The sequence below is a fragment of the Bos grunniens genome, chromosome 13, assembly GCF_055505025.1.
Source record: "Bos grunniens cultivar Pamir isolate PY7600 chromosome 13, Bosgru_T2T1.0, whole genome shotgun sequence".
Lineage (NCBI taxonomy): Eukaryota > Metazoa > Chordata > Mammalia > Artiodactyla > Bovidae > Bos > Bos grunniens.
Window position 1 is genome coordinate 64,356,527 of NC_141177.1, and position 1,152,634 is coordinate 65,509,160.

Consider the following 1,152,634-nt stretch of genomic DNA (forward strand, 5'->3'; position numbering starts at 1 on the left):
GTCGGACACGACTGAAGCGACTGAGCATGCATGTGGGCACACACTTGCCCTTAAAAAATATATCAACGGGGAAACTATGATGCTCCCCACTTGCTGTCACTGTTGGAGATGGCTGGGCCCAGGGATGGACCTTTGCTCGAGGGCCCCCTTGGGCTGTGTGTATCCCTCCCACTACCGCCTCTTCTCAGCCCAGGGAATGGAGAGGGCAAAAGTGTGAATTGCTTCCTTTGTCTTGGCCCCCACTCTTTCCTCTGTCACCATGCTGCGTCCTGTCTCCCTCGCCAGCTGTCTCAGAAACACCAGCCTCCAGCTCCCACCTCCCTCCTGTCTCTCAGGAAAGGGTCTGAGGTCAGTGGTTGAAGAAGAAATGCCAGCCTTAAGATCTCAGGCTTTCAGGGAGAGGTGTCGGGACAAATCCAATTGGTTGGGAGTAACCCAAGTTACTTTTTTGTCTTCAGGCTGGATGAGAAGACTGCATTGAAATAGATAAACAGGGCTGAGCCTGTTTCAAAGCTTACAAGGAAAGGGAAGTAAAACTGGCTTCTAAGCTGCTCTGTGACGCCACCAAGACCACAGTTTTCATTGTATTTGGTGGATGAGCTAATTGTGGTCAGAGAAAGTGCTGGGGCTTGCAATGAACTGACACATTTTTTTTTCCCCTAGGAAACACAGCACACAGGTGACATCCTTATGCAATTCAAGTGTTTCCTCAAGGGTTTGGAAAGATATTTAAACCAAAAGAATTCAAGATAAAGGGGAAGGGGGCAGAAAAGAATATCTGTGTGTGATTGTGAAGGTTGAGTGGTGAGCAGGAAGAGAAGTTCAAAAGAGATAGAATAATGGCTCACAAAAGACAGAGATATGTGGGAAGGAACAATTAATTGAATCAGTCTGTTAAGGCTCAAAACAGTCTGATAGAGACGACGTAATATCCTGATTCCAAGCTAGGAGCCCGAGTCTTCCATATGATTAGTAATTAAAGCCAGCTCTGGGGAAATGCATTCTTTAATTTGTATATTCAAAAAGGGCAATGCAGTTAGCTCTCTGACCTCAGTCCAAACTTTCTTTGGGGAAGGTAAATTCTTCAAGATCCTTGAAAAAAAAAAATGTGTGGAAGCATTCTATGTAACCATGACGAACTTGAGGTCCTAATGAAAGAACCAGGAAACAGCCTTCACTTCCTAATGTGCAGCCAACCACATCCTACCCAAAACCCCAAAGTCTGCCTTTGATGACTCAACTGCTAACCTTCATGAACTTAAAGGGATCTTACTGACAATGATGTCACTAGCTTTTCTATTTCTTCCTCCATCTTGTTAGCTGACGCACATACTCACCATACCCAATGCGTGCTAAGTTCGGTCTAACTCTATGCAACCTTATGGATTGCAGTCCGCCAGGCTTCTCTGTCCATGGGATTCTCCAAACAAGAATACATGAGTGGATTGCCATGCCCTCCTCCAGGGAATCTTCCATGACCCATAATCAAATCTGTGTTCCTGCATCTCCTGCATTGGCAGGCGGGTTCTTTACCACTAGTGCCATCTGGGAAGCCCCGGGTACCCGTATCCATGCGCTAAAGCCACCAGGAGCATATGGCCACAAACAGAATCATATCAGCCCTGGCTTGGGGAGAGCCATGGGTACCAGAGGAATGCTGCTCCTGATCTCTGTCAAACAAGTCACTAGCACAGTTAAGCTGAGTGTGGAAGAATACTTGATCATCTTATGCTGTTTTCAAACTGGATAAGGCTCCTCCTCCTCCTCCAACTCTGGGAAGGTGAGTTATACAAGTTTTATGACCTAGATCATGATAAGCAAGAAAAAGCCACTAAATGCAGTACTCGGATGCATTCTCAAAAATGACAGAATAATCTCTGTTTGTTTCCAAGGCAAACCATTCAACACCACAGTAATCCAAGCCTATGCTCCAACCAGTAACGCTGAAGAAACTGAAGTTGAACAGTTCTGTGAAGACCTACTGGAGAAGATAACGGCACCCCGCTCCAGTACTCTTGCCTGGAAAATCCCATGGACGGAGGAGCCCGGTAGGCTGCAGTCCATGGGGTCGCTCAGAGTCGGACAGGACTGAGCGACTTACTTTCACTTTTCACCTTCATGCATTGGAGAAGGAAATGACAACCCACTCCAGTGTTCTTGCCTGGAGAGTCCCAGGGACAGGGGAGCCTGGTGGGCTGCTGTTTATGGGGTCGCACAGAGTCAGACACGACTGAAGCGACTTAGCAGCAGCAGTAGCATATAAAGACCTACAAGACCTTTTAGAACTAACACCCCAAAAAGATGTCCTTTTCATTATAGGGGACTGGAATGCAAAAGTAGGAAGTCAAGAAACACCTGGAGTAACAGGCAAATTTGGCCTTGGAGTACGGAATGAAGCAGGGCAAAGGCTAATAGAGTGTTGCCAAGAGAATGCACTGGTCGTAGCAAACACCCTCTTCCAACAACACAAGAGAAGACTCTACACATGGACATCACCAGTTGGTCAACACCGAAATCAGATTGATTATATTCTTTGCAGCCAAAGATGGAAAAGCTCTATACAGTCAGCAAAAACAAGACTGGGAGCTAACTGTGGCTCAGATCATGAGCCAAATTCAGACTTAAATTGAAGAAAATAGGGAAAACCACTAGACCATTCAGGTATGACCTAAATCAAATCCCTTATGATTATACAGTGGAAGTGAGAAATAGATTTAAGGGACTAGATCTGATAGAGTGCTTGATGAACTATGGACAGAGGTTTGTGGCATTGTACAGGAGACAGGGATCAAGACCATCCCCATGGAAAAGAAATGCAAAAAAGCAAAATGGCTGTCTGGGGAGGCCTTACAAATAGCTGTGAAAAGAAGAGAAGCAAAAAGCAAAGGAGAAAAGGAAAGATATGAGCATCTGAATGCAGAGTTCCAAAGAATAGCAAGGAAAGATAAGAAAGCCTTCCTCTGCTATTAATGCAAAGAAATAGAGGAAAACAACAGAATGGGAAAGACTAGAGATCTCTTCAAGAAAATTAGAGATACCAAGGGAACAATTCATGCAAAGATGGGCTTGATAAGGGACAGAAATGGTATGGACCTAACAGAAGCAGAAGATATTAAGAAGAGGTGGCAAGAATACATAGAAGAACTGTACAAAAAATATCTTCACGATCCAGATAATCACGATGGTGTGATCACTCATCTAGAGCCAGACATCCTGGAATGTGAAGTCAAGTGGGCCTTAGAAAGCATCACTATGAACAAAGCTAGTGGAGGTGATGGAATTCCAGTTGAGCTATTTCAAATCCTGAAAGATGATGCTGTGAAAGTGCTGCACTCAATATGCCAGCAAATTTGGAAAACTCAGCAGTGGCCACAGGACTGGAAAAGGTCTGTTTTCATTCCAATCCCAAAGAAAAGCAATACCAAAGAATGCTCAAACTAGTGCACAATTGCACTCATCTCACACTCTAGTAAAGTAATGCTCAAAATTCTCCAAGCCAGGCTTCAGCAATATGTGAACTATGAACTTCCAGATGTTCAAGCTGGTTTTAGAAAAGGCAAAGGAACCAGAGATCAAATTGCCAACATCCTCTGGATCATGGAAAAATCAAGAGAGTTCCAGAAAAACATCTATGTCTGCTTTATTGACTATGCCAAGGCCTTTGACTGTGTGGATCACAATAAACCGTGGAAAGTTCTTCAAGAGATGGGAATACCAGACCACCTGACCTGCCTCTTGAGAAACCTATATGCAGGTCAGGAAGCAACAGTTAGAACTGGACATGGAACAACAGACTGGTTCCAAATAGGAAAAGGAGTTCGTCAAGGCTGTATATTGTCACCCTGCTTATTTAACTTCTATGCAGAGTACATCGTGAGAAACGCTGGGCTGGAAGAAGCACAGGCTGGAATCAAAATTGCTGGGAGAAATATCAATAACCTCAGATATGCAGATGACACCACCCTTATGGCAGAAAGTGAAGAGGAACTAAAAAGCCTCTTGATGAAAGTGAAAGAGGAGAGGGGAAAAGTTGGCTTAAAGCTCAACATTCAGAAAACTAAGATCATGGCATCTGGTCCCATCACTTCAGGGCAAATAGATGGGGAAACATTGTCAGACTTTATTTTTGGGGCTCCAAAATCACTGCAGATGGTGACTGTAGCCATGAAATTAAGACGCTTACTCCTTGGAAGGGAAGTTATGTTCAACCTAGATAGCATATTGAAAAGCAGAGACATTACTTTGCCAACAAATGTCCGTCTAGTCAAGGGTATAGTTTTTTCAGTGGTCATGTGTGGATGTGAGAGTTGTACCGTGAAGAAAGCTGAGTGCCGAAGAATTGATGGTTTTGAACTGTGGTGTTGGAGAAGACTCTTGAGAGTCCCCTGGACTGCAAGAGATCCAACCAGTCCATCCTAAAGGAGATCAGTCTGGGTGTTCATTGGAAGGACTGATGCTAAAGCTGAGACTCCAATACTTTGGCAACCTCATGCGAAGAGTTGACCCATTGGAAAAGCCCCTGATGCTGGGAGGGTTGGGGGCAGGAGGAGAAGGGGATGACAGAGGATGAGATGGCTTAATGGCATCACCGATTTGATAGACATGAGTTTGAGTAGACTCATGAATTGGTGATTGACAGGGAGGCCTGGCATGCTTCGATTCATGGGGTCACAAAGAGTCGGACACAACTGAGCGACTGAACTGAACTGATTGGAGAGAAAGATATAAAAAGGAAAAATTTATTTTCTTGCAGGGGGATGTTATTCTCTGCTTCCAGGAATAGACAAGGGTTCTCTCCACACAATAGGGAGAAAGCAAGCATAAAGTGGCCACAGGGTTAGGAAGAAACAATGGAGGATACACTGTCCTGCTGGTGGGCCAGTGGGGGTGCGGGATACACCACCTGGAAGGAAGCAGTCATAGAGCGTGCCGTGGAGTCTGTGAATGAAGGTCCCATGTTGAGGGTGGCTGAGATCAAGGCCAACACCAAGGCTTAAAGAGCCCAGAGAGCAGAAGGTACCTCTAGTCAGGGTTCAGCATCCACAGAATCACCTGTCATCATGCCGGGAGGGAGGGGGAAGGGGGGGTAAGGCCTCCAGCCCCAGAGGTTCTGGTTTGGCAGGTCTGGGATGGGGCCAGTACATTTGCATGTCCTACAAATTCCCAGGTGGTGCCAAGACTGCTGACACTGTTGATAGATATATTTCTGCAAGGGAGATTGGTTACTATGCAGGACTATGACAGGAAACGAGGTGTCCACGTGCCTTTAATGGGCAGTGCAACAGTCTATTCTAGCTCATCGCTGAGAGGCACAGAGTGTCCAGTGGGGCCCACGGTCTCAGGAACCAGAGACAGGGCTCATCGCTAAGTGTCATTTCTCTGCCTCGGGGAAAAGTTTGGTTCAAATATATACACAGCTTTTCGAGCCCTTCTCTAAACTAATGGGAGGTGTCGCTATTCTGTGGTTCCACTTCTTTGTGTTCTCCATTTCAAGATAACACAAGAAATCCCTATATTTTAGGCCAGGATTTTTTTTTTTCTTCTCCTTCTTCAAAAGCAATGGTTTGTATCCAGGCCTATTTAAAGTCCTTGGAGATATCTGAACACCTGTTCAGAAAACTGAGAATCACATTAGCTCTGGAGAAAGCTAATATGGATCAACACCTTGGCTGTTTGGTGTTGAGTCGCTCTCCACGGGAAATTACGGTAATACACACCATACTTTTAACTGAAAGAGTCAGTGACTCCCAGACAGATATATTCCATTTGGCCATCCAGAAATTGTGTCCCCAGGTGATCAGAGTGAGACAGTCACTTTAGCTATTGGTTCAAAAGCCTCACTTCCACTGTAAAACCATTTCAGCACTTGTTCATTAAATTTAAAACATCAAAGAGGATTCGCCAATCTGGAAAACATTTATGAAAAATTTAAATGGGGTGTCACTTTGGCAGTGTAAGTGGCACAACTGTTTGATTTTCAACTATTTACAGATGTATCTGACTCTGGGATTAATGCCTATATTTTTCCTGGAGAAATGGTGTAGGCAAAATTTTGACCAAATTGGCCTGAAAGAAAATTGGTCTAAATATATGTAAGGTGGAACGATTCTCCTGGCTATAGTCTATGTCTCTTTGTGCATGAGAAACGAGAAGCATCTTTTTTCAAATTCAGCTTGTTTTATAGCTCTTGATACCAGAAATTCTACATCAGAAAATTTAAGGACTTCATGTCCTAGCCTCATTTTTGTTTGGAACTCCTGAGTCCCAGAGTTGCCAAATCCTTTCTTTCCTAATTCATATTTATGTTTGAAAACTTTCTTTAAATAACTATTTGGGAACTGGTCACATAAGACAGCGCCAAAAGACAATATGAATTGGGAACATGTCTGGCCGTCCACAAGTCTAGAAGTTTTCTCTGATATTGTTTTTCTACTGTAGATTCCAGTAAATGAATGATGCTATGACTCATAGCTTCAACCCTTGGGGAAAAAGAGGAGAAAGTTCAAGTCTTAGCCTAGAATATATTTGAAAGATTAAACATTTTCTGTAACATATTTTAGTTATTATTTATGTCACTTCTAACTCTTAAAATGATTTGCTGTGACTTACGTAAGCATATACAATACTTTTAAAAGCAAGCCAAGAAAATGAGGGAAAAAAGAAACAATAATCGCTATAAGTACACTTCACTAAAATTCTGCTGTATATTGGGATCTACAATTTCTAGCAGCCAGCCCAAAGAAGGAAACACTCTTTTTGAAACTATTAGGAAAGAAAGCAATTGCTCAAGAGAAGTATAATTGGTTTTGGTTCCAAGACCCGAGTGAAGAGTTTAACCTGGGTCAGTTTTGAAAGAATTCTCTGTATTCTCAACAGCTTTCCTACTTGATAGAATAATGATTTTTAAAAGACTTGGATTCTATACATCCCTGAATGCATGCCAGTGGTTCAACCCCAGAGGAGAGTTCAATCAGAGAATGCCATGATGTGGTCCAGAGAATTCCAGAACATTCCAGAGAATCCACTGTACCCTGGTGTGGCTTAATCCAAGACAATGTGGTCTATTTAGAAAAAAATGGATGGATTGCACATCTTTAAGGCAATTGTCCCTTTCAATTATCTTGAAAACAAGCCTTTGGACAATGTAAAGCACTGACTCATAATCCACCTCGTGCATTTCACTTGCTGAGCTTTACAAATGCAGTCATCTTCATGGTCTTCCTGAAATCTCAACACTTGATCTCAACCTTCTCTGCTTGCTCTCTGCTCCTGCCCTAGATCGGGTCACTGCACCTCCCCTGGAATTACAACTCCAAGATCCTTCAGTCTCAACACTTTGGGAAGAGTTAGAATAGTTCAGATGGAATTATTAATAAGTTTTAGATTTCTAAAGTACACTTCTGACTTACTTATTTTCTTTTACTTACAAAATTAGCTATATCATCTTTGGATCTCATCCTGTCTTTCCAAGCATTTTTATCCCATACAGGTTCTGCCCTTCCATCTCTTTGCCAGTGCTCACACTGTTTCCTCCAGGGGAAATACCTCTCTGATACCAACAGAAATGAAACCCCATACCCATCCAGCACTCAAAGTCAGTTAGCTGTGTATCCCACAGATCGAATAGAACAATGTCTTTCCCAAGTTTGGTGTCCAGTTAATATTGAATGAATAAGTGAATGCATGAATGTTCATCTCAGAAGTTTCTCTTGGCTGTGTTAGGCAGAAAAGTCAGAATTCTCCCACTCTTTTTACTTTATTTAACACAATCCTTTTGGGAGAAAATAGTCATTTGGCCCTGTTTTGGCATTTCTTAAAAACCAAAGAGAAAAGCTTTCATATGTTTTCCCTTCAAGGATCCCTTCAAGCGAGCCACGTGTCGTACCCTCTTAAGGAGACCTTGTGTCACACTACGAATCAGAGCATCTGTGAGGGGCGAGTCCAGGCATGGCACAGGGAAACCCACAGGACAGGAATTTGCTCAAGACCTTGAAACCGGGCACCTCTGCTGCTGAGCAATAGCTCAGTTAGTTAGGAAACGAGGTTGCTCTTCACCTGCCTGCTGTTACAGGTTTTGTGACACTACAGGACACTGTGATTTAGCAAAGGAAAATTGCCTGGTAATAGGAATAGAACCTCATTAAGATGAAACAGTGTCTGACATCCTCGAGTCAGACAAAAGAGAATATGAAATTGATGTGGTCAGCATTATTGCCAAGCTGCATTTGAGAAGAATCAAACCAAGTGCAGTTGACAGCTCTTGAGGAAGAAAATACCCACAAATGAAACAGTAGCACACTGAATGTAAACCTCAAGTCCTAACTGCATTAAAATATGACTTTGTATTTGGTTTCCTTCCACAGTGAGATCATTCAGAGCAAATCTGAAAAAGGAACAAGGTGTGTACACTCCACAAAGCCCTCCGGCAGAGGGTGGTGGGAGGGTTAATTTAATTACCCAACTCTCATAATCCTAAAATAAGTGTAGGCTTGTTTCTCATGCTGGAAAGACCAAAAGTGTTCAGGAAAAGGTGACAGAGAAGAACTGGTTTTGTTTGGTGATGCTTGATTGGGAGGGCACCGCTGTCATTGGCCACCGCCCTCAAAAGACCCTTCACCATAAGATAAAGGCCATGTCAGTTACCTGATCTTGTTTCCAGCCACCTCCCAAAATTTGTAGGTGGCATGGAGGCATTTGTCTATAGCGCCCTTAGCTTGTGAGCCATACAGTCTCTATGTATATACAGCCTTGATTCACTGGAATGGAAGGTGGTTGTCAAGCATCTATCTGAGAAAAAGTGACGACTAGTGGCAGCCTTTGTATCCACCTTGATGATATTGTTGTTGTTTAGTGTTATTTATTATTAATAGAAGAAAACCTGGTGATCCTTTCTTTTTCCAACAAAAATATTTTTATGCATGATTTTCATACAAATTCTCCCAAGATACAACCGCTTCTCTCCCACCAAGGAGACCATGCTGCTGCTGCTGCTTGGTCATTCAGTTGTGTCTGACTCTGTGCAACCTCACGGACGGTAGCCCATCAGGCTCCTATGTCCATGGGATTCTCAGGCAAGAATATTGGAGTGGGCTGCCATGCCCTCCTCCAGAGGATCTTCCCAACCCAGGGATCAAACTGGGGTCTCCTACATTGCAGGCAGACCCTTTACCACTGAGAACCAGAGAAGCCCACAAGGGGATCACGTCCAACCTTTTATCCCCAGCCTTTGATGTCCCTCCCATCCTGAGCACATTTCCAATACAGACAAAGAGCAGCAGCAGGCAAAAGAAAGAGGAGTCGAACGTCTTTTAGAAACCCAACCTCAAGGGCGGCTCAAGGAATGGGTAGATTCCACTGCTGCCTCCTGGCTAAGACCCCTCTTCTTCCTTCTGTTTATTCTTTTCCAAGTGAAAAAAATTATTATTTTTGAAATAATGTGAAGCCATATTTTACAAAGTATGGACACTTCACATAGTCTGCTTCTTTTTATGTTTGTTTATTGATTTTGGGCTGCATCAGGTCTTAGCTGAAGTACACAGGCTTCTCTCTAGATGTGGTCCATGGGCTCAGTAGTTGTGGTCCCAGGGGCTTAGTTTGCCCTGAGGCATGTGTGGAATCTTAGTTCCCTGACCAGGGATCAAACCCAAGACCCCTGTATTGGAAGGTGGATTCTTAACCACTGGACTACTAGGGAAATCCCCATAGCCTACTTCTTAATTTTAAACACTTCAATTGAAATGCACTTATATGTGGTCGATGTTACAGTTTTAAAGAATAAATGTCTTGTGTTAGACTATTTCTCTAGAACAGAATGTTTGCAGAGAGTAAATCTGCAGAGATCATCATCTTACTGGACACATGACTCTTTTCCGCCAGCTGTGATGGCAATAATCAGTCAGTTCTGTTCAGTCGCTAGTCATGTCCGACTCTTTGTAACCCCATGGACTGCAGCACGCCAGATCTCCCTGTCCATCACCAACTCCTGGAGTTTACTCAAACTCATGTCCATCGAGTCAGTGATGCCATCCAACCATCTCATCCTCTGTCGTCCCCTTTTCCTCCTGCCTTCAATCTTTCCCAGCATCAGGGTCTTTTTCAATAAGTCAGTTCTTCGCATCAGGTGGTCAAAGTATTGGAGTTTCAGCTTCAGCATCAGTCTTTCCAATGAATATTCAGGACTGATTTCCTTTAGGATGGACTGGTTGGATCTCCTTGCAGCCTAAGGGACTCTCAAGAGTCTTCTCCAACACCATCGTTCAAAAGCATCAATTCTTCGGCACTCAGTTTTCTTTATAGTCAGACTTTCACATCCATACACGACTACTGGAAAAACCATAGTTTGACTAGAGGGACCTTTGTTGGCAAACTAATGTCTCTGCTTTTTAATATGCTGTCCAGGTTGGTCATAACTTTTCTTTCAAGGAGCAAGTGTCTTTTAATTTCATGGCTGCAATCACCATCTGCAGTGATTTTGGAGCCCCCCAAAATAGTCTGACACTGTTTCCCATGAAGTGATGGGACCAGATGCCATGATCTTAGTTTTCTGAATGTTGATCTTTAAGCCAGTTTTTTCACTCTCCTTTTTCACTTTCATCAACAGGCTTTTTAGTTCCTCTTCACTTTCTGCCATAAGGGTGGTGTCATCTGCATATCTGAGGTTATTGATATTTCTCCCAGCAATTTTGATTCCAGTTTGTGCTTCATTCAGCCCAGCATTTCACATGATGTACTCTGCATATAAGTTAAATAAGCAAGGTGACAATATACAGCCTTGACATACTCCTTTCCCAATTTGGAACCAGTCTGTTGTTCCATGTCCAGTTCTAACAGTTTCTTCCTGACCTGCGTACAGATTTCTCAGGAGGCAGGTCAGGTGGTCTGGTATTCCCATCTCTTGAAGAACTTTCCATAGTTTGTTGTGATCCACACAGTCAAAGGATTTGGCATAGTCAATAAAGCAGAAATAGATGATTTTCTGGAACTCTCCTGCTTTTTCAATGATCCAACAGATGCTGGCAATTTGATCTCTGGTTCCTCTACCTTTTCTAAACTCAGCTCAAACATCTGGATGTTCACACTTCACGTATTGTTGAAGCCTGGCTTGGAGAATTTTGAGCATTCCTTTATTAGCATATGAGATGAGTGCAATTGTGCAGTAGTTTGAGCATTCTTTGGCATTGCCTTTCTTTGGGATTGGAATGAAAACTGACCTTTTCCAGTCCTGTGGCCACTGCTGAGTTTTCCAAATTTGCTGGCATATTGAGTGCAGCACTTTTACAGCATCATCTTTTAGGATTTGAAATAGGTCAGCTGGAATTCCATCACCTCCACTAGCTTTGTTCATAGTGATGCTTCCTAAGGCCCACTTCACTTCACATTCTAGGATATCTAGCTGTAGGAGAGTGATCACACCATTGTGATTATCTGGATCATGAAGATCTTTTTTGTATAGTTCTTGTATAGCTTTTGTATAGATGGCAATAATAAAGGGTAGGAAAAAGCAGAATAAACAAAAAAGTGCGATATTTGCCTTACAGGGATTTACTTGGAAATGTGACCCATAATAATTGCAAAAGAGAGAAACACTGTCCTGTCATTTTTTAGAAACCCACCTCATCTGAACAAGTTGATCTAAAATGAGGGAACAAAGGACTTTGCTCACTTTAATCTCATTTCCTAAAGTAAGTTCTTCAAAAGGGCAAAGAGACAATGTGGTGACAGACAAAGCAATGGCCTGGCAATGCCGAGTCTCAGCTCTGCCACTGGGTGATGAGGACCTCAGGAGTCAGTTACTGAAACTGATCCAACTTTCCCCACTTGCGAGGTGAAATTCAATAATTGACTTCTCATAGATTGAAAAGCTGTTCTAATAATAATAATAATTCATAAATAAGGTGGAGGAGAAGAAAGCTTCTTTTGAAAAATTCTGAACTTCATGAATCAAATCACAGTATTTACATTATTCAAGACATTCTCTTAAAAGACTCACCTTCTAGCTTTGACTCTCCTGGAAGATTTTTTTCTAAAGAGCGTTACCATGAGAAATAGAGTTTTTTGGGTCTTTTTTTTACTACAAGATAAAGATGGTGCATGTTATCCATGGAAGGATGAGAGGGAAGGTGAGTAACTTCATGAGTTGCTCTAGGAGACTGTGCCAACAACCCTATGGAGTCATTTTGCCGGTTAAGGGGAGATGGCAAAGTCCACTCCAAAAGTGATGCTGGGGTCAGAAAACAAGTAAGCACTACAAAAAAATTATAACCCTTTAATTCTTACTGTGAAATGTGAACATTTTATTTTCTCTGTGTTTATCATACTGCAAAGACTTGTTAATGAGTTCTGTATTTGGGAAGGAGTTTTTGTGATTTAGGGGAAAAAAAAGTGAAAACCCCACAAATAGAAGAACCATCATTTCAACATTAATATAATTCCTTTTCCCACCCATTTCTCACAATCATGTATACTCTTGATATATTTAATCTTTTGCAATGGTTCCCATAGCAACTCCTCCTGGTAGTGGCAGAGCTGAAGGCTACTGGAATCTTGAAACTCAGCCTGCCCTGGGCAGGTTTCTCTCTCTCTCTCTCTTTCTACATTTACTTGTTTATATTAAATCTTGGGTGTTTTAGAACTCCCTTGTATTTGCCTTCAAAATCCTGCCAGAGATGAGAACGTGAGAGCATGAGATCCTTTTAAGGACAAAAAGATGTATCATTTTTGTTTTGTTTCATTTGGGGGTTTCCAAGCAGAGGTCCTGACTCATTTAAATCTGAACTCTCCATCACCATTTACAAATTCCTTAACAGCACTTAACCAACATGAGGAGGTACTACTTAAGTGATAGGTAGTCCTTAGAATTTGTCCCTAGAGAGTAAAATCATCACCTCTGCTCTGCCCTCAGTTCTGGGGTGACCAGGAAATCAAGGTACTGAAAATCTGTAAAAATTCCTGGGTAACACAGGCAGGGTTTGCAAAGGCAGCTTTGGGACCATGTAATGCTTATAAATTCAAATGGTAGAACATTCTTCTCATTTCCTTCCTGCAATTTGTTTCTCTGCCTCCAGATAATACCACTCTGAGGAGTGGGCTTGGGGACCAGAAAATCAAATATTATTATTAATCACTGTAATTACTTTTCTTGGCCAAACTGGAAAGCTGGGAAGCAAATCAAATTCTCTTGAGTTCAGTCTTAACTAAAACACGTTACTGAGCCATGATTACTTCATCCTTAGTCATCTTAAACTAGGACTATTACTGCAAAAAAAAAATGGTTTCTAAAATATAATCGATCTTGTTTATTTACATATATTCAACTCATAGGGTTTAAAGCACTTCTTCCTAAAGATGGAGAAAGATCTTGTCTAATTCCCAAACATACTGAAAACTTCAAGAGAAACAATATGAGTTTAAACGTTACTTACAAATACTGGTATGAGAATATACTTCTGCTTACTAGTTGAGGAAGATTAAAATTTCAGAGTTAATAATACTTAAATGTATTGGTTGAAATTATAGCAGTTATACTTCTAATAAATTAGCTGTACATTCTCTTTTTTAAAAATTTACTTTATTTTTACTTTATGCATATTCTTTTTTGCACCATGCCACATGGCTTGTGCAAGCTTAGTTTTCCCAACCAAGGATTGAACTTGCACCTCCTGCATTGGGAGCATGCAGTCTTAACTGCTGGACCATCAGGGAAGTCCTTGTATTCCCTTTTTCTGATAAAAATACATCTAGGGCCTCCATTGTTGCCAAACTCTATAGAGTACCACTCACATTGAAAAAAGTCATAGATTTAGGTATTTATTACAATTCTCCAGCAAATGAGATTAAACTCCTTTGATCTTAAACAAACTGAAAAGAGCATATTGTGACAATTTTCTGAGAGCAGAAAGCAAAATTACCCTGAGGAAAGTAAACCTTTTTCGAATTTGCACAGAAGCAAATACTAAATATATTAAATGCATTCCATTTAAAGCCACTGATATGGTCTATAGAATACACCAAAATATTTTGATTGGGATTTATGGTTAGATGAAACTCGTGGATATTTTGTGCTACATTCAACAATGATTCAAAAGATTGCTTGAATGTTTCAGCCAGTAGATTTCACCATCAGGAAGTCAGGTTTGAGACCACATGAGTATGACATTCTAGCCATTTGTTAAAATGTCACAGTGACTTAGCTTTACAGGTGGCAGGAGACCAAAACTTTGATTTCTGTGAGCTAGTTTAGACACACTGCATTGTTATGTGATTCAAGGCACATCAATTTACCCCATCCAGGCTAGCTTCTTCACCTAAAAAACACCAGTGCTGAAACCCTAAAGTCTCTTGATTGTATATTTTATAAGATTATAAATTTGATCCATAACCTTCAGAAATTCACAATTGCATTGTAGTCAAAGAGATACAGCCTTTTTTAAAAAGCTGGCTTTTTATAGGTCAAATGGCAGCATGAGACATTCAAATATGTCAGCTTCTATTTCCTTTTTGAAAAACATATATTGAGCTATAAATGACATATAATAAACTGTACATAATTAAAGTATGCAATTTGATAAGTTTTGATCCATGCATATACCCATCATCACCACAATCAGGATAATGACCATCTCCATCACCCAGACAAATTCCTTATGTTCCTCTGTAATCCCCCTTTCCTATTCCCCTGTCCCTCCCTTCCCCTCAACCCCATTCCAATCCCTAGGCAACCACAGATCTGCTTTATTCACTACAGATTAGGGTGTGTTTTTTTTAATTTTATATAAAATTTTTACATTTAAAAATACACAGTAGGAATTATTTTTTGGCTTGACTTCTTTCACTCAGCATAATTATTTTGAGATTCATTCCTATTCTTGCAAATATTGATAATCTGTTCCTCTTTATTGTTTAGCAGTATTCGATTGTATGGAGATACCAGAATTTGTTTATCCATTAACCTGTTAACGGACATCACAGTTGTTTCCAGTTTGGGATTATTACACATAAAGCTGCTAAGAACATTTATGTATAAATCTTTGGACATATATTTTTATTTCTAAGAACAGAGTGGCTAGATCATATAGTAAGTGTATCTTCAACTTCTTAAAAAGCAGACACACTGTTTCCAAAGGATTATGTGCATATACATTCCCACCTGCAGAATATGAGAATTCCAGTTTCTCCACATCCTTGCCAACTTTGGTATTATCAGTGTTTCTAATTTTACACATTCTAATCAGTGTGCACCAAAATGTAATTGAGGCTTTAATTTGCATTTTCCTATGATCAGCATGGGCTTCCCTGGTGGCTCAGTTGGTAAAGAATCCACCTGCAGTGCGGGAGACCTGGGTTCGATCCCTGGGTTGGGAAGGTCCCCTGGAGAAGGGAATGGCAACCCACTCCAGTTTTCTTGCCCAAAGAATCCCCATGGACACAGGAGCCTGGTGGGCCACACTCCATGGGGTTGCAAAGAGTCAGGCATGACTGAGCGACTGAGCACAGCACAGCATGTTCAGCATATTTCCATGAGTTTATTTGCCACCCATATGTCTTCTTTGATGAAATATCTTTTCAAATAATTTGCTCGTTTTGGTTTTGGCTGTTTATCTTATTTGTTGTTATTCAGTTGCTCAGTTGTGTCCAACTCTTTGCAACCCCATGGACTGCAGCATGCCTGGCCTTGCCAGGCCTTATTACTGAGTCTTAAAACTTCTTTCTGTATTTTGAATTCTAAGTTCCTTAGCTGACATGTGATTTGCAAATATTTTGTTCCCATCAGTGGCTGACAGTTTCTGCCTTTTAATTGGAGTGTTAGGCCATTGTGATTTAATGTAATTATAGGTGTGATAGGGTTATATCCACCATCGTGTTTATTTTTTTTGTCCCATCTATTTCTTGTTAAATGGTTGAATTATATCTATCTTTTCACTATTTATTTGTATATGTCCTGTCTGTTTCTCCCTCTCTTTTTTCTTCTTTCTCTGCTTTCCTTTGGATACATTGTTGTTATGTGTGTGGGCTCAGTCACTCAGTCCTGTCCAACTCTATGCAACTCCATGGACTGTAGCCTTCTAGCCTCCTCTGTCTATGGTATTTTCCAGGCAAGAAAACTGGAGTGGGTTGCCATTTCCTTCTCCAGGGGATCTTCCTGACCCAGGGATCCAACCTGTGTCTCTTGCATTGGCAGGCTGATTCTTTATCACTGTGCCACTTGGAAAGTGACTTTAAGATACAGTATCCCTGCTGGCTCAGACAGTAAAGAATCCACCTGCAGTATGGGAAACCTGGGTTCAATCCCTGGGTTGGGAAGATCCCTTGGAGGAGGGCATGGCAACCCACTCCAGTATTCTTGGCTTGGAAAATACCATGGACAGAGGAGTCTGGTGGGCTACATCACATGGTGTCACAAAGAGTTGGACACAACTGAGTGACTAAGCACAGCAAATTTTTTAAATTGCATATTTATTTCAGAGCTATTCATTTTCATCTACTTGATGACAGGCATTAGTCCAGACACTGGAAATACAATAGTGAGTAAAGCAGACAAAATCTCTGTTACTCCCTAGAGATGTAACCTCTAGCTGGGGAGAGAAAGGGGACCAGGATGACTGGAGCAGGGTGTGCCAGGAGAAGATGGGAGGAAGCTGAAATAAGAGGTTCAGCCAGGACTCAGATCACATAAGATCTTGTAGATCGTGTTAGGGTGTTTGCCTTTTATTCTTGGTGTCATGAGAAGCTACTGACAGGTTTTGAGCATGAAAGACACATAATCTGGTTTACATTTTAAAAGAATGACTCTGGTTACCGGATGGCAAACCTAGAGGAAAAGCAGAAAGTGCAATTAGGAGGCTGTTGCATTTTTCCAAGGGAGAGAAAGTGGTGGTGTAGAGTAGAATGAAGCAGTTCAGATGTTAAATGGCTGGATTCTAGCTATATTTTTAAGACATAATGGACAGAACCTACTAATAGGTCAGATTTGGGGGAGAAAAAAGAGAAATCAGGGATGATTCCCAGGCTTTTTTCTGAGCAGCTACATGAAAGCTAGTGCCATTTGCTGCGGAAGATTAGGTTTTGCTTTGGATATATGAAACTTGACGCGTATATTAGATATTCAAACGGAGAAGTCAATTAGAATGACGGACAGGAGCCTCAAAGATGAGGGGAAAGGTCATGTTGTAGCAGAATAATTCAGAGTCACCAGGGGGCTGTGTAAACTTTTAAGAAAATATTTCCATTGGTGCATCCCAGGAGGAGAAGCCCTTATTTTCTTGTGAAGCATATATGCTGCGTTTCTTTGCACTCCAAGTCCAATGCACAGCCTATACTTAGTGTGTTAGTGTAGGTTCTTTCGATCACATACAACAGAAGCTGACTCTGGATAACTAAAGCAAAAAAAAAAAGGGGGGGGAGGAATTAGCTAAAAGGCATTTTCCAATACAGTCACAGAATTGAAGGAATATTGGAAACCATGACACAGGAAGGGCAGCATGAAGGGCCAGCTCAGAGACCTCTGTGATAAGAGTTTGAGGAAATGCTATGAATGAAACTCAGGTCCATTGGTGCTAAGTCCTCCATAGTCATTGCAATGCTCTAAAAAGCCAGAAGGACCACCTATCCCTCATCTGTTAGAGAAAGAGATTGAAAGAAATCCTTGCTATTAAAGTGTAGTCTTTTGCCAAATGGTGCAGCCAGTATTACCCACTCCAGTGTTCTTGCCTGGAGAATCCCAGGCACAGGGGAGCCCAGTGGGCTGCCGTCTATGGGGTCGCACAGAGTCGGACACAACTGAAGCGACTTAGCAGCAGCAGCAGCAGCCAGTATTTACTTGAATACTCTTTCAGTCCCACTTTCTTTCTCTTCTTCTTCTGAGACTCCACTGATACAAATGTTAGATCTCCTGATATTGTCCCTCAGGTTCCTGTCATTCTTTTTATTTTTTCTATTTCCTTCTGTTGTTCAGATTGGATAAATTCTATCAATCTGTCTTCAATTTCACTGATTCTATTCTCTGCTATACTCAACCTAGATTTTGTTTCTCTTATTTCTTTATTTAGTTGTATAATTTCCATTTGGCTCTTTCTTAAATCACTTTAATTTCTTTGCTGAGATTTTCCTTTTTTTTTTTTTCATTTGTTTCAAGAGAATTTGTAATACCTTGGTGAGGCATTTTTATGATCATTGTTTTTTTTTTAATTTTTTAAAATTTATTTTTGGTTGTGATGGGTCTTCATTGCTGCATGCAGGCTTTCTCTAATTGCAAGAAGGGGCCACTTTTCATTGGGTGCACGTGCTTCTCATTTCAGGGACTTCTCTTGTTGCAGAGGAGCACAGGCCTCTGGGTGCACAGGCTTCAGTAGCTGCAACTCAGCAGTTGTGGCATACTGGCTTAGTTGCTCCACAGCAAGTGGAATCTTCCTAAACCAGGGATTGAACCCATGTCCCTTGCATAGGCAGGCAGATTCTTATCCACTGTACCACCAGGGAACTCCTGATCACTGCTTTAAAAGTCTGGCTTTTTAAAATTATTTCCTGGACTTTTTTTTTTTTTTTTCCTTAGCAGACTCTAGGTCCTATTTATTAAAGGCTCTTTTATGATACTAGGCAGTCACCACATTTGGGTTTAGCCCACAGGTCCTGGCCTAATTGTGAGACCTTGGTTTCAGCACAAGTTAGTTTTCAGGGCCATGTGATATTACTTTGCTGCTTGTTTTCTTTGGTGCCACTGGGGCTCCCGCTGGTCCCTGATGGTACTTCTTGGGGTGATGGGATGTAGTTTTCTCAAAGTATCAAGTGCCTTTAGGTGGGGGAAGGGGTTCTCTGTCCAAGAGGACCAAGAGTCAACCTGGACCAGGTTCTCATTGTGGTTGGGTTCCTTTTATTTGTGCCACCCAACCATGCTGTGTGGAGGATGCCAATCTCAGGCCTGGAGGGAATTAGAGCACTTCCCTGGCCATTTGCTGTTTTGCAGTAGGATTCCCCTTGAGAGTGCCTCCCGGTGAGGAGCGAGAGTTCTTCTCCTGGTCGTTCATCATTACAGGGCTCCCAGTCAGTCCCCCTGCTGGTGCCCCTGAGCTTCTTGTGTGGCTGGCAAAACTCTCATTCATTGAGGGGAGGTTCAGCTTCTCTAGCTGGCATCATGACCTGGAAATGTTCTCCACATCATACCCTGGGTCATTCATGGGACTCAGCCTGGCTTGTTTCCTTGTCTCGTATCTCTGTCTTTTATTGCCTGGTGGGCCTGATGTCCAATGTCCTGAGGACTTTTGTTTCACCTATTTTTCCTAGTCTTCTAGCTTTTCAAGTGAAAGGGTAAATCTGGTCCATTTTAATTTGTCTTGGCTTACAATACAAATGTTGCCCTTATGCCCTTCTATGTAGAAAAGTGACTTAGAATTAACGAGTCAATGTGGGATTTCATTTAGGAGGCTGTGTCCAAGTAAGCCTAAACAGGGAGAGAAGTGGATGGATTTGAGAGGTATTAGGAGGACTCAAGATTGCCAGGAGAATTATCAATAACCTCAGATATGCAGATGACACCACCCTTATGGCAGAAAGTGAAGAGGAACAAAAAAGCCTCTTGATGAAAATGAAAGTGGAGAGTGATAAAGTTGGCTTAAAGCTCAACATTCAGAAAATGAAGACCATGGCATCTGGTCCCATCACTTCATGGAAAATAGATGGGGAAACAGTGGAAACAATGTCAGACTTTATTTTGGGGGGCTCCAAAATCACTGCAGATGGTGACTGCAGCCATGAAATTAAAAGACGCTTACTCCTTGGAAGAAAAGTTATGATCAACCTAGATAGCATATTGAAAAGCAGAGACATTACTTTGCCAACAAATGTCTGTCTAGTCAAGGCTATGGTTTTTCCAGTAGTCATGTATGGATGTGAGAGTTGGACTGTGAAGAAGGTTGAGTGCCTAAGAACTGATTCTTTTGAACTATAGTATTGGAGAAGACTCTTGAGAGTCCCTTGGACTGCAAGGAGATCCAACCAGTCCATTCTGAAGGAGATCAGCCCTGGGATTTCTTTGGAAGGAATGATGCTAAAGCTGAAACTCCAGTACTTTGGCCACCTCATGTAAAGAGTTGACTCATTGGAAAAGACTCTGATGCTGGGAGGGATTGAGGGCAGAAGGAGAAGGGGACGACAGAGGATGCGATGGCTGGATGGCATCACTGACTCGATGGACGTGAGTCTGAGTGAACTCCGGGAGTTGGTGATGGACAGGGAGGCCTGGCGTGCTGTGATTCATGGGGTCGCAAAGAGTCAGACATGACTGAGCGACTGAACTGAACTGAACTGAGGAGGACTCAACAGTATTTGGTGACTGATGGGCAGAGGAAGGAGGAGAAGATGTTAGCATGGCATGGATGCACGGTGACACTGCTCACTGACACAGGGAACTCTAGAGGAGGAGCTGGTTTGGAGTGACATATGTTTGGTTTGGAATACGTCCAATTTGACTTGGATAAGCAGGATGTTTATGGAGTGAGGGGTGAAAACTCATTAAAAGGTAAGGCTAGAGAATGAAATAGTCAGAAAGAAAGTAGATTATAAAGAATAGAAATAGAAGATGAGAATTGTGACCATGGGACTTCCCTGGTGTTCCAGTGATTAAGACCTTGCCCTTCCACTGTGTGGGATGTGGGTTCAATCCCTGGGTGGGAAACTTAGATCCTGCATTCTGCATGATATGGTCTAAAAAAAAAAAAAAAGAATTGCAATCACGCCTTTTTGTAGTATTTTATGGATCACTGCTACTCTCCTTTGTGAGAAGCATTTATTTAGCACTTAGAAACAGACATTTCACTGACCACTTTGAACACATCAATAAAAAGTAAAGTTGGCTTCGACTTCTGACTTTAGAATTAGCAAAGTTAAAGCTTCGTATTAATGGAATAGGTCTTTCATAACGAATTCCTTGCTAGTTGCTTTACTTTTATAAGAATGAAAAGTCATGATTTGTACCATCAGGCTGTTATAAGCTTACATCCTATTAAGAAAACACTGATCCCAAATGTAGATGGCAGGCTGATGTCCAGAGCCGTCAGGGCATTGAGCCAAATTGACAAAGCAAGGTATGAGGATTCACCTCAGGATTCAGACAAGGTAATGGGTTTGGTTGTAACACATCACAGAGAAAAAAAGGAACCTCCTGCCGTCAACTAAGAATTTCCAAAATGAAAAAGTAATTACTTACAAGAAATCTTCATTATAAAATATTTATTACAGTAATAATAATAATAAAACTAACAGTCCTAATTCTAAAATTGGAGGTGGAAACCATTTCTATTTTTATTGACATGTGAAAATCAGAATTGTTTCAGGCTGACTCTGAACGATCTGATTATGAGCCAACATCAAAAGTGCAGACAGTTTTCGGCAAGGAAAGCAAACACCTGCTGAACTTCCCATCATGGTTAATACTGTGCTGAATTTTGAGATATAAGATCAGAGTTTAAATACTTGTCTAACAAAACAGCATCTGGCTGAAGACATTGATCTTTATTTGTCTAAAACACACAGAACACTCTCTCTCCTGTCAGTGAGCATCGCTGTCAAATGCTCTGGGTGTAGCCACGAATGCTGGCGGGATTGCACGTTGAGGCATGGATGTTAAGCGTGCATTTAATCAGCTGCAGAAGGTGAGATGGAGCATCACACTGACTAATTTCAGGAGTAACTGTAATGGGCTCTTAATTACATGTAGTGTCTGGTAGATTCATTTAGTTGCTGATTGCAAGATGTAGAGGCAAATATTGAGCAGGTTATAGATGGTGCACATTTTAAAAAGAAACCCATATTCTCAAGCCACATTATTGTGAGTCTAAATTGGGGGAACGTCTTTGGAGAGCAATTTGACAACACCTATGGAAACTGAATGTGTTTCTATTGCCTTCAACTGAGCAGTGTGGGTCTAATAGTCCACCCTGCAGGTAGTTTCACAGTTGTGCACAAAGACATATGGACAAGGGCGGTTATTGCAGAGTGAAGGGTAATAGCAAACTATTGGAAAAAACTTAGGTGTTCATCAGTATGGAACTGGTTAAATAAATTATGGTATTTCCATACGCGAGAATAAAGTGCAGCGAGGTGGTTCAGTGGTTAAGGATCGGCCTGCCAATGAAGGAGACACGGGTTCAATCTCTTGGCTGGGAAGATCCCCTGGAGAAGGAAATGGCAACCCGCTCCAGTATTCTTGCCTGGGAAATCTCATGGACAGAGGAATCTGGCGGGTTGCAGTCCATGGGGTTACAAAATAGCTGGACACAACTTAGTGACTAAGCAACAACAACAAAAATAATGAGATGGTATTTCAATAAATACCAATTTGGAACATTTTCTGAGATATGTAGATATGTGAGGAAAACAAAATTCAGAACAGTGTGTAACATACTCCTATTTGTCCAAAGAAGGAGGGGCAAGTATAAATACTCTGCATATATAAGTATATGTTTGGAAGATACATAAGAAATGAGTAATCTTGCTTGTTTCTGGAAAATAGGGAAACGCAGGCAGGGAATGTGGAAAGGTTTACTTTTCATATATAACCTTTATAGGCTTTGAATATTTTACTATGTCATATATAAGCTATTCAAATATTAAAAATTAAAAATCCATCAAATATTTAAAATTATATCAAACTCCATTATGAATTTTGACATGGCTTCATGAAAAAATACTTGCAATTTTATAGAGGTAGGGGATTAAGAGGTACAGACTATTAGGTTTAAAATAAGCTACAAGGATATATTGTACAATACAGGAAACACAACCAATATTTTATAATAGCTATAAATGGAGTACAACTTTTAAAAATTCTGAATCACTGTATCGTACCCCTATAATTTATATCATAATATACATCAGCTATACTTCAATCTAGAAATAAAAGAACTGTCTTTATCAAAGTTTAATCACATTCCACAAGTTGCTGGACGTTTTCTTGGGCATAGTCCATGCTGGTAGAACTTAACCGACTCTAAAGGCAACTTAGCAGAAGATGAAAAGCATATGCTCCCCAGCACACACAGGTGGCTGCATTTTAAAGAACTGAACTGTTGCCAGAGACAGACAGCAATTTCTATGGGAGAAACACAAGGAGAGAAGAAAACGAAAAGCAAGAGATAATGAAAAGAGGATACATCAGAGGATAAAAAAAAGTTAATTTCCTCTAGAGAAGCCATCTCCTCCCCTTCCTTCCTGCCTCATAGCTCCTCCAGACACCAGACTCAAGTCTCACCTCCATTCACCTAATAAAAACCATTTCCACCCCCTCCTCTCCACTTGAATCTGTCTCAGGCATTCTACCCTAAACTTGAACGGTTCCTCTCTCTCTACCTTGAAATTGTTCTCTGAACGTCTCTGCACGCGTGGGGCTGCAAGATGGCAGATGAGTAACTCATGATTCATCATCAAGCTCACAGCTGAGTAAGTGTTTGATGGCCCTTGACTCTGAAGCTTGAACTCAACAAAGCAGAACAGACTTCAACATAATCTATCGTGACACAAAGGTCCTACCTGTTGTAGTGACTAGAACTTAGGCTAACGGCTGAACGGAAGTATCTTCTCGCACTTTGGTTATTATTATTTCTGTTCACAGATTTTCTGCAGCTCCAAACACTACGTATTTGGTATTTGCATCACTTCCTGTGATTCAGCTAAAACATGTGTCATCTATAACATGGAGGGTTAGAAATGGTCGTATACATTCCCTCATGCCTCCAGTTTTATCAATCTATGATTCTGTACATGGGATAACACAAAATCAGAGTAGCCTCAGTAAATTAGTCGTTCACTGATTCTATAACATATTTATTGAATGTTCAGTATGTGCCCGATGCTATACAAGGCCCCTAGGATAAAAAATGTGAACAAGACATAGATCTTGCTTTAAAATTGCAAGACATTGAACATGAGTGTTGAGCTGAAGGGAGGGCTGGAGAAAGCAGGTCACAGAAATAAACAATTGGCTAAAATAAGGGTGATCCTTGCTATGGCAGAAATACACCTTCCATGGTAGAATAGCACAAAGGAAGGAAACTTAAAGCTCGGGGTCAGAGAAGATCTCTGGGAACAAGTGGGTTGTAAGAGAAATCACTAAGTTGTAAATGCTGTCTATCAGAGAAGGGTGAGCAAGTAACAGAGCATCCAGAAGGGATGAGCCTGCTCTGGAGAGAACTCACCAGTGGGACCCATTTGTCCACTGATTTTCTCCAGTTTTTTTTTTTTTTGGCCACACTCTACAGCATGCATGGAATGCATGGATCTTAGATCCACAACCAGGGGTGGAACCTGCGCTTCCTGCAGTGAAGCCCAGGTTCTTAACCACTGGACGGCCAGGGAAGTCCTTGCCCCAGTTCTAACACAGACCTGCTTTACCACGTGCCAGCAATGGATGCTTGTTGAGTGAATAAATGTTGATGACTAATCTGTAACATAATGTGGAGGTGGGGGTGCGGTGGGGAGGAATGTTAAAGAACAAGGTTTTAGGAGTAATACAGTCATAAAGAGATATAGGCCTCCTGGAAAGGAGTTTGCAGTTTATTCTATAGGTGGGTTTCCCAGGTGGCACAGTGGTAGAAAATCTGCCTGCCAATGCAGGAGATGCAAGAGACATCGGCTCAATCCCTGGGTCAGGAAAATCCCCTGGAGTAGGAAATAGCAACCCGCTCCAGTACTCTTGCCTGGAATGTTCCATAGAGAAGCCTGGAGGGCTACAATTCCTGAGGTTGCAAAGAGTCGGACATGGCACACACACTTCGGGTAGCACAAAGCAGTGAAGAATTATCCCCAGAAACAGACTTGGAAACATTCATCATCGTTTTTCCCAAGAGTGAAATGCTATGTGTCTGCCCATCCTGCCTCAGTCCCCAAGAGCACATGTGAGTACCTGGAAGCATCCTTTGAGCATATCTCTGCTGGTACATCCTTCTTTGATGGAACGTTTCTGTAAGGAAGTTCAGAAGGATGAGAAGCAGACTGTGTGGGTTGGTACAAAGTACAGCCATATCCTTGATATAATCCTAACAGCTTGGGGAAGGGGAGGGTCTGTCATCGTCATCAAAGAATGAAAATCCCTGGAGGCTCTATCATACTGAATGGAGTAAGTCAAAGACAAGTATCATACACCACTTACATATGGAATCTAAACAAATGATACAAATGAACTTCTTTACAAAACAGACCCATAGATTTCAGAAACAAACTCATGGTTACCAAAGGTGAAAGATGGGGGGAGGGATAAATTAGGATTTTGGAATTAGCATGTATGCACTACTGTATAAAAAATACTCAACAAGGACAATACTGTACAGTGCAGGGAAATTTATGAAACAACGTATATGGGAAAAGAAGCTAAAAAAGAACGGATATATGTATATGTATAACTGAATTACTACCATACACCTGAAACTAACACAACATTGTAAATCAACTATACTCTAGTATAAAACAAAATCTAAATTTAAAAAATTTAAATTAATAAGTAAAACTGAAAACAAAAAGAAAATAGTTGGAGGCTAATTCCAAGGAATCTGTCGAGTCTGCCTTTCCAATAAGGACGTGCCTGGGCCAGCGCCGTGACCAGCCTGTTGCTGTTCAGTTGCTAAGTCATGTCTGACGCTTTGTGACCTCATGGACTGTAGCCCACGAGTGGGGTCTGGCCTGAGTCTCTGGGCTGCACACGAGGGCAGTCCCAGGCAGGGTGGTTCTACCACTGTGAGTCAGGAGGCATTCCTCATATGACTGTCCATGGAGTCACCTAGGATGGGACTCAGATTAACTCTTAGTAAATGGGGTTGGTCAAGGCAGGAAAGTGGTGGCTTGGTGCTTCCGATGAAGAGGGGTGAAGTGGCGGTGTTATCAGAGTTGCTCAGGGACAAGAGTGAGACGGTGTAAGATGTACCTTGTGAGGGTTGGGAATCTGAGTGCCTACTCTAGGGCAGCCTTGCAAGGGTTGAGCTGCTCTCCTCCCAGTGTGGGTACCTGAAAACCAGAAACACAGAAACCAGAAATTTCTGAAAACCAGAAATACCTGGTAAAATAGAAAGACCCAAAATAGGAACACACCCAAAGAAAAGAGAACCTGAGGGAGATAAAGTTTTAAAAGACCGAGGCTTTAGTTGCCAAGGCTCTTAGTTCCCATACCCAACTCCCAGATTCATCATGCTGCACATCTTTGTTTTATAAAACTCTGTACCGCTGTATGGAGGAGGATGTACAAGGTTTGTGCCCTGGAGGGGAATGACCGACACTGTCCACACACCTAAGGTACTTACAGAGGCTATGATCAGAGATAAGGACATGATTCTAACCAAAGATGCTCTAAAAGGAAGGGTGTAAATACCAAATGTACATGAGTACACAATTCAGGCCTTGAGACACACGAAAGGTGGAAGCGACACGTGTATCTACTGACATCCGATCCTTCCAGGTCTCTAGAAAGAACGTCCTCATCTTGGGTAAAATCTCCATGCTTACCTGTCATTTCTTCACCACCACCCTCCAAACCTCAAGATGATTTCTTGTCCGGATGCTTCATTCAATCAGCTTTATGGTTCTCTGATACCTTAGAGACAACATTCAACCTGAAATCTGCCTATTATAGTGAACAAAGCTAGAGTGTGAAGTCACAAAGATCTTTGGAGAAATTTTTAGATGATATTTCCTTTCTTTTTTACATCTTGTAACATGAGAAATAAATCAGGTTCTTAGTTTCAAGTATTCCAAACCAAAATAGAAGATAAGTACCTCTTCTCACCTTTATTTTGAGATGTTGCCATTTGTGAATAATATTTTAAGGTTAAGAATCAGGAAATTATATAATTAACACCCTAGAAAAGCTCATTTATGGTTGAGAGGAGTTTCCATGTAGGTTACAGCACATTCTCAACAGCTCCATTTTCACATGCACATGTCAATGAAAAAAAAGCAATGACTAGGTAACAGACCACAGGACAGCTCAAGGGCAAATCATAAACAGTATCGGAGACAAAGGAATTTACATCCAGGGCATGTCGCTTTATTATTAGTCATACATGTTGCTGCCTACCGTAGTATCTACTTAAAAGACTTTATTCCAGATTCCAAATTATAATTATCCAATTATGTATCACCTGGTTCAAGAATTATAGGTAAAGAGACTTTGGATGATTAAATAGTGCCTCATAACACTTGTCTTAAAATTTGACTCTTTGTTGTTTAAAAAGAGAGGAAACACCTTATTTTTTGAAGGGGAGAAAACCCAGAAGATGTTAATAACGGTAGCATTCAAGTCGAATCACTTTATTTGGTGTCACGTGCTATGTTCATGTCAGTTTTCCTGCAGAAGAGGAAGGCTCACTGAAGGTTGATCTGATATTTCCTCTCTCAGGGCTGTGGGCTCTTTTCTTTGCCACATCTCTCTGACAAATAGATGTACACTGTTACTTTCTGAGCATGCTCGGAGGCAGCGGCTTCAGCAGAAGTCCCCTTTTCTGAACTCCACAGATTGAACCAGGGACCCATTAGAGAAGACAGCTTTGGCATGGGATTCAGGAGCTGGGCTGCTGGTCCTGGCTCCTCCACCAGCTTCCACATGACCTTGAAGATGCCATCACCACTCTGGGGCCTGAGTCTTCATGTCAGATTGAAAGCGGGCTGCACGGGATAATCTCAAGGATCCCCCTCTACCCCTCAGATCATCATCTCCGGTTATGGAAAAGAACAGTCATGGAGAGAACAGAGAACAAAGGTAAGAGACAGTGGTCTGGAAGAAAACTAGTTCAAGCTGAAAATCCAGGCCAGCAATGTAAGCCAAAAAAATGGCAGGTGGTGGAATTGCAAGAGCCTGTTTTTCAGTTTCACAGTTTCCATCTCAGATCTCGGAATGCCAGCATCTCCAGTCTTTTCTCCACGTTGGCATCTCTGACTCCAAGTCAGCCCTGAGCCCAACCATTGGCTCCCGAAGTCCCTAGCGAGGACTGCTCCTGGTCCCCGCGTGTCTCTCTTCCCACGCTCCCTTTCTCTCACACGGACTCATCAACAGTACACAGAGTGAAGGGGCTGAGAAAAAATGAAGGGGATGTGCAGACACGCAGCAATGACAATGACACAGTGAAGGCGGGAGGAAAGCTTGCGTCGCAAAGGAATCCACAGTGAACAGAGAGGAGCAAATGGATGACTATGAATTGGAGGTCTGAGACAAGCCTCATCCCCCTTGGTGGGTAAATATCAGAAAATACCCAGAGGAGGAGGAGGAGGGAGGAAGCCCTAAAGAGAGTCAGCTTCCCAGGAATGATTGAAAAAAACTCAAGAAATGGGGAAAAAAATTGAATCCAAAAGAGAATATATTATCCACTCCCAAGTGAACACACTGACGACCCACTCCTGGCATCACTCAAATCCAAGCAAGTCCAGGCATCAGAGAGACACACCAGAGGGATCAGATGACAGGGCTACGTGACTTAACAAGTCTTTCCTCGCGTGTCTATGCTGGTCCCTGGGTGGGAGCAGCAGCAAGGGCCCGAGGGCTTCTCGAACAAGAATAAAATCGGTGTAATCAATTGGACCTTGGTTGATGGGGCAGGGTATTAAATTGCTAGTCTGAGCCAAAGGTATAGCAATATACAAGTGTGTTTTCTCTGCGGGTTCTCAAGTTCTCCATCGCCATAAAAGCAAACTGCTTCTTGACAATAAACACCCACATTTCTTAAGAACATTTGGGTCCTTGAGGGATTTTCAGGTGGCTGATGGGGTATGTTTGGGGAAGGGAGGCATTTTACATTTACATCTAACTAAACATAAGGATGTAAACATATTTTTCTGACCTAGATAAAAATAACATCAGGAGAAGATTCTGACAAAGACCACAGCACTTCAGCCCAAATGGAAGTGGTGACTATCTGCAGACAGTGTAGCCAATGTCCCCTTCGCCACAGACAGCTCCTGTGAGTGCCCTGCTAAGAAAAGACTGGTGGCCTCATCTGTGATATCAAAGAACAGCCAGGCGTGCTGGAGCCCATCCAAATGTATTCCTGTTCCTCCCAGAGGACGGTACTCCGTGACAGGACAGTCTCTGTTTTTAGAGATGGGGAACTCCCAGAGCGAGATAAAACAGGTTTGCAAGTGAATTCTGCTCTGACATGGAAGCACCAAAGAAACTAGCTACCGAAGCAAAACAACTCAGGCAGCAACCCAGAGCCCAGGTCACAGGCTCCCCACTCCCTGGGATGGGTTTTTCTGTTGCTGTTGTGGAGCAGGTCAGTTCCCAGTTAACAAGAATTCCAGATTCATTTTCCTTGCAGGTTCTAACCAAGCTCCACCTGACTGACGAGTTCTTAGATTCTAACAACCTTTCTGCAAGAATGGCGTGTCTTCCAGGATGAAACCTGATCACCTTCTTAAATAGCTTGGATCCTAATGAAAGGTTGTAAGAGACAATACAAGAAGTTTCCTCCCTAAAAATCCAAATTTACGGCCTGATAATTCACTCCAAAGAAATCAGACCGACTCAAAGCTATCCCTGGGTTCATTAGAGCTTCAATATCATACCTACTGCTGAGCTGATGACAGGCGGGGATTTTACAGAAAATCAGTGAATCCAATTAGCTCCAGGGGTCCCCAAGTCAAGCACTCCCAGGCTAGAAATTATTGGTGAAATTTCTAGACACAGATTGACAGCTGGAGCCAGGACAGCCTTCTCCTCACCTTCGGAACATGATTAGGGAGCACGTACCCTAGCCAACTTTTCTAATTTACAATAGAAAAAAAAGTGCATCCTAGGAATTCTGTCACCTCACGGACTCATGCTCAGGGGACTGGCATGTGCTTACACTAATGAACCCCAAACAAACTTGTCAGAGATGTTCACATTATGCACTTGTAGGAACATACATATCCAGGCACCCAGACTGTATAAAAATCGTTGTCATGGTACAATTATATAGTTGTTGGTTGATGATGGAGTCACTTTGAGATTCTCTCCCTGGAAAATTTCAGGCACCAGTCTTGCAATAAAGGACTGAAGAGTTCACTTGTGTTTTAGACTATTCATTCTCAAACTGTTTTCTTAAAATAACAGGGCTCCAGAAGCCAGGCCAAAATATTCCACAAGTAGTGTCCAACAACACCAGGCAGAGACAACTGCGAGGAAAAAGATGGAGTTATGATTGTCAAGTGGGTTTCCTCACATATATCTTTCTTAAATCCTTGATGCTGGTTCCCCACAAGGCCATTAGAATACACTGGCAGATGACAACGTGGGTGAACAAATAGCAAATAGTCAAGGAAACTCAATAACAGAGGACCCTGCTGATTCAACAGCTTGTTTCTCTTCCCCTGTAGGTGTGTGCTCATGGTGGTGGTTTATATCACTAACATGTCACACACCTGTGTTCAGTTTTTCAGGTTTCAGAGGAGGGGCAGTGTCTCTACCCCCAGCTCAACCGACTGTTTAAAAATACCTGTCTTGGGGCTTCCCTGGTGGTCCAGTGGTTAAGATTCCATGCTGCCACTGCAGGGGGTGCAGACTTGGTCCCCAGTTGGGGAATGAAGATCCCACATGCTGCATGGCGCAGCCAAGAAAAATAATAAAAGAAACTTTAAAAAAGTCTATCCTACCTTAATAGGAGGAAAAGAGCACGCACACACCCCCGCTACCTACTCATCAGGGACTTTAACTTTACTCCTGGTCTTTCTCGGTAAGAAAAACAAGATGGAAGGCGATTCGGTCGGTCCGTCCCCTTCAAGCTTTCTCTGTAAAGGCCAGCTAGTAAATATTTCAGACTTTGTGAGCAGCATGTTCTGTTCCAACTATGTAACTGCTCTTATAGTACAAACGCAGGCATAGAAAATATGTGACTAAATGAGAATTATGTGTTCTGATAAGGTTTTAATTATTAATACTGAAATTGGAATTTTATATAATTTTCATGCCATAAAATCTTTTTTCAACCACTTATAAATACAAAAAAAATAAATAAATAAATAAAACACATTTGACCCACAGGCCATAATTTACTGACTTACCCTAAGGTCTAGCTGTTTTCAAATACATCCTTGATCACTGGGGAACAGAGTGCCTGACTCTGATTCTGGTCCTTGACTAGATTACACCCACTGAATTGGCTTTGCTGCAGTTCCATCAAACTATTAATACACAAAGAAAGCTGTAGAAACGGCAGATGAACTTCCTTCTTGAAGGAAATGTTAGATAGAAGCCCAATAATGCATCCAACATGACAAGGAGTTGATTTGAGTGAAGTGGAACCACAGGCCCAGGGAAAGAGGATATAGGAGTCACCTTTCGGACAGTCACTGGGAGTGCTTAATAGAATGACAGTTTTTCGGACTTCACTTAGAACCTCTGGATCATCTTCTTTCAGGCATGGAGAATGGTCATCTGCATTTTAAATGAGATCCTTAGACAACTCTTTGAAACAGTAAAAGTTGAATAACATCACCCAAAGAGCTCTGCTAAGGATAATTGGAAAAACATAATTCCAGGTTATAACACCAATTACTGAAGAATTTGGAGAAAATGAGCCGAGAGAGACGGAGCCACCTGGGAAACGGGGAAGGTTCTTGGCGTACATGATGATGAGATCAGCCCCAAGACTCATTTGTCTGCGTTCAAATCTTGGCTCTGCAGGTTACTAACTGGGTAACCTTGGGCAAGTCACTTAACCTCTCGGTAAGTACCTTCATTCTAATTGATATCACCCATTGTAGAAGGAGGATGTTGATATGCAAACATTGGGAAGATTCTGTGAGTGCCTGTAAGCTTTTAGAATAATTCCCACCTTCCAGAATCCTTCCCTGTCCAATCAGACACGTTCTAATGCCTTTCCCAATGTCTCCTCCTGTTGTTTCTCTTTCTTTTCCTCTCCTAGTCTGCTATTTTACCGTCTTGGAAATAAAAACACGGCATTATAGAACCAAAGTGGAGAAAGCAAAGCTGATTCTGGTTGAAGGTGTCAGGGTCAGATTGAAGAGATTAGGAGGAGGCTTGGAGGGAGATAAACTGTGTTACCTTGAAGCCACACTAAGGTGAAAACCCCACGATATAATACGTAGTGTCCTGACCAGGTGTGGCTGAAGGCACTTTGGCTTCCTTAATGGACTGGGCTGAATTCTGATGACACACCTGTAGACCAAGACCAGTTCTTGGATGTCCAGCTTGAGTCCAGCTGAGTCCTCACTGCGCCTTATGGCCCAGCAGCAGCAGTGTCGACATTAACCCAGAGGATGTGTACACTCAATGAGTATCATCTTTTACTACAAGTACACATTAAGTGTAATAAGTATTTTCCAAAGGACTTCCCTGGTGATCCAGTTGCTAAGACTCTGCACTCCCAAAGCAGGGGAAAGGGGGTTCGATCGCTGGTTAAGGAACTAGAGCCCACATGTCAAAACTAAGAGTTCTTGAGGTACAACCAAAGATCCCACAAGCAGCAAACTGAAACCCAGCATAGCCAGATAAATAATAAGTACTTTTCAATCATTAGCAATCATTTCAATAGGTTTTTGGCACATACAGTGCCTTAAGGAAACAAAATGTAAGAGTGACTTGATAGAAGTGTTGTGTGTATATTTCAGTATATGTAGGGAGTGGGAATACTGCCCCAAGATGATAACATCCATTCTTTGGAGGCAAAAGAATCTCAGCATTATACAATAGTTTATGGTCATCTGGGGCCTCCCCTGGTGGCTCAGGGGTAAAGAATCCACTTGCAATGCGGGAGACCCAAGTTCAACCCCAGTGTAAGGAAGATCCCCCGGAGGAGGAAAGAGCAACCCACTCCGGAATTCTTGCCTGGGAAACCCCATGGACAGAAGAGACTGGCAGGCTATACAGTCCATGGGGTCGCAAAACAGTCAGACACAACTTAGCACCTAAACAACAATGGTCATCTGGAGGGCCACAGCACATTGGCAGGTATACAGTACATTTGAAGCATTAAAATCTCACAGGGAAAAGGAGCAATTGAGAAAAAAGTGAATGTGAAGTCGCTCAGTCGTGTCCGACTCTTTGCGACCCCATGGACTGCAGCCTTCCAGGCTCCTCTGTCCATGGGATTTTCCAGGCAAGAGTACTGGAGTGGGTTGCCATTTCCTTCTCCAAGGGATCTTCCCAACTCAGGGATTGAACCTGGGTCTCCTGCATTGCAGGCGGACACTTTACCCTCTAAACCACCAGGGAAACCCAATTGAGAAAAAAGGTGTCTAAAAATCTTGGCAGGGTGGTGTAGGAGAAGATTAATTCATTAATCTTGAAATACTGTTTCAGTGAACAAGGCTGATGCAAATTTGGTGGCAGAAAAAACTCAGGATGCTCAGATAAAAAGAACCGCTAAAATAAACCCAATGCCTGCTGAAGATTCCGAGGGGGTCGCACAGTTTCTGGAAGACATTGTCATTGGCAAAAGTTTTAAGACGGGCCATGATGGGGTGAAATTAAAGCAACGCATCGTAACGCACACTCCATTGTGTTGTCAGTTAGCTCCGAGCCGGATTCTAAAGAGCCTTATCGCTGGAAACTGAGAAATCATTTTTTTTTTTCCAAGAGAAAAATCCACTCTATTCTTGAATTAAAAATTATGCCCCATGAATTCTGAACGATAACAATAGCTACAATAAAATGATTGAGATGCCAAAATTCATCTAATCACACATTCTGTCTGGCCTATTCAAGCACAAAAGAATGAGACCCAGCCTTTCTTCTCACTGCTATCTGTAAATAGGAAAGAATGTATGAAAGATTGTGATCAAGTTCTGTCGGAAACTCTCATATTTCCACAAAATGTCGCTTGCCTTCTAGAGAAGAAATCGGCTGCAAATTTAGTTTATTAAACCAGGATACGAACACTGGGGTTTAAAAGAGCAATATTAATATTCTGTTCAAATCATCTCCTGATTTCTATTTTGAAGGGCACCCTCTGACAGCTTGATTTTTATTACAGTGAAGAAAAAGAAAAACAGCTCCTTGCCATTAATCAAAAGAACCAAAAAAAATAGGTCTCACTAAAAGCTGACTCTGACAAGTCCAAATGGAAAGTTTGATTTTTGTGAAGAGGTAAAGAATATCTTTCGAAGTATTGCAATCAATTCCGAAAAACTTAATTTTTTTTTTCTCCGTAGCTTTGCAGCTATTGGGATCGTCCATCTCAAAGGCTTCCCTGAGTGATTTCCTTCCGTCTCATGGCAGAAAATGAACTATTTAGCTCCACACGTAATGGCAAACTCCATTTCAGCGTAGCATTAGACCCAGACTTGCTCAGACCCCGATCGATACATTTGGTTATGAAGCATCAGTCCTTCCCGCAGTGGAGATGCTCACTGGAGATAAAGACGGGAGAGCATTCCTGATTTATGCCCTCTCAGCAGCACACTGACAGGCCAGGCCCCAGGAAGCAGCGTGGAAAACCAGATGAGGACGGCCAGAGGGTCCTTGGGGAAATGCTGACCAGCAGGGACCCGGGATCACACCTCAAAACCAGCAGGACACAGCCCTGTTGCAGCACATCCTGCCCGTGGGAAACCTGGACTCTACTTCTGGCTGAAGCAGGTCTGTGAGCCACAGGGCTCTCCTGAAGCAGCTGAGGGCCTGTCCCCGAGGTGGGCTCATGGGGCACTCATCAGCGGGGCGCTGCTCCTGCCCCTCTGTGCTCACTCCTTACAGCTTGCTTTGACCAACCGCTAGGATTGAAGCATCATTGCAGCTACAGCCCCCAAGGTGTTGGGGCTCAGCCTAAGACACCCCGCAGATCGAACACCTCGCAGCACAAGTGGTAACGGAGAATTCTCGATAGCAGAGTCCTGGTCACAGGCAGCCCCCCAGTGTTGAGCAGCCCCTTCTCTTTGAGGATGCCGTTCACCTCGGTCAGAGTCTGAGGTCCTTGCAGTTTCTGCCCATTCAGCATCTCCTTCTCCAGTTCTTTATCAGTTTTCCAGTCCTGGTGAAGACCTGCTTAAGACTTAGATTTATTTCACAGGACAGGTCTGTAAAAAGGCATAAAAAAGAAAACTTTGCAATTATCATGCAGTTTTGCTGGAGAACTCTGAAATTTGTTGAACGTTTTGAGGGTAGCTGTGCTAGATCAACAGGCTTTAGTAAAGACCAAAGAGTAAAAAAAAAGTAGCCATCAGGAACATTCTAGCAGCCAAGCACGGATGACCCACCTAGGTCCACAGAGAGAAGGTATACATGTTCCTGGATTTATGCTTTTATATCTTCTCCGGTAAAAGTAAGTGTTAGTCGCTCAGTTGTGTCCAACTCTTTGTGATCCCATGGACTGTAGCCCACTAGGCTCTTCTGTCCATGGGATTCTCCAGGCACGAACACTGGAGTGGATTGCCATGCCCTGCTCCAGGGGATATTACCCACCGAGGGATTGAAACTGCATCTGTTATGTCTCCTGCATTGACAGGCAGGTTCTTTACCGCTAATCCACCTGGGAAGCCTGTAAGACAAACCACAAATAGCTTTTTGCTGCTGTTGTTTAATCTACATGTATGTGTAATACTCCATAGAGATGATTGGAACCAAAGAGTCAAACATCCAAAACCTTTAAATTCATGCTTGGCTGTTAAACAGAAAGAAAATAATAAAGGGGTAAAACAGGTTCCTCGAAAAAACTGACATCAAAAACTGACATTGGAGTTCAAAACGATCCATTTGGACAAACTCATACATCGAGCACAGGAGATGAAATGATTACTCAACTTCCTTTAAGGCATCTGCCCATCAGCTATTAATACAAGCACTGCTGCTGCTAAGTCACTTCAGTCGTGTCCAACTCTGTGCGACCCCAGAGACAGCAGCCCACCAGGCTCCCCCATCCCTGGGATTCTCTAGGCAAGAACACTGGAGTGGGTTGCCATTTCCTTCTCCAATGCATGAAAGTGAAAAGTGAAAGTGAAGTCGCTCAGTTGTGTCCGACTCTTCATGACCCCATGGACTGCAGCCCTCCAGATTCTTCCGTCCATGGGATTTTCCAGGCAAGAGTACTGGAGCGGGGTGCCATTGCCTTCTCCGAATACAAGCACAGAGGATCCATATTTTCTGTCAGCAATTTCATACAGTATGAATGCTCTGAGGAAAATCATTGTTTAAATCAGATAACCCACGTGAGGGGTCCTGCACACAGCAGACAACTGATGGAGGCTAGGCTCCTTCCTATGACTTGATAAGTTATTGTTGTTCAGTCGCTAAGTCATGTTCGACTCTTTGTGACCCCATGGACTGCAGCACACCAGGCTTCCCTGCCCTTCACCATCTCCCAGAGTTTGCTCAAACTCATGTCCATTAAGTCAGTGATGCCATCCAACTATCTCTCCTCCTGTTGTCCCCTTATTCTCCTGCCTTCAGTCTTTCCCAGCATCAGAGTCTTTTCCAATGAGTCTCTTCGCGTCAGGTGGCCAAGTTTTGGAGCTTTAGCTTCAGCATCAGTCCTTCGAATGAACATTCAGGGTTGCTTTCCTTTAGAATTGACTGCTTTGATCTCCTTGCTGTCCAAGGGACTCTCCAGAGTGCTCTCCAACACCACAGTTGGAAAGCATCAATTCTTGGGCTCTCAGGCTTCTTTGATAGGTTAACGTGCTATTTTAGAGGATATCCACCTACACAGGGAAAAGACCAATAACAAAATCCCCCTATGCACTCCCAGAAGACCTGTATTTATTCCAACACAGTGGCCCAAACATTCCCCCTCTGGTTTAGAGGTGAATTCTGATGAGAAATATCGTTTGTGAGTATTTCAGGTAATCCATTTGAGATTATATTTTGCCAAGTCTCTCTTTTCCTTTTCTTGTTTTGATTTGGGTTTTCATAACAACAGCTGGGCTCTGAATCAGCTTCTTTTTGTTCCTTCTAAAGTGGCTGGAATCTGAGGGGGCTTTGAAAGATGCTTCTCCATGCCATTGATCAAAGATTCTTTTCCCTGAGAACGGGTTCCCTCCCTATCTGTACATTCATCAAATCCTCCCCTTTTTCTCAAGCTCCAGGAGTGCTTTCTTTCCCTCCCTCTAGCCTGAAGTCCGAGTCCATATTAGGAAAGTTGATGGAGTGGTTCTGTTGTGAGGGAGATCCCGAGGGGCTTTCATCTCCAAGACCACAGACTCCATCTCCCGGTTAGCAAACTCATCAGGCTGTGCCTTATCTGTCCCCTCGGAGCCCCTCCATTGTGGGGTCAGAGTCCACACCTGAGAACTAGCAGCGACCAATCTGGCATGTTTGTGAAGCAATGACCTCCAAGGGACAGCTCCCCCCTCCCCAGGGGGGACTTGACCCTTGAACACACATCCGGGATCCTTTTCCAAATGACAATTTCTCACTTTCTTTGCTGTCAGCCACTCAGCCATTTGTCTTCCGTGAGTCATTTTATCTTTTGCAATAAATTTTTATTGGGCAACTATAATTCTCTTAGACTTGAAGCTCTAATTAGGAATCATCTTAGTCATGTAAAACTTTGGGGGTTTTTTGGTCAGAATAGCATTAGGTAGCCACTCTTTCACTCCACAGAGCAAATGCTTTATTTATTTCCATACACAGTGTTGCCTTCCTAATCGTATTCTAATTGCCTGCATTTGGACTCTTTCTGGCTTAGCCAGTCTTGTTCTGAGACTAGCCCCTCTAATTCACAGTGAAGAAGTAAATAAATGGCTAGTATTTACAGAACTAAAACATTGCACCCGTCCTTTAAGAAAGGAAGAGAACTCAGCTTGGGAATCTGTTGCCTAGCAACATGGCAATAACTTTTCTCTCCATTTCCCAAACCAGTTGATAGCCTCCTGTTGGTTTGTCAGCATTCCAATGCAAAACTCCCCCACCCCACCACCACCTTTTTAAAATTAGGAATGAATGTTTGGTACTTTAGTTTCAGAGAATTGACTTAAACTGTCACCACTTTTTTTTTTTTCCCCGAATTTCAAAGTCATCTTGATTCCCTCATTCTCACTAGGCCCCAGTTTGTTTTCCTTCCCTGATAAAAACTGCTCTTATCCTCCAATTAAGTACTACATCTAAGAACAATTTGCATATTTCTCAGAAAAGGACACCAGCCTCAAATAGAAGTTGAATAGATTTTAATTAATAACACCAGGCAATTAAATGGCAATTTATACTTTGCAAAATCCTTTCATGTCCACTCATTCATTGAATTCAACTTTTAGAAACTCATACAAGCTTCTTCCTTGGCTTATGACACCATGCTGAAACATTTCTGAACTTTGGTAAAGAGGTTGGTGGTACTGTTTTTGGTGATTTTGCTCTAAGGAGACGCTGTCGAGAGGCTAGGCTTTTGCATGGTAATGTTGGGATTACCATCCTCAGCCTGGTCAGAAATCCAGAGGAAAATCAGAATCTTTCCTCTGCTCCTTTTTTTCTTTCTCCCACATGAAGCTTGATTTTATAGGTGGTGAAAAGCCCCATTTTTCTTGCTTCTTCCATTCCAGCCCCTCTGGGTCTGTGATGGAAAGCAATGTCTCTGAGCACCCAGGACAATGGCTAAACTGAGGAGGCTCCCGGGCTCATCCTTATCTTGATGCCTTTTTCTGACTATTCAAGGCCTTTGAAATATGCTCCAGACAGAAAGTAAAGAGACACTCTGACAAAGCATCTCCTTATAGCTTATAGCACATTTGCCGTCAGTGCCACTGTGAACCACATTAGCTGTGTTAAGTGGTTCATGAGTTTTCGTTTTGACTCTGGTCCTTCTTGGCAGTTCGCTTCAAGTGGGCTTCCACTTGACTCCCAAATCCTGGGATAGTGTAAGGAGCTACAAAGCACAGTGATTCCTAGACTTCATTCATTCAGTCAGGGAGCAGTTTCCGGGGAGGCTGGGCCCAGGTTCAGCACAATGAATAGACAAATTTATGAAAACCACCCATGTCTCCTCTGTTCAGTGAAAACACTCCGAGAAGTTTTGGTCTGTGCTTTCAGAAGTTGGAAACAAAGCTTTAGCACAACCAGTCTCAAAACCGCTCAGGGAGTCAATGTAAAGATGTGAATAAATTAAACTAGATGAGGGAATTTTCACTTCGAAGGCTTGTGTTTAGACATCAACAAAATGTAAGAGAAACAAACGTGTCCTAAAATATCAAAATCCTTTGGCAGCTGTATTATTTGGTTTGTGTTTTAGTGTATGTGAATATGTATATTTTAAGGCTCCAAATATGTAACGTTTAAAAAAAAGAGAGAAAATATACTTAAATATTCACCCTGACATCCCACAATGCTTTCACTGACCAAGTAAACCTTAGGAGAAATTATGCCTCTTTCATTCCTTTTTTTTTTTTCTTAATTCTTTCATACCAGAAAAAGGATCTCCGGAGAGTCTTTCTCATCCTCCTCCGTCATTTCCCCACATCCGGCAGCTGATCTAGTCTTCCCTCAAAGAGGCTCATCTCCTTAGAACGGGGAGTAACAATGCGCATGCGTGCCTGCGGAACCAGGCCAAGCACCGAGAAAGCATCCTTTACCAGGACGTAACATTGGAGATCAGTCCTGGGTGTTCATTGGAAGGACTGATGCTGAAGCTGAAACTCCAATTCTTTGGCCACCTCATGCGAAGAGCTGACTCATTGGAAAAGACTCTGATGCTGGGGGATGGGGGCAGGAGGAGAAGGGGATGACAGAGGATGAGATGGCCGGATGGCATCACTGACTCGATGGACGTGAGTCTGAGTGAACTCCGGGAGTTGGTGATGGACAGGGAGGCCTGGCGTGCTGCAATTCATGGGGTTGCAAAGAGTCGGACACGACTGAGTGACTGAACTCAACTGAACTGAACTGAACATTGGAGAAGGAAATGGCAACCCACTCCAGTATTCTTGCCTTGAGAATCCCGTGGACAGAGGAGCCTGGTAGGCTGCTGTCCATAGGTTCGCACAGAGTCGGACACGACTGAAGCGACTTAGCATGCATGCATGCATTGGAGAAAGAAATGGCAACCCACTCCAGTATTCTTGCCTGGAGAATCCCAGGGACAGAGGAGCCTGGTGGGCTGCCGTCTATGGGGTTGCACAGAGTCGGACACAACTGAAGTGACTTAGCAGCAGCAGCAGCAATGTCCTGGTAAAGGATGAGATCCGAACCCAAATGAAACATCAACCTCTGTTTCAAACAAGTGGCCATAGTGGACCATGACATCAAGTCCAGCCTCTCTCTTGGCTCTGGTCCCACACCAGAAGCCCACCTTGTCTCTCGGAGAGGAAGCCCTCTCAAACGGGGCTAGAACAAGTGCCCAGGAGAGGTCTCAGAGGGAACAGGAGACAGAACAGTGAGGCCGCTGTTCTCCCTTCATCTCACATCCTGCTGGGTTAGTAGGAAAGTAGTTTAGGTCCAGAGGACAAGAAGAGCATCCATCAGTCACGCATGACACTGGACAGTTGTATTTAATATCTGCTTTTGCAGCGAACACCAGTAACAACGTTCTGAAGAAGGTATGTCAGTTTAACCGGTGAAAGAAACTCGTAGAATGGAGCACCCTTCTCAGCTTTTACAACTTAAGTGTTGGAGATTGTATTTTTATTCCCGATCTGGCTTCTCCCAAAACTTGCCCCCACTGTTGTGTTCTGTAGGTTCAGAAAAGCCTATTCTTAGTGACCCTTCTTTTCTGTTCAATTTTTTTTCCATTGTGGTAAAAAGAGCATAATATAAAACATATTGCTGCTGCTGCTGCTGCTGCTAAGTCGCTTCAGTCGTGTACGACTCTGTGCGACCCCACTGACGGCAGCCCACCAGGCTCCCCCGTCCCTGGGATTCTCCAGGCAAGAACACTGGAGTGGGTTGCCATTTCCTTCTCCAATGCATCAAAGTGAAAAGTGAAAGTGAAGACGCTCAGTCGTGTCCGACTCTTCGAGACTCCATGGACTGCAGCCTACCAGCCTCCTCTCTTCATGGGATTCTCCAGGCAAGAGTCCTGGAGTGGGGTGCCATTGCCTTCTCCATAAAACATACTACTGTTACCATATTTAACTGTGCAGCTCAGTGGCACTAAGTACATTCACATTGTTTTGCAGCTTTCATCATTTCCTGAATTTTTCACCTTTCTAAACTGAAATTCTCTTCCCATTAAACATGAACTCTCCCTCTCCCCTTTCTCCCCCTCTGCCCACTCCCCCTCCCATCCCCCAACCTCCCCCCATCTACCAGTATATTTTCTGACTCTATGAATTTGACTATTCTGCTGCTGCTAAATCGCTTCAGTTGTGTCCGACTCTGTGTGACCCCAGAGACGGCAGCCCACCCGTCCCTGGGGTTCTCCAGGCAAGAACACTGGAGTTGGTTGCCATTTCCTTCTCCAATGCATAAAAGTGAAAAGTGAAAGTGAAGTCGCTCAGTCGTGTCCGACCCTCAGCAACCCCATGGACTGCAGCCTACCAGGCTCCTCCGTCCATGTGATTTTTCCAGGCAGGAGTACTGTACCCCCTATAAGTGGAATCAGTGTTGATATCTAATGTATAAATATATTGGAATGCATTTTTAATACTGAAGACAAGCCTATTCAGTTGAGTGAAAGAGGAAAACTGGAGTAGATGAGTACGTTGGTGGAAATAACACACTTGGTGCTTCCCTAATAACCCCATCTGCGCCCTCCTCTCTCTGGGGTTCACCCTCTTTCCAGGAGCCCCATGCGCTCACTGTCCTCTGGCCCACGACTGTCACCTTGATGCTTACAGCATGCCTTCCACACAACATCCCAAACCCTAGATCTTTCCCAAACTTTCTTTTCATCACATGTCCCCAATCTATATCCTTTCACCCCAGCCCCGAGGTGGGAGTTCTCTGCCAAAATAGCTAATCAGATCAACTTATTCATAAACCAATACCTTAACTTAACCCCACAAAAATGTAAATAATGTGTGAATCTCAAGGTTCTATAATGAGGTCATTTAGGTAAACTTTTTCCTTTTCTGAACCCCTTAAATTATACCTCCTAGTCAAATTCAGTCTATAGTTTAACAGCATCTTTATCCATATAAAACAAAATAAATGATTTAGCCATGGTTATCAGGTTTACAGATCAGTTAGAGATTGCAGAAAATAGCCTTAAGTACCAGCAAACTTTCCTAGGGAAAAGTGATAAAACACTTTACATCTGATCTGTAATATCCTGTACCCTGGGAGCGCTAGCCCTGCAGTGAACAAAATTGCCATTTCTGCCAGATTTCATGGTCAGTGATTCTATGATATGGAGAAATGGCCAGTATGAATTAAAATGAAATCATCAATGGCCCCACACTGACAACCTATGACAGACTTGAACCATCTCTCCCAAAAGTGTGTTCATAACTCACCCCACTTCACCATGGAGTCCACTAAAACAGTATTAGGTATATGGGGAAGTGTCCGTATAAAAACATAACATAAAACACTCAAATGCACCATATTATTCTTACTGATACACTGTGCTATCTCAGGATGTCCTGAGTTCAATAGTCAAAAGTCCATCTTTGACAAAAAAAAAGAAGCTATACTATGTGTTCCAATACAACACACTAGAAAAACACACAACTTAAGGCCTGCAGGCTCTCCTTGGTTCCCACACAGCTCCTTTGTATTCAGAGAGGGTGCTGGGCTCCACACTGCCCCTGGGTCTATAGAGCCTTCCTCCCAGCTCTGATTGCACAAATTCACTTCCACTCTCCCCAAAAGCCCCCAATCTCCATCTTTCACTTACTACCCTAAACTTCTTACATATTACTGTCATTGTTGTTCAGCCTCCAAGAGACCACTTTGTGAATTCATGGACTGTAGCCCGCCAGACTCCCATGGGGTTCTCCAGGCAAGAATACTGGAGTGGGTTGCCATTCCCTTTTCCAGGGGACCTTCCCAACCCAGAGACTAAACCTGCATCTCCTGCATTGGCAGGTGGATTCTTTACCACTGAACCACTAGGGAAGCCCTCTTGCATATTTAACCAGACTCAATCTCCATTCTCATTAAAAGAAGAAGAACATCTCCTAGTGTACTTGGGAGTCTCATAGTCCCCCTTAGGTTCATTTTCACTCACCATCTCACCAGATTGTTTATCTCATTTTAAGATCTGCAACCACCTTTCAGTCTCCTGAAATCCTTACCCATTTCATACCCTGGTACCAAATGAATCGTTACAGAATATCAATTTGTCTTAATTTCCTACTCAGAGGTGCTCAGTGAATGATTTCTCCTTACCTGTTGAACAGAGTCCAATCTTAAGCCTCATGGTTAAATCCCTCCCAAATGTCTTCAACTACACGTCCCCATCTCGTCATGGTCCCTGATGACCAGGATATTTCACTCATTCTAACTCTCCACCATCCACTTCTCTCTAGGGTTGAAGACCTCCTGCTACTTCTAGCTATTAAAATTCTATGCATTCTTAAAGACCCAACCAACTATATCTTTATTGCCTAAGCTTCTCCCCCAGTTTCAGTCAGAAATATGTAGTCTCTTCCTTTTCACGTATTTATTCTCTAAGATTATATATCAAGTAGGTGATGGTGTCTCATGTCCAGAGTATTATAACTACCATATTTGTGTTTAATTTTTTCACATAGCCCAGCTTTTCCACATAGTTCACTTCTTGGATGTCTAATACTTCTGTGTAAATATCACAATATTAAATATAGTGTCTTACATGCAGTAGGAATTTGAAAAGTTTTCATCAGCCAACTAAATGAATGAATGAATAAGCCATCCTTGGCAACACCTTTGCTAATAATAGACTATTTTTAAACAGTTAAAAATTTTGCTCTCTCAATATTTTTTGTGGGAGGCAAGTAGTTTGGCTTCAAAAGATGTCTATACAAAAAAAAAATAGAGTTGAGAGGTGAACGAGGCTATAATTAATTAGTTACTATCAATGATGCATGCACAAGTTTTTGTTTTTCTAAGTACAGTGCTTAGCATGGGTGAAAGAAGGGTTTTTCTCAGGTAAATTAATCCACAGTTATCAAGCATCACTAGGGGTAGCTACATGTGGGTACTCCTATTCCATCATAGCTAGATGCAATTGGCCAACTTCCCTGGAACAAAATTAGTATATGACCACTAAGTTTAAAATGCCAATTTAAGTCCAGGTAAAATAATAGATACAAAAACTCATAAAATATAAATGAGACAAGACCTCCACTGTCAATTCTAATAAACGCTCTTATAAGATATACAGCACTCTCAAAATATTTCCTCTTTTTGCTCTAGCATACTGATAAAGGGAGGTCATTGCTAGCTCAGAAATGACTAGTTTCCTGTCTCAAAAGCATGGAAGTCTATCCATTGTGATAATACCCATTTGAAAGGAGATTTTATGAGATGCTGCTTGTGCTGTATGGGTGAAGAACCATCTGTCTGGCATCAGAGTTGCTATGTTCAAATTACCAATGTTTCTATACGTTTAAAACCCAAAAGGATGTGGAGACCAATAACATGATTTGAGTTTTTAAAACCACCATGTGGATTATGCCCCTCCGGCAGTGTTCAACAAAGTCCGCACACTTCTAGTATCTATAGCTTTGACACTAGTTATTCCTCCAAGCAGTTGACAATTGTCAGGTGCTGTGTTAAGTTTCAGGGATAAAAAGATGGACAAGATATGACTCTCAAGGAACTCTCAGCCCAGGCTGAGAAACTGACATGTAACTAGCATTTAGCATGAGGTGAGAGCTTTACAGGGGCTTCCCAGGTGGCGCTAGTGGTAAAGAACCCATCTGCCAATGCAGGAGATGTAAGAGATGTGGGTTTGATCCCTGGGTTGGGAAGATGCCCTGGAGCAGATCATGGTAACCCATACAGTATTCTTGCCTGGAGAATCCCATGGATAGAGGAGCCTGGCGGGCTTCAGTCTGGACACGACTGAAGCGACTGAGCACAGCACAGCACAGGAGCTTAACAGAGGCATGTTCCATGTGATGGAAAGACACAAAAGAAGTAGCCCCCAAATCTGCTAGGGAAATAAAGAGAGAGAGATTCTTATAATAACTAATACAATGTAAATGCTATGCAAATAGCTGCTGCTGTGTGGCAAATTAAAGTTTAATAGCATTTTGGAACTTTTTGGACTCTTTTTCCTGAATACTTTTCAATTTACTATTGGTTGAACCCATGGATGTAGACCTGCAGACACAGGGGGCTGACTGCATACCAAACTTACAAGCTTTTCTCTGGGCAGTAACAAAAAATATAATGTTCTATTGTATTTACATAAATATTTTTTCTATTTCCTACAATTGGCATATAAAGAATTTTTAAACAAAAAACACTTTAAAGTTAGCTGACTACATTCATAATTTTCAACATCTTCCTCTGTGAACCCACAGGCATATTAAAAGATCATAATTTAGAGAAGAAAACTAGATGATAATTAAAACAAGTCCTACAGAGCCTGTGTTTTCATTGTTTGAAACTATATCATATCTGAATAAAATATCATATCTCACTCCTCTGTATGCCTCAGTCAGATCGGACCTCCTGAATCATTTTGAGGAGACACAATTCATAGTGTTCATCTAACACTTTCTAAACAATCCTCTTGATCTTTTTTATTTTCTGCAGTTCAACTCCTCCCAACACTGAGTCAGAAAGCACACTACAGACCTCTTTCAAACTCCAGTTCAGGGTTTATTAAGAGATTTGGATCTCAACACAAGGCAGGGAAACCTGCATCTCAGCCTTGATGATGAAATTGGTTAATTACTGTGATAAGCAAGGCTAGATCTCTCTGCATTTTGCTGGTACTCATCAAACTTACACCATTTTCAGTTCAGTTTAGTTCAGTTGCTCAGTCGTGTCCGACTCTTTGCAACCCCATGGATCTCTACACCATTTTGGAAAGCAGAAAACTTGGAGTGGCACTTATTTGTATACTTACTTTATTTCATTATTTATTATACTAAATACAAGTCAGTTAAGTTTCAATCATGTTGTTGGCCAGCAAGAGAGCATCAAAAAGTCAAAAAGAGTAAATGCAGGTGGGAGAGGAATTCAGGATGGGAAACACATGTATACCCATGGCTGATTCATGTCAACCACTACAATATTGTAAAGTAATTAGCCTCCAATTAAAATAAATAAATTATTTTTAAAAAGTAAATGCAGACACATTGGACATAGTTTCTTCACACCTTGTAAGCAGCCACTGCGAGGAAGTATAGTATCCATCACTTGAAACCCTCTTGCTTGGCCCCTTCCACGTCTTCAGATAATAACTTCATCACCATGCCCATATTCTTGGGTTCTTGAGAACAGACTGGTTGAGAGGGTGCATTGTGCTGTAAAGTACAATTTGCCTGGAAAGGAGATTGCCATCTCACTCATTAATTTTACATTACCATACTGTGCTTCTATTGATGTTTATCACAATGCTTTTTACAGCTACTTACAACGATGGCAAAAATACACAGATTGTTCTGTCGTTAAGCAGAGTAAACAATTTTTTTTGAGTGATGCAAAGGAAGGAAAAACTTATATGATCACCTTCTCTGACTCTAGCAAACTATTCTACGATCACAAGTGTGTGTTTGTGTGTAAACAGTTGTGGGCAACATACATCGAGGCGATAGAATTACTTCATTGCCCTTAGATTGTTGAACTGTTGGAGATCTTGGGCTCTTCTGCAGAATGTTGGGTTAATGGCACATAAACAAAAGAGGCTATTGACATTGTTATAAAGATGTGACTCAATCTCAATTTTCTCTTTTATCCCTACATCATTGGAAAATGAATGAGATGCAATAGTCGTAGAACTTCTAGCCTAGATGTTTGCTTAAGATTTAGTGTATCTGTGCATGTCAATTCCTCTCCCCCCAAAAGACAAAACCATCATAGAGAACACTTTGGAAGCAAAAATAGTAATTTTATGTAGAGAAAGCACTGGACTGGGAATCAGAAAAAGGATTTCAGATGCCCATTCAGATGATCATTTAAGCACATTCATTTAACAAGAGTCTGGAACTGATAAATGAGACAGACCTTGGTTTAAATTGAAACTCTACCACATATATCTGTGTGACCTTCAGCAAATTACTGCCTGAGCCTCAGTTTTTTGCATCTATAAAAGGGACACAATAATAGTAACCAACTCATGAGGTTGTTGTAAACATTGCATGCAATAAAGCATATGAAGCATTTAGCACAGCATCTGGTACATAATAACATACAAGAAATAATGTGTATCATTATTACTCCTAAGACATTATTTATAGGCAACAAATTCTTCAGCCCTATAACATGATTAGCGACTAAACAACAACAATAACGCAAATGTTCATATCTGAGGGTTCATCCAGTTGCAAGAGTCTCTGATTGAATTGGACGATGATTACACTTTACAAAAGAATTCTTCACAAAACAATTCGAATGACAAAAATAGCAAGTCAAGTCATTCACAGAAATATGAACTGCTATTTTATTATAGAAATCTTATATGAGGTAAAGATCTGAGATAAATGATAGTGTGAGGGAATTGAGACTGTGTTTCTCTGTATTTGTTTATCTTTCCCAATAGACTATAAACTTTTTGAGGCAGGGATTATGTCTTATTTACCTTTGGGATCCCAATATAAATGAATGAATCATTTAATGATGGAAACAAGCAACCTAATATCTCTGATTTTGTGAAGAATACAGTCAAGTGATAGACACGTTAAAAAAAAGTATGCACAACATTGCTAATTATTAGAGAAATGCAAGTCAAAACTACAGTGGGGTATCGCCTCACACTGGTCACAATGGTCATCATCAAAAAGTCTACAAATAGTAAATACTGAAGAGCGTGTGGAAGAAAAGGAGCCATCCTACTCTGTTGGTGGGAGTATGAATTGGTGCAGCCCCTATGGAGAACAATATGGAGGTCCCTTAAAAATCTAAAAATAGAACTACCATATGATCCAGCAATCCCACTCCTGGGCATATATCCAGAAACTATGAAAATGAATTTAAAAACACACATGCACGCCCATGTTCATAGCAGCTCTATTTAAAGTAGCCAAGACATGGAAGCAATCTAAATGTCCATTGACAGATGAATGGATAGAGAAGATATGGTGTTTATATATATATATATAGAGAGAGAGAGAGAGAGAGATAGAGTATAAAGGCTTATATTATATATAAATATATATGTATGTATGTATGAGTGTGCTTGTAGGTCAGGTAAAATAATGACCAAGAACTGACCACTGGGATTAGCAACATGAAAGTCATCTATGACCTTGAAGATGGAGGTTTGGAGAGGTGGTGAAGCAATCAAGAGGATGCAAGAGAGAATGACTAGAGGGAAATTACAGAGAACGTATGTAAGAAACTTTCAGTTTTTATAAAAAGATAAACAGAGTAGTAGCAACAGGGGAAGTGCTCTCTAGAAAGATTTTTAGTTTGTTGCGTTTTTTCTAAAATGAGAAATAATTGCATATCCATGTGCTGATGGGAATAATCCACTGGAAATGGAGAATGATGGTGTAGGAGAGAAAAGAATTGTTAGAACAATGTCCTAGTTTAGGATGGGATAAGATCTAGTGGACCAAGGGAGCAGGTGGCTTTAGCTAAAGATCAAGTATGGTTCCTTGGCAATCCTCAGCAGTGAAGGTGAAGGAGAAGTAAGCACGTTTAATCATGTGGTTCTTTATATTCATTCTGTTCTAATGATGAAAAAAGATTGGCTTCTTTCTTAAATTCACATGTGATGACTAGAACAGCCCTGAAGTTATTATTCCAAATTGCAGATGTTATGGAAATAATTTTAATTCAGCAAATAACTGTTTCACCTGGCTTTTCAGGAATGCACCTATTGCCTGAAGCAAACTACCACCCAACAATATAGCTCACTTCTGGAACCAGCCATGGAACAGTGCTTTTTTTTAGAATAGACGTTTAAATTTAGATTTACTATATAGCTTATTATCTCAGTACAACAGCAATCTGTAATAATATTTCGTATCTGAATTATCATTCTATATTATGAAGCAATAGTCTTTAAAGTTCTTTTTGATTACTCTCCATCTGCTCAGAATGCTCATAGTCCTTATCAGATATGTCATTTATTTCACACTTTATCAGTTGGAACGTTGTGTACTTTATTTCATGGATGTGTGATACATGTGTGTGCACACATGTCAATAAACATAATATTATAACTAATTGGAGAATATGGGCCACATGTTCTTGTATTTCTGCATTACTGATGATGACTGAAGTGGTGACCTAAAAACAAGCAAAACCAGGAAATCTCTGGAGACACATTCCATTGTCATATAGCCATAAAAAACAGAGGTAGAAAATAAATTTAGCTATGAGTCCATGGAAAAATTATTCTGGACTACCAGAAATAAATGGCAAGCTTATATGTATTCTTCAAAGAAGAAGGCAACTTACCAAAATGAACATCCAATCATGTTTAAAAACAGTATCTTTCTTTTAAAAATTGGAGGAAAAGTTTCCTGAGAGAGTGCCTGAAAATAGAAGGCTAGAATTAAAGATCTTTCATATAAACCTCATACAGAGAAGTTGGCTGCTCATCTATACAGATAATGAAAGGTAAAATATAATCCCACGTTGGGAGTTGGCATTCTAAAGGTCTCCATTGGTACACCAGCAAGTGAAACTTGTATGCTTCTTCTTTCCTGTCTGAGGTTGAGCCTCTTCTGCGTGGTAGACCATATCTACCTGCTGTGGGCTTCTCAAGGGAATATCTTATACCATCCTATGTCATGGTCTCAAGTACACTTGACCTATACCTGTTAAATTTAATTTTCACAGAGAAATCTTCCAGGGATGACAAATATTTCTGTAGACCACAGTTTCTAATTACTGGAGAGTACATGTCAAAGCAAAATTCAGACTTAAATTGAAGAATGTAGGGAAAACCACTAGCCCATTCAGGTATGACCTAAATCAAATCTGCTAAAATTATATGGTAGAAATGACAGATTCAAGGGATTAGATCTGATAGACAGAATGTCTGAAGAACTATGAACAGAGGTTCATAACATTGTACAGGAGGTGGTGAACAAAACCAACTGCAGGAGAAAGAAATGCAAAAAGGCAAATGGTTGTCTGAGGAGGCCTTACAGATAGCTGGGAAAAGAGAAGCAAAAGGCAAAGGAGAAAAGGAAAGATAGTTCCATCTGACTGCAGAGTTCCTAAGAATAGCAACGAAGATAAGAAAGCCTTCCTAAGTTGATCATGCAAAGAAATAGAGGAAAACAATAGAATGGAAAAGACTAGTGGCCTCGTCAAGAAAATTAGAGATACCAAGGGAAATTTCCAGGCAAAGATGGGCCAATAAAGAACAGAAATGGTATGGACCGAACAGAAGCAGAAGATATTAAGAAGAGGTGGCAAGAATACACAGAAGAACTATACAAAAAAAATCTTCATGACCCAGATAATCATGATGGTGTGATCACTCACCTAGAGTTGGATATCCTAGAATGTGAAGTAAAGTGGGCCTTAGGAAGCATCACTACAAACAAAGCTAGTGGAGGTGATGGAATTCCAGTTGAGCTATTTAAAATCCTTAAAGATGATGCTGTGAAAGTGCTGCAGTCAATATGTCAGCAAATTTGGAAAACTTAGCAGTAGCCACAGGACTGGAAAAGGTCAGTTTTCATTCCAATCCCAAAGAAAGGCCATGCCAAAGAATGCTCAAACTACCACACAATTGCACTCATCTCACATGCTAGTAAAGTAATGCTCAAAATTCTCCAAGCCAGGCTACAACAGTACATGGACCAAGAACCTCCAGATGTTCAAGCTGGATTTTAAAAAGGCAGAGGAACCAGAGATCAAATTGCCAACATCTATCTGTTGGATCACAGAAAAAGCAAGAGAATTCCAGAAAAACATCTACTTCTGCTTTATTGACTACACCAAAGCCTTTGTCTGTGTGGATCACAACAAACTGTGGAAAATTCTTCAAGAGATGGGAATACCAGACCACCTTACCTGTCTCCTAAGAAATTTGTATGCAGGTCAAGAAGCAACTGTTAGAACAACATGGAACAACGGACTAGTTCCAAATTGGGAAAAGAATATGTCAAGGCTATCTATTGTCACCCTGCTTATTTAACTTATATGCAGAGTACATCATACAAAATGGCAGGCTGGATGAAGCACAAGCTGAAAATGTCGATAACTTCAGATATGCAGATGACACCACCCTTATGGCAGAAAGTGAAGCGGTACTAAAAAGCCTTTTGATAAATGTGAAAGAGGAGCGTGAAAAAGCTTGCTTAAAAAGATCATGGCATCTGTTCCCATCACTTCATGGCAAATAGATGGGGAAACAATGGAAACAGTGACAGACTTTTATTTTCTTGGGCTCCAAAACTACTGCCGGTGGTGACTGCAGCCATGAAATTAAAAGACATTTGCTCCTTGGAAGGAAGGTTTTGACCAACCTAGACAGCATATTACAAAGCAGAGACATTACTTTTCTGAGAAAGGTCATCTAGTCAAAGCTGTGGTTTTCCAGTAGTCATGTATGGATGTGAGAGTTGGACCATAAAGAAAGCTGAGCACTGAAGAATTGATGCTTTTGAACTGTGATGTTGGAGAAGACTCTTGAGAGTCCCTTGGAATGCAAGGAGATCCAACCAGTCAATCCTAAAGGAAGTTAGTCCTGAATATTCATTGGAAGGACTCATGCTGAAGCTGAAGCTCCAATACTTTGGCCACCTGATGCGAAGAACAGACTCATTGGAAAAGCCCTTGATGTTGGGAAAGATTGAAGGCAGGAGAAGGGGATGACAGAGGGTGAGATGGTTGGATGGCATCACTGACTCAATGGACATGAGTTTGAGCAAGCTCCAGGAGTTTGTGATGGACAGGGAACCTGGGGTGCTGCAGCCCATGGGGTCAGTCTATGACTGAGCAACTGAACTGAACATGTCAAAGCAAAATTCTGGTGCTTATTATTTGTATTTATAAACTATAAAGTGCAAATTACTCTGTTAATCAATGGTTTCCTAAAATGTGATTAAAGTGACATATATTGTTAACATTTATTAATTAGGCTTTGTTAGAAAATTCATTGTTCTATACTGAATTGTTACAGTTCATTATAGAACAATTAGGAAATATGGAAATAAACAAGGAAAAAGAAAAGCACAAAGAAGTAATTTTATATTATCATTCCAAAACCATGTCCCCAATTCACTAGTGTATCTTCCCAGTAAATATTTTTCTAGCTAGTTGGCATTTTATGATACCTGTTTATAACATGGGTTTCTTCATCATAATTAATAATATCAATATAACATAAATGATATTCCATGTCATTAGTAGTTTTCTAAAATACCATTTCTACTGGCTGTATCAGTTAACAAATGCACTATACCATAATTTATTTAACAAATATTCTGTCATTGGTCTTTGATGTTTTTTCCTAATTTTTCATTATTATAAGAGAAGCTAAAATAAATATTTCTATTAATGAATTTCCAAAATCTGAGGCTATTTCCTTAGGTTAAATTCATCAGAGTGGAATTACTTAGGTAAAAGTTGTAAGTATTACTGAGACTAAATATATACTGCCAAATGACCCTATAGAGAGACTGAGCAATTTACACTCACCACAAAGTAAGAGAAAAATCCTGTTTTCTCTGTAACGTGATATTAGTTTGGGGTAATTTCTCCATTCTTTACAATGAGAGGGTAGTGTGCATTTTGAACATTCTGACATGAAAAATATCTCATTTTTTAAAATTTTCATTTTGTTGAACGCTGATGACTTGAAATTTTTTATAAATTTCCTGGCTGTTTACTGTTCATATTTTGGAAATTTCTGCTTACGTCTTTTGCATTGGGATAACCTTCTACTGGTGTCATCTTTTACCTTTCATTTGTGCATTTATATGTTTAAGATATTAGCCTTTTGCTCTCACATGTTACAAATATTTTTTGTTCATTTTTTCTTTAATTGTATTAAAAGGTGTTTTCAATGTACTGAACTTTTTAGTGGGGAAATCTACTGGTTTTTAGTACTAAATGTGTGTATGTTGGCTTCCCAGTATCCATATCCTTCTTAGTCAAAGTGAAAGTGTTAGTCGCTCAGTCACATCTGATTATTTGCAACCTCATGGACTGTAGCCTGCCAGGCTCCTCTGTCCATGGAATTCTCCAGACAAGAATATTGGAGTGGGTAGCCATTGCCTTCTCCAGGGCATCTGCTCAACCCAGGGATTGAACTTAGCTCTCCTGCACTGCAGGCAGATTCTTTACCTTCTGAGCCACCAAGGATACCCTCCTTAACAGCACTCCCTGTGGATATCCTCAAGAGCAGTGGTCCCCAACCTTTTTGGCCCCAGAGACTGGTTTCATTGAAGACAATATTTTCACGGAGCAGGGTGGGGGGAATTGTTTCAGGATGATTCAAGAGTATTACTTTTATTGTGTACTTTATTTCTATTATTATTACATTAGCTCCATCTCAGATTGTCAGGTATTAGATCCTGGAGGTTGAGGACTCCTGCTCTAGGGCGACTATAATTAGAAGCTTCACCTCTCTTAGCCAGAGCATGGATACATGATAAAATTAGTCCTTTAGTGCATGCTGTCTTTGAAATTTAAAGTTTGAGCTGGGGAACAAAAGATACTGAAAAAGATTTGAGTTCCTCCAACTCCAGTTGAAGTGCCCAGTTCGCTGCTCAAAATCATTCTTAGGATTTTAATTTCCTAGTCTCCAAAGCTCTTAGGATAACTCCCTGAGTGCTCAGTCACTAAGTCATGTCTGACACTTTTGCGACTCCGTGGACTGTAGCCCATCAGGCTCCTCTGTCCATGGGATTTCCCAGGCAAGAATACTGCAGTGGGTTGCCATTTCCTTCTACAGGGGATCTTCCCGACCCAGGGATTGAACCTATGTCTCCTGAATTGGCAGGCAGATTCTTTACCACTGGGCCACCTGGGAAGCCCCTTAGGATAACTGCCATTTCCCAAGCCTGCCTATTTCCAGACATCCACTCTGTGAGCTCCGGATATTAATCCAACAACTGTCCTTTTCCTTAATGAATTAGCCTGGGTAAGAGCAATGCTGTGGTAATTGAACAAAGAACCTGACAAACCTCGCCCAAGTTCATCTCTCACTCAAGTTCTGTGCTGTCGAGAAAGTTCTGCTCTTGAAAGCCAATCAGGACCCACACTGGCAGAACTTTCATATGAATACATATGTCCATGGCAATAGGGGCAAAGGAGAGAGTAAGTTAAACATCTCTGAAATTTCCTGCCCGGAAGTAGCATACCATTGTTTCTGCTTACTCTTCCTTGATCAGAGAAGGTCATGTGACCAAGCCAGATATTACAGAGGCAGAAAGGTATAACTTCTACCCATTGAGCAAATGTGAGTATTTGGAACCAATATCAGTATAATATTGACTATGCTTAATTCATCAGAGAGGTTTCCTGCTGTTTAGAACCAAAAATCTTTTATAATACAGTTTTCCTTTTGGAGATCTACCTTCAATACTATATCTAGAAAGTCCTTCCAAACACCAAAATTATAAAAATGTTTCTTGGAACTGACCTCTAGTTTTTTTTTTTTTTATTTTGTAGATTTTAAATCCAAATTTCCCAAGTTGGTATTATACTTTGAAAATAAAAATAGTTCTACATAATTATGCCAAATGCTGCAGTCTAATGCAGCTCCTGAATTCACAATGCACATTAACTTCATTTTTAGAGTTTTTTTGCTGTGAAGAACCCAGCTTAATTTAGTTTAATTTGGCACTTCGCAAACTTATGTATCCATAGAATTAGTTTTCATGTTAATTCTATTAACAGCCTACAAGTTAATGTTCCTTTGAACACGTTTAGGAATTGCTATTTTCTCTCTTACTTGGGATTTATGCTGTTATTCTGGAGGTAGAGTTCTGTATCTGTAATCCAAAGAGTTAGTGAATTGTTCTAGCACCATATGTTAAATAGATTTTAGTTTATGCAGTAATCCTGTGGACTTTGGTATCCACTGGGGGTCCTAGAACCAACCCCCCATAGATACCTAGAGGTGATTGTTTCCTGTTTCAATGATCTTTCTTTTAGTTCTGATACGAGCAATACTTGTTTTAAACAATATGGCTTTGCTGTTATCCATTACTACAGGTCCTCTGTTTCTCTTTTTATATTTTTCTTCCTGGTTTCCATTCAGTATTCCACAAAACTGTTAATGGCAGGAATTGTGACCAGCAAAAGAATACACAGGTGAATAATACACAAGAGGGTCTGCAGACACGAGACTTATATTCTTGCAGGATATGCAACCATTAAGCAGTTAATTATACAAACTATTCTTTAGAATTTTTATGCACATGAAGAAGTATGGGGCTACAGGGAAACAAGAGGGGATGAACTGAAGTCTGCCTTGATGTTGAACTGGTTCTTAGAGGACAAGGAAGACATAACCAGGGGAAGAGAAAGAGTCAAACAGAAGGAATAGTAAAGACCTTGGGGTGCAAATACACTAGCAATTTGTAGACTAAAGTTACATGCCCAGAGCATCCATGTGTCAGACCAGAAAGCCAAGATGCAGTGCATGAGGTCAGAGGGGGCTGTGTGATGCAGGACTCTGTGGACTACAGTGGGACAGAGCTTGTGTTTGAACAGCAATAAGAAGCTGTGAATGCAGAAGACCCCAGTTTGATTCCTGGGTCAGGGAGATCCCCTGGAGAAGGGATAGACTACCCACTCCAGTGTTCTTGGGCTTCCCTGGTGGCTCAGATGGTAAAGAATCCTACAGCAATGTGGGAGACCTGGGTTTGATCCCTGGAGTTGGGAAGATCCCCTGGAGGAGGGCATGGGAACCTACTCCAGTATTCTTGCCTGGAGAATCCCCATGGACAGAGGAGCCTGGTGGGTTATAGTCCATGGAGTTGCAAAGAGTCCAATACAACCAGTAACTAAGCACAGCACAGTAAGAAGCTACGGAAGGATTTGAAGCAGTGGAGTTATAAGATCAAAGATGTTCCTTATTATTACTGTTTAAGAAAAAATAAAGAATGGAGGTTGCCAAGGGCAATGATTGAAAAGGGAGACTACTTAGAAGGCAATCCAAGAAATGATAGCTGCCTGGATGGTAGGAGAGCTGACATGATGTGGAGGAATGGAAAATATTTAGGGGATTTGATAGTCTATGAGATTTTCTCAGATCAATTCAGAATCCAAAGCCCAATGTGATTTAATTAAGATTAAATTCAATCTATGAATAGCTTTGTGAACAGTGGATGGTTTTGTGCCATATTTATCCTCTAACCAGGAACATAGTTTGCCCTTCCGTTTATTCACATCCTCCTTTATCCCTCTTTGGCAATATTTCCTTCTCTTCTTCATATAAATCACATGTACTTCTTGCAAGGCCCACTTTAAGGAGTTGTGTTTTCTTGTTATGAATTAGAATCCTTTTTCCAAATGTATTTTTCACCTGATTACCACATTGTCTGATATATAAGAAAGCTTCCAGCTTTGGTAATGATTTTGTGACTCATTACTTTGCAATACTATTCACAATTACATCTAATTGGAGAAGGAAATGGCAACCCACTCCAGTACTCTTGCCTGGAGAATCCCATGGACAGAGGAACCTGGCAGGCTACAGTCCACGGGGTCGCAAAGAGTCAGCCATGACTGAGCACATCAGCATATTACATCTAATTTTTTTCCCAATTGATTATCTTGGGGTTTCTGTAGATAACAACTACTTAATCTCTCCTTTCAATGGCTATACTTCTCTGCCAAACCCCTTCTCCAACTTACTACATTGCCAAAAGTTCTAGAGATGATATCACATATTCTTGTCTTGCTCCTAACTTTATGGGAGATACAAGGTACAGTATTTTCTAAAGAACATTCCATAGGATTTTGATACATGGTTATACAAATAAGAGATTGCTGGGTCAAATAAGCTTGGAAAACACCATCTTGAGCAAAGCAAAACTGATTTCTTGATTGCATTTGATTCTCAGAAAACGTAAATGTTAATGTTCTTTTTTTTTTTTTGGTTAGCATTCATTTTGAACATTAAAAAAAGAATCTGGCAATAGAGTATTTCCCAAATTTACATACACATACATACCCCTTTCCTTTTCTCTCCTCTTCAGTATCTCTTAGGCTTCATGAAACACAAATTTGGGAAATGCTATTTCACCACTGTTTTTCTCTATATCACCTCAGTTGTAGGTAAGGGCTACTCGAAGTAACTAGCTTTCAGTCCCAAACTCCTGGGATGGGGACTTTGTTGATCCCCAGCTACAGCCAGGGAAGCACTTCACCTCCAGGCCTGGGACAAGTCCTGCACCCATGTCCCCTGGGGCCAGTCCAAGACTGAGAAGGGACAATTCTCAATTCTCCAAGTTCTGTGAAGTCAGGCTATCAGGAAAATCATCTGTGTCCTCCCAGTGTGGATACAGGAGGATTACTCAAGAAAAATCCCCTGTGGATTTCCTGATGCATCCCCGGTTGGCACCAAACCACTAGACTCACTTAAAAATGAAGGACTGAGTCATTTACCTTCCGTCCATTTTATTCAGTGATCTGTGATTCTAGCATCATCTAACTACTTGATACCTGTCTGTGAAAGTGTGAAGACTGCATAAGTGGGAATAATAAATCTTAGTCTTTTTAGCGATGGCACAATTCCAGGGTGATCCTTGTCCACATGACAGCTTCCCAAAATTCAACCAACTTAAAAAAAAAATTATTATATGTACCATTTTTCGTCTTTACTGAGTTTGTTGCAATATTGCTTCTGTTAAATGTTTTGGTTTTGGAGCGCAATGCCCCTGGGTCTTATGTCCCCAACCAGGGATTGAACTCACATCCTCTGCTCTGGAAGGCGAAGTCTTAGCCATTGGACCACCACATAAGTCCCAACGTTTTATTTTAGAATTAAGCAAAAACACTCTATCGCCCTTCACTTAACATTGCTTTCTTTTTTTTTAAATCTCATATCAAAGCAATCCATATATAGTACAAACTGTAACACAAGTTGAATGGATGCGTTAGAAGAAAAAAGTCACCTCCGTTGCTGCCTGATGAGGGAACCTAACAGGTGAGTTGTCTGGACTGGCACCACAGTGCCTCAAAGATGCAACCTTTCTACACAAACACATTAACCATCTGCAGCACTGTTATAGCACTGGCGGTTCTCTTTGCCCAGCAACTCCCCCACAGCGCATGTACCCACAGTCACACTCAGAACTCAAATTGTTTCACACCCAGAAAGCCCCAAAATATGAATGTGTAGCTATACTATACACATAACCAAAGACGCCGCTTGAATAAAGATATTTTTATTGCCACTCATTAAATTGCTATGTTTGAAATGTCTCAAACAAATGCTGTGGAACAGCATCATGCCAAACTACCCACACAAACAGAAAGGCAACTCAGCTTAAAAAAACAAAGTGCTAACAGCCACCGTGCTCTGATTGGAGCCACATGGGACTCGGGGCTGCCATGTGCTGCTTTTTCCACCCGAATTCACTGGGAACTTTCCCTCCTGAGGGCCCCTCTCTCCCATTGCCTCCCCACTCCCTGGTTTAGAGCACACTGCATGAAAATTGAATGCTCTTTATCTTTTACCCGAGGAGAGAGGACAACGCAAATTGATTATGATCAAATAGAGAGACCTGTTTATTTTGATCCGTGAGCCACTGAGACTACATGTTACGTGTTTCAAGAAGGACTCACCCAACTACCAGCCATAATCAGGATGCAGCTCGTTTTCAGGAGGACTCTTGGCCCATCTGAGGTGTAGCCCATGGTGTGAATGTCCCCGGCTGCGTTCTCAATGGAGACACTGCTTATAGCACAGCCCAGGCCCCTGGGGGAGAAAAGAGGAGATGATGAAAGCATCTTTTACTGAGGAAGAAACAGAGATGTGAAGTTTCTTTCCCTTATCCAAGATCCCCAAACTCCTAACAGATGGCAGAAGGACAGAGATTGAGGGTAGCTGACACCGAAGCCCCAGATGTGTCTGCCCTGTGGTTTAACTCCTGAGGTCAGCTTGCAGCAAGGTTTCCCTTTTGCCTAAGAAAACAATAGTGGTTGATGGTTTAGTCACTAAGTCGTGTCCACCTGTAGCCCGCCAGGCTCCCTTGTCCGTGGGATTTCCCAGACAAGAATACTGGAGTGGGTTGCCATTTCCTTCTCCAGGGGATATTCCGGACCCAAGGATCGAACCTGTGGACTGGCATCTCCTGCATTGCAGGCGGATTCTTTACCCACTGAGCCACCAGGGAAGCCTCAGCCTAAGAAAATAGCATATTTTAATCATGAAATAGACATTTATTTCATTGAATATGCAATTTGCTATATTTAGGACTATTGAAAAGCAGAGTTTTACTTTAAAAAAAAAAAAACACTTTTCTTTTGCCTTGACTAGAGCAAAGCATCCGAATCTGTTTCTTTACTGCAGGGTCTCCTAAGTGCCACTATGTGGACTATCACAACAGCACTGTAGGGTATGTTCCCCACATAATGGATGGAAGAAGTGTCTCAGGATAAGCACAACATCCAGTTGAATGCCCTGTGTCTTGCCAGCACTTGATGCAGATGGGCGTTCTGTAAACATGGTACCCTGCCCTGCAGCTCATGAGGGCAGATTCCAAAGCATCGCAGCTGCACAGGTGCACTAAGTCAGCACATCCTCTGCGCACTCTCAGGAGCACACTCAGCATTTACACATACACTGTCACCACCCTGCCTCCCTGTCCCTTGGCCTCCTATAAATGCCTGGACCTTGCCTGCACTTCAAGGAAAGTTAGAAGCCACTCATTTGTTGTAAAAGAGAATGTGGGGAGAACTCCTCTGAGCCAAGAAAACATATGGTCTAATTTCCTGGAAGAAAGAATGGAAGGAAAGGATTCTAAAAGAGTTCTATTTTTAGAGGGAAAAGGTATTGAACAGGGTAGTGCATTGGCTAGATTGTTTTCAAGAATAATTTTGAAAAACAGACGTGCTGGACCAGGTGTGATGTTTCCTGAAACCAGATCACCTTAAAAAAAAAGCTAAAAAGGAAGTGCAGGTCAATGTTTCACTCCCTGGACATTGGAGGTGATAAGGTTAAACACCCATGCCACCACCTTCTTGCCACCAGCAGCCTCAATTCCTAGCTACACAACCAGGCAGGATGGAGGACAAAGGTCTACAAAGTGACCGTCTCTCCACACGAGTAGAACCCTTTCCGCTCTGACCTAGTCAGGGACTTAATTATCCATCCAAAAGAATGATATTTCCAATTCCTCCTGTTACCCAAAGCACAACACAAAACACCACAGCTATGGGCAAAAACCTAGAATACACTCAGAAGGAGAAACCTGCAGGACCATGCAGACAGAGAAAAGGCCATTCGCAGACAGCACTGTGACACAGGATTGGTGAGTGCAGGGGAGAAGCAAAGCCCCCTAGCACATGTTTGGTAAATTTTCGTCCTCTTGGTGAACCTGGAACACAAGCAGAGGGTGAGGTTCTCTTCCAGCTGCTTCTGGGGATCCTGCTACAAGAAGTTCTCTTACTAGGACCAAAGGCAGAGTTCAGAGAGGCCCACTGAGAAACAAATCTGATGGGTTCAAAGCAAGAGAAATACTGCCTGATTCTAAAAGCTTTCTCATCCCCAAATGAGGCTCAGCATTCTCACCAGTTGAAACTAGGAAGAAAATGGATTTTCCCCCCTCAAATCCTGATAAACAGTGGGGCCAGGATTCAAGCACAGACCAGGTAATTTGTTGCATAGTGATGCTTTATTAACTACATAGAAACCACACAGAAACCTCATCCCACTCCTGGGTTCACTTGTTTGTTGATTATTGTTGCTGCGTTACTGTTGTCTGGAGCGAGATGGACTCTTCCTTAGGAGGGTTGACTGGGTGGGTGACTCTCTCCTTCAAGAGTCTTGGGTCCCTGTGGGGAGACTAGGTGAGTAAGCTGTGTTGATGAGTAGCCCAAGCTGACTTCAGTCTGCATGGACTACGCCTGACATAGAGAAAGGGGAACTAGGCATAGAATAACGAGATGAGATGGTTCAATAGTTTAAGAGTCTGCACTTCCAGGGCAGAGGGCACAGGTTTGATCCCTGGTCAGGGAACTAAGATCCCACATGCTGTGCGGTGTAGCCAAAAATTTTTTTAAAATAATTAATTAAAAATAATGACATGACATGTTTACTGCATTCTTAAAACACAGTCTCAGATCATGTCTTTCTGCCTCAGTTGTCACCCCACAATGGCCTGAGGCCCTACACTGTGACCATCACCTCCCAAGAAGGGTCCTGAGAGAGAGACTTCTCTGGAGGGCAGGGAGCTTGGCTTGCTCATCTCTGTGGCTTATACCCTGTGTGCTGTATTCCCGCAATTCCCAGAACAGCAGCTTCCATACCACCAGCGCTCAATAAATATTTATTGGAGTCAGTCTGCTGTAACCTTCTTCATACTAGCACTTTGACGCTGCTAAACATCTTAGCCAGTCAACTTGAGAATAACAAAACTGTTTTTCTAAAGGAGGAAGCATATTTCCAAATGACACGTGTAAGCTTTTTCTGATTACAAAAGTAATACATATTCATGGTAGAAATTTGGAAAATTCAGAAAAGCATAAATAAAAAGTAAAATGATTAATACTCCCATCATTTACAAAAGAGCCACTGTGAACATGCTTATTCTTCCAGGTTTCTTCCTATGCCTCTATTCACATATATTATAAAACTGAGATCACAGCGATTACTATTTTTAATCTTTTTAACATAACTTATGAGCTCTATCATGCATGTCCTTAAATATTCTTGAAGAACATGATTTCTAATGGTTGCAATGTGTTCTACCATATGGATGCTTCAGCATTCTGTAATTTAACCAATTTCCTTTGTTGGGTATTTTGGTTGTTTTTAATTTCCCACTATTATAAATAAAGTTTCAGTGAACATCCTAGCACATAAATCTTTGCACCCATTTTAATTATTTCCATATGTGAAGTTCGTAGAAGTGGAATGGCTCAAGGACTAAAAAGCAAGAGTATATTGAAGATGAAAAATGATACACAGGCCAGAGTCTAACTTCATCCATTTAGGGCGGTGAGGATGAAGGAACCATCTCTCGGGCTCAAAGCACAACCCTGACGTTTTTGGTTCATCTTCCACTCTATGAGTAGACTATTCTGTTGAGCGTTGATGCCACTTAACAAAAGGAAGCTGTGGAGCCAGACAGACCTGTGTTCTAATCCTGACACCTCCACTTGTCAGCCATGTGACCTTAGGTGATGCCCTGAGCCCTACTTTCTCTAAAGACACAGTGAAGATAAGAGAAAGAAGTGTCTAAAATTGCGAGCTTGTTCTCCTCTCTTTCTTACTAGCAGGACCCTGTTTCTCATTTGAGGAAACTTTGTACCGAGTGAAGTTATGACAAAGTCAGGTTCCCTGGGCAGTTAAATGTGGCTAGAGGTGACCTTAAGTATTAATACTTAATCCTAAGATGTAGGGGGAAATTGTGGAACTCCTAGACAGACTTTTTTCCTAGCTTTTTTTAAGATTGGAATATAATTGCTTTACAGTGTTGTGTTAGTTTCTGCTATACAACAATGAGAATCATATATATATATATATATATATATCCCCTCCTTTTTGAGCTTCCCTCCCACCTTCCATAACACCAGCGTCCCCACCTCCCAGGTCATCGCGGGGCCCAGAGCTGAGCTCCCTGTGCCATACAACAGCTTCCCACCAGCCATCTATTTTACACATGGCAGTGTATAGATGTCAGTGCCACTCTCTCAACTGTCCCTCCTCCTCCGTCCCCTCTGTGTCCACAAGTCCATTCTCTGCATCTGTGTCTATATTCCTGCCCTGCAAATAGGTTCATCAGTACCATTTTTCTAGACTCCATATATATGTGTTCAGTTCAGTTCAGTTCAGGTGCTCAGTCGCGTCCGACTCTTTGCGACCCCATGGGCTACAGCACGCCGGGCCTCCCTGTCCATCACCAACTCCTGGAGTCCACTCAAAGTCATTGAGTCAGTGATGCCATCCCACTATCTCATCCTGTGTTGTTCCCTTCTCCTCTTGCCTTCAATCTTTCCCACCACCAGGGTCTTTGCAAATGAGTCAGTTCTTTACATCAGGTGGCCAAAGTATTGAAGTTTCAGCTTCAGCATCAGACCTTCCAATGAACACTCAGAACTGATCTCCTTTAGGATGGACTGGTTGAATCTCCTTGCACTCCAAGGGGCTCTCAAGAGTCTTCTCCAACACCAATATTCTAAAGCATCAATTCTTCGGTGCTCAGCTATCTTGATAGTCCAACTCTCACATCCATACATGATTACTGGAAAAACCATAGCCTTGACGAAACAGAATTTTGTTGGCAAAGTAATGTCTCTGCTTTTTAATATGCTGTCTAGGTTGGTCAAAACCTTCCTTCCAAGGAGCAAACGTCTTTTAATTTCATGGCTGCAGTCACCATCTGCAGTGATTTTGGAGCCCCAAAATATAAAGTCAGCCACTGTTTCCCCATCTATTTGCCATGAAGTGATGGGATCAGATGCCATGATCTTCGTTTTCTGAATGTTGAGCTTTAAGCCAACTTTTTCACTTTCCTCTTTCACTTTCATCAAGAGGCTTTTGAGTTCCTCTTCACTTTCTGCCATAAGGGTGGTGTCATCTGCATATCTGAGGTTATTGATATTTCTTGCGGCAATCTTGATTCCAGCTTGTGTTTCTTCCAGTCCAGTGCTTCTCATAAGATACTCTGCATATAAGTTAAATAAGTGGGGTAACACTATACAGGCTTGATGTACTCCTTTTCCTATTTGGAACCAGTCTGCTGTTCCATGTCGAGTTCTAACTGTTGCTTCCTGACCTGCATATAGATTTATCAAGAGGCAGGTCAGGTGGTCTGGTATTCCCATCTCTTTCAGAATTTTCCACAGTTTATTGTGATCCACACAGTCAAAGCCTTTGGCATAGTCAATAAAGCAGAAATAGATGTTTTTCTGGAACTCTCTTGCTTTTTCCATGATCCAGAGGATGTTGGCAATTTGATCTCTGGTTCCTCCGCCTTTTCTAAAACCAGCTTGAGCATCTGGAAGTTCACAGTTCACATATTGCTGAAGCCTGGCTTGGAGAATTTTGAGCATTACTTTACTAGTGTGTGAGATGAGTGTAATTGTGTGGTAGTTTGAGCATTCTCTGGTATTGCCTTTCTTTGGGATTGGAATGAAAACAGACCTTTTCCAGTCCTGTGGCCACTGCTGAGTTTTCCAAATTTGCTGGCATATTGAGTGCAGCACTTTCACAGCATCATCTTTCAGGATTTGAAATAGCTCAACTGGAATTCCATCACCTCCACTAGCTTTGTTCGTAGTGATGGTTCCTAAGGCCCACTTGACTTCACATTCCTGGATGTCTGGCTCTAGGTGAGTGATCACACCATTGTGATTATCTGGGTCATGAAGATCTTTTTTGTACAGTTCTTCTGTGTATTCTTGCCACCTCTTTTTAATATCTTCTGCTTCTGTTAGGTCCATACCCTTTCTGTCCTTTATTGAGCCCATCTTTGCATGAAATGTTCCCTTGGTATCTCTAATTTTCTTGAAGAGATCTCTAGTCTTTCCCATTCTGTGGTTTTCCTCTATTTCTTTGCACTGATCACTGAGAATGGCTTTCTTATCTCTCCTTGCTATTCTTTGGAACTCTGCATTCAGATAGGTATGTCTTTCCTTTTCTCCTTTGCTTTTCACTTCTCTTCTTTTCACACCTATTTGTAAGGCTTCCTCAGACAGCCATTTTGTTTTTTTGCATTTCTTTTTCTTGGGGATGGTCTTGATCCCTATCTCCTGTACAATGTCACAAACCTCCGTCCATAGCTCATCAGGCACTCTGTCTATCAGATCTAGTCCGTTAAATCTATTTCTAACTTCCACTGTGTAATTGTAAGGGATTTGATTTAGGTCATATCTGAATGGTTTAGTGGTTTTCCCTACATTCTTCAATTTAAGTCTGAATTTGGCAATAAGGAGTTCATGATCTGAGCCATAGTCAGCTCCCAGTCTTGTTTTTGCTAACTGTATAGAGCTTCTCCATTTTTGGCTGCAGAGAATATAATCAATCTAACTTTGGTGTTGACCATCTGGTGATGTCCATGTGTAGAGTCTTCTCTTGTGTTGTTGGAAGAGGGTGTTTGCTATGACCAGTGCATTCTCTTGGCAAAATTCTATTAGCCTTTGCCCCCTTCATTCTGAATTCCAAGGCCAAATTTGCCTGTTACTCCAGGTGTTTCTTGACTCCCTACTTTTGCATTCCAGTCCCCTATTATGAAAAAGACATCTTTTGGGGATGTTAGTTCTAGAAGGTCTTGTAGGTCTTCATAGAACTATTCAACTTCAGCTTTCTCAGCATTACTGGTTGGGGCATGTGTTAATATACTATATTTGTTTTTCTCTTTCTGACTTACTTCACTCTGTATGACAAACTCTTGGGTCATACACTTTACACAAATGAATCAGTTTTGTTCCTTTTTACGGCTGAGTAATATTCCATTGTGTGTTTATATGTACTGTGCTGTGCTGTGCTTAGTCACTCAGTTGTGTCTGACTCTCTGTGACCCCATGGACTATAGCCTGCCAGGCTCCCCTGTCCATGGGAATTCTCCAGGCAAGAATACTGGAGTGGGTTGCCATACCCAGTGGATCTTCCCAACCCAGGGATCAAACCCAGGCCTCCCACGTTGGAGGCGGATTCTTTACCATCTGAGCCACCAGGGTAGCCCATCTATATATTACACAGACATAATTATCATACAACATCATGCAAGTTTAAGGTGTACAACATGATGATGTAATACACATATGTATTGCAAAATGATCACCTCATTGAGATTAGTTAACACACCCATCACCTCATGTACTTATCTTGTTTTGTGTGTGTGGTGAGAACATTTAAGATCTACCCTCTTAGAAACTTTCAAGTATAAGATACAATCTTATTAACTGTAGTCACCATGACTTACACGTTTTTCCAGGGCCCATTCATCCTCTAACTCAAGTTTGTACTTTTGACCAATATCCATTTCCCCCTCAACCCTGGAAACCACCAATCTGTTCCTTAGTTCTATGAGTTTTTCTTGTTCAGATTCCACATATAAGTGAGATCCTACAGTATTCATCATCCTCTGTCTGACTTATTTCACTTAGCATAAGACTCTTAAGGTCCATTCAAGTTGTTGCAAACAGCAGGATTTCCTTCTTTTTAATGACTAAACAATACTTCTGCATGTATGTGTATATGGCATTTGTAACATTTGTATAATGTGCCATATAAAAATATAATATAAACGTCATTTTCTTCATCCATTCATCTGTGGATGTACACTTGATCTGTTTTCATGTCTTGGATGTTGTAATGCTGCAATGAACTTGGGAGAACAGCTATCTCTTTTTTACTTCTTTCTTTTTTTATTAAGGCATAATTGACATACAATATTATGTCAGTTATTATTATATTATTATATTTTTTCATTCCAATCCCAAAGAAAGGCAATGCCAAAGAATGCTCAAACTACTGCACAATTGTACTCATCTCACACACTAGTAAAGTAATGCTCAAAATTCTCCAAGCCAGGCTTCAGCAATATGTGAACCGTGAACTTCCTGATGTTCAAGCTGGTTTTAGAAAAGGCAGAGGAACCAGAGATCAAATTGCCAACATCCGCTGGATCATGGAAAAAGCAAGAGAGTTCCAGAAAAGCATCTATTTCTGCTTTATTGACTATGCCAAAGGCTTTGACTGTGTGGATCACAATAAACTGTGGAAAATTCTGAAAGAGATGGGAATACCAGACCACCTGACCTGCCTCTTGATAAATCTATATGCAGGTCAGGAAGCAACAGTTCGAACTGGACATAGAACAACAGACTGGTTCCAAATAGGAAAAGGAGTTCGTCAAGGCTGTATATTGTCACCCTGTTTATTTAACTTATATGCAGAGTACATCATGAGAAACGCTGGGCTGGAAGAAACACAAACTGGAATCAAGATTGCCGGGAAAAATATCAATAACCTCAGATATGCAGATGACACCACCCTTATGGCAGAAAGTGAAGAGGAACTCAAAAGCCTCTTGATGAAAGTGAAAGAGGAGAGTGAAAAAGTTGGCTTAAAGCTCAACATTCAGAAAACAAAGATCATGGCATCCGGTCCCACCACTTCATGGGAAATAGATGGGGAAACAGTGTCAGACTTTATTTTTCTGGGCTCCAAAATCACTGCAGATGGTGACTGCAGCCATGAAATTAAAAGACGCAAAATAAATAAATAAATAAATAAATAAAAGACGCTTACTCCTTGGAAGGAAAGTTATGACAAAACTAGATAGCATATTCAAAAGCAGAGACATTACTTTGCCAACAAAGGTTCGCCTAGTCAAGGCTATGGTTTTTCCTGTGGTCATGTATGGATGTGAGAGTTGGACTGTGAAGAAGGCTGAGCGTCGAAGAATTGATGCTTTTGAACTGTGGTGTTGGAGAAGACTCTTGAGAGTCCCTTGGATTGCAAGGAGATCCAACCCGTCCCTTCTGAAGGAGATCAGCCCTGGGATTTCTTTGGAAGGATGGATGCTAAAGCTGAAACTCTAGTACTTTGGCCACCTGATGCGAAGAGTTGACTCATTGGAAAAGACTCTGATGCTGGGAGGGATTGGGGGCAGGAGGAGAAGGGGACGACAGAGGATGAGATGGCTGGATGGCATCACTGACTCGATGGACGTGAGTCTGAGTGAACTCAGGGAGCTGGTGATGGACAGGGAGGCCTGGCGTGCTGCGATTCATGGGGTCGCAAAGAGTCAGACACGACTGAGTGACTGATCTGATCTGATTATGTCAGTTTCAGGTATACAGCATAATGATTCAATATTCATACACACTATGAAGTGATCAGCACAATAAGCCTAGTTAACATCTGTCACAATATATAGCATTCTTTTCTTGAAGTAAGAACTTATAAGACTTACTCTCCCAGCAACTTTAAAGTATGCAATACAGTATTATTAACTATAGTTGCATGCTGGAAATTATATTTCCAAGACTTGTTTATTTCATAACTGGAAGTTTGTACATTTTGACTCCCTTCACACGTTTTGCCCCCTCCCCATCCCTAGATAGCTGTTTGAGATAATGGTTTATTTCCTTCAGATATTATCCAGAAGTGGGATTGTTCGATCATGGTAGTTCTAAGTTTATTTTTTTTTAAATCTCCATACTGTTTTCCATAGTGGCTGGCCCAATTTACATTTGGGGAAGACTTCTTAAAAGCAGGACTATTTGAGGAAGAAACTCTTTCACATTCCCTCCTTCCTGATGCTTGGAACTCAGATGTGATGGCTGGAGCTCTGGCAGTCATCTTGTGATCTTAATGAAGTAATTCTTTAAGAACATTAGAAAAGAAAAGCTAGTGTCCAAGTCCCTTGGGATACCATGGAGCTGTCACATTTGCCCTGGACTGACTCATTCACTTTCTTATAACTGTGCCAAGAAATATTGTTTAAGCCAGCCTTGTTTAGAATTTTCTCTTATCAGCAGCCAAACCTAATTCTAGTTGATGAGAATACCTCTATTACATAATCATTGTGAGGATTAAATAGAGTAATTTATTAATATGCTTGGCATAGAGCTGGCTCTCCGTGAAGGTTTAGTCCTTTGCTGTTCTAATTGTATCCAGTTTTTATTCCCAGCACATGCTAACCTCCTCCTGACCCTCTACCCCTTACCCTTTTCCCTCCCAATATGAAACCACAAAAAAGACCTACTCCTCCAACTTCCAGTGGAGACTTTCTTCCTGATAATCTTAGCAGTCTACCTGCTGACACAAATTTTTCCATTTTTCACCATTTTCTGCTTCCCTCCTTGAAGCCTAGGTTTCCATTGATTTACTGGGATTTCTGGACTTATATGCCTCTCTTAGGTATTCAGAACCATTCCTGATTTTCCAACAATTAATCCAGAAATTTACTTTCTATTTCTCATCTAGACATAGTCATAAACCACTCCAAATAGCTTCAAACAGCTATCATACACTCAGACATATTTGTGCCTGAAGTTCTAATTGACTGTTTAGATCACCTCACAGATCAGATCTGACAAATTCCCTGGTCAGAAGAAACTCAGAATACTTTATTCTCAATTTGGAAACCAGAAAAATAGCTAACTGTTCATCTAAAGTGCTGAGCATGCCCTACCTACCTATCTTCTACATTCTCTTAGTGGGCTGGGAACCCAAAATGATAACCAGGGCAGGGCCAATGCCTTGAATGGTGGGAATAAAATTAGTTTAACCAGTCAACAGAGTGACATTATGAAATGTGATCACAGTTGTTCAATTAAAAGGCAAAACCATTGTTTGAACTGAAAGTTGTCTTCAATTTTGGTTGCAAATATACACAGAATTAAAGAGACTAAACTACATTTACTAAATAGGTTTAATATTGAAAAATTAGAAACAACTGAAATGTAGCAAGAGATTCATAAATATGTTATAAGCATAGATATAATCCTCAGTTACAAAAGTATAACTGTATATAAAGTAGATCGCAACAAGGAAAACATTTGTAGTATTAGGAAAATGAACTACACAGATGGCATACACAACAAGGCCATTCTATCCGTCTTCGTCACTGTTAGCTGCTGATTTTTCAGTTTCTCCCACACATTTGTGGAGCATTTTGGCACCTACTTCACAATGTTGCTCTCCACCCTAGTTCTATTCAACCCTCCTGATGGCGTGGTTATCTGATATAATATACATCCATGAACCTGGTGTATGGCTCTTCATATCTGGAATTCCAGTGTTCCACTATCCTAAGGTTCATGGCTTTGATCCATTTTGAGCTAATTTTTATATATGGTGTGAGATGGGAGTCGATCTTGACGCTCTCAATACTTGAAATTCTCTCTCTTCTTGACCTTCAATCTGGCTTCCCTCCAATTTTCACCCCATCTCACTTCACTTTCATTCTAGTTTTATAAAAAGTGTTGTTTTCTTTTCTACAGGTCTCTATTGTCATTGTTGATTTAATTTTAGACTCCCTTTCTTGACTGCAAGTTTGTGAACAGAAACCTCCATATTTGACTTTATATTCACCAAAACCTCTGATGAAGCCTGGAACTCTGTGGGTATTAATCCATGTTTATGTGAAAAAACAAAGATGACGTCAGGAAAAAGGTTTCAAAGTAAAATATAGAATACATATGTTTGTGTGTTTTATGCGTGTGTGCATACACACAGAGAGATATAGATCTTGTCTTTTTCTTGTATTTTTTATAGTAAAGAAATATGGAAATAACAGGAAAACATCTGTATTTAAGGAGAAGAGGGAGAAGAGCTAAAATTCTGACAAACAGGAAAAATAACTTATTATGCTGACAACCTCATGTGGTTGTGAGATCAAATGAAACCATGTAATTGAAAGCAACTTTTATTTGTAGCTCTCTACAAACACAAGGTAAAGCTCTAAACAAGCCTCAGATGTTTATGCCCTTGTCATCATCCAGTAAAGTCTGAATTCCTTTAGGGAAAGACCCATATCATGTGGCTCTCCTGCACCTCGCACCGTGTCTGGCAAAGAGCAATCCAAATTCTTTTGCTTATTCAATTAATATGTCTTGAGTAGGTACCACGTGCCAGACTATGCATTGTTCTGGAGACTATAAACATCTGCCATCGTGACCTACTGTGCAGTTGAAACAGCGAATAGGTTTATATGAACAAAATTAAATCTGCTGGTGTTCTTGACATGCTGTCCTTTCATAATCTCAATGATGATGACCATGCAACATATTTCAAATGATTTTTAAGGAAGTGGGACCTCCCTGGTAGTCCAGTGGTTGAGAATCCACCTGCCAATGCAGGGGACACAGGTTTGATCCCTGGTCTGGGGATTTTCCATCTGCCACAGAGCAACGAACCCCATGTGCCACAATTATGACGCCTGTGCTCTAGAGCCTGTGCTCTGCGACAAGAGAAGCCACAGCAGTGAGAAGCCCACGCACCGCAACAAGAGTGTAGCCCTCGCTCGCCGCAACCAGAGAAAGACAATGAGCAGCAAGAAGGACTCAGTGCAGCCAAAGATAAAGGTTTGCTAATTAATTTAAAGAAAGAAAGGTGAAGAAAACCTAAGGCAATACTAGCAAAACCAAAACCTCTCAGGCATTTCCGGAGTACCTATTCTGGGTAAATTGCCCTAGAATCTGTGAGGAATAAGGGGATATCTGAGACTTGCCTCCTGCATAAAAGGTGCAAAGACCAGTGGAGAGAAGGGTAGAAGGGTAGGCTCTGAGGCATGCTGGAAGGGAGGCTTGAACAAAATGCCGAGACCGTTCAGGGCAGGGCAGGATGACAAGGAGAACATCATGTTATCTTAGGCACGTTTCTGCTCATGCCTACCTGTTGGGCCACTTAAGAGGGCTAGCTTTACAAAGAGATTGGGGCATCTGTGCAGTCATCTCCCTGCCCACACTGATGGAAAGATGGCTTCTGCAGGAGTCATCACTGAACACTGGGCTCCTGTGAATGTACTGGATGAGCCCCGAGTGTAGTGGGCTTTCCATTTCTTCCAGAACAAGTAAGTGGGCAGGACGGGAAGCTGGGGACCATCTAATCCAATCTCCCACTCTGCACTTCATTAATTGTTTTTTATATCTCTGAGTCTATGACCTTTCAGGAGACCCTTGGATTTTTTTGATGGTACGCATTGTTAAAGAAAAAGTTGAAGAAATGAGCATTCAATTAAATATATAACTCAGACAATCTGTTTTATCAAAGCAGATTGATCATAAATCAGAAGAAGAGGTACATTCCGAATCACATACATGAAACAGAAACTTGGCAACGGGCCCATCCTGGACTGCCATCCTCCCAGGTCTATACAAGGTCAATATGGTAATTCATTTCCAGAAATTACTTAATTCTAGTGTCTGTAACCAAATGGTGATTTATCTTCAAGTACAGAAGCATGTCATGTCAGGTAAAACTGTTATTTGAAAATTCAAGTTTACACTCAGGTGAATTGTTACTATATCATAAAACTGACTCTTTTATAGAAGGAACATTTCTTAAACACGCTAAAATTGGACTCCACTGACAAAAGTCCTCTCTCGCTACCTTTCCTAGAGCACTGTGCCTACCCAGAGCTGGGCATATCTCTACAGAAACCTTCCGCTGCGGTCAGCAGATAATGTCTGTGCTCAGGCAAGTTCCAAAAGTCTGAGTGGTAAAAGTCTTTACGCTGCCAAGCCAGACTGCTGGAGGTCAGTCGTAACTTCCTTTCAAATTATTGTAATTAATAACAGATTTTCTTCCTGTTATTGACCCAGGCATAAATGCAGGCTTGAAAAATAGCCAAGACAGATTTACATGATGCCCTACAAGAAAGTTTCCCTCTATGGCACCAACATAAGCCTTACTCCAGATTTCTGGCAGAGCGCATCTCCGTTGCCTTGCTCCAGCAAAGTGGGCCTACGCACACTGCAAAATAAACTCAGAGAATGCTCAGCAATCTGCTGGCGGAGGTGCTTGCTAAGTGAGCAGCTTTCCCCTCCGCCAGCCAAAGCGTGATCATTTCTCTGTTCACCTCATTTGCATTATCTAGTGAAAAATGCACAACCTTGGACCATATTTGAAGCCATGAATTTACTAGAACTTGACAATGAGAAGTCAAACCCAGTATGGAGGACTTCTCTGAATGCCTGTTCAATGATACAGGACAGCAGACACATTTTATGATGATGTGGGTGACATGCTTTATCTGTAAAAGTTTCATGCATTTATTTAATAAACATTTAACAAACACCAAGAAGACAAGGTAAGAATCTTACCCTTTGGTAGAAAGAGGTAGGTTGGAGGGCTGGCTGGTCGTGACACAGTCTGAGAGAAATGGATGCCCCTCTGGAGACAGGTTGATTCTATCTTGGGCTGGAGAATGGCTGGACTCTTTGTATATTTAATGTAAAATTTGGGGAGATAATCTACCCTGGTGACCCTATAAACATCCTTCCTTCCTTGTGCAAACATGAAAGCCTTCAAATGATGATCTCCTTAACAGAGACACAAATCTGTTGTTTTTTTCCCCTAGAATTGAAAGTGTGTTTGGAAGAATCCCAGTGACAATGAAAACTCTTGTTTTGTTTTGTTTTCCAAAAAAGAAAAGGCTATCTTCTTTTGTGCAGATGTAGGACATTTTACAGCCTTTCTTACTCTCCTGAGCGATCTCTTTCCTACTGGAAGTTTGGTGCTGCACGTAAGCTGATGATACCTAATTTCCCCTCTACTCTTTAAAGAAAGAAAATGATAGCCAGACCGGGCACAAGACATTGCCATCTGTAGGTATTGCTGCTGCTGCTAAGTCACTTCAGTCGTGTCCGACTCTGTGCGACCCCATAGAAGGCAGCCTACCAGGCTCCCCCGTCCCTGGGATTCTCCAGGCAAGAACACTAGAGTGGGTTGCCATTTCCTTCTCCAATGCGTGAAAGTGAAGTCGCTCAGTCGTGTCCGACTCTGTGCGACCCCATAGACAGCAGCCCACCAGGCTCCTCCGTCCATGGGATTTTCCAGGCAAGAGTACTGGAGTGGGGTGCCATTGCCTTCTCCGTTGTAGGCATTAGAAGAAACCAATTTAATTTTTAGGATTTTCCAAGTCTTCGAAGCTAAAGGCAAAGAAGAGGGGAAACCAGCATAGACTTGCTGGGATTCTGGAAGTGATTTTTCTCTCTTATGTAAACTATTAAGATGATGGAAACTGACATCATTATATTTACTCCATAAGATCTTGTTTTGTAATTGCATTTGAATATAGTAATATATTACAGCAAAGGAAATAAGGAAAAGTAAGATGGGATGCTCTGTCAGTGTGGGAGCTGAGAGACACATTCACAGCAACCTGGACTTCTGGTGGGGGGTTGTGGACATCGGAACATATCAGGGAATCAGAAGCCATCAGCAAATCCAACATGTTGTCAATGTACAAAGTTGTTCTGGGCTCCCTACAGAAAGGCACAAGCAGAATCAAAGTTGGCTTTAATGAAGACACGAGTCAATCATTAGAATTAGCCAGGGCTAATTCTAGCACTGTCTAAAACAAAAACCAAAAAAAAAAAAAAAAATTCAATTTATTGTCTTCTGGTCCTCCTCTAAAATGTAACTATCAGCTTAATTAGAAAAAGACTTCATTCATCCAAGACAAATGAGGAGACTCATCGCTGATGTGAGGAGGGGTAAGAATTTCTATAACTCCCAAGAACGTATTTACAGAATTACACAGCCTCTGATAAAATTCTCATTGCATCCCACTCGTGGAGGTAGCGGGAAGGGAGTTATCCTCATCTTTAAATGAACAAATGCCGAGAATATCCCACCCAATAGCCTCTCTCCACAGAGCAAGGAAATGTGTAATTTTGGGGACTGAATGCACGTTTAGCTTCCTCTTTCTGTGTTGACTATATTTCTCAAATTCATTTTTATTGAACTGGTCCAGCTTAAAATGTAATTGGCTTCAGAGAAGACAAAAATAGGTCTCCTAACAGTTGTACTGAATTTTTAAAATGTAAAATAGAAAAATTAAATGATGCGAGCACACTGATTCAAGGATGCCAGTTCCAGCCCACGTTATATCCCACACATGTGCAGTTCCATCCAGATGGTATATCTTTCCTTTTAAGATGCCCAGAAAATGATTACATGTGTAACCATATTAAGCAATTTATCATTTGGCTTGGAGGGAGCAATTTTACCTACATTACAGTTCTGCATTTTATTTTTTTAATTTTTATTGAAATATAGTTGATTTACAATGTTGTGTTAAGTCTCAGATGTACAGCAAAGTAATGCAGTTATACATATATATGTTCTTTTTTACATTCTCTTTCTTTATAAGTTATTACAAGATACTGAAATAGTTCCCTGTGCTTTAGAGGAGGTCCTTGATGGTTATCTATTTTGCATATAGTATTGTGTATACGTTTATCCTTAACTTCGAATTTATCTTTCTTCTCCACTTTAATGTAAGGAAAGCCAATACATGTAGTTGCACATTTAGCAAGAGTTCCTATGAGGGAACTTCCCTGGTGAGCTTCCCTGGTGGCTCAGACGGTAAAGCATCTGCCCATAATGCGGGACACCCAGGTTCGATCCCTGGGTTGGGAAGATCCCATGGAGAAGGAAATGGTGACCCACTCCAGTACTCTTGCCTGGAAAATTCCATGAACTGAGGAGCCTGATAGGCTACAGTCCATGGGATCGCAGAGTCGGACGTGACTGAACAACTTCACTTTCACTTTCCTACCAGGGAACATCTATTAAGGATTCACTTGCAGGTATGGCTGTAGTGAGTGTTCAATAGAGCTCACATGTGTCTGAGGAAGCCAAGTACCTTCCTGTAAATCACATACCATGAAACATCTTATTTTGTCCTCAGAATTCAGTTTTCATGTATAGACTAAATTTTTAATGATGATCTTTTTATGTTTCTCCACCAAAATATCATTCCCAGAATATTCTTAAGAGGCAAAAAAGCATATAGTCATTTAGACTCATCCATTTTTTTTCAGTTCAGCTTGCATTTTTATATTAAGATCATAATGTATTATATTAATAACATGACTCTGTGTGCAGTGATGGCTCTAGTTACCTGATGGGTTGTAAAAGCGCTTGTGTTTCTTCATTCAGATTTTTTTTCCTCATTTGAGAGCAAGTCAGGGCAGTTGGTATGAATCAAGTCCCCAGACCAGAGAAGAGCCCCACAGGTAAAAGGTCATGGGAATGACTCAATTGCAACACAAAGGAAAATGGTCAAAATGGTCCACGCAGTAATATTTCTCCTTAACCCTTTCCCAATCTCCTTTGTAGAATGCAGCCCATACCCTTGAGATGCTTGGAAGGGAAAATACCTTCTCTCCAATATTTCTGTGGAAGATTGTTATAGGGCCACAAACCACTTGCCCTTGTAGGAACTCCTGGCAGAGAATTGAGTGTAGACAGGCTTCTCCAAAGAGGAGGAGGAAAAATTGTTCATCTTTCTCTGTTCCTTGTCTCCAATCCTCTTTCTGCTCTAAGTGCCTCTCTTTTTTTTTTTTTAACCTCTAACACACACCTCAAATACCTTTCCCCAGTGTGGTCTAAACTCCCCTTTCTTTAATCTTGGAGAAGGAAATGGCAATTCCAGTATTCTTAACCTGGAGAATTCCATGGACAGAGGAGCCTGGCGGGCTACAGTCCACAGGGTCGCAACAAGTCCGACATGACTGAGCGACTACACTTTCTTTAATCTAGAATGTGATTCAACTGCTCCGTCCAGTCTTCTTTACTTCTTCCAAAATAAGCCTCTAGAGGATCCTTCACCTCTTTCATTGCCAAGATTTTCCATTTGCTCCTTTGACAAAAGTACCATAGCACCCGTGTTCTCTCCATTTTTTGTTTGGTGTAAAACGTGGCACATCCAAGCTGAATTGGATAGCGTTGAGATGTTCATGGAGCCAGTCACAGCCATGCTCCACCAGCAGTCCCTGCCCTCCGAGACTGCCCTGTGGAGATCTCCCACAGCACCAGAGTGCAGCTTTGTGACATGAATAGCCCTCTCCAACAGCATCCAAGGTAGAGAACCAACCAGAATGGGGATTTGGGCTAGACATGCAAGGAATGGTCAGTTGGTATCATAAGAATGGAACAAAAAGAAAGATACATCATGACAAAAGATTGTGCTAATCTTAAGGGAGCACCTGTGCTGTGCTTAGTCTCTCAGTTGTGTCCAACTCTGCGACCCCAAGGACTGTAGTTCATGGGGATTCTCCAGGCAAATACTGAAGTAGGTTGCCATGCCCTCCTCCAGTAGATCTTCTCAACCCAGGGGTCGAACCCAGGTCTCCCACATGGCAGGCGGATTCTTTACCGTCTGACTACCGGGGAAGCCCAAGACAGCACCTGACCTATCTCTATTTCCATGGCTTCCATACTGCTGCTGCTGCTGCTAAGTCGCTTCAGTCATGTCCGACTCTGTGTGACCCCATAGAGGGCAGCCCACCAGGCTCTCCTGTCCCTGGAATTCTCCAGGCAAGAACACTGGAGTGGGTTGCCATTTCCTTCTCCAATGCATGAAAGTGAAAAGTGAAAGTGAAGTCGCTCAGTCGTGTCCGACCCTAAGCGACCCCATGGACTGCAGCCCACCAGGTTCCTCCATTCATGGGATTTTCCAGGCAAGAGTACTGGAGTGGGGTGCCACTGCCTTCTCCGGGCTTCCATACTAGCCCACATCTATCTTGAGTGAGTGTTGCTTAAGGTAGAAAATGCCTAGTTAAATTGGTACTAGCCCATCCATTTTCTCTTGACACTCAACCTCCTTCGCCCCTCCTCCTACATCCAGGAATCCCAATACTGTTGCTGATGGTTCTAGAACTTTCTCTCCACCCCTTAACCCTTGCTTCTTCAGCAATGCATCTCCACTCACCAACCATGGAGGTTGTTAGACACAGCTAAAGGGCACAGACAGACACAGCTAAAGGGCACAATCCTATTCCATTTCTTGAACTCACAAGACTGTCCTAAAGACACTTTAGTTAAATGCACTGGCTAGCTGAGTGCATATGAGAACAGCTGGGAAAGACATGTATGAAATATAGAAGGCAAGCAGTTTTTGGAGCTGGTACCTAGGATCTAGTGGAGGTCAGAACAAGTAAACATGTAATCACTTAACTAGTTCCAGAAGACAGTTTAAGCAAATGAGGAAGACTGGGGGTCAGAACCAGTGATTAAAATATGGTTCAGAGTAGTCTGGAGTGATAATTCATGGACCATTTGGGAAATGCAATAGGTGCCTGAATGAAGATGGTTTTTCATGATGACCATTTTCATCTCCCGGAGTTTAATCGGCAGTTTTCTTTTTCCTGGAAATTTTATTTTTTATGTTTATTTCTGGCTCCTGATATTGGATTAAAAGCAATGAAATCAACCCGTCTTAAATTGTACTAAGTAGTGTTGAGCCCTCTGCTAGTCTGCAATTTATTATCTGGCCCATCTTTACCACCCCAGTGATGGCTTGCTTTGCAATAATGTTGCAGTTTAAAGCATTTTGATAAAGGGTAGATAGAGCCTATTGTGAAGGAATGAAATTTGTATTTCTACAATAAAACAAATGTCACTTTGTCTTTTAAAGCCAAAGAGACTCTCTCCTCCAACCCCTTTAATTTGATTCCACTCTGAAAAACTATCTCCTTTCCTTTGCTTCACTGGAAAATGGTATTCTTATGTAAAAGCTGATGTAGACACTTTTATTTCTTAACCCAAATTTTTGTGTCCTGTGTCCCAGCAAGTGATCAAGTCTACTTACAATGGTTGTCAGAATCTCAAGTGACCCACTGCCCCCTCTTTCCAAACAGCTCATTGTCAACAAAACTCAGGGACACCAGGGAGATCCCATAGATTAAAATTTCATTTGCTATAGAATGCAAGTACTTGAACTAAAGGAAACCAGGCAAGTTAATTTGGCCTTAAAATCCCCATTGAGAAGTAAAACCTATCTTTGATATTTACTTTGTGGCAGAAAATATTCCTTCAATCAGTCAAAAACAACAAGGAAACTTCTTGGAGATGCATGAACTAAAACATCATCAGCTCTACTCTAATTTTGTAATTATCTCTAATTATTCAGGACAAAATTAATTTTAGTTTAGGTATGTATGTGAGCAGGCTTCCCAGGTGGCGCTAGTGGTAAGAACCCACCTGCCAATGCAGGAGACATAAGAGACGTGGGTTTGATCCCTGAGTTGAGAAGATTCCTGGAGGAGGGCATGGCCACCCACTCCAGTACTCTTGCCTGGAGGATCCCACAGATGGAGAAGCCTGGTGGGCTACAGTCCATGGAGCCACAAAGAGTCAGACATGACTAAAGCAATCTAGCATGCATGTACCCACATGTGTGTGAGCACACACATACAACTATGGGTTTCACAAAGCACGTGCAGAAAAAAACAGGGACTTGAAAAGCAAGGTGAAGCCAACAATATTAGAAACAAACAAAAATCGGGAATTACTGGACTAGACAATGTACACAGATTTTTGTCTTTTGCCTTGGACTGCAAGGAGGTCAAACCAGTCAATCCTATAGGAAATCAGTCCTGAATAATCACTGGAAGGACTAATGCTCAAGCTGAAGTTCCAATACTTCGGCCACCTGATGCAAAGAACTGACTCATTGGAAAAGACCGGGATGCTGGGAAAGATTGAAGGCAGGAGGATAGGGGGATGACAGAGGATGAGATAGTTGGATGGTATCACCGACTCGGTGGACATGAGTTTGAGCAAACTCCAGGAGTTGGTGATGGACAGGGAAGCCTGGTGTGCTGCAGTCCACGGGGTCGCAAAGAGTCAGATACGACTGAGAGACTGAACTGATACTTTTCAACATTAAGTACCACTCGAACTGCACGATGACCGGGTTCTCTTCTTTCTCTGCTTCTCACATGATCTCTGTCTGCTTAGCAGAGCACAACTTCAACAGGAAATAGAACAGAACAAGATGCAGATCATCCTGGCTCTGGGTCATGGCTGTAAGCCCAAGACTTCAGGTCAATGCCTGGCTGAGAGGGAGGGGTCTTGTCAGACCCAGACATCAGTCCACAGGGGGCTGGCGGTCCTGCTGCCTCCCTCCCTCTGAAATAGAGTTATCCCGGACAGTGACAGATGACCAACCCCGAGGCGACAGTCCGTGGCTGCCTCCAACAGACAGACAGCCTGCAGAGGGAAGGAGAGCCACATCACCCATTTCAACTGGGTCAATAGCTGATCTTTGTTTTCAAAACTGCCCTCAGGCTACCAGGGTTTTACTCCTCCAGTCTCTTGGCTGAGCTTTTTGGAAAACCAACCACGCCCATTTCCTACAAACTGGCTTAAAGCGGCAGACAGGTTACAACCATCTCAGCTCACATGAGATGAGTAACTCTTTCTCTGATAAGAGACTTGTGCCTTCCCACTCCAGACCGGGAGTCGTGTTCCATTTAGAATGTTATCTCTTTTAAGGAGGACCCTGTCTCTTCTTGGCTTCATTTCAGTTCGGTTCAGTTCAGTTGCTCAGTCATCTCCGACTCTTTGCAACCCCATGGACTACAGTACACCAGGCTTCCCTGTCCATCACCAACTCCCGGAGCTTATCAAACTCATGCCCATTGAGTTGGTGATGCCATCCAACCATCTCATCCTCTGTCATCCCCTTCTCCTCCCACCTTCAATCATTCCCACATAATAGAGAAATGTTAATAAATATTTAAAATGGGTAACCAGCAAGGACCCATTGTATAGCACAGGAAAAACTGCTATACCCAAGTATTTAGTGCAGGGAACTCTGCTCAATATTATTTAACAACCTAAATGGGGAAAGGATTTGGAAAAGAATAGCTACGTGTGTATGTATGACTGAATCACTTTGCTCTACACCTGAAACTAACACCACGTTGTTAATCAACTCTACTCCCATATAAAATAAAAAGTAAAAGCAAAGAAAGAGTATGTTATGCTTCTCCACTCATGTTTTTGGGCCCCTTAAGTACAAAATGTTCTGATATCTGATAGATTATAATGATGATTCACAGGGAGAACAGAAGCTGCCTCTTGGGTGCAAATGACACATACAAATTAGTTGACTTCATCAGCTATTTGCATCTAGAATCAATAGCTCTCCTGGTTGGTGCCTCCCAGGTTTGACTATCTGGCCTGTTGATTTACACTCTCAGCATCCCCTTGCTAACATCTTGCCTTCAACACACGAAATGAGACAAGGTGGCCTCGTCTAATTCTCACTGCTCTAAGGCAATCTGTGCACTTACGTCTTTGCTAAAAATGTCTCCCGAAAGGTCCATCTAAAGAATCTATTTCCCACTTACATACTATTAAGTTAAAAAAAAAAATCAAATATTTGCATACAATATTTACCTGAGTTTCTGTGTTGAATCACTGAGACACAACACCGTATATGAATCATCTATTACCCAAAACTTGGGAAGGGTCTGCATGACAAAGACATGTAGAAAATAAAGACAAACTGTTAGCATTATTTGGAAGAAAAAACAAGTGATATGCTACCTAAATGTTTAGGACACAAAAAGTACTTCACAGAATGTTCCTTTGTGTTATGATGTCTGTCCTGATTTTTCCAGGTAAAGTTGGTTTACCGAATAAAGGACAGAGTAGGCTGCCACTTCCCTCCCCTGACATGGTACACTAGCCTAGAGACAGTTGTTCTGTGGTTTTCAAGTTTTGTATATTTTGGCAAATTGATCAGAGACGAACCTTACTCATGCCATGTCACAGCTCTCTCATAGGTTTTCTATATGCAGTGAAGATTGGTGTGTTGTTTTGTAACCTACATTGAGTAGCAAAATACTAAATTTTTCCTTCCTGATTTTAATAAATGTACCTTAAAAAAAAAAACCTTGGGAATTTACCACATATTGGATTTTTAAGAATTCAATTATCAGATTAATTATTCATTTCGAAAATATTAAGGACCTACCACCTACTAGACACCAAAAAAGTAAGAAGAAAAGCTATGGTCTTTGTTCCACAAAATTCCCATACTACAAATGGCTGAAAATGAACCATTATCTGGTTAGGTAATACTGGGTCATTTTAGCAAAGGAAATGTTGAGAGACAAGTCATAGAAAATGGGCCCCTGAAGGCTATTGGTCATCTATCTGTTAAACTACACTGCACTTGAACTTTAGAAAAAGGAGAAAAAGCATACCTTTGAATGAAGTAAGCTACTTGCAATATGTCAGACAAACATGATGCATTTTGTTCACACCTTTTCTTATAACAGGTTTCTTTCAAAGGTAAGGTATATTTTTACACTAGCAATTCTTTTTAAGATCAGTAAATGCTGAGTTAAAAAAAAAAAAATCTGCAAAGTGCCTAATTCACATATGGACGTTTTAGGAGGGATAGAGTTGGTTAGATACAAGAAGACGTTCAGCATTTTCTAAATGCATACTAGTTCATCACTTTCCTCAGGAGGAAGGGTGAAGGCTGGCTTGCATTTTTCCCTTGCTGGAAACATCAGTGTATTCATTTTCTGAACATAAAATAATAATGATTTATAATAGCATCCCCTCCTAGGGTAGAATCTATTGGCTAGAATCATATTACTAATGGAATTTAAGCTATTTTCACTTATTATTCATAGTTAGACTCAGGTTCAGCTCTAGGCAAAATTGTTAAATAGGCAAAACTTATCGCTGGTGCTGTCCCCTTTGGTAGAAATTTCCCCTGGTGGGGAAATCTAGACCTATATTTACTAAGGTGTTTATAGCAAATGCAGCAAAACATTCAAATTACCTCTTCCAGGGATATTTGTGCACTAACAAGGAATTGTTAACATTCCAGAAAAATGTAACACTTAATTTGAGATTTCAGGTCCTTATGGGCAGCCAGAGAAGAACTATTTGGTTCAGATTGCTCCAAGGAGTGCCCTTCATGGTCTTCCATGCTTCTCTGTCTTTGTCGAGCTTAACTCTTATTTAAAAAAAAAGAAAGAAAGAGAGAAAGAAAAAAAAAACAGCAAATGGTTCCATTTTAAGCATAAATCTTGCTATTACTCATAAGTATGTATTAGATCAGGTATTTCAATTTGACATTACAGAATAGCACTTTGCAAAATGTTGCACAATCTGATTATACATGTAGCATTCCTATTCTCCATGCTTTTTCAAAATACAGAAGGCAAGACACTCAACACATTTTCTTTGTTTATCTGAAGGAAATTTCCCTGAACTGAGGAAGAGGAGAAATTGTAGAATACAGACAACATCAGTGGTCTCCTTATCTACAGATATCTTATACATGAGAAAGAACAACAGAATTTCCGTTGACCTGATAGCCAAATCAACTCTTCATTTTTAGTCTCTCCCAGAGAAAGAGTGAGTAGAATGAAATTAATTTTGGACTAAGAACCAAAGCTATAAGTTCAAATCATGGACTTCCTGCTGTGAGATCTTGAACAAATCACGTCTTCCTGGGCTGCTGCTGCTGCTGCTAAGTCGCTTCAGTCATGTACAACTCTGTGCGACCCCATAGACGGCAGCTCACCAGGCTCCCCTGTCCCTGGGATTTTTCCAGGCAAGAGTATTGGAGTGGGTTGCCATTTCCTTCTCCAGTGCGTGAAGGTGAAAAGTGAAAATGAAGACACTCAGTCATGTCCGACTCTTAGCAACCCCATGGACTGCAGCCCACCAGGCTCCTCCGTCCATGGGATTTTCCAGGCAAGAGTACTGGAGTGAGGTGCTATTGCCTTCTCCTCTTCCTGGGCTAGGATCTAAAATTCTCACCCAGATGGAGAGCTTGATTTCAAAAATCCCCACCAGCAATAAAGCCCCTTGAATTTTAGAGCACAATATTAGACAAAAATGAATAACAGCCCAATAAAAAAACCCCAACGTGGAATGACAAAGTATGGCTTTAAATCTTTGAGCTACTTGGAATAATGAATGGAATCCTTTCCCAAGTTCACATTCGCACCTCTTATAGCCTTCCAATTTATGATTCATTAAGGAAAAAAAAAACAAACCTTTCTTCCTGATTTAGTGAAAAGCTCATTTTAAATGTAATTCAGGTCAAAGTTTCCTTTTCTATGTCGGGTGAAATTACATAACTAACTCCAGAAATAGGATTACAGAATGGGTAGGATAATAGCATTTCCAATAATTAATGAGTCTGGTTGTCTTGGTAGACGCAGTGAACATTTCATGCAGATCTGTATTTATTCTGTAGTCAAATATAGGCCAAAATGAGACAGATAGCATTTGACTTGTACATCATAGTGGGGAAAGTCTTGCCCATTGCCCTGCTCCTTTCCGTGAATTGCTTAATATCACTTAAGTGGCTTTTGAGAAATTGGATTTTCCCCACTTTTCCTCAGGCAGGAACCAGAAACAGGAAAAGCTCTAAATACAGTTAACGGGACCCTTTCCTCCAGTGTATTTCCTGAAGCTGAATACAGATCAGAGCTCAGATCGGTCCCTTTATTTTCATTTAACATCATCTTCAGAGGAACACTTTTAAATAATAATAAACTACTCTTTGAGTCTCTGATTTAAGTAGTGACTATTGATTGGCTGGTTAGAACTTCCGTGCTTTATGAATTGTTCTCTGGAGGTGATGAAATGAGGAAATCAATGCTCCTATGTGTGTTTATAGTCAGTCTAGAGAGCGAATTGGATTTTCAAACACCAGAGACAAAAGGATATTTTAGAATGCCATTACTTAAGGAATACAGCTTTAAAAGGCCTAAGCACATCAAGGCCAATATTGCTCAAAATATCCCTAAATGTTCTGAAATGAGTCGTTAATGTGGAGAGTCCATCCTCAACCACTTTCTATAAAAGAGAAATTGTCATATGCGTCTTTGTTCCTGGCTGTTTAATTCATGCAGAGCAACATAATCGGATGACTCAGAGCATGCCGTGGAGTCACATGGACCGGGGTTGGTCCCAGCTATGGGGCCTTAAGCACATGGCTTTGCGCATCTAAGATTTCGTGCCTTATCTATCAAAGGGAATCATAATAGTCCTTCCCCCAAGGACTGCAAGGAGGATTAAATAATGTGAACCGTTTGTAACAAGTCTATGGGAGGTAACATCACAGATGGTGACTATGTGCTTAGTTGTGTCCAAATCTTTGTGACCCTTTGGACTGTAGCCCACCAGGCTCCTCTGTCCAGGGGGTTTTCCAGGCAAGATTACTGGAGTGAGTTGTCATTTCCTGCTCCAGAGGATCTTCCTGACCCAGGGATCGAGCCTGTGTCTCCTGTGTGTCCTGCATTGCAGGCAGATTCTTACCCGCTGAGCCATCGGGGAAGCCTGATGGTAGCTGTCATATTACTATTATCGTCACTACATAGTAAGTAGATACTCAATAACTATTGATGGAGGGAACTTTGGAAAAGAGTTTTCAGAGGTCTGTGCTCCCTGGTCTGCCCCAATGTCTCTCCCATGGCCCACCCTCATTCCCACTGACTTAGGGTATCTATTTAGAATTTGGTGGTGCAAAACAAGACCCCTGTCTCTTCCATTTGGACCTTGGGTGGGTATTCATTAACTACACATTCCTCCAACCATGCTCAACCTGTTGAGCTCACCTCCATACTCATCCCATAAAACTAACCCTTCGCAGCTGGCCTTGTTTCGGTAGTCCCTAACCATGGAGCACTAGATTTAAATCACACTTTGATGTGGGATTTGGTGTTTGAATCCGAATTGCACTCAATCTTTTCCCCTGCAGGGTGGAAAAGGCTGGATTTCCCCCAGATGCCACAGGAAGGAAGGGAAATGGGTACTGGGAAGAAAAGCATTAACTATCCACCAGATTACTTGTCCAGAAAAAAGTAATTATAACCACATATGATGTTAGATATTAACCAGACTTAGTGTGGTGGTGATTTTGCAATATATGCAAATATCGAATCATTAGGCCGTAACCTAAAACTATTATCAGTATAATTGATATATATGTCAGTAAAAATGACCCAGTTCAAATTTTGCTTCTTTAATGTAAATTCAATTCATCTCCATTGACAGTAATTCATCTCTCCTGTAAACTCCAATTAGGGTTTGTGCTTACCTTTCTCTCTCTATGGTTTCGTTTTTGGCTGTGCTGCAAAACTTGTGGGATCTTAATTCCCAGACCAGGAATTGAACCTGGACCCTCAAGAGTGAAATCATGGAGTCCTAACCACCGGACCACCAGGGAATTCCCCGTGTCTACCTTTCCAATTCACTTGATCACATTGTGCCTAATAGACCATCATTTCTGCAAACTCCAAGGCCTGAGTTATACTACGTGATTCTTTGTTTTGCTACCCAGTGCCCCACTATAAATAGTGTTTTATAAATGTTTATCAAAGGAATAAATTAATAAACTCCGTAATGGAAGTTTTACAATCAATAATAATTTTTCATTATAATAACTGGTTATTACATTTTGTTTCCTATCATTTTTACCAGTTATTTAATCTTTCTATCAGCCGCTTTCTCTAGGGAAAGAATAACTTTAAATAATCACTTGTAAAAGCTTGAATGGTTATACTAAAGTGCAGGTGAGATTTATAATACTCTGACTTAAGGGTATATATCAAACAAAAGGTTGTTTTCTTTCTCTTTTTCTTATTGTATTCTCCAAAGGAAAATGGAGTCATTTCAATGTGTTTAAGTAAAGGGAGGTGTCTATAGGTTTACAAATAACAGCAAGCACAACTACACTCTTAAAAATGCTCAGGTCGGTACTTCCCTGGTGATCCGGTGGCTAAAACTTCGCACTCCCAAGGCAGAGGGCCTGGATTCAGTCCCTGGTCAGGGAGCTAGATCCCGTGTGTCGCAACTAAGAACCTGGTGCAGCCAGATTAATTAATTAATTTTAAAAAGTCTCCAGGTCATCTCATCTTAGTGGAAATTGAAAAAGAAATTGTCTGCATAATGCTTCTAGAAGACAAAATTTTTTCCTGGGAATGAGAATCTCTCCTACGCTCAAAGTTCACTGACTTGCAGGACAGGCCAAGGAGATAAGTGACACAGATGGATGGAGGCAAAGACTAGCAGAGCACCCAGGACTGAAGCTAGGAGTACTGCCCCCTAAATGGGCTACTATCCTCCCCCATCGTGAACACAAATGCTTGGGACAGTGAGCACTAATGTGGGAGAAAACAGTCACATATCCTTCAGGATATGTGAAGGAGAGAAGTCCAAAGGAAACACGTTTGTGCAAGTAAAGGTTATCTTCTTTAATTATCATTATAATTAAAGGTATAAAACATCCCAAACTTAACCATTAAATGTCCAAAATATCTAGGAAATCATTGGTCTATCTCCCCACCCAATGCTGAAATCATCAACGAACCTTTATTTTTCCCTTTAAAATAAACATCATTGATAGATCAACTAAACAGAAAATTAACAAGGAAAAAAAAAAAAAAAAACATGTATCTATAAAGCTCACTAAAGCAAAGCACAGTAAAATGAGGTATGGCAATAAAAGGCGTTAAATTTATCAAAAAAAAAAAAAAAAGTGCTGAAAAATTAAAAAAATAAAATAAAAATGAATAAATATATAAAAGTTCCTGGATCAGTGCACAATCATTAAAAAAAATCTTTTTGTCATATTTTGAAATTGCTTACAGAAAGATTATATCTTTTCTATCAGTATTACATAAGATTCCAACTTCCATATTGTCATTTTTCTAAAATGAGGTGTAATCTCTACAGTACAAATTGCAAAATTTTAACCATACACCTGCATAGATTTTTACATATGTATAAAAAAAAAATAAATAAATAAACATCATTACTATACTCATCAACTGGATCTTTTAAAGGTTTTGAGGTTAGCATTTAATCACATGGGTGTAATTTCCATCCCATCTTGCCTTACAATAATTTGAGCAGAGTCACAGCCCCCCAAAAATGTGTTTGAATGGACACACTTGACAATTAGCACACTCTAATGTATTTCCTGAGTTGCACTGCAAATCATTACGAACATTTTAAATGACGTTTCTGTGCAGCTGGAAACTCTGTACATTATATTTTACAGGTCCTTCCCTTACTCTACTAGCCTGGAAGCTTGCTGTAAAGAGTGTGAGCAACAATTGTTGTTGTTTATTTGCTAAGTCACGTCTGACTCTTTTTGAGACCCCATGGACTGTAGCCGGCCAGGCTTCTCTGCCAATGGGATGTTCCAGGCAAGAATCCTGGAGTGGGTTGCCATTTCCTTCTCCAGGGGATCTTCCTGACCCAGAGGTTTCACCCACATCACCTTCATTGGCAGGCAGATTCTTTACCGCTGAGCCACCTAGAAAGCCTGAGTGATAGGCTTCTAATAAATCAAATTCTAGGAAAGTGACTGTTTCAGGATCATCACAGCAACACCTGTTAACGTAGGTTACTTCTGGATCCAGATCCTCCAGATCTCTGGAATGATACTTTTTATTCTTTATATTACTGGGAGTATAAAATACATTCTATAAATATTCTCAGTATTACCTATTTCAGTATCATAAATGTTATCAGTTTATTTGATGCCATAAATTCCAGGGTGGAGAAGAGAGAATGAGAATTTTATGGGAAGTTTTGTGTTGTTATTCTTTTTAAATTATTTACAAGGCTAGTAAAATACATGTCCAATGTTTTGATTTCAATCAGAAACAGAAGTTTCCTTTCGTCGCTGCTTGTCAGTATTTCTTAGTGCAGCCAGCTTTACAGAATTTCATTCCATTTAAAATCATCTTATCTTACAAGTAAAAGTGACAGCTCTGAGTGAAATAAAGATATTTTCTTGAGTAGAAGCAGTAATTATTTCCATTTTTCATTAAAGTAACCCATTCAGTAGTAAAGATTAGAGAAAATTTAAATGATGAAATAAAATTGCCATGAAAGCAGAAATGAGCGAATGGAAGAAAACACATAAACAAGATATTCAAATATGAATTATGTTTGACAATTAAAAATGCAAGTGATGATAAACATGAACAGCAAATACCTTGCATTTCCACAATACCTTATATCTAAAAATGTAAGGCAAATGAGCAAACTCCTGCAAACAACTTCCACCTTCTTTGCAGGAAGAAAGGTGAAAGAAGACAGGATTCTCTTTCATCTTTAGCAGAAAGAAATAGAAGTCAAAAGAAAAACAAAGATTTAAGGATTTTGTTTTTCTGCCTCACTCCTCACCTTTTAGCATTCTTCTGAGAAATGAATTTTCTTTGAAGATATTTGTCTCTCCATGGGTTTTCTATACTCCATAATTCCACTGGATCGTAGAGTGAGATAGTCTTGGTGTGCAGGGCCAAGATGGTAATGTGTGTGTATTTTGGAAGGAAGACACTCCTTTCTTGCCTTACCTCATTTTTTCTCTTTGGTGTTTCTGAGTGGAGGGCAAAGACAGAATGGAAAGGCGGGAACTAAAAATCCCTCCACTCCAGCCCTGAGGCTTCTGGAAACCTCCTGCAGGTAATGTAAACCCATGCCAAGCTCATCAGAAAATGGACACAAGATCTGGAAACTACAGCGTTTACTGGTTGTACCAAGCGGCAGCCCTAATACCTCAGTCTTTGGTGGTATTTTCTCTGCCATGCAAAGCCATACTGTTATTATTAGAATAAACTGTGGCTATACATTTCTCCACCAACTAGAAACTCTGAAAATATCTTAATCCCAGCTTAATTAAGAAAAGAAAAAACAGGCATCTGTTTTATTTATTTTTTTAAATCTCAAAATTCTCATCAAGATTATTCGAAATGTTATCCATTCTTCCAGGTGTAGTCAAGGGAAAGAAAAATATGTTAAAAGAAACAGCTCTCAGGACAAAAAGCAATGCTGTTTTGGAGCACTCTATCACCTATTACACCCACCCAGCGGCCACCACAAAGCACACCCTCCATCTGGTTTTGTTCCCCTGGCCCCCCTGCCCCCACAGTGACAGACACAGTGCTCAGAGGCCCTGTGACAGGCAGTGTGTCCAACATGAGTCGGATTTCTCACATCCAGGTTTGAGTAAGTCACTTAATTTCTTTGAGCTTAAATTCTTTCATCTATAAGATGGAAATTATATTAGATGGGGGGTGGGGGGCTTCCCTTGTGGCTCAGCTGGTAAAGAATCCGCCTGCAATGCGGGAGACCTGGGTTCGATCCCTGAATTGAGAAGATCCCTTGGAGAAGGGAACGGCTCCCCACTCTAGTATTCTGGCCTGGAGAAGTCCATGAACTATATAGTCCATGGGGTCACAAAGAGCTGGACACAACTAAGCGACTTTCACTTCAGTGTGACCTGGCATTGCTAGTGCTCAGCAGCTATTCCATATTTCTTATTAATTCCAGCCAGTGATCATTATAAGTGTGTTTTAGAAATTTTTTTTTTAGTTCCTCACACATTTAAATGAGTAGTTGATATCCCTGAGCTCAAAAGGGAACTAAACATAACCATTCTACTGCAGAATCCTGTAGGAGGTGACTTGAGAATAGAGACAGATCAGGACTTGAACTCACTGTGAATTTTCCCTACGTTCTCAAAAACCTGTAAGTCTTCTGCACAGCAAGAGAAGCAGCCAGCAAATGAAAAGACAACCTGTGGAATGGGAAAAACATACTTACAAATCACATATCTGATAAGGGGTTAATACCAAAAACATGTAAAGAACTTACAGCTCAATAGCAAACAAACAATCCAACTAAGATATGGGCAGCAAATATTTTTCTAAAGAAGACACACAAATGGCCAACAGGTACATGAAAAGATGCTCAATATCATCAATCATCAGAGAAATGCAAATCAAAACCACAGTGAGATAACAGCTCACAGCTGTTAGAATGTCTGTTGTCAAAAAGACAGGAGATAATAAGTGTTGATGAGGATGTGGAGAAAAGGGAACCCTTGTGCACTATTGGTGAGAATGTAAATGGTATAGCCACTGTGGAAGAACTTGGATATGCCTCAAAAAATTACAAATAGAACTACTGTATCACCCAGCAATCTCACTTTTGGGTACATATCCAAAGAAAATGAAAACAGGATGTCAAAGAGATATTGTATTCCCATGTTCATTGCAGCATTATTCACAATAACCAAAATATGGAAACAGCCTAAGTATCTGTCAATAGATAGATGGATAAAAAGATGTGGTATTTTTATACAATGGAATATTATTCAGTCATTAGAAAGAGGGAAATACTGTCATTTGAGATAACATAGATGGGCCTTAAGAGCACTGTGTTAAGTGAAAGAAGTTGGGCAGAAAAAAACAAATGCTGTATGATATATGGAATCTGAAAAAGCCAAATTTATGGAAACAGAGTAGAATGGTAGTTAACCAGGGGCTGGAGAGAGGAGGGAGGGAAATTAAGAAGACAGTAGTCAAAGGTACAAAGTTCCAGTTAGAAAATGAGTAAGTTCTGGGACTGTAATGTAGACTATGGTGATTACAGTTGATAAAACTGTATTATTCACTTGAAAGAGGCTGCTGCTGCTGCTAAGTCGCTTCATTCGTGTCCAGCTCTGTGCAACCCCATAGACGGCAGCCCACCAGGCTCCCCCGTCCCTGGGATTCTCCAGGCAAGAACACTGGAGTGGGTTCCCATTTCCTTCTCCAACGCATGAAAGTGAAGAGTGAAAGTGAAGTCTAAGACAGTAGATCTTAAATGTTCCCACCACAACAAGAAATGATAATCATGAGATGCGATGTGGGTGTTAGCTAAGCTAGAGTGGTAACCATTTTGTAATATAAAAGTGTATCAAATCAACTTGTACAACTTAAATTTACAGTGTTACATAAACGTAGTGGGGCGGTGGGGAAACCTAGGTATCGTTGGTCCAGTGGAAGGCTGCACTTGGAAGTGACGTTGTATCTTTCAGGTGCGGTGGGCACCAAGCGAGATACTCTACTGAGAAAAGTGCAAGGATTTCGTGCCTTCAGCTCCTCTCTCCTCTCACATCTATGCAACCTTGGGCAGGTCACTTCATCTTTTTAAGCAAGCGTCTGCACGTCTGAAAAATGGTGGATTTACCAGAATCTCCTCCATTGGTGGTTTTCAAGAGTCAAGTAAGCTCAAATGCTTGGCAAGTGGTAGGCTTAAAATAAAGACTGGCTGTTGTTTATTAATAGGATTCTCTCCTGAATTAAAAAGGTGAGGTAGACTGAGAAAATATGTCTATAACAAGGTCAGTTCGAGCATGCTGCCCTCAACCCCGGGAGCGACCACTGCAGCACTAAGGTCCACGTGGCAATGTTCTCAAATGAGAGATGAAATGCCTGCTCTGGAATCTGAACAGGCAGAGAGCTCTTGGCTTTGGGTTATAAAACCAGCACTCACCCCATCCATTTCAGTCCTATGCGGACCTTCCCCTTCCTTGCTCAGTGACTAGCGTGTCCCCCTGGCCGGTATAGGCAGAGCCACCAGTACCGCAAGGTGATGGGGGGTCCTGCAGTCGGCTGCCCCGTTATCTCTGAGCAGGTGACCAGCGTCCAGAGGTGACCATCATTTCCAACCAGCTAGGAGAGGAAGGAGGAGAGAACTATAATAATGTTAGTCAGGTAGCCACTTCTACCTTATCAGCCCCAGCAGATGCAAACACGCGCAGACAAATACTATACCAGAGGGTAGGATAAAAGTGGAATTAGAAAATAGCTACCTTCAGGAGATCCTGAGCTTCTGAACTTGATATGCAATTGTCATATAGATAACATGGAAAAACAGATAATAAACACAGCTTTTAATTCAAACATGACCTTCAAAGAGCTTTTCCCTTAGAAACACAAATGAAAGGCCCCCAGATATTTGAAAGAGCAGATTCAAAGAGTAAGCCTCCCCTGGGGGTTCCCCACACCCCGAGCTCAGGGCACACCCCAGACAGCTCTTCCCAAGAACAGCGTTGGACTTTTTTTTATCACATTTTACCACAAATTCTAAAGTTCCTTATCACATGGGAAAGCTTCCTTTACCACGTTCTTATCTCATTCCAAATGTATCTTATCAATATTCACGGGGCGAGTGCGTGAGTATTTCTAAGGGACAGCAGAGAACAGTGTATGATAAATGGAACATTGCTGCCATTCTGAGCGGTGGGAGAGATCAAGAGAAAGTGGCCAGCTGGAAAGATCAGCTGGGCTCGGCTGAAGTGCCAGGATCATCTATAATGTGGCAGGAGTGATGCATCGCTGAGCCCAGGGACCCTTCCGAAAAGGCAGGGGACCGAGAGACCCAAGTTCGGAGTGGCCCGGGGTTTCCTGCAGAAGTGGCTTCTAACTGCAGCCAAGTAGAAGCCACTTAGTGTCCTTGAGAGGCAAGCAAGTCTCTGCATTAAAACTGTCCTCTCCTCAAGCCGTATTTTATGGGTGCCAGAGCAGAGCATTTTAAATGAGCTGAACTACGTGTGCAGTCCTCTTAAGGATCAGGCAGGCCCTTCTCACCGTGACATTGAACCAGAGACTGTTCCCGCTCCTTAGCAGTTTGTAAATCACACAGGAAATTCTGAAAGGACCAAGTCCCCTCCCACACCCCTGTTGTCTGCCCTTGTTCTCCCCCATCTCCTTGGCTTCCATTCTGAAATAGATCGTTAGTGTCTTGTGTAGAAAACTTTCCAGAGGATAGGATGGGTAAACATACAGCTTGCTCTCTCAAAACAAGCATTCAAAATGCTTTACTCCTTCCCAAGAGAACTGTAAAATATGATTTTCTTAACGAGCTTGTATGAATGGCCTGGTTAAGAAAGATGATTACACCAAGGAATTAAATTCCACCAAATATAACAAGACACACACATACTGGATCTTGATATGAAGACCCAGAAGCATTCTCGGATGAATCAAATAAAAAGGCATAAACTCGATCTGTAAGAAAAGAGGAATTTGATCCTAATAACGAATATATTGTTCGATCAAAAAGTAGATGAAGTGATACCTTTCAGAAAACTTCCTAACTCTTATCAGTCCAGCCCCTGGACACCAGGTGCAAAGCCAAGACTGAAAGTTGTCATTTACGGATGACCTAGGAGGCAGGTCAGTGACCCCAATAGACACCGGGGCCCTTTTACTGGACAGAGAAGTTGCAATTCACAAGCAATTGAGCGGAAATGATTTCCTCTCTGGGGCGGTTGAGCTGGCATAACAAAGTCATGAAAGCTGTGACGGGGTTAGCTGACTTGCTTCAAAAACAATGCTAATGTTGTCAGGGTGGCAGGGTCAAACCCCATATGGGCTCATTGTCTTTGGAGAAGGAGAAATGATAAACACGGTCAGGGAGGCTTCACGAGCAAACATCTCAGGTCACATGGGGACCCAGTACCAAGACTTCACCAAACCCCATCAGCACTTTTGGAAAAGCAATCCAAAGGGCAAACTCTCTAGCTAATTTTGCCCACTATGTGTGACCCTGTGCAAGGAAGACATGAGGTTATGATAGCATCATGTCAGCCAAGAATCCTGGACAAGGCAATGATCCTATTTCATTGGATGTTGTCAAGGAGATCAGAGGAAAGAAAACTGGGAAATCAGGGCTGGAAGTATGACGGTTTTAAGAATAGAGCGTGGTATCTCCCAAATAAAATCTAATAGGACAATCATAAACAACCCTAAAGGGGAGAACAAAATGAATAATCTTAAAAGGTCCAAGGAGCCCCAAAGAAAGACTCTCTTATGGCTATTCTTAACAGTCAACAAAACTCTCACCTCAGGGTGTCCCTCCCCAACCCCAAAACCTAACACAGTCTCCCTGCTCCATCAATGAACTGCACTGCTGCTTTGCAGGGTAAAACAGACTTAAGACACATGGCTCTTTCTTTTCTGATCTGTGTTCTCAGTGGGAAGTAAAATTGCTATTCAACATGTCAGTGGATACTTGTGAATAAACACCACATTCTCAAGTAACTTAGATTTTTCCCAGTTTAAGTTTTGCACCATTATGAATTAAAGATAAACTACCACCTCTAAATAGGAATTTGGTGACTCAGCTCCTGGAAAACAAATTATTTCAACAGCTTCAGCATCAAAGAGCTGATAGGTAAGCATCACCACCAGTTCAGAATTCAGCCCTGTTGTATAAATATGTTTAGATCCTGCCTTCTAGCCAGGCTGTTGTGTGTGCCAAACATAAGCCTCAACTCTGTTTGAAAAGTGAGAAGATAGAAAGGGACCATCTTTTTTAATGATTGGCTGACCAATCATTCAGAAATTTGGACTGGATCCTGATGCTAAGCATTTCCGCAATAAACACTTACAGGAAGAAGGCCATTCTTAAAAATGTAAGGGACAACTCACCAATGGCAAGGTTAGAAAACAAGTACAGGCTGTAAGGACTCAGGATTGAGATTTGACAGCTGAGCATGAGAGAGGTGTCAATTATGTCTTTGAGAAAGTCAGTATTTCAAATCTCAGTTTCTCTGAAGGATCACCCCCTCTTCAGCCCTACAAATAAACTCCCTGATGTTTTTCATAGCTTCTACAATGAAGATCGCAACCAACATAATTACATCTCGTAATTCTGGGCCATTTAATGTTACCACTCTCAGGCTGGGCTTCCAAATTCCACAGACCTTTGTTTTTCTACTATTAATTTATATTAGAGCAGAGTTGCTTTACAATGGTGTGTTAGTTTCTGCCATACAGAAAAATGAATCATCTATCTGTTTACATATATCCCCTCTTTTTTGGATTTCCTTTTCATTTAGGTCACCACAGAGCACTGTGCTATACAAAGGTTCTTATTAGATATCTCTTTTATATATAGCATCAAGAGTATATATGTGTCAATCTCAATATCAGTCTGTAAGGAGTAAGATGAATTTGATCTTCCCATCCCTGTTCCCCCTCAGTATCCATATGCTTGTCCTCTACATCTGTGTAGCTGTTTCTGTATTGCAGATAAGATCTTCTATACCAGTTTTCTAGATTCCACATATATATGTTAATATACAGTGTTTGTTTTTCTCTTTCTGACTGACTTCACTCTGGATAACAGTGTCTAGGTCCATCCGTGTCTCTCCACAGGCCTTTAGGACAAAGTCTCAGAGATCCACACTGACAGAAAAGTCTAGATACGGACACCTCTATCATTTTTATATTATTATTGAAGTATAGTTGATTTAGAATATTGTGTTAGTTTCAGGTGTACAGCAAAGTGATTTAGTTGTGTATCTTTTGCAGACTGTTTTCCATAATAAGTCATTACAAGATGTTGAACATAATGTTCCATGCCATGCAGTAGGTCCTTGTTGTTTATATATACTAGTTTGTATCTGTTAATCCCATCAGTTTCAGTTCAGTTGCTAAGTCAGTCCGACTCTTTGCGACCCCATGGACTGCAGCATGCCACGTTTCCCTGTCCACCACCAACTCCCAGAGCTTGCTCAGACTCATGTCCACTGAGTCGGTAATGCCATCCAACCATCTCATTCTCTGCCGTCCCCTTCTCCTCCTGCCTTATTAATATGCCTAATTTATCCCTCCTCTCTCTGCCTCTCTTTTTTGGTTACTTTCTCCCTAAGTTTGTTTTCTATGTCTGTAACAGACACATACACTTATAAATGGAAACTATGATTTGATGGATATGCTGCAAACCATTTTCCTTGAGAACATATTTCTAGCTCTCTTTGAAGAGGAGAAAGTAGGAGAGAAAAGGTCAACAGCCAAAGAGATGATGCTGACATGTCAGATGATCCAAATAATCAACTTTAAAAAAAGCAAAAACCTGGGTAATAAGGAAAATGAGAAATGTAATTAAGCTCTCCCAGTTCTATTATAAACAGAAGAACGATTTACTGTCTCAGCATCCTAATGATTGCTGCTCACACACCTTCACAGAGTGAAGCTTTCCACAAAGGATTCAGCCTGGGGAATTTCACTGTTCACATTGAACCATCTCGTTCGTCAAGCCCTTCCCCTGGACTCACAATGTCACATCTGAATTCTCCCTCAGCGTGACTCCAGCCCCTCCTGGGAACATGGGATTGTCTCATTGATGTTCAGGGAAAACAGACAAGGAAAAGAAGAATGGACTGTGCTCAGTGGTGACCTAAATGGGAAGGAAATCCAAAAGAGAGGGGATACATGTATATGCACAGCTAATTCACTTTGCTGTGTAGCAGAAACTAACACAATATTCTAAAGCAACTATACTCCAATAAAAATTAATTAAAAAAATAAGAAGGGTCAATACTGGGATTGACATCCTTACAATGATGTCTCGTATTTTCAGGCCTTTTCCTGACCAGCCCAGCCCAAAGTTCCTGTATCTCTCTTCCTCTCCACAAGCTCTTATCTTGAACATTCACTGGGTACTTGCCCTAACTGGTAGAGTTAGTTGTCTGTTTATGCAAACTTATCATGCTGTCAGAGTAGAAGGTGAACTAATTGACACAGAAGCCATTGGAAATGAGATAATGTGATAAGGTCATATATTTTTATAACTCTCCCCAACTTCATTTAACACAATAGCTTGTATAGTAAATAATCAATAAATCTGTCAATTAAATGTATGTAGGTAAAGTATTTTGTTGGAGAGCCAAAACTTCATTATTCAACAACCCAGTCAGGCATTTAACTTAGATGATCTTTAAATTCCTTCTGAGCTTTAATAGTCTGTGGTTCTTATTCATTAATTTGCAATCAAATGTTATAGTAAGGTTTATCTTTGCATGGTATAACAGTATAAGAAAAAAAGATGTTTGCTGAAAAACTAATAGAGTCTGACATATAAGACTCAGGGAAAATGAGCAAAAACTTCCTTTTTTCTCTCTCTCTCTTTTTCCCCCCTGCACTTCAAGTACATCTATTTGATTCAAATTGATTATTTAATTATACATCCTTATTCATTTTGATAAGTTTCATTTGGTGCTCTAAATCAAATTATAATAAATATATATGTATAATCTGTGATGCTGTGCCTGGATCACTGAAATGGATTTCACTCCAGCTAATTAGTGGCAAACTCAGGCTTCAGTCACTGATCTATTTCCCCAAGACCCACAACCTTTTGAAAATCTTGCAAAGTGGAAAACATCCAAATCATCTTATTGAATTGGCTATTCAAGTCACCATCTATCCTTTCTCTGCCACATCTATTAATAACAGCTCATTCACAGCCAATTCAATAAATATTTACTAAGGGGGCTATTATATTTCAGGCAATGTACTCCCCACTAGAGTCAAGAAAAACATATAAACTAGGTTACAATTCAGGAGAGGCAGGCAGAATTATACAAGCAGCCATGACTCGGCAGTCACATGACAGAGAAGAGCTGCAGACTCTTCCTGGCTTCAGGAGTGGTTCCCAAAGGAAGAGCATCTCCCCAAAGGAAGAGATCCCGGCTGAAATCTGAGGGCTTAGTAGCATCTGGCGAGATGTGATAGTTCTGTCAAGGGATACTCTGTAGTCATGAATACTCTTTGGAAGGACTGATGCTCCAATACTTTGGTCATCTGATGTGAAGAGCTGACTCAATGGAAAAGACCCTGATGCTGGGAAAGTTTGAACGCAAAAGGAGAAGAGGACAGCAGAGGATGAGGTGGTTGGATAGCATCACTGAGTCTATGGGCATGAACTTGGGCAAACTCCAGGAGATGGTGCGGGACAGGGAGGAGGCCTGGAGTGCTGCAGTCCTTGGGGTCACAAAGAGTCGGACATGACTTAGCAACTGAAAAACAACAACAACAAATTCTCTAGTCAGGAGGAACTGGTCATATGAAAGAGAGGAGGTGAGAAAGAGCATGTTGTTAGGGGAGCAATTTTAAGCTGGACTGGAGTTCAAGGGTGTAGAGGTGGAAGGAAGGAAGGGAGGGAGGGAGGGAGGGAAGGGGAAACCAGAAAAACAAGCGTGAGCAGTGGTAAGATCAGCCAGGATTTGTGAGCCGTATTCAGAAGTTTGGACTTTATCTTCTGGGTGATGGCAAAGCCCACTGACGTGGCCTAAGATACAGGAATAGGGACTTCCAGGTGGCTCAGTGGTAAAGAATCCACCTGCAAAAGAGGAGACACAGGGGATACGGGTTCCATCCCTGTATTGGGAACATCCCCTGGAGGAGGACACAGCAACCCACTTTCGTATCCTTGCCTGGAGAAGCCCATGGAGAGAGGAGCCTCGTGGGCTACAGTCCATTAGGTCACAAACAGTCAGACCCAACTGAAGCTACTGAGCACACACACATGCAAGATAGAGGAATAAAATGATACAATGATATGAAACTGTAGTGTAGATAATTAATGACAGATGGTCAAGACGTGCCCAAGGAGAGCAGTTAGGAGAAGGTGGAATGACCTAGACCAGGGCAGTTGCTATGGAGACAGAGAGAAGTGGTTGGTCTTTTCAGACATTGAGGTAACATCTAGAGGAGTCAGTGATTGGTTGAATTTGGGATGAGCAGATGGAGAAGTCAAGGATGACTCATGCCTAAAGTTTTGCTCACTCCTTTCCTGCCTTCCATTACACACCCACCATTCTGGTTTTGGCCACTCTTCCTCTTTACCAACAGATCTTTCATTGGCCATCTTAACATTCTGTCTCTTCAGCAGGCTGTTCATTTTGGTGGAAGGTCCAGCTCCACTCAAATTTCTGCTGCTTAGAAGTTTTCATGTCTCCCTGCTGTCTGCTGAATTAAGTACAAGGCTCTCCTATAGGCCTTCAGAGCCCTCCAAAACTTGACACTTCATAGCCCACCTTTCTGGTTTACTGTTTCTCTGCCTGCCCTCTAAATCCTAAGCAAATGACACTGTTCACCTTTCACCGGCTCCAGGCTACCTTCCAACAAATTAAACCCACATTTCTCACCTTGTTTCCTCTCTGGAAATCCTTCCATTCCATGAGGATCGTCTCCAACGTCATGTCCACCATCAACTCCTCTCCATCAGCATGTCCCTTCCAAGCCCCTCAAAAATTCCTCAGAGCATTTCTACTGTACTTCTGTTGTGACACTCACTGTTTTTTGTTTTCTTAATTATAATCATTTGTGTCTTGGAATTATCAGCCTCTGCTGCAATCCAAGATTCCTCTAGGCCAAATCCATGTCTGTTAACCCAGGAGCTTTGGGTGGGTAGTAATTGTCTGTTGGCCCGAATTAATGAGATTCCATTGCACATGTGTAAGCATTTGTTAATAAGAGTTAATTTTTTTTCTTTTCTAGTGGCATCTAGAACAGAGGTCCCAAATTGGCAGTTAGAAGCTGAATCTGGCCCACAGATGTGCTTTGTTGAATCCACAGTTATTTTTTTAATTGAGTCAACATTTTTCAATGGAACATTTTAGGTAAAATGCCAGATTTTCAGCTTCTCTAAAAGTAGAGTATTCTGGCAACAGCGAGCCCATATTCATTTCCGAGAGAAAACGACTAAAGTGGGAGCCAACCTGCCCCCTTTGGATGGAGCATGTACACCTCACTTCACCCCACTGCCCAGCCCTCGCTGGTCCGCTGCCTCACTGATGTAACAATGCCTCCCCTGCGGGCAGTAGAGCTTGCAACCCCTGCTCTCAAGTCTTTGCAAGGGCAATCCATAGAACCTCCATTGACTGATATTACTGGCCCAGGACTGTCTTCAAATCAAATTTGAGGGGTACATGAATTGGACCATGGTGTTCCTTTGCCTCGTGCCCTCCACAACATCTCCCCTGCAGTGCCAAAATTCTCCGAGTAATGAGCTACACTCTTTTCTCATCAAAATGCACCTGCCTTCTAATGCAAGTTAGATGATTAGTATGTGTTCAGTGTTAACGAATTAAAATAATAATATTTCCTGCATGGGTGTAGTATAAGTATGGCAAGTCTGTGTCAAGAACAATGTAACACACGCATGCACATGAACACACATAGACACCATGGCTGACATCACAAATCAACCACAGGTCTCTTTCCAGGTAGATCCTCAGAAATCATCTCTCTACAGCCCTTCAGGGAGCTGCCACCAATGGCTTGGAGCTGGCACTGAGGCAGGCACCCCACATCCATCAGGTACATCACCTCTTTATTCACACAGCAGGGAGGTGGGTGGACAGAACAGGCAACATTATTATCATTTTGGTGAGAAAACTGATTCCAAACAAAGTCTGCCACTTGTTCCATATTAAGGAAGATAAAGGTATCTGAGATAAATTTTAAATCCTGCCCTCAGGGTCACAAATCCACTCCCCTATAGGAAGGAGGGGAGGAGTGACTTAACTATTCAACAGGAAAAGATTTAGAAGCTCTGGTTGATTTTAAATGAAAAGAAATGAAAATATGACGTGGCTCGCCCACAGTTAATGTGAACATAGGAGCTCTCCGCTCCAGGCTTCCTAGGGCACTTGTACCTCTGCTGAGCTCCTGAATGCCCCAGTGGCTTCCATTTAACAGAAATAAACTCACTGGGGATGGACAATCCAGCATAAGGACAAAGGGTGACTCAGCTGGAAGAGGGACGAGGTGGCGATTACATGCACCACACCAGAAAACTGCCCTGGACTCGAGAAAGAGGAGATGCCAGTGCATAATGTTGCTCACTTTGGGACCCACCCATGTCACTGGAAACATGGAGGAGGCTTTAGGAGGATTTTTTCACACACTGGGGGTGGAGAATCACTTTATGTCTTCAACACACCTTCCGTGATTAGTATTCTGTGCTTCCACACAAAGGTCACTTAGCTAGAAAGGGTGGAAGTCCAACTTTGCTGATGCCCTCTCTAGCAGGCTTTCTTTCAGATAGCATATTTGCATTTTAACAGAGGAGATCGATGCCTTAGATAACATGATCCATCCATACAACACAATGCACTAGAGACACACAGTTTCTGTATGTCTCTGCAGGAGACACAGGTTTGATCCCTGGGTCAGGCAGATCCCCTGGAGAAGTGTTCTTGCCTGGGAAATCCCATGGACCCCAGTCCATGGAGTCGCAAAGAATCAGACACAACTTATCGACTCAACAACAAAAAATCCTATCTTGTATGTTATCTTGTATCCTGAAATGTGACTGAATTTGTTCATTAGTTCTAACAGTTTTTGATGGAATATTTGGGGGTTTATCTATATAATATCAGAGAAGGCAATGGCAACCCACTCCAGTACTCTCGCCTGGAAAATCCCATGGACGGAGGAGCCTGGTAGGCTGCAGTCCATGGGGTCGCTAAGAGTCGGATACGACTGAGCGTTTTCACTTTCACTTTTCACTTTCATGCATTGGAGAAGGAAATGGCAACCCACTCCAGTGTTCTTGCCTGGAGAATTCCAGGGGTAGGGGAGCCTCGTGGGCTGCCGTCCATGGGGTTGCACAGAGTAGGACACGACTGAAGCGACTTAGCAGCAGCAGCAGCAGCTATATAATATAATGTCATCTGCAAATACAGAAATTTTATTTTTTTCTTTCCTTTCCAATTTAGATGTTTTTTTCCTTTCTTTTTCTTGCCTGATTGTTCTGGCTACAACTTTCAGGACTATGCTGAAGGAAAATGATGATATTGGGCATCCTTGTATTGTCCTGATCCTAGAAGAAAAGATTTTTTTAATATGATATTAGCTGTGGAACTTGTTATATATGGCCATTATTGCATTGAGGTATGTTACTTCAATACTGTTTGTTGAGCATTTTTATCATGAAAGAATGTTGAATTTTGTTGAGTGGTTATTCTGCATCTCTTGAGATAAATGTATGATTTTATCCTTCATATTGTTAACGTGGTACATCACCTTGATTTGTGGGTGTTGTTCAACACCCTTGTATCCCTTAAATAAATCCCACTTGATCATGGTGTATAATCCTTGGAACATATTATTGAATTCCGTTTGCTAATATTTTGCTGAGGATTTTTGCATATGTGTCCATCAGGGATATGGTAAGTCATTTGAGTTGCCCCTGGCAGTCCATCACTCTCCTTGTATTGCTTAGTCCTTCCTCATAGCCAAGGTATTTACATGATGGGATGTAAATGATGAAACTAGGGATTTGGGAGGCTCAGGGGACCTGAAAGATGGACTATCACTCAGCCTGGAGTGATACTCCAAGAAATCAAGACCCTAAATAATGGGACATGCCACTCAGGAAGTTTTCATAGCAAAAGATACTCCATAAAAACAAGCTTAACTGTAGTACAAAAGGGAGCACAACCAGGGCAGGAGAGAAAGGATGTCTCATCGCAGCACGGTAGTCAAATAGGCAACACTATGCATTACAGCCTTTCTGTGAATGTCGGGATGAAGTGAGGACATGGTCCAGAGCCTAGAGTTTTCTGAGTTTAAGACATGGCCATTCGTCAGTGAAGTAAGTCAGAAAGAGAAAATGAATATTGTATATGAATGTATACATATATATATAGTCTAGAAAAATGGTACTGATGAGCCTATTTGCAGGGCAGGAGTAGAGACACAGACATAAAGAACAGATTTGTGGACACAGCAGGGGGAAGGAACAAATTGAGGGAGTAGCACTGAAACATGTACTTTACCATATGGAAAATAGATGGCTAATGGGAAGTTGCGGATAACACAGGGAGCTCAGCCTGGGGCTCTGTGACAGCCTGGAGGGGTAGGACTCAAGAGGGAGGGGACGTACGTATACCTGTAGCTAAAGCATGTTGTTGTATGGCAGAAGCAACGCGACGTTGTAAAGCAATTATCCTCCAATTGAACATTTTTTAAAGGACACAACCATGAGGCTGGCCAGTAGACAGCCCTGACAATCACTCTCAGGCACCAACACCCAGAGGATGGTGAGTGGTTCGGCCTGTGGAGGCAGAGCTCTGGGCCAGCTACGAGCTTCAGGGAGGCTTCCCCGAGGTCAGGAGCTGAACCCAGGCCAACTATAGCCCAAAGTGTAAAGGGGCAGTGAGGGATTATGCTGCCAAGAGAGGACAGAATGTGAGAGCTCGAGGACAATTCGAGCCCATTGCAACGAGGGAACCTCTCAGACTCGGACCTGCTTTCCAGAGTCCTCATCCTGCCACGCATTGACTAAGATCTCCAGAAGCAGTGTAGAAGAATGGCCATTACCTTCTACCTTTCCAGAGCCCAGAATCAGTAAGCACATCACAGCTAGTATATGTTTATATGTTCCTGCAGGTCCCTGTACAAGCATGCATGTGCATGCACGCACGCGCACACACACACACACACATTTTTACATACACACATTTTACTTCCTCATGTTCTGAGCCAAAATATAGCGCATCTACATAGCTTGACAAGAACACAAGTGGAGCGAAATAGAAACAGAGTATTCCAGCACTTCATGATCTGGCAACACTAATCTTACTGCAGTCTACTCCCCAGTGGGGGACAAGCCTCACCTTCTGCTGGATTTTCAAAAGTGGTAAAACCAAGCGCACATTCCCAGAGAGCAAATATTCCTCTGCTTCCTATGTGGCTGTGTCCTAGACACCACTGCACACAGCTGGCTGCCGAGTGAATGCCTTTTCATGATTCTGGTAGGACACCAAACTCATACCAACACAGAGTTTTCTAGAACAGCAGTCCCCAACCTATTTGGCCCCATGGACCCATTTTATGGACCATAATCTGTCCATAGATCGAGGTTGAAGAGGGATGGTTTCAGGATGATTCAAGTGCATTACACGTATTTCTATTATTATTACATCAGCTGCACCTCAGATCATCAGGCGTTAGATCCTGGAGATGGGGACCCCCATTTTAGACTGTATAGCTACAGTAGGTTGAATTCCTTGAACACTCTAGGCCAATTCCATGGGGAAGAAAATCTTAAAAGCATCAAGTCTCACTCAAATAGTTGACTGAATAGCTCTGTCGGAAGGCAAACTAAAACTAAAAAATAAAAGAAAAAAATTTGCTTGTTGAAAAATTCCAAAAATAGTGATTAATGGATATACTTAACAGGGTATTGCTTACATTCATCTCTGTCATAAGTTGCCCTGATAGCTTTTGGAGACCTTTATCTGTGTTAATTTTGAAAGAGATTATCATGCAAAGTATGTTCCGAGATGTCATCTTTCATTTCTTAGGACTGGGTGGTAGGCTCGCCAGGGGTACAGCCTGGAGCTTAATGACGAGGCCACTTCTATGCCACCGCAGCACAAGGGACTGGAGAGCACTGCCCACTCTTCTCCGAACAGAAAATACTACTATTTCTTCCTGGGCCACGTTCAGGGGTAGGATCAATATCTGTTTCTGAGAGTCAGGCTTGGGTGATAACTCAATATTAAATGCTTGACTGAATGGGGTTCCTTCTAATCAGCTAGAGCAGATCATCTAAACCCACTTTCTGGGCACACAGAGGCAGAGAAAAGGGGCTGCAAACTATCCATATACTGCATAAAGAAGGATGCGAGGTCTGCTGTGAATGAGGGAGTTGGAATAGCTTAGCACGAACCTGGGACCCTGTGACTCTAATGAAACTCTGTTGTGATTTGTGCAAATGGCTAGCAGGTGATGGGAGACTATTAGTTCCAGAAGCTGGAAATTCTGATCTAGAAAAATAGTGCTGATGAGCCTATTTGCAGGGTAGGAATAGAGACACAGATACAGAGAATGGACTTGTAGACACAGAGGAAGAAGGAGAGGGTGAGACGAATTGAGACAGTAACGTTGATATATACACACTATGATCTGTAAGTATTAGTAGGTAACGAGTAGGAAGCTGCTATACAGCACAGGGAACTCTGCTGGGTGTTCTGTGATGACAGAGGCGTGGGATGGGGGAGAGGGAGGGAAGCTCAGAAGGGAGGGGATATATGTATGCATATAGCTGCTTCACTTGTACAACAGAAACTAACACAATATTGTAAAGTAATTATAGCCCAATAAAAAGAAAAAGAAAGAAAGAAAGTTGAAGTTTTTGGTCTTCTTTCTGAATGCCTCCTAAAGTAATGGAGATTTTTATAAACATCCATATTCACTCAACCTCTCTTATAGAAGCAATCTAAATGTATAAAGTGTTCACTCGAGATCCATTGGCCTATTTACAACCCGTAAGGAAGTTATAGGAAACAAGATACAACTTTAAAGAAAGAACTCAGGAGAAAAGGAGAGGCCAAGCTTGGCCAACCCCTTCCTGAGGCTTGGCCTCACCATCCATCTGCTTCTGCTGGTCTCCGTGGCTCGTGGCAAACACCCACGAGGCCTGTCCATGCTTGCCTGTGGTCACCACACAGATGCCACCATGCCACGCAACCCAGACTCCTGGGTCATAGCCTCAGGCTGGCTTTGTAGACATAGGACACAGAATCTTTCACCGAATGGGACACATAGGGAATCGTGGCATTTCCATCCAGACAGCAAATGGCTATGGTACAAATTTTGACTTAATATGGACAAATTACAGTGCTCTTTTCATTGCAGATTCGGGTCTGCATTAAAGGTGACAACAGAAGATGAGATGGTTGGATGGCATCACCGACTCAACGGACATGAATGTGAGCAAACTCCAAGAGATGGTGAAGGACAGGGAAGCCTGATGTGCTTCAGTCCATGGGGTCACAAAGAGTCAGACACAACTTAGCGACTGAAAAACAACAAATGAGATTTCATCAATGATTGAGCCAGTCCCCTGATGGAGAGGCACGGTTGTAGTGCTCACCACATGCAAAGGATACCTGTGACCCTGGTGACAATGCTACGGTTGTTGTGACTTTACCTGTGAAAGAAATAGGGCTCATGGAGGTTGAGGAGCTCCCCCAGTGCCCAGGACAAGAAAGCGGCTAAGCTAGAATTCAAACTCGGGTCTGCACGGTTGCAAAGCTCTCTCTTCACATGATCCTTGTCATCTCTCACTGATTCGCTTAAACTTGATGTCTCTGACGGGGGAAAGGGCTGGGGAAAGAGCACAGAAAGGTGAAAAGGGAACTAGACAGTGATATGCTCTGAGGCCCCATGAGCCAACAGTGTTCAAGAGGGCAGCTCAGAAAGTCAGGGCAAGGCAAGAAACCCAGAGTCCAAGCAAAGAGCATCCTCAATGGCAGCACAGGGCAGGGATGGTGCTAGAGAAACAGACCAAGGGTCCACATGCTGGGAGCAGGCTCCGAGATGCTCTGGGACCCGAGCACCAGCACACGGGGGAGACAGAGCCTGATGCTCAGGCAGCGGACGCCCCCACGACCAGATGTTCTTCTTCTGTCTCTGCTGGCCCGGCCCTGTGGGTCCTCAGAGAGTCTGGCCTCAAGCCCCACAGGTGAGGAGAATGAGAAGCAGCTGCCGGGCGGCTCGCCGGGGAACGGGAAGCAGACCCTCTTCTCTGGCAAAGGCGGTTCCCTGACAGGTGGCGGGAGGAGAAGCTGTTCCCACTCACACGGAGTTGGATGGAAAAAGTGAAGATGAAAACCAAACGCGATGCCATCCCTCCGGAATCTCCACATGCCCAGGGAAGTGGCTGCTGGCTGGACCCTGGTGGGGGAGGAGGAAGCCTCCTGGCTGAGAACTGCCACCCAGATGAGGGTCAGCAGAGACCCCTACCCAGATGAGGTCCTGACTCATGGGAACAGTCGTGATCTGAGTAACAGCAGCGCTCACTGAAAACTCTTTACGACCTAACATGTGTACGCCTTTCCCTGTGTTATCACTCCAACCATCCTGGGGTTTCCCATTTCACAGGCAAGGAGCCGGTGGTCCCCAGTGCCTGAGGGACTCGCCCCCGGCGAGGAGAAACACACGCTGCTGTAGAAGAATGTGCCACCGTCTGGAAAGGATGTCAGAGCCCAGAGCCTGCAGCCCTCCTGCTGCAGCCCATGGACGCGCTCTTCCCCCAGCAAGCAGCTCAGCCTGGAATTCACTGGGAAGAAACATACACCCACACACACACTGAAACAGACACATACAGATACACAGACACACAAACATTCAAACATACATAGACACAGCTACACAGACATGTACACAGGGACACAAACATTCAGACACACATGTACACAGAGACACTGGAAGACACACATAGGCACACAAACACACAGATACACACACACGCTCCCTGAATCACATTTGGCAGGATTCAAAAGTAATCCCAAATCTTTCGATTTCTGAAATTACCATACACATCCCTTTTTCTCCCAGAAGACATATCTTAAAATATATTTAAATGGAAACATACATTTTAAACAGGAATATAAAATCCTTTCTTCACATCCCTCTTAAGAGCAATTTGCTTGTTAATCTTTTCCCCAAATTTAACTTTTTTCAGAATGGAAATCATATATGTCCATTTTAAAAAATTAGAAAACATTATTTTAACTTCCTAGATCCAATTTCTTTCATCCAATATTTCTTAATTATTCCAGTTGAATTCGATAATAGTTAAGGGACTTGGATAAAATTCTCAGAACTATTCCCAGCTAGCCTATTAAATTCCCTTCTTCCAGACCAGGAATTATGGGATCTACAAGTCAAAATATAAGTACCCTCCACATGAGAAACCATTTTAAAAGACATTTTTCCCATACCATTCACTAATATGTGTATTTAGCACTTTGGGCCTATCAACAGGACAAGAATGAGAGAGCTTCACGGGAAAAAAATAAATGTATTTCACTCATTCATCAGCAAGCTCTGTTTTTAATTTTAAACACACTGTGTCTTTAGAAAATCAGTTTTATGGAAGTCGGTTTAAGGGCACGTAGACATTAAGAGTGGGTTGTTCTTATCTGTCATTTTACTAACAACACCAGCAAGCCCCTTCAAAGAAACTTCCTAGGACTGTCATGCCTCTAAGGGGTTCCTTTACTCAGTCCTACTGTCCTTGTTCCCAAAAGGGCTCTTCCTAACAAGCACAGAAGCTGCAAACAACCCCGGAAAAAAATATCCTGGAAAATGGTAAGCAGCCTTCTAATGGCTTACAGATGGGCTGGGACCCTTCCTGCCGTTTTTTATTGTTTGCTAGCTTCCTTTCTTCTGCCGTTTTATTGTTTGCTTTCCTTGTTCGCCTCCTGGACGCTTGAATCAACCCACTGAATCTTTCCATTCCATAGACGGGGATCGGCTGGGGGAGACAGAAGCAGGGCGGACAGCCCTTGGCCGTGACTGTATCCAGTGGATGGATGGAGCGGGTCCTTAGGCTGTGGGCTGTTTCCACAGAAGGTGCTCAGATGCTTCAGACCCAGCAGGGAGGTTGTAAAGTGTATTCCCGTAAAGACGTTAAACTGACTTTAACAAAAAAAAATTTTTTTTGTTTTACTCTTCACAGGGAGAAGCATGTCCTTGGAGACCAGGAAGCTTATCCAGGTCAGCTTTATTAGGTCGAATATCAATCAGTAAAGCTCAGGCCGCCGGAGGACGATTATGTTAGAAAAGTAAGTCGCCGTGTTAATGGTTCTGCCTGTTTACAGCGCTAACTGGTTCGCAAGACTGAGACGGATCATGACCTGACGCTTGTGTGTCCTTGCTAATGTGGAATGTGACGGTTCAAAAGCAGCCAACATCAGCTGTGTTCCCAACACGGAAATAACAATCAACAGAGCCAGACAACAGAAGCAAAGGAGAAACTTGGGCAGTGCCCTGGATGACGAATCAGAAAACTCGAATCCAGTCCTCAGGGGCCACCCCAGGTCCATAAAGGCACCTCCAAGGTGGTTGCCCACTTCCTCCTCCACCGTTTCTTCTGGGAGATGCTCTTCCTCCCAGACATCAAGCGCTTCTTCTAATGGGGATGTGGATCGGGGTGCTCACTGAATGAGACCTGAGCTGTCCTGGGCATTTCTGACCGTTAACTAAGAGAGGATGGCTCCCTGTGCTCTGTGGAGAAACTGAGAGCCACCAGTGACCACTGGTCTTCAAGCCCGTATCCTAGCACCCTGTCAACTTCTTGCAAATTTCCTTCCTTTCTTGGGCTGGCTGGGTCCTGCCATGAGGGGAAGAGACTCTTAATGCCATTTTCCAGCCTTCCTTCTCTGGCCATGCAGAGCCCATCACATGGTCAATCGATCAATCCATAAATAGATAGATAGATGTCATATATCACTGACACCTACCTAACCACTCTCAGGAGTGTTGTGAGGATTGTAGTTTGAAGCTCTGGATTCAGGACACCTGGATGCAAACCCTACTTCCATCAAAGTCTTGGCCAGGTTATCCTTTCTAAGCTTCAGCGGCTTAATCTTCAAAATAAAGAGGATAATATCTACCTCATGGTCTAATTATAAGAGTTGGATGGTACATAATAAGCAGTAGATAAAGTGTAGCTGATCTGTGCCATTAAACCTGAGTTCTTACCCACTTGGCCATCGCTCTGAGGCCATTAGCATAAGCCTCCACGGCTCAGACATTCTCCCCCTCCATCCAGTCCTGGCTTCTGTCTCTGTTTACCTGTCAGTGTTTCTGACTCACTGCTGAGTGTGCTCAGTTCCACACAAAGCATGACACCTCCTTGGTGGTAGACCCTCAGGAGGTATTTACAGAATCAGTGAGTAAATGAGCTCAGGAATTAAATCTGGTGCCAACATCTACTGTTCTCTAAATACCAGTAATCTACTCGAAGCAAAAACCTGTTCAGTTGCTGTGTCGATGAGCACGGTGGCCTTCCCCCACGGGATCCATCCTCTGTCCTTCAATGTCACTGTCAGAAAGGAGCCACTTGACACATCACGCCTTCACGTCCTAGGACTTACAGGGACAGAACTAGCATGAAGGCAGTTCATACTTGGTTCTGCTGCTGCTGCTAAGTCGCTTCAGTCGTGTTCGACTCTGTGTGACCCCATAGACGGCAGCCTACCAGGCTCCTCTGTCCCTGGGATTCCCCAGGCAAGAATACCGGAGTGGGTTGCCATTTCCTTCTCCAACTTGGTTCTGAGTTCCTGGGATTTACTCAACTCTAACACTCTGGTGGCCTCCGTGTAGACATGAGTCAGTCAACGCAATCTGTGCTCTGACTCCTGCAGTGGGACTGCCCCACTGTGGGGGTTAGTCATCAGGGATCAAGGGAGGTAACAAGGCTGTGAATGCCACCCAGAGCTTCCCACTGGGAATGAATTCTCAGGCGCTGGCACGGTACCTGGGAGCAGCTGCTCCTGCCCTGGGAACTGCACTGGCCTCTGATAGAGAGAAGAGTAAAAAAAGGTCAGAAAGGGAAAACTTCCCTATTCGGCTTACAAATACCTGGTCCATGAACTAAGGTTCCCTCTGTCATCCCAGAGCATCACCCCTGAGTACAACCCTAGGGTTTAGAATCAAGAACAATGTCCACATGGCTTTGCTCCACTGATCGTCTCAAACTTGCTTAGGGGACCCATCTACATAGACTGAAAATACATCTCTTTTCTTCTCATTCTCTATTCTCAAGTATAAGTATCAGGTTCTGGAAAAATTTAGAAAGCAGTAGGAAGGAAAATGGTGTTAGGAAAGCTAGAGTAACAAAGGAGAAGAGGGAGGCAATTTGATGAAAAGAGTGTGAAGATCAAGACAGATGGAAGAGAGGTGAGAATGAATCCTGAATAATCAGTCAGTGGGGTTACATAACCAGGAACACACGAGCCAAGGACGCTCTGCCTGTCTTATGACTGCAGGAACCCATCCACCTGCAGACCTCCAAGAGACACAGGTGATTGACCTTGGAGTTTGAGTGCATCATGGCAGAGTGAGAAACATCACCAAAATATTTCACAACCATTTCCCCTTTGCAGTCCATCCTGTCACATCAGTGGTATAAGCACAAGCAGTGTCCCCAGACAGGTTCCGCCCCCATGAGGCATGTGGTTGCTAAGCTGCAGACTTGGCCATGGACACCTTCTCCCCACTTCCCTCTCTCATGGCTTCTATCCACTGGGCATTGCTCCAGGATCGTGTCCAGCCATGTGGCCCTAGAGGGCAGGCATGGCTGCAGGGCAGGTAGTGTCACTAAGGGATCAAGGACTCCCCGGGGCTCTGCACATCTTCGGGCCAGCCCTGCAGTTCAGGGTATAGGCTTCCCTTACTGTCCGCAAAGAGAGCTCCTTGCAAAGCCTTTCGTAAGTGGAGATGGCATACAGTGAAGAAGAAATGACCTTTTTTACCATAAAAGTGAAAATCCTCTTTAGATTTCTTTTGACTGGTGAAAACAGAGGCTCATGTAAGTTTTTCATCAAAGCAAAGTGGTGGAAAGGGAACTTTCAAAAAGTGGGGGATACCTGTATCCTGCAAGCCAAAGGCAAAGCTATTTATTTTGGCCCTTGACTTGATTCACTGTCATGGCTGATTAATGGCTTGGCATACGTCAGCCGTTTCCGCTGCATCGGTTACATAGGCTCTTTAAGGATGAGGACGGTATCCAGGGGGAATGACTTCCCACACAGTGTGGAGCTGGGGGCCAACTATGTCCTGGAACAGAGCGTTTGACGGTGGACACGTAGACGTCGGGACTGGGCGCTTCAGCCTTGTTCCCCGTCCTGACTGTCCTCTACATATGGAAATATGACTTCCATCTGTGGCAAAGGAGTGTGGGAGTTTGCCAAAATTCTCCCCGCTGCCAAGCTTTTCTCCCGCCAAAGATGACTCATCCGGGTTTTAAGCGAAAGACCTGGAAGGCCTGTCACTTGCCGGGGCCGTGTGCCAAACACGGGATGGAAGAGCTCACGTCTTTCTCTCTGCCCACGTCCCACTCTGCACAGCATCAATCTCCCCTCCAGCCTCAGGTGACCTTCCTTTTGGGAGTACAAAGGCACCAGCTCACTCTGGGCACAGCTTTGCCAGCAGTCACAGATTTCTGCGCTGTGGTGTCTCCCCTCTTTCCCTGGAGAGCATCCCAAACCTCCTCTCACCTTGGAATACGTGGGGCACTGGGAGCCGGGTGGGAATGGCAGCGTGAGGGACTGAAAGGAGCTGAACTTTCCCCATTCCCTTCTCTACTGCAGCCTTCCCTTGTCTCAGTGGAAATAGAGAAAGGGGGTAATCGTGAACAGCACATAGAAGACACTCTATAAATGGTGTTGAAATATTTGGTCTCCAAACACAAACTGTGATAGATTCTCAAGCATCACTAAAAAGACTGATCCTCATAGGATTCATCCTGGAATTGTTAATTAAAGGACTCCTGAGCCATGGGAAAGAATACAGTATCTGGTATGTAGAGTGTGTCCACATCCCTGCATGTGTGTGTGCGTGCATGCTTAGTCGCTTCAGTTGTGTCTGACTCTTTGTGACCCTATGGACCGTAGCCTGCCAGGCTCCTCTGTCCATGGGATTCTCCAGGCAAGGATGCTGGAGTGGGTTGCCATTTCTTCCTCCAGAGGATCTTTCTGGTCCAGGGATGGAACCCAGGTCTCTTATGTCTCCTGCATTGGCAGGCGGGTTCTTTACCACTGGGAAGACCTCCACATCAGTGGGTAATCAACAGAAAATTATTTCCCTATCATTTCTGTTAAACTCAGCAAACGTGAAGTGACTAGTCTATGCAAACCTCTGTGCCACATTCCAGGCCAGAATGAGAAGGACACAGTGTCTGCTTTCAGGCAGCACAACTGTACCGGGAGAAGGAAGCGTTCGCAATTCATAAAGATGTGTTGAGACCCAGGTATGGTGACACTCCCTGGCATGAGTCTTCCTTGAGGTGGGACTGGTGGATGGAGGCAAGGAGAGGTTGATTTACAAAGCAAGGTTTCGCTGGGCTCTGAAGAAGGGCTGAGTTTCGTAAATATTGATATCGGGTGTTGCATGATGTACTTGGGTGGGGCTGAGAGTGAGGATGGACCAGCGTTCCTGGAAAAGGAAAGTCACAAGCAAAGGCATGGAAGAGTGAAGACACATGAGTTCTTGGGGAGCCTGGCTGATCCAATGTGCCTTCAGTGGAGGGTGTATAGAGATGCGGAGAGCCAGAGGGCTGGAGGGACGCAGGGGGTCTGACTGTAAACGCCATTGCCCTCTGTGCTTGGGAGACATCCTGGAGGCCCCCATACAATCTTCTCCAGGAAAGCACTTGATTACATCTGCATTTTATAAAATGGATTACTTTCACCTGTTAAGGAACCACAAGACCCTCCCTCACCTCCGTTACCAATGTATTGATAGAAAAATGGCACCCTGACAAGGAGAATTAAAGAGCCACTGGTGTGCTACGTAAAGGGGTGTGTATCACATTGTCCTGGCTCCAGGTGGTTCCTGCGTCCACCTGCATACCAAGAGAGGCGTGTCCTTTTCCTCTCCACTATACTGCTGGGTGTTCAGAGTCCCACATCTTTTTTTGTTTTAAATATTTTTATGTGGACCATTTTTTAAGTCTTTATGGAATCTGTTACAGTATGGCTTCTGTTTGATGTTTCGGTTTTTTGGCCTCGAGGTACATGGGATCTTATCTCCCCAGCCAGGGATAAAACCTGCACCCCCTGCATCGGAAGGTGAGGTCTTAAACACTGGGCCACCAGGGAGGTCCCCTCCATAGCTTTCTCTTGAACATTTTCAAGGATATTTTCAGGGGAGCTCCCCGCCCACAGTTAATCAGACCGGAAGGTGTTGGTGAGGACCCAGACAGTCCTCACCAGCTGAGCAGCTGGGCGGGATGCTGGCTCAGCCTCCCCCCGGGGAGGGAGGGCGACCTGCACCCCGGTTCTCTCCAATCTCTTTGCATGGTCTCCATCCTCTGGCTCCATCTTCCCCTACTCCACTTCCATCCTGGTGCAGGGGCCGAGGGAGGAGGATCAAGTGGGAACCTTGTTTTCACTCATGAGGTTTTCTTCTCCCTAATTTTGTCGAGGTTGAGTCCTTGCCTTTTCCATTAAAAGGAAAAATGATCCAGGAAGACCTTTCTTTTTTTCTGTTTGCTATTCTCATTTCCCCTTTAAGAGTCAAGAGTTACAGACCAGTCCAGATCTTGAATGGGAAACAGGAAAAAAATAAAAAAGGAAACATTGAGGCACAGGAAATATTGCCAATATTTTATAATAGCTATTAGTGGAGTGTTGGAGAAGGCAATGGCAACCCACTCCAGTACTCTCGCCTGGAAAATCCCATGGATGGAGGAGCCTGGTGGGCTGCAGTCCATGGGGTCGCTAAGAGTCAGACACGACTGAGCGACTTCCCTTTCACTTTTCACTTTCATGCATTGGAGAAGGAAATGGCAACCCACTCCAGTGTTCTTGCCTGGAGAATCCCAGGGGCGGGGGAGCCTGGTGGGCTGCCGTCTCTGGGGTCGCACAGAGTCGGACACGACTGCAGCGACGTCGTAGTAGTAGTAGTAGTAGTGGTAGTGGAGTGTAAACTTAAAAAATTGTGAATCACTATATTGTACACCTGTAACTTATATAATATTGTACATCAACTATACTTTAATTTAAAAAATTCTGATATTTTTCCCACAAAAAGGAAAGAGAGATTGGAGGACAGCTGATTCATATCTCAAAAATATCCTACAGCAAAGAGATTCTTTTAAGTTTACTGGGCTTTATTAATATATGTATTATATACATAAAATGCAAAATTCTTGAAATTGATCAAATACTTTCCTATAGGCATTTAAACATATTCAAGTCACCAGAGCACAGGTATTCACAGACCAGCAAATACTAGTAAATCCATCTGGATGCTAATTAATACAGTTATACTTCCACAAAGATAAAACTTGAATGCTTATTACAATCATTCAACCAGCTGGCTGGTTCCTCCCCAACGACATACTACTCTGAGTGATTGTGCATAAGAAATATCTCAGCAAATCACTTTCTCTATGAAAAAGGAATTCAGAGATAATTCGTTCCATCCCTCATCTGTAAATCCTAATCCAGTCTAAGTATATTCATATCTCTCAAATAGTCTCCTTAGACTCCTTAAGCCTTTGAGTCTCTTTCCAAAAATTGCTCAGTTCTGAAAAATGTCTCTTACCTGGTTCCCTGAAGTCTGCCCTGGACTCCAACCAGCTCTGGCGACTCTACCTCTGAGGTCCCAACTCTTGGTAAAGTCTCTGGGCACTGTAATACTGTTCTCATGTCATATTTCACCCTTTGGAAAAGCGCCAGAAGGTTTTCTTTCTGTTCTGATAGATGACATGGCCCAAAAAGTTTGAGCGAGATCATCCTCAATGTGGTCCACCCAGGAATGTCCCAATGACCCCAAGGCTGTTGTATTTCAAGATCCACCCACACCCAAGATCCTTAGATAGGTCATGTTAGATAGATCCTGAATCTCTGTTAAGCCTAGAGGAAGTTCTTCCAAGAGTAAGTGGGAGCCACTGATGCAGTCTATTGAAGATTCTTGCCCCGGCTTTATTTTTCCTGGATCTAATGCAGATAGTTTTGAAAACTCTTTATTCTGTCTGGTCATCCAATCCAGATATTTTTCTGATGGCCAGGAGAGCATGGTCTGGGAAAGATGCTCTTGACTTGGGTTCTTTATATTCTGCTTTACATTACCTGAAATTAAATCGTTCTGATTACTTTTAGGGTGCTTGATTTTCGTCTGACATTGCTCTTTCCAAAATTATATGTAAGTGGAATCACTAGTCACATGGTGTGGTGACAGGTAGGAAAGCCCTTCATCACTTCAAAACATTATCTTTGCACCAGTAAGTGAGTCCCTGTGCATGTGTGTATGTGAGAGCAATTTTTTGCCTAGAAGCCCATCATTAGGGAATCACTAACTTGGAATTTAAAAATGTATATGCTTGACCACAAAGGAATTTTTGAAGTATATCTCTAACAGGCCTAACTTATTAAGTCATTATTTCTTCAAGTATCAAAGTCCACAGGAATGTCCTTTGAAGCTACAACTTTCTAGGTCCTACTCCTATGAAGTCAGGATCTTTGGTAGGAGAGGCTAAGGATCTGTGCTTTTAATGTTATATGAGCTTTTTAAAAAAATTATATTTATTCATTTTTTTTGGTCGCTCAGTTGTGTCCGACTCTTTGCAATCCCATGGATTGCAGCACACCAGGCTTCCCCGTCCATCACCAACTTTCAGAACTTGTTCAGACTCATGTCCATTGAGTTGGTGATGCCATCCAACCATCTCATCCTCTGTCATCCCCTTCTCCTCCTGACTTTACTTTTTCCCAGAATCAGGGGCTTTTCTAAGGAGTCAGTTCTTTGCATCAGGTGGCCAAAGTAATGGAGTTTCAGCTTCAGCATCAGTCCTTTCAATAAATATTTAGGACTGATTTCCTTTAGGATTGACTGGTTTGATCTCCTCAGAGTCCAAGGGATTCTCAAGAGTCTTCTCCAACACCACAGTTCAAAAGCACCAATTCTTCGGCATTCACCTTTCTTTATAGTTCAGCTCTCACATTCATACATGACTACTGGAAAAACCATCGCTTTGACTAGATGGACCTTTGTTGGCAAAGTAATATCTCTGCTTTTTAATACATTTTAATTCATTTTTTTGGCTGTACTCAATTTCAGCACATGGGATCTTCATTGCCACATACTGAAGCTGAAACTCCAATACTCTGGCCACCTGATGCAAAGGGCTGACTCATTTGAAAAGACCCTGATGTTGGGAAAGACAGAGGGCAGGAGGAGAAGGACAGAGGATGAGATGGTTGGATGGCATCACTGACCTAATGGACATGACTTTTGTTTTTTTGGTTTTTGTTTCTGTTGCAACCTGCTGGATTCTGGCATTTAGTTCTGGCATGCAAACTCTTAGTTGCAGCATGTCAGTCTAGTTCCCTGACCAGGGGTTTCATTCAGGCCCCCGGGGTTGGAAGAGTGGAGTCTTAGCCACTGGAACACCAGGGAAGTCCTCCTAAGAGTTTCTTAAGGAACAGAAAGTCTGGAACCATCAACAAAATGAAAGGAAAATCTACTGAACAAGAAATATTTGCAAATGAAATGACAAGTAAGGGGTTAATATACAAAATATATAAATGCTCATTCAACTTAATTTCAAAAAACCCAGTTGAGAAATGGGCAGAAGACCGGAATAGGTGTTTTTCCAAAGAAAATATACAGATGGCTAACAGGCACTTGAAAAGATGTTCAACATCACTAATCATCAGAGAAATGCAAATCAAACTACAAGGAGATATTATCTCACACCTGTCAAAAAGACTATCATCAAAACATCTACAAATAACAAACTTGAGGAGGATGCAGAGAAAAGGGACCGCTTGCACACTGTTAGTGGGAATGGGTACAGCCACTATAGAAAACAGTATGGAAGTTCTTCAAAAAATTAAAGAGAACTATCATTGTGGTTGTTGTCATTCAGTTGCTAAGTCATGTCCAGCTCTTTGTGACTCCACAGACTCCACAGGCACACCAGGCTTCCCTGTCCTTCACCACCTCCCTGAGTCTGGTCAAACTCATGTCCATCGAGTCAGTGATGCCATCCAACCATTTCATCCTCCATCATCCCCTTCTCCTCCTGCCCTCAATCTTTTTCAGCATCAGGGTCTTTTCCAATGAGCTGGCTCTTCACATCAGGTGGCCAGAGTATTGGAGTTTCAGCTTCAACATCAGTCCTTCCAATGAATATTCAGGGCTGATTTCCTTTTGGATTGACTGGTTTGATCTCCTTGCTGTCCAAGGGACTCTCAAGAGCCTTCTTCAGCACCATAATTTGAAACCACCAATCCTTCAGCACTCTGATTCAGCAATTCCACTCCTTGCTAAATATCTAAGTAAAACAAAAACACTAATTTGAAAATATATGTTCAAAGCAGCATTATTTACAACAGCCAAGATATGGAAGCAAACTAAATATCCATCAACAGATGAATAAGTAAGAAAAATGTGGTATGTGTATCTATGTGCACACACACACACACACACACACACAATGGAATATTACTCAGGCACAAAAAAGAATGAAATTCTGCCATTTGAAAAAACATGGATGGACTTACAGGGTATTATGATTATACTTACTGAAAGAAGTCAGATAGAGAAAGACAATTACTGTATTTTAACCCTTATATGTGGAATAGAAAAAAAACAAAACAAATGAACAATTATAACAAAGCAGAAACAAACTCACAGGTATAGAAAACAAACTAGAGGTTACCAGTGGGGAGAGGGAAGGGCAGAGGGCAAGATAGGGGTAGGGGATTAAGAGACACAAACTACTATGAGTAAAATAAGTAAGCTACAAGCATACAGTGCACAGCACAGGGACATATAGCCATTATTTTATAATACTACTTCATAGTATTGTATATAAAAATATTGAATTATGTTTACACCTGAAACTAGTATAATACTGTAAAACAACCATACTTCAATTTTAAAAAGAAAATAAATTAGCTGAAATTAATTTGATAGCTGAGTTATGTCTCAGATTAGGCAGAGGAGGAGAAAGCATTTTTCTCATTACCCCAAAGAGAGGAAAAAACAAAAAGCTTTAAGTCTGAGAACCACTAGATCAAATACTGGCTTATACCACACGCTGGAGAGATACACGTGGTTGAGAACTTCCTCAAGGAAGTTCTATTCCAGGGTGTCTGGATGAGAACAGAAAGATACTCATGGTGTGGAGCAAGTGGAGAGCTAAGGAGCCGGGCGGGATGCGGAGCGAGGCACCACAGCCAGTTCAGAGACAGATGGAAGGCTTCAGCGAGGTTCCCCAAAGAGGGCCGTGATTTACACGGGCCCTGGAGATGGGAAGGGCTGTGACAGATGGCAGAGGGGCGGGAACAGCTGGGACCTGCTCACATAAGGGCCGGAAGCCCGCCATGGGTGGCGCTCAGTGGACACGCTTACATCCACTCACTCCAAATGCAAACGCTGTTCCTCAGCCAGGAGGCTCTGCTTGCTCCTTTAGGGTCAGTACAAGGTACGGAGAAGGGCAGAGTGTTTAAACCAAGGCCCAGCACTGCTTCCGCCCGAGAAAGAGAAGCCGACTAGTCCCTTTGGAGCTAATCTTCACTCTCGAGAGAGGAGTCACTTGGGTTGCTTTTCTTAGTTAAAGAATTGCAGAACCAGCAAGTGCCACAAGCATAAGGGAGACCTAGAGAGACACTCAAGGCTGGAGGAATGCATCCCCCATCCCGGAACCCTTGGTGGAGGGTTCTGCAGAGAGGGCGTGGCCATGGCCAGAATGGCTCCTGGATTCTGAAAATCGGTAAGGCGAGCCAATATGGCTAGGGACTCTGGCTGTGGACTGTGGCAGAAAAGCCAAGGAGCCTGAATAGGAAGTTCATGAGGGAAGGGGGTCTGTGCTGATGACCTGAGCTCAGCCAAGGGTGAAGGTCATAGGATGGACTAGTCCAGGCCCCTCCAGATCCACAAGGCTAGTGCAGTGCAGTGTTCTGGAACACATACCTGGGGATGTGAACAGGAACTAAAGAGACCATAATATTGGAGCCTAATCAGTATGGGTTGTGGGGCTTCCCTGGTGGCTCAGTGATAAAGAACTCACCTCCCAATGCAGGAGAGGTGGGTTCAATCCCTGGGTCAGGAAGATGCCCAGGAGAAGGAAATGACAACCCACTCCAGTATTGTTGCCTGGGAAATCCCATGGACAGAGGATCCTGGTGGGCCACAGTAGTCATGGAGTCGCAAAGAGTCAGACATGACTTAATGACGAAGCAACAACAACAACAATCATTAGGGGATCAACCATTGAGCATAATCTACAATCCAAGCTGGGGAGCCCCCTTTTCCCCCCATCCCTTCCCAACAGAGAAGCACCCACCAGACAGCGCAGGACCCCTCCTCCAGGTAACAACTACCTCACTCTCAGCATAGAAGCAGCTGTGCTGGGCAACTTGGAGAAAGAGAAGCGTGTTTATCGCATTAGTCCCAGCTGGCCAGAAAACTCCCGCCATTTCCACACTGTTTTGTTCACTGTTCAACATGGATTTCAGTGTATGCCGATACTGACATGCACACCAGTATCCACGCCATCTCTTCCACGCAGTGAATTCCTAGCTGAGACTGTGGCTGTGTAATATGCAGGTTCCTCCCAGAGAGGGGAGCCACCCAGACCACAGAATGATTTTTGATGAGGACATTGATGAGCAAGTACTTGTTAAACATCTTAAAAATCTTTCCTGTAGCAGGTTACATGTAGATTATATTAAATTCATGAGTACAAGCCTTGTCAATTTGCCTCATTTATATTCAATCCTAGATAAAAGTCCCTTTTCTCCATGGTTTCCTGTCTATTATTTTTTAATCAGATAATTTAACATCAAACTACACTGGTGTGGAAGAAAGCAGAAGAATGGAAGGGACACCGGGTCATTTTGACTGATCTTCTTAGGTTTAAATCAAGGTGCTGGGCAGAGCAACTGGTTACATTCTTTGGAGTCTCAAATTCACCGAGATCAATAGCTATACTAGCTCACTAACTCGCCTTATCTCCTATCTGTCTCTCCAACTGCACCATATTGTGTGATCACGGAGTGAAGGACAGCTCCCCGGACCCTCAGGGAACGGTCCTTGTGGGACTTGTACCTTGAACGTGCTGTCAGAAGGAACTGCGGGGGGGCAGCGACAATGGCCCGGGGCTGCTGACCTGGGGACCCTGTCTCTGGTTTCACCAGAGACACAGGGACAGACAGCTGCTCCAGGCATGTTTGTGTATATGTAAATATCCATATACTCCCTCTGAACCCTGAGAGCAGTCTGGCCATCTGCCACAAATTCAGTGTATGTCTCATCCATACAGCAGTGTCACAGATGGAGTTGGGATACCCACTGGGCATTGCTGCCCCGGTCTCAAGCATGCAGACCATCCCAGAGCTGCAGTTCTCAGCCTTTGAGATTTTCCCATCCTATGATTACGAAAAATAGAGAGGACAATTCAAATGAAATGTTGCCCTATTATCCCACTGTTCCTAACCGGCCGGGAAAACGCCAAAGCGTTATTAACAAGACAAGGTTGAAAACGCTCAGACAATGGTACATCCATACCCCCTCCCGTCTCATTCAAAGCTGTTCTTGAAATTCCACCAATAACTCTCTCTCTCTCAGATCCAAGTCATCAGCACATTGAGAAAGTTCCTTACTTCAGATCTCAGAGACAAAAGTGAACAGCTGAGCAGAGTCCCCAATAAATTCTATTGTGCCTCGTCCTGCCCTCCCCTCACCCCCACCCCAGGCTTCGCTGCCTCAGCTCTTCTTTCTTTCCCTGGATTCTGAGCACTGCTGCCTAGACTCCAGAGAGTCACAGAAGCCAAGGCTAAAAAAGATTTTATGTGATTTTCCGCTTCACACAAACCCCAAGGGCAAAATGTTACCAAACTCTAACACTTAGAGCCACAGCAGATTTTCCTGTGGGGGCGTCGGGTCTGAGCAGAGTCACATGTGATGGGTCCTGTCATCCACTCGGAGAACAACACTGGGCTTGGCAGGTCTAAGACGGCTGCGGGAACGCTCTCTCCTTCCAAAAGAGCTTTCATCCCTCACCTCAGTTTTCATTTCCTGCTCAGGATTCAATGCCTCGAGTTCATGTATATTTCTAAAGCACTCTCATGGCAAAACCTACCCATCACTAATGCGCAGTGTGTACCCCAAGCCAAGAAACACTCAGGGAGATGGGTGGAGCAGGAGGCAGGGGAGGGGGGCAGGTCAACTCCACAGAGCTTTCTTCAGTCTGTGCCACAGGGTGACCTAGGGAGCTGTCCAGCCCACGGCAGGCCAGCAGGAAGCCAACTGTTCCAGAGATGACGATATTTTGTAACATCTGTCTCGGAGGCTGGTTTCCTGTGACCCAGTTATAGGCCTTCCCTTCCTTCCCCCAGACCAAAAACCGTCTCTTGTACTGTTGTTCTGGAGCCTGCCTTGACTGGCTTTGGGCTTCCCTTGTGGCTCAGACAGTAAAGAGTCTGCCTGCAATGCAAGAGACCCAGGTTCCATCCCCGGATCTGGAGAAGGGACTGGCCACCCACTCCAGTATTGTTGCCTGGGAAATCCCACAGACACAGGAGCCTGGCAGGCTACATACAGTCCATGGGGTCCCAAAGCATCACACATGACTGAGCAACTGACACTTTTACTTTTGGCTGACTTTACAGGATGAGTGAAGTATCAAGATTTGGTTCCATGACCTAGGCAGTACCTTCGATATCTTAACACTGAAAGTATTGTCTAATGACAGAAAGGCAGAGTTCTGAGAGCAGGCCCATGGAAGAAATATTTCAGAACCCAAATTAGTGATGGTAGATGACCATCAGCTGTTTGGTGGGTTCCTGTGTTTATTCTTGAGCAATAGAACAAAACATATGAAGTTGGTTTTCCAGTCTTCCCATTACATGATCTTTCTATCATGGATAAGTCTCCAGGTAGTGTATCAAATATTCAGACCATAGCAACAAGAAAATATCCCCGGATTTTCCAATCTATAAGTCTGGCAATGTGGGGCATGTGCCATGGCCCAGGGCAAGTCCTTCCTGCTGGATCAGCTCACTCGGGCACCTGTGCCCACTGACTGACCCTGTCCATCTGTGGAGAGCTGGTTCACACACAGAACAAACACTTGATCATGAGCTGTCCAACTTCACAACTGTCGGGGTCTGCTCTCCACACCAGTCTGAAAATCAGCTCTGTTAATCTCCATCAGGCCTTATCAATCACTTCTCTTAGCATCTCTTTGAGGGATTCTCTAGATACACTTGACTGAGCTGAATTTAATTTAAACACTTGGCTATCTATAGATCCTATCAGGTTAGCTTTGTGGAAATTATGACATGAAGGTCCCAGCTTCTCTAAGGGAGCGTTGAGTCCCAATATTCTCAATGTCTTCTGTTTCCCCAGCTTGAGGAAGGATTTGGGTACATCTGCTCCTCTTTTCCACATGAACTCTGAGCTACCGTCACCTGCTTCATCTCACCATGCCAACTTGTCCCCCAGATTTCTCTCTCTGACGAGCAATGGCTTTCAGAGCAGTCTCTCTCCCAAGACCACACCACTCTCAACATTCCACTCCACTCCAAGAAGCAACTTTCCTGCCCACGTAGAAAAATAAGGCAATTTAAAGGAGCCACATCCCTTTCCCACTGTGTCTTTAAAAAATCATCTTTGACACCTCTAGAGAAGGTTGTCCTCGCCAGCGTCTCCTGGCCTGATTCTTTGATTCGTTGACAGTGGGGCAGAGTGGGAATTACAGGTGCGCAGAAGAGATGGATTTTCAACCCCTTCATTTTCTTGAAAATATTTCCTCTGATCATGTGAATGGAATTTTAAAAATGATATCTAAAGCACAGCAGGAAAATAATGTAAATCTAGTGCTAGGAAATTCTTCCCTCCAGGCATCATTCAAAAGCCAAACTCATTTAAAAGAAGGTACAGGGGTTCAGAACAGTTGAGAGGGCACTTGCTTTGTGTGGCCCGATTACATCAAAGAAAGAGAGGCCGGTACAGAGGGGATGAGCTTGGAGACCCTGGCAGCTGGGAGCGTGGAGCCGTGAGTCAGCCCCGGAGACATCCACTGAAATCAGGCATTCAGATTTGTCGAGATGATCATCTGGAGGCGTGTGTAGGTGGAGCTCGTGTTGCAGATGCTTTCAGAGTATTTTGTCATGTCATTTGTTCCATTAAGGTTTGTTTAAAAGAAGAAAAATAATTCCAGGAAGCTAATGTCAACAGCTAAGAGGATTTTTTTTTTTTTAAATACCATCCCTCCCACTTCAAGTGCCATTGCCTACATCAACACTTAGCCATACATCAGGAATGCTTTTGAAAGGAATTATGTGAAAACAGCAGTCAAAAGTTCCTATTATTTCAGGAAGCTTTTCCCAAAACACCTACTTTGATTTCACACTTCCGAACACGAGTAGCCAAGCCGTCCTTTTAAGTGGAAGCCCGTCCTGAAATGGATTGAGTGGCGCTGCCGTGAAACAAGAAGCTGGCGAACAGCAAAACGCAGGCGTGACCTGGGACGGTGGTGGCCCTCGTAAGCCGCCCTCGCTCTAGTCGTGTGTGACGTGGGGCTAGCCTGGGTGAAATCCATCCCCAAGGGATGAAGATCTGAATGGTAATAGGTGCTAGAAGTCCCCTCCTGGTGGAATGGTTGTAGCAAGACCCCAAAAGCACCAGAGAGGAAAGTGAGGTTGAGTGAATTCCTAGTCTTTGGGGTAACACTTGGATTGCAAAGGACTTCTGTTTTGCTCTGTACGTTTTTTTTTTTTTTTTCATTTTCTCACCTAAGACCATAATCTTGTAAACTTTTCCCGCTGCATCAGTGGAAGGCATCAGTGGTCAGGAACGTTGTGTTCGTTTGCTGGATTTGGGAAGCATAAGCCAAGAACTGAGAACAGTAACAAGAGGAGTAGAAACGCAGCTGGCGAACATGTGAGGCTGGGGACGGAGACCTTTGCTCCCCGTGATCTTATCAGAGAACACGGAGAGGGGATCACCTGCAAGTACTAGACGAGAACATCCTACCTTAGCTGCGGGGCTTCTGTCCCAGCCCAGGGAGGGGTCTCACACCAGCTCAAGTTTCAGGGTGATTCAATCTAACTAGGACGGTCTTTCAAACTAAGGAAAGACTTATATTCCAAATCCAAAAAACCCGGTGTGGTTCTTTCTATTCCGACCATTTTCTGAAATGCCCAGTCCTAGAGCTGTTAGATGAGGCAGAGCAAGGGCTGGACGGAGGGGGCCACAGTGGCCCAGAGTGGGCTGAAGATGCCACAGAGGATAAGGAGGATACTTGCATAGAAGGGTCAGCGACTAAGGATAGGAACCCTAGCTGGGTGACGGGGTATCTATGCAGAGTTGGCTTCACTGGGGACTGGACTCACAGCCCAACCTAGACTGAGTGATGCTCTACATTGCTGCTGCTGCTGCTGCTAAGTCGCTTCAGTCATGTCCAACTCTGTGCGACCCCACAGACAGCAGCCCACCAGGCTCCCCCGTCCTTGGGATTCTCCAGGCAAGAACACTGGAGTGGGTTGCCATTTCTTTCTCCAATGCATGTAAGTGAAAAGTGAAAGTGAAGTCGCTCAGTCGTGTTCTACTCTTAGTGACCCCATGGACTGCAGCCTACCAGGCTCCTCCTTCCATGGGATTTTCCAGGCAAGAGTACTGGAGTGGGGTGCCATTGCCTTCTCTGGCTACATTGCTACTAGGCTGTAATCTTTTAAAATGTCAACATCCTGATCATCAAGCAGAAACTGAGAAAATTTCCAGACAGAGACTAAAATGGCATGATTACTACATTCAGGGCATGTTATTGGACTGGATCCCTTTGCAATACAGGATTGGGACAATGGGTAAAACTGGAATAAAGTCAGAGGATTGGATTATAAAAATGTACCCTTTTCAATATCCTAATTTTGAGGGTTACACTGTGCTTAGACAGAAAAACGTTCTTGTTTACAAGAAATATACACTGAAGTACAGAAAGGTGCACTATTAGGTTGCCACTCGATCTCAAACACTTCTGTTAAAATGAATTGCTCTATTTGTAACTTGAAAACAGATTCTTTCAAAAAAATGTTTTTAAAAAATCTTGTAAGACAGGTAAATTCTGCAAGGATTTTTGCATAAGTTAATATGGCAGTGCAGCTTCCTGAATAGTGATTCTAAGCCAACAAGCATAACAGAAATGTTTCAAAAATTTTCAAAACACACACACATATAGAGAAGTGTCTGAATTTAGCTGCTAATCCAAGCAGAGTGAGCTTTAGAAAGGAGACACTGTTACTAAACCACAGAATTGGCCTGTGGTTATGTGCACCTATTAATATAACACAAGTGAAGGTTCAAAAGAAAAGTGAGTTAGTGCAAGGAAGCATTTGCTATCTCTCCTCTTAATGATAGGGTACCCAGATTATCACACAAGACTGATAACTCCTTCTGTAATCTATATGATTAATTCTCAAAGTTTAGGTCAGAATAATAGCAGGTACTCAATAAATGGCAGTGAATATCATTACTGTATGCCAGCAAGGCATTTATCAAGGGAAATATAATTACCCCCTAAGTGGTAAGTGGCTTCTCTGGTGGCTCAGATGGTAAAGGATCTGCCTTCAGTGCAGGAGATCTGGGTTCGATCCCCGGATCAGGAAGATCCCCTGGAGAAGGGAAAGGCAACCCAGTATTCTTGCCTGGAGAATCCCCATGGACAGAGGAGCCTGGGGGGCTACAGTCCATGGGGTCGCAAAGAGTCAGACACAACTGAGTGACTAGCACACGCAAGTGGTGATAACCTGTCTACCTGAGGCTCAGAGAGACTCAAGTTCTTGCTCAAGGTCACAGAGCTCGAAATGTCATTAGTACTTTCCCTTCCTGACCCTGGGTGGAGGCCAGATAGCCCAGCCTCCAAAGTACCCTTCACTCAGTTGGATGAGCCTAGAAGAAAAATATGAAGGGACTTTGGAAAAACAACACTTTCTCCTGTTAGAGCACCTTGGAATTGAGCAAAGTCACTTTGCTGTCAAGACACATCGTCACATCTAACCTGGGGAGGAGACTGAGGGTGCAGCTCTCCCCTTCCCCTCTGATGAAATCACAGCGCAGCACCCGGTGGGAGCCTGAGTCCTCCCCGCCTGCCAGCCTACTGCCCCTGGAGGAGACAGGCTTGTCCCCACTGCCCATGCTGGGTGGTGCTACCGCCTCTCTGACTCTCGAAGTCAACCCTCTCACTGCCTCAGCTTCGAAGAAAACGTTATGGGACAGAATCTGAAGGCCTGGCTCTCACGTGGCTTCTCTATCCAAGCCATTCTAAAGCCTAAACACACCAACTCTTTATGTAATGCCTGAGCAGGGCCCACTAGCTAGGGAAATGACAATTTTGTCAGACGTACTTAGATCTGACATTAAGATCCAGTCAAACCTCACGTCATCTCTTGCAAACTTCCAAAGGGAAATACCTACAGATGTTGTCTTTAAGAAGTCTGTAAACCGGATACTGCATTTCAGGCCCTATCTTCATGTCCCACGTTGATAAACAGGCAGTTTGCATTAGCCCCAGCCATAGTTTTGGGATCAGCTCAGGTATTGGAGGACCCCCAACAAGGAAGCAGGGGAAATAAGTATGGGGACCCTGAAGGCAGTGAGAAATGGGCAGAAACGCAAATGATTAAGTGATACAAAAATGGACTCAGTTGCAAGAATTACCTTCCAGAGGCGAATGGTTGAATCCATTCACACATTCAACAAAGATTTATCGAAAGTCTGCCGCTTATCAGGCACTGTTCTTGCCTCAGAATACAGAGATGAACACAACAAATAAAATCTCTGTCCCTGTGGAGAATCAATTGCTCAGTCATTCACTCCACACCTGCTTATTTGCTCATACAATATTCAAAGCCCTGGGCTGGCGTGGCTGGTGACTTTCTGGCTCTTCCAGCCCCAGCTTCATCATCCAGCTACTTAGCTTGATGGCTGTGTTGGCCACCCATGATCCTCCCCATCCAGTCTATGAAGAAAAGAATATGGAACTCTTCCTTTCTTTCAACTAACCATACAGAAGTCAGGAGTTGACAAGCGTGATTTCTTTTTTTTTAAATATTTACTTCTTTGGCTACATAAGGTCTTAGTTGCAGCGTGTGGGGTCTAGTTCTTTGAGGAGGGATCAAATCCAGGCCCCCTACACGGGGAGTGTGGAGTCTTAGCCACAGAGCCACCAGGGAAATCCCAGACAAAATCGAGATTTCTATCTCAAAGATGAGCACAGTGATACCAGCTATCAGCTGAGTAAATTTTTTTTTTTATGAAGGGCAACTACAGAGTCATTAATGAAAATCAGGCACTTCGTACTCTACCTGGACACTAGCGTCATCTAACTGCAAAGCTTTCAATACTCCAGAAGGCAAAGCTAAAAGAGGGGCCTCCCCTCTGCAGTCTGATCAGAGCGAAACCCACCACCAGTGCGTTCCCAGGGACAATTAACCAGCCAGCCCGTATCCTGTCTGGGTGCTGCGAGATAGCTTTCAATGAATTCCACTATTTTTATGGCAAACACAAACTCCTCGAGTTGTCTGGGATTTATTTCAGGCCCTCCTTATGATGGGAAAGAAAAGCCTCCCTATTTGTACAAGCCGCTGCATGTTTGCAGAGGGATTCTAAACATACTGCCAACTGGACGGCATGGAGCTGGCCTAGTTTTGACAAGAATCTTAATTAGTAACACCAGCAAAAAAAATCCCATTTGGACCAAAATTTCATGTACCAAAAGTTTTCATCTCAACTCCCCTAAGGCTTACAGATGATTATTTCTGAAACAGTCTAGAGAAGAGAGAGTAAGATAATCCAACACCATATATTTATCTCATTACACCAAAGCAAAAACCTCAGGCAACTGCAAACTCACAAGTTGGAGCATGAAAATGAGTCCATATAAACACTGATGATCCAGAACCTTGGGTTCGGTTGAGAGGTCCTTCTATTTCAGAAAGTTTACCGAGAGGCCCCATCTCCTTTCCTGGCCAGCCCGCAGGGTCAGTTCCCCAAACTTGGTTAAGGAAGGGTGTTTTCAGTTAAAACAATGTATCTGTTTTCTAGGTGGACATTTCTCAGTCATTAATAGGTATGTGAAACTACCAGGGGATCTTATTAAAAATCAGGTTTTGATCCAGGAGGTCTGGGGTGAGACCTGAAAACCCACATTCCTCAGAAGCCCCCTTAAAATGCTGATGCTGCTGGTCCCTGGATCACAACTTTGAGGGGCAAGGTTCTAGGTGATGACCACGCATGAGAACTTGGTGCCACTTTATGCAGAAGTGACTCCCATCAAGTTGGAGGAGGGATGTGGTGCTGGAGAGCAGAGCAGAGGAGAAATGTTCACTGGTTCCTGGACCACTTAACCCAGCGATCCTTAATATTTTTGGCATCAGGTACCCATTTTGTGGAAGGCAATTTTTCTACAAAGAGTCCAGGGAGGGGATGGTTCAAGTGGTAACGCCAGTGATAGACAGCATTGGGGAGCAGATGAAGCTTCACTAGCTCGCCCACCACTTACCTCCTGCTGTGCAGCCTGGTTCCTAACAGGCCATGCAAAAAGTACTGGGTCCACAGCCTGGGGGTCCAGGATCCCTGATAACCCCTGTATATCCCAGTCCAGCCTTTCATGAGAGATGTTCCTCAATAACAAACCACCTAATGCCCAGCAAGATACTTTCAATGTTTTTCCACACACCCATCCAGGGATGCTCAAATCTTATGCTACTGGAAAATGGAGAATTCCACTGGTGATTTAGCTTTACCATTTAGGGTCTTACTTTGGGAACTTTGTTCATTAGTATACACTGACTGACTGCCTTCCTCCCCATCTGAGCAGATCTTTTTTGAAGACCTTTGGTTTATTCCTTGCTCAACAATCAAGCACATTGGTTCTCCCTTGGATATGCACCAAGGCTAGATCACTATACAAGTTTTAGATTCTCACTTTTCTGTACTCTGTGGTGGTAACTGATGGTTTGAAGGCTGGCAGTCTTTCTGGGGACCACACTTTCAGTAGCACAGCTTTGAAGCATGCACTTTAGGCAGAAGGAAAGTGATCCCATATGGGTTGTCTGAGATACAAGAAAGAAGACAGAGCCAAGAAAGTGACTGATCTTGTTGAGGACACATTGGTAAGGAATCTGAATGTCAAGTTTTACATGGGAGCAATTTCACATTTCTTTTTAAATTAAGTGAAGCTGAGTTCTCTGTGGTGGCTCATTAAAGCAGTTTTGCAACCCAGCTTTTGATACGTGGCAGGAAAGAGTGAATCTCACTGCAGACAGAGAGAGAGACTTTTCCTCCTCTTTATAAAATCACATACATTGTATGCTGCACAGTCTTTTCAGGATTATCACCTCTCCCTGATGATACAGGTAATTGTGAAAAACCACTTGAGAAAATTGCCCCAGAAAAATCTACTGAAACAAACTTTAAAATCAACTATATTTTCTCTCTCATATCATCACAAATAACAAGCTAAAACAAACTGTGGCTGGGTGATTTAAGTTACGGAGTTCTCAAGTAGAGCGCCAGTTGGGACCCGGCAGTATCAGAAGTGTTTCTCTTTTGATTGGTTTAGTAAATAATAATGTCATGGCCTAAAAGAAACATTTACAACCCAAGTCTAGTATTCTTCAAAATTAACAATTAACAATAAGATTCCGATTGCTGACTACTGAGGAGTTTATCCTACCAACTAAATCAGAAACTGGCATTCCACTATTGTATGTCTTCTATATGAGCACCCAAAATATGTATTCGGATCTCATCTTTATCTTTCCCCATCTCAACTAATTAATTAATTAATTCCCTTTGTCTTCACATACCACTTCTTTGTAGTTCAGTCATTAAATTGTGTCCAACTCTTTGCGACCCTATGGACTGCAGCACACCAGGCTTCCCTGTCCTTCACTATCTCCTGGAGTTTGCTCAGACTCATGTCCATTGACTTGGTGATGCCATCCAACCATCTCGTCCTCTGTCATCCCCTTCTCCTCTTGCCCTCATCACCACTTCTGCTCCCCACTAAATGTGATTCAATTGTGTTTAATGTGTATGTAATCTTACAAAATAAATATTCTTCTAAAATGCATAGTTTATCGCATGGGTATCTTCATTATATGCAAATACATGCAGATAGTGTTGTCTTACATTCTTTAACAATCTGGATGGCTTCTTATTTCATTGACTCATAGATTCACAGAAGTTACATTGACCTTTGAAGTCTAATTCATCCTTCCTCCCAAGGTCATCCCCAGGACAAGGGGCTGGATGTCCAGGTTGACTCAAATACTTTCAGTAATGGGAGCCTCAGCCTTTGTCAGGGGGCCAATTTCATGGTGATGGTCAAATTCCTTCTCCTAACACCCACCCCTAAATGCCACCCTTTATGAGGTCTCTGTACCAGGACCCACAGTGGCACCATCATGACATAGTGGATGCCTCACCAGGTCCACTCTACCATCTCATTCCCCAGGCTCAGACTTAGGAACTGGGTTTTTTAAGACCTACTCCCTGACTTCTAATAACGTTGCTTCCCTCAGGTCATTTCCCTATTTAGAATCCTTCCTCCTTCCCTCTGTTTCCACTGCACCACAGTGCCAGGGCTCTCCCGGCCCCTTACACACCGGTCTGTCCCTCCCTGGCGCCTCCTTTGCACACCTGCATTACAGCAGGCACCCATCTCTGGCTCCCATGTTCACTTTGCTGGTTCCTGCCCCCATGGATTTGTTCACACCACTCTTTTCTCCTGACACCTTTTCCTCTCTCTCTTCTAAGACCCAGGGTAACTTCCACTTCCTTGCCAAGAGTTGGAATCCCTCCTACACTGGAATTCTGGAGCTGTCCCGTAGACCAATTGAACAAATTACTTTCTCCTGACATTTGAATCTCAAAGTAATAAAAATACAGGAAATGGTAGAAGCCACTGTGTTCTGATTTCAGGGTCCTTTAGGCACTCTCTTCTGGATCCCTGGCTGTTCAAATGGTTTTTTAAGATATATTTGCCACTTGATATCATTTTAATAAACTCCTGTTCAAATGACGGTCAGCAGTATTGCTGTTGCCTTCACTTAAAGAACCCTGGCTGTCACAGATGGAGTACCACCTGTTAGTGGGGGAACAGGGAGGGGGGGATGACTTTAAAAAAAAAAAAGCCCTCTAATTCTATCCACTAAGAGATGTTTAAAAACCAACTTTTGAACTACTTTGATGTTATTTAGGCCACGTTTTAAACACTAAAACAACTCTCAGCCCATCACGGTGAGAAGCAGAGCATCTACTCAAGTCCTCGTTCTCATCAGCACCCTCAACCCACCAGTGCTCGTATCTGACTTCTTAGCAAACAGACATGAACCCACCTTGTGGCCTACGGTATCTGTGTGCTAGGAAAGTGCCTGGAAAACAGTGTATGACCGTCCTCTGGCTCAAGTCAAAGAACACATTAATTTTATCAGGGCTTTCAGAGCTAGGGTTATTCGCCTGCTTCTCTCACCTCCCCCTAGAGATTCAGCCAAACGCAGTCTCTCAGCTGTGAAAAACGAAACAGAAAGCAATTACTATTAGGAATATTAAACTTTGATCTTTGTTTTTTTCGGTGACACTAAAGACCTTTTGCCAAAGGGATCTTCTCTCAGGTTCCTGTCCTTTACTACGGAAGAAATCGAGACCTCCATGAAGCAAGGATTATGAGATCAGGTCCACAAGAGCCAGCCAGTCCAATGCAAGTAACGGTATTTCACTGCCCTGCATCAAATGAGTGCACCATTAGAATGATCTGGTCATTAGGAGAGTGGTTCACTCAGACCAATAGCCTGCAAGATGTTGTTTGTTGCTTGGTGACTAAATCATGTCCAGCTCTTTGCAGTCCCACAGACTGCAGCCCACCAGGCTCCTCCATCCATGGGACTTTCCAGGCCAGAATACTGGAGTGGGTTACCATTTCCTTCTTCAAGCCTGCAAGATATCGTCAGCCTATAAAACCAAGCTGAGTTGGGTTCTAGCCGCAGATTGCTCAGTGATGGACCATGCCTCAGAACTAGGCAGGGACTCCTGTGTTTGCAGTCACAAATGAGCACCTTGGCACCTGGTGAGGAAAACCTGGGAAAACACTTGTGTGGTATGATGTGCCTGTCCCAAGAAACGGTCCGCCGTCACCTGAGCACTGTGCTGTTCTCCCGACTTCCGGGCGGCGCATCATTGTACTGAACCATTCAGCCCCATGTTCAATTAAGAGCGTTTCTTAGCAACCAAAACAAGATTATTTTGAAGCCAGAAGAAAAGCATCCAATTAGCACAAAACCCCAATTCCAAATTCTGAATCGGGACTTCTCCCCAAACACAGGGTCCACCGCCCTGGATGCAAAGAGGTATCCAAGGTGACTACCCCAAATGGGGCTCTCCTCCCCATCCATGGTGTGGCTGGCACCCCTCAGGGGCTGGAGGCCAGGTGGAACAGCAGGCCAAGTGCTGGAAAAGGGTGGCAGAGGTGCTGTGGGAGGCTCAGGAGGCCCCGCCCGGAAGGACCTGAGGACACGGGCTGTCACAGAGCAGCTGTGAGGCCCAGATTGTTCCCACACAGTCCCAGGCCTCGTCGTACTTTGTTCCTGGAGCCGCCTCCCTCCCGAGCCTCCTGACACCATTTTAGCGGGTGTAACACGATGTCCTTGGAGCTCGGCTCTTCCCACGGCTTGAATCCCTCCCCTGGGGAGCTGGGAGCCATCCTTCTCCCGACATGAACTCGGGAGTGTCTGTCTGGGAGGAGAGACAGAGCAGACGAGGGTTCTGGGTGTGGCCAAAGACCGCAAAGACTGTTTCTGAGAAAAAAGGAAGAATCGAGTGAAAATTTGAGCAATGTTTAGGAACCAAAAAGAAGCTAGCCAACAAATTAAAACATTAGATTTTACCAGCCAGCAATGGATACATCCAATCTCTGATTGGTCCCCCTGCCCAGAAGTGACTAGATCATTTCTTTGCAAACACGTTGGGCATTTGTAAATCTGGAGAAGACATTGGCTGTACTGTCCTGCCATCCCCACACAGGATGGGGCTGGAATTACTGTTCCAAAGCCTGGCCCATCCACAGCACCTTGTGCATGCACGCTAAGTCACTTCGGTCAAGTCCAACTTTTTGTGACACTGTGGACCCTACATAGCCCACCAGGCTCCTTTTTCCATGCAATTTTCCAGGCAAGAATACTGGAGTGGGTTGTTATGCTCTCCTCCAGGAGATCTTCCTGACCCAGGGATCTAACCCATGTCTCTTACGTCTCCTGCATTGGCTGGTGGGTTCTTTACCACCAGTACCACCTGGGAAACCTCCACAGCACCTTCAACAACCTCACTGAAGACAACACAGCCCCTCTTCACAATCAGGTCATACTGGATCACTGACAGTGATCCATAGGTAAGCCAGTGTTTCTGTTGGTCAATGACATCCTCCTCAAAAAATATGGGACATGCTTATCAGAAATCTGAACCGTGAAACCAAATCAAGCCAACAGCAAGAACAGTACCTGAAAAGATGCAAAGAGAACGTTCCCAGAACAGCGGGAGCTCCACATGTTTACGGATGAGATAAAAGGAGTTGGAAGGTGGAGCTGGGGTCACAGCAAGCCAAGTGCCGAAGAAGCAGACACTGAAAAGTGTAGAAGTGGTGAACAACACAGCGGCTGCCTTTCAAAGTCAGCTCAGAACATCATACTTTTATGAAGACGCTGTTGAATCTTCAGGGCTCCACTTTAGGGCTGTGTATTCTGTTGGGAAGCCCTCAGTGTGTCATGATTTTTTTTGATGGTGGATTTGCTCTTACCTCAGAGTGCATTGTGGCCACATCTTATATACGTCGTTTGACAATCAACCAGCTTGAGAGAATCCCTGAGCCTCTCCCTGGGCTTCAGTTGATGAGGAATTTTGGTGAGGGTCACCAACGTCTTTTCCAGTGCTAACGTTTTCAGCACAGCTAATGTTTTGTCACCATGATTTTCACCAATGCCTTCTCCTCACTGTGCCTAGACATGAAAAAATACCAGTACATTATCGGGGAGGGGGAGGATCCCTTAAATAGGCAGACTTGGTGCCATTTGACCCCCCAAAATCCACAAAATTTAGAAACACACAGCTGCTGCAGGCAACATCAGCCTATTTGGTCACTTGGCTTCCCTGTGCCACCCCTGACTGTCTGCTCTTGAGCCAGGATCACAGATCTCCCTTCTCTCATGTCCCAGGCTCGCTTCCAGGCAGGGGATGGTTGGAGTCACTTTTACCAACATCTCCTGCATCTCAGCTGCAGGACCTACATACAATTTCCAAAGGCTATGTCACCAAGGGAACATGTGATTGCAAACATCGACTTTCAATTTTCTGATTTCCTCTGTTAGCACAATCCCATAAACCTAATCCCCGGAGACCCTGGGATACAAGCACAGAAACACACATTGAGTCCAAGTTCCCAGGAAGAAGGAGGCCAGGGGACTGTGGGGAGGAGGCCAGACGGTGCTGCGCACTGCCTCAGGCAGTTGTGAAAAGAGAAAGGATACTGCTCCCGGCTCTGGGCTCGGAAAACTCATGCCCACGCATTTGGCAGATCAGACTGCCTCATTTTCTGGACACATACACATCCGGCCTTCCAGCATTTGCTTCTTAATCTTCTTAGCTGTTTGCTGCCCGGAAGATTCAGGTCCAAGGCAGAAGGTGGAGATTAGATGTAGTAACGCCCCCTACTCGGGAGCATGTTATGGAGCACATGGTTGCTCTCTCAGTCACTGCATTTTCAAAGGCCTGTTGGAAATGTCAGGAAAAATTAGCTTAAAAGGGTTTCTGAAGTAAAGGCTGGTCAAAGGGACCTAGCAGGAGTCCTTTATGTGCCTGTCCACCCTGCGGGGCCTGGAGCGAGATAATGCAGCAACTTCAGGACAAAGCAAGGTGGGTGGCTGAGCAGCACCCGCCCCAGGAATGACGCTTTGGGAAGTCATGGAGCTGTTTTCCCTAATCCTCCTTGCATCCATTTGGGAAGGATTTGGGTCCGGAGAGGTAGATAGCATTGAAACCTCTTATGAGGAAAAAACCACAATGGACCAGTGTCTGGAGTTCACCAGCTTTGCTAAGAAGGGCTGTTTAACAAAAGTGCCAGCCTGAACTTCATGTTGTGTGACTGCATCGCCGCCAGTACCCTCCGCCAGGCGTCCAGCACAGCCACCAAGGCTGCTCTTATTCTAGACTGAGCCGAGAGGAAAGTCAGGTAGTGCCCTGATGGGCCAGTGGACGAGGATGGGCGGGGCTGTCTGTGACTGACAGCCCCAGCACTCAGGCCTGGAAGCCTCAAGACCCTTTGCACTCAGTGACAGACAGCACACTTTTTGCGTGCGTTCGTGCTCAGTCATGTCCGACTCTTTGCAACACCCTGACTGTAGCCCACCAGGCCCCTGTGTCTATGGAATTCACCAGGCACGGATACTGGAGTGGGTTGCCATTTCCTTCTCCAGGGGATCTTCCCGACCCAGGGATCAAACCTGCACCTCTTGCATCTCCAGCATTGGCAGGCAGATTCTTTACCACTGAGCCACCAGGGAAGCCCATATATGTCTTTTATGAGGATGCAAAAGAACTACATTCCCCACACTGTTGGTGGGGGTGTAAAATGGTACAAACACTGCCAAATTACTACACAATTTCACTTATTTAGAAGTCTAGGAAATTCGTACTAATCTGTATTGACAGCATCAGTGGTTTCCTATGGATGAAGTGGACAGCAGGAAGAGGTTACAGAAGGGCATGAGAAAATTTGGGGCTAATGAGTATATTCCTTATCTTTACTGTGATGGTGATTTTGCAGGTGTAAACACAGAACAGAGTTTATCAATTACATCCTTTTAACGTGTGTAGTTTATTGTATGGTAATTAGGCCCCATTAAAGCTGTTTTAAAAACACCCCTGTCTTTTAGTCTTCTGCCTCTTCCTTATCCTTTAAGCACTGAGCACCTTCTCTGGGAAGGTTTCTTGGCCACCGCCCCTCCTCTTTTCCCCCCCACACTCTGTTTAGGCCCACACCTTGCCCCGCTTCCATCCCTCTATGATAACACTCTTTAGGGTATTTTGTAAGGACTGATCGTCTTGTGTGATACTGAGAGTTGGGCTCCAGCTTTCATTTTTGCATCTTTGGCACCTACCGTGGCACCAGGAATGTCATGTTCAGTGAATATTTGTTGAATGAATGACTAAATGAAAGAATTTTAAATATTTACTTTGCATCTTCTAAAACACTAGATACCAAAGAATGAAGATAATACATGCTTAATATTCAACAAAAGATGGAGGGAAGGCTAGATGGATGGACGGACAGGTGGATGAATGGATAGACGGATGGATGGATGGACAGGTGGATTGATGGACAGACAGGTAGATGGATGGATGGATGGGTAGATGGATGAATGGGTGATTGGATGGATGGATGGATGCAGCCCACATCCCATGTATTAGCATGCAGGAGGCACAGTAATAACCTACCCTTGCAGCTGATGTAAGCTTCCAAGTTACACACAAAATGGCCTCATCACACCTGACCCTGCAGCATTTGAGGTTATAATTCCTCACGACCTAGAGTGAGCTTCTGAACTCTCCCCTTGAAACTTTCCCAATAGCCACAGTGCCCCCAGGCCAGCAGCTCAGACCCCGTGCTCCCTCCATATCAGGCATCACGAGGTTCAGTCCAACCCAGAGCCCTGTTGTGATGTCAAGAATTTTTTCAGGCCTTTCCAAATCAAACTTTACCTGAAAATATTCTATTTTGTCATGGCATTGAGTGGAGAAAAACGGAATAAATTGTTCCAGTCCAATACCTTCTTTTTTTCTAATAAACCCCAATTTCCCAAATTATAATTAAAAGAAAAATATTAGAGCACAAACAGCATTATAATTTTGAATTGCTGTGTTCGGTGGAGTTTCCTCTCTAAATCCACATCAATAGGTAATTTAACAAAAGGCGAAATCGCAATGGGAGTTCAACAGATGAAATTAACACAGCACACAGCTCCGGACTGAAATATTTCTTTGCCTATGTAATTGCTTGCAGCCACCCTTGTGTAAAAGCCCCCATCAGATTACAGGATTTGTTGTATGTAAATTGAAGACTAAATGGTTGGTAGCACCTTTCAGCTCTGCGATGCTGGAAATGAGTTTTTTAATAGGAAATTAGATTAGTAATATTTTAGTCAACAAAAATGTGGGGAAATTCTGCATAAAGATGAGAAAATCATTCATGCAAAGAGACTTTAGACTCAAGAACGAACAATTGTTGAAATTTGTGAATGGTTATTCACAAAAGAATTTCTCCACATTTCTCCTGGCCAAAGTCCAGGGCAGAAAAAATGATTTTCTTTATACCTTTATCACAAGAGTCCACCACAATGAGTATTCTAGATAACGATAGTGGAGTCCCTTCCTCCAATTCCCAGCATTTTGTGTATAACCTGAAAGCTTAAATCAGCTGCAAGGTTAGGTAATTACTGCGTCTCCTGCATGCTAATACACGTGATAGCGGCTGCATCCTAAGAACATGGTCCCTGGAAGGCTGGAGATGGGAACTATTGAGAGGGGGAGGGCGTCCCCGGGGAGGGAGGTGAAATCTGGTGTCTGGTTCTTTGTTCCAGAAAATGGACATGGCTGTGTTCTAGGAACCAGGGTGAGGCACCTGTCGTTCTAGGCCAGAAGAAAAAGGAAATCTGATACCTAGCTCTTGCTCTAAACCCAGGAAACTTGGAAGCCAGGACAGAACACGCTGTCCTGGTAAGCGGGAGAGACCAAGACAGAGAGAACCGTACTTAGGAGCTGGTCACTGAGCCCCCGAGAGGCAGGCTGAGGGTGAGCAGATGCTGGCAGCATCCCTTCCTCGCATGCTGGACTTGGGGGGCCCTCGGTCCCTGGCTACATGGGCCCCTCCAGACCGCAACTTGTCTTATCACAGGGAACATAAGAGGAAAGTCAGAGAGAGAAAGTGCCAGCAGGACTGAGGTCACCGTCTGTTATAACCTGGTCATGGAAAAGCCCACCACTTTTGCTGTAATTGACGCACTAGAAACATGTCACAGGGGCAGCCCGCATATGTGCGGGGTTGGGGGGCACGCTTCATGCAGGGGGAGAATAGCAGGAGGTAGGGATCATGGGGAGCCATTGCAGAGGCGGCTGAGAATGGGTCTCTTCCCTAAGTTGAACAATTCCTCCCTTCTGAACTGCATCTGAGAAGAGAGAGCGGGTCCTAAACAGGGGGTGCTGCTCCAGCGATGGCGTTTCCTTCCTAAACTCCGCCCCTCCCTCAACGACGGAGTGGTGCTCGGAGCTGTGCTGGTCATTGAGCAGAATGTACTGCCTGTGTGTTGGGCAAGTTAGTCTCCTGCAGTGATTCTTCCTCTGTGATCAGAATATAAGAAGAGCCTTGCAGGGACTTGGGGAACGAATGAGTTGGCATCTACATAATGCCTGATGCGTAAGGAGCACTCGGTCACTTTCTTTTCCTCACTCCATGTTTTGAGCTATTTGTTGTCCCTCTGACCAAAAGCATCCCCCATCCTGTCTTCTCCCCTGAACTTCTGACTCTTCTCTGGAGCCCCCTAAGGTCCCTTCTCTGCTCCCCCACATCTCGGAACCCACACCTGTTACTACTTATTCTACCACATATGGACTTGGGAATTTGATCAATTCAAAACTTGAATGCATATGACCTCTTACTTTGGGGCAAGCATTTCCTAATTTCATATCGGAAATGATGTCTCCTAAACAGCAAGCTGTTTGGAGGGAGAAGCTGTGCCCAATATATCATCTTGTATATTCTTTTTCAGATTCTTTTAGGTTATTACAAGAAATCGAGTGGAGTTTCCTGTGCTATACAGTAGGTTCTTGCTGGTTATCTAGTTTACATATTGTAGTGTCTATATGTTAATCCCAAACTCTTAATTTATTCCTTCTCCTCTTTTCCGCTTTAGTAACCATAAGTTTGTTTTCTGTGTCTGAAGTTGATTTCTATTCTGTAAATAAGTTCCTTTGTATAATTTTTTTTAGATTCCACATATAAATGATATTACGTGATAGTTGCCTTTCTCTTTCTGGCTTATTCCACTTAGCATGATAATCTCTAGGTCCATTCATGTTGCTGCAAATGACATTTCGTCCTTTATTTTACACACACACAAACACACACACACACACATATACTCAGCCAATGTATATTCGTTTTTAAAAAATATCTGTGGCTTCCCTCATGGTCCAGTGGCTAAGATCCTCCCTCCCACTGCAGTGGGCACAGGTTTTATCCCTGGTTGCAGACGATTTTGCATGCCATGTGGCACAGCCAAAACAAAGAAAAAAATATCTGGCACAGGGTGCAGCCGACAGCACCCGCTGGACTGATTTGAGCTAGTTGTCCTCCCTCAATCAGAGTGAAATGGATTCCATCATACTGCCTTTCTGCACCGCTCTCAGGCGGGGAATTACAGGATTGCCGAGCTGACAGTTTCCCAAAGAGTCTGGACTTGCTTTAAGTTAATCAATGAATCTGAAACGTGGCAGGGATGCTTCCAGGAGAGAAGGCCCACTGAGAAGACACAGAAACGCAGAATATGGGTTTTGCCCCAGGGAGGTTGACAGACCAGGGAGCCCAGTAAGACGTGAGCACAGAGAAGCATAACCAACAATGAGAAGCCAAGCAGGAGGAGAGCTCGGTGGGTGGTGTCTGCAATCTAAGAGCTGTGTGTGGAGGGGAATCACGGAGCAGCTGGGCAGAGTTTTAAAGGAAAGAGACAGGAATCGAGTTGGATATTGAAAGGTGAGCAGGATCCAGGTGGGCAGAAAAGTTGGTGGCTAGGGCAGGGCTGAGGGAGACCTTTCAGTCCAGGGAATGTCATGGACCCAAATCAGACAGGAAGGTGGGATGCAGTTTGACAGGAGGGAAAGTTAGAGATGCAACCTAGAGGAGAAAGATTCAGAAAGGTGCATCTGGGCCACAGAAAGCCTTGAAGTCAAGCTAAGAAAGTTGGACGTATTGTCACAGACCATGAGGCTCCATGGGTCCCTTAAGCTGCAGAGTGACTTAATGTTGATTAAGGAAGGTTGGTCTAGCCTCAGGATATAGCCCCAACCATATGCTCCCAGTGCAGATGGCACCGAATAATCTAGCAAGTCACCCTCTGGCCATGGGACAGCCTGGTCCTGACCACCGGGGACTATCCCTGCGCTCCTCGCCCTGGCATGTCCGCCTGCACTGGACGCTCCTCACTCACTGTTGAATGTTCCTTCTACAGGCTTCTATGTTCTCAGAGGGGCCATTCCTACTGCAAGAGGAACAAAACAAAAACAAAAGCAAGAGGGAACTGTTCGAGAATTATTGCAACAGCTGTGCAGGCTGAGTAATGGACAAATATTCTCTTACCTGAGACTTAGCAGGAGAATTAGGAAAAAGAATAGACTTAATAGGTTTTTTTAGTGGGTCCCTTCCCAAGACAATATCCAAGTGTTCCCTGCAGTAGAAAATGACTCTAAAACACAACTACCTCCCAAGAAACCAGATCATCATAATCATTTAAGGAACTTAAGCAGAATAATAAGCTTCAAAAACAAATTATGGAGTTATTTAAACGACTACCCTATCAACATGTTAGGAAATTCCCTCTGAAGCATAACAGACCCCAAAAAGGAGTTAAATATCCTGATGATCCCCCCAGTCTTCAGGAAGCAAGGGTCTGTCACTTGCCAGCAGGCTGGGCAAGTGAGCTGGCTCTTTTGGGAACAGGAGTGGGGTGGCCTCTGCTCCTGGGGTTACCATTGAATCCTTAACGCTGGGCAGATTGTTGAGGGTTCCAGCCTGGATGCACAAGCTCTGAGCATGTGATGAATCGGAGCCCAAAGTTTCCAACAGTCAATTTCTATAAAACACATCTGCTGGAGGGGAGGAAGAAACAGGAGAGGGATCAGTGGGTGGAGGATGAAGAACTCAGTGACTGTCTAAGGTCCAGTTTTCTGAATGTCCCTGAAAACTCCCTTCTGAGCTGTGTGGATAGAAGGGGACTGCCAGGAAAAACTGAAGGAGACACCCTTACAAAGGAATCTGTGAAGAAAAACAGCATTTGGTGGGGGTGAGGGACACAGGTTTTAATCACAGGACTAAGCAGTTGCATTATTGATGAATCCTCTTAACAGCTCTGTGAGGTAGGTACTGAAATGGGGAACTGTCCCCATTTCACAGATGGGAACACTGAGGCTTCCAGAGGTTAAAATGGAAGATTATCCAGTAAGTGGCAAAGCTAGAATCCAAACTCAGGCCAGTTGACTCAAGCCCCTGCCATTTAATATTGCACAAAATTGTGTCACAAGCAAGGCTGGGGACGATACTATGCAGAACAGGAGGCAATGGGAGGAACAATGAGCCCCAGTGACAGGTGGAGGGTTCCCAGAGACCAGGGCCTCAGGCACAGGCACTGCTGAGTCCATACAGGGCACCACCACCAGAGGGAGTAGCTCCTTGGGGCTGCAGACAGGAGCAGAGTGAAGACCATGGGCAAGATGGGGGTTCCGGGGACACAGTGGCTGGGTGTCCTCTGTGTGTTTATGGCAGTGGAAGGGGTGAGCAAGAAGGGGACAAAGAAGAGACAAGAAAAGGGCCCAGCACAAAGCCCAGAGGAAGAGCAACATTTCAGGGATGAAGAGGGGGGTCAATATTCCAATTGCACCACTGCATATGGAATCTTCCCAACCCAGGGATCAAACCTGAGTCTCTGGCACTGGCAGGCGGACTCTTTACCACTGAGTGACCAGTGAGCCCCTCTGTAGGAATAACTCCCTAACAGTCACTCAAGAGTCTAGGGGTATTTGCCTTCTTCAGGTTTTTCTACTTCAACTGTATTTACATCTCTTTCCTTTTTTTTTTATAAAGTATTTTTTATGTGGAGCATTTTTAAAGTCTTTATTGACTTTGTTATAATATTGCTTCTGTTGTTTATGTTCTGTTCTGCAGGCCGTGAAGCCTGTGGGATCTCAGTTCCCCAACCAGCAATCAAACCTGCACCCCCTGTATTGGAAGGCGATGTCTTAACCACTGGACCACCAGGGGGGTCCCTACATCTCTTTTCTCGTACCGTGCTCTGCCTCTTTCTGTCTCTCTCTCTCTCACTGTTTACAGAAACACTACGCACTTGGCGTAAGTGCAAAGAAGGAAATCAGAAGGCTGCCACCACCAAAACTTAAAGTCCTTTAAATAAAGTTTCAGGCGAAGCATTCACTCAACAAATATTTATTGAGTGTCTACTACAAAAAAGAAGCCAGGTTAATTTTATGGTCAATTAATTTCGCCAAGTTAAGCTATCAGAGGTGATGGATGCAGTGTCCTGGGTGCCATCTGGGGACAGCAAATGTGGTCCAAGGCTGGAGCATGTTTGAAGAGATGCAGCTGAGCAGCTTGGTCAAACGAAAGGACAGTGGAGGATGAGCACGGAAAGAAGGACTTGCATAGGGGAGATGTGAACCAAAGCTAGAAATAAGCCTGAAATATAGCGCTGGGATTAAACAAGTCCCTGAGGTTATGGGGTGAAAAGATCATTTGGCAATTTAAGCATCAGTATCGGCTCTCAGGGACTTCCCTGGTGGCTCAGTTGGTAAAGAATCTGCCTGCAGTGCAGGAGACTCAGGTTCTGTCCCTGGGTCAGGAAGATCCCCTGGAGGAGGGCATGGCAACCCTCTCCAGTGTTCTTGTCTGGAGAAACCCATAGACAGAGGAACCTGGCGGGCTACAGTCCATAGAATTGCATAGAGTTGGATACGACTGAAGCGACTTAGCACGCACGCATGCACCGGGGCCTCAGAGCTTACCTGAAATCCAGGATTCAGGTGTACCTCTGGGGTCTCCAAGGGCTTCAGCTGTTTCTAAAACAATGAGCTGAAGTCTCATCTGGATTTGAATGGACCCGAGGCCTGCAGCCTGCAGATGGATCACTTTGCATGGTGTTGCGATATCTTACCTTCAGATTCATCAAAATGGGATTAAACATGCATGTCCTTAAAAATCTTAGTATTTGTGCTTTTTTTTAAAATCCAACCGATGGTCCTATTTTCATAGGAAAAGCCATAGATCTTTGCAAAGAAAGGTTTATAAAGAAAATGGATAGAGCTTGCCTGGTGGCCCAGTGGTAAAGAATGCATCTGCCAATGCAGGAGACATGGGTTCAATCCCTGATCCAGGAAAATCCCACAGGCCATGGAGCAACTAAGTCTGCGCAGCACAACTGTTGAGCTTATGCTCTAGAGCCTGGGAAGCACGACTACTGAAGCCTGCAGGCCCAAGAGTCTGTGCTCTGCAACAAGAGAAGCCAGCTAAACAAGAAGACCGTGTACTGCAGCTAGAGAACAACCCCCTCTTGCTGCAACTAGAGAAAGCTTGTATAAGAGCAACAAGGACCCAGAGCAGCCAAAAAGAAAATACATAAATTAAATTAAAAATTTTAAAAGAATATGGGTAAAGAGAAGATGCACGATGATTGAGTCAGAACAACACAGCATCTGAAAGGGAAAAGGAAGACTGTCAGACCTATTAAAGTTACATGGTGGCAACAATCGGGATGGACGCTCTGGCAGCAGACACTCCTTAATGTAGAGGTTTCTTTAATGTAGGCTATTAACCATGCTGACCACCTTAGGCATGTGCTTGCCTTGGTAAGAAACTTTTAATCAGAGAGAGAGAGTAGCATTTCCTGCCCTGCGAGGGTGATCAATACTCCCACTCATGCCAAGAGCCCATCTGCCAAAGCCAGCATTTTTGCCAGTCTCTCCAAGTTTCAAAAGGAAAGTTGGCACTTCTGAGCAGAGCATGAATCTTTGACAGTCTCCTAATGGCCAACATTATTAAATAGTAATCAGACGGCTCTAGACTCCTCTGCATCTTGTCATCTCAGGATTTGAAGGCCTGCCTATGTGCCAAGCACCTGCTCCTCATCCCAGCTCCTTCATCCCCCCCAAGGATGAGGTGGAAAACTTGTACGTCAACTTTCAGTATGTTACCTGACTTCTCTGTGTCTCTGGCTCACCCTCAGTTTGAGTTCTAGTAAAAAAAAAAAAAATTGTCATTGTTTGAACTCATTCTGGAGAAGCTGTGATTTGGGTCATAAATGAGAGGAGGGAGATCCTAGGGAGGTCCTCACCCTGTAGAGAATGGCCAATGCTCTTCCCCCGCTAGAACTGGACTCTCCATCCTGAAGATCAACTGTGGCTAAGTGACAGCTCTTACTTCTAGCATTTGTAAAAGCAAAGCTTTTAAACAATGCTTTTTTCTTACTAAACTTTAAAATCTTTTGATAAAGGCCAGTCAGAAAAGACCAGGCCAAGCGTTCATCATGGTAAGAGATGTAAACTTGTTCCAGGTACTGAATCGATGATTAAAACAGGCAAACGGTATGTAAGGCTTTTGCTGCTGAACCAAACTGAGGGTTTAGAAAACTTCTCAGGCTCCTCTTTACTGCACCCAGCTTTTTTTTTTTTTTAAGGAAAAAATAAAACTCTTCTAATCCCCTGAACCAACTCATCGGAAAAGACCCTGATGCTGGGATAGATTGAGGGCAGGAGGAGAAGGGGACAACAGAGGATGAGGTGATCAGATGGCATCACCAACTCAATGGACAGGGGTTTGAGCAAACTCTGGGAGACGGTGAAGGACTGGGAAGCCTGGCATGCTGCAGTTCTTTGGGTCTCAAAGAGTTGAACATGGCTTAGTGAGTGAACAACAACAACAAACCTCTCTCATATGTGCTCAATGGAAAATAGTCTCTCTTAATTTTTTTAGCTGAAGTCACTGGTTAATACCAATGAATTCCCACAGAGCAAGCAGATTTGAAGAGAAGTCAAAATAATTTTGGTGAAGGCTATGGCAACCCACTCCAGTGTTCTTGCCTGGAGAATCCCAGGGACGGGGGAGCCTGGTGGGCTGCCGTCTCTGGGGTCGCACAGAGTCAGACACGACTGAAGCGACTTAGCAGCAGCAGTAGCAGCAAAATAATTTTGATCAATGTCATTTACCCAGAGAACATGGGATGGTTACTAGTTAGGAAGTTGAGGCAAGAGAAATTGGAACATTTCAAGGACTTTAAACTGGCAGTAACTTGAGGACCTGTGAGGGCAGCTGTTTCGGGTACAGTGGCTGTAAGACTCCACTATTCTCAGTCCATAAGTAAGAAAACTCAAAGTTTTGTCAAAAGTCACCCAATTCAAGACCTCTTCTCTTTGTGGGCTTCTTGTAACATATTATGGAACAGTAAGAACCTTAGGGAAAGAAAAGGAACTGATTAAACTGTGGCATATTTATATTATTCAGTTCAGTCGCTCAGTCGTGTCTGACTCTTTGCGACCCCACGAACTGCAGCTCGCCAGGCCTCCCTGTCCATCACCAATTCCCGGAGTTCACTCAAACTCACGTCCATCGAGTCAGTGATGCCATCCAGCCATCTCATCCTCTGTCGTCCCCTTCTCCTCCTGACCCCAATCCCTCTCAGCATCAGAGTCTTTTCCAATGAGTCAACTCTTCGCATGAGGTGGCCAAAGTACTGGAGTTTCAGCTTTAGCATCATTCCTTCCAAAGAACACCGAGGACTGATCTCCTTCAGAATGGACTGGTTGGATCTCCTTGCAGTCCAAGGGACTCTCAGGAGTCTTCTCCAACACCACAGTTCAAAAGCATCAATTCTTCGGCGCTCAGCTTTCTTCACAGTCCAACTCATTACACATCAACAATATTTCTGATTTTGGTTATTACGCTTCATACTAAGTGATGTAGTAAAATATATCCGCAATATTCACATGTTAAAGCTTTCATGATCTGCATGGAGTGACTTCCTGAGTAAAAGTTAACCTCCTACACATACATGCTACATTTAAAGCTCATTTATTGAACTTTTGAGGGCTTCCCTGATAGCTCAGTTGGTAAAAAATCCGCCTGCAATGCAGGAGACCCCAGTTGGATTCCTGGGTCTGGAAGGTCTTCTGATGAACTGATAGACCACCCACTCCAGTATTCTTGGGCTTCCTTTGTGGCTCAGCTGGTAGAGAATCCACCTGCAATGCGGGAGACCTGGGTTCGATCCCTGGGTTGGGAAGATCCCCTGGAGAAGGGAAAGACTACCCACTCCAGTATTCTTGGGCTTCCCTTGTGGCTCAGCTGGTAGAGAATCCACCTGCAATGCGGGAGACCTGGGTTCGATCCCTGGGTTGGGAAGATCCCCTGGAGAAGGGAAAGACTACCCACTCCAGTATTCTGGCCTGGAGAAGGACTATATAGTCCATGGGGTCACAAAGAGTCAGACACGACTGACCAACTTTCATTGTTGGACTTTTGAGATATTATTGCACCTCTGCTCAGTTGCGATCCCCATCTGCTCCCCCTGAAAGAGCAGACCCCTGGCTTCCTTTGCTTCTCTGTTTCCTAATCTTCCTTCATTTCCCTCATGCCAGCATCACCCTCTGACAATTATCAGAGATTCCTCCTTAGAATAAGACCTGTGTTACTCACTGGAGTGTTTCTAGCATCTAACCCAACACTCACTGCACAGCAGGAGCTACAAATGAGTGAGTGAGTGAGTGAGTGAGTGAAGGAAGGAATAAATGATTTTTCCTAAACTGACTCCACATTACACATGGTGCATTTCAGGCCCTATACAGTGGCACCTTCTTTAAAAATCAATATTGGCCTCTTCATGGGCTTACAATTACCTTGAATAGATCACACATACAGGATATCCGTGACTTTCAATTAATCCAGAGGGAACCCTAAAAGGACTTAAGATGAGCAGCAGAAGATACTCACAGAGTGTATGAAGTAGCCAATCAGAAATTAGAAGTCCCTGGTGAGCCATCCCCTAACGAACAGAGAGAGAGCATTTCCTGGCTTACGGGAAGGAGAGCAGAGCCTGGGGAAGTGCCTCATACAGCTGGATTAGTTATTGGAAACTCGTTTCCTTGGGCCAGCCAGTCCTTCCAGACGCTGAGTCTGTGGCTGTCTGCGTCTCTCCTTCAGGGGCACAGATCAGGGGAACGGAGTGGGCCCTGTAGCATCCGCTGCTGGCTTCCGCCTCACAACTCCACAGTCCATTTAAAGGAGCAGAGGATGGGCACAGCTGTGCGGTGAAGCAACAGACAAACCCCAGAGAGCCTCCTGGAAGAGGTGTCCCATCCTCCTGAGCCACCCAACCCTGCTCATTGCCTGGAAAGACACCCAGTAACCACTTGTGTTTCTCTCCAGACTCTGTGACTGTGTTTGATTAGGATCTTGAGTGAAATAAGCTGGGAATGTCTTCAGAGCTAAAAGTTCCTTTCTATGCATAATTAATATTCCACCTCTTCGGAGATAAATTTTATCTATCCAACTCTGTAAATGGATCGTTTCCCCTTGGCTATTAGTATGTCGTCTCTTTACCAAAAATACAATAAAACACAAAGAAAAATGATAGGTAAAGAAGAACGCCTCGCTAAAAATGATTTACATTTTTCTTCCAACGTGAAACGTTTAAGAATGTTTTTAATGCCTGTCCAGCTTGAAACCCGCTGCAAATGTCTTACAACATTTTGTTACAGGCTTTACCCATCTGTGCTGAAAACAGCTGATGATTTAATGCAAATTGTTATTGTGTTTTTGCACAATCTCCCGGCGATCTTTTCTATTTTGTACTAGCATTTGGGGGTCTCCTTTGCATCTGCTTCAGAGACTTGCCTGCTAGGGTTGGCTTTCTGTTGAGGCCACTCTCTTCAAATGCACACTGCCTTCCCCATGGTGCAGACCCTACTCATTTTTTTTTTTTTTTCACTGTCTTTAATCTCATAGGACTCTTTCTCTTTTCTCAGCATTAAAACCTGGCTGAGAAATGCATACTTTCAGGTCTAAGAGGTTTAAATAGTGAAGTGATGGATCCAAAGCATGGAACAGTGGTTTCCAACAAGGGACCCAGTGGGGTCTGCAGGTCCACACGGAGGCTTGGCTGGTTGTCTATTTCAAAGGCACCTGGGGACTAAAGTAAACTGTTATAGAAGCATTATATTTATCTCACACTATGTGTATAATATATGTACATATGTAATTTTCAAGTGTATGCAAATACTATTATGATTAATAAAATTTATTTTGAGAGTGTTGTTAATTCTCTCTTACTGCATACTATTGTGTTTGTTTTGCCAATTGATGAATTACCATCAAGTAAGGAATTTTAAATTGGTTCAAAACAAAAACCTTCCTTTTACTAAAACCCTCATAACCCCACAGGTTCAGGACAATGGATTCCACCTTCCAATCGGGCAGTTCTCCAACTGGCAAGTCACAAACTCTCCCGGTTTCCTCATGCGTAAAATTGGACTCTCGTTGCTCTAGCGTGCTTCACAGGGTTTGGGGATGCAAAAGAAGCGAACACTGTACAAACTGTAAAGCCCTGCACGCTTAAGTCCACCAAGAAATGTGGGAGCCAGGGGCCTCTCTGCACTCTGACGGCCGCTTCAGATTTTGTGTTAACACTTTGGTTGCTTGGACCAGAGGGTGAGCTCCTTAGGCTCCGATGGGAGGCCAGTCACACAGGAAACATTAAAGGAGGCTAGGAAATGGAGTTGCAAGTCAAGGGCATGTGCAGAACAAGCTTACGTGGAAGCCCTGCAAGCCAAGTTCAAAGGTTTACATTATTCCAAGATACCTGGCTTGCGGGGTGAGTCCTCATTCCAGCCCTCTCTGGGGCTGTCAGGCTGATGTTTGGTCCCATTTCATCCCAAGGTAAACAACCGTGGTGAGTTTGTTGCCGCTGACAGCAGGAGATAGGAACTGAGTGAACCCCGAAGCCAGATCGTTCACCAAGGTCACGACTGATTTAGACATGTGGGGCCGTTTCCTTCCTGTCACTTGCCAGCAATTTATGGCACGTCGCCCCTTCTAGTTTGCAGTTGGCTGGGCCCTGAGCCACGTGAGACTGTTTTTAATGGCAAAATCTTCAAAGTTGTACTTAAAATATTTGCATCATAAAATCCCACATGGAAGCCAAACTTGAGCTTCAGGAGGAGTCTCCTAGCAAGTACGACTCGCCTTCAGAGAGGGGAGAAGGATTCCTCCCGGGCACCGCCTTCCAGAACTGACGGCACCCCAGGAGGAGACTCAGCTCCACAGGAGACACAGGAGAGATGGAAGAAACTCCACGTGGCTCTCCTAAGCCAGCAACGGCGCACGGCGACTCGGCAGTTAGCTGAGCAATTCAAAAAAGCGTGTTTTTCACACATTTAATTGATCCTGTGAGGAAATAAGTGTTAAGGATGAAAGATGAGTAACTGTTCAAACTCACTGTGGGAAACCTTCCTCCCTGTTTCTTGCACTTTTCTCCCAAGTCCAGACTTAAATTGACTTACCTGGGGAGTGACAGGCTGATGCACAGGTAACTTGCTTTAAAAAATTAAAAATGAGGAAATAAAAATTGATTGGTGGGATTTAAACTCAGAAAGGAAAATAAAACTTATGAAGGAATATGATTATCCTCTTTAGCAAAAACATTTGATCTTATCCGGCTCATAGTGAAATCTTTTATAAAAATGAAATTCTCCACTATAGGGTTTCCTCTAAAACTAAATTTATGGACAAAGGACACCCATTGATTTTTCCTTTGCTGAATATGAAAGCTGAGGGAAGAGAAAAAAGAGGCAGAGGAAGATATATGTTGACTGGGGAGATGATGAATTTTTGGAGGGAATAACAACCTTCTAAAGAGAAAATAAGTTCCTTCTGTGGGGAGTGCAATGATAACCCCACCTTTTCTCCATGAAATCTGAAGTAAAATATCAGTTTCTTGTTTAAAAAAAAAAAAAAAAGCTTATGCTCAGAATTACAACCCTCATGCTCCACGCATTAAAAAAAATAAAAGTCAATTTAATTCAGCCAGCTTCGTGATCTAATCATTAGTCAGAGATGAAGGTGGTTTTCCATTAAAGTGTCTCCATCACTCTCACTTTCTGACCTGCGAACGTTCTTATTAGCTGCCTTATTAAGATGAGATCCTGTCTCTGAAGTAAGAAAAGAAGATTATCTCTTTACCTGACATGTCATTGTCGAAGTAATCTTTGTTAAAAAAAAAAAGAGAGAGAGAGAGAACTGTTAAATAGACATTTAAATGTATAGCCCTTGGTGTCATAGAAGGACATTTATGATGGGATAAACGTGATGGAACCTCAGTCACTTCCTCCACTAGGACCAGCAAAGCCAGCCAGAAACAAATTGCTGTCTGCTTAAGCTTAGGTTGGTATTAACTGGCGTCAAGACTTTTTTTTAATCCTGATTCAACAACTTTAGTATGTTTTTAAATTAGTGTTCCATTGCTTTTATAGCTACCCCTTTATGCTTTAAAATTTAGTAAAACAAAATATATACTGTGTTGTGAGTCAGCAATCATTGTGTTAAAACAAAACTCTGGCATTCTTGTTATTATACCAGAGGAACAGCTGTCTTCATTTGTCAGGGACTTTAACTTACTGAGGCTTTTTTTTTTTTCTTACAAATAGCAGCTTATTTCAATTCTGTTGGCTAAATAGCTAGTGGCTATTCCATGGTGGCTCAGATGGTAAAGAATCTGCTTGCAATGCAGGAGCTACAGGAGACGCAGGTTCAAGCCCTGGGTCGGGAAGATCCCCTGGAGAAGGGCATGGTAACCCACTCCAATATTCTTGCCTGGAGAATCCCATGGACAGAGGAGCCTGGTGGGCTACAGTCCATGGGGTCACAAAGAGTTGGACACGACTGAAGTGACTTAGCACGCACAGACTGCCTGCAGGGCAGGAGACCCAGGTTCGATCCCTGGGTTGGGAAGATCCCCTGGAGATGGAAATGGCAAACCACTCCAGTATTCTTGTCTTGGACAATCCCATGGACAGAGAAGCCTATAGGCCTTGGAGTCGCAAGAGTCGGACATGATTGAGCGACTAAAGCTAACCTAACCTAACCTGACCTAACCTAAATAGCTAAAAATGGGATTCCTGGATCGTATGGTAGTTTTATTCCTTTTCTTTTAACTTTTTATTTTATATTAAAGTATAGTTGATTAAGACTTGGGTTTTAAGGATGAAATAAGCGACACATGAAAATAAGCAGCTAAATATAGAATTCCGTATGCATTTCACACTTGCTGCATGTACCTCTCGTGTGTATACGTGAACACTCTACTTCCTAATGGCAGCTCTGGGAGGACGGAAGCAGTCCAGGAGATGCGAGCCCTTTGGGATAAGTCACGTGGAGACAGCCTCTGGGGCCTGGCCTCTTCTTCCCTCTGGCCTCTTGTTCAGACTTATGCTGGTGACTCATGGTTCAGACAAGTGGTGGTCAGCAAGCTTTGCTTATTTTCTGCTCATTTTCAGAAAGGGTTTGCAGTAGAACCAAAGGTTCTCACTCAACAAACAAAATTCATTTGGCTTACTGACTCAGAGTTGATAGATTAAAAATAAAAAAAGAATTGATAGATCTGACTTCCTTGACAGAAAACCTGAGAAGCCTGGGTTTATATCTCTTTCCTTTTAGCGAGGCAGCCTGACAGTGGTGGGGTGCATGCACCCCTGAGCTGTTGTTGGTCTACCTGAACCCAGGAAGAGGAGGTGGGTATGATGACTGGGTTATACAGACTATCCATACATTACTTAATGTTGTTTTTATAATGGATAATTACACATACATATTTACAGACTTTCTACAGTCTCAATTGGCTAAGAAGGGTGGTAACAGTGAGACCATCCTTTTTGAAGAACTGTTGAGTGACTGCACTTTGATCCTCAGCTTTGTGGGTGCCTTGAGGTTGACACTCACCCCCATTCAAGACTCAGGACTTCTCCGTGCGAACATGTTCTTCCCCTGGCCCCAGCAAGTCCTTGTGGGATGCCCTGGAGTAGAGGCCAGTCCATTTTTAGACAAGGCGGCATCATAGGCATATCCTCATTTCTGTGCTGACCCATAACCATTCCTCCTCCTCTTCTCCGTGCAGCTCCAATTGTCAGTTCTGATCTACAAATCTCCTGTGATTTGGGCCCCTGTAACATTCACTACTGCCTCTCCTGCTCTGCTTCTCACTGTCAGTTGAGATAAATAATCTGCGAGTTTTGGCATTTGCAGCGGGCCTCCTGGTCAGTGAGAAAATTAACAAATCTATCCATCTTTCTCTCTCCTCCTTTCCCACACCTTGTAGGCATATGAGAACCAAAGACGTGTTATCTATCACCTTGGCTTGCTATACACCTCTCATCACTAATCCTGAGGTGAGAGAATTTGGATTTAGTGTCAAGATGAGGGTAGCTATGACAACTAGCTGATGCTTGGCCCTCCATGGGAGGGTATTTTGAACAGGTCTTTGCAAAGCCTGCCTTTTGGACAGGGACCCACCTGGGGAGCTAGTACCCTTTGTGCCTTCAAAGCACCATACAAATATTAACTAGTGTCCTTCTGGAAGAAAGAGCGAAGTCTCATTGTGTAATTTGGGAAATAAGCACTGGACTAGTTGAAAGTGGGCTTGAATTTGGACTGCTGTCTGAGCTCCTGGTACACATGGCTAGGACTCAGTCAGAACATTTGGCCCGTCTAAATGGTCCATAGAGCAAAGGGCAATGGTGGAACTCTTACTAACACATTGCTCTCTGTCCAATTATTCTTTTATTTATTCTAGTGTATCATCAGCTCCTTCCATTCAGAATTTCCCAGCTACTCTGGGCAGCCCGGGCCTTCCAGTGGACTCATTAATTAGGTCCTTCTCTCTTCCCGGTCCCCTCTCTCCTCAGGTGTTCAAATAAACAATCAATCATCCATTTCCATGTTTGCACAGATAAAGACGTGGAAATTTTCAACTTTCTCTAAATATAAGGGGAAGAAAGATCACATCTGCTAATAGACTTTTGAAAAACCCAGCTAGGAGAGTTTTCACAGGAATACTAGAGAGACACAGAGAACAGGAAGAAATATGCCTTTTATTAGAAGTCTCGTATGTACAGAAAGCTGTTCCTCACAGCACAGGGGAGGCCGTGAGGAAGAGCCGCTGTCGTCAGAGGTCACCACGCTTGCACCGGTCACATCATTTCAACACCGCCACGCTCCGTGAACAAACAGAACCATTACACAGAGATGCAAAAGAGACGCGGGGATGGGGAAGGACCCCTCACATATTTTCTAAAAACAAATGGACACAAAAAATACAATGTGCCAGTAAAAAAAAAATAGGCATATCCGTACATGTCTTTTTTTTTTTTTTCTTTTTGTTAACACACAATATGCTGAGCTTTCATCTCAAGCTCTTTTCACGTCGGGATTCGCAGGCACTTTAGCAATCCAGCCATGGTTTACAACAGGATGTTCAGACCAATAGAGGAGAGGATGGAAACACGGGAGCAACCCGGGTCCTCACGACCCACACATACGTTAACATAGCGACACAAGGGCAATCTTTTGTCACCGCTGTCTGGGGACACCAGAATGTTCTGTGGGATGTGGAATGTCTGTCCTCTTATTTACCTTTTATGTTTCATGGCAGAATTCTCTACAAGAAGCCTGATGGCATCACCAGGCAGGGAGATAGCAGGTGGAGGAATAGACAAACATCGATTCCAATTGACTTTAAAAGCCGGAGACAGCAGGTGAGATTTTGGAATCCCAAAATGAGTGTCTGGCTGATCTTTGTCCCACACTATGCCCTTCTTGCCAACTCATCAAATAAAAACTAATGAAGAGGGCAACTGGAAGGGACTGGGCCAGACGCTCATCCTGGGAGAACTCTTTCTCTAGCTATCGCCCCCTCCATGTCATGACACGCACCGGGCCGGTGGGCGAGCAGCCCCCTGCCCCACCGGGGCTGAAGCCCGTCTCCTATGTTCTCCACGCAGAGCTGTGACGGCTCAACACACGCGTGAGGGAACAGGACTAAACGAGGGTGTTTGTAAATGCAGACAGAATGATCACATCACTGGTAACACTGAGTTATAAGGCAGTTACAAAAGGACCCCCCTGATAACCAGACAGTGTTGGAATATGGCTTAGCTTCTTTTAGACGAAGGAAATTCCCGTTACAAGGAGCTGAGAAAGAAAAGGGAAACCATACTGGTCACAAGGGGTTAAAAATGACTGTGCTGGGAAGTACCACAGAGCCCCAATTTCTGGTGTATGCCACCCACTTTCATCCACCAGAGATGGAGATGTCACTTCGTCTGAGACACTCAAAGGGGATAAAAAAGAGGGATCAACATCACCTGTGACTTCAGGATGATCTGTTGCCACAAGCTGCACAGGGTGGTAACACAAAGCCACGGGGTCTCCCAGGCTGGGCCAGGTTCCCAGTACCCAAGAGATGAGGAGCGTAGGATGCTTTGAACAGGTGATTGTCACATGGCGGGAAATTCTTCCATGAAATAGACATGTGAAACACAGTGGCAAAGACATTAAGGCCTTCCATCAAACTGCCCACACTGCTTAAAGGCACTGATACCAGCAACAGAAATACTCCGTAGTACCACCAGGGTGTTAAAAAAAAAACTCCCGAATACAAGTCTTCGTAGGAAAGTGTCCTTTATTGCATGACACGAAGTGTCCGCTCTCCTCCTGCTCAGGAATAGAAGGGCCTCCCTTTCTCAGGAGTCTGGAGTCTGTTCAGCCTGGCGACCTGAGAAGGTGAGGGGGGCACGTCCTGCCGGAAGGGCCCCTTGGCAGAGATGTGACTGGGGTCCTGGACTTTCTTATATGAATCATAGTTGTTGAGCCCCTCGGGGGCCGGAGGTTGCTTCTTCATCTGCTGCTCTTTCCGCCTCTGCTCCTGGCGGAGCAGCTCCTGGGTCTCCAGCATGACCCTGGCGTTGAAGCCGTGCCCACCCAGATAGCCGTTCCGGGAACCTTGGTAGCTCGAGTACCTGGGGTTCTCCTTGGCACTCTGGAAGCCTTCCCCGGGAGGGTAGTTCTGCTCCCAAGAATCCTGGGAGACAGAGCTGGCATTCTTCCTGCTTTGCCTAGGAAGCAAAGCCCAAGGTGAGTGTGAGTGTTGGGAAAAGGGGAGGGAGGGAGATGAAGGGGAAGAGTCGGGGGTGGTGGGGGGGAGCCAGAATAGCATTTCTATATCTCAACAAACATCACAGTAAGTCCTCTCTATATGAACCTTAAGTCATGAACTTTCAGACAAGCAAGTGCGCATTCGTGTGTCCAATCACGTAAGTTAGTTCCCGTGTCTGGCGTACATTGTCACGTGCATGCATGCTCTGTAAATGGCTGTGCTTTTCTGTACTTTACTGTGCAGTACTGTAGAGTATGGTAGTACAGTATCTTTACTCCAAGCCCAGACATCACTGGAGGTACGCAGACATCACTGGATCGTTTTGTCAAGAGGGTAGATTGAACTGAATCAAGCAAGGAACCAGAACCTGTGCCATCATTGTCAGGCATGAGTGAAACTCCAGCTTGCCCTCCGTCTCCTGTTGCTGATGACCCTTCAGCTCTACCATCTCCCACCTCCTCTCCCTGCTCCAGTCAGTAACGCTTCTTGCCTGTTCATTCCACGCCAGCCCCTGTATGCCAGCTGTTGTACTGGACTATATAGTTTTCAAGGTACTGTACTCTAAGAGTAAAAATGTTTTCTTTATTTTCCGCGTTTGTTGTTTATGTATTATTTTTTGTGATAAGTATTATAAACCTATTCCAGTACAGTACTGTATAGCCGATTGTGTTAGTCAGGTACCTGGGCTAACTTTGTTGGACTTATGAACAAATGGGACTTTCAAACGCACACTCAGAATGGAACTCATTCATATGTTCCCAGTAAGGGGACTTACTATATTGGGCTTCAGCTGATTCTCAGACATTGTGATAGGAGCTGAAGGATGAAAACGTGACTGACTCCGGCAAGCTCAATCTGAGACAAGTCTGCATGAACAATGGCTACACAGGAGAGACAGCAAACAGACTCCACAGCTACTCAGAAACAGGGTCTTCCTTCTGCGTCTGGGCGGGTGTGATCTGTTCCGCTTAGGGTAACAATATATCCTGCAATTGAGACTCATTGGCAGGATGCTCTATAGGGGTATTAGAGATTTGGCAGCTTCCGTACCAGCAATAATTGCTCGCTTTACAACATTACGATTCAATTCTAAACAAGCCAAACAAATATTTTACACAGCTGCCACCCTCATGCCAGAGATGCTAGCTAATATGAAGTACATGGAATGGATTACAATATGACTTCAGTTATGAAAGATTTAAGTCTAGACTCCTCTATGATTAAAAATGCAACAGGCAGTCCCTTAAAGCCACGGCTTTCAAGTTACATATGTCAGCAACTGACAACCTCTGGAATACATGCTCATCAAGATTGCAGAACCTGGGTGTGTGAGGAGTAAGCACCATTCTCTGCCCACAGTATCCTCATCCAAGGCCAGGGTAACTTACTCATATTCTGTCACCCCGAGATGGGGCAATAAGTCAGAGTCCTCTAGAAATTTCAACTTCTTATCCTTTCTGCAATAAAGTTGCACATCATTTTCAGGAAACATTATTGTTTTGAAACATCTTTAATTTACTATCAAGTCTCTAGATGCTTTTATGAATTTACAATAAGATTGGCTATGATAAAGTAAAACAATTTTGTGCCAGAAAGACAGACATGCCCTAATTTTTTCGCCTTGAAAATGGAAGAGAGGGAGCAAGAATTGAGTCATAAAACAAAATATATTGCTTCATTTATCAATAAAAAAATGATTCGGTGACAGTATGTATTGTTCAGCCTTTCACATCAACGCACACATGACGGAGTGTTCAAAAAGGCTCGGGTAGGGGAAAAGTAAGGTCTATGCAGCATTGGGTCTCCCATAGGAATGAAGCCATTTGCATTTCTGAACACTCAGACATGCCATCAATATGGTTTGGGATGAAATCAGCCCATTTTCCATATGACCTAAAATGTAGTCAAGGGTATTCTCAATAAGGAAGATGAACTACTGTTCAGAATCATCTTTGGAAATGACTGTTTTATAATGAATTAAACAGTCTAAAGTATATTCATCCTTGTAATGGGAATCAGGCCCTGGGTACAATCAGCTCAGGCAAGAATCCTTAGATTTGACGGAATAGTTTATTTGCCTAAAGCACTGATTATCTCCACTTAAAGAGTCATAAATTAATCTGCTCAGAGCTGTGAATGATGGAAAGTGCCAGCATGAAACCAAGGGATTTGATATTAATCATGAAACTTTAATTAAAACAACAAACTTGTTGCTGATGTTATAGCAACAACATGGGATTCTTTCATGGGTTAGCTATCAATTTAAGGATAACTGGAGATAAGCTTCTTCAGCCTTGGTCCACGGGGATCCACTAGTCCTGCCCATCCTGGTCCCCAGCTGCACGAAGCCTGAGGCTTTTCTCCACATGGTCATGGACCAGAATCATTCCAGGAAGATAGAGTCTTTTTGTATTAGGACACATTGAAAATTCAATTAACAGTTTGTTTATGGATGGAAATTATGACAATGTGGGAAAAAGAATTTCTTGTAGCTAAAATTTTCTTCAGATTAAGCAGTTTAGAGAGAAGGAAGAAAACCTCCCTGAGGTTTGAAGTAAGACATGTTCATACACACAGATGTGTACACGTGGACACATGTACATACATACACACACTACCTAGGAAAGGAAGCTAGTGTATCAGCAAGCTCTTGATTAAAGAACAGGACAAGAAACGAGCAGGCTGTGGAGAAACACGAGGAAGCAGCAGACAGTAAGCTTCCTCCACTTACTGGAAGATGAGGCATGCAGGCACAGGGAACAGTGGGAGACCAGCTGGGCGTCCCAGGGACATGGATCCAGCCCTGGGTCTGCACGTGCAGCTGGGAGCCTGGGAAGGTTCTCTATTCTGGGCTCAGGTGGCTTCATTAATGCAACAGGCAGAATCTCTAACATCATAGGATTATGGGGAGCAATAAAAGAAATCACATCTGTAAAATGCTCACAAAAGTGTAGCACACAAAGTTCATGGGTGACCAATCAGTGACTTTGCCTCCAATGATTAGGCTCTGAGTTTTGGGGGAGCATCTTTCTGACCAAAGAAGAAAATAAACAAAAAGATTAGCATTTTGTCTTTTGGGATGGAAGGGTTGGTAGAGATCAAGGAGCAAAGAAAGGCACCAAAGACAGACTGGAGAATCTTCACTCAGAGAAGCAACTCACAAACACGTCCTAGAGTGAGAATCAGAAGCAAGCCTTCCATTGTCCCAGGGTGGCTCAAAGGCCACCAATAACCTCGGGAGCAACAAAGCATCATTCCTTCCAGTGATTCTCTTTACGACCAACACACAGGTTTGTTGGGTCCTGGAATGAGCTCACTGGAGATGCCTGAGGCCACCCAAAGCCCACACCCTGGTTTGGCAATAATTGCCTCTTAGTGATTATGTGTGAAGACCACCCTCACATAGAGGACACCCAGAAAAGCCCCCACACCTGAGGAAAGCTGTCAGGCATCACACTGAGGAGGGCACAGGGGGATGAAGACAGACAGACCTGGGCTGACAAGGTGACAAACAGTGGAGACACATAATACATGGGCATGGTGGGGAGACTGAGTCAGGGCATGGAGACACAGCCAGGAAACAAGGAGGGTGAGCAAGAAACCACTGGCGGCAGGAGGAGAGCTGGAGAGGAAACAGACGCCGGGAAAAGGGAAGAAAGCAAAACATCCCCAAAGGGTCTTGAATACACTTTTTTATCAGTGACTATGACCCAACCTACTTCTACTGCTCAGATTTAGAGCTGCCTTTTGGATAGTAGAACTTCTGTGGTAGCTCAGACTATAAAGAACCTGCCTGCAATGCAGGAGACCTGGGTTCGATCCTTGGGTTAGGAAGATCCCCTGGAGAAGGAAATGGCAATCCACTCCAATTTTCTTAACCTGGAGAATTTTATGGACAGAGGAGCCTGGTGGGCTACAGTACATGGGGTTGCATAGAGTCGGACGTGACTGAGCGACCAACACTTTAACACTTTGGATACTAAGGAATAAAGCTAGAAATTTTAAAAAGGATTTTTTTAAAAAGAGAGTAAAACAGAAAAAAGAAAACTAATTTAGGAATTAAAAAAAAAAGTCCACCTCCAGTTAAGAACTGAGTGTTGGGCTGCTCAGGTCTCCTTTCCCCACTGATCTCACATTACCATCTGGCTAGTGTTTCTCGCTGACATTTCACAGTGGAACCTGAATTCAGCCTATAGGTTTCCCTAATCATGGCAAGACTTTACAAACCCCTCTGGCGAGTATATAGCCCTCTAATTCAAACCACCTCATCTAGCGTGCCTGATCCCAAGTCCCATTTGTTTTCTTTTATGCTCCACTTTGCAACTGAACTCTCTCTGTGTGTGTGAAGTCTTTTTGGTATCAAATGCCACAGTGACTTGTTTAGACCAAACTCTGTCAATTGTCCATATCCAAAAGAGCAGAGGTCAAGTGTCTTTGAAAAATATCATATGTCAGAAACTGGGATTTGCTTCCAGTTCATGTGGGTGACAGCCCCCCTCAACCTCCCTCCAGCCTCTAACTGAGTGAGGTGGCTCTGCAAGGAACCAAGCTGTGTGCAAGACCCCAAGTTTCTGATTTCCTCAATCAGAGGTGCACACTGAGGAGTTACGGTTGATCCTTGAACTGTGTGTGTTCGACTGCATGAATCCACTTATACATGGATATTTTCCAATAATGAATACCTCAGGACAACATGTCTGTGCTTGGTTGAATCTGAGGATACAGAGAAGCCATGGATGGAATCAGGGATATATGGAGGGCAGACTACAGTAAGTCCCCTACATACAAACGGGTTCCGTTCTGAGAGCATGTTCGAGTCCAATTTGTTCGTAAGTCCAACAAAGTTAGCCTAGGTACCCAACTAACACAATTGGCCCTATAGTGCTGTACTGGAATAGGCTTATAATACTTTTCACATAAATAATATATAAAAAACAAACACACAAAATAAAGAAATCATTTTAACTCTTACAGTACAGTACCTTGAAAAGGACGGTGGGCAAGCTTCAGTTTCACTCAAGCCTATCGATGATGGAACGCATGTTTGCATCTTTGAAGGCTCACAACTTGAAGATTTGTATGTAGGGGACTTACTGTAAAAGTTACATGCAAATTACCCCCCCCACACACACACACACCTGTACTCTGTAAAAGGAGTGAAGACGGTATAGAGGTCAACCAGCCCGCACACCTAAGCTCACGGCACTCTTTTATAGGGTTTCTACTTTTCTCCTATCCACACAGAATAAAATGGCTGACCAGAAGGGGGCTACAGTTGATCAAAGGGCAAGTTCTGGTTCTTTAGGGAATCATTGACTGACAGCAGTGGTCCCACAGCAGCAAGCCTCAGGTCTATGGAGTCACAGGTGCTTCAGAGGAGACGTGGGAGGGAGGTATGGGGTTGGGTGCAGGAGAGGGTTAGCAGTGGACATGGAGAGGGGTACGCCAGGACGAAAGGATTGGTTTGGAGGACCGATCCTTTGGAAGGTGAGCAGGAGAAACCCGGTGGATGTACTTGCTTCTCTCTTGTCCTCTTCCCGAGGATGGAGCCCCAGGTCTCCTCCCAACTTCCCGCCAGGCCCTCCCACCCCCGTCCCTCCCCTTTCCGAGTCCTAGGCATTTCTCTTCTCACTTCTCACACACTTTATGAGAGCTCTTCCCCATCCCTTAAAAAATAACCTCAAACGCAACTAAAATACAGGAAGCCAAACATTTGGCCAAGAAGACCACAGCCCCTTGAGCTTTTATACTAGTTACACCTGTCCTTCTGGAGAACTCTAGATTTACAAGGTCCATTTATGCTAGTTACCACTGAGCCGTGCAAAGTAAAAGTTCTGTTTCCATTTCTCAACGGAGGAATCTGTCTCCGGCCCCGCGGGAGGTCGCAGAACAAACACCAGATCCCAGGTCTGACCCCTAAGCCCCGTCCTTGCGGGGAACAGGCCACTTCACTTTCCAGGAGGGAGCTGCCAGCTAGGGATGCTGGCATCTCCTGAAACACCTTCCTGCCTGGTCCCCCTGCCAGGCAATGGTCTGGCCAAGTAAGCCACGGTTCCCACCGTCTATGAGCGGTTCCTTGGAGGTGGAAAAGCCAGTGCATTGGGAAGGAGGGATTTCCCAAGGGACAGGGACAGGGCGTGGGGGCTGGGGGTGTGTGGCGCGTACCGGGGCAGCGAGCTGTACTGGCGCTGGGCCTGCTGGAAGCTCTCGCGCTCCTCCTGCCGCTGCCGTTGCATCTGCACCTCCACCGACACCGAGTGTCGCCCGCTCTGCGCTGACGGCCTGGAGTTGGGCTGCAGGAGAGAAGGCAACACAGGTCACGGGAAAGGAACTCTGAATAGCACAGGACTCGGTGACTATTTCAGTTCTGAGACTGACATAGAAACAATATGTGACTTCCGTGAGTTTTTTAAAAATCAAGTGCAGCTTTCTCAAGAGGCAGCTTTTTGGTCTTGTGAGCCACAAGCACCCCATCACCCTAAATTTTAATTACAGCCTTAGAATGGTTTAAAATTGAGAGATCCACCTTTCTAGTCTGCCTAGTGAGGCTTGGTAAATACAGACATTAGACACTAGTTTACATCCCTTGTATAGACAGCAAATATAGGGGAACAATCCTGCTTGGAAGACTAGGATAGTTTGTGGGAAGCTTCTGCACAGTACAGGGAGCACAGCTCGATGCTCTGTGATGACCTGGAGGGGTAGGATGAGGTGGGGAAGGGAGCCAAGAGGGAGGGGATGCAAGTATACACATAGCTGATTCACTTCCTTGTACCGCAGAAACTAATACATTGTAAAGCAACTATAGCCCAGTTTCAAAAGTGCCAAAAACATAAAAATTTGCTTCAATAATTCACAACAGTGGGAAAGTCCCAGGCTGTACACTGGAAGGTTGGCCATGCTGGTGAAGCTTTCAGTAATTATGCATCTTAGTATAGCAGTAGGATGCAATGTAGCTGACCTTCCTTTTGTTAAAGAATGACAGTTACATTTTGAACTGAGATTAGCTGAAACTGGCCACAGTTCACCATATACAGGTCTTCTTATCCACCGTGGCAGCCACATGCAAACAGAACAGCTTATCCAAAGAATAAACCTGCAAGCTAATACCTCCTGGAACTGGTTGTGAAATAATACACTTTGCCTTAGTTATTAAGAAATGGCATTTTTACCCAGGTTAATTATACGCTACAGAGAAACAGTCAATCCTTCTGGCTAGACGCTTCATGCAGCAGGTTGTCTGCTGACAGCTGCCGCTGACCGAATCCAGATACTGGGGGAGTGTGTGGTGCTGGGCCACCATGCGTGCTTTAGCTTCTACCAATGGCTTGGAGCTCACCTTTACGATGGTGCGTTTTGAAAGCAGCTCCACTCTAAACAGGCAACGATGCCTGTAACTTTACCAACACCCGACAAAGGTTGATCATAACCATCAATGGCACGCACTCTTAAGTGACCCTTTTTGGCACTCGCCAGCCTCTGTCCCCTTTGTGTTATGCAACACTGTGCAATAGATTTATTTCAAACAAAGAATGTCTGTGACAAACAAGTTATTGATTTTTTTTTTTAGAGCTGAAAGCCAATAGCAGACTTGGACTCAATAATCACTTTCTAAAATAATATGAGTCTCAGCACTCATTTGGAGCCTGGAAAGATAACATGTAGGCTTGTTCCTTAAAGAGTGGTTCCTCTGGTGGCTTTTGTGCAAAGAGAAAGGCAGTAACCTCTATTGTCCCCTTTCTGCCTGGCCAGCATATCCCATTTGTTGGTAAGCAATAATGAAGCAATATGCAGGACAAAATTTCAAAGCATATGGGCGTCGTCAGCGAACATATTAAAAATATCCCGATACAAAAATAATATGTGAAGAGATTAGACTTTACGATACCCCAGTCTCTACTAGTGGATGTTTATGACCACACACATTGGAACAAATGTGTGTTCGGAGACCCACTCCACAACACGGTTCAAATAACATCCGTGGTGCCTTCAGTAAAGAAAACATGTTGCCGAATGAGTTCTGCTTATGCAAACAAAGCATGAAGCAATTGTTCGTCAACAACATTAAGGAGACAAACAGTTTCTTCCGTGACCCTGGATGAGGCTGGCCCAGAACAGCGCTGGGGTGATCTGTTGTTGGTGGGGAGCCCGGGGAAGGGCCAGTGGACAGGAAAAGCGAAGCAAGAAAAAATGCCTTCAAAAAGAACCCCATTTTCGTTTCCTTTACACTCAGTCTAAGCTACACACATGTGTCAAACAGTCTTGAAAGACCTGGCATTCTGCTGCAAGATTTACTAACCAGCTTTTCAAGCTCATGCTGTTCTATGACATGCTGCTTGTGGAGTTGTGAAAAGAAAATGCAAGGTCTTGTAGAAATTTCAGGTGTATTTTTAAGTTGCTTCTCCCAGAGGCCTGAAAATTTGATATTGATGGAGGGAAGAAAAAAAGTTGAAGGGCTTTTGTTTCCTCCACTGTGTGTTTTCTGGGACTGTTCACCTCCAGCCTTATCAGTGGCATATCTCAGTGCATCTGGATGAATCCCAGTAATGAAATTATCATCGAGTGGTATCTGAAAACTTAGAATGAGGGAAGGAGTCTGGAATCAGCAAACTGACAGATTTCATTGTTTGCTTCATTCTGATGAAATACACACCCCAGCCTTGCTATTAATATTTTACTCTCTCTTTTCAGAGTGTGCGAAAGAATAGGTTATTAGAAAGAATCCCCCTTATCTTTAGGATGAAACTTGACTGGGCCACAGATATCCAGGGAGATTGTGTGCATGATGGACCCAGAGCAACAGCAAAAGAAGTTTGTCCTGGCCTGTTCTCTACTTGGGCTGCATCAAAAATAATCGGATTCATGATTTCAATGAAGAGCTCATAAAAATGTGAATTGTGGAAACAGTATTACCACCAGGAACCCTGACTTTAAGACACTGGGGTTTTGTGGTTTCCATCCCAATGGCAGAAATAGAACGAAACGGCAGAAATAGAAATATCTAGAGTCCAAAATCACAAAAATAAAGACAGAAATGAAGAAAGAGATCATGTGTAACCCCAGAGAGAAGGGCATGTTTTCAGATAAAACAGTAACAGCAACTACAGTGACCAAGTAGCATCTATATGGGGAAACATACAGGCAAAGCATAATGGTAATGATTCTAGAGATTCACCAGATAACAAGACGGCAGCTCTGTTTTAAGAGAGCAAATTATAAATAACCCTGGCCTTGTTTGTGATGAAACTGGTGACAAGAAATGACCTTTTAAGGAAAAAAAATAGCCAAGGTTGCCACGGCCATAATAATGACAGGGGTTGTAAGACAGAAGTAAATACATGATTATCTCTTACACAATATGCTGGAAAACCACAGATACGTGACTCTCTTCACGGCTTATGTTTAAAAACCACCAGTCAAGGCTATGCAGGTTGCTTTTGTAAATGAGCTGCAAAGTACTAGTGTTTATCATGATTACGAAGAGATTTTACTATTTATATTATATTTAAAAATTACATAAAACTTTGAAAGTTCCACAATTTTGGTATTACTCACTAGTGTAGAACAAAATGTGAAAATCTCTTCTGTGTACTATTTCAGTAAATCAAGAAATGCTTCAGCATTAAGTAAAATCATCCTTATTTTTCCAAATTAAAAAAGACAATACATAAAAATAAAAATACAAAGCCCAAACTGTTAATATACTAAAGAAAAAACAAATATACACCCTACAAGTTTCAGAACTGATTAGAACTAGGTGATATTATAAGACTTTTAGAGCTTCATGTAAAAATGTGCCTCATGAATAAAATACATTAGTTCTATTAACATTTACATAAAGCATTTAACAATTTTAAATACACTAATTTTTCTTCTTATAGATAAGAAAAAGCATGTAAGAATATGTGTGTGTTCTTTTGTATGTGTTCACACATATATGTAATAGTCTTATAAGTGATTATTTGGGGTGGGTTTTCTACTTAAACTATGAATAACAAAATTTTCAGCTCTGTAATGACCTAGAGGGATAGATGTGGGGAGGTGGGAGGGAATATGTGTATACATATAGCTGATTCATGTTATTGTACAGCAGATACTAACACAACATTGTAAAGCAATTATACTTCAATTAAAATTTTTTTTTCAAATTTTCACATATGTCCAGGGCATGTAGAGAAAGCAAAAATAAAATACAAAAAGTCTGTGTGCTTTAGATGAAAACCTGTGATGAAGATGCTGACAATGAAGATGACAATAATAACACAAAGAACAACGATATCCCTTGAGATTTAAAGTTCTCATTTTAGTGATTCAAATATACTGTGAACCTAGTATGAATTCCATGTTCTGATAACAAAAGGTCACGGAATCATGTTAAGGGTGTAAGTTTTTGACTCTGTTTAAAAGTGGCCATTGCTAACACTGGTAAATGATTTTCTATTGTGGGCTTAATTGCCAACTTCTAATCCAAACAAAGTTAACTTCTGTCTCTGGATCCTGTCCTCCCAGCCCTCCTCCCCTCTACCCATCACACACTGTACTGACACAGCTATCGATTGAACTCTGTGGGCTCTGAATGTTGAAAAGCTTAATTGCTACTAATGATGTGAGTAATGGTTGAAAAATGGCAGTGCATACCAATTTCCCTCATCAAGATTTTATAAATATGTGTTTTGGTCTTAACACACTATTTGTCTTCTTCTCATCTTTCCCAACCAGGGCTAGGATCTGGTTTCCCGTCGGAATCAGCAGATAGGTTGAAAATAAAGGAGCAGCCCTCCAGCGTCGCTGATGAGAGGCAGGCAGCCTCATGCACTTCACCACCAGAGGGCTCCTTGGGTATAACAGCCCTCAGGTCATGGGACTCCAAGAAACAGGGCTGCTCTACAGCAGCACAGGGACACCCTTACACGACTCCAGGGCACCCCTTTGCTGCTAGAATGGCTCCCTCCAGGTGGATTTCCAAGGGAGGTGATGGCCACCCAATGTGAACTGGAGTCAAACTCCACACAGTAAGGCTATCAACTAAGAAGGCATTTCCTGAGTCCAGGCATGGAGGCCTGCTAGGAGGGGATCACAGCAGATGCCTTTAAGTCTTAAGAAAGAGGAAGACAAAAAGAGAACCATCATTTCCTCAAACTCCCCTGGTCCAGGGAAGGCAGTCTAGGGGTGTAGGATGGCTGTGCAGTCTGACCAACCCTCTAATTGAAGCAGGTGAGACACTAAGTGGTAAGAGGAGCCAATAAAAGCCCACGGTAGGGGCGGCCCTGATGGTCCAGTGACTAAGACTCTGTGCACCCAATACACAGGTCCTGGATTCAATCTCCGGTCAGGGAACTAGACCCCACATGCCTTAACTAAAGACCCTGCATGCTGCAACAAAGATCGAAGATCCCAAGTGCTGCAACTAAGACCCGGCATGGCCAAGTAAATAAATAAACATGTAAAATAAAAAATTTTGTTCTTTAAAAACAAAAGTCCAAAGTGGGAAAATGGAGAAAGGAGCAGGTTTGGTTTTGTTTAAGGACAGACAGCTAGGAAGCAAGCTTGGGGGAGAAGAGGATTTTCACATTGTGGAGGATCAATTTTCTATCTGAAGGACTAAACTACTTTCAGTCCCTACCCACCCAGGATGGAAGGGATTTAGCAGTAGAGCTATTAAAGGCTCCATTATCCCATCCATCAGCCGTCTCAGTCAGTGAGTCTGCTGTGGGCAACAGTCAGGTATCTGCAAAGTTTTAACAGCATACTGTACTTAGGTCTGCAGTCTGCAATTCAATTCTTTTAAAAGCAACACACTGAGTCCTGTCCATATCTGAGCTCTGGGATGATAACCCTAACCTCAGCTATTGTGCCATTATCTTAACAAAGATTTAAAGCAACTTGCTGCTTTATTTATGCTGCACCTGGCACTTGGTGGGGAAGAAGTTGCTTTTCCTGCTTCTTCTTCTTTTACTCAACTTGGGAGATAACTCACTTCAATTATGGAGCTAAGGAAATTTTCTAGGCCTCTGCTCATCTAAAGACCTTTTGTGCCAAAAATCAGCTTCCTCCAGCCCAAATGTTATTTTGAACAAAAGCCCGGGAACAGGTGCATTCTGTGTGGCCAGAGTCAAGAGAACATTCTGAAAAATGGAAGGGTTAAAAAGGACCACTTGGGGGGATTTTCTGTAGCAACTCTCTCTGTGTGTGAAGTCATTGGCTTGGGTATTTTTCTGTATGATACATCTGACTGCACTGCACATGTGGGCATTTCCAACAAGCAGGACAACTTCAGCTAACATGGTCTAAGTTGTACCCACAGCTTGAAGATATGCTTGTGGTTCCTTAACACTAAAATGATTTCAAACCGTTCCAGTAGGTGAGATCATGGTCTCATCTTTTCCAAATACAGTGATCTTTCAAGGTCAGAATATATATGAGAAGAGAATAAACAGTCCAAGATACTCAAAACTCTTTTTGTAAAACAGATAATAAAAACCATAGACCACGCTACATTCTGAACAACTGAGCAGCTCTTCCTAAGGCAAGAGTGAGAATTGACATGAAAATTAACACACTACATAGAATTACAGTCACTTGAAGCTCATTTACATGATCTGTAGAATGGGGAGTACCCAGCAAGATCTCAGCTGTTTGAAAATGAAAAAATAAATAGATAAAAAGTCAACTTTTGACCCACAATTTAGGAAATTATTCCATTCCCAAGGTAATCAGCCTGTCCTCCAAATAACTCCCTGCTCAATAGGAAAAGATCCTACAAGTCAAGTGGTCCATCTGAAGTTGCTATGGTGTTTTGATACACAAATTATTTTGACACACAATAATTTGGCCTGTGAACTTCAGTAGTTGAGTTTCCTAATGTATAAGATAGTCTCAGATTTCCAACATGATTGCTCATATTCAATAGATAACATAGAAATATATGCCAAAATGTTCATGTCCTACATTAAAAAGAAAACTTAGAAAGACATCAAATGGATACCAAATTGTTGCCACATCTCTCAGTACACAACTTTTAGAGCTGAGGAGTAGGAAGTGCTCATTTTGCTTCCAACAAACCTGTAGAGCTTGCATGTGGACATGATGTTACTATCCGGAAATAATTCCAATTAATCTTAGGTCCCAAAGATGGTTTCCTCTGTTTCTCAAAGTTATATATTTGAAATATCTTTCAACTTAAAAGATGTGTTCTCTCAAGCTTTTTGTGCACACCCACAACCAATTTGGGTGTGGTTCCTTTGTCTTCAAACGTCCCCGCTTTTCCCTATCAAGACTGCACGCAGCATTCCTTCTTTCGTATCAGCTTGATTCTAGGATTCTAAGGGCTTGCTTTCTTTGTTTTTCCTAGCCAAACACAATAATAAACAGAAACATAATGAACACTCAAGAAATTTGATGAGTTAAATAATTAATTTTAGAATGAAACATGCTGCTTGGAAATTCACAGACCCAGGTAAAGTAAAATGGCACAACGCTGCCCCTGCTGGGCTGGAGCTCTATAGAGCTGGGGGTGAGAACCATTTTCATATGCCTATCCCTTCGGGTTGCACTGGCCTCATTCTTCCTTTCAGCACCTTTGTGAAAATATACATAGTTAAGGATGTTTATCCCACAACACAAAGAGGTCTGCTTTAAGAAGCCTAACAGGACTAGGTTGAGTCATTAACCCAAACAATAGAAGTAAATGAACATAACTCCATCCTGTTGCTACATGGGAATGACTCATTTTACTTACCATTTAGGAAAATAAACTACATATTATTAATAGTGATGTTGCAGAGGACAATTAGATTTTCATAGGTATTTACGTGTTTTATAACCTCTCAAAGTCGGCTACCATTGATTTCTTCCAGGATGCAGTTCTCATATTGTCTCTTCTAAGGCCCCTGTCTTTCTCACCTGAGCCAAGGTGAAGTCCTTCAAACTGGGATGACTTCTCCAATTTTCCCTTCTTTCATTTACAAAATGAACCTTCCACAAACTCCAACTTGATCACCAAATTCCAGATAATAATGTCTATGGGTTTCTGGCTTTGTGTGGAATGTACTAACCATGCTGGATTTTAGGTCCAAAGAGGACCTCAGCAGTGATCTAAACTCTGGAGCAGGGCTTCTCATAGGTGGTCCACGGACCACACTTGGAGAAGCTCTGGACCATGGCTGCAGTCACCTGGGTCCACGGAGACCTCTGTATGCAACCGAGGAGCTCTACTGATTTCTGCTTTACATACCCAGCTTCCTTTTAAATGTTTATTCTAACAAAAAGTTTAGTAACTGACACTCATCAGCTACGCTAATCCCCTTGGTTTACAAATAAGAAAACTGATGCCCGGAGAAAAAAAATTATTTTCTGACCTGGCTAGTGGGCCAGCATTCTGTTCTGATACCATCTGTGTTCAGACTTTCCAACTAGCATGGAAAGCTCCTACCATCTTCCCATGTTCGTCTCTCCTTCCCTACAATATGATCACACTTAGTTCTATGTCAGCCTTTTCTCATTCTCCCTTCTCATTCTCCCAAATATTGAATGTAATCATATTCCCAACACAGTGAACTGAACTCATTCATTTTTGGGACCCTAATCACTCCTCCGCTTTAGGAATTTACATGCATGGATGGGACACCTTTGATCCCAACACCATCCAGATGTTCCAAGACTCCGAAAACTCACTCTTTTGACCACAGACTCCTAGGCTTCATAATCCTAGACTGCTGATACCCCAACCCCACTCCAGCATCCTCTCGGGCTATCAGGGCAACACCTCCCTGAGCTGCACTGACCACCTGCCCAGACAGGGCAGTGCTTCACCAGCATCCTCCCCAGGCTCGCCTTCCTTGACTTTCTGCCATGTCTATCTTGCCATTCCTCATCATGGAATTAATCTAAAAAGTTATTTTGCTAAATGACAAGGTCCTACTATATTGAACTCTATTCAATATCCTGTGATAAACCATAATGGAAAAGAATGTGAAAAGAATCTATGAGTAAAACTGAATCATTTGCTGTACAGCAGAAATGAACACAACACTGTAAATCAACTCTACTTCAATAAAATAAATTAAAAATAATTATTTTTCTATTCCCAGCCCTTAAAGTGTTGTTGGCTATGATCCCACCACCATGTGGACTACACTTAACTAATACATTACTTCAGCTAGATGTTCCTGCCTCCAGCAGCCTATTTACTCATTTCTAATTGACTCTCTCCCTCAAGTTTTCAAAGAGTCTTCACAATTCCCATCATCTTTAACCCCCAAATCTGCTTCAACACCTCCCATCCGCACATGGGCTATCATCTCTAAGACAAAACACAAGATCAGAGCTCAAGTCTGGGGCTGGATTGGGGAGGATTAATTAGCCTGCCGCACTGTGGAATCTGGACTTATCTTGGGGGCACTGAGAAGCCCATTCAAAGCTTTGCTGTAGAAAGACCACTCTGGAGGCTTTGGGAGGAAGAAATGGAATTGATCTACAGGAAGATACATGGCGGGGTTCAATGAACACACATAGGGGATGGGGGAGAATCAAGAATCTCTATATACTGTACTTTGTGCAGAGTAGATACACCATAGATATATAGAACTAATTTATTTAGGCTCTGATTCTCAGAAAAATATATATAGAAAATGTTTAGTACACTTTAAAAAAGGCATGGTTGCGAGTCAGAATATTCCTGCTGTGTCTTGTCATCAGGCAAATGAAACCTATTATGCAATGGACAGATGGTGCAACAAGATATAAAATGAAATTAGCAATGATGAAACCCAGAAGGAAATGAGGAAAAAGGTCAATATGCTAAAGGTCAAAGGAATTTGGCTCCATCTCGTCTCGTTTTGTAAAGGTCTGAGGTCACAGCTATTAATGGCTTTTACTGCAGGGAAGTTGTAGGACTTCCTACAACTGTGTGGAGGCACCAGACACTCACCCAGGGTTGTTCAAAGCTATAGGTACGTCGCCGATCCTCCACGTCTTCATCCTGTTTTGCTTGCTGAAATTCTTGCCGGAGACGCTGTATCCGATCATGGTTGCTAGGAGTTGATCTGTTGCTGAAAGACAAAATGGGCAACAATGAACACTCTTCAGAAATACGATCTGTGGATGGCAGTTACTAGGGAAAAAATGGCAGCTTGCTGTGAAATGGTGCTGTTTGGGAGGAAGTGAAATTTTAAGACGATATCTAGGCATTTCAAATATGTGTTCATTTTGTTCTTATGATTAAGACTTATGGAGGGGATTTCAGGCAGATATTCAAGACGGTGAGCAGTTTTTTTAGACATTCCTTTTTTACACAGCTCTTTAAAAGCCTCATTTCCTCTCTGTAATCCGGTAAGGTGTTGGCAACAACAATAGTTTAGAAAGGACATTGCATGAAAAATCATAAATACCAAGGTCTTCTACCTTCTTGGAATAAGACACAGTGCCTCTGGGCTGTGGCTTCTTTGCATACAGAAAGTGCACATAAGAATCCCTTCTGCTCTAAATATCACAGTTGTAACAATCAAGTGAGATAACCCCATACATTATAGCCTCACAAACATGCAGTATTATTTACATAATGCCATTATATGACGTTCCTATTTATGAGTTATCAGAGGTCTAAAGAAAAAAGCTCACACAGCATAAACAAAAAACAGTTTAAAAACAACTTCAGGTGGTAGTTGAATCAGTAAGTTAATAATGTTGTTGCCTTCATTTTGATAACTTTGAATTCTGTTTTATCCTCACAGAAAGCTTATAAGATAGGTGCAGAAGGTAGTATTTCTCACACACACACACACACACACACAGATATAAACTGCCATTCAGAGAAGATAAGTAACTTGTTTCCAGTCTTTCCCTGGCCAGTAGGGAAATGTGAGACTAGAATTCAGAATTTTCTGGCCACTCTCAGATAGTAAAGAATCTGCCTGCAACGCAGGAGAACCAGGTTCGATCCCTAGGTCAGGAAGATCCCCTGGAATGGAGCATGACAACCCAGTCCAGCATTCTTGCCTGGAGAATCCCTTGGACAGAGGAGCCTATCAAGGACCCTACAGTTCATTCAATTCAGTTGCTCAGTCGTGTCCGACTCTTTGCGACCCCATGAACTGCAGCACGCCAGGCTTCCCTATCCATCACCATCTCCGGAGTCCACTTAAACCCATGTCCATTGAGTTGGTGATGCCATCCAACCATTTTATCCTCTGTTGTCCCCTTCTCCTCCTGCCCTCAATCTTTCCCAGCATCAGGGTCTTTTCCAATGAGTCAGCTCTTCGCATCAGGTGGCCAAAATATTGGAGTTCAGGGTCACAAAAAATTGGACATGACTGAAGCGACTGAGTATGCACAAATCAATCTTAAATCTCATGGTGCTTTTGGTCGATTCCATTCCCTAGCACAAAATCACATCCAATCCAGACATCTACTCAAGTACATTTGGTATACAGTTTTCCAATGAAACTTTAGACTTCTTGAGGACAAGAACCAAGTCTTGTATTTATCACATATACCCTCCAAGCTGCTGGTAGAATGGGAAGCTGTCAGCCAACACAAGGATGAGTCTCTTCATGGAACACACATTGCCCTGGTTACATAGAGCGGATCTGACTTCTCTTGGCCACACAGCTTCTGGGGTAATGGCATTTGTGAGGGGTGGCCTAGAAAGAGAATGTGTCAGAGAAGAGAATATAAAATTCTCAAACTAACATAGGTCTTTGTATTATTTCACAAATTTTGAGGGATTCTATAGGTTTAAAAATCTCAAATTGAAATGATAGCATTGAGGACCATAACATGAATACCTTCTAAGAAGACAGGATTGCTCTCATCACTTCATCTCCTGGGTGGGTTCCTATCCCCTTCACATTTCTGTTAATTTCATGAGAGGTTTTGCAATAGCTGGTTGACACATTCAATTTGATGGTTTTCCCATCAATAAAAACTCATCTTCCCTTTGTTTCTCTTCTGACAAATCTTTGGGATTCATCAGCTGGAGGACATGGAAAGTTAATGTGTCTGTAAGATGTGCAACTTGACACATGAGGCATCCTTCCACTGCTTCAGACTTCCCTTCCACACTCCTGAGCCTGGCAGGCTGTTATTCCTACTGGCTTTTAAGTCACATATACAGCATCTTATCTTGTCCCAGCCCACACATTTTCCCAGTGTAATGCCCAATCCACAGAACTCCTCACTCTCCACGGGAAAACTGTGAGAATATAGGCATGCATGTACACTCCTCAGACAAAGAGTTGGAGAGCAAGCATTCATTCATCTCACTCCTCTTTCCAGCTGTGACTCTTGTTCCTGGCTAACTTTATAGCTTTTTTTTTTTTTTTGACCAGATAGCTCAGTTTGTAGAATCTTAGTTCCCCAAACAGGGATCAAATACAGGTCCCTTGCCGTGTAAAGGGGGAGTCCTAACCACTGGACTATCAGAGAATTCCCTAAGTGTTCCTCTAGTGTTCTTTCGTTCTTTCTTTTTGACTGTGCTGGGTCTTCAATGCTGTGCGCGGCCTCTCTCTAGTTGGATTAGTGGGGGCTACTCTTTGCTGTGGGTGTGCAGGCTTTCACTGTAGCGGCTTCTCTTGCTGTGTGTGGAGCACAGGCTCTAGGCACGTGGGCTTCAGTCATTGCAGCACAGGCCTCAGTAGTTGCGGTTCGCAGTCCCTAGAGTGCGGGCTCAGAAGTTCAGGCACATGGGCTTAAGTTGCCTGCAGGATGTGGAATCTTCCTGGATTAGGGATTGAACCCATGTCCCCTTTATTGGCGGTGGACCCCCATCCACTGTACTGTCAGAGAAGTCCTACTTCACAGTTTTTAGTAGAGGGATTTAGGAGGCTTGCCTGATGAAGTATTTTACAAGTCCAAGTAGAAATATTTTCCTATTATTTATTTTCATGTAGCACAGTTTGAACCTCATAATTATTAGGTCCATGAAGTCCAAGCCATTGGTGAAAACAGACCTCTTTTTACTATTTGTGATTACTTGAACATACAGTCTCCCAACAAGGGAAGTGGACCCAGGGTCCTTAATGTTCAATTCTAGTGACCTTGTTTCTCATAGGATAAGACAAGTCCTGGAAGTCATTTCTGACCTTATTTCCAAATCTGAGCTGCTGGTGAGACCAGTTTCACTCTCTTTTCCTTGCTTCCTTTCTTCCTATGCTCTAGAAGTGGACTGACCTGCCCGAGACTAGTAAAGCACCTGGGGGTTGAAGGCTGCAGCGGTTTCCTGATGGATGGAGGTTCCCGAAGACTGGGAGCCCATTAAGCAGCCTTGGGTGATAGCAGCCGGCAGCCTGCAGGTGAGACTCTGGCTTCCAGAGATGTAACACTGCAACTGCTCAGCTCTGCCTCTTGGGGCAGGTCCTAAGCGTCAATAACACATCTGGATTTCTAAAGTTTTTGGTTACCTCTTCTGCCAAGAAGGCCAAAGGAAATTTGAAATGCTTATTAGCATTATAGATGAGTTCCTAAAGACCCCAATCAACTTACATTTGGGTTCATCGCCAACTTAAAGTTGCTCATTATTATTACTTTTTGGTGAGGAATATAATAAAGATATCACCTAAGTTATCAGATGGGTGAGTAAAACAATAAAACTCTTTATGAGGAGTCAGTCAATCAATTATCATTGACTCTCCTCATATGGAGAGGAATCAGAGATGCTTTTTATGCAAAAAAATCCACACAGTTTACATTCAACACTAGCACTGAGCATGTTGGTGTTTATACACGTGCACACACACACGTGTGTGTGTGTGTGTGTGTGTGTGTGTGAGGGAATGGGTGTGTGTATTTTAAACTAAATGAAGATTCTAACAGAATCAAGAAAGTGTACATTGGATCAGACACTATACAGATCCCTAAACCACATGTACCACCTACCCTTGACTTAGACGGAACTCAGATCTTTCCCATTCAATTACCATGGGGATGTACCCTTTCCTATCAGAGGTAGATCACACAGAGTGCTAAGCCTTAAAACCTTCCGATTGGACTCCGGTGATGTGCTTCACAAATGAAAGTAGCTGAAAACACTAATCCATGCCAAATGCAGCCACAGTCCTATTTGTAGATAAGCATCAGAGACCATCCTCCACCCAAGCTGCGCAGGCATGTGTACTCCAGCCATCTTCTTAGGTGCCCTGAATGAGGAAAAAACTTCATAACCATGGTTCTCACCACTACACACGTCTTGCATATGAATCTCATCATCCAGAACGCTTGTTTAAAAATGCTGATTAAGACTTACCTTGAGATATTCTGAGCCAGTCAGCCCATCCACTGCAGGCCCAGGAACCTGCATGCATTTGAAAGCACTGGAAGTGCTCTGAAAACTATGCCTGCAGGCTTCATTTGTTGTTGTCCAGTTATTAAGTCGTGTCTGACTCTGTGACCCCATGAACAGCAGCATGCCAGGCTTTCCTGCCCTTCACTATCTCCCGGAGTTTGCTTAAACTCAAGTCTGTTGAGTCGATGATGTTATCCAACCATGTCACCCTCTACCACTCTCTTCTCCTTTTGACTTCAATCTTTCCCTGCACCAGGGTCTTTTCCAATGAGCTGGCTCTTCATGTCAGATGACCAAAGTTTTGGAGCTTCAGCTTCAGCGTCAATCCTTCCAATGAATATTCAGGGTTGATTTCCTTTAGGATTGACTGGTTTGATCTCCTTGCTGTCCAAGGGACTCTCAAGAGTCTTCTCTAGCACCACAGTTCGAAAGCATCAATTCTTTAGCACTCAGCCTTTTGGTCCAACTCTCACATCTGTATATGACTACTAGAAAAATCATAGCTTTGACTATACGGATCTTTGTCAGCAAAGTGATGTCTTTGCTTTTTAATATGCTAGAGGAGGAAATGGCTACCCACTCCAGTACTGTTGCCTCAAGAAGCCCATGAACAGTATGAAAAGGCAGGCTTCATAGTTGGGACAAATTCTAATGCCTGCAGGGCAATTAACTAAGAAGTGAAGGAGACCCACTGTGCTGTGACAATTGGGGGAAATATGCTTGGTCTACAAAGGGAGGCCCTTACTTGGCTCCAGTAGATTATTGTCCTGAAAGAGTACAGGTCTGATGTTGCCTTCTAAGCTTTTTTGAGAGAGAAGTCAGAAATACAGTCTTCCCATCTCCTAATTTTAAATATTGGCTTGTTTTATTTTTTCAGTCCTAGGTGAGACAAAAAATGTTTGTTGCCTGCTAGCTTGTAATCTCTACTTTATATTCTGTAGATGTTGCTTATCTTGTATGTTGCCTTTCTAGTCTATTTACTTTCACTGCACTGAGATAAGGCTACTGGATCCCTAGTAAGAGGCCCAAGAAACAAATATCCAAAAAAACAAAAAAGACCATTTAGCATTGTCCATGGAGCCTTGCTTCTGCTCCTGAGTTCTCTAACACATGGCACACTGGCCTGCAAGCTTGAGTTCTGACCTATCTTTTCAGATCAGCATTTGCTGAGATAGAAGTGTTTGTGACGTAACTGATGAATTCTTTATGGACTAAAAATACTTTACCATTTTCATGTTTAATTATGCAGAGGAAATCCAGAAAGCTGGAATAGAGGGCAAGGGAGAAAAACCACTCGTGGTTCTGGACAAGGAGGTATCTCCTTGGGACACACTTCCCTTCCTATGGAAGGAAGGAGAACGTGAAAGGAAAGAGAGGAGCTAGACAGAGGGAGGGGATGGATGCAGGGGCTCAGGAAGGGGAGAAGATTCTAGTTTCTAAGAGAAGAGAGGCTCCCAAGGAAGAGAGGAGATAAATTTGCTCATATCTTTCTTTCTGAGATAACCTCTCCTTTTCTTCCCATCTTTCCATTTCTACTAAGAAGTAGAAGAAGTCAAATTCCACTTCCTTGAAGCCTTTCCTTATACTGCAGCCCCTGTTCATTTATTCCTTTAACTCCTCAATAATCCTTGTCCTCTGGCACGTATATATTTTGTACGTCACATCCCCATTGCGGGTAAATTGTTAGCAAATATTTGTAATGGATAGACTTTTCAGGTGTCCCACAATCCCTGTCTCTGGGCTTCACACCTTTGTGAGTAAGTCACACTCAAACAAGTGAGTGTGGGCAGGGGCCCGTGACTTGCTGCTATCCACAGAAGCGTGGCAAAGGTCACGAAATAGATATGATTATATGTATGTGGTTATGTAAGAATGCAGGGTCCATCTTGCTAGTCCACCTCTCTCCTTTCTGGCACTGAAGAAGAAAGCCACCATGAATCCTACAGCTTCCAAGAACTGAATGCTGCCAACAACTCCAAAAGCGGGAAGTGGTGCTTCCCTAGAAGAGGAGCCTCTAGGTGAGAACACAGGCTGGCTGACATCTTGGCTGCAGCAGGATGAGGCCCTGAGCAGGGGATTCTGCTAAGCTGTTGTCACACTCCAGACCCATGAAAACTGATACAATAAGCATGTGTTGTTTGAAGCTGCTGAGTCTGTGTTAACTTGCTCTCCAGCAAGGAAACAGATACCCATTGATGATGGCCTTGGCCATGTGACTTGATCTGGTCAGTAGGATGTTAGTGGATGTGATGCAAACAGGGATTTGCAATGTGATTGCATGGTGGGTCTCCCCCTGGTGACCACAAAAGATAACACATAAATTCCCTAAACCTTTCTCTCTTCCACACACATACGTATCCCCCACCACCATCACCACCACACCACCCTTTGACAATGCAAAGGGGTTGTACACACTAACTAAACATCAAGTGGCCTAGAAGGGCCCACAGAACTATGCCTTGCCGTCACTTGCAACCTAATAAATACTGCCTGTTGCAAAGCCTGTTGGATAAAAGAGGAAGAGAGAGGAAACTTACTTAGGAATGAGTTTCACCACTACCATTTATACAGTTAGTCACTCCAAAGTTTTGGTCTTTGAGAAAAATTGCCCGAAGTAAATATAATTGCACAAGATGTCAGTGAAAGATGGTAACTGCCAGATCTTAATGCACACAACCAACAGAGCATGCTTTCCTCTCGACACCAGTTACAGCCAAAAACGCCCCATGGAAGTCTATCCAATGGCTTAGGATGACTCCTCTGGTCAAACTCCTCATCACTTCACCAAAACACCCACTCTGACTCTGTGCTCTCTGTAATCAGCCCTCATAAGGTCAAAGCAGCATTGCGGGGGTTTTCCCAGAGTGTAGTGAGAACAGACCCCTCAACCAGGTTTTTTGGTAAAACTAAACTCAAGGACTCATTCTAGTTTTCTCTTTCTGGCAGAGACTGGTAACCAGCTAGGATGTGGGTCACACACAACCCCCAAGGAGATATTCCTGGTTAAAATGGGTTTTACTTAGTTTGCCAAGGACTCAGTACATAACAGGTGGTGCAGTAGTAAAGAATCCACCTGCCAATGCAGGAGATGTGGGTTTGATCCCTGAGTTGGGAAGATCCCTGGAGAAAGGAATGGCAACCCACTCCATTATTCATGCCTGGGAAATCCCATGGACAGAGGAGCCTGGCAGGCTACAGTCCATAGGGTCACAAAGAGATGGACACGACTGAGCAACCGAGCATGCACACACTACGTAACAGATTTCCTTCAAATCCCCAATTTACAAAAGAATAGGTACATAGTAAAAATTTTGGTTAACCATATCAGCTCATACCTTCAGCCTCTTCATTTTTGTTATATACTTCTCAGCTCTACCAATTTACTTTTTTGGCCTAAGTACAAAATTCTATTCTAAATGCTAGTGAATTTCACACCTGTACTTGGCATCCAATTACTAGGGATGCAAGAGGATATTATTCTTTTTCTCAATTAAAAAAACGCAAAAGCCGATTTCCAAACTATATCTGAGATGGTGGAAACAATACCGCTTCACAATGAAAGCATTTTCCTGGTGCATATCTATCACCTCCCCGCAGGTATTCCATGGGCACACCAGAGGGGAACACTGCCAACTTTTCTGCTGAAGGTACTCTTTCTCCTCCACCTACAGGGACTTCAAAGACCTACCCTCTCCAGATCCTAGGATTCCGCAGTTAAGATGCTGAACCCTCATTATGGTCTGCATCACAGCACATTTAGAAAGGAGAGAGTAAATTAAAGCTTCCAGGACTCCATTCATTTACACTCAGATAATGTTCTGCTGACATCTGTCTTCTCCAAGACTTGGCAATGTCTTCAGGTAACAACTCAGCCTTCTTGTGAGGTTCCTGGGTTCTAGTCGACTTTATAAGGGAAGTGTATCTTTTTATTGATTTCCTCAGTATTTACACAGATGGAAAGACTAAAGATCCAGAACCTTATGGGAACAACCCATCCTGCAAGATTACTTGTTATTTTTGGAAACATTTTCATTGGAGAAAAATTAAAGGCTATTTCCCTCCCTTGTTCCATTAATTCTTCTAACATCCTAGGAAAGGAAAATCTTTTAGTCCCTTTATTCATACCAACGGCAAGTCTAAAATCCAACTATTTCTAGGATGTCACTTAAATCAGACACCAGGACTGGAGCAGGCCAGCAGTGACACTGGGAAAAACATGTAGGGCAGACCTGTCACATAGCTTGGAAACAGGCAGCCAGTGATGACCACGAGCGTCTCAGATCATTAAGCAATGTCTGACTGTGATGTCACGCGTGGATATACAGAGTTGTAATCCTTTCAAAACAGACAGATTGTCAGCATGATAAAGTGGATATAAACAAGTTCTTGAACAGGGATGACTAAAGTGTTGGCGGTGGGAATGTTACTGAACTAACAAGGGATGCTGGCTCAGGGACCAGGAACCAATGCTGTTCAGAGGCTGCAGGTAAACAGCACTATTCTCACTCAGATATTTTTTCTATACTGATTAGCAATTCCATCAAATATTCCTGATCTTGTAATCGCCAGACAAGTAGTTATAATCTACAGATGTCAGATCTGAGTTCTTAATTGCCGTAAATTAGTGAGCAAACACAGGTTTCTCATTAAACCCATTACACCCCGTATGGTAAAACGGAGCGCGTGTCACGCGTTCTCTTTCCTGGCATCCTTTGTGAAATCCTAGGGGCAGACAGAGCAGCAGAGAGAGATGGTAGGGTACATGTGGCAGATTCCTGTCCCTGAAGCTATGTTTATTCTAGGGGGAAAAAAAAACAACCTCTAAATGGCAATGAATGTGTTGCCTATATTTTAACAATGAGCTACATTGCATCCCATCTTTGCTTCTTTAAGGCAAAGTGGTGTCACCCCTCTGAAAACTTCTGCTTCTTTCAGAACAGTGGTCCCCACCCCAACCTTTTCGGCACCAGGGATCAATTTTATGAAGACAGTTTTTCCACAGACCCGGATAGGGTATGGTTTGGGGATGATTCAAGCACATCACATTTATTGTGTACTTCCTTTCTTTCTTTTTAAAATTTATTTTCAGTTGGAGGATAATTGCTTTACAATATTGTGTTGGCTTCTGCCATACAACAACATGAATCAACCATAAGTAATCATACATCCTCTCCCTCTTGAACTCCCTCCCATTCCATCCTACTCCTCTAGGTTGTCACAAAGCACCAGGTTAAGCTCCCAGCGTTATATAGAAACTTCCCATTAGCTATCTATTTTACATATGGTAATGTACATGTTTATTTCTATTATTATTACTTCAGCTGCACCTCAGATCATCAGGCATTAGATCCCAGAGATTGGGGACCCCGTCTTAGAGGAACCTGGAGATACTTCCTCCCAAGGCCCTGTCTTCTGTCCCCTGTGTAGGCAAAGAAGCATAAATTGCTAAATTAAAAGGGAAGGAAGGAACAGGCTAAAATGCCACGACAAAGCCAACTCTGAACTTCAGCTTAGCTACACGCCTTAGCGCAACCTGGCTGAGAGAACTGGCTTTCTGCTATGGCTTTACCTCTCAGACTGGAAGATTTATGAGGAATGGGGGAAAGGGTGGGAGGGTTAAACCAAGAAATGTATCAATTACCAAACTACAAATAAAAATAGCTCCTCTGCACAAGCTTCATTAAGTTTTATCAGCAAGTATCTTGGGGTTTTACACTCAAACCACAGGTCATAAATTCACAGTAAATTCTCCATATGTTCACCAAACACCTGAATTCAATTTCTCTTCTGGTTGTGAAGTAGGAATGTGGTGCTCAAATTAATTATGCATGCAAAGTTAGTTTCTAACAAGGGCAGTTTTTTTGTGTGATGCTGAAAGGTATTTATAACATCTGAAATTTGAAGATAGATCTTTCTTCAGTCTTAGTATTTTCCTACTGGCATAAATTCTCTCTTCCAAGTTTGTACAGTGAAAAATAAATTTGGTGAATACCTTGTTATAATATAATGTTCGCATTTTTCTGTAGATAATCCCAGATATTTATGAGATGTAACAAACAGTCTTAACGTTTACTCTAAGGATTTTAGACAAATATTTCTATGAGCAGGTACAAATCACCTTGAATTACAGGGAAAGTCTACAGTGAGACTAAATGGCTATATTTATATATGTCTATGTGTACATGTGAAATTAGCTACCTGGGAAATATCGTGTCATTTTCGGTTTATTTTCACAGTTTTACTCATCATCTGTAATATGAAAAGAATTATGAGAAACTTATGCAAATCCCAAAGGCACTTACTTTCCTCAGCTGATAAAATTCATTTTCAGATTCTGACAGCTATGATTTGTTGTCCATTTCACACCAATTTCAGTGTAATAAATCATAACAAATTAAAAACATACAGCTCTGTTCTCTGGGTTGAAAAGGTGGTCACCAAAGCTGTTAATACTGCATCTGCTTCTGATGTGATGCGTCAGAGGGAGGGTCACCTCTCTCCATCCGAAAGACCTGGGACTAAGGCTCTAGCCCAAGTCCCTCTGTGGTCATTTGGTAAAAGGGCTATCATTTTATCAGCAGCAGAATCTCAGGAATGTACCCCTCGCCCCCTTTTATTACTATCATCATTCTTCCTTATTAGCCTGTCACTGGGTTCAGGCAGGAGTGAGAAAAATTTAGCTTTACTTTTTTCGAGGGGAATTCCTCCAGTTGCAAAGAATACACACACGCATAAACATACATAATTTCAGGACCCAACAATAAATACACGAAAAAAGACGTTCCATTGTGAGCCTGAGGTGGCTCCTCCTGACTAGTAAATTTCACAGAAATAATCCAAGTTGGTTGCTACCCAAAAGGGTTGCTCAGTCTTCCAGTCACACCTCCAGGGAGGCAAATGGTAAAACTCCATATCAAAAGTAATATTGTTTAACAAGCTTTAAAAAATCATCAATGTAAAATTATCAAAGAGATCATATTTTAATAAATCTTGCTAAACAGTCTTTGAATATTGTGAGGGTGAATGTTAGAATCTAAAACCCCAGGATGGTGGAGAAATTCATACTGAACCTACATAAGCCCGTGTGAGAGAAGAGTGCTGAGCTGTGGACAGAAGCAGAGTCCTGCAGGCGTGAGTCTTCTAGCAGGCAACTCTGTGTGGCTTTACGAATAAATGATGGGAGAGAAAACGTTTTCCAGGTATACCTTTGAATTTAAATGCACTCTTGAAAATAAAATGTTACTGCCTATAAGAAACCACATATGTCATTTTTCTTTGCACAATGCAAGAACCAGTTATAATTTGGGGTTAATGCCCAAAGTGCATTTACTTTTCATAAATCGTGTGATTTTCTTGAACTGTCTATTAAATGGCAAGGACATGTAAGGTTATTCTAATGGGTTACAGAGTTGAGGAAAGTTTATGGATTATACTCTTCATTCAATAAAACCACTGAGAATACAAAGGTTAGTGAGTTGTGACCTACAGTTAAAGTCTATGCTTCAAACTAAAATATACATTTGGGTGTCTGAATAAAGAGTGAATGGATTTTTAATATTGCAGGTGAAAACCTTGAAGAACTAAAAGTAGAGTGAAAATCAGGAATACATTACGGAAATTTGAAATAAAAAAGCAATGGAAATTAAATTACAAAACCTGATGAGTTTTGATGACAAAATAAAACAATTATCATGTTCTTTTTCACATTACAGAGGTTTTATCATACAAGCATAGAAACTAATTATAGAACCATTATTTTAATTCTTTAATCATGAAATGATTACATAGAATTTAAGACTAACATGTCTTTGTTTTTGCATTCTCTGTCTTTAATGACAGCATAAATGCAAAATACTATACAAAACTTAGATTTTTTTAAGATAGAAATTCTAATGCAATGCAATGCTTTATGCTCATAATTCTAAATAATGGTTAAATTCTATATGGCTTTTCTGAAATGACTTAAAGTGGAAAATAATGTAATGGAAGATATAATGCCTGTAGGCTTCATGAGTGCCTAACTCTAGAAGGTTTTGATACCTAAAATAAAAGTAGAAACATAAATGTATTCATTTTCTACAAAACAGAACACTGGATGGGCCCAAATAGAGAGTCTTCATCTATTATTTTCAAACATTTTAAAGAGCATTAGAATTTTTTTGACTGGTAATTTTTGTTTTTTTTTTTAACTTCTATTTGTGCTCTGAGTTAAATTCATAATTATTAATTAACAATTTACTCTTCTTCTATTCATGATTTGACCATGACCTAATTTACAAATTATTTATCTGGAAATAAATGAGACAAAAATGTCAATCCACTGAACTTCTCATTCCATGTTTAGCTGAATTATTACAAGAAAGCACAAAATGTGTGACCATATTGATTTGGAATTAATGGTGGACATCATTAATGATGCTTTTTGTTTTATGCTTATATTTTTATTTGTGTTATACATATGTATAACACATGTGTATACACATATATATAAACTTGGAGACTCAGTTTCTAAAGCATTGCCCTTGTAATCTGCAAGGCTCCAAATATAAGTAAATCCTACTTTAATGATTTACCCAAATCCTCAAACTTTCTCCCCTAAACACATGTTCTAACATTAACATTCAAAACAGTTTTCCTTTCTTTGACATGTGATGAAATTCACAGTTGGGCTTTATGTTTATTATACAGGTTTACTCCCACTGATGGTTATGATTTATCATTTTTAATCCTCTACTTCAGTATTTTCTGGGATTCACTCTTAATTGTCCTGCCCAAGAGTAACCAGCTCCCATTTGGATCTCTTAAAAGCATTCCACTGGTACTCATGACAAAGAATGCATCATGACTTTCCTGTTGTGCAATCGTGCCCCAGCTACAGAGCATACTTTTATTAGAATACAGCTCCAGACTTCACAGACGTCACCGCGAAGCTGATATCATGGTTCAGGTAAGAGCATAGCTTTATGGCTACTACATGTGAATTAATATAAGCAAATCAAATGTGCAACGTTGTTGTTTAGTCACTAAGTAGTGTCTCTTTTGCGATCCCATGGACTATAGCCCACCAGGCTTCTCTGTCCATGAGATTTCCCGGGTAAGAATAGTGCAGTGGGTTGCCATTTCCTTCTCCAGGGCATCTTCCCAACCCTAGGATCGAACCGTGCATTGGCAGGTGGGTTCTTTATCACTAAGTCAACCAGGGAAGCCCCCCAAAAAACCTATCATGAGATCCCAAATAATCATTGTCTTAGAAGAACCAGTCAATACTCTGATTAACTAAAAGTTTATCAAAATCTTTTTCTGTATGTTTCAATCCTTATGTTCAAAAATCCTTACAGAAAGCACTAAAGTCTCTATCATCTTTGAAAGAAGGAAAAATGAGTATCATTTAACTTTTTAAAAAGTTTTAAGATTCTCATGGCCTTTAGTTCTGATTACTGAGTACTTTGAGTAGAAAAAAGGGAAGAAATTGAGCTGAATCATACTCTATTGACTATAGGTATTACTCCCAAAGCTCTTTCACCTTTCTAACTTTTTTCTTCTTTTTTAAACAAATTCCCCATAATGGCACTCCTTATGCACCTACTTCTTTCTCCTAAAAAGGGCAATTTGCATGCTCATTGGCTAATTGTGGATCTGCTTAATTGACTTTTAGTTAATGGAAACTCCATTGTATCATTTTGCTTAAATATTTATACATTTTAGAATTATACTGTAGCTGAATGAGAAAAGAATATTTCTTTTGTTGCCATAGTATTCATAGAAGAGCTTCTTTTTTTTCATTTGACTTTTTCTTTCTCAACTTCAGGGATTTTTCAAATTACCAAAAAAAAAAAATAATCAATAATATTGAATTCCAGACAAATCATTTAAAATGTGGAAAAGAATGTTTTGACCTACATCAGTTCAGTTCAGTTCAGTTGCTCAATCGTGTCCGACAATTGTGACCCCATGGACTGCAACATGCCAGGCCTCCCTGTCCATCACCAACTGCCGGAGTTTACTCAAACTCATGTCTATTGAGTTGGTGATGCCATCCAACTATCTCATCCTCTGTCATCCCCTTCTCCTCCCACCTTCAATCTTTCCCAGCATCAGGGTTTTTTCAAATGAATCAGCTCTTCCCATCAGGTAGCCAAAGTATTGGAGTTTCAGCTTCAACATCAGTCCTTCCAATGAATATTCAGAACTGATTTCCTTTAGGATGGACTGGTTGGATATCCTTGCAGTCCAAGGAACTCTCAAGAGTCTTCTCTAATACCACAATTCAAAAGCATCAATTCTTCGGCACTCAGCTTTCTTCTCAGTCCAACTCTCACATCCATACATGACTACTGGAAAAACCATAGCCTTTATTAGATGGACCTTTGTTGGCAAAGTAATATCTCTGCTTTTCAAAATGCTGTCTAGGTTGGTCATAACTTTCCTTCCAAGGAGTAAGCGTCTTTTAATTTCATGGCTGCAATCACCATCTACAGTGATTTTGGAGCCCAGAAGAATAAAGTCTGCCACTGTTTCCATTGTTTCCCCATCTATTTGCCATTAAGTAATGGGACTGGATGCCATGATCTTTGTTTTCTGAATGTTGAGCTTTAAGCCAACTTTTTCACTCTCCTCTTTCACTTTCATCAAGAGGCCTTTAAGTCTTCTTCACTTTCAGCCATAAGGGTGGTGTCATCTGCATATCTGAGGTTATTGATATTTCTCCCAGCAATCTTGATTCCAGCTTGTACTGCATCCAGCCCAGCATTTCTCATGATGTACTCTGCATAGAAGTTAAATAAGCAGGGTGACAATATACAGCCTTGACGTACTCCTTTTCCTATTTGGACCCAGTCTGTTGTTCCATGTCCAGTTCGAACTGTTGTTGCTTCCTGACCTGCATAGAGGTTTCTCAAGAGGCAGGTCAGGTGGTCTGGTATTCCCATCTCTTTCAGAATTTTCCACAGTTTATTGTGATCCACACAGTCAAAGGCTTGGCACAGTCAATAAAGCAGAAATAGGTGCTTTTTTGTTCCAGAACTCTGGAACTCTCTTGGTTTTTCAATGATCCAGCGGATGTTGGCAATTTGATCTCTGGTTCCTCTGCCTTTTCTAAAACAGCTTGAACATCTGGAAGTTCATGGTTCATGTATTGCTGAAGCCTGGCTTGGAGAATTTTGAGAGTTACTTTACTAGTGTGTGAGATGAGTGCAATTAGTTTGAACATTCTTTGGCACTGCCTTTTTGGAATTGGAATGAAAACTGACCTTTTCCAGTCCTGTGGCCACTGCTGAGTTTTCCAAATTTGCTGGCATATTGAGTGCAGCACTTTCACAGCATCATCTTTCAGGATTTGAAATAGCTCAACTGGAATTCCACCACCTCCACTAGCTTTGTTCGTAGTGATGCTTCCTAAGGCCCACTGGACTTCACATTCCAGTATGTCTGGCTCTAGGTGAATGATCACACCATCGTGATTATCTGGGTCATGAAGATCTTTTTTGTATAGTTCTTCTGTGTATTCTTGCCACCTCTTCTTAATATCTTCTGCTTCTGTTAGGTCCATACCATTTCTGTCCTTTACTGAGCCCATCTTTGCATGAAATGTTCCTTTGGTATCTCTAATTTTCTTGAAGAGATCTCTAGTCTTTCCCATTCCATTGTTTTCCTCTATTTCTTTGCATTGATCACTGAGGAAGGCTTTCTTATCTCTCCTTGCTATTCTTTGGAACTCTGCATTCAAATGGGTGTATCTTTCCTTTTCTCCTTTGCTTTTCACTTCTCTTCTTTTCTCAGCTATTTGTAAGGCCTCCTCAGACAGCCATTTTGCCTTTTTGTATTTTTTTTTTCTTGGGAATGGTCTTGATCCCTGTCTCCTGTACACTGTCATGAACTTTTGTCCATAGTTCATAAGGCACTCTATCAGATCTAGTCTCTTAAATCTATTTCTCACTTCCACTGTATAATTGTAAGGGATTTGATTTAGGTCATACCTGAATTGTCCAGTGGTTTTTCTTACTTTCTTCAGTTTAAGTCTAAATTTGACAATAAGGAGTTCATGATCTGAGCCACAGTCAGCTCCCAGTCTTGTTTTTGCTGACTATATAGAGCTTCTCCATCTTTGGCTGCAAAGAATATAATCAATCTGATTTCAGTGTTGACCATCTGGTGATGTCCATGTGTAGAGTCTTCTCTTGTGTTGTTGGAAGGGGGTGTTTGCTATGATCAGTGCATTCTGTTGGCAAAACTCTATTAGCCCTTGCCCTGCTTCATTCTGTACTCCAAGGCCAAATTTGCCTGTTACTCCCGGTGTTTCTTGACTTCCTACTTTTGCATTCCAGTCCCCTATAATGAAAAGGACATCTTTTTTGGGTGTTAGTTCTAGAAGGTCTTGTAGGTCTTCATAGAATTGTTTAACCTCTTCAGCATTACTGGTTGGGGCACAGACTTGGATTACTGTGATATTGTGAATGGTTTGCCTTGGAAACGAACAGAGATCATTCTGTCATTTTTCAGATTGCATCTAAGTACTGCATTTTGGACTTTCTCATTGACTATGATGGCCACTCCATTTCTTCTAAGGGATTCTTGCCCAGGTAGTAGATATAATAGTCATCTGAGTTAAATTCATCCATTCCAGTCCATTTTAGTTCGCTGATTCCTAAGATGTCAACCTTTATAAGGTGATTTATATGGTGAAATTTTCACTTCTCTATGTCTAATGTGGTATTCAAAGACTCTAACCTGACACTGAATTCATTTAAATAACTTTCTTTAGGGGAAAAAACCCTAATTGAACATGATTACAGATTTTAATAAAGATTTGTTTTTCTGCCATAAACACAGAATTTTTTTTTATCTTTCAGTTAATGTTGAAGAGCTGGAAAACAGAATAACTACCCAGCCAAGGTGCTATTGAACCATGAGTGGGAGGGGTAAAGGTCATGAGAATTCAGGTGTACATTTCAAAACCAGCCTTGATGCTTGAAGGCTCCTCAAGGCAACAGTAGTGCCAGCTACACCTGAGGACAGAGGAGAAAGAAATGGGACAAAGCAGCTGCTAAAGCCCAGTATGGTCCCTTACAAGCAGATTGTAACACCGCCTGTCCCATATTTTTATGTTCAACTGATGTCCAAGTACTGGTGTGCAGAGAAGCTAAGCCAAGACCAAACAGAACTAATTATGTGTATAGTAGAACAGAAGGCCAGAATGAATGTAGACAGAGACTTTGACAGAGATTTAGATGTAAACATTAGCAATTTTCTAACACAGTCATTTACACTAAAGAACTAGTTTGGGATATTTTCTTGAGTGGCAAAAGAAGGATTTAGAAAATATACACCAAAATATTTCCCATGTTTGTTACAAACCGCTTAACCTGACATGAAGCTTCACTGAGTCTCAGGAGTCACGGATCTCAACGATACTGTTTTGTCTTTTCTCATATTGTAATGTCTCTACAGACTGGCACTGATATTGTTTCATTTTGATATCACAATAGTGTCTCCATGGATTTTGGCTGACATTTTGTTTTGACATCATGCTACAATAGACCTCTACTGACATTTCACTTTGCCACTGCGACACTGTTTCTAGAGGTTTCTGTTACATTATTTTGTTTTGACATCAAAATGTCATCTCCATGGTCTTGGCACGACATTATCTACAGAACTTTGTGAAGATGTATGGAGTCCATGGAATAGATAGGTAAATTGCAGAACATTTAATAAATTTGAAGGTGTTTTTGATAAACACAAATATATATGAAACTTACTGCAAATTTTGCAAAATTGTTTCCATCAAATCACTAGGGTTTATTACAACAGGGATTCAGTTAAGGAGTTGATTTTCAATCTTTCCAATAACATGTCAAAAACTTGGAGAAGTAATCCACTGCTCTTCTGTTGCCAGAATCTAGTTGTTGTTGTTGTTTTCTTTTAATCAATATAGTCTGGTTTTTTTGTGTGTTGCAAACTGTACTAAAATATAAGAAGTATGCATGGAGTATACAATTATAACTATGTTTTGCTGAATTTAAGACATCATTAAATTGCCATTTGTAGCAACATGAATGGACCTAGAGATTATCATACTGAAGCAAAGCAAGTCAGAAAGACAAATATTATATGATATCACTTATACGTGGAATCTAAAATATGACACAAACAAACTTATTTAGAAGACAGAAACAGACTCAGAGATACACAAAACAAATTTATGGTTACTAAAGGGGAAAGGAGGTGGGGGAGGGATAAATTAAGAGTTTGGAATTAGTAGATACAAACTAGTATTTATAATATAGATAAACAACAAGGCCCTACTGTACAGCACAGGGAAATGTATTCAATTTCCTATAAAAACCACAATGAAAAAGAATATGTATACATATGTATGGGCTTCCCAGGTGGCTCAGTGGTAGAGACTCCACCTGCCTATATTTACAAACCCTATACAAACATAATCCAATTCATCATACAATTTTAATTTTAGAAAATATATGTGTGAGAAATTACTTCTAATATATAACACTAGAGAAGGTATTCCTATATATGACCTCATATCTTTCCATTTATTGCACAATTGATCATAATAAAAACATTAATAAATCTCATACAACCCTTCCATTGAAAATGGTCATTTTGTTATACAATTTCCCTTTTACAAGTATGTATGTTAAAAATGACTCCTGGAACTTAGTGCTAATGAGAGCATTTCTCCAAATAAACTCATACAATTCCTTTTGTCATAGAGGATGGTTTTCATGCTGTCCTTTTTGCCTTAGCTACCAATAAACTCTGAGATATACTTAATGTCCAATTAAAATTACTCGTTCAACTTTCTAATATACTTTTTACTTTTGCGAGTTCTTTTAAACTTCATCTTAATAACTATTTTGAAGAACTGCTTCCAATAATTTTTAGAAATCTCATGGTCAATTCTCCCACAAGAATAAATTTTGTTTCACTAACGACAGTGCGTAGAGATCCACAATGACCACTCTATTGAGTGTGGACTATAAAGCCTAGACTTTCTTTCCCTAGTTTGAATAGTTATTTATTCTGACTCTTCTAATAGAAATAACATTTGGCTAATAGTAAGTGTATACAAATAATGTGAGATGATGTCTAAGAAAGCATGTAACCCAGGCACTTGATAAACACTGAAAACTATGACTTCTGAGAGAGGCATGGAGTAGGCTATACATCTGGTCCTGTAGCTCAGGAAAGAAGTGATTTCGAAGGGAATATCAGCTGCCATCAACACGTGCCATGCATATTTAAGCCATGACAGTGGATTAGATACAGAAAGAACATGTTGAAAGAGAAGAGGGATGAATATATACGATAAATCCAACAAATGTTGTTAGGAAAGGAGTGGGTTTACTTTTTGCAGCAGTAGAGAAGCAAAAAGGAAGGCTGGATTGTGCTTATGAAGGGGAGGATCTCATGATATAAAAATGTGCCCAGTTTGAGCAGCACCTTAAGTAACCTGGCAGGCTCTGCTGCTAAAGGCTCATTTCAGGGAATCCCCACAGGTGCAGACACTAGCCTCTCTGCTCCCTTCAGGCTGGGCCTCGGGCTTGTGATACCTGGACTGCTGGCAGGTGGCATCTGCTGCTGTGCTGGTGACAAAGTAGAGTGTCCTCAGGGGTTGTCAATCTAGTACCTTTCATGAGAGCTAAGGTTTCACTAATTGAAAGAAATTTTAGAGTAATTTAAAATTCTGTTTGAGTGAACTAAACACGACAGCTCTGATATACTGTTGTCTTGAGTATCCTAGGTCCAAAATGTCTAACCTTCTCATTTCCCTGATGTTAGGTGAATATCTGTTATCAAGTATGTTCCACCAAGAGTTTCGTTAACGCTTCTCAAGAAAAGAGTACAAGAAAGAGTCTAGTATGTGCCCTCTCCTGATAAAGGCTACCATTCACTATATTCTCAGTATTTCTTTACAGATGAGTTACTCAATTTGTGTAACTTCTAAGTCCCAATGGATATTACTATGAAGGAGACTTAAAAAAAAAAAAGTTGATTGGACAAGTTCAATTAATTTAAGCACTTTCCAAAAAAAAAAAAGACCCCCCAAACTTAATAAGCTTTATTTTTTGTCCTTTTAATCTTGTAACTAAGATCTCAGGATTTTAGAAGCAATTAAAATATCATTTTAAAGATTTTTTACCAATAATGTAAGTCTAATTAATGAACAAAAGGAGCACAAAAGGAAAACGAGGTTTTGAATTTTTAAGAGAAAAGCCAGGATTTATCAGTAACGATGACCATAATCTGTGTTTGGAAGATCAAGCTGTTTAGCATTACAGAAATCTTTTATTTGATAACATTTTAAGTAAAACTTTCATTCAAAACATGGGTGTATATGGACTATAGCCCCCTAGGCTCCTCTGTCCATGTGATTTTTCAGGCAAGAATACTGGAGTGGGTTGCCATTTCCTCTTCCAGGAGATCTTCCTGACCCAGGGATTAAACCCGCATCTCTTGAGTCTCCTGCATTGACAGGTGGATTCTTTACCACTGAGCCACCTGGGAAAACCAAACTTTCCAACTAAAGCTTAAGTTTGACATATGCATTTGTTACCCCTTTTGTATCCGCTTGTGGGGGGCATGCTCTGAGACTTTAGTCAAATTCAATCCATGAATAACCTCCAACCCTAGTCATATCACATCTTGCCAAATTGTAACTGATGGTATAAAGGGTTGAAAAGCTTATATTTTAAAAAAGGCAGGCATTCTCAACTTTTTGCCACAGTGTGTTCCTAAAAACCACATCATAAAGTGAATCACATTTTCCCATAGAAGCAATCTTATAATTGGAGGTTACGTTTCTGACCAAGGAGTTGGCGCCAGACAAGGCCATGATACAGTAACAATGGCTCATACAAGCAAAGATATAATAATTCTAAATCTTTATAGTTAGCTTAATAGTAAAAGTAGACTGCAAACACTGTAAAATGAGTTTAACTGTGATCTATGTATTACTTATACAAGAAAACACAAGATTCTAGAGAATATATATATATATAGCTATAGCTATCTATCTATAGTACTAAGAAATTTTTAGAAATTTGGCACCAAATGAATGTGCCAACTAAATATCGTAATAGTTTTTTTTTTTTTTTTTAACCTAAAATGGCTTTACAGAGGATCAAGATTAGATTTTGTTTTGGAAGATGAAAAAAGATATCTAGTTAAATCCTTTAATTTTACCCTGTAGACCCAACATGCTTTTTATGTGATTTTTCACAGGATCTTTCAGTTACTTTGAAAAAATTTCCCTGTAGCTAACAGAGACTTTCGAATAAAATAAAGTCATCAACTTCAGAACTCTTCCAAAATGCTAGAGCCAGGACAACACAGATTGTCCAATTAAGTGTTTGGGTGTGTATTGATCTCCATCATGGCATTTAACATTTTATTCAAATGCCATTTAAAAAACAAACCCAGCTTTAAAAAAAGGAATATTCAATCATTTCCTAGATAATTGGTAGAACTGGCATAGAACAACATTCAGGCTGTCCTTGGACTGTCTGGCTTTCCTGTCTTCTAGTTCAGACACTGGCTGGGAAGGTTAAGGCAAAGAAAAGGAAACGGTAAGTGCTTCTTACACAGTGTGGAATGAACAGCCGACACTCAAATAAATTTTATACTGCAGACTCTAGTTTACCATCACAGGACCACTTTAAAAGAAGAACTGAAGAACACTCAAATCATAAGGGAGCTTTGAGACCCTTCTCTTTATCAAAAAAGAAATTGAGGCCCAGAGATAAAATGGCCTGCCAAGGTTATTAACAAACTAGGAGACGGCGGATTCAAGATGATGCAAATATACAGATTCTTAGCCCAGGGCTATGCCAGGTTGGCTCATGTCGTAACATTCTGTTGTTGCTGTTGTCTTCCTGATGAATAGAAATTGGAGAAAAAGCTTTCTCATCTGTGCCAGACTCAAACAGGATCTCTCTCTCTCTCACACACACACGTATATATAATAAACTTTCAGATCATAATATGAATTTAAAGCAAGCATATGTATCTGCAGGGCTCCCACCCGTTAGGCATTGAGACCTCCACACACCACCCACCATCAACTGTGGCAGAAGCAGCCCTCAGTGTGATCTGGAAACAATCTGTCAGATAAAGGGAAAAGGGGGCTTTTTAGAGGTGAGTGTAGCCTAGGGTTTGAAAGCAGAGAGCAGGGTTCTATCAGGGCTTCTCCATCTCTGATCAGTTGTGTAAATTGAGTCAGATGACAAACTGTTTAAACCTCTTCTGTGAAGTGGGAGTTTCCTTGCAGGCTCACTGTGGGGATTAAATAAGAAAAATAGAACAGCCCGACCTTCGTAAACCCTGCCTTAACAGGGTTTCTTCCCTCTACAGAAATTCATCCTTAAGAGGTTGGGATTAGCAAATACACACTGCTATATATAAATTAAACAACCAGGACCTACTGTGTATCAGGGAACTCTATTCAATATTCTGTAATAATAAAATAATAAAAAAATAATATTCTTTTCCTGTAAGGAAAAGGAATCTGAAAAAGAATATATATATATATAAATATAACTGAATCGGTTTGCTGTACACATGAAACTAATATATTGTAAATCAACTATATTTCAATTTAAGAAAAGCCACCGTAAAGAGTTGAATTCAAAAAAAATAAATAAACATAAAACTACTCCTTATTTATTCCACATGAGATCAACCAAGTAAAGTCTTTAATGTATATTATTCCTAAAAGAGCACCTTATTTGAGGTATGATCAACACAAAAATAAGAAGAACAGCAGCCTCTGCCATTTTAACGTGGATCCTCTAAAATCAGTCAAATTTATAGGAGCCCTTTGTCCAAGCTCTGTCTTTTATTAGTAGTTGGTTGAATTCAAAGTCTGGTAGAAAAGATGAATTAAATATTAATCAAAGTCCAGTGAATTTTAAGCATCTATCCCATTATCTTAAATGCAACTGCAGACAAACCACCAAAGCAAATCTCTTTCCTTCCCCCTAACCCTTCAACATAAATAAGCCTTTTAGTCTTTTCCCTGATGGTGTAACTCATACCAAATGATGACACTATTTACAGTATCTGCTTTAAAAGGGCATAGCTTCCATTCCTATTTCAATTAAAGCCATTGTGCAATTATGCTTTCAAGAAACAATTAACAGAGGAAAAAACCATTTCCCTGGCTCCAGCCTTTTTAGAGCTGGGTAGTGCGGGCCCTTTCTTACCACGAGTGGCATTGAAGTAATTATTTAATGTTAAGGTTCACTTCCTCGGGTGTAAATTTTGGTTTTAGTTGACACTAAAAAGAAACATCAATTTATTAGGAGATAAAACTTGTTCTGCAGTAATGGAGCAGCTGTGTACATAAATTTATCGTAGTTTAATGTTCTCACACATAAAGCAGTTAGAGTTTTCTGACAAACAGACTTGCCACTGACATGGCAGTGTGTATGGAGGTGGGGATGGTGGAGGGACAGGACACAGAACATGAGGCTTCAGCGGGAAACTCTCCGAGGAAACATAAACTGATAATAATATGTGTTGGGCAAATACAAGTGAAGCTCTCTCTTCAGTGAGTGTGAATGAAAAGAAATACTGCACATTTTACAGCTGTGGGGGAATCCTCTCAGCACCCACAGCTTTCCTGGCAATGGACCGACTTCAGAATGCCTGGAACTGAGCCCGCCTGGATTCTGAGCAAAGGACGACACAGACAGTCCCAGACAGCCATCACCTGATTCTCCCCATCAATAAGGAACGACCGCAGACAGAAGAGCAGCCGCAAAGATTTCCAATCGCTGAATGCCTGGGCCGCGCTCACTGGGCAGGAAAACTAAGGCACATTTCCCCAAGAGTGTGCCTCTCTCTACACTGTCCCTGTCTTTCACACACCACCCCTCCTTTTTAAAAAAAAAAAAATTTTTTTTAATTTTTTATTTTATATTGGAGTACAGTTGATGAATGACATTATAGTTTCAGATGTACAGCAGAGTGATTCAGTTATACATACACATGTATCTATTCTTTTTCAAATTCTTTTCCCATTTAGGTTGTTATATAATACTGAGCAGATAATACACAGTAGGATCTTGTTGGTTATGTATTTTAAACATAGCAGTATGTACATGTTGATCCCAACCTCCCTAACCATCCCCTTTCCTTACCCTTACCCCCTGGTACCCGTAAGTTCATTCCTTGTGTGTGGGTCTGTTTCTGTTTTGTAAATAAGTTCATTTGCATAATTGTTTTTAGATTCAACATATAAGCACTATCATACAATATTTCTCTTTCTCAGACTGACTCACTTCACTCAGTGTGACAATCTCTAGGTTCATTCATGTTGCAGTAAATGGCATTATTTCATTCTTTTTATGGCTGAGAAATATTCCAGTGTGTGTGTATATATATATATATATATACACATACATATATATATATATGCCCCGCATCTTCTTCATTTGTTCTTCTGTCAATGGACATAGGTGGTTTGTATGTCTTGGCTGTTGTAGACAGTGCTGCAGTGAACATTGGGGTGCATGTATCCTTTCAGATCATGTTTTTCTCTGGATGTATGTCCAGAGCGGAGTGGGACTATGGAACCATATGGGAGCTCTGTTTCTAGTTTTTTAAGGAACCTCCATACTGTTCCAGTTGGTACGGTGGCTGTACCAATTTACATTCCCACCAACAGTGTAGGAGGGGCCTCCTTTTTAACACAAGAGAGAGAAGTGGCAGGAACATGTGTTTAATTTCTTTGCACCCCTGTCCCTCCCCCAAACACCATGCCTACAGGGTTGTAGCTGCCTCATTGCTTTTGGCGGAAAACGTTTTTCCCAGTTCCTATGGGAAGATTGGCTGAGACATAAAACTGCTATAACATATTTCTGTAATTTGTAATCCATGGCAATAATCACCATTGTAATTTACTAATCATCTATTAGATGCCAGGTATCCTGCCAATTGTGGAGAATACCAAAGTGAGAAAAATGGTAGTAAAGAATCCAACTGCCAACGCAGGAGACACAGGTTCAATCCGTGCATCAGGAAGATCCCCTAGAGTAGAAAATGACAACTTGCTCCAGTATTCTTGCCTGGAAATTTCCACGGACAGAGGAGCCTGCTGGGCTACATTCCATGGGACCTTGAAGAGTTGTATACGACTGAGTGACTAAGCACAGCACAGCATACTCAACAGTCAAGTAACATAACAAAAAAACAAGGTCTTAAGTCAGAAAATAAATGTATACTTTTTTTATGATGATAAGAAGAGAAGGCAACCAACTCTTCAGGGAAGGCAGACCCAGCCAGGTGCATTTTCATGGGCTCCCTGGATTTGGGATGGGCTTGGAGTAAGGAACAGCTGGAGATGGACCACAGGTGTTGCGGGATTGAAAAGCAAGTGGCTCAGGAGTGCCTGACTGGATGCTGAAAGTTCCTATGGAGAGGCTGCTGAGACGCCAACTGGACAGGCAGGCAGCTCAGCTCTCTTCCAAAACTCCTCTAGAATAACAACAGAGGAATACAACGTCTTAACACCAAAAGAATAAAAAGACTGACGATAGAGGAAAGTGAAAGTGGAAGTCGCTCAGCCGTGTCCAACTCTTTGTGATCGCATGGAGTGTAGCCCACCAGGCTCCTGTCCATGGAATTCTCCCGGCCAGAATACTGGAGTGGGTAGCCGTTCCCTTCTCCAGAGGATCTTCTCCCACACTGCAGGCAAATTCTTTACTGTCTGCACCACCAGGGAAGCCTGACAATAGAGGATACTGAAATAAATAAATAAAAGATAAGATTTTAGAAGCTGGAAGACTAAGGGACAGGACTTAGCACATCTGAGAAGGTGAAAAGCGAGCCTTCATGGAAGAAAAAGCAAGAGGCAAAGTGTCCGCTCTGCAGGACCCCAGAGGGACTCGAGAATTAAAGCCCAGGAACCTCTGAAGATCAGCCAGGGAGGAAGATGGTCCTTTGGACATTTTTTATTTGTACAGTTTTCCCCTTTCTCCATCCTCAGAAACCACAAGCACTTTAAAGACATGTGTGTGAGTACACATGTGTATACATGGTATGTATACAAACGTGTATATTTATACTAATATTTTCAGTTCCCATGGCAGCAGCAGTGGTGCCGGTGAAAGGAAGCTCAGTGGAGAAGTGTGGCCACTGGTGGACAGACAGGTCTTCCGGGAATGGGGCATCTGTGTGGGGATCATCTGCACGGACCATCTTGCTCAGGGGTAGGAAGTGGAAGCAACACCACCCGTGTACAACTTGATGCTCTGCCCAAGCAGGGCGACACTCAGCTGCTCAGCACAGTCCAAAGGTCACCCCTGTGACCCAGGAAGCTGCCTCCCTCTGATGATGGTCCTTGAGGAAGAAGAGGGGAAGGAGACACAAGCCACATGGTCCGCAGGCAGGGGGTCAGTATTACACTGCAGAGTTCAAATTCCTATTTTTATAGGGTAGCTACAAGTCCTAGATATTGTTGGAAAGCCACAATTTCAAATACTCTGTCCATGAACAGAGTGGTCAGGGTCAAACTGCATGCCCTGATTTTTCAGTTGGTCCTAGCTGGTCAGCCTGGTGTAAGGAAAGTGCTCCCTCAAGAGAACTCAGGAGGGACAGGTAAGTTGCAGTCAAGGTTCTGCATGAGGAGGTCTTGCTTCCTCGAAGCCAGGAATTGAGCATAGCTGCTCAATTCCACTTCTGGAGGGAGCGCAGGCCCCCTGGAGCTGCAGGGGTTGAGCTCAGCTGCTCCAAGTCTCCAGGCTGCCGGGGGATGCACTTCTCATTAGACCAAACCACCGCCCAGGCACTCATGAAACTCCTCATCTCTTTGGTTTACATGAATGGGAAGAACAGCTTCGGCACATTTAATCTTCTTACTATAAATACCTCGGTGAAGAAAAACGGCGACAATGAAGGCTCATCCACTCAATTTATTCTTGTTAGCATTCTTTCAGTGGAAAAAAGGAGGGGGGAAGAAACCCAGCCCTTGAGTATGAATGCAACATAAAAAAACCCTCTGCTGAATCACAAGTGTGATTATGATATGAAAAGATTCAAGCTGAATTTTAAAACCTCATTTTATAGCTACTTATAAATCCTTGGAATGGCTGTGCATGGAACCCAGTGAACTTCACACTCTAGCAAAGGACGGATATTCTCAAACTCAGGATGATGAAGGTGACGTAGGGCAGGAGATCCTACTTGGACCAGGGAAGGCCCAGGGATGATGATAACACCCTTCCGCCTCCAGCCCCCACGCCCAGCTGTCTTAGTGTTTTGGCTCTCCCTGGAAACAGGCAGCAAGCTTTCTGAGTGGAGGGACCTTGCCGTTTTCCTGTTTGTTCCCATTGCCCTGATCCCTATGCCAGGGAAATGCATGCTCCCTGAATTTGCTGAATGAATGAGAACTTGTGATCTATGCTTTCCAGGGATATGCTCCCTTCTCTCCCATTTCCTTTGATAAGGAGTTATATTTCATGCCTGTACCTCCCAATATAGAATATCACGAGTACATTACACAGTGTTTCCCCATGAAAACAAACAGAAAGCATTCCCTCTACTCAAATCTGCAAATTTCACAACAAAACTCTTTCCATCCTATATTTCCAAGATTTCCAAACTCGTGACTTATGTGTTTTGAGATCTCAGACCATCATGTGCTTCCTGGACAGGATCCCCTACTCCAACCACACACCCGCAGAATGAGGCACTCATTTTTCATGGTTGTGATAGCCATAAAAAGATGACATAAACTTTGACAAAGCAAGTCTAACACTATTACAGACATGGGCATTGGAAAATGAGAAAAAGAATCCTATCTATTGCATTAGCTACAATTCTAACTCAGGGTTATTCAGACTTTGACCACAACCCACAATAAAAAGCACATTTTACATAGCAACTGGTACAATGTGTATATATAAATCTATAACTGAAATAGAAATTATGAAACAAAACAAAATGTTTTCTACTCTATTCCTGCTCTTTCTCTTTAAAAACCCTTGATGCTGACCTACTAAAATGATTTTATCAACTGACAATGGGAAGTGACCCATGGCTTAAAATCTAAGAGTTTTCCATCTCCCATTTCATCTCAAGAAAGAAGTTCTGATATGATTCAAAGGACATAGGGTAATCTGAATAAAAATTTCCCAGTTTACAATCCACCCTATTAGCCAATGCCCAAAGCTAGAGTACAGCCGGCCAAAATCAGTTCTCTGTGCTATGCGTGTGCTCAGTTGCTCAGCTATGTCTGACTCTTTGCGACCCCATGGACTATAGCCCACCAGGCTCCATGCTCTGTCATTCATGAGTGTATCCATGGCAAAAGCAGCTAACACAGCCATGCAACTCCTTCCACATAGGAGGCCTGTCCTAGGCATCTAATTTCCAAAGTTCTAGGAAGTGAGAACAATTATGCACATTCAACAGATGAGACACCAAGGAAAGAAGTGGAAAACTTAAATAACTTGTCCAAGATCAACAGCTCTCTGATAGCAGAACAGGGATTAAAATGTAGGGTGCACACTTTTAATCATTATACAAAACTCACTTTATATGAGGAGGGTTTTTTTTTTTTTTCAACAGAGTATAGGCATCTTAACGTATTTACCCAGGAACTCGTATTTAAAATAAGATAGTAACTGAAGAGCATCAAGGGCACAATAGCAGAAGTGAGAAACGGTAGATGACTCTGGAAGAAGTGTTATAAAAGCAAACTAAAATATTTCAACAATCTGAAGTGACTTAATATAGGAGCCATCAGTTCTTTCTATCTTAGGAACCCAATAATTAATGCAAATAGATAACCTAGAATCATTAAGTAAGGTTCAATTATCATTCGAATAACTGCTGGGGCAAGTCAGGGAGTCACCATATTTACTAAAGGAGAATTCCCATTCAGTACTGCAGATAATACAGGGAACTGTTTTATCCAACAGAATGGGAAAGACTAGAGATTTCTTCAAGAAAATCAGAGATACCAAAGGAACACTTCATGCAAAGATGGGCTCGATAAAGGATAGAAATGGTATGGACCTAACAGAAGCAGAAGATATTAAGAAGAGATGGCAAGAGTACTCAAAAGAACTGTACAAAAAAGATCTTCACGACCCAGATAATCATGATGGTGTGATCACTGACCTAGAGCCAGACATCCTGGAATGTGAAGTCAAGTGGGCCTTAGAAAGCATCATTATGAACAAAGCTAGTGGAGATGATAGAATTCCAGTTGAGCTATTTCAAATCCTAAAGATGATGCTGTGAAAGTGCTACACTCAATATGCCAGGAAATTTGGAAAACTCAGCAGTGGCCACAGGACTGGAAAAGGTCAGTTTTCATTCCAATCCCAAAGAAAGGCAACGCCAAAGAATGCTCAAACTATCGCACAATTGCACTCATCTCACATGCTAGTAAAGTAATGCTAAAATTCTCCAAGCCAGGCTTCAGCAATATGTGAACCATGAACTTCCTGATGTTCAAGCTGTTTTAGAAAAGGCAGAGGAACCAGAGATCAAATTGCCAACATCCGCTGGATCATAGAAAAAGCAAGAGAGTTCCAGAAAAACATCTATTTCTGCTTTATTGACTATGCCAAAGCCTTTGACTGTGTGGATCACAATAAACTGTGGAAAATTCTGAAAGAGATGAGAATACCAGACCACCTGATCTGCCTCTGAGAAACCTCTATGCAGGTCAGGAAGCAACAACAGTTCGAACTGGACATGGAACAACAGACTGGTTCCAAATAGGAAAAGGAGTTCGTCAAGGCTGTATATTGTCACCCTGCTTATTTAACTTATATGCAGAGTACATCATGAGAAATGCTGGACTAGAAGAAACACAAGCTGGAATTAAGATTGCCGGGAGAAATATCAATAACCTCAGATATGCAGATGACACCACCCTTATGGCAGAAAGTGAAGAGGAACTCAAAAGCCTCTTGATGAAAGTGAAAGAAGAGAGTGAAAAAGTTGGCTTAAAGCTCAACATTCAGAAAACGAAGATCATGGCATCCGGTCCCATCACTTCATGGGAAATAGATGGGGAAACAGTGGAAACAGTGTCAGACTTTATTTTTCTGGGCTCCAAAATCACTGCAGATGGTGACTGCAGACATGAAATTAAAAGATGCTTACTCCTTGGAAGGAAAGTTATGACCAACCTAGATAGCATATTGAAAAAGAGAGACATTACTTTGCCAACAAAGGTTCGTCTAGTCAAAGCTATGGTTTTTCCTGTGGTCATGTATGGATGTGAGGATTGGACTGTGAAGGCTGAGCGCCAAAGAATTGATGCTTTTGAACTGTGGTGTTGGAGAAGACTCTTGAGAGTCCCTTGGACTGCAAGGAGATCCAACCAGTCCATTCTGAAGGAGATCAGCCCCGGGATTTCTTTGGAAGGAATGATGCTAAAGCTGAAACTCCAGTACTTAGGCCACCTCATGCAAAGAGTTGACTCATTGGAAAAGACCCTGGTGCTGGGAGGGATTGGGGGCAGGAGGAGAAGGGGACGACAGAGGATGAGATGGCTGGATGGTATTGCCAACTCGATGGTGATGGACAGGGAGGCCTGGCGTGCTGCGATTCATGGGGTCGCAAAGAGTTGGACACGACTGAGCAACTGAACTGAACTGAACTGAAGTGCTTACATTCAAAAAAGAGTCTGTAGTCCAGTGCAGTCAGTAAGCATCTACACAACAGCCTTCAAGAGACTTGCAGTGTCAACACTGCTGTTGGGTACATTGAAAAAATGTGCTAAAATAATGAGCCAAGGAGGCATTCTGAAATTAGATCTAACAAGGGGAGTAACTGCTGTGCTAGTCACACTCCATCTTGCCAGCTGTGTTCTCACAGAGTGAGGTGCAGAGATTGCCTTTCAAAGGCATCATCTCCGTCATCGTACTTCAGTGTTCCACACCCTTGTTTTCCAGTGGAGGAAGAAGGCAAGAGAACAATGGTGTGTATTCCCCAGATTGCAGACATGGAAGCTCCTTTCAGTGTGCAGTGACTGGTCAGCTGGACAGAAGGACTGCAGTGCTCATGGGTAAAGAAATGCTATGCCTTTGGGACCTGTTTCTAGGATGTAGGCCCAGCTAAGTGAGCACATAGAGAAGGTTTATCACCCCACGTGACATTCTAGGCCCGTGCAAACTAGGGAGAAGCATCATAAAAGAAAATAAAGGCAGTATGAATTGGGGGTGGTGCTCACCTGAAATTCAATGCCGAGAGGCTAACGAATGGATTCTTTCTCACATCTCTATGGTGTATGGTGAGTGAAAGGCACAGTGTTATACCCAGAGAATAAAACGATGAATAAGACGCAGTCTCAAGAGCAGGGAGGGTACACACAGGGTGTGTGGACCTATTCACGTCATTCCATGCCTCTCGGCAGAGTCTGCTGTGCCACGTGCTGGGCACAGTGATGCCTAGAACAGGAGAGTGTCCTGTCCTTTTCGAGTAAGTGCGCCCATAAAAAGTTTTAACTAGAATTGTGTTACGTGCCAGCCAGGGGAAAAGAAAGGCGCACCTGGACCGAATCCACCCGAATTCTGACTTGATGAAATGGGTTGAAATGATTATTACAAATACTCCAGTAAATGTTGACCTGATAGGCTAGAAGGACCCACAGTGATGAAAGTGCCTTCGGATGGGCATCTAAAGCCCAGCCACACACTCCAGACAGGACTGTGAGAATTCAGACGCGTCCCCTTAGCCCTGGGGTGAGCTGCTCGGATAGAGGTCACCCCCTTGTGGGAATCTGAAACCCCGTAATTTCAGAGCTGGAAATGCTTCCTCAAACTGACAAGTTGAGTTGTAAGGGGATAAGGGCACATATAGCTAAAAGCCAGCTAAGACTCCAGCAGAGCAGAAACAAGCCCAGGTTCCTACTGATGCCCCTGAAGGATAGCTTTTCACATCACTATAGACTAATTTAAATGCTCCTGTGTTTGTCAGGTGATCAAATCTGCTACTTTTGACTTTAGAAACAAGTGACTGTCACCCACTAGACTATGGATGATGGGGATGTAAGCCCAGCACTCAGGCTGGGACTCAGAGCAGCCACACCTGGGAAGGGCTGAGCCCTTAGAAGTTAAGTCTGGGGGAGACACCTGAGCTCCTGGACACTCTATGGGCCAGGTTAGAACATACCATAAGGTGCAGCACAGACAGATTAAAAGTGGAGTAATCCTTGCTGGTAGAATCAAAGAAGACTTCTTAGGGGAGGTAGCATGTATGTTGGATCTTAGAATTTGAAAAGACTAGGAAAAGATAATGTAACCTTGATGATGTGGTTGGATTTTTTTAAAAAAAGGAATGTTAGTCAAAAATAGGCTGAGATACATGATACTCAACTGGTGAGAGAGGAAAGTGAAAGACAGAAATGGGAAGATACAGGGGACAAATCGTTTACAGTGGGATTGAGAATTCCTAGCAAAGTTTTTCTATAAAGGGCCATATAGCAAATATTTTTTGCCAAACAGTTTGTTTTAACCACTCAGCTCTGCCCTTGCAGGAGACAAAGTACCATAGACAAATAGCATCTCCCGAGATGTCTCGTGGGACACTTGGTCTGATCCTGTGTTAGAAGACGCCAGAAAGAGAAGATCTGCTCAAGAACAGCTGTGTGGGGGCGGGGGGTGGCCACTGGGACAGCAGAGGTCAAATCAGGGGTGTCCTGCAGGAGGACCCAGATGAGAGGGCGTCCAGTGGTAGTGCCAACACTCAGAAGTAAGGGTTCTTGCTATTCACACCATACAGTTCCCCAAGCGATACATACCAGACAGAAAGAGGTAACAAGGAGCGAAGGAACCCAACGGGGGTATTCTCCCTGTTGTTGCTTTCCCTAGTTTTTATAGTCTTAATATATAAAGAGTAAACACAGACCCAAAAATGGTTACATGAAATACCACGCACCTTAGCTGACTTGTGGAAAGCAGGGAACAAAAATCACTGAGACAGACTTTCCCTAAAGCAGAGAAGAAGCTTGTAAAAGGCTTTGTATTTCCAACAAAGGGCTACCAAACAATGAAGAAAATGATGAGACAGCCATAAAAACCATTTCTTCTCTTTTTGACTAACTTGTGAGAGATGAGCGGAAAGGTTTCTGTTTATTTCAGATGGGCAGTTTTTCCACTGAGCCGTTCAGATTGGGGAGCACGCTGAAGCACAATCACGGTTTACTGCTGCCATTGGCGAGTGCAAACAGCTTCTGTGTGAACTGTCATAATGCTTGCAATTTCCAAGAATTAGCCCAAAAGAGATACCTTCAGGTCATTCAATGCCTTAAGACTGTTGTCCTGCAGTCCCTAAGTCATGTCCAACTCTTTGCGACCCCATGGACTGCAGCATGCCAGACTCCTCTGTTCTCCACTATCTCCTGGAGTTTGCTCAAATTCATGTTCATAGAGTCAGTGAGGTTACCTAACCACTCATCCTCTGCCACCCCCTTTTCCTTTTGCCTTTCCCAGCATCAGGGTCTTTTCCAATGAGTTGGCTCTTTGCATCAGGTTGTCAAAGTATTGGAGCTTCAGCATCAGTCCTTTCAGTGAAAATTCAGGGTTGCTTTCCTCTAGGATTGACTGGTTTGATCTCCTGGCTGTCCAAGGGACTCTCAACAATCTTATACAGCACCACAATTCGAAAGCATCAATTCTTCAGCACTCAACCTTCTTCATGGACCAACTCTCACATACGTACACAATTACTGGAAAAGTCATGGACTACACTTATCATAAATATATTCTATAATATATCAGAATGTTCTAAACAGGAACATGCCAAAGCTTTCAATGAGGAATAGCAGCTGTTGAATTCTTCTCGCCAAGATACAGGACAATGCAAGGCAAAGAATCCCAGTCTGCAGCAGACAGAACAGGAGACCAGTCCTTTTTTTTTTTTAAACTTTGACAAACATTTAAGTAAATTTCAGCAACAAGTTTTGCAGACATTTTACAATCACTGCTGAGCACGTCTTGTAGCTTTGCTATGGGCAAACAATCAAAAGCTGACTTCCATATAAAGAAATTGTTCTTTTCCCACCTGGAGGGAGGGGAGTTTAGGGGAGAATGGACACATGTATACGTATAACTGAGTTTCTTTACTGCCTACCAGAAACTATCACAGCACTGTTAATCAGCTATACTCCAATATAGAATAATAAAGAGGTTTTTCAAAAAAGAAATTGTTCTTTTTCAAAATTTACAAAGTAATACTTCTGGTTTCTCTCCTCAATGGATAGAGACACACACATATACACACACACAGTACTGCAATATCATAGTCCTTTTTGTTTGCTTTTTAAAGGCACATGGTAGCATTTCTGAAACAAACTGACTGAAAACATCCATAGACGTTATCAAGTCATTAAATGGAAAGTTTTCAAGAAATCACCTGGCCTTGACCCTTGACTTCAGTCAATTGAGTATCAGTTATTTAAAACAGATAAGTCTTTCTTTTTCCTTACAAAAGAGGGGGCTTTTCTCTTCAGCCCCTGACAGAATCTAACCCTACCATTTCCTTAAATTCTAAGACACAGACAAAAAGAAAATCTTTAAACTCATTTCACCCTTATTTTAGCTTTCAGAAGAGTAGGAAAATGCTTGTCAGACTCAGCCTCATAAAACCCATTGTGTTTCTGAGAATAAGAACTAGGTCTCCATCCAGTTTTCTCTTTCATAAGCTGAGTAAATCTCAGTTCTCTAGCTTTGACACAAAGCCTCCCCTCCATCCCTTCAGTCCCGTTCGTGAAGCCCGCCATAAGCAGACATCAAATTTCACTCTGGCCTTCTATCACATCTCCAGCACACCAGAACCTTCTATTAAAAATCAGGAAAATAAGAAATGTAAGAAGCCAGAGTCTGTGTTTCCTGAAACTGTACTGAGTATCTAACACGTTCTGAGGCTCTGTCTTGGGGACAAACTTCATCACGGCTCCAAAGGAAAAATGGTCCATGTTATTTTTCCCAAGGCCAGCTCGAGCTTTTGTGTCTCTATTTTACACTCTCCTCCACCCACCTGCCAGCACACTGCCCTCTCTACTCCTGCTCATTCTGGACGAACAACTAGGACAGCCCTACCTGAGTTATTTTTCTCTTACATCATCAGTGCCTCCTTCATTGCTGGCTGATTTAATTCAGCTTCATAACATTTCCTTGACCTTTCTTCCTCTTCTGCTGAGTTACAGATGCTCAGTTCCATCTCTACCTTCCATGTCCACTGCTGCCCGAGAACCACTATATCCCCCATGCCCGCTTCACACTGCCTTCTCAGCACCCAGCAGCAGGTGGGCATCAACTCCACCCACTACACCCTCACAGGACATTCTGATAGCTACATAAGTGAATGACCTCTTTAGGGGCTCATTTCCAGCGCTAATTGATGCTTCTGCCTCTCTTCCCTTGGCAAAAACATGAATCCCCCATATTTGTTAAGGAGTACCCCAGACTGACACATCTCTTATCTTTGCTGCAGCCCTAGACTGGCACATTCCTTTCCTGCAGCTCTGACTTCTCTCCTAAAACCCACATCCATCATTCTAATGGCCTGCCTGCCTGCCTGTATCTCACCTGCATACACTGATGACATCTCTAACCTGGTATACACAGTTGGCCCTCTGCATCTGCGAGTTCTCCATCTTTGAACTCAACAAACTGAGGATAAACAAAAAAAATTGGAAAAAAATTCAAGAAAGGTCCAAAAAACAAAACTTGAATTTGTCATGTGCAGGCAACTATTTACACAGTATTAGTGTTGTCTTAGGTATTATAAGTCATCTGTGCTGTGCTGTGCTTAGTCGCTCAATCATGTCTGGCTCTTTGCGACCCCATGCACTGTAACCCGCCAGGCTCCTCTGTCCATGGGATTCTCCAAGTAAGAATATTGAAAAGGGTTGTCATGCCCTTCTCTAGGGGATCTTCCCCACCCAGGGATCGAACCCAGTCATCTAGAGATGATCTAAAGTACACAGAGGGTGTATGCAGGTTCTATGCAAACATTATGCCATTTTACAGCAGTGGATTTTGGTATCTGTAAGTGGGGGGGTCCTGGAACCAATCCCCCATGGATACAGAGGGACAACCAAACAAAAATGAAGTTTTTCTACCTAGAACTTCCCCTATTTCTCTCATCCTTATATTGGTTAATATGACCACCATTTTGTCTTTAAAATCAGCCACTTCTTTCTCCCTAATTCTTCCCTCAAACTCAATGAGCTGGACTCAAAGATATAAAGAAGGAATAAGGGATTTTACTTTAATGTTGATAAAACAATAAACTATGGAAAATAGTTCTGTTCTATAATTTAGTAATAATTTTATTACTAAAATTGAATTTAGTAATAAAGCATGGTGTGTTCCAAAGTATGGATGATACTCTTTCTTAAGAAGTACTGGTGGATGTCAATTCTTCTCCTGAGTCTCACAGAAAATTCTATTTTGACCTTGACAAATGGAAACACCAGAAATTTCACTTGCATTAAAAAGAGCTCGGAAAAATCTCAAAGACTCTGAACCCCTGTACAGCTGTCTGAGGCCCTTTCACCCCCCTAGAAGAGAGGACAGTCACAAACCAGTGGGCACACACCCTCCACAACACACACACGCAATACCTAACCTATAATTCTGAAACACTTCTTTTAATTTTCCCCCCAGATTTATTGAGAAACGATTGACATATGTCACTGTATAAGTTTAAGGCACACAGCATGTTGGTTTGATTTATATTTATTAAGAAATGATTACCACAGTAGATTCGGCAAACATCCATCTCCTCTTAGAGACATAATGAAAAGAAAGAACAAAAAAGGATTTTTCCTTGTGATGAGAATTCTTAGGATTTACTCCCTAAAGAACTTCTCTACAGATCATATTGTACATTACCTCCCCCCTCTTTGTGACCTATGCTTTCCTCCATTTCTAGTTCAGGATGGGCAGCTGCTGTCATTCAGTACCCACATTCTGAATACTCCATCTGAAACAATGCACTGTGTTGGGGCCACTATTTGAGAAAAATCAAAAAATAAAACCATGGCGCCAACTAAGAGAGTGATTTGTGAGAACAGATAATGCACGGCCTATTTGTCTGGGCAGTAACGATATAAATCGGGCGCACCACGGAAGATTTACACCTGCTGTGGCGTCAGCTCTCCGCTGCCTTCCCCTCGGCTGCTGGCACGCTGCGTCTGTGTGTCTGTCTGAGGCAGTAACCTCAGGGAAGGGAGTAGCTGAGTTCGGCTACCGAAATCTCCCACTTCTCCACAGAGGCATATTAAATATTGTTGACTAACAATTGTTCATCCAGATCTCACTTCCCCAAAGACAAACTACGATTGAGTATCCTTAGCCCCAATTATACTGAGCACCTGAGGGTCACTAAGAAGGTCCGCCATCATTGTCGGCTTCCGCCAGCATTTGCATGTTGGTGTGACGGGCTGCATGGAGAAGGAAATGGCGACCCACTCCAGTGCTCTTGCCTGGAGAATCCCAGGGACGGGGGAGCCTGGTGGGCTGTTGTCTCTGGGGTCGCACAGAGTCGGACACGACTGAAGCGACTTAGCAGCAGCAGCAGCAGTGACCGGCTGCAGCGCCTGAAGGCGTGCTTCCCGCACACAGTTAGGCTCCCAGGAAAGCCTTTTCATTACACTTTCTACACTACGAACAGTACTGAGTGTGTTTCAAGGAAGGGTGCTCCATAAGTGACAAGAGTTCTTCATTCTCTAAAGAAAAAGAAAAAAAATTAAAAACAAAACAAACAAAAAAAACCTCTCAAGTCAAGAAATTACTCCTCTGGTTAGCAGGAGAAAATGGAAAAAAAGCAATATTCAGGTAAATGGAAAAAAGAACATCTTCTGAAATGAAAAAAGTAGAAAGCACATAAAGGACCAGAACTGAGGAAAATAGAAAAATGTCTTCCTTAAGGGTAATTTATCTGTGATATAGTCTAAACTTATTCTACCAATTTCAAACAGAGTAACATGTTTATGCTTGAACGTGTCTCAAGTAATGGAAGATAGTTTTATAAGACATGAATTTCTCATTTGTTTTCTAATTATTTTCATAGCTACGCACGTGTGTCCTTGGGAACAATAATAGACTCTTGGTGCTAATTGAAACACCCACTGACCCTGTCCTAAAATCCTGTACCACCATCAACAGAAAGGGCTGCCCTCTGGCCTTCACTGATCCCAGGGGTGCAAGCGTACTATGTTGAAACATGGATCTTTTGGAGCAAAGGTCATGTCACTAGTAATGGTTTCAGGTTCAGTTCTTCTTTTCTCCTCAATCAAAAGGCTGAATATTTGACAGAACTGTAACTTGTGAGCTATCCTCACTTTATAGCTTTAGTATCAGTTGCTGAAATAGAGTTCTGAGACCCTTAGCTTAAATATTTTATGAAAAATGCCTCCTCCGACAGAAATGTTAATAATTTACTACATGATGGGCTATACTCTGCGATCAGAAGTACTTATTTAGTAATAGGTTTGTATTTGGTAGGAAAGCTTAGTAGATAATTCTTTTGATGTACACTTTTATCTGAAATGGTGAGTTTTTTTCTGCTAAACTATGTTAGCATAAAAAGGTGTATGAGTGAATACTCATTTTAAAATGAGTTTCTAATTTTTTATTTTTTTTTCTTTAATCCAGAGAACCGACAGCATGTTTTGGGGCTATGCCAACACGTTTTGCCAAAGCCTGGTTTGGATGTTAAATATTCAAAGCCCACACATTGCTATGTGGTTCCATTTAGCCAAGAACTTTCCTGAGACATCGAGGGAAATCTCCTGGACAGGCACAGGATTTGGTAAGTCGTCAAGAGGGTGATGTGGTTTGCTTTGATTGTCCTGACGGGATCTCCCTGCACAGGGTTTACTGGTTCTGAGGTAGTTACGAAAGAGAGCATCTATAATCAACAGCTGTGTCCTGATGTTTTGCCAATCTGAGCTCATCAAATATGACATCGGTAACATATTTTAAACATGATTTGCTTTTGTCTTTTCAACACCAAAACTCCCACTTCTGCATTTTCTTTCATCCAAGGCTTTCTACTACTTTAAGGGCATTAATTATGCCATACAAAATCCTCCCAGAGTAATTATTGGTGTTACTGTTATCCTAATTATCCATAATACCAACAAACCCACTTTCTATATTGGCTTGCGTCATAGATATACCTTCATGGAATATGCTTTAATGTTACCTAGAAACGGCCACTGCCTTGTTGACAAAGAATTCTGAAATGCACACCACAGACTCTTCCTGTTTCACATTGTGCTTTCCACATTGCATTTTGGCATTCAACTTCTTTTTCTAAAATGCCTCTTCCCTACACAGACTTTTCCCTGTGAGTAGGAATTAAGTTCACCAGCTACACTTCCTAATTAATTTCAGACAGACTGATGCTATGCACATCAAAGAAAGAAACAGCTGCTGAAAACCCAACTTTGACTTACTACCCATTGCAGGAAAATACAAAGAGGAGTGCAATCTTTCTAGAAGCTTACAATTGTAGGGGCAGATCAGATGCAGAACAGAGCACAGGAGTAAGTCTGGTGTCCCATGATGGTGACAAAAGGAGACAGGAAAACAGTCTGGGAGGAAGACACGTAGGGGAGCTGGAGTTGACAAAGCAAGCTGGATATTCTGGTGATAAACTTGAAGCTGAAAGTTCAAGTTTGTTTTTATAAATATAATGAGAAACTTTTGGAAACCCTAAGGAGATGATAACGTGATCCAAGAGGTGGCCAAGGAAGACCCCTTGGAGGTGGCCAGCTGTCTCCCCATCTCTCCTGGAGACCGAATGGCGGAAAACGGGCATTGAGGGATTTAGATTACAGCAAAAGAATACATTTCCAACAGTGAGACTTTATTAAACAAATAATGGAAGAGGTTAGAGAAGGAAACTGTGAAAATTTCATCTGTGCAAGTCTTTAAAATTGGGATATATTTTCAACAACCTAAAGAATGGAGCAGGCTTCCCAGGTACCTCAGTGGGAAAGAATCTGCCTGCCAATGCAGGAGATGTGGGTTCGATCCCTGGGTCGGTAAGATCCCCTGGAGAAGGAAATGGAAACTCACTCCAGTGTTCTTGCTTAGGAAATCCCATGGACAGAGAAGCCTGATGGGCTACAGTCCATGGGGTCACAAAGAGTCAGACATGACTGAATGACTCCACAACAACAGAATGGGGCAGTAAGGCATGGAGTGTAGTGAGTCGCAACCACAACCATTAACCTCCAAGGATTAACAAAGGCTCCTTGTCTCTCTCCGCTTGGATTCCTCCTCCAGGCTTGATGGTCAGAGTGAATCCCCATGGTCCTTCACATAACAACCCCTGACCCAGAGAGAGTGTCTGCAAGGTAACCAGCACAGGGGAGCCCGGATCAGATGCAGGGAATCAAGATTCAGCTTCTGTATGACATGAACCCACAGCATTAGATTCGTTTGCAGAATCCTTCACAAACTCAGTTCACCCATTCAGATTTTAAATCTGGCATCTTCAGAAGATGTTTAGCCTTTGGTTTAAGATACTACTGAAATCACAGGTTTATCCATCCAACAACTCAGATGCTTACTGTGTATAGGTGGTAGACACAGAGTAACAGAGTCACCACCATCCTGGGAAAGACAGGCATGTAAAGAGTTAATTATGCACCAGAGTGACCCATGTTAGGACAGAGGGAAGCTCAGAATGTGGGGAAGCACATATGGCAGACAGTGACCCTAGACAGAGGATACAGGGACACAGGCAGACACAGAGTGATCCTGGGAGAAAGAGTCAGGCAGTTGACTGCAGGGCAGAAAAGGGTTCTTCCCAGATAAAGGGCAAGGCATGTTGGAAGGCATTAGGTGCCATCACGAAAGAGGATGGTGAGAAAACCTATGGCACAGGGAAATCTGGCAAAATCACCATTACAATCTCAACTGGCATTCTCTCTGCCTTCCAGAGATGAGGGTGCTTTTTACAATATTTAAGTAAGACCTTCAGCCTTGATTAGAGCGTCTGTCATATGAATATGTATTTGCTGGCTCCTAAGAAGAATGTGTTAGACATGGAATTCGAATGCCCTTTTGTTTATCAATGGCCACTAAGAACTGTAATCAAGCCAAGTCCTCTTATCTAAACAAAACTCACTAAATGTAAGGGTAGATGTCTAAACAGAAAACATGATTTACTGATCACTGATTTCTCCCCCCGTAAACATTCACTCTTCATTCGTGACATATATTCTCATATGTGGACACATGTGTTTATGCATAATATCCATCAATCGAGGGGGAAAGAAGGGTGTCACGTGGAATATATGATTTGGCAAGCTAGAACTCAAGCTTTACCAAGAGGCAAAAAGAAGCTTCAATGAATATTTTTAAGTTTTTCCGGTTATATATCAGCTCAAACTATAAAACTCAGAGTAAAGATAACCAAAGTTGTGTTTGTAGGTTCATCACCCACTGGGCCTTCTTCACAGCCTTTGTCCACTTCATCAGCATGGCTAAGAGGTCGCTAATAGGAACTATGGATAAGGTCTCTGCCAGGGGTCAAATCATAGAAATCTCACGAAGGGATATAAATTCAATTTGTACAAGAAAGGGAGAGGAATGTCCATGTATGATTAGTAGAAATATGGGTTTGGGCTAGGCTGCCTGGCCTACACACGTCCTGTTTCTTTTCAGCACGGAAACTTGTACCATTCTCCAACCCCACCCCCATCAAAGGTGTGTAAACCAGAAACTGTCCACACGGGGAGGCTGCACAAATCGGCCTCCAGGTTCAGAAGCAGGAACCCAAACCCCAACTTCTCTGGGGTCTTTCCAATGATTTCCCCCCATTTCCTTCTCCCCATCTCTTTGCCCTTACGAAGGATTTACTCAAAGACTGAGATTTTTTTGGACAGGCAATTGCTGTTGTAACACAACCTTCTCAAGGGTTAAGTGTAAATGAATCAGAAACATGTGGCTTAAATTTCCCACAAAAATTGAATTCATATGGACTCAGATATGAAAGGGAAAACAGTGTTTTCCAAAGAATGGTTTGAGTTTTGAAAAACTTCAAGTGCTGGGAAAATGGTTTAGGTATTCACTTTGACTTTTAACTATGGCCAGAAATCAGTCATCCATAAAACTCCACAACTTCTTTCTCTTCAATAATGCGTCATGCTCAGGGAAAGCTACATATATAGTGATTATATATACTGATATATAGAGAAGCACCCATCTTCAAAATTTTGTAAAGACCTCCCACATAATCAGATGAGAATGAAACCAAGAAAGGTGCATGTGTATTGTCTGGGAATTGTGAAAATTCACTCTGATTTGGCAGGTCTCGGGTGGGACCTGAAATGCTGTACTGACAGCAAGCTCCCAGGTAACGATGATGTTGATGGTCCATGGAGCCCACCAGGGCAGCAAGTCCCCATGCTGATCATCATGTAAGTCATTTAATACCATGTTTATAGATCTCTGGGATGCCTGAGATTCCTATTTGTTTGATGACAAAAAAAAAAAAAAAATCCAAGCAAAATTACATAAATGAAAATTAAAATATCCTGCTAAAAAGGTATAGATAATTGCTCTGAAATTTACATGACAATATTCACTGATTAGCAGTAATGAGTAATATATTCATTACGACACAGGAACAATGAGAAAACAAATAAGAAACAGTAAATATTCATCATTAGCAGCTCTGCTACCACTTACACCCTAATCCAACGGGGAATTCTCTCACAAAATCTTCCAAATCATTCTGGACATCAGAGAGACGGCCCGTTTGAATTCAAGCACTTCGTGTTTATCACGTGACTAATTAGGAAGACATCCGCTGGTCTTTTGCACGCATGGGTTTTGTACATACAGATGTCTTATTTTCACAACTAGATTTTAACCTCTGCGAGGGTGGGGACTGCCTTCTTCCTTCCTGAATTCCCCAGAACCCTCAGTGTGCTTTCTCAGTTGACTATGAAACCACCCGCAGGGCCTGTGTAACCATACAGGGTCCTGGTAAACTGCAGATGGCGATTCTTCATGGCTGTCCAACAGCCATAGCCGTTTCTACAATGTCAGAATTCATGCCGCTCAGCACGCAATAAAGCAGGTTCTATTTGTCACCTGGAGGGAGGGGATGCGGGCAGGGGCTGAAGTTGGAGCTGGATAAGGAAACATGCAAGCTCTGAGAAAACATTCACTCTTTACCCACAAGGCTTGTTGAAAAATGTGTGCCTTCTTTCTTCCCTCCGGGGTTGAATGGGCCCATTTTTCATACATGCAGCTTTAGAGGAACCTTGTTAAGATGAAGAATGCTACCTTTCTCCTGCTGGGTAAAGGAAAGCAGAGAAGCAGCATCCCTAGCATCCCACCACAATGGCAACATGAGCAAAGAGAAGAGCAAGCCCCTCAACTTCCAAACCATGACCTCTGACTGCATCTCCAAGAGCAAAGTGATCCCAGCTTCTGAAAAACCCACTCGCAGACCTGCCACTGAAGGAACCACTGGTCACTGCCCTTCCTTTTCCACAGAACAGCACCTGGGCTGCACTAACACAGAAGGTCCTCCCAGGAGCTGAAGAAGGGCAACCAGCCAGTGTGGCCCCAGAATCCTAGCTGTGGGTTCCCATCCCTACTCTGAGTTTTTCTGCAGCTGAGACCCTAAAGCCACAACCCCTATCACCAAGGGAGCCGCACAGTCTGCTGACCACCCTCAAGCAGGGATAGGAACCATTTCCACCTTGCAGCATGTTACATGGTTGGCCACTTGGTCACAGATGTGACGTCCTATGTGCTGGTTGGCTAGCTGACCCAAGCATGAGTCACGAAACCTGATGACGGTCTCCAGGAAAAGGTACCCCAATATACACAGGGCCAAACAGAAATAATAGTGCTATCTATTTGAGTAGGACTGTTCAAAATGAACTTCTCAAAGATGCGATGTCAAATTCACCCTTCAAGTGTTAGTTGAACAGCAACAATATGCACAGCATGATGCTAGACTGAGTTTTTGAACAGTGCTGATTTTCCTTCTTTTAACTGCAGAGGGTTGCAGTCTAGGTGGGAAGACAAGAGACACACATGTAAGCAGTTAAGCTGTGTTACAGAGCCAAGGATGTTCATGTCATGAAATGGTAAGAACTACAAGAAAGAAAGAGGGTCCTGAGCTATGTCTTGAAAGTCAGGAAAAACGAGGAAAGAAAGATAAAGGTAAAGCACCCCAGATTGCAGGTATGCAGTCCTGAAACCCTGAGGCTCACCTGTCTGACTGGTGCAACAAGGGCAAATAAGGTAGGAATGTAGGATGTGGTGAAGTTAAGAGAACCATCAAATCAAAGTCTGGCTGCCAGCCAGAGTGGACGCTTTCCAAATAATGCCTCAGAATTCTAAGATGCTACAGAGATGACTCAGAATTCTCAAGGACTTGTATTAAAAGTATATGAATGTAATACATTTAACCTTAAAAATAAGTTCATACTAATAAAATAAGGCTGTTTTGATTAGTTCTATGTACTGAGTTTCTATATAGCTTCAATGAAAAGAAAAGAATAAATGATAAGGGAGAGCTATCTTTTTTAGTTATTACAGGGAAGAACAACATTAGTTAATTTCAAGTATTTTTCTTTTCTTTACAATACAAATTTGCTTCAAGATTAATTTAAAATTCATTGTACTTTAAAATAATACAAATGCTTCATTTGACACTTGGAGGTCCTAGTACCTATGATGGCAAAGTTATTACAGCATCATATTATTAATTATATTCACATGATATGATGAGAACTAATTAAGTCAGAACATGTACTGTTATGGGATTTAACTGCACATGGTCAAAAAAGAACTGCCTTCTGCTTCCTTAAATATACAACATCCACATTAACTTCACGGCGAGTTAAGCATCAGGCAGGGCTGGCCGATATGGGCTTTTGTCCTTGATGACTACAGAAAGATATTAATTTCAGTTTTGCAACTCATTCAGAAAATTGCCTTGATAACTTGGAAAAGCCCTGTTTATGCTTTCTGCCTGTGTGTGTGTGTGTGTGTGTGTGTGTGTATGTGCAAACACATGTGAGTAAATGTGCATGTGTCTGAACCCAAAGAAACCATGCCAGCCATAAAGGAAATTAAAAATAAACTTAAATATGCTTCCATATGCCAGTGCAGGGGCCCCAGAGACTCGATCATAAACTCGCACATTTAAATTGTCTCCATGAATTTTTGATTCAAAAAGTGTACCGAGCAATTTCATCATCACAATCACATAAAACAAAATATATTTCCACTTGGGGAAAAATATTCCTCGGGCAAGCAATGGGATATTTTATTTAGACATTCAAGTATCAGACAATTTATAATAAATGAACATTCTGGATTTTAAAAAGCCTAATAAAGCTACTACTTTGACTTGTGTTAGAAGGTAATATAGAGTGACGAATATAGGAGATATAAGAAAGGGAATTTAAAACAATCAAATTTATGGGATGATTGAGAGTTTTAAAGTAAAATTATATTAACAATATAAGTGTTAAATCCCCATGTGTCAGCTCATTCCAACCCACTTATATTGCTAAAGAGAAAACAGGTGTTTAAGTTCTTACACTACATTTTTCATACTTCCACCACTGTTCTCCTCTAGCTGTATCAAGATAATTTTCAAATAGTGACTTTAGTTACTGAGCATCCTTCATACAAGGATGACTGAAAACAACCCATCAGTAGAGAAAGAGGTCATTCTCTTATTCAAATATCCAACAAACACACCCCTCTAAAATTTTATTTCAGATTTTTGGATTAAAAGTTATCTCTTTGACATGATTTTTAAAATAAGAGGTTGTTATAAAACTGGAGGGTGTCACCATGCTCCTACAATGACTGGCACTTGTCTGCATGTGGACTGCTGGCACTTGATTTATTAGATTCAAGAAAATAAAAAAAAAAGAATTGAATCAATTTAATTTTAATTCCAATTAAAAAAATGTGTCTGGCAATTAAATGACAGTCACAGACTTTTAAGCCATGAGGATGCAAAAATAGGGACAGCGAGTCTCACTAATGTGTAACGTTATTAAGAAAAATTTCAGCAAGCATCAATTAAATGGGGGGAAAGGCAACAGAGCGCTGGCGATTAAATTCGTAAAACTGCTTGTTAGCAGAAAATCCACTTGTTTATTGAGACACAGCCTCAATTAGCTGATGGTGGAAGTGGATAATTTGTTTATCGTTTCCCCTTTGAGGAAAGGTTTTCTTACGTATTTCCAACCAAAATAATGGCCCCAGTGGTGCTGTGTTTTGTCTCTGGGGCAGCTCCTGCCACCTGTACCAGCTGCCTTGGTCCCCATCCCCACCTCCACCCTAGGCTTGCCAATCACTCTCTACACCATCACACACCTTGGAAGAGGCCTGGATTTCTTGGGTTAAGGGACTTAGGTGTTGCCAAGGCTGGTGCAATCAGATCCGAAAATGACTACAATTAAAAAAAAAAAAAAAAGTTCGCAAGGGGTAAGCCCCACCATAGGGATGAAAGAGAGCCAAGGATAAAACCTTAAATAACAAAAGCGCCTGAAGTCTCAGTGCTTCCATTGGTACAAGACTGTCAGTGGGAAGTGATTTGCAGTTATGCACAATGAAGGTTTTTTCCTTTACAAATCCTTCCTAGGATCTTCCCTGGGGATCCAGTGGTTAACACCTGCATTTCCACTGCAGTGGGCACGGGTTTGATCCCTAGTCAGGGAACTAAGATCCCGCATGCCATGCAGCATGGATGAAAAGATAAGATTTAAAAAATAAAATAACATTAAAAAATCCTTCCTAAGAGGAGTGCAGTTGGAGGAATCTGTGCCATTATTTGTTTCTTTTATAAATGTCTTGATCTTCGAATCTAAGGCTAGTGCTAGTATGGATATATATACGCAGAGACATTATGTGTATTCATATGTATAAAAAGATACAACATATATACAGACATTATATACATGCATATGGAAGGCAAGAAAGTAGTGAAAGGACATGCAGTCTCCTAAAAATATACCAAATATTGAACACTGCACTCAGGCACAGCAAATGCTAAAAACGGGGGCAGGAAATAACCAAGTGCTGGGCACTGCTGTGACCAGCGCTCTGCCCACTGCCCTCCCCGCCCTCTGCACAGCTCCTGGGCTGCTATTCTTCTTGTGGACACGTCTTGGTCTATACCTCTTTTAGAGCTGAGATTTGCATTCCTGAGTTGATGGAAGAAGATAAAAGATAAGACAAAGACCTCCCAAATCAATTTGACAAGTATTCATCAAGCAAGATTTCAAAATGTTTAAGAAAGAAAATCTCTATCTTAGACAAAATAAAGGTTAAAAAAAGTCATCCTTTCTTCTTTCCAATTTGGTCTGCTCACTGAGCTGCCAGCTTTCAAGCCTGACCCTTCCTTGATATCCACTTATTGTCCCCAAACCTCAACCCACTGGGCAATTAGAACACAAGAACTGCTCAGCAGCCGCCGCAGTTTAGTCGAATGCCTGATCAAGGAGTTCCCTTGAAAGGGCAGGAAGCCTGCGCCAGGCTGGAGAACATCACAGCCGCTTTCAAGGTGCTGCGACGTCCGCCCTCACAGTTAACAGAGCGACACCAGGGAGAGGGAGTCCTTGCTTCCCCGGCCCTCGCCTCTTCATCTGCTGCGGTAGCTCTGCCCTGATGGGGACCACAGCCCTTGGCCACTCTGATTTCTTCAAGTGTTTCCGACCTTATAAAGCTGTTTACGCAAATTACTATCACTGGGCCTGAGAATGTACTGCAATAACACATAACCTAAAGCAGTGGTTCCCCAACCTTCTCGGCACCAGGGACCAGTTTCGTGGAAGACAATTTTTCCATGGACCAGAGGTTTTGGGATGATTCAACCACATCACATTTATTGTGCACTTTATTTCTTTCTATTATTATTACATCAGCTCCACTTCAGATCACCAGGCATCAGATCTCAGAGGTTAGGGACCCCTGACCCTAAGGATACAGAAAAATACTTCTGCAGAAGTATCTTCTATTGTCTTTGCTATAAAAACTAACATATATAAAATTTTTACATTTGATCAAAATGATTTCATTAGAACAATATATTTTGGATTGCAGATCTCGGTAAACTCTACATTTATAGAGACAAGGAGGATAAAAGATGTATCGTGAATAGATTGAGATTTTTCTAACAAAACAACCAATCAACTTTCCTCTAACATAATTACCTGTAGGAAAGTTGGTTTCTTTTATTCATATATCCAAGTACAGAAAATGGAAAAACCTAAGATTTCAGCAGCAAAAGGGAAGATTATGACAGTCAAGGCATCCTGGGGATGGCTTAACCCACAGCCCACTTTCCACCAGACCACAGAGACACAAATGCACGTGCGCTAAGTCGATTCAGTCTTGTCCGACTCTTTGCGACCCTATAGACTGTAGCCCACCAGGTTCCTCTGTCCACAGGATTCTCCAGGCAAGAATAGTGGAGTGGGTTGCCCATTTCCTCCTCCAGGGGATCTTCCTCACCCAGGGATTGAACCCACGTCTCACGTCTCCTGCATTGGCAGGCAGGTTCTTTACCACTAGTGCCGCCTGGAAAGCCCCACAGAGACGTGGGTGCAAACATAATTTTTTTCTTCTTAAGACAAGACAGTGAGTTTTCATGTTTCTGTGAAAAAAAGAAACCCATGAGCGAGAATGCTTCACAAACACTGACTTTTAGTGTAACAATTTCTCCTAAGGAAAATCAGGGATAAGAGATCCTCCTTACTGAGTGGCTTCTATGGAATTATCTGCAATCACCATGTAGAAATGGACAGAGCTGCCTCCGTCTAAACTCGTCATTAAATGCTTGATGCATAGGGGTTGGCGTTTATAGAGGGATGAACACAACTCCAAAGAAGAACGCTTTGGGATAGAAGGAATGGAAAAAACAATTTGGTGATCAAGGATATATATGATCATTTTCACTTCCCATAGTCTGCATGGCATGCTGCAGTCCACGGGGTCGCAAAGAGTCGGACATGACTGAACAACTGAACTGAACTGAGTCTACATGGTGGTTAGCTAACTCAGTGCTTTCATAATTTTTAGATGATTATAACTGTTTCACTAATGATGCAGTTGAGGTTCAAAGAAGATACATGATTTGGTTAGACTGTGATATGAAAGAAGCTCTGGAATGAGGACTGGATACCAGGGTCCTGGAGCTGTCAGTGACTGGTGGCCTCTGCCAGGTCACCCAGCCAGCCAGGCAAGAACACTGCCGCCGCCCCTAGGCCCCCCTCCCGTGGGAACCGAGGGAGAGGAAAGCCAGAAATACACTAGGGTGGGGGGAAAAAAGATACCAATATTTCTCCCTGCCCTTCTAACACAGACATAACACACAGGTGATTCATTTAGAGCATCCCCACATCACACACCAAGTTAGTGAGTGTATCTTTAAATTTACTGCAGGTCACAGAGGCCCTGAGTGGAGGCATCTATAAACAGCATGGGGATAGCCCTCTGGTGGGACATTTCAGCCGTGTTACTGCTGCTGCTGGAGCAGTCCTCGAGGACACGTGGCATCCTTCAGCTGGCGACAGCCCGTGAGTGTGGCGGGCGTGGAACCGAGAGGTGGTTTCTATCATCTGGTAACACGAGAAACCTGGGTGTTTCCGTGAAGGGAAAGCAAAGCTTCACATAAATCAACTCAAAATGTAAACATACCACTTAAAGATTAATCAAGGTGATTACAGAAAAATAGTGCAGAAAATCTCTGGGACAATCCAAGATAAATAAATGTCCCCAGACTCGAAAGAAATTCAGAACTAATTTGTTCATAACGTGACTTGACTTTCTTCACATAACTCATGCCAAATACCACATGTCTGACTACATCTGTCCTAAATGAAATTACCTTCCAGTTACTATCTGATTCTCATCCAGCAAACATACACAAAGCACATATTCAGGTTTATGAACGGGAAAAACGAAGTCCAGGGATAAAAAAAAAATAATCAACAAAAATAATCAAAAGATCCATCAAAGAGAACCATGCTATATTTTTAATAAAGCCAGATTCTCAACTGCTTCCTTTGGGAACATGTGAAAAAAAGAAGAATGAGCATGTATGCAGGGGACAGGTATACTTAGGCCAGCCTGTGGCTACAACCCCTTACTAGGACAGAACGTCAGTAACCCAGGCAGGCAGAGAAATAGGAGAGGCCAGTTCTTAGCATCCACCAGGAGAACAATCTCTAGAGGGGTCTGAGTTGTGGTTTTGTTGAGGCAGTGAGGTTTGATGGACTCCCCAAGAAGGAGAAAACCACATCTATGGTACACGGTGATCTGGGCAAACAGGATTGCAGACAGAAGAAACAGCAAGTGAAAAGGCCCTGGGGCATCAAAAAAAATGTACTTTTGAACAAGAAAAGCCTCATTAGCAGGGGTACGAGTGCTCAGCTCAGTGTGTAGTACTCACCATGCATACTCAAGAACCTTAAGTTCCTTTTCATCCTCTGAGCTCTTTCAAATTGGAGAAGGGGCTAGGTTAAGTAATCCAAGATGATTACCTAAGCTGCAACATAGTTTTGGTCACCAGGGAGGCAACTAACACAGGAACTTACTAGCTGGGTGACCTGGGGCCAGCTGCTTCACCTCTCTGAGCCTCAGTGTAAAATGAGGATAATTATTACCATCTTGATGTGATTGTCATGAAGATACATGCCTGGCACACAATAGCCGTGCTAAATTACTATTGACATGATATAAATACTCCTGGCTTGACCAGTCTCTTTTAAGAAGGTTCTCTCGTGGATTTTCTTTTAACAAGTCATTAACTTCTCGAGACACTTCAAGCTAATACACCAAGGCCAATGACAAGAGCAGACCAATTATAAACATGGATCAGTCAGCTCTGAAGCCTTAACACGGTGGGAAGCCATGATCCAATTAAGCAACGTTTGGTTTGTGGATTGCTGTTCAAAAATACGAATCTGTACAATGTCCATTTTGCAAGTTAAAACAGTCACAGGCCAAAATTCAGAGACAGATTTACAGGAAGCTTCAGTTTCAACATCTCCGGACCACTTCTGTAAAGTGCTGAAGAAGAAAAGACCCACCAAACCAGAAAGCATGCTTTCAGAAGGTAAATACAACCAAGAGTCCCGTCACCATAATTTGTAGTTGTTTATCCGTTTGTGTCTAGTAGATACATACAAACCTCTCCAGTTTACAAATTTCTTTTTTCGCTCGCAAATCAGTTCACACCAGAAGTCTTAACGGCCATAGGTAACAAGCCATCTTTCTGGAACCTGCTGACATCTGCTTACATGGGATTGCTCTGCAGCTTCATAATTCAGGAGGTCCCTACAGGAAACATTGTGTTTGACCTCTATGCAAATCATATGGGTACTTTCATACATGGCTGCTGGTGTTGCATTTGAAAATGTTAAAATCCAGATTCTTCCAAAGGCAAGGGAGGGATAGAAAAGTCGCACAGCTGGAAACAGGATTCATCCTCAGAAATTGCCCCAACTTATCATATCAGGGTCAACTAAATGTGTCAGATAAGAATTCGGTGAATTTACTTTGGCCAGTGCAGCTCTCCTTCTGAGTACACACGGCTGGTGAAAAGCCAGATGTTTTCAATCTGCAAAGCTTAACACCACCACACAGCAAAACCAGCTGGCAACAGCCTGAAAGAAAGCGTGTGTCTTGCTGGGAGGAGTCCCAGTCCCGGCGTGTTTGATCTTTTACACGCATCAAACAGAGCTCCCCTCTTCCCGAAGTCCATGCCTGTGTCACTGTCCTGGCAGCCGGCTCAGCAAGGACTTTGGAAGCAATAGCATCACCTCATTTTTTTTTTTGTTGTTCTAGAGCTCAAAAGTACTTAAAAAAATATACACATCTCCCCAGAAGTAGATCTCTCCTTATATACTAGTTAACCTGAAAGTAACATAAAAATTATTTAACGCCCCCCTCCAATAATCTGGTTTTGCCATAGTACAGACATACATGTGCATGAACACAGGATAAATCTCAGCAAGTCATATTCCGTTTATTCTTATAACTTCGGAAAAGCCAGATTGAAGTTGGCTTGTGCACCAGTCTATGAAGGGTTGTTGTGTAATTACTTGTATTTTTAAAAAATCTAACACAATGAGGGAATCTATCATAGCAAACAACTGCTAAAACCAGCTCTCAAGCACTTCAAAATTACCCATCCATCTAGGTGATACAAGGGCCCAGGCTCAATCCCTGGTCAGGAAATGAAAATCCCACAAGCCACGCAGTGTGGCAATAAATAAATAAATAAAACATCTAGGAAAATAGTGACTTCCTGTATGGCCCAGCTGCTGCCCATCCTCCTATACTGAGCCAAGGTGAGCTGAGCCCAGATCCCTACTCTTAGGTTTTAAACCAAGTACAAGCAGAGCTTGGATAATGAAGAAGGAACAGCAAGAGGTGAAACAATCACACAGCACACTTCCTGACAAGTGCCTGGAATCGCAGGAGAGAAGTTGAATTGTTAGTGGACAGGCCTTCACTCAAAGCAGACATAAAATCCAGGTTTATTCCCCACTCAGGCTGATCCACATTCTATATCTGTGGTTCTTTCTCCTAAAAATTCCACACAACCTCCCTGGCTCCCATGCCCACAGAGCTGGACTGACTTGTATACTCACTCTGGCGCGAATCTCTGGCCCTCCTTCCTGATTGGTTACTGAAGGCACCCTCTGGCTCATAGGGGGTTTAGAGAATTAATTAACGTTTGTGAAGCGCTTGTAGATCCACAAGCCGAGGGGTATTATATAAATGCAAATTACTAGCATTATTCTGTTTTCCATAGGGGCAGATTGCCCAGAGCACTCATTCATGCCTTAGAAGAAAACCAAGTCTCCCTATCTAGGTCTTCCTCTGTGAAGTGGGTTGTGGATTTACAACCCAGATCACCAACTTCTGCACATCACCTTGAGCAGGCCTTTGTGGATTTTTAATTTTTTTTTTCCTAGGGGACCTATTTTGGAACTCAGGTTCCTATTTTGGTTCTTAGGCTCAAAGCCTGCAAAAAAGATCAGAACTCATCATGGAGAGCAAATCCCACCTCCAGAAAGGAATTTCAGCTCTCCCCTTCTCTTCATTGGGAGGAGATAAGACGGAGGTCTTGGTTTTTTGGAAAGTTCACAGTGTCCCCTGGTAGACACAGGAGGCCCTGGCCGAATTCCACCATGAGTGATTACATTCTGCTCACCTCAAGGTCTCCAGCCACTCCAACCGCGAGAAGTATTTATTGCCACTTTCTGCCCTTGAAATGTTTTGCAGTCTCTCTCGGTTCTGTTTAAACACGCGCTGCTTGTACCTGCTGCAGCCCCTCCTCTGGAATAAGGGGAGCAGGCCACCACTACCACGGCATCGCTTTTAGGGCCTAGACCCCTGGTTTATTTTGCTATGTAGATTGGAGGAGCCGTTCATATATTGTGTTTACACATGTACTCTCTGCCTTATCTCTGTTATTTTCACTTTAGACCTAGGAAAACAGTTGGGAGGTTATGTAAGCATTACCCTGGGTCTCGATCCTCAAATACCTTTGGCAACTTTTATTGGTCTCTGAGAACTCCATTCCTTAGCACTGAAAAACACTCTTTCCTATCATGTCATTCCAGCACAACTTTAGGGCATGCTGCCGCAGAGGTCTCCAAAGATGCTAGAGGGAGGGGAAAAGGATTTACATGAGTCTTTTTGTATGTTAAAAACAGAAACAGGAGCAAAGGGAAAGAAAAGGATCTCTGTAAGGAATGCTTCATTTGCAGGATATTTATTGAACTCTCCTATGGAACTCAGCCTTGGAAGAAGGTGACAAGGGCAAGCAGTGGCCACAACTCCCACTCAGGGCTTCATCTCAGAACCAGAACAGTTAATGGGAACGTTGACAGGCTCCAGAGTAGGTAAAGAGGAACAGTTAAGATTGAAAAAGTAAAATAACTCCTTACCTATCATATTACATACACACGTGTGTACATATTGTATATTCCATGGTAGACTTCCACAGTTTTGAAAGTGCTTTACGGTGAGCTCATTTAACTCTCACAACAAACCCACAAGTACTACACCCACTCAACAGATAGGGAAACTCTGCCTCCAAGGAGTGGGTGACAGGCCTAATCACAGAGCTGGTCAAGGTGCATGTCCCAGACTTGGACCCGGGAGCTTGTTCTCCAGGGAGCAGTGGAAAGGGGTCAGCCTCTCGCACTCTAACTCAACTGATGATATGGAGGAAGAGAACACAGGAGAGAGGAAATGCAGGAGGAGCGGGCCAGGGATGTTCAAGCTTTCCCAGACACCGGCTTCTCACCAGCACTTCTGTCAGACTTTCCCACATGGATCTGCTTATACGCACTTCCGTCAGACTTTCCCACATGGATCTGCTTATACAAGTTGGAATATAAGGTCTGACCCTCAGTCACAGCTCAGTGTGGTCCCCTGGCCTCCACTGGCGAGTCTGAGAGGCTTTCTGGAAGAAGGCATCCCAGAGACTGTGGCTGGCCCCAGATTTTATGCCTCAGTTTCCCTCTGATCAGCCTAGAGTGAGTTACTATCCCCAGGGAACACTGAGTGGGACCGCTGGGCAGGGAGTGGGGAAGGGGAAACACATAAGCAACGCCCACTTCAAAGGCCCATGTGACCCCCTGCCTCTTCTTCGCTCGATATTGAGGGTTCAGCCATCTGTCTCCCCACCAGCCTTGCCCTTCTGGGGTCAGCTCCTTTCTCCTGTATCCCTCACATTTGATGTCTCCCCTCTTTGCTCCAACTCTTCCCAACAGGATTGTGACTTCCTGCGGCCAGAAACAGAACTTCATTTTTCTTGGTATTCCATATAATACTAACTCCAAGCCAGACATTCCAAAACTGTCTACCGAATTAGCTCCAGAAAAATCCCAAGTCCCTGCAGAACCCATCTTTGCTCTCTCCCACTGTTCAGTTGATAGCATGGACTCTATTCAATGTGTAAGAACATTTCCTTCTGGAGATAGGACCCTGTGCCAGCTGCTACCAATAGGTTGGATTTCAGTTTATTGGTGTGTGGAGTCTTGGTCCCAGGAGGTCATGGGGGGCAGGAGTGGAGACTTCAAGGATTGGCCCTGAAGGCTGCTGGACACCTTCACAGCTGGCCATTTAGAGACACCATAGCAGCAGCAAGAGGCACGGTACTGAGCAAGAACTGTAACAGAACAGCTCGATGCTTCTATTAATACAAGGATAATGAGGGAATTGTGGCTGAAAATTCCCATCTGTTAGAATCATGTCTGAAAGCTCCTGGCCAAGACCCATTCACTCCTGGACACTCCATGAGAACAACCCCAACAGGTGCTTGGAAACTCTTCCCGGGGATGAAGGTGGGCTCGACCTTGGTGCAGATCATTCTCTTCTGCATGTCACCTCAGGGAAAAAAAGTAGCAAACCACAATATTCATCAGGACATTGCCTGAAAAGGCAAAGCAATCAATTCCAGATTGGAAAGTCTTAGCATAAGGAAGTCACAAAGCATCTTCAGTGACAGCAGTCATGTGGCGGGTTATACAAACCCAGCCCCAAATGCTTTCCACCTGAATCTCCTTCTGTGACCCCAGTCTCCCCGTGTTTTCAGGATAAACTAACATGACATTTATTAATATACCCACCATAGTAAAGTGCTTTCCAACTGGAAGGAAATTAACAATATGTTCCTTCTTTTTCTAGGGCAGTGTTAACTATGCTTTCGAAAGTGAAGCCACCAGGCTTTGTTTCTAAGGCATTTAAGTAAATCACTTTAATCAACCTAGTCAATCAAAGATGAGCTATATATTCTCTTTCTCTCATGGCAATGAAAACCTTCCTGTCACCCTTGCCAGGGTGGGACAGCAAACCACCAGGTGGGTATGGCTGAGAAGGGAGGATGGAGCAGCAGATAATTAAAGTGCTCAGGACCACTTGCCCATTGATTTTCCTCTTGTAAAGGTAGCTCAATTGAAATGTTCAGAATAAATCATGTGTTCAAATTATCTTCTGAAGTAAGAGCTGAGAGCATATTGATTAATAATTATTTGCACTAACAGACTCAACTATGGCAATATCATCAATTACCTTAAAAATTGTCTCAGATCAATCACAATGGAATCAGACGAGTTTGAAGATTCATTGTCTTCTGCTTAGTATTTTTAAAGAGATCCACAGAGAAGCTGTGCTTCAGAATGGAATCCTAGACAAGCACTGCTGGCCAGGCAGATGACATGATCACTTCTGCACATACATTGACCTGGAGCTTTTAACTGAGGAACCAGTCTCCCACACTTCCCCAGAGTGGCAGGTCTCCATGGTAAACAAATATTTTCTACATATGATACAGGATAAATGTGTATCATCCAAGGAATGTACTGCTGGTGATAAAACATAAAGTAACAGGCTGGGAGGCCAACCAGTCAACGGTGCCCAAACATCCAAGCTTACACACATGGATATATGTGTATATGCCTAGGATTCATCCACCAAGTAACACCCACATTGTAGATACGAGAACACCCAGAAGTACCTCCAATCTAATTTATTTGTGCAGCTAAATATGACTTGAGTAGACACCACTCCAAAGTTTTGAAAAATGAAGACCATACTCAAGCTTATATATCCACTTGGCCACTCAAAAAAACATGGCTAATTTTGGCAGTGATGCCCAGCGCCAATTTCCCAAGTCCCCAGAAGATGTTCCACCTGCAGCCACCACAGTCCCTCTAAAGTACAAATCTGACCGTGTGGCTCCTCCGTCCTGTCCTTCCTGGCACAGCACTGACTAACTCTGCACCCCTGCCAAGGACCTCATCCTGACCCTCTGGTCCGGTAGTACTCAAAGTGTAGTCTGTGCAGTCCTGGGTCTCCAAGACCCTTTCCAAGGGTCCAGAACTATTTTATAATAATACTAAGGCATTGTTTGCCTTCTGTACTGGATTAACATTTGCAGTGATGGTGCAAAAAAGTGCACCAGGGAGCTGGTGAAACCGCTGGCGATTTGGCACAAACCAATGATCAGTATTCAGCGCCAAACGATAGTAGTGGTTGTACTCTTCAGCTCCGAGCACTTGAAGGAAAATGAGTGCCATTTTCACTCAGGCACAAACTTGATGAAGTGGTAAATATTAATGTTAGCAAACCTGACTCCAAATATACTTCTTTTTAATTTTCTCTCCCGAGAAAGCACGCACGTATAAAGCCACTGTGATACCTACAGACTGTAGTATGATGTTTGTCTCAAGAAAAAGCACTTGTGGGATTGAGTTGCAAGCTGAACTAGCCTTGCCCCTCTCCCCCACAAAACACCACTTTTAATTAAAAAGAACAAGTAACAAAAATCTGCTATTCCGACTTAACTATTTAAAAGGAACTTTCTTGAAAATAAACAAAGTGTGTATTTGTCATTTTGAGGAAAATTAACTGACAATATTTGTGCCAATGATAAAATCTGGGCTTTTTAGTAATAATTCAAACTGTGGAAAATTCACCATGAGTTTGATAAACCCCCTAACACTTTCAGCTTTCTGTTCTGTTTTCTCTTACTGTATAATAAAATTATCACCATTTGGAAGATCTTTAGAACTTAGTCGACCCATATTTTCCAAGTGACCAATGCCTGGTGTAAGTAAATCATTCAGGGCTAAAAACAAAACAAAACAAACAAACAAAAACCAGGTTTTGAGAGCAGTAGAGATCAATAGTTTCAAGGTAACAGAGAAAAGTTCATCCCTGTGGTTCCAGGTTTCACATTAGAATTGAATGAAAGAAATTACCTCATGTCAGCTTTGGTGTAGAAAACTACCCACAATCAGGTGAACTGTCTTCATAAACAAAACCACCCACTGAACCAGGTTGAATGTAGAGGCAGTTATGAGAATCCAGCTGTCTTCTCTTAATAAGCCAGACATTCTAAAAACATGAAGAGCTTTGAAAAAATATAAAACAATGTCCATCTTCTTAGTACATTTTGAAGAATAGTTATCTTAAATAAAAATGTACTTTGTACTACCGCATAATGAATTATTGTTGATTTTAAAGGAATGAATAAATAAATGTCTCAGTTTAAATTTCAAACATGGCAAGTATCAATACCTGTTTACCACACAATAAACCAAAGGTCCTTTGAAGGCCTCAGTGCAGCACTATGCAATGAGCGGGTGACCAGGGCCCAGCACACAACAGAAGAGAACACAAAAAAGAAAGAAAGAACGCCGCGCACAGCGACACGGATGGACCTGGAGACTATCATCTTAACTGAACTGAGGCAGACAAAGACAAACATCATATGAGACCACTTATACACGAAATCTAAAAAAAAAAAGATACAAATGAACTTATTTGCAAAACAGACTCACAAACGTAGAAAGCAAACCTGGTTACCAAGGGGGAAAGGGGGATAGACTAGGAAGTTAGGATTAAAATATACACACTGCTACACATGAAGGAGATGATCGACAAGGACCTACTGTATAGCACAGGGAACTACACTCAATATCTTGTAATAACCTGTAATGGAAAAGAACCTGAAAAAAAAATAGATAGTACATATATATGTAGTACACTACACATTTACATACACATATATACAACTGATTCTTTTTGCTGTATATCTGAAACTAACACAACATTGTAAATCAACTGTACTTCAATAAAAATATTTTTATTTAAAGTAGTAAAAAAAAAAAAAAGAAAAGAAAGCACAACATGCCCAGCCCAGGCAGGTGACAGAAGGCTCACGAAGAGGAGTAGCAGGTTTCCAGGCAGATTATGGAAGATGCTGCTGGGGAAGGAGCATTTCAGGCAGAGAACACAGCATATGCAAAGGCTTAAAAATATGAATGACATGGCATTTTACAAGTCCCAATTTGCGACAACGAGGTGGAGCACAGAATGTGGGGAAGAACAGAGAGAGAGGACAGGTTGAATTCCATGCCCAAAAGGTGAGAACGGGTACCAGAAAGTCTTTCATCGGGGATGTGAGAGATGATTTGTGTTTTAAGATAAATCTGTTTGGTCAGCAGCATGAAAAGAACAGAGGGGCATAGGATGAGAGTGGGAGAGAGCAGTTAGGATGCTATAGCAGTAAATTTAAGTAAGAAATAAAGCAGCCTAGGTAGTAGCATCGACAATTTGGAGGGAGAGGAGAGCAAACGGAGCATCATTAGCCAGAGGGACGGGTAGGGAAGAGGCCAGTTTGGAACAAAGTTACCAAGTTGAATTGGGATAGGTTGATTGTGTTGAATGCGGGACCTGCAGGAAAGGGACTCCAGGTGGGCAGCTGGATGGACTCTAGGCTGTGACTGTAGCAATCACTAAAACCAACTAACTGACAGAGAGGCAGTCACTGAAAGCACTAAGGAATCAGAGCGAAAGAAAGAGGAAGGTAAACAGACAGGAAGGCACACTCTAAGCTCCATATCACAAACATCCCCTGGTCCAAGGAGGAACATCAACAACCAGGACCCTTCTGATCAAACCTAAATTGACTTGTTGGATCAAAAGTGGACATCACCAATCAGATGTTCTCCAACTCACAATCCCAAAGGCTCAGTATAGTAGGAGCTTCAGCCCCAGGGCTGGGTGGGGGTGAGGATGGGTCAGGGGAAGAAGAGGGAGGAAGGCTCAAGGAGGCTGGCATTGAGTCAGAAGGGTTTCTGTGACTGCTGAAAAGAGGGAACAGAGTCGACGCCCCAGATGGACAACGACAGCATCACCATCACCCTTTAGTTCCTCATGGCAGACACGGAGTTATTCCAGAGGAGGGAACCCAAGTCCAAGAGACTTTTGTACATGACATGTGATCAAAACTGTTTCATAACAAGGAACTATTTTTATCTCTGAAGCCAGGAAATAGATTCTCTGGGCTAACACATGGGCTGCATTTCAATCAGAGGACTTGGTCTGAATACACAATCCAGCAGGAAGGCAGAACTTCACCATGGGAAGTGGAACTTTGTGGAATGCTTCAAAATCAAGCATCAACCACTTTCCTGCCTACTTCTTGGATGGACGTGTCTGAGGAGGAAGCAGTATCAATCTTAGAGGACAGTTCATATCTTCTCAACACACATCTTATATTTTTCAATTATTTGCTTGTTTCATGTGTTATAAATAAGTCTTCCGCTTATTTAAAAGCTTCCAAATGGAGATCAATTTCTTCTCCTTTTCTTCTGGCCCTGGCAAGGCTGGAAGATGCCTGTGAATGGATGGCTTGGGCTACCATCCTTCCTGTCTTGCTTAAAAAAAACCTTCTTAGGATCTAGGGGTAGCTGGCTGGCTGTGGTCTGTGTTTCAAGGCTTTCCATGAACTCAGTGCACAAAAGTATCATGGGAGCTTCATGTGAAATGGGTAGAAACAGTGATATCCAAACCTCCACCCTCACTCTCCTGTCTGTTAGGGGGAAAGGCATTAAAAGCAGAATGCATTTTGATGGCATTCTTACTATTAGGTTAAACTCAATCTAAAAGTTTGGCTGAGCCAGAGACATCTCCTAAAACTGATTTTTGAAGGAAATGGGAAGACTGCTAAGAAGAAGTCTTCCCTGAGTTATACAAAACATCCTTTGAATTAACAAGTAATTCTTCCCACTGAAGTATCTAATTTGAATTTAAACATTTCTTTACTTGCTACCTTAATTAGATGCACGTTTCTCTCAGCATCTTAATTTTATGCATTTTACACTTCTAAGCAGCTTGCGAGTGAGGATTGCTTATTTGCATTCATTTACATACAATTTGCAAGAAATGTTGAAAAACCTAGAAAGGGAGAGATTGTAAATTCGTGGATTTTTTTTCCCCTAAATAAAAATGTCAACTCTATGAGGAAACAAACAGTGCATTTCTTCCTTGCTTGTCTATAGTACTTTCAAGACTACTTTTAATATTTGTACACACAAAGAGATCCACTTAATGACTACTGCAGGAGGAAGATTTTCCCCTGCAAGTTAATCAGAACGATGAAAAAGTCTCCAAACTTCTAATCGCCTTCTTAATAAGAACGTGAAACATCCTCAAGCAGATAATGTCTCCTCAAAAATATTATTTGCCAAGTGCATCCTCTCAGACAATAAGGACATAGTTTATCAATTCTCCTCTAAAGATTCATCCAATTTAAAAACTATTTCTACTAGCTCAGGGTATTTATTCTATATGACTTTCACTCCAGTTAATTGGATTTTTCTCCACATCCCTCTCTCTTCCTGAGCTTAAATTTATCTTCACAATAACTCCACCATCCTTATGAGAAGCTGGGGGAACAGTTCTGGCCACTCTATACACAAGAAAATTCAAGTTGGTTATTTTGCAGAGATGGAAGCTGTTGATACTTCCCTGGCTTTCAATGCCTTGCATTTCCACTAACATTATAAATATGGGGTGGCCCTCTCCCTGTGACCTTGAGCATGGGGTCTGATGGGGCGCTGGGATGAGGTTTCCTCAGGCAGCCATTTCTGCAAGGCTGCAGAGAGAGCAAAATGGTAGCACACACTTAAAATATAAGTGCCTTCCACATTAAAATTTTATCTCTCTAATTTCACTGGAACATGGCAGGGAGTGCTCCCACCCAAGCTTCATAAATAACCACTGCACTTCCAGAAGGCGCTCCCCTCTCCATATTGGGAATAATTCTGGATTACTGGTCTGAGCTTCGGGAAAGAAAGCTGCCTGTCCTAAAGAAGACGTGCCTAAGCAGAATGAGAGTTCTGACAATCTTCTGGGTGTAAAATAATGTTAACCGGCAGATGGAGTTTATCTGTGAAAGACAGTGGAAAAGGCAGGGTGGAAGCTGCCTTCACAGAGCAGTTGGGGAGGCTGGGGCCCCCAGGGGCTGGAGGAGGCCCCAGCAGCTTCCTGTGTGGGCTCCGAGGGTCATGTGATTCCACTGCCTCAGTCCCCCTAATGTAAAACCAAGATCTCGCAGAGAAAGCAAAAACAGATGCTGCACTTGAGATGATCTCTCTAAAGTAAACAAATTAGGGAATTTATACATCAGCTGTGGTCTCTGGAAATGAGCGAGAACTGAGTTTCCTAAAATAATTCAAGAAATCACTGTTAATATCCTGCAACATGCCAAAGCCATGTTGTTGTTGTTCTTTTTTTTTAATGCTTCTCTCCCTTCATTTTCAAGGAGAACGGGACGTTAGGTGGATGATGGGAGGCAGATTGTGAATGAAAGATCTAAGGTCTCACCCTAGCCCCTGAAGGGTACCACGGAAAAAGAAACACCATTTTTATCTTAGGGCTTTAAGAAAACTTTGTAAACTTAAATTGTACAGCAGGTGTCATTACATACATTAGAGAAAGTAAAATCTGATGAACTTAATCTATTAAGTTAAAATGTCAGCATATGCTTGTTTATAAAACAGATTTGCTACTTTTGGACTAGCAGAATAATTCCTAGTACTGATTTTGCAACTTCCTGAATTGTCTTCAAATACTTCAACATGCTCCAAAAGTGATTTCTCCATGCTCAGTAAATGGGAGAATCCAAGTTGTTTTATCTTACAAATAAATAATGCCAAATGATGTCTCTTAAGGAAAAGCATATTGATAATCAATCAAACAGAATAAGCTACAAAATAATTGAACACAATTAACATAATGTTTGTGGCTTCTTCCTTCAATTTTCATCTTATCTAATCCCAACCTTAAAATAAAATTTACTTTTTATGTCATTTTCAGACTTAAACAAATAATAGGATTCTTAGTGCTGACAGTGGACTTTCTTCACCACGCCAAGCAAGGTGTCTGCTCTTTTCTGAGCTGTTCTAGCAATGTCTGGCACTTAGAACAGGCATTCTGTGAATATAATATATAATATGCATGTTCGCAGAAAGCCTGCTATGAATACACACACACACAGAGTTCAAAGTACTACTATTAACTGATGAGACACACTAGGTGCCTGTCAGAGGAAATTTCTTTAAAAGAGACAGATCATAAGTTTACACATCATAAACAAACATTTATGGAGTGTTTATGTACTGGGGCAGGAGACACATTTACCATCCTCAAGAAACCAGTTCCAGTTTGGAAGACAAGCTCTATTTATACAACTAACAATATAAGGCATCATATGTTACATGCGAAAGAGAAGGGACAGAAGGTGCCAGAAGAAGCAACACTTAGAAATGTATTTAGAGTCATATATATGGGCACAAATATCCCAAACAGAATCTTAGGAAGAGGTGTGTGATGTCAGCAAGCAGAACAGGACAAGCTCTCTGTGTATACACAAACACATCCTCACACCCTCACACACAGAGAAGCCTGCCACTCTCTGGCTATGAAAACTTGGGCAAGCTCATAGCCATCTCTCTAAATCTTAGTTTCCTGATCCAGTCACCGTGGATCATAGCAGTCACGCACAGAGCTGTTGTGAAAGCAAAACGTACAAATGCCACCTGAGTCCATGTAAAGCACTTACCTGGTGCCTGGTACACGGACCACGCTTTCAAGAAATACTAGCTTTAGTGGGACTGATTGACGTTAAACTTACCTCACCCCTCTTAGCCCAATTATTCATTCTCATGTCATTTGATTTGCTCTCTTCATCAGCCTCGCAGCTGGCCTGGGAGCCTCTTTTCCATACTTTCTAGAAACAAGTCACCCAGGCAGAGTTTGGTGTTGGTTACACAGGATGACTGAGCTGAGTGACACACAGCTTGTAGACAGAGGGCATGGATGCGATCACACCCACCCGTACGCGATCAAATCTCATGAAACAGCACCGTAAGGCAAGAGTCACTTTTTTTTTTAATCACTGTTACTCTTAAGGTCTCTGAGTGTCTTTGCATCGTGGACTGGTTCCTGTTGTTTGTGATTATTTTTGACACACTACAGGGATGATCCTACCTCCCATTATAAGTGGAACAATGTGTGAAATAAACAGGGAGAGCAGATTTCCCTGGTGGTCCAGTGGTGAAAAATTCACCTGCCAATGCAGAGGACAGGGGTTTGATCGCTGGTGGGAACATGCCGAGGAGCAACAAAGCCCATGCAGCAGAACTACTGAGCCCGCGCTCTCCAGCCGCGGAGCCACAGCAAGAGAAACCAGCACACTGAGAAGCCCACACTGCGAGGAAGAGCGGACCCGCCACTGCAAGGAGAAAGATCTCTGGAAGCAACGAAGGCCCAGTGCAGCCAAAAACCACCATAAACAAATAATTTTTAAAAAAGAAACAAGGGAAGCCTGGAACTCATTCTGTCACATAGATTTTCATGACAGTGGCATTTTGTGTTACTTATTTTTGACCTGTATTACCTTTTAAGTTACAAATACTTTGTACACTTTCTGTCCCAATTACTAAAGGCTTTAAGGGGAAGACCAGAACTAAAACCAGTATTTGTGGGGCCTCCCATGAGGGGCCCCCCTCAGCTCCTTCTTTTGTTCCTGATGTAAACTTTCAGTGCAAGCTTTGTGTGTCCCTCTCAGGAAATGGCTGGTTGTGCCTGGACACGGGTAGTCATCCTTCTTTCCCACCTTGTCCTTTCCCACCTGTACTCAATAGATGAGAAGTGTGTGTACACACTTACACACACACACACACACACACACACACACACACAGATGCACAAACATCTAGCACACCATCTTGAACAACTCCTTGCAGTGACCAAACACCATGTATGTATTCTTAGGAAAACACTTGCTTTTAGGATTCAGCTGGCTTCTGAGTACACACAGATGGTCTTCATGTTTTAATTATTCAGTCTGAGGAATTGATTGGACCAGAACTGGAAGGAAACCTTCAACCTCCTGTTTTGTGTCCCATCGGCACTCTGTTCAGACAACTCTTAGGACGATATATTGTTTTCCTCTAAGAAAAAATGCAGATCACCTGCCCAACTCTAACAAATTTAAAACAAAAAAACAAACATAAAAAACACCCCACCACCAACTGCCAAGTTCCTGGCGTGGATTCCTTCAACAATGTAAATATAGTTAGTTTTTGTTTAATTCCTTTGGGACAAAAAAAAAAATTGCTCAGTTCTACTCTCCTCCTTAGACCAGGTGCATACAGAACTAGCAAATTCAGGACTCCAGGTTAACACATAAGAGATTTTTTTTTCTTATACATAAATTAACTAGTTATTAGCTTGAATTCTCCACTATTGTTTACTGTACAAACCTTAGTTCCTACTATAGAACAATGTAAATCTGTTATTATTTTATGAAAAGAATGAGAAATTCTTAGACCTTGAAGTTCACAATATAATTTTTAACATCAGCAATAGCAGCAAGATTTTAGAAGATGGTGCAGTAATAAAAATTGTGGGGGGAAAAATCTATAAGCCAAGTACAAGCAAAATTTCTAGACAACTTACATTTAAAATTATGTTTTGATTATCAAAGTACTATAATAAATTCTGATAACACAGCTATATAAAAAAGAAGAAAAGAAGTCATTTGTTATCTCAGCAATTATGAGTTTAATGTTTTAGTCTTTTTTCCTTCTACAGACAGACCTCATTTTATTACGCTTACAAGTAACTGCAGCTTTTTCCCTTTTTTTACAAACTGAAGGTGTGTGGCAACCCTTCGTGGAGCAAGTGTATTGGCACCCATTTTCCAGTAGCATTTGCTCACTTTATGTCTCTGTGTCACATTTTGGTAATTTTCATATTCTGTCAAACTTTTCATTATAATTTTATTTGTTTGATGATATGTGATCAGGGATATCTGATGTTACTGCTACCATTGCTGAAGGTTCCAATCATGGTTAGCAATTTTTAGCAACAGTATGCTTTTGAACTGTGGTGTTGGAGAAGACTCTTGAGAGTCCCTTGGACTGCAAGGAGATCCAACCAGTCCATTCTGAAGGAGATCAGCCCTGGGATTTCCTTGGAAGGAATGATGCTAAAGCTGAAACTCCAGTACTTTGGCCACCTCATGCGAAGAGTTGACTCATTGGAAAAGACTCTGATGCTGGGAGGGACTGGGGGCAGGAGGAGAAGGGGACGACAGAGGATGAGATGGCTGGATGGCATCACTGACTCGATGGACGTGAGTCTGAGTGAACTCCAGGAGTTGGTGATGGACAGGGAGGCCTGGCGTGCTGCGATTCATGGGGTCGCAAAGAGTTGGACATGACTGAGCGACTGATCTGATCTGATCTGATTAATATTTTTAATCAAGGTATGTACATTTTTTAGACACAGTGCTACTGCACACTTAATAGACTACAATATAGTGTAAACATAATTTTCATAGACACTGGGGAACCAAAAAATTCTGGTGTGTTGCTTTACTGCAATATTCGCTGTTCTGCAGTGGTCCGGAACCTAATCGACACTTTCTCCAAGGAATGCCCACAGTCAGCATCCAACTAGTGACACAATGAAGACTTATGATATTTCAATACATTCCACCTGGGCATTGATTTTAACTAAAATTAATTTAGAATCTAGAAGAATGCCCATTTGAAATCACGGGTTGGCATGTGTACACACATAAAGAGACTTCTGGAAGGCTAATCCTAGAAGGATGTTGATAGGATATGGGATCACCTTAATTTTTTTCTTTATGTTTCTCTGCATTTTAAAATTTTTATAAAGAACAATATTTTTTATTCTTAAAAATTATTCCATTTGGTGGGAAGTTTTCACTGTCATTTTGTTTTATGATTGTCCACTGAGCCCCAGATGCTCCCCGATATCCCTTTACAGCTGACAAAATTGTTACAAGCAGTTAATTTCTCCAAAAGGTGTCACAAAATATGCAAACACAAAGGAAAAGACAAATTGCTGGGTTGAACCCCAGACCTTCAGTGTACTGGGGCAATACTTGAGGCCGTGGGTTCAGACTAACATGAGTGATGCCCTGCTCCCCAGGTGGGGGCTGTTTAAAGGCAGTACTGGCCCCAGCCTGGAGAAGCCACAGACATGGAGGCTGGCTCCATGGAGCTGTAGACATACCACACGTAGCCTTGAGGGAGGACCTTCCCAGAAGCAGGGATGTGAGGACCACGAGATACCCATGAGTGCTGTAAGCTGACATCCATCCCCGGTAGCTGGTTAACACAGTCAGAGCCCAGAGTTAACCAGGCCACAGTCACGGCTTCAAGCTGATGACCAAGCAGCCTGCTCGGCTGACAGCTGTTGTTGTGCACACGTGTGCTCAGTCATGTCCAACTCTTTGCAACCCCATAGACTGTGGCCCGCCAGGCTTGTCTGTCCATGGAATTTTCCAGGCAAGCATACTTGAGTGGGTTGTCATTTCCTCCTCCAGGGGATCTTCTTGACCCAGGGATCTAATCTTTGTCTCCAGCCACCGAGGATGCCCCCAACTCCAGTTACCTGTTAGCAAAGGTGCCTGTTGTGTTGAGGAAGGTCAAATAAGGACATGAGAATAAAACACTCAGAGTACTAAAAGTTCACCTTCCTAAGAGGTTCTCATTAGCAGCCACCTCCTACTGTTGAGAACAGAGGATACAACCTTTCTATTTTGAGCACATTCTCCCTATTACAGAACAGGAAACTCAGTAGATGGTCAAAAGGAAGGTGTGAGTTCTTAGTTACAGCCCAGTTCTTTTTCCCTGGCATTCTCCTAGGTTCTTTAACCACAAAGACCAACCTTCAAATATGAGTAGCAACACTGTAGCCCAACAAAAAGCTGAATATTACACCCATGAAAAATGGGCTAGTGATTCCTGAACATCATGCATATATCCTGCATTTCACTGAGGTAAGGAAATCATCAAGATAGCCATGAAATGGGATTTGGAAGTAAAGACCTGCTCAAAAAAGTGCAATTTAATAAAAGAGCTATCTTTGAGACTATGATCATGTGGATCTTTGTCTCAAATAGCGAAAACAGTGAAAATTTACTGACCTCTGGCTGTTAAGCAGTTTATGCACTGTCTCACTTAATCTCCAAGTCAACCCCAGGAGACAGGAGAACCATGATTCTTCTTTCGTGGAGTACAGCTTAGACAGGCTGAGTCACTGGTCTCATGTCACCTATCAACGTTAGGGTCAGGAAGAGTGAGCTCCCAAGAGTATTGACTTTCAAACCTCTTAACAACAGGAAAAGGAAACCATAGATTTCCTGTGGACAGTTAACTTACTGAGGGATGTGTGATATTTTCACTGGTTGGGAGGGGAGGTTAAAAGAACATGTCTGCTGAACAAGGATGGACTCAGAGATTGCCACACTAAATGAAGTAAGAAAGAGAAAGACAAATACCATATGATATTTCTTATATGTGGAATCTAAAATATGACACAAAAGGGCTCATCTACGAAATAGAAACAGACTCACAGACATAAAGGACAGACTTGTAGTTGCTAGGGGGAGGAAGGTTGGGGAGGGATGGACTGGGAGTTTGAGGTTAGCAGATGCAAACTACTATATACAGAGTGGATAAGTTCCTACTGTACAGTACAGGGAACTATATTCAATATTCTGTGATAAACCACAATGGAAAAGAGTATGAAAAAGAATATATATATATATAGATATAGATATATAACTGAATTACTGTGCTGTAGAGTAGAAGTTTACACATCATTGTAAATCAACTACACTTCAATAAGATAAATTAGAAAAAAATAGCTGCAGCTCTGTGGACATTTGCCCAAAATGGAGGGAGTTAAAAACCTCACTTTAGAAAAGAAACACATCAGGAAAGGAATTTGTGTCAGTACATGGGGCCTAGCTGCTATTTGCTCATCTCTAGTGGAGGAGTCTCAGCCTGTCTTAGAAAAAGGAAACTGTTAGCTGCCTTCCATCCATCCATCATATGACTTGCTACCTACCGAATTCCAATAAGGCATCAATAGCTCATTGGGGTTGGTCCAACCGCTCAGCTAGATATGCGATAAAGAACGGGCTTGCTAGGGGACTGAGCATCAATAGACCCCGAGCAGTGACAACAGGAAGGCAGAGACAAAGCATTAGCTATTAGCCTCTCTCCGCCCCAGGGCTCCTGCTGCCTTATGGAACCACGGCCCCAGCTCACCAGCAGGGCTACCACAGCAAGTGATTTTCAGCGGCTGTGAGGCCCACCCAGGCACCTGGACCAGTGTGGCCGACTTGGCATCAGTCTTCACCATTTCATGAACAGGGCAGATGTCAAACAAACTCTCTGGCAGCTTCTTGGCAAACCCCCACTTTTCTCCCTCCAATAGATGTGTAAGTGCTTGTGTGTGCAACAGACACATGCACCAGCCAAGTTATCTAATCCCTGTGTCTGCTCATGAGGAGGCAGCCTGGAACAGGAAAGGTGTGGGCTTGGAGACAGAGGGAGAACTGGGTTCCAGTCCGCTCTCTGTCCCCAGAGATGATCACGCTTTACATCTCCCACCTGTCAATGAAGGAGGCACTCACCTACTTGCAAGGAGCTCTGAGGATGAAGCCACGTCACAATGCACACAGTATACTCAGTGAACACGACTTACTAAAGCTATTGTTAGGAGCCACTGTGCAGGAAATGCTGATAAATCACATTGTATTTCCACTGTGAGAAACTTCTGGGAAGAAAACAGGTAGTCTCTCATTGTTTAAAAACAATATTTTATATAACAAAGGAAGATCTTTATCTCAGCATAAGTAAAACTTTAAATAAATTATTAGAAAACCAAAGAGAAATATAAACTTAAAATTAGAAAGAAATGAAAAGCCACAGATATTAAGAAGGCTGACATATTTTGGAGAGAGAAATTCCAGCTGCTGGCTCATCTCTTCAGAGTGATGACAGTGACTCTCTCAGGAGGGGAGACTTTGTTTTTTAAATTTAAATCAACATAGAGTAAAATTGACTTTTTGTGGTTCTCTGCATTAAAATCCATAGAGTTGTACACCAAAAATGTCAACTCACTCTCAGAAAATTAATGTTTTATACATCAAGAGGTTAAATAAAAATAAAATTTAAAAAGGAAAAATAAGGATAAAATATATTTTAAATTAATTTTAAAATAATATTCATTAAAATAACTTTTAAAATAAAGTGTATTTTTATACACCAAAAATATATTTAAAATAAAATGGATCCATTTTCAAAGTAAAGTGAATTCATTTTGAAACTGGGCTTTAACCCATTAAGAGACTTGTGTAAGTACTCTACAGTCAGGCTCCAGAGTCCATCACCCTAAAAATTTAAAGAGAAGAAGTAAGGTCTGTTTAGCAGACACTCCCCAAATGCTCACTCATGCTGAGTGTGCCAGGTACTCACTAGAGAGGTGAAGCTGAAGGACAGGGATCCCCACCCTAGAGCCTCGCTGTTGTTGGTGAGAAGGACTAGAAGGCTTCCGAAGTAGTTTAAAGACTTTTCAAGCATATTCAATACACATCCCTTTACCATTGTACAGATGAGATGTAAGAAAGCATCATCTCTGTCTAAACATCACATTGTATAAATGAAGAATAAAACAGAGGTACAGAGAAACTGACTTCACACAGTGGACAGAGAGCCAGGGCCTCGGCAGGAAACCAAAACTCCTTCCCAGCTTATCTGAAAACTCAATAAGATAAACTTTCTCTTCCTTTTATTTCAAAGGATTGTTTTGCATATGATGGCATTCCTTATATGTGTCAATATACTTGTATTGACAATTATATTCCTTTTATGTAATCATTCCTTTTATGAGTTTATCTCCAATTTGTGAGTTTATCAGTTTATCTCCAATTGTATTGCACAATTATATTCCTTTTCTATAATCATTCCTTTCATGAGTTTATCTCCAATTTAATGATAGAAGAAAAGAAGGAAAATAGGTCTAAATATGTGTTTAATACGTTACTTTCCTGGCAACATTTAAGCCACAATATGTGGATCGATTTCTCTTATTGTGATACATACAGGAAAGACAAGTGGCTTAGATTCAGAAAAAAATAAAAGGGTCCTCTCAGTGACAGTGGCCATCCTGACCCGGCTGTAACAGAATGTCTGAGGAGCCAGAGCTGGAATCCACCCAAGTCTGCCCTTGAAGACAACCATGCCAGGGATTGCTCACATCGCCTTTCCCACTGCCCTGGCCCTTCCACCATCTGCAAACCCATGGGACACATCTTCATTTCTCCTGTGCCAAGGCATCAGGACAGTTTAATTTTGAAGGTCATTTAGGGGGTGGTTACAGTGTAAAAAGGAGCTCTGTCCGCTTCAGACTCTACCAAGAGACAGAAGAGTAAAACCCTTCAGTGTCTGAGCCAAGCACCTGAAGAGCAAAGACAAAAGGGACTAATCGCCAACAGCTCCTCCAGAGAGATCCTCCACTCAGATCAAACGAATGGCGGTTCTGAGGCTGCTACAACTCCCCCTAACTCCTAGCCTAGCAAAGCGTCTGAAGTTAACCTCCCAAATAACATCAGAGTCACCACCACCTGGAATCCACAAATCTGAGTTCTGCTGATCTATCAAAGACTAGTTTTGCTACAGTAGAAAATATACTCTAGTTATGAAATAGGGATGATGTGAAAATGTTTTGTTCACAGGCAACAGAATTTGGGGAGATGTCAAATCTATTTTGAAGAATGTTCTGAATGACTCAAAGATACCTCTCATGTTATGATTAAAAATCAATGGCAGCTAGATTGTAATTAGAATATTCAGTTAGAGTTCTATACCTTGATTAAAGGTTTCTGAATAGTAAATGTATGGACTAAGCCTAGATCTTAAGTAGAAAGTAGAAGGAATATGGAAAGTAAAAGTATATCAACATTTATTGATGGCATTGATTTCAATGATGATAATATGCTACCTTTTCAATGAAAAGTTATATGCATTAGTTTTCAAATTATCTTTCTTGATGTGGATTTAGCCAGCATAAAATATTCCAACTCATGCCACCTATATTTCTGGCATATAGTCAGAAATATGTAACTTTATACATAGAACAATTGCTTGTTTGGCAAATTTTGGATCTGCTTCTCTTATATCTAGGTACAAGTTTGTTAATTTTTACAATCATATTAAAGAACTCCAATAAAACTTTCAATGACTCAAGGGAAAGGCAGTTTTAGACAGTCAACCATAATTAAGCATAATGATTGTACCAGCTTTATTAAGGCAAATGTAAGGCATAATTTGAGTCTGGGGACAATCATCTTCAAAAAAAATGGAAAACAACATACTGTAAACCTTTGCATCATAAGCACATTTCGTCAACAGCAGCCTCAGGGCTCCAGTGAAATCAATTAGGTGTGTTACATATTTAACAATGGAAAAAGACTTTCATCTTTGTACTTCTCAACTAAGAGACATCTGATGCTGAAGCCACTGGAACTTTCAGGTGAATATCAGCAGGAGCCGAGAAACCTTTGTGTTGAACTTGCCTAATCTGACTATATTTATTCTGTTATATTGATATCTGAACTCAAGTTTAAAATATTCCTATGCTGGCCTAAATTCTCTTGAAATGCTTCATAGGCTGGGTGTAAATGAGAAATAACTTTTCAGTGTATTAGAAAACAGTTAATAGTGCATTCAAATCTTTCTGTAGTTTTTTTTTAAACTTTTTTTGTTGTTGTTGTTAAGAAAAAAAACTCTTCCAGGTCTATTCCCTTGATCAGTTTTCAGAAGGAAGTCCACGAACATTCATCATGTAGGCCTCTGGTGAAGTGTCACATGCAAGGGCCTGGATTTTGGAGAAGGATGCCAAGTCCTAAGGAAGCGAGGGGACAGACAGGGAGAGAGGGTACCAGACCGAGAAGGCAAAGTCAGGGTAAAGCCATGAAGGGAGCAGAGACTGGGTCCTGGAGAAATGCAAGGACTCACCTCCTGATACTGTTCTTCAGGGCTCCCCACTTTTTAAACCTCATCTGGGGTCCAGAAAAAGCAGCAGATCGCGAGGACTCTCTGCCTGGTTTCTGCTGTGGCTACCTGCACTGGAAGCAGGCAGCACCCTGGGACACTTGCTCTGGATAGTTTCCCACCCCTTGGGCTGGGTGAGCTGCTGTCATCAAACCCCAGGGGGCGGTGGCTGAGGACTGATGCTGAGTGTGGGAGGAAGGGCAGCCCTGGTGGAGGGTGGCCTGAGAGGGAGGGCAAAATGATGGAGAGACGCGTGCACGGATCCACAACTTGACCTTCAACCCCACACAGCATCTCACTAGACACTCACTTCAGTCTCATGGGAGACAGAAGTAGGGGGGTGGTCCAGAAGCAAGTGTGAGAGGTGGCTGTACCTGAGAAGGACCGAGGTGTGCCTACCTGACCGCCCAGAGACAGCGAGGGAATTGCAGGCTGGCTGGTCAAGCGCTCTAGCGCCCCCTGGCTGTAACTCGCAGACCTTTAGTATATGGAAGTGAAGTGAAAGTCTCTCAGTCGTGTCCGCCTCTTTGCGACCCCACGGACTGGTCCGTGGAATTCTCCAGGCCAGAATACTGGAGTAGGTAGCTATTCCCTTCTCCAGGGGATTTTGCCAAGCCAGGGATCGAACCCAGGTCTCCTGCATTGCAGGAGGATTCTTTACCAGCTGAGCCACAAGAGAAGCCCTTAGTACCTGGGGCGTGAAACTAGTCTAGCGCTTGCAGTTGGCAAGATCCTGACAGATTAGCAGATCCAGCAGTGTCAGAAAGCAGAAGACAGGTGACATTTTCCTTGAGTGAGCCCCTAATGCCCTGGTTATGCCTCTCCCTCTGCTACTGGGAACCTGTTGAGGTCCAGGCCTATCCCATTTGTATGATACTGTAGGAAGTTCCCCGGAGATCAGGGACCTTACTGGAGGAAGTTTCCCCGAGATCAGAGAAAACTTGCGAAATCTCTGTGTAATTCAGGCGGAGCAATGCAGGAGGCTACGCAGATTCATCCACCAACAGGCATCTAGCCCTCCCTCGCCCTGCACCGAGTTTGAAGCCACCATCTGCTGTGGTGTATGAGTGCCCGCAGGTGTGCTTGTTGGTCTGAGTGTCAGAGAGTTTGGGCAGGTAAGTTCTCTCTGTTTACAGTTTAACTGGAGGAACAAGACTGATGAAGCTCACATCAGCAATTTGCTCCTATATACTCCCCCTTTATCTTATAGAGGGATTCATACTTCATTAAGATTCAGTCTTCTGATTATTTCTCATTCAGATGGTTGTTTGTTTTGCAACTCTTGGGCAAAAAAGAAAAAAAAAAGTAATAAAATAAATAAAAATAAGCAGGGTGGTGAGTGTTTTCAATAAGTAATCCTCACACTAACTGCTGGGCAGTGGAGCCCATTTTCTGCAAGCTAATTTAATGTAAACAAGTCAGGACATAGAAAAAGTGAAACCCCAGCCATGGAATTCCTGGTAAGAGCATTTACTGAGTGGGTGGAGAACAACTCCCCACCCCCACCCCTATCCTCAGAGGGAGAGAGTGTTAGAGGTCATGGCAGGCTGGGACACCATGGATTGAGTTTCACTCTCAGGACAAAGCTGGTTATATAAATAAGGCTAGAGGCACCGAAGGGTTAAATGCATGTTCCACCTTTTCTTTTACCAAGAAAAGATGATTCTTCCCCCTTTTTTTTACAAATCCCCCAAAGCACACTCTATTAGAGATACACACTAAACCTTATGGGAATTCCCAATTGATATTTATCAAAAGGGTTTCATTTCAGATTTCTCAATTCCAACTTTAAATAAAAATAACCAGTATGATCTTAGTTTTTAAGATGATATCAATTCCCTTCGGAGTGGACACTGAGGATTTAGTAGAAAAGTTCAAATATCTGATTTTTTTTAAAAAACTCCTTTTTTCCAGAAAATAGATATTTGATGTCAAAAGAGGCAGTGATCTAACTTCTTAAAAAAGAAAAAAAGTAATGAGCTCTCTCTGGACAAATTATGCCTGGGATTCTCATGCAAAGAATGTACAGATCCAATTTTTCAAAGCTTGAATATTCTCTATGGTGTAAAACAATTGTAAGTACCTTTGCTAATTAATGAGCTGCTTTTAGCTGTAAATCAGCAGAATTGTATTTTTTTTTTTTAGAAACACATAGCCATGAATGTAAGATTTTCTTTTTTTTTCCCGTCTCTGTATATGTCATTTTTAAAAAATTCGATCTTTGTCACGGACACAAGTCAAATCAGGACTAATGAGCCATTCTCTAAAATGCAAATAATAGTATTCATTAAAGAAGAAGTATTTTAGCAAAAAGTAACTGACAATAAGGATGACGTGTAAGTGAGGATTGCCTGCAGGTGGCCCGAATGTGGGATGCTGCACTGAATTACAGAGGTTTTACATGACTCTTTATTCAATTGTTCAAGATGAGAAGAGTAATATTCCTAAGTTCTCTTCTAACATTACTAACAATATTCCTTTTGTCTTCCATCTTCAGAATCCTTGCCAACACCACCAGGGGATGCCAGGCCTTTTAATACATCTTTAACAAGGCTTTTTACTAATATATCATACCTCATGGCATAGGTTCACCTATGGCTGATTTCTTGTGACTCATTTTATACCAAGTTACCCCTTGAAAGGAAAGCTATGACAAACCTAGACAGCATATTAAAAAGTAGAGACATTACTTTGCTGACAAAGGTCTGTATAGTCAAACCTATGGTTTTTCCAGTAGTCATGTACAGATATGAGTCAGTCCATAAAGAAGGCTGAGTGCCGAAGAATTGATGCTTTCAAACTGTGGTGCTGAAGAAGACTCTTAGAATCCCTTGGACATCAAGGAGATCAAACCAGTCAATCCTAAAGGAAATCAACCCTGAATATTCATTGGAAGGACTGATGCTGAAGCTGAAGCTCCGGTACTTGGGCCACCTGCTTTGAAGAGCCCACTCCTGGAAAAGACCCTGATGCTGGGAAAGACTGAAGGCAAAAGGAGAAGGGAGCCACAGAGGATGAGATGGTTAGATACCATCACTGACTCCATGGACATGAATTTGAGTAAACTCTGGGAGATGGTGGAAGACAGAGGAGACTGGCGTGCTGCAGCCCCTGGAATTACAGTCAGACATGACTTAGTGACTGAACAACAACAACAGGTAACAGACAAAGTAGAAAAGATCCAGCAAAGACGGCAGGATGTGGTGGTTCCCAGGTACCCCTCTCAGGACAGTCTGGTAGTGAGCAGGAGCTGTGTACTCAGCGATCAGTCCTTTACCAGTTGTATTCCAGAAATAAATTTGTCTGACATATTTGAATATTTTTACTAAAGGAGAAAAGTAATATTTGAGGACAACCATTTCAATGCAAACTAGATGTTCACATATGATATTTTGACACTCCCCACCCCCAGAGAAAGAGAGGTAAAACAAAGCAAACTCATCCTGTCATTTAAAATTAACTAGAAGGAGGGAAAATGGCTTCAGATTTTCTTTCTACTTCGGTAACCTAAGAATCCCTGATTCTTTTAAATTCTATTTCTTGGGTCAAGAGAGGAAGAATATATGAATGCATTTATTCATATATATTGTTTTAATGAGAAAAAAACTTCATTTTGCAGGAAATATCTTCTCATCAAAAGTCTAGCAGAATATTTAGTTGGAGGATTATTTGGTTATCGGGAGCCCAAAGGATTCAATCTTACTTACTTCTTTTAACATGATGCTATTAAGTAGTCTAGAGGTGAAGGAGGGGTGGAATTTACATGGAGATGTTGTTGGTGCCAAGAGTAGAGTCTGAACCTGGGAGAGAAGTGTTTTGAGAAGCAAAGCTTGGCTGATTCTGTTCTTTGTGAGATAACTGATATTAATGTTTAACATTAATGTACTGGGGAAGAATCACCATAGGAGTAAACATCTAGAATCTTTTATAAATAGGAAAAAGAGTTCTTAACTTAGTTTTCTTAACCAAGAGCAAAGAAACCTGAGTCAGAGAGACCCAGGTTCAAATGCTGCCTCAACTCTTTAGTGGCGGCTGGAGCTTGGCTGGGTCACCCTGCTAAGTCTTCTGTGTACTGTTAAATGGCTTTAAAAAATGCCCACCTCACAGAGATGGTGCTGAAAACAAAATGAGAAAATGCATGCAAATTCTTGCATGAGAAAGCACTTAATAAATGTTAGCTATTATTAGTTATCATTAACATCCTTATTTTTATCCCAAAGTTGTGGTAATAATAAAACTATATTAGGTGATATATTCATGGACAGAAATCCAAAATAGGTACCGGGTTTGATTATCATGCACATGTAACCTTCATCCTCAGTTACCAAAAATCCTCCCTAGTGGCAATGAGATTCACTGAAGTTTTAATATGTTGCTTTTTAAAATTATGCACATACTGCAAGGATAGAAAGATTTTACAGGTTCACACCAAATTGTGAACTTTTGCATGATACTTTGTCTATGATGTTGTCAATATAAGACCAGAACTAAGGATTTCCCATGTAACATAAGATTTCTTTCATGTAACATAAGAAAATATCTCACACATCACTTCTGTTACCATGATAAATGTAAAGATGGGTTGTGTGTGTGAGTGCATATGTGTTGTGCACACATGTGGTGTGTGTTTGGAGGTGGTGGAAAGGAGAGAAACGGGAACAATAATAAGTGTATTTATTTGGTTTTTCCTTCTTTTCTCTGTTAGGAGGGTTGTTTAATGCCTCAGTGACTTAATATAAATCTAAACTGCTCTTCCATGGATGGATTGCCCCCACGTGTCTTGCTTGTGAATGTAGGAGGAGGCGTTTGATGAGACCAGAGGAGACAGAAAGTATTTCAGGTAGGTACCACCTACCAGAAAGGGAGCCCAGGGATCAGCAGCATCTGAAACAGCTCAACTTGTTATGACTCCTCCATACACAAAAGGAAAGATCTAGCCAGTGGTACAACATGGGAATGGTCTATCCCTGTCTCGTGACTGAAGGAATAAGTATTAATTATCACAAACTTGCGACCTGAGATGACATCATGACTCTGAAGCAGGAGTGACTCACCTCTGCACCACAGCAGCCACAGCTTGGCCTCCTTTCCCAGGGCCTGCGATGGTCTGGGAGGACCCCTACCCGCTGATTCCCAAGAAAACTAGAATTCAGTGCACAATGGCCATTCACAAACTGACAATTTCCTCTTGACTTAGATTTGCAACACAGGAAGGGAGTGAGGGGTCGTGCCAGACCTGCTGTGATCCCCTTCCCCCAACACCAGGAGAAGGTGACCGTGTCCTGCTTCCTACTTGCTGTGTCCTGGTGGTCACATGTGTTATCTCGCTGAACGCCTGCTCCATAGGGCTGTCAGGAGGATTGAGAACGCATGCACACACACCCCTATGTTCATTCCAGCACTATTCACAATAGCCAAGACATGGAAACAATCTAAATGTCCATCAACAGGTGAATGAATAAACAAGATGTGGTGTGTAAACACACACACAGAAAATAGAATATTACTCAGCCATAAAAAGGATGAAACAATGCCATCTATAGCAATACAAATACAAGTAGAGATTATCATACTAAGTGATATAAGAAAGAGGAAGAGGAAGACAAACACCATATGATATCACTTATATGTGGAATCTACAATGTGATACAAATGAACCCTCTATGGAACAGAACAAATTCATGGACAAAGAAAACAAACCTGTGGTTGCCAAGGGGGAGGGAGTTGGGGAAGGGATGGAGTAGAAGGTTGGGGTTGCTACTGCTAAGTCACTTCAGTCGTGTCCGACTCTGTGCGACCCCAGAGACGGCAGCCCACCAGGCTCTCCCGTCCCTGGGATTCTCCAGGCAAGAACACCGGAGTGGGCTGCCATTTCCTTCTCCAATGCATGAAAGTGAAAAGTGAAAGTGAAGTTGCTCAGTCGTGTCCGACTCCTAGCGACCCCATGGACTGCAGCCTACCAGGCTCCTCCGTCCATGGGATTTTCCAGGCAAGAGAACTGGAGTGGGGTGCCATGAAGGTTGGGGTTAGCAAATGTAAATTACTGTATATGGAATAGAAAAACAGCAAGGTCCTACAGTGTAGCACAGGGAACTCTATTTAATATTCTATGATAAGCCATAATGGAAAAGAATATTTTAAAAAAGAATGTATGTGAATCATACACATTAATGAATCACTTTGCTCTACTGCAGAAATTAACACAGCATTGTAAATCAACTGTACATCAATTAATAAAAAGAGAGAACATATGTATAGCCCTTTGGCCTCCGCCTAGCACATTATAAGCACTAGTAAACATTCCTTCTCTGCCCTTTACCCTTAATGCTTACCCTTCTGTAACGCCTGTGTAATCACCCCCCAACCCATAGATTCAGAAACATGTTTCGAGTCCTCAAGACAGGAAGTCACTGAGTAAGGATTTATGCCCAGTTTTGGCCCATCTGACCCCAAAGTCTGGGCAGACCCTTTCCTCTCTGCCAAGTCACCTCCTCAAGTATATGCTTCCTCTTTAAGATCAGAGCCCTGATATTGGGAAATGACTCCACACTTAGAAATGCTTAGAATCTGGTGGGGACAGGGGAGTGAAGAAAAAGACAAAGCAAAAGGAGGTGGAGGCAGAAAGAAGGATAAAGAGCAGGAAACAAAGTTCCAGCTGGAAAACTGAGTAGAGATGTGGGTTCCTTTCCCACGAGTCCCCCCGATCAAATAGCACCCCACCACCACTTACCCTAACGCCCCTTCCCCACGCCTGCTGTCAGGAATCTGGAAGACTGTGTTTCCTCCTTTCTATCATTACAAAAGGTGACTTTTTGGTGTTCCACGTAAGATGTTATTTCTTTAGAATCCGTCAGTGCCCTAGACCAGGGATCCCCAACCTCTGGGATCTCATGCCTGATGATCTGAGGTGGAGCTGATGTAATAATCAAGTGAAATAAAATGCACAATAATTGTAATGCCCTTGAATGTTCTGAAAACCATCCCCCACACTTTGTGGAAAAATTGTCTTCCATGAAACCAGTTCTTGGTACCAAAAAGCTTGGGGACAGTTGCCCTAGACCACTTTTTTTGGGGGGGAGCGGGGAGAGCTTCAATGTAGATTTCTGCCCACTCCTCCCGTTTTCAGGTCTCCTTATTGCAATGTGCTCAAATCACCCTGGTCCCAGCTGAATTTAGGACACTATTAGATGAGCCATGTTGGGGAATCCCATGCTCATAATTATTATTCTCCCCCCACGTTTTTATTTCCCTACATCCCCACAATTTGGCCAGTATATACTTTTAAAACTTTTTTAATGAACTCATGTCAGAATGTGAAGTCCTGCTATCTAGGACGGTTCCTCTGGACCTCGTGGCTGCTTTCCTATGAGATCCTGCATCTTCCACATTGTTCTAGCCTGACACCTAACAGCAATCTCTTCTAGCCCAACTTAGCTTCATTATTTTGTCCTCTGCCTTCTGTTTTCCAAGCTTTTTGTTTCCATCATTAAAAGTCAGAATATTCTTCTAGGCAGTGAGATCTAGAAAGTTATTCAGAAAAGGACCTCAATTAGGCAGGGAAATAACTCCCAAGGTGAAACCATAAAATGTTGAAGACAAGGGAGACAAGAAATAGGTGAGGGAGATTAAGAGGTAAAAACTCCCAGTTGCAAAATAAAGGAGTCACAGGTACAGAATGTATGGTGTGGGGAATACAGTCAATAACTATGCAGTATCTTTGTATGGTGACAGATGGTAACTAGACTTACTGTGGTGATCATTTTGAAATGTATAGAAATTTTGAATCACTGTGTTGTGAAACAGGAACTACCAGTGTTTCAGGTCAATTATACTTCCAAAATAAACAAACTCATAGAAAAAGAGGTAATAATTATGGTTACCAGAGGCAGGGGTTGAGGGCAGGGAAACTGGATGCGCTAGTCAAAAGGTAAAAACTTCTAGTTATAAATAAGCATTAGGGATGCAATGTGTGTGTGTGCCTAGCTGCTCAGTCGTATTGGACTCTTTTGTGACCCTGTGGACTATAGCCTGCCAGGCTCCTGTTTCCATGGGATTTTCCAGCCATGAATATTGGAGTGTGTTGCCATTTCCTTCTCCAGGGGATCTTCCCAACCCAGGGATCAAACCCACGTCTCCTGCTTTGGCAGGCAGGTTCTTTACCAGTGAGCCACTGGGGAGCCTCAGGGATGCAACATTCAGTTCAGTTCAGTTTAGTCGCTCAGTTGTGTCCAACTCTTTGCGACCTCATGAATCGCAGCACACCAGGCCTCCCTGTCCATCACCAACTCCCGGAGTTCACTCAGACTCAAGTCCATCGAATCAGTGATGCCATGCAGCCATCTCATCCTCTGTCGTCCCCTTCTCCTCCTGCCCCCAATCCCTCCCAGCATCAGAGTCTTTTCCAATGAGTCAACTCTTCGCATCAGGTGGCCAAAGGTACTGGAGTTTCAGCTTTAGCATCATTCCTTCCAAAGAATTCCCAGGGCTGATCTCCTTCAGAATGGACTGGTTGGATCTCCTTGCAGTCCAAGGGACTCTCAAGAGTCTTCTCCAACACCACAGTTGAAAAGCATCAATTCTTCGGTGCTTAGCTTTCTTCACAGTCCAACTCTCACATCCATACATGACCACAGGAAAAACCACAGCCTTGATTAGACGGACCTTTGTCAGCAAAGTGATGTCTCTGCTTTTGAATATGCTATCTAGATTGGTCATAACTTTCCTTCCAAGGAGTAAGTGTCTTTTAATTTCATGGCTGCAGTCACCATCTGCAGTGATGATGCAACACTCAGATCAGATCAGATCAGTCACTCAGTTGTGTCCGACTCTTTGTGAGCCCATGAATCGCAGAACGCCAGGCCTCCCTGTCCATCACCAACTCCTGGAGTTCACCCAGACTCACGTCCATCGAGTCAGTGATGCCATCCAGCCATCTCATCCTCTGTCGTCCCCTTTTCCTCCTGCCCCCAATCCCTCCCAGCATCAGAGTCTTTTCCGATGAGTCAACTCTTCACATGAGGTGGCCAAAGTACTGGAGTTTCAGCTTTAGCATCATTCCTTCCAAGGAAATCCCAGGGCTGATCTCCTTCAGAATGGACTGGTTGGATCTCTTTGCCGTCCAACATTAGATAAATACAATTAAACGCTGCAGCATGTTATGTATGAAAGTTGTCAAGAGAGGAAATCCTAAGAGTTCTCATTGCAATGAAATTTTTTTTTCTATTTGTTTTATTTTATATCCATATGAGATGAGGGATGTTCACTGAACTTTTTGTAATAATCATCTCACGATGTATGTAAGTCATATTATTATGCTGTACATCTTAAACTCATACAGTGCTGTATGTCATTCATATCTCTGTAAATCTGGGAGAAAAAAAATATATATATACACACATACATATATAAAGGAAATAAGACCAAGACATATCTTGTATGTCTTCAGCCCTCGTGGAGAAGGAAACGATGGCAAGGTGGGTGGAAGATTCACAGGGGGTGGAGGGTACGACCGTGGGAGAAGAGGACCATGGATGGGCCTCAGTTCACTGTAAGATGCTGAGACGCCTGGATATGACCCTTTAGCTAATGCAGGGCATGGGGCAGGGGTGGGGAGGGAGGAGCAGCGAGAAAGGCTATTCAAGAATCAGCAAACCCTATATTGAGGATGGATTTGGAGAGACCAGAAACTCATGAATAAATCAGATAGGAAGCACTTGCAAGAGTCCAGGAAAGAGATATATCCCCATCAACACTTGTTCCAGCCCTCAGGCTCATCAGACCCATTGGGACATTCATTTTGAAAGCCCTTTCATCTCCAGTGTTCCTCTTCTATCCTGCTCCTAAAATCATCTTAAATCAACCTAAAATTTTCCTGGCTTCTCCTTGTTCTTCACATGACCTCAGGCCTTTAGAAACCTCCCCCCTCCCCCCCAGGTCTTTTATCAGATGAAGCCAATCATAATTTCACCCCCACTTCTTGTGCTCCATTCAGACCGAGAAAACCAATTGGCCTAACTTAATTCAAGTCAATGACCAAGTAAGTGTTTACTGAGGATGCTAAGTGCAGACCAGCTGCTCATCTGGTTGTCGGGGACGTCAGGAGAGGCTCACGTCCAGAGGCGGAGACTGGATGTAAACAACACGGAGGAGGGCAAAGTACAACCTAGCAGCTCAGAGGCTGGGAGGGGAAGCAGTCACTGCTGCTCCGTGTCCTAGAACCTTTGATTTGATGATGACTAACCGCTGACTTTTTCTGTGACACATTTGTCAACTTTTTGAGATTTCTTATGCAGTAACTTCTCATGATGGTTTCTGTACGTGGAGTCTTTTGATTAAGTAGAGTGCTTTCATTTATAGCTCTTCAGGGTCTGCAAATTGGGAGCAGGGTGGGTGTTTGTGATTTCAGAAGCCATAGTGAAGCCACTGGTGTTATTAATACGGCCACACGTGCAATTTGAATGAAAGAATTCAGCAATTCTCCCCTCCCCATGGTCAGTGACAAGTTAAACTGACCACAAAGGACTCTGTGGTGTCAAGCAAAGTGGGGCGGGGTGGGGGTGCCTGGTCTGTACACACGGGAGACCAGCCCAAGGGTCTCCCACCAGCCCTCCTTCTCATTGCCACCACCATTACACAAACAGGAAGAAACTGGTTCTCATGGCAAAGGCCACTACAATATTGTAAAGTAACTAGCCTCCAATTAAAATAAATAAATTAAAAAAACAAAAAGAAACTGTGGTTCTCTTCATTGTGTTTCACATAATCAATGCCTGCAAACAGAATATATGAAGGGCCTTGAATAATTCTTCCTCAGGAGAAATCTAATATCAGAAAATGACATTCTGAAGATAATTAAAAACTTGACAAAGTCAGGACTTTGCAGGAAGGGAAAACTACAAGATGAACTTTCAGCAAGTCAAAGAGTCTATGCTCCTTTTTGAAAAACCTAAAGTCATCAGGCGTGGGTTCCCTTAGCGACCAGCCCTGTCAGGAAGTTAACACATGAGCTTTGCTGAGGGACATCATATTAGCATTAATGGCCCGTTGACTTATTGGGTCCCCCTTGCCTATCGGCATTCCAGGCACCTTGCATAAATCCTGCAATAAAACCAATTAAAAACTCATTAAAAGATAAAACCTAAAACTATGCCAATAAATGCTAAACACACTTGAAGTACATTCATTTGCATCATTCTTAGGGGGCATAAAATGGAAAAGAATAGCGTGAATGCTGCAAAGCCTTCTTGCGGACAGTGCCAGACTCAGGAGATCAAAACAGAGAATGCAATTAAGTTAGTAAAATGTGTCCAGACTTGTTAGATTTCCAGGTCTGGTTTTCGTCAGTACCATATTTAAGGTATTTCCTAAGTTTTATATGAAAATGTTGCTACCTGTAATAAAGTAAGGGAGCTATTTCTGAGATAAATGTATATTGAAAAATACAGAAACTGTCACAATAAGCAAACTGAAATGTCACTTACAAAAAATTTATCCTTTTATCCAAATCATAGCACATATGTCTTACCAGAAAGCATGGAATTTGCTCTGTGAGCATCTCTTACAGGAACAAGGAGTTGCATTTTAAGTATGAAATGTAACAACTTGTGCGAACAGACTCAAAGAGCTGACCCATAGAGAATTTTTGAAGAGTCCCAACCTCATGGATTATAAAAATGCCTTTCTGTCACTTTCTAAGAAGTATATAAACATACGTTTGACAACTCTCCTTCCCGTTACATTTGAAGCAAGAAAAGCCACATTTCCTTTATCCAGAAAGAAAAAAAGAAAGAAAATGACAACAAATTATATGCACAATTAAATGAGTGTTTAGTGAAGAAAAGAAATGTCTGCATGTGTGTGTATACATGAGCAGGAGTCAGGGGGAAGTGGGAGACAGATGTATCCAAAAATAATACCTGAAATACTCTATCCACAGCCACAAAATAATTATCACTGAAGGTGACATTTGTGTTTTTCACTGTGCTTTTCTGTATTCTCCATGCTTCTGGCCTTAAAGATATAGTGTTTAGGAAAATAAGTGCGCTCTGAAAATACATGAGGAGGTAGTAGAAATACAAAGAAGGTAGTTGATTCAATCTACTCAATTGGCCCCTTAAAAAGAGGGGGGAAATGCACATCAAATTGCTGACACTTATTTTTGGCACTACCTGCATTCTCTCATGTGGGCATAGCCATGGTCCAAGATGGTGCCACCATGTCCTTGCCCTGCCACCCAATTCAACCTCTTTATGCAAATATATAAGAAACATGCATGAAATTGAGTAAGTGAGTTACACTGCTTTAACAATAACCATTCATAATGCTATTTGTACTACTACCTACAGAGAATAACACTGGATCATCTCTTTGGAAATGTTATAAATGGAACACTGTCAAATTTATAAGCAACGTTTTAGACAGCAAATATGCGGCTTGGATTTTAGCAGTCTTAAATACTGCAAGCAGCTTACTCTTATCTCCCAGTGCCACTGCCTTCCTGGAGTAATTGATGCTTGGAGTCCCCAATTTCACATAAACCAGGCCACTGTGTTATTGTATACAGCAATCTGACTGCTGGCAGGGACAGGAAACTGCGCTGAACCCAGATCAATAGACTTGTCAACAGTAAGCAGCTTAATCTAATTCAGCCTATCTCATCTCAGGGCACAGAGTTTGCAATTTTGCTATTGGGTCCCTCTGGCAGGAAATGGTTTAGAAAGTTTAGTCTTAAGAAGTTTAAGTGATATGCTTATCCTTCAGGCTCTTGAATGTTTATTCAGCAGAATGGCTGTTTTAAATGTTTTATAAATGGCAATAATGTAAACAAGGCATGTCTGACTTCCCTCTCCCGTGAAAACTATAATGGTGATTTCCTTGATCACGGACATTGGAATTAATACCACAGCCAGTCACACTTTAGAGGAAATTGCTCTGGTTCACATGTTCTGAGCTCTTGTCATGTTTAAACTCCATCCCCACATCCCAGCCAACGACATTTTTCCGAGAAAACTCTTCATTTTAAATACAGATTTGTTTCTTCTCTAACTCTATTTTGGACAAATGACTTCTTTAGTTATGAAACCTCCAGTGATTACCCATCAAAGCATCATTCTTCTTCCTCAGAAGAGTGTGCAAGATAGAGAGTTGGCACGTTGGGAGAAGGGAGCATTCTTGGCAAGGAGGCTGAGAGCCTGAAATCATGAATTCTAGCCCCGCCTGAGACCTCACCCTCTCAGGATGGGCTGGGCCACCTGACTGCCCTCCTGCCACTGAGCGCTTTCCACTCTCCACATCATCACTTGGGAGATGGTGGCGAGTGCCAAGGACCTGACACCACTCGCGGTGCTGGTGCCAGCTGTCCTTCAACTGTCAAACAGGAAGGGCACAGACCACTTCTCACGTGTGTAAAAAGGTCCCATTTGTACAAGTCTCCATACTTTTTTATAAGCCTCTGGAGATGACAATTCATTATCACAATTACCCTTAAAATGACCTTCAATGGAAGTAAAACAGGTGATGAGATACCATCTTGTGGGTGGAGAGGGCATGGAGGATGAGGAACAAGATGCCTGGAGGATGGGGAAGAGGGGTCATGAGGATGGGAAGATGGGGGCAAGGAGGATTACGGATGCAGAAGAAGAGAGAAGGGCAAAAAAACTGTTCATTCTGTGATCAGTGGTATCTGAGGACGGCAGAGTGTGAGAATATTTTAAGATCAGGTCTGTGTTTAAAAACTGAGTAAGGGCTCCTCTACGTCACTTAAACCAGCCCAATACTTTCTATGGCAAGACAGCGAGGAAGCCCTGCCAAGTGCTGGCTGGAAGGGAAGCTCACATAAGAGCTGAAGCGTTTAAGAAAGATCCACGTGAAAGGGCTGAGAGTTCAACTGGAAGAGACCATGTCAAGGCCAGTGCCCAGGACTAAGAGCCCAGGAAAAAGTAATGATGGGAAATGTGGAGAGCTTCCGCAATGCAAACTGAGGGCCAAAGGCAGAGGCGGAGCTGCAGATACAGCATTCACAGGCCTAGAGAAGAAGGAATAGATTGCTTCACACGTCCACATTAAACATCAAAATCCATGGTAGGAATTGGATTTTAATCAATTAATAATTGGGAATTGTTCACTCCCCCTCTCAGTTGGGTCTGTCCATTTAACACACTAAAATCAAAATGAAAGTCTAATAACCTTTCTTTTGGGTTTCTAAATAATCTCAACCTCTCTTTTTCTTCAAGGTGAATCATACAAACACGATGCTTCTTAGGAAACTGGGAAACAAAGTACTGAAAAACCAGAGAGAAAAGAAGAATCCTAGGAAGAACTGGTCCCATTTATTATGGTAAGTATTTTTAATTAAGGACGAGGAAAAGCCCCAAAGAAACAGGCCATTAGCTCTTTCATGGTAGCTGGACTATGCATCGCCCCCTAATTATGAAACAAGGTACACCTTTATGCACCTGGCGATTTTCTAGGTAACGCGTGGTACAGTGTGCAGTGGGGATCGTTTTAATAGGCCTGGTAATGAGATCTGGGTGAAAAATCTCTCTGTTAATTTAGCAGTCCTCCTGAGATGTTAAAGTTCTAGTTGGCAAGTGTTTTAAACTTCCTTGCCAATCCCGGCCCCAGCCCACCCCAAGTCTTGACAATAGATTCTAAATATCACCTGTAAACGGCAATCTGCCCTCAGCAACCATCACTTCTGCTCCCTTCCTGCCTCTCTACCACTGTGAGTCTCTTTTGATTTACCCGGTACTAACTAAAACGTTATTATATGAATAATTTGACACTCTAATAATCCATACATTTTGAAAGCAAATCACTGCAGGCTTTAAACCCTCAGATCTTTCCTATCAAAGGTGAAGCATCCTCAAACAGTCAGCACTGAAACAAGCAGCTGTGGTCACTTCTCCACCTTTTTGTTTAAAGAATACATCAGTCCCTGTAAGCAGACTTAAATAAATGACTTGCAAATTAAAAGAAACATTTCTCTGATTCACTGCAGTAGCTTGCTTTTTGGGATACAAGGTTAAATGTGAACAGTAAACCTTTTAAGGTTATTGGAACTAAATTATTAACGCTGTGTTTCCCCTTCTTTTTGTCCTCTGTGTGGCATTCTTCCTGATTACTCACTGCAACTCCACTCCTACAAGTTGTAAATCAAATGAAAAATCTTTAAAGCACAAAAACAGCTGATTAAAATGTTCAACCACAGGGGAACTACAGAGATGATGGGGAGTGGCACGCTGCAATTTTTTTTTTCAATGAAGCTTTTCATATGGCCATTGAAAAAAATATGTTGTGAAAACTGTCCACTTTCATCTCAGGAGGAAGTGAAAGGGGCACTCCCACTTTTGAATCCATTTGCAACCTTCAAACTAATGAGTGCTTTTCCCACTTGGGTCCCACCTAGTGCCTCACACCTAGAGTGCATTTTACATATATGTTTTTATGCTCAAACACTGCTTAAAGGGGACTGGGGACTTAGCCAGGGCTAAGAAGGAAGCTTTTTTTCAGGCCTCACATTAGGGGGTTATCGACAAAGCTCTGAAATCAGAATATGGGGATCTGTACTGTAAATGAGGAAAATCAAAGCCATGTTACCTGCCTGGGGCCTCAATTTCCTCGTCTGTAAGACGGGCTGATGATATTTTCTTCTTAGGTCATAGTTGCGAGTATGCACTTCCCAGCATACATTTAATAAAATATTCATTGGAAAACCTGTGCTGCACACATTTTAGAAAACTGTGGTTCTGGGATTCACAGATAGTTTGAATTACTTAAATGTATTCTGATTAATGAAGCACATCCAGACCCATCTCTTAGAGCTGCCACCTGACATCTGGAATTCCAGGGCAAGAGCCATTGAAGTGAGGAAGGGGATAAAGTGGGGGCAGGGTGAGACCTCAGGAGACTGATTTCAAGACTCTGCATGGTCTGATTTAATTAAGAAAATTCCAAGAGTAGTGTGATTCCCAGAATCTTCCCCTCCTGCAACGATGTGTAAGATATCTACCAGGGACAGGGTCAGCTCCATGGGTGTGTGACCTGGTGGACACTCGGGCCTGTGTTTCGAAAGGGCTCTGCTTCAACTGTCTTGGTCATTTATCTTTGTTGTTATTGTTTTTTTAAGTCTTTATTGAATTTGTTACAATTTTGCTTCTGGCTTATCTTTTGTTTTTTTTGGCCCCAAGGCATGTGGGAATCTTAGTTTCCCGACTAGGGATTGAACCCTCACCCCCTGCATTGGAAGGCAAAGTCTTAACCACTGGACCTCTTGAACTTGTGTTGTGGAAGTGAAGTCTCCTGGGACAATGGAGAGTGTGTGTGAGGATAGGAGATCCTAGCAATACCAGATCCACTGAGGGTCCTCCTCACCCCATGTCCATGTCCTGTTCTGGATGCTCCCAGAGCACAGGAGCTGATGATCTGGAGAAACCACGCTTGCCATTCAAACTAGAACTTATTTCAAATGCAGAAAGGAGGTAACAGTGTTCTAAGAAATAGGAATGTTCAGGGAGCCCTGCTATATCCTTTCTCGTGTGTATGCTAAGTTGCTTCAGTCGTGTTCGCTGCTTTGCAACCCTAAGGACTGTAGCCCACCAGACTTCTCTGTCCGTGGGATTCTGTCCAGGAGTGGGTCGCCTTGCCCTCCTCCAGGGGATCTCCCCGACTCAAGGATCGAACCCGTGCCCCTTATGTCTCCTGCATTGTCAGACAGATTCTTTACCACGAGCACCACCTGGGAAGCCCTGTATCCCTTCTTCTGTTAATTCCTGAACCGAGGAAACACAGTATAAAAAAGGTACAGAGGCAAGGGAAGGAAAAGACAGGGCAACCGTAGTTCCTTTTCCTTTAATTCTTCCTTACTCCCTCAGTAAGTCAAAGGCAGGGAGTGTGGGTACAATACACATTCATCCAGTGGTTAGGACGTTGCCTTCCTACTGAGTGGGTGTTGGTTCCATCCCTGGGCAGGGAGCTAAGATCTCACATGCCTCGCAGCCAAAAACCGAAATATAAACCAGAAGCAATATTGTAACAAATTCCATAAAGACTTTTAAAATGGTCCATATTTTATAAAAATCTTAAAAAAAAAAAAAGGAACATACAAACAGCCGAGTTAGTTTCGTGCAGTATTTCATTGCTCTATTGACAATGCAATCCACGTGCATGCATGCTTTATGAAAAATTATATAATTTCAGTGATTCTGTGCATGAGTTAAATGCTCTTCTATTTGCATTTAAAACTGGCATTGATCACTACAATGTGAATGTACATAGCACTGCTGAGCTGAACACTTAAAAATAGTTAAGATGGTAAATTTTTTGTTATGTGGTTTTGACCACTAAAAAAAGACTGGCATTGTGCAAGATAAAGATGAACAGTAAAAGTCATGCTAAGAAGCTAAAATGTCAATGTTTCTTTATTTGGAACAACATCCAATAACAAATTAAAAACATAATGACAAGTCAGAAAAGAGAAAATAGAAGAAAGGAGCTTTGAATTTTCGTGCCTTTTGCAGCGTTTTTTTTTTCCCTTGCATTTCAGATAAGGGGCCCCATTTTGCATTAGGCCTTACCATGCACACAGCTGGCCCTGAACTCTAGCCAGGTGTCTAAGCACAAGTCTTTGTCCTCAGTGTGACCTGGAAAAAACTGAGGCTTGCCCCAAGGATGGGGAGCTGCCTGCCCACAGAAAACAGATTGCAGAGCCCCTCCCAAGAGGGACTGCCAGCACCGGACTGCAAATGGAGAGACACTGTAAAGATTCAGGAATGCTTCATAGACCCTACTGCTCTGGCAATAAATGCAATAACAGAAGCAGCAGAAGAGCAGCAGCGTCCTGGCACAACCAGATAATAACTCATGGAGAGAAGGAGGGATCCACCTGGTGGTGGTGAAGGGAGAGGGTGCACTTCTTACCTGCAGGCTACGCTGTGTCCGCAAGCATCCCTGGGGTAAGAAAGGGCCTGCTAGAGAACCAGGACTGGACCAGAAGTTTGGCTCTGGGAACAGAAGCCACCAGCAATGCCTTCTCTAACTTCCACCCTTAAAGGGCGCTTTTCTGCCCTCGCAGCCCTTTAGAATTGTTGCCCGACTCTCTTGCTCTAACGCTCCAGCTGTCCAGCTCCTTCTGGACGCCAAATCCCAGCACAATAGATCCCAATCCCACATTTGAGATGCGAAGCAGGCTCTGAGAGATGGAGTGGTACATGTGACGTCACAGAGAGAGCAGGGAGATCCAGCTGAGTTTGCAGCCGCACTTCCCATCAGCGCCCAGGGCTCCTGGGCCGCGAGGAAAGCACGGGCTCAGGGCAACCCAGGATGTTATACAAGACCACCAGCTGGACTGCATAAATATCACCGTCAAAACAGACATGAAAAGGGGATGCATGGGGGAGACCGTTCTAGATGGGAAGAATCTGAGAAAGAGTACAAGCAAATGTACTACACGGAACTGAGCTGATTCTGGATCAAAACAACTATACCAATGGGGGGAACCTAGATGTGGATTACACATTAGGCACTATGGAGTCAATATTAATAGATGGGCATGAGTTTTAAAGAATGGGCTAGAGCACAAATGTCAGTTTCAGAACATTGCTCATGTGTTTGTGAGGGGAGGCGAACAGAATGGCAGGTGCATTGGACCATATCTGTAATCCATGATTTCTTTCACAAGAAATCTAGAGCATTAAAAAAGAGAATCAGAGCAAGGGACACTATGTGAGGCACTGAATGCTATGTTGAGATCATACGGGTGTAACAATCAAGCTCGAGTCAGCACAGAAATTGTCAAAAATATTAATAATGATGCTCATTTAATAAGAGCTTATTATGTGCCAGGCTTAGGTCCACACGCCTTCTCGTATTCCTCAGTCAATCTTTACAGCCTCTCTAGGTCTGAACACCATTGCTACAGAACAAGAAACAGAGACCTTCCTTGGGTCACGTACTCAAGGACACACAGACTCAAGATTCCAACCCAGATCTCCGTGGCTCCAAACCCCAGCCTGATCATTATTCCACATGGCATGTTTTAAACTTAAGTGAAGGTGAGGACATAAAGGTGGATCTTCAAAAGCTCATTCTTAAACCATGAGAATGTATTTGATCCCTACTGTTTGATATGTTCAGCTACCAGAGCGGGTCAGCCTCTGGAGGGAGAATTCTAGGATCATAGCTGCCCTTACCTTCCCGTCTCAAAATAACAAACCTTAAGAGATTGACCTAAAAGCTTTTCCTAAGACATAGTTAAGAAGATCAATATCCAGAATACACTGCTCACCGAATCCTGCTTACACTGACAATATGGAAAGATTATTTCTCAGTCGGATTTGGGAAAATCTCACCAGATTTTGCAGGGGCACATAGGGGAATTGCAGCCTTACTTCTTCTTTTTTCATCAACGTTCAAACATACTGAAAACCCCCCATGGGGGAAGGGCCAGGTCTCAAGCACATGTGCGTGCGTGTGTATGCATGTGTATCTGCCATAGGGCATGGAGCTTAATACATGCTAAATCCTCAGTAAGTGTCTGTAGAGAAAATGAGCTAGATTCTGTCTCACCTGATCACAAAGAAATACAAACAAACCTTTATTGCAGCAAATTTAAAATAAATCCCTAAGGCACATGTTGTCCCTCCTTGTGGAGTAGAGAAACGATGTGTCAGGGGCCACAGTGGGAAGCGCACAGGACAGGGAGATGGAAAAATGTGCATCTCTGGATCATCAGGGATGAGGAGGGCCCTCAGTGGAACTCAGCACAGGAGGCCCACGAGTGAATAATAACAGAGGTGGAGCTGGTCACACGACTGCTGTCGTCCTAGGTTTCCAGGCGCTCTCAGATATACTCTTTCATTAGGTCTGTAGCAGTTATCCATCACCCTATTCAAGTCCCATCAACCCCCCGTCCCTTTTTATACGTCTGTCGCACAAAGCTACAATGCAGCTCCGCAGAAACCTGGGTCCTGTCAGCTAGGATGATTTATTCCTTTTCCTGAACAAGCTGGTTCCCTGGACTATGTTCATTGTTGCCGGTGGTTCAAATGCTAACACGTTTCAAATTTTAAAAGAGAAAAAGAGGGAAAGAGATGTTCAAGTCTCACGGAGGCTGATATTTAATCAAATTCAACCCCAAATACTTTAGGTCTTACTAAAGTAAGGTTTCCAGCACTGAGGCTCTGGAGATGAAGAGTGGGGGAGACAACATAAACACATTCTGATCACACGGAGTTCACATTTAACAGCAGCAAATGTACAAAGACTCAGAGAAGAAGCAAGTTCCTATCCAAGTGGAGAAGAGAGGACACTGAATACATCAGAAAGAACTTAATTATCCAACTGTGTTCTCAAGGATGAATAAACGAATGAATGAATGGGTTTGCCAGGCAGACTCTTGTCTATCTTGAGTTAATTGTTGGTTAGGATATCCACATGTAAATAAAATTACTTTAGTTCTTAATGTCACGTTACACACAAAAGTCATCTGGACCACAAACTTGAATGTAGGAGTTAATTTGTAAAATTCTGGAAGAAAACATAAGAGAAGCTCTTTCAGGTCTTGGGTTAGTGAAAGAGTTCTTAGCTATGACCCCAAAAGTATGATCAAGAAAAGGAAAAAAGTGATAAATTGGATTAATCAAAATTAAAGACTTCAAAAGACATCATTAAGAAAACTGACAGGCTACAAACTGTGAGAAATATTGGTAAATCATATTTCTGTTCAAGTACTTATATCCAAAGCATACAAAGGGTTCTTATAACCCAATAATGAGACAACAAGCCTTATTAAAACATAGGCAAAAGATATAGTTTACCAGAAAAAAAGACATACAAATGGTTAATAAACAGATGAAAATATGTTCCATGTCATTAGTCATTAGGAAAATGCAAATTAAAATCATAATACTATTTCACACCCATGAGGATGGCCATAATCAAAAAACCAAATAATAACAAGGGTTGACAGGGATGTAAATAACTGAAACTCTCATACCTTGCTGGTAGGAATGTAAAATAGTACACCCACTTTGAGAAAACAGTGTGGCAGGTTTTCTAAAAAATTAAACATAAACCAATGATATAACCCAGCAACCCCACCCCTTAATCCCTCTCCTGGATGGGATTAAAGAGAAATAAAATGTGTGTTCACAGAAAAGTCTGTATGCAAAAGTTCATAGCAGCATTATTCATAATACCCTCACACTGAAAAAAAAATCCATCTACTGGTGAACGAACAAACAAAATGTAGAATATGCACACACTAGAATATTATGAGGCAATAAAAAGGGAGGAACTATTAATATATGCTACCATATAGATGGGGCTTCCCTGGTGGCTCAGATGGTAAAGAATCACGTAGGCCATACAGATCCATATAGATGAACATGAAAACAATAAGCAAAGCTAAAGACACCAAATGTAGAAAAAATATAATGTATCATTCCACTTAGACGAAATGTGAAATGTCCAGAAAAGGCAAATCTATAAAGACAGAAAGCAGGTAAGTGGTTGCCTAGGGTTAGGGATGAGCAGAGAGATTACTTGCCAGCAGGCACGGAGGACTTTTGGGGATGATGGAAAATGTTGTAAAACTGGATTATAATGATGGTTGCACAATTCTATAAATTTATTTTAAATAAATGAATTCTATACCTAAAACAGGTAAATTTTATGGTTTGTAGATTATACCTCAATAAAGTTATTAAAATTATTGGTTAGGGTGAAAAATAGGGAAGCAAAGATTTGGGGGCAGCATGACCGTTGATTAGCCTGGAGCGTGATAAAAATGTTTAAACAAATGAACAGAAAAATAAAAGAATGAACATCATGTCCCCAGCATAATGTTGATAAATAGCCCCCATCATGTGGAAACTCCTTCACCTTCTCCTTTGTGGAAAACATGTACTTTTGTGACTGGAGGGTAACTCTGGGACTACTCTGAAGTCTCTCCTCTGCTTTCACTTCTGCAGTCACCTTGCTTTGCCTGTGAGTGTGCTGTCTTCCTTTTATATCCCAATTACCCAAGTCTCAGAGTTACCAACAGTGTCTCTGTATCATCTTCCTCAGCCTCAAAACCTCCAGCAACTGGCACCCTGCTCCTTTTGGTCTAAGCCTCAGCCACGCAGTCAGCTCCGTGTCACAGCCCTGGGCTGCCCTCCCGAGCCCAGCTTCTCAGCGTCAGTCCAGGACTCTTCCCATGTGGGCTGTCTCCCCTTCTCTCCTGGGGCCGTTCACGTCTGCTCCTCCAAAGGTGGCTTAGCACTTTTCTTTCTAAACATATCCCATGACTGTTAAGCTTACATAAGTCTCTTTAATGGTATTATTTTGTTATTATTCATATGTCGTTTTGTCATTCTTCTGTAGTTGGAGGAATGTATGCATGTGTAACCGGATTGAAAGCTCAAGATCACAAACCCTGTTCTATCCTGTTTCTGATGCTTTAAACATGCCTAATCCATCTTTACTATTTTTGTTGTTGGGCAATCCAAGAGCAAAAGGCCAAAGGAATGAATGGATGAAGGCAGATGCACTAAAGAAAACATTGCTTTCATTCTAAATGATTCATTTGATTTGCCCATCTGAATACTTTGGGTCACATAAGGAAAGTCCTAAGTGCGAACTCTTTATCCACTAATACTTATCATGTGGCTCTCATATTAATTCCTATTTACATTTGGGTGATTTGAAAACACCACAGCTTTGGTTCATAATTACGCATTTGGTCAGCTATGAGGTGAGAGAGAAAAGTGAAATACATTCATGTCAAATATGGATTACCTTTCTTCGCCCAGCTTCAGAAGACCCTGAGCACAGAAAACAACTTGGCACTTGGGCTCTGTTTAGTACATGGAACAACTACTAATCAAAGACGGCAACCAATAAAGAAACATACACAAGAGAACATAAGCCGCCCTGGCCACAGAAACCAGGAGAACCTCAACCTGCCGATTCCCTGGATGGAGCCAAATACCCCCAGCTTAGCCCAGTCCAGGCCACAGCACCAGCTGGTACCAGAAGCACTCCATCCCCATTCCATTCTCACTCAAGCTCTACCCAGCCTACTCTACGAAGACAGACTTCCTTCTAGACTCACACTGGTAAAAGCTAAGCATTTTGTTTATATGTGTCAAAAAGTAATAGTAAAAAGGCACTTGGATATAGCCAATATCTATGTTTGCTTACAGAAGACAGAGATTCTGCAATAACCTCTATGAGGAAAGAATCTGAAAAAGAATGTATGTATGAATATGTTTAAATGATTCACTTTGCTGTACACTGGAAGTTATGTTTCTTTTAATCCACTCGGCACCAGGCTGTCTTGCCCTTTTTTGAACTTTAACTGTTCAAGCCAGCCACCTGCAAAACAAGAACTCCTTTTCCTGGTCTCCCTAAAATGACATCAGGTTGAGAAAGCAGAGGAGAAAATGTATAAGTAATAACTTTAAAAGACATAAGTCTCCTCTAACACTGGTTTCCTTTCTTAGGTTCCTCCACCTGCATGCAAAGGAGAGGCTCCTCCTAGCCACGGACACCTGCCAGTTTGTCAAGTTCGATTTACACATCCCCACATCCGTATGTACACATGAAATTATCATCTCCACCCTTAACAGGAAAAAGGGTATGTAACATGAGATTTTTCCCTGCTTTATCTGCCACAAGTTTTAGTGCTAAAATCTTAAAAGACAAATACAGAACTTACTCATGAACTGTTTGGTTACTGAACTTCATTATTTCCAGAAGTCACACTAGCTGGAAATATATGAGTTACCTCTGAAGGTCATAACATTTTGATCAGTTCTAGAATGTCAGGGCTGTCTGTGGCATGGTCTGAAAGTCAACATTCAACGTGGCAGCTGTGACTTAACGGTGATCGACTTTCACGTCCACCACTGCTTAAACACGGTTTTCACAAGGCGGAGACACGTGGTAAACTTGTCTGAGGCAAGGGTGGCCTCGGGACAGTCTCCAGCACTCTCCACAAACAGCCACCTGCCGTTCTCCAACACAGACTTTTGCTTTAAATCTTCATCTTTTTTCGCCTGTCAATGCCCTGACCTTGGCATCTGTGCTTGAACACCAGCTAATGTGATCTGCTCCAACAATGCCGACTACTGGCAGGGAACACAAGCAGGCTCAGTGATGTCACTGAACTCATTAGGGTTATATTTGACATTTGGCCCAAGAGAACACACTTACTAAACACCACGTGAGTGAACAGCAGTGTGGCCTGCTGATAAGTGAAGTAAAACAATGCATGTTTTGTCCTCCTATAAAAGTAGCACTTTGACCAAGAAGTAGGATTTCTGCTTTTATCCCCCTAGTTACAGCAAAGCAAACTGAAAGATAACTTCTGTAAGATGAGATAAGAGTCTAAACTCTCAAGGTTAGGTCAGGCATTTTAAAGACATCCATATTAATTGATCACTTAGCGAACAATCCCCTTCCCAATCCAGGTCCAAGAGAAGAGGCAGGTGTTACTAGAGAAACATCTTATATGTACACAAGTGCATTAATGTGTATACTCAGTCATGTCCGACTCTTTGTAACCCCATGGACTAGCCCGTGAGGCTCCTTTATCCATGGGATTTCCCAGGCAAGAATACAGGAGTGGGTTGTCATTTCCTCCTCCAGGGGATCTTCCCAACCCAGGGATTGAACCCACATCTCTTTCATCTTCTTCATTGGCAGGCAGATTCTTTACCACTGAGCCACCTGGGAAACCCAGAGGAACATCTAAATTATGCTTTTGGTCCAGATGGGATATTTAGGACCTGAGAAAGCTGACAAAATGTCAGTTTCCAAAGACCCCATCAATGGCAGTTTTATCCCCCTGATCATTCAGTGAAGCTGGCTTCCCCTGGCTGCAACCGGCAGGCAGCAAAGCTTGAAAAGGTTACGGTGACACTGCTCTCTGGCATCCCAGAGCAGACCTACAAGTTTAGAAAACCTGCTAAAATGCAGCTTCACTCTGGCACTTGGGATAGGCAAGTCTTTAAATAGCTCTTAAGTCCCAACAACATCTTTTCTGATTTTTCCAGACGAGGATTTTTCACCTGTGAATGGAGTTTTCCTCATTTATTGAACAGCATGACTGAATGAAGTTGGTCATAAAAAGCATCAAGTAATGGATCTGTGAAATGTACACACTGGAGACTCAGTCAAATTATACAGCGGAGAAAGCAACCTAGAAGCCTAGGTGGGGTCTTCATCTCACGGCAGGTAGAGAATAAAGGTGAGGAGACTATCAGGACCCCCATTCATCAGTGCCAACCAGGAATAACCTTTGTGTGTATGTGCCTATCCCTTCATGGGCCCCTGAGCTGGAGAAAGTGTGGCCTCTCTGAACCCTCAGGACACTTTGTGTCAGCATGGAGTGAGTGTCCTAGCCTTCTATGACGTCTTCCATCGCTCACCCTATCAAGCACGTCGTCAACTGTCTTCATGAGGCTACATCCATGGCCATCTTTCTGTCTGCATCTCATTCCACACACTCAGCACCATTACAAACGGGACCGCTGCCTCCCTCTGCTTTTGGTTTCTATAGAAACACCCTGTCTTGATTTCCCTCCCACTGTTCTTGCCATCCTCATTCTTCACTCTCTCCCACTCCTGTGCTGACCTCTCACAACAGGAGAACTGCAGGGCTCGGAACTCGCCCTTCCCTCTCTCCATCCTTTCCCTAGATCAGGGATCCACAACTTCTGGGATTTAATGCCTGATTATCTGAGGAGAAACTGACATCATCGTCATCATCATCATAATAGAAATAAAGTCCACAATAAATGCGATGTGCTTGAATCATCCCAAAACCATTCTCCACCTCCCATCCCATGGAAAAATTGTCTTCCAAAAAACTGGTCCCTGGTGCCAGAATGGTTGGAGACTGCTGCTCTAGATGACACAGTGCATTTCTAGTTTTTAAATGTTATCTGAAAATCAATGATTCCCATATTTGTCTCACTTCTGACCGCCTCACACATGAACCCAACAGTTTACCTGACATCCCAACTTGACAAGGAAATCAACCCTGAATATTCATTGAAAGGACTGTTGCTGAAGCTCCAATACTTTGGCCACCTGATGCAAAGAGCCGACTCATTGGAAAAGACCCTGATGCTGGGAAAGACTGAAGGCAGGAGGAGAAGGCGATGGCAGAGGATAAAAGATGATTGGATGGCATCACCGACTCAATGGACATGGATTTGAGCAAGCTCCGGGAGATGTTGAAGGACAGGGAAGCCTGGCGTGCTGTGGCCTATGGGGTTACAAGGAGTCGGACATGACTGAGTGACTCAACAACTTGATATGTTCAAAATCAATCCTTATATCACTCGGCACACCTGCCCCTCTTGGTTTCCCAACCTCCACCCCTCAGTCTGAAGCTTGGGATTTGCTCTTAACTTCCTTCTCAGTGAAACCACACCATCAAAACAGGTCCTACTGGTTCCAGCTCCAATATCTCTCTCAAATCAACTCCATTCCCATCCCACAAACTAGTCTAAACCCCACTGCTTCGCCTTCAGGACCAGGCAGTTCTCCTGCATCCGCTGCTGCGTATTTATCTTCCTCTGCTCCAAAGCCACCTTATACTCTACTCTGTGCTGTGAGGGTTATTCCTGCACTTGTTATCGCTAGAAACTTCTGTGTTGTCTTTTTCCTCTGTACCTCCTGTGTCATCAGGCCCCCTTACTGTTTGAAAAGTCTAGTGTGGTTTCTGTTTTCCTGACGACACCTGATATACCCACCCTATAATCTACTTTGCACAGAGCAGCCATTGGTGTATTTAAAAATTATAAACCAGACTGTGCTCACGAGGTAAAAACACTAGGCAATTCCTTGGAGTTCCAGCCATTAGGACTTGGCACTCTTATTGTTGAGGGTCTCGGTTCAATCCCTGGTCTGGGAACTAAGATCCCACAAATTGTGTGGCATGACCAATAAATACATAAGTAAGTTAAAATAATTAAAAACTCTATAATAACTCCCTCATGACACTGAACAAAGCTCATCTCATAAGCCTTGCCTGGATAGATTCAATTTCCACACACCTTTCCAATTTCATCCCAGATCACCTTGGCTTCCTTCTAGTTTCTGGAACACACTGACCATTTCCCTGCCTCTCACCAGCTCATGCAGCTCCCTCTGCCCAGATTGTTCTGTTCTCCACATCTGACCTCTCTCTATCCTTCGGGATTCGGCCCAAATGGCATCATGTCAAAGAAATCTCTTTCTTCCTAAAGTATTTCTGCACTGTGATTACATCCTTAGCATAATTGGTAACTACATATTTATTCATTAAAATGTACTTCCTTAACTCCAGCCCACAGGATGTAGACAGCGGGGGCTACGTTGAACTCGCCACTGGGTCCCCAGCACAATGACCTCCCGTTTGTTTAGTGAGTGAATGCAAGAACGAATGAGTAAATGAAGGACTTCCAAATACCACAAATAATTTAAAAATCAGGAATATCTCTCCTATGTCTCATAGAGAATCATTTTTTTGCAAGGCAAATTCATAACGTGCATATACTTCAGGGAGCAAAACCACTTAAAAATCCTAGTCCACGGTGGATTCTTTAGAAATATTGCTTTATTTACCCACTGATGTGCTATTTGTAAATTTTTCTTAGCTACTTACCAAAGCAATTTCTCCAAGGAACTCCATGAATCTGAAAGTAATTAAATTACTATTAAATTTTTTAAAGATTCTATAATTCAGGCCACTAATTTGGTTAGGTCTTTCTCCTACTCAATGTGAATTTATTAAGTTTTGCTGTGCTTTCTGCATCCATTTTTTTTTCAAAGTAAGATTATTTTGTTATAGAAGTATAAATATCCTTTTAATTCCAAAGGTTGGAATGGCACAAAAAGTTATCCTGAAAATATAATACTGAAACAGGGAAGAGGCAGAGAAGAGATTTGCAAATTCAGTCCCAAGGCTGAAGATGACGTCAAGGGCTGGGAAGGTTCTAGGCCCTCTTCCAGTCTCCCATTTGGACTTTTTTGTCTAGTCTCATTCAATCAGTGGCCTTTGTCCTATTTTTTCCTATTCATAGGTATTGAATAATATCATGCAATGGACATGACATTATTTACAGATGGTCACTCTTTGAGAATAATTTACTTTTTTCTGATTCATTTATGTGTTTATAAAATGCCACATTAACTACCACTGCCATTCAGCTGCTGCTGTCCCATGACTGACATAAGCAAACAAACCTGTGCGTGCGTGCATGTGACTGCATGAAACCAGATCTCACCAAGTTCTGACTGACGATATTCACTGGTGGTCTCATTGACCTAAATACAGTGCAGGTTTACAAGAGTGAAGGTCATCATCACTGATTTGGCATTTGCATGTCTTTTATATCTGACATAGTATTAAATGATTTTTATTTGTACTGAGAAAATGTCTGACGATATCCATGTCAATGCATTTTCCAGCTGAAACCTTTCCCCTCTAAAAGAATCCAACCGTATAAAAACATTCATACATTTTTAAATGTCTTTATATTAATGGAGACAGAAGTTATCAAGAAAATCCTATACAACCACCAGGTTCCAGTAGGATAGCGTCATCTGTTCCAGAGTTGGTGAAATCCTAAATGCTAGAGACAGAGTTCTTTAAGTAGGAAACGGCACCCACTCCAGTATTCTTGCCTGGAAAATCCCATGGATAAAGGAGTCTGGCGGGCTACAGTCCATAGGACCGCAAAGAGTTGGATGTGACTGAGCGCGTGCCCACACACAGAACTGGAGTCACAAAAGACCTCGACCATTACACCTGACCCAGTCTTACTAGAGTACAAGGCCAATGTTGAGGTCTGTGATCAGCTATGACAGGAGTCATCTACAGTTTAGGATGCTGGAGGACAGGGAGAGAGTCCACAGTCTGCACAGCCTGTCGTCCAGTGACACAATGTCAAACAAAGAAAACCATATGAAGTAACAGACAGTATATGCCAGCTCTCAGATGCTGAAATGTACTCTTATTCCCCATCCCCAGCCACCTCTGTTTGTAGGCTTGCCTTATAGGTATAGTTGTTATTATTATTTTTTTTAATGTGGACCATTTTTAAAGTCTTTATTGAACTTGTTGTTAAAGCATTGCTTCCGTTTTATGTTTTGGTTTGTTGGCCAAGAACCATGTAGGGTCTTAGCTCCCCAACCAGGGATGGAACCCACACCCCCTGCATCGGAAGATGAAGTCTCAACCACTGGACTGCCAGGGAAGTGCCAGTACAGTTCTAATACCACACTTGCTCAAGTTTTCCCACAATTCCAATAAACAAGAGGTAATTTATTTAATTGTGTCAAATGAAAGAATTAAAAATAATAGCATTTTCCTATAATGAGTATATAATAGCCATTAAAAGCTTTAATTTATGAAAAATGCTCTCCCACCCTAGTAAAGCAGAAGCCTTTCCACTGTTGTTTTCCCATTTATAGTACATACAAATCATCTTGTAACTTGACTGTCTTGCAACCCTAGCTCACGGGAGGCAAGGGCCTTAAACCCATTGTGATGCTGAAGTTCAGAAAATGTGAACAGATGCCCAAAGTTTTGAGCCAAGGTAAAACTTTCAAAAGTTTTATTGGGATTCAAGAAAGAATAATGTGGGATCACAGTTTTCACAGTGCTCTTGGCACCAATCAAGCCTGTTCTCCAGTCAGTCTGAGTGACTTGTAACATTATGCAAATATGTTATTGGCAAGGGGGGAGGGATGGCTGAAAATTACACGTTTGGAAACTTTAAGAATAACTGAACTCCTGGAAAAATATTATTGCCAATCTTTATAATAGTGGATGTTAAAATAACATAGACCGAGATGCTCCACAAAGAGAAGTGTAGAATTCCTACTAAGAGCAGAGAAGCTGTAAGTGACAGATGCTGAGGTCAAACCAGGCAGCCTTTTACAGCTAATATGAGACCTATTACAGCACTCTGTACAGAGCGCCGGGTTGTCAGAAAGAGCCTGTGTCTTTAAACTCTTAACCACAGATTAGAGGCTTGCTTCCTGAGGGTTTTTAGTTTCTTTTAAACAGATGGTCCAAAGTGAGGATGAAGGAAGCTGTTTTGATCCATTGTGTAGGTACAGAATGTTATCTTTGTTTTGTTTAAGCATTACACTGCCTAGAGTTAAATAATTGGGTGAAAATTCTCAGCTTTACTTTGAAGCCAGAGCACAGGGAAATGTTTGATAATTTCTCTTAGTGTATTTGCATAAATGTTTACTCTCCTGCAAATATGAATATAAATACAACTATTCTTAGCGGTTACACATTTATTTAAGGGATAGGCATACTTCTATATATATTGTTTATCTATTTCCTTAAGCAACTGTAATCATCTTTTGTAGAAACAGGGGAAATGCTGGCATTGAACAAAGTTCAACTAAAGAAAGGAGGATAAAGCCTCAAACAGCTCTCAAAAGTCTATCTTCCTGACACTTCTTTTGATTTTACAAGCTATGGATACATACATGTGAATTTAACTCTAAAGTTTTGATTTACTTATGAGCATTTGATTATGACATTATTCTGATATATGTTCTGATCAGAAATTTTTTATGACATTATTCTGATATATGTTCTGATCTGAAATTGCATTGTGAAAATAATAGGACTCAGAGTAGTATTTCACGCACACAGAGTTGAGAATAAAGAACACTGTCTTTTTAAGCTTAGTATCTGAACGCACTTTTTTACATGCCCCTCCTGGCTTGGCTTCACACTGGTAAATGGTGTTTCATCAGCCCAAATGATTGGGAAGATGGTTCATGAATTTACTTTATGAATATTGACACATTTCAACCCACAAATTGGGATGTAACACTGCATTAAATTGGAGCTAAAAGGAAAAAGACTAGAGCAGCCAATAGGAAATCTAGATGAACTGAACAAAGGCACTTAATTTAATAATGAAAACCACTCCAAGCTACAGTGTACTGTGCTATACCTCCAGCTATTCAATTATTAAAATAAATGCATATTCAGATGTTTCCCAAAGACGCATGCCTTCTCTTTCAGATTCAAAAGAACGCCTTTCTAATCCAATACAATTCTTTTCACTCCACATTTCAGCAGCTGCCTTTCCTGATTTCTAATCAAAGCTGATGATAACTGGCTTTGGCAACAGCCTGTAGTATCCCAAATGAGTAATTAAAGCTATAAATGGGCTCACTTCTTCCTCAAAACCCAGGGTGCATTTCAGAGTCTAACAGATTCAGGCTCAACAAGGCTCTCCCGGTTTTGAAATGTGGTCAGGATCTCTCGAATGCGCCGGTAAAGGAATGGCGGAGGCTTTGTGTTAGCATTTCTCAATGGCGGGTCCCACTTCCACAATACAGATGTCAGGAGAGTGACAAACTCTCTCAGTCTCAAATATCTCCCACACATATGGGCCCAGAACAAAGGAGCTGGCAGCCAACATTTGGTTTAGACTAAGAAAGAGAAATATGGGTTTTGCGGGGGATGGGGGGAGAAGATGTGTAATTTCTAGAGAAAACATAAGAAAAATAATGGGTTGGCCAAAAAGTTCATTTCGGTTTCCATGAAAAACCCAAACTAACTTTCAAAATCAGAAAAAAAGGGCTTTTAAAAGATGATGCTGTAGCAAACACTTTAAATTTTCTCTATTTGGGATACAGGAGTCCAGGCAAGAGATGTTCACTCTCTACCCCCTGTAAAAAAGATTAATTCATGAAATGGAGGGAAAAAAATAACAGATATACTGTGTTAACCTAAATAAAGCCTAAACAGGATTTTCTTTCCAACTCTAAAGACTGCATTATACAACCATGAATACAGATTTTTTAATATACAAAACTTCAGAACAGAAATTTATTTTTGACATATTTTAAAAGGGGACTAGATCTTCCCTAGAATTAGAAATTAGTATTTTTTTTAAATCCAAAATTGTAAAAATAGTCCAACCTTAATAAATTTTTTACTTTCATGCTTCAACTAATGAGAGAAAAGAACATCTAAATTAAATCAAAAAACTTTTTATTTAAGGTCACGTGTACTCTGAAAGATTACTGGTGAGTTCCTCAACTCTGATAGACAATTTCTTTGACCTAATATCACTCTGAGGCTAGCAGCCCAATGAGCCCTGAGAGAGAAGAAATAAAGACCAGGAGGGGAGCTGTCCAGACCCAACGCAGGGGTGCTCCAGCATGTCTTTCTGGAACAGCCTAGGGGATCATTGACCTGTGGCACAAGGTCCGATGAAAGAGGCCACAGAGGCCCAAAGGCCAAGGATGAAACCGCCTAAGGGAAGCGAGAGGAACTTCTACTTTCAGAAGGAAATCTGTAAGGCAAATCCCAAAGTGTTTTAAATTCAGGATTTGCCTTCAGTAGAAATATCCTACCATCTTTTGATAATGCTATTTGAAAATGAAGAACACATATATTTATGGAGTTTAAAAATGTTTGATGGATGAAATGCAAGTACATATTTATATTTGCAAGAAATTGCAGACGACAGACCATAAGACATGTTAAGTTGTTGAAAGACAGTAGGAAATGGATAAATATAAACTGAAACTAATAATCAATTGACATGAGTTTGAGCAGGCTCTGGGAATTGGTGATGGACAGGGAAGCCTGGCATGCTGCAGTCCATGGGGTCACAAAGAGTTGGACACGACTGAGCAACTGAACTGAACTGAATAATCAATTGAGTACTTTCTGTGACAGGCATTATTCTCAGTACTTCCTGTGTGTTATCTCGTTTAATTCCCTGAGACTGTTTAAGGCAATATTATTGTTCCTTTTTACACATGAGAAGACTGAAGCTTGGGCAGTTCATCAATTTGAGCAAGAAAAATCCATGAAATGAAATATAGCTGGAATTTTATAAAATGTTTTCTAAGAGACTATTTCCTGGCATGGAAGGATGTTTGTGACATAGTAAGTAAAAGGCAGATTCCTAGAGAGGTATATATATAACTCTAGTTTTAGTTTTGTATAAGTACATATATGCAGATATCAGTCTATGTATTTAAAGAATATACTTAAAAGGTTATTATTGGCTTCGGGTGAGATCATTAATTTTTCTGTATTTTCTAAGTTTTATACAAAAAAGTTCTACTTCTTAATAGTAAGATAACTTTTAGGTTTAGTGAAAAGAATTAAACCCTTACTGTGTGTTATTTCATGTTAACAGCTTCTACAAGCTCTCCATGACATATTACTGAAGAGGAATTTTTAGAAGGCATGCAAGAAGGGTTAAAAGCAAAATCTTTGATAAATAGCCTTTTACATATAGCTGCCTGGAGACAACATAGGATTTTTAGATTTGGTGAAAAGAAGATGCTTTGAAAACCAGAAACAGGAAGCATCATAAAGACAGAGAGGGCTTAAGGGACTTCCCTGCTGGTCCAGTGGTTAAGACTCCACACTCCCAATGCTGCAGGCACAGGTTCAATACCTGGTCAGGGAACTAAGATCCCACATGCTGCATGGCCAGAAAATAGAATAAAATAATTTTTTTAAAGAGAAGGTTGCTCTGTTCCTGGTGGGGATGATCTTCTCAGAGGCACAGCCAGTACTCAGTCAACCCCCACTCCCATCCAGCAGGATTTTCTGCAAATAGGTGAGAGTGCTTACCAGGCAAGAGACAGGGAGCCCACACCCCACAAACAGACAAACATATAAGCATACATACAAATAGACATACATGCAAACACATTCACAATACACACAATACATCAATAAACACACTTGCAAGCACACACACAGAAACCCATAAAAACACATTATAAACATGCATAAAACTTACCATGTACATGCACACATACATGAAACACACGCACATGAGTCAGTTCAGTCGCTCAGTAGTGTCCGACTCTTTGCGATCCCATGAATCGCAGCATGCCAGGCCTCCCTGTCCATCACCAACTCCCGGAGTTCACTCAGACTCGCGTCCATCAAGTCGGTGATGCCATCCAGCCATCTCATCCTCTGTCGTCCCCTTCTCCTCCTGCCCCCAATCCCTCCCAGCATCAGAGGCTTTTCCACTGAGTCAATTATTCGCGTGAGGTGGCCAAAGTACTGGAGTTTCAGCTTCAGCATCAGTCCTTCCAAAGAACACCCAGGACTGATCTCCTTTAGAATGGACTGGTTGGATCTCCTTGCAGTCCAAGGAACTCTCAAGAGTCTTCTCCAACACCACAGTTCAAAGCATCAATTCTTTGGCGTTCAGCTTTCTTCACAGTCCAACTCTCACATCCATACATGACCACTGGAAAAACCATAGCCTTGACTAGATGGACCTTTGTTGGCAAAGTAATGTCTCTGCTTTTCAATATGCTATCTAGGTTGGTCATAACTTTCCTTCCAAGGAGTAAGCGTCTTAAGTTCATGGCTGCAGTCACCATCTGCAGTGATTTTGGAGCCCAAAAAATTAAGTCTGACACTGTTTCCACTGTTTCCCCATCTATTTCCCATGAAGTGATGGGACCAGATGCCATGATCTTCATTTTCTGAGTGTTAAGCTTTAAGCCAACTTTTTCACTCTTCTCTTTCACTTTCATCAAGAGGCTTTTGAGTTCCTCTTCACTTTCTGCCATAAGGGTGGTGTCATCTGCATATCTGAGGTTATTGATATTTCTCCCAGCAATCTTGATTCCAGCTTGTGCTTCTTCCAGCCCAGCGTTTCTCACGATGTACTCTGCATATAAGTTAAATAAGCAGGGTGACAATATACAGCCTTGATGTACTCCTTTTCCTATTTGGAACCAGTCTGTTGTTCCATGTCCAGTTCTAACTGTTGCTTCCTGACCTGCATATAGGTTTCTCAAGAGGCAGGTCAGGTGGTCTGGTATTCCCATCTCTTTTAGAATTTTCCACATGAGTGCAGCCATTAAACAAATAGCAGACAGCACCTGCTGCTTGCGAGCCACCGTGTGAGAACTTACAGACACACAGGTGGATGCAACAGGTGGGGTCTGCTCCTGCAGAATTAGGAGTAATAAGACACGTGGATAAAGGCAGCATTTGGGAGAGAGGAATACACTTATGCAAGGAATTACAGAAGAGGGACCGGCCAGAGAGGGCCTGTGGGGAGGGGGCCTGGGCAGGGAGAAAGGAATAAAAGAACCAAACTGAAGAGGAGGAAGCACCCTGAGGCGAGTAAAGGATGGATGGAGCAGGGGGCAAGGGAACACATGATACAGAATGGTTTATGTGCCTCGGCCCACATGCAGTGAAGGGACACCCAGATGCTAGGTGGGAACCTGTAACAGACTGTAAACGACCCCAGACACAGTCAAAGGCACCATGACCTCCCTGGCCAGTGGGAGCAGCAAGGATGACAAGGTGGGATTTAGTGGAAATGGACTTGGATGTCGCAGGCCAGAGCATCTTCCCAGGTTCTCAATAAAAGGGATGATAAACATGCACATCACACACGCACTGTTTACTCACAGACACACATCTGTGTCTGCTGCATTTAACTTTGAAGGAAATATGGTTATGATTCTCAAGATGGTGCATTTTGAGTTCTCTAAAAAAAATCTCATGTGAAGTCCAATTAGACTCTTACTTATTACTTATAAAAATGTATTTATATCTAAGTCTAGGAGTAGTCCAATGAACCGCTGGCATGGTGAGATGCACTCAACTTCTCAAAGCTGCCTTCATATCTGTCTTTGAATTAACTCACCCACTCAACATAATTCTGTAGGTTGCAGAAGAGGTCAAGAGGCAGGCAAAATTATAACAGCATGATACAACACAGGTAGATATTTGTGTTTGTAAGTACGCTTTCACATATATACTTTATTTGATGAATATATATTTCTTCTGTAAGTGGCCGACCAGGAGTGATTATCCCTGTTTTATAAATCTGTAAAAAGGCTGCTTGGGATCAGGATTTCACCCAAGGCAGCACCGCTACTTAAGGACAGCGCCCCCACCCCACCTCAGCCTGCAGGTCTCCTGATCCCCATCAGGTATGCCTGCCATGGTACCAAGACTTTCTTAACTGAAAAGATGGGGATAAGAAACAGTCACCTTCTTCCACACCTCCACCCCTCTGTCCCCACTTTTGTAAAACAGGAGGCTTTTAAATCAAGTTTCTTCACGCTCTAAAATGGTAGAAATCTATGACTCCAAATAAGGGCTTTTAACATAAAATTTAATGAAAACCAGTATTTCATTACCCATGAAAGCGACAGTATGGCTGTCAAACCATCACTACCCCTCGACGCTGGAAACCGAAACATGATTACCACTTTAAGAACCTTGTTAAAAAGTGTGCACATTAAAAATAATTTACAGAACCAATTCTCTGTTTGCAGCCACAGTTTAAGAAACAGGAAAATGTATTTGCATTTCTATCTTGTTACGCTGGTGTTACTAATAACATAAAATATTTAAAATTTGTGTTACACACAGAGCCAATTATAATTATCTAGTGAGAAAACAATTTTACATGGGAATCTAAAAATAATCTATTTTACCACTGCAACGGATCACACACATTATGAAATAAATTCTATTGCCAATTAATATTACAGTGGTTCATCTACCAACCATCCAGGTTTGAAAAACTCTCATCTCAGCTGATGCTGACATTTTCACACTATTGCAGGACACACTAGAGAAATACAGAATTGTTATCACGTACATGTGACATAGATTGGCTTCCCTGGTAGCTCAGACAGTAAAGAATCTGCCTGCAATTCAGGAGACCTGGGTTTGATCCCTTGGTCGGGAAGATCCCCTGGGGAAGAGAATGGCTGCCCACTTCCAGTATTCTTGCCCGGAGAACTTCAGAGACAGAGGAGCCTGGTGGGCTACAGTCCATGGGGTCACAAAGAGTAGGACACAACTGACGTATGTGACATATTTTAAGTAAACTGCCAACTATGTCACATTCAAGGATTACCTCACTTTATTCCATAGTTAGGCTAGCAGTTTATACAGATTAAATTCCATTTAAAAATAAGTCCAAGAAGTTGCCCAAAATTTTATAATATGTTAAAACAGAATGCTTGTTCAAGTGATTGTGCTTCTCACTGAATTTTCAAGATCTACTTAGAAGACTTTTTAATCATAACATTAAAAATTTTATGAAAGTATAGTTGATTTACAATATTGTGTTAATCTCTGCTGTATGGTAAAGTGACTCAGCTATACAAATACATACCCTTTTTCATATTCTTTTCCATTATGGTTTATCACAGGATATTGAATACAGTTCCCTGTGTTCTACAGTAGGACCTTGTTATTTATCCATCCTATACATAATAGTTTGCATCTCATAACAGAGTTTGACATGATTTTTGACCTCCACCACCATTAAATACATGTATTTATAATACTGCCAGCAGTTACAATATCAAATAATTTACTTGCATTATCTCATTTATCCCACACAACCCTACAAGAGAGTGATTATTATTTACTTATTTAAAATCATTATTTATTTGTATATAGTTATTCAATCTTACAAAAGAGGAGAGAAGTGTTGTTTCCCAAAGTCACACAGTGTTGAAGTTTGAGACGAAAAGAATTCCTTTACATCAGTATATAGTCCTTCAGTATAGTTGATCAATGAAATTGATGAAAGTGCTAACAAGCTTAATGTTGTTTCTACTATATGCAGAGTACATCATGAGAAACGCTGGGCTGGAAGAAGCACAAGATGGAATCAAGATTGTCGGGAGAAATATCAATAACCTCAGATATGCAGATGATACCACCCTCATGGCAGAAAGTGAAGAGGAACTAAAAAGCCTCTTGATGAAAGTGAAAGAGGAGAGGGAAAAAGTTGGCTTAAAGCTCAACATTCAGAAAACTAAGATCATGGCATCTGGTCTCATCACTTCATGGGAAATAGATGGGGAAACAGTGGAAACAGTGTCAGACTTTATTTTTGGGCTCCAAAATCACTGCAGATGGTGACTGCAGCCATGAACTTAAAAGACGCTTACTCCTTGGAAGGAAAGTTATGACCAATATATAGATAGCATATTGAAAAGCAGAGACATTACTTTGCCAACAAAGGTCCATTTAGTCAAGGCTATGGTTTTTCCAGTGGTCATGTATGGATCTGAGAGTTGGACTGTGAAGAAAGCTGAGTGCCGAAGAATTGATGCTTTTGAACTGTGGTGTTGGAGAAGACTCATGAGAGTGCCTTGGACTGCAAGGAGATCCAACCAGTCCATTCTAAAGGAGACCAGTCCTGGGTGTTCTTTGGAATTACTGATGCTAAAGCTGAAACTCCAGTACTTTGGCTACCTCATGCGAAGAGTTGACTCATTGGAAAAGACTGATGCTGGGAGGGATTGGGGGCAGGAGGAGAAGGGGATGACAGAGGATGAGATGGCTGGATAGCATCACCGACTCTATGGACGTGAGTTTGAGTGAACTCCGGGAGTTGGTGATGGACAGGAAGGCCTGGTGTGCTGCGATTTATGGGGTCACAAACACAAAGAGTTGGACACGACTGAGCGACTGAACTGAACTGTACCTCAATTTCAATGCTGCAGTACAGTAAGGGGATGTTCCTTCAGACAATGTTTAATTACCAGAACTTTTGCTTAGAATTTGAAACTAATTGGAATAGGACTATGTTTAGTGTAAACAGGCATCTCAAAAGAAGCTGATTAAGGGATTATATGGTTCTTACGCAGGAAACACTTAAAGGAAATCAGCAAAATGTTGCGCCTAGTTAAACAGTGCCCAGTAGTGGTTTGAGTAGCTAGCTGCACAGGAAGAAAACAGACAGGATAGAGATACCAAAGGGTCTCAAAATAACCTAAGCTCTTTGTTTCTCAGTCTTGAATCCAGCATTATTGGTAGAAGAATTACCATTATGGCTGGCTTAAGAAATGTACAAATAAAAAATATATATGCAACTTTATTAACACTGAATTACAATTATTGTGGGGGGAAAAGTCCTAGCCAAAAACAAAAATAGTATAATAATGGATTTGTAAAGCAATCTATTCTGTTCCATGTCATTGATAGGTTACTGGAAAGTTACAGGTACTTAACATTTATGAACTGAATTATCCTTACATGTTGAAGTCACATATTAGGTAAATGACTCTTCTCAAATAAATCAAATCACTAAACTACTTGAAGCCAAATTTTTTTTTTCATTTATTCCTCCTACATACCCACTTTAAAATTCTCCAAACATAAACAAAAGCATTTCAAAGATATGAGGCTAAATAAAGCATGATCCTTATCTTTACCTCCTTATAGATAAGTCCTCATTTCCTAACAGGAAAAGTAACCTGTGTACATGTGTAACAGAGTGATCATGACCCTATTTCTAAGATAACTTTCTAACAGCAGTCAGGTCCTAACCACAGTTCTCGGGAATGACTTAACAACGATTTCCCACCATTGCTAAAGACAATGTATAGAAAAATGTGGAGGAAAAAAAAAATCATGCAAAAAGTAGAGGGGACACAGATCGTTTCCAACTATGCTGTCCAAGCACTTAAGGAAGTCATTTGTAGACATACAAACTATTTTGAATCCAAGGAAAAGGACAGACTCATTCCAAATAGTTGTTACTATACTGCAGAAAGATGGCATTTGGAGAACCGGGATTTTAACAACAGAGATAAAGAGAGCTGAATGCATCAATTCCAGACTGATCAAAAATAAACAAATAAAAGTACATGCAGTGGGAACTGAGGTAGAAAAATACTTGATGTATTCTAGGATGGTAAACAGCCTGGAGTGACTAGAGCTTTGAAGAGGACGATACAGAGGGTTAAGACCTTGCTGGTTCTCTGGGAGGAGACTGCCACACCAAGAAGTCTAGACTTGATTCTGCAGTCAGATTTTTTTGGGCAGAACTGATGCCACCCAAACTAAACTTTAGGGAGGTAATTCTGACTGGACAGAACAACATATAATCCTCCACATCCTAAATTTCAACATATCTGACAGCTGATGAAAAAATTATTAGATATAAGAAGAAGGAGGGGGGCTTACCTAGTGGTTCAGTGGCAAAGAATCCACCTGCCAAAGCAGGAGACATGGGTTTGATCCCTGATCCGGGAAGATCCCACATGATGCAGAGCAACCAAGCCCATGTGCCACAGTTACTTAGCTTGTGCTCTAGAGCCCGGGAGCTGCAACTATGAGCCCCTGTGCTGCAACTGCTGAAGCCTGGTGCCCTAGAGCCCGCGCTCCACAGGAGAAGCCACCACAATGGCAAGTCCGTACACGGCGACTAGAGAGTAGCCCCCGCTCGCCACAGTTAGAGAAAACCCCGCATAGCAACAAAGACCTAGCACAGTCTAAATGAAATAAACTCAAAAAGAGAAAAAGCAGGAAAATATGACCCAGAACCAGGAAAAAAATCAGTCCATAAAGACAGATCCTGAAAGGGCTGTGAGGATGGAAAGGCAAAAGGTCTTTTTAGAAGCTAATTTAAATATGGTATATATGCTGAAGGATGTAAAGGAAGACACAGACATGAGGAGAGAAAATGAAAGATACAAATAGTCTGATGGTATGAGGAAGCCAGAAATGCCACGAACTCTTTTAAGAATTGATCGATTAGAGGACAAACTAATCCCGTTACATCATTACATTGCTATACACAGGAATTAGTGGTTATTATTCAGAAGAATTTGCACATTGAGCCCTTTGTATAAAAAGTTGTCATAAATGAGGGAAGCACAAAGTCATTCTATTTTAAACCTTATCTCAAAAAAATATGTTATTGCAAAGTATTACTAAACACGTTTGTACATTCTTCTCATGTTACAACATCATTCAAAAGAACATAACTGTACTGTGTACCCACAACCAACTGATTTAGGGTAGTTTTGTAACATTTTTCAGGCATCCCTAACCATATTATGTACCTTCCACTCTGGGTCATTTCATAGACAGGTGGTCTATGGTCCTTTGGTGCAACAAATTTTCAGTGACTAATGTTTGGTAATCTACACTTTATCTTTTAAGATGGTGTTTATATCACCAAGAGCTTGGAAAATGGATCAATTCACAATAAAACATTTTGCTAACAACTTTCATGGTTCACTGGCAAAGAAAAGAAGGCTTATTAGCTTGGCACCCTAGATATGGCTTTGGCCATATGGTAAAAAACATACCAGATTTTTAAAAAGTCAATCAAACCATTCTGGTCTAGCTATTAGAATAAACAGCATGGTCCATAAAACCGGTTGTGTTATTTAAATCCGTCTGTTGTTCTCCCAGAAGACTAGAAGAGCGTTACTATCAGAGGCTGGACCTGTATTTCTCTTTTACCCCCAACAGTCGCTAACACAGATCATGATGGACGGTTATAAAGAATGTATTTTCTAAATATAAAAATCAGGACACAGCTGACATATGGTCCAACAATGGGACAAAAACTTTTAAATACAGATGAGTTTAACGAGGCTCACGGAGGTTAAATAACTTGCCAGCCATTCACGTAAACGGCAGAGCCAAGATCTAAATCTAAAACCACCGCAGTGGACAATGTAACCTGCTGTGCCTCCTCAGACCTGTGTTCAAGGGCAGAAGGAACAAAGACTGTTAAGCAGGACAGGCAGGTTGAGAAGCTCACAGAGGTAAAGGAGAAGTCTAGCAAAGAGACCTTGTCCACTCTACCTCCACACTGGCTCCCAGAATTGTGAAGAGCATCATATGCCAAGAATAGAATTACAGAAATCTACATACTCTCCCAAAGCAAGTCATGTTAACTCCAATAAATCTATTTTATGGAAAGGGTTTCCAACAAACATTCTGAAGCAAGATGTAAAAAGTAGCTCCGGGCAAACAACGACTTTTAATTTTTAGTGGTGGCTAATATCTCCAAACGCATAAGTGTTCTTTAAATTCTCCATAAGCAGATATCTATATATCTGCTGGTGGTTCATTCATTTTTTCCAGACATATTTCTGTAACAGAAATCTTGGACATAAGGAAAGTCAGCACTACTTTTTCTAGGAAATATTTAAAAGGTAAGAAAGCTTCCTGTCCAATGAAAATATTTATAATTCAATATATATTTACCAAATTTTGAAGCACACAAGTTTTTATTTCTTTACATGAAGTAATTTTTACTTAGCCTCAAAACTGCTACAGTTGGTGAATGTTAATAATATGTAATTTATACAAATTGTTTAACATGGATATAGGAGACAGACATAGAGTATTTATAGTTAATCTGGAAAAGTAAAAATATTTATTTATTAATGTGTCTTTTTTTTCATTACTAGCATCAGCTTGTCAGAATCTCAGTCTGTGTTAGGGATCTAACCTGTTTCCATGTTTTAGATGAATGACTTCTAAAAAAAATAAGGACTTTCTACACATTTAAGGATAGTGATTGAAATCTGGGGTTTTAAGAGGTTCCAATCAGATCCCCACCTCTTGCATGGACTGTCTGCGGCTAAGATCAGGCACATAGTCAATGGACAATTTAAGAAGAGGAATGGCTGTCTTCCGCACATGCGCCATATTAATGTGAGGATCATCTCTCAGCCTCCCTGCGTCCATGCAGCACCCCTAAGGGGGCGTCACAGAAGCCGGGGATGATGCCAGTACCTGAGGACACAAAGGTGTGCAGAGATGAAGTGCGGGTCTGCATCTAAAGCAACAGAGAACTGTACTGAAAACAAGGTATATGCACAGAGTATAGTCTCATCTGCTGCGTGTGCCACATACAAGATGTTTTCAGATTAATGGCACAGTCTAAGACTGCACCCAAACTATTACTTCCTGACTTCTGCATACGAGAAATCAGCCCTTACTCCCAGAACATAGGAAATAGAAAATTTGCACATTACCAGATATTCAAGTAATGAAAGAAAATTGACTTTGCACACACACACACACACACACACACACAGAGCTTTCCATAGCCTAGAACCCTCAGCTTTAAGTACAGTTTAAAGAAGAAAAAAAAAGTTGGGTCAATTACCAGCCCCATGAATGTTGGAAACATCTTAACAGTGTCTCACAGATGAAAGAGTACAATACAGAATGGGAAAAAGAGGGAAAGTTAAATTATGTCTGCAGTCATAATGAATCAAAGCCCAGAAGGAGGTCTGCAAATCAGCAGGTTCTAATGAAATATTAAGGTAAGTGATTATTGATGAAAAATGAATAAGCCTTTTTGATTTTGGCAACCTTTAAATCACACCTAGCTAATTAAAACACCTCAAATGCATTCATTGACTCCTTGATGGGCATTTAGCTATCCTTGGGTGCAGTCAGACTTGATTTTGTGAGGGGCGTATGTAGCTGATGCCAGTTACATGGATGTGTGTGCCAGAAAAGACACACCATTAAAGAAAAACATCTAGTTCCTTTTCATATTTGATTTATCATTTCTAAACTGGGAGTAAAAAAAAAATCACCAGGGACATTTCCTGTGTACCATAAATAAAACATCCATAATACTCTTACTACATATTAACACTGAACCTTATTTTAATTAATTATCATATAATGAATACAAGGCATTTATAATACCAATATTATGCAATTAAGTGGTCATTTTTATTTAAATATATCACAGAGCTATTGAAAATGCTCTTGAAAAAATTCCACTCACACCTCCAAAGGGGAGCCAAACAGTGAGTCCAAAGGTGAGCTTGTCCACATGTCACGTCACAGGCTGGGGAGGGTCCGACCACAGTCCCAGGCCCTCACCGTCTTCGCTTGTGTCTCAAAGGTCATAATCCTTGTCACCCTAGTCCCCTGGTTTAGAAATGAATCTGTGACTATTCGAGCTTAAGTCCTGTACCAAATTTCTGCAGGTTTAGTTGCTTCTTAATTACAGAAATCAATCAAATGTCCTCAGCCAGGCACATCTGAGCATCCGTATAGAATGTAAAAAGCCACAGGCATCAACTCTAGCATCAGAATTAAAAGTCGAGGAACCTAAAAGTTTCACACACAGAAGATGCTTTAAAAATACAGAGAATTCTCCAATATCATGCTCGTGAAAAAACAACTTTTTTTTTAAGTAGAAAACTGCATAATTTGTTTTTTTTAGGCCACAAACTGCATAATTCCTCCACAGGCCTGAGACTCCAGCAAGGCCCCAGAATCCACTTGGAATGGCAACCAGTCTGGTGTCACCCAACCTGCCTTCCCCTCCCTACTGAATTCATATCACTCTGTGTATAACACAGGGCATGGTCTGTCACATGGCACCAAGTGAGAGGAAATGGGAGGGGAATCTCTTATTCATTTCTGTATCCAGACCCCTCCCACATCCTTGTACATTGTAGCTGCCAAATAAGTGTTGGGGAGGGGAGGGACGGAGGCTAGAAGAAGAATCCATACCAGAATCCAGGGCTTGTTCAAAGAGTTTAAGCCCTTGACCATTTAGCAAAGCTTGAATATCCACGTGAAAGGAAAAAAAGAAAGAGAAGGAAAAGAGAATAATTTGAATTAAGTATTTATCCTCAGCTTTAGTTTCTGTCACAAAGCAGGTGATTTTTTTTTTAAGCTACGCCAACACAGCGTGTAAAACCAAAACTGAAATCAGAACTCTCCTGCATCAGAATTAGAATTTTATAGAATCAAAGTCATTTCTAGGTCTTCCTTTCCTTCATAGGCCACATGGAGACTGTGAAATTTAGAGAAAACCCTCATGCCTCAAGAAATGGGGTGCCAGAATTCACTGTCCTTGTCCGAGTCCACAACAGCTGGCAGTTCCACGGAACTCCCGGGAGTCATGCTGTCTGTTAACTTGTTCCATGGATACCCCATGTTCTCCAGTAAGCGCCAGTTCCTTCTGCATCCTGCCCATCTCTGCTCCCAACCTTCTTTAAGAATTCTAAGTGTCATCAGAAAAAAGCTAAGCTGAAAGAGCCACCCACCCACTCCGCCATCCTACCAAAAGGAACCACCCTGGAGATGCTTATCTGGCCCCAAGGTACTTAATTTCAAAGACAAATATTTTGAAAACTCTGTATTCCTAAGGATTCAGCAATATAACCCTGTGTAGTTTATTCATTAGAACTAATTATGAAAGGTATAAAGTAAGAAAATTGTTTTTAAAATATTTTTTTAGTTTTACAGAAATGTATATAATAATATTCATTCATTCATTCTACAAAGATTTGTTGATTCCCTTTTATGCAATTTTAAGTGTATATTAAGTAATTACTACAGAGCCACAGAATATATGAATTATCTCATCATTTTCTGTTCTGTGACAATACAGAAGGTTTTGAATTTTCACACTCCTATCTCCACATCTGTTTTAGTGGAAGAATCTAAGGACTAAGGATTGGAAAAGAAAAAAAAACATCATTACTAATCAACTACTTAAGTTACACAAAATCAACCAATGGGGCACTAAAGGAAGTAGAAAGGAAAAAGCATCAAACAGAGAATAATCAAACAGCTATCCACAGTGAGTGCTGGAAGTGTCCAAGGAAAAGCTCTAGAATATCTGAGAAGTTAATTTAAAAATGGATTTTGAATTCAGATCTTGATAAGTCTCCCAAGAAGTTGAAAATGCATCTCACAATAGGGCTCCACATAAATCCTCATGAATTTATATTAAGAACTGATTGATATTCCATCTTGGTGCAGAAGCAAGAAGGAAAGAACCACCAACCTAAGACCACTAAATACCAGTAAGATTGGTACTTGAATCCACAGGTCTGGACTGCCTAAAAGGACAGAAGAACCAGGTGGTTGGGTCAAAATAAAAAGATGAGTTGTCATGATGAGTTGCATGTAAAGCAGGATTTTAGAGTTTCTGTGTGAAGGCTAAAATCAAATGAAATACCAAGTGGCTAATGGGAATTTCCAAAAGTGTGGCCAACTCATCATCAAAGACCCCAAAGTTCAGTGCCTTGAAAAGGAAAGACATTAAAACAAAACGAACGCACTCTGCTGGGGCACTGTTTGCCAAGTAAGTACCCAGGTCTAAAATAGTTTCCATTTATCCTCATATTTCTGCAGAATATTTAAACTTTCTCTAAGGCTAAAATAAATATATAAATAAACAACCCCCATTACACATTAGTTCTCCAAACAAATTATGGTTTCAGGCAATGTTAATCAACAAAAAGAATTAAACAAGAAGTCTTTAAAATTAGCCATGACCTTATTTATGGCTTCATTACATTCAGGATTTCATTTGTTGGGTTGTTTATGTCACCTCAGCCTTTAATTTAATTGCTGCATCTCTAACTATATTAGATAGCTTAATGAATGGTGATGGCTTGTTTTTACTCACCAAAATGTAACATTTGCAGAACATATAACACTAAAGAGCCACTTAATTCATCCATGAATTAGTAGAAGTTGGATTTATACTTTGAGGCTGATCCTCTATTAGGAAAAGTATGATGTGAGCCAATATGACATAATTAAGGATGAGGCTAAAACGAGAGATTCTGGGGCCCATAGACATCGTGCTGAGGGCTTGGACTGCATCTTGGAGACAATGAGCAGCTGGAGAACAAATTTAAGCAAGAGAATGAGATGTCAGATTTTAATTTTAGATAGAAAACTCCAGGTATTGTGGGAATTTGAAGAGAACAAGACTGGAGGCTGGGAGAAGAGCTAGGAGATGACTGCCAGCATCCGTGAGTAACAACAGGAGAGAAGGAGTTTGGAATTATTCGGAATGTAAAATCGTTAGGCCTTTGTCACTGACTGATGTCTGGTGTGGGAGGCTGCAGAAGAAAACACTGTCTAGAGTCAATGTGAGGGTCGTGACAGCATTCTCTGAGATTAGGCTGATGATAGCAGAGGAGGTCTGGACTGAGAAACCATGAACTTGGTTTTGGATGGGGTTTAGGTGCCTGGGAGACACAGAAAGCACATGCTGGTAGTTAGCTCCAAGAATCTAGGGTTTATGGAGGACTGAGTTAGTGCAGAATAAGCATCACCAGTGCTTCAGAGCAGTTAAAGCTACAACCCAAAGAACACATAGGAATTATCAGTGGTCAGAGCTATTTCCTCAGGCAATCCCAAATTAGGAGACAAATAGAAGAGAATCTCTAAAGAGACAGTGAAGAAAGAGTCAGAAAGGAAGCAAGAGATAGCAGTACCGGACATAAAAACTAAAAGAACAGAACTTCAGGGAGGCCAGAGTGACCCAGAGGGAAGAAACAGAAGCATTCATTGAACCAGGAGTCCAGGATTGGGAAACTAACACACCATGGCTGCTGTAACCCAATGCCCACAAACCTACTGCCTTAAGATAACTCCAGTTTATCACATTTGAGTGCTGGAGGTGGGTTTTGCTGGACTTTAAGCCAATGGGTTAACAGAGATGGTTCCTCTGGAGGCTTTCAAGGAGAACCTGCTTCCTGGCTTTTAGCAGCTTCTAGAATCTACTGACCTCCTGGGCTCATGGCCCCTTCCTACCTTTATGGCAGCAGTCTGCATCTTCAAGTCTCTCTCTGACCTTGATTCTCTCGCCTTCTTCACTTATGATCCACTGGGCCCAGCTGGAGAATCCAGGGAAACATCCTCACTTTAAGATAATATAATCAGATCTGCAGTGTCCTTTTGGCTGCATGAAGGAGCCTATTTACAGGTTCCAGGGACCACAGAGTCAGACATGACTGCAGGGATTTAGCAGCAGCAGCAGCAGAAGCAGCAGGGACTAGAGCGGGGCATCTTTGCAGGGGCCATTATTCCCCCTACCACATGGAGAGAACAAGATGCAGGAAAGAAGAAACAGCAGTCTCTATCAATTCTAGATTAATCTTTCAAGAAGTTTGGATTAGAAGTGAAGAGGGAAAATAGGGCAGAGAATAGCCAGAGGGTAAAAAAGACTTTTTTTTTTTAAAGCAACATGATCAAGACATCAGCAAGCTCACCAGCTATGAGGAAGTGGCAGCAGAGACACACAGGCTAAAAAGGGACAAAAAGGGGGACCAAGGAGCAGGCTCCTTGCAGGGGTAGGATTGGGATCTGGAATAGTGTTCACAGGGCTAGCCAAGAAGAAGGAAAGTGGATCCTCAGTAAGTAGGGAGAGAGAGGTGGTCCAGGCAGATGGAGGAGGTGGATGGAGCTGGCCAAGGTCAGAGATGGGTAGGAGGAACACTGAGATGGGGTCAGTGTAGAGCTCATTCATCAGCAAGGGCATCAACTTGCAAAACACACGTTACAATGAGATGGACTCCATTTGAAATATCTTTCTCACATCTCAAGAAAAGCAGAGATTAAAAAAAAAAATACTAAGTAAATGTAAGCAAATAAAATGGTCTTTGACTTTTTGAATAGCAAATACAACTTTGTTATATGACCCAACCTTTTAAAAAGAGCGCATGTTTAATAATGGCCCATAACTAAGAAAATTAGTTTTCTCCGTGTTTGGCAGACTTCCTTTTGACACAACTGGATTCCGGTTTTTAATGGGGGAGAAAACAAGTTCACAGAGGTCTTTTCTTTTAAAATCGGCATTTTCACTTTAGTCATAAAATGCATGCAAAAAGCTTGTGATTATGGTATTTATGTTTCCATTAAGGTGTCCTCAGCAAGCTGGGGGAGTCTAGCCTACTATTTTCCTGCTATTTAGATTTATAGCAGCACAGTAACTATTTTATTTCAATTATATTTGAGGACAGTGCTCTCTTGGTAGCAAATGATTGCATGGTGACAGTCAGCAAATGTCCATTAGAACTATCCTTCTGTAGAGTTTTTAACTACAGATTCTGGGATCTTACTATAAAAATACGAATTGTTGGTGCCCTCAAATAATAAAAAACATACTGACTGTCATTCCATCAATATTTTTTTTTTAAGAATTCGAAGCACACAAAACTTTTGGATTGAAATTGTATAACTTACAAAAAGAAACTTTTTGCTGCGTGTCAAGAAACATTGAATAAAGTTTATGATAACACACCTGCAGGCTGACATTTTGAATAAAATGATGATTCGGTCATAGGTAAACAATGGGCATTTATGAATGCCCAGATAAAGTCATACCCAATATGGAAATTATATATTATTTCACAGCTTCACTGTAAACAGCCCTTACTAAACAAACTGATATTAGAGTTCTGATTTGATTTTGATTAGCTGCATCACACTCTGAAGACACAGCAATCAAATAGGATATACACTCCACCAAGGAGACATAGGATTAGAAATCATTGACAATAGAATCTGGTTACAAGCAGGATAAAAGTTAAATATGCCAAAACTTTTGTACGTTTGAGCTTTGTTTTTCACAGAAAATAGAAGAATATGTCTGGTTTCTCTGGCATCCACCCAATACGAAAACACAGAATGTTATCAAGAGCATTAATAAAAAGTAATAACAATGACACTATGACCAAAGGGTACAGTCAGATAACAGTACACACGTCAAGTCGATTAAACAGGCATGGATATATTGCCAGAGTATGAAGCGATTCTAGAAAAAAAAATATTTTATAAATAATATGCGGAAATGGAGAAAGTGTCCCATTCTGACATCAAATTCACAGCACTTAATAAATGATCCCTGGTTATTTCCATGTGGGGCTACCAGATCCACATTTCCATCAGATCAATCAAAATGATAAACAGTGAAATTCAGAATATGGCTTTCTTACTGAACAATAAAAATCCCAGAACAGATTCAGGCTACACTTCACACTGTCAGTGGACTGGAGATGCTCCCATGAAATCCAAAAATTTGAATAGTAAAGTTCATCTGACACCAACAGCAAACTTGGGTGAAATTTAGTTAGTTGCTGGGAGATTCCTTACTGGGTATAAACTCTCTCTGAGGAGTTTCAAGTTTTAGGTTTCCATTATTTAACTTTTCAGAAAGTTAATGGAACCATATTGTAGGTCATCTTGTATGTTATTTCCCTGTCTGAATTTAAGCTTATACATACAGAGGCATCAAGAAATGCTACTTTCACTGATGTCTTGAGTTAATGGTAGAGAAGCACGTTGAACTTCATGCCTTAGGATACATCGATAGGGTGCACAGGTCAAAGATCGCTGGCTACAGACATGCAAAAGAGCCGCAGAATCTAATTGAGAAGAGCGACGGCTGAACTGAGTCAGCCAAACTGCAACAAACCTGCCACGGAGCATCCACCACCACGTTCATGCTTGTGATTTGTGTGAGACTTCAGATTTGGAAAAAAAAAAACATTATTGGCCACATTAAAGTAATGTTGTTCATTTGCATGTAATGGTTTTGCTGTTTTGTTTGTATTTAATTTGTAAAGATGTTTGGTTTTATAGTTATATAATGGCTATAAACAGAAGGAGTTCAGCCCTATTTTATTTTTATACATATTTAAATAACATTATAATCAAAACAATTTAATTCTATACGGCAGTATCAAGAGATGGTTCTTTGAAGAGTCTCTACACTACTCTAGTCTGAGAAACACTTTTTTACAGCTTTCATTCTGACAGAAAAAGGCAATGGAGGTGAAGCCATTATTTCCAAGCCAAATTCATATTCATAGGTTGATGAAGAAATACTTCACAGGTACCATAATTCCCAACTTTTTGGATTAGCAATATCATTGTTCAATGGACAGCTTATCTCTGAAAAAAATAATTACAAAACACAAAATTTTAATTTCTGTGATTTCTCCAGAATTTTGATTTTGGAAAAGGGTTAGACCATCTGTGTTTTAAGAAGCCCTCCAGGTATCTGATGCATGCTAAAGAACCACTAGTTTGAAGGGAAACCTACTACTTTTAATATTCAAAGCACAGCTCCACTACAGAGCAATGATTATGACACCATTATAAGATGGGATGGAATGAGTGTATTGTTTATGACAATAGCATGCACGTGTTTCAAATAAAAAGAAATGTGTACTATTTTCTTCATGAACTAAATTTTATATGGTGCATGAATATATAAATGGAGGGATGGAAAAAGATGTTCCTAAATTGTTTCAGATAAAATTTGAAATATATATATCCATTAACACAGGGTCAGCATCACACTCCTTTGTGCTGCACTAATGTATACAATCAGACCTGTGGCTTGTTAACGAGCAGTTTGAAGACTGGCTATACTATACATCTCATTCAGTAATTCTTTCATGACATGAAAATCATGTCACCAAAAAACAAAAATAGGTCCAAATAAACCATAATTAAAACAACTCATGTCATTGCTCATCTATCATAACTAGAGGCTCACCCCACAATAAAAAAAAAAGTCTTAAATTGAAGAACCACTTTCAACTTTTTCTTATCTGAGTTTTAAACTACAGGTTAGTTCTCCCATCAGAACCCATTTTAAGAACAAGATGAAATACGCTGGGATCATGAGACAAGCTATCAAAATCTCTACTGTTCCTTCCATTAGGCTTTGATTTGTGTAAACTCGATGCTCTTAGACTCAACAGCTTTTTAAAGGCCGTTAATAAAAGGCAGTTCTTGCTTGAGAATTGATGAACAATCTACTCCCTTGTCACAAACTATATAATAGCTGATTTGGAAGCAATACTCTGATTGCTCCTGGAGCCTACCTGTCTGCAGGTAAAGGTTTGGAATTCCGCGGCTTCTTCACTTGGGCATACAAAGCATCCATCATATGTCCTTCTCTTGGGCTCTGAGGTCTGGTGCTGAGAGCCATGGAACCTTCATAGGAAGAAATTCCCCCGTACATCAGCTCATCATCACAGCCAAATGTCCGATGAAAATCTTGGATTTCAGCATAGTCACGTTCCCGAGCCTGTCGCTCCCTAAATTCTCGAGTTTTGGCTTGAATCCTGTAAAATTAAAATAAGTTGGAGCAAGAAAAACTATGCCTTTCCTAAGAACTGGATATAGAACATTCATCAAAATACATTGCAAAATACATATTCTTTCATGCAATTCTAAGAAGCTGGATAGGATAAACAATGTTATATTCATTTTAGATTATCAAGGTAATGTCATGGATTCTCAAAAATTATCATTTCAGATAGCTTTGTTCATGTCAATAAGACATACTCATAATTTACATCTTATTTTAAATTATCACTTATTAACTAACTCTAAAAATCCACAAGGAATAGTTTTAGGCATCCACTTGCATTTTATTCATGAAATTTTTTGAGGCAAAAAGTCACTTTTTAAAAAGTTATACACACATATACTGTAGTTGCATACATTTATGTATGTATATACATGTACGATCTTCTCATTATGATACCATACACATTCAACATACTTTGAAACTTAAGTATGAATCCACACTATTATTCTTTATTAGTGGCAAAAGATCTCAGTTTAATGATACTGACTTTGATTTTTTGTGATGTATACAAAGCTCACAAAATCCTGAGTTTCAGGACAAGAAGGCATGCATTCAACCAAATTCTGAAATGAATCTATTGATATTGTGCTAAGCTGGTCTTAGTTAGCTGAAGATAATTCAACAACCCTTGATAGAACTTTGATAACTTTTAATGGGAAAAATTTTTCTATTACATACTTATAAATTTAAATGTTTACTTAAAAGTGAAGTCTTATTTATAAAAGCAATACTTTGGGCTTTGTTTAACATTTTATTGCAAAGTTATTGACTTTTTTATATTCAAAGTAGACCACTGCTAGAATAAATGATACATAAATGTATTTAAAAGAATACAGAAAAGATACAAAATCAGATGAACATAGGACATTAATAAAAGAGAAAACTACAGGTCAGTATTTCTCATGAATATAGAAACAAAATTCCTTACCAAAATATTAGCAAATAGAATTTGGTAATATATAAAAATAATTATACACCATGACAAAGTGATGTTTATTGCCTGAATGCAAGGCTGGTTCAATATTTTAAAAATCAAACAATGTAGTACATCATATTAATAGATAAAGAAGAAAAGTTACAAGATTATATCAACTGATGCAGAAAATGCATCTGACAAAATGCATTCAATAGTTATCATGAGAGAATTCCTCAAAAAAACTAAATAGAGCAAAACTAACTTCCTAAACTTGATAAAAAGCATCTATAAAAAACCCATTGATAACATAATGGAGGAAGACTGAATGCTTTCCCTTAAGATCAGGAAAAAGGTAAGGATATCTGCTCCCACCACCATAATTCAACATAGTGAAATTCTATACAATGAAGTCAGCTTAAGAAAGGAAATAACTGGCATACAGGTTGGAAAGGAAAAAATAAAACCATTCTTATTTGTAGACAGCATAGTGGTCTTTGTAGATAATCCCAAGGAATCTACAAAAAATCTCCTATAACTAAAAGGAAAGTTCAGTAAGGTAACAGAATAGCAATACAATATTAATAAGCAAAAATCCATTGTATTTCTATATGTTGGCAGTGAACACAGATGCCAAAATTAAACTACAATGTCATTTACAACCACTAAAAGAATGAAATACACTGACTAGAAAGGTTTGTTTATAGATATGAATAAAATACATAGGTGTAAACCTAACACAACATGTACAGGACTTACATGCTGCAAATTATACAATGATGATGAAAGAAATCAAGGAAGATCTAAAAACTGGAGAAACATATAATTTTCATGAATGAAAGACTCAACATAGTAAAGTCAGTTCTCCCCAAGTTGATAAACAGCTTAATGTAATTCCTATAAAACTCCAGCAAGACTCTAGTAGATACAAACAAGATTATTTTCAAATTTATATGAAAAGGCAAAGGATAGAATAGCTAAACAATTGGGATAAGAACAAAAAAAGTGGGAGGAATCACACTTGATGGTGTGGTTTCTATGGAGGGAGAGACACTTAGATCAGTTGAACAGGATAAAAAAACTCAGAGCTAACAAGTATGGCCAATTGATTTCTCATAATTATACGAAAGCAATTCAGTGAAGTAAGTCTTTTCAACAAATAGTGCTGGAGCAATTAGACATCCATAGGCAAAAACGAAAACAAAACCAAACAGAGCAAAACCCACTTTGAATTTAAACTTCATCCCTGATACAAAAATTAACTAAAAATGGATCACAAATTTAGATGTAAAATGTAAAACTACAGTTTACCTGTGGCCACCAACAGTGGGATAGGACTCAAAGAACAGACAAATCTGGTTACTACCCTGAACCAACGTGTATTCTAATGTTCATCCTAGAAATAGATGCTAACAAAGCTTGCTGCATCAGTGGCACTAAGAGTAGAGCTTTAGAACGAGGAATGCACTGTGGTTTTGGTGCACTTCAGTGACAATTGAGCCAATAAAAGTCACACAATGATTTTATTTTATACTTTTACATTTGAATGTCTTATTTATTATAAAGCGAGAAAAGAGACTGCAACACAACCAAAAGTTATATATTCATGTCATATATTTTCATGTTTATTACTCATTGTCATATTTTTCTCATTTCAGAAAAAAAAATCTTTTTTTGGTTCAGGAGAGAAAATGCTTTTAAAGAAAATCACATAGTTTAAGGAAACTTTTCAAAAAGAGGGTGTCTCGCAGTGTAGCCCTTAACAGCTCCAGATGGTCAATGCCATAAAAGGACACCCCCTCTGCTGTTTCACGGTGACCCTGGGGTCACAAATTATCTCTAAGATGTAAGACTCATCCGTTTTTCTGAACAGTCAGGTTGTTGTTTAGCAGTATCCATCTAATTTATCTTGGGCCAAATCTCAGCAATGACAAAAGTAACTGATTAGCACAAAACTTAGCCAAAGAAATAAATGTCTATTGATTTAAGCAGCCCAGAAAGTCGTTCTGAGCCATAAACAAGAGAACCATTCTGAGGTTTAAATGATGGCAGACAGCTGTTCTGACATGGATGGGCAACACATTCAGGCACTATTTCCCGATTCTTGGAACGTTAAGAAAAAAATGTGAAAACAACTACTAAAAATTTTTATTAAGACCTTTAAACATTTTAATAAAGAATTTATCATTTCAATTTGGTATATTCAAACATAAATATTCACACCTTTCTTTTCTGTTAGAAAAAAAAAAGTATTTTCCATTATGATAATGAAATTGCCTTGAACCTGCATAGAAAATAATACACAAAATAATGTAATATACTAAATAAAGTAATAAGGTTAATTTCTTTCCTGCTGTCACTAAATTCATGCTAACAGTCTCTCTTCAGCTTGACATCAATTAATGATTTTCATTCCAGACTCTTGTCACAGTGTTCACCACCCTTTTCTCTAATTAAAATGGATGATGCATGATGAAGATAAAACACACAAGACTTCTGTTCTTATAACATTTCTATTCATTAGAATTTTTGCTTTTACAATAAATGGCTTTTAACACTAATTGCAGTAGAGTAAAATGAAAATAACTTTTTTATGACTATGAAGTATAGTCCTTACATATCCAGAAAAGACACAAGGCTTAATAAGCACTACTATTAAGGAATCAACTTCTCAAGATAGAAAAATCAATGGTTCCTTAAATTACTCTACTGTATTCAAAATACTTCTACCTCCAACATTATGAATGCTCAATACATGGAATGTTCTGAATAATAAGTTTTTAGAAACTCCAAGAAGCAGAAATTGACCTCTAATGTTTTTAATTTAAAAAAAAAAATGCTTTTAACATCTACAAAAGATAGGATATACTCATGTTACTTTAACATACAAATTAAAATAAATTTCAGATTGCTATATATTAGATAAGTGTAAACTATCTTCAAAACAATGTTCAAGAGCTTGAAATCAACTCTTTTGGGGAACATTTTGTCCTCAACTTATTATACTACCATATGGAAGCTTGTTTCTGGGAACAAAGTTCCTGGATCTTTTCCCAACAATGTTTCCTGTCTAAAAATCGGTATTAGAGAAATTCATCAAAGAAAATCCTACTTTCGTGGCAGAATGAAATGTAAGCAACAAGGCAACTGGAAAAAACAGTTTGGCCAAAGAGAGGTTGTGGTCAACTGACTGAATGCTGACTTGCCCCTCAAAACAGTTGAGCAAATGGCAGACATCAAAAATCTTCAATCTTCACCTTACCCTGCTGGGCAAATCAAACAACTGCCACCTACCTAGATGTAAGCTGCCAATGGAGTATCTATGCTGAATTCCCAAGAGAAGGAAAATATCCCACCGAATATGAAGAATTATCATTTTAAGTAGGATTTTAATATGCTTATAGTATTGGGGCAAAAGTTGACTGGAAAAGCCTTCCAATGTTCTGAATGGATTCTCAGAAAAAATTCTTGAATAGGAACAATTGTTTTAAAGATACATTTCCAATCCAAGGGAAGAAGGCAGCTGTTGAAAACCACAGTGGTTATAGTAGATTAGGGATGGGGGAGTCAAAACTTCATCCCTCAAAGCTACAATGAGGAAATAGCAGATTTATAATATAAAATAATTAAAAGTTGAAAAAAGATCAAAGAAAAGCTTTCACAGAGACAATACTATCCACTAACACAACCACAATTTTTCCAGAATCTACGCAGTTACAAGAATGTACACCCATCAGCAGCCCTTTGTCTAAGCATGGGTACAGAACTACTCACTTTGCTAAATGCTGAGTTCTTGAGAACTAGATCTAGACCCCAATTATAATCTCTGTACAGTGTTCCTTATTAACTCCAGCCCTACCAACCTCTCCCCTTCCCAAAGCTCTGTGGTCATCAACTTTCACAACTGATTATAATGTCTTATGTTGATTTTTTAATGTTATGAGGTTTAGATCTTTTCTCCATCTTAACAAAGGTAAGAAATTCTTGACAGAGGAAGAATTATAATAAGAATAAAAATTTTATACCATCATTTTATTTAATATATTGTGAACAAGAAAAATTTCTCTTTTATGCTAATAAACCACTAGAATGATATTTGACTAACCAAAACACACACACACACACACACACACTCACTATTCTCTCTCATAGATACTTACTCATTCACTCACATTATGTTCTGGCTTTCACAAATGTCAAATCACCTACAATTATTTCCAACTCAAAGAGATGCTATAATGCCAAATCTAAGAAAGCTCTAATCAAAAATAAAACTGACTTTCCTACTCTAGTTACAGACTGTCAATAAAATCTGCTTCAATTTGCCCAAGTATTGGTCTTTTTTGGACTTCCATGATGTTCATAGATTCTTTAAAAATTTGTTCACCTGAACAATAAGTTCTTAAAATATGTCTGATGAACTAATCTCATTGATTAGAACTGACTTTTCTGAAGGATTTAAGGGGCCAGAGAAAATATGAAGAACCCTGCTAAATTATAGAAAAATATATTTTTGCATTAAAAGGATAAGCTTTAAAAGTTGACTTGTATTTGAATGACAATATGTGACGTGCATGCAAATATTATCCAGAATATCTGGGTTCTGATGTCAGAATTCAGGGAATCTGAATCCTAAGGTTCAAGTCAAACAGAAGTGAAAATTGTTTATTCTTTTAGATGCACAGGAAATGCACCTATTGTTGCTATATAGTCTATTCCTTCTGTAATTTCACTAATTCTTACTCATGCACTTACAGAAACCTTACTACTATATTCTGATACACATTTTTTAAACGATAATCCTGCAAAAACTAACAAATAAACACATGCCATCTCTGAAAAGGATCTTATAACTAAGAAAGACCACAAAAAAGTTCCTATCAAAATTTCAAGAACTTACTCAAAGCAGATATTGGAAACACTTGGTAAAACTGAAAAGAGAAATGCCAGTGATTGGAAACTGGAGGCAAAAAGGCCAGAAAATTTTATTTCCTGAATGTTGTATCTATATGAGATGATGAATGTTCACTAAACTTATTGTGGTCATCATATAAAAAAAAAAAAAAAAAAAAATTCTGCCAGTTAGGTGAATGAGCTGGCCATGGCTAAACTAAGAGCCAATGGTCTTTACTTGTCATCAGTATTTCCCAAATGACTCTTAATTCTGAGAGATACTGGGATTTTGTGGGAAGAAATAGTGAAGAAGAATATATATCTATGAGTAAGTATGTTAGGAAGTGATGATTCTCTAGGCTGTGGGCTTTCCAGGTGGTGCTAGTGGTAAAGAACCTGCCTGCTGATGCACAAGATGTATGAAACATGGATTCAAGTCCTGGGTCAGGAAGATTCCCTGGAGGAGGGCATGGCCACCCACTCCAGTATTGCCTGGAGAATCCCATGGACAGAGGAGCCTGGCGTGCTACAGTCCCTAGGGCCAAACAGACTCGGACACGACTGAAGCAACTTAGCACAAACATGCCCACACACATTTTGGTGACTCACCATGTACATGAACAGAATTAGGCTGTTGAGAAATAAATAATGGAGTAAAGAAATATGCATAAGCTGCTTTTAACCAAGTGTTTCTCAAATCTATTTGCATGTGGAGCCCTTTTTCTGCTGATGAATGCTGTTTGGGAAACCCCAAACCGCAATATTTATATACCATTAAAATATAAATGAAGCTATCAACAGAGCAAGAATACAGTAGAAAGCCAAAGATTACTTCTGACACTGAGTTAACAGAAAAATCCACTGATGTGCTTTATACTTGAAGCTGAGTGGGCCCAAAGTTACAGAGATCATGTAATTGAACCTGTGTTATTTGGGAATCAGAGCCCCATCCTTTTGTGAGGTGGAATGAGCTAATGTGTGTGCGTGCATGCTCAGTTGCTCAGTCATGTCTTGACTCTTTGTGACCACATGGACTGTAGCCCACCAGGCTCCTCTGTCCATGGGATTCTCCAGGCCAGAAGAAGTCCCTAAATGTACTTAGTCACTCAGTCATGTCTGACCCTTTGCAACCCCATGGACTGTAGCCTGCCAGGCACCTCTGTCCATGTGGATTCTCCAGACTAGAATACTGGAGTGAGTTTCCATGCCTTCCTCCAGGGGATCTTCCCAACCCAGGAATTGAACTGGGGTCTCCTGCATTGCAGGCAGATTCTTTACCAGCTGAGCTACCAGGGAAGCCCAAATGAGCTAATAGGGCCTACCAAATGTTGTCAACAGCATCACTGAACAGGTAGGGTACCAGGCTCAGTGCTCAAAGCTAGAAATCAAAATAGCACATCTCAGGATCAGCAAACTTCACCCTTACTGTTTTCCTTCTGAAGAGGAGACCTCAGGCACAGAGGCTTTGGTTCTGACAGGGGAGAGCTGGTGAAGCCCAAAGACAGACCCACAGCAGGATCCTTCTCCTCTTTTCTCCCGGTAGCCAGCTTGTATCCGAGACCCCAGCTCCCAGTGACGGCAGCAAGTGGAAGGAAAAGCAGGGAAGGGAGCAAGAATGAAGGCAAATTCCATCTCAGACCCCTGCTCTGAAGAATATAACTTACTTTCACTATCTAAATAGATATTAACATGGTAGAAAAAATCATTTTCAGCTATATTTATTGTCCTTTCGATTTTTCAATATTCTATCGAGTCATATTCAGGCTTCGTGGATTTGTACAGACAAAAAAAAAAATTTTGGTATGTGGACCTGACATAACTAATAACTAAGGAATATCAGGTTTTCTATTTTTAGATAGAATCAGCTGAAATTATTTTTGGAACTCAAATAGCTACAGTAGTAAATAATATTACAGGAGATGTTTCACTGCCCATCAGCAGTGAAAGAAAAGCTGTCATGAGAATATAGGCAGTGGCTTATTTAGTTTTCTCTATAACCTCCAGTCAGCTTCTTCCCAAAGAGGCTGCAGTTTTCATTCTCAAAAGGAGCAATGCCAATGCCAATAGACAGAATAGGAAAGAGGTTTTACAAAAGCAGAATTGCTTTATCAAAATAACACACACTAAACAAGTATTGCTTATGCAGTTCAATGAGTCTCATATATTTCCCTGCTCAGTTACAGGATCCATGAGTTTAAATAAAACATACTTGTAAAAACTGTTATTGAAACACGCAAACAGTTTTCTTACATTATGAGGCTAATTGATTTTTTTTAATGGACCATTCACTTGTTCCCTGACCCTAAAAGATTCTTTATTCTAGGCCTCTTGTACGTTGTAAATTCATTAGGACCAACCTAGTTCCCAGAAGTATTGCATCGTTAGAGGTAGAGATGCAGATTAAAAGCGAAGTGGAGAGGTGAACTGTGCCTTAGGCAAATTAATAATACAAGTGAAGCCATTATGTAAAACCATTGTTTGGCTGTAAAAATTTGACTATGCATTATAGAGGATTTTGGAAGACGTGGATAGAATTCTGCATTGAAACAGAGCAGTTCATCTTAAACTGCAAAAAAGGGAATATGAAAAATGGTGCAGATTAATGACACTCTTCCCCTAAGCTGGCATCCAGATAGGGAGAAGTATAATGTTTCTTCCTACCCATTAAATTATCCTCTAACTAAATCACATATTTGCCTGTGGATAAATCTGAATTCATACATTTACCTGGTACATACTCTTCCTTAAGGGATAAGAAAGTCTTTTAAGGTAGATGTTTATACTACTGAACACTTAAATGCCATACTCAAACACTGAGAACACTACGTGTCCTGTTCTAAAATAGTGAGTTTATTAAGTTTGGGGATGTCTAAATTGGTGAGGATTAGAGAGAGTCAGAAAAGCAAGAAAGGTGGAATGACTTTTTTTTTAATTGGAGAAGAACTGGAAGAATAGACTCAATTTTGTAAAATAGATTAAAAGTGCATATTTTTCCCCACTTACATATTTTATAAACTGCGAAGCTACAAATAGAGAATCACACCATTCCAGAAAAACACAAAAACATAACCCTCAGGGGTATAAGAAAGATGAATGAAAAATATCCAAACACGAGTCACTTCTGACAGAAAAGCCTGTCTTTTCTTTCTGTCCTAGTTAAGAATGAGATCAAAGGTGCCACAACTCTAGAATTATAGTAAGAATAGCCGACTTAGCTTTAGAGATGCTGGGTTACAACCCTAGCTATGGATGATATTTAGCTTTATAACCTTGATCAGAGTAACCTTTCATCCATTTCATTGGTCTGTGGGTCCCCACCATGAAATAATTCAACAGTAGATAACAATCTTTCAGGAAGAGATGGAGAAACATTTAAGTAAAAAATGTCACACAAAATATGATAGCAAAAGAGGAGGAGGAAAAAGATGTCTGCCTTCATAGGAAAACAACATAGTAAATAATCAATAGCCTCCTCAATTCTTACTAAAAATCAAAATATTTTAAATGATATGTAAAAACTCAAATAGTTTTATTTCCATATGAACATTTCTTTAAAATTATTACAATATACTATATACTCATAGGTGAATGAGACAGAATATTACATATTTTTGCCATTTTCAGTGATCGTTAATGCTGATTTATTTTCTCTTAATATCCATGCTCATATGCCCTACCATCTTCTATGCAAAGATCTTAACCAAAACCAATAAAATTCATTTCAATGCCACAAAGTAAAATAAGGTTTTTTTCTTTTAATTGTTTTTACATTGTATTCACCCAACCATCAGTATTTGGACTGACATAGAAAGATAAAATAAAAATAAATGTATAAAATACAATTTCATAAATAAATTTCTTTATATTAAAAAAAGAAAGAGTAGAAAGGAACAGAAGTGCCTCCCTTGAATGAGGTCCACCCAAATAACTGGAATCTACCTTTCCTGCTCCTGCTTCATCCGTACTCTCTCCTCTTCTGACGTAAGGGAGTCCTGTATTTTTATTTTACCCGTTTTCTCAATCTTGTCATCTTTTCGATGTTTGCCAAACCTGTTGATAACAAAAAATTCTAACTTGTCAATGTATACAAAATGCATTGTCATTCTCCTGGGATAAGACCTATGCACTCAACAAAGTGTGAGCATCCTCAAAATGAGGCCCCAATGCCTTCTGCCCAGTATTAATATTTTCAGACAGATTACTTTAATCCACTTTAATTGCAACTTTCCAGAGAAAAACCATCTTTGGAATTGGCCTCCATAGCTGTTTTTCTTTAGCCAACAGAAAAATAACAAAATCCTTATGGTTCATCCTTATTAAACACACAATCCATAAATGTATAGAACTGACTTCTGGAGGATAAAAATCTGCATCAGAGTGGGTTTCTCTTAGGACTACAGAATGAAAATCCACAAACATCGTTTTAATGATATCTTCACAAACAACTATTCTTTATTTTCACAGTCAGGTTTATTGGCAACATGTGTCATATTTTAAACGCTGACAAACAAGGTCATATTTGCAAGATTCAAAACAAAAAAGGATAATTTACATTCTGACCATACTTTGGGCTTATTAAACTGAAAGCTTTAAGGCAGTCTCAACAAATACTGTTCCTAAACTTGATGAAACGCTATTGCTGAACGTGGCATCTCTGACTTGGAAATCTGTATCCGATCAAAAACAAACATGAGGAACAAACATGTGATTCAAAAACAGTCCACACACATTTCCACAGATGGGCACGGAATTCTAGGCTTTCCAAGAAAACACTAATATTGTTCCCTTCTGTATCTGAAATGCCTCAGAAACCCCGGACTTGGTTTCCATTCTTTTTCCTGCTCTGTTGCTTTTTTCTACTTTTCTCTAGACCAGACCTTGTTGCCTGGAAGGCATGTGCTCCATCCCCAGAAATAACATTCATCTGGAGTGATTTGGTCACCAGATGTTTCAAAAAACAACTCTTTTATAGACAGTTACTCAACTACACATTCACAAGTATATAAGGTATATTGAGAATTCTCAATTGAGCACAAAGTAGGAATTTGGCTTATGGTGATAATCATACTGAAAAAGAGAAGAGTAAACGCGTAGGATCAAAGCTGACATAAAAGAGAGAGAAAAAAAATGTGACTTTGCTGGCAGTCCAGTGGTTGGACTTTGACTTCCAATGCAGGGGGCATGGTTTCAATCCCTAGTCAGGGAGCTAAGACCCCACAAGCCTCAAGGTGAAAACACCAAAGCATAAAACAGAAGCAATATTGTAACAAATTCAATAAAGGCTTTTAAAAAACTGGTTCACTTAAAAAAAAAATCTTTAAAAACAAACAAAAAAGAGACAGAAATCTCAATTACTAGAATGGTTGGGAGCATACATCTTTATATATATATATATATATATATATATATAAATGTGATTGCAAATATGCAGCATTGAGTACACGGGAATACCTCCTAAAGGTCACTAAAGTAACTAAAGTAACACTATGTTATAAATAAGTAAGGGAAAGCATTCTGAAAAGGTTAAAACAGAAAATAGTTAAAGCATCACCACCACTATTCCTTTAAAATTATCTGTATCATTAAATGGCATTGAAAACTGCCTGTGAAATTAACTTTCACAAAGCAAACATATCCCTAAATTTTAATGTTATTTAGAAATTAGAAGATCATTTCCATTGCAAAAAGCAAACAAAACAAAACAAAACCTCCCTAGAAACCTAAGCCCAGAAACTAATGACTTCTTACAAGGCAGAAATATGTAGCATGCTTTTAAAACTAATAAATACAAAGCTTTAAAAATAAAAAAACTTTCTCTTTCCTTTGTTTTTGTCAATATATCAATAATGCCTAGGAGGTAAACATAATGAGTATTTTTGTGGTTGTTGTTCAGTCTCTAAGTCGTGTCCGACTGTGAACCCAAGGACTGCAGCGTGCCAGGCTTCCCTGTCCTTCACTAACTCCCAGAGTTTGCTCAAATGCATGTCCATTGAATCGGTAAAGCCATTCAACCATCTCAGCCTCTGTTGTCTCCTTCTCCTCCTGCCTTCAATCTTTCCCAGCACCAGGGTCTTTTCCAAGGAGTCAGTTCTTTGCATCAGGTGGCCAAAATATTGGAGCTTCAGCTTCAACATCAGTCTTCCAATGAATATTCAGGCTTGATTTCCTTTAGGACTGACTGGTTTGATCTCCTTGCTGTCCAAGGGACTCTCAAGAGTCTTCTCCAGCACCACAATTTGAAAGTATTAATTCTGCAGTGCTCAACCTTCCTTATAGTTCAACTCACATCCATACATGACTACTGGAAAAAAACATAGCTTTGACTGTGCCGATCTTTGTCAGCAAAGTGATGTCTCTGCTTTTTAATATGCTGCTAGGTTTGTCATAGCTTTTCTGCCAAGGAGCAAGCGTCTTTTAATTTCGTAATGACCATCTTGATAGAATGAATTAACAAAAGAGCAAACTAAAACAACTGACACATCTCAGGAGGAGCCATCATCTAAAACATAATGTTCATTCATTTGACAGAAATTTATTGAGCATCTACAAGGGGTTCAGGGAAGAGTGCAGGGCTGGACAAATTAATTTGTGTGTCGTCAGCATGTAGATGTTATTTAAAGCCCATGTGAATCCCATTGTGAAAATTCTGCAACACTGAGGCATCTGGAAATATAAAAGGCATTAAATTCTAACTTTAAGAAAAATGTCAAGTTCACATCTTAATGCATGACATTTGCTTATAACAGGGATTCCTAAGGTAAATCATTTAATCATTTAGTTTCTCAGTTCATAAATACCCTTGAAATATTACATTGTCACCGTATTGACCTGTTTCTTTTGTGGTGCTGGTTCTCATTCTGGATTATATACATTCAATCCTGTATCATATTTGAGAAATACTACCATGGCACCAGCAATATCATCTACCTGAACCAAAGTGAAAGTGGAAGTTGCTCAGTTGTGTCCAACTCTTTGCAACCCCATACAGTCCATGCAATTCTCCAGGCCAGAACACTGGGGTGGGAAGCTTTTCCCTTCTCTAGGGGATCTTCCCAACCCAGGGATCGAACCCACGTCTCCCACAGTGCAGGCAAATTCTTCACCAGCTGAGCTATAAGGGAAGTCGAAGAATACTGGAGTGGGTGGTACAGCTTAGTCTTACAAGAGTCTGCCCTTTGAGTTAATAATCCAGGAGAAAACTGAGGTGCTTGACTTCTCCATGGTTTAAAGCAGTTTAGCTATTTTCAGTCCCAATCTAACACTGAGTTTAATTAGCTATTGTTAAAATATTTTTTTTCAAAAGGTCTTTGTCCTATTTTGTTAAGAAAGTTTCTGTTTTCTAACTCAGTCTACCAACTTTTAGTTTTTTTTATCTAAAATACACGATTAAAAAGAAAAAAAAACTGTGAATCCAAACTCATATTTAAGAACTGCATTTTTCTTTAACTGTATTTGTTGTCAAAATATTAGTTTCCTAGGCTGCCTGCTGGGGCTTCTCAGGTGGCTCAGTCAGGAGACACAGGTTCAATCCCTGGGTTGGGAAGATCCCCTGGAGAAGGCAATGGCTACCCACTCAAGTATTCTTGCCTGGAAAATCCCATGGACAGAGAATACCAGTGGGCTACCAGTATTTGCATCCATGGGGTAGCAAATAATCAGACACAAACTTAGCGACAGACTTTTTTTTACTTTTCAGGCTGCTGCCAATCATCAGAATATAGTATTTTATTATTTGTAAATTTATTATCAAACTGCTATACTTTCCTTTTTAAAATTATAGATTCAAATTAATATAGGAAAAAAGTGAATGAACCATAGATAAAATGTGTATAGGTTAGCTTTTGGACATTTCCCTTCATGCCTGCTTTAATTAATAAATTATGTGATTTCTTTAAGGCATACTATAAAAGCATAGCACATTACTTGATAATTGGAGTAAAAACGGATCCCTCAGCTGTAATTTTTTGACAGAAGGAAATAAAGACTGTAAATGAAAAAAAAAATACACCAACCATTCTACAGTATAAAAAGAAAGAAAAAAAACAGGTAGCTATATCCTCATCACTCTAATTGCCAATCTATTCTAGTGTTCATCTTAATTTACAGTTGCTTAATTCTTCCTGAAAGAGGGACAGAGAGGTCATCGAGAAATTCCAGCCACACTTATACTCACACAGTCAGCTTCAGAGTTGAAATCAGTAATCAACCTATGAAGACAATCATTTAATAGCAAGATGCTTAGAAACTTGGAGGACATCAATTACATTTATTTTATTATCTTTGAAAAGCCACCAATGAATTTCAACTAGGTCATTTTCCAAGGAACAGAATAACTGAAAAAAATATTTTGTTAATAATATGTCCAGGAAGTAAACCCATTCCCAGGAAAGAATCAGTCTCACGAACTGCCTTCTGACTACCCCATACATATGTTCAAAGAGAAATCACCACCACTTCTGGAAGAATTTGTTGGGTAAATCTTATGATATATTAATACAGTACAATGACCTTTATTTGTTTTTAATAGGGACAAAAAGACAAATAGAGAGCTTGAGAAAAAATTGATAGGGAAAAATTTCTCTATTGGTACTGCCCTATAGAGACAAAAGGTGCAATGAAAAAAAAATGCCAACAAGCCACCGAAGTCTCCTTCACAGAAAGATACGGTGGATGAGCCCGTCTTATCAGAGTGAAATTGACTGCTTAAACATATGGCTTTCTTCACAAAGCATACAGCAATGCTTTCATTCAGCTAAAGTAATCTCCACGTAATCTGCTAAATGGGTTCCACCATGACGCACTACAAATGAGATCACGGCTGTCTGCCAGATCAGCCATATATATTATTACTGCAAAGGGTGATGGGCAAGATGTGCGCTTGTTGATGAATGGAGGAAAAAAAAGCAAAACCCACAAACCAACAGTCACAATGGCTTGCAACCAAATTCTGTTGTTTTTTTACAGAAAGAGCTGTCGTGGGAAATTAACTACTGTAAGACGTTTGTGCTTTTCAACCAACATTTCGGTTTTTAGGAAATTAACCTCATTCTCTCTGTGGTATGAATAACACTGAACTCTTCCTATATTTTATACTGCTACTAAAATCAGAGATATTTTTTTAATTGGACAATAATTGCTCTGCAATATTGTGTTGGTTTCTGCCATACATCAACATGAATCAGCCACAAGTTTTCATACATCCCATCCCTTCTAAACCCCTCCCATCTCCCTCGCCATCCCACCCCTCTAGGTTGTCAGAGCACTGGGTTGGGTTCCCTCACACAGCCAAATTCCCATTTGCTCTCTATTTTACGTATGGTAATGTACATGTTTCCGTACTATTCTCTCAATTCGTCGCCCTCCTCCTTCCCCCATTGTGTCCCCAAGTCTGTTTTCTATGTCTGCATCTCCATTGCTGCTAAGTCGCTTCAGTCGTTCGGACTCTGTGCAACCCCACAGACGGCAGCCCTTCAGGCTCCCCCGTCCCTGGGATTCTCCAGGCAAGAACACTGGAGTGGGTTGCCACTTCCTTCTCCAATGCATGAAAGTGAAAAGTGAAAGTGAAGTCGCTCAGTCATGTCCAACTCTTAGCGACCCCATGGACTGCAGCCCACCAGGCTCCTCTGTCCATGGGATTCTCCAGGCACGAGTACTGGAGTGGGTGCCGTCGCCTTCTCCTCTGCTCTCCTGCAAATAGGTTCATCAGCACCATCTCTCTAGACTCCATATGCATGTGTTAATATACAATATTTGTCTTTATCTTTCTGAATTACTTCACTTAGTACAATAGGCTCTAGTTTCATCCTCCTCAAAATCAGAGATCTTAAGGAGGGACTAGACTGAACGATAACACACAACAGGCTGCTATAAAGAAAATAAAACGAGTTTTGTAATGAAAGGGTTTGTCCTAACATCATGCTTGAAAACACAAGAGGAAAAAGAAAGTCTTAAATCTGCTGCCATACTTAAAAATCAACACACAGACTAACTAGAACCAATTAACTTGTAAGTTTTGAGGAATAATTTTTAAAAGAAGATTTTCTTGCAAAAACCTCACTGAAATGTCACCTAGAAATCTGGTATTTCTCACTGCTAATTACCGAGGTCTTCATGTCTAAGGAGTGCTTTGCTATAAAGATTTGTCTTCCTATTTACCCTGAGAAATGTATAGGTTAAATGATGCGACTTGGCTGAGGAGAGAAGTGAAAATGGCAGACATTCAGTACCAGCTACCAGAAGCCTTGTGCACCCACACCCCAAGCGACCCTGTCCCCAGCCAATAGCAAGTCCTGCACTGGTGCGGGCAACATGTCATCTGACTCCATCGCCTGCCCTTCATTTCTGCATATGCTTTGCCCTTCATTTCTGCATACTTGCACCATTATGTGCTTTAATCACTTCCTTTCTCCAGGAACTCGGTATCTCTTTCTGGAAATTTCCAGTTTCTGGCAGACACCTGTGCGGTACAGCCATTGTGCTACACCATCTTTGAACACTGCTTGCTATAACAATGTGCCAGGGCCCTAAGGATCCCTGGGAGATGCCAGCTACCCAGTGGGCCAAGTTCAAGAACCTGTAAAGCAAAACTGAAGACTCTGTCCTGCTTCCTGCATCACCATGAGAAACCTGCATGCCTTGGGCAAGGCACATGTTCACACAAGCAAAATCACCTCACCAGCATTTAACCTCATTCTTCTGTAGTCCTTTGAGTCGTGTGAAAAAACTGAAAGTGTTAGTCACTCAGTTAGTCCAACTCTTTGCCACTCCTTGAACTGTAGCCCGCCAGGCTCCTCTGTCCCTGGAATTCTCCAAGCAAGAACATGGAGTGGGTGTAGCTATTCTCTTCTCCAGGGGATCTTCCCAACCCAGGGATTGAACCTGGGTCTCCTGCATTGTAGGTGGATTCTTTACTGTCTGAAACACCAGGGAAGCCCCCTTTGAGTCATACTTTTCGTAAATGGGTTTAGATCCAAGTTTCTCTAGAAGCTCTTTTTCGATTGATTCTGGTACAATCTTTCCCCACATTCTTGGTATGAGCAGTGACTTCCCTCAATTTAACTTGCCTTAAAGTCCTAAAAATCAACTTCTCTAAACTTTAGCTGAAGAAAATAAACATCTAGCCATGTGTCTCTGCAGGCTGTTCTGTGCATTCCTGTCCCAGTGCACTGAAGCTCTATGTGCATATCTATCTGAAGACAGAGGCCCTGAGATGAGTCCACCTTGTCTGATGTCTTCATCTGACAGTCAAGGAAACTGACGCCCAAAAGGTATGCACTCAGAGCTGTCCAAAGTCAGCGTGCAAGGAAGGAGCAGAGTTCAAGTTGCCTCACTGAGTTTAAGAGACCCTGGGGGCTCTGAACTTGGGCCCTCTAGAGAAAATGAAATCCCCAGACCAGTGAAGTTCACTCTGTAAATCCTATGTGAGATGTATAATTGAGCACCTGTTGAAGGCTTTTTTGCTCATTTAATTACACTTAACTAGAATTTATTGAATTCTTCTTTATGTACTTGATCTTATTGATCCCCACAACCAGCATATTAGATAGGTATTCTAGCCTTCCTGTTTAGGGAAAACCTCAGGAAGCAAAGGGGGATTTAGTGATTTAACAGGTCATCTAGCAACTAAGAGCCATGCCCTGGTGGCTCAGTGGTAAAGACTCCACCTGCCAGCGCAAGAGACGCAGAAGATTGGGTTCGATCCCTGGGTCAGGAAGATCCCCAGAAGGAAGAAACGGCAAGCCGCTCCAGTATTCTTGCCTGGGAAATCCCATGGACAGAGGAGCCTGGCGGGCTACAATCCATGGGGTCACAAAGAGTCGAACACGACTCAGTGACTGAGCACACACAGAATACAGAAAATCTGGGGCTTGCCAGATAGCGCTAGTGCTCAAGAACCTGCCTGCCAATGCAGGATATGTAAGAGATGTGGGTTTGATCCCTGGGTTGGGAAGATGCCCTGGAGAAGGAAATGTCAACCCACTCTAGTATTCTTGCCTGGGAAACCCCATGGACAGAGGAGCCTGGCAGACTACAGTCCATGGGGTTCACAAAGAGTTGGACATGACTGAGCACACATGCAGTCTAGCCACTAAGCAGCAAAGCCAGGACTCCAGCCTAAGGCTCTCTTTATAACCACACTCAGCCACCTCCAAAGCTTTAGGAACCAAAGACAGCTAGCCACTCTATGCCTTTGTACTGAAAGTAGTTGGTTCAAACATCTTCATTGAAGTTACTGAGACAAATCTTGCTTTGCCAGCAGCAAGGAGGTCCAGGAGACATTGTTCCCAAATGAACTTTTCTATGGAGGCCAGGAGTCCAGACTCAAGGTCAAGAACTGCTCCTTGAGTTTGGGGGAGAATGGATACACCTCTATGTAAGGCTGAATCCCTTTGCTGTCCACCTGAAACTATCACAGCATTGTAAATCGGCTATACTCCAACACAAAATAAAAAGTTTAAAAAAAAGGGGGGTGGGTCTGATCCTAACCATTGGAAAGGATCACACCAACGGCCACATCCCCATCTCTAGAACATTCCAACATTTCTAAGTGCAATGACTCTAGAAGTCAAAGCGGTCTGCGTGACACATGCAAATCCTGCCAGGCAACAGCAGAAGCGGGTCAAATCACCCAAACCCAATCAGAGGGTAAAATAGCAACAAGTCACTGGGTGTACTTCTCTGTATAATAATGGGTTCATGGTGTCTGGCCCTATTTTTTTTTTTTTTTTTTTTGCCTCAGCCTCCATTTTATCAATGAGAAAAAAAAATCCTTTCCGACTTTCCAATGTATCTTTCCAATACAGGATCTTTCATATTTTAGTGACATTTAAAGAAATTGCTACCATGATCATGTACTGATTTGCTCAGCAGTGGTTTGTGGTGATGCTAGATGAATCAGGGAAGACAGATCTGATTAGGAAAAGCAGAAAAAGCTCCCATTTAGGCAAAAAACATCTTGGTAATCAACCATGATGAGAAGCAGCCCTGGAAAGTGTACATGACAACTCGATAGTGCTTTTGTCAAATAGGATGCTGTTTTAAGCCAGTGCAGTGTAGCGGGGGTTCTCTTTAAAAGGAAATTCACAAACTTGAGGATCATTATTTGATTGTGTACGGTTTTCATCAGCGCTAGTCTGATTAGATTTAATAAACGAAATTTGTGTTGCTTGGAATCCAGGAAAAAAATAGGTGACTTTTTTTTTTTTTAAAGAAAACATAGCTTTTACTCAACCAAGCTAGAACAGCCTTCAGAAATGAGATGGTCCCTTAATGGACAACGTGCCCTTCTTGGGACTCCCACTAAGTGTCCTTACAAGCACGTTTCCCCTGTGGGGCTTGTGTTATTAAATCAAGGATGCCCAGATATGCCTAGTAACCCGACACTGCAGGAGTCCTGGAAGGATACAGACCAGGAAATAGTAAAGCAATTAAGAAACTGAGCCTAGCACAGTATCAATTTTTACTTTACCAGCATCATCATAAACTCCAAAGATTTTAAAAACCAAACCAAACACACATACACACACACACACACACACACACACACGCACCAGAAAGCGTGAGATCCAGATATAAAGTCTTAAGGGGGGAAAAAAAAAGCAAGCACAGTAATCTTTCAAAACATAAGATGACTACATAAATAACCTGAAATAATATTCATAATCCATATGTGGAGGCATTCAAGTCAAATGACAGGAGATGGGTGAAAGTGTATCTTAATTATGATGTTAAAGCTTCCCTGACATCAGCTAGTTCATGGACCACACAATATATTTTCTGTAGTAAATAAACTCCCTCTTTGTAAAAAGGGGTCAATCAGTAATGACTGCTCCATACAGGGTTTTTATAAGGTTTGATATACTTTATTTTTTTTCAAAACATACCCACACAGGCAATCAAACCACATTAACCCAAAACACCAAAAATGCAAATACAAAGTAATTTGTTTCCCCTCCTAGCTACTACACTGACTTTATAATGAATTATATCTATATACATACACACACACATACGCACACTTAAATAAGGTAACAACAAGAGACAATTCTGATTTTTCTAAATGCTTAATTTGGCACTGAAATCAGTCATGTCCACTTTACATGATTTTTGAGAGAGTCTTCCAGCCAACTACTTCTCTGAATCCTTTCTTTACCACTGTGCTCTTAATTCTTGCATGGTTCATTTTAATGCATTATTGTTTCATAATACAATACTACAAATTGCAAATTACATTTGGCTCAAGGAGTGATTATGAAAAACACCATCACTGCTGCCTTTGCTCGAATAACTCTGATAATAATGAGAGACTGATTGAGCACTAAGCAGTCCAAGTGATGAGAAGGGTCAATTTGAACATTTCTATTAAGCTTCTTTTGTTAAACCCAACACTTTGCCAGGTTAGAGGCAAATAATCATACCCTACATCTGGTTACCATGGTTTTCCTTTTCCTAAAGCATCAGAACAATTTAGTAAGTGGTACTGCCCCAAAGGCAATTCCTCAAATGCTAATAAGACCTAAGTCAAAAAACACATCTATGTAACAGGCACTTGAGAGAAGAAAAGGTAAGAGAGAATGATACTTTACTGCACACACTTTTTTTTTTTTTTTTTTCCTTCTATTAGGACAAAGAATCTGGAGTATTTAGTAACAAAGATAGATAATCCCAATAATTTCTGTTACCCTCTGCCTATTTGATACTCACCCTGGTATCTGGGTTATACATGCTTAGAAGCGAATGCAAACACATGCATACAGCTTCAGGGTATCTTTTTTGAGTCAGAAATACTCACCATCAATTAAATATGTATTGCGATTCAAATTCAATGCTTTGACACTTGATAAGAGATACCTAATGAAAGGGCCAGCTTAAGCCCCTTCCATTATATTGTGATGTTTACTGAGTAAATGAGAGATGCAAAGAGAGAGAGATAATGTGGTCATTGGAGTTTGGGTGGAGGGGCAGGGAGAGGAAGGAAACAGATTTTTGGATAGCTCCCGGAAACTTTGAAAGATGAGAACTTCCCCAAAGAGCTCATTATCTATAAAGTGAAGGTGTCAGTCAGCACTTTTTTCTGTCGATGATAGGAAACAGTTTCTGTTGATTCACATTTGAGAATGCTCTCTGCAGAATAAATTAGGACACAGAGCTTTTCATTTTTTATCTTTCAGTGGATTTGCATATTCAAATTTAACATTAAGGAGCTGACATGTCCTTTTAAGGCCCAATAGGGCTGTGCAGGCAAATAACCAGGAGCTGGTGGTGGTGGTTTAGTCGCTAAGTTGTGTCTGACTCTCGCGACCCCGTGGACTATAGCCCGCCAGGCTCCTCTGTCCATGGGATCTCCCAGGCATGAATACTGGAGTGGGTGGCCATTTCCTTCTCCAGGGGATCTTTCTGATCCTGGAATCCAACCCGGTGTCTCCTGCATTACAGGCAGATTCTTTAGCGACTGAGCTATGAGGGAACCCCCACCAGGAGCTGGAGGCCACACCTAATTCTTAGGCCTAGAAAAACAAGCAGGCGCCCTCAGAGGGTGCAGCTCCCCAGGCCTTGGTGCCCACACTCACCGTCTACTGACTCACACCACCCTCTTAAAGAACAAAGCATCAAGGTCACGTATTTGGTTAAAATCAGTGTTCTTACTGGGTCCTGGTGAGTCTGCACACATGGAAGATGGTCACACAGCACCAAAAAATGGCAAATGGCTAGAAAAGATTCTCCATCCTTCTGTGCTGCGGCTTCGTTCTATCAGGAAGCACAGCGCTGAGTACTGTTTATGACTCAGTGTGGTAAAAACCCAGCTGGTAACTAGGATCCACAAACTAGGGATGGGTTCAGGGACTGAAGGCAGGCACTTAGGAGGAAGAGGCGTGTTTAGGGACTCAACCCCAGGCAGCATGCTCCTCCTGGGAAGGGCAATGTGAAATCCAACAATTGGTCAACTACCCCATTTTCCCCATATTTGGCTGAAGAGTTCAATAAGCATTCCGATATAAAACTTGTAGATTTGTGCCCTGGCCTGGAACTCCTCTCATCCCAGCTCACTCCCACCTCCTAAGAGCTGTCACGTCTGTCTGCATTGCCTGCTGTGTGGTCTGAGGATCCAGGACACTCTGGCAGACACATGGCAAAAGTGGGGCTCCGTCACAACACATGTGTGTGTCCAACCAACGTTTCTGGAATCGAAGCCAACACCACTCACATCGGTTTAAATTCCCAAGTTGCCTCATTTACAGCTGCTGTTATAGGATATCATCATGTTGCTTTTCCTGGGTTGACGCTCAATCTGTCTGGTCTAAACTAGTATAATCATGGTACATTAGTAAACCTCACTTCATTGAGGTCAACACACATACACACTCCTCCTTGGAAGGGTAGCTCCAATTTGGTAGGGAAAGGAAATACCCCTAGTTGAGATAAAACTATTTTCCCCAGCCTCTTTCAAAAAGAAGAGAAGACATTAGTTAAGAGCATGCCACTGGAGCCAGATTCCTGGGTCAGAATCCCAGCTTTGCCTGTCACTAGCTATGTGACTCCCTACGCTTGGCCAAGTTGCTGAATCTCTTGGCTAAAAAGCAACCACCCTCACAGCTTCATTTTGAGAATGAAGTGAATTATACATTCACTGTGTGTTGGCACAATAAAGCACTCAGTACATATTAACTATTTTATTATCATTGTTAGTCTTTATTTCTGGCTTACAAAAATTGATGGCACTTCCAGAAAGATCCTTAAAAAGGGGGCTGCCTCCACTAGCAGCTGCCTCTTCCCCTTCCTGCTTCTTCCTGCTTAGAATTCTCATACGACACCCAGAGTTGTCACCACGAAGTGACAGTGAGGACAGAAATACATGTTGGGAGATTCGTGTTCACAGCAGCACTATACACAACAGCCAAAAGATAGATGCAAGTGAAGTGTCTGTGGATGAGGAAAATGGGGTCTATACACACAATGGAATATTATTCAACCTTAAAAAGGATGGACATTCTGACATGTGTAACATGTTTGAAACTTAAGGACATTATGCTAAGTGAAATCAGCCAGTCACAAAAAGATAACACTGTATGATTCTACTTATATGAAATATCTCGAGTAGCGAAGTTCAGAAAGACAAAAAGGTAGATCAGTGGTTGCTAGGGATGGGAGATGGAGAATGGGAAATTACTGTTTCAAAAGGACACAGTTTGCATTTTACAAGACCAAAAGACTTCTGGAAATGGATGGTGCTGATGGTTGCCCAACAAGGTGAAGATGGTTAAGATGGAGCCAAGACATGTAAGCAACCTAAATGTCCATGGGCCGATACATGAATAAAGAAGTGGGAGGGTGTGTGTGTATACACGTGTGTGCAGGCACAATGGAATATTATTCATCCATAAAAAGGATGAAACTCTGCCAACTGTAGCAAAATGGATGAACCTAGCGATTAGCACATTAAGTCAGACAAAGACAAATACCATATGATATACTTATATCTGCAATCTAAAATACATGATACAAATGTACAAATGAACTGGTCAGAAACAGACTCACAGACATAGAAAACAAGCTTATGGTTACCAAAGGGGATGAGGAGAGGGGAGGTATATTGGGAGGTATGTTATAACTGAATCACTTTGCTGCACAATTGAAGCTAATACAACACTGTACATTAACTATATACTTCAATGAAATTTTTTTAAATGGTTAAGAGGGTAAATGTTATACTTTGCCACAATTTAAGAAATAAAGAAATATACATTAAGGATGGCTGAATAAAAAAGGAGGTACTGACAGTGCTGACACTCTGGGACCACATAAAGTCTTGGTCAATCTTCAGACTTCTTTTAGAGAAAAATAAGCAGTGTCTTGTTACAACCATAGTTACTTGGGTCTGTGCTATAACCAGAACAATTTCTCCCAGAAAAAATCATGGAGGTGAGGAGCAAAGAAAATTTCCTTTCAGGGATTTGGCTTCCCCAACAGAGGATCTTTGTAAAAGATCCCATCTTCATGTCAGTACCTCAGCTGGTTGGGTCCTACAGTTCCCAGCAACCAACTTTCTCCAGACATCTCCCCCCACAGTCAGTCCACAGTGGCCAAGGAACAGCAGGATGGAGACAACAGCCTTCCAAAAGAGAATGAGCAGAACTAACTGAGAACCAAAAACCCACCAATCAGAGCCTCTTCGATTCAGGCCAACACCACCATTCCAGCTGACAAAGACTTCTCAGCAGATAAACAAGAAGAAAACAACATTCCCTGAGTCAGAATGATTTCATTTCCCTTCATTGTTCCTGAGGCTATGTGGGCATTTCTCCAGTTGGGGTGCAAAAATGCCTTCACACACTTCTTTTTATTTGGCTGTTAATAGAATTTCTCTCTAATCAGATGGCTACCTCTCAGCTGTGTGTATTTAGGACAGTGGAGGATACTTCTAGAAGAAAATATCCTTTTCCATTACAGACCCAGGATACTAGGAAATAATATGAAAATTCTATAACTCCTACCTCACAAGAATAATAATGTTCAAAGGAGTTTTGCCAGACTAAATAGACAAGTAGGGGTCGACTCTAAGACAAAAGGCATAAAACTTTGACAGTGAAGATAATAAGACCCATATGGATAAAATTATATTTAAATACGGGACCTTTCAGAAAAAAAGAGTTCCATAGGAAAAATGTTATATATTTTTCTATCTGTTCATTAAAGTTGAGAAGACAGATCTAAAAGCTTTGAAAAAACCTTTTCAAGCATCACAATGGTTTCTAACTATGACCAAACAGTAGCTAACTGGTTAATTTCCTGCTCCTTAAAAATTAGTTTATAATATCTTATTACTGAATTATAAAAGAAGGCAAAATTGTGTCACAGCAGGAAATACACACATAATTCTACACTTTCCTGGGAAATATATTTCCAGAAAGAAATCTAGTTGCAGCATTTTTGAATGCAACAATGGCTATCAAGTCCAGAATACACAGATTGATTTGTGATATTAAAAAATGCATGTAAAAAATAACATAAAGGTTCTTAACAAAGGATGCATAGGCAGAAAACAGCCAGGAACCCTTCAGGAAAGGTCTACAAACTAAATAAAATCACAGGCACTATTCTATATACCAATTCAATGGTCTATATAAACCATTAATAGCTTGAACATACCTAAACTTCATACGCTCTTGAATGGAACATGAAACATGAGCCGTGTGGCCTTGAAAAGCAAAGATATCTGCAAATCACAGTTTATTAAATTTTCTTTGAAGCCACGGAAAAGGCAGAACTCATAAATATTAGGGAAATCAGTCCTGGGAAAACACAGTCTGAAAATGAATGCATTGTAGAGTGAGGACTCCTGATATGTATGTCGTAATGGTTAAATATCACAATATTTAAAAAAGAAAAAACCTTGCACACAAGGTAATTTTAGAGCTGGTGTCTTGATGAAGCAAGCGATTTTTTCCAACCCCAGGCCTTGTTTTGCAAGCTGGAGGGAGAGAAAGCTGGAGGCGGTCCTATTGTTACTTAGCATCTGAGTCCTCAGGGTCCACCCTCTCTGGTCCTGTGCACGGCAGCCCCACTACTGCCAACAGGAGGGGACAGGGCAGAGACAGAGATGATAAGTTCTCCCATCTCTGAAGGAAAAAGAGATCCCATAGTCAGCAAAATCATTGCATCACTCTATTCCTCCTTCCTCCAATTACATTTTGGTAATAACTTACTTTTTAAAAAAAGTTAATTTCTCATATCCTAATTTCTATGAAGAGTGAAAGTCACTCAGTCATGTCTGACTCTTTGCAACTCCATGGGCTATATAGTCCATGGAATTCTCCAGGCCAGAATACTGGGGTGGGTAGCCTTTCCCTTCTCCAGGGGATCTTTCCAACCCAGGGATGGAAACTTTTGTTAAAGTCTGCAGTTGGGATTAACACACCACTTAAAACATCAATTCTATTGCTCAAAAACACAGACATCTGGCACAGGTTTCTGTACTTGTGTAGAGTGGGGCCAGGGGGGAGAAGAACTTTGCTTCTTGAAATGGGAGTTAATACATGATATCCTTGGAACAAGGTTTAGTGTCAGGAGATTGTGCTGGCGTCACACAGAGACACTGAACGACGAAACAATGGCAACCACTCAACACGCGTCCAGGGACATCTGTCACCAGCAGCTCCCATGCAGCCAAGGCCACGAGCACCTGTAGCCCCTCAGGGGAAGCACTTGTGCAAATCCTTCTAGTGAATAAGAAACACACTCCTAGCCTGTTGTACGTTTTTGATTCCACATGTAAGCGACATCACACAGTATTTGTCTTTCTGTGATTTATTTCACTTGGCACAATAATGCCCTCCAAATCCATCCACACTGTTGCAAATGGCAAACTTTCACTTTTTTAAAGAAGCAGACTCACAGGTAAAGAGAACTAGTGGTTACTAGCGGGGAGAGGGAAGGATGGGAGAAGCAATTTAGGGTTTAGGGGTGGGGGATGAAGAGGTACAGATTATTGGGTCTAAGACAGGCTACAAGGATCTATTATACAACACAGGGAATATAGCCAATGGTTTGTAATAACTATAAATGGAGCAGAATGTTTAAAAATTGTGAATCACTATATTGACATCCTGTAACTTATAGAATACTACACAGCACATATACTGTAATTAAAAAAAAAAAATAATTTAAAAAGAGAAACACAGCCCTGCCCTGGCTTTGACGACCATACTTCTGCTTTCCTCGTCCCTATGCACTGGCCTCTCCTGGGTCCCCAGCATCTCCTTCTGCCAACTGAGTCCCCACGCTGAGCCCTCGGGCATCTGAAGGGTCCTCGGAGCTCGGCCTCTGCCCTTCTGACCGGCACATACTTCCTGGGCAGCCACTCGGTTGACTCTGCCCCAAACTCTGAGTCACTCTTTCCATCCTCAGCTCCCAAACCTCCACATCACCAGGCCTCCCCATGTGCCCCGGCGTCTCTACTTTTACCTGCAGACAAGTAAACACCAGTTTCAACACGTCATGTCTCCCCAAATTGATCCTCTGGAGTTCTCCTGTCAGCACCTGACTATCCACCCAGCTGACTGGGCCGAAGCACAGAATTGTTGCTGACTGTTCTTCCTCTCTTATTTTTTATATCTAACCAAGGATTCAAGTCCCCTAGATTCTGCCTGAGAAATACATATTGCATCTCTGTCCCCTCCACCACCACCATCTCTGGTGATGATTTTTTGCAACAGCAGCTTAGCAGAGTTTTTAAAGTTAAAAATTACAATTTTCTGTACATTTTTTTCAAGCCATTCTCCTTTTTCTTAAAGAGACACATGTAAAATTTGATCTATAGAAAATTAGGGGAAAAAAACAATTTAAATATTAACCAACTGAAATCCAGTTTAGCCATATTAAAAGATGAAAGTATAAAAGTAAATAAGGTAAAAATTAATTTTACAAAAAGAAAAGAAAGGACATGTGATCCTCTGTGCTGACTCTGCAGTAAAAATGAGGTACTGAGCAAGGTTTCCCTGTTTAGGTATCAAGTATTTCCTGAGCATTTTCCGTGTGCCAGAAACTGTGACAGGCAATGGGAATTGGGGGGGAAAGGGCAATGATCAGGTCCTTAAGCAAAGTTAAATGACAAAAACAAACCAGTAGAATAAAGAGCAAAAGATATGAATTAGTAGTTCACAAAAAAGGAGTAACACATGAAAGTGTCCAATCGCACTCAACAGAGAAATGTGTATTAAATATTTTCCACTTGTAAGATGGTCAAGCCATTCTTTTGAACAGCTTCACAGTGTCCTCAGGATAATGTCCTAACTGTATCACAAGTCCTTTACGACAGGCCACCCTGCCTCCCAAATGCCTCCAGGCTCCTCCTTCTACACCTTTGCAGACCTAGAGGACTTCTACCATCTAAACAGCATCTTTCAAATTGTGTGTTGTAATCCATTAAAGACGTAAAATTGATTTGGTGGGACTCACCTACCATTTTTTTTAACGAATTACAGAGTAATAATAATGGCTACAACAGCTAGCATTTACCAAGTGCATTCTTTGTGCCAGGAGGGTTCTAAAGTGCTTAGTACACATTAACTCACTTGAGCTTCCAGGCACCTCTGTGATGCAGGCACTGTTATGATCCATACTTTACAGCTGAGAAAAGTAAAGTGTGTTCATGAACTTGCCCCAAACACAGGCTGCTGAGGATACAGCTAGAATTTGGACCTGAGCCATCGATCTTCAAAGTCCAGGCCCTTGACCTCTATACCCCGCTGCCTCTCAACATCAGAGCCCATCATGAGGAGGAAGGGCAAGAATCACACTGCTAAAATGTTTACTGGAGTTACTGGTGCATATATGGCTCCCCCCGTGGCTCAGATGGTAAAGAATCTGCCTGCAATGCAGACTTGGGTTGATCCCTGGATCAGAAACATCCCCTGGAGGAGGAAATGGCAACCCACTTCAGAATTCTTGCCTAGAGAATCCCTTGGACCAAGGAGCCTGGTGGGCTACAGTCCATGGGGTCACAAAGAGTCAGACACAACTGAAGCGACCGAGCATGCACGCACGTGTTACAGGTGGAATGTGTTTCTTGCCAAAGATCATATCAAAAGAGTTTGAATCCCTTTGATGCAAAAGGCTCCTCTCCCCCAGAAGCCCAATCAGATACACAACGCACAACCTCTCTAGGTCCTCGGTTTTGAGGTCATCTTCTGGAGGGAGGCCAACTCTGCCTGCAGGGCTGGCCCACTTGCTCTGATCCCCCACCTCCACAATCCCTCTCCCACTGGTTCCCTGCCTCCTGCTCTTCTTACTCCCACCGCTTCATCCCCCACACCTGATGTGGAGCCTCCCCTGGAGTAAGCCTCCAGTATTTGTGGAATGTGCAGATTAAAGCTTTTATCCCTCAGTTACTGAAAATCATACACACTCCGTAAACAGACTTGAAAAAAATTCACCCCCTCATGCTCAGAAACAAACTTTCCAGGTGAGCAGTGAAAATTCTCAGAATTCGTTTCACTGCCCAGGTGACGTTTGTGGGCGGTGCGTGGCTGCACATGCCTACCGCACATGCGTCTTGAGTCATGTGATGTGACAGCTGACAGAGGGATGCAGAGACGGGACTAGATACGGCAGGAGAAGGAGGCAGTTCCCTTCAGAAGTAATCAGTGGAGAAGAGTATTTTTTAAAAATGTCTGTATGTGTATAACTGAGTCATTTTACTGTATGGCAGTTTGGCACAACACTGTAAAACAACTATACTTCAATTAAAATTTTTTTTAATTTTTAAAAAAAGAAACCAAAAGAAAAAAAAAGCAATCAGGAGCAGAGGCCCCTGGCCACCCCACACCAGGTAACTGCCTTTCCTGCCCAAAGCACCATCTGGGGAGCACACTACCCTTCACGGAACTGTTTTGGCTTCAGATCTGCAGCCCTCAGCTGCCAGTTTGCAAAGGAGCCCTGAAAGTTAATCTTTAATAGAACTACTCGTCAATATGATGGCCCATCAGGAGGTTTTCTGCTCATTTATACTTACCTGAACATGGAGAAACCAAATTTATTTGAGGGGAATCACCTTTCCCCTGTGTGCTGAGGACAACTCAGGTGTGCAATAGAGAGTGCCCAACACAGATGGTTGTCAGTGCTCTGACTCTGCCAGGCGGCTGCAGCTAGGCTCCTAGACACACTCCAAAGGAAAGCCGCCCGCCTGTGACACTGCCTGTCGACAGTGGCTTTACTTTCTTAAAACTGTTTCAGGATCAACCTATCCTGAGATAAAGTAAGTAGATGCTCTCATTTTCTCTGTTAAAAATGTTTTTATCTTCTAAAAGAAGACAAAATTCAAAAGGAAAGAAAAGAAACCTGAAACTCTGCGAATTCAAAAGTACAGGTGAGATGGTTTCCTAAGGACTAGGAAATTAGGAATTAGGTCAATGAGTTCCCCGCAAGCAGCAGTGGGAATCTGCCAAGGCCAGGGGTGAGGCTCCCAGGGAGATGGATGTGAGACCAGCCTCCCAGAGTGGGGACCCAGGACTGGGCACTTCCAAGCTCCAGGCAGGTGCTGATATGGGCAGCAGGGATGAGAGAGGGAGAAGGATTAGGAGAGGAAGAAGAGGCTGAGAGCTTATTCTCAGGAAAGGAAGAACTGCCTTGAAATTATTTTAATAAAAATAATAAATAAAACAGCAGTGATGGAGCCAGCAGGAAGGTGTGTAGAAAGAGAAGGCAAATGAGGTGTGAGAACAGAAGTCAGAGCCTTCCCAGGACTCTGGGGCCATCCTGAGACGGGGGAGCAGGAGGAAAGATGGCCTTCTTATCATCATCACTGCCATTCAGGTCACCAACAGAGCACTGAGAGTTCCCTGTGCTGTAGAGTGGGTTCCCGTAGTCATCTATGTAATACATGGTATCAATAGTGTATATGTGGAACGAACACAACACTGATAATCTGTATGTGAAGCTAGCACAAATGTTGCAAAGCAACTAGGCTCCAAAAAAAATTAATTAAAAAAAATAAAATCATCATCACTAGCATTCCAGACACGGAATAGACAAGTTTGAGGGTCCATTGTGAACAAGCGGATGTGGATGTTAATTTTTAATTGACAGTTAAATTCTTGAGTCCTTAAGAATTAATTTGGAGAGAGTCGTAATGACCAGCCCATCACCCCCAAGATCAGAAACATGGGCCAAAAAGTGGTCGAGGATGGACAGCCCTCTAAATTAACTGGAAGAGCAGAAATGGAGAGAGCTTAGTACAGAAAGTGGGGATGTTTTCCAGTTAGTTTGTATCAGTTCAGTTCAAGGTCCCTGTTCCTTTGTGTGGACAGAGAATGTAAAGTTGTTCTTTGAGTTTCTTCTTTTAGGGACCGGAATTGTTATATAAAGCAATAGATCATGAGAAAGAGAGATGATGTTTTCCATACAGGTGGAAGGTAAGCACATTACAGATGCTGTGGCAGGAGAAATGAAGGAGGTGAGCATCATTCCCCATCCTGGTCAAGCCACACCTCAATGGTCAGGACCATGCCAGACCTGGGGCTGGGAGGGAAAAGGGGAAAGCTCCAGAGTGCCACGTAGGCGTGGGGCTGTCTGTAAGCTAACCTAGTGGGAGTGGGCCCCAGAAGGGAAAAAGCTAGCCACCAGGTCATTCTCTCTGGGTAAAACCCAGAGAGCTGGTTGGACAGCTTGTGAAAAGTAAAGCCAAGGTTCTGACGTCTGATAAGAACAAGATCTTACGCTATCTCCTGGAGCCTGACATTTGAGGCTTAGGAAGACAGTCATAGGCAATCTTAACACTTACTCCTTGTTTGAATCTATGACCCCCTCAACCAGACAATCCCCAGCCTGAAACTTAGGGTCTGCCCAACGAGAGGAACCTAACTTGGAAATCCTATCATCTTTTGTTTTTTGCAAGTTTGATGTAATAGAAAATTCTTAAATCATTTATGGCTACTCAGAGCAGAGAAAATGGGCACTTCCAGAGCAAACGAAAGAACTTGATGTAGCTCCTTGAGCATGAAAAGGCTTGCTCCCCAGGGACCATCTCCTGAGTCACAGGCCGACTCGGGAAGTAACTTCAGCTCCCAAAGGCAGGAACAAGCACAGCCCTGCCCTGGCGCAGCCACTGCTCATCACCTGCAAAACCACTCCAGGCAGAAATTCCTCACGGGCCTTTTCACCACTTATTCTAGCAATTTCATGGACTTATTTATCTGTTCACACAGCAAACACATTATCTTAGTCTGGGTTTTGCCAGTAGCAGATCCTGAGTCAGGGTTCGGGGCTGTGGTCTACTGGAAGCTGAAGAATTTGGGTCAGGAAGTGGCGATGGGACAGAAGGAAGGAAAGGCAGCTGGGCAGGATGGTTCCCAAGCCTGGAAGCAGGGAGGCTGATGCCCAGACAAACTCTGGGAGCTAGAGGAAGGAAGGCCTCTCTACCCCGGGCTCCCCGGGGCAGATGAGCGCAGATACTGATGTCAGTAGGTCAGGGTGGGGCCTAGGGTGCTGCGTTTCTGCTAGGCTCCCAGGTCCTGCCGTGCACATTCATGGCTAAGGGCACAGACTTAACACCTCAGCGTTCTAACCCTAAGGCTATTCTTGGGTCACTGGGCTTTCTTGGGTCACTGGTTGAGGCTGCCCTGAGCAGGCATTGTTGCGGGTGCTGCCAGCAGTTCTGCACAGCAGAGCTGGGGCATCCGGGCAAGCCAGCATCTGGTACGTTCAGCTTTTACTGTTAGAGACTTGGAAGGCTGCTGGGGTTTGAGAGGGGGTACATGCCATGACTGCTAGCTGCAAGGTTCAGACTGTGGCAGAGGAGCAAGGGCAGGAGTAGGGAGTGTAGCTGGCAGACTATTGCCCAGATCTGAGGGACAAGGATGCTGCAAAGTACGAGGATTACAGAGACGTGCTGAAAACAGATCAAATAGACCTTTGCTTTCATACATTATAGATTAAATGTGGAGTGTGAGGGAAAAGGAATCGGAGTACTCCAAGCTTTCAGACCTAAGCAACTGAAAGAACCGAGCTGCCATTACACAAGAAAGGAAGATGGGCAGGAACAGTCCGGAGAAACACCTGAGCCGCATGGGGAACACACATTAGGTTTCAGATGCCTGCTCGGCATCCAAGCAATTGCATGAAGAGGTAGCACCTGCCCATCCAGAGGTCAAAAGAAGCTGCCCAAGCGAGGGATGTGAAGCTGGGAATCGTCTGCCTGCAGTCTGTCTTTAAGTTCTAAGGCTCTGTTTCCTAAGAACGCAAACATTCTGTGTTACAGAAAAGAGACAGACAGAGACCGAGGCCTGACCTTTGGGCACCACGATATGTGGAGGATGGGGTAGGACCAGAACTGGCAAAGGAGAAGGCGATGGGGTAAGCAGGGAGGAAGGAGGCCCCAGGAGCGTGATCTCAGAGAAGAGCAAGAACTGACGTGCCGAATGCTCCCGCAGACCGAGGAGAGCGTGCAAATACGGCAGGAGGGTACAGCAGGGGAGGCCACTGGTGGCCAGATGAGAACAGGCCTTATGGAGCCACGGGGTGCAAGGGCTTCATTAAAGGGGGTTAAGAGAAAACAGGAAAACGGAGGCAGCAGACAGAAACTGATCCCATGGTTTGCTGTAATGGGTAAAAGAGAAAATGAGGCAGTAGCTGGAAAGGGAGGTGGGGTAAGACAGATTTTCTCAAAGGTGGAGGAGAAGACAGAGTGGATGCTCCAGGAGGGAAGGGCCAGAATCAGGGTGAAGGAGAGAGAAGCAAGCATTGCTGGAGCAACGTCCCAACATAAGCAAGCTTAAAGCGTGGGTCCTAGAAAAAAGTAAGTAGAAAGTTTACCAGGAGACCATAGGTTATCTCAGTATGATAGGAAACCTAATCAAATTTTACTCTTTTGATTCTAAATAGAGTATTATTAAACATAGGTCAGAAAAAAAAAAAAATTCCAACATTCAATTAGGTAAGAGGTCACTTCCCCAGTGACTCCTTTAAAAGACAGTTGTAAAGGATATCAAATGGTTTCTTTCATATAATACATTGTGGCTTGACAAAAATCCATTTAGGAATAACATATACTTGATCCAGTACATTTAATGTAAAAGATTCAGAGAGTCTCTCTGATGGTAACAAATAAAAACATTCAGAAAGAATATTTCCTGTCTTGGCGATGGTAAATGTCATTAGCCAAGTTCGTCTTCTGGTGCATTTTTCGATGGTGTGTGGTATTTATTTACCCCATGTTAGTAAGGAGTGAATAGTCACTGGCTTTCAATTTTCACATCAATCGCAGCAAAAAGATTCTATTTTCTACACAGTCTGGTATTGAAATTGACTTAGCATCTCAGAACTGTCAAAAATTTCTTTTACGAAAGGTTTGCTTTACACAGACTATAAAGCAGGTGTCATCCTTGACACTTGCATTCTGTATTCAGGCCGCTGTTCTCTGGAAAAGCAGCATTAAAGAACGTCAGAAAAGGTCTTAGCGAGGCCCAGCCGTCACGCTCGGCGCCCCTCGGCTCCCTCTGCAGTCAGTTTCCGAGCTGGAGATGTCAGAGGCTCTGTGCTTCAGCTTCTAACGAGGACGAGAAGGATGCTATCAGCTGCCCCAAAACTCATCTTTGCTAACAGGTCAGCCTGTCACTTACTTTCCTCTGTTAAAAACGGGAACCTCTGTTTCCATTCAAATTAGAAGAAGTCTATATTAAGTATGGGATTAAGGAATTCAGAACTTACTCCAAGGAAACCTCCCAACAGGTATACTTATATAAAGGACCTGTTCTCTGCCCAGATGACAAACAGAAAAATAATGCAAAATCGCTCTCTTCCAGCTCTTTCTTTCCCATGACAAAGTACTGCTCCTGTGTTTCATTAAGTGGGCCTAATTTTCTCCACATTTATTTTAACTGTGTCCCCTGAATCACCAGCAGGCTGCAAGGGATGTCATTCAATTTTACCAATGAGAAACCGCTAACCTTAATCCACAGGGCAACTGGGCCTGAGGCAAAATCCACAAGTCCAGGTGTTTCTGACAGGAGCAAATGGACATTGTTGCAGGAGCCTCCATCCTGCAGCAAAGAGGGCTTGCTCAGCTCGGGAGGGGGCGAGGGGATGAAGGGAGGGCTGCAAACTGCTACCAGGTCAGACAGAGGCAACTCCTTCTCACAGGCACCCACCCCAATGCCTTAAGCCCACTTAGGACACGGCTTTCCTCTTCATCATCCCACTTCTCTTTGAGTGGGATGCAGTTCTACACATCTCGGAAACAGAGCTAACTCAGCAGTCTTTCTGAAAACCCAAGGGGCCATGAAGCATGACGGGGCTGTGGAAGAAGGCTTTGCCCTAAAGCAGGGGTCCCCAGCCTCCAGGATCTACTGCCTGCTGATCTGATATGGAGCTCATGTAATAACAATAGAAATAAAGTGCACAACAAATGTAATGCGCTTGAATCATCCCGAACCATCCCCACCCCACCCCTACTCCGTGGAAAAACTGTCTTCCGTGAAACCGGTTCTTGGTGCAAAAAGGTTGGGGATTGCTGCTCTAAAGGAAGCAGAGTCTGAGACACACTTGCAAGAGCTCTCACCCCTGTGAAGACAACACCTGGGCTGGCAGCTCTGTCCAGAAAAGTTTTTATAAAGGAACATGCGCCCTCATCCTTGGGGTCTCTGCAAACCTCAGTGTCACTATTTGCCAATATCTCTCTACTTTTCCACACTGGAAGAACGTCCTGGTTCAGCCATCCCTGACCAAAGATATTTATTTGTTCAGAAGCTCCCCCACCCCAGTTTTGCTTTTTTTTTTTTTTTTTTGGTCTAAACTGTATAATCCATCAAGGGATGAACCTTTGCCAAAAATTGCCTTTCAAACTGGCCTGTCTGTCCATCAATGGATGAGTGACTATCCCAACCTACACACCTCATCACCCACAGGCTGTTCCTCTGCCTGCCTGTGACCCCAGCCATCATGTCACTTAATGAAACCAAACCAGCATATCATCTCCTCCCAAAGCACCCATCCTCACAATCGTTGGGTACAGTTGGGTGAGCTCTGAGTACACCAGCAGTGAGGATGATGGTTTTCCACTATGAAAAGGGGCCAAGAAAAGAGGGGATTAAAAACACTTGTCTGCCAAGCAGTAAACCCCAAAGCTTGACATCAAGAACAAAAAGTTCCAGGGGACTTCCCTGGCGGTCCAGGGGCTAAGACTCTGAGCTCCCAGTGCCGGGCACCCCGGTTCAAACTCTGATTGGGGAACTAGACCCCACATGTCTCAGCTAAGACCCGGCTCAGCCAAATAAATAAATAATAAATACAAAATAATAATAATAAAAAGTTCCAAAGCAATCAATACAAACATTATGAAACCATCAAAACTGCTGATGTCGTAAACAAAATTTGTCAACAGCCACTAAGAATTCATTAAAAGTAAATTTATTGTTTTTTTTAAAAAAAAAAACAAAACTGTGCAATATGTGCTTCTCAAGACATTTGGACTCTGGCTTGTTGCTCATCTCTTCTCAGGCTTCAGTTTGGCCAGGCTAAACGAGAAACACGGTACAGACACACGGTTAGTGAGCACAGGTAAGGGAGACAACCACGACGCGTGTTTGCTATTCTCTCATAAGCCTACGTGTGATCCAGACTACAACATCGCGTTTTAAGATCTGATCGTGTTCATTGTGTTCTTAAGACAATTATATACTGAAAAGGGAACGACAGCCATATATCTGATTTCAACCAAACAAGGTTTCAAACGAAATTATCCTTTACCTCGTACAGAACAGGATAAAACCATGCTGGAGGGACCCAGGGAATCATTGTCAATGTAATTGGAGGATTCAATTTTAATGGTGACAAAGCACCATGGTTTTTGCTTTCATGGTCCAGGGGGCGACGGGCCCTCAGCCGTCATGTGTCACAACAGCAAACGAAGCACCCTTATGAGGCATGAGTGGGATCACGTCCAGGAAGCTTCAATTTTAGACGGCAGACAATTCTATGACATTGAGAATGATTCTAATTTTTCAGGCAAAGTAGCATCAAATTACACTTATTCCAGGGTGAAAAACGGGGAATACATCGATTTTAAGTGCTTACTATCTGAACATACTGTCCCAAATAAGGGAGTTTATTTTCTTTTTGATTATTTCATTCTGGAGATGGAAACTCACCAAAAAACACATTGCTTAATGATGCTGTTGCTTTCTTTGAAAAGTAGACACATTTAAAACATTAAACAACAGATCTCTCTCCTTCTAAAGGATAGACTTAGTTCCCTCTTTGGTGGCAATTTCAGACAATTGCAGAATTCTAGGAAACATTTTATGGTATTAAATTTGAATAGCCAAGCATTCGAGAACCAGAATATCCAAAGGAATCTGTGATATCAGAGGGCAGACAATTCCATGATATTCGAAAAAGAACGAAGGCTCTAAATCAGACCCTCCTTCTGCCCTGCACTTTCACAAAGAATGATCACATCAACAAAGTCATGTTTATCTGTTTCGTAGAGAAACCCGGGTTTCTCAGATCCAAAGCCATTTTAATTAAGGCTGTGGGAGTGCCTTTGGGGCAAGAGAAGATGTCATACAAGGACAAATTCATACAAACAAGGAACACTTTACATTTGTCACTTGATTCCTTATAGATTTAAATTTGTGATTTAAAACTTGCATTAAGGTAGCTTTTGCATTTTTGCATTCATATACTCCATAATTTATAAGCAGACATATAAATATGACTCCCAATATTCTTTCCTAGAGCTGTTTATCAATAATTAAACCATTTTTATGACTACTATTCAATACTCAAAGTAGAAAACCATGTCATCTGTATAGACCAACGAATAAAAATACCTATTCAGGGTGCCATGGATTCCTGCAGTACAGTTTTAAAATATATATATATTACCATGTGTAAAACGGAAGCTAGTGGAAAGCTGCTATGTCGCACAGGGAGCTCAGCTCCATGCTCTGTGATGACTGAGAGGGGTGGGATGGCAGGGAGGCTCGAGAGGGAGGGGATATACGTATACAGAGAGCTGATTCAGTTGTATAGCAGAAACACAACACTGTAAAGCAATCATACTCCAATAACAAAATTTTTTAAAAATATGGTATATCTATTTGGCCCTCATCAAATGTAACCAAAACTCACAGACAACTTACAGGGGAAGGAAGAGAGTGTGTGTGTGTTTTGGGAGCAGGGGAGGGGGATGGTGGGGAGCAGAGCCTGCGAGCCTAATTTGAAGGAAAGTATATCATTCCCTCAAGAGACTAAAAAGAAAAAGTTCACATGCCTAAAAAGCCAGACATGTAACATCTAATGCTCCTTACCCTTACTCTTTGCTTTCTGTTAACCAAAAACAGAAACAAATCATAACATCCCCCACCACACACACCCCGCATCTCCTTACAAAGTGTTCTAAGAAATTAAATGCACATACACTTTTTGATTAAGGTATTTTAAAGCAACAGCACTAAAAGAATCTCATCCTGTTTTCCTCAACAGAACAAAAAAAAAAAGGAAGAGATTCATTTTAAATCTTACTATCTTCCCCTTTGTTGTTACAAAAAAAAAGGAAACATAAAAGAATCAACCCAAAAGTCTATTTAGTCTCAAATAATTAGATTTAGTAGGTATGGAGGCAATATAAAAAATGCTTTGAAAAATCTAACAGTGCTTTCAGAGTCTTCTCAAATACTAAGGGCATATCATAATGGTATGAAGGAGTGCCAATAGACAACCAAAGAAAAAGTTTATTTTACTCTAATAAAGGGTCCTCAACTCATTTTCAAGGAGGTGTATTCGGCAAGCTTCAATCATTTCCCTAAAGAAAACCAGTGGGAAGAGAGCCACGTTCTAGGGAACTCGACAAGTTACTGCAACATGTTCGGATATATCTGCATTGTCCATGTGGTGGTGTGTGGCTCTCCTGGGAGGAAAAAATAAACTGTTTTGTGGAATTCATACACTTCCTGGGGTAAAAGGACTCCCGACACAGCTAATTTGAAGCTGCCTGCATGTAGCATCAGCGCTCTGCCGATACAGTGGGCATAAATCACCTAAAAAGCAGAGATCATAGTATATAATAAAAGGATTAGGAAGTGATGAGTTTTGAGTAGTCGTTATCTTTGTCATAGAAGTTATCTAATTTTTAATAATGGCTGGGTTTAACAGTCAGTGGCAAAATTTCCAAAATTGATCAACTCTCACAAGTCAGCATGAGCTTACTCCAGCATATCTGTCCCAGAAAAGTGTGAATGTCCATGTGTTTCTCAGTAGCCATTCTTAAGCATTGGGAGGCTATAAACTTAGTTTTTAGGAAAAAACTTTCAGGCTGCACTTAAACAAAAAATGTGATTTTCAAGAACACTCAGGCCTCTGAAGTTACAAATCAGTCGTCATTGTCACAGAGCTGGCTTTCACTACAGGTTAGAGGCATAACCTATAGCATTTGATCTAGTGTACATGTTCGCAGTCGCTAAGTTGTGTCCAACTCTTGGCAACCCTGTGGACTGTAGCCCACCAGGCTCCTCTGTGCGTGGGATTTCCCAGGCAAAAATACTGGAGTGGGTTGCCATTTCCTCCTCCAGGGAGCTTCCTGACCCAGGAATTGAACCCGTCTCCTGCACTGGCAGACAGATTCTTTACCACTGAGCCATCAAGGAAGCCCACATGTTTTACAGAACTTTTAGCTCAGAAAACATTGCATAGGGTTGCATTTAGGGTCCCTTTGAAAGAAAATAAATTTGCCAAGTGCCCCCACACTCACCATTCCTCTAGCCCCAAAAAGAAAACTCTACCATAAAGCCTCTCTTATTCTGGAGTTGCAAGTTACAGAAAAAAATAATGTCTAATTAAAATAATGTATAAATTTCTAAAATAATTTACAAACAAACTAGAATTTTGCTTATTTCGTATTCCATGAGGTGACCAGAGCACTGAATCCATCAGATAATGGTTGGCTGATGAAGGACACCTACAAGCCTTCAGGAAGACTTCACTCAGGAGCGGGTTGTAGAAGCAGGATTGGTCTCCAGGCCAAATGTATACATTTTAGGGGAGGTTTCCTCTAATTTCATAGTTTTTGATTCAAAGAAGACAGGGGTGCAAATTCCCTCAATGTTAATTGATGGGCAACAGCCTAATTTCTGTGTGTTATTTAGATGCCTGATTATGAGCTGAGAAGCCTTCTGACTAACACCAAAATGGAAATAAAGTGGCAGTTAGAGCAATTCCATCCATCAGTGCCCCTGGACATGAAAATATAATGATGAAAGATGATCTGACTAAAAATGCATTCAGGAGGAGTGGTATATCAACAAGAAAAACTCCCGTATAAAAGGATGCTAATTCTAGTGTTCTGAAGCACTGAATATGGAAATGTGATCGTATTTAATTTAAAGCTGATACTGCTCATGGGCCAAGCTCTGTGTTATCTACGCCTATAGTTTACTTCCTCCATGCACTTGACTTAGCTCTGGCTGAGTCCATCCACAGGACACATCTGGTGTGTGTATAGCCTGCAGGTTGGGCTTGAGTCCTCAACTTCATGGTCTTGACTTATCTATAACTCCCTGAGTTATTGAGGTCAACCCCAGGACCATAAATCAGGAAATTCTATGAAAATAAAAACTCTTGTTCACATTTTACAATTAAAAAAAGCTAAAAGGAAGGGATTCATAATGCAGGATAACGACTTTTTGAAGAGTTAAGTGGTGATACCATCTGTTTTCAATTTTAAACCATCATCTTGATATGTTTAGGGTTTTAATTTATGGAACAATCAAGCAATCTTTATATTTAACACTAAATACCTGGATACTATAAATCACCTCCAATGAGCATTTATGGGAGAGTTTCAGAGCAACTTCTGAACACCTTGTCACTTTTATTGTGTAGCCATGATTTGTAAAAAAAATGATATGCTAAGTAATCCTAGAGTATAATTTAGGGGCACAAAAACAACTGTCAGGAAACAGCCAGAGACTGCATTTAATGAAATCTTTACTGACTGAAGCAGTAAGTATTAAATTAATCAACACAGCTTAATTGAAGCTCTATTTGTAACATTTTTTTAGACTTGTTATTAATGAGCCTTTATGCACTACCACTAACTTGAGCTCCATGTTCAGTGTCAACAATGAACCATTGTTCACACACACAAAAGAATAAACAGGGGCTGTGAGGGCCCTTTGTCTCTGTCCCTCCTTCCTCTCAACAGTTATTTACATGATTGGCAAGATAGCATCTTTCAGGCACTTTAAAAGGGTCTGAAATAGCTCCAGTGAAATCCTTAAGAAAGTAAAAACACGGCAATGAAACCTGGGAGTTAGAGAGGAGTCTCAGCTGACCTCAAAGTCCTCACATCTGGCGCTGGCCTGGCACTCACAGTGGGGACGGGCCAGCCCCGCCCGGTAGCACCTACCTGAACATGTCTCCCAAGCCCCTCAGCTTCCCCTTCTTGGCTTTCATCTTCTCCTTCTCCTTGTCTCTGTCTTTCTTCTTTTCTTTGCCTATTTTCTCTTTCCTCCGATCGGGCTTCTCGCCTCTGTCTTGGTTTCCATTCATCTGTCTCTCCAGAGAGTGGGAAGGCTGGTCGCTGGCTGTGGATACAGATTCCCTTCCTGATCTCGAACTTTCTTCCGTGTCTTCTTCCACTTAAAAGGAAACAAACACACAAAAAAGATAAGGAACATGGGGAACCAAAGGGATAAAAATAAGGAGGTTGAAGTAGTGTGAGGGTTTCTTTCCCATATTTCCAATGAGGCTTGCAAACACTGTTTATCCTGTGTAGAATTAGAATGGAACACGTGATGTAGATGACCACCATGCATGTGTGTACTCCTGCATGAAGATAAGGGGCCAACGGTAAGAGAGTAATAGTCACAGTAACAGTAATAGTAATGGTAACAGTATAGCATTAGTAATAGCAACAATATATTATTAGTAATGGTATAGTATTAGTATAGTGATAGTAATCTGAGTCCCAGACCAGATGGATTCCCTCATGTTGATACGGAGCCTGTACTGCTGTGGGGATAAGCAAGCCCTCATCACACAGCTGACCCCAAAGATCCTCAGTATCACATTTGCAAAATGAAAACAAGCAGCCTCTCACCAACAGTTTCCTTTCCTCCTGTGTAAGGGGGATGAAGCTCCACCCCAGCCCCTCATGGATTTGTTCAGTTGCACCCCTCACTAGTAAGCACACCAATGTCAACACAGGACTTCTTTCCTCAGCCTCCCAAATATGCCCGTTTGTGATTTCTGCATAGAGAAGAGTGGATGTTCACAGCCTCTCTAACTTTTTCCTTATATAGTACTACATTGTTATTGTGAGGCCAGCATTACAAGCCAATGTTACTATATGTTCTAATCTGAAATAATGTTGCGTTTTGGTTGACACAATGATAGGTGAACAGAGAGGTGGATGGAGCCATGAAGGCATAAATCCACAGCCTCACAGTCCTTTGAACTTTGCAGATAAAAGCTATACTTTAGTGATAACAATATTCCATCCTTTGAAGCAACACTTAGTCAGCATATGGTCCAATGGTACCCCCAAAACCTTTTGCATTTGAAAGAATGACAAGTCTCCACCTCCAAAAGAGCTTCAGGAATTTCTATTTTAGGACGCAATAGATGTACACACGCACAGCCATCCTCATAAATCCTTTTCCAGATTAGTTGCCTAAGGTTTTTCCAAATATAGTAAGAATTATTGGGGCTCCAGGGTACCGCTTGAAATCTGAGGTCATTTCCACCCCCCTGCATCAACAAAAAAAGTAGGAATCAGCGTTTTTGAGCTTCTTTTAACACAGAACCATATAAGACAGAAATCTTTCACAAAGAACCAACCTCTAGATCAAGTTAATATACCTTCAAGTGAAATTCAGTCTTGCCTCTCCACCAGAACTTGAGTTAGCAATACACAAAATTACGAGTATAAGAAGACCAGTCTCAGTATCATCTTATTTACAAGACAGAAACACTCACAGCCTTGTAAAACAACCTTAGGATTACAAAAGGGGAAGAGCGGGGGGAGGGATAAATTAGAAGTTTGTAAAATATACATGCTATTATACATAAAATATATAACCAACAAGGACCCACTGTATAGCAAAGGGAACTCTGTCCAATATTCTTTAATAACCTATATGGGAAAAACATCTGAAAAAGTATGGATATATGTATATATATCACTGAATCACTTTGCTGTACACTGGAAACTAACACAACATCGCAAATAAACTATGTTCTATTGTGAAATAAAAATCAAATTAAAAAAAACAACATCTTAGTATCTTAGTGTCCTATTAAACTCTCACAGCTCTTAGATGATACTAACAAATGATGTACACAGATCTTAGAAGATACTAACAAATGATGTAAACTTGGTTAAGGTACAACCTTAACCAAGTTTAAAAAAATTTTAATGCTAATTATTTAGCTAATAACCAAAGAAAGTGTAGAATTCTTTTGTTTTCACATTTGATTAAAAATATGAGGCAACCTATTTTCCATCCCATCCCAGTCTACAGCCAAAGAGTAAAAATACCACTGTGTCTAAATCCAAAAGGTACTTTGGAAGTCACTTAGACCAACATCTTCCATTTCTTGCTAAGGAAACAGAGGTTTGGGGCCAGCACACCGCCAGTGTGGGGCTCTCTGTACTATATTCTGGCACAGTTGTACCTCAGCCAGACCTTCACATGTTTCTTTGATCAACTCTGTTTGTGATTGCTCAATCCCATGCTTCATTCAGCATGGATGCAGGTCATCTATCATCCAGTCACTCCACTCTCTGCCCAGAAGATCATTCCAGCAGCCAGCACCATGTCTCAAGAAACCCACTGCCAGTCTCATGTGGTCGTCCAGCACTGTGACTAGTAGCTGCTACTGAGGAAATCACTCCCGTGGTTAGAACCAGTGTGCACAGGGACTCAAGGACAGGCTTCCAACCAAAGCAAGGCTGGCTTCCCTCTGCACTGGGGTAACTAACTGGGAGCCACTCTCCTCCTCCAAGGGACAAGCACGCATTTTCAAAAGCTGATCATTTTAGTCTCTGTCAGTTCATATGGAAATAGGAATTGAGAGGGTTTGTTAGAAAAAGCCAGTTCCAACTTTCAGATGGACATTGCTAGAGAAAATCCATAGCCTTACAAATAACTGCTGAGTTAAGGCCGTGATTGTTGTGTTGTACACACAGAGCAGGGAAAGAATAATGGTCCTGGCCCAGGGAGGTCTCACTGTATAGCCTTTTCCAGTGGGTGCTCCCCAAGAGAATGTAAAATATAGCTTAAGCAGGGTTGCAGCCTCTTGTCTGAAAACATCCTTGAACTTCGCTGTGCTCTATCTGGTTACAAACTACTGCTTCCACATTTTGTGGGAAATGAGTGTGGCCTCGACTTGGAGGCAATGGACCAAATCATGAAAAGACAGTTCTCAAAAGTACTCAGGAGCTACAAAACCTATATATATACTCAAGTTAGATACAGGGAGTAAGTAAGTCAGGTCGCTCAGTCGTGCCCGACTCTTTGCGACCCCATGGACTATAGCTCACCAGGCTCCTCTGTTCATGGGATTCTCCAGGCAAGAATTCTGGAGTGGGTTGCCATTTCCTTCTCCAGGGGAACTTCCCAACCCAGGGATCGAACCCAGGTCTCCCACATTGCAGGCAGATGGTTTAACCTCTTAGCCACCAGGGAAGACCCAGATAAAGGGATGCTAGTCAATATTCTACAAGTTCTGCAGGCAAAACTCATTTTACCTACCTGTCCAAAGCGCTTTGTACAAATTTTATGATTGCACTTCTCATATGATACAATCACAGGTCTGTTTCCCACTCTCTAAGCTTCTAAAATGAGGACCACTGGCCAGACAGAAGCTGCCTATGAATGACTGTTTCACAGAAAGATTAGTGGTAAACTTGACTCATGACTTTATCCCAACCAGACAAACTTTTACCCACATATCAAACTTTTATCTCCACATATCACTATCCTCTGACTTCAGAATGATGCCTATGTTCCTCTCATTAAGCCTGACAACACCAGCCACACCCCAGTGACAGTAGCCACAGGGAGGTCGTTGCTCTTGGTTATCTCATCAGTTTCTGGTAGGGTTTTAACTATTATTGTTAATGCTGTACATATTGTCTAATGGATTGTATGACCCTCTACAATGTCTGAAACTATAAACAAAAAAACGAGCTCAATAAACATAAATGACTTCGTCTTCCACAGCGACCATTATCATAAATCATGAATGGAAGATCAGAAGCGATTCTGCTAGTTTTCTGCCTAATAGTTTTGGCAGAAGCACACGGGGCATATGTCTGCTCTTGGCTCTGACACAGAAAAAAGGCAGCGCCTTCATAACTAACTATATGCTGAAGGCACATTTGGTGCCAATTCCTTTCATATTCCCAATAATTTCCTGGTGTATGTAATACGACTTATCTTCAAAAGTGGGTGAAGCAGAGAAAATTAGTATTAAATCATTTACTAACTCCAGGTTTTGTAACCTCATTTTGTAAAATCAAAACTCCTAGCTCAGTTTCCTGCTCAAAGCCAGTGGACTGTTTTACAATAATACTTGTACATTTGAGAATTCTTTATGCTTGTTCTGAACATTCTGATTTAGATAATACACTATCACAGAAACTCTTCTGGGGGTGTATGGGTGTAACTAATCCTTTCAAATGCCAACTAATTAAAAATATTTAGCAATATGTGGCTTCCTATGTATAAACATAAGATGTTCTTTTAGAGTATTACATTATATATGCTTCAAACACTAAAATTATTTGATAGAGAAAAATAAGAATCTCACTTTACCCCATTTCTAGGCAGAATTGCTTTGGTTTTTAAAAGCTTATGTAAATTGGTTACACATGCTTAAATTTTTTTAAAAATGTATATATTCAAGGTCATTGATAGACTACTCAAATTATTTTCAGTTTTAAAACCAATCTTTGTATAATTCATATCAGCTTTATAATAAGGTAAATAAAATACTTTATTCCCTTAAAAAACACAAAAGATATTCAGATAAACAATTTTCAAGGAAGAAAAGCACTGGTGATATATAATGCACAAATGACTTGATCTATTGTGTTCATACAGTAAATTACAATGAAAGAACGAATCATAAACCTACATTTAGGTAATTTACTATTTTAAATGCTATATAAATTTACATTTTTTTTCTCGTTATTGTTTCCTTTCTTTTTGCAGATAGTCTGCCCAAAGAAAGATGATTACCTCCTTCCAAACAAATGGAAATTTCTATTTTTGACGAACATTTCTGCCTGTTTCAACCTGCTCTATGCACTACACTATCAGTTGCTTTCCCATGTGATTATCTGTAAAGACAGATATTCTGAAGTTTCTCTTTTTAAAGAAGGTATAACATGAAGCTGCTTATTTCTCTTCCAGGCAGCACATTCTGCAATTAAGACATACCTAATTACCATATTTTCAACAGATGCAAATACAGCGCAATTAAAATTCTATTCCATGTGACAAATTCAGCTACTCAGTTCTGCAAGTTATCCTATTAGCACTGGGTCAAGAAGTTTGGAAAAGATTAAGCCCTTAGATAGTAACAGTCATTGGGAAAATGACCTTAGGTGTGCACCGAACCTCAAAGTTCTGTAACTTCTGCCACAAATAAACATTTCATTCAATCTGGTCATCACACACAATTCACTGTCAAGAGTTGACTCTAAGCCACATGGTCGTTCACCATTTTTTTCCATTGAGAAGCAATACAGTTTGGGGGACTGTAATGATCTCTGTTGCCTGCTCATCCCAAATCTATTTCTCCCTTCCTCCTTTCTAATGGAACTCTGATTGTGTTCAGGAATGCGGTCCAGCTTTGAGGGATGAATCCATTACTAGATTTACCCTGGCCTATGGGTCCCTGCCCCTGTCCACTCTTATTAGCACAGGAACGGCCCCGACACCCTGAAAGGACATACTCTATGCTTGGGGAGATGACTCACTCCCTTCACTTGGATGGGATCAAGAAAGTACTAGGATTTTGAGCACTGCAGTTACCTTCTGGATAAGCTGACTTGTGGATGGTGTGGCAGAAGGATCAGAAAGATAGCAGTGCTTTGATAACACCATTACGCTGTGTAATCAGTAATCCCCGAAGCTGCCCAACTATAGAACCAGGTAGGACAGTGTATTCCCTCAAGGTTTGAACTGGTCTAAACTGATTTTTCTACTAAATGCAGCTGAAAGCATCTTAATAGGTACATTACATAAATCAAACTTCAGAGCAGCTGTGGAATATCCACTGTACTATTTATCACAAGTGTAAGATTTAGCAGTTAATATCACTCTAGGCAGCTTTGACAATTTTACTAAAATTAAGTGATTTGCTCAGACTTGTTACTAGTGTGAAATGAGTTGGTACAAACATTTAGAGAAATAAAAAACAGAGAAATACAAAATTAAAATGGTAACATTACTTCTTATTCATCAGTGAACAAGTATTCTCCTTTGAGGGCATAGCTCAAAAGAGTGTTATTAAATATTTGTTGAATAGATTGAACAAATAGCCCATTATATGAAAAACATCCTTTATTGCTCCCTGTTTAGAAAGAGCTACTCTAGTAATAGCAATATCGAATAAAGAAACACATACTCTTGAGTAATTTACAATTTACTTTGCAAGACAAAGGATTAAAGGTAGTAATTAGACACAAGAGCATGCAGTCTTCAGAATCTATCTGCTTAAAATTTTAAATGAATGAGTTAAAATGTGGCATTAATAACTGGAAAATTTCACTAGATTTAGCAAATCCACTGACCACTACCAATTTCTACTGACTAATGTTAGTTAAAATACAGTGTAATAAAAATAAATGAGGACTGAACTCCCAGGTACTGCAAAGTCCAGTATAGTATTTAAGAAATTTTTATTATTAATAAATATATGTTATCTTTGTTTCTTATTTTAGTGGAATATTGACTTTGGAAAAGGAATAAAAGATGTAGGAAATGAACAGCTAGTGACACAGATGGTGTCGAATAATAGGATCTGCTTTTCTGGACCCTGACTTTTAACATTAGAATGTTGAGCTCTTGGCAATGGAAAAGCTTAGCTTTTTCAGAACATTTGAAAAACACACACACACACACACAAAGCTGGCAAGACACACGAAGAATTAAACAGCTTTTACACTAAAATGTGGGGTGAGAATAATAACTGATATTATGAAGAACAGAGAGTATGACTGAAAGGAGAAAAAGGCACGAAGGAAGTGGTTGACATTTATCAGCGGTCTTAGAGAAGGGGTTTCTGTAACTGGAGGAATGTTCAAATAGTTGATTCCTAAAACCCAGTGTTCTAAAATTAGATTATTTCACTAAAAAAAAAAAAAAAACCACTTAGTTTACATAGGGGTAAGGAGTAGAGAGAACAAAAACAATAAAATCACACTTCTAGAGATTAAGACTTATTACCAAAAACAATTCTTCATTTCTACTTTATGTTCTAAAGTTTCCTTTAATGCCTCCCTTCAAACAAACAGGCAGAATGTTGCTGAAGATCTTGGTAGAATGTCACTTCCTCTATCTCTCCCTGTCCAAGAGAATGTAGCAGAACAAATACAAGGGCGGTCGGACCCTCCAGTTTCTGAACCTTTGTAAATTTGCTTTCAGTGTATAATTAAATTTCACATTCAAATAATGATCTATAATGGGTACTGTTTCCTGTCCACAGAGAACAACGTATAAAGAAGCTGAAGGCTTTCCTTTCAACAGACCCAATGGACCGACTACACAATGAAAACAGTAGTACTTATAACCCCACTGTTGGAATTGCCACTAAGAATTTTATTTTTATCATGGATTCAACTGGTGTCAAATGTATATTTTAACATATACAAAAAATTTATGGTGTCAAGGAAAGGGAGTCCAGGTCACTGCTCTGACTCTTTTAAGTGGGAAAACAAGAGCAAAAATAAAGAACAACATAAGAATGTGCAAATGTGATGGAACAGTGAAAGGTGAGCTTTGCTATTTAATGAGAAGTCAAAATGACTGTCCCTTAAAAGTCAGTGTTCTTCTCTCCCATGCCATGCAACCCTTATTGAGAGATCCATAAAAATTCCTCGATGTTATAAAAATACTAAGAAGGCTCATACACATCTGTATACAGATTTCCCTTAACTTCTAGTGGGGTTATGGCACGATAAACTTCAGCATAAATGGAAAATACCGAAGTCAAAAATGTACAGAATATACCTAACCTACCAAACATCACAGCTTAGGCTCATCTACCTTAAAAGTGCTCCGAACACTGACATTAGCCCACAATTGGGCTCAGTCATCTAACACAGGGCCTAAGTTATAACAAAGTGTCAAATGTCTCATGTAATTTAGCGACTACAGTACTGAAAGTGAAAACCAGAATGGTTTGGGGCTGTTTCCTTTATGATCACATGGCTGGCTGGGAGCTGCTGTTTCCTTTGTGATCACATGGTTGACTGGGAGCTGAAGCTGCTGCCACTGCCCATCATCTCCAGAGAAAATCTGCATTATCACCAGCCAGGAAAAGACCCAAGTTGAAAGTTAGATGTACAATTTCTACTAAAACCACGTCACTTTCAAACCACTGTAAAGTCAAAAAATCCTAAGTTGAACCACTGTTAAGTCAGGGAACGTCCATACTCAGAGCTCTAGAAAGTCAAGGGGAAACTAGCTAGGTTGGGGGAAAGTGTCTTGAAGAAGGAAGACAATAGTCATATACAGGAGAGGGTAGGGGACAGTCAGGGCAGGGAGAAGACAAACCTCAGGGACGACACATGGTCTGGATGAGAACGCATACGGGAGCTTGAAGGACCGTGAGGACAGTGTGACTCCAGAGCTTACTCAGCAAATAGAGAGACAGTCAGACCAGTTATGAGATCCTAATAGTAACTTCAGATATTAAATAATGAGAATTGGGGCTGGATTGGGTAGAAGGAGTGAAATTATGAGATTTCATGCAGAAAAATTAAGAAAATTTGGTAATGGAGGGATTATGCAGTGAGATGATAATTCTAAGTTTCTGTGCCTGGAGGTACTAGTGAGAAAAACCTCATCACTATCATCCATCTATATGTGTGGGATGCTAAGCATGTAAATGCAGTTTCTTCCTTTCTTCTGGCTTTGCCAAGCATCATTACTGACCTGGATTACCGCATTACTGTCCTAGAACCAATCTTGCCACCAACACTGCTATTTACCGGCCCACCCCCAATAACCCACCCTCGATTCTACAGCCCCAACACTCATATTCTTTCACTTGAAATTCTTCAAATGCTCTTTAAGGTCCTTAGTATGAACAAAAATTATTTAAACAAGGCTGTCTGCAAGCTGTTCTCTGCATATGTCTTACATCTCACTCCTCACCACGCTCTCATCTGCACACATCAACCTCAATAGGATAATGGTGGTCCAGAGATGGTCCCCCTCCCTAAGCTCCCGACAAACCCCAATGAAGACCACTCAAGCAGGATTACTCATCTCAACTCATACCTCTTGTGAGAAGCTTCCCCTCCCTCCCCTCTTCCACACGGGCTGAGTGGGTGCCCCACGCTTTGGTGCCATGGCAACCTGTGCATTACAACGGCCCTTAACCATTAACCATACTGCTTCCCAAGAGTTGGTTTGCCCAGTGGGTTGAAGCACCCTTGGCCTCTCTGAAACTTACAGCCTAAATATCAGATTTTAGGTCCCATGACTCATTAATACTTTATTGCAGTTTTAATGTAACGGATTTTCCCATTAGGAAGTTTGTTTAATATTGTAGAAAACTCGCAGGACTGCAAATCACAAGGCACGCATTCTGATTTAATTCCTAAGTACTATCTTAGTCAAATATTTACATACTTTTTTCTTATCAGAAAATGCTTCAAATGAGGAATCTATAATTCAGACGCTTCAGATGTGACTTTTCGTCATACTTTTAGCCTAACTTACTTTTCACCTAAAAAAAGAAATATAAGGAATTGACAGCTTTGGCTTTGTCACATGGTTATACTTCTATTGCATTCAGAAATGTCCTAAAATTATCCAAAGCTCCTTTTCTTAAACTGCAAGTGATACTTAAGTATACAAATTGTCATAAGAGAATTAGACAGGTTATCCTTATTCCCAGCACTTCAGAATAAATATTTTTAATAGATCAACATCCAATTATCCAAAAAGATAGATTAACCAAATGGTAAATCCTTTACAAAGTACTTCTGAAAACCATACACTGAATTCTTCCACTATAGATTTATGGTAATCTGCTGGAGAGTCTTAAGATAACTACCTAATTTACATAATTTTGGCTCAAATAAGTAGTGACAAAAGATGGCTAGAAATGTAGAGCATGCTAAGAGTTGAAAAATCTGAGATACTCGTGTAATCTACTATTTTGAAGCTAACAAAATAAATGAAAATTAATCTTGAAGCTCTCAGATTAGCTAACTTCCTAACATAAATTCAGTTTCTTCAAATCTCATACTGCTAACCTAAGTTATGCATACTTTAGAGCAATGCTTTTTTTTTCCCCCTTAGCTCCTGTTAAGAGTACTATAAGAAAGCAGGCAAGCTCCTTAAACGCAATCTGTCTCTATGTTTTCAAGGAATACCGTTCTCACATTTAAAATTGTAAACTGGATAGATCTTAAAATCAAGAGTACAATGAATAGGACAGTCTTTGGTTTTGCTGTGTATCACCTCCTTGACCTCAACAGAAAGCTGTTCCTGAAATGATAGCAAGGCTGACGACTTTTAATAGAGGGTAAAAAGGGGGTGGGGGTTGTACTCTATATTTTCAAAAGTAAAACAAGTCAATTTTATGTAGCATCCATGTTCTTGGTTTCAACAGAAGCTGATTTATGACGGGGGCTGTAGGAGCCTCTTGCTGAGAGCCAGGCGGGAAGTATGATTTGCATAGATGAGGGAGCAGATTGTAGATGCCCTGACCTGTCAAACACAGGTAGGGCCTCAGAGATAATGGGTCCCAGAATACAAAGCTCCATCTTGATCCAGACAGACACAGACAACGTGGAGAGGCCAGATGGATTAAATGAGAGACAAAAACGCCGACTTCTGCCATCTCCACAGGAAGCACATAAGTGTTACAGAAGATGACAGATACCAGATACCACACGGATCCCGCCCGGGTCTCCTGGCCCCCACTGTTGTGCGCATGCCACGACTGCAGCACTGCTGAGAGGAGGCAAGCCTGCTCCAAGCCTGAAAGAGCGTCACCGGGGAGGAGCTTGACCCAGCTGACAAGAACAATCAAGTTCGCCCTCCACGTGTGTGACTTCCGCCTGTAAAGAGGGAAAGGACTGCATGGGACAGACACAGGCTGGGCGGGACAGGTTATGCCCGCCCCCACCCCTCCACCCATGCTTCCAGGCTGTACAGACGGCATCCTCACAGGACGGCCGTCTAACAGAGACCGTCAGCTCGGATAGGGTCCTCTCTCAGAGCACTGCACAACAGTGACGTGGCGGCCATAACTGGCCCCTGAGGCCCACCTCTGTACAAGAAGGGACCTCAGCCACAGGGTCCCACAAAGCACGAAGCCATCAGAGCTCAGACATGCGGCCAGGGACAGCGTCCACACAGTAAGGATGCAGGGCAGGGCTGCACAGTGAGGGCATGAGCATAGACACGAATGCAGACAGAGAAAGAGCGTGTGCAGAACGCGCCTCCAGAATCCACTCTGCAAAGGGTGGGGTTTAGGCAACTAGAAGAGGGAGCCAGACTCCTTTCTCACACCTGTACCTAGCCATAAGGAAAGTCGACAGTCTCATAACCACCAGCAGTAACACCAGCCTTGACAGATCTTTTCTTAGAGAAGACCAAAGAGTTTGCTGAGGCACAGAGGTCTCGGACGCCCAGGTCCAGAGTGGGACACAAGCGGGAGGAGTCAAACGTCAATGCCACCCCACGCGCTGCTGCCGTCGCACGCTGCATCTGGGTGTGTGTCTCTCACGCACGCAGTGGTGCTAGTCAAGCAGGAGCCCATTCACTGATGTGACAGTCACTGACTCCGACACCTGGCCGAGCTCTGAGCCTGGTCACGCAGGAATAAATCATGGTAGCATCTTTCCTTGTGGATTTTACAGATGGTGAGCGAAGCAGGAATGCAGGACTGAGGTCGGTGGGTAAGTGAAGGAGGACAGAGTCGTGGGAAGTTAAAACTGGAAAGCAACTCAGAAACGGAAGCAGAGCTTTTCCAACTTTCTCTGGCAAACTGTGGACTTCCCTTTTTTAAACTTACAATTGACAAAGAATCATAAAGTATGAAGAGTGATTTAAAAACCCCACAACAAGGAGTTCCCTGGTGGTCCAGTGATTAGGACTTTGTGTTTTCACTGCCAAGGGCCTGGGTTCAATCCTTGCTGGGGAACTAAGATCCCATAAGCCTCATGGGAATAAATAAATCCCCAAGACTGTTGCAGTGACAGTGGGTGCGGGGGGATCCGGTGGCCTTGATAGAGACCACCCGCTCAGCCTCCCACGAATGTCCCAACTCCCGCAAACCACCGAGCCGAGCCTCCTCACTAGACACTGAGACAATCTGAGCATTAATGGCCTCGGCATCCAAAGCTTCGGTTTCACAACTGAAGGAATTAAAGAAGAATTTTAAGCAACTTGACCCAAATTCCAAATGGGTGAGAAGAATGTGGAGGGACTCCAGGCCAGTGCTCAGATCACTTTAGTCGTATTGTTGTGACAACCCGCACTGCAGACATTTGAAATACACAACAGTGGCCTCTCTCTGGCCATACCGAGTTCACCAGACTGTTCTGGGAGAAAATATTGTCAAGTCAGGACTCTGTGGAAAGCCAGCACTTTGTGGTTGCAGGTGCACGAGTCAGGGTGTGTCTCCCAGTTCTTATCTAGAACTTCCCCTCCGGTTCACACATTGTAGTTCATCTACTCACTTGGTTTTGTCTTGATGATAGTTGAGTACAAAAGTTTTAATATGAAATACTTAAATTGGTTATTTCCAGTTAAAACCGGAAGCTAAGTTTATGTCAGAGACAAATTTAGACGTTCACACGGTGGGAAGCTCTAGAGGCTACAGAATTAAGAACATGCCTGGTACTGATCGCTATTCCATCCCCTGCTGCATTTGAAATATGTGGTGTATGTGAGAAAATTGCATTCTATGAAGGAATTTAAATAACATGTGAACTAGGACAGGAAAAAAGCTCAGGAGCCAAAACTGTATTTGTTAAAAAAAAAAAAACAAATACTGAGGTGCCAGAGCACTGGCTCTCTTATTAAATGTGCACCCAGGACAGAGGCAAGATCTCTAAGTGATAGAGGGTCCCCACCCTAGAAAGGCAACGCAAGTAACACTGGGTGAGACTGGCAAGGAGCCCCTGAGACGCCAGGAAAAACCCGAGAGGGTTGGAAGCTCATATGACTCAGGAGCCTGGAGACCAGGCTTGGCAGCAAAAATAGGAAATATGTTCTTCATCTGGCAAGAATGGGCTGCATATATTTGAAATCACTGGCTGGCTGGAGTGAGAAGCTGTCCAGATTTAAACTAAGAATTAGGCGGGGGCTGGGGGGATGCAGCGCTCCTCTACTAAGTTTTGCTTTGCATGTTACATTGTAGCAGAAATATTCATCTTTCCAAACACACTATATGTGACAGGCAAAGATTATATAATTTTGCTTTGCATCTCCTCAGAATCTGATTTCCATTTGAAACTCTCCTTCCCCACCACAGTCTTCCTTAGGCATGTGTGATGGAAGTGGTCCCCCAAAAGTTACACTGTCGTCATTTATAATTCACCTAAATGATCTCTGCTTTAATTTTGGGTAGGGGTGGGTGTCTCCTGCTTTTCTTTATCCTTTCTTTCTTCTTTCTTTTCCCAACAGTGTTTCTTACAATGGTTAGCTGGGTAGAGTTACTTTAAGTTAAAAAACTAAAATATGAATCAGTAGTTACGAACAATATAAGCGAATCAGCAGTGTTTTCTATTAGAACTCAAGTCCATTCTCTTCTAAATAAATACAATGCTGAGTTTCCTTCTTATGTTTAAACTGAATGGGTATTTTTATATTCATTTATAAATGTTTAACTTCAACAACTCCCTGAAGCATACATTTATATATATTTATAAATGTTACTTTTTTCTCAATATATCAATACTATGGAAAACACATTGCTCATTCACAGTAACCTTTAACTTTCAATAATCTTGGCTTAAAATGTTTGGCAATTTGGAAATACATATACATAAATATATCTTACTAGCCTAGTTCAAGGAAAGAGTAATTCATAAAAACAAAACAAAAATATGTTATCAAAATCACAGATGATTACACATATTCATTTGAGATATATTACAGATATACTGGACAGCAGTGGTTTTCAAATATTTTGGTCTCAGGATACCTTTATACTCCTAAAATTTATTAAGGGCTCGAAATTTTTCTGTGGAATTTATCTATCAATATTTACTGAACTAACACTGAGAAAGTTTAAAAATACAAATTACTTTTTAAAAAATTATAGATTTCATATTAGCTGAAATCACATTTTAAAAAAAAAAGAAAGAAATCTGTATTTTCCAAAAACAATTATTGAGAAGAATGGAAAATCTCTTTAATATCTAGTTGAAAAGATTCTTCTATCTGCTCTGCATTTAATCTCTTGCAATATCACATGATATGTTGCCTCTAGAAAAACCACTGTACATTTGTGAGAAAATAAGAGTAAAAATGGTAAATAACATCTTCTTTGTATTATAAAAATAGTTTAGACCTCCTAGATCCCTCTGAAGGGATGCTGAGGTCCCCGAGGGTTCCCTGAAGCACACTTTAAGAACTGCTTCACTATAGAGATGCTTGTCATGGCTGTTCCTTCGGACGCTGTACACTTACACGTCTCCATGCCTTCGTCATCATCGTCCACTGCAGGTTTGTCATAGGACTTGTCAATGGCAGCTCTGAAGCTCTCATTGCATCCCCTTCCTCGGATTATCCGTGGCCTAGGGCGATGGAAAGGAATGTCCCCATTCAAAGTCACCTCGGCAACTGCTGTCTGCAGACTCTCTAAAGAGCTCGACTTCTTCAGACCCAGGGAAGGCCCCACATCTCTGCTGGGGGAACCTTGGAAGTTGGCAAAAACAAAATGTTAGAATGAGTGGTGAAAATTACATGGCTGAATATCTATGAATTGTAGAAAATATCAGGGACAAATTATTTGTTCAGTGTCTACCTCTGGAATGTGGGTAGCAAGATATAAAAAGTAAAGTGACAGTAACTAATTTTAACTTTTCCCAAATGGGCATTAAATTTGGTCTATTTTCTCTATTCTCATTAGGAGACAATTTTAAGCTAATAGTTTTCATTTTTAGCTCAACAGATAAAATCTTTGTCAAATCATTTGCTTCAAGTTATGTTAATAATCTAAAAAACCAGAATAACGCAGAAAATCATTCTGCAAAGCAGGATGATGAAATGGCTAAGGGAAGCAACCAAGAGTACACTTTGTGACTTAGCTTAAAACACTTTTTAGCAGTTTACAGTTATTTACAATGGAAGTGAAACTTTCGTCTCAGTAAGTTTCAGCAAGTTGTCCTCATATGGCACAGGTTCAGACAACTCAGCAAGTGAGAAAAGCACAAGACACCACATGTCGCCAACAGGGCGCCCTAGCACCAGGTAGAAGCCTATTTCTGGAAAATGGTGGTTCTCTGGGAAGAGCAATACAAGATGTGAATAGAAGTAAACTACATAAGGACCATCGAGAGAGAGAGAAGTAAAGGAGGAAAGATGCCAGAGCTGTAGGTGAGGACTTATGCCTCCAGGTCAGCAGAGAGAAACAGGTGATGAACAGAAGGAAGAAGACATCACAATTACCATGAAATTTTCAGTAGAGAAGAATTCAGAGCACTAAAATCGTGGCTTGGTGACTTGAGGATCTAGCAAGACTAAGATTGTAACCCAGCTTTAGAAGGCAATCTAAATGGATTTCTTTAACCAGGTAAGACAACTTCATCAATGATTGCCTGACCTGGCACTCAAATAGATGAGTTTAGCCTCGAGATGACTGAAATACCTGCAACCACCAGCTGGGCAATCCAGGTTGCAGAACTAGTTCTTCACTTACACTGTTAACAAGACAGGTACAAAGAAGAAAAAAAAAAAAAAAAGGCAGGGGGTAGAAGAGGTGAGATTGGATATCTTATCTCTACATGGGGCCATCAGCCCATATGTGGATCAATAATTAAGGAGTAACCTTGATATGTTTTCACATAGAAGTCAAATAGTTCTGAGATGGTCGTTCCATGGCTCAGAGTATAAAACAGAATAGAAATTGGGAGAGTCAAAACAAGAATTATCTTTTTAAAATTCATTTACATGACAACTTTCACATAATCTTCACAATGGGGTAGCAGTTTTAAGTTAGAACAAGTATGTTAAAAATGTAACATAGGCAGAAAGGCAGACAGATGATTCTAATGAAGAAAAAATATTCCATAAATTAGAGTGCTTGAGAGAAAAAGATGATTTATTTAACTTTCTCCATGCAGGTTTGTCTATATTTGATTATTTCATGACAAAAATTCACAAGGAATATTTCTTGCCAGGATGATCAATCTTACTTTTTCTCTTGATAGCACTATAATGTTTGACAAGTTCATGTTTTAAATATCCATAAAAGTCATGTCACAGGAAGGAAAATGATTTTGTTCCAAAAAGCTAAAGAAAAAGTAAGAGATTAAAGAATCAAAGAGAATGGGAAAAGATGATTTCTGGGCAGGGACATTTACCTTCACATTTTCAAGAATTAACATTGGGAAGATCTTTTCCTGAATAAATCATGCCTATTAATTTTCATAACTTACTTGCTACATTTAGGTCCTATAAACATTTATATGGCAAACATTTGGTGTTTTCTTGGATTCATAAAGGACATATGTATGTATGTGTGTGTTTATATATATATACACACATATATCTATGTTTCGGAGAAGGCGATGGCACCCCTCTCCAGTACTCTTGCCTGGAAAATCCCATGGACGGAGGGGCCTGGTGGGCTGCAGTCCATGGGGTCTCTAGGAGTCGGACACGACTGAGCGACTTCACTTTATTTTTCCACTTTCATGCATTGGAGAAGGAAATGGCAACCCACTCCAGTGTTCTTGCCTGGAGAATCCCAGGGACGGGGGAGCCTGGTGGGCTGCCGTCTATGGGGTCGCACAGAGTTGGACACGACTGAAGCGACTTAGCAGCAGCAGCAGCATCTATGTTTACATCTCCAATAAAGATACATATGTACATATGCTCCCAGTAAAGATTAGCATTAAAACATAATTTATATATAAAAAGTTAGCTGAGATTTGATTTAATATACTCAGCACCCTAAAAACTTTAACAGTTAATTTCAGAAATGGCATGAGTATTCAAATAAATGTACATATACATACTACATACATATAAATATTGATACATTTATATCTGTATATATGTATTTATGAAGAAACATAAACACAAAGCAAATCTAGGATAAAAAAATAGTGAAACTGTAACAAAACAAGCAATAGATTATAATGTAGGAATCACTGGAAGCTTACCTAACTACGCTTTTGTCTAATTCTTAACACCATAGTATAACATTCTGGCAAAATGTTGATAATTAAATATGGTGAGTATTGGGTATAAGAGATTAATAAATTACAGTCTCTCTATTTATACATAGTTGAAATTTTTCATAACATCTATTATTTGTGTATCTATAACAGGGATCAGCAAAATATGGGTTAAATCTGGAAATTTTTACTAGAACACAGCCATGGGTCCATTTGTTTCCATATTCTCCATGGCTGCCTTCACATTCAGAATTAAGCCATTGTTCCAAAGGCTGTCTGGTTTGAAAGATCTACAATATTTACTCCCTGGTTCTTTACAGAAAGAGCTTGCTGATTCCTGATCTAAAACATAGATTTCATTCATGTAAGGTGGTATATTCATCAAAGACACTTTAACAAAAGAGTTAGTTAATGTATTAGTAAGATTGCTAAATGATGGTCACTGAGATTTATAACATCACAAACTTATAAAAGTTGAAAATGTCTTTCCCTATACAAGGTATAGGCAAAAGGTTAGTTTTATTTACATACACACAATATCAATGCCTTTAATTTTTAAATAATATTTTGAAGCTCTTAATGTAAATCCATTAAGTCATTAGGATGCTTCATTTATTTTTATATTCAAAGATTAAATTGTTAGAAACCCAATTCTCTTATTCCCATTCTCTCTTTTCCTGTAGAAAATAAATTTACTCTCAAACTATCATACAGGATTCCTAAATCCAAGAATAAAAGGGGAAATCATAATCACACTATTTTCTTTAGGTCTCTTTTTCTACTCTTATCTACTAATACCTCTCTTGCCAGAAAAAAAGAAGAGGATGTCTTTTGCAAGGGCAAAGGGAAATGGAATTCAATTTTCATTATGAAAGGCTTATGGCTAGACAGACAATCTACACTAAAATGCCACTGTGACTCTACTAAAAACCTTTGGACTAAACTGTAAAATCATGATAATCTTAGCAATTCAAGTGAAGTGAAGAAAGGAAAATAATAAAATCTGTTCACTGTCTAATACTGGAGGGTGGGAAGAATCCAGTGGAGATATTTTATTCATTGTAGATTTAAAATCAATAGACCAGCAAATACTTCTACCTCTATGTCATAATTTTGGTCCTAAGTTTTTCCAGTTTAATTCAGTAAAACAGACTGCACGTAGTATTTTTAAAATGCTCTTTTTATCTAGGCTCTAACTATCATTTTAAACACTATAAAAGCAGATGATTCAATTAGATGATAAAATCTGCCTACTCACCATAAAAGGTATTTAATGTTTTCAGTTGACATCTGGATATTATTATTATTTCTTAATCACAATAAATTGTTCTTTTCCTGTTAGTAACAGTGATTTGGTTAAATTAACAATTTTTTTCACTCTACCAATTGGCATATTATATAAAATCATGTTCTTTAACCTGAGCAACTCAATTTGGTTTTTATAAACATTAAATTGGACAAGGGTTACTTCTTGAAAAGCACTGAATACTATTAACTCCAAAAACTAATTACTAATTTGCATATGTAAACTATCAAATAATGTTTTTCTTTAGCCCTGCTCCAGAATTCCAATGAATTTTATGTTTGATAAAAGAAATAACTCCTTAATAAGGGCTGAGGCTATTGTTAATTGCCTTGCACTACAGTTAATCCAGTGATTTACTGGATGCAGTTTTTACAATCTATCTTTACAGAATGTGAAAACTCTAGGCATGTCCACAGTTATCTTTACATATGTATATGGGATACACACTTTCTAAGAAGCCTAAAACTAATTACTATTGCAGGTGAAAAAGGTGAATTGAAGCTAATTAGCACTAAGTGGTGTAACTACATCGTACTGGATCTACAATAATTAAAACTCTATTCCAAACCTATAATAATAAATCAAAATGCTGAGCTGTACAAAGCACATGACTTTAATTACACATAAAGATTTTCCTCTGATTACTGTCATAAGATAACATGTAAGGTAAAATCTATGATGTAAAACCCAGGTCAACATAATCCATTATTTATACAGAAGGATTTAGGTAGCATTTTAGCAGCAAGTCCTAAATAGTTAAAAACAAAAACAAAAAGCTTTTCAAGCACGTTCACAAAGTTAACATACAGATGCAATATATAGCCTAATTCAATGCTATGTTAACAAGGAACTAAAGGCTGCGTTAGTAAAAGAACTAAGGTTTTCTGAGTGACTAATGAGAGCTATATTGAACACTGTCCTTCAGTGAAAATATTTATATATATGCTGTTATCCTCCTAACCAAAATCACCTTTTGACAATCATTTTTTTGGATGTTAAGCTAAGCATCAGATAGATGACTTCAAAACTTAAAGAATCAACCCTAAGAGATCATGCTTTCAGGATTTTGATTTTTTCTTAACCGTGACAAAACATTCCTACACAAATATAATTAAGAGAATCTGGGCTGTGTTAGCATTCCTGAAGCACTAAATTATATTTCCACTTAGTATATACTACATTGATAAACTTCTGCTCGAAGAAAATTTTCCTTTCCTTGTACAATTTGATTTCCTACAATGAAAACATCCATGGCAGCCTGGAATATTTATGTTTACAGCCATATGATTGGCAGCTCTATAATTATGATAAACTCCTTGGACCACAGTTTCTATGGCAACAGTCTAAATGTCCATTCTTACCTGTTTTCTGGTCATCCACTGTATTGAGTTTAGTCTCGTCAGCTACTGTTAAAAGGTAAATGTATAATGGTTAGCCCAGTTAGTCCCACAGCCCAACATGCTTCAACCATTCCCAGATCTTTCCAGTTAGGTGATAATTCTTAAATAATATTTCATGCAAATAATATGAAACATCAAGCAAACATAATCAAAAAAGGGGGAAAAGCCGTGTCTCCATGCAATGCCAGTCATCTCATTTCATGACACGTGTGTTACTGATATGTTAGCATATCATCATTAGCCAGGCAAGTCATCGCCCAATTTCCGTTTATGCATGGGATAAATTAATGCTTTTAGTCTCAAAGTAAAAACAGCCACCAGACAACAGCGTAAATACGTTACAGTTGATTAAGAAAGGGTTTTCTAATCATTCAATCAGTGCATGGATATAATTAATTAATTAATTACTTTTTTTTGTTTGTTTTGGTTTTCTGTGGATTTAGATTTAAAACGAGACACTACCTGATTGGTATGTGATTGAACAACTAGGATTATTTTCCTTCTCTCATTTGCTTCCAAATACTTTCTACAATAAATATGCTCTCAAATTATGATTCCAATTAAAGGCCTTAATTATCAACACAGAAGAGTTTTCATTAAATAAACCTTAAAGGACAGTGATGGAAGGAAAATATCACGAAGTAACCAAACTCTAGACATGGATTGAGATAATGGTTTCTCTCCAAAACTTTTTCTTCTAGTTCAAGAATCCCCACAACCAACCAAATCGTAAGACCAATGAAATTGGTTTTAAACAGCTAACGTGTTAAAACATTTCATTTTTTCAAATAAAGATACATGAACAGAGCATGATATGCACATGTGTTTGTTTCTTTTCTCATCAGAAAACATATATATTAACATATTGCACATGATGTAAACATGCCACTTAGGAGAAATGTAGTTATCTCAAACTTCGAGAAAAACTAATTTTTGCCAAATTGCCTCATTTCACATTTATTTTCTTTATTGCTCACAGTAAACAGACATGTGTTTGGGACCATCAGTTTTCATCCGAAAGCATCTAAACCTTATTTAGATAAAGATTCATGGAGATTGTACTCACTACCTAAATCCATGCTTTTTGATTTTCGCGTTTTAACGAAATCCAATTGACTGGCATCTGAAAATTGCTTTGTGCGTTTTTCTGACATACTCTGACGTCCAAATCCTTCTCGTTGAAAAGCAAGAACTGGATCAACGTCGGGACTCAAAGAGCTGGCGTGAAGAGGAAAGAGAAACAAAAACATTTACTGAAAATAGGAGACATGCCATTCAGCAAAGTTTATCCACACCTGTGTGTATGAATGTGTGTGTGTGTGTGTGTGTGTGTGTGTGTGTGTTCCTCAGAAATATTTAAACTAAAGAGTACAAATATAGTCCATCAGAAAAACTGTGGTTGTGTAGGAGACGATAGAAAAACATGACATTAATTTACACTTAGAGCAATTCTTTCTCCATGTGAGAAAGACTGAATATTTGAGGAAAACCTTCATATATTAATACAAATACTGGCAACAAATAAGTGACTACCTGTATTGCAATTTAATAGAAGTTTTAAAAAGGGTTTGTTCTGTGGATTTGTGGTTGGCAAGGGGGAGAAGAGATGGAGGAAGGGTAGACTGGGAGTTTGGGATTAGCAGACGCAAAATATTATTTATAGACTGGGTAAACCACCAGGTCAGACTCTAGAGCACAGTTTGGCATGCTGTTTTATGAGGATGTAGTCTCACTGCAACACTTAAGCAACAGAGAAGAAATCAACTCAACAAATCATAATTAGAACCTATTCAGATGGAGACATTGTGCTGGATACCAAAGTCAAGGTAATAAATAAGAAAAGATCTCTATTCCCTAAGAAAAATACCAAAGCAGAAGCAAGAAGCAGGCACTGGGGATGGGTAGGAGAGTGAACTGCAGTTCAGGATTAAGGCTGGATGGCACTGGATTCATGTGACACCAACACAGTAGCTCCAGCAGAGAAGATGAAGCACAGGGCAGATCAGTGGTGACAGGATACAGTATCAGGTGTCTTTGTGATGTCAGTGGCAGGGGAACCGGTCCTCCTTGTAGAACCCTGGGAACAGTTTCAGAAGCACCACCAGGGGTTGTGAGCCAAGCTGCCAGAATGAACTGGTTTTTGTCTATGCTGAGCACACTGAATAAATAGAGAGCTCTCCCATCTGAGGGTGGAGCACCTTGCATATGTGGTCAGGTAGGAGAACATCCCTCCACAGCTCACTGGGCACCATAGAATGTGGTGGCCCTCCACCATGTCACCTTCCACTATACAAGCCCTCCTTATGCCTCCGTAGAAACCAGCTTCTCTAATCCCATATTGGCCCTATGAGAAAGACCAGGCATATTAATAAAAAGGTACTGATTTGGTTTGGATACACAGCAGAAATTTAGCTGCAATTCATGGTGCATGAAATGACCTAAACCAAAAATTACGACAAGAAAGACATCAAGGTAGTGATTCCCATCGGATGACGTGGCTTGAATGCTTTGGGTCCCTATGTCTTCATTGGCTCCAGGAAGAGAAAAATGGCCCCACTCACCAGTAAGGGCCAATCAGGGCCACTAAGATAATTCAAGCACCCAAGGGGAAAGCCCTCTGTCAACTGCAAACAGCTATACAAGATGAGTTATTATCACCCAAACAATACTTGCTAACTCAAATTATCGATGTAATGCAAATTATGATAACAGAAATAGGGTCTTTAAAAACCAACCAAAGCCTTAAAAAGGAACTGAAAAATCCTTCTTCATCTTTTCCACCACATAGAGAACAGGGTCCAAGGAGGAGGCAAGACAGGTGCCTGAACTCAGGATATAAGGCAGATCTAATCTCAGGGTCCAGCAAGTTCAGGGGCCACATCTGAGTGAGACCTTACATCAAATACTACCCTGGGCACCTAGCTTGCCCACCCTTCTTCTAACCCAGAGACCGAGCAAAGAGCATCCCACAGTGACTAGGTGTTCAGTCCAAAGCAAAAACAACTTCTGTTATATTCTAATTCATGTTATTTTTTTGCATCCTACAGAAAATCTTTTCATTTTTAATGTGTCATATTTCTCCTATAAAACTTTGAGTAAATATGATGTTCCAGGAAGAAGCAGGGTCATGTTCATCTTGAAGCCTCAGATGCCCCTTCACATCCTACTCTGCTTGGACATATGTGTGTGTATATATATACACATACGTATGCACAGCTCTAGCATATATTATTTATATAAATATATGTGTGTGTGTATTATGCTTAGCTTACCATACTATGCTTATAATTTTCAGGGTACATACACCCCAATTCGGAAACACAGCCCTAGAAGTGAAAATTTAAAACCCATATCATTAAAACTATGATCTAATTTTGCAACAGCAAAGAAAGAGTAATTCCTTTAAATACTGGAAGTTGGTCTCTCTAACCATTTTGCATGTACTCATTAACCCTTTTCCATATCATGTGAAATACACTAAACCTGAACTCCAAGTAGGCATCAAATTTGCAGACAAAGCAAATCTGCAATATATTTTTAATAGAAATTATTGGTTAATGGTTTTTCAAAGGTGTGCAAATTATTGTTACTGAAAACTACATATTGCTGTATTTTTTAAACTAATTTTCTGTCCTCTGAAATTACATTGTTACTAATATTAGAATATGCTGTTTTTGCCTTTTTCACCTTACAAACATTGTCTGTTATGTTTCCTAAATCAATTCATGGATTGAATAAAAGGATATTCTATCAGTGAAGAAATGCAAAGTTTAGCCATTTGACATATTTAACCTTCCACAATTGTGCAGCGAACTGTAAACATACACAATTGAATATGTCAAATGAGTCTGTGAGTTAATAAGCATCTTAAAATAACTAAATATTCTTAAACCATAACATAATTAATTCTGCCCTATCAATATACCTAGTAAACTAATTTCAGACTCAGGAAACAATACACTAGCATACTTCGCAACTTTGTCTGCAGGACTGACAGCTGATTCTTTAAAGAATGTAACCATATCCTGGTCGCCCCCCCAGCATTATTAAAATTCCAGTTATTAATCCTGCCTTATTGCCCTTTTGTTTTCATAACATTTTCATCAAGGATTAGGGAGATATTGTCAGGCTGGAAAAGCTTACATTTTCTGCTGTGATTCAGAACAGCTGCCATTCTTGTTTGGATAACCCTTCATTCATATTCTTTTCCAACTCCTGCACATTCCCCACAGCAAAATCATACAAGTCCTCACCATTTTATGAATCCCCTTAGGGATATTAATGCCACACTCCGGCCCTGTTCGTTATTCATTTATTTTCACCAGTACAGAGCTTCTTAAGGCCCCAAACAGATCTATTCCTATGGCTGCCTTCATAATTCCTCATCACAGTGTCGACTTAAAGGCTTTTGTACCTATGATGAATATTACAAATATTTAATCCTTACTTTGTCATCACTTTCACATTCAGAAAAAGACATAAAATGCAGCAGTAAATGTGACAGCATCTGAGGATTTCAAGTGGTGGGTTTCTCCTTTATATGGCAGTTCTTTCTCTATGCTGAACCAAAAAACTCATTCAAAGATAAGCTATTATCACGTGGACTTGAGTGTAGCTCAAAGCCACAACAATGAAATATCATTTTGCTGACAGATTCATAAAAGACCCCAGAGAAAGGGCAGTAAGAAAATTCGGCTATAATGCTTCACATGGTTTGTGTTAATTGTCACTAAAGCCTTCCATGGTCATCCCTAGGAGGGATGGTCCTTTTGCTTATTGATGTATATAATTACTAGGCATGTAATTGATGTATATAATTACTAGGCACATCCTCATTTCTGTGCTGCCCACTGACTCAATAATGTCAAATACTTTTGTCTATTTTAAGGGATAGAGGAGAAAAAATAGGATTCGACTGCCTCAGAAGTCATGATGTTAGACAAGTATAGGGATTTCCCTGGCGGTCCAGTGGATACAGGAGGCGCAGGTTGGATCCTTGGCTGAGGAACTAAGATCCCACACGCAGCATCATGAAGCCAAAATAATAATAATAATAATAATGATAGAAGTAAGTACAAAGACTACAAACACTCTAAAAAGAAAACCTGTAAAAGCCTCTTCTCTACTCCCAAAACATAACAACTATTCATCTGGCCAAAGTCATCTAACTGTTACAAATTCTCAGTCACCATTAGGGATTTGCTTAGAATTTATTTCTCGAATAGAAAAACAATTCATCAAATTAACACAGATCTAAAATAATTAAAGGGCTTCCCAGGAGGCGCTAGTGGTATAGAAGGTGACTACCAATGCAGGAGACATAAGAGATACAGCTTCAGTCCCTGCCTTGAGAAGATCCCCTGGAGGAGGGCATGGCAACCCACTCCTGTATTCTTGCCTGGAGAACCCCACGGATGGAGGAGCCTGGCGGCCTATGGTTCATTGGGTTGCGCAGAGTCGGACACAACTGAAACAACTTGGTACAAAATAATTAAAAGTGAAACTTAACAAATGTGTGGGGTTTCGGAGTTAGTGAGAGTTTTCTTGTTGGTTTTGTTCAATTCCTAACCATAGACCTGGAAAGGCTACCACAATTGGGCAGGTTTATGAGGTTGAGGGAAATCTTTTGTTCAGAGTGATAATTATGAGCATTAAAATCATGAAAACAGAACTTAGCTATAAAAGACACCCATTTCACTGAGCTCAATGACAGAATATTTAAACATAAAATCAAGTGTGACTGCAATTACCCAGTGTTTTCCAGCCCTGGAGTGCTCTTACCAATCTGCAGAGTCGCTGATGCCAACCTTGGCCCATGTGCCAGTGTCTGTCGTCACAAATCCTACATCATCATGGGAGCTGGAAGATGACTGGTCAGAGAGATGTGGCGGAAGCACTGGCAACCTGTCATCCTCAATAATGACAGTGTCATCCTGGGGCATATTCACCGTGGGGGACAGCTGGTATTTACCTGTCCAATGGAAAAACAAAAGAGACATTCTAGACATCCATCTAAGGGTGAGATGCATTAATGTTAATACTTTGCTACATCAGAAAAAGTATGAATTTCCAAAATGTCTCAACCTGGTAGAACAAAACAGAATTAAGAAAATTTATTTTTCATAAATGAATGTCCATTGGAGACCTCCAGTCTATTCCTTCTTCTGATGCTATGCAGCTCTGGGTGTGGTATTCCATGTCTCTGGTTTTATGCTTCCTAAGGCCAGAGTTGATCTCTAGAAAGACTTCTAACATGAAAATGCCACATGGATTCTAAGTCGTTAAAGTTGTTTGAAAATTTTTACCAGGAAATTTGGAGGGAAGCCCTGCAGACTTACATCAATCATTTACTGGGCACCTACCACCTAGAAGATCTGTAAGAAAGACAATTTCTGTTTCTCAATGGCTCACAGGCTGAAGAAGGAGACAGACCAGATACAGTGTTAATTGACTGGTGCTGTGACTGATGTCCCACAAGTGCCCTGGCATTCACTAGTGCTGGTAGCTGAAGGCAGAGGATGCTGGAAATCATAGCAAAGTCAACACCTGAGAGGGGTTTTGAATGATGACTGTGATTTATTCTGCTAGAAGAAATGATGACATTCATTACAGACATCAGCAATAGCATCTTTAAATGCACGAGGGAGAAAAGCCCACAGTACACGCAGGTGACACTTCAGAGACAGCAGGAGTGATCTTAAAAGACTAGGATCTCATTGCCGTGAGGTCTTTCAGGCCAAGACACAGGAGCTTGTGAATTCTGATTTATTCAATTAGGATATGGTGTTCTTGGTAAGAAAAGACCCAGAACTGTCCACATTGATCAGTTTCTTTCAGGAAAATCTGCTCAAGTTCACAGATCCGCATGAGAGGTGTTTATCTTTCTTAGGATAAAATTATAATTCAAGGGCCTGAATCCTTATAGATAAAGCTGGGGTCCAAATGCTGCCATCTTCCTGCCCCAAGACACCTACAGCTCTTCTGGCTTCCTCCCCAAACCTTGTGCTGTATTTCCTCTGAGCAAAACTCATGGGCGAGGCTTCAGTTCACATGAATATCTTGAGAAAGGCTGTCCTCAGAGATACATTCATCACAGTGTGATGCAGTCACGCTGGTCTGGCTCTTCCAACAGAGCAAGGAAAATGGACACCCTGCCTCTCACCTTACAGGAGGATGGAAACACGCTCATTGCAAGTCCAACATCCACATGTGTGAAATCAGCTCTCCTGGTTCCTATGCAAATAAACAGGCCTGCTGCCCTCTCCAAATCCTATCACTGTTCTAAAAGGGTGTCCTTGTCCTCTATGATAAATTACTTTTAAAAACAGCACAACTGCAATGTGACCACAGTTCATGACACTTTAATATCTGTCTTAAGATCTCATTTTTAAACATTCTTAAGAGTGTGTACATAATAATTTTTGTTTTAACACCATTTTGGAAATTAGAGGATGGCATACATATAGACTTGAAGGATTTTAAATATATATTACTGTTCTAGACATTTAAACAAAGGAGAAACACGAAGTTGATAGAGAGTTTTTCAGAACAACCCAAAGCACAATTGCTAGAAATTTCCAATGAATTCATTACTTAGCACCAACTACTCTATTACAGAAATACTATATGTTCACTGAAATCTCTCCTCAGCAAATTATCAAGAAAAATACTCGATTCTGATTTGAAATACATCCATTTTGACAAACTGTAAAAACTAGCAACTTTTTATGAATGTTCATAATAAAAATGGGAGTCAAATTTAATACTTCACTGTTTCCTTTTCCTGAATTCAAATGACTCATTTATGCCCACTCCAGTTTTAGGATATTAGTACAGAAAGACAGAAATCTATTCAATAAAATATCATTCATAAATAAGGTTGAACATGGCAGCACTATTACCCAAAGAAATATTTCCTACTCAAGACATACTTCCCCTCCAAAATACATGTAGACAATGAAAAAACACAAGTTATCCCTAATAGCACACCACTGACATGTCACAGCATTAAATGTCATGTCCTCACACAGGCAAAATTTATTGGAAGAAACTATTATGGTGTAATGATAGCAAACTAATTTCTAAACATAAAAATGAGAACTTGTACGCAATACATTCTGAGAGGCAATCTAGCAAGCAATATGAAATACAGAATGGTTCTGCATGTGACAGTCCTTTTCCATGTTGTTTTGAGTAGAAATATTGTTCCTTAAGTGATCCAAAATTTTATACTTCAATAAACAGGACAAAATGTCCCTCTTAACAGCAAAACAAGGACTCAGCTTTTTTTCTCTCACCCGCGATTCTGGAGGCTAATATTTCAAGTCTTGAAAATACATATTTTTCCATCAATTTTCCACTTTGCAGCAATAACAAACTTGTCAGGAATATTGTTTTGGGATCCAACTTCAGGAACATATTGGGGGTAATAAATAAGTTGTCAAACTACATATTCTACCAAACTCCACCTAGTCTGCAGGTACGTGGCACATCCTGAATGTGAACCCTTCGAGGGCTGACTTCAGAAGCCTTTGATCTGGTTTTCAGTGAATGAACTTTCCTCTTTCCACAACTAGTTAAAAAACAAGCTAAGATTTAAACTGTAGCAGAGTGAAACAATGCGATACAGGATGACTTTACCAAACATTTATTCATCGGTACATTTACATAGAAGGCAGCACCATGCATGACACTAGAAACCAATGAAAACTTTGCCAGTGATTTGACTCACAATAAAAAACATTAATGTTCCATTTCTCTATGTTTAATTTCTAACAAGTTCAAACTACTCTGAACAAAATTATTTTTTAAACTCACCACAAGTATATGAATATAAAAACTACTGAATTACATTTGAAAATGGAGTCAACAGATTTCAGTTGTGCTTTAAACAGAAAAATTCTTCAGATAAAAAATGTTGGAAAACATGTTAAGGCTCCACGCTCCCAAAGGTCAGCTTGTGATGGTGTCCTATGAAGTGCACATGTTGGTGAATTAGCTGCACCTCTTACTGCTATTGTTAGTAGTAGTAGTAGTAGTAGTAGTAGCTAAGACAGTTCAGGATCTGTAAAATACTTTCAAGGCTTTTAAAAGGAAGAAATCCTACGTAGACTCCATACAGATTTCTCTTTGATGAGTGTCCAAGATCACTCCTTGAAAATCCATGAGAGTGGAGAGTCAGCCAATACAGAAGATACCTGGAGAACTCTTGCCTTTGTTTGCAAGTCTGGCTGACCTCACCAAAAGCTAAGGAGATGAATCAGGTTTCAATAACATGGGATTCATGACTCAGAAAAATATACATCATAATTTTGGTTCAGAAACACGGAATTCTGGGGCTTCAGACCTGTCACTTAATTTCTTTAGTCCAAAATTCCCCTGCACAGATGTTAAGCAGGCGGGGGCAAATGGTTTGTAAGGTGGTTTCCTCTGAAACAACTTCTTTGATTTAAATCACAGTGTTGGCCAGAACGGAAGATTCTGCAGACTGTGTAATGCCAGTTGCTTGAAAATGTGGATACTTAAAAATGGATGTTAATAAAGGTTAAATATCACTAACACTTACTGTGTGATCCCACTAATCCCCAGAGAGGGCTATTTTTAGAAAGAGGAAATAGCCAAGAACAAAATAAAACTAAAATCATCATGGGATCTTGGGGCTTAGCTCTTTTATTTAAGTGTGAAAGTGTGGCTGGTGACATCTGACATGTTCCCAACTAGAATCTCTCCTTTTTTTGGTCTATTTTTTGGAAGCTTCTCTCCTGAGTTATGTTCCCATAGAAATGAGTCAGCTTCAAAGCTCCTTTTGGACCTAGAGTTGCACAGGAGGAATATTCTATGTGAAAATTTACCCTGTCCACATGAAATTAATCATTTCTTAATGTAGTCATCTGGAATTTCAACACAAAGTTCTATCTGAATCATAGCAGATCATGAAGCAGATACCACCACCTCCACTGGTGTCCAAACAGGGGTTAAACGGATAGAAGACAACCACTAACCAAACAAGATCTGTCTGAGAAATTTTCATGCACCCAGATATGGCGCCCATTAGTAAATGAGGATGCTATCGAGTTTAGCTTAACTGAAATTCAGTGCTTTAATTTCTTATATTTGGTACCTTGCTTTGGTATCTTTTTGTAAGACACTATTTTTTGCAAGATTTCTAACTCTAAGTGGGAAGTGACATTATGAATACTGTTTGTTTCTTAGGGTCAATGATGCTGAAATAGGGACTGACAAGACTAAAGAATTCTCAAATTTTTAAAACTCAAGATAAAAACTCAAATTCAGCACATACATTTCTCAGAGTAAAATATATGAGACTCCTAGTTTCTAGCACAACTTGTAAAAAAATGTCTTAAAATATCCAAATCATACAATATCAGTTTGGCCTTCCAGAGAAGGAGTCTGTCACCCCCAGCCCAGAACAGAACCCACAATATATTACAAAGCACAGAGCTGAAAGGGAGGTTACTACCCAGCAGAAGCATCTGGAATTTTAAAGTCCATTACATCTCCAGCAGAGGGAAAGGAAAACAATGCCAACTCTAAAGCAAACTTAGGGCTAATGAGGTCATTACTAACAAAAGCAGGGCACAAGACCAAAGAAAAAGAAGGAATCCTCAACCCATATATACAGCGTTTCCAAAGGTCACTAGGTGAATTGGGGGCTTTTGGTTTGTTTTTAGTTTTAGTTTTTCGCCTTCCTCTGAAGCATCAGGGATTGGAGGCAGGATGCAGGTTACAGGAACTGGTGGACCAATGGTCTGATTCAGTATGGCAAGTCCTATGTTCCTATAATAAAGGGGAAATTACAGCAAATCACTTTGTATGCATACAGATCCAGGGACACATATACTCTCTTTCTCTCTTAAGAGGTCTGAATTTTCAACAATAAAAAAAGCGTTTAATGAAGATCAACTGACACACCAAAACTGGAAAAGTAGGGAAAACCTCACAGCAGTGAGGAGAGTGATTATTAATAAATGAAGGTTAATCTAACACACCATGTGCAATGCCTGTCGTCTGACAGGTATGCAATACCTTCAGCATTCTTCCCCTGCTCACACCACACCAAGAACATCAAACAAAAATGTTGACAAAATTAAACCAGAGCGCTGGCATGTCTTTATTCTACGTGTAATAAAATAAGAAATGGGGAATTTAGCAGTATGTCCAAATAAGAAAGCTAGAAGGATTAGAGGAAGAACAACAGAAAATTCTACTAGTCATGTTCATATATTTTTCCGATCATGCCTGGTAGAAAGTTCTTTGAAGGCAGACTGTTTCTCTCTCCTCTTTGCATCTACAGCAAAAGTAAATACAGTGTCTTGCCAACAGCAGGCTTTCCATAAACATACACTGATGAAGAAAACAAATTCCTGTCCCAATGAAGCTTCCTAATGGAGACATGGATTGTATTCAATCTCCAGTAAATGTGCTGAGAATGGAGTTAAATTTAGGCTTGTACTTCATATTAGAGGCTTGCAAAACACACCAGCAATCAAAGCATTTTAGGTCACGTGCTATTTTAATCAAAACAGCTTCTTACATTTTAAATTTGACAACTCTCACAAGCTAATCCCAAGATGAGCAACTCAGTAAATCCAACCACTCTGGTGGCAGAGCAAGTCTTTATTAACCGGATCTGTTAGCAGAGAGCTGAACGGCTGCAGAGCAAGTGCTAATAACCTCATTACCCACTGGGGGCCACACAGACAGAATGGTGCTGAATGCAAACAAAGGACGCAAAACACTGGTTTCAGGATTTTCAAATGAAGCCTTTGAAAAAGTCGAGATGCAATTACAACAGGGTAACACTTTAGTCCATAACAACCACAAAATGTGAATATTTCGTATACACATATCTATGTATTTTTTCCTCTCCCTGTAAAGGGTGCTATTATAAAAATATGACTTTGAAATCTTGCCATAAACCTCTAAATTTTGATTAAAAAAAAAACCCAAAACACAGCTTCATTTAACATCTCAGACACACTAAGAATATCTTGATCACTGGAAAGCACTTCTGTGTGATCCCCTTCTTTTTCTCCTTTCCCACGTGTTATAGGATCTAAACCTCACTTAACAAAATCAATGTATCGATTGCCTCTCTTGGCATTAACACTTCCTGAATAATTATAACGAACCTGCTCCTTTTCCTCTTGAAAACATGGGACTCCTTTACATTAATATTACATTAATAACCTCTCTGTGAACCAGTAAAAGCATAAACATAAGATGGGACCAACAGGGTTGTACCTGACTCACCCATTATCCTACTGAGCGCAGCGTTTCTTGTGGGTGATTCATCAAGACCCTCGAGCCCGCTGTAGAGGGAGTGGGAAATCCTTCGTTCTCTATCATCCAACACTGTTTCAATGGGCAGCTCGGGTCCAGAGGGGCTCCCAGGTGACTTCAGCTGCAGAGAAAGATGGAGAAAGGCAAAATCAGAAGTGGAGGCCCAGGAGCAGCGTGGGGGAATTATAACAACTTGCCCAAGGCCTGCATCCAACTGAGTACCAAATGAACTAGAACTTTTCACCCTGTACCAAAATAATTTGTGATGACAGCTCTGCCTAATGACCAACTTTCTGTGCCACTTTACACTGTGCCTCCCATGAAGTTCTGTCAGATTTCAAGCACTGGAGGAAAAATATGTATATTAAGGGCTTTTTTCCAAACTTATCTTGTTGCTTATTTTTTCAGTTTGATGGTTAAGTATCTGTTGAAGTCAATTTAAGTTATGGTTTAATTCAGAACTTTTTATGACATGCTGCTCTGTGCAACACATGCTTTATCATTACCAAAATGGAAGCTGAAATTTAACTCTGCTTTTTACGTTTAGAGTGTGTAAATACAGCTAACCATTAGCACACCATGGTGTGTGTGCAGGGGAGAATGACCACCTACACTCTAAGACCTAAAGGCCACTTGTTAGCTCAGGTGTCTTCAACAACACCCTGAGCCTCCGTTTTTTCTGCTGAAATTAGAAACAAATTCTATTCTCTCATTGTAATCCTAAGTATGAGAGAAAATAAACCATATAGGATAGGGACCTTCCTGGTGGCCCAGTGGTTAAGATTTTGCCTTCCAATGCAGGAGGTGTGGGTTCAATCCCTGGTTGGGGAACTAAGATCCCACGTGCCTCATGGCCAAAAAAAGCCAAAACATAAAACAGAAGTAATACTGTCACAAATTCAATAAAGACTTAAAAACCAAAAAAAAAAAAAAAAAAAAAACTATATAGGATATTGACAATACAGAAGTAAAGATTAAGTATTCTAAAGAAGCAGGCATAGATGCCTATTTCACAAACATACAATCTGCTAGATAAGTGGAGAATATAGGTTGATTCCCATCACTGAGAATTAAAACAGTGAGTGGCATAACAGTTGTGCCTTATAAGTTATGAATTTCATAAAAATAATAGGAAAGAGAAATCTATGCTAGTAAGGCCATGAAACAATAGGGAACAGAACATATAAATACAAATCCTCCCAACGGGGGCTCCAAGGTTAACCACACCTGATGCTTTGGCAAAGGCCTACAGCCAGAGGCAGGGAGGACTTAGGTAGTGGGGGCGGCGTGGAGGCAGGGGCTCCAGCACAGCAAAGCGAACAGTGCACGTTCCAAACACAGAGGAAACCACAACCGTGGCTTCTCCATTGGAACAAATTCTTATTTCTGTTAGAAGCTATCATCTGTTTAATATAAATGAGATATTTAATGAAGTTCCAAATTGTAGACTTATCTCGCCCAGTTTGATAAGCACTGGGGAGATTTAATGCATTGAAGGGTCAACACAATTACAACTGGAGGCACGTCAAACTGCAGGAGAATAATAAACGTGCAGTGCTGGTGAATTAGACTCAATAAGGTTTAAATTGTGAAATGAGGATTTGTTTTATTAGTTTTTTTTTTTTAATTGCAGATTACAACCGACAGCTTTACTGAAAAGAAAATTAAATACTCAAGGTCTCGGATATAAAAAAATAAAAGAATATTTTCTGAAAGGACATGATGCCATAATTCCAGGGGACTCTGGGGAGGCAAAAACAAAAATAAACACAGCAAATACCTGATATCTTTAAAAATAGACATGCATGAGTACTTTTAATGAGCATAATATTAAAGAGACTCACTATACAAGTCTCAACATGCAAAACCTGCATCCTACACAATAATTTATTTCATCATAAGACAGACAACACATCCTTGAGTTTGCTTAACAAATACATTTAATTGAACTACATAACTGCAATTTTTTAGATGATAAACTCTTTATAAAGCATCTTTACGCGAAACCCCTAAATATCCCGAGAGGCTATTTCAGAATTTTATAAAGTCAAATAAAAATTCCATTTAAAGAATTGTACACGCAGGCTTTCCAGAGAAAAACAATAAGATGCCTGTTCATTAGGAAAGTCATACTTGAGCACTTTCCTGGGAAAGCATCTGCACCTCCCCACCTCCCTAACTGTGTCTAATTTGCATCTCAAAAGACAGATTTAAATGAAGACATCAATGGCCTCCTACATAAATATTTAACAGAAGATACAATGCCTTTTAATTTCTTAAAAAAAAAAAAAAAAAAACGATTGGAGTACAGAGTTTTGTTTTAAATCTTTTGATGATTCTTTTTGTTGTTGCAAGCAAAGAGTTTAAGAAAGAAGAGTGTATCACATCGGAGGTGGGAGTGGCCACTCCAAGTAAGGTGGTCCTAGAAGAGTGGGTGGCCTTCCTGCAATATGGTTTGCTCCCAGGCAGACCATATATTCTCCTTATATGAAAACCTTATCAAATTAAGCTTAATTTGAAGAGGACACCAAAATAAAAGGACTGCAATTTTCACTTTGTCTTTTCAGCTGCAAAAAAAATGTTCTTCCATGCAACAGAATTCAGTCCCAAGTAGGAGCAGAAGTTTGGGACCCCATCAACTCCAGTGCTAGGAAAATAGGAACGCCTTTTCACCCATTTAAGAGAATTCAGCTCTAGGCTGCAACAAGATAACCTATACTGGGGATCAGCATGAAGTGATACAGTCTTTTCCCAAAAGAATGTGCAAGTGCACGCCATGGGCCAAGAAATATCCTACACTCTTTGACCAGTCCATTTATTTCATTTCCAGTTGCTAGCCTCACAAAGTAAGAAGCTAAGTGAATAACAAAGATTCATGCCAATCAATATTTATCAGAACTTCATTTACGAAGGCATAAACATTGGGAATTACTCCATACCTAAAAACGATGGAAATATAGCATTCTCTTAAAAAGATATGTGGCTTTTATAATCAGGAAATAATAAGTGCTATTTAATAACAAAAAGCTGGATACTGTCCAATGAATATGCTTTATATTATACACTTGGCCTACTCTTCCTGGGAAAAGGTGAAAGATTGGTTTCTTTTTAAAAACGAATACAATATCTATAGGGCTTTGTAAAATCTCATGTTGTTGTAAGTGTGCATTAGCAGATCAAATCATGTCTTTCCCATAAAGAGAATGTATCCCACCATCTCAACTATAAACAGTGAAAAGCTGGCACAGATACTGCCCTAATCCCCTTCAGCAAGCCTAAAACTGGGTCCGAGTTAGTAATTGGCACGATCTCATTATCTGATATTTCAGTCTTTATAAGCTTATTCTATTTTATCCCCAATTCCTGGCACAGAGCAGGCACTGGGTGAATAATTGGATGAATAAATTCATTTCTGAGTGAATGACTCAGAGTTTCCTTAAAATGGTTTAGAGATATCATACATATAGGCCATGTGGAAGGACACAGCACAACACCGGAAGTAAAACAAAGTTGATTGAGATGAAAAATCACACACTGTAGAAAGTACTGGTTTGGTCAAAAAGTTTGTTCAGGTTTTCCATACCACTTAAAGGAAAAACCCAAACGAACTTCTTGGACAACTCAATGCTAATATCCAAAGGACAAGTTAACACAAAACAATGGATAAAAAGACGGGGTTTAACTTTGGAAAAGAGTGACCAGAGTTTCAGGGCACAGTTCCGGGTTCTGCTTTTATGAAGAACCATTGCTAATGACCTTCATTCCATGTGGTTGAGAGCAAGGACCAGAGTGTAAAGTAAGCCTGGACGCGGCAGACGCAGAACAGATGGCCTACCTGACTCAGGGTTACTGTCCACACTTCCCAACACAGCCAAAGTATCAACTGCCCAAACAACACACATGCCATCAGACCCTCTCATGTGCCTAAGAGGGATGGACACCTCGCTTCTCAATTTCTTAAATTACTTGCCGGCATTAAGCACATCATTTGACCTCCCTGTGTTTATTTCTTCACACATAAAGAGAATCATAAATGATACCTTAGGCTCCTTTCTATTCTAATATAGCTTTCTAATTCTAAGAGGATTAAACTGAGAGACAGAATTCATTTTAAAGTAGTCCTTGGTCAGTTCAGTGAGTTTTGACAAATTGATAAATCCATGTAACATACACCTCTCTTTGGATAAAGGGCATTCCCATTTCCTTATTAAATTCCTCCCTATTATTTCCCACTCAATCCCAACTTGCTCAAAAGCAACCAATGATATTTTCATCCTAGTTTTCCCAGTTCTATATTTTCATATAAATTAAATAATGTTAATAATAATATTAGTAACAGTATAAAAAATTAATAATCCCAACTGATATCACCTTATTCATTGCTATGAAAATGCCTGCTGCGATGATTAACAAGAGCTTATTATATCTATAGGCCAATTTGAGAGAACTGATACTTCAATGATACTGAATCTGCTAATCATGTATCACTCCACTAATTTCGATCTAACTTAATTCTTCAGCAATGTTTTATAGAATTATGAGTACAGAGACTACCTGCATTGTTCAATTCATCCCAAAGTATTTTACAGTTTTTGATATATAGAACAGGATCAGCTTGCTTTGTGGGAAGACAGGCTTTACTGCAGTGTAAACAAAACGGGTTGAGGGGAAGATCCTTCAGGGAGCTGCAGCACAGAGCCCTGCCAGGTGACTGGGCAGCTGCAGGGGATGGAGGAGAGTAGGGAGGAGAGATTCCAGAGGAGGAGGTGACAGAGACAAGAAAGGCATCTGAGAGGTCAGGGTCACCCCAGATTCCCAGCTTCAATTGCAGAAACAGTGGAGCTATTTCTTCGGGGAAGGACAAAGGCAGATGAAGACCTCGAGGAGGAACTCTAAGAAGAAAAAGTAGAGGTGCCTCAGAGACACACCAGTACACGTCTCCACTGAAGAGGGGGGTCTGGAACTAGAATAGGTCCCTGAGATGGTAACATGATCACAGGATTCATCACAACGAACACAGTACCCGAACACCAGGGAACAAAGGTCTCCCAGGGAGCGTGTGCAGAAGACACAGCCTAGGAAATGCCCTGAAGAATACTAACCAATAAAGGAATAGGCAGAAGAGAGCAACCTTAGAGGAGACAGAAGGGCCAGACTGAAGTAGGAGAAAAATGGAGAGAATTGACAGGAAAGGATTCAAGAACGAGGCAGTGTTCACAGACTCCTGAGAAGTCAAGAGGAAGAGACTGAGAAACATCTTCTAGAAAACGTCTCGAATGTGCTGTATGGAAACAAAGAACAGAGACGTGCAAGGGAAGATGTACCTAGTGCAACGAGTTGCCAATTTTTTTTTTTTTTTATCTTTGGCCATACCACACAGAATGTGGGGTCTTAGTTCCCCAACCAGGGATCAAACCTGCACCGCCTGCTTTGGAAGCCCCGAATCTTAATCACAGGACTCCCAGGGAATTCCGCAGAGTTGCTAATTTTTAAAGAAAACATATTGAGATAGCACACAGCACTTAACACATATAAGAGAGGGCAAGGAAAGATGTGACAAAGCACAAAAGATGAGCCTTTTGCAAATTTTCATCTTCTCTAGCTTGAAATTAAGTATGCAAACCCTTGATTTAAAGATGAGTCAGTGAAATAAAGTTCTGTGATACTGTCCAAGGCCGGACTACACAGCTGATGGATAGACCCAGAAGGAGGGAACTTAGCACATTATTCTGGCTTGAGGTTCATGCAGGACAAGACATGCTCTGGTTACATCAATATTTACGGTAACATAATTTACACATACCCTCTCAGTAATTCAGGGAGATGTTTCTCCAAAGGTAATATATAATATAAGTACAACAGCAGCAAAATCATGTCTTAAGACTTATGGGAAGCTGAAATGAGCTCTTCTGTCTTCATATAATTCTTTAGTTAAATCCTGTCAGTACAAAAGGCTTTTCACTGGTATTACAAAGAGAACACAGCACTCGTGATAAGATTTTTTTTTTATCTAATTGCTTTATAAGCTTACTCTATCCTAAGAAATAGTAATAACCAGCAATGTATGAAAGTGATACCATAAAGAATATTGAATATTAAAGTCTATTACTGCCTACTGCCGCTGTTCCCTTACTTATATCATTTTCATTCACATAAATTCATATGCAGAAGTGAATGAGACAAAAAGATATTGCAGTGGGATTTCAATTCCATGCTTCTTATAGGGAGACAGGGGATCAAATCAGTGCCTTTATCAAAATATTTTCAGGCTAGTACAGGTTTGTTTGGGGAACAAAAGGGAATCCCCTGAACCAGATGAAAGCACGTCAAGATTCAGGATGCTGACCTTGGGTGTGTTTCTCACAGTCTAAGTGCCCATATAATGTTTCAATGCTTTTCTCTGAAGGAAAACGTTGAGAAGGCGACAACAATATGATATACTGTCCAGGAGAACATCCAGGGATGGAACCCCCACCAGTTCTTTTTGTTTGTTTTTTATTTGCACTGGGTCTTAGTTGCAGCATGTGGGATCTAGTTCCCTGACCAGGAATCGAACCCAGAGCCCCTGCACTGGGAGATTGGCGGCTCAGTCACTGGGCCACCAGGGAAGTCCCCCAGTGTTTTTATTCACTGCTATCCCCCAGGATCTAACACATTTTCTCAATGAGCATCAGTCTAATGAATACAGTCTTAGGGAAAATCAAATTCTTCCATTTTTTAAAAAGACCTAATAAAGAACAATGTGTCTTGTGAACTAACTGTGGAGATAGCTCTTTACAGGACTTAACGTTTAAAATATCAGTGAATGATTTGGAAACCAATAAAAATAACCATTCAAGAAAATCAATCCAGTAGCCTAGTCTGAGGGACTAGAATTTATATTTAAGAATGCAAATGTTTTACTTTCACAGTTTTTCACTATGAAGTTTCTAGTTAAGGTGACACTCTTCTCTTGCTGTCATGGAAATTAACTTGTTAATTAACATTAAGTCATTCTTCATTTGGAAAATAAAAATGTAAAAGTAAGTCTATGGTCAATAATTTTTCAAAAATTGGTCACCTCTCCACTAACTACCCCCTGAGCTCAAAGGTATGTTGCAAAATCCAGTTGTATTAACCAATTGGATGAGCCATCATCATGACCTGAAAAGTTTTCTTTATATATTAAACACAGATTTTAAAATTAAGAAAAACACCTAAGCAGGTTAGGTATACTTTCCAGTTTGTGTGATTTGCTAAACATTTTCTCTTAGTTGATTTAAAAGTATGGGGAGTTGAACATAGAGAAAAACAACAAACAATACTTTCAGCAAGCAGGTCCCACCTCTTTCCTATAGATGGCACATACTTTATAAAATGTCTTAAAAAAATCGTTTTTTTTTTTTTTCAGGTTCTAATATTCATTAACAAATCTATATTTAATTCCCTTTAAATTTTCAAATGCTCTGCTATTGAAACGTAAGTAGTATGTTTCTACTTGGTATGTTTTTGCTATCTGGGAAAACAAAAGCTCACGTTCTTCGAGAAAGAAAACCTTCCCACTCACAGCTGGTTAGACACAGCACAGGTGCAGAACCCACCATGGTTTCATGCAGCAGATATCACTGAACAGCAGGTTCTCCAGAGGAAAATGCCCAGCCCTACAGTAAAGGACGAAGCAGGCCAGGTGTGGGAAGGGAGGATTCCACTTCTGACCACGTCACAAGAGAAACGGGCTCTCCCCCTTGAGGGACTTTGCAAGAGGCACCCAGTCTAGATAAGCAATCGCTGCTTCGGTGTTTCTCCCTCCTGGTTCAACACCGATGAACAGAAAAGAAACGGGACTCTGAGCAGGAATGTGTGGCACCCAGCTAAACAAAGGTGCCTTCCAGATCCCGGCATTAACTCTTGAGGTGGCAACAGAAATATTACTGCATGCTCAGGAATATTTTGAGCACAGAATTAAGAAAATAAATCACAATCTAATGACAATGAAATAAACTCTAGCCACCAGAGATAACTGAGAATCTTCTGCGGTAAAGCCCAGGGACCTGTAATCCTTCGTCCAATGTTAGGAGAGAACTTGGTACTAGGGCCATTTCAGATGCCTTTTGTCTTTCTCATCTTTACCTCAGTGCATTTGCTTATTCTCCTCGCCACAATGAGCTGGATCATTCCTCGCTTGTTCCCTTCAGTGGACATGGACCTCCGGAGGGTTTCCATGGCATCCTGGTTTGTCTTGCCCAACAGGGATTCTCCATTCACTGCTATCAGTTGATCATTCACCCGAAGCCTCCCATCCTGGGAAGGAAGCAGGTAAAAATAAGTGCCATTAAATAGTTTGTGATAAAAGAAGCTGCTTTCCCCTTCGTTAGAAAAATAAAATGAAAACAAAGCAAAAAAAAAAAAAGGGGGGGGGGCTTTAATACTAATGGATTATGCCCAATTGAACACTAGCATAATAATGTGTAAGCAGCCCTTGCAGCCTGTGTCTACTTCAATCATTTATACATTTGTAAATCAAGTCATTATCATAATCTGTTTACCAAAATAGCATACTAATTCAAAGGACACAAAGTGATTACTTTCCTGCTTCCACAGACACCCAGAGAGGTTATTTACAACCCAAGACGTGCAAAAGCTCCAGGCTATTAGACAATTGCAGAGAAGAGCAGCACCCCCTCAACAGACAGCCAGGACATTTTCTCTCCTCTGGGAAACAGAAGTGACCCACGAGAGGGGAGGGGAAAGAAGAGGGAGGGATTAACCTTTCCTGTCAGGCAGGTCTGTGCCAGAACCTGAGCTAAGTCTGCAAAGATAATCTTCATTTCACTAGCATGAACCTGGGCTGTGAACTCAGAGATCAAAAATGAGGAGCTGAAGATAAGACTTGCATCCCCAAATGGAACATCACTGAGATTTCAGCAGTTGTTTGATCCTGTTTGGGTTATTAGGCAAAAAGCCAGAAAACATTTAAGTGTTACAGGGGATCAGAAATATGCCATCCCAAAACACACCACTTTGGCATAGGGATTATTCTCAGCGGAAGGCAAGTGAGAAATGTCAGACACAGAGAGAGGGCTCTGTCCTCCGTGCCTCTGGCTGAACCCAGGGGAGAAGGTCCTCCTTGTGAAGGTGCCAGTTCTCTTCTCTCTAACCTGGAAGTGGAGAACAACCCTCACACCAGAGACAGAGACTTACTGAGATGAGTCTTCAGAAACAAACCTTATAAAAGGAGACTTTTCTTCCGTGGGTTCCCTTCAGAGGTTTACCATCCCACAACTGACTGCCCCTGGAAGCCCAAACCGTCTTTCTTCGTCTAATCCCTACTCTACAACTTATCACCATTTGCTAAAATGGTATACAAGCTTCTAAATCTAACTGCTTCCCTAGGTTTTCACTTCTTCCTGGGGAGTCCCCATACACATAAAATTGGAAATTTTACCATCAGTAAAATTTGTAAACTTTTTCTCCTATTAATCTGTTTTTTGTCGGTTTACTTCACAGGCCACAGAAATGAACATACATAGGGAAGAGGAATGATTTCACCCCAACCACTTAAATGTTTCCAAGGAATAGGGCTATAAATTAAACATTTTTGTGAGTGCGCACACGCTTGATAAGACTGACATTGGCTTACTTTCGATGCTGCTCCTCCATTAATAATGGACTTGACGAAGATTCCCAAATCTGCGTGGTTCTCTTTCGACCGGTTACCTTTGACACTGACGCCAAGACCAGCAGATCCTGAATCATTCAGCGGAACTTCAAACGTCAGAAATTCCCGGGTGCCATCAGGTGTGAGAACAGTATCCTCATCTTCTGCTTTCTAACAGGAAACAAAATCGCACAGTTATATTCCAATGTTTCTGTTATTTTGAAGGACTGCTAATGAGCAGTTCTTTAATCATAACAGGCACAGTATTTCCATGGAAGTTCCACAACAGGATCCATGATAACAGCACATACTGCATCCCCTCCAGATGATTCCTGGAGCCAGCTGCTAATATTTTTATGTGACTCTTGTTTCAATACTGAAACAAACCTAAACCAGATTCTGAGAAATATAGGAGAAAAAATGTATCAGAAGGACTAAAGACATGTAGGCTCCTAGAGTTTTGGTTTGTTTTTCTTTTTTGTGGGGGGTTTTCATCTGTTTATATATTCTAAACCACAGGAGAAAAACAGAAACAGCAGGAAATCAAAATAAATATAATTCATTTGTCCCTTTGTTTTTCACTAGAAATTTTCAATGTTATTAATAGCTTAATGTTCATTAAGGGTGTATTATCTTATTCTCAAACAACAAATCCTGATAATACAAAGTCAGCAGAAAAAGGGGTTCATTTTCAGAGAGTTGCTAGAGAGTTTTAACCTTCAACATTTGTGAGACAAAGTAGAGATAAACAACTTTAGAACAAAATTTTTTTCCACAGTACTGTATGATACATACTGCAGCTGGTGGATATTATTCAAGCAATATTATTTAATTAAGAGTTGTATATGCCAATCTTGATTTTGTAATAGTAGACATCAAATGCATAAGAAGATTGCTGCAGAACCCAACACATTTGAGATGCACAAACTTTGCCCAGCTCCTCCCTAAAAGCAAGGAGCAAGTGAATGTCTCAGGTATACCTGATGAAAGGCAGTGTGATGACATAGAAGTATTTGGACACTGGAAGAGGACCTTGGTAGTGTTCCCAACTGTACGCTGGCCATCTAGACATGTGGCACAAGTTCTTTGAATCACAACTAAATGCCTCATCTAAGCTTACAAAGTTTTCCTCCTTCTCTTTTCGGACTTTCGGAATATTTTTCCTGCATCCACCTAGTCATTCAGACTGAGATTATCAAAATACGCTTGAAGAATGGTTAAACATCTAATGGTACTTAATGAGGCTGGATTATAAGGCATGCTTAGAAGATTGCACTTTTAAGAAACTGTTCAGTTACACATGTGTAAGCCTACTGCAGAGCAATGGAACTGTGGGCAGACTTCAGCTTTTTTCTTTGCACCTCAACAAATTTTTAAAAATTTTCTAATAATTATCAAAATTAACATAATAATATAAAATAATTGTTAAAAGGCCTTTGGGAAGTTAACGTGCAATCTGAGATATCTCAATCAGATGAAATAATTTTTGGACATACAGAGTTTATCAGTAAGAGTCTTTTTTTAGATTATCATAATACAAGAGGTACATTATCCAAATCCACAATAATGTGATTTATTTGTTGTTTCTAACTTACTAATATTCAATGCTAACACTCACTGTGCCATCTGAAAAGATAGCCTCAAAGTTATCAGGACAAGGTATGTTTAAAAAAAAAAACTCTAATATGTTAAAAATATGAAAATTATATACTAAAGAATATTTTTAAAAGAACTTGAAAACATACAGAGGGATAGTATGTTAACTATAAAAAGTACCCAAATCAAAATAAATCCTATACCTGTGCATTATAAAAGCCTTCTTACATTTAAAATATTCCAAGAGAATAATTATAGCTCAAATAAAAATCAATGGATTGGGGAAAAATAAACATTAAATATTCTATTAAAATACTGACATCTTAGTTACTATGCAAAAGTATCTTTATATATTTGTTTTGCTCTATAAATTTTATTTTCATCCATATGGTTCAAAACAATTGGAGAGCATAAATAAAAACCTTGCATGAATGAACATAGCTACCTCAATATAAAATGTTTCTGATGTTTGAAATACAAAATAGTTTCAGAACACAATACAGCCCTTCTAGTTTAAATTCAGAGGAAACTGAAAGATAAAATTCACTTTGTGAATCAGAACCAGTACTTATATTCCTGGGAAAACTGCATTTGAAAAGACACAGAAACCAAAGACAGTCCCTTACAAGGGCACTTTTAAGTCTGATCATTCAGTACATTTATTTGCCCCAAATCTGGAAGGTTCTTAATTGTCACTTACTGATTTGTAGCTTCAGTTTGATTTTTTAATGTTTACTTACATTGACATTTCCATAATGTTCTACTAAGACTTAAAATTTTCATTTTTCTTCTACTCGAAAAATCAAGATAAGGAGCTGACTGAATACGTGAACAGAAATTTTAATGAAGTTCAAATCATTTCCTGACATGTTGCCCTGCTCCGAACCTGTTTTAAAGGAGACTGTATTCTCCATGGAAAAGTTTCATTTCTTATGAAAACTGCAGGATGGGAGTAACACTCTTTCTCAGCTTTCTTATCGAGTCTTAAATCATTATTGTCATTAAAACATTTAAGTGAGAGACTGTACTTTTCATTTGATATTGTATTATTAATCCATTTCACTCCTGACATGAGTGAAATTAACACCAGTTTTTACAACTTAATTCTCCAGCAGCAAAATGTTTTTAAAAAATTTGCTCTTCAAAAACTATTTCAAAGTCTACTTTACAGAGAATTTTTCCAAAAATCTTACTAGTATGGGGATCTCTTCATTCTGATACAAGGAGAAGCTAATTTTCTATCATCTTCAACTGTTACTCCATCCAGATTCTGTACTGTATCAACTGTTTCTTGAGTCAAGATTTTTTGTAAAGAAACACAATAAATACTTTGTTTCCCTTTAATTTGCCCCTTAAGCCATTTGGACATGAATGTCACTCAAATATACATCATGTCCCTCATATGCACACGTGATTTTTTTTTCTGTCAATACAATCTGGCATGTTTTCCCTTAGCCATTACTCTATAGGCATTTTTGCCTTCTAATGCCCAGAAAAAAAAAAAAAAAAAAAGAGCATTTTTGCTAAGCATATTAGAAACAGAAAACTTAATGCATAGGCAGTATGAAGGCTATTTATTTTCCCAATAATCCTCAGGATGGCAGAAAAGATGCACACGTATGTGCAGCGAGACAGAAAAATAGCCACAAGTGATCTGCACTAAAGCCTAGTTTTCCTTTCTGCCCCAAACAACAGTCCCAATAGCCGAGGGGACACAGGTGGCCCACAGGCCACTCTGAGCCTGCAGTTAATCTGCAAACTTGGTAGCAAAAAGTAGAAGTTGATTATATTATGTGGCCAAAACATGGTCATTGGGCAGGGATTAGCGCTAGGATGGGCAAGACAGGGCTGAAAATTTTATGATGGATCTTACAAAATAAGTACGGCATCATATTCTCATGCCTAACTTGAGTTTTCATACAAGTTAAAGACAGAATACACTAACTCAACATCTAGAGTTTAAATAATATGCAAGTGTAGCAGACAAATAATAATAACCATTTACAGTTTTAATCAAGAGCAGGATTTTTTAAAGTAAGAGATGGTAGGAAAGGAAAGTGAAGTCGCTCAGTCGTGTCCGACTCTTTGCGACCCCATGGACTGTAGCCTACCAGGCTCCTCTGTCCATGGGATTTTCCAGGCAATAGTACTGGAGAGGATCGCCATTTCCTTCTCCAGGGGATCTTCCCAACCCAGGGATCGAACCCAGGTCTCCCGCATTGTAGACAGACGCTTTACTGTCTGAGCCACCAGGGAAGTCCAAGAGATGGTACTGTGTTTATATTTTAGGCATAAAGGAATAACCCTACAGTTTAAGCTATAGATTTTATTTTATCCCATATGCAAGATGAATGTTTATGCATGATATTTGTGCTGATATTTTAAGGTTAATTACTCTTATTAGCAAAGTTAAAATGTCACATCTGGTTTTATGTGCTCTTTTCTGATTCAAACAGTAGATCTAAAATAAATAATATTTAAAAAATTTTTAATGTTTTGCTTGATGCTACAAATACTGAGGAGGGGAAAAAAAAAAGGTTTTGTACCATTGTTAATCTGTAATGTGAAGCCAGAAAAATCATTTCTCAAAGAAACCCCACAAACCCAAATTGAGGGACATTCTCAAAGTAATTTGCTCTTCAAAAATGAAAACCAAAGATAAACTGAAGAAACGCTCTGGATTAAGAAGGACTAAAGAGACATGACAACGAGACGCCAGGCTGACTGTACAGTGGAAACTGGACCAGAATGCGATGCATGTGTATTCATTCGTTTGTTCACGTCTGCACACCAAGAGGGCCACTAACTGAGACAGCAGGTAATCCAACACTGGTAAGTCGATGTTGGCTTCATGGCTTTGATGACTATAACCTGGTTACATGCAAAATGTCATTCTTTAGGATACACACACTGAAAGGTTTACAGGTGAAGGGGAATTATGTCTACAATTTATCTCAACTCTGAAAAAAATTATACAGTGGAAAGGAAAGATGGAGATATTAGAGGGAGGGAGAGGGAAGAATGGAAGAAAATTACATATCAAATGTGGTTAAATATTAACAAAAAGACAAATATACTGGAGCTCCTCAGACTATTCTCGAAACTTTTCTGAAAGAATGATGTTTTAGGATAAAAATTACACATAGCAATTAATCCAGAATAGTATTGCTATATCTAAAACAGTCCTTATTTTTAAAACAAACATTACTACCAATATAATCTTTAAAATGACATGAGCTCAATAGCAAAAAAAAAAAAATAGAATAAATTTTAAAGATAATTTTTATCACTCTACCATTAAAGGACGACAATAAAAAATAACTAAATTTCCCAAGGGAAAATACACCAAACATTAGGAAAACTTTAACTTACTTTAGTAAAAGTAGGGAATTTCAAATGAATCCCCTAAACATGGATACAGATTAATTATACAAAATCATTACTATTTTTGTAAGATCATGAAAATATTATTCTATCCCAATCTTGGAATAAGATTGTTTTAAAGTAAGTTTGAATCATTTGAATTGAAAAGTATTTCACTGAATCATAGCTTTAAGCTTGAGTACTTAAAGCACTAGAAATAGCACATATTTTATAAAATTCTTGGTGATAATAGCAACATTTGATGGTCAAAGCCAAACTATTGTGATTACGTTAACATATGATTAGGTTAACATATGATTAGGTTAACATGTGATTAGGTTAACATGTGATTAATGTGTGATAGTAGAAATCTTCAACAAAAACTCAAACTAGAGAGTTTTGTATTCTTCCATCAGTGTTAGCCAGGAGAGCCCATGTTTGAGGATCAGAAATGTGTGATGATCAGAAATGTTTGATGAACAGTTTATCCCAAAGAATTTATAAAAGGCTTTGAATGAAGAAGTACCAACCCATAATTCAACCCCCCATTAGGCTCACTATGTGCTTTGTCTGACTTTGGGCTGTTTTTTCCCCAGCTTTTTGAGATATATTTGACATATAACACTGTGTGAGTCTAGGACGTACAAAGTGTTCATTTGGTACATTTAGATATTGCAAAACCATCAACACCATCGTTTAGCTAACACACCTCCATCACCTCACAAAACTACATTTTTTTGTGGTGAGAACATTTAAGATCTACTGTCTTAGCAATTTTTGAGTATACAAAAATTATTAGCTATAATCATCATGCTCTACATTAGACCTCCAGAATTCACTCATCCTATACCTAGTAGAAGTTTATACTCCTTGACCAGTGTCTCCTCTCCCTCACGCTCCTGATACTCCAGTCCACCATTCTTATCTCTGTCAGTGTGCAGGTCTTTCATCTCCTTGGTTAAACTTATTCCTAAGTGTTTTTTGGGGTTTTTTTGATCCTATTATAAATGGGATTGTTTTCTTACTTTACAGTGGGGTCAACATGGTAGGCTCTACCTGATCTACCACAACCATTACATTAATAAGCCTATGACCAGACTTACTGATAAGCTCATTAATTTTCCAGATCAAGATTATAACCTATCAGTTAGCTTATCCCCAAATTTCCTCAGTGTATCCTTGCAGCTTCTACAGGGAGATTCCCCTGGCTCTGCAAGGGATCCCAAGTGGAGATTCCATGCATGTTAAATTTTTGACCTTTAAGCATGTTTCATATCTTATCCATATGCTCTAGCATCATCTCTAAAAACTATTATTTTCTAAAGCCCTACTTATACCCAGTAGCTCTGAATTTGTTTTACATACAGTGATATTCTTACATGGATCTTAGGAAGAGTTCTTGGGGGCCTTCCTAAGCAGTTTTGCACTGTCCTTTAAGCCCAAGGAAGAAACTGGCACTTTGGTAAGTTAAGGCCTGATAGCCTGTAGGTAAATTCACTACATCATTGTGATGCTTAATTTTGTGTCCACTTGGAAGGTGTTTTGGGATAAGATTAACATTTAAATTTGTGAATCTGAATAAAACAGATTACCCTCCATATCATCCAATCAGTTAAAGAAGAACAGTAAGACAGGCCTGCCTGAGCAAGGGGGATTCTCAAGCAGACTGTCTTTGAACTTCATCTGCGCTGTGGACTCTCCTAGGTCTCTGTCTGCTGGCCCACACTGCAGACTTAGACTTCCCAGCCTTCATAATCACACAAACCAATATCTTTTAACGAGTCTCTCTATAACTATCTACATATCCCATTGGTCCCATTTCTCTGGAGAACCCTGGCTAATACATACATGTATTATCTTGTCCAATCTGGATGAGCACAAAAATAAACTATCAAGTGAATAAACTTTCCAAAGGCAACGAGTTTGTTCAAGTCATGCAATAAGTGACCTTGAGCCTATGCTAAATAATTCAGCTTTTTGTCCAATTTTGAATGGATAACCTAAAACTCAGTAGGGTCTAGCTACCCACTCTGGCTAATTAAAACAAAATTTAGAAGATGTACAAGAAATCCAAGTCTCAGATATTTAAAAGGTCTATCAGCCATTGATACAGCTTGGCTCATCTACCTAAATGACCTTTTTTACAATTTCTAAGACTTAATCAGTTCTGAGAGTCATTATGATCAACTAATTGGGTTTTAGGGCATTCCATTCTCACGGTGCTTACAATCTGAAAGTTTAACGAATATAATGTCAGAGAACTTCACTACGAGAATGAATTTAAGACTTGCCACCAAAAGGCAGAGAGAGACCCTGAAAGCCAATTTTTAAACTGTAATTTTAAAATACAACCTCTAACAGCCCAAAATGATTTTGCCTATCAAAAGTAGAAAAAGAGACCCAGGTGTGAGATGACCAAAGAACAATAAACTGAAAAGAAAACATTTAGACAAAAGAAAAAAAGAAACTTTACTTTTTTTTACCTAGCTTGGAAAACCCTCATCAGAAACAATTTCCATTTGCTATCTCAAGTCAGATTCACATATGCACATACCATCTCTTTTGTTCAGGTGCCTGAATTGGCATTTGCTCTGGCATGCTATCAGAGAAGGCAATGGCACCCCACTCCAGAACTCTTGCCTGGAGAGTCCAATGGACGGAGGAGCCTGGTGGGCTGCAGTCCATGGGGTCGCTGAGAGTCAGACATGACTGAGAGACTTCACTTTCACTTTTCACTTTTATGCATTGGAGAAGGAAATGGCAACTCACTCCAGTGTTCTTGCCTGGAGAATCCCAGGGACAGGGGAGCCTGGTGGGCTGCCTTCTATGGGGTCGCACAAAGTCAGACACTACTGAAGCAACGCAGCAGTGGCAGCAGCAGCCTGGCATGCTATCATGACCACAAAAGGTTTGGGGTGAAGCACAGAATAGAAGGCACCTGGACATTCCCAATGGAATACCACCTTTAAAGCCAAAGCTGCTTCTTCCCAGTGGTGATCTAAAACTTCAGAGCTAGTCCTCAATTTCCTCACCAGGACGGATTACATGTTCCAAAAGAACACGCTTATCTTATGGCATCATTCTCCATCTCAGATCATCTTAGGCATTAACAGATATAGTTTACTTGTGACGCCATTCACTTTTCCAAAAAGTTCTATGATATTAAGGTTCCAAACACCAAACAGTGGTTCTTCACCCAAGGAACACAGTGCAAAATACTTCCTGCTTTTAGTATCTACCTTGCAACTCTTTCATGGTGCGGTTATTGCTATACAAGTTTTTTACTACATATAAACAAACCCATCAATCTGCTCTCTTAGGACATTTTGACTTTGTCATGCCAGGACAACCATTCACTAGCCAAATTTAACAGAGAAATCTTTCACATATTTCCTCAATACTTTTTGGTATGTTTTTAGATTTAATTTCATAATCAATTGAGATTTATTTTTTATGGTGAAGAAAAATGAATCTAAATTTTTAAAATCAATGGCCAATTGTTCTAAATACTAAATAAACCACTCTTTACCACTATTTTGAAATGCCTCCTTTAACAAACATGCGCACACATGTAAACACTGGGACCGCTTCCATCATCAATGTGTTTAAATTATCTACTTGTCTGTTCCTACAACAACATCATGCTATTTCAATGCTTAGCTTTATAATACATTTTGCTAGCATTGTTGTTTGTTAAAATAGGAAATAAAAAAGACATTCTTAAGGCCCACTTGATTCTTTAGAATTAATCTGTCTGATTTTGCCTCAACCTACCCCACCCATAACCACACACACACACACACACACACACACACCATTGTGATTTTGATTAACTATCACAGACCTATTGATTTAATGGATAAAAAATGGAGGCTGTGAATTTCCTACAACCTATACTTATAAACATGTGATATTCTCCAGGTTGTTTCCTGACCTTTCTCTGAGGTCTGATTATACATCCATTTTTTGTAACAATGGAATATTTCAAATGATATTTTGCTTGTTTATTAGGTTCAAAGCTGTCTGGCTATGAATGTGTCAATGAAAATTAAATTATGTTATACTATATTTTAATAGTGTTAATTATGTCATTCAGATTCATAATATTCATGTTAGACATATTATTTGTCTAACATGCCAAATTTGGAAAAATATGTACTAGCATCACCCACTGTAGATATGGTTTTGCAAATTTTCATTTTCTTCACAAGGGTTTGAGAATGACATGTTTTTGTGCTGTGATGTTTAATGTATAAAATATCCTGTCTGTTAGATTTTCTACTGGATAATATCATGTGTCAATATAAAATACTCTCTCTTTTTTTCCCCATGTAGTGCATCCACATACACAAAAACATAAGCTTAGAAACTAATATGGCAATTCTTTCTCCTTCATTATGTTAGTACTGTCTGCTTATTCTTTTATTTTCAGCCTATATTAAGATTTGTCTTCTAAACACCTATTTTTGCATTTTAATCAAAGCTGTGAAAACTTACTTCTGTTAGGAGAATTTTTAGTCCCATATAAAATGTCATAATAACTGATAATAAATTAAAAAATTATTAAATATGTTATTATGACAATATGTTTAGTCTAACTGCTGACATATTTTAGTTTTCCTATTTATGACACATTTTTATGCCTTATAGTCCTATTTTTTTTGAATTGAGTTTTCTTTTTCTTTTTTTCATTTTTGTAGCCAGTTGTAATATAGCACTTCACAACTCATAAAATACTTTACATATATATATGTATGTATGTGTCATATATATATGTGTGTGTGTGTGTGTGTCTTATATGTGTGTGAGTGTGTGTGGGTGTGTGTATATGAAATTACGAAGCTCAAGAATTTTAGTCCCTCTTATTACGCAGGTAAATAGGAGAGTCTTTAACGTCCATTTTTTAGCCCTGTCTGATCAAAAATAATCATGAAATATTCTTCATTTGGGGTAGTAGCAATAAGTCACTTAAAGCAAGACCAGTTTAAGATTTAATGAATCTATGTAGGATCTATTATGAGCCAGGAAAAGAGAGGACAAGTAACTTCATAATTAGTAAGAAGTTAGTTTGATTTATCTTTCCAACATCTCTGCATCCTGCAAAAGACGAAGCTCTTACCGTTTCTTTTGGAATCTGCATCTGGCTTGGCTCTGCATTCTAGAAGAATTGAAGAAAAACATAAATACAGACTGACCAAAGCCATCTTCAACACACAGGGAGACACAGCTTTACTTTCAAGGAAAAATTGTTTTTTCTTAAGATCAACAAAATTTATAGGTGATCAAATTATGGTTGATATATTACTCTGTCTTGCAAAGTTTCATTGATATGGTTATGTTATTATCTTGTGTGTGTGTGTGTGTGTGCTGTTGGGGGTGGTTCTTTTAAAATTTTTCTCTAGATGTAAATTTTTAGTTGCTCATTTGGAGTACATCATGAATTTATTACTGGGAGGAAAACAAATCCTACAAAACTGCTTCTCTATTCCTGGCACTGTTTCTAATTTTGTTTTCTAATTTTCCTAACTAAGTCTAAATTATAAAGTATATTGTAATTTGATAGCTAGGCCAGATAATAACAGTCTGAACCACAGTCTGAACCGCAAGCATTATACTTTATAATATTACACAGGTTATAAATGTGATATGGTTTTCATGTACTATAGAGTTGCTTTAATTAATATAGTTATATGGTTGACTTACTAAAAAGGTACCTATTGATAAATTTTGCTTTAGACATAGAATTTAAATACAAACACCCCAAAGAAAGGAAAAGCGTTCTGTTAACTGGATTGAAAGATCATTTTAAACACCACCCCCCACCTTTAAGTTTTCAGAATTTTCTTTTTTTAAATCTTGTATAGCAGCTGCAATGTGAATAATAAACTGACGGCCTACTGGCTCACTCCTTAATGAAAAGCTCACAAGCAATAAATTAAATAACCAAGAAAAAAAAAAAAGAAAGCAGCAGAAGGGGAAAACAGAAGCCTGGAAGATCAAACTTGGGCCAGGAGAACCTGATTAACCTTAAGCTGGTCTATGCTGGCAGGAACTCAGAAAAGGCTGTAGGAGCAGCAGTTAAGCTTTGGCAACCTAATAATGCCAACTATCACCCAGGCTCAGACACACTGAGGAAGGGCTAAAGCTTCACTGCATAGAAAGTTCAGTCTTTTTTTTTTTTTTTTAAGTGCTCATTTACAATTTAATAGAGACAACTCCAGATTTAGGATCAGGTGGCATTTTAAGCACAAAATTGGATAACAGTGGGGGGAAATGGAAAACTGAATTTAAATTGAGAAATAATGCATTAAACATTTTTAAACAGAAATAAAGAAGTTTTTGTCATTTCTTAAAATCTATTTAAAACACAAGTGTTCAGTTTTCAGCCCTATCACAATCTGAAATTGTGTGTCACCAAGGGATGAGATATTTCCATGACTAAAAGGTATTTGTTATATAATAAAGGGGAATTTTTACTAACCATGACACATCTGTATTTGAAGGATTAGCCTAAGAGAATTAGGGTAATCAGAAGAATTTTGAAACTGCATCCCTAAAACCTACCCACTCTAGTATATATGGATTAATTATTGTTTAAAGCTAAAAGCTATCTGAAAGACAGGTTAAATGCCCTAAAATGACCCAACTAGAATATCTTTTGAAATATATCAAATACCACTTGTTTTTGAAGTAAATTGATTTTCCTACTACATCAAAACAAAAAAATTAAGGTGATTACTTATATTACCAAGAACCATGTCAATTTAATATACATATTTCACTCACATCAATACTGCACAAATACCAGTATCTAATATTTAGATACATTGACATATGTATAAAAAGTGAAATAAATAGTTTGCAAACAAACCCCTTTTCTTTTATGTCATCCCAAATAATGTCTATATTAGGAATTAATGCCCCCAGGGCTTCCTGCATCTCAGGTCTTTTTACTTTCAGTAAGACTATTTAATGAAGGCCCTCTTTTTCATACAACAGTAAGCAAGCATGTTTATTTGGCTTAGCTACATGTACCATGAAAACTTGAAATATGAAAATTTGTCATATGTAGTGGAGAATATGGCAAGCTTTCAATAACAGCCTTTGAAGTGACAGTTATGGAATAATCGACATCTCTGTATTCAATCAGTTCATCTAAAAGTGTTCAGTAATAAACATTTGCTGTCCTAGAAAATATTCCTGCAATTTGATTTTCAAATATTCTTGCATGCAACATTGTGGATATTTATTTCCAAAACGGAGGAAATGTGAGTAAAGAATGCTTATATTATGTTAAGGCTGAAAGATATATAAAATGTAGAAATGGCCTGGAAAATGTTTTAATAAACATTGGCTAGCAGGTAGCTAGCCCAGATCCCTGACTCATGTGTGTCGGAAACCATTCATCTGCTCTGAAGTTACACACCAGTTCCCTCGGGTGGAAGGCATCTTCTTGGCGAAAGACCAGAAGGCTCACAGTCCCTTCCATCTTGGTGCTTCTCAACAAGGAAACAACTTCCTCCTGGGATTTGCCTGCAAGATCGACTCCATTAACCTAAAACAAACAAAAAGTTTTCAGCAGTGATACCACACAAACAGATTAACAGGAGACGAGACACATTCTAGAACTGACCATGTCTGCCATGGAACAAGACTCATTGCATGGTATATTCTGCCCTGATATGGTAATCACCAGGCTGCTGGGGCTAATAATGAAAGGCATACCAGTTATCTTTAAGCAAAGCAGGAAACAGTCAATCTTTCAGATCTCATCAATAAATCAAAAGCATAGCCACTAGCACATTAACAAGTAACCAGAGATACAAATATATCTACAATGCCACATTGGCACAAAACCTTCTATTTTTGAATTGAGATTCTGTGATGCCCTATTCATCACAGATTTTCTTATATCAAAATTAAAAAGTGCCGCCCTTACAAGGGTAGTGCTGCTACTGCTGCTGCTACTAAGTCGCTTCAGTCGTGTCCAACTCTGTGCGACCCCATAGACGGCAGCCCACCAGACTTCCCCGCCCCTGGGACTCTCCAGGCAAGAAAAACACACTAAAAATATTTTGGTAAAAGCATCTTAGCTTTCATTGAAATGTTATTGAAAATTATGACAATAACTTTTTATCACTAAATAGCAAACACAGAAGAATCTCTACAAAATAAAAAGAGGGCAAGCAGTATTTCATCTCAAGATTTTTCAATGTTTTAAGAGAATTCTACCAGGAAAAAAAAAAGACAGAGATAGATTTTAAACAACCACATCCTGGGGAATCTCATCACTGTTGTAGAAAGTATAATAACATTATCAGCAACAGGACATAGCTAACAGAAATGAGAATGAAATTTCTTTTAAAAAGTATCCAATACTACTCTCTTCAGACAGAAATAACATTGAGTTAAGGCAATTAAGTGTATCACTTAAATAGTAACATCAAAACTTTCCTGTAGTTAAAATATGTTTTAGAACCTTTCAGTAGTAACAGGTTTAAAGAAAGCAAAAATTTTCTAGATCATTTTAAAAAATTAATCACATGATACTTGTTTTAAATGTACAGGCTTGAAAATATCCTACTCAGAAAACATTTTTGCCCGTGGAACTGTTGGTATTCTGTAGATATACTGTTGGTATTCTGTAGATATAACTATGGATACTATAAAGTTAGGGTAAAATATGCTTTGACAGCTAGAGAAAAGAAAGCCTAATTCTGAAGAGTTACAGGTCGCAGGCCCTTCCATTCCATAAAAGGTAGAGCAAAAGCCTCTGTAATGTGTCACCAAGTAAAGCGAGTACATGATGAAAGGGAGACACAAAAATAAAGTGATTACTTTCTGCGAGGAAGAAGGCGGCAGGGGCGGGGGGTGTGCAAGGAGAGGCAGGGAAAAGGACAGGGAGACAGACTGGTTTTTTTATTTAGGGGCAAAAAATAACTAGGCTCATGTCCCAGATGAGACACTTTCTAAATGAAACAAGCTACGGCTACAAATGGGGACTAATACCCACCCTCACTCATAGCCTGAGGACAAGAGGCTCTTTCAGCAAACAATATCAGAAACACAATTTGTACTCAAACCTTTCTTTTCATTGGGCTTCTATCTGTATCCCTTTAAAACGTGGTGTCATGCTAACAGACAAAGAGGAAAGAGGAAGATTGAAGGAATCTAGGCCTGAAGTGTATATGCGGGAAAAAATCTGGAAGCTATTCCTTGGTTTCATTACTTTTCAAAAAATCTTTAGGAGGACAGCTAGAGCTGGAGAGATTCAAGCTACATATGAGACTACAAGTTAAGAAAAAAGGATAACATCATAAACATTTACCTTAACATTAGTATATTTTTTAAAGTATAGTTGATTTATAATGTTGCATTAATTTCTGATGGACAGCAAAGTGAGTTAGTTATACACATACATATACACTATTTTTTAAAATAACCTTTTCCAACTCCATGCTCCCCATGCAGAAGGCACAGGTTCAATTCCTGGTTGGGGAACTAAGATCCTACATGTGCACAGCACAGCCAAAAAGAGAAATTACTCTTTTCCAAAGAGGGCATATATGGATACGTACAGTTGATTCACTTTGATATACAGTAGATATTAACATAACACTGTAAAGCAACTATACTCCAATGAAAATTTTTTTAAATAATAAAATAAATACTCTTTTTCATTATAGTTTATCATAAGATATTGAATATAGTTCTCTGTGTTGGACAGAAGGACCTTGCTGTTTACCCCTTCCATATATTTAAAGTTAGTTTTTGAATGCTAGTTAATAATTACAAAACACAGCACTTACCACTAAAAGACTGTTTTCTAAGGAAAACACTAAGAAAAACCACTAATAAGGTGCCCTCTTTCTCAATCATCTTCACCTTAATTTCTACATGCACAAAACTCAGGCAAACAGAAATTAGCCATCCTACGTATGTCAAAGAGAGCCTCGAAGACCAATGAACCGAAACCCATGAGGTACAGAAAGGAAACTTTGAAAAACTATCTTTTTTTCCCCCCTGACATTTGATTTTTATGTCTCAATTCATTCTCCACGCTGACATTTCCAAATTTCCTTGTTCTTCTCATCAAGACACACTGTTTTCATTTACTTCATTTGTCTCTGCTCTGATTCCAGAGGAGATAACATTTCTATACTGCCAGACATAAATTTAAAGTCATCCAGAAATATAACCTAACAGACACTGTACTTACATAATGACAAATGTTATGTTATCTCATAAACCAAATGTCCAAGTAACTAAAAATTTATGAGTGAACTAAATGAAAGACATTTCTCATCAAATAACAAGGAGAAATGTAAAACTGAAGCGGAAATACATTGTTTTAGGATGCATACTACTTCTAAAATATATAATTTAATTTCAAATTTTATGAAAATGTTAGGAAAACCTTGACCCTTCAAAAGAGAGCTTTTCAAGAATTATGGAACTTGGGATGCGGGAAGCTACTCACCTCTATGAGTCTATCACCAGCCTTCAGCCGGCCATCTTGGATGGCAGCACCCCTTGGGAGGATGTTTTTCACATAAATTGGTGCTGAGCCACCTATTGTTACATCCCTGGAAGTGATGCTGAATCCCAAACCTTCTGTACCTGAATGTATAACAGGCAAAAAAAAAAAAAAAAAAGGCGAGATTTCACAGGTAAATACACATAAAGAATTTGCTATTATTCTCTACTTCATCTTGACACAGGTATCCATTTTCACAAAGGTATCCATTTCTTTTAATACTCTAAAATTTTTTAATAGATTTTCAAAATAGACTAAATTGTAGCAGGTTTAAATGGTACATATATGAAGATTCATTAGTCTAAGAAGTAATGGGAACATACTCAGGTGAAAATAATATACAAATATGCCTGCTGAATGTTTTTAAATCTTTGATTATGAAAATAAACAATTTCTCTACACACATACACACACACACAAAACAAACCCTTCTTTTAAAATTCATATTATCTCAAATATCAAGTGTTATTGTGCAATAATGGTATTCAGATTTGAAGGGTAGGCAGTAAAGAAAAGGAAGAGAACAAGTCTAGGATGATGGAAAAGAAACAGTGAAATGTTTCTAGATATGGATAACAGGACCTCCCCAACTGACAGGATAAACCATATTATCTTTGCCTCATTCTTTGCTAATTCACCTAAATCTTACCATGTATATTTCTTTAAAACAACAAAAGCAAATTGCCCATCTGAAATCATAGCTACCAAGTCTGAGGATCACCATCTAATGTTTAAAAGTACTGAAACCAATGACACAATTACCCATCACTGTGCTGGTTTGTATAATTTCAATTCCAGGCTCTTTGGCAGCTTTCTCAACAGGCACCCTTGTAAGTTCAATACAGTGAAAAGTTCAATGCAAAAAGTTCAAAATCAATGAAACCAACAATGCAGCGAGTCAGAATAACTCAGGATAAAGTATGGAGATAATGACAAATTTCTAAGGATTCACAGAATTTTTATCTCTTCCAATGATGATTAATTTCTACCAGAGTTTCTTAAAGAGTTACTTTTTAAGGTATTGGGTTCAATTCCAGTTAAATTACATGAGGACAAATACTTGTTCATGAAGGAAGAATAAAGAGATGTGTAAAGGGATGAAAAATCTTTATAGAAGAATTCGTTAATTGGATGTAGCACTCAGTAAAAAATGGTAAGTAAGGGTTTGAATCTCTAGGTAAACAACCATCCATGGGAAAATAAATATGAATAAAAATGTGGGTTAAAGAAGAAACAAAGTAGAAATGAAAAAAAAACATGGTACTTATAACAAAACCTACAGCAAATATTCTCAAATTCAAATAAAACATTCATTTACTTCAAGTCTGAAATCACTTTAATGTGCCTGGGCTGTTACTTTCTTAAGCCTTTTGTGAAGAGTTGAATGGCATATTGTCTATATGAAATTTTCCTAATTATTCTGCTGGGACTTTTCCATATGTCTCTGTGCTTTCATGAAACTCTAATGACTTGCAATAACATTTATTAAAAAAAATCTAAATGATTCTCCTTCTGTAATATTAATTTCTATGAACTACAAAGACTGATTGTTATATGAACCTCAATACTATTAAAATATCAGCAATAACCCCTAAATCTGTAAGCCAAAAGTTCAGACAATGACCTTTCAAAGAAAGATAAATAGATATCAATTTTCATTTAGCAAAGCCAACAAAACATTTTGCACTGACTGAAATAGATCACTGACCTTCTCCTCTGACTTTATTAAAAAGCTAATTTCTACAAAAGAGCAGGGTACTTGAGAATGCCAAAATGACAATAAATATTAAGAAATCATAATTATGGAAGGAAGTACATAGGAGCTATTCTCTTTTGACATGTTATATGACACAGTTCCAAAATTATGCCAAAGAATCATTATAATGAAGCCTTTCCTTAGGATTGACCTCAGTTTATAAAGAGCTTCTGTCATTCAAATTGTATCAGTTAACTTTGAACTGAATTTAAAGTTTAACACTGACAAACACTATGTTTTTGATGTACTTCCTTAAAAATGTTAAATGCAACAATAATAATTAGAAAAAATAGTATCTGTTAACTAGAATGAAAGCTTATCCAACTTCAATCATTAAAGCATCTATATTTAGTACTTAATCCAATGAGCATTCTTTGTCACCGTTGTTTAGAGTGAACACAGTTTGTTTGTTTTTTTTTTTATAAAATATTTGTAAGTATTGGCAGAATGCACAGGCAGTTTCTGCCTTTTGCCATATAATCTCATATTTAATAAATGAAAATCAAGCCAGATTCTATGAGGCTCCATATCAATTATATAACTCAAGGTCAGAAAAATGTTTAAAAGAAAACCATTATTTCTATTTTATGTTGAGCGAGCATAATCTTTCTAAATTAGCTTCTGTAACATATGTAATTAGCTTCTGTAATACATGTAATCATTTATTTTTAAATACCATCAAAATAAACTATTCATTTCTGTATTCAAAAGAGTGATTCCTTTAATGGCAAATAAGATTTCACTTCATTTAAAAAGTTCATACTAGATCATAAGGTGGTAATATAACAATTGTATATTAAACGATGAATATGCCTATATCAGAGTAAAAAGGCAGAGGTACTTATGAACTAACATCTCGGTGACAATGGAAAATATTCTTCCTCTGTTGAGAGACCCCAAGCAGAATTTTATGTTGTATACAACTCTATTTGTGCTCCTTGATATGCTTTTGCTTAAAAACCAAGTCCTGTCATTTACCTGATATTCCTGTATTAACAGGAGGAGACGGGTTTAAGCTGATATGATTCTGTATTTGTAAGAGGCTTCAAAACTGGAGTGAGACTGTCAATTCCTGATCAGGTCAACCAAGTATTTGGAGGTTAAAAAAGCCAGTCACCAGAAAGAAGGCTTTTGTGGTTCACATAAAGTCCAATGAAAGAGTATGATTTAGGAAGGAAATAGGAATCTCAGAGTTTACAGCACTGGAAACCCTACACCAGATGAAAAGAATTGAATGGTCTCAGTGTCAGGATAGGGAAAAGTTTCTAGTAAAAATCTGCCACCAATGGCCACGTGACTTGCAGCAATCACTCAACCTCTCTTGGGTTCCTTTCCAACTAACCGTGGGAGATGGTTGACCTCATAAAAGGAGAAACATTCTTTATAATGACACCATTTTGAGGGACATGATTTAAAAACACATAAAAATGCTCAGCTAGAAGGGATGATTAACGGCAGTGTCTGAGGGGACAGTGACAGGGAGTCAGAAAAGAGCCTAGCAGTTTGCTTGCTCTGAGTCATGGAGAAGGCCAGAGCAGACACACGTCACCCAGCACGCAGGGTTTTCTCATCTGCAGGTGGAGATCCTTACAAAACACACTGATGTAAGGCATGGGTGAAGTATTAGCCAGGGCCACTCCGATTCTCCTTGGCACATTAAGAAAGGGAAGCAACAGGATATTCTAGAAGAGTAGGAGACAAGGGGCCAAAGGCCTCCAGCATTCCACCAGGAATCGCCCATAGCTCCAAAGGACTCAATCCCTCTAGTTCTCTTGGACATCAAATGGGGCACTCAAAACAGTCAAAGCCTCCCTGTTGCTTTGGGCTTGATGGTAACATCTGGAATCCTATTTCCTTCGCTGTCAACAATTATACTGCAGTCATAACCACTACCTCTTTCCTAGAAACATCAGGTTTAAAGCCTTATCCTCTGAACTTGTAGATGTAAATTTTTATACAGCAAAGGGAATCTGAAAAGCATAAAAAAACACAACTTGAAATACTTTCTTTAAAAGTCATGTCAGTTGTAATAATGAGATAAGACTTAAGGTGCTTGGGGTTAGTTGACAGAAAGCTGACTTGACGGGAAGATCAGTTGTACCTTTCTTGAGCTGGATGTTAAGCTTCTTGCCAATTTTTTTGGTGTTGTAACCACTGCTGGGACTGAACACATGGTGTCCTGCCAGGGCCGGAGCGGCAGGTGGCTTTCCCGAGGGCTGCGCGCTCTGAGGTAGGAGTCGGGGGTGAGGGTCCGCGTGCTCGGGTGGGGGGTTCAGCCGGGACACCCTGGGCAGAGCCTGCGGCCCTGCGCTGGTCACGCCCCTGTGATCCACATGCTGGCTGTCAGGGCTGAAGCGGCTCGAGTAGTAATTATTCCTCTCGCTTTGGGACAGTTGTTCGTACTGCTCTTTATTGGCTGCAGGAACCACATGGAACCAAATGATGGATGTCCGCATGGCTTGGCGAAACATATGTTGTGCTCTGGGTTTGAGGAAGAATGGAAAGTTAGCAAAAAAAGACTGGCAAACTCAATTAAGTGTATGCATTAAGCAACAAGGATGGACAGACTTTGTTGAAACTAAAAACAACCCCAATATAAATTTTCATTCTCAAAAATGACAAAACTGTCTACAACTACAGTTGAAATGCTGGTTCCTGCACTGTCAATCATTCGGTTACACCGTAGCTTTAAGCATAAGAGGTATTATCATTTCAATATTAAGAGAAATTAAATATAACCTCTCTATAACATTATCCAATAGGACTTTTAAAAATCATTATTAAGTATTTCCTTGCAAGGAGACCAATCGAGTTTTTAAAGAAACATACTTAAAAATACACTTAGAAAACTATACAAAGTGACGATCTATTATTTATTGGAAAAATTAATCCAAGTCTCTACATGCAAAAAACCCTCAAGAATGCCAATACAGCTTCAGTGACCCAAGAGCAGTTGGTCGCAGTGCAACTCCAAGACCAGTACAAGAAGCTCCTCCGTTTCATCTGGATCCCTAGTCAGGTCTTAAACTGGGTCCTCATGATTCCTGCTCATTCTTGCCTTACTTGATAGGAACTGGAGAATTTGTAGCTTTTTAATTGAGTAAGGGCTTGAATCAAGATAAGGAAAATCTGCCTGCTTGTCATGTTATGTGTGACAAAGTTGGTAGTATGAGCTAAAAGTATAATAAAAACTAGCAACCTGGTGAATTTTCCAGAAGGTGAGGAAGTTGCCAAATTGTAAAGCCTAAACTGGGCCCATAACATCTGAAGAAGTGCCGTTAAAGACTATAGTCTAATGGTAGTGATTACCTGGAGTTTGATGAAATTTTTAAAAGCTAGAGAATGGCAGAAAATTCCCCTCTCCGGCAGGAAGGCAAAGACCACAGACACGTGGTCCGAGGCACTCCCATGGCCTGCACTCCGTCATGCCTGATGCAGAAAAGAGCAGCAATGAGGCAGCCCACACTTACTGTTCAAATCTTCTATTTCGAAGGTCGCCATCATTAATCCTGACAATGCAATCATTCTCATGAAAAAGGTTTTCTTGTTCAGCTTTACCACCTTTCTCCAATCGTTTTACTAATAACCCCAGGGTTCTGGAACATTAAGAATGCAAATCGTTACACGTGTAATATTGCCACTGTGCACAATACCCTACTGCTTTAATGTTGGTATTATATTTACAAAGACTGCCTAATAAAGGGGTGCATTAAATAGCTATTCAGACATTTTAAAATAACACCAACACAAAAATCATGATGGTATAAATGGTGCATAGAAAGGGATCTTTTCAATAAATATGAGCAATTGTTTCTGGAGTGTCAGAGTTATGCTTCTGAAATAAAGTGTACACTTCTCTCTATGCTTACAAATGCTTCCAACAGAGTGGGCCTAATGGTTTGGTGGCTGAGGCAGCGGGCAGAGTGAATGAGCATGGATTTGTGAGCAGTCTGGCAGTTTCCTGTTTCAAGCCAGCTGGTACAGTGCTGATGGCAACCCCAACTTTCCATGAAAGGAAAGGTAAGGAGGAGAAGCTAACCTGGGTGCATTGCACATTTGAGAAGGAGAATTGGGAAGATTTCAAAAATAGAAGAGTTTCCATTCCTGGCATCTGAATTTGATATTGCCTCATGTTCTGAATTTCAAAACTTGTTAGGTCTCCCAGAAGTACGTAATTTGTTGCCATAATTCCCTTCGGAAGAAAATAGGAAGCCAGGGACAAGTTCCAATCTTGGCAGTCACCATTCAGCTCTCAGTGTTAAGTCAAACTTCAAGTAGAAAGAAAAGCCCGAGTGAACTTTTAGAGACCAAGATGGACGGGGGAAAAAGATTATTGCAAATGTACTTGGTCTGGAGCACCAACTCCTTGGCTGACAGGATGGACATTCTATACACCCCACAGAAATAGCAAACACTATATATGATTACAGCTTCATAAGTAACAGGAATCCTCACCTAGTCCTGATGCTCTGATTTACTTGACGGTTAGATCTATTCTGTATCATGATCATGTTAAAATTTTTATGAATTTACTTTCAGTTTGTCCCCAGCTTAGATTTTCTTTCATAATCCTAATATTTAAAGACATAAAAAATACCCATATGGAAACTAGCATTTAGAATCCTGCATAAAGTTGAAGACACCAAATTTCCAATCACCTATCTGTATCTTCCCTCGGAATACAATCTGCAGTATGTACTGTCCAATAGAAAGATGCCCCAATATTGGAGACTGCATCCTGCTTTTAAACCTTTGAGGTAATTGTTGCTGTTGATCTCACTGCCCTGTCACTGTCACTTACACACACTCTTATCTCTATTGTTGCCCTGTCAGCTCCTGGAAAGTGGGGAACATGGGCCTGAGCTTGTAGTAAGGTCTTGACAAATGAAAACTGAATGAATGGGTGCTTAGGTTTATCTGAGGCAAACAAGTCTCCCAACAAGTTTTTGCAAAATAGAATAAATGAAATAAAACGCAGAATCAGATCCTCTTTTCATGATGGTATCATTTATACCAAATACAGGACTGAGCTGAAATGCATTGAGGTGAAGGCCCTTTTGTTTTTGGGGTGTTATTCTACAGTTTAACCCTGTTTCTTTGACGAATACTTACTGAGTCACTATTGATGTCATTCTAATTTTTATTATTAGATATAGTGAAGAGGCACAGTGTCTTACTATGGTTAAGTACACCTGCTGCAAGAACTAAGAGGAGATGACATTTACATGACATTTACATTGCCTTTTGGTCACGTTAATACCTGGGGATTAACACCCACTAGTGGAAGAGCCTAAGAAACGCGGTGACTAGTGAGAGATACGGCGGGGTCACTGTTAGTTACTTGCCGTCATATACTGGAACTGAATCAATATAAAACTCCTCTAAGCTCAAAGGTAAGAAAAAGTACACTGACCCAGCAGCGTGAGAGGAGCTGTCAGAGTCCCAGCTTGGCAGGAAGTGATGTCTTACTGTGCGTCACCAAAGTGCACAGTAAGTGTAAAGTGACCCCTAAAATGTAATCAGGCCCACAGTGTACCTTCCTAAGCTTTCCTGTGATTTGTCTGTGTCTATGCGCTTCCCAGGTGGCTCAGTGGTAAAGAATCCACCTGCCAATGCGGACACACAGGTTTGATCCCTGAGTTGGGAAGATCCCCTGGAGAAGGAAATGGCAACCCACTCCAATATTCTTGCCTGGGAAATCCCATGGACAGAGGAGACTGGCAGGATACAGTCCATGAGGCCGCAGAGTCAGATGGGAAAGAGTGACTGAGCGCGCACACACGCATGGGCAACTGAACAAAGTGTTCTATCACATCATTAAGTTATACCCAAGTCTCTGTTGAGTGGGACAAAATAACAAGAGAAATCAAATTGAATCACAGTTATTGGTAATAGTGGAACCAGAAGAAGACATGAGGCCACTTTGCCATCCAAGCATCCACATGAGAGCACAGCAGAAAGAAAAGATGACTCAGCCACCCACAGGCAATCCTAACAGAACCACGACTTGGTATCACTTCTGCTGCTAAAAGCTGCCTCAAAGGACCAGCAACAGTTCTTTCAAGTTCATGTGTTCAGCCCCTGAGTAAAAGCATGCCCTACCAAGAGTCACTCCAGTTAATTAGTTTTTAATCACTGAGATCACGAGCAATTTCTCAATACAGTTACAACATTGCTGTGATCTCAAGTGTCTAAAAATTATTATGTTTTTATATATTCTGAAGTACTTTGTGTATTCTGAAATAGAATATTTTTAGGGAAATGGATAAAGTCAGACCAAGTTTAATGGAAATTACTTAGCAGGTAGCTAGTATGAGTCATTTGTTTAAATTTATAAATGTATCTCCAATAAAACCTTTCAGTATCTATAACAGTTTAAATAATCTAACTTGGAAATCTGTAATTTAATTCTACAAGTGGCATTAATATTCTTCAGATGAATAGGTCCGTGGATTTATATTCATCTGGATAATCATTTTTCTTTTCTTAAATCTACTTTTCCCCCCATGGGAATCATTCCAGGATAATAATATACAGTAAAAAGGCCTGACATGCTTCATTCATGGAATGGCTTGTCTTTCTATACAAGCTCTCTTATACAACCAAATGCTTGAGTAATCCTCACAAACAGTAAAAACGCTACAAGTCAAAAACAAGTATGCTATCATATTTACATGAAACATTGCCAAGGTTTATTAAATGAGTTTTTAGAATCCAATATTATTAAAGTAGTCGCAGAAACCTCAGAATCCTCTTTCACAGCACTAGAGACTAGAGAGCTGATGGGGTGGTTGAGGGTGGGGGGGTAGAGGAGCAGAAAGGGAAAAATTTCACCCTGAGTGACACAGCAAGTGATCAGGGAAACAACAGAACAGACTGAATTAAGGAGACGTCAGTAGCCTGCTGATTTCCAAGTACTTGACCACACTATTAGAATCATTCTCTTCAAAAGAATGGATTAATTGAAAAGGAAAATGGTACAATCTGCAAAATTATCCTATTTGCTTCACTAGGTGAAAATGATTACAAAAGGAATGGGAATGAACCGAACGATCAAAAAACTTCACAAGAAAATTGAACTGATAACATGACAGCCAAACAGAATGAAGAGGACCCTCTGAAGGGAAATCAATGGGAAGTAATAACAGAGATTTTCATCTTCCTGGAAAGTTGTGTCTGCCAGCAGAGACGTCTCCACCCCTCCTGCCCCCACTGCCCACGAAAAGGCAGTTCAGACAGTATTTATAATTAGAAACAAATTTTAGGAGTCTGTTTTGCAAATTCAACCAGCAACTAAGAATTCCCTCTAAAGGAATAAAGAAGCGAGTGCCGATGCTGTTGTGATTCCCTTAACACTCTTATTAGAGAGAATAATTAAAGGTCGTGAAGGTCAGAGCGTTTTGGCATGACTCTATGCCAGAGTAGAGAGTGGTTTTCCTTCTTGGCAGTCAGTACCAGAATTCCTTATTAGGGCAACCACTTTTCATCAGAAGAAACCACTTTGCGAAAGATAGAAGAGCGAGGAGACGGAGAAGAGGAGTCGGGCCGTGGGGAGGGGAGGTAGCTTGGGGAAAGGATCAGGGGCAAAGCACCAGCCTGACTGTGCTGGAAGGTGCAGGAGGACAGAGCGGGGCATTATCAACACAGAGGGAGGTCAGCTCTGGGAAGCCACAGCACCAGGGCTCCCGGTTACATGGGGCAGCACCTCCTCACCTCCTGCATGAATTTAGACTGTGCTGGAAGGTGCAGGAGGACAGAGCGGGTCATTATTACACAGCAGGGAGGTCAACTCCGGGAAGCCACAGCACCAGGGCTCCCGGTTACATGGGGCAGCACCTCCTCACCTCCTGCATGAATTTAATGTGAACCCGACTTGGCAAGATGCTTTCTGGGCAAGTGGATTTCTCCTGGTAAACTGAAAACATCCCCCAAACTACCTCTCTTCCCTGGTCCCTCTATCTTATCAAAAATTTAGGGGAAAACACACTACGTCCGCTATGTACAAATCCCACTTCTGAATGAATTTCCTACATTAAAAAATATGTAAATACACACATATTTCTTTGAAGTCTTTCACCATGGCTTTTGTACAATGTTTCTTATCCCCAAAAGGGGGCAAAGAAGGAGAATACAGCCCCAGAGAGCCAGCCGTGGAAAGGCAGCATCTCTGTACATGATTTTGGATGCATAATTAGAAATTTAACTGCTTAGATTATATTAAGGATTGCACCACTACATTTTTACAAGGTTCATTAGCCTAATTATACACTTAATTAAAACAAACTCAGTCACACATGTTAACATTTTCAATCCTAAGTATAAATTACAGCCAATGATAAAACTGAAAATAAGTAACAAATGTTTTATTGACATCTAAATTGGCTGAGCAAGTCTGAGTTTTGCTTTGATAACGTAAACTCCCACAACTGCCACCCAGCTGTATGGAAATGATCATAATTCATCTTAATAAAAGCTGACACAGTGTAAACACCACAACTACAGCAAAAGCAGAGAAGGCATGAGCAGAACGAGCTCCCAGCAGCAGGACTCTCTCCCCTCACTGAGCCTGGGACACTGGGCTGGCAATGACCTACATTCAATCCCTCAGAACCACAGTAAGAACTCCAAGTTAATATAAATTTTTTTAACCTTTAGTGGATGAGATAAAGTGGACCAAAACATGGCAAAGTGAAAATAGAGAATTCCTTAAAATTAGGGCAGAAATTATAGGCATCATACTACTACCTTTAAAAAAGCAAGTTTTATCTAAATGTAAAATACAACTCTTCTCTCTAAAACAAATGCATTTAGTGTGTCCCCTTGATTTGAACAAAATGAATCTGCAGCTGAGAATGAACAACTGAAATCTTCCAGACAAAAGGATACAGATTCAGTAAATAAATTGTGTTTTTTGGGAAATGAATTGAAATAGAGAACTCAAAGTGCAAGAGGATATTTATTCTTTTAAAAGTGAATATTCAGCTTAAAAACTCTAAGGTGAACTGAAATATACAAGCCTCAAATAAAGCTCTTCTTAACACCTGAGCTGTTTCCATGAAATTCAAATTGGCTGTAATTCTTCTTAAAAAATACACCCAACTACCTAAATAAGTGTGTACTGAAATTCTCAAATTTATTATGTAACAGTAAATTTTCATCTCATATTCATAATAGAAGAGATAATTTTGAGATCATATTCCACTATTATATAGTCTCATTAGCACTTGCCTAGACAACAAGAGCCAAAGAATTGATGCTTTTGACCTGTGGTGTTGGGGAAGTCTCTTGAGAGTCCCTTGGACTGCAAGGAGATCCAACCAGTCTATCCTAAAAGAGATCAGTCCTGGGTGTTCATTGGAAGGACTGATGCTGAAGCTGAAACTCCAATACTTTGGCCACCTCATGCGAAGAGTTGACTCACTGGAAAAGACTCTGATGCTGGGAGGGATTGAGGGCAGGAGGAGAAGGAAACGACAGAGATATGGTTGGATGGCATCACTGACTTGATGCACATGAGTTTGGGTAAACTCCAGGAGTTGGTGATGGACAGGGAGGCCTAGCGTGCTGCAGTTGATGGGGTCACAAAGAGTCAGACATGACTCAGCGACTGAACTGAACTGAGACAACCAGACCACACAGCATTTAAAGGTAATCTTAAAGCGCATCACAGGTAGATAAGTGGAAGGTGAAATGTCAACACCATTCTTATTATATTAGCTGCCACTGCCAAATACCTCACTAAAGGAATTTTACACGCATTTTGTAAGTTTCTGTATTTTCTTATTTAAACCATATAAAGTCACAGGAGTGTCCTAGCCTTCAGATATGAAGACTGAGGCTAAGTGAAGGAAACCTGCTCAGGCTGCACTTACTCGAAAGACAGAGCCAGGAACTGTCCCAACTATCTGTGGTCTCAAAAAAGGTGCATCAAAATGTGTCTCTTATCCTGGACTATTCCCAACAAGCCCTTGGCCAATAACATGAAGACTCAGCGTGTGGTTGAGGCCATCACTGTCTGCCACAAAGTGGGAAGACGGCACAGGTAACTGGGAATTCTGGAAAGAAGATGAGCTTTCTGATTTTCATGTTTTTTACAGCAAAAAGTAATATAATAAAGGTTCAGTGACCTAAGAGTTAAAACTAACACTATTTATAACTCATGTAAGTATTAGAGGAGTCAAGTTCATAGAATTTCACTGAATTATTAAGTAGATAAGTATTTTTCTTAAGACCTTCCAAATATGTCTACTAACTTTTATACAGACTAGTTAAAACTTAATAAACACTTGAGTTTTATTTGAGACAAAAATTATTCAATTATGTCCATTACAGAAAAGAAACAGAGAAGCAGGCGGCACTTTATTAAGAATAATATGCTTTAAAAAATAAAGAATAAAATTTAATTTAAAAAAGAATAATATGCTTTAGCCATATGTGTTTCCATAGGGGAAAAGATTAAGAATGTCTTCTATAAGTTAGACTGGAACCAAATAGAAGAATAATAGCTAATCTAAAAAATAATACAATGATATTTCTTGAAAACCTTCAACAATTTCTCTACTATTTACAGAATGAAGTCTCATAGGCTGTTCATAAAGTGCTTTCTAAGAGCCATTTCCAATACACTCTGTTTCGAATCATTATTTCTCAGCAAATCACACAGATTTGTATGGAACATCTTCCTTTCGTATATCTTCTTCCTGGAAAGAAGATCTTTTCAGACATTACTAGCATTAAGTCGTATATTTTCTTTAAAGAACAGATCAAGATCTGCTGCTTCACGGCTCCACTTCCTCTAAATCCTCCCACACACATGCATCACGTTCTCTGGACACACAGTATAGACCTCTTTATATAGTACATATTTCTCAGTTAGACTTTAAGTCCCTTAAAACTACAAAATCTTATTATTTCAAAAGCCCAGCCCCTATTTCAGAATATACATTTTATCTTGCTTTCTAAATATTTAATATTACAACACAATCATATTCCTAAGTAATTGGAAAGGCTCGGCAAACCTCGTTAACATCAAGCCAGGATACATCCTTATTGTTTTATTTCTAATGTACATCAGATATTTATTTTTACATGTATTTTATTTCAATAGCAATGCAGAGTTAGTAGGGATAGTCACAGTAAGCTTCGCTGAGCAATACTGTTGGGCTAGGTCCTAGAAATATAAAAAACTTTAACATGAAACATGGTTTTTCTGCCAAAGGAAATGACAATTACTTGGCAGAGCCTTCCTGAAAGTAGTAGCACTTGTGATTTAAATAAGGAGGTTATGTTTGACATTTAAATCAAGAGGAAATGAAATTATACGTGTGAAGTGAAAATTGATTTCAAGGTAGCGAAACTGTGAATAAAGAATTCTGGGTGGGGATCAGCTAATTTTATATTTTTGAATAAAATACAGGATGATAACTATAGAAAAACAGAGCATCAAGGGATATTAACACAGTCTCTCCTGTGCAGCCATTTGTCTCTGTTTTTAATGCCCAAAGCAGTGGCTAGGGGAAGGGCAGCCACAAGCCAGTTGTCACAAGAACATTCAACCCACTCCAGAAAATGGCCTTTTTAAAATTGATCCAGCAGAATCTTTATTCAAAAAACTTCTTTAACTGCAGGCCAAAATAATACTGAATACATAAGTAGCTTTAAAAATTTCTCTAACATTGACTTCATTTTTTTTCCAATTTCCCTGAATTATGTTTGATATTTGAGATGTTTTGCATGGAGTTTCTTCTCTTTAGGATGTGTGATTCCCATTCTGTACTGTTCCTTAAAACTTTTTGACTTTGAAATTGAAATCAGAAACCAATACTGACATGTATATGTCATTTTTAGAAAAATAAGTATTCAGTAAGTTGTTATTCAATTAATTACATTTCCAAAACTGAGAGGGGCCCAAGTATGACTGGAATTTTGCACAAAGGAACTTATTCTCAGAAATTTCAACTTACATCCCACAAATATGTATTCTTATATTCCCACTGGATAATATATGCAATTTCTTCACGAGTTCCACTTAATTTCCCCCTTTATGCTATATTGCATTGCTTAATTTGCCCTCACAGTCACCATGGAGCTGATGTAGCTTCCTTCATAAGGTGTCATCTCAATTAAAATCACCTTCTACAACAAGCCAGCTTCAGTTACCTAATTCAGACAACCCCTCCTCTATCAACTCACAATGTCGGCATTTATCACATAATTATAATAGTGTGAGTTCCTGGCTATCACTCCATCTTGACTGCAAATCCCTGGAGAGAGACCATGTCCCATTCATCCTTGTTTCCCAACACCTAACACAGGAACCGTCACTCAGTAAATGCCTGGGAAGGTTTCTGACAGACTGGCAAGAATTTACTTGTCAGCATTTCTGAGAACAAGGGAGATGGGTGTGTCTGGCTCCTGAAGATTGGCGTCTAGGATTCTGGAGGAGCCCTCCCGTTGTTCTCTGCATTTTCCGCCTCACTCCAGAGAACCAGGAATGTCAAGACAAGGAGGAAGCTCAAAGACGCATTACAGGTGTTAGAGGGAAAGAATTCTGCTCTGTTTCCCAGTATGAAAACTGCTGATGCCTAGAAAGGGTTTATAAAGAATCTCATTGTCTTAATCTCTTTGTCCCTTGTACAAGAATGCTGTACAGGATTTTCTTCATTACATTGCCAAATCAACAGGGATTAAAAATGACACCTTCTAGTTCTGCAAAGGGATCCTTGTCTAGTTGAATGAGTTCTGTATATCAAAATGAAATGCCATGGTAACCAGTAAAAATACCTTCCACTGAATTAATCTGCAGTAGATTAATTTTTCTATCTTACAGTTTTTTTGCTTTAGGCTTTTTACCTACCTATTTTATCCCAATATCCTTTCACGATGCAGTAGAAAATGTGTAATAAATGACAGAAAATAATATGTTTGAAATACTGGTTCAAAGCTGGTCCGTACACAATTAAGTCTCAGTTGTGATGAGTTATATCCCACAAGCAGTTAAAGGCACACTAGTATTGGGAAGCTATCATTCATGCATTTTACCCTCTTAGCTTATTTTTCTACTCATGAAATAAATGGAAAAGGGATTTAACTTTTGAGATCACTTAAAATTATAATTTTTAAAGGAGATAAAGGCAAGGGCCATTTTGAAAACAACTGAGCTCATTTAAATGAAAGTTCTTTGAGGAAAGTTTAATGTTTCTCTAGAGTTTTAAAAAAAGAAGAGAAGGGAAAAAAGTAAAAGTGGTCATAAGTCTGTGAATTTAACACCCCGCTGTCAATTCCAGGAGAATTTCACATCTTGCTAAATAATGCTCACTTTCAAGCCTCCTACTCCAGCAGTGAAAGTGAAAGTGAAGTCACTCAGTCGTGTCCGATTCTTTGCGACCCCATAGACTGTAGCCTACCAGGCTCCTCCGTCCATGGGATTTTCCAGGCAGGAATACTGGAGTGGGTTGCCATTTCCTTCTCCAGAGGATCTTCCCGACCCAGTGATCGAACCCGGGTCTCCCGCACTGTAGGCAGACGCTTTACGATCTGAGCCACCAGGGAAGCCTAAGGTAAATCAATGCATCAGCTTCCAGACCTTCCATAAAGCATGTGCTTTATCAGAAACATGAAGTCTGGACACAGCACGGTCAGGAACATATACTAGGAAGGTGGTACAATTGTTCAAACACTTATTTTAAAAAATTAAACAGATAATTCAGTCACATGCCTGTAATTGACATTCCAATGTCTCTTACAACATACTAGATGCTTATAATTCCTTGGCAAGAGTTGAAAGAATGTTCTATGTTCTCACTCACTGGCCTAAGGTGACTTTCCAGCTCCCTGTTTTCTTCTCCCAGCATAAAGGAAGTTTAAAAATAAATAGATAAAAAATAAATAAATAAATAGATAAAGGGATAACAATAAAAGAAAGAAGTTCAAACCAAAAAGCCAAACAGATCATAAATATGTTTCAGCTGGTAATAACTAGATGGATAAATAAGAGAGGATGAGATTAAACCTCAAAGGTTAATGCCTCTCCCTAAGCCCTAGGAGGAGGCAGTATTTCACGGATGATGAAAGACTCATCAAACATTTGATTAGTTGATGTGATTAGCTGCAAAATCAGTTCTTAGTATTTGAATATATATAAAACAAACAATAATTCTGTCATTGAAAACAAGCTGTAGGGTAAAAGAAACTCATGTAACATTTGACAATTTTAAGGATACATGTTTTATGAAGTAATGAAGTCATACTAACAAACAGTGCAAAACTGCCATTTGTGTGGGCAGATAGAACAGGAGACAGATCACATGGGAGGAAATAAATCTATAGCTTCTCTAACTTAAAAATTTTAGGAACACAATTATAAAAATCATATATAATTAAAGAACTAAACAAACATATAAATAAATTTTCAATGAATCATTTTCTATGTTATCCAGATAACTTATACTGGATACATGTTTTCCAGAAAAATGCCTGAATAACTTCCTTACCTTTGCACATTCAGCTGGAGTTCTGGCAATAAAGGCTATCATCAATTTGCAGCGTAGTAAAATGTTTGCATGGATGTGATGAACAATAAAATTATTAGAATAATTTAAATGCCCATTTCTTCATCAGCCTAAGTGCTTTTGTGATTATGATGCATATGTGTGAAGGAAGGCACAGTGGCCCCCAAATGAAAAGGCTTCTTTTAAGCATACACTAACTCAACACTACTCTACATCTGAGCATAAATGAAGATAAAACACTGTACATTATGATTCAATTAAAAACCTGCAAGATACGTTACCTGCCGCCTCGAGCACTGAAAGGCACTACATGGATTCCCAGAGGCCCTCCATCGTTGGGGACTTGTACGAGCTTTACCATATCACTGTGAGACAATGATGAATGAGGGAGCATGAACATGTACTGTCACAAACCAAATCAAACCAAACACAAAACTGCAACGGCACAGACACACAGTAAACAACAAAAGAGGACAAAACGAAAATTCCAAGGGGCACACACTCGTATACATTCACATTCTGGAGAGAAGCATGGTGATGAAAGCACATTCAACACTACATACCTGCACGCTAGTCTGATGGCATGGGAGGGGAGCAATCATCAGAAATAACTACATTAAAAATCACCCAGGACATTGCTCTTCTGTATAGTCCAAGTCCACATTTTGTAATCAGATCTCTAGACTTGCACTGAAAGTTTCCCATCCTAATATCTAATCAAGGATTACGAAGACTAATGGGCTAAAGAGGTTTCCATTGCACAGCACTTTATAATTTACAAAGCGCTCCTGCACAGGTCACCTCATTGATCCTTCCAATAGTCCAGTAAGGGCACAGCTCTGCCGCTGCAGGTAGCCGTCCACATAGGATGCCACCACCCTTACTCCTAATATCCTACCTGCTGTAAGCTCAGTCCACGTGCAGGTGACACAACCCCACTGGACACCCATGAAAAATCAAACAATTACCTTAAGAGCGTTTGTGATTGAACTCTAAAGTCTTTACGCTATTTATATGAAGTTACACGACTTCATTTGTAGATTTCTACTACATAAGTACAGTACTTCAATATTAATATCATAAGCCCAAATTTACTGCAAATTGGTGTAATCAGGAGAATGTAAATTTTCTAAACCATTTCAGTGAGATTTCACTTTCTTTGTAGATATTTCTGTGGGTATGAGCATGGCACAGAAATCTAAACAGTACTGATCCAATGATCAATATTTGGAAATACTATTTCAACTAGATATTAGGTATCTAGTTTAAGGAAACCTGGACAAACATAAGTAACTACCAATGGACTTGATCAGGATCCCAGGACAGTTCTTATGCACTGGAAAATGCCAATACTTCAACTGTATGCCTTAAATAAAAACCTGAGGTAATCCTATGTACTGTAAGTGCCCTGGTTATGTAATACAAAGACTCAAGAAAATTAAAGATAGGAATATCAAACAAATCAAAATTGAAAATATGTATACAGATTTAATCATATACACTACTTAGGACATTAGTTAATATTCTAATTAGCTAAATTAAAATTTTGTCATATTGCAAAATATTTACTAAAGTAATACTATTTACATGGATATTTAATTTTTTGATGTTTTCATAGAATGTCCTAAAATCCTATTTCAGATATCATTAATAGCATTTGAACATCTATTTAATGTCTGTTTGTCAACTAAGGATAGTATGGTATTTTTAATACATTTATTTATTTCATAGTCTTTCTCAAAAGAACTACAACAGTACAAGTATTTCTTAAATGTAATTATTTAGAGAGCACTGGGTGCTGAATATACAAACATAATCTGATTCGGGAGCCTGTTCAATTTCACTGAGAAAATTCTTATAACCCTTTCTTGGAAAACCAAGAAAAGACAAAATTAAGAGTCTAATTATTAATATCTCCACTCCAACTTTTACCCAAAGTCAAAGAAAAAATTTAGAATGACTGCTCTAAGGTAACTCAGACGAAGTCTTAAAAACATCTTCCATTCAAACCTGACGTTATTTAAGATAATTGCAAAGTTGTGACAATATATGAAAGCTTTTCTTTGACCTTTTATACTTAAAACATGTTCAAGGTCCCTAACCTCTTACAAGGTCCCCATCAAGTATCTTGAGAGATACTATTTCTTCAAATCAATACAAAACATATACTAAAATGACTAATGCTTACCTGATCCAACTAGTTTTTCAAGTAAAGTATGTCTACAATATCTTTTTTAACTTGGCAAAGTTGAAGAACAAACAAAACGCTGACATACAAAAGCAACCTGAACACAGTTGACAGCGCCATGAACGTGCCAAAAGTCTTCAATCAAACACTGCTTTAGACTATCATTTAATAGTACTTGCCAAGGCATGAGACTCAGAGCAGGTACGTGTGAATTTCCATGCTATCGTTCTTACATTATACCATTAACTCAGTAGATGAAAGATGCTCCTTGGAAAACAAACCAGTGCAAAGCATGTTTTAAATAAGCACAGACATTCCGCATGCCATACGCTTTCGGAATATTCGCTGCCATCAGTGAAGCTACACGGATGTTACAAACTTAGCTGAGACTGTCAGTAACTTACTCCAGAGAGAAGTTGGGGATGTTCTCCACACCAGTGTCGGCGTGGCCCACGGGTTCCACACGACTGCTGTCTTCCTCTGCGACATCCTCATCCTAAACAAAGAGAAGCACACCCTGGGTCAGGTTTACTCTTAGAAAGTGCATGAAAAGAAACTGGATAAAACTGGAATCTAACAGGCACTATGATCACATTAACTACGTCTCTCATCTAGTGAGGATGACCTTTAATGATAACATGGGTTTGAACATGTGAAAAGTTGCATTTTAAAGCAGTAAGTCTCCCGAGTTAGTATATCTCAGGGGGTGAACAAGATGCCTCTGCAATAAGGAAAAAAACATTAGGACTTATACCTATGTTAACTTATCATTTTTACTTCACCTTTTGCTATATTTAATATGTAAAAATCAAACCCAAGATGGCGGAGCAGAAGGACATGCGCTCATCTTCTCCTGTGAGAATACCAAAATTGTAACTAGCTACTGAACAACTACCGACAGGAGAATGTCGGAACCCACGGAAAAAAGATACCCCACAAGCAAGGGCAAAGGAGAAGCTGCAATAAGATGGTAAGAGGGACCCAATCACATTTAAACTCAAACCTCATACCTGCCAGAGACAGCTGGAGGGCACAAACAGAACCTGTGTGCACCAAGGCCAAGGGAAGGAGCAGTGACTCCCACGAGAGACTGCGGAGACCTGCCTCTGAGTGTTGGAGGGTCTCCTGCAGAGGCATGAGTCAGCAGTGGCCTGCTGCAGAGACAGAGGCTCTAACAACAGCAGTCCTGAGAGTCGCAGCGTGTGGCATTAAGTCCTCTTGAAGGAGGTGATCATTAGCTACACAATAGAGCCGCCAGGCGGGTGAGTCACAAACTGGAGAACAGCTATACCAAAGAAGTTCTCATACTGCTGGGAAAGTTTGAAACCTCACAACAGACTTCTCTGACACCTGTATATGACTACTGGAAAAACCGTACCTTTGACTATATGGACCTTTGTCGGCAAAGTGATGTCCCTGCTTTTTAATACACTGTCTAGGTTTGTCATAGCTTTTTTTCCCAAGGAGCAAGCGTCTTTTAATTTTATGGCTGCAGTCATTGTCCCCAGTGATTTTTGGAGCCCAAGAAAATAAAGTCTATCACTGTTTCCATTTTTTCCTCATCTATTTGTCATGAAGTGATGGGACCAGATCCCATGATCTTTGTTTTTTGAATGTTGAGTTTTAAGCCAGCTTTTCCTCTCTCCTCTTTCACCTTCATCAAGAGGCTCTTTAATTCCTCTTCACTTTCTGCCATTCACGTGGTATCATGTGCAAATCTGTTGCTGCTGCTGCTGCTGCTGCTAAGTCGCTTCAGTCGTGTCCAACTCTGTGTGACCCCATAGACAGCAGCCTACTAGGCTTCCCCGTCCCTGGGATTCTCCAGGCAAGAGCACTGGAGTGGGTTGCCATTTCCTTCTCCAATGCATGAAAGTGAAAAGTGAAAGTGAAGTCACTCAGTCGTGCCCGACTCTTAGTGACCCCATGGACTGCAGCCTACCAGGCTCCTCCGTCCAGGGGATTTTCCAGGCAAGAGTACTGAAGTGGGGTGCCATTGCCTTCTCTGTCTACATATCTGAGGTTATTGATATTATATACCGGGTGTCCCTGATGGCTCAGTGGGTAAGGAATCTGCTTGCAATGCAGGAGACACAGATTCGATCTCTGGGTCAGGAAGATCCTCTGGAGGAGGAAATGGCAATCCATTCCAGTATTCTTGCCTGAAAAATTCCATGGACAGAGAAGCCTGGCAGGCTACAGTCCAAAGGGTTGCCAAAGAGTTGGACATGACTGAGCGACTAAGCATACATGCATGCATGCATACTACTGCTCTGAATATACTACAATGTTATAATATACAAATAAATGTACATTACACTGGGGACAGATATTTAACATTTTAGTAATCCAAACAGTTGAGACCATTATAAATCTTAAAGATTAGCAAAATCTTCAGTCCAATTGTCAGTTCCCTAGTTCCTATTAACATAGGTTGTCAAAATGAACATGAAGTTAGTACAACCCTAGACTTAAACACTTCATCCTGTGAAATGTCACATAAGGTTATCCTAAGCCCACTGACTGATCATTTAGAGGTAAAGGCAGTAAGATCTTAGCCATGAAGAACGACTTCTGTTTACTTCTGTTACAAACGACCAGGTGCACGAAAAGGAACAAAGAGTAAGCTAATCAACTCCCAGCGTTGCACTCTTCCTTTCAGAAAGGCAGAGTATTTTAGTTTGTAAAAAAAAAAAAAAAATTATATTCCAACATATATTGTAGAAATTGAGTAAATATGCCAGTGCTTCAAAAAGTACATGTGGAATAAATGTGATGGTTCATAAAAGTAAATGAAATGTCACCCAAGAATACACCTCTCTTTGTCATCTTGTCCACTGTCTTTTCACTAAGCACTTCACTAACAGTGATGCTGGCTTTGCAGGATCATCTGAATAAGGATAAACATGTCTGATGACATCAATGGTTTTATTATCCAAATTAGAATACTTAGAAAAGACTCAGAATCTCCAAACACAGTGGCTCACGTGGGCTTTACTTTGGCTCTTATACCCAGCAGGTAGTATGCAAGTATTTGCTAGTGAAAACAAAATCATCCTCAGGAATCTCTGGGGTAACATGCTTCCAAATACAACTCAATAAAATTTATTTAATTTACATCTTGGAAGTTTACGTGTATAATTTACATACCCATAATTTGTTAGGTTTATCTTTTTCTACTATATATACTTGATAACAGTGAGCTTATATATGAACTTATTAAACCACCTAATGAGAGTCTACCATTACAGAAAAATTGTATATTTTTAACTCATAGTATAAATGTAAAAGCCATTAACAGAGACATCAATCAACAAAATGATAAGCAATGGCTCTAAGTTCAAGATAGAGCATCAAATTTATTTCAAGTCACTAAGGCAATATGAAGGCAAGGTAGCTGGTAATGCCCAATTGACATTTCCTCTGAGAATCCAGCAAAATAAGCTGGATGTGCCGAGTTCTTCTATGAGTTTACACAGACCCCATGCATCCTCAATGGTGGAGCACTGCGTGAAGCCAAGCTACTTGAAGACTGATGGTCCTGTGCTTTGAGGGGCCCTGCTATGTCCTTCTTAGTCATTTATCTCTTTTAAGCACCATTGCATAATACATTTTAAAGGTGAACCAGCATCTTGAACCTGCCTAAGAGTCACACTTACAATGTAAACAACAAACTCCCAAAATTAAGCTTTTCCATTGGGGGTTGGGATAGAGAGGAGAGAAACACAGCAGTATCTAAATCAGGTGGAAAACATACAAATAGTTTATGGGTTAAAGACATTTAGTTTCAGGATTCATTAATAATTTAAGCCCTGCTAAAACACCACCACAATATACAACTGGCAGAAACACCTATGCGGCACTGGGAGACAGCCACATAAATGAAATGCCCCAAACTACAGTGATGAAATAGCAACTGATAACTGACACATTCACTGTTCCCACAGTGGCCATTATCAGGGCCCCAAGAGTATGGAGAATATTATTTCATGTCACTGCATATGGTGTTCAGTTATTTTGCAAAATTCACTACCCTGAGGCTGGGCTGCAATTGCTGTGGGAACTACAGTTTCTGAATGTGTACCCATCAACTCCTATACTGCTGTATTTTGTTGTTTTGTACTTTTAAGAGGGGCTGAACACAGTCACTTTTAACAGGAGTTATACACTGAATTCCACTGTAACCATAGTAAATGAAGCTCAGTTATGAACTATGTCAAATCAAGATGGAAGGCCTAGAGTATTAATTTAAACTACACAGTGTGAAGAAAAATGTTCAGGCGAGTCAATGTACTTTTTGTCCTATCCCGTCTATTTTACAGTAGAGAATAGGGATTGAGAGCTCAGTTTCAAAAATTAAACAGACCTGGATGTGAAAAGTGAGTGTGCCATATGCCAATTTTACATCCTTAAACAAGTTATATATCCCTTCTGTATTTCTATTGCTTTTTCTGTAAACTAGGAACAACAAAACCATCTAATTCTTCTTAAGATTACTGAGAGGAATAAGTAAGATAACCCACGTCACAAATCATAACATAGTACCTGACACATGGTAATGGACAATAAATGTTAGCTGTTATTGAAAAGAGAAACAATGAATACATGACATATAAAACATACCTCAGTAATTCTTTTAGGGTAATGTTACACAACTATAAGATATTTTAAGAGTATATATTCACCCTTTCATACTTTATGCCTTGCAGTAAAATTTAATATTAAACATATTACCCACTCAATTAAATACAGAATGTATCATATGCATTTTAGAAAGTTGCATAAAACCCATAATTTCTTGCACTTTGCTGTATACAAAGTACTTTCATCATAAAAGGGTTTCAGAATGAGAAAACATATCAAAAAGTATAAACGACTAAATGCTGCATTGTTGTTGGTGTTCATCCACTAAGTCGTGTTCGACTCTTTGTCACCCCGTGGACCATTAGCAAGCCAGGCTCCTCTGTCCTCTACTATCTCCTGGAGTTTGCTCAAATTTTTGCCCATTGAGTCAGTGATGCTCTCTAACCATCTCATCCTCTGCTACCCCATTCTCCTGTTGCCTTCAATCTTTCCCAGCATCGGGGTCTTTTCTAATGACTTGGCTCTTCACATCAGGTGGCCAAAGTATTAGAGCTTCAGCTTCAACAACAGTGCTTCCAATGAATATTCTACAATCCAATAAATGGCAGGAAAAAGAAAACCCCATGGGCTGCTAGTTGAGGAAATTTTCAGAGGAAACAGATTTGAAGACCTGTGATGGGGCTATGACTTCATCCTGCTTGAAAGCTCTAAGTTAGCCTGCCACATAGCTTCATGCGTGTCACAGAGGACACCTTGGTTCACAGACAAAGGACAGTTCATTACAGCAGTGGCATTAGCCAGACTATCATCCATTTGTGTACTGACTCCTAAGCTAAAATTCTCAAAGGTGATATGAAGAGGGCCAGGGGACACTGGTCTACTCAGGAGAAACTGAGCCCAGGGAACTGGAGCCCTTTACACAGTCTGCATGCCTGCTCACTGCTTTGGAGGGAGACACCATGTCTGTCTTCCAAGGTTGTTTGCTGTACACATATCGTTGAAAGCAGAGTGCAGCACAAAGGTCTTCATTCTCAAGACGTACAGAAATACAAAAGAACCATGGAAAATTATCTCCCAATAACAGAATTTAATCTGAGCATTGCCAAGTGGTAGCATCTGTAGGCCCCTGGGGGAGGGCATGGCAACCCACTCCAGTATTCTTGCCTGGAGAATTCTATGGACAGAGGAGCCTGGCGGGCTATGGTCCATGGGGCTGCAAAGAGTCGGACACGACTGAAGCGACTGAGCACACACACACACACAGCATTTGTATGATCACTAGCAAAGTATACTGGGAACATGCTCTATGATAAGAATGTCTTTTGAATAGTAAACATTAAATTCGACTACATGAAAGAGTTAAACCCTCTATATCAAGGGAAAAACATATTTTTCAACATAGACCAATATACTCAACCAAACAAAAACAAAAATCAAGTGTGAAAAGTAAAACAAACAAACAAACAATTAGACAAGTAAAGTCTTTACTTCCCCTGGTCCCTTTCCTATAAAATTATTTTTGGATGCCTTCCAGTAAAACCCAGAAAACTCAATGAGACAATGGACAGAACCCAAGGTAAACCCAGAATATGGTGACAGTCCAGAGAAGATTAGAGCAGCAGGACACAGAGGTCTGGGAAGTCCGTCTCCATGAGAAAAATCATAATAATAATTACTCTGATATTTTTTAATATTTGGGAGATATTTCCAGAGACCTGATAGAGAATGACGGGGCAGGACACAGATTAAAGATATAGACAGAGAAAACAAACCAAACTGTCAAAATGCCAGAGCAATTAGCTCCAAGAACAGCGAAGGGAAATGTGTAGGAAAGAAACGTAGAGAACCCACTCGGCTAAGCCGCGAGCAGCCCTCACACCGCCATATAACGTGACACTGGGTATTAATTCCACTTGGGGTTTTCATGTAACAAGACTTAGAGGAGGGGAATTGGGAAGGTAAAAGTGGCATTAAAGGGAAACCCCATCTTCCATAATGACAAATCAAAAGATGTCAATAGCTAGTAACCACAAAGCAACAACATAAATACTTTATTCAGAAACATGGAAGTAAATACCAGAACCAACCAACATCTGCATAGATTGGGCGTTGCTGCCTCTAGTGAGAGGGGCTGGGGGAACACAGAGTGCTAGTTTTTTCATTAAATGCCTTCCAGTACGCTGTATTTAATTTTCATTTAAATCTGGCACCAGGTTTACTTCAAACAATAAAAGATAGGAAACCCAACGTGCCAGGAAGGCAGTATCGTGCTCGTGTCCCTGGCAGGTGCCTTCCTGGAAGATGCCCACGACCTTCTCCTGTGGGTCCCCCAGATGACTGTTCAGTTGCACAGGAGGACACTTACAGGGGCTGGATGCAAAGTGCTACCCTGGCTCAGGAGACTTCTGCCTCAGAGAAGCCAGTATGTCCCATGACATCACCAAAGGGACAGCTGCTTGTCAGATACTTACAGTTTTTCCAGTCCACATACAATTTACCAATCAGAATAATTTAATTACCATACAAAGACTGTTCACAGAAAACTTTATCAGGTTTCCAGGAACAGGGAACAAAACCAAACCAAAATCCTCACCAAAGTTTATACTCTCGTGCAGAGGGGGAAATACTTTTTGTTAACCCTTTATCTGTAATATAATACTGATCTAAGCAATGTTTTTAAGATTGAAGAGTCAAGTAGTAAGAGGAGAGGGAAAAAAATGAAATTAGGCTAAATCCTTAATTATCTTTTTAATTTCAAAAATTATCTAGTTGTATTTTTTCCTTCTTGGGCACTAAATATTTTCTCTATATTCACAGATTTTTGTTAATGATATCATTAACAAAAGTGGATACTATTGCAAAATAGTACAGAATTGGTAGTTAGAACACTTAAAATCTGAATCCTGCTTCCATCATTCATACGAGAGGATAAACTTTGTAATCGGTTTGTTTACAAAACAAGGAAAATTGTCTGTTTTATGGAACACAATAAAAATTTACCCAGAAAGCAATCACCTGCATCTCTGCATTCATACTCTTGAGTTCTGAGGATATGAATATTTTGAGTAGCTATTACTTTAAAGAAAAGCCTACAATTTCAAGAAATAATTTACTTACTGTCTAAATGTTTTTTAAAAACTTAAGTTATACTTGCTTACTTAAATTTCCATCATACCAATCTGATTTTTATGTTTAGGAAGCAAGAAAGGAAAAGAAAGTTCTGATGATATCCTGCTCAACAAATTTATAATATTCTTCCTCAAATGTTGTTATTATTATTTTTCATGTAAAATAATTTAACCAGTTCAATTACACTGCTACACAAATGCTCAACTAAATGATCTTTTTCACCTTTTTGGAGTTTTGGAATTCCAAAATTTTCCAAATTTAATGAGAGATACATTAACTCTTAGTGAACCATAGTAGCTTCCAGAGAAAGTATTTACTTAAATGTTGACAGTATGAATTAAACCACTTTGGGGGACCACATTTGGTGGAAAATAAATTCTGAGGGGAATCTGTTTCCAAGTCCCCTGAGTATCACAAATTGGATTCCAGAAGGCTTTTGTGTTAAGGTTGCCACTATTTGATTAATTAGCCTAATCCCCAGGGAAAAATAATTTTCCATCATATGTGGAAAACAATTGAAAACATTTGGTGGGGGAGGGGATTTCACTGTTGAAAATGATAAACCTATAAGCAAACTTCCAAAGAAATAAAATCGGGAAATGTGTAATATAATTTTATTTGAAGATCATTGTATTCTACTAGAGTAAAAGCACTATTAAAAAAAGAATTAGAAAAGACAGTACTAGATACTAAGCAAGAATTTTAAAAATAAAACTGTCTTCTTATATTATAGAGGGAAAATAATAGCTCTTATACCTTTAAAGACAGTACAGTTCACCTTAATATAAACTTGCTCCACAGAACTCCAGAGTTCAATGTCAAATAACTTTGGATTAAATGAAGAATAATTCAGTACCTGTAATGTTGAATATTATACGTGAGTTGCCCACCCTCAACAGGATGCCTAACACCCTCATCTCAAATTAATACTGATCAAATGGAATGGCAAACACAGTCCTGAACACAGTCCATGAAATTTCCATTTCCCACAGAAATGAAACATTTCCTGTCTTGAAACATACACAACATGACTCCACACAACCCAAGGCAAGAGAAGAGTCTTTTAGAAGAAGAACAGATGGTGCTGATTTATGAAGCTATCTAACCACAGAGAACAACAAATAGTATGTATCTTTGCACCTGTTACATGCACAGTGGAATCCTGAAATTAAGTTTCAAAATCTAAGCTTGCTTCTTATAGATTATTAGAGTTTCTGGGGGTGGAGGAATCCTATCGGGCATACTTAGTCTGACATCCAGTCATATGCAGGAATCTTCCTCCACGATTCCTGTGCTCCAAGACACACACAGGAAGCCTTACTAAGTATCACTGGGTTCAGTAACTAACTCCAGCATCCCACCTGCCTGACTCCTAACATATTTATCCCAAGACTTGACCACTATCACCACTTCAACAATATGGAAGTCATTTCTTTTGCAGGAAGTAGCTCTCACTGCTCAGATTCCCTACCACACACCAAGGGCTAAGTGTATCCAATAGGTGACTTTAACCGGCGTAATCAATCTGGTTCAAGTGTGGCTTCCTTATCAGACTAATACCCACTGGATTCTTTTGAACATTCCCCAAAAAAATACTCTAATTTACGGATTGTAGAAACGTACTGATTTTCTGATCTGACCAATTTTGCTGTTCTAACTAACATTTAATCCTTACAGAGGTGACATTTTAAAATGCTTTATCTTCAGGGTGAAATAAGTGTAATACATGAGTAAGTAAATATCTAGATTTATATTTAAAAAACAATTTATAACTATTTTCTTTCAAAAAATCAATTTCTCCTTGGCTTAAAAATGATTTCAAAATTAATCATCAATTTGTTAAAGTAGAAACTTGTTGTTGTTCAGTTGCTCAGTCGTGTCAGACTCTTTGCGACCCCATGGACTGTAGCACACCAGGCTTTCCTGTCCTTCAATAACTCCTCGAGTTTGCTCCAACTCATGTCCATTGAGTTGATGATGCCATCCAACCATCTCTTCTCCTCCTGCCATCAATCTTTCCAGCATCAGGGCTTTTCCATTCATCATCAATCTTTCCATTCACTAAAAGGCTCTTCAGTTTAAATAAACGTTTACTTAAATCAGTAAGAAAGAAAAAGTCTAAACAAATATTTCTTGCTACAATAAGGACAAATCACTTCTTCAAAAGGCAAGGCACTTACGAATTTTAAATTTTATAAATTTTAATTAACAAAAAGTGATAATTGCTAGTATATACTGACCCTGATGTGCCAATTACTAAAGAACACACTTCTCTAGTCCTCAATACAATCTCAATTTAATCAACAATACAACCCTTAAATATATTTCAGTAAACAAAACAGATGGGATCTTTTTTGTGAATTAAGTTTCTGCTAGTCTTTTTTCAATGATAACTGAGCTAACCATGTGGTAAGTTCACAAATCTTTGAGCACAGCGTAACTTGGATAACAGAGCTGTGTTGCTGACATGCAAAGTATTCTTTAATAAAGTTTACTGAATGCTCTACTTGAAATTTTAACTAGACATGCAATGGATCCATCCAATACATTAATCCAAATTAAAGAAATACAACATTCTCCATCTAATGAGCTTGCTGGAATAGATTCATGGCTATCCCTACATGCAAAACATCCTACCTATTAAAGCAAAATTTTTAGGAAAAAGAGAAAGAACTAGTTTTATGAAACATCTATAACACACAACAAACTGCCTATACAATCTCTCATTTAATCCTCACAACAAGGCAGGAATTCTTATTATGAAGAAATTAGGCCTAGAAAAGATTGCAGATTTCTCTGCAGCAGCAGCCCTGTGATTTTGAGAATGGTCTTATGGCCTGTTGTTCTTTGGTTTCGCTCTTTATGACCCAGAGAAGAGGAACCAAACACAATTCAGTACTGGATGTGACCCTCGCCAACTAGTAAGTCAGGGCCAGGGACTGTGAGAAAATATGATAATAATCATGTTGTAACATATATTAAACTCCGAACATATAATAAATGTACTTTCATATAGAGTGAGAATTACTGTTAAAATATTTTTGTCTATGAATTTTCATTTTAGGCTGTTGTTCAGTAGCTCAGTTATGCCCGACTCCCTCTGACCCCATCAACTACAGCATGCCAGGCTTCCCTGTTCTTCACTATCTCCTGGAGTTTGTTCAAACTCATGTCCATTGAGTCAATGATGCCATCCAACCATCTCATCATTTTAGGAGAAACATGTAAATAATGGTCTCCTAGGTGGTGCAGCATTAAAGAATCTACCTGCTGATTAAGGAGACCTAGGTTTAATCCCTGGGTCGGCAAGATCCCCTGGAGAAGGAAATGGCAACCCACTCCAATATTCTTGCCTGGAAAATTCCATGGACAGATGAGCCTGTGGGCTTATATAGTCCATGGGGTCACAAAAAGTCAGACCCGACTGAGCAAACAGCACACACACATACATATAAACAATGAACATCAGGAAATCTTACCAGTTATCACATCTGGATGGCAGTGATTTTTACTGTGTCTTTATAACATTAAGTACTTTTACAATGAGCATAAATCTTTTAGGAATAAAGGGTATTTTTATTTTTTAAAAATGTTACAAAACCTTCATAAATTGCTTTTATTATGTGATATCGCTACTTTATAACTCCTTTGAAAAGTGACTCTACAAAAAATTAAGGATCTAGAACGAAAATTAGAACATTATAGGTAAGTAATAAGATGGAACTGGGCATTGATGCTGAATGTATATCGTACTGAATCAGTTCCAGCAGAGAGTTGTTGTTTTTTTCTTAATCATTTTGGTGTAGAATCTGAATGGTAGAAAAGTTTAAAAAAGGAAGATTGGTAAGATGCCATACAAATAAATTAGAAGAAATTTCAATTAAAAAAAATTGAAAAAAGAGTACAGAGTGAAGAAGAGTCCCTACAAGGCAAGTCCATCACTGAGCTTTGTGGTCCATAAAAACCTCACGTTGCTTCCAATGGGGACTAACATATGTTTATTTAACCCTTTTTCCTTGATGATAAATATATATTTCACAATTATTAATTTTGAAGGGCTTATTAAAAAATGTTTGTAGTCCTCAAAGTTCTACACCTCATTATTTTAAATTGTTAAGAAACAAGTAAAGAACAACACATGGGTCCCCTAACAAAATCCGCTGGTGTAAACATCTATTAGAGCTTGTACTTTATTACTTTCCAATGAAGTCTTTTAATTCACATAAGAAACACACTCATTAACTTACTTGAAATGGCTTAGAGAAAGTAGCTTTCCAAAACCAAAAATTCCTCAATTTCCTAGTTAAAGTCAGTGACGCAAAAGCTAGTTGGTAGCTTTCCTGGGGATCAAGAGATTGTATTCTCAAACAAAACAAAACCTATTATGTGTTTAAAACAAGGCACATGGCCATGATGACTAGTCTGAATGCTCAATTTTAGATCATGGATCAAAAGTTTATAATAAATGCAGAGGTTAACATTGATAAAGCTAATTAGCGGTGCATTGTTGCATTGCCCTAATGCTGAAATGTGACGCAAATACCAAACAAAAATTAAGATGTTAAACAAATACGTTAATTTAAACTAATAAACATGTTACAGTTGTTTTGGAACCTTAGTGAAAGTAAAAGTCACTCAGTCGTGTCCAATTTTTTGCAACCCCATGGACTATACAGTCCATGGAATTCTCTAGGCCAGAATACTGGGGTGGGGAGCCTTCCCTTCTCCAGAGGATCTTCTTGACCCAGGAATCAAACTAGGGTCTCCTGCATTGCAGGTGGATTCTTTACCAGCTGAGCTACCAGCTGAGCACATTGGCCTTGTGGTTAAAAACGGAATCTCCATGCAAAATGGTTTTGACAAATGATGTCACTTCTCTGATTTAGTTTACTCATTTTATAAACTGACAAGAATAATATAATACTATCTACTGATAATCTGGTGGTTCAGACGGTAAACCATCTCTCTACAATGCGGGAGACCCAGGTTCGAGCCCTGGGTTGGGAAGATCCCCTGGAGAAGGAAATGGCAATCCACTCCAGTACTATTGCCTGGAAAATCCCATGGACAGAGGAGCCTGGTAAGCTACAGTCTATGGGGTCGCAATGGAGAAAGCATTGGCAACCCACTCCAGCGTTCTTGCCCGGAGAATCTCAAGGATGGAGGAGCCTGGTAGGCTGCCGTCTACGGGGTCGCACAGAGATGGACACGACTGAAGCAATTTAGCAGCAGCAGCATGGGGTTGCAAAGAGTAGGACATGACTTCACTTTCACTTTCACTTTTAATCTATGAGGATAAGTTAACATAAAATGCTTGGAATACTGCCTTCTACATAAATAAAATAGGACTAAAACTTCATGTATAGCATGTGACTTCCTATATAGAATAGACTCTCTGTTCTAAGGTTTAAACTTCAGAAATATTTCAACCAAAAACAGTCTGGAGAAAAGGACTATTTAGGAAGAGTACCTGCTCAGAATCCCTTTCAACACACTTATCACTAAAATTTCTGGAATCAGAGAAATGAATTAAATGCTGGGAAATCATTTCATTAGGATTAATAACCACATCATTTGCTTTTGATTACACAATTTGATCCAATTATGTCAGTTCTTTTGGTTTCCTCAGGTTGTTCCCTTGAGATATAATTAAAACCAGAATTTGTGATTTGCACATGGCCTAAAAAACTTCAGCTCATTTTGTATCAAAGACTGTCTTATCAATATTTACTAGAAAGAGAGGTCTTCAGAGCAAGAGGCTCATTTTATACAATTTTCAGTATAAAATGATTGCAGCAGTGATAGCACAAATTAAAATATTAACAGAAAATGTAACAGATACCTGGTGACTTTCAGTTACAAAAATAAAAGTCTTGAAATACTTAAGATTTTAGGTCATTCATGGGGATAGAAACTGTTTGACTCTTGAAATATTTACTCCTGAATGTTGAGATAAAAGAAGATCAAGTTGTCTGCTGCTTGGTCATGTATGGATGTGAGAGTTGGACTGTGAAGAAAGCTGAGAGCTAAAGAATTGATGCTTTTGAACTGTGGTGTTGGAGAAGACTCTTGAGAGTCCCTTGGACTGCAAGGAGATCCAACCAGTCCATCTTAAAGGAGACCAGTCCTGAGTGTTCATTGAAAGGACTGATGCTGAGGCTGAAACTCCAATACTTTGGCCACCTCATGTGAAAAGTTGACTCATTGGAAAAGACTCTGATGCTGGGAGGGATTGGGGGCAGGAGGAGAAGGGGACGACAGAGGATGAGATGCCTGGATGGCATCACCGACTCGATGCACGTGAGTTTGGGTGAACTCCTGGAGTTGGTGATGGACAGGGGGGCCTGGTGTGCTGTGATTCACAGGGTCACAAAGAGTCAGACACAACTTAGCGACTGAACTGAACTGAACTGTGATTCAGTAGAAAACAGACTTCGTAACTGATAACAAACTGAAATAAAATTTAAGGTATTAGACAATCCATGTATTTTTAAAAAGCTCAGCAGCTATCTTCAGCATCACAACCCAGAGCAAGGACTTATTTCACCCTTGTGAACAACCTGCAGTATCTTCAGATGGAGACAATACAAGGGAAACCTTCAGAAACCTTTCACACTTTCCCTGTAGAGTCAGCCCAGATTAGCTTTAAATCTAGAATACCAAATACTATTTCCTATTCAAAACCCTGAATGTCGTTCCGCAATTTCTAAAATAAGTCTCACAGCCCTTTCATCCTGATTCTTGCCTCTCTGTGAGCCCTAGTGGCCAGATCCCTTCTTCCTGAAGTGCCTTTCCTCTCTCCCTTGGGCATTAAATGTGAAACCCAGCCTCCTCAGGGCACACTGGCCTTTGTCTCTATTCTCCATCATTTTGAAAATCATCTCCACATGAGAATTCTTGGTCAAAATAGAACTGCAGGTGGTTTTTGCGCCTGCACATATTCTTGAGGATAGCAATCAGATACTAATAAAATTCCAACTTCTTAAAAGAATCATTAAAAAGACACTATTACTAGTGAAGCTATGAAAGTTATATAGTTGAGTCAAACATGCTTGAGGAAGTCAGAGACCTGCAATCACAGAACTTACTTCTAACAGTCTAAAGAGATACCATCAAGGTACAAATGCATGTTAAAAATAGCAACACATATACTGTCCTGCACACGTCTAAGGAGCAGGTGTCTTCTCAAGGCACTTAATCCATGACACCCCAAAGAATACTTGCACCCTGCCTGGCTTTTCTGATAGGACTGCAAGTGTGAAAGGGTTAGTTTCACATCATATCCTCATGTGCTTCCCTGATAGCTCAGTTGGTAAAGAATCCACCAACAATGCAGGAGACCCCAGTTTGATTCCTGGGTCAGAAAGATCCACCAGAGAAGGGGTAGGCTACGCACTCCAGTATCCTTGGGCTTCCCTTGTGGCTCAGCTGGTGAAGAATCCACCCTCAATACAGGAGACCTGGGTTGCGAAGATCCCCTGGAGGAGGGAAAGGCTACCCACTCCAGTATTGTGGCCTGGAGAATTCCATGGACTGTATAGGCCACGGGGTTGCAAAGAATCGGATGTGACTGAGCGACTTTCACTCTCCTCAGGTCAGATCCTGAGGAGACTCACAGCAAGGTCACTGAGAAAGCACAAGGAGATGGACCTGAACCATCCTAAGCACAGCTCTTTGGGGGGCTCCAGCGGAGAAGGTGCGGGCAGACACTGAAACACAGAAGCTCATTTGGGCTAAATAGAAGTCTGATCACTCAGGTTAGAGAAAAATTCAATACAATGACGGGCTCTCAAAGCAGAGACCTGGAGGGATAACCAAAAAATTAGAAAATGCCGTGAAGGTGTGACATAACTAGGAGTGTGCTAGAGTTGGCTCTCCAAAAAAAAAAAAAAAAAAGAAAAAAAATTGTTAAACAGGAAAAAGACCTTATTCGTAATGTTTGCCAATACAAATACTCCCCCCATGGCAGACTGCAAACCACCAATATCATGTCACTGAACAGTGTGGAAGACATATGACCTTTGGGTAGGAGCCATCTATGATTACCCAGGTGGGACTGGGATGAGTGAAAAAAAAAAGAGCTCTTAGCAGATTAATAACAGATATTAATAATATAAAATACCAGTATCATTTTTGACAGTTAATCATACGTGGCCAGAATACTGCTTAGTTTTATATCCTAACAGGGCTATTCATCTATCAGATGTTTATCATTTGAACCAACTAACGGATGAATTATAGACCTCCTATGACGGAGTTAGGTCCCAACAAACCCACAGGAAGTCAAAAATATTGTTAAGTCCAAAATGCATCTAATACTCCTAACCTACTGACTATCACAGCTTCAGTTCAGTTCAGTTCAGTCACTCAGTTGTGTCCAACACTTTGCACGCCAGGCCTCCCTGTCCATCATCAACTCCTGGAGTCCACCCAAACCCATGTCTATCGAGTCAGTGATGCCATTGAACCATCTCATCCTCTGTCGTCCCCTTCTCCTCCTGCCCTCAATCTTTCCCAGCATCAGGGTCTTTTCAAATGAGTCAGCTCTTCACATCAGGTGGCCAAAGTATTGGAGTTTCAGCTTCAACATCAGCCAAGCCTGATTTACATGTGCTCCAAACACATTAGCAGAGAGTTAGGCAAAATTATCTAACACAAAGCCTATTTTATAATAAAGTGTTGGCTATCTCATGTAATTTATTGAACACTGTATTGAAAGGGAAGAACAGATGTTTGTTGGTGCACTGATTGTTTACCCTCCTGATCACACACTGACTGGGAGTTGTGAATCACTGCCACCACCCAGCATCACAAGAGAGAATGCGACGGTACATGACTAGATCCAAATTCAAAATTCGAAATAAGTTTCTGATGAATGCGAACTGAACATTCTTAAGTAGGGAACCATGTGGACAATAAGCCAATGAATTTCTAACAACTACCACCACCACTCTGACAGCAAAGTGTAATTCTTATCTGAAATGGTAATTTAATGTCCTAAAAATCAGTTAGAGATTAGACACCAAAGTACATCTGGTACCTCTGTGGCACCTAAGTGAGCCTAGAGAAAGGTATCGCCTTGGAGGGTCTGACTTGGGGTGTAAAACACGTTATAATTCCCCCCAATTCTTCCCTTCAGCAAAGCAACTAAAAGGTCGTGGCCTTGAGCATAACATTGATTTCAGTTCAGTTCAGTTGTTCAGTCGTGTCCGACTCTTTGTGACCCCATGAATCGCAGCACGCCAGGCCTCCCTTTCCATCACCAACTCCGGGAGTTCACCCAAACTCATGTCCATCGAGTCGGTGATGCCATCCAGCCATCTCATCCTCTGTTGTCCCCTTCTCCTCCTGCCACCAATCCTTCCCAGCATCAGCTTTCAGTGCTTAATAATTATACCTCTTAAGTGCACACATTTTGAACAAAACACTTATGTTTTCTTATAGATATTTTTATTTTATTTTATAGATATTTTAGAGAAACATTGAAAAGAACTTTATATATAGAGTACTTCCTTCAGAGGATAAAGATGGGTAGGAAGAGAGAAAACACTTTATTGAGAGTTGTGATAATATTAAACATCTCTACAAATGTGCCAGACCCTATACATATGTTGTTTCTGTTCTACAAACAGAGAATTGCAGCTCAGAGTAATTAAGTAACCCGTCCTTTGTTATACAGCCGTCAGTCCACATGGTAATCTACCAGACTCAAAGGCAAGCTCCTACAGAGCAGGGCAGGTGACCTGTACAGGGCCAAACACACGTTCCCAGCGCCACAAGGTGAACTGCAAAGAGACCCTACAGGCAGGGAAGGAAGGAACACCCACAATCACCCCTACTGAGCCAGGTCAGAGGACATCAGGGGCATCTTTACAAACTCACACCATCCAACTCAGCTCCTGACTCCAGGGTCCTACTTGTGAGGCCAGGCCTGGACCACTCTGGATTGATAAAGTGACAACCTACGGACTTCCCTGGTCCAGTGGTTAAGACTTCCCTTCCAGTTCAGGGAGTGTGGGTCTGATCCCTTATTGAGGAGCTAAGATCCCACATGCCTTGCAGCCAAAAACACAAAACATTTTTAAAAAGAAAGAAAGAAAACAGCATATTGTAACAAATCCAATAAAGTCCTCAAAAAAAAAAAAAAAAGTAAAAAACTAAGTGCACCATGAAAATGAAAACACGGCCTGACCCAGTCTGCCAACATCCACATCCTCATCCATTGTTGAGGACAGTGAGGACAGGGAACTTATAAACAGAGGAGGCTGCAGATGAAATGGAACCTGAGTTCTGTGGCCCAATATTTCTTAAATCAAGGTCTTAAGCTAAGGCTGAAATACTTTTTACTTCCTGAGCCACAGTGACCACATTCAGATAGGAATGAGTTAACTGTTGTTTTAAAGAAAATGCAAAAAATTTGGATTACAGGCAACTTGATTTCCCCCCAGATTTGGGAGGGTGGGGGCGTGGGCGTGGCGGGGTGGGGGGATGTCCAACCTACAGAAAATTGAATAAATACACTCAACAGACTCTTCACCTAAATTCACTAATTGCAAACATTTGTTATCTATCTCATATATGTTTTATTTTCAAAACCAGAAGGTGACTTGAGGATAATAAATTGTTTTCGAAAATAGAAAATGGAGCGCAATTGGCTAGGTTTAGTTTTAATTTGGAGAAAATTTTCTAAGAAAATGGCAAGAGTATACATCATAATGGTTTTCAAGTACCAAATGCATGTACTTCTGTTCGCCTTTGCTGATATTTTAAACTATCTCCCTCAAAAAAAAAAAAAATGAAAGTAGAAGAGAGAAAAGTTAACCTTAAGTTACAAAAAATTAGACATTTAGTCAAAGATTTCACAGGTGCTTTCCCATACATTACAACTAAAAATACCCTTGTTTTAAAAGATTACAATGTGATTTTATAAAAGTTTTCATAGAGGGAAATGACCAATGACCAAACTAGAAGGATAAGGTTTGGCTTCAGAGAATGTGGTGGGAAAGTAGTTAGGCAAGTCTAAAATAAAATTTTAAAGAATAAATCCAATTTCTGTTTACTAAAAGTATATTTATAAAGGCTGTTCTTAAGCCTAAAAAATAAATTCATTTCATAATTGTATACTTTCAAAGATTTAAATGTACTAATTCCCAAAAAACCACAATTCTACATGCTAGATGGTGGGTGATAATTTTTGATATTTAAAACGTAAATTTTTAGCAGTTTATAATGAAACTCTTCAAGACAGTAAAGTAATCATGGTTGGTGATTATCTATTCTTTATTTTGGACACTGTCCACATTCCTGATGGAAATAGGAAGTGACTGTTATTCCATCAGACTTAATCTAGTGTTTCATAAAATGAGAGCAAATAAATTCATGGTCCATTTAAATATCCATGATTACAGTTCTTCAGAAAATTAATCTGATTAGAAATCTTTAATTTACTAGTGTTTACTGTACAAAAAAGAACTATACAAAAAGATCTTCACAACCCAGATAATCACGATGGTGTGATCACTCACCTAGAGCCAGACATTGTGGAATGTGAAGTCAAGTGGGCCTTAGGAATCATTACTACAAAGAAAGCTAGTGGAGGTGATGGAATTCCAGCTGAGCTATTTCAAATCCTGAAAGATGATGCTATGAAAGTGCTGCACTCAATATGCCAGTAAATGTGGAAAACTCACCAGTGGCCACAGGACTGGAAAAGGTCAGTTTTCACTCAATTTTCACTACAATCCCTAAGAAAGGCAATGCCAAAGAATGCTCAAACTACTGAAAAATTGCATTCATCTCACTCGCTAGCAAAGTAATGCTCAAAATTCTCCAACCCAGGTTTCAGCAATACGTGAACTGTGAACTTCCAGATATTCAAGCTGGTTTTAGAAAAGGCAGAGGAACCAGAGATCAAATTGCCAACATCTGCTGGATCATTGAAAAAGCAAGAGAGTTCCAGAAAAATATCTATTTCTGTTTTATTGACTATGCCAAAGCCTTTGACTGTGTGAATCACAATAAACTGTGGAAAATTGTGAAAGACATGGGAATACCAGACCACCTGACCTGCCTCTTGAAAAATCTGTATGCAGGTCAGGAAGCAACAGTTAGAACTGGACATGGAACAACAAACTGGTTCCAAATAGGAAAAGGAGTACGTCAAAGCTGTACATTGTCACCCTGCTTATTTAACTTATATGCAGAGTGCATCATGAAAAACACTGGGCTAGAAGAAGCACAAGCTGGAATCAAGATTTCCAGGAGAAATCCCAATAACCTCAGATATGCAGATGACACCACCCTTATGGCAGAAAGTGAAGAGGAACTAAAAGAGCCTCTTGATGAAAGTGAAAGTGGAGAGTGAAAAAGTTGGCTTAAAGCTCAACATTCAGAAAACGAAGACCATGGCATCCAGTTCCATCACTTCATGGCAAATAGATGGGGAAACAGTGGAAACAGTGGCACACTTTATTTTGGGGGGCTCCAAAAGCACTGCAGATGGTGACTGCAGCCACGAAATTAAAAGACATTTGCTCCTTGGAATAAAAGTTATGACCAACCTAGACAGCTTATTAAAAAACAGAGATATTACTTTGCCAACAAAGGTTCATCTAGTCAAAGCTATGGTTTTTCCAGTGGTCATGTATGGATGTGAGAGTCAGACTATAAAGAAAGCTGAATGCTGAAGAATTGATGCTTTTGAACTGTGGTGTTGGAGAAGACTCTTGACAGTCTCTTGGACTGCAAGGAGATTCAACCAGTCCATTCTAAAGGAGATCAGTCCTGAACATTCATTGGAAGGACTGATGCTGAAGCTGAAACTCCAATACTTTGTCCACCTGATGCCAAGAACTGACTCATTGGAAAAGACCCTGATGCTGGGAAAGACTGAAGGCGGGAGGAGAAGGGGACGACAGAGGATGAGATGCTGGAACGGCATCACCAACTCAGTGGACACAAATTTGAGTAAACTCCAGGAGTTGGTGATGGACAGGGAGGCCTGGTGTGCTGCAGTATATGGGGTCGCAAAGAGTCGGACATGGCTGAGCAACTGAACTGAACTGAACTGAACTAAGTGTTTACTGAGTGACCACCTTCACATCAGGGCACAAAACATGAGGACATGTGTCTGTTCATGTGCCACCTTTCACAGGGCAAGCAACTCCAATCTTGCATTAAACTTTTTAATGAAAGACACTATGCATTCATAAAATTGAATATAAAAAACAGTAAGATAATTTATTTAAAAATTAATAAAAATTAATAAAATAAAAATTAATTTAAAACAGATCATAAAGTAAATGTTAAAGAAGATGTTGGATGTTGAGAGAATAGAATAGAAGTAATACAAAGAAACATTATCAGAAGCAGGGGAAACCAACCCACCTCAGTGTTGGAAGTGTGTCTCCTTAGTAATTCCTTTTAATGTTATAGGGAGTATTTCCCCATCATCAAATCATCTCATACAAGATTAACTGGTGCTAAAGCATACAGAATAAAGCATGGAAGTCCCATGTCATCACTATGCTCCTAGTCCAAGTTTCCTCTTTAGAATGATTCACAAGTGCAATTTAGAATCATACCTGCAATTTGGAAAATATCCCTCCAATTTCCTCTCTATACTTACATATGCATGAGATGCCCATATACTCAGGTATAATTTTTATGTGAAGTGAAACATATAATATATACCCTGTGAAACTTGTTCTTTTCATTTAATGACACATCTTGGAAATCTTTCAATAATTCTACCTCAATTCTTTTAAAGGCTGCACTAAGAGTATCCCTCAATACAAATATAAAATAATTGACATAGATACTCCTCCATAAATGGACAACAGTAAGTTGTTTCTAGCACTTTTTACTACTGTAACAATTAACATACTTATCCAACAGCAAACATTTCTCTGTAAACAGTACTCACATTAGTAAAATATTGAAATCAAAGACAGGCATTGCCAGATTCACTCATCAATTACATTCCAATCTATAGTACACAAGTTTGCCTTTAGGGCCACTGCCTTATTACCACTTGATTACTAAAAAATTTTTGCTAAACTACAGTTAAAAAAAAAAAATTCAATATTTTAATTTGTACACATTAGCTTCTTACCTAATAGTAGAAAAACAATAGAAGAAAGAAGCTATAAAGTTTGATGATAAACAGTTCCATCATCTCATTACGTAGAGCAAAGCATGCAGAGGGTAAAAAAGAAAAAACAAAATCACCAGCCATATCACATTTTCTACCAAACAAAAAGTTCTTTAGCATGAGCAGAAATTTTAATAGTCAGAATCCCTTGAGATAAGAGTCAAGCCCAGTGTTATTTAATATTTCCATAGCAATCTGTTGGAAGAAATAGACAACAAGATAAATTCCAGTAACACAAAAACCATTCAGGTTAGGAGAAACCAGAGGGCCGTTGGAAGACTCCAGGAGGAACTAATCAAATATGAAGCCTGATGAAAGCTGGCTTATTAATGCAAGGTAATCAAGGTTCTTTTTAAATTTTGAGTGAACAGCTCTATCCCAATGAGCAATGACTTCTTCATACCAACAGGCAATTAGGGAACCACTCCCCCCATCATTGAAAAAAAGACAAAAAGCCTTCCTCTTTTTCTCTTAGTTTTTCACATTTTATACCCCCTACTAATCCTGGTGCAGGCATGCTAAGTCACTTCAGCTGTGTCTGACTGTTTGCAACCCTCTGGACTGTCGCCCACCAGGCTCCTCTGTGCATGGGGATTCTCCAAGCAAAAATACTGGAATGGGTTGCCGTGCTCACTTCCATGGGATCTTCCCGACCCAGGGATCAAACTTGTATCTCTTATGTCTCCTGCACTGGCAGGTGGGCTCTTTACCACTGGCACCACCTGGGGAGACCCACTATTCCTCAACCCCTAGAAATCTGGTGCCTGGCCCTTTGGTTCTACTGAAATTATTGTCAGCAATTTTTAATATCTCAACCAGAGAAAATCACACCTTGAATAATCACATTATTACCAAGACCAACAGATTCTTCCTCCTGGTACCCGTCAAATTTATTCTTTTTTATCTCTGCTGCAACAGCATGGATTTAAGACATTTCTTATCTTCTTAATAGAGCTTTCTCATCTCAAATCCATTTTTGGTGGACTTTAATGGTTAAAGAAATTTGTTGTTTGAACCAATGTGACAGATTTGACCCCCTTTCTCCATCACCAGTGTAGCCTTTGCATAATATATATTTGAATATCTGTGCAAATCTGAACCCAACTGAACTTCTAATATCCATCTTATCCACACATGTCACTAAAACCCAGCATATCAGACGTTTACCAACAAAACTTCCCCTATCTTCATGTTTCTATAACCTGGCTTTACCAGGGGTACCGCTGTCATCTTTCAAGACCCAAAGTGAATACCATCCACTATTTTACAAATAACATAATTTTTAACATAACAAAATTTTTAATAAGAGTCAAAGAGTCAAATCAAAGTGACCATAGTTTTTCAGGGTTTAGGAGCATAAGCTGTTAACCACTATGAGGAGGTCATTAAAGCTTCTGAAAAACTGTTAGTAAAAAAAGAAAAAAGAAAAAAAAGGGTATCAATAATTTCCCTAATTGCCCAGAGAAAGAAAGAGCATCTCATAGCGGTCAGACTAGGAAGTCCCTCAAAGCGGAAGTCAAGTCTGAGCATGTGGTTATGAGCACAGGACATCACCTCCTCACACCAGAACATCTCTGACTCAAAAGCAATGAAAATAACACCTGATCAATTCAGTTCAGTTCAGTTCAGTCGCTCAGTCGTGTCCAACTTTGCGACCTCATGAACTGCAGCATGCCAGGCCTTCCTATCCATCATAAACTCCCGGAGTTCACTCAAACTCATGTCCATTGAGTCCGTGATGCCATCCAGCCATCTCATCCTTTGTTGTCCCCTTCTCCTCCTGCCCCCAATCCCTCCCAGCATCAGAGTTTTTTCCAATGAGTCAGCTCTTAGCATGAAGTGGCCAAAGTATTAGAGTTTCAGCTTTAGCATCAGTCCTTCCAATGAACACCCAGGACTCATCTCCTTTAGAATGGACTGGTTGAATCTCCTTGCAGTCCAAGGGACTCTCAAGAGTCTTCACCAACACCACAGTTCAAAAGCATCAATTCTTCGGCACTCAGCTTTCTTCACAGTCCAACTCTCTCATCCATACATGACCACTGGAAAAACCATAGCCTTGACTAGATGGACCTTCGCTGGCAAAGTAATTCTTTGCTTTTGAATACGCTATCTAAATTGGTCATAACTTTCCTTCCAAGGAGTAAATGTCTTTTAATTTCATGGCTGCAATCACCATCTGCAGTGATTTTGGATCCCAGAAATATAAAGTCTGCCACTGTTTCCACTGTTTCCCCATCTATTTGCCATGAAGTAATGGGACCAGATGCCATGATCTTAGTTTTCTGAATGTTGAGCTTTAAGTCAGCTTTTCTACTCTCCTCTTTCACTTTCATCAAGAGGCTTTTTAGTTCCTCTTCACTTTCTGCCATAAGGGTGGTGTCATCTGCATATCTGAGGTTACTGAGATTTCTCTTGGCAATCTTGATTCCAGCTTGTGCTTCTTCCAGCCCAGTGTTTTTCATGATGCACTCTGCATATAAGTTAAATAAGCAGGGTGACAATATACAGCCTTGACGTACTCCTTTTCCTATTTGGAACCAGTCTGTTGTTCCATGTCCAGTTCTAACTGTTGCTTCCTGACCTGCATATAGGTTTCTCAAGAGGCAGGTCAGGTGGTCTGGTATTCCCATCTCTTGAAGAATTTCCCACAGTTTATTGTGATCCACACAGTCAAAGGCTTTGGCATAGTCAATAAGGCAGAAATAGATGTTTTTCTGGAACTCTCTTGCTTTTTCAGTGATCCAGTGGATGTTGGCAATTTGATTTCTGGTTCCTCTGCCTTTTCTAAAACCAGCTTGAACATCTGGAAGTTCACGGTTCACATATTGCAAAGCCTGGGTTGGAGAATTTTGAGCATTACTTTGCTAGCGTGTGAGATGAGTGCAATTGTACAGTAGTTTGAGCATTCTTTGGAGAACGCAATGGCACCCCACTCCAGTACTCTTGCCTGGAAAATCCCATGGACAGGGGAGCCTGGTAGGCTGCAGTCCATGGGGTCGCAAAGAGTCGGACAGGACTGAGTGACTTCCCTTTCCCTTGAGCATTCTTTGGCATTGCCTTTCTTTGGGATTGGAATGAAAACTGACCTTTTCCAGTTCTGTGGCCACTGCTGAGTTTTCCAAATTTGCTGGCATATTGAGTGCACCTGATGCATGAGACAAAAACTGACTGGTGCTTTGTGGAAAGATCATTAACTGAAATCAATGATTTGGAGTTCCTAAAAATTTTACCAGCCTCCTTGTTCTCCAGAGAGGCTTTTGGAATACTGCTTTTCCGTAAGTGACAATTTCCATCCAGGTTATGCCCACCCCTCTGGGAAGTTAGAGATTAAGCAGCTTATTTAGGATCCCAGGTAGAAGCATGAACTAGGACCTAATCTGGACCTCTTCTTGTTCTAACCACTCTGTTCTCAAGCAGGTTGATGTCTCAGAGTGAGCACTCAAAACATATGTGACTTCCCTGGCAGTCCAGGGGTTAGGACTCAGCACTTTCACTGTTGAGGGTCCGGGTTCAATCCCTGGCCAGGGAACTAAGATCTCTCAAATGGTGCAGCACAGCCAAAAACAAAACACACCAGAGACTGGACTAAGCTAATAATGACACAACACTGACTCTAAAGGTGGGGGGACACTGGAGGCAGAAGAAAGAGAATGTTCATTAAAAAGGAAGGCACAGAAGTCTGACATAGGAGCTGCATGAGGCCACAGTAGGAGATAAAGCCTAAAAAAAGTTAACTAGGATTCTGGATTGCAGAATTCTCAGAACACCCAGCTAATGTGGTTAATTTTAAATCAGTGCAGGAGAGAGATTTTTAATGCCTTTACACTTGGAGGTGATGCAATACAAATGGTGGTTTGAAAGATGAAGCAAACAGGAAGATGCAGCATTGACTAAGGAAGGGACAGATGGTGGAGGGAGACAAATGCTACACGAGTCCAGTCGAAGGGAGTGAGGCTGAAGTGCGAACAGGTGCAAAGAAAGTAGAAAGGCACAGATACACGCCAGACTAAAGGTATAATATGTAGCACCTGGCAACAGATAAAACAAGAAGCAGTAGAAGGAAGAGAAAAAGCAAAATTAGTTTGAAACCTGGGAGACTCATGGCAAAATGACAAAAAATAAGAAAGTCACCGACAATCATAGAATTTTCTAGCTCTAGGAAACATTCGGAAATTAACTGCAGACCATTTCACAGGGGGTGAGGTCATCCTGGCATCCAGAGGCTGCGACGGATCACACAACTGGATGTGGACGGCAGGTCAGGTCCGGAACTAGGGGCTTTACCTCACACTGCCCTTCAGACTAGGGACCACTTCCCCTCTGCTTGGAAGAAAGTGTAAAAAATGGCTAAAAGATATCTAGAAAGAAGTAGTTGGCTAGTATTTGTGGGTAACATAAGGCTGGAGGAATGGGAAGAGAAACTAAAAGGTCATGCCAAAGAAGAGCACATAAAATTCCATTTAGAAAAATGACCTGCACACACTCAGGCAGAGCAAAAGAAAGGGATTTCTGCAAATAAAACAGTGAGTGAGCTTACGGACAGAATGGCAGAGAAGCCAAGAGAAAGACTTCCTAGGGATCCAGTAGATACAAAATGCTAGTCCAGCCACTTACAGAAAGAAAAATGCACAGCACACCTTAAAGAAGACATGTTCACCATCAATAAAATCCCCTGCATATTTTACGGTTTCCAATATATTGAAGGAAATAAGACGTGGGATGTATCTTTTTATATAAATCTACAAAATAAATAATAAAAGTTAATTAAATAATTATGTATACCCTAATTCAACTTAACTCCTACTCAAGAGCAAAATTGTAAAAACTCAAATAGTCATTATATTGAGCCACAGAAAGTATATCAAATTGCTGGCTAAGTCATGTCCAATATTAGACAACTAAATTAGCAAAAGTTTAACACATAACTCAGTGGAAAAAATCTTTTTAAAATAACAAACATTATTTTTATTTGAATTGAGACCTATTTTTCTTGGCCAATCCACAAAAATATGTTTCTCTTTCTATGAGTTCAGGACATTAATGCCAAACTCTCAGCCAAATGTTTATGAAAGTATTACTGAATCAGGTCTGTTTATGATTAAAATACAAAGTTCTCAGGAAAATTAGTTCCTCCAGGGACTTAAAATAGGAGTAAGTCCAAAAGCCTAGATTTCTGCTGATATAATCTAACTTTCCTTGCCCTCCCTTCAAATTTTCCCCAACTTAATCTAGAAGAGATTCTTGAAAACTTAAACGTTCAATGTAAGGAAAGATAGACTATCTAAGGAATAGTATATTTTTTATCGAAATGTTTGCTACAAAAATGTTTCACGAGAAGAACTGTTTAGATACAAAAATTAAAAATAGGTAGCCCTTTACAACTACAAGTGCATTCAGTGAAAGTAAAGTTGTGTTTAGATGCAAAGGTTGTGAAAGAGATCTCATGCCACCAGAAGTTAACGCATGCCTCCCTCAAAAACAGAACCCAGAGCAACAAATACAGGCATGCTCTCATTAAAAGAAAAAGACACATTTAAAATGAAGCCTGATGCTAGGCTATGCTAAACATAATTGCTATGTTGGAAAGAAAGGGAATCAGCAGTTGCTGTGTGCACCTTCTTTTGGTTTGGCCAGAAGGAAGAGGAGAGGATAATGGGTCACGGGAGGCAGGTGTCAGGACCTCTCCAGAGGTGGAGCTCTCCTAGTTCTGATCAAAGGAGAGGAGTTAGGAAGAGAGGAAGGGAGAGTCAACCAGCATGTTCAAAAAGCCAGCGATGTAAGAGCAACATGAATCTGGAGACCAAAGAAGGTGCAGGCAGGTGGCAGTGCCAGAGTAAGGGGAAAAGCACTGGGATGTCGGTGAAAGAGCAGCAGGAAGACCCACCCACAGCAGAAACACTGACTTCCCTGGCAGTCCAGCAGTTAAGATCCCATGCTTCCAAAGCAGGTGGTGTTGGTTTGATCCCTGCTCGGAGAACTAAGATCCCACATGCCACACGGCATGGCCAAAAAACAAATAGAATGGAAAGAATTAAAAACAGAAAAAACTAATACTACTGTGTCTTTTGTCTGTGAAGGAATAACAAGAACCTCCACCCCTACCCCTAAGGCTTCCTTTTCCTTCCAGGAAGACAGGGATTGAGTGACATGCTCTCCTGAAGAGGAAAGGAAGCCCATTCTCAGCTCACATGCTGCCAACTGAGTCAACACCGCTTCTGTTCTAGAGAGCATGGAAAGGGAGGAATTTTAAAGGCACATCTTGTCAGCTGAACAGATTTCACAGAACCTCATATTGTAAGGTAACATGACAGAGTGCAGGGGGTCTCCTGGGCATTGTTGATGGGCGTATGCTGCTGCTGCTAAGTCACTCCAGTCGTGTCCGACTCTGTGTGACCCCAGAGACAGCAGCCCACCAGGCTCCCCCCGTACCTGGGATTCTCCAGGCAAGAACACTGGAGTGGGTTGCCATTTCCTTCTCCAATGCATGAAAGTGAAAAGTGAAAGTAAAGTCGCTCAGTCATGTCTGACTCTTAGCGACCCCATGGACTGCAGCCTACCAGGCTCTGCCATCCATGGGATTTTCCAGGCAAGTGTACTAGAGTGGGGTGCCATTGCCTTTTCCGGTTGATGGGAGTATAAGCTAGTCCAATATCTACTGAGGTCAGTCTGGAAACATCCATCAAAGTTACATGTGTATATACTCTCATACAAACCCACAAATGTACAATTTCAGTTTTAGGTATCTATCCACAAGACAGTCAATGCCAAGTAGCTTAAGGACAAAGGTTATTCATTGGGGTGCAAAGCCCAGTGAACAGCAGAGTGCTTATCAGCAGACAATGTCCCATCTGTACAAAGGAAAATTACTAAACTGTTTCATAAACAGACACTATTTATGTTTCAATATAAAAAGACTGCCCAATCATTCTCAGCAGAGAAGTCAAAGCTCAGAAGATGATGGATAGTATTCATGCAAAAATGTGAAAAAAGAATATATTTTCACGTTAGCTTAGAAAAGAATGGTACTATGTGAAAGGATCCCTAAGAACCCAGGAACAGTGATTGCATAAAGGGAGGAGAGCCGGACACTGGAAGGCAGTATTTTGTAATATCCATGTGTAATGTGTGATTTGTGGACTATGAATATATCACCTTTACCAAACTTAAATAACATATCTTAACATTTTTATTTAAAAAAAGAAATCATATCATCAAATTAATCTCCATATAGTCCAACGAGTATACTATTTTTCAGGATAACAGAGAAGACCCCATAATTCTCATCACTCATCTCACTAGATATCCAATGAGCCCAGATTATAGAAATAAACAGGGACACCTATTAGTATTAATTTCTTTTTAAAAATTCTCTACAGACTGTGTGGGTTATCTTTCTATAAGAATCAGTTCATTTTACTAAAAAACCTTTTGTTCAGTTCCATAAGAAATAAAGGACATCACATCTCTTTTGGAAAATAATTTCTAAAATTCAATTTTATATGAAATATCCGTGTATAAGAAGAGATGTTACTCAGAATTGGAAGAAGAAAATAATATCAAAAATCTATATACTAGATCTAAAATGCTAATGGTAGCTCAGAATTTATAATATCCACATGTTATACACTGAACATGTAAATATGAAACTCCAATGTTCCCAGAATAAGAAAATTTGTCCCTAAAAGAAAATAAAATTTTTGCTAGCCTGGGGTACAAGAGTAATAACTATAATTCATATTCATTCTAATGACAATACAAACCTCAGAACTCTCTGAAAAACAATTTTTAAACAGCAAGAAAACAGCTCTGAAACAAACAAAATATATGATATATTCAGGAGAGAATATATTACATTCAACTTACTTGCTAATAAAATATTAAATATAATCAAACAACTTGTTCAAATATTGTTTTCCAATTAAATGGAAAATTAATCTGTCGCTTTAGCTACAACCACAGAGTAATTTCACATTTTCTGATAATTAAATATTTTAAATATTCAAGTAATTAAAAACTTTAGAGCTAATAGAATCGGTGACTATGTTGGAACGTGAGCAACATTTTAGGGGGCTTTTTTTAATGTCCCACTAATGCCTCCCTTAAGTACGTCCCAGCAGCTTGCACCTTCTACGATCATGATGTTCTCTAGAAAGCTTTAAAGGCCTGAAAAGCCTCAGGTGTCTTTCCCAGGGCAACTGTAACCTGTGATACAGCAAAAATTATAAGGATGCAGAGACACTGCTGGTAACAGACTGCTCAGGCTCACCTTTTAACACCATGTTCAGTTACAAGACACTCTCAGGGAAAGGTAAGAAGTGCTTAAATAAGTCTATAAATGACGAAGACCAAGCTCTCCATCAGACCTGGTTTTTGGTGTAAAACTTGCACCCCTTGCAAAACAAGCAAGGATGTAGCCAAACATTGATGACTGAGAAGTATAACCACATGCATAAGGTTGACTTATGTACATGTCTTAATATTTAACAGTTTTTCTTTGCTTTACCTATAACCTGCAGTTTTTAGCTGGTAACTAATAAAAATCACAGGATCATATCATATGGCATAAAAATAGCCAATCTAGTCCACCCAACAAAGAATCAACCTGCAATACATGGTATCAGGAAAAGTAAAATCATTATGGACTTTCTCCTTCAAATTTCTCAAAACACTTATTCACTCAAAAACACATGGGGGATGAGTCAGAGCTACAAACAAATAGTAACCAGGATGATGCCTGTGCCATTTTGGTGCATGGAAACAGACATAAACAAAGATAAATTCAAATTCATAAGTGTAATAAAGAAAAGGCTAAGGAAAGAAGAGACAATAGCCTGAGGCTGCAGGAATGTGCCCCTCCTTCAAGCATGAGGATTAGGGAGGGGTGGGGGGTGGGGGGAGACATGAAAGATAAAGAACATAAAGAACAAACCTGTGGACACCAAGGAGGGTGGTGTGGGATGGGTTGGGAGATTGGGATTGATGCATGTACACTATTACATATGAGACAGACGGCTGGTGAGGGCCCGCTGTATAACATGGCCGGAGTGGGGGCGGGAGGGGGGGCGTGCAGGGGGCAGAAGGTGCAATCTGTTTGTAGGATGTATGTTAAGTTAACCTTAAAAATGCATTCCAACATACAGAAGGGGCAGATGAATACGGTTTGATTCCACTTATACAAGGTACCTAGAATAGTCAAATCATGGTCAGAAAGTACATCAGGAGATGCCAGGGGCCAGGTGGTGGGGGTGGGCTGTGGGGAGGGGGACTTACTGCTTAATGAGGACAGAGCTTCAGTTTCAGGTGAAAACTTCAGGAGATGGATGATGGTCAGAGATGCACAACAACGTGAATGGACTTAGTGCCACTGAACTGCACAATTAAATATGGCTAAAATAGTATGTTTTATATTTTGTGATTTTTACCACAATTTAAAAAAAAAGACATTTAAAAAAAAGGAAGGAAGGAACTGAGTCTGAATTGGCAGGGCAGCCAGGAGACAAGAGCTTGTGGGACAGGGCCAGTGTTAATGAGTGTGCTGGGTTTAGTTGCTCAGTCGTGGCCCACTGTTTGTGACCCCATGGACTATAGCCCACCAGGCTCCTCTGTTCATGGGATTCTCCAAGCAAGAATATTAGAGTGGGTTGCCATGCTTTCCTCCAGGGGATCTTCCCAACCCAGCAATCAAACCAGGTCTCTTGCATTGCAGGCTGATTCTTTCCTGTCTGAGCCACCAGGGAAGCCCAAGAATGCGGCAGTGGGTAGCCTATAGCTGCTGACTAGACGACCGAGTGCAGAGACACACACGTACACACACTCAGGGCTGCGTAGGGAAGAAATAAACACAAAGGCAAAGTCCTCTGACTGAGAAGGCACAGCGGACAAAGCAGAGGTGAGGGCTGCTGACCTTAGGGAAATTTCCTCCAGGTATGAGGAGGGCGGCAGCACGCGCCAAGGTAGGTGTGTAAACACACTGCTGGGAACAGGAGGAACCAGAGAACACAAGAATGACTTCAGAGAAGTGAAGGAATACAGCAGGCAGGAAGAAACACTCTGCTTCTCAAAAGTTTTAACTTGATTCTGATAAATATCCACATTGCCATTTTATCTTATAACTTGGTGATTACAGTATTTGCTTAATAAAGAGAAAGAGAGAAAACATTACTCCATCTTTCAATCTTATAAAGCTTGATTTGCTAAAAATAAAAATATTACAAGTAATATGTTCTTATTGCAAAGGAGTATGTATTTCTATAAAAACATGAAGTAAAACCCAAAAAGCCCACTCCAAACCCATCTCCCTTGCAATGCTATTGAGGTTATATTATGGAAATGGGTGTGTTAGTCTCTCAGTCATGTCTGACAATTTGCAACCCCACAGACTGTAGCCCACAGGCTCCTCTGTCCATGGGATTCTCCAGGCAAGAATACTGGAGTAACTTGCCACTCCCTTCTCCAGAGGATCTTCCCAACCTAGGGATCAAATCCTGGTCTCTTGCATTGCAGGCTGATTCTTTATCACTTGAGCTACAGGGAAGTCCTTTATATTATGGAAACTACATGTTTATTTTCAGTACTTTCTTCTTTAAAATCTTTTCAGATATTGAAGAAAGCTGATAAACAACCTCCTTCAGCCGTAAGAGCAGAAAGAGAAAGAAAGGAGGGAAAAACTGAAGGAAAAAATAGCTCACAGATACACAGACCCAATGAAAATACTACAGGGCACATATACCCAGGCCTCAGTGGGAGAAAAGAACACACAACCATTGAGCAAAATGCTTTAGTGTTTAAAAATAGCCATTTTTTTCAGGACCATTCCAGAATCCTGTTGAAGGTAGCTGGAAAAAGCCTGTATGAGACTGACTTTGAAAAAACTACACCTACCTAGATCACAAAACCCCCAAATTTAAAATGGCCTATGAGGGATTCACTTGCTATAGGCAGGCTGCAGGACACGGGCAGGGAAGACAACATACTATAAGCTAAAGATTTTAATGCAACTTCTTCACCAAATTTCTTTAAAAGAGAGCAGTTCACTGCTCAGTGAATGTAGAAGAGAGAGGAGAAAACCTGTATTCTTTTCATAGTCATATTTAATCGTGCAGCTCACAACAAAAATCTTGAAGACTGCCTGCAATGAATATATGAAAAGGCACCTGAGGGTCGTAGCTAAAAAAGAAAATGGGCCTTTATCCACAGCACAAGCTCTAAACATCAAGTTATAGCAGCTATATTCACAGGCAAGGAAATCATCAGCTACTAACAGACACCCCGTGAAGGTTAATCCACACACCACCAAAGATTTTTCACTCAGTAGAATTTCAGACGCACTTCCCTGCTGCTCCCAGGCTTTTAGCTCCATAGGCCAAAGAAGCAATAAAAAGGGCCAGTCATAAAGGAACAGGAGAATTGACTAGTTCCCATTAAACCGCACTACCCCCAACCCAACACTCCAAAAACCAAAGAGCAGCACTACGCCTCCGGAGCGTCCTCCATTCACAAAGGGACCCAGATGCTTAGAAAGTGGCAGAACAGAAGCCCTCCTAAGACACTTAGCATTCTTAAGCGGTATCCTTAGGTCTGCTGCTGCTGCTACTGCTGCTAAGTTGCTTCAGTCGTGTCTGACTCTGTGCGACCCCATAGACGGCAGCCCATGAGGCTCCCCCGTCCCTGGGATTCTCCAGGCAAGAACACTGGAGTGGGTTGCCATTTCCTTCTCCAATGCATTAAAGTGAAAAGTGAAAGTAAAGTTGCTCAGCTGTGTCTGACTCTTCGCGACCCATGGACTGCAGCCCACCAGGCTCCTCCATCCATGGGATTTTCCAGGCAAGAGTACGGGAGTGGGCTGCCATTGGTCTAATCGTATCAAAACCACACTTGTTTGCCAAAAACAGAAGGGAATATAAAACACGGACACAGACACAGAAATTAACACTAATGTCATTCTTATGTCAGACTAGGTTCTTCAGAGAAGAACCAGAGGTGATTTAAAATGATTAACTTGTATTCTAATTCTGATAAGATGCCATGGAAGCAAGAATCCAATTCTGGAAGGATGATGAGGGTATTAGAATACACCAGGGATGAAAACGAACCAGCCCAGCACACCAAGTGGGACACCTAATACGCTAGGAGAAAATAACATTTCAGTGACTCAAAACCAGAGAGCGTTAAGTGAGGTGTAACCATTAAGCCCATTCTCCCCTAAAATTGAGACAGGAAAGCAGCACTGAGCAAGTGCCCATGATGCACCAAAAGCTGGATCTGAGTTTGGGTATGTGTTCGCTCACTTCATCTGCACACACTCCAACAGTAGGTATTATTTTCCCATTTGGCCTGCACTGAAAATGAAGTTTGCAGAGTTTACACAACCCAGTCAAGGCCCCGCCAGTGAATTATGAGTTTAGATAAGGGTAAAATGCAGCTTATCGCTCTCATGAAAGTGGCCCTGCATGTGCTTTGGCAAGGCTCCCCGGCAAACTAGTGTGCCCTTCTTAAATGCCCACCAGCCCCTTGCCTTCCAGTCCTGATTTTGTATTTGATGCTATGAGTCCACAGTTCTTTGATAATACAAGTAGAAAATGTGTAGGGTTTATGAGAAATAATATGTGTCACGTACACAGAAGTCACTTTAATCATGTTTTAAACCTTAACTAATGTAAAGACATGTCTTATTATGGTAGGCACCCCGTTATCAAAGTCCAAGACAATCTGCTCTTGGCATATCCAAGAGACATGACACCTCACTTCAGAGGTTGTTTGGGTTTTATTTTTGGTCTTATTGTGAACATGACAGGTTTCGGCTATGAAGAAACTCTCTGGCATTTTATAATGAAAACTAAATTTAATTTTAAAACGATCAATGTTTCTTGTTTCTACATTTGCTGCTGCTAGAGGGGAACGCAATTATACTTGCTTCTGCACAAGTTCTGCCAAACTTTGCCAACCAGGAAATAATATTAATAGATCTCCTACCTTTTAATAGAAAACTGTAGAATTTGAGAATTGGGAGGCAAGGACCTTTGATTATTTTTAACCAGATAATCCAGTCTTTTGGTTCCTCAGTGTCTATGTGCTAAAGAAACAACAAACTAAACACATTCTAATTACTATCTGGCAGCACCAGACCCTAACCTCCTGTTCCGTTAATGTCGGCAGAGACCACAAAGCCCGGCCAGTTCCCCGGTCAGAATTTCCATCGTGATTCCCGGTTCTAACTGGATGACCCTGCAGTCATTTCAGTGACGGGTTTGCAGCTGTTGTTATCAGGTTTCTGAGGAAGCCACCTCCTAATTTTGTCATTAAGAAAGTATGATCAGTTCATATTCTGGAAAACAACTTATTTATGTCATCTGGATGGTTCTAAGTGTCATTGAAAGGAGATTTTTTTTCTTCCCCGTTTAGAAAAGGATTTTAAGCACTTGGGAAAGAATGAGGATCTGCCCCTGTGCATGTAGATGAAAGAAAACTCAGCCTCAAAGAGAGGTGTGCAGACAGGGCCCATGGCATGACTCTTGGCCCCTGTCATTCATCACACCAGGGCGAAACAGGCAAGACCTAGGACCGTGAGGAATTACTGACCGACTTACTCATTGTTTAAATTATCCCTGTATAAAAATCTGGATAAGCTTAAAAGTTTCTCTTTTTTACCCCTAAATAAAGCTTTTTATTTTATTTTGTATTTGTAGCCAATTAACAATGTTGTGGCAGTTTCTGGTGAACAGTGAAGGGGCCCAGCCATACCTATACACGTATCCATTCTAAAAATGTTTCTTCACACACTGCTTATTCACATCCAAAACAGACTCTAACTTTTATGTTTTAATACTTATTTTTACTTATTTATTTATTTGGCTGCACTGGGTCTTAGTTGCAGCATTAGAACTCTTACATGCAATATGTAAGATCTAGTTCCCTGATCAAGAATGGAAGCCAGGCCCCCTGCATTGGGAGTGTGGAGGCTTCAGACACCTGACCACCAGGGAAGTCCCCAGGCTCTAATTTTTAAAATTTATTCCTGCCCCAGATCTTCAAAAATTTGGCCTTAAACAAATTATAACGAAAAATAAAAACCTTTTCTATGATTTGTGAGTATACTCACTGAGTAGCATGTGAGTAGTAGTCATAATGTGTAAATATTTTCAAAACTTTAAAAAGCATCAGGATAAGCAGACAATGTTGGACTCTTTTTTTTTTTTGCAAATAAAACCAACGATAAACATTCATTCTCTGGCATTATTTTATTACATCTGTTTTCTATTTAACAGTCAATTATTTTCTCATTATAATCTCTAGGACTCAACAAACACAGCTGACATAAAAACAAACCTATCCCTCCCTGGATTAGCCACCTTCATTTCGAAGGAAGAAGTGCTCATAAGTCAGAAATGTCCTGTCGACATGAAAAAGTATGGGGCAAGAGCATCCCGTCTGGAGACAGTGACAGAAGTACACAAAATCAGAAGGAAAAAGGCAGGTCAGCGCTTCTAAAACTCACAGCCTCACAGGCTCCAGCGGGGCGGGGGCAGCACATTCAATGTCAAGCCTGAATCTCGCCATCACCACACATTTAAGGCTTTCCCGGAGTCTGCCTCCCTCAGTATAACCTGCCAATTAGATGAAGTTTTTGCTTGATGGAAAAAACCTTAAAGCATGGACTTTCCTCTAAAGGTCAGGGCAGCCGTCCCCTGTAACACAGCGTAAGTGGGGGCTGGAATGTGCCTTCCACCTGACCACTCTTTCTGTTAATTGGCTTCAGGCCTGTTCACCCAGACAAGGTAGTGGAAATGGCAGGCTCCCAATTAGCTTAAATTTCCCTTAAGGTCCCTCTACAGTTCTGGTCCCAAATTCTCCCAATCACATATTGTAAAGATCCTGCCTCCTCTTTTGTGGAATTTATTAGCTGCAATAAACCGTGGGGATATAAGAACAAAGGCAGCTTATGATCTATTATCTGCCGATATTATAGTCCATGCAGAGTCAGGGAAGTGGTAATCATAAAAAGAAATTCAGATTTCTTAAAACACAGCCACACATCAAAACTAAGGACTTCATTGCATTTTTTGTTACTTAGATCTTAGAATCAAAATTTTTAAAGCAGGAGAATTTTTCTTTTTTTACGTTTTATTTATTTAAGACCTAATTTTATTATTTTTATAAAACTTGTTGGCTGCATGGCATGTGGGATTTTAGTGCCCCCACCAGGGTTCCAACTAATGCCCCCTGCAGGGAAAGCTCAGAGTCCTAGCTATTGGACCACCAGGGAAGTCCCAGGAGAACTTTTTAAAGGCAACACAACAAACACTGATTTAGTCTTCAAATCCTCTGTGCTTCCTCTGAGTGCTCTCAGAAGAAGGAAGTCAACTGACTGAGGTAAGAAAAGGTTGCTTTTGAAGGATGCTCAGTCCTACCTTCCAGAGAAGGCAATGGCACCCTACTCCAGTACTCTTGCCTGGAAAATCCCATGGACAGAGGAGCCTGGTAGGCTGCAGTCCATGGGGTCACTAAGAGTCGGGCACGACTGAGTGACTTCACTTTCACTTTTCACTCTCATGCATTGGAGAAGGAAATGGCAACCCACTCCAGTGTTCTTGCCTGGAGAATCCCAGGGACAGAGGAGCCTAGTGGGCTACCGTCTATGGAGTTGCACAGGGTCAGACACGACTGAAGCGACTTAGCAGCAGCAGCAGCATCAGTCCTACCTTCTGAGATGATCTTGATGTAGGATGCAGCTACAGGCTATTCTGAGCAAAGTGAGTCAGTCATGATTCCATAATCATGTTAAGTTTGACTCCAAGTGCTTCCTGGGTCAGAGTTCAATATACTGCCTACCTCTGGTCACAGAGGTGTAACTTAGCAACACTCAGAGGGAAGGAAGATTCAGTAGCCCTCTTATGTAGGGTCCATCCACAAAAGGGAAAGCACCTCAGCTTCCAGATGTGCCTGCTAACTCAGCATTCACACCCTCCTTTGTCCTTTTCATCCCTACTGTTTATTCCCATTGGCACGGCTGATGTGGGCATAATTGCCTTCAAAAAACAGATAATGAGAAGCACTCTAGTAGGAAATAGAGCAAAAACAAAACCACTGCAGGCATATAAAATCTGGAACCCTCTCGACCTCTTCAGGACAGATGGCATAACTAAGAGAAGATATCAGTTCCACCCTTGTGATCTCAAATCCTAAAGGCAAGGGCTGACTTTTTTTTTAAAACATATGAAACATTCTTTTATCTACCTGATGCCACTCCTTTACTTTATTTTTAATGGCAAAAATTAAGGCAGGGAAAAAAAAAAGCCACAGAGGAGGCATCAGGCCATTAAAGTCAGATGACTCGTGGCAACAATTAAATGAATAAATCCACAATTAAATGAGAATGGCTGGACTAGATTTCCAGTGTATCCAGCATAACTTATTTGTCCTCTTCTATCCAAACAACTGTGTTTACTTTAAGCCAAAGTTTTAATATGAATTTTGTTTTTGCTCTTCCTGTCTAGTTAAGTAGTTTTCAGGTTGGTTAATTATCCAGCTCCTGGTAAACCACTAAATTTAATGAATGAATCATCATTTCTTAAGCTAAGGAAAAAGATGCTGTGGGCTCAGGAATCAATTAGCAATTAGCTAATGTCATCTACAGTGGGCTACATAGACTAAAAAAATACTTTTTTAAAAAAAACTTTTTTATCATAGAACAAATACTTTAGATAACTTCGACAGAAGCAAACAAGGCTTATTTGGGGTTGGGGTAGGTGTTTGTGTGGCTTCTCAATGAGTCCCTTTTGCTTAAAAAGAAATTCCAAAATTACAAAGAAAAGCTATTTTACTTTCTTTACAGGCCTACAATCGCAACAGTAAGACAAAGTTATATTTTCGGAAATAATTAAATGTATCATATTTTAGAAACTCTGGGCTGCCAATATTTTTTTCTTCTGAATCTTGCAAACAGAAAAAAAGATCAGATTCAGCAACTTTTGCTGGAACAGAGCCCTGATTTTGTGTGTGTGTGTGTGTGTGTGTGTGCGCGCGCGCGCACGCGCGCGTCGTTTCATTTAGTGACGAGCAACTGTGTTTCAGGAAAGGTAAACCCCCATTTCCACCCCCAGTTCCAGGAGGTCAAGAATGATTAGTCTAAACCAAGGCAGGTACTTTACTGCCTTTGATTTAGAAATGGGCAGGCAAGTCACGTGATTCTGAACAACAAAATACGGAAGGCATCTGGTGGGTAAGGAAAGAGGCAAGCTGGCAGGAAAAGCTTATCTGCTTTCAAGTGAGCCACAGTGAAGAGAAGGGCATGGCCCCCTTCCTCTGCAAGGATTTGATGGTCTGAATCAGGCAGGAAAAGACTAGTGGAGACCTCGGGAGACTCCCAGAAAAGCTGGGGACCCCAGGCCTTGAGGGAGGCCACCGGGCCAAAAATGAAGCCCCCTCTGCCCTTCCCCCAGACTTCTTGTTACAGGAGCAAGGAGTGCTTCCTTATCACGCAATCCAGATGTTCTGTATTCACACCCAATGTTTTTCCAACAAATACACTAAGACACAGTGAGTCTTTCTGGGTACCAGGCCTGACTGTAAACCCTCAGCAGGTATTACATCACTGATGAGGCAGGTTCGATGATAAACTCATCTGCTATATGAATAAACTGAGGGGCAGACAAGGTGACCAAGCGCCCAAACACCATACAAGGTGAACAGAGGGTAGCTTCCAGTCTGATCCCAGGCCCAGCTAAACCATCTTCATTTTAAAAAGTTACTTCAGTGAGAGCTGAAGTAGCACAGGGAACTCCACTCAACACAGTGTGGTGACCTAAATGGGAAGGAAATCCACAAAAGAGGGGGATGTATGTATATGTATAGCTGATTCACTTTGCCATCCTGCAGAAACTTACACTGTAAAGCAACTACACTCCAAAAAGAAATTTTTCATAAATTTATACATCAAAACCCCTGCAGAAGGAAACGGCAACAGAGGAGACTGGTGGGCTATAATCCATGGAATCACAAAGAGTCGGACATGACTGAGCGACTAACACACATACATCAAAAGAATGCAAGTAAAAACTGGTAGAAACCAAATAATAGTTTAGTTAATAGTGTTGTTTCAACTTTTTGATAATGTGGTTATTTATGTTAGCTGTTATCACTAAGCCAAGTGAAGTGTGCATCAGAACTCTGTGCTGTCTTTATAATTTATTGTACTACTTTTTTTTTTTCAAATAAAAAGTAAACAATAAAAAAACTTTACTTCAAAGTGATAATCTCATGGACTTTAATCGGTATTACTATTTCATTACCACTGGTTTTTCACTTGTTTTTATCACTTGTTCTTCCTACTAGAACTTCAATGGCTTTTTAATTATTTAAAAAATTTTCCATCACACAAAGTTTTATGCTCCTTACTATAGGATAAAAATCATACCATTGCAGGTATCAAAGGCAAACTGTCATTTTTTTTTGTTCAAATATCCCACATACATAGAACTCTTTTAGGAGATGATACTGAAAAAATAGACTGAGATGAATTCAGTAGAATAGGGTTTCCTTCCACTGATATCATTCATCTAAATTGAAAAACAGCTTATTCCAGTATCTAGGCAACCACATTATCAATAATTTTAGAAATTACTGAAACAAATACACAACAAAGCATTCTGTCACTGAGTACTCACCTAGTTTGTGATCCATATGAACTTTTTAAAGAAAATACGTGATGCGGGAACCAAATACACAGATTTTTAATATCAATACTATTAAAACTACAGAGAAAACACTGTGACTAACAATAAGCAATTAACACTTTTTTTTTAATGACACTGCAAGAATTTTTTTATACATCAAAACTTAGCAGAAAACCTCTTAGTTTTCATACAAACGGCAAACAGTCCCCTTCCTAAGATAGGAAGCCATTATGTATGCTGAGTGGTGACCAATTTTTGATTTTGTGAATTGGAGGTGGCTACCCTGCAGAGTGAACTAAGCAACTGCGAAAACACAGATGCCTACAACAGGTCCTGGTCTTAACCTGACAATTGCTGAAACAATAATAGAATGTCTATTTCTCCCATAAAGTGAAGTCAGGGGTAACAGAAATTTTTATTTCATCCCTTCAGATCTTTCGACTTTATTGCCTCTCAATAGAGAGGGGAACCCATGGGTGATTTTTTTTAAGTCCCCCTTGTTTATATAGACCATTTTTAAAGTTTTTATTAAATTTGTTACAATATTACTTCTGTTTTTTTATGTTTTGGTTTTTCGGCTGTGAGGCATGTGGGATCTCAGCTCCCCAACCAGGGGTCAAACCTGCAGCCCCTGCATTGGAAGGTGAAGTCTTAACCCCTGGACTGCCAGGGAAGTCCCCCATGGGTGGCCTTGAAAGTCTACTTATAAACTGCATTATTCATACCAAATATCTGTGCCTCACAACCTAAAAAGCTCTATGGTGGTAATTTTTGAGAATCTACAGCAACTGCTTAGGAGAAATCTTTGATCAGGGACCACCATCAAAACAGTCTACATTTACGTTAGACACACTCAGATACAGAGCCTGGTATTTAACTACAGTTGGGCAGAACCACTTATCTCCAAGCATCACTGTGATGGAGGGAAATGCCTAGGGGGTGGGCCAGGAAGTTATATCACCGACACATGTAGAAGGATGCGTTTATGTTACCTGTTCTTGCTTCTCCAGCCACTTGTCCACCATTGGGTGACTGGCACTTAGAGATGAGCGAGCATTGTCTCTCTGAAATTGGTTAGACCAATTACTAGTGTCCCGTGGGAGGCTTCTGTAGTTTTCATCTTTCTATTCAAAAAGAAACAAAAAGGTGTCTTGTAAAAAACCAGACTTTGCAAATTAATGATGCACCTGGTTTTTCTAAAGTAGCAGAAAAAAAAATGATTCTACATATTTAAAATGTTTTCCCCTAGTCGATATCAAAGAGCTGATTGAGGTCATTTCCTCCAGGTTAGACCTCAGAAATGCAGTCACCTGCCTGGGAAAGGGAGTCTGATGGCTGTGGCCACACAGGTAGGAGCACAGTAGACAGAACAACACACTCTGCCCTCCTCTGGGGTCAACCTCTGCAGGGAAATACTTCTATACTAGACTTTCATCATCACTCAATCATGGCATTTCTCTTTTCTTCTTCTTTCCAATCTTAGAATAATGTTGTAAGATGTTTTCTATAATTTACCAAAAACATTTAAAACAGAAGATGAATGAATTTGCTCTTTATTTAGATCCTCATAGTTTCAGGAATTTGGGTAAGAGATTGAGGACTCTGGGCTCTTCAGTTACCTCCTTCACAAGCTAGTTGTAAACATTAATTCAAATAGTGAGAGAAGAAAAAAATTAGCCTATCCCAACACATGGTACATAATCAAATCAGATCAAATCAGATCAGATCAGTCGCTCAGTCGTGTCCGACTCTTTGCGACCCCATGAATCGCAGACACATTATTTGTTCACCCCAACATACTTGAGATGAGATGTCTTTGATTGATAAATATTTATTAATATACCCCAGAGCAGCCAAGGTATTTCTTTCAAATAATAATTTACAACAACTTGCTTTGGCTTTAGAGCTTTGGCTTAATCTCAATGTTCTGAAAAGATATGAGAAGGCTAGGATAAGGTAGGAAAATTGAGCATTTCAGTTCAATAGCTAAATCTAAATATCTTCTAAAAGAACAAATTTAAAATGTTAGCCTCACTTCAGCTAACTTACATCAGTGCCCCACATTAAATACCCAAATATTTTCCTTAAAAACTTTGTTGAGGGTAGTCTGGCTGTAAAAATCTTCATACACATGATTGATTCTTATTCTTCATTACTTAAACCACATTAGCAACAAACACACACATAGAAACAAAAAGTGTAACATAATAGGATTGATTGTATAGACCTTGGAATAAACCAGGATACTGTTTTCTGTTCCATCAGAGGATAAAACTTAAAAATGAACTGGTCATCCTGAACCTAGGCCAATATTGTGACTTTTAAAAAACAATGTAATCTATAATTATAATTACAGTATAAACTGTAGCATGAAATAGCTACAGTATAAACTGTAGCGTGAAACTTTTTAACTTTTTAAAACCAAACTACAGAAAGTAAACATTAAAAACACAATAGTAGAATTTACCATTAGCGGCAACTACTTTTTACTAGAAAAACTCTGTATCCTTCTGGTTACTGTGGGTCAAAGCTGTGATGAGGCACAACCACAAGTACAAGGAAAATGCTGGTGAGATTAGGCTGCTGCTCCACACCCACGATGAAGTGCGGACCTTGCTTATAAGAACGTGGAAAGGGTAAAGCAGAAGACACAGACAAAGTCTAAAGAAAGGAATCAAGCAAATGAAGCAACTAAAGTTCACTGTGTCTCAAAATATTAAGAGCCCTTCCTTGACCATAATAACTTCAGAACAAAGCAAATCTATGCTTCACATGGTAGTCCCTAAACTTACTGACCAGACATTCAAATAAGTCATAAAAGGCAGATAAACTTATTAATGACAGAAACTAAAAGATCCATGAAGACAGGAAAGATGGAAGGGTGGAGAAACAGAAGCACAAGTTTTACATCAAGGATCTTGTGCTCCTAACATTGACTAGGGACCTGGTTTTGCTATTCATTTCCCACCATTAGAAAGTATTATTATACCAACTCTCTACTTTGAAAATGAACAATCAAACAGAGAGCATTAAAAAAATACATCCTACTTTTTCTGTAGGAATGGTATTTCAAAGTAACCAATAGTCAAGGAGGAAAACTTGTCCTTTCAGAAAACATAGTAACTTATATGCAGAGTACATGATGAGAAACGCTGGGTTGGAAGAAGCACAAGCTGGAATCAAGATTGCCAGGAGAAATGTCGATAACCTCAGATATGCAGATGACACCACCCTTACGGCAGAAAGTGAAGAGGAACTAAAAAACCTCTTGATGAAAGTGAAAGAGGAGAGTGAAAAAGTTGGCTTAAAGCTCAACATTCAGAAAATGAAGATCATGGCATCCGGTCCCATCACTTCATGGGAAATAGATGGAGAAACAGTGGAAACAGTGGCAGACTTTATCTTTTTGGGCTCCAAAATCACTGCAGATGGTGACTGCAGCCATGAAATTAAAAGATGCTTACTCCTTGGAAGAAAAGTTATGACCAACCTAGATAGCATATTCAAAAGCAGAGACATTACTTTGCCAACAAAGGTCCATTTAGTCAAGGCTATGGTTTTTCCAGTGGTCATGTATGGATGTGAGAGATGAACTGTGAAGAAAGCTGAGCACCGAAGAATTGATGCTTTTGAACTGTGGTGTTGGAGAAGACTCTTGAGAGTCCCTTGGACTGCAAGGAGATCCAACCAGTCCATTCTAAAGGAGATCAGCCCTGGGTGTTCTTTGGAAGGAATGATGCTAAAGCTGAAACTCCAGTACTTTGGCCACCTCATGCAAAGAGTTGACTCATTGGAAGACTGTGATGCTGGGAGGGATTGGGGGCAGGAGGAAAAGGGGACAACAGAGGATGAGATGGCTGGATGGTATCACCAACTCGATGGACATGAGTCTGAGTGAACTCCAGGGGTTGGTGATGGACAGGGAGGCCTGGCGTGCTGCAATTCACGGGGTCGCAAAGAGCCAGACACGACTGAGCGAATGAACTGAACTAACCTGAATTGAATGCACGTAATAATCGAATAATTAATAGAATTAGAAAAATCACCATTTTCAACTCCTAATGAAATCATTCATTCAGGCAAAGATAATTAATGGATGCTAAAACCGTTAGGTGAAAAGTTGACAATGAACACGGTGTATGTGACATGATGAAATACCACTTGCAAAGGGGAAAATCTGTCTTTAAAATGATGAGACAAGATGCTACAAAACACTCTTGTTGATGTCTAGAATCCAAGAAGCTGCTGGTGCTTTTGATTCCTTTTGAATCTCCATAATGATGGAGATTCCTCATCTTTTAAATGGCCCCTGTGGGCTCTTACTATGGACCACTCACCACCGTCTCTCTGAACAAGCCCAAAAGTGTACAGTTTCAAAATCTGCACACATGCTAAGTCACTTCAGTTGTATCTTGATTCTTTGCAAACCCATGGACCTCAGCCCGCCAGGTTCCCCTGTCCATGGGATTCTCCAGGCAAGATGATTGGAGTGGGTTACCATGCCCTCCTCCAGGGGATCTTCTCTACCCAGGGATGGTCCTTAAGTCTCCTGTATTGGCAGGCATGTTCTTTACCACTGGCGCCACCTGGGAAGCCATTTAAAACCTAACCCATGAAAATATCTACACACAGGTCACCAACACTAAATATTTTTTCTGAATTCATGATCTAAATTACCAACAGGATGTCCCAAAGATATCTCAAAATCAGTAGATCAAAATGAAACCCAACTCCTATATCAATTCTGGCACCCTTCTGAAAAACAGAATCACCTGTTTCACATCTTTCCATCCTGCCTAATCCCCACAGTTGCTAGGTCTTGTGAATCCAGAGTTCATGGCCAAGATCTTAGATTTGGGCAATCACCCTCGTACAGAATCAATGTGCCTCTCATCTGAACAATCAGCAGCCCTCAAATTGGAGGCTTGGTCAATCCTCATCCTCTCCAACAACCTGCCACAGAGGATTCTTCTACAATGCCCTCTAGGTCACGTCACACCTAGAACAAACACGAGGCCGAGCTGTGGACCTTCAGTGCCACAGGCCTCCCATCTCCATCAGGATCTTCCTGAGTCTAGACTCCCAGTAATGCTGCTTCTGTAAAAACACTCACCACTCTTCAACACCCAGTCCCTAAGCTGCTTTCTGTAAGAGGCATTCCCTGATTTTCACCAGAACTAATAATGTCATGCATCTTGTTATCACTATATTCCAATTTTAGTTCTAATTATAATTCTAACTTATAATTCAGTTAATTTTTAAAATGGCTATTTTCATGATCACAGTGACACCTGGGCAGAAGATCACCAGTCACCTTTAAACCCTAGCACTTAGCTCAGTGGCCTACACCTACGTGGATGGCTTTTTCTGGAATACTTATTATGTTCTCTATTTTCACGAGGTTTCAGAATCCCATAATTTTAAAGGAACATTTCTATCAGTTGTTTTAAAAATCAAATTGAGGGACTTCCCTGGAAGCCCAGTGGTTAGGGCTCCATGCTTCCATGGCAGGAGGTGCAGGTTCTATCTCTGGTAGGGGAACTAGGATCCCACATGCCACAGCTCGGCAAATAATCATAATAAGAAACTAATAAAATAATCTTGAAAAACAGAAACTCAAGAAATAAAAATGAAAAAATGTTTTAAATAAAAATCAAATTGAAATGGGATACTTTAATAAAGGTATCATGACAAAATTTAGTGGAAATGCACTTTCACTGAAATACAAAGACTGTACTTTTAAATTTATACTAAAAGACGTATTGCTGTCATCAGCCACTAAGTCGTGTTCGACACTTTGCGACCCCATGGACTGCAGCATGCTACTGTTAGATGCCTATTTCAATTTTATGTCACACCTACAGTACTACAGTATACAATGTCTGCGGAAAATATGATGATTTCCAATTGCATCTAAAAAGTAGTGTGGCATTTCTCCATTTATGTCAATTATGACACGTAATTCATGCAGCAGGCTACCATAAAGTAATCATATTAAGGCAGATAAGGGCTTAAAAAAAAAATCAAAAGATCTATCAGTAGAATCAACTTTGAGCATTTAAATGGTAAGAAAAATAAAATACTATATCCCTCATAAAAAAAGTTTTCCTAATTCAATATTGATATGGTAAAGCCAGTAATAAACTCATATATTAATGTGTTTACGAAAAGTCCAGTTACAGTCAGTCACCTTAGTCATCACCAGGTAAGTGAAGAATTTCTAAAATATGTTACCAGTTGTTACCCCACAGTATCTGTTATTTTGTTGACTGCACCATCTCATGCTACTGGCATTTCAGCAATGTTCTTCCTCAAAATCCTGCCTGAAGTCTGGATCAAGTACAAACACTTTACAATTCTATTAAGCTGTGATTCGTATTCAGTGATGTAAGTACATGCTTAAACCTAATAGTACACTATGTGTTTCTACTTGTATTTTCTACAATATGTGCGTGGACAGTCACCATTTTCAAGTGAAATGTATACCGTGTGCTCTATTTTCAATTTGAAAATATTTTTTCCAGTGTAAATGATTTTTAAATTACGGTACTCTTAACTACGTCTTTGCAAGACCACATTTTCCATGGACCAAACTATAGCTAACTACATAAAAGTCAAAAATATTTTTTGAACGTATTTGCAAAACTTATATACCATAACCTAAAGAAAAAAATAAACCAACCAAAATGTTAGTCAGTGATAGTTTCACACTGAATTTATAATAAATTGAAGAATGGGCTTTTAAATCTATTTTATTCTATGATCAAGTTAATGTCTCAATTCTGCATATTGGTAAACTTAAAGCAAAACATGAAATCTTTTTCTTGAGACTTATAAAAATCTAGCAGTATGACCAATATATTAGTAGAAATAGACCAACAGACCAATAGAAAGCCCTAATAAGTACTAAATTTGCAAACAGCAAAAAATTATTAAAGCCACAACTTTATATCTAAAAGATTATATAAGAAAAATACCATAAGGAATTACTCTTCTTTTAAATTAGAAGACACTGGACCAAACAGCCATTTAAGCTTCTACACAAGGTAGGAAACTTGCTCTCTTGCCAGAAAAACCCAGATGTTCCTGCTGTGATCAGGGATTTTCCTTATCATCTAAATGTACTGCCACATCATCAGGTGTCAAAAAGCCACCCAGGCTGAGAAATGCATATTAATTTGCTGCTCCCTGGTAGCAGTACCCTGGGTATGGAGTAAATCTCTTTCAGGGTAAGCTAAGTAGCTGTTCTCTCTCCCCTCTTCCTGAGCCAATTACAATTCAATAAAAAGAAATCACACAGAACCCACCCAATGCCTTGGGACTGAGGCTTATTCCTGGCATAATAAGCTGCAGCTTCGAGGCTTTATCTCTCAGAAACAGCTATTTAGCTGATGGTCAGATTTCCTGGCAGACCTACATCCCTACTGCAGAAATAAAGGAAAATTTCATGAGCATTATAGAAGTCATGGATATTTCTAAGTTAGCACAGGAAACTCAATTCTATTTCCACTTTATCTCAAAACAAAAATTCCAAACGTCTTTTAAAAAATCATTAGGAATTCTGCCATGTTTTGAAACACTAAACACCCAATGCATATAGATTTCATTTTTACACCCTCTATGAATCCTATGGGTTTGAATATTCCTGTGTGGTTTTAAGATTTTAAATTTACAATATTTTTCAACTCTGCAATTGTGGTCCAAGAGAATTCAATTTTCCACTTTATCGTCTCTCCAAGAAAAAACAGACGGAAAACAAAGGAAACTCTTTTCAGGATGTCTAACCTGAGATTATGAGGCTGAAGTGAAATGAGTAGTTATAGCTTAGACCATTTTTTTAACTGCATCAAGCTTGCTAAAATCTTCAATAGTCATATTGTCAAGTCAATGTGGCAGACCCAGTCCCCTCTGGGTCAGAGTTTATCTTTTGTGCCTCTTGATGGCTGCACCAGAGCATGACCTTGGAAGCAACGCCAAAGCTAAAGTTTAAAGATAACCATAAAATGGTCTGTAAATAGGATTGCTGTCAATGTACAGTTCTGACCTTCATACCACTTCACAGATATAAAGAAGAGTAGAGGGGGTTGGTCAGGAGGAGAGAGAGGGTGAGGATAAATAAAGTGACGCACACACACACACACAAACATAGGTTCAACAACCAACTTGTAACTGCAGTCAGACAGTGTGGCAGCCCCTATCAGTTTAAACCATCTGCATGCCTATTAAGGCACTTTTTGAGGGCTTCCCAGGTGGCTCAACGGTAAAGAATCTGTCTGCCAATGCAGGAGACACAGGAGATACAAGTTCAAACCGTGGTTCAGGAAGATCCCCTGGAGAAGGGAATGGCAAACCATTCCAGTATTCTTGCTTGGAGAATCCCATGGACAGAGGAGCCTGGCAGGCTACAGTCCATAGAGTTGCAAAGAACTGGACATGACTGAAGTGACTTTTAGCACACACACGTATTAGGGACACATCTATTTTCAAGTGGAATGAACTGAAAAGCATTGTTTGAAACTCTGGTAGGTCAAGCAATCATTTCAATATTAGCAGTAATTCCCATCTCTAAATGAGCATAAATACTGGTACATATACGTATACATCTTCCTTTGCATTTTTTTTTCTTCCTTTCCATTTTGATAATTGCCATCTTTCACAGTCTTAACCATTATTAATAAGAGGGGTAGAGGAGACAAAGAAAAGGATATGTGTTTAAAATCTGTTCCTACTTCTGAGCAGAACTATGACAAGACAAAAAGGAAATTCAAAATTCATGCTATTTTTGTCAAAACAAAATTGTCTAGTAGTAGATTATATATCTATTTATAAATGATATAGTCTGCTAAAATGTGGTAGAATTTGCAACAAGAGACACTAATTGCACTTTACACTGTAACTTGTTTAAAATTTTAAACTTAAAGAGTCAAAATCCAAAGATTTTGAATGCCAAAACTGTATTAGCATGTCTTCAGCTCAAATTTCACAACTATTTTATTGTTAACTATTTTAATTTTCCTGATAAACTGAAGTTTAAGTATTGACCAGGAGTTATAAAAAAAAATTGAAGATATTAATTGATTCAAGCCAATTTTTAAATTAAGGTATAAAGTAATATCTCCTAGCAGGCACATCAAATTTCATCAGTTTTTCTTTTTTTTCCTTGAAATGTTAAAAGTACTACAAACAGTTCTCAAAACTCATTCTGGCCTTAAATTCTGAAGTATAACTCATATCTTTTCTAGCCTTTATGATATATGCGCAATAGTTTATAGGTTGTAAAATTATATTTATATCAGTGGGACACTGAGGAATGTTAAATACGCCAAAAAAAAAAAAATCACATTGGAACTCTTCAATATGGAAGAACACATGTGAGAATTAAAAGTAATTTTGCAATTAAGTTTCCCATCACACAGCAAATCTTTCAGGGTGGTATATTTGCAAAACCAGAAGCTTGATGCTGTAGTTTTATCTCATAACTTACAACTGGGCTTGGTAATAGTCTTGATATCAGGTAAGAAAAACAACCCCTGGAACACAGACGTGCATCAGGCTATGCACATAAAGGATCTGACCTTAAAGGGGGTGTTCAAACCTCTCATGGAGGTACATCTACTTAGGATCGCCATAACGCTTCCAGAGGTGAGCATCGGAGCACAGGGTTCTCTGAAGCGGCCGGATTTGCTTGTGGAGCAGATCAGGAAATCCAAGAAAAGCAAAATCAGTGAAACTCAGTCTCAGTCAGGCTCCTTCTTCGAACCAATGTCCCCAGCTGTTCCTAACCCACCTCAGCAGTTTGAATGCCATGAAAAACTTCAGAAACAGAGTTTTAAACGCTGGAAGGTAAAGGGTAGAGAATATCCAACTGAACCTCTCACTGTCTAAAAGAAGAAACAGGGATTCGGGGAAGTTCTGACAAATACTGTACGAAGATTAAGGTGCTTAACCAGCTCCCAAGGTTCTACCTCCCCACTTCAGTGCCCGGTTCTACATGATGACATTTCCAGGCTCTCCCTCTCAATCTACACAGGAATTGTGGTTTACCTGAGTAATGACATAATTCTGACATCCAGCCATTCTTACACAATGACCCTCTCCCATGGGAAAGTACCACCCAAGTTCTTGAATCACAAAATATATTTATCTTAGAGATGGTTGGTTCATTCATAAATACTACATAGTCTTGGGAATAATCATGAGCAATAAAATGCTTGCTTTACAACTGTTTTAAATACAATGACCTCTTGTCTGATACAGCTAGGATTAGCTCCTTTATCCTATGACAATATGTATCGGGAGTGAGGAGAAGGTAGAGGCAGAGGAAAATGTCATATTTTCTCAAGTTTCAAAGATGCTGTCTCCATCTGGATTCTGAGCAACAAAGGAAAAGAGCTCACAGGGAAGCAGCAGTTGCAGCGGTTCCCATTTCGTTTCTTTCACTGTATTTCATATAAAATCAACACGGTCACCTAGCCGGCCAACAGCCACGTGCAGCCCACAGTCAGTAAGGTCGGGCTGACCACTTCTGACAGTCTTCCCTCCACCAAGAGCAAGTGTATAAGAAAAAAACAGGATGCAAATGCTGTGAGTCAGAGCACACTGCGGAGCCTAGCTCATTTTCCAAACAATTAATACAATAAAGATGACAAGCAACACTTGTTTGACTCTGCAAAACAAATTTGAATCTGAAACAATTTTCAAACATTTTAGAAAGTGCTATTTGTTTCTTATTTTGAAGGTACAAAATACCCATCTACATTTCATTTTCTTTCAAAAACACATAACTCCAAATGTTCATATCTCAAACTAAAATTGCAAGTAACAATCGCATTTTGCATCAGGAGCAAACTGCGAGGGAGAAAGGGAACAGATGCAAGGAGGTGAGGGAGAGAGAGAAAAACACTTAGAGTGGCCCTCTGAATCCAAAATATCTGCTGTGTTAATATCACCTAAATGTGCAATGTGAATCTCTTAGGTTTACCTATCTAAATATTTCACCTTGATTTTAAAGCATATATGATAGTAAAAGAGGGTGCTAAAATCTGAAAATATTTTACCTTAATTTTAAAGCAATGTATATCCAAAGAACTTACTAAAATAGACACCATATACAATTGATGTGACAATGTAAATATCTGCAGCTCCTTCTTACATTTTTCTGTTTATATAAGTTCAATGGGCTGAGTAGATTAGCAGAACAACTGAGTCATTTTTGTGAAAAGTTCTCAGGGACCATCTATTAATACAATTTAGTTCTGGTAAAGCTTTCCCCTTAATTGTGAAATTGTTTCCTTGGGTAAAGCATCTCCACAGATATATTTTTGAAAAATATAGAACATCATTTTTATCTCCTCTAAAACTTTCTGTTAAGCAATTAATAGGAATATAAGAACTGTCAGCACTAATCAACAATAAGTAATAAAGTTTATTAATTATAAAGGGCTTCCCTCATAGCTCAGTTGGTAAAGAATCTGTCTGCAGTTCAGGAGACCTGGGTTTGATTCCTGGGTCGAGAAGATCCCCTGGAGAAGGAAATGGCAACCCACTCTGGTATTCTTACCTGGAGAATCCCATGGACAGAGGAGCCTGGCAGGCTACAGTCCATGGGGTCGCAAGAGTCCGACATGACATAGCAACTAAACCACCACCACCACTGTGATAAAAGTCACATAATATAAAACATACTATTTTAACTATATTTAACTGTACAGCTCAGTGGTACTCACCAAGAGGATTAGTGACACTAACGAAGCTAGTGTATTTTTACTCAAGACTAAGATGCTAAGACATAATACAGACTTGGTAAGGTTTTAAAAATTATGCCAGTTTTTTAATAACAAATGCTGATTATTCTTATATTTCTATTTTAATTGCCTACCAGAAAATTTTAGAGGCAACAGAAGTGAGGTTGTTATGAAATATTTTACAGTTTAAAATATACAACTAAATGAACATTGGGGCAATATGTAAAGTCTGTAAGCGTGTAGGAAAGTGGGCAGGAAAATCAAAAGCACAGAATAGGAAACTGGATAATCCAAGTTAATAACTTTATTGTTTAGCAGTTGGTTTAACTCTAAGGTGAGTTCAGACTCTACCTCTTGGTCAATGAATTGCAACAATACTTAGACTTCAGAGAGTGAACAGATGAGATACAGCACATAATACACCCTGCAAGTACTCAGATCAACTTGGCTTATCACTACACAAAAACACCAAAACTTCAAAAACAGTACACTTGGAGATGGCACAGATGGAAACCACTTCTACCCCCACTCTGTAAGAAATGCTGACTGGAATACATCTTCCTACAGGAGCCCACATGATGGCCCCTAGAGCACATGCAAGTCATTAGTAAAATAGAGCAGGAGGGCAAACGCCAGGGAACCAGTCCCAGCAGCCCACCAAGGCTCTGCTCTTTAGTGACAGGCCATGACTTCATGACCCGAATTGGTAGGTTTAGAACTAAAGTATTAAATATTAAAAATAGAAACCACTTAGAGAGACGGAATGAGGCCAAAATACTTTTATATGTCCAAAGAATACCTGAATTTTTCTTCAATGTAAGTTAATGAGTTCCTGGTCTCCTCCCTCAAGAAAACGGGTTTATGATCTTCATTTCCATCTGTAGGATGTGTAACTTTGAGGGTGCTAAACAAGAATCCTGACATTGCTTTGGATTTATATTCTTGGAATGCTTTGTGAGCTCTAAAAATATCACATCCAGGCTTAACCATTTTCTCAATAGCACCTTAGGATTTCATAACTATGAACACAAATTATACTATTTAAAGCATCTGAAGGAAGATTACATTCCTAAACATGGCACAGAAGTAGAAGATGAATCTGAGTTATTAAAAACTCAGACTAGTAGAGCTTGGCACTTGAGGTTAGCCTATTGCAGAAATGAGTAGGTTCATTAGGTACTGAAAGCACAAAAATGCAGTGCATTCAAATTAAGATCTTTTAATATGCAAAATAAAAAGGTGATATTTATAGTTTTAGTGGCCTTTTGCAGAAAGTACAAATGTTGTACCAGGTTAGTGATAGACCTGGGTCTCTGCTGGATTTCCCTCAAAGCTAATCAGATAGGGGAAAAGTGGAAACAGTGACATATTTTATTTTCTTGGGCTCCAAAATCACTGCAGACAGTGACTATAGCCATAAAATTAAAAAACACTTTTAATTTTAATTAGGTCCCATTTGTTTATTTTTGCTTTTATTTCCAATATTCTGGGAGGTGGGTCATAGAGGATCCTGCTTGTGATTTATGTCGGAGAGTGTTTTGCCTATGTTCTCCTCTAGGAGTTTTATTGTTTCTGGTCTTACGTTTAGATCTTTAATCTATTTTGAGTTTATTTTTGTGTATGGTGTTAGAAAGTGTTCTAGTTTCATTCTTTTACAAGTGGTTGACCAGTTTTCCCAGCACCACTTGTTAAAGAGATTGTCTTTTCTCCGTTGTATATTCTTGCCTCCTTTGTCAAAGATAAGGTGTCTATAGGTGCGTGGATTTATCTCTGGGCTTTCTATTTTGTTCCATTGATCTATATTTCTGTCTTTGTGCCAGTACCATACTGTCTTGATGACTGTGGCTTTGTAGCAGAGCCTGAAGTCAGGCAGGTTGATTCCTCCAGTTCCGTTCTTCTTTCTCAAGATCGCTTTGGCTATTCGAGGTTTTTTGTATTTCCATACAAATTGTGAAATTATTTGTTCTAGCTCTGTGAAAAATAGCTTCTGCACAACAAAGGAAACTATAAGCAAGGTGAAAAGACAGCCTTCAGAATGGGAGAAAATAATAGCAAATGAAGCAACGGACGGACAACTAATCTCAAAAATATACAAGCAACTACTGCAGCTCAATTCCAGAAAAATAAAAGACCCAATCAAAAAATGGACCAAAGAATTAAATAGACATTTCTCCAAAGAAGACATACAGATGGCTAACAAACACATGAAAAGATGCTCAACATCACTCATTATCAGAGAAATGCAAATCAAAACCACTATGAGGTACCATTTCACGCCAGTCAGAATGGCTGCGATCCAGAAGTCTACAAGCAATACATGCTAGAGAGGGTGTGGAGAAAAGGGAACCCTCTTACACTGTTGGTGGGAATGCAAACTAGTACAGCCACTATGGAGAACAGTGTGGAGATTCCTTAAAAAACTGGAAATAGAACTGCCTTATGACCCAGCAATCCCACTGCTGGGCATACACATCGAGGAAACCAGAATTGAAACAGACACGTGTACCCCAATGTTCATTGTAGCACTGTTTATAGTAGCCAGTGCATGGAAGCAACCTAAATGTCCATCAGCAGGTGAATGGATAAGAAAGCTGTGGTACATATACACAATGGAGTATTAGTCAGCCATTAAAAAGAATACATTTGAATCAGTTCTAATGAGGTGGATGAAACTGGAGCCTATTATACAGAGTGAAGTAAGCCAGAAAGAAAAACACCAATACAGTATACTCACGCATATATATGGAATTTAGAAGGATGGTAACGATAACCCTGTATGCGAGACAGCAAAAGAGACACTGATGTATAGAACAGTCTTTTGGACTCTGTGGGAGAGGGAGAGGGTGGAATGATTTGGGAGAATGGCATTGAAACATGTATAATATCATATAAGAAACGAATCGCCAGTCCAGGTTCGATGCAGGATACAGGATGCTTGGGGCTGGTGCACTGGGATGACCCAGAGGGATGGTACAGGGAGGGAGGTGGGAGGGGGGGTTCAGGATGGGGAGCACGTATACACCCGTGGCAGATTCATGATGATGTATGGCAAAACCAATACAATATTGTAAAGTAATTAGCCTCCAATTAAAATAAATAAATTTAAATTTTAAAAAAATTAAAAATAAAGTAATGTAAAGGAAAAAGTACTATAAAAAATAATAATAATAATAAAATAATAATAAAAAACATTTGCTCCTTGGAAGAAAAGCTATGACAAACTGAGACAGTATATTAAAAAAGAGAAAGATCACTTTGCCAGAAAAGGTCCACATAGTCAAAGCTATGGTTTTTCCACTAGTCATGTATGGATGTGAGAGCTATATCATAAAGAAGGCTAAGCAATGAAGAATTGATGCTTTTGAACTGTGGTGCTGAATAAGTCTCTTAAGAGTCCCTTGGATAGCAAGAAGATAAAGCCAGTGAATCCTAAAGGAAATCAACCCTGAATATTCATTAGAAGGACTAATGCTGAAGCTCCAATATTGTGGCCACCTGATGCAAAGAGCAGACTCATTGGAAAAGACCCTGAAGATGGAAAAGATTGAGGGCAAGAGCAGAAGGAGATGACAGAGGATGAGATGGTTAGATGGCATCACTGACTCAATGGACATGAGTTTGAGCAAATTCCAGGAGATAGTGAAGGACAGGGAAGCCTGGTGTGCTGCAGTTCATGGAGTCACAAAGAGTCTGACACAACTTAGCAACTTAACAACAATCTAGCAGAAAATTAAGGACAGCTATACACAGAGAAAACATGGTTTTAAAAAACTTCTTAGCCCATCCTTTGCGGTTTTAGATGGTTATTGTAACTAGATGGCATGAACAACTTTTTTTAATAGCCTCCTGCTAAAATGGACTAGTATTTTCAAATTTACCAATATGTCTGGTCTTCTACACTAGAAAGAAAAATGAGAAGAAGCAGACTAAGAAGCCAAAGGTTCAAGAAGAGCAGAAGGAAGCAAAAAAGAGCTAAATATGGAGTATCGTTTTACAATGAATGAATAAATGAATGAATGACTGAGCCAGCAAGGCAGCTACTTTACAATCACATGAAATAGGGTTCAAAGATTATTGCTATTTTATTGTCTGCATATCAACTGTAAAAGTTTTCTTACTCCCACTCTCAATAAAACAGGTAGTCGGAGTTTTCTGGAGGTTTCTTGTGTCTGATCAGCATTGGTGACTCTAATGCTAGGAATCTGATGTCCCAGAAAATGACCTTATGTATTCAAATGCACTTTCAACTAAGATTAGGGGGCAGGATGGATGCACAAATTAACAATAAACAAAAATACTGCTTTTATCATAGCTTCTATCTAGAAAAATATCTCCTATTCTAGCTTTGTATCGATAAGATAGGATCTAATATCTCAATGGGATGTTGTTATACTTTTTAAAAAGACTCAATAATAGATTTTCATTTAAAAATGATAATTATGAGCTGAGTGTGAAATGAAGTGAAATGTCACAAAATCAAATATGCTAAATGCTCCAGATTCTATTCTAAGAGAGAAAACCTAGCCTAAAAAGAAAACATCTCAAAAACAGAATTATACTATTATTTGCCTTCTCTTAACAGGCAAAAACATCATCCCTTTTGAACTGGACCCAAGTTCTTTAAAAAAAAGACTCTCCTGGAATCAACAGAAGAGCTTTAAATAAACACACACAAATGTCCTGAAACAGATACATGACTCTATTGGTATCAATGTGTTTTATCTTTAGAAGTCCATAGGTAATTCTGATGCACAGTCAAATGGAACCATTAAGCTATTCAGTAGGAGAGTAAGTACTGGAATTCAGAAGTAGTATCAGTTGCTTCTTGGTGCTCTTCATTCTACCTCTCACTTCCCAGCCCACCCCTCTAGGACTTATCACAAACCTTTTTATATAACGTAAGTACTTTTCACTTTATCATTTATGAATTTATGGGAAATAACTATCAATAGCCTTAAAAACGTTTGTTTCCTTAGTCAAATAAGTCTGCTTAAGGAATCTATTCTAAGAAAATAATCAGAGATGTCAACATCTGACTGGTATATTAGGATATCCTCTGAAAGGTACTTCTAAAGATTATTTATAAGAGCAAAAAAAGGCAAACATATAAATATGTTAAATAACAACAACAACGAACACCAAAGTTAATAAACAAGTCTGAAAAATTGTTACATAACAGAACATTGTGCAAGCTATCAATATTTACAAGACACAGAAAAATGCTCTCAATATAACACAAATTAGCAAAAAAATAGGCAGGAAATTAAACTATACTTATTGAATAGAGATACCAAGGGAACACTTCATGCAAAGATGAGCACAATAAAGGACAGAAATGGCATAGACCTAACAGAAGCAGAAGATATTCAGAAGAGGTGGCAGAATACACAGAAGGACTATACAAAAAAGATCTTCATGATCCAGATAACAATGGTGTGATCACTCACCTAAAGTCAAGTGGGCCTTAGGAAGCATCACTACCAACAAAGTTAGTGGAGGTGATGAAATTCCAGATGAGCTATTTCAAATCCTAAAAGATGATGCTATTAAAGTGCTGCACTCCATATGTCAGCAAATGCGGAAAATTCAGCAGTGGCCACAGGAATAGAAAAGGTCAGTTTTCATTCCAATCCCAAAGAAAGGCAATGCCAAAGAATGTTCAAACTACCACACAATTGCACTCATCTCAAATGCTAGCAAAGTAATGCTCAAAATTCTCCAAGCCCAGGCTTCAACAGTACATGAACCGAGAACTTCCAGATGTTCAAGCTGGTTTTAGAAAGGGCAAAGGAACCAGAGATCAAATTTTCAACATCTGCTGGATCATCAAAAAAGCAAGAGCATTCCAGAAAAACATCTACTTCTACCTTAAAAAAGCAACACCTCTTACTATTCATCAGAAAGAAACTACAGCTTATAACCACTGCCCAATGAACAGAACAGAGACCTTGTCCCTGAAATCCCATGGGAGGCTGGTTGTGATAAGCGCCTCATTACACTGAATTGAGTGAAACCGTGTCCACATCCTAGGTTGCCACTTCATTCATAGGGGTATGGACCTAACAAGGATGGCTGAACAGGTGGCAAGACAACTTAAATATTCACGCTGACTGAAATATCTTGACTCTTTCCCAAGATGAAATATTAATTTGCACACACAAAATCTCAAAGGACAATACATCTTCTAGCAAGATACTTTCCACACACAGTGTGAGCAAATTGGTCTCAAAGAGGTGGAAAGGGCAGTCAGCCACAGAATGTTGAGAAACAGGAATGAGCCAATGTTCCAGAGAACTCTGAAAAAAAAAAAAAAAAGCCAAGATTCTCTTCCCTTCTATGCCTCACTGCCAGGTAAAACTGACATAATTGAAGGAATTCGGAAGTTTGTAGCACTCCTGGTTTCCAAGTTCTCATCTGGCTTAGTAGCATCTAAGTCTGTGCATTGTGCCCTCTAAACTCGAAAGCACAGCATCACTGTTTAACCTGGTTAGACTCCACCTCTCGTCTGTGGTTTTGAGCCACAAGGCAGAACTCACTGTGGCTGCCTTGTTCAGAAAGAAGAGGCTCTAGCTGATTAGTTACTCCAAAACCATTTTGTTTAACTTGGAAAAATAAAAAACTACTTACATAGGCAGATGAGTTATACAAGAACAGAACCATGAACCGTTAACTAATTTATTTCCATGTTTTTATACAGAAAACCTAAATCTCTACACACTGATAAGAATTTATAACATCTTGAAATTGCCCAGCATGAGTGAGTGCTCGTGGATGCAACACAAATAAAATTTAATACCAATAAGCAAGTATGCTTTCCTTCAAGCATTCTTCCTTAATACTGTAAACATCGCAAGTCATTTACAGAAAATAAGACAGCATTTATTAGACATATACATGCTAAAAAAACAAAAAACACTCCTCAGATTAACTTACAAACAGCTTAAAATCTAGACCAGGAAACTTAGTAAATAGGTATTGAAAAGTAAAGCCAAAGATAATTCAAAAGACAAATTCCCTGCACACTACCTTTTACATGTGCCATACGTGAATACGATGTCATCTAGAGATATGTGTATGAATCAAGGACATTGCTAAGGAATAGTGTGGCTATCTGGCTACATTAAATACCACTCCCCATAGGAAAAAAGTTTGTTGGGTAAAGTAACCGTTTTTAAAACCAATAAAATTATATTCAAGTTTATCTCATAGCAATGATGTTTATAATGTGAAAAAATAGTATAAATGTCCAACAATTAGAGAATGATGAAGTATACTCTACATTGGAATATCTTGCATTCATCAAAAATATTTTCTAACAAAATTCACACCAGGGGAAATCCCCAGGAAATGGAAAGAAATGTAGAAATCATCAGGATGCAACTATGTAGACAGAGAATGACTTCAACTTTGTGTGTGTGATCATTAACATCTGTATTAAAATGAGTTTCAAAATAGGCTATTATAGTTTTGTTCCATGCTACTAGTTGCCCGCATTTTTACAATAACAGATACATGTTATTTTAAAAAGAACTGGCCAGAAGGATCCCCATCTGCTCCGGGTAGCCTCTGTGGGCTCTGGAGGCTGGAACACTAAAGTTCATTTCCCAGGAAAAAAATCCCCCTGTAGACAAGTATCTGGAGTAAACTTCATTCTACTCATTTGGATTCAAGAGCCTGTGATGTTAATGATAACTGTGAAACAGAGGTTTTTCTTGGGCTATTATTAGTGGCAAGCAGTGGAGATGGCAGTGTTCTCTGGGGTATTCCTGGGTTCGGGTCAGGTACACAGGTGGCAGGGGGCAAGGGGAGCACATGAGAAGACGGTGCTGACGTCTGCTGAGCAGATGAGGCACAGGGACATGAGGTCTTGTGCCCACTCCTGAGACCAGCCAGACACCGTCCAGAAAGCCCTGGGGGCCCAGACTATGGCCTGCTCTGCCAGCCCTTCCAGTGAAATTTCTGAAACACAAATTCTCAATATTAAGTCCTTTTATGTTTAAAATAGCTCCTGTGGTTCTCTTCACTACAAGTGAAGCTGACTCATACAGAAAAGATGTTGAATGAGTTAAAAAGAAAACCTTCATTTCTTCAATGAGTTCTGACCCACTATCCTACAACTAAGCAAAAACCTTTTTAAAAGGATAAAATTTTTTAAACTACCAACTTGACTTGTTATATATTTGTGAAATGAAGTGGCTCAGTTGTGTCCAATTCTTTGCAACCCCTTGGACTGTAGCCTACCAGGCTCCTCCATCCATGGGATTCTCCAGGCAGGAATACTGGAGTGGGTTGCCATCTCCTTCTCCAGAGGATCTGCCGAACCCACGGATCAAATCAAGGTCTCCCACATTGCAGGCAGATGCTTTACTGTCTGAGTCACCAGGGAAGCCATATATTTGTGAATATCCAAGTAAATCAGGTCTATTCCAAACATAAATGAAAGGTTGTGAGGCCTATTCAGAAACCAGATTCTTTGAATAGTTTGTTGTGTGATAAAAAATTCTAAATTTTCAGGCTAATCTCAATAAGATACTCATCACATATCTAATAAAATAGGTCAGAAGAATGAGCCTAACAGTTAAACCTCTCATCCAAAATAAGCAGAGACTACAGTACATTGTTTTTTCTTAAAAGAATCTTCTCAGTTTAAACTTTTATATTCCTTCTTTTTTCTTTACACAAACTAGTACAAAAAAGAGTTTGTTGAAATGTGAAACTGTGTTAAAAGATATTAAAAAGGTATTTTAACATAGATGCAAAGGCTAAACCAAGCAAATATCAAACTACATTTATTTTACTATTAATATGTGATTAATATCAAGAGTTCCAGAAAAACATCTACTTATGCTTTATTGACTATGCCAAAGCCTTTGACTGTGTGGATCACAATAAACTGTGGAAAATTCTGAAAGACATGGGAATACCAGACCACCTGACCTGCCTCTTGAGAAACCTATATGCAGGTCAGGAAGCAACAGTTAGAACTGGACATGGAAAAACAGACAGGTTCCAAATAGGAAAAGGAGTACGTCAAGGCTGTATATTGTCACCCTGCTTATTTAACTTATATGCAGAGTACATCATGAGAAACGCTGGGCTGGAAGAAACACAAGCTGGAATCAAGATTGCCAGGAGAAATATCAATAACCTCAGATATGCAGATGCTACCACCCTTATGGCAGAAAGTGAAGATGAACTAAAAAGCCTCTTGATGAAAGTGAAAGTGGAGAGTGAAAAAGCTGGCTTAAAGTTCAACATTCAGAAAACGAAGATCATAGCATCTGGTCCCATCACTTCATGGCAAATAGATGGGGAAACAGTGGAAACAGTGTCAGACTTGATTTTTCTGGGCTCCAAAATCACTGCAGACGGTGACTGCAGCCATGAAAGTAAAAGATGCTTACTCCTTGGAAGGAAAGTTATGACCAATTTAGATAGCATATTGAAAAGCAGAGACATTACTTTGCCAACAAAGGTCCATCTAGTCAAGGCTATGGTTTTTCCAGTGGTCATGTATGGATGAGAGAGTTGGACTGTGAAGAAAGCTGAGCACCGAAGAATTGATGCTTTTGAACTGTGGTGTTGGAGAAGACTCTTGAGAGTCCCTTGGACTGCAAGGAGATCCAACCAGTCCATTCTAAAGGAGATCAGCCCTGGGTGTTCTTTGGAAGGAATGATGCTAAAGCTGAAACTCCAGTACTTTGGCCACCTCATGCGAAGAGTTGACTCATTGGAAAAGACCCTGATGCTGAGAGGGATTGGGGGCAGGAGGAAAAGGGGACAACAGAGGATGAGATGGCTGGAAGGCATCATGGACTCAATGGACGCGAGTCTGAGTGAACTCCAGGAGTTGGTGATTGACAGGGAGGCCTGGCGTGTTGCGATTCATGGGGTCGCGAAGAGTCAGACATGACTGCGTGACTGAACTGAACTGAATGTTTCCTTACTTCTTAATACATACAGTGCTCAGTTACAGTCTGCACTGAAAAATGATCATTAATTTATTCAATGGATGTTCACTGAGAATCTATTTTATAAATTCAGCAGTGAAAATGACAAGCATAGCTTAAAGCTCATTGGGTAAAAGGTTAGAGGCCTAACAGAACAGGATGATAAGGAATATATGACAAAGACCATTAATACAAAGTAGAAAAAAGTAGGCTAAATAGACTAAAATAACGTTTTGTTTATTTAGACTAAATAAATTAGGTCATGGACAAAATTAAATCAGGTCAAAGAAGAGAATATTATTAAGACTAGACAGTGAGCTTTCATTTCGTATGAAGATAAAATTATCAATTGAATAGTGAGAGCAAATGACCACGGATAACGTCCACTTTCATCCTCAACAGTCCATATGCTGTGATTTCCTTAGTATACCTCAGGGGCCAATATACGCTTACACATTGACAAAGTACTGCTTTAAGGACACGGAAAAAGCTCCCAAGAGGGTTGCTGAAGAGGACAGAGACAAGGGTAACCAGGAGACAAGTTTGGAGAGGGACTTTAAGTATATATTTCACGTTGTACGTTTTCATGTTTAATCATATGAACATGTTATCAATTCAAAAAAATGGAAAAATAATACAGATTTTTATCAGAAAAGTTGAGGGCAATACAATACAGGAAGTGCTTGGAACTTTGGTGTGAAGGTCACGGAGGACACAGTGGGGATGCTGTGGACACAGAGTTGTGGCCCTTGGGTGCCAGCCCTCACTGGTGTGAAGGAGACACGAATGGGAGGCGCTCACCTTCCTGTCACAGGCTGCAGGACTGCCCGCAGTGTTCTGCTTGAGGAAGCCAGCGGTTGTCGACCAGCGTGTGGGGTTTTTCCTTGAAGGCTCTTCGGAGAAGTTATTATCACTGACAGACGTGGAAAGGCCAATTAACGCTGGGTCACTGCTTCGTCGGACGTGAAGAGGCATATCTGTAACACAAAAGAGCATTGTGTTTTTAAAAGATAACCTAACACCTGAAAACTGTGTGTGAGAATAAAGGTAGTTAAATCCCAAAGATTAGAGTAGAGTAACACTTTAAGGTGACAGTGGGTAGCATCCTAAGTAGAAATTCCAGTCGTTTCTTTAAAAGACTTCACTGTGAAAGAAACAGGATGTCTACAGGATGAAAGAATACTTATCTATAGGATGACCTGCTCTGGAGTAAGACGGCCAGGTGTATCTGCATTTCACACCTGTTACCTGTGTGGCTCTAGGCAAGTGGCTTCACTGGCCTCTCCCTGGTCCCTTCCTACACAAATAGCAATAAAACATCACTTCTCACCTAAGGGTACTGCAAGGACTAAATGAAATACACTGCTTAAAACAGTTCCTGATACATGGTGTGCACTCAACAGAGAGTGACAAAAATAACCATTGCTGCTATTATCATCCCGACATTGGTTTGGCTTTTCTAGTAAAGAAATCTGTTGAATAAAATATTTCTTTTGCTCAACAAAGTATTATCAAAAAGTACAAAGCACAAACATATTTCTTATCCTTCAGATAATGAAATCTTAAAAGTAGAACACCAATACGCAAGTGTGCATGCTCAGTCAATCAGTCACGTCCAAGACTCTTTGCAATCCCATGGACTATAGTCCACCAGGCTCCTCTGTGCATGGAATTTTCCAGGCAAGAATACTGAAGTGGGTTGCCATGCCTTCTCCAGGGGATCTCCCCAACCCAAGGAGCGAACTCTTGTCTCTTGCATCTCCTGCACTGGCAGGCGGGTTCTTGACCCCTGCGCCACCTGGCAGTAAACTCAGGTAGTACCTGCCACATACGTACATAATTACATAAAATGTGATGTTTTATCAGCTGTACTCTGTTTGCAATTACTCTAACAAAAATCAGTAACAAACTCAGGTTAGTACTGGGTACATGCTAGCAGATGTGATCACTGTGACAACGGAAAAGAAACACTACAAAACCAGGTAGAAGAACACAGGCACAGGCATCTGTAACTCTGAGAATGAGAACCAAAAGCCCCACACATCAACTGAGCAGAGAGCATAATAAACATATGGCAAAATTTTAGATTAAATTAATGCTTAGAGCAATTTGTTTACAAAACCTAGGATGCAGGGTAAATATTTATTAAAAGCCTCAAATAAAACAGCTTTAGTGGAGAAGGAATAAACTCATCATTTATTCTATGAGAAACAATTTTGGAATACTGATGCATCTGGTCAATGTATGGCTATAGAGATCCTTGAGGATGTGAAACTAAGGAAAGATGATTTATATATGTTAACGGTTACATTTAAACCATTGTCAATTCAATAGTCTTAAATATGTTAAAGCAAATTAGAAATGATCAGAGAAAACATATGAATGATCAGAGAAGCATATGAATAATACTAAAATGTTGCATTTAACATTTGCTTCCACATCATGAGGATTTGATAACCAATAAAGAGTCTGAGTAACATAACCAGAGAAAAAAATATGTTGAACATTTAATTTAATACTATTGGTGTTTATCTTAATTTGCTAAGAGAAACACATACAGGAAAATTACAGGAAAGAATAATTTCCAATTTTTAAGTGTATGTAAAAAAAGTGTGACAGTCCTTATTGCTTACAATTTATACCAAAAAAAAAAGAAACAAAACAAAACAAAGAACTCTACAGTCACTCTCAAAAACAAGTTCACAAAAATATACCTCTAAGGATCGAAGTGTGTTAATAGTACTATGCTCTTACCATAAAAAAAGTCCTCTCCCAATTAACAAAATTGTTCTCAGATTCAAAAATCAAAAATGTAAGCAGAAAAGCAACAAAATGGGGAGGAGGGAGAATAAAATACTTCTGGGAAATTACAATACTGCTCCTTAGATATGGGTTGCCTCCAGTTATAGGGTTGCTGATCGCTTGGTTGTTAAGGAACTGTGTATACGTGTGTGTGTGTGTGTGTGTGTGTGTGTGTGTGTGTGTGTGTTAAGTCTAAAAGAAGCACTATTAGTTATAGGGTTGCTGATCGCTTGGTTGTTAAGGAACTGTGTATACGTGTGTGTGTGGGTGTGGGTGTGTGTGTGTGTGTGTGTTAAGTCTAAAAGAAGCACTATTAGTTCACAAAAGGCCTTAAAAATGGTCCAGAAGTAATGACTAAAAGCAGTCATGACTAAAAGCAGACAATGATAAAATTTTAAAGTACCTGAAAGTACGTTTCAACCCCAAATAAATTCAGGGACAATAAATTTCAATGAATTCGATTGGACACAATAAAACAGCTTACTCAACTTGTTTCTGAAATTCTGCCCAAGAGAAATACACTGCAGACCCGATTCAGATTAGATAAATAATTGGGATCATCGTCTTCTGAAAAGTCATGATCACTGTGTTAATCTGTTAGTCTGAAACAGACACAAATAATTAGCACTTTGCACCTCTTTGCATCTGTAACCCTCAACATTCGAGATGCAGGGAAAGAAAGTGGATTCAAGGAGAGGTGGGGTTACAACGGGACTGCAGACCTTTCAGTTGGCCCTTCTGGCGAGATGCCAGGGCACAGACACAAACCACAGGGTGAAGGATGCCGCAGGAGTTCAAACTCATTTTGAAAAGTAAACAATATGTTCTCAGCAAAGGAATGCCAAGTGACAGCATGATGATCTCGAAGTCAGGTTTTCTTGCAGTTGATGAACTGTGAGAACAGAGTCAGCAAAGAGCACACGGGCAGCAAATGTGAGGACACCAGAACACATCACATGTCCAGCTCACGCTGGCTGCGATTTAGACAGTGTCTCACACTGATAGTGACAATTTACATTTTTATTGGTTTATAATTTCTTCATTTTATGGCTGTGTGAAAATTATGTCATTTTCATCCAGTTTACACTCATGCATGCACATATTAAATAACATTAAGAAGTCAATGACTTGAAAGGATCTGAATCTTTATATTAAGCATTAATCCTAGTGGAGAAGGGGGCTTCCCTGGTGGCTTAGTGGTAAAGAATCCACCTGCAATGCAGGAGCTGCAGGAGATGCAGGTTCGATCCCTGGGACAGGAAGATCCCCTGGAGGAGGGAATGGCAACCCACTCCAGTCAGTATTCTTGCCTGGAGAATCCCATCGACAGAGGATCCTGGTGGGCTTCAGTCCAGAGGGTTGCAGAGTTGGACACAACTGAAGTGACTTAGCACGCATGCAGGACCAGTGGAGAAACATATGACTCACTCCACAGACCAGTAAGTGGAGCCTGAGAGGTGACAGGAAGAGCATGGGGAGAGTTTTCTGGCCAGAACTTCAGGCTCCTTGGTCAGCACTTCATCACCACCCAAATCATGAAATTAATTCTATTATTCGACCATTCATTGAAAAATAAACTCCACTTCTAGCTAGTTGCAGATATAAATGTCAGTCTCAATTTTGTAAAGGGGAAGAATTTTGCAGTGTTTCCAAAGTAAAATTACATACACTGAGAAATCAAACATGGATTTTAATAGCATCATTAGATTTGGGAGAGTTGAAGAACTATTACATTAGCTATACATATAAACTGAAACAAGAGCAATCCCAATTTCAAAAATGCTAAAAGGAGAAGGAAAAAAAAAATGAAGGAAAAAAATAAAAAATCTCTACTAGTCCAATAAAGGAAGTATGATGCCTAAGATGACGAAGCATGCCCCAGGGGATAGACACCTATACTGGTATTTCTCAACTTTGACCTCAGGACCCTTTCTCACTCTAAAAGTTACTGGAGAACCCAAAAAACTTTCGTTTATGTGGGTTATAGCTAGGCATATACCATGCTAGAAATGAAAATGAGAAAAAAAGGTTTTTAATATTTATTCATTCATTTTTAAGTTAACAATAATAAACCTATTACATGTTAACATAAACAACAGAATTTTATGAAAATGATTTTACAAAACAAAGCATATGAAGCTGGAGAGGGGCACTGTCTCACGTGTTGCTTAGCAGCAGACATCTGGATTCTCATTTCTGCTTCTTCATTAACCTGCTGCAATATGACCGAGCATACAAAGAAAAAAAGAACTCCACAAACACTTAGCTGCGACAGGAAGTAGGATTTTAATAATCTTCTCAGATGGACTTCCCTGGTGGTCCAGTGGCTAAGATGCCACACTCCCAATGCAAGGGGCCCAGGTTTGATCCCTGGTCAGGGAACTAGATACCACACACAGCAACTAAAAGCCCATGTGCCATAACTAAGTGGCTCAGCTGGTAAAGACTCTGCCTGCAATGTGGGAGACCTGGGTTCAATCACTCAGTCGGGAAGATCCCCCAGAAAAGGGAAAGGCTACCTGCTCCAGTATTCTGGCCTAGAGAACTAAGACTCAGTGCAGGCAAATAAATAAAATAAAAATTAATCTCCTCAGATAATATATCTTTGATACCACACCAAAACTTGACTCGAAGGTTAGCTGCAATATAGAATGCAAACTTCTTGTTCTCTTGTTACATCTTACTCTTCGAATGGATCTTCTACCCATGAAAAATTTTGCAACAATTACTTGGAATATATTAGTAATTAGGTTAAACCAACCCTCCAAATGTTGATATATTTCTTTATAGCAGAAAATCACATATGTGAATATCACTACCAATTCCATCAGAAAAATCATTAAGTATTGGGACATTATCATGCTCACAATGGGATATAAGTTTCCCCAAATCTAATTCTACTAGAATTTAAAGCTTGAATGTTATCTTTGGCAATGAACACTATAACTTGTTTTCCATGTAATGACAAGGCTCAGTTCATCCATTTTCTAGAAACCCTGCCAGATAACCAAAGTCTGAATAGACACAGCTTTTCCATTCTTCTTTCAAATAAAAGCGCTGCTCCATTAAAAATGGTTATCTTAGCTTACAACTCAAATCATCACATGCAAGTTTTCTCAATATGTGGTTTCCCTGGTGGCTCAGATGAGAGAGTTCACCTGCAACGCACGAGACCAGGGTTGGATCGCTGGGCCAGGAAGATCCCTTGGAGAAGGAAAGGGCAACCCATTCCAGTATTCTTGCCTGGGAAATCATTTGGATAGATGAGCTGTGTCTGGAGGGCTATAGTCCATGGGGTAACAAAAAGCTGGGCATGACTGGGAGAGCGACACTTTCACTACTTTCAATATGTACAGGCACTTTATGCCTGCCTCCCACATTGTTACGCAAAATGTTAAATTGATGTTCAACGGTCAGGATTTTTTAAAAGTTATCATTTTGCTGCCTCATCAAGAATACCAGATAAAATGGCTTTTTTCCTTAAACTGCAGCTGTGCTGAGTGAGGAATACATTTGGGGCTACCATCTTAATTTGTGCCAAAGGGACTATCTTACCCATTAGTGTCTGGACACCTTTGGTTCAGTACCAACTCAGTGAACAACACAAAATATGTTTCTGGATCACTATGAATAGAGTTTTGCCTAACAGTCTCCCTGAGATGTTCTTAGTGATGCAAAGGACCCAAATCTCCATTAAAATTAATAGATGTTCATTAAATGATACCATTAGAAAGATAAAAAATTGAATACAGGTTAGGAGAAGCCATGACTTGGAGTATTATAGTACTGACCATGTACTTGAACATGAACTTTCATATGTTCAAACTGGATTTAGAAAAGGCAAAGGAACCAGAGATCAAATTGCCAACATCCGTTGGATCACTGAAAAAGCAAGAGCGTTCCAGAAAAACATCAACTTCTACTTTATTGACTATGCCAAAGCCTTTTACTGTGTGTATCAAAACAAACTGTGGAAAATTCTTCAAGAGATGGGAATACCAGACCACCTGAGATATATGTATGCAAGTAAGGAAGCAACAGTTAGAACTGGACATAGAACAACAGACTGGTTCCAATTCAGGAAAGGAGTATGTAAAGACTGTATATTGTCACCCTGCTTATTTAACTTATATGCAGAGTACATCATAAGAAATGCTGGGCTAGAGGAAGCACAAGCCAGAATCAAGATTGCCGGGAGAAATATCAATAACCTCAGATACGCAGATGATATCACCCTTATGGCAGAAAGTGAAGAAGAACTGAAGAGCCTCTTGATGAAAGTGAAAGAGGAGAGTGAAAAAGTTGGCTTAAAGCTCAACATTCAGAAAACTAAGATCACGGCATCCAGTCCCATCACTTCATAGCAAATAGATGGGGAAGCAATGGAAACAGTGGCAGACTTTATTTTGGGGGGTTCCAAAATCACAGCGGATTGTGACTGCAGCCATGAAATTAAAAGACACTTGCTCTTTGGAAGAAAAGTTATGACCAACCTAGACAGCTTATTAAAAAGCAGAGACATTACTTTGCCAACAAAGGTCTGTCTAGTCAAAGCTATGGTTTTTCCAGTAGTCATGTATGGATGTGAGAGTTGGACTATATAAAGAAAGCTGAGTGCCGAAGAATTGATGCTTTTGAACTGTGATGTGGAGAAGACTCTTGAGAGTTCCTAGGACTGCAAGAAGATCCAACCAGTCCATCCTAAAGGAAATCAGTCCTGAATATTCATTGAAAGGACTGATGCTGAAGCTGAAACTTCAATACTTTGGCCACCTGATGCAAAGAACTGACTCATTGGAAAAGACCCTAATGCTGCGAGATTGAAGGCAGGAGGAGAAGGGATGACAGAGAATGAGATGGTTGGATGGCATCACCGACTCCATGGACATGAGTTTGAATAAGCTCCAGGAGTTGGTGATGGACAGGGGAGCCTGGCATGCTATAGTCCACAGGGTCGCAAAGAGTCAGACACAACTGAGCAACTGAACTGAACTGAACTGACCTGACCACGTACTTGGATGAAGAATTATAAAAAGCTGTAATTTTTATGATTTTGGTTAACATTCACTTCAGCCTTTGCCTTTAGTTTTTGTATTCCTAGTGTGTTTCTGCTTTATTTCACAAAAACGGGCTCATACTGTGCATGTTGGTTTGTACCTTTCCCCCCCTAGTAGTCTAGGGACTACTAGGTGAAGGACAGGGAAGCCTGGCTTGATGCAGTCCACGAGGCCGCAAGAGTCAGACCCAACTTATTGACTGACCAACAACAGTTTATCAAGTAAGCAGATTTTAGAACCATAAGGCACAAATAAAATTGTTTAGTCTACCAAAAAAAAAAAAAAAAAGAAGAAGAACCACCACCTGCCTAGATGTGTAATCCCAACATGTCAGTCCACCTCACTGGACCTCAGTGTCCCCATCTATAAAATCAGAGATTTACCATTAAAACTAAAAACTATATGATTCCATATAGGATCATATACTCCTACACTGATAATCATCCACCAAACCTCATCCTAAACAGAACTTAAAACCATTTATGAAGAGGCGCTAGAAAAAAATATAAAAGCATCTCAAAGTAGTATCATTACCAGTTGCCTCAGAGAAGAATGAAAAATGCACAAGAGTTGTGGGTTACAATGCAGAAGTAGCCACAACTGCCTTGAGGTCTCTGGATGACCTGAACATGATTCTAAGGAAAGAGACTACTCCAGATGTCTGGCCTTATCAACAAAATGAAGCATGAAACACAACTGCCTGATTCATTTGACAAGCTCCCCACCTCTCAGTGTCCTGAAAAAGCAAAATGCTGCATAAAAGAACTCAATTTTGTCTTGGCCTCAGAGAAATAAAATACAAAAACAGCCTTTTTGCCTATAATTTGCTTCATGTTTCTAGGGCTCACAATTTTTCAGCATTACTAATAATCCAATGCAATTTGCATTCTTGCAAGCAATTAGAAATAATGGGAGCTTCTCATTTAAGGTAATTTGCTCATTATTATTATGATTCCTTACCGTCCATTTTAGGAAAATCAATACTTTTCAAAACACAATAATAAAACTTTCTCTCCTGGTAATCTTCTGATTTATTTAATATATAGATTTTCAAAGTATGGCCTCTGAAATATTAACAGGAAAATTCAAAGATGAGGATCTTCAATAATTAAGCTCCTGGATGAAGCACCCAGAGATGGGGACGATGTCACCAGGTCCCGGGTGGAGGTGGAGGCTGTTTGATGTGTGCCTTCCTTTGAAGAGGGGATAAACCTTCAAATTCTCTGTGGCACCAATGCACTGTAAATATTGATTTGCCTCTCTAGACAAGGGGCCTTTCAAATAAGTGAAAAAATGGAACATCTAATAATGAATTAGAGCAAATACTTAAAGGTCAGATATATACATTTTTAACAGTTATACATCATACCCCCTACTCCTAATCAGTTTTTCCAATGTTTCTCTTCTTTTATTCTTCCAGTGATTTTTAAATCATTTAACCACTCAAGGCAACGAAGAAACCTTTTCCAAGAAGACAGACACCAGCCATCAAGGTATTTAATCAAATCTAAAAATAATACGCAGTTGACACACACATTAGAACTTATGATGCAAGCAGCAAAATTATGCTTCGTGCAAAATGAAGACCATCTCTGCCATCTTTGGCAATTATACATTTCTTAAAGACACATATCACAGTGAGGAGAGAAGTTATTAACACAAGCCATGTGGAGAAAAACATGACCTCAGAATTGCCACTTTCCAACATAAGAGTCCCCCTTTTTATAAAGGTATTTATCTGTACTTCACTTACTGAGATAAAATCCTTGGAAGAAATCTGAGGAAAGGCAAGATAGGAAATAAGCTTGAAAAAACAGCAGATGACTCAGAGAGAAGGACATAAAATGAATTTTATTACCCTGTTATCATATATATAAACACACACACACACACACACAGAATTTACAAGCTATAAAGAATACTATAGTTGGGAGGTGTCTGAGAGATAAATTGGAAGATCACATTTACAGATGAGTGCACTGAGTCCAGAAAGAGATGTAGGGCTGGGTCAAAGGTTACACTGCCCCTCTGAGCCTAGCTGTCCCTGGAGTGCTTGTCAATGGACTCCCCATCCCATGTCATTTGGATATGACTACACTGCTATCCAGGAGGAATTAAGACGTGTCAAAGCCACCACAGTATGCTTACCCTTCACTAGAAATAACAGGAGATTTCTTGGGAAGACTGAGTTTAAAACCCATTTCTATAGATAAGAGGATGAGTTCAAAGGTCCCACTGAATCTTAGATACATATAAGGAAGGGAGAGAGACTCAAGAGGGAAATAAATATTCAGTGTTCTAATGTCATGTGAATATTTACAAAGAAAAACCTAAGAATTTCTCTGACGCATATGAAATTGGAATCATTAGGATTCCAATTCTGGAAAACAAATAATACATCCACCCTCATCAGGAACCTCCCAAATATTCATATAAGTACAAGTAAACGGAGAGAAGTGAATAAGATCAATGGGTTGTCTCAATGTTGTTAGGATCTAAAACTTCAGTGTTTCAAAATCTTACCAGTGAGGGAAATAGACAAAGGACCTGTAGATATTATTTCTTACAGCTGCATGTGATTCTCAGTTCTCTCAATTTTAAATATTAAATAAAAGCCCCCTCCAAAAAAACAGAAAGCCACAGGTAAGCTGTCTTGAGGTCTAGGCCTGTAGCCACCAGGACTGAAGACATTTTTCTTACCTCATCTTCTAGAACAGTCTCCTCACCTCTGCACACAGCCAAGTGCCTTGCTGACTGTCCACACCGATGGCTCCCTGAAATGTGCTCCCAGCTCAGATGCCTCCATGTCTCCCCTCCTGGGCGGCTTTTGGCGTCCACCCACCCCGGTCCTCACTGCCCAGTGGCCCCCCGCCGCTGCTCCTCAAAGAGCACCAACTCCTCAAACCCGTCTGATCCAGCAGCAGATTCAGAAAGAGGCAACTAAAGGGAAATTTAAAGGAAGGACAAATATACAGCAGGATTGAGGAAAAGCAATGTGGGGGAAGTGGGGGGAATAAAGTACCCAAGAGAGAGGAGTTGAGAGCATGCATGGGGAGCCAGGAGCAGGCAGGAGCTACTCCTGAGCTACTCTCCTGAGAAAATGAACACAATACGGGAAAGGACAGGAAAAGGTGTATGCTGCTGCCAGGAGGATCTTGTGTTACTGTGAGTGGTAATGCTTCCCCCCACAGATGAGTGCTAGGCCCTGCACACGCCCTCTATTTCCAGGGACAGTCGCCCAGCTGGTGGGAGAGCTTGAGGGTCAAGTCCAGCTCTGTCTGTCCTCGCTGCCTGATCCCAGGACCCGGAGCGGCCCCTAGAAGAGAAAGTCCCCAATTCCTGCCACTCGTGGCAGCCACGCTGTGAGGCCGCTGCCCACCCTTCCTGAATTCAGAACACCGAGGCCTTGGTCCAGGAGGAGCCACAGGTGAGGTCGGAGCCTCTGCATGGCCATGTTTTCCGCGAGTTTCTGTTTAAAGACTCTTCATCACATTGATTTGGTTGATTCGTGAATGTTAAACTCACAGCCAACAGGACTGAATCTCATGCCTGGCTGAAGCTGAAATAACATGTATTTTCTCCATGAGGTACATCTGACTTGCTGGGTTTAGGAGCACAAAACTGCATTTTACATTCAGGGGGTCATTTTGAACAGCAAGATCACCAACCAAAAGCACAAAACTGTGAAAAACATGACACCCAATAGACCATCAAAGGGACCCTGTTTACAGTATAAGCGCTGAAAAAGAGGCAGGGTCCTTGCTCACTATCAGCTGGAGATACATGTGTTGGGATTCAATACTTGCGGGAACCTCCATAAAGAGTGAGGTCCAACTGTACCTTCTTCCACTAATATTTGTCAATTGAATAATCAACTCAGAAATCTTAAGAACCGACCCCACTTCCTCCAAGTTCCTCTCCAGATGCTGCTCTCTTGTGTTCTTTCCTTGATAAGCAACTTTTGAGAAAGAAGGCTGCTTTATCCTCACTTTTCCTTTAACCCACCCTAGTGTGGGTTAAAGCCTTCTCCCCACCAGCCCACAATACAGAACCATAAACCGCCCTCTCTTCCTCAATGGATGCTTTTGACCACCAGTCCCCGGGGAGCTCAGTGTGTGGCACAGATATGGCTCTGCCCTTGTGCAGGCTGTGGTGCCATGGAGAAGGCAGATGAATCACCCAGCCCTGTGCAGGGTAACACAGTGCTAAAGGAGAAATACTGAGAGCCTCCGGGAGGGTGGGGGTGGGGCACTTTCTAAGAACATCCTCGAAGCCTTCAGACAGAAGGGACAGGTCAATCTTTCCTTGCTATCCTTTCTCACTCTTGATGTCTCCTCTCTTACGAAGCCACTAACCACATCTTCAGCAGCAAGGTGCTCCTTTAACGGCCTGACCCCACCAGAGTATCTGCCATGCTGTCACCCTGAGTTTGGGGGTCTGCCTCCCCTAAGCACACAGCTCCTAGGAAATAACACTACACTTGTTATTGTCACAACTCCCCAGAGGGTCACCCTGAATAAGCATTTGCTGAACCAGCAAAGAAGTGAATAAGTCATCAGAACTGAAAGTTTGGGTTTGTCTGGGGTTTTGTTCCATCATGCAGATGGTGGTGTTTGGCCAGTGGGATGGTGAGAGAGGAAGAAAACACATAGCTAGAGAAAACTGCAGGGACAGAGGGCAGATGCTTAATTCTACACAATTAAAAGGATTGCGAGACATCTGTGTGGCTAAAATGTAGCGTTAAAGAAGTGATGGAGAAAGTGAACACCAGGGAGGGAGCCCTGGATGAGCCAACCAGGGTGATTTAAGTCAGAAATTCTCCAACCTTAATGTGCATACAACACACCAAGGGATCTTGTTAAGATGATTCCACAGACCTTGGGTCATGGAAGATGAAATTTTGCATTTCTGGTGTAACCGTGACATCCAGGCTGCTGCTCCCGCCATTGCACTTGAAGACTCCGCAGGGCTGTGTGTGTGCTTAGTCGCTCAGTCAGGTCCAACTCTTTGCAATCCCATTGGCTATACCCAGGCTTCTGGGTTGATGGGATTTTCCAGGCAAGAATACCAGAGTGGGTTGCCATTTCCTTCTCCAGGGGATCTTCCCAACCCAGGGATTCAACCCTCGTCTCTCACATCTCCTGCATTGGCAAGGCAGATTCTTTACCACTATACCACATGTTAAAACTTTCTGTAGCTGTGCTACAACATTTTGATAGGCTCTCATCAGCTCATGTGTTCCTTGCCTCCAGCCCAGACCTCTGAATGCATGAATGCATCCTCTGCATATCACTCACAACACCTTTACTAAAGTACATGTCAGACGTCACAACTTGGAGAGGTTGATCCGGTGGGGTCACAAGACATCAGATTAAGCCCTGGCACCTCTCCACCCAATGCTGAGATCCAGTTGGAGTGCTCTGAAGTGACCAGAGGCCACAGACCCCTCCATCCCTTCTTGTCCATTGTCTTGACCACTCTAAGAGCCTGGAGGGCACCTCCTTCTCTAAGAAGTCCCTAGGTTCTGAAAGCATAGTGAATCCATGCCTTGTGTTAATTTCACTGATTAGAACCAGTGCTCTCTTACCCCTCTCCCTTGTTAATCTCAGAGGTTCCACCCTTAGATCCCAGCCCAGCAAATGTTTGCTAAAATGTTGTTGTATGAATAAATGTGACTACCCATCTATCTCCATCCTTTCACATTGACTGTCTCAAGTATTATAAGGGCAACCTTTTTAGCAAAGAAAAAACAATTACAGATATTAGATGGCCAGAGAAGACAAAAAAAAAAAAAAGGTGGGGGGTGGGGGGGTGGTTTCTACTAGGAGAAGCTCAAAGAATTATGAACTGATATATTAGTGATAAACTCTCTCATCCAGAATCTCATCAACATTCTACTAACTATTTATTATTAACTTTGTACTATTGTTCTTCACTCAGTGTTTGCTCTCCTCTGAGAATATTTGAGCCCGAGTAAATCTAAATTCTTCATATATAATTTTATATGTATATCTATCAAATCCCTTATATGACTTCCACTGTACCAATTTAGTTCAACCACCATGTAAATTAAATTTTGAAATTATCAGCTTCACCTGACAAGTTATTTGTCTTTCAAAATTGATGTTACCTATTGATGGTTTCGGAGATACTCTCTAAATGCGCACTGCCCTTTCTCCTTTGACATTTGTCTTCTATTATTTTATTAAGGATTCAAGTAACTCAGTAACTGTCAAGTTAACTTTTGATTAGAATTATTCTCCCATTCCTTTATTATTTTAACCTTTATTTCATAATACTCTACAAAAGTGTAATATTTTTCTCCTAACCAGGGACCAGCGTTTCACCTATTTCATGAGCCAACTTTCTATTCTTTAAGAATGTAATCTTTTCTATTATTTAAGGAAAGTACAACTTTCTGTTATATAAGGAAGGTCCTCTATGTAAGTAGACTTTATAATTATTTCACGAGCACATTAACCATCATCAGCTACTTCACGATGACAAGGAACTCCTTAAGTGTTTTTTTTTTTTTTAATGTGGATTATTTTTAAAATCTTTATTGAATTTGTTATAATTTTGCTTCTGTTTTATGTTTTTGTTTCTTGGCCACAAGGCACATGGGATCTTAGCTGCTCAACAAGGGATCAAACCCATACCCCCTACATTGGAAGGCAAAGTCTTAACCACTGGACCATGAGGGAATTTCTTAGCTGGAAGGGCCAGCTAAGAAGCAAAGCCCTTCTTAGCGCTCAGGTGGTAAACCTCCACCAGAGTCACTACACATCATTATGCTCATATATAGATTCTTCATCTTGAACTTGAATCTTCATGGTACTAAAAGCTATACAAGAAGGTATCAAAAGTCATTCATTCAATACAAATATCTGGTAAGCACCTACTGTGTACTAGGCACACTTCTAGTTGCTGCCAGTAAGTGATCCCTCGAGGACTATACACTCTGGTGATACAAATCACCAGGGAGATTCCTTGTCCATTTCCCTTACTAGTGATGAGAAGGACATGGATAAACAAATAAGAACAGATAATGTCACGAGGTGATCAGTGCTGTAAAGTGAAGCTGAGGAAGGAATCAGGGGCTGGGGAAGGTCGAGAAATGCTAGTTTATCTGGGGGAGTCTGACAGCAGCACCAAGAAAGCATTCAAACAGCTCATTATCCACTTTCCTGTCCTGAGTGTTCCAGTTTCGAATTAATTCCTTGCCACGAGCCTTATACATCCTGGCTATTCATAAAGCCATTTGGCCCTGGTTGCTGCAAGGCGGCAATAAGACTGGATATTTCTGAAACATATGGCCTCGTGTCTGTCTGTGTTACCTTCAAAGTGCAGAGATCTTTCAGAGCTAATCTAATCCAGTCCTCCTTTTTGTTGAGTAAAGAATCATGTAAAAGTAAATACATCCTGATCATTTGTAACGAGCCAATTAAGTCTGTAATCACTAACACTCAGTGAACATTTACTATGGGGTCATGTGTGTGCTATGAATCTTACTGCATTAATTGATAATCTCCTCAGAACAAGGCTAAATACAGGTTATATTATTACTCCCACTTTATAAGTAGGGAAACTGGTGAAGCTAACCTACCACTAACTGGTGGAGACAAATCCAAGCCATGATAATCAAGCCATGGAGAGCATACCCTTTTCCAGGAAGCATGGAGTCCTGCAACACCAAGAACTGAAAGATCAGGGCTCTGACTTCCCCGCCAACCTGGAAGAAGAGCAGTAAACGCATATGGGTTTGCTCAGGGATGCAAGAACACCACTGTCACTAAGCTAGCGGCTCCCCTGATGCTGGGATCTTTGCAATCCTTTCCACAGGTAAAAAGAAAGGTCATGAAAGAACTTCAGAATGAGACATTTCCCTTCCGCTAAGACTGGCAGACAAATGAGACTTTTAACTTCATCACAATTTATTTTATTCTTAGGGGATTTGTGGGGAGAAATGGGCAGTGGCACACACTGAAGTGGAGTGACATCATGGGGGGAGGGGGGGGAGAGAGAGAGAGAGAGAGTGTGTGTGTGTGTGTGTGTGTGTGTGTGTAAAACTAAATGCTTCATATCCATATAGGGAACACTGATCGGGATTAATAGGTTCAATCTATATGTTCACACAGTATGTCGCTATAACCTTGTGATGTAGGTTATATATTTGCTGAAAAGACTCTTTTCAGTTAAATATGTAGTCTGTTTAGGGCAATAATGCCTGAAATATACTAAGTACTCAACAAGGGCCAGTTCTCTCATCTGCAGCCTTGCTAGACCTGACCTTAATAAAAGGTCAGAAATGCACATCAGTACTAAGGTCTTCCCATCCCCACTGTGCTCTCGTTGGTAACTCTGAGTTACACCCATGGGTGCAAATAATCACTAGTCATTAAAAATGATCTGGGAGTATCCTGTAAAATGTGGGTTCCTGGGCCCCCACAAAGAAATCCGGAAACTTGGATCTAGGGTCTAGGACAAAGTCCAGACATTACTTTTACAAGCTCTCCAGGAAATTCTATTTGCAACCAAGATGGGGAATCACTACTCTCGACTAGAGAGCACTGCACATCTAGCCTGGGAGATCTTTTTAAAAATACAGGTGCTGATTCAGTAGGTTCTGGGCAGGGCTGAGAGACTGCAAATGGTGCCTTGGACTAGGAAGACCCCTATCTGTGCTGCGAGGTAGGTAGCCACTAGCCACAGTGTGGAAAACATGTCATCTCAAGTTTTTATATAGTAAACAATTCTGTCAGATATTGAATTTAGCTAAACAAAAATATAATTAAATAATCAGTAATTTTATACTCTCCATTTTATTAAGTACTAATCACTAAGAAAGGATAAAATGTGAAACAGTCCTCCTGCATCTTTTTAATTTGAAAATGTTATAAAGAGAAAACAATCTTTCAACTTGTTAGATATAGGGCAAATAACGTGCATTTTCTAAAATCTCATTGGACTTTTTTATGTAATATTTTCTTGTTTATATTTGCATATTTGGAGAATCATAATACATGACCATGACTCCCAAAAGAAACAAATATTTACAGAAGAATTTTTTTTATTAAATTGATATATTTGGAATGAACCTATGTGACAATTCAAATCCTACTGCAAATCTGTATACAACATAGAAAATTCCAATAGTAATGGGAGGTGGGGAGGAATCCTCTATTTATTATTTTAAGAAAACCAAACAACTGCTTGGCTGCTTTTTAATTGAGGTGATAAAGCACTTTAATATAGATAAAACATTTCTAATATTTAGGAAGCACTTTTCCAACTATAAAGTCACGAACTTTATCCATAACTCTGACAGCCTGACAAGCAAGCAAACAGAATTCAACCCAAGAGTAGTTTCCTAGGCAACAAGCACAGATACGACCAATGGAAAATATGAAAAGGAGAAAAAGCATTGCAGCATTTCCAGTGAGCTTGAGAAATACATTTTAATTGTCAAAATGCCACAAAGACAACAATATTGAAAATCATTTCACTGAAAATGATTCAAAGCGGAAAGCCATTTTCATTAGAGCAAACGAGGTGTGGAAAAATAGAAAAATTAGGTTCCCTTCCTTTGCTCTGAATTAAGTAGGGACGGTGATCAATCTTGGTTGATTCTACAAAATTTATCTACATTAGTACAGATTTTTAATATGCCTCCTTAGTTTTCTCGACAAATGGGACCGTACATTAATTCAACGGACAAAAGAGAGTCACCCAGAAAGATGAGGTAGCACAGGATACAGGATGCGTCTGAGCATCTTCTTCACAAAGACATGCTCATCATACCTGCTTAGGTCTTAACTCAAACAGTAAACCACACACTTCACAGCACAGATTAAAAAGCACTAGGCTGTCCATATTCTCACCTGGCTTCTGTTTCTTCATCTGTAACAAGAAGGGCTTGGATTCCATTGCAAAACCCTTCCTGACTCTAACAGCTTCTGATTTTTAGAAATAAAGTATAGAAGGGCTGTTTTGTCTAAAAACACTGAGAACAAACAAAGACTAGATTCTAAGCCATTTTAAAACTTTTTCTTCACAGGATGTAAACTTTGACAGCTAACCTTTAGAAAATATTATTGGAAATGTTCTACTACACAGCTATTTAAATGTCTACATCTTATATCAGCTTTTGTGATGGCATTTGCTCTTATATTTAGGTCAGGAACATTTACTTGGATTAACTAAAATATGTTGGGTGCTCATAATCTATATTTTCACACAATGTGTCACTACAAACTTATGAAATAGTCTATATTTTTACCAAGAGTCTTTTCAGCCAAATGTTTAGTCAATTTAGGAACTTAGGTTGAATTGATCAACTAATTCAGACAACACTACCAATTTAGTAGCTGCAGGCAAATGTCACTGAAATGTTTTTCTGATAATTCACCTTTCAGTGATTGATGAATTAAGGGAATGAATAGCAAAATGGTGCTTCTAAACAAGAATATGTTCACAGTTTTTCTTTTTCTCTCTTGTCTACCCAACAAAGTCAGATTAATACATTATAATTAATTCTCCAAAGCCAATCACCTACCATTGAACTTCATTAGATCCCTTTAATTTCTTCAGGAATCAGGTGCTTTCCTGAAATCAACTTGGGTATCTGGGTGCACTGACATGCCTCCCTCTTTTTTTATATATACACACTTGTTCTCATATAAAAGTTATTACAGTGAAAGAAATGTAAGTTACAACAGAAAAAGTTAATAATTCAAAAGCTGAGACATAAGCATTCCGTGAAATATCAGCACATATGTTGGTAAGTAGGGGCCCCCGGTAGCTCAGCTGGTAAAGGACCTCCCTGCAATGCAGGAGATCCTGGTTCAATTCCTGGGTTGGGAAGATCCCTGGGAGAAGAGATAGGCTACCCATTCCAGTATTCTCCAGCTTCCCTGGTGACTCAGACGGTAAAGAATCCTCCGGCAATGCGGGAGACCTCGGTTCAATTCCTGGGTGGGGAAGATCCCCTAGGGGAGGGCATGGCAACCCACTCCAGTATTCTTCCCTGGAGAATCCCCATGAACAGAGAAGCCTAGCAGACTACAGTTCATGGTGTCACAAAGAGTCGGACACGACTGAGTGACTGATCACAGCACAGCACAGCATGTTGGTAAGTACATCCTTATAAATTAATTTCAGTTCACTTATAATTGCCTTACTTTTTGCTTTTTATCTTACTATCTAGATTCTTCAACTGTCTACTCTTCAGAACACTGAACATCATTAAGCATCCGTAGACATAAGCTCTTTAATACAGGATACATATAAGATCAGCTGAAAGAAAATGTAAGCAATTTGGCCATTAAAAGAAAAATGAGAAGAGTAAATCCTAGAAGAATCTCATGAGTAGACAGACTGAAATTCTATGTATGTCTGCGAGGAGTCTGACAAAGCCTGAACTTGATTAGGAAGGAAATGTTAAAAGATTTCTTTTCCTTTTCATGTGAGCTGCCAGGAAGCAACCCAAAGATCTGTAGATTTAACTACTATGTGATAGGTGGTATAGATATATAGATTATATACAGATAAAATTTTCTTTGTCTTGGTTTTCAACTTACATTTTCCTTTTTCACAATTCTCTATTTTTATTTTCTAATTATTGTTTTTAGTGTTATTTTTAGAAATTCAACATAAATCCACCTGTGCTAGATAATCAGAGAACATATCTAACATTATTGACTCTGTATAGTATCAACATTATAATTATACAAAGGGAGATAAGCTTTAACGTATCAAAAGTAACAGGATATATACAACCAATTTATTCTAACATATCTAGAACTTAATATGCTTAAAAAGTATATGTTGAAGAAATTAGTTAATTGGCATTTATTCCAAGCAACAATATTCCAATTAAGCATCACACATTTCATAAGAGACCTGGGACTGAATACAGGTCTTCCTTTATGGAAAAAAAAAAAAGGTAACAGCAAATCTTTGAATCCTCAAATTTGAAAAACTCATCATATGCTCTAAAGCAAATTATGGGGAAAAAATGATCATGACCTAAGTGTAAGATCTTTACAAGGGATTAAACAGTGACTTGACAAGCCACAAACTTTTTGTGCTTGCATTTCTAAAAAGAGAAATTCCTATTAAAAAAAAAAACACAATAGTATTCAGTATCATTCCAAATTAATCCTAAGATTCATTCAGAATGAACTGGCTATTAGAGAGCTGATTCCATGTCAAAATCCTACTGAATTACAATATCAAAAATAAAAATCAACTACGTTTCTGGGATAGCTAAGTCGCTGGAAAAGAGCAAGCAGGAAAGAGAACCCTACCTTTGCTTCTCATCAGGATAAACTGGAGCAGGCTGACGTGTACCACTAGGAGTGCATGTCAGCTATGCTGTGCATATCCAAGAATGGGTAATCATCACACAGGGTTCAAAAATACAGTGTGAAAATAAATGCCAAGGATAACAGGAAAATAAACATTCACGGGGGAAGGAGATTATGCACATTTTTAGTACAAAAATGGCCAAAAATCTGAACATTCTCTTTCCCTTCTTTCTCCGGATCCAGTGCAGTGTCCAAATGTTGCTAATCTATATATCGATCTACCTGAAACACTCTCTCTTCCTCCTCCACAGACTTGTCCCAAAATTGCTCCAGGCCCCTCACAACTGGAACTGTCTGCAGTAAATACCTATCATACTTGCCTTATCCCACTATTTTTAATCAAAATCAAAATGTATGACTTGTCTGTGTTTCCACAGGGGATGTCTCGAGTTGGTGCAAATCATCTTATGAGAAAAAATGAAGATTTAAGAAATTTTTGAGAGTTGGTCATTGAACAGAACTATTATTCAAATTCAAATTATATAAATTTATAATTAAATAGGGGCATCCCAGGTGGGGCTACTGGTAAAGAACCCACCTGCCAATGCAGGAGACCTAAGAGACGTGGGTTTGATCCCTCAGTTGGGAATGATCCCCTGGGGAAGGACATGGCAACCCACTCCAGTATTCTTGCCTGGAGAATCCCATGGACAGAGGAGCCTGGTGGGCTACAGTCCATAGCATTGCAAAGAGCTGGACACAGTTGAACGACTAAGCATGCATGCATATACGATCACAGAGGAATCCTCACCTAGTCCTGATGCTCTGACTTATCTGATGGTTAGCACCTATTCTGTATCATAATCATGTTAAAATTTTTATGAATTTATTTTTGGCTTGTCCAAAGCTTGCATTTTCTTTCATAATCCTAATATTTAGAGACCAAAAAAAAAATGCCCATAAGAGACTAGGATTTAGAATCCTGTGTAAATTAAAGTTGAAGACACCAAACTTCCAATTGCCTATCTGTATTTCCCAACAGAGAACAATTTGCAGTACCCTGTATTTGTTTTCCAGTAGAAAGATACTCCCGGAGAAGGCAATGGCACCCCACTCCAGTACTCTTGCCTGGAAAATCCCAAGGATGGAGGAGCCTGGTAGGCTGCCGTCTCTGGGGTCGCACAGAGTCAGACACAACTGAAGCAACTTAGCAGCAGCAGCAGCAGCAGCAGCAGAAAGATACTCCAGTTGATAGCATCCTTCTTCTTTTAAACCTTTGCAGTAATTGTTGTTGATCCAGAGGGTCACAAAGAGTCGGACATGACTAAAGTGACTTAGCACACACACATGCATGCATAATTAAATAGATTGTATTAAAACACTCCAGTATTCTTGGGCTTTCCTGGTGGCTCAACTGGTAAAGATTCCATCTGCAATGTGGGAGACCTGGGTTGGATCCCTGGGTTGGGAAGATCCCCTGGGGAAGCGAAGGGCTACCCACTCCAGTATTCTGGCCTGGAGAAATCCATGGACTGTATAGTCCATGGGGTCGCAAAGAGTGGAACATGACCGTGTGACTTTCATTTTCACTTCGAAACACATCACTTTCCAAGTCCTTCACAACAAGTTGTTATCATGTATGCTCGTGGCACATCAATGCATCTGTGTGGTGGAAACAGCGTATATTAGTGCATCTCTCACCAGTTCTGTGCTCAGGGACATGGCCCTGGGAACATAAAACTGGCCAGTGAGAATGTTTACACCACGGAAATGGGCAAATGCCACAAGCCAGGTCTTCTTTGGTTTTCAGAGGCACAGCCGTTAAAAGGTTACCAGCACACCAGTGGATCTGCTGCTAAGTCGCTTCAGTCGTGTCCAACTCTGTGCGACCCCATAGGTGGCAGCCCACCAGGCTCCTCCATTGCTGGGACTCTCCAGGCAAGAACACTGGAGTGGGTTGCCATTTCCTTCTCCAATGCATGAAAGTGAAAAGTGAAAGTGAATTCGCTCAGTCGTGTCTGACTTTTCGCAACCCCATGGACTGGAGCCCACCAGGCTCCTCCATCCATGGGATTTTCCAGGCAAGAGTACTGGAGTGGAGTGCCAATGAAACAGACAAATCCTCTTCTCCTGGAGTCAAGAAAAGCACAAGACACCACAGGACTGCACTGCGAGTCTGTGCGATCAGGAAAGACCATGGGAAAAACTGTGACTTCGAGCAGAGTCCTGAGAGATAAGTCGAGGTGAGGCAGGTGAGCAGCGAGGACAGAGAAACAGCTTCACCACACTTGTGGGGAAGCAGGGAGCTTAGGGCCCTGAAGGTCTGAGACCCATCCAAGAAACTCAAGCAAGGGAACTTGTTACAGGGTAAAAAAGACAGACACCAGACAGGTCTTGCAAACTTTACCAAAACTTACTGATGTTAAGTTCAGTTCAGTTCAGTTCAGTTGCGTCCGACTCTTTGTGACCCCATGAACCGCAGCACACCAGGCCTCCCTGTCCATCACCAACTCTGAGAGTTCACTCAAACTCATGTCCATCGAGTTGGTGATGCCATCCAGCCATCTCATCCTCTGTTGTCCCCTTCTCCTCCTGCCCTCAATCTTTCTAGCATCAGGGTCTTTTCCAATGAGTCAGCTCTTCGCATCAGGTGGCCAAAGTACTGGAGTTTCAGCTTCAGCATCAGTCCTTCCAATGAACACCCAGGACTGATCTCCTTCAGGATGGACTGGTTGCACCTCCTCGCAGTCCAAGGGACTCTCAAGAGTCTTCTCCAACACCACAGTTCAAAATTCTTCAGTGCTCAGCTTTCTTTATAGTCCAACTCTCACATCCATACATGACCACTGGAAAAACCATAGCCTTGACTAGGGGGACCTTTGTTGACAAAGTGATGTCTCTGCTTTTTAATATGCAGTCTAGGTTGGTCATAACTTTCCTTCCAAGGAGTAACCGTCTTTTAATTTCGTGGCTACAGTCACCACCTGCAGTGATTTTGGAGCCCAGAAAAATAAAGTCAGCCACTGTTCCCCATCTATTTGCCATGAAGTGATATTACTGATGTATTTAAAAACACTGGGAAGCCATGGAACGTTTTCAGGCACTGGGGTGAGAGGATGAGATGTGGGGGTTACAACAATCACTCCTGCTATTGCAGAACAGACTGCAGGGCTGCCCTACAGAGGACGAGGGGAGAACAGCCAAGACGGGCCCAGGAGCTCTGCTTTCCTGACAACAGAGCACTAACAGCAAAATCTTGAGCATGCAGGTTTTTGTTTATTTATTATTTAAATGCATGCTCAACTAACAGAGGCACTATTAACCACATGCAAGAAATGGAAAATTCTTGAATACAATAAAGTAAACAATAAACTAACATTAAGTTCTAGCATTCTGTTTCCCTATGTCCCCAGTCATGACCCCACTGCAGAGACCACCAGCAACACCATCCTTGGGAACTCAAAGGCAGGTCGTGAAGTCACAGGACCTGGTGAGGCTGTGAGAGCTGGGGATAGCACCACCCTTGGTGACAGTTACAACAGGCCTCTCCAGACTCCAGCATCCCTGGCCAAGGCCACAGTCTCCTAGAGTGCCCACCAGAGACGGCACAGGGATCTAGAGCCATCCTCTGGGCACTCACTTTCACCAGGGGCACAGATAGCACCAAATTCACTAACTGAGAGGCCATTTCTTCTTCACAACTTGAACAATAACAACAACAACAACAAAAAAAAAACACAAAAACACTGGTTGCCGATCATGATACAAACACCTTGGATTCCTTTTGAGGGACTCCCTGCAAACACCAGCATGCTGGCAGCTCTGTGTTCTGGCATCTACTGACAGCCAAGGAGAACATCCACCAATGCTTCTGACACCAGCCAAGGATGACCTCATCACACTCATGGTCACAGTGCCCAGGGAAACATGACAGAGTCCTTTCTTTTTTTTCCCAGCTGCGCCTCACAGCTTGCAGGATCTCAGTTCCCCAATCAGGGACTGAACCTGGGTCCTGGCAGTGAAAGCATGTAGTCCTAACCACTGGACCACCAGGAAACTCACACCACCAGTCTTTCAGTTACCATAAAACTTCACCACCCAAATCAAGGAAACCTGGAATTGGCATGAACAACCTCTGCTGACTAGTACCACTAGAAAGACTCACTCTCAAATAATCAAATCATCAGACTTTGAGGCACCACTTTGAAAACTGAAATTAGACCAGGATGCTCTTAATTTTAACTCACTTTTAGGCTTAGCGAAATAAAACCAATGTACCCACACAGCAGTCTCTGAATACCTTTACCTATTAAAAGGACAAGGCTGCTTCAGGAAGTGACTGATTGCAGATGTGGGGCAGAAAATATATAAGATGAACATGGAACACATTTCATGGCAGAAAGTGAGGATGCTGCCATGAAGGGCTCTCAGGACCCAGTTTAGAGAGGTCACATCACTACAAACAGGGATGATCTGAACAATAACAGAACAGACAGAAACAAGAACTATACTAGAGCTTATGAGTTCCTGCAACTTTTTTAAAGAGGGAAAGAGGAAAAAATGAAACCAGAAGAATGCCAGCCAAAAAAAAACCATGTTATTGTGAAAACTAATACAGAGACAGAATTAGGTATCTGGTCTGTTCTTCTTAGATATAGGGTATCTCAGAGTAACAAACCAGTTGACAAAAAGATTAACTTCATAGAAATACTGTGGCCAATAAGTGAAAGAATTGGAATGTCAACATGCTGCAAACGTTAAAAAATAGTAATGGATCTAGGCAAAAATTACCAATGCTGCTAATATCACAAAATGAGAACCAAGAACCAGGCTGTATGTGTCTCCAGAGTAAACCATACAATAGAGACAACCCAGACAAACCATACAACCCAGAGACACTGTTGTCAGAGAATCAAATCAGAAACACATCAAGACACTGCATCTAATAACTACCAGGTTACAAGAAGTACAGGGTACATGAGGATACAGCAGATGCCACAGGGATGTTGCTGTTCATTGTTGTTCAGTCACGCAGTTGGGTCCGAATCTTTTCAACCCCATGGACTGCAGCACAGCAGGCTTCCCTGTCCATCACCATCTTCCAGAGCATGGTCAAACTCATGTGCATTGAGTCCATGATGGCATCCAACCATCTCATCCTCTGTCGTCCCCTTCTCCTCCCGCCTTCAATCCTTCCCAGCACCAGGGTCTTTTCTAATGATGGGTTTGGCAGAAGAAAACCACAGGAAAAAACAGTCCAAGGAATAAATTGCAGTGTGTGTGTGTGTGTGTGTGTGTGTGTGTGTGTGTGTGTATACACAAATACTCATACCCATGTATAGATACATGCAGACACCCAAACAGAAAAAGGAACTCACAGACCAAAAGAAACATATCAATCAGATGTTGTGTCTGGATTTTCCCAAGATGCCGATTTAAACAAGCCAAATAGAAAAACTAAATTTACAAAATAGAGTAATTTTAATACTAATATTACATTACATACATTAAGAAAGTATTATATAAGGTTATATATTTAAAGTTTTACTTTTTAGAAATAAACACAATACTGAAATATTTTAAGAAGAAATGATATAAGATCTAGAACTTACTTTGAAATAACGCTATTTGGGGGAGTACAGATGAAACAAGACTGGCCACCAACTGATAATTGTTAGAACTGAGAGTGGAGCGTGGCATTTCCTTATAGTATTCTCTTTAATCATGTATGTGCTTGAAATTTTCTATGATGAAAAATTGAACAGAAGACAAGTGACCTTGCAATATTGAAAATTATAAAGACAAGTGAAAATAAGCAATGTAATGATACTGAGTAATAGTCTTTTTTTCTTAATTAGGATTAAATTTTTTAAAAAACTATGCAAAGTTGACTATTCATCATACACTTTCTTTAATATTTTGTGTACTACAACTGAATCTCCTCCGAACAGACTGTGCAGACTTTATGCATTTATTCAGAAGAAGCTCGGTTTCCCCGAAAAGATTTGCCTCTTAAAATGCTGTTTCTCACAAATTACAGGGCTGAGCAGCAGCAAGAAGTCTAACAACATGATGAGTGGGTGCAGGTGTGGCCCCTGAGCCCCATGGCTCAGCTGTGCCTTGGTTTTGGAAAGGTAAGGAACAAGTGTTACTGTCGTCTGATTTCTCCCATTTTTCAGAAAGATGAAGCACATTTGATCAAAATCAAGGTACAGATATAAAGCAGATGCATTTTCCCATCACACACCTAGTAGATCTTTTCAAGCAGCAATGGAGTGACAGTAAGTAATGGTAGAGAAGTAAAAAATATTCTTACATTATTTTGATGTCTTAAAGTTTATTATGAGAAAATGCTCAAAAATGTAATAGTTACCAATATAGTTAGCAGATGAGTAGACAGGAAAAAAAAAATCAAAATTTTCAAATATGAGTAGCATAAAAACTTAAAGCTTGGAACCCATAGAAATTGAAAGCAAATTATAAAAACCAGTCACAAGTAGATAGAGAGTCTTCACTGTTTATTAGCTTCATCTGATTAATAACTTCCTCAAAAGTCTGATGTGTACTTATTTCAAGGGCAGAGTTTATGAGAGTAAATGAAGAAAAAAATCTAGACAGACATTTCATTTATTTAGAAATGTAACATATTCATCATACAGAAAAAAAAACTGTCCCATTAGTTTTATGACAAATATCTTCACATTATGTAATATTCTTTAATATTGCTATGGACATTTGAAGTTAAAAAGCCCATATTAAAATTCAGTTTTCTGTCCGTCAAAAAGGGCAATACTTGTGAAAATACAAAAACAAAGACAAAGAATCACTGCAAATCACACATACACACACACCTTCTCCAGACATGTTTAGTACACCACGGACATGACAGTACTGACTCTTGCATATGAAAGTAGATTCCACAACCAACATTTGTGTTACCCATGATAGTGAAGCATCATTTGCTGTAAATAAGTAAATAGGAACCAAGGTCTACAATAGCCAAGCTCCAGAGAATAAAACTGTGCCACTAGCAGCTACTCTATTTGTAGCTCAAAATGTTTTTTCCCCTAAGTATATACTCTGTCTTTAAAATTGGTAAGGTACAATAACCACAACTACGAAACCATTTATAGCTAAACCAAACTTCTCCTCTGAAACAATTAAGTCTTATAGTAAGATGTATCACAAATGCAGTGATTCAGTATGTCTTGATAACAAAGGAAGCGAACAAAGATGGATGATGTAACCACCAAACAGAGAGTGGTCATTTTAGATGCGTTTTCAGTAGAATTTTTTTCTAATTAAGGGTCTCAATTTTCTACACTAACAGAGGATTGCGTCAAGCATATCCAATTGAGGATATAAATGCAGAAAACTGAAAGTGTTAGTCACTCAGTCATGTCTGACTCTTTGCAACCCCTGGGCTGTAGCCTGCCAGGCTCCCTTGTCCATGGAATTCTCCAGGCAAGAATACTGAAGTGAGTTGCCATTCCCTTCTCCGGAGGATCTCCCCCACTCAGGAATCAAACCCGAGTCTCATGCATTGCAGGCAGATTCTTTACCAACTGAGCCACCAGTGAAGCCCCTGGTGACTGTTTGCAAAGTTTTCATATAAATTTACAGTCTTTGAGAATGTAGGAATATTGAAATATATATAAAATAGTGTTCAGTTGCAAATGTTATCAAACATTTCTTCAGTGTAAAAAAAAATAATCCTATTAAAGGAATGTTAGCACCCTTGTAAATAAAATTAAGAGATCAAATACACATTTGAACTTGGATCAGTTGAAATTTTATGTTCAAAGTTATGAAGAGTCTTTTATCACATTTCATTATGAAGCAACTGAACTGCCAGAGAGGTACATAAGCAGTTACAAAATAAAGCATCATATCAGGAAACCCAGAAACAGGAAAGAGCACTGTGTTTTAGAAAACATTTCTTTCTTTTAAAAAAATTTAGTAAATGCCTAACAATCGGCTTCTTTACAAGCAAACAAATGAAGATGCGGTAACACAAAATAAAAGGTCTTTAGATGAATGAGCCCGTGAAGGCTTATTAGAAGTGGTCTTCAGTCACTTCAACACCTCTGTTCAAAGCAGAATTATTAGAAACTCCTAGGAGAGCCCACGGAGAAGGCAATGGCACCCCACTCCAGTACTCTTGCCTGGAAAATCCCATGGATGGAGGAGCCTGGAAGGCTGCAGTCCTTGGGGTCGCTGAGGGTCGGACATGACTGAGCGACTTCCCTTTCACTTTTCACTTTCATGCATTGGAGAAGGAAATGGCAACCCACTCCAGTGTTCTTGCCTGGAGAGTCCCAGGGACGGGGGAGCCTGGTGGACTGCCGTCTATGGGGTCGCACAGAGTCGGACACGACTGAAGTGACTTAGCAGTAGCAGGAGAGCTCAAGAATGTGAACTGGAGGTTCAGGAGGTGAGGTGATGTGGAGGTTCAAGAATGAAAATTACATCTAATACTCACAAGTTCCATCAATTTATGTAATCATCCTAACAGCCATGCAGATCTTAGTTCCTTAACCAGGGATTGAACCTGTGCCTTCAGCAGTGTCAGCATGGACTCCTAACCACTGGACCACCAGGGACGTCCCAGTGACTCATCACTGACCTTGCTTCTGCCTCCCATTCCCGACTTCTTGACTCTGGTTACAAAAAGAACAGTTATTATCCAGCATTAGTAGATAACCCTACACTGCTTATGCAAACTGATCATCAGCTGGTTTTTGTTGTTCTAAATCATAAATCTTTAGGCTGTAACATCTCTGCCAAGCAAGAGAATATTCTTTTCCAATGCATTAACACAAACTCTGTATTTGAAATAAATACTTCTCAAGCTGATCTAAATAACAAATTAACCAGTAGATCAGCTATGGCACAAATTGACATTTTAGTCAAATGTGATGATGGGTTGACTAATCCAGCAGTAGTCTGAAATGCCCTTTGCCTCCTGCTCTTTCCATATTACGATTAGCCCTAGATGGATCCAGCTGCAATCTTCCATCTTTGAACACATGAATTATCTCTATAAATGATTATTTTCCTGAAGGTACATGCTACTCCTATACTCCTTCCTCATATAACCTCACAAAGTATCAGCTATATATGTGTGTGTATGTATTGGATGGGCCCAAAAATTTCATTAGAGTTTTTCCAAAGATTGTATGGAAAAACCCAACGAACATTTTGGCCAACCTTAACCATACAAACACTTATTACTAAGGTACCACTATAAAGACAAGAAAACAACGCTTATATAACACTGTCAAAACAGAACTGCAGCCCAGGCAACAAGCTGTCATTGCTGTGTTTACCCTTGACTCTGTAAGAAAGAGCTGAAGTGCAAGGAATACCACAGAAAGTGGTGGAAGAAAGTTGAACGAAAATAAGGCTTTGACCTCAAAAAAAGCAAGGTTTGATCCGTATGGAAAGAATAAGTTCTCCACTTGCAGAATTTGTAAAAGTTCTGTACACCAGCCGGGTTCTCATTATTGCCAGGGCTGTGCCTACAAAAAGGGCATCTGCGCTATGTGTGGGAAAAAGGTTTTGGATACCAAAAACTACAAGCAAACGTCTGTTTAGACGTATTGAAATTTCTGGTTTTCTGTATGATTTTACTTTTTGCTTTGAATTTTCAAGGCATAACTTAGATGTTCAAGTTACAAGATAACATGTCTTAAGTAAACCAGGGAAGCAGACTGGTATTCTTTCTTTTGCTGTCAAGAAGTTCAGCAGCAATGTAACTAGTTTTCTGCCTCAAGCTTTTCTTTACAAACATCTTATTTAACTGGAGTAAGTAACAAATCTAACAAAAATATTTTCCTGGTTCTGTATGCACTTTTTAATTTATCATTACTCATATAATTTTTATTCTTTTTCCCTCTACATTATAGATAGCGCAAAAGTAAGAAGGAAGTTATTGATATATGGCTTTGAATTTGGCATTCAGACTTGTAATCCTTCTCTCATTCCCTGTTGGTTGTATAGTTTTAGGATCAGCAGTTCCTTAATTAATGGCAGCATCATAGGGCATTTAAATATCTGAGCCCATTATTGTTAAATAGTTCCTTAAATAAATTAGCCCAGACCCAAATTAAACAAAAGTTGTTTTTATGTTATTTTTTATTCATTTGTGAAGCCAAAGTGCCAATACCTTTCATATGAGAACAGGAACTCAGGGGACAACCCACATATGTCCAAAAAAATACACTGGATTTCAGAAAAACACGTATCACCTTGAATTCAGGCCATCATGAAAGCCAGAAGAACACTGTGCACCCATAATGATGTATAGTGAATGAATCACCATTCTTCGGGAAAGTGCTTTGAAGCAGACACCAAGCATTTTTTTAACCTCCTCTTCTTTTCCCTCCCCCACCAAAAATAAATAGACAAAGCAAAAAAAAAAAAAGAAAGAGCTGAAAAAAAAAATACCGAGATTGCTTAATCTTCAGAACAGGTAGAAAACATAGGTGATGTAGAAAAATGTAGAGATAGAAAGCTTTCTACAAATTTTAGAGAGAACACAAATGGAAAGGCATTCCACAGAGGAACAAGCAGGGTGACAGTATCTGAGAATAAGCCAGGTCCACGGTCTGGATCATTTTTGAGAGGAAGAGAGGGAAACAGGAGGGTTTGGTAAATGGATGCACAGTCCCCCTTTTGCTGTTATGAAAATTCTGGATTCATTTAAGTCCTGTCAAATGCCAACATGAGGGAACTACGTAACAGAAGTATCAACTTTAAGCCACAGAGAGTGCTGGATAGATATGATCTCGTTGTGAGAAGGGGCTGTCCTCTCTATGTGTGTCTGGGACCACAAGCACTCACGCCACTATGCCCACACAATACAGCCCAGGCTCTTTGTTAAGGAGAAGGATCATTTGCTGAAATGTAGGCAATGAAGCAGTAAATAATAATTAAATTAACTTAAATGTCAATATAAATAAATTTGTAAATGCAAAATAATTTAATTAATTCAAACAGTGATTTAGACACGTTAGTTTTTCTTCAAAACATGGCCACCACAGAGATCACTAGCTTTCCATTCCAGGGAAAAGACAGAAGGGGTGACAACCTCAGGGGTGCCTTTAAAAATCACCCTGCCTCTGGGTCCCTCCCCATTTGGGACTCACACAAGGATTCTGAGAGATGAAGTCGGTCTCTAGCTGCAGACAAGAGCAAACAGGATGAGGAACACAAGGCCGTTTCTGACATTAAAAGCAATGAAAGGATAAATAAGCAAACACAGTTTCAAGAAGAGCTATACAAGAGATCTATATCAAGTGCAACAAGAAGAGAAGAAAAGATGCTATCTGCCAGGCTTTCATGCTGACAAAATAATCCACATATGGGTCTCTCTGTGACATCCACTAATAGAAAAAAGAATCTAGATACCTGGTTAGAATGGAGGATGAAAATGAAAAAGAAAGCTTGTTTACAATCCAATTGTGTCTGCTCAAACATTTTCATACAATTATTTTCTCTCTGTAATGCACTTCTTATTGCGATGTGAAAATGGGCTTTCTTGCTTCGATTTAAATTGTACTTTCTTAACGTATTCATAGCTATATCACTTTTACCAATTTTCAAGTGTCAGTAACTGTTTCTGTACCTGATAAACACTGGGCACATAAGGTATATTCCCATACAAAGACAAGAGTACAAGGCAAGACTTTAGGGTCAAATAAAATATACTAGCCAAGGACGGAAAGAAGTGAAGAATACAGAGGTGACTGGACCATGGGGAAATCTTGGGCTTGGGGTTAGGGGGAGGTGGGAAATCTGTAAAACTGTTCTTCCCTAGATTTCAGCTGGTGTGACAGACACAGAGACTCCATGCACAGGTGTCCAGTTCTCTAAGGTTTAGGGTTTGGAGACCACACACAGGTGGTGCTGTGAACCCTGCAGGAAACCTTTTCTCTGACCAAGGATCGCCTGCTAACTACAGTCCAAAGTCCATCTGACCACCGAGGCAGAGAGTTTCTAAAACATACTCCTCCTCCACATGGTCCACAGTCATCATTATTAAGAGTAAAATACTGTACACATGTGATGTGTGGAGGGTTTTTTTTTAATTAAGTACTTCACAGAAATGCAGTTAAGCAATGTAGTAAACAAGTGGTTATTCTGCTGAAAGATAATTGGGAAATACTGGAGTCAGGAAGTGCGACAGTGCTCTGACTGCAAGTCTAGTATCTCGAAATGTCACACAGGGACCTTGGTGTACAGTAAGTATCCATGCATTTTCAGCAATAACTCCACTTGTGTTGAACGTGAAGACGTGCACTATGGTTGCCCTGTCAGCACAGCCTGTGTTAGTTCACTCCGCTGAGCCTCAGATGCCTGATGGTAAAGTAGGGGAGAGGACCTGGTGGTTTCCCAAGGGACTGCCCCCCACTACAAGGATATGGAAACCTGTCCCAGCATCCTTTTTACAGTACACTGACAGCCTCTGTGGGGAGAAGCCATCCATATGCCTAGACTGTCATGTGCTGCATGGAAGGAAAGGATTCTTGGGTTAAAGAAGCAGATATAAATGACACAGTTTGCTGAAAAGACTACATTGTTTCTTTGTCAAGTGTTAAGGTCCAACTTAAAGACCACAGACAAAATGCTTCAGCCCAAGGAGGCAAGGATGGCTTACATTTTATCAGCATTTTAAAACCTAACATTTCTTGTGTTCTGGTGTGGGGGAAACATATATTGGCCTTTTTTTCTTTTTTAAATGGATGAACCGTATGAAAAGGCAAGTTTAAAAATAATTTTGCAACCAAAATCACCATATGTTGATGTCTGGTTACTTCACTGGAAAATCGACGGATGAAATAAACATATTTGCCACACCAGATACCAACCGAAAAAGCTTTCTTTATGGTATTGAAATGCTGTCTCTGGAACAAGCATCTTGGTCTGCAGACAGTACGCCTGCTGCTGAACTGCTGTCGCCTGACAGCCCGTCTTATCTGCCAAATTGCTCATTAGGCCTGGCAATTTTCACCTGCGCCTCCAGTTTATACTCCAGCAGGGAATAAACATCAGTCTGCCTGCACCATCCTAAGTAGTGAGCTTCCAACACCCCCTCAGTAACGCGGCCCCCACCCACCAGGAACTCTCCAAACATACTCACCTTAGGTACACACCATTATTTTTAAAATGTCAATTCGGCTTCCAGCTCTTAGAAGCTGGCTTAGTTTAAATGAAGCAAAAAACACACAAAAAAGAGATGATATGCAAAATAAGCCATATATTACAATGCGAAATGGGCTGACCAATAATTTATTTAATTATTCATGCCAAAAAAGAACATAAACAATGTGAATGGAGTGAAGAACGTTCGTTTTGGGGAGTATTTCTGAGTGCACAGGTGACAGCAGAGCAGGCGGAGGAGCCCTCTCCCAATTGGACATGACACATTCACCTTGGTTTTAAGTCTGAAAGGAGAGTGCTCGAATTTAGAAATAAACAATAGAGGTACCGTGGCAACCAGAACAAAGAGGCAGTGAGCGTACTCCAGGCTCTCCGCCTTTGCTGCTTCCACTGATGCCTGCCAATGAGCACTCTGACATCCAAAGGCGGACTGATACACAAAAAATAGATACAAAAGAGGTACTTTGTGGGCAAAAAGCACCAAAGATATGAAACAAAATGTCTGAAACCCCATAGAACAACTTCTGATGGAATACTGTTTTCCATTTTGCAGAAGTAAAATATTCACCACCAACCCTGCAATTAGCTAGAAAATTACAATAATTACAGCAATTTTGTATCCCATCTCCAATCCAATTAATAGATATATGACCTTGTCAACATGTAATAATCAGATTGCATCTACAACAAAACTGGATGAGTTTTGTAGGCTGAACAGAACTTGCACAGTAAGAAGGTAATTATTTGAAATACTGAGAATGCCGTTTGTATGCCATGCTCCACTTCACAAGTTAAAAGGAAATACAATAGGAATATTATTTCTATTTTCAATATATATTTAAATTAAATCTGGAAAATAGTATTCTAATACCAGTTAAGAGGATAGATCTCTAAACCAAAGATCTTAGATGTCCTAGCAAGAGAAAACCAATCTGTATATTCTTGAGTAAGAAAAAAATTTAGAGCTCAAGAAAGACGCAGGGGGGCTAACTTCATAACACGAGCTTGTATAGCAATTGTTGATGTCTCTATAAGTTCTAAAAGCCAGGGAGCTAGTAAAATCTTACCAACTAGTTACAGAGCACCATGTCAGCAACATTTTGCCAGAAATGGTAAAAATTCACTATAAAATTAAAATAGCTCAGAAAAGTTAAAATGTTAAAAGACAATCTAATCACATACTTTCTTTCTCAGAACTTCTACAGCAATTTTATTTCTAGGACTTTTTCCATCACTAGGGCAAATGCCACTGCCAAGGTATCTTGAATCTTTAGTCTGGCTCTTCCAAAGGAAATACTAAATCAGCATTCTGGGGTGAAAAGGAATCATGCCAGCATTCTAAAGCTAGACTACCCTCAAAATGCCTGGCCCTATAAACAGCCTTTAGAAAAAAAAAAAAAAAAATTTTTTTTTTTTTTTAAGGAAAAAAACATCATAGAGTGAGAAAAATAAGAATTGGTCTCAATGATCTGCTCCAGAAATTGTGCCCCTGAGCACAGTAAGTCTCTCTAAATCTGGATTTGTGAACATTAAAAACAGAAGAAGCTAAGTATCTATCACAGAACTGTGAGGCTAGGAGAACACAGTTCCAATTTCACTCTGTATGAGAGTACTCCACCCTACCCCACCCAAGAAAGGCAATATGTTCTATCCAGGAAGACACATGCTCTATACTTGGGCTCTGTAACTCCTCAAACCTTTAAAACATCCAGAACTGGGTCTGCACTCAAGACATGTCATTATCACCATCCCCTTTCTACAATTTCCCATTACTCTAGTGTTCATCATGTGTCAGACACTATCAAGAGTTCAAGCATCTCATTTACTCTTCACAGTCCCAGGCCAGTTATCCCGAGATGAAGGAACTGAAGCCGAGCGAGGCCACTCGCTTGATGTGGTTTTGCCCTACTTTTTCTGAACCATGAATACTCTAAACCCTGTTCTAGAAAGGAGTGTCTGCAGAGTAAGCTCATGTCAAAAGTGTAAAGTACAGTAGACTCTCAAACTTATCAAAAGTCTGTTTTGTTTTTTTTTAAAAAAGAACAGGTTACCAGCATCTGGTTATCATTAAATCAAAGTATACCTATCTATGACTGAAGGATGCAGAAACCTGCCAAGAGATGCCAGAACAACAGTTTGAAGTGTCTGCTGTCAAATCATTACCTTCCTCATTTACCACTCCTTAAAATGGCTCTATTGGCCTGAAAACCTCTGGATTTCTTCACTGTGGCAGAGGAGATCCACTGCCCAGGGCTCACAGCACTTCTGGAGGCCCAAATGTCTTGATATTTTTTAATCAGAAGAGGAAAAGTAAACTTTGGGAGAAAAATAAAACATTTTCATTTTTTTCCTCACATCACAAGACAATGATACTTGTAGAGTTTTCTTAGCTTCCATCAGTTCTTTATAGAAAAAAAGAGATGAGTGAATTAATTCGTAGAAAAACCATCACTTTATTTCTTCAAGATAAGTATTGAGGCTTATTTATCTGAAATCCTGTATTAACTATGCCTCTAAGTCCAGTTGATTATTGCATGACTGAACAGATCTCTACATATTGTTAGTTTCTTTCCTTTCATACCTGAAAATGAGGAAGATCACTGAACATAAACTCCTTGATAGCAAAGACTTACTAACACAAAGCCTGGCCAGCACTGACTGACCCTTGTTTTATTTCTGAATGAATAGTATTAATACTATAGAAAATGACTCATATGTATTGAGTAACTTGTACATAGTCACCAAACCTTGTATTTAGTATATGTTTAACATGCATTTACCCAATGCCTGCCAAGGACATAAAATCTAAATAACCTTAGCAAATAAAAGTCAGGGCTTTTTGTTCTTAAAATTTGTGTATTTTCCCACTGGTGGCTACAAGACAACATATATGCTTCAAATATAGCTTCCTTTTCTCAATAAAAACAAGGTAAAAGAGATGTTTGGGGTTGAAAACAGCATTAAAATTTTAACACACAGAGCCAGCCAAATGTGGGTGGTGGTGGTATAGAAATTTTGTTGAATCAGTAAAGTCAAAAGATACAAACGGATGGGCAGCAAGCCATTCAAATTCTTCCTAACTTAAAGATAGGACTGGCCTTTCTTCCAGCACATATCTAAATTTAAGGTGTATCCTACTATATAAAACACATGAATAAAAAAACTACAATAACACAACAAAAAATTCTGTACTTCATTATATATATTGGTGTAATTACTCACATAAAGACACTGCTTTCCAAACATCAGGCACCTATGAATATTTTCACTATTATTTAATTAAAATTTTCTTTAAATTGAAACTAGGCAATCCATTTTTTAAACACGTTTGCTCCAAGCAGAAAATCATTGAAGCATGGACTTATGAGTCAGTATATAATAAAAGAAAATGACCTGTGCACACCCTATGTATTACTTCACATGTGTACACATGGTACACATCATGTCACATTTTGGATCATCAGATGTGTTAACTATTAAATTGATGTTCTTTCCTTATTCTCCATAGATAGACAGAAATATGGAGATATTATATAGTAATATAATAATACATATGTATACATATTAATATATGTGTGTGTGTATGTATATATCTTCAAGGGACAGTGGGAGCAGAAATAGTTTATAAATATCTAGAAGCAAATTACCAAGACGCTGTGGACTGCTACCAATACAGAAAGTGGGGACAAAGATACATTTTGCAAGAAAAAACTGCATATTTTCAAAATTATCTAACTATATTCTATATATTACTTTTATATATCATTCCAAATCTCTATGTGAAGATCCACTGAAGACTACCAATAATATCACACAAGATTAAATTTTCTACTTGAAAACTTAAATGTTTCTAAATTAGATGTGCCTAAAAGATAAGTGATTTCTAACATAAATTTCTTGAAATAGGCCTTCTTTCTCTTACCAACTGCTCAATGATAAGATTATACAATTACAAACACTAAATAGTATATTCAGCAGACATTCTTCACATTTGTGAGTAAAAGAAGTGAAGGAATGGCAGGAGTGGCTACAGAATTCTTCAAGCTAGTGTCCTGGAACCTGGGCACTCTGCATCCTAGGATTTCTACTCTAAACTCACTAAGTCCGATATTTTCTTTCTTTGAGATGGTATCTCATAGCAGCTCTTCCAGATCCCTGAAGATAACGCAGACCCGCTCCAGATAAAGATCAAGAAACGATTATAACCAAGTTGACTGTCAATCAAACATGCTCTGCTTTGTTTCAATGGAAGGCTTTTGATTACTTCCATTTGTTCTAGCATTCAGACAAAATACATAGGAAGAAAAATTCAAGTAATATAACTTTATATTATCCTTATTGATCTTTAGTGAGCTATTAAAAGTTTACCAGTCCAAAGTAATCTAAGCTCAATCCAAAAATGTAAAGAATCTAACTTATCTCTCTTGCAAAAGACATTTGCCCAGATTCTAAACTTAATCAATTTTAAACAGATAATGAATTCCATTCACAGGAGCATGCCTGAATAACAAAAGTTGGCATCCCTGTAAATGAAGATGAAATATGCACTTACTCGCACGGAGGACTGAAGGGGTGACCTCGATCTCACTTGTTGCTTGGTAAGGCTGGAAGGCTGAGACATTGCTGGTGCCAAGCTCACTGCCGAATATCTCTGGGCTCTGGGTGCCTGTGGAGCTGGCACTGGTGCCATCACCTCCATGATGTGGGTCTTGCTCATCAAACACAGCTACCAGCTAGAAATGACAGGTGAATTTGCAGTTATATACAAAAGCATTTAAAAGGACAACCCCAAACTTACACCATCTTTGGTGTAAATAGTGAGATTTACACACCCAGGAATGTTACATTTTAGGAAGAGGAACTTCAGAGAAATAGGCTTGCCCTGGGTTTTGATACTTTTACGTTTCTAAGTTGTACATTTCATATCCAAAATTCTACAGGTGGAAAATAATACAATGGTTTTGTGTCACAGAATGCTAAAGGGGATAGAGTGGATTTAAATCTTTTCGTAGATAGTATATCAAGCGGAAAAGAAAGTGCAAATACCTATATATAAATACACATACATATATACGACATGTAGTATACACAGCATAGGGTAATAAGGGGCCCTTCATGTGGGAAAAGGGGATATGAACTGTCATAAAGCGTCTGCTCATGGTGCATAAGAAACACGGGAAGGATAAAAGAAACTAATGAGGCTGGTAGCCTAATGAGGGAACAGGGCTGAAAGAAAGAGAATGGGAGCAGGTAATGAAGAAAATGGGGTGGTGACACTTTCCTGAACATATTTTTCTGTAACTCTGACTCTTAGAGCCATCATAGTAATTAAAATATTTAAATAAATAATTGAAATCAACCAAGAGGCAAGGTGGGGGTCTGGAGGCCGGATAATCTAAAATGGAACACAATCAAATAAACCTGAAACAAATGAAAAATACAACCACACAGAAAAGGGTGGGGAAGAAAAGAACTAAGTAACTCTGGAAAATTACTTTCACTGTTTAAAGTACATCTAAAGGAAAAAGGACAGGAACAGAAACATTGTATTCAATTAGTAAGCTTGTTTCCCACAAGCATATGGTTTAGAAATTCATGTTACTCCTACCATTACTACTACTATTACTATTCCTTCTCCTCCTCCCCCTACTACACACACATCTCAAGAATGAATGAAAAAGAAAAATATTTTGGATAATGAGAGCCAAAGTTCTTACAAAGTTCAGAAACAGAAGTGACAAAAAAAGGAAATTAACTGTAGTATTCGATTTGAATTGGAGGCATCGAAATGAACTCAAGGTTTTCATAAGTAGGTAGGGAGGCAGGCAAGATGGATGTGAATCCATGTGTGGTGTGCAGACCACACATGTATGTCCTAGTTCTGTCCACTGAGAGATCCTTAAAGCAATGACATTGCTTCAATGTCAAGTTACTGACTCAAGAACCAATGGATACAAATGACCAAATCTTGGTTTCTAATACCATTTTCCAGTAAATGAACTAGAAGTCCGAAGAAAAACAGTTAACTCCAGGGGCAGGGTAAGAAAAATACATGATGAGCCTGAAACACCTTATGATGCTAGAGAGAACATCTAAGGGAATCAGGGGCCAACCTGAAGGAGCTCTGAATCACCAAAGCCATCTGGGACACTTGTAAACAGATAATGATAGCATTAGATTATAACTCAAGAGAAAACTAAACCTCCTTGAGTCCATAATGACATAATCAAATAATCAAAGAAATAAATGATGGAGAATGGACAGCTCTTCCTTACTGGAGCATCCAAATTAGTAAACATGGAAAAAATAGAGAGAACTCATCACTAGGCAATCTCCACAGTCAGAACTGTTGCAGGCAAGATGTACCAGTGGATGCTAACATTAATTGTAAGAATATGATCAGAGGTGGGCATATCTCAGAGTATCTCCCCATAAGATGCTTTTTAATTAAAAAGAGAAAATAGTATCTTGCAGGACAGAAACTTGGCAGACAGCATTTAGCTAAGTAATAAGACATATTGACAGCATGTACTCTGTGAAAAATACACCAAGAAGTATATGACGTTACTTCCATGGTACTCCTGCCCAAAACACATAACTTTGTTCTAATCAAGAGGAAACAACAGACAAATCCAAACTAAGGAACATTCCATAAAATAACTCCTGTTCTTTAAAAATATCAAGACTAGGAAAGTAAAGGGCTGACCAAACCATGCACCTTGGAGGAGACCAGGGAGAAATACAAACTGCATGCAGTATGAGGTCTTTGCCTGGATCCTGGACTAGAAAATGGGCATTAGTGGAAAAGAGGCAATCAGATGAGAGCTATAGATTAGTGGTATGTACTAGCTAACAGTGGTATGTACAGTACTGTTCGTTTCCTTACTTTGATAATGATACTATGGTTATGTCAGATGTTAACGTTAGGGATAGGTGAAGAGTACATGAAAACACTCTGTACTATTTTTGTAACTTTTCTGAAAATTGAAAAATTTCATAATACAGTATTACCAAGTACTGTATAAATTCTATTCAACTTACTCTATTTCTTCTTACAACTAAAGAGTGGCAGCGCTTCTTCAAAATCTCAAAGAAGACAAAAGTTCCATGGCACAGAACACCTTGGCCGTTCACCCTCCAACCTCATGCCTAGAAAACTCAGCTTAGCGTTCCAAGGAAAGAAGAGACAGGACCACACCCCAAAAGAACCAAGCCTTCAGCTTCCAGCCCAAGTCTTTTCAACTCCTTTTAGCTAACAGACTGAAAGAATTCACAGATGATGAAAAGTATTTATAATTACAGTTTTAATTAATTCTATTCACATCCATCAATTGATAAGACAAAAAAGAAAACCACCATAAGGTCATAGAGATATGTAGACAAACAGGAAGCTCAGAATCCTGCTGTGGCATCTTATATAATTAGCTGATTAAACAATCTGAAGGAAGGCTAAGTGTAAGAAGAAATTAAAGTCGGATGAGGAGTTGGGCCACTCAACCTTATAATAAGCAACATCAGTGGGAAAAGAAATCCTTAGCAATTGTAAAAAATGGAAAAGTATTTGTATGTATACACTAGTTTTCACAAACGGTATATATATGTATACATTATCAACCTGTTTATCTCACAACATCTCCTCTGATTAAAAATAGACATTCTACAGATCAGGGTCAGCAAACATTTTTCTAAAAATGTACAGAGACTAAATATTTTTGGAGCTGTGCAAGTCATACAGTCTCTGTCACAACATTCTACTTTGCATTCTATCATGAAAATAGCCATTCACAAAACATAAATAAATGACAGTGACTGTGTTTAAATAAAATTTTATATACAAAGCAGATAATGAACCAAACTTAACCCATGGGCCATAGTTTGATGATTCTGCACTAGATTGCTCATCCCTCTCATAACATCCAATTTAAAAATTTCCGTGTGGGAAATAAAACTAAAAGTCAAGGTTCCTTGGTAACCCTGCTAAGCTAAGAATATTCATTTCAAGCTCTTCATCGGGATTTTGAATTTCTGTACTTGATTTTAATTTCATCAGACTTCTTACAAGGTGTGTGGCTTCATATGCATTTTGAAGATATTAAGTTTTGACATTTTGGCGCTTAATTGGAAGCAAATGAAATTCAAGTTTTGTTATTAACTTTTCACAATGATGTGTTCTCCTAAGAATAAAGTCCTTTCTGCAAACGGAAAATGGAGATTGAAAATTACAGAGAACAAGTCCTTAAATGCCACACATGATGGAAGAACTTACACACGTATATTAGTTTCAATAATTATCTCCAGCATTTTTAGAAAACACAAGTATTATAAAATCTGGACTGTGTCATGAACAAATGCTGTTTGAATTTCAGTGGCAGAATCACAGTTGGTGATTTGCAATATGCCAAAAACATACAATTCTACAGCTCTCTTTTAAACCGAAATTTAAATGCCAGGTGCAGATATAAAGTAATTTTGTGTTAAATTGGGAAGGATATGTAATTTTAGAAAATCTACTCTACAAGAATACACAGTAGCACAGCAAAAGAAAACAAGACCTTCACAGAAACATCACATATTAAAAAACTCTATCGTGCCCTTCAAAAAATAAAGGAAACGTCTTGCTCTTCAATTTGTGAAACATGACTCAAACCCATATTTTAACAGATGGAACCTTCACTGCTGCCCATGAAGTAGACTGTTTTTGAAAGTTCATTTTTAATTTCGACAGTTATTATTTCATCACTCTTGTGATCCATTCACCCAAAAAGTATCCACAAGAAAAGAGAGAATTTAGGATAACAGCCATGACGAAAGTGAAAGTGATGGATGCTCAGTCATGTCCAACTCTGCGACCCTGTGGACTGTAGCCCAACGGGCTTCTCTGTCCCTGGAAACACCTAAGATGACCCACCTATAAATAAAACTCCGAACTTGGCCACACATTTCCACCTCCCTTGGAACAAGTCATTTCAGCTGCCTGAGACACCAGAACCTTACAGCAGAAAACCCATGTCATAAACATTGCATGCAAATGCATATGTAAACCACTTGAGGATCGAGGGTGGCCTCTTTTATGAATAAAAAACTGCATGGAGCAAAGTGGATAAGGACATAGAACCCACAATCAGAGAGAACTACAATCAAAACCAGCTCTAACCTTACTTCGTGGATGGGTGTTGGCCCAATCCACTGACCTCTCTGCCATCCCTAAGCCTTACGTCTCCTCATCTCAAAAGAGGATGGTGGTGAGGTTGGCAGAATAATGCTCATGACTGCCCACCCACGTCCTCAGAATCTGTGGCTACTGCCCTTCCACAGCGAAAGGGACTTGAAGATGTAATTCAGATTAAGGACCTTCAAACAGGGAGACTGTCCAGTGGGCCCCATCTAATCACACAAGTCTGGATAAATGGAGACTGTTTCCCGGCTGTGGTCAGAGAAGAAACGTGACAATGGTTAGACACATGGTACACTGCTGGCTTTACGGAAGGTGGGGGTCTCCGGAAGGCAAGGGGATGAATTGTCCCCTCGGGCCTCCAGGAAAGAATGGATTTTACCTATGTCAGACCCCTACCCTACAAAATTATAAGTTTAAAAATGTGCAATGCAGCTGGAGAGCCTGTGTGCCACAACCAGAGAGTCTGAGCGCCACAGTGAAGATTCCACATGCCACAACCAAGACTCAATGCAGCCCAATAAATACTATTCAAAAATGATGACAGATATTAATAAATGTGTGGTGTTTCAAACCACTGGTCTGTGGGAATTGGCTGTGGCAACAACAGGAAACTACTCGAAGCCCTGGCCTCTCCTCCTGGACTTGGGACACATAAGAGAGAAGGCACATCAGCTTCCAGAACATAAGCGCACCCTCACTGTTACCTAAAATTAAAGCGATATCGTGGTGTTTGATGAACACAGACTTCTGGGATTTTGAGGATCAGTTCCAAGAGTAACTGGAAGCTGAGGCAAAGTTCTTTGACACCAGTAATAAGAGGGGAAAACAACAGGAAAACGAAAGGAGAAGGCTTGTTGGAAAAATTCAGCATCGTAATAACCACAGAGTGAAGTTCTTCTGCAGATGCCCTGCAACCTGCCTCAACCCCTCACAGAAACATGAAGCAGCTTTTTACATTTTGTTTCAGGGAAAAGAAAACTGAGACTCAAAAAGATTCATATGACTAGAGTTTAGCTGGAAGTATACAATGAATCTGAAATTGGAAGTTCAAATCTAACTTCCCACCTCGCTGCCCTGGAGCATCTAAAAAATCAACAGCACGGCCTGCGCGGAATCTCCAGGCTATGAGCACCTGCAAGTCTTGGAATTGAATTCTGTTCATTCAGGATAAACCACAGGTAATACCCCACCTTACCAAGTTCACATTATTTTGATACCACTACATAAAAGTTTCTGAACATACTTGAGGTAATTGCGCTAAAGATATTGTCACTCAGTTTTAATCAGAAAAGCCTTTTATTTATTTGGGAGTTGGGGATGGCATGTGGGATCCTAGCTCCCTGACCCAGGGATCAAACCCATGCCCCCTGCATTGGAAGCACAGAGTCTTAATCACTGGAGTCCCAGGGAAGTCCCAGAATTTTTTTTTTTTTTTTTAAGAATCAAAAGATCTTGTGGATTCTATCTTCATACAGGAAATGGCAGGGGACTTAAGTAGCTGTCCAAGTGAAGTCACCAAGACTCTGGGCCTGGGCTCCACACACCCTCTAAAGCTGTTTTACTGCCCTAGCCTTAAAGTAACCCAACTGTCTCTGTTGATTTCTTCATGTACAGTCTGCATATATCCAGAAAAAGTTAATTATTATGGGTCTCATGAATGTCTTTAGCATGTTCAACATTAATGTATTGAATTGTTTGACTTTGAAATAAAGACCTATAACTCTTTAGAAAGGCATCATATTTCTGGCCCTGGAGAAGATCCAACGCATATGGAAAAATACTAAAAATGACAAGGAACTTGAAGATGCCTTCAAGACCCTTTCTTCACCTAAAAAATATGAGTAAGCCAGACTTCACTGAATCACTTGGTCTACAGTATCAAAACAAAATCACCAATCACCAAAAAAGAGTGACTGTGCTTCTGGTGGGGAACTTTGCTTGCCACATTTTTCAATATTCTTCCTAACAAGAGACTATGGTGATGATGCTTTTGAACCCCAAAGTAATGATGACATCATGTAAAATAACACCTCTGAACAATGGCAGGGAGGTTTCATAGGCAGATGTGCCTATAAAGAAAAAACGCAACAGAGAGAAAATGCATTACAAAGGTGGGAGCTGTAGCACAGTGCAGCATTCCCAAAAAATCACAATAAAAACCAAGTAGTTGGAGATGCGTGCACCTCACGACAAAAGTGAGGCTGTTCTGTGACACACTGTTCTAAACTATCACTATTCCAGAAACGGCTTTTCCTTCTCCTAGGTCCACACGCATCAAGACCTTTACTTGTTTTTTTTTGTCTTTTGACTCAAGGCAGCACTTTTAAAAACAAGGTAAAATAGATCAAGTATTTAGGTTCCTGGATTTTGCTTTATCCATTCCTTTTAAAAAAAAAATCCACATATAGTTGTTTCCCATAAAGCACACTTGATAACCTGTGGCACACAAATAAAAGTAAAGAAAAACTACGGAAGTCCCTGGAGATCCAGTGGTTAGGACTCAGTGCTCTCACTGCATGGGCCCAGGTTCAATCCCTGATCCAACAACTAAAACCTGTAAGCCATGTAGCACGGCCAAAAAAAAAAAAAAAATGAAAGCTAAGACACACTAGCAGATTATGTTATCTACTCACAAAAAGGGAAACTAACGAGAAAAATATTTAACAGTGCCATTTCAAACAATATACCACATAGGGGGATAAGATATTCCCTTGCTACCTGAGCAACCAAGGAGACCATCACAATCAGAAGCTCCCACCTGTCTATGATCGAAGTCACTGTCCCACAAGAGCCAACAGCATCCCTTAAGAAGGTACCATCTCTTGGTCACTGCTGCTGCTACTGCTAAGTCGCTTCAGTTGTGTCCGACTCTGTGGGACCCCATAGACGGCAGCCCACCAGGCTCCCCTGTCCCTGGGATTCTCCAGGCAAGAACGCTGGAGTGGGTTGCCATTTCCTTCTCCAATGCATGAAAGTGAAAAGTGAAAGTGAAGTCACTCAGTCGTGTCCAACCCTCAGCAACCCCATGGACTGCAGCCTTCCGGGCTCCTCCGTCCATGGGATCTTCCAGGCAAGGGTACTGGAGTGGGGTGCCAGGATGCCTAATAAATATATCATGCTTCATCGGAAGTCACAGTGAAATATATATTCACCTACGACACTCCCCAGCTTACATTTTAGACCTGGGATTTAATTCTGCTGTCCCTCAGGGTGACACACTCTGTCACCCAATGAGCCTTCAGACTAATTAGATTCTCAATTTGAGTTATGCTCAACTAATAGCCTTGAGTGTGTCAACCGCAAACCACAATGAACACATGCAAATGCTGTAGCCATGAGCTGGCTGACCCACTTGTCAGACAATGCAAACTTCTCCCCATCCCAAGCCCATCCCCAAGAGCCACTGTTCTGTTTGTACCCATCCATGAGGTTACAACTATTGTTGAAGTGTTAATAAAAAGCAAGACTGCACAGTAAGACAGAACAAAGTAATCTTGAAACTGGCAAATCAAACATATATAGGTTGACTCCAAATTGGAGGAGGTGGCATTTGTTGTGACTTTATAAGACATGCAGGTTTCCCTTGAAGAGATGATGGTAAAATTGGGAAAGAATCATATGAACCTCAGAATCAAATGTAATGATGTAATAACAAAATATTACATAGACATGACAAAAAAAAAAAACACCCATTAAATCAATTCATAAGCTTTCTAATGACTGAATTCATTTTAAAGACGGGGCAACACTAAATCCTTAGCCATTCTCTGAGGCTTACTTGCTCTCCTGGTTCATTAAAAACTCATTTAAACAAAGCTACTGTTTTTACTGGTCGAGTAAGGAAAACGTTAGTAAAAGAATATATTTGCACCAATGGTGGTTTATAATAGTAGTAATGCTGATAACAGCTAACTCATGGCAGACAGAGAATCTCAAGTTTGCCACAGAAAAACTTTAAATGTTATGTATGCAAGATTAATTCTCTGCTTCATCAGCATTTCAAGAACTAAGTGTATCTTGTCTGATGCAAAAAAAAAAAAAGACACCAACAACAAAAAACGAATGATCAAAACAAAAGAGCCCAAAGCTTAGAAAAGAACTCTAAATGCCATAAGCACACTGAAGGCTTAGCTATTTTTCCTCCTGGCTAAGCTAGGAACAGCAAAGAGTGGGAGTCCTTTCCCTGCACAGTACCAGGAGCCTTGACCTCAATCTGTCTTCACCTCCAGCTCCAGAGCTTAAGATTTGAGAGGCAGCAGGTCCTCATCCATGGGTAGCCCCCTGCCACCTTGCCACTCTTCCAACCTTCTCACATACATCTCTCCAAAAATCAGCAAGGTATGGAGACAGGATTCAACCACAAGTTGTTTTATTCTGTACACAATTTAGCTTGACAATCAGTAAGTGTTACATATTGACTCAGGAACAGCTGCATCAACAAATCACAAATTAGAGATTCCACCAAGAGTGACTCCTTCATGAATGCCGTGGTCTGGGGATTAGGGATCTAAATTTAAAAATATATATTTTATTAACCAAAAGCCCAACATCACACAGGAAACAGACAGACACAATGGCAAGCCAAAATCATATGCACACATAGAAAAGACACACAGAGAGAGCCTTTCTGTCAATACCTGTGATTTAAAGGTTCACTACCAAAACCCACAGCCCCAGCCATGCCACCTGAGCTTTGAGGAGTAAGTATGCCTGAGTGACCCTCCCTCCTTTGTCCCACAAAGATGTGTCATTTCTGGGGCACCAGATTCAACTCTCCCCAAACCCCAACACACACACCTAAGGGATGACAGCTGCAATGTGACTGCTCAGCCCAGAAACACAGCACCACAATTACCCAGGCAGGACCACTGGGTCATGAGACGTAAGAGCTCATCCTACCATCCTGTACTTCAGAACTTCTGCCTCCATTTGGAGAGCCTGCAGAAACCAAGTTGAGACCTCCACCAGGAAGACCCTCTAGTCTTTTTACCTCCTCAGCTAGCCAGGTTAAATTCAGCCAGTGCCTCTTCCACTGGCCTGAAAGCCTTGTCTCCATATGCCCTCACCACCCCTGCATCTAGCATGAGAGAAACATCTACATAAGAGGGAAGCAGGGATGCATTTAAGCTTCAAGTCACAAGCACAGCCTCCCACCAACTTACGCCCTGACTCTGTGCTCGATGGACTGCAGATCAGGTGATTCCAGGCTCCCAGGAGAAACCCACCCGATTCATCAAAATAACCACCTAACAGAACAATGCATTCACAGGGATCCTCTCCCTAATCACCCATTGCTGATCCCACTGTTGAATATATGACTCATCACTAAAATTCCTTGCCAGTCAAATCCAGGGAGCCATAGTACTTTCATTTTTTTTGGCAATCAGCAAAGGAAAATTTCCTATCCTAAAATAGAAATTTAAAGGATCGCTTCCTTAGTTCTAAATTTTGCAGATTGTGTTTAAAATTAAAAGCACAAGAAATGAAAACTTGGCTCTGGCTCCATCAAGGCATCAGTACTGAGAAGGAGTCAAGCAGAAAGCCTCTCAGTACGCTAGTCCAAGAGGTGGTGCAATAAAGGTAAAAACCATCATCCCCGGCATTTACAGACAATATCACACTTCCAACTAAAGGAACCAGCCTGTTTCCAAGGCAACTTGCCATTTGTATAGGGGACTTACTCAGGGTTAGTAATCCCTTAACTGCTGACTTCACAATTTGAACCAGACTCCCACTGATAGCTTAGCTTCCAACTAAAAGGCATCATCGGAAAAAAAGAGAGTTTAACTGCTTTAACAGACAGAAATTCAGAAGATTCTACAGCACTGACTTTGAGGAGCAGCAGGGGACACAGGAGAAAAAAGGTGAGTCAGAAAAGGTGACAGTGAAAGAACTGGGAGTCACCGCTTCTCGGTGATTTCTTTCCCACTGAAAACGCATCAAACCCATCACTTCTGCTCCCTCCAAGCTCGGAATGAAAGTTGGGTTTATGCTGATTCGTAACAGAGTCAGTCTTCATTCTGACAACCACAAGCCAATATTAGCAAAAGATCAGAGTTCAACAAATTTGTTTTGTAAAATATAACTCTAATGTTACATTACAAAATGCCTTTCAGATTAATTTGCATGCAAAAAGACAAAGTGTGATTTTTAAATATCCAGCCAGAGGCAGAGATGAAAAACTTCAAACATGTTCTGACTCCTTTTTGCTACACTCATTATCTCACCACCTTCCACAAAGAAGAGAGAACATGTCCTTGACATTATCCCAAATTATCTTCAGTATGCAACACAATGCTGATTAAATTAGGTTCATTTTAATCAGCTGGCAGGTTTATTCAAAAAGTAACTAAATAATAAAATTCTTTATAACAACTCTTCAGTAGTATAACTTGCTTAGTACTGTTTAAAAAAAAAAAAAAAGAACACAGAATAAATACTAATTGTGTGTCAATCCTTTCTCCCCTGTATTTGACAGATGAAAAGAAATACCTTAGAAGTTAAACATATCCCCCAATCCACAGATTGCTTTAATACTAAAACTGCACAAAAATCTTTTGAAATCCAGTGCCACCTAATGGATTTAGACAAGCACAAAGAGTTTGGAAAGCTTAACTTCTAGGAGAATGTATTCTAAAGATAGCCAAGCTCTCTACTTCCATTTACGTCTCACAGAAAACTTCCCCACCGTGGATCTGGAATAGGGGTTCGAGTCAAGGTCACCCATCATGTGCAGTGTCCTCCACTCATTTCAATAGGGCGAGATTGCCTGTCCCGGATGGGTTTCCTGGGATGGGTGAGGCTCATAGAGATGACCCCCAGCTGGAGGGCCTGGACAGCTCCGCCTCACTCTTGTCTCTGCTCTGCACAGGACTGTTTCATGTGTATTTAATTCTGACCACGTGTTTGGAAGTTCCTGCAGGTTACAAGTATTTAATAAATGTCAGCTACCCTGATGATTTGAGAGAGAGAGCATCAAGAGATTGAGGCTATCAAGGGAGGGAGATGAAGGGCTGCCACAAGGAAACCATGAATGCACAGCAGTGTGATCTGCATTTATTCTGCAGAAGGTTTGGAGGAGTTTGGAGAAAGGACTGGAAGGGTAAACACAACTTGTTAGCCCAATAATGAAGTCAGGAGAGGTCAGACTCATGGGAAAGCAGTGGAGTAAAAAGACAATTAAATAATTATGAAAATACAGAATTGAGACTTAGTTAAAAGGCTTTGGTACTTGGTAGATGGGGCCACTGTGGAGGAGAGGATTGAACCTGAGATCTCTAGGTTTGTCTGCCTTGGGTGGCTGGTCAGGGGGCAAGGACAAGGACAAAGAAGTTTGAGACAAAAGATGATGCCTTCAGTTGAGGTACCCACTGGATTAAGCTCCCAGGAGACACCTGGAGATGGGGTTCCAGGATGGGAAGGGGAGTTCAAGGTTAAAGATACGGAACTGGCAATGTCATCAGTGGGTGGTGGGTGAAACCAGGAGTTTAGTTAAGGTCCCAGTCTGGATGTGGAACATGTAGGGAACTCCAAACCAAACAGGCACAAAGCTGAGATGGCAGGCTTCTCTTCTCTTCCTCCAATTTCACTTTGGAAGAAATTTAAGAATTGACTAGCGAATAGAAGTAAACTCAAGGAAACATGGTTTCGCAGAAGCCAGGAAGAGGAGAGTGTCACGGAGTCATGATAAGTAGTACTGAACTACCACGAGGAGGCACATTAGCACTTTCTCAAGGAAGGTGACATCGATATATATTTTCAACAAGTGGGACCTAAAGTTACCGTAACACTCGTGCTAAAATAATTTTACTGATAGGGGATGAATAATAAAAGAATAGGAAAAAGCTAAATTTTTAGTCCACTGATATACAAAATATAGATACTCAGATATTTGTTCAAATAACACTAAGTAGGTAATTCATCTTCATAATATGCTTGTCTCAACAAATGAGGATTCTGTAAACAGCTCTTGGCTTTTTTGTGAAAGGGTCTATTTCTTTAACCTCTGTGTTCCACCCTGCTCCTGTCTGAAAGATGCTGCAATAAATACATGATGAATTAATGTCACGTTGCATGATTTTGCAACCCCTTTGAGAAGTGTAGGCAAGCTAATACCAGCAGCTGAGTCACTGCAAGTCCTCTGGGCCCCATGTCCTAACCTCACCCCTCTGCTCACACACCCAGAAAAACACAGCCTGCGAGAGGAGAGAAGTGAGCAGCGCAGCATGCACCTCAGTCCAAGGCATCAGACCAACTGTCCCCGTTACCGTCCTCCTGCTTCTCAACACCCTAACATCCAGGTCTCATTATTCTCAGAAGCCAGAAGTACGTTTCAACTAGCTGAGTCTAGAATCCCAGGAAACAGCAGACTGATGCAAAACAAGGGGTCTTGCATATTCCTAGAGCCCCTAACCCTCCAGCTGTGATTTCTGCCTTTCCTCTAAGAAGGATCACAACGCGTTGCTGATTATACAATGCTACACCAGATCATAAGGCTAAAGATCATAAGCTAGCTTTATTCTTGTACTTACACCACACACCTACTATGTGGCAAGCAATGAATGAATGAACCTTCTCCACAGAACAAAACTGCACAGACACATTGCCTTTTGGATGTAATTTCAGTAGGTTCACAGATCTCCCCTCTAAGACAATGAAGACAGAATTTAAAACACATTTTCTAACATTCAATTAAATACCAATTCATATTTCTTAAGTTCCATCACATCACTCTGATAACCAGTTATATAGTATCAGAGTGTACATCTCTTCTCAATATCCTCAAATTCTTTTTATTTCCTTGAAGCACACCCCTGCTACGTTTTCTGCTTCATCTTCTCATTTTACTCTATAAATATTTTAATGTTAAATGTTAAAACCTAGTATAAATAGGTTTTAATTTAAATTTATTTATAAACCTAGATATTAAATGTTAAAACCTAGAAATAAGGTTTTACTTTACACGGATTAGAATAAGAGAATCGGCAACCCACTCCCGTGTTCTTGCCTGGAGAATCCCAGGGACAGGGGAGCCTGGTGGGCTGCCATCTATGGGCTCACACAGAGTCGGACATGATTGAAGTGACTTAGCAGCAGCAGCAGCAAGAGAATCATAAACAAAATTCCTAACTATTTAAAAAATGTGATTACAGTAACGGCAATAACAACCAAGTTATACTAAATGACAGGAGCTGACCCTTCTTAGCCTCGAAATACAAAGAGCATCCACTCAATACTGGCAGGGACATCCCTGGTGGTCCAGTGGTTAAGACTTCACTTTCCAACACAAGGAGTGCAGGTTTGATCCCTGGTCAGGGAATTAAAATCCCACATGTCTTACAGCCAAAAGACCAAAACATAAAACAGAAGCCATATTGTAACAAATTCAATAAAGACTTTAAAAATGGTCCACATTAGAAAAACAAACAAACAGTGGAAGGGAAACCGATCAGGTTGCATTAACTGGCTTTGATCCAGCACTGCTTATATGTAGCAGAACTGCCCACGTGCATTTCAGACCAATGGTTTGGCTTCAAACCCTGCAGGATACTGCCCAGGACACACCCTCCATCATGGCCAACAGCAGAGGGGCCTTGCTAAGGGCAGCAACAGATACTCAAGAAGAACAATGTTAAAGCAAAACAGTTTTAAAAAACTAGCATCTGATTTGCAATAATTTTGAAAATACACTTAGGCTGTAAAAAGTCAATCTGAGTACAACGAACTCAAAATGCTTACATTTTTGTTGGTATTGGTACTAAATCTACAGGACAATTACCCAAACCAGTTTTTGTAAAGGAATTAAGTTAGTGTTGTTAGTGTTTTTCCTTTAAATGTGAGCATAAAAGTGTAGAGTATCCTGTTGTCAGAAGTATGAAGAAATATTCCAAACACAATCCAGCCCAAGTGCTTAGCGCTGATCCACTTTGGGATCTAGTATACCAGTCACCTCAGCCTCCAGTTACTACCTGTGTTTCCACAAAGCAGAACCAATGTGTAGGGTTTCAGTATAGTGTAATAACATTTTAAATATTCTAACTGTTTATCCCCGCCTCAAACATAAGCATGTCTATTAAAGACATTTAAATCACTGAGTGTTATTATGCTTTCAAATCAAAAAGTGACATAAATTTACCAAACATAAGAAAACCTAGGGAAGAGCTAAGGCAATATTAACAATCACCCCCATCATCTACAAAAGGAGAAATGGGCTGCGGTCCTTCCCAAAACCCATATGTCTCCAATGACATAAAGATGTCAAGGACAATCAGAACCAGAACTAAGCTCTTTATAGCTTCAACCATTCAGTTTTCTAAAGACACGAATCCTATACCAAGGCATTACAAGGAGACATAGCTCAGAACCATTATCTCCCCAAGGTTCCTTTCAGAAGGATCTCACAATTTTTTTAGAAGACAGCACCCACCCCAGAAAACCAACCACCACGTGGGGTCCTGAACCCTGGATTTGACGGTCCTGGGTGGAACCTTTGTGGTGACACTTCACCCCAACTGGAAGGGCACATCATCCCAGCACATTACCCTGCTCTCCTCTGAGGAAGTGAACATACTCAATACATCGGATGTAAGGAATTTAAAAACAGCAATCCCAATGACCCAAGGACTGAAAGGTAAGGTGAGAGAGACATCGGAAAAGAAAGTAACAACGGGAGACCATCTGCATTTGGTGTTTTGGATCCAGTAGCAGACCAACCAGTGGATGCTGTGGAGCCCACGTGCCTCATCAACAGTTTTATCTCTGAAGCCATGGAAAATACTGGAAATATCTTAATGACCCAGAAGCTGGAAACTGCTCAGACAATAAAATCGCCTCCCATACAAGAGACTCTACAGCACAGGGTCTGCCTACACAGGTGTGAGAGCAAAAGCAGAAAAGGCCACGGCTCGGATGTGTAAACAACAGTCTATGCTTGCAAAATAGCCTAAAAGATAGGAAAACACAAACTCCTCAACTGGCCAGATCAGTGTTTATTCTAAAATACAAATCTGATGAGACAATTAGCATCAAAATTGCCAGAAATAAACACAAATTTCATGTAAACAAACCATTAATAGGCTGCTGCTTTTTCTTTGGAAGAAGCACATTATTTGTAAATCGCTGCCACCTTAAAACTTGCCTGATTCAATCCTGTCAGACAGTGAAACACACTTAGGTAAGTGGTAAATTACGAGGGAGAAAAGTCACTTCATAAATTGTGGCATTGCTAAGTGTAATAAATGAATAAAATAGACTATTATGCAAGATTGTGAAATCTTGACATACAATATTCTCACCAAGAAAGGTTGAATTAAACTTCCACATAAAGTGATTAAAACATAAGTTCAACTCAATTATTAGTTTGCCCGCAGAAAATAATATGAACGAAGGGAACTCACTGGCAGTCCAGTGGTTAAGGCTCTGCTTCTAAGGCAAGGGGTGTGGGTTCAGTCCCTGGTTGGGTAACTAAGACCCACATGCCTGCCATGCAGTGCTACCAATTCATAAATAGTAAATAAAATAATTACTAATGGAAAGCCTCTGAAATTAGTGATTGAGAGTTCCTATTCTCAAACATTCCCAGCAGAACCTTAAAAACCACAAGAGAGTTAGGAAAGCTGAATGCCACCATGCACAGGTGCTCCAGAAGACTGGCTGCTCTTCCCTAATGTGGTCGCCTTCGTGGGTGCCACCACAGATAATGTCCCTCAGATATATGCTCCTTGTAAACAAGTGTGCAAGGAAACAGGCCTGATTGATGAGAATCTCACTGAAGCTGTCTCAGGAGTTGAAAGGAAAGAAGCTTTGTTAAGACACAACTCTGAGCAATTGGAATGAACTGCCCCTGGGAATCAGATCTTCAGAGGAAGCTCTCCACTCCAATCCACTTCCTGGAGGATGAGCTCAGGGGCTGGACCCCAGATGCTGTGGCTTCTGCACCGTCAGTGCTCAGCTGGATACTGCAAACACTGGGTGAGCAGAGCAGCAGCAGCAGGCTGTGCAGATCACTGGTGCCCAGACTTTTTGGCACCAGGGACCAGTTTCATGGAAGATATCCCTTTCTATTTACACGATTGCATTTCACTGCTATGTGTCATCTGAGGATATGTATATCTACCTCATCCATGCATCTGTGCTCAGTTGAGTCTAACTCTTTGTAGCCCATCAGGCTCCTCTGTCCATGGGAGTCTCCAGGCAAGAACACTGGAGTGGGTTGCCATCCTCTCCTCCAGGGAATCTTCCTGACCCAGAAATTGAACACGTGTCTCCTCTGGCTCCTATATTGGTAGGTGGATGCTTTACCACTGAGCCACCTGGGAAAGAGCAGAAATACTACAAAATGGTATGTACGGTGTGTTTCCAAGTTCACACTCACTGACATCACACTGGTTCTTGAAATTGGCTGCAGTAAAGCATTCACACCACAGAAACCAATGAACATTACAAACACGTTGGATGTTAGACATCAACAAGCACATCAGTGCTTTAGGCTCTCTTGACACTGTGAAGACAAAGAAGAACGAGGACGACGTCAGGATGGCAGAGCTCAGGAATGGCTCCCGTGCATAACAGACAGCTAGAAGGGAAATTTGGGAGCCAGGTTGATGGAGCAGAGGCTTCAGGAACCCCAGAGCCCCTTTTCCAAGGTTCTATTAGCCATTGGAGGACAAGGCCTCAAGGCAGCCTCCTTCCTGGCCTCCTACCTCATTCCCAGGGCATGAAATTAGAGGTCAGCTCCCCACTGCCAGTAGGCACTGGGGGAGCAACTAGCATCGTTTTATTTGATGCTAGGGTCTCAACCAGTGCCTTGCAAATAGTAGGGACACAGTAAATATTTACTACAGGAATGAATAAATCCTCCAAAGCCCCTTGTGGTTCAATACACCCTATATTTCAAATCCTATAAAGTAAGAAAAGGAGTTTCCCTGGTGGCTCAGAGGCAAAGAATCCTCCTGCCAATGCAGGAGATGCAGCTTCAATCCCAGGGTCAGGAAGATCACCTGGAGAAGGAAATGGCAACCCACTCCAGTATTCTTGCCTGGGAAATCCCAGGGACAGAAGAGCCTGGCAGGCTACAGTCCATGCAGTTATAAAGAGTCAGACATGGCTGACTGACTAAATAACAATAAGGTAAGAAAAAGCACAAAACAAACAAACCATCTGCTAAACTTCTTCTTATTGGAGAATTCATGAGGGAAAAAACTGAGTATATGAAATTTCCTTTACTTTCTGGTTTAAGTAAGTTTTCTGCTTGAGTCTAAAACCTAACTATTACTTTCAATACTGTTTCTGTGGAAAAAAGTAACAGTTCCGAATAACTGATTTTAAAATAAGGTTTTAGACCACAAATCCATTCCTAAATTAGAGAAGAAAGCCTAAATATATAGTCACCATAGCAACTATTTCGCAAGCTCTCATAGCTTTAATCTGAGATACAGGTAAAATTTTAAAGGAAAAAAAAATTATCCAAAAAAATTAAATAACTAAAACGTTCCATAAAGATACGTTCAAAAGAATGTTGAAAATGCAGGAGCTGATTTTTCAGGAGATAAAGTTAATGCTTCTTTTTGAATCTTAACACATTATTTTTAAGGCAGTTGGAAGGTTTCTTACTTGTGGCCTAGAAGGATCATCATCTCGGACATAACTGTGCGTAACTGATATTTCACACACAGTATCTGCATAAGAAAAACAAATGCAAAGAGAAGGGAAGAGCTTCCAACGCACACACACATAACATAAATGCTTCCTTTAGAGAAATGCAACTAAATGTTGTGGGATGAGACTCAAAAAACCCTCTACCCCAAGATCTAATCTATGTCCCTAAAGGAATAACAACATTCTCTTGTTCTATGGATGCTCTACAGATGAAGAGCTGACTCACTGGAAACAACCCTGATGCTGGGAAAGACTGAGGGCAGGAGGAGAAGGAGGTGAGAGAGGATGAGATGGTTGGATGGAATCGAGTGCAGGACAGGGAAGCCTGGCGTGCCGCAGTCCATGGAGTCTTTAAAGAGACATGACTGAATGACTGAACAACAACAGATGAATTCGAGCCTCACAGGCATCTTCCATTGTGAACTGTGTGCAAAATCCCTGAAGCCCAAAACAACACACCTTCTCCTGCTGACAGCATAAACTATGTCTCCTACACCATGGCAGCCACAATTCTAGACCAGAACCATCCATCTTGGGTGGTAGGCATTGGATCACAGGCTGGAGGGGCCCTGGGCAGTTCTGCTGCCTCACCTGGTGCTACTTTTCAGAACCATCTCTGCACGTAGCAGCTACTGATAGCCCCGGAAAAGCATGTTCTTCAGCCTGGTGCCTCACTTTAAGAAAACCCTTAGTAAATCATTATCCCACATACAGTTTTAAGTGCAAACTAAGTGCCTTAGGGACCTACTAGAAAAATATGCTTACAAGAATTTTTAAATAAAATGGTATGGGACTAATGAAATGGAATAGGAAAGAATAGAAAATATCAACATACATCTTATGCAGGGAGGCTGTTTACAAGTTTACATTTTTCTTCATCTGGCTGCCAAGCCAAGAGTACCTTTTACTATAGGGGACTTGTTGAGGGGACATTGACAGGAGACACTTTTGGTTGTCATAACTCCAGGAGGGTGCTATCGACATCTAGGTGGTACAGGTCAGGGAAAACCACGAAACCTCCTACAACATACAGGACAGACCACACAGCCAAGAACAATCTAGTCGCAAATGTCACCACTGCCAACCCTGGAGACAGTCACAAGTTTCAAGGCCACTAACTGAGTTGTATTTCACACCATCTGGGGGTCATTCCTATAGGACACATATGTGCACCACTGTAAGCAGAGTCTGCTAATACTTAAGAAATGAATGTAACAATAGCTTCTCAATGGACACAGTTAAAACTTAGTTCCAATTTTTTTCCTAAAAATAAAAATTACGATGCTCACTTCAGAGGGGTGTGAAACTAAAAGAGAATAAAGGATGTTGTCACAAACTAACAAAAAGATAGAGCAAGGCAGGACAGTTTCATAATTTGTAAATCCTTACTCAGAAAGTACAAAATCTCTACACATTGTGAAGAAGCCAACAGTTTCAGATCTTTTGACTTGACGGTCCTTCCATCATCAAAATCACCAGAGTAAGTTACTAGAGTTGACGAAAAAATCCTAAAACCGAAGGTAGTAAATAAGAAAGAGAGGACCAGAAAGAGAGAAATAAAGCAGAAAAAAACAAAAAAAAAAGCCAGGAAAACACAAGCAGAAACCAACTTCCTATTCACCACTCACACATTTCAAAATACAGTGTGAGCTGGAGGTTTTCTGGTTTGAAACTGCTAAACTTCACACCTGCAGACACAGGCTTTACCTTGGAAAAGCACAGCCTGATGAAGGACTGAACACAGACAAGCTCCTCTTTGCTTTTCAAACTGTTGAGAAAGAGACAAGGCAACAGAACCACAAACTATACAGTTGCAAGTTAAGCCTTTTTTTAACCACAGTCTGGTCTAATACATTTTAATCATTATATTTAAAAGAAACCTAACCACATTCAAAAGAAGATATGTTTTCTGTCAGTAATGAGATCTCAGGGCATGCGAATTTTTCAGAAGCAGCAGCTAGTATCCAAGGGTGCATTTTTTTCATCATTTGCATTAAGCAGAAATTTTTATCAGAAGGCCAATTAATAGTCAATGTAATAGCTTTGTGGAAGGAGTACTAAATTAAGTGTGTCAACACCATACATTCATGCCTGCCCTTGTCTTGCACTCATCAAGAAAATTACAAGTGAAGCTTTGTTCTCACAATGATGGCCAATCACTGGCAACTCATGACAATACTCTAGATGATTCCAGTTGCTTTAAACATCTGGCAGAAACAATGCCATGAGAGGAACCTAGTCCCTGCAGACCTTTCACAAGGAAGCAAAGAAAAAAACAATCAAGGCTCACAGTCTAACATCATTTTAAATTCTGCATCTATTTTAAAATTCTGGAAAATATCTCATGTTCAAGTGTTCTATATCCAACAGAAATATATACAGAGTCCATATCAAAGGAAAATGACTTTTATTAAACCATTTTCTTTAAAAATCAAGCCAACATTGGTGGCTCAGACAGTAAAGAATCCACCTGCAATGTGGGAGACCTGGGTTCGATCCCTAGGTTGGGAAGAGCCCCTGGAGAAGGGAACACCCAACCATTACAGTATTCTTGCTAGAGAATTCCATGAACAAAGGAGCCTGGCAGAATACAATCCATGGGGTCACAAAGAGACGGACACAGCTGAGTGAGCACATTATATACTCATAGAATATTACATACTCATATATTATGTGTATACTTAAAGGCTATCAAAATCCTCAAAATTCTAGACTTTAAATTCTAAAATTTAAAGTAACTATGTAATTCTAGCTTTAAATTTCTACAGTAATCCAAAACAATTCAGATCTGATCACTTACAAAAAATTGGACTAGAAGATAAGTTGGAAGTGATTTAAATGTTATCTATGCAGGTGGCCAAAAAGAAAGAGTTCAATCATATACTGGTTCAAGATAATACCTGCCTTTATAATGCCCTACAGGTTCTCAAAGTGTGGTCTCTGGCCAAGAGCATCAGCACCATGTGGCAACTCATTAGAAATGTAAATGATTAGGCCTCAACCCAGACCTACTGAGTAAGAAACTTGGGGGCTAGAAGTCTGTTTTTCTGAACCCTCCAGCAACTCTAATCCAAAGTCAAGTTGGAGAAGCACTATCCTAACCTGCAAGAAAGTGCTAAGACTTCCTGTGCTAAGCAACATCCACAACTCAGCCCATTTCACCCTCATGATAGTTTCATGATGTAGGAACTTGTATTCTCATGACTCTGGAGCAGCTCTGGCTCAGTCATATTAAACACTAAGCTGAGGCTCTAAGAAGTAGTATGAAACCAAAGTCTGCTGCTAACCACTATTGCCCACCACACACGGGGAGTGTCCCTCCCTTCCTGCTTTCACAGAACCAGGCTCATCCACTCGGTAACTTGCACACGCTTTGTGCAAATGGATAGCTTTCCTGAGGATGTAATTCCAGTTTCTATAACACACAGAAAGTCCCACACTCATTGATGCTACTCCCTCCTCAAAAAACAGGCAGGGTGTGGATTTCGGAGAGCCACTGGAGTCCTCTTCCATTAATTCAAGTTTTTATTTAATTGCTTGAAAGAGTAACTTATGTGCAGCCCATCTTGCCATCTTTACAATGTGATCACCCATTCCTAAATCAAGGCCAGTTTCCACAACTCGCTCATCTCTAACCAAAATCCTAACTGCTTCAATTTAAGGGGCGAGTTGAGAGAGACAGAAGTAACAGACCCTCTGGGACAGACTCTCTGGGAGTAGAGCTTTCAAAGTAGCCTGAGGCCCCTAAAGATCTAGGAAATGAGAGATGTGAGGAACCAAATATCACATTGCTGGAAAGCACTTGTCAAGAGAGAGAGAGATGTGGAAGACATGTCCGTGAGAATCTAGACACGTGGATGCTGAGAGGGAAAACACTGAGAAGAATTCTATCACGAATATATAACCACACCCTTCACTATACACAGGAGGAGATGTTTTAAATAAATCACTGAACATCCATAGTATTTTAAACCAATATAGCTATTACAATATATGTCCACAGACATTGAAAGGAGAACAAATGATATACTCCAAAATATTAACAGCTTTTAAAATAATTTTTATTATTTTTTGGCTGCCTCCCTGCTGCATGAGGGATCTTCATTCCCAAAGAGGGATGGAACCCGAGTCCCCTGCAGTGGAAGTGCAGTCTTAACCACTAGACTGCTACGGAAGTCCCTCAAATACTAACATATTGTAGTCAACATCTGATGTTGTAGAATTACAGGAGACTTATTTTCCAGCTTTTACTCCTTTGTTTTTCAACATCTTATACTCCTGCATTGCAGGTGGATTCTTTATGATCTGAGCCACAACCAAAGCCAATCTTACAAGTTTGTTTTAATGTACAATGTATATTTACGATAAAATAAAATTAGAAAAAAATACCATATGTAAATTATATGTTCTATAGTTCTAGAACCTAGTAAATATTCAACATATAGAATGATGTCAATGTAATAATAAAAAATTGTTTAAAATTCTGAAGTTAATACTTTATATTATTCACTAAAACACTGAATATACTAGATGAATACATTTTTGTACAAAGAAGAAAAATAGTACTTTGCAGATCACAGCAATTAGCAATACTCATTTTATTAACAAGATTCAGGGTTCCACTGAAAACAAATATATAGCTTTTGTTTTCACTGTATTAACTAAGTAGCATCTCTCTCCTTTTATACTGTTTTAAATATTTAATGTATTCTCCTGGTTCAATACAATGAATGAGCACATTAGAATTTAAGGCCACTTAGGTCTGCCTAGTCAAGGCTATGGTTTTTCCAGTGGTCATGTATGGATGTGAGAGTTGGACTGTGAAGAAGGCTGAGTGCTAAAGAATTGATGCTTTTGAACTGTGGTGTTGGAGAAGACTCTTGAGAGTCCCTTGGACTGCAAGGAGATCCAACCAGTCCATCCTAAAGGAGACCAGTCCTGGGTGTTCATTGGAAGGACTGATGCTAAAGCTGAAACTCCAGTACTTTGGCCACCTCATGCGAAGAGTTGACTCATTGGAAAAGACTCTGATGCTGGGAGGGATTGGGGGCAGGAGGAGAAGGGGACGACAGAGGATGAGATGGCTGGATAGCATCACCGACTCGATGGACATGAGTTTGAGTGAACTCCGGGAGTTGGTGATGGACACGGAGGCCTGACGTGCTGCAATTCATGGGGTCGCAAAGAGTCGGGCACAACTGAGAGATTGAACTGAACTGAACTGAACTGATTATTGCCAGAACACAAATGAAATTATCTGAAAAGGCAAAAAATTATTAGCCTGCTGTCTAGTTTTCAAACACACAAAGCAAGAAATATTTTTAAATTGCTTAACTTACTACAAGAGTTATTTTTATAAAATTTACTTATTCAATATTTGATAAGATTGCAGAAATTTTCCTAGTATCCAGTGGCAAATGAAACTTTCAAATCTTCATGCAAATTTATGCAAGGGGTGACATTATTGAAGTATCCATAAAAAACTTAGGGGGACACTCCCACTGTCAGCCAGTTCCCACCAGCCAGTCAATTCAATGAATGTTCACCATTTATAGTAATTGACAAGAGGAAATAGGTAAAAACAAGATTACTCTGCTTAGTTTCTTTATTTTCATACAACTGTTTAAAAATAGAACAGTAGGGGTGTTTCAAAGACAGATACGTAGAATTTTTTACCAAACATTTGAAGGATAAATAATATAAATAATCTGCCAGAATTACACATCATTTTTCCCCTTGGGAAGATAAATGTTACATATACCATGTGTATTAAATAATTATGGCTGGAGATAATCACAGTACACATAAAACATATGCATCACTGCCCAGAATTCAGCTAGAGATTTATGATACTGAGACATACAGCTTCTAAGCTCTGTTAGGAAATTGCACGTTTAGCTCTTAATAATACCTAGAAGTGCTCATCAAGACTGAGGAAGACTACCAGGGGGGAAAGTAGCAGGGAGATTGGGATTGACAGATACACACTACATTATATAAAACAGATGACTTACTGTCTAGCACAGGGAACTCTACTCAATACTCTGTAATGGCCTAAATGGAAAAAAAAATCTAAAAAAGAGAGGATATATGTACATGTCTAAGTAAGTCACTGCGCTGTATAGCAGAAACTAACACAACATGTAAATCAACTATACTCCAATAAAATTTTTTTAAAAAAGAAAAAAGATTGGCGAGGCAATGCTAAGTTTGCAATCGGATGGATTACTACTGAGAGTTTTCTTCTTCTCCTCAAATAACCTGACATCTATTGCTCAAGTAGCAACTCAAATTAAAATACTGCTTAATGATGAGAGAAAAAATATGCTGTGTAACAGAAAAACATATTTCAGGCAATGACTATGTTTAAAATGGCTAATTAACCAGCAAACTCTGACCATCACTTCTAGTAACTACTGAAAAATTAGCTGACATAAACATAAACAATCCCCCATGACTTCATATATGTATGTGGTTGTGGTTCTCTGGGCTCTAAAAGCTAACAAGATGGTGACAAGTTATACAATGGGGGCCTCAGTCTCTATGATCAAGCTCACCAACTCCCCATTTGATGTTTTGGATTTTATCAGTTAGCCAGGCTGTTCTTTAAAATTTTATTTGAAAGGAGTAACACTGATTTACCCTGGAAACCCAGTTTTCTATAATTCAAAATGATCTCTTTCTCTCTTCCTTTCATTTTTAAATATAATTTCCCACAGAAGTTTCTCCACTGTTTAAAAGAGGATGAAGCTCACTCCCCGAACAGCATTAAAATCTGACCTTAAGCATAGTGGTTTATAAACAATCCTCCTCAACACACCAGCCTTCCGAACAAGAAGTGCTGTTCTTCTCTTTTATTTGAAGACCAACATGAAGAACTAAAGAAAAGTGGTAGTAGAGTCTCCTTTGCTTGACTTCACTTTGTAAACACTTTGAACAGGATTGCCCCCTACAAGTTCTTGTTCAGCCTCTATCACATCCCAAATCCTCTTGCCTGTTCATCACTCTCAGAAGTTAGGTCATCTGTAGTGGTCAGCTTTCAACTGACCAGGAGCAAAATGATTCAGGGAATATCCACCACTGGATCTTCTTTCTGCTGAATCAGACCAACCAAACTACCCTAACATCTATACAGAAGATGAGCAGGAGCTGGAAAACCAAACTGCAACAATCAGATACTCTCATCTCAACAGTCACACTTTTCAAAGGTTTTAGCTGGTATCTTTCAACAATGGAAACTTCAAGCCACTATGTCTTTCCATATATTAACTGTGATATCTTTTAAAAGCCAGTATCTTGGAAACTGCTCACAAATAATGCTGATTCTCCCATGAGAAACTTTGGATTACAAGCCCTGCTGGGATACGCTATGGGTTTATCTCAACAGAACTTGGATGGTTCCCTTGGATTTGGAGCACTTGACCACCTTCCTCCTCTGAAGGTCTTAGATTTTATGATGCACCTTTTATCTAAAGTTGAAAATGCAATATAGCCCCACACCTTCACTTTACAAAGGTGAGAATCTCCTGTCTGTATTGAATCCACAATAGTAAGACCAAAATATGATGGGCTTCCTATTGGCTCAGTGGTAAAGAACCTGCCTGCCAATGCAGAAGACTCAAGAGACCAAGTTCTATCCCTGGGTCAGGAAGATCCCCTAGAGAAGGAAATGGCAAACTCACTCCAGTATTCTTGCCTGGAAAATTCCATGGACAGAGGATCGTGGCAGGCTACAGTCCATGGGGCCACAAAGACTCAGACATGACTGAGCATGCACACATGCATGCATGCAGTACGTGATGGGATGAGTTTTGTTGCTGTTGTTGAACTTGGCTCTAGGAATTGATCAGCAGCCAGATTCAGAGCTGGGAAATGACTCACTGTGAGTCACAGTGGTCACCAGACAGGGCTCAGGTCAAAACCAGTGCAGACACAGTTGACAGAGGAACCCCAGGCCTCCTCTCTGGTCCCCCGAACCTGAGTCCCCAGGGCAGGCCCCAGGAGACATACAAGAAAACAGCCTGGAGCTGGGGGTTCCTAGTCAGGCTCTACATTCAGAGGAGAAAAGGCCTTTGTACATCTCTGAACAATAGCAAAATAATTGCAAAAATGATGTATTGGATAAACTGCAAATTCTCAGGGCAACTACAGAGAGGTAAAGGGGGATGAACAGATGAGGCGGACAAGATGCCTGGCTCAGTGGAACATGACCCATCTGAAGGATGCATGTTTTTATGAAACATACGAATGACACTGGGAGAAAATGTGGGAAGAATAACAAGCATGAAACAAAAAGCAAGAGTGAGAAACAAAAGATGACATTAATCACATATTTGGGTTTTAGAAGAAAGGTGGGTTTTTGTTTTTATAAAGTCCATTGGGCCAAATAAGCTGTAACATATAAACAGGCAATGTTCTGTTAAGAAAGAAAAAAAAAAAAAAAAAAAACAGAGTTTCACCATAACATATACAATTCTACAAAATAATCCATCAAATTCTGCCGAGGCAGACCCCGGAGCTGGCATCCAAGGCCCAGGAAAGGTAAAAGCTGAAACTGCACACTGCCATTTCATGCATTTTACGGCTAGGCCAAGATGCATTTAATGCACAAATGCCAGCAATTCCAGGGCAGGATACAAAAACTTATTATGGATGTGCTTAAGTTAATGTTTACTATCCATCAGCTATTCTAGTGCCAATTAGCACCTTTAAAATCATGTGTAAATATTTGAAAAACATGTTAGCAATTAAAGAGAGGAAATATTCCACATTAAAATCAGGAAGAGACTTTAGGTTAAATGCTAAAAGGTAACTATATTCTCAGAACATCAAGCTTCACGGCATAACCCAAAATGCTATATGTGCTCTAAACTAAAAATACAATGCGTAGATCCTATTTAAAATTCAGTAAATGCCAATTATTATTTACTGCTTTCAAAGCTAACAGGTCCTCTAATTGAATACAAGAGGTTTTAAACTTAGTGCATCATTAACTTATACTCCATGTTAGTGATGAAGTGTTAACAAATGCTTTCAGTGAACTAAGAAGGTGAAAAATTTTGAAGAAAGGTAGCTTAGGTTCTTTCTTTGTACTAACCTTTTAATGCTTGCCTTTTTTAAATAATAGAAAAAGCTAGAGTGCCTGGCCCATGGCTTACTGTCAAGCTTCCTTCTTATACAATCTAAAAAGAAGATAAATTCTTCATCATTTAAAGAGTTTATTTTCTAAGAAGAGTAATTCCCATGTGTTAAAAAAAGAAATGTAATATAAATCGAAAGAAACTTAAAATGCCAAGTTAACCAACTTACGAATAAGGCCAATGACAACTCAATAGCCTTTCATCAGGAATCAGGATACCACAGAATGGGGGCCATTTTTTAAGTGTTGAGCTTTAAGACTGGGACAAAAAAACTTTTAATAGTAGGAACTGATATAGTTTTATTAAACCACACTTTTCTGCTTTATTGACTATGCCTAAGCCTTTGACTGTGTGGATCACAATAAACTGTGGGAAATTCTGAAAGAGATAGGAATACCAGACCACCTGACCTGCCTCTTGAGAAACCTATATGCAGGTCAGGAAGCAACAGTTAGAACTGGACATGGAACAACAGACTGGTTCCAAATAGGAAAAGGAGTACATCAAGGCTGTATATTGTCACCCTGATTATTACATGCAGAGTACATCATGAGAAATGCTGGACTGGAAGAAACACAAGCTGGAATCAAGATTGACAGGAGAAATATCAATAACCTCAGATGTGCAGATGACACCACCCTTATGGCAGAAAGTGAAGAGGAACTCAAAAGCCTCTTGATGAAAGTGAAAGAGGAGAGTGAAAAAGTTGGCTTAAAGCTCAACATTCAGAAAACAAAGATCATGGCATCCGGTCCCATCACTTCATGGGAAATAGATGGGGAAACAGTGGAAACAGTGTCAGACTTTATTTTTTGGGGCTCCAAAATCACTGCAGATGGTGACTGCAGCCATGAAATTAAAAGATGCTTACTCCTTGGAAGGAAAGTTATGTCCAACCTAGATAGCATATTGAAAAGCAGAGACATTACTTTGCCAACAAAGGTCCGTCTAGTCAAGGCTATGATTTTTCCTGTGGTCATGTATGGATGTGAGAGTTGGACTGTGAAGAAGGCTGAGCGCTGAAGAATTGATGCTTTTGAACTGTGGTGTTGGAGAAGACTCTTGAGAGTCCCTTGGACTGCAAGGAGATCCAACCAGTCCATTCTGAAGGAGATCAGCCCTGGGTGTTCTTTGGAAGGAATGATGCTAAAGCTGAAACTCCAGTACTTTGGCCACCTCATGCGAAGAGTTGACTCATTGGAAAAGACTCTGATGCTGGGAGGGATTGGGGGCAGGAGGAGAAGGGGACGACAGAGGATGAGATGGCTGGATGGCATCACTGACTCGATGAACGTGAGTTTCAGTGAACTCCGGGAGTTGGTGATGGACAGGGAGGCCTGGTGTGCTGCGATTCATGGGGTGGCAAAGAGTCGGACATGACTGAGCGATGGAACTGAACTGAACTGAACACTTTCACAATGAGAAAAATAAAAATGAATCACAAAATCATTCACTCAAGGGGAAAATAGTAAGATATTTTGAGGGTAGTGAATAAAGTATTTGAAGATGAACTAACTGATTGAAAATGGACAGATAGTTTTGCCTTTTAAAAAGAGTAACTATATTGTTAGCTTTCAAGACACGGACTGTGGTCCCAGTCCATTCAAACAGAACAATGCTGCCACTATTCTTCTTGAAGAACATGTTGGGAAGTTATACTTCCATTTTTAAAATTCCATTAGAAAACAAAATCTTGTCTATTGCATGTATGGCAAAATGATCTAGAAAAAATTTAAATCAAAATAACTAAGGAACAAAACAAAGTTATAAGATCAAAGAAGAATGAATACTTCAAGTTTTGCTTCAACTACTACAAAGTTTTTTTCCAAAGAGGTGGATCATGAAACCTTCACAACTGAATACATACCTTTCATTATTATTTTATTATCCTTATTATTTTCTAATGTCCTCAAGATGTTTCAGGTTCTTTTTATAATCATAGGACCACTTTGCCCAAGTTCAGTGCCATCTCTCATTTTCTGAGAAACGCCTCCACTTAACTGCACACCCACCAGCCAAAGGGGTGTGTGGGTCCACTTCATCTCCACACACACTGTCGTCATCACTGCGTCCACACCCTCCCCTTCCCGTGACACTGATGACATCAGAGGTGGACCTTTGATCTAAATTAGACCGACTGAAAACCTACAAGGAAACTTACATGTGCGACTGACAGACTGAAAGGGGCGGAGACTAATATAAGGCACAGGTGTGGATGTTGAGACAGACAAATAATAACGTGGAAACAGGAGCGAAGAAAGCTGCTCTTGGGGAGGAAAAATAAAAAAGAATTCCAGAAGCAAGCAAGAAAGCACAGCATAAAAAGAGACCTTTTGGTTTTCCTAAGGACTTTACAGTCTCTGTTCCCATTAACTTCTTGCACTATTGAGGTCATGAAGAACCCCTCTGGTACTGTTCCATTTTTCTTATGCTAATCTGATTTGGCTATTGTTATGTGGAATATCAAGAAACTCAACTGAATAGGCCCTAACATCCTATGTGGAACAAAGATTTAATATATGCAACATGCTACCACTCTTCAATCCCGCGGCTTAAGATCTTTTAGATGGACAACATTATTACGATTGGGTTTTTTATGTCCAGGTCTGTTTCGATCATGAATCTCAAGGGTGATAACTATCCCTCCCCAGCAACTCGTTCCCCTCCCCACCCAGCCCACTGTCCTTCACCTTTCTAAGTTCCACCCAAAGTACCTATACAAGGATATTTCTGATTCACAGATAGTCTATATTTCATTCAAAATCTTTCTGAACACATACACATATCTGACCCCAACCCACCAGCAGGGACAGGTGATAGAAACAGGTACAATAGTCCATTTAGCTTTTTCTCACAGCCTGTAGCACAGCAATGCTTAAAGGACCCAGAGATTCACACAGGACAGAGGAGTGTCCAAACAACATCCATACCAAAGGAAGTCACTGTTACCACTATAAGGTGCTTTTATTCTGAGTGGTTTGGGCATGAAAATAGATGAGGATTACTAAGCTACTTGAAAAGTAGGAACTCTACTGAATATTTGTTCAAAAAAATAAATTCAACTTTATTTAAGAAAGTTCAAATTTACTCAAAATTGCTTTATTCAATTTTGTATCCTTGGCACCCAAAACATCTTGTAGAATATAGTACATGCACAGAAAATAATTACCAATCAGAATAACTAGAAAAAAAAAAGCATGATGATGCCAGGATTGTTTCTCAATCAAAGATGCAGACAACTGTGGTGTTCCTGTTGTTGCTGTTGTTTAGTAGCTCAGTCATGTCCGACTCTTTGCAACCCCATGGACTGCAGCCCGCCAGGTTCTGCTGTCCATGGGATTTCCCAGGCAAGAATACAGGAGTGGGTTGCGATTTCCTTCTCCAGGGGATCTTCGCAATCCAGGGACTGAACCCAGATCTCCTGCATTGCAGGCAAATTCTTTACCACTGAGCCACCTGGGAAGCCCAAATTTTTGTGACTGTGGCACACAGCATGCTAGATTATAGTTCCCCAACCATGGATCGAACCTGTACCACCTACAGTGAAGACACAGAGTCTTAACCGCTGGACCACTTGTCCATATATAACAGCTATGGGTAAAGATCTTCCAAAACACACTTCTCTGTAGAAGATGCCAAATATTTCTCAGCCCTGACTTACTCGTGCATGTGGCTGCACATGCCTCTGCTCTGAAGTATTGAATGAGTCATTATACCCTTCCCTGTTACAGCCCAAATGATCTAGCACAGCCACACCAGAGGTGCATTTGTGACTGGAGTATTCCAAAAACACTTGGAGTGGATGCCGTTACAAAGTTGTAGTTCTTAACAGAAATACTGCTTCGTTTTATCAGCTATGGGTATGGAATTACAGAAAAGATGCACGTTGTAAACTATCTCATTGCCTTCACCTTTAGGAGAGAGAAAATTCTTACCATTCCTACTAATTCCTTTTCTCAACATGTTAAGTCCTAAGTAACCTGAGAACAAGTCCTATTTCCTTTCTGATGGTCCCCCTGACTCTCTAATATGCAAGAGTGTGAAGATGCCTACTGCAAACACAGTGTCTGTGCCTCAGCTTCCATGATATCCCCTCCCGCTAAGTGTGCACACTGAGCTTTTATTCCAATTACAGGGAACCAGAGATCAATTAGATGCTCACTTCCAAACCCACACATTTGCTATTTCTTCTCCCTGAAATAAACAACTCATCTAGAATTAAAAGAATTTTTTTCCAAAGTCTTAAGTTTTCTGGAGCCTCTATCCCCAAACACTCCCTCTTGTCATTCTTCTGTCCTTGGTCCACACACCCTGTTAATCCTGGCCCCACGCTCTGCTGTCTACTCCAGCTCATTGTGCACATCTTACAAGAGATCGATCTGCCTGAATTGATTTTATTGGCAAAGTAGTATTTTTCATGGATCTAAGATAAAAAGGCTTGTAGGCTAATTGGTGCAAATTTGTTATGATTTTCTATAAACCATGGTTGAGGTGTCTTGCTCTCCTATTTGTAACTACTAAGTACCTGTGCATTTTTAGGCAAGGGTCACAAAATCTAGTGGAGAAGGAAATGGCAACCCACTCCAGTATTCTTGCCTGGAGAATTCCATGGATAGGGGAGCCTGGCAGGCAACAGTCCATGGGGTCACAAAGAGTCGGACATGACTGGGCAACTCACACTTTAATAAGCATACTCACCTGTGATAATATTGCATAGAACTATTCACACACATAGACTCAAAGGCACAGAAAACACAGGACATCTAGACAAGTTCCATGGAAGAATGTCAGAATGCAGGCGGTAACACTGTATGCACTATAGTTACGTAAGATGTTAACATTCACTCACTCATAAGGTCTAGAGAATTAGACAGAAATGGTTTTTAAGCCCAATTTTATTGTGAACTGCCAGCATCTAGAGCTTTTATAACACTTTCTAAAAGGAAAATAAAACATTGAGCTATAAATTCTACCTGAGTCTCAATAGTTACCAGTCAGAATAGACACACACCAGTGAAAGAAAAAAACAGTATTACTGCCTTTTTAACATCTCAGCAAGTCAAGGTTCCTTAAGTGAATGCCCACATGTCAATGCCATAATGTCCTCCGTAAATCATTATTTCATAGTTTAATAAAGAGTTACTCATCGAAAAGAAAGACACACAATAACTGGTAAAAAGGATGACTCCCAGGACAGCAATATAATCTGACCTTACTTACTCAGTAAGAACAGAAATGATCATAACAACAAAAACACACTTGAGAGGCTTCTACCACGTGTCAAAGTGAAGAAGATTGGGTGCATTTAAGAAGAAATGGATGTACTTATTTTAAGATTACCCTGGAAGCTGAATGAAGATCTTTCACGTTGTATAGAAATGGGCATTTAAAATGAGTCTGTGAAGAGAGTTTTCTTTTTTAACAAAATATTGTTTACAAAGTAAAAAAAATTTAAGCTTGAATTAGAAGCTGACATAGGTCATATGCTTTAATCATGTGTATCATAAACACCAGTATATTCTACTGAGTAACTCAAAATAGTGGTAAATGTTTGGCTTTCCAGAAAAAAAAAAGTGCTTAATTTATAAGAATTATATATGAGGAACCGCAACTAAACATGATTCCTAAAGAAGGAATCAGAGTCCAAAGCAGCATTTTTTAGGGTACTTTTCCTAACCTTTTGAAGGCTGACTTTACCATACCCTGAGTATTTTTTCTAGTATGTTTTGTACTGGCACATTGGCACGTAATATCACTACTTTTCAAACCCAGAACAATTGTTCTTCAAAACTAGGCCATGCAGAAAAAGTTAATGATACCAAATATCAAAAGCAAAAACTTTTATATATGTTAATTCTAATTCTTAATCTCTAATGCAGAAAGAGTTTAAGAGGTTCTTACATGTGTAGGGCTTGAGGATGAAAAAAGGACACAAGCCTAGTACAGACAATGTCACAGAAAACTAAAACAATCTGCTAAATGGAAATACATTCATTTTTGGTTTCCTCCATGTAATGCGTTTTTTAAATTTATCTTTTTAATCCATGAATCAGTGAGGACAATATTTTACTATTTATGAGTACAAAGCAACACTCTCCGAGGTACACCAGGGTATACTTAAGTCTGTAACATCATTAACTACAGTAAATGCACTTTGCTGCTGCTGCTGCTAAGTCGCTTCAGTCGTGTCCGACTCTGTGCGACCCCAGAGAAGGCAGCCCTAGGCAGTGTATCACGCAGAAGGCAATGGCACCCCACTCCAGTACTCTTGCGTGGAAAGTCCCATGGACGGAGGAGCCTGGTGGGCTGCAGTCCATGGGGTTGCAAAGAGTCGGACATGACTGAGCAACTTCACTTTCACTTTTCACTTTCATGCATTGGAGGAGGAAATGGCAACCCACTCCAGTGTTCTTGCCTGGAGAATCCCAGGGACAGGGGCGCCTGGTGGGCTGCTGTCTACGGGGTCGCACAGAGTCAGACACGACTGAAGCGACTTAGCGGCGGCAGCAGCAGGAAGTATATCAAAGCAGAATTAACTAAAGATATATTTCAATTAGAAAATGCTTTGAAGTAACAAAATCAATGAAAATTTAAATTTATTCTGTCAAATATAAATGTTTGTCACTGTATGTGTGTAAATTATACTGTCAGTCTCAACATAGCCACGTGGTTTGTTAAGGTGCAAAAAAATCAATAAGCAATTCTCTAAAGGGTATACCAAAAACTTCCAGAATACACTAGATATCTGGTCATAGATAAAGGACTTTTTTTTTTAATTTTTGATACACGGTTATAGTATTAAAAAAATTTCCTATGTTTGAAAGTTAATGTCAACAGATGCAAGAACTTTATGCTTAAAACTCCAGGGAGACAAAGCCTTGCAAGAATGGGGCCAGTACCTTGTCATCTAGTTTGGGATTGGGGGAGTGACTGGGAACAGCAGAAGGCACGCAGGTCCAAGGAGCTCTTTTATGCCTTTTTAAGACAATAGTATTAAATTTTGATCACGTTTTCATGAGTTCCAAAGGATAGCAAGGGGAACAAAGTGTCAGCTCTCCTTTTGATCTGAAGCATTTGGAACTAACTCAGCATTTTTACGCAAAAATGACAGGATCTAAGGTCAAATTAGTCTCTATCCTTTCCTTCTGGGAATGTACTCAGATGAGGGCTCTCTCAAACCACTGTTTAGGGTAAGGTTTTAGAGCAAAAACAAACAAAAAGATTAAAAATTAATTAATTAAACAAATAGTATTGTTCAAACAAATTAAACAATACTATTGGTAAAACAGGTGACACAGCTAGTCAATATTAAGAACACCAACAGCTGAGTTTCTGATCCTGAGAAGGGTACAGGGAACAGAAATACTCTTGATTACTCCAATTACTGATGCAGATTACACCCTGTCTCTAATCTTGGCAGCAGTGAGGTAAGAAGAGGATTGATACAAGAAATCCCCTTTACCACTACCAAACATTTAGTGTTACAGGAATTAAATTATTCCAACCTCCAGTGTTCATCATGGCAACAGCAAAGATGAAATGATGGGAATCTTATCTTGCTAAAAGTTGACCAATTGCTTTGCCTTTTTCCTCTAATTTCAAACCAGTATCTGATTTGTCACTTCCAATTTCCATTTATCCTTGTCCAAAATCATATTCAGTAAAACCAAGTACAGGGTAGAAGCCACGTTGAAATGTCTTCCTCCAAGTAACTGGACACACACTTAGGACCATCAGTGGAGCCGCCACACCCTCCTCCAAGGACAGGCACACAGAGCTCTTGTTACTCTACTCGTCCATTTCAGTTTTCCATCTCCCAAGTTTCTTACAGGAAATTTCACAGGAGGGATCACCATTTAAAGTTTTTTTAAGTCTATCATTTATATAACTATTAAAACCATTTTTTAAACCAATCAGAACATAGTTTCAACCAAATGAATCATCATCTTCTGGTAAGAAAATGAGAGGCACAAAGAAAAATATGGTCTTTTTAACTCACTAAAAGTAATGAGATTTGTTTAACTTAAATAAAGTAATACAAGATTGCCTGGAGAAGTATCAATAACCTCAGATATGCAGATGACACCACCCTTATGGCAGAAAGTGAAGAAGAACTAAAGAGCCTCTTGATGAAAGCAAAAGGGGAGAGTGAAAAAGTTGGCTTAAAGCTCAACATTCAGAAAACTAAGATCATGGTATATGGTCCCATCACTTCATGGGAAATAATGGGGAAACAGTGGTGGAAACAGTGGCTGATTTTATTTTTTTAGGCTCCAAAATCACTGTAGATGGTGATTGCAGCCATCAAATTAAAAGACGCGGAAAGAAGGTGAAGATGGCGGCGGCCAGGGCAGGGGTCCTGGGAGTCCGATGGCTGCAAAAGGCAGCCCGAAACGTGGTGCCGCTAGGTGCACGGACAGCCTCCCACATTACCAAGGACATGCTCCCGGGACCCTATCCCAAGACCCCAGAAGAACGGGCTGCCGCCGCCAAGAAGTATAATATGCGGGTTAAAAAAAAAAAAAAAAATTAAAAGACGCTTACTCCTTGGAAGGAACGTTATGACCAACCTAGATAGCATATTAAAAAGCAGAGACGTTACTTTGCCAACAAAGGTCCGTCTAGTCAAGGCTACGGTTTTTCCAGTGGCCGTGTATGGATGTGAGAGTTGGACTATGTAGAAAGCTGAGCACCGAAGAATTGATGCTTTTGAACTGTGGTGTTGGAGAAGACTCTTGAGAGTCCCTTGGACTGCAAGGAGATCAAACCAATCCATCCTAAAGGAAATCAGTCCTGAATATTCATTGGAAGGACTGATGTTGAAGCTGAAACTCTAATACTTTGGCTACCTGATGCGAAGAGCTGACTCACTTGAAAAGACCCTGATGCTGGGAAAGATTGAAGCGGGGAGGAGAAGAGGAGAAGAGGATGACAGAGGATGAGACGGTTGGATGGCATCACTGACTCAATGGACATGAGTTTGAGTACACTCCTGGAGTTGGTGATGGACAGGGAGGCCTGGCGTGCTGCGATTCATGGGGTCGCAAAGAGTTGGACATGACTGCGCGACTGAAGTGAACCGAACCATGACACTGCAATCATTCAACCTTCTAAAGGCAACCACATTTTGTATTGCCATTCTTTTAGTTACCCAGGTTATAAACTTAATATGTTGAGGACAGACAAAACTGACTGTTTGAGGGGATTTTGTTTTAATATCTTGAAAATTAGAAGTTAAAATATGTGCTTTAGAATGAGTTGCTGGAGTGGCAGTGCTAAACAGACGTACTTACATATTCTCTGTAAGATTATTATGAAGCATTTTACAAGTTCTATATCCAATTTCCATTTACTAAAACAGTTTATTCATTAAGAAAATTTTTGCTAATATGAGAATATGGAACACTATGTCTTGGAGATAGAATCTGTTCATACATGAAATTCATACCTGTCTTCAAAAAGAACTAAGGTAAATCAGTTTACCATAAAGTAAAATTAAGAGCATCAGTTAATATTCTGATGTCCAAAAGGAATAAGAAACCGCATTTTATAATAGAAAGAGCTTCAACTTCAGAGAACCACGTTTCTTTCAGCAGATCCTGGCCCCACCACCTTGGACTGCTTAACCCTGTCTATCCATGAAATGGAGTTAATAGTTTCTACCTCATGGGGATTTTATGAGGAGAAATTATATAGTAATTAATTCATCCTCTGGTTGGTAGGCTCTAGATACCCAAATATTAGCTTTTGTTCACATATAAATAAATACTACTTATCTATGTCTTTATAATGCACCCGACTGTGGATCAAAAGATCCCAGGCTCGCCTCCTGGCTGGTTCCGTGGGGCAAGTGCTCTCTGGGCTTCCCAGGTGGCACTGGTGGTAAAGAACCCACTGCCACTGCACGCCCCATAGGAGATGCAGGCTCGATCCCTTGGTTGGGACTGATTCCCCGGAGGAGGGCATGGCAATCCACTTCTGTATTCTTGGCTGAACAGTCCCATGGACAGAGGAGTCCGGCAGCCTACAGTCTATAGGGTTGCAAAGAGTTGGACAGACTGAAGCAACTTAGCAGACACACACATTTACGTATCAGTAAAATATAAAAATAAATGCTACAACGTTACTCAGTATCCTTTCCAAACTCTTGTGTCACTAACTGAACCCCAATTTTTCAGTATCTATTTGTCTCTGATTGGCTCTATGACTTCTTATAATTTCTTTTCATTTTCAAGGTCTGCTCAGAGAAGAATAAGGGACTCAGTTCTAGCCCACAGGTCAGCAGGTGAAGCCTTCCTAGGGCTTTGGAGATGGGCTTCACACTCATATTGCTGGAATGTGCGAGACGGAGCGACTACAGTTCTTTTGTGATTCTGGGAAGAACCAGCCTCGATGCTGAGGATGACAGAAAAGAAAGAATTGGGTCCCTCTTATTGAACATTATTGAATTCCATGATTAATGAAATAATCTCAGTCTATAGTTATGTCATTAATATATAATTTTTCATTTACTGATAGAATAAAAACAACTAACACTTCTCAAATGTTCACTGTAATTCATGTATTTCTTACTACAAAGTTATGCGGTAAGTATATCTCTTATCCCCACTTTAGAGACAGGTCAACCGAGGCCCAAAAAAGCCAAGTAACTTGTCCAGATGCACAGAAGTATTAACTTGATGAATCAAGATTAAGTTCAGGAAACTGGCTCTCAAGTCCACTCATTATTGTTAACCAATACTGTCTGTGGAACGAATAGCATTAAAACAAATTCAGACCATCAGTGATATTAATTGCTGACCAGAAACCCAAGATAACTTATTGTCCAATTATACTCAATTATGAGAGCTAGTTTAATTATATAAAGAGTTCTTCATCTGGTCACTATTGAAAACCATATGGCCAGATAGAAGATATAATGTCGAAAGATTTAATACCATTTTTCCTGTCTCAATAAACTCAAGAAAACACAGAGTTGTTTGCAGCAACTCTGTGCTGCAAATTATTTATTCCTAAAGTCTGAATTTTCACAAAGTGATTTTGATGCATAGTACACCTGGGAAGCTCTGCCTTGGGTTTTTATGGATGATGACCTTCACTTTTCAAATGGGAAAGGACAGTGGTACTTTCCTTTAAGAGTGTGTGTAAGTGCACAACACTAATTAGAGCACCAGAGTTGGTGCAAGGAAGACAACCTTCAAAAAATGTAGAATTCAAATAATCGTGATTATTGGCTTTTCCTAATTTGGCCCATTTTCTAGATGGCAAAAAAACAAAAATGAAAGTCAGGATTCAGCTATTGTTCCACTCTATCAAAAGGAAAATACCAGTCAAAGATTAAACAAAATCCCTTTAAAGTCCAACTGAACACATTCCACTGATCCTAGGGTCACCCCAAGGAAAAAGCAGGAAGGGGGCTCTTCATAGTGTGGGGGGATTCCAAAGTTCAGTCAACAGCCCCCTGCAGCGTGGGTGAGGGTTCCACCCATGAGGGTTCCACAATGGCCAGCCCTGTCAACACCATGGCACAGTATGAAAATTTCTACTTTGCAGAAAGTTTTGAACTATTTTTTTTTTCCAGAGATTGACAGATAGAGCTGTGCATTCTTGAAAATGATGTGAAAACAACACGAAGCACCCCTTGAGGGACATTTCTCTAATGGTCATTATAAGCATATGCAAAGAGGTTTAACCTTACAGAAAAGCACAGATAGTGACTAATTCCAAACACAGATTAAAAATCCTTAAAAACCAAGTCAGGTCATGACTTGACCCTTTGACAGGCAAGTGCAAAAACGTCCTGGGGGAAACCAGGTGGAGAGTTAGGGGTTGAGGAGTAAAATGTATGGTAAATACATTATTCAGGAAATGCAGTGAGAACGTCTGACCAAAAGCGGTAAAGTGGTGCAGAATGGATCACAGTGCAAAATTTACCTGTGTAATGTCAAAACGAAGAAGAGAAGCCGGTTTGGAACATGAGTTGTGTGTTTTCTTCTTCATATACTGCTTTTGCTTTTCCAATGCAAAATATCACGTAGAAGTCCCATGGTAGCTCATTTATGGTACTCTATCTGGAATCTAATTAAACAAATTAATCCAAGAGCTTTTGCAATTGGCATATCCACCCCACATCAGGCCAAACAACACACATGATGCTGATCAGATGGCTATAAAGCCAATATTGCTTTAAGACAATAACATGTCTTTAAATGTTTTCTGAATGTACTATATTAAGGGGTAAACTTTTTTAAAAATAAAATTCTGTAACTGTTCAGATACTTTCCGGATGCTTTTTTTTTTTTAATGTATTTTAGGGTAAAATTTAACTTCTCTATTTATAGTTACTTCCTCTATAAAGACTTGGAAATAAAGAGCACTATAGACTAGTTAAGAAAGATCGCTACACAGGAAACTAATAACAGGAAATGCAATTTATAGCTGCTAGCACAGTGCCCCACGCAAAGAAAACAAGAGGTTAATGAGAGCTTGTCGCGCCAACCTTCCCTGAAAACAGGGTTGCTAGTTAATGTGCGACAGAGAAAAAAGATATTCAACAGAATGTCAATATCAACCTTTGGAGCATAGTCCTATTATACCACGAACTGGTTTAGTATATGTTCTGAAAACAAACTCTGAACCTACTAAAAAAAAAATAAAAAACAATGTCAATATAGACAAGCACTCATGTCAAAAATAGTGATAAGAACTGGGACCATTTTTAATTAAAATAGTAACTAAATATGTGTGTGGCCATACATATGAGTGTTTGCTTGGGTGTAGCATCTATTATAAAAATTTAAATCCCCAAGACATTTCCAAAACAGTTTTAAACCTTAAGAAGTCTGAGTCCTTTGATAACATTTTCTTTTTACACTGATTTGACTTCACATTAAACAACTGGCCTAGATAGAATTTCAAACAGTCAGAGGCTAAACTCACCCTTAGAGTACTACCTCGAATCATTCATTAACACAAATACAGAGAGAAGCAAACATCAGTTATGTGCTTTGACAATTTAATCTAATTTTAAAATTTCCAATGGCTTTTAAAGTAGTAAGAGCATTATTCATTTAAATAATAAGATAAACATGGGAAGAGCAGAACCAGCAGTTACAGCTGGACACTAAGCTATCAATATTTTAGCAAGAAGCCTTGCACAACAGACTTAACTTGACATTTACAGATTTATGCTCCAGCCATCTGTCCTCAGATCCTAAGATGTGTGTCATTGTTGGAGGAGCTAGCCAGTAAGGACGAGTAGTTGACTCCCAAGTATAGTAGGTTCTGCCTGACAAAGAACTGATAGGTGGGCTAAAAGAGAAGGAAACCAACTATCTTCCATTTACTATGCATTTCTCTTCCTGTGGGACCATCAAATAGACATTGTACCTCTCCCTCCCTTCCAGAGTCTACCAGTCACCATCAGGACCAACCTTCCATCCTGCTAGCTACACTTCCTACTGAATAGAGGAGGAGTTTCAGGAACAGTCTTCCCAAAAAACTGCATTTTATCTGGGCTGGGACTATCTATCATTGGACAGAAGAGTGAAATCAAAATTCACCTAACTGAAAATACTAACTGAAGTTAGTATTACAGATGTGAATGACCTCCACTACCATAATCACACTTTGACAATCAACCAGTGCTGTAGGAATCATGCCATTATTGGCAAAAGAGACACCCTATGAAGAAGCTTGAATTCATTATGATTTTAAATACTTTTGTTATGAACTAAAACCTTGCTCAATTTGAAAGTGTCTACACAATAAAAACGGAGAAGGCAATGGCACCCCACTCCAGTACTCTTGCCTGGAAAATCCCATGGATTGAGAAGTCTGGTGGGCTACAGTCCATGGGGTCGCTAAGGGTCGGACACGACTGAGTGACTTCCCTTTCACTTTTCACTTTCATGAATTGGAGAAGGAAATGGCAACCCACTCCAGTGTTCTTGCCTGGAGAATCCCAGGGATAGGGGAGCCTGGTAGGCTACTGTCTATGGGGTCACACAGAGTCGGACACGACTGAAGCGACTTAGTAGTAGTAGTAGTAGTAGTAGTAGTATACAATGAAAAAGAAAATGTATATCCCTGCCAATTACACCAGGAAACATAAATCGTATCTTTAAATTTTTAAAGAAATAATAAAAGGGGGAATATTTTATTTTTAAAAAACCTTGGAGATTATTTTCATAAATGATACAACTCTGAGGTCTAAGGATAAGAATAACAACGTGACAATTAATAATATACTAACAGAGTCACGCAGCTAAGAGGTGGCAGAGCGGGAATGACCCACTCTGTTCTTCTCAGATGCAGCAATTTGCAAGTTAAAGAACAGAGAGACACTGGAGTCAAACTCTGAAGTTCTGTTCCAGAACTTGCTTGCTATTTGACTTCGGGCAATTAACCTCTCTGAACTTCAATTCCCTGAGCTGTAGGAAGGATGCACTCAAATGTCAATTGCCCAATGCCCTTCCTAACTTTTATTTCTAATAGTACTGAGTATGAAATACTTCAACTGACACAAGCAATTACAATTACAGTGTGTATTATTATCTCCAGATAAAAATGTTAATAAAGCCTTCCAAAAACAAAAAATCATTCCTTAGAATGTTTAATAATTAACAGGTATTAATATTCAAAGCTAAACTCACCATACTACTTTTCATACCATCTAAAAATGTATGAAAACTTTTAAAATGCCAGATAAACAGCCAGAGCCCTTCAGAACAAGACAAGACAGTAACACAACATTAGCCAAGTGCAAAATAAGAAAAGTTTTACTGCATTAATATTTAAACATCAGCATATGGAAACTATAGAGAAATGGAAAAATAATCCTACAGAAGAATGAGGGCAGGGGACAGGCTGATCTTACTACCACAAGAAAACTTAGATAGACAAGGTTTTGATTTTTAAATTATGAGGTAGAATATGATTCAAAATAAATATGCAATGCTATGTAATCCTGTATTATAAGTGACAGTAATTTTTTAAAAAGTTAATACAAGTCACCATCACTAAATGTTACCAGAACATGAAGAAAAGTTGTGGTATCAGAAAAAATGATGAAGCTAAGTTCTTCCCCACCTAAATGAGTGAGGATTAGCTGGCCCTTGGTTAACCAAGCCTTTCCTTACTACTCAGACAACTAGAAACAATAGACTACGTGTAAATATTTTCCATACCACTACTAAAGATTTCCTATGGAAATCTTGCTAAAATAAAAGCAGGAATAAGTGATTCTAATGCCACTAATACATATTCTTACTTTCCTCAAACAGGGACAAATAATAGGCTCAGATGAAGTTTTCTAAAAGTAGACAAACTAAACAACACACATGTATCTAATCATATAAAAATTTTCAGTCTTAAACTCCCAAAGCTGCTTCCTCACTTAGTTTTAGCCAAAACACTTGAAAATATTTTCAAAGTTTTACCTGTTGTTTGAGTTCCTTCATAAAAGAAAATACAGTAAGCTATGTTAGTTTCATAAACTACCACACAATTGCACTCATCTCACGCGCTAGTAAAGTTATGCTCAAAATTCTCCAAGCTAGGCTTCAGCAATACGTGAACCATGAACTTCCAGATGTTCAAGCTGGTTTTAGAAAAGGCAGAGGAACCAGAGATCAAATTGCCAACATCCGCTAGATCATTGAAAAAGCAAGAGAGTTCCAGAAAAACATCTATTTCTGCTTTATTGACTATGCCAAAGCCTTTGACTGTGTGGATCACAATAAACTGTGGGAAATTCTGAAAGAGATGGGAATACCAGACCACCTGACCTGCCTCTTGAGAAACCTATTACAGGTCAGGAAGCAACAGTTAGAACTGGACATGGAACAACAGACTGGTTCCAAATAGGAAAAGGAGTACATCAAGGCTGTATATTGTCACCCTGCTTATTTAACTTCTATGCAGAGTACTTCAAGAGAAACGCTGGGCTGAAGTTGGAATCAAGATTGCGGGGAGAAATATCAATAACCTCAGATGTGCAGATGACACCACCCTTATGGCAGAAAGTGAAGAGGAACTCAAAAGCCTCTTGATGAAAGTGAAAGAGGAGAGTGAAAAAGCTGGCTTAAAGCTCAACATTCAGAAAACAAAGATCATGGCATCCGGTCCCATCACTTCATGGGAAATAGATGGGGAAATAGTGGAAACAGTGTCAGACTTTATTTTGGGGGGCTTCAAAATCACTGCAGATGGTGTTTTCAGCCATGAAATTAAAAGACACTTACTCCTTAGAAGGAAAGTTGTGACCAACATAGATAGCATGTTCAAAAGCAGAGATATTACTTTGCCAACAAAGGTCCGTCTAGACAAGGTTATGGTTTTTCCAGTGGTCATGTATGGATGTGAGAGTTGGACTGTGAAGAAAGCTGAGCACTAAAGAATTGATGCTTTTGAAACTATGGTGTTGGAGAAGACTCTTGAGAGTCCCTTGGACTGCAAGGAGATCCAACCAGTCCATCCTAAAGGAGATCAGTCCTGGATGTTCATTGGAAGGACTAATGCTGAAGCTGAAACTCCAATTATTTGGCTACCCCATGCGAAGAGTCGACTCATTGGAAAAGACCCTGATGCTGGGAGGGATTGCGGGCAGGTAGAGAAGGGGACGACAGAGGATTAGATGGCTGGATGGCATCACCGACTCGATGGACATGAGTTTGGGTGAACTCTGGGAGTTGGTAATGGACAGGGAGGCCTGGCGTGCTGCAATTCATGGGGTCGCAATGAAGTCGGACACGACTGAGAGACTGAACTGAACTGAACTGATGTTAGTTTACAACACAGCTGAGCAATGTTTTCCTTCTCAGTGGTAAAGGTGGGCTACAAAGGACTATTCAGGAAAAATTAAGAAGCAATGGACTGTTTTTGTCTCCACTTAAAACTACAAAAGGTTATGAAGTTCCAGTCGTTTATTCTTAAAGCTAGATGAATGTGAATAGAATCAGCACCTCTCTTCACATAGTAAAAATTTAAATCCTGGGATTCTATGAAAAGTTACACAGAAGTGTAACTTTTTAATTTTTTATCCTCAGGCATCAGGGAGTAAATGGAGCTACAAAGCTTGGCCGCAACCTGGGACCGAGGAATTGCTGGCTTACACCTCACCTGTTTTGATCAAAGTTAGATGCTTCAGGAATATTTCTGCTCTAAGAAGTTAGTGGAAACTCCACAGAGATTTTGTTTCTATGGGGTATGCCGTTTAGTCACTAAGTCATGTCCAACTCTTTTGAGAGCCCATGGAATGTAGCTTGCCAAGTTCCTTTCTCCATGGGATTCTCCAGGCAAGAATACTGCAGTGGGTTGCCATTTCCTTCTCCAGGGGATCTTCCCGACCCAAGGACTGAACCCACATCTCCTGCATTGTAGGCAGGTTCTTTACCATTGAGCCACTGGGGGAGCCCTTCACGGGATATACCTATCGACATTACCCATTTCAGAAATTAACATTTAGATATTGTCTGATCACACTGAGAACCCACAGAACTAAATCAAGTGTCTTGTGGATTCATCAACCATAGAAAAATCACCCTCGGCCAAGAAGACAGCACAGGAGCAAAAGTAAATACATCAGGCATTTATAGTCCTATGAATAGGAAAGTTTTTAAAAGTGTTTAATTGATTATAAGCTTGGCAAAGACATACTTAGAAGACTAAATTTTCTCCTCTGGAGAAGTTAAAGGAATAATATGGATTAATATTAACAGATTAATCATAATAACAGTGTAATTATGATGATGCTGTGATAATGTCAACAGCTAACATTAATGTACACACTTAATATGGGCTAAGCATTGCTCCCAGCCTTTTATGCATATAATTCATTTGGTCTTTATAACCCTGTGAGGCAGCACCAAGCACTGTACACCTCACTATAAAACATAAACAGGGACTTCCCTGGTGGTCCAGTGGTTAAGAATCCATGCTTCCATTGCAGGGGGCATGGGGTTCCACTCTGTGGGCAGGGAACTAAGATCCCTCATGCCGTTTTGCAAAATAAATAAATAAATAAATGCATAAAAATGAATAAATAAATAAGTAACACAATTACAAGACTTCCTCTTCAGTATGAGGTCGTAAAACTGAGCTGTGACCGAGTTAATCTTAGAATATCCAACATCATGTTCATAGTTTTTCTGTTCTGCTCATCATCTCTAACACAAGATCTGATAAAATGATTTTTTTCTGAAAAAAAAAATTAATAAAATACTAGATGTCACAGTAAAAGTAAATGATAGTGAAGCTGTCAAATCTAATGATGCAATGTGATATAAAATTCATTTTGGTAGTAGAAATTTTTAACGATGATTTATTTCTATACTAAAGGAAGTATCTAATGTTTTCTGCCTTATGTAACATATTTTGTGGGGCTCGTTATATTATATACTGGTATTACAATTTTTGGATAAAATAGTCTCTCTGATGCACACCAGAAATTTCAAGGATCCATTATAGCTGTGGTTTAGAAGGAAATCAAAGTGTCAGCTTCAATGCAGTTTCTGGATTGAATTGCTTCGTGCATCCCCTTTTCATGAAACACTATCAAGAAGTGTAACCTTAACAGGGAGCTCGTCAAGAGGTCTTTTGATACTGTGAAGCCATTTGTTTTCTGGTTAGATAAGACTTGAATATTTCCATTTGGGATTAATATTTTTATTATAAGTAACTTCCTTTGTATTTGCAATCTTATTATGATAAGTCACTAATTATCATATAATATAATCCATCGTATATACGTTAACATTATAGACTAATATAATATATCCTATAAGAATTTAGACAATTTGCTTTTCTACTAAATCAGAATCGGTTAAGAGCAAGACAAGGAATAAGCACCGATTTTTCAAGCTCCAAAGGTGATTCTTATGTGTTGTCTTGAAGAAAGAAGAATTGGTTTTAAATGTGCTTGGAAGGTCCCTGGTAGCCTAGTGGTTAGGATTCCAGGCTTTTGCTGCCTAGGCCTGTATTCAATCCCTGGTCAGGGAACTGAGATCCCAGAGGCCACACAGTGTGTTAAACATCTTTATAATCATATATATATATATATATATATATGATATTAGGGCCTCCCCAAAGTTCAATGTATTCATTTCAATGGGAGTCCTTGGTAGAACACATTTATGACCAAAGGCACTATGGTTTCGGCACACAAGCTGGCTTAGGCACTGCACAGGAGAGGGCTACAGACCCAAAACAAAGTTGTCCCCTTGGCTTGCCTCTAGCCCCTCTTCCTACCCCAGGTCAACCCATTCTAACCTCAGAGAGGTGGCAGCTTATCTAACTTTCTCTCATCTGCTCTGTTCCTCTTTCAGCTTTTAAGAGCTCTTAATAGCCAAATCAGAAAAATCTTTAAAGAGGAATTCAAGTCCAATAAAACCAACCACAGAAACACATTGTATTCATGCCTTTACCTTTTAGGGCAAGACATTTTTGAAGATGACAATCTTACCAGAAGGAGTGGAGAAAAGAAAAAAAATGACAAAAGAATTTTTGGACCATAAAAATTAGAGGTGATCAGCTGGTGGCTGGTTTTCATCTCAGCCCTCTCCCCTACCCCAATTTCACGTGTCACTCCCTGACTGTGCTAATCAGAACTCTATTGAAGGAGACGGCTGTGTGAATTTATTGGAAACCAAAGAAATCACTACAGAAACAGTCTCCAAAACCAAAGAGGATTCTGTAAGCTGACCAGAGTCAAGATCTGAATACTAACACGTACAAATCCAAATTCAGACGCCTCTACGATCGTTTTAGTTTCAGTGCAACGAGTCACCGTAGTTTCTCCACATCCAACACATAAAAAGGAAAGGGACTGCGGTTTTCAACATCACACAACATCTAAAACAACTTGCAATCAATTAACGTTGTCAGCAGCAAAACTCAATTTTCTCCCCTGTGTGCAGAGGTGAACGCACAGGACAGATTGATAATTCCCGTGGAGAGTGTGGCTAACTGTTTCTAGGCAACCTTGCTCCATCATCTTCCCTGACAAAAACAAGGGAAAAGAGTCTGAGCTGTGGGCTGATGAATACTAATGACCAGGCAAAGAGGGGAGCTGCCTCACCGACTTTGGGGAGAGACACATAGGAGCAGCTTCCAGTTGTGAATTGTGCAGCTCCTACTACTGAACCCAAGCCTAACGATGAGGTTCCCTGTGACTGTCCATCCACATAAGTGGGACTCGTTCATGTACCTGATGTTTAGCTTAGCAAATGATTCCTGTGTGTTTTCTAGAAACTAACTTGGGGGAAAACCTTCTAAACATGTCCATTTATTTACTGTGGAATTTGTTTAATCCTCTTAGGAAAATTTAGACTGGTAACATTCTTAGATTAGTATCTTTGCCCAAGAGACCATTCCAGTCACAAGCACTGAACTATATGACAACACAGAAGCAAAATTTAAAACATTTCAAAAAGCTGGCCATGCTGGAAACGCCACGCAGCACAGCAGAAATGAATCCAATTTGAAAGGGAATCAAGGATGCCTGCCTCCTCACACCCTCTCCTTCGCTGCAAATCCATCACTCTCACTGCTCTTGTGAGTACCATTTTACGACTCATCTTCCCTGCCTGTGAAATGTGAAGGACAGATAACTTTTTCCAGTAAAAAGAACCCCCAGAACATTTTACTTTTTTTAAATATATGTGTTTAAAACTATATATATATATGTATGTGTGTGTGTGTGTATACATATATATGAAACAGTTTTATACTGTTCAGGGATATGAATCATTCATTTAATGTGTCAGTTGATACTAGAATAAAGTAAAAACTGTAACACTTCCTCAATACTTCAACTACTACTGAATAAAAATATCATAGAAAAATTTTTGAAAATGTTTGAAAATTTTAAAGGAAACTAATTTTTAACTGAATCACATTCGAGGCTCACTGCAGGTGTCGGGGGGATCTATTTAGAGGACTTTCTATAGAGTCTTTAAAATAACTAACATAAAAAATACACCCAATATTAATTAGTAAGTCTTCATTTTTTATTTTTAAAATTCTTAACACGTTATTTTTCTTGACTCAAATGAGAAGGCATTCCCATGCCAATGAACAATAAACTTACCCCAAAAGAGCAAGAGCAACTCAAATATTGCCAAGCACTATGCTTATGATTCAAACATCATTTCACTTTAACCTGACAGCGCTGAAGTAAGTTTAACTTATGTGGAAACTGAAGCTCTTAAGAGGTCATATGTCAATACTTGGTGGAGCTAGGATTCAAACCCGGGGTCTCTGTCTACACAGCCTGTGCCTTTAATTCACACTGATATTTGCAACTCTCCAAAGGCACTAAGTCCCTGAGGTAACGTACATGGTTTACATGTCTAAGAGTATTAGGATGCACACAAGTACATGTACTGGGCTTTCCGAGTGGCACTAGTAATAAAGAACCTGCCTGCCGATGCGGGAGACATAAGAGACAAGGGTTCAATCCCTGGATAGGAAGATCCCCTGAAGGAGGGCAAGGCAACCCACTCCAGTCTTCTTGCCTGGAAAATCCCATGGACAGGGAGCTTGATGGGCTACAGCCACAAAGGGCTACAGGGTCGCAGAGAGTCGTACACAACTAAAGAGACTTAGCACAGTACAGCACAAGTCAATGTATTAATCAGATTTTATGTGGGCAAAAAAATTTTATTTTTTTTCTGAATCAGTTCAGGCTGAATTCCTATTACTTACAAGTTCTAAGGTAGGGGAAGAGGAAGATATACCAGTTATATAAAATTTCAAGAGATTTGCTTAATCAGGAAAGCAAAATATTAAATAAACCACTTTAGCAACATCCTTCTCAATAAATACTAGTGTCTAAGTACTCTCAGGTAAGGGTGAGCCCCCCTCAACTCTGCCTTCCTGTCACTCATTCTGGATGACCTCAGTTTCCCCACCTGTGAAATAGGTGTGAACCCTGTGGAGATATTAAATGCAAAAAATAAATGTGAAGAGGCTAGTTCATTGCCAGACAGTAGATACTAAGTAAATAATACCTACCACTTTCACTAAAACTAATTTTAAATCTCCCAATTAAACATTCCAGATAGAATCTCAAAAAGCAATTTAACCCATTTGCTAAAAAGTGCAAAATGAAATTTCTTTTTTAAAGGCTGTATCTATTCCCCTATAGTTTTTACTGATCCTGGCTGTTATCCTTAAAATATATTCTAAAAACCTGAACTCTCCCATATTTAAATTCTTTAAGTCTGAAATCGTAATCACATACATAAAGCACATAAAGATTTACAAAGACAATAGACACATTGTACTGAGGACAGGGACCAAGCTTCAGAACAATGGCAGCTGCTAATCCAAGGAGACTTGCTGTTTGAATACAAATAAAATTGAATGTCATCAAGGAGGCTGACAGACTATTCAGCTTTGGAGATGGTTCCTCCTTATCTGACTTCAGTAATTCAACACATTTATCATTAAATTTCGAACAGAAAATGTAGAATATGATTAGGGTTTGAAAGTAATGTTTTCGCTGCAACTTTTTTTCCCCACAAAATATAGGTATCGTAAAAATTAAGCTTAGCTACTTGAGCTCATAATCACAAATATTCAAACTTTTTTTACTTCAATTCCTTTTAAAAAGCTGGTAATTTTAATAACTTAAATGTAGCATCTTTAAAATAAATTAACATGTTTGGGATTATTGGAAAAACATGTTCTAGAAAATTTTTTTGCTAATTTTTAAAGAAACCATTGCACTGAGTTTCAGATTTTCGTAAGTGGAAGAGAATAATACTGTAATTCAAGTTATTGTTTTAAATGTGGGAATACTGAGGCCTCAAAACACACATCAATTTGCCTTAATTTATACCCTGTCCTTCAACAGCAAATCTAGAACTAAGATCCAGGTCTCTGAGAAGCTAGGACTTGCTCTGCTGGTTTAGAGCTGAACCTGATGAAAATAGATTGTGAGAAAGAACCAGAAGGCTGGGAGCCTGGATGAGCAGTGGTGGACAGAAAGGATTTCACTTGGTTATGGATGAGAAAGAGAATCACACAATTATGACATTATGGGCAATCCTTCAAGTGCCTAAAAACTACTACTTAATATGTTTGACACAGAAACACACGTGAGTTGATTCATAGTCTTACTAAAAGGCATTCTTTGTAACACAGCAAGCTTTTTTCCCACTAGCTCTACAAAAACAGAAACGAAAGAATAGAAAGCTGATATTAACTATTAAAAAATTTACACCAAGCACCAAGGAATTCCCCAGTAGAAATATAAAGACTTGCTAGAAGTTTCATTATGTGAATTTATTGCCAATTCAGTTGTCCTAAAAGTTGTGCTATAAAACATATTGTCCTTTGCTGCTCCAAATCACATTTAAGAGAAAATAATAACTTTCTTAAGAGTGTTTCTGGAATTTTCTTCTATGCTCCACAGCCAAATCTCAGACCTTAAAGACACAGTGGCTGGCATTTTGCCCATTGTTCTCTATGCACTTTATTGTTCCTTTAAAGAAAAAGGAGAGGAAATCACATAGAAAACTGTTCTAGCATCAAGCTGCTCACATTTCCCCCTGAAGCCTTAGGAAATAATGTAAAAATCAGAAACAGTACAGAAATCTAACCTTACTCAGTGACTTCTGAGAACAAATACCCTCTCCTTTTACAGGCAGGAGTTTAAACGAATCAGGTGACTATTCTAATATATGTGCATCTCTACATGAAGAGCAGTAAGTCAAAGCACCCTATCATTATAAACCAATCAGTGCAGCCAGACAATGGACAGACGGCAGAGGCACCCTCACTGCTCACCGATGGTGCCCTACATCACATGTGCAAGACGAGAGGTCCTTGCGCCAGCACTCACTCTCTTCTCCCCCTCAGTAAGGAACTCTGGTCTTGAGCTGAGCTTACCTGGCAGCAAGTTGTTCCTCGTCGGCCCTCTAACTAGAGCAGAAATAAAAACAGGAAAGCTATTTGGTATATCAAAAAAAAAACATCCTAAAAGGGAAATCAGGCGCCCTTCTTTCCTCCTGATGCCTAGAATGTGGACCTAATGGTTGACACTCAAGCAACCCCTCTGGACCACGAGGTTGACAGTCTGAAGATAACACTGAAGTGAGTCAGGCACCTGGTTCTCTGCCTCTGGAGCTATCACACAAATCAGTTCTGGGATGCAGACTGCTTGACTGCTTTACCTAAGAGGGAAATAAACTTTTAGCATGTTTAAGACCCTGCTGTTATTTGGGGAATCAGGGGTTGTATAGTGCCACGCTTAATCCTAACTAACAAAGTCAGAAAGTGAAAGTGAAGTCGCTCAGTCGTGTCCAACTCTTTGTGACCCCATGGACCCCATGACCCTACCAGGCTCCTCTGTCCATGGGATTTTCCAGGCAATAGTACTGGAGTGGATTTCCATTTCCTTCTCCAGGGGATCTTCCCGACCCAGGGATCAGACCCGGGCCTCCTGCGTTGTAGACAGACATTTTACTGTCTGAGCACTAGGGAAGTCATAATTATGAAAAGAATGATACAGAGGTCTCAATTTTTGTTTTAATGAGATGAAATATAAATCCAGTATAAGCATATGCCAGTAAAACAAGACACTGAGGAGAAAAAACAAAGTTGACTTTGCAGAACAGACAGCCAAAGCAAATTCCTCCTCAAGGCACAGCAGGAAGGCCCTGTTCCACTGCCAAGTTCAAAGACACACGTGCTCCCTGCTTTCCTTTGGGTTGTATTTTGTTTTCAGCCTTTGGATAAAGAAGTGAGATTGCTGGCGAAATCACTTCAGGGGTGGTTTCTATCATGTAGAATCTCTAGCTCTTCCTTTCCTCTGCCTCCTTGAATATCCCATCATACAGTTAATCCGACCAGCCTTCGAAATTGAGGAAATGGAGTTCAATCAATCTGCTTTTAGACAGAGTTAAGAAATAGACAGTAAAAAACATAATTAGGAAATCTTGTCTTCCAGAGGTCGTTACACAGATGAAATATGAGAATATATGCGAATCCACTTGGTAAACACTAAAGTACAATACAAATAGTATTAGCATTGATTCTATGCTAAACTCATCAGGAGAGGGGAAAAAGGACATTTTCTACCAGAAGGAGAGTGTGCTTTACAGTTTTCTATCACTTTAATTCTTCAAAAGTTTCCATAAAATTGATGTCTTCTTTAAAAAAAATCAATGCAAATTAGGAACTAATTTTAATTCTAGCATCTCCACCAGTTTAACATACATCAATAATGCTACTATTCTGGGGTATTTAATTATTACAGCCTCTGGTATACATGAGTCATGCACTATGATAAATTCTTAGGATCACTCAGGTTAGAAAATCTATGCTTGATCCACAAATTTGATGACACAAAACTGACTGGCATGTCCTCCTGGCTCTTCAAGCTATGAGATTTCAAACTACTATTTCTTCCTGGTCCAAAGCAGACATGAATTTGTTGCTGTGAGACACTGTAAGTCAAAAGGGCAACCCATCATGACTGCCTTAGAGACTGAAATCTTATCCTCCTCCTTGTCCATGCAGACATAATACCCCTACTGCTTGCTAACATGAAGAATGACTACTGATGTTACCTCAGGAAACCCAGTGCAAAGACTCTAGTCTAGTAAGCCAGAGACAACTATATGCCTAAACACCCACTGTCTATAACACACTTCACAAGACGCTGCAACTTCTCTAAGCTAAAGCCCAACCGTGTAAAACAAGGGACAGCATCTACGATGAAGGGCATTCAGAGGCCAGCTCCTTGCTCCCACTATACTTTCTCAAGTGATCGTGTGCAGCTCCTTCAGGAAGACAGCAACATGGTACCCAACTCATGCCAATAATTCACAATAAAACAAATGTCATCTGCCTCAACAAGTTTTCACGTGTCTCTACAATGTATGTGCACTTTGTTGAAAGACACTTCTTTTTAGAAAATTTTCCTTTATTGCAGTACAACCTCTTGCTTTTGCAGTCAAGATGCCATCTAATGACAGTATCGTAATGAAACTGACAAATATGTATAATATTATACCTAGATTAGCACTTGATATTTGTTCATCATATGAACTAAAAATCTTTAGGTTAATTGTACATCAAGATCTTATCAAATTCACATAATAATGAACTGCTATTATACTGCCAGCTCCTGAAATGGTCATCTGGTCACTGTGTTTTTCCCATTGATTTGATGATTTCTCGCAAATACAATAGGTTTTTGAAAATAAGTCTGCTTCACCTTTTGCTGTTACACTCAACGTGCATTTTGACTCCTATGCTTCATTCTCACTAATACAAAAAAAAAGAAAAAAGAGGCACCCTCCCATTCACCATTATCTGTAGATGTCATTAATACACTGCTTAGCTAATTCTTCCAGATCATTAAAAAATACATACACATTACCCTGTGGGTCTCTTCAATTTGATATGTTTTCAATAATCATTATCTCTTTGGATAATTCATTATACATTTACCATTTCTTATCCAATTCAGTTAATTCAGTACATAAGATTTCAAAAAACACTGTTTTCTTAAAATCATGATATTTAACATATATAGCCTTTTTAATCAAGTAATTGTATAAAGCTATCAAGGAAAGCAATCAGGTTTTTGTGTGATGATTGCTGCTTTAAAGTCTTTGGTTCTGTTTCCATTATCTTGTAGATATTTACACATTCTTGTTAATGTTATTTCATCAGTCTATTAGGAACTGAAATTAAACTAACTGGATGATAATTTTTCTTTTTAAAAACAATCTACTATATTTCCCCTGGTAATTCTTTATTATTTCTAATACAAAAGCCCACCACTTTTTCTAATATTCCTTTTTCGGGGCAAAACTCTGAAAGCCTAGGAACAGCACCAACTCTAAGAGCAGTAAAAAAAGGTGACTGTGGCAGCAGGTGGGATCTCTGGCTACTGAGCACACACACTTCTCACCCCTCAAATCTCCCACCTGCATTGCTTACAGTCCTGAAGGTTATTACCTTTCACAAAATCCTGTATTATAGTTTAGATAATTTTTAAAATGTGCAAAACCATGAAAATAGTTTCCTAGAGGGGAGGGTGGGCGCATTTGCTCATGTAAGCCTAAACTAACTTTAGAGGACACACACACAGCGGGGAGCCTTCCAGGAAGGCACTGAAGGGCTTGAGGATGGTGGTGGCAATCATACCTTTTTAATTTTGAGCTGTATGGACAAACACAGACAGCATATTAAAAAGCAGAGACATCACTTTGCCAACAAAAGTCCATGCAGTCAAAACTATAGTGTTTCCAGTAGTCATGTACAGATGTGAGAGTTGGACCATAAAGAAGGCTGAGCACTGAAGAACTGATGCTTTCGAACTATGGTGCTAGAGAAGACTCCTGAGAGTCCTTGGACAGAACGGCGATCAAACCAGTTAATTCCAAGGGAAATCAACCCTGAATGCTCATTGGAAGGACTGATACTAAAGTTGAAACTCCAATACTTTGGCCACCTGATGCGAACAGCCGACTCACTGCAAAAGACCCTGATGCTGGGAAAGATTGAAGGCAAAAGGAGAACAGGATGGCAGAGAAGGAGATGGTTGGATAGAGTTGCCGACTCAATAGACATGAATTTGAGCAAACTCCAGGAGATACTGGAGGACAGGGGAGCCTAGGTGCTGCAGGACATGGGGTCGCAAAGAGTAAGACACGACTTGGTGACTGAATAACAACAACAAATGGAAATAGCACTTATTCAAAAAATTCAGGTTACCATTCCAGACCAAGACAATCACAATCCTCCACAAGATGTTTATCAGAATTTTTTTAAGAAACTATTTTCCCTTAAATTGCATAATTCAGGGACTGGTGGTCCAGTGGTTAAGACTCCATGCTTCCACTGCAGGGAGTACTTGGTCACAAGGAAGATCCCACATGCTACACAGTATGACCAAAAAAATTAATTTACAAAAATTCCATAATTCATATAGAAATAATAAATATATGAAGATAAAGATATAGAAAAGAAGTATTTAAAAACACAACTATAAAAAAAAAAAAAAAAACACACAACTATAAAAGAAGTAATCACTCCATAGAAACCTGACCGTTGTCTTTGCAATAATTACTTGATTACAGGAACTCAGTGCCAAGGACTTGGAAAAGTACCAAGAAATCTAGTAGGATGAAAGAGTAGGAAGAGACCTCAGACCATTCTCATCAAACCTTGGGTTTCTCCTTGGGCTAATCCTAAATGAAAACCATTTCCTCAGCTTCTGGAATTATCTACCTATACAGTTCTCTTAATGAAGAGGAGAGGAGGGGAGAAGGAAGCAGGAAAATGGGGAGACAACTCTAAGATGTACAACTCAGTACATGGGTGGTTGTGTTTGTTCCCTGCACAGAAAATTGCCAAATCCATGTATATGAGTCACCCAAGTTTTTAAAATGTTATATTATTATAATGATCTTCATCTCAAAAAAAAAAAAAATGGATTTTGCTCCTAAACTCAGCTATAAAAAGAAGGCTTAGTGCTATCTCAAGGACAAAAAAGAAGAATCATCATTTTTTCCAAGGAATTCACATGTCATGGCCTAGACGCCTTTGCACCTTTCCAAATGAAGGATGAGTTGTGTATCACAGTCACTGTGCTGGCGGGGACAAAGTTCTGTTTTATACACAGGGATATGCAGAGTGTCAGGGCAACTCTATTCATGCTTCCCACGTGCTCATGCTTCCCTACATCTTCAGAGTTTTGTGCAAACATTATGTAAAACCATGAGTGGTTAGCAGTACAAAGATTTTATATGGGTCAATAAGGGTAATCACTGCACAGATCAGTGTGAGTAAGTGGCCTGAGATCATTTCCACTAGCGCTTCAAAAGCAGCTCAGGGCTGGCTCGTGGGCATTTTAATGGTGTCACAACACTCTGCTGGTACAGTTTCAAATTTATTAATCAGTTTTGAAAACGAGGGGCCACACTCTGATTCTGCATTGCAACCTGTCACCTGTGGAGCCAGTCCTGCCTGCTTCTCAAGGTGTGGTCTCAGCAGCATCAGTGCCATCCGGAGTACAGGTGAGATGCAGCATCTCAGCCTCTGAGGAAGACCTGGCGAACTGACTGCATGTGAACAAGATCCCTCCAGGAGTAATGTGCACGTTAAAGTCTGAGGCGTATTGCTCTGGCAGAAGTAATTCTACATGAACATACAAAGTTCCTTCAAAATCCTGTGCTATGGAGGATACGTGACAAATGGGTCAGTTCCTCTGAGCTTAATGTGATTAATCAAGTATTCTGTTTTGCAGAAACCAATAGAAGAAGGTTGATTAAGCAGAGCTGGTCTATCCTTCCCTTTGCCCCAAGAAAAGCCAATTCATTTAACAAGAGCTTCAGATCACATTTTTAAAGTGTTGCACTGTTAGAAGACTTACCCATATTCCCCACCCCACCCTGCCCAAAATCATATGTCAAAACCCTAACTTCTAGTACCTCAGAATGTGACTGTATTTGAAGAGTCTTTAAAGAGGTAATTAAAATAGGTCCTATGGGTGGGTCCTAAAGCAGTATGACTGCTGTCCTTATAGGAGGAGGACACACACATAGGAACACCTAGGACAGAACATTCAAAGAGAGCCAACTATGAACGCCTCCTACATTCTAGGCAGCACAGAAGGAATTTCACTTAAATAACCTTATTAACCCTCAATCCCGTGACATGGATATAATAATGCATATTTTTCAAATAAAGAACTAAACAGAGGAAACAACTGGTCCAAAGTGATGCAAAAGGGGCAGAATCATAGAATGAACCTTCCCCAGGACCCTGGACATTGCCCTGGTTTCTTCACATTCCGCCTTCATTCAGCACTGAATACCTTCATTCAACGGTGAATACCTACACTGGGCCAGAAACTGCTCAGATCCTACAGGTGCCAACGTGAACAAAATGAAACTGCATCACACTGTAACCTTTTGAAAGAAGCAAGTAGTGAGAAAGACACAAGTATTTATTAACGTGGTTTTAGGCAAAAATGTTATAGATTAGAGAGTATGAGGCATGGGAGGAAAATAAAAGCTATAAATGAGGGAAATGATGGATTATGGAAAACTAATGTTTGCATTATAGCAGTTTATAGTATAATCAAATAAGAATAAATCCTGAACTTTCTTGAAAATAAATCATTAAACACAGATATCAATATTGACAAATATATAGATACAGGCAGATATTCATGTCCACATCTGCATATGAACATCCATAGGTAAAGGTTTTATAAAAATTCAACAAATAGTTCTTAATGGAGCACTACTTTGTATTAGGTGTATAACATAATCAATGTTACACTGACAGGCACAAATAAACCATACTAACTTTCACCATAGAGTTAATACATATTTTTATAGTATAGAATGTGTATCATTTTTAACCATCTATTTAGATTAACTACTGCACACAACACACACACCTTCCAGCATCGAAACCTATAAATCACTGAATACCTCAGAGCTATTAGAAAACATTAATTCAATTCCTCGAGCTAAATTACATTTCAGCATTTCCATCAATGGACTTGAATAGAACCTTGAGATGATTAATGTTTCATCAGTGATTATCCCGACAGCAGAACAGAGAGAATGCCATCTCGAATTTAGAATGTTAGCTCAGCGCCACTGAGGAAGTGCTGGCCTGAGCCATCATCTGTAAGGAGCATTATTATTATTCAAATTTAGTAAAAATTTTGAAAAAGTTTAACTTATTTAGGAATCATTTCTGTCATTTAAGACTCGATATTTGTTTTCTTGCAGGAAGCCAAGAGACTGGAGATTGTAAGAATCCTTCAAAATTTCATGGCTTAAAAAAAAGATGAATAATTCTTCTGTGATCTGGGCCCCAGAAAGGAGGACTAGGGCATGGTTTTACAAGCTTCTGCTACTTAGCTGTTTGAAGCTGAACCATTTCTCATGGATTTATATTTATTACAGCCTACAATTATGACTTACGCCTTTTCCCAAACAGACTGCTGCTGCTGCTGCTAAGTCACTTCAGTCGTGCCCAAACAGACTACAGCCTCCCTTTCAGCTCTCAGACAGCAAAGAGGTTTATTACTTCAACAGTCGATCGCATGTCCTGAGAACAATGCCAAGCACTGGGAACGTGTGCGGCTGGTAAAGACTGTCCCGTCCAAGACGGCTACATGAAAGACCTAGCTTGTTGTCATCAATTTGTAAAAACAATGTCTTTGAAATGACCCACAATTCATACTTAATGGCTACTACATTTCAACTCCTATTTCCAACTTGTACTGGAAAGCTTCAATAGAATAGTACACAGGCAGCTCTGTCATAAGGAAGTGTACTTGGGTGGATTCTGAGGCTCATTTACACAAATACATCACTGAAGCCTGGGTAAAAAGCTCCTCAACTCTCCTCTTATACAACTTTGCTAGAAAACAGAAAAACCCGAGAACGAGCAGTAAGTGATGCCAACAGTTAGAGACAGGGCCATGAAGTTCCTCTGAAGGCAGATGGGGACAGTGAAAAGACATGGCCCTAAAATAAGTCAGATTTGGGCTTTTATCTTAACACTGGCCTTTTGAATGCAGGGCATCTTGGCCCAGCAGCGCTTGAAAGTTTAGTTTCTTCAGATCAGCACCATGGAGTTATTTGCCTGTTGAATAAACAGCAACATTTAAAACACCTAGGACAGAGCCAAGCGAATAGCAGACCAGAGTGAAGGACAACAGTAAAGGACACTGTCATCACCATCATTATTATTCAGTTCTTTATCCAAGTCCTGTGGCCCAGGAATATATGAAAACTACTGAAGACTTCAAAATCAAAATATCCCCTAAAAATGACTCAGACCATCACTGGTGAAATTCTCCACTCCTCATTCTAGTTTTAAAGTCAAATCAGCCTTGATTAAATTTTTTAAAGTCATTCTTGTCAAATGGGGGAAAGGGAAAGAGATTTTTCTCTCAGCATAGCAAAGATTAATCAACTGAACATACGAAATATAATACAATAGAAATTTCTGCTGCGAAATATTGGCTTAAGTATTCACAGAATATTCAGAGTCTTAAAGAAACCCTTCAGAAATTTAGAAATAAAAGATTTTTTCGCTTCCAACTATAACTTCTGAAATCTACTAAAAAGTAGTACAAAACATGGCTATACTCCATAAAGCACCCTACAAGGTATGATGTCTCCAAGTTGGTTAAATTTCAAGTTGATTTCATGACATTTTCTCCTTTATCCTCATGCATACCCAATGGCATTTCAAATACCAATTATGGTGTTGGTGGTGATGGTGGTCAGAATTACCCATCTAAAATATTTCAAGGAAGGAGAGTGTGTCACCATAACTAAGTCACTTTTTAAAATAAAAAGTAAAGTTTATTATAGTGTAGTGTAATAAGTTTTAAGTATTATAGCATGAAGAAGGCAATGGCACCCCACTCCAGTGCTCTTGCCTGGAGAATGCCATGGACGGAAGAGCCTGGTGGGCTGCAGTCCATGGGGTCACCAGGTGTTGGATACAACTGAGCAACTTCACTGTCACTTTTCACTTTCATGCATTGGAGAAGGAAATGGCAACCCACTCCGGTGTTCTTGCCTGGAGAGTCCCAGGGACGGGGGAGCCTGGTTGGCTGATATCTATGGGGTCGCACAGAGTTGGACACAACTAAAGCGACTTAGCAGTGTGGTGTAATAAGTTTTTCCATTGAAACATTCAAATTCTTCCATTGAAACATTCAAGACAAAGTAAAATTTTATTTTTCACTTTGTTACCTCAACTAGAGCTCATTATTTAGGTCAAAAAATATTCTGCCTTGGTTTTTGCATTAGAATTACTGCAGTTTTCTTCTTCCTCTTCTTGCTGAAATATCAAATAGATGAGGATAGAAACTTAATTTTATCCTTAATTTTTTTTCCATGAAAAAGAAAAAAAAGTGAGTGTTCCAGTCACTGCTTTTGTTCCTGAGCCCTAATTCCAGTTAAACCCTGTACAGTCAAGATAGATTCAGTGAGATTTGGCATGTCTGTGCAGATAACCTTGGGAGCATTCAAGTTTGCAAGCGATATTCATCCAACTCTAATTTTTACCTCTTTTTGGAATATGTGCTTGTTTAAACATAACTGCATCAGACTTTCCTTCTATTACACACACACACACGTTGTTCAAAGCTCTGTAGGAAATGTGAACACACACCAAAGGTGCCTAACCCAGTTCTAGAGTGGAGAAGATGAGAAAGTGGTGGGAGGTAAGGGTGGCGTGGAGGGTGTCCCGCAAAGAGCAGCAGAGGTGTGCCCCAGCAGTATTTCAATGCATTATCTCCACCTTAAATAAATCTAGAGAGAGACTGCGAAACAGAGAAGGGATGTGACTAGCTTTAGGCACGTAAATAAGAAATCGCTCCCAGCTGTAGAGTTTAAATGGAAAGAGGATAGATTTTGCACTCCCAGTGCCAAAGACATTTCAAGAATCTGCTTAATCAAAGAAACACCAACAAGTCCCGAAGTCTCTAGGTTCCTAACAGAATGGTCAAGGAAATGGTCCTGGAGGGCTAAACTGGAACAAGGCATGAGTTAGTAGCTTATGATAGGCTTGCAAGGTCACACTGGAATGAGAGCTGGAAAGACCGAGGTGTTCTCAACTTCACTGTGGTCCGGCAGAAACAGGGGCTGCAGAGGCTGCTAAGAGAAGCTGGACAGATGACTGCACCTCCTTGCTTATATTTATAATTTGTCACTGATTTGTTGGTTTTGCTTATATAATATTATTATATATTCTATAATGTAATATATGTTATATATGTATATATTTCTTGCTTGTTTTACTGGGACACACAATTTGTTTAGAAAAACACTTATCAGGAATTCCCTGATGGCCCAGTGGTTAGGACTCAGCCCTTTCACTCCCAGAACTAGAGTTTGATCCCTGGTCAGGAAACTAAGATATATACATACTTCGATGTTTAAAGGCCTTTTCTACTGTCCCTATAATGCCCACAATGAACAGAAAGAGAAACTGAGGTTCAGAACAGTGTAAAATATGTATCCAACATCACTAAGACTTAAAATTGTTATAGTTTAAAATAGTTGACAAATAGTAATGCTGTAGTTTTAAAATTCAAAATGTTTCTGGCTATCAAAATTAAGCACTGTATGTAGGACCTGAGAGAGTGTATCCAAAAAATTTTGTTGTGCTTTGAAAATTACGCTTTGCTGGCAGCTTGTCAAGGTGTCCCAGAGTGAAGCAATGGCGCCTGGGTGGGCTGCAAGTTTTTAAATTAGAAGGCACCCCCTGCCTGATGCTTTGCAGTTCCAGTGCTAATAAAGTTACATCCTTGTTTCCCTGAAAAGTTCATCTTTGTCCTCGATGGCATCCTTCCCTTGGCAGAAAAGACCTGACATATTCCAAGAACCCCAGGGGTTAATACTCTTCGCCCAACGACAACATTAACTTGCCTGGGTTTAATCTGCAAAGACTGTCCCTTCTGCCTAGTTCCCTCCAAAATCAAGCAGAAAAGGAAGGCAAGGGAAAGGCAACATACTGAAAAGTGGATATGCAGTCCAGGATGGGGCTCCTAAGTCAATCAGAGTTCAAAACTCAGAAGGAATCTCAGTTATCTAAGCCATCCATTAGCAGGGTGGACTTGGACAACTCACTTCTTTGCCAAAGACTTCATAACCAGAAACATGTAACAGGATCGGAGGTTATCATATCCACCCAGCACACCAGACAGGGAGTAGAGGAGTAGGGAAGAGAAAGCGAGGAAGGAATGGAAATAGGAAAAACATACCAGAAAACGTACGTGTAGCAGTCATGGGGGAAAAAAAAAGGTGTGAAGATGCTAAGCTGGTATAGACCACTGTTCCAGGTTCAGAGAAAGACAATTACAAGTAGAAATTCATCTGACATGCCACCAACCCCTTTAAAGCCAAATCCTGGAGGAATAAGGTGACTATCAGTCCCAGATACTTGAGAACAAGAAATTCAAAACACCTCATTTCCCCCAGCCACCACCAAAAATGGCTACCCTGAAATTTTAACAAGTTGATTCCCTCATTTCACAAAAGGGCCCCCAAAGCAAAGGACACACACCCAAATATACTCAGTGATATAAAACTGTGCCCAGCCAAGCAGCAAATGCAAGTGATTTCTTGTTAGTCTTGCTGGTTTTCATAGGAGAAATTATATCTGTTCATGTGCACAGGTACAGGGGAGAGGGGGACACGTATGGGAGCCTGGGTCCCTCAAACCAAGAGAGCAGCCAAGAGAAAGGGGAGGTGGAGACAGATGAGCGGGAAGCGGGAAAGCACAGCTGACCCAATCCCCTCCATCAAGTCCACACGCTGTGCAGCATGCATTTCCAGGATTCTCGTTTTTGGTGGTTCTTTGGCTCTTCATGAGTCTAGCAGGGCAGAGAAGTTAACAGTATCCAGGAGACAGCCCTAACACAGCTGGGACGTGGAAGGAGTGGCCCAGATCCACAGATAGATGTGTTGTTTTTGTGGTGCAAGGAGAACTTGAGAAATGTGCTTTGGCGTAAATTTTCATCTTTGGAGGCCAATCTAAGTGCCTCAAAAGGCAAGACCAAGCTTTCTGCATTTTACACATTTCAAAACTGTCAGAGCTTCACCTCATCCCACCCACAAAGTCATTACTCCAGGTACATTAAAACCATAAAAATATTCCATCATTTTACAGATAAATTCACAACACATGTGATCTGTGTTTGCAAACAACCCTCCAGGGTACATACAAATGTGCTAAAATCCACATTTCATGGTCATATCAGAAATAATAAGGATGAGTGCATTCCCAAGAGGAGGCTTAAGTGATGGGTTTTGTGCCAACAATAGGAATTCTTAATGTGTAACAGCTAGAAGCACAGTTAAATAATTAACTTCCTAGGATTCTTGGGAGGGAAAACAGTATGAATGGAAAATGAATAGATTAAAAGAAAGGGATCCTCCGTGTTTTATACAAACTCTACTAATTATACAAATTCTGAATGGCAGTTATCCGAGGTGATGTCTGTTTTTATGATCCTTTTTCTGTTCCAAGCGTGTTGAGAAAAGGAAGGAAAGGTAAATTCCTCTTCTGGCACCTCTCAGACATTTCTGCTTGTGTGCCTGGCACCTCTCAGAGCTCATTCTGTAGCCGGAGGAAGATTGGGGGTGAATCAGCAGGGAAAACTCAATTCCAAGATCTGGAATAGGGCTTCCCTGATGTCTCAGATGGGAAGGAATTTCTCTATAATGCGAGAGATATGGTTTCGATCCCTGAGTCAGGAAGATGCCCTCGAAGAGGGAATGACTACCCTCTCCGGTATTCCTGCCTGGAGAATCCCACGGACAGAGGAGCCTGGCATCCATGGGGATGCAAAGAGTTGGATACGACTGAGCGACTAACACTTAACTCTGCTCAGGCCTCAAGCATTAGGATTGAGAAAGCTTTGTGAGAAACATTTAGGTGTGCTTCATTTGTTTGAGAGGAAGAGCAGGGCGGGCTTCAGGGGTGCACCCACCCAGGCCTCAGCACAGAGCCCCACACCGTGTTTCCACTGTTGCTGATGTCTTGAATGGCGACTTTTTGAATCAAATACCGGGCACTTTGAATCACTCTGCATGGGGCATCCCAGCGAGTTACTCAGCTGGTCCCAAGTTAGGGTCTGGGGCTCACTAGTCTCTGGCTGCTCCTCAGAGTCTTCTACATGTGAACATGTGAAACACGCTAGGCTGTGTCCCTGCTCAAAATGACAGAAAAGAGTAACACTCATCAAAACCCAATGGGCACTGGGCAACCAGGACACTCTTCAAAGCAAGAATCTTGATGCAGACAGTCTCAGCAGAAACCGGCCTTCCAGGACAGCTCAGAGGATTAGCAAGTACACCCCAAAATGTTACCTGTAGACTTGTGTCAATCACAGGAAAAGAGGCAGGTCTGTGCAGAGATGTCATAAGAGGAAAATTCGAAGGAACCAATACGATCAGGGTTGAACTAGATTCATGTTCCAAAGAACATTTATGGAGTTCCTACAGTATGCTGTTAGGAGATTTTTTTAATGATAGGAAGGAGGAGTTTTGTTTTGTTTCATTTCGTGATCATCATTGACTGTAAAATGAAATTGCTGAATGGTGTATATGATTAACTCTAGGTTTTATAGAGTGTGGTACTAAATGGAACAACTAGAAAATAGCCATAGATTTTGATTCTTTAAAATTTAACACAAAGATTATTTATATTTGCAGATCCAGTTGACAAGGCTGTGTGTGTGTGCTGACAGCAAACTTGAAAATTTTCAACTCTTCCATGACTTTAAAAAGTAAGCAGCTCCAAGGGAAATACACTCATACAAAAGGGGGGGAAATGGATGGTTTTCTTTTCTGTGTAAAGTGTTGCAGAAAACATCCTAGTCCCTAAACAATTTAGGAGATAAATCAGCCTATTGCCACAATGCCTGCCAAATTCCGCACTAAAAATGGAAGAAACCCATGAATCTACGATTAGGCCGAATAAGGACCAATTTATTTTTACATTCATTGTTCAGTGCTTACATAAAAGTAAAAATCAGTGATGGCTAAGAAATTTAATTATAGTTTTCAGAGGTATTCTGTGTTTACTAGTTACTTGCAAAACACAAGGTCATACAAACATGAATGTTTTTCCATCCCAATTCTGTACCGTTTTAGGAACATAACCTTGCCTAACAACTAAGTCAGTTTACTGTTATACAACTGTGGTCCTCAACCTAAAAATAAAGAGAAGGTAAGCCAACCAAAATGTGAAATTTTAACTTTTTCTAGAAATTCAAGACAATAAGACCCTTAGAGATGCATTATCTAACCAAGCAATATCTGGACAAAACTGGAAGACAGAAGAGATTAAAAACCAAATAGGAGGACTCATATACTGAGGAAGGCAAGGAAAAGAAGCATAAGGGAGTTATTTTAGATTTTCCTAATGCCTTTACAAATTTCAGATACGGCCAGAAAAATTAACTTAGCAAATTAAAAAATATCATTTTTAGAATTATTTTCCTATGAACTTCTAATAGGACAAATTAAAGTAAAAGTATAAGAGGTCCAGGCAAAAATTTAGATCTTCAACCAACCACAAGAATTCCACCCTCGAGGCCCGAATTGTGCATAATGAAATCAGGGGGAGGCAGCTAAAAACTGTTAAATTTATCTTAATCCATATACACAAAAGTGGGAAATAAACTTAATGTCTGACATTTAGAATAAAGCAGTTCAAATATAGTGTGTGTTCAGTCGCTCAGTTGTGTCCGACTTTTTGCAACCCCATAGACTGTAGCCGCCAGGCTCCTCTGTCCCTGGAATTCTCCAGGTAAGAATACTGGAGTGGGTTGTCATTTCCTATTCCAGGGGATCTTCCTGGCCCAGGAATCGAACCCACATCTCTTGCATGTCCTGCACTGGCAGGCAGATTCTTTACCACTGCGCCACCTGGGAAGTCTTCAGATATAGTACACAACTATAAACACAGTGTGTAAGATTTAAACATAGACAGAAGTAAGAAATACGTATAACTAATCGTATGCATACACCTTAAGTGTTCTAAGGCTATGTTTAAAATGCATTAAAAATATAAAATTTAAAAACATATAAAATCCTTTTGCAAATATACCCCCAAATCCTTAAACATACAGACTTTTGCCCTATCAGTGAAAAATTATCCCTTAGGAAGAGGAAAACCATGATTTTTGAAAAGGCAAAAAAAAAAGTCCAAGACAATGTCATATTTAAAAAATTAGTTTTTACCTCTTTACACACGTTTCTCCAGTGGTTACTGTGGATCTGTAACAACCACAGCAATGCGAGAGGATGGTGCTGGGTGCTCTACATGCACTGTCCCAACACAGCGTCTTAGGAACTGTGTGCAGCCCTGGGCGAGCGTGGGAAACCCGCATGATTCACTTCCCTAGTGGGAAAACTAGGGCAACAGTTTCTACGCAAAAGTGCAGTAGCAAGGTTTAATGACAGAATAGATGCAGAAAGCCTCTTAATTCTGATGCACAGTACTGGACCCGGTGAGTGGAATCTAATATTGCCACTCACTACAGGAACACAGCAAGGTGAGTCTCCTTATTCTCTTTACGGGAGAAATGACAACCCAGGACATAAGCTAGTTGCAAAAAGACTGGGCAACCTTGGGCTGGAAACGAGCTGAAGGGGAGATGATAAAGTACTCTGCCAGCCAATCAAGCCAACAATAATAATTAATCTTAAATGAAAATTAAATGTAATTTATCTTTCAAGTTAATGTACATAATTTTCCAAGCAGCTATAAAACCTAAACCCATATAGGTGACCATAATTCTACCAAAGCTACTTGTAGTACAAATACCAATAAATATTTAAAAAATCTATTACACAAAATAACTTTGTTTCTGAATTCAAAACCCAGCTCAGAACAAATCCACAATGGCTGAATTGTTCCAAGTATTTTAAGTCATTCACAAAAACTTACTCTTGCACTCTTATAAAAATATGTAAAAACATACAAAGATATGTAAAAAATGACTTAAAAAATAAGTCACTCACAAAAACTTACTTTTTCACATTTAAAAATATGTAAACAACACACAAATCAAGCCAACATGCATCCTGATTAAAGTGCATCACATGTGTGCTACTGGCCACCTGCTTTCTTTTCCAGTCACCTCTCAGTTTTCACCTTTCTGAGGTCTAACCTGTGAAACACAAAGATACATGAAACCTTATTTTCATTAGAAAGCAGTCCCAGAATATTTTTATGGCTTGAAATTTGAGCTCAACGACATCTGTGCGATTACAAAGTATATCTTATACGAACAAGAGAGCTATGTATCATAAATACGTACCAGTAGCCCAATGTTAAAACCATTAAGTTTTATTTAATTACAACCCACTCTCAGAAATGCACATGGTCTAGCTCACAATTAATCATAATTATTCAACCCCACAGCATAGCACCGCACAGCATCAAGAGGATTAGCAAATGTGTGGCCTTCTTACTCTTTCTGCCCATTATGAGTACAGAATAGAAATTCAGACAATATGGCACCACAGGAAAAGAGCAAACACATTCATTTCCTGTAGAATAAAAAAAGGCTTAAAAAAATGGTTTTCTGCCCAATATTGTCTAGGGACCAGCTTCCAAGTTTCTAAATTTATGGAGGAAACCCTTTAGGGTCAAAGTGCCAACAATATTTTGCAAACAAAAATAATATAAAAAATTTTAATTAAAAAAAAGGTTTTAAATAAGTCCCATGTAGTTCTAAAATAAAACACACACACACACTTTCCATCTTTTTCTAAAACCATTGTCACTTCTTATTTTAATTTGCTTTTTGACATTATGATGCATCACAAGCTACAAATGTATAATGCTCTATCGATCAGCAGACCCTCCCTTCCGTGAATCAACTTATAGAAATAACTAAAATTAAGGCAATCACTAAGAATATACTCCAAGGCCATACTAATAGGCCAAGTTTATAAACACTGAAATGGGTTAACAGATATACTCATATACACATATTTGTTCTTATGGATGTGTTTGCTTTGCTGGATCCAGCTTTCAAAGGCAAAGAGCTAAATTTGGAGAGAGGGGGAAAAAAACGTTTTTTCTCCTTTAAAGTTTTGTTTCTTCTGGGGAAAAGTGTTCGTGACATTTGAAGTCAGCCAACATCCGTCATTCAAGTGCACAAACCCCCTCCTTCTGCTCCTCTGCGTGGGGCGGCAGAAGGACCACAGGTCTCCGAGGAAGAGACAGAATCCTCTGGGAAATTATTTCAGAGCTGCCTATGAAGAAGAGTTAATAAGAGCTGAAGCTCTGGAGACGACAAATTTGAATATATCAGGAAGTTCTCTAACAGAAAATTGAGAGAAAAGGAATATAAAGTTCAAGAAGTATTAGAGTGAGACCAAAAAAAGTATGCTGTTCAAGGATAAAAAAACTAATGAATAATGACATTTATTAACAAATAATCTAAAGGTACCCAGATCACTTCTTTAACTCATATTCTAAATGTCTAGCACGTATTTTTAAAGCACTGTTAATACTAATTAACATTTTTACCTAACTTTTTCAAAAAATAAAGTTATTTTTAAGTGCACTTCAATGGGTACTCTGGCCCACAGAACCGGATCAGCTTACTGTCACACAAACGGAAGCCGAGTTCACGTGGTAGGGACAGTTTTTTCACAGGACTGGTCTTGGACGCTTAGATTCACAAAGGGACAGCCACCCTCAGAGAGTACGGGGCTAGTCTCCAGGACTCGGAGCTTAAAGAGATCAAACTTAGAGCTTTACATTTTTATTTTTAAACTCTAACTTCTTAGTTTTGGTAAAAATTGTGAGAAGTAAAACCCAAGTGCAATTCAGCTTGAAAAAAATTTTTAAAGGAAAAGGTCTGTAAGTACCAGCTATGGCTTCTCTAAAAATACTGATACTCAACTGTATTGTCTGGTACAAATTATAGTTTAACAACAGAGGATCCTCCAAACCATGGCCTTTTTAAGCCATAGCATTAGATGGGCAGGGGGAAGGAGGAGGAAGGAGAAGAAGGGAGGAAAGGCACAATTCCTCCATCACTTCCTCTAAAATTCAGGCTTCCTCATCTTTACTTTAAAACATTAGGGCTTTCACGCTCGATTCTACTTGTTTATATAAACGTCCAGTGATGTCCCACCAATAATGCCCTAGAAACAAAGGACCAGAATAAAATCGAAAGCCTTTAAATACTCAGCTTTGTTCAAAAACTCAGGGGCTCCTTTAAAACCTGAAATACATTTCCTTTGCCACCCCACTTAAAATAGCTTTTCTCAGCTCCTGGTGACATGAAGTGACATCTTACACCAGTGAAACCAGCATGTGAGAACACTTCCATAACGGTGACAGTCAGTCACAATTAGTGCAGAAATGAGAAAGTGATAAATGCCAATGAATCCACATGAAAGGAAAATGAACCCCAAAAAAGAATAGGCCCCAAATGCACTAAATGTACATTTAAACTGGCAAACAGATGAGCCACCAACAAAACATAAGAAGTCTTTTTAGCTATGATACGTCCCTGATGGACTCTGTACAGTTGGATCTCCATGTCATTTTCGCCTAGTCCTCCTTCCTCTCTGGAGGAGGCAAAAACTTTTCTAAATGCACTTGAACCACACACACCTCTCCCTCCACACTAGATCACAGGATCAACTCAGTGCCTAGGTGACACCCGAGGTCAACCATGAAGTGACTCCAGCTCCCTGCCTGGTGTCCCTGCATTATTTCTTAAGCAAGGTTTCCTCACTGTTGGAGGCACCTCCTCATCCCCGCACCAGCTTTCCACACTTCCCACTGCCCACTGCTGATGCTCTTCTGTAATTTCTTCACAGTCAGCCTGACCCCATCCCCTCTCAGAAGATTTTGCTGTTCTCTCCAACTACAAACACAACCACTGTATCTACAATGCCTAAGGGCATTCAAATTTTTATTGAGTGAATGGTTTAAATATCTTGAATTTCATCGTATCTATTATAATTTGTTATTCACTGAGTTTTACTTTAAAATTTTTATCTTACTATCAAGATGCAGTTGGGAATACCCAAGCCTAGGTAGGCATCTTGTTGCACACACTGTGGGATCTCTCCCTGGTGACTCACACATTGTTATGGAAACAGGAGATGCTCAAATATTTAATGGAGTCTCAGAATATAAATAGCACTTTAGAATCATCTGGCTTAACTGGCCATTAAAACTCTTTGAGTGCCCTCTGCTCCGTTTCTACCACTCGTCCTCCGCCTGCAGGCCCTCCCTCCCCAGGCAGCTCACAGCAATCTCAGGGAGCTCTGACTCAGAAGATTTTCCTAACACAGGACCATGCACTTCCCCTCGGCACTGAGCTGAGCAAGCCTGGGTCTGCGTCTGCCTGATAGCAGAACCTGCTTCTAGGTGTATGCCTTCATTTATTTATTCATCAAAAGCTTCCTGAGGACCTACTATGAGCTCCTACCCCTATGCCAGGCACCGGGGATGTAATGAACACTCCCACCAGCTCTGCAGCAAGACCCATGGGCCCTGCTCTTGTGAAGTGAAAACAGGTGGAAAAACAGGCATTGTTCAGACAACCACACACAAGAGGTGTCCCCAGGTCATCAGTCACTTGTGCATGATGTCATCTTGCCTCCCTTTGGCTTCTCCTTCTCAAATGCCACCAACTTATTATCAAAAAGAGAAAAAAAGCAACAAAATGCATCCTGCATCCTTAACAACCAAGAGGTGACTCACACCATCAACAGCTCAGAGCAGTTGAACCCACACCAAGTCTGTGCTCTCCAGATTTCATCCACACCTTTTTCCTGCCTTGTTTCCAGACGCACTTGCTCCAAACTCTCTGTCACTGGAGAGCAAGAGGTCTGGGGGTATGGACGGACTCCTCTCTTTCTGAATCACTGTACAATAAAACCTTTCACAGGGTCCTCATACAAAGACAAGCTAAAATTTAGACTTACATAAATTTATCTTTTCATTTGGAATGTATATCATTTCTTATTAAAAAGACAATGGAAGAAAACAATGCTGCAGTTTGATGAACACAGCAGAAAAGTCAAAACGGGTTGAGCATTTCATCTACCTCAGAATCCTGTTTCTGCATTTCTGTTCTGCTTCCAAGACAGCAGCTTAAAAGTCTCACGAATAAACAGACAGAAGCTCACCCTGCAATTTCAGGGCACTTTTTAATTAAACTAATTCCAAAGCTTGAAAGAGAAGTGGAAATTTTCTGATTCCAAGTTAAATCATTAATGATGAACCAGCTCTCATTCTTTATGAAAGCAACAGGAGATGAGAAGCACTTCAATCTTAGACTAGGATAACAGGGCCACGTGCATGCCCAGGCACCTCACTTCGGGCCTGCAAGTGCCCTCAAGGCCACAGATGGTCCCCTTTCACCCATGTCAGGCTGGCATGACCTCTTCCTTTGTCATGATCCAATGAAGAGAAACCTCTGAACAGAGATGGAAGGAGAATCCCACTCTATTCTAGGTTTGCACACACACACAAAAATATCAAATCAGGCAGGGCCCATTAAAGAATTCATAGTTCCAACATTGAACAACAGAATATGACTTACCTGCACATTCCTAGCTGCTCAAGAACACCCTTGAAAACTGTTAAGACAGAATCCAGATGCCAGACTCACACCATGACCTGAAATAAACAGCAACTCTGCCTCCTCACCTCCTTAAAATGATCACATTAATTTTTTCATGTAAATATAAGCCCTTTAAAGAAGCATGTATAGTACGTTTCTAGGCTCTAGAAGTTTCCATGGCAGGCTATACCAATAAGGACAAATACAGTCATATGATGCACAGATTTTTTTTTTTCCAGTGTCAGACTTTTGTCTTTTTAAATCTACTTTGCAGTACCTAAACTGAAGGAAAAAAAAAAAAGATTGTATATCTAAATATAATTTGTATACCTAAATATATGTGGATGAAATAAGTATCAAAACCCTGGTGTTCATGTTTGTATAACATTCTGTACAGCTGAGGGAGAAAGAGTTCTCAAGCAACACATGAATCCCAATCATTTATTTAATCATTATTCAATTTTCACACCTTTCCTAAAATTCAGTAGAAGAACTAGGTACTTCTACAGGTGGCCATTCATTTGTTTTCAATTAGAGATTTTTACTTATTAATCCAAGTCACAACTCATGTCGGACCACATTACTTGCTAAAAACAAAGAACAGAATTCCTCTAGACAGGGCAACATTACCAATCTATTAGAAACATATAGAAAAAAAGATACATTTACAGAACTTGATCTGGAAAATAGTGACAGAAATCCAAGATCATCATTTATTCTGAAGAACTTCATTTTTTTCTGACTTACCCATTTTGCATACATTTCATAGAAATATCAACTTTGGATTTGCAGGCGAATGCTGCTTTAAATTAAAACCCAAAGTCTCAAGATATTAATTAAATTAACATAGAAAAGAGATATCAAATAAGAAAGTTATATGTGAGAAAGGAAATTATGTTTCCTTTATTGAAGCTTCTGAAAATAATTCTATATTATAACTTTCACCTAAAATGTCAGCCATTTCAATTCTTATAAAAGGTTGACAGATAATATTTGTCAGAAGAGGTTTTTTTCCCCTTTCTATGGGGACAGGGAGGAGCCACTGCAGAAATAAAGATGAGTTTGTATCTGTAAGCAAGATAACAATTACAATTAGTCCCAGTGGGCTACATACAAACACTGAATAAATTAGGGTTGAGAGAATATATTGGATAAACTTTAGTCAGCTGCTTTTAGTGTCTTTTATAAAAACAAGACGCTCCGGGGGAAGATTCTGCAAAGACCAAATTCATGACAGGACAATACTGCCTGGGATGCGTTTGGTTTTTAGTGCCCAGGGCATGCACAGTCCATATTAATAGCATTTCTCATAATCCTCCTGAGAAAATCACTAGAGAAGAGTGGGAATGAAGCTTTGCAGGGAGCTTTTTCACTTATTTCTTTTTTTCCTGACAAACAGACTGTTTTCTTTCTCCTGGCCCTTCAGTGCCATGTCAGAAGCTTGAGAGTTTGTAGGTCACGTGTGAAACGTCAGTGTTTCTGGCTCCTGAAGGCAGAGTGAGAAAAGTGATGAAATAGCAAAACTCCACCCCAAAGCGCTCTACAAAGACACACAAAAGCATATGGGAATATACGTTGGGCTCAAGCAGCCCAGAAGTGAAAACTGACACTTCACAGGGCTGTGTCTGCAGCATGTGGGGCAGGGAGCCACGGGACAGCCCCCAAGGCTGTTCCCACACGTGAAGGAACAGCTTCGCACCCTGTCTGACGGCATCTATTTATAGCAGACCTGCCGACTCCAGACACACGATTATTTATGCACACTAAATATGCATTATTTAACAGTGCAACTAAACCAAAATGGGGATTTTCTAGGCATCTTTTAATAGGCTATCAAACTTTCTTCTCCTATATAATTATGTTCAGTTTTAAATAACTTCAATCTTCGACTTTAATCGTGAACAAGGCATTTGAAATGAAAACCTCTAGGACAACAGTGTTTTATCATCTGAACAAAAGTGTCTAAAGGCGCGCAGTGTGGGGAGGGGGCGTTGGTGAGGGGGGTGTCCGTGTAAACAGTGGAATTCATTCAGTGCAACAAGATGTTGGCACTGGGCGGCCAGGAGGAGCTGGGATGGAGGGAAGAGCAGGCTTCACTGGATGCCCATTCTTCATCCATCCACTGAACTGGAAGGGCAGGTCCACAGGCAATCCTTCTGGAATCACTCTCCCTCTGTGTGTGCTTCCTTGCTCTCTCCTCCTGTCTGTGTGGGGAAATGTATTCTGTGTCTTTCTCACTCTCTGACTCTCATCCTCTCTCTCTCCAAGAATAAAACTTGTCTTTTCTAATCTCTTTCTTTCTAGAGGGGACAGGGGAAGGAAATCGAGCAAAAAGAACAATATCGTTGGACATGATTATGTGGTTAACTCATAGTTCTACACTTGGCAGTACAGAGTCTCTGAAAGCACTCTCAGAATATGTGTTATGGCTAAGGTGTAAAATCAAGAAGAAAATTCTGACTGGCTTGAGGGGTGAAACTCACATTTGGATACAACTATCTGAAAATTGGCCAAGAACATGACAAAACATATGAGAAGAACGTGGTTACAATCCTGACATCTAACACTTGTGTACACTGTGATTTCAGGGCAAACTTTCAAAAACAGTTCCCTTCTTTCTAACCATATCCAAACATATGAATGTGCGTATCCAGAAAGAGACGTGGAGACCAACACAATCAACATATGAGCCCATTTATGAAGCCTAAGCAGTCATATCCAACACTGTTTTAGCTCAGAGAATGACATGTTACCTTTTCTTGGCCATGTTTCTGTACGACTTCACTTTTGAAGCCAAACATCCTTTTGAATTATACTGATCTGAGATACCCATCTATTATGCATTGAATTGTGTCCCCTTGAAATGATCTGCGAAAGTCCTGAGCCCCAGGACCTCAGAAGGTGACCTTACTTGGAGACAGGGTCTTCAAAGAAGCAATTAAGTTGAAATGAGTTCACTACAGCAGGCCCTAGGGAAACACGACTGGTATCCTTATAAATCAGGGAAATTTGAACAGAGACGGACACACATCGAGGTAAGACAGTGTGAACACACACAGGACTAGAATGATGTGTCCTCAAGCCAAGGAGCACGTGCGGCACCACGAGCCAGGCAGCACTCCTTCTCCCAAGGCTTCAGAGGAAAGGCTGCCCTGCTGACACCTTGACCAGCTATCTCGTCTCGGGAACTGAGAGACAACACATTTCTGCTGTTTAACCCACCCATCTGTGGGTCCTCCATTACAGCATCCCTCCGAAACCAACAGAGTATCCATAAGCACTCTGATTAAAACAGTTTTTCAAGTTTCATGTGGGAAATAAGATCAATGCTTTTAGCAGGACATGAAGTACACACAGAAGTTGTCCTGTCCATTTTTTTAAATGTCTGAAGCTGTTGGTACACAGGTTCACCAGCTCACTCTGTGGGCGTGGCCTGTCATCCCATCTGAAGGCAGAGAGACGGCAAGCATCTCCCTGGTTCCGACCTCACCTGCCTGACTCTCCAGGGACCTGCACCACCAAGACTAAGGGACTAATTCTCAATGCATGTGGGATGCCCGTCCATGCTACCTGGGAATATTTTGCAGTCCAGAAACTTCCTTCCCCAAGTCTTCCCTTTTCTTCTGAGAGGTGCCGCACAGAAGCTTACACAACATTCACACTCAACAGTGGCGTGACAGGATGATACACACCTGTGTGGACTCAAGCACATGCTCTAACAGATCTTCCCCACAGGGGCACCAGGAGTCCAAGCACCCGGGACCAGCGGGTCTGTTTCTATACTAAGTAAAACCTGATTGGGAAGTCCTTCATACACCAATTCATTCAGCAGCTAGTAAATACCTACTACGATTTAGGTCAGGGGTCAGCAACCTGTTCTTGAGAAGGACCTGACAGCAGGTGTGGCAGGCTCTGAGGCCGCTTCTCAGCAACGCCCAGCACCGCCCAGTGAAAGCGGCCACAGAGAGTGCATGGGAACAGCAGCTGGGTCCAACCCGCGGGCCGGTTTGGCACGTGGGCTGCGTGGGCTGTGGTCTGTCACCCCGACCTTGATGATGGAGACTAGCAACGTGTCCCCAACAAGTGTGGCCATACCTGTGCTCTAAGTGTGTGATATGGGCAACAAAATTGGAAGTCAACAAAAAGAGGGAAGAAAAGTATAGAAAGGATAGGGAAAAAAAAAAAAAGATGAAGCAAAATGCACTACAGCTGGGAGGGGGTCACGACACCATTCAGTGTCACAGGTGACAGTAATATGATGTGTCTACATACTTCAGATATGATTCTTAAAATCCCGGTGAAAAGCCAAATGATCTAAGAATAGGTCCATAAACCCTCCCCCAGGAGGGGGAGACAAGGTGTTAAATTCCCCTTCCCCGCGGTCTCCAGCAGCCATTCAATTTCGCAGAGTTACAAGGTGACTGCAGCGTGCTGGTCGGGGCAGCAGCGAGAGTCCCGGGAGGGACCTGAGCGCCCACCCCCGAGGATGCTGATTTAACAAGCCCACAGGTGACTTACTGCCTCAACTCCATATTAAACATTTTCAATATCTTTCAGCAGTTTGATAAAACCTGTTAAAATTAAATTCTAACCACAACGCACTCATCCACACCTTAAGGGGCAAAGGTTATACTAATATGATCTCTCTTTATAGCCCTTGCCAAAAAAAGAGGAAGTCTTCCAGTCTCCATCACAAAAGCAGTAATCCCAAAGCACAGGAGCGGGGGATTCTCTTAACTTACACACACACACACACACACACACACACACACACACAGGCAAGGACAGTGTGGTGCTATGGTCTCCTGCTCAGAACATCTACTGACTGGAACCCCAGAAAGAAAACAACCTCCAGTCTGCTAGCAGAGAGCCTCTCAGAGAGGGCCTCAGCTAAGCATATTTCATTCATCAAAATTAATATCGCATTACATTATCTGGAAGCCAAGGAAAAGAGACCACCCAGTTGCTCAAATGCTTCAGATAAAACACTCATCCAGTTGTCATAACTTCTGTTTAGTGACCTGATTAAAATAACAAGCACCAAAATACTCAAGACCCTCAGCTTTCATTAGTTTTTAAGACTATTTTTTTAATAATTTGTCATTTTCCTGCGGTCAACAGTACATAGCATTTAGTTATTCACTAAGCAACATTACAGATCTTTAGATACTGAATACATGCAGGATATAGATGTTTACATAAATATCTAATGCCTGGGATAAAATACGCCTGGGAATACACGTAGCTGTCCCCACTGTGCTAGGTGAACATGGCCTGTATCCCCTCCATAATGAGCAGCCCCTGCAGAAGTCACCTGACCATACAGACCATCAGTCGAGAAGAGGACTCGAGCCAGTGGTGGGACAGGAGATCTACCAGGAGACACAGGAACCCAGGGCTTTGGGATTAACGTTTCAACTTCCTATGGGCGTGGAGCTGGTCCCCAGGTCACCAAAACTGGAAAAACAGATTCCCTCTGCGTCCGCTGCCAGGCCACATTTGGTTTGACAGAGGTTTAATCCATGGCCACAGCCCCTACCCAGATCTGGCAGGCACACAGAGAAGCCACCTCCCACCTGCCCAGGTTTCCAACCTCCAAAGACACTACCAGGATCCCAGGCTGGCCCCTTACTCAGCCTCTCTCTTTTCAGGACCCACTGGAAGGAGCAAACGCACAGGGTGACTTCTGTGAACAAAGATCTTTGCTTTCCAACATTCCCATTCTGGCTGAGTGACCGCAGAGGCAAAGCACCCATGTAGTCAACTTGCCAAAAGCACCCGCTTGGCATCCCCCTGCTGCCCTCCATGCACCGGCCAGCTGTTTCCTTCTGATTATGGTATGAAACCACAGTCATGTGTGGCCCAGGAAGGTAGAGATAGGAAGGCAAGTGGACCGGTGAGGATAATGTGAGAAGCAGGGGGCTGTGGAGAGAGAATATTCTCCAGGCCAAGCAGTCAGCCCACACACCTCAGCAGGGTCAGGGTCTACAGGAGAACCCAGAGCCTCGTTTTTCTATTTCTGTTCCAGTGAGGACCTGACTCCGCTTTCCCACCAGCTGCTGCCCCAGTAACTGGCATCCACAGCATCACAGGAACTGCAAACAAATCCTGCTACTCTGACATAACGCGTACAGGGCTGGGAGTGGGCTCGGAATAACTGGGTGTGCTTGCATGTGCTGAGTCACTTCAGTCGTGTCCGACTCTTCATGACCCTATGAACCATAGCCTGCCAGGCTCCTCTGTCCGTGGGATTCTCCAGGCAAGAATACTGGAGTGGGTTGCCACACCCTCCTCTAGGGGATCTTCCTGACCCAGGGATCGAATCTGTGTCTCTTACATCTCATGCACTGGAGGCAGGATCTTTATCACCTGAGAAGCCCCCGAATGACTGGGCACCTACACTCAAACATCACTAGGTGAGACCTAGAAATTCACAGTGCTGTCAGTTATAAAGAAAGAAAGAAAAACCTCAGCTATTACAACCACAGTGACTGGCTCTTCGCAGGCTTTACCTGTTCCACTTTGTGGGTCTCCTCCTGGCCCCATCACCCAAACCCAGAACCCAACTCAAAACCCATGCCAAGGGGATGCCACAACCTCCATGTCACTTCATAGTCAAAAAAGGCTGCCTTTCCCCCAAGCACTTCAGACAGACTTGGAATAAAGGAGTTAATGCTGATTTAAACATACAGAAAAGAAAAGTCAATAAGAAGGTCTGAATAGTTTGACACAGATGATCGTAGATAAAGGTACTCACACTAGTTCTATGGCATTTATACCAGGTAGCTAACACTCAGAAATGTTGCTTTTAAAGAGAAATTAGAAAATGGATTAACTAAAAGTGCATATTTTGAAAGCAAGAATCTTAAGCAGGTGAATGCTAATTATACTGATTATATACAAATACAAATTCTCGGTCACATACAGTTCTAGAAAATGAACCTAGTAAGCTATACTGCCATAGAAACATTGATAATATTTACACTGGTTCAAATAAAAGGAGTCAATTATATTTTTAATTGTGATTTTTTTTTTCTAATGCACTCTTTGACTGCCTTTTTATGTCTCACTGAATTCAAATGGTGAATGGAGCCCTGTGGCCAAAGACAACTCAGGAAAGAACAAAGAGGGTGAGACCTAAAGGGGGACCCAGGTCGCTGGTCAAATAACCGGGAGAGCTTTCATCTCCAGAAGTTCTCCTGAGTTGGAGGCTCCAGCTTTTAACATTGTGCATAACAGGTCATTGCTCCATCTTGATCCCCAATTCCCTGTCCAACTGCATTTGCCTCTGGTGGCCAACTTAAGTTCTGAGACCCATACCTTTCTTATTAGAAACGTAATTGGTAACACACCTAAGTAATTGAAAGCCACAAAAAGTTGAGTGGGTGACATTAGCAGATGAAACTCTCCTTAAAGGAAGCAGGGCTGGACGAGCACTGAACACAGGAAGTGGTACAGGGAGAACATGGGAACCGATCCAGAGCATCTTGCTTTGGAACCAAAAAATAGGAGAGTTGTAAGAAATTATCCCCTAATTACTAAGGAGCTGCTAACAGATGAAGTCAATCTATATTTGCTGATGTGGAAACACATCCAAGATATACTGGCAGAACAGTATGTAGAGCAGGAAACCATTTGTGTGTGGGGGTGTGTTTAAAATGCTCATATATGTGCAGAAATTTCTGGAAGAATGCTGCCAAAAAAAGATGATTGTGTTTTCTCTCCAAGGGAGGGTAGGGGTGTGGTATTCAGTGCATTTTTTATTTTCCATTTTATACACTTTTTTTTCCATCAGTATTACAATTTAGAGGGAAGGAAAAAAAAAAAAAAACCCTCAGACTTTAAAAGAACAGAGAGATTCTCAGAGTAGGGTTTTTAAGAGATGTTCTGTTGAATAAGAAGAAAAGAAAAAACACCATGGCTCACAGTCCCCTCACAGTCCCCTCACAGGCACAGACAACAAAAACACCTCCAGTGAAACAGGGGGATGGCTTTGTTTTTTTGCAGAGATCCTACAGGTGGTGCTTCCGAATACTCCCGTATTGAGTGAAAGCCACAAAATGCCATTCCCACAATTCGGAGTCTTTTCAATTGGTTGGGTGATTTCTAGTTAAGATTGAAGCTGTGGTGCTTGGAACAAAAAGATCATGAAACACAGGGGAGACAGCCCGATGTGAAGGAGGTGGAGGCAGGCAAGGGCCAGCACGGGTACCTGCCCGGTTCTCTACCCTAAATCTTCACCAAACACACGGCTCTAAGCAGGGGAGGACCCAGGGTCCCCTTCTGGCCTCCACACAGGTTCCTCCCGCATGGCAGCTGCAAGTGGTCACGTGGCCTGTGCTCTGACCATATTTCAGGAAAGGGCCCACGGGTGCGGGTTTAGAGTGATGGGTTTAGAGTTCAGCCTTCTTTCGCGAGGTCAGCTCCGGGCTACCTCTGTGGGTGGGGGGCTTGGCCCTGGGGCCACACAGGGGACATATGAGTCCCCACCCCTTTCTTCTCAAGAAAAGTTTCCTGGGCTTCCTGATTGTCCCGAGGGACCTCAGGGGTGAATGGAGGGTAATAACTTGATGGGGGTGGCTAAAAGGACTCAGTGACATAAGAAAGCACTCAGAACCTGGTACCAGGTCACACATCACTCAAATCTCCTGAACTGTTCTTCCTTGAGATCAGACAACTAGCACATAGGAAGTAATGTATTTGTTTTGATGCTTGTTTTTTCCATTAATTCAGTTGCAAAGGATGATGGAGAGAGAGAACATGTGAGCGCCTACCTGAATGCACCAGGCAGCGTGCTGGGTTTTTACAAACACGATGTGACATCGTCCCACAAGCAGTGTGGGCACAGAGCACACACACCAGTGGACAAAATCGGGGAAGGATCTGGCCACAAGCTGATGGTGAAAAGCAAACCGAACCCTCAAGCCCACACACCCCCAGAACAGCACCACAGCACCATGGGGTCTGGTCTAATGAGGATGAGGATGCTGTCTCAATGCATTGTTCTTTAAAAAAGCAAAACCCCAAAACTCTATACTCGTCTTTCTTACTCTGCCCAAAGGTTATATGCAAGCTTTGTTTTAGCCAAACCAACAGGCAGCCGCAGGTCCCTGGACACCCAAATTCAAGAGCTGCCATCCCCAAGTCGAGCCCAGCTGCTCCGCTCTCAGCCAGGTCTCAGCCACCCAGGCCATCCATGTGGCCGCAGGAGCCCACCTTCTCCACCAGGCCCGAGGCAAGCACCTTGTCAGGCTACGGGCGGTACCGGCCTCTGACACCAGTTCACCACTGGCATGTCGACAATCTCACACCGGTAGGTGGGAGGTTTTGAAAACCTTGGACAAACAGCTGAGCCGCAACTGAGCCGGTGACTGCAAAAGCGCTTCTGCAGGGCTGGAGGAAGACAGACAAAGCCACACTGAACCTCAAGTCATCTCACCCAGAGTCAAAGCAACAGTGATGCTGAAGATAACCCGCAGTTCCCGGTAGCCTGTTGTCAACCAGTTAGTAGGATATACTGATTTACTTCACGATGCTCTATGTCCCCATGTTAATTTGCCTGTGGGACCAGCAAGGAAAGAACCAGTGGGCGTGGCACGCGGCCGTGATGGACAGGCAGGAAGACCCGGACGCAGGCGCACGCATCCGGGCAGAGAGAGGGAAAAGTATGTTAACAGGCAAAGTGAGCCGGGGGTGGGGATGGTGCAGTTGTTCACATAAAAGCCTATCAAACAAATGTTGGCTATAACTTGCATTCAAAACTCTATGTTAAGCACCAGGATCGTTGGGGAAAAAAAGAAAAACATGAAACCTAAAGAAGGAACTTAAAATCAAGATGATAGTCCAAGACACGAGTTACACGAGTAACAGAGAAACACATCTGATACTGTAATTATACCCCTTTGCAAAGATTTACTAGTTAAATGGTCCAGTTTCCAGAAATCAACAAGTAAAATAAGTCCATCAGCAAGGACTCCATCAGGTGCTGTGAGTGTAGTTTCCTGCCATTCCTTTCACAAACGGATGAATCCAGATAACCAGCCTCCTCCCAACTAGCTCTTATTTCTGTACCTCATAAGTATTCAAGGGATAAGAGGCACTGGCTCCGCGGGCTTGCCACAGCTTTCCAAAGCCCCACAATGAGCCGCCCGGTAACGTCGGCGCTCACCCCATCCACAAGTGTGAGCTTTAATTACAAGTGATCAGTGTCTCAGGCTCGCCCTAGAGACCAGTCCCGGGGACCCTGAGAATTTTCCCGGATCGTGTATTTGAATTCACGACAATGCTCTGTCGCTGGGGGTTTCTGTGTTCGGTAATAATGTGCTTTGTTCGCACAAGTGCCCCTCGCACCTGCCAACTGAAAAGAAAGCCCCGAGACTTTGCCGGGCAGTGTGCAGTCGTGCTGCCCTCCAGCGGACCATGCCGGCCCAGCGCCTATAAAGGAGAAGGGCAGACAGGCAGGGAAAGCCTGTGAACTGGATCAAGGAGGGGGGAAAAAAAAACAAACGGAAACACAAGCTAACCCCAGAAAATATAAAGAGGTCTCTCCTAAAACTTCGACATTTGATGGACATCAAATAATCAAGTCTTACAGGCATGAAAGATACTCAAACCTCAGACATGTATGGACATGCCAACACATCACTTAAAAATTTTCACACTAAAGAACTTAAGCCAAAATACATCTGCATCCACATGCGTATGTATAGACAAAACACACATATATACACAGACATCTACTGCGCCCACCGTTCTTGTGCTGAGAAAACACTGACAAGTCAAGTCCACAGAATATAAGGGTTGTATGGGTCTGGCAGACAAAGTATAGGAGAGAGAACGTGGACACTGTAGAGAGCGGAGAAGTGGACGTCACAAAGCCATGTCAGTCTCCACTGAAGATGCAGTCACCAGGACGCAGAGCTGGTAAAGAAATACTTGAAATTTAAAAACAATTAAAAATCAACAGGAAATCACAGAGCCACCAATAAGGAATTGTCATGCGTTCTTCTTTGCTACATAATAAAAATTACCCCCAAAATTGTATGCGTCCCCTGAATTCAAATTAGTAAGATTTCCTTTATAAAACCCAAATCAAGCTGGGGGGCAGGGGTGGGGAAGGGAGTGGGCTAAGTAGAGATTTAAGCCATAGTCAGTAACAACCCCTTTTGTTGTTCAGCTGCTAAGTCGTGTCCAACTCTTTGTGACCCCATGAATTGCAGCACACCAGGCTTCCCTGTCCTTCACTATCTCCTGGAGTTTGCTCAAACTCATGTCCATTGTGTCGGTGATGCCATCCGACCAATTTTATGTCAAACCTCACTAGGTAGCTAATTGCAAAATGTTCATTACATTCAGGTAATAAGAAACAGTCCCATCTTCTGAGATACCTTACAAATGCTATTATGACACCTACAATAATTTTCATGATAACATCCTAAAATAAAATCTAACTATTTGCACATCACACTCAGATCCATTTCCCCTGGAAAGCACCACATACACAGACAGGCTCACTGAACTGCCAGCAGTAAAACTCAACCACAAACTGGCAGTGCCCTCTGCTGGAAGGCCCAGAAATCACACCCTGAAAACCGAGAGAGTATTGACTTTCATTTGTGGGTATTCTGAAATAAAAATATCACCAAACAGCACAACTACTTAGTCTTATAATAGCCCCTTCAACCGGGTGTTACAAAGCACTTGAAAAGCTTAGCTTTTAAGTGGGTTTGCTTTGATTTGAAAATCAGTTATGAATTGAGCTCTGTCATCCACAAACATCTCTGTTAGTATTTATGTGATTTATAGTTCTCCTTCCAGGAAAAATAAAATTAAATTCCTTTCCAATTCTTAGAAGAGAATATATAAAATACGAAATACGCTTGTGAGAGTTTATTTCAAAGAATATTTCTTATTAGGCCTAAGGTCCTTGTGCCATTGGCATAATATCTAAGATTTTCTCTGGCTTCAGAGTTATTCTAATCTACAAAATAAGATCTGATGAGACATGAAGGTGGATACATAAAGATGACAAAAAACCTCTTCTTGAAAAAGTGTGCATAGGAAAACACAACATATATTATGACCACTACTCTTTTTTTAAATGCACAGGAGGGGCTTCCCTAGTGGTCCAATGTTTAAGACACCACACTTATACTGCAGGGGACACAGGTTTGATCCTGGGGGTGTGGGGGGGTGTGGAATTAAGATCCCACAAGTCCTTGCAGTGGGACAAAACAAAAGAAAAATAGAAATAATTTTAAAAAGTAAAAATAAATAAAATGCGTAGGAAAACATAGGGAGAAATACAACACATGCTTTTAAACCAACAGGACTGGGGCAGCTCTCCCCATCTGCATGGGGGAGGGCACAGAGTTAGGGACCACCTCACAGGTGAGTGGCCAGAGCCCTGCTTCCTCCCCTAAAACCCAGGAACCATGAGCCACAGAGCAGAGCTTTTGTGAGAATCCAACCACGCACCTCGCCAGCACACATCCACACTTAACAGGAGACTTTTGTGCAGGCACACACACACACAGAAGACAGAGCTCCCCTACTCTCCCCACGACGTGTTCAGGGCAGAGGTCCACCCAGGCAGAGGTCCTTCCCTGAGATGGTCTAATGAGCAGAAGGGCTTCTGCTGCACGAGGCAGAAATGATGCGGCTTCGAGCTGCTTCCTTACGCTCTCCTGTGATGGATGACTTTCTTATCATGAGCACACTGTGTTATATAATTAAAACAACTCCCATCTTGAATTCTTGCTTGGGCTAAAACACATCCAAGGCCAGCAAGGAAACCACAGAGGCCAAAACTGCAAAGCAATTAAATGGAGCTGCCTTCCTGCAGGCACCTGGAACAGCCCGTCTGTGGGGGAGGACGGGCCCATCTCTGCTCCTTCTGCGCAAAATCTCGATCCTCCCTTGGCCAACTCCTGCACAGGTAGAAGCTGAGAGCATCCAAGCTCTACCTTCCCATCCAATCTCCTCCCAGACAGTGGCCTTGGCTGGCAGATTGTGCGATTCTAACTCGCACCAGCTGAGAGTTTCGGGGCCCTAGGGTGATCCATCCTCAGAGCACACACCCCAGAGACAGGGGGGTGTGGAAAAAACTGAGCAGGAGGCCTTGAGCACAACTCACCCCAAGGCCACATCCCAGAGCTCCAGGGCCACCGGAAGTGCTGGGCCCACCAGGATGCAGCTCCTCATCTCTAAGTCGGTCCCCTGGTCTGTAAAGTGGGGAGGCTGGGAGGGAGCTGTCGTAGGGCAGCACTCGGCAGTTAACTGCTGACTGATCTTTAATCCCATGTTGTGTGTTATTAAGTGTAGGATGCGATGCGCTGAGAGCAAAAGGTGGGCAAGAGGCACTGGTGATGTGCTTCAAGGGACCAGAAGATGCATCGAGGTCTCCCTACCAGGCGGCAGGCATCTCCCCAGCAAATTCCCATGGGACTGGGAGGACTCGGTGGCATGTGGGCACCAGGTCCCTGCAAATGCCTGCCTGAGTCCCTGCAAACGCACGCCAGGTCTCCTGCGTCTCGTGGTGCAGCCATCCCGCCTCCTCAGCGCCCTGGACTACCCACTAGCCCTGCCCCTCTGCCCCCGCCTCCTCTGCTCCCCCACCAGTCCCTCCAGCTGCCTGTGAACGTGCTGTTGTCACGAACCCTTCGCTTTCCACTCCCTCCCAGCCTCCTCACCGTGCCCCCTCAGCCACAGCCCATCTGCTTCCCTCAACCCCCTCCCCACTATGGTTCCCCCAGCCTGTGGACCCAGGCCTACTCAGCTGGCATCCCTCTCCACCCACCCTCCCCGGTCCCCAGGGTCCCCACTGAAGTGTGGGGCTCACCCTTGCTGCAGGCCCCAAGGCTCAGCCTGGGACCTCATCACTTTCACTGACCTAGGCTCTCCCTAGACCACCTTGCCAATCCTCAGCCACACCCAAGTTCACCACCCCAGCCTAGACCTCTCCTCAATACTACACAGCACATGCCAAAATGTCCCTCATGATCACCAGCACCCCCTAACTTTGACCCGGTTTCTGCTGTACTGGCCAGAAACTGTGGCCTGTCACTCCACCTCCTAACTAGCTTTTCTGATCCACCCACTCTTCCCTCTTCCCTTGGCCAGAGCTGCCCTCCCCCCACCTCCTAGATTCTGCAAGAGCCTCCTAACTGCTTTATGGTCCGCAGAGGAGCCAGACCACCTTTATAAAGACACATCTTGTCACTCCCCAGAGCCCGCTCCATGCTTCCGATGCTCTTATTACTGATCCAGAAACTCTAATACGCCTTCAAGGGCCTCGCTGACATGTGGCCCCATCAGAGAAAATGGACTCAGGCAGCCTATCAGACCAGCATCCACCTCTGGTCATTCTGCCTCCCTTGTTTACGGGTGTTGTCAGTACTCAGGCCTCCTGACACCCTCCATGTCATTTCTGTAACTGCCCGTGCCTGCCCCCCAAACATGAAGATCACAGTTTCCCTGAACCTCCGATCGCACTGGCCCCTGCAGTCACTCAGATGTCTGCTGAGGGACAGGGTGGCCTTGCTGCCCTAACCGTCTGCCTGAGCCCTCCCGCTCTGCTGGGGAGCCCTCCAACACTGCTGGCTTCCCACCGGAAGGAAAGACCTGTCCTCCCCCTCCGAGCTTCCCTTCCCCTTCCGTCACCTGCTGACTCCTTCCCAAGCCTTTGTTTTAAAAGTAGGCATCTCAGGGGCCACTTTCCTGACAAGCCCCCAGGATGAAGTCATGGGAACATGTGAGTGCCCTAACAGCACAACCTCAGCTCCTGAACAGTGAGTGTCTACTATGCAAGGGGCACTTCGTGGGCTGCACACAGCTGGGCCTGGGTGTCCTTTGCCTGGAGTTGGCCTGGTGCCCCCTAACAGCTCATACACAGAAAGGGTTCAAGGCAATTAAGCATGAAAAAGAAATTAAAGGCATCCAAATTGAAAAGGAAAACTGTCTCTATTTGCAGATGACATGATATTATACACAGAAAACCCTAAAGATTCCGCCAAAAGAAAAAAAAAAAAAAATGTGAGAGCTAGTAAACAAATTCAGTAAGATTACAGCATACAAACCAATATACAAATATCCATTGCATTTCAATAGAACACTTAGGAATAAACTTAACCAAGGAGGTGAAAGATAATAGTGAAAAAATTAAAAGGAGACACATACATTGGAAGAATTAATGTTATTGAAATGCCTATGCTACCTAAAGCTATCTATAGATGGAAAATAGTATGGAGGTTCCTAAACAAAAAAATTAAAATAAAACTACTATATGATCCAGCAATCCCACTGCTGGTTATATATCCAGAGGAAATGAAATCACTATCTTGAAGAGACTGCATCCCTATGTTCATTCCATCTTTATTCACAGTAGCTGAGATGGATAAACAACGTGCCTGTCAATGGATAAAGGGATAAAGAAAATATGCTATGTATGTGCAATGGAATATTATTCACCCATGAGAAAGAAGAAAGTCCTGCCATTTGTGACAATGTGGATGAAACTTAAGGGTGTTGTGCTAAGTGAAAAATAAGTCAGAGAGAGAAAGATCAATACTGTATAATCTCACTCATAAGTGGAAACTAAAAAAACTGAACTAATCAAAACACAGGGTTGACTGGTAGTTACCAGAGACTGGCGGCGAGGGGGAAGAGAAGAGATGTTAGCCAAAAGGCAAAAACTTCCAGCTTTAGGATGAATAAATCAATTCTGGGGGTGTAGTGTACTATCTTGTATACATGGAGGTTGCACAGACAGGAAATCTTGATCTCATCTCACAGACACACACATACACACACACAGTAACTCTGTGAAGTGATAGGTGTGTTAACCAACCTTAGTATGATATCATTATACAGCATATAAGTACACTGCACACCTTAAACTTACAGTGTTATATGTCAATTACATCTCAATATAGGTGGAGAAAAAGAAACAGCTCAGGGAACATCCATGCAGTGAGTAAACAGGAGATTCTGTGTACATTTTAGTTCTACATTGACTAAATATATTAAAGTGTCCTTTACTGACAGAAATATAAAATAAATAAGTCAAAGGAGCACAAAGACCTTTTCTAATTCTGTTACTTTCTGCTTTCACACTTACAAATACAACAACACTGAATTTCCTTCTCCACATTGTAATATATTTTCTCATGTAACTCTAACAGATAATTTAAAAAAAAAAATAAAATGAAACTAAAGAGAAGTATAACCCGTACAAAAGACCCCTTAGTGGTGAGATATGTATGTTTTGTCTGTGTGTCAGATTTTTTTTTATTTACCGCCTGCATGACATTTTTAGGCTGCAAAACCTGGCAAAGCTGTCCACAGTGGCTGGGTACTGAACTCTGAGACAAACATGCCAAATTCAGAACCATCTCCCTGTGCCTTTGGGGGCTTCCAGAGTCAAACCTGCCAGTTCCACATCCCAGGGTCTGAACCTCGGCCAGGGTGAGGGGAGGGGTCAGCAGGCAGGGGGAATGTCTGCCCTGCAGCCGGAAACCAATAAAACAGGCGAGACCCAAAGGACACCAAGTCTTTATCCAGCTCAGCAGGAGCTTTCCAAGCTTAATATATTAAAACTGCTTCACAGAGGCAGTAGCTGGGTCCCCAGGGCCCAGCTCAGCGCCCTGACAACCATCTGACCACTGAGATGCAAGGGTAACTGGTGCCGACGGACGCGGCCAAGGGTGGCTGCAGCGGGGAGCCGGTTCCCAGGGCCCAGACACCTTGGTGCTGCATGCATCACTGTGCGGCTAAGGCCCTGGGATTCTTCCTGGCAGCCCATTCCAGGCACCCCTGTACGGAATAAGGATAAAGCATGCACCCCATTTCCAGGATACCGTTTACAGGGTACACAACAGCTATGCAGTCTTTACACTAAATACCCCCTGACCAACAGGACTGGGCATCCATTTGGCCTGAGGGTCTCTGCGGGTGCCATAGCATTCTCAGTGATAAGGAAACTGGCATTCAGTGTCTTAAGCCATTTATGAATTTTAAGAAATGTATTTGCTTAATAAGTGAGGGTAAAAAGACATATTTTATACAAGTAAAAGAAAACCTGTGTATTTCACAAAGTTTCTTCATGGTGCTGGGACGCTCACCAAATTTTCCAAGGGAAGAGGGGATGTCTGTCATGATCAGAGCAGCAGACAGTTTAAAGAAAATGACAATAAAGATACTGATAAATATAATGATAAAGATAAATCCCAACCAAGATAATGGGGTTCCAGACTCAACATTGCCACTAAAAGCAGTCAAGAATTTTTTGCAGACATGTGTTTCCACCAGCACACTAAGGAACCAAGTTTTTCATATGTACAGACATTCAGAACAGACTTATAGATGCGAAGGGTAGAGATGGCAGGGAGAGGGGAATAGACTGGAGTTAGGGGCTAGCGGATGTAAACTATCATGGATAAAAGGGCCTAACTATCATACAGCACAGGGAACTACACTCAGCCTCCTATGATAAACCATAATGGAAAAGAATATGAAAAAAGAATGTGTATGTATATAACCAAGTCACTTTGCTGTACAGCAGAAATTAGCACAACATTGTTAACCAACAATTTAAAAAAAGAAAGAAACCAAGTTTTTCAAATTAGAAATAGCAATCTGGCAATGAGCCGGCCTGGGGCTCCTGGTCTCAGTCCCTAGAGCCAGGGGGTTCAAGGAGACTCTGCCCAGACCCTCAGGGTTACCATCCCCCTCCTCTTGGGGAGAGCAGAAACGGGGCACCACGCAGCTTCCCGGGCCTCTGCAAGGCACTCAGAGAGGGAGCCAGTGCGACCCCCCATTATCCCAGCGGGCCTGATGCCAGGGGGGTCCAGCTTGGCCCCTGCCTCATGGTTGGAAGGGGACCCAGTGAGCGGGGAGGAGAAGGCCGGCAGGGGGGCAGCTGCCTCAATGCGAGCACAGCCAGACCCTCTTGGCTCCTTTAGATATTAGATCAATGAGCAAATAAAAGCCCTCCTAAGAAATGAGGGGGGAAAAGACCAAATTCAGGTAAGCAGAGATTACCTATTAACAGATTTTTAGAGCAAACTATTAAAGTGTGTTACTATATTTGACATGTTCTAATTCTTCCCTGTTACATAGTTAAAGAATATTTGACAACTAAGAGTAAAACTTGAGGCTAAAATCTGAAATGGAAAAGAAAATCTCTTTAACTGATTAGGTCTCTGGAGAATCACTAGGACAAGACTGAAGCTTGATAAAAGTATATATGATAGTAAGTAGGACATAATCTCCCCCAACACAGAAGAGTACAGAAATATGACTTTTCAGAAAAGAAGCAAGATAAAATACTAAGGACGTGATTATAATATCTAAGTGCTTACAGTCAAATGATTGTGTTTTCTCTAAATAACTACATTAATAACTTTTCTTTTTTGTTTTTGGATTAGTACAGATGAGTGACTAAAATTAACCAAACTTTTTTTTTGTGGGGGTGGGGACGGTGAGTAGCCATAATTAAGTCCAGGTACATGAAAAAAACAGACTTTCATGAATAGTTTAGAAAATAACACACTTTTATTGAAATTTTGCCCTGAAGCTTTCTCTCCTGTCCAAATAATTTCCAAACTGCATTTCAAATTAAATTCCTAAGTTTTCATCTCTCCCCCCTAGGGTGTTCTTCCACATTACAACATATTTTAATACGTGTAAATGACAGCAACGCTATAAAGTGTTATTTCTCATTGTAAATGGTCATTAATATCACTTCATACCTCAGAGAGCATAATAGTCATTTGGCAATAAAACGAAGTGTGAGCATCATCCACTAATAACCTGAGAGGGGGCCCTGCTAGGACTTTATGTCTCTCACAGAATATTCTTCACATAAAGCACATTCTGGTCATTACTTAGATGGGAACATGTCCCCATCATGTTGCTAATGTAGTAACTGCAGGATCTTTTATGAGATTATTGGTTCCCTCTCCAAATTTCCATTCACCTCTCATGGTCCTCTCTAGCATCACAGCCATACGCCTTCCACTTAGGACTGCTTTTTTGGGAAATGTGGGAGTATCTGCTCTTATTCAAGAGAGCTTTACTAATTACTCTTCCACCTTGATTGCTACTACACACATTAAGAGGAAAGAGAGGAGGGTAAGTTGCTTTAAATATAACCAGAGAGCTGCTCACACGCGAAAATTCGTTCTGTCTACACGGAGTGGAACCTCATTGTGAACTGCACCCACAACACCTCCCTCCCCAAACCCTCCATCATCATGTACACAGCTGGCGTGTGGGCTCTCAGGGCAGGGCTCTGTCCCCTGGCTGCCATGCCCCTCATCTGCAGAGCACATTACAAGATTCACAAATGGCGGTCTGGCTGAATTAAATAAAGCAGGCAATTTCAGAATGTCTGCTGGGTGAAGCTTCCACAAAACCAGCAGCCCTACCAATACAACTCCACCAACTTATAGCTGTTCTGTATTCTAAGATATAACCAGTACCCAGGGGCTGACAATGGAATCTTTAAAGCCTTCCCTTCAAGCCCCCAGGAGGCGATCTACACCAGACATAAAAATCCAGAAAAAATCTGAAAAGCCCTCTTTTAGTGTCGGAACCAGGCGACACACACCCTTAATTTCCTCGTGATGCTTGAGCTAAAAAGCCAGCAAGCATAACACAGCTTCACTCTTTGTCTTCTAATCAGTATGACCAGCTGCTAAGACCTATGTGAGAGAAACTCTAGGACGTGTCAGCTTTTGAAAATATTCAATCAAGAAATGATAAACATATTTGGAAACTGAGTTTTGTACTGTTTGAAACTGCAGGTGGAAGTGAGAGCATTTAAGCATTGTTTCTACTAAAACCTTCAAGAATAGGGTCCAAGGTATATGTGTGTGGCAGGGGGTGGGGGGGATAGGAATCATTACTATTACTATTCTCTGTAGAGATTGCTCCTAGATAGACATGCAATCTGCAAATCACACCTAAAATCCTCACCAGCATATTTGTTTATAAATAGAAACATATTCTTCAGCCCGATACTGCCATGTGGCACGCACATGGGTTTGAAGACTGCATTTGGTTTTTATAAACAGACTGAAACTGCATATAATGCTATATCATCTTAAAACGCATATGGGAACCCAAGATTAAAAACCTATAAAGCAGAGTTGAACTGCAGAGTGACTGTAATAAACGCTACAATGTTAAGTCAGCTTCAAAGCAATTCTTAAAAGGACTCCAAAAACTTTCATGACTGTTTTATGCTTTATTTTTCATATTGATGCATTTCATCTGAAAACAAATGCCAACAGCTGCGGGAAAGCTCCTCTTTTCATGTCGGCCACGCTCTGAGGAGCCCATGATAAGACCCCATGACACATGGAGATCTAAGGAGCCCCATGCCAACTGCAAGCACCTTCCTCCAGCACATGACACTTTATAGGGGCTGGGACATCAGCTCACACTTTCGGGGGCACTGTCCTTGGGGAGCGGCTGGGATGAACTTATTACGGTCACTGTCCAATGACACCTCTGAAATGGGAAGCCGTTTCCTCAGTTTTATACATGGCAGTGAAGCCATGCATCCTCCAAGTTAAAGAGGCTGAGTCAGAAGATTCCTGAACTTCTGGAACTCCCAGTAACCTCCTTTGCCCCACACCAATGTGGCCAGAGAAGTGCACCACCGGGTACTTGCACTCCTGTGAGTGACCATGACACCCAGAGACCAAATGTGTCTCGAATGATGAACTCAAGCACAGTGGAGCTGCTGGCTGGGCAGTGGCGCAACCCCGATGATGGAAGGGCGTGGTTTTTAAGGTGCTTACATACTGTAGAAGGCCTAGGAAAACTGAGCGCCTTTACGGTTAGCCTAGAAACTATCTTCACCATCCGCTCATTCAGCAATGCAGCTGCTACCAGCACTGGGGTCAGAAAACACAGGAACAGGGAGGGAGAGCTGAGAAGCCTGGACCCAGGACCATGATCACACTCTAGGGGTCTGACCACAGTGCCCCTGCTCTGACAGGGAGGAAGGGCATCGCCAACACCCCAGCCGAACTCAGGGACCCACAGGCATAGATCACTTGCTCCCGCCATCACTAACACAAAAAGGAGATTTTTTTTTTTTTGCTCCAAAAGGCAAAAATCAACATAGCCAAAGACTTCCCATGTGCTTTTCCACTGGTCTGAGCAGAGAACGACACACTCTCTAAACAGAAGACTCTTGCCCTCACATGCCTTCTATGGGCCCTCACATTCCTACTTCTCTCAGGAATTCCTCCCACAGAACAGTCCACCAGCCTCCCCAGGCAGCTGCACAGGGAGGGATAGTGCCCCCCCTTCCCGCCCCCATACAGAGAAGGCTCCCCCTCACCAAGAGGGTCCCTGCAGAGAAGTCCCCACGGGCCTGACGTTCACTCTGTGGCCAGACCCAGCGGCAGCACCTTCAGGCCCTGGGAGCCTGGGAGCTGGTCCGCAGAGCTGCCTCAGGAAGGCCTCCCAGGCTCTGGGACCGCACAGCACTGAGACCACCCTCTGGCCAGAGGTGCCAAGTGATGGAGCCACTAACTGCATCCTCTGGAACCAAGCTGCCTTCAGTGAATAAGACCACAAACTCAGCTGCTGAGTCACAAAGGCACACCACCCAGGAGGCTGAGCAATTTTACTAGTGTGAGAGACATGGACAGCTTTAGGAAATGTTCATCACAGGAATTACTTTAGGGTCTCTTTTGTTTTGGATAACAAGAGTTCAGGGTTTTTTTTTTTCAGAACAAAATGAGCCAATCGGTTCCCTATCTCCTACTCACATTGTAGACCACAGCACACATTACCAACCCTCCTCACAAATGTCACACTCAGCACACAGTCCTGTGGTTGGTAGCTGGCCCCCAAAGAGAAGCAAGTCCCAGGGAAAAGACACAGCACTTATTCGTGCTGGACAAACAGCCCCTCATCTCCGGCATCTCCCTCCCAATTCTCCCACAGCCACCAGCCAGCTGGCTCTGATTATGCAGACATGCCCAGTCTGTGCACAACTTCAAGACACAGGGCCACTTCACAGTCCACTATTGGCCACGGAGACACAGGTCAGTGTACGCGGGTGGTCTGGGCTGAAGACAAGAACAAGGTGATGGCCTCAGAAGCTTTCATGTCTTTTTTTCCTTTTCCTTTTTTTTTTTTGTTAAAAATCTACATTTTACTCCTGAAGAGTTTCAGAAGTAAATACATCATTTTCCCTAAATTTCTAGAAAAGAAAGTTTAAAAAAAAAAAAAAAACAACTCCTCTCTTTATGCAAAGACCTACAGATTATTTTGATAATCTGGCTGTGAGTGAGTCACCAGCTCAACCAAGATGATTCACAACCTGAAATGATCTCTGAGGGAACAGGCAAGCAGCCTGGAACCCCCTTGCTCACCCTTCCGTCGATTATCAGTTTGGATGATAAGCCTTTTTTTTCTAATCCTGTTTCCTTAGGGGATTTGAGACAGAGATTTCCTTTCACTTTCTGCCAAATCTGAACAGTAGATCCCAGACAATAGGGAAGGTACCTGGTTTGAGATGTTCTACAAATAACCAACCACATGGATGCTGAGGACAGCTCAGAAACGCTGAGACTCCAAAACGGCCAACATCCGCCAAGTAAAAGACACGAGCACAGGTGCGGCGGGAACCTGGGGGCTGACTGGGGTGTGTGCTGTTTGTGGGAAGGGTCCTGTCTCAGCTGGCAGGGCAGCTCTGAGCTTGCAGAGTCACCAGAAGATCCGGAGGGGAAATACAGACTCAGATTCTAGATAATGAAGCGCACTCATATCCAGGCTCGCTGCAACCATATACAACAAATACGCAAACTCCTCAGCTGTAACGAGGAGTCTATACGGAAAGCAACAAAGTGTGTAAGTAGGTCAGACTTCGGCTTGTTACTTAGAGATTTGCATTTCAAATAAAAAGTTGGTCACTAAGGCAAAGGGAATGGAGCTACAGCTTGTTAAACCAAAAGTGCTCATGTACATGACCAGCCCTAGAGCTCTGAGGCTGCTAAGGGGCCATAAATAAATTAAAAAAGACAAATCACATGCTTGAGAGGGGGAAATGTGGTAGCTTAGATCCTCCCTTTTAAGGAAAAGAAAGATCTGGAGCGTCTTACATAATGAATAATAATCAGAAAAATAATATTTGGGGCCAGTACAAGGACTACGCTGCTCAGGAGGGAACAAATTATTCTCACCCTTTAAAAAGGAGATGATATTTGGGAGCAGAACCACCCGAGAAGCAGAACCTGGGGGTCAGACGTCTTTCCTTGTGATCTGCGGTCAGCCTGCCCCTCGCACGTCCCCTAATACACGTCATTGTCAGTCCCCACAGAGATCTGCTCACTGTGTTTAAGGGCTGAAAAATCATACCTACTCATCTTTTTCCCTGTTTTGACAAACTTTGCCTCCTCTGAAAAGAAAATGCTCCCACAGCAAACATAACAGTAGCATGGTGTGGAGGGGCATTTGGAAGGGAGAGATGAAGGACTCAGATGCACAGAACACCTCTACCAAGATGCTCACAGAGATCAAACCCATGGCCCGGGCAAGCCCAGAGGACCCTGGCGCAGCTCTTGGGGTGGCCACGGGGCACCCAGCTGTGAAGGAAGAGTCTGTCCTCTGTGACCTGTTACCCAGAGATGCGATTACAGGGCAGAAAGAAATCTGGAAGAGACATGTTTGTAGCCTTGTATACACACTCATTCAATGATGGTAGAATCTTTAAATCTGCGAAACACAGAGGCATGAGCGAACAGAATTCACACCTTGTCTTTATTAATTGCTCTAATAGTAAACTGAAAACCTTTATAAAAATATGAATATGATTACATGGTTCTAATAGGGACTGGATGAAAATAAACATATTTGGTGCCAGTAAAATTGTGAGAAACAGTTCAGAAGTGTCACAAAGACGATGCCACTGTTGGTTTCTGGGGAAGTCTATGCAAATACAAAAAGAATGAAATAATAACAGCTAACATATATAAAGGGGCTTCCCTAATGGCTCAGCAGTAAAGATTCCAACTGCAACACAGCAGATACAGGTTGGAACCCAGAGTCAGAAAGACTACCGGAGGAAGAAATGGCAAGCCACTCCGGTATTCTTGTTGGTAAAACCCCATGGACAGAGGAGCGAGCCTGGCGGGCTACAGTCCACAGGGTCACAAGAGTCGGACACGACTGAGCGACTAAATCACCACCAACGTGTGTAAGGCCACACTACAGACCACATACTGTTTCCACCCTCACAACCACCCCCTGCAAATAGAACTATTATAATCACTGCCTTTTTTGCAGATGGGCAGAAAGTTTTGGTAACTTGCCCAGAGTCACAAAGCCAAGTTCGGGCTGAACTTGAACCCGAGCCATCCAAATCCAGACTCTGCTCTAGAATCCAAGATGCACTCCCAGCTTTTCTATGGAAAAATATCTGTGACTCTCAGCAGAAAGGCTGAGGACAAACAAAACCAGAGCACCATGCTGGCTGCGCTGCTAAATCCGATCAAGCCGAGCACCAAATCCAATCACAAAATCTGTTTCCTTCTGTCTCTCCGTCCTTTTCCTCATGAGCACCTGGCACTTTTTCCTAAACTCAGCTCTGACGTCTGCCTTTCAAGATCTTCCATTTGGGCTCTTCTTCAGCTGCTTCCTATAAACACAGCCCACACAACAAGCATTTCCATAGCTGTACTCCCCGAATGCTGGTGCCCACAACACTTGTGAACCCTGTGCCTCTCCTTTCTAAAATCACAGTCCATTCCTGATTGCTCATCCCCTTCCACCTGCCAACTGTCTAATAACAGAACCATAAAATTTGTGATAAAAATCGCTAGTCTTTCCTATGATGAAAATAGAAGAGCAGAATAGAAAATAGAAATGCTTTTCGGAGCCCAAAACTCTGCCCAAGATCCATGAAGCACAGCTTGGGACAATATTTGCCCTTCAAACCCCTGTTACGAAAACAGCCATTCCCCTTACGTGATATCAAGTGATTCTTCTGTGCTTACCTGTGTGACACTATTCAAAAGAGAAGGTCTCTCCTAGAGTCACCTGGTTAGCATTTGCACACTGCACAGTGTTTGTCTATAAATCTTTCCAGCATATTAGTTCTCAGTGATTTATCTGTGTGTTTTCTCTGTAAAAGACAACAGGAATGGCCCTAATCTGAGTTTCTCCCGATCACAGGGTGTGGTAAGGGGTGTCATGTGCGTGATATTACTATAAAGTGTGTGAAATAGGGCAGAATGCTGGGAAGAGTCAATAAGGAAATGAGAACTCCGAAGGATATGGTCATTTGCACTTGGGCCTTTTACCAAGAGCCTTGGGAGTGACAATACAGAGGTTTCCCACAAGGGGGAGCCAGTGGGTCCATCTTCAAAGTAACACACTAGGAAATTTGCTTTAAAAACCAAAACTGTACCTAAACACTAAACTTTAAATTCCACTAAGACAAACCATGAGAGGGAATGAAAAAATACTAAGAGTAACAAGAGGAGCAGTGAAAGAAATCAGTAAAGAATAACATACAGGAATTCCTTATGCTCCTCAGAACTGAATTCAAAAAAGAAAAGGACTTTTTACAGTAATCTTCAGTGTGAGCGTTTCTGAAACAAACATTTCAGATGGATGGCTTGACAACAGCCCTTTCACACAGTAGTTAAAAATAAAAAATTTTTATGACATACAAACTTGAGATTGAAGAAAGTCAAACGAGCATTTTCTTCAAAATTTCCTTCCTTTGACAAGTTTCATTACTAGGACCACCTCACATGCCACCATAAATTTTTAAAATTATAATGTTATCAGAATGGTTCATTCTAACAGATTTCTCTCGACCTCTCCTATCTCTCATTTTATTTTTAACCTTCAAAATTAAAAAAAGAATCTGGAACACATTCCACTCCAATATTTTCTTGAGTTTCCAGACAACTGACCTTAATTCTAGAAAATATTATCTAATAAATATATTGTCAGTAAAGATTTAAATATTGCTACTAAATACATAATTATGGATGTTCACGTTTTCATACTATTGAAGCACATTAATTAAAAGTTGGCACAGCTGAAGAAAATCAGGAAACAAATGAAAAGGAAGATGGCGTGCATCTCACATTCAGTGTAGCATAATTATTACCTCTTTTTGATGAAGATATTCAGAGGAAGGCTCCAGCATTGTGCCTGTAATCACTTTAATCATCGTTCAACACAGAAGAACCAATCCGTCAAAATCCAAAGGGATTTGCTTATTGTTATGCTTTTAGAAAGCTCACCAGGTATTTCCAAATGCTTTCTAATGACAATAATTAAACATCTGGTAATGGTGACCTACTTGTGGCTGCTAAACTTCCTGGGATAGTCTCTTCATTAATTATGTACATGCTGGGAACCGGGAGAGAGTTTACATTATGAATAATAACTCAAGACACAGGAGGAGTCAGAAGCCGACAGGGGCAGCTCCCTGCTGTCTTGACTGCTATCTGTATTAAGGTCTTGTTAGCGCCCTCGGATTGGGGAACAGATGCTACATAAAAATTGCAAAAGCACCAAGCTAAGGCATGCATGCAAGCTTGATGGAAACTCGGTGTGAAGAAACATCCTTTTATTAAACATTCCAAACTATGCCTGAGGGGGAAGAACCAAGCTGTCACAGCTCTACTTTTTACTCCACAAGGAATTATGTTCAGATGCAAACTTGGACCCTAAACTTTTGCTACAGTGACTGGGTCTTTTAGAGTCTTGGCAAAGGCACAAATAAGAAAAGCCAGAACAAGCACACACACACTTTCAAGCACCGCTTCATGCTTCCTTAAATTGAGGATGATGAGAAAGGAATAAACACAGAGGTTTGTGATCAAAGATCATGAAATTTGAAATTCATTTGATGAAATAATTTTCTTTAAGTCCAACTGGAGTTCATTAAAATCAACTGATATTTGTTTATTCTAACTGGATCAGCAGCTTTCCCAAAAGCCACAGATTTTCACTAATTAATAATTGAGAACTATCTCCTACTTTCTTCCAGCCTCATTTTAACTTTTTTGGAGCTCAGTAAAGGAATCATTCCATTTTTAAAAAAAGATGGTTTGGGTTTTATATCCTTTGGCAAATATTTGAAAATAAATACTAGTACTAATTCATAATTAGATACTGGTTTAAATTACAATATTTCTTAGGATAAGTTCACCAAAATTATTTTATGAGCTAATATGCTTAATCCTGAATATTATTTAATATATGCCAAAAGAGCAATCAGGGTCCAGTAAGGAAAACAGAAGTCACAACAGAGAGTATAAGGAAGGGTAAACAGGTGAGCTTGGAGCTGGGAATACCAGAGGAGGAGGGAGACAGGGGTTCGCAGAACCAAGAGCCTTGGAGGAAGGTCCTGGGCAGCAGGTACCGAGGCCACAGCAGAGGGTGCTGCCTGCTGGGGCTGGGATGTAGGGCACTTAGTGGAGGGCTTTTGTGAAACAAGGACACAGCAGGGTGGGCTGGCACCTGGGAGCTCAGAGGAAGCTCAAAGCAGAGCGCGTGCTGGGGCATCTGAGAGGGAAACCTGGCTGCTGCCTCCTGGGATGCTTCTGGGGCTTCCAGAAAAAGAGCTGAAAACTAGAATCAGTTGCCACTGAATTGCCCTGGCTGGGCAATGCTGACAGGAAGAGCTAACAGGAAAAGCCAGGCACCTCCTCTCCATCCTCCCTTCTAGACTTCCTCCAGCACCAACGGCAGGGAGCAGCAGACAAGCAAGACATGCAGTGCAGCACTTAGTGCCCTGGTCGGGACTGATCAATAATTTACTGTGTGAGAGAACGTCTATCGTGCCGTGGTGTCCTCACCCATGGAGAAGAAATGGAGAAGATACCAGAACCTGCTCACAGATGGTGTGCATCATGTTTGTTAAAAAGTTCTTATAGTTATGCCTGGCACAGGATAAGTGTTAAATTTATACATGACATTATTTTATTTTCAAAGTATTTGTTATTTAATGTGTATGACTTTATTGGTTAAAATTCACACACAAAATCCACTTTAATAGAAAACTCTCGTGCAAAGCAAAAGCACACATAGCCTGGGTGTGGACTACACCCTTAGGAAGCAAACTCTAAAAAGGAGGTGGGTTTTAAGGAGTGAGGACCCAGGAGACCCTGGCCTGAGGCAAGTCCTGCCTCCAACACACCACCTGGGCCTGTGGTTCTTTCCCCAAAGGAGGAAGCCTAATAAACATTTATTTCTAAACTTCCTTCCAGTGTTTGAAATTTTTATAATTATAAAAATCCTCTTTCATTTCAAATTTGAAACTAATTTTCTAAAAGTCTTTTGTTTTAATGAAGGCATCTCATAGAACAGAAGTTTGGTTGAATCACATACAGTACCCACATAAATGCCTGCACTGCACGTTTCTTTTTCTGAAAAGACAGACCATTTAAAACTTAGATTAAAACTGTAGAACATAAAGGATATTTTAAATGTGGCAGTGTTTTCGGAGGAGCATCCGCTGAGGAGTCCATGACTGTGCACAAGGCTGCCACGCACACGGGGTGCACAGCGTGCTCCCCCCAGCCCTGCAGAACGGGAGCTGTGCAGGGCAGGCCCCGAGCGCAGAGCCACTGAAAGCCACAGCTGAAAAGGGCACAGTGAAGACACACGTGGGGATGAAGACTGCCATTCTCCCACTGGCCCCAGGACGCAGCAGTGCACACACGGATAGACAGCCTCGGGTTTCCACATGCGGGTGCAGCAGGCTTTCTGTGGCTGAACCAGCCTGACCAGACTCCCGAGAGCCCCAGTCAGCACCCAGGGTAGTGCCGCCGGCAGCAAGAACTTAGGACTGAACCGAGCAACACAGCCAGCCTCAGTTCTGTCCAGATGGGAAAGTTACTTTTAAACACAGCACGGAAGCATGGTGCTCTAGCTGAATGTTTCAAGCCACTTTTGCAGTGGTAGATGCTATAACCCAATCTGCCCTCGTATTCTGTGCTGGTGTATAAGAGCGGATCCTGCTGACCCCGTCAACAAGGAACTAATAGACGTTCTTTCACACATTAAATTATCTACCAAAAGCCCCTTCTTACGTGTGGTAGAAGGGCTAGGATTATAACTAAATGGACTGACAGAAATAATTTGGTCGAACAAATATGCTTTCATCTTTACACATAATACAGCCCTTCGGGTCACACTGGACACCTCAAGTCAAAAAGTACTTATTAATTGAAGCTGCAGTTATTCTCCCTGAGAAACAAGAGACAGAAAAGATGCATCTCCTTTACCCAACAAGCTGACAAAGCTAGTTCTTCTGTAACTAATAAAGCAACAGCTTCTTAGGAAATAAAACTTACTTGCAAACATCCTAAAACGAACGAATAAAGGAACCTGGGACATCCGTTCAGCAAACATGCAAACTTTTTTTTCCCTGAAGTGGCCTGATGAAGGACCTGTGGTTTTTCCCAAACTGCTCACATCTAGTCAAAGGAGGGCTTGAGGGTCATGGCAGAGAAACTGAGACAAACCCCTTTCTATGGAGGTCAGGAAAGTAGGTGACAACAATTAAGCGTCATTTTTGCATAAAATAAAGGGGAAAGAAAAAACAATGGACGGGATCTATTTATTCATCTGTAGCCCAAACTGGGCCTGGGTTGTGGTCCACAGGCCTTCATCCAAGTTCAGTGACACAGAGAAAAGAACCACAGAAGGAGAGTTGTTATCACCATGACTTTGCAGAGCTCAGGGTCAGTGAACTTTGCTGCAGTGGAAAGAGAGACACGGACAAGAGCCCTTGACCTTCAGGTAAGCCCTTCAGGGGAGCGAGGGGTTGGCACAGTCAGTGGTGCACTAAGGTTCCCCCTCACCGAGGGAGTGCTGCACAGAAAGGGGTGCACCTCCTGAAAATGTCACACACCCTTAGGAAGAGGGACAGATCTTGCTCCTCGGATCTCAGTCCCTAAAATGTGTAGGCAGAGAGCCACGCTCTCCACCTTCCTGAAGGTACACATGTCATGGGACCAGTGATCAATTTCTCTAAAGCAGGCTAAGCTGACATCTGAGGTTGGCTGAAAGGGTGGCCCTTTCTCTCTCCAAGATCAGCTTTTGTTATTGTTCGGTCACTCAGTCGTGTCGGACTCTTTGTGACCCCATGGACTGCAGCACACCAGGCTTCTCTGTCCTTCACTATCTCCCGGAGTTTGCTCAAATTCATGTTCATTGAGTCAGTGATGCCATCCAACCATCTCATCCTGTCGCCCCCTTCTCTTCCCACCCTCAGTATTTGCCAGCATCAGGGTCTTTTCCAGTCAGTCAGCTCTTTGCATCAGGTGGCCAAAGGGTTGGAGCTTCAGGATCAGTCCTTCCAATGCATATTTTGAGGTTGATTTCCTTTTGGATTGCCTAGTTTGATCTCCTTGCAGTCCAAGGAACTCTCAAGAGTCTTCTCCAACAGCACAGTTCAAAAGCATCAATTCTTTAGTGCTCAGCCTTCTTTATGGTCCAACTCTCACATCCATACATGACTACTGGAAAAACCATAGCTTTGACTATTCAGACCTTTGTCAGCAAAGTGATGTCTCTGCTTTTTAACACACTGTATAGGTTGGTCATACCTTTGTCAAAACTTGGTCCACTGGAGAAGAGAATGGTAAATCACTTAAGCATTCTTGCCTTGAGAACCCCAAGAACAGTATGATCAGCTTTCCTCAGTCTCAAAACACCCCTCCTCTCTACTTCCAGACACTTGGTTATAGGCAAATACTGATGTGACAAGCAGCCACACTTAACACGAGGTGGGCTGCTGTGTGTGACCCACCTGGCCTGGGAGGCGCCACGCATGGCAAATGTTTTAAAGACACTGTGTCGTCCTATTCATCCACAGAACACTACACATTCTACTTTTTTTTCCAAAAAGAGTGCTTTTAATATATTTATGTCAATGTCAGTATCAACAGCAAATGCAATCAGAACCTGTTAGTCAAATTAGTGGCCACTGCTTCCATCATCATGCCGCTGCTGCTGCTAAGTTGCTTCAGTCGTGTCCGACTCTGTGCGACCCCATAGACGGCAGCCCACTAGAATCCCCATCCCTGGGATTCTCCAGGCAAGAACACTGGAGTGGGTTGCCATTTCCTTCTCCAATGCATGAAAGTGAAAAGTGAAAGTGAAGTCACTCAGTCGTGTCCGACTCCTAGTGACCCCATGGATTGCAGCCCACCAAGCCCCTCCGTCCATGGGATTTTCTAGGCAAGAGTACTGGAGTGGTGTGCCATCGCCTTCTCCGTCCATCATCCTAGACAAGGCTATTAAGAGGCTCATCCTAAGCACGTCTTTCTGTGCAAAATATTAAATACCTCTTTCTAAAAACTTCTGGGTTCTCAAGCACACTCTGTCCCACTCTCTGTAACAGCTTACACAGAATCTGCAGGCAGTTCAGAAATGCTTAATAAAGGACATACGTGTTTACATGTGTGTCTTAGATAGAAGGGTAGATAGCCCATAAGATAGAATAAGCACCTTTCTACAAAGGCATCCCATTAAACAGGGACACAACATAAGTAAAACCACAACTACCAGGAAAATCATATCTTTTAAATAAGAAGAAAACTTGTCTGGAGAAGTTCTCTGTTTTAATACAATCTGTACAAGTTATTAATAATAAAGATTGCTAGATTGTCTTTATCGAAACAGGTATAGCAATTCAAATAAGCTAGAGGATAATGACACTTTAGTAGAGATTCTTATGAATTACCTAATTTACTTCTAAATAAAAGTCAATCCTCAAAAAACCCCAGTTTAAATATAGGAAATATATTACTGAGGCATAAATTATTTTTTATACCATAGCCTGTGTATTCATGCAATGTATATTGACTAATTATGTGGCTAATCAAGGAGCAAGAAATTGCTGCTGACTTGCTGCTTTTGGTTCACAACACAACACAAAGGATCTAAGAATCTCAACCTCTCGTTTTGTCAAAGCCAGGGGAAAGCCTGGTGCTGGCGACAGGAGCTAATACAGTATCACTAGCAGACTCTAGATGGTGCTACAGGAATCACTCAACAAGACTCTAAACTTCAAATATTCAGGTTTGTCCTATTCACCTCCTACCATCTGTCCAGTGAGGGCTCCTCATTTCTTGTTCTGCCCCTGGGCTTGATTATCTCCTCCTCATCGTTAAAGGCAGGAAGAATGGGAGTAGCACATGTACACATCATATAGGATTAGGAGTTCCAGAAACTAAAGACGGATGTTTTGAACAAGACCTTGTTTGGACCTAATTTGATAACTGACCTTGATATGCATATCCAACAACCAAAATATCTGCTCCAGGTCTTTCAGAAACATGCTAAGGTAAATTATAACATAATTATTGACACACAAGTTGAGAAACTGGTTTGGAAATTCAAGAAAAAAATCCAAAACTCTAAAATGAACCACTCAACAAGGGCCAATCAGCTGGAAGATGCAAACTTTCTGTTTACACAATGCCAGAAATTAGAATTTGATGTCTAAGGAAAGAATGGATTGTATTCCAAGCGTCATTCCATAGTTCCTCAAGACATACTGATAGACATCCAGAGCAAGCAGTGGTGCTGAGACCACCGGCCCCTACAACAGCATTCTCTGTGGCTGCACAACAGCAGCACGACAGTCTGGGGCCACAGTGCAGTCACCTTATTCACCAGAGTCAAAAGAACATTATGCAAAGAGATGTTTTTATCGGCCAGCCTTTAGCACTGAAAAATGCACACTGATTTTAAATGGTTTTGTATCTAGCATATTTGAGAAATGTTTGCAGTAGAGAATTCTAAGCATCAAAGTGCTCACACGTGGGTGTCGTGGGACAAAGCCAGAGTGCTCCTCTTTCGAGCCCAGTCCAGATGCAGGCACCCAATGACTGACAGCTGAATGCCCAGCCGAGGTAGACTTGGTCTTGGTAAATTAAGCCAAATGTAAATAGTACCCACCGTAGCTAATGTTTATTCTTAAATCCCACAGGAAATGTTTATTATACTGTGATGACTTTTTTAAAAGTAATAATAATAAGTTTTACTATCGTAAGTTCCATCCTTATTTTTAAGGCCTGAAGGAGAAACTGCCTGCTGCTTCACTGTTCTAAGGTCATAACAGAAAAATCCAATGGATGGAGTTTCCAAAAGCCCAGGGAGGAAGGAGGTACCGCACAGCCATGTGGCACACCTCTCCTTGGTCCTTCACCTTCCTGGATGAGCTGATGACGGACATGGGTTTTCACCAGAAGCCTGCAGTGATTAAGGTAGAATGTGGGTGGAAGAGTAACCACTACCTGTTCTCAGCCTAAGCTACAAAGACAAGTGAAAACAACAAAGACCAGGACAGGCCCAGACAAACCACAACTCGGGTCAGTTTCTTGGTCGTAATAAAAAAAAAGTCCATTTCCACTGGCATAAAAACTTGACTTTACTGTAAATGCACACAATATAAATGTCTCCAGAGCCTTCTTTGTAGTTTTATTTGAAGCCAATGGCAAATATTTAATTAGATAAGCAAAAGAAAAAGAAAAAAAATGTATTCACACAATCAGGCCTTCTCAAAGCAAAGATACTTTGGGCAATATCTCTATTCTGATTCATTCAACAAATATTTGAGCACTTCCTATGTGTCAGGCATTGTTCTAGGTTGAGAATACAGAGATGAAAATATGGGAGACAGGGAAGGGGGGTGGGGAATTCCTGTAATACTGGGATAATTATTAGGAGTTGAGTTCACTGAAATACCTTAAATGTGACAGAACCACATATCCATGAGCCAGAGTAGATTTGGGGCAGGTAAGTAGTAAACAAGGGCATCCCCCATGACTCAGTGGTAAAGAATTCACCTGCAATGCAGGAGCTGCAGGAAATACGGGTTCAATCCCTGGGTCAGGAAGATTCCCTGGAGGAGGGCATGGCAACTCACTCCAGTATTCTTGCCTGGAGAATCCCATAAATAGATGAGCCTAGCAGGCTATAGTCCATAGGGTCGCCAAGAGTCAAACACAACTAAAGCGACTTAGCACGCATATACAGTAGTAAACAATAGTGATTTTACTTATTTTTACTCTCTGCAAAGAGAGATAACACAATTCCAGAAAGTTCAGCCAGGTGTATAAGGTTAAGAATCACTTTCACTGCAACCAGAATAGTCTTGTGCACAGAACAGGTGCTTGAGGTGTTGGTAGTAAAAAAATGTAAGCTGGTAAACCTTGTGCTTTTCCTCAAGGATGGCTTAAGTATAAAACTGCTTTTTTTAAACACTTGAAAAGTTAAAGGATTTGTTTTATTTATGAAATAATATATTTACTAATGTAACTATCATTGTAAGAAAAGGAGGTGCTAGTCTAGAATGAATGAAAAGAAACAGGCTCCTTTGACAAAAATGCCAGTTTTCCCACATCTTGGTGATTTGAGTGTTCCCAAGATCAGCATCCGGAGAAGTCTCCGGTACTCCAGTACTCTTGCCTGGCAAATCCCATGGATGGAGCGGCCTGGTAGGCTGCAGTCCATGGGGTCGCTAAGAGTCGGACAAGACTAAGCGACTTCACTTTCACTTTTAACTTTCATGCATTGGAGAAGGAAATGGCAACCCACTCCAGTGGTCTTGCCTGGAGAATCCCAGGGACGGGGGAGCCTGGTGGGCTGCCATCTATGGGGTCGCACAGAGTTGGACAGGACTGAAGCGACTTAGCAGCAGCAGCAGCAGCAGCAAGATCAGCATCATGTTATTAAAAAAAATAATACACACATTTTACCTAAGGTGTCTAGACTCCTCAGATGGTCTTCAATTTAAAGGAGCTAAGAGTTTTATTTCTGTTAAAATCATGGCTTCAATGAAAGGGTAAGTTACATGATAAGGCCAGACCACTACTTTTGCATTTAAGAAATAGTTTTGAATCAAGGAAAATCCAAATGTATCAGCAGATATTCAAATTGTATAGAAATGCCAATTTCAATAAGGAAAAATAAAGTGATATCCCACAAATCAAACTTTAAAAGAGCGTGAATTCGAATTTCAAACCATTTCCTCAAATAATGCATTAATCCCATGCACACCGAAATCAGATTGATTATATTCTTTGCAGTCAAAGATAGAGAAGCTCTATACAGTCAGCAAAAACAAGACCGGGAGCTGACTGTGGCTCAGATCCTGAACTCCTTATTGCCAAATTCAGACTGAAATTGAAGAAAGTGGAGAAAACCACTAGACCACTCAGATATGACCTAAATCAAGTCCCTTATGATTATACAGTGGAAGTGAGAAATAGACTTAAGGGACTAATTCTGATAGAATGCCTGATGAACTACGGACGGAGGTTCGTGACATTGTACAGAAGACAGGAATCAAGACCATCCCAGAGAAAAAGAAATGCAAAAAAGCAAAATAGCTGTCTGAGGAGGCCTTACAAATAGCTGTGAAAAGAAGGTAAGTGAAAAGCAAAGGAGAAAAGGAAGGATACACCCATTTGAATGCAGAGTTCCAAAGAATAGCAAGGAGAGATAAGAAAGCCTTCTTCGGCAATCAATATAAAGAAATAGAGGAAAACAATAGAATAGGAAAGACTAGAGATCTCTTCAAGAAAATTAGAGATATCAAGGGAAGATTTTATGCAAAGATGGGCTCAATAAAGAACAGAAATGATATGGACCTAAGAGAAGCAGAAGATATTAAGAAGAGGTGGAAAGAATACATGGAAGATACAAAAAAGATCTTCATGACCCAGATAACCATGATGGTGTGATCACTCACCTAGAGCCAGACATCCTGGAATGTGAAGTCAAGTGGGCCTTAGGAAGCATCACTATGAACAAAGCTAGTGGAGGTGATGGAATTCCAGTTGAGCTATTTCAAATCCTGAAAGATGATGCTGTGAAAGTGTTGCACTCAATATGCCAGCAAATTTGGAAAACTCAGCAGTGGCCACAGGACTGGAAAAGGTCAGTTTTCAGTCCAATCCCAAAGGAAGGCAATGCCAAAGAATGCTCAAACTACCACACAATTGCACTCATCTCACACGCTAGTAAAGTAATGCTCAAAATTCTCCAAGCCAGGCTTCAGCAATACGTGAACCTTGAGCTTCCAGATGTTCAAGCTGGTTTTAGAAAAGGAAGAGGAACCAGAGATCAAATTGCCAACATCTGTTGGATCATTAAAAAAGCAAAAGAGTTTCAGAAAAACATCTATTTCTGCTTTATTGACTATGCCAAAGGCTTTGACTGTGTGGATCACAATAAACTGTGGAAAATTCTGAAAGAGATGGGAATACCAGACCACCTGGCCTGCCTCCTGAGAAATCTGTATGCAGGTCAGGAAGCAACAGTTAGAACTGGACATGGAACAACAGACTGGTTCCAAATAGGAAAAGGAGTACGTCAAGGCTGTATATTGCCACCCTACTTATTTAACTTATATGCAGAGTACATCATGAGAAATGCTGGGCTGGAGGAAGCACAAGCTGGAATCAAGATTGCCAGGAGAAATATCAATAACCTCAGATATGCAGATGACACTACCTTTATGGCAGAAAGTGAAGAAGAACTAAACAGCCTCTTGATGAAAGTGAAAGAGGAGAGTGAAAAAGTTGGCTTAAAGCTCAACATTCAGAAAACTAAGATCATACATTCTGGTCCCATCACTTCATGGGAAATAGATGGAGAAACAGTGGCTGACTTTATTTTTCTGGGCTCCAAAATCACTGCATATGGTGATTACAGCCATGAAATTAAAAGACGCTTACTCCTTGGAAGGAAAGCTATGACCAACCTAGACAGCATATTAAAAAGCAGAGACACTACTTTGCCAACAAAGGTCTGTCTAGTCAAGGCTATGGTTTTTCCAGTAGTCATGTACGGATGTGAGAGTTGGACTATAAAGAAAGCTGAGTGCCAAAGAATTGATGCTTTTGAACTGTGGTGTTGGAGAAGACTCTTGAGAGTCCCTTGGACTGCAAGGAGATCCAACCAGTCCTTCCTAAAGGAGATCAGTCCTGGGTGTTCATTGGAAGGACTGATGTTGAAGCCAAAATTCTAATACTTTGGCCACCTGATGCCAAGAGCTGACTCATTTGAAAAGACCCTGATGCTGGGAAAGATTGAGGGCAGGAGGAGAAGGGGACAACAGAGGATGAGATGGTTGGATGGAATCACCGATTCAATAGACATGGGTTTGGGTGGACTCCGGGAGTTGGTGATGGACAGGGAGGCCTGGCGTGCTGAGGTTCATGCGGTTGCAAAAAGTTGGACATGACTGAGCGACTGAAGTGAACTGAACTCCTCCATAAACTTCAAAAAACTTAAAAAAAAAAAAAAAAAAAAACCTTGAAAGTTTGTTTGGCTCTTGATAGTTAGAACACAGTCCTAAAAAACATTTAAAAATTGTTTTACTCTTTGCATCATAGTAATATGTATTTCAAGCTTCATGTGAAAATTAAATTCAAAAAAATTTTAAAACCAAGAGCCAATGGGTTAGGAGAAACTGGAATGGAAAAATGCTTGCCAAAATATGATTATATGTGTTTCCAAATCAGAGAGAACTGATTGTTTGAAAATGAATGTCAGTCGTTCCAGCTGTTACAAAGAGCCACACAAGCTGTTAGGCTTAAGAACTCAGGAGCAGAGTCCCTAAGGGACAGAGAAACAGGTCGCAAATTTCAAAATCAACTCGTTTTGTGGTTTTAAAGACACAGCTTGAAAATCGATATATCACTTTAAAAAAAGCTGAGTTTATTTACCTATGACTCTGATTCAAAAGGTTAACCACTCTCCCTTTCCCCAGGAACACTGTTATTCATACGCACTTCATCTTTGTTACTCGCCCTTATGATCAAGTACAAAATTGAAGACTTTTAAAAGCACAAATTAACATAAATTACAGTACATTTAGTTCACAGCCCAAAAAGGTAAACAAGGAATTTACCACCAGCCAAGCACCCAGTCACTCTCACCAGGCAACCACAGGTCCCACGTGGCAGGAACAACCATTCATTTTAATTCGACAGAGAGGACTTCTCCTTGGGAACATGTATAACCAACAGCACATAAAATATAAATCATATCCACCACATGGATGGGCTGCATTGCTTCCACCCTGTTTGAAGACACTCCTTACGTAAGAGCTGCTGCCTTTCGAAAGAACATACAACCTCCAACTACATGGCCTTAATTTTTTACTCAAAATGAGCCACATTTCATGCTGGTCCTTCTTTCTTGGTCACCAAGGCCTGCTAGGGCTGGTATTATGATGTGGTGAGGACTTCCCTGGGGGCTCAGGTGGTAAGGACTCGACCTGTAATGCAGAAGATTTGGGTACGATCCCTGGGTCAGGAAAATCCCCTGGAGAAGGGAATGGCAAGCCACTCCAGGATTCTTGCCTAGAGAATTCCATGGACAGAGGAGCCTAGCAGGCTACAGTCCACGGGGTCACAGAGAATGGGACAGGACTGAGTGACTAACACGTGTGACCTGGTGAGATGCTAACTACAGAAAGGGGTGTAGAATAAGAGAAGCTAAAGACCCTGGCCACCTCACCTGCCTCTTGAGAAATTTGTATGCAGGTCAGGAAGCAAGAGTTAGAACTGGACATGGAACAACAGACTGGTTCCAAATAGGAAAAGGAGTACGTCAAGGCTGTATATTGTCACCCTGCTTATTTAACTTATATGCAGAGTACATCATGAGAAACGCTGGGCTGGAAGAAACACAAGCTGGAATCAAGATTGCCGGGAGAAATATCAATAACCTCAGATATGCAGATGACACCACCCTTATGGCAGAAAGTGAAGAGGAACTAAAAAGCCTCTTGATGAAAGTGAAAGTGGAGAGTGAAAAGGTTGGCTTAAAGCTCAACATTCAGAAAACGAAGATCATGGCATCTGGTCCCATCACTTCATGGGAAATAGATGGGGAAACAGTGGAAACTGTGTGTCAGACTTTATTTTTCTGGGCTCCAAAATCACTGCAGATGGTGAATGCAGCCATGAAATTAAAAGATGCTTACTCCTTGGAAGGAAAGTTATGACCAACCTAGATAGCATATTCAAAAGCAGAGACATTACTTTGCCAACAAAGGTCTGTCTAGTCAAGGCTATGGTTTTTCCAGTGGTCATGTATGGATGTGAGAGTTGGACTGTGAAGAAGGCTGAGCGCCGAAGAATTCATGCTTATGAATTGTGGTGTTGGAGAAGACTCTTGAGAGTCCCTTGGACTGCAAGGGGATCCAACCAGTCCATTCTGAAGGAGATCAACCCTGGGATGTCTTTGGAAGGAATGATGCTAAAGCTGAAACTCCAGTACTTTGGGCACCTCATGCGAAGAGTTGACTCATTGGAAAAGACTCTGATGCTGGGAGGGACTGGGGGCAAGAGGAGAAAGGGACGACAGAGCATGAGATGGCTGGATGGCATCACTGACTCAATGGACGTGAGTCTCAGTGAACTCCGGGAGTTGGTGTTGGACAGGGAGGCCTAGCGTGCTGCGATTCATGGGGTCGCAAAGAGTCGGACATGACTGAGCGACTGATCTGATCTGATCTGATCTGAAAGACCCTGGCCTGTTTGATTCTTTTAGCAGTTCACTGTTCAGCAGTCTTCCTTTGCTCACCTCAAGGATGATACAATTCATCATTAACACCTACATGCATTTATTTCACTTCCCTTTATGTATTAAAAGCTCTGGATTAATCTATTCCTAAATTCAAAATTATCTCAGCCTACTTTAACTTGGCTGCTATTTTAGATCAAACTACCTAATCAAGAAATGTCAAAGGATAACTAAGGAGTACAATTAATGCTGGAACAAATCCCTCGAAAAATAACTAAAGAGAACTTGCTGCTGCTGCTGCTAAGTCACTTCAGTCGTGTCCAACTCTGTGCGATCCCATAGACGGCAGCCCACCAGGCTCCCCCGTCCCTGGGATTCTCCAGGCAAGAACACTGGAGCGGGTTGCCACCTTACTTCAATCCAAATCAAAACTCTCTCAATCTGGGGACAACGTGTTTTCACAAGAAAATGTATTCGCCCTAGAATAATGCAAGGGTATTAAATACTAAAGGTTTGTATTTTTTAAACTGATACTTTGTGTAATACCATCTGCACAGTTCATCTAATTACACAGGGTAAAGCTAAACCTAATATTAAAAAATATATAAGCTATTCTTGAAAACATGAATTGCATTTAAGTTTAGGAGCTTCTCATTAATTGAGGTTGTGAGAAAAGCAAGAATATACAACTTTTGCAACCCAAGAGTGAAAGAGAATAGAACTTGATGACATTTTATTATGTACACAGCAAAGCTATGTCACAAAACTCATCAAGAACACACTTCTTCCCACCTGGGTGACATCAGCAGCACTCTTTTCTGCTATGATTAGAAAAACTATTCTGGTAACAAAAAAACAAAAACAAAAAATTCTTCCAAGTTATCCACACATATACATTCTATTTCTAAATCATTCCCTCTTTAAAAAAAAAAAAAAAAGTGGCTACATTTTATGAAATAAGAGAACCACTACATATTCCTAACTTGTTAAATATTTTCCAAGTAGTTTTCTCAAAAGCACTGAACAAGGACATATGTTTTAGTGTTTTACAATACAGTGCTATACGTCAAATTACTCTGGACATAACTGCAGTCTCTCACTGATGAGCACTGGCACTGTCTATCGTTAAGGAATGGTTGGTATAAGAAGACAACTTCATTCAACCAGAGCTACACTTTGACCAACTGTGATCCTTCTACAAGTCACTCTTAATAGAACATGGAAAAAGACTTAGCATGTTATCTTCACACACACACTATAGATAAAATAATTTTCTACTCTGTTTGAATACAAAATCCACGCAATTTCCTTTGCTTTGTACCTGAAGATAACCAATAAACGGATCCAAAATAACTACCTTCAGGCCCTAAAAGACCAAGGCAACTTTATTCTAAGGTCTTTGCCTTCTACTTAAAAATGAAGGCTCTTTAGCAGATAAAATACATGTCTATATAACCTAAGGCTCTTAAAGTTCCTTTTTGTTGAATTAAAAAACCATCTAACTTTCTGAGTTAGCTTCCTTGTTATTCCATCATTAATCATTAAGCAGAATGTGTCATTCTGCTGACTTTTGAGTCTACATGCTGATTTTCTATATACTCAGGATGGAGAAGTAAGTCAGCATAGAGACAGAGACACACAGATGACTGACAGCAATGATGGTGTCATAGCAAATGACAGACATCCACACACTGGGCCACACACAGATCCTGGAGGCACAAATTCTGACCACTGACTCCAAAAACCTTGGTTGTGTTTTTGCTGAGACAGATTTTCAACCACACACACTAAACTGCTTTGCCTTGTGAGCCCAGTAAACTGGCCACTACACAACATTTCTGCTTAGTTTTTTTGCACTTAATATGAGATCTTAATTCCCTTGACAAGTCTCAAAGGTTTACACTCTTGTCCTAACCATTACTACCCCCTCCCCCCACCCACAACCAAAAGTATACAAAACCCTGATTTTGAAACCTATGGAAACCTTTCCTAAAGCAAAACAATGCAGGAATCTGAAATTATATGGCTGCTGACATTTCACACACTGGCTTCAAGGAGAGAAACAAGGTTCTGAGGAGGCGATGTGTCTTCCTTGGGGGGAGGGTAGGTGCCTTTCTTGGTCAAGAGCGTCACCAACTGTACATACAAGATGACCCAGGAACTCTGCATAGGAATCTGAACTCATCACCAATACAGCTGACATGCCCGTGCATCCTCCAAAAAACCAAGTCTTTTTCATCTTTAACGTGAAAAAGTAACCTCATCTTCCCCGACAGGTTGGAATGTAATCACTTAAACACATGTTTACCAGAGCAGAACACCATCACTATTATTACCACCACTGGAACCACAAGCAATTAGAATGCGTTTCAGGCAGGAAGTTAGAAATGCTCAGCAGAATTTAATTAGACAAATTGGATTTTGGCGGAGAACTGGAGGTGAACACCCTACTTCTGTAAACAATGCGTGGAATCGTTAATGACAAGACAGGGTGCTCCTGTTGAAATTCTCAAGCACAGAATGCTGTCACACAGGTCCCACCCTCAAGTTCAAGCAGAGTTTTCAACTCTGTACTTCCTCGAGGATGTAGAGAAAAGATTCTGACATCTGAATCAGCGCCCTTGATTTCCTCATTAATTTCTCATCTTCTTTTATGTACACTCTACGTAGAAAGTTTAATTTCTTAAAAACAGGTTTTAATCTGTGTCCGCAATTCAAATTACACTGATCTGTGCATAAATAACTAGGAAAAAAAAATCAGGATTGTTGAGAATCCCTAATCAACAAACATCTACTATGGCTGTGATTTCTGCAGGAGAAAATAGGTTAGTGATTTGGAATGTCTTAGACTTGATTCGTATCTGAAATGTCAACGTTCTTCATGGTAAAAAGGAAAAGAAGGGAAAAAAGAAGAAATTAAAATTACTCAATATTAGCAGTCAGGTCCAAAATAAAGATCAAAGTGATGGTACATACTAACATGAGTTTTCACTGTCCAGTCCTACAAACCACTGAGAGATGTTCCGAAACACACATCCTTCAGAAAGTATCCAAATAAATATCACATATTTGAGCTGGGTCTGAACTGTATGAAGGAAGTTGTTCTGAAGAACTTCTCTGTAATGTTAAAAGCACAATTCTTCCCCTAGTAGTGGTGTGGATATTACCACTGCTTCTTAATGGAGCTCAAAAATAACCATTCTACAAAAGACCACTGGAGGGCACACATAACCCAGGGCCCTTGTCCAAAAATAAATGATGAAGTAAAAAGAAAATCACATTCTATGTGAGATGTTAGTTGACTTTTTATTCAATTATTACTGTTCTTTGGTAACTGAAAGGGAGCTCCAAAAATATTAACATTAAGAGGAGGAATCTTTTCAATCCTAATAGACAACATTATTTTAAAAATTCTATGTACTATTCTATGTACTATTTTGGGCTTCCCTGGAATCCGCCTACAATGCAAGAGACCTGGGTTTGATCCCTGGATTGGGAAGATCCCCTATAGGAGGGCATGGCAACCCACTCCGGTATTCTTGCCTGGAGAATCCCCATGGACAGAGGAGCTTGGCTGACTACAGTTCATGGGGTCACAAAGAGGTGGACATGACTGAGCGACTAAGCACAGCACAGCACACAGCACACATGTATTCTTTTAACAGCCGGTAAGTTACAGTATAACACATATATAGTAAAACTAAACAAGAAAGCACACAGCCAGAATCGCTTCCTATCATTTTTTATATTCCCAAGGAGTAGCCTCCAATTATTTTTTTAATATAAAAAATATTCTTTTAATTTAAGTTTAATTCCATACAGTCCTATAGAACAATATTCCTATGAAAGTATATAAACACTAATTTGCATTCAGTGTAATATTTTGTTTATGCACAAAAGTCAACTAATCCTTTCAGTGAGATGTTTTGGTACTATGAGAGTCTTCATTGAAACAAACTTTTAGGAGAAGAATTCATATTAGGAATCAGAATCTTCTGATACCATGACAACTTTGTGTTGTAACAGTGAATAATTTAAACCCATGTAATAAATGAACACACACAAATAATACACATCCATTAACTGATGGATGGCGCAGAAAATAGCAATGTTTTTGAAACCTTGAAAGAATTTTCAAATTAAATTTTCAAATCAAATTTTCAAAGCTTTTCTCAAAAGTTTCAACTACTTTCAACTCCAAAGGAAACTTGAAGAGATCAGAAATTTCTGTACCAACCTGCCTTTTGCTGATTTCTGAAGTGGCTCTTTTAAGGTTCAATGACCTTGCAAATCTCAGGGCCTTCACTGAATCTTTCCGAGAGGTTCCAGAAAAGGAGTAATATCTCTTTGCAGGTTTCCTTGTCAATCTGTCTGCCATCTCAGTCCATCAGAAGGCAAAAATCCACAGTGACTCAGGTTCCAAAACTAACTACAGGAAAAAACAAAAATGATCCCCCAAACCCAGATATAAGCCCTGTGTTTCGCTCAGTCCTCTAGAAAGGGCAACAAATGAGAGACAGGTGGGAAACACAGGAAAGAACCCTTTCCATATATGTAAGCCCCCAGGAAGACGAGAGCTTTGCATAGGGCAGGGAGACCAAGCACACGGCTTCCTCTGCACCAGACGAAAACACCCTCCACCAGTTAAACAGTCCAGAAGTACTTGTCAGGAGTGACACAGGGTGTAACAACACACCTAGGAGTCAGCAAGGTGTGAGTAAACACAGCAGGTTCAGAGAAGTCTCTTTAACTCATTCCTTGCCAAAACAGACAGCTGGTGCCAGGACAGGACGGAGCCCCAACCCCTACTTCAAAGGCAGAGCCCTCTTAATTAGCAAACACTGTTTTCTAAACTCCTCGAACATTCTCTTCTTCCAATGAATGAGAACTGAAGCGATCCAATGCTCAAATACTTTTACCCAGAAAAGTATAGGACAAAAGAGTCACAGGAGAAATGAACAGGAGTCTGGAATACCTGTCCTCTGCCCCAGAAAGGAGAGGAGGGTGTTTTACATCCTTTCCAAAGGCAGCATCATACCTTCAGCTTGTCTCAAGTCCAGCTGAATGAAGCTTGAGTGGGAGGAGGGGTCAGGAAAATGAACGATGAAAACTCAGAGAACTCAATCACAAATATTCACAACACAATGAATGTTCCTGGCATGGTTAATACTAGAGTCTCCCACAAAACTCAGTGCTGTGGGACACACACAGCCTAACCCAAGGACTGAAAGGAAGTGCAGTCAAGGCAATATTTTTAAACTTAGCTCATAATCCTAAGAGTTCATTTTTGTAACAAGTGGTGTAACATTATTGTTTTTAAAAACACACATATACCAATCATTAAAGAAACTACATAACTGTAAAAACTACATAACCAAACATTAGATTATACCAGAATATATAGCTGATAAATCATACAAGTACAAGAACTTTAATGGGGACAATACTAAACAAAGCAATCATCTGCTATGTCAAATGAAGGTAGAATTATCTTTACTTAAGGCTGCCGCTCTGTAAGAGGGAAAGTCAGAAATGGCACACAGGATTAGAACCTTTCATCTTCCTGTTTTACAATGGATGGTGAAAAGTAAGCATTTGTCTATTCCCTTCAATATCTCAAGTTCTGCCTGGAATGGAAGGGGTGCTCAAAAAACACATCTGAGCTAAATTTAAAAAAATGATGCTGTTATTAAAAAAAGAAAATGTAAGCACAGCTAGGTTTCAGTCTCAAGTTCCTAGAACTGAGAAATCTCTGCCAACACTACACACTGCTGCTAATAACAAAATGCCTGAGAGCAGTCAGCATTGGACTATCCCCTTAAAAAGAAGTGTTGCTTCATATTTTATAAGAAATTAAGCAATCTATTGGGCATTTCAATGGAGGGACTATCAAAATTCTGAAATACAGGATACAGATTATAGGATCCCGCTATTCCAAGTGAGTTTCTGATTTTAACTACGTGCTTTTATTGTATTAAATAAGCTCTTTCCTAGGAGACAATCATGTCCAGACCATCTAAGATCAAATGGTTACAGCATTCACACATTTCTGTGCATGTCTTAGAAATAATACTACCAGTCTTGTGTCTGAGGCGTCATCTCCCTGAGCTGTCTCTTTATAGCCTTTTACACTCAGTTGTTTTCCTCAATATCTAAACCTAAAGTTATTCTAATTCAAACGTTTTGACTCAGAAGAATTTAAGGAGTTTCTTTTCCACATTTTAATACTAATTTCTAATTAAAATGTTACTAGTATTTTCCATCACAGTGAAGGCAAGCAATAAGATGAGAGTGTGCAATCTTGGAGGAACCAATAAAGGTGACCAGAATGACTGCAAACTTTGCCACATGGAAATACTATTTGTCACACGCCTTTAGATACCATCTATTCTATGTAGTAGCTATTTCCAAATTCATATCTCCAACTACGATCTTCCCCTTGAGCTTCAGAATTATATGTCCAATGACCTACTGATGTCAAGTAGGTCAATGTCAGTGTCTGTTTGGATGTCTCACAGGCATTGCAAAATCAGTTCAGTGTCTCAACAGGAAGAAGACTTGACTGTCCCCAACCCTGAATCCTTATTCCACTTGTGACATCTTCCATGTATATGAAATGGAACCTCTGTATACCCATCTTGCTCCAGTTAAGACTCTTAAATCATTCTCAATATATCTTCTTTGCCCTCACTCCTCACACCTAGAATGCATTCTTCCCAAATCCACCTTCTAAAATTATCTCTCTGTGTCACCTCTCAGTTTCACAGTTTAATGGCTTTCTATTGAATTTAGTAGCTTAATGTAGTCCTCAATACCCGCCTTCCTCTCCAACCCCACCATTTCCCCTCTCCCAGCCGCTCACTGCAACCCAGCCACACTCATCCCCTTCAGATCCCACATCCTTTTTTCCATTTCAGGTTGCTGCTCCCTCTACCTCCGGCTGCTCCCTCTGCCTCTGGCTATTCCCAGATCTGCTCCTTCTCATTCACTGAAATCAGCACACCTGTGTCCTGAGAGCTGTCCTTCCCACCCATGCTCCACTACAGCCAAGACTCACTGTCTTCAGGGTCTCTTTTTCTCACTGCAAGGAGAGCTTTGTGAGATAAGAGGACATCATACCACAAATATGCCCTCAGTACCTCCATCTGTTTCTCCAGTATATTAGAGACTGAAAAGCATTTGTTGAATGGGCATCAGAAGGATGAAATGAATGAAGAAATGAGTGAATCTGTAAGATCTGCTTAACCTTTGTTCAAACAGATGCTGTAATCTTAGTCTTACATAGGAACATGGGGCATCAATAATTGTGATAATAATCATTTTGATAATCATTGTGATACAATTACACATGACAAAACTTTTGGCATTTGAATACTCATATAAGATTACATACAAGTAGTCTGACAAAATTAAATACAGTAGTTAAAATCAATATTTTTGCTAGCTAAACTAGCCTCTTTCTCCAACCCCAACCAGCAATTAAAATGTTTGTTATCTGAGGCCAGGCAGGATCCCAAGGAAGTGAAAGAGATCTGCAGGTTTAGAAAGTATATTTGGTTTTCCCACTGCTCAAACCAAGGACACTACCATACCCAACTCTCAGGGCTGATACAAAGTTACATCTCTATCCTGCTATGATATGTAGCATATGAGGGTTCAGTTTTATTAGTTGACTTATTTTGGAATTATAAGAGGGTCAAATGATCCACACTTTTCCTATTTTCCTCCTTTTTTACTACACAATCCAGGAAGGGAAAAAAATGCTACTTTCTACATGATTTCTATCCTTTATTAATAGTTGCATGAATGAATAGGATGATCATGTTTATCATTTATAATTACTTCTCCAAAATCATTCAGAAAATATCAATGAGGAAGAAGCCAACAGTCACCAACCTTCCTCCTTTTTTTCCTTTTTGTGATGATAACAGTTTATTGTACATGTGAAAAGTTGAATTTTATACATTGCACTTGAGATATGAGAGAAAGGAAAACCTACACAAAACATTTTAAAAGATGAAAGTTGTTATAAAATACCTTTTCACAGCATTTATTCAGGAGTACTTGTTTTGAGATGTGCTGTTTTTTCTGGAGAACTGTCAGTGTTGGCCAAGTAATATCTTAAAACCATAAACAAGGCCTTCCTTCCTGTCCTTCCCCAGCTTGAGATGTAACTGACATATGACATTATGTAAGTTTAAGGTGTACAAAGTGTTGATTTGATGCACTGATTATACTGCAAAACAATTACCACTGGAGTATTAGTAACATTTGTATCACAGCACATAATTACCATACCTTTCTTGGGTGAGAACATTTAAAATCTACTGTCAGTAGCAACATTCAAGCATGTAATACAATATTACTAGCTCTAATCATTATGTTGTTCTTATTCATCTTAACTGTGTACCCTTTAACCAACATCACCCCTTTTTTTTCTCCCACTTTCCAGCCCCTAGTAACCACCATTCTTTTAATCTCTGCTTCTGCAGGTTTGGCTTTTTTTTGGTTTCCATATACAAATGAGATCGTACAATACATATTTGTCTTTCTCTGACTTACTTCACTTAGCACAAATTCCCTATGGTCCACCCATGTTGTCACAGACGATGGGATTTTCTTCTTCCTTACGGCTGAATAGTACTCCTGTGAGTGTCTGTGTGCGTGTAAACGCTCTTTTGTCCATTCATCCATGGATGACACTGGGGTTGTTTCTATATCTTGGCAACTGTGAATAATATAGTACAATGAACATGGGAGGGCGGATATCATTTCAAGACAGTGTTTTCATTTGATTTACATAAACACCCAGAGGAAGGATTGCTGGATACTTTGGTAATTTTAGTTTTGATTTTTTGAGAGTTTTACATGCAGTTTTTCCCTGCAGCTACACCGGTTTACATTCCCACCAACAGTGAACAAGGCCTCGGTCTCCCTTTACCCCACATTCCCACCAAAACCTGCTGTCTCCTGTTTTCTGATACCAGCCACTCTGACAGGCGTGAGCTGATGCTGTGGTTTTGAGTTGTGTTTCCCTAATGATCAGTCATGTTGAGTACATGTTCGATACCTGATGGTAATTCTGCATGTCTTCTTTGGGAAAATATCTATTCATTTCCTCAGTCCATTACTTGACCCAGTTGGGTTTTGTTTTTGGTGTTCTTTTTTTAGTTATTTGAGTTATTAGATAAATGGTTTCCAAATATTTTTTCCCATTCTGTAGGTTGCATTTTCCTAATATTGGTAGTTTCCTTTGCTGAGCAGAAACTTTTTAATTTGATATATTCCTACTCATTTATTTTGCTTTTTGTTGCCTTTGCTTTTGATGTCAAAACTTTTGGTTTGTTTGTAAGAAAATAACCTATTTCCCCCCTCAGCTATCCCTGAGCATCTATTTCGTACCAAGTTCTCTTCAAATTGATAGAAATACTAAAGTAAGTAAATAAAAATGAATATCTATAGAAATTATTTTTATAAAACAAATACCTAAGATAGCCCAGCTTATATGTTTGTTTTTGAATCATTAGAAGGTGGTATTTAAGAATGAATAGTTACCCTAATCCAAAGATGGTAGCAGCAACAGTGATCAAGGATGATCAAATTACCGTTTCCTGTGGTCTTATTTTTGCCAAGCACAATGCTGAAACCTTAACACAAATTCTCAGGTTTAAACTTAATACAAACTTACAAGGTAATACAATTACTATTCACCATTTAGAGATGGGAAAACTGAGATTACAGAGATTAAATACTTTGCCAAAGGTCATAAAGAAGTCAAGATTTACCACAGGTCATTAAGAAGTCAGGCCAGGATTCAGACAGGAGCACTGTAGCCTCTTAGCCACCCCCCAGCAGCCACCCCCAAGATGCCCCTTGCTGATGAAGCAATAGAAAAGCAACACGCAGCAGACCAGGGAAGCCAGCCCCAGCCTACCGTTAACAATGATAACCTACCCCCACTCCCCCTGACTCACCGGTGGCCCCAGCCAAGCTAAGTCCTCAAAGCCTCCCCCAGGAAGGCTGCCCAGCCATGATTCCACAGGCAGCCCCCACCAGCAAAGGTCCTACTGCTTCCGTCCCCCTCAGCTAACTCCCCTCACCCACCACCACCTCGGATACACCTGGCCCTGTGCTCCCCGACCCACCCACCCACAAACTAATGAGCAGTGGGTGAACCAGTACTCACGAAATAATTAAATGTTGGGAAATAATCCCTTCGAATTAATTAATTAGACATTTGGTGCTCTGTTGGCATTTAATTTAAATATTTTCTTATTTAGAACCTAACTCAAATAAATCCATTTAGGAGGAAATTAATCAAGTCATCTAGTCAAATAAAGTCTATTTATACAAATTATTTCAATTTCAAGTTAGCAAAGTCTTTAAATCATCGCTATGCCAATTCACACACAAGTTTTGTTTTTGGGGTTTGTTTTTTTTTTTTTTAAGAAAAAAAAAGGATGTTCCTATTATAACCTAAATTTAGAACTGACTAATGCTCTCTTCATATTGGAATTAGGCAGAAGGAGAACTACAGAGAAAGTGAAAAAAAGAAAGTAACAAAATCTCCAGTTATTCACCTATTCCACCCTCAGAGATAACTATTTCAATTGGTCCCTTAAAACCTTTCCAAAGATGTATAATTATTTTCATTAAAATTAGACTATATTTTCAATGCTGTTTTACTCTGATTTTTTAACAGTTTTATATCAGATTCACACATTTATCTGTGCTTTGGTTCCAAATATTCACCTGACAAACTGATCCTCCAGGGCACCTCAACCAGCTAACGTCAGGACTAAATCCTGATCCCCCACCTGGGTCCCCTCCAACACTCCTGACCTTGGGGAATAATCCCACCATTAAATTTACCTATTAAGCTACCTCAGATCTGCCTATGTACCTACTTCCCACTTCACCACCAGATCCAGCCTCCATCCATCTCCCATCCCCCACAAAGCCCACCAACTGGCCCCTGGGACCACTATGCCTCCTGTTCATTCATTCCTTTCCACTATGACTCCTGTTCATTCATTCCTTTTTTACCTTTTTGCCAAACCACCCAGTTTCTAGGATCTTAGCTCCCCACCCAGGGATAGAACCTATAACTCACTGCTTTGTAAGCGCAAAATTTTAACCAGTGGACTATCAGGGAAATTCGCCCATTCATTCTTGACACATTCAACTGGGGATATTTCTCAAATGTAAATCTGAACACCTAACACTTCCTTGTTCTCACCTGGCTATCCTTCAAATTCCAGCTCACTCACATTTTTTTTAAGTATTGTTTCCCCCTGAGCATGGTCAGGGGACTTTAACCACGTATTTCACAGGACCGTTCTTTTTCTTCAAAATCATTATCTATCAGTAAGTCTGACTCTCATAATAGATCCTAAGCCCCAAGAAAGCAGAAACTACATCTACTTGTGTGTTCAACAATGTACCATGGCACTAAGCACAATGTCTGACACACAACAGGTGCTCAGTCAATAAATAGGTTAAATTAACTAAGAATAATTTTTAAAAATATATACCAAAAGCCTTATCCTTCAAGGGAGATTATTACATGTGTTGTCTTTTCATTATTACTATTATATTATTACTATTATTATTCAGCACCCTGGTTTGAAAACTTCTCCACTTAAGCTTTCTTCAACAGCAGGAGGGGCACTTGGCTTTGGTTCAAAAATGCAGTTTTAACTTGTCTATTCCACAAATGTCTCTGTGCTAGCTTCCACTGACAAGTGGAAATGGTTGCTTGTCCACAATGCCAATACATTTTAAAAGTTTCTTTTTCTCAATATTCTTCTACGTTAGGACACTGGCCAGCCAGACTGTCCCCCAGAGAATCCTGGCTTCTTTCCAACAAGCAGCAGACAGCTGGCTCCACAGCAACCAGCCCTTCGACAACCCGGACCCCATTCTAAACAAACAAACTCTGCAAAGAGTTGAAATTGCTATCCCATCCAACGTTCCTACAAAGAGCTAGACATGGATAAATGAAAGATATTTCCCAAGGTCATCACCAAGATAGAACCACATGACATCATCCTTGGTCAAAACAAAACTACATCCCAGTGTGACAGAGGAAATGCTTGATACCGCATCTTGAATCACCTTCAACACCGAAGACTTAGGAGAAGACAATACTGTGAGTGAGAAAGACTCTCTTCCTGCTGACTGCTCCCCCACAAAGCATCCTTCCCCAACTCTAAGTGCTGATCACGTCTGCCTGAAACATCCATTTCCACCCTTCAGTCAGTGTAAGGTGCCAGCTTGCAGGGAGAAGTAAATGCCCAGTATTCCTACCCAGACATCTATGTACCCAGTTTACTAGAGTTTACAGAGGGAATGACAGGAGGGACAGAGAACTAGGAGAAGCTCAGAGATAGTAAATAATAAATAATGGAGAGCAAATCAGGAAGAAATTCAGACAAAACATAGTGTACCGTTCAGGAAGGCTCGAGTTACCGCTGCTGTCAACCGTGCTAGAGAATGCGTGAAAGCCACTTTGGTTTTTCACAATCTGGCAGGATGTCAATGAGAAGACTGAGAATCAGATTCTGAGAGTAAACAGACCGGCGTAACAGCACGTGCAGGCTGACTCTGTACCCTGTCTGGAAGAACCAATGTCCAGAAGAGAGGAACACACACAGCACATCCTCATGCTCAACCTAACTCTAGAATATTCTGTGTCTTTGGAAATCAAACCTACTCCAGGAACCCAAGACAACCCACACTCACACCATTTTGAATACATATGGATAAGCCCTGGTATTGGAATCGTATAGGCACTGAATGAAAACTTCTCGGTGCTATGCATTGAACTTTAATAACTAAAGGATAGTGACCAAAATTACAGCTAAATAGATACTTCCATTTTCTTATGTGATCATTTGAATTATTTCCTGTTAATCCTAATTTCCCTGTTAAAAATATTTTTTCATAATTTTACAAATTCAATGACCAGGTATAAAATCTGTATCTCTGAGTTTGCCCTTTTACGGAGACTGCCAGGAGAACAAGCCAATGAAGTCTTGTCTTCACAGTTTGGGAGCAAAAACAGCACCTGGGGCACTTGAGGAGTTGTTGCTCAGTCACTGAGTTGGGTCCATCTCTTTGCAACCCCATGGACTACAGCACACCAGGCTTCCCTGTCCTTTGCTATCTCCCGGAGTTCGCTCAAACTCATGCGCATTGATTCAGTGATGTCATCCAGCCATCTCATCCTCTGTCACCCTCTTCTCCTCCTGCCCTCAAACTTTCCCAGCATCAGGGTCTTTCCAATGAGTTGGCTCACTTGAGGGGTGGAGGGTATAAAAGGCAGGAGCCCAGAGGAGTTCCAAAAAGCAGGACTGTTTTTTTTTTTAAAGAAGGATTATATTATTTAGAAGATTGCTTTTCTAACCTAAAAGCAAAATAAGTGGCAAGATTCTTAGTCAGAGAACCTGCCAAAAAAAGTTGAAAACACTCCAAGGTGATTATACAGAATCAAATTTCAGAACCATGGAAAACAGCCATGCAGCTGACTACACACAATCCCTCACTTTGAATAACTTTATCACTTCAAATAATACTTTTCTTTGAACTCAAAATAATACAACAATCACCAACAACACTCATGTGGTGCTGAGATTCTGAATTAGTTGTATTTTTTTAGTTACAACTTAAAAGTGGGTCCATGAAGATGATCCTTCAAAAACTGAAATTAATTATACACATACACATATTTGGACTTCTCTTATGGCTTAGATGGTAAAGAATCTTCCTGCAATGCACAAGACCTGAGTTCAATCCCTGGGTTGGGAAGATCCCCTGCAGAAGGCAATAGCTACCTGCTCCAGTATTCTTGTCTGGAGAATCCCATGGACAGAGGAGACTGGTGGGCTACAGTCCATTGGGTCACAAAGATTTGGACACAACTGAGTGACTAACACACATGCACACACACACACATTTAAATATTTTGGAACAAATAAAACAATGATTTAAAAATTATTTTAGTCAGTGGTATTTTTCTTTTCGAAAACTAAATTTAATCTATATGATATATAAAGTTGTCTGAAAACTTATTTCTCTTACTATATTTTAAGTATTTCTTTCTCAGGTTAAAAATATATTTTTTGACCTATAAAGGATATATAAAAAAAGATTCCAGAAAATCCAGATTCAGCATCATCAAATTTACATAAGAATATAAAATCTAAAACAGTTTATTAAGTACCCTATGATTTTAATATGCAACTGTTTTAGATCACAGTTGGCCTTATTCTCTTTCTCCCTCTCTCTTTTTTCTTTCTCTCCCCCTGCCCCCACCTTCTCTTTCTCTCCTTATCTCTCCCTCTCTCTTCCTCTCTCTCCAAACACCCACCAAAAAGACCATATACTGGGCCATAAAATAAGTCTCAATAACCCAATAGCCGAACACCTATGTCTCAATACCGACTCAGAATGTGAACTGTGTCTGGAGTGTGAATGCTGATGGGGGTGCTTCGTGAACCTGCCAGGTGCTATACCATCCTGCTCCTATGGCAACTGCGGTTCCGACAACACACCAGGGCGAGACACAGCACGGAGGCAATCTCAGAGCCAATTCTTACTCCCTCTCTTTACTTGGACATAAAGTCAAAATGTAGAGTGAAAAGGCACCAACTTGGGGGAAACCTACATCTGTGCTCAACACAGAAAAGAAACAGTATGCAATTTCCTGTAATAACTGATAATGGAAAAGAATATATGCACAAGTGTAACTGAATCACTCTGCTGTACACCTGAAACTAACACAAAATTGTAAATTAACCTTTCAATTGAAAGGAAACAGGTGAAGAAACAGGCATGCTCATCACTGCTGCTGGGGGCAGGGACACACCCTGGACCACAGGGCCTCCTCCACAGAAATCCAAGAATCCAAACCAGGAAGAATGAACCAGCACAAAACTCCCTAAAACAGAACACTGTGCAGTTCTGTCAGCAAAGCCACCATCAGTGGACATGGAAATATGTTTATAAGCAACTCCAAAAAGGCAGGATACTACTCATTCCCTCCTATTTAAGAGAAAAAGTGTGTGTGTGTCTGAAGGAAAAGAGTGTCAGGAAAAGCAAAGCCCACTCAAACAGCATCAGTAATGAGGTTCAGGCAGCATTGGGCTCATGGGTAGCTATGTCCTTGCCGGTATTTTTCTCTTTCTGCACAAGAAGCCATATTATCTTACAGAAGAAAAACAACCAAGAAAAGAAAAGAAAGAAGAGGAAGGGAGAAGAAAAAATATTAAAAGATCAATACAACATTAGCTCATCTCTTTGCAGCATTATGACTGGGAAAGGACACCTGTTTAAATCCTTCATAAATCTCTGTAGTTGTCTAAGCTCTGGAGCTGAGCTGCACAATAAAATGATTATAAATTGGAGTCTCGAGAGGGGCTTCTTCATGTGGATTGCAGCAAAAGGATTTGAGAGCCTCTAGCTCCTGGAGCCTCATGAGAAGAACGGACACCTGGAGAAACAGCAGCAAATCACATATGGGCAGGAAAGTTCTGTATTTTCAACACAAGGTGCTCCCAGCCCACAGGAGCTGCAGGGTACAAACCCCACTATGGCAGGTGCTAGTGAATCAAATATCCTTGACGTTACACAATATCTGGAACCTGGAAATTTTCCTTTTCCTTAAGATTTCAAGAAAACACATAAGACATCAAGCGGTTCTGAACCAGGTACCATGCTAACTGTCGGGAATGCAGGTGTAAAGAAGACGCAGCAGCCCACAGCCCAGGAGGCAAGGGGCCGGTGGCTGGAATGATCACCTGGGAGGAACAGGAGTGATCGCTGGGAGAGTCACCTTCCTTGATCCCATGACGTAACATCACTGCGGAGCCCACCCTGAGCTATCACAGGCCGTGATGACCAGGTGAGGATGCGGCGGCCAGTCCTCCCCATCATCTCACTGCCAGACATGAGGGGCGTGGCCACAGCCTGCTCAAGTCAGCACCTCATCCAACCAAGAATTTGCACTACTTTGGTTGTATCACATGCAATCTCTTGATCAAGCCTATTTTTAAACTCTGGTAGAGTATCATATTATACATGTTGCCAGCTGCAGAATTGGTATTGCTTATCTCAGCAAAAGAGATTGTTTGCATGGAAAGATCAATGGCACTCATTGACTTTCTAATACTTCACACTTTTTGAAATGTTTGGTTTTTATGTGATTATATTTAAAACTTCAGTAAATACTGAAATAAAATCATATTAACCAGCTGCCTAAAAAAAAAGCGGGAGGCGGCAGGGGAGGATTGAGAGGGGTGGAATCTGTGAATTCCTGTGCCAGAGCCCAGCATCCCATCACACTCCTAGCACACCCTGAGTCATTCCTCTGCCCCCTCCCTCAGTGAGGACAGACAGGAGGTGGATCCAGGCCATGGCTTCAGCGCTGACAGTGAAGATGGTGTTGCAGTATGACAGTACCCAAAGAGGAGCTACAGAGGAAAGGGTGGCTTCCTGGAAGCCAAGCCCACTGGGAGGACGCTGGAATGTAGCCAGGGAATGCCAGCCACTAGGATCAAAACAGAAACAATGATCATAATGACAGGCCTGAGTTGTCAAGAAAGATGTTACGTTTGGTGAAAATAAGGGGGAAATGGCATGGAAACGTCTTAAAATGTTTCCATTTAAAATGCTGCAATTTTAAAATTTCTAAAACCTAGTATTGAGTCCCCAGGGTTCAGGAAAGCAAAGATTCATGACACTTACGATAAAACAAACAAACCAGTATGAGTGGCCCAAATGCTCTTTAAAATAGTGTCTGAAACAGAAAGGAAAGTGCTCCCCTCCACCCACACCCTCCCCAGTCTTCACAAAATGCACCAGAGCTGCTTCCCTGGACTTGAACTCACTCTGTCTTTGTCATCTGCCACATCACAGAGGATGTCATCGAGATCCAGAATTCCTCCATCTCCGTGTTCCAGTCGATGCACTTGTATCCAGTAGCTTGGATCCTGTATGAGAGTATACGGCAAGTTAGCACCACCAAAAGGGAACGCAACAATTTAAACTGGGATAAACTCCTGCCATGAAAAGGAATTGACCTCATCAACAATACGGCACTTGATTGAAAATTCAGGTGGCTCCCTATGTTTGAGTCCATTTTGCTTTTTTTTATGATGGAGTCACTCATGCATGTACACCCCTTTGGCTCAGACACTGATATACTATTGTGATAGGAGCTGCAGAAACCAGCACAACTCACGGCACACAAAATAGTAATTCCTCTGAAGTATGCTGAGTTTCCCATGGCCCAATATGAAATACTTAATAATCTCCCCAATCCAATCTATTGAGATATTCTAATAAGCAAGCAACACATACTGTGTGTCTGAAAAATTCTTGTTGCAGCCTATCTGAAGAAAAGGAGGCTGTCTGCCTTGGTGGCTCTAAGTAATCACTACAAACAGGTCTAAAATATACTGATGCAGAAGAATGTTAAGACCACAAGTGAACAAAGCAAGCTCAGAACAGCGTGTGTGCTTGAGTCTGTTTTATAAAGACAAAATTACATACGCTCGTATGTGTGCATAGAAAAATGTCCCCAGATATACACACCAACATTTTAATATTTATCCCTGAAAGGTGGGGCTGGGGAAGAAAGAAGACAAAGGACTTCATTTTAAGTGTTACACACTTCTACCTGGGTGTGTGTGCACACTTATGCATGTACACATATATACATGCACACCCACACATACACACACAAAATATATACCCCAGAATATAACATCAAACCAAGTTCTAAAATGACATGAGGAAAAAACATAGCTGTTTTTCAACTTCTACAATCATTCTCATTTGTATATTCAAAAATGAAAATACACTAAACTATAACCTTTGCCATTAGCTACTGAATCATCCATAGCACAGAATTACTAATAAAAAGTTCAATTCACATTAACACTCTATTTTACCAACTTAAACAGTGATGTCAGGTACAGCTCTTTCTGAGAGGAAAGGCTGGGGTGGAGGAGGCACAAGATTAATGACAGTTATTAATAAAAACACAGACTGTGGACCCTACCCCATATCTACTGACTCAGACCTTCCAAGGGTGAAGCCAGGGACTCCAAAGCCCTCCAAGGCAATCATTAAAATGGAACATGTACTATCAATCCCTGTCACTTTTTAATCAGCACAGAAAACAGTTCAGGTTCCAGTTCTCAAAGTTATTAAACATGACCACTATGCCAACACTCCACAGTTGCTCTGCACGCACCCTCATTTATCTGGACTTCTTTAAAAGGAAATTCAGGGAATTCCCTGGAGGTGCAGAGGTTAAGACTCAGCACTTTCAGCTGGGGAACTAAGATGCCACACGGCCAAAAAATTTAAAAAGAGAGATTCAGTACTGAAATCAACTGTTCATCCAGAACACAGACAGTAAGCTTGTAGAACACACAAGCGCATGTGCGCGCGCACACACACACACACACACCCCTCTCTTGGCATCCCCTTCATACATGGGCCTTATTCGGCTAATTCCCTGGTTATATTAATCACGTCACCTAGAGAGTTCTTAGGAAACCCGCTGCTGTTAGTCCAGCCAGGCTCCAGAATTTTTCATTTCTAGATTTGTTGAGCTGTTAAAGAACAAAGTCCTGAAACAAACTATACTTCTACTCTTCCTTCCCAAGTGGCATTCACTCTGCAAGAGAAATGGGGAAGAATGAATAACCCGGGGGCTGAATAAAGAGAAGGTGGTCCTTCATCATCAAATCCAGCCATTTATCACTGGTCCACCCTGTCCTCCACTTCCCCCAAGCAGGATGACCTAACCAGCTTGAATATCCGCTTTCATTTCTGAAACACTTTTATGCACACAAAAGCAGCATGGGTGCATGCTCAGTTGAGTCTAATCGTCTGCAACCCCATGGAGCCCACCAGGCTCCTCTGTCCATGGAATTTCCCAGGCAAGAATACTGGAGTGGGTTGCCATTTCCTACTCCAACACAGAAGCAGACTGACCTCTAAAATGTAGCTTATAAAACACGTTCTTAAAGCTTCTTGACCCTCCTCACTCTTTCCACATGAGATCATAATCTACTGCTTTTCTATAACATTTGGAGGTACTCCCTGGAAATAAATTCCCTCCTAAAGATTTCCCAATCTCTTAAACTGATACTGGAGAACCTACCACAGTCCCGCCTCCTTCACACCACTTCGCCTCTCGCAGCCTGCACTGTGTCCTGTATAAATGCACCCCTCCCCACTGTGCCCAATGTTTGGAGCCCCACTTACCCCCCAGGCTGACCACTTCCATCCCTCAAGACTCCTCAGCCATCCTCTTCCCCAAGAGCTTCTCCTGACTGGAACATCCCAAGAAAGGTTAAAAGTCTATCTCTAGCCTTACTGTTAAAGTTCCTAAAAACTGTTAACAGTATGATGCAAACTAGCATATATCGGATGGATAAACAACAAGGTCCCCTTATATAGCACAGGGAACTATATTCAATGTACCTGTGATAAACCATAATGGAAAAAAGTATTTTTAAAAAAGAATGTATATATGTGTATGACTAAATCAGTCATACAGTAGAAATTAACACAACAGTGTAAATCAACTATACTTCAATAAAATTAATTTTTTAAAACCATAACAGCATGGAAAATAGCACTCAGATGTCAACTCAGAGTCTTCAAAAGTTGTTAATATTGTATTTTTGCAGATGCGAAAATAATTGTATGAAATCTTCTATGGACCCTACTTTTGTCCTTGAGCTACCACACTTTGATCCTCTTGATAGCAACATTTTTTAAAGATCCGTCATCGCAGATTCTTCTTCTCCTGTAGCCCCACCACAAGTGCCAAAACTGCCCACCGAGGCCACCAACAGCCTCCGTGTCGCTAGCGAGTTCTCAAGACCCATCTTCCTTGGCCTGTCAGCGGAATCTGACACTGCTGGTCACTCCCTCCTCCTTGAAATATTCTCCAGACTTGGCTGATCATCCTTCAACTGTCTGATCAGGGTGTGTCCAATTCTGAGATTCAGTTGTTGATTCCTGCCTCCAGAGAAGTCCTGATTCAGAGGTCAGCTATGCCAAGTAGCCACGACAACATGTCAAGGCTTTCATCAGGCTGGTACTTACTAAATGTCACTCTGAACCATGTGCTGAATGGAAACAACCACTTGGAGAGAAGACACAGAGTGGAATCATCAGTAATCCTAACAGAGCAAAGGACACTAAAAAAAGTCAGATCTGAGCAGCACACATGAAAATTACCTCCTCCCACAAGAGTATAAAACCAGGATGCTTTTCGCCACTGAGAAATACATCTCCTCGGAAGAGCTCTCTCTCAGGAGATGTTAACTGACAGCCTTCGTCCACACAATTCTCTCTAAATACCCAGAGGACTGGCTGTATTTTCAAGGAATGGTCAAGTACCCAGGAGAAAAACTTGTTTTCTAAACAAGCTGGCACATACTCGTTGATTCCACTTCACAGTAGTTTTCACTAAGAAGTTTGAAATAATTAATAGCAGAAATCATTGCTATCCTGGCTATAGCAACTTATACCTACAACTGAACAGAAAGCAGTGATAAGCCACTTTTAAAAATGCCAAAAACATTAATTCTACAATCAGTAGACTTGTCATTGGATTAAAAAACAAATGTGACACATACTCAATTTTTTTAAAAGGTTTCACTTACAGTATATGCATAAAAATAACCAAAGATCTGAACAGTAACAATAAGTTTACATTATGAAAAAAATCCAGAAATGAGAGACAAGGTTCACAACAAGTGGCTAGATAGAGGACCACTGCTGCTCCTGCTGCTAAGTCGCTTCAGTCGTGTCCGACTCTGTGCGACCCCATAGATGGCAGCCCACCAGGCTCCCCTGTCCCTGGGATTCTCCAGGCAAGAACACTGGAGTGGATTGCCATTTCCTTCTCCAATGCAGGAAAGTGAAAAGTGAAAGGGAGGTCGCTCAGTCATGTCCAACTCTTCACAACCCCATGGACCGCAGCCCACCGGGCCTCTCCGTCCATGGGATTTTCCAAGCAAGAGTGTTGGAGTGGGGTGTCATTGCCTTCTCTGGGATAGAGGACTAGCAAGAAGCAAATGTCTCCACCAGGCAACACTCCCCAAGATGGATCAGAGCCCAGAGAAGAAACCAGGAGACAAACCAGCACACAGAATCACTGCTTCTTGCCCAAGATGACTGGGGAAAAGATGGAGGGGATAGTTCTATGATTGGCTAGAAAGAAAACAGAGATTTGATAAGGTGCAAACTGCAAAGAATGCTGATGTCACTCTATCCCAGGACACAGGAAGAGAAACAGAGGAGGGAAAATCATAATGAAAGAATGATCCCTACCCAAACTTCAAGAAATCTCTCACCACTCCACAAAGAGCATCACCACACTGTTCAGTTCAGTTCAGTTGCTCAGTCCTGTCCAACTCTTTGCGACCCCATGGACTACAGTACATCAGGCCTCCCTGTCCATCACCAACTCCTGGAGCCCACTCAAACTCATGTCCATCGAGTCGCTGATGCCACCCAACCATCTCATCCTCTGTTGTCCTCTTCTCCTCCTGTCTTCAATCTTTCCCAGCATCAGGGTCTTTTCAAATGAGTCAGTTCTTTGCATCAGGTGGCCAAAGTATTGGAGTTTCAGCTTCAGCATCAGTCCTTCCAATGAATATTCAGGACTGATTTCCTTTAGGATTGACTGGTTGGATCTCCTTGTAGTCCAAGGGACTCTCAAGACACCATACCATACAACAAGGTAATGAGCTTTTTCAAGTGGTGACACACAAGTGCTACATGTTTTACGCCCACGTGAGCTTCAAGAAAACCATCTGCAAATAGAAACGGTACCCTACTCTTGCCTCAATCACGGTGTATAGTAATGGTCTATATCCTGTGAAATCTTCAAAGGAGAATAGATTTGTAAACGTATGACTAGAAAATTCACATTGATCCAAAAAAAATTGAGTATACACACTGACAATCATGACCTACTGTGAGAAATTAAAATTTATCAGCTAAGAAAAAAAAAGCAAACCGTTAGAAACAGACAGACCATGGGTCATAAGAAAATGAGACATATAAATGATTTGTGAAGGTTAAAGAAGGAAAGGAAACATGTATACCTCCAGGTGACTCATGTTGATGTACGGCAGAGGCTTCACAATACTGTGAAGCAATTTTCCTCCACTTAAAAATAAGTAAGTTTAAAAAATGCTTTGTGAGTTCTGAAGAGAAAAAGATTACATTCAGTGAGAAGATTTGGGAAAGGTTGGTGGTGAGGTTTTAGAAGAATCAGATCCCAGAAGAGGGAGGCATAGAATGAAGGAATGAAGAAAGGAAGGAACTTCCACAAAGTAAAATACAAGTCACCACAACAAAGGCAAAAGCAATCCGAAATCAGAATGGGTTGGACCTTTTTAAGAGCAACACCAAAATCTGTATAACAGCACAGGGACTTCAAAACTCGTAAGAGAAATGTTCTATAACATAGAATTCTAGACCTCACCAACCAACTATCAGAAAAGCATGAGCGCCGGGAGAAAACAACATTTTCAGAGATGAAGTGTCGCCAAAAAGTTACCCTCTCTCTGTCTCAGGTGAGTCCTAGAAGATGTGTGCCGACAGAGACCTAACCATGAATGAGGACATCATGGCACGTGAAGCTGGGGACAGACCCATGAGAGAACGCACAGGGTGCTTACCAGGGGTGGGAAGGGCAGGTCGTGGTGGAAGCTGTCGTCAGACGAGGCCGGGAGAGGACCCCATGCAACTCAACGCAATGAGACGCTACTTAACAGCTGGCCAAGCTGGGATGGAATTAGCTGCAAGTTCACAGAAGACCAACCAAAGAGGGGTGGGGGGCAGAATTGTTCATTCCAGAGAAAACACACAAGTTGTCAAAGAATAAGTAATAAAGGTATCTTACATGGTTCAGCTCTGAGCAGTTTTAAAAGAAAATAATGTGACATCAATCTCATTTGTATGTGTGTGTGTGAGAGAGAGAGAGAGAAAGAGATAGAAATCCAAGAAGTGGTTGCAAGAGAGGGAGGCAAAGCACACACAGGGTAGTGAAACAGGGTTAAATCTTCCACACTGAGTCAAAAAACAGACAAAAAGAGGAAGTAACATAACTGTTCACACAGAAATACGGAGGAGAATGTGGAACAGACCAGGTTCAAAGTTGGAAACGACAACCTCTCTAGGAGATGCCGCTCTTTTTCATAAGAATCCTGGTAGAACCACTTGACTCTGCACATCTATAATGTTCAGAAACCAAAAGACATTGTTGGAAAACATCCTTAAAATAATGGGCATGGTGACACAAGGCTTCAAGGTTAGCATGTGTCCATCCTATGAGCCAAGGAAAGTTATGTTGCAGAGACAAATGAAGTCACTGGTAATGACATCACAAATAGCATATTCTCTTTAAAGTCAGTAGAACAGCAATATAAAGTCAGTAGGATTGATGCCTCTTGCTAGATTATCTTGCTAAGTATCCTTCCAATCTACTTAAAGCAAAAGCAAGAAACTTTAAGTATGTTGTAAAGTTTGTTTTTTTTTTTTTTAATGAACATTGGTAGTTCAAGATAGACATGATATATTTCCCCCTCAGTATGGGGTTCTAAGACTTATGGGGACATCAAAATCCACAGATGTTCAATCCCTGGTACAAAATGATGTAGTATTTGTATATAACCTACCACCTCCTCCTGTATACTTTAGATGATGTATAATACCTAAAACAATGCAAGAACTGTGTAGTCATCTGTGTGGATGGCAAATTCAAGTTATGCTTTTGCAATTTTCTGAGATTTTTAAAGATATTTTCAATAGAAATCTATAGATCAATTGATCGATCTCTGCTGCCCTCCTTTTTCCACCCCAAACCACACCCAGCACTCATGACACCACCTCACCACCACAACACAGCAGAGCAAACCACAAACCTGCTGCCTCCCTTGAAGGGTGGATGGCTTCATTTAATATGTCGATCAAAAAAGAAAAAGGCAGCCTGAAACCAAAGGTGAACTCCAACCTCAAGGAAATAACTGCCTGGCGTTCTGCTTTATTAGAATCAGCACGTAATCACTCTACAGTCGCACATTAGCCCAGTAATATGGGAAATCAGCCCATGATCGACGTCTGTACCTGTGACATTACTTTCATAACAGCAAAGACATCACCCGAGCCACGGATGCTCCCCAATTCCTGCTCCACCCCATGGAAATCACCTAACAGAGATCACAGAGTTGGCTTAGGACAGAGCCAAGGCAAGAATGAGAATGTGGTAACCCCGAGTGAGATTTGCATTACATTCGTGTGCACTATCTAACGTGATGGGAGGGTTTATAACCCCTATTTTCAGATGAGAAAACTTAAGACTCAGAGAGCATAAACTCCTGCCAAGAAGTCACAACTAATAAACGCTGTCAGCCAAGACGGCCGCAGGTCTGCCGATGGTTCCTGGCCCTTTCTAAGACCCAGACGGGCGGTTTCCAACAGCAGCTGCACAGTTTATTGTCTTCCTACAGCCCGTCCTCCCAATCTCTTCCCAATAGAATCATTTTTTAATGTTTCACATAGTGAGTAGGTCTGTAAAATATTTAATAGAAAAGTTTCGATTGTTTAAAAAAGCCAAGGTTGCAAAACCACTCACCTAAGTATTATATTACAGTCTGAACCTTGTCCTAGTTGAAGCAGTGGTTCTCTAAGTAGGATTCCATCCCAGATCAGCATCACCTGACTACTAGTCAGAAGTTCCAAATTTCAGCTCTACTGAATCACAACTTCTCAAGGCTGAAATGCTTTGTATTTCTTCTAGGTACTATTGTTATTATGTTTTAGCTCATAAATTCATGGGCTAATGCCCCCATGAACACCTCTTTTCTTTCCCACGCCATGTGGCATGCAGGATCTTAGTCCCCTGACCAGGTGTCAAACCCGTGCCCCCTGCAGTGGAAGCACGCTGTCCTAACCACTGGACCGCCAAGGAAGTCCCATGAACATTTCTTAAACAGATGTTTGTTACTACATCTTAAAAAAACATCATCATGAATACATACATACAGATCACATAGATGGTTATATATGTATTCACAGCCAGTGTCAGATACAAACTCTTTCTCCGAATCATTTCATCTCAAAGCTCTCCCGACATTCAAACATCAACCTCTCTCACTGCACGTGACTTTGGGAGCTGTCTGAGTTCCCCAAGGAGCTTGTTTTAATTGCTTGCCAGGAAATTTTAATGCAATGAATAAAAGGATGTCCATTTGGGAATAACTGATAACTAAACAATATTTTTATCAAGTCCTATTTTAATTCTAATTTATGAAGCTTTTATCCCTTATCTCGCCCCTAAAATCAACATTTTGTCTTCATTCCTACTGGCAGTACCATCCTCCTCTGACTTAACCTAATCAAGCCATAAACCTCACCTCCCCACAGAAAATACAGGGACAGAAAATCAAGTCAAATGACACCAGACAAGTCCAGAATATGAGACCTTAAGAACACAACTGCACTGACTTCTTTTTTTGAAATGCACATTATCTAGTATCTAGATGCAATGTATGATACTGGAGTAGATCCTGCATCTGGAGAGAAATTTTATTTAAATAAAAAGCTGGGACAATTGAAAAACATGTCATATCGTGACAAAATTGATAAATGGAAAATTTCCTGGAAGTGATCAGTACGTGACCCAGGAATTTAAAATGTTTGTCTACAAGGTCAAGACGTATATAGAAAATCAGATGTTTTAATAAACAGTAGTACAAAATAGGAAACCAGCTACACACCCAACAATTAGAAATTGATGACATATAACCCACGAAACACTGTACAGCAATTTAAATGCTGTGCACAGAACACCATGAAAGGTAGCATCTCATCTTTAGTCTGAAGTAGAGTCAGCAGCCATAGGCAACAGGAAAGAACTGCTAAACACAACTGGCCACCCTTCTGATTTTCCATAAGAAACATATATGTATAATTTTATAATTTTATCACCTTAAGTAACAAGTGAACACATCCCTTCCTTTCCCCTTCCTTCCTCTCTTGTTCTCAGTAGTGGAATCACCTGCTAACTCATCTCACTACTTCCAGGCTCCTCTCTTAATTCTCTCCACATCCTGAGACTACATTCATCTTCACAAAACACCTATTTCATCATGTCCCTGCCCTGTGATGAGTCACTTCCACTGACTCACTATATCCTAAACACTAAAACCCAACATCCTCGGCCAAGCCCTCAACACTCTCCAAGCCTGCTTTTCCGGGCTCTCTGTGGATCCTACCCCAGGCACCCAGAGCCAAGCCCGAGACAGAGCAGGTGCTCAGGAAACACTGGTTCCTTCCCCTCCACACAGCTGAGAGCATTCACCCCACGATTCCAGTGACCCAGGCTGTCCGTACCTCTCCCGACCAAGATCGTAACCACCTCCCCTGTGAAATGCCCTCCAACCCCAAGGTGTTCATCTAGACCACAGATGTGTCACATAATCACCTATTTCCTTGCACATGCATGGTGATATTTTTTATCTCTAGATAAGTTCCCAAATGCAGGGATCATCTTCTTCTCTTTAGCACAAAACAATGAACAAAACACCACGCTGTTGCACAAATAATGTATAAAATATGTATAATAAATAACCCAATTGGACAAAAAAGAAATTTCAACAAGACTTTCTCAGAAAACTAGAATCTACAAAGAGGTTTATGCTCCCCTAACCACCAAAAGAAACCCCATGGACACGGGTACCTTGTTGGGATCAACGCTCCCTTCATCCTGTATCCTCTGACTTCAGAGCTTGCTCAAGTACCTCAGTGTGACTATCCTGGCTGACACTCCAGATGGCCTGAGCTGTGGGGGAAGAAGCCTTCCAGGTACTCTACCCTTCCAATGTAAAGGAACCCAATTTCCTGCAGAAACGCCTTCATGCTCATGCGCAGAGCTGCGTCCCCAGCACCGCTAGCCTGGAAGACCGGGCAGAAGTTGAGTTTATGCTGGTCACACCTGCTTCAGTTCAGTTCAGTCGCTCAGTCATGTCCGACTCTATGTGACCCCATGAATCGCAGCCTGCCAATGCAAGAGACATAAGAGACCCCTGGGTTGGGAAGATCCCCTGGAGGAGGACAGGGCAACCCACTCCAGTATTCTTGTCTGGAGAATCCTATGGACAGAGGAACCTGACAGGCTACAGTCCATAAGGTTGCAAAGAGTCGGACACAACTGAAGCGACTTAGCACACACATACAACCATTAAAACCAGGCCTCAGACCCCTCAGGGCAGAGACCCACCCTGGGGCATCAGCAGCCCACAGCACCTGTGCAGATCAGGCAACAACTGAGATCTTCTAAAGTGAACTAAGATGCTGAATGTTTTTCTATTGTTTATAAAGAAATAACCAACCTAAGAGATCCTCAAGGTTCTCACACAGCTTCACAAAAGAAAAATGTCCCCTCTCCTATTTACTCTCCAACCAGCCAACAAGAGAGGCTGACTCAGACCAAAAGGAATTTCTCTGACGGAAAGAAAGCCTCCCTGAAACATGATAAACTCTAATAGTGCAGAATTCTAAAACAAACCAACCAAATTTGACCCCAAAGCAGCTCTCCACTCCCCCATCCTATGACTTAATCCAAAAACCACCTCCCAGTTTTTCTTTAAAGATGTTATCTCAAGTTGCTTAAAAATCCACGATTAATTCCTTACATCTGGCAGTACCCAACCGGACTGAATCAGAAGAATGACTCGTGAACTAATAGAGGAGACTGTGAGGAAATGGTGGGTTTTGATAGATAACTTGCACCTACCTGGGGTCTCCTTTTTAGAAGCCTGGGCACGCAGCCATCCAGACGCACTCTGTGGCCCCTACACTCAAATGCGGCATAGCCCTCGCTGCGCAGGGTCCGGCGAGGAAGGCTACAGCACCACCACATCGCAGGGGTGGCCCCAAAGTAAGGAACAGCAGGTGCTGGTGCTCAGAACGCAGCTCCAACTGCAGGCACTCGGGAGGTGGAGGGGCCTGTCCCAGTGTTTCCTGGGGCCGCTGAGGCCAGAGGTGGAGCACCCTCCTCCTCCCAGGACACTCCCAGCATGGGTCCAGGGCGGGAGCTATGATGGTATCTTCAAAAGATGTGCCAGAGACCAGAGTCCCCTCAGAGTCTCATTACCATGGACATATTTGCAGGCGAGGAACACGCATCAGCTTTTAGGATGATTTTCAGCAGAGAAGAGAGTGACAGACAGACAAAGCACACAGTCACCACGAACACCGAGACCCAGGCCAGTGAATGCACGGGATCTCCTTGTCACTCAGACTTGCTGTAGCTCGTTGGTACCCTCCTGGAAACTTCATGGAAAGCTCACCCAAATGTCAATTCCTGCTAACATCCACCTCAGCACAGCATCAGTCTCCGATCTCATTTTGTCTCCCGCCCTGTCTCTCCACGGCACTCACGACAACGTCTTGAAGATGTGCATGTTTCACAAAATCACCCTAATCAAGCCTCAGGACCTGATCCACACACTCACGGAGCATCTATTCAATGGCAGGCACTGAACAGACACAGGGCTACAGCAGCAAATGGTCCCTAGTCCCAAGTCGCGTAAACACAGCCCCACACCCCAGAACTCATCGGTGTTACTGGTGATTCCATACCAAAGGTCAATTTGTATTCCTTTACTAACTCATCTGTTTCCAAGTGTGTTGGCACTTAAAATTTTTCCTTGAAAATCCCTAGTGTGACTCACAAACTTATCTGGCTTCATCTGGTCAATTTCAAAGTCATTTGAAATGGAATTTGAAAGGGCTTCAAGATACCTTATGAAGTATGTGAGCAGATTATAGAGGTTAACGCCGTATCATTTCTTAATCCCTTAGATACACAGTTAGTTTGCTGTCCTTGTAAAGTTTTCCTTTATGAGGTATTTGAAATTTAGTTAACTGTGCCTTCAATGTATTACTTCTAAGAAAATATGGTACACAGTGTTCCCAAAGAAACAAAACAAAATGCTAACCAGTGCAATTGAAGCACTAAAACAGGAAATATAGCAGGCACAGACCCAATATATTCTCCGATAAAAATCCTGCATGGAAGCAAAGAAACAAATTAGCTGTTTGGGAACTCAGGCAAAACCTAATTATACAACTAGTAATTAAAGCATGAAATGGACTACCTCAAACAACAATACAATGTGTCACTATAAACTTATCAGACAGGGCGGGAAGACAGCAAAACAGAAGCAAAGCTGGTTTGTGAAGCACTGAAGATGCACAGATACAGTGGCCCAGGCACAAAGGCAGAGCTTTAATGACATAGGCAGCCAGTGGGCACGTAGCCTGTCTACCAAGAGCAACAACGAAAAGGCAGTGAAAAGACCCCATGGACTCAGTGGCCCAATGTTGCACAGTCATTTCCTGTCTGCAGACACTCAAGGCCGTGTGTGTAGCAATGAAGGAGGTAAGTTGTCACTGAGGGTCACACATTGCTCAAGCAGACACAAAAATTGAACACACTCCAAATAGCTCTCCTTTTCAAAGTGGAAGGAAGATAAGCATTTTCACAACCACCATAATCTGATCTTGAAAGCAACTCGTCATACAAAATTAAAACTACCTAACCTCCCCTACCTACAACATCCTCTGCTGAGCACATGTTTACAGACATATGTCTGGGCAGTAGCAGACTTCTGAGCTGCCGATCCATCCACCCTTCCAAACACAGGGAGCCTCCTGATGGCAGCAGAACCACGCTCTGCACCATCCAGAGTAGGAAGCAGGAAGCAAGGCCACGGGCCCATCCAAGTTTCTAGAAGACTCCTGCCAGCAGGAACAGTCGAGGATATGGAAGAACATCCATTCAGCGGCTCCTAATGACTGAAAACACTGTGCTCTTATTACCCAGTTTAACAGCTGCAGGTGACAGGATGGCATGTGACACGCCACCAGCCAATGAAAACCTTAACGCTCAGTCTCAAAGTCGAGCTTGTGTTTTAGGATAAAGGGGTCCAGCCAGGTCTATGGAGGCCCCTGCCCTCCAAGACGTCAAATCAACTTTGGGAGGCAAACCACAGGTTTGTGGAAAGTTCACTAACAATTCCTAGGTATCAAAATTAACTGCCAATCAAGTGGTACAGGAATTACAAAAACAAATAGCGGAAACAAAGAACACTTCACAAAGGAATTATGTCCCCTCAAGTGGGGGACATCTTCAGACAAAGGCGAGGAGGCCAAGATGTGCATGGCATGATTGGACAGTGGGGAGTAAAGCCCAGACACGACACACACACACCCCCTCAGCACCTTGTACTCGACTCCTCTCTTCACAGGCCCGGGATGCGGGGAGCTGAGCCGCACACACAGGAACTCTGGGGGCCAGGCTGCAGAAGAGGCTCTCTAAACCTGAGTGGGAATCACTGACACTCAAGCCCCCAACCCAAACATCATCTCCAGCTTCGTGTTTGCTCTAAACAACTATTTAAGCAAGCTGTCATCCACAGAAGCTGCACGTGTGAACCCAGTTCGAGATCCAACAAGCATTTTGAAAGACCCCAAATCACACTGGTTAAAATTCCAAAACTGTAAGGATTGTGGGATTATCTTGGGTAATCTTACATTCTCCAACCCCTCATCTCTCCTCTTTTTAAAATGAAATCCTATATGGGCTTAACAGTAAAAGTCCTTCAGACACCCCCTCTCAGCCCTGCAGCAGCACTTCCTGTTTATCAAAAGACTAACGTGAAAAGCAGGTCAACAAAACTCCACAAGGAAAACAGAAAACCCGTCTGACATGTGCTGTGTGAGCCAGAGAAGCACCCCACCTTTCAGTCACCAGCCCCACATACCGGCGGCATCAGGCGTGTCCAGCCCAGCCCTCTGACCACCTCCCACCACCATGACAGGGCTCTGTTCACATCACAGCAGAGCCTGGACTAGCACACAGGAGACTCAAGCAGCATAACATCAACATATCCAAGCATCTGAACACCAGAGCCCATTCTTAACTAAAAATCTCCGACAAACAACAGGCAAAGTCCATTTGGACCAGGTGAGTGTTTGTTTTGACACAAAGCCTCTCTGGGGCCCAGCTCACAGTCACATGACATTCCTGCAAAAACCTGCCTCCATTCTGGATGGAACCCCACACCAGGGTACTAGCACCAAAATTTCAGTTTATGATGCAAGATATGTGGGAAACAATTGCTCCCATGGGTAAATATAAACCAAGCGTAGACTACTGACACTCATTTTTCTTTTTTTCCCCCTTACTTTTTGGGAGAAAAAAGTGCCTTTGAATTGATGCCATTTTGTACCTTGTCAAGAATTCTTCTCAACGCACCTAAAATAATACCTATATATACACATATAAATGCCACTAGAGTCCTAAAAATGTGCTGTTATTTAGGAAAGCAAAATCCATCGTAATTTAAATAAGATAATTTGCCTTTAAGGACTGTCACTGTCATTTAATGAGAAGTCACAATGTTATGAACTAAGAAAGAATTTTTCAGACTGATTTGAGGGCACTTGACACAGTTTTGAGCCCCATCACAGCAGAAGGGCAATGGAAGTACCTTGAGAAGGGCGATGCATTAATTCTGAATCTACAGCAAATATTCAAGCCCCCTTGACAAAGCTTATTCAAAGTAATACAATATTGAAGCAAACTTGACTAGGTTACATATAAATCCTAAGCAAGGTCCACTCTTCACAAAGACCAGTGGCAACCAAGTGAAATCAATTTCAGGGCTGAGGAGACTGCATTCTAAAAATAACAATCTAACCTTCAAATTAGGATTCTTTCTATCCTGTATCTCCATGCTGTCTTTGAAAACAGTCAAACAACTGTGGAAAGAATACAGTGTAAATTAAACCATGTGAAAAGAAGGAAAGTGATGGAGGCTAATGCTGCAAGGATGTTTGACTGGCCCCTGGATTTAGCAAGACAGCAAGCAGGAGGACACGGAAGAACTGACCCCTTTCCTCCAAAGACAGGGTGAGCATGCTGAGTTGGATGAGGTGGGGCAGGATTGGGGCTGAGAGGTGGGGGGAGGGGGATCCCTCTCCCTGGGAGTGTCCAGTGTGCACAAGGGATGAGCAAGTGACCAGGGAACTCAATCCCCACAAGGTCAACAGGCCAGCAAGGCACTGAGGTTCCACTGCTCTAACCACAGAGGCTGCTGGAACATCATCTCCTGGAGCTGTGAAAAGCCACGCTTTCACCATCAGGACAAGACTGAAGAAGAATGTGAGAGATCTAACTAGTAGGTAGATTCAGTAACTGATGGAAGATACAAACAAAGCAAGACTGAAGAAGAATGTGAGAGATCTAATTAGTAGGTAGATTCAGTAACTGATGGAAGATACAAACAAAGCATTAAGTATAACTTTCAATCTACATTAGATGAAAAAAAAAAATGTGTACTGGGGTTTATACCAATACCTTTAATGAAGCATATATTAAACTGCAATCATATAGTGAGTTTGAGTGAACTCCGGGAGTTGGTGATGGACAGGGAGGCCTGGCGTGCTGCGATTCATGGGGTCGCAAAGACTCAGACATGACTGAGTGACTGATCTGATCTGATCTGAAGCTATAACACTGGCTTTGTTATTTTCTAAAGAGTAATAAGTAAGATTTCACCCACCGCCACCCTTTCTTTCACCCTTGCACTTCCAGGGGAAGTCACCTACAGAGAAAATAAGTTATAGTTTATCAACTGCATGTTGTAAGAATAAATTGGTTCAGTGCAAGGGGGCCCTGCCAACCACAATCACAAGAAGCATCCATGGAGGCATCTTGACTGGCAGGGACAGAGGGAAAGACCTGGCTGCTCCATCTCCAGTGTGGGCAGGGCCACTCACACTTCCTCCTCATGTCAGGACACATGCTCAATGCCTCCATCTCAAAAACTTTTAACTTCAAATTGTTTGCTTCTGCATCTGGCATATCGCAGAGCTTGTTCAAAACCCCCTTCCAAAATAGAATCATCTTTACAAAGCACAGCCAAGAGCAGGGTGTTCTTAGTTCACTGGTCTTGTTTGCCAAATACATATATTGACTTGAAGGGTAGAGGCTGCCCTTGATTCACATGTTCTCCATAAAACCGTAAGAGGAAAAGTAGTCAGTGACAGCTGAAACACACACACAGCAGCAGCAGCAAAGTCATCATGCCTATTGTGACTTTCTGGAGTTTTTTCCCCCTTAAACAAACACAGTGCCTTACTAACTCCCCAGATTTTCTCTGTCAGAGATCCTCTTTCAACTTCTTTCAGCTCAGATCACTGAGTAATTCTAGCAATCTCTTGAAAAACAAAATGTATGAAGTATCAATCAGATCAGAGTAATTAATCTTGGCTTTATTATGTCAAGAAAACTTTGAAACTTCTCACTTTTGCTAGTTCGATGCTTTGCAGGTGGCAGGGAAAACCCAATTACCTCATAAATTTTGCATTATCCTGGTACATTGTGTTTTAAAATACACTCAAGTATTGACCACAATGATGCAGCAGAGGCACTGAAAGCACCCACTGCCCTGGGCTTGGCAACTCCACAGGGATACAGGGTGGGGATGGGGAAGCAGGACCAGGATGGGGAGGCAGGACCGGGATGGGGAGGCAGGACCAGGATGGGGATACAGGACCGGGATGGGGAGGCAGGACCGGGATGGGGAGGCAGGACCAGGATGGGGATACAGGACTGGGATGGGGAGGCAGGACGGGGATGGGGAAGAAGGACCGGGATGTGGAGGCAGGATGGGTATGGGGAGGCAGGACCAGGAAGGGGCTGCTTTGTCCCTCCTCAGGGGCTGCCTTACACTGTAGGCCCCAGGGCAGAGGGATGCTGCTGCTGGGAGTGGGTGCTACAGTGCCTTTGACTCTCAAGTCCACATTCCTTCTACTACTTAGAGGATGCTGGCTTTGTGACTACTACTAAAACACAGAGCCACCAGCACAGTGCACTCTGCGAGCAGAGGTTCCTTTCCTCTGTGGAGGGAAACAGTTCTTCACCCCAATCAAGGCAAAATGCATTCTTAACTGATACTTCATATTTAGCATGGGAGCAATTTAATAAGAAATTAGAATAAACTCGTGTTCATGAGAAAATAAACAGGCAATTTGAGGATGCTATGAAATAAATCCTATACTGTTTAAAACATTTTTCTATATAAAACACTTTTTAAGGGTGGGGGAAACCCAGAGCAGTGCATCCGGAAGCTGCATTGTGGTCTATGGCTTTCTCCATGCAATTAAAATGTCCTTCCAAATTATGTCCAGGTTGAAAGACTTGTACGATCATCTACTGTCTCACGATGGTAGAGAAAAATCTCTTTATTTCCCTTCAGTTCCCTACATTTTTTTTTTAAAAAAAAAGCTCATACATTTCTATATTTGTTAGTAAAATGTTTCTAAATTTATTAGTACTTTTCTAAAGTTGCTTGTAAAAAATTAAATTATATGTAATAAACCTCTCTGTTCCTAATCTCAATAAACTATTTAAATAACTTGATTACTGGGACATCCCTGGTGGTCCAGTGGCTAAGACTCCAGGTTCCCAATGCAGGGGGCCCAGGTTTGATTTCTGTCCAGGGAACTAGATCCCACATGCTGCAACTAAAAAAAGATCTCGTGTGCCACAACTAAGACCGGGTACAGCCAAATCAATAAACATTTGTTTAAAAAATAACAATTCTAAGTACAGTAAACATAGCACAGAAAGCCAGAGGAAACGCTACGGTGAATATATACATATTCATATATACGTACACATACACACACGGTGCAGAACTCCGGGATAAGCCCGCCCTGCAGCAGGTGTTTCCAGAACTCTTGCACATCACAGAGAGTTTTGGCCTCCATGGTCTAAGACATGCTGTGGAGCAAGCGCACAGCAGTAGAAATGCCAAGACTTTGAATCAGCCTCATGAGCTAAGGGGCTTCTGTGGATCATCAATATGAAGGGAGGGTTCAGTTCAGTTCAGTTTCTCAGTCGTGTCCGACTCTTTGCGACCCCATGAATTGCAGCACACCAGGCCTCCCTGTCCATCACCAACTCCCGGAGTTCACTGAGACTCACGTCCATTGAGTTGGTGATGCCATCCAGCCATCTCATCCTCTGTCGTCCCCTTCTCCTCCTGCCACCAATCCCTCCCAGCATCAGAGTCTTTTCCAATGAGTCAACTCTTCGCATGAGGTGCCCAAAGTACTGGAGTTTCAGCTTTAGCATCATTCCTTCCAAAGAACACCCAGGACTGATCTCCTTCAGAATGGACTGGTTGGATCCCCTTGCAGTCCAAGGGACTCTCAAGAGTCTTCTCCAACATCACAGCTCAAAAGCATCAATTCTTCGGCGCTCAGCCTTCTTCACAGTCCAACTCTCACATCCATACATGACTACTGGAAAAACCATAGCCTTGACTTGACTAGACTAGAAGGGAGGGTTAGCTGCTTCCAAACAAGCAACAGAGCCAAGAGTCAGCGTCCAGGCTCTGGGCCTCACTAAGCAAACTACTGAACCTCTTCTCACAGCACTCTCCTCGGCTGCGAAATGAGAGTAACAGAGAGTCCCCAACAAACATAGTGGTTAAAACAATTACAGGAGTCTAAACCTTTAAAGCAGTTAAAATAGCTCATGGGATTGAGTCACTGCTAAGTTTAGTTGCTATTATTATAGCCAAGGTTCCTTCCTCAACTGTGGATGGGTATTGTACATTGCAAACCCTACCCTTTTGGGGGTGCAAATACCTAGGGCCAATCTACTTCAAAAGGGAGCAGGTTGTACACAGGAGTTCTCATTCCTGACTATCCAAAACACCCACAGAGCTTTATTAATTAGCTACCCAACATCCCAATCCAGACCATCTAGTCTAGGAATGAGCACAGGGAACTCCCCCCACCCCATAAGGGTGATAACTGAATAAAAAGGTTCTCTGCAACCCAGAATATGATTTCCTTGGTGTAGACTGACTCTGCTGTCCTGGGTAAGTGCACTCCTGGTTTATAAAGAAATCCCCTGTTCTCCTATTCTCAGCCCTGCAACAGCTAGATGCACTATCTAAGCATAAATTTCTCTAGACTGAGATTTGATCCAAGCTTAAGGGTCAGTACAGATCATCCATTAGCTCCTCGTGGATTTCGGCCTAAATTTAACCATCAACAGCCAACCGTCTCTGAGCCAGATGTAATATAACATTCCTAAAGCTCTTAGTGATAACTACGTTTATCCTTAGAAGTTGGCGGTTTCCTAAAACAAAAGCTGATTTCTCTTAAACGCAGGGGACTGGCCAACATTCCATCTGTCCAGCATCTTCCGTGAGTCCAGCCCTGGAATGGGCTCTCTTACAGCCACAGTATCCCTGAGCCCCAACGGCTGGCAGCTTTCCATGAGATTCTGTGGACTGGAGTGAGCTCTACTCCCTGCTTTGCCAATAACTAGCTGTGTGCGCTCAGGCAATTAAAAGCTCTGGGCATTTCCCCATCTGTAATCACAGAGGAGAAGTACAAGATCTAAGGGCCCCACTACCCTTAACATATATCTTCCTGTAAGCCACAAAAGCTGGACCACCCATTCCCCTTCACAGTGGGCTGGGCCAGTCCCTCATTGGGAGAAGTCAAGCTTAAACACTCTGGCACAAGAATCCCAAGCGCACATGACTACAAGAACCGAGAAAGCAAATGATGGGGGCGGGATGGGGGTTCCAGCAGCCTGGAGAGGAAAATCAGGCGTGTGGGGTGGGCTTGCTCCTGCTTCGATGCCCCGGGTCTCAGGAGAAGCTGTGCATTGTGAGGGCCATGGGGGATCTTCTCAACTGCTCAAGTGGCCGTGACAGACGCCATCAAAGCCCTGCTGTCCAGACCAGCTTCACTTGCAGGCAGGTCAAGTCCCACTGGACCCTAAGCAGGCCTGTCCTCCGAGGCTTAAGCCTTAAAGCTCAAAGAATTCCCACCTGGTATTTTGGAAAGAGGTCAAAATTCATTTCCCTGGAACAAGTCTGAGCACAGCCACTAGAGAGAGAATTGAGTTTTTCTCTGCATCAATGATTTATGAGCAGCTCAAAGCCTTTTTGATTTTCTTTCTGTCTCTGGTCACTTCTTTCTCCATCCCAGATCCTTTAACGGTGCCAGAATAAAACTCTTCTGGCCTTCTTGTTAAACACTGTCTTTGACAACTGTAAGTGAGTTTCCTATTGGAAATGATGGAAATATTAATCCCACCCCACCACCACATGCCCCTCCATCACCACTGTGTACTGGGCACATCTGACATTGGACCTTAACACCAGACGCCTGCATGCATTCTGGTTTAAAGACCACATTTATTCAATCTATTTGATTAGATTTCACCAATTTGAGGCTCAGTAGTGTATTGGCAACCCACTCCAGGGTTCTTGCCTGGAGAATCCCATGGATGGAGGAGCCTGGTAGGCTGCCGTCTATGGGGTTGCACAGAGTCGGACACAACTGAAGCGACTTAGGAGCAGCAGCAGTGTGTTGTGTATGATAGGTCATAGGCAAGAACCATGCAGAGGAAAACCTCTTCATTGTCTTCCTCAATCTCTCATTAATACAGCACAGCTTTTAGAAAACGCTCCCACATTTTGGCTGTCAAAGGCTTAATAAAGGTATACAGTGCTTCAAATACATACAAATAGCCTTTGGGAAACCTGTAGATTGAAACACAACAAATAAAACGTATAACAGATTCCGATACTGAGTGTTATTAGTGAACATCTTCACAGATTAGAAAAAGCCCGGTTAGTAGCCAGAGAGTCCCAATCTTAAATATTTCCACTGACTGCAACAAAATAGGGCATTTTAGAAACTGAAGCAGCAAAATTCTCTTCAATCCTGAAACATCTCCTAAAAGATAAATATAAGAGAATGGAACATACACACCTAAAAGTGCCTTTTCACTTTAAAAAGATTCATTTCCAATAAGCTACTACCCAGTTTTGGAGAAGGAAATGGCAACCCACTCCAGTACTCCTGCCTGGAGAATCCCATGGACAGAGAAGCCTGGCAGGCGACAGTCCATAGGGCTGCAAAGAGTCGGACACAACTGAGCGACTTAGCACGCACAAGCACTACCCAGTTTACAGTAAATGTGTCACATTGTTGCTTGTTTTTAAATGCTCCCCAATCATCTGATGTCATCACAGGCTGCAGTAAAATGTTTCTGTTTTCCAATAGAACACAACCATTTCGATACTTAACTATTTCTTTCTCATTACCTAGAAGCAGCAAACAAAGATTCCACATTTTAGGAAGCCCAATAACGTTTAAAATAGTTTGTCGTGTGTGTGTGTGCTACATCACTTTGGTCGCGTCTGACTCTATGCGACGCTATGGGCTGTAGCCCACCAGGTTCCTCTGTCCATGGGATTCTCCAGGCAGGAATATTGGAGTGGGTTTTCATGCCCTCCTCCAGGGGATCTTCCCAACCCAGGGATCAAACCGGTATCTCTTACATCTCTGTCTCCTGCATCAGCAGGCAGGTTTTTTACCACTAGCGCCACCATATGTAGCACAATATTCCAAATCCTCACATTAGACAAAATTATTGAATTATCCTCAAATGTAAAACCCTTCAAATGCTGAAAGTAGTCTACCTTTTTAAAAAAGATAACTCTCTGAATAAAAATCTCCTGTAAGAATTTGAAATATTCTGCATGTGAAATATACGCTGCTACTGCTGCTGCTGTTGCTGCTAAGTCGCTTCAGTCGTGTCCAACTCTGTGCGACCCCATAGACAGCAGCCCACCAGGCTCCCCCGTCCCTGGGATTCTCCAGGAAAGAACACTGGAGTGGGTTGCCATTTCCTTCTCCAACGCATGAAAGTGAAAAGTGAAAGTGAAGTCGCTCAGTCGTGTCCGACTCTAGCGACCCCATGGACTGCAGCCTACCAGGCTCCTCCGTCCATGGGATTTTCCAGGCAAAAGTACTGGAGTGGGGTGCCATTGCCTTCTCCGGAAATATACGCTAAACATCTTCAAATAGTGTGGCTTGACTTAATATAGAAAGTTTACTATAAGCCAATCTGACCAGTAGCTCAGTTGGTAAAGAATCTGCCTGCAATGCAGGAGACCCGGATTCTTTTCTTGGGTTGGGAAGATCCACTGGAGAAGGAAATAGCAACCCACTCCAGTACTCTTGCCTGGAGAATTCCACCCAACAGAGGAGGCTGGCAGGCTACTGTCCATTGAGTCACAAGAGTTGGACATGACTTAGCAACTAAATCACCACCAATCTGACCAGAACATTTTCACAAAAACTCCACTTAATTAAAAGTACACTAAGGAAGTTACAACAAATTAACTCATTATGCAATGAACAACCCTCTACAGGAGCCAGAAAGTAAGCTGACAGCAGCCCTACAGCTCACGGTGCTCACTCTGGCGGCTGTGCACTCATCTGTGATCTATCCCCAGGGAGAGATTCAATTTAAAAGGATGGGAAAAGAAGGGAGGATCCTTCTTAGAAAAAACACTTCCAACATCCCCTTTGCCTCGCTTTTGCAAAACCATGGGCTTTCCAATATGTATTACAGAATTTTAATAGGTCTTATCATCTAAATCAGAACTAAAGAGCATTTCATAAAGAATTTTTGTGTGTTTCTTAAAATGTTCAAGAAAATAATTTCTCAGGGCTATATCCTGACCAAAGATAGGTGTTATCAGTCCCGGAGCATCTCATAGCACAGAGAAATACCAAGGTTTGGCTTTTGAAATGTGAGATACTTCTGATGCCTGTATCCGATCTAATCTCCAGGCTCATCTTTTAGAAATTATGCCCTTCTGGACTAACATACAGATGTGGGAATGCCAGACTACTGAGAGTGAGACTCTGGGCCTGGAAAACTCATCAAGAGGCAATGAAAATTTAATGTCACCAAGGTTTTCAAAAAATATAGTTAATATTTCAAAACTTTCAATTAGGTAATAAATCTACAAGTGGTTGAAATCAGACTTTTACACCAGTGCCTCCTTTGCCCTCTATTCACCCTAATAGGAGCTGAACAATACATTAGCATTATTAGTACTGAGGTAGAAACTTTGGTTGCAGTTGTGATTTGCCATGAATTTAAAATTATCACAATTCAGTATGAGCAAAATGCTTTTTTAAACATTCACTGTTTAGGGATTAGTGAAATTCACTTAGGTCAGTATCCCTAGAAAACAAAATGTACGTTGCCAAGTAGCTTTATTTACCTGACAGAGTCCGTTGTTCATCTAAGTTCTATGAGAGGAGGTGATGATCATTTCTGTCCTGACTATCCCAGAGAACTTATTCTAGCTGCCTCACTCTAGCTACAAAATTCTAAGACAGAAAAGGCTCAAGGCATCAAATTTTAGTATTTATTTTAATAGGAAATGCATAGTGGATAAATTGTTATTTCACAACAAAACAGCCTGAGCCATCCACCTATGTGAAATTATCACCCTTAGCACAGGAATATTAAGCTGTCTGTACCCCCAGGTTTTGCATCCAAGGATTCAAGCAACTATGTGGATCAAAAATATTCAGGAAAAAATTTTTTCCAGAAAGGTCTACAAGCAAAACTTCAATTTGTCATGTTTCAGTATATTTGCATAGCATTTACATTGTATAACCTAATAAATAATCTAGAGATGATTTAAAGTATACAGGAGGATGTGCTTAGGTTACACACAAATACCACACCATTTTATATAAGGGACCTGAGCATCCACAGATCTTGGTGTCCAAGGGGCTCCTGGAACTAAGCCCCGATGGATACTGAGGGACTGTTGTATGTATACTATTACATGAAAGCCCTCCTGCTAAAAAATGGAATTTCAGTAAGATGAATTATTCCTATCATTTCTTGAGTTGCCCACAAAATGAGCAAATTTGCAATTTGAGGAAGGAACCAATTAAGCAATCTTCCTTCTATAGACTACAATTGCCTCCTGTTTCGTTATTACAGCTTTGCGGTCAGTCATACAGCGAGGGGACCCCATATCCCCTCCCACATAAAATACACCAAGAAAGTCACTGTGAACAGAGCTGCCTGCATCACTCCCACACCTCAGCCTGGACAAAGATGCTGTTTTGTTCTCAGTCCAACTTGTCTTTCCTTTTCTGGCTAAAATAAGAAGCGAAAACAGCTTCAAGTGCACATGGAACATTCACCCAGATTCAACCACAGGCTGAATTATAAAACAAGCCTCAGTAAATTTCAAAGGACTGAAATAATACTGCATATGCTCTCAGAGTTAAATTATAAATCAATGATAAAAATATTTGGAAAATCTCCAAATGTTTGGATATTTGAAGGTTAAGGGACATACTTCTAAATAACCCACGGCTAAGGGAAATTAAAAAGATTTTGAACCAAATAATAATAAAAATTCAGCATATCACAATTTGTGGACTGGAGCTAAAGCTTGATGGTGAATTTATAGGTCTATGTGCTTATTTTAAAAAGAAAAAAAAGGTAGATGGCAAGATAGAGAGCAAGTGGGAATTTGCTGTGTGACACAGGAGCTCAGTCCAGTGATCTGTGACAACCTGGAGGGATGGGATGGGGTGAGAGATGGGAGGGGGATTCAGGACTGAGGGGATATATATACACACCTGTGGCTGATTCATGTTGATATGTGGCAGAGCCCAACACAATATTGTAAAGCAATCATCCTCCAATTAAAAAGGAAGGAAAAGGGCCTAAAAACAATTATCTATGGTTCTAGCTTAAGAAGCTGGAAAAACAGACAAGCAAATTAAACCAAAGTAAGCAGAAAGGAAATACTAAAGTTAAGTGAGAAACCAATAAAATGGAAAGTAGACAAACACAGAATATAAACTAAAGGCTGGGTCCTTGAAAATTAATAAAAGTGATAAACCCCTAGCTATACTAATCAAATAAAAAGTGAAATCACAGACTATATCTGTGAATGCAAAAGGGACATCACTACAAATCCTAGATATTAAACAGTTAATAACAGAATATTATGAGCAACTTTATGCTGATAAATTTGACAACTTGGAAGAAATGACCAATTCCTTGAAAGACACAAATTACCAAAATTTATACCAAAAGATATAGAAAATTTGAATAACCCTGTTAAACATCACTTCATAATTTTAAACCTTCCCACAAAGAAAACTCCAAATTCGAATGGTTTCACTGCTGAATTCTCTCATTAACATTTAAGGGAGAATTAATGTCAATTTTACATAAACTTTCTATGTGAATATGAGGGAAAACTTTTCAACTCATGTTGAAAGGTCAGCATAACCTGATACCAACATCAGACAAAGACATTAAAATATATGTTATCTCCCTCATGAACACAGGCACAAAAATCCTTAACAAAATATTAGCAAAGTAAAGCCAGCAACATATAAAAGCAGTCAGATACAAAGTGATTTCATCCACAACCACAACTCTTTCCCTCTCCAAAATCCAAACCTTTTTTGTTTTCTAAAGGACAAATTAACTATGTGTGGAAATCAATGAGCCTGCATTGTAGATTGTACTATAAGCTACAAAGTTGCATAATGCAGTGGGATGTTTTTAATAATCTAAAATCAAGAGTAGAGAAATTAAATTTGGAAAACTACAATGAAGCCAAAGGTATTCAAAATGACTTCCATGAAGTCTCCAGACTGGCTTAGGAGGAAAGCCAGCAGCCTGGCCCAGGAGGGAATGAATCCCTCTCACGAGTACATTCATGTAAGAGGCAAACCACCATGGTGTGTGTCACCAGGAAGAAGTTTCCCTTGCAGATTCCCAAGATGAATGTGGTGTGAGACACAGTAAACTCATGTCCTCAAAACCATTCTTTAATAAACCTAACAATGAGTTTCATGTGTGTTTATTTTACAGTCTCCCAATTAAAAGGAAATGACCTATTGTAATGGGGGAGGGACAGGAGTCCGAAATTTGATCTGGTTACACATCTCTATCACCGTAAGTTACCCAACTTTGTACCCCAAAGTTAAGAATTTTACAGCTACAAATTGCCATTGGCAAGGTTTCTGTATCATAAAGGTATTTGTATCTGTGTGAATGCATACATTTATAAACATCTGTAAAATATGCTTTGAGCTATTTCTTTAAACTATTTTCTCTGTGCCTATCATTTTTCTCTGATTCAGAAAACTGTCAGAATACGAAATGATAACTGATCATCTTCTTTCAAGAACTCTCGTATAGAGCAGGTCCGAGTTTGAGGCTGTATGCAAAGAAAATGTATTCTAGCATGAGGTCTTCAGTTCCCCTATAAATTCCACTCAACTCTTATTTGGTGAGGGGTTCTTTTACACAAGTCCTTTACACTAACTGCTGACTTTGCTGCCTGAACTACTGTACCAAGATTTTTCAGAAGCAGCACAAATAAACCCTTTATGTCCTATAAATTAGGGTTCTTCCTAAAATAACACTTTTTAGGCCATAAAACAATATAAAACAAATTTTATTTGCCATTAAAACCACTAAGATTTAAGCAAACACAAAGAATTTGTAGATCATGAATAACAACTGAGAAAGTCAAGGCTCAAAATTAAATGTTAACTGGAGAGCAAGATCTAAAAACCTCCAACTCCCAAATACTATTCCAATAATTCTTCAGCATGCTACACATTTTGCCAAAATCTTTAAAAAAAAAACAAAACTTAAACCACAGGGAAAGTAACTACTGTAATGAATTTGCAAATATTTACAAAAGGAGAGCAAAGAATTAAGTCAACTAAATTTAAGGAGACAGACATAATACGAAATAAGCCCCAGGTTCAGGGGTCCCTGCTTCTCAGAATTGACAGGGTAAAAACAAAAGGCAAAGGAATAATCTTTTAAGGCGAAATGTTGAAAAGAATAGTTTTTGCAAGATTAATCACAGCTATTGGCGCAGGAGCGGCGGCTACTACAGAATTGATACTTTTGAACTGTGGTGTTGGAGAAGACTCTTGAGAGTCCCTTGGACTGCAAGGAGATCCAACCAGTCCATCCAAAAGGAGATCAGTCCTGGGTGTTCATTGGAAGGACTGATGTTGAAGCTGAAACTCCAATACTCTGACCACCTGATGCAAACAGCTGACTCATTTGAAAAGACCCTGATGCTGGGAAAGATTAAGGGCAGGAGAAGGGGACGACAGAGGATGAGATGGCTGGATGGCATCACCGACTCAATGGACCTGGGTTTGGGTGGACTCCGGGAGTTGGTGATGGACAGCGAGGCCTGGCGTGCTGCGGTTCATGGGATCGCAAAGAGTCGGACACGACTGAGCAACTGAACTGAACTGAATCAAAGCTATTAACTATTCTTTGAAAAACAGACAGCAGGGAAGCCCCCTTCTCTCTAACCTAAAAGAGTCAATGAAAGAGCTATTAGAGGAAACACCACCAGGATGTGCAACCTAATGAAAATGTAAAACTAAGGGAACAGTCAATGTACCCCATGCATTGATAATCCATGTTTGGTTAGACTGAATTTAGAGTTGATTTTTCTCATTAACAAACTGTGTTATAAAAGAAATTAGACAGAAGCAGATTGCTTAAATAATTGGATTGCAGGCTCAGGCGTGTTTGACTCTTTGTGATCCCATGGACTGTATCCCGCCAGGCTCCTCTGTCCATGGAATTTTCGAGGCAAGAATACTGGAGGCGGTTGCCATTTCCTCCTCCAGGGGAATCTTCCTGACCCAGGGGTTAAACCTGAGTCTCCTATAACTCCTACATTGACAGACATAGACACTATTGTTTATGTTCAATAAAAAGTGAGAACTACAGAGAATAAACCTGAAGAATGATCTCGAAATGTTGGAAACAGGTTGCTTTAGACATCCCATTACATGGGAAGCAACCAGTCTCATGTCTCCATCCCCTTTTATAGCTGAGACTCTCCACGATCTCAACTGAGAACCGCAGTATCCAAACCCAAGTTCAGAAATATGAACGACCAGAGCCAGAGGGACAGAGGGAGAAGCGGGAGTGTGCAGCGCGGATCTGGTCCCAGGGACTCGCTGTGTATTTAGGTGGCTGAGCTAACAGTTGTGAGGTCAAAGGTATCTCATTCGTACAATTTGCCTTTCATTTTTTAACAGAAGCCAAAGTTTATTCTGTGATTATGCGGTCAGGCAAGGAGGATTTCCTATTTTGGCAGTCACAATAGGCAAAAGCAGAAAGCCCTTCTAGGTACTTGGCTGTATTCACCTTCAAGGACAGGTGAAGTCATGCCCTTAATCTTGGCCCAAACAGGGAACGGAAAAGAGGTCTGCCACAAACAGCCCAGAGCAGCACTTATCCCAAGGCCGGAGAGACGAAAGGCAGATCCCCTCCCTCAACACGCTTATATCACTGTGGAGGCAAAATCACAGCAAGGCAGTCTGCTGCCCACTTAAGAAAACAGGGACACGAGCGTGCCAGGTGCACGCGCAGAAGCCTGGGCCAGAGGACACACCCGGGCTAAGAGCAAGGAGGGAGGCAAGACCAGCTGTGGGGCTCTCCATGGACAAGTGAAGACTGCATTTTCCCTAAAGGCTATGGGTCTTACTACACGAATGTCCTCAACTATTTTCTTTTCATTTGTTTTTTTTAAGTGCCAGTTTTAACCTACTAAGAAACAAACTCCCCTCCCTCTCCCAGATGAACTATCCTGCATCCACAATTTTAAGGAAAATACCTTTATTAGCTAGCTGGACAGAACAATCACACTTTTACAAGTACCACTGGTCCTGGAAAAGCTGGTACTAGACTCATCCATCATACAAATAGAATCCTAGATTTTTTTTAAGTATAGTTGATTTACAATGTTGTGTTAGTTTCAGATGTATAGCACAGTGATTCAGCTATTATATATATATATATATTCTTTTTCAGATTTTTCTTCCTTATAAATTATTACAAAATGTTGATAAAACCCCATTTTTAATCAGCTCCATGGCACACAAAACTACTGTGTATTCAAACCTCATTAAAATGCACGGAAGTATGTTGCCACTTCATACAAAATACTGCTAATTTTACTTGTAAATATAAAGTGTTTAAAGAACACACTACTACAAAACATAAACCAGAGCAAACACAAATGAGGGTGTTCGGTGAAAGGCTATGGATGATGTATCTGAACAAAATACCGACCAGAGGAAGTGAGAAAGATGACACCCAGGAGAAGGTAACTAACTCTCTGTATCACCATCCCCTTAAATAAAATAACTAAGCACTGAAACATAAGTTTTTATTAATATACCGTCAACAACTAACTAAAATGGAACAGAAAGGGGACATTAATGGAAAAACTAGTGAAAACCAAATAAAATCTGGAGTTAAGTAACACAAGCCATGGTAAGCAGTGGTGGAAGTCGGGGCACAGACAACCAACCACTAGGGTTCACCTCCCACGGGCTCACAGGAGGCAAAGCGGAGTGGGGAGGATGTCAGAGACTTTAGCTCAAGAGAGGAAACACAAAGAGAGCAGCTGGTGGGAGCCAGGCCCCCCAGCCACCCCCAGAGGAGGAGGGAAGGAAATATGAAACCAGTGCAAGCGGCGGGTGGGGCGGGGGGGGGGGGGGGGGGCGGTGGGCAGGGGTCCTTTCCAGACGACCACCAGTGCAGCAAGAGCTGAGAAACAGACACATCAAAATGGAAAAGGCTCCAAGCTGATTGGCAGGAGATGTCCCTAACAGCTCTCCTAGATGCGGAGACAGTAGTTAATTCAAGCAGAAACAGATGCTCTGAATGCAAAATGATGAAAAAGCATATCAGCAGATCTGTCTCCTGGGAAATACATGTGCTATTAGGGTTCGGCCTCTTTCATGACCTCAAAGTCACCAGCTTTTTGAATCGGTGGCAGTGGCTCTAGACAACATTCTCTGCCAATCGCCTTTGCAGTTACAACAAAACAGAGGTTTACCATGAGTTCTTGGCAGGATGTTAGGAAGAATGCTCTTTTGGCTCCACCCCATCTCACACTCCCACTCCTCCCACCTGTCACCCCCGGGTGTCCTCCTCATTCATGTCAATCTATTCCGAAGCTTCACAACATCTCCCCTACCAGCCTCTTCTGTATTTTATGAACAACAAACTCTCTTTCCTTCCCTCTCCTCCCGAGGGCTCAGTGACGAATTTTTATCCTGAGCCAAAAAAAAAAATTAATTGGCATGTATCTTTTTTTTACTTCAACAGTAATCTTAAACGTTTAAAATGTGAAACAACTCTACAAGTCTATTTATGAAGAATACATCAATAATCTACTGGGCACACAACACTGGAGGGGTCCCAAATCGCTGGCTTTTTTTTTTTTTTGCTGCACCACCCAACTTGTGAGATCTTAGCTCCCGAACTAGGGATCCAACCTGCATCCCATGGATTGGGAGCACAGAGTCTTAACCACTGGACCGTCAAGGAAGTTCCTCAAATCTCTGACTCTTGAGTTCAACTTTGAACACTCTGAGGCTCCATTTAGTGCCAAGGGTCCCCCTTGTATGATGTGAAGATAGCACCTAGTTCATGGGCTACAAATCTGAGTTACAAAGGTCTAGGAGAGTGCCCTGGACTTAGATGACATTCAATTAAAGTGTATTATCATCTTCTCATTATTCTCTACTACATCTTTCTCCCAAACAGGAAACTTCTTGGAACGTCTTGGTTCCAGGGCATGTACACAAAAAGGACCAGAAGCCAAGCAAAACCCCACACCCAGGCCTCGGCGCTTGTCTGCCTGTGTGTGTGTGTGTGTGTGTGTGTGTGTGCGTGTGTGTGGACCAGAAGCCAAGCAAAACCCCACACCCAGGCCTTGGCGCTTGTCTGCCTCTGTGTGTGTGTGTGTGTGTGTGTGTGTGTGTGTGTGTGTGTGTGTGTACCAGAAGCCAAGCAAAACCCCACACCCAGGCCTCGGCGCTTGTCTGCCTGTGCGTGTGTGTGTGTGTGTGTGTAGTCAGTCCTGTCCAACTCTTTGTGACCCTTTGGACTGTAGCCAACCAGGCTTCTCTATCCATGGGATTTTCCAGGCAAGAATACTGGAGTGGGTTGCCATTTCCTCCCGCAGGGGATCTTCCTAACCCAGGGATCAAACCCGAGTTTCCTGTGTCTCCTGCATTGCAGGCAGATTCTTTACCCACTGAGCCATCAAAGCAGTTTCCTAAGGAACCAGAGCCACAGGTCTGGTCAGTAACTTCAGTCCTCTCATCTGCGCAGCTCAGAGTCAAAGACCCAACAGAGCTTCCTCAGCTCAGGAGAGAAGCCTGAGACCAGCTTCTGCGATAGATCTGATAAATAGCTGGATTTAGGATAAATCAACCCCCGTAAGACCCCATTTGATCAGTACCTGACATACTGAGAACTGTCCCTCACACTCGTCTTTCAAAATGAATTGAAATCAACTCTGAATTTCAGACCCTTAAAACTCCTGCCAATTAATGCAGCACACAGAGCCGAAGGCAAGCAGCCAAGTTCTCCTCGACCTAAAACCTGCGTCCTCTGAACACCAGACCATCCTCACCAGCCGCGATGGATTTCTACATGCAGCACTGACTAGCAATGGCTATTGGAAGCTGAAGTGATGGCTGCAGGTAACATGAAGACTGATCCTGCATATCAGCTGCCCAAAGTCAATGCCACATCAGGGGACTTCCCTGGCAGTCCAGGGTTAAACTTTGCCTTCCAATGCAAGGGGTTCGGGTTCAGTTCCTGGTCAGGGAGCTGAGATCCCATACGCCTCCTGGCCAAAAGAACCAAAGCATAAACCAGAAGCAGTGTTGTAATCAATTCAGTAAAGACTTTAAAAATGGTCCATGTTTTAAAAAAAAAAAAAAAAGTCAGTGCCACAGTCAGAGGAGGGAAGAGGAAAACAGAGCTGGCCTGAGGGCTGGCAAGCCACATGACTGCCCCTGCATGGCTCTGCGTCCCTGATGGGCCCTCCCACTGCGGCTCGTCCCTGCCTTATACAGCAGCGCTGGGTACCTGGCACAGACACCATCGGCACTCAGGACCGCCTGCAAGACTGCTCCAAGGAGAAGCCTGCCTCTGCCCGGCGAAGAGATTCCTAGACACAATTGAGCCCATGCAAGCAGCAGCAAACAGCCAGCCCGGGCCCTCCTGGTGACAGACGGAGCACAGCAATCCCAGGGCCCAGACAGCCGCCACAGCCCCACTCCTGTATCTCCTTCTGCTCCACGGACCCTCCACGGTATCATTCAGAAATGATCATAAATAGCACAACAGCTCAATTTTACAGTTAAAGGCAACAAACCAGTTGGCTATGCTTCTCTTAACATCACTCATGTTGGAGGAAGATTTGCATTATCCATGTAAATCTTGAAATATTTGCTGTAAGAAATTCCAGTTTAAAAAAAAAAAATGTTCACTGTGAAGAGGAATTCAGTAGCAAGATCATTATATTTCCCATCTCAAAAGTAATAACATTTTTAAGTTAGTCCAATATTTGGCTGTTTACCTTCCAGGATTGAAAGACTGAAAGGTTCTCTTTCACACTAATGGGAGAGACTGCCGCCCTGCCCACTGCCCACCTCACTGCTCTGTCTTCACTTCAGGGTTTTGCAACTGCTACTGCCTGGCCACTAAGTCAGCATAAACAGGCATCTGTTTACCAGCATATCAGTGAAATCTCTTGTCTACACCTCCAAATTACTTGGCTTTGATAACCACTCTTTATGACAAACAACAAAGAATTATAGTCTTTACAAGCCTGTGACTGGAGCAGGGCCAGGACTGGGGTGAGACAAGGGGGACCTGTCTAGGAGACAAAACTTAAGTGAGGTGGGGGGCAGAATCTCAGTAGTTGTGATAAGCACTTTTAATGAAAATTTGGGGGGGGGGGGGAGTCAAAATTAATGTCAAAATCCATGATGAATAAAACGTCAAAATCTCAAATAAAAACAGGACCATTTGAGGAGAGTTTAGAAAACTTCCCTCCAAATGTTCATTATAATCACAGGCCACATTGACCCCCCACCCCCAGGGATCAGAAGAGGGTCAGCTGGTACCACTATACTTTTCAAGGTACTGTACTGTGAGATTAAAAAATTTTTTAATTTTTGTTTTTTAATATATTATTTATAAGAAAAGTATTATACATCTATTACAATACAGTCCTATATAGCCTATTGCGTTAGTTGAGTACTTAGGCTAACTTGGTTGGCTTAAGAAACGTGCTCTCAGAACAAAACTCATTTGCACATAGGGACTTACTGTATGTAATTGCATGACAGTAATTAACCTTGAAATTTTTCTATGCAAAAAAGCTCTCCTCATTTGTCCTCTTCAATTACAACTCTTCAAAAATCAAAACTAGAGCAGTAACTAAATAATACTCTCTAATATACTAGAACTTCTAAAGAATATTTGCCTCGTTCCAGCAGGAACAGCCTTGGAAATACATACGTGCAACTTTTAAACTTTTAACTTCTTCCAAACATTTCTAATATTTTAACAACAATATTTTATAACATAACAATAACAATAAAATAACAATATTTTAACAGGTAGTCCTGTTTCATGGCCATTTCATATGACCCTTTTGGCTAAAAAACTAAAGAACTGATGCTTTGCAGCTTTGAAAAAGGCAGATCACAGTTTTGTAATAGTGCCAGCAAGACGTCCAACAGTTTGCAACTGTCAGATATTTATCATCAACAGAAACAGGTATTTTCTCTGTCCCAATATAACCGTCAGGTGACCAATACGCTTTTCTTCAAGTGCCAAAGTTTCTCCCTTTTGTTTCCCATCATAAGAAATAATGGGAAATGCATCGTTAGGTTTTATTTTTTAAAATCACTTTGCAGTTAGCAGATATTCCCATTTTACAAAGATCTGCAAGTTGCAGCACAAAAGTCTCCTGAAGTTGCTTTTTACAGTGCATGCCGAGTGATCATGTGTGGTCCACAATCCCTCTGAGAAGCTCCCATAGCTGTCAGTTTGAGTGTACAGCATCTTATCTAGGGGAACAGGCAACAGAACCTTGAGTTCTCAGGTCAGGGAGAAATCCCGGGGCCCTCTCCCTCTCTAGCTGAGCCCCCACCACTGCAGTGTGTGCTTTGTAGTTAAATGGTCACATTACCTCACAGCCCGAGACCTGACCTCCTCCACCCCAGCTAGGAACTCCACTCAGACATTCCTAGGTTCCAATCCTGCCTGTCTCACCCACAGGCTCTGAGAGACGGTGCCAATTACTTAACCACACCAAGCTTCAATTTCGTCTCCTATCAAAATGGGGATAATATCACCCACATCATAGGATCGGTGTGAGGACTTAATCAAATAACATACACAAAACCACTAGACTGTGATATATCCCGGCCATGAACACCAGTGTCACCCCCAGAACACTGGAACCGCAAGTGCCTTGCAGCACAGCCAAAAAATTAAAAAAAAAAAAAAAACAGTTCTTAATACTGTTGTTAGAATATTGAAAACATTATTTTTAAATCATGCAAGTCAAACGTTTCATCCTTAAACAACATAAAAGCAAACACTAGGAGAGGACTTTATATAGCACTAACTTCTCTGGCACCCTCACCGCTGCTCATCCAAAATTGAGTATTACCACGTTACAACTCTACAGAAGTTTGCTGATATTCTTCCTGAGCTTCCGGCAACATCCTCAAGACCTGGCCCAACACCCTCAAACTCCCCAGACAGATGGTCTCATCTCTTCCCTTCCCTCTTCCCCAAACTCAAAGCAGTCTTTTCATCATATGTTCTTCCAACTGGGCTCTCTCTCCTCACAGTTCATTTAATCAAAGGACTCATGACTAACAGTGACTGAAAGTCATTCATGAAAGAAAGATGCTGAGACATGTTCCCAACAGTCAGAGGATGGCTCACATCTGCTCTTACATCCTGGCTCTGTGGGTAGACCTGCAAATGCCTTGCTCTCTGTCCACTCTGACACCCTGTGCCCTTGCAGGCTTCCCTGAGGTGGACAGAGAAGCTCAAGCCTTGTGCCCACTGCTCTCTGACCCAGGAGCCCCAACAGCAGCAGTCTGAAGATGGAGTATAGGCGCGGGGTTTGGGCAGCTCCTTGGACCATCCGCTTTCCTGTCTTCACAGCATGAAACACAGAGAAAATGTGGGTGCAGGAGCCAAAGACAGCCAGCCCCTCCACGCTCCCCCTGAGGGCTCCAACCCGATCTCAGCCACCAGGAGCCCTCTAGCTGCCCCCAACCCACCTGCCCCTGCAAAGCCCCACATGGCAAACAGGACCCCCGTCCAGACCCCATCTGGAACAGTTCACCTGCATCCAGCTCTCCACCTCTGGGCAACAGCCCCTCCCTCTACTCCCACCTTCCTTTCCCTTCATTTACCGAGCCCCGCTCTGTCACAGGCACTTCATAAAAGGATGCCATCTTCAGAGCATCCAACCGAAATGAAGCCTGATGCACAGCTGGTTTCAGAATCCGGACTGACTCAGCAGGTGGACACACAGCCTCCGGTGCAACCTTTCTGCCTGGATTGACCTTACTTTTCTTCCATTAGATTTTCTCATTATTTATTCTTCGAATTCTAGTCCTAGTCTATTACCTGCCCCCTGTACTTGGGTTTCAACTTACTTTCTCTTTATCCATTTTCACAGTTATAAATTTAACAGTTACATATTTTTATGGTAGACCTTGATATCCTTTATACCAAAACCATTATTATGTGTCTGGCATATAGTCGACTGGATGCTCATTAACACCACTCTCACTTAACATTACCCTGAAAGTGCTAGCCAGGCAATAAACAGAGAAGTAAATATTTGCTAAGAATACAGAAAAGGAAACAAAATTATCATTATTTGCATATGATAAAATTACATACCTGGAAAACCCAAAAGAATAACTTGAATTATAACATTTAAATGATAAATTTTATAAAAATTAAATATAATAACATCTTCCCTATATATAAATTATAGCCACTATGAAAATATGATGATGGGAAAAAGTAAAAACATTATGAGAAAAGTTGACAATACCAATCAAAAGGGTTTAAGTACCTAGGAAATAATAAATGTATTAGATTTACACGATATTTAGAATTCTAAGTGACCAAAAAAGACAAGTAAAAGGGAAATTATACATATTCTTGGAATTTTCTTTTGTTTCTTTTCTTTTTTTTTTTTGGTTAGAGTTAACTATTTTAAAGATGTCAGGACTTCGCTAGCAGTGCAATGGTTAAGACTCCAAGATTCCACTACAGCAGAAGCAGGTTCCAACACTGGTTGGGGAACTAAGATCTCGCAAACTTGGAGGTTTGATCAGATAAATAAATAAAATAAAGATCTCAACTCCTTCCCTGAAGTAACTGATCATTGCAATGCATTCTCAATTATAATATTAATAGATTTCCATTTGTCTTGCTTCTGTGCAATGGGTCACCTTTGGCAAAATGAGTCTAAAGTTACAGTCTTAAAAAGAAAAAATGAAAAATTGAGAAATTGAGAAAAATTATGAAAACAAAAAGTAACATGAGGTGCTTTGTCAGAATTAAAAATAGTTTGGGACTGAGGGGTGGAAAGGAGAAAAAATAAACAGAATAGATACAGAATACAGAAAAAGAATCAAACATATCTTAATTTGTGGAAGATACATTTCAAGCAAAGGCAAAAATGAGAGACTAGGAAAAGAAAGAGAGCCCAGCAATTCCACTTCTAGAAAGCAGCAGACCCACTTGTATTACCAAAATTGGGATTATATCCTCCCCGTCTCCTCTGTCTGACACACATTCACACACACACCCCTACCTAAAAGCCTAGAAGGCTGCAAGGCTATGCAGAAGGCACAATTAATGCGTTTACATTTGGAGGCGAGGAGCTAGAGCAGGAGCCTTTATTTCTTGTTTATACTGATTAAGCTGTCTAAATGTTTATACACTAAGTCCATTTGGATTATTCTTGGAGGTGACATAAGAAACATTTTTCTTTTCTTAGTTATAACTCTTTCGTACTGTAAATTCGGAGTGGAAGGCACATAAAGAAGCACAGGCATTGACATCAGACAAAACCAGGCTCAAAATCCCTCCCTTCCAGGCACTGCTGACATGAGCCTGGGGCAGTTGCTGAAGCAACTTCATTGGCAAGACAAGACAAAGCCCTCATGAGTTGCTCTAAGTATTAAACACAAAAATACTCAGCCTAGTACCTTGGCACATAATTACCCAATAGAAGGAAACAGCCGCTGTGCTGATGAGGACTACGGTTAAAACAGCAGGAGCGGGGGAACGTCCCTGGTGGTCCAGTGACTAAGACTCTGAGCCCCCAATGCACAGGGCCGGGGCTTGATCCCTGGGCAGGGAACCAGATCCCACACACCACAACTAAAGATCCCGCACGCTGCAGTGAAGATCGAAGATCCTACACGCTGCGACTAAGACCTGGCACATCAAAAAAACAATAATAATAATTTTTATTTAAAAAAAAACCCACAAGAGCACCTCAATCCTGCATAGTAAGTACTTGTAAGTAAGTACAAGTAAGCACACTTGTAAGACAGGGAGGTCAAATTGGTTACATATCTGAAATACGTAGTTCTCTTAATTTGTTAATCTAGTGCTTATCCCAGTAAACTAAAATTTAGTTTTATCTTCTTAGAGAATAATTTATTTTTGTGGGATATTTTTCTGTGGGACAACAAAAACCCAGTTTCTCAGGTGACCGTGAACTAGAAGTACTAGTGGGGACAAGCTTAACCAGGAGACAGCAACCCATCTGCTAATCACAGACGTGTACAAGAAAGGCCGTCTCCTGCTTGTCCCCAGTTCAAACTCAGTGAGACAACCTGAAAATAACATATTCACAGCAGCCTATTATTATGCAGATAGCATTTCCGACCTGGCAGCTTCACCAACTTAAGGCACCTTTTTGTATTATTTAAGGGGATAAAGTTTTTACGAAGTCATTTAAATGCCCCGAAACCAGGACAAAAGCTAAGAAAGTATTGCAGGGGGCGGGGGCGGGGGGTGGGGGGGTGGAGAATATATATATAGGTACTTACACTGAGGTTGTTGGAGCTGATGGATGGGAAGACCATTTTAGAGTATCTTATGGGGTCAAGTGTAGTCACTGACCTCAAATACTTCTCTCAATTCAATGGAGTCTCTTTACAAAGTATCCAAACAAAATTCAATAGGCAGATCCAACTCATGATACCTGTTCTTAACCAACAGGAGGATGCTGTCACCTGTCACACCACTGAACCTGAAAAGACTAGTATTTGGCAACCCCGAAAGACAGGGTTTTGATGGGTGGCCATTCTCCCCAAGTGCACGGCCAAGGGCTGTCTGAGAATACCTCAGCCAAAAGTTTTCATTCCAGGGAAGCCTATACTTACTAATCCGAATACTGACAGGGACTGGTCTCCAATTTAGAGTGGAAACGCTTCTTCTACCACAACCAATTTTTCCAAATGTCCCATCATGAGATGTCATAATGGAAGAAAGGAACCAAAGCAGCAGGTGAACCCCTTCTGATGCACTCGGTGGCCTCGGCCTTGTGGTCCTGGACCCAGGACGGGCCTCAGAATCCAACCCGGCTACATGTGTACACCCAGGAAGCCTCTCCTCTCTACCCACAATGCTGAGAAGCAGTCGCATTAGCCACAACCCATGGGCACCTGGACTGACCAAAAGAAAAACAAACCAAGAGCACCAGGCACCTTTGGAGAGGCTGGCAGCCACGCTCCAGGCAAACCCTGAAGAACAGGTGCGCTGCTGCCAATCATGAGCCAGGGCTGCCACTTCTGCCTGACACACCACTGATTTTACCTGCACGTCCTCCCACCACATGAGACCAGACCACTGTAAGTAAAGTCCTGAATGCAGTCATTCAAAATGCCAAAGGCACAAATATTCCCGAGACCTTACCATGTGGCATGGAAAGTAACACAGAAAGGAACTGAGGCTCTGTTTAATTAGTCTGTTGCTGCTTATCTATCAAAATACCAGTTGGGATACAGGTAAGTATTCAGCTACTTACAACAGTTGTAACAGGACACCAGTTAGAGCCTGCACAAATTCTAGCAGAGGACTGGAAGCAAAGTTTTTACTAAGACTGAAAGGGTAAAAAGAAATATTTTAATTGTGATTGATTTAGCAATGCTTTCTTCTCCTCCCCCCTCGCTTCAATCCTAACCCACCAAATGAAGTATACACACCAGTGACTTCACACCACAAAATGCAAGCTCTACTGTATACGGTTAAAGCCTTCATTTAAAGCATGTGGGCATTTTGTTTCTAACCTAAACAATCCTCAACTGATCTGGGCTGAATCTTTTAGTAGAAGATTCACCAAAAACAAGATGATTTAACCCTCCTTCCTCTGTGCCCCCATGTGCTTTCCAGGGCTAGTTTCTCAGCCTGGATTCTGAGACTTCATAACTGAACATCAGTATGAACTAAAAATAAATAAATAAATAAAGTTTGCCTTCTTAGACAACAGTATCTGGTGAAGGAAATTCACAGAAGCTGTGAGCTCAGGGACCTACCTGCCCCTCACCTCCTGTCTCCTTATCCACTCACTGAGACTCTGAAACAATCTGTTTTCTTAGAGTACATCCTGAAAACCACTGCAAATCCCCCTGGACAATCTAAAACCATGCCCAAGCTTCTGGTCCCCTCTTGCCCTTTTAAGGGACACATTTTTTCTCACAACTGTTGTAAAATACCCAACATGTGATGCCTCATTTTGCCCTTACACCTGCATGGATTCACTGTTGGTGCTTCACAGAGATGTTCTAAAAATCTCTCTTTTAAGGCAAAGCTGCCTTTTTACACATAAACTATGGGGGCATGAAATCACTCTTCTAAACTAACTCCTTACTGTCAGCTCAGTTATGAGCCCACCTTGCTCTTAACTTCTAAATCACATCTGTTTCTGACCTGCTATACCTGCTAGGTGTTTCTCTGTTATTCACTAGCTGCCTAGACCATGCTGGACATGCTACCATCATCATTGAAAGGTGCCACTTTAACAAAACCTCAGACAACTCAGGTCGTAGCATTGACAGAGAAGGAATCAACTGAATAAAGAGAGAGTGTGGCTGCTGCTGCTGCTGCTAAGTCACTTCAGTTGTATCTGACTCTGTGTGACCCCATAGATGGCAGACCACCAGGCTCCTCTGTCCCTGGGATTCTCCAGGCAAGAATACTGGAGTAGGTTGCCATTTCCTTCTCCAATGCATGCATGCATGCTAAGTTGCTTCAGTCGTGACCGACTCTGTGCAACCCCACGGACAGCAGCCCACCAGGCTCCTCCGTCCACAGGATCCTCCAGGCAAGAATACTGGAGTGGGTTGCCATTTCCTTCTCCGGAGAGAGTGTGGAATACCCACCAATTACCACCCACTGTGCTAGATGTTATTTCACACATTCTTATAGAACCTCCAGCCAATCTCTCAAGGAAACTGGCAGTCTCCCCGTTTTACAGATGAGGAAACCCAGGTCCAGAGAGATTAAGTAATTTTTCCAAGCACTGTGGCTGCAAAGTAGTAGGTAATTCCAAAACCTCCCCACCACACTGAGGTCCATCTGACGTTCAAGTGAAGGAGAGACGTTTCAAAACGAAGGACTTTAGAGAAGCCAAGTGAATTTCAGAGTCACTGTTTCACTGGCAGTTTCCTTTTTGCTCTACCACATCATGCTCTCTACATAACTACACCTGATGATGAATTATTTTCTCACTGGGGCAGGTAAGTACTATGGACCTTCGACTTAACACTGTAATATGCAAATGTGCTTTCATTTCAGCACTGAGCTTGGATTAATTTCACTGTTACTCATTCACAGAAAAAACAACCCCTAAAATGAGCTCCCACCTAAAATGTAAGACCTGGAGAGTTCTGGCCCTGCCCTCTGAAAGGCACACCTTGGACCCCAGGGACAAGGGAGGGCTTAACAGCACTGGAAATCCCCCATTGTATAAAGGGTGTGACCGAAACAGCTAAACCAAGTCATGACAGAAGGCTGTGTCAGACAAAATAGGTTATGCAAACAGAGGATTCACGGGGGATGCTTTTAGATATTGCTGCCCAAGAAGAGCAGAAAGGGGAAAGAGAAAAGAAAAGCTATGGAAGCGCAGGCGCTGAAGGTAAGTGAGGACGGAAATAAACAAAGAGAAAATACTACTGCTTCCAGTAGTCAACACTCAGTACTAAGCAGAAATAGGAAATCACAGAAATACACTGCACAGAAGAGAATACAAAGAGATCTGACAGAGGATTTTAGCCACAATGTCAAATTTCTAAACTTAAGACCTATCACCTTCAAAGAAAAACTAAGTATAAATGTAACCCATAAATACTGTATCTGCACTTAACAGACCTCATAGTAGATACAATGTACTCTTGAGACCTGTTTCACAAGGGGCCCTGCTTAAGGAAAACATCTCATCCTTGGTTAGAATCCTCCAGATTATCTCCCAGGAGATTTGTAGTCTATTCAGCACCCCAGCGAAAAGAGAAAATAAGCTTCTAGAACTTTCTGCCTCAAACATTTCATTTAAGGATGACATACTTAGCAATCAAATATTCCAAATTAAAGCAAGTGAAAAGAGGGTAAAGAAAAAGTATCAATCTAAAAAAGAATTGAGAGAACTGATTTAGGGCAGCCAATTCATCACTCTGTACCCAAAATCAAGGTAAAATTCTTTGAAGCAAACAACATGTTAAGTGCTTAGATTTCAGCCCACATAATAATGCTGAGGTAAAAACTAATATTAAAGAAGATGACTGAATGAAAGCTCACCCCCAGTGGTGATTCATAAGTCAGTTCACATATGAAATATAACTTTTACAGTGTAATGTTTTAATATAGTGAGAAGCTCTGCATATATTTTCTGTTTCCTCTACATTTTCTGTTTCCCCTTTACTTTCAAGATCAGCTCTGAATATTTATGAATTTTAAAAATCCTTCATTTTCCTTGGAGATTTCTTTATTAATTTTCAGAAACATAATGTTACCCATCAAAATCTTTCACGTTGCCATGAGGTATTCAATTTTCAACAAGTTCAGTATAATTCCAAGATCTAGAAAACTGTACATTATATAAGTAAATGTAATAAGGGAGACAGCCTCTAAAACACCCCCATGATCTTCATCTCTTGTTTATGCCCCTGTGTGATCCCTTCTCCTTGGTCTACTTCTAATGAACAGAATATAGAAGAAGGAACAGACTGTCACTTCCAAATTGGTAATAAAAAGCAGGTGGCCTCTGTTTTAGGTGTTCACTGATTGTAGTGAGGAACCAGGGCCTCCAGCTGACAGCAATATGAGTGGAGCTCAGCAGATTCCCCAGTCCCAACTCCCACCTTCAGTCCCCTGAGAGATAAGCCAAAGCCCCCAGCCCAGCCACGCTTCAAGTCCTGCCCCCCAGAAACAAGTTAATAAGCACCTGGGGTTTTAAGCCATTATATTTTGGGGTAATTTTTATCCCACAATAGATAAATTATATAAATTAGATAATTAATAGACTTTTTTATATAGAGCCCATCATAGAAGACAAAACATTGTTTGGCCATAACGTTCAGCCAATCTTTTTGTTTGTTTAAAGGCACAAATACATTCAAGTATCTGGCCTTATTGAAAACAAAAAGAATCCTAATTTGGATTTATTATTCTTCAAACATTAAAAAAAAGGTTACACACATACTATATTAGCTAAGGTAGTTTAAAACTAAGCAATTAGGATTTATTCTTTAACTCTAAGAAAATGATCAGCGAAATATTTTAGAAGTATAGCCAAATTATAGCATTCCTAGATTTTCAGAGGCAAATGATGGCACATTTCTTCTACCAAGTCACATAAATGATACTGGCATTCCTCCCATGACACTTAAATGAGTAGATTTCCCTGGAGAATCAACGTTAAGCAAAGACATATGCCTTCCTTCTGTAGTATCTTTGTAGTACTTTACTCTCTTCTCTCCCTAAAAAGGTCTATTACTTTCTATTTAAGAATAGGATATCTCAAAGGAACAAAGTGCTATGACAAAGGAAATGATGGATGTCATGATAAAGGAACTAGGAAGGAAGAGGGCTCAAGGATGGAGCTTGAAAAACTGCTTCCACATGCATAGGCAGCTTTATACACACTGCTTGAGAACCCATGAGATGTATCAATATAACACATACATGTATATGAACAACACCCACAAAAGAGAATTCAATTTCACTTAACAGTGCTATTTTGGTGCACTAGTTTACACTCATAATTTTAACGGCACAAACAAGTTCATCTTGACCACAAGTCTGTTCTCTATGTCTGTGACTCTCAAAAACCTGTACTTTCAAACAGAAACTGTCCACAGACATTACACATCCCAGGGAACAGCTGGCACAATCAGCACCTTAGAAAGTGAAACAAAGCCAAGCTGGGCAGACCACACAGAGGTCTCAGCTGGACACTCCTTATTCAGATCTGGCCCTTATTCCAGTCTCTTGTACTGTGCACATGGGCAGCAAGAGCTCCAGCTTCTCAGATGAGGATGGCAATGATGATACATTGATGATATTAGTGACAGAGCTAATATTTCTGCAGTGACTACGAGCCAGTAAGCATTCTTGGCACTTTCCATTCATAAACTCATGTAACCCCTACTCAGTCCGAAAAGTAATACTATTATAACCACCCTTGCTCACTCCCATTTTACAGATGAGGAAACTGAAGCACAGCGTTGCAAGGTCATGCCTAAATCTACATTGGTCTTATGACACAGCTAACTTTCCACCATGCAATTCACCAACAGCCTGAGTTCAACAGATAATCTGAAGAGTCAAACTATATTTAAGTGAAATGACTTTTTCAGAGTTATGATCAGCCGTTCATGTTAACAGAGTGTTAATCAACAAATTTCCACTTACCCAGTCAATCAAGACATTGGACTTGCACTCAGATAAGCATGTGGATTAACCAATACTAACTTACTTATGTTCTAGTCATACTTTATCAGACTTCTTTGTAAGGATCTATATAGCCCCTCAGCAGGGAAAAACACCCAAAACTGAAACAAGTAGGTCAGAAGTGAGTATTTGCCAAGGGAAACACCTCAAGGTACAGAGCAGATTAAAAGGCTCTGATTCAACACAGACATCTGTTCTGTCATAAGCGACCATCTGCTTCATATCCCAGACAGCAAAACATTTCAATAGGAAGTGTCAAATCTGACTCCTAATCAGGAAATAATTATCTACATTTGCTACCAGCCCCAAAGCTAATCCGAAACTCCTGGGGCAAAGCTTAATGGAAAAACCCCAGTACAGGTACATATTCCAATGAGGCTAGATATAGGCCAAGATCCCCACCGGCTGTAATGTTTTAACTATTTCACGGACCAAAAAATACAACTGAAGAGGTAAAATGAGAAACAAATTGAGAAAAGGGGCGGGGAGGCGGGGGGCGAGGACAGACAGTTTGAGAAACAAAGACTTTTGAATGAAAAGTCCAGTGAGCCTTTAGCTGCCTGAGCCCCAAGCACTGCTGGGCCAAGAACTTGGGTGAGCAGAGAGTCCCCACTCTAGAGGCACAAAGACATAACCACACACAGCTAGAAGTCACTCTTAAGACACAGGATGACTTTCCGGGGTGCAGAGAAGCAAGAGTAGAGCCAGTTAGGATGTGAGGGAAGGTTTTGTCAGGGATATCAGCAAAACACTGAGTTGAATGCTAAACACTCAACAAGTCCTCTGCCAGGCCCCATGTGAAACGGGGCATCAGAGACAGGAAGCCCCCGGGCAGCCGGGCACCACAGGCAGGGCGCACATGTGGATGCAGGGCAATGTCATTCAGGAAGATGCTCTGGGAAAGCCGCTGGGGCAAACTGAAGATGGGGTGGCAGTCTACACTTGTCTCCACGGGCAACAGGGAGCCTCCTTCAGCACCGCTTACAGGCCAGATTCTGGGGAGAGAGATAGCACAAGCCAGAAAAACCAAGTGCTTGTTATAATAGAGCCTGGATTCTAGGGAGACAAGACTGACTCAAAGACGTAAATGATTTTAGTTGGAAGACGGGCACTTAAAAATTAGACGGGAAAAGGAGACAGAGGGGCAGGAGGAGCCCAGCAGCTGATCAATGCGGCACCTTGCTCCTCTGGGCGCAGGGAAGCAAGAAACAAATGCAGCTCTGGGGCCCTGAGGGACGGACAGGCCCCCGCGAAGTGCTCCTGCACTCTGAGCATCCCAAGAAAGTCAACCGGCTCCATGTCTTTTTAATTCAACCTCAATTAACTGAACTAATTCGAGGTGACCAATAATGGCTTATTGCTATTACAAACAGAAGCATTTTGAAAAGTGGCCTCCCGTTCTCTCTGGGGTTCTAGTTAACCAACATGTCCACTCCTGCTACTGTTGCAATCCAAACACTGCTGGACACAAGTGTAGTAGGGGACACTTTGCCTCGGTAGTTACAGGAAACCTAGGACAACAGCAGACTAAAAAATATTTATATATTTATTAGGCTGGGCCGGCCTTGGTTGCCACGTGCGGAAAGTTTAGTTGGAGCGTGCGGATCTTACAGTTGCGGCATGTGGGTCTAGTTTCCCAACCAGGGACAAACCTGTGCCCCCTGCACGAGGAGCCCAGTCTTAACCACTGGACCACCAGGACAGCAGACTTTTTAATTATGATTTCTGAATAAATCTAGCAAAAAATTTTAAATAATACAATCTAGTAGAGAAAGGTGAAATGCATTACCTTCATAAATGTTGGTATGCTGATGAGGCTATACAGTTACAGCCCTTCTAAAAAGAATACGGCAATATATGCAGTTTGTTTCTTTAGAATAATTCCTCTTTTAGAATCTAAAGACTATATTAGACATTTAGATAAGTATTTACATACAAACAAGCTCAATGCAAGGTTATTTATAAAAACAATTTAAATATCCCAGAAGAAAAGTAAATAGTATATCCATACAAAGAAACATATAAGCCTCTAAGAATGTTTAAAATAATATTAATAGAAGAAAAATTATGTTTTTAAAGTAGTAAATAATCATCTTTGTGTGACCTCCAAATTTCTAAGAATTTGAGAGAAATAAAAGATCAAAATACAAAATGTTAGGTGATAAGATTCCACTCTATCTGAAAGAAGCATGAGTTTGTTTTTTAAAAGGACACGTACAGCTGTTTTGTCTCCTTATGTTGTCTGTTCCATTACTTCACTGGACTTCAGTGCTCAAAGGATCTTCCGACGTCCAAGTTTACCATATACAGCCCTGAAAGTATCGCTCAGAGTGTCACCACAGAGGGACAAGGGAAAAGAGCCCTTACTTGGCCCTTGTCCACCTTTATCCTCAAACAGCTTGGTCGCTGGCTCCCAGCCCTGGCTGCAGCTCTGCACACATGCCACCACCTGTGAGCACAGTCGGGGTGTGGCTCCAGCCCAGCACAGAGACAGAGCTCTAATAGGTGTCACTGCCTTAGGTCTAAACAGGTAGATACCCAGTTCTTAGCACTGAGCCCAAGTTCACTGTCAAACTCTGTGCTCAGCCCTCACAGCTCATCAACCAAAGAAGAGGCATGCATGTCACCTCCCCTTCCTAGGCTTCCATCAGTAAATTCAATAAACTCCTTTGATGTCAGCCTCCTGACAAAGCCGAATGATGTCCATCATCCCACCCAATCTCAACCTCACACTGATGTCGCTGTCAACAAAGCCAGGCTCTCCAGAGAACCACACTGCCCCACATTCTGCTCTGAGGCAGGCTCTGCATCTGTCCAACAGGGGTGAGGACGTGGCTGAACCTCAGGACTGGCTCTGCCGGTGACACGGCACTGCAGCCTCAACCACAGTGCTGAGACTCCCACCCTGACCAACTCTGTCACTGCCTACTGACCCACCTCTACAGCCAAGTTCTTTCTCCCTTAAAAGACTGCCTTCAACGGATTTCATTGAAAGTCTCTGAACACAAAATTCAGCATCACCGAAGAACGCAGCCAGCCCTGAATTCATCCTGAGCCCCCTTTCTACCATACTCACATTTAAACCCCCATTCAAAAGGTGCCAGTCTTCAACTGGTGAACAAGAGCTAGCCCAACTTTTGCCCACTGTCCAAAATGTCTTCAGTGACTCTTCAATTAGACTGTCCCTGGACCACAGACACACTCTCATAAATGTCATGGGTTCTACATCTGTATATTACACTACCATTTCAGTGACAGCCCTTCCAGGATCAAGGCATGACTAATCTTTTTCGTGCACTGCAAACCCTATGAGTACCCTAAAATAATCAATCTGAAGGCTTTTCACAGGCATTAAGATACGAAAATGAAGAGATCCATCAATGCCTTTTCTGCATCCTCTGACATTCTCTGGGTGACCTATAAGCCTCACTCTTCTGATCTATAAAGTAAGGGAAGGAATGCTCAACAGTATCTACCTCCCTCATATACTGAAGCGTTTGCATGCTGCTGCTGCTGCTGCTAAGTTGCTTCAGTTGTGTCCAACTCTTAGCAACCCCATGGACTGTAGCCCACCAGGCTCCTCCATCCATGGGATTTTCCAGGCAAGAGTACTGGAGTGGGGTGCCATTGCCTTCTCCGGAAGCGTTTGCATATATTCCAGCAATTACAAGAGCTCTCATTTTACTCCCAAAAGCCCACTCGAGTTTCACTGTAAGTGCATATTGGTTCCTCAGTTTATTTGACATCCACCCAGCACGTACACAGAGGGGTGGAAGATGAACAGGATCTGTGCTCTCATGGAGACCATGGTCTGACAGGAACACAAGTGGGTGAGAGCACGTATAAACACATTACATACAGTGAAAGCACACCAGAAGCTCTAAGGGATCACTGAGAACAACAGGCGTGGGTGAGGCAGGGTGAGCAAAGGACTGACTAGTGTGTTTAAGGAGGTAGCAGGAAGGGGTACATTTAGGGAAGATGGGTTTGGTCAAAAAAGACTTCTTAACCAAACACTGATGGAGAGTCACTGAGGAAAATCACAACAGAACATAGAACCACCCTCTTCTCCATCAAACTACTTCAGCTGGGAAAGGATTATACAAATGAAAAGGCCTCAAGATTTCTCAGGTTCTTTCATTCAAAGAATAAAACAATAGTTTTAGCACTTTACATACCATGAAAAAACAACCAAAACACTCCAAATAATTCAAAGGTCTTTAAAAAAAACTAGGTTATACATCAGCACAGTCATTAACCCTGACAGACTGATTACTGAGACTTTTAAAGAATGACATTAGACAAAAATCTGTCCATTTTTCCTTTGTTTAAAACCATACCCAGTGTTCTTCAATTATACATCCATCCACATCACACACAACACGCCACAACCATGCCACACTCCCGAGAATGACAACTCCCCACATCGTGCCTTCTAATTAACACCCGCCTCAGCAACACAATTGCTGCCATTTACATTCAAAATACTCGCTGCAGCATATCCTCCTTCTAGACTGACAACATCCACTTGTGTCTGAAATTGGGTGTGAGGCCTAAGTGCCTCTAAGGCCTAAACCCTCAGCTGCTGAGTCTCTGTGGCTCTTTCCCTAAATGACATTAACTCAGAATGAGGGGGAGGGGTCCTCTGTTCTGATCTGCCCTTTCCACCAAAGCCAGCTTTGTGTTACTAAAATATAGCCCCGATTACTTAACTCCCCTGCTCAAAAATCTTCAGTGGCTCCCAATAACTTCCTAAATTAGATTTCAGCTGATGGCCCTACATGCAAGACCGTCTATTACAGATGCTCTTTTCCCATCTTGTCTGCCACATGCAGCTACATTATCCAGTCAAATATTCCCTGCACCTCAGATATGAGCCATTCTGCTACCTCTGTGGCTCACCAACACTGTCTCAGCCAACATGCCCACTTATCTGTTCTATTAAGATCTACTAAGTGCTATCTCCCCTCCAACATCTTTCCTCGTTATTCAGCCAATGATCATCTCTCCAGCTGCAAAAGCATTTCCTCCCTCTGTTTAAAATCATTCCTTTTGCCTGGTATTCTCAATATTCCTGAACTCAGCTTATACCTCTAGCCCTGAGCTTGCCTGTAAACTCCCTGAAGACAGAGCTTTGAGCTGTGATCATCCCATCACTTCTGCTAAAAACCCCAAACAGAATGGCTTACCTGGATTTGATAAAGTATCCTTCACCCAACTTTTCATGTTGGGTAGCCATTTTTGAGCAGGTGTGTCATGGGATTGGAGTTCACTCGCAGAGCAGCAGGGTGGCCTACTAGAGAGGCAAGCATAAGACCAGGAGTCCAAACTTGCCTGCCACTTACCAGGTATGTAACTGTGGACAGATGACTCACCCCAAAGACCACAGGAACCTGACCCAGAATGTCTGCTCTGAGAGTAAATTAGAGGGGACGAATAAACTGCATGTCAAGTTCCAGTTTCAATGTCCCAGTGGTGGCGTCTGCGATGACTGAGGTTACGTGGGGACTCCAGACAAAGAGCATGAGACCAGTTCTCAAAAACCACCAGATTCGAAAGTTGGGCAGCAACAAGAGGCCATGGATTTGCCATCCTCAGACTCCATGACCTTCAAGGTCTAAAATCACTGGATTTGGGGAGGTTTTGCGATGTTCCTCTGGGAACTCAAACCCTAAAAGTGTATGAGGTTGCAATGGAATGAACAACCAAACAACAAGCAAATGCTCTTCCGGCTGATGAGGAGGAGGGGCGAGGGAGGAAGACCTGGTATTAAAATCGGTCATTTTAGGAACTTCCCTGGAGGCCCAGTGATTAAGACTCCCATCTTCCACTGCAGGGAGTATGGGTTCGATCCTGGTTGGGGAGTTAAGATCCCAGAGGCTTCATGGCAAAAAAAAAAAAAAAAACATAAAACAAGCAATATTTTAACAAATTCAATAAATTTTTTTTAATGGTCCACATCAAAAAAAAAAACTTAAAAAAAAATACAATCTGTCATTTTAAAATATGCAAGCATTCACGATTTTCTTCAAGAAACTACACAAAATTCATAGCAGTTTTTAAGTTTGTACTCCTTTGATTTTAAGTGTTCTGGCCTCTGAAAGCAAATGTGGACAAAGCACAGCAGTAATGAAGCCATTCACCAGGATGGGTACCCTGCAAAGGCAGGGGTGCAGCTCTGCCCATCCCAGCTGTGAGACTCAGCATCCCTCAGCCTCCCAGGTTCATTTTCTGAGAACAGCAGTAGTCATCGCACCCGCCAGATGGGAGACACTGAAGGAGTCTCCCTGTGTGAAGCACCGTGCCTGGCACACGGGCATAAGCAATGGACATTGCTGCTCCTGTTACCACCACTGTCAAGATTACTGCCGTGCAATTAGCAGCGCACATCAACCCACATGTTATTAGTGCAAAACAATTTTCTAAAGCCAAAAATACTTAGCACAGAACTAAGAAAGAAAAGGAAGGTCGGCCAGTCCCACCCATGTAAGCCTTACAACAACTTGCTACCTTTTTTTTTTTTTTTGGTGTCTGCTTTTAATGCCAGCTGAGGAACAGTTTTCCCTGCCTCTTCCAATTCTGTGGTATACTTATGAAGCAATAGGTGTTTAAGCAAAGACACACACATGCCCAGGCTGGTTTATTTAAAGGAACTGATCTGATAGAAATGAACGCCCTGTCCTTTTAGGCAGAAACAAAGGAGTTTTTCCATGGGCTGAGCTCAGACCTTGTTTAATGGAGCTTCACAGAAATAGAGCAAATTAAAATGACAGTATTTCCCAACAGCTCACAGGATAAGCCAACAAGGACAGGTCATGCCTGGAAACAAGCTCAGGTCAGCCCTTGACAGTGGGAAGAAGTCATGAATCCAAATACCAAGGAAGTTTTTCAACCTGGAAGGCAGAACTGCCTATACTCATCCCAACTAGCAAAGGGTTCTGCTTTTTCCAACAACTCTGTAATGCCCCAGTCCACTCTACAGCAGAAATATACCCATCGGATTACAATACCTGCTTAAAATAGACACTCAGTCCCATGTGAACTGAATGAATAAACCAAATGAACAGAGTTGGATATAAACAGGATTCAAAGATAAAAAACAGATTTTGCACAGTACACATTATCAGGTTTGAAGCCCACCCTCTCAAGGCAGCTAACCTCTCTAACAATCCTCTGTGTTGGAGCAAAATTTCCCACATTTGCTATGGAAGCAGCGGCTAAAGCAGTTGGCAGGCAGGCTGGTCCATCGGCAGCAGCCAGTGCTAACAGAACTGGGGCAGGAGCACTGTCTGCCCTGCATTATACGTGTGTGTACACATTGTTTCCCAGTTGCCACTATAGGTGGCTGACTCCTAGAACTTGAGCCAGGAACTCTTCGGCATAGCTAGGGCAAATATAACCAGACTAGAATTTGAACAAACAGAATTACACTAAAGTTGGCAAAAAATCAAGTTGTTCCCTGAAAGATTCAATTATATTAAAAATGTGAATGGGAAATCATCCAAGTGACTTTATTACCAGACTGTCATAATGTTGTATTTCCTATCTAGAAGTGTATCTACAACACAATACATCAAGGATGTTGTTCAAGTTTTTATACACACATCCTTAAGAATTCTTAATACAATAAAAAGTAGGTATCAATTTAATAAAGTGACCCCTTTTAAGGTTGATTACCTATACATGATGGAGAAGGCATGGCACCCTATTCTGGTACTCTTGCCTGGAAAATCCCATGGATGGAGGAGCCTGGTAGGCTGCAGTCCATGGGATCGCCAAGAGTCAGACCCGACTGAGCAACTTCACTTTCACTTTTCACTTTCATGCATTGGAGAAGGAAATGGCAACCCACTCCAGTGTTCTTGCCTGGAGAATCCCAGGGACGGGGGAGCCTGGTGGGCTGCCGTCTATGGGGTCGCACAGAGTCGGACACGACTGATGCAACGCAGCAGCAGCAGCAGCACCAACACATAAAATACATATGTTTAGGTGTGTGTGTAATTCCCTGGCGGTCCCACGGTTAGCACTTTGTGCATCCACTGCAAGGGGAATGCGTTCAATTCCCGGTCGGAGAATTCCCCAAGACAAGTAGCGTGACCAAAAAAGTAAAATAAAGTTTCTTAAAAAATATAGATATAAAATGTCTTAAGTACCTAAATGTTAGCAATTAAACAATAAACAGATTAAAATTTTCCAAAATACCAGGTAATTAATAAATGGATGCTATAAATTGGACAAGTTTAATACTTTCTTAACCTGTTTCTTTTCTTGGCCTCTGCCATACATCAACATGAATCAGACACAGGTATACATATGTCACCTCCCTCCTGAACCCCCAACTTGTTTTTTAAAATTGATTTCTCTGTATTTCCTTTTATTTAAAATGCCTATTTATAGATATTTTTCTTAAAAAAGGATAATAAAATCAAGAGCTAAACTCCCAAAGAAAGAAAAATTTCATTCTGTATCATGAGTACCTTCTTAAACAGCTAAAATCACTTTTGTTTCAAATCATTTTCTACCAAAATATGACAGATGTACAGTGATGTTGAAAATTTCACTAACCTAATTCCAAAATTTTTCATGGGACATCATTTTATTCCACTGTGAAGTCATGATTCAAAATAAAAGGAAGCCATTTTGCTTAAACTATTAAAATAAACCCTGCTCATTTTTCTTGTGTCTACTCTGAACTGCAGGTTGCAGAAAGTCATTTGGAAACTACTATACATATACCGAAGCTACTATTAAGCATCTTAGGTTACTTCAATGGTAGAAAGTATCACTATTCAAACCTCAGGTTTATTTTAATAGGTAAAACGTCTTCTAAATATTAACATTTCTATAATGTAAGTTCTAGAAGGGAGATAGGGGGGAATTCTTTTTGATATTTCAGTAATATGGAAATCAGGTTGCAAATGAAATCCGCCTTCACAGCAATGTTCAAATAACACTACAAGCCTGAAGCAGTAGAGTTCCTTCCCATCATCAAAAAGTAATTTCAAAGCATGCAGTTTAAGTAGAAGCGCCCTGCAGAGCCTTGCTGTGCCTGACCATCAAAGGTCCAGCATCACCCGCACCACCTGGGGTCCTGTCTGAAGTGGAGACTCTTGGCCCACCTTGGACCCACTGAATCAGAACCTGCACTTTCACAAGATCCCCAGTGTGCAGGTGAGCTGAAGAAGCGCTGCTCTAGAGGAGCATGGCATTTTGAAAACACAGTAAACTCCGAAACAAGAGAAGCCACCACAAAGACAATGCCTCATACTGCAGCTAAAGAAAGCCCATGAGAGACAATAAAGACCCAGCACAGCCAATAATAAATAAAACTTTTTCTTTAAAAGAAAAAAAAATTAAACCCACCGGTGGAAAAATGTAATAAAGTATCAGCAGCAAAACAGTATAACTCATCAAACAGGATCACTCCCACATGTGGCAGTGATGAAATCCCAACACTCTTCCTATAACATCCCACCGACAAAATGTGTACACCAAAAATCAGGGGTCAGAAATTATCCTCAATCACAACCTAGGACTGTCCTCAGAAAACAGGAAGTGTGATTACATAAAAGTGGATAATCATTGCACTTCCAAGTTTAAGGGAACCTTCGGGTTAATTTTGTAGTCTCTAAGTAAGAAAATTGATATGCAGGGTTACAAAAAATGATTGCTGACCTGGAATTGAGTTATGATTGAATAATTCTCTATCCCTCTCAGTCCAAATTCCAGTGGCATCTTTGCCTCCCTCCTCTCACGTTGTATCAAAAGAAGCATCCATGTCTCTTGCATTAGCCCTTTCTATTCCCACTGATATCTTAGTTAGATGCTCATCACTCACTGTCTAAAACAACATACTTCCCCTGGGTCCTCTGGCTAATCTCTGCAACTGAGATCCCCTACAGGGCCCTGCCCACAGTCTTGCTCAGATAGCATCAGGAATCCCATCTGCCCCAAACTTCACAAGATCCCATTTCTTAGGGAATAAGGGAGAAAAGGCCAAGCTACACATGCAGCCTGCCACACAGGTAGGTCTCTCCCACCTCAACTTCCAGGACACCAACTGCCCATTCTGTGCACTGGGCCACCTGTCATATGTAGATCACAATACCCTGCAGATTCCTCATTGCTCAGACTTGTCTCCTGACCTGTAACATTTTCTCTATAAATCCACTACAGTAAGGAAAATACGTACAAATAAAAAACACAACTGGGAGGTCACCAATACACAGTGTGCATGCATGCTCAGCCATGCCCCACTTCTTGGACTGTAGCCTCCGGGACTCTTCTGTCCATGAGATTTTCCAGGCAAGAATAATGGAATGGGTTGCCATTACATCTCCAGTTGGTAAGTGGATTTTTTTTTACCAATGAGCCACTTTGGCTAAGACCCACTTACACTGTATGAATAAGCATTTGTGCAAATTTCAACCTTCATCCAAAAACGTGTGATCTTAATTACTTAGTAAAGATTGAGTATCTTTGAGAGATTTGTATAAAGAAAAATGTAGTAATTACTTCACTAAAAAGCATATCATTAATATATCAATTACATCTCAAAGGTAGGACAGAACTTCTGTAAACAGGATAATAGAAATGATCCAAAATGAGGAGTAAAAGAGAGTCAAAATATTTGATGATTCAAAGATTTACTCTAAAACACTTAAGAAAAAAACCATCTATTCCTATACGGTTCTCTGGTCTGTATTCTCATTAGAGCAAAGGAAGATGCAATAAATACCTTTAGCAAAAACAAACATTCAGCAGATGGAATTCGAACTTTAAAATATGGCCTCGACATGTTCATTTAGCTACCACAATTACTTCTCTTTCATACCCAGGTGATAGGAAAGTGAAATCCACTTAGACAGCAAATGAACTGCTGGCAGAACCAGGCGGCACACCAAAGAAGCTGACACATTCCCTTGGATTCAAAATATAGTCATCCCAGCATCTCATTTTCATCCTACCATAGCCTTATCTAATTCTTTGATTTTCTCTTTACTTTGATGAAGCTCTTAATTATAAACAAACAAAAAAAATCCATTAACTCTCCACCCTCAACAAATAACATTTGGGTTTTACCTTAGCATGTTTAATGTTTTTCTAACTGTAGGGTACACTTTAATTTTGTACCTTTTTTCACTTAACCTAGTATAACCTTTTTTCACTTTACTATAAAGCCTTTATATTCATTTAAAGGCTACATACTATTTCTTCTAATGAATAAACTGTGGCTTACATAATGATTTTCCTGATGTTAGACCTTTGAAGTCATGCTGAGGATTTCAGAATTTAAATAATGCTGGCTGAATATCCTCACCCATGATTTTAATTTCCTAGGGATAAACAATATCTCAGAGGACAATATTCCAGGAACTGAATGAAAGAGTAGGAACATTTTTGCAGATCTTCATAATCTTGCCAAATTGCTTTTCGAAGGAAATATACAGTTGCACAAAAGCACCAGCAATAACATGATGATCCAAACACACAGGGTCACTGTGACTTTGGAGCATTGAGTATGTTACGCAGTTTTGTTTTACCAATTTAATAAGATAAATGGTAATTTAATTTGTGAGTCTGTGAATAGCAGGTTTATTCAATGTTTTTCCATGGTTTTTTACTAGTTGATTCTCTCCTTTTAAACTGCTCATTTGAGTCCTTTGGCCAACCATCCACTGGGCTCTTAATATTCTTGTCTTTAGTTTGATGGCTTCAAAGTGCCCCGTAAGCGCCTTGCATTTTCAATGAGAAGCTTTCGTGTTAGACAAAGAATAATAGGGACTTAATTCTACCACTGCAGTTGGATGAATGTTCAGAAGTAAACAACACATCGCTGCTCCCAGGGAGGACTCCCACCTCTTTGCTTTAAACCAGTGGCTCTCCAGTTTACTTAACACAGCCCACATTTCTCAGCCATTACTACTTCTCAACAGAAAACAAGCTCAATGACAAAAATGCACTGTCACTGTGTGAACAAATTGAGCGTGAAAATATGTAGCTATTTAAACAGGGTCATGGGTGGTTCACGCTTGAACAGTAAAGCATACCTAGCTTAAATTCTCAATATTAAAAAATTATAATCCTTCAATGCTGTTGATAATAAAGTACAACACTACACCCTGTAGATCTGGCCAAAGAATTCACAGCAAACCTTTGATGCAGAGCTCCTAAGACCAAGGCTAAGGTTTAAGACAAAATTATCCCCAAAAATTACTTGAATAGACCACACAATACAGCGTGCGTGGTGTTTTGAGTACTGCGTTCTCTCTCACAAAGGCCAGTTCGCCTGTGGTGCCAGTGCTGCCAGGTTTTCCTGTGGTGTTGGCAGAGACTGCACTTTCTTTGGTTGAATACAAGAAGTGTGGTAAATACAAGTCTGACTTGTTCAAGAGAATGCTGCATGGAAAATATATATATACTATTAATTATTTTTAAGCAAACATTTACAGTTAAGTTAGCATAAGTTAAATACACATGACCCAATGACACTGTAAATGGATAATGATGACGTCAAATGAACTAATTTGTCATTTAAAAGCAGCCATTGAAAACCACAACCAACTCAAAGACCACACTGACTTATGATGGTAAAACAGTTTTACCTGAATTAAAATCAACTGCATGTACGTACCTGTCACTGTTTTGCAATCCTGCCAAATGTAATACTGACATCCAGACATTAAAATACTGAACTCAAATCACGCACTAATTTTTCATTTACAGATACCAAATTTCAGTAATTCAAATGTTTACTTAGTTTAAAAAAAAAATAAAAGTATATGAAATGGAAAAACCCAAGAGATACTCTGTATCAGCATTTCAGGCTTGTCAGAAGTTATGCTTTGAAGATAAGTACCAACCAGATAAAGGAAACATACTTTGAGGAAAAAGTGGAGCAATTTTAACTCCAAAATCCCTTTCCTCTGGAGACGGGTACAACACAGAAAGAAGTACCATAGTACCCAGATGTTCAAGGTTATGCGACAGAGAACTTGCTCAAAATACGGCAATACTCTAACCTTTATGTGCCGTTAGATAAAGACTGATCAGCAAAAAAAAGAACAAATTCTTCATAGGATCAAGACTGGACAGACAATGGAACACAAGGTTGCCAGTTAAAGGTAACCCTTTGTTCAGAAAATGTATCATAAGGGGAAATATTGGATGTACTTGTGGGAGCATGAAGAAATTTGGGTGCAAATAAGAAGGAAACAAAATAGACAAAGCCCTGCTAAGAGCATTTGCCACTTACTGTCCACAGAAAACAAAGATAGATAGATAAATATACAAAAAAGATCTTCATGACCCAGATAATCACGATGGTGTGATTACTCACCTAGAGCCAGATATCCTGGAATGTGAAGTCAAGTGGGCCTTAGGAAGCATCACTATGAACAAAGCTAGTGGAGGTGATGGAATTCCAGTTGAGCTATTTCAAATCCTAAAAGATGATGCTGTGAAAAGTGTTGCACTCAATATACCAGCAAATCTGGAAAACTCAGCAGTGGCCACAGGACTGGAAAAGGTCAGTTTTCATTCCAATCCCAAAGAAAGGCTATGCCAAAGAATGCTCAAACTACTACACAATTGCACTTATCTCACATGCTAGCAAAGTAATGCTCAAAATTCTCCAAGCCAGGCTTCAATAGTATATGAACCATGAACTTCCAGATGTTCAAGCTGGATTTATAAAAGGCAGAGGAACCAGAGATCAAATTGCCAAAATCCGTTGGATCATCAAAAAACCAAGAGAGTTCCAGAAAAACATCTACTTCTGCTTTATTGACTATACCAAAGCCTTTGATTGTGTGGAAAATTGTTCAAGAGATGGGAAATACCAGTCCACCTTACCTGCCTCCTGAGAAATCTGTATGCAGGTCAAGAAGCAACAGTTAGAACTGGACATGGAACAACAGACTGGTTCCAAATTGGGAAAGGAGTACGTCAAGGCTGTATATTGTCACCCTGCTTATTTAACTTGTATGCAGAGTACAAATGCTGGGCTAAATGAAGCACAAGCTGAAATCAAGATTGCCTGGAGAAGCATCAATTACCTCACATATGCAGATAACACCACCCTTATGGCAGAAAGTGAAGAAGAACTAAAGAGCCTCTTGATGAAAGAGGAGAGTGAAAGTTGGCTTAAAACTTTAAGCTGGCTTAAAACTCAACATTCAGAAAACTAAGATCATGGCATCTGGTCCCCTCACTTTATGGCAAATAGATAGGAAAACAATGGAAACAGTGACAGACTGTATTTTGGGGGGCTCCAAAATCACTGCAGATGGTGACTACAGCCATGAAATTAAAAGACGCTTGCTAAAAATAAATAAATAAATAAAATTAAAGACTCTTCCTCCTTGAAAGAAAAGCTATGACCAACCTAGACAGCATATTAAAAAGCAGAGACATTACTTTACCAACAAATGTCCATCTAGTCAAAGCTATGGTTTTTCCAGTAGTCATGTATGGATTTGAGAGTTGGGCTATAAAGAAAGCTGAGCGCCAAAGAATTGATGCTTTTGAACTATGGTGTTGGAGAAGACTCTTGAGAGTCCCTTGGACTGCAAGGAGATCCAACCAGTCCATCCTAAAGGAAATCAGTCCTGAATATTCATTGGAAGGACTGATGTTGAAGCTGAAACTCCAATACTTTGGCCACCTGATGCGAAGAGCTGACTCATTTGAAATGACCCTGATGCTAGGAAAGATTGAAGGCAGGAGGAGAAGGGGACAACAGAGGATGAGATGGTTGGATGGCATCACTGACTCAATGGACATGAGTTCGAGTAATATATACACATATATCAACCTCTCTTATTTTTAACCACAAATTTGTGCAGAATCAAGACATAAGGGAAACCTCCTGGTATGACTCTAGAATTCTAAAAGCATGTCATAAGAACTCTCGACTTGCCTCTGAAGAAGCAGTAAGAAAAGTTATCATTCTCAGTTTCACTCTTTGTAATTAATAACACTTTGTTCTTTAACAAAATTAATGTAGCTCATTGAAGAAATGTTGGAAAAGTATGAAGAAAATCAAATTCACCCATAATTTGGACCAAACAGGAATTCATCAGTCAGACCCTTAAGACTCCTGGAAGAAAGTGAGAATACAGTTGTGGAACTAGTAATAACAATACAAGGGACTAAGCAGATACCATCTCTAGACTTAAATTTGAAAAGTCCAAGAAAACACACATTACACACCTGAAAGAGATCACCGCTTTTGCAGCACTCAAGACACTAAAGCATGACAATCTGAGAAAGATGAATCAGCATTATCCAAAGCAATTAATCTGACTAACTGGGTAGTTCCATTTTTAAAACAGTTTATCTAAAAACTGGAGGGGCAGGCCCATGGCCAAGAAGGAAACAAAAATGTGGTATGAACCACAAAGAACTCTGTCAGAAAGATAAACCCCAGAATTAGCTGAAGTGCAGGAACAATTTTTTTTTAAGAAACTAAAGGAGGAAAGTAAGATTCTAAGCTATATTTGGAGCTTGAAAGAGGCAGGCTACAGTGTGGAGAGTGTAGGCTACTACTAACCAATTGTATTTCTTATTGGTCTTTTATAACAGAAGAATTTCAAGCTAAAAAAGGAACAAGAAAATCAGTAGCCTCTCTTTCACTCCAAAATAATAAAAATAATAAACTAAGAACATTTCCAAAGCATTTTCAGTAATTTTGTGCTATTTCCCCCACATTAGAACCTTCATCTGCTTGGAGGCAGGTACAAATTCCTCTGCTGGACAATAAGCCCCTTCCCTCCAAGGTCAGTCCCTCTTCCCCTAGAGGATTCACCCAAATCCATCTCCAACGTCATCTTCTCTGGATGGGCTCTTACTTGCCATCAGACCAAGAAGAACAAAGGTGACCTCCCTGGGTCCCATGACACATGGGACCTGGGTCTCTACCCCATTTCCCACTCTTGCTGATGCTGTTTCCCACCAGACTGAGGGTCTAAATGGACATTTCATATCACTAACACCATAAACTCAGTAAGAGATGTTCATTTCTTAATCAATCAACTAATGACTGAATCCCTGAAGAATGGTCATGAGACCAGGAAAAAGATCAGAAAATGAAGATAAGCAGTGCTGCCTCCCCAAGGACATGGAGACCAGTTAGGCTCTGAGTTAAAGCTTTATTCTCCAACATCCTTCCAAGGGAGGGAGTGCCCTGCCCTTCAAAAAAAGAAAAATCTGCAACTCAGTGGCTGACTTGTCTGAGCTAAGAAATGGTTCCAAACCCCATGTCCACATGTCTCTAAAGCTTCTCCCATCTCCCTTAGATTCCAGTGAACTCTGGACACCTGAAAGGGGCAGGGACGCTGTGACCTACCCTGGGACCACTCAGGCCAGGTACATGAAACTAGCGTCGTTTTTTCCTACTACAGCCATCAAAAGTCAACAAGGTACTTTAAAAATTTCCCAAATTACTATTATTACATTAAACAGTGAAACCGTGAACAAATAGTAAATGTCCTTGAGTGTCGAACCTCATCAAAACCACACTCAGAAACAAGAGCTAGCAACTTCCAACATGGAGATCAAAGTACGTTTTCACTATTGAACCCAAACCTGAAACAAAATTCACCGGGCTCACAGCCAACATGTGTGGCTTTGGACAGTACATGTAAGCTTGTGGGTCTCCTGGTGTCCCCCATAAGTGGGCAGGGAGGGATAGAGGAAGGGAGGGAGCACCAGGTAACCTCCAGGTCTGACTCGCAGTCTGTTTGATTGTACACCCCTTGGCCAAGGACAAATGTAAGACAGCAGCTGGTTCGGAGTCACTTGTCTGGCAAACAGCAATCTCTCTGTGCTGCCTGATTCTCATGTTGGGTTCTTAGCTTCCAGATCTTGATGTCACGGATGGAGGTGAAGAGACTTGTCTGTCTTGCTGAATGATAAGCAACATGAATTGCCAAGGATGAAAATGAAGCAGGTATCAGGCCAACAGAACTTTTCCAGTAAGTCTTTAACCCTTTGAACTGGCTGCTGTGAGCAGTGCTGAATGTGTCACCACAGATGTGATCCCTGGGCAAACATCTGGTGAACAAAGTCTCTCTGCAGTGCTCAGAAGGCCTACATACTTAGAAGCCATCTCTTAGGACCCACAGTTACCCCACATTCTATCAGTTACACAGGTAATCGCATGTATGCTGAACTGATGTAAATGACAAATCATATTTTCAATGAAGAACTTGCTGTTTAAACAACCTAGTGTGGTTTTTTCCCTCTTAGTGCATTCTGTTTAAAAATGCATCTCCTTTCCCTTAAAATGCATCTCCATTCTCTTAAAATGAGGCAGATAAACCAGGATTTTTGCTCACGAGGGATGGTTAATCGTCAATAATAGTTAATGATCACAACTGACAGACTCTGACTCAGAATACCCTCGCGTCCTACAGCATATGCAATATATGTAATCAATCAAGATTAATATGGATAAAGTTTGGAAAAGGAAACGGCAACCCACTCCAGTATTCTTGCCCGGAGAATCCCATGGACAGAGGAACCTGGTGAGCTACAGTCCATGGGGTTGCAAAGACTCAGACACAACTGAGCGACTGAACAACAACAAACATAAAAGTAAGATATGGAGCTAGACTGAAAATTTAAATTTTTTGCTTCCCAGTCCAGAGTTCTTTTTACCAGAATACTATAGCTCTGTGACTTTTGGACAAGGCTTTTGCCTTTTCTGAGTCTCTGTCATTATTAAATGTAATGGTTTAACACTACCCAAGCCTACTCATTGAGCTGTTTTGACACAACACATTCACATAACAGTACAATATAAAATATACATATAAGATATTCTGTCCTTGAAAAATAATAAAAATTGAAATATCAAAACATTAAAAAAATATATGGATACAGTTACAGTCACCACCCATACAACATAAAGCAACTATGTGTAAATCATTCTCTTCTGAATTTGCTATAAAAACCCATGGAATTCACTTCTATGAAGTGACATGTAGACAATGAAAGCAAGAGGAAATGCTCATTGTAACATTTCAATCACGTCATGCAAAACTGCAAATACTATCCAGATGAGATCACACCTGAAAAAACCCAACACAGCTCTCTCACTTGGCATTTTCAAGAAGATGTGCTTATTTCAGAGAAATCCCTATATGGGGCAAATTCCTCCGTGGTTTTCCTGGGTCCCTGTCTTCTTGGACGCCTTGTAACTGAGGATCCAGATGCTTAGAAATGAATGAATGATGACACTGATGCCACCGAGTGACACATGTAATCAACACTAGCCGTCACACTCTGTGTCTTCTCTCCATCAATCTCTTTGAACGGGAGATGCCTTATACCTATTGGCTATCCCCATGGAAACACTGTGAAGTTTGTTTTGAATCTACATCTTTTACATGAATGGTTTTAAAGTTGCTGACACATATTTATTTTGCCCTTGACCTAACCTAAACTCAAAAACCAATCACCAAATAAGTCCCTGGTTTCCCATTTCTTCCCAAAAAGTTGGATGCTATTCAACAATGGGAGTGTGGGTACAACTTGTTAGGTGCTTGGTGGACATGATGGATACTGTCTATAAGTCCAAGTACTGCTCTATGGGAGAACTCTTGGTCAACAGCCTTCTCAGTACATTTTTTGAAATGATGAAGACTGTAAGATAACAATTTACATGATAAGGTACACAAGCATTTCCCTTGCACTACTAATAAAATTTTATGGCATTTTTTTTTCTGGAGATAAACATCTAATTATTACAAGCCTATAATCAGAAAGAGGTCATATGAGTACTTTCCTAAAGAACTGTTATCTTGGAGGTCATCAAGAATCATAATAGGAGGAAATCCTGCTCTGCTGTTAAAACTCTACCGGGATTCATTAATAAAACCATTGCTAAGTGGAAATGGAGTTGCCTTTGGTCCCCTGCCTAGTTTATCCCCAGAAACAGAACACCCCTTCTTTTCTCCTGCCGTAGATTTTACAGAAGTGGTATCCTTCTTTTAAAAATGAAAAAGGAGAGAGCTGCAATTCAAAATGCTGTTATTTTTCTGTTCTCCTTCTCTGGGTAAAACAGGACTTCTAAACTAACAAAGAACAATCATTCGTGCAGGTGAGAAATACAATACACTGTAATAAGGAAATACTGAAAATCAACCCCTAGGATGCCACACAGTAAAAGGAGCTGAAGTTCAATGTTACGGCTAAATTGCAAGATATTTCACACAGCTGTGAGGGGAAACATAAAAGCGACTGGGGATTTCCTGTATTTGAAGGGAAGTACTTCCGTTTACTCTGTACTTTTCTTGAACTTGGTGGGGCAGATGCCTCTCCCATCCCAGGCTTCCCAGTCCCAGCACAGCATCCAAGTGAAGCTCTGCCCCTTCGGGGACCGGGGGCACCCCCCGCCCAGCTCCCTGAGTGCCTGCATCTGCAGAGGCCCACAGGAGCATCAACCTAGGAATCTGGGTGGCACCACGAGGCTGCCCAGCTACAGACGCTGTGGGTCGGGGCAGAACGCCCCCTGCAGAGGCAGCTGTGCTACTCACTCCCCCTCTGACCTCGGGCTCAGGATGAGCTGCGGTGCTTCGCTGGGGAGACTGGTATTTCCTGTCTGCTCTCCAGTCACTTCCCATTCTTTTTTATTGGTTTCTGGTGGTTTCCACATTGGGCGGGGGTGAGGCGGGGGAAAAAAAAGTGGGGGGAGGGAAATAAAGAGGCCCACCAGATTTTGGCTTTCTTTCACAGCTAGTACTTGATGCAAAAGGAAAACTGGTAGGTGAAGACCCCTAAAACCAAGAGCCTACAACAGAATGTTTAAACAAAGTTAGATCTGATTCTCTACATTGATCATGCCTTTTCCTATAAGACATTTAACTTTAGTTCTTTGAATAAACAAGGCTTTCTGGGAGTAAAAGTAGGACAGAAATTAATGATTTCTCAGCACAGTCCATACTCCGTGTATAAAACACACAAAGCATCACCCCTGGCCTGGAGCTCACGGTTCTGTGGAGGAAAGAGGGCTCCTGAACCCAGGGGAGCACACGAGCTGCTCTGAACACCTAGGACCGAATTACACGGTCCCAGCAAGACAGCAGTAAGGATGATTTTTAACTTATTAGAAAAACAGAACTTTATGATTAATGGAATTCTCTCTTCACAGTGCTTAAGCACTCTAAAAGGTGATACCTAAATCTGGCACCTATGAGAAATTGTGAAATGTTTGCCACACTTTTTAGATATTTTTAACTTGTAAAACGCAGAGTAAGGGAATACACTTTAACTCCACTATTTACCACATAACTGTCCTTCAAATATCATCCTAACTTGCTTCTGGACCCAACTGCATCCTAGCAGAAGTCTCCTACAAATTGCAGAGGCCCGATTTAAGGTCAGGGTGTAACCCAAGCCCACTCTGATCAAGCAGCTTGAGAAGACCCGCCCATCTGAAGATCCTGAGAGGGCCTAGGGGAGGAGAGGCAACACCCAGCTCCTTCACTGGGTGCTGGAGATATTTAGAAAGGCTGCGATGGAGTCTGGAATCCCCAGTACCCTCTGAGGTACTCAGCCAACACTGGGGCACAGAGAAAGGTCTTCTTTGAGGAGCTCCATCTTCCATAATCTCCAGAGTTGAGATGAGCTCTACATCTGTTCTTTAAAACTAACTGCAATTCTCACAATGATGTCCACATACCTAAGAGCTGGCCACTCCACTTCCAGATACTCAGATCTTCAGTACTAGCAGTTATGCCCCAAACACTTCAGTCCTGCCACTTTTACCCAATGACTTACACACAAAGGTTTCCTCCTACATGCCAACTATATTCCAAGAAGGACTTACAGTAAGTATTTTTTTAAACTTTTTATATTGGAGTATAGATGACTAACAATGTGTTAGTTTCAGGTGTACAGCAAAGTGATTCTGTTATACATATGTGTGCATGCTCAGTCACTTCAGTTGTGCTCTTTGCAACCCTATGGACTATAGCCCACCATGCTCCTCTGTCCACTGGAGTCTCCAGGCAAGAATACTAGAGAAGGTAGCTATGCCCTCCTCCAGGGGTTCTTCCCAACACAGGGACTGAACCCCCAACTCCTGCATTGCAGGTGGATTCTTTACCACTGAGCCACCAGGGAAGCCCTCAGTTATACATATACATTTCAATTTTTTTTTTTTACTAGGTTTTACTAGGTTTTAGGTTATTACAGCGGAGAAGGCAATGGCACCGCACTCCAGTACTCTTGCCTGGAAAATCCCATGGGTGGAGGAGCCTGGTAGGCTGCAGTTCATGGGGTCGCTAAGAGTCGGACATGACTGAGCGACTTCACTTTCACTTTTCACTTTCATGCATTGGAGAAGGAAATGGCAACCCACTCCAGTGTTCTTGCCTGGAGAATCCCAGGGACGGGGGAGCCTGGTGGGCTGCCGTCTGTGGGGTCACACACAGTTGGACACGACTGAAGTGACTTAGCAGCAGCAGCAGGTTATTACAGAGTACTGAGCAGAGATCCCTGTGCTATACAGTAGGTCCTTGTTGGTTATCTATTTTAAATATAGAAGCTTTTACATTTAAACTTTAGCTTAAAACATTTTTTAAATACCATTTTTATCAATGTGCTGAAATTGAAACCTTGATTGGGTCAAGTTGAATTTATTTTCATCCAAGGGACAATAGTAAAACGCATTAATCTGGGTCTGATGTGACTCCCACCTAGAAATTTTGGTTTCTAAATATTTTCTGTAAGGTACATTTATTTGAACTTTCAGATATTTGATTTCAGTTTTAATGTGGAATAATTGCCTCAGGGTGTATACTATTTGAGACTATAATAAGTCCTCTAGCCCATTTAAGAAGAGAAGGAAATGGCAACCCACTCCAGTATTCTTGCCTAGAGAATCCCAGGGACAGGGGAGCCTGGTGGGCTGCTATCTATGGGGTCCACAGAGTCGGACACGACTGAAGCGACGCAGCAGCAACAGTAGCAGCAGCACATTTAAAATAAAAAGAGTATATAGTTTTCATTTATCACAAATATATATAACCACATTATAAAAATTTTAGAATAAAAAAAGGGAAAACCACCCTATTTCATCACTCTAAAACAAATACTGCTGTTGGTCTAGTATGTTTCCAAATCATCCAATGCCTTCCTTTAACTATTTGCAAGCAAACTCTGTATAAAATATGCATCTTATAAGTGGTTTCTGAAACAGCTACAGTTTTTATAACCGTCATTCTAATATTTAAAGTAGGCAATAAATAAATAAAAATTAAATAAAACACTAGTTCCCTGCAAGACGGCCAGAGAAAACAACTCAAGAGTCTTAGGATGTTTTCTTTGTCCTAAGAAGATCTGAATAACAAAAGAGCAAGTGTAAGTGGAGATGAGCATTCTCCTGGTATTTTCAAATATTTTTTTTAAAAGATTTTCTTCCCTTTTCTTTTCCTATGTCTCTATCTAACCTTGTGGAACTGGAAATGTATCTTGAACTTTCCCACACATGAACATAACTGTTCATGGGCACTGAAACCCTCTTAATCAATGCATTTCAGTAGTAATAATTCCTAGTATTTATTCTTCTCAATCTTCACCTCAACATCCTCTTTGAAAAACTGGTGCCAGAAATCCAATCACCAACTAAGCTTCTTCACTGCCCTAAAACTATTGGAAATGGTTTAAGTGGATATTGGAGTTTATTTAAATTCATTTATGGGAATATTAAAGTGCTTCATACTAGAAAATAATTGCTAGAGCTTCATAAAAATGTCACTAATCATTCAGTCCACACAGTGAAGCTACCTGGAACATTAGGTGACACTTTTACTTAAATACACAAAAGAAAAATGATTTCATACTTTTAAAAATGAATGGTTTTAGCGGATATATGAATACTTGTAACTGATTAATGGTTTTGTACAGCAAAAACTAACAACATTGTAAAGCAATTATCCTCCAACCAAAAAAAAAAAAAAGTTTAATAAATGTTTTTTCTAACGTCAAATGACCTCAACCTCCCAAACTAGCACAAGTATCACATAGTCATATTTTGAAAGCCAGACATCTAAATCTATGATTTAACAGTTTTCTTCTTATTTCCTTAACTTTGCACTTTGAAATTCACACTCCAGTAGCAGCTTGGGATGAGACTTCCCCAGTGGTTCAGTGTGAGGAATCCACCTGCAATGCAGGAGTCGGAGGAGACGCAGATTCAATCTTTGGGTCAGGAAAATCCCCTGGAAGAGGAAATGGCAACCCACTCCAGTATTCTTGCCTGGAGAATCCCCATGGACAGAGGAACCCAGTGGCCTACAGTCCTTAGGGTTGCAAAGAGTCAGACACGACTAAAGCGACTTAGCACGCATGCACGCAGCAGCTTGGGGTAACCCAACCGACTTTTTCTGGCAACGATTTTTTAATTCTGGCCAAAGTTTTGACCCATAATCACTGAACTGAATGTAGCCAAGTGATGCTAGAGCATTGATTGTATGCTGGAAGAGCCCAAGTCAACACACAACACTCCAACGGTCTGAGTGATGTGAGTCTCATGAGGGAAGGGCAAGTGGGCTCTGACAGTCTGAAAGGCACTAGAACCACCACCCCCTGGGAGGACTGGCCACCAGTTTTATGAATGGCAGTTGGAAGTAACTAGAGTCAGAGGCATCCTGTTATATCTGGGGATTAGAAAGGAACAGAGGTGCCTGCCAGTGTCTAATGGTATAGGAGAGCCACACACAGATTCCTATCCCATTCAAGTAACAAGCCCAAAAGATCCACTTAAAATCTACCCATTTCTGACACTCACTGCCTTGTTAGAAACTTAAAAATGGGCTTTAGGATTTTATGTCTATTTCTTTTTCCAATATGTACATATAGATTTGCTTTCAGAAGTCCAAAGATGTCATGCAGACTTCAGTGAAAATGTGACTGCTGTGCATCATTATATCAGGAGAATCAAACACCCGGAAGTGGGACACACAGCTTCAAGGCTTGTAAAGAGTTCTCCAAAGCAATTAATCTAAAAACTAGCACCACATCCAGTTCAGAGTCAAGTAGCTGGAAAACTACTGGGTGTTTGCCAACTTTTCTCAGTCCTAGGAAATTTAACAAAAATCCTCATAGATCTATGATGCACCTCACGAATACAAAGATAAAGCCCAGTTCACGTGAACACTACTAAGGTAGTACAGATCCAAACCCAGTAGATAACAAGGACACACCCTTTCCATATCAGGGGAGCTGGGACACACTTAAAAGAATGAAACAAGTATGATTCCAACAGCAGAATCTGAACAAAAGATGGAATGTTGATCACATAACACCTCAGTGAGGTGAGCGGGCTTAGAGCTGTCATGGAAATGCTAAGACCAGATGTGCTTTACAATTCACTAAGGTCTGGGAGCATGTAAGCTGGACAAACTATGGTGAAGATATGGAATGTTTCTGTATCTCAGGCAAGATGGAAGAAATCCTAGAAAACCATAATGGCAAAGGAAATGTTTTAAGTCTTAAAGTGGAAAACAGACACTGTACAGTCATAACCCTGTCAGACTAGCAGGAAAGTTGTGGAAAATGTCATTCCACACCCAAAGCACAGGGCAGAGGGGCACCGTACTGCACTGATGAAGCACCGCGGCATCCCTAAAATGCAGGGGGTCCATGTGGACAGGTGGGAGATGCTCTAGACACGGGGACACCTTTGCATTTTATGCCCAGAGCATCCTCAGGAAAAAAAAAAGCTATTTTTTTCTGTTTGTTAATATTAAACTTTGGTTGTCAAACTGTTTTACACAGCATCCCAGTTCAGAAAAGCACTTGTGCCTCTTCCTGAAAGACAAGCTGATACAGTTACCATTCATCTCCGAAGTCACTGTCTTGCTCTAGTAACAAGGAAGAATCTAAATGCTGCACATTAGATCAGCCATCTTCTCCACAACAACCAAGCACCAGATGCCTGCACTGGACGAGCTCAAGGTCACACCCTTTACATATGTGTCTCTCTTTAATCTTCAAAGAGAAGGTACAGACGTATTACAGCCCAGCTAACAGATGATCAAAATGAGGCTGCGGACTTCATTCCTGGGCCCAGGGGCTCACAGCTGTGAGTGTGGTGTACCACCTACTAAGCCCGAGGTCTCCCCAGAGGAGGCAGGAAGAACCTCCCAGGCCAGCCAAGCAAACACTGGTGCAACTTCTGGAAAGCAAACTGGCAAAATGCGTAAACTGAGAGCCTTAAAAAAAGTTCATGACTTCCTCACCCCAAAAAAAATTATACACCCAATTTAAATAAATAATCCAAACCACTGACCAAATTTTATGCACCAGGATTGTTACAATATTTTTAAATGGTGAAAAATGGGGCAACAAATTTCCAACAATAGGCAAATATGTATATATTCACACAGTGAAACACTATATAGCCTTTAAATTTTGTTATGACAATTTTTAAAAGACATGAGAAAGACTGGAGGGGACCATGTTCAGTCCCTAGTCAGGGAACTAAGATCCTGCATGCCACACAACAAGGCCAAAAACAAAAAAAGAAAAAGACATGGGAAGATGTAAACATATCAAGTAAACAAAGTCGGAACAATCATACATCGTGATTTCAACTTATTTTTAAAAAGCATCTGTATTTATATACACACAAACATACAGAAATTCAGACTGAAAGTACTCGAATTTTAGATTATTCTGGGTGGTAAGACTGTAGGTGAGGTAATTTGCTCTACAAAAACATCTGTACATTGCAAACTCCCTATAATAAGTATTTATGTTCTTGTAATTAATGCAAACAAACATTTTTCAAGAAAGCATTCATCACACCTCTCAAACCAGCAACTCTGAAGAAGAATTCAGTGTTCACAGATGCTTCAGAGAGATTTCATCTGCACAGGCAGACTGTCTCAAACTCTCTGCAGCTTTGGATTGGGATAAAACTTCTCAAATTCCTGGTTAATTATTGATGAATGTGGAAATTGCCTCATTTATTAAACACTTATGTGCTTCCAAAGGCAAAGCAACACATTTTGAGGCTTGTAATCTGGTGTGAGCAAGCAGTTTCTAGTCTGTAATAGGATTACTCGTGGCGTTCTCATTCAAAGGACAAAATCCAATAAAATAAATTGTAGAGTGTGTTTGTTTAAGTAAAACACTTGTGCATTGTCTTCCACTTCCTCTGCCAGCTCTAATTTACCAATCAGTCAGATCCCCAAAGAGGCAGGCACAACAATGATGCTGATGCATAAACGAGGTGGGGAAGATGCTGAAATGACTTTACGGGTGCACCGAGCACCCACGCAGATGAGCAGAGAGGCAGAGGGGGCCTCGGAGGCTCTGCCCTGTGTGGAACTGGCATTCATGCAACACAGCACTTGTAAGTAAATGAGAAGTTTGCAAATGAAGCAGGGAAAATCAAGTTACAACTGAGCTAATACAAACTGAGGGGAGGGGTGGGGTATGAAGCTTTTTGTGAATTGTTTTCTAAATATTTCGGCAATGTACCCCAGTATAAATGGATTTTAAAAAGATTTAATGAGCCATACAAAAACTGACTGCATTTCTTTAATCCATGGAATTACATGAGAGGTATTTATTCCCGGGAAGACAAAAAAAAAAAAGCCCGTCTATGACCGTGAAATAAATCCCAAGTCTCTGGCCAAAGAACTCACACAGTGCAGTAACCACCTTCCACCCCAGCCTCTCACACAGACACACATACATGATGCACCCACACTCTGGTTGATAGTTTAAGAGCATCACAGAATAGACAATCACCCCACTGGGAGAAAAAGAAACCAAACTGAAGGCCTAGAAAGATTGAAGGCTGGAAGAGAAGGGGATGACAGAGGATGAGATGGTTGGATGGCATCGCTGACTCGATAGACATGAGTCTGAGCAAGCTCCGGGAGTTGGTGAAGGACAGGGAAGCCTGGTGGGCTGCAGTCCATGGGGTCACAAAGAGTCGGACACAACTGAGCGACTGAACTGAACTCTCCTATACAACGTTCCATCATCTAACTGCTCCAACCCATCATTTCACTGTCCCTGACCCATTGTTACCAAAACACCAGTCCATGGGCCCAATGCACAGCGAGGCCAAACACCACCAAGTGGTCAGAGTTTGGAGCAAAGAAAGGTTTACTTCAGGGTCACGCAAGGAGATGAGTGGCTCATGCCTTCAAAAACCCCAAACTCCCCCAAGAACTCTCAGCAAAGCCCTTTCCTAGAGAAGGAAAGGGAAGGGCGAGCGAGTTGTTGCAAACGTCTTGGTGGCAGAGCCTGTGTTCCTGAGGCCAGGTCACACAAAGTAAGGGAACGATGCTCCTCTAAACCTCCACCAACTGAATGTTATTCTCTGTTCTAACAAGAAAGGACACGGTCCCTAGGCACAACCATCACCTCCGAGGTCCAGTCCTGGCTGAGATGAGCAGATCTCAGCTGGCGGCTCCCTCAGGGCCAGGTCCCCAGACCCTCTCCAGCCATCATCACTGAGAGAGCAAGGGCACAGGATCCAACCAGTCCTCAGGCTCTTCAGGCCACCCACACAACGGTGGGAGGAAGAGCAGGTCCCACAGATGGCGACCCATACCATGAGGTTGCAGAGGTGGGGATGGGGGAGAGGGTCATCACCACCTCAAGGCCTAGGCACAGCTAGTGGGTGGCCTTAGTGAGGGCTCTGGAGCCTGCAGGACATGGCCCCAGCCTGTTCCCTGGGCCCCAGCTCACCTGTTGGTTTGAGGCCTGGTAAGCTGGAGAGCCCGGGGGAGAAGGCCAGGATCTGCCTCTTACTTCTCTCTCTGCCTGATGACCACCACTCTACAGGAAGTTGACTGAACGCCTCACTAATGGGCCCTCACTGACCGTTGGTTGCTTGTGGGTGGGGCCTAACACCAACCAATGGCTGAGCAAGACTACTAACGGTCCCTCACTGACAACTGGTTGCTTGTGGGTGGGGTCTAGCACCAACCAATGGCTGAGCGGGACCTCTACCAGTCACTCATTGACAGTTGGTTGCTTGGGGGAGGGGCCCACAGCTGTGCCAATCAATGGCTGAGCCGGACCACTAACAGTCATGCAGTAATGGGGTACAGGTTAATGGCAGCACAGCAATGGCCAGTGCTAAGGTCTGTGCCCAGCCATGCTCTATTACACCATCATCTAACGGCCCCTGATCCATCATCTAACTGCCCTACTGTCTAACTGCTCCGATCCATCGGGATGCAGCCACAGCATTCTGGAAGGTGCGTTTGCACCACTCACTCTGCATGGACTTCCTGCTCTGCCCAACCCTGGGGCTAAGGAGATGGGTGATAATAGAACAGAGTCCAAAGGGTCTTGCCAATCCTCTGAGGTAAGAAGAGATGAACATTTCAAATACCCGGCTAAGGCTACCAGTTCACTTTCCTCCCTCGATTCAAAAATGGTCATTAATCAAGCAGCACCTGTTCCCTGTCTCTTGACGCTTCACAGACTCCACTCCTCAGCACAGCAAATGCAAAAAAAAACCCTTAATGTTCATTCAGGTTTAAAGCTGTGCTGTGCTTAGTCGCTCAGTCAAGTCCCACTCCTTGCGATCCCATGGACTGTAGCCCGCCAAGCTCTTCTGTCCATGAGGTTCTCCAGGCAAGAATACTGGAGTAGGTAACCTATCCCTTCTCCAGGGGAATCTTTCCTGGAATCAAACCGGGGTCTCCTGCATTGCAGGCAGATTCTTTACCAGCTGAGCTACCAGGGAAGCCCCGATAAAAGACACAGACACGTAAAAAAGTGGCTCCTCACTGCCAGAGGAGTATTTCTTAATCAATTCCAAGCATTAGTCATAGCTGCGGTGCAGTTTCCAAGGACACTGTTTTTCCACTAAGGACATACCTCCCCCTCTTTTAGCCACTTTATGGAAAAGTTATCCACCCCCTGGAACGTGTGTATCCACCCACAATCTTTACAGCGACATCTGAGTGCAGTAAATCCAACATGTCAAGCCACAGTTGTCAGCAGGGGAAGCTGGACAGTACCAAGGATTCCCAGTGGAGAACCAGCACCATGCTGCAGAAGGAACATTCAAAAGGTCCTTCTTGATGATATCAGCACACTGTCTCCTAAAAATTCCTTCATGCATGCTCAGTCACTTAGCCATGTCTCTTTGCAACTCATGGACTGTAGCCCACTAGGTTCCTCTGTTCCCAGGTAAGGATACTGGAGTGGGTTGCCATTTCCTTTTCCAGGGGATCATCCCAACCCAGAGATTGAACCCACGTCTCCTGTGTCTCCTGCATTGGCAGGCAGATTCTTATCACTGAGCCACCTGGGAAGCCCCTTAAAAGTTCATCCTCTTCTAATTATTTACAACTAATAAAACACGTGATAACACAGTCGAAATTATTGGGGTAACTTCCTTTCAAAAATAAAATGTTTGTGTTAGCGACGCTTTATATCCCTATAACCGGATGTGTCTATTTTTGGATCTCTCTAGTTTGTGGGTGGGGAGGAGCAGAGGGTACCTTTTGGGCCACACCTGGGTCTGTGGCATAGATGACCCTGAGTGGTTTAGGCAATGGCACATGGTGCCAGGCAAGGAGAAACAGAGACTGGGGCAGAGCCTTGAATCCTCCCTGGGAGGGTGGGAAGAAGACTGTCCTGGGGGCAACAGGAAAGCCCTGAATCTATCTGAACATAAAGGCACAGCTCTGTCAACAACACAGAGGAAAGAATGGGAGAACCCAAGTGAGAAGAGAAATGAGGGCAATAGGATTCCAGGCTAGGGAACCAGGAAACAGCACAGCTTTGGGGAAATGTAAGAGTCCATTCTATTAAGATGGGCAGGTGAAGAGAGGTGGTGGGAGTCAAGGGGAAAGGCTGATACAGGTTGTTTTTGCCTGGAAGCCCTGCCAAGCTTCATGGACTTTTCTGAGCTGGAGAGTGTTGTGACGGAAGCTGTCCTTGGGGACTTTCCCTGCTGGGAATATGCAGGGTGGGTTACTGCACACTTGGCGGGGGAGGGGTGGTGGTGGTGAGGGGGTCATGAACCAGGAGATGCCCTTAACAAGTAGTGACTAGAGAATTTTATTCCCAAAGCCTGATACCTGTCAATTACATGTAAAGCGTTTCATTTTAAGTAAAACTGAATGAATGCAACCAGCACCACATTTAGAGCATTACAGTGGAGCAGGATATTACCCAAAAGTAAGGCACTAAATAGCATGGTGAACTTAACATATGGTTAAACTACTCCCAGAAAACTCCATTGAATTACCCATAAGCACCAGGGGATGCTCCCACAATGAGAGGGCTTGGGAATGGACACCACACAGGGGACAAGGTTCTCCCACTTCCAAAGCCACCCTCCATCCACAGCACACACTCATGAGAGAGCAGCTGCCTTCACCAGGCCTTCTGCCTATCTCTGCTGAACCCACAGAATTTAACTCATTATAGTGAAACACCCCAGTGATGCAATATCCATAAGCTTCTACCGCCCCCCTCAAAAAAATCCACATTAGAAAAATAATTGACTCTTCTTTAAACTTGACACTGGTTTTGGCAGGAAACATATAATTCAAAATACTACCAGATGTTCAAAAGTCCATCTCCAGCATCTTCCAGAATCCCCTCTAAAAAAGGTAAACCCATACTCCAGTTCTAATTAGTACATGGAACATTGGAAGAGCTGCATTCTGAACACTGTTGCTTAGCAGACTGATGGAATTACTTCATTTCCTCATCGGTACATGAACTTGAAGATACATGACTAATTTACCTCAGGAGACATTCCAGTAAAGGAATCCTGAGCGGCGCAGCCACTTTGAACCTCTCAGAGGAGATGCCATGTAAACCCAAGGTGTTATTATTTTTATCTCTTTCTGCTGTACAGCCTGGGAAAGCTGACAGATCTCTGGACTCATGAATTAGGAACCCCAATGACTTCTTAGATTTGTCAGCATTGACAGTTCAGGATATACACTTTATTACTGTGCCCAGACCAAGAAAAGGAGAACTTTACAACATGACACAGAACAATTAAAAGACTGAATGTTTTATATTATCTGCAATACACACACACACATACACACACACACACCCCTCTACAGTGACAGCAAAATAAAGATGCTCACAAGTTCCTGGACTCTCATGGCTTTGAGAAGTGCAGCCAGCATCCCCTGCCTTGGAATCTCTGCTGTTTAGTGACTGGTTTGGCACAGAGAATATAAGGTTAGTGATTCTGTGCTGGCTTCCATATTAGGGTCTTTATAAAGTGACAGCTTCCTCTTCTGACTCATAGGACACCCTCTCCAGGAGCCCTGAGACCTCCATGCTGGAGATGCAAAAACTAGGTGCCCTGGTCAACAGTCCCAGTGAAGCCCAAGCTTCTACCAACCCCACCAGCACCAAACATGTGAATGAATGCAGCCATCTAGGACCTTCCAGACCAGGTCACCTGCCAGCTGAATATCCCCAAGTAACTCCAAATGAAGCAGAAGAATCACCCAGCTGAGCCCTGAACAAATTCTGACCCACTACATCATAAGATATAATTAGTTATTGATTTAAGCCATTAAGTTCTGAGTAGTTTGTTAAGCAGCAATACCTAAACATACATAAATTTTCAAACAACATTTTCACTAATCAACTCATGGTTAAGTGCTATTTGAAACTGCCAAATAAGAAAAAATTCTCACAAGGGCAGTGCTCCCAAACACGTTACACCTTTAACTAAAGTAATTTCTAACAGGTCTGTAAGTAAGTTCTTACAGCTACAGTACCTTTGAAGACACTGTTTTAAATATTGCACTTTGCATCTCTGAAATCTCCCTTGAGGAAAGCATGTCCTGTCTTTATCATCTCTGGCTGGTGAGCCCTGTACTGGGTCTTCCTGGCACTATGACTGGAGTTGGGGGGTGGGCAAGGAGTGGCAGGAAGCCCCATCCCATGTGCAAACTTTCCAAATGAAGGTCGGTTGGCAAATCCATGTGAAGAAAGACAGCTGGTCATCTGTCCTTTTTCCTACTTCAAGTAACAAAGGAAATGTATAAAAATGTAGGGATAGTATAAGGAGCTACAATGCCAGGAAAAGCAAAGACTACAATGCCATTTGTTGTTGTCGTCTTTGTTGTGTGCACCACTAAGTCGTGTCCGACTCTTTGCGACCCCATGGACTGTAGCATGTCATGTTCCTCTGCCCTTTACTATCTCCTGGAGTTAGCTAAGATTCATGTCCACTGAGTTGGTGATGAATATCTAACTATCTCATTCTCTGTCACTCTCTTCTCCTTTTGCCTTCAATCTTTCCCAACATCGGGGTCTTTTCTAATGAGTTGGCTCTTCGCGTCGGGTGGCCAAAGTGTTGGAGTTTCAGCTTCAGCATCCGTCCTTCCAATGAATATTCAGGGTTGATTTTCTATGGGATCAACTGGTTTGATCTCCCTGCAGTCCAAGGGACTCTCAAGAGTCTACTCCAACACCACAATTTGAAGGCATCAATTCTTCATTGCTCAGCCTTCTTAATGGTCCAACTCTCACATTCATACATGACTACTGGAAAAACCATAGCTTTGACTATACGCACCTTTGTTGGCAAAGTGATGTCTTTGCTTTTTAAATACACTGTCTAGATATGTCATAGCTTTCCTTCCAAGGAGCAAACGTCTTTTCATTTCATGCCCAAGTTAATAAAATGGACCCAGGTGGCAGGCTTCAGGTCCCCGAGGCCTCAGGCCAGAGGCACCTGTTGCCCTTGCTCCCTGGTGTGGGGGTGGGGACTGTCTGACTGGAACATTCCAACAAGCTGAGAGTGGATGTGTGTGATAGGAATGCCCTTTGGCCTGGTGAGGGTGTGCCTTCTCCTACATAGGCAGGCACAGCCACAAACAAGCCTGAAGAGAAGCTCTAGCAAAAGGAGTGCTCAGTCCACTGCTCACAAGCCTGCTTTACCCAGAACCAAAAGTCTTAGCTGTCCTGTCACTACACATCACAAACACCAAGAGGACAGCACATGACTTGCACCAAATCTCATGTGTTTGACTCAGTATGACCTTTCCTTTCCCCCCTTATTTCTATCTCTTGGGCTGTCAGTTTTACTGCTCCTCTGAACCTTTTAAGCCATTTCTGTCATTAAACTCAGACTAGATGTTCTTAAGAGTTAACAGCTGAAACCTCAGGAATACCTAGTACCGATGCTGTCAACTGCATCCACAAATACAACTCAAAATTAATTAACAGGCAGGAGAAGAGAGTGATTTCATTTTGAAAAAGAATAGATTCTTGTATATTTATACCTTGAATCACTTTTGCTGTACACTAGAAACTAACACAAAACTGTCAGTCAACTGTGAGTTCAGTCGCTCAGCCTTGTCCGACTCTTTGCAACCCCATGGACTGCAGCACATCAGGCTTCCCTGTCCATCACCAACTCCTGGAGCTTGCGCAAACTCATGCCCATCGAGCCGGTGATGCCATCCAACCATCTCATCCTCTGTCAACCCCTTCTCCTCCTGCCTTCAATCCTTTCCCAGCATCAGGGTCTTTTCAAATGAGTCAGTTCTTCACATCAGGTCAATCAACTATACTCCAATATAAAATAGAAAAATTTTAAGGGGGGGAGTGACCAACCTCAAAAGTCAGAAATGAAAATGTACAGATGGAGCCATTGTCACTTAAGTGACCAGCCTGTGAGCACCCTGGCTCATCCTCTCAACTTATGTTCTGGAAATTTCCATGTTTAGCTACAAGGCGGCAGGTCCCAGGTCACATAACACAACAACCCCTAAGGGCCTGGAAGCTGCTCTAAACCAGTGGTTCTTCACCCTGGAAGCACAGAGAAATCCTGGAGGAGCAATACCAGTATCCACTCCCACCCGGAGACCTGATTCCCTTGGTTCGTGGGGAGCCTGAGCATCCAGTTCTTAAAACCCTTTCAGATGTTCCTACCTGCAGCCAGAGTTGAGAGCAACTGCTCTGAATCATCTGTTGTTGTTTTAGTCAATAAGTTGTGGCCAACTCTTTGCAATCCCATGGATTATAGACAGCCAGGCTCCTCTTTCCATGGGATTCTCTAGGCAAGAACAGCAGAGTGGGTTGCCATTTCCTCCTCCAGGGGATCTACCTGACCCAGGGATCAAACTCGAGTCTCCTTCATTGGTAGACAGGTTCTTTATCACTGAACCACCAGGGAAGCCCCTGGAATCACCTGAGTGAGTGAAAGTCTCTCAGTCGTGTCTGACTCTGTGACCCCATGGACTGTAGCCTGCCAGGCTCCCTGTCCATGGAATTTTCCAGGTCACAATACTGGAGAGGGTACCCATTTGGATTCTTTACCAGCTGAGCTATCAGGGAAGCTTAGAATCATCTGAGGATCTGACTAAAACGCAGATTTTGAGAGCATCTCTCAGGGATGGGGTCCATGATTCTCCATTCCTAACAATCTTCCAAGCAAAGCCAGCACTGCTGACCCATAGACCACACCTGAGCAGCAAGGGGCTTCGACGTCTAGCCTCCCTGAACCAGCCAGCTCCATCATCCCAAATGTGCACTTCTTCCCTTCACTCATGAGCCACTAGATGAAACCTAGATCAGAAAAGAACTTGTCTTCTCCAATGGGTGCTGTTCATTCTTTCCTGTAGAACAATACAGGCTCTCCAGCCAGAGGGGTCACATCAGATGTACAACTGTTTGCCACCTTCTTAATCTTCTTTAGCCCAAGCGTCCTCACCCATAAACTCAGAGTTGCCTCCCTACCACTCCATGGGTTTACTGAGCATGAGCCCAGACTTAGGGCCTGATGTTACAAAATGCCCCCAGAGTGCTAACCATGCCTGTTGATAATAGGCGTTATCACTGCTACTCTTTACCTGATACCACTGTGTCCTGCTTACCCTCCTACCTGTCAGAAACTCCTCAACTAACTGGGACTGAGATGTGATGGGTATCACTGTTAAAAGTACTTTCTCAACAGCTCCCCAATGTGACAGGCAGATACATAATGCCCTTGATACAGCACCTCTTGTGCAAGAGCTTTCTATCATCCATTCTGACCTAAAAAGGTTATTGACACCAAAAGACTGACCTGAAAATACCACTCCCCTGATTCTATAAAGGAGGCGGCTTCCCTCCTCATAGGTGGAAAAACAGCCCAGGACCAAAAACTCTTCTGCTTTAGACTAAAACTCCACTCCAATCACCCATCAGAACAGATCTGTCTAAAATGCTCCCAAGTCAAAGAGTACAATTTAAGTGTTCCCAGAGAACATAAAGAAATACTCAAGATGAGATGAACGCGTTAATTAACTCAATGGGAGGAAGTCTGCACAATGTACAGGTGTATCAAATAACGGTGCACACTTTTAAATATCTTACAATTTTATTTGTCAATTACACCTCAATAAAGCTGGGGAGAAAAAAACTCCCCCAGAGCTATTTCTCTACAGTTTTGTTATAAAATTCTGGGGTATTCTGGAAAGGTTCTGAAAGCACTATTTATCACTTTCATTACAAAGCACAAAAACACAGGAAATTGTGAATGGAAATGATATATATAAATTCCAATCAACAGTGTTGCTGTATCTCTTTTTAGGCCTTGTGTGAATCAAAAGCTTTGGATTTCAAATGCACTCACCTGACACAATGTGTATAAACAAATATGGAAGGAATCAAAGTCAAAATATGAATGCTGCACAACTAGATAAGCTTTATTATTTTAATCACTACCTAGCAACTTCCCTAAAGACATATGCAGAGAGGGAGGAAGCTTGAATTAATAAGGTGTTTAAAGTCCTCAAAGAGAGGAAGACAACTCTCAATACTGTGAAAGGGAAAAGGTAAGTAAGAAGTGGTCCTCTTGGGCATGAACTCAGTTGAGTTTTGATGAGTTGGCAAGTCTGGCATTTTAGCACAGCCCCACCCAGAACCCTGAGGAAGCCTCTCAGGCACCACTCCTGGTTCAGAATGATAAATAGGTCAACTCTTGGGCGAAGTCTTCAGGGGATTGGCATTGGGTGCCTTAAGCTGAACTAAAGTATTAAAAGTTGTATCAATCTGTCAACCCTTACAACTATCTACCCAAGCAAAAGATGTTTGGTGTGCATTTACTGCTGATTTAGCTGCCCCAAATCACCATCTTAAAGATACAGAAAAGAGTGAAGAAGTGTTACGGGCATGTGAATTATAGAGGCCTATTGAATAAAGGATGAGAGGGGTCACAAAACTGTCAACCTTCCCATTTTTTTTATAACTCAGATTATCTCTTTGTGCTCCAGTGTACTCTCAGAACTACTAGTTAATAAATGCTAAAGGTCTTTAAAACAGCTGTCTTAAAGATCTTTAGGATTTTTTAAATATCAATAGTATTTACAATTCTAGTTTTACTCTTTCCAACTTTCAAAAGATTTCTTTAATGGAATAATGTGTAACCAGTGCCTTTTAAAATATTGTAAATATAGCAAAGTAAAGTCCCATAATCTCCATTCATCTAGCAGTATGGCAGCTGCAATTATTTTAGAAAATAAGAAGGGCTAATAGGACTTCCCTGGTGGTCCAGTGGTTAAGAATCTGCATGCCACTTCAGGGGACAGGAGTTCAATCCTGGTCCAGGTGGATCCCATATGCCACAGAGCAACTAAGCTCGAGTGCAGCTGCCGAAACCCACTCACCCTAGAGCCTGAGCTCTGCAACAAGTCACCGAAATGAGAAGCCCGAGCACCACAACAAGTAGCCCCAGCTTGCCTCAACTTGAGCAAGTCCATGGGGAGCAATGAAGACCCAGCACAGCCAAAAATAGATAAAGTTAAAAAAAAAAAAAGAAAAGGCTAATAACAGAAAAAGCTACAGTTAGGATAAACACACTTCTTGATCTGTAAAAGAATCAGCTACTGGATTATTAGAACATTTTTTTCCCCCTATTTCCAACTGATTTAGTAAAAGTACCAAAACTGGAATACTAAATACTGGAATTTCTATAGTACTTTTAAGAAGAAAGTGCTAACTCTTTGACAAACCATCTTGAAAAATGACAACTAGAATTATAAATCAAATAAAAATCAAGTTGATTTTATGAATTAGCCATTAAAAGTGTGTCTAATTTCTGTGTGAAACTTGAAGGAAAGGAAAAGATATAAAATTGACTAAGAGTCTATAACATGGCAGTGGAATTATCTATAATAAATCCCTTGATCTCTATGACTGCTAACTAAAGAAAATACTCCCAAATTGCAGATGAGAAAACTGCGGCTCAGACAGCTGGTGAGACTTATCGAAGTTCAAAACTACCATGGCCAAAACCAAAAACGACGAAAGATATTCCTCTATGGACATCTTTGGAGCATCTATAACAATGTCACTGGGATTTTATTTCTCAAACAACAAAATACTTTCAAGACTTTTAAAGGGAGAACTCTTTTTTCCCCCGAAATATTCAATAGTCCACATCTAGAGCAGTTCTAAGGAAGATGAGAAGAAACAATTTAGAAGCATTTATTCAAGTGAGCCTTAATCACTTGTGACCATTCTTAGCAAGAGCGAAAGAACAGTATAGCTCTCAAAATCTCTGTTTTCCTTCCTGCAAGGCCTTTCTATAACATTCTCTCTTTAAACGTTCACAACAATCCCATGAAGGACATGGATCCTAGGCTGACAGAGGTTACCGTTCTTGCTTTCTGATACACAAATGACGTAATCTGTTCTTCTGAATCCTGGCCCAGACTGTGTCATACTGATGTGCTTGCCTCCTAGAAGGAGAAAAACAAAAAAACATCCACCACCAAACTTTCCACCTCCAGCTAATTGTGTTTTACCAAACATCTGTGTTTTTAAAAAGTGGGTCATGAAATACAAAAGATAAAACTGACTCCACTATAAAAAATTCAGGGTTTTATTAGCTTTCCAGGTTTCCTTGAAAAAAAAATTCCCAATAGTATATGCCTTCATAATTTAAAATATGACTCATTTCATATTCCTCAGGCAGTACCAATGCAGAAATGCCACCACCTTCCAGATGCAGTTGTTTAAGTAGTTATCAACCCAAATGAGGCACTTTCATGTAGCAATCCCCTTGATTTATCTGAAAGGTTTTTTCCCAGATCTCTAACAAAACAATAAAAATACCAAATCCTACATTCAGCTTTCATGGATTTAGAGATTAGTCATATCCTGTATGGTGGCTCACCAGGAACCAATAACATGCACATCTCCCCTCCTTCTTCTGCAGGTGCTGCTGGCTGGAATGAGAGAATCTCAGGTTAGACTATACCCCTGTTGGGCAGGAATCTGGCTAAGTAGTATTCACATATGACTTTGCACAACAGGTTTCAGAATTATAAATGGTGTATCTTAAAAGCCTTCCTGTGTTCCCTGGGAAATGGATTATTTTTTAATTCTGGATTCAATATTAGATTTGGAAAAAATTAAATCACGAACATGAAAAAATATTTCCCAGTTTTTATTGTATACTGCAAAGAACTAGAACAAAATAGCCCATTCTCATCTCAACCACTTACACAGAAACAGCCTTTCTGTGTTTTTCATCTGTTAATACCACATTGTTTTAGTATTTAGGAACCCTAGGTTTTTTTTATATATAGTGAGTTGTTTTCTAAAATAAACAGAGAAGGAAAGATTGCTTTGTATAATAGAATATCTCAAAGAGGTCTTTTCAGATACATAAATCCTATCATACAGGGATGCAGTACAAAAACAAGAAAAACTACACACCAGGAAAAAATAAACCTGAGTTCCAAAAACTTGCCTTATCATTTCTGAATATTAAAGAACATTAAAAGTAGGGACCAGTCATCTCTAAAACCCCTTAAATTGATATCACCATAAAAATACCAAATTCATGAATACATTTGTGCATGTATGTGTATACACATGCCATACATTTAGAACCATGCAGAATCATACCTTTAGTAACACTTCACAAAGGACACAGTCTTATTAAGTTACTTCTGAGCATGTAATTTATTTTTAAGAGATATTTATCTTGGGACAGTAAGGAATTCTGAGGGACAGTCCAAGCAAAATACATCCTAACTTTCAAACAGCATATGTCTGACCTGCGGGTCAAGCCCATCATTTCAAAGTAAAGGAAGCAAAACATTCTCACAGGGAGGGTCGGAGGAGTTGAGATCTACTCTGTTCGCACCTCTGAAAAGCCTCTCATGCCTGATGGTCCCACAGGCACAACCACCAACCACGCAGACTCAGGGTGGCTGTTGCCCAGGGGGCCAGAAAGCAGAAGCCAGCCCAGAACTTCTGAGTATAGGGAGATGAAGATGGGAAAACTGATGCGCACAGAGCTTGTGAGATCTGCCAAAGCTCAAACCCAAAAACTGGAAAAGTTCTTCCATGATGGACATCTTAGATCATCTGAATCAACCACCGGGGCAGATGGTGGACTGGGCTGAGGGAGAAGAAGGCAGAACAGGTGAACGGTCAGTTGGTGAAGCCTTTCCAGGGGGTACTAGGGAACACGGATTCTCACCAGTCAAGGGCTGAGCAGACAGCACCAGGAGAGAGCGGGCAACCTCGAGAAACCAGGTTCACACATTGTATGGAAAACTCCTAAAAATAGCCAGTCTTCATTTGAACATCTCTAACACAGAAAAACATGTTTTATGGGACTCTCAGAACTATTAAATACCTAAAAAATGGAGCTCTGTCCATAGTGGCTTATGCAGTCTATTTTTTTAAGCATCTTTATTGAGACATAACAATATATTACACAATTCACCCATTTAAAGTGTACAGTTCAGTGATGTTTATAGTATACTTACAGAGGCATACAACCATCATCACTATCTAAATTGAGAACACTTTCATCATCCCAAAGATCAACCCCATCCCCATAAACAGCCACCTACCATTCTTCAACCCCCCGGCCCCAGCAACTCTACTCTACTTTCTGCGTCTACAGATTTGCCTATTCTGGTCATTTTGTAAATTTGGACTCATAGTATGTGGGCCTTTATGACTGGCTTCCTTTATGTAGCATACGGTTTGCAAGGTGCACCTCTAGTGAGGCATGCATCACAGCTTCATTCATCTTTACAGCTTAATAATATTCTAATGTTATAGATATACCACATTTTCTTCAGTTGATGAACATTTGACTTGTTCTATTTTTTGGCTGTTATGAATCATGTCATAGACATTCATGTATATATTTTTTCTATAGATGTGTTTTCAATTTCTCATGTGTGTGTATAAGCTAGTATCGAGAGTGAAAAAACTAAATAATTCACATTTCAAGTCATTTGGAAAGAAGCTGGAAATTGTATTTCTAAGTTCCAATATTAGTTGAAGGAGGAGAAATGAATAAACAAAAGTAATATTTAATGGCAGGAACACCTAAAGATGGAAGGTCAGATGCAGGAAGACAGAGCCATGAAGGAAAAGCATTTTTACATAATCCTTCCAAATGGAAAAAAATTTTCAATTGGATAAAATAATGACTGTAAGACAAAAAACAATCACCTTCCTACTATGATGACAGAACTTTACATTTCTTTTTATTAAGATTTTTCTCTTTTCCATGTAAAAGATACCAAAGATACCACAGAAAAGATGCCAAAAACTGGTAAAAAAAAAAAAAAAAATTGGCATAAATTTTCTGAGCCCTGTTCCACTGCCATTGACCTTGGTGGCACCTTGGACTGCTACGTGAGTGGCCAAGTGGGAGAAAAGTCGCCTGTGTGGGCTGCCCACCTCTACGCCATGGAAGAGCACCTCCACTTGGGGAAAGCACTTTCCTAGACCAATCGTATGTGTTTCTTTCCATCCTTGAAAAAGGGCAGAGGGCTCGGGTCATCTTTCAAGTGTTCACCACCACCCACCTGCATCCAACTCTAGGCCTGAACAAACCTTCCAGCACAGATGGAGATTCTGTGCACGTGGCCCTTTGACGTGCACAGGTTACCTCCCGTGCCCAATTCACAACATTCGTCACAAGCCAGGAAGCACCATGCATCGCCAGATTCTCCCTGTGAATCTCAGATCCTAAACATTTCTGTTTACTCCTGGCACTTACCCACGGATCCCAACTGACAGAATTAGAAGCGCCAGACCCAGCACAGGTGTGTCTTGGGGCCAGATTCCTGCATTGCCCTGGCCACCAGCCTTGAAACAGGCCCAAAGCAAACCTCAGGATGATTCCTCTGCTCTGGCTGAAAAACAGACCAAACTCCTTGAAAACAAATGACACCAGAGAATAACTTCCAGGTACCCTGAAACCACACTAAATCAATCTCTGTCCCAATACGCCAAACATACAAAACTTTAAAGTCTTCAAAATCATACAGTCTTCCAAGCAAAAGTGCATTTTTTGTCTGAGAATACGTGCCACGTATTTATCCTCAATTTTGCACCTACTCAGCTTGTAAGATGGACTACATGGCAGATACCGGTAAGACTGAGGCAGGACCATCACCTTCAAGCACCTCATCTGGAGGAGAAGGGGCATAGTTCTGTTCCAAAACAAATACCCCGAAGCACCCACAACAAGGCACATTCCTCCAGGTCAGTACGGGAGCTGTGGGAAGCGGGGAGAACCTCAAACAGCCTTGGGTGCGGGGCCAGCCGGAGCTGAGCTGAGGCTCAGGAGAGGAGCAGATGTGAAGCAAGCAAGTGATCTAGGTGGGGGAAACTGAAAATACCAGAGCAAAGGCAGGAAAGTGCAAGCAAGGCCAAATGGGTAGGGATGAAGTGGGAGGGTTTGAGGTGGAAGAGGCAGGAGGGGTCCTACAAGGGACAGGCCCTGCTGAGGTGGTAGGACCTGGCCTCTGGGGAAAGCTGATATTGGGGTCCTTAAGCAGAAGAGTACATGGAAATGTGCATTTTAGAAAGATCAACCATTCAGACATGTTTCTTCTTTTTTTTCTTTTTGAAGAGGAAGATGAGAAAATGTTACCAAAATAATAAAATGTATTTCATTTCACTATTCAAAAATAAGGTCATTCAAACTCTGCAACAATTTCCTAGAAGTTTCCTATTTTCCTAAAAGTTTCAATAAACTTGCGAATGTGTAACAACATGCAGTCAGCCATCTGTCCACAAGAAATCACACACCAAACACAAGATTCTTCATACAAACCATGACTTACATGGTTTTGGTAATCAACAGTCCTCCCCGTCCCAAAAAAAGGAAAGTGTATTTTCAAAAGTTACTGCCCATAAATTTATGTTTGTGTTTTTTTTTTTTTATATACCAACAAACTGAAAGTGAAAGTTGCTCAGTCGTGTCCGACTCTTTTCTCCAGGCCAGAATACTGGAGTGGGTAGCCTTTCCCTTCTCCAGTGGATCTTTCCAACCCAGGGATGGAACCCAGGTCTCCCACATTGCAGGTGGATTCTTTACCAGCTGAGCCACAAATAAATTGCTATTAAATAACTCAAGGTTTCCATGCTCAAAGAACAGAAGCAGTGCCCCTCCCCCCAAATAAAAATGGAGGCCCAGAAGTCAACCCAGAGTAAAGCTGTAACATCCGCGATTTTTACATTCTCTACACACACACACACACACACACACACAATGTGCTCTTCATTGCGGTGTTGCTTAGGCAAATATTAACATTCCTACCTATTCTTTAATTAAATTACACACTGTCTTCCCGAGCAAAGAGGAAAAACCCAAACAGAACTAGCAGACTACTCAGGAAAGTCTCACAGGCAGTAAAACCATTTGGTGAGTAAAACCAATTAGGGATCCAGATGCAGAGCTGAGGAGCTGCCCATTCATCACCCCTCAGTACTCACAGGAACCCTGCAGGGGAGGAACCTGTTCAAGAGATGAGGAAATGAGGCTCCGTAGGGCTGGTCTGCCCAAGGTTAAACGGTGAGAAAACCCAGGTCTCCAAATTCAATCCAAAGCTCCCCCTCAACCCCTAAAAGAGGGGTTGAGACCTAAAAGAGGTCTGGGGGTGAGACGGAAGGGAGCTAAGAGGTTCCAGTCACAGCCCTCCCTCACTTTTTTCTTCCCTTCATTACTCCTCAGGGACCAGCAGTGTTTCTGTGGACTGAAGGTGATCCTGGTCCTCTGCCCGGAAGAGAACTAGTCCTGCCCAAACACCTCAGTCCCCCCGGACCATCAGACTGTACGAAGCCTCAGGGTCTCATCCTGGCATTCCCGGCCCTCCTCAGCTTGGTCCTGCCCCACCATCTGACAGGACAGCAGCACAGGAGCCAAACCAGCCCTGATGCTCACCGACAATGCCCTCCCTTTCACCCCTCAGCATGGCAGCCGACACATTCCAGATTCACCTGTCAAACCAGGACACCTAAGCCAGGCAAATGGATTTGGGGGTTACTCCACTACCCAGTTAGGAAGTGCCGTCCTAAATCCAGGCCAGCCTTCCCACTGACTAAGCCTAGTATACGCAAAGCCCAGTGATTCCAGGAGATTGCCACCCCCAGGCTATAATGACCACTTCCATCTCTGAAATCCAGAAGCAGCTACTCTCTGTATGTACCACTCTATTGCTAATTAATGTTATTGCCTACTGTTATTTCTAGTTTAATATATTCACCCTGTTTCCCAGATTACATTCTTCTTGAAAGCAAGAATTCAGCCTTACATTTCTTCATAGAGCATGACATTTTGCATACAGTAGCCCTTCAACAAATAAACAATTTTTTTTTTAAAAAGAATGGAGATTTTTTTTTTCCTGCTAACCAGAGTTAAGGTGCACAGCAGGAAAAAATGGGAAGTCAGGCCAGCCCTGATCCACTGAGAATAAAGAAAGAGCAGGCAAAGCCCTGAGAAGCCAAGTCACCACATTATAGAGTCCGGGCAGTTGGTGCTCTGCACCGTGTGTCCATCGGGGGCCATGGATGAGTCAGGCCACAGGTAGGAGCAGAACAGTCCACATGACACGGTCCTCCACGTCTAGCAGGGCACCCTCCTCAGAGATGGTCTGGATGAGGATGGGTGGATGGGGAAGAACAGCCAACCCATTTTCACCCATCAGGGATCATAAACAGAAAAAGTTTTTAACTGGAGGGGAAAAAAAGTGCTATGAATAACTGTAAGCCTTCAAATATCTGCTTATTGAGGACATTTCTGGTATTCAGTCACACCACTCCACTGCCCAGAAAAACGTATTTGTTTAACCTGAAAACAGCTTAAATATAATGCCAAAAACTAGCCCCACCACACCACAAAATGCTCACTGCAGAGAAAGTCTTAGTGGCTTGGGATCATTCTTTCTCTTTCCTTTTTTCTTTAATTTCTTTCTTTCTTTTTCCAGCTTAGCTGGTTTTTATACAAAGCCATAAACATGATCTTCCCCCATTTTTCCCCACCAGATGGGAGTTCGGCATGGCACATGTCACCTAGCAACCAAACACCACTCTACAGCTACCCAGTTACCCAGTTCTTCATACAAAATTTATCTTGTTCTATTCAACAGTAAGGGGTAAGGAAGAGATAAGAGGATAAAAGTTAAAACAAGTGTTAATAAGTGTTTGCTGCATAACCATTTTAAAGGAGGTGGACAAAATGGAAAGAACCACTAAAGTTTCATCTTAGCCATTACCTAATCATTTAAGAGGAAAAAAATACAAATGGACCTGGAAGAAACTCCAGCTCATGCAACACTGGAGAGTCAACAGTCTTGTGATCTGATGACTGAACTTTGTAGACCACAAAGCCCATTTTAAAATTTACCTGCTGAACTGTGAATTGTACTTAAAGAGAATTTAAACAATTTTGGAAGCCTCTGAGTCATTTATTTCCAACTCCAACAACACCGTCACTTTCTGAGCATGACCCTTCCTTCCTTCCATCTCCACCAGGAACAGTAATCAGTCTCACGCCTACCCTTCAAAACTCAGCTCTGATGCTGCTTCTCTTGGGCGCTTTCCCAGGTGCCCTGCAGAAACCTATGTTTCCTTCTTCATGCTCCCCAGTCATTGCAAAACCACCACCGATACCTAAAGACAAAGTCCAGCTCTCTCACCAAGGCTTCTCAACTCCATCTACTCAAAACCCCAGAGGCCTGTCTTCTCCCCACTGCACTGTAACTCGCCAGTCCAAAGGCTGGCTACCCTCACTTGCAGGACCGTGTGGCCTATATCTCCTTGAGTCTCACAGTCCAATTTCCACAAGCAGCCAGTGGATCTCACAGATGTCCAGCACCCAGAACAATGCCTCAGTCACAGTAAATGCTTAAGAATTTCTGTGGAGCATACAAATGACCCAAACAACTACATTTGTATCTCCCAAACAAGCTGTTCCACCCACATGCATCATGTGATAATGAAATATGACTAATGTTAAGCATGTTAATGTTTAAGCATGTAAATGACTAATGTTAAGCAGGTCCATTTTAAGCATGTAAGCCAAGAAACGTCCATCACTCCTCTGTACTCGGAACCTGGGCACACTGCAAAGTATATATTATTTTCTTTCCTCTCACAGTTTATTCTGTTGGTTTCCTGAGTACATGTGCAATCTGATTATTGGTACCGAACATTTAGATCACAAACTGTCATCCATAAACAACCCTTTAAAATATTTAAGGTAGGTTCAGAGGTTGACAGTGGTTCAAGATAAGCAGGTGCCCAATTTCCACTAATTTTATTTGATTTTCAATAAAAGTTCAACCAACTGTAAGGAACATTTTAGAGCCCTGAAATAAAGTCAACATATTCCATCACTGTGTCAGGTTCTTAACCGTCCCCAAGGTTATCTTTAAAAGGCCAAACGCGGGCTAATTTTCCTCTCTCCTCAAAACAGGAGTGTAAAAAAATTTTTTTCTCTGTGGCCCCCAGACCCACAGGGCTCAAACCACTCCAAGATCGGAGACAAAACGGGAATTCTGAAAGTGACTGTGCTTTCCAACCAACGTTCCTCTGGCGCAAAGGAAATATCCTCAGGTGCTTGAGAGAAACTTGGGAAGCGTGGGCTGTTGTCAAACAGACACAGACGATAAAACAATTTAACAAAAAGCCTTTTCACTTCTGACACATTGTAGAGGAATGCAGGGAAGTGGAGACAATGTTATCACTCCACGGGGAAAAGGGAAATCCACTCCACTCCAGGCCGGGGCGCGGCCCGGGCTCCGCAGGGAGCTCGGTGCAGACGAGTCCACCGCGAGGTGCCGGCAGGAACACTCGGAATTCGGTGACCCATCTCCAGGCTGTGCTCCTTCCAGGAGCCAGCTGTGCTCCCGGGCCTCTCGGTCTCCGAAGTGCAGGGTTCCAGCAACGATCGCGAGCCAGCTGGAGCTGGTCGCTCCCGGCGCCGCGCCCCCACCCGCCCCGGGACCCCCGCCCGGCAGGGCACGCAGGAGGGGCTCCCCCCACCGCCCGGCGGGGGGCGCAGAGGCACCAGCGAGCCACTCTCCCCGCGCGCGGGGCGAACTCCGCTCCAGCAGGAAAAGTTCCCTCGCCCGGCCTCCGCCCGCGGCCCAGGGCGGGGAGCCGGGGCCGCAGCCCGCGGCCGGGAGCGGCTCCGCACGCCCTGCCGCGGCTCCGGCTCGGCTCCCCGGAGGCTCGGGGCGCCGGCGGCCGGACCTCGAAGGAACAGCGGGGGCTGGGGCGTGGGGGCTGGGGCGTGGGGGCCGGGCGCGGGGAAGTTTGCGGCCCGCAGCCCGGCCGGGGGGCGCAGGCCGGGCGGGCCGCCGCGCGCTCCCTCTCCCCGCCTCCGCCGCCGCCTCCCCTTCCAGGAAGCGCCATATTGATCCCGGCGCCTTCCCTCCTCCCGCTCCTCCGCCCCTCCTCCGCCCCCTCGGCCGCCCGCCCGCCCCCGCCCGCGCCCCCGGCCCCTCACCTTGGCGATGGCCTTCCGGTAGCGGGTCACCGCTTGCTGGATGAGGCTGAAAACTTTCATGTGGCCGTCCCCGCACGGCACGACCACCCGGGTCCTCCCGAAGCACACGGTCACTTTCATGCCGCCGCCGCCGCCGCCGCCGCGGGCCGGCCCGCGCCCCTCGGTGACCGCGGCCGGAGGGGCCGGAGCGCCCTGGGCCGAGGCGACTGCACGCGGGGCGCGCGGCGCGGGGCGCGCGGCGCGAGGCTAGGGGCCGCGGCCGGGGGCCCGATCGGCTCGCATGCCCGGCCTGCAGCCCTCGCCGCGCCTAACCCGGCCTGGCCCCGGGCTCGCCCTCCTGTGCCCGCGCGGCGCCGCAGCCTCCGGCCACCTGTTCGGTGTGTGTCGTCGCGCTCGGCGGCCGGGCCGTGTGGCGCTGGCGCGGCGCTCGCTCCGGGCCGCGGGGGAGGGGACGCGGCGAGGGGAGGGACGGGGAGGAGGCGAGGGGAGGGGAGAGGAGGGGAGGGACGAGGAGGGAGGCGAAGGGACCAGACGGGAGGGAGAGGAGGGGAGGGGAGGGGAGGGGCGCGGCCGGCCCACAACACACTGCACACGCGGAGACCTGGCGCGGGACGCTGGGCGGCCTCCCTCCTCCGCCGCCCAGCAAGCCTGGGCGCCGCAGCCCCCGGCCCCCGCCTCCCACACCCCCCTTCCTTTGTCGCTGTGAATCCCCCTCCTGGCGCTGGAGGGGCCCAAGAGGAATCGCTGCTGACTCCACACTGCCCCAAAGGTCCGGGGGAGGAGGCGGCTCCCGCCCGATCCCCCCAACTCCCAACCCCCCCCCCCCACCTCGTCCCCAGAATGAGGGGCTGCTCTGCGGGGAGGCCTTTCTCCCCAGGCCACCACTTACCTTGAAGTTCCTGTGACCCCATGGCGACCCACCCGCTTTGTCGTATGCAACTCCGACATCAGCAATTGGCATCGTTTTATTTCTTAGAATTCTGCAACCCAAGCAATCTGAACGCAAAGTTAGGAACAATGCACTAGGAAGGCCACCGCAGCCCTGGGGAAGAAAGCAGCGCCGCATGGAGTCACCTGCGTGGGGACCCGCGACAGTTAATAGAGGAACCGACACCACGTCAAAAAAGTAACTGAGGCTCCTCTGTTATGGCAAGAATCTGAGTGTTCCTGGCAACTGTGTGTCTCTCTGTTCAAAGAATGCAAGTATCAACGAAGAGTCATCGCTGGCCCAGGTCTGTCCCAAACGATAGTGGATTCATTTTTGCCAGCGTCTCGAGGGCTTGTGAAAGTGATCAACAGCTCTATCGGCTCGAGGAGAACTTCAGCAGGTACAGTTGGTGACCGTCCACCTCCCTTTTTAAACTAAGGAAACAAGACAGGTTAATCTGCTTTTTGGATCCCTGCACTTTCCACTGCCCCAGGTATAGTATGGTTTGTCATACACAAGGTACTTCCATTCCTCTGCAGCCCTTGACCAGTACAATCAATTATCCTGGCAAAGCAGTGCAATAAATAGGCACCATGTGTCATCATCCCATCTTACCCCAGGATGCTAAGGAGTGTTGAAATCACTAGCCCAAGGCCACCCAGAGAAAGCTAGAGGATGACCCAGAAAGAGAGCCCAAGTTTCCTGCCATGGATTCATGGGAAAGGCTCTCTTACTCCTCTTCTGTTTAGAGGCAACCTTCAACATTTCTACCCAATAATTAAGTTTGTAACAGCGACGACAACAAATCTTGCAGAGGTCTCCTTGCTTCTGTATTAATACTTGGATCCACAACAACAATTACTGATAATTATAGATGTTGTCTCTGTTTTAATGCTTTGGGAAGAGAGGAGTATACTAGTTCAGAGTGGGGCTTTCTCAAAATAGTTTTGGTTGAAAGGCAAGTTCAGGAATAGCCAGAGGACATCAGACAATGCTGGGATGTAGGTAGAAATAGTAATTGTACCATTTACTTGTGCTTTAGACATGCCACTCAGTCTCTCTCCAGCCTCAGTTTTATTCGCTGAAAAGTGGGGCTGATGATCTCCATAAATTATGAGATAAATTATTAAGATTAAAATAATGTGTTAAGATACTTAGTGCATGCTGCCACGTGGGAGTGTGTAGTTTAGTAGAGTCCAGTTACTCTAATGTAGGGCTTCCCAGGTGGCGCAGTGGTAAAGAATCCACCTGCCAGTGCTGGAGACAGGTTTGATCCCTGTGTCTGGAAGAGCCCCTGGAGAAGGGAATGGCAACTGGCTTCAGTATTCTTGCCTAGAAAATTCCATGAACAGAAGAGCCTGGCAGGCTACAGTTCATGGGGTCACAAAGAGTCAGACACGACTAAGGGACTGAGCACACACACACATATCATGATGTGGGTGAAGGGTAACAAAGTCAGGACCAGATAGCAAAGGAGGATGCTGAGGGGGAGGGATAGCCTGGGGGAGGAGTCCAAGGCTCAGAGAAATTGCTGAATTGGCCAGACAGCTGTTTAGTGTCTGGACCAGGACTCATGACCTTCAATCAAACCTGTACTCACTTCCCTTAATTTGATCCCACAGGCAGAATTTTTTTTTAAGTGAGTAAGAAAAATTTAGATTTTAAAATAAGATAGCTACTCCAATAACCGTAATTCAAGACATTACAGATTCAAGCCAGCAAAGTGTTTACAGCCGAACTTGGGAGGGAGGCCTGAATTCAGAAAACAGACAGCATCCAAGTACTCCTGTACCATTTTGTGTACATCAATTCCTTCCACTATTAAATCATTAATAAGTTTAGACAGCTTTTCAAAAATATGATCATAAGATTAATAATTACAATGTGATTTAGCTAACCAGATAAAACCTTAAGTCTTTATTTAAATCTACCAAGTTTATCTAGATACAGTGATTCCCTCTATATTAATAACTGATGAAAAACTAATGCTGTGTTAATTTTAGATACCAGACACTTTGGTGTCTTGAGTCAAACTCATAAAATTTTCTTACAAATAATAAATCTGTTTTCACTAATATACTTATCTAATGTCTAACCATAAAGATGCATTAGGGCCAGGCTGCGTTCACGTCTACAAAATGTTCAGTTTGACCATATTGATTCTGACCTGAGATGAGCATAAAAGCAAACCCAGACCCCTGAGAAGCAAACTCATCAAAGTTAAGGGTTAAACGTTAAGTAAATATTTTCTAGTATGTTTACTGTCTTAAATTCTGCTTATTTTGGTTAAAAAAAATTATGACTCTTACCTAACTTATACTTCTCTTTTATAATTGATTGATTTCAATTGGTTTTGAAAACATCAGAGAATTTTGAAAATTGATTAGAATCTAGCTGGGTTTTGTGTCTATTTTGTAAATGGGCAGGTGTGACCACATGGACCATAAATTCAACTCTATCCAGCAGCATTCATGTACATTGTGAAATAAATACACACCCCATGTGTATAGGAACAGTACTGAATTACCTAGCACCATACCCTTAAAAGTTTTAATAATTAGGAAAAAAATATTTCCAGGAATTTTTAAAATTCATATGTATTTTAGAAATTATCTCTGAAATGTTTCCCACACATACTGAATGCCTATGCAGTATTATACTTAAGACCACATTAACAATTGTAAATGCCTTGCCTCACACAAGTTTAGTCTAATAGGAGCAATTGATCAGTATTCACCAATTAATTATTGTCTGTCTATTTTATAACAAGCACAGCACTGTGGGCTGGGTATGAAAGATCCTCCTTCAAGAGGTTCTGACGCTGGAAACGGTTTTCAGACGTGAACAGGCAGCCACTAGGGTATGAGAGGTGCTACATATGGAGATAATGATGGTACCCAGAGGAAATGCTCCTTCCTGGGAGAGAGGAAAGTGAAGGGGGTGGAAGCAGGCCATCTAGAGTGAAACTGTCCAAGAGAAACACCAAGCGAACTATATTCCTAACTTAAAAATCTTCTAGTAGCCACAGATGAAATTAATTTCAATGATATATTTTATTCAACCTAGTATATCCTATTATCATTTCAACATATAATCAACTTTTAAAAAATACTAATGAACATTTTCTTTGCAGGACACTTGGTCCTGTCCGAAACATCATGAGGGCTTCCCAGGTGGCACTAGTGGTAAAGAACCTGCCTGCCAATGCAGGAGACATAAGAGACTCAAGTTCAATCCCTGGGTCAAGAAGATCCCCTGGAGGAGGGCACGGCAACCCACTCCAGTATTCTTGCTTGGAGAATCCCATGGACACAGGAGCCTGGTGGGCTGCAGTCGATAGGGTTGCAAAGAGTCAGACAGGACTGAATCGACATAGCACGCACGCACACAAAACATCATGGGCATATTTGTTCCATGTCAGATGGTTTGGGACAGGACCAAATATCAAGGACCTTTTGACATGGACCAAATGTTGCCATGGATGTTTTGGACAGGGCCAAAAGTGACCAAATATCGAGAACCTTTTGGTGTAGACCAAATGTCCTGTGAAAGTTTTGGACAGAACCAAATGTCTACTAACCACTATTTTTCATACATTTTTTGGCCTACTAATTCTTCATGACCCTGTGCATAGTTTAAACATGCAGCACATCTTCCTTTGAACCAGTCCTCCATATTCATTCACTTATGCATTCACTCTTCCGTCAAAGACGGAGTAACCAGCACGTGTCTGACCTTGTGAGAGTTCAGTGGCTGCATGTGGCTGGTGGCCACCATATTGGACAGCAGAGCTCTACAGGATGGCACTGCTAATGGCTGGAAGCCACATGCACTGTTGAGGAATTTACAAGTGCCCTCTCTGACAGCACTTTCCCAGAATTGTTCTCCCAAGGCTATCTGCACACTAGCTTTTAAGTGTGATGAAAGAGTGAATGAATACAGAGGGATGGGAGAAAGATGGCTTCTTAACATATGTACAAATATTGTAAAAGTAAAGCTGTTTAGGATAGAATGCAAAGATTGAGGAAAATTAGAATGGCATGTAAGGGACTTCCCTGGTGGTCCTTTGATTAAGACTCCACACTTCTACTGCAGGTAACCTGGGTTCAATCTCTGGTCGGCAAACTAAGATCCAAGGCTGAGTCGCAGCCGGAAAAAAAAAAAAAAAAAAGAATGGCATTTAGACTCCACAGATCTTCCTATTGTGCAACATTAAACAGAAGTCTAAAAACAGTGCTTTTTCTAATGAAGCTTGAGCTCATATGAATTGCTTGGGTGATAGTAATAAGTCAGTGAAAGAAAAGGAAAAGAACAAGAGACAGGAGGAGCCTTAGTGATCCCCCATCATCAGACATGAAAAGTACACAGATTGACCTGGTTCTGATCAGAAGAAACTCTCACAGGATGAGGTTGGCCCATCTCCTTTTCCCTTGCATCCAACACTGTCTTTACTCTAGAGGCTGGTGTAATCCAAAAGGCACCTGACTCACCAGCTTGTGATTTCCGATGGGGTGGTGTTGACTTTCATACCCAACCATGGGCATCCAAGTCCTCCGTTCAAAATAGTCCAGGTTGCCCTCAACCAGTCCATTGGTAGTCACCAGAGTGTCTACTGTATTCTTGCTGCCCTATGCCAGTCCCCAGAAATGCCTGGAAGCTGTGTCAGCCCCACTGCCTTGCTTGGAAAACACTTCTAGATGCCCCCATGTCACCCAATCTCAGTGTGCAGGAAGAGATCCCCAAGTTCCTTACAGAAAGCCATCCCCTGCATCCTTTTATCCATCCATCCAGCATCGTGATCCACCACTCAAGATCCATGGTTCCTTCATCAAATGCCTCTCTGCTTTCCATGCTCTAAAGCCTAAGAATGAGGGAGCTTGTCAATCAAGTCCTCAAAGGCCAGCCCAGAAACACATGGAGCAGAGTTAAGGTAGCACCAATGGTGATGTTAAAACCCAGCTATTGGAGACAGATCTGTAAGAAAGTGAAAGTGGCTCAGTCATGTCCAACTCTTTGTGGCCCCATGGACTACACAGTCCATGGAATTCTCCACGCTAGAATACTAAAGTGGGTAGCCTTTCCCTTCTCCAGGGGATCTTCCCAACCCAGGGATCGAACCCAAGTCTCCTGCATTGCAGGCAGATTCTTTACCAGCTGAGCCACAAGGGAAGTGCAAGAATACTGGAGTGGACAGCCTGTCCCTTCTCCAGCAGATCTTCCCAACTCAGGAATCGAACCAGGTCTCCTGCATTGAAGGTGGATTCTTTACCAACTGAGCTATTGGAGACAGATCTATAGGAGAGTCAAGCAAAGCAGTCTGAGCTGCCTACTTGCCACCTGAGGCAGATGGGAGCAGCCAGTAGTATGAAGAGGTGTCTCCACCTGAGGTTCTTTCAGCTGAATCTTTGAGAGCAAAGTCCTGGGTCAAGTTCTCCAGCAAGGCCTAGAGTGCTGACCTTCTAAGCTGGAGGAGTCCAGAGGCATAGGAAGTGAGACTCCTAGTCTAAGTTGGGATTCCCAGCTGGGAGGACCACTCTGCCGTCTCTCCAAGGTGGGCGTGGCTCTTCTAGAAGCACGAAGTACTGAAGTCGTCGTTTGTTTTTTATTTTTACTCCAAGACTTTGAGAAAATGAGGTAGGAAGGGGAACAGATCAGGGAAATGATTGTAATCATTTCTTAAGAAGAGAAATTCTCCTCGCCCAGAGGATACTTAACCTTTGATGATTAAAAGGAAAAGGATGAAATGAGTTCACATAAAGCCTCCCACCAATGCTTGGATAAATCTCAGCTCTAAAGGACTTCAGGTTAGGGGATATGAATCAGCTTTTAAAGACTGTTTTTTTAGCAAATGTGGCTGAGCAGCTTCATTCAGTAAAGAAGGGGAAAAATGCATTGTGGTTGATCATTAGAACAATATACTTTTTCCTGAGCTTGTCAAGATTAAATGTCTGAAATTCTCAAATCTTGAAACAATGAGGCTGGGTGACAGGGAAGCTTTAATTGCAGTCACCGTGGTGGAATTAACCATGCGGCAGGACTTCCCCAGTGGTCCAATGGTTAAGAATCCACCTTGCAATGCAGAGGACGTGGGTTCAATCTCTGGTTAGGGAACTAAGATCCCACCTGTCCGGGGGCAACTAAGCCCACATGCCACAACTAAGACCCGATGCGGCCAAATTAATCTACATTTAAAAACAACAAATTAATCTACATGCAGGACCTTCTGGGCAGTGGGCCAACCTGGGTTACCTGTCCTGAGACACACCCAAAGTCCCCCATCTCCATCCCCACCCAGAGTCCCCACCTCCACCTCCACCCAAAGTTCTCCACCTCCACCCCCCCAACCTCACCCAGCTGACCACGGGAAGTCTTCCTTCCACAAAGCCAGACTGCTCATGTCAGAAGGAGCCATGTGGCAGTGAGGCTGCTCTGTGATAAAGTCCAGCACCCGGGTGCTGGTGTTCTAAGCAGTAATGCAAGTGTGCTGAGCAGCACACACCCAGCCCGGCTGCTCCTCTGCCCCTGACATGAGATGGCTGAGTCACCCTCCCTCCTCTTACTACGCTGCTAAGCTAGGAGTTCAATTTCAAAAGCTCGCTGTCTCTGTGCTTTGGAATGTCATCTGCTCAGCATCTCAGCAGAGGCTACCAGCTTGTTCCAGGTGGGGAAGTTCTCCGAGGCAAGCTGCCCTTCGTGGCCCTGGGTCTCTGCTCAGCTCAGAGATAGCATGGAGACATTCCTGCCAGCATCCTGAGGGTGACTCCCAGGAACTTCAGGAAGGGAGGCCCACTGAGCAAGAAGCAGGATGATCCAGGCTTTGGGCAAAGCAGTGATGAGCAGACAGGCCTTAAGGAAGTGGAAGACTCTTGGAAGTGAGTGGCTGGAAGTAAAGGGTGAAAATGTGTGTTAGGGGCCTTTTATACCAAAGTCTCTCTTTTAGGACTTCCCTGGTAGTCCAGTGGTTAAGCGGCTGCCTGCTAATGCAGGAGACATGGGTTCAACCCCTGGACTGGAAAGACCCTACATGCGGTGGTACAGCTTGGCCGTCTCTCTCCCTCTGACACCCAGCACTCTTCTTCCCGCTTGTGACACCCAGAGTTCATGTGCTTCAGAGATGTCCCTTTGTAAAAAATTTATTCATTCACTCATTCAGCTTTCTTTGGGAAATTAGCATTTTGTCAAGCACTGTGCTAAACAGTGATAAAAGGTAAGATGCAATCACGTCCTCAAGGATGGCCTTCCTCTTGGGATGGAGACAGCCAGAGAGCAATGTGAACAGACCGTTAAAACACAGAGTGTATAACTGGAAACACAGAGGCTGAAGCCTCGGTGGTCAGACAAAGCTTCCAGAAAAGGACAAATTTGAAAATGGACAATTGGCAGTGAGCCACATAGGAAATTAAACATCTGAACCAAGGGGGGATGTCCAATCCAGGGAAATGGATTATGAACAGATCTAAGTTCCTCTAGAAGAGAAGCTAAAAGACTTAAAAATGACCAACTTTGGAATAAAATGAGGTGGAGAAATCAAAGAAAACTGAAGTTTGAGACTGTGATACTAGAAAAATGATGGAGTCATTGACAGGCAAGGCATCCAGCAAGAATATCAGTTTGAAGGTGGAGGGAACACATAGAGATCCTCTTTAAAGAGGAAAGTGGAATATAATTCAGAAAAATACTGTCAATGCAGGCCATGCCAACATGGCTTTATTGTGTCATGTCAGCAGGGGACCACGTACCCTCCACAGGGAGTGGGCTGGGCGAATGCTTCCTGACAACTCAATGTTCTTTCAGGGCAGCACTTGATGTTATGCAATAGGAGGAATATGGGACTCACAGGCAGAGACTTAAATCTGAGCCTTCTCATTACTAGCAGTGTTGTTGGCCAAGCAAAGTAACCAACAATTATGACTGTTTCTGTTTCTACATCTGCACAATGTGAATAATTCAAATGCACATCTCCAGGGTTGCTGAAACAATCAAATGAGATCATTAAGATGAAAATCTTCTGGAAAATGGAATGGCCTCTACAAATGTTAGCTACAGTGATTGCTATTTTGTTTTTCAACTTGCTCTCTTTCTACCATATTTTTTTTTCACTCACGGAGATGACTTTTTGCCCTACTATTTTAGATGGGCATATTTGTCATCACAGCTTTTCTGATTACAAAAGTCCCCATGCTCTGCTTCCATAATTCAAACACAGTGGAAACAGATAAGAGAAAAAAAGGACAACTTCCTGTCCCCACCCTGCTGGAGATAACCGGAGCTGGTGGTTCTCTTCTGGGACCTCTTACCTTGTTTATGAAACCAGTCTTTCCATGAAGCACAACGAAGAGGTGTGAGAATAACACTGCTGTATTTTTGTTTCCAAGGCCCCTTAAAATTGATCCAGCAGGGAAATTTTCCCCTGCCACTGGCTAATCACTGGGCAGTCTCCTCAATTTTCTTGCTCAGTTTTTAGGAACTAGACTGTCATGCAATCTCAAAACACAGTAGCAAATCAGAAACTAGATATCTAGAAACTAGATATCCAAGCTTTGGTTCATGAATTCAGCCTTCGTTCAAAGAAGATACTTCCTTTCCTGCAAATGGTGCATCTGGTTCTCTCTCTCTTTTTTTTTTTTCTCCTCATGGTGGCTCCGATGGTAAAGTGTCTGCCAGCAATGCAGGAGACCTGGGGTCGATCCCTAGTTCAGGAAGATCCCCTGGAGAAGGAAATGGCAACCCACTCCAGAACTCTTGCCTGGAAAATTCCATGGATGGAAGAGCCTGGTAGGCTACAGTCCATGGGGTTGCAAAGAGTCGGACACGACTGAGCGATTTCACTTTCTTTCTTTCATTCCCACTTGCTGGCTTGGCCAAGCCGAGGGTGGGGAACACAAGTGATGGGAGACGCGGACCTCCCCGCTCGGCTGCTGGCTACTGCACTGGGCGGAAGAAATGCTTTGAGTCAACACCTCCTTTCCGGGGTGTTTCAGGGTCACCTTGTGGGTCCCCTGCTAGGCCCTCAGGCCTAGAGGATGCCTCTGCTTCGACTGGATCCTGCCCAGTTCAGGTCTCAGTATCCACTCCTGGCTCAGACTCTCTGTGATGGAGGCCCTGGCCCTTCCCACCCCTCCTTTTGGACTTTAATGGACTTTAAGTGACAGCAGACTGGCTCTCTCACCAGGATCTGCAAGAAACAGCCATGCGTTACATCTCCATACACACAGATCTATGGGAGCGTGGTCACTTTGCACCAACAGCCCTCTGCTCTTCGCCCTGCCACAAGCCGCTTTTGCTTTGTCGGGCATGAATCAGGCACCAATCCGTGAGGTCCCCCAACTCTGAGGGACGCAAACCCAGCTCTGCAAGGGTCTGGAGGAGCCCATCCTCAAGGGGCTCCAGCACTTCCCTGTTCCTGGCCTCGGTAGCAGAACTCTTCAAATTCACTTTCTCCCAAAGCCCCCCATCTCCACTCGCTTATATTCTCAAAATAGGCACCAGGATTCAATGGGCCCAGAACTAGTTCTCTGTATTTACTTTGAAGATTCCTCCAGGGTGACCTGTGTCATGCTCTGCATGGTATCTGACATCTATCCTACCTACAGTGTTGATGTCATTGAATCTTCCATTTTAATGTCCAGTTCCACGAACTAATATATATGTCAATACCAATAATTTAGCAAAATGTTTTATTATAGATACAGTTTTGCACATTTTTGTTGACTTAATATATCTCGGGCAGCTTTTCACATTAGTACAAGTAGATTCATCTCATTAATGGAGATTGCTGTACTCTGGATAGCATGTAATCTACAGACATAAGACAGTGGTTTAAGACAGTGCTTCTTGAAAGGATGGTCATCTAACATTGGTTTAGACCTTGGCAGAGCATTGGAAGTGGTGGCTCTGGGCCTGGGCTGGGCAGCAGTGATTCGGAGGGTGGGGTGGTGGAGAGGGAGGTTGGACGGAGCATGACGACATTCCCCGAAGGGCTGTAATTAGAGCAGCTGCTGCAGGGAGCTACGCCTTGGTCCCTGGGGTGTGCTGAGAATTTAAATTATGGGATGGGGACTAAAGGTGCAATCCTCCTACCTTTTCTCAGGGCCTAAATCCATGTCCTCATTGTTTAAGGGGCCCTGTCTCTTGGAGAAGCACTTTTATCTTCCAGGCCCTTCTAGGCTCTCTCCCCCAGTGCTTGGGGTTGGGGAAAAGAGTGGGTGGTAGGAAACATTAGTAACTGTGGCTAACAGACTTGGGGTTGAAACAGGAGGAAGGATGTGATTCCAGAGAAATATAGAACATCGAGAGAGCTGAATGGGATGAAGTGAGAAAGGCAGTTAAAAGCGAATTCTCTTCTGTATGTGTGAGCGATCAATCATGTCCGGCTCTTTGCGACCCCATGGATTGTAGCCCACCAGGCTCCTCTGCCCATGGGATTTCCCAAGCAAGAATACTGGAGTGGGCTGCATTTTTTCCTTCTCTAGGGGATCTTCCCAACCCAGGGATTAAACCTACATCTCTTATATCTCCTGCATTGGCAAGTGAATTCTTTACCACTTGTGCCGCCTGGGAAGCGTCTTTTTCTGTCTTCCCCCCTCTCCCTCCATCCCACCACTTCAAGTTGGGATGGGCAAATATTTTTCTCTAAACTCCAAACTCACATAACGTAGAGAAACAACAACCAAAATGAGCCACTAATGGAGCTCCATGCACAACCATGATGATGTCTCTTTCTGCTCCATGACCACATCTCCATTGCCATCTAGGTCACCAAGTCATAAGTCATTAGGATCTGATGGTCTGAGGTTATAAACATCTGGTTTAGATGGGCACAGAGCAAAACTGTAATCTCATAAAATAGCTGGGTTTTCATGGAAACAATATGGACAACCGTCCTCATCACAGGCAACGCTGTGGACCAGGGAAGTTCCACCCGGGTTGGACTGTTGAAGACGGAAGAGGGTCCACGAGGGTAATGAAGATGAGGCTTCAGAAAAAGAATGATTTGAATATCAAAGGATTAAGAAAGGCCCTTAGGAAAACTGATGAAACTGGGGCACATTTTTGTAGAAACAGTTCTTTCCATGGTCAGAGTGTAAAATCAGCAGAGGATTATACGATTATGTCAGAAAGGTTCTCTCTCTCCTCAGATTAATTTCCTTTGAGTCTATTCTGAGACTTAGTTCAGGGCTTCCCTGGTGGCTCAGTGGTAAAGAATCTGCCTGCCAATGCAGGAGCGACACAGGTTCGATCCCTGATCCAGGAAGATTCCACATGCCACGGAACAACTAAGCCCATGCCCCACGACTATTGAGCCTGTGATCTTGAGCCCATGAGCCGCAACTACTGAAGCCCTTACAGGCTAAAGCCCATGCTCCACAAGAGAAGCCACTGCAATGAAAAGCCCAAACTCTGCAACCAAAGAGTAGCCCTGGCTCACCAAAACTAGAGAAAGCGCAAGCAGCAACGAAAACCCAACACAGGCAAAAATACATAGATAAATAGCATTATTTTTTTAAAAAGACATAGTTCATATTATAATGTGACCTAATCTAAACCTTCTTAATACACGTTTTTTAAAATTTAGGTTTTTTGCTATCTAGTTTCATTTTCTAGATAAATCCCAATCAAAAAAAAATCTAAAAAATTTAATTAATATGAGGCTTATGTGTGAAAAGAATATAAATAAGAGTAGATATAACACATTAATTTTGCTGTGCACCTGAAACTAATACTACACTGTAAATCTACTAACCCCAATAATTTTTTTTAATTTAACTAATATGAAAATTTTGTTCCACATTAGAAGTGGATTCCATTGTATTGGTTTTTTATGCTAAGATAATGAGGGCTTCTTCTATGGCATACATGCACCAAAAAAAAAATTTTTTTTTCAAAGTTTAGCAATCAATCGATCATTCCCCAGGTTGATGTTAAAAACTTGTTCAATCATGGATCCAATCCAATAAGGTTCTCATTCCCTGGAGTTCTTCATGACCTAGATAGGAGGAAACTCATTAAGTCTGAGATTTCCACACACACTTGCCATCAACCAGACAGCATCTCCACTATTGAACACCTCTCCAGAATACCAAGCTCTTAGAGAACGATAAAGGAAATATAAAAACAGTGAAAAACACATGTCCTGATCTCCAGAAGATTGCCATACAAAGATGCACATTTATCTATGAACTGGAAATAAGGAGACTTTGGAAAGTACAAATAAGCTTAAACACAACTTCCTAGAACTTGTCCTGAACAGGTCGTATTTATTCTCATGGGACTTTTTGTTTTCAGGCAATAGCTTGTATGTGAAAATAGCTCTTGCATTAACGGTGGTAACCATTTCAGTCATGGGAGAGATAACATCACCATTTCAAATGGGAAAAAATGTTCTAAACAAAACAGTGAGACAGGTTCCCAATCGTGATACATCTTGCTCTATGGGAGCAACAGCCCAGGGCCTATGGGGTTTGCAGAAGCACAGGGTGGAGGGAGGTGGAGGGGCTTGCCAGACCCAGATCTGAACATCACTGGGCAGTCAGAGCACCTAGGCATTAACCAAGAGTCTGGATTTGGATCCTAGACCGGCCATCTATTCATCACCTATCTGTCACTTATTCACTGCCAGCCCATGAAATGCTCTGATTCTCAACTTCTTCATTTGTAAACATTTCAAAAAATAAATGTATAAATTTGGGGACTTCCCTGGTGGCCCAGTGGTTAAGACTTCATCTTCCAATGTAGGGGGTGTGGGTTTGACCCCTGATTGGAGAGCTAAGATCCCACATGCCTCACGACCAAAACATAAAACAAAAGCAAAAAAAAAAAAAGAAACCCAGAAGCAATATCATAACAAATTCAATAAAGACTTTTAAAAAATGGTCCACATCAAGAAAAAAAATCTTAATAAATTTTTCATCTGTGTGTTGTCAGAGTAATACAGTGACTAAAGCAGCAGAGTCTCTGACTTACAGAAGGTACTTGATAAACATGGTGCTTACCTTACATTGTCATTATTGTTATCATTAATATGTATTTTATAGTCTATTTTATAGAGTTAGGGAGAATGATTTTTTTTCAAAATACATTTTTAGTAACACGCATGTTGACAATAATCTGAATTCTATGTTCCTTATGTAATCCTCTTGCCTTGAGAGCGTTGGTTCCCCAAATTTTTTATCAGAATTTCCCTCTGTTGTTAAATCATTCCCATTAGCATACAAACAAGTTCCAGAAACTCATATCCTGAACAAAAAACAAAAACCCCAACACCTTCCTTTGTCCCCACATCTCCCAGAAAGGACTTCCATTTCTCTGCTGTTCTTCAGAGCATGAGTTTGTAAAGGACTGACTTGGTTCAGCCACCCACACTCTCATTCCCATTTTCTCTTAAATCCACTTGAATCATGTTCCTGTCTCCACAATTCCACTGAGATCCCTCAAGGTCGCACACACCTTCCTTGTTTCCGCGTCCAACGGTCTTTTCTTACTTGACCCTTGTACTTGGCACTGTCCCTTCCTCTGGAAGCACTTCTTTCGGGAGCTTCCAGGATATCACACACTTTGATCTTTTTTCCTGCCGTTCTGGCCACTCCTTTTCCGTGACCTTGGCTGGATATCTCAAGTCTGAAGAATCATTAAATGGTGGAGCACAGCAAGGTTCAGTCCCAATATCTTCTCCATTTCTCTTGGCTGCCTAGATATCCCATCCAGTCCATGGGCTTAAATAGCATTCATGATCTTGATTCTGATGGAAAGACAAACAGATGGGAGGACAGAAGGATGAGCATAGGAACCCAGCCCCCAGCTCTCCTCTGATTCCCAGACTCCTTTTCCCATCTGCTCATAAGATACTACATCCTGGATGCAGAAAAGGCATCTGCAATCTAAAAAGGACCCTGGATACCCACCCCACTCTTCTAGGCTTCCAAATCTCAGTAAGTGGCACTGCCATCAGCTCCAGCCCTAAACCTGAAAATCACCCAGAGTTCTCCCTCCCCTGCCTTCCCCTCCACAGGCACAGCTGCCCTGGATTTGCCCAGTTTGGTCCAGATTCTTTGTGAGCACTATCTAGGATATATTTCTCAGGAGTTGGGTGTCTTGGCTGTAGGTCCCGCACATGTTGGCTTCACTAGTCATGGCCAAATTTGTTTCCCAAGTGGAAATTTCCATGTCTCTACATCTTCTCCAGTATGTAGGATTGTTAGACTTTTTAACTTGGGGGTGAGTGTGAAATCGTATCTAATTGGTGCCCTTAATTTTCCTTACCTTGATTGCTGTATGAGACTGTGCACCTTTTCATGTATTTGTGGACCATTCGTGTTGCCTTTTCTATGAGGTACATTTTCATGCCTCTGTCTGTTTCCCTATCGGGTGGTCTGTCTTATTTTTGTACCTACTTGTTTTATTAATTTGTATATTGATCCTTTGTCGGTGGTATGTATTGCAAATGCCCTACTCCAGGTTGTTACTTTCTTTTTAACTCTCATAAGTTGTCTTATAATGAGCATTTTTATTTTTAACATAGTTCAACTTATCTTTGTTTTCCTTCACAGTTTGTTTTTTGCATCTTATTTTAAAAATCTGTACCTACTTCAAGCTTATATATTCTCCTAATTGTCTTTTAAATTTTGTCATAGTTTTGCCTTTTGATTTTGTCTTTAAATTCACATAGAATGGATTTTTAATGTGAGAGGAAGCAATCCAACTTCATGTTTTTCTATATGGATAGCCATTGTTTGGATCAATAGCATTTGCTGAATTGTCCACTCTTTTTTTCACGAATCTTTGATGCCTCTCCAGTCATAAATAGAGCTTCCATATTTGCATTAGTCTGTCCATTTGTCTGGAGAAGGAAATGGCAACCCACTCCAGTGTTCTTGCCTGGAGAATCCCAGGGACGGGGGAGCCTGGTGGGCTGCCGTCTATGGGGTCGCACAGAGTCGAACATGACTGAAGCGACTTAGCAGCAGCAACAGCAGTCCATTTGTCTGTCTAGCTTTGTGCCAATACCAACAGTCATTGCTGCCATATGATGGGTCTTATGTAACTAGTCAAGACACATTTTCAGGAGTCTCTTAACCATTCTTCATGCTTTTCTCTTCTTTATTCATTTTTGAATCATTTTGTCGAGTTTCCAGTAGGGAGGGATGGGGCAGAACCTTTGGGACCTTGATTTAAAATGACCATTATAGGAATACTTGATATTGACTCTTTCCATCTATGAATATAATCCATCTTTCCACTTACTTTGCCCTTCTTTACTGTCAGTCCACAACGGTCTAAAATGTTTTCCTAAAGAGCTTACTCATTTTGTAAGATTTCTCCCTTGCTCCTTCATACTTTTGCTGCTACTGTCATTGTTTTTGTTTTTTCAAAATTATACTTTTTACTTTCGGTGGTATATAAAAAGGCAATTGGCATTAGTGTGTTGATTTTGTATTCAACAGCCTAGCCAAACTCTTATTGGTTTTCATAATTTTTCCATATATTCTTTTGGGTTTTCTATGCAGACAAGCATATCATCAATAAATAATAAGAGGTTTATTTCTTCCTTTCTACTCTTCATGTGGCGGACAAAGACGAAAAATACTTCGTAGTTATAATCAGAAAGCCCTGAGATTTGTTGGATTAAAGGGTTAGAAAAAAGGGAAGAATGAGAATATTTCCCTATCCAGATTCTTTAGAGTCTATATGGTGGCAGATGGTGTCTCTATCTGAAGGCTACAAAGGAAAAAAACACCTTAAATTAATTAAAAACAAGCAATATACACAGACAGGTAAATGAAACTTGCTTTATCCTATATAATGGAACCATATCCTTAGCTTTTATCATCACCAGTTTTTCAGAGTGATGTCAATGTAGTCAGGGCTTTATTATGTGATTGCAAAGTACAATATCCTTCAAGTGTAACCATGTAGATTCATTTTTCCAAGGAATTTTGGAAAATAAATGAACAATATTTTTGTCACCTCATTACCATGGTCTCCTTTTAAAACTTAACTGTATCACTTCAATATAAATTTTGTACATTATGGTTTTATCATATAAACTCTATTGAGGTAATACATCTTTGAAGGTATTTCTTTTCAATGATCAAAAAGCTCCCTAAGAAAAGCTGAAAGGTGATGGCAGGAAATGAATCAGGTCAGTAAATATATGCTTTTGGGAAGTGGTGGGGTGGCCCTTGGGAGGACCCTGAGGATGTGGAGGAGAAGAGATCTCAGCAGATATTTGGAAATGGTCTTTGGAGGAGGGCATGATCTGTTAAATTAACTGGGGAAATGCAGAAAAGGAACATGGTTTTCCCAATAAAAACTAAAAATATAGAGATCTGGATTAGAAACTTTGAGGTCTATATCCACTTAAATATTTTCAGACCCAATCAAAGGAGTATAAAATAAATCAAAGATAAAAATCTAATGTTTTTAACAAGGAAACTTGAGAAAACTAGTCTTATGAAAATTATCTGGTAAGAAAAAGGTTTGTGTTTTTCCAAAGTGTCTACATTTACAAAGAAAGAATTTTCTACAATTACAAAAAGAAAAAACTGCTGAAGAGTCATAATGTGAGACATAAATATTCAACCAAGTTAACTGATATTTGTTTGAAAAATAAAAGTAGGAGATGAACTGCTTTCTCATGGAAGAGATTCTTCTAGTTTACTGTGTAGGGGAGCAATGGACTTTGGGATCTGACAATTTCATGGTGCATTTTTCTGCACATTTCATATGACTCAGGCTTCATGTTTGTATTATCTCAGAAGTCTAGTCAAATGGAGAGGTTTAAACTAAGAGTGAGTGAATGAAGCTTGAAGACCAGTAGTATGGAGAAGGGGACTCTGGGGTGGGATTGCCTGAGTCCGATTCTGCCTCTGCCCCTGTAGCCGTGTAACCTTGGACAATCTTAAGTCACCTCTCTGGAACTCAGTTAGCTCATCTGTAAAATAGAAAGCCTCACGAATAGCTTCTGAATAGAATAGTGACGAAGTTTAAATGAACCAGTGAAGTCCCGAGAGTACTACCTGCCGACCTGCACGGGGGTTTGTTTATCCACCCACTCAGTCCCCAGTGGACTCTGACACTTGTTGTGGTTTTCCTGTTTGTTTATTTTTTGGCTGAATCCAAATGACCTTTTATTTTTTTTATTTTTGTCCATGTCACATGGCATGTGGGATCTTAGTTCCCTGACCAGGGATTGAACCTGAGTCCCCTGCATTGGAAGTTCAGAGTCCTAACCACTGGACCACCAGGAAAGTCTCTCTGATACTTGTTGAAGGTAGAAAGCTCAATAAGTGTTACTTATTTTTATTTTGTTATTGTTATTATTAGAGAAAAAGACTACAGAATCCATGAAGTAATCATTAAAGAGATTTGGACTGATTGAGTTCATGATGACAATGAAAGCTGTGAATCTAACTGAAGAAACAGTCCGTTCCCTGTTCCCTCGGGGAACTAAATGCACGTTAGGAACAGCTGAAGGCAGCTCAGGTCCCAAACATTCAGGGCATCCTGCATTCAGACCACGTGTTCTCAGCCCCTCGGGGTCTCTGCTCCTCGTCTTTCCTTCACCCCGGTGCTTCTTCCCGTGATTCCTTCAGGTCACATCCAGCCTCTTGACTGTGTCTTTGTGCTTGGTTGTTTTCTGCTGCTTCCTGAATTTCTGTCAGCAATCCAGTTTTACAAATTACTTGGCTGAGATCTGTGTTTGTCGTCTTCCTTTGAAACTGTGATTCACAGTGTACACCCTTTACACAGGATCCTCGCAGCCGAGAGACTGAAAAGCTTGTTTTCAAAACAAATTGCAGAACAGGCCGGCTACCCGGGGTTTCCACGCAGCTGCTCAAATGGTCAAATGTAATTAAGGGAGCACGTTCGAGATCTCTATTTTTTTTAACGTAGCTGAAATGTTTTTAGATGCTGATCAGATGGTGATGTCACTTCGCCCACAATCTAGTCAGCTGAGAAAACAAACTTGAAGAAGAAAAAGAGAACACTTGGGCTTGAGGATTTGTGTAAGAGGCATACAGACTGGACTTTTTTGGTTTTTTATTTTCATCATTTTAGGACTTTTGATGTGGACCGTTTTTAAAAGTCTGTATTGAATTCATTACAATATTGCTTCTGTTGTATGTTTTAGGGGGTTTTTTGGCCCCAAGGCATGTGGGCTCTTAGGTCCCCAGCCAGGGATCAAACCCACGCTCTCTGCACTGGAAGCTCAGAGTCCTAACCACTGGACTGCCAGGGAAGTCCTGAGACTGGGCTTTTTAATTGAGTAAGAAAAGGGTGATGTTCACAGTAAGCTTGAAGGATCCTTGGTTCCTAAGCTTTTAACTTAGGACAGACACAGGAATAGCTCTTGTCCCATTCCGTCATGTGTAAGGTGGGAAGCACTGGCACTAACTTCTGTGTATTATTTTGGGGTTAAGTAAGACTGTGCATGTAAACGCTTAGTGCCACGCCTGGGGCAGGCAAATGGGCAGGTGTTGCTGTCATTGTTATTATTTATTGCATGGACTGAGCTGCGTGTACTTGCCCGAGGGGGAAATAGGGTCACGGTAACAAAGTGTATGTCCGTGACCTTGTCCACTGGCAGAATTTAAGAACCAGCTCTGGTGGACAGAAGTCCCAGTGGTTCACAGAAGCCCTAGGAGTGTCATTGGTCTGTTTGAGAACTGAACCCTCTTGGCTGCTACAAAGGAGACCTCATTTTCCTCTGCCTGGTCCCTGAAGCCATCCCCGGTGAATCCTGCATCTCCAAACACCCTGATAAGGGCTGCGCAACCCACATATCCTCCCCGAGCCTCAGGCCTCCAGTCCTCCCAAGGTGGCCAGTGCGTTCTGCCCCCCAACCCCTGCTGCACAGCCCCCTAAGCAGCCCTCCTGGAAATAGACCTTTCATTTTTACTATCTGCTTGATTCAGTGCTCCTGTACCAGCCCCCTAGGACAGTGTGGGCTGGATGCTCACATCCCCTCCTTTCCTGGCCCGTTTCTGTCCCCTAGATGGGGGGATCGGCCCACCCTGTTCTCCAAAATGCTGGAACACTTCAGACTTTCACACTGAGGCCACACCTCCTACTTCTGGAAAGGCAGCAAACATACACGGTGGCGAAGGGAGGAGATGGGCAGACGTGGGTGTCATATGCAGCTCAGCCTCCTGTGTAAATGTGGGCAGCCACCCCACCCTTCTGCATCCCGGCCCTCCTCTCACCCGGGGATCCTCCCCTCCAGGGGCTGCTGTAAGTGTCAGTGGCACAAACCCAGTGAAGGGTCAGCTCAGCCCTGCTGAGAGAGCGCTCACTGCTCTACACCCAGACCCCTGCGACCACAGGACGACTCCAACCTGAGCATCATCCTCCTTCCTTGCTTCATCCAGCATCTCAACATCCTGCCATTTCTAGTCCAGAGACAGCTCCAGGTTCTACTGACCCCTCCTGTCACCACCAGCACCATCTTCCTTCAGACCTTAGGGTCCCCAGAAGCACCGCTCCAGCCTCCTAACTAAACATCAACTCCTGTCTTGGCTCCTTTCCTTCCGGAATGTTCTCCACACTGCAAAGGTGTGCAGACAGTCTACCAGCTCACCCGCACCTGCAGGGAAAGGCAGAATGCAACACCTCAGAAAAGTCATCAAAGGCGCTTCATGAGCCCTGAGCTTGCACCTCTCAGCCGCTGGAGTGCCTGTGCTGCCCTGGCTTCTGCAAACCAGTCCCCTCAAGCTCACCCTCCCCCCACAGCTGTCAGGGGTTATACCATGACCTCTGCTCAGGTGAATCATTTCACAAGTTTCTGGAGCCTCATAAGCTTGGTGGTCCCTCTTGGAAATGAATTAGTGCCCTGCTCCCCGTCTGAGCATCAGAGTTATGGGTGATCGCTGCTCTCATCTTTTGCTGAGCTCTGAGCAGTGTGGCTGGTGTGGGTACCTGCTCAGCAGAGAGAGAAGGGTACTGTGCCCTGGTCACTCCAGCCTTCTCACTCATCTGATCAGTAATCCGCGGTCTTGGCTGACTGTTAACCTTTTGCACATGCTATACAGCATCTCTCTAGAATGGCCTTTTCTCCCATTTTCATCTTGACAAACCCCTACTTCTCCTCCAAGTAATAATATCACCCGCTCATATCACCTTGTTCTTACATTCATACCTGGGGTTTCCCAGGTGGCAGAGTGGTAAAAAATGTGTCTGCAGTGCAGAAGACTAAGATTTGATCTCTGGGTCAGGAAGACCCCCTTGAGTAGGAAATGGCAACCCATTTGAGTGTTCTTACCTGGAAAATTCCATGGACAGAGGAGCCTGGTGGGCTACAGTCCCAGGGGTCTCAAAGAGTTGGACATGATTGAGCCACTGAGCATGCTTCTATCCCTAACTTTAAGCTCCTCAAAGTTAAGGAACTTGTTCATCTTTGGATATACAACCCCTAGCAAAGAACATAATAATTTCTCAACAAATACATGTTGCTATTCAGTCTCTAAGGCATGTCTGACTCTTTGCGACCCCATGGACTGCAGCACACCAGGCTTCTCTGTTCTTTACTATCTCCAGGAGTTTGCTCAAATTCATGTCCATTGAGTCACTGATGCCATCTAACCTGGAAGCTGGAGTTTTTGCTTTTCTTTTCTTTGTGGATAATTCACAGTTCCAAGACTTTGTATTCTGGGAAAGTAGAAAATAGTTCTTTATAAAAGGCAGGTTCCCAGGGCTTTGAAACAAGTTCCCAGATAAATCTCACTAACTTGACCTATCTGAAGCTACCTTCATTCTCTGCTTGGCTTTGTGTGGGAGGAGCAGGTCCTTGGGCATCTGACAAGAAGGGCTAGCTACATAGAACCTTGGAAGGTTGTCCTACAGTGTGAATCTAGACCTCTGGGCTAACTCAATAAAATGCAAAAGTTCCTGCTATTTTAGAGTTTTAGAGAAATAAATATGGGGTCTTGAAAACAAATCTCTAGGGAAATGTGGAGCGCTTTCTAGCTGTGGGCTGTCCTCCACAGAGTGTTGCAAGACCTGCCGTTGAAAGAAGGTTTAAACCTCATGGCAAGTGAACATAAGTGGTAATAATAGATTAACATTAAAGTGCATCTGAGGCTGACTGTGAGAGAAGCATTTTAAGTGCTTTAAAAACGCATTAACTCAGTTCTTGCAATCATCATGACAACCCCATTTACAGACAAGTAAACTGAACAAACCCCCAGTCTGACCCCCAGTTAGGGCCCTGGAACTTAACCCTGTACCTCCCCCACTCCCCAAAAAGGGAAAGAACTCAAAAATTCTCTATTGAGAGCTACATTTACAGTCTTAATGTTGTCTCTCACAGCATTGCTTTTTTAAAAAGGAAACTCCGAATAGTGTGAGATCTGCACTCAAATTCTAAAGCCTGACAAGGCTGCTGCCCACAAACCCATGGCAAGACAGGCAGTCCCCCACTCGAGAGTGCCCTCCCACCACCATATCCATACAGCCCTTTTGTCCATGGGGCAGAGGGAAAGCACAGCCAGCCTCTCTGGGTGTGTCCAGCTGCCCTGGAGCACCACTTCCTGCTCCATGATGAGAGTCTGGTCAGACAGGGCACCAAGGGCCCGCTATCCAAAAAGCTCTTGACATGGACCTCGATGCATCCGCACGAGGTTTTCTTTCTGTTCAGCTCCCTTGGAGAACAGAGCTCACTCCCTGCTTCTTCCATTCGTACCTACTGAACCTCACAAAAAAGAAGCATGGGACTCAAAAATGAAAAAAAAATGAGAGAAAGAGAAAGAAAACCTTCTTTCCTTCTGATTCAGGTCAGTAGACTGGATTTGGGTTTCTCCCACTCTCCCAGCCAGAATGAAGACAGAACTTCAGCGACCTCTGCAGCGAGAGGAGCTGAAAATGCTGCCAGGTACAGAAGATGAAATAACAGCAATAACAATGGCCGGATCTACTAATTTATGTTAAATGGCATATATTTATCACTGTGTGCTGTGCTTAGTTGCTCAGTCGTGTCCAACTCTTTGCGACCTCCATGGACTGTAGCCCGCCAGGCTCCTCTGTCCATGGGGATTTTCCAGGCAAGAATACTGGAGTGGGTTGCCATGCCCTTCTCCAGGGGATCTTCCCAACCCAGGGGTCGAACCCAGGTCTCCCACATTGCAGGTGGATTCTTTACCATTTGAGCCACCAGGGAAGCCCATATTTATCACTACTAAATAGTATATAGTAGTATAGTACATTCAGAAAACTAAGATCATGGCATCTGGCCCCATCACTTCATGGGAAATAAATGGGGAAACAGTGGAAACAGTGGCTGACTTTATTTTGGGGGGCTCCAAAATCACTGCAGATGGTGATTTCAGCCATGAAATTAAAAGACACTTACTCCTTGGAAGGAAAGTTATGACCAACCTAGACAGCATAGTAAAAAGCAGAGACATTACTCTGCCAACAAAGGTCCATCTAGTCAAGGCTATGATTTTTCCAGTAGTCATGTATGGATGTGGGAGTTGGACTATAAAGAAAGCCGAGTCCTGAAGAACTGATGCTTTTGAACTGTGATGTTGGAGAAGACTCTTGAAAGTCCCTTGGAGTACAAGGAGATCCAACCAGTCCATCCTAAAGGAGATCAGTCCTGGGTGTTCATTGGAAGGACTGATGCTGAAGCTGAAACTCCAATACTTTGGCCACCTGATGTGAAGAGCTGACTCATTTGAAAAGATCCTGATGCTGGGAAAGATTGAGGGCAGGAGGAGAAGGGGACGACGGAGGATGAGATGGTTGGATGGCATCACCAACTCAATGGACATGAGTTTGGGTGGGCTCGAGGAGTTGGTGATGGACAGGGAGGCCTGGCATGCTGCAGTTCATGGGGTCGCAAAGAGTTGGACACAACTGAGTGACTGAACTGAACTGAAATAGTATATGTTTAGGGGCCCAGAAAATCCAGTGTTCTATCAGATAAAAACCAAATAGGACATAATCACGTGGAAGACTTCAAAGGAGACCCCTATCCTATTTTTCAAAGTGACGAGTACCACACTTGACTCAGTTTGGGCAAATAGGACTCTTGGAACTGCCTCTGAAACCAACTACCTTCTCAGGGGTGTGGCCCTGCCTTCTGTACTTACATGCCCCAAGAGGCATCAGCCTGCTCCCTGAAATCCAAAGCACACAGTGTCAATGCAAGGCTCCCATGCAAATATTTGCTGCAGGAAAAAAAAAAAAGTCTTAAATGCCTGTTCACCCAATTTTCTAGCAGGCGGCAGAATGAAAAGGAGAATTCATGCATGCATTGAGAGATTTCTTATCTGGGTCCTATCAACTCCATGCCGCCTTCATCACCGCACATTAAATGGCTTTTTCCTTCCTCCCTCCCCTTTCCCTCCCACCTGGCTCTGCTATTAATAATAAAAAGCACGCTAAGTCTTTAGCTCTGTTGGCAAGGAGAATTAAATTGCTACTTGCCACCTGGTGTTGTCTTAACGTATTTCCAAATTATTCTTAAATCTCCTTTTGGAATTCTGAGTATAAATACTAGAAGGAAGGAAAGGGAGTAAGAAGAAAGAAAAACAGTAGTACAGCAGAAACTAACACAACACAAGCAAATATACTCCAGTAAAAAAATTGTTTAATTAAAAAAAAGAAACAGATAAAAAAAAAAAGTGACCCAGCTATAGTAACTCCTCCATAATTATTTGCTCATTGTAATATTAAAAATATCCGGGCAAGAATACTGGAGTGGGTTGCCCTGCCCTCCTCCAGGGGATCTTCCCAACCCAGAGACTGAACCCAGGTCTCCTGCATTGCAGGTGGATTCTTTACCATCTGAGGGAAGCCTGTATTTATCACTACTAAATAGTATCTGTTTGATCAGACATCTTGAGATCAGATGTCTGATCTCAAGTTTGAAGAATAAAGGTGGGAGATTTATCTCTGAAAAAAAGAAAAGAAAAACAGAAATGTGCTCACATTTCTGTTTGTTTTCCTTTTACCAAACTCATCTGTTTTTCTTCTTCACCTTTATTTTCTGTTCACCTCATTCAACTTCTCCTGGCATTCATCTTTTTTTCACCCCTTTTCTTTCTCTAAAATTTTATTCAAAAAAAAGAAACACATGCTTTCCCCATGACAAAAATCATACTCATGCTCACAACAGTCTGAATGTTTTTAATTGAATTTCATCCCAGGAGCTGAGATCTTACATCATGACTGTTTTTAAATTTTCAGGGCTCCTTTTCATTCATTTATTCAGCAAATATTTGTTGAGAATCTATTCTTGCCTGGCACTGTGCTCTCTTCTTTTTCCTCTGTTTTCTGACTTATTTCCTTTCCCGTTCAATTATCAACTACAAGGAATGAGTAGAGTCGTAAATTTAAAGAACTCACATGAAAAAATTCCACTCTTAGCAACTGTAAGGCACTCTTCTTTCTACAGCTTTTGGTAATAAAATGAGGCATTATAATTAGCACAAAGTTCTAGAAGACTCATCAAATGACAAATACTTAATTTCTACTAAAATGTGTTACTTTCAAAGGGTAAAACTGAGTCATTCTCCATGATCCATTTAAAGTGTTGTTTGGGGGACTTCCCCAGTGGTCCAGTGGTTAAGACTACCTTTCAACACAGGAGGCATGGGTTCAACCCCTGGTGGGACTAAGGTCCCACATGCTGTGACATGCAACCAAAAATAAAAAAATAAATAAAGGGATGTTTTCATTCTAAGTGGGGTTTCTATGTGTTCTCAGAGGCCCATTGGAAGCTGCATTTCATTCATTATAGCATGCATTTCAATCATTTCATTCATTTCTGAAGCTTACAACAGAAACAAAGGGGGAGGAAATCAGTTGACAAACCAATAGGAATCACAGAATCAATGTTAGGCCCCTTGCTGCTAAGTCGCTTCAGTCGTGTCCGACTCTGTGCGACCCCATAGACAGCAGCCCACCAGGCCCCGCCGTCCCTGGGATTCTCCAGGCAAGAACACTGGAGTGGGTTGCCATTTCCTCCTCCAATGCATGAAAGTGAAAAGTGAAAGTGAAGTCGCTCAGTCGTGTCCGACTCCCAGTGACTCCATGGACTGCAGCCTACCAGGCTCCTCCGTCCATGGGATTTTCCAGGCAAGAGTACTGGAGTGGGGTGCCATTGTCTTCTCCCGTTAGGCCCCTTAGGGAATTTAAAATCAGAGGGAAAAGATAATAGAGCCCAAGAATGAAAGCAAACCATAATAAAGCACCAGCCTTCACCTATGGATGGCCCAGTAGTGGGAACAAGCCCAGCCAGTGTTACACAGCATGGAGAGAAACCGTAGTTTTCAAACAAGCTGGACAGACCTGGGATGAGAAGGAGCCTCTGACATGTTTGGACACATCCTGTTAACGAGATGTTTAAGATGTTTAGAATTAGGATTATTTTATTCAACTCAGAGCGAGAAGGTCTGCCTTAGTCGGGACTTCAGTGAAGACAGAGGAAGTATCAGGTCTGTACTTCTGCCTGGAGGGCATATCCATGTCCCTCTAACCGGGGCTGGTGGGGAGATGAGTCCGAGTTGGGCTGCTCTGAGAAACCAGAAGCAAGGTTTGGGTGTTGAGAACCTCATAGCTGCTTGGGGGCATTCGAGGCTTCTAGCAAGGAGCAGGGAGATGTTAAGGAGGTAATTAACATCTGTATTCTAAATAGCAGCGAGTACAGGTTGGAACAGATGGGTTCAGAAACCATAAAAATAGCCTGGATAGTCTGTAGGTAGAAGAAAGAGCTTCTGAATACGTGTGAGCATGTGAGCGACAAGATACTACAGGAAATGGTTCATTAGGGTGTCTTTTCTCTAAACACTTGCTTTTACTGTGTAGTTTGGCCATTAAAGAGAAAGTGTCTTTGTATTATCATCTAAATGAATAACTCCTCTGAAAAAAGTACCCGTGAATGTTAATGAGTGTATATCTGCATCTCTCTTCTCTGTATCTGGAAGTCAATCCAATCCTTGTCAGGAACTATCCATAAAACAGCAGAAACTGTTAGTCCAAAAGCCGTATGTACAGACAGTATCTTGTAGGAGTCTCATTCTATGTCGAGTCCTTCACCATGAAAAGTTCACCTTCGGTAAAAGGTGCTGGGTAAAATCTAGAGAACATGAGTGCGTTCATATATGACAGTCAATCGAAAATGTGTCAAAAATGGTACAAGAAAAGTCTCATGCAGTTAAGTAAAACCTAGCAGAAGCACTTGCTTTCAAAAGGTTAAATTCTAAATAGCAAAGAATTCACTGATTTTGTGGACATTAAAAAAAAGATCTAAATGTTACATGCTTCAGAAGCACCTTGAATCAACTTATATACACTACTATATAAACATAATAGATAATCAATAGGAACCTATGGTAGAGCACAGGGAAATATACTTAATATTTGGTAATGACCTATCATGGAAGAGAATCTGAAAAAGAATATATGCGTATGAAAAAGAATGCATACGTAAATGACTGAATCACTTGGCTGTGCACCTAAATTAACACAACATTGTAAACCCACTATACATCAATAAAACAAAAAAGGAAGCACCTTGAATTTTGAAGAGCTCAGAATAGAGAAAGTGTAGATGCTCAGAGGAAAACATTAATTCACGTCTGGTCTTGTTTTCTGCTTAATGAGGTACTTCACAGGAGGACTTTGAGTTTGCAGTAACAAAATGACATTTAAAAATAAAACGAAACATTTCAGTACCATTTAACACAATTATCTGTGTGCTTAACCCTCATTTAAGTTGAATGCTTCAAGCTGATTCTTTTTTTTATAGAAGCACATCTTGTCCCAAATGCTCTCCCTTACCATATTCTTTATTTACAGACAATTAAACATGTAAATGTTGCTGAATGCTGAAGTTAAAGCTCCAGTATTTTGGTCATCTGATGCAAACAGACGACTCATTGGAAAAGACCCTGATGCTGGGAAAAATTGAGGGCAGAAGAAGAGGATATCAGAGGATGAGATGGCTGGATGGCATCACTGGTGCAATGAACATGAACTTGGGCAAACTCCAGAGATGGTGAGGGACAGGGAGGCCTGGTGTGCTGCAGTCCATGGAGTCCCAGAGTCGGACACAACTGGGTGACTGAACAACAACAACGATAAATGTATAAATACAGCCTTTAATAAGACATGGATCGATGAATTTGAAAACAGGGAGCATTCTTTTTTTTTTTGTCTAGAAAGTTCCCCAGGATCATAGTAACTAAAGCGCCATGAAGACAGAGCAAATCCAAACTAAATATTGCCACCTACAAGGATTTGATCCAATTTCTAATTTGCTGAAAACACTTGACAATGTACTATTTATCTCCATGTTTGTTTATTCCACAGGTTGTTAAATTAGATTTGCAATGCAATCATGATAGCAGAAAGGCATGTTCATTTGGTGTTTGCTGAAAAGAAAAATTTCAACAGTAATTAGCATGCGGTAATTACCAAGTAATACTGGAAATTCTATAGGTTTGTATTGAAAACCGAAACTGAATCCCAGAGGCTGGAACACAGGAAGGAGGACCATTTGGAAGCAGGCCTCAAAAACGAGAACACATCTCACTGGCAATGGGTCCATGGACTTACGAAGGCGAGCCAATGGGATGCATGGAGGACAGAATGACTTGGTTGAAATATGGGGGTGGAATTTGGGATGAAGCATCAGAGGAAAGGATCTACGCCAGCCTCCTGGGTCCTCCTTCTCATAAAAGGAATTGTTTAAACTACCAATGTCGTATGACACTTCCCGTGTAGATCACTGACAATTTTTTAACATTGGCAAAGGGCTATGCTTCACCTGTTTCCAGAATTTGACCCTTTCTCACCTCCTCTGCTGTCCCCTCCCAGGTCCAAGCCACCTGCTCTTCTCACCTGAATGGTCATCATAGCCCCCTGCCAGGTTACCTTGCATGCATGCTTGCCTCCGTCACACTAAGGCGTTATGAAAATACCCAAGAACACACGCTAGGCCCCAGTGCCTCCTGGCTGAAGAACAGCTCTGCTTCAGACAGCTGCCAACAGAGCAGCTGGGGTAACCCTGTTATAGCAGACGTCTGGCTGGGCCGTTCCTCTCACCAGAAGCCTCCATGTCTGGCAGTGAGTCTTGACAATGGCCCTGAGGCCCTGCACTGACTGTGGCCCCACGTCTTATTGCTTATTCTCCTTCATCCTGCTCCCCAGTTCATTCTCTGCCCCAGGGCCTTTGCACCTACCACCCCTGCTTCCTGGACTGGGGCTCTGCACGATACCAGACCAGTCCCCTGGATCCTTCAAATCTATGCAGAATGTCACCTCCTCAGGAATCCTAGCCCAGCCACCCCAGTGCTAAATTGAAACCCTAGACAGTTCAATCCTCTATCCTCCTCCCTGCTTTAGTTTCTTCCACAGCTCACTATTTTAAATCTGTCTGTATTACTGTGTTATTCTTACCATAGCAGACACTTTATTTGTGGAATAAATAAATGATTGACTGAATGAACAAATAATGGTGAGTAAGAGGAAAACATCCCTAAGACTTATACCATGATTATGCTGCAGGGATAGGGAGAGGATTACAGGGGTAAAAATGAGCCAAAGCAATATATATATATATATAATCAGAGCAAACTGGACAAAGAAATGACACCAATAAAAATGAGGATAATGAAAAACTAGGCATTTTTTCACAGCAGATATCATTCCCTAAAGGAATTATAATATCTTAATATAATATAGAATAACATTATAGAAAAGTACATTTGGTCTGCTAAAAACCCAAGTTAAAATAGTTTAAAATAAATTCAGGTGTAAACTGAGTCTTTTGAGCAGAGATAGATGCAGAAAGGGCTTCCCAGGCGCCTCAGTGTTAAAGAATCTGCTTGTCAGTGCAGGAGATGCAAGAAACTCATGTTCGATCCCTGGGTAGGGAAGACCACTGAAGAAGAAAATGGCAACCCACTCCAGTATTCTTGCCTGGAAAATTCCATAGGCAGAGGAGCCTGGCAGGCTACAGTCCATAGGGTTGCGGAGAGTCAGACACGACAGAGCACAGCGGCAGACAAGATAATTAGCAGTGTTTCTACTTGGACACACCCTCTCCCCACTTACTCTCTTTACCTCCCTGTGTCTCCCCTTCCCCCTCAGCCTTCTGCTCCTTTCCCTCTACATCCGCTCTTTTTATCCCTTCACACTGTTCACTATTCACTTACCTTCTCTCACAAGACTCCTGTGGCCACACCCAAAGTAAGTCCAAGTCCTGCAACTAGCAAGACCTGTCCGTGTAGCTCATCACAGCACACTAGCTCAGGCCTTCAAGTCTGAACTCTTGAGACGCAGCAGCTGATTGGGCCAGGTGTGTGGGGCGTCCACCTGATTTAATCACTTGTGGCCGGAGGAGGAGGGGCAAGATCACACCTGTGTTGGTCTGTGGCTTCTAGGGCTGTGAAAGTTTCTTTAAATTAGGACAGTGGTACCTCTGGTGGGAGAAGGGAGGAGAGGTACCCAAGTGTCTGCAACTACTTTAGTTCGGGTTTATTTCTTAAATTCTGTGTTGGGTTCCCTGGTGTTAAACATTCTTTTTCACACTATTTTGAATGTCTGAAATCCTTCTTGAAAGTTTCCAAATGAAAAGAAAATTGCACTTCTTGAAATTAAAAGGAAGAAAATGTGAATAAAATTGCATGTATATGGACACTGACATTTCCACCCATGATCAGTTTTTTTTTAACGTTTTTAATGTTTACTTATGTATCTACTTGCATTTCTGGCTCTCTTTATTATTAATTTTTTGATGGCATTTCGTTGTTATTTTATTTTTATTCATTTATTTATCTTTAGGCTGTGCCACATGTGGTATCTTAGTTCCCTGAGCAGGGGGATCAAACCCCTGCCCCCTGCATTGGGAGCTCAGAGTCATTACCACTGGGTCACCAGGAAAATCCCCAATCAGCAGCATTTAACAGGATTATTAGATCATTCTGTACCCATCCTTTGGTTCTCAAACCCTGGTTTACTGATAGGCATGAATTTTTTCAGGAATTGGTGATACAATCATTCAGTAAGAACTGACTGTCTGCCCACCATGTGCCATGATGAAGCTGAGGTTCTGAGGCTTAAACTGGAGACAGCCATGCAGTATGATGGAGTCTTTTTTTAAAAAACCTAAAGTGAGCTTCCATTTAAAAGTTTCTCACAGTCTTTATCTAGACAAACCCTCAGTTATTCAGGGATAAATTGTCTTTGTGTTGGAAAGGCTCACTTGAGTGGCCCTTCTTGGTCACAGGAGGTGAGCAACACCTTTACTCTAGAGCAAGGGGATGGAAGGCCCATGTCTGAGTGCCTAACTGCAGCTGCTCTCCTCCTCCTCCAGGCAAGCCGGCGAGGGCAACTCAGGGGCCAGGCCTTCCTAGGATGAAGGGGAAGGAGACCTTGATAGTGGGTGAAGATTGTACGGCTGGAGGATGAGATGGTTTCAGCCATCAGCTAGCAGAGAAAATCTCAAGGGTGCTGATGGGAACTCATCTTGGGGAAGAGGGTCTCAAGTCCCCTCCTGCAGCCACGGACCCTGAGGTGAAAGCATTATCAGTACATGTTTCCAGGGTGTGGCTTGTGTGTGGGGGGCAGGACCACAAAGAGGCAAAGAGGGAGGGAAAGTAGCTGGATCCCACAAGGGACATTGGAGTGTAAGCTGTCTACACTGCAGGCGGCTGGAGTCCTCAGGGATCTCCCCTGAACTCGTTCTCCAGTGTCTTGAAGCAGCCATGCTGGCTGTAGGGCCTGTTATAGAACCAGGACACCATGGCCATTGGGCAGGGGTGGGACGCCAGGGTTGAGCCCCGGAGTCACACCAGACACCCCCTCATGCGGTGTGCCCCAAAGTGTGAGCTCAGCCAATGGAGGTGGACCAGCAGCAGTGGACACTGACCCCTCAAGGTGCATGGGGTCAGCTCTCAACAAGGAGCGCAGCCCTTTAAAATAACAACCAGGGACTTCCCTGGTGGTCCAGGGGTTAAGAATCTGCCTTGCAATGCAGGGGACACGGGTTCAATCCCTGACTGGGGAACTAACTTTCCACATGCTGTCCGAGAAGCAATTAAGCCTGCACACCACAACTACTGAACCTGCTGGAACCTGCGTGCCACAATGAAATAATTTATATTAAATAAATAATTATTTGTTTTTAAATAAGTAAATAGTTTAAAATTTTTTTAAATAAGTCAACTACTTTATAAAAGTAAAATAAGGGAGCCAATTACTGAACTCTTCAGAGGCTCCAACTGACTCTTTTTCTTTTTTTTTTTTAAATTTTTAGCAGAGCATAGCTGCTTTACAATGTTGTGTTAGTTTCTACTGTACAGCAAATTGAATCCACTATGTTTATATATATCCACTCTTTTTTGGATTTCCTTCCCTTTTGGGTCACCACCAAGTACTGAGTAGAGTTCCCTGTGCTATTCAGCACGTTCTCCTTAGTCATCTACTTTATACACAGTACTCTTGACAAGATGTTTGGGGTCAGGACTGGCCCCTTTGAAGCAAGTAAACCCCTGAAGTTATTGGACAACTTGATGGGAAAAGAACCTCCCCTAACCTCAGGAAGGGCGTAAGCTTCCTGGAAATCTGGCTCATGGAACCAGAGCCAGTTCTGACTTGAAGATTTAAGCACTGTGACTTAATTTTTACCCCAAGCTGGTGAAGCAGGTCATACCAGTTATGCACAGGAAGGGAAAATAATGCCAAATTGTGATAAGTGCCATGGTTGTAAAAGATAGGTGAAAAAGAGACAGGATAATAGGGAGATACCATTGGATAAGGGGCTTAGAGGGGCCTCTCTAAAAATGTGGTGTTTCAACACAGCCTGAAGAACCAGCAGTGGGGGGAGAGCCTTGTGTTAAAGAACACTGGTTGTGCAAAGGTCCTGAGGCAGGAAGCCATTTGATGTGCCTGACAAAAGAGTCCCCAGAAGAGGAAGTGAGGAGAAAACTGCTTCTGCAAGGCTGAAAAGAAGGTGGCAGGGTATTATGAGCCATATCAACCATTTCCTACTTTTTAAATAAGTCCACTGTCCCTAGGCTTCAGGATCACCAGCATAGGGATGCATATATGCAATTTCTATGTAATGTTCTAGGTCTCTTGAGGGAATATGATACATATTTCTTCAAAAAATGTTTTTTTAAACCTTGAACTGTATTGCCAATATCTTGGGCACGAAATATGAATTAATATGGCTCTGAAGATCTTATTTCAAAAGACCATGAGATAGGCCAGTAGGGGTAAGTAAACATTTAGCTGTGATAAAGATAATGAAATCAAGAATGACGTGATTTTTCATGGCCAAGCAACACCAAGTCAAACTAAGAACTACATTCCTGTGCATCACGAACAGCCAGCAGGCTCCCATTAAATTTCATGGATCCTGGACCAATTAAATTAATTTTTTTAAAAGAAAGTTTGTTAGCTGATACTTCTGGGAAGACTGGGATACAGCTAGCTGCAGACCAAGCTGAGTCCAGATGCTCAGAGGATGTTATCAGGCTCATCTCTACCTCTTGGCTCTGTTTCTGCTTGCTCAGCAGGTGAAAGTCACTCAGTCTTGTGCGACTCTTTGCAACTTCATGGACTATACAGTCCATGGGATTCTCCAGGCCAGAATACTGGGGTGGGTAGCCTTTGCCTTCTCCAGGGGATCTTTCCAACCCAGGGATCAAACCCAGGTCTCCCACACTGCTGATTCTCTACAGCTGAGCTACAAGGGAAGCCCCACTCAGCAAGTGGTGACTAACAAATCCAGCCTTAAATCCTTTAAGGGGAAAGAATAGCTCCAGTGAAGTCCTAGCAGGAAATAAATGGTTAGGTGATGTGAGGGTTATCTAATGAAGGGGCTATTCATGGTGGTGAGTGCAAGTTTATGAAAGAGGATAGTGAAAAAGTTGGCTTAAAGCTCAACATTCAGAAAACTAAGATCACCGCATCTGGTCTCATCACTTCATGGGAAATAGATGGGGAAACAGTGGAAACAGTGTCAGACTTTATTTTGGGGGGCTCCAAAATCACTGCAGATGGTGATTGTAGCCATGAAATTAAAAGACGCTTACTCCTTGGAAGGAAAGTTATGACCAACCTAGATAGCATATCGAAAAGCAGAGATATTACTTTGCCAACAAAGGTCTGTCTAGTCAAAACTATGGTTTTTCCAGTGGTCATGTATGGATGTGAGAGTTGGACTATGAAGAAAGCTGAGCACCAAAGAATTGATGCCTTTGAACTGTGGTGTTGGAGAAGACTCTTGAGAGTCCCTTGGACTGCAAGGAGATCCAACCAGTCCATTCTGAAGGAGATCAGTCCTGGGTGTTCTTTGGAAGGAATGATGCTAAAGCTGAAACTCCAGTACTTTGGCCACCTCATTCGAAGAGTTGACTCATTGGAAAAGACTCTGATGCTGGGAGGGATTGGGGGCAGGAGGAGAAGGGGACGACAGAGGATGAGATGGCTGGAAGGCATCACTGACTCGACGAACATGAGTTTGGGTAAACTCCGGGAGTTGGTGATGGACAGGGAAGCCTGGCGTGCTGCGATTCATGGGGTCGCAAAGAGTCGGACACAACTGAGAGACCAAACTGAACTGAACTGAGTGCTGTCCTTAGTGCTATAAACCACAGAACCTATCATTTATATAATATTATTCCCAGGCCTGAGGACGCTGTAGAAAGAAGCAGTTTGGAGCAGCTGGAGTGGGGAGAGGTGTGGAGAGGGCTTACTGGCAGGAGCTGTGGCATTCTGGGGGAGCACAGTGAACCCAGGCTATCTGGCCTTCGCTTGCCCTCTCACTGGTTTCCAGGGAGTGCCCCACGGGTTCAGTCCAGTGGGAGGCTGTGAGATCAGGGAGCCTCTCCACAGTGAGCAGGCAAGCGTAGGACAAGAACATGTCTGGACAGGCAACACAAGATAGGCAGCACAGTGGGGTTTTTCCCCCTCAGATGTGTTATTAATATTAACCACACTGGCCTTGCTTGAGCTCCCATGACTATCTTTGTGGTCAGATGAAGGACACCAGGATTGACCAACCCCACAAATGAGAGGGAGGCGATTCTCCTAAGAAGTGCTTTCAAACAAATACCACATGGTCCATCCAGACCCACACCCACAACCTCAGTCTCAACGAAAGCAAAGTCCATTGTTTGAATGGATAGAGAAGTCTGCTAGAACTTTCTTCTTTCTATCCCTTTCTTTATAAATATATTTGTTCTTGTTCATTGTATCATTCCATAACAAAAGCAGGGACTCAATAGGGAGTTACCCAGACAAATGGTCAATCATTTGTAAAGGGGAATCATGACAACTTAAGATATGTGAAGTCTCCAAAAAATTTGCCTTCTATGCACATTACTTTGCTGACAAAGGTCCATCTAGTCAAAGCTATGGTTTTTCCAGTAGTCATGAATGGATGTGAGTTGGGCCATAAAGAAAGCTGAGCACCAAAGAATTGATGCTTTCGATGCTGTTGTGGTGTTGGAGAAGACTCTTGAGAGTCCCTTGGACTGCAAGGAGATCAAACCAGTCAATCCTAAAGGAAATCAGTCCTGAATATTCATTGGAAGGACTGATGCTGAAGCTGAAACTCCAATACTTTGGCCACCAGATGGGAAGAATTGACTCATTGGAAAAGACCCTGATGCTGGGAAAGATTGAAGACAGGAGAAAGGGATGACAGAGGATGAGATGGTTGGATAGCATCACAGATTCAATGGACACGAGTTTGAGCAAGCTCCAGGAGCTGGTGATGGATAGGGAAGCCTGGTGTGCTGCAGTCCATAGAGTTGCAAAGAGTCAGACATGACTGAGCAACTGAACTGCTGCACTTTCTTAGTAATATTCTAGGGGATATGCTTCATCAAATGAGGGAATAAACCAAAAGAGAAGACATGAGACTCAGGACACAAGAAGTCTAGAATGGGAGGGAAAGAAAGTAATTTCTAGAAGGGCTATCACAAGACGACAACTGTGGGGAGAACAGCTGAAAGGGAGTGAAGGCTGAGGTGGAGGATTTCAGAAGACATGTTCTCAAGGGGAAAAAACAAACATAAAAAAAGTAGATTACTTAATGAATCTGAATGTATCAGAGATTTATTGTGGAAGTTAGGAGGTGAATCAGCAATAGGTAAATGCAAAATAAAGTGAACAAAAACTCAGAAGAACCAAGGAACAAAATCCAAGTTAATTACTATCACTAGGGGAAAATAGTACAAGAAAGAAAATGTATTCCTAGTAGGACCAGCGACTCTGTTGTGAATAATATCACACATGATCATAAAATATAAACAATGAATTTGAATTTAATAAAAAGTGTGATATAACCCTACAGATAAGGTGAGGGTGTCAATAGGAAGTGATAATGTGTGTGGAGTAGAAAATAAATCCTTTCTTCCACTGGCAGCCAGTGTATTGAATGAATTAGCACAGAGAAATTTTATTGTTATCAAACCACTGCCCTTTTTTCAAATACACTCTAGCTGAATTATTTTTCACTATCCAAGACAATAAGTTCACACAGATCTCACAGGTAACTTTCAGTTAATAACCAGAAGTCTCTTTTTTGGATATTAAAGGTCTAATCATGTCTGTTCTGATAGCAAAACTGCAATTAAAATTCTGCTTTCCTTCCTTCCTCCCCTCCCTCCTTCCTTCCCTCCTTTCTTTCTCTCATTCTTTCTTTCTCACTGTCTCACATCAGACCCCTCAAGCCATATGGCATTCAGGAGTCCTCTCTCCCTCTGGTCATTACCAGGCTCCCGTGAGTTCCTCGGTGACCCGTGTGGAGGAAATGCAGCTGCTCTCTCCAGTCCTCCCAGCCGTCTGTTGCTATTTCTGTAGCAAAATCTCCTTAGAATCTTCTTCCCTTAAAAAAAAAAAACGACTCTATCTCTATATTTAACGGACTAAAACGCAATCAGACAAGCCCTCAACACCCTCCCTGTAGGAAATCTGAATATGAAACAACAAGCACTGGACATGGAACAGAAGCTGACAGTCTGGGGGGTGTGGGGAGGGGTACACATTTATTGGGGAAGGTGAGTTGGGCCATGCAAGTAAGTTCCCAACTCTGGCGTTTTGCCAGGGGCTAAGGCTGGTCTGTGCAGCATGCACAGCAGCACTATGGCAAACAAGGAAAACCCCACAGGTTTTCTATCCCGGGAAACAAACAAAAAAAAATAAAGACAGGAAGCCGGAAAAATGAAGGCAAGAAACCATGAATGGTGAAGAGAGAGACAGGGGAGTCCCAGGAGGGAGAAACTCAGAGGTGGGATCCTCCACTGGTCTCTGACAGACCCTGAGCCATGTGTGTGTGAAACAGGCCTAAGTCAGCTCAGCTAAGGAAACGAGATCTAGACCGAGACCCATATTCATATCGAAAAACTGAATTTTGCCATAAAACTCTCCTGTGAACATATGAAACACACTCATTGAAGAACAATAGCAGAATCCAGAATCTCTACAACCTAACATTCATAATGTCCAGGATCACTCCAAAATGACCTGTCATCTGAAAAATCAAGAAAATGGAATTTGTTCTCAAGAGGAAGGAGAAGCAAGGAAGCCGTATCTCAATATGAATCCAAGATGGAACCCACAGGCAAGACTTTGAAGTGAATATTGTAGCTCTTGTCTGTGAAGTGAAGGAAATATGTTTTAAATAAATGGAAAACAAGACATCTCATCAGAGATACTGACACAATTTTTAAAAAATACTAAATGGAAATTCTAGAACCGAAACCCCTCAAATTTCTGAAATAAAAATTTCACAGGAATAGACTTATGCTGGAATAGACACACTAGAGTAATAAATGAAAGAAATGCAAGATAGGTCAATTAAAATGATTCAAAATGAAGAATACAGAGGAGAGAAAATTCTGAAAAGTTTGAACAGAAATTCAAGGACCAGTTAAATGATATCAAGTGGTCTAATACTTGAGTCATTGGAACACTAAAGGGAGAGAAGAGAGAATGGGCAGAAAAAAAATTTTTTAAGAATAAAGGCCACAATTTCCCCAAATTGAATGAAGTTATAGAACTTTGTAGATGCAAAATGATAAGCAAACACCAAACAGGATAAACATAAAGAAGCTTATGAGTTACATCCAAGTCAAACTGTTAAAAACCAAGAATAAAGAGTAGTATTTGGATATTTCAGTTCATCCACAGCAACCAGTAGACAAAGGACACCATTTAAAGCCCTTCAGTCTTTGGCCTGATTGTTCTCAGGTACAATCCTTGCCCTTTGGCTCCTCTGGCTAATATCACAAGAAGGCTGATCCCAGCAAGTTGTATGGTTGCATCCTGGGCCTGATGTCTGTGGCTAGGTTGCTAGAAGGAGCCTGTGGGAGGCTGGAGGGTGGGGGCAGGAAGCCTTGGGCGACGGCAGCTGAGGGACAGCACCTCAAGGTACCTCTGGTCCCTGACTCAGTAACACCACCTCCTCCAGCCCCGAGGGGAAGTGCCAGCTTACCACTTCTACTAATCTGCAGAGTCTTACTGGGACTTCTTAGCATTCCTGCCATCTGTGTACCCACTTCCTTGGTTTACAGTCACGCACGCTCAGTTGTTCAGTTGTGTTCAACTCTTTGCAACTCTATGGACTGTAACCCACAAGGCTCCTCTGTCCAGGCAAGGATTTTCCAGGCAAGAATACTGAAGTGGGCTGCCATTTCCTCTTTCAGGGGTTCTTCCTGATCCAGTCACTTTGGTTTATCATGGTTTCTGTTTTCCTAGGCCCTGACTGACATAAGACCTGACAACTCAAGTAAAAAAACTAGAAACTTGTTTAAAGAACAAAGATGGATTGTAACAAATATTAAATTATTGTTGAAAATGAGCTGATAGTAGAATGATGACAAAGAGGAAATATACTAATTTTGCCATTGCTTGTAGTAGGGAAATAACCAGTTCAGTTCAGTTGCTCAGTCGTGTCCGACTTTTTGTGATCCCATGGACTGCAGCATGCCAGGACTCCCTGTCCATCACCAACTCCCAGAGATTGCACAAACTCATGTCCATCGAGTCAGTGATGCCATCCAACTATCTCATCCTCTATTGTCTCCTTCTCCTCCTGCCTTCAATCTTTCTCAGCATCAGGGTCTTTTCTAATAAGTCAGTTCTTCACATCATGTGGCCAAAGTATTGAAGCTTCAGCTTCAGCATCAGTTCTTCCAATGAATATTCAGGACTAGTTTGCTTTAGGATGGACTGGTTGGATCTCCTTGCAGTCCAAGGGACTCTCAAGAGTCTTCTCCAGCACCACAGTTCAAAAGCATCAATTCTTCAGCCCTCAGCTTTCTTTATAGTCCAACTCTCACATCCATACATGACTATTGGAAAAACCATAGCCTTGACTAGACGGACCTTTGTTGCCAAAGTGATGTCTCCGCTTTTTAATATGCTGTCTAGAAGAGATTAGTAACAGTGATAAGTTGCTTAGGGAACTAATAGATACTTTCTATACAAATATTGGGTTTGTTTGTTCAAGTTTTTCTGTCACATCAGATGGAAAAACCCAAAGAACTTTTTGGCCAACCCAGTAGAATGTTAATATTATTATTGTAAAGATATCTACTAGAAAATATATTAGTTTCCTAAATATCACAAAGATGACACTAAAAAAAACCACTTGTAAAAGAATGAAACTGGACCACTTTCTAACACCATACACAAAAATAAACTCAAAATGGATTAAAGATCTAAACGTAAGACCAGAAACTATAAAACTCCTAGAGGAGAACATAGGCAAAACACTCTCCGACATACATCACAGCAGGATCCTCTATGACCCACCTCCCAGAATATTGGAAATAAAAGCAAAAATAAACAAATGGGACCTAATTAACCTTAAAAGCTTCTGCACATCAAAGGAAACTATTAGCAAGGTGAAAAGACAGCCTTCAGAATGGGAGAAAATAATAGCAAATGAAGCAACCGACAAACAACTAATCTCAAAAATATACAAGCAACTCCTACAGCTCAACTCCAGAAAAATAAATGACCCAATCAAAAAATGGGCCAAAGAACTAAATAGACATTTCTCCAAAGAAGACATACAGATGGCTAACAAACACATGAAAAGATGCTCAACATCACTCATTATCACAGAAATGCAAATCAAAACCACTATGAGGTACCATTTCACACCAGTCAGAATGGCTGCGATCCAAAAGTCTACAAATAATAAATGCTGGAGAGGGTGTGGAGAAAAGGGAACCCTCTTACACTGTTGGTGGGAATGCAAACTAGTACAGCCACTATGGAGAACAGTGTGGAGATTCCTTAAAAAACTGGAAATAGAACTGCCTTATGATCCAGCAACCCCACTGCTGGGCATACACACTGAGGAAACCAGAAGGGAAAGAGACACGTGTACCCCAGTGTTCATCGCAGCACTGTTTATAATAGCCAAGACATGGAAGCAACCTAGATGTCCATCAGCAGATGAATGGATAAGAAAGCTGTGGTACATATACACAATGGAGTATTACTCAGCCATTAAAAAGAATTCATTTGAATCAGTTCTAATGAGGTGGATGAAACTGGAGCCTATTATACAGAGTGAAGTAAGCCAGAAGGAAAAACATAAATACAGTATACTAACGCATATATATGGAATTTAGAAAGATGGTAACAATAACCCGGTGTATGAGACAGCAAAAGAGACACTGATGTATAGAACAGTCTTATGGACTCTGTGGGAGAGGGAGAGGGTGGGAAGATCTGGGAGAATGGCAAGGAAACATGTAAAATATCATGTAGGAAACGAGTTGCCAGTCCAGGTTCGATGCACGATGCTGGATGCTTGGGGCTGGTGCACTGGGACGGCCCAGAGGGATGGTATGGGGAGGGAGGAGGGAGGAGGGTTCGGGATGGGGAACACATGTATACCTGTGGCGGATTCATTTTGATATTTGGCAAAACTAATACAATTATGTAAAGTTTAAAAATAAAATAAAATTAGAAAAAAAAATAATAAAAGAAAAGAAAAAAAAAAAACAGGTAAACAAACAGACCAACAAATAAAATGGAATTATGTTGACTTATAAAGAAACTCTAAAAACAAATCATAATATAGAATAATATAACAGAACTAAGACTAAACATATGCTAGTTTCATCAATAAACAAATACAAACAGGGTTAATGCTCAAAGAGAAAGAATATTTCCAGATCTGATTATAAAGCAGAGCTAAATTCTATATACCTGGGACACAACTAAAGCAAATCAGAATATTGAAAGTAAAAGGGTAAGTAAAGGTAGTTTAGTGGAAAATATCCCCAAAGTCTTCCCTAGTGGCTCAGGTGGTAAAGACTCCCCGTGCAATGTGGGAAACCTGGGTTCAATCCCTGGGTTGGAAAGATCCCCTGGGGGAGGGCATGGCAACCCACTCTAGTATTCTTGCCTGGAGAATCCCCACGGACAGAAGATCCTGGTGGGTTACAGTCCATGGGGTCACAAAGATTTGGACATGACTGAGTGACTAAGCATACACATACATCCAAAGGAAGCAGGGGTCCTGGTTTTTCAGCCAACTTGGAATTCAGACCAAAAAAGTGATTAAGCAAGACCAATAAAAGCACCTTATAAAACTAAAGGGCATGATTCACAGTGAAGATAAAATAGCTATAAATTTATAACTATTAGTCTGTATAAATAGATAAAATAGTTATAAAGCACCAAGTAACCAAGCAATAGCATCCATAAACTTGAAATTATAGGAGAGGAAAGGAGAAATAAAGAGAAACATGCTGGCCTCCTCCCTTGTCTCTATGGTTTATAAGTCAAGTGAGTAAAATGCAATCAATAATATAGAACTTGTGTATAGCATATAGTAAATACGGTAGCTCTGATTAATGCATGTATCAAACTCTCTTCTCTACACATAGAGTATTCTTATCTTCTTTCTATTGAGGGGGCATGATTACATTTTTATTGAGTATCAGGTTGATGTTGTTCACTTGCTAAGTCATGTTCTACTCTTTGCAACCCCAGGGACTACAGCATGCCAGGCTCCTATGTCCTCCACGAACTCCCAGAGTTTGCTCAAATTAATGTCCATTGAGTCAGTGATACTATCTAGCCATATCATCCTCTGTCGCCCCCTTCTGATTTTGGCTTCAGTCTTTCCCAGCATCAGGATCTTTTTCAATGAGCCGGCTCTTCACATCAGGTGGCCAAAGTATTGGAGCTTCAGCATCAGTCCTTCCTGTGAATATTCAGGGTTGATTTCCTTTCAGATTGACTGGTTTGATTTCCTTGCTGTTCAGGGGCTCACAAGCGTCTTCTCCAACACAACTCAAAAGCATCAATTCTTCAGCATTCAGCCATCTTTACGGTCCAACTCAGTGGTAAAGAATCTACCTGCCCATGTAGGAGACACAGGAGACACATGTTCGATCCCTGGGTTGGGAAGATTCCCTGGAGTAGGAAATGGCAACCCACAACAGTATTCTTGCCTGGAGAATTCCATGGACATGGACAGAAGAGCCTGGAGGGCTCAGTCCTGAGTATCACAATGAGTCAGACACCACTGAGCGACTGAGCACACACACATGTACCAGGGTTTCGATGATAACCATGGGTGGATTTCCTTGACTCTTTGGTTGAATAAGTGATTTCAGCTCTAGCAACACTGCGGCATGTTAAGAAAAAGAACCCGAGGCTTGTAGGTACCTGGTGGCGGGGGGACACGTGCACACCTATGGCCAATTCATGTTGAGGTATGGCAAAAAACCATCATAGCATTGTTGAGTAACTATCCTCGAATTAAAACAAATAAATTAACTTTAAAAAAATTGACAAGTCTACAGCTCCTGGTTAAATGCAATCAATTAGCCACATACACGCATCTCCTTTCCCTTCAAAAGAAAAAATATACAAAGCCACAGGGGCAAAGATTTTGGTAGAGGAGATACCTGAGGATGAAAGATTTGAACACATTTCTGAGAGCTACAGGTGGAAGGCTGGCCAATTTGCAGAGTAAAGGAAGACAAACTGGATCAATGGTCCAGTTTGCAGGTTGACTCAGAGCCCTTTCCCTGTCCTGCACATGGATAGAGTGCATCCAGCAGGCTGGAAAGGGACTGGCAGACAGACTCAGCGGTCCCCACCCTTTGGAAGAAGCCCCCTCAAGCTGTTCTCTGTTTCAGGCTGGACTTGCTTGGCCAGGTGGGATCCGGCTTCAGGGAAGTCCCGCAGACACCCCAGAGTTTCAGCCCTCTGCCAGGTCTGCCTGTGGACAACCGTGCCTGTCCCAGCACCCACCACCATATTTGCTGATTTGCTTTTTGGTTTCTTCAGCCCACCCTTCCTCTGCCCTGGAGCTGTGGTCTGTGTGTGCAGCCCCAGGCACAGAGTGACTTGTGTTAGAAGCACAGAGGGGAAGAAGGACACAAGGGGATTTTCAGGGAAAAATGGATTTCAGGTTTATAGACACAACATTTGCAGCTCTATGGTCTTCCAAACAGACCATCACCTCCTCTTGGACCTCAGCTTTACAAGGAGTTTAGAACAGGAGGCAGACTTTTGGCCACATCAGCTGGGCACGGGGAGAAAACCAGCCTACCCAGGGCCTTTCCTGCTTTCCTGCTTCCCTGAAGCAGTCTCTGCCACTGTGGGCAGAAGAGGGAAGACATGCAAATTAGAAAAACAAGAGACTGTGGTAGAAGATCAGCTTTCAAAATCTGGGCTGTGGGCATAATAAGCTGGAGACACAATCCCATCAGGACACCTAGGGTGGGACAAGAGGGAAATTCCATTTTAAAACCACAGGAGTTGTTTGATTGAGTACTTTGATGGCTCCAACTGCCTTCACAAAGAAATCCAAAGACACCTTAGGATGGGTGGATAAGCCCTGCCCTCTGCATCATATCAGCAGACTTGAGATAAACGTTCACCTGAGTTTAAGCCATAAGAACAAATGGGACTAAAAACAGTTTTATTCCACTGGAAGATGCCAAGTCCAATTCACCAACATGGGGGCCCGTGTGGTTTAGAATAAACCTGGTCACCACAAGACACATCTATGACGAATCTTGGTGGGGCGGGGCGGGGGGCTCCACCCTCTCGTGGGCGTGGGAGCCTGACCTGTGATGCAGGCGTGCTATGCTATTCGCTCAGTTGTGTTCAACTCTTTGCGACCCCATGGACTGCAACCCACCAGGCTCCACTGTCCATGGGATTTTTCAGGCAAGAATACTGGAGTGGGTTTCCATTTCCTCCTCCAGGGGATCTTCCCCACCTAGGGATCGAACCCACATCTCCTGCATTGCAAGCGGATTCTTTACCATATGAGCCATTCGGGACACTGGAGTGAAGTGGAGTTCCAGCCCACAAGTCGGTCAGGGCACACAAAGTGTGGCAAAGAGGAGGAGGCTGATGTCTGACCACATGGCACAGCCCGGGCCAGAGGGACACCAAGGCAGCTCTCTCACCCCTGAGATGGAACCAGAGGCTCAGCACGTGCCTCCGGAGACTTGGGAAGTAACAGAATCTGAGGTGTTCAGTCTCTCTATGGAAGGGGAGCAATTCAAGTCCATTGACATCATCCTAACAGAACGGAAATGCTCCCTAAGTGTAACGCACAGCTACCTGGCTACCAGCGCCACTCCCCATTTCATCTTTGCAAATAGAACCCTACCCGCTTTTTTTTTCTTTTCTTTTCTTGATCACAAGGCTTGTAGGATCTCAGTTGCCTGACCAGGGATCAAACCCAGGCTCCCTGCAGTAGAAGCACAGAGTATTAGCCACTGGACCACTGGGGAACTCTCAAGAGAGCCTACTTTTGTCGCCACAGTGTCTGGGCTTCTCTGTGACTCATGCATAAGCCAGTTCCACCCCCTGGACAGTGATTTATCTAGGGATGTCCCTGTGCCCATTTCTGGGCACGTGTCATAAGGGCAGGTCTTCTGGAGGAGGAGGGAATTTTAAGAAACACTTTCTTGTTTATGAAAAGTGTCACAAGTGAAGAAATGATGATTTTTCTTCCACCCACATGGCCATATCTGGATGTGAGGCTTGGGTCTACCGTCATGATCTTGTGAACACGGGGTGAATAGTCAGAGTTTTTGCTGAGGCTGCAAGGGAGAAAAGAATGGAGAGCCCCACTGACAGTGACTAAATGAACCAGCCCCAAAGTTCTCAAAAAGTATTGTGATTGCAAAAACATGATATTGATACATAGGACTACAAAATAAGCCAAATATATGGAAATATATGTATTAAAATATTTAAGGGGAGTTCTCTAGTCACTTAGTGGTTAGGACGCAGCATTTTCATTGTTGTGGGCCAGGTTCAATCCCTGATCAGGGAACTGAGATCCTGCGAGTCAAGTGGTATGACCAAAAAAAAAAAAAAAATTAAGTTGTTACCTCATGCTTCTATTAAAAAAATAAGACCGACAGGTCTGATGAGTACCATAATTTCCAGTGATAATAATTTCCAAATCATAATTAGAGGTATCCAGAACCACTGTTTTGTGATATGAAAACATCAGTGATTTCTGTTGGTAATGAAGTTACAAATATTTCCATTACTTACCTCTGTGGTTTGTTGCAGCATTCATGATTGAATTTCAACTAGAAGTTATTGAAAATACAGATATGAAAAAAAAAGATATGATATTTCTCCCACCCAACTTCATGCACATTTTAACCACAGACTCCCCCGACTACCACCATTCCATGGATCCCCAGTTAAGAAAGTGTGAGTCAAAAGATTTTTCTCTGCCTTTCTGATGTATCATTTTTGCCCAAAGTCATGAATGTGGCTGACCAATTTAGGGAAGGTCTAAAAGATGAAAGGAAGTTTCCAGAAACAGAATTTCATCCTGCCTCGGTTGGGAGAATAACCCATCCAGTTCCGCTGGGTGCTGAGTGGACACTGGACAGGTCACCACCCAGAAGTGTAGGAACCCTCTGCTCTCTCCCTCGTCACCGACGCCAGTCAAATTACGTTAGCAAAACTGATGTGTCTAAGCCTCCTGGGGAAACAGTGGAAACAGTGTCAGACTTTATTTTCTGGGGCTGCAAAATCACTGCCGATGGTGACTGCAGCCGTGAAATTAAAAGACACTTACTCCTTGGAAGGAAAGTTCTTCAACTTTCAAAGGAAGTTCTTTGGTATCTATGACCAACCTAGATAGCATATTGAAAAGCAGAGACATTACTTTGCCAACAAAGGTGCGTCTAGTCAAGGCTATGGTTTTTCCAGTGGTCATGTATGGATGTGAGAGTTGGACTGTGAAGAAGGCTGAGCGCCGAAGAATTGATGCTTTTGAACTGTGGTGTTGGAGAAGACTCTTGAGAGTCCCTTGGACTGCAAGGAGATCCAACCAGTCCATTCTGAAGGAGATCAGCCCTGGGATTTCTTTGGAAGGAATGATGCTAAAGCTGAAACTCCAGTACTTTGGCCACCCCATGCGCAGAATTGACTCACTGGAAAAGACTCTATGCTGGGAGGGATTGGGGACAGGAGGAGAAGGGGACGACAGAGGATGAGATGGCTGGGTGGCATCACTGACTTGATGGACGTGAGTCTGAGTGAACTCTGAGAGTTGGTGATGGACAGGGAGGCCTGGTGTGCTGCAGTTCATGGGATCGCAAAGAGTCAGACATGACTGAGCGACTCTGAACTGAACTGAAGGCTCCTGGTTAAATGAGATCAATTAGCCACATACATGCATCTCCTTTCCCTTTAAAATAAAAAATATACAAAGCCACAAGGACAAAGATTTTGGTAAAGGGGACATCAGAGGATGAAAGATTTGAACACATTTCTGAAAGCTACAGGCAGTTAACATGCAGAGTGAAAGAACATAGATCACTGGAATAGTGATCAGTACTGGGTCAGTACTTTGCAGTGAAGTGTTAGTTGCTCAGTCATGGCTGGCTTTTTGCAACCCCATGGACTGTAGCCCTCCAGGCGCCTCTGTCCATGGGATTTTCCAGGCAAGAATATTGGAGTAGGTTGCCATTCCCTTCTCCACAGGATTTTGCTGAGCCGGGGATAGAACCCAGGTCTCCCACACTGGAAGCAGGTTCTTCACCATCTGAGCCACCGAGAAGCCCATATAGTTTGAAGAGGGGATGCTAAAAAAAGCATCAGTTTTTTCCCATGGGATTCAGGAAGGCTCAGAACTGAAGACAGGGAGGTGGGAAGTGGAGTTCATTCCCCCACCCCTGTCCAGAAATCAGGAGCCTGCCCACCCCAACCCACCCCCACCCATGCACCCTCCTTACCATCCCAAATGCCAAGAGACCAAAAATAGATAGAGAAAGCAGGATGAGCCTGGGCCTTGAACACACGGTTTTTAAGTGAAATTCTTCTAGTTGATTCCCTTCATTCCTAATTTGCTTCCAGAATCCCAGGAGGATGCCCTCTGGCCCCTTGGAAAATGGAGGCTGGGAGCAGTTGGGATTGTAGGAATCTTCTCCTAACACCCTGAAAATGCTGACTTAAGGGCCAACAAGGAGGCCACACAATCATTCAATGCACAAGTTCCTGAGCTGACAAGCTCCATCTGCATAGCGAGCTTCCAAAGAACATCCCAAGGACCTCCCTCTCAAGTACAAATGGACAGGCAAAGAACAAAGAGCACCTGAGAAAAATCTCCAATACAAGTTTTGCACAGACTCAAATTTACCTACCGTACATTCTTCCACGAGAATGAAGCGTTTCCCCCTGCAAATCAAGAGCATTAATGAAGAAGAAAAGCAACCCAGGAAGCGGGATTCAATACAGACAGCAGTAAGTAGTACAGGTCTTTTCTATGAGGACAGCTTTGTCCAGGCCAGCACAGAGGGGAACAGTTTATAAAAAAGCAAAACAAACAAATAAACAAAAAACCGTAACAACAAAACACTGATTATTTATTCCAGGAAGAAGGGAAATGTTGTATGAGAAAGGAAACAGCACACTCCATGGCTAAGCTGCTGCTGCTGCTGCTGCTGCTAAGTCACTTCAGTCATGTCCAACTCCCACCAGGCTCCCCGTCCCTGGGATTCTCCAAGCAAGAACACTGGAGTGGGTTGCCATTTCCTTCTCCAATGCATGAAAGGGAAAAGTGAAAGTGAAGTTGCTCAGTCGTGTCCAACTCTTAGTGACCCCAAGGACTGCAGCGCACCAGGCTCCTCCGTCCATGAGATTTTCCAGGCAAGAGTACTGGAGTGGGGTGCCATCGCCTTCTCCAGTGAGCAGTAGTTAAAAGTGCCTAACAATGCCGACACTATTGACACAGCCTTCTCTTTTTTAAGAATTTATTTTATTGATCTATAGTTGACTTACAAAGTTGTGTTAATTTAGACTGTACAGCAAAATGACTCAGTTATACACATATATATATTATTTTTCATATTCTTTGTCATTATGGTTTGACACAGGATATTGAACATAGCTCCCTGTGCAATGCAAAAGGACCTTGTTGTTTATCCGTATCCTCTATGTACTAGTTTGCATCAGTGCAATTCTTTCAAGATACAACTGAATGGAGGATGGAGGAAAAAGGCTATGTTACAGAGAATGCTCAGCTGTTACAAGTCCACAGAAAATGTCCGGATGTGATGAAATGAAAAACAGCAGAGAAAGTGAGAAATATGAAGGTAAAGACTGGAAGAAACAGCCACAAGAAACTAAAGTGTTTGCCCCAGGGAATGTACAACGGGGGGCTCCTTACTGGACCAAGCTGCCCGGAAGAGGCAACATGAGAGAAAGTAGAGTTGGTGATGGACAGGGAAGTCTGGTATGCAGCAGTCCATGGGGTCGCAAAAAGGCAGACACAACTGAGCGACTGAACTGAACTGATCAGGCAGATGCTGTGAGACAGAGCCTGGACTCTTAACCAGCCCCTCCCCAGATCCCAGTGCGGGATGGCTGCCCCCACTCTGCTTAGGTTAGCTGTTAGCTGACTTCTTACCAAATGAATCAGAGTTTCAGATGAAGCTCCTATAAAACCATGGGCCGCTTGGAGACTGCAAATTGCTAACAGATGTCTTTTGGGTTACAGTACAGTCACATTTCTGCCAACGATAAAAATGAGAGGTTAGAGAACAGATCATTTTATTATCACACAAAGAAAACCACCCAATTGAGCATTTGTGTTTTTCAGGTATATGTGGAGTGAATTTTGAAATCTCCTGAAAAGGACCATATTTTCAAAGTTAAAGAAGGCCTTGGCTGTTAGAGGTGCCCTGTGTATCTAAATTTTATTAATTCAAAAACAGAGTAAAATAGAGTGTGTGTGTCTGCATTGCTTATATATTGGGATGGGGGGGGGTTCTTTTAAACTTTATTTATGCTCTGCTACCACAAACCATTCCAACATATTTTATTGATAAAATTTCATCAGTGCCTAAACCATTTCCGTATTTGTTCCTATTCTATAATCATATACAATAAATTACAGGATTTCAGCTAAAAGAAGATATATGTATGTACATGTATAGGCTATAATTTTTCCCTTTGTGGCTAATGGGTGAGGTGTCCATTACATATTTTTACTTATCCAGCTTACAGTGTGGTTATCATACGATTGCTATTTTAAGAGCACTCATTAGCCTGGTTAAACACTCCTAAAATGTCCATTGTCAAAAATCTTTAAAATTAATCAGCTGAGCTTGATTAGGGCAAGCTCAATTTAGCAATTCATCTGACCAAATTGTCTTTTACTATCTAAGAAGAGTTTACAATAACGAACATTCCTCTGTATAATTATTTTTGCCAGGCACCGTTATTCCAAAAATCAAAACCCGTACACGTACGGAATCAGCTCCCAGCAAAGAGATGCCAGCTAAAAATGTCACTGGCTTATAACGAAATTCAGGTCCTCGGCGTTCCAGGTTAAACCTAAAGACGAAGATAAGCATTGCAGCGTCAAAACTACCAGGGGAGCTAGACTCTCCCTGTGCTGTTTGAATGTACACAGTCACTAGCTCCCTTGTAGCAGGAGTTAGAAGGTTCAGATGGGGCATTTTGACCATATTTCTGATTAGTTCATTCTGCCAGAAGCCAGCAGGCCTCTAGCACTTATTTTTATTTGGCTGCATAGAGCCCTGAGCCAGAGAAGACCGCAAAGCCTGGGTTTGCCACAGGTACAATCTCTTCTCCTGCCTCCTACCCCACCTCCACCAAGGCTTGTTAGTCCTGAGGCTTTGAGCACTTTGATGCCCCTCTGGATTTAATCATGCAAATGTGAGTCTTGGAGCTGGGTGGCTTGGAGGAAGAGGCCTCTAAGGCTAAGCTGGGTGCAGCCCATCCCTCAAAAGCACATTGTCCATCACTCTGTCCCTGGGGGGATGCACTGCCGTGACCTAAGCAAAAAGCAGGGAGCTCCAATCAATCAACCAATTAGTCACCCACTCACTCAATCAATTGATCGTTCGCTCTGTTTACTGAGCATCTGCCAACTGCCCAGCTCTTTGCACTCTGCACACCATGCCTGGAGGTGAAGATGAGTGAGTGGAAAAGAGGGGCCGCTGCATCACCAGGAAACTAGAGCAGTATTTGCGGACTCAGTGCCAACAGCCTAATTCAGAAATAACACCAAACAGTGCAATGTGAGGAAGACGTTCTGGGGAAGGCGGAAGTTCAGAGGAGAATGACAGGGAGGGAGTGTGGTGTGCTGGAGCAGCCGCTCCCCAGAGTTAGCAGGGCGGGGGGCGAGAGCTCCAGGCTCGGCAGCCACCAGCCCCTCACTCCAGGCGGGTTCCAGCCAGAAGGGACTCAGGGACGCTGTCCTATGTCCCCAAGTAGTAGGATCCACGTCATATCCATACATGAACCCTGGTGAACAGACACCACAATTATGAGCTTTCAGAAAAGGCAACCACCGAGACGACCATCTAGGTGGATCAACTTCACTCCAGCCACCAACTGAGGCAGTTTGGCTGAGAACTAATTAACTCCTCCGAGTGGACTTGGAGGAACAGTGACAGGCATTGTCATGATGAATCACAGGCTGAAATCTAGACCTTTCCTCTCTAGGGGCTGAGCACCTGGCCTCATACGTGAGGGACGGGCTTGTGGGGATGCTTGGGAGGAGAGAAAGGGCCGCGCATGTCTCATTTTGATTAAAAATGATCATCCCTTAGCTTCATCTTAATGTATTTTCAGAGTAGCCTCCATCTGTCCAACTACACTAGCATAATAGAGAAATGCACATGGAGAGCATCACCTGGCCCCTTAAATGATCGATTTTGTTGACCATTTTGAGTAGTGAAAAATAGTGAAAGTTCTAGTCGCCTAGTCCTGTCTGACTCTTTGCAACCCCATGGACTATAGCCTGCCAGGCTCCTCTCTCCATGGACTTCTCCAGGCAAGAATACTGGAGTGGGTGGCCATTTCCTTCTCCAGGAGATCTTTGCAACCCAGGGACTGAACCCAGGTCTCCTGCATTGCAGGCAAATTCTTTACCATTTGAGCCACCAGGGAAGCCCATTTTTGAGGAGATGATCAAGCAATTCTAATGGTAACTGTTTCCTTGAGCATCTCTGAAGTAGTCACAGAGAAATACGACTCATCTTCAGAAAAGTCATCTTAATGATGTTTACTTGCTTCTTTATGGCAGACTGAAAACTTGCTTTCGTTTTCTAGAACTAAAACCCTGCTTGCTGTGAACCCTTTGAGGTGCAGATCTATGCCAGAAGGCCAATCCCACTGACAATATGCACTTTTTGAAGAAGTCAAAAGATGGTGAGTTATTTCTACCCATTCTTTTCCATTCTAAAACTAGTTATTCAGGGAAACAGGATTGCACTGGTCCTTTCGGAAGCACTAAATCTGCCAGCATGGAAAACCGTCCAGTATAATATGGATAATAATGGAAGCAAAAGTTAAACCCCAAGTAATTTACAGCCAAGTAATTATAAAACCAGAAAAAGCTCTCAGACTTTGGGGGGAGGGGCGGGGCACTGTTCTTTTGTCTGGGGCTTCACTGGTGGCTCAGCAGTAAAGAATCCACCTGCAACACAAGAGACTCAGGTTCGATCCCTGGGTGGGAAAGATCCCCTGGAGGAGGAAATGGCAACCCATTCCAGTATTCTTGTCTGGAGAATCCCATGGACTGGTGGGCTACTGTCCAGAGGGTTGCAGAGTTGGACATGACTGAGCAGACACACTTGTCTACTCTAAGCCAAAAGCAAGGGTGGGTCCCGAATGGTAAGTTTATTTCTACAAATGTGTGGCCACCTCACAAGGGAAGAAGGATCCAGAAGAGGTACCCTTTAAAGAAAATTGAAGTCCACAGGATAAAAAAATGAGTTTCCTCTACTCTCACTGAAGACCAGGATTCCTACACAGACCACGAAAGAGCTTTAACTCAGCAGATTACCCCTCTCAGATTCTTACAGACAGAACTTAGAAGCTTCAGCTTATAAACCTTCTAGCTACTTCTTCCCTTCTGCAGTCCAAGTAGAAGTTGTCACTGATGGCAAGCAGAGATGCCACCTGGAAATCCCCCTATCTACATAAAAAATGGTATTTTCCATTTTTCTTTCAATCCGAGTTCCTTTAGGCTTGGCTCAGTTCCGTTCAGGCCCTGAAACAGTGAGTCAAAATCAATTTGTTGCGCAGACCTACAATGTTCTGAGTTTCGATAGTGTTACACAAGAAAGAAAACAACGACAGAAGGACTATTTCAGCATCTGAGTTTATTAGTTCCACGTGACATGTGTCTGAGCATGGCCTCTGAGTGACATAGTGTTGATGTTTCTGCATGTGTCGGATTTCGTGATTTCACTAACAGCTTGAATTTTTAAAAAACTTCTTCTGACTCCTGCACAGGTGGTGCCTGACATGAGCCCACACACCATTTGCTCACAAATATGTCGAAGATCTCATTTACTAAGAGCCTTGTCCTGAAAACCCCGGGCCTAAATTACCAGGAAACTATTCCAGTAAGTCTAATGTCTAACAACTCCCTCACCTCTCAGCTCCTTGTTCAGAGGAGCTGTGTTAACATGGGTTCTCCCTTACAGACACACACACAGCTTTGGCAAAATGCTGTTTTGGTCTGGTGAACTCTGAGTTGATGTTAGGGAATTTTTTTTTTTTCCCCAAATATTGAAGATATACAGATACCATCTGTATCTGTCTGTATCTGTCAGATGTCTATTCAGGTCCTTTGCCCACCTTTTAATAAGACAGTCTTTTGAAAATCCAGTTCTTAACTGAGTAGATTGGGCTTTCCAGGTGGCTCAATGGTAAAGAATTTGCCTGCTAATGCAGGAGTCATGGGTTCGATCCCTGGGTCATGAAGATTCCCTAGAGGAGGAAATGGCAACCCACTCCAGTCTTCTTGCCTGGGAAATCTCACAGACAGAGGAGCCTGGCAGGGCTACAAGTCTATGAGGCTGTGAAAGAGTCAGGTGCAATTTAGCTACTAAAACAACAACAACAATAAAATCAGAGGAGACTATAGGCCTCAGAGAGAAGCCAGGTGCAGGGAGATTACAAGCGCAGACTCTGGAGGAAGACTGTATGGATTTGAAACTCATATCTGGCCCTTTCTAGCTGTGTGTCTTTGAGCAAGTTCCTCACCTCTCTGAGCCTCCATTTCCTTATCTCTAAAATGGGAATAATAATAATAGTATCTACCTTGGAGGGTTGTTGTTATGAGAGTTCCACACATTAATACGTGTCAATCACTTTAATCAGCCCTGGGCATTTGGGGTGCACTTGGCATTCAGCAGGCCTTCCAAACAAAGGACATCCACCTAAGATCTGCTCTGTTACCAACTTATCATCAAAGCTCACCTGTAAACGCCCATCAATTAGTAAGAGCATTCTTCCAGATCATGAATTTTAAGGTTGAATTTGGTATTATTACCTCCATTTGAGAACTGAGGGAGACAGTGACCCACATTAGACAGCCAGGGGGTAGCATCAGGGTTTCAACTCAGGCCCTTCTGATTCCTCAAACTGAATGCCTAATCACTTCTGTGGTCCCTTAGGCTATTAGTTAAAATAATTTATCTGTTTCTTTCAATCTGACATCTATTAGGTGAACTCTGTGAGACTGCTGATTTTTGACCACTGCTGCCCTCAATTTTGTATGGATCATCTTAGTAGTGAAGAGCTACTTTATTTAGAACGTGATCCACGAGGGGTCTGGAGAAAGATGGCTGTGCCGAGCTCCCCAGGGAAGAAAATGCTTGTTCCAGATAGCCGCGGGGGTTCCTGGGAGCAGTGGGCACTCAGTCCTGGAGGGAGGTTCCTGAGAGCTGGACCTGGGTGGGAAAGACCAGCACTGTCCACTTCCCCACTTGGCCAAGGGCAGCCTCTGTGGGGCCACCCAGCCAGAAACAGCAGCATGGGTGGGCTCAGCCATTAGAATATCAGGGGAAATTTTTTCTTTACTATCTAAAAAACTGTGATTACTGTGCTTTCAAAACTGACTCTGAGAGCAAGAACCATCTTATTAGATACCCTATAAATAGTATTTGGCTCATTTGAAAGCTTAATAGATATTTTAGAATTAGAAGAAAAGTCATAATAAGTCCTTTGTTTCTGGAAACACAAAAGCTCTCTGGGTTCTGCCAGCTCCCCTCCCCAACCCCAAGGGGGCTCTGAGATGCCCAGATGCAGATGGTGGGCTGGACTGGTTGAGACCATGAAGGACAATCTCCCCTCAGTCCCTGGTCCCTGCATCTTCCGTCTGGGGTTCTCCTCCACTTCTGTCCAGGGAATGATGGTCCCACCATCTTATCAAAGGCAGTCACTTTAATTCCAACTTGGGTTAGACTAACAGGACACTCTGCAAAACTATTATATACTGTCAACACCACCTTTTTTATCTTGTGACCAAAAAAGCAGGTGCTCAGGGGTTCCTTAGATCTCCCCACTGGCTACTTCCACCAGACAAACAGAGGGCGCATTTCTGGCCTTGGGGTTAGGAATCTACTCAGGCAGACCGACAGATGTGGCAGGCAGTTAGAGGCACACTGTCACTCCTGAGTGTGAAATTCGGAGGAAATCAGTGACACCCCACCTGGGGGACAATTACAGCTAAAACTCAGGGAGAGTTGGATCTGAAAGGTGATGGGAGAAAAAAGGAAATGGGAGACCAAGATAACAGCAGGAAGGTGTGGAGGTGGCAGGAAGATGACTGGGGAGAGCGATGTGTGTGTGTGTGTGCGGGCATGCACGCAGGCACACGGGGGCAGGGAGAGGGCCAGGGCGGGTCAGAGCTTGGGCAGGAGCAGGGATTCCCGGAAGGCCCGTGTCCCCAGCACAAGGGCTGCCTTACAGTTGGGACTGCCCACTATAGTGGGCAGATCGTCCACTTCGCTCACTCCCTTCACTCGACTCCAAATGACCATCTGAGACCTGTCCTGTCCCCGTTTGCAGGTGGGGACACTGAGCCCAGGACATGACCACAGCCACACAGTTTGCAAAAGGCAGAACCTACACAACCCGGGTTCAACCCCAAATGCTCTGTGTTCTTTGCACGGAGACCTGCTGCTCACAGGAGGAACAGTCATTCCTGGCCAGGCCCTTTCCAACCTGTGGTCCAGTAATAACGACAGCGCCTCACATGTGTGACTTTTCACCCAGCTGTTCGCTCTGATCACAGGTCTATTACTGCCGCCCGATTGTCGCATTATAGATTTTCTCTTCTCTTTTCACAGAACCAATAATTATGGGGAAATGACACTAAAAACTTAATGTTCCAAAAGCCGTTTCTGAAAAAATGAGATGTCTGTCCGGGTACCAGATAGCATCCATGGAAAGGCAGTTGGGCCAGGAGCTGAAGGAGCATCCATGAGGATGTGGTGATAATCAGGGCAAGGATGCTGCCTGCGCTCCAGGACTTGAGCCATGCCTCAATTAGCAGTTTTTACAGGAGCCGCGGGAGTGGATTAACCTCGTGACCCGAGGACTTGCTCAGAAGTGGGCTCTTTTTCCACTCTCCCTGCCTCTGTGGATGGCTGGCTTCATCCCTTAATACCAACGTGAAATGAAATATGTGAAACAGTAACCAAATCACTGACACCAGATGTGACGCCAAATGTTCGGAATTAATCCCAAACAGCTGAATCGGGGTCGCTGTCCTCACTTCCCCAGCTTCCGGCCTGGAGGATGGCCCTGTGGGGTCCACTGGGGCTGTGGCCGCAGCTGTCACCTGGCAGCTCAATCCCAGATCCCTGCCTTCCCAGCCTGCCAGGTTGGTGGCGCTATGTGGGACAGGGACCCCCACCCCAGAGGCTCCCCTGCGGCTGCTCTCCTTTTGTGTAATCAGTAGTTCACCCCCTGGTAGGACTTCACAGCTGCCCCAGGAAAGAGCCACCTCCCACACCCAAGCACTTTGTTCTCATTGCCTTTCCCTGAGAAGTCAGAACTTGCAGTCTTATCAAGAGATTAATGAATTTAACAAAGACATCCCCTTAGATGTCACTAAATGCCCACCACTCGGAGCACAGCTGTGTCTTCTATGCGTCCCTTGCATGTTTCACCCTCACTGGACATCTGATGGACATGTGGAAGCTTTGTCCCGCTCTGTGCAGCTGCCACTCTGTACCACACATCAAAGGAGGTGCATCTCCACCCACATCTCCTGGCGCACTGCGTGCGGCATTTGAGGGAGTTTTAAGGAATTGTCTGAGCAAGTACTTGCACTTAATAAAATTCATCCTTCATTTGTTCCCACTCCCAGCAAGATGGTTTTGCATTAACAAAATTATAAGGCCATAACGCTCCATTTTAATTATGGCCAGTGACAGCTGGCACCCCATTTCATGTTAATGACATGCAACTCGCAGACACTAATTCCTACTCAAAGTTGGGAGCACTCTGTCAAGTAGCGGACCCAAGACTGGAAGGGCTAACCTGCTCGTCACAAGCCAGGATGGACAAATGGTTACATTCAAGCAAATAACCCCCACTAGCTGCCGTGCTCGATGATACTCATGCTCCCCATCCCTTCAATAAACCTTCTTTCCCTCTTAGTACTCACACCTTTCTGCTTACTTCCCTCATTTATTGTTTGTCTTCTCACTAAAATATAAGCTTCAAGAGGCAGGAACATTCTCTCTTGTTCTATCTGTGGTGCCTAGAGAGTGCCCGGCCCTCAACAACAGACCTCAGGCACTGGATGATAACTGTCCCATGAATGAGTGAAACTTCCACTCGGGAATTCAGTGCTCCTGTCCATGGGCACACACCACTGGGGCACAAGGCCTGTGTCCATACCTGCTGATGAGAGAGAACAGGCCACAGGAGCCAGCCCTCAGGGGCCTGTCCAGCCCTTGAAAGACTAGATGAGGGCCACTGGAGACAGTGCTGAGCTCAGTGGGCCCCAGGGCATCACCCTCCATAGGAAAATGGAAACTTTCATTGCAAAATTCCTTTTAAAAGTATTTTTGAAGAAAGGATGCTGGAATTTTTCTGATCAGTCACTGTCTTTTGGGCACCATGCATCAAAGCCAAGACTATTTGTTTTCACATGTGTGGTTTCAGATCAGCAGATCAAGATTAATATCGTCAAATTGGCCAAAAGAACAGTTGCGTCTATTTCCTTGCTATTAACCCCACTGAGCATATAGCTTGGAGAAGGAAATAGCAATCCATTCCAGTATTCTTGCCTGGAGAATCCCGTGGACAGGGGAGCCTGGTGGGCTGCCGTCTATAGGGTCACACAGAGTCAGGCACAACTGAAGCGACTTAGCAGCAGCAGCGGAAGCAGCAGAGCATATACCTTGCTAATGTACAAATGGCAAATGACATTGACACTACTTGTTTCTACACTTGGAGGAATCCAACAGCTAGAAAGGATGGTGACCCATCTTTGAAAATATGGTGAACACCTTGTAGTTAAACTTTACATAAAAATTCTGGAGAAAATAAAGATGTTTCATTTCTAATTTCCTTATAGGAGACTAAATGGAAAACCACCATCATCTTCTTATAGAAGCTGAGAATAAACCATGGGTTTTATTAGGCCAAGAGTCACAATGCATTTGAACTTGAGCCAAGACAACTGTACGTGAACCATTGCAGTTTATCTATATTTAGTACCCAGAATTTACTTCCTTCAAGCTGAAGAATATTAGGACAGAGATGACACTATTAACAGCGAGTAGATGTGTGAGGCTGGGTCCTACTTCAACAGAACTAGACTCAATTGGATCTTTTAAGCAGTAAACTGCATTGCAGGAACAGCAACTTTTGGGAGTCTGCCAGCCCCTGGTGTAGAGTTTAGAGACCTTAGGCAACACGAAGCTAGAGTGTGATCTCTGGGAAGACCCGTCACCATCACGAGGTCTTTCTGTGTGTCTTCTCCCCAACACCTTATTTGTCTCCTCTGGCCACTCTTCACGTGGGAACATAAATGCCTAAGCTTTCCCGGTTTCTGCTCCCTCCTCTGCGTCTCCAGAATTTACACTAACAAAGAGATTGTGTTTACTATGACCCTCCTCTGGCCACACATTGGTGTTTTTATGGCACCTGCTCAGAAGTCACTTAGAAACCCCAGAGAAACATCTTTAATGCTGAGGCCCTCTGTCAGTGGGGAGAGAAATACTCCACAAGGCTGCCTGGACTCTAATTAGATTTGTGATCTACGGGGACACTTTGAAAGATTTTGCCTTGTGCTGTTATTTATTTTTCAGGGCTTTGGAAATGCCCTTAGAATTTTATAGAAAGCAAACAAGACTCCAGGCCATGAGAGAGACTGCACACGGAGTGCACTCCTAATGGCCTCACCAGAGCTTCAGGGCTCATCCTGGACAACACATGAAGCCTGACATTTCTCATCACTCATGCCCTGAAGCCATCACTAAAATGTAGTCAAGAGTAATTTTCCATTGAATGTAAATCATATTGTTTGAGTAATAAACACTTTGTTAAGAGACGGGTATTAGAGTATGTGGGCTTCCCAGGTGGTCAGGGGTAAAGAATCCATCTGCCAGTTCAGGAGATGCAAGAGATGTTCTCTGGGTTGGGAAGATTCCCCTGGAGAAGGGCATGGCAAGCCACTCTAGTATTCTTGCCTGGGAAATCCCATGGACAGAGGAGACTGGTGGGCTGCAGTCCATGTGGTCTCAAAAAGTCAGACATGATTGAGTGACCAAGCATTCACACATGCATTAGAGCAGGTATCAATAACAATGTCAAGAGATGCAGACAACCTTCCTCAGAAGCCTAAGTTGATGTGTGCTTACTCAGGCCATGAGTCATGGGGATCCTGGGAGAGATGGAGGAACTCAGGGTATAACAGCTAATAATAGTTGTAATAATATGCTTTGATTTAATCATTGCTTCTCTCCACAAAAAGTTTAATTAAGATCATTCTAAAGGTTGTATGATATTTAATACATATCTATGTAAGTGTGTATGTGTATTGTATGTGGAGAGATGATAGATGGATAGATAAGTAGATACATAATCAGTCAGTTCAGTCCCTCAGTTGTGTCCAATTCTTTGCGACCCCATGGACTGCAGCATGCCAGGACTCCCTGTCCTTCACCAACTCCCGGAGCTTGTGCACACTCATGTCCAGAGAGTTGGTGATGCCATCCAACCATCTCATCCTCTGTCATCTCCTTTTCCTCCTACCTTCAATCTTTCCCAGCATCAGGGTCTTTTCCAATGAGTCGGTTCCTTGCATCAGGTGGCCAAAGTATTGGGGTTTCAGCTTCAGCATCAGTCTTTCCAATGAATATTCAAGACTGATATTCTTTAGGATTGACTGGTTTGATCTCCTTGCCGTCCAAGGGACTCTCAAGAGTCTTCTCCAACACCACAGTTCAAAAGCATCAATTCTTCAGCATTCAGCTTTCTTTATAGTCCAACTCTCACATCCATACATGACTACTGGAAAAACTGTAGCTTTGACTAGATGGACTTTGTTGGGAAAGTAATGTCTCTGCTTTTTAATATGCTGTCTAGGTTGGTCATAGCTTTTCTTCCAAGGAGCAAGTGTCATGGCTGCAGTCACCATCTGCAGTGATTTTGGAGATAAAAGTAAATCTGGTTTTTAAAAAAATATTCTCTCACTTACTGGTTTGTTGGCTTATAACAAATGGATTAAGGAAATTTTGATAGGAAAATGTAAATTGTATATTCACAGAAAAGAACATAAAACTATTCATGGTAGATAAGATTTTTTCAAATATGCCTCTATTAACAAAGGGTGCCTTTGGGGATGAATATGGGGAGGAAGTTCCATGTTTTTCTTTTTATGTTTTTTATATACTTCTATGGTTTGATTTTTTTGGTCTCAAGCATTTGAAAATGGCATTTCTATTTTGAAATGAAAATGATATTTTGACAATAATATTGTATATTTCCCTTTCAATCATGGTCACATAATGTAGGAGTGAAAGACAGAAAAAGTGAAGACAAGTGAGAGAAAAAGAAAATCTAAAGTAAAAATAAGGTTGATAGCAGTTTGTCTGAGCAACTTTAGAGAATAACCTTTCAAGCATTCTAAAACAGTTTGGAAATATTCGGTTACTAATTGCCCTCAGCAGTGACTTAGAGTTAATTTCTGCAGAGCCACTTCTGGGCTACTTTTGTTTCAGTCATTTTGTACAGATATCTAAAAAGTTTATAATTCATATTGTTCTTTTCTTAATGGAACTGAAAAGTCCAACTGGGGTGTGCAGAATTCCAGCCTCACTGCACCATAGCCTAAGGTTGTTCAGGAAGGTATGGAGTGAGCAGTGTGGAGCCACCTGCTGCCTTCAGGGTTTAAGGATGGTGAGCACATGGCTTTGTCATCTGCTGACATCACTTGAGACTAGGAATCAACTCAGGATGGATATTTCCATTATATAAGTCAATTACCACAAATAGATGAACCTATTTTCAAAGCAGAAATAAAGACACAGACGTAGAGAACAAACATATGGACACCAAGGCCGGGAAGGAGGGTAGGATGGATAGGAAGATTGGGATTGATATATACACTATTATGAATAAACAGATAACTAATGAGAACCTACTGTATAGCACAGGAAGTTCTACTCAATGCTCTGCAGTGACAAAGAGAGGATCTATGTATACACAGCTGATTCACTTAGCTCACAGCAGAAACTAACACAATATTGTAAAGCAACTTCAATTAAAAAAAATTTTTTTTTAAATAATCCAGTTACTACCACCAGCCTTTTTTGTGTGCACTTAAATTGTTTGGTTATCCTATGACCAAAAAAAAAAAGAAAGGCTTCATGGCTAACTTCAAGATGAATAGTCGAGTGTTATTCCGTATTGCATTCATGGTGTTCCATGTAAAGTTCAATGTACAGTCCTCCTCCATCAAGGAGGGACTTCGTGTTGCCCTCTTGCTCACTCTCTCCAAGCAGAGCACCTCTAACTTCTCAGGCCCTCTAACCTCCCCTCTCTGTCTTCTTGGACACAAGCACAAGCTTGAGTCTCCCACACTTCCTTCTTTACACTCAAGTCACCCCTAACTGTGCCTACAGCAGATATTCCTAATACATCTCAGCTTTCTTCTCCACTGAACCTGAAAAATCTTAATTTAGTGCTTCAAGAAGCCATTAAGAATTAATCACAGGTAACATGGGAACAAAAACAGATCGTTTGTCCTTCTCTTGAATTAGATTCTCACCGCATGGGGCCCAAACACTCAGCCCTCCATCCAGCACTTCACTCTTTGGGATGGGACCTGAGGTCTCAGCAGCATCACTCACTCCATTTGCCAGCTCTGACCTTCCATTTCTCAACGGGATTCTTCCGGGCTGGACTTCAGGAATGTACCAGTGTCGCCTGCCACTGGCCCTGGGAAGTCTTATTCTTATTCTGCAGTGGGATAGGGCCCATGCAGCCCTATCCCTCAGAGGAACAATACTGGCAGGCCTGTGAGGTGTGTGGGATCTGCTTACTGTTTGTGCTCGAGCCTCACTCTAATGTGCCTCCTGTCCTGGGACCTAGGATAAGAAAGGGCACTTCTGGAGCTCCTGAGCAGCTAGGGCTCTACGTGAGGTTCAGCTGCTGCTAATTGGAGGCATTCATGCAAGACTTGAATTTAGAAGGGAATTATATGGGGAGAGGCGGGGCACAGAGCCCCCAGCCTGCTGGTATGCACTGTAGCCGAATCCTGTAGATCTGGGGCCAGTCGCTGCAGGGGAGGTCTCCCAGGTCTGCAGGCAGCTTCCGCATGTGGCCTGGCCCTCAGCTCTCCTGTGCCTGCTGCTGGAATGTGGAAGCTGGCCACTCAGCCCAACTCGGCTTCTTCTGCCCTCCCCCTGCTCCTTTCAGCCAGTCAATATCCTGTACTAAATCCCTTCTGCTTCAAGCACAACTGCACAGTATGGACACAGGATGCAGTCATGAGATACTTCCCAAACATCTTCCTGTTGCTTCTTTGATCTGACCTGGCTCCACTCTCAGAAACTACTGGGCTTCAAAGAGTGAGAGTACAGGACCACGCCAGGTAATCCAATCACCAACACCATAGATAAGAAAGGAAATATGGTACGTTTTTGGCAGTCCTTGGCCAGAAGATACATTGAATATAGGAGAACACAGAAGGTTCTTGATTGATTACTGCAGAGAATGAATTGTTTCTTTTTAAAACAGGATAACTTATTTGCAGCACAGGGAGAAAATGATAATGATAATTGTAACCTTTATGAATCACGGGACACCTCCCATGCTTGTCTGATATTTATGTTGAGAACTCTTTTTCCACTGTGCTCCTACCAAAATACAACCATTACTTTCACATTACACACAGGTTTTAGCAGCTGAGATACCTGTATTTTCTCTGGTATCATTTCTGTTCATACACACTCAACAGAAACTAGAAGGATCTTATAAAAAAGTTTTCTTATTTATGAACACCTTTTAAAAACCTGGCCAAGAAATTAATGCCGACACTAAAATGAGGTCCATGCAGGTATTACGCTTCCTCATGTGGAACCCATACACAAATTCTGGGATCTCCATCTTATTAGACAATCATAAAGTATCAGAGTTCATATCAACTCTCTCTCCAACTCACTTACTCTCACACTGGCTGAGATGAAGACATATAACTTTAAATGCTTACAGTATTGCCCATCAGGAAATTTTAAAGTATGCTGTTATTTATAGCCCACCTGAGAAAGGCAAAAATATCTTGAAAGTTAAAAAGTCCAGTTGGTAAAATTACTAATAGAGTAGAGAGAGAGCTGGAATTCTTTCCAAAAACTCTAAAAGCACACCTGAATACAAGATCTGTCTGCAGGTGTTGGCCCAATCTTGCCTAAAACAGGATGGACCAGAGTGAAGACATGAACATCTCCTAGGAGCAGGTAGGGGGGTGGTGCCCTGCTGCCTACTTAATCCCTCAGAGTGCACAGCCTGCTTGCTGGGCGTGTAGGTTCACCATTCCCTGAGAAGGGTAAGGCGGGTCCCATAGACCTTAGGAAACAGGCTTGCAGAGAGAAAGTAAGTTAACAGAACCCAACAGCTCTTAAGAAGCAAAGGCAAGAACCAAACCCAGGTCCACCTGGGTCCACTGAGAAGCCAAGAACCAAACCCAGGTCCACCTGGGTTCACTGAGAACAGATCCTGCTTCACTGGCACTTCACCATTTACTGAGAAGCATTTCTGCATCTGATTAAAAAGGACTTTCAAAGGCTTTGGGAAATCTTTTCACTTCCATTTTACTTTAATTTTATTTTTGCAGCTTTTGCAAGATGAGGTCGAAAGGCCCTGACAGCTGCACGGAAGACTATATTTCCACCTTCACCAGTTCTCCTGTTCTAAACTCAGGCTCAGAAGAAGATCCTGGGGGCTGAGTGGCGGAGTCCTTCTCCCTGACTTCATGGCGAGGCAGCCAGCAAGACTAGGCAGTAATTACCCCCCAGGTGATTGTACAATGTCTGCGGGTGCCTTGCAAAGCTGGTTGGGAGCCATGTAGATACGTGCAGGCTGAGAAGTCTCTGCATGACAGGATCTGCTGCTGCCTGCACGGCTCTTGCCACCCCCAAGGGGATGATAAGGAGATAACTGGTTGGGCCATGCCGGAGTTTTTTTGGTGATCACACACAGGGGACCCAACCCTCAGAGAGTTAGACCCTAAAGATCTTAAACATCCTTGACATTTACATAGCAAACACCAGTGTTTGAAACATTTGGAATAAATCTACAGATGGAGCACCAGATTTCATTGTGTTTCTAATGGCAAATGTGGAGGTGAACTGAGATTGCGTAAAACTAAAAGTCCCCTAACAGGACTTCCCTGGTGCTGTAAGAACAGTTCTTTTCATGGCCAGACTGTAAAACCAGCAAAGGATGCTATATTATACGACTGTATCAGAAAAGTGCTTCCCCCTCCCCAAATAAATTTACTAAGAGTTGACTCTAAGACTTAGTTCAGGGCTTCCCTGGTGGCTCAGTAGTAAAGAATCTGCCTGCCAAATGCAGGAGAGACACAGGTTCGATCCCTGATCCAGGAAGATTCCACATGCCACAGAGCAACTAAGCCGGTGCTCTGCAACTATTGAGCCTGTGGTCTAGAGCCCATGAGCCACAATTACTGAAGCCTGCTAGACCTAAGGCCCGTGCTCCACAACAGAAGCCTCCACAGTGAGAGGCCCGAGCACCGCAACTAGAGAGCAGCCTCCACTTGTCACAACTAGAGAAAACCCCCCCAACAACAGACCCAGGACAGCCAAAAATACGTGAAATTATAAAAAAAGATTTAAAGAAGAAAAGTCCTGTGACAAAAGCAGAGAGAGGGGGAGGGGGTCCTTCATGAAGCCTTTGCACAGTTGGAACTTTTAAACCAGATGCATGTACCATTGTGACCATGTTCAGTAGCTTATTAAAGATGAGAAACAAATCATTTATATCCAGCCAGCAGCCCACGGCAAGGCACAAAAGGCAACCTGGGCCTTCGGAGTCTGGGGACCATATTTCAAGACATCCCTGATGTGAAGTACTTGGTGTTTCTTGAAGATGGAGGCTATACAAATACCCATGATGCTTTTCTCGTATTCCTTTCCATTTCACGTTGAAGTCGCCGGTTCTTTACTGCTTGTTTCAGGAAGTTTTAAGGAACAGGCACAGACATTCAGCTACCTGATGCAAAGAACTAACTCATTGGAAAATGAGATGCTGAGATAAGATTGAAGGCAGGAGGAGAAGGGGCAACAGACGATGAGATGGTTGGATGGTGTCACTGACTCAGTGGACATGAGTTTGAACAAACTCCGGGAGTTGGTGATGGACAGGGAAGCCTGGTGTGCTGCAGTGCATGGGGTCGCAAAGAGTTGGACACGACTGAGCAGCTGAATAACAGTCACAACAGTGAAGCTTTTCTCTTACCCATTTCATTTCACATTGATGTCACCAGTTCTTCACTGCCAGTTTCAGGAAGTTTTAAGGAATGAGCACAGACATTCAACCAGAGAAATGCTCAGAAGGCAATCAGCCCTCATAATCCAAGATGGCAGAAGCCTAACTCCAAGACCCTTGGCCTCCCCATAATCAACCCCTACCAGGAATGTGGGAGGCAGTGAGCTTAGCACACTGAGTGCTCTGGGCTTTCTGGTCTTTGAGGATTAATTACCGTAAGTAGTTGCAGGCAGGCCAGGCTGACCCCTTGCCAAAGGTCAGGCAGCCCCTGGCTCCTCCTGCCTCTTTGTCAGAAAGAATATTTTTTATGACTTGATATGATTTTAAATCTGTTCTGTAGAAGGCTTTCCCTGGAAGAGGAGATTCTGACATTCTGAAAAACATGTCAGCAGTCTCTGCAAAAGCCATCAGAACACGGGGTGCCAGTAGCAGTTCTTGGCTGCATCACAAGTGGCAGGCTCCCTCCTGGGGCCGGAGAGGGCTTGGTGGAGGATGAAGGCCCAGGTCAGGCTGCCTGTGACTTGCATCCTGGGCAGGGGCTATTAGCAGATCCACGTGGACCCTGGCAGGACACTGGAACCACTGTTGTTCCAGATAATTTTCCTTTTTTCCTGCCAGTAAGTCCCAAGGAGTCCACATACTGTTTCTCCAAGGATCATCCCAACCCTGGAAGAATGGAAACTCCCCATGTCCCCAAGAATGATGGCTTTTCTGGTGCCAGATGGATGGTAGAAAGGATGAGTCTCTTCTAAATGAACCAAGCACCCCGAGTAATTTGCCTTTAAAAGCATCCTTAAAAATTCCCAACCTATACTTTTTAAAGAATACTGCTAGAATGTTATTTTTCTTTCAGGTTTACAAACACCGCTTTCAAGACATTTCTTTTTCTTTACAGGATTTCCCTGCAATGAAGAGTATGTGGCTGCAAGGTGGCCCTGTGGCTCCGGCTGCCTGGGTTCACCTAGCTCATGAGCTGTGCAGTTAATTATTCTCTAAAGGGCAAAAATCTCTCTTAAAGGTGGTTATGTAAACCAGTGTTAAAGACTGCTTTATTTCAAAAGATTGAGTTTTCTGGAAAAAAAGGTAAAGAAACAGATATTCATTCATCAGTGCAGCTATTCAACAAATCTTTATGGAGTGGGTGCCACTCTAGAGCAGGCCTGGTCTCAGTCTGGGGCCACAGTGATGCACAACAGAGAAAACAATTCCTACTCTCCCGGGACACAGCCTAGTGGCGGAGGACTGGCAATAACCAAGTGAACCGTAGCAGTGTTAGATGGTGACAGTGCTGTGGAGAAATCAGAGCCGGCGAATGGAGGGGGAGTGTGGGGGGAAGGAAGGGTGCAGCCCCAGTAGGGTGGTCAGGGAAGGCCTCCTGCAAGAGAGGAGGACACAGTGCATGAGGAACAGCTGGAAAGCAGGGTGACTAGATCGAAGGGTGCTGAGTTCAGATAGGACATGGCCGAGGGGGACATAGATGTAAAGGCTTGGAGGCCATTCTTCTGTTTGTTTTTTTTCTTACGAAATGTGTTTTTTAAATTTATTTTTAACTGAATGATAACTGCTTTACAATATTGTGTTGGTTTCTGCCATACATCAACATCAATCAGTCAAATCAACCATTTTTAAAGTCTTTCTTGGATTTGTTACACTATTGCTTCTGTTGTTTATGTTATGGTTTTATGGCTCCGAGGCACGTGGGATCCTAGCTCCCTACCCCTCAGAGGTTGAACACACCCCCCTCACATTAGAGGATGAAGTTCTAACCACCGGACTGCCAGGGAAGTCCCCTTGGAGGCCATTCTTAAAGATGAAGGCTTTTGTCTGAACAAGAGGAGAAGCCTATGCAAGGTGCTCAAGCCCAGAAGTGATACACTCTGTTTCAGCAATAAAAGCATTGCTCTGGCAATAATGCCATTTGCAGAAATATGGATGGACCTAGAGATGATCATTCTAAGTGAAGTAAATCAGAAAGACAAAGACATATAATACCATTCAGATGTGGAATCTAAAAACATGATACAAATGAACTTATTTACAAAACAGAAACAGACTCAAACATAGAAAGCAAACATAGTTACTAAACAGGAGGGGAAAGTGAAAGTGAAAGTGAAAGTGAGGTCACTCAGTCGTGTCTGACTCTTTGCAACCCCATGGACTGTAGCCCACCAGGCTCCTCTGTCCATGGGATTCTCCAGGCAAGAATACTGGAGTGGGTTGCCATTTCCTTCTCCAGGGGATCTTCCCAACCCAGGGATCGAACCCAGGTCTCCTGCATTGCAGGCAGACACTAACCTCTGAGCCACCAGGGAAGCCCTCAAAGGGGAGGGGAGATGGGGATAAATTAAAAGTTTGGAATTAATACATATACAATACTATACATGGCTTCCCGGGACTCCATGGTAAAGAATCCGCTTGCCAATGCAGGAGACGCCAGTTCAGTCCCTGGGTCAGGAAGATCCCCTGTAGGAGGAAATGGCAACCCACTCCAGGATTTTCCCTGGAAAATCCCATGAACAGAGGAGCATGGCAGACTCCAGTCCACAGGGTTGTAAAGAGTTGGACACGACTGAGCATGCAGGCACACACCACTACATGTACAACATAAACACAAGGACCAAAACCGTACAGTACACGGAGCCATATCCAATATCTTATAATAATCGATAATAGGAAAGAATCCGAAAAATAGTTTCACTTCGCAGTACACCAGGAAGTAACACATTGTAAGTCAACTATTTGTTGTCCAGTCACTGCTGCTAAGCTAAGTCACTTCAGTCTTGTCCGACTCTGTGCGACCCCATAGACGGCAGCCCACCAGGCTCCCCCGTCCCTGGGATTCTCCAGGCAAGAACACTGGAGTGGGTTGCCATTTCCTTCTCCAATGCATGAAAGTGAAAAGTGTAAAGTGAAAGTGAAGTTGCTCAGTCGTGTCCGACCCTCAGCGACCCCATGGACTGCAGCCTACCAGGCTCCTCCATCCATGGGATTTTCCAGGCAAGAGTACTGGAGTGGGTTGCCATTGCCTTCTCCGTGTCCAGTCACTAAATCATGTATAACTCTTTGCAACCCCATGAACTGTAGCCCTCCAGGCTCTTCTGTCTCTGGGATTCTCCAGGAAGGAATATTGGAGTGGGTTGCAATTTCCTTCTCCAGGGAATCTTCCCAGGCCAGGGATTGAATCCAGTCTCCTCAACTGGCAGGCAAATTCTTTACCACTGAGCGATCAGGAAAGCCTACATCAACTATACTTCAATAAAAAATAAATCCATAGGTATATAAAATAAAAGCATTACTCTGGCTATTTTGTTTCGTTTTTGTTTGTTTATTTTGATAGGTGAACAGACTGGGGTGCGGATGTGACAAATCCAACATAGAAAGATGAGCTAAGAGGTTATGGCAATCACCCAACAGCCTGAACACTGTCAGTGATTAGTGGCAGGTTAAGGCTGACTGTAGTTTGAAGACAAATTTGTTGACAGGTCTCTCTGTATCTCCTTCTCTTCTTAAAAGGATGCCAATTCTATGGGATCAAGGCTACCTTTATGACCTCATTTAAATTACCATAAGGTTTTCTCTCCAGTACACTCACACGGGGGGCTTAGGGCTTCAATATGAGGATTTGGGGGACACAATTCAGTCCAAAGCAGCAGCTGAAAGCACGAAATTGTCATTTACTAAAATGAGAAGCAGCAAGATTTGAGGGAAGGAGAAAAACCTGGAGGCGTGATTCTGGGACTATGCCCTTTCTATTTTTAAAATGTCAACACATCCTTTTGTGAAATGAAGGTGATTTTAAATAGTCAGGTCTTTTTTTTTTCTTTTAACATCCTTCCTGGACAAAATCAAGTTGGTGTTCCTAAGTCAAAAAAGAAGAAGAGTTGGAGGCTTGAGATGTCTATTCACCTAGGGTTTTGCCCATGAACTTGGAAATAAGGTCTGGGCCTGAGATACGAACGTGGAAGACATCACACTGCTGCTGGCTGGGAGACTGATGAGATCCCTGGAAGGAAGAGGACTCCTGACTATGCCTGAGCACCCCAGTGGGCAGCATTTGGGGGTGCACTTGAGACTCCAAAGCAGCAGTGAGGGACAGGAGAAAACCAAGGGAGCGTGGTGTTCCCCAAGCCAACTGAAAACAGTCATGTCACGAGGAGGAATTGGTCGAATGTGGCCAGAGCCACAAACCGGTCAAGAAAGAGGAAGACTGAGATGTGCGGGTTGATGGAACCCCACGAAGGTCACTGGGGACTCTGTCATTGGCAGCCTTCAGAGTAAAGGCTAAGGGAGCAGGCAGGAGAGGCAACAAGTCAAAGCACAGGAGGATGGTGCAAAAGGCCGCCCTCACCTGGAGCCCTGCTGCGGACGTGGGAGGGAAGGGAGGGCCCTGCTGGGAGTTGGGAGCAGACAGAGGAGAGGGAGGAGAGAGGATGCAGTAACTGAAGGGGCGTGCAGGCCAGAGAGGGATCCCTTTCTGGGCAACGTCATCTCCATCACATTCGCATGTTGAGAAAAGGGAGGAATGAGGAAAAACTACAGTTTCTCTCCTCTCACTAGGTGATTGCTGACCAAACCTTCTCTTTCCGATGGAGCCATAGGCGCTGTTCTACCCTCACCCACCATGTTTGGGCTTGTTCAAAACTGAACTTGGCCTCTTAGGCGCCATCTGGTTCACCCCATCCTGCACCTGGTTTCTCTACTGCTTGCTTCTGCACGGTGCTGACCTTCATGAATCCTAAGGGCCGGATCTACAGTTCCCCACTAATTTAATCTTCAATATGGTCATGAATAGGGCTCCCAGATGGCATTTGTGGTAAAGAACCCGCCTGCCAATGCAGGAGACATAAGAGATACAGGTTCGATCCCTGGATTGGGAAGATCCCCGGGAGGAGGGCATGGCAACTCATTTCAGTATTTGTGCCTGGGGAATCTTCATGGACAGGGGAGCCTGGCAGGCTACAGTCCGTAGGCTGGCAGACAGTCGAACATGACTGAAATGAAACGCATGGTCATTTGTGGGCTTCCTGGTGGCTCCGTGGTAAAGAATCCATCTGCCAATGCAGGAGATGTAGGTTCAGTCCCTAAGTTGGAAAGATCCCCTGGAGAAGGAAATGGCAACCCACTCCAGTATTCTTGCCTAGAAAACACTATGGATAGAGGAACTTGGCGGGCTCCAGTCCATGGGATGGCAAAGAGTCAGACACAACTTAGTGACTCAACAACAAAAACATGGTCCTTTATATATGGGACAGTGAGAGAGAACCATATCTCAAATGTCTATCACATGACATCATCTCAAGCGTTTTGCCTGTATTTTCTTGGTTTTCACCCAAGCTCATTTCCATCTTGTACAGGAGAAGCTGAAGCTCAGAGGTTAGGTTAACAAGGTCAAGATTCCACATTAATGAGAGGAGAAGCTGAGAATGGGAGCTGGTTCCTCTCATTCCAAGTCTGTGTGGGCTCCCTATATGACACTGGCTCCTGAATCCAAACTCACTCTGGACTGGCTCATGGCACTGCCGAGTGTTAACACACTCACTCCCAACGGAGAGGTGCATTGTGACAGGACGTGTTTTAACCAGCCGTCAGCCCTGTCTCTCCCCAGAAAGAAAACACACATTGAAATGCAAAGGAAGCCAAGAAAGTTACTTACTGGATATAAAGACAGATCAAAGGAGACCCGATATCCTTAAATGATCCCCTTATCAGGTCCTTTTGGCCATGGCTGTCCTGCTGCAACTGAAGGTCGAGGTCAGCCTGCCGGGGCAGCCGCTTCTGACACATTCTTGGAGTCACCTGGCAAACCCTTAACCCGACTTCTCCTTGTGACCACATTTTCTCACCTGTGATTCACTCTCCCTTGCCCAGCTACAGCTGAAACATGTCACAACTCATGGCTTGTTTGGCGTTGGGTACGTTTTAGGTTGCCTGCTTCTTACTGGGATCTGGGGAGCCTCTTTGCCCTTCTCCAGACAATAGCTAGGAGGCATTGTCTCCAGAAAATGGTGAGCTCTTTAAATCTCATCTACAGGGCTTTCCTGGTGGCTCAGAGGTAAAGAATACACCTGCTGATGCAGGAGACACAGGTTCGATCCCTGATCTGGGAAGATTCCACCTGCCAAGGAACAACTAAGCCTGAGTGCCACAATGCCTGTGCTCTGGAGCCCAGGAGCCACAAATACTGAAGCCTTTGGGCCTGAAAGCCCATGCTCTGCAACAAGAAAAGCTGCCAAAATGAGAGGCCCGAGCACCGCAACTAGAGAGCAGTCTCCACTTGCCACAACTAGAGAGAAGTCCACACACAGTGAAGACCCAGCACAGCCAAAAGTAAATAAATAAAACTATATATATAAAAAACTCATCTACAGTAAGTGCACCAAGTAACTCTCACTGACTTTGGACCCTGCTTGGATGGCTCCCAGAGCCAATGAAAATTCCAATTTCCTTCGGTCTGTAGAAGCCACTGTTTACCAGGCGCAGCCATTGTTTTTGGTTTTTTGGTTTATTTTTAATGACAGCATGTGCTCATATTAAATTAACAGTATAAAAGGACATTTTGTGCAAAAAAACTCTCCTGCCCGCTGACCTCCTGACCTCTGATCCCCAGTTGACTCTTCCTAGAGGCAAAGGGTCTTTCCCACTGTTGGGGCATATTTACGTTTAGCTTTTAAAATCAAAAGAACAGTGTGGGGGCTTCCCAGATGGTCCAGTGGTTAAGAATCTGCCTTCTGTAAAATAGATAGCCAGTGGGAATTTGCTGTATGACTGAAGGAATTCAAACCGGGGCTCTGTGACAACCTAGAGGGGTGGGATGGGGTGGGAGGTGGGAGAGAGTATACACAAGAGAGTATACAAGAGTGTATACTTGTGGCTGATTCACGTTGATGTATGGCAGAAACCAACTCAATATTATAAAGCAATTATTGTTCAATTAAAAATAAATAACTTTTTTTTTTAAATAAATAACTTTTTTAAAAAAGAAAAAGAATTTTCCTTCCGATGTAGATGTTGAAGGTTTGATCCCTAGTTGAGGAACTAAGATCCCACATGCCTCAGGGCAACTAAGCCCGTGCACCACAGTTACTGAAGCCTGGGTGCGTAGAGCCTGTGCTCTGCAACAGGAGTAGCCACTGCAACGAGAAGCCCACACACCACAACTAGAGAATAGCCCCCATTCACCACAACTAGAGAAAGACCTCGAACACCAGCGAAGACCCAGCACAGCCAAAAATAATAAATAGGTTTTTTTTTAGAGTAGCAACGTGTGTTTCAAATTATAGTTACATGTGTCCAGATTACATAAACATGTCATAAATGTTAACTCCGTTTCTAACCTAAGCCCTGGCTCTGCGTCCGGCAGCCAGCTCCTCTCCTTGGTACTGTTTGTGCAAGCCTTGGCTAACCTGGACAACAGAACTAAGATCCATTTGGCACCCCAACAGTAGATCAATCTAGCAATGGACTTAGTACACGAATAAGTTGAATCCAGGAACTTTCCTGGCTGTCCTGTGATTAGGACCCCACGCTTCAAATGCAGGGGCCTGGGTTTGATTCCTAGTCAGGGAACTAGATACCACATGCCGAAATGAAGACTTGGCACAGCCAAATACATAAATAAATAAATATTTAAAAAATAAAGAATGATTCTGAAGATTTGGCCTCAGCAAGTAAAAATGTGCAGTTGCCATCCATTTAGGCTAGAAATTGTTTATGCAGCATTGTCTATATATTGTAATAAAGTATGCAATCCTCCTAAAAAGACACTTAGACACTGAATCTGCCTGAATCATCATGAAATAGAATGTAAAGCATGATCCAATGTCACTGACGTGTAGCAAACTGCCAGAACTTAAGTAGAAAAGTTGAAATCTGGAGACCATACCTGACTCTTTAAAGTGTATACTAAGGACATGTGGTACATGGTTTTTCTGTGAGGTAAATTTCCAGAAACTTCCTTGCACCCAAATCTAATCATAGAACCTAGCAAATGAATGGGAAATAAAACATTAAGAACATTCTCTGAGGGTTTAAAGTACGTATAAACAGTGTTAACTATCTGCATCTTTTAATCTGATTTTTATCATGTATCTCATTTCCCAAGTGAAAATAGACATTTGCTTTTTATGGCAACTGCAGAAAATAAATTAGATCCCAGATTATCCTTTTCCTAATTGTCTGTGTCGATGTGAATACAGAAGGACAGTCATTTTCTATCATGTATATTATACCCTGGGGAATGGTATAATTCTTTTTTCACTTAGATCTAACTATCCATGGTAAAAACCCTAAAATAAGTTAAATAGCATATAGCCAGATATGGGCAATTTAAAAATGAAGTAAAGATTCTTCTGAAATGTATTTTTCTACCCTAAAGTTTTTTTTTAATTTTATTTTTTCAGAGTGAAATATAAAATAATACATCAGTCCCTGGATTGATAAAGTGAACCCGAACATATTTTTGCAGCTTTAGTTATGACTTCCTAAAATACAGATAAGCTGTGCCAAATTCCAGGAGTGTGTGGGTCTATGTGTTGGATATCTGCAGCTAATACGATTGCCAAAATTATTGATTTGCCACAGTCTCACATATAGATTGAAAAACTGTATTCAGTTCAGCTGTACATTGTGTGTGTGAATATCATTCACGACACAAATCAACTGTTGGTATGACGTGCATTTTTATGTCCTTAACGTTAGTTTATTCTTTAAACACCCAGTGTACCTGTTGGATGAGATTTCTGGAGACAGATACCCGAATCTCACTAATTGCACCCCCATTAACTCTTTCTGGATGGTCTCATTGGCCTTTTGAGTCATTTCTCTACCTTTTGCCATTTTCTCAATGAGCTGTCCCTCTCCCGTGAGGGACCCTGAGCCGTCCTGCCCAAAAGACGTCAAAACCTCAAGCAGACCGCATGTGAGCCCTTCTGGGTGGAGTGGATGGATGGGCCAGCCCTGAGCAGGGTACGATTTCTTGATTCAGCAGAAGGCCTCCTGAACCTCTTCAGACTGTGTTTCCATGAGACATATGTTTTTGTCTCGTATTTCTTTTCTTCTTAGATTTTTTTTTGAATGTGTGCCATTTTTAAAGTCTTCATTGAATTTGTTACCCGATTGCTTCCGTTGTATGTTTTGGTTTCTCGGCCCTGAGGCATGTGGGATCTTAGCTCCCTGATCAGGATCAAAACCAAACCCTCTGGATTGGAAGGTGAAATCTCAACCACTGGACCGCCAGGAAAGTTCCCATATTTATTTTCTTTAAAACCAAGTTTGTTCTCCATTCTTCAATTTCCATGGTGCTGCTTTAAATTAAACATCAGCCTGTTAGGATGCAGGCAGGCCCACATAAGGAGACCCTTGTCTTTCAAACACAGCTCAGTTCTAGGAATTCAACTGAGAGGCAGCTCCCCAGGCTGGCAGGGGTGTGAGCTCCGGAAGAAATGGTCCCAGATTTCAGTCTGGGCCTTGCTGCTCACAGGGTCATTGCTAACTTGGCCAGCTGCTCAGGGTGCTTCCCCAGAACTCCCAGCCAAGTGCAGCACGGTGGGAGAGCCAACCTGGAACTGCCTTCTCTTCCCCTTCTCTGGCCATGACCTGAAGCCCTGCATCGATCACCCTTTCTGCCTGGCCCAAACAACGTCACTGCTGCCCAGGCCTGGGCCACCAGCTTCTTTTCAAACAGCACCTCCACCAGCTATTGACAGACTGGAACTTCAGAGATGAGCTACGTAGCTTCATGCCAGAGGAAGGGCCCGTCTCCGTATCTACCTCAAGCGCAACGTGGAGGCTAGAACAGTCATCTTTTGTCTTAATTCACAGGTTTAGTCACTAACCCAGGAAAGTGCTCTCAAAGCCGCAGAGCGTTACTCAAATACCAAGTGGTGTTTTGATTGCCGCGGCCGGCCTGCTAGAATCTGGCTGCTGTTGGATTTCACAATCTCCTTCCCTCTGAAAGTGTGCGCTTGTAAAGACTGCAAGGTGTGAGCTTATTTGAAAGTGCAGGGACTTAAAATCGTTTTAGTTTTAGAATTTCGCAATCGCCCGTGGAATAAAGACACCTGGGGGTGTCCTAAAACCCGGCGCTGGTATTCATTGACTTTAACCACTTGGAAAGTCGTATAAACAGGGTTGGGTGCTCAGGCAGACTTGAAAATCGAGTTTGCGTTTTTTCCACTGCTCTCTGTCAGCTGGCCACTGTTGTCACTCCTGTGTTGTTTTCTGCTTTGGGGGCTGGGAGGGTAGGGGTGAGTAGGAAGAAACAAGGAGAGGATGCAGGGAGTTTGATACATACAACTCTCCGCTTTCGTCAGGGTCTCTGGGCAGCTTCCCAAGGAGGACCCTGCTGACTCCTTTCTTTGAGCACTCAGAGGCACCCATGGGCACAATGATTATTTTTCTAAATGCTCAGAACTGTAGCTGCCCAGCTCCCCAGGGCAAAGCCTGACCCCACAGCCCTGCCACGGTATGTGCGAGATGCAGGGAACGAGGCTCATGTCTGCCCACTCCCAGGTCTCCCATTAGTATGCTTCTTCCCAGCTCTCTCTCTTTTGAAAAACACACCTCTTTTTAGAGTTCATGTGTGGGTACCCCCCAGGCACTCCTTGATCAGGCCTCCTCCTCCCTGTGTGTTTTCCTCTCGTTGGCCTTGTCCTCTCCCCAGGGCAGCATATCAGGGGCTCGCTGGCTTCATTCCCTGGATGACTAATCCTGGTGGGCGGTGCCTTGGAGCTGGCATCATATGTGCCAGCGAGTCCAGGCCTGCAACGGGGCTCCCAAGGTCTGTTCTGCATCTGCATCCTGCATGGGGACTTGTTCTGCAGTGGGTCCCCCTAGGGTGGGCAAAGGTCCTCCTCCTGTCTTCCTGGCAGCTTTTTTCTTCCTTCAGAACAGTGTCTTCACCACAAAAGCAGTTTTCTCTAATGTCCCCTCTCTCTCAGGAAGTTCATTTCAATAGATACAATACAATGTACATCAGTGACAAACTTGCCAATAAGTCTTATTATGAATAAAGAGTAACAGTGGGGACTTCAATGGCAGTCCAGTGGTTACGATTTTGCCTTCCAATGCAGGGAGTGCAGGTTCAATCCCTGTTCGGGGAGATAAGATCCCATGTGCCTCACAGCCAAAAACTCAAAACATAAAACAGAAGCAGTATTGTAACAAACTCAATAAAGACTTTAAAAATGGTCCACAATTAAAAAAAAAAAACACAAAGAGTAAGTGTGGGTAGTGATGGGTGTTAAGGAAACATCACCATGATCATTCCTCATATACGTATCTATACAAATATCAAGTCTTTATGCTGTACACCTAAAACTAAGATGGCGTCATATGTTCATTATCTCTCAGTGAAGCTCAGGGGTAAACACCATGATGACATGTGAAACTCTTTGGAAAGTCCTCCCCTGTGCTGCAGATTTCATAAACATGTCCTGCAACTCCCCTCTATGTTCCACGATCTGAGCTCCACCTGGCGAGATGTGGGCAGAGACCTCAGGCTGTAGGTGGCTGGTCACCTCCGGTGGTCCAACCTCCACGTTGCCCATCTCTTCCAGCTTTCTGTGGCAAGAGGCCTTCCTCCTCACCCCACTCAGACCTCAGCACCTCAGGCCTCGCTCATCACAGATTGAGGTCCCCACACCATCTCAACAGGCCCAGGCTTTGGGACCAAGCTGCTTGTATTTTTAACTCCAGCTGCTATAAATATACACCTTGGTGGATCCACTTGCTCCCTCCTTCACAGACACCTGTCCTGTCATGCCTCAATCAGCCATCTGCCCTGACACAGTGTGGTTTAAGATGACTGCTTTAGGATAATCAGTTCTCAAATGTCAATCTTGAGGGGCCTGGGGAAGGAGGAGGGTCAGGAGCCTGGAATAAAACTGAAGAGAAGGCATTGGCTTTGCAAACGCTTTTCCTTCCTACGTAAGGACTAGACTCATGAATGCAGTTGCTCTTGAATGCAGCCAGCAAGAGGGCTACACCCATCCTTCAAGAGGAAGTGAGCTAAAAACCCATCTTCAAATAACCTTCTGCCGACCACGTGAAAATGCCAACTCATCCTATTAAGAGTGCTTGATGAGCCTAGAAGCTGGCTCTACTTCCAGCTCATAAAGCCCTTTTCTTTTTTTATTCCTTTTATTTTCATCAAAGTAACACGTACGCTTGGCTTCAAAAAATAAAATCCATTTGAACAGTTCCACATCATGAAAACCTGCCTTCCCAGCAGTGTTTAAGCCTTGATGCTTCTCAGCATGGCTCTGGACTGTGGGAGGTGGGTTCTGCCCATCCCTTGACCTCCCACACCTTTGACCTGGAGCCTGGCAGGGGGACCTGCATTTTGTGGCCCAGGTTGTAGCAAGGAGGCTGTGGCTGACAGCAGGGCAGTGGGTGTCCAGGCAGTGGCCATTTCTGCAGCCCAGCATGGGACCCACCATACAAACCCAGCCTCTTCACATCTCCCTGAGATTCTTGGAGCTCCAGCTAGTCCTTAAACTCCTGTCTTCTTAAGAAAAAAGCTAGAGTAGATTGTTGTCTCAACTAAGAACCCTGACAGTCAAGGATTATGGGTTTATAATGAAAAACAGCAGCCCCACCCTAAGCCCCACTCCGAGTGGGAATACAGAAAACGTTTTAGCTTCTGGTACATATTAACTTCAGCTCCAATGTTTTCACACAACTACCTACTTCTATTTTCCCTCTTTCATTCTCCAAATATATTTATATGTTAACGATCCATTTTATAGTAATTATGTAAATATTTACTGTTGAGTTAAGCAGTAGGTTTCCCTTCTCATGAGAGTTTTATGTCTTAACTGTTTTCCAGTTTAACTTTTCTAAGCAAAATAAAAAGATCTATTGCTCTTTTTCCCAAATATTTTAAAAGATCCAGGATAAGAATATTTACACATCTTGCTCAAGATGCCCCAGAGAACAAAGGCTAAAAGTTGCAATGAGAACACAGTTTGTGTTCTGAAGGGGCTTGCCATTCTCGGGTACCCAGATTTATGAAAGACACCCGGAAAAGCCATAAGGTCAGCAGTAATACACAGGAGACGAAATCCAGAGCTGAGTTCTATTTCAGCAAGATGATGGTGGCCAGGGCAACACCACAGACTCTCCACATCTATTGATTTACAGCTATTCGCAAAAGATTATAAAAGTCAATGACGTGGCATAACGCAGTTTTGCCGAGCCTCATTTCTTTCATTTTCTCTTAGGCTTCAAATATTTATTTGTATGGATTAATTGATTGATTTTAATATTGCATTGCTTCTTAAGAATTATCAAGGTAATAAATGGCTCTGGATCAAAGTTGACTGGCTTCCCAGGTGGCCCTAGTGGTAAAGAACCCCACCTGCCAATGTGGGAGACATAAGCAATTCAGATTCAATCCCTGGGGCAGGAAGGTCCCCTGGAGGAGGACATAGCAACCTACTCCAGTATTCTTGCCTGGAGAAGCCCATGGACAGAGAAGCCTGGTGTCCACAGGGTCGTAAAGAGTCAGACATGACTTAGCAATTGAACAACGTTAAAAAAAATTAAGAAAGTAATGGTTCTCAACCAGGAAAATCAAAACTGGGGGTAAACTAAGGGGTGGATTTTAGCTACGGTGTTGCCTTAGAACAAGGACGTGGACCTTGCTCTGCTCTATAAACAGAAAAATAAACGAGGACACTATCTGTGGAACTCTGCTCAGCAGAGGCTCTCAGGGGAGCAGAATCGAGCAGGTGAGAAATATTCCTGAAAATCCAAGCTCTGATTGGCCTTGCAGAGAGGACAGTCCTGGAAACCACGAGAAACCAGATGGAAAGAGGTGTAACCAGCAGTCACAGCAAACACTTTCTTAGCCAAAACATGGACAGATGATAGAAATCTCCAATGCATCCCTTGAAGATCCTTTTCTGGTACCCGAGGAAATTGCCATAGAAGGAGGGGGACTTTCGAGGCTGGACTCAGGGTGGTGCAGAGAGGGCATTGCTCTGAGTGTTAGCATCACTGCTAGGGCAGCACGGGGAGGGTCTGAGGTCCACTCTTCATGAGGAGCACCCACCAGGTGCCCAGGGGCTGAGTTCCCTTCATCCTGTCCCAGAAGGAGGTGTCCGCTCTTATCTCCGACCTCAAGTGCCCCGAGCCCGTGCCCCTCACCTTTCCCATGTATATGCTCAGAAAAGAATATGATGAATTCATTTACACTCGTGAGGGCTACGGAGGATTCATCCGTGCCCTTCATAGGCAAGGTTGCCAGAGAGAATACAGGACACTCGGTTAAATCTGAATTTCAAATCAACAATGAATAATTTTTAGTTTAAGTATGAGAATATTACATGGGACATCCTAAGACTACAGTGATGAATAATCTTTAATGTATACGTGCCCCAGTTATTGCACGGGACATACTTAAAAAAAAAAAAAGGTTGTTTATCTGAAATGATGATTTAACCAGTGCCCTGTATTTTTATCTGCCAAATCTGGCAGCTCTATCCCAGTCAACAAAGAAAGTACTTCTCATCAACACTCAATAAATATCCACGTACAGGAGAAAGAAATCCACGGGGCTGCAGAGAAAAGCAGGAATATCTAAACAGGCAGGAACATGGCAAATTAAGCTCCTCTTCCTGCCTCAAACAGCTTGAAGGTCATGGTGATGACAGCCCTTGAGAAACTCAACCCAAACACTCCTTTTTTTCCAGACCAAATCCTAGTAAGTTGCAGGAAATCTCGGCTTCTTTTACGGTTCTACCCAAAGACACCATCTTGAATGTAGCTGGCCACGCCAGGGACGTGGTTTGGGATGCGGCCCAGTGCAGTTTTTCCCAGAGCTATTATAAGGAAGTAGTCATGAAACAAAACCAATCTGTGTGGTTGAAAACTGCAGTGCTGACCCAAAATATTTCTAATGTGTGGAACTAGCTGGCAAGCTGAGAGCCTGAGAAAACACAAAGAGCTGTCTGGCCGCTCCGAGATGCCCAGCGCCTCCAAGGGTGGCTTTTGCTCCACGCTATTAGCTGTGTTCCAACAGGCAGGGAGCCAAGGCGGGCAACTCCGGGGGAGATGTATTGGCAGACACAATTCGGCCTTGACAGCTTCATTTGGAGGACAAGGAAGAGCGAGAGGGAGGGAGCACTAGGGGAGCAGAGGCCCCGGCCTGCCTCCAGGGGGCGCCCCAGAGCCCGCCGCCCCATCACCCTGTGACCCGGGATATGCTTCCTCCATTTCACAGACGGGCAATGGGAGGTTCCCTCGGTCATCTGAGGGTCGAAAGTCAAACTCAGCTCTTTGCAATCACACTTTATCTTTTGCCCATGGTTCAAAATCCAAAATGTAGTTTCTCATTGTTGTTTCTGTCACTAAGTCATGTCCGACCCTTTGCGACCCCGTGGACTATATAGTCCATGGAATTCTCCAGGCCAGAATACTGGAGAAGCCTTTTTTTTTCAGGAGATCTTCCCAACCTAGGGATTGAACCCAGGTCTCCTGCATTGCAGGCGGATTCTTCACCAGCTGAACCACAAGCAAAGCCCAAGAATACCAGAGTGGGTAGCCTATCCCTCCCCCAGCGGATCTTCCCGACCCAGTAATCAAACTGGGGTCTCCTGCGTTGCAGGCAGATTCTTTACCAACTGAGCTATCAGGGAAGCCCTGAAGGCATTTCCTTCTCCAGGGGATCTTTCCAACCTAGCGATTGAACCTGCATTTCCTGTATTAGCAGGCAGATTCCCTACCACTGAGCCATCTGGGAAGCTCCAAAACATACTTAGGGACTTGGTGAAAAGCCTGCCTCTCTAGGCCCTGGCCTCCTAGCTCCCCTCCAAGGAAGTGATTGACATTGCCCATATATGTGTCCTTCAAGAGAAATTTTATAAATATATGTTTTTTTCTGATTTTCTTTTTCTAGACAGATAACCATTTAATATACATACTATTCTGCCTGAAACTAAGCTTTTTCAGTCTTTCTAACAAAAAGGAGAAAAGAAAAAAAGAGTATTTTCCCATTACAAAATATAGTCAATTTAAGAAATTAGAGAAAATGGAACCAATACACTATCATCCCCTGCCCCACTGCCCAGAGGCCACCGCTGTTAACCATTTGGCTTTTCACTCCAGAATTTTCACAGAGATGTTATCTGGAAATGACTTTGTGTGTTCTCTTCCTACAGCGCCATAGTCATCACTGTAGACAGAGAGGCAAAGAAAAGCAGAAAAGATGAAGAAACAGGAGCAAATAATTTGTCCAGAGGGCATGGAGTGTGTGGGCAGGAGAGGTCAGTCCGTCTAGGGAGGAAGTGAACACTTCTTCACACATTTGAGAACACTTTTTTTTTTTGAGCCCCAAGCACCTGCTCTGTGGGAATGCAGATCCGATCATAAATCAGAGAGCAGGGGAAAATAATAAATCAACACCCATTTCAACACTGTGTGATAAGTGTTAAAACAACAGGAAGCCTGGGGAGGTGGGAGGCAGGGCCAGGTCCCTGGGGGGGAATGGCACCGGAGCGGAACTTTGACCCCATCAAGCCAGTTGATGAGTGGAGGGGGCATCCCCATGGAGAAAGGGAATGCAGAATTACAAACTGTTTAGTAAGGTGGCAGGAATGGCAAGAGACAGGAAAGGACAGGTGTGTAATATGTAAGGAATGTTGGCTTTATCCTGAGAATAATGTGAAGCCTCTGCAAGTCACAAGGCCAGAAAATGGACACGATTGCATCTGCACTTTGACAACAACCCAGTGTAGCTCCTGGGGGAGGAGTACATTAGGAGTGGACATGCCAGAGGGGCATCTGGAGACTGGAGGACTAGTTAGGGCAGTGCCGTGTCCATCCAGATGAGAGAAAGTGGCGGCTGAATGGAGGTGTGGTGACCTAACGGATGGAGAGACTTGCTCGGTTCTTAAAGCAGTTGAGGATGTAGACTTGGTGACTAGGGAAAAGAATGCCTTCCAGATTGAGTCTTCGGCATTTCTTGACTCAAAATTCTTCTCTGGTTCCTCTTTTTCTATAAAAGTTTAAGCTTCTGAACTTGACCTGAAGACCATCAATGACATAATTTCAACCGTCCTTTGATAATATCCTATCTCTATCTCCCTCTTTCTCGCTCAACTTGTACTTGAGCCATAGCGGAAAGCTAGTGACTCTCCAAGCACACTCTCCTGTCCAATGTCCTCTTTCACCCTTCTGGACTTTCTGAAGCTTTCAAGCCCAGCTCAGTGCCACCTCCTCCAAGAAGCCTTCCTAGACCTGCCCCACCCCTTTCCCTCTACTCATGTGGAACTAGTCTCTCCCTCTTGGCTCCAGTAGCACTTTGTTTCTTCATCAGCTGAAATATTCACCACATCACATATTTTGATCACCTGTGGAAGTGTCTTATTTTCACTACAAATTTAAAGGTTTCTTGAAGGCAGAGACTAAAACTCTCCTGGAATCTCAAGGAATGTTTGTTGAGTTGAAATGAGCACTCGCTGGGGAAACCAGAGCCAAGAAGGTTTGTGAAATAAAGGAAAATCAGGTAGGCATGGGGGTTCAGTAGGGTGTGTGCGTGCTAAAGCACTTCAGTTGTGTCCATCTCTTTGTGACCCTATGGACTGTAATCCACCAGGCTCCTCTGTCCATGAAATTCTCCAGGCAAGAATACTGGGGTGGGTCACCATGCCCTCCTCCAGGGGATCTTCCTGACCCCAGAATCAAACCCTCATCTCTTACGTCTCCTGCATTGGCAGGTGGGTTCTTTACCACTAGCGCCACTTGGGAAGCCCTCAGTGGGGTCAGTTCAGTTGTTCAGTTGTGTCCTACTCTTTGCGACCCCATGGACTGCAACACGCCAGCCTTCCCTGTCCATTACCAACTCCCAAAGCTTGCTTAAACTCATGTCTATCGAGTCAGTGATGCCATCCAACCATCTCATTCTCTGTTGTTCCCTTCTTCTACCTTCAATCTGTCCCAGCATCAGGGTCTTTTCCAATGAGTCAGCTCTTCGCATCAGGTGGCCAAAGTATTGGAGCTTCAGCTTCATCATCAGTCCTTCCAATGTATATTCAGGATTGATTTCCTTTAGGATTGACTGGTTTGATCTCTTTGCAGTCCAAGGGACTCTCAAGAGTCTTCTCCAACACACAGTTCAAAAGCAATTCTTCAGCACTCAGCCTTCTTTATGGTCTAACTCTCACGGGGTAAAAGGGTCAAATAGGGTCAAACCTGTGAGAAGACCCTGAGGGCAGGAATAGTTCCTATTAAGGCCCTGCCGGCTCTGAAGAAAGAGCAGGATTTTGATCTGAATCAGCCCAGAGATGAAAAGGGAGGCACAGTAAGGAGGCAACAGCCACAGTCAATAAAGAGATGACAGCTGAGAGGCCGTGAGAGGAGAAGCAGGAGAAAGAGAGAGACCTTGGGATGAGTGCAGCCTCTTCTGAACCGAGGCTTGAAGCAACACTCAAGAGCTAGGCATGGCCTGAGGTAGAACTAGAAAAGGTCGTAGAAAAGGGCCTGAGGGTCAGAGGAGGGGGACTCTGGCATGTCCAGCACCCTTTAGGAAGGTCTTAAGTCACATATCCTGTGACTGGGGACTCGGGTTATGAAACCCTCTGCAGGTCTCAGACTCCCATCCTCCCTGAGGTCCCAGCGTAGATGAGGGCCCTCAGCCAGCTCGCCTGTCTCCGATGCCCCCAATGGTCTGGGTCCTCTCAAACCTGGTGAGGGGACAGGGCAGGGGCTGCCACCCACCCCAGCTCCCAGCCCTGAACCCTGCCCTGAGCCAGCACGGCCCTCAGCTTCGGCTCCCCAGGGCCTGTTGACAGCAGCCGGCACAGAGGTGGGGCCCCACCCAGTTCCCTAACTTCCAGGGAAGCTCAATCACCTGCTCAAGACCTGAGCCTCAGGAAGTAGAAGCCAACTTCAAACTGGGGAGAGAGGCGGATGCTGGTCCTGGCAGGTACTCCCTTGAGGGCAGCCAGGTGAGTGAGTGGAGGGAGGAGACCTAGCTCACCTGTTCTAAACCTCGGCTCACTCTCCCATATAAAAGTCTCATGATAACCACCTCAGGGGGTTGACTCTAGATTTAAATTATTGTTAAAATACTGGAGAGGGGGACTTCCCTGGTGCTTCCACTGCAGGGGCACGGATGCGATCCCTGATTAGGGAACTAAGATCCCACAAGCTGCTTGGCGAGGCCAAAAATCAATCAATAAAAATTTTTTTTAAATACAAAGAGAAATGCGGGAAGCAGACCCTGGCTCAGAGTATAATTGAGCCAATCCACCCCCCGCCCCGCACCTTCCGCCTTCTGCAGAGAAAGTGGCGGAGGAAGGAGGGCAGGGAGGCTGCTCCGCTGTCTATCCACTTCACAGCAACTCTGGGTCGCAGGGCCCAGGGCCCAGTCCCGAGATCAGAGAGGCCACAGAGCTCTGGAGGAGTCACTCACAGGCAAAGAGATGGGACCCTAGAAAGGAGGAAAGACCCTGTGACCTTGCCAGTCGAGGCGGAGGTGGGTGCGTGCAGCCTCAGACAGTGGTCACGGAGCCCCCCTCCGAGGGCCCAGGCCGGCAGAGCCCCAGCCTCCTGGGCGGTGCAGGCAGCCCGTACCTGCCCTGATGGAGCGTGCGCTCTAGCTGGAGGGTAACCGTAAGCAGCGCGCCTGAGAGGAGGAGCCTGGGGATGAAGTCCAGTATCGGGACTGCTTTTGCCTGGGAACTTCATTCCCTTGATTCCTACCGCATTCTAGACCTTGTCCCTCGTGACTCTTCCCTGTCTGGTTCTTTGAGGCTTTTAGGAAGACTATGTTTTTTAAACACATTGTCTGACTTTTTCCTGGCTTTAGTCAGGCGATTGGGGTATTAAGTAGTTCAGCCCAGACCTAGTAGTAGAGAGGAGCCACTATTCCTTTTTTTTTTTTTTAATATTATTTATTTGGCTGTGCTAGGTCTTAGTTTTGGCATGCGAGATCTTTTGTTGTGGCAAGTGGCATCTAGTTCTCCACCCAGGGATTGAACCCAAGCCCACTGCATTGGGAGCGTGGAGTGTTACTCCCTGGACCACCAGGGAAGTCCCCCATCATTCATTCTTTACTGCAAACAGTCTTTATTATGTCCTGTGGGCCATCTGGAGGCTTAGTTCCTATCCTGCCCTGTAGCATCATTTCCCCAGGAAGTCATCTTTGAACATGCACTTTCACATTCCACAATACTCTGGGCATATTTAATTATCAACTTAACACAGTTAGACTGTGAGTTGCTTGAGGGCAAGAACTGTTTTCTCATAGCCTTAGTATTGACTATGGTATGTTGCACGCAGGAGGTATTTGAAACAGCTACCTGAGGTGAAGGTATGATTAATAACGGCTTTGTTCTGATTTCTTCAATTTTTGACATTTCCTCTGCAAAGTTGATCTTATCTTTGGGAGCAAGAGTTCAACCTGCTCTTCAAGGACTGAGTCTTAAAGGAGACCTGAGGAACGTGCCCAGGCTCGCTCCGGATGCCTGTCCGTCCTCCTCTCTCATGCAGAGTGAATCTCTGCTCCACAGATTGCTTCCTTTTCAGGTCAACCTGTTCCAGCACGTCGGGAGGCACATGATGAGACGTGAATGTGATGTCAATAAGTAGTCAGCCTGGGATCACACAACAGATTTTTTAAAGTCCACACACAGAGAATTTATTTATTTCAAAACGCTGTCCAAAGTTATTTTGGGGCCTCAGTTGAGAGGATCAATCACAGATGACCAGAAGCACCTGCTGCCCTGTGACAAGGTAGAGGGGTGGGGTGGGGGAGGGTGGGAGAGAGGTTCAAGAGGGAGGGGATTTATGTATACTCATGACTGATTTGCGTTGTTGTACAGCAGAAACCAACACAACATTGTAAAGCAATTATCCTCCAATTAAAAATAAATTTAAAAAAAACATAAAAAAGATGACCAGGAGCATCCCTGTGTTTGGAAGAGCTGGCCTTATTCTTCATCACAGCACAGCATCTTAGAAGGACCTAACATGTTCGGAGGACGGGACTTGGTACAGGCTTTCCAGGTGGCGCTAGTGGTAAAGAACCTGCCTGCCAATGCAGGAAATGTAAGAGATGCGGGTTTGATCCCTGGGTTGGGAAGATCCTCTGGAGGAAGGCATGGCCACCCACTCCAGTATTCTTGCCTGGAGAATCCCATGGAGAGAGGAAACCGGGAGGTTTCTGTCCTATCTATGGGGAGAGCAGACTAGAGAAGCCATCACTCACTAGCCAGAGGGGGCATCTGGTACACTGTGGCTTTGGCAATGGTCATGTTTTGTCTGTCTTCAGACATGATTATAGGGTGGTTTTGTCTTTGCCATGATCCAGCGTGGTCACAGAGTGGCCCTGGGGTTCTGCGAGATGGCTGGGGCTCAGCAAGAGACACCGAGCCCTTCCTGTGGGTGCTGGCCTCCCAAGAGCACCACTGGAGCCCAACCGGCGGCAGCTGCCAGCGCCTAGGTGCCAGGGCGCTTCTCCTTCTCAGGGACATTCTGTAGAACTGCCTCCTGCCTTTCATCAGCTCAAGAAGGACAAAGAAATACTGAAAAATGTTTCCCCATTGAAACAGACTGAGGAGAAACGATACTGCCTGATCTGGGCTTCCATTCCAGATGAGAAAAATATGAAACGTGAATGGAGGTTGTCATTAGGGATATTGTATAAACGCTGTCTCCTGCTTCTGATCACCCTGTGGTTATAAAAGAGAACACACTCAGCTATTTAGGGGCACACGGGTACAGGATCAGCACCTTATTCTCAATCAGTTCAGGAAGAAGAATGTTTCCATAGATAAATAATAAACCAAACTGAGCAAATTGTAAATAATTGGCGCATCTGAGAGGGGGGATCACAGAGTTCTTTGTGTTATGCTTCCAACGTTTCTGCATGCTTGAAATTATAAAAAAAGAATCTTCACACTGCCCCCCCCACACACACCACCAAAAGGGCAAACCCTAAACAAAGAATGGATTTTCTTGATTTTCTCTTTTGCAAATGATAACAAAAACACAGCCCTGCAACTGGGCCTCCAGAGCCCGTACTTGCCTGGAATGGGTTGGACTCGGGCCCTGGTTTCTCCAGGAGGCACAGGGAAGGGAGAGGAGCTGGAAACCACGGGTCTCTGTGTCCTCTGCTGCTCTGACCTGGCAACTTCAGCCAGAAGAGGGTCTATCACCATTCCAGTCTAGGGCATCACTTAGACTAATTTTTCTTATCCAGACGTGAAAATTTTACCATAATTTTCCATTTCACTAGTGGATACCACTCTATACCTGGTACAATGGACACCTATTTCTCTACTAGTATATGTAACGACAGAAACGCAGAGCAAAATGATGTCTCTCCCACCACCAAACTCCACTCCTTCATCAGTAAGAAACCCTGAGGACATCACAGCTACCCTGCAGGCTCCCAGGCCCAGATGGGGCACGCGGGCCACTGCTCCACCAGGGAGTTTACTGCTTTCATTTCCCGGCTACTATTACGTTTTGCTGGTAGAATTGTTTCTACTCTAAGATCCTTAGTTAGCACGCATGGTACACATTCCTGACCATGGTATCATTTTACATGTATCACAACACGCACTCTGCAAAGCTCCTTGCGCATCACGCCAACCTTGAGGTCTTTTTTCTGCTTTATTTACAGTCTGATTAGAGGTCTCAAGTATTTTCATCAAATGGAAGTAGATGTGCGATTTATTCTCTGAATCTTTGCAGAAAGAATATTCGCCTTTTACCTTAATGGTTACACAGTAATCTTGGCTTCTTTCCTCGAAGCAGTTTTAAATGTTATTCCACTGTTATTCCAATGTTATTTAAATGTTATCCAATGTTTTGGAAGACAAATCTGGTGCAAGCTGATTCTTTCCCTTTCAGTCCAGAGTATGAGAGATTTTTTTTTTTTCCTTAAATTTCAGGAATTTTTACCAGGATATTCCTCAAGTGGCTGTTTTATTAATCCAGCCTGGGATTTGGTAAACGTACTTGCTTTGAGCACTCTTTTTTAGCACAGAGGAATTTATTATTATTGCTTCTCCTCTGCCTGGCTCTTGTATCTTTCTGGAAATTTTACTACCCATGTGTAAGGTCTCGGCTCTCCCAGGTCTCTGCTGGTGTTTCTGATGCTCATGGCTGCATCACTCCAATCTCCGCCTCTGTCTTCACGTAGCTGTCTCTCCTGTGTGTCTGTGTCCAAACTTCCCTTTCGCTGTAAAGACCTCCATCATTGTATCAGGGCTCACACTAACCCGGCATGACCTCAACTTGGCTTGATTACAACTGCAAAGACCCTGTTTCCAAACAAGGTCACATTCAGAGGTGCTGGGTGGACATGCAGTTTGGGAGGACGCTACCCAACACAGTAAGTAGGAACAATGCGTGGGCTTCCCTGGAGGCTCAGTGATAAAGCATCTGCCTGCCAATGCAGGAGATGCAGGTTCAATCCCTATGTTGGGAAGATCCCCTGGAGAAGGAAATAGCAACCCACTCCAGTATTCTTGCCTGGGGAATCCCATGGACAGAGGAGCCTGGCGAGCTACAGTCTACCAGGTCACAAAGGAGTCAGACACGACTGAGCGATTCAATAACAATCAGTATGCAACCAAAGACAGTATTGATGAGTCTAATGAAAATGAGCATACACACCCACCCACTGCAAAACAAAGCAGTTAATGAAGTAAGTCCTTCAGGCAGAAAAGGACTGACCCCAGTCCTCTGAGTTCACATCACACCTCGCATCCCTCCAGTGTATACTCAGAAATGCCAGCACAGTGCTCCGCTGAGTTCCCTGAGCTTCCTGGTTGGCCCCATTCTTGCCTCTTGAGAGTCACCCCTGGAAGGAGTGACCACCTGACAGGGACATAGATGCATTAGCTAATGGCTTGGTCCTTGAGTGCTGCTTCTGGGATCGGCAGCTACAAGGAATTCCAATTGGTGTCAGAGCTTTTGGACGGAGCCAGCTGGGATTTAAGTGACTGGGTCAGCAGTGAGCCTGACCGACTTGTCCAGAGCAAGGCTGGCCTCCTGGAGGTGCCACCTCCTCGGGAATGCAAACAGGCTCTCTCCGATTGGACCTGAGCCGATGCCAGCAGGGAAGAGGGCAGAGGCGGTGGGTTAGGCTGCAGACACCTCTTCCTCTCACCCTGCTTCATGGGGCAGTGCCGGGGTTGGGGGGCAAGCCGGGTGAAGCACGTGCTATGCAATCGGGGACGGCACGTCCCTCCACCCCACCTGGCCTGGCCCCTTCCTACCGCACTGCACGTCCAGTTTACCATTGCACCAGGGGCTGGACGGCTGCTATCTTTCTTGGCTGCCAACATTGAGAGATGGGTATTGTAAGATGTACAGTCTAAAAAAGGTGTCTCCGATGCACAGCATAGATTTGAATTTAGTCACCTCAGCAGTATATAAACAGCTAAAACAGCCTTTCTTTTTTCCTATTCAACATTCAACTTTTTCTTTATCAGGGCACTTTTGCTGCATGGGTGACCTCCTTGGACCATGTTAGGTACAGTTCAGTTCAGTTGCTCAGTTGTGTCTGATTCTTTGCGACCCCATGAACTGCAGCACGCCAGGCCTCCCTGTCCATCACCAGCTCCCGGAGCTTGCTCAAACTCATGTTCATCGAGTTAGTGATGCCATCCAACCTCTGTCGTCCCCTTCTCCTCCTGCCTTCAATCCTTCCCAACATCAGGGTCTTTTCCAACAAGTCGGTTCTTCGCATCAGGTGGCCAAAATTACGAACAGTTGATGCTAAACCAGCTTATTTCTGCTAAAAGTAGATCTTTGCTTTTCAAGCTTGTCCTTTCTTCCCCAAAGGAATAAACTAATAAAGCCCACCCACTCTGAGGTCAGGCTGTCAGTGCAGTGCTGAGGTGGGCAATCCCACAAACCAAGTGATACCTCAACAGGGCGGTTACAAAAATCACAGAACAGTTCCGTCGTTTTCCTATAACCCCAAAGTTCTTCCAAGGAAAATACTGAACTGACCACATGGGATAAAATTAGCAACCCATCCACTTTACCCACCCTCCCCTGGACTGTGAACCTCTGACACAGGCTGCAATTCTTCAATTACTGGAACTATAAATAGGAAGCACTAGAGAAAAAACAATAAAGAATCGAAAACTGAACAAACCCTGCCTGCCTTGAGTTCTTTTCCACAAGCTAGTTCTCAAATGTTTCTTCCTTTTGCTGAAAAACTGTACCATAAATGTTGTCAGGAGAATGTAAAACACTGATACGTTCCTTCCTCAAGGTTACTGCTTAACACTAACAAAGATTGTAAACAGAAGAAATAATCATACAACGGAGTTACTTACGGCTCAATTCCTCTACTTCTACAAACATGTCCTTGCCTCCAAGTAGGGTGACAAGGACTACTCTCTGGAGTTCTAGGAAGACAGACCCTAGAACATGTGTTCAGTCGCTCAGTCATATCTGACTCTTTGCAACCCCATGGACTGCAGCACACCAGGCTTCCCTGTCCTTTGCTATCTCCAGAGTTGGTTCAAACTCATGTCCACTGAGTCGATGATGCCATCCAACCATCTCATCCTCTGTCATCCCCTTCTCCTCCTGCCTTCAATCTTTCCCAGCATCAGGGTCTTTTCCAATGAGTCGGCTCTCTTCACATCAGGTAGCCAAAGTATTGGAGCCTCAGCTTCAGCATCAGTCCTTCCAGTAAATATTCAGGGTTGATTTCCTTTAGGATGGACTGGTTTGATCTCCTTGCAGTCCAAGGGACTCTCAAAACACGTATCAATGATCAAATATTCTCATTCTTGTCGGTTCTTAGTTTTATTATCTAAGATGTTATGTACTGTACTTGTGTGGGAGTAAATACCTACTACTCATAGTCACAGTTATCTGGGACATTCATTCAAGGGTTGAAGAGTCAGGGGAATGAGGATGGATTCAGAAGCCTCTACAATTGGCTTCTGAGGTTCAGGATCAGAGCACCTACATCAGGAGCATCAGTCCCCTGGGACCAACTGCCAGCTCCACTGGGTCATCTCACACACACACCGCAGGTATCTGGAACCAGGCTCACCCCGCTCCTTCTCCACCTTTGTCTCTGTCCAGGTGCCCCATCTGGCTGGATGGTATTTGCTGTGACAGCCGAGTCTCGGGTCCTCTTTGACTCACCTCCGCCCTCACCCAGTCCACTGGCAAGTGGTGTCGCTTTACCCACTGCCCCCACTGGAGGGCGCCACTGGCCCTCTCCTAACGGCCCACTCCCGCCTGGGCCGCCTGTGTCCTGCCCTCCCTCCAGAGTCCGTTCTACACAAACACAGTGTCTCCATTTCCACTGAAATCGCAAATACTCTGAAACAGTTCATAAACACCAAAGAAAAAATATAAATATGTACACTATACGGCATCAGCAAAGGAAATATTCATGCACTCACCACCTATGTTTTAAAAAACATCGTCATTCATTTTTTTTCCGATACAACTATAACTCGGCCAAGTAAACTGTGTAAACACCGCTGAGGCTCAGGTGTTCTGGCCGCTGCTGCCTACCCCGCGCTCTCCCAGCTTCATTTTTCTGCCTTTAACTTCTCCTACCCGACCTCCTGCAAGAGCCCAGGAGGCCCCTTTGTCAGCACTTTCCCTTGGAATGCGGTGTTCACGTCTGACCAACACAAGTCTAAATGCCCCACTTGGGCACAGATCATACCTTGGCTGCTGATGGTCAGAGCCATGGTACCCACACAAGACCTGGCCCCAAGGCATGGCTGTTAGGCGACAAAGGAGGGGGCTTGCCTGAGCCCTAGAGGGAGGCCAGGGAGGTAAACCTCACGTTTTCCCAGGCAGCACAGTCACCAAATGTGAAAATCATTCCTGGCCACCAGGGAAGCCGGCCTTTAATGAACTCCAACCAATGGGGCTTCTGTCTCACCTGAGGATTTTACTGATTCAGCCTTAGATATGCCCCATGAACACGCCAATCCTCAACCAGTGAGCCTTTCCATATTCATTCCCACCCATTTAGCTATGGCCCACATATAGCTGCCCTTACAACTACTGTTTTAAAAGCCCATATCCTTTTTTTGCTGTGAAGAGCCAAATCTGACTCCTGATGTCATGATGGAACAGTTTCTTTGACTTATTTTCTGTTGCTTTTGTTATTATAATCATACACAATGGCCTGCCTTAGAGAACCCCATCCCTCTGCCTGACTGTTAAAAACTGCTTTTGTTCAGGACTCTGTCCACCTGTAGATGGAGGAGGTTTTGAGCCAACTCACTTAACCATGTGTATTTACAGCTTAAATAAGTATCTTCAGAAACTAAAATAGGAAGTGTTTATTACTCACAAATTAACTGGACACAAACTTTTATTATGAAAAGTTAGGAAAGATGATCGTTGTTCACATATAAAATGAAGTTATTTCTATCTAATTCACAGGACACACTACATTAGGTGCACAGTTTTGCCTTGGTTTTAAGTTCACGTTATGCAGTTTCTGGCAACAACTCCTGGAAAGCACTCTAGTTTCCTCATCTATGAAAAGAGAGGAATGCTGCTGATTTTTCAGGATTATTTGAAGACTGCAAACAAATAACAAGTAGAAGCAGCAGCCACAGTCTGCGTTCCATAAAGGTCAAAAAAAAAATTAACGGAAATGTTATAGCATTGTGGCATATACAGGTTATAAAATCCTATTAAGACCGTAAGTTATAAGGTAAAACACAAACTCCAGAATGTCTATCCTATTGTTCATATTAGAGCGACTGTCATACCATACTGGACCAAACTCTAGAATAAACCTGCACCTACAGCAGCAATGAAAGTATCTGGGTTCCAACGGAAAAGACAAAGTGCTGACAAGAGCTATACGCTGCGCGGCTCTAAGCCCGATCTCTGACTCACATTAACCACCCCAGCACGCGTGATTTTTAAACTGCTCAGAGTTTTGGTCACATTCTTTCTGTCTTCTGAGGCAAAGCACTGACAGCCTTTCCTGTTGCCCCTCGTTCTGCCCTTCTGTCGTTCTGAGCCTTCCTGCCCATGGCTCTGGGCACCAAACACAGGGCCGTGTGCCAAGGTTTGGTTGGTGCCACGACGTCACCCGCCTGACCCCACCCGACCCCGCAGCCTCACTCTTCCCCAGCTCCTTGCTGCTCAACGGAAGGAGCACTAAATCCATCCTCTCCGAAGGCACCTTTGTTGAGGGCACCTGGCTCCTTCCTCACGGAGGACAACCGTGACTTCAGTATATCTCCTTTCAGGTCAAACGGAAAAAAGATGGGACAAAAACTGTCGGTCATTTCTGTCAACCTCGGCACAAGTATTTTCTCCATTTTTCAATATATTTTCTTGACAGATAGCAGGTTAAGACTTAACATTTATAAGTATTTAAGAAAAAAGGAATCAATTTGGAAAACTTCATCAACAAGTTATCAAAACAAAGGTTTGTTTTTTGACAGTGGATGTACAATATTGTATGATTTGCCGTTATTTCCTCTCTAGGGGATAAAAGGGAAAATGAGAAATGCAGTAGAGGAGTCATTAAAAGCTCAGCAGATTTTGTTTTTAAAACACTTAAGAGACATGAGTTAGAAAAAGTACCATCAAACAAAAAAACTGAAAAAGCCACTTTGGCAATAATAAGAGAAACTGGAATACAAGTCATATATGAGATGATATTAAGTAATTATTATTTATTAAGTGTAGTAATATTTTAAGTGTAATAAATTAAGTGTAGTAACTATGGTTGTGTTTTCCTACAGGCCTTTTCTGTGACTGAAGTATTGCAAGTGAAATGATCCACGAAGGACATGCTTTAAAATATCAGCTTTTAAGAAAAAATGTGTGTGTAGTGGTGGAGGAAGGGTAGATAATAAATATGGAAATCAACCAGAGCATTCTAATACTGCTGTTGATACACATAAAATAATGCACTTTCATGTCTATAAAAGCGGCACCTGGTGTACTGCACTATACAGAAAAAAAAAGTATTTAGGTTATGCATTGCTAAGAGTATCTGTGACGTAGGAGCGAATCTAGTGTTAAAGTGGAAGGAGGTGGAGAGTAACAGGCAGGCAGGGGTACGGGGGGAACGCACAGGCAGACACCGGTACCGGTACCGCAGGATGACCTCCGACCCCGAGGAAGGGGGAGGGAAGGAGCAGAGGGGCGTCAGACCTCATTAGAACTGATGCACCTCGGAGACAGGAGTAACACAGCCTGGGAATGACGGCGCTTTCTAAGCCAGACGCGGGGTCCCCGAAGTCCCCTCGCTCACGGTTCTGCGCTGCAGCAGGACACCACCAGAAACTCGAACAGAATCACAGCCTCACTCCTCACGAGGCTCACATCCAATGTAGTTCTAATCCATAAAAAGAAAGCATCACTTATGCTGAACGCATCCTTTACGCTGAAGGCATTCAGAAACAATAACTGAGATGTTTTCATGTAGGATTTAAACAGGAACACGAGGACTCACGGACATTTCTGAGCATTGTGATACTCCATCCACATAAAAAAGGCATTCTATTTCTTTATTTTTTTATTTGACAAGCAGCAATATCATGTTTGTCATTTTAATGTAGATACAATTATTAGGTTATCTGTCATATTACAATATTTAGGTTTTTTTTTTTTTAATCTTATGTCCTTTAAGATACATTAAAAAAAAAAAAAACAAACACATCAACTGCAAACGTGAAGGGGAGAAAAAGCATGGTACCCAGCCGGATTTCCACATTTCAGCAATACTTCACTCATCCTTTTTTTTAATAAAGTTTTAAGAAATGTCATAATGACATGAGCTTGAAATATCTCTAGGCATCTTCTCTGACGCTCATGACGTGGCACTGGTGATGTTGTAAACAGCAGAGAAACAGGGGCTGCCAAATGACCAAATTATGGAGGCACAGGCCTGCCTTCTCCCACGGGGACACACCGGACGCTGACGGCAACGACCTCTCACACCAACGCTGGAGGACGCCGCGTCAGGCGACGTAGCTGTACTCATCTGCGGACGCCTGGCTGCGTTCGATGTACTGTTTGTCTATCAGGACTTCAATACACTTCTTAATCATGCTGATACTAGGGTTAAACCGAGCTCTTGACTGGCTAATCACCTGTGGGAGAGAGGCGGATGATAAAAATGCTCTTCTCACCAGGAGCACTTCGTTCAACTCTGATGCAATGCACAAAAATACCTTTTCATGCAAACTGTGGGAATAGTCTTAACGTTGAGGCTATGAAGGAATTTAAACGGTGAAGGGTACAGATACAGCCAAACCTAATAACATACTAAATCAAATCACAAACTAATTAATTTATTCATACACGCCCTCAAGTTTCCATTTAATCCCTCCGCAACTTCTGGCTCTTAGCTGAAAGAACACCTGCTCAAGAAAGCTTTCCCTAACACCCCCTGAGTCAAGACCTGTGTACACTCTCATTGTACCATATTCCTTTTCTTTGTGGCACATTAGTGTAATTTTATATTTACTGACACATTACTTCAGTAACGCATTTCTTCCTTACGACACTGAACTCCCAAAGGGCAGAAGCCATGTCCTGAGCTGGTGTGCACCCCATGGCGACTAGCACAGTGCTCCACCAAACGGGAGACGCGCGAATTCAAGGAATGAGTGAGTGGTGGACACGGTCGACCTCCTTCAATAAATGGACACGAGGCTCAGACCTCTAAATCTAAACGTGAATTTAATACTGGATTTATGAGCACTGTTTCCCTTCAGAAACAAAAAGCATTTCTTTATGCTGTACAGGAGTCACAGGTTTCTGTATCATCTTCACAAAGAAACATGCCTAATTCTAATACCCTCTGCCAAGAAGTCTTCAGGACGTTCCCCTTTTACCTCTTGAATAAGGGCGTTATGCCGCAGTACTTTTCTCGCTTTCATGATACGAACTATAGCAGCCTGGAGGTACATTTTCCGGTCTTCGTCTACAGCACTTCTCGTCTGCTCCATTTCCTGTTTTATGAAGCCCATAAAAAGCAAAGGAGACCCTCAGTCATTGCACTTGTTTTTAACTCCTTTTATTTGTGAGTTTAAATAAATCTCCAATCAATACTGAGAATCAAACTATACAATTATGTGCCCAATATAACATAACCATTACCAACAGAATACCTATAAGTTATATATAATTTCTCAAGTTAAAGTGGGGAGGCTATTTTTTAAAAAATGAACACTACTGTACATTGTACTCAGTGTAAATAGTCAAGAAAGTAGAACTTAAGTGACACATTACTTCAGTAATGCATTTCTTCCTTACGACACTGAACTCATAAGTTACTTACTGAGAGTAATGTCTCAAGACCATGGACCTATGACTGAGTAAACACTTATACCACAAAGCTTGCAGACTTTAGCAACTGGCTCCAAGTGGATACTGGATCAAGCTTCAAGGGCAAGAGCTGGGAAGGGCTCCATTTGACTCAAGCAGAGAAGCCAGGAAGGCTGGGCCAGAAGGGCCTCTCTCAGTGGAGGTCAAGGGAAGACAATGGCGGGAAGGCACAGAAGCAGGCAGTGCCACATTAACAGGGATCTCACAGCAGATAAAATACAATAGCACATGTTATCACCATTGCCTATAGGCATGAGATCTTGACCATTTTAGGGGTCAAACTGAATAGCAACTGATTAACATTTGACCTCGGGGGAGGAGTTAAGTTCCCAGAGGCGCCTGACATATCTGAGACCTTCACAACCTGCCTCAAGCCCAAGGTCAGGGTGGCACATGGGAAGCAATAAGGAAACCCCCAGTGACACGAACAGGCTGCCCGAGAAGAACCACCACATCCACAGGGGAAGTTCACGGCGCACACTGGCTCACCCCAGGTCGGACTCTACTCCAGACCTACGAGCTCATCACAGTTTGAGTATTAACATGATCTCCATGCAGTTTATTTGCACAGGGAAGCCTGAAGGCATTTTCAACAGTTTTTCTTTGAAAGAAATGTGTTGCAAAACTTTCCCTTATTTTATGAATGAAAAATATGAGAGATTACATTATTCTTCAAGGTAGAAATTTCTTCAAGGTAGAAAAGAATACAAAACGAATCCATACATTTTAATAAAACTTAAAAGCAAATATGACTATGTTCATTGCAGCATTACTTACAACAGCAAAGATACGGAAGCAATCCAAGTGCCCATCAATAGAAGAATGGATAAAAAGATGTGGTGTATAGACACACAACGGTATATTACTCAGTCATAAAAAAGGAATAAATAAAATGTTGCCATTTGTGACAACACAGATGGACCTAGAGAGTATTATGCTGAGTGAAATAGGTTAGAGAAAGACATGCCTCCATGGTTTCATGTATACGTAAAATCTAAAAAAAAAAAAAGAGCAAACATAGCAAAACAGAGTTACAGATACAAAGAATCAACAGGTGGTTGGAAGGGGGATGGGGGAAAGAGAAAAATCGGTGAGGAAGAGGAAGAGGTATAAACTTCCAGCAGCAAAATAAATGAGTCTTGGGAATGAAATGTGCAGTGTGGGGAAATTTATGTTGTAACTTTGTATGGTGATATATTGTAACTAGGCTTCTCGTGGTGATCTAAATCACTATGTTGTGTAACAGGAACTAACGTAGCATCAATTATACTTCAAAAACAAACACACTCATTGAAAAAGAGATCACATTTGGTGTTAGCAGAGGCAGGGGTTGGTGGGAGAGGGGAGGAAAATTGGATGAAGGCAGTTAGAAGGTACAGACTCCCAATTATAAAATGAGTATTAGAGATGTAATGTACAACATGAAAAATATAATTAATGCTGCTGTGTGTTATACATGAAAGTGGTTAAGACAGTAAATCCTGAGTTCTCATCACAAGGAAGTTTTTTTCCTACTTCTTTAATTTTGTCTCTATATGAGATGATCAATATTCACTAAACCGACTGTGATCATCATCTCAAGATGTATGTAAATCAAGTCATTATGCTGTACAGCTTAAACTTATACTGTGATGTATGGCAATTATATCTCAATAAAACTGGGAGAAAAAACAAAAGGGCAAATATGACTAAACTATGACACCTTTTTCCTAAGATTATACTGCTAAGTCACTTCAGTCGTGTCTGACTCTGTGCGACCCCATAGACGGCAGCCCACTAAGTTCCTCTGTCCCTGGGATTCTCCAGGCAAGAATACTGGAGTGGGTTGCCATTTCCTTCTCCAATGCATGAAAGCAAAAAGTGAAAGTGAAGTCGCTCAGTCGTGTCCGACTCTTAGTGACACCAAGGACTGCAGCCTACCAGGCTCCTCCATCCATGGGATTTTCCAGGCAAGAGTACTGGAGTGGGGTGCCATTGCCTTCTCCAAAGATTATACTACTGTTTTTAAAATCTAAATACTGTTTGTGAGGCCAGTCAATAGAAAGAATAAACCAGAGAAGATGTATCCTAATTTTGATGTGCAAAATTCTGCACTGGTCTCAATGTTACTGCTTGTAAAGTCCAATGCTTAAATATTTACAAAAGAAATGACATCAGAAAGCACTTACCTGTGGTGTGTCTTTCTGCATTGACGTAGTAATTTTAAATTTTGTTCTTTTACTGCTAAAGTTCATATTTAATGAAAATGAAGATTCTACATCGATGTCTTCCTATAATTAAAAATAATTCATTTACACTTATAAAAATAAAATCATCAAATAACAACTGCTGCAAATAACACGCCATGAAGTTAAATAATGACCAAGCAAAAAACACTGAACTCTCATAATCTCTTATATTACAAATATTATTTAAGAGAAAATAATTGTCTTTTGTCAAATCATGAAAGAGAAAACAATTCTTTCCTAATTTTATACTTGATAGAATTTTAATCAGCTTAGATTCAGCAAAACTTTTTCTGGCCCAATGTTTAGCAGAATTTTAACATTTTAATTTTTATTAAATACCAAGGCTCATAATTTTTCCATTACATTTTGAAAAACCGAATTAACCAAAATTTTTTGAACACTATTACAATAACAAAATACCAATTAAAAATAACCTAATGATAGAAGCCAATTGGTTTCAATGGCACACAAGCTCACTTCCCTACCACCGAGTGTAATTCTGACATTACCCCCTAAAGCACATTTTATCCACTCTGCCAGAAGCCAGTGGTCTTTTCTCAAGTGGAAGTTGTAAAGCCAATCTTTAGCTCTTAAGCTCTATTGAGCTTAAGAAAGCCACTTTTGTCATACACTGGAATTTCTCCACCAGCAGGACCATGGAGCACTTGGCAGATGGCACTTCCTCAGTAATAACCACAAAAAGTCTATTAAAGAAATGACAGCTTTGTATTTCCCATTTAATGTGCATAATATCTATCAATATTTATTTTGTACATTACTGAGCAGCAAAAATATATATGTTTAGAAAAATACTTACCTTTTTAAGCATTTTAATTAAGCTTAAAAATTTAAACTTAAATTTTAAGCTTAAAAGCTTTTTAATTAAAACTTTATTAATTCAATATTCTGCTAAGTTTCTGAAGTCAGAAAAATTAATCATTTCTCAAAATTAAGAAAAGCCTGATTTGAATTACAGCATGCATGCCATTCAGAGGCTACAAAAGTCATCTTTAGCAAGATGAACCGGTGTAGGCCATGAAGTAGAATAAAAACACAACATCATTTGCAAGAAGTTTTCCTTACAGGCACGATAATCTCAAACAGGAGATTGAACCCACATCTGTTGCTTTTTTAACTATTCAAATATCTATGAGATACTATAAAAACAAAAACATGTTACTAGGGGAAAAAAGTTATAAAGAAAAAAAGAAATGTACTATCAGCTTGCTAGTCCCAGGACAGACACTAAAACTATATGGGGCTGAGCTGAATCCTAGAGTTTAGGACTCTAAATTAAATGTGAGAGTGACAGCAGGAGACGGGAGTTACACGTTGTAAATACGCACAGAATAGACATCAATAAGCTGTCATTTCCTATCACAGAACCATGTAATCAAACATTAACTAAACACACAGAAGAGCCCAGAAAAGTTTATGACAGACTACAGTTTTAAAACCTCAATTAATCAGAATCCTTCTGATGCCAACTCTTAAATAATTTTCAAATAAAATTGAACAAAGGGCACTTGAGTACCAACTGACGGAGCCTTCTCTGAGACACTGAAAGAGCCTGAAGTAACGCGGCTTTCAAGCGCTACAAAGTACAAAGGGCATTAACGATCATAACCTTACTTTTAAGACTGCAAAGGTCCCATGAAGCTTTAATGTTTATAATACTTAAATTTCTTAAAGTATTACCCCATACCTTTTCTGAATCATGGTTAATCATTTTCACATCGAGTAATGATTTGATTGTTTTTGTCAGTTCCTTTTCATTCATCTGAGTGCTGTCTTGAAGCTCTTTATAGCTGACGGTTTCACTGTTGTTGAAGGCAAGAAGAACTGCCATTTGGTATGTTGTAACCATAGCTACATATGGTTTACCCAAATAGTTCATTTTAACTTCACCTATAATTAAGACAAAATTGTGACAATAAGCTGATCACTCAAAGAAGCATTCCAAAATTACCTGATAAATAATTATTTCCAGTATTTTCTCTTGAAAGAGTGAACCAAGAACTTAATTATTGAAAAGTTATTCCTGCTAGCAATGTAGCATTTGTTTGCTGAGGGGATGGGGGACGAGGGAGAATTGAGTGGAGGGATATTAGTCTGGGGTATCCAATATAATCACAGTTAAGCTATCAAACAGTTAATAGGAAAGCTAAGACCTGGGCAGAAAAAACAGTAAAAAGTGGAGGTGGAAGAGAAACAGACAAAAAGAGAAGACAGTCTGCTACCACAACTGCCTCCTGTGTGTCTATCTGGTCTACCCCAGGGAAGGTTCATGACTATGAGGACACCTCTATTGCAGCTCTGGCTAAAGCATAATTTCTGCTTAACTATAACAATGTTATTTTGTCTCATAAATTAAGTTTTTTTCCCCAGTAATCTTCTAGAAACAAACACAAATGTGAGGAGAGACAAACAGGCAGATTCATTATTTTGTTGAAATCAGTTCCGTTCAGTTGCTCTGAACTGGGTGTCTGACTCTTTGCGACCCCATGCACTGCAGCATGCCAGGCCTCTTTGTCCATCACCAACTCCCGGGGCTTACTCAAACTCATGTCCATTAAGTCGGCGATGCCATCCAACCATCTCATCCTCTGTTATCCCCTTCTCCTCCTGCCCTCAATCTTTCCCAGCATCAGGATCTTTTCCAATGAGTCAGTTCTTCGCATCAGGTGGCCAAAGTACTGGAGTTTCAGCTTCAGCATCAGTCCTTCCAATGAATATTCAGGACTGATTTCCTTTAGGATGGACTGGTTGGATCTCCTTGCAGTCCAAGAGACTCTCAAGAGTCTTCTCCAACACCACAGTTCAAAAGCAGCTTTCTTTATAGTCTGACTCTCACATCCAAACGTGACTACTGGAAAAACCATAGCTTTGACTAGATGGACCTTTGTTGGCAAAGTAATGTCTCTGCTTTTTAATATGCTGTCTAGGTTAGTCATAGCTTTTCTTCCAAGGAGAAAGCGTCTTTTAATTTCATGGCTGCATCTGCAGTGATTTTGGAGCCCCCCAAAATAAAGTCTCTTACTATTTCCATTGTTTCCCCATCTATTTGCTATGAAGTGATGGGACCAGATGCCATGATCTTAGTTTTCTGAATGTTGAGTTTTAAGCCAACTTTTTCACTCTCCTCTTTCACTTTCAACAAGAGGCTCTTTAGTTCTTCTTTGCTTTCTGCCATATGGCTTCCCGTGTGGCTCAGCTGGTAAAGAATCCGCCTGCAATGTGGGAGACCTGGGTTCGATCCCTGGGTTGGGAAGACCCCCTGGAGAAGGGAAAGGCTACTTACTCCAGTATTCTGGCCTGGAGAATTTCATGGACCACAGGCCATGTGGTTACAAAGAGCCAGACACAACTGAACAAGTTTGTTGAAACAGTTGATGGAATAAAAATGTTCTAGACCCTACACTACCCTGAGAGCTGTAAAAACACATCAGGCTTCGGTCAACTACAGTTCTATCCATCTGGGGGCACGGGGGTGGTGGGTGAGCTCACCGAAGAGCTTGTAGCCAACACTGCTGTCAAACAGATACGCACTTGTAACACAAGAAATGGTTACTACAAGTCAAAGAATCTCTTCCTAGAGCACAAAGTTGGGGTTTAGTGACTGCATTTCTCTTTCTCTTATACGCACATACACATCCTGCATTATTTGACTTTTACTGACTTATAAACTAAATCAGTATGAGATCTGGTCTTTGGGTTCTACATTTTAACTCAAGAAAGTTGAATTTTACATGAACTTACCCCAAAGGCTCTGTTGGTGATAATTAGCAACTCTGGTCAAGATTTTGTGCTTCTTTTATTATTTAATAATATATATTTCATTCATTATATAATTAAAGAATTTACAGGCAATAAGTCAATTCTCCAACTTACTATCTATCACCAGACAGATATGCTTATTCTAACTTGTACTTTGCCTCAACTTTAAAAAAAAAAAACTAACACTCAGAAATGTTTTTCAAAATTATTTGAACACCTAGAGAAAAAAAAAAATTCTAATCTCTGAATTTCCACAAAAGGAGGTTTTAATAATTAATGGGAATATCCAATTCACATAGAGTTTAAGAATATTACCATTAGGATTGTCCTACTAACAATTAGTATAAAGAGCATTTTAAGAGCTTCATCTCAACATTAAAGTTTAGGAAATGTGGTTGAGAGGCAAAAATATAAACCGCATAAATGGCATTAGACCATTTGTGCAATGACTGCTCGATCATATCCCAGAAACAAAGTATAAAATAATGCCTCAAGCATCTAGATGATTAAGCTAGGACCATCACCCAGCTGTCAAAGATGCTGCAACGTACTGCCAAGGGTCTGGAAACAGAGTGAGTCTCTGGCACAAGAACGCAGAGAGCATCAGGAGACAACGCAATTAAGGGCTCAAAGTATTCACTGATATCAAATCTGCAACTCTTAGAGAAAAAATGAAAACTTGTTAGTTTTCTTGCTATTTTCCACACATTATTAGTATCAGGGGTACATGGACTTCTCACTTTTTCCAGCACCATTCTCTTGTTAATCCTCTCAGAGCTGAAAAGACTGGGGAAAGGGTGAGGAGCATGTGGGGCAGGGAAGAAAACCCGAAATCTGGATGATTCACTTAATTACTGCTGGGTAAACAGGAAAGGAGAATGACAAAGAGGTCATTTAACCTTTAGAACAGGCTGAGAAACTGTGAGAGACTCCAAACTAGAATAAAACATTCTGATACACACATACTTGAAAAATTAGCCAACCATAATTCAAGTGATATTAACAGCTGCCAGAATAAACAGTAGGCAGAACTCTCAAAACACTTTCATCTGAGTTTCTCCCTTGTTACCTATCAGCAACCTAGTCTCTAGCGGAAAGTTTTTCCTTACAGAACAATGTCAGCTGCTAAACTGCTGAGTGCATGACAGAGTGTCATCGATCTGCAACCAGGAGTAAGAACCCGATTCAAGCCATGATCACCAGTGGATGCTCCAGCCAGGAGTGATCAGGACCCCTGAAGAGATATTCTCACCAATATCTTAATACACCTAGTTTCCAAACATCAAAAAGTTAAGTTCCTCATTAAAACTACTTGAAGAGATGGACTGATTACTGCTGAGGTAACTGCAAAGAGAGTTTAAACTCCCCAAGATATTTAGGGAAAGTAAAAGTAACTTTAATTCAAGTACATTAAAACACTGGTCCAGCAATGTATTGTTCCTTAAAACCAATTTACTAAATGAGAATATAAAAACTCACAACAGGTATAAAACTAAAAGCCAACTACTAAGTGACCACATACTAAGAATATCAGCAAACATCTCTTTATTTCACAAACAACTGAAAAATTAAAATGCTCAGCTTGTTCACTAAAGATACACTTGTATAAATATGTATTGAAAGCGAAGGTGAAAGTGAGGCTGCTCAGTCGTGTCCGACTCTCTGCAACCCCATGGACTATATCCCCCCAGGCTCCTCCATCCATGGGATTCTCCAGGCAAGAGTACTGGAGTGGGTTGCCATTTCCTTCTCCAAGGGGATCTTCCCAACCCAGGGATCGAACCCAGGTCTCCAGCATTATGCTTATTTATTACGTACTAATATGCATTACTAACATAATGAGACATCGTATTTCAAATATAAAGTAATCAAATAAATGGTACTTATGTTTCTCTTTCCAACCCAGGAATCAATCTGCATATTCTGCATTGGCAGGTGGATTCTTTTACCACTGAGCCACCAGAAATTTCTCCAGTCAATTTCCTGACAAAGGTATGGCAACTAATCAGATTTTCCTGTATTATTTCTAAGAGACATTAACATACATGGATATCCTTTCCTTCTTATACAAACTGAAAGTTGATTCAATGCACTTTTCAAAGCATAGCTTTAGCAAAAGTAGACAAAATTCTGAGTGTTTGCTTTGGCTCACATCTTCAGGCAGCTCAGAGCAATATTACATACAAGCTCTCACCACCCAAAATATTAATTCTACTTTCCAATAAGTCGACCCCACTGTTCCAGGAAGAAGCTAAGGAAATGATTAGATTTTGATTAAACTTTTCTAAAACTGGGAAGTACTGGAAGTTAATTGGGACATTCTGGAAAAAGCATTTTCTACAGTAGTTCACTACAGTACCACAAATAAAAATCAAATGGTTAGGTCTCCTTGTGGTGCTGTAATAATTAATGAACTTTCTGAGAATGTCTGGCATATCTAGAAAGAACAGGTTTTTTAAGAGTATCTGACTCATCAAGTCTGGGTTTCTAAATAAAATTCCAAATATCTATAAAAAGTGGTTTGTTACAGAAATGTAGGAAACCATTATAAAATTCAGAAATTCTGTATCAGCAGCACACTATTAAAAGTGCTGCATGTGGACTTCTTTATTGTTGCTTTAAAGGTAACCAGAAAGGTAGATGAAGAAGAAAAGGTTAAAAACTATAATTAGAAAAGAAAAAAAAAGACAACTATAATTAGGCTCTAAGAAATCTCTGTCCAAAATTTTAACATAATCATTATCAGGTAAATTTCATTAAACTAGATATAATTAAATGCATTTTACCTGTACAAAGATAGTGTAACCATGTAAGTTTCCTTCCACTGAAATGCTGGCTGTAAAATAATTCAAACTGTAAAAAAGAAAAAAGGAATCAAATTATTTTCAGCTACGACAACCTAACTTACTTGGTTATCACTACAATAAAAGAGCAAAAAGAAAATTCATGTTAGAAAAAGACATTAGAGCCCACAGAGTATATTTACTCATTTTATAGATAAGAAAACGCAAAATAAAAGCTCCTAATAAAGATTATGCAAATATCAGACCAGCCCTTTTCACTTACAACTTGGTCTGTGGTTTTCACGGCCAAACCACAGTCCTGCAAATCTGACTTTTTGCAAAAATTCAGAAATTACTGTTTTGAATGATATCAATTTGAACTTTATAAATACAAGTGAAAGTTGCTCAGTCATGTCAGACTCCTTGTGATCCCATGGACTGTAGCCTGCGGGCTCCTCCCTCTATCCAGAGTTCTCCAGGCCAGAATACTGAAGTGGGTAGCTGCTCCCTTTACCAGGGGATCTTCCCAACCCAGGGATCGAACCCAGGTCTCCCGCATTGAAGGTAGATTCTTTATCAACTGAGCCACAAGGGAAGCCCAAGAATACTGGAGTGGGTAACCTATCCCTTCTCCAGCAGATCTTCCTGACCTAGGAATAGAACCGGGGTCTCCTGCATTGCAGGTGGATTCTTTACCAGCTGAGCTACCAGAGAAGCCCATAAAGCACTAAGCGAAAAACATTACTGTGCACATTTCAATATGAAAATATAAATAATAAAATCATACCTTCATCTCTAGTCTCCTATATCATATACCCTTGTTGAAGGGACCGGTTGACTAGTGTCAACAGTTACTCCAAAAGTGACCACCATGATTTAACTTCCACATACAGTAAAACACTAATACAAGCAAAGCATCAGTCTTGACTCTGTATCCTTTTGTTGATACTACTGTGGAAAATTAAACATTCTAGTAACATAGCTTTGATATTAAAAAAATTCCTCCCTCTGACTGAATGTGGAACATCAGTCCAAAAAGTAGAGAGTTCTTTTTAAAGAGCTAGTACATAATCTACAGTGAGAAAATGATACTGAAATTGGACTTACTAGCCCAGGGAAGGCAATGGCACCCCACTCCAGTACTTTGCCTAGAAAATCCCATGGACGGAGGAGCCTGGTAGGCTGCAGTCCATGGGGTCGCTAGAGTCGGACACGACTGAGCGACTTCACTTTCACTTTTCACTTTCATGCATTGGAGAAGGAAACGGCAACCCACTCCAGTGTTCTTGCCTGGAGAATCCCAGGGATGGGGAAGCCTGGTGGGCTGCAGTCTATGAGGTCGCACAGAGTCAGACATGACTGAAGCGACTTAGCAGCAGCAGCAGCAGGAAAAAAAAAAAAAAGGACAAACTCCCTCTACTGGTACTGAAAGAAAGTTCAAATGGAGAAAACAATTTTCTTGAAAGCAAGATTTTACAGTCAGAAAGAAACTCGCTTTTTGTTTGTAAGTAAGGACACTGGAACCTAGGGGTGGTCATATGTTAATAAACAAAGTTTAAGGGGTTTATTCCAGTACTCCAATAAGTACTGGAAAATAATTATTTCAAGGAGAAAGAAAAGAATGACAAAGTTATGAGGAAACTATTACTATTTCTGCCCCCAACTTCTCCTTTAATTTCAATTGGCAAAGTAGGCTCTTAAGAAGAAATAAGTTTTAAGACTGTTAAAGGTGAGGGGCCGGTCAGTCTTCTAAGTCTACCTTATGCATGGTATCTTAAAATATACCTGACTGTTCATATTATGCTAGCCTGCTGTTACCACTACCATCAGTGTTAGCATTAACTACTATCAGCTATCTTTTACTGAGTACTTACTTTACACATCTCACTTGATCTTCATATCAGCACTCTGAGTATTAGTATCATCAGTTAACAGAAAATTAGAAAGTTATTTGCCCTGAGTCACAGAGCACAGTAAATGACAGAATATGTAAAACCAGGATTTATGATCCCAAAGCTTACACTGTTATTTGATTTATAATCCTTATTTTGAAAGAAACAAAAACATACGTAATTCAAAGATTCAAACGGCACATTGTGAACTTCTCTAGGAAACAGTGTAATGAAGTATCATTTTCAATTTATTTTTATTTATTCATTTTTAACTGAAGGATAATTGCTTTACAATATTGTGTTGGTTTCTGCCATATATCAACATGAATCAGCTGTAAGTATAAATATGTCCCCTCCCTCTGGAACCCCCTCCCACCTCTCACCCATCCCACTCCTCCAGGGCACTGGTCTGAGCTCCCTAAGTCATAGAGCAAATTCCCACTGGCTACCTGTTTTACATATAGTAGTGTGTATGTTTCCAGGCAACTCTCTCCGTTTTCATTTTAAATAACATATGCATACCTTGAGGTTCACAAGCTCAAGTTATTGCCCAAATAAAAGACTACTGAAAGATAATGAAAGCCTCTTGCATACATGTATACGTATGACTGAGTCACCTTCACTGTTTACCTGAAACTATCACAAGATTGTTAATCGGCTATGAAGGTGAAATTATCACAAGATTGCTAGTTGGCAGTGAAACTGAAAGCTGCTTGGTCATGTCCAACTCTTTGTGACCCCATGGTCTATATAGTCCACTTATTCTCCAGGCCAGAAGACTGGAGTGGGTAGCCTTTTTCTTTTCCTGGAATCGAATGCAGGTCTCCTGCATTGCAATCAGATTCTTTACCAGCTGAGCCACAAGGAAAGCCCAAGAATACTGGAGTGAGTAGCCGATCCCTTCTCCAGTGGATCTTCCCAACCTACGAATTGAACCAGGGTCTCCTGCATTGCAGGTGTATTCTTTAAGAGCTGAGTTACCAGGGAAGCTCTGGTTAGTTGGCTATACTCCAACATAAAATAAAAAGTTAATGAAAAGGATAATAAAGATTTTGCTAGAAAAAAAAAAAGGCTACCTAAACTTCCATCCAATCAAGAAATAAGAAGGCTTGTTTGGTGAGTTAGAGAATCAAAAAGGGTCAGCTGGAAGAGAAATGGAAACACATCCATCCATTCAAAAATTTGTACATGAATGTTCAGAGTAGCATGACTTATACACCCAAAAGATCAAAACAGCTCAAACGCCCATCAACTGATGTTGGGTGAGTAAATAAAATGTGGTGACTCCATACAATGGAACATTATTTGGCAGTATTTGGCATAGGCTAAAACATGGATAAACCGCGACATTCTGCAAAATGAATGAAGGCAGTCACAAAAGACCATGTATGACATAGCACTACAACAGATGTCCAGAACGGGTAAATCTACAGAGAAAGAAAGCAGACTGCCTAGGGCTGGGGAGCGGGCAGGGAGCTGGTGAAGGTGAAGAGTGACTGCTAAAGGGTAGGGGGTTTCTTTCAGGGTAATTAAACAATTAAAATGTTCTAAAATTAATGGTGCTGATGAACATACTGTGAATATACTGAAAACCACTGAAAGTGTCCATGTTACATGAATTGTATAGTGCTGTGGCCTGAATGTGTCTCCCCAAATTTGTATGTTGAAATCCTGATGCCCAATGTGATGGTTCTTGAAGGTAGGGCCTTTGGGAGGTGCTTAGATCCCCTCATCTAAGGCATTAAATCCCACAGAGCTCCCCAGTTCCTGCTCCCACGTGAGGTCACAGTCTGTCACCTTCGTGGGCCTTTGCCCCACCATGCTGTCATCCTGGCCTCGAACTTCCAGCCTCGAGAACCATGAGAAATCAGTCTGTTGTTTATAAGCCACCTAAGCTGCAGTATTTTGTTACAGCAGCCTTATGGAATGACTAAGCCATATGGTACATGAATTATAGCTCAACAGCTGCCGACAATGGAGTCTCCACAGTCTCTGAAAACGCTCTAGGTTAGAATTCTCAGGTTTCTATTCAGTCACATTTTAAGACCATGTTTACTTATATTTTCCATCTTCAATACATTTTTTTTCCTAGAATATTTCCCATTTACTATATATTTACACAAATTATAGCCCAGAAACAAAAATAACCATTATAAAGGATAAATGAATTATAAAAACGGCTCCACATTCAAGCGAAAAATTAGAAGAGGACTGCTTTCAGTCCTGGATTCTAAAACTTTCTTCTAACATCAACATTGTTGTAATTTAGAATTACTCATGACAGATAATCAATTTACTAAGAGTGAGAGACACGTTCTGACAAAGAACCGACACCACCAAGTTGTTTTAGTTTAGCGTTAACTAGAAACTATTATCATTTACGTTCTTCCTACAAGGCAGAATAATCATAACTTGTGACTATGTTTTTACATCACATGAGCCCTTAAGACTTTGAAGAAATATTTAAAGTGATATAACATGAAGACAATTATTAAAATTCCTTTGGTCTTCCAATATATCTTCTGTCCACTTACCATCTGTACACTTTTTTCCAATTCCTGGGGAATTGCAAATGTAGATGAAGGAGCCTGAGTAAGAGGCCATGCACCAGCCTAAAAGGAGAAGAGTAAAACTGTTAAATAGATACACCTCTCACTTGAAAGTGAATGTTTATAAAATGATGCAAGTAACTACAATGGGAATCCCTAGTAACTCAGCAGTAAAGAATCTGCCTGCAATGCAAGAGACTTGAGTTTGACCCTGGGTCGGAAAGATCCCCGGGAGAAGACATGCCAACTCACTCCAGTATTCCTGCCTGGGAAACCCCTTGGACATTGGCAGACTACAGTCCATGGGATCTTTAGAGCTGGTCACGACACACCAACTAACACCACCACCACAAGCAACTAAAACAACCTTTTCTCCTCCCTTCAAATGCTGATAAAACCCATCAGCATGACTATCAGGGCACAGTTCATTCCATATCAACGTAACATGTAACTTCAGAAGCTATAACCCTCTGACTGAAAGAAAGGCAATCAGGCATCCATCTATTAATCAGTCCTCTGTATCAGAAATGATTAGTAAATGTCCACAATAAAACACCTACCTGTAGAACATATATTTGAAAACTAATTCCCAAATCTATTACTGTGTCCTGATTTTTGATAAAATTGTTGAACTTATTGTTGAGATCTGCACTGACACTCATATCTGTATACATCCGATGTAGCTTGCTGGTAAATTCATAACCACAGGCTTGCTGTAGAAGAAAGTTTTAAAGATTTAAAAACAAAAATAATAAACCATACTGATTATTAAGAATGTGCTACTGCTATGTGTCTGGTCAAAGATCCGGCCTGTACACTCACACCGAAGGCCTACGTTATTCATCACGCAAAACAGCGATTCTAAATATTTCAAAAATTCCTTTCTTTTTTTTTTAACATCGATTAAATGAGTGAATGAAAACAAGTATTCACGAAATAAATTTCCATTTAAAACAGCAACTTTTCTATAAATCTGTATGTCATTTCAACACTAAAAATTGCTTCATTACTGTAAGATACCTTAGAAGGTTTACAGATAGTACTGAATACACATGAAAGGTAACTGGGAATATTTGAGCCAGTGTTAATGTTATAAGGAGGACACTGAGGCAGATTTTTAATACTATCAGCTGAATAATGAAGAAATCTATTTCTTTGAAAATATTCCAAACTCTGTGATCATCAGGTCAAAAAATCTGGATCTCTAATCTTGGGATATAAAAAGCTTTGTTAACATTATCTTTAAAAATTAAAAGTTATTTTTGGTATCTTTGAAAAGGACTGCATATTCAATGTGTGCTATACAGGAAAACTATCAACTATTGAATAACTCAGAATAAATATGAATCAGCAACTGCTTATCTTATCATTGTGTAAACTAAAATCACATAAAAGTGAACTGAAATTCAAATGCCCTCCACAAAACCTGTACTTAAAGGAATATTTTAGGTATGCTTGTTTCTAAGTAATACAAATCATACCTTGTAGATGATTCTATATCAACATATAGAGACTCTGTCCTTTAATACAGCATTTGCATGTGCGAACATGAAACTACACTTTACATTTAACCAGTCAACTGCTAATGAATTATTTCCTGTTATTACTCATACTGTGAAAATGACCATCTCTGTGTGCTAGTGAAATAACTTCTAAGACATCATATCAAAGTCCTACAGTACCTTTAATTTATTGATCATGGCTTCTTCGGAATCCATAGACATAGATAACCCATGAATTAAACGCTTCGCCAACATTCTTGCGTAGAACTACATTAAAAAAGATTAAAAGATTATTTCCTTTCTGATTTAAAGTTCAAAGATTAATCAAAGCTGACACATAAAACTTTCAGACTCAAAAATTACCTTTTGAAAAACATCTTTATCATCGATATATTTGAAGACAGTGATAAAGCTCGTGAGCTTGTCCTCTACTTCATTCTCTGTCATCCCCTTTGCTGATTTCTTCAGCAAGTTGTCACAGTACTTAGCGAGCTCAAATAGAAATCAACAGTAACTCTTACAAAGGGTCCTTCTCAAAGGAGGCACCATGGTAACAATGCAAAATAGGATCATGGGTTTTTGTCATCCTCAAGCTTATGTTTTCAAATTATGCACTAAAACTTAAAATACATGTCAATGGGTGAATTTTTTAAAAAAACTATAAACAAGTAAAATCTAATCAACACTGAATGATCCGATGGAGCACTGATATAAGTAACTAGGTTTTGATGCAACACTTAGGTGAGTTTTGAGCAGCAATGTCATTGACATTAAAAAATACTTATTAAAAATCGTACAACAACCTTATAAGCAAGCTTCCTTTAAAGGCTTTCATTTGTCATCAAATTCTCCCTTTAGAGTTGAAGATAAAATTAAACTTCTATGAAATGCGATACAAATTATTTTAAAGCAGTCATCCTTTCCAACCCAAAGTTTGTAAGATGGAATATTTTCTCCTTCAATTATTTTTTAAGAAAAGGCTACAGAGATGACCTACTGCATCCCTTATACAAATGCCAAATTATATACAATGTTGATCAGTTTCTATTTTTAATAATTAATTTCATTAATTTTTTAAAAAACTGCTACCAAAAAAAGTCTGACATTCATCTCAGCTTGCATTCTCTAATGACAATTTTTCATAAGATTACATTTATGCAACCATCAAACTTACCAATTCAGGTGCTTTGCAAACAGACTTGGGTTCTCTGTAATTTACAACTGATGTAAGGGCCTAAATGGAAGACAGAACAGGAATTAGTTGCCAGCAATAGGGTAAAAGACCTTTTAGAACTAACACCCAAAAAAGATGTCCTTTTCATTATAGGGGACAGGAATGCAAAAGTAAGAAGTCAAGAAACACCTAGGGAACAGGCAAATTTGGCCATGGAGTACAGAATGAAGCAGGGCAAAAGCTAATGCAGTTTTGCCAAGAGAACGTACTGGTCATAGCAAACACCTTCTTCCAACAACACAAGAGAAGACTCTACACATGGATATCACCAAATGGCCAATACTGAAATCAGATTGATTATATTCTTTGCAGCCAAAGATGGAGAAGCTCTATACAGTCAGCAAAAACAAGACCAGAAACTGACTGTGGCTCAGATCATGAACTCCTTATTGCCAAATTCAGACTAAAATTAAAGAAAAGTGGGGAAAACCAATAGACAATTCAGGCATGACCTAAATCAAATCCTTTATGATTATACAGTGGAAGTGAGAAATAGATTTAAAGGACTAGATCTGATAGAGTGCCTGATGAACTATGGACGGAGGTTCGTGACATTGTATAGGAGACAGAGATCAAGACCATCTTCAAGAAAAAGAAATGAAAAAAAGCAAAATGGCTGTCTGAGGAGGCCTTACAAATAGTTGTGAGAAGAAGAGAAGTGAAAAGAAAAGGAGAAAAGGAAAGGTATACCCATTTGAATGCAGAGTTCCAAAGAATAGCAAGGAGATAAGAAAGCCGACCTCAGAAATCAATGCAAAGAAACAGAGGAAAACAATAGAATGGGAAAGCCTAGAGATCAATCCAAGAAAATCAGAGATACCAAGGGAACATTTCATGCAAAGATGGGCTCAATAAATGACAGAAATGGTATGGACCTAACACAAGCAGAAGATATTAAGAAGAAGTAGAAAGAATACACAGAAGAACTGTACAAAAAAGATCTTCACGACCCAGATAATCACGATGGTGTGATCACTCACCTGGAGCCAGACATCCTGGAATGTGAAGTCAAGTGGGCCTTAGAAAGCATCACTATGAACAAAGCTAGTGGAGGTGATGGAATTCCAGTTGAACTATTTCAAATCCTAAAAGATGATGCTGTGAAAGTGCTGCACTCAATGTGTCAGCAAATTTGGAAAACTCAGCAGTGGCCACAGGACTGGAAAAGGTCAGTTTTCATTCCAATCCCAAAGAAAGATAATGCCAAAGAATGCTCAAACTACCGCACAATTGCACTCATCTCACACGCTAGTAAAGTAATGCTCAAAATTCTCCAAGCCAGGCTTCAGCAATATGTGAACCGTTAACTTTCAGATGTTCAAGCTGGTTTTAGAAAAGGCAGAGGAACCAGAGATCAAATTGCCAACATCCGCTAGATCAACAAAAAAGCAAGAGAGCTCTAGAAAAACATCTATTTCTGCTTTATTGATTATGCCAAAGCCTTTGACTCTATGGATCACAATAAACTGTGGAAAATTCTGAAAAAGATGGGAATACCAAACCACCTGACCTGCCTCCTGAGAAATCTGTATGCAGGTCAGGAAGCAACAGTTAAAACTGGAGATGGAACAACAGACTGGTTCCAAATAGGAAAAGGAGTACGCCAAGGCTGTATACTGTCACCCTGCTTATTTAACTTCTATGCAGAGGACATCATGAGAAACGCTGGGCTGGAAGAAGCACAAGCTGGAATCAAGATTGCCGGGAGAAATATCAATAACCTCAGATATGCAGATGACACCACCCTTATGGCAGAAAGTGAAGAGGAACGAAAAAGCCTCTTGATGAAAGTGAAAGAGGAGAGTGAAAAAGTTGGCTTAAAGCTCAACATTCAGAAAACGAAGATCATGGCATCTGGTCCCATCACTTCATGACAAATAAATGTGGAAACGGTGGAAACAGTGGCTGACTTTACTTTTTTGGGCTCCAAAATCACTGCAGATGGTGATTGCAGCCATGAAATTAAAAGACGCTTACTCCTTGGAAGGAAAGTTATGACCAACCTAGATAGCATATTAAAAAGCAGAAACATTATTTTGTCAACAAAGGTCCGTCTAGTCAAGGCTATGGTTTTTCCAGTAGTCATGTATGGATGTGAGAGTTGGACTGTGAAGAAGGCTGAGCGCCGAAGAATTGATGCTTTTGAACTGTGGTGTTGGAGAAGACTCTTGAGAGTCCCTTGGACTACAAGGAGATCCAGCCAGTCCATCCTAAAGGAGGTAAGTCCTGGGTGTTCATCAGAAGGACTGATGTTGAAGCTGAAACGCCAATACTTTGGCCACCTGATGCAAAGAGCTAACTCATTGGAAAGGACCCTGATGCTGCGAAAGATTGAGGACAGGAGGAGAAGGTGACGACAGAGGATGAGATGGTTAGATGGTATCACTGACTCAATGGACATGAGTTTGGGTAAACTCCGGGAGTTGGTGATGGACAGGGAGGCCTGGCGTGCTGTGGTTCATGGGGTCACAAAGAGTCGGACACGGCTGAGTGACTGAACTGAACTGAATAGAGTAAAAATACAGTTGGCTTAATATATGCTATAATCGGTACATCCAAAAATTACTACCTGACACAACACATGGCATTTTGGTGGTAGTTTGTTAATATTCTTTTCATATATAATACAGAGTAAACTCCTATCCTTGTATCCCTCGTGACAATTATATAATGATTATATGTATCCTGTTCCTACTGAAAGATGCTCTTTAAAACTTATTTCTAATATCTGAACACTGACAAAATAAAACTATATTTTAAAAAATTTTACAACAAACATGTAAGGAAATTTAAATTCACGTTTGTAAAATATATTTATTTTTCTTTCAAGTATTTTTCAATATAGCCTAAGTATTATATTCAAAGGAAAAAAGAGTACTAAATAATACTAAAATTATACATGTAATTTTCAGAATGTACTAGTATATTAACAAGTCTCCTTTTACAGAAAAATCATGGGAAATTCAATTCCCATATAATCCAAGCACTCAATTTAATAATTTAGTTATTTACTTAAAAATTATAAGTTACATACTTCCGACTTTCACTATGAAGTTGGTTAAGGTTAAGCTTCATGTACAGATTAGAAATCTCATAATTAGTAGCCCTATTTCTGAAACTACTTAAAGAATAATGATTAAATTAGGAGAATTATATATAGATAAAGATACATGTATTGAAAAGTTACCTTATCCAACGCACTCATAAAGTGCTGATCACCATTCAAAACAGTGTTGATAAGTTGAACAAATTTACCATGTACTTCTAAAACTGACTCCACAAATAGTGTTGGCATCTAAAAGTAAGAAATACAAAACCATATTTTAAGAAGTTCAGGGATAAAACAATTAGGCTTAGTAAAGACTGCTTAAGAGTAAAGTTTTCCCCCAGCAAACAATGTTACAAACAACACACATCCTCAAAAAATGTTTTCAGCTGAGACAGTCAAAACCCAAAACTTCAGTGTTGAAATGAGCTGTCACTCAACACCAGAAATGGAGGACTGTGGTTCCTCTTCCAGAAGAACCCATGGAAAACACACTTCTCTCTGGTGCTAGGATTCTGTATCATAAAGGTAACTAGATACAATCCCAGAACTACCAGGCCTATCGATTTCATAGGGGATTACATAAACAAAAACGGCCTTCAAAGTCACTAACGGCTGAGAGAGGGGAGAGGTTAAAAAGGTATTATCTGTGAAAACTGAGACTCTCAAGAGTTTAGCAGCAGCGTTCTCTACATCTCACAGGGAAGAGATACCTAGTAGTGCAAAAGTGAGTTTTCACTATTAATGGAGATGACTATGGAGTTAGACCTAAGACCTCTAAGTCAGCTAACATTTTCTGAGTTTCCTATGAACACCTTCTCTTGTACTTGCATCTCCCAGGCCGTGACACTAAACTCTATGCCTCTATGACCAATGTCACTCCACACTCTGAATCTGTAAAACTAACACAAACTAAGAAAACTAATAAATAATACAGGCTATTAGATCTAAACAATATAAACCAACAGTTTGACAAAAACAGAAAAGTTTATGCATTAGTGTGACAGGACATGCATCTAAATCTACGGCTAAGGTCCTGTCAATAAGGTCTATAGGGCTTCCCTGATAGCTCAGTTGGTAAAGAATTCCTCGGCAATGCAGGAGACCCAGGTTCGATTCCTGGGTCGGGAAGATCTGCTGGAGAAGGGATAGGCTATCCACTCCAGTATTCCTGGACTTCCCTTGTGGCTCAGGTGGTAAAAAATCCACCTGCAATGCTGGAGACCTGGGTTTAAGCCTTGGGTTGGGAAGATCCCCTGGAGAAGGGAAAGGCTACCCGCTTCAGTATTCTGGCCTTGAGAATTCCATGGACTGTATAGTCCATGGGGTTGCAAAGGGTCAGACACGAGTGAATGACATCTCTTTTCTTTAAATAAGGTCTATACACAGATCACTCCTCATAGGGGAGCAAATAGCTCTACTTAGGGAAGACAAGTGACATATGATGTCATGTCTACCTCAGTTGTCATCCATTACTAGTAAAACCAAGGAAGGTGATCCAACAAAACTTGACAACAGGAGCATACTTTGATAGGAAAGACACCTTGTTGTAAACTCATTTAAATGGCAGGGAACTCTTAAGACAGGTAAGAATTGGGGACATGAGGATCACTGTTGAGTATTTTGGGTAGTAAGCATGTATTTAGGGAAGATAGTTTTAATCCAAATTTGCTTCCTGGGCTATCATACCCAGGACATGTAAAAGGAAACCAAATTGTAAGTTGTCTATATGATCAGTGATTAATACCATTACTACTACAATTAGCTAAACACAGATGCTAGTTATATAGAAACACAACTGTTTTGAAATAGCAAACATACTTTTCTGTGAGAAATTAACGAAGAATTGGTAAATGAACACAGTAGTGTAAGAAGTCTTACTCAACTGATTTCCTAATCACTGATAATTCTAAAACATGTCCAACAAATTCCAGGTTTGAACATTTTAATAAAGATGTCTCATTTATTAGCATGGTAGGACTTTTCTTTCATGCTTTTAAACAGTAAAGTCAAAAGAAAAACTCCATGATAGTCTGATTAAGAGAAAAATCTTCCCGTTCCTTATGTCACTCACATTTTCCTGAGTAAGATTACTGGTTGCTCTAAGGCCCTCATCATGGATATGATTTTGCAGCTCCTGAATCATATGAGGTAAACCAGTGGACACAGCACGGAGTAAGACATACATATTTGCCATGTCTGAGGGGAGAAAGAAATTTATTACGAAATTTACAAACAGTTTAAAAAATATTTTTAATACAATAAGTAATACATGGTTCGAAATGCAGAATTACAGAAGCATATGCAGACAAGCCCCCCACCCCCGCCTTCTCCTAATCCCCCCGGTACTCCTCCCTTGGGAAAGCAATGCTGTGGCTGTTTAATATCTTCTTAGAGCTGTTTCCTACCCATTCAAGCAATATTCTTCCCTCTGTCCACCTTGTTCAATAAACAATGTAGCATATTTCATATACTATTTGCGACTGCAGACACATTTTAACTTGAAGATCTTTTCATATGAGTACATAAAGCCTTTCCTCATATTTTACAACTGCTTAACACACCGGAGAAGGCAATGGCAACCCACTCCAGTACTCCTGCCTGGAGAATCCCATGGATGGAGGAGCCTGGTAGGCTATAGTGCATGGGGTCGCTAAGAGTCAGACATGACTAAGCGACTTCACTTTCACTTTTCACTTTCATGCACTGGAGAAGGAAATGGCAACCCACTCCAGTATTCTTGCCTGGAGAATCCCAGGGACAGAGGAGCCTTGGTGGGCTGCCGCCTATGGGGCCACACAGAGTCGGACACGACTGACGCGACTTAGCAGCAGCAACACTCCATTTGACAGCCATACGACAATTATTTAACAACGAATGAGAATTTGGTTGTTTCCAATCTTTTGATATTTACATTGTTACAATTAACAATCCTGCATATGGACAAGAGTATCTATAGTATAAATTTCCAGAAGTGGGGCTGCTGTGCAAAAGCTGTCTTACAGAAGGACCTTGTAGACAGAGCCCCCAGCAGCCGGGAGCTCTGTCAACAAATGCTTTGATCTTCACACGGAGAGGTGCAAAATGACATCTCAGTGTAGTGGATTTTATTTTAAACTTTTTATTGAAGTATAACATACATATGGAAGAGTATACAATCCCTAAGTGTATAGCTCAATGAATTACCACAAGTGACCCCCCTCCCCAGCCAGGTTCTCACCACCCACAGTAGGAAATGGACACAACCTCCTCCAGGAAGCCCCCTTGCCTTCCCTACTCCTCCTGCTCTTCCACAACGGTAATCACGGTCATCACAACACTATTCAACTACACCACAGATTCGATCTGCCTGTTTGAAACGAAGAACGAGATCATCCAATTCTTTCATGTTTGGTTTCTTTGGTTCAATATAAAAGGTTCATCTGAGTTGTACGCAGCTCTCAGGTGTTCCTTTCCACTCTTCTTTAACATTCCATCGTATCTCTGTGTGGCACTTTATTCATTCTACAGCTACAGGACGTCTGCACTGCTTCCAGACTGGGGCTATTACAAACAATGCTGTTGTGAGCATGCTTGCACATATTCTTCTGTGCACGTATGCATGCATTTTGGGTGGGGGCTTTAACACCTAGGAGAGCAATGGCTGGATCCTAAGAGATATGTTTATTCAGTGTTAGTGGCTACTCACTGTCAAGAGTTTCAAGGTGGCTACATCAATTTATACTCTACGTCCGATGTATAACAAGTTCCTATTACTCTATACACTTCCAAACACTTATTGTTTTCAGTCTTTTTCATTTTATATCAAAATGTGATTAATTACTGATACCTTAGTGTGATTTTAATTTGTATTTCTGTTTTAGTGAGATTGAGAGATTTTTTTTTATATGTTTATTGGCCATCTGGATATATATATATATGTGTGTATATATATATATATATTCTGCAGTGCTTGTTCAAATGTCCTAATTATTTTATATTTTGGACATAAACCTTTTTCAACAATTGCAAATATATAACCCTATGACTGTCTTTTTTTCAAGTGTAACTGACATATATTAGTTTTAAGGATTATAACAAAATGATTTTCAATATTGTTATATACTGCAAAATGATCATTACAGTCGAGTTAACATCTTTCACCATACATATTTATAACTTTTTTTTCCTGTGATGAGAACTTTTAAAATCTATTCTCTTAGCAACTTTCAAATATGTAACACAGTATTATTAACCAGTCACCATGCTACATATTATTATATCCCCATGACTTATTTTCTTTTTTTAGTAACTGGAAGTTACTAAACTTCTTGACTCCCTTCACCCATCCACCTTGACTTCAGCAACCACCGTATCTGTTCTCTGTATCAATGAGCTCACTTGTTTTGCTTTTTAGATTCCATATATAAGTGAGATCTCCCAGTATTTGTCTTTGTCTGACAATTCACTTAGCACAATGCCCTGGAGAGCCTTCCATGTTGTTACAAATTAGCAATACTTCATTTTGTTTACATAGCTGAATGATATCTATGTGTTTGTGTGTTTATTTTCATCCACTCACCTATTGACAGACACTTGTTTCCTTATTTTGGCTCTTGTAAATAATGCTGCAATGAACATTGGGATGCCTCTATCTTTTTTAGCGTTTTTTTTTTTTTTTCTTTTTCTTTTTGGATAAATACCCAGAGGCAGAATTGCTAAATCACATGAAAGTTTTACTTTTTGTGAGAAACCTCCGTACTGTTCTTCATTGTGGCTCCACCAATTTTCATTCTCACCAACAGTACATGAGAGCTCCCTTTTCTTTATATCCTTGCCAACATCTGTTATTTCTAGTCTTTTGGATAATGGCCATGCTAACAGGTGCCAGATAGTACCTCACTGTGCTTGGATTTTTATTTCCCTGATGATTAACGATGGTGAGCACCTTTTCATGTACCTGTTGGCCATTTGGAGTTCTTCTTTAGAAAAATGCCTATTCAGGTCTTCTGCTCATTTTTCAATCAATTTTTTTTGCTATTGAGTTGTATGAGTCCTTTATCAGATATGTGATTTTTTCCATTCAGTAAGTCGCTTTTCCATTTTGTTAATGGTTCCCTTTGCTGGGCAGCTTTTTAGTTTGATGCAGAACCCCATGTTTATTTTTGCTTCCCTTGTGGCTCAGCTGGTAAAGAATCCGCCTGCAATGTGGGAGACCTGGGTTTGATCCCTGGGTTGGGAAAATCCCCTGGAGAAGGGAAATGCTACCCATTCCAGTATTCTGGCCTGGAGAATCCATGGATAGTCCATGGGGTCACAAAGAGTAGAACACAACTGAGCGGCTTTCACTTTCACTTTAGTGTCAGATTCAAAATATCATCACTAAGACAAGTATCAAGAAGCTTATCACCTTTGCTTTCTTCTAGGAGTTTTATAGTTTCAGGTCTTAAGTTACAGTGTTTAATTCATTTTGAGTTAATTTTTGTGTATGGCATTAAGTCAGTCATCCAGTTTTTTCAAAAACATTTATTAAAGACACTGTCCTTTCCACACTGTGTATTCTTGGTTCCTTTGTCCTATGATTGTTATTGTGATGCTCTTTTGATGATCCAATGGTCTTATGGTTTTGTATTGAGTTTAAGCCTTTTAATGATAAAGTAATAAACTTGATCATCTTTCCCTGTGGTTAGTGCTTTCTGTGTCTCATTTAAATTATCTTTCTCTACCCCCAAGTCCTGAAGTTATTCTATGCTATCTTCTGGAAGCATTACTGCTTTATACTGAGATCAAAAGCCCAAGGTGAATTGACTGACTCTGTATACAGTGTTTGAAGTAGTGATCAAATTTCACTTCTTTCCCAACTGGTTATCCAATGGACCTGGTACTGTGTGTTCAAAAAACTATCTTTCACCCACTGCTCTGCAGGCTGCCTTGGTCTTAAATGAAGTAAGTATCTTTGTATGCATGAGTTATTTCCTGGCTTTTTATTTTATTCCACTGGTCACTTTGACTACCCTTGTGCCACTTCCTTTTCTTAATTACTGTAATTTTTAGAAGTCACGCTATCCTGCAAAGGTTTCTCACTGTGCTCTTCAAAACTGTCTTGACCGTTCAGGCTAACAGTGTAACTTTCAGAGTTTAAAATTAATCTTGGGTTTTGCAAAGCTTGCCCTGGATCTATCAATGCTGCTTTCAACGATGTTCAGCTTTCTGTGTGAGTCTGGCACATATCTTGTTAGATTTATTCCCTATTATTGAAAAATTCTCATTGCTTTTTTTGAAAAAAATTCCATTTTTTCACTGCTTATTGTTAACATCTCGTATCTTTACTTTGTATTTCTATTTTGACTGAGGCTGAGCATCTTCAAATATTTAAAATCTACTTTTATTTCCCTTTCATGTTCTTTGTTTTTTCTCCTTCTAGAAATTCTTAATGTATTAAAGAAATTAGTCCCTGTGGTTTTTTAAAATGTGCAAACACACTTTCCCAGTTTTTCTTTTGACTTTAGAAAATAGTTTGAAAATATATTTTTCCAAACAGTCTTTTAAAATAGATAATTAATAATCTGTAAAAAGGCATATTGAAAAACGTATCAACATACTACTTAAATATGTTTGAAGCCTAAGGAGGCTTGGAAGATGATATAAAAAGTGGGTTTATAATTTCACTCCTATTCCTATTGATGTTTGGTATCACTTACCATTTTTTTTTTCTTGTCGGATGATATTATGACATTCTGCGTGTAAGAACTGTAAGTGGTCTGCTACCATTCGTTGTTGACATTCGTGAATCACTTTAGTATATGAACTTGGATGTAAGTATTTTCGACACCGAATTTCTTCATCTTTTAATCTACCTAGAACCTTTAGAAATATATTCTTACAGTCATGAACTACTATGTGAAAACACCTGAAATATCAGTAAGCAACTTACATGGCAAATTAACAAATAGAATTATTTATATAATTCTATTCACAATTCAAAGTTCCATTCCATAAATCATTTCAAAATCTTATTTAAGCTACACTTCAGCACTGCCTTATATTAATTGCATTTACAATGTTGCACAACTGTCTATTCCCAAAACTTTTTCATTACACCCAACAGAAGCTCAGAAACCATTACGCTATACCTCCCTGTTCTACCCTCCCAAAAACTTTTGATCTACTTTCTGCCTCTCTGACTTTGTCTATTCTAGACATTTTGTATAAGTTAAACCCTAAGATATTTGTTCTTTTGTGTCTGGCTTCTTCAATTCAGCATAATGTCTTCAAAGTTAATCCATGCTGCAGCCTGTGTCAGAACTTTATTGCTTTCTAAGTCTGAATAATAGTTCACTGTATGTACATACATTTTGCCTGTCTTTTCAACTCTTGAAAGACATTTGAGCTGTTTTCAGTGTTTGCCAACAGCCTGTTTTTGAGAGTCAGATATAATGATGAGAGTTTATACATCACTGATACTCTGTGTGTACCTTTCAAGACTGGATCTAGAACCTTGAGTAAGAGTCTAAGATGTAAAAAGGGCTAAAAGCTAAGACCCACTGACTTAGTGTAACTTGCACTTAATGGAGGAAAATGTCCCAGATAACTTACTCAAGGTCCTGGAGCTAATCACTGACAAAGCAAAAGAGAATTATTCAACTCCTGGACCTGGGTTTGTGGAACAGACACCAGTGTATCATATCAGTAAGTACTGATATTTCCTGATCTATGTCCTATGGAGGCTTCACTACAGCTTTTCCACTTCAAACTTTTCTTAAAGGTGAACAAACTAACAAAAATCATCTGATAATAAAATGCCTGAGATCCAGCACTGTGGAAGAAAAAAACTAGTTAAAATGTCTGATATATCTGATGACTGAATTTATCATCTGATTATTCTTTGACTAAGAAAATATATATAGCCATTTTAAATATGGTTATCAATGTGCTGGTTTAATGATTAAAATTTCTCATGCAAGTTTTTCTTAGTCTCCACAAACTTAACAGACCAAAAGACCAAGTATCTAGAATTATTATATTTTTACTATTTTTTTTCCTTGTATTTTACAGGAAGAAAGAGTACTTAGCCTATTCTCTTATTACTAAGCATAAAATATAGCTTATTATTTTGTCAAGAATATGATATATATTAATTTTAGATTAATCAGGATTATCAGAAAGCACTGACCACAATGAAAACTGGAACAGCACTTTTTCTCATGGAAAATGTCAAGCAAGAACAATGACTGATCAAGAAAAACGGAACCTTTTCCACCAAAAGAAAATATTAACTAAGACAACTAATATTAAATAAGCCACACCTGATATATAATAGATGACAATAGTTAACATAATGCTTTCCTACCTTTTCCATATACTGTGAGCAGTTTGATTCTTGTAATAAATTTGAAGCTTCTTGTTTGTAATACTCTCCTGTTTCAGTCAGAAAGGGAGACTCAAAGATTTCCTGATAAAACTAAATAAATCAATTAAATCATATTTTAAAAATAAGAACAAACAACCTAAGAAATTAAAGGTCTAATAATTTATGTTTTAAAGGAAGCTTTGTTACCTTTAAAGGGAATTTTTTCTTATACTGTTCAACATGAACAAAGGAGTTAATAACCCCGTGGATTACTTTCTGGTTTGGGTCTTCTCCACCACGATCACTAAAACAAGGTAAAACAAAAAACATTCTTGAGAATACAAGTATCCATGGAAATATACCAAAGTATGCCAAAACATGGCTGCTTATTCTATTGGTCTGATCACTTTATTTATGAAGTATTTTAAAGATCAATGCATGCACGATACTTAAAATGCAATTTTTAATACTGCAGCTGAATTAATATTTATGACAGTTAATGTACCCATTAGATGCCATTTCAATAAACAACAGAAAAGCTTAATTGTAAAATTAAAAGATACTATGTTGATACTAAGATAATTCTTCAATTTTAATAGAGTAAATGAACCCATTGTGAACCCATTCAATGAACCCAATGAACCCATAGTTTTTTAGCTATGAACCCAACAATTTAAGACTTGCAATACCAGTGGTTAAGAATATTTGAATTTCACTCACCACAAACTCTGTTACTAGAGGATTTGGTCTGAGAATCCAGTTTTTAAACCATCACAAGTATGCCTACAGTAATCTGACGGGACTCATTCCTCAAAAGTACACTCAATACAGTATTTTGCTCATTGAAATGACTAATAGCTATTGTTCTCTAAGATATCTGCTAGAGCCACTGAGTTGCTTTCATCTAACCACAAAGGTAATTCTCTACTTAGAATTTACTGAGATATGCTTTAATATTTCTATATTCTTTTACAGCTACAAAGGGATCTAAAATCATCTCAATTATTGAGATGTGACTCAATATTTCTCGGTTATTGAGATAGTGACACAATTATGTGACTTTTGATAAGCTCCTCCTCAGTCAAGGGCACTACTGGGATGCAAGTCTTAATCACAATAAGAAATGTAGGTGATTTTTTTATTTTTCTAATTATAGACATAGAAAAAAAAAAAAAGAGGTTTGCCTAAAGCCACAGTAACACAGCCTGGCTCTATGCCGGAAGGTTCTGAATCCAGTAATAATGCCTAAATCAAAACATTATCCAGTCAAAGGTTTACCTTTCTATTGGTAACCTTCCACCTTACTTTTAAATATTTTCTTTCTTTGAATGAATAATTATTTTACAAAAAAAGCAACAGAAAAGTATACTACCATCATTTCTAGTAGAATCATCTGGGTTTTACACTGGGATAGAAAGACTTTCGAACATTTAGGAAAATTACTGAGGCAATAACCTTTGCTTTAAGTTAGTGTCCTTCCCTGTCTCCACCTCCCTCTAAGCCTCTTTCCTTCTTCCTTTAATAATCTGGATATTGTGGAAAAAGTTTTTTGTGATTGAATTAATATGGCTACAGTCTTCTGACAGTCACAAAATCTTGGTTACAAAGTCTACATTTTGTTATCACTAATAAGAGCAATAAATACATACAAGGTAACACTAGGTGAGCTCATATCTTCTGCTCACCTTCCCTCTTAAGCCCAAATTAAATCTGGTGAAAAAATGATATGATTTATCAATTTGGAGCACATAGCTCTTTGCCTTCTAACTCTGTCTGGGACAAAGTGAGAAATATCTAAATCAGGTTACCTAAAGTTATTTTCATGACCAAATTCTACTGTCCCTGCTCAGTACCCAGAAAACACCCACTCCTACTCCTGCCCTTTGTTTCTGACACCAAAAGGCCCAGAGAAGCAGGAATCTGGTAAGGTACTGCCTAGAAAGTATATCAATATTCCCAGTGCTTAATGACTAAGTTGTGTTCTACTGTAAGAATAACATCTGAACTCAGAAACCCTTAGGCATAATTATTCAATCTTTAAGATCACCACATACTTTTATAACTGCACAAAACGTACAACAAAATCATTATAGTTTATTTCTATTAAGTTGACAGATAATGAAAATAAACTGAAATGATGCTAATAAGGTAGTACTATATAAAAGCAATGACTAAGCTGGTTATGTGAATAAGCTCTGGATTTATCTAAGAACAGTGATCCCAAGAGATGAGCTCTGAGAAAAGAATATAAAGAATTTTTATTATGTGGTTCATTATTTGATCGTGACAGAACTAAGTGGAAAATGCCTACAACAACCATAATGAAATCATTCGGCTGGGAGCTTATAGGAATTGTTTATTGTAGTTCTTAAGACCCGGATTTTGGAGTCAGACTGCCTAAGTTCAAGTTCTGGTTGCATTAATATGTCACCCTGTGCAGGTGCTTAACCTTAGTACTCAGAGATTTTTCCTTCTGTAAAGTGGGGATAACAAATGCACGTACTCTCAGAGGATATGGTAAAGATTAAGCATAATCCAAGAAAGTATATAGCACAGTGCCTAGTAAATGAGTGAAGCATCATTAAGCTAGCATTTTAAGTACTGACTGAGCAAAATGGAAGCAGGAGAAGAAAGCTAAGAGACCAAAAAAAAAAAAGAAAAAAAAAATGCACTGAGTGTGATTTCAAAAACCAAGGCATTTAGAGGGCAGACTAGGTTTGTGATGGTCATAAAAAGTTAGTCTGAGGGACTTCCCTGGTGTAACAGTGGTTAAGAGTCTGCCTGCCAATGCAGGGGACACAGGTGTAATTCCTGGTTTGGGAAGATCCCATATGCCCAAGGTGGCAACTAAGCCTGTGCATCAGTCACAACTACTGAGCCTGTGCTCTAGAGCCTGTGCTCCGCAACAAGAGAAGCCACCGCAGTGAGAAGCCCATGCACCCCAACTAGAGAGTAGCCCCCGCTTGCCACAACTGGAGAAAGCCCTCATGCAGCAACGAAGACCCAGTGCAGCAAAAAAAAAAAAAAGGCTGAAACTCTCATAAGTCCTGATTCTGCTATGTGACAATGGGCAAATTAATCTCTTGGTGAAACCTTCATTTGCCCCCTGAGATTAAGATGAGAAGATAAAATTAAATGCAGTCTCCTGCCTCAATCCAAACCTGAGAAGTGATAGGAAGGATACTTTTTAATATTCCATTGTTGGCAGTAGGCCTTGGACCTGTAGAAATTGAAAATAAGATGGAATGAAGACGAGATAGCACAGAAAAACAAAAATGCACAAGAGAAAGGACGGCTACAAGAAGGGGGTGGAAGACATGAAGGAAGATGGGCGAGGAGTGGCATTACTGAAAGCGGGCTGGCGCAAAACCAGTGAGCTCACTGGCAGACTAGCTGCTCAGTGCATCTCTGCAGGAGCAGTGAGCGTAGTCCCAGGAGGAAGTAAACTGTCTGTACCCAGACTCTGGTATCCACTCGAGGGCACCTCCGGTGATATTGGGAAATCACGGACTAGCAAGATTTGGTAGCATCAAGACTTGATGAGTGGTAGAGAAATGGGTTTCCATACTCTGCCTTTGGAAGAACAGTTACTTTACAGAGGGCAAAATTCTAAATGCATATACTCTGTGGCTCTAAAAAGCTGCACATGTGCGTAACAGAACTCAGAGTTGTACTAATGGAAAGACTGGAAACAACCTAATATACATCAGTAGGAGAAGAGTTTAATAAAATGAGGTAGAACCATACTTGATATAGAGTTTAGGAAGAAGGAGGAGGGTAAGATCTCTTATGTACAAACACAGAAAAATTATCAAGATAGATAAATCAGTATGTCATAAACGATTTTTAAAAGTTAGAAAAAAATGAAAAAATTATACACTTGAAAAAACAAAAAATATTCTGTATCGTATTTATTTCTGTACACAGATATAAAAATTCATAGGAAAATGTTTGAAAAGACAGTTAACCAAATGATAAACAGGGATTACCTCCATGGAGAGGAAAAGATCTGGAGCATTCAATGTTTTTCAAGAATGCATTTACATATCACTTGTGTATTTTGAACTAAGTTTTTCACTGAGTAGCTGGTGCCAGGTCTGAGGAAGAAAATGTACAAGATAAGCCTGGAACATCCTGACACGAGATAGCAAGAAAGTTATCAAGGATGACAATGGTCATAGCAAAAAGATTCTGGCACCAACTAACCAAAGAGAGGCTATTCAAACTTTAATAAAATCGAGACAATAGAAACACATCAAATATATTTAAGTCTTTACATTTCATCATGATATATTGGGTGGAAAAAGCTAACTGGCCATTTTCTGAAGATGACAGCAAACCAATTCATTATCCTGACAAATGGGTAAAGAAAAGGAAAAAAAGCAGTTATTTCATCTTTCGTATATGATAACCAAATAATAGACAAGGGTAAGTATATTTCAATAAAATTTTTCAAGTTAAAAAATGAAAATCAAACAACAGGATTAAAGTGGCACTATTTTACAAATCTCAATAAACTAAAAGATGCCAGCATTTAGCATCAGTGGCTGCTTAAATTTAAAAAAAGAGTAAAAATCATACATTATGAAAGAACAAAATATCTTGGTTTGCCAGGGAGAACCGACCTGGGTCTGAGTAGGCCACTTAACTGCCAATTTACAGGAAACACAGAGGACAAAGGAACACATATAAGTGGGCCTCATACACTCAACTAGAGAAATCTAGACAGTGTGAAAGTGTAAAGATCAAACGGCCAGGATTCCTGAACAAATGTATTACAAGTGGGAAAAAAAATGAAGGATGGAGGAGAAATTTGTTGATTAAAATGTTTTTTAGGATGAACAAGACTAAACTATAGCATCCAGGAATGCACACACGGGTGAAAAAACCATAAAGAAACAGGAAAGTGACTGCGCAGAAGTCAGGACAGCTGTGTCTCTGGGAGAAAGGCAGGGGCTGGGACACACAGGGTTTCAGGGGAGGCTGGCATGGCTCCAGTTCTTAACCTGGGTGGCAGTTAGAAGCGCATTTGCCTTTCAATAATTCATTCAGCTATACATTTGTGTTGTATGGTCTCCTCTGTCTATATTTAATTTTACACGAAGAAGGTTAAATGATACACACACACACAACAAAATCCCCCAAAATCCAAGGAAACTGTTATAATAATATTAACATGTGACAGAACATGGAAAAAGAGCACAAGATAGATAAAGGTACTACGTAACAGTAAAAAACATGAAGAGAATAATCCTCATATTTATACAACTAACAACAGAGGCCCAAAATTCATAAAGCAAAAAGAGCCACTGCAAGGATGAAAATCAATAAATCTAAAATGAGCTGGGAAATTTAAACCTCTCTTAGAAACTGACATATGAAAGAATTAAGCCTATTACATTAAATTTTATGAGACCCTAATGGCTTACATGGTAAAGAATCTGCCTGTAACACAGGAGACCTGGGTTCAATCCCTGGGTCAGGAAGATCCCCTGGAGAAAGTAATGACAACACACTCCAGAATTCTTGCCTAGAGAATTCCATAGACAGAGGAGTCTGACTGGCTATAGTCCATGGAGTTGCAAAGAGTCAGAGACAACTGAGCGACTAACACACACATTAAATTTTATTTTTATCCACGATTATATTTTTTCTTCAATGAAATCTATATTTTTCCTCAATGAAATCTTAACAGTTTAGAAATAGAATAAAAAGCCTATGAACATGTCAGAGAAAATACAAATCAGTCACAGCAGCCTATGTTATAAATTGCTCCTAATTCACAGGTGAACAAAGAATTTTATTTAAAGTTTTTATTTTTGCTCAAAGACTATCTGACACTAGAAAGCTAACACAGAGCTACTGGGAAAAAGAAAAGCAATTTTGAATTCATTTAACATTAAAGAGTTTGTGTTTTCAGTAGTATCCTTAAGTATCTAAACAATTCCTTTTACTTGCATTAAAAAACTGATCTGCTTTCTTCTCTCCAGTTTCACATTCTTACACTGTAACATTTAGATCCATGAAATTACAGCATTTTATTTATTAAAATTATCAATGTTAGGCTGTTACTACATTGAAAGTCCCAGCTGGCATTCTACTATTTTACTATAAAAGACAAGTTATTGTATGAATAGAATTACTTCTATCTTTCCTTAGTAAAGCAGACACTATGAAAATATGATGCACCATCTATGACTCCATCACTTGTTTCTTTCTTCCTTATATAGAAGGAGCAACTTTACTTTTGGATTATCAATTAAATTTTGTGTGTACACATTTAATGATACCACAAAAAACAAAAATTAAACTAAGAATTGTTTCACTGACTCTCTTAAGCAAACAAAAAAATTCTGCAATCTACATTCTGCTTTTGAAAAAATCCTCCATTAGCCTGACAGATAACTTTACCTCAAGGCCGAGATGGCCCTCAACTTTCTGAAATCTTCAAAGAAGATTAACACATTATAAATGGTAAATCATACCAGAATCCTAGGGTGGCGAGGATTAAATGGGATTAGCATATAAAACTTCAATCGCTGCTTGGTACACAGTTTCCATATTTTATTATTATTACTAAGCCTTAGTACCCCTCACTAGAAAATGTAAGATAATACCTACTTAATAAAGCAGACATAAAAAAATAAATGAGATATTAGTAAAGCATGTCAAATAATACTGTAAAGGAAACTGACTGTAACAACAAAACTAAAATGAGTTGGCCTAATGTCTCTGACCATGGTCTCCATGTCTTTTCCAGAATTAGTATCCTACAGTTGTTACTGTTTTTCTTACATAGTCATGCTTTCCTTAATTTTTCATTAAATTCACTTTTAACAAGCTAACAATCACACTTAAAAATTTACGAGGTTGGATCAAAATTGTTACAAAAGAGACACTCATTAAAAGTGCATTTAGAAAATTTATAATATTTCCATTATACTTGTAAAATAGCTGAATTTCAAGAATAAAGTTGATATTTTTAGCAAAGGAAATTATATTAGAGCCTAAAACCCTTGTTGAGAGTGCCCTTTCAGTCATTCATAGTTCAGCAGAGAAAAGAGGAAGGAAGAAAACAGTTCCACCCTACCTCTCCACTGCCTTTTTTCTCTCTCATCCTCTTTGGAAACAGCGGAAAAAGTGTGAGTGACCATTTTTAAAAACCAAGTTATTAATTCCTACCACATACTTCCTATTTGGTATTAACATTAACTATTAAAATAGTGTCTTATCCTTTTTGGTGAACTTTTTTTTTATAACCCCTTATTTCCTATTAGGAGCCCCACAGTAAGAAAAATGCTTTCCTTTTTTCCCTCACATAAAAAAACTCCCTATTTGGGTCTTCTTAAAGAAAGCAGTTTCAGAGGGAGTGGCCAATATCATGTGGCAATTCACTGGTCTAGGGAATTCCCTTCACAGCAGTTCCAGTCACCTAGGGTCTAGTAAGAATCTTCTAGGCCACACCTGAGCCAAGGACGCCCCGCTCTGGACTCCACAGGAAAACTTACACTGTGCCACAATCTATTCACACAGCAGCTTGGACAAGCCATCCTCTCTGGGCCACAAGCACAATCAACCATTCTAGAGCCTTTTTCTCATAAATTTGCCTCATGAGTTAACTGGTAATAACGGTAACCAACTAACTGGAAGCATCTCGTTTCCTGAGCAGGTTATCGTCATCAGGGTTTCAATTGAGAATATGTTCAAAGAACTCAGCAGCACTGCCTACAGGATCCAAGAGGTTTCGGGACTACAGAAGAAGTCACTTCCTTCGGGGACTTACTTATTTACTAAGCATATGTCATCGTAAAATCTTGTGGTTTTGCCCCCCGCCAAAACCAAAAGATTATAAAACCACTTTAAAATACTGGCTGTATTAAAATGGGAAAAGAGGGTCATTACAGTAAAATAGGGCCTATGTGCAGTGGACAGCCAGGCCAGTGTTCACTATTTTAAACCATTTCAATCAGCAAATCAGAACCAACTTAAGAAGATCGATGTCAACACTCACTTTTTGATTTCTCGGAGCAACATTCGGATAAGGATGGCCTGAAGTGGTTCAACCATCAATTTCCTCCACATGTCCAATGCTAGCTGCCAGGAAAAATGAAAATCATTAAGGCTGAATTACTCAGTATTTGACTCACTGAATTACTCAGTGAATTAAAGTGTTTGCTTTAAACATTTGTAAAAGTAAATACCCATCAGAAGAAGTATTTATAACTTTATTTCAAAACTCAAATAAAAACTGAATATACATAAGGAAAATAAATGGCTTAATTTAAAATGACACTGGCTCACATGTCGGACATTCTGAATAAGGAACAGAATTAAGGTTTTATCATTAACTGGAAATCTTACAGAAATAAATGATTTTTATAAAACCTTAGTTAAAATAAGTTTGCTGCATCCACAGATTTCTATTTCATCTCTTCTGGGTTCTCTTTGAAGTCCATGTCCTTCACATTTTTTTTAAATTGTAAACTATAAGAGTCTCAACATTTTCTAAATATATTTTATGAGCTTCTTCATACAGTAAAACTATTAACCTTCTGTCATTCATCCACCATTAATTTAATTATTAAAATAATACTTTTCCCACATCTTTTCTGTTCTTCTCATCTATGTGAAAGTCTTAGTAAATCATAACAGTATTTCATTTATTTAACATTTATGATGTTTTAAATCTTGACAATTTTAAGACAGTTAACTCAGCGTTCTTAGGAAGACAGTGGATCACGTTACTTCAGTATATAAAAACAGGTTTATGTTTGCCAGTCTTTAAAGAATGTCCTACCTCTCCTATTTCCATCAGTGGTTCATTCATATCTACACCACCATAACCATACTGAAGGTCAGCTTCTGTCAGTTTATTCTTTTTAATAAACTGTGTGTTGAGATACCTGAAAAACAAATGTACTATCAAGATGCTATGTCAAAATCAGTAGGAAAAGAAATAACTTGGAATTTTAGAACAATAACTTTAGAGTTATAATCAACTACAGAATAGTTCAGTAATACACCCCAAAGAAATTAGAAATATAATTTTTAAAAAAGATAAAAATTATCAGCCAAACTCTCTTTGCAAGGCCCTAAAAGACAAAAAATAAGACCTCTAGGGTAGGGGAAAAAAAAATCCTATTACCACAGTCCCACTTAAAAAAACTCAAGGGTTTTGCTCCCAAAATTTCTAATACTCTTAGACCTGCTATCCAAGGGTCAGACCCTCTACAAGTTAATTTGCTCATTCTCAGATTCTCCTTAAATAAGCTGAGTTCACTTTGCAAAGAATTAAACAGAAAATGCTTAAAAAGATCAAATTCAAGTAAGTTCTCTAATTTATATTTTATCACCATTAAATATGTAACTTTTCATTTTTGAACCAAAAACAAAATCACAATCACTAGGTAAGAAAATGGAGTAGACTGTTACAGACAGGTAGAAGGAAAAATGGACAGAATTAAGACCACCGTGTCAACCAGAGGGAAACAGCTTTATAAAAAAAGACTGACTGTGATGAACTCTTAGAATCTCTGAGATGACAGAGTTCTAAGATTAAAGGAAATGTGTGCAAAGGGTACGCAATACTCAAGTACCATTTGCCACCATCCCAGATTTCACAAGGCCCTTCGTGCTCACCTCCTAAAACTATTCGTTGGACAGGTTCTGCCAAGGTGAAAACGGCTATTGACGATACAAGTATTTAGGCAACAACCACGAAATCTCTGTATTAAAACACACACGTTTGCTACATCGAAATCAAAGGTCTACTCAGTGTTCACAGACAACTGAAACTGAAAGCAAAGACAACAAAAATCTCAACGGCGTAACTCCTCTGCCAATTCTAGGAAACGATGGGAAATAATAAAGCACAAGGCCACAATCGTTTACACACATTCCCTCCCACGCTCACTCACTTCAAGCTCTGGCCTCCAGGGCTTACACTGTGGAGCTTCATTCAACATTTTAGTCTCTTCTGTCCACTGCTTACAAACTCATTTCCTTCCAAGTACCAATGAACCTTCCCTTCCATTCTCACTATAACCCCTGTAATTTCCTGCTGGGTTTCCAACCATGCTTCCAGCTGAGCAAAGGGGAACTCCAGGAGAGAGAGAGGAAGCCTCAGCTCAAGAGAAAACGCCTGCTTCACCTGAAACCAGACTCTCTGGGGCAGGGAGGCACCTCTGGCCTAGGTCACTCTGGTCTTGGCTCACACACCTCTCAGGCCTGACCTGACCCCCAAGCCAAACCAGCCTTCACTCCCCACCCTCCTGTGAAGTTAGTGTCTGATACACAACTGTTTTCTTTTCTTCACAGTACTTGCCACCATGTGAAATAACCCTGTTCTTTCTTTGTCTACACATACTCTCTAGAATGTGAGGGCTGCCAGACAGTATCCAGAACAGTGGCAGGCAGACAGGCAGTCCTTGAAAAATACTTCTTCGAATTAACAAAATGAATAAACGGGTAACTTTCCAGCAAGCATGGATGGCAAAAGCTAACAGTAGAACACAAGTGTGGAAAAGCAGCCTGGAGCCAGATCATAAAAGCCATGAATGTCAGGAAATAAAAACAGTCACTAATATTTATGGAGTGCCTATTACGCGTCAGAGACAGCCCTAAGCATTGCTGCTGGCTGAATAATAGGAGGCAGGTATTTGTGGTACCATTAGGATCCCCATTTTATGTGTAAGAAAACTGCAGCTTAGAGAGTTTAAAGAATTCGGCAGAGGTCCATCCACTACTAAGTGGCAGAGCTGACTCAGAAAATTCACAAGGGCTCCCTCTCTCATTCAGCGAGTACTGACCAAATGCATACTACGCGCCAGGTACAACAAGGCAATGGGGACAGAAAAAAGGAAAACAAAAATGTAGTTTCTGCCCGGTGAGCTTACCCATCTGGCAGGACATAACAACAGGAAGAAATGTAACATTTCTGAGCAGGGGGAACTTAACTGTCATACCTGCACCATTACATGTGCCTTTCTGAAAGAGCCTCTGCTCCAAACCACTCTTTTTCCGGTCAGCATACCATGGCCATCAGCAATCCTACCTAGAATTGAGCGAGCACCACTCACCTCACGCTCCATTTTATCTCCTTTTCATCAGCTGGTCCTCCTGTTCTAAACTATTCATCACCTCCTCCCATTGTTTTCTTTTTTCACTTTCAATACATTTGTTGACTCTTCGTTTGGATCAAGCGCATCAACATTCTCATGACTGGTCTCTGTTTCCCATTTCTGGCATCTCTCATTCATCTGAAAACTATTTTAGGATACCAACTTCCTATCCAGAAGCCTAGAGCAGCCCCCTTATTCCTATATTAAACGTAAACTTCTTAGCACTGCTGACTTGGGAGAGAAGCTGCTAGATCTGCAGAAGTCTGGATTCACTGATCCCTTCCCAAGGTCTGTGTGTATATTTCAGAGCCAGTACCCTGTGTCAGGGGAGCTTCATACGCTGTGTTATTTCAGAAGACCAGTCACTAGTCTCTTTCCCTCATGGGATAAATTTTAAACTAACTTTTATTATCTAGATCCTTCTCATTCCAGATATTCTACTCTTGACAGCTTAAGCTTGATAGAGAAGCTTTTAAAATAATTTATAGATATAACTGAAAACAGTAGGGTAGTTGTTCATTTTGATTCAGACATGATTCTTAATTTCTAAGTCACTGTAGCGTTTTACAGTAGAATTTATTAACCACACATTTGTTTTTAAACGAACATATATATACTATGAGATCGTAAAATAGCTTCCAATAAATTCTTTAAATAGTCTTTACTCTTTTGCACAGGTAATACCTTCACTGCTCAGGTGCAACTTGTGCAGTAGTACACATTTTTATAATTCGTCCTGGCTCAAAGTGGTTAATTATTATCCTTTGCTTTTCTGGAGTACCAGCAGTAACCCAACAGCATTAACTAACAAGAACTAAGAGCCTAAAGGTAAATTTGAAGCCTCTAAGAAATCAGGCATTTCAACCTATCTTAAGAGAATTGCATTACGAGAACTGTTCTCATGCTAATACCTGCTAGATTTCAGGAGTTGTTAGGTCTCAAGCTAACTGCTCCAGTCCATGAGGTCGCAAAGAGTCGGACACAACTTAGGACTAAACAAGTAACCTTGTGTCCCAGCAGTTCCATCAAGGGCCAGCAGGGCCTAAACAGGTATGGAGTAGCAGGAAAAGTGGGACAGGAACATTATTATTTTCCTTTAAGATCAGAATCCTTAAGTCACCTATGCTAAGGCACATCCATCTTATAAATCAACCAGAGTAAAGAAGAGGCTAGAAATTACTTCAAAGTAATATTGAAAAATAATTTTGAAACAAAACTGATTTTTTTTCCTTTACATTTTTTTATACAGATTTCCTTATAGACTGAGATTGCTAACAAAATAGCCTGGATAACCTACTATCCAACAAGTATCAAACACTTTTCATCTAATTACTGCCAAATGTACCTTCGTGAGATCTCATGACTCAGTCTACCGGTATAATTAAGCAATGATGATTATCACATGAAGCCAACCACATGGAGGTCAAACAAAACACTCCAAGTGAATCCTGTGAGCCATTGACTCTAAGCCTTTGCTACAGACAGTGGAAAGGTACTAAATGATCAAATTTGCACTTAAGAAATTTACTAAATTAGAAATCAAAAGCTGGGAAACTGGTTACATTATCATTAATAAACAGGTGAGAAATGATAAAAAGGTCGAACTACCATACTATAATAGCAATGCAAAGGAAATAATAAATTCAAGAGACATTTGGAGGATTTGACCAAGAGCCGTCAGGCAGAGAAGATAACCTCAGGTGAAGGATAAGCGACTTCTGGCACATACATCTGGGTGTCTATTACTACCATTAACTGAGATAAGCATTACTGGAGGCAGTGTATGCATAAAAGATAACACGTTTATCATAAACATAAAAGATAACATGCATAAAAGATAAACATGTGCAGCAGTACTATGTACCCACAGAACACCTTAGAGGTACAGGCTGTCAGCTAAGAATACTCCTCTGAAGCTGAGGCTACCTGAAATAAACGTCTATTTTGGTGGTAATCGATATACAGGTTATAGTTAAAACCAGGAGTAACTGAGATCATCCTAGAAAGAATAAGGAGTGTGAATGAGAATAGAACCTACATGACGACAGTCTCTATCTAGAATGAGACTAGGCAGAATAAAGCCGTTGATCAGGCTGATCTTGGTTTAAATTCTCCCCTTGTCATTTTTCCAGCTCAGGGACTCTGAGCAAAGACATTTAACCTCTATGACCCACAGTTTTCCTCCACTGTAAAAAATCACCTCATATGATTTTATCATACGCACATATATATGTGCATCATATATATTATAAAACTTAATAAAAGTTCTTTAATAGTACTAATTTCAACAGCACCAAACTGATTTTGGTCAAGAGAGATGCAGAAGAACCAAGAGAATGCTGTCTCAGAAAACTAAGAAAGAACAGAAAAATAACTTGGATCTTTGCTGAAGCATCTCAGCTACTGAGGGGTCCCACTGCCCACACACGGGTGAAGTGCTTTCTTTTGTCATCTGTACATTAGCAGCCCCAGCTTCTCAGCAGGTGAAAAGGCACTCATGCGCCCTCACTCTGATCCTTAAACCTCCCTCTGTTCTCCCTCATAGTTCAGCTAAGGGATTCTCAAAGTTCTATTTATGACTAGGTAACTTTGGTGGATGAGGTAGGGAAAAAAATCAAATGGTCAGGATGTTTAATGGATGGCAGACACCATTTTATAAAAGCCAAAGCCACAGTAAGCCATGCCTTTGTTAGCCATTGCTGGTTTCTGGTTTGGTTTTATTACATTTTACTCTTCTAAGAAGAAACAGAGCTACTGGCTATTTAGAATTAAGCTCCAGTTTCTAACATAAGCAACCTACATCTAGTAAAGTCCAACGGTAATATAAAAACAAAAGGAACCAAAAAACCCATAAAGCAAAGAAGGACAAACACGAGGAGGTGACCATACTTTGGCCCCGGTTTGGCTTCCTGCAAAGCACCATGTAAATGTGCAAGTCAGCTCGGCTTCTCAGTTTCTCCTCAGTAAGAAACAGAGGCAGCGGTTCATCTGTGGCCCAAGCCACAACACAGAAGGGGCTGCAGTTCTCACTGCAGCCATCACAGGCCTCTGGGGCCAGCATCATTCCTTTATTTATCCACGATCCTTCAATAAATGCAATTCTGCCTGTGCACCCCAGTACCTATTTCCAGTGTTGGTGTGAATGAGTCAGAGAGCACCAGGCCAGAGGGCCGTGGAAACATGCAGGAGGGGGCAGTTAAGGCAGGAGATCTAAGCAGGAGACTGAGGCAAGAAGTTCAGGGCAGGGAATGGGGATTAGTCACTCAGGGAAAGGAAGAAAGGCAATCCAGACAGATGGACAGAATGGCGTGAGGAATGGCAGGACGAGATGAGGCTGGGTACCTCCATGAGACACAAAATACTGAATCCTGGAGTCAAAGAGGAACACGCTGGAGGAGGGTGCTGGCTTAGACCCACTAGACGTTTCATCCAAGCTCAAGTTTCACTTTAGATCTGTCAAGATTTAATGCGTGCTACCCAGTCCCAGACAACTGAAGAAACAGAGCTATGCCATCAAATACAGCTTCAGTTTTCACAGACTAAGTTTCCACACATGGCCTGGCTCCCAAATATCCACATGACCCGCACTACAGACCTTTCCCCTTAGCAGAGAAAAGCCCATACATCATGAAATGCTTCAGTTCTGTGCATTTTAATAGGTCATAAAAGCAAAAACTCCTTCAACTACCAAACACAGGCGTCTGTCAGGGGAGTGAAAGTGAAAGTGCACTTACCTGTACAAGCAGTCCATATAGTCTGCACCCTTGCTGTACTCCTCCCAATACCTATGGTACATAACAAGCACTTGCTCTTCAGACTCCAAAACTCTCTAAAGAAAAAAAACGCTTTTTACTCACAAAACAGTGGTCATTTTCATTTGTAAGCGATGAAATTTATCAAAAACTAATGTTCTTACATAAGTGACATAATTTGAGCATTGTATATCATATTTACAGATTACATTCTAATTTAACTACCTTCTAGCCAGGACATGGAAGCAACCTAGATGTCCATCAACAGATGAATGGATAAGAAAGCTGTGGTACATATACACAATGGAGTATTACTCAGCCATTAAAAAGAATACATTTGAATCAGTTCTAATGAGGTGGATGAAACTGGAGCCGATTATACAGAATGAAGTAAGCCAGAAAGAAAAACACCAATACAGTATACTAACGCATATATATGGAATTTAGAAAGATGGTAATGATAACCCTGTATGCGAGACAGCAAAAGAGACCCAGATGTATAGAACAGTCTTTGGACTCTGTGGGAGAGGGAGAGGGTGGAATGATTTGGGGGAATGGCATTGAAACATGTATAATAGCATATAAGAAATGGATCACCAGTCCAGGTTCGATACAGGATGCTTGGGGCTGGTGCACTGGGATGACCTGGAGGGATGGTACGGGGAGGGAAGAGGGAGGGAGGTTCAGGATGGGGAACACATGTACGCCCGTGGTGGATTCATGTTGATGTGTGGCAGAACCAATACAATATTGTAAAGTAATTAGTCTCCGATTAAAATAAATAAATTTAAATTAAAAATAAAAAAAAAATAATTTAACTACCTTCAGTAACAATGAAAGAGCTAGGAAAAAAAAACATGAATCTTAGAGATGAAAATGAAATATCCACATTACAGAGTAAATGCTTCATTTCCTAAGATAAAAAAAACAAAATGTAATGGTTTGATGCTGTTCCTTGGGCTAGAATACTAGGTCAGATTAAAACAGAATGTAATTCTATTGCCATGTATCTCTCTTTTTCCCCATGTCCATCAATTTTGATCAGACTGCTAGTTGTACGTCATCACCTCACATTATTCACTTTTCTGAATAAGACTATGAAAATTGACCATTTTTCCACATTCTCCAAATAAGGTATTGTATATTTACTTAATAAAATAAAAATAAAAGCCTACTATTTTTTGAAAAATGAAAATCAGGCTGAAATCTGAGGCCTGAACTTTTTAATTGAAATTCAGTATAACAACAAAAATTCACTGGCTAGGACGGACATTCCCAAAGTCACCCCTTCTTGTACCTCAACTATCCTTCCATCAACTGTCCGTGTGACCTTGGGCAAGTCCTGACCTCAATGCTCATCTAGTAACTCTGATGAAATGCTATGCTTTTAAACTTGGGATTTAAACAATTAAAGCTCACAATGATAGGAACAGCCGACAAACAGTACTTTTTTTGCCTACCATGTGGTAGATAAATTAAATATCCCAACCACTATTAATAATGCCACACTTCCCAGGTGGCATAGTGCGGTACAGAATCCACCTGCCAATGCAGGAGACACAGGTTCAATTCCTGGGTCAGGAAGACTCCCTAAGATTAGGAAAGGGCAACCAACTCCAGTATGCTTGTCTGGGAAATTCCATGGACAGCCTGGCAGGCTATGGTCCATGGCATCGCACAGACGGACACGACTGAGAGACTGACATGGCACAGTGTTAACAATGCTAGGGAATAGGGCCCCCTTAGGAACTTCTGCGGCTGGTGGGATAAAATATAAATCCAGAAACAATTTCTTACTACAGTCATTCCTGAGTATCAGCAGGGACTGTTTGTAGGATGCCCCATGGATACCAAAACCCACAGAGGCTCAACTCCCCTCCAGTCAGGCCTCCACACCCACCAGTATGGAAGACATAGACATGGAAGACCAACCGCGTTAAGTCAAAACAATAAAAATTGTTCATGACTTAAGACCTAGTCATTCTAAGTCTAGGGACTTACCCTATTTAGAAATAATAATAAACAGATAAAACAGGCTTTGAAAAATTAGCTTTTCTTCAAAGATTAGAAGGGAAATATCACAGGATCAATTGTGCTCTACTTATTACTCTTTGAAAAAGGCCTCATCCTAGTCATGTGCAGGGTTAGACAACTACACAGTTTATGTTACTTTATCTCTATTTTATAGATAAAAGAACTTAAAGTTCAATCCAGGTTAAGTGAGGTAGGTTAAGTGAGTTGCCCAGAGTCACAGGGCTAATAAAAGGTGGTCAAAAGTTTCTAGCTCAAACAATAAATGATCTCATCCAGTTCCTGATAAGATCACTAATCTGAAATAAGTTAGAAATGCTGCCATTAGCCAAATACTGCAAATTTGTCAATGCGTATACACAGCTCATCAAGTCTGTGATGTTTCCTTCATGTGCATGGCACACTGACCGAAATAACTGGTCACGGGGAGTTCCTGTCGTACTTTCTCATTTACCATTCTCCTTTTTAATCCTAGGATTTTCAAGACCTTACATAGGATTTTAAGAGGCAGCTAAAAGGTTGATTACAGAGATTCACCAAGAGGTGGGGAAGAGACAGTAAAAACAAAAAAACCTGGTTCTACAAACACCATCCGAAGAACATGTGAGGACTTGATTTCAAGTTGAACAACTCTTGATTTGAAACTCTCCTCACTTACTAGTAGCATGACCTTGAGTAACTAAACTGATTTCCCTTGGAGAACCTAACCACACAGTGCTGGACTCATAGCTCTTAAATACATTTTAGAAAAATGCTATTTAGGAAACAAAACAAATAACCTTAATTTGATACAAGTTCTGCACTGGAAAACAGTGAACTAGTCAAATAACTATCTAGCCACAAATACACTTACATCATGTATACAGCAGTCCTTACCTTGTGCAAATGCCGTACATGATTTTCCAAAAAAATCTTAGTTTCTGTATAAAGTCTTTCTCCAAGGGGTTCAGGATAGGCCACACATAAAGCATAGATATCTCTAGTTAAATTGTTAAGGTTTTCATATTCACATTACTTTAAAACAAATGAGATTTAACTCAAGTTTGAACTCAAGTTAAAAAATGGAAAATCTTTATTTCACTCTTATAGTTTAGGATTATATAGATACACACAGAATGAAGGACACTGACCCAACATGTGACAGGACAGGACCACATAAGGTAAGTCACACACCCTACAAATGCTTTGTAAAAAAATAAGTGCTAACATATGGTGCTGCACAATCTTCAGAGGAGAGTGGTGGGCTTTTTTTTTTTTTTTCAGTTTCAAAATATGAAAGATTTATCACTGCTAAAATTTCTACTTAATACCTGAGTATCAGAAGTCAACCTTATATTCCTGGGCAAAATAACAGGAAAAGGAGAGAAACTGGCTGTAGAACAATTAGGGACACAGTCTTTATTTTTCAAAATAAAATTTTAAAACTGAGATTCCAAGTTTGCTGTTTGCGCAGACTTTTTTTTATTTCAGGGGAGGAGCAGAAAACTCATGATCAGGTGAAGAGTAATTGGATCATCTTAGACAGATCAAACAATAAACATTTTAGAAATATCAATAACTGAAGGGACTTTTCTAGGAAGCTAGCTATCTCAAACCCATTTCCAAACTAACAAGTAACTATATATTCTGTAGAATAAGAACACATTTAATTATTCCATTTTAACTTATGCTCATTTTCTCTTTGTCATCTTCTATGACCAACTCCTTCTCTTCTCTTTTTACTCATTATTTTAGTTAAAATAGCCTTAAAAGTACCTAAGTACTTGCCTAGCCCAACCTCATTCATGCACAAGTAACTTTTAACACTTTTTAAAGTTTTTACTAAGATTCCAATCAGAAACAGTTCATGATGTTCCACACGCACACACACAAAACTTAAAAGAGACTAGTTCAATAATAAGCTCTTCAAAGGCAAAATCCACTATCAATTATCATCTAGATACAATGGAAAGTACAAGAAATCAGATGTTAGAAATCTTGCATAAAGTCTGTGCTCCATCAATGATTACCAGCACAGCGTCAGTGGGTCCCTTTACCGCTGAGTACCAGTTTCCACATCTATTATATCTGCCCCACCGGTCTGATAGGCGTGTTTGGGGCACCAAATAACACTAAAAATGTAAAAGATCTCTGCAAACTATGAAGTCTTCTAGAAAAGTTACCATCATTTTCTGTATCTGTAGTGACTAGAACACAGATAGCCTATCGAATGTTTCTTACTGACAGCTGCAACAGTAATGAATTCAAAGAACTTCACTGTTCCTGCACCAACATTTGGTTTAATATTAACAACTGGGTTAGGCACTGACAACAAGTTGAATCACTCTTATGAAATCCCAGCCTTTCTAGAGAACACACACCTTGTTCAGTGAGGCAGCCATCCTTCAGCCCCAGGGCACTGCTGGAGGGGGCAGTGAGCAGGAGACGACAGGAACCTTCACCCACGTAATACCTTCACGTCTCATCTTCCCTTTAGACGAAAAGAGTCTCTGGTTCCTGCAGGGTCTACTCTGTCCATAAAGCCTCCTATAGGGCCCTTCAACCCAGAGACCAGGCCTCAACCCCACTCCCTTCCTTCATGTGGAATATCCCTGTGGTAGAAGGTGAAGGCAGGTCAGCAGTCTGCCAGGGCTGCCCCCAGGCCCTCCCAGCCACGGTGCCTGGCAAACACTGGGCAGAGCTGGTGAGACAGCCACCCACCCCTCTCCCCAGCTACCAGCGGCTGAGGGTTCCTAGAGACCGCTTTAACCTCCCAAATACTAAGAAGCTAAAGTACTGGAATGCTGTGGGTTTTTTCCAGAGTATATATCCTGGGTGCTGGAGGTCACACTGCGTTTTTACCTATATAATGATATTATTAATGCTATAATATACATGTCTGCCCTCTTAACACAGGAGGCAGCATGTCAGTCTCAATCTGAAGGTCCTGAGTTTGAACCTCAGAAAGGGCAGATCACTCTTTTAGGGCTTCCCTGATAGCTCAGTTGGTAAAGAATCCACCTGCAACGCAGGAGACCCCAGTTCGATTCCTGGGTTGGAAAGATCTGCTGGAGAAGGGATAGGCTACCCATTCCAGTATTCTTGGGCTTCCCTTGTGGCTCAGCTGGTAAAGACTCCATTTCCAATGTGGGAGACCTAGGTTCAATCCCTGGGTTGGGAAGATCCCGGGGAGAAGGGAAGGGTTACCCACTTCAGTATTCTGGCCTGGAGAATTCCATGGACTGTACAGATCAAGGGGTTGCAAAGGGTCGGACATGACTGAGCAACTTTCACTTTCATATACATACATTATATTCAGTTCAGTTCAGTCACTCAGTTGTGTCCGACTTTGCAATCCCATGGACTGCAGCACTCCAGGCCTCCCCGTCCATCACCAACTCCCAGAGCTTACTCAAATTCGTGTCCATTGCGTCAGTGATGCCATGCAACCACCTAATCCTCTGTTGTCCCCTTCTCCTCCGGGCTTCAATCTTTCCCAGCATCAGGGTCTTTTCCAATGAGTCGGTTCTTCACATCAGGTGGCCCAAGTACTGGAGTTTCAGGCTTCAGCATCAGTCCTTCCAATGAACACTGTTAAGTCGCTTCAGTCGTGTCTGACTCTGTGCGACCCCATAGACGGCAGCCCACCAGGCTCCCCCATCCCTGGGATTCTCCAGGCAAGAACACTGGAGTGGGTTGCCATTTCCTTCTCCAATGCATGAAAGTGAAAAGTGAAAGTGAAGTCGCTCAGGCATGTCTGACTCTTTGAGACCCCATGGACTGCAGCCTACCAGGCTCCTCCGTCCATGGGATTTTCCAGGCAAGAGTACTGGAGTGGGGTGCCACTGCCTTCTCCGTTCCAATGAATAGTTAGGACTGATTTCCCTTAGGATTGACTGGTTTGATCCAGTCCAAGGGACTCTCAAGAGTCTTCTCCAACACCACAGTTCAACGTATCAATTCTTCAGCTCCCAGCTTTCTTTATAGTTCAACTCTCACATCCATACATGACCACTGGAAAAACCATAGCTTTGACTAGACAGACCTTTGTCAGCAAAGTAATGTCTCCGCTTTTTAATATGCCATCTAGGTTGATCATAGCTTTTCTTCCAAGGAGCAAGTATATTTTAATTTCATGGCTGCAGTCACCATCTGCAGTGATTTTGGAGCCCAAAAAAATAAAGTCTGACACTGTTTCCATTGTTTCCCCATCTATTTGCCATGAAGTGACAGGACCAGATGTCATGATCTTAGTTTTTTGAATGCTGAGTTTTAAGTTGACTTTTTCACTCTCTTCTTTCCCTTTCATCAAGAGCCTCTTTAGTTCTTTCTCACTCTCTGCCATAAGCGTGGTGTCATCTGCATATCTGAGGTTATTGATATTTCTCCAAGAAATCTTGATTCCAGTTTGTGCTTCATCCAGTCCAGCATTTCTCAAGATGTACTCTGCATATAAGTAAAATAAGCAGAGTGACAATATACAGCCTTGATGTACTCCTTTCCCAATCTGGAACCAGTCTGTTGTTCCATGTCCAGTTCTAACTGTTGCTCCTGACCTGCATACAGGTTTCTCAAGAGGCAGGTCAGGTGGTCTGGTATTCCCATTTCTAAGAATTTTCCAAAGTTTGTTGTCATCCATACAGTCAAAGGCTTTTGCATAGTCAATAAAGCAGAAATAGATGTTTTTCTGGGACTCTCTTGCTTTTTCGATGATCCAGCAAATGTTGGCAATTTGATCTCTGGTTCCTGTGCCTTTTCTAAAACCAGCTTGAACATCTGGAAGTTCACAGTTCACATACTGTTGAAGCCTGGCTTGGAGAGTTTTGAGCATTACGCATGTGAGATGAGTGCAATTGTGCAGTAGTTTGAGCATTCTTTGGGACTGCTTTTCTTTGGGATTGGAATGAAAACTGACCTTTTCCAGTCCTGTGGCCACTGCTGAGTTTTTCAAATTTGCTGGCATACTGAGTGTAGCACTTTCACAGCATCATCTTTTAGGATTTGAAATAGCTCAACTGGAATTCCATCACCTCCACTAGCCTTTGGTCATAGTGATGCGTCCTAAGGCCCACTTGACTTCACATTCCAGGATGTCTGGTTCTAGGTGAGTGATCACACCATCATGGTTATCTGGGCCATGAAGATCTTTTTTGTACAGTTCTTTTGTGTATTCTTGCCACCTCTTAATATCTTCTGCTTCTGTTAGGTCCATACCATTTCTGTCCTTTATTGAGCCCATCTTTGCATGAAATGTTCCCTTGATATCTCTAAATTTCTTGAAGAGATCACTAGTTTTTCATGTTCTATTGTTTTCCTCTATTTCTTTGCACTGATCACTGAGGCTTTCTTATCTCTCCTTGCTATTCTGCTATTCTTTGGAATTTTGCATTCAAATGGGTTTATCTTTCGTTTTCTCCTTTGCCTTTCACTTTTCTTCTTTTTACAGCCATCTGTAAGGCCTCCCCAGACAACCATTTTGACTTTTTGCATTTTTTCCCTTGGGGATGGTCTTGATTACTGCCTCCTGTACAATGTCACAAACCTCCGTACATAGTTCATCAGGCACTCTATCACAACTAATTCCTTGAACCCAATCCCTTGAATCTATTTGTCACTTCCACTGTATAATGTAAGGGATCTGATTTAGGTCATACAGGAATGGTCTAATGGTTTTCTCTACTTTCTTCAATTTAAATCTGAATTTGGCAATAAGGAGTTTATGATCTGAGCCATAGTCAGCTCCTGGTCTCGTTTTTGCTGACTGTATAGAGCTTCTCCATATTAGGTATAGTATATCTGTGTGTATGTATATAAAGTTTTTAAAATAAGATTGCTTTCATGTAGGAATGCAGGGCAGCAGGTTTTAGGCCACAGGGAAACCACCTACTTATGTTTTCATATACAACCCCTAACTCGCAAATGCAGACAACCCAGGTAAGAACCGTTCCGGCCTCACAGGCGCTGAATGTGCTATGTGCTCTCTGCCTGCAACGCTGCCCCTAGGTCTCTGTGTGACCTGCTCCCTCCCTCTGTCCTAGTCTTTGCTCAAGTTTTATCACCATCCTCAGAGAGACCTTCCCTGACCACCATCTGCAGAGTCCCATACACACTCCAGCCACACTCAGACACTTGCCCTGCTTCACTCCTCCCCACCGGACCGCCCCGATACTTAACCTGTTACGATTAATAAAAGCACTGGCATGAGGTTTGCTTTACATCTGTTTAATGCCTATCTCCTTCAGTAGAATGAAGGGAAAGTGGCTTGTTTTGTTCACAGCTGTACTCCCAAAGCCTGAAGTGGTGTCTGACATATGCTAAATCTCAGGAAAGTATTTGCTGAACAAAAGGTTATGGAAGACTGTTGACTGCCACATACAGGCAATAAATTTGGAAATGTCAACAATAATACATTTGAAAATAGTTATACTGGAAAGTTCTTCCACTTAGGAAAGCTTAAACCTGTTTTCAACAAGCTTATGAACCCAGAGTGCTGACGGGTGCAGGCGTAGGTGCCACCAAAGGATACGAGAAGCGGTCGTTCCACGTTGCTCTCTCCACGTACTCCAACATGACCACAGCTTTGATTGTCGTGAGGAGTTTGCTCCAGGTTTCATCAAAATCCACTACTCTTGGTTTCAAAGACATTGTGCAAGTTTAGTGTTGAAATCTGTTAATTAAAGACAATGCTAACATTAGCATGAATTACATGGGGTCAGTCATTTGTCTCTAAAACAATCGCATCATTAGGCAGCAGGATGCAGGAAGGCGTGAGAACAGAGCCTGGCGCGTGGTGAGAACAATCAACGTTGGCTGTCATCTTTTCATGCCTGTCCAGACAAGGAATTCTTCAGAATGTTTGTATTCACTACAAACTCTAAGAAATAGAGAGCTTTTAACACAAATTATTTATAATTCAGGGTGGTCCAAAGAATGAGAAGCTTCACGTGCTGACAGAAAGAAGCTGGGGCTCAATGAGCCAAAAAGTTAAACTCCAACATGAGAAATCCACAGCAGATACTCAGCCAAGACAAAAAGGCTTCAGCCCCAAATCCTCGTGGTTTGCACTCCTTAAACTGGAGACCAAGCGCATATATGAGGAAACACAAAATCATTAAAGGGTTTCTTTTCTTAAAGCATCAGTTTAGCTGGATTCCAAATCCTTCTCCATAACACAGCAGAAGAACAGAATTAAAAGAAAAACCTTGTAAAGCCCCATTTAATTGCACAAGGGAGCATTTTTCCTGCGCAAGCCTTCACACCCTCCCCGAAGTTTTCCCTCATTACGGGACTGTGAAGCACCAAGTTAGTCCTGTAGCTAGGGCCAAACAAGGAGGAAACATTCTTCCTCTTTGTGTCCCACTGTGGGGAAAAAAGGAGGTAAAGAGACAGCAGGGAGAAGGCAGGATGCATAGAGAGAAAGGAAACGAGACAAGAGACCAGTTGCATGGTCCACGAACTGGAGGCGGCCCTGGGCTCTTCTTACGTGGTGAAGAAAAGAACTGCAGAGGGGTCCAGGGAACAGACTTCAAGAGAAGAGAAGAAAAGGAATCAGAGAGGTTAAACAAAAGCCCAAAGAGGGTGTGCCACACTGAATCAACTCTCTTCCGTCAACAGACCAGGCCTTAAATTTCCTCTAACTAGCAGTAGTCCCTGTGTGTGTGTGTATTGGGGGGAAGAGGGGGACCTAAAGCTCCAGTTTTAAAACAGAAAATTAACCTTAACTTCTCATGCTTTTCACACATCCTATCTGTGTGGGATTTCTTAAATCCTTCCATTCTCGTGCAACCCCATAAAAGCTCTAGGGTCAGGCCAACAGTTTCAGTTTGCATTCATCTTTTATTTATCAAAGAAGTACTAATAACTGTTAATACTTATACAGTACTTACTATGAAAGTGAAAGTCACTCAGTCGTGTCTGACTCTTTTCGACCCCATGGACTATATATATAGTTCATGGAATTAATTCTGCAGGCCAGAATACTGGAGTAGGTAGCCTTTCCCTTCTCCAGGGCATCTTCCCAACCCAGGGATCAAACCCGGATCTCCCACATTGCATACAGATTCTTTACCGGCTGAGCCACAAGGGAAGCCCAAGAATACTGGAGTGGGTAGCCTATCCCTTCTCCAGCAGATCTTCCTGACCAAGGAATCGAACCAGGGTCTCCTGCATTGCAGGCAGATTCTTTAACAACTGAGCTATCAGGGAAGCCCATACTTACTATGAGCCAAACACACATCTAAGTGCTTTATATAAAGTCACTTAATCTTCCCAACAATCTGAAGTAGGGCCCACTGTTCCCTCCATTTTCTGGATAAGAAAACTAATTACATGGTGATTAACAAACTTGCTTAAGGTCGCAGAGCTATTTATTGATGGCATCAGGATTCAGACCTGCGCTGGAACCCCTGCCCTCAACTACCATATACAACTATGTGCTGTGTGCTCAGTGATGGCTGACTCCTTGCGACCCCATGAACTGTAGCCCACCAGGTTTCTCTGTCCATGGGACTTCCCAGGCAAGAATACTAGTAGTGGGTTGCCATGTCCTGCTCCAGCAGACTTAGGAACATCCATGCCAGGCATTGTACTAGGTGAGGATAACAGTGGTCAACAGAGTTCTTGACTTCCAAGGAAGTTAGACTCTTGGATCTGGCATTCAGCAACAAAAATAACCTAAACCACAGAGCTGACCATGTCACTCTGGTACTTAAAGCAGCTTGAGATTTTCCACTACGGATAGCATCTGGTTTAAGCTCATTGGCAACAGGATCATCAAGCTTCCATGATGTGACCTTGGACTAAAGCCCATCCTCACCTTGCTCTTCTCATGGGACTCCTTTCCTTGGCATCATAATCTGGAAACTTCTTTGCTTAGAGGTCACTGAACACAACAGGCTGATTCACAAACACTGAGCGTTACCGTGATTGCTTTCTGTACCTAAAATTCTTCTCTTCTCCATGCCTCCTCCTTTCAATCCATTCACCTAACTGAATATTAGCTTTTAGGAAATTTTCTGGGCCCACTTAAACTAGGTAAGGTGTCCTCTTCTGTGTAACTTGAGAATTCTCTTTAACTGCTATTAGAGGATTAAACTACCCTCAGCCAACTCGATGGACATGAATTTGAGCAAGCTCCAGGAGCTAGTGATAGACAGGGAAGCCTGGCACATTGCAGTCCATGGAGTCACAAAGAGTCGGACACGATTAAGCAACTGAACTGAACTGAGCCACGATTATCTGAGTGCTTCCTCAGGGTAGGGAGACTACTGTGTAACTGTGTACCAAAAAGCTATCACTGTTTGCTTCACATTCCATTCCTCCCCCTATAAGAATGGGATCATACCACACACCCTACTTATACATTATTTTAATGGTTGCATCGATTACCTTTTAGCTTTATTCAAGTTTTAGCAGAATCAGACTGGCATTGATTTCTCTGTTGAGAACAGAGAGAATGGGTTTATGTACAGTGATAATCCACTCTTAGATGGATGGAAAATGTGAACACCAAGGCGAGAGAAGCATCAGCCCAGGGAAATACACTAAAAACTAACAAACCAGTAACAGGAAGTATGCTAAAAGAGTTGGTTAGCTTCTATGCCTGCCCAATAGAAAGCTCCTTTATTTAAGCTCCTTAAATAAAATGTATGTTCCTTCATCTTATTTAAATTGTTTAAATGATCTTTACTCATGGAGCATTTATACAAGGATGTAAAAGAGAGAGGGCAAAGAAAGAAATTTTATGGCAATAACATTTATGAAATTTTCATTACATTTGAAAATGATTCATAGATTAGATTTTCTCACTAGGAGCACCATTTCTAAGTATCGTATGGTATCACAGAGCTACCACGTGATTCAGTAATTCACTCCTATGCAAGAGAAAACATGTCCACACAAAAACTTGGATATGGGGCTTTCCTGTGGCACAGTGGTAAAGAATCCACCTGGCAATGCAAGAGACTCCGGTTCGATCCCTGATCCAGGAAGATCCCACATGCCACAGAGCAACTAAAGCCCAGGAGCCACAACTACTGACCTTACTTGCCACAACTCCTGAAGCTCAAGTGCCCTACAGCCTTGCTCTGCAACACAAAGAAGCCACTGCAGAGAGAAGCCCAAGCACCACAACTAGGGAAAAGCCCACACAGCAACAAAGACCCAGCCCAGCCAAAAATAAATAAAATAAAATAAAAAAACATAAAAACTTGGACACAAATGTTCATAGCAGCATTTATTTATAAAGGCCAAAAAAGTGGAAATCACTCAAATGTCTATCAAGTAAAAAATGGATAAATAAAATGTAGTACATCCAATGATTATTCTGTAATACAAAGGAATGGAGTACTGATAGATGCTACAATATAGATAAACCTCAAAAACATATTCTGTGAATAAAGTTGGTCATAAAAGACTGCCTATTACTGCCTATTCCGTTTACATGAAATATCCAGAAAAGACAGATCAGCAGACACAGCAAGTATTTTAGTGTTTGCACAGGGTTACAGGACCTGGAGAAAAATGGGAAGTGACTGCTAATTAGGTGATGAAAATGTTTTAAAACTGATTGTCATCATGTTTGCACAACCCTCACATGTGCTAAAAACCACTGAACTGTACAGTTCAAATGAGTACACTGAATGGTATGCGAAGGATAACTCAATAAAGCTGTTAAGACACTTAAGGTGAAATAACCGTACCAAAAATTTTGGAGCAATTTAATGTGGAGGGGAATGTAGGGGAGAACAGGTACATTTACATGATTGCAAATTCTGAAATCTCAGTCTCCTTCTCACTCCTATGCTACAGTCACCAGGTCCCATCACTAGAGGGATCTATTATGTGTGTCTGGGAGTACTTTATGCATATATGTCATTATTTCCCCTTTTTACATAGTTGAATACAGAGATGGTCTTTCTTCACCTGTTTTATATAAATGGCATCACACCACTTACTTAACAATATATTCACTTAACAGTACATTTGGAAAAGCATTCCATATTAACACATAAGGATTTCTTTAATCCTAATAGCATTTCTTGGAGAAGGAAATGGCAACCCACTCCAGCATTCTTTGCCTGGAGAATCCCATGGACTGAGGAGCCTCGCAGGCTACAGTCCATGGGGTCGCAAAGAGTCAGACACAACCGAGTGACTAGGCAAATAGCATTTCACTGCTTGGCTGTACTTGGATTCATTCTATTATGTTTGATATGATATGTGATGAGTCCTCCAAAATTCAAGTACCTAGTTTAATATCAGTATTTTTGAGTTAAAATAGTTTTTTAAATGGATTAGTAAGTTCTTTTCACATTGACATCAACAAAGTTTTCTTCTAAAGATACTGTTAACACAACTTAAGTTACAATTGTTACAAATACTTATAAGAAAACTACAATTTATCATTATCCTTACTGTTCATTAAATACCTTCTGAATTCCTCCTATGTGATACATATTATATATACAAACATCACTAACCATCAACCTGCAAGTGTGCAAAATCCAGACTACAGGAAACTACTGGATAATCAGATTTCTTCAATAAATTATGCACACACATAAGAGAGAGAAAAGAAAATGAGAGTGAGAGACATTTATGGAATAGAAATTAAACTAAAATAGACTGAAAAGGCACATTTAATCTACCACAGTATGATTGTTCCTATTTGGATATAGATTTATGCTCTTTTTTAAAATTCATATTTATGATAACCTTGGAAATCTGAAAACACTTGAGGAGCTATTTCATGACCTTAAAAATATTTTTTATAACAATTAGGAGAGCTTTAAAAATGAGAGTTCTTATCTGTCAAAGACACATCCCCAAATACTTATGAATGTAATAAATGCTGTCTGAGACCTACCTCAAAATTAAACAGCTTGTTTATGCACTGATTGATAATTGTTGAGAATGAGTGACAAGTACATTAGGCATTATTAAACTATTCATTCTCTGTATATGTTTGCAATTTTTCAAAGTAAATGGGTTTAAAAAAAATCTTTACCATCATCATTAACAGTTCCATAAATATGAGGAAGAGTGGGGAACACATAAATCAGAATCAGAAAGTTATTTTTAAAAGGATTATTCATCCAAAAGATCTAACATTCAATTAATATGCATTCTAGAAAATCAGAATGAGAGGTAATTATTAAAGAAAAAATACTGCAGAACTAATGAACATTAGTTTTCCAACTTAGAAGGACATGTTGAGTACCCAGAATATTTGATTTTAAAAATAACAAGGCACCACTTTTTGGCATACTAAACCACTGAGGATAAAGAAAGGAGTTTATAATTTTTCAGAAAAGAAAAAAGTCACAACAGACTATAAATTATATATAGATTTACAATTGCAACACTGGATGCTGGAGGTAATATAAAGCAATGCTTTCAAAATGCTCAGGGGAAGATGACTAATCACCTAGAGTTCTCTATCCAGAGTGGTATCAAATAATGTACATGAAATCATTTTACTCAGGAATCTATTGGAAGATATCCTCTATAAGGAGGAAATTAACAAACCAAGAAAGACTTGGGATCCCAAAACAGAGGGATCTAACACAGAAGAGAGGAACAGGAATTTTTCAGCACAGAAGCTTGACAGATTTTAAAAACAACCCGTCTATACAGACACAGAACAAAGGGCTCCAGGAGGGTTCTTTCCAAGAAAAAAAAGACGGAAGGATACTTCCAAACTTATGTTACAAGGCCAGCATTACCATGATTACCAAAGGACACCACAAGAAAAGAAAATCTAGATACATATGTATGTATGGCTGAGTCCCTTCACTGTTCACCTAAAACTTTTATATTTGTTATCAGCTATACCTCAATATAAAATACAAAGTTTTTAAAATAAATAAATAAACAAAATGGGTATCAAAATAAATACACACACACCAAAAAGAAAAGAAAGCTAAAGGCCAATATTCCTGATGAACACAGATGCAAACATCTGCAAAAAAAAAAAAATTTAGCAAGCCAAATTCAACAACACATTAAAAGGACTGATACACCATGATCAACTGTGATATATTCCAGGGATACAAGGTTCAACATCCACAGATCAATGACATTAATACAATGAAGAATGAAAAATCACATGATGATCTCAACAGATGTAGAAAAAGCATCTGTCAAAATTCAACATTCATTTATGACAAAAGCTCTCAACAAAGTGGGCATAGAGGGAATGTACCTCAACATAATAAAGGTCATATAAGACAAGCCCACAGCTAACATACTAAACAGTGACAAGCTGCCTAATAACCACTTAGACAGTTTCTATTAAAGTTAAGCATATACTTTCCATGGGATCCAGCAACTCCATGTCTGGGTATTTACACAGGAGAAATGAAGACATACATTCACAGGAAAACCTAAACACAAATTTTTAGAGCACCTTTATTAATAACTACCAAAGCGCACAAACCAAATATCCCATCAACTAGTGGATGGAAAACAAAATGTGGTGAATTCACACAACAGTATACTATTCAGTATTAAAGTTGGACAAATCACTGATATGTGGACAACAACAGATGATTCTCAAAAGCATTATGCCAAGTGAAAGCAGACATGTTCATTAAGCTACATATTGTAATGGTTGCTGAAAAAGTCAAAAATACAAAAACATACATCAAATCACTGATTGTCAGAGACTCAGGACAGATACTTGACTAGTTTTCTGACAACAAACATTTTCTAATCAGTTACTAGTTCTAAGAGAATAGCTAGGTAACCCAAGCTAAAGACAAAAATCAAGTTGATAAATTATCTAGATTTCTGATAGCAATGTTCTAAAATCTCTTTTCCTTTTCAGTTTTTCTCTTCACACACCTACCTCACTCCCCAGAACACTAAAAGAGAGCCCCTGGAGAAGGAATAGCAACCCACTCCAGTAATCTTGCCTGGAGAATCCCATGGACAGAGAAGCCTGGTGGGTCCACGGACTCACAGAAGAGTTGGACATGACTGAGCAACTGATTATGCACGAACACACTAACATTTCCTTTCTCCCGAGAATCTTAACTTTGAGGTACAGATGCTGAAAGAGCTCTGAAGCAACATGGTACCGGCCCAAAGTGTTAACACAGCCTGACAATGTGTTATGATATGTTAACACAGCCTGACAAAACTCCCACTCCAACAATGTTTTAAAGAAAACAAAGTTGCCAGCAATAGCAGAAATACAAAAGATATAATTTTGCCAACATCAGATGGATTTTAATATGGAGTGATACTGTTTTTCAATCAGACATTTTTCATACAAAGAAGTGATCTGGATAATTACACTTCAGCAGGTAAAGCAGTAACAGCATCTCAAAACATTCACTTTAAGAACAGAACTGATGCTGGTACATAATTAAATATTTTATTTGAAGCACAAACTATTTTAGCAAAATGTAAAACCATGTTCAACATAATGATCAGTATGACTTCAGCTTAATTACTGATAAACATTTCAGTTGCCTTCCAAAAGTATAATTATCAACAATGTAAATGGCTAAACACTTAATGTCTTTTTTAGTAAAAAAAAAAAAAATTAAAAATAAATAAAACAAAAAACCTATCAAATTTAACTTTTTATTTCAGTACTGATCATTCCCAGCAATAAAACTCTGGCATTCCAAAAATTATCAAAAGAATCAGTTCAGTTCAGTCACTCAGTCATGTCCGACTCTGCAACCCCATGAATCGCAGCACGCCAGGCCTCCCTGTCCATCACCAACTCCTGGAGTTTACTCAGACTCATGTTCATCAAGTCGGTGATGCCATCCAGCCATCTCATCCTCTGTTGTCCCCTTCTCCTCCTGCCCCCAATCCCTCCCAGCATCAGAGTCTTTTCCAATGAGTCAACTCTTCGCATGAGGTGGCCAAAGTATCGAAGTTTCAGCTTTAGCATCAGTCCTTCCAATGAACACCCAGGACTGATCTCCTTTAGAATAGACTGGATGGATCTCCTTGCAGTCCAAGGGACTCTCAAGAGTCTTCTCCAACACCACATTTCATAAGCATCAATACTTTGGCACTCACCTTTCTTCACAGTGGGGCTTCCCTGGTGGCTCAGAGCTTAACACATCTGCCTGGAATTCAGGAGACCCGGGTTCGATCCCTGAGTCGGGAAGATCCCCTGGAGAAGGAAATGGCAACCCACTCTAGTACTCTTGCCTGGAGAATCCCATGGAGGGAGGAGCCTGGTAGGCTCAGTCCATGGGGTCTGAAAGAGTCAGACATGACTGAGCGACTTCACTTTCACTTCTCTTCATAGTCCGACTCTCATATCCATACATGACCACTGGAAAAACCATAGTCTTGACTAGATGGACCTGTGTTGGCAAAGTAATGTCTCTGCTTTTTAATATGCTATTTAAGTTGGTCACGGAGAAGGCAATGGCACCCCACTCCAGTACTCTTGCCTGGAAAATCCCATGGACGGAGGAGCCTGGTAGGCTGCAGTCCATGGGGTCGCTAAGAGTCGGACACTACTGAGCAACTTCACTTTCACTTTTCACTTTCATGCACTGGAGAAGGAAATGGCAACCCACTCCAATGTTCTTGCTTGGAGAATCCCAGGGACAGGGGAGCCTGGTGGGCTGCCATCTATGGAGTCGCACAGAGTTGGACACGACTGAAGTGAGTTAGTATAGCATAGGTTGGTCATAACCTTCCTTCCAAGGAGTAATTTCTTTTAATTTCATGGCTGCAATCACCATCTGCAGTGATTTTGGAGCCCCAAAAAATAAAGTCTGACACGGTGTCCACTGTTTCCCCATCTATTTCCCATGAAGTGATGGGACCAGATGCCATGATCTTCGTTTTCTGAATGTTGAGCTTTAAGCCAACTTTTTCACTCTCCTCTTTCACTTTCATCAAGAGGCTCTTTAGTTCCTCTTCACTTTCTGCCATAAGGGTGGTGTCATCTGCACATCTGAGGTTATTGATATTTCTCCCGGCAATCTTGATTCCAGCTTGTGCTTCTTCCAGCCCAGTGTTTCTCATGATGTACTCTGCATAGAAGTTAAATAAGCAAGGTGACAATGTACAGCCTTGACGTACTCCTTTTCCTATTTGGAAAATCTGTTGTTCTATGTCCAGTTCTAACTGTTGTTTCCTGACCTGCATATAGGTTTCTCAAGAGGCAGGTCAGGTGGTCTGGTATTCCCATCTCTTGAAGAATTTTCCACAGTTTATTGTGATCCACACAGTCAAAGGCTTTGGCATAGTCAATAATGCAGAAATAGATGTTTTTCTGGAACTCTCTTGCTTTTTCAATGATCCAGCGGATGTTGGCAGTTTGATCTCTGGTTCCTCTACCTTTTCTAAAACCAGCATAACCATCTGAAAGTTCAGGTTCATGTACTGCTGAAGCCCGGCTTGGAGAATTTTGAGCATTACTTTACTAGCATGTGAGATGAGTCCAACTGTGCAGTAGTTTGAGCATTCTTTGGCATTACCTTTCTTTGGGATTGGAATGAAAACAGACCTTTTCCAGTCCTGAGTTTTCCCTCAGGACTGCTGAGTTTTCCAAATTTGCTGGCATATTGAGTGTAGCACTTTCACAGCATCATCTTTTAGGATTTGAAATAGCTCAACTGGAATTCCATCACCTCCACTAGCTTTTTTCGTAGTGATGCTTTCTAAGGCCCACTTGACTTCACATTCCAGGATGTCTGGGTCTAGATGAGTGATCATACCATCGTGATTATCTGGGTCATGAAGATCTTTTTTGTATAGTTCTTCTGTGTATTCTTGCCACCTCTTCTTAGTATCTTCTGCTTCTGTTAGGTCCATACCATTTCTATCCTTTATTGAGCCCATCTTTGCATGAAATGTTCCCTTGGTATCTCTAATTTTCTTGAGATCTCTAGTCTTTCCCATTCTGTTGTTTTCCTCTATTTCTTTGCATTGATCAAAAGAATACTGGGGCCTAATAAATTTCAGGTAAGTCAATATACCCTAGTAAATTTTTAAAATGACATCCAGGGGGCTTATTGAGCAGGTTATAGCCTAAATACACAAAATAAGGAAAATATTTAATACCTAATCAAAGAGCGTTATTAATTCTTCAATATTTTCCATTTCTAAGACTACCTCTGGTATACACTGACCAAAAGTTATCGTGATTTCATATGAAGATAAGCTCCAAGCATGCATCTAAACTCTTTCATCTTACTGCACTGAATGTGTGGCCCATGAGCTACAGCCAAGAGGTATCTTTGTTAACTGCAGGCTCAGGGTAAATGTTTACTGTTGCAATAAGGCTTGACACACAGCTCCACACCACAGATGTCATTTCCATCATGTGACTTGCTTACTTAAGAATTTCTAGGGGACCTCCCTGGTGGTCCAGTGGCTAAGAGTCCATGCTCCCAGTGCAGGGGATCCAGGCTCAATTCCTGGTCAGGGAACTAGATCCCATATGCTGTAACTAACAGTTCACAGGCAACAACTAGAGATTATACATGCCGCAACTAAGATCTGGTGCAGCCAAATAAATAAATATTTTTTTAATTAAAAATAAAAAGAATTTCTAGTAGTGTGTTTTTTTAAAAAGGCAGACACTGGTGAAAAAAGTCAAGAGAAACACAGTGGTCTGTAACTTCAATTGGCAAAATGTATAGTGCAGGAAGAAAACCTTAGGAAGGGGGACAGTAGGAAGTACGGAATATATTTATAATACAACAAAAAAATTATAGAAGAATATGGTTCCAAACTAAAGTCAACTTGACCAGAATTAAAGACCTTTCTCCTCCATGACTTGAGACTCTCCCACATGTCTACAAACAGTATTTCTTTCCATGGCTCCTATCTCAATGAAGCTTTATGTCTTTTTCACTTACTTGCTCACTTTTTTCCAATTTTAATAAGCCAGGCAGGAATTTAAGACTCCAACTAGCCTTAAAAAAATTCTTACAGATGTTTCAAGGATGAGTTAGAGAACTTGAATTAATCTGAGTTTCTCATGAGTAGGCAAGCCCACCCACTCTGGCGCACAGGTAAGACAAAGCTGTGACCAATAAGCCTTTTCACAAATAAACATTAAGACTGAATTTTCTTTCTAGTCCTGACCATCTATCCAAATATTAAAAAGGATTACTCGAATTATACTCTAGTTATCCTTTTTAACAACCCAATGACTTGCAATTTTTGTTATCCTGAGAGCTAAATTAAGTCACATTATCTAAAAACCTTGGACTCACTTTGGTAACTTCAAACCATTATTATGACTATTGGAAAAGTATGCTCTATTTCTATCAGAAAACAGCAGTTATAAATAAAAAGGGACAGCAAGTGTAAATCCTATAGTGTTTGACTGGAATGAGAGTTATCAGCATGGTTTTTAACACAGAGAGAGAGATGAAAGATATAGAAATAAACAGATGTTGTGTATGCATGGATTAGTATTCATATATGTATTTCTAGCTCCGTTCACTGAGAGGGCCTAGGAGCAATGACACCCAATGGCAATTAGCACACATAACATCTAGATCTTGGTTTCTAAAAACCATTCTCCAAGAGAAGGAACTAGAGCTCACTGGAGAAGTGATTGGTTCCAGGGCTGCAGCAGGGGCAATATAATGAGTCTGGACATGTTAAGATGTCAGAAAACAGAAAGTGCGTTCTTAAAGAGGCTGGAGGATGTTAAAAAGACAAAGAGCAAACTTGAAAGCCATAGAAGAACAATCTGACTGATTAAATAAAGATAAAATTAAATTATAAACCATAGAGTAAAACAAGTATCTCTGACTCAACATGGATACAAATATGGAGACGAGACAGTTCTCCCTTATAGAAGGATTCCAATTAATAAGTGTAGAAGGAAATGAGAAAAATACAAAATTGCCATCAGGTGAACACTGCTGTAATTATTGTTATAAGCAAGAACTACCAAAGAATGCTGAAATGAAAGGACAAAAATTTGAGAACAGGATTTCTGCATAGTTTCAAAGAATCTCCCCCCATATATCCAGCAATTACAAAGAGAAAAAATAGTAACTTCTACAAGCAAAGAAATTTAACAGACATGACCTTAATGAGAGCTAACATCACCTCTAATACAATATACTGACATCCTGTATCCTGCAATATGATACGCTGTAGACTCAGCATCAATTCTTGTGATGTACCACCTCAATGGTGATGTACCACCTCAATCTAACTATGAGAAACCATCAGAGAAACCCAAATTGAGTCATTCTACAAAATAAACTGACCATTCATTGCAAGCATGAAGATGATGGAAAACAAGAAAAGATCATCACAGATTAGAAGAGACTTGGGAGACAGATCAGAGAAGGCAATGGCACCCCACTCCAGTATTCTTGCCTTGAAAATCCCATGGGTGGAGGAGCCTGGTAGGCTGCAGTCCATGGGGTCGCTAAGAGTCGGACACGACTGATCGACTTCACTTTCACTTTTAACTTTCATGCATTGGAGAAGGAAATGGCAACCCACTCCAGTGTTCTTGCCTGGAGAATCCCAGGGACGGCGGAGCCTGGTAGGCTGCCATCTATGGGGTCACACAGAGTCGGACACGACTGAAGTGACTTAGCAGCAGCAGCAGCAGGGAGACAGATGCTAAATGCTGTGTCTGATCCTGAACTGAATCTTGAAAAGGTAAAGGACATTACAGGAAAAACTAGTGGGATTCACATAAAGGTCTGTAGTTTAATTAACAGCATGGTACCAATGTTAATTTTCCTCGTTTTGCTCATTGTGCCCTGGTTATATAGCTGTTGGCACTAAGGAAATCTAGGGAAAGGTATACCTGAGCTTTCTGTACCATTTGTGCAACTTCTCTGTACAGTCTGAAATTATTTCAACATTTAAATTTAGGGGACTTCCCTGGCAGTCCAGAGCTTGCCTGAGACTCAGCGCTTCCGCTGCAGGGGCCATGCGTTTGATCCCTGGTTGGGGAACTAAAATCCCACTTGCTACGTGGTGCAGCCAAATCAACAAAAAAGAAACAAAAATAAAATAAAATAAAAATGTAAGTATCCTGTACTTTCCGTCAACTGAAGTAAAGCAAAACTGAGAAATTCAAGAAATATTTACACATGGTAAATCTAATATTTCATTATTTGAAAAGCAACCTACATTAGAACAAGACTTAAGTCATTGAGTTAATAGATATTTATTAAGTATTCACAATACTCAGACCTCTACCAGGTATTAAAGATGTTGCCTTCAAGAAGCTTACAGCTGATAAGAGAAATAAAGATGATAAACTACTAACCTGACTGTATATGTGTCAGAATTTTTCATCAGTCAGGCTATAATTCAATGATTAAATAACAACAGTAACATTTACACTGTTAAAGTACATAAGTGAAAATTCTCTGGATAACTAAAATCTTCAAATAGAACATTAACATTTACAGAGTTTAAGTAAGCTTAATACACTGCTACTGCCAAGTCACTTCAGTCATGTCCAACTCCGTGCGACCCCATAGACGGCAGCCCACCAGGCTCCCCCGTCCCTGGGATTCTCCAGGCAAGAACACTGGAGTGGGTTGCCATTTCCTTCTCCAATGCATGAAAGTGAAAGGTGAAAGTGAAGTCGCTCAGTCGTGTCTGACTCTTAGCAACCCCATGGACTGCAGCCTACCAGGCTCCTCCGCCCATGGGATTTTCCAGGCAAGAGTACTGGAGTGGGGTGCCATTGCCTAAGCATACATATTTCATAGTATTACTACTAATGCTGCAAAAAAGAAAAACTAAGTATTTTTAAAGATATTTCCCCAACCTAGAAACTAAATACTTACTTATCTCAGACGAAAAAGAAAAAAGGGAGGTAACAATAACATAAATAAAATCAAACTGAACAAAACAGTTCATAAATCCAGAACAATCTCAAGAAAAAAAAAAGAAACCAAAGAGGTAGATCAATTTACATAGAAAGTGTCTGGCTAAAGACAGCTAAGTGAAAATCAAAATGTCAAGCAATATAAAAAATAGTATTAAATTCAGTAGGGAACACAATGAGTCTGAGTTTTTTAATTTTTCAAAAAAAATTAAGCTTAAGCAACTTACAGAAAATATTTCATCTCCCCTCCTCTGGGTCAATCAACAGGGGAAGCTAACATTAACCGCACTCCAAAAGTTGTACCAGATGCTAATATCATGACCTTAACTCTAGTCACTGTCTCAAAACTTGTTAAGACTTAGAGGAACTTCACTGTTCCAGTATCTTCAACAGGCCTTCCCAAATACAAAGTGGTAACATAGTCTGAATCTTATATAGATCTTCTTCAACTTAAGATCAGGTTACGTCTCCCCAAATCCATCAAAAGTTACAAATATTGTCAAGATGCATTTAATACACCTCACCTACCGAACATCATACCTTAGCCTAGCCTACCTTCAAAGTGCTCAGGACGCCTACATGAGCCCATGGTTGGGCAAATCATCTAACAGAAAGCCTACTTTGAATAACATGTTGACTGCCTCATGTAATTTTGTGACTACTACATTGATGAAAAACAAAACGGTTGTCCATGTGCAGGATGACTGTTAAGTATACTGGTTGTTCCCTCTCATGACCGCTTGGCTTTCTGGGAGCTGAGGCTCACTGCCACTGCCCAGCATCACAAGACTATCATACTCCATACTGCTAGACCAAGAAAAGATCAAAATTCAAAATAGGGTTCTACTGAATGCATATTGCTTTTGTACCACCATAAAGCTGAAAAATTGTTAAGGCAAATCATTGTAAATTGGGGACGGTCTGTATTCCTAAAGATGGTAACATAAGAATTATGCTAACATCTGCAACGCAACAGAAACTTGACTGTTAAGATTCAAACCCAGGCAAAGGGCCAGATAACCCTGAACAGAGAGTCTGATTATTAACTGATTACTGAGAGAGAATTCAGTCATACATCTCAAGTAGCAATAACTTTTGTCTCATGAAAACATTCCAAATTTCTGCTTGTTTTTCCAAGCTTTAACATTAGCTAAACTTCCTCAAAACATTAAGATTCAATGCTGGTCTTTTTATCAACTTACTTGAATTTAACTGACAGTACATTCACGGAAATGCTGCTTTCGATCATAATCAAACATTTTTCTAGCACATAAAGAAAACAGGCAGATAAGAAAGATGAAACACACAAGAAACAGTGCACACTTTTGTTAAAAAAAAAAAAAAAAGCCTCACCAAAACAGCTCTTTAAACTAAACTCCATATCTGCAGGTCCTAAACTCACAGAAGATAGGGACCAAATCAGAAACTGCTGCGGTGCCCCAGGACCATCTCCTCTTCTTCTGTACTTTCTTATTTCAGATGGCCTCATACTGCTTCATAACCTTTTTAATACTATTTAATACTCTAAAAAATACAAGGTGTCAAATCAAAGCAAGTATGCTACCATTTTTGCCAAGTGGGGAGAAGAAACCTACACACATTTGTCTACATGTCCACAAAATTTATCTTTGGAAAGATGTGTTGAGAGACCGTCAAAATATTTGGCCTCAAATATGTTGGGACAAGAAATAGAGACTCTCATTCTATATTCCATCAAACATTTCAAATTCTGAATCACGTGAATATAGTTTGTATCTAAAGATAATTATAACAAGAAGCAAAACAGGAGTTTTTTTTTTTAATTCTTTATAAAAATTAACATAATTATAATAACCAACAGATAAAGTCAGATGACTCCCCACATCTTTCTCTGACTAAAAGTTAAATCCTATGAAGGCAGAGATTTTTGTCTATTTTTTCACTATGATGTATCCCCACTGCCTAGTCCATGCTGCTGCTGCTAAGTCACTTCAGTTGCTCAGGGACTCTGTGCGACCCCTGAGATGGCAGCCCACCAGGCTCCCCCGTCCCTGGGATTCTCCAGGCAAGAACACTGGAGTGGGTAGCTGGGGCTTAAAAAATACTTGTTGAATGAATGAATGCCTCCCTAATCTCTCCACTGAATTCCAGACTTGTGTATCCAACCGCCTGCTTCTCATCTCTACATGAATACTGAATAGGTCCTACTTCAAATGTCCTATCCAACCCTACACCCATCTTCACCATCTCAATTCATGGCGTCACCACGTTCCAGGTGAAGCCTCAAACCCAGGAGTCACCCCCAACCCAGCCAACTGCGTTCCCATCCGAACCAGGCCAGATCACTACTTTCAACTCCAAAATATAACTCAGCATCTTTTTTCTTTGACTCTGGTCACTACTCAGATCTGCCCCAGCCTTCTCACCAGTAGCCCTGCTTCTTTCCTCTTATCCAATCTCCTTCACAGTCAGATTGTAAACCAGACCATATCCCACTTCACTCCCAGCTTCACAAAAAGGGAACAGCTTTTCAATGTTCCTTAAGAATAAAAGCCAAACAAACTCCTCTGATAACAGACCTCACATGACCTGACCCATGGCTACCACCTAAACTTTTCTTTCTCATGAGGGTCTCAGCCCAACTTCAGTGGGTTGCTTTCAGTTTGCTGACCCTAAGCTTGAAACTACCTTTGGACATATCCATCTGCTGTTTCCTCAGACTTCCAGAGGCCATATCCTTCCCACTTTTCAGATATCAGGTCAAAAGTCTCCTCAGACAGGTCTTTCCTGACCACAGCATCTGAAGCAGTCTCTCCTCGTCACTACCACGACTTCCTATTTTACTTCTTTTATAGCACTTAGGATTGGCTGAAACTTCTTCTATTTCTTACTTTCTGACTTTCCCTTACCTCCCAGAACTGAAGCTCCAGGAGGGCAGAAATTTCACATGTCCTGTTTATGGCTGTATCCCGAAGGCCTCAGGTAATGCTTGTCATACAAACCAGGTGCTTAACAAATAGTGAACTGACAAAGGCAAGGCAATACGGACTTTGAAGAAGGCCTACAACATTCCATTTAGTGACACACTGGTGAAGATAAAAAAACATGAATAAACTACCTTGCCACAGAAAACACTTAAAAATCACCAGAGGCTGGAGAGTGAAGTAAAAGTATTTCAGATGCATGTGAGCATTCAGACATTGAAAGGGTATTTTTCACATACTATGTACAGATGTCCTTCCAACTTATAAACAGTATCTGGGGTAGGGAAGAGTAACTGAGAACACCGTGTACATCTGCTATTTCATCTCCGACTCTTTCGGAAGGGTCTTCCAGCACCGTATTTGGGCAAAAGAGGCAAAATATAAACAATCTGTTCAATTGTCTGCCTTGGAAAGAAACGTGAGATAGTAAAGAGGAGGGAGCAGTCTTTTGAGTGTTCTTAAATGCCTATTATGTAGTCGGTGGTAAGTCAGAACTAAGTGATTATTTCCCCTATCTTACTCTGTATAGATCTGGGACTGGTCTAGTTCAAAGATGCTTACACTGTGAAGCCAAAGTCTGTCTTGAATGTTAATAGTCTTTAATCTTATTATCAGAATGTAAACTTCCAAGGTTCTCCCTTACAACTAGGTATTAGTACTCCCTAGGGAAAGGAGAGGATTTAACGACAAAACAGTCTGCAACTCACAAATGTTTTCTGTACATGCACGTATTTGCAGGGTGGTAGGGAATGGTCCAGACTCCCTGGTGTGTAACTAAGTGCCCTTAAGAGTCTAAGGATCTTATTTCACCAGACCCCAAGGGTTGAGACAGGTCTAGCATGCACGCAGGGCACTCCTCCCCAGAGCTATCAATCTTCGCTGTCTGCGAAAACAAAAGTGAAGACACTCGTGGTAAGGATGTAAGAGATTGATGCCCCCCGCCCCCCACCCCTCACACCGCAAACACACAGAGCTGTGTAACCGCGTGAGCGCGTAAATAAAAGAGAACATGCACTCGCACCTTCCCTCCCTAGGAGCAAAATGGGGCCGAGGGAGGGGCGGCCAAGGCCGGCTGGAGGCCCGGGATCCAGTCCGGGGGCGGCCAGGCTCCGGGGCCGGCGCTCCTGGAGCCGGGGTCACCCTCGGGACACCCGGTCCCCGGCCTCCCCCCATGCCTCCCCTCCCCCTCCGCGCCCCCAACTCCTCTCCCCGCCCCAGCCCCGCCACCCACTAACCGGGAGAGGAAGTTTCCCGGAGCCCGCAGCTGGCTCCGGGCCTTCAGCGGGTTACCTGCTGCAGAGGCGGGACGCGGGGCAGGGAGCAGGGGAGGGAGACAGTCCGAGGGCGCGCAGGACGGTGCCCGGCGAGGAGGGTGGGCGGCGGCGGCTGTCAGCTCCGTCCCTGCTCACCGCGCTGCCATTACTGCGCGCAGGCGCCTCCCCGCTGGCCGCCACCACGGCCGAGGAGCGGGGGGGGCAGGCCCGGGGCCGGGGGCCAGGGCGCTCACCTGCCGTCGCGGGAACACGGGAGAGCTCCCGGATGGAACGGCGCAGTGGGGAGCGGACAGGGGAGAAGGGCGGGCGAGCCACGCGAGCGATGAAACAACCGTCCTCCGAGGCCCTGCTTTCCTGGCACAGCCTCGGGATTCCTCTTCCGCGACCACAAAACACCCCCCTCCTGCGCCGGCGTTGGTAGAGTCCGAGTACGGCGAGGGCCGAGGGCCACTCTTGTGCGGTCGCGGAAGGCCGAGAGAACCTTGCTCCAAGCCACTGCGAGCGGTCCCAGCTGCCCACGAGCGCTCGCGGTTCGCTGAGCTGGCGACTGAGGACCCCTAAGTCTGGGGGCTGCTGATAACAATGTGTTAGAAAAATGGTTTCAACACAGGATTTCCCCCTAAAGTTCTTTTAGAACTACGTGAACATTCTGGTACACCACCATCTCCCTTCCACCTACTTACTTCTATGGGCGTTTCAAAGGATTGATAGGTATTAGCAAAATTAGTTTCCTCGGACATACTCCTTTTCTAGTGGGTTTTTATCTGTAGACATTCTGAGACATAAATATGTATTTTCAGTAGAGGCCTGTCCCTTCACAGCCTGTGACCCCAACTCCCCGCCTCCCTGCACCTGTCAATCCAAGGGTGTCCTTCGCCTACAAATGCTCAGGGTGATGTTGACAAAAGTTCATACAGTACCCATCTCCTCCCTAGTACGCACAGCGCCCCAGGGAACAAAAGCCTGGCTTTATTCTCTTATCACCCTTTGGTATCCAAAGATCTCAGAAGTCAGTCTTGTCTTCTCTGTGCGTTTTGAGCCTTTCCCATCCAACACCCTTTCTTAAAACTCTGTACCATTCCTTCAGTGCACGCCTGTAGGCTTAGTCCCTTCAATCGTGTCCGACTCTTGGGGACCCCATGGACTGTAGCCCGCCAGGCTCTACTGTCCATGGGATTTTCCAGGCAAGAATACTGGAGTGGGTTCCATTCCTTCAAGGTCCACGTAAAATCTCCTGACCTGGTAAATCCCACCGATCTTTCTCCTCTTCTAATCTGCCTCTCACAGCACTTGAAGTCTGCAGTACTTATTTTAAGAAAGCTATCATATGTTAAAATCAATCCCACTATATGACCTGTTTTCTCACATGGTCTCTTTCTTTTAATCCAGCAATTTTCAAAGTATGGCCCTCAGACCTCTGGAAATCTGAGATCTTTTCAGGGGTCCCGATGTTAAAAACAGTCTTCTTACTTCCAATAGGAGAGGGGCTGTGCTGCAGCAACACCTGGAACTCTCCTGCTGCCTCCACTACTGTAAAGACAAGGCCAAGGACTTCATGCCCACCAACAAAGAGGAGCCCATCCGGCTGCTGAGGGAGGTGGTGCTGTTGACAGACGACAGGAACCTGCGTGTGAAGGCGCTGACTAGGAACGTGCCTGTGCGGGACATCCTGGCCTTCCTCACGTGGGCCCAGGTGGGCTGAGGGGGCGCAGCCACCCCCCACGGAAGCGCTCCTGAGAAGGCCGCCAGACGCCGGGTGTAGCACAGAAGACGGCCACGCGCCTGAGCCACCAATCCACCCAGAAAATAAACCATCCTCTATCAACGCCCCCCTCCCGCCCCCAAAAAATCTTCTTTGCAAATAGCACGTTCTTTGTTATTTTTTCTGGGTTCACAAAACCCGGCTGACGTCTCCTCAGGCAGAATCAAGAGGGTGGCAAGACATTCCCTAGCCAACCAGTGGTTAGGCCTCTGCACTTTTACTGCCTGGGCCTGGGTTTGATTCCTGGTGGGGAAACTAAGATGCCACAAGCTGCCTGGCAAGGCCAAAAAAAAAAGAGAGTGGCACAAATCTGTCCCGTAGGTCATTGCATTGATGCCATGCACTCCCAGTTTGGTACTTTGTTCTTGTTTTGTATTACGAATATCCTTGATGAAGTAGTAAAAAGTACTAATTTTATAAATTTCAACCCTGAGTACAGGCCTTCTAACATTGTGAGGGAAGAAACAGGAAGCACACGCCTACTCTTGCTGAATACCACAGTAGGACTGGTCTTGAAGAAAAACACTTGAGTGTCTGAGTTGCCAGCTGAACCATTTTTTCGTGGAGTGCCGTTTTTCCTTGAAAGAACAGTTGATAGAAATGTTAACATTACTCTGTCTTGGACATTTCTACAAAATGAGTAACATGAGCCGAACACTTCAAGCAAAATAACTGACAGTATTTGTTGCCAATGATAAAATTTCGCTTGCAAGTGAAATTTGAAAATGTGGGAAATTTGTGTCAATACTGTCAACTGAGATAATCAATGAACAATCTATAACAGGAATAGAAAAGAGTTTTATTCCAGCCTAACTGAGAATGATAGCCTGAGAGACACAGATTCAGGCTCAAAAATGAGGGAGGCTTATATGGGCAAAAACCACAAAGTTAACCTAAGTTGTCAGGACTTAGGATTAGAAATAGCAAAAAGTAAGGATGCTTGTTAGGTAAGGATTGGTTGGGATCCAAAATGGTTGCATAGTTAAAAGGGAAGACCTTGAGACCATAAGGTTGCAGCCGTCAGCTACTAACAGATAATTGTGTTTGAGAACTGCTGTCCTTGAATTCAGAAAATTCAAGTTCTCAGTGATGGAGTAACAAGTGTGAAACTATATCCATAATGACAACCTGGCTCCCTTTTGAATGCCTGAACCACAATTTCTCCATTTTCATTTTTTAAATAATTCTTTTTTTAAGGGTTAAAGTAGACATACACTGTACCTTCAATAAGCCATGAGACAAACTGTTCCAGTTAGCCTAAAGTTCAAGCCAGAATGACTTCACCATACTTCAGATGTGAAAATGTCTTCCATCACCACCATGAGCTTGACAGCTTAAAGACTTTTCTGATGAGACTGTAGTGCTATTAATGATTGTAATTTTTTGATATTGGATGATAAGCTATCTCAATACATGGAAGATCTACATGACACAGTGAATCAATATTTTCCAAATAACTGATGCAGGCCACTTTAAAATCACCCATGGATAAAATATCAATTCAAAGTGAAAGATCAGAGGATAGATAGGTGTGGGAGTGTGTGTGTGTACATACACATAAAACACAGGGTACAAAAGATTACCTGATATGGTTGCAGATTTTCATTGCAACTAACCCTCAAGAAACATCCACCTGTCAAATTTTCTGTATCAGATAAGAATATCCACAATCACCCCAAAAGGCAATTGAATTCTCCACCCAAGGCTTTCTATTTTCTTCCTATACTTCAATCACAGAGAATCTAGCTGTCTTTTATTAAGCCAGATATTAAAGAGATACACAAAAAAAGAAAGCAATGCCTTACTTCTCACTAAAAAAATGAAAACTCATAGAACCTTTTTATTTTGGAAATATGAGAGGTTGGTTTAAGATGGCAGAATAGAAGGAGGTACACTCATCTCCTCCTGTGAGAGCACCAAAATCACAACTAGCTGTTGAACAACCATCAACGGGAGGAAGATGGAACCTACCAAAAAAAGATACTCCATATCCAAAAGCAAAGGAGAAGCCACGAGAAGACAGTAGGAGGGGGCCATCACGATAAAATCAAATCCCATACCTACTGGGTGGACAACCCACAATCTGGACAACAGTAATATCAGAGAAATTCTCCCACTGTTGGGAAGATTCTGAGCCCCACATCAGGCTTCCCAGCCTGGGGATCTGGCAAAGGGACAGGAAATCCCTGGGGAATCTGACTTTGAAGGCCAGTGGGATTGGACTGCAGGACTTCCACAGGTCTGGAGCAAACAGAGACTCCACTCTTGGAGGGCACAGACAAAACCTTGTACATACCAAGACCCAGGGCAAAGGAGCAGTGACTCCACAGGAGACTGAACCAGGCCTACCTGCTAGTGTTGGAGGGTCTCTTGCAGAGGCCTGGGTCCACAGTAGCTCTCTGTGGGGACACAGACTCTGGCAGTAGCAGTGTCCTACACCATGAGCCCTCTTATAGGTCATCATTCACCCTATCATAGAGTTTTTAGAAAAACAAAGTTATCCTTTCTAATCAACCCTTCAAGCCACTGCTTTAAGCAATATTTGGTCTTTACCTTCAAACCAAATCTTAAACTCTAGTTTATCTCTGAGTCCTCTTCTTGTTTTCACATCAGATCAAATCAGATCAGTTGCTCCGTCGTGTCCGACTCTTTGCGACCCCGTGAATCGCACAGCACACCAGGCCTCCCTGTCCATCACCAACTCCCGGAGTTCACTCAGACTCATGTCCATCGAGTCAGTGATGCCATCCAGCCATCTCATCCTCTGTTGTCCCCTTCTCCTCTTGCCCCCAATCCCTCCCAGCATCAGAGTCTTTTCCAATGAGTCAACTCTTCGCTTAAGGTGGCCAAAGTTTTACTTCTTGTTTTACTTCTTAGCAAAAGCTACATATATTACTTAAAAATGTGTTTTGGCTTTGTGTGATGTTTATTGAATTCCTTTATTTTTTTCCAATTTCAAAAGTAATAAATGTTTTTTGTTTTAAAAAAAAAGCAAACACATTTTTTAAAAAGACCAATATTACAGAAATAGATAACCATGTTTAGGTTGATAAATATTCCTCAAGATTTTTCTATGAATATGATTAAATACGTTTACACAACTCTGAACATATTATAGATTTGCCACTTTGTAGCCAGCTATTTTTACTTCTGAATCTTTCTGGTTTTGGTCTTTATGAGAATATTTAAGTAATTATCAGACAGGCATAGTAATTTATAAATTTATATTTAAAGTAAATTAATGAAAAACATTTTAAATAGAATATATTAAAATGTCATTACATAACTCAGTAAACCAAGTATATCTATTTCCATTCATTTTCCACTTAAGAGTGTACATAGTTTTCTCTTTTCATTTCATAATCTACATATAATACTCACCATTCAAGGAGCCCAACCAGAACCATTTTCTGTGCTTCTAAGCATCCTTTATAGACGTGAAACCCAAGGAGCCCTGATTTTTCTGAGACTTATGATTTCAAATAATTTTATCCTTTTTATAATATACTAAAATTGAATCATCTTTTCTTAAACCTTTACTGTAAATTTGCATTTCATAGTTACATCATTTATTAAAACATTTTTCCATCTTTTATGGATGTGAGAGTTGGAGTGTGAAGAAGGCTGAGCACCAAAGAATTGATGCTTTTGAACTGTGGTGTTGGAGAAGACTCTTGAGAGTCCCTTGGACTGCAAGGACATCCAACCAGTCCATTCTAAAGGAGATCAGCCCTGGGATTTCTTTGGAAGGAATGATACTAAAGCTGAAACTCCAGTACTTTGGCCACCTCATGCGAAGAGTTGAGTCATTGGAAAAGACTCTGATGCTGGGAGGGATGGGGGCAGGAGGAGAAGGGGACGACAGAGGATGAGATGGCTGGATGGCATCACTGACTCGATGGACGTGAGTCTGAGTGAACTCCGGAGTTGTTGATGGACAGGGAGGCCTGGCATGCTGCAATTCATGGGGTCGCAAAGAGTCGGACACGACTGAGGGACTGATCTGATCTGATCTGAAACTAAAACAGAAAAACAGAGATTGAAGAACTGTTTTCATGTTTGGAGTAGCTGATTAAGGAGTGGTTTTATGTTTATAAAAGTACAAGGCTCCTCTTTGGAGAAACATCTAACTGCAGGGCCAGGGCAGGAAATACACAACATGAGTCTGGAACATCTTGTAGTGTGAAAAAGTAAGGAAGTGCTCAAAAATAAAAACATCCACGTTGATAGGAGTAGGTCAAAGGACACAGAAGCCAACTGAAAAAGCTCCCATGAGTCAGAACTAGAACAATGTAAGCAAGAAAATAACGAGTCAAAGATGATAACCCAAAGTAGAAAGTAAATATCCATGAGAAGTGAGAGTGAAAGTTGCTTAGTCATGTCTTACTCTTTGCGATCCCATGGACTATATAGTCCATGGAATTCTCAAGGCCAGAATACTAGAGTGGGTAGCCTTTCCCTTCTCCAGGAGATCTGCCCAACTCAGGGATAAAACCCATGTCTCCTGCATTGCAGGCAGATACTTTACCAGCTGAGCCACAAGGGAAGCCTGAAGTATCCATGGGTCCATACTAATATAAAGGAATGACTGAATAAGCCTTATATGAGGGAAAAAAAACAATCTCAGGCAGGAGAATGCCAAATAAATTATGCAGGTATAATAAAGGGACCGTAAGTCTCTGCTTCTTAAGTATAGGCTAGGAAAAGTGATTTCCTTCCAAAGAATACAGTGCAAAAAGGGAATTTAAAAGAGAAACTTTATAGTGGAGAAACATGACAAATGTCACATTAGCCAGATGATGGTCAACATTGATAATGACAACTCGTTGCTCATCCTATGTCTCCTTGATGTGATGGGATGGGACTGGCCCTTTTACTGTGATCATCCTACCCCAAACCCCAAATTTCAGTCTAATCACGAGAAAAATTCTAATACAGGGAGGAACATTCTACAAAATACCTGCCCAGTACACCTCAAAACTGTCAAGGTCATCAAAAACAAGATAAGTTGTATCTCCATAAATCTGAACAGAAAACAAAAACAGAAACAAGATAAGTCTGAGAAACTGTCACAGCCAAGAGGAAACATGACTGCTGAATGTAATGGGGTTTCTGGACAGGATCCTGGGTCACAAAAAAGACATGAGGTAAAAACTAAGGAAAATTTCAACCATATGTTAATAATAATATATCAAAATACATTCACTAATTGTAACAAATGTGCCATCTCAATGTAAGATGTTAATAGGGAAAACCGGGGATGGGGGAAGAGAAGAGGTGGGCACTATTATGTGCTCAGTTTCTGTGTAAATCTAAAGCTATTCTAAAAAATACAGTCTGTTAATTAAAAATAAAAATAAAAACCTCATCTAAATGTACACTTAAATAAAGAAAAAGTCTAGGGTCTCTAATCAGAAAAGCTAAGAGCACCTAAGATTTTTCCCTATGGAGAAGTGGAACCAGACACCAAGTTTACATGTAGATAATTCTGGTTGAAAGTTATTAAAAAAGAAAGGGAAAAGTATCCTCTTTTAAATTAGAAAAAAAATTGCTTTAATAAAAAAAAAAATACCTCCGAATCCCTTATATTTCTTTGCAGTTACATTCAGACAGGTAATTTAACAAAATCAAAGCTGTGTCAAAAGAGAGCTCATTTCAAAGAAATATACCCATAGCACTGTAAATCAACTATTCAATAAAAAATTTTTAAACAAGAAAGAAAAATCAAATATCCATAAAGTTCCCTGTCTGAGATAATGCATTTAGAAGGTGATTTCCCAGAATTGGGAGTCAAGAGTGACTCTGAGTAATGGATTACAATAAATAATATGTGATATATGAAAGAAAGAGAGATGACATTTTTCTCAGCAGGTATATCATATTAAAAATATGTGTGTCACTAGAGTGGAAATGAATCATGATCCACCCAGAGAAGTGTGATGAGAAAAGATGGGAAAACTTGTAAATAAGTGAAAATAAGAAATGTCCATCCCATTCTAGGAGAAAGGGATTAAAGAAGCAGAGCAAATCAAATGTGGCAAGACTGGAAGGAAGGAAGGAAGCTAATTTTGTAAAAGAGTAAATGGCAAAGCATCACCAACTCAATGGACATGAATTTGAGCAAACTCCAGGAGATAGTGGAGGACAGAGGAGCCTGGCACACTGCAGTCCATGGGGTCGCAAAGAGTCGGATATGACTTAGCGACTGAATAACCACCACAACAAATGGCAAAGACACAATCTCTGAGCAAAAGAAGGAGGTCAATTAATAAAGTCAAATTGTGCAGAGTGGGTCCTAAGTGCTTCATCTGCTCAACACCAACGTTGAGGATAAGAACTGTGCACCATTATGCAACTGGATTTCTAAAGTAGCATATTTATCGATAGGTATGGCAAGGTCGTGTCCAGCTCTTTGTGACTCCATGGACTCTAGCCCACCAGGTCTTCTGACTACGGAATTCTCCAGGCAAGAATACTGGAGTGGGTAGCCATTCCCTTCTCTAGGGGATCCTCCCAATCCTCCCAGGTTTGAACTCCAGTCTCCCACATTGCAGGCAAATTCTTTACAGTCTGAGCCACCAGGGAACCCCATGGCAAGGATAAGAGCCAGTAAATAGAATGCAAGTCAAGTAAGAAAACAAAAAAAAGAATTTGACCCTTTTAACCTTCAAGTTTGCTTGTCTAGATCTCTATGCATGAGCAAATAAGACCAATATACTAAGAACTGCACGATGGTTTAATGTTTAATAAAAATATTCATGTATCACAACAACCTGTAAAAAAAAGTCAGCAACTGCTTGCATCCCAAAAGATGTATTATGCTAGTAAAAAAAAAAAAAGAGAGATAATGTGACATTCACATAATCATACAATATGTAAGTAGTCTTAGAAATTAGCATAGGGGTCTCGAAGAGTTGGACACAACTGAGTGACTTCACTTTCACTTTTCACTTTCATGCATTGGAGAAGGAAATGGCAACCCACTCCAGTATTCTTGCCTGGAGAATCCCAGGGACAGGGGAGCTTGGTGGGCTGTCGGACACTACTGAAGCGACTTAGCAGCAGCAGCAGCAGCCTATACTATTTCTAACAGAGAGCCACTTTGTAACCTGGATCCACATCACATTTCCCTTATGACTATTTAGGAAGATAGGAAAGATGAGAAGCCTGACCCTTTGCACTGTTTTACACTTTGTTTTCATTTAATTTTAAATTATCATGCAGTAACATTGATTGGGGAGAGATATACTTTTTTTTTTTTTTACCAATTTGAACACTGTTTAAAGACTTTTTTGATGTGGAACATTTTTTAAAGTCTTTGTAGAATTTATTACAATATTGCTTCTGTTTTTTTTTTTTTCATTTCATTTAATTTTTTTTTCTTTCTTTTTTTTCCTCTTTTTTTTTTCATTTAATTTTAAATTATCATGCAGTAACATTGATTAGGGGAGAGATATACATTTTTTTTTTTTTTTTTTTTTACCAATTTGAACACTGTTTAAAGACTTTTTTGATGTGGAACATTTTTTAAAGTCTTTGTAGAATTTATTACAATACTGCTTCTGTTTTTTTTTTTTTTTTCATTTAATTTAATTTTTTTTTTCTTTCTTTTTTTTCCTCTCTTTTTTTTTTCATTTAATTTTAAATTATCATGCAGTAACATTGATTAGGGGAGAGATATACATTTTTTTTTTTTTTTACCAATTTGAACACTGTTTAAAGACTTTTTTGATGTGGAACATTTTTTAAAGTCTTTGAGAATTTATTACAATACTGCTTCTTTTGTTTATGTTTTGTTTTTTGTTATGTTTTGATTTTCCCAAGGCACGTGAGATCTTAGCTCCCCAACCAGGGATTGAGCCTTCACTGGAAGCCAAAGTCTTAACCACTGAATGGCCAGGGAAGTCCCTGAACACTGTTTAGATCTGTGGCACTGCCACCACCACGGGATTCAAAAGAGCTCCATCACACTGACAAGCTCTCTCTCACTACTCATTTATATCACCCTACTTCTTTCCATGTTATCCTGGGTTCTCATCCAAGTTTCTTTCTCATGTACGTTTTCCTCCAATTTACCTAGTCTTTTCTGACCAATCAATCCCATAAAAGAACAGGGGAGCAGGACAATGCCCATCTTGTAAATGGGTATCTGGAGGACCCAGAAGGAAGAGGAGGAGAAAATGAGAGGAGAGGTCTTCCGGGTGGTAGGGAAGCAGAGAATGTATTTACAACACAGTGTTCAGGTTTCCATCTGAGCAGCTCTCATAACCTTCAAGGAAGTCTCAGGTCTCTCATCCACGAAAACCAGGAGTTGGAGAAGTTAAACTTGAGAGGTACAATACCTGGAAGTCAAGATAAATGACATATAACCTTATGTGAGTTTAAAGTGTACAACCTGTCGCTTTGATACACTTAAGTGTTGTGAAATGGTTATCACCTAGCTTGGCTAACACCTCCATCAACTCACAAAATTACCATTTCCTTTTCGTAGTGAGAATGTTTAAGATATACTGTCTTAGCAACTTTTGATATATAGGACAGTTGTGTTAACTATAATCACCATGCTGTGCATCAATCCCCAGAACATATTCATCTTATAACTGGAAGTATGACCCTCTGACCAACAGCTCCCCATTTCCCCACCCCATAGTCCCTGGGAACTACCACTTGACTATCAGACTTTTTAGATTCCACATGTTAAGTGAGAATACACAGTATTTCTTTCTCTATTATTTTACTTGTTTCATCCAAGTTGTCGTGAATGGCAGGATTTCCTTCTTTCTCATGGAAATGTTACCAAAAGCTCAGCCTCTCTGTACACTGGTGCTGAATCAAATTCCAGAGATAGAATTTTGGGTGAAGTAGAAAAGGACAACTTCATAGCTTTGCCAGGCAAAGGAAGACACACTGGTCTTCAGCCTCAAAAAACTGCATATCCACCCTAAAGAATTTGATGAGGGTTTTTAAAACAGTGGGCCAAAGGCGGGGTCTGACAAGATCAGGATGTGAGCAGACCTCTGTTATTGTTGGTTGTTCAGTGATGTCAGTTTTTGCAACCCCATGGACTGTAGCATGCCCGGCTTCCCTGTCCTTTACCATCTCCCAGAGTTTGCTCAAATTCATGTCCGTTGAGTCATTGATGCCATCCATCCGTCTCATCCTCTGTCATCCCCTTCTCTTCCTTCCTTCAATCTTTCCCAGCATCAGGGTCTTTTCCAATGAGTCGGCTCTTCACATCAGGTAGTCAAAGTATTGGAGTTTCGGCTTCAGCATCTGTCTATTCCAGTGAATATTCAGGGTTCACTTCTTTTAGGATTGACTAGTTTGATCTCCTTGCAGTCCAAGGGACTCTCAAGAGTTTTCAGCACCACAGTTCCAAAGATCTCCTTGCACTCCCTTCATCTCATCTCAGGTGGTTCCTCTCCTAATCCTGATAAGCTTCTCTGGTCCCTTTAATCATGCCTCGGGTGATTTCATGGCTGCTCCTCCTTGATTAGCAACTGTTTCAATCCATTCTTTGGAAGTCAGGGGAGGAGTCTTGCCTACAAGAAATGGGGGACAGAAAGGCCCCAATCCTTGGGAACTCCACAGGGTCCTGCTTGGTTTCAGAGACTCGGCAATATTCTCATCTCCTCTTGGAAGTCTCCCCTTCTAGGTCTATTGAAGCTCCTCACCTATGAGCTTTCATAGCTTTTGTGATTGTGATGTACGACACAACACAAATGTTTGTATTGGTCAGTTTTCTGAATCTGAATGATGAGCATCCTCGGGAGAATGATGGTGAATCGTCACAGACTCGCCATAGTGCCAGGACAATTCTAAGGTCATTATGAAAGTGAAAGTCGTTCAGTTGTGTCCAACTCTTTGTGACCCCATGGACTATACACTGCACGGAATTCTCCAGACCAGGATACTGGAGTGGGTAGCCTTTCCCTTCTCCAGGGGATCTTCCCAACCCAGGAATCAAACTCAGGTCTCCTGCATTGCAGGTGGATTCTTTACCAACTGAGCTATCAGGGAAGCCCCATTATGGAAGTTCATAAATACTTATGGATTAACTGCTAAGTGTAATCACTTTTTTATTGACTGAACTGTGGGGCTTGAGAGATCTTAGTTCCCCACCAGGATAGAAGCAACACCCCCTGCAGTGGAAGCACCTTGGGCTGATTGGAAGTCACCTACAGGCAGCATCTTTTTTATTCACAAATATGTTATTTATTCATTAATTTAACTAAACAAGTATCAAGAGAGTCTATTTTTTCTTAGATCTTATTCTAGAATCTGAGATACCAGACAAAATCCTACAGTTACTGCATCTAAGAACCTACTATTGACTTTGTTGCTTAGTCTCAAAGTCTTGTCTGACTCTTTTGTGATCCAATGGACTGTAGCCTGCCAGGCTCCTTCATCCATGGGATTTCCCAGGCAAGAATACTGGAGGGATCTTCCCAACCCAGGGATTGAACCCATATCTCCTGCATTGGCAGGAGAATTCTTCACCACTGAGCCACCAGGGAAGCAAAGCAATTGACTTAAGAAATACAAATATTTCTCACTATTCAACCTCATGATAGATGGGAGAAGGATGGGAGAGATATTCAAGAAGGGGACACAGGTACACATATAGCTGATTCACTTCGTGTACAGCAAAAACCAACACAAAGGCAACGTGGACTTCCCTGTTAGCACAGTGGATAGGAATCCACCTACCAATGCTTATTTGTTCCCCGGTCCAGGAAGATTCCACATGCCGTGGAGCAAACACCCTTGCTAAGTCGCTTCAGTCATGTCCAACGCTTTGCCACCCTATGCACTGTAGCCTGCCAGGGTGCTCTGTCCATGGGATTCTCCAGGCAAGAATATTGGAGTGGGTAAGTAAATATAGCTGTGTACACATGTCAAAAAAATTTTTTAAAGAAATACATACAGTCTTGTGGGAGTGCAAGTCTTGTGGGAGGCCCTCCTGGCCTCCAGACAAGTTGATCTTGAGGTGTCCCCATGGTAAAGTTGCAAAATTTGGGGCTCCAGAGGAATGTATGTACTTCTTTCTGGAAGATATTGGTGAGATGCAGGGAGGCCAAGGAAGCGCACACAAATGACCTCTGTCCCCTGAGAGCATCGCTGGAGTCCCTAGATGTGCGGTAAACCTGAAGCCTGCCCCTCAGGCTGAAGTAAATAATAAAAGACAGGACCAGTAAATAGGCCTTTTTCATGAGAAGACTGTGGGCACTTTTCAGTCTGCTGCTGCACCATGCCCTGGGGGTGGTAGCATGACCACCACGAGAGACCTCCCAACAGGCCTTTGCCCCACTGGCAGATGATTTATGATAAGCAAATGAATCTCCTTCTCATGGAGTCTAGATACTTTTCACGTTGCTACTTTTGCACTGGGTCCTGAGGTGAATAAGTTTGCCCTTGAGCCGTTTAAGTGAGGGGCTTTCAGCTCCCTCCAGCCTTTTGGGTCTCCTGGAGGGAAGCCCCATTGGTTTTCAAAGCCAGATGTTCTGGGGCCTCATCTCTTTGGTACTGGTCCCAGTGGCTGCGATGCCTGATGTGGGGTGTGAACCCCTTGCTTCTTAGGGAGAAGCTCCGTATTTGTGAGATCCTCCTGACTGTGGGTCACCATGCTGTGGGTGGAGTATTTGTCGAGACCTTTTCTCCTCCCCATCTCAGTGTGGCCCTTTTATCCTTTGTTGTGCAGGAACTGCTCAGCTAGTTTCCAGACCTTTTTCAGAGGGAATGGTTCCACAAGCAGCTGGGGGTTTGGTGTGTCTGTGGGAGGAGGCGAGTTCAGGATCTTCCTACACCACCATGTTGAACTGCCTCCTCAATTCTATTTTTAAAAATTGAAAGCACAAGTTGTTTAAAAATTTGTGGGAAGAAAAACAGAAAATTGAAATACTAGGTCCCCTAGTCTAATGCCTTTTACTAATTAAGATAATTATTTTTCACCTTTAGTGGTGTGTGTGTGGTGTCAGTCACTAAGTCAGTTCCAACTCTTTGTGACCCCAGGGACTATAGCCCACCAGGCTTCTCTGTCCATGGGATTTCCAGGCAAGAATAGTGGAGTGGGTTGCTATTTCATTCTCCAGGGGATCTTCCCAACTCAGGGACTGAACCTGCATCTCCTGCATCTCCTGCATTGCAGGTGGATTTTTAACCGCTGAGCTAGTGGTGAAGTGAAAGTCGCTCAGTCGTGTCTGACTGTTTGTGACCCCATGGACTATACAGTCCATGGAATTCTCCAGGCCAGAATACTGGACTGGGTGGCCTTTCCCTTCTCCAGAGGATCTTCCCTACCCAGGGATCGAACAGGTCTCCCTCATTGCAAGCAGATTCTTAAATCCAGCACAAAAAGACTAGACTAGACTAGCAGAATCCTAAGTCTACTTCCATGTTCCACATTTTACAATTCTATGTATAGGCTTTACCTATCAGTGCTAGGGAAGAATATATAAATTATAAAGGTGATGACTGATAGTCGGAAAGAGAGACAAACTATAGCACTTGATCTTAAAATAAGACATTTTTCAAGCAGTTTAAAATGTGTTTGAAATATATATACACATACATTAAAAAGATGGGAATACCAGACCACCTTACCTGCCTCCTGAGAAACCTGTATGCAGGTCTAGAAGCAACAGTTAGAACCAGACATGGAGCAATGGACTGGATCAAAATTGGGAAAGGAGTAGCACAAGGCTACATGTCGTCACCCTGCTTTATGTGCAGAGTACATCAGGTGGAATGCCAGACTGGATGAATCACATGCTGGAATCAAGACTGCCAGGAGAAATACTAACAGCCTCAGATATTGCAGATGATACCACTCTAACAGCAGAAAGCAAAGAGGAACTAAAGAGCCTCTTGATAAAGGTGAAAGAGGAGAGTGAAAAAGCTGGCTTAAAACTCAACATTCAAAAAACTAGGACTATGGCATCCAGTCCCACCACTTCATGGCTAATAGAAAAGGAAAAAGTGGAAAGTGACAGATTTTATTTTATTTTATTGGGCTCCGTAATCACTGTGGATGGTGACTGCAGCCATGAAGTTAAAAGACACTTGCTGTGCTGAATAAAAGTGGTCAGAGTGGGCATCCTTGTCTTGTTCCTGATCTTACGGGAATGCTTTCAGCTTTTCAACATTGAGTATAATGTTAGCTGTGGGTCTGTCATATATGGCCTTTATTATGTTGATATATGTTCCCTCTGTGCCCACTCTCTGGAGAGTTTCTATCATAAATGGATGTTGAATAGAGCTGCTGCTTTTAACACTGGTAGTAGCAGAGCTCGGAGAAGGCGATGGCACCCCACTCCAGTACTCTTGCCTGGAAAATCCCATGGACGGAGGAGCCTGGTAGGCTGCAGTCCATGGGGTCTCGAAGAGTCTGACATGACTGAAGCGACTTAGCAGCAGCAGCAGCAGTAGCAGAGCTAGTGTTCAGTTTATTGCTCTAATTCTAGCATACCAAACAGAATGGTTTCTAACTAGAGGGAGTAGACACAATAGAGCACAAGAAACAGGAGATATGTTTTGTAGCTGTAACCTCACATTTGCTGCTGCTGCTGCTAAGTCGCTTCAGTCGTGTCCGACTCTGTGGGACCCCATAGACGGCAGCCCACCAGGCTCCCCCGTCCCTGGGATTCTCCAGGCAAGAACACTGGAGTGGGTTGCTATTTCCTTCTCCAATGCATGAAAGTGAAAAGGGAAAGTGAAGTTGCTCAGTCGTGTCCAACTCTTAGCGACCCCATGGACTGCAGCCTACAAGGCTCCTCCATCCATGGGATTTTCCAGGCAAGAGTACTGGAGTGGGGTGCCATTGCCTTCTCCGAACCTCACATTTAAAGTCATTTAAATGTCTGTGCCTCGGGACTTCCCTGGTAGTCCAGTGGTTAAGCATCTGCTTGCCAATGCAGCGGTCACAGGTTCAATCCCTGGTTGGGGAACTAAGATCCCACATGCTGTGGGGCAACTAAGCCCGTGTGCCACAACTACTGAACCTTGTGCACCCTAGAGCCTGTGCTCTACAAGAGAAGCCATGGCAATGGGAAGCCAGTGCACCACAAGGAAGAGTAGCCCCTGCTCACTGCAACTAGAGAAAAGCCTGCACAGCAGTGAAGACCCAGCACAGCCAAAAATAAATAAATAAACTAATAGAATGCAGAAGGCAATGGCACCCCACTCCAGTACTCTTGCCTGGAAAATCCCATGGGGAGAGGAGCCTGGTAGGCTGCAGTCCATGGGGTCGCTAAGAGTTGGACATGACTGAGCGACTTCACTTTCACTTTTCACTTTCATGCATTGGAGAAGAAAATGGCAACCCACTCCAGTGTTCTTGCCTGGAGAATCCCAGGGACGGGGGAGACTGGTGAGCTGCCGTCTATGGGGTTGCACAGAATCGGACATGACTGAAGTGGCTTAGCAGCAGCAGCAGCAGCAGCAAACTAATAAAATTAAAAAAAAAAATCTATGACTCCTTGATAAAATAAGAAACTTGAACTAGGTGATCTTCAATGTTATTTCCATTCCAAATTGTTGAAATTCCATAAAACCTAAACTGAATAATGCTACCTTTAAAGGGAAAGAGCTAGTTATAAAATCAGTAGGGAAAGCTCTATAATTTGATATTTTTTTTCATTCGAAGTCTAATCAGTTGGATTTTTGCAAATCCTCTAAACCAAAGACCAATGAGCTTTCTAGGTAGTCTCACCCAAAATCTACTTGACTCAAAATGTGTTCATTCAAGCTTCTTGGATCTAATATTGACCTCATATTCTATCCTCCATTCATCCCTCCCCCTCTATATTTAATCTAAATTTTTGCAATAAAATGTAACCTCACCAGATCCAGGATTTGAGAGGTTGTCCTTAAGAAAAAAAATATAAAATAACAAATAAATATATTAGGACTCCACAGAGTGCCTTGGAGAGGAAATTAAAGCTGCATTAACTTTATGGTGAATCATTTTTCTCTCTGACATCTGTAAGAGTTCAAATACAGTGTATTAGCTGTACAAAAACGTTACTATGAGACACATACACACTTAACAACATACACACACACATATACAGAAGATGGTGCAAGACATTTCTTTACTTTTCCCATTGAGCTTAGCATCTTGTCTTTTGGTCTCTTTTCTCTTTTCTCTCCTGCCCTCTGCCTTCTCAGTCTTTTTGACTTCTCATTTTTCTTGGTTGCCTAGAAACTTGGCGTGGTGGGAAGAAGGGACTGCTGGCCCGCTGTTGTGTTAAAGATAGATAAAATTTTAGGAAAGCATAGTAATGTGCAAATACTAGGTGCTCAATTAATGTCCAGTTAATTCAATTTATGGGCTTTCCCAGGTAGCTCAGTGGTAAAGAATCTGCCTGCTGATGCAAGAGACATGGGTTTGATCCCTGGGTCAGGAAGATCCCCTGCAGAAGGAAATGGCAACCCATTCCAATATCCTTGCCTGGGAAATCCCATGGACAGAGGCGGCTGGCAGACTATAGTCCATGGGGTCCCAGAAGAGCTGGACATGACTTAGCGGTTAAACAACAACAGTTCATTTTATAGGTCAAGGCAAAAACAGCTACAATATTGAAAGTAATTAGCCTCCAATTAAAATAAACAAATTAAAAAAAAAATAAAGGAACTCACAACGGACAGAAGAAAGTAATCAGAATTGTATCACCTGAGAGCCTAGATTCTTCTACCAACCCTGTCTACTTTGTTGATCTTGCAGTGGTTCAGTTTTAGCTAGAATCACTTAGGGAACCTTTTAAAAGATCCTTCCCAGATCGCAACTCAGATTAAATAAATCAAAATCTCTGGGGAAAAAAATTTATAGGTCAATGCAGAATAAAGATACTTAAAGACATATTCAAGGTCCAGAAAGGAAACAAATAGCATGACATTCAGCAAGGGTTAAATGTCGTGGCCTGGATTTGGGTTCCCCCCCAAATTAAATAATTATGTACAATAAAGGGAGTACAGTTAATGTCAGTTACACATTTAATGAAAAGCAGTGAATCTGGCTCCTGAAAGAAGCAGCCTCCTTAAATTAAAAAAAAAAATCAATAAACACTATAAGAAAAAAATTTCACACAAAGAAAATGTGACAATCTATTTTATATGTAAAATACAAAGACAGAGTTATGAAATATAAAGTTATAAAAATTAAAATTTTAGTTTGTAAAATATAAAGAGGGTTATGAAAGATGAGACAAAAAAAAATCCTCAACAATTAATACAAAGACAGAGTTATGAAATATAAAGTTATAAAAAATTAAAATTTTAGTTTGTAAAATATAAAGAGGGTTATGAAAGATGAGACAAAAAAAATATCCTCAACAATTACTGAAACAAAGAATTAATAGTTAGAAGACTGGAGGCTAAATCAAAAAATGTGTGGGTAGGACTCTGTATTGGAGAAGGCAATGGCACCCCACTCCAGTACTCTTGCCTGGAAAATCCCATGGATGGAGGAGCCTAGTAGGCTGCAGTCCATGGGGTCGCCAAGAGTTGGACACGACTGAAGTGACTTAGCAGCAGCAGCAGCAGCAGCAGGACTCTGTATACCATGATGAGAAGTTTAGAGTTCATCCTAACCATGTGGGAAATCCTTGGAGGTTTTTAAGCTAAGGGCTTCCCAGGTGGCGCTAGTGGAAAAGAACCTGCTTGCCGATGCAGGATACTTAAGAGATGCAGGTTTGATCCCTGAGTCAGGAAGATCCCCTGGAGGAGGACATGGCAACCAACTCCAGTATTCTTGCCTGGAAAATCCCATGGACAGAGGAGCTAGGAGGATGTGATACATAGAGTCACAAAGAGACAGACACAATGAAGCGACTTAGCACACACACACATAGGTAACAATAAGCAAATGAAAATTCGTGGGCTATCGGAGAAGGCAATGGCACCCCACTCCAGTACTCTTGCCTTGAAAATCCCATGGATGGAGGAGCCTGGTGGGCTACAGTCCATGGGGTGGCACAGAGTCGGACACGACTGAGCAACTTCCCTTTCACTTTTCACTTTCATGCACTGGAGAAGGAAATGGCGACCCACTCCAGTGTTCTTGCCTGGAGAATCCCAGGGACGGGGGAGCCTGGTGGGCTGCCGTCTATGGGGTCACACAGAGTTGGACATGACTGAAGCAACTTAGCAGCAGCATAGGAGGATGTATTGGTTTTCTAGGGCCGCCACAACAAAAACACAATGCGCTGGGTTCCCTTAAACAACAGAAGTTTGTTTCCTCACAGTTTCAGAGGCCGGAAGTCCAAGATCAAGGAGCCAGGGGGTTGGTTTCCTCTGAGGGCCATAAGAGGAGGAACTGTCCCAGGGCCCTCTCTTTGACTTGCAGATGACTTCCTTTCTCTCCACATGTCCACCCCTCTGTGCGCACACTGCTGAGATCTTTCTCTTCTTATGAGAACACCAGTCATATGGGATTAGGTCCCCACGCTAATGGCCTCATTTTAACTTAATCACCTCTTTGAAGACCTTAGCTCCAAATAGGATTACATTCAGATGTTATGAGGACATAGGAAATTTGAGTGGGGAGACCCAGTTCGTTCTGTAACATGGTGAAGAATGGAAATAGAGACCAGTTAGGATATTACTGCAGCATTTCAGCAGAAGATACTAGTGTTTTGGATTAGGGTTTTGAGTATAGAAGATAGAAGTGGATGGATTAGGGAATTATTTTAGAGGTAGCATGAATGGATTTGCCACTTTTTTTTTTTTTTGACCACAGCTTGCAGTTCCCAGACTAAGGTCAAACCCAGGCACCCTCCCCCACCCGTAGTGGAAGTGCAGAGTCTTATCCATGGATACCAGGAAATTCCCAAGTTTGCCATTTCTAAGTGAGAGAAAGAAAAGATTCAGAGATTATTATCAGATTTTTGGTCTGAGCAATAAGGCTGAGTGTGCTGAGATAAAGAAGATTCTTTTCCTTAGACTCTATCGCTCTCCTGAGCCAGGTTGAGGTGATTCCATTTACATTAAAAAGGGTAGATAGTAACTGACCAGGCTCCTCTGTCCATGGGATTTTTGAGGCAAGAATACCTAGAACATGGCAAAAAAATACTTTGGACCTTGATTTCTTTTTCACAGTCTCCTAACCATAAATAAAATTTTAACAGCCGGGTCGGTAAAATCTGAAATTATTATTCTTCTGGAAAAAAACCCACGAGAAAAATCTTTGTTCTCCAGGCAAAGATTTCCTAGGTATGACACTGAAGGCTTGATTCAAAAAATAACAAATTAATTGACTGGATTTCTTCATCAAAGTTTAAAACTTCTCTTCAAAGTCCATTATTAGGAATGTAGAGAGACAAGCTGAGACAGGGAGGAAATACTTGCAAAGCATGTACATAATAAGGACTTTTATTGGAATGTGTAAGTAATTCTCATAGACCAATGTTATACAAAATTTTTTTAAATAAACAAAGGCCCTTCACCTATGATATAGAGAGGGAAAATGAGCACATGAAAAGTTACTCAACTTAACATCCTTAGTCACTAGAGAAGTTGCAAATTAAAATGATGAGATACCTCTGCACAACTGCTGAATGGCTAATTGTGACATAATAAGAAATGTGTATTCAGGGACTTCCTTGGCAATCCAGTGGTTAAGACTCCATGCTTCCACTGGAGGGGGCATAGGTTCCATCCCTGGTTGGGAAACTAAGATACTTCATGCTGCATGGCACAGTCAAAAAAGAAAAAAAAAAACGGAAGAAATACGCATTTGGTCACTGCCCTTGGTTCCTGATACAAAGTTCATGGGTCCCTTGGAATTTCCTGAGTGACAGAAGCATCTTTGGTGGCCTCTGGATAGCTTCAGGATGGAGGCTGGTCTCCAGGAAGACCAAGCCAGGATTTGAAGCTTGGAACTTTAAGCTTACAGTGAGGGAAGGGAGCTGGCGTTCACCTGCATGATGCAGTCTCCATACAAACCTTTAAACTGTGAGATTCTGAGAGTTTCCAGGTTGGTAAACACCAGGTTGGGCCTGGTGGGGTGGTTCAGTTCAGTTGCCCAGTCGTATCTGACTCTTTGCAACCCCATGAACTGAAGCACACCAGGCTTCCCTGTCCATCACCAATTCCCGGAGTGTACTCAAACTCATGTCCATTGAGTCACTGATGCCATCCAGCCATCTCATCCTCTGTCGTCCCCTTCTCCTGCCCTCAATCTTTCCCAGTATCAGGGTCTTTTCAAATGAGTCAGCTCTTTGCATGAGGTGGCCAAAATACTGAAGTTTCAGCTTCAATATCAGTCCTTCCAATGAACACCCAGGACTGATCTCCTTTAGAATGGACTGGTTGGATCTCCTTGCAGTCCAAAGGACTCTCAAGAGTCTTCTCCAACACCACAGCTCAAAAGCATCAATTCTTCAGCGCTCAGCTTTCTTTATAGTCCAACTCTCACATCCATACATGACTACTGGAAAAACCATAGCCGTGACTAGACGGACCTTTGTTGACAAAGTAATTTCTCTGCTTTCTAATATGCTATCTAGGTTGGTCATAACTTTCCTTCCAAGGAGTAGGCAACTTTTAATTTCATGGCTGTAATCACCATCTGCAGTGATTTTGGAGCCCCCCAAAATAAAGTCTGACACTGTGTCCACTGTTTCCCCATCTATTTCTCATGAAGTGATGGGACCAGATGCCATGATCTTCGTTTTCTGAATGTTGAGCTTTAAGCCAACTTTTTCACTCTCCTCTTTCATCAAAAGGCTCTTTAGTTCTTCACTTTCTGCCATAAGGGTGGTGTCATCTGCATATCTGAGGCTATTGATATCTTTCCCAGCAATCTTGATTCCAGCTTGTGCTTCTTCCAGCCCAGCGTTCCTCATGATGTCCTCTGCATAGAAGTTAAATAAGCAGGGTGACGATATCCAGCCTTGACGTACTCCTTTTCCTCTTTGCAACCAGTCTGTTGTTCCATGTCCAGTTCTAACTGTTGCTTCCTCACCTGCATATAGGTTTCTCAAGAGGCAGGTCAGGTGGTCTGGTATTCCCATCTCTTTCAGAATTTTTCAGTTTATTGTGATCCACACAGTCAAAGGTTTGGCATAGTCAATAAAGCAGCAATAGATGTTTTTCTGGAACTCTCTTGCTTTTTCCATGATCCAGCGGATGTTGGCAATTTGATCTCTGGTTCCTCTGCTTTTTCTAAATCCAGCTTGAACATCTTCAAGTTCACGGTTCACGTATTACTGAAGCCTGGCTTGGAGAATTTTGAGCATTACTTTACTAGTGTGTGAGATGCCTGCAATTGTGCAGTAGTTTGAGCATTCTTTGGAATTGTCTTTCTTTGGGATTGGAATGAAAACTGACCTTTTCCAGTCTCGTGGCCACGGCTGAGTTTTCCAAATTTGCTGGCATATTGAGGGTAGCACTTTCACAGCATCCTCTTTTAGGATTTGAAATAGCTCAACTGGAATTCCATCACCTCCACTAGCTTTCTTCGTAGTAATGCTTCCTAAGGCCCAATTGACTTCACATTCCAGGGTGTCTGGCTCTAGGTGATTGATCACACAAACCATCGTGATTATCTGGGTTGTGAAGATCTTTTTTGTACAGTTCTTCTGTGTATTCTTGCCACCTCTTCTTAATATCTTCTGCTTCTGTTAGATCCATACCATTTCTGTCCTTTATCGAGCCCATCTTTGCATGAAATATTCCCTTGGTATCTCTAAATTTTCTTGAAGAGATCACTAGTCTTTCCCACTCTATTGTTTCCCTCTATTTCTTTGCATTGATCACTGAGGAAGGCTTTATCTTTCCTTGCTATTCTTTGGAACTCTGTATTCAAATGGGTATATCTTTCCTTTTCTCTTTTGCTCTTCATTTCTCTTTTTTTCACAGCTATTTGTAAGGCCTCCTTAGGCGTTTTGCCTTTTTGCATTTTTTTTTTTTCTTGCAGATGGTCTTGATCCCTGTTTCCTGTACAATGTCACGAACCTCCATCCATAGTTCTTCAGGCATTCTATCAGATCTAGTCCCTTAAATCTATTTCTCACTTCCACTGTATAATCATAAGGGATTTGATTTCAGTTATACCTGAATGGTCTAGTGGTTTTCCCCACTTTCTTCAATTTAAGTCTGAATTTGGCAATAAGAAGTTCATGATCTGAGCCACAGCCAGCTCCCGGTCTTGTTTTTGCTGACCTGTCTAGAGCTTCTCCATCTTTGGCTGCAAAGAATATAATAAATCTGATTTCGGTGTTGGCTATCTGGTGATGTCCATGTGTAGAGCCTTCTCTTGTGTTGTTGGAAGAGGGTGTTTGCTATGACCAGTGAGTTCTCTTGGCAAAACTCTATTAGCCTTTGCCCTGCTTCATTCTGGCATACCCCAACTCCAAGGGACAGAAGAAGCTCGCGCACTGGAACCCTTCCAGACCTATGTGGCTCTTCATCTAGCTAATCATCTGTATGCTTTATTGTTTTTTTTAATTTTTAAAGTTTATTTAGTTATGGCTGTGCTATGTCTTCACTGCTGTGAGGGCTCTCCTCTAGTTGCGGTGAGTGGGGGCTATCGCTAGTTGTAGTGTGCCGGCTTCTCACTACGGTGGCTTCACTTGCTGTGGAGCACAGGGTCTAGGCTTTGTAGGCTTCTGTACTTGCAGCTCCCAGGCTCTAGATCACAGGTTCAGTAGTTGTGGCTCCCGAGCCCAGCTGCTCTGAGGCATGTGGGATCCTCCCGGATCAGAGATCGAACCCACGTCTCCTGCATTGGCAGGTGGATTCTTAGACACACAAAATAACCTGATGATCATAGGGATTGTGGGCATCTTCAAGCTATTGTATTTTGTAAGGTTTCTTTTATCATTTAAATGAATGTTTCCAAATTCTGCATGCTTACAATGAAGATTCAGAAGTCCCCAAATGAACCTTCACTCAGCCAGACATGGTAACTAGTATGGATTATAAGTAGTGCCTGGGTGTGGGATGGCCGGGTTTCCAGTCATAGTGTTCTAGTCTCTATGACAAAAATGTTACATTTTATCTTAGGAAAATCAAGTATCCACATGATGGCACTATAACCTACAAAATAAGAGGCTGCCAGTTTATGAAGATCAAGGGCTTCCCAGGTGGCATTAGTCGTAAAGAATCTGCCTGCCAATGCAGCAGACCAAGAGACCTGGGTTTGATTCCTGGGTCAGGAAGATCTCCTAGAGAAGGAAATGGCAACCCACTCCAGTATGCTTGCGTGCCTGGAAAAATCCCATGGACAGAGGAACCTGGCAGGTTGTAGTACATGGGGTGCAAAAGTGTCAGACACAACTTAGTACTTGTCAGTAGCAGCGAGGACCTGGTAAATTCTAGTTGTTGTTGTTTAGTTGCTAAGTCGTGTCCTACCTCTGTGACCCCATGGACTGCAGCACAGCAGGCTTCCCTATCCCTCACTATCTCCCAGAGTTTGCTCAAATTTATGTCCACTGAATCAGTGATGCCACCCAACCATCTCATTCTCTGTCTCCTCTTCTCTTCCTGCCCTCAATCTTTCCCAACATCAGGGTCTTTTCTAATGAGTTGGCTCTTTGCATCAGGTGGCCAAAGTATTAGAGCTTCAGCTTCAGCATCAGTCCTTCCAATGAATAGTCAGGATTGATTTCCTTTAAAATTGACTGGTCTGATCTCCTTGCAGTCCAAGGGACCCTCAAGAGTCTTCTCCAGTATAACAATTGAAAAACATCAATTCTCTGGTGCTCAGCCTTCTTTATGGTCCAACTTTCACATCCATACATGAATACCAGAAAAACCATAGCTTTGCCTATACAGACTGCTGCTGCTGCTGCTGCTAAGTTGCTTCAGTCGTGTCCGACTCTGTGCGACCCCATAGTTGGCAGCCCACCAGGCTCCCCCGTCCCTGGGATTCTCCAGGCAAGAATACTGGAGTGGGTTGCCATTTCCTTCTCCAGTGCATGAAAGTGAAAAGTGAAAGGGAAGTTGCTCAGTAGTGTCCGACTCTTCGCGACTCCATGGACTGCAGCCTACCAGGCTTCTCCGTCCATGGGATTTTCAAGGCAAGAGTACTGGAGTGGGGTGCCATCGCCTTCTCCGATCTATACAGACATTTGTCAGCAAAGTAATGTCTCTGTATTTTAATAAACTGTCTAGGTTTGTCATGGCCTTACATTTTTAAATTTTAAATTCTAGTTAAAATACTTATTATTGATGGAGAATGCATATATATATATAAGGCATTTTAGAGATTTCCCTGGTGGTCCAGTGGTTAAGAATATGCCTTCCAACCATCCCTAGTTGGGGAACTAAGATCCCACATGCCTCAGAGTAACTAAAGCTGCATGCCATAACTACTGAGCCAGAGAGCCCTGAGGGAAACCAAAATTTCCCCGTGCCACAACTAAGAGACAACTCAGTCAATTAAATAGATATGTTTTTTAAAATAAGGCATTTTATATGCAAAATAATATGGGTATCATTTCCCTTGTGTTTTACAGAGAGGCACTGGCTAATCTTTCAAGTTCATTTTTCACATGGTTCATTTGATAACATAATCTTATTCCTCATCTTTTTAGAAAACAGTTATTAATCATCTCTAGCACATGGCCCTGAACTGGATAAGTAGAACAAAAGCAGGTGAACAGCTATGTAAGAGCCTAATACGAGGATGCAACTGTATTGATGTTACCCATAATGTCATAGTTTCTCCCTATTATTGAATTAAGGAATAACTCAGAAGTTATCAGGCAAACTGCATTGGATAAGACAGATGTCATCATGGAGTTTACATTCTGGCAAGGGAGATGGGCTTTAAATACATGATGACATAATTACTTAATTAAACTTATGATAAGTGCTACAAAAGATAAATCTAATAAAATGATATTAGAGGATATTAGAGGATAAAATGAGGATACATAAATGGTTAAAGGGGCTGAATTCAGTCTGCCAAGTAAAGGGAAGCTTCATTGAACAAGACACAGTGAGCTAAGCTCTGAAGGATGAATAGACATTAACCAGGAAAAGAGAAAAGGGAAAAGCTAACAGTCAGAGGGAATGGGCATGTGCAAAGGGCCTGTAGTGGCCTGTTCCAGGAATTAAGAGCATGGAAAAAAATCCATCCTATCTTGATTATCATCAGTCAAGAGTCAGTTAGGGACATTTTATCACCAATTCATTAATTTCTGAATTTGAACATAACATCAAATTTATAGATGAATTATATTCTAAAAGTTTGATGAGAAATTGTTTAGAAGGAAAAATACTTTCCCATGCCCAAAATAGTAGAAACAATAGTACCATGAAGCCTACTTAACCTATAAGGTAATTTCTATTGACTGTTCTCCTTGAAGTCTGTTCTCCATAAATAGTTTTTTTTTAATTGCCCTTTTACAAAATAACTGGACTATTCTATTTAAAATATCAAGGTTAAGGGGAAAAAAAAGGTTGAAGAATAGTTCCAGAATAAAGAGATATAAACAGGTAAGTGCAATGCATGACTCCAATGGGATCATGGATGGGAGAAGACAGTTACTGAGAATAACACTGGGAAAATTGATAAAATTTGAATATAAGTCACAGATCAAGCCTGGGTTACCATGATAGGAGAGAGCCACCCATCTTGGGCACAGAATTTATGATGGCACAAGAACTCAGTAATCAAAATAAATGACATTTGAATGTAATACTTAAAAAGAATATTTAATGCAAAAATCCATAATGAACATGATTATGTGTTCCGGCTTTCTAAATGAAATAGAATCAGAGAAAGTAAGGAAAAAAAGGTGCTTTTGATTTTCTCCTCTAGCAACTAAATGGTAGTCAAAAAGGAAAAAAGGAGAAACTAAAGAGAGTATGGGCAAAGATGTGGGGGTAGGAGGAATGACAGGAAGCCATAGGTGTGGGGTGCAAGAGGAAGGCAGAGATGTGGGGTGTATGGCATACATGTGGGATTTATGAGGAAAGCACAGCATGACAGAGGGAGAACACTGTACCCACGGTGGACCTAACTGTTGGGAAAGGGAGTGTGGCAGGTATAAAAAAAATCTCTCTAATGAAGAAAATCAGAGAAGGAAAGGAAGGGCAATCACCGTTTTCTGCCTTCATGGGTGGGAAATATCCTTGACTGCAAGGATATTGGATATTTAATGATTTAATGGCTTCCTGTGACTTGTCAGATAAAGCTAACACTAGTGAAAGTGGTTTTAATCACCTATCTACTATGCACCTGTGTGCTAAGTTGCTTCAGTTGTGCCCAACGCATTGTGACTCTATCGACTGTAGCCTGCCAGGCTCCTGTGTTCGTGGGATTCTCCAGGCAAGAATACTGGAGTGGGTTGCCATGTTCTCCTCCAGGGGATCTTCCTGATCTAGGGATCGAAACTGTGTCTCTTACGTCTCCAACATTGGCAGGCAGATTCTTTACCACTCAGCCACCAGGGAAGCCCCCTATCTACTATAGCAATAGAGAAAAAGAGTCTAGCATGAACTGAATTCAACATCAACTTTAGAAAGGCAATGGAGTGTTTTAAAGGAGAATGGAAGAACAGGGAGGGGCTGAATGGGGCTGAGAAGAGTCAGGAAAGTGATCAATTACAAAAAGCCAGAAGGCAGGATTGGGTTACTTGGATCTATTTGGGCATGGTTAAGTGGTGCTTGTGAAAGCTCCTAAGGATACAAGAATAGATGCTTTCGGACTGAGGTGCTGGAGTCCTCTGGACTGGAAGGAGATCAAACCAGTCAATCCCAAAGGAAATCAACGCTGAATATTCACTGGAAGGACTGAGGCTGAAGAAGCTGAAACTCCCATACTTTGGCCACTTGATTCAAAGAGCCAACTCACTGGAAAAGACCCTGATGCCGGGAAAGACTGAAGGCAAAAGGAGAAAGGAGCAGCAGAGGATTAGATGGCTGGATAGCATTATCTACTTAATGGACATGAATTTGAGCAAATTCCGGGAGATAGTGGAAGACAGAAGAGCCTGAAGTGCCACAGTTGCAGAGTCCACGAGATCCCAAAGAGTTGGTCACGACTTAGCAAATGAACAACAACAGGGATACAGGCTCTCTGTCTTGAGTTGTCACTGGCACGGGCTGCAAATTCTTTTCGGCCCCCTCTGACTCATATTTGCATTTGAAGTCCTCTGTCTGATGGATTCTATCTACAAAGAATGTACACTTTGTTTAAAAAAATTTAGTGATAAATAAGTAGGTGGAGAACAATGTTTTGGGAAGGAGAGTGATCACAATTCCCCATAAATCACTGGAAGCTAAAAATCTACTCTTCCAGCACATGGTCAACCTTGACCAAAACAAAGGTTATGACTTTTCAGGTTTAGCATTCTGGTCTTTCTTTCCTTCTCATTCCTTCTAATGGCTCTCTCGCTCTCTCTTTTTTTCTGAACTAAAATGAGCTTCATTGATTACTTATGAATAAATATCCTGTGCCAGTCTTACCTCAGCACACACAGAAAAAGGATTTGGTTAACTTTTTTATTAGCTTTGTAATGTCCCTCATTTTTAACAGGAGGAGGAGGCAGGCATCGACTATTGTCCAGGAAGAATTTCAAAGCTCTGCTAATGTGGAAAGGAGGACGTGAACCGACCAGGTTATTACCCTCTCATCTCTGCTAGCAAGCATTTACTGCTGACAGTACGTCGGAATGGCAACAATCTAGCACTGAACAGTTCAGGATTCTCCCCTTCTGGGAGAACCGCAGTGGGATGCTACTATTTCTCAAAGCTGCCCTTCTCCACCTGCACTACGTGACTTACGCTCTTATTTTCTTTACTCAGCAACTTTTCAAATAGTGTCCCTGACGGCAGTTTTCGGTGTGACCCACTACTGAGAACCTAAGGTCGGACGTTGGGTCACCGTTATAACAGAGTTCCTGGTACACACCAGGTGACCGTTTTATCGGCCGGGACCGCCCCTATTACTAGAAAACCCCGGGTTTCCAGCTAGACGAAAACGAAACTCTCCCCTCTTCCAGGCGAGGGTTTTGCTTGTTACCAAAAAGCCTTCCTGTCCTCCGTGAAATCACCAAATGGGGACCCCGGTACCCTGGCAAGGTCGCCGAGGATCGGCGGCAGGCGGGGTCTCCGGGGCTTGTGGCCGGCGGCGGCGGGGTGGTGTCGGTAGGATGCGCTCCCGGGCCTTGCCTGGCAGCGGGGGAAATCCAAAGGGAAGCCACTTCGGCACACACAACGGGACCGCCTGGGTTAGCAGTTTTCTAAGGATTGACTTCCTAGAGCAGGTGCCACAAGGCCACTTCTGGTTTCTTCCGCACCGCTTCAGAACCCGTCTGCAACGCGGTCCTCTTCCCCGCCCAGCCTACTTCCTTCTCCAGGCCCCGCCCCTGGCCCCTCCTCCCCACCTCAGACCCCTCCTTCCAGCCCGCCCTCAGGCCCCGCCCCTCATCCCCCTCCCCCCCCTGCCTCGTTCCATTCAATTGTTGGATTGTCGGCGCCGCACCACCACCGGCGGCCGGCAGGGGGCGGGGTTCGAGCGTGGATTTCCTCGGCGTCCACTGGGCCGGGACAGGCGCGGAGCGGGGCGGGCGGGTGGACGCGCGGACTCCAGGCCGCGAGCGGGCGGGCGGCTGCGACGCCGCGTTGGATCGCGCTCGGCTGGGAGGCCGCGGCCGCATCAGCACTGACGTGGGGCAACGTGGGTCGGCGGCGGTCCCGGTGGGGCTCGTCGTCCCACCTCCTCGCGTCCGTAAGCAGTGACGAGGTCCGCTACGTAAATCGCTTCGCTGCGGGTAAGTGGCGCGCCGGCCGGCGGGACCCGCGGGGCCTGAGGCGGCGGCGCCGGAGCTGGGGGCGGGGCGGAGCGGGTAGCCGGGGGCCGTTTGCCCAGCGCACCTCGAGGGCTTTTTCTGAGGGGCCGCCGCTCCGGCTCCTGGGAGGCGAGGGCCGGCGGGCGACGCGGGTCGGTCGGCTTCGCTCGCTCTCCGGAGCCGCCGTCCCCGATCCTCGCAACCCTAGACAGACCGAGCGGTGCTTCTGGAAGGCGCGCCACCTTCTTTCCCGTGCCCCGCTGGCGCCGGGACCAGCCAGCCAGGCGACCGCGGTCCAGACCGCGGACTCAGAGGGACGAGTGTCCTCGGACGTCTTCACTGCTCCCTCCGCCGGACCCGGATCCCTAGTGTAAGCCGCTTCCCTCCCTGCGCGGCTCGGGCAGCGGCGGCCGGCCGGCCCGGGAGTGAGCGATGCTGCCCGGCCCACAACGGAGGCCCCGTAACCGAGCGGCTTACCAAGCGGCTTCCGAACACCTCTGGCTTCCCCGCCTCATTCGCCGGGCTCCTGGGAGTGCAGCCACCCTCCCTGGAAATAAACATAAACCGAGATGCGCAAGGCTGGAGGTCCAAGGTGAAGACTGTGTGAGAAGACAGGAAGGTCGTGTTCTCTGGTTGTTCCCCTGTGGGTACCACATCTTTGGCCTAGTCGCCATGCTACTTTTAAATAACAAGCTGCTTTCCCCTCATAAGTCACAGTCTTTGAATCTTTGAACTTAAAAGGAACTTTTCCCCACTCAGTTCCCTTCAGTTCAGTCGCTCAGTCGTGTCCGACTCTTTGCAACCCCATGGACTGCAGCACGCCAAGCTTCCCTGTCCATCACCAACTCCTGGAGCCTACTCAAACTCATGTCCATTGAGTCGGTGATGCCATCCAACCATCTCATCCTCTGTCGTCCCCTTGTCCTCCCGCGTTCAATCTTCCCCAGCATTAGGGTCTTTTCCAGTGAGTCAGTTCTTCGCATCAGGTGGTCAAAGTATTGTAGTTTCAGTTTCAGCTTCAGTCCTTCCAATGAATATTCAGGGTTGATTTTCTTTAGGATGGACTGGTTGGATCTCCTTGCAAGGGACTCTGAAGAGTCTTCTCCAACACCACATTTCAAAAGCGTCAGTTCTTCAGTGCTCAGCTTTCCACTAAAGAAAGGCAATCTGCAAACAATGTGTTTTGGCCTTTTTATAAGAAGTAGTTAAAAAAAAAAAAAAAAACTCGGAGAAGGCAATGGCACCCCACTCCAGTACTCTTGCCTGGAAAATCCCATGGACGGAGGAGCCTGGTGGGCTGCAGTCCACGGGGTCGCTAAGAGTCCGACATGACTGAACGACTTCACTTTCACTTTTCACTTTCATGCATTGGAGAAGGAAATGGCAACCCACTCCAGTGGTTGGATTCTCTTGCCTGGAAAATCTCAGGGATGGGGGAGCCTGATGGGCTGCTGTCTATGGGGTCGCACAGAGTCGGACACGACTGAAGCGACTTAGCAGCAGCAGCAGTAAAAATACTGATGTCTAAAGAGCTACTTGGTGATCCAGACATAGTTTTTGAGAACATATTTCAATGGGTTTGATCCTGGATAAGTAAACATTGAGACCACTGTCATGTTGAGTTCAGTTCACTTGCTCAGTCGTGTCAGACTCTTTGCAACCCCACGAATCGCAGCACACCAGGCCTCCCTGTCCATCACCAGCTCCCAGAGTTCACCCAAACTCATATCCATCGAGTCGGTGATGCCATCCAGCCATCTCATCCTCTGTCATCCTTCTCCTCCTGCCCCCAATCCTCCCAGCATCAGCGTTTTCTCCAATGAGTCAACTCTTTGCATGAGGTGGCCAAAGTATTGGAGTTTCAGCTTTAGCATCAGTCCTTCCAAAGAACACCCAGGACTCATCTCCTTTAGGATGGACTGGTTGGATCTCCTTGCAGTCCAAGGGACTCTCAAGAATCTTCTCCAACACCACAGTTCAAAAGCATCAATTCTTCGGGGCTCAGCTTTCTTCACAGTCCAACTCTCACATCCATACATGACCACAGGAAAAACCATAGCCTTGACTAGACGGACCTTTGTTGGCAAAGTAACGTCTCTGCTTTTGAATATGCTATCTAGGTTGGTCATAACTTTCCTTCCAAGGAGTAAGCGTCTTTTAATTTCATGGCTGCAGTCACCATCTGCAGTGATTTTGGAGCCCCCCTCAAAAGTCTGACACTGTATCCACTGTTTCCTCATCTATTTCCCATGAAGTGATGGGACCAGATGCCATGATCTTCGTTTTCTGAATGTTGAGCTTTAAGCCAACTTTTTCACTCTCCTCTTTGACTTTCATCAAGAGGCTTTTTAGTTCCTCTTCACTTTCTGCCATAAGGGTGGTGTCATCTGCATATCTGAGGTTACTGATATTTCTGCCAGCAATCTTGATTCCAGCTTGTGCTTCTTCCAGCCCAGTGTTTCTCATGATGTCCTCTGCATAGAAGTTAAATAAGCAGGGTGACAATATCCAGCCTTGACGTACTCCTTTTCCTCTTTGCAACCAGTCTGTTGTTCCATGTCCAGTTCTAACTGTTGCTTCCTGACCTGCATATAGGTTTCTCAAGAGGCAGGTCAGGTGGTCTGGTATTACCATCTCTTTCAGAATTTTGCATAGTTTATTGTGATCCACACAGTCAAAGGCTTTGGCGTAGTCAATAAAGCAGAAATAGATGTTTTTCTGGAACTCTCTTGCTTTTTCCATGATCCAGTGGATGTTGGCAATTTGACCTCTGGTTCCTCTGCTTTTTCTAAAACCAGCTTGAACATCTTCAAGTTAACAGTTCATGTATTGTTGAAGCCTGGCTTGGAGAATTTTGAGCATTACTTTACTAGTGTGTGAGATGAGTGCAATTGTGCGGTAGTCTCAGCATTCTTTGGCATTGCCTTTCTTTGGGATTGGAATGAAAACTGTCATGTTAAGTGATGGTAATGACACAGACATTTTTGGTGCATCTGTAAAATAGTTAAGAGTAAGCTAATGCTTGCACAATGACTTGCTCTTCAACCTGGAGTTCCTTTGGTGAGTGTGAAGTTGTAATTATATGGATGTTTTGTGTACACATTTTGTAAGAGTGTATGAATAAATTTTTATTGAGTGTGTAAATAAAGAAGAATGCTTTAGTCTTTCTGTTTCCCTTTTGCCCCAGAAGCTTTCCTGAAATCTGGTGAACTTAACAAATTCCAGACTCCATAGACTAGTTTCCTACTGAGGCAAATCATTGTATGTTTAAAATATGAAATCATGTTTAGAATTATGGACATTTCATGAATAGTAGGTAAGAGTTTCAGGTTAACATACAAAAGGAATCCTGACTGAATCTTTTATCAGTACAGACATATATTCCTGATCCTGTTTTCTCCACCCTCGTGTTCTCTACAAGTTAATATTGGGCCAGTTCAACTGGGGAATGTACTTAAATGTCTTGGCCTATTTAGATAAACTTTGAAAAATAAAACTGAACAATGCAAACACTTAACAACTGCACCATTGATGTTTTGACAGGCAATCAGTATTGGTCATTAAGGAAAGAAACCTGAAATGTCATTGAATCCTGTTAATTTTCTATTTAATGGGATAGCTGTTGACCCATGTAAAAGTCAACTTTGAGAACAGTTAGGATCCTACATTGAATCTAGTTTCAATATTATCAGTACAGGTATATACATTGTAAAAATATAGATTTCAGGGGAAGTGTTTCTCATCCATTATACACATGTAGATAACTTTGAAGAAACTGAGATATACATTTTAAATCATTTTGTTAATTCCCTTTTAAAGCACACAAAGTATGTAAAATACTTTTTACCATGAGAATTGCACAATAAACAGTGCCCTGTTTTTAAATCTTTCCTTCATGGGTTTTCTTTTAATGATGCTATAGGATATCCAGTAGAAAGTAAGAGAGAATGAGGAGAATAACCTAAGGATGACATTACTGGGGATTTATCTTAATATTACTCATGAAGACAAGTTGAGTCTCTTACGGTATAATTCAATTATAGCAAATTTTAAAAATACCTACTTTGCAAATCTCTTGACTGACCATCCCAGGAGTATTACAGGAAATTACTGGCAAGGTGCATGCAAAACAGTTTTGAAAAGAAGCATGGGCTGGTAAGGTTATTTGGAACTGTTTCAAATAATTGTCTCACTGGTGAGGAAGGAGGCTTGCCTCCAAGAAAACCTTACTAGCAACTTTTTGTGAGGCTCTCCTGAAGTCTCTCTCCCCAAATGAGAAGCAGCTTCATGCACACTTTCTAAACAGTGAACAGACCAATCAAATGTCAAAATGAAATCCTGCTAAATTTTAACAGTGGGGTTCATGTGATTCTAATATTTTTACTTTTGAGGATTCCTGAAAGTAAACTCAGTTTCTTCAAAGTTATCTTAATGAATGTTTTTGTTTTTGTTTTTAAACTCAGCAGACTTAAAATTAGAACATCCTAATTCAGAATGTCAAATGTCATAGAGTTTTGTTCACAGTCTCAAACAGCTTCAATTTTTTTCCACTGGTAGCACAAAAATTATTTAATAATTTAGTAATTTATAGCATAGCATTGATTATCATGAAAGTTTCCAGCTCTGGCATTGGGACAACTATGTATCACACATACACACTTGGGATGCTTTTGCATTTCTTAAAATTATCGGAGGAGTGAAGTTTAACGTATTTAGACATGTGTCTGCACTTGGACGCTAATTTTGTTTGTATACGCAAGATAGGACCAACCTGAGTATCACAACGTTGAAATTCATTTCTATAAACTTTAGCTAATTCCAGTGTCTTACCTACTCTTTCCCAGATTTACTAATTAGTGATCAGTGCAGTTGTACTTTACATGTAGGTAAGGGTTTCTGAAATACACCTAAAGTGCAGCAACGGAGCATGCTGTTGAAAAACCCTACAGTGATTGTTAGTCAAGCAATAACACCCCCAAAGACTGAAAGTTTTGTTTCCTTTCATGAATTGGGGCTGGGGCAGGGAAGGGGGACTTGGAGACGAGGAGATAGGCCATGATTATTTGAATTTCATTTTTCATTTCCTCCTTAGCAGCAGATTCTGCTGTTCATTGACTGAAATAGACAAAAGCAGGCACCAGGGGGGAATGAATGAGAGTGAGATGCTTGAATAATTTTTAATCCTTTGGTGATTTTAGTAAAGAGTTAATATTTCTTAAATAATAATAGGTATCTGAGGTGGCTCAGTGGTAAAGAATCTGCCTGCCGATGCAGGAGATGCAGGAGACATGGGTTCAGTCCCTGGGTTGAGAAGATCCCCTGGAGGAGGAAATGGCAACCTACTCCAGTATCCTTGCCTGGGAAATTCCATGGAGAAGGGGAGTCTGGCAGCCTGCAGCCCGTGGGATCGCAGAGTCTGACACAACTGAGTGACTGAGCATGCATACACGCTTAATAGGTATCTGAAGCAATTAAACTGGGTGGTCTTGAATCTGTATTAGAATGCTGCTTGACTTTCTGGGTGATTCATGTTCAAAATAGTAAAGACAGTATTTGCAAGTTTCAAATAGTTATTTACAAAAACTTTTCCTGACCACTTGTATTTTTACAGAGAAGTGTAAAAATTATTTGAAAGTTATTCTAGTTTTGCTTCACAAAGACTACAAAAAGTTAAAAGTGGCATGACTTCCTGTTACTACTGTATGTTTTGTTTTTCCTATACTCATCTTTACCTAAAAATACATAATAATCATAGGCTCATCCCTGTCAACTTCACATATATGGCTTTTGGTAATTGAAGTTGACTTGAACAACATGGGGGTTAGAGGCGCCAACACCTATATATCCCAATATACTTTTTGACTCCCCTAAAACTTAACTGCTGCTGCTGCTGCTGCTGCTAAGTCGCTTCAGTCGTGTCCGACTCTGTGCGACCCCATAGATGGCAGCCCACCAGGCTCCCCCGTCCCTGGGATTCTCCAGGCAAGAACACTGGAGTGGGTTGCCATTTCCTTCTCCAATGCATGAAAGTGAAAAGTGAAGTCGCTCAGTCGTGTCCGACTCTTAGCGACCCCATGGACTGCAGCCCACCAAGCTCCTCCATCCATGTGATTTGCCAGGCAAGAGTACTGGAGTGGGGTGCCACAGCCTTCTCCGAAACTTAACTGCTAATAGCCTATTATTGACCAGAAACCTCACCAATAACATAAACAGTCAATTGAAATGTGTTTTGTATTATCTACTATATTCTTACAATAAAGAAGCTAGAGAAAAGAAAATGTTATTAAGAAAACCATAATGAAGAGAAACATTTATAGGACTGTACTGTATTTATCAGTACTATAAATTGACAAGATGAATCATTTGTCAGTACATCAATACCATCTTAGATGATATAAAACACTGTAGCTGTTATATGTATTCCTAACACTAGACATCAAAAATGAAAAGATAATATGAAAAGAAATTTTGTTTCATTTATAGATATAATGATTCGTGCATTGACAGTGGCACAGTAGCCTAGGCTATACACTAATGAATGAATCATTGTAGAAATTTCCATTAGAGGTGCACTGCCCTTTATTCCACATTCTTTTCATTTTGACCATGCTGATTGTAGTGGGACTTCAGTTTTGTCTTTCTTGCAAAAACCATAGTCCAATAAGGGCTAGAACTCAAGTTGACACCCAGATCAGCCTGCAGTGCTGTGCTGTGTATATTGCACACTGTGCTGCTACGTATGACCATTAGACCGCACTGCCTCCTCAGGAACTGGGGACAGACAAAGGAAGCGGGAGTAAAGGCAGAGAATACCCAGATACGGTGCCTGAGGCCATGGTGACGTCAGTCTCCGACTGAGATAAAAAATATAGCAGGAAGGGAGATGTAGAGCAAAGGAGTTGAGGTTAGTTTTAAATATTTCAGGCTTGAGGATCTGTGAACAAACTGTTGAGAGATGTCAAATAGGCAGATACACATAGGCCCAGATGGTGCTGGTGGTACTGCCAATACAAGAGACAAAGGTTTGATCCCTGGGTCAGAACGATTCCCCTGGAGAAGGAAATAGCTACCCTCTCCAGGATTCTTGCCTGGGAAATCCCATGCACAGAGGAACTTCCATGGTGTTGCAAAAGAGTCGGATACTCCTGAGCATTCGACCAGAGAGGGGTCAGGCTGGAGGTGAGATTTGAGACTCATCTAACAGGGATGAAGCAGTCTTGAGGGAGAGTGTTGTGGTTTTTGTGACTGGGAGCATGGAAACACCAACCCTTAAAGAGTGGGCCAAAGGAGACTGGGGCAAAGGACTGGATAACTTGGAAGGGAAGCTTGAATGTGGTGCCCTAAAGAGTTCAAGGAGGACAAAGTGTAGCGAGTAGGAAATGCTGTAGGTGTATTAAGGAAGATAGAGACTAAAAATCATTGCTTTAGATGTCGCTGCTGCTAAGTCACTTCAGTCGTGTCCAACTCTGTGCGACCCCATAGACGGCAGCCCACCAGGCTTCCCCGTCCCTGGGATTCTCCAGGCAAGAACACTGGAGTGGGTTGCCATTTCCTTCTCCATCTTGCTTTAGATGTTGCAAGCAGGCAATCAGTGATGACTTCTTAGAGAGTATTTGGGAATGAAATAATTCTTTGATTAGCCTGAGTCAGGATCAGGTTTAACTGATGGTCACTGTTCTGTTGTGAGGTTAATCATTTTCTCTCTTGATGTCTGGTGGCAGGGGTGGCAGGAAGCTGGGAAGAGGAAATGGGTGGCTGGTCCTGGGACTTGATCAAATGCCTTTTTGTACTTGAGATTCAAATGATAATGTATTACTTACTCAGAAATTAAACTCAAGAAAATGGTATTTCCAAGAGAAATTGGGAGTTACTTCTCCCGTCTTAGATGGTGTCATGTTATTGTTCAGTCGCTCAGTCGTGTCTGACTCTTTGCAACGTCATGGACTGCAGCACGCCAGGCTTCCCTCTACTTCACTATCTCCCAGAGTTTGCTCAAACTCATGTCCATTGAGTTGGTGATGCCATCCAAGCATCTCATCCTCTATCATCCCCTTCTCCTCCAGTCCTCAATCTTTCCCACCATCAGGGTCTTTTCCAATGAATCGGCTCTTCACATCAGGTGGCCCAAGTACTACTGGATGGTGTCATGCCCATCATCATTATTCAGATAATATTATAATTACTCCTTGTTTAAATGTCTGTCTTTCTCATTAGAATCCAAGTTCCTGGAGATCAGAGACATCTTATTATCTGTGCCTGGGTGCCTAGCACAAGGGCTGGTGTACCTTGGGTGCCAATTTACTTATTGTGCTAAGCCGCTTCAGTCATATCTGACTCTTTGCAACCCTATGGACTGTAGCCCACCACGCTTTTCTGTCCATGGGATTTTCCAGGCAAGAATGCTGGAGTGGGGAGAGGGGAGGAGAGGGTGAGATGTAGGGAAAGAGTAACATGGAAATTTATATTACCATATGTAAAATAGATAGCCAACCGGAATTTGCTTTATGGCTCAGGAAACTCAAACAGGGGCTCTGTATCAACCTAGAGGTGTGGGATGGGGACAGAGATGGGAGGGAGGTTCAAAAGGGAGGGGATATATGTGTATCTATGGCTGATTCATACTGTTTATGGGGTTATCAGGGCAAGAATACTGAAGTGGTTTGCCATTCTCTTCTCCAGTGGACCACATTCTGTCAGACCTCTCCACCATGACCCGCCCGGCTTGGGTGGCCCCACACGGCATGGCTTAGTTTCATTGAGTTAGACAAGGCTGTGGTCCGTGTGATTAGATTGACTAGTTTTCTGTGATTATGGTTTGTGTGTCTGCCCTCTGACGCCTCTGGCAGCCGCCCCTCCTGAACTTGAACGTGGAGTAGCTCCTCTCAGCCCTCCTGCGCCCGCGCAGCCACTGCTCCTTGCACGTGGAGTTGCTCCTCCCGGCCGCCGCCCCTGGCCTCGGGCGTGGGGTAGCTCCTCCCGGCCGCCGCCCCTGACCTCCGGTGTGGGGCAGCTCCTCTCGGCCGCCGCCCCTGACCTCGGATGAGGAGAGGGGGTAGCTCCTCTCGGCCCCCGCCCCTGACCTCGGACATGGGGTAGCTCCTCTACAAACTCCTGGGAAACAAGGTGAGTCCATACAGTGCTTGCTTCTTGCTACACTGCTTCAATTGATCAATAAGGAGAATGGGTTTTATATAATCTATTTCTGCTTTATTGACTATGCCAAAGCCTTTGACTGTATGGATCACAATAAACTGTGGAAAATTCTGAAAGAGATGGGAATACCAGACCACCTGACCTGCCTCTTGAGAAACCTATATGCAGGTGAGGAAGCAACAGTTAGAACTGGACATGGAACAACAGACTGGTTGCAAAGAGGAAAAGGAGTACGTCAAGGCTGGATATTGTCACCCTGCTTATTTAACTTCTATGCAGAGGACATCATGAGAAACGCTGGGCTGGAAGAAGCACAAGCTGGAATCAAGATTGCCGGGAGAAATATCAGTAACCTCAGATATGCAGATGACACCACCCTTATGGCAGAAAGTGAAGAGGAACTAAAAAGCCTCTTGATGAAAGTCAAAGAGGAGAGTGAAAAAGTTGGCTTAAAGCTCAACATTCAGAAAACGAAGATCATGGCATCTGGTCCCATCACTTCATGGGAAATAGATGGGGAAACAGTGGAAACAGTGTCAGACTTTTTGGGGGGGGGGCTCCAAAATCACTGCAGATGGTGATTGCAGCCATGAAATTAAAAGACACTTACTCCTTGGAAGGAAAGTTATGACCAACCTAGATAGCATATTGAAAAGCAGAGACATTACTTTGCCAACAAAGGTCCATCTAGTCAAGGCTATGGTTTTTCCAGTGGTCATGTATGGATGTGAGAGTTGGACTGTGAAGAAAGCTGAGCACCGAAGAATTGATGCTTTTGAGCTCTTGAGAGTCCCTTGGACTGCAAGGAGATCCAATCGGTCCATTCTAAAGGAGATCAGTCCTGGGTGTTCTTTGGAAGGACTGATGCTAAAGCTGAAACTCCAATACTTTGGCCACCTCATGGGAAGAGTTGACTCATTGGAAAAGACTCTGATGCTGGGAGTGATTGGGGTCAGGAGGAGAAGGGGATGACAGAAGATGAGATAGCTGGATGGCATCACCGACTCGATGGACAAGAGTTTGGGTGAACTCCAGGAGTTGGTGATGGACAGGGAGGCCTGGTGTGCTGCAATTCATGGGGTTGCAAAGAGTCGGACATGACTGAGCAACTGAACTGAACTGATGGCTGATTCATGTTGAGGTTTGACAGAAAACGACAGAATTCTGTAAAGCAATTATCCTTCAATTAAAAAATAAATTAAAAAATAAAAGTGCTGAAGTGGGTTGCCATTTCCTTCTCCAGGAGGATCTTCCTGACCCAGGGATCGAACCTTGGTTTTCTGTATTGCCGGCAATCTCCTGCACTGCAGGTGGATTTTTTACCAACTGAGCCACCAGGGAAGCCTGGTTGGGGTCAGGGCGGAGGCGGGTGCGGGGGGTTTGATTCAAATGCCCTACCTTTTCTCATCCCTATTGTAGATTGGGGGCAGGTGGCAACAACAATCATCGTCCTAGTGCCCCTAGTGAGGGGTAGCACACCTGACTGCCAACTCAGTTTCCAAATTGGGTGAGACAGTGTAACATCATTATAAAGGGGCCATTATGAGGGAGCCCTGAAGATAGGCTGTTTGTGGCAGAGCACCCATTGCTGGCATAGACGCCCGGAAGAAACTTTGGAATGCCAGTGTTTGTCCTTTCAAATCTAAAATAAATTGAGAGCTCACTGCTCTCCTTTGGTCTTTTTCTTTGTCGATTTTATTTTATTCAGCATGTCGAGGGCTTCCCTGGTGGCACAGTGGTAGAGAATCCACCTGCCAGTGCAGGAGACACAAAAGATGCAGGTTCGATCCCTGAGTGAGGAAGATCCCCTGGAGGAGGAAATGGCAACCTACTCTAGTATTTTTGCCTGGAGCATTCCATGGACAGAGGAGCCTGGCAGGCTACAGTCCATGGGGTTGCAAAAAGTCAGACACATAACTTAGCACACACAGCCCAGCAGCAGCAGCATGTCAAATGTACATTTTAAAGAGATATTAGTTAAAAAAATAAATGGAGTTTAATTTCTACAGTGTCTAAGACAGCTTTTTAAAGTAGATTGAAGGCTGTCAGAGGAGATTTTAAAGGAAAAATTACTATTCTTTTTGGAGTTAAAATTTTTTTTAACAAAACCCAGTTTTGAAATTAAGGTATATGAAAAACAGTTGACAAATTTGTTTCAGTGAAATGAAATTTGAGAAAACAATAATTCATTCAGTTTATTAAATGTTTATTATCATTGTAAAATAGAGCTGATAGAAGCACGTTGCAGTGTGTATTAAATGTTTCAATCAGCACTGCTCTGTTCAATAGAAAATCATCTGGTAAATAGCATACAATTTAATTTTTCTGAAAATTTTTTTCCCTCCAAAGATAAGAAATTGGGTAGGAATAAGTTTGAAAAAAAAATACAATCATTTTCAGCTTTCTATGCTTTTTTTTTTTTTTTTAGTTTTATGAAACTAGGGTATTTTGCTGTAGTTGTGAGAGATTTTAATTTTTTTTAAATAAAATCTTATGATCCCCCAATTCAACATTATAATTTTACTGCAGGATAAATAAAGAAGAAAACAAGAAGGAGCAAAGCATTGATTATAAATGTCTTAATAATGAGCAAATGTGGCAGGAAAAAATATATGAAGACAAATCTAAGGTAGGTGGATATGTTATTTTTCTGTTCTTTTGAAAGTTCTACTCAGCTTAAAGTTAAAATGGATAAATTAATGGTGTGTGTATATATGTATATGTGTTTGTGTATGTATATGGGTGTGTGTGTATATATATGTATATATATGTATACATTTTAAAATAAAACTGTAATAGTATGTACCCAAATTGCTCAGCTGTTCAATTAGGGAGTTTGTCTTCTCCCATGAGTTGTGCTAGGCAACGTAGGAGTTGAGTGGTCTTTCATGGTCAGCTTGTTCTAAGTGCTGGCCTTTTCAGTTAGAAAGGAGATGATATATATGAAAGTGGAGAAGAGTTTTCATTTTCAACACCTGTACCTAAAGTTATAAAACAGCACATCTCTACCAATGTTTTCTGGAAATCCAAATATTATTTTTCAGATTCTCTTTTAGTGATTTTCAGAGACATTCTGGTTCATCAGTGGGGTCTAGCAGCAAAAAGAAAATGAATTTTTCATGACAGTTTCAATAGAACTATTTAAAAAGAGATAATAAAAACAACTTTAATCATTTTTCCTTTTGTTGCTGGATTCTGTTTTTTAAGCAGGTGAAAAAGTTTTGCATGGATAAATATAGTTGCTCCACTGTATAATTTGTCTTTGCAAATTGGATACAACTAAGATTTTCAAAGTTATTAATTGTACACTTTAATTATAACTAGGAAACTACTTTTATTTTTCATGTAGATATTTTTGGCTTGTATGTCTTTTCTTTGTTTCTTTTTTTTTTCATCCTTTCTTTTAAGAATATCTTCTTGGGTACCTAGGATAGAATTTTTCAAAACTTCTTTTCCTTTTTCTTCTCATTTTTCCTTCTTTTTAAATATCTTGTGTGTGCTTGGTACATAGGTGTGCCAAGATAACTTTGGTCATTAATTATCTCAATATTTCTATAATTGTAAAAACATAATTTTTACAAATATCCTGCTTTGTATTCATTTCTTCAAAGTGTGTTATATAAAACATATATAAACTGTACTGTACTGTTTGCTGTAGTTTAGTATTTTGGGGAGTTTTTGAAATATGACATAGATGTTCTATTAAAAACCTAGAAAATAACAGAGTAATCCACAAATACAATGCTACCCCCACTAAAGGCAGTTCACCCTAGAAGACTTTGAAAATTGTGCAACTGGGTGGATCCTGTTCTTTTAAAACAATGATTATGTTAACATTTATTAAAATGAGTCCCAATTTTTCAAAACATGTTGGGATAACATTTACTTTTCTACTGGAGAAGAGAATGGTTTGCTAATAAATAAAGATTTCAGAAGAAATATTTAACTTTCATAAGCATGTTGCTACTACCATTAATCATTTATAAGTTTAAATATGCCTGTGTTAGCAAATCCTTATCTGTTCTTTAGAATCGTAGAACCAAATGTTTGCCAGTATTTTGCTTACTTGTAGATTATAGTGCTTAATGGACTTTTAACTTTTTGTTTTTATCATTTTGTATGTGTTTATTTTTAAATATTCTGTAATTTCTATTTCCTAATTGGTCTTTTTCTCATTTGTATTTAAGATTGAAATATTATATAATTAATTAATATACAGATTATTAATACTAGTACAACTGTGTTTAAAATTTGGTATAGAAAGTGAGATTTGGGGGAAAATATTGTATGATTCACCTCTTTAATTTTTGCTGTAAAGTAGGTAAGTGAACAGTGCAAGATTTAAATGGGTCTATCTCTTACACTTGGTAAACAAATTCCTTTGGAACTAGCTGAGACTGATTTACAGATATTAGTGTTGATATGTGTCATTTCCATCTGAGGTCTGGGCCCTTTATTTCCTGCTGGGTTAGTGTCTGAAAATGCCCAGTACAGTGCCTGATCCACGTTGAGCACTCCAATGTTAGTTGAATCTTCTGCCCCGAGTCTTGGTCTGGGGTTGGCTTTTAGTGGGTTTAGGAGGTTGTACTGGAGAGGAGTTGGATATAGATCAGCAGAATGAACTTATTTGAAGATGACAGGCTGTGTAAATTGGTAGTACTGACCTGCTCTTCTGTAGATTTTTACTTTCAAATAAATTGATTTAGTAACAAACTTGGACTGAATGACATGTACCGGGCCCTGTACAAGGCACTCCAGGAGAATAACATGGCATAAAATTAGAGTCTGTACATCCCATCTGAGTGAAGACTGTGACAGCATACTGAGAAGCACACCGTTTTTGTAAGACGTGTCTAGACGGGAATACTGCTCAGGGTACCAGCTGTGGGAGGAACCCTGGAGTCACAAACACCAGACCTCCTATTCACCCCCATCATGCAGTCTTCTGTGAGCCCTGGAGAAAGACACCAAACCTCTCTGAACCATCTTCTTATTATCTTAGTAACACCTAACAGTCCTATAGTCTTCTGGAATAGTTGGTTAATTAATTCCCTCACTTAATGATTATGGTAGATTCTATTCTAGGCACTGGGAATACATTGAAATCTAAGATGTTGTGTCTGTTCCTCACACTATTGCTAGAACTTTGTGGACAGATGAATATGCTAGACAAGTGCTGAAATGGAGGGATTGCACAAGATGCTTCGGGAACTCAGGACAGAATCATTCTGCCCAAGGCTATCAGAATAGACTTTTTTAAGATGGTGTCCTTGATCCAGACTTTGAAGAATGAGTAGAAATGTGCCCTTTGGACAAAGCAAGACTGAAGGGCATCCGAGGAAGAGAGAAGTACAGATATAGAAAATTAGAATTGGGGAACTAAGATGTGTATTTGACCAAAGACATGGCTTGTAAGGAGGCTGGATTGCAGAATGTGGGAAGGAATGGAGTGACTGGAGATTAGGCTGTGAAGATAAAGTGAGCTCATGTTGTGACAGAGATTGAATGGCGGTTTGGTGTGGTCATTGAGAATATGCTTTGGGAAAAGACCTTGGTTCAAAACTTGGCTTTGCCACTCAATCCCTTTGTTGAAAATCAGATTCTAAACCTCTTTATGTCTCCTTTCCCTCACCTCTATAAGAAGAACTAACTATATTGCCCTTTAGAAGTTGTTAAGGATGAAAACTAGCAGGCTCCTGCATGCCTCACCAGATTGTCTGCTCCAGTCAGCTACTCTGTCTTCCAAACATGCTCTGTATTTTCCTTCCTCTCTTGGTTGTCCTGATCTTTTCTACCCTCTCCTTCAGCATACAACTCATATGGCCCCATCCTCAGGCCTATTTCAGTTTTCCTGTGTTTCCCCTAGCATTTCATACATAGCACCCTTCCCACAATTTGTGTTCATTACGGGTCTAACCAATAGCATTTACCAATAAGCTAAGTTGTTCTCAAATTTTAATAGCTATCAGAATCTCTTAGATATAAAAATTAGACCCCTTAGAAAGTTTGAATCAGTAGGTTTAGGGTCGAGCCTGGGAATCTGCTTTTTTTTCCTTTACAAGTGTGTGTGTCAATTCTAAGACAGGTTGTCCGAGGACTCTTGGAGAAACTAAGGCCCAAGTGGAGAACAGTGTCCTTGAGAGCAAGGATTGTGACTTTTGTATTCTCAGGGTCTGTCATGTAGATGGTGCTAAAGGAATGTTTCTGAAAGGGGGAAGGCCTTTCAGAGGATAATGTTTTGAGTGGAAACTCAAGTTCTTGACAAAACCTGGAGAGCTTTTAATAAAGGTATAAGTAGCATAAGACAACATTTCTCACACTCTTTCCAAACCATTTCTGCTAGGACTCGCTTTGTGGGAAAAGGGTTTGGAATGGTTCTTTTGGAAAATGCTATTGACTGGATCTGCATCATCCTTCCCAAGTCAAACTGGAATAGTCAAGCTTCAGAGAAAGTTCTGTGGCCAAGAAACCCTTTTAATCCCAGATATTTTAAACTTTGACCAAGCGTTTTTCCTCTTACACTCTTTGCCCAGATAATACCTTTTCATATCCTGCAGAATCAAATGTTCTAGGTATTCTCCTTGGAAACTGCTTACAAGCAAAAGTGGAACCTCAGGAATTGGCAGTTTTTGCAGGGGGATGGCCTCTGCTTACCTAGAATTAGAAAGTCCATGCTGGGAAATGATAAGAGATAAAAGAATTGGAGAACGTTGAGGGAAAGACGTCTTTTCATAGTAGACTCTAGATTTTCATAATTGCTCTAAACTGTCACGGTCAGTTCTAAGTATTCAACTCTCTGAATGGAGAGAAGTAATTCGAGGTGTAGTGCAGGCTACAGCAGACAGCTTTGAGAACAGAAGGCTTGGATTCAGGTGACACCTCTTGAAATGCAGAAGAATTCAATCTGGAAAAAACGTCTGGACATTTCAATTTAAAGTTCTAAGTTGCCTGCAGACTTTCGGGATATATATTTAGGCCACTGAGGTGAAAAAAACACACTATATTATTAACGATCGAAAAGATACACAATTGCAGGGAGTAGTTCCTATAAGTTTTTTAAATTTTTTGTTGTTGATTTTGTTTGCATTTTATATGTTCTCGTAGTAGGCTAACATTATAATGTGGCTTACCTTCTGTCTAGGAAGAACCTATATAGAAATCATTAACTTAAGTTGAAATTATAAGATAAAAATTTACAAGTTTTTCCTGGAAAAGTTAGATTCTCCACTTTAAGTGAAGGAGGAGCTGCACGACAAGTGGTCCACTCAGTGATTCAATTTGACAGGTTTTTTTAAATCAGAAACTATTTAGTGCTGACAAAGCCAGACACATCTTTATATCCTAACACATTTAATGTAGGTAATGTGGAAATTCTTTCATACTAAATCATAGTATAAAGCAGGTTTATTAGGCCATGAGAGTCGTAGGATATTTAAACTTCATGTAAAATATAAAACCTAACTTTATCACTAATTTATGATAGAGAGCTTAAAATAATTATCAAGGAGACTTTATTGTAAGATTTAAAAATTTTCAAATAAACTAATTTCCATGGGACATTGCTCCCTTGGTATAGTGTTCATATCCAGTGAGCAGAGAAGGTGCCTTTACATTTGGAGAGTTAGAGCTTTGCCACTGAATCTATTTCTTGAAAAACAAGGTAGAATAATTGGATGATAGAAATGAATATCAACCAGAAAGCCAGGTGAAAACAGGTATTTCAGATAGGGCCTTAATTCTTCTTCTTTTTTATTGTCTTTTCAGACAAATGACCATGGAAACAATTGACTCTCAGCAGGATGGAAGTTTACCAGATTCTGTGGCAGAGAGCGAATCTGCTCACATGCAGACGCAGACTGGTCAAAATTCAATCCCCACTTTAGCTCAGGTAAACTCAACGTAGGCATCAGGCAGGCACCCATGAAAGTCAGCCTGTGTGGAAGTGAGAATTACACGCAGTATGAGAATTACACGCAGATTCTGTTTTCTTGCCATTGATCATAAGTTTCCCCTGTTGCCTGGGTATCAGCCATTCTTACTGATTTGCCTTCAAAGAGAAGATATGTGTTTGAATTACTTTTGTAACAGACACTATGTAAAGGAGAAACAAAACCCCCTGCATCGTGTGTAGTCCTCAGATTACTATTTGGTACGGTTGGTAATTCCAGATTGATGTAGTTTTATATTCTCAGCTCTAAAGATGACAGAAATCTTGCCATTTGCCCAGTATATACTTGGTTTAATCTTTACTTAGGCCTTAAACTTTGAATTGGTTTCGTTTAGAGAGTACCAATATCAGTTAGCTGTTTTTCAGCTCTTAAACCTCATTTCTGAAATATCTATAAAAATATATAGTAAAAACAGATATATTTGTTTAGCTCATCAACCACTTTCTGAGCCCCTTCCATATCTGGGTGGTGTTTTGGATGCATGAGGCTGTGGATTTCCTGGACTTGCCATCTCACGGTTTAGTGGGGAGGGGTGTTTAAGGGATAAGTCTCGCCACGTAAGAAGTGCTGTAAGACGTTACACAGAAATGACAGAGCTGTGCAGAGGGGAAGCAGCCTGGTGACCAGGAGCACTCTGTTGTTCAGTCACTCAGTCGTGTTCGACTCTTTGTGACGCCATGGACTGCAACACGCCAGGCTTCCCTGTCCTTCACCATCTCCCAGAGCTTGTTCAGACTCATGTCCATTGAGTCGGTGATGCCATCCAACCATCTCATCTTCTGTTGTCCCCTTCTCCTCCTGCCTTCTATCTTTCCCAGCATCAAGGTCTTTTCCAGTGAATCAGTTCTTCGCTATCAAGGGCCAAAGTATTGGAGCTTCGGCTTGAGCATCAGTCCTTCCAGTGAATATTCAGGGTTGATTTCCTGAATATTCGGAGTGCTCTGTAGAGGGTTTTATTATGAAGGGTGAGTAGAGGTCACTGGGTATATAAGGAGAGAGAATCCTATTCTCTAGGCCAGGGAAGAGTATACAGAAGGCAGAGGATGGGGGCAGGAACTGCTGATGTTGAGGACAAGTGGCGCTGTGTCTGGGCTGGGAAGTGGAGCTGGTCAGGGTTAAGTGGAGGGTGGTATGCATCTGAGAGAGTGGACCATCCCATGTTCTAAGTGTTAACCAAAGCAGGATACCTGTGGCCAGGTGGTGTTGGGTGGGACATGAGCAAGCCGGGAGTGGGTGGCATCACAGTGACGTGAGTTTGAGCAGTAGAGAGACTTTGCAGTATCTGGAAGAGAGACTAGGAAGGACCGATGGCTGCCTGGAAAGCCCTCGGCAGTGCCAGGCAATTCCTGGGTTGTCTCCAGCCAGCCTGGTTCCTGCATGGTCTGGACTTTTCCAAAACGCCCTGCACTCAGCCTGCCCTTCTTTCCTCTTTCAGGCTCTCAACACCCACTTGCTCCCTGGGGTTTCCTCCTAACAAGTGCTCTGTGGAGCTGCATCTCCCTGGCAACACCCTTCTTTGTTACCCTGGAAAACAGGCATGCAGACCATGCTATTTTCAAGAAAGCAGCCTTTTTCTCATTAAAAAAAAAAGGTTCATTGTAGAAAATTGGCAAAATGTGTATTATTAAATGAAGAAGAAAATTAAAGCCACCTGTAGTCTTTACATGCAGAAATTTAATTGTTGTTAGTTAGCATCTTGATGTTTATCCTATTGTCTTTTTGTCTGCAAAAAGAATATTAATAGAGTATACTATATCTTTTGATTAATCTGGGGTCTTCTAGAGTTTTCTTTTAAGGTTTTTAAAATCACATTTATTTCTTAAAAGTTAACTTGTGCATAATAGGAAACAAAAACAAAAACCAAAGTCATCCAGAATCATAAGCACTTTACCATCTGATGCATCCTTTTAGGTCTCATTTGTGTATTTACACAACCAAGCGTCCATTTTTATGTAATTAAGGTCATACAGTTATGTATCATGCTTTTTCACACATCACAAATATTTACCATTTCAAAGTCCCAAGTGTGTTGTTAGTCACCTAGTCATGTCTGACTATGCGACCCCATGGACTGTAGCCCGCCAGGCTCTTCTGTCTATGGGATTCTCTGGGCGAGAACACTGGAGTGGGTTGCCATTTCCTTCTCCAGGGGATCTTCCCAATCTAGGGATTGAATCTGGGTCTCCTGCATTGCAGGCAGATTCTTTACTGTTTGAGCTACCAAGGAAGTCCAGTCCTGCCTTCCTTGGTGACAAAATTTCAGAAAAGACAAAAATGGCAACTAGAGTTTTTATAACTGTGATTCCAGATCTGTAGTTCACCTTTTGCTGAAGTGCTAGTTGAGAGCAACTCTTCCTCCTGCGCCTGCTTCTCTCCCTGTAGGTACTGCTTCCCTGTCCTCTACATGTGCCTTTTCCTCCAGCCTTCAGCCTGGGTGACACCCAGCTCTGTGAGCCTTGGTCAAAAGTTGCTGAAGAGGTCAAGTAATGTAGAGTCTGAAAAATAACCTCGGATTAATGAGGTTTTTGAAATCTCATAGGAGTCCAGTTAACAGAAACCAGGCTTTTGTAGGTTACAGAATAATTAAGAGAGAAAGTAGAAATTGGAAGTATAGATTCTTCAAGAAATTTTCCTGTGAAAGAGAAAGATGAGTCTGGGAGACAAAGGAGTGTGAGCTGGGGTAAGTTTGATGTGTTAAATAGGAGTGTGGGGAAGTTTGAAGAGTTAAATAGAACAGAAGGGCTCAGAGATAGAGACTTGTGAGAAGACGGAACCACAGAGCAAGGAAAAGGCTGTGGTTTACATTCATAATGTTTACTTCCTTAAAAATCTCAAGTACATCAAATGTTGATAGTCATTACATCTGGCTAGCAAGTTCATAGACCTGCTATCTTATTCTGTTTTCCATATATTTAAAATACTTGATCAAAAAATATATCACCGTGTTTATCTTTCACATACTAGGAATGTTAAGAGATTAAGAAGAAATCTGTATGCTGATTCATTGATTCTTTTGATTAAATAAGAGTTGTCCTCCATGGATGTGAGGCCATAAATCTTTTATGGATCATGATGTTTTGTAGAATTAGGACACAGTTCTTAAGAGTCAAAATTTTCTAAACATTATTATCAATTTAGATTCTTGTGATGCCTGAAGCAGTTCATTTGAGTATTCATTATTATGCAATATTATATGATAGAAGGATTAGGAAATCAAGCTGAAATCTTCATTCATTAAGCCTATAATGTATGCTAAATGTGACTGACTCTTCTGAATAATTCCTGATATTTTGTACATTCTTGCCACTTATTTTAAACTAGAGGATTGTGAATTCCAAGACGTTTTAGACTTAAATTCAGTCTTGTATAAAATGGAATTTATGACACTTACTTTCCTTTTCACATGGTCTATTTATCATTAAATAGTGTGAGAACAAAAGATATAACCCAAAGTTTCAGTGGGTCTGATCCTTTGCCTCTGGTCATTCGATAGTAGTTCTGCCTATCCAGGGCTTCTGCTAATCAAGTTAACGCTGCAAATCATCCCATTTATAAAGATGTGAAAACTTGAGCTTGCTCTTGGCCCTCACACCTCTGCTCTGCTGACTGATGGAGGGAGGCTAGAGTTCTCATTTGCAGTTTTTCTGTTTTATAACTTCCCAGGTATCAGTGGAGCCTGCCCCCTCTGTCTGTATCCAAAAGCAAATAGAGGTCATGTGGTAACAGTACCCAAGGGCTAGCGGCTGGCATGGAAGATCGTTGAGGTTTGAGTACTGTGATTTGTGTGTTTTCTTGCTTTGAATTACTTTTTATGTTGATTTTTTTTTTTAATTGAAGCTGGAGTCTTGTCTAAGTGTATATGTTGATACGTATATAAGACTAGAGTCTACTCTCCTCTCCCCCTGGAAAAACTGTTGGTGATAAATTAAGAGAGTCTATTTTATATCACCAAGCCAGGAGAAAACCCTTTCCCAAAGCCAAAATAGTGACAAGCAAAATTACTGTATATACAGGTAGTCTTAAAAGTTAAACATACAGCCTTTGGAAGTAATATAATCCTTAAATGGGTAATGGGAACTTATCATTTCTTTTGTGATGAAAGATTTTAGACATATGTAAGAGTAGAATAAGACTTTAACATTTATAGAAACCTAAAATTAAGATTTTGTAGCACTTGCTACAAAATTTATATTAAAAAATTTTTTTCTTTTTCCCTTTTTGTGGAAGAATTTTAAGCAGCTCTACAGATCTCAGACATCACGTCATCTCATTCCTCCTTTCTTCTGGGTATGCAACACTTATACATATTGTCTAAAATAACCACATGTCATGATCATACCTAATAAAATTGAGCATAATTCCTTGGCATAATATGCTCACCATACTCATGTTTTCCCATTTATCTCACAATGTGTAATCTGCTCTGAAAGCAGCAGTGATGGCCCCCTGCCCTTTCTTTATCCCATGTCTCTTGGGAATTGATAATGCTGCCACGAAGCTCTTGGCTGAGTGAGGGAACCCGGATGGAGCCCTGGGAGAGGGTGTGCTGTCTGGGGTTTCATGCCTTACAGCTCCTGGTGCAGCCCAAGGCCTGACTCGGAAGGCTCAATAACTCTGCTGTGTAAATGACCAATTCTCAAAGTTTCAGCAAAGATTAGGAAGGAAAGATGCAAGGAGCAGAACCACAGGGATCATAGAGCTGGAAGGAAACTCGAGAGCATCAAGGTCAGCATAGTGCCTTGAGAGACTTAGTTCTAATATAAAATTCCACCTTTCTGACACCCTCTGTAGTTTTGGAGCAAGAGGACTCTGTGGAGCAGAGGAAGCCACTAGGGAGTATTCAGGGATTGCAGTCTGCTCATTCCTTCCTTATCTTGTCTGCTGTAGATGCCAACGGCATGCTAAAGAAGCGCCTTAGAGAAAAGCAGGCCTGGCTTGCAGTGAGGGATTGGAGTAGGAACGATTGATTTAACAAGGGATAGGTTTCAGTGTATGACTTACATGTTTGCTTTTTCAAACTGGTGGAAAATTGGGATGGCATTTCTCATTGTTTTGCCAGCTGTGCCTAAAGTCTATCTCCTCTGTCCTAAGTAGGACCAGGAATAATATGAATAGCTGTCAGAAAACAAAACAAGCAATGTTTGTTATTGCTAATTGGCCAGCAACATCATATTTGTATATGATGATCTGCATCATGTTAGGTTGATTTGTTATATTTATTATTGGCTGAGTACATCTAGCTCAAGCTCAGTGTTTAATTGAATCTTATTTTTTAAACCTCAGTATGATGAAATTAAAAGATGCTTACTCCTTGGAAGAAAAGTTATGACCAACCTAGATAGCATATTGAAAAGCAGAGACATTACTTTGCCAACAAAGGTCCGTCTAGTCAAGGCTATGGTTTTTCCAGTGGTCATGTATGGATGTGAGAGTTGGACTGTGAAGAAAGCTGAGTGCCGAAGAATTGATGCTTTTGAACTGTGGTGTTGGAGAAGACTCTTGAGAGTCCCTTGGACTTGCAAGGAGATCCAACCAGTGCATTCTGAAGGAGATCAGCCCTAGGATTTCTTTGGAAGGAATGATGCTAAAGCTGAAACTCCAGTACTTTGGACACTTCATGCGAAGAGTTGACTCATTGGAAAAGACTCTGATGCTGGGAGGGATTGGGGGCAGGAGGAGAAGGGGACAACAGAGGATGAGATGGCTGGATGGCATCACCGACTCGATGGACGTGAGTCTGGGTGAACTCCAGGAGTTGGTAATGGACAGGGAGGCCTGGCGTGCTGCAATTCATGGGGTCGCAGAGTCGGACACGACTGAACTGAACTGAAGCTGATTCCGTGACTTGAGAGGCTCTTACTGGAGGAAATATTCCTCTTAAGATTGTAAAATAAAAAGTTTCATTTTATTGTTGACTTTCTTTCTATTGCTCTTTAATTTTATGTATTCTTTCTCCTGGTTATTTTTAAGTGCCATAATTTAATTTTTTTGATCATAATACTTGTATTCATTTAGCTCTAAAAATTAACATAAATTAGGAGGAGAAAATAGAACACTGATTTTTTTTTTCAGTAAATGCTAAATCTTCATTGTTTCTTAACTAATTCAAGAAAATATACTACTTTGACATGTAACTCATTCTTGAAGGTAATTTAGGGTTTAAGGGACATAAGTAAAAATAATTTGTGAACTATTAATATTAGTGACCATTTTGTTTGATTTGAATAATAATTTTTTATATAATCTGTACTCATATTTTGATAACTTTGTATATAATAGCTAGTTGTATTATTGTTCAGTCTCTAAGTCAGGTCTGACTCTTTGCAACCCCAGGGACTGAGGCATGCCAGGCTTCCCTGTCCTCCAGTATCTCCCAGAGTTTGCTCAAATTCTTGTCCATTGAGTTGGTGATGCCATCCAACCATCTCATCCTCTGTCGCCCCCTTCTTTCCTAATAATAATAGCTAGTATATTTTGCTAGTATATTTCTTTCAGTTACGTTCAGTTGCTCAGTTCATGTCTGACTCTTTGCAACCCCATGAACTGCAGCACACCAGGCTTCCTTGTCCATCACCAACTCCTGGAGTCCAACCAAACTCATGTCAATTGAGTCGGTGATGCCAACCAACCATCTCATCCTCTGTTGTCCCCTTCTCTTCCTGCCCTCAATCTTTCCCAGCATCAGGGTCTTTTCAAATGAGTCAGCTCTTTGCATCAGGTGGCCAAAGTATTGGACTTTCAGCTTCAACATCATTCCTTCCAATGAACAGTCAGGACTGATCTCCTTTAGGATGGACTGATTGGAGCTCCTTGCAGTCCAAGGGACTCTCAAGAGTCTTCTCCAACACCACAGTTCAAAAGCATCAGTTCTTTGGCGCTCAGCTTTCTTTATAGTCCAACTCTCACATCTATACATGACCACTGGAAAAACCATAGCCTTGACTAGATGGACCTTTGTCAACAAAGTAATGTCTCTGCTTTTTTAATATGCTGTCTAGGTTGGTCATAACTTTCCTTCCAAGGAGTAAGTGTCTTTTAATTTCATGGCTGCAATCATCATCTGCAGTGATTTTGGAGCCCCAAAAAATAAAGTCTGCCACTGTTTCCATTGTTTCCCCATCTATTTGCCATGAACTGATGGGACAGTATGCCATGATCTTAGTTTTCTGAATGTTGAGCTTTAAGCCAACTTTTTCACTTTCCTATTTCACTTTCATCAAGAGGCTCTTTAGTTCTTCTTCACCTTCTGCTTCTTTAAAGGTTAATTTTTGGCTTTAAAACGCACTCTGTATTTTCATCCCAGTGTATTACATGTGATAATACTTTGCTTTGAATGAAAATTGATGTTTCAGGAACTTCCCTGGTGCCCCAGTGATTAAGAATCCACTTTCTAGTTTAGGGGACGCAGATTTGATCCCTGGTCAGGGAACTAAGATCCCACAGACCGAGGAGCAACTTAGCTCATGTGCCACACAACTAAGACCTGATGCAGCCAAATAAATATTTTTTTAAAAATAGGAAAATTGATGTTTCAAAGATAATTTCAGCAGGTATAAAGCAAAGTCAAATTTCAGAATAAGATTTTGTTTTTTCACTTCTTATAATCAGGAAAAAAATACAAATCTGTTTTAGTGTTTAAGAGATTGTTAGAGATATTCTGTCATTTGTAATGATTTTAGGTACTTTTTGATGCTCAAGTCTTAGTTTTAGTAGCAGGTAGTTTGTCACTAACAGTAATGGAAAAATAACTGAGTATAAACAGTTACTTTTTTTACGCTTTCTCTGATTTTTCCTAGTTAACGAGTAGGTTGTGGGGAGGGAATACAGGAGGTGCTGTTGATAAAGGGCTATAGATTCCGATTTGAAGGATAAAAATGTTCTGGAGATCTTTTACAAAAGTATGAATATGACGAACAGTACACTTAAAAGTGGTTAAGATGATTAATTTTATATTATGTATTTTTTTACCACAATAAAAGAACAGCAAAAACAAAAATAGACTAGACACTGAAATTTTTTAATATTAGAAATGTTAATTTTTATAGTTTCTTCCTTGAGTAAGATTCAGTTTGTTTACTTTGCCTCACTTCAATTTTTGCTGCTACAACCTCTGTAAGCCCCAAACTATTAAAGGAATTACACTGGGAAGCACAGAGGCTTTGGGAAATTTTCACTCATTGATTAATTGTGATGACAGCATCTTAGTAATGATCTTCAGAATTGTGAGCTTTCTGAGCCTTCCCCCACCCCCAGAGGTACGATCTGTGGTTCTCCAAAAAGGCGTAGGAGAGAAAAGCCTGCTTGTGAGGTCAAAAATATGGGGTTGGCCAAAAAAGTTTGTTCAGGTTTTACGGCAAAACCCAATGCTAAGTAAAGACAATATCAGGTGAAAATAGTGCAAGCAGAAATAGTTCAGGAAAAGCACTTGCCTTTAAGTAGGTAAGTTCTATACAGCAGTAGACCTCTTTTTAAATACCTTTTGAAAACTAATGGTAATTTATTTGATATCAGATATGTTAATATACCATGATAGGTACTGCCAGTATAAGTTGGCCTCCCAGTTCCTCAGAACTTTCTAGTTTTACCTTTTCTAGGGGCTTGTTTCCTGCTTTGTACTTGGTATAAGGAAAAAGAGCCCTAACTTATACCAATATTCAGTTTGAATTAAGTGTTTTACACATAGCTCAGTTCTCACAACAACTCTGTAGAAAGGTACTGTTTTCATTATCTTTTGCAGTTGAGGAAAATTTGGTACAGAGAGGCTGAGTAACTTGTCACAAGTCACATAGCTAGTAAAAGGCAGAGCCCAGGAAACCTGGCTTTAGATAGCATTAAATATTTCTATTACTTCTGTGATAATACATAGGTACTCAGTGTTGAACCAGATTATTTCAGAGGACATTACCTGGGAACATGCATGATCAGCAAAAAGTAATCATAATTGTATGCTACATATAGTTACTATGGGGCTTCCCTGGTGGCTTAGCTGGTAAAGAACCCGCCTACAATTCAGGAGACCCTGGTTTGATTCCTGGATTGGGAAGTTCCACTGGAGAAGGGATAGGCTACCCACTCCAGTATTTTGGGGCTTCCCTGGTGGCTCAGATGGTAAAGAATCTGCCTCCTGTGCAGGAAACCCAAGTTCAGTCTCTGAGTCAAGAAGATCCCCTGGAGAAGGGAATGGCTACCCACTCCAGTATTCTTTCCTGGAGAATTCTATTGACAGAAGAGCCTAGCAGGCTACAGTCCATGGGGTCGAAGAGTTGGACAACAGAATGAGCAACTAACACTTTTCACTTTCAAGATAGTTTCATGTTTATGTCCCAGTTCAGCTTCTGATCTTGGGTAAATGAAGAGCATAGAAGATTTAAACTTTATCCATTTTGATGTATTAGTAACTGGTCCATATAAATCCTGGCACCAATAACCAGTCTAACTATTAAGCAGTAACTCTGGGGTCAGGAGCACGAGAGCGCCCACAGCTTTAGAATTATGTTTTATAAAATGATGGGGAAGTCAGTCTCATTGCCTTTGGTAAAATCAACGGATTGATTATCTTCTTGGCAATGAGCCAGCTAATTATCATCTACAGCAAATGTGGGGCAATTTGTTATTGCTATTTTTGTATACGGTTAAAGAAAAGACATAAAATCCTCAGTCTTAAGTTCAAGTTTATAGTTCAGTAGTGTTTGCTGTAATGTACTCGCATTGTTGCGACACAGATCTCCAGATCTTTTTCATCTTGCAGATCTAACACTGTGTACCTATTAAACAACAACTCCTTTTTACACATCCCCCCAACCTCCTGTAACTACCATTCTATGTTTGGTTTCTATGAATTTGCCTACTTTTGGATACCTCATATAAGAGGAATCATCAACATTTGTCTTTTCAGTTCAGTTCACTCAGTCGTCCGACTCTTTGCAACCTTGTGGACTGCAGCACGCCAGGCCTCCCTGTCCATCACCAACTCCTGGAGTTCAACCAAACTCATGTCCATTGAGTTGGTGATGCCATCCAACCATCTCATCCTCTGTCATTCCCTTCTCCCCCTGCCCTCAATCTTTCCCAGCATCAGGGTATTTTCAAATAAGTCAGCTCTTCATATCAGGTGGCCAAAGTAATTGAGTTTCAGCTTCAGCATCAGTCCTTCCAGTGAATATTCAGGACTGATCTCCTTTAGGATGGACTGGTTGGATCTCCTTGCAATCCAAGGGACTCTCAAGAGTCTTCTCCAACACCACAGTTCAAAAGCATCAATTCTTTAGCACTCAGCTTTCTTGATAGTCCAACTCTCACATCCATACATGACTACTCGAAAAACCATAGCTTTGACTAGACAGATCTTTGCTGGTAAAGTAATGTCTCTGCTTTTTAATATGCTGTCTAGGTTGGTCATAACTTTCCTTCCAAGGAGTAAGCATCTTTTAATTTCATGGCTGCAGTCATCATCTGCAGTGATTCTGGAGCCCCCCCAAAAATAAAGTCTGTCACTGCTTCCACTGTTTCCCCATCTATTTGCCATGAAGTGGTGGGACTGGATGCCACAATCTTAGTTTTCTGAATGTTGAGATTTATGCCAACTTTTTCACTCTCCTCTTTCACTTCTTCTTCACTTTCTGCCGTAAGGGTTGTGTCATCTGCACATCTGAGGTTATTGACATTTCTCCTGGCAATCTTGATTCCATCTTGTGCTTCTTCCAGCCCAGCATTTCTCATGATGTACTCTGCATAGAAGTTAAATAAGCAGGGTGACAATATACAGCCTTGATGTACTCCTTCCCCTATTTGGAACCGGTGTATTGTTCCATGTCCAGTTCTAACTGTTGCTTCCTGACCTGCATACAGATTTCTCAAGAGGAAGGTCAGATAGTCTGGTATTCCCATCTCTTTAAGAATTTTCCAGAGTTTGTTGTGGTCCACACAGTCAGACACTTTGGCATAGTCAATAAAGCAGAAATGGATATTTTTCTGGAACTCTCTTGCTTTTTCGATGATCCAACGGATGTTGGCAATTTGATCTCTGGTTCCTCTGCCTTTTCTAAATCCAGCTTGAACGTCTGGAACAGTTCGTGATTCACAATCTGTTGAAGCCTGGATTGGAGAATTTTGAGCATTACTTTACTAGCATGCGAGATGAGTGCAATTGTGTGGTAGTTTGAGCATTCTTTGGCGTTGCCTTTCTTTGGGATTGGAATGAAAACGGACCTTTTCCAGTCCTGTGGCCACTGCTGAGTTTTCCTAATTTGCTGGCATATTGAGTGCAGCACTTTCATAGCATCATCTTTTAGGATTTGAAATAGCTCAACTGGAATTCCATCACCTTTGCTAGCTTTGTTCATAGTGATGCTTCCTAAGGCCCACTTGACTTCACATTCCAGGATGTCTGGCTCTAGGTTGGTGATCACACCATCGTGATTATCTGGATCATGAAGATCTTTTTTGTATAGTTCTTCTATGTATTCTTGCCACCTCTTAGTATCTTCTGCTTCTGTTAGATCCATACCATTTCTGTCCTTTATCGAGCCCATCTTTGCATGAAAAGTTCCCTTGGTATCTCTAATTTTCTTGACGAGATATCTAGACTTTCCCATTCTATTGTTTTCCTCTATTTCTTTGCACTGATCACTGAGGAAGGCTTTCTTATCTCCTTGCTGTTCTTTGGAACTCTGCCTTCAAATGGGCCTGTCTTTCCTTTTCTCCTTACCTTTCACTTCTCTTCTTGCACAGCTGTTTCTAAGGCCTCCTCAGACAACCATTTTGACTTTTTGCATTTCTTTTCCTTGTCTTTTTGTGATTGGCTTATTACACTTCACATAATGTCCTGAAGGTTTATCTGTATTGTATGTGATAGGAATTCCTTCCTCTCTGTATGTACACACCACATTTTGTTTATTATTACTGTTTTTTAAAGTTGTTTTTGTTAAGTCAGTAATCTTTAGGGCTTATATACCAAATGATTGGTAGAAAAATTAATGTAGAATAGTTCAAGTGAATTGAAGTTTCCTTCATAGGCATTCCTATGAGTTGAGACTGTGGTGGTGGTTTGGTTGCTAAGTCGTTTCCGATTCTTGCACCCTCATGGACTATAGCCTGCCAGGCTCCTCTGTCCATGGAATTCTCCAGGCAAGAATACTGGAGTGGATTGCCATTTCCTTCTCCAAGGGATCTTCCTGATCCAGGAATCGAACCCAGGTCTCCTGCCTTTCGGGCAGATTCTTTACCCACTGAGCTATGAGAGAAGATCCCAATAAGTTGATACTGGTCAGAAATAAAGGTAAGTGGTTTTAGGCATTCATTCTGTAGCTTCAGGCTTTTGGCATGTACATTTCTTCCTCAGTATTAAAATGAATCTAATCTATATCATTGTTAAGAGTAGTTTTAATATCCACTGTTTGCCCATATAAGCCATCTGTTGGGTAAATGTCATTTTGGGCTCAGGATCTCATAGCAACCTACTTCACTACGTGCATTTATTACTTTATAATGGAGTTGGCTAGAAAATTATGATCAGTTTTAGTTTCAGTCTTACTGAAATCAATATATAAGACTGATTTTTAAAAGTCTAGAGCTAAAAGAATTTTGACTTCCCTAAAGATCATGTTCATAGTCAGTCTTTATATAAGTAAAACACATATCATATTAGAATATAAAATGATGCTCCAAGTACTGTTAATAGGAAATGATAAGGATCAGCTAGAGAAAAAAGTCCGCTAGAGCGTTGTTTTTCAAAGCATAAAGAAACCCTAATTTTGTCATCACCAGTCGCCACAGTGATCACCACTGCTTATTGGAAGTATTATCAGAATAGACTATATAATTAAGAATGACTTGATTCTGATATTTGCTTTGCTTTCAAAAGGGGAATTTTTTAAGAGAGACATTTGGCCATTTCGAATTACTTCCTTTTTAAATTCAGATTATAAATTTTAGATAGTTTTTGTTTATTCCCTATACACAGAAAGGATTCAAAGATCATGTTGTAGTTCTCCTTATAATTTTAACATAGATATAAAAATATCAGTCTCATGTGTCCAACTCTGTTATCAGTGCTTTCAGTTGATATTTACAAGGTAAAATTTAACTCCATTGATTTTTGCAATTTGTTAGTCACATTGTTTAAAAAAACCAGAACCTCAATATGGGAAAGAAAAACAGTAAAGACACTACAGTGATACCAATTCTGTATTTTTCATGTTGTGTTTGTCTTCATTTAATGTGATTAAAAACAACTTTTAAAAACATTTTTATTTATTTATTTATTTGGCTGCACCAGGTCTTAGTAGTGGCATGTGAGATTTAGTTCCCTGACCAGAGATCAAACCTGAACCCCCTACATTGGGAGCATGGAGTCTTAGCCACTGGACCACCAGGGGAGTCCCTAAGTACAACTTTTTAAAAAGTGAAGTGAAATAGTTTATGTCTATTTTAAAGTGTACACATTTATAATATTATTTGCCTGTTTTCAGCCTTATTCTTTAAACACTTCTTTTTTCGCTGTAGAATCAACAGACTCTTTTTGAGAATCTTGTCTTAATACACAGAAATCAAGATATTTTTCCAGCTTCTCCCATAGGGTGTTACTGGGTTTTCATTGGAGTCCTTGGAATTAAAATAGATAATGTATAGATTTGATTTTTCAGGCAGCAGAATTGATAGTGAAGTCTGCTAGACCATGCATTCACCTCTTCTCATCCTTTATTAACTGTCTGGAATGCAGGCTCAGTGACTGTGTGACACGTTCAGCTGCACTGTGACCTCATAAACCCCATCATAAGGGAACCTAGCTACGCATTGGTGCCAGTCCACTAGGTGCTAATCAAATGCTGTGTGACAACATTGTGAGGTTTTACCAGTTATAAGTGTCATTATTAGATTTTTTTTTTAATTGCAAAGCCAAGTTAGGCTGTCAACTGCATCATCTTCATTTATTTCATCACGTTAACTCCTGTCTCTAGTGGGGTTTTTGGTGGATGTGGTGGCCTCAGCATAATCTATGTTTCAGGCATCCTATAGAAGAGGATTATTCTTCAGGGGATCTGGAAAAAAAGGTAAACTGTCTGGCATGAGTTCATTTTTACACTTTTTAGAGCCTCATAAATAGAGGTGTAAAATTATAAAATATAAAACACACCCATTTTATGTGTTTGTTTTTTGGGCAGTTGCCTGCTTGATTGATGGAATGTGATGAGTGTATTGATAGATCCTCCCTTGGCCTTCTTTCCTACTTTTCTTTTAGACTTTTTTTTTTGCACAGAAGTTCCCTCCTCTGAGAAGCTTCCCACAGAAGGTATACCTTAACGTAGCTTCCTTCCATCCTCCCTCTACCTCATTAGCTGTTGTTGATTAGTCTCTTAGTTGTGTCCAATTCCCCATGGACTGTAGCCCACCAGTTTCCTCTGTCTCTGGGATTTTCCCAGGCAAGAATACTGGAGTAGGTTGCCATTTCCTTCTCCCGGGGATCTTCCTGACCCAGGAATCAAACTCATGTCTCCTGCATTGGCAGGTGGATTCTTTATCCCTGAGACACCAGGGAAGCCCACCTCACTAGTTCCCCTTCTTTATTTTTCTTTTAAGAATTTGGTGCCTCTCCCAAATTATGTTTTAGTCTCTTCATCTGTTTTCTATCTCCTGATTTAGGAGAGCAGACTTTTCTTGTTTACTGCCTTATCTCTGCTGTCTAGACTGGTCCACAAGGCAGGCTTCCAGCATTTGTTGAGGGAACAAAAGAATGAGTTAATTTTTAAGTATGACTTGTTTCTGTGAGATTGACTTATTAAAAATTCTTGGAATGAATATATGATGTTTATAAGAAAAATGGGGCTTCCCAGGTGCCTCAATGGGCAAAGACTCCACCTGCAATGCAGGAGACACAGGAGACTTGGGTTCGAACCCTGGTTTGGGAAGATCCCCTGGAGGAGGAAATGGCAACCCACTCCAGTATTCTTGCCTGGAGAATTCCATGGATAGAGGAGTCTGGTGGATTACAGTCCATGAGGTCACAAAGAGTTGGATACAACTGAGCGCATGCACACATGACCTCCTTCACTGCCCAGAGTTTGGACATTGAGTTTTCACTGCAGATACAGATTCATGTAACTCATCTCCAGAATTCTGGGAATTCAGTTTTGTTCTAGTAGGTATAGCTCTGTTTTCTATAGCAGAGTTTCTTCTCACTAAGCCATTTTGATGGAGCATTGTTTAATAATGTAAAGTCCTGAAAATTACACTTGAAAAACATTTAGAGTGACTCTAAGCATGATTTATACTTATCAAAACCCCCATGAATCTTTCTTGAGTTGTTCTCCAGAATATCTAATTTTTCTCCAGCAGGTCATTTCCATGAAAGTGTGTGTAGCACTAACTGCATCTCAAGCCACAGGTCTCATCTGTAGGAATACTGGTGATGCTCTTGGGTATAATGTACCTTCTGTTTTGCTCAGTCTCTGACATATGAATGTTCTATCAAAATTACTGTGGGTGGTGATTTTGACCATCCTGTTGTGGTGGAGCTAAAATTGCAGCCCGTTTCAGCACTCTGCGCTTTGAGCTGTGAGCAGGGCCCAGAGGCTGCATGAGGACAGAGCAGCAGTTTTCAAAGTGTGATTCAGGGAACCCTGGAGGAGACTCCAAGGACCCAGTATTTTCCAAATAACTACTACATGATGTTACACAATCATGCCTGGAGGTTTTGGAGGACAAACCTATTTTCATAATAATACTAAGATGTATTTTTTTTTTCCTCTGGATTGGCATTTGCCCTGATGGCACAAAAACAGTGGGGGTTTAAAAGTGTTGGTGCCTCATCCCAGTCACGTAAGTCGTGCCAAACTTTGTTAGTGGTCATTACAGTCTTCACTGCATTCACTTGCAGTTTTTTAAAAAAAGTCTGTTCCACTTAAGATGGTCCCTGATGAAGCAGTAAACATTACCAATTATATTAAATCTTGACCCTCAAGTACATGTTGTTTTAATATTCTGTGTTCTGGAAGTGGAACATTCATTGAAAGCATTTCTGCCACTTACTGAAGAGCAGTGGTGATCTTGAGAAAAAACACAAGTTATTGTCTGAGGGACAAGATGAACTAGCTGCATTCACATACACACACACACCCGCCCCTGCCACAGGATATAATTTTTCTTAAAGCAGTCGCAAGTAACTAAATTATATCTATGTCTGTTCAAACTTGAGTATTTGAAAGCTTTTCTCAAAAGCAAATGAAGTAAGCTTGTCACATCAAGGAAAACAGTTAACAGTGTTTATTGCTGATGATAAAATTCAGGCTTTTAGCAGAAGTTTCAAATTGTGGAAATTCTTCATCTGCCATTTTGAGCTTGATAACATGCCAATATTTTATAGTTTTCTGATGATGTTGATCTTGATTTTAATGAATGTAGTTTTCTGATAGAGTATCATGAAATTTATCAGCATTTGGGAGATCTACTTAATTCAATAACTCAGTATTTTCCAAGTAGCTACTACATGACATTACAAAATCATGCCTGGCTAAAGAACCATCTGAAGTATAAGACAGAGCAATAGATTTTTTTTTTTTTTTTTAGCATTTATTTATTCGGCTGCATCAGGTCTTAGTTGTAGCACGCAGGATCTTTAGTTGCAGTGTGTGGGATCCAGTTCCCTGACCAGGGATTGAACCTGGATTCCCTGCACTGGGAGTGCGTTGTGTTAGCCATTGGACCCCCAGGGAAGTCCCAGATCAATCGATTTTAACGTAACTAAGTTTTCAGATTCCACATGGCCACTAAACTTTGAGAAAAACAACCACTTGCTGAGTTTTGGGGTAGTATCCAGAAGAATACCCACATTTTTATGAAAAAGCTATTGATACACTCCACCTTTTCTAATCATATATCTGTATAAGGCATATTCATATACCAATTAAAATAACTTATTACAATAGATTCAGTGCAGAAATAGGTATGAAAATCCAGCTTGTTTTAAGTTAAACCAGACATTAAAAGAATTTGTAAAAATGTAAAACATTGACATTCTTGTCACTAATTATTATGTCTTTGAAAACAGTCTTCAGAAAACGCTATTTATGTTAGCATATGATAGAATTATTGTTGTTTTTAAATTAATTACTAAGTATTTTTAAAATTTTCTGTTTTAATTTCTATTTAGTAAATATCAATATTATATATATAAAAACATATAACAGCTTATATATATAAGAGCTGAGAGGCTTGTCATAGCCAGTCGCACACATCTTTTTCCAGCTTTGTCTTCAGTGTCACCCATTGGCAACTTAAAATCTGCATAGTAGGAGTATTTTCATTACAGAAATCTGCAAAAGTTACCCATAGCATTTTCCCTTCCCAGGAGCTGGCTGTACATTTACAGGATCCTGCTGGATATAACATAAACAAAACTGAGGTCATCAGTCATTTTCAGTAAAGGTGTCCTGAGACTAAAAAGTCTGAGCCTTAGTCATTTGGCAGAGGAATACCTTTTTTGGGGGGAGGGCAACTGGTTCACAAAGAGAAGGATCCCTTTATATAGTTCATGCAGGGAACATTTGTAGAATAAATCTAGTGGCTTTTAAACTTCTGGATGTTAAATCTGAGGGCTCCATTATGGGATGCCCTTTTTCTTTCCCCTGAAATCTAAAGTTGGCAATAACACTCCAAGGGCAGATGGGCTGAATTTGCCCATGGGGCTCCATATTGGTGGTCTCTGCCCCGGTTTCTCACTTTTCTGTCCAGCTGTTATCCAGACCATAATGAGGCCCGGCTCAAGGGGCAGCTTCTACACAACACCTCCGCTTGTTCAGACTCCTGCTGATCTGTCTGTTTTGTACTCCTGTGGTTTTCATGACCTGGACAATGGAGCAATTAGTCCTCTACTGTGTGTGTGCTGTTGTTTCTGAGGTGTTGGTTTTACCAATTCTGCTTTCCACCCCGGTGCACCTAGTTCAGTGCTCTCCATGTAGGTTCTCTTGCATGGATAGAAGACTTTACTTCTAGGTTGCCAAAGAAGTTTGCCTTCCAAGGGAATGATGTAAACACATCTGATTATTTGTTATAAACCCGGTTCTTAGTAATTCTTAAAAAGTATTTGTGTAAGTTGGTTGGAAATGATTGGTTTTCCTTCAATTGAGGGCCCACAGAGGCTTTCTTCAAAATTTTTTTTTAGATTCTGTGGTCTGCCACCGCTCATGATAGAAACTAGCAGGTTCTTTCACGTCCAAAGTCTCTGTCTGTTCCAAGGAAGTCATAATCAATAGTGAAACTTAGTAAAGTGAGGCAGAGTTTGTAAGATTATGCTGGCTCTTAGGACTGAGTTGTTTACCAATTAGAAACTTAGCAGGTTTTGAGTCCAGAGAAGTGAACAAAACAAAACAAAACAGGTTTTAATGTGTTTTGCTGGCAGGGCTCTTTGTTGCAAGCACCCAAGGTGGTGGGAAACAGCTGTATCTCCTTTCTGTGCAATCCAAGTGATGGTTCTGCATGCTCAAGCTGTGGGGAGGGGAGTGTGCAAGGACCACACAGTCTCCAGGGGATGAGCTTTCTCTGGTTTGGAGATGCTAAGGGCCTGAGAGGTCCTGGGATTTCTTTGACCTATGCCTTTTTTTATGACTATTGGGGCATAAAAGTAACTGCAATTTTCATCAGTATAGAGACAAGGCATTAGCTTGTATCTGGAGTAATACTCTAATATCACATGTCAGAAGTTGCACTTATTGAAAAAATAATTTACCATATTTAAGTTCTGTCTCCAATTGCTCTTAAGTTAGAGAGAGTGGTTTATACTCTGGCCTAAAGAAGGCTTCACTGTTAGTCTTGAGGTCGTAGTGAGGTAGTTTAACTGCTTTAGAACTTTGTGCTTGGAACATTCTTAGCCACTGAAGCATGGGAACTGAAAGTGAGACGCATGGGTTCTTTAATATCTGTCACATCAGAGAATGACTATTCCAGCACAGTAACCATCTCCAAATGGTGAGTACCTTGGCTTGCTGGTCATTTCTTAAAAGCAGGGAAAATAGGCAGATTGTAACAGTGGGAGAAAAAAAAAACGTTCAGCCTTAATCCTCAATGATGCTGTTTTTTGCAGGTTTCTGTAGCTGGATCCAGCACCGGAAGAGGCTCCCCAGCTGTAACTCTAGTACAGTTACCTTCCGGCCAGACCGTCCATGTCCAGGGAGTAATTCAGACACCACAGCCATCCGTTATTCAGTCACCACAAATACGAACTGTTCAGGTTAGCCTCCTTCCTCAATGACTTCTCTTTGACTTTCTTGAGCTTTTTACTAATTCATTTATCATTTTTTTTTCCTGTAGATTTGATGCTCTCTCTCTTTTTTTTTTTAACCACATAAGGAGCAATCTATTAGTATGGTGGTAATTTCTTTTTGTTATGTCAACACTGGCTTCTTTATTTAATTTGAAATTGCACATTTGCCTACGTTCATTGAGAGAAAAATTATAAAATACAGAAAAGAAGAAAGTAAAAATAATCTCAGCACTCAGATATAAGTACTGTTAACATTTGGTTGAAAGTCTTCCATATATGTTTTCTATGTGCATACATAAACATATTTTAATGGCATGCTAGTATTCTATTATTTATATGTACTATATTATTACCAAAGTATAATGTAGTAATGTTACCAATTATATGTAGTGTCTTTTTTTAGTCATAGATGACCCAATATAAATTATTTTAATGTAATTCAATATAACGTAACAATTTCCATATTTTAAAGTATTTTTAAGTTTTTAATACCTTGAGAAATGTTATTTATACACATCCTGTGTTTATCTAAATATATGTACATAAGCTATATTTGTGCATTTGCCTAAAAATTTCTTTAAGATAAATTCTAAGTGGTTGAACTGGTGGGCATGGAAAAGAGTGATGCTCAACTCTTGTTATTAAACATTTGTAAGAATTTCCTTTTTATTCCTGTAGAAGTTTTTTTTTTTGAAAGTCCCTCAGTCATGTCTGACTCTTTGCTACCCCATGGACTGTAGCACACCAGGCTCCTCTATCCATGAATTCAGGCCAGAATACTGGAGTGGGTAGCTGTTCCCTTCTCCAGGGGATCTTCCCACCCCAGGCTTTGAACCCAGGTCTCCCACATTGCAGGCAGATTCCTTTTTCTTTGTGAAGTGCTTGGTGCCCTGTTGGATACAGAGATTGACTTGGGCTGCAGTTTCGTTGTCAGCTCCTAATTTGCAGGCCCAGTCAGTCTCCTTTAAATAAGGTTTCTCTTTGCTCAAACTGAGATTCATTTAGCAAAGCTCTCCAAAAATGCTTAAAAGTACTTTGAGGCTTCTTTGGAGATGTCTGATAAACATCGTAATGTAAATATTCTAGTACTAACACTTTTCACCAATACTCACAGTAAAGTGTAGAAATTTAGATTTATTGTTCATTCAGTATGTGTGCCATGATATCATTGTTAATTGCTGTTGCATTTATACATCAGATTAAACCTTGTTTTTTTTAGATGTGGTTAGTATTGTGGTTGTAATCCAGAGATGTGTTTTGTTATTTATTGTCACCAAAGTTGGTCATAAATTCTTAACATTTCTTAAGCAAAAACATTCTTTTTTGCATCAACAGATATAAATTATTAAGTATGCATTTTTAAAGCATACTATTCTCTTTTACTAAATTTATTTCTGTTCCTTTTTAAGATCAGTTTGTCTTTATCCTTTAAATATTGAAATTATTTGAACCTATCTGATGACAAAAAGATCTGTGAAGAAAATGTAGTTGCTTATACTTAATTGGTCTTGTCCTTTTCCTGTGTATTTGAATCCAGTTTGTTGCAAAATAAGGATAAGGGTTGCACCACGATACTTGAAGTAATAAATTCATGTGCAATAAAAGTCTGTTTATCTTTGTGGCACAGATGTCTCTTCCGAGTTGTTCAAAAGTTTGAGTGATTCTCAGTAGTGTCTTTTTTTTTTTTTCCTTTCTTGTGAGGACCTTAATTCTAGGAGCTTCTGACTCTTTCTGACTCTGATTATAAAACAAGACTTTCCACTCTCCTTTTTGTGACTTTTATTAGGATGCAGATATTTCTACTTAGCTTTAACCTTGGTGGCACTGGAAGAGAGAGTATTATCTCATTTTCAATAGGCTGTTTTGGATTTTGTTAAATGGGTGACTTAATTATCTTTACAGAGGTAGGGGCCTGTGGATCTTGTCTTAGAATTCCAACCTGGTGAGTGATGAACTTCAGTTTTCACTTTCTACAGTAATAGCCTACCTTACACAAAGGGGTGGTTATGATTATACAAGAGATGTGTGAAAGCCCAATGGAAAGTGATAAATAGTTGGTGATGATGTGTGGTTGTCTGACTGCAACAATAGTTTCTCTAAAGATTCTCTTCATGCCTGAGTGTGCTTATGTATAAGGTATCCATGACCAAAGATGCATGATCATACGTGTGGGCAAACATACATGCACATCCATGTACCTTGGGAAGTATATGTTCCTGCTTACATTGTTGGTATTTTAATATGATTTTTTGATTATACCCAGATCAAATCCCATGTCCTTATCATATTCATTGGAGGAGTTTTGTAAGCTCAGAACTAGATGATAGATGATATTAATAGGTAGTTTTGTAAACTCAGAACCTGTGATAGATGGCTGAATATATTGAGAACAGTCATGTTGTGGAGAGATTTATTATTTTAGTTTCCTTTCTTTAATACTCACGTTATTATACTATTCCTTCAAAAAATGAAATTGTATTTAAAACTGCTCTTTCTTTTAAGGAGTAATTCCTTATTTTGACAAGACCTACTGACATCAAGCCCAACCTACTTGTTGTAATATAAATCATAACTTTAACCAGGCTTGTTAACACAAGTATTTACCTACTTAATATTCTTTCTTCTTTGGGTCTATCTAATGTGTAATTTGAAGACCCAGCCTAAGTCAGCAGTGGTGTTTGCTCCTCTGTCACTTGCTAGCTCACCTTCTGCTGGATTTGTGAGACATTTTCAGGGCTGGGGCTTAGGCCTTGTGTGTCTTACATTCAGTGTTTTCCTGAAGCCTGTCTGGCACTGTGCGTTTCTGTAGCACGTGTCGTCTGTGTCATCCTTGGCACACAGGCTGGTTTACAGCCAAGTGTCAGTGTCTGCACTTCCTGTCCTGAGCCAGGTTGTGAGCACGGCTAGCCCGGCTCAGTGAGCTCTGTTGGCAGTGCCGGCTTTGTGCTGCACGCAGAGCCCCTTCAGACACCGGGTTGTGAATGAAGGAGATACCATGGGTTTTATGATGCATCTCAGGAATTCTTGTGTTATAGGTAGCAACCATTGCAGAAACAGATGAGTCTGCAGAATCAGAAGGTGTAATTGATTCTCATAAACGTAGAGAAATCCTTTCACGAAGACCCTCTTACAGGTAAGTTAAGTTTCCTACAGTCATGAAAAGTTTTTCCAAAAAGGGAGAAATAAAGATACCTCAGATTCTCCTGTGATAGCTTTTCTGTTTTAAATCTCACTCATGTATCTTAATTCTTTGTATTGTTGAATTATATTTTAGAAAAATACTGAATGAACTTTCCTCTGATGTGCCTGGTGTACCCAAGATTGAAGAAGAAAAATCAGAGGAAGAGGGAACACCGCCTAACATCGCTGCTATGGCAGTGCCGACTAGCATATATCAGACTAGCACGGGGCAATACAGTATGTATGCGGCAATTCCATATGACGTAGTGCTAGTTTTCAGGCTCTTGTTTCCCTGAAGCAGCTTGGGTTTTGGCACTAAACTGTTCCATTTAAAAACTGCATCATAATACCTAAATTGTGTATCACAGTGTGAAAAGTACATGTTAAAGAAGTGAGAGATTTGTACTGACAGTTGTCGTATACTTTTGAAAAATAACAAAAAAAATTTGTTTACTAAATGAAGAAAACTTTGGGGTCAAAATATAGGGAAGGTTTTTCTAATTTATATGTTTGTATTCACATCTAGTAAACACTTAAAACTTACTGTTTTTGTCTCTATGATGCATGTGAACACAATAAGATATAAATGTCTGTATTTCGTTCTTGACCTTTGTCACCAACAATTACATCTTATGCTTACTAATCTAAAAGAGGTGCTTATGTTTTCTAAACTATGTTTTAAATGTAATTCTGTTTTCACTACTCTCTACTGTGTTGATTTGTGCTGCAGCTTTTTCTAGAAGAGAATGGAAAAATGACTTATTTTTTAAACTAATGCAATTGGACAGATCATTTTATTTGAAATTTTAAGCACCAAAAGCTGTAAATAAACAGATACATTCAAATTTAGTCTTGTGCATTTTAATGGGCTGTTAGTTCTGTGCTTTGTGCTCCAGTTAAAGCACTAGTCTTTCCCTAAATCAAGAACATTTGATACAAAAAATACTTTAGTAAAAAAAGAAAGAAAAGTGGGGAGGAAAAGGGAGAAAAGGGCAGGGAAAAAGTTTTTTTAAAAAAGCTAGTTAGGTACAGAAATATGTTTGATGTTAATGACTGTGTTGATCCAAGTACAGTGTTAATATTTTAGATATATTTTCTGTTTTCCCTTTAAAAAGTAATAATACCTACAAAAAAATCTCAAGTCTTAACTTAAGACCTGGCTGCTGTAATCTGTGGGAAAGCCTTACACAGTCATGAGTTTTTTTCTTTTAGTGGTGGTAGATCTGCAGTATTAAGCAAATTCTGCTTTGGTGATTCTGGTTCTTTGGGTAACTCCTACCCTGAATCTAGGCAGAACTGGGCTATAATATAATTAGTCCACAACCTGTACAGAGCGCTGATTGGACATGTCCAAAGTCAATGTCAGGAAAAGAGAACTCTCCACGGTCTGTAAGAATTAGACCTTGAGGTTTTCCCCTTCATTTATCTTTTATCACTTCTCTGATTTATGTGCCTTTTTCTATCTGACCCATGGGAGTAGATGGTGGGAATTTAGAACCAGTGTGACTGGGTGGGGCTTGGAGATGCTGAAACCTCCTAGCTAGTCAGCTCTGGCCTTGAGCAGTGGGCTGTTACCATCTTGTCATGTCTCTTTTGTGTCTTGACAGGGAAAATGTTGGAAATTACTGCTGAAATTATGCTAAGATATCTTAAAGTTTGAAGGGTGATTAAGATGCTGGCATCTTACAAATCTCTCTGGCGTATCTTGACTCTGCTCAGTAATTGATCTGTTTCTAAGTGACATGGCAAGGGTGCTGTGGGTGAATTTGCCTAGATTATTAGCTGAGAATTTGGAGTTGTGAGAACATGTTGGGTTGAGAGGATGTTGAGGCTGGCGATGATATGGGGAAGGTGGTGGTACATGGTCCTGCCAGTCACTGCTTGGTATAATTTCACATCTCAGGTTTTTAGTCTTTGAAGTGTGACTAACACTAAATTTCCAAGCTCAGGGTTAATGTGAGAACAAAAGGAGACAACAGATTTTACCTGTGGGGGTAAAATCTTTTGACTCTGCATGTCAGAAGAGACATACTGCTTTTGACATGAAACAGAGAAAGGTAAGCCAGCTGTGGCAGTGTCTCACTCAGTCATTAAACTGTCCTCTCCAGCAGCATTTCTTGAGCTCTTAGCGTGCGCTCAGAGCTGGGCTTCAGTATTGCTGTCACTACCTTGTGTGTGGAGTATGTGGGTGTGGGGGAGTGGAGTCAGGGTTCTGGTTGAGAACTAGAAAATCAAATGTTTAGAAATTAGGGTATATATTTATTTGCCACATTAGAAGTCATGGACAATTTTTTTTTTCCTTAGCATAGAAGTTCAGGCATATTTATTTACTGTTTACCATATAGTTTCTCCATAAGATGTCATGGACAGTTTGTTACTTAGTTTTCTTAATTTGGACCCATACAGTATGATCCTGGCAGTTATTTTAATAAAAAGTTGTGTTTGTCCAATATGTGTTGTCTGCAGGTTAAAAACTGCCATTTTATTGGTTCTCAAAAAAGGGATATTGCCTATGTTAAAAACGAATTTCTTAGATACTTAGTGACACTTGTTTATGTTGATAATTCTTTCATTTGACAAGTGAATACTAATATTTAAGTTTTTCTTTAGAAGACCTTGCTTTAGATGTATATTTATACAAGATCCATTTTCATCAACCATTTCTTACTAGCAGTAGCTTAACAGAAATTAATGATTAAATGTTCTTAAATATCTAGAAATAGAGTTACTGGTGTCCTTTGGTTTTTAGATTAGAGTTTATTTTACTAGAATTTCTGGAGATTTTTCTGTGTATTTATATGTACCTAGTTTTGAGATTGTTTTATAAACTTTTATTATAAAAAGAGTTTAATTCTTTCTTCAACTTTTATCCATGGATAAAAAAACTTCAAAAATTATTATATATAAATTATAATTATTATTATACTAATTATTATTTATTTTAATTTGATACAGTGAGTTCGTTGGTGTTAAAAACAAAGGAACTGTAAAAGTTGAGGAAATAAAATAAAAAATAAAAAAATGAAGTGTGCTTAAGTTTTCTCATATACAAGCAGTTGCATTTTTAGTAGTTGAAAGTGAGATATTTATAGAAGTTGGCCTTATTATTTCACCTTATTTTTTAAATGACAAAAGCAAGAAGTGAAAGGTAGAATAGGCTATTTCCAGGAGTAGGGAAAATAACTTAAAATAGGCAGGGATTCATTATTGCAACAGCAAGAAAGTGAGCTACACTTTCGAAACTTTACTGGAAGTACTGATGTTAGTCACAGGTTTGCTGTATGCCAATTAAGTCATTCTGGTCAAAGAAACTGTGATTTGTCTCAAGAGACTATTTCTGAACAATGGTGGTTCAGACTGTCTTAGAATTAGCAAAGAATGTTACTTGCTGCGTGACATGCATTGAGTAGGAATGAATTCATGAACAGAAGTTGTGGTTATTCTATTTGTGCTGTTGCAGGTAAAGAAATTTAAATGTTTGAAGTTTCTTCATTAAATTTTCTCTAAAGACAATTTTTTTTTTAATCCATTGTCAAGCTAACCCTACTTCTTCCCTTACCAGTTAAGGGCTATCATCCAAGACTTCAGATTATTTTTTCCTAAATATCTCTGTCTCTTTTCTTGCTCCTACTTTGTTTTCCTAGGAATCTTGTTAGAGTGAGTCTCTATTAACTCATCTGTATGCTAACGGTAAGTAAGTCCATCCTGAATCCACCATTATGAAGAAAGTTTTCTGTGACCTTTGTGGCCTGCTTGAAGAATTCAGAATTCTCAGGAAGCTCGAATGAATAAACACCCATTCCATTTCTTCATAGAGGAATTGGCATGATCGGCTTGTGCATTCCAAAGTAAATGCAGTTGCATTTATTACTGTTAGGAATGACTTTGCTTCTGTGCTCCCAAGGTACCTTTCAAAGCAGACTTTGGATGGTATCTGTTTAGTGTAAATCTGGTTCTTTAACTTTGGTGTTGCTGTTCTTGTAGCACTCAGCTGTTTTAGTCTTTCAGGTACTCACAGTTTCTGTGTTGTGCTCACTTTTTGAATTTCATTCTGAGAATTCACTGGAATAAGGCCTGTTCTTTCTTTTTTTTTTTTTTTTGGCTATTCCTTTTTAAAGTTCATTCAATGAGGTTTTATTTATGAATCCTTTCAATGCAGTTGGAATAAAGATGGTTTTAAATTGTAAATTGTAAGTAATTAAACATTTACATGTTTATGTGTTTGAATTAGCTCATATATAGTAGTAGTGGTAGTGTTAGTTGCTCGGTTGTGTCCGACTCTTTGCAACCCTATGGACTGGCTCGCCAGGCTCCTCTGTCCATGGGATTCTCCAGGCAAGAATACTGGAGTCGGTTGCCATTCCCTTCTCCAGAGGATCTTTCCGACCCAGGGATCAAACCTGGGTCTTCTTCATTGCAGGCAGATTCTTTACCGTCTGAGCTATAAGGAAGATCCTGTAGTTTGAATTAGCTCATATATACAGATTTAGATTTAAAAAGATGTATCATGTGAAAAGAGGTCAGATGAAATCTTAAATTTTGCTTCTTCCTCATTTGGTCATGAATTTTTTTTTTCAGTTTCCATCCTTATTTTTCTCTTCCTCCTTTATTGATTATATATGCCTTTAAAATTTTATTTTTTAATTAAATTTTTTTTACCAAAGTTCTTGAATTTTCATCCTATAAGTAGTGTTTTCCTTGCTTCAGTGATACTACTTCCTCTAAGAAGAGAAGTGTGCCATGGCAGTGAATAGTAGAAGTAGCAGATTTTTTAAAACAGTTTTTTATACCAAGAATTTTTAAAGAATTCATTGCCTAGACTAGTTGGTATGGTATCATCCTGGTTACCATGGGATATGGTAAGTTGGAGTTAGGGAGACCATACTTGTTAATTCTGATTTGAAACTAAATATCATGGCTATGTCAGAATGTATATGAAGACATCAGTGTAACCACTAAAACTGACTTAGTGGAAAAACACTTCTTAACTAATGAATTAAACTCTCTGTAGACAAACTTTTTTTTTTTAATGTAAGGTCAGTGTGTTCAACATTCAGTCTGTGGGTGTAGAGTAGAGTGACCTACTTAATTATGGGGTGAAGTTCACCTGAGACTTTAGGGGACAGAAAGTTAGGCGTATCCCAGAGCAACTGGAACACCAGAGCTTAACCTCTGCCGCCACGACTATGAGCGGGTAGTATACATCAGGCTTGAGTCAGCTCAGAAAGGACAGTGACGCAGAATTTAACTGATCATGGAATCTAACCATTCAGTTTTCCTTCAGTTGAGATTATTTCATCAAATCGTAATGTTATTAAGGCTTACTTAGAAGAGGAAAATAAGTGTGCATGTGTTAAGTGGCCTAAAATAACATACTACTTTACCTCTGCTTGCATCCTAACCACTATACACAGGCCCGTGTAGGCTCTCCATTACGAACAATAAAGTGGCCATAAGTATAAGCTTTTATGCCACAGTTGCATGCCCACCAGGCTGCTCTGTTCATGGAATTCTCCAGGCAAGAATACTTAATGGGTAGCCATTCCCTTCTCCAGGGGATCTTCCTGACCCAGGGATCAAACCTAAGTCTCCTGCATTGCAAGTGGATTCTTTACTGTCTGAGCCACCAGGGCAGCCCTTTCAGTCCAAAAGAGCATCAGTAAAACCTAGGTCCCCAAGGACCTAGGAATCAGTAGGAAATACAAAGCTATTTTATTTTCATTGGTTCCTAATGGCCTTGATATGGGCCAGTGATTTTATTTTAAAATGATTTGCCAGACCTGATGTCTGAGATTGGTTTTAAAATACTCCAGACCTCCCCACCCCCACAAAAAAAAAAGTTTGGAATAAGCGGGTAGGGCAAATAACTGACACAAAATTCTTTTACCTTTTATGTTCACTAAAAAATTTCCATAAGTTTATAAAGTTAATAATTAGCTAAGATATGACTAAACTCACTCAGTTAATTTCATTTTTGTTTTTCCTACTACTTAATTTATATTGATGTGTTTATTGAAAACATCTTATGCTATCCTTGAAAATTTCTGTAACCTAAAAAGTTTCCTCCTCACATCTTTTGAATATATACACACATGCTCACAAAGCCTATTTCCGGTATCCTGAAGCACTGAGAAATCTTTCAGCATTGGGGATATTGTCAGTTAAGAGATAATATTTTTAAATGGGAGAGCCCTCTGTCATTTGCTTATGCCAAACTCAAGAGTGCCTTTGATATAAAAAAAATAAAAGGCTAAAGGACAAGACTCATCAGTAGAAACATTTTCTCTCTAGAGCCAGCTTCTGTGTGCCTGCTTGTCTTTTTGTTTTTCATGTCTAATTATATGATCAGAAAAATAAAATGATAAGAACAGATTCAGTTTTTCACAGCGTGAAAGCAAAGAAATTTGGTTAGATCTATTGGGAAAACATTGAAAACTAAAAGAGTAAAAAAAAGGAAGTATGAAAAGAAGAAAGAAAGGATCTTTATCTACCTATTTCATGGTTCTTATCCTTGGAAGTAACAACTCAGATCTGTTACTAGTTGAAAAGCTTGATAATATTGTCAATATGGAAAATTAAGTTCTGTAATTACAATTTGAAACCATACTTTAACTCTTCGACACTCACATGTGGCTTAAGTTTTTAATCTGTCCTGTCTTGAGGAAATGATAGCCATTCACTCATCAATCATATTTATTGAGTGCGTGCTGTGTGCTAGGCTCTGTGCTTCTTAACACTGCCTGTGCCTGTTCTTTATAAAGCACTGTTTCTTTGACATCCAACTATCAACTGAAAATATGCACTCAAATATATAACAACATATGACATTCATTCATGTCCAGCCATGAAGATCCAAGGAGGCGATATCTCTTCTTTTTTAGATTTCTCTCAAACCCTTTTATTATTAAGAGTGAGTCCTGAGACCCTTGAAATCTTTGGACAGTCATGGTGAAATGTTGTTTTGAAAATGTGTACGAAATATAATGCTGTAGATGAACGAGACAAATAAAGTGAGATTGCTTCAGAGTTTCTCAACTATTGACATTTTGGTAACTGATTCTTCAGTTTCTATCAATCTTGTGGTAGCCTGCCAGTGAGCTAAAACCAGATAGTGCCTCTGTGTTGAAATCTTTTTTTAAAATGTTAACTCATCTTTCTGTGTTGGCCCTAGAACTTTAGGTCAAAGAACTGAAGATGTGGTGGTGGTGGTGGTGGTTATTGTTACTAATAGTTCTGACAGGTTTATCCGATCAGATTGTCACCTTTGCTTAGATGCCATAACAGAGTTAGAAAATGACTCTGAAATATTCAGAATCTACCTTAGACACTACCACAGCATTCCTGAAGGGCACTTACATTAAATTATAAGGGTCATGTTACTCTGATTATGTGTTAACTTCTATCTTCATTGTAAAGTCTAGTTAGCTGGTTTATATGTGATTTTTTTTTTTTAAAGACTAGCCCTTGTTCCACTTAACCTCTAGTGTCTAAACTAAAACACGGAGTCATCTTTATATTAAAGTATATAGAGCTCTCAGATATTTTCAATAGTACTTCTTTGTCTATTAGAGTAAAATTTTAAAACATAACATTTGATCAGTTATTCTTTTGAAACTTTCTGTTAATATGTCAGCTTTTAAACATGGTTGGTAAGCCTCTATATTTAAGGGAAGTCTACCTCATATCTTTTGCCATAGCTACAGTTATTTAAGATATTTTGTAGAGGTAAATACTGTAGCACAAATTCTTTCCATACAGTTACCTTTTAAGGTTCTTTCCGACTTAGCATTTTATATCTCAGGATTCTCCTGACATAATCAAAATGGTAAAAAGTTACAGTTTTATAGACTTGCACTTTAAAACCTCATGTCTAAATGTATATACACACACATATGTTTTATTAAATATATAATTACACATATATTTTAATAAATACATATAGGCTTTAAAGCTATATATTAAATATATATTCCATTAAAAGGTACTTTTGATGATAAATTAGACAAGTAGTTAGCTGAAGGTACAACTTTATTGTAATTATGATGCTTGATGGAATTTAACTGACCATTTCTTAAATCTTAGAAGAATGTTGTTTATAACTAATAATATATGAGAAAGAAGTCAAAACCTGGACTTTATCCCTGCCAGCATCTCCATTCTTCCTCTTAAATACTATATATATATATATATATATATATATGGGTGCCAGGGAGGAGGAAGAACTCCTTGAGTTCTGTGTATTTCAGGCAATTCTGAATATAAGACATTTTCAAGTGTTTTGAGCTTTTCCAGTGTGTAGTCCTATGAAGGAGGGTCCCTTGATCAATCTAGCATAGAGAATTAAGGGTAACTTAAGAATGAGAAGCTTTGGTCATATATAGGTCCAGAGTATATATTCTTCCAATATGGGGTTGTTAAGAACAAATCTTGAAATTCTCTAATACTTCTTTTCTTTTTCTGTTAAGTTGCTATAGCCCAAGGTGGAACAATCCAGATTTCTAACCCAGGATCTGATGGTGTTCAGGGACTGCAGGCATTAACAATGACAAATTCAGGAGCTCCTCCACCAGGTGCTACAATTGTGCAGTACGCAGCACAGTCAGCAGATGGCACACAGCAGTTCTTTGTCCCAGGCAGCCAGGTGGTGGTTCAAGGTATATGTCATTCATCTAATACATTTAGAATACCTGTGGGTTACTAGAGCACGCCATTTAGTGGTGATTTCATAGTTCTCTGAAACATACAGGATGTAGATTTGGGGAGGGAGTGGGGGTAGAGAGGACTTAAAAAGGCTTGGAGAAGTATTTTAGCATACTAAACCAAAAGTTAAATAAACTATACAGTTTTCAATTTTTAGCAGATTTTATTGGCTCTAAAGTTAAATTCAGAGTAACAATGGAAAAAAAGAAGTTGGAAACTTGAAGTTTTTAAGTAAATATTCTTCCTCTGGGTATTAGAAATGTACCGAATATGTTTTTAGTACCTAGTCTTAGGAAGACTTAAGTATTCAGTCCACAATGCACTGAATTTGGGTTTTTCCCTGGTTGTTACACTCAAGCCTACTTTCTAGACATCTTATTTCAAAAACAAATGCTGATTTTGTGCTTTCTTTCGAGCATTTTTAGTACATTTGAATTCTGAGGTACCTATTCTATCTCTCGTTAAAGCTAAGAGGAGTGAAATGAAGCACTCTTCATTAAGGGTATTCTTAATGCACTCTTCATTCACTTAAGGGTATGTGATATATACCCTTAAGTTTTTAGGGTAACTAAGATTTCAATGAAAATTGAGTATACAGTATTTTTTATTTCATTCAGTTGTGCTCAAATAACTATAATGTGTTCAATGCAACTTTCAAAAAACTCCCCTTGGTCTATTTGCACTAATTTTAAGGGTGGGGAGTAACATCAGTTCTTTTAGTTTGAAAGTTTTGCAAGTATAGAAAACAGAAGATTACAATCGATGAGTCTTTTGATAATTTAGATTTACTCTGAAGTATTTGGGGCACTGTATGGAGTATAATAAAAGTGTATGAAAAGCTAAACTGGTGATATTTATGGAGTTAAAAAAATCAGTAGTATTTACCCAGTGCTTTAATGTTTTCTTTTAAATATAAAATTAAAGCACCCATTCTATTTATCTGATACTCATAAATCCTTTATACCTAAATGAAAAATCATAAAGAATGCTCTCATTTCTTTTCCTTTTATCTTTTTTTAATATGGAAAATCTACTGAAAACTTGCTACTTTAAGAAGGAGAGTTTTTTTTAAATGTTTTGTGTTGTGCATCAATAATACACACATAAGTCTTATATTTGGGGGGGGTGTTAACAAGTCTTTTTCTTCAATAAGTCACAAAGGATATTTTTCTGCATTGATTCTGTCAGCTTTATGGTACCTTTCACATTATGTTGTTAATCTACCTGTGATCCACCTCTGTGTGTAGCGTTGGGTGAAAACCTGTTTTTATTTTTTTCTCTCTGCATACGCAGCCAGTTATGCGCTGTCTTAACTGTGCAGCAAGTAGGCCTTGTGCAGTCGTGAAATGTCTCAGCACTCTCGCTGCTGCATGCCAGCACTACACTGCTTTTGTTGTCACAGAACAAGCGCCCCTTTTTTGTCTTTTTAACTTTCTGTTTGTAGTGCTATTTTTGCTTTTGTGAACTATAGTTCTCTCATATGCATTGGGAATAAGGTTGAATTTCTAAATATTAATAGTATAATACAGTAAGAAAACCAATGATGAGATTACACTTAATTTATCAATTGACTTAGGGAGAACTGAAGTCTTTTTTTTTATTGAGGTATACCTGACACATAACATTTTTGTTAATTTCAGGTATACAACATAATGATCCTACATTTGTACAGTCACAGCTAGTGATCGCTGTGTTAAGGCTATTTATTATAACATACTTAACCGTGTATAGTTACAGACTTTTTTGTGTGTGTGTGCTGAGGACCTTTAAGACTTACTCTTAGTACCTTCCAAACATACAACACAATGTTAGTAACTCTAGTCACCAATTTGTACTTTACATTCCTGGGACTTATTTTATAACTAGAATTTGTCCCTTTTGACATCCCCTTCACCCTTTTTTGCTCTCCCCCATGCCCCACCTTTGGCATCCACCAGTCTGCTCTCTTTGTCTTTGAGTCTGAGTTTTGTTTGTTTAAATTTCACATATAAGTGGTATCATCCAGCATTTGTCTTTCTCTGTCTGACTGATTTTACTTAGCATAATGCTCTTCTCAGGGTCCATCTGTGCTATCACAAATGGCAGAATTTCCTTCTTTTTTACAGTTGATTGAAAAAAAAAATATATATATATACACATATACCACATCTTATTTAATTATTTATCTGTCGATAGACACTTAGATTGTTTCCATGTTTTGGCTATTGTAATTATTGCTGCAGTGAACATGAGGGTGTAGATATCTTTTTGAGATAGTATTTTTATTTTCTTCAGATAAATACCCAGAAGTAGGATTGCTGGATCATAGGGTAGTTTGATTCTTCATTTTTTGAGGACCCTCCATAGTGTTCTCCATAGTGGCTGCACCAATTTATATTCCCACCAAACAGAGCATAACTTATTCAGATCTTAACTTCTTGTAACAGTTTAAAATTTTCTCCATGGGGGCAGGGTCCTCTCATACTCTGAACAGTGTTCAATTCTTAAATACTTGGTGGGGTTGGGTTTTTGTTTTTGTTATTAGGAGTGGTAGCTCTTTGTTACATTTTCTGGTTGCTGGTATAGAGAAATAATTGTGTTTTTTTTTTTTTAAGTTTATCTTTTATCTATGAACCTTGCTAAAACTCTAATTACTTCTACTGCTAATAATATTCTGACTCTTGGTGAATCTCCCTGTGATCCTACATGAATGTTTATATCAAACACAAATAAGATAAAAATAAATTTTCCTCTTGTTCTTTCTCCTTGCCTTTACTTTTATCTTCTCCTTCTTCATCTGAAAAATAATGGTGGCCAGGGGTTCTACTTCTTCCTTAAACATAGCAGGGTCCGTGGGCGTTCTTGTCTTACTCTCTGTCCACCTTCCACCCTGTCAGCCCCTTGAAAGGTCACAGCAGTTTCCCTGTGAGTCTCTGTCCTCATCTTTTTTTTTTTTTTTCCCCACAGTATGCCACATAATGCTTTTGAATGCAAAGTGTTCCTATACAACAGAAGTTTATAAATGACTACTTCTTAAACAGCTTTCTAGATCCCAGGGGTCTGGCAGTGTTTCATACTTTTATTTCTAAACAGTTTAGATAAAAATTTAATAATAATACAAAGGCATTCTGGATCATCTTAATAAGCTACACCTATGGTCCTGTAATTATGCTGATTACCTGTACTTTTTTACTTTGCTTGTGTTAGATAGAAATAGTACTAGTTTTATTGTCTTTGGCGTCATCTCGATGGCCCCCTCCCTCTGCAGTATTTAGCACTGCTGACCTCTGCTTCTTTCACTTCCTGGGTAGCCCTGCCCCTCTTCCGGTCCCCTCCGCCCAGCTCCCAGGTGCTGGTGGTTGTGGTGGTTCTCAGGCTGCATCCTGGGCCCTCTTCCGCCTGGCTTGAGTGCTCTCTCTGGATTACCTCATTCCTGCTCCTGGCTCACATCTCTTGGCGCCTAAAGTCCAAAACCCCAGATTAATTTTTCCCACCCCACCTCCCCTTGTTACCCTATTTCATTCAGTAACTGTCCATCCTGTTACTTCATGCGGAATCCTGGGTGTCACCTGTCACTCTCCCGCCCCGTCTTCATCCCTCCTCCTTGCTAAAGAGCCCATCTCTTCATTCCTCCCCACGTCCACTGACACAGTCCTCTTTCCGGACCTTGGCGATCCCTGGCCACTGCCCAGTGGCTGCCCTGAAGCTGGCGGCTATGGAGCAGCACCCTGATTTTCTTCCTCATGCCAGAAGCAGCAGCTCCCTTGTTGACCTGGTGTTTTGGATTGCTCCTGAAAGTTTAGCTAGGCTCCCTTTACTCATCCTTCCCAGTGATTTTGGGAGCTACTAATATTTCTTAGAAACAAAAGTCTCTGTCTCCAGCATTTCCTCTTTCCCATTCTGCTCTCCCTTCTGCAGTTCAGAGTAGTGTTTGTAAAATTTTCAAGTGTGTAAGCACGTCAACCTCTTCTGCTCAAAACCCTTGTGTTACAAGTAACCCTGTTACTTGTTAGAGTCAGAGTCCCTAACAAAGCCCAAGCCTCTGCTTGATCCAGGCTTTCCTTCCTCACTGGACTTCTCCCTACACTTGTCCCTCTTCTGTGCAGAGTTCCTTTCCTTTCCTGTCCTGTGCCATGTGCCCTCTCCCCGCTAGGGGCCTCACCTCAAGCCATTCACCCTGGCAGGAGCACTTCCCCCATCACTTCATGCTGAGAAACACTTTCCTAGGCAGCCTTCCTCAACCTTCTACATCTGGCTGCTGGGACCCCTGACGTGTAATGTTCGATAACCATTTATTGAACGAAAGCGAAATAGTCTCTCTCTGTAAAAATGTTACTAACTAGTTCCATGTGCTGATTAACCAAGTTTATCTAGTCCAGGGGATTTATTAAAACTGTACCAATAGCAGTAGTCAGCCAAGCAACCAACCCCTCTTCTTCCTTTCCTTCCTCTACTCTTTTTAAAAAATATATTTCTATTTATTTACTTGGCTCCTCTGAGTCTTAGCTGCGGCATGCAGGATCTAGTTCCCTGACCAGGGATCAAACCTAAGCCCCCTGTATTGGGAGTCTTAGCCACTGGACCACCAGGGATGTACCCCCCCCACACTTTTTTTTTACACAGATAGGTTTGAGCAACCAAGTGCCAATTTAAAGATATGTTGAGATTAAAATCAATGTGAACTTTCTCAAATTTGAAATAAAAGTTGATCAACAGTCCTGAACCCAAGCCCTCAGTCATGGCTGGGATGGAAAAGAGTCCCTCATGGACTCTCCATTGGTCTCCAGACTTTCTTACTTCGTCAGGATGTCTTTAGTTTATGTGCTTCGGAAAATTACTAGAACCATGGATCCTTCATCATGTTTTGCCTCCCAAGTGTCTGAATGTGAAGTCTCTGCCTTACTAGAAGTACTTCATTGAATAAAGCAAGAAGGAGGTAGTGGAATGAATACCCTTTCACTGAGGTAACATTGAATTGAATCCTAGTCCTACAGGGAATGGACTTTGTAAGCCCACTGATAAGGGTAGAAGATCAGTGACAGATCACTTATTTTTGTGCAGGAGAGATGTAGATGATTTTCTTCCCCAGGGCTGTAGTCTGTTTTTCTGTTGAACATGTGCCAGTCTTTTGTCTAACTTTGTAATTGTTAAATTTCCAGCAATGATCCAGCTCTTCATATGCTGAACCTTTACTAAGTGATCCAAATAAAACTGGATGTATTTTTTTAAATGTATGAATAGTAATTGTGATTTATTTATGAGCTTTATAAACCACAAAATTCTTTTCAAGGGATTTTAATTGAGCAAAATAGCATATTAGATTGAGCCACATGAAATTGCTATTTTATGGGCCAAAAAGGTTAATTATCAGCTAATTCATATGATTCAATCTAATTTTTCTGGAGGAATTTATATAATACTTTTGGCAGAGTGAATTTTTAAAATTTCAGTATGCATTTCCTTCAAGTGAAATTAGCAAATTCTGTGTCATCCTAGGAACAGCTGGATTTTATGGTATTGTAGCAAATAAAAATTTATTAAGTCAACTAAGGTGGCTGGGTATTCCTTACCTGGTGAGTTTAGAAGCGTCAATGAAATACACTTCTGTGTATTTCACAGCATTTTTCTGGACTGATTGTCAATTTTTTTTTTAATCTGTTAAGTGCTTTTTATCTATGAGTTAAGAAAAATATTTAAGGTTTATGCCTACTTTGCTTACTTAGAAACATTGGACATAACAATAATTAAAAGTAGCCCCATAAAAAACAACCAGGTAACTTTTAATGCTAATAAAATGGTTTTTTTTTTTTTTTTTTTTTTTGCCAGAGCCCAACTCGATTTTTATGTAAAATGAGGAACTAGAACACTGAGATGATTTATTACAGGAAGGGTTTTAATAGGGTTTGGTTTCAGTGAGCTCGTGTGTGACAAAGCAAATTGATGGCAGTGATAGGCTAGTGATGTCATTGTGATGTCAGTACTCCTACTCACACCGCACGAGCTTGCTGGTTTGGAACACTTTATGTGGACCCGCGGCAGGGGAAGCCAGGCGGTGCTGTATGCAGAAGCCCATCATGGCTGTAACTGGGGATGAAACAGGTAAGAATTTTAAAGAGGGGTTTACATTCCGCAGAATTGTTTTTAAAGTTTAGAAAAATTATTTAGGGACCTCTTCAGTGTTTCCCAAAGTATCAACTTTCTAGTAGCTGAGAAGTAAGATGTTTCTTCTAATCTGTAACCGTATCTGCTCGGCACCCTGTGAAGGCATCCGAGTGTAGTTGCTTCTTTCCTCAGTACTGAGCTGCTTCCTTAGCCAAAGCGGTAATCCGCCGCCCCCCAGCCCCCACCCCACGCCCCCCTCTCTCTCTCCATTTGCTCTACTAAAATAAGCTGTTGATTCATCTGCAACCTGTTGCAGATCCAATGCAGCTGCGAGTGAAACACACATTCTGTTCAAGTTGTTAAAAAAAAAAAGTCAAAGTCAGCTTCCGATTTTTTTCACGCTGTGTTCAAATGTAGCTGCAAAACAGAATAAGGAACCCAGTGCGTCAAGGGTGTTGGTGAGCCTGCCGTTCCTTCCGTCCTGTGGAAAACGGTCTGCTGCTCAGCTCACCGGGTTCAGAGGGCCTACGTCATTACATTTCCTGGAATCGGTGCAGCGGGGAGTGGAAAGTTAAACTGCAGGCGAGCTGCACGCTGACGTCAGTCCGAGTCACGCCGTAATTGACTCAGTTCTTTCCGCTCGGCCGCGCGCAGGTGGGGGCGGCCACCCTCCCCGACGGCGCCCTTAGCTCCCAGCAGGTCCCGTGAGCCTTGCCATCACGTTGCGCCGCAGGTAAGCGTGTGCCCGGCGGGGCCAAGCAGCCTGCGCAGGTGCCTGGGGACCGAGCGCCCGCTCGTGCTTGGCCCGGGGAGTGCAAGTCTTTGATTGGCCGCCCCCCACCTACCCCACCCCCGCCTTCACTTCTTCCCGGGGTTGATGCTCTCAGTTACAGGTAATGCTTGTGATTCAGTGACTTGCAGTTGAGTGCCAGACCCATACTAAACTTGCAGCCGAATTTCTTAAGACAGGGTTACTGTAAACACCTTTTAGCTGTTCTCTCGGTGGATCTCGCTCTCTTCCCAAAGGGAACATTCCATTGTCTTGAGCAAGTAAAGCCTGTGTTAAATTGTTTTTCTCAAAGAAGTTTTTGTGAGGTTGAGGTTTTGGAAGTGCTATAGATTACAGAAGCCCTCAGATGACAGACTTATTGTAAGAGATAGATGGACTTAACCTCAAACACTGCATGTCATTATGATTTTAGGACCAAAGGCATTTTTGTGCATGCATTTATTTTCTAAAAATCATTAGTTGGTGTGTATTTTTCTTTACTAAGCCTTTAATTCCAATTTTCATGTCCAAACATGGGAAACAAATCATAGCAAAAAATAAAATTAAATGATTGGAGAATAACTAGAGTATATTTAAACATTAAATTTTAAAGTAAAAATGTGCATACATTTTTAACCATTGCTTGTAAATAAGAGAACATTTATGTTTACAGTGAACATACTACTATCCTTGAAAAGATTTTTTTCTCACAGTTTTCCCCACAATGCTTATACCTGATTTACCCATTCCAATTTAAAATTTTCAGAATGCTGAAATTTTTAAAATCTCAAACGTTTTTCACAAGACCTCATTGTGTCTTCAGAAATCATTATTTTTGGAAATCTGGTCAGTTCTCACAGAATCAGTTCTGTTTAAAATGCTATTTGAGAATGAAAAGCGTATTTTATTTGCTTTTTTGAGGAGCTCCCAAAACCCAGGGTTTAAGGGGCCTTTTGAAGGCAGTAGTGCAGCTCTGGGCCCCACCTTTGGACTCCCAGTTTCACCCCCTCTCCATTAGGATTTTGAAGGGAGTGGATGGAACTGGATCTTTGACTTGCCAACTTTTTGACCACGTGTGCTAAGTCTCTTCAGTCCTGTCCGACTCTTTGTGACCCTATGGACTATGGCCCACCAAGCTTCTCTGTCCATGGGATTCTCCAGGCAAGAATACTGGAGTGGGTTGCTGTTCCTTTCTCCAGGGGATCATCCCCACCCGGTTTGACCATGATGCACATTTGACATCATGCTGCAGTAGACTTTGTGTGTGTGTGTGTTTATATAAAACAAGTACCTTTATATAAAACAGTTTCAAAAATAGTGCTTACGCTCTGTGATATACTTGTGTATTCTATTCTTTTTTTTCATGCCATTCTTGACCCATGAAACTAATGAATTACTTATGGTCTACAACTTATAGTTTGAAAAGCTTATCTAGACCAGAATCAGGCTCCAGAATAATGATTGGCCTGGAAAAGGTTTTAGGAGGATCATGGAATTGAATGTGAGAGTGAATATCCATGGTTTATAGAATTACATGATTGATTCTGTTGGTTATACTTTAAATTTTTATCAGAAATAGTTTTTGTCATGGTATTCAGCCTGGATTTCTGAATTGTTAAAAAGTTACAACTTATTCAAATTTGGAAAATAGTATCTTAATTAATATTTGATGCATGAGAATAAGGATATATTTCACCTTTGTGAAAAGGGGCTGCTGGAAAAGGTTTTTGTTTGGAGATTTTCACATGAAAAAATGTTTTGGATCAGGCTGTAACTGCATGGAAAGTATATAGAAATTGCCATTGTGTTATTTTCCCACTATTTTTGAAAAAACATTTTAATGAAATACAATTTTGGATGCTTGTTTCACTTTGCTCAGTTTTATATGCCTATATGAATATGTTGCCTAATAAAATAATTATGATGATACTTTGCATTTATGTAAACTTAAAAACAATCTGTAAGTTACTGTTACAAATAAATACAAATGTGGCGAGTGCTATAAGAAAGCTGGCAGAGCATGAGAGACCACAAGAAGCAGCTAACAGGGTTAAGGGATCGGGAAAGTCCCCACTGAGGAAACCATGTTTAGATAGGTGAGAGGAGAAGCACTTTCCATGCTTTGTCATTGAGGTACTGACTGCGGATGATGTTACCCTTATTTGCATCTAACTGAACAGGGATGAGAGTGGGTGAAGCTCTTCTAGCTCACAGAGTTAGCAAGCGATGAACTCTTGGATTTTCAGACTCCTTGTTGGGTCCTGTTCACACCATATCATGTTGTTTTTTTCTAGAATATTTATTCTTACTCTCCTAGGATGATAGAGTATATATTTGCTATTGTATAGAACTTTAAATTTTAATATTCATAATTTCATCTTTTACATGGACTTTTTTTTTCACTTGAAGAATTTTACTTAATAAACAATTCAGGAAGGTCCCTTATGGATAACTTAATGAAAAATAGTACTGGCTCAATTCTATGGGGTCTATGTGTTACAGGAATTATAACAAATTTGAAAGTGTTCAGTATTTAGTTACATTTACATAGGACTTCATTTACCTGGGAAAAGTGGGGGGCAGTGGAGGAGGGGAGGTTTTGGGTGGTGTGAGACAGCAGGCGAGGACACGCCTGGTCTGGACATTTTGAGTCCTGGTGTGGTGGCAGGGAGGAAGAGGACCAGAAAAGGAAAATGAGGATGCTGTTGCTTTGCTGGAGCCAGGGCAAGCAACCCGTGCTAACCAGTATGACTGCTAAGTCACCTCCATTGCTTGCATTTCTCCAGTGTGTTTGGGATTGGGCACATAGAGCAACGTGACACATGAAGGTAGGAGCTGTGTGTAGAAAAAGAGATCTTTATTCAGTTAATGTGCTCAGAGAACTCAATAAATAAGCAAATGATATCACCGTCAATAGGGGTGTTGGTAAATCGTTTCACTCTGGAAGTTATCAAGCTAGGCATTTGGCTGGGTTTCCTCTTTTCTTTGTTAGAAAGAAACAAGCACCTTCGACAGTTTTCTCATCACCAGGCTGATAAGATTGTACCATCTGTTTATTTGTGATTCTCCACCTTTGAGGTTCTCTTTTAAATGACTATACACCTTAAGAAGGATGTTTTCTATTATTGCTTAATAATTTGTTCTCTAAGGGGATAGAATATATAGTATAAATTTTTATAGTAGAAATTTTAAAAGTTTTTTAAGAGGCATATTTTTTAAAAAGCACAATAAGGAATAAGAGCCACACATTTCAACCATTTCTATTACCCAGGTTTGTTAGAAGGGAAACTCCAGGGGGAAATATATTTATGGTTGTTATATGCCTTTGAACTAATATACAGTATAAGCATAATCTGGAATATTGTCTTTCAGAACTTAAGGAAGGGAAGAGGAAGGGAACTAACATTTGCTGAAAACCTACCATGTGCCAGGCACTGTGCTAGACACTTTGACATACATTACAGGGTTTATTGTGAGTATTAAATGAGACCATGTATCCCCATTTTACAGATGAGGAAACTGAACTTGCCCCAAGTCACATGGCTGGTAAGTGGCAGAGCTGACTAGAACCCCAACTCCAAGCCCCATGCTTTTTCTGCTGTACCGTGTTTAAAGCTTACGAAGAGAGGTATGAAGTTACTGACCAGAAGTGAGAGTTCTAGGAATTTTCTTTCTCATGAAATATTGATACTAAACCTAAACATTTCTTTTTTTCATGTCAGGAGTTAGATGGCTGGAATCGCACTATAAATAGAACTTCTCTCCTTCTAAAATGCCAGGTTAGATGACCACTACCTAAGGGAAGACTGAAGAAATAGTGCCTTTTATCAAGAAGTCTGAATCAACACATGGCACCTTATCGGGCTTTCCATGGCTTAGTGTTAAAGACTTAGCTATAATAACAATAGCTCATTATGGTCTTATAATTAATATTGCTTATGTTAGACATTCTAAATGACAGTGGACTTTTGCAAAACCCCAGGAAGTTTACATTTTACTCCGTGTGGTACACATGTAAACTCACTAGGCACTTACAGTATCAAAGACCGAGCTAGATTCTAGGGGATACCAAGGTAAAAAAGATGTCCCTGACTTGTCTTTAAAGTTTGCAGCCTTAGAATAAAATTAGTGTATCAATATCTTTTCCTTGTTTTTCGTTGATCATGAGGTTAAAGCCCCCACACATGGTCTACTTATTTTCAGAAATAATGTGTACAGTGAAATTCTGGAATAAAAAATAATTTGGGCACTTTTAGTAGTTAGAAGGAATAGGAATTGGCCTTTGTAAGAATCCATGGATCAGAGTGTGACACCGAAGAATCTAATAGGTTTCTTTGAACTGTGATCCTCAACATCTGACCTGCTTTATTACCACTGAATCACTTCGCTGAAAAGTAAAGCTAAGACAAAAACTTTTTGATAACTTGTTTCAAAAACAAAACTTTTTGACATTTGAATTTCCTTAAAACAAAAGATTCTCTTTGCCCATATCTTACTAACATGCTTACTAATAAGATCATATTTTCAATATATGGAATTCATCTTTGATCCTTATTCAGTAACCATTAGACATTAGAATAGCACCATCACATAAATTATTGGGGATATTATAGGAATTGATGCTAATTCCTACTAATTTACATTAATTCCTATCTGTGGCTTGAACTAATGCACTGCAGGGTGATTTTTTGTTGAAGGAGATAGAATGAATATATTCTAGGTCTGAAAAAGTATAATAAAACCTAGTTTTGTTAGCGAATAATCTACAACTAATACATCCAAATACAACATTCCTTTCCAAGATATCATTTTATAGCTGTATTTTTTACTGAGCTGTTGCTCAAAATGTTTTAAGAATACTTCTTTAAAAAGTGCCGCTCTTCTTCATGGTGCCAAGTTTGGCCCTTGGAAGGTAGTTTCAGCTTTTGGAAACAGGCACAAGTTCAGAAACATTTCTGGCTTTAAGACCAGTGAATGAACTTTATTTTTTCACCTGCAAAATATTCCTCCCTCTACTCCTTTTCCTTTTTTAAAAAATGGATGCTCTTTAACTTTTGTATATCACATAACCAGTCTGCTCTAACTTACAGTACCAAAAATAGCAGATATATACAAAACTAGAGCAAGCATCCTGAACCCCTCTGTGCCTTGCTGCTAATTTTTATTGCACTCTTTGTGAGCAGTGTTTGGCCAGAGCAACTCTAGACCAAGGTCTGCATCCTTGCCGCCTGCAAATGTCAGCACAGGGACGACACAAGAACTTCTCATTCGTCACAGGCCATTGTTCCAATTTTAGAAAGCCTCTGTCGCCTCCAGCTGTTCCATTGTTTAACCTTTATTAACCCTTAACCACCTTCCCCTGATGTGAGTACAGAGAAAGGAGACCACTGTGGTGTTCTGTGCACCATTCTAGTTCCCCTGGCAATATGATTTGAAGTTTTTCTTAAAAATCTTAAGGAAGTTAACAGTTTACAACTGATTTTTTAAAATATCTTCTTAAATAATTTCAAAATATTTCAAAATTTTCTGCGACATATAATAAGACATCTGTGTATACAGTGTTTTAAATAGTCACAAAAATAAATTTAGGATTTTTCCCAAGTTTACTAATATTGAATTTTGCTACTGATTGTTATATCTATCACAGTTCCTGTTTATCATGATTGTTTATTAAACTATATACAGAAGGGAGAAATTTATAAGTGGTTTTGTTAATCTTACAAAGACCTTGTTATCTTCACTCAAAGCCATATTTTTATTCTTTCACTTAATTCTCAAGCCCTAGAGGGAAAAAAAACCCTGGTATATATCCAAAAGAAGCACATAGATCATTTTTGATGAAGCTTTTAAACTGGTTGGCTATTTTCAGTGATAATATTCCACTTTAGTGAAAAAGTCTTTGTCTCCCTTTAGGGTAAAATTTTGTTTCTTACTCAATGGGTATAATACATTTCAATGACACATAGTGATGATGCCTTTCATATTTTGATTGGCACTAGGTTCAGACCAATTTTTATAGAATTTGATAACTTTTTAAACCTTTCTTGCATTTAACTTTGAGAGAGCATGCATTTTGCAATATCTCATCAAAATGAATGTCAGATTAACTATGGACCATTCATTCTCAAAGTTGAAAAGTTGGTGGTAAAAAAATGTTTCATGACTTAAATCCATCTGTCCTTTCTAGGAAGCTGTGTTTATGGCAGTGGATAGACAAACTTTGAAATCAGGACACTTTGAGGACTTTTAGTATTCAGTCTGAATACTAAATATTTAAATTTATCACTTAGCTATGATTATATTATAATTAGAAAATGTGTTTTAAAAAAATGATTGCTTAGAAATGTGTTATTATTCCAAGGAACCTAGGAAAGACAAAAATTATTATTCTGCAGAGAAACCAGTTTTAAGTAGAGCTTTCCTGTTTCTTATTTTGTTCTTGTTTTTAAGCGGAAAATACAGTAAGCGAGTATTTTCCTTCCAGCAGCCCAGTTAGTCATCATCTGTTAATAACACTTGCACTTAAAGATTTTCAGGAACTGTTTCAGGTATGATGTAGGCTATGGGAAAATCTCTTCACTGGGCTATTCAGAGGATACAGATGTTCTGCTTAAATAAAGTGTGCAAGGGGCAGCTCCCACTGGTTTGCTGGTACCGATGATTACATTTTCAGGATTTTTATGAACTGACTGCAAAAATAGTTATCAGTAAAAATTAGATGTATTGATAATACACATAAACTTAACAAATAAAGTACATTAATAAACACTTAAAACTCATCCTTTCTAATAATTATATCCATGATCTTGAGGTTATTTACATCTGTTTTGTCTCCATGGTGTGCCCCTTACTATAGTATGTCTTTCCTCTTCTACATCTAGTGAAGTCACACTGGTAGCTTGAAACTGGCCATGGTGAAAGTGTTCACATCCTGGGATTCGATAAACACTACAGACCAGGGCTTTTTTTTCCCTCCTGGAGAGCTTGCGGTTAAATACGTATCAGCATACCACTGATTTTAGGCTAAATGAACTATTAATTCAAAAGTCTCCCTACTTTAGCCTTTGATTTAAAAAAAAAAAACTTTCTAAAAAGTGTTAGGGCATTTTTCTATTAAATGTATAGACCATCCTGAGTATCATTGTTCCAAATGCTCATGAGATCTTTCATACCTAAGATTTCTATAATGCCCTGAACAGTCATCTTAAACATTAGCAAGATCACCTCTCACAACTTGTAAAAAGAAGGTGGTTATTTCCAGGTAAACTTTATATAAAATATATCAAGTGGGAAATTGTTTATGATTTGTGCCATTTTGTTTCCTTGCAGCTGCCACTGGCGACATGCCGACTTACCAGATCCGAGCTCCGACTACTGCTTTGCCACAGGGAGTGGTGATGGCTGCCTCCCCCGGAAGCCTGCACAGTCCCCAGCAGCTAGCAGAGGAAGCGACACGCAAACGGGAGCTGAGGCTAATGAAAAACAGGTAAGGCGTCCCATCAGGGACTGCGGCCACGTAGGGGACCTGTCATTTCCTACAGTCCTCAGCTATTTCTCCCATGTTACGTGTTTTGTGGCATTCTGTGTAGACTCCTGCTCTGCTTGTGCTCATAGGTAAGTTTTCTAATCAGAGTTCCAGCCGTGAAACTCTTTCATCAGCCGAGGTACATCCCCCTGTGTTGTAGGGTAATATCTAAATGAAACATTAAATTTTTTTAATGACAACAGAAGGACTTTATTACAAATAAAGATTCATTTTATACTTGGTATTTACTTTGTGAAATAGGTGATAAGTAATTTTAAGCTTCTTAGCAACTATACTCAATAAAAATTAAAATAATCAATATTTTAAAAAATTATCATTATTTAATTTGTCAATTAGTATGGTCAATATAATTATCATTATTATGAAATAAGACATTCAGATACAATGAAAACCTTAGAAAATGGTTCGATGATGATAATGAAGTACTTCTATACTTTATACAAAAAGACTGAAATAAAACGATTGCCTGACTTGTTTTTTATTTATTTTTTAATTGGAGAATAATTATTTTACAAGATTGTGTTGGTTTCTGCCATGTATCAGCATGAATCAGCCATACGCATACATATGTCCCGTTCCTCTTGAACCTTCTTCCCACCTCCCACCCCATCCCACCCCATCCCACCCCTCTGACTTGTTAAAGATCCTGTAAAAAAAAAAAAAAAAAAAAAGCTTCTTTATGAGCAAAATAAATTTGAGTATGAGTTCAGAATTTTCTAAGTCTTTTACATGTAGTTTTCTATCCATTTTGTAACTTCGTTTTTTCTCTATTATACCAAAGTACAGTCTATTCTGAAAAATTCTCGCTGAGTGCAGGGACAAAGCAAGAGGAAGAATTAAAATTACCCACAGCCCCACCACGTAGAGATACCTCCTGTAGTACATATACTTCTAGTTCCCTCTCTCATTTTCTCACATGTTCTTGCATATTTTCTGGGCTTGAAATAACTGAGACAGTCTCTAGGTGCGAGGAATTCTGAGAAGGGTCTATTTTAGCTTTGAGATTTCAGTTTCAGAGCAGGACAAGAGAAAAGCAGATGACAAATGCTTTGAGCAAGTTTTCAATGCTTGTTTTTACCATTTCTTTAACTCGCAGGCACATAGCTTTCACATGAGAATAGGTCTAGTTATTCTCCTTACTTTTCATGGGCTTCCCTGGTGGCTCAGACCATAAAGAATCTGCCTGCAATGCAGGAGACCTAGGTTCGATCCCTGGGTCGGGAAGATACTCTGAGAAGAGAATGGTTACCCACTCCAGTATTCATGCCTGGGAGATCCCATGGACAGAGGAGCCTAGTGGGCTACAGTCCATGGGGTTGCAAAGAGTCAGACATGACTGAGCATACACACATACACATTCTCCTTACTTTACAGATGAGCAGCTGAGGTTCAGAGAGGTCAGGTAATAAGCTGGCTAAAATCACACAGCCCAAACTGCCCAGAACCTGGAAGTGCGTTCAGGTTGTCTTTACCCAGAGCCCACACAGCACTAACACTGAGGTCACCTGCAAGAGACCTTGGTGTCAGCTGCACATTTAGTTGTATGGCCTTACAGAAAGAATTAAAATTACCCATAGCCCCACCATGTAGAGACACGTAGGACTGACTTATTCATGTAAAAGACCTGTTACACATTCTCTCTCTAAAAAGACTAAATTCTTTGGCTGGCATTCATAATAGATACTTAATTGTATTTCTACCAATCCCACGACGGTTTTTATTTTTTTAACAAGCTTGTCAGCGTTTCCTCTTTGCTGTGTATTTCTTTTCCACGCCAAGGATATCTTCAGACAAATGCAAGACCTGAAAGCTGAGCTAACTATTAATAGAAGAAACAGGTGTTTTCCGTAGCTGAGACAACTTAGGAATGTACCACCTACTGGTATGACCATCCAGAGCTTTGTGCCTAGAACATTTGACTCTGGTAACATGCAGGCAGACACATGAAACACGAAGTATGGACATTTCACTAGAAATAGTTGACCTTGGTAAATAAAACTTGAAAAATTAGACATCCCACGACACTGCTCTTCAATATTTAAAATTTCCTTTCATGGTAACTTGTTTTATAAAATGACTATCTTCCTTCCAGATCTAGAATTCCATATGATGATTTAATCATGAAAAGCTTGGTATTCAGAAATATATTTTCATTTTTTTGTGAAAGAGTTGAATTATGCTCCCAAACTGCCAAGTGTGATTGGAGTTACTCTTGACTTTGCCATGTGAATCATTTAGATTAACTTAATCTGTGTTTATCAGATTGGGCTCACTTTTACACTGTTAATTTTTCTGTTAACTGGTTGAGAAGTCTGAGAACATCTTAAATTCACAGGGTGACGGCATTGTTCCCAGCTAGGCAGTAAGGCTTGATCTTTTCCTGCCGTTCATTGGGATTTCAAGGTCTCTCTTCTGCTGACCCTTAATTCCCACAGAGAAAACACAGATAACCAGTTGTTAGTGAGCATCAACTATCCCCAAACATAAAACAGAATCGGCCAAGTGTGTTGCATATGTCAATCCTAGTTCAGGATTGCAGCAGAAGTAACTGGCATTACCGTAGTTGGTAATTAGACATTCGACACAACTTTTGTTTATATATTTGAATTATCTGTTTCAACGTAGGCTTTTTGATACGATGAGTACCCGAAAGGCAGTTCTTCTCAAAGGAATGCTCCAAAATAAAGCTGTGATCAAAGGGTATCTTCTGCAGAGGAGTTAAATGATGTGGTTGCCACCTTCTCCCTCCTTGAAAAAAAAAGAGGAGGAGAGAAAATGCTGGCTGTGTCCATTGTTTTTTGGTGGGGTTACGCGTGAAAGTAGCTGACTCGGCTCGTGGGTTCATCTGTGTGTGTTGCTTTGGCTGCTGGTCTGGCCTTCCTCTGGGCGTGTCTGCACTGCTTGCAGTCCTGGTTTGCAGATGTATGTCTCATGTCCTTTCCATGATTTCTGTCATGGCATTCTCACATTTCCAGGTTTAAGTTGTCTGAATTACTGAGGGTTGTATTCTGTACCCTGTCTTCTCTCCTTTAATTTTCAAAAGCTGAGTCCCTTTAATTTTGGTTTATGAGAATGTGCATGACCTGTTATTCTTATCTGTGTTGTTTTTCCAGCCAATAAATTATTGCTTGCCGTCCCAGTTGATCTTGTCTTAACTGAGATTTAGTCTTGAAGAATAATAACCTCCCATACTGAGGTTTAAGGTTGCTGAGGATTAATTTTTTTAATCATTTTTGATCCAAGTTAACTCGTGATGGAACATGTAGCTTTTGGTGGACAAAGATAGTTAAGAGAATTGAACAGATCTGTAATTTTTTTTTTTGGTAGAAATTCATGTGGGGATGTGTTCCTATCGTTTTGGTTACTGAAAACCTCTCTGGTCCCTGTGACCATGGGCCATGCGCCCTAAGGAAACACCTGGTACCACAGATGCCGGGCCAGTTGTTGTCGCTCTGCCATCGCTCCTGCTGGCTGAGGGTGACCACACGCCCAGGCACGTGCTTGGTCACAGCTGTCGTGCGGCTCTCTCCAGACCTGACCGAGGACCGCCTGGTGGTTGAGCCCGGGGGGCCGCTCTGGACTGCGCTGAGAGATTGTTCCCCTTGTCACTTGCCTTGTGTTGGTTCCAGGGAAGCTGCCCGGGAGTGTCGCAGGAAGAAGAAAGAATATGTCAAGTGTCTTGAAAACCGCGTGGCTGTGCTTGAAAACCAAAACAAGACCCTCATTGAGGAACTCAAGGCCCTCAAAGATCTTTATTGCCATAAAGCAGAGTAACTGTCTTTGACTCGGACCTTGTTTGCTCTGAACTCTAATCAAGGCAGGAGGTGCAGCCATGCTACTAATTGCCATGTGGAATGACTTGTGGAAGGGACCCCGGTGACCCTTGAGAACCCAGTTTGGCTTTAGTGTTTGAAATTGAACGAGACCTCTTGTCCCAGGATGGGGAATGCAACCACGATCACACTTCCCAAGCCTCCTTCAGCCTCCTTGTCAGTAGCGTGCATGCGAAAAAATGTTTTGTTTGCCCTTTTGCTTTCTATTTTCTTTCAGGGAAGCTGCTAAAGAATGTCGACGTCGAAAGAAAGAATATGTCAAGTGTCTGGAGAGTCGAGTCGCGGTGCTGGAAGTTCAAAACAAGAAGCTTATAGAGGAACTGGAAACCTTGAAAGACATTTGCTCTCCCAAAACAGATTAGTAGAAATATTTAACTATGAACTGATTACAACCTGTACAGTTGCTTTTGAAGGCAATACAATATATAGCCAGCAAGAATTATGGCTTTTTTTTCCTCCTTTGTATCATTCAGCGTATTTTCTAATCTCTAACATTCCCAAACTGCTTCACTGTACGTAGTTAACTCTTAGCTGTAACTTCAATTTTTTTTTAAAAGAGACAAACTGTAAAAAAAAGTCTGTAACAGATTCTTAAAATGCAATATTTCTAAGACTTGTTCCAATGCCACATATTTGCAGTTCCCAATCTCTGTGTCATGAATAGTGTCCTATGCAATAAAAACTTTTTGCAGATCTTTAAAAATCATTTTAGGAAAGGGTGATCAAAGATAAATGCATCCAGCAGTACAATAAAAATAAACCACAAAAAAATACCTCAGGAGAGAATGGAAAGAAAGAAGGAATGGAAAGAATCGAGTGACATGCCTATGTGAAAATAATAGCCTATAAATGAATTTATGGCATTTGCAGATTTTTATATTGGTTGCTTTGTAAAGAAAATATTGTATTGCTGTCCTTGAATGCCAGAGTTGACAACAGTTTTTAATAGAACCATGTTGGTTACACTTTGTAGTGTTTGTGCTCTTTCAACTATCCGAACATTGACTACAGTTTTTACTCTACGGTGTAATATAAAAGATCTTGCAGAAGCTTTTAGTGTTGGTTTGCTCTTAAGGTGATGAAAGGTGACACATATTTTAATACCTGTGCCGAGTTACAAGTTCAAATTGTATTTGCAGACCTTCACGGGCTCCACTGCCCATTTCCACAGTGAGCCGTGTTTTCTGCCATGTGTTTTCTGCCATCGTCTCAGAAACCCAGCCCCAGGGCTTAGCTGTATACAGCGGAGTAGCTCTGAGAGATTCAGCTGGTGTGATGGACTAGGCCTCTCTGCACATGGTCTGGAAATCTCCTGCTGGTGATCCTCTATTGTGAGTTGTGGCTAACAACCATGGGAGGGTTTGGTTTTTTGTTGTTTTTTTTAAATATTTATTTGTTTGGCTGCGTCAGGGCTTAGTTGCGACACACGGGATGTTTTGCTGCTTCATGGACTCTCTAGTTGTAGCAAATGGGCTAAGTTGCCCCACAGACTGTGGGATCTCAGTTCCCCAATCAGGGATCCCATCCAAGCCCCTTGCATTGCAAGGCAGATTCTTACCACTGGACCACCAGGGAAGTCCCACCATAGGAATTTGAAAGGAAAATCTAGGACAACTCAAGATTTTATTTTTCACTTTGAGATAGCTACTTGTTAGATCAAATACTTTTGAGTCAGCACTTTCAGATGAAGTTCATTACGTCGAATGGGTTATTACTGGTATTCACATCTCATCCTACTTTTATAATAAAAAACCTCGAAGACATGTGTAAGCCCAAAGCCCTGACCGCAAGATACTCTGTCACCTCACTCACTCATGGGACATCTGCTGAAGGCCTCCTGTGGGCTGGACTCAGCTTAGTTTCTGCTGTAACTCCCGACCTGTGAAGGCTGCCCCTCCCCCAGTTTCAGCAGTGGAGCTGGCTTCTGTGTGCAGTGTGGGGTGCAGGATAGGAGGCCGCTGTGTGGCATCTTAGTGCCACCCCATGTCATCATCCCTTATCTGTAACTCCCAGGAGGCCAGGTGCACCGTTTGCGGCTTTCTCTAGAAATACTTAATCCACCCAACAGAGCCTGAGCTCTGAATCTCTTTTATCTCAATGTTTGTCTTTCATTCTACAGAGAAGTAAGATGAGGAAGGAAGATAAGAAAGAAAAGAGGAAAGGAAAACCCCAGGTTTCAAGTGAAGGAGAAGGGTGCTTGGTACTCATGCAGTTACCATTCACTCCATCACTCAACCTTTCATTCAGTTGCTCAGAGTCTGTGTAAATGAGATGTATGTTCAGAAGTGTGGACACTGAGGGGGTGACCCAGGGATTGGCAGACAGGGTGTAAACAAGTGGATGCAGGAGATGCAGTAGGTCAGAAGGGGAGGCAGATGTGGGCGAAGCCAGACGGGGTCTTCCTGAAGGAGGCAGACTTGGGAGTGACTGGAAATGCAGCGGTGAGGGTGTGTGTATCTAGATGGGGTACGGAGCAGACCCCCTCCTAGGAGAAGAGTCAAGGAGATGGAGGAGGTGAAATTAGGACTCATGGAGGGGGAGTCCATTTGGTTCGACAGCAGCTGTGCGTATACATGTGTACCCCACTCTGTCATTTCAGGGGAAGGAGATTGCATCTGACTACTTGGGACCCCCAGATAGCCAATGCCCCCCCCCCTTTTCCCCAGTAGTTTAAACATGAGGAAATGTTATCATCTCATGAGACACCAGGCCCAGAGATTCAGTGGGAGATTCAGTGGCTCAACACGGCCTCACGAGCATCAGCTCCCTGTATAGGCTGGCCTCTCAATCCTGGTATCGTTGCCTGGATACAAGCACCAGAGGGCAGCCGGCAGCACCTCTTCTGGTTGTCCTGTCTTCAGAGCAAAGAAAACCTGCACAGAAGACCTTCTGCAGGTCTCACCAGCTGAGTCTCACCTGCCAGACGCTCGTCACCCCCTTCCGCAGCTGCTCACTGGCCTGGAGAGTGGAGTTAAAAGCTTTGGATTCCTAGTGAGGATGCAACCTCTGGGGCTGGGAGGGCGGCCAGCTTCTGTGAAGCATATGGCCAATTGGTGTTGAATAGAACTGGATTCCAGAAGAGCCAGGTGTGGGCAGCTAATGGGGTCTCCCGTATTGGTGATGTGTGAGGCTGCAGCTGGCCAGGGGTTGGGGACCTTGGTGGGACTTGAGGCTGGAGTCGCACAGGACTTCCCCAGATTCTGGCTTATCTGATTTGTACCTTGGAACCTCATCTTTTGCTGCTAGATTAGCACAATGTGCTAGCTCTCCACCCAGCATTAGCAGATACTGCCTGCAGCCTCCTGGTAGATGGAGCCAGAGGTAAGTTGGAAGCTGTGTGAACATCGTTTGCCTCATGCAGCAGTGCTGCATGGAATCCAGAGCTGTCACTGTGTCTGTGACTTTATTCTTTTAATCCTAAGAGTTTCTGCACCTGGACTATTTGAAATAGAAATTATTGACCCTAGGTTGGAGGATTACACCACCTTGTCAGATTTAACTAGGTGGCTTGTGACTTGAAATTGCTCAAAATGGAAGAATAGAGGGAGGACATTGCTGGGTGTGTGGCCAGGAGCTCTGCACTTACCCGAAGTAGCACCATTTGTATCAGCAGCCTCGCCTCTCTGCTTCCTTCATCAGCTCTTCTTATGTCCAGTAAGGCTGTGCCTTTGTGCCTAAAATACATTTTTAAAGTATGAGGACTCTTGAGACCAACACACTGCTTCTCTAGTCCTCAACCAAAAATCATGGCGTGATTTGGGCACATGTGCGGCACAGGCTGCCCCTGAGACTCAGCCAGCCCTGCTGAGTTATCAGCACTTCACAAGCTTCTCGGCAGCTGAGGTGCCAGATCTGAGGTGCCGCATCTGAGGTGGTCCTAGAGACACCCAACCCCACGCCAGCTACTCAAGCATGGCACAGTTTAATCTTTATGCTTTGTGGGTAAGCTTCTCTATAAATCCATTTTCTCCTAAGCACATTTCATATTCCTACATTTCAGAATTACAAATGTATTTTTTTAAAACACAAACCATTGTTAACACAGTGTTCGTACTTCAAAGATTTATTTTGCCACAGGATACTGTGTGATGACTTATGACGAGATTTAAGATAAGTCTCTTCACACATAATTCCATCAAAGATGTAAAATCGCTCAGTCCAACTCTTTGCGACCCCATGGACTGTAGCCTACGAGGCTCCTCCATCCATGGAATTTTCCAGGCAAGAGTACTGGAGTGGGTTGCCATTTCCTTCTCCAGGAGATCTTCCTCACCCAGGGATTGAACCCAGGTCTCCCGCATTGCAAGCAGATGCTTTTACCATCTGAGCCACGAGGGAAGCTCATCAAAGATGGAAAACTAATAAAAGTAACCTTGCATTCTGTTACAGTAGGTTGTATGTGCTTAAATAAAATGCAACCCTTCTTATTTCTAAGCCAGTCTTAGTTTTCAGGAAGATAGAGGTTTTTGTTTTTTCAGATTTCCTTATTAAAAAAAAAAAATGTCTGCTTGTTTGTAAATAGTACCAAAGCTCAGTGTGGGTTGCACTGCACACACTTCATTACCATTTGTTTTTACTTTTTTTTTTTATTGTTTGGCCAAGGGATCTTAGTTCCCCGACCAGGGATTGAACCAGTGACCCTTGCTTTGGGAGTGTGGAGTCTTAACCACTGAACTACCAGGGAGTCCATGTTCTTGCTTTTAATCCAGATCTTTACCTTTCCTGGGCCATCAATCAGATTTGGAGATAAAGCCTTGCTCCGAATCTATGAATTCCTTGGATCTTTGTGCAGAAAGAGTCAGAGTCTGAACTTAACACCCTTTCTCCTCCCCTCTGTGCCCCCATGGCTTCTGCCCACAACCCTGAGGTCTGGGGCGGGGGATGAGGAAGCCTGTGAGGCTCGACTTTCAGCTCCCCGACTGTCCGGAGGGAAGGTGTCACCTTTAAAAAATAAATTGTATCCTTTTACTTTTCAGAAATCAACTTTAGTTTTTAATATAGGTAAGACATATTTGAGGTTGAAAATTCAAAGGATACAAAGGTATAGAGTGCAAAGTCTGCTTCCCATCCCTGGCTCCCGTCACCCGGGAGGCAACTGCGGTCACCAGTTTCTTTTTTGGGAAAGAGATTCATGGATGATGCCTCCTGTTTCCTTAGGTCGCTGTGCCGTATTCAGGACTGTGATGAGAGGTTTCTGGAAAGAGACCTGCGGGGTCAGGCAGGATGTTCGTCGCTACAAGTGAGAAAGGGTCTGGAAGGAGAGAGGGTCAGGGCACGTGGCAACACTGGCACTTCATGGACTCTTCTGTTACATCCCGAGTCCTGTGGAGGCTCCAACCACACAGCTGTTATCCAAAGCAATGGCTGCCATTCACTGAGTGCTGTCCCTGTGCCCAGCACCAAACTGCATGCCACACGGGCTTATCGCACCTAATTCTCATCAGTATTGGTGCTTTTACCATCACCGCCATCTTCCATCTTGCAGACAAGGAAGTAGACTTGGAGAGGGTGCGTGACTTGCCCAAGGTCACACAACTGCTAGAGCTCAGGGCCGAGAGCAAACCCGGCAGCGAGCAAGGGAGCCAGGACCCAAAGCAAGAAGGTGGCCGGAGGGCACGCGTGCTGGCCAGGTGGGTGGTGGCTGGAGACACTCTGTGGCCCCACTGGGTAGACTTAAGAACGCCTGAACCCTTCCTGTTGTAATGAACAAGAGCATGCATCCATTGCTTTTTAAAACCTTTTCTTTTATATTGGAATGTAGCCAATTAACATTGTTGTGATAGCTTCATGTGCACAGCAGAGGGACTCAGCCATACATGGACCTGTATCCACTCTCCCCCAAACTCCCCTCCCATCCAGGCTGCCATACAACACTGAGCCGAGTTCCCTGTGCTAGACAGGAGGCCCTTGCTGGTTATCCGTCTGAGAGCATGCATCCATTTCTCTCTGGTGTTTAAAATCCATGAAGCCAGTCAGGAGAAAATGGTACTACAGATTGAGGATTAGATGTTGGGATATCAAAGCTGCAGACTTACACATTGGAATAGAATCCCCAAGCTAAAAAGAGGTGATAAAGGTGTAACTTACTGCTTTCATTTTATAGACAAGGAAACCAGATTTCAGGTTGACTTATTTAAATGTTGATAGTTACTGGGAATGGTGAGATTAGAAATACTCAGAACTCTTAACTCCATTACCACAATGCCTCTCTTTTTTTATAAACTGGATTTTTTACCAGCTTTTGGTGAAAGCATAGTTTTCTGAGAAACCATTTGCCGTTATGACCCCTGAAACAGTGGGAGGCTGCCGGACCTTGCTGGATCCATCCATCTCTGACGTGGTACAGAATTCATGAGCAAAATGCCCTTAGACTGAAACTGGCCTTAATGAAGGAAGGGGTGTCTACTTTGATCCGGATCATGTAGGTTAAGATTTTGACACCTGAAGACTTTATTTAGACAAATGTTACTTCACTTACAGTTATTTATGAATATGCTCAAAATGTGACTGAAAATTTTCCAGCTCACAAGTCTCTGCCTTGCTCAATCTTAACACGGCTGCACTGAGTAAAAGGAAGTATTGCCAGCCCAGAAACCACTGTGGTTTTCAATGCCTTAGAAGATTTACCTTCCCATAACCCGACTTATTGATTTTACTTCTTCAAAGGACTAAATTAGTCATAAATAAGAGAGACTATACTCCTTTTAGAAGATTTCTCTCCATGTTAACTAGTTATTTGAAAAGTTTTATTGATTATTTTATCTGATTTTTTAAATCAAATTTGTTATTTTAATAGTTTTATTGATTTTTATATAATTAGATGGACATTTTAAAAATTCTTTTAAATTTACAGTTTTAATGTATAATAACTATACAAATTAAAGTTTATATAACAGAACATATAACTAGTCCAAAACCAGTTTTAAAGGACTTTAATATTTGGAAGGAATGATGCTAAAGCTGAAACTCCAGTACTTTGGCCACCTCATGCGAAGAGTTGACTCATTGGAAAAGACTCTGATGCTGGGAGGGATTGGGGGCAGGAGGGGAAGGGGACGACAGAGGATGAGATGGCTGGATGGCATCACTGACTTGATGGACATGAGTCTGAGTGAACTCCAGGAGTTGGTGATGGACATGGAGGCCTGGTGTGCTGGGGTCGCAAAGAGTTGGACACGACTGAGCGACTGAACTGAACTGAATATTTCCAATAGGACTAAATTTCTAGTTTTCTTATTGAAGATTATTGTGGTGTGAGGGTTTTTTTTTTTTTTTTTTACTTGCATATCAGTTCAGTTCAGTTGCTCAGTCATGTCCGACTTTTTGCAATCCCATGGATTTCAGCACACCAGGCTTCCCTGTCCTTCACCAACCCCTGGAGCTTGCTCAAACTCATGTCCATTGAGTCGGTGATGCCATCCAACCATCTCATCTTCTGTTGTTCCCTTCTCCTCCTGCCTTTAATCTTTCCCAGCATCAGGGTATTTACCAATGAGTCAGTTCTTCATATCAGGTAGAGTTTCAGCTTCAGCAAATATCATCGGTTAAATGATTTGATAGCTATGATCACTGTAGATTTGCATAAGCAAATATTTGAAAAAATTTCCTTATTCCTGCTACCTGACTTTGGTGCTTGGTAACTTCAAACCCCTGAGGCCCAGGACACAGGAATTTCTGTGGTGAGAGGCAGCCACAGTCAGCATGGTTGGTGATGGAGATAGGTTTGATGGAGATCTTTGGAGATAGGTTTATGGGAAAATCCTTCATGTTTGTCTTGGCTGACACTCTGTGGTCATATAGTGTACTGCAATGAATTTGGCGTGTGGGAGTAACTTTATTGAGATATAATTCACATGCTGCAATTCATCTAGTTCAAGTGTACAGTTCAGTGACTTTTAGCTGTGTAATCATCACCACACTCTATAAGTTAGAGCATTGCCACCACTCCACTAAGATGGTTCATGCCCATTTATAGTGAACTAACTTGCTTTTATTTTGCTTCCTGTGATATAAAGAATGGTAAGAAATCCAAAAATCAAAATGGCTGTCTGAGGAGGCCTTAAAAATAGCTGTGAAAAGAAGAGAAGCGAAAAGTAAAGGAGAAAAGGAAAGATATAAGCATCTGAATACAGAGTTCCAAAGAATAGCAAGAAGAGATAAGAAAGCCTTCCTCAGCGATCAATGCAAAGAAATAGAGGAAAACAACAGAATGGGGAAGACTAGAGATCTCTTCAAGAAAATTAGAGATACCAAGGAAACTTTTCATGAAAAGATGGGCTCGATAAAGGACAGAAATGGTATGCACCTAACAGAAGCAGAAGATATTAAGAAGAGGTGGCAAGAATACACAGAAGAACTGTACAAAAAAGATCTTCACGACCCAGATAATCATGATGGTGTGATCACTCACCTAGAGCCAGACATCCTGGAATGTGAAGTCAAGTAGGCCTTAGAAAGCATCACTACGAAGAAAGCTAGTGGAGGTGATGGAATTCCAGTTGAGCTATTTCAAATCCTAAAAGATGATGCTGTGAAAGTGCTGCACTCAATATGCCAGCAAATTTGGAAAACTCAGCAGTGGCCACAGGACTGGAAAAGGTCCGTTTTCATTCCAATCCCAAAGAAAGGCAATGCCAAAGAATGCTCAAACTACCGCACAATTGCACTCATCTCACACGCTAGCAAAGTAATGCTCAAAATTCTCCAAGCCAGGCTTCAGCAATATGTGAACTGTGAACTTCCAGATGTTCAAGCTGGTTTTAGAAAAGGCAGAGGAACCACAGATCAAATTGCCAACATCTGCTGGATCTTCGAAAAGCAAGAGAGTTCCAGAAAAACATCTATTTCTGCTTTATTGACTGTGCCAAAGCCTTTGACTGTGTGGATCACAATAAACTGTGGAAAATTCTGAAAGAGATGGGAATACCAGACCACCTGACCTGCCTCTTGAGAAACCTATATGCAGGTCAGAAAGCAACAGTTAGAACTGGACATGGAACAACAGACTGGTTCCAAATAGGAAAAGGAGTATATCAAGGCTGGATATTGTCACCCTGCTTATTTAACTTCTATGCAGAGTACATCATGAGAAATGCTGGGCTGGAAGAAGCACAAGCTGGAATCAAGATTGCCGGGAGAAATCTCAATAACCTCAGATATGCAGATGACACCACCCTTATGGCAGAAAGTGAAGAGGAACTAAAAAGCCTCTTGATGAAAGTGAAAGTGGAGAGTGAAAAAGTCAGCTTAAAGCTCAACATTCAGAAAACTAAGATCATGGCATCTGGTCCCATCACTTCATGGGAAATAGATGGGGAAACAGTGTCAGACTTTATTTTTTGGGGCTCCAAAATCACTGCAGATGGTGACTGCAGTCATGAAATTAAAAGACGCTTACTCCTTGGAAGGAAAGTTATGACCAACCTAGATAGCATATTCAAAAGCAGAGACATTACTTTGCCAAAAAAGGTCTGTCTAGTCAAGGCTATGGTTTTTCCAGTGGTCATGTATGGATGTGAGAGGTGGACTGTGAAGAAAGCTGAGCACCAAAGAATTGATGCTTTTGAACTGTGGTGTTGGAGAAGACTCTTGAGAGTCCCTTGGACTGCAAGGAGATCCAACCAGTCCATTCTGAAGGAGATCAGCCCTGGGATTTCTTTGGAGGGAATGATCCTGAAGCTGAAACTCCAGTACTTTGGCCACCTCATGCGAAGAGTTGACTCATTGGAAAAGACTCTGATGCTGGGAGGGATTGGGGGCAGGAGGAGAAGGGGACAACAGAGGATGAGATGGCTGGATGGCATCACTGACTCAATGGACGTGGGTCTGGGTGAACTCCGGGAGTTGGTGATGGACAGGGAGGCCTGGCGTGCTGCGATTCATGGGGTCGCAAAGAGTTGGACATGACTGAGCGACTGAACTGAACTGAAGATATCATTTGTAATTTGGGATTTCATCAAAACCAGGAGATAATTTTTTTTTTGGCTGCATCACACACTTTCTTGGATCTTAGTTCCCTGACCAGGGACCAAACCCATGCCCCTTGCTGTGGAAAGTGGAAGCACAGAGTTTTAATCATTGGACCACCAGGGAAGTCCCCATGTATTTTATGATGACAGTCTGGAGTTGCAGGAGAGAACCTGAGGCAGCCTATCGTTGGGCTGAGTTTCATTATAAAGATTGCCCTCATGTAGTAGCTGTGTCCTCACAAATGACTGGAACCCACAGGTGAGCCCCAGGGGCCAGGTAGGGAAGCTTCAGGGAGAGGTTGAGGGTCCCCTGGGAACTTGCATAGTGATCATTTCACCTGGTCAAGTTAAAACAAAGATGTCTCAGGATACTTGGAGCTTAAACTGAAGTGTTATCTGATCAGACTCTGATCTGATTTCTTCTGGAAACTTAGAGGAAAATTTCTAAAGAAAAAAGGACAGGCCATAGTAAAATGGGAAAAATACTTACTATTTTTTTGAGCCTTTGATCCTTAGAATTCTCATTTGTCAAATGAGATGCAAAATATGATAGAAACACATAAATTGCCAGATTAATGTATTTGGAGCATACTTATACTAAAAAAATTTTACTAAATTTTATACTAAAATTATTTTTAATCTGAAATTTAAATTGTATTGAGTACCCTGTATTTTTATTTGCTAAACCTGCCAACCATATATACAAACCTTAGTCATTCTTCAAAAAATGTTATGTGGCAGTCTGGATAGAAGGGAAGTCTGGGGGAGAATAGATAGCATGTGTGTGTGTGGCCGAGGCCCTTTGCTGTGCACCCGAAACCACCACAACATTGTTGAGTGGCTGTACTTCAATATAAAACAAAAGGTTTAAAATGGAAAAGATTCCTTATCCACTTGAAAAAAAACCTTAGTCATTCTTCAAAACATGACTGTCGTATTTGCTAAAAATGCATATATTCTCTTAGTCAGTTATCCACCCCCCCAAACCTTCCTAGGAAAAATGACTATGTTTGAAGAGGAGTTTTAAAGGTGGCACGAGTGGTAAAGAATCAGCCTGCCAGTGCAGGGGACACAAGAGACGGGTTTGATCCCTGGGTCGGGATGATCCTCTGGAGGAGGAAATGGCAACCCACGCCAGTATTCTTGCCTGGGAAATCCCATGGACAGAGGATCCGGCGGGCTACAGTCCATGGGATTGCAGAGTCAAGACAGGAAAGCACACACTACTGCATATTATTATTAAAGAACAGATGAGAGCCTATGAAAATTCCAAAACTGACCACTCAGTTCAGTTTAGTTCAGTCGCTTAGTCGTGTCCGACTCTTTGCGACCCCATGAATCGCAGCACACCAGGCCTCCCTGTCCATCACCAACTCCCAGAGTTCACCCAAACTCATGTCCATCGAGTTGGTGATGCCATCCAGCCATCTCATCCTCTGTCGTCCCCTTCTCCTCCTGCCCCCAATCCCTCCCAGCATCAGAGTCTTTTCCAATGAGTCAACTCTTCACATGAGGTGGCCAAAGTACTAGAGTTTCAGCTTTAGCATCAGTCCTTCCAAAGAACACCCAGGACTGCTCTCCTTTAGAATGGACTGGTTGGATCTCCTTGCAGTCCACTAGATGGAGCCAAATTGTTAAACAGAAATAACAGCCCATCCCCGGGTCCGCTTAGTCTCAATGGCATGTCAAAATGAACCCTATTTGAGAATCACTGTTCTGAAAGAGATGGGTTTTTAACTTCCTCAAAATAACATAATTAACATATCCAATGTCTAAAAAAGGTATCAGACAACATATGCTTTTCAACAAGAGTATGCTTTGCGTTAAACATTTCCCATTTGCCTTGAATGGAGATGGGGAGGAGAAGGGAGAAGGTGCAAAGTCACAGGAAATACCCAGGTAACAAGCCCTAAGACTGACGATGTAATGCACTGAACCTAAAACTGCAAATCAGAATCAAATACCAGGAAAACAGTGTAGGAAATCGCCAAGCTCCATTCTCTCCACCAGTGGGATGTTACCTTCCCGGCAGTCCTCTGACTAGAGGGCGAACCAACTCATTTTGCTGTTGCTTCCTCTCCCCAGACCTGGAAGAGATGGGATTTTTCTATTTTCCTTTCCTGTTTCAAGGGACTCCCTGGCACTCTGGTTTAAAGTAAACTTCTGTTTTACCCTTGCATTTTCCCACAAGATCATTAGTGTTAAAAATCAAGCTCTTGTAATAATGTACCAGCCAGCCTGGGTTTGCCCCTGGAAATACAAAGAGCATTTGGAATTTAGAAAGTCCTGTCTCTTTTGAAAGCCTGATTTGCAAGTTTGTGATCTTAAAAATTTTCGATAGCAAAGGCTAGACTGCACAAACATGTTTTTCTTTGTATTCTAGAAGAATCATAATTCTGCCTGAGACAAATAGATGCTACCAACAGGGCATAGGGAGGTCATGTACATGGAGGTACAGGGAGAGAAGGACATCATCTAATTAAAAAGTAATATCCATTATGATTTTTCAGCATGACAGTGAAGCCAGCTTTATCAAGTACTTTCTAACACCTGATGTTTAGCCAGTAGTTATTCAGATCCAAGCAAACAGAAATACATCCTACCTTTAATTTTATTACAAGTTAATCACTAAAGGGATATTGCCTATAAACCTAAATCATACATAATGGCCCATCTCTGGGAACCCTGCCTCCCAGGTAATGAGCATTATGCTAAAATACCTTTGTTTAGCTCCCAGGAAACATCCTAACCAGACCCATCTGTGAATGACTTCAGGGAGAAAGAAATTAACACATCCCCTCCAAAGGCTGACCGGAAACAGGAAATGTCTGACTTTACTCTCTCCCTTGTTAGTATAAAAGAAGCCTGAATGCCAACTCCAAACAAGCTGCTTATTTGGAACACATCCGTTATTTTTTTCAGGCTTCTGGCTTTCCTCTTAAAGTTGCTATTCCTCGCCCCAACAACTCATCTCTTGACGTACTGGTCTGTCATGCAGTGAGCAGTACAAGCTTGGACTCAGTTAACACATGTACATTTTCAAGTGAGATGGACAAATATCCCTGCTATTTGGAGGTCATCTGTTGGGGCCACTCCAGCCATCCACAAACACTAGAACAAACAGATGTTCTCTGTTTCTCAGTGGCTGAAGTATTATAGAAGAGTCTAAGTGGCAAAATAATTGTTCTAAAAGAATTTTTCCAAATGACTACCCACTGTTAAAAATTTCAGCACTGTAATAAAGAACTTGCTAGGAAACTGGGGTTGTAACAGTTATGTTTTGGTAGTTAAGTGTTGCAGAAAGTTGAATAGTGTTTTGCCATTACACAGCAGAAACTATACATCTGCAGAAAGACAAACGAACAAAATGAGAAAAGCAAACGCCATTATTCTGAGTTTGCAATAGTAAGGGGGCCAGCCACCGTCACTGGTGTTTCGGTGGAGACTCAAAGGTGGGCAAGGAGTTGGGAAAACTTTGTAAGATGGAGAAAGGGAGGTTTCAGGTGTGCCTGACCAGAGGCTGGTGGCAGGGGGCAGCTGAGGGTGGATAACCTAGAACCAGGGATCTTACGTGATTGGTTGGGGGTCAGATTTGACTCCCTCTGGCTGGCTTTAAGTTGGAAGCAGGGGCAAAATTAGGAAGGTGTGTCCGTTATTCATCAAGCCCTAGCCATCTGAGGCCAATTGTTACAGAAGTTACTATTTAGCTTCCTGGCTTGTTGCTAGAGACAGCAATCTTGCTTCCTCTAAGTTTGATTTCAAGGAGGCTGGCTTCTTGGGCTGGTTACTATGGATAAGCGGTTGGTCTCTGGGGTAGGTGGCTGCAGGTCATGGGTCAACCTATTGCTCTGATGGTCTGGCCATTGGGTTTCTGTACATTCAGTCTCTCCCATTCCATTCCTTAATCTGTAACAGAAAAAAAAAAACTAAGCAGATACACTCAGATGTTGATGAGAGATAAAAATTAAAATTTTAATCATAATGTGAATTCCCTGGTGGTCCTAAGGTTAGGACTCTGTGCTTCCACTTTATCTATGATTTGATTTCCCAGGTGCCTCACATATATAAGTGGAATCTTAAAATATGTGTCTTTTTGTGACTGGCTTATTTCACTTGGCACAATGTCCAGGTTGGTTCATATATAGCATATGTCAGAATTTCCTTTCTTCCTTTTTTTAACAGCCCCCCCCTCCACCTGCTGCTCCCTGAGAAAAATTAGCGAAGATTTCATCTGAGAATAATGAACTCACAGCAGTGCCCTTATTTCTCTTAATTTCACCTTTTGGAAATAGGCCTCAATTTCCCTCATTTGTAAGATTGGGTCATAATATATACCTGTTCATGTGCCCACTGCCTAGCACAAAAGAGGGGATGAGGGGCTGTTAGGTCTCCCCTGCTAGTCCCCTCAAGATGGTTTTCCCCTGTACCCCATCTCCCCCTACTCAATTTCCTTTCTCTTCTTTTGACCCTCCTAGGAACTGAGAGAGGGAGGGACCAGGGTGAGCTGTCAGTCATGACATGCAGAGGTCATGGCCTGGCGGGGAAAGCCTGAGAGGGAAGTAAACTCACTAGGCCCAGGACAACATAGGGATTCTCAAGGGGAAATTCAGCCTTTGTAAGGCTGGAAAATATTCCGTTTTCCACACCACATTTTGTTGATCCACTCATTTGTCGAGGGACCCTTAGGTTGCTTCCACCTTTTGGCTACTGTAGATGCTGCTGCTGTGAACAGGAATGTACAAAAATCTTTTTGAAACCCTGCCTTCAAATTTTTGGGGGGAGTACACTCAGAAGTGGGATTGCTGAATCACACAATAATTTTATTTTTATGTTGGGGGAATTCCTCTGGAGAAGAAAATGGCAACCCACTCCAGTATCCTTGCTTGGAGAATCCCATGGACAGAGGAGCCTGGCAGGCTACAGTCCATGAGGTTGCAAGAGTCGGACACAACTTAGCGACTAAACCACCACCACCATACTAGTTTATATAGCAGCTGCACCAGTTTACATTCCTACCAGCAGTGCACAAACACGTTTCTTACTCCTAAGTTTGATTTCCTGGTGTGCTGGTCTGGAGTAGATTGCTTATTTGGTCACTTAGTCGTGTCTGACTCTTTTGCGACCCTCTGAACTGTAGCCTGCCAGGCTCCTCTGTGCATGGGATTCTGGGGCAAGAATACTGAGTGGGTTGCCATTCCTCCTCCGGGGATCTCCTTGACCCAGGGATTAAACCCATATCTCCTGCACTGGCAGGTGGATTCTCTACCACTGAGCCACCTGGGAAGCCTGTGGAGTAGATCAGAAGCAGTGAATTAGAAGGGACCAGCAGGTGAAATAATAGTGTCATCTGGCTGAGAAACAAGAATTCTAAGAAGCAAAACTAGCACTTTGGATTATTACAATATTCAATAATGTATACTTAACGATGCTTTGGAATGTAATGAAAACCTTAAATTATGTCTGATTTCCCATTCACAAGGAGGCAGACATCTATACACATTTTAGAAAACAGCCACTGATAAATATGTAAGTAGTGAAACGTTTGATTATATTATTTCTGAAATGAAGAGTGCTATCAAAAATGGTGAAACTTTTCCAAGGGTCCTTTAAGGAGGTCTTTTCATTTACCCAGGAGTTTACTTAAATGGACCTCTTCCTATAATGCCACATCAGTGAGACATTGCTGTTTCCATGTATAATGATCATACAGGGGCCTTTTCAAACTTAAACCATGATGTAATAAGGACATACACTATGCCAGAATGATATTTTCAGGTAACCGTGTTTGTACGGTAGTGAAATGTTTATTAATTAAGGAAAGCACTAATCCGTTGAGTTGGGAAAACATTCTCCAAACCATTGGAGAACAACAGGTCTAACAGATAATTACCATTTGGGGGTGTATATTGAACTGTCTTATGTACAGAGCACTAGGAGTCTGAGAGAAGTGAGGAGGTGACATATGGCCTGAGAAGGGTCATGACCTAGTTATGACACACAAGGGACATTATTACAGTGTGTGGGCTGCACGTGGGAAGAGGGGGTGGTCAGAGAGGTGTGCCCTTTATCCCGGGCAAGCCAGGCCTGGGGTCCTGGAGATGCAGGGTGAGCTGGGAGGCAGATGAAATGGTTGTTGGAAAGCTTACTCAGGGCTCACCATCAGAGATCAAAGTCAAGATTAGGGAATCCAGAGTAACCCGAACAGAAGGTATTGTGACTGAGACTACATAAGTCACTGATGGTTAATGGGCTTCCAGGTGGCACAGTGGTAAAAGAACCCACCTGCCAAAGCAGGTGATGTAGGAGATGCGGGTTTGACCCCGGTTGGGAAGATCCCCTGGAGTAGGAAATGGCAACCCACTCCAGTATTCTTGCCTGGAAAATTCCACGGGCAGAGGAGCCTGGCGGGCTATAGTCCATGGACTCGCACAGTTGGACATGACTGAATACGGTGCCCTGATAGTTAAAACGGCAGAGGCGTGTGGGGACATCTCACATAATGAGGTTGTGCGTGCCCATTTTTTTTTAATGTTTTCCCATCTTGAAATGGGAAAAGTGCTGCTGTCCTTTGTTTGCCCCACATCCTGGCCCCTTTGTGAAGTCGGCTGTGTTGTCATTTTAGGGTCACGGTGAGGAAACTGGGCGGTGAGCCCGACGTCTCTTCAGTCACATCATGTCAGGAGCTGAACTGGGACTGGAATTCCCTGCCCTGGAGCTTTCTGCCACCAGGTGAGCCTTGGTCCTGTTATTTTCCAGTGCTAAACATCTTCTCCTTCCTAGAAAAAGCTTTTGTTTCTATTTAAAAAAAAAAGCTTTTTGTTTCTAAGACACTGCCCACTATGTGGGCTGTGAAGCCTGGAGGGTAGCAAACTCAGTCAAACTTGCAGGTTAGTACCCTGGTTTCCTCAGCAGTTTTAGGAGGTGGCCTGAAACTAAGGTGACTTGGTTTTTGAAAAGTCTTTTTTAGAGACACTAGATTTTTGGTGGCTGGCACTGAGACTTCTATTCAGTACAGATTCCATACTAGCCAATAATCCTTGGCTGGACTGATGATTTCTATCTACTACTAAGTCACTTCAGTTGTGTCCGACTCTGTGCAACCCCATGGACTGCAGCCTACTAGGCTTCTCTGTCCATGGGATTCTCCAGGCAAGAACACTGGAGTGGGTCACCATTTCCTTCTCCAATGCATGAAAATGGAAAGTGAAAGTGAAGTCGCTCAGTCGTGTCTGACTCCTAGCGACCCCATGGACTGCGGCCTACCATGCTGCTCTGTCCATGGGATTTTCCAGGCAAGAGTACTGGAGTGGGGTGCCATTGCCTTCTCCCTGATTTCTATCTAGGTGAAGGTATTCATCTGTTTTACAGGCAATGAAGCAATGGCTTTTGCATGTACATCTGACACTTCAGTGAATATTTCAGAAAATCACTCAAATGTAAGACTACTGAGATTGCTTATGTTATTTAAGGCTTTTAAAAAATTAACTGGATTGGTAGCGAATGAATCTTGGCCACATTTTCTTTTTCAACTCTAAGTTCCCTTATTCACTAGTTGTATCTTTAAACCTAAGTTACCACTTGTTGATTACAAACAGTTCAAGGCATTAAAGTATTCTAGAATGTTCTGCAAACAAGTGCAGTTTAGGATGTATACTTACAATTAATCGCTAGGTGGAGTGGGCTCCCTTACTTCCTAACTCACCTCAATGGTAGAGAAAATAACCTTGGAGCTTTGTTCTACGGATAAATGAAGCACTTTACCTTGGTCCAGGTTAAGTTGCTATCAGAGTCAATACTTCCCCTGTAGCTGGTTATCATTAGATTTTCCAGGGGCCTGTGGGGGGAGGGGTCACTGGAAAATAAAGTGACAGAAGAGCACTGGTGGCACAACAAAGAGTCTTGGTTATCCCACAACGGCCTTACAAATGCCAGCGGCTGCCATGGAAACGGGCCACCGGGTGGGTGGAGCACACACACTCGGAGCAGGTACTTAGCCTGAGCTTGGGGCCATTTTCCTTCTTTTGAACAAAGGTCCACGTCCTGGGTTAACTTGGCTCAGTGTTTTCTGTCTTCTAGGAGGTGATTCAGGGAGTTGTGCAAATGACTGGTTTGTGTAATTATGGCTCCCTGATTCAGTTGAGGTGGTTTCTTTATATAAGCAGATATTTATAAATTGTTTGAGCTGACAGTGATATTGCTCATGTTTTCAGTACTGTGATTCCCTTAAAAATTCTGCTTAAAAATACCCAGCTTCTGTAGTTAAAAAGTTTGAAGAGCAGTAATAAGCCATCCCCCCAAGTTTCATATTTACTTCTCTACAACAACCAAAACCTCAACAGCGATTATGGAGATGAAGGAAAAAAAAATTCCCAAGTACTTCTGTCTGCTGAGAGCAGGGTGGGGTTAGCTGATCCAGCTGGAAGCTTTCTAAGAAGGCTGAGTGTTCAAGGACAGGGTCTCAGGCTGCACTGCTTACCTCCCCTCGCCCCCTCCAGCCCCACACCTGGGCCAGATCCATGTGAGAAAGTGCCCCTGCATTCAGACTTCCAAGGGCTACATCACAGGAGATGCTGGGGCTAAAGGCATGGGTTTTTCCTGAATAACGCCTCTCAACCTTGCTGCCTTTGGTTGGGAGGGCTGAGTTCCACAGAAATAACAAGGCTCCCCTCTCTTCAAGTCTAGAACTAATCCTAAGCAGTCACTCCCAAACCACTTCAAAAAGAGGAAAGGAGAGAAGCAAGGCTCACTAGAATGTGTCTCTTTTCCACTCAAAACATCTGCAGAATCCTCTCTCGTTATTCCAGTCTGCTTTCCTGAGCTCCTGTTCAGTGATTCCTGGAGGTGGGGCAGGAGGGTGATCTTGCAGACAAGATCCCCACTTTGGCCATTTCTCAGTAGTGTGACCTTCCACAGATTTAATGATCAGAATTAGTGTCTTTATTTGTAAAATGGAGGATAGAAGCATAGGCTTGGTAGTAAAAACAAACAAAAAAACTTAGAATCCAGCAGGTGTTCAATAAATGACACCTTTCACCATCATATTGGCACCATTTCTCTGTAAAATGGAGAATAAAAGCATAGGCTTGGTTTTACATATATGTATATATACATATATATAAACAACCAACTTAGCATGCACCAGGTGTTCAGTAAGAGATGCCTTTCATCATCATCTTTGCATCACACTGCTTCTGTGGCCTTTCCTGGAACCCTCACCAGGTGTCAAGCAGGAGTCATTTCTGTCTTGAGGATTTTCATGTGCGTGTGATGTTTTAGTGGGAGGGGGTTGGCACTCTGGAAAATTACTGATGAGGCCTTCATACTTATCTTTCCTTTCCAGGCCTGCAGACCCAAAGTCATATTCTGAATAAGCCCTGCAGACACATTGCTAAGGGGAATATGGCAGGAACATTAGAGGAGGAGGTGGGATGGGGGCGGGTAGTGCACAAAAGTCGCTGTAGACCAGCAGCCATCCATCACTGGGCAACAGCCTGTGGCTGCCTTGCCCCCTGGTCGTGTCTGCGCGCTCCCCCAGATGGTGTTCTCAGTTGACAATGCCATTCTCTTCTGCCAATGACCCTTCAGCACGGAAAGCTTGCAGAAGTCATGCTGTCTCCTATGTGCCATTCTGTGTCTCCTTGTAAGCCCTTCAGCCCACATCACTAATATAAATCTGTTAACTGTTACAATTAAATAAAAAGTTCATGTGTCTGCATGGACATGCCGCACACATAGGGTCGAATGACTGCATGCTTCCTTTCACACAGCACCCACATCACAAAACAGCAACTGGAACAGATCACACAGTAACCATGCACCGCAGCCCTGAAAATCTGAATATTCACTGACTTGCAGTTACATTCCAGTCAAACTTGCCTGGGAAGCAAAAGGGTCGGAACTGCCTTAATAAAGAGAAGTCATTTCATCCTGTTGCTACCTCCGCACCTCTATGTGACTGCAGTTCTTTAGAACTTTCCTTCCTCATCTTGGCATTAGCACTTTGCTGTCATTCATTTTCCCAGTACTACTGACCTGGGCCCTTGGACTCTTTAATCAACAGACATTGACATGAGACCAGATGAGAATTTCTGACAAGGTTTTATGGCAGCTCACACTGCAGCACAAGGGAAGAAAGGCAAGGATCAGGTGTCCTTGCCTATCTGCTCCTTCACAGAGCTCCCTGGGTCCTTACATGGGGTGACGGTGAGAATGGATCTGCAGTCCAGGCAGGGGGCATGGCTCAGATGGTCTGTCCCTCCTCCTTGGCAGTGCCATATGAATAAATTGTGCAGTTTTTTGCTTTCTGCATTAGCACTTCAAAATGGCAGACTTGCCGACTACCGCCACTGGGAAGGGTGTGTAGTGGTCAACATCGGCCTACTGCATAGGCGGGAGGTCGTTTTTAATCACTTGCAGTTAACTTATCGCCTTCAGCACCATGTTGTTTAAGGAAGCTTCACCCCTTGGTCAGTCTACGGATGCCAGCTTCCTGTTGTTCAAGGAGGCGCTGTCCAGGGGCAAGTGTCCTGGCAGATGACCCAAGATCCCAGCTGATCTCATTTTCCTTTGAGGGGTTCTACACCCTTTGTTCTTAAGGGTCAAGGAGCCGAATGTCTCTTCTACTGGAGCTTCTTCCTGCCGAGACCCTAGCCTAGCTGAGAGGTGCAGAAGTCCCTCGCTGACTGTTCCAAAGACCTACAGGGACCAGGGTCACCTTCTAGGAATGGGTTTAAATCCTTGGGCCATCAGGAGCCTCACTTGGAACTGTTGAAGCATGGAAGACACAAATCTAACTAAAGATTAAACAGGCAGGCTCTGAATAATAGCAAAAGAACTACTACCACTAGAGGGCCCAGGAGAGGCAAGAACCAAGGAATGTAACAGGATGAAGCCTTTGACTGAGTCCCATATAGTTTGGGCAGTGGGGTAGCTGAACCCACATAGCCATTTAACTTGTTCATGAATTTCCTGAGTATTTACTTCAACTCCCGCTGAGTTGTTGATGCATGTTCTACAAGTTTTGTTAATCACTGCATAGACACCCCCTTGTTCATCCAGAAGATGATCCAGGGTTATTGTCAAACACAACATTGGCTAAGGATCTGGGGACTCTTGGAGACCCCTTAAAGGCATCACCAGTTGTTTTTTTGGCTGCACCAGGCATATCTTGCAGGATCTTCGCTCCCTGACCAGGGACTGAACCTGCACCCTTGGCAGTGAAAGCATGGAGTCCTGACCACTGGACCACCGGGGAATTCCCATCACCGTTTTTTGAGACCAGGTTTTCTATGGCCTGTGTGAGGTTTCTTAAGATTGTTTCGTGATAGGCAAAACCCCTCAAGGGGCAGCCAGACCTATGGCCGCCCAAATTCCTGCCAGGACTAGTCTGAGTGCCCAGTTATGTCTGTTTTGAGAGGTGGCATTATTATATGCAGTGGTGCTTTGTCCTTTAGCGCCCAATCGGCCCAAAGTGCATTCTCCTCGGAAGTGAACATTGTCTAAGCATGGGTAGGCCATTGCTCGGAGAGGCCAGGAGAAGGAGGAATTTGGGCTCCCTTCAAAGGGTAGTTTATTCTGCGGTGGACCACAGAGGAATAGATATCCGGCAGGGGTACAAGCTTGGCGGGGTGAAGTAGAATTAAACCATCGACGTAAAAGGGCACCCCAACGAGGGGCATTACTGCACCTGGGGGACAAAGGCCCTCCTTCTAGCAGTCCCCCATCTAGTTCTGAGTTTTCCTCTATTTCCTCCTCATCACTGAAAGCAGAGGGGGTCTGATAGGTGAGCCTCCAGGCCGGGGCTGCTGTTCCTCTCCAATGCGTACAAGATGTGTTGGGCTGGGTGCCTGGGGAGAGCAGAGATGAGTCCACACACCAGTGAGTCTGGTTAGGGGTGCAGGAGGAGCTTAACGTGGAAAATGACATTGGATAAATAGACAGTGAGCTTCCTGCATCAATAAGGCAGGCATCTGTCTGGCAGGGGCAACAGGGTTTTCCTTGCCCTGTGCAGAGAAAGGGCCGCTTGATCCAGAGACCCGTTTGGTTCCAAGGGTCTGTAAGCTCTACACACCCCATTTCCTCGTGATCTTCAAGATCCACTATTAGAAGCAGTGTGTTCCTAACCGGTTCAGAAGTCAGGGTGAGATTGACATCCTCATCTACCGGCACAATTTGGAGCTGAGGAATCCCCTCTTGTGGGTGGGGATGACAGGTCCAACAACTGGAGAGATTATTTCCTGAGGCCAAAATGCTGGAGAAGTTGACGACTGAGTTCTCTCTCCAGGTTCCCCTCTCCTCGTTGTTTTGTCCCCAACCCCTCCTTAGGAGAAGGGCCAGGAGAAGAGTCCATGTTTCCCATCCTGTCATTGGTTCTGGTCTTCTAGGCTCTGAGGGTCCAAAACTGCTTATCTGGGGGGGGGTGGCTGAGCAAACCAGGAATATGTGACCGAAAATGCAATGACAAAATTAGCAACCAGAAGTCCAGCCTAATGCATCACTTTTTACTCATCAGTTGGTGGTGCTTTTCTTCTGCATAAGAATCTCAGGTCTTCAACTGGCTCACAGGTGTGTTCTTCCGTTGTAGCCTGTGGGGTTTTTGGAGGCAAGAGATTTAATCTAGTTAAATGTAACTAACTAGGTATTCCTTGTAGTTCACTGGCAGTGAGGGTAGCTAAAATTACTCCTTAGAGGCCCTTCCATTTTGGTAGCTGATCTTCAGGGGATTCCCTCCTTCCAAGTTTTAAGAACTTGGTCCCCAAACTTAAGTCATAAAGAAGCTGCCCCTCTGTTGTATCCCTAGTGGGCGCTGGTGGTGCCTTGTTGGCACTAGCCAAGGCTGCTTCGTGATCCTGTTCCAGGTTAACAGTACATTTGTAGGCACTGGCTCAATTCCTCACACCAGTGGTAAGGAAGGGCCTCTGCTAGGTCATGTCAAATAGGCTAAACTTCAGGATACCCTGGAAGCAATGTGTACCCCAAGGAGTGCAAGAGGAACCAGGGCTCATGAGTCTCTTGGCAAAGTTTTGTTAAGGTTTTCTTTAACGTATGGTTCATTTTCCCCTACTTTTTCCTGAAGATTGGAGGTGCCAAGAGGTGTGTAGATTATAGCTAATCCCCAAGGTGTTCGTTAGGCCTTCCTTTGCTATGAAGGAGGGCCCATTATGGCTCTGGAGGGATTTTAGAAGTCTAAACCAAGCAACTGTCTGTCTCCTTTAAGAAAGACTCACAGACTTCAGTGGCCTTTTCAGATTGAATGGGGAAGACTTCCAACCATCCTGCAAAAGTATTGATGGACACAGGAAGATACTTTTATCCTGACTGTGGGGGGATCTGGGTGAAGTTCAATTGCCAGTCTTCCCCCAGGTCTATCCATTGGTGTTGAACTGGCTTGAGTAACGAACCAGGGATTGCATGGCCTTGCAGATTATTACGGGGATACAAATCACAAACAAGGGTCACTTGTTTTATTGTTCCTTTAAGCCCCTTTCCTGAAAAAGTCCTTAGTATCAAGTCCCACAGTGCACTCCTCCCATAGGTGGTGGCATCATATGAACCCTAATGAACCTTCATTGTTAGGCTCCAGGGATAAGAAAGTTGTCATCCTTTCTATACCAGCTTGTTCCAGCCTTCTTATAGCTCCATTTTTCAGCATCCTCTTGTTCCTGTGGGGAATACTGGGGAAGGCAGGCCATTCAGGGTGGGGAGACAATCACTAGGGCCATGATTTGGTGATGCTCTGCACCTGCACTGTGTGTTTAGGGACTTGCTCAGCTTTGTCCTTTCTTTGGGTTATAAAGGACCTGTCCTTCTGAAGGCCCTTACAGGGAATTACTGGCGCCTGGGTCAGGAACTGCACTGCTTCTAAAAGAGCTAAGATTAAATCTTCATGTTTGATGGCAGAATCTCTAGCAGTTAACATTCCTGTCTCTCTCCAAATGGCAGCATGAGCATGTACATATCATATGGAATCCATATTTAGAATCAGTAAAAATATTTTTCTGGGCTGAAATCTGGGTGGTGGGGCCTTGGCTTCGCTGATTTTATATAAGCTAACTATGTGTGCTGTGCTTAGTCTCAAAGTCGTGTCCGACCCATGACGACCACATGGACTGTAGCCTGCCAGGCTCCTCTGTCCATGGGGATATCTAGGCAAGAATACTAGAGTGTGTTGTCTTGCCTTCCTCCAGGGGATCTTCCCAACCCAGGGATTGAACCCAGGTCTCCAGTATTGCAGGTGGATTCTTTACCATCTGAGCCACCAGGGAAGCCGTAACTATAGCAGCCTGCCATTTGGATTCCCATCTCTATAAACTACTCCCGTCAATGAACCGTTCAGCCTCAGGGTTGTCATGAGGTTCATCCAGAAGACTGGATCTGACAGAATAAGTTTGTTTTACTGTCTCTGTACACTGATGCAATAAATTTCCATTTTCAATAGCTGGGAGAAGTGCTGGGTTTAAGGCTTGGCACACCTTTGAAGTAATATCAGGGGCATCCATTAGAAGAACCTGGTATTTTGCTAACCTCCCTCTGGTTCACCAATGGTATCCTTTGGCTTCTAACACAGATTGCACCTGATGAAGGGTTAATTTATCTAGATGTTGTCCCAGGGTGAGCTTGCAAGCCTCACTGACCAGTAGGGCCATGCTGCTAACGCCTGAAGGCAGCTGGGGCATCCCAAGGCTACTGAGTAGAACTGTTCTGAGAAGTAAGCCACTGGCCGTTGATCTGCTCCCAATTTTGGGGTCAGGACTCCTAGTGCTATCCCTGCCCTCTCATGGATAGGGTGAAGGGTTTGTCTAAATTTGGAAGCCCCAGTGCTGGTGCTTTGCTCAACTCAGTCTTGAGTCTCAAAGTGCTATTGGTGCTCCCTACTCCACTGAAAAGGTTCCCTTTCTCCCTTCAGAGCTTCATACATAAGGCCATGCTTGGAATCCAGATACGGCAGAACCCAGACATTCCGAGAAAGCCTCGGAGTTGTCTCTTTGTGGCTGGAGGTGGTAATGCACGAACTGCTGTTTTCTGATCTATGGCCAGGGGGTCAAAACAAACCCTAAACATTGAACCTGTTGTAAAAGATCAGGCTTTGTTGAGGAGACTTTATATCCCCTTTCTGCCAGGAAACTTGGGACCTTAACAGTATTCTGATCTGAATCTTGCCTTATCTCACAACTTATTAATGGTCAGACATGAGTTTCAGCAAACTCTGGGAGACAGTGAAGGACAGGGAGCCTGGTGTGCTGCAGTCCATGGGGACACAAAGAGTCGGACATGATTTAGTGACTGAACAACAATTAATAGGTCATCAACATACTGGAACACAGCCTTCCACATTACAGGCCCAGTTCCATCAGTTCTTTTGCTAATGCATTTCCAAAGAGATGGGGGCTCTAGAGAAAGCCCCAGGGAAGCACTGTCCAAGTGCTTCCAGGGTATCAAGTTCCCTCCATTCAAAGGCAGAAAGGTGTGAGAGTCTGGATGAAGGGGGACAAAGAACATGCATCCTTGAGGTCTAGGAGAGAGAAGTACTGAGCACCCCTGGCATTTAGGTGAGTTGGGTGTATGTATGGGTTTGGCACTAACGGGTGAATGGGGTGGATGACCCATAAGTCTTGTACAAACCGGGGCCAAAACATATCCCTGTGAGGCTTTTTGGATGGGAGAATTCGAGTGCTGTAATAGGACTGACTGGGGTCAGTGGGCCTGTGTTTTAGGAATTTGGTGAGCAGAGCAGCAGTTTGATCTGCGACCCCTCCTCCCTGACAAGGTCTCAGGCTTTAAAAGATAGTGCCTCTACCAGGGGTATCTTCCCACAGGCTTGACCTCTATCTCCATCCAGGGAACAAGCTTTGCCTTTTCTGGAACAGATATAGTTCCAAACCACAGGATCCACCTGTTCCCTAATTTCTTGGGGAATATTTTCATGACTAATGGGTGGGGCATCTGGGGCTACTAACAAATGCATTCTCTGTTCTGATTTTCTGTCTTCTTGGCTCTTACCTGGTTGTAAGAGTATACTAACTCCCAGTTTATTTAGCAAATTTCTTCTGAGGCGGGGAAGAGGCCACTCAGGCATATACAAAAAAGAATGAGACATGAGATGACACCAGCTGCAAACTCACAGGTAAAGGGGAGGGGGTGTAAATCATTTTACGTTTGGCCGCCCATTAATCCCCAGTTAGTACAGTCGCGTTAGAGACGTGGGTGGGCTGGGGACGGCACAGCCGGGCAAGTCAGAACAAGGACACCGACCACTTATTCCAATAAACGGCAACAATACACTTCAGACATGGAGCTTTTAAAATACGGAGTAACAAAAAGACAGAAGGGAAAACACAAGTTTAAAAAAGAATAAACTCGTCCAGAATTAGACAATACCATGTTTACAGTGCCTCTGGCAAGCTGTACACACATTGCGGATGCCGAGCATTTGCTCCCTTTTGTTACCAGTTAGCACCTGCGTCGACACGTCGTGTTTCTGGGCCTCAGTTTCCTTGTATGGAGAATGGGGTCACGCCAGGTTCCACCCGCTAAAGCATTCTGTCCCCGGTCTCAGGATGCCTTCCCCGGCCATTTGGAAAGGGGGGGAAGGGTTGTTTCAGCTGCCTTATTTTGTCCTTCCGAGAGGCGAGAGGACTACCCTGCAGTGTGTGTGTGTGTGTGTCAGGATGGGGACCACCCTGCAGTGTGTGTGTGTGTGTGTGAGGATGGGGACCACCCTGCAGTGTGTGTGTGTGTGAGGATGGGGACCACCCTGCAGTGTGTGTGTGTGTGTGTGTGTGTGTGTGTGTGTGAGGATGGGGACCACCCTGCAGTGTGGGGGTGTGTGTGTGTGTGTGGATGCGGACCACCCGGCAGTTTGTGTGTGTGTGGCAAGATGGGGACCACCCTGCAGAGTGTGTGTGTGTGTGTGTGTATGCGGACCACCCGGCAGTTTGTGTGTGTGTGGCAAGATGGGGACCACCCTGCAGAGTGTGTGTGTGTGTGTGTGTGTGTGTGTGTGTGTGTGTGTGTGTATGCGGACCACCCGGCAGTTTGTGTGTGTGTGGCAAGATGGGGACCACCCTGCAGTGTGTGTGTGTGTGTGTGTGGCAGGATGGGGACCACCCTGCAAAGTTCTCGCACCCACAGCCGACTGCGTGGTGGGGTGAACAGGAGAGCCTGGCGCACCTGACGATAAACCTGCTGAGAGCGCGGCGCGGCCCCGGCCCAAGGTACATTCTGGGCTGACGACGGGCGGCTGAGGACGGGAGAGCGCCCCAACCCTGCCCATTAACTCTGACCTCTGAGAGTTTAAAGGAGAAAAAAAAAAAAATTCCCACCCTCCACCCCGACTCCCATCCGCCGCTGCCAGTGGCCCAGGCGCCGCACGCACCTCTCTTCCCTGCGCCGGTTCCTCGCGACACCACTGCACCGCCGGCGCGAGCGGGCGGAAGGCCGCCCCCTCCTCCGCATCCGCTTCCAGGGCAGAGGGCGGGGCGAGGCCGGGTGGGCGGGGGCGAGGCCGGGTGGGCGGGGCGAGGCCGGGTGGGCGGGGCGGCCCGCGGGTGGGCGGGGCGCGGGGCGGGACCGGGCCCGCGGGTGGGCGGGGCGCCGGGGGGCGCGGAGGGCGCGGAGGGCGCGGAGGGCGGGGCCGGGCCCCAGCGTCCCCCGGGCCGCCCACGCCCGGGCCCAGCGCCGCGCCTCCCCGCCGCCCGCGTTCTCGTCGCCCACTGCCTCTCGCGTCCCCGCCGCCTGCTTTCGCCCCCGCGTCTCCGCATCCCGAACGGCCGCGCCCCCTGAACCGGAACCGCTTGCGGCCGCCGGCGCAGAGCCGGGCCGATCGGGAAGCGGAGGCGGTTGCGCGGCGCCCGCCATGGCGGCGGCGGGGTGAGCCGGGCCGGGCGGCCGCAGTCGCGCGGGCGCGGGCGCTCCTCCGCCGCGGACAGGCCGCCGGGCCGGGCGAGGGGAGCCGGGCCGCCCATGGCGAGGCCGCGCCGCCGCCGCCGCTGCTGACCCGGGGCCGCGCCGGGGCCGGGGCGCCAGCCATGGGGAACACCGCCTCGTGCTGCGTGTCGTCCAGCCCCAAGCTCCGCAGGAATGCCCACTCGCGGCTGGAGTCCTGCCGGCCCGACGCCGACCTGAGCCGCGAGGACACGGGCTGCAACCTGCAGCACATCAGCGACCGGGAGAACATCGACGGTGAGGCTGGCGGGCGGGGGTCCCTCTGATTCCTCCGACGCCCCGAGCCTCCTGCGCGCGCGCCCCGCACCCCGCGCCCCGCCCGGCGGCCGTTGCTCTCGACCGGTTACCGCGAGCGGACCGGGGTCTTCGCCCCGAAGAGCGGGCCGGGGCGGGGTCCAGGCCGGGCTCCGGCTGTCTGTCCGGCGGAGCTGCCTGTCGAGTTGCGCGCGAAAGGGTGAGCCTGTTTGTATCCCGAGAGGCGAAGGAGATGGGGACCCTGGGCACGGCCGAGGACTGAATGCCTGGGCCGGCTCCCCGGAAACTCGCGAATTGAGCCCACTTGCTGGCCCTGACCCCATTTCTTTAAAAAAACAAAAAAAAACCCCGCAGCCCTCTCGCAAAATACCAACAACAAAAAGGATTTTGGGTGGGGGAATGTTGAGAGATTGCAGTCAAATAACGTCACCTGAATTCTTTAACATTTTTTTTTCTTTACAGTATTGTCGCAGTGATTTGCAGACAGCTTTGGAATAAGTCCCCTTGTTTTTGCTTGAGGTTGAATTACAGTCCTGTGAATTTCTGAGTGATTTCAATGACTTCTGGACTAGGATTTGTAAAGGAAGTTAAAAGACTGATCGCTGCTCCTAGTAATGATTGTTTATTTTATTGGTCTTACAGTATTTATTAGTACTGTTTTATCAATAAGCTTATGTGATTTAGTATCTAATAAATGGGTAGTTTATGCATCAGTTTATGTAATTTTCAACTTAAAAAAATTTGAAATTGGAAATATATTTTTATGAAATCTTGACTTTTTTTAAACCACGGATTCTTTTCACAGTTGATGTGGTTGAACTAATTTGAAAAAAATTTCTTGTGTGAATGAATTGGCACAACTCTGTCATAATTCATTCTTGTCACTTTTAGAATGGCGCATTCCATCTAGTATGCAAAGCCAAATTTAAACTCTGCCACGGGGAAGAATTTTTTCATTGTTTGGCGTCATTTAATTTCTTGTAAATAGTAAATTCATCTATTCAGAACAACTTTATTAAATGGGTACCCTATGTAAAGAGAGACTAATATCTGGTTTATAGTAGCCAGTAAGTTAGGGTTCAGTATGACATTTCTAATGGTGTTATTTTAACTTCCATTATGTTAGCCTGGGCTTCCCTGGTGGTCTGGGTGCATGGGTGCTAAGTCGCTTCAGTCCTGGCTGACTCTTTTTGACCCCATGGAGTGTAGCCAGCCAGGCTCCTCTGTCCATGGGATTGTCCAGGCAAGAATACTGGAGTGGGTTACCATTTCCTTCTCCCGGGGATTTTCCTGACCCAGGGCGCAAACCTGCATTTCTTGAGTCTCCTGCATTGGCAGTTGGGTTCTTTACCTGCTGTCTATGGGGTCGCACAGAGTTGGACACGACTGAAGTGACTTAGCAGCAGCAGCGCCACCAGGGAAGCCCTCCCTGGTAGCTCGGTGGTAAAGAATCCCTGGGTGGGGAAGATCCCCTGGAGAAGGAAATGACAACTGACTCCAGTATTCTTGCCTGGGAAATCCCATGGACAGAGGAACATAGTGGGCTGTAGTCCATGGGATCGAAAAGAGTGGGACATGAATGACGCGACTTAGCACACATGCACAGCAGAAAGATATTAAGTCCCACTTGTCCTGATCACTTCTGTGGTCCCAAGCACCTGAAAGAAGTGTGCAGCATGTAATAAAGACTGAATAACTGGTATTATAAAGGAATGAATGACTTTGTTGTAGAATATCGTTACTCATATACATTGTTGGAACATTGGAAATAACTTCTCCCTTGTGTTGTGCCCTAATATTGGGTAGAGACATTGTTTTAAATAATGGATTAAAGTAATACAAAGAAAAGGAAGACTCACGTTTCTTAGACCCAGGCTGCGTGCTGTTATGACTATAATAAGGAAAGGGGAAAATAAAAGTAACTGTAATCAGCTATTTGGCAATAAGGTGTTGAAGGATTTTGCCAGAAAAATGTAGAATGATGTTGTGTGTTCTTTCATTTGGAAGAAGTCTTAAGTTTTGGTCATCATTTGTTTTTGAGGAAACATTTGGAAGATCATTAGTTCTTCTTTTGGAGCTTTGGTTTGAGAGACTAGCAGAGCAGGTTAAGAGGATTTCTCATCTGGGCTGTAGTGTCTTCTCGCCCCAGAACCCACTGGTTATGATGCTAATTTAAACCTAGAAGTCCTCGTTCACTATTTAAATAGTGTTCTCTCTGTCTACCACATTCAGTCAATAATACTTGTAGTATTTACCTATTCAGCTGTTCTCAATGATTTCAGTTAGACCAGAAATCTAGGACTGGGCTTTGGCATGAGTATGCGTAAAGCTCTCCAGGTGATTCTGAGTTGCTGCTGGTTTGAAAATCACTGGCTGGGATGAGTCTTGGAATTGTCATTGTTGTTCAGACGCATTTTCCATGGGAACTCATTGTGTCAGAAGCTGGCAGAAGAGAATAGATTTGTTTAAGTTGTAGTGTATAGGTGTGTATATATATTTGTATTTTAACTTCTAATTGTTAGACGATTAAACTTTTAAAAACTGTGTCTCAAGAGTTCTTAATTTTAGTACATAACAAAAGCTGAAGTGCCTAAGTATCGTATTTCTTCTGTCCTGAAAGACCTTCCAGATAGTTAGACTTGGAAGAGTCAGAGAAATTCATAGAGCTTGGTTAGGTTAGTTTCTTTAGAGCACCAAGGATACTAGGTTCATATTTTCCACACCCAAATACGGCAGGTTATGTTTGTCCGTAGAATTTCAGTGATTGTATTAGGCTTCTATGATGCCCAAAGGGAACTTGCCTCCTTTTATTTTTAGTGTACGCTATCCCCTGTAGGAGGGAATGGCTACCCACTCCAGTATTCTTGCCTGGAGAATCCCGTGGACAGAGGAGCCTAGAGGACAGTCCATGGGGTTGCAAAGAGTCGAACATGATTGAGCAGTTGACACCCAATGTTAGGTTATTCCTGTCTTAGAAATTTATGTTAGACTCATTAGGTAAGAGAATGAGTTACTAAATGAAATAAATGTCACTAAGTAAATGTTTGAGAGTCCCTTGGACTGCAAGGAGATCAAACAGTCCACTCTAAAGGAGATCACTCCTGGGTGTTCTTTAGAAGGACTGATGCTAAAGCTGAAACTCCAATACTTTGGCCACCTCATGTGAAGAGTTGACTCATTGGAAAAGACTCTGATGCTGGGAGGGTTTGGGGGCAGGAGGAGAAGGGGACGACAGAGGATGAGATGGCTGGATGGCATCACCGACTCGATGGACATGAGTTTGGGTGAACTCCAGGAGTTGGTGATGGACAGGGAGGCCTGGTGTGCTGCAGTTCATGGGGTGGCAAAGAGTCAGCCGGACTGAGGGACTGAACTGAAATAGATGCTACTTTTGATAAAGTTATTTGAGATTAAGAAGTAACAAAAACACTTAGCAACAATGATAATAAAGTACAGCACTTACATGTTGCTTGACATCAGCTCATTCATTTAGTAACATTTAGTCACATTTAGTGACAGTAACATTTATTTCATTTAGTAATTCATTCATTTAGTAACATTTAGTCACAGTAACCCTGGGGACAATATCATCCTTACTTTACAACCAGATACAAGGCAGAGAGGAGAAATGACTTGCCCAAAGCCATGGAGCCATTAAATTATGAGTGGAAACTTTCCAGTGTTGCTTGACTAGCCATCAGATAATAACTAGGCTGGGGTTGCCGCTTTGGGTAGGCTGTGGGTCACTGGGTCATGTCTGTGGTTTCTCTTCTTCCATCTGTAACAACTGGTCTTAACTGATTGGATCATTTTTTATGGAAGAAGAGGAGGAACAGACTAAAGAGAATTTAAAATTCAGTGAGGCCAAATAAATCAGGATAATTATAATACCTGCACCTGGCATGTCAGTTTGGGTTGACAAACTGAAATCTTAAAATGATTGAGAGCCACTTCATCCAGGGACTAGCTGTCATCCTGGACCACCCTATCACTTCCTCATCTCCTGTTCGATCTGCTAGGAAGGCATGACTCTCTGCCTTCAAAGCACATCCAGAGGGATTCCCCTAGTGGTCCAGTGGCTAAGACTCCCAGTGCAAGGGATCAGGTTTGATCAGTCGCCAGGGAACCAGATCCCACATACAACAATGAAGATCAAAGGTTCCATGTGCCACAACCAAGACCTGGTGCAGAATCTGACCACTTTAAAACCTCTCCTGCTGTTGCCATGTAATGAGCCCGACTGGTCTCCCTGCCTCTCTCCAGGCTTACCCACCGCAGTCTGTTTTCAGCACTGCTGCTGCACTGAGATCCTTCTGAGAACTTTAACACATCACTCCTCTGCTCAGAAAACTGCAGTGACTCCTTCTGTCACATAGAATAAAAGCCTTACAGTGAATTTGACAACGCAGGCCTTCCAGGGGACCCCAGGGTCCTTTGCAGTCTTCCTACCTGCCTCAGTCACTTGCTCTTTGCAGCCACACTGGCCCCTTCAGTGCTGTTTCTTGAACACATCAGACATGCAGTTGCCCCAGGACCTCTGTCACTCTGCCTGGAGTTCTCTTCTCCATATGTGCTCTTGGCTAGCTTCCTCACCACGTTCAGTCTCAATTCAGGCCTCACTTTTCAGTGAATCCTTCCCAGACACCCCTCTTGTCATCCCATCAGCAAACCTAACATGCCTTCTGTGCACCACCATTTTTCTTTATTGCATGTCAACTATAGTGCATTGTATATATACTTTTACCACTGCACCGCTTGCGAAGCCCCTTTTTGTACATATATACAACTGTAACCATAATTATTTCTACTTACTTTAGCATGTGAGTTCTAGAACTCTTTAGTCATTGATGTAACCCACATGCTTACAATACTGGGTTGTCTGATACCTTGCAGACATGCTCTATTTATTGAATGAACGAGTGACGCTACCCACTGAAGGTCATTAGTCAGAGCATCAGCGTGTGTGTTTATTGAGAGGAAGTAGAGAATGTGTAAGACTTGCAGTAATGAAAGCAGATTGGGATAGGAAACTTTTTGGTTGGTGTGCGTTTCTACCTGAGAAGTAAGCAGATAGGGTCATGTCCTGAAAATGAAACTTAAGAAAGATTTCAAAGCATATAGCGAAAGAAAAAACACCCAAACGAAACTGAAAGGAAACCGTGGCTAGTGGCAATCTTTTTAACAACATGATACTGTTCAGTCTTCTTTCCTTGTCTTTTTAGATGAATGACTTTAGCTGTCTCACGTCTTTGAGGATCAAAAAGAGTCTCAAATGCTTAACACACCAAAAAGTACTATATAAACATTTTTGATTAGGGACATAGCCACTCACGGTGATTTTCATGTATTTAATGTGAAGTGTGTTCTGGGCTGTACAGCACTGATATCTGAAGGGCTCATCTCGGGCACGGGAGGTGCACAGCAAAGTCCAGTGTTTAAACTCCAGGGACCGCAGTGCCTGTTGGGGCATATTAGCTTGGACTCCTGCAGTCCATTTCCATGCTGTCTGCAGCCTATGGAAATTCATCTCTTACGCATTCTTTTTCTCAGGCTTTAACCCACTTTAACCTTTCCAGCTTGGTGGGCAAAACCATGCCTGTAGACTTTGCTTACAAACTAAAATTTATTAGCAGTGCTGCCTGCAAGGTTGTGAAGATGCTCTGACCAAGTGTGGGCTGACTGCATATGGGTGGCTCCCTGACCACCACCCAGCTCACTTAATTTTCCTCTCTGATTTAGAGTAGGGGGTCTTTTGCTCCCATCCCCTCATGCTATGCATGAGGAAACTGAATCTTGGAAAGGTGCAGTCTCTTGCCCTGGTCTTGCAGATCCTGGACAAGGGCAGTGAATCTCTTCATGTCTTTGTCTTCATTTTCCAGGAGAGGTAATCGAGTCTTAAAGGTTAAGATATTTGCTCGTGTTTCCGCAGCTGGTTAGTGCAGAGTTGGAGTCCAGCCTGTCCTCACTTGGTAGAGGATCCCACCTCAGCTGCGCTGTGACTGCTAGTTTGAGGTGGGGGGTTGTCTGTGCCTGGCCCACACTTGCCTTGTTTTTGGAGATTAAGTTGTTGCCTGTGCACTTTTGGCTAGCAGTATTTGTGATGAGGAGTTTTACTTTTCTGCTTCTTTTTGAGAGGAGTGCATATTAAATAATTTTGTGAAATAGTATTGAATAGATTTTCTCACCCTCTTCTACAAAGCTGATTGTCTCTATCATCTTTAGATGAATTGCTTTCACATTTCTGGCTAGATGAAACTTAACAACACAAAGATGAAATCCATTCCTACCCAGGAAAGGGCAGAACCAAAAGGAAAAATATGGGAGACAAGCCACGTGAGCAGTTTTGAAATCCTGTTTTAATCATGCAGGGTCAGAGATGTAGCTCCAAGTGTATAGTGTTGGACTTGTCTGTAAGGAAGCAGTGTTTGGTATTTTTCAAAAGAGAGCTATTGACAGTGTTACACTTGTCATACTTCAAAGTACAAATCCTTTAATGATTCAACATCTGGGCGCCCAGGGTTAGTGCATGGCACCAGCAGTTGATGTCAGGGCCTCTCATGCTTTCAGCATCGTTTTCAGCAGAGAGCTAGAAGGAAAGAGAGAGCTCACTCTCTGCAGCCTTTGCCTCATCGTGAAATGTTGAGTTTGTGGCTGCAAGTCTTGGGTAGGAGATCATTTCCTCTGTGTGCTCTGAGACTCACTGTTAGCCTGTCCTACCTTTCCCGAAGAAGAGGGAGGGCTCTTCCCTGAATATTTTTCAAAATATGCCTCTGGCTATGTGAAGTGGGTGGAGGGTGAAGAGCCCAGAAGTCAGGAGTCTGAAGTCTGGCCATGACCCCGCCTTGGCTATGGATCGTCTGTCCTACTGAGCCTCACTGGATCTCTGCTTAAACATACTGCCTTGACATGTGACCCAAGGAACCTGAAATTAGACTAAGATGGTTAATAAACCAGAGGTGCTAGATGGATATATGTCATTATGAACGTAGCATTCAGGTTGATTTTCTTGAATTAAATATGCAGTGGGTGGTAAGAGCTACAGGAGCCTGTGTGTGAACTCGCTGTAGCCAGAGAAGCCAGAAGCCAGAGGGCTTGTCTTGCACACACATCGAGGGTTCAAGGCAGTCCTGGAAAGATAAGTGGAATTTGAGAGCTGGGTGGGATGAGGTTAAATAGAGCTCTGTGACTTGAGTGGATACTTGCTGGCAGTAGAATTTGGACTGCAAATCCTCCTCTTCTTGGCATTTATTGCCCTTCTAGGTTGCATCTCTGTACAGTCACACCATAATGCCGCTCGTAGAGGGTAGGATGAGTGTTTGAGGCAATTCTCCCGTGGGTGCCGGGCCCACCCAGCCGGCATCCACTCTCATCCTTGGAACATCAGCTTGTGCCCTGACAGAGAGGGTGAGGCCAGAGATTTAAAAAAACAAAAAAATTCTTCAAAGAATAAGGTTTAGAGGCCTGCATACAGATGTTTTATTTTATTAAAGTACTGCTCTAACTAAATAGGAGTTGATGGGCTGAAAAATAAGCACAGGCAGCCCTGAGTAAATTTGGGGGATGGTTTGTGTCCATTTCTTTCACGGAAAAGTCTGACCCGCTGGCTCTACAGCTGCAGAGGTCAGAGGAGACCTGTGGTCCCTTCCTTGGCTTCTTTTTGAGGCTTCTGTTGCTCTCTGCCAGCTTGGAGAGAGGGATGTGCTGAAGTTAAAATTGAGTGGTCGGCCCAACAGCAGACAACTTGGCAGGCTCCTCAGTTGGCAAGATTCTGCCTAGAAAGTCAGTTGGTGGCTCTTAGAAGAGAGGTCATCTCAGGGACGGTTGGTCCCAATCAGCAGCGTGCTGGCTTCTCTGCTGCTTTGCTGGGAGGTTACTTAACATGTAAATACTGGAGTGGAAAGCCTTGAAATCCTTTATTCTTCACCTTTGTCAGAATACTAACATTCTATACATTGGTTTAGACTCTCTAAAGAGATTTTTGTTTTCATTATTTGTTTTTTCATATGGATCAAAAGTTGGACTGAAAAGAGTCCAAAAAGGAAGTTCTAAAATGTTCCAGCAATGGCGACACCTCTGGGCTAAGTGTCTAGTCTCCCTTGGTTATACTGCTTGGATTAAAAAAAAAAATTCAACCTGGTTTCATTATTCTATAGATACATCACCTGGCATGTGTGATTTTAATTTTTGGGTCATTTTCTGCGGTCTTTGTCCCCTACTCGGGCTGTATAGTGGGGGCTCGTTGGGTGTGACAAATGAGTGCCGTGCCCAGCAGAGATGTACCAGCCTCCGCAGACATGTCAGCTGGCTCCTGGTACCGAGAGGAATACAGCTGGAGTACACTAAAGATAATTGTTAGCCACTGCAGTCACATCGTTGCCAGTGTGCTCCATGAGCTTTGCAGAAATCTTCGTTGGATGGTGAAATGCAAGTCACTTCTATTTTGGATGCCTCTGATTATAGACCTTGTGACTCTGAGGAGGGTGAATAGGAAACACTCTGCATGGGAGTTGGTTGATACGTAGTATAGCCATGAGTGTAGTGCTTGAAACATTCTGAAAGCAAGTTCTTTCTTGTGGCTGGGTGATTCTGCTCCTTGGTGGGGAAAGAAAAGCTATGAAAAATATTCTGATTATATTTGGGGAATCTTGTCTCACTCTGCAAACTGACCATTAACCTGGGGAATTGGCTCATGGATTGATAGGTTGAGAGGCCTGTACTTCAAGAGAAGACTTTGCTCCACACTTAGAATTTTATCCATTAATGAACCTCTGACTCAGGATACCAGTTGATGACAGCTGTTCTGTTAAGTGTAATCGTCATTGTCTTTTAAACACGCTCTTGTTTTTAGATGTGGATCTAGATTTTGTAGAGTTGCTTGTCAGTCCAGGTTTTAGGGCTCCCCATGCGTCCTGCCAAAATCTAGGACAAGAGTCGAAGTCATGATGCTGTGTTTGAATTCAGCTTCAAAAATTTTGAATTCCCAAAACAATCAAGCAGTACCTTCATTTACAGTTAACATTGCTTTTGCCAGTTTTATGCGGACAATCTTTTTTCCCCTCAAGCTGTAAGTGATGGGTGGTTATTTTAATGTATAGTCCTTGTTACTCCTTTGCTTGAAAGGCATTAGTAAGCAGAGTTTCTGCAGCGTTGGAGAATGCCTTCTGTCTTCTGCAAGCTGCAATGGGGACTCGTTCATTCACTGTAATGTTAGCATACATTTGACTCTTAAGATAAATCTAATGTCTAATTTTCTGTTTCTTGCATTTTGTCAGACATCTGGAGGAAGCATAGCAGAGCTGGCCTTCAGAAGTGTGAGTTTAGGTTTTAACCACACAGCCCGGAACTGGAGGAGGAGAGGACCGGTCCTTGCTTTGCACGCCGCTCTCTTCCCAGAGGCTGGTTGTTCGGAGCCCTGGCCCGGCTGCAGGACCTGCTCCTTTGCAGCGAGAGTGGTGTGGCTTTGTTGCAGGCTTTGCAGCTGTCACTGGCCCCTGGGTGATGGGAGTGCAGGATGTGAGCAGAGTGTGTGTGAAGGAGCTGCAGTGGCCTCGAGAATGGGGGAGGAGACCTAGCACAAGACCCCCAGACAAGCACAGCCCCCACGGTGGCCCAGGAGTCGTCAGTGGCTTTGCTCTTGGGCCACATTGTGTGTCTCTGAGCCTTTGAGAATGGCTGGGGCTGGATGGCGAGTGTGGCCGTGGTTTTCAGTTGGTGGGGATGGTCTACTGGGGCCCTGTGGGCTTCTGGCGTGGAACCAGGAGACTGGATGGCTGGACCACATTGTCTTCTCTCATTTAACCAAGAATGTTCTGGGAGGAGCCCTTGTGGAATCTAGAGTCGGGTTTTTTGAAAACAAAAGTTATTCCTGTGTCTGGGATAAAATGGTGCTGTGATGGCTCAGAGGTAAGGACAGAAGGAGCTGTGGACAGAGTGTGAGGACAAGAGAGGGCGGAACGAATAAGCGTGGGCCCCAGCCACTGAGGCCAGGCTGAGTCACCCTCGTCCTGGCCACCCAGCCCCCAGGGGCCTCAGGCTCGATCTGTGTCTTCACATTGGATGCAGAAGGGTGGTAGCCGGGGCACCGGGTGAGTGCTGTCCTCCGCCTTCTGGGTCCGGAACGTAGTGCTGAGATCCAGCCAAGAAGGACCTCAAGCTGATTTTCATAAATGGGTTTCTGTCTTGATGAGCTGTATTCATGTGTGAGGGGATATTTATGGAGCCTGGCCTCTTGGGGTGAAGATCAGGGTCACATTCAGTAAAGCAGGCGTCCTCAGCGAAGGCCCACTGGGTCTCTCAGCCTTGGCGTCATTGACATTTTGGGCAGGATCCTTCCTTGGTGGTGGTGCTGCTGCTGCCTGTCCATGGTAGCATGCTTAGCAGCGCCCCTTCCTCTACCCACTGCTCAGGACAGTCAGACATGTCTCCAGACTTTGCTAAATCTCATTTCCCCAGAGGGCAGCTCCCCTCTGTCCCTTTTGAGAACCACTGAGCTGCCAGGCTCCGCGAGTCAAAGTGACAGAGAAACTGACACGGTGGCGGTTCTGTGCACACCAGAGGCTACAGTGCGGGCCTCCTGGGGCACCGTGTGGACCATGCCACTGTTCCCTCACAGGACTGCTTTCTGCACTCATGTGGACTCCGTGGAACTGGCCCAGGCTCTGAGCTGGGGCTCCTTGTGGTGCTATGGATAGAAATCTGTGCCTTTGACTCTGATGGTGCCATGGCATTATGGGTGCACTGAATGGTGTGTGATTCCTTTACTCAGATTAAAGGTCATGTGTTTTTCTTCTCTGTGCCTTTTCCTTTTTTACTTCTTTTTTCCCTTTTTAATGCAATATACTGAGAGGCGTGGTACATTTTTCTTCTTTTAGCCAGCAGTTTTATTTTTTACTTCAACTTCAAAATCAGCTAGTTTTTTGTGTGGGTTTTTCATATTTTATCAATACTTACAGTGGACTCTCCTCTGAGACTCTGTTTTGAAGAGAAATGTAAAGATTGTTCAAGTTGGTAAAGCTCTGATCTGTGTTTTCTGCTTCATTCTGGCTTGGTTTGAGTGCTCAGTGCAGTTTTGTATTTTTGTGGACCTTATCAAATCTCATCTCTGCAGCTGGACAATCTGGGTGAACTGGGTGGGTGTTTGATTTAGGGTCTGGTGTTCAGGTCATGCTCAGTGGAAAACTTGAGGGGGAACCCTCAGGGCGTGGATCTCTGTTGCACTGTTACACTCTGAAGGAAAAAAGTTGAGAGATGAACCCACTTAAGTCATTTGATTTCAAGAAGTTTCTTTACCCAAGCACACCACTGCTGGAATGAGGAAGTGGAGTTTGGGTTTCTTGAGGTGGAAGTTTAGAAATTGAGGTCTTGATTTGTAGCTTGCCTAGGTGAAGAAAGCCGCCTAAAATATGGTGATGCTGTATTCCTGACAATTAAACCTTGCTTCTATGAATATTTGAACCCAAGCTGTCAGTCCCTCCATTGTAAAAGTCCTTATAAAGATACAAACGAAGTATGTGTCTGTATGTATGTATTGGTTCCTGACATTAGAGGTGTCCTCCCAGAGCCTGGGGGTTGAAGGTGTATGGTCAGTGCCCACATAGCACAGATCACTGGTTAGGAAGCATCCTTGTGGTCAGGGTGCAGCTGCTGGTTAGAGGGATGGTGGTCAGCACCCTTGTTACAGAGCTAGGAGGGAAGCCGGCTGCCTGGACCTTGACTGCAGGATTGAAAAGGATCCCAGCAGAAAGATGGGAAGACCGAGGCCTTGAGGCTGGGACTGCGTCTGGGGCTGCCTCTCTGCGCACACGCAGTGTGCCATTTAGCAGCACTGTTTGGAGAACACATCTGGACGTGATGCAGAGATGAGCCTCGGAAGCAGCCAGAGCTTGGTCATTTTCTCTCAGTTCTTTCTGTATTCTAAAGTCCCCCAAAGTGACCTTCAGTATTGTTTTCAGAGTGACTCCTAAGTTTAACTAAGCCCAGCACATGCCTGTGTGCATGAAATAAGAGATCTCTCAGGAAGGGAAGGTCTAGCCTTTCCCAGGCGAAGTGTGTCGTAGTTCTTGAAGCTCCTTTCACGAGCAGGCCGGCTATCGAGTCTCTTTGCACAAGAAGAAGCAGCAAAACGCATCCTGCACCACTTACAGAGTGGTGCTTAGCAATGTGTGGGAACTCTGAGACAGAAGATTGTGGTTATAGAGGATTTTAAGTATTTTTATTTTTGGCATATAAACAAAACCGTGGGGCAGTATGACCAGAAGAGCTTCTTATTAGGTGCCCTCACAAGACTCTTTCAGTGAGCAGGTGACCAGGATATAAAGGGGTGTCCAGTATGGACTTTCATCCTGTTCCTTTAGTAAAGAGCAGTGTGCCTAGCAAGTGTCTACAGCCCAACAGTTCGTGGGACTATTTTTCCTTTTACCTGTTGGTGGTTTAACATAGCAGCCAGCTGGGCGCCGTCACTGAGATCTGTGTTGGCCATGTTGTTTGGTTTGCTTCCTGGGGTGCAGGTAATTTACCTAATTTTCAGGTATCATTAGAAGACACTTGGTGTGTGGCATTTTAGCCTTCATTTCCCTGAAGTCTACCTAGAATACACAACTTTTGGTACCATTTTTATTTGAAATGATTGTCACTGTTGATAATGGGATCAGCGATCCCATCACAAAGCTGGTCACAAATCTTTTTTTTTTTCCCCCAGAGTTCAGAACTGTGGTGACAGTTTGGAATTCTCTCTATAGACAAAGCAGGCCATGTGGGCAAAATGCTAATGTTGAGAAGTCAGGGAGCTTCTTTCTCTCTTAAACTAATATGTCTAGCAAGTGGTAAATTCCTTGTGAGAAAGTATTTCTAGAATGTGTTCTCTTCAGCCACAGAATTGGAGAGAACGTGGAATTCAGTAGCACGTGTTGGCTGAGAGATGTCTGGTCCACTTACAGGGGAATTCCTGGTGCCAGCTCAGAGCCCTGGCTACTGGCTACATTGTAGCCCTGGCTACAAAGAACAGTGTAGCTCAGACTTTGCCCTTAAGGACCTGATGATCCTTTAAGGGAGACAGGTATGCAGATAAATGATTGCAGTAGCTTATGCTGAGGTAGAAGGGAGGCTAGTGGTGACCTCTGACCTAGGTGGTGAGGGGATGTGGTCAGGGGATGCTTTGGCAAGGCATCCTGGGTGGCAAGGGAAGAGGAGTGGGAGTGGGGAAGAGGCAGGAAGTGGGCAGGGAAACTGCTTTAGAAAGATCGCACATGAATTGGTCACGGGATGGTGTAAAGTCAGTAGATGATGTTGGACTTGGTGGCTTAGTCCCCAGACATCTCATTTAATGGATTATGCTTGTTAGGGGGATGTTTGTTCTAAAAGATTTCCTGATGGATGGATATTCATTGGGGAGCAGTGTCTTGTGTATTTTGCACATACTCTGGATTCTGGAAAATGATGACTCAAAGTTGTAATGTGGAAGACAGAATAACGTCTTGAGAACTGTTTTTGTTGAGCTTGTTGAAGTTAACCTTCATAGAATCACAGGATGTTTGTACCATCAGGGACCACCGAGATCCTTGAGCTCTAGGCCAGGCGGCCTGCTGGGAGGGCTGCTCCTCCCCAGCACTCCACGATTCCTGCTGGGTGGTGTGCAGGCGGGAGCTGTCTCCTGACGGGGTCAGAGCCTTTCACCCTGGTTCTCGCCACCAGATTAAAGATTTACCCGGAGGAGATGAATCTTGACCCATCTTAATATTCCTTCTTTACATGATGTTAGTCTGATTGAGAGTTGTGTCTTAGAGAATTGTGTTAGTCATCAGGCTGTGTAACAAGCTACCCCCAAGTTTAGTAACAACAGCATTCTTTATCCTCAGTGTCTGTGGGTCGGGACTCAGACCTAGCTTAGCCCAGGGCCTCTGGTGGCATTGTAGTCCAGCTGTCAGCTGGGGCCTCCATCCTCTTAGGGCTCAACCAGGGGAATCGAATCTCTTCCCTGGGCCTCAGGTGCTGGCTGTAGATATCATTTCCTTGCCTTGCGGGCCTCTCCAGGGCAGTTCACACTGGCAGCTGCCTTCCCTGGAACCAGTGGTCTGGGAGGGCAAGAGAGACCCCTAGGGTAAAAGTCACAGCCTTTCTGTACCTAAGTTAAAAATGGCATTTCATCATTGCTCAAGGCTGGCCCACACCCAAGGAGCCTGTGATCCACAGGAGTGCGAATCTCTGGAGGTATTTGGGGGGCTGTATTGGAGGCGGCTTACCATGAACGTTAGACCAGATTCTCTTGCTTGTATGTAACAGAAGTCCACTGAGACCATGAGAGCAAGGTGGGTGGGGAGTGCGAGAGGGAAGAGCTGTTGCAAGCATGGGAGGATATTTCATGGAAAGCGAGGCCAGGAGCACCCTGAGTCTCACAGGGAACTGGAGTTGGGAGTTGGACTCCCTGTTGGGACAGGTGTGCCTTTCTCTTCAGTATTTTACTATCAAATTTTCTTGTCAAGCTTAGTTGGTCTTATCCTTCTCCATGTCTCAGATTTACTCTTGTGTCAATTTTTATTCTCTATAAAATTTCTTCTTTCCTTCCTTCCTCCTTCCCTCCCTCAGTTCTAAGACCCCCACCGACTGACTAGGATCTCAGTGTTCTGGCTTCCCAGGAGAAAGGACTGCATTCACTCAGCCCAATTAATGGGGTGGCTCCCCTGTGAAAGGCGTGCAGTCAGCTATGGTGTGTGAAGGTCGAGATGAGAATCTGGACATGACTATAGAAGCATTATCTCTGTTGTTGTGGAAACAGATAAAAGGATGAGGATGCAGGGGCTGGTGAATGGTTGGGGGAAGCACATTTCAGAGAAGGGCATTTGGAAATAATTTTTTCAGATAGGTATATTTTTTTAATCCATATTTCAGTTTTTCTTAGTAGGAAAAGAAATTCCCTAGTAGACCTAAAATAAATTGATTTGGGTAAAACTCAAGCTAAGGATAAGTTTGCAAGTAGTTTTGAAAAGAGGGACCTTAGCAGAAAAGCATGGGTATCTCTATTAAGAAACAAATTAAAAAATTTCTTTGAGGCTTTTGTTAATTTGAAAGCTGGAAAATCTATTGGTTACTAAAATTACTGTTTCTCTTTCTCACTCTTTCTGAGCTTGCCCCTTATAAATTCCAGGTTTATCCACTTAAAAAAAATGTTCTTAGACTGTGAACATCTGTCAGCTTTCCTATCTTAGATTTTTTTTTTTAGGAGTTTATGTAACTTGAATTGAAATAAGCATTTTTGTTCTGTTCTAAAACTGCCCACTTAAGTGTCTTCATAACACTATGTTTTGGGCTTTAATTGATTTCAATAAATTATAAAAATGCACAGAAGGTTCTTATCCACATTTTTGCATGCTTGTTTACTTACTTTCACAAATTTTAAAATGATGTACACTTTGACTTAGCTGTAAAAAAAATTTTATTGTAAGATGGGAACTGAAAGCCTCTCCCAGAGGTTTTTTGGTGGTTTTTTTTTTTTTGGCTTTGTAGACAAGTTGGTTGGTGGGTTTTGAGTTTTCTCAGAGTTTGATTTGAATGGCCTCAGTAGTAGCAGCAGGGCTTTTTCTAGATTCTAACAGGAAATAGCAGCATTATTACCAAATCTATATCTGCAATAGGGGTTCCCCAGTGGCTCAGTGGTAAAGAATCTGCCTTCAATGCAGCAGAGCCAGGTTCAATCCCTGGGTTGGGAAGATCCCCTGGAGGAGGGGATGGCAACCCACTCTAGTATTCTTGCTAGGAAAATCCCATGGACAGAGGAGCCTGGAGAGTTACAGTTCATGGGGTCGCCAAGAGTCATGACTGAGTGACCAAACACACACACACACCAACTGCAGTAATGGAGTATTGTGTGAGGAATATATTAGAGTAAATAGAGCGAGGAGACTTTTCCAGAGGAGCACCAGCCAGCAAACCTTGCAGAAATCAGTGGACCCTGAAACACTCCAAATACCCTCTGGGTACCCACCAGTGCCAGCTCCCCCACCCAGGGACCTGTGAGGGCTTAGCATTCCCAGAAATCATTCTGCCAGTTTCAATTTTTAACCAACAGAGCAACATCCTAAGATGTACAGGCTTAAGTATTCACTATGTATTAGCCTGCTTTGACTGGCACATCACACCCAGGGGCACATGTGTCCTGTTCATCCTAGTGCTGCTGATGTTGACTTCACCCTTGGTTAAGGGATGATGTCATCCAGGTTTCTTCAGCACTCTAGCTGTAGTTAATAGTAATAAGTGATTTGTGGGGAGATTGAGACTGTGTTGACACCCTGTTTCTGATGAGTTTTTTTTCTGCGAGCTGCAGTGTCCATTGGTGACTTAGCCCCTTCCATGTTTGGGGTAGGCATCTATTGTGGGGATGAGCTCTTCCTTCTCACTTATATATTTGCCAGTGTGGAGTCATAGATTCTTTTTTTATTCAGTGAGTTGCAGTACCCTTGTCTTCTTCTTTTGTCGTTGTTGTTGCTCAAGTTGTCCCAGATTTGGTTGGTGGAAGCCTCTTCAAACTGCAGACTGTTTCTTTACAAGCTGTGTCATTTTGCTATGTCTTCCTCATTCCTTGAACACTTCCTTAATTTCCAGCAGGTTATTTGCCTTTTAGAAGTAATTTTTCTCTTAGTTTGGAAAAAGCTTTCCCCCTTAAGAAATACAGATGCAATATTTTCCTTTCCAGAACATCACAGTAACATCAGTAGCCAATCATTTTGCCTGAGAATGTGACTAGAAGCCAGTCGCTTGTAAACTCACACAATTTTGCTTGCTGGGCCTGAGAAATCAAAGAGAGGCAGCTTATCTGCTGGTAGCTCACAGAGTAGAGAGTTCAGTGAGATGTTGACAGTGTTTATTGAGTACTGCCAGTGGCTCAGTGGTAAAGAATCTGCCTGCCAGTGCAGGAGACACAGGAGATGTGGGTTCGATCCCTGGGTTGGAAAGATCCCCTGGAGGAAGAAATGGCAACCTACTCCAGTATCCTTGTCTGGAAAAATCCGATGGACTGAGGAGCCTGGCGGACTACAGTCCATGAATTCTCAGAGTCAGACACAGTTGAGCGCGCACACAAGCCAGTGTGTGAAGCCTTCTATCTGGAGCTGAAAAAATTGAAGACAGTTGCCGGCTCTGCTCCCGGGGATGGATGGTTTAGTGGAGGAAGATGAGACTGCGCTGAAGAATGAGTGAGATCAGAAAGTTGGACTTTGGTAATGAACAGTCCTCTTTACCTGCTCACACACACAGGACAAGGCAAGGCCAGGGCCTGACCTTTGACTATAAATATATGGCCAGTCACCTTCAGATTTAGATGGTTGATTACTTACATAGACAAAGGAGCCGGTGTCGCATAATCCTTGTCCCGCACACCAGCAGGGGTGCACTGAAATAAAAGGGACCCATGATTGTGTGACTCGCAGAACCCTGCTGCCATGAAGCCACACGTCAGTGGGTTTATGTTCTGGATGTCTGCTCGGGGCAGAGCGAGGTGTGCAGAAGGCCCCCACTTCACCAGAACCCCGGGGACAGAGAGAGCTGTCTCATGGCAGCTGCCAGAGAGCAGGGGCAGCCGGTGAGAAGTGGCCTCTGCTGTGTCTGAGAGTGTATGTTCCCCAGAATTCATATGTTGGAATCCTCACTCCCATTGTGTTTGTATTCAACTGGGGCCTTTGGGAGTGCTTAAGTTGTGAGGGTGGAGCCCTCATGAGTTGGACTAGCACCTCATGAAAGAGATTTCAGCGCGCTCCCTTGCCCCTTCTACTAGGAGAGGGTACAGTCAGAAGTCTGCACCCCCGAAGAGGGCCCTCACCCCACCGTGCTGGCACCCCATCCTTGGACTTCCAGACACCAGAACTGTGAGAAACATACAGTTTCTGGTGTTTACAAGCCATCCAGGCTGTTTGTATCTGCAACCAGAGCAGACTAAGGCAGGCTCCAGGCACTCCTTAGGCCCCCTCCTCTCATGTCCCGGGACGGGCACAAGGTGTTCCTCCAGGACAGGTCAGCTGCGGTTCTGCCTCCGGGACTGTGTAGATGAGTGCAGGGTCGCTGGGGCATCACGGCGGAGCCATCCTTCTGCACTTTTTCACTTTGCAATACGGTTGATATCGCCACATGGAGATAGTCATGGGACCTCTGATTATCGCTTACCTGGTTGTTCCACTTCCCCCAGTCCTGATCCACCTGGCTACACATCTGTTCTGTGATTGGCTCTCATATGTATCAGGCTGTTCTTGGGGCTTTTTTTTTTTTCCTGTCTACTCTACTCTTTAGATCCAGTCTAAACTCATGAATGGCATTTGTTTGAGAACGCCAGGTCAGGCTGTCCTGAATGCCATTGTTCAGGAGCATCTGGTTTTGGGCAGCAGGCTCAGCTGGTCAGAGTCGTTCAGGAAGATGAGTATGTCGGAGCTGTGGAGCCAGAGAAGTTGCTAATAGGAAATGACTGGAGCCCATGGGTTCACGTGGAAAGTCTGAGGTGGGATAGTGGTCTTGAAAGTTGTGGAAGTGCCCTCCTGCCACAACCCCCAGCTCCATGCAGACTGAGTCCATTAGAACACCTGCATCGCTCACTCGACCAGCTTTGTTGAGAATGAATGGAGCAGTCTTGGAGTTTAGTGCCTGAGTGATGATTCAGAGCTGCCCCTGGGTCCTTGGAGATGGGAGGATGCTACGCTAGTGAGTGGAAACTGCAGGAGAGGAGGAGTTGGCTTTGAGGAAGGAGGGGGCAAGCTTTGGGGCAGAGACAGGTTTCATACAGTCTCTCTCAGTGTTCAGTGATAATCAGTTTTCACAGTTCATTTTCATATATTCCTGTTAAGAATGTAATTTTCTAAGATCTGAATGTTCTTGTCCTCAGATTGGTATCAAAGGGATGATGAACGGATCAAGATTTATAGTCATTTCACTTGATGAAGGTGTGTGTTTATAGCAGCTCTTGGTGGTTTGGAATCCTTTGGTCTCATTTCTCATGGAACTTCGGGTCCTGTAGCCCTTCACCCATAATTCAAAACAAGAGAAGAGGCAAGTAGGGGTGAAATTCAAGTATTCAGGTTTAACTAAAGGTTCTTTTGATTATTCCTTTAAGTTATTCAAGCTAGCATGATAGAAAGTTGACTTTTATGTCCTGTTTGTCTCACTTGTAATTAAATATACCAAAAGATTGCTTTCTGACCCCCAGACATAGTTTTTAAGTTGATTCAATATAATGTTATGAGTTTAACTAATTTAAAAATACGATGTGGTGGAATGGTCAGAAGTACCATTAGGATGATTTTTTAATTTTATTAAAACAAAATTTATCGGGGTATAATTGATTGACAGTATTGTATTAGTTTGAGGTGTACAGCAAAATGAGTCTGTTAAATACTTTAAATCCACTCTTCTTTTAGATTCTTTTTCCATATAGACCATTGTAGAATATTGAGTATTAAAATATAATTGATTTACAATATTATATTACTTTCAGGTGTGCAACATAATGATTCAGTATTTCTATACATTACAAAACAATCACTGCAATAAGTTTAGTTACCATCTATTAGCATTCAAAGTTATTAAAATAATATTGAGTATATTTTCTTTGCTGTACATTACATCCTTACGACTTATAACCGAAAGTTTGTATTTCTTAAGCTCTCTCACCTATTTCACTCATCACCCCACTCCCCTCTCTTCTGGCAATCACTTGTTTATTCTCTTTATGAGTCTGTTTCTGTTTTGTTGTTTGTGTTCGTTGTTTTTTTTTTGCTTTATGCGTCCGCCTTCCCAGGTGGCGCAGTTGACAAAGAATCCGCCTGCCATTGCTGGAGTCGTGAGAGATGCGGGTTCAATCCCTGGGTAGGGAAGATCCCCTGGAGTGGGAAATGGCAACCCACTCCAGTATTCTTGCCTGGAAAATTCTATGGTCAGAGTTGTCTGGAGGGCTACAGTCCATGGAGTCACAAAGAGTCAGACATGACTGAACACACACGCATAAGTGAAATCCTATGGTATTTGCCTTTCTCTGACTCATTTCACTTAGCAGAATCCCCTCGGGTCCATCCATGTTGTCACAAATGGCAAGAGTTCATTCTTTATGGCTAACACTCTGTTTTATTAGTATGCCACATCTTCTTTATCCACTCGTCTGTTGATGGACACACAGATTGTTTCCTTGTCTTAGCTATTGTAAATAATACTGCTGTGAATATGGAGGTGCAGATAGACATAGTGTTTTTGTTTTCTCTGGATATGTACCTAGAAGTAGAATTGCTGGATCATGTGGTAGTTCTATTTTTAATTTTTCGAGGAACCTCCATACTGTTTCTCATAGTGGCTGCACCAATTTACATTCCCATCAACAGTGTCCAAGGGTTTCCTTTCTTCCACACATTAGGATGATCTTTGAATTTGTGTTCATAGTGGTATAAAATATCAAGAGACAGCATACTTCTGAAGAGTTCTGAATTCTTATGTGAAAGTCAGCTTTAAAAGGAACATTACCAAAAGGAACATTACCTACATTGATGTGCTTATTAGACATTTCACCTCTGTGAATTGTATGTTTTTATACTTCATTTTTTCCAGCTGATTGTGTTTTTTTCTAAACCGGTTTCTTTACAGATTTGCCTGTTAACTGTTACAACTTTTGAACTTCTAAAAGCCACTTTTTTTTTTTTTTTTTATAAGCCACCTTCTTTTACAGATTGAGGTCTTTGCCAAAGCAAAGGCTGTATAAATCTGATTTGGGGAACGGTCCCTAGTTAGAATTGGGCACTAGCTGTCAAAATGTGGATGTTTTGAGTTCTTCTAGTGCTCATTTAAGTTCAAGACTACCTTGTTTATGCTTTTGAAGCTAGCCAATTAGCATATGTTTAACAATCAGTCAATTTAAACAAATGTGTTTTGTAACATGTTGAACTTTGAACATTAGTGCTTTGGAAGGTGGAAAATTCCAAGTGCATGTGAAAGATTTTTATCATTGAGTTTCATACCTTAAAGTCAGTTCTATCTCACACTTACTGAGTAATGTTTGTTGAGCTGGTGAGGTTTCTGGAGTATAAATAAGATAGGTTATCTTCTTCTCTGTGGGACATTTGAAAGCAAGAGTAACATAAATTTGATACTCGGCTAGAAAAGAAAAGAAATGTAGCTAGTGGCTGCAAGTGCTTGTTCATTAAGTGGTCCACTTTGAATGCCAATTTAAGTATAAAAGAAAAGATACAGACATTCAGTTCTCCATTTTTGATATAAAATCTCCATTAAAGCACATAGCAATGATGTTACCATGTTGACTCTCTTCTGTTGCTTTAGGGGTACCTTAGAGAAAGTCACCTTTTGGGTACCTATCTTTTTTGGGAGGGGATCACATGCCACATGTCTTGTGGGATCTTAGTTTCCTGACCAAGGATTGAACCTGGGCCTAGCAGTGAAAGTGTGGAGTCCTAACCACTGGACCTCCAGGGAATTCCCCTTGGGTACCATTTTAAAATATAATTATTTTTTCACAAACTTTTTTCCCAGGTCAGTAAACATAACACTCATTGTTGTTAATCACTGTTGTAGTGTTCTATTTTATGGCACTGTCATCATTTACTTGGCACCTATTTATTCTTTTAAAATATTACATACAATTTTTATGTTACATGCAATTCTTAGGAGATTAATTATGTACATTCACTTTGGAAGGGGATACATCTTCACTTTGTTCCTCAGGAAATTCCTAGGATTACAGTTTCATAGTCAAAGCTCGGGTATATTAGGTTGGCTTGGTATTTATTGCCAAAGTGGCCCTGCTGTCACCCCTGTCCCTCAAGGCTGGGCCAGTTTACTCTGAACTGGCATTTGTGGAAGGTTCATCAGAGTGAGACACATTTTAGGTGTCATGTGTTGAAATAAAGGCGGCTTTGAGGTGACATCTGCACTTGTCTGAATCTTCGTCTCTTCTTTCTACCGTGTTCAGGGCAGAGATGCCATGACCCTGAACATGGTGTCGTGTTAGATATTTGGCTTTCTGGTTGACCTCAGGGTGGTGGCTCAGCGGCACCTCCTGGGGAGCAGGGTTGGGGCTTGTCTGGTGGGTCTATGGGGAGCTCTCGCCATGGCTCTCGCTGCCTGTCGGGTATCCCCGTAGAGAAGCCGTTTCCTGGACAGCAGTGGGCCTGGAGCCTTCAGCTCTCTCTCCTCGGCGCTGCTGCCCCGGGATGGAAGCCCCGGCTGAGCGGTGATGCCGCGTTCATGGCCGGCATGTCTCTCTCTGGACCAAGTTAGCTGAGACAGGTCAGGTCAGTGCTGCCAGTCCAGTGCTGAAAACAGGTGTTATTTGACATTTGGGACAAAAGGGGACCGTTTTCTTTCACGATTCTGTCTTATCTTCCTTTTGAAAAAGGCCTCAAGTTCAGAGACTTGTTGAAAGGAAGTAGCCTGGCTCATTCTTATTTTTAAAGACAACTTTTAAAAGAGCAGTTAAGGTTCACTGCAAAATTGAGAGGAAAGCAGAGCAGTTTCTCATACATGTCCTTCCCCCACAGCTGCAGAGTCTGCCCCACTGCCAACGTCCCCTCCCAGAATGGGGCTTGTTATAGTTGCTGGACCTACTCGTTATCACCCACCATTCATGTTTACGTTAAGGTTCGCTCTTGGTGCTGTACATTCTTTGGGTTTGGACAAATGTATAATGACACGGATCCATCATTATAGTATCATACATGGTATCCTCACTGCCCTGAAAATCCTCTGTGCTCCACCTGTTCATCCCTCCCTCCTCCCAGCTCCTGGCAACCACTGATCTTTTTTACTGTTGCCATAATTCCTCCTCCAGAATGTCATGTAGTTGTACCTTTAGTTTTGTAGGAAATTGCCAAACCCTCTTCTGCAGTAGTTGTACCATTTTGCATCCCCACCAGTAATGAATGAGAGTCCTTGATGCTCCACGTCTCACCAGCATTTGGTGGTGTTGGTGTTCAGATTTGGGCCATTCTTATAGGACTGTGGTGGTCTCTCATTTTAATTTACATTTCCCTGATGACGTGTGCTTATTTGCCTGCATTTTAGAAAAAGTGATAATTTAAAAATTGTGGTAAGAACTGACCTCTGCTAGAATTAAACCTGGGGAAATGCAGGACCACTAGCACAGAGATGAAATCTCTGAACTTTAGAATGGATGGTGGAAAGCTTTTTCTTTAACGGACTGTATGTGGGTGGGAATAACAGCCCTTGCTTATCGGAGAGCAGAGTGATGTGGGAGATAAGGAAAAGTCACAAAACAAGAAGGCTTTATTAGATCGAAAGAAAGTGAAAGAGGCAAATGGGTTAACATTCATGGAGCACCTGCTGTGATTATCTGGGCCTGTTACTTCATGTCCCTCAACCTCATTTTCCTCTTCTGCTAAATGGGATAATAAAAATACCTACCTCAGAAAGTGTTTGGGGCTCGCATGGGAAAAAAAAGAATCAAGATCACTTGCTTTGTTTGGTACAAAGTAAGGAGTCAACAAATACTAATTGTTATTAATTATATTACTAGGTAAAGGTTGTTTCTTGTGAAATGACATGGGCTCAAATGTCATGAATCTTAATAGAATAAGACAAACACCAGAAAACTTGGGACAGGTTAGGCATCTCTGGATTCTGAGTCCCAAGTGCTGACCATTATACCTTGGAACCAGCTAGTCCGGCATCTCTAGAATGCTGCTCTCCAAGAGGCTGGTTTCCCGGGTGGGCGGGCAGCCTCTTCTGGGGGAGTCATGTGGTTTGTGAGAGGGCACCTTCCCCTCAGAGCCGAATGGTGGAGGTGGGCAGGGTCATCACGGCACCTCTGGGCCTATATTTTTTTCACAAGTCTGTGGTTTGAAACTGATTTTCCTAGAACAACTAGGAACAAGGAACAAACTAGAACAAGGCGTGTCTGAATGACCAGAAGTTGAAGATAAAACCTACTCTTGGGGACTTCTCATTCTGCCTAGTCTCCTGAGTAATGGGGTACAGAGAATAGTTACACACACAAGTTCTGCCTTCCCACTCCTCTGTAAAGCTTCAGAGTGTAGGTGCTGGTTTAAAGAGTTTGGTTACTACCTAGATGGAAGGCCACTAGCTTTTTTTTTTTCTTTTATAATCAGCACAGGGAAATGGGTAAAATTATCAGAAGAGTGATTTAGGTGCATGTGCTAAGGAAACTCTTAAAAGTAAGAAAGGTTAGAGCTGGAACTGGTCACAGGTGAGGCTGCACAGTCTTGCCTGGGGGGCCTTACAACCAAGGTGAGAGCTGCTCCATTGGGAAGCAGCTCTGCAGCCAGAAATCAGGAGACCTGCCCTAATGTTCACCCAGCCGCTCTTAGCTGCATGGCCTTGGGCGAGTCCTGTGAGTTTTCTGGGCTTCAGGTGCTTAACCTTCATCTTTAGGATCCATCGGTAGGCCATGTCCTAGTGTCTTTCATTTGCAGAAACTGCGCTGCCACAAAAAATGGAAAAATCATAGTCTTTTCCTAATTTGCAAAAAGGAAAAAAAGAAAGCTTTTAAAATTGCATTGATAAGCTTTTCTTTGTTCTGAGTTTTCTTATATAAAATTGTCTTATACTTCTTTTTTTTTTTTTTTGGTTCAGGCCCAGGGATCGAACCTGAGCCCTCTGCAGTGGGAACACAGAGTCTATCCACTGGACCACCAGGAAGCCCCCATCTTATACTCTTTTGCTTCTTTTCACCTGTATCAAGCATTCATAGATAATATATGTGCTTGTTCTGTTCACAAATGTGGTCATCATCATATCCTCTCGTAGGCTGTCAGAGGCATAGTCTGTATGGGTGAGACCATTCCCAATTTGCCATGGAGCCATCTGTACCCCTGCCCAGAGATCGGGGGCTACCCTGGGGCACTCACTGCCCTGCACAGGCCCTTCCCAGTGGGATTACAGATGATGTTTGGAGTAAAGAGTCATAAAATCCTAGATTTTAGATCCTCAGAGGGGCCTCACAGAACATCTTACTATCTCCTTAACTAAGGCTCAGAGTTGTCCCAACTGACAAGGATGCTAAAAGTCTGCTCAGTGGGCTGGGCAAGCAGCTCTCCAGACTCCAGGCCAGTGTACTTTCCACTACTGAATTCTGAGAACTTATCATTCTATTGAGAAACTCTTTGGTGTTTGCCACTTTCTCGTGTGTAGGAAAGAGCAGCAGTAGCCTGCCTTTTATCCTGTGGAACTTCCTGCTGGTCTGACATCATGGACACCGCCCAGCTTGCTTTGTAGAAGTGGTTCAGTGCCAGACATACAAATAGCGTTCTGGACTAATTCATCATCAGGTACAAATGGCCTTGCACTGTGTCATGGACAAGATTAGTTAAGATTATCTTAACGAAGGTGCTGGTGACTGTGGGAACTGATGTCCCCCTGCGGGTGTCAGCGGATAGAGGGATAGAGCAGGACAGATTAATCTTGACAGAGGTCCTGCCCGTGACCTTGGACTCATTAGCACTGTATCTCATCCCACCAGAGGCATCAGCTAAACTGTTAGGGTATGAACATTGTTTGGTTTCAGGGGTAAAGTTGTTGTTAATCACATTTGCCAAGCTGAGGATGAAAGGCTCAGCAGAGTTCAGGGAGGTTGTGATCTCTGGCAAGTCCTAAACAGAACCATTTCTGTAATCCCTGAAAACTTGGATTCTTGCTGTCAGAAAACACAGAACAAATTCCAGTCAGTTCTTTATGGGAAATAATTATGAAAATGTAAATTAAAAGAATAAATTCTTGGCTTTGTTGACTTGGAAAAAAAGCACAATGTTAGAGCTGTGAGTTTCAGTTTGATTTGGGGACGGCGGTGGTTTTACTAAGGACTTCAGCCTGGGAGACAGCCTCTCAGATAGCTCTGAGGAACTGCTCCACAGACAGAATCATGTGTGTGATTCTGGTGAAGGGTAGTATGTGTAATTAGGGCTTCCCTAGTGGCTCAGTGGTAAAAAATCCCCTGCTAATGCAGGAGACGTGGGTTTGATCCCTGGGTCAAGAAGATCCCCTGGAGGAGGAAATGTCAACCTACTCCAGTATTCTTGCCTGGAGAATCCCAGGGACAGAGGAGCCTGGTGGGCTACAGTCTGTGGGATTACAAAGAATTGGGCAGGACTCAGAGACTAAACAACAGACAGCAACATGTGATCAGGCACACCTCTTGGTAGAAGGTTGCTGCTCGTCACGAGGAACAGATATCTCAGTTAATGATATTAGTGTTTTTCTAAGTATGGGAAGATGCCAGGAACTGGGTTCATGACATTTTCTCCTAAAAATACCTGTGTGAAGCTCGAAGTGCCTCATTCCTGATCTTTGCCCTGAATTCCTTTCGTGATATACTGTAGGTGGAACTGGAATGCGGGCAGCATTCTTTGTTTTATAGCTTTATATACCCTTTGAGAAAACTGCTCCATCAGGCCATCCTCTATTAAATTTATCTTGCTCGAGATTTTCATAGCATTTTTCTCACTGGACTGAACCAACTTAGGTGAGCTAAATGTATATAAAAATTTGCAGTTGAAATATATTTCTGAGATTAAGCCTAATAGTGTGTAATGGAGTATTTTTCTACTTCTCATTTGTGTGTATTTCGTCAGTTGGACCCCAGAGAAATCAATATCTTCATTAGATTAGAGGTGGCCAGATATAAAGCGTATTTGAATTCTGCCCTGTGTTGCTGTAGACTTGGCAGACCACTTTTGAGAATATTGAAAAGGGTGACTGTACATTATTCTGGATCAGAATTCCCTGGGTGGCTGTTTGAAAATACAGATTTCTAAATCAGAATTTGCAGGAATGGAGTTGTAGAATATGTGTTTTTAGGAAATTGCCCAGGTGATTTGTCCTAAAGCCTTAGCTCCTCCAAGACTCACAGCATCCCCATGATTTCACTGGTGAGGGCATATGCTCAAAGAGGGGAGGTGAATCCTGTCTGTCACCCAGGCCATATTCTCTGGGCATTGACATGTATTTGCTGTGTGCCTGGAGGTGTTCTGGTTATGAAGCCTGAATTGAACGTTGTTCTGACTTAGCGAGTTACATTGCCCATAAACAGCGATCTTCTGCTCTGTTTCCATTGCTGATCATCCGGAGACTTGGCCAGGTCATGTCACTGCTTTTCTTCTTCTGCTCAGCTGTTTCTGGTCTCATCTTGGAAGAAACTCTTAGACTCTTTTCCTCGTTGATTGCCTCTTAGGTAGCTTATTTCACTTTTTGTGCTGTGAGGTTTTTTTAAAAAAGGCTGGATTTCTTTCCCTTCCTCCCTGCCTAGCCTGCTCAGCAGGGACTGTATATGGATGGTGTTGGTAACAGCAACAGGGGGAAGCAGTAGGAACACGGTGCTGAGTTAGTGATGTTGACTGGTGAGACCTTCCTTTCTGTTGCCACACTCGCTCCTGCCCTCATCTCCTAAGGCTGGACTCGGTGGCCTCCTTGGCCTCCTCCTCTGTGGTCAAGACCCATCTTCGCCTACCTGCCAGGCTGATGTGTGAACACTGCTTTGACTGAGTCCGTCCCTCCTCAGTGCAAGTCTGTACCAGCTGGGATCGGCTTTTTCATCCTCCCCAGTTTTAAATGTAGGGCTCATGCTGATCAGGGTCAGGACAGGGCCGAGGTGGTGGAAGTGTTCTCCTGGCATAGGCTGTGGGCCCAGAACGGGACGTGGGGCTACAGCTCCGGTTCAGAAGTCAAGTGGAAAAGGGTGGTCAGAGTTGAGACAGGAACCAGGAGAGGCAGCCAGTAAGTCCAGGGAAGAAAGAATTTCCAGGTAAAGAGGATAATTGAGAGTATTGCATGTTCAGGCAAGTGGGCGAAGACTGAGGGAGTTCCATTGCATTTAATGAGTGAATGATGACAGTCTGGTGTGCTCTGAAAGCGCTTCAACAGGAACGGAGGTTAAATTACAGCAGGGAGGAGCCAGACCACACACACTTTTGTGAGATTTAAAAATGAAAAGACAGGTTTTATTTTTTTTTCCCCCAAATGGCAGATTCTTAGGTGTATTGAAGGCTCAGAAGGTGGAGCTGGTATAGAGGAGAAGATTCAGAATAAAGAGCTGTCGTGGAGGATGGGGGAAGGGACCGGGTTCCCCTGGGGCAGTCAGGAAGGAGGAGAAGGGCGCGAGGCAGGCGGAGGCACTCCGTCCAGCTCTGTCCCTTTTGCTGTTGGGAGGAGAGGAGTCTCTCTGTTAGCCGCCCACTTGGGGCAGCTTGAGGTGAGCCTGCACAGATTAGTCTGGCAAAGGTCTGTCTTGTGTCATCCTTTTCTCTTCACAAAGCTTAGGTGATTCCCTGTTGCTGGCGTGAGCCCGGGCGACTTCTGTGGTGGCCAGGCCATTGCCTGTCTGCCTGCCCAGCCTCTCTGTTGCGAGTGTTGTTCCCCTAACACACCCGGCTGTTTGCCGACGTGCCTTCACTCACACAGGCTCAGGCCTTGGCCGGAATCAGCCTTTCCTGCTCTCTTTCCTCCACTGTGCTGTGGATCAGTTAACTGTAGATCTCACTCCATAGAGAATGGAAACTCATTCCTTAAAACTATGGTTATTTTTAGTCATGCTTTTATTTCCTCTGCTAGGTTGTGACTGAAAGGATTTTTAAATCCAGGAATAATTTTAATGTTAATAAAATGTAGTGAGAACATGCATGTCAGTATCAGAGGACAAGCCCTAACTGGGCTGACTTCAGTTTGAATCCAGGCTCTGCTTCTCCCTTGGTGTGGTTTGGGGTGGTTACATCCTGTCACCTTATTAACCTACAAAGTGGGGATCATGCAGCTGACCTTTTAGCAATGTGGGGCCCAGGCCTGGCACACACTAAGTACTCAGCAGTCTACACCCCAACAACATCTGGCTGCGCCTCGGGGGGCGGGGATGACGAGGTAGAGGAGAGTGGGTGAGGGAGCCCCCTGCTCCTCATCAGGATGGCGGGGGAAGGCGTGCGCGATTCTGCCCTTCTGAACCTCCTTTCCCGTGTCTGTGCGCATCGGGTGACACATGTCATAAAGAGCCGGTGGGTGTTCTTCATGACTGTGCTCCCTTGTTTCCTAGAGCGTCCTATGCTAATAGCGGTTTCATTTGTCTCTGCTGGTGATTGCATAGAAGGAAGCGCATATTTATTCTGGGAAAGCAGTGTACACTGCAGTCAATAGCATCAATTTGTACTTTTTAAAAAAGATTTGATTGGCAGCTATTTAGGAGTATCACACAATTCGACATTTATAACATTTATGGCAGGAGGTACAACCTGGAAAGTTAGTTTCCCCATTGAAGTTGCTCTGTTTTTCCTTTGCCCACAGAACTCTGGGCGTGTTGAAATGATTTGGTTTTTGGCCCTCTCCTTTTCAGAACAAATGCTGAGGCTTAGATGTATAGTAGGGCAGCTGTATAAAGTGTACATACCATATCGCTTATGAAACCAGAGAAGAAATACTACCACAGGGTTCGTTTTTTCCTATAAATTTTTAATGTATTTGACATGGTTGTGGGTAGCTGATCCTTCCATTTTCTCAGTAGGAATACAAATGTTTCCTAACAGAGAAAGGAAAGGAAGCTTGCTCTATGAGAACTCGATAAACCAATATAAATATTTTAAGAGTATTCTGTTCTTCTCCATAGCCAGTCACACCAGGTTTTATCTCTCATCCATCTTCGTGATAAATGAGTGCACATTAATTTTTAGTGCTGAAAATCTGTCTCCTGACATGGAGGCTGGTGACAAATGACACTTCCAACCAAGAGATTGTGTTGAGATGTTTTGCAGGTGCAAATGGGGTGGTGGTTCACAAATGAGCCAATGGGAAGCGTCTCACTGAATGCTGATGCATCCTTGACCTTTGTGAAGTGTTTCTTGGTTTTTAAGATGGGCATTCTGAAACAGTTTATATTCATAGCATACTAGAGGTCTAACTGGAGGTCTAACACGTGGATCTCTGGAAAATAGGTAAATATGCCAAAGTGAACCCTGACAGAAAGGGTGGGGGAAATGAAGTCATTGCCCACAGAAGAGATTTGGATTGTTAAAACCAGAATGCAAAGGAGACAAAAGCGTATTGTCAGTACTTGTGATGAAGTGGTGCTGAGCAGGTACTCTGATGTTTGTCATTCAACAGATAAGAAATAAGGGTTACGATGAGGGTTCCCATTGTAAGAAAGGACATTGACAAGCTCCAGGGAAAGAGCATGGGTAGGTCCGAGCCCCTTCCTTCCTCACTCCACCCATCCCTATCTGCCCTCCCAGCGTTTGCAGCAACTTTATTTGGAATAGTTAGAAACCAGAGACCACACAGATGTCCTTAAACAGGTCAGTGAGTACCCCATGGAACTCTACACAACAATCAGAAGAAACATACCACCTAGACATGTAGCTCCCTGGGGGCATCTCCAGAGTACTGGGCTGAGTGGAAGAAGCCAGTCCCCAGTGATGACCTTGTGTTCAATACCAAGTGTGGGGCCGGTCTCTCTTTGCTTTCTGGGTTCCTGTCCACCTCTCCACACTCGTCTCTCCTTCACTTTCATCCCAAGTGTCTCTCTTCTCTCATCTGCTGTACTTCTTGGATTCCCATAAAAGATGGCCCGTGACAGGCACCAGCAGGCAGACAGCGCTGTGCTTGTGCCCCTCTCTGAGCACCTGTTGCAGCACAGACTTGGAGAGGTGGATTCAAAAGCCACTCTTCAGAGTTTCTGAGATACAATAAAGATAGCATAATGCCCTTGTGGTGTGTCTGTGCTGTAGCAAAAGGCAGGATTTTCTTCTTTGCAGGGACCCCATTTTGAGGTCCGTTGGAGTAGCACATAGTAGATGTTAAGTGTATACATCAACTACTGTGGTCTCATGTTATAATTCTTCATAGCTCTATCTTCTTTGATCTAGGCTCTCATCGCTCCATCTCCAGTGTTGGGCACAGTGCCCCAGAGAGAGCAGGGCACTGATGAACCTGGGATTAGCGCATGAACTCCTGCGGGTTGGTATTGGAGGAGGTCGCGTTCAGCAGCTGCCTGCTGTGCCGGATGCTGAAGGGAAGGAGGCTGCTTTCCGGGACAAGTAGTTCATCTTTTGGTGCTTTCTTGATAACTTTGATGGTGAGTGATGTTTTGCCCAAGGGTACCAGATAATTGCAGATTTTGATATTTGACGTTTGGCTGAGACATCCATCTCGGGAGTCTCTGTGGTGATGTTTGAGCTCAAGAAGATGTTTCAGGCAGGCGATAGACGTGTGATTTCCAGCCATCACCCCTTTGGAGGAATTGGCCCCAGTGTCCATTTGGACGTGCACGGGGAACGCCCGTGCCAGTGCAGGGAGGGGGCAGCGGGGCCACAGGAGGCTGAGTTCCACCTGGATCCATTTCTGCATTAAGACCTGCTTTCTCAGCACTTTGAGCAGTTTTTGTTTGTTTTGTTTCTTGTTTTTGTTTTCAATTTGATGACGAAAAGTTTCTGAGTATGGGAGCCATTGCCTTAAAGAGGTTTTGGTATTCTTTATCCTAACACTGAAACTTGGATAATTAACCTGGAGGTGACTTGTTATATTTAGATTTTTCAAAATCGACATCTGCTTGACTTCTGAGCTCTTCCTTATTACCAGTGTTGTCGTCAGTGGGAGAAGTGGCTTTTCTTTTTCAGTGATTCTCTGTGGTGTGATCAACATACTCCCTTCCTCCAAGGGGCTCAGAAGTTAAGAGGGAACCCCTGCTGTTGGCCTTGGGGGCTGTGATAAGACGTGTGATATTCAGTGTTTGGCAGTATGAGAAATTGTGCCTGGTGTTAGCCTTTTTACATGGATGACTCCCTGGAAGTCCTCCGTTACTGCTCGGGTAGGAGGAGAGCTGGGGGTTTTGTTGTTTGTGTTCAGTGATCTAAGCCTTTAGAGCAGAGCCCAAGGGAGCGGAGGAGGGCAGAGAGCAGAGCAGGTGCTGGGGCGGGGGGGGGGTCATCATCTCGGGGAGCCACTGAGTGTGTAGCACCGCAGCTTGCAGCGTGCCATCCACCCCTTCTGCTCCTCAGCATCATCAAAGGGCAGGCAGGATGGCCAGCCATGTTTTATAAGTGTGAAAGTGAGACTCACACCTGCCAGTCACAACTCTTAGGTAGTCGAGGGTGGAGTGGGCCCTGGTCCTCAGGCCTTCTGTTCCTGTGGACGCCTGTAGGTTTGTGACCACAGAGTTGGCATACCGAGTGGCGACCATGGAAAAGACTTGGGCCGAAGTTGGAAGGAGCACCTGGAGACATGTGGGAGTAGGGTGGCCCCTGCTTGAGCTTGGTTCAGAGGTCAGGGGCTCACGAAGCCACACACACACAGGGCGTGTTGTCACATCTGAAGCTTTATGGGGAGCACCGAGCGGGCTCTCAGGCATACTGAGGGGTGTCTTAGGAGAGCAGGGGAAGGACATGGCATGGTTTTGTGTTTCAAGGGTGAGCTTGACTGAAGGCTTCCTTGGTTTGAAAGTCCTGCGAGTGCTAAAAGGGGTCCCCAGCTTTCTTCCCAGCTCACCCCCAGAAAGGCTTAGAGTCATTTGTGGTGTAGTATTGCCTTCAGCTCAGTCAGTCTTTTGAGGGGGTATTTCCTTCCTCCAGCAACAGCCCCCATCATTGTGTCCTTTGCTGTGCTCTGGTCTGTGAAGAACAGGAAGATTCAGGCACCAGTCTTGGGTCATCGGGGGCTTGGATCTGAAAGTGCTGGTCCCATTTGGGTTTGTATTTTGTAATGAAAGCCTGGAGTCAGTCCAACATCCAGTTATTGAGGCGAGTATGTGTAGGATGCTGAAATGGAATAGTATGATGTATCCCTATAGATTCATCCCCCAGATTCAGTAATTTCAAGGTATTTCCTGGGTACAGCTGCCCGTTATGTCTAGAGCACTTAACTCTGCTTTTATTACCTTACAACAGCCCCATGGGGCAGGTATTATTTATTTCCATCTTGATGATGAGAAAACTGACAGGCCCAGAGATAGGAAGTAACTTACCCAGGGTCACACAGCAGCAGCTAGCCTTGGCAGCCTGTGTGCGGACTCTCTCAACTGCACTGCTTGGGAACGCTTCTTAGCTTTTCTGATACAGTTTAATAAAACCATCCAAAAGTTTGTCTGCAAAATCCTAAAGTCTAGAATTGTGCATGTAATTGTGAATGTCAGTGATGGCATACTCCTCCAGCAAAAATTTGTTGGTGTGTGTTCTGCATAATTGCTATGGTAACTTGAGTTTTAACAATATATGTGTAAGCCTCAAACGAGTACTTTTTGATTACTTAGCCTTTAGTAGACATCGTAGACTGCATGAAAGTTAAATCAGAGACTGCTAATTATACAGTTAGCTGCTAACATGTGGTGAGGGACTCAGCTATGTGCATTCATTTCGAGAGATTTTCAAGAGTTTGGAATTGTTCCAGCTTGCTTCAGACCTTCTTCCCCTACTTAACCCCTGTGGTACTATGTATTTCTGTATTTAAACAGTAGATTTGAAGTGAACAATAGTGGTATTATTGAGTAATTCTGTCATTCTTTGTGACCATGTGGAGTTTTTATTTCTGTTTAAAAATTAAAGCAGATCTGGAGGTGTAATATTTTTTCTTCGGTAAGTTCAAATTTTACGTCATACATGAACTGTTTTACTAAATTTGCTTAATGTCAATAAAGTTGAAATGTATTATTTTAAAATGGGTGGTTCTGATACTGAAGAACAAATCATGAAAATAGTTGATTTTTACATAATTATTACTGAAAATAGTGTTTTCATATGAAGGGAGTGTTTTTAAAAATGGTCCTTCCTGGCTGTTGAATACACGAGGTATATCCTGGCAGGCAGAATTCTTTTTCTGAGCCTTTGGCAGGACAGGAAGAAAGACTCAGGACTCCACTGCGGGAGGAGTCTGTGCCAGAAATCACCGCGGGCACGCGCTGTACCTTTATCTCACTCTGTCCCTCTGCGAACTTCTCCCGGGCCTGCAGCCTGTGAGGCTGAGCACTGAGGGCTCCTACAGGGCCAGCTGGATGGAGCCGCAAAGGATGGCATCAAGGCTGCTCCCGCCCAGGTGGTGGGCTGGTGGAGACCTCTGCTCTGACCTGGAGCATCACTCAGGGCAGTGGTCCCTACCTGATTGTGTGCCCAGGGGTGTGTGGTGAGGACTGGAGACATTCATGGTCACAGCTGGAGGGGATCTTACCTTGGCATCTTGTGTGTAGAGGCGGGTTATGCAGCTCAGCATCCTCCAGGGCACGAAGCAGCCTCTCCACCCCCACGGCAAAGAACTGTCTGCCCAGAACGTCCACGGTGCTGAGAAACTTTGACTTAGGGCAAATAAAGTAAAATTCCCTAGCCTGTTTCATTTCCTTGAAATGGGAAAGAATTAGTGCTTTTCTCATAGTGATTTTGTGGCAAACTGTGGAAAATGATACCTTGAAGAGGCCAATTTTTGGTGGCATAAATAACAATGATGGTTAATTTGGTGGGGAGACATGTAGGATGGAAACCTGTTGCTGTGACGGCTCAGGTGCAGTAGAAACGCTCCACTCTGCATGCTAGGTGCTGTCCACGGGTGATGATGCTTAGGATCCAGCCTTAGATACTTACTCATTTTGGGCTGCACTGTGCAGCTTGTGGGATCTCAGTCCCCTCCCTGATCAGGGGTTGAACCCAGGCCACTGAGCCAAGTTGTAACCATTGGATCCCCAGGAAATTCCCAAGATCTTGCCTTTAAATTAGGAAATTGAACTGGAAATCACTTAGAAACATTTGAACAGGAAGCAGTGTTTCTGGCCAAATGCTGGCTTGTCAGTCTTTTCCTGAACTGGTCTGATGATAAGCCATCTGGGTTGCTTGTTACATGACAAAATCCTCCCCTCGAAGACTCAGAGGTTAGAAGAAGGGACCAGGGTTGTAGTCATGTGATGGGAATCCTCAGTTTCAACAGTAGTCCTAGGTGAGTCTTACGATCAAGCAAATTTGGGGAATAGTCCTTTTAAGGGCGGAAAAGATCCTTTGTCAGTGAGTTTGGAAAACCGTGGTTTAGAGTAATGCGTGTGTGTTAGTCACTCAGTCGTGTCCAATTCTTTGCAACCCCATGGACTGTAGCCTGCCAGGCTCCTCTGTTCATGGAATTTTCCAGGCAAGAATACTGGAGTGGGTTGCCATTTCCTTCTCCATGGGATCTTGCTGACCCAGTGATTGAACCCAGGTCTCCTGCATTGCAGGAGGATGCTTTTACCGTCTGAGCTACTAGGGAAGCTCATCGTTTAGAGTAAAGCAGACATCTTTCGTATAGCCCTCCGCTGAGCCTTTAATAGGATAATTTGCATTGCTATCTGCTCAGTGTCCCATCTGGTGCAGATGTGGGACAGGGTGGTGGGATGGGAAGCAGCTTTAATCAGCCTGCTGACCACGTATGCAAAGTTGGACACTGGGTGGTACCTCTGAGAAGCTATGAGGAGATCAGGAAAAAGAAAGAACTCTAGACATGAGTGGAGGGGAGGATGCACATGTTCTTAAAAGGACTGTATTCACACAGTTCACTTGTTTTTAAAAATTTACTATGGGAAGTATTCTAAGTGCAAAAAACTAAGACAAAATTTTGGACAGTGTAATAAATTTAGTGGTTAATATACAGCACATTGAATGCAACTTGCTGCCAGCATCCACAGAATAATTTTTAAGTCACAGATCGTTGATGGATTCTGGACAGCTATGGGATTTCATACTGAAGCCTGACTTTCCTGAAAATACCCGCTGAGGCATGGCCCTTCCTCTTTGGCCTCGGTCCTCCTGAGACCATGCTCCCCAGAGTCATCTTGAGGCACGCACACACTCCAGGCTGGGACCCAGGGGAAGCTGTCGCCTTGTGCTTGTCCACATTCACGTCCAGCCTGGCAGGAGACTTGGGTCCTGTTTCCTTCGCAGAGCAGTTTCAGAGAAGCAGACTCTGTGGCCCCTGATTCTGTAGCTTTTTGTGGCATCACATTTAAATACTGTGCTCCATAATAAGCAACATTTGTAGTATCTGTTCGGAGAAGGCAATGGCACCCCACTCCAGTACTCTTGCCTGGAAAATCCCATGGACGGAGGAGCCTGGTAGGCTGCAGTCCATGGGGTCGATAAGAGTCGGACACGGCTGAGCGACTTCACTTTCACTTTTCACTTTTATGCATTGGAGAAGGTGTTCTTGCCTGGAGAACCCCTGGGACGGGGGAGTCAGGTGGGCTGCCGTCTATGGGGTCGCACAGAGTCGGACACGACTGAAGCAACTTAGCAGCAGCAGCAGCATAGTCTCTGTTGACCAAGGCTGCTGCAAAGTAGACTCAGCTAGCAAGCACCTCAGAAGACCTGCGTCAGATGCGTGGCATGCACATGTTCAGAGTGGTGGTGCCAGCCCAATGGTTGTGGCCTTGTAATTTGTCAAGTAGTTTGTCTCCCAAATGACAGTTCTCTGGCTGGTGAACGAGTGAAGGGTGTTTCAAGAGCAGGCCCCGGAGACCTACTGTAGCAGCATGAACTGTGGAGCTTGACCATTTGTGCTTCTGGGTGGAGCGTCAAGGTTGAACAGCCTCTCTCTCCTTGCTGAGCCTGGCTGATGAAGCTGATGAAGTAAGAGTGAGTGTTCTCGTTCACATGTAAATAGTATCTTCCCACTGAAGGGCTCTTGATTAACTTTCTGTTGCTACCTTAAATTACTGCACACTTAGTGGTTTGAAATGCTACAGACATATTTATTATCTCTGGTTCAGAAGTGCACATGCATCACCAGGCTGACATCATGCAGCCCTGTGTGCAGCTCTGGGAGCTCCCTCTCTCCCTGCCTTCTCCAGCTGCATCCCTTGGCTTGTGGTCCCCTCTGTCTTCAGAGACAGCAGCCTCACATCTCTTGACTTGCTTCTCTCATTGCATGTCTTCTGTTCTCCGTGTTTATAGGTTCCTGTGTTAGGGTGTGGACATCTCTGGAGCCATTATTCTACCCACCACAGGCTTTTTCTGCTTTCTGTATTTCCATAGTACCCTGATCTGTACTAAGTCGTATGGAAGTTCTCTGTTTACATATATTTCATTCCTACTAAATTTCCCAGACTCCTCTAGGGCCACCACGTTGTCTGTATCACCTTTGAATTCCCAGCATTTCCACAGCACCTGGCACTCAATATAGGGTGCTCAGTAAGTGTTTGCCAAGCTAAACAGAACTGTTTCAATACCCCCACCCCACCCTGGCCCAGATTTTAAGAACAAACATAATAGCTAGAGAATTGTAACTTTTATAGCAAACCAGTAAGAACTCAAAACTCCTTTGTCTCTTGACTTCTGGAAAACCATTGAGTGTAAGGCTCAGACAACCTACCTGTGCAGTAGAATTCATTATTGTAGCCATGTCTCAGGAACGCATCATCTGATGCTGGTCATGAGTGTGAAACCAACTGTGCAAAATGAATTACTGCTTGTCTATTTGAAGACTGCTCTTTGCTAAACCGAGTATCGCTTTGTAATAAATCATGGAAAATGGAAAATCTCAAACCACACATTCATTATTTTCTTGCTCTTAAGGATAATATTGTAAAACTGTGAGGACTTCAGATTATTTTTGTATTAAATGTACCATATAAGTTAGCAAAAAAGCATGATTTGATCTTTCTTTATATTACAGGTGAGTATAGATAAATTCTTGTCCATTAATTTTGACTTTGTCTGAATGCCCTTTGTGCCACCTTTTTAGTGATTAATTTGTAGGAGGCACACCTTGGATAGAGTAACACCCCCCAAAACTTGCCCAGAATACCTAGTGAGACTGTCCCAGGAGCAGGAATGCTGAGAAAGCTCACTTTCTTTTGCAAGATTGGCACACATTCAGTTGATTTTAAAATAGAGTTACACATCTGTTTCATTTGTCTTGGTATTTGAGTTTTTAAATCAGAACTGGCTATGCCAGAACAGCAGGCTCTTTGAAGTTTGTATCAAACGTTATTGCTTTGAGAGTGACCTGCACATTTGGTTTTGGTGTGGATGGTTGTCACCCCTAGAGGCTCCTTCACCTCTGTCCTGCTCCAGGTCCTCTGGAACTTCCTGGCCCTCACGTTCCATCTCATTTCTGTTTCCAGCACACGCCTCTTCCTCTCCCCGTGTCATTTGCCCAGCATACCTGCCAAATACGTCTCAGCCCCTCAGGGCCCATGTAGTTGGCACTATGGCAAAGGAAAGTGGTTTTCAAACTGCTGTTTATTTTTTGAAGCACTGAGAACTCCTGTTTTTTGTTGTTGTTGTTGTTGTTGTTAATGTTCTCTTACATCCTGAAGATACAGAAAATGGGTACAGGTGGAACTGCTCAGGTGACACTGAAGGGGGCCAGGTCCTTCCCTGCTCAGTGTGGAGACTGAGGCCAAGTGTCTGAGGAGCTCGCTGGTAACACAGTACCCTCTCGAGAAAGTGGTAGTGGAGTAGAGAGAGCACAGACTCCATCACTTACTAGACGTGTGCTTCAGGCAGGTCGCCCTGGTTTTCAGTTTTGTCATCTTTAAAGTGGGAATGATAGCTGTACCTTCCCCCTTCACCACCACCACCACCCCAGTGGTGCCCCCCACCCCACGCGGTGGTTGTAAGGACAAGATGAGATTATGCTTATCAGGAGCCTCGGGTCTGGCTGCTCTCAGTAAATGGTAGCCTTGGCTGAAGATCGGGCTTTATTGGGACAGCAGGCCAGGCATGTGTTCTCCTATTTATAGGGGCTCTCAGAAAACACGTGCAACCAGAGGCTCGCTCACCAGCGCCTCTTGGATACTCTCTCTCGCCTGATTCCAGCCACGTGGATAACTTTCCTTTCTATTTGGATTCCCTTCCAGCAACATGTATTTGATGTGGGTAGTTTTGCAGAGGAAGTCTGGTAGCCTTTGTGAGACACTAATAAGTCATCCTTGTCATGCAATGAATAGTCATTTTATTCAGAATCTCCCTGGTACGGTGCTGGGGTTTTATTCTGGGAGGAGAAGCTGAACAGTTACCTTCTCACCCCATCCTCCTGCTTTGGGAATGCACGTTCAGGGCACTTCAGTGGGTCTCTTGGAGGGAGGGGGGCACTTGGCATCACAGTCTGGAGCCTTATAGTTGCCGACTTGATTGGATTACTTGAAGTAACCTTGTGTGCTTGGTTAAGAATAAGCCTTATTGAGAAAGTATGTTTTCTGTTCTAAGAACTGAAAGAGATTTTCCTGGCTGACATCTCCCAGTCCTCCAGCTGAAAGAACTATCAGGAGATGTCTCCAGAGTCATCAGCTGTGGGTTAGATGACTGGGAGCAGGAGTATGAATGGTGCAGTAGGTGCCCAAACAGTGTTTTCAGTGGAGAGAATTCCGATCACAGAACAAGGGAGCCCTCCCTGCCCTGGGAATCTTTGCAGCATGGAGGCACTGAAAGCTTGATGCTGCGAGTTGGGCTGTGGAACTGTTGCTGTGGCAACCTCTGCATGGATTTCCAGACTATTGTGTTTTCTTTTAGTAGGCATGCTGTGGCAGTGATCTGTTGTTTTTAATCGGCACTTTCTTTTGGGAGAAGGAGAAAATGGTGAAGAAAAGAGACTTTTGCACGTGTACTTTCTAGAAAACGGACTGCAGTGAGCTGTGCTCTGAAGGGCACGCGGGACTGGCAGGGAAGGTGCGGGACTGGCAGGCCCCTGTGGGCGGTTCTTGTGTTTGGGGGGTTCGTGTCTGGGGGGGTTCTGTTGTGAGAGGCATGTGCCTCTTCGCATCCCTGGCCCCCGGCTGCCCTGTGATTGCTCCATCGCAGCTGTGGAGAGAGGAGTGGAAGCAGGGCTGAGGGCAGGCCTGTGAAGAAGAGCATGTACTCCCGAGGGGGTTGCGGCGTGTTCCTCTGTGACCCCCTCATTGCCTGGGAGGTGATAACGAAACCCTGGTGCTACCGGAGGACCACAGAGTACTTCCCCTTCCAGCTCCACGCTCCTGGATTGAACGATTGCCTGCCAGTCCTCTCCTCAGACAGCTATAGCAGAAATTTGTTTTGCCAGAAGCCAGCACGATTCTAAATTTTTTGCAGGGGAGGGGGAGGGAGTGGCACCTGCTTTTCTCTCTCTGAAGTGTTTTTTCTCAAAATAAGTGAAAATTCAGGACCTGACATGAGAAATTGATGAACACAGGCCAGCAAACTGTATTGTTTCATCGTGAATGGCTCAGCTTATGTTCTTGCCATCCGCCACCCTGCTTAACAACTTGTTCTTATTTTCCAGGAGAAAAACAAAAAATAATTATTCTTTTCCCTGAACCCAGGCACAGAGATGAAAGCAGAAATCAGTGACCCTACATCGTAGCTCATTATGAGAAGCAAACTGTGTTGAGAGGACTGTCTTTCCCTCACGGACTTGCCTGGCTGTGTATTGTGACCAGGAGTCGCCAGGCTTCTAGCCCAAGTGCAGGTCGGGAGCCGTGATGCTGTGTAGCCAGGTGCCTTCGTGGGGGTGAGCCCCGCGCCTGCCATGGTGACCCCCCAGCCCCACAGCTGTGGTGTCCCCGGGGCACTGCAGTGATGGCTCCAGCGCCCTTGCTGCCTTTTCTGGAGCTCCTGTGCTGGGAGAGCCCGCTGGCTGAGGGGGCCTGGCTGCAGCTGCTGTCCGGGCATCTGAAGCGGGGCAGCTGTATCCAGGGTGGCCAGGCCACACGCTCCGAGAGTCACTGAAGTCACTGCCAGCAGCCGGAAGGTAACGGCTGCTGTTGAGGACCAGCTGGTCTCCTGCCCTCCAGAGGCTGGGCCAGAGTGAGAAGAGAAGAGAAACAGCCGGGAACAGAAAATGTACTGTAATTCTAAAGTGCAAAGAGAAATTGCTTTAATTTAAACAGACGTACAGATGATTCCTGGGCTTCCCTGGTAGCTCAGCTGGTAAAGAATCTGCCTGCAATGCAGGATACCCCAGTTCAATCCCTGGGTCAGGAAGATCCCCTGGAGGAGGGCACGGCAACCTACTCCAGTATTCTTGCCTGAAGAATCCCCATGGAGCCTGGCAGGCTACAGTTCATGGGGTTGCAAAGAGTTGGACACAACTGAGCGACTAAGCACAGCACAGCATAGATGATTCCTAGGGAATAAAGACACAGTATAGGGAACACCTTGAAGAAGTCATGTTAAAATAAAATTGAAATTAATACTAAAATGTTACAGATAAGAGATACTCTGCCCCCGTGTGATGAAGTTGTCTGTGATTCTTACATACGTCTTGGATGGTACGGAAACACAAAGGAACCAAAAAAATCAGCCTTGACCTGTTCCCTTAGAAAGAGATAACCGTAGATACAGGAGAGGCACTGACTTTTCAGAACAGTGTCAAAACCCAAAATAAGCAGAGGCTTTCACAAAAGCTAGAGACAGAACAGTGAAAATGGTCTTATGCCTTGAGCACGACCATCCTAGAGACAGGCTCCCTGCATGGAAGATGACACGAAACAAGCAGTCCGGTTCTCTCCTGCTTCCCCTTGCTCTGCTTGCTCAGCCGGGCAGAGCTGGGCTGAGAATGAGAGTAGACATGGGGAGATGTGACGCTCAGGACAGAGGCGCCCCTCCACCCTCACCCCGCTTTCTTGGGGAGATGTGGAGCCAGTGGCGGTGAACTTGACCTCTCAAGTTCCCTTCTGCCATGGAGCCTCTGTCACAGAGTCAAGGTGCAGATACTGATCTTTCAGTCCAAGGAGTTCTCCCTTTTTCACCTGTCCCTTCTGTGTTGTTTATTGCGGTGTGACAAATCACCACAAACTCAGCATACCTCCAGTGCTCTGTTGTGTTATTTCTATTACTTGGGAATTCTCGAAGGAAAGTTAATAAAAGGTAGATTGAGGTTAATTGTGAGGCACCTTGAAAGTGATTTCATGCTAAATAAGTTGGACTTTGTCCTGTAAGTCTTTAAAAAATTAAGCAAAGCAATGTCACAGAGAAATGTTTCGGAGATGTTGGAACACTGGCAGAGTCATCCATGATGGACCTGAGGTTTCACTGGAAACCTCGTGAAATAATGAATGCAGGTGTGCCTCAGGCGTGCACCTGGGTGGTATCCGTGGAGACATAAAGGGAGCTGGGGTGCATTGGTCCTTTCCCTTTCTTTGCAGTGTGTATCAGGTGATAAATTAGAGGTCGAGAGACTGATTGAGTAGCTCAATTGGAGACTGTCCAAAACTAGGTCCCCATAGACACAGCACTCGCTGTACTTTGATCCTTAGTCATTCCTATGTGTGTGTGGATTTCATATATATGTGAATTATAGGTGTATACATGGTGTTTTCGGTTTTGATACTTTCCCATCATCGTGGTCATCTTCACTCTTCTGAACGTAGGACGTAGGTTGACTGATTATCAATTCCTAGATAAATTTTCTAATTAAAAGAAATAAGAAATATGGCTGTCATTATTTGGTCCTGCAAATGATTTCTTCCTTATTCAGTTTTTCTCTGTAGGAAAAGTTTGGTGCCCCCTGTTCCTAATCTTCTCTTTTTTCTTAGTTGAGGTCCTAGGCCTGTACTCGCCTGATTCTTCCTGTACTGTCTCTCTTTCCTAGCTAAAATAGTGGGAGTGTTGTCATGTATATAAATTGCAGAAAATTTCCTTTGAACCACTTTACTCCCTAGAGAAATGTGCATCCTGCTTCATCTTTTGTCTGTGTGTGGGAGTGTGTAGAGCCGTGCCTGAGTGATACATGTCCTGCTCTGGGCGAGAAGGTTCTGGTATTGTTCGCCTTGTGTACGGTGGAGTGGGCTGCTGGGATCTGGCCCCAGTGGTCCTTCCTAATGGGGAGGAGGGAGCTAGCTTGGGAATCTGGGTCCGCCTGAATATTCTGGGTCTTTCTCACTGGTGGCCTGTTATTTCTCAAGAAGATGTGAAGCTGTTGTGATGATATTTTTATGCCTCTGACTTGGCATAGGTAGCTTTTTGGTGAGTTTACACCTACTCCTCCAGCGTATCTTCAATTTGAGGTTAAAAAAAGATTAAAATGTGTGGAGTGCGACTGGAATGAGGTAAAGACCCATACCTGCGGGTGGAGGCCCTAGGGAGTGGAGTGTGGGACCCAGGATAGCCTATCTGGTCCCTGATAATCGAATCATAAGGAAAATCAACTACTTTACCTCAAAATCTCATTTGAAAGTAAAAACAAAGTCTCACCTAAAAAACAGAAACTGAATGCTAAGTCAGCTCTAAAATGAGACAACTAGCTGCCATGCTGCAAAAGCAGGTGCTTGCCTAGGCTGAGTGTGAGTGGAGAATAATTCTTAACTATTTCAATATTAATTTGTTGGAGTCTGTATGAAAATGAGTCTGAATTCTCATTTCAAAATCTAACTTGGTCGACCACGGTGAAAAATGTGTCATTGTGTTACTAATTCAGAGTCATACCCTGTAGCATTTTAAGCCAAATCTGAGCCTGTCTTCATCAAATGTAAATGTGCCTGTTTCCATTTATTTCTTAATAGCGCAGCCAGCTGGGTTGACAGGCCTGTCATCTAAGTCAGGCTGTGCTGAGGCCTGCTCGGCTCGGGGGCTGGGCCTTGGGTACGGGACCCAGGGAACCTGGCTGAGGACATGGAGCAGCCACACAGGTGTCCAGGAGCCCGTGCCTGTGCCTTGCTCGGGTGATCTCTGGAAGGCCAAGTGTAAGGAGAGGGCATTTCTTCTTTAGGTTGGCAGTCCTGGCTTCACGGACATGTCTTTACTTTGACTTCTCTGGGAGTTACTGGGCAGACAGTGTGGGGCTTCATGCTGCTGTCCCTCTACTTCAGTAGATCCCGACGCTTGTCTCCTGTTGCTCAGGTTTGCAGGGCCGGTGCCGTGCAGCCCTGCCCAGGAGCCCTCCCCTCTGATTCTGGCCCCCGACCTTGACGGCCCAGAACTTGCTAGTGTGCCTTCGGTGTCCTGTCTGCAGCCTGCAGCCAAGGGCTTTTGACTCCCTTGGTATTTCAGAGAGTCAAGCTCTTCATGTCAGAGACTCAGTTTCATGCCCCCTTGGCTTTGTTTTCCTCCAAAACCACCCTGCTAGCCTTACACAGATGCTGCTGTGTCTTCCCGGCTGGACCCCGCTCTCCGAGAGTCTGAGCGACCCTTCCCGCTGGGTCTGGGCAGCCCACGCTGTGTCCCTGAGCACAGTTGCTTGTCGTCCTGCAGGAGCTGTGTCTTCCTGTCTGCTCTGTCTTCTCTTCTGTGCTCTGTCCTTGTCCGTGGGGTAACCCTGCCTCCAGACGTCTCCCTTCACAGCAGCAGCCCTAGCTCAGTGCTCGCTGTAGCCAGACATGGTTCTCAGTTTGGGGCACATTTACCCCATTCCTCATCACGGTCTTAACCAGGTGCATTATCCCTGCTTTGCAGGTTGGGCGACAGAGGCGCAAAGAAGGTAGGTCACTGCCCCAGGTTGTCAAGACTGCTAAGTCGGGGAAGCGGGATTTGAACTTAGACCTCTGTCTCTGTGGCCAGATCTCATACCACTGCTTTATTCTGCTTGCAGGTCTTGGTTCCTCCATTCTCTGAAATCTTCTTTCCATCTGGCCCAGTGGTCCCAGATGGGTCAGCTCATTCTTACGTCCTCAGCCACCCTGTAACACAGGCGGGTGTGGTGTTTTGAAAACAGCCTCGGGCTTTGGATTAGATCTGGGGTCCTGGCTCCAACACTCACCTAATTGTGTAACTTCGGACAAGGTTCCTAACCTCCCTGATCTGTTTCCTCCTCTAACTCACGAGCATTTGGGAAGATTAAATGTGAGTAAGTAGCAAGGTTCCTGGCACAATACTAGATATTCAGAAAATGGTAGATATTATGTCCTTTATGAAAAAGCGGTGAACTGTTATTAACTTGAGAAAGACGCTAGTTCAATGTTTGCAGTTAGTTCAGGTTTATGATGGATGGGACCCAGAAAAGACTTTGCAGTTTACATTCAGTTTGGGACAAAAAGGCTTTTTTTGTTGTTGTTTTTTCCAGTTAAGAGCTGAAGGGATAGGAGAGAACTTCTCACATATAGTTAAGTCTGAAGATACTGATTTATATTTTGCATACTTTTTTCCCATTTACTTTCTCTCTTAAAAAATATTGACTCATTTAATGTCTATAGCTAGGGTAAAGGCCCTTATAAAAATTTTCTCTAAAAGCACAATAAAATAGTCTCTGCTTTCATCTAATTGCAGCCTTTGAAACTGACTCCAAATGTTGTTAGATGGCACTAAGTCATCCACAGTTTAGTGCTCGAATTAATGGGGAGGAAAACCCCCTTGATTTATGAACCTCTATTTTGAGCCACCAAACCCCCATCTCCCTCAGTCTCCTAAAATAAGACAGGCCCTCCTTGGGTGCTGCTTCGTCAGCATGATGCTTGCCTTTAATTCAGTTCGGTTTTCTATAGATAGTCTTCTTTCATTTATTTAATCATTTTCTACTGAAAGAGGCTTTTGGGGAAGGGGACGTGCATACTGAGGGGTTGACTGCAGCAGTGGGTTATTTTGGTAGAAACTCTTGTTTTGGGAAGAAGCTTTCTCCCCCATGTGCTGGACGGCGGCAGATGCGTCAGTTTGGTTTCGACACCTGAGACCTCTTGGAGATCGTGCAAGGAAACCTTCTATCCAAGAACTTCGGCCTGCTTGAATTCCTTGGGCAGAAATTCCTGCCGTGGCCAGATCAGGCAAATGATTAAAAACAGCAGACCTCTTTGACAGACGTCCTCCTTTGAAAATTCTCACATTTTTGCTGTTTCGAAACTCCAGCGAGGCTGCACGTATCCAAAGGTTGCTTTTCTGGTCACCTAACAGAATTCACGCAGTGGAACGTGCTGGTTGGAAAAGAGCCCTTCAGATGGCCCCCAAGTCCCCCTTCAGTATGGAGATGAGGAAACCGGGGCAGTAATGTGCCCAGAACAAGGGGGCAGAGCAGAGAGCAAGGACGGGCCCTGCAGTCAGACTGCCTGGGCTTCTCCACGTCCCGAGCTGCCCAGCGCGGGTAGGAGCCCCTCCTTCAGAGCAGCTGTGAGGGTGGGACGAGTTAATGCATGCAGAGCCCACTGTACGCTCTCAGATGTTAGTTCTTCTGATTGTGGTAAATAACCCCTTGCGTTTCTGCAGTGCTTAGTGGCTTACAGAGTGTTGCCTCACACATTCTCTCATCTGAGGTTCACAGCATCTTCTCAGAAAGGGTTGTCTGCTGTCAGTGACGCTGGACCTTGTGTTCAAGGGGCGTGAGCAGAGGCTGGCTCTGCAGCTGTCCAGTGTTGAGAACGAAGGTGGGTGTTCCACCATGTGTCTGAGGAGACATGTATAGTTTATAGAATTCATGCTTTGAAACTCATGCCTTGTGTGATTGTAGAAATTCCCTTTGCTGAGAATATAATCTGCTCTCAGGCACAGTCTAGAGAAATGTCTAATCTGCATTGTCCTCCAGCTACACGAGCTTGGAAAGTGCAAGTAAAAACGTCAGGTACAGGATTGGTTCTAAAACAAGTAGAACTGTGGTTTCTTCTCAACACCATAAACTGGCTGGGGTTTTCTCTGGTTCTACAGAAGTCCTGATGCTGTGTGCTGTGTTCCAGGTGTGACGTGAGTGCCCTGCTTTCACTCCACGTGTGTACAGTCACATGCACAGCCAGGTGTGCAGCCTGGGCCCTGAGAAGGTATGGCAGTCCTCTTCTCCGGAGATGGCAGGCTGCCCCGAAAGGTGGTGGTGGTGGTGGTTCAGTCACTCAGTCATGCCCTACTCTTTGTGACCCCATGGACTGTAGCCTGCCAGGCTCCTCTCTCCATGGGATTTCCCAGGCAGGAATACTAGAGTGGGTTATCATTTTCTTCTCCAAGGGATTTTCCCAACCCAGGGATCGAACTCTTGTCTCCTGCATTGGCAGGCAGATTCTTTACTGCTGAGTCAGCAGGAAAGCACTGCTGTAAGAGGGGCTCCTTCCAAGTAGCGTGGGCTTTGGGATCGCAGTTCCCATGTATTTGACTTACTCTTTACTGTTTTCTCCTATTAGGGGCAGGGACCTTGGAAAGGCCTAGCGATGATTGCATTGGTATGAGATTAAAAGTTCTGTGAATTGTCACACCTGTTGGGAAGGTGACTGGGCAATATCTGTTTAAATTTACTTGAACCCTATGACCAAGAAATTTCCATTTAAAGGCATTTATTACTAGTATGCATTTGCAAAGGTCTAGGGTGTTCATCTGGGCTTCCCTGGTGGCTCAGATGGTAAAGAATTCGCCTGCAATGCAGGAGACCTGGGTTCAGTCCCTGGGTCTGGTAGATCCCCTGGAGAAAGAAGTGGCAACCCACTCCAATATTCTTGCCTAGGAAGTCCCACAGACAGAGGAGCATGGCTGGCTAAAATCCATGGAGTCTCAGAGTTGGACATGACTGAGCGACTACCACCTTTTGGGCGTTCATCACAGCATTATTCATAGTAACTATTTATTGAAGGACCTCTGGAGAAGGAAATGACAACCCACTCCAGTACTCTTGCCTGGAAAATCCCATGGACGGAGGAGCCTGATAGGCTGTAGTCCATCGGATTGCAAAGAGTCGGACATGACTGAGCGACATCACTTTTTTCTTTCATTCAGTTAAAACCCTGTTTCCTCCTCCCCGCTCCACTACCCCAGCACACACCCGTGCGCACACACCCACACCCATTCTTACACACTTGCACACACAGTGAGCAGCACTTAAGCCTTTGCTCTGAAATCTTCTCTACAGACATGCTGTGTTGCCTGCTTTCCCAGTTGGAAGCAAGTTATTAGGAAGGTATGATAGTGAGGAAGGAGACAGCAGAACTATAGAGAAATAAACCAAGACCTCAAAAAACACCCCAAGTCAAACTCCACATTGGTGCAAAGACCCCAGCATCCTCAGTAGCCTCTTCAAGTGTTGTCCCTGAGGATTTATCCTGATAGATGACTTGGGGCAGGCATTGAGAACAGGCAAGATGCGGTCTCAGATACTCTGATTAGGAAGGCAGGAGGGTACGCAGTACATTTTTAAAACACTCTTAGAATTTCTTTAACAGCATGGTATAATACAGTGTCAGTTACCTGGAAATTCTGTGATGCTGAACCAGTGGTTTCACTGACTTTTAAAGACAATATCCATCTCCCTGGAACTCTTTGTCTCAAAAATAAAATGTTAAATTGAGGCCAGAAATCTTTCTAGCAACCCTTCCACCCTGGTAGAGTATTAGAGTATGCTGAATTATCATTTCTACATGGACAAGCATTCTGACAGAAAAGACTTCGATATTTTGTTCTGAGGAAGAAGTCAGATTTCTACCCGTCTGTGTGTCACAATAGGCTTTGTGGTCCCTTCATTACTGTTCGATCGAATTTGTAATGAGGAGAAGCCATTGTGCCCCTGAGGCTTCCTGTCTCGACCCAGACAGATGTAGCCACAGTGGAAGAAACCATTTCTAAGATCCATTGTGCACTCTTAAAAAGTATATTGGTGTCTTGAGCAGAGCAGAAAAAAGATCCCTTTAATATCTTGGGCTTTATGTTAGTAATTAAATGCAGTGACCCCTATCACAGATTTATTAAGCATCACAGAAATCCACTGCTCAAGCTGCACACCAGGACACGCAACATGAATTTTGTCAGGGACGTAGTTGGTACCTGGATGGACTAAGGCATTAAAGCCTTGGAGTTCAAGAACTCGGGTGCCTTATGGGTCTTTTTCGTAGTGGGGGGCTGGGGGTGGCATGCTGCCGGAGGGAGGTTGGTCCAGGACCCCACCCCTCCCTCCGGCTACCCCGCGGTCTCCCCAACCAACTCTGAGATACGCCTGGCCTGAGCCCATCCCAGACCTGTAGAATTAGGAGCTATTGGGGTGGATCGAGGTATCAGTTCAGTCACTCAGTCATGTCCGACTCTTTGCGACCCCATGAATCGCAGCATGCCAGGCCTCCCTTTCCATCACCAACTCCTGGAGTTTACTCAAACTCATGTCCATCGAGTCGGTGATGCCATCCAACCATCTCATCCTCTGTCATCCCCTTCTCCTCCTGCCCCCAATCCCTCCCAGCATCAGTCTTTTTCCAATGAATCAACTCTTCGCATGAGGTGGCCAAAGTATTGGAGTTTCAGCTTCAGCATCAGTCCTTCCAATGAACACCCAGGACTGATCTCCTTTAGGATGGACTGGTTGGATCTCCTTGCAGTCCAAGGGACTCTCAAGAGTCTTCTCCAACACCACAGTTCAAAAGCATCAATTCTTCGGTGCTCAGCCTTCTTCACAGTCCAACTCTCACATCCAGACATCACCAGTGGAAAAACCATAGCTTTGACTAGACGGACCTTTGTTGGCAAAGTAATGTCTCTGCTTTTGAATATGCTATCTAGGTTGGTCATAACTTTCCTTCCAAGGAGTAAGCGTCTTTTCATTTAATGGCTGCCATCACCATCTGCAGTGATTTTGGAGCCCCCCAAAATAAAGTCTGACACTGTTTCCCCATCTATTTCCCATAAAGTGATGGGACCAGATGCCATGATCTTCGTTTTCTGAATGTTGAGCTTTAAGCCAACTTTTTCACTCTTCTCTTTCACTTTCATCAAGAGGCTCTTTAGTTCCTCTTCACTTTCTGCCATAAGGGTGGTGTCATCTGCCTATCTGAGGTTATTGATATTTCCCCAGGCAATCTTGATTCCAGCTTGTGCTTCTTCCAGCCCAGCGTTTCTCATGATGTCCTCTGCATAGAAGTTAAATAAGCAGGGTGACAATATCCAGCCTTGACGTACTCCTTTTCCTATTTGGAACCAGTCTGTTGTTCCATGTCCAGTTCTAATTGTTGCTTTCTGACCTGCATATAGGTTTCTCAAGAGGCGGGTCAGGTCGTCTGGTATTCCCATCTCTTTCAGAATTTTCCACAGTTTATTGTGATCCACACAGTCAAAGGCTTTGGCATAGTTAATAAAGCAGAAATAGATGTTTTTCTGGAACTCTCTTGCTTTTTCGAAGATCCAGCGGATGTTGGCAATTTGATCTCTGGTTCCTCTGCCTTTTCTAAAACCAGCTTGAACATCTGGAAGTTCACGGTTCACATACTGCTGAAGCCTGGCTTGGAGAATTTTGAGCATTACTTAACTAGCGTGTGAAATGAGTGCAATTGTGGGGTAATTTGAGCATTCTTTGGCATTGCCTTTCTTTGGAATTGGAATGAAAATGGACCTTTTCCAGTCCTGTGGCCACTGCTGAGATTTCCAAGTTTGCTGGCATATTGAGTGCAGCACTTTGACAGGATCGTCTTTCAGGATTTTAAATAGCTCGACTGGAATGCCATCACCTCCACTAGCTTTGTTCATAGTGATGCTTTCTAAGGCCCACTTGACTTCACATTCCAGGATGTCTGGCTCTAGGTGAGTGATCACACCATCATGATTAACTTGGTCGTGAAGATCTTTTTTGTACAGTTCTTCTGTGTATTCTTGCCACCTCTTCTTAATATCTTCTGCTTCTGTTAGGTCCATACCGTTTCTGTCCTTTATTGAGCCCATCTTTGCATGAAATGTTCCTTTGGTATCTCTGATTTTCTTGAAGACATCTCTAGTCTTTCCCATTCTGTTGTTTTCCTCTATTTCTTTGCATTGATTGCTGAAGAAGGCTTTCTTATCTCTCCTTGCTATTCTTCGGAACTCTGCATTCAGATGCTTATATCTTTCCTTTTCTCCTTTGCTTTTAGCTTCTCTTCTTTTCACAACTATTTGTAAGGCCTCCTCAGACAGCCATTTTGCTTTTTTGCATTTCTTGGGGGATGGTCTTGATCCCTGTCTCCTGTACAGTGTCACGAACCTCCATCCATAGTTCATCAGGCTCTGATGGTCTTGATGGTCTTGATCCCTGTCTCCTGTACAATGTCACGAACCTCTGTCCATAGTTCATCAGGCTCTTTGTCTATCAGATCTAGTTCCTTAAATCTATTTCTCACTTCCACTGTATAATCATAAGGGATTTGATCCAGGCATCAGTATTTTGTAAACTTCCCAGGTGAGTCTCACCTGAAGCTAGGTGAGCATGATTGCTTGGGATGGATCAGTGGGAGGAGAGGAGCTCTCCTTCGAGGGAAAAGGAGGTGGTTACCTGTCTCTCCCAGTCCTGCCCTCACGTCCAGTCAGGGAACCAGCTCCACCTTGTCTGTGACACCTACACACGCAGGAAAATACTATAAGTTTAAAAGGGAAGGAAAGAAAAAGGAAAACTGTGATGGAAGCATAAGATGAAACAGAAGTGATGCTGAACACAATTCCAGAGAGCCTGAGGACCTGCTGTGAGCCAGGGGCTCATTTTGCAGCAGCCAGAGTCACAGGGGACTCTTCCTGGGGTTCACAGGAAATCAGGGCTTCCCAGGCTCCATGCCTTGAGCCTGCCTGGGGTGCTGGGAGGTAGGGCACTGTGCCAGGGCTCGGCTGCTTGCATGCACACTTCTGGGTGCGTCAGTGTGGCATGAACTTGCCTCTCCACACTGTGTCTCATTGAACAGAGCATCAGACAGCACAGCTGGAATTCAGTAAATACCAGGATGTATGAAACAGTGCACTGTGGAGAAGATTTAAGTCAGGGGTGGGCAAGGGTCATACTCCGTGCATCTGTTTGTGTGCAAGTCTAGAGAAGATGCCTCCAGGTCACTGTGAGTGACCGGGGATCAGGGCCTGCTGTGGGTAGGGTGTGGTCTGGGAAGGGGCACAGGAGCAGATCTGAAGTTACAAAAATACTCTGTGTCTTGACTGTGATGGTGGTCATACAGTGTATAAATTTGTCAAAACGCCCTGAGATGTACATTCAAAATGGGTGTATGTTTAATTCCCTGTAGATCACCTCCATAAAGTTTATTTTTAAAAAGTGGACAAGAAAAAAGGTGGGTGAGGAGCAGCAGTGTGAGTGGAGGGCCCTGGCATTGCTGTTCTCAGGGTTTGTACGTCATGGGTGTTCTTCCAGGGAGGGACGTGGTCATTTTCTCTGTAGTTAAAATATATGCTTCCTAAAGGCATGTTGTAGTTTTCCATCCAGGCCAGCAAGGGCGGAATCAAAAGAGCCAGTTTTAAGAAATGTACTAAGTGGTATTACCCTTGGTAGTTTCCCCGCCTTTCTCTGATGCGTGTGATTGTATGTGCTTCCATCTGGCCTGAGAATCCATTCTGTGGGGGAGATGGATCTCCGAATAAACCCCCTGTTGTAGCTCTGTGTGTGGTCAGGGCCTGCCGTGGCATGGAAAGACTCATTAAGCTAAGGATGGTATTTTCTTCTCTTAAAAGAGCCAAAACGTTTTCCTTTCCAAGCTCCTGCTGGTTAGCTGTAGTTTGGCAGAAGCCTAGGGAGCTTGGGGGAAGGGATGGCGGGTCTGGAGCAGACAGACGCCTGCTCTGCCTCTCCCCTGTGGTTGTTCAGTCACTCAGTCGTGTCCGACTCTCTGCGACCCCATGGACTGCAGCACACCTGGCTTCCCTGTCCTTCACTATCTCCCGGAGTTTGCTCAAACTCATGTCCATTGAATCAGTGATGCCATCCAATTGTCTCTTCCTCTGTCGCCCCCTTCTCCTCCGGCCTTCAGTCTTTCCCAGCTTCAGGATCTTTTCCCATAAGTCGGCTCTTCACATCAGATGCCCAAAGTATTGGAGCTTCAGCTTCAGCATCAGTTCTTCCAATATTAAGGGTTGATTTCCTTTAGCATTGACTGGTTTGATCTCCTTGCTGTCCAGGGAACTCTCAAGAGTCTCCTCCAGCACCACAGTTCAAAAACACCAGTTCTTCGGGGCTCATCCTTCTTTATGTAGCCTTGGGCCAGCTATACAGCCTTCTAACCTTCAGTTTCCTCATTTTAAAATGGATATGATCATAGAATGTTCTTGAAAGCCTTCTAGTAAGTAACTGAAATAATGCATCTAAAACCTTTGTTATTGTGCCTGGCACATAATAAGTGTTCCATAAATGTTAATGAATATGTGTATCTGTGTGAATATTTTAATACTTACTGGTACATACATTCTCCATGTATATATATGAGATAAATTTGTTACAACCCATGGAAGCATATGTGTAAATAAAGAACATAGATTGCAAGGGAGTAGAGATCAGTGTCTTGGATTTGCCAGGACCAAATATGTGTAGTGTCAGCGGGAGTCTGTCAGAGGTCTTCGTAAAAGAGGCTGAAACCCAGTCTCAAATTACATCCTTCATTGAGATTTAAGAAGCAGCAACCAGCCAAGCGCTGACGGATGCCAGCTGTGAGGGTGCCACACGCTGCTGTGTCCTTCACCACTGCCCCTCCTGGGCCTGGCAGCTACCACTTAGCCAGGACATGGAAACTTCCCTAGTACCTGGTGACGAAGGTGGGGAAAGTCACTTTCACACCCTGTGAGAGTGTAAATCGGCTCGTTCTTTCTGGGCGTGTATCAGCACGTTCTGATTATATGTTGGCTTTTATTTATCTGACAGCTGTCTATTATGTTCTTAATCTATGCCGAGCTTTGGGTTAAAATGGTGAGCAAAGCAGATGTCGCCACTGCTGCCAGTGGTTGACAGTCAGGAGGGAAAGGTGGCGCTCTACGATGGATGCCGGGGGCGTTCAGGAGAGCCTGCAGGGAGAAGCTGCACCACGGGGCCAGGGCGCGTCTGAGACCCGAGGGCTCGGCAGGGACCAGTGGTGATGCGAGGACTTTTGAGTGGAGAGGTAAGCGTGTGGACCGCTGCCCGCCACAGCAGCTGCAGGAAACCCACGTGGCCAGAACAGGAGCATGAGAGGGAGGGGGGTGGTGGAGGGTGGGCCCGGAAGCGTGAAACACAGCAAGCAGGCTGTGGCAATCCTCTCTGTGTTTACATTGAGCAGTGAGAAGCCAGTGATGGGGTGTGAGAAGAGAGGGAGGGCGGGTGGAACACTTGTCAGGGTTGGAGAATAGACAAGAACAACCTAGAGAGGCGATGTAGTGGGGAGTTGTGCAGGTGAGAGAGAGGTCATGGAGATAAGGTTAAGGTGTTGACATTGGCAGCACTTGCTGGATGCATGAGGGGAGGGAACCACTGGTTTGAGCCACTGCGCGGTGCTTCGTCAAACTCAGGGAACCCTGGAGGAGAGCGTTTTGAATGCATCTGGACCTTCTCTCCTTTTCTTCAATCAAAATAAGGACAGTTGACTGTTGAAATGAACACGAGTGTCTCCTGGAGGGGAATGGAATCTGCCATAGGGCAGCGGGTAGCCAGAGCCTCAATGAAGCAGCATTCGCCTGGCCTTTGCAGAGGCAGATTTAGGGATTGGCAACGTGGACTGAGGAAACTGCCAGCTCCGCTCCTGACTACGATTGCATTTCCCTGGATTGTCTTAGGCTATGGAGAGAGAATCTGGGGCAGCTGTCCTTATCCACTGCTCCCTAGGGGCAGCTCTACAGGGAAGTAGCTTTATGCTTCCCTGGTGTGCTGAGTTCACATACGATTTACATCTGCAGGAGATGAAAATGCTTTATAGACTGTGGGGTCAGGTGAGCTAGGTTTGGGTATCGGGTCTGCCAGTTTCTAGCTTTGAGACACTAGGGCAGTTATTTAGTTCTCTCTCAGCCTCAGTTTGGGCTTCCCAGGTTATGCTCATGATAAAGAACCTGCCTGCCAGTGCTGGAGATGTAAGTGGCGCAGGTTAGATCTCTGGATTGGGAAGATCCCCTGGAGGAGGATATCGCAGCCCACTCCAGTATTCTTGCCTGGAGAATCCCATGGACCAGAGGAGCCTGGCGGGCCACGGTCCATAGGGTCGCAAAGAGTCAGACATGACTGAAATGACTTAGCACGCACGCACCAGCCTCAGTTTTCATTTGTAAGATAGGAATTAAAAGACCATATTTATAGGGTTGCTTTAACTAACTACATTAAGACTGTTAACTTGTACCGTGCATAACCTGCTCAACCCACTCTGTGTCTGTGGTGGTGCAACAGTGGGCAGAGGAAGGCAGGTTGGTGGGGCAGAGCAGGTTCTCGTGTCAGCAGAGTGCATGCATCTTTTGAAGCATAATTTGGGTTATATAAATGCCTTTCAAACACTTAAGAGTTTTTGACTTTTTTTTGAGATACTGATAATTAACATTGAAGGGTAAGAGACTTGAATAAACGGTACGTCCCTGTATTCCTTACATGGATAAAAAGAAATCACCATTTTCAAAAAGCTAAGCATAATAATTCTTTGTTTTTTGTGGTGTGTCTTGTCACTTGTTTATGAGAACTAACACATGTACTTTTGCACACGTACTTTTTACTTAGCAGAGTGTATGCTGTCGGGGGATCAAGAGTAAGGACCAGGTGGGACTGGTCTAGAAGCTTCCTTGTCCTACCCACTACTTAACCGTCAGTTGACTTAGACATTCTTGTTCTCCTGGGGAGTGACACCTCTATGCCCCTATCTAGAGATTCCCTCACATGTATTTCCAGCCTTGGTCTTCTTCCTTAGCTTTAGACCAGAGGTCAGCTGACTTTTTCTGAAAAGGCCACATGGTCTGCGTCTCACCTACTCAGCTCCGCCAAAGAGCTGCAGAAACAGCCGCAGACAAGCTGCACCTGAGCCGGTCCCCCTGCTGCAGACCCTTCTTGTTTCCCATGCCTCCTACGGCTGTTTCTCCAACACTCCCAGAAGCTTCTTTGGGGTGTCTGACTGGGGCTTTTGACACACACTCAAGCACACTGGGACCAGTCTCTAGTGAGCTGCACTTGCGGTAGACATGACAAACACTTGTTTGCTTGTTCACAGCGTGTTTAGTGATGCTACCCACAGAAGTCATCCAACTCAGCTGAACCATGTCTGCATTTGCTCGTAGTGTCGCTGAGTCAAAACATCTCTTTTTACACATCATTTTGGCTTGTGCTCCTGTGATGTTTTTTAAGGATGGGTGCTCTTATTTCTGTTGTATAGCTGTGGCCTGAGACATTGCAGAAAGCTGTGCTATTTCTCCACTTAGAGTGTTGTGGTTGCTAATCCAGAGTTCATGCTATATTATTAGCACCTCCCTGACAAGACCCCGTTTGCTGGAAATTTAAAGGCAGAGTCTCTTAAGAAGCCAGACTGAAATGAATAACATACATTAGATTATTTACTTGAGATTAGGCCTATAATATGGGCTTTCCTCGTGACCCAGTGGTAAAGAATCCACCTGCCAAGGGGAAGACTCAGGTTCAATCCCTGGGTCAGGAGGATTCCTTGGAGAAGAGGGTGGCAACCCACTCCAGTATTCTTGCCTGAAGAATCCCATGGACAGAGGAGCCTGGTGAACTGCAGTCCATGGGGTCCCAAAGAGTTGGACACGACTTAGCAGCTCAATAACAACAAGGCCTGTAGTAGAAAAGAAAACATGATAAATGTTCATGACAAGAAGGGAAATCCCCCTCTCCCCCCCGCCCCCCCCGCCTTTTTTTTTTTATTAAGGAAAGTCATGTTTTACAGATCAGACTGAAATTGCTTGAAGTGTAAAGTTTCCCAAAATGTCAACTTCATAAAAGTTCTCCTTTTACTAAAGGGACATAAAATGTAGCAGTAGAAATATAATATAGGAACTTAATTTTGAGTCCCAAGTGCTGCAATTATACAACAATCTGAGAAGAGCACTGTTGTGTAACGTTCCATGCTTTGAAAGATGGCTCTGTGCTCCCGGCAGTCCTGTGGAGCGCGTCATGGGCTGGGCTGGGCTGGGCTGCGGGTTCTTCAGCTCCGACAGGTGTCGGGCCCCCTCCTTCAGAACACAGCCCGTTCCACCGTCTCACAGAAAGGCGCCATTGTGAGTGTGGAACAAGTTGGCTTTTAGACTATTGTCAGCGTAGAAGCAGCAACAGTCTTGTTTGAAATGACTTTCACTGTGGAAGGGACGGTGACAGGAAGAGCCAGAGCTTTCCCAGATGTTGTGTGTGTGTGGCCTTGGGTGGTTACATAGAGTGCTTCTTCTGCGCATCAGCCGTATGTGCGCTGCTTGTTTTCTTTATCTTCGTGGTCTATAAATAGACTGTACCCAGAAATTAGGCTATTAAATGGAAAAAGCAGGAGGTTATTCTTATACATTTGGTAAGAGTTTATCTGTTGTGTCTCATTTGACAGTGGAGATGCCTTTTATATAAAGTTAATTTCGGTTAATGACTCACTGTAAAATTAGAAGAGAAAGAAAATGTGTTTCTCAGGAAATAAACTTGGCTTCAGAGTTGAAGATACTGAGAATACCCAACCTTATAAGAAAATCTGTGAAAGGGAAAGTTTCCATTTATAGTTTTAGATAGAAAAAATTTAAACAGTGAAACAGTTATAGAGAAAGGTTTTAAACAACAGTTTAAAAGTCTGAGTAAAGCAATATGAAAAGTGTCCCTGGGCATAACCCAAGGGCTGGAAAGGTCAGCTTGTCTCCATGACCAGCACTAAATGACCAGTTACGTGCCCAGCAGAGCGCATCGGTGTCGCCCCTGTTGTGTAAGGTCACGTGCTGAGGTTGGACTTTGGCAAACCGTGAATTCAGGGCCCGTTGCCCTGCGTGGGTTTACAGTGGAGCCTCAGGATCCTTCCCAGGGCAGAGCACTGGGAATTGACAGGAGTTGGGCAAAAAGTGCATCGTATTTGAAGTCTAAGGGAAGTCTTAAGAGTCAGAGGAAGAAAATTTCGTGGAGAGACAACAGCAGAGCAGTAGTTGGAGTCACATCTCTACCAGAAAAGCTGGAGTCTGCTTAGAGCTAGTGTGTCGGGAATGAGAGTCATTGATGACTTTGTTGAGAAAGGATTCAGGTGAGAAGAAACAGAAGCCGTGTTTGGAGTTGGCTTGGAGCCGGGAGTGGGGCGAGAAAGCCTGCCTTCCTACAAGTCTGACTAGGGAGGGTTGGATGAGAACCAGAAATGAGGAAAGGTAGAGAGTCTGTAGGAAAGAGTTCATAACCTAAGTAACTCTTCTTTTGTGTACTAAACCTGCTGATACATGTTCCTTCATGTTTTATTTGTAAACAGTTTCAGACTTACAGAAAAGTTGGAATAGTACTAACGTTACCACAAAATGTAGTTAACATTTTGCCACAATCGCGTTATTATTTTTTCTTTCTTACATACTTTTTTTTTCCTGAACCATATGAAAATAAGTTGCAGACATTAGGTACTTTTACTTCTAAATAGTTCATGTTTTAAGAACTCTCACATTTGTTATATAATCTGTTTAATACCCTTTACTCTCATAAGAAAAGGCTTTTGAGACACTCTGTTGGAAAATAATTAGGACACCCTACCATCTCCTAAAATATTTTATGGTTATTTGTCTGATGGGAGGCTTAAGCCACTCCTCCAAAGTGTGGGACTTGGACTATATTATAAAGTTCTGAAATAAAAAATATTCTTTTAGATATTGATTTTTCTTGACTGGTAACCAGTCAGCAGAAAAGGTAGAGGAACATGATGGCTATTTGGACCTTTTTCAAAAAATAGTAAATGTTTGATTCCACAGTGTAACACTGTGTTATTTATTAATTTTATTAATTGAGAAGTGAGATAGATTCAGTTCAGTGCAGTCACTCAGTCGTGTCCGACTCTTTGTGACCCTGTGAATCGCAGCACGCCAGGCCTCCCTGTCCATCACCAACTCCCAGAGTTCACTCAGACTCACGTCCATCGAGTCGGTGATGCCATCCAGCCATCTCATCCTCTGTTGTCCCCTTCTCCTCCTGCCCCCAATCCCTCCCAGCATCAGAGTCTTTTCCAATGAGTCAACTCTTCGCATGAGGTGGCCAAAGTACTGGAGTTTCAGCTTTAGCATCATTCCTTCCAAAGAAATCCCAGGGCTGATCTTCAGAATGGACTGGTTGGATCTCCTTGCAGTCCAAGGGACTCTCAAGAGTCTTCCCTAACATCACAGTTCAAAAGCATCAATTCTTCAGTGCTCAGCCTTCTTCACAGTCCAACTCTCATATCCATACATGACCACAGGAAAAACCATAGCCTTGACTAGATGGACCTTTGTTGGCAAAGTAAAGTCTCTGCTTTTGAATATGCTATCTAGGTTGGTCATAACTTTCCTTCCAAGGAGTAAGCGTCTTTTAATTTCATGGCTGAAGTCACCATCTGCAGTGATTTTGGAGCCCCCCAAAATAAAGTCTGACACTGTTTCCACTGTCCCCATCTATCTCCTATGAATTGATGAGACCGGATGCCATGATCTTCGTTTTCTGAATGTTGAGCTTTAAGCCAACTTTTTCACTCTCCATTTTCACTTTCATCAAGCGGCTTTTTAGTTCCTCTTCACTTTCTGCCATAAGGGTGGTGTCATCTGCCTATCTGAGGTTATTGATATTTCTCCAGGCAATCTTGATTCCAGCTTGTGCTTCTTCCAGCCCAGCGTTTCTCATGATGTACTCTGCATATAAGTTAAATAAGCAGGGTGACAATATACAGCCTTGACGTACTCCTTTTCCCATTTGGAAGCAGTCTGTTGTTCCATGTCCAGTCCTGACTGTTGCTTCCTGACCTGCGTATAGGTTTCTCAAGAGGCAGGTCAGGTGGTCTGGTATTCCCATCTCTTTCAGAATGTTCCCCAGTTTAGCGTGATCCACACAGTCAAAGGCTTTGGCATAGTCAGTAAAGCAGAAATAGATGTTTTTCTGGAACTCTCTTGCTTTTTCCGTGATCCAGTGGATGTTGGCAATTTGATCTCTGGTTCCTCTGCCTTTTCGAAAACCAGCTTGAACATCTGGAAGTTCACGGTTCACGTATTGCTGAAGCCTGGCTTGGAGAATTTTGAGCATGACTTTACTAGCATGTGAGATGAGTGCAATTGTGCGGTAGTTTGAGCATTCTTTGGCATGAGATAGATTAGTGAGGTTCAAAAGTCTTCCCTTCAAAATACTTACGTGTCAAATCAATCTCTAAAGCATTATCCCCTTCAACATTGGACAAATATATACGCCCAGTGGAAAATGTGAGTTTGTTCCATCCCCTCCAAATACAGAATATTTTAGTTCGTTTAAATAGTACTTAACTGTCCTAAACCTGCTGCCCTCTGGACCATGTTTGTGTGCAGGAAGTCATTCCCTTTCCTTCCCTGCTTTGAGTGAAAATGGGTGGTGTATATTTGCCACAGATAGTATATATTTGGAACACAAAACTCAGAAACAGGAATTATCATAAAATTGTGTCAGATCGTCTTTCTCGAGCAGCTTCCCCTCTTTGCCAGGATCTTTGTTTGGTGGTGAGGAGAGACAGCCTTCTGTCCTTGCTCTGCCCCTTGTGGGATTTGTGAAGCTGATGACCACCCACCCCCACCCCCCTGCCCACGATGTTTCCCCAGGGCTGTTTATGATTCCCTGCTCTGCTGGTTAGAGGGGAAGAAGCAGGTTGGTTTTCATTTATATTTAAAAGCAGAGGATAAAAGCCAGCACTCTGGGCCTGAGATGGTGATGATGATAATGAAGATGGTGGTGACGATGATTGATCACCATCATCATCGTTGTCTACATCTCAGTTATTTCTAACACTGTACATTCATGTTTCTTAAGAAATATGACAAGGGTGTTCCCTGGTGGTCTAGTGGTTTGGACTCGGCACTTTCATTGCCATGGCCCAGGTTCGATCCCTGGTGGGAGCTGCATGGTGTGGCCCCCCCAAAATTAACTCTGAATCCTAAAAAAAGAAAAAATATGGCAAGACTGGAAGTAATATAAAATTTTAATTTCTAAGATATCTAACACTGCTATTTAGTAGCAGTGTTGTTTCAGTAGCTTAAAAGCTTTATAAATAATAATCCAAATGTAGTGTGTCTACCATGAAATGCCAGAAATATTGTGTCTGACGCTGGGGCATTTGCAGGCTTCATGTGATTTCTGTTCACTGGTTTTGCTCAGTCTTTTTAGCCAAAGTTGGCTATTTGTGCTGTGTCTGTGATTTGGGACCACAGATAATTGGATAAGGAAGTAACAGGCAGGAAACAATTAATAGGCTTTTAGCCCAAATGTGTAGGTCTATCCTGGGATTTCTTTGGGGCACTGAGCTACTCAGGGTGCCCCTGGGTGCTCTGCTTGGCTTCCCACTCTTCTGTGAGACTTTGTCTCTGCGTATGTGCTTAGTCCCTCAGTTATGTCTGACTCTTTGCAAACCCATGGACTGTAGCCCACCAGGCTCCTGGGGGATTCTCCAAGCAAGAATACTGGAGTGGGTAGCCTAGCCTTCCTCCAGGGGATCTTCCCAACCCAGGAATCGAACCAGGGTCCCCTGCCTTGTAGGTGGATTCTTTACCAGCTGAGCTACCAGCTGAGCGACAGGAGAAGCCCCATCTCTGCATATACCTTTAGGTTAAATGCTGCTGAGATAAGAAATGACATGCACACTTTTCATGCACACCTCCTATTCAGATATCAAAATAGCCTTTTAGTTTATATCAGCTCAACAGTGGTATTGGTCTTCTTTAAACCAATCATAACCTTGCTTATCTGGAATGAAACAATATTCCTGTTCAGCAGTAAATAAATTTAACCTTGTTTAATTTGTAATGTTTAACTTCCCATCTAATATATGAAATTACTACCAACTCTTTGTTTTTCATCTAAGTGACTATGGAAGTTTCCACCATTTTAGAGTAAATTTTTTTGTCTTTGTTGATGCTGAAAATTTAATGGTAAGATTTAACGCTCTGTAGCATGATATAAAGGGCAGCTCTAACTTTCTCTTCATTTTGAATGTGCAAAATATGTCCACAGAGAAAAACTGGAACATATAGAAAAGCTTTTTTTTTTTAAAAAAAAAAGACTCAAATGTGTTCTTTTTTATGACTAATATTCCATTGTGTATATGTACCACAGTTTCTTTATCCATTCATCTGTCGATGGACATCTAGGTTGCTTCCATGTTCTAGCTATTGTAAATAGTCCTGCAATGAACAATGGTATACATGTGTCTTTTTCAATTTTGGCTTCCTCAGGGTATATGCCTAGGAGTGGGGTTGCTGGGTCGTACGGTGGTTTTATTCCTAGTTTTTGTTTTTAATGGAATCTCCATACCGTCTTCCATAGTGGCTGTATCAGTTTACTTTCCCACCAGCAATGCAAGAAGGTTCCCTTTTTTCCACACCCTTTTAATGAGGTGGACAAACCTAGAGCCTATTTACAGAGCAAAGTGAGTCAGAAAGAGAAATATAAATATCATATACTAACGCATATATATGGAATCTACAAAGATGGTACTGATGAATTTATTTGCAGGGCAGCAGTGGAGATACAGACATAGAGAACAGACTTAGGGACGCGGGGAGAGGTGAGGAGAGAGTGGGATGTCTGGAGAGAGTAACATGGAAACTTACTTTACCCTATGTAAAATATATAGGCAATAGGAATTTGCTGTATGACTCAGGGAATTCAAACAGGGGCTCTGTATCAACCTAGAGGGGTGGGGTGGGGAGGGAGATGGGAGAGGGGGTTTGGGAGGGAGGGGATATGGGTGTACCTTGGGCTGATTCTCGTTGATGTTTGACAGCAAATAGCATAATTCTGTAAAACAGTTATCTTTCAATTAAAAAAATAAAGTAGAAAGAAAATGAAAAGAGAAAAAGTTCCTATGCTTGCCTTATACAAAAGAAGTACTGTGAACATTTTTTTGTGTAGTTTCTTTTAGTACTTTTAAAAGCTAGATTTACTTAAAACCACTACCACCAAAGCAATAAAATCCAAACCTGGGTGACATATAATTGTGGTGACACTGTGTACAAATTTTTTATTTTCATTTTCATTTAGCATGATATATAGAAGCATTTCCCCAATTATAAACGCATTATGCATTTTATAAACACTTATTATTTGTAATAGCTACAAATTTAAATGTTGTAAATTTGCCACCTGCTTTATTCAGTCTCTTATTAGTGAACATTTAGATTATTTATAATTTTGTTTTTCCTATTATAAATAATGCAGTAATGAACATCTTTGGGCTTATTAAAGCCTTGTCTGCATGTGAGATCATATCACTAGGATAGAGTCCCAAAACTAAATGAATGACTCATAGTTTCAGATTGCAGTCTGAAATTACAATGTGAGAAAGTACGTAATACTAATATTTAATGTAACTAGCAAAAGCTACTCGTTGGATGTCTAAATTGAGCAGGCGTAGCTTATTTTAATTCTTTTTAATTACTTTTTCTCTCTCTCCAGTGACTAGACTTTTTAAAAGAGTTTAATCAGGTAAAAGAAGATCTGGTATATTTAAGGCTTTTTGCAGTTGTGCATGCTCTCTAGTAATAATAATATTGGCGTTTTACTGATGTACTTGTGGCCCTTATCAGTTTTTCGATTGTGACCTGTCCAAATCTGTGTTTTCTGTTCACAAACTCCCATGAAGCAGTATGATCCCTGCTTGGATCAGAGGTGGCCGCTGGGTGCTTTGAGGAGGAGGCTGTCAGTGACTCAGAACCTCTCACCAGTCCGACTCCTAAGAAGCATGATGCAGTGACCATAGTACCCGAGGGTTTCCGAGGGCCTGATGTCGCTGGAACTGTCCCCTTCCATTGGGCGCGGTAACCATGGCAGGATGACCTTTCAGTGAATGCTCTAGGACATTCTAATTATGGAAGAAAATCAAAGCTAATCCCTGCTAGTGTTTTCCTCTTCTCAAAGGGCAGTTCATTGTATCATGCAAACAAGTGACATTTCCTATTTTGAACATAGTCACCAGGGTATGTGGTTGATCATGGATTTCTTGGAATGCTGAGAAAAATTTTGGCTTAAAAATCCATTTTCACCAAACCTGGAAGATTGTGGTAGGAAAAATGTAATAAATGTGACCTTCTCGCCTCCTCTTCTCCGTCACAAGAAACCTACCAGAGGGCCTGCTCCTATTCTGCTCCCCCTGAGGTCGCCACCATGCTGCCAGCACAGAGAAGATGCCCGACACCCTGGCTGTCCCGCTCGGGCCTGGGGACACGAGCAGGCTTGGTGCCTGATCTCTCACCAGATCTAGACAGGAGAGGAACAGGACGGGTGCTGAGCCCCTGGTTCTGGCGTACTGGTCGAACACTGTTTACTAGGCTAACAAACCAGGGACCCCAAGTGACCTGCCCCAGTCAAATGTGCCTTTGTTTTCTTCTGCCGTCGCAATGGCTGTTTTAGTAGCTGGCTGGGCACTCGGCTGCCTGTCCTCCCTGTCTCAGTGTCTCGGGTTTTGCAGAGGACTGAGGGGTGTCACGTGTGCTGGCGTGTGTGCTTGCACTCATGTGTGCTGAGAGTTGTTCAGTTGCATCCACCGTTGGCCAGATGGTTGTGCAGGGAGGACAAAAAAATGCATTTTCACCAAACCTGGCGGCGCCTCGATGCCGCTGGGACTGGAGCCTGGCGCGCCCAGTGCTGAGCCCTCAGATGGGACAGCAGAGCCCGCACCGCGCTTCTCTCCTGCTGGACTTGGTGCTGACTCAGCTTCAAAAACGAAATGTGATTGTTTCAGTCCGGTGCTGGTGAACCGAGCAGCAGGTCTGTGATGGCAGGTTCGGAGGCACATTTATTTACTTTGATCTTCCGGTGTGGCTCCTCTGAATGCACGTCTTGTCCGGCTGGCTGCCTGTTTTCTTTCCCTCTGAAGCTCGACAGACCCCATTAAATACAGAACGGCTCGGCCCTGGCAGTTGCCTCTCAGGTTTTATTATTAGTTATGCATCCCATTTCCTTGTGTCTGAGTCAAGTAGGACTCTCAGAGGGCCACAGTATTCCCTTCTATGTATTTCTCCAGAATTGGCAGGTTGAAGTTATAGACTGAAGTAGGAGGTGAATTCTGAATTTAACTTTCTTCTTAGAATATAAGATATAGATCAGGTCTATACTGAAGGGTGATCTCATTTGCAGAGTGAGTTTGACCTCTTGGAATTGTAGACGTGCTCTCGGCTGACATATTGGAACTGACAGAACAGTCTTCAGAGTCTGTGGAGTAGAATTGCTGTAAGAGAGGCAGACTGGTTCCTTTCCTGTCATTTATTCCCGTGTTGTTGGCGTTGAGTAGGAGCCAGGTCTTTCTTCCCCTCAGACGGTTCTGGGGCGTTGCACCTCGGTGCCCACATTCTGGTGTCTCTCACCCAACAGCTCTCCTCACACATAGGTTACACTGCACTTGCCCCGAGTTATATCTTCTGTTTTCCTGTCTTTCACGTGATATCCTTTTGTAATCTTATTTTCATTTTTTCTTTGGTTTATTTCCTCTCTTTAAAGTGCTTTCAGATAATTCCTGATTTATATAACCATAGTCTCTGTTTCTAGCGCTTTCTGCTGCTGCTGTAGATGTGGCCCTCATTTGCATGTGTGGGGTGCCTGGGGAATGCTTCGGATCGCTCGCTGACAATTGATCAGAGAGTCTCTTGCCACCTCTTGCTTGTGCTCTGTGTTCCTTACGGCACCTGTGCCTTTTGGTGGTTTTGTGTTTGAAAGTGGAAATACTGTCGGATCTGTTATTGGGAAATCTCAGTATCACTGACTTCGTTTGTCCCGGATGTTACTCAGTCCCACCTGCCTCTAAAATCAGAGGTGAATCTTTTTGTGGACTGAGTGTTCTTGGTGCGTTTGTTTTTATCCCCAGCACCCCCACATCCCTCTCCCCTCACTCAGCACACAGTGTGACTCAATTCACAGCAGCCTCAGCTCTCTCCTGGGTTCTGTGGCACCGCCCCGCCCTGACTGCTTCCCTGCCTCCAGGCCTCAGCATTCCTGGGGCCACGGGATTTTCACTTTGTATTTCTTGCATGCAATGCCTGCATCAAGTTGATTCTGAGTAAATATTTATTGACCATTGAATAAAGTAATAATTGGGACTCAAGTGTCTCTGCTGACTTTCAGTGTGTCACTTCAGACACTTTTTAGTTGTCTGCAATGGCCAATTTTACCAATATTGCCCATACTAGACCTAGTTATTTGCCTGATATTAAAATATCAATGTTCCAAGTGGTGGTTTTCCTGTTTGGTAATAGCATTGATTCAGGCCTCAGGAGAGGCTGGTTGCTAGGAGATTCTTTCTCTTTGAATTAATCTACATGTGAGTTAATGGTTGGTTCTTGCCAGTTTTTCTTTAAAGAAAAAAAAAAGAAAAGCTGAGAAGAGCTGCTTCACTTGATCATTCTCTTATGTATTTCCATTATTCAGCTTGTTTGTTGATTATTGTTGAGCATTTGGACTTTGTACATGTGGTCTCTGTCCTCAGTGCTGATCTGTGGGGCTGAGGGCCCCACTCAGCTTTTCCACGGGGCCCCCGAATCCCACTAGCTTTAAGCAGCAGTGTCTCTGATCATCACAGGGTCTGGTGGCCTGTCAGAGTGTCACCATCATCTTTAAGTGATTTGCTCACGTGGCCGAGGAGAAGCCAGAATTCAGTCTTGTCATTTTCAGTTGTACATTTTAATCTTTTTCTCTCCCGGACTTTAAGTACCTCAGCCCGTGCTTATTTTGCCGTCTCTCACCAGCTCTGTTATCCAGGTTTTAGTCACATCATTTGTTGTGTCTCTTGATTCTCACTTCTAGTGGATCATTTCCTCTGAGTCATGTCATTTGGGATGGGGAGCCTGTCTTTGGAGGGGCTCAGAGAGGCAGTGGTTTGCAGTTACTTCTGCCAGGCACACAGGGGTCTCACTGGCATGTGACCAATTTGGTGTAAAAGTCTTGTCACAGGGTTCCCTGGACTATATGTGCAGAGTAGAGTGGAACTCCAGAACCATGCTGGAGATTCGGACAGACCAGTGGGTACCAGTCACTGTGGGCAGGGGAGGGGGCCTTGGGAGATGTTTCCCCTTCTGAGGCCTAGCTCCTTTTTCATTTGGGTTTATAGATAACTTTGTTTTCTAATTCAGTTTTTGTTGCAGTTGTATCTCTTTGAGGGTTTCAGACACATATACAAGCATCTGTTCTAACTTGTATCCCCTATACTGGCTTATATCCTATCCTGCAGGACATTAAAATAAGCTAACTTCCTTTTTTTTTTTAATTTTATTTTACTCTTAAACTTTACAATATTGTATTAGTTTTGCCAAATATCGAAATGAATCCGCCACAGGTATATCTGTGTTCCCCATCCTGAACCCTCCTCCCTCCTCCGTCCCCATACCCTCCCTCTGGGTCGTCCCAGTGCACCAGCCCCAAGCATCCAGTATCGTGCATCGAACCTGGACTGGCGACTCGTTTCATACATGATATTATACATGTTTCAATGCCATTCTCCCAAATCTCCCCACCCTCTCCCTCTCCCACAGAGTCCATAAGACTGATCTATACATCAGTGTCTCTCTTGCTGTCTCATACACAGGGTTATTGTTACCATCTTTCTAAATTCCATATATATGCATTAGTATACTGTATTGGTGTTTTTCTTTCTAAAGTAAGCTAACTTCCTAATCAGGACATTATAAGTAAAGAGGATAGAATTGGCTGTTGTGGCAGAATAATCGGTGTGAACCAAGACATGTGGTCACCTTGGTTGAAACCCGAGACCCAGGGCACATAGCCAGACAGCCTTTGCTCTGCCAGAAGACTCCACTCCACTCTTCGGTTAGAGGCTCAAGCCATTTCCCTTGCCTCACTGTCTAGGCTTTTAAATGCATGTCTTGTATTTTATCTCAGATTTCTAGGTGCTTGTAGTGTGAGAGCTTATAGGTTATCTAGTTGCTGTATTGGCAGAACAGTCTCTGTTTAGCCTTAAACATTAGGATCTTTTCTCTCCTTTGATTCATCTTAACAAAAAATATTTGAAAGGGGCAGTGGTGAAACTGGAGAGAGGGTGCGGGAGGGAAAGAGGAGACAGATACAGGAAGAGAACAAGAGTGAGTAGGAGACTGAGAGATAGGCAGTTTGGAAGGAGGTGGATGGAGAGACAGAGCACATGAGTGTGAGTCAGATGTGTGCACAGACCTAGGCTGGAGGCCCACCATGCATAGGTGTGCCCCCAGGAGAGTGAGAACAGAAAATGACCAAATGTGAGCGCGTTAGAATAATTGTAAAAAAAAAACATGAAGTCAGCGGGGGTACAAAAGATGGCTTTGGAATCAGTCGGAATTGTGGTAGCAGCAGTTTGCTACCACAGCAACAGCAGCAGGGTTTATAAATAGGGGTGCTGATGCGGGATGCAGGGATTGGGGCTGGCCCGGTGGCAACCAATGGAGCAAACCAATGGGGTCAGGTTCTGATGAATGGAGCACTAATGAATGGAGAGAGTCACTGATCTTCAGGCAGTGGGTCAGTAGTGACTAAAAATAAAAGTAAACCAAACTGATTTAAAATTAACAGGCTTTATTTGTTGATTTTCCATCATTGCTTTGCAGATCCTAGTCACAGTTAGCAATGTGACAACCTAAAATTGAAATCAGAAGTTTAAGATTATGATCATGTCAAATACATTTGTCTAAAGATAGGAAACAGACCTGATGGAGTCATCTGAGGTTGGGTTGGGGTGGTTAGCTGACCACAGTTGGTCTTAAAACACTACCAAGTGCTCAGAGGGTCCTTGAGTCCTTCGGCCTCTACTCACTGATGCTGTCAAGCTCATCTCTTGGATGAGTCACTGGAACACCACCAACCTGAGGCCAGGCAGTGTGGAGAAAGTGGGTGGGAGGTGAAAGTTTCTGGTTTTTGCAGCTCGTCTTTTATGTCTCCTCATCTATCCTAATTAGACCCAGCACTGTTTAGGCCTTGCTGCACCGTCGTGTTTTTCTTTTTCTGGTTTTCCAGACCGTCAGTCATGGATTATGACTCCCACTTCTCTTAGGCACCATCACAGGGATCCTTATAGCATTGGTGCTAGTTTAAAAGCTGAGATGAACAAGGCTATGACATCTGTGGGAAGGACAGAAAAAAACTAGGCTACGTGGCATGGGAGAATATAGTCATTCCTCAGTAACCACCAGGGATTGGTTCCAAAATCCGTGGATGCCCAAGTCCCTCATATAAAATGGCATGGATTTGCATATAACCTACCACATCTCCCTGTACACCTTAAGTCATCTCTAGGTTACTTGTAATACCTAATGCTATGTAAATTTTATATACAGAGTTGTAGATATGCAATACGAATGTTATTTAAATAGATGCCCATGTGTGGCAAATGCATTATTTTTGACTAAAGGTTGATTGAACCCACAGGTGCAGTTCCCACAGACATGGAAGGCTCACAGCATTGCTGTATTAAATTCTGTCAGTTTCTTTTCAGTTCTGAATAAAGGGATCCTGTCATGCCTTGTACTCGGCCGAAACGTGGACTGAAAGCATTGTGACCGAGTATTTCTGTTTTCACCTGAAAGTCTGGCTGTAGACTCTTATAATGTTCTATTAGTGTGAGGTGCTCAGTCATGTCTGACTCTTTGTGATCCTGTGGACTGTAGCCTGCCAGGCTCCTCTGTCCCTGGGATTTCCCAGGCAAGAATACTGGAGTGGGCAGCCCTTTCCTTCTCCAGGGGATCTTCCCAATCTAGGGATCGGATCTGCGTCTCCTCATTGGATTCTTTACTGCTGAGCCACCTGGAAAGCTTAATAAGTATCATCATCATAAAGAAGCAGTGGGTTGAAGTCAACTCCAGGGACTCGACATCTCCTAAAGTTGCCTTTTCTCTCTGAGGCAGTCACCTCAAAGGGGTCTCTGTGACAGCCATCAGGTGTTGCCTCCAGGGTACAAGGCACAGAGCTAAAGTAGTGATGCCTTCCAACTGTGGTGCTGGAGAAGACTCCTGAGAGTCCCTTGGACAGCAAGGAGATCAAACCAGTCAATCTTAAGGGAAATCAACCCTGAATACTCATTGGAAGGACTGATGCTGTAGCTGAAGCTCTTGTATTTTGGTCACCTAATGTGAACAGCCGACTTATTGGAAAAATCACTGATGCTGGGAAAGATTGAGGGTAGGAGGAGGAGAGGGCATCAGAGGATGAGAAGGCTGGATGGCATCACCGATGCAATGGACTTGAATTTGGACACACTTTGGGCGATGGTGAAGGACAGGGAAGCCTGGCATGCTGTAGTCCATGGGGTCACAAAGAGTCAGACATGACTTAGTGGCTGAACAACAACAAAGAATAATAAAGTGCACAATAAAAGTAATGCACTTGAATCACCCCAAAACCATCCTCCCCACCCAAATCTGTAGAAAAACTATCTTCCACAAAGCTGGTCCCTGGTGCCAATAAGGTTGGGGACCACTGGCTTAGAGCAAGCCCTAGGCTTTAACCTGCCACTCTGAATGGACTCTGAAGCCATTCCCCCTATGTTCTCTCCTGATTGGCAGGTAGATACTTATCTCCTCAGGGGATATGATCCTCAAGTTAAAATGAGCAAAGAGCAACTTCCCTGGTGGTCCAGGGGCCAAGACTCTGTGCTCCCCAGGTTGGATCACTGGTCAGGGAACTTGATCCCACCTGCCACAGCTGAGATCTGAGGCAACCCAATAAATAAATAATAAATACAATATGTATTTTTAAAATGAAGCGATAGAACACAAAAACAAACAAGGAGTCAGGGCCCCAGCCAACATGAGCCACAGGCACCATGAGGGCTCTCCTGATCTGATTCTCTTTCTTTCCACCAGCAAGTCACAAATGCCCACCTTTCACCAGGTCATGAGCTGCTACACCTTAATGCAGGTGGCACCTCAGGCTGAGACACAGTCATTCTCTCCCTCAAGGCAGGCTCCAGAGAAAACTCACAAGCACAGACACGCCAACACCCTCCAGAGCTGAGGCTGCCCTGAGCCCAGCGAGCTACTTTGCAAGGGCCCTGGATGCCCCCAACAACAACAACAACAACAACAACGTGTGACCATCCTTGTTTTTTCTTTGCTTTTATCTTTGACTAGATTAGCTATTAAAGCTAAGGATAAGATACTTTGTGTTTTTTGTTGGTGTTGATTAGATTTCTTTGCAAATTTATTGAAATGATGGAACTCAGAAGTTTTCACTGTGATGTTAGAAGCTGATTTGAAGACCATTCTGAGTTTCCATTAATTTTGGTCCTCTCTCTTCTCTTCTGTATCTTTATTCTTTTGTTTTGCTTAACCATTCTTTCCGTATGGAATTTTTTTTTTAATTGAAAAAACTCCCCTGTGATGGGATTCTGATTGTTTATACTGGACAAGCCTGTAGCCCTTGGAGACTGTTCTAAGGCAGGATTACAAAGGCATATGCCAGTAGCCGGGAGGAACTGAGGAACGGCCCCAAGGAGTGGGTGGTGGGGCAGAGGGTGAGGACTGGGCACTGGGGTCTTAGGTCCTGCCAGTTGCTACCATTGGGGTGGGTCCTGGTGTTGCTAAATGATCTGATTTCTCAAGAGAAGCTGGAAATAAGTTTTTTTCCCTTTGTGATATGTGTTTGAAATACAGAAATTATGCATGGGTTCAAATTTATTAAAAAAGAAAGAAAATGAATGAATCAGACAAAACACATCTGTGGCCCCGATTATGCCCACAGATGGGCAATGTGAGCTTTTGCTCTAAAGAATTAATTTTGCCTTTTCAGAAAATAACCGTCTTAATTAAGCAGAGTGTGTAGATACCAATTTGGCTGAGATATATCCTATTTTGATCACATTTAACGAGGAGATACCACTCGCTTAACTGTGGATTTAGATGAGTCAGTTTTAGCACGTACCTCTCCTTAGTTACGTGTTAGGACGTTGTCCTGCTATTTTGTAGTTATACTGGTGCAGAACAGACTTTTACAAAGAAAATGGAGTTTTCGGCTAATAGATCTCCAGCCAGGTGTCTAATTTTTAATGTATGACTTTATCAAGTTTCTGAATAGTCAAGTGTTCAAAGTGGAACCTGGAAAAATCTATTAACACAGTAACTGTTGGTTTCTTCCGGAATCCTTGAATGTCTTAGTAATCTAAGGTTTAAAAAATGGAAAATCTTGATGCCCTTTAGTTATCTGGTGGGTTTTCATATATCTTCTTTTTCTTTCTTTAAAGATTTGAACATGGAATTCAATCCCTCAGACCATCCTCGGGCCAGCACGATATTCCTCAGTAAATCTCAAACAGACGGTAGGTTCTTTCTTCTTTCTTTCTTTTTTTTTTTTTTTTTTAAGACTTATGCTGGTAACTAGCCTGTCTTGATTTTCCAGTCACTGTGATTCTCAGGATAAAGATAGAATCCTAGTGGTCATCCTTAGTGACCACGAAGGATGTTTGGGTGGTTACCCTTTGGGGTTTCTCTATAGTAAGTCATATTTTTAGAATTTACTATTTGAAGCAACTGTCCTCATTTTGCCAATCAGTTGGGATAGTTCAAGGCAGTTTGTACCCTGAGAATCAGAGACTTTCCTTTAAAAATTTATTATTTGCATAAATTCTCTAAAGATCAGAAGTATTGGATAGTATATAAAAAGAAATCATAATACAACTCTAAATAAAAACACCATTATCTCAGTTGTGTCATTTGAGAGCCAGATTGACCTGCACACTAGGGGTAGATGTTTTCCTTGTGTCACACTTGTGTTCAGCTGCTTGTTCTGTGGCGTGGAATTTCTTCTGGAGGATTTTCCCCTCTTTCCAGCCCTTGACTTATGTCACTGTTCCCTGGCTCTTGGCTACAAAGGAGAGATAAAAGACACAATACAGTGGACACAGCCTGTTCCTGCAGAAAAGAGCGGTGGAGGAATCTGTTACATGATGCTGTACTGACAGTGCTGAGGTCCTGGGGGTTCTAGCCGTGACTCTGGTCAAATTGCTAAGCTCTCATTTTGAGGAGATCCTAAGTTGACTAGAAAAGTAATCAAGCATACTTAAGACAGTTCATTTTAAGAACTGATAACTCCTCAGTTATGGCTAGGTGACAACTTTGATGTAGCATAATGCTGATATAATATTGGTGATCTTGATTTAAGCAGGCCAGTGATGAGATCTGAGAGAATTTGGTGCATTTTTTTTTTAAGTGTATAAGAAGAAACCACTGTAGGCATCAAATACTTGTGAGATAAGTTTTGAATGTTTTGGGTGGAAGCTAAGCAGGACATTTTTTTCTTCACCTGGTGAAGTGGGAGCCCATGGAGAGGGGAGGTTATTGCCAGGCAGGAAAGTGCTGGTGGGGTGAAGGTTTGGGACAATGAAAAATGAGAGTCAAAAGCAAGTCTTTGCACTTAATATAGTACTGTGAAAACAAGTCGCACGAATCTGGCACACTTTCAGATTCGGTTCTCGCTTCCTGTGAATTCAGGGCACAGACCAACATCAGCCAGAAGCTTTTTACCTAGATTCACATGGAATGGCATTAGAGCCTCTTAAGTGGATGACACGTGGCTTGGTTATCATGGGGAAACGGATGGCAGGGTCCTCCGACCTCACAGGATCCCCGGGTGTGAGTCAGGGGCGCGCATCTACCCCTTCCCTCTCACCCTCCCCTCCTCCACCGATCACTGGTGTGTTGGCAACTCTCGTCCTTCTGTTTTTCCTTCATTCCTCAAATGCTGGGTCTTCCCTTTGAGTGTAGAGGATCTACCTGAGTCTCACAGGTTAAATACAAGGAAGAGGAACCGACACCCATCTCTGTGCGGTGTCCTGTCTCCCAGGTTGCAGAGCGAACACTCCTGTACCTCCTCCTCCTCCTCTTTCCCTCCGCTTGCCCGCTAGGCTCTTCCTCCCACCATCCCCACTCAGGGGATGTGTTGCAGTGAAACACTGAAGAATCCATAGGTTCTACGCTACTTGGTGTATGTGTCAGAATCTCCAAGGGATTTATCATCCAGAATCCCTCCTCATCGCTGCAATTCAGTCTTATTCTCCTTCAGTTCTGTTGACAGTAAGGAATTAGAATCCACTTAATTCTAAGAGTTTCTCGCCTGGTTGTGGGAGCTCCTTAAAAGTAAGGAGTTTCTGGAAAGTACACCCTAAAGCCTGTGAATGACTGTCACTCGTGTCCAGTGCTCTTGCCATTTGGTGGCACCCGGGCTGACCTGACACACTCAGGAGCCTGCAGAAAGTGGACAAGGGGTCTGCAGCATCTGCATGCCCTCTGGAGCAGCCGCGGGTCTCTTCTCCACGCCAGGCGCAGCACCTCCCAGACAAGGACCTCACATCCACACTCAGTCAAAGAGCCTCCCCTGCCCTTTTCCTTTCAGCTGATGTTCCTTTTGGTTTAAATATATCTCTGTCCTCTCCAGTGACCTGCTTGTTAACTGTGTTGATTGATTACTGTGTTGTTGTTGTTCAGTCACTAAGTCCCGTCCGACTCTGCGACGCCCATGGACTGCAGCGTGCTAGGCTTTGCTGTCCTTCACTGTCTCCCCAAGTTTGCTCAAACTCATGACCATTGAGTTAGTGATGCCATCCAACCTTCTCATCCTCTGTCGTCCTCCTCCTGCCTTCACTCTTTACCAGCATCAGGGTCTTGTCCAGTGAGTTAGCTCTTCACATCAGGTGGCCAAAGTTTTGGCACTCCAGCTTCAGCATCAGTCCTTCCAATGAATGTTCAGAGTTGATTTCCCCTAGGATGGACTGGTTTGATCTCCTTGCAATCCAAGCGACTCTCAGAAGTCTTCTCCAGCACCACAGTTTGAAAGTATCACCTCTTTAGCACTCAGCCTCCTTTATGGTCCAACTATTACTCTGTGCTGTGCACAGTCATTCAGTTGTGTCTGACTCTTTGCGACCCCGTGGACTGTAGCCCACCAGGCTCATCTGTCCATGGGATTTCCCAGACAAGAATACTGGAGTGGGTTGCCATTCCCTTCTCCGGGGAATCTTCCTGACCCAGGGACTGAACCTGGGTCTCATGCATTGCAGGCGGATTCTTTACCGTCTGAGCCACCAGGGGAGCCCCAGGATACTGGAGTGGGTAGCCTGTCCCTTCTCCAGGGGATCATCCTGACTGAACTCTCACTCTATATACTCTCAAAAGGGAGTTTTCAGGAAAGAAAATGCAAAACTCAGTGATACTAGGTTGTTAAAAATCTCCTCTGGGTTCCCTATCTCCCCCTTCTACATCTTTGAGGTTGAGAGGCCCCCATTTTGAGAAACACTGAGGTCTGGGAAACGAAGGTGGGGTGCTGACCCTGCCACACAGCCAGCAGCGTGAGAACAGCCTCTGAAAAGGGGTGCTTTTGTTGTGAGTTTGCTCGGCCTCCCTGCGGGGCAGGATGCTCTGGGAGGCCCCCAGCACCGGCGCGGAGAGTAACTGGTTTCCAGTGATGCTTCCGACGTCCAGTGTTCTGTATTTCAATCCAGTTATGGATAGTATTGTTATCATTTGTTGTCTAGTCACTATGTCGTGTCTTATTTCACCCTAGTAGTATGGACCTTTATGGGTCTGTTTTGGTTAGAAATAAATAGTCCTGCTTTTTGTTGACCATCTTAATTAGTGGACGCCTGCAGAATTTTATGAGCTTTACTAGTTACTGTTTTCTTTAGTTGGGAAGCCGTTACCACTCAGTTAACTATGGTGCAGTGGTTTTGTTGGGTGCTGTGATGTACGTGGTTTCATGTTCTGCTCTCTTAGCAGAGGTCACATCTGCATATGAGCAGGTCGCATTTCTTAAGTCATAATCAAGCAGCTGGATATGTTGGTTGGTGGAAGGACGGACCTTGACACAGAGGCCCATCCTCAGCAACCTGCCAGGGGTTCGCACACAGGCGTGTAACATTTCTGTTGCATCTTTTGTTTTCACAGTGAGAGAAAAGCGCAAGAGTCTCTTCATTAACCATGTAAGTGGAGCTGTTCCCCTGTGTTCTTCATAATAACTGTCCAGAGACCACCACACTGTGTGTGCAGTGGGGTAGTGGCCTGTGAGTCTTGTCTGCACGTGGAAGAGTGTGAAGAAGGCTGCAGGGCACTCAGGCTCTGTTTGGCCTGTGGCTGGACGGGCACGGCTTGGCATTTATCGCCAGGGCCATTGTGTGACCTGAAGCCCCGGGCTGCTGCTGCTCCTGGATTGGTGTGCGTGGACAGGGTGGCAGCAGATCCCACAGGTCCTTTCCTGCCTCCCTTCCCCCGAGTGACTGTCTCCTAACTCGGTCCCGTTTGAATAAGCAAACACATGTTTTCTTCCCCCTTGTTGTTTATAGGTGCAGTAGAGTCTGCATTTTCCTTCGGTGCTCTAAGAAAGGATGAACTTAACAACACTTGAATTTTAAAATGAATTAAAAAAAAAACCCAGCTCTAGTCTTTCAGCCATTCTGAGCAGCATCTCCCTGCCCTGCTGGCCAGGCATAAAGATATTTGATCTTTTCTCCTTTAATCAGTGGGTGCAGCCAGCCTCCCTCCACCCTGCCCGGGGGTGATCTCAAGCTGCCCCCCCCAGGACTGTGGTGCCCAGCCACCAGAACTATGGCCACACATCCTAATCCTCTAAACTTAGGCCTCTTGATGAAGCAGGTATGTTACCAAATAAGTATATGCCATCAATTCTCATATCCAAAACGAGAATGATGTGTTTGATTTCTCAGGGTTTTTTCTCAGGATTTCTAAACTGTCTGCATTTAAGTATTTGTAGATCTTGAAGTACTAGGCGCTGGAGCTTTGTGCTAAACAGACTTAAAGCCATAGTATTGCCTCTTCTGCTCTTTGAAAATCTGGGCAAAATGCAGTTGAAAGGAAATTCATAGCCGGACCCTTGCACCCAAAGGGCTCCACACTCGGCCCATAGGAGGTTGGTGAGTCCTTCGTAGGCAGTGGTCTCAGGGTTGGAGAGACGCCCTGTAGTTTTTATCAGATTCTTACAGCAATTCACGGCCTTTTCCTGGCCCTCTCCAGTTTTGCCACAGCAGTGTGAAGCATCTGTGAAATTACGATCTGTGTCTTAAGGAAAATATGTGGAAAACTGCTATGCCCTTTTTGATTTTTTTGAAAGCTGTGTCTGCCTGGACCTGGAGAGATGAGAGGTTTGACCCCATTCTGTAAGTCTCACTCCCGCCTCTTCACATGCCAGGGGCACTGGAACACTGCCCCCCAGTCAGCACGTCTGCCCAGGAGCCTGTAGACCACCTCTGCTGGTCACTGCAGCCCCATTCAAGTGGCTGGAGGGGAGGCCTGCCCTTGTGCCAGCTGCACGCCCCACATCTCCCCTGTGCCCCACGGCCTCACGCTCTGCAGCGCACCATCCTGGCACCTGCCCTGTGCTGTGCCCCTGACCCAGCATGTCCTCTCACCCCTGCCAGCCCTCTTGCCCCCCCACACCAAGAGCGGAAGCACAGTTGTTGGAATGTGCTCAGATGTGCTCGTGCCGATAGAAGAAATCTCTGAGCTACGTAACAGATGCCCGGGTAACAGCGTGCCCTCCAGACCACATTGCACAGTGGCATCTCAGCTCTGCGCACGCTGGGAGAAGCCACTGGAATGTGCTGTTTCAACCAACTGAAGTAGAATTGGAGTGGAAGGACCTGCAGGTTCAATTAGGCTAATAAACCAGCTGTGCTTTTCAAGTTTTGAGACCCTCGAGTGTCATAAGTTAGGGCAATAAGGAGACGGCAAGTGGTAATAGTAATCGTCAGTACAGTCTGGTGCACGTTTTATACCGTGTTTGTGCCAGACGCTGTTCTGTAGTCTAATGTGCTGGGTAACTCTGCCCAGGAGGAACTGCGTGTCACTCCAGCCTTCCATGTGGGGAAAGTGAGGCACAAAGAGTCAGTCATCCGAGCAGTGGAGCCAGCCTGGGCCCCAGGGGGCTGGCCCGGGCCATTCAGTCCTCAGACGGTCATACCAAGCGCCACCCGGACACAAGTTGTTTAGCTTTTCATCTGAAGACAGAGAACACTGTTTTCTGAATTGGGGCCCCAACTAACATTTGTAGTTTCTTTTGTTGTTGAACTCTGGAATGACAATTATTCTTTGCCCTTGTTTATAAAATCTGTTGTGTTTTTTATTTGCTTTATTGTGAGGGATGTTGTTTCTTAATTTACCCTTCAAGTTTCTGAAGAACCTGCTTATTAGTACATGCTGCTAAGACAGTAAAGAGGCTGCTATTTAAGAAAAAGCAGTGGACGTAGGTCAGCCGTGTGAGGAAAGGTGAGGGGTGATGGTCACAACAGGGAAATAGCTTCCACCAGGTGGAGAGAAACAAGGCCTTTTCTGGCTCCTGGACAGTAACACAGTCTAGCAAGTGATGGAAGCTGACTTTGGATACAGCCTCCAGGGAAGGGGCCAAAAGAAGGAACCCCTGGCTGGTAAAGAGGGCACTGCTCACTGGCTGAGAACTGCCAAGAGAGACTTACAAAGTAAAAGGAGCTTCTTCTAAAAGAATTATTATAGGTTTTAAATCTTGAAGCTATTTGAGGATAAACCCTTTGGGGGAGTTTTAACAGTAAGTTAAACCAGGGCAAATTATAAAGATTAATATTCTAATCAGCGCTATGTTTTAGATGTAATTATCAGATCAACAGTTAGAGGAAAATTTAATACATTATAATAGAGACACTTAGGTATTTTAGCAAAGATTGTGTAAAGGGCTTTATTTAAAGTTCGTAGCACCCCACTCCAGTACTCTTGCCTGGAAAATCCCATGGATGGAGGAGCCTGGTGGGCTACAGTCCATGGGGTCGCTAAGAGTCGGACACGACTGAGTGACTTCACTTTCACTTTTCACTTTCATGCATGGGAGAAGGAAATGGCAACCCACTCCAGTGTTCTTGCCTGGAGAATCCCAGGGACGGGGGAGCCTGGTGGGCTGCTGTCTATGGGGTCGCACAGAGTCGGACACGACTGAAGCGACTTAGCAGCAGCAGCAGCAGCTTAAAATTTGCTGAAGTTTGAGCTAGCTGTTTTAATGAATCTTTTAATTAAAATGCGGTAGTCTCTGATTATAAATTGTGGGTGGCATTGTCAGTGGCTGAGAATCTGGAATCTCTCTCCTGAAACTTAAGGAAAACGCACATCTTTTGCTTTAGCCTAATTTTTCCATGACATTCTCCTCCCCTTGATGACAGCGTACCTGAAGGGAATTGATCATTCTAAGTTAAAGAAAAAATTAAAACAGAGTGAGTCAGGAGTTGAATGGCCAGCCTTCTTTACCCTCGGCAAAATAATCACAGTTATTTGTCTTAATATTGAGACAGGTGGTAGCTGTAAAAACTTTGTGAAGGAATATAGAGCGTTCTTTATCAGTTTAGCAGGAGCCACATTTGTAGCTGGACTTGGAGCCAAAAGAATTTTGTTCAAGCCCTAAATCTACCAGCTGATACAGGGGGACCTTGAAAAAGTCTTGAAGTCATAGTTGTCTGATCTCGTAGAATGACTCCTGGTCCGCCTGTTTACCTAGTGGACTGAACAGAAGGTGATTTTAGCACCATCTGAGTATGTTGATGTTATTTTTGTTATTGCTCATTAGATTTGTAAATAAATTTTGTTTACTTTTCCAAGTTCAGTAGCAAAACTGATCAAAGTCTTTCTGGTATTTTGAGTACGGATATAGTTTTTTCATAAGTATTAAGCCATAGAACTTAAGGAATGAAGTGAATGTGATCCAGGAATTGAAATTTTAAAAATTGTAAACTTTGCTTTTGTCTCTTTGGGAGCTTTGCTCCTAATAGAACACAAATTTATTGAGCACAGTCCCTGCCTGCCTCTGCCACACAAAAGAGCTCAAACCAGGAACCAGGCAGGGGCGCTGCCCTGACTGAGCTCAGGAGCCTTTCTGTGGAGGGATCCTTGTTCTCTCAGCTTTTTTTTTTTTTTGGGTGGGTGGTGGATGTCAGATCAAGAGAAGTATACATTCTGTGAACCTTGTAGCCCTTCTATCCAGCAAATGACTTAATGCCCAAATAAGGTTTCATACATAACCCCATTATAACAATGCCAAGGAGTTCTATTCAATTTAGAAATTACTAAATAGTTTGAAGGGGGCTTCCCCGATGGCTTAGATGGTAACGAATCTGCCTGCACTGTAGGAGACCCAGGTTCCATCCCTGGGTCGGGAGGACCCCCTGGAGAAGGGAATGGCTACCCACTCCAGTATTCTTGCCTGGAGAATTCCATGGACAGAGGAGCCTGGTGGGCTACAGTCCATGGGGTTGCAAAGAGTCAGAAAGCTAAGTTGGCATCCCCCTTTGGCACACCAGCCCTTAGTGATAGAGGGCTCAGACTAACAGCTGGGGGATCCTCAGGCCAGGACCAGCCCCTGGGGATGCTGGTTTCCAGTTAACCCTGTGAACCCAAAGGGTACTGCTACTCCTGAAAGGAGGATGAGGAAGTGCCCACTCTGTGACCTGGTGTATCACTGACCTCCTCTCCTTAAGTCTAGTGCTCATGTTTTCTTAGGGAAACCACTTACTCTTGGCTGTGCCCATCATGTTTTCATCTTAGGAAATTTGTGTCAGAGGAAACAGTGGAAACCTCATAAATAGAAGCCAGTCAAAAAAAAAATAAAAAAAAAAATAGAAGCCAGTCATTGCTGTCCTTTGCCTCACTGTTGTGATTATTCCTAAATAATAATTCTCTTGTATCTCTAAAGATTCTTTAATATATCAACTAATTACTGAATTTTTGAGTTAAGTATATCTGTTGAGGTTTCTGTTTATAGTAGATTTTCCATTGGTGGGGAAAATTTCATAAGAATTTTCTTTAAAACTTGCCACACGTTAATAATCTATTATTAGATTGCAAGTTTTTGTCTGTGACTTAAGTGTGATTGCTACCTGACCTACAAAAGAGATCAAAATGGTTTTTAATGTCTCTGGCTTGTCTTAATGAAACTGTTGTGATTAATCTGATAGACGTGAAAAATGCCATGTTAAAATTGCACTCCAGAAACTTGAACTTGACAGGCTTTTTTGGTGTCCTTATCTTACACAGGGCTTCCCTAGTAGCTCAGTTGGTGAAGAATCTGCCTGCAATGCAGGAGACCCAGGTTCGATCCCTGGGAAGGAAAGATCCCCTGGAGAAGGGAATGGCAACCTACTCCAGTACTCTTGCCTGGAAAATCCCATGGACAGAGGACTTGGCGGACTACAGTCCATGGAATCGCAAAGAGTCAGACACGACTGTGCGTATTATCTTACACAGGCACAGAACAATGTGTGCCTAAACACATTGGCCAAGAACAAGCCTTATCTTTTGAATTCCCTGACTCTGGTTATTTCCTCCTGACCCACATGCCCTTCGCAAAAGCAGCGCTCCAGAGGGTTGTAGTGATTCAGTGGTGAAGTGCCCTCTGGTGGGGATTTTAGGAACTGTATGCCCCAAGGAGTGATGATCAGCAAGAGGGGAGATTGTTTATAACACTGTCTTCTGTTTCTCAGGCTGTTGCATATTTCTATAATTTTATCACATGTGAAAGTGAAAGTTCCTTAGTTGTGTCTGACTTTTTGCACCCCATGGACTATACAGTCCATGGAATTCTCCAGGCCAGAATACTGGAGTAGGTAGCCGTTCCCTTCTCTAGGGGATCTTCCCAACCCAGGGATTGAACCCAGGTCTCTTGCATTGCAGATGGATTGTTTACCAGCTGAGCCACAAGGGAAGCCCTTATTACACAGGAAAGTGAAGTCGCTCAGTCGTGTCCGACTCTTTGCAACCCCATGGACTGTAGCCTATGAGGCTTCTCAGTCCATGGGATTTTCCAGGCAAGAATGCTGGAGTGGATTGCCATTTCCTTCTCCAGGGGATCTTCCCAACCCAGGAAACGAACCCGGGTCTCCTGCATTGCGGGCGGAAGCTTTACCGTCTGAGCCCACCAGGGAAGCCCTATTACATGGGAAACCTTATTAAATAAGAAGTAAATGTTAAACAGGGCATTTGGTCTCTGATGAGCTTTAAGGCTCCCTTCATGTTCATAAACCATGGGTACTAAGGGCTTCCCTGGGGGTGGGCAGGTGAGTTAGGGCAGTGTTATTATCCTTAAGGAATTAATTGTTTTGGTTGCTGAAAATGACAACTTTTGATTGTTAACATAGCACCAGGCCAGTCGAAATTCGTTTGGATGATTTGATTTTTTTTTTTTTTAGCATGCTTTGAGCAAGAATGATCCAGATTGATATCTACTAATCACATTGCCCACATAATTGCCAGAAATCTACTTACTATTCAGTTAGATGTCAGCTGCGTGTAATTTAAATTCTTTTTCCTTAGCAGTATGTTTTAGAATATAGTTCTAAAACTATAGTTCTCAGTTCTAAAGTTTTCCAAAGAGCTCAAAATTTACACAGCCTAAGAGAACCAGGTGCACAGCTGCCACAGGCACCCCACCTGAAACTCATCCACTGGTCATATTTTCAAAAGCATCAGATAACTTGCACCTTTAAAATGTATTTTCCCCTTAAAGAAGGAGTATTTTTTTCTTTACATCTTCACCTCCTGAAATTGTCTTCAATTCAGGAGTAGGAGATTCTAAATTAACAGTGGCTGTATCTTCCATGGTCCCCAAATCGACTGTACCTCAGGGGTAGGAAAAAATGGGTGCTCTGGACTCCTGTCTTGATTCTGGCACCTCACACGGGGTTGCCCCCGAAGCATGGGCTTCTGCTGGTGAGAAGAGTGCATGCTTCTTGTTTCTCAGTGATTTTTATGGACTCTGCAGCACACCCTTTGATGCTCGATTTTGGGAGTGTGCTGAGCTGATGGAGGTTTGGGACCGGGAGTGGTGGTGGTGACTTTTTTATATGGAAGAACATGGAATTCCATGGTAGGAAGAAAGTGAGTTTTGTGCTGTACTTGCTGGTAGTATTAACATTTCTCGGTAAGACACTTTTCCTCTATAGGCTGGTCTCAAGGTGAAGGGGATGATGTTCCTTGGAAGAATTTTGAGCCCCTTTTTAATTGTTCTTGTCTTGTTGCCATTGTTTTTGTAGCATCCTCCAGGACAAATAGCGAGGAAATACAGCTCCTGCTCGACTATTTTCCTAGATGATAGCACAGTCAGTCAACCAAACCTCAAGTATACAATTAAATGGTGGGTATACACATTTTTTCCTTAACTGAATGTCTTTTCTGTTCCTTAACCTGCTGGCTAACTGGTTGTGGGATCTGTGAGTGGTAGGATTGGGTAGGGGGAGGACACTGATACTCAGGGAGTCTTTTAAAAATGTGATTTGGGGAGTTAAAATGTAGAGGTGTTCAAAATATTTATGTATATTACTATTTACAAAAAAGACCAAAATTTTCAATGACTTGAAATTGTAAGTTAAGCATAGTTTTGTTTTTGTGGATGCTTTCTACCTTCCCACTTTGTATGGACTCCATCCCAGCCTAACTCTGCTTGAATTTTACTGTCAGAATGTGATGGGTCCCACTTTGACTTGGGGCTGCAGTAGAGAGCAGGCCTGGCACTGTGGAAGGGTGCTTGTCTGGAGCAAGGACAGTAGGTTTCTGACCTTGGCTCCCTCCCCAGCGGGGAGGGTGGGAGTGAAGACCCTTCACTTTGGGCTTCTGCTGTAAAGTGGGGTTTAAGGGAGGAAGGGGAGTCTTTGGATTAAAATCTTTCCCTTTGGGCTTCAGCTCCCTTATTTTAAAGTGGGAAATGGGAGGGTTGGAGCACTGGTTTTCCCTGAAGTGTGCCCCCCAGCATTGTAGTAGGAAGCCTTGACTGAGGTTACAGAGACCCACTTGCTCGGGATCTGGTCTAGGCTTCACTGTGAAAAACCTGGGATATTTTGCCTCTGTACTCATTTAAGGAGAATCCATGTTTAACAACTCTCTGTGCCATCGTGTGCAGTGAGTGTTTGCTTTCTAAATAAGATGCTTTCTGTTCCATTGGGCCAGGCCTTCAGGTCTAGAAACCCTTTCCTGCACATGCCCATATGTGACAGTGAGTTAGGCCTGCTGGGCAGTGGAGACTGGGATAGTCTTCTGTGGACAGTGTCCCCTCCAGGGGGAAGGTGGGAGGTGGGCCCACCTGGAGAGTTGGGTGAGTTGCATGTCTCTAAGACCTAAATGGGAATGTAGCTTCTTCCTTTGTTCCATTGGTGATGGAGGGTGTGGTGGTGACCAGTGGGCATCACCCCATGGTGGACACTCACAGCTAGGGGACCATGTGTGCCCTCACCCCTGTTAGGCCCTTGGTCAAGCCACTCTGCCCTGGGAGCTTCATGCCAGGAATGAGAGGTGCTGGGGGGTGGGAGCCTGGAGACCTGGTAGCTAGCACCCACTCCAGCCCTGGAGCTCAGCCTCCCTGGGGTCTGAGACCCGTTTTCGGGGCCAGTCGGTTTCCTGGGCCTCCGACTCTGTTGCTCAGAACTTCCTCCAGGGATGACTTCACACTGCCCCTGATTGTGACACAGACACTCGGGGGTCCAGCAGGAAATCTGGGTGACAGTTGGATACTTCGGTATTGAGTCTGAGAGGTGCCAGCTCCAAAGTCGTGTGTGTGGTTTGTGCATCAGCAGTTTTAGCCATACTGCACCTGCAAGGCCCCTGCAGGGGCTTAAGGGCTCCATGAGATGTGTCTGGCCCCACACATCCAGGATCTGGATTGTCAGCCCCTCCAGGAGGGTTTCATGGGTAGCCAAAGCTGAGGACCCCAGACATCTGTGGACCTCTGCCTTCCAATTCTCTCGAAGGTGTCACCTATGGTTAATACCAAGATAAAGAAAAGGGTCTCCCACGCAAAGGGTGGAACGTCCAACCTGACACCCTCAGTCTCATCAGGTCGTGACTTGTATCTGCAAAAAAAATGAAAACTTAACCTGTTTTAAGAACTACCACAGATGCTGGACTCTTCTAGAAAACATCACATCGACTTGGTCTCTCGTTGTAAACACTGACAACTGGTCTATGGTATCCGTTTGTCTCATCACTGTGATGTTGACTACGTGCCTAAAGTGGTCACCAGAGAGCACTAGGTGCAGTTCCCTGTGCTCTACACTCCAACACCCTCTTACTGAGGTGCTCATAGTTCCCTGTTGGTGGGTTTTCTTCTTGTTGAAACAAGCAATGAAACTACTCAAGGACTCTGATGAAGAAGGACATGAAGAGGTCAAGCCCTGAGCCTTTAGAGTGGGAGCACTGACTCTAAGACCCTCGACTACCAGAGAACTAACCCTAGGGAGTATCAAATAGTGAGAACTCACACAAAGGAAACCACTTGAATACAGGATCCAGCATCACGCAACCACCAGTAGCACCCTTTGCAGGACGCCCCATCTAAACAACAAACAAAACAAAAATACAAACTCAATGATCAGCAGACAGGATTATCACCTCACTCAGCCTTGCCCATCAAGGCTGAGTGAAAAACAAAAAACTCATCACAAATCTCACCCTATACAAAGCTTACACAAACCATTGGACCAGCCTTAGGAGGGCAGAAACCAAAAGGAAGAAAGAATTCAACCTTGAAGCCAGGGAAAATGAGACCTCAAACACAATAAGTTTAAAAAAAAAAAATAATGAAAAGGCAGAGAAATACTATACAAATGAAGGACCAAATTAGAAACACAGAAGTCCAAATAAATGAAGAGGAAATAGGCAAACTACCCGAAAAAGAATTCAGAATAATGATAGTAAAGATGATCAAAAACCTTGAAATCAAACTGGGCAAAATGCAAGAATCAATTAACAAAGACCTAGAAGAATTAAAGAATAAACATACAGAGACAACACAATTACTGAAATTAAAAATACTCTGGAAGGAATCTGAAGCAGAACAAATCAGTGAGCTGGAAGATAAAATGGTGGAAATAACTTCTGGAGAGCAAATAAAGTAAAAAGAATGAAAAGAACTTAGGACAGTCTTAGAGACCTCTGAGACAATATCAAACGCACAAACATTCGAATTATAGGGGTCCCAGAAGAAGAAGAGAAAAAGGAAGGCTATGAGAAAAATTTTGAAGAGATTATAGTTGAAATTTCCCCAACATGGAAAAGGAAATTGTCACATCAAGTCCAAGAGGCACAGAGAGTCCCATACAGGATAAACCCAAGGAGAAACATGCTAAGACACATACTAATCAAACTAACAAAGACTAAACAGAATATTAAAAGCAGCAAGGGAAAAGCAACAAGTAACGTACAAGGGAAACACCATACGTTTAACAGCTGATCTTTCAGCAGAAACTCTGCAGGCCAGAAGGGAATGGCAGGATATATTTAAAGTACTGAAAGGGAAAAATCTACAACCAAGATTACTGTACCCGGCAAGGATCTCATTCAAAATTGATGGAGAAATAAAAAGCTTTTTAGACAAGCAAAAGTTAAGAGAACTCATACCATGAAACCAGCTTTACAACAAATGTTAAAGGGACTTATATAGTCAAGAAATGCAAGAGAAGGAACAAGATCTTCAAAATCAACCCCAAACAATTAAGAAAATGGCAATAGGAACATATATATCAATTATTACTTTAAATGTAAATGGATTAAATGCTCCAACCAAAAGACACAGACTGGCTGAATGTATACAAAAACAAGACCCATATATATGCTGTCTACAAGAAACCCACTTCAGACCTCAGGACACATATAGACAAAGTGAGAGGATGGCAAAATATATTCCATGCAAATGGGAAGGAAAAGAAAGCTGGAGTAGCAATCCTCATATCAGACAAAATAGACCTGAAAATAAAGAATATCACAAGAGATAAGGAAGGACACTACATAATGATCAGGGGATCAATCTAAGAGGACGACATAACAATTGTAAAAATCTATGCACCCAACATAGGAGCACCTCAATACATAAGACAAACACTGCTGCTGCTGTCACTTCAGTCGTGTCTGACTCTGTGCGACCCCATAAACGGCAGCCCACCAGGCTCCCCTGTCCCTGGGACTCTCCAGACAAGAACACTGGAGTGGGTTGCTACTTCCTTCTCCAATGCAGGAAAGTGAAAAGTGAAAGTGAAGTTGCTCAGTCGTGTCCAACTCTTAGAGACCCCATGAACTACAGCCTACCAAGCTCCTCCATCCATGGGATTTTCCAGGCAGGAGTACTGGAGTGGGGTGCCATTGCCATCTCCGAAGACAAACGCTAACAGACATAAAAGGAGAAATTGACAGTAACACAATAATAGTAGGAGACCCCACTCATACCATTGGACAGATCATCAAAACAGAAAACTAATAAGGAAACACAAGTCTTAAATGATACATTAGATGAGATGGGTCTCATTGATATCTTTAGGACATTAAATGCAGAAGAATACACCTTCTCAAGTGCACATGGAACATTCTCCAGGATAGACCACATCTTGGGTCACAAATCAAACCTCAGTAAATTTAAGAAAATTGAAATTGTATCAAGCATCTTCTCTGAGCACAACGCTATGAGACTAGATATCAATTATAAGAAAAAAAAACTGTAAGAAACACAAACACATGGAGATTAAACACTATTTTTCTAAATAACCAACAGGTGACTGAAGAAATCAAAAGGAAAATCAAAAAATTTCTAGAAACAACAATGAAAACATGACAACTCAAAACCTATGGCGTGCAGCAAAAGCAGTTCTAAGAGGGAAGTTTATAGCAATACAATCCTACATCAAGAAACAAGAGAAACATCGAATAGACAACCTAACTTTACACCTAAAACAACTGGAAAAAGAAAAACAAAACCCCCCCAAAATTAGTAGAAGGAGAGCAATCATAAAGATCCGAGCAGAGATAAATGAAAAAAAAAATGAAAGAATAGTAAAGATTAATAAAACTAAAATCTGGTTCTTTAAGAAGATAAACAAACTTGACAAACCTTTAGCCAGACTCATCAAGAAAAGAGGAGAATCAAATCAACAAAATTAGAAATGAAAAAAGAGATTACAACAGACAATGCAAAAATACAAAGGATTATAAGATAAGAGACTATTATGAACAACTATATGGCAATAAAATGGATAACCTGGAAGAAATGGACAGATTCTTAGAAAAGTTTAATCTTCCAGGAAGGAATAGAAATTATGAACAACCCAATTATAAGCTCTGAAATTGAAGCTGTGATCAAAAATCTCCCCAAAAACAAAAGCCTAGGACCAGATGGCTTCACAGGAGAATTCTTTCAAACATTTAGAGAAGAGCTAATGCCTATCCTTCTAAAATTCTTTCAAAAAATTGCAGAGGAAGGAATACTTCCAAACTTATTCTACAAGGCCACCATCACCCTGATAACCAAAACGAGATAAAGACAACACAGAAAACCTTATTGCCAAATTCAGACTTAAATTGAAGAAAGTAGGGAAAACCACTAGACCATTCAGGTATGACCTAAATCAAATCCCTTACGATTATACAGTGGAAGTGACAAATAGATTAAAGGGATTAGATCTGATAGAGTGCCTGATGAACTATGGACGGAGGTTCTTGATATTGTACAGGAGGCATTGATCAATACCACCCCCAAGAAAAAGAAACGCAAACAGGCAAAATGGTTGTCTGAGGAGGCCTTACAAATAGATGTGAAAAGAAGAGAAGCGAAAAGCAGAGGAGGAAAGTAAAGATATACCCACTTGAATGCAGAGTTCCAAGGAATAGCAAGGAGAGATAAGAAAGCTTTCCTCAGTGATCAATGCAAGGAAATAGAGGAAAACAATAGAACGGGAAAGACTAGAGATCTCTTCAAGAATATTAGAGATACCAAGGGAACAGTTCATGCAAAGGACAAAATGACAAAATGGTGTGGACCTAACAGAAGCAGAAGATACTAAGAAGAGGTGGCGAGAATACACAGAAGAACTATACGAAAAAGATCTTCACGACCCAGATAATCATGATGGTGTGATCACTCACTCACCTAGAGCCAGACATCCTGGAATGTGAAGTCAAGTGGGCCTTAGAAAGCATCACTATGACCAAAGCTAGTGGAGGTGATGGAATTCCAGTTAAGCTACTTCAAATCCTAAAAGATGATGCTGTGAAAGTGCTGCACTCAATATGCCAGCAAACTTGGAAAACTCAGCAGTGGCCACAGGACTGGAAAAGGTCAGTTTTCATTCTAATCCCAAAGAAAGGCAATGCCAAAGAATGCTCAAACTGCTGCACAATTGCACTCATCTCACATGCTAGTAAAGTAATGCTCAAAATTCTCCAAGCCAGGCTTCAGCAATACGTGAACTGTGAACTTCCAGATATTCAAGCTGGTTTTAGAAAAGGCAGAGGAACCAGAGATCAAATTGCCAACATCTGTTGGATCACTGAAAAAGTGAGAGAGTTCCAGAAAAACATCTATTTCTGCTTTATTGACTGTGCCAAAGCCTTTGACTGTGTGGATCACAACAAACTGTTGAAAATTCTGAAAGAGATGGGAATATCAGACCACCTGACCTGCCTCTGCATACAGAGAAATCTGTATGCAGGTCAGGAAGCAACAGTTAGAACTGGACATGGAACAACAGACTGGTTCCAAATAGGAAAAGGAGTACGTGAAGGCTGTATATTGTCACCCTGCTTATTTAACTTATATGCAGAGCACATCATGAGACACGCTGGGCTGGAAGAAGCACAAGCTGGAATCAAGATTGCCTGGAGAAATATCAATAACCTCAGATATGCAGATGACACCATCCTTACCACAGAAAACGAAGAACTAAAGAGCCTCTTGATGAAGTCAAAGAGGAGTGAAAAAGTTGGCTTAAAGCTCAACATTCAGAAAACGAAGATCATGGCATCCGGTCCCATCACTTCATGGCAAATAGTTGGGGAAACAATGAAACAGTGGCAGAGTTTATTTTTGGGGGCTCCAAAATCACTGCAGATGGTGATTGCAGCCATGAAATTAAAAGATGCTTAGTCCTTGGAAGGAAAGTTATGACCAACCTAGACAGCATATTAAAAAGCCGAGACATTACTTTGCCAACAAAGGTCCATCCAGTCCTTTCATGCATTGGAGAAGGAAATGGCAGCCCACTCCAGTGTTCTTGCCTGGAGAATCCCAGGGACGGGGGAGCCTGGTGGGCTGCCGTCTATGGGGTCACACAGAGTCGGACACGACTGAAGTGACTTTGCAGCAGCAGCAGCAGTCAAGGCTACGGTTTTTCCTGTCATCACATATGGATGTGAGAGTTAGACTGTGAAGAAAGCTGAGCGCTGATGAATTGATGCTTTTGAACTGTTGTGTTGGAGAAGACTCTTAAGAGTCCCTTGGACTGCAAGGAGATCCAACCAGTCCATCCTAAAGGAAATCAATCAGTCCTGAATATTCATTGGAAGGACTGATGTTGAAGCTGAAGCTCCGATACTTTGGCCATCTGATGCAAAGAACCAACTCATTTGAAAAGACCCTGATGCTGGGAAGGATTGAAGGCAGGAGGAGAAGGGGACGACAGAGGATGAGATGGTTGGATGGCATCACCGATTCAATGGACATGAGTTTGAGTAAACTCCAGGAGTTGGTGATGGACAGGAAGGCCTGGCATGCTGCAGTCCATGGGGTCACAAGGAGTCAGACACAACTGAGCAACTGAACTGAAGGAGACAAAAGAACTGTACACAAAAAATTATAAGACACTAATGAAATAAATCAAAGATGACATTAAACAGATGGCGAGATATTCCATGTTCCTGGGTAGGAAGAATCAATACTGTGAAAATGACTATACTACCAAACGCAGTCTACAGATTCACTCTGACCCCTATCAAATTACCAATGACATTTTTCACACAACTAGAACAAAAGATTTCACAATTCATATGGAAACACAAAAGACCCCAAATAGCCAAAGTAGTCTTGAGAAAGAAGAATGGAGCTGGAGGACTCAACCTTCCTGACTTCAGATTATACTACAAAGCTTCAGTCATCAAGACAGTATGGTACTGGCACAAAAACAGAGATATACACCAGTGGAACAAGATAGAAAGCCCAGAAATAAACCCATGCACCTGTGGGTACTTTATTTTTTACTAAGGAGGCGAGAATACACAGTGGGGCAAAGACAGCCTCTTCAATAAATGGTGCTGGGAAAACTGGAGAACTACGTGTAAAAGAATGAAATTAAAACACTTCCTAACACCATACACAAAGATAAACTCAAAATGTATTAAAGACCTAAATACAAGACCAGAACTATAAAAACCCTTAGATGAAAACATAGGCAGAACACTAGATGACATAAATCAAAGCAAGATCCTATGTGATCCACCTCCTAGAGTAATAGAAATAAAAGCAAAAGTAAACAAGTGGGACCTGACTAAACTTAAAAGCTTTTGCACAGCAAAGGAAACACTAAGCAAGCTGAAAAGACAACCCTCAGAATGTTGTCTGAAGAAAATAATAGCAAATGAAACAACTGACAAAAGATTGCTTTATGAAATATATAAGCAGCTCATATAACTCAATACCGGAAAAACAAACAACCCAACCAAAAAGTGGGAAAAAGACCTAAACAGACATTTCTCCAAAGAAGACATATAGATGGCTAACAAACATGAAAAGATGCTCAACATCACTCTTTATTAGAGAAATGCAAATCAAAATACAATGAGATATCACCTCACACCGGTCAGAATGGCCATCATTAAAAAGTCTACAAACAGTAAATGCTGGAGAAGGGTGTGGAGAAAAGGTAACCTCTTGCACTGTTGGTGGGAATGTAAATTGATTCAGCCACTATGGAAGACGGTATGGAGATTCCTTAAAAAACTAGAAATAAAACGACCATATGACCCTGGCATATACCCTGAGGAAACCAAAATTTAAAGACACATGTATCCCATTATTCATTGCAACACTATTTACAATAGCTAGAACATGGGAGCAACCTAGATGTCCATCGACAGATGAATAGATAAAGAAGATGTGGTACAGATACACAACGAAACATTACTCAGCTATAAGAAGGAACGCCTTTGAGTCAGTTCCAATGAGGTAGATGAACCTAGAACCTATTAAAGAGTGAAGTAAGTCAGAGAAAGATAAATATCATATTTTAACGCATATATATGGAATCTAGAAAAATGGTACTGAAGAATTTACTTACAGGGCAGCAGTGGAGAAACCAACATAGAGAACAGACTTATGGACTTGGGGAGAGGGGAGGAGAGAATGTATGTATGGAAAGAATAACATGGAAACTTACATTACCATATGTAAAATAGATAGCCAATGGGAATTGCTGTATGGCTCAGGAAACTCAAACAGGGGCTCTGTATCATCCTAGAGGGGTGAGATGGGGAGGGAGATGGGAGGGAGGTTCAAAAGGGAGGGGATATATGTACACCTATGGCTGATTCATGTTGAGGTTTGACAGAAAACAGGAAAATTCTGTAAAGCAATTATCCTTCAATAAAAAATAAATGTTAAAAAAAAAAAAAGAGGACGAGAAGCTGGAAAGCTAGGGCAGTGGTGAGGGTTGAGTGTCCAGAGGAAGAGTCCAGTGTGGACGCTGTGGCTTCCCTGGGCACCACCCAGATCTGAGATGCCTTCAGGCAATAGCTTATTTGTTTAAAACGTGCCCTGTTTTTACAAATGTCCATTTTGGATCTGAGAGCTTGGCAGGGTGGACCCTAACTGTAGACATACCATCAGAATCCTTCCCTGTAAATCTTGTATGTCACACGTGACTTGGTGATGGTCATTTTGAGGTGTTAGTGGGCCTGGGAGACTTCAGCCAGGGCCTTTGCCTGCACAAGGGGAATGCATGTCATGAAGGGCAGGGTGTGCGACGTCTGAATGCTCTCCTGTTCTGAAATTTTGCCACCTGCCAAGGCCCCTGTGGTCTCCTCCCACAAGATGTCAAAATTGATACAAACTCACTAATCAGTCATTCAGCTTCCTGTGGGCAGAGCAGGGCAGGGGCATTTGTGGGCTGAACTCATCTTCTGTTAACCACGTTTGACCTTTGAGAAAAGCTCTGGGTTCTTACAAGTGCTTTGTAAGCTAATTTTAGAAGAAAACCCTCGGGGAAGTTCCCTGGTGGCCTAGTGGTCAGGATTCTGGGCTTTTCATGGCTGTGGCCTGGGTTCAATACCTAGTCGGTGCAGCCAGAAAAAAGAATAAAATTACAAGAAGACCCAATTGGAAATCCAGGAACTGAAAGGTACTGTGAAATAAAATTCGTATTAAAAAAAAAAAGAAAACTCTTTTGTAAATTGGGGATTGCCCAAAGAGCAAACATATTTGCACATTCTGGTTAGGGAATGGGTGGAGGGTTGAAAGGTCAAAGAAGCAGATGTGTGACAGGTTTGCACACAATTCTGTGTTCCTTTTTTTTCACAGGCATGATATCTTCCCTGAGAACTTGATTTTTCCCCTGAATGCTGATAGCTGTGGTATGAATTCAGAGTTTGCCATCCACCCCGGTGCCCCTGTAACCACCCCAGGCCCCCAGTTGTGTACAAGCATGGGGCTGGTGCTCAGAGGATGGGTGCAGGTGGTGAGGAGCTGTTTGCAGCTGCCCACACCATCCATCAGAGAAGGCAGTGGCACCCTACTCCAGTACTCTTGCCTGGAAAATGCCATGGATGGAGGAGCCTGGTGGGCTACACAGTCCATGGGGTCGCACACAGTCGGACACGACTGAGCGACTTCACTTTTCACTTTTCACTTTCACGCACTGGAGAAAGAAATGGCAGCCCACTCCAGTGTTCTTGCCTGGAGAATCCCAGGGACGGGGGAGCCTGGTGGGCTGCTGTCTATGGGGTTGCATGGAGTCCGACACGACTGAAGCGACTTAGCAGCAGCAGCAGCAGCAACACCACCATCCATGGCCCCTGGCCTCAGGATCAGAGCAGCTTCGTACACCTTCCAGAACCCGGCACCTCTGACCTAGCTCTAGGTCAGAAGTAAGGCAAGGGTGGTGCTAGCTGTCAGAAATGGGGTTTGTTTTCCTGGGCAAGAAAATAGCTTCTTTTCCTTCCAGGCTCTCCTTTCCTCCTGGTTCTGCAACTAGGGCAGTTGCTCTAGCCCTCTGGTCGGCCTGTCCTTGGAGACCTCGCCAGTTCTGAGGATGTGGCAGACTGGCCAGGCCTCCCAAGCTGGCCATTGGGAGTGAAGCCTGGGGTTGATTCCATTTCCAGCTGGCCAGGCTTTGCTCCCAAGAGTTGCTTGCTGCTTTCACCGTGACCTGCTGAACTGGCCAGTAGAGCTAGACCACACGTGCATCCTCAGCTTGGTTTTCCCACTTTCGGGGTTTGACCTTGAGTGGACATTGGCCTTCCGAGCATCCCTGTGTTTCACGGGGGTGTGAGTCATGATAACGTCCAACCTGGCTTTGGGTTCTAGAGATATGGGAGATAGTAGTAACCTGGGGCCCTGAGACTTTCCCTCCACAGAGGCTGGAAGACCTCCAGAGATGGAATCATTCATTGGGGAACAACAGCAGTAATAATAGTAACTTTCATTTGAGAACTTTATATTTGAGATCATGCTTTTATTTACTTCGTTTGATTGTAATAACCACTCTGCAATGCAGGTTGAATTGTCTGAATGTGAAGTGAAGGCTCTGAGGGGTGGATGAACTCTTAACTGATGAAGGAGCCAGGTTTTGAGCCCAGCTGGTCTGACTTCAGTCCAGTGATGTTTTTCCTATGACATGTTTCCTCACAGGGAGCACAGGGACCGTATTTTTTCCTAAAGCAGTTAAAGTAATCACTTTACCAAACCCAATCATATGAAACATTCAATTTAATCATCACAGCGTGACTTTTAAATGAATAAAACAGTATCTCTTCCTTTTTTCCAGAGGCCAGCATTATAGAATGAAAGTGCACAAAACCATTATATAAGTCAGAAATCCTGACATCTGATATCTTTACATGAATTTTCTCATTTATAAAATAGAAATGGTAACATTTATTATTTCCCATGGCAGGGCTTTTTAGGTACATGTGAAGGTACTTGGAAAAGTGTACCATTATTTTTTAAACTTTTGAAGTCCCTTCACTCCAATTACAATTCCTTCATCAGCTTAGATGCTTTTTAGGATTTTAGGAGAACTAATATATTACACTTGCTCAGGAATACTTTTCACACTTACCTAAAATCTCTTGAATTCATAGATCTGGAAAGAGAGATTTGGGAGAACGTGCTCTCTTTCGGCAGAGTGAAATGAGCTGTTGTGTCAGGTCGTGGGTGAATGTCTGGGCCTTTTGGAGTCCAGTTTGCACGCCCGGGCTCTAAGTGGGCACCACTGAGTGAGAAGAGGTGTCTGGGGCTCAGTCTGCTTGCTCCATGTTGGGGCCCTGGCTGGCAGTTCCTGGGCTCAGAGACCAGAGCACAAACTGATGCAGCCAGTTAGCTATGTTCTTAGAAGCTTAAAAAAAAAAAAAATTGGCCTCTTCAAATTTTAAAATTGTGGAAGGATCTAGACAGGTTACAAAGGAGGAAGTAATAAAAAGACTGGGCAGTTCAACCTGAATAACCCTGCCCACTTGATAGGTGATCAGAGAAACTCAGGTTGAAAGCAGTTACCCTTTTTACTCTATCCAGCTGGAGAACATTTTTTCAAAACATTCAAGGTGAGCGTTGGTGAAGGTGAAGTGAGACAGACACTGGTGAGGAAGTGTACACTGGTACAGCTTTTCTGCAAAGATTTTGGGAGGTATGTTTGGGGGAGCCTTACGATTATTAACAACCTTAGAAACCTCCTGTTTCCAATTACAGGATGTTTTGTGGAAATAGGTCACAAAATGTTTATTTGTGGGAATATTATGGTGTTAATCATAATTGCAAAATACTATAAACAACTTAAATGTTCAAGAACAGGGAAATGGTTAATAAAGTATGGTGGAATATGGAATATAGTCGGCCATTTAAAGTTGTATTTTTGAGTAACATTTTAATGGTAAGAAACTTGTTAATGAGGATGAAAGTGGGATGCCAGCCTGCTTGCTTACACACATAATTTATAGGTAACTAGGAATAGATGTCTCTATATCTCAAGCTGGTAGTAATCATCTTTGGGCAGAGGAATTATTTTCTGTATACTTTATTTTCCAAAAATTTCTACAATATGAATATATCTCATTTTATAATCAGAGAAACAGTACTTGAAAATTCAGGGGATGGGAATGTCTTCATTAAATTCTTTTAAAATGTAAAATGAAATATTAAGGTATTAAACTATAAGGTATTACAAATAAGAGGTAAGTACCATTTCAGCAGATGAATGAATAAGTTAGGCAGATTGCCAATAGGTTATTGATTTTAAGAGAAAAAATGATAAACCACTGTGGGTAATATTCACATTTTTCTGGCAGTTATAAAGAAACCACTGATTGCCTAAAATAGCAGGTGCTGAATTGGGAGACCTTTAGAGGAGTTTAATTTAATCACTTAATTTTTGCATAATGACTATATTATAAAGTGAGGAAAGCTTAAAATTTCAGATAGAGAAATTTATTTCTGACTATCACAAAGTTTTGGTGTTTCTGGAAAAGATTTAATAACTGCTGGATATAAATATCTGATTGATTTACTTTGAAGAGTGCATATTGTTAATCAGCATTCTGAATTAAATGGGGGCTGTTCAGATGGATCGTTTTACTTAAGTTCTAAATACTTATGATCAGACTAATGTCAGAGAAAATGCAACATCTTGAATATGCTTATGAAACACTGAACTCCTGCATTTTATTTTACAGTGTAGCTCTCGCAATATATTACCACATCAAAAACAGGTATGTGGATTTTGTTTAATTTTGTGCTGAAAACATCACATTTTATCTGCAATGACATTTTTCCTATTGCGTTCTAGTTGCCTCAGCCTTTGAGTTTTGTATTCTTATCTCACTTTCATAGAATCTGTAAAGGTAACACAGTTTACCCACACCTCCCAGAGAAGTACTGAACTGCTTCTGAGTCAGAGGAAACCAAAGGAAGTCAGCAAAGGAGAACAGAGTTTCTTGACAGTATTCAGCCTCCTCTTGACTTTATTTTCTGTGTCATTCACTTAAACATTCTGTCTTTTATAAAATATTTTAACAAGTTTCTGTGCACAGCTTTCACATGAAAAAGAAGTTCATAGAAACAGTTTTGTTGTAAAGTTAGTCATAAACTCTTTTAAGGTGGTAGCAATCCTTTCTGATGGGAGTCTGGAGATAGTTCAGTTAATTTTAGAAGTGAATCATGGAAAAATCATATAAGAAGTTAGCTGTTCAGCCGAGCTCTCTTTCGTCTTTTTGCAGACAGTAAGTCATAGAGCAGAAACTGGTGTGTCCCATGGGGGTGCATGGCAGAGGCACATCTGCAGCTTCTGATAATCGCGAGCCTAACTGACATTGGAACGTTACTTGCTGTTACCAAAGCAGCAGTTTCCAAAGAAAATTTTTTAGGCAACACTCAAATGACATAAGTCAGGTGGAAGCAGAGCCGTCACTAGCGGGGTGTGGCCCCCCCAAGCCCAGCGCCCCCTCTGCCCGCGTTCATGGAGAGAGCCGCCCCTTTAAATGGGTCTGTGTGGGTACCGGCTGGTAACAGCCAGGTGCACTTTTCTACATGGCCGTGGCCCCCCAAGCCCAGCGCCCCCTCTGCCCGCGTTCATGGAGAGAGCCGCCCCTTTAAGTGGGTCTGTGTGGGTACCGGCTGGTAACAGCCAGGTGCACTTTTCTACATGGCCCCTGTTGTTTTTCAAAATTGAGTCGTGGGGCTTTCCTGATGGCTCACAGTGGTAAAGAATCCGCCTGCCAGTGCAGGAGACACAAGTTGGATCCCTGATTCAGGACGATTTCGAGTGCTGCAGCGCGGCTAAGCCCATGCACAACTACTGAGCCTGTGCCATGGAGCCCAGGAGCCACCACCGCTGAGCACACGTGCAGTAACTGCTGCCGGCCACGTGCCTAGAGCCTGTGCTCCGCAACGAGAAGCCTGCACAGCAACTAGAGAAAAGCCCATGCCTCAGCGAAGACCCAGCACGGCCAAAAATAAATACATACATTAAATTATTTTTTAAAAATACAGTCGTGAAGCCCCTCATTAGTGAAGTGGTTAAGCTGCATGCTGTGAGAATTTCAGACTAATCTCCAGGACACGCTGCGTGTTCATTCTCACCCTCAGACTTCTTTTGTGTTGACAACGTAGTGATAGTTTAAACAGATCCATCAAACTTTGCTCAGAAATAAGATGTTAAAGAAATTTAGATTTGGTGCATTTGAAAACTCAAGAAATGAAAATCTTTGATTTTTACTTTACTAAATGGGATTCATAACCTTTATTTTATGGACTATTCAAAAGTGATTAAGTAATGTCCCCAAGAAAAGCAAATTATAATTCATGAATAATCAATAGCATCTCTTAACAGTACTGCCTCTGTTTCTTGAAATAACAGTTGAATCAAAATACATTTTGTTTTCATTTTGACTGGCACTCTGCTACAGAAGGGAAACTCCGTTTTCTGTTACTTTCCTCCCCAGGGACCCAGATGGAAGGATGCTCTTGGATATTTTCGATGAAAACCTTCACCCTCTTTCGGTAACCCTCCCCTTGGGTCCCAGGGTATGGTCCAGTCATGTCTCTGTGGCTCCTGTGGGGCGGCTACTCATGGAGAATGTCTCCCTCCCCAGAAATCCGAAGTGCCACCAGATTATGACAAACACAACCCAGAGCAGAAGCAGATTTACCGGTTTGTTCGGACACTGTTCAGTGCTGCTCAGCTGACTGCAGAATGTGCCATCGTCACCCTGGTGAGTGCCCGCAGGATGACATGGCCATCGAGTGGGGTGCAGGTGGGAGTGTCCACTGCAGACCTGGGAACCCCAATGCCACCTCAGGGTTGTCTTTTATCCAGAATAGCAACTGAATCTCCCAAAAGAGAGCATGCGGTCTGTTCCGCAGTCCCACCTAAAGCCCCTTGTCAGATCACACTCAGAAGCAGGAAAGCTGAAACGACCCATGCAGGGTCCACAGTGCTGAGAAGGACCAGGGCCACCTCACTGATGTCCAGGTTTCTGGTGTTGGTTCCCTACGTCGCGAGGACTGCTGTAATTGCTGCCTTCTCCTCTGTGATTTTTGTGTAAATATGTGTCTGTAAGATGAGACATTCATCTTACATTCTGAGACATTCATGAGACATTCAGAGACAGCGTGGACATAATCTGCACATTGACTCAAGTTAAAAACCTATAACCTTCCTTAGATTCTTAAAACCTTAGGGATGGTTGATTTAGCTCCGATCTCATTGGGGAAGCAGCTTTGACAGCGGAGCCCGCTGTCACTGACCTTTCCCACTGTGCACCACTCAGATAAGAAACGGGCTTGCCAGTGCGTGGGCTGTCCCGTGGGCCCATGCAGTTCCCTGAGAAGAGACCCTGTGGTATGACGACGAGTGTAAGGACCATCCACATCTCCGCCACACTGAGAGCCCCTTGTTCTCAGCTCATGGCACAGTGACCGGTTTGCTTGTGAATTCCTCTCTTGTGGAACTTGCCCCCTGACAGGTGAACAGACATCCAGCAAGTCTTCCTCAGGTGATGTGGCCTGCTGATAAACCCTGAGGTCATGACTGAGAAGCATATTTATGGCTCAGCTTTGTTCCTCCAAAGGATGTCAAGTCCTCAAAAAACCCCCTCCAGGCAGCAGGGTTGACATTTTAATGAAGGGAGATTGTGACAAAGGGGGAGAAGAGGAAGAAAATCAGATAATGAGTACTTATTTGACGCCCTGAAGAAAGATTTATTGAAGCTCCTGTTTCAAGATGTGGTGGGGTTTTTTGCCTTCTGTTCTGAAGAAAATGGTGACCTGACTTTGCCCTGTAGCACCTTCCAGTTTGGATTTATCAGCGTGAAGAAGCTTTGTGTCCTGTGAAAGACATAGTTTCTGCAGAGACTTCTGTTGAGAACATGTAGTTTGTTCCCCTGTCTCCAAGCAGACGTGGGTGGTTAGTTTGTCTTGGGAGTGCTGTGGGAGTGGTGTGTGTCTGTCAGTTGTGGGAGCTGCTGAAATCCTCCCTTGTCCTGGGACATCAGCTGGCGGCTTAGCAGGAGATGAGCGTCTCTGGCTATAGCTGACAGGTGGGCAGCGTCAGGGGCCCTCACAACAGGCACAGCTCTGCAGACTGAGTCTCCGGGGTCTGCTTGGTTGGCCCAGGCAGCCAACTCTGTGTTGCGATCGAGCCCGGCGTGTGATGGTCCCACCCGTCATTCCAGGCTCACAACAACCCTTCACAGCAGGCCTGGGCTGGGGCTGGCGGGCTGCGTCCCTCTCTGCCTTTCTCCTGGGCCTTCCCTTGGTGGCCTGGCCCGTTGCCCAGAGGAGGCAGGGAGGACCACAGTTAGCTCTGCCCCGCTCCCCATGGGGAACCAGACCGCTGCCTGCCTGTGGGAGACGCTTCTAGAGCCTTCAGCCACTTGCTGCTGCGCGTGTCCAGGAGCACCAGGTATGCCAGCTCAGCTGGGTCCCCCCTGGCGGCCCTGAGGGCTGTCACTTGGCCCCAAAGTGCCTCTCGGAGGCCGGTGCTCTGGTGAAGAGGCCACTGTGGAATCTATCCATTCTGACCCCAGAGACCCCCCTTTTTAGGGCACATTAGTGGTTTCTACCGAGGTCAGAAGTGCTGTTCAGATAAAGTCCAGTGAGGAATCCAGCTACCTCAAATATTAGCAAATAGGAAGCGCTCGGGAGGCCCAGTCAGCTGAGCTGTGGGTGAGGGCCTACAGTGCACGGACCGGGGCTGCTCTGAGTGATGGACAGGGAAGCCCAGCATCCTCAGAAGTGTGGGTGGGGCTGCTCTGAGTGATGGACGGGGAAACCCAGCATCCTCAGAAGTGTGGGCGGGGCTGCTCTGAGTGATGGACAGGGAAGCCCAGCGTCCTCAGAAGTGTGGGCGGGGCTGCTCTGAGTGATGGACAGGGAAGCCCAGCATCCTCAGAAGTGTGGTCCCGTGCACCCTGGAGTCCGTGAGTGTGCACTTTCTCCCTGCCCCCCGGGGCTGCTCTGAGTGATGGACAGGGAAGCCCAGCATCCTCAGAAGTGTGGTCCCGTGCACCCTGGAGTCCGTGAGTGTGCACTTTCTCCCTGCCCCCCGGGGCTGCTCTGAGTGATGGACAGGGAAGCCCAGCATCCTCAGAAGTGTGGTCCCGTGCACCCCGGACTCCGTGACTGTGCACTTTCTCCCTCTCCTCCTCCCCCACGCCATGCCTTCGAACAGTTTTATTTTGTACAGTCACCTGAATGCTCTGTAAGCGGTCACTAACCTGTATTTTCTAGAGACTCTCAAGATGGTCCTTCTTAGGAAATTAAATCTGAAAATTTAATTGAGCAGCAGTGTCCTATTAGCAATGGTGTAGGGAATGGTGTTCAGAAAAAATCAATCGTATATTATTTTACTTGGCAGAAAATTAAAATAGCCAAGTGGGAGTTTACTAAAGAAATTACAGCTGATCCTTGAATATAGCTTTCTTGGCAAATTCTTCCAAATTGCATGCTATTATGTGGTGCTTTTATGAATTCCTTCTCCCCAAACATAACATCTGCTTCCCCTCGGTAATGGACTGTGTTATCATATCTAATTTCTCCAGGTCATCTTAGTGGAATATCAGATGTGGTAGATGGCTTGTTTTTTTCCAAACATTATTTTAAATGTTACCTAGTGTACCTATTAATATATATCTACTGTGGTTAAGTAAGAACAAAATTGAGTAACTTTTTTTTTTTTTTTTGAGTAACCTTTTTGTACTGAGTCAGTAAGAAGCTATTTCATTGGGGAGCTTGGAGAGGTTTACATAGCTCCTTTATATAAAGGAGTAGCGTCTTAGGGATCTGGTTGAAGAGTGTCCATAATGATTGCTTCAAAAAATCTGGAGTTAGATCCAGCCTCAGTTTTCTGCTCCTAGTACAGTTTTGTGGCACATTTAAAAAATTCTTTTCTTGGTGGAATAAGAAGAGTTAGTCATCAACCTTTGTAACATACATGTAGTCTGGGCTCCTGAGGTCGGTGTCTAATTAAATTTCCCCTCAGCCTGGCCTGGATCTCTCGCTGAAGGATTTCAGTTTTCACACAAAAATAATGATCTAAAACATTAGCTTACTCTTCCTGCTCCTTGAATGTAATAAATGCCATTAAAAACTAAAATCTGTACAATGGAAAAGATGACTGACCTCTGCTGAGTGACCCACGTTTCTTCACCAGTGGTTGTCACAGCCCAGTGCTGTTCTGTCCCTGAGGGACGTTGGAAGCGCCCCGAAGGTCCATAGAGCACGGTTGGCAGGCACGTGTCGTGACCCCAGAGGCCTCTCTGAAGGCCTCTCAGATGTTTAGTGCTGAGCACCGCAGAGGGGACTGGCTCTTCCCTGAGTGGTCTCCTCTGACCCCCCATTCCCCCCGCACCTGTCTCTAAATCCAGGGCCTGAGTTTCCCGCCTGCTTCTGACCGCGGCTCCTTCCTGAATGCCATTGCTGTGGTCATCTCATCCACTCAGGCCTCCCTAGACCTGCTCTCCTGTAGCCGCATTCCACATCCAGAGCGTCCTTCCTGCAGGGCCCTGTGTCCCTGAGGCCAGCACGTGGGGGCCGCTCCCTGAACCAGCAGCGTGCTGAGTGCTGGGCACATGGTGGGAGTGAGGCCTGGGCGTGGTCCTCAGGGGACTTGGCTTCCTCGGGGGAGAGACCGGAGGAGGGCAGCTGCCCTGCCTGGGGAGAGACGCAGCCAACGGTGGCAGGGCTGGGTCACTGGACCAGGGTGGGGCAGTAAGGTGGACATGATGGCTTCCCGTTTCATCACCTCTCAGGAAACTTAGGGCCTCTTGGCAGCTCATTGGGTATGGCTATTTTGTCTTTGTGATTATATTAATAATTTCTTTCTCATGATTTTTATTTTGTCTTTCATACTGTGCCCCTCATCCGGTCTGAGGAGTACTTGGTATCTGAGATCATCCATAAAAATCCTGCTTTTTAAGATGGAAAGAACTGACTTTTCATTAGTAAAGCACTGGAAGCAGAATGAAATGTTTTAAGCAAAAGAACCATCATCACTTGTCTGTTTACTGACTTAGCAGACAGCTGAGTGCCAGCCCTCATCTCAGAGGCAGAGAGCTCCTGTTTGAGTGGCAGAGGCAGACAAGGTGCTGGCCCTGGTCAGCTTCCCTGGGCTTCTCCACCTGGGCCCCCGTTCACAGACCACAGGCCGCACAGACTGGCTGCCGGGCTTGGGAGGGAGCCCTTGACCCTCCCTCTGTCTGTGGCTTAGGGCTGAAGGGTGCTGGTGTGGCCGTGTCTTCCAGGTGTACCTCGAACGGCTTCTCACATACGCAGAGATTGACATCTGTCCAGCCAACTGGAAGCGGATTGTTCTGGGGGCCATCCTGCTGGCCTCCAAGGTGTGGGATGACCAGGCGGTGTGGAACGTGGACTACTGCCAGATCCTGAAGGACATCACGGTGGAGGACATGTGAGTGTGGGCGGGGGCGCCCCCGTGTGGACGTGCACAGGGAGGAGTGAGTGACCATGGCTGTGCATCTATTGTGAGCTGGCTGAGCAAGGACACGGTTGCGGATAGGATTTACAAAAACCTGTGCGTCTTGTCCTGTGGGTCCAGATGGGTACTGGGACAAGCTTTCTGGCTTATGAATCTAGTCTCTGAAACCATGTTCCAGGGAACCTTCCTTTACCTTTCTGCTCCCCGTCTGCGGTGGGGTTCATCCCCACTCTGTACTCACTGCAGACTGACGACAGGCAGCAGACAGGCTAAAATGCTCCCTGCCTCTGTTCAGTTTCAGAAAGAAGATTATCACTGCTTTTTGACACGTGTTGCAAGTTCACTTGGCTTCACATGAACTTTCTGTCCCTCAGGGTCCTCCTGTGCTTCCCGGTTGGGCCACTCCTCTCTCAGGGCACCGTTCTGGGTTCACCTGCAGCCCGAGGCCTGGGGTCCCTGGGGCTGGATGTACAGGAAGTGGGGTCAGGACGAAAGGAGCTGCTTTGGAAACAATCAGGATGAACTTCTGCACTGCTGACCCAGTTCTTACTGACGTGTTTCTCACCTTGTTTGTCTGGTTTCCTCAAGCCGGACAGCCGCTTCTTGCTAGAGGAGGTTCCACTGTGTCCCAGACCCCATCCATGTCCTTGGACCCTACCTGCCCCTTCCTCCGGTTGCTGGCTGGCTGGGCATCCCCCCTCTTTTTGCTGCCCTGGGGACATTTGTTTATGTTCTTGCATCTTTTGCCACAGAGCCTTTTCCTACTACAGACCAGTAAGACTCTTTCCTGCACCTGTCATTCTTTATCCTTAAAAAGTAAGAAAAATATGAAGTCTTTGATAGCAAGAATTAGAAAATTAAAAAATTTTTTAAAGTCTTGATTTTATTTCAAGCTGAAAACAGTTATTAAGAGAATCGTCATACAGACCGTAAGTTGGTCCCTTCCACCTTTTGGCTGCTCTGAGTAACTCTGCTGTAAACGTGAACTCCAGTGTGCAAATTCCTCCCTGAGGCCCTACTCTCTGTTCTTTGGAGTCTGTGCCGAGGAGTGGGATTGCCCCTTAATAGCTGGTCTTTAAAGTGGGCTCATTTTTCTAGAAAAGTCGATAGGCCATGAGGTGATGAAAACAACTTTCTTTCATTGTAGAGCCCCATTCGAAAGTTGCTAAGTGGCATCAATCAACTGGGTTTCTTTACAGTGATGACCTAATGCAACAAATACTTCGGAAATGTTTTGGTTTATTCACTTGAATTTATTTATTATAAATTTTTACATCAGAACTATATACTGGTAATTAGGCTTCCCAGGTGGTGCTAATGGTAAAGAATCCACCTGCCAGTGCAGGAGACGAAAGAGACTCAGGTTCGATGTCCTGGGGAAGATTCCCTGGAGAAGGAAATGGCAACCCACTCTAGTATTCTTATCTGGAGAATCCCATAGACAAGGAGCCAGGCGGGCTAAAGTTGATGGGGATGCAGAGTCAGACACGACTGAGCAACTAAATGCACACACACACACACACACACACCCCCTTGAGTAGCAAATCCATTAAGCCCATTCCCTCTGCATCACTTAGTTTTCTGATGATTTATCATGTAACAAGCTGTCAGGTATCCCTGGAGGAGGTACTGCTATTGTTTGGAAATTCAAATTTGGGGAATTATTTTTATTTTCTAAATATTGCCCTAGTTTGAAAACACAGCCATTCTAAAATCTTTATTTCCCCCACAACATAAACAGAAACATTAAAAAAATAAATATTCAGAAGGGCTATTTTTCCCTTAAGGAACCTGGGGAAACTGCCGCCTTGTTAGAAACCAGATTCCTCTAGACTTTAATCCTGGTTATACCCTCAACAAAAGGCAGTGGTGTCTAGATACCATCTGGGGTGGGAATAGCTTCCTGGCTCTCTCACTGGTTTTTCTTCCTGGCATTGGAGAATGGGAGCTGCAGTGTCACCACTTGGCCACTAGGTGGCAGTGTGTCCACAGGCAGCTCCCAAGTCTTGTTAAGATCTTACCTGGATTCTTGTTATTTCACAGGATGATCTCCTAAGTCTGACTTAAAGCAGGCATAAATAAAAGTCATTAGAAGTGTAAATTTTGACATCACATATACATTTGGGGCTTAACTTCTTCCTCAAAGCTGCATGGAAGCAGCCCTTCTGATTAGATGAACTGAATTCGATGTCTTGATCTTTCCCTCCAAAGCTCTCAGGCCTTCGATAACAACTTGCTGAGGTTCCTCAGTTATCTTTTGCCTAGGAGCTGCTGTCAGGGAACCAGCCACTACCGCCTCCCAGACTTAGCTCAGCTGTCACTTCCAGGAAGCTTTCCCTGATCCCTCCACCCAGGCTACGCTTGGTCCACTCCATTCAATAATTAATAACTAATTATTGAGCACCACCTGTGTGTCAGGTGCTGTGCTGGGGCCAGGCTGCAGTCAGATGTCACGGTTTCTGTCTCGGAGGAGAGGAGGAGGGGAGACTGTGTTAAAGGACAGAAGTGAGTCCAGGGTGCTGCCCGGGGGGTGGCCTAGAACTGAGAATCTGGCCCAGGACCAGTGCTGACAGACAGACCTGTCCCTGAGGATGCTTTTCCCCCGGCAGTGACTACCAAGAGGTGGGCCTGCTATTGGGGGCGTTTTACAATGTGTTCCAGCCTTCATCAGCTATAAGGGGATTGGCTCCTTTATGGACCAGGCACTGTTATCCAGGAGGGAAGGCAGGAGGGAAGGCTCAGCAGCAGGAGCGTACTAGAGATGCATGTTCTTGGGCCCACCTAGACCTGTCAAATCAGATGGGTGGCCCAGCTGTGGGTCCTCACAGACCCTGCAGGTGATGGGTTAGGCTTAGGGTTTGGGGGGGTAGGTGGGTGCATGCTGAGACTGGTGGTCTCCTTCCTGCACTCCCATGGTCCTGAGGAAGCTGCTCATCGCTTCCCCACCCTTCCCTCCCCGCAAGGCGATCCTCTGGGTCTCGGAGGCCTGTCCTCTAGGCAGCCGTCCAGTCTCACTGGACTCTGTTTGACAGCTCCTAACTGTGTCTTCTGCCCCGTTTGAACTGATGGTTCATGTGGTGAGGTGAGGCCAGAGCCCGCTGCATGTGTATGTGTGTGCACACACACATGTGCTTGGTCTCAGTGTTGGGGTCACCCTGAAGCACTTCCTGGTGCTGATCATCCCAGTTAATCAGGCCTCATCCTCTGGGCACTGGGTCAGATGGGCTTGGCTTTTATCACCAGTTTGGTGGTGAGATGGCAACTCTGCGTCCAAGCGGGCCGCCAGTGAGATGGCTGTTCTCCCTGGAGGGTGCAGTCTTGTGGCCTCCGTGTCCGGCAGCCTGCCTGGGCTGTCCGCGGTGGGGACGGCGGCCGAGCTGTGCATTTCTGTCTTACTCTGCAGGAACGAGCTAGAGCGACAGTTCCTTGAATTGCTCCAGTTCAACATCAACGTTCCTTCCAGTGTTTATGCCAAGTATTATTTTGATCTTCGTTCTCTGGCGGAAGCCAACAACCTGAGCTTCCCCTTGGAGCCCCTGAGCAGGGAGAGGGCCCACAAGCTGGAGGTAAGAGGCACCAGCGTCCCGCGGGTACACTCCTGCGGCAGAGCTCTGTGCTCAGGCTCGTTCTGCCATTGCCGGTCATCATAAAATAAGGACCAGATGACCTGGATTGCATTGGTACAACCTCATACTTTTAATAACCTTCTCAGTACTGGTTTTTATTTAACGTGCATTGATTCTGTTTTTTAAATCAAATAAGTTTTTTAAAACCCGTTTTAAACCAGCATTCACTTTTATAAGGGAAAAGATACCAGATGACCCTATGATTGGCAATCCAGAAAGGTTTGAATCCGCTTTTTTCATTTTTTGAAGCTGTTTTCTCCACAGCCTTGTTGTTGGTCTTGACCTGGGTTTAGGGCCGTCGCTGTGAAGCTGTGTGACACTTGTGTCTTACGTATAGCTCGGCTTTGCACTTGCACCGGCCTCTTCCCATCCGACTTTGGCGGCTGCAGGTGTGGGGAGGAGAAGGCTCACAGGTCAGAGCCGTCTTCCAGGGGAGGTGCGGGGCCCTCAGCACCTTCACCCCGCACATCCTCAGTGTCGCGGATGGTGCTGGCCCACTGCAAGGATGGAGAGTGTGGGCAGGGTGCCGGCCCCGGGGCTGATCTGAGTGTCTCTCTCCTGCCCCTCAGGCCATCTCCCGCCTCTGCGAGGACAAGTACAAGGACCTGAGAAGACCCACGAGGAAGCGGTCAGCAAGTGCTGACAATCTGACTCTGCCCAGGTGGTCCCCGGCCATCATCTCCTAACCGTGGGCGTCCCTGCCGGAGGCCGTGCCACCCCTCAGTTTCTCCTTTAGTTCGAGAAAAGACAGACGTGGGGTGGTTTTGTTTTGTTTCCCCTCTCCTTTTCTTTTTAATTCATAGCTCCGCCAGGCTGCCTTGATGAGCGCCTCTGGGCTGCGCGCACGCGCAGCAGGGCTCCGAGGACGCGAAGTCGGTGCCATGGGATCCCGTCCACGCCTTCCCAGCCCCGGGTCAGCGCTTCCTTCGTGGAGGAAAAAGACTCTAACCCTGGAGGAGGCAGGGAAGGGACGGGAAGTCGCATAGAGGCAGGGAGCGGCTTGGCCTGGTTCCTAAGTCCCCGTCGGTCAGTAGCCGAACCAACCTGATAGGAGAGCCCGGCATAGGTGACAAAGTTGGATGCGCATTAAAGGCGCGCGCCGCGTTCACCACCCCACCCGGATCAGTATGTCCCGTTAAGACTTCTTGCATTCCTTCTTGCTGCTTCTCGGGGATTTGGGGGGGATTTTTGTTTGTTTTATTCTGTTTTGGTTTTGATCCCACAGAGCAGAGAATATAGTTTGTACCCACCATGGCACAGACATCCAAATAAATAGCACTGGCTGTTTCTCTGCACCACTCCTGCGAGCTGTCTTCTGAGCTTTCTTGCTCTCCAGGGGGGCACTTGTCCCGTGTCTGCGCACCTTTATCCTAGCCGGTTTTCTCCACAGTGGCGGAATCAGCTTGACTGTAGTGCTGAACCAGACGACTCCCTTCCCCCAGCTCCTCCCCCAGGAACATTCTAGATCACATGGGTGCTTGTGCCTTCTGATCCTGCGGTGGTCTCTCTCTCTGCCTGCCCCGAGGGGCAGCCCCTTCCTCGCCCCGCCCACCCCACTCCTCTACTTCCACGTCCATTGTGCAAGCAATATTCCTCTCAACTTTTATATGTTTACTTCAAATCAAAGTTAGTCTATTTGTATAAAAATTTTTTAAAAATCTAAAATTAAAAAAAAAGGGGGTGGGGTGGGTATTCACATGGAAGATCACTGAAGGGCAAAATGTTCCTATTTACTGAGGTATTTTTCACAGAATGATTGAATAAAAAACAACTTGCATTTTCATTGTGGGTGCTTAGTGAAGTTATATGAAACTAAAGCTGTGAAGGTTTACATGTCATTAATTATGACCGTCCTTTTTCATTTCTGACTCTTCTTCATTTCCTTATGGGCCAAATGGAAAGCTTTTGTAGCAAGGAAAATTGAAGGGTTAATGACAGAACCTCACAGTTAAGTCTAAGAATCTGGGTCAGTGAAGCATACAGTGCTTTGGGGTTTGCATATTTTCTCGGGTCACAATGACAGAGGTTTCTAAGTTTTTCTTTGATCAGGTCTTTGAGGCAAATGGCAGTAGATAAATCTGTGTTTTACCACCCTCCTGTGTGAGCTTGGAAAACTCTGGAATCTTACGTTATTTGTCTTGTGCCCTGAACTCATACACCTGCTCCCCAGACATGCCTGCCCCTGAGGAGACATGCTTTGTTAGTGGGAGGGACTCAGAAACAGCCAAGCAGCCCAAGAACACAAAGGCCAGTGCTACTCAGATGGCCCTGAAGTTTGTAGCATGTGTAAACCCAACTGTGTGGGCCAGAAATACTGTTAGATTCTTTCTGGCTTAAACTTTCAAAAGCAAACAAGTGGAACATGAAAAGTTAATTATCTTTCCATTGTAACTGTGTATCAGTATACTCCATATGGGTTCCAAAATCAGCTGCTCTCTTCAAGTAAGATTTGGATTTAGAACATGAAATAGAGACCCCCCAAAAATGTAGAAAATAACATTTTATATTCCCTAAACTATATAGCTTAAAAAGGGACATATTTTCTTAGCTGACTATGAATACCTCTCAAATAAATTAGTTCCTCCCATGTAGAGTATCTTACTTTACCGATCCATTTCAGGAAAGAGGTTTTGCTGCCTTTCAAGCAGACATCTTATTTTTATCCCTTTCATTTGAATGAGAGATTTGAAAATTGAATTATGTAAATATTTCAATGCATCTGCTATTATTTTGTGGAGTTTATTAAACTACTTTAAAAAATTGTATAGTCTATTTATTGTATGTATGTGCATACAGTCTGCTGACTTAAAGTGGATTCCGTAAAGCCTGACTCGGTCTTGCTTAGACTATTGAATATTGTTTTAGCCTTGTGCACTGGATTCTACCTCTGTATAGGAAAATTTTCCATATTCCTGAGCATTGATCTGTATTAATTGGTTATGTTTCTTGCACTGAGGATTTTTAAAACTCTGTTGTAAGTGTAGATTTCAGTTTTGCTTTTGCAGAATGGATCCCTTGACATGAAGGTAATTTAGGTTGGGTTTATTTTTCTACATGATGCAGAAGACTTAAACATTACATTCTCTGGTTTGTTCTAAGTTTGCAAAAAAAAAAAAAAAAAGCCCAACAACACCCAGTACAGTACCTATTGATAAATCATCGTGATGTAATTTGTTTGCAAGGTGGTTCATGCCCTACAATTAAAGCCGGATTGCTATTTAGGAATACATTGTCTTAGTGTAGTTTTTGAACGGGCAGTTTTCATTAATGAAGGGTGAAGAAAACCACACAATTTATTGCCTTTAAGTTTAGATTTGACTTAAAGTCGTTTGGGAGAATAAGTATGCCAATGAATTTTCCCTTTTTGTTTTACGTTTTTTCTTTTAAACTGGGAGAGGCAAAAAAGTCGGATTTAAAACCAACTGGAGGGCAAGATGGGAGGTCCCGCTAAGATGCCAGACATTGCTGTGCCTTAAATGCACCCGCTGGGGCCGTCACCTGGCCCCTCTCCCGGGTGGCCCACCCACACCACCCCCCAAGCTCCTCCTCTTGGTCTTTGGCAAGACCATCTCCACCCTGGGCTTTCCTTTGGGTCTAGGGGTTTTGATGCTTGGCCGAGCTGCAGAGCAGAATTTGCTACGTAAGTGATTTTGATCCTTCCAGGCTACTTTTGGTAACCTCTCACCTGGGGCCATATTTTACAGCTTTGACATTTTTAAACAATAAGATACAATTCCTGGTTCATTGTAGGTACTTATTAAGTGTTAAATAAACACAGAGACCAAATAGTGCTTTGCCTTCCTGCTGCATTTTTTGAATATGACATTGAGATAGAATTGAACGGGTTTTGAGGATGCTGAGTGAACCAGTTCTTTTCTACATGATGAAAAGCAGTGGAGAGTATTATGGGTTCTGTAGGTGTTAAGTGATCCTCAGAAGGACTGGATCTTCTCCATCCGCTTTGACTTTACTAGAATTAGCATCTCAAGACTCCCAATGAGTGGACTGTGGCAACACGGGTCTCTTCTGAACCACAGGAGCCCTTCCCTGCCCTTACGAAAAAAGAGAAGTAGGGAACATACCTCAAGTAAAATGGGAACAGGGTACTGAAGGATTAATTTGGGACTCATATTTTAAGCTCTGCGAATTACAAGGAAGGCCCCGCACACAACTGTGTTCGGTTCATGACTGGAGCGTCCTGATCGCCAAGCCTTCCTAGCCCCACTGCACTGGAAACAGACCGTCCCGCCGGGCCAGCGGCGCCGTCCGCAGTAGGGAGGTGAGCAGGGGCCAGCGGCGCTGTCCGCAGTAGGGGGGTGAGCAGGGGCCAATGGCCCCGTCTGCAGCAGGGGAGTGAGCAGGGGCCAGCGGCCCCGTCCGCAGTAGGGAGGTGAGCAGGGGCTTGCGGCCACCAAGCTGCTGGACTCGGACTAGAGTGGGGTAGCGGCTTCCTTCCACTTCGGGTAGGTTTTCTCACTAAGTTTGCATGTCTGGAGCTGCTCAAGGTCAGTTGTGTCATTTTCCATTAGAAACGTTCATCTCTGATTTGAAAGGGTCATCGGAGGCCTTTGTCTGCATCACTGTGAGTCTGGGCCGTGGGTCAGACTGGGTGGTCCTGGTGCCCACAATGCCCATCGTAGGTCTTTGCAGCAAGAATTGTGGAGGAGCCTGTGTCCTTTAGGGACTCGGTCTGGGTAGAGAGCTTTATTTCCTTAAAGAGCTTTGTTTAAATAGAACACGGGATTAAAAAAAGAATGGCATTCCAGAACAACTGCCATTATGGGCAAAAATATTAAATGTAGCTAGAACTTAGGCATAACATTTATATTAACGTTATTCATTTATATTGTAACACAACTTTGGGTTTCAGTCTTAGCCCAGAGTTAACTTGCTTTGTGACCTTGGACAAGTTCCATCACCTCTCTGGATCACTCAGCAAACTTCACTGGCAAGAGACCGACTTCCTCGTGTTTTCTCCACCTGTCTTACTCTGTTTCTAAACCCACACTGCTCAGCCATTCTTACATCACGATCGTTGGATGCTGCTCTGTGTGTATGTAGGAAGGCTGGACCCACTGAAAGACAAGTCCAAGCTCATCTGTGAGTTTCCCCGGGGAAATTGGTTGTCCCTTTCAAGGCCAGGGTGGAAGAAGGGTGGGCATCAGCAGATACGGCTGTTCTTAGGAGGAGGATGTGGGTATCTAGAATTCAGCTGCTGTCCATCCTCCCCAGGTTTGCCCTCATGCACCTGAATCCTCAGCTTGTCCAACTGGGTTTTACTGGACCTTGTGGTTCTTTTCCATGTAGATGGAGAATGAAAATCTTGCGACAGAGAAGCTGGTATAGGAATCCTCCCCAGTGGTTGTCTTGAGAAGGGTGTTGCCTCTTGGGTTAACCCCCAAGTAATGCTTATCCTCAGACCTGCAGACCCAAAGCTCTGGGGGCCACCATGGAGGAGAAGGAATTCTCTCCCCCTCCTCTCCTGTGGCACTCCCATGGAACTCGGCCACTTGCAAGCTTCTCAGATCTAACCTCTGCTCACCAGCTCTTGGTTCTACTGCAAAGGACTTGCATTGGGGGCGGGGGGCATTGTGTGCAGAAGAGTTGGGGTCCATTGCAAAGAAAAGTGCCATATTTGGGGGACAGTGTAAGGTAAAACAGTAGACTCTGCAGGGTCAGGACACCCACATACGAGGACTCACCAGGGTACACTGGGCATTTGGTCTGACCAGCAAGTCTTAGAACTTTTCTGGCTTCCAGGAGCTTCATCTTTAGAGCAGAGAAATGGGTCAAACCCTGGATCACCCTAAGATCCTTTCACTTCTAAAACTTAGTTATCTTATGAACCACTTATTCTGAGATTTCCAGGAGCAGCCTCGGGGTTCAGAACGAGAGATCTACTCACCCCTGCAGTGTTAGGAAAACAATTTAGGAAAGCCTATCCTGAAGCATTCTAGCATCCCACGTGTCTATTTACTCCCTTCCATGGTTCTCGGCCACATCCTGCAAAGAGTGCCAGCCTCTAACACTGCAAAAACTGGAAACAAAATTTCTATTCCAGAATATTCTCTAGAACACAGGTGTTCGTTTGTGAGGAGTAGATGTGAATGAAGGCTTTAGCTCACACAATTACTTCATTCAGCAAATACTTACGGAGCAGGAACTGTGCCGGATGCTATCTGTGGGTCTACTGACACCAGGGACAAGACAGGCAACGTCCGTGGGGCAGTAGGGCAGGCAATCAGTAGGTCACTGTGTCAGTAGCACATTTCAGACTGTGATCAGGGTCATGAAGACAGTCGGGTGGCCTGAGTAGTGGGGTGAGGCAGCTTTTGAGTGGGGGTCTCTGTGGAAGAGCCCCAGGGGGAGTCATTTAGGGAGAGGGAGGGAGGCACCTTGCTGGCCTCCATGAGGAGGGGTTGCCATAACCCCTAGCTACATCTTCACTAGTATATCATGATATCATATCACACTAAGTGTTCTTGCTGTTTTAAGTTACATGTGGGTCCTTAAACAAGTTTGTTTTTTTGTTGTTAATAATGCTGTCTCTGCCTGAATGCCTCTCAGGCCCCCTTCACCTAGAGGTGAATTTCAGGACCCATTTCACATTGTTAACACTTCTAGAAAGCCTCTGCTTTCGTAAGTATAACACTGCAGAAAGTACTGGAGAGCTTTCTGCTCCTTTCTGGAGGAGAAACTTCCGTCTTGGAATTATTTGAAATCTCTGCTCCCTTCTCCCTCAAATGTCACATCACCAAGTCAGTAACTCAGTGGCTGTCTCTTCAATAAATTCTTTAATCATTTACATTTGGGGCCCTTCATTTTTTTCCTCCCCTTTTCCTCATTTGGTTCAGAATTAGTGGGACAGATAGTAGAGAAATTATCAGAAGCCAGGTATTAGGAAAAGCTTCATCTTAGCCAGTGAAGAGTCAGCACCAAGGACAGGGCACCTGTGCCTGTCCAGGCTCTCTTCCCTGCCCTCCTCCCCATCAATATTTTAGTTGTGCCATGCCTGTGTTCCTTAGGTGAAGAGCTCCTTCTCACTTCTCCTCACTGCTGAGTAAACTCTTATCATAGGTGTCTCATTATCTCCCCTGCCAAACTTAGGGGTACCGTCCTTAACTACACTTAGCACAATTCCTGAGGCATAGCAGACTCTTCAAATACTAGATGAATTAATAAACGAATCAATGACAATAGACCCACAAATACATTTCATAAAACAGAGTAAAATCCAAGGACACATTTAGATAAAACAAGTATGCACGGAAGCAAAGTAATGTCTTTTTTATTACACCTTCAGACATCACTTCTCAACCCTGGCTGTGGATCAGAGTGATCTCGAAGTGTAAAATCCAAGATGTCACTCTAGAAATGTAGACAAAGAATCCTAAGAGTGGGGGCTTTTCATGTGGGAGTCGGGAACAGGTGACTTCTAAGGGCACAAAGTGATTCTTCTGCAAAGGGCATGAAGTAATTCTTCCACAAATGACCATAAAGCTGCCACATCCCTAGAGGGAGAAGCAGGCATCTGGATGAGGGAGGAAGCCCCAGCGGCTCCTGTTTGTATGAGCAACAAGACCAAATCTTTTCATCTAGGAGAACCGGAAACCAGGAGGATTGTGTCCTTATGCTGACATCTACTGGTCTCTCAGTGCTGGTATAACAGTGCAGGCAAAATTACTCTTTTGGATCCTTCCTTTTCCATCTGCAACTTACAAGTAAACAGTCCTCAGAATCCTTTCACTTCCCAGGTGGTGCCAGTAACACCGTAAGTCCATTCTGCTTCAACTTTTTGTTGTTGTTGCTCAGTCGCTCCAGTCGTGTCCAACTCTTTACGACCCCCTGGACTACAACATGCCAGGCTCCCCTGTCCTTCACTATCTCCCAGAATTTGCTCAAGTTCATGTCTGTTGAGTTGGTGATGCTATCTAACCATCTCATCCTCTGCCACCCCCTTCTCTTTTTGTCTTCAACTTTTCCCAGCATCAGAGTCTTTCAATGAGTCAGCTCTTCAACTGGGGAAGCAAAGAAACGCCAAAACAGCACAGTGGATGTGAGAGAAAATCCATTTCAAGCTTTTGACTTCCTTTCTTTTTGTGAACTTCACCTTTCTGGTTATCTAACTAGCTATAAATGTTCTCAAAATATGAGTGATAAGCATGTTTCATTAATACTTGAAAGGTCAGGGACTTCCCTGGTAGCCCAGTGGCTAAGACCATCCTCCCAATGCCGGGGGCCCAGGTTGAATCCCTGGTCAGGGAACCAGATCCCACGTGCCATAACTAAGAGTTGGCATGCCACAACTAAAGATCCCACATGCCGCAATGATCCCGTGTGCCACAACTAAAGTGAAAATGAAAGTGAAATTGCTCAGTCATGTCCGACTCTTTGCAACCCCATGGACTGTAGCCTACCAGGCTCTTCCCTCCATGGGATTCTCCAGGGCAAGAATACTGGAGTGGGTTGCCATTTCCTTCTCCAGGGGATCTTCCCGACCCAGGGATCGAATCGAGGTCTCCCGCATTCCAGGCAGATGCAGGCAGACGCTTTAACCTCTGAGCCACGCAGATGCAGGCCACAACTAAGACCCCGTCAAATTATAGGTTAAATGAAAGTGCTCAGTTATGAAACAAAATGGACTAAGGAAACCTTCTTCTGACTCCGCTGATTTTAATGGAAACCATTTCATGGAAAAACCCCAATGAAACTTTTGGCTAATCCAACATTAAAACCTTTGTGTCTCCTAAGAACTCACAGGCAGATGTTGAGGAATGCCCAAAAGAATAGTGATGGGTAAAGGGAAGGCAATTTAGAACTAGGATTTACCTTCAGAAGTCCGGAAATCTGCTAATGCATTTGCAGGTGAGCAAAGATTAACAGCCTGTGTGTTTTATAAAAAAGTAATATGTGCTCATTGTAACAGAAGAAACCATCTGAGATGTGTAAAGTGAAAGACATACTATGTGCTGAAAAAACTGATTTTAATAAAAGCTGATGGTATTTCCTCAACAAATTTCCCCAAATTAATGAATAAATGCTAATATACAGGAAGTGTATCTGGTCTTACAACAGTAAGATCATGTTATTGATATTTCTCAGCACTTTGCCTCTGCCATTTAATAATAATAATCATGCAGATTTCTCCACCTTTGTCAATACATACCACATCTATATCATATCTATGTCCAATATCGTATATATCGATACACCAAGTTGTAAAATTATATATCAGTACACACAAAAATGTTGTAGAGGTAAATCACATTCTGTTTAGCACGTACAAGGCCCCAGGGTTATTTAACTGTTCATCCAGGCAATCTTTCCTCTATCAGAAAGAATTTCTGAACTCCATACCTAAGCAAAGCAGAGCAGATAATGATGAAGTCAAACACCTAAACATTTTCACGTAGAAAAGTCTGAGAAAGGAGGAGACCTTGTAAAATCCTGAAATCAAGGTCGAGGCACTCCCTCCCCTACAGTGTTTGCTACAGAACCAAGGTCACACAACACGGGTCCATATCAGTATTTTCCCTGCTCTCCAGCTTTTGAACATCCTTCTAAATTAGTCATTCAGTAACTGACAACTTAATCATTTTTTGTTTGCTTGCCACTACAAACAAAGCTGTTACCAAATATCCAGGAACATACGGCTTTCTATGCCACTATCTCCATGAGACAGATTTCTAAGGTGGAACTCCTCCGCCAAAGAGAATGAATTTTTTTTCTTTTGGTAGATGCGGTTAGATTACATTCAGAAAAGGCACGGCACTTTACTACCTCCAGAAGCAAAGGCAGAGAACATCCGCTTTCTGCAGCACAGCGGCACACAACGTGATCCTTCCCCTTCCTTTCTTTTTCCTGCCAATTAGATGATTTATAGTTAATTTAATGATTGTTAGCACTTTGTAAAATATACACATTATCAAATATTCCTTCTGAAAAGAGCCGATATAACGTGCACCCACCTGACATCAGAACATTTCTTTATAATTTTAAAAATAGTTGTTGAATTATTGCTTTAACTCCTGGGACTTCCCTGGCAGTCCAGGGGCTAAGACTATGTTCCCAATGCAGGGGGCCCAGGTTCAATCCCTGGTGAAGGAACTAAGATCCCATGTGCTGTGAGGCACAGCCAAAAAATACAAAGAATATATATAAATATGCATATACACACACACTCCTTGTTTAACTTTTACCAGCTTGACTTCTAGTCAGTTTGAGTATCTTTTCATACAAATCTTACCTTCAGTGGGTCACCTTTGCCCCTATGTTTTCTATTTCTTATTCAGAGAAATTATTATTATGGATATTAATAGTTTTGTCTGTCATATCTATTGAAAATATATTTTCCAGTCCATCCTTCAACTTTGTCTATCATTTTTTTTGCCATAAACTTAAAAAAATATATATGTTAAAAAACATACCTCTCTGATTACCAGGATTTTTGGTCTGTTTGGGGGATTTTTCCCGTTTCAAATTTACTCTCCAAAATATCATTGTAATTCTTTATTGTTTTCTAATATTAAACCTTTACTATTTCTGTTTATGGTATGAGAAAGGGAGGTAGCTTTCTTTTCATGTATCTAATACGTGTGTATATGTTACATATACATATTTTTAAGCATCTATCTATTTTTAAACATACATATATTTAAGCATCTATCAGGGAGAATGATGTCACCAAGATGGTGGAGTGTGGGGACCCTAAGTCGCCATATCCCAACAAAGATCCATTAGCTACGCACAAACACACTCCCTGGGAGAGCTCTGGAGTTCACTTAAGAAACTTTAGTAACACAGCAGAACCAAAAAACCTGAGAATAACCACACAAAAAGGGAAGGAAGACAGCTCATTTTGCCCACATCATCCCATCCCCCAAGCCAGCTTTGCATCGAGAGAGAGAAGTCCCCAGTTAGAAGCAGTTCCCCTCACAAGAAGAGGAAGAGCAGGGTGAGCAACCAGCTTCCCAGTCTCTCTTAGCCCCATAGAAAGACCCCATTCAGTTTTACCACAACCAGAGGCTGGCAAAGCTGAGATATATACAGACAACTAGGAACAACAAAATCAGGAGGCTACCAGCAGCAGCCACGTGGCAGAAATGATCATGGGTTCTCAGGGACCTGTCTTGGAGACAAACCCAGCAGCCTTCACTACTAAAGAGATTCCTCGCAGATGTCACTGGCTTCCATTCCACAGGCACCTGCAGCTGGCCACCACAGCTGAGCATGTGCCCACGCCTCCAGTGCCGCACCCCAACCTCCCCCACCCCCCTACCCCCCTGCTGCTTGCCCTCGCCCCTGTCCACGGAGCCTGGAGGCTCTGCTGAGGACCCCACCAGCCCCGCAGCCTCTGTAGACCTTCCTCCCCTCCTTCTGCAGTGCTCATCAAGGACCACACAGTTGTCCGTGCTGTGGAGCCCAGCAGCCTGAGCTAACGACCATCACGGGACTTGGGGCCACAATCTCCCCCTGCACTGGGCAAGCTTCAATAAATGGTGTTGGGAAAATTGGATAGTCACCTGCAAAAGAATGAAATTCAACCTCTTTTTTACAAAAAATTAACTCAAGTGTAAAAACTGAAACCACAAAACTGGAATAAAACATGGAGAAAAATCTGGACATCTGTCTTGGCAATAAATGATTTGGACACCAAAAGCACCAACAACAAAAGCAAAATTCAACAAATGAAACTACATCAAAGGGAAAAAGTTTCCACATAGGGAAACGATAAGGGGTTAATACCCAAAATACATGAAGAAATTACACAACAGCAAAATTAAACAGCCCAAGTTAAAAATGAGCAAAGGCTTTGAATACACATTTATCCAAAGGAGATATACAAATGGCCCAAAAGTACATGAAAATATAAACATCACTAATCAGGGAAATGCAAATCAAAACGATGAGGAAATATCTCACGCCTGCTAGAACAGCTATTATGAAAAAGACAAGAGATAACATGCTAATGAGCATGTGAAGCAAAGGGAACTTTTGTGCACTGTTGGTTGGGAATGTACAGTGCAACCAGTATGGAAAATAGTATGGAGGTTCCTCAAAAAAATTAAAAATAGAACTGCCCTGTGTGTGTGTGTTAAGTCACTTTAGTCATGCCAACTCTGCGACCATAAGGACTGTAGCCCCACCAGGCTCTTCTGTCCATGGGGATTCGCCAGGCAAGAATACTGGAGTGGGTTGCTATGCCCTCCTCCAGGGGATCTTCCCGACCCAGGGATTGAACCTGCATCTTTTACGTCTCCTGCATTGGCAGGCAGGTTCTTTGTCACAAGCGCCACCTGGGAAACCCCTAGAACTACCCTATGCTACAGCAATTCCATTTCTGGGTGTATTTTCAAAGGAAATGAAATCACTATCTCGGAGACGTATCTACACTGCCGTGTTCACTGCAGCATTTTTGACAATAGCCAAGACATGAAACAACTTAAGTGTCTACTGATTTAATGAATGGGTAAAGAAAATGTGATAGATATAAGGGAAGAGAAAAAATAGAATTTATCTATGAGAAAGAAGAAAATCCTGCCATTTGCAACAACAAAAACGAACCTTGAGGGCAAGTCAGACAGAGCAAGACAATTACTGCATGATCTCCCTTATATATAGAATCCAAAAACATTAAATTCATAGAAACAGAGAAGAGAATGGTGGTCTACACTTCCAGGTATAGGATAAGTAAGCTCTGGGGAACTATGTACTGCATGGTGCTACAGTTACCAATCCTGTATTATATACTTGAAAATATCTGTAAGAGGAGAGGTTAAATTTTCTCGCCACAAGACCACCACAATGATAACCATGTGAGGTAAAGGATATGTTAACTAACCTTAGTGTGGTAATCATTTTGCAAATATATGTGTATAAATCATTATACTGCACGCCTTCAATTTACCAAATGTTATATGTTGATTTTATTTCCAGAACGCTGGGAAAAAACAGCTATGATTAATATGTTCAAGAAATTAGATGATACAATGGAAAAATCTCAGTAGAGAACTGGAAACTCTTTTTTTAAAAGAACCAAATGGAAATGCTAGAACTGAAACGATGAGCAAAATCAATTGGGTTTAACGGTAGATCACAAACAGGTGAACCAGAACACAGCTCAGAAGATTAAAGCACGGAAAGAAAAAATAGGATTCAAAATTACAGAAATAGCGTAAGAGATACATGTAAGACAGCAGAAACACTTAACACACAGTTAGAGTCCCAGAAAGTGAGGAGCAAAAGAGGGGGACAAGAGTAACTGGGTTTGTCTGACAACAGAGGCAGCCCCTCATCAAGGGGGACAGGAAGGCTTCCTTGGCCCACGCATCACAAGAAAAAGTAAAGCCTGCGCTGGTGAGAGCCTTTGATAGATTCAGACCAGGATGTGGCCTTCAGGTGGCTTATTTTCAATAAAGTGTTATGTGAACTGAACTGTGACACTGTCTATGTGTGACTAGTTTAACTTCGACGTGTTTCTGATGTAGTTTAATTGTATGTTACTAAATAGCTTCTCTGTGCAAATGCAATTTGGACTCTAAAAATACTGCTTATTTGTACTTGAATACATTATAAATTTGTTATTAACAACGTCTGCATGATTTAGCCTGATGAGATATTTTCCTTTGCATCCATGCATTCTTTTTTTCCTCAAATACTATCTACAGGAACAAGAGAGGAGTTGTGAGCAAGACGTTGCCTGAGTTATAAATCACCTTCTCATAAGAAAGAAAGAGAAGGAAAAGATTTTAAATAACACAGGACTGAGCAGAATTGATTTTTTACTTGTACTTCCAAAGCTTGGAGTAGAAGAAGAGAGTCCAAGAGAAGAGGAACAGGGAGGGGAGCTGGTATGGGTTGCCCAGCCTTTTGGGCTGGTCTGCAGGGGTGAGCGTTTTGAATCAGGTGGATCCGTGCCCTGACTCAACTCTGGTTGCCCGTGGAGGGAGCCGTTGTCCCCCGCATGTCCACGGCTCAGAGAGTAAAGACAGCTACATGGCAAAAAGCTGAAGAAGATATGTTAGAAAATACAGCTCAGTCCCCAAGCCTCAGCATGAGGTGGGGAGTAGACAAATGTTTCTCCTGAGTGCTCAGAATGGTGAAGACAGGGCACTGGGAGCTTTCAGTCAAGAGAGCAGCCATTCACTCAAGGGGCAGAGAGTCCAGGGACACAGCCTGTGGGACCCTGCTCGTGGGAGTCTGCCAGGATTAGCTTCACAAGATTCAAAGGAAGGCAGATCACATCAACATGAAATATTATTGGGGGAAATTTTTTTGAGTAAGATTCCTTTTAAAATAATAATAAAATCACTAAGAATCGCGCAAAATAAGGATGGGAACTAAAAATAAAGGAGCCTGTTGACAGATGCATTGATGGCTATACCAAATACCATCTAATTGACTGATTGCAAGCATGGCTCTAGGAAAGAAAGAATCTGACTTTGTCCCTTATTTTGAATAAATTACAGTTAAAAGATGGAGACTTCACCCCCAACACAGTTCTAATTAGAAATTTACATATCCAGTGATGGATTTTTTTAAACTTTCATCTTAGATGATAGGATATAAAACTGAATGAAGCAAAGCAAACAGAAGAAGCCTCTGTGGGGCCTCAGCAGCTCCCCCGGGTCATCTGATTACACCAACATTCTCTAATATCAATAATGGGTAACACTAAAATATCTACTGCCAGCTATTTTACTGTGCTTGCCATTCATTTGTTCATAGGAAGTTTTCCACTTTGACCAGTGTCCTGCTTCAATCTTGACAAAGATGGGAAGGAAACAGGGGAGACAGTAAATGAGGGAGGGAAAAAGGGAATTCTGATCTAAGTTAGCTAGATAAATTTTTCTCATTTGAAATTTAATTTTGGGGGACCTCCCTGGTACTCCAGTGGTTCAGACTCACCTTCCAGGGCAGGGAGTGTGGGTATGATCCCCGGTCAGGAAGCTAATATCCCACAAGCCTCCTGGCCAAAGAAACCAAAACATAGAAAAGAAGCAACATTGTAGCAAATTCAATAAAGACTTTTAAAATGGCCCACATCAAATGAAATGTATTTCTTTGCTGTGTTCTTTGAAATAAGACACACATATTGTCACTAACTTAGTGTCTGAAGGCTGCTGCATGATGGGCAGTGGGTCCCTTGAGGCCCCCAGAGCAGGCGATGAAATGATCCTAAGGGCATCTCCTCTAGCCTGTTGACCTTCTCTAATTGGTCCTTGGCAGAATTCACAAAGGAAGGCACTGCCATGATGTGAAGACCACATTAGCCTGAAGCATTGGTGGTTCCTGTTTACAGTTTTCAAGGCAAACTTGCCCACGTTATCTGCATCCCCACCCTGTGATTTGGGCAGGAAGACATCATTATTAGTCTCATTTTATAGCTAAGGGTGGGGTGAGAACATAAACATGCCAACTTCTGACCTCCTTATGTTTCACAGTCTGATCTCCGTATTTAAACTGAACACTTCAAACTATTTCTCTTAGAAAAGGTACCAGTGTAGCAGTGTAGCTTTGTACTTGGAGAAACAAAGCTCCCTAAGCTCCCTCTGTCCCTACCTTCAAACCACCCCTTTCCCCACAGTGCAGCAACACCTCCATGTCTTCCTGGATCTTTCCTAACAGGGCAGAGGCCACCTTTAAGCTAAGACTGAAAGGATGTGAAGACACCATTCAGGAAAAGCCAGAAGGTAAGAATTCCAAGTTCCTCAATCAAGAACAGAGAGGAATACACCAGTGTAGTGTGGACTCAGCTTGCTTTGGACGAGAATACAAGATGCTATGAGATGAGGTTAGAGAGGTGGAGCTGGCATCAGATCTTTTTTTTTTTTTTTTTTTAATGGCTACACAGCTTGTGAGATCTTAGTTCCCCTGAGCGGGAATTGAACCCAGGCCCTCAGCAGTGAAAATACGGAGTCCTAACCACTGGACCGCCACTGGAATTCTCTGGCATCAGATCTTGTAAAGCCTTGGAGGTCATGGCAAGGAGTTTAGATTTTATCCTAAGTACAAAGGCAAGTTTAAATTTTCTGTAGCAAAGAATGACAAATCTGACATGTTCAGGGAGGTGTGATATATAATGGTTAATAATTCAAGCTCTAGAATCAGTCTGCTGCTGCTGCTGCTAAGTCGCTTCAGTCGTGTCCGACTCCGTGTGACCCCATAGACAGCAGCCTACCAGGCTCCTCCGTCCCTGGGATTCTCCAGGCAAGAACACTGGAGTGGGTCGCCATTTCCTTCTCCAAGAATCAGACTATGTAGATTCAAACACCATTTCTACCATTAAATGAAGACATTATTTAATTTCATTATGTCAGTTTCCTCTTTAATAAAGGTAACACTAGTCCAACATAGGACTCTATTGAAATGATTCACTGTAAATCACTTGGAATGGTGCCTCGTGTCTAAAAAGCATCGGTAAACATTGTGTATGGGTGTGTTAGTTGTCAGTCATGTCCAACTCTCTGCGACCCCATGGACTGTAGCCCACCAGGCTCCTCTTTCCCTTCTCCAGGGGTCTTCCTGAGCCAGAGATAGAACCCCGGTCTCCCACATTGCAGGCAGATTCTTTCCTGTCTGAGCCACAAACATTACTTGCTTTTATTTTATTTTTAATTATTCTGGCTGCTGTTTGGAGAATGGATTGGGGGCAGTGGGTAAGGAGCAAGGTCAGCTGGGAAGTTATTGAAATGGCCCAAGGGATAGTTTATGGGGCTTGGACTAAGTAGGTGTCCAAGAGACAAAGGGATATACATTTGGGGAGAGCCAGAAGGACATCTGCTGCATTCGAAAAGGGTAAGAATTAAAAGACAGAATTAATAATGGTTTTGGGGTTTAGGATTGAGGTATGAAGGGGAGAGACAGATTTTACTGAAATGAGAAAGACTGAGAGGAGCACTGGTTTAAGGGAAAATAAAAATTTCTATTTTATCCAAAATAAGTTTCAGGCAACTTGTTGCAAATTCAATAAAGACTTTAAAATAAAATTCAAGTGGAAAGGTCAATAAAACAGTTATGTAAAACCAGGTAAATGTAACAGTCAAAGCTGTTAGAATCTTGGGAGCACAGTCTTAGCCACTGCATAACATAAATGGTTCTATTGAATAAGACCTTGTTGGTAACCCCAGTGCCTTAAGGAAATAAGTTGTATTGATCTTATATCCAGCTCCGGAGAAGGCAATGGCACCCCACTCCAGTACTCTTGCCTGGAAAATCCCATGGACGGAGGAGCCTGGTAGGCTGCAGTCCATGGGGTCACGAAGAGTCAGACACGACTGAGCGACTTTACTTTCACTTTTCAGTTTCATGCATTGGAGAAGGAAATGGCAACCCACTCCGGTGTTCTTGCCTGGAGAATCCCAGGGACCGGGGAGCCTGGTGGGCTGCCGTCTATGGGGTCGCACAGAGTCGGACACGACTGAAGTGACTTAGCAGTAGCAGTATATCCAGCTCAGTATTGAAGACCAGCATTCAAATGTGACTCTGTAGGGACTTCTCTGGTGGCCCAATGGCTAAGACTCTGGGCTCCCAATCCTGGGGATGTGGTTTTAATTCCCGGTGGGGGAACTAAGATGCCACAAGGTATGGCCAAAAATAGAAAATATGACTGTGCCCATTAAAAACTGCTAAATCTTAATTTGATGTTTTAAAATACAGAACAGGGTCAATTGTAATAAATTCTCGTATATTTTTTTCTTGCCTTAATCAAGTTGTTGGATCTTCCCTGTAGCTCAGATGGTAAAGAATCTGCCTGTAGTGAAGAAGATCCGGGTTCAATCCCTGGGTTGGAAAGAAAAGGGCACGGTAACCCACTCCAGTATTCTTGCCTGGAGCATCTCATGGACAGAGAAGCCTAGTGGGCTACAGTCCACGGGGTCACAAAAAGAGTCGGACAGACTGAGGCGACTTAGTGTACACATATGCACCAGCTAAAAAGCAGATTAAAAAAAACTTTGGATACAAAAGATCTTTAATAAAGTTTGTGCTTTAAACTTTAAAAATATGTAACACTAGTGTTTCTTAAATCTTGTACTCTTTTCAGTTGTGGGACAAACCCCTCTTTGCTGTAGGATCATTTAAGGTTCCTCTGCCACCTCCAATAGCTTGTTGTAGCCAGTGGCATCAAACAGAGCTTCTGGAAAATCTGTAGCATTTAATTTCATATTTCTTCCCACAAAATTTTGAATTTTCTAATTTATATTTCAGAAAGGCTTCCTACAGCAAAACATTGTGATTCTTTCATAATTATCAATATTTGTTAAGAATGTTAATATTTTAGACTGAAAATTTTCCTTTATTGTTGATAAGTAAGATTCTAATTAAAATGTAGTATATAGATTATTAAAATTATGTGTGGGGTTGTTTTTTAAATTTTTGAAGTTGCTTTTTGAAATCATGAATTGAAAAACAGTCCAAGGTACAAAAATATTTTCTATGGCTCTGTTGATATACAACTGACATATATAGTAAATGACACATATTTAAGATGTACTATTTGGTCAGTTTTTGACGTATATACATACGTTTGGAAACCATCACCAAAACATGTTCATCACCCTTGAAAATTTCTTTCTTTTTTTCTTGGCCTCGCAGGGCATGAGGGATCTTATTTCTCTGACCAGGAATTGAACCTGTGCCCTGCAGTGGAAATGCTGAGTCTTAACCACCAGGGAAGTCCCTAGAAAGTTTCTTCAAAGTTCCCTTGTGCCCCTCTGCAATCCTCCCTTTTTCCTTCCTCCCACCCCTTCCAGTTCTTTTACTCACTACAGGTTAGTTTGAATTCTCAAGAATTTAAAGAAATAAGACCAACCATTCAACATGTCTTCTTTTTAACCTGTTTTCACTCAGCATTATTTTGAGATTCAGCCACACTGTTGTATCAGAAGTTTGTTCTATTTTATGGCTGAATAATATTCTGCAGTATGATTTTTTTAACACCATTTTTTTTAATCCATTCACCTATGCTGGACAGTTGGGTTGTCTCCAACTTGGGACTATAAAAAATATAGCTGCTATGAATATTTGTGTACAAGTCTTTGTGTGGACATATGCTTTTATCTCTCTACCTAGGAGTAGAATAGCCAGGTCATACGCAACCCACTCCAGTACTCTTGCCTGGAAAATCCCATGGACGCAGGAGTCTGTTAGGCTGCAGTCCATGGGGTCACTAAGAGTCGGATATGACTGAGCGACTTCACTTTCACTTTTCACTTTCATGCATTGGAGAAGAACTGGCAACCCACTCCAGTATTCTTGCCTGGAGAATCCCAGGGATGGGGGATCCTGGTGGGCTGCCGTCTCTGGGGTCGCACAGAGTCAGACATGACTGAAGCAACTTAGCAGGAGCAGCAGCACAGTATGTGTTTAACTTTGTAATCACCTGCTAAGCCATTTTCCAAGGCTGTACCATTTCCATTCCTGCAAGCAGTATCAGAGAGTTCCACTTCCTCCACACCCTTGCCAACACTTACTATAATCAATCTTTTTAATTTTAGCCATACTAGGATAAGTATGGGAGAAGGCGATGGCACCCCACTCCAGTACTCTTGCCTGGAAAATCCCATGGATGGAGGAGACAGGTAGGCTGCAGTTCATGGGGTTGCTGAGGGTCGGACACGACTGAGAGACTTCACTTTCACTTTTCACTTTCATGCATTGGAGAAGGAAATGGCAACCCACTCCAGTGTTCTTGCCTGGAGAGTCCCAGGGACGGGGGAGGCTGGTGGGCTTCCGTCTATGGGGTCGCACAGAGTCGGACACGACTGAAGCGACGCAGCAGCAGGATAAGTATGTAGTAGTGCCTCATATGGTTTTAGTCAGTGCAGCAGTTTTGATATCAACAAGTTTTTTAAGATTTTGGTTAAGGCATAAGTATTTTTCAGGGTTCTGCTCGTGGTTTTCATTTACACCCAGGCGTGGCAATCAAACTGGATGAAGCATACAGAGGAAAGACTTTAAATATTGGTTTTATAGCTTGCATTTTCACACATTTTACTTTGACAGCCCTAAACCACTTTTCACCAGGTTTGCTCTTTCATACAAAAGCTGACTGCTGGATGTTGCCATTTGCCATTACTGTGTGAAAAGAAATGGTGTGGAAGAACAGGTGTTTTGTTTTTTTCTTTTTTTTTAGGTTTTGCTAGAGTTAACACTGAGAAGGCAATGGCAACCCACTCCAGTACTCTTGCCTGGAAAATCCCTGGTAGGCTGCAGTCCATGTGGTCGCTAGGAGTTGGACACAACTGAGCGACTTCACTTTTACTTTTCACTTTCATTCTTTGGAGAAGGAAATGGCAACCCACTCCAGTGTTCTTGCCTGGAGAATCCCATGGACGGGGGAGCCTGGTGGGCTGCCGTCTATGGGGTCGCACAGAGTTGGACATGGCTGAAGCGACTTAGCAGTAGCAGCAGCAGCAGCAGCAGAGTTAACAACTGAGTGAGCAGAAAGTGGATATTAAAAATGTAAAATTATCTAACAAAACAGAAACAGGCTCACAGATATAGAGATCAAACTAGGGTTACCACTGGAGAGAGGGAAGAGGGTGAGATAATATAGGGGTGAGGATTAAGTGACACAAACCAGAACAGATAAAATAAATAAGCTACAAGGATATATTGTACAGTACAGGGGATATGGCCAATATTTTACAATCACTTTAAATGGAGTATAAACTTAAAAATTGTGAAACTTCTGTCACACCTGAAACTTATTGTTCATCAACTATACCTCAATTAAAACAAAAAACAAATAAACTACCCGGTATATTGTACAGCACAGGGAATACAGCCAATATTTTATAATAAATCTAAATGGTGTATGCTGCTGCTGCTGCTAAGTAAAAATACTGAACTACTATATTTTACACCTGAAACTAATATAATATTGTAAATTGACTATACTTTGATTTTAAAAAACTTAATCACAAAAATTTAATATTCTCATAATGTACAAAGAACTCATTACTCAACAATAATACAACAAAGCCAAACAAAAATGGAGAAGGCAAAAAAATGTATAGAGTGATAACTACAGTTAATAATACTGGATTGTCTATTTGCAAGTTACTGATACAGTAGATCTTAAAAGATCTCATCACAAGGAAAAAAAATTGTAACTGTGTGTCTGTGTGTGGTGACAGATGTTAACCAGACTTATCCTGGTGATCATTTCACAACATATTCATGTACTGAATTATCATGTCGTTCATTAAAGCTACAATGAGGTGCCTACTGCCTCACACTGATTAACAGCTACTAGAAAGAGGGACGGAGAAGGCAATGGCACCCCACTCCAGTACTTTTGCCTGGAAAATCCCATGGACGGAGAGGCCTGGTGGGCTACAGTCCATGGGGTCGCTAGAGTCGGACACGACTGAGAGACTTCACTTTCACTTTTCACTTTCATGCATGGGAGAAGGAAATGGCAACCCATTCCAGTGTTCTTGCCTGGAGAATCCCAGGGACGGGGGAGCCTGGTGGGCTGCTGTCTCTGGGGTCTCACAGAGTCGGACACGACTGAAGCGACTTAGCAGCAGCAGCAGCAGAAAGAAGGAGGGTGTGGAGAAATTGGAACACTTGAGCACTGCTAATGGGAATGTAAAATTGTACAGCCACTGTGGATTCCAGCACAACAGTTCCTCAAAAATAAAAAATAGATACGATCCAGCAATTCTACTTCTGGGTATATACCCGAATTTATTAAAAGCAGGGGTTCAAAGAGATATTTGTACACCCATATTGAGGCAGCTTTATTCACAAAAGCTAAGAGGCAGAAGTAAGCCAAGTGTCCATGGATAAAAGAACAGATAAGCAAAATGTGAATACACACGGAATGGAATATTATTCAGCCTTAAAAAGGCAGGAAATTTTGATTTATGCTACCACATGGATGGAGCTTAAGGACAACATGGAAGTGAAATAAGCCAGTTTCAAAAAGACAAACATTGTATGATTCTCCTTATATGAAACAGTGAGAATCACAGAGAAAGCAGAAAGGTGGTTGCCGGGGGCTAGAGGTAGGGAAGACTAGGGAGTTAGTGTTCAATAGGTACAGAGTTTTGGTTTTTACAAGATGAAGAAAGCAATGGAGATGAATGGTGGCGATGGTCCCACAACATTATAAATGCATTTAATTGTTGTTGTTGTTGAATTGCTAAGTCATGTCTGACTCTTTGAGACCCCACAGACAGCAGCCCACCAGACTCCTCTGTCCTCCACTACCTCCTGGAGTTTGTTCAAATTTCTGTCCATTGAGTTGGTGATGCTATCTAATACCACCTAACTGTACCCTTTAAAATGTTTAAGATGATAAATTTTATGATACATATTTTTTTAACCACAATTTTAAAAATTGGAAAAAATAAAGAGAGATTCAGAGCCTTCCTGGTAGTCCCCTGGTTCTTAGTGTAGTCCCTCAAAATACCCAGCTATACTTCCCAAGTTCAATGAGCCATCAGAGCTTTTCTCCAAGAACTTCTCCTTTATGCCTGAGCCACGTTGAATGGAGTTTGTTCCTTATAAATCAGTGATACTAGGTGGCAATGATAACGGCTCCAGAGTCACAAGGTCTAGGGAGGCACAGTGTATGCGCGCATCTCAGTATTTCACAGATGTTAATGCTTATTAAGTAACTGAACACTAGGCTCCCATGGGCATAGTCTCTGTGCAGTGTCAATGCAAAGAAACCAACAACCACATTTAATTTTAAACCAAGCCTACAATTCTTAAACCCCCCTTCTTCCCTTTCTTCTCACTTTCTGCCTCTCTCTTACCCTGCAGTGTCCCCAAACATCCTTCTCCCTGCTTAGCTCTCAGCTCCCCACCAAAAATTCTCTCCCAAGCTTTCTTGGGCATTGTCTTCTTCCCCATCCTTCTCCTCCTGGGGTTATTCTTCCATCTCTTCTATTCTGGTTTTCCTCCCACTCACTAGCACCAGGGTGTGGAACAGGAAAGGGTTGGCTGAAAGATGTGAACAAAGGTCAGAGGACTAAGTGGTCAGGCAGAGGGAGGGTTTTACTAACAAGGAAGAGGAAAGATATATACTATATACAAAACATATATGGACTTCCCTGGCAGTCCAAGGATTAAGACTCCACTTTAGGGAGCATGGGTTTGATCCCTGGTCAGGAAACTAAGGTCCCATATGCCACACAGTGCGACTAAAATTTTTATAAAAGAAAACCCATCCTCCGTCCATGGGATTCTCCAGGCAAGAACACTGGAGTGGGTTGCCATGCCCTCCTCCAAGGAATCTTCCCAGCCCAGGGATCGAACCCGAGTTGCTTACATCTCCTGTTTTGGCAGGTGGGTTTTTTTTTTTTTTTTTTTTTTTTATCACTAGCCCCACCTGGGAAGCCCTAGTAATAGCATCCTAATTACACATAGGTGTTATGGTTAAAATAGAAATCATGAGCAGAGTTATTTTTTTTTACTACCCATTTGTAAGTACACCTTTACCAGGACAGAAAAAGGAGAAGCAGATACCCAAGATGATATCCTGAGCATCTCTGGCTGTGAACAAGCTGAAAAGTCAGAGGCTCACACAGCTGTTTATCATTATCTCTCAGGGAATCTGTGGGTTGATTGAACTCCGCTGGGTGGTTTTTTCACCCTGGTCTCTCTCCTGCAGCTTTATTTAGATAAGGGGGCTGGGTGCCTTCACCTCATCCCTAGTGCCTCTGTGTTTCTCCAAATGGCCTCACCCCACTGCGGGCTGAAAGAGCCCGTGAAGGGCTAAGCCCGCCACCACTTCTGCTATCCTCTATCTGTCAGAACAGTCACAGCGCCTGCCTGGATTCAAGGGGGAGGGAAAGAAATGGATTCCACCTCTTCATGGGGAAAGAGAGAGATGGTTGTGGCCATTTTTGGAAAATACAGTCCACTGCAGGGGGCATAAAAGTTAGACATTTATATCAGAAACAGATATTCCTTATGATTAAGAGCAAGGCAAATAAAATAAATGGGCAAAACTATACAAAATGCTAAACCAAAAGAAAAAAAAAAAATCCCTCTCCCCTGGAGGAAACAAAGGTAGCAAGATTTTTACCTCAGGTCAACCCAGGCCCCTTGCCAGAAGATGAAAGTGCCCTTTAGCTGGAAGGAAATGAGCCAAAACACAAGTTGGACTTGGTGGATGTGCCCAAAGAGCAAGGTTGTAAGAAACTGAAAATCCAGCTCAGTGAAACCGAGTTCCCCTGCACTCTCTATCCACGAACCACCCTCTGCAGAGATATTCCAGGGAGGCCCTCCCCAAACAGGAAGCCACCTGGAGAATTTTCTTCCACTCCATCGTACCAGGATAATCAGTTCTTCCTTGCCTGTAATTCC

At 41.8% G+C, this 1,152,634-nt stretch overlaps 5 protein-coding genes and 8 long non-coding RNA genes across 104 annotated transcripts; 6 read left to right on the plus strand and 7 right to left on the minus strand.

Annotated features, from left to right (window-relative positions):
* Positions 1 to 153,584: 153,584 nt before the first annotated feature.
* Positions 153,585 to 732,725, minus strand: PARD3 (par-3 family cell polarity regulator). Of its 50 annotated transcripts, none has more exons than XM_086334623.1 (26): positions 712,700 to 712,831; positions 640,992 to 641,093; positions 552,366 to 552,509; positions 513,013 to 513,193; positions 475,931 to 476,106; positions 454,428 to 454,559; positions 413,304 to 413,395; positions 410,993 to 411,076; positions 399,672 to 399,797; positions 398,303 to 398,682; positions 394,389 to 394,528; positions 391,335 to 391,463; positions 389,028 to 389,066; positions 378,932 to 379,120; positions 377,422 to 377,592; positions 369,283 to 369,433; positions 362,791 to 362,980; positions 358,166 to 358,227; positions 356,971 to 357,015; positions 351,590 to 351,817; positions 337,102 to 337,333; positions 306,144 to 306,254; positions 296,127 to 296,369; positions 171,596 to 171,716; positions 161,833 to 161,960; positions 153,585 to 155,626 (listed from the first exon to the last, which is right to left on the minus strand). In XM_086334623.1, exons 3-26 carry the CDS (start codon positions 552,429 to 552,431, stop codon positions 155,230 to 155,232), a joined length of 3,813 nt encoding a protein of 1,270 aa, XP_086190749.1. In that variant the 5' UTR covers positions 552,432 to 552,509; positions 640,992 to 641,093; positions 712,700 to 712,831; the 3' UTR covers positions 153,585 to 155,229. The 50 variants fall into 50 exon arrangements, with proteins under 50 accessions (XP_086190749.1, XP_086190743.1, XP_086190740.1 ...); XM_086334617.1 differs by having other exon boundaries at positions 358,079 to 358,227; XM_086334614.1 differs by having other exon boundaries at positions 358,076 to 358,227.
* LOC147361115 (uncharacterized) lies at positions 210,238 to 274,253 on the plus strand. 3 transcript variants are annotated; one of them, XR_015139775.1, is made up of 5 exons: positions 210,238 to 210,488; positions 210,592 to 210,748; positions 214,265 to 214,373; positions 221,386 to 247,861; positions 249,409 to 253,092. It is a non-coding gene; the product is annotated as an uncharacterized LOC147361115 (long non-coding RNA). The 3 variants fall into 3 exon arrangements; XR_015139774.1 differs by having other exon boundaries at positions 221,386 to 274,253; XR_015139773.1 differs by lacking the exons at positions 221,386 to 247,861; positions 249,409 to 253,092 and having other exon boundaries at positions 210,592 to 216,431.
* Positions 400,086 to 403,535, plus strand: LOC147361116 (uncharacterized). The gene is made up of 2 exons (XR_015139777.1): positions 400,086 to 400,221; positions 403,215 to 403,535. It is a non-coding gene; the product is annotated as an uncharacterized LOC147361116 (long non-coding RNA).
* A 112-nt stretch (positions 732,726 to 732,837) lies between the features above and the next one.
* On the plus strand, positions 732,838 to 762,290 carry LOC147361117 (uncharacterized). Its single transcript, XR_015139776.1, has 2 exons — positions 732,838 to 733,144; positions 759,451 to 762,290. It is a non-coding gene; the product is annotated as an uncharacterized LOC147361117 (long non-coding RNA).
* LOC147361118 (uncharacterized) lies at positions 742,380 to 761,949 on the minus strand. 7 transcript variants are annotated; one of them, XR_015139770.1, is made up of 6 exons: positions 761,811 to 761,949; positions 756,997 to 760,025; positions 755,739 to 755,816; positions 753,230 to 753,294; positions 751,986 to 752,233; positions 742,380 to 746,389 (listed from the first exon to the last, which is right to left on the minus strand). It is a non-coding gene; the product is annotated as an uncharacterized LOC147361118 (long non-coding RNA). The 7 variants fall into 7 exon arrangements; XR_015139772.1 differs by lacking the exon at positions 756,997 to 760,025 and having other exon boundaries at positions 752,108 to 752,233; positions 761,811 to 761,943; XR_015139769.1 differs by lacking the exon at positions 756,997 to 760,025 and having other exon boundaries at positions 752,072 to 752,233; positions 761,811 to 761,943.
* Positions 762,291 to 768,004: 5,714 nt separating the features above from the next.
* LOC147361119 (uncharacterized) lies at positions 768,005 to 802,768 on the minus strand. The gene is made up of 3 exons (XR_015139778.1): positions 802,589 to 802,768; positions 780,548 to 780,650; positions 768,005 to 768,496 (listed from the first exon to the last, which is right to left on the minus strand). It is a non-coding gene; the product is annotated as an uncharacterized LOC147361119 (long non-coding RNA).
* Positions 802,769 to 826,413: 23,645 nt separating this feature from the next.
* On the minus strand, positions 826,414 to 897,956 carry CUL2 (cullin 2). Of its 4 annotated transcripts, XM_086334649.1 has the most exons (22): positions 897,543 to 897,682; positions 896,960 to 897,135; positions 879,001 to 879,141; positions 873,372 to 873,474; positions 870,447 to 870,541; positions 864,390 to 864,495; positions 863,604 to 863,686; positions 855,800 to 855,896; positions 855,593 to 855,703; positions 853,944 to 854,106; positions 849,338 to 849,462; positions 847,405 to 847,512; positions 844,158 to 844,217; positions 843,347 to 843,475; positions 843,164 to 843,250; positions 842,042 to 842,194; positions 841,467 to 841,544; positions 837,044 to 837,110; positions 832,186 to 832,388; positions 830,421 to 830,522; positions 827,760 to 827,876; positions 826,414 to 827,012 (listed from the first exon to the last, which is right to left on the minus strand). In XM_086334649.1, the coding sequence occupies exons 3-22, from the start codon at positions 879,117 to 879,119 to the stop codon at positions 826,881 to 826,883; spliced, it is 2,238 nt and encodes a 745-aa protein (XP_086190775.1). In that variant the 5' UTR covers positions 879,120 to 879,141; positions 896,960 to 897,135; positions 897,543 to 897,682; the 3' UTR covers positions 826,414 to 826,880. The 4 variants fall into 4 exon arrangements, with proteins under 4 accessions (XP_086190775.1, XP_086190774.1, XP_086190772.1 ...); XM_086334648.1 differs by lacking the exons at positions 896,960 to 897,135; positions 897,543 to 897,682 and adding an exon at positions 897,760 to 897,956; XM_086334646.1 differs by lacking the exon at positions 896,960 to 897,135.
* Positions 897,957 to 906,013: 8,057 nt separating this feature from the next.
* On the minus strand, positions 906,014 to 908,464 carry LOC147361121 (uncharacterized). The gene is made up of 2 exons (XR_015139779.1): positions 908,027 to 908,464; positions 906,014 to 907,630 (listed from the first exon to the last, which is right to left on the minus strand). It is a non-coding gene; the product is annotated as an uncharacterized LOC147361121 (long non-coding RNA).
* Positions 908,465 to 926,762: 18,298 nt separating this feature from the next.
* On the plus strand, positions 926,763 to 994,462 carry CREM (cAMP responsive element modulator). Of its 28 annotated transcripts, none has more exons than XM_086334655.1 (10): positions 926,763 to 927,013; positions 938,714 to 938,813; positions 943,949 to 944,072; positions 963,209 to 963,355; positions 966,424 to 966,521; positions 966,663 to 966,805; positions 975,034 to 975,222; positions 985,629 to 985,664; positions 989,448 to 989,604; positions 993,715 to 994,462. In XM_086334655.1, exons 2-10 carry the CDS (start codon positions 938,770 to 938,772, stop codon positions 993,857 to 993,859), a joined length of 1,083 nt encoding a protein of 360 aa, XP_086190781.1. In that variant the 5' UTR covers positions 926,763 to 927,013; positions 938,714 to 938,769; the 3' UTR covers positions 993,860 to 994,462. The 28 variants fall into 28 exon arrangements, with proteins under 28 accessions (XP_086190781.1, XP_086190783.1, XP_086190790.1 ...); XM_086334657.1 differs by having other exon boundaries at positions 993,294 to 993,936; XM_086334656.1 differs by lacking the exon at positions 926,763 to 927,013 and adding an exon at positions 927,103 to 927,674.
* LOC147361123 (uncharacterized) lies at positions 992,960 to 1,020,917 on the minus strand. The gene is made up of 2 exons (XR_015139782.1): positions 1,020,840 to 1,020,917; positions 992,960 to 997,171 (listed from the first exon to the last, which is right to left on the minus strand). It is a non-coding gene; the product is annotated as an uncharacterized LOC147361123 (long non-coding RNA).
* On the plus strand, positions 1,007,149 to 1,013,390 carry LOC147361124 (uncharacterized). Of its 2 annotated transcripts, none has more exons than XR_015139781.1 (4): positions 1,007,149 to 1,007,278; positions 1,010,088 to 1,010,194; positions 1,010,834 to 1,010,901; positions 1,012,806 to 1,013,390. It is a non-coding gene; the product is annotated as an uncharacterized LOC147361124 (long non-coding RNA). The 2 variants fall into 2 exon arrangements; XR_015139780.1 differs by lacking the exon at positions 1,007,149 to 1,007,278 and adding an exon at positions 1,009,532 to 1,009,969.
* LOC147361125 (endogenous retrovirus group V member 1 Env polyprotein-like) lies at positions 1,014,660 to 1,015,968 on the minus strand. The gene has a single exon (XM_086334686.1). The coding sequence runs from the start codon at positions 1,015,829 to 1,015,831 to the stop codon at positions 1,014,803 to 1,014,805; it is 1,029 nt and encodes a 342-aa protein (XP_086190812.1). The 5' UTR covers positions 1,015,832 to 1,015,968; the 3' UTR covers positions 1,014,660 to 1,014,802.
* A 356-nt stretch (positions 1,020,918 to 1,021,273) lies between the features above and the next one.
* Positions 1,021,274 to 1,129,605, plus strand: CCNY (cyclin Y). 4 transcript variants are annotated; one of them, XM_086334651.1, is made up of 12 exons: positions 1,021,274 to 1,021,645; positions 1,093,464 to 1,093,538; positions 1,097,158 to 1,097,192; positions 1,104,267 to 1,104,367; positions 1,114,556 to 1,114,608; positions 1,116,767 to 1,116,878; positions 1,117,921 to 1,117,956; positions 1,119,688 to 1,119,745; positions 1,119,838 to 1,119,957; positions 1,124,488 to 1,124,654; positions 1,128,085 to 1,128,247; positions 1,128,877 to 1,129,605. In XM_086334651.1, the coding sequence occupies exons 1-12, from the start codon at positions 1,021,492 to 1,021,494 to the stop codon at positions 1,128,991 to 1,128,993; spliced, it is 1,191 nt and encodes a 396-aa protein (XP_086190777.1). In that variant the 5' UTR covers positions 1,021,274 to 1,021,491; the 3' UTR covers positions 1,128,994 to 1,129,605. The 4 variants fall into 4 exon arrangements, with proteins under 4 accessions (XP_086190777.1, XP_086190779.1, XP_086190778.1 ...); XM_086334652.1 differs by lacking the exon at positions 1,021,274 to 1,021,645 and adding an exon at positions 1,050,885 to 1,052,714; XM_086334653.1 differs by lacking the exons at positions 1,114,556 to 1,114,608; positions 1,116,767 to 1,116,878.
* Positions 1,129,606 to 1,152,634: the final 23,029 nt, after the last annotated feature.

Bases quoted from the DNA above. Each gene is read 5' to 3' on its own strand.
- PARD3 (XM_086334600.1), bottom strand. From the start codon at position 652,066: ATGTGGTGGTGCTGTAGCCTTCCTCGCCGGACCCTGCGCAGCGAGGGC. The intron at 411,077-413,303 runs GTAAGTTACTGA...ATTGTCTCACAG, and splicing joins ATCCCCAACTTCTCTCTGGA to TGATATGGTAAAGCTCGTAC. The intron at 362,981-369,282 runs GTGAGTCAGGTA...TCCATTGGACAG, and splicing joins TGCGCTCAGTAGGATAATGG to GTAAATACCAGCTGTCCCCC.
- CUL2 (XM_086334648.1), bottom strand. From the start codon at position 879,119: ATGTCTTTGAAACCAAGAGTAGTGGATTTTGATGAAACCTGGAGCAAA. The intron at 873,475-879,000 runs GTATCCTTTGGT...CAATTTAACTAG, and splicing joins ACGTGGAACGACCGCTTCTC to AGATATCTATGCTTTATGTG. The intron at 827,013-827,759 runs GTAAAAGGGGAA...TCTCTCCCACAG, and splicing joins ATAACGCCCTTATTCAAGAG to GTGATTAGCCAGTCAAGAGC.
- CREM (XM_086334655.1), top strand. From the start codon at position 938,770: ATGAGCAAATGTGGCAGGAAAAAATATATGAAGACAAATCTAAG. The intron at 963,356-966,423 runs GTTAGCCTCCTT...CTTGTGTTATAG, and splicing joins CACAAATACGAACTGTTCAG to GTAGCAACCATTGCAGAAAC. The intron at 989,605-993,714 runs GTAAGGCGTCCC...ATTTTCTTTCAG, and splicing joins CTGAGGCTAATGAAAAACAG to GGAAGCTGCTAAAGAATGTC.
- CCNY (XM_086334651.1), top strand. From the start codon at position 1,021,492: ATGGGGAACACCGCCTCGTGCTGCGTGTCGTCCAGCCCCAAGCTCCGC. The intron at 1,119,958-1,124,487 runs GTGAGTGCCCGC...CGTGTCTTCCAG, and splicing joins AATGTGCCATCGTCACCCTG to GTGTACCTCGAACGGCTTCT. The intron at 1,124,655-1,128,084 runs GTGAGTGTGGGC...CTTACTCTGCAG, and splicing joins GACATCACGGTGGAGGACAT to GAACGAGCTAGAGCGACAGT.
- LOC147361125 (XM_086334686.1), bottom strand. From the start codon at position 1,015,831: ATGACAGGATGGGAAACATGGACTCTTCTCCTGGCCCTTCTCCTAAGG.